Here is a 947,883-nt window from a genome sequence, read left to right on the forward strand (position 1 = left end):
ATAAATATTCATGATTGTTAGGTCCTCTTGTGGATAGATCCTTTAAGTATCATATAGTGTCCCTCTTCATCTCTTACACCAATCTTTGGGATAAACTTTAATTTATCTGATATGAGGATTACTACCCCTGTTTTCTTTTGAGGACCATTTGAATGCTTCTCCACCCCTTGATTTTCAGGCTGTAGGTGTCCTTAGGTCTAAAATGAGTCTCTTGTAGACAACAAATAGATGGGTCTTGCTTTTTTATCTAGTCTGAAACCGCATCTTTTGATGGGATCATTAACCCATTCACATTCAGAGTTACTATTGAAAGATATGAATTTAGTGTCATCATGATACCTATTCAGTCCCTGTTTTTGTGGCTTATTTCTTTGGGCTTCCTCTATCTTTTACAGAGTCCCCCTTAATGTTTCTTGCAGAGCTGGTTTGGTGGTCACATATTCTGTCAGTTTCTGCCTATCTTGGAAGCTCTTTATCTCTCCTTCTATCCTGAATGAGAGCCTTGCTGGATAAAGTATTCTTGGCTGCATGTTCTTCTCATTTAGTAACCTGAGTATACCCTGCCAGCCCTTTCTGGCCTGCCAGGTCTCTGTGGAGAGGTCTGCTGTTAATCTAATATTTCTCCCCATATAAGTTAAGGATCTCTTGCCTTTCACTGCTTTAAGGATTTTCTCTTTATTTTTGGAATTTGCAAATTTCACTATTAAATGTTGAGGTGTTGAATGTTTTTTATTGATTTTGGGGGGGGGAAATCTCTCTATCTTCTGGATCTGAGTTCTGTTTTCCTCCCCTGTTAAGGAAGGTCTCAGCTATGATTTGTTCAAATATGCTTTCTGGCCCTCTGTCCCTTTTGGTGCCCTCAGGAACCCCAATTAAACATAGATTTTTCCTTCTAAGGTTGTCTTTTATTTCCTTTAACCTTTCCTCATGGTCTTTTAATTGTTTTTCTCTTTTTACTCAGCTTCCTTCCTTGCCATCAACTTGTCTGCTATGTCACTCACTCTTTCTTCTACCTCATTAACCCTCGTTGTTAGAACCTCCAGTTTGGATTGCATCTCATTTAATTGATTTTTAATTTTGGCCTGATTGGATCTAAATTCTGTAGTCATGAAGTCTCTTGCATCCTTTATGCTTTTTTCCAGAGCCACCAGTAGCTTTATAATTGTGCTTCTGAATTGTTTTTCTGACATAAAATTGTAACCCAAATTCTGTAACTCTGTGGCAGAGAGTACTGTTTCTGATTTTTTCTTTTGTGGCGAGTTCTTCTTTCTAATATTTTGCTCAGTGCAGAGTAGCTAAAAATGAGTGTACTTGTTAGAAGCAAAAACTTTTCTCTCTGCAGCATTCTGGCTGTTCTCTCTTTAAATCTCAGGTTGAATTCGTAGGTTTTCAGGATGATTTGAAAGTTATCTAGGTAAGTTGGTGGGGACAAGTGACTTGGGGATCCCACGTCTCTGCCATCTTGCCCTGCTTCCCCTTTTGCATTTTCTTTAAATACTTAAAAATAATTATGGAAAAAGTATAGATAGAAAATAGAAATAGTACAAAACAAAAAAGAAATAATAGGGATCCCTGGGTGGTGCAGTGGTTTGGCGCCTGCCTTTGGCCCAGGGCGTGATCCTGGAGACCCGGGATCGAATCCCACATCGGGTTCCCGGTGCATGGAGCCTGCTTCTCCCTCTTCCTGTGTCTCTGCCTCTCTCCCTCTCTCTCTGTGTGACTATCATAAATAAAGAAAAATTTTAAAAATATATTAAAAAAAGAAATAATAATGGAAATCAACACTACAAATATCTTCTATATTCCTGGCATATTACCTAAATAATAACAATAAATTAGATAATAGTAAATGTTAGTTAAATCTCTACTTATTCCTCACAAAAACCAATGCAGTTACATGCCTATTTTATAAATGATGATAAAATTAATTTCATGGAAATTAAGTAATATTCAATGTCACATTATTGAAGGTGATAGAATCTGGATTCGGAATAACTCTGTCTCCAACGCATGATGTTTCCACTATACCATAAGGGAAAGGGAAGAGGAGGTATTGACTGGAAAGAAAGATAAAAGGTAAAATTAAAGTCTAAGCTGCAGTGCTAGTCAATTTTACACACACTATTTTATTATGTGCAACTTAGTTTGGTGTTGAATCTTCCACTGATTCTTAACAAATTCAAAAACAAAATCGGGAATTAATGGCTGTGTCTTGGGTCAAAAAGTTGTTACAGGGTACCAATTCAAAAATTGGAATTTCTACTCTTATGTCTTAGTGTTTTTTTAACCCCCTACCTCAAGACTCACATACTAGTTAAAACTCTACAATGTCTCATGTGGTTTGAAATAAATATGTCCTAAAACATCTCCTACTGTAACCTTTCCCCAACCCCAGTGTGTTTTCCCTAATTTGGGGAGCATACCATTTTTTATTCAATGATATGAACAATTTCCTTCCTTCTTCCTTCTTTCTCTTTCTTTCTTTCTTTCTTTCTTTCTTTCTTTCTTTCTCTCTTTCTTTCTTACTCTTCTTTCTTTTTTTTCTCCTTCCTCCCTTCCTTCTTCTCTCCCTCCCTCCCTTTCCCCTCCTTCTCTCTCTCTCTCTCTTTCTTTCTTTTTTAGGTATTACATTTCTATTTTTTATTTGAGTACAGTTGGCAACAATGTTACATTAGTTTTAGGTGTACAACATAATGATTTGACAAGTATATACATTATGCTGTTCTCACCACAAAAATACCTTATTTTCATAATGTCAAACTGAGAAGATGATATAAAATGTGAATCTAAGTCTCTCTTGCATCTTGTAAAATATGGCTTACTTTTCTATAAATAGTGAAAAAATATCAGTTTGTATAATCACTATACTTTAAAGTAATGACACTAATAATATACTAACATTTAAAAACTGTTGTTTGCCAGATACTATTCTATGTGCTTTAGGAGTTTTATTTCTTTTTTTTAAAATTTTTATTTATTTATGTATGATAGTCACAGAGAGAGAGAGAGGCAGAGACACAGGCAGAGGGAGAAGCAGGCTCCATGCACCGAGAGCCCGATGTGGGATTCGATCCCAGGTCTCCAGGATCACGCCCTGGGCCAAAGGCAGGCGCTAAACCGCTGTGCCACCCAGGGATCCCTAGGAGTTTTATTTCATTTAATTTTCATATTATTACTATTTTGCAGATAAGGAAACTGAAGTAGATTGAATTTAAGTACTGTGCTCAAGGGAAAACTTCCTAGGAGGTGAATGGTCAAGATTAAAACTGAAGCAATTAGGAATGCCTGGGTGTCTTAGTGGTTGAGCATCTGCCTTTGGCTCAGGGTGTAATCCTGGGGTCCTTGGATCGAGTCCCACATTGAGCTACCCACAGGTAGCCTGCTTCTCCTCTGCCTGTGTCTCTGCCTCTCTCTCTCTCTCTCTCTGAATAAATAAATAAAATCTTAAAAAAAAATAAAAAGTACAGCAAATTAGCCTCAAAGCCTTTGTGCTTTGCCTATGCCATACTGATTTAGTGATTTGAAATACATTAGATTAACAAAATGGCCCATTCTGGTTCCAGGAGTATAAGAATGTGGATTTATTTCTTTTGAATTTAGCATACTCAACAGAGGACCAGAGAAAAATTCAATACAACACCAGAGTTAGTATGTGTGTGACTTTAGACAAGCTATTATTTCTGATTATTTACTGTCATCATATACAGTATGAGAGATTTGGTCTGACAGCCTTTATGGTATCTCTATGCACTAAAATTCTACATTAAATAATTATATTGAATCTATTGTTTTCTTAAAATCAGTCCATACAAGTATACATCAGAGATATTGTGAGTTCCGTGCATGTTAGACTACCACGGTAAAGCAAGTATCACAATAAAGTGAACCAAATGAAGTTTTTGGTTTCCCAGGATGTATAAAAGTTATGCTTATACTATTTGGCATTCAAGAGCATTATACCCAAAGAAATAGTGAATGTGCCTTAATTGAAAAACACTTAATGCTGAAAAACTCTAACCATCATCTAAGCTGAGTGAGTTATAATTTTTGCTGATGGAAAGGCTTGGCTCAATGTTGAAGGCTGCTGCCTGACCAGGGTGGTGGTTGCTGAAGGCTGGGTGGCTGTGGCAATTTCTTAAAATGAGACAAGAACAAAGTTTGCCACATAAGTGACTCCTTTTTCCAGGAATGATTCTCTATAGCAGGAGATGCTGTTTGAAAGCATTTTACTTACCCACACTGGAGTCAATCTTCTCAAACCCTAAAACTGCTTTATCAACAAAATTTCTGCAATATTCTAAACCCTTTATTGTCATTTCAACAATCTTCACAGCTTCTTCGCCAGGAGTAGATTCTGTCTCAAGAAACTACTTTCTTTCTCCTCCATGAGTAGCAACTTCTCATCCATTCAAGCTTCACTATGAGATCGCAGCATTTCAAGTCTCATCTTCTTGTACTACTTCGAATTCTAGTTCTCTTCTATCTCCACCAACTCTGTGGTTACTCCCTTCACTGAAGTCTTGAACTCCCCAAGTCATCCATGAGGGCCAGACTCAATTTCTTCCAAACTCCTGTGAATGTGGACATTTTGACCTCTTCCCATGAATCATGAATGTCTCTAAATGGCACATGGAATGGTGAAGGGTTTCTGGGTTTTCAATTTACTTTGCCTAGATCCTTCAGAAGAATCACTATGACAGCTATAGCTTAACAAAGTATATGTCTTAAAAAATTAGACTTGAAAGTCAAAATCACTTCTTGACTCATGGGCTGTACAATACATGTTGTGTTAGCAGGCATGAAAACAACATGAATCTCATTGTACATCCCAAGCACTCTGCTTGGGTGACCAGGTGTGCTGTCAGAGTGCAGTAGTATTTTGAATAGAATCTTTTTTCTTTTTTTCTGAGCAGTATGTCTCAACAATGAGCTTAAAATTAGTAAACCATGTTGTAAACAGATGTGTTGTCACCCAGGCTTTGCTGTTCTATTTATAGGGCACAGGTAGGATAGGTTTAGCACAGTTTTTAAAGGGCTCAGGATTTTCAGAATGGTCAATGAGCATTGGCTTCAACGTCAAGTCACCAGTTGCATTAGCCCCTGACAAGGGAATCAGCCTGTCCTTTGAAGCTTTAAGTTAGGCATTGGCTTCTCTCTACCTATGCAAGTGCTAGATGGCATCTTCTCCCAATAGAAGGCTATTTCATCTATGTTGAAAATCTATTGTTCATTGTAACCACCTTCACTAATTATCTTAATTTGACCTTCTGGATAACTTGCTGCAGCTTCTACACTAGCACTTGCTGCTTCACTTTGTACTTTTATGTGGTGGAGCTGGCTTCTTTCCTTAAACCTCATGGACCAACCTCTGCCAGCTTCAGACTTCTGTTCTGCAGCTTCCTCACATCTCTCAGCCCTCACAGAATTCCAGAGAATTAGGGCCTTGCTCTGGATTAGGCTTTGGTTTAAGGGAATGTTGTGGCTTGTTTGGTCTTCTAACCAGACCACTCAGAATTTCTCCATATCATCAAGCCTATTTCTCTTTCTTATCATTCATGTGTTCATTGGAGTAGCACTTTTAATTTCCTTCAGAAGATTTTCCTTTGGATTAACAATTTGGCTAAATGTTTGGCACAAGAGGCCTAGCTTCTGGCCTCTCTCAGTTCTCAACATGCCTTCCTCACTAAACTGAATAATTTCTAGTTTTTGACTTAAAGTGAGAGATGTGCGACTCTTCCTTTCACTTGAACACTTGGAGGCCATTGTAAAGTTATTAACTGGCCTAATTTCAATATTGTGTCACAGGTTATAGGGAGGCCCAAGAACAGATAAAAATAAAGGAAAAGCTTGTCAGTGGGAGGTCAAAACACACACATTTATTGGTTAATTTAGCATGAGGCTACTTCCTTAGTCCATTCAAGATGCTGTAACAAATACCATGGAGTGAGTAGCTTATAAACAACAGAAATTTATTTCTCACAGTTCTGGAGTCTTGGAAGTCCAAGATCACCATGTCAGCATGGTCTTACAGGAATAGCTTTGCCAGTTATTTTCTTGTCTCTATATTTCCTTTGGAAAGATTGTTCTGAAAGCAGATGGAAACAGTTGTTGTAAGTGTGAAAGCACTCGATGGTCTCCTACCCACTATTTCCTCTTTTCCAATCCTTTCAGCGACAGCTGGTGCTGGGACAAGCTCATAAAAATACAAACATGTTTTTACATGAAGTCATGTACAAATTTTTGGATAAATAATATGAGCCTTTAATAACAACACTTCCTCATCTGGTATAATTTACTAATTGACTTCACAGACATCATCTCAGAGATAAGAAAGGTAGGTGCTATATTCCCCAATTTTTTAAAAAGATTTTATTTATTTATGAGAGAGAGAGAGAGAAAGAGAGAGAGAGAGCAGGAGGAGAAGGAGAGGGAGAGGGCCAAGCAAACTCCACACTGCACGTGGAACCTGACATAGGGCTCGAACCCACAACCTTGAGATCATGATCTGAGCCAAAATCAAGAGTCAGATGCTTAACTGACTGAGCCACCCAGGTGCACTGTCCCCAGCCTTTTTTTAAAAAGGGAAAAAAATTCATTGAGAGACTGTACTGGGCATAGTTGCTATAGAAGAAAATAACAAATCAAATATCAGTCAGAATAGTTACTAGTCTTGAAAGTGCTCAGTTCATGCTGTGCTGGAAGTTTGTATGGGGAAGGGTGCATAGTTCACAAGGGAACACATCATTTCAGCATTGTTGATTGTGTTCCAGGATGTGAGGGAGATCCCTCTTTGTTGAAATTAATGAAGTCACACCCCAGGCTTGCCACACCCAGAGCACCATTAGGTTGTATCAGGGCAGAGGTTCAAATAAACCTAACAACATGGAAGAGAAGGAAGAAATTTTGTTAATTTCTCTACATGTGAATGGGTGCTCAAAACATTCAGGTTGAAAATTAATGATCAAATCTGCAAACATTTATTTGGAGATAGATAAGATTTAGTGAAGGTTTCAAAATAATGTATTTTGTATTAATATTTTTGTGGGTATATGTACTATATATATTACTAGTGGTGATAATTATGAACTATTAATCCCATATGTATTTTCTTATATGCTTATATACATTAAATTATAAGATAAAGGGACAGTTAGCTTTATACATTTGTAAATTTTACTTATATTTTTAGAATGATGTTTTATTGTTTTTGTAATATTATTCCACAGTTCCATTCTGTTCCAAGAGTGGTTTTAGGTTTTCCCTTACTGTGTTTGTTCATGATACATTTGTATATTGTATTTTTGAAACAGATATACAATGACACAATCTCATACTTAATTGTTATGGCCTCTTAGTTGATACACATTACATCATTCATACCTTCATTATCTGGGATTTAAATTTAACAGTTTCTTATTGAAAGTAAGAATCCAATAACTTTTTTTAATAAGGTGTATTCTGTACCCTATAAATTGCATTTAAATGATATTTTCACAAGTTCACCATCTGACATCTTATTTCCTCAACACATTTTAAAAAATAAGGTGATATCTTCTACAGTAAGTTTTCATTTGAATGTAAAGATCCAAAATGTTTAAAGGATTTTCTTTTAGCCTTTTTTCCCTTAGATTTAACTTCTAAGTATATATAGAATACCCCCTTATAATATAGAATCAGAATATAATGTAATTATTCCCAAATGTTTAATAAATAGATCACTGTATTTTCTATGTGTGAGATACTAAGAAATGTGAGTTTCAGAAATTTAAGCATTAGAAAAAAAAACAGAACTAAACAATCTTTTAAGTTCAGAATATTTGTGGCACAAAGTTCTTGTTTGCCTTTTAGGATAATGAGTTAGATTTTTTTGTTGCTCTGAATACTTGTGACTAAAATATCATACCAAATTTGTTCTGGTGAGAAGTCAAGAAGGAATATAACTACTTTAAGGAGTTTGGGAAGAAACAATTCTCATATTTGGTGGAAGCTAAGCTCTTGAGTATCATTGAGAAATTTTGCACTATCAGCTGAGAGATCACTGAGAAGGTTTTCATCAGTGTTCACATTGGTCAAATTGAAACTATGTTAGGGAACCTATTATTTCATTTGATTTTTTAAACCAGCCCTGAAAGGTAAATAGAGTTGCCCATTTGACAGCATGAAGCTGAGGCTTAGATATATTGCACCTCTTGTTTAAGGCCAAGTGTTTATCCAGGTATAGCTGGAACTCCAACTAAAATTCTAACAAATGCAGAACATTTCCTACTATGTCACATGTCATAGCTACCTGCTCATATGAATTGCTAACATATCCCTGGGTATTAGTACTATTAAGTTAGAGTTGCTTAAAGTATTATACTTTACAAAATTAAAGGAGAGGATAGAGCTTTCTTTTATTTGAGTATAAATGCAAATGCTTTTCCAAATCATATACCACTAACGAGAAGCCTGAAGAAATTAATAATTGTGCCAGCTATCAATCTTTTCATGCATAAAATTCAAAATTTGTTACTCTGCCTACAGATGAAATGTCATTTTATAAAAAGCTAATTATATGCATCCACAAGTTTGCCTGTCAACACCAATGAGCCAATAGCAATCTGCAAAAGCTAAAATTGAGTATAATATTAAAATCATTTTAACATAGGCACAAAATTACATAGTTTATTCAAACTGTGTTGAATATCAATAGAATTTAATTTTAGAATGAATCAAAGACTTTTGGAATTACACAATTAAGGATAATTTGAATGACATTAGAGCTCATCCTGACATACCTAACTGCATAGGCAGGGACTCTGAGAACCACAGAGAGAAGTGAATTGCTTTTGCCTGGGTTGAGGTAGAGCTGACAGGCAACCTTATCTTTGTACTTTCATCCCAGGGACATCCCCTGGACATCCCCTCTCTGTGCCTGAAGTTAAACAAAGATTATTTATTTATTTAAATGTATCGTAACTCATTCAGGAAATAACTGAGGCAGTTTACAAATAGAATTTTGAAAGATGGAATAAACTAAAAGTAGGAGTTAAAGAAGAGATAAAAACAAGGATTGATTTACAAACGGACCTAAGAATGAGGTATCAAAAAGCATACTATGAAGACCTACACATGTTGTTTTAAATTAGCTTTCAATTTGGCTGGAAGCTTCATGTTACAAATGCAAGAGCTAAAATGTGACCAGTGTTAATTGTACCCTTGAGTTAAGAAGCATGCTTACTCCTGAAGGTGGTGGGGTTCAGGAGCCCTCTCACAGCAGCTCAACCACTTTGTAGGATTCAGTTGTAATAATCATCTTTTCCCAACTTTGAGGCCAATGAGGTCACACTGGTATCTTGAAATCTGCCCCCATGGAAGAGTTTACACTGTGGGAATTGGCACATGCTACAAATGAGGGCTTTTTGTTCTCTGGAGATCTAGTTGTCAGACATTCACCAGCTTATCATTACTTCAAAGTCTTTTCAGGACATAGATAGACACATCTTATTGTTTCCTTCACACTGGAATGGTAAGTCAAAGATAAAATTAAGTGAAAAAAAAATCTCATGGGGTGCCAATGCATTGTAGTTTGGAGACTCTCATCTTGGTTGATAAGAACTGAAGGATAGATTTTAGATTCTGTGGATTCAGGTGCTTCTTTAAATATTTTCCTCTGAGCTGAGTATCAACCAATATTGGGCATAACAAGTTCACACAACAGTGTGTTTGTGTGTGTGTGTGTGTGTGTGTGTGTGTGTGTGTAACAACTTCCTGGAATCTAACCAAAAACACTAACACTGAGAGTATTGAAGCACCTTACTTAAAATGATAAGGATTCAAGTCTTTCTTTCTGCTCATTCATTGCTGGTTTATCTTTCCTCCTTCGAATTAGGTATTGAAGTCCCTGTATCAATAAATCAAAACTGAGGGGATGGGGTGGGCATCTGGCTGGCTCAGTGGAGTGTGTGACTCTTGATCTCAAGGTTGTGAGTTTGGGCCACATGTGGGGTGAAGAGATTAGTTAAATAAACTTTAAAAAATAAACAAATAAATCAGAACTGGGAGAGGAAGAGTGTAACCTAAACCTAGAAAGCAAACCAATTTGTGAACTTCTAATTCCACTAAACAGCTTTCCTCACTTCATAAAGTTATATTGGTCTTAAGATGTCTAGTAAAAGTATCTCCAGCAGAGATGCACAGGGTGCCTTGTTTTGTTATTAGTCCTTTTGCCTCTGTGGGTCAGGTGTTTTATAATTTAGTCTATGTAAGTATTCTATTCTATGTAATTCTATGTGAGTATATGGTCAACTCATATACATATTTTTACATTCACATATACATAAGTATATATAAATTTATGTATTGAATTCTGGGATTTGACATACTACTCTATACTTTAACTGTGATGTATTATGCTAACTTAAATTTGAAGGTCATTATATCTGAGGTCTGTGATGACTGACTATTAAGTTTTGTGGTCTGTCCTGAATGCCATAAAATTCTTGGTCCTGCCCTCTACATTCTATAAGAGGGATGCAGTCTGTTTCACTCCTTTGGCATCTATCAGTTCCACATGGATTATGCATGGAATGTATCTTTTAAAAGTAGATGGAGAAAAAAAAGTAGATAGCACCATGTTTTTCAGCCAAAAACCAAATTATCCAATTAAAGAATGGGCAGAAGAGGGATGTCTGGGTGGCTCAGTCAGTTAAGTGACTGACTCATGATTTTGGCTCAGGTCATGATCTCAGGGTTGTGGTATTGAATCCTGTGTGGCACTCTACACTCAGCGAGGAATCTGCTTGAGATTGTTTCTTTCCCTCTGCCTTTCCCTCTTCCTCAAATAAAGAAATAAATAAAAATTGGCAGAAGATATGAAAAAAAATTTTCCAGATGGCCAACAGACACATGAAAAGATGCTCAACACCACTCATTATCAGGGAAATACAAATCAAAATTATAATGAGATATCAGCTCATACCTGTTAGAATGACAAAAATAAACAACACAGGAAACAACAGGTGTTGGTGAGGATGTGGAGAAGGGGGAACTCTCTTATAGTATCGGTGGGAATGCAGACCAGTGTAGCCACTGTGGAAAGCAGTATGGAGTTTCCTCAGAAAGTTAAAAATAGAGCTATCCTATGACAAACAATCGCACTACTAGATATTTACCCACAGAATACAAAAATACTAATTCAAAAAGATACATGCTCCTTAAGGTTTATAGCGGAATTATCTACAATAGCAAAATTATGGAAACATCCCAGTATCCATTGACTGATGAATGGATAAAGAAAATGTGGCACACACAATGGAATATTACTCAGCCATAATAAAAAATGAAATCTTGCATTTGCAATGACATGGATGGAGCTGGAGAGTATTATGCTAATTGAAATAAGTCAGAGAAAGCCATGATTTCACTCATATGTATAATTTAAGAAACAAAACAAACCAGCAAAGGACAAATAAAGAAGCATACTCTTAACTAAAAACAAACACCCCCTCCAACCAAAGTAGATGCTATTGTGTTTTTAAAGGCACCATCACAAAAATTAAAAGACAATCCACAGAATGGGAAAAATATTTGCAAATCATGTATCTGATAAGGGAGTTGTACCTAGAATATATATGGTATATCATGTATCTGATGAGGGAATTGTACCTAGAATATATATAAGGTATATATATATATTTTTTTTTTACATTCACATATACATAAGTATATATATAAATTTATGTATTGAATTCTGTATATATTTTTGTATATTGAATTTTGTATATATATTTATATATACTCTCATAACTCAATAATAAAAATATATAAACCCAATTTAAAAATGGGAAAATGATGAGAATAGACATTTCTTCAAAGAAAAGATACAAATAGGTCAATAAGCCTATAAAAAGATATTCAGCAGTAATAGCCATTAGAGAAAAGTAAATCAGAAATATGAGATATCACTTCACATATACTAGAATGGCTATAACAAAAAAGATATTAACAGATGTTGAAGATGAAGTGGAGAAATTAGAACTCTTATATGTTGCTGATGGGAACATAAAATGTTCCAATTCATTGGAAAACAGTCTGGAAATTCCCTAAAAGTTCAAATCTAGACTTAACGTGGGAGCCAACAATACCACTTTTAAATATACACTCAGTTGGAATGAAAAGACATGTTTACACAAAAACTGGTACATAAATGTTCATAGAAGCATTATTTATTAAAACCAAAAAGTTAAAACATCCCAAATGTCCATCAAACTGAACAATTGACCAAAAATATAGTACATCGAGGGGCACCTGGTGGCTCAGTTAAATGGCCAACTCTTGATTTTGGCTTAGGTCATGATCTTAGGGTCCTGGGATGGAGCTCTGTGTCGGCCTCCACGCTTAGTGCAGAATCTGCTTGAGATTCTCCCTTTCCCTCTCTCTGCCCCTCCCCCGCACTCTGGTATACGTGCACTCACTCTCTCTAAAATAAATAAATAAATAAATCTTAAAAAATGTAGTATATCAATACAGTGGGATACTATTTATCAATAAAAAGAAATGAAATCCTGATCCATGCTACAACATAGATGATCTTAGAAAATAATATTGTGCCAGGTGACAGAAATTTGTGACAAATGACTGCATGTTGTTTGATTTCACTTATATGAAATGTCCAGAACTGGCAAATAAAAGACAGGAAGTAGATTAGTAATTGCCTATGGCTGGGGCTAGAGGTTGGGTATAATGGGGAGTCACTACTAATAGATATGAGGTTTTCTTGGAGATGATGAAAATGTTCTAAAATTTATTTTAGTGATGGTAGCACACCTTTGTGAATATATAGTCTATAAAGACTATGGAATAGTACCCTTTAAATGCATGAATTGTGTGGTATGTGAATTATTTCTCATTAAAAGATTATTTTTAAAACATTTATCTATTTTAGAGAGAGAGCATGACAGCTCACATGCATATGATGAGGAGAGGGCAAAGGGAGAGGGAGAAAGAGAATCCCAGGAAGATTCCTCACTGAGCACAGAGCCCAACACAGGGCTTGATCTCTCTCTCCCTTGGTAAATAGGTAAATTAAGCTAGATGTTTTCTAGATCGCTTCTAGAAGTGTACCATAAAGGAGGTGTATGACCAGATTTAAACAACAAATATTTTACAACCTCAATAATAGATCTATATACCAAAAGTGATATGAAACTTATATAGACCCCTCCTTCAGATAACTAAGAGGCAAAGTTATTTTCTTGTTCCTGAGCAAGTGATACGGATATCTTTAAAGATAAAACTTAACTAGGCAATTCATCCATTTATTTTTTTTCCTATTTTTTTTCTGTAGATCTCATCTCTGCCATTTGCTAGTCTTGTGACTACCTATAAAATGGGAGTATAATTGTACTTATCTCGATGAATTATCATGATGACTAATTGAGATAGTCATCTTACCTGGAAAAGAGTAAGTCTTTGATAAACAAATGGTTATTTTTATAACAAAAGAAAAATATTCAGTCACTAGACTGTCCAGGATAAAAAAAAAAATTCCATTCCATATAGGACATTTTACACTGAGTTTTATTTACCGGGAACCAAGCTGAATTCTAGATTTGTGATGAAACCTGAGCTAAACATTAATATCTGTAGAATTCCAAGCACCTCAGCTGAAATCATATTAACTGGCCTCCTTTCCAGCCATATATCCCATTACCTTTGATGTGCTAAAAGAATCCTTCTACATGAGTTGACAGGGGTTGCTTGGATATTCATATTTATTCTTTGATTATTCATCAGTTCCATGTGAATCAAAGCTGTGCCATATTGTGAAAACCTTATATACTTCCTGACAAATTTTTCAATTAGTCACAACTTCAGATATTTAACACTTACATCAATAACTGAGAAAATTTAAAATACATTTTACAATCATATAGTACTGGCACTGTTAAATAATAGTTCACTTATAAGAATATAAGTATGATTATATGTAAAACCTGAGATCCCTATTTCTATTCAGTACTTTTGCAACTTCCATATAAAAGATGCATTTATTAATTCATTTTATTGGGCTTTCTGTTATATTTGTTTAACTGTCTTCCTCAGTGAAGTTGTTGAAAGTGAAGTTTCATGTTTTAATTAAGTTTTTTCAAAATGTTGCATATATTTAATTATATTTAATTATTAAATATATTTATATTTAACATGCATCTCTGTGTCCTGTATAATTTGGTATGTATTTGATTTAATAAATAAATTAAATGGTAAGCATGACTATTTCTTTGCAGTTTCTAATCTATTTCTGTAGGCCACTAATTTGTTAAGTGCTTAATTAATTAGAAAAAATCATTAAAAATCTACCAAAATGAATCATAATGTAATTGATTAGTGGAGCAAAGTGTTCAAGGGTATTTTATATGTAACCGGGAGTAATTTAATTTTTGAAAATAAAAGGTGGTTGGCACAATGATTCTCTTGAAACTTATTTGGTTTTTAAAGTATAGAGCAATATCAATGGAGTTAGAAAACATGAATCTTAGTGTTGACTTCTGTCTCTAAAGTAGATGTGTATCATTGAACTGATAAGCATCTCAGCTTCATAATGTGTAAATGATAGAATTAGACAAGTTCCAAAACTCATTCTGCCTGTAAAATTTTAATTACTCAATATAAACACTTCCCTAAAAAATACCCTTTTTTGGTTTCTTAAAACTAAAACAAAACAAAACACGTTTCAATTAGTTTAGATCCTTCACCAGGAAAAGAAAACCTAGATGGAAATTGCTTATCAAAAATATGAGCAGCGAAAAAAAAAAAAATATGAGCAGCGGCTGCAGCATTCTATGACAACTGACACTTTTCTTCCAGAGATATGAAAAACAGCTCAGGCTTTCATTTTTAAAGAAAGGTGGCATGCCACAGCTGCAAAGCCAAGTTTTGAACTTTTGAAATCCCTTCATTTTGCAAGCCTCCCACCAAGAAACATGGCAATCTTGCCAAGGAGTTATAGCAGCAGGATGTGTCTCACTCACATAAAATGGAAAAAAAACAAATGTCCATGTGACTGTGTACACAGAATGACATGAGTTATGCTGCCCTATGCACTCTGCTGCTGTAAAGAGAATCTATAATCTCAGGTGGTGGAAGGGGAGAGAATACATGTATACTTTTAAAAGACCTTTAAATTCACCCCCCAAATATATTTTGCGTTTATAAGTTGGGCTTTGAACAAAGCTATTAAAATTGCCACATCACTGTATTCTCTGTATTCTGTATGTAAGCATAGCCATATATTGCATATCCAATAATTTTCATGCTGAAAATTCCCAGTTTAAAGCTAAAGCATAGTGAAATGTATATTTTAAATATCTTTCTGTTGCCTGAGTTTGGATTCTTTTCCAGATCATTAATGCCTCCTGCAGAGAGAAAAAAAAAAGAGTAGTCAAAAACAAAAAACAAAACACCTTATTGAAGCTGTTCTCATAATTCAGGTAAAATACAGTTTACAGTACCCCAAAGAAAAATGAAATGACTAGTTCAAAGTTGAAGAAGTAACACAATCCATTAAAAACAACCCTCAGCCCCTTACACTGCAGTTCCTTATTCAGTATTGTGTAGAAATTTCCTGGAAGTCTCTTGAAGCAGCTTCCCGGAATCCTTGTTTAGACTGTGGGCCAGAGATTCAAAAAGAAGTTTTCTGATAAAAGTCCGCTAAATGAGAGTCTTTTGGGATTTACTGTTTAGATAATGTTCCCTAGTTATCTTGTTATCATAATCCTTTTTTTTTTTTTATTCTTCACCTTGATCCTGCCCCCGCTCCTCTTTCCTATATACGTACATACAAAACTTTGTTAAATATAAAAGTGTGGTAATTAGAAAAAGTCTTACAATGGAAATTTTTACTATTTTATTCCCCACTATTCAGGTGTGATATTTGATATAAGCAAACCAGCTTTCTGAGACTCCTTTCCTTCCTTTAAAATGGAAGCATATTTTACATTTCCTCATTGAGGTGTTGTGAGATATGTCTGACAGCACTGAATGGCATTACTGAGAACCCCGAGTCAAAGCACTCATGCCATAGAGGAGAAAAAAGACAGTGACCCATATTCACAGGATACAAGTATAAAGATGATTAAGTTTTTTGAATATATTTTCTTTAAGATCGTCTCTAATAGAGTATCAGTAAAATACTTCTATAGCTTAATAAATAAAATCTACTGGATACTAGTCAATTTTATTTCCATGATTCAAGGTTTGTTGTGCCTAGTAATCAAAACATAATCTTTCTTTTATAAATCTGTAGGTGTAAAACTGTCACAGGAGATTGGATTGAATATGTATGGAATCCAATCAGATGCTAAAAAATATTTCTCTAACACTATATAATGTGTTTTTTTCCCCCTTTGTATTTATCTCTTTCCTCTGAAGATCTTATTTTTTCAAGCCACATGAGAATCAGATTTTCAAACCATGTAAGATTTGGCATATTAACAGACATGTCTTAGGGACTTCAGGGTGGCTTAGTGGTTGGGCACCTGCCTTTGGCTCAGGTCGTGATCCTGGGATCACGGATTGAGTCCCGCATCGGGTTCCCGGTGAGGAGCCTGCTTCTCTCTCTGCCTATGTCTCTGCCTCTGTCTCTCAGTCTGTGTCTCTCATGAATAAATAACTCTTAAAAAAAAAAAAGACATGTCTTGGATATTATTAAATTTTCCTTAATGCTGTCAGAACCAAAATACATACTGCCTTTTTGTATTGGAAAGCAATCACAATGCAAGATTATGTATATTTATTTTTGATATACATATTTATATGCATATTTATTTTTGAATGAAAGAATCATTGGAGATTAGGACTATATGCATTCCAGCTTTCCTCCAAGGTCATTTTCCAAGTACTAAGTTGCTACATAGAGCCAAAGATGAGAGTGGCAATTACACTAGGAAGAGAGAAGGAGTTCCAAAGTGCCCAAGTGGTTGGAATAGGGAGGGAGGGGTGGAAGACAGAAAGAGCCTCAAAGGTGTCAGACAAATTCTCCTTGGATCCTCAGCCAACTCCTAGACTGTGAGTACAGGGAGAGATTTGAGAAGGCCTAGTAAAGAAAAGCTTCTAATAGGTGCAGATCCTAGCATAAAGCACAGAAACTGAATGGTACTTGGGAGATGAAAGACGGCATTGGTCCCAGCTAATAGTTGAAAGAATTTGATGAATACCTTGAACTTTAGCTTGAGACTCAATAGAATCATTTTATAAGATTATGCACCACTTCCCTTGAGTAAGAACAAAGCAGATAGAGTGTCTCTACAAAGCTTAAAACAAAATCTTGAAAGGATCAGGAAAATGTGCTTGGATTCAACAGCTTGCCAGTATAGAGAAAAATGGTCAAGGAAAAGAGACCCAGAGATGATCCAGATGATGGAATTAGGATAGAGAAGACTTCAAACTAACTCTGATAAATATATTTTTAAAAATATGATGAAAAAATATGAAGTCATTCTTTAATTGAGTAATCTGACAGATTAGATATAGCAGAATAATTACTGAATTCATAGACAAGTAAATAAAAATTATATATTGAAGCAGAGAGTAAAAATAATGAAAAAAGAAAGAAAGCAATAAACATATAGAACATGATCAAATAGTTGAATTATTATTGTTTCTCAGAAAGAGAGTATAGACAGCATGAGGTAGAAACAAAATTTAGAGAAATTCTGGCCTAGAATTTTTTAAATCAGATGAAAGCTATCAACTTGTATGTTTATAAAGTTTAGTAAAACCCAATTTGGATAAATAAAAAGATAAGTACATGTAGGCCTATCATAGTCAAATCCTGAATGCCAAAGACAAAAGGAACATTTTTTTAAGTGGTCAGAGAAAAAATCTCAAAGGGAAAACAAGACTGATGGTTAAATTGTATCAACAACCATAGAAGCCAACTCATAATAAAGCAACATCTTTAAAATATTTAAAGTAAACATCAATGACAATCTTGACCATCTAGAAATCAATATGTAGTGAAAAGACCCTTTAAAATGATGGAAACAATTATTTACTGAAATAATTCATTACCAGAAGATCTTCTCAAAATGAACCTTTACAAGGTTGAAGAAGAAGAATCTCAGGCCTACAGAGCAGTTGGAAAAGCATGAAGGATCATCATGAAGAATACACACGCTTGGGCATATGTAATTTAATATTGATAGATCTTTAAAAATGAGGGAAATGCCACTTATATAATATGTTAAACAAAATATAAGACAATAATTGTAAGATGGGAGAGGGTGTTAAATAGTACACTGTTTTTGCATTTTTGTGCACTGGCAAAATACTGATAATACAGTAATAAATCAAAGATCTTTTAAAAAATCTCCATGATTGTCATTAGACAAAAAATATAAAAGTTACAACTAAAAGGCTAGAAAAAAAGTAATGTTCTGGATATTGCTTTTATTTTTCTCCAAGTGGTTATTACAAATATCTTCAGTGTTTTCCTTGACAGTTTTATGGCATTTCTAGAAGATATGCAGCACATTCATAGAGGATCCTAGCATCTCTGTCCTAGCATCTTCCCAAAGTCGGTTTTTATTTGCAATATTTGTAGCTTCTCTTCTCCAAGATCCAGGGTTTCATCCTACCAGCACAAAGTGAACAGTGAAGTTGTCTTATAAGAATCACTGCTACAAAACAGATCATCATGTCTGGGATTTTTCAACTCACTGAAACAGCTCTGTGTTTCCTGGGGAGGTGGGCAACATTCCCCAAATTCCTCTCCCCCTCAGCAGAACTGTGTCTCAATGCCAATAGTGCCAAAATTGAGAAAATCTACAATTACACCAACTCCATACTCTACCCTGAATTACTTATGGCTGAGGAATCTTTTCTTTTTGACTGTTTCTCTGTTTCCTCAGGATTAGTTCTAATCAGAGAGGTTCCTCCTTCAATATGAAGATAAATCCTAATGAACATTCCACACCAGGATCCAACTAGTTAGTTCTGTTAGTAAAGAAATACAAAAATATCAAACAAAAGTGCCTCGGTGGCTCAGTCAGTTGGTCATCTGCCTAAGGCTCAGGTCATGATTTTGGGGTCCTGGTCCAGCCCCTCGTGGGATCCCTGCTCAGCGGGGAGCCTTCTTCTCTCTCTGCTCCTACCTCTTGCTCTGCTCTTTCTCTCTCTCTCAAAATAAATAAATAAATAAAATCTTTTAAAAGATATCCATGCACTTTATTTAGGTTTAGTGGCATTCTAAATGGAAGTTTCCTATAAACTTTAAAATTAATATAACATTGTAATTCTTACTAAATTAGTACATTCTACATTCAACAAGTACTTACTTTTTTTTTAGTATAAGCAACAGTTAATTGAGTAAATTTCAGTAACATTCTGTGGAAAACTATAATTAATTTTCAAACTCATGTTCAACTGTCTAAATCAGGATTTCAATAAAGAAGAGTAGGAACAATGCATAATGGGGAAAAAAATAAATGTAGTGGTGTGGTGTGCAGAATTTGGAGGCAGATAAACTTGGCCTCAAATTTTATCTCTGCCTCTTTTGAACTACAAAACCTTAGAAAACTTCTTCATTTACACTCTAAATCTCAATTTCTTTTTTGTAAATAAGGATAATAATATCTGTCTCTTAGGCCTGAGTCAGGGTGGGGTTGTTTTTAAAAACAATCCTTTAATAATAAGGGGAGGAAAAGGCAACAAGATCCATGGAAAGAATTTGCAGTACCTCTTGTCTTCATTAGGGAGGATGAACAAGAGGCTAATTCTTAATCCACGGCAACTGAACTCTTGAACCATGAGGTCTTATGTGAGACAATTTCTTTTGGGATTAGAGTCTTCTTTCTACATTCTGTGTTTTCTCTTTCATATATATTTCCAAGTAGTTGCCTTTATTTATTCTGCTTCCACCAAATAACTCTTACTTACTGATAGTTTCCAACTTTTACCTTACTTATTGTATATACCATGACATAAAATCCCAGGTTTTTTTTTTTTTTTTTTTCATGACCAAATCTGCTGAACCACTGAACTGATTTCTCTCTTAATAGGTCCTAGTTTAATTTCCAAGACTAAGAAATGTGACTGTCTCAGTTTGTGTTTTGCCAAAATACAGAATAATTGGTGACTTATTAAGATTTGGACTGAATTGAGGCACAAATCCACAATAGAACCAACCAGTAGATGTGAGGGTGTCAGAACTGGGGGAAGATAAACTATCATTGCTTTTTCTGTCTGCCACTTGAGTTGAGGGTTATAGGTAGGGTCAAGTTTACTTAGATTTAGCTTATAAATATCTTGATTCACAGGTGTATTGAGTAAATGTTAAGCGAGATCATTTATTAAGTTTTAAGTCTAGTCATACAAGTTACCCAAAAACTATACTTAATACTACTACAAATACTACTATTACTACTACTACTGCTATTACTACTATTACTATTATTATTATTAAAATTGTTAATTGATGAATTTTTTAGTTAAAAACTAAATACTTGTGTGGAAATACTTGTTAAAAATATGTAGTTTGTTTTAAAGGAAGTGGTGGATATTTTTATACTTACATATGAATTTGAGGATGAATTTTATCTCCTAGTGAATTTTATAATCATTGAAAATTAGGAAAAAGAAAAGTTGTAAACTAACTATTCCCTGCCCTTCTTTACTTACCCATAAGAAATCATAGCTAGGGATCCCTGGGTGGCGCAGCGGTTTGGCGCCTGCCTTTGGCCCAGGGCGCGATCCTGGAGACCCGGGATCGAATCCCACGTCGGGCTCCCGGTGCATGGAGCCTGCTTCTCCCTCTGCCTGTGTCTCTGCCTCTCTCTCTATCTCTCTGTGACTATCGTAAATAAATAAAAATTAAAAAAAAAAAGAAATCATAGCTATAACTTAACATATGGTTTTCAGGTGTTATTAATTTCTGGGGAACTCTGGGAAATAGCATCTTATAATTTAGTTTGGAAATAGACCAGAAAAAAAAGGGGCTTTTACTATTCTTCCAGCAGAAAATCAATTTGTAATTATAGAGTAAATATGCAAAGAGTAACTCACAGGGAGAAGCAGACATAGAATGCTCATGTTGGTGAATGAGTATTTCTGTATATATAAACCAGTTAGATCAGAACTGAATTGCATCCTAGAGACAATGGTAGAAACTCCCTAGAGTTATGTCTATGCTTGGGAAATGTTAATTTTATGACTGTAAAGCCCTGTGTTTGTTATGTTCCTCAGACCACCTGAGAGCCTGCCAACTTTCTGTGGAATGTTTGTATCTGCCTCCCTGTCACACTGTTCCACCCACCAATCAACCCACTAGACACACAACATATAGTACCAGAAAAATCTAGACTCTTTGTTAGTTTATTTGAAGCTTATTGAAGAAAGCTTTGTTCTGAATCCTGGAAGGTATCTCCCTCTCACTTAGGTGTATGACATTGGAAAAGCCATATAACCTATTTAGGCTTCAGATTAAAAAAAAAATCTATAAAATAATATTACCTGTTTTATAGGGTTTTTATAAAAACTAAAGTAATATAACACACAATGTTCCCTGCCTTCAATATTTTTCCTTTCTTTTACTTTCTAAGTATTTGTCAAAGAAAGAAATGAAAAGTTCTATCAGAATCCATGAATATAATATTCAATGCTTCTGGTCACATCTCTCTAATTCTGACAGTTATAGTGTAAAACAGATAAGATTCTAATACCCATCCAAGATATTTCAATATAAATGTTTCTACCATGTTCTACTTGGCTAGAATATCAAAGAAAGAGTGTTGTCAAACTAAAATACATTGTTTTATAAGAAAGGTTTTCTATCAAACAAAGTTCTGGAGCTTTATTACCCACTAAAAATCAGGGTAAATAAGTTTTATCTAGTATCCCAGACTACAGCAAATGTTTATTATCTAACTTCCCTGTGAAAAATAAACTCCATGAAGACAGAGAGGCTCCCTACTTGCTCATTGATGAATCCCCAGGATCTAGAACACATAGGTAACAATTTGTCAAATAAGTGCATGAAAGCTCTGAAAGATATTTTCAGTAATTTAATGAGAGATAACCTAAAAGTAGCAAAGATGTTCAAAAATATTATGAAAGCTTAACAATAAGAATCATTAGAATATGGACCACATAATACATAATTCATATTGATGAACCCGAGTCATCCAAAATGTTGGGTTATATTAAGTATCTTTAATGTTTAAAAATCAGAGAAATAAATATTTTATAAAGAATTCTATAATAAAGAATTCTACAACAGCTAACTTTAAAAAAATTTCAAGTGTAGCTATTTTAGGAAAAAAAGCTGTAGTCAACACATGCCTTATTAATGTTCGTTAGTTAATTATAGCATTTCTGATTATATGTATGTGTGCATGTGTATAAAATATTTCGAAACGCAAAATGAAATGTTGTATACCAGATTTTTTTACCCTAAGATAACAAGCTTTATGATAGTTTTGATGTACTATATACTGATACTAAATACAATTTAGATTAAAATCTGGATATTAATAATTGGAGAATTAGAGATATAGTCACATATATTTCAAATATTACATGTGCAAATATGCAAATTATATTATTTCTTTAAATGGCAAAAAGTAGAAGCAACCTAAAGATGCAACATTATAGAACAGATCAGATCAAAATCTGATACATCCATAGGAAGGAATACTACAACTTAAAATTTATTTTTTTTATTTATTTATTTTTAATAAATTAATTTTTATTGGTGTTCAATTTACCAACATACAGAATAACACCCAGTGCTCATCCCGTCAAGTGTCCCCCTCAGTGCCCGTCACCCATTCACCCCCACCCCCGCCCTCCTCCCCTTCCACCACCCCTCGTTCGTTTCCCAGAGGTAGGAGTCTTTATGTTCTGTCTCCCTTTCTGATAATTCCCACAACTTAAAATTTAAAAGGCATCTTTTAAATTTTTATATTGTTACCATGTTGTACTCTTTATGCCTTTATGCCTTAACGCCCTGGTTATAGTTTTAAATAAAATTGCAAAGTACTAAACAATGTGTATAGTATGCAATAAATTGCATGAAAACTAAATATAGTATATATGAAATATATACCATATGTTGACACGTTTCCTTCTACATGGACTATGTCTGGAAAAAATGATCAAGAAAGTAGTAACTCTGGTTGTCTCTGGATACTGAAGAAAGTTTAATTTCATTCATACCCTTTGATAAGTTTTTCTAGGTTGTAGCATGTATGTGTAGTACTGAACCACATGCTGCTAATGTCCCATATTTCTGAGCCCACATCTGGGTTCACTTGAAACTGCAGGGAACAGTTTTGGAGCAGGCTGACAGCTTCCTGCCCCAGGCACCTGTCATGTTTCTGCTTTGTGCCCAAAAGCTTGCTCCAGATCATGAGAATTTCTTTAGACCATGCCAAGAACACTCAGAATGGCAGCCTAATTCCACTCATGTAATCATTACTTTTTCAAAAAATTGTAAGAAAAATTTACATTTGAAGATATAATTAGAACTTAAAGCATAATAATATTTTTAAAGTATAAAATAAAAATTTCAAAATATAAATTTGAATTTATTAATATATGAAACCATTTCAGGCTTATATATTAAGTTTAAATAAAATGCTATGTAAATACTCAATTTCTTGAAAAGTCAAAATAAAACATAAAGGCAATGCTATTTTATTTTTATTTTTAAAAATATTTTCTTTCTTTCTTTTTCTTTTCTCCTTTCTTTCTTTCTTTCTTTCTTTCTTTCTTTCTTTCTTTCTTTCTTTCTTTCTTCTTTCTTTCTTCTTTCTTTCTTTCTCTCTTTATTATTTGAAAGAAAGAGCATGTGTGCAGGACATGGAGCAGAAGCATGGAGGGGAGGGGCCGAAGGGGAGGGAGAGGAAAAGGAAGAAAGCAAACTCTGAGCTGAGCCCAGAGTTCACCTCAGGGCTGGATCTCATGACCCTGAGATCATGACCTCAGCCAAAACCAAGAGTCAGATGCTTAACCCACTGAGCCACCCAGGTGCCCCAGGAATGCTATTTTAGAATGTACCATAATGTGCCATTCTTAAAGGTCTACAAAACCCTTATGTAATTTATACTTCAAATAAACGGGAGTCACTAAGGAGTTCACAAGTTTTACAAAACATTTGTATTCCATAGAAGACATATCTACATTTAACTTCTAAAAAATGGATTTAAATGAAGCCAGAAATCTGGTTACATTTAAATAAATAGCAATATTCTAGAGTTTATAATGGAATGCTTTCTATGCCAAGTTATTGGCTTTGTTTCCTCAACTGAGACTGAATTACCAAGAAAAAAATGAGTGCAGAAATGAGTGCTAATTATGAGTGGGAAATTTTTAATAATTTTAATCTATGTATCTGAGATAGATAGTAGATATATGTCAATTACATAAAAATAATCTAACATTTACCACTATGTCTACCACTTAGATTAAGCAGACATTAATATTTTATGACATTAACATTAAAATTATTTTTGGAGGGGCACCTGGGTAGCTCAGCAGTTGAGCATCTGCCTTTGGCTCAGGGGGTGATCCCAGGGTTTTGGGATCCAGTCCCACATTGGGTTCCCCGCAGGGAACCTGCTTCTCCCTCTGCCTGTGTCTCTGCCTCTCTGTGTGTTTCTCATGAATAAATAAAAAAAATATTTAAAACAAAATCAAAATAAAATTATTTTTGCATTTTTAAAAATAGCAAAAGTTACAAACTTAGATAAGGCCCTCCCCCTCTTCTTTCTCTCTTCCTTAGAATTGGTGTACTACATTTTCTTGTTTGATTTCATACTTCACTATATGTAAATGATATCTATAATTTTTGTTTTTCACATATACATAAATATCATTTTACCATGTATGCTTTTTCTTTTAATATCATACTGTTGATGCTTATCTAAATTGATTATGTGTAAGTTAAAATTAATGAAATATATCTATATTAGTTTTCCATAATATGAATAAAAGAGTCTAATATATAACTAATGTTAGCCTAAAATTTTGATGTTTCAGTTAAACTTCTTTAGTTTTAGGATCTACTTACTTGGCAAATCTAGTACTATATCTAGTACTATATCCTAGGTATCCTTTCTTCTATGAAGTATATACTGTATTTTCTGTAAATGTTATTTTCAACATATAGGATATAAAATATATTTGCATGACATTGAAAAATATCAGAGATGATTATGTATGTAGCACTCAATATAAACTGTAAATGCATCTATAATTTAATTTTAGTTCTGTTCATTCTTATGGTGCCTCTGTAGATTTTTAGAGGCATTTTCCCAGGATAAATAGAAAAGAAATGATGTCTTCAGAGACCTAAATACAGATCTAATGTTTTTTGTCTTGACTCTTTTTGCCTTGCTTTGGGTTTGCCTTCATTGATTCAGGTTCTTACTGGTATGTTACTATGCTCTGGAGAACATGGATCAACAAATATGAATCTCTGAGCAAAGCATGCTGAACACATTTTTAAAAAAATATTTTCTTTTGTTTTTTATTTGAGAAACAGAATACATGCATGCACAGGAAAATTTTATTGATATTATAAAAATATAGAGAGAGAGGAAGGAGAGAATCTCAAGCAGACTCCACACAGAATGTGGAGCCCTGATAGGGGGGTTTGATCTCATGACCCTGAGATCATGACCTGAGCTGAAACCAAGAGTCAGACACTTAGCCAACTGAGCCCCCTGAACACAGTTGTTTAAAATGTCACTGATTAAAACATCTTCTGCAGAGATCTTCATTAATGAATGTTTGAAGAAAGTTGAATAGGAAAAAGAGCCATGGAAAATCTCTAAGAAACTTTCTAGTGATTCCCATTACTCATTTTTGTGCCCCAGTAATTGTCAGAATTCAAATTCAATTATAAAATGAACTTATAATATCTGCTGCACATATGAGAGGAATGTAGTAAAATGTCTTGGAATTAATGAATAAGAGTGTTCATATTACAATTGTATTTCTGATATTCCTGGACCTGTGAAACCTATTTTCACTCTTATGTTTAATCAAATATAATAAATTGAACCACGTTGAGTTTTCAAGCTTACATTTATTGAATGGAATATTTTGGGCAAGATTTGCATTGCTGTCTTTCAAAAAAATAGATGATAATATTCTTTCTAGCTTGACTAGTGTGATTGCCGCTGCCCCTTTTGAAAAAAGGAATACTTCTTCACTATACATTTCTTCATGTAACTGTGCATCGATTTTTTATGGCATGCAATGGAAGTATGTTGTGTATAGGTGACTAAAAGAAGAATAAGAGACACAGGCCCTAGTTTCACAGTATATTGGGAGAGAAAGCCTATAAATAGATATTTGCATATACATAATCTATTATCATCATTGCTCATCTAAATTGAAGAAACACAGGTTGATGTGAAAATGCATAAATTTTCAAACAATATTAATCTGAGATGTTAGGGAAATACTCCAATGAAGAGTCATTTAAGATGTGACCTGAAGAAAGAGTAGCAGGTTGTCATGGAAAGAGTATTTAAAGCAGAGGGCCAACTTAAATGAAGACCCCCCGGGGGTGGGGGGACTTGTTATTTTTGAGGGATTAAACAGAGGCTTGCACTAGAAAATCTTGATTCTTATTGACATTAGTATGATTCATTTAAAAAGTTAAATAGCTGATGGACACCTGGGTGGCTTAATGGTTGAGCATCTGCCTTTGGCTCAGGGTGTGATCCTGGGATCGAGTCCCACAAGACTTATCGCTTACCACAGTCCCACTTATCACTCTTCCTATGTCTCTCCTCTCTCTGTGTGTCTCTCATGAGTAAATAAATAAAATATTTTTTTAAAAAAAGAAATAGTTGGTTTCTGATCTCATATAGAAGAAGGTTGAAAGTCATCATGCTCACCCTTACAACAAGATGTAAACTGAACACCTTGAAAATCAACAACCCTTCTTTGGCACATTAGAGAACTGAAGGTCATGGGATGTTCTAAAGAAAAGATTCATGGCAGCGGTACTCTCAGTTTCAAAGGGGGAAAATTTTATTGATATTATAAAAATATAATAGAAGCAGAATGAAGAAAAGGGAAATCTGTGCATACATGAGGGAAATAGTAAGCCGTAAAGTAGAACAAGACAGAGTTACATCAAACTAGATACTTACAACATCCAACCTCATCAGCTGGGGAAGCCCAGTGGAGACACAGCCAAGCTGGAGTCCAAACAGAGAGGTCTGAGTAGAGTGTCCTCCCCTCAGGTAAGACTTCCAGCTGACCATCATCATAAGGGCTGTAGTTACAGGACTAATGACAGGATTTAAACATTTGTTCACTTACATGCGGTTTGGCACAAGTCGCATTCTTATACCATCATGTCTTTACATATTTAAGGGGCCTGAGCCATATGTGTTTGTCTCCCCTCCTGGATCCATTCCAGGGAAGCCAGTCCGACCTGGAGCCAGTGGGGATTTAAGGCAAAATTTATAGCTCTTAGCCAGTTCTGACCTGGAGGTCAGTTAATGCCAACTAATCAGGCTCCCAAGGTCACTTAGGCAGTATACATCTCACAAACAACATTCTTTAACCTGCCTGCATCAGTGTGCAGGTTGAGGTGGTCAGTCATGCAGGACAAATCTCAAAAACCCCCATCGGTATAATACATAGGGCAAATTTGGAATACAGATAGACACAGAGATCACAGCTTGCTGGAGTAGAAACCTAGAGCAAAAACTTCGATGGGCACCAGTACTGGTGTAGAAAAACGAAAATTGCAATGGATCATTTTTTTTAAGCTCATTATGGCCAAGCCTGAGTGTAAAACCCCAGGCTGGTGCAGTCTTAAGGGGAACTTCACACTTCCTTGAGTTTTATCTCTACGAGCCCTACCAAGGTCTCACAGTGAAGTCAGAAAAAAATCTCTCGTTCAGATCGACAGATGGGAAATTGGCCATTTCGAAATAGCCTCAAAAGAAACTCTTACCAGAGCCTTTTTTTTTTTTTAAGGCAACAGACTCTTTATTTTTAATGTGGTTTAAAATACATAAAAATCATGTCCCTGGCTGTTGTGAATACCAAAAGGAGACAAAAAAGGCTGTCAGCACAGCTTTAAAACCAATCCAGGTGGCCAGGTTGGGCCCTAACTGTGTGGGGTTTTCCTATAACCTAACCAACCTGAGAAATAAAAATACCAAATCCATCCTGCTCTGACTTTCAGCATGGGAGAAGGAAAACACCCAACATTAGCCCCTTCTGTCCCTTTATATAGGGAATGCCAGGCTTCTCTAGCCTTTGTGTCTAGCCTAAGGTGGTTAAAAGCTATACCTCTTTCTTAGGAAAGAAACAGATCAGATTCAATAAAAGGATGGGATTTCTGGGGTATGTAGGTGGCTCAGTTGGTTGAGTGTCCGACTCTATTTCAGTTCAGGTCAAGATCTCAGGATCTTGGGATTGAGCCCTGCATTGGGCTCTGTACTCAGTGAGGAGTCTGCTTGAAGGTTTTCTCTCTCCTCCTCTCTCTGCCCCTCCCTCTGCTCTCTCTCTCTCTCTCTCAAATACATAAATAAATAAGTAAATAAATAAATAAATAAAATTTTTTAAAAAAGATGTTTTCTTAATAACTGTTTCTTACTGAAAGAAAAAAAAATAAAAATGGTCTTCTCGAGGCACCTGGGTGGCTCAGTCAGTTAAGTATCTGACTGTTGATTTCTGCTCAGATTATGATTTCAGGGTTATGAGAGAAGCCCTGAATTGGGTTCCATGCTGAACAAGGAGTCTGCTTAAGATTCTATCCTTCTACCTCTGTACTCATCCTGCCCATACAAGCACCCTCTGAAATAATAAAATAAAATAATAAAATAAAATAAAATAAAATGTTTTATTAGTCAAAATAGTGAAGGAATGTGTGAGTACTCACAGAAAACTCATGTACAAAGTAAATGGCATTCAATTTTTCCCTCCCAAAGAACAAAGTGAAATGAGTAGAGGGCAGTGTAATACTAACATTTCCCAAAGAAAAGGTTATCTATCAAACTTCTGTAAAAAACAACCCATGCAAGAAAGGTAACAATTTGGTTATCACTGCCCATTGTTATGACTTAAAAATAATGATCTTTAAGATTAAAAATATCTTTAAATTGTAAGTATTTAATGGAATTTCTGAGATTGTCTCAAAGCTCTTCAGTTCAACAATGATGCTTTGTTATTGTATCACATCCAAAATCCAGTCATGGCAACAATGTGTACTAAATGCTTTTGTCTTTTCTTTTTACTGTCCTTCAAAACATTGAAGACTCTGAATATTAGTTACTACCGATCTGATTAGTCCATTTTATGTACCATTTTCTCTAATGTGTCTTGTTTTAAACAAATCTGCTATATTTCAACTCAAAAATACAAAATGTAAATCATAAAGCAAATAGTCATCCTTTTCATAAAGACTTAATCATTGCTTTATTTGACTATTCAGCAATCTAGTGCATCAAAACAAGTGATGAATTTGTAAAAATAAAAAAAAAGATTATTCAATAGTTTTAAAAAATGTCTATGGTATAAAGTGGGGTTTAAGTGTATCTTAAAGGACTAAGATTCGCCCTACATTTCATTAATACAGGAGGGGAGGATGTGGACTGGGCTATATACACAGGTTCTTGAGTCCTATTTAATGGATTTGAAACCAGACTTCTTCCACTTACTAATGGTGTGAAATTGAGCAAGTCACTTTCACCGTTTTGTCCTCAATCACCTATTAAAGTGAGAGGAGCAATAGTATCTACTTCATAATATTGTTATGAGGATTAAATAATGTCATGTAAAGTGCTTAGGATAATGCCTGGTACATAAGAAGTTACTCTTATAATCTCTGTTCTTTTTGCTGCTAGCACCACCAGTGTAGTGAGTATGAAAAGTTTCCCTAGGGAACAGAAACAAAGCATTCTAAGTATGAAAAGTAAAGATATTTTCAAATCCCTTAAATTGTATCTCTTCTGGTGTATGAAAAAAAGCAAAGTTATTTGAAAGTATTGCTGACATCTCAGGTGGTTTTGTAAGTGAATATTAATGTTCTCAAGAAAGTGCTTTTTTTTCTTCTCCAAACACTCTTATCCCAGAGTTTAATTTTTCACTATAGTTCACACATTCTGAGAAAGCATGAATACTAATATTTCACATTACTTTTACTTAATTTTATTTTTTAAAATAAGATTTAAAAAAATCTTTTTAAAAAAGATTTTATTTATTTATTCATGAGAGACACAGAGAGAGAGAGACAGAGACATAGGCAGCGTGAGAAGCAGGCTCCTTGTGGATCTCAATCCTGGGACCCCAGGATCACACCTGAGTAGAAGGCAGATGCTCAACCACTGAGCCACCCAGGTGTTCCTCACATTACTTTTAAATGTAAAATTTTAACTGTATGTTAACTAACTAGAATTTAAATAAAATTTTGAAACAAAAAGAAAGAAAGAAAGTTATAACAGGGTAAAAAAAAATGGTTTTGAAAGAATGTATATTTGATCCCAATGCCATTTGTGATAAATACTTAGGGTTTTATTTATTTCAGTATCCTATCACTCTTGAGCAGAGTTTCTCTCTATGGTATGTTGTCAAACTACTTGTATGGTTCCTGAAAATTTACCTGCATTTCTTTTTTTTTTTTTCACCTGCATTTCTAATGTATGTTTAAACAAGAGGTATGAATTTATATACTGGCTTATGCTTAGGCAAATTTTTGAAAACTCAAGGAAGGGGGTGCCTGGGTGGCTCAGGCAGTTGAGCATCAGACTCTTAGTTTCAACTCAAGTCAGGATCTCAGGATTAGGCTCCGTGAGTGTGGAGCCTGCTTAAGATTTTCTCTTTGGCCCTGTTCTTGCCTTCTCTCTCTCTAAAAAAAGAAAAAGTCAAGGAAGTAATTAAGTCTTAGAGGTGAATCATGGTCACCACCATAGATCTTATATTTTAGGTTTATTATTATTAGTTAGGTTTAAAGGGAGCTTTAAAATTGTTTATGCTCTACAGTTACATGTATTCTATGATGTTTCACTCTTCAGTGCCTATTCTACCTTTTATCTTTCCTTCCATATTGTATGTATACATTTTTATCCCTCACAGATAAACATATTGTCTTTTGCTGACTTCAGGGTGTTCTTTTAGTTGTAAATATGTCATAAATTTTCCTTGCATTTCCTTGTCTTCCCATCTTCCTTTTCCATTTTTTTAAACATCTTCCCATCCCCTCCCACCTTCTCTTCTACTCAGGATGACAGGTGGGATGAGGCAATGTCATCCTCAAAGCCTGGTAGAGTTGAGGCACAGCACAATGATCCCAAACCTGAGGATTATAAGGAGACACTAAGGTCAAAGGTGTTCCATGGATGCTTTCGAGAAAGTTCCCTGTTGCCAGCGAAGCAGTGAGATGCAGAGACCAGGCACAGATGTGGCCTGTGAAGAAGATGGTGAAAAAGAGGGCCAAAATGTTTGTGATTTGGAAGAAATTGAACAGGTACGTAAGTATATTGAGGATTGTGGGAATCAAGGTTCTTAGTGTCTGAGAAGGAATTAGGAGTTATGGAAAGGTAAAGAGCTGAAAAAGATCCTGGCCTAATGAATTGAAATGGGAAGTATTGGAAAGATCGGCATGAACTCATAGATTGCATTTATACATGCACACACACAGAAATAACAATGGCTGCAGATGTGTATTTATGTGTTTGTATATGTATATATGTATATTTGCGTGTTACCATGGTAGCTTTGTTCCATAGAATGGCTGTTAACATGAAATTAGCAAACACTGAGCTGTCGCTCCTAGGAAGACAATATCGGGTTCCTGCAAACCTCTGGTTACATTCATCAACTGGTCAATACATGACTTCGTTTTATGTGTTTTTTTATTTAAAGACACCTATGTAATATATATATAGTTGATTCATGGCCAATGACATTAAAATTCACTAAGCTTATCTAACACACGTATTTACTCTGCAAGGTATATTGCAAGCTTTTTACACTTAGGAACACTAGACAGTAATTCAGTACTACCCTTGGTGGCCATTGTAAGCAGCAAAATTACCAAAAAAGAGCGAAATGCAAAAAAACATAGCACTAAATAAATTGCAAAAAGGATACTTGCTTGTATTATAATACAGTCTCTTCTTGAAATAAGAAGACAGCATTGCCTCGTTCAATCTCAGCCAGAAATGTATGTGTAGGGCAACTGAATGTTTTTATCATTTAATACATTCCATGAATGGAACAAAAGCACCCAGGTATTGACTTGGGGGTTACAAATAAATTTTAAGAAGTCAGGCAAATTTTCAAAAATGGAACCCATGAATAATGAGGATTGACTATGTATCAATGTCTATATATATGTACCCATTTCTTAGTTCTGTCTATTGTAAAGGCTCGGAAGCTCTGGGCACATCAGGTGCCAGGAAATTAGTGTCTAATACCATCTTCTCCTAAAAGAACCAGGGAGCTTTGCAGAAATTTCAGGACTTGCACAAGACAAGTATAAATTGAGCTTGGAATATTGTTGGGCTAAGGTATAAGGAGTAAGGAAGTATTCAAACAGTAATGGAGCTTAAGGAAACACAGGAACCATATTGAAGGGGGTCCCACTGGCTAAATTTGGGACAATATCAGAATCAAAAATAAATGAGTCTCAGACTACAACCCTGAATAAAAGAGAAATCCATTAAGCTAAATATATATGTATAAACATATGTGTGTATCTTTTTTTTAGATTTTATGTATGTGTGTGTGTATGTATGTATGTATGTATGTATGTATTAATGTGAGACACAGAGAGAGAGAGTGCGGCAGAGACACAGGCAGAGGGATAAGCAGACTCCATGCAGGGAGCTTGATGTGAGATCTCGGGTCTCCAGGGTCAGGCCCTGGGCTGAAGGCGGCGCTAAACCGCTGAGCCACCCGGGCTGCCCATGTATGTATATCTGTAAGCTACTGCTTACACAGGAAAACTGACTAATAAATGTAGAAAAAGGATAGAAACTATATAGTTACTAATTGGCAGCCATCATATTGGTAGCTGATAGACATGGTGATCATCAGTGAATTCTAAGGATGGTGGGAAGATGTTTGATGAAAAATGGGACATTTCTACAATATAATAATATTTTTCATAAATTATTAATCAAAAATAAAATCATTTCAGATGCTTTTTAAAATTACTCATTTTCCAGTTAATATAAAAAATTTCTTTAAAATTTAAGCTTATTTGGGGGATAATTCAATGATTATTTTGTTGTATTTCTTTATATCAATATTCTTGTGAAGAGTTATATTTTATTCATGCTTTAATATATTATTGTCTCCCAACTAGATTTTAACTATCTGGAGAATAGTTACATGCCAAATTCTCCCCAGGCATTGTTCTCAACAACAATCATAGCTAGAGCAACTAAATAAGGGTCGCTGGACCACCACCATCCTTAGGATCATCAATGTCTCTATCACAATGAATATCCACTGATTGATTACGTGAGAGACTTTCCTATTGTATTGGGAAAAGCAGCCCCATGTTTTTACACATGATTTGTCAAGCCACTCCAGTCCTATGGTCCCTTGGGCTCTTCCATTTCAACCCATGACCCTATTACATGCACCGCTGTTCATTGCCCAGAGCTGAGCCCTAAGCCCAGCCAGGATACCCATGTAGTTTTAGAGTCTTTTAAAACTGAAATGGAGGGGGGGGTGGGGTACCTGGGTGGCTCCGTTGGTGTTTGCTAATATTAGAATAAATTGTATAAATTCTATTTTTTGATGTTTTTGTTCCAAGTACATTAAATTATCATTTTTAATTTTGTTATAATGCTAAATTTATCTCTGTTCATCCAGAAAACTTTTTTGGTTTCTACACACACCATCAACCTATGATGAATAATTCCAATTTATTTCCTTTCATCTCAATCATTATAAATTTAATTATTCCTTCTGTTATATTGCTCTAGCTAGACTGTCCAGTGAAATGTAAAATGAAGGCAGTTATAAACTTTTCTCATTCCCTAGCTTTAGAAAAATGTTTTCAACAATTCCTTACTTAGTATAATGATTCCTGAAGAATTTTTGTACATAATCCTATTCAGATTAAGGAAGTATTCTTCTATTCCTGGTTTGTTTATATTTTCATTTTCATTTTTCCTATATACCATGAATGATTGTTATTGAATACTGGATTTTATCAAATTCCTTACACAAAATGTAGTAGCATTTAGATTTTAAGTAGCCTGACATTTGTCTTATAACTAGGGTATTTTGCTCATGTTAATTTTTTTAAAGACTTATTTATTTGAGAGCTGGGATGAGGGACATAGGGAGTGTGAGTGAGAGAATTTCCAGCAGACTCTACTAAGCAAAGAACCCAACGTGGGTCTCTATCCCACGACCTTGAAATCATGACCTGAACCAAAATCAGGAGGTCACTTAACCGACTGAGCCACCCAGGTACCCTTGTCCATTTACATTTAAAATAAGTTCTATATTGAGCTTAAATCTATCCTACTATTTGCTTTTTATTTGATACACCTGCTATATATGCCTTTCATCCCTTTGTTTTCCTCTTTTGATTTAATCAATTATATTTAATTATTTGTTTCCTCTATTAGTATCTTGATTGTACATTTCGTTGTTATTTATCCAGAGGTTAAGCTAACTGTTACATCATGCATTCTCAAATAATTTGAGCCTAATAAAAATAACTTAAAAATTTCTCTGATTTTTTTTAGAACCCTAAAGTACTTAATCCATTTACTAGCTTCCCTTCTTTTGTGTCATTATCTTGTAATTTAACAGTATGTAATTATTTCAACCCTATGATGTTTACTATTGTTAATATTACTATTATTGTGCTTTTGAATCGATATTTATTTAAATTGATCTACATATTTATCCTCAAAGGTATTTGAATTGTAATGTTTTTGTCTAAAATTCTTTTCTTTTTCTAAAGAATCACTTTAGCATTTCCTTTAGTAATGGTGTGTTAACAATAAATTCTTTGTGTTTGTTTTTCATTTTCTTCAAGCATTTAAATAATCTCATTGGATTACTTTTGGTCTTCCATTATTTCTCTTTAAAAAAAAATTAGTTTGTCATCCCTGTTATTTTGAAGAAAATGGATTTTTTTTCCCCTGGCTACTGTTTTTGCTTTGGTTTTGCATTTTTATCCTGATAAGCCTCAGAGTGGTTTACTTTATGCATATTCCATCTAGGTTTATAGAGGTTCTGAATCTGTACATTAATGTTTTAATTTAGGTTTGGAGAATTTTTGGTAAATTTCAGTATTTCTTCAGTACCTTCCTTTTCTTTTCACCTTCTAAAATGTAAATTGAACATATGTTAGATCTTTCATTTTTTTTCCCATACAGCTTTTACATTCTGATATGAATTATCTACATAATTTTTTCTCTGGCCTGGATCCTAGATTTTTAAGATGATCTATCTTCCTATTTATTAATCAGTTATTCTATTCTGAACAACCAGTAAGTTCTTCATTTCAATTACATTATTTTTAGTTCTAAAATTTCTATTTTACTCATTTTTATACATTCTAATTCTCTGATGAAATTCTTCCATTAGTCTCTTTTTCTCATTATTTTCTTTATACTTCAATCATATTTATCAGAGTTATCTTAAAATCTTTGTTATTCTCTTCAATATCTGTATCAATATGGGACTATTAATTTGTGTATTCTTTCTTCTGTTTTTAATGATCTTGTCCTGTCTTTTGGTGTGCCTGGTATTGGTAAAATTTCATTGAAATTTGAATATTGTATATGAAAACTATAGTGACTCAATAATATTTTCTTATTTTAGACAGAGTTTATAATTTTATTTGCTAGAATTTGAGCTATTCATCTTAAACCTATTAGAGATTGAACTGCATTGAGGTCAAGTTGCTGTTTTAATGCAGCTCTGTCTACTTCTACTACCTGACTGCCATGAAAGAACCTTCTAGCAGTCAGTTCCAACTGAGCCTAAGCTGTTAACTAGCCCGTTCACACAATGGGTTAAGGATTGTGCCTAAGCTCTACAAGGCTACAAGAATCTCCTTTCTGCTCCCAGGATTTCTATTTAGCTCTTAGATTCTCATCTTGTATGTCAGATAATGACTTACACACAAACACAGCTTTCACACACAAATAAACAAACCCAGAGCCTAAATCCCCCAAACAACTTTTTTTTATTGGGCTCTTACACTCTGGGCCACTGTTGCTCTGCCCCAATCAATCCAAAGTCAGATACCAGACAAATAAGGATAGCCCTCACACCCCAGAGCCTGCTGCTATTATTCAAACTAGTCATTTCTAAACTGGCTTCCCTTTCTTGCCCATTTATTCTCATGAAAGCCACAATAAAGTCATTTGATGACATTTCCCTCTCAATCCCTCCACCCTCTAACCAGTTTTGATGCTTCTTTATGTGTGCCCTTTCCCCCATGACATAGTGTCCCCTATCCTCTAAAGATCTGTGAGTATAGCAAACTATATTTTCAGTGACAGTCATCCCTTGATCTCTTGGCCTCATCACATGTGAATAATAAGATACCTACATTTTCATATATGTATTGAATCATTTCTTTATGCTTCTCTTCACATCAGACCCCTGATGCCTAGAGATTCTAATTTCTCTATCTCCATTTCGATGAGAACAGCAAAGACTCTGATAGTTTCTATACCCTCAGGAGTAGTCCTCTGTCTGAACTCTTTGTTCAAGAGTTCATCCACTTATTATTTTCCTACACTTGGAAAATGTTCCAAGGGAATAGTGGCTAGATAATGTCTGGCTACCCCTACAACCCCTCATCAGCACTGAACTGTTCTGAATTTTAGTAAAATAACATTTTTTTCAAGTATCTGAATACTGGGTCTATTACCATTCCCCTTATATATATCAAATTCTAGCTACTTACCTAACCCAGCATTTCCCCTTCTATTTGGCCCCATCCCCGTCCACCATATATGAAAATGTTCATTGATCCATCTTTCTAGAATTTCCAGTTATCACTAGCATTGGTATTTTTGTTGCCACCTGACTGATGAGTAACACAATTCCAGAATCCCATTCTCAGGATATGCTATCTAGGCTAGTTTTCAGTTTATTTCATTTATATCACTAACTGATGGCATGTTTCTCAATTAAGAAAAATACACTTTCAAAGCATGGTCACACATCCCTAATAGTCACAGGCTTATATCTTAAATGCAACATAGCAATTCTGCACATTTCACTCCTGTCACACACACATGCAACTTTTTTTATTTCTATTGCATCATTTTGTTACTTTTCTAAGTGTAATGGATACTGACACAACTGTGGCACTATCACAGTCGGCTGTACTGAACAATTCATGAGCACTGAAAATTTGGTGCCCTTGAAAATCTTTAGCCAGTCACTTTTAAATTATTACTTAAGCTGTCTCCCTGCTATAGACAGTGGGTATTTTTAATTATATGATATTTTTTCTTGATTGCAACACTTAACTTCAGTGTGACCTGCCTTACCCATTTATACTCCACATTGTGTTGTAAACAATTGCCTGGGACAGGCAGAAGTACATCTTCATTGTCTTCTCCTAGGACTATGTTAACTTTCCTGCTCCTTGTCACAATGTAATCTAAAGGAAACCTTGGTGTTTGATATTTCCCCTGGTAGACCTTGTGACAAGGATTTGAAAGTATTGCTTTCAAAAGGTCACATGCATGCCAGAAGTCGGGTTAGATGACAACACGTCAGGAGGTAAGACATTTTCTTCAATATCAAAGATGAGTTATTGTACCTTGTGTCTCTTACCCTGAAAAATAAGGTACTGCATGTCACTAGCCTCCTTGAGTTCTAGAGAATGCATGTTCTGTAGGGTAATGCTGCAGATAGGGACACTATGTCATGGGGGGAAAGGGCACACATGGAGAAGCATCAAAACTGGTTAGGGGGTGGAGGGAGTGAGGGGGAAGTGTTATCAAATGACTTTATTGTAGCTTTCATGAGAATAAATGCTAACCATTCACTGAATGGTGAACTGAATGTTTACTGAACTGTAAACAGAAGTTACAGTTATGAGTGGGTATCAGAACAAGGGGCTCTTGCAGATTCAAGCTGCAATACAAGCAGCCTTACTCTCGGGCATGTGATTTCTCAGATCCAGAGGCACCCAGAGGTACTTGCAATTCCCAAAAGAAGGGATGTGGCACAGGTCCAAGATGCTTTCACAGTCTCTGTATCATTTTGGAAGCAGCTTATAATATGCTACTGGGGTCTAATGAAAACTGAGCACCTAGCCGTGGGATAGCAACTGACCAGAGTGTGACCAGTGTGTCCAGAGTATCCATCATAAGCTAAATATGGTCAGGCCACTAGATAAAATGATTAGATGGGGATGGGAACAGTATATTATACAATAAAAGCAAATCTTTCATTATCAGGCTCAGCAAAATCTGCAGGGCACAAGTCAAGTACTTTTTCTGATGTTCCAGACATAGAGATGACATATATCTATTATTTACCTCTGTTGCAACAATACCTCTTTCTTAGCACATATGATTTATGGTCTTATGGAGGTGAATTATCTGTAACAACCACAACTAGCTAAAGAAAAAAAAAATAACACGCAGGAAAAACCCCAGGCTTAGACCAATTTGCCAATGAAAGCTAAACACGGACTGTTCTCATAGCTATACTCCGTGGTGACTCTAAAAGATTTGGTGGGAGAAAATCCTTTCTCTAGGCAGAGATACTAGGTAGTTAGCCAGTTATCAAGCTTGTGTGGTGGGAAAAATGGTCTGAGATAAGGATAGATATGGCATGTGGGCAGTTGCAAATAGCACGGCTGATTTGTCAGGAGATTGGAAGAAACAAGTTTTGAAGACTGGAGGCAAGGAAATAAGAAGAGATGTGCAAAAGGAACATGGAAATGGTCACAAATTGTGTGTATCTTTGGTCTAACATGAATTCTTGCAGGATAGTACACTCTACGGAGAAGGATCTCAACAAACAAGAAGAAAGTATGGTTTTCCTAGAGGAATTTAGACAATCTCTGTCCTTGGAACACAATGAGCCAACAAATGGAGTAGCCCTGGCAGCAGGGTTTGAAGGCAAGATAGGTGCTCAAGAGCACAGTCTCCCTCCTCTCAAGACTGACCAAGCTACTGCTCTTATTGAATAAATTGTCAGCATCAGAAGCCCACAATGAGTTCTTGAAAGAATATTATTCCTCAGGACAGTGAACAAATTGATTCAGACAATTCTGCCTCAAAGAGGAAACTAAACAATGATACTGTTTTGTTTCCAGGAATTTTCAAAATATTTTTAAGATTTTGTCAGCACCGATATGCATTCGATATGGAAGTTTGTCTTCCCTGTCCACAGACAGCAGTTTGGCTAGAATTATTATCTAAGGGTTATAAAGTGTTGTATTTACCAATGTGATCTGTATCATAGACCAAGTGACATTCTTTATAGTGAAGGAAGTATGAAAGAGGATCCACTATTTCTATCAAATATTCTTAGACCACACATCACCAAATCCTGATACATTTATGGAAAGGGACTCTTGAAGCCTCAGCTAATGAGCCAACTAGGAAATAACACTCTGTGGTATGGTGACACTATTTCACTAGATGTGTACATATTTGGAACCAAAAGCCATTATAGGAATCTATGTTCCTTATAGCTAGAATTTATTTCTCACCAATATTCCCAATAGCATAGGTCATTACAATTTTCCATAGCTTCCTGTCATTACAATTTTGTTGTTGTTGTTTTGTTTTAAAAATATTTTATTTATTTACTCATGAGAAACACGCCGAGAGAGGGGGTTGGGGGCAGAGACACTGGCAGAGGGAGAAGCAGGCTCCATGCAGGGAGCCTGATGTGGGACTCGATTCTGGGACTCCAGGATCAGGTTCCGGGCAGACCGCAGTGCTAAACCACTGAGCCACCCAGGCTGCCCCTGTCATTACAATTTAATGTTCTTTGGATTAGAGTTACCGGCTCCTGGAGGGAGATGGTACTACAAGAGAACACAGTGAGTGTTCAGCTAAACCTGAAGCTACAACCACTATATCAGAATCTTTTCATGTAGATAGACCATTAGGCAAAGAAAGAAATTTTTCTACCAGAGTGAGTGGCTTACCACAGTTATTATTAGAACATAAAGTTTTCATTCTTTAATGAAGCAACAATGAGTGTTTCTGGAATACAGAGAATTCATTGGGGTGGCCCTAACTGCTTATGTGACCACTGAAAACTATAAGTAGAAAAATATAGCAACTGTAGCCATACAAGTTTGCGGTAACCAGGGGGCATGGACCATTCAGGGAAGAAAATCTGAACTGTCAATCCATAAGCTAAGCCATCTAGATGAACTGAAATGCTGGCCATGGAAGGGAAATGAGGAAGGGGTGAATGATAAGGGGAATAATAGTGATCAGTTACAGCTTTGGGCCCATGGTAGCAGTAGGGACCATCATGCTGAAGCTAAGTCTTATTTTTAAATTGCTATTACTAAAAAAAAAAATAAAAAATAAATAAATTACTATTACTTAGAGAATCAGAGACAGGCAGAATATAGTCAGGATGGCACCCAAGTGGAGCTGAGAAACGCTGAGGATGATCTGTAGTAGATATCCTTGCTGTCTCATTCTCACCCCTTGGTAACTTATTCTCACATGCCTGCCAACAGTTCTGTAATATATGAATCCATGACTCTGAGCTGGAGGGATTTCTATAGACACACGGGAGTATGCTCTACCGGTCAGCAGAGCAGTCCTAAGTGCCAGGAAACTAACACCCAAAGGCACAGCCCTCAATCAGAGGTGAATGCAAATTGGTCAAATGTGGTCTAGCATCATTGCACAGTGCGTCATTCTGTACCGGATTGTCTGCAGCCCCTCCCTTCCCTACATCACCATTCCATTTACCTGTAGAAGATCCTTGGGATCACCTTACAAATAAACTACTTGAACTCAAATCTTAGTCCTTAGCATTTGCTTCTGGAGGAACTCAGCCTAAGGCAACCACTAATTGGAGAGATTGGAGATCAAGAGACAAGTGGCTCATCACAGTCTTCTTTATTTTGTGGTCATAGCTTTTTCTTTTTTTTTTTTACTAACTTTAGGACATTGAACAAAAATGATACAGTTTGCTTCCAGGAATTTTAAAGGTATTTCTAGAATAGGTCAAACTGAATAAAAAAATCAGGTGGATTTTTAAAATACATATTCTACTCTTGTTTTCCCCTTATTAGTAATATTATTTCCATCCTTCTCATCTTCTCATCAGACAGTCCTATTGGCGTTTTTTTTTTTTTTCCAACCTGAAATCAGGCCAGACGGAGAATAAAAGTTAACTAGAAATTTAAATGTATAATCCATTTCCTCTGGCCCAAGAAGAGAAATAAATGAGCTCACTAAATATGTCAGGACAGGGGGAAACTTTTTTGTGTTATTTATTGCATTATTCTATGGAGGTTGATAATGGTTGTATTTCTAGGGTTGATAATAATAGAGACAAACACTCTCAAGTTCAGAGAAAGCTGCTTAAGAACTGCAGAATGATTATTATAATGCTCACTCTCAGGAAACATAACATGCCAGACAGATGGTTTGATTAACTAAGATGTATTTCAAGTCTCTATTAGTTTTACTAAATAATAAACATGAAAATATTCAATAGTAAATACTCATTAAGAATCAGTGTTTTACCAGAGTGTCTGCTAGGTTTGGTGGATATAAAAAAAACTTACGCATGGTTCCATAACTTATGTCACAAATAGTGGCTGCAATTCCTTATGAAATTCATCTTTGCTTTCTTATTTATTGACAGAGACTTTGGTGACAAGCAAGTACTAAAAGACTGCCACACCACATTTACCTGAAACTCATCTTTCTGATACTCTAGCAAAATGTATAATTAACATTTTCAAAATATTTGAGCAATATAATTATGTCTTGTACAAACTGTTATAGCTACTATACCTGGAGCTGACCTAGATGTGAAACTTGATAACTCCAGAGGTAAATAAAAAAATGTATTGCAAATTATTAATGTGTGAAATAAGGTATATGAATGAAATTATTTTGTCTAGGATTTGGTCCTATCAATGCAAAGTCAGGGACAAGGATTTACTGCAGACAGGTTATTTTGAGATGCAATCCAGAGAGCAACAAGAGCAAAAGCATAGAAAGAGTGAATTATTAATTTGCTGGTAAGAATGGAAAGTCCTATAGACACAATAGAAGGCAGTGTAGTTGTTTCTTAATAAGCTAGATATGCAACTAGGATATGACTCAGCAAATACAATCATCAGCATTTATACCAGGGAAATGAAGATTTATGTTCACACTATGCATTAGTGTTTGTAATAACTTTATTTGTTATAGCTGAAATCTGGAGATAATTCAGATACATTTCAATGAACGCATGATTAAACAAGCTGTGGTTCCTGCACACAATAGAATACTGCTAGCAATAGTTAAGGAACAAACCTGATATACAAAGCCACCTGGATAAATCTCCAGAGAATTCTGTGGAGTAAAAAAGGATCAACCTCGATATGAGTCCATATATGTAAGATTCATGCAATAACAAAAGTATAAATATGGAGAGCAGATTAATGGTTTCCAGAGGTTGTGAAGTAGGGAGCAGGGTAGAAGTGGATATGACTGTATAAAAGCTAACATGAGAGCTACTTTTGGTGGTGCAAATGTCCTGTATCATGGCTGTATCAATGTCCATATCCTCTTTTCCAAGATATCACCATTGGAGGAAACTGATAAAACATACATGGGATCTCTCTATACTATTTCTTGTATCTTAAAACTTCATGTGAATATATAATTGTATCAAAATTAAAAGTTTAATTTAAAATAAGATACAAATTCCTATATGCACTGTGTACACTCTAGTGAAGTAATAGAGAGTAGAACAAATAAATCAATTACACATTTGGTATGTTAAAACAAGATAAGCAATAAGAACAACAAAATATGGAGAGAAATAAGTTAAAGTGTACAGAGAATAGGGTGCAATATTAAGTAAATGAAAAATACCAGAGAAGGTGACCAAGTAATGAATTTATTAAAGTAAAGGAGTGAGTTCTGGAGTTATCTGTGTGTAGATCTTTCCAGCAGGAGGAAACAGCACACATAAAGGCCCTAAAGAAGCCCTTGTGACTGAACAAACATGATGAAGGGACAGAGTTGTAAAGGAATGTGGAAGTAGATCAAGTAGGGTTTTGTAGAATACTGTAAAGACTATGCCCATTTTTTTTTATCTGGGAAATGTGACCGTTAAAAGGAAAGAGATGTGAAATTCAGAGTGGGTGCTTAAGATCTAGAATTGAGTTTATCTAACTGCCAGTTCCCAGACTAAGAGCCAGTCTCTGTGACGTGAGGCCCCACTCTCCCAATTAGATTACCTCTGCTAGTTTCCACATGCACCCTTATAAAACCCACCATACAACCTCCTCTGCACTTGTGTTCCAAGCAAACCTCTGTGTCTCTGTGAGCATACGGACAGACTTCAAACAAACAAACAGACAAACTACCACAATAAATACAATATAAGGGACATCTCGATGGATGGGACAGATTTGTATCCCCCCCCCCCCCAACAGCATTCACTAGTCTGGTAGAGAAAAAAACAAAAGTGGAAAAAAGTGATAAAGCAAAATGTGGAGGTGACCTAACAGATATCAACTTTATTCTACTGTAGGGGAAAAAAAATAGGAGAACATGATTAATTCCAACAGAGTAAAATAGGCAATTCTTCACGGGAAGCCATTCAAATAGAATCTCAAAATATATGCAGGATTTCAGCAGGCGTAGATGAGATTAAAGCATATTAAATGCACAAGTTTTGCAGAGATGAAGGGTTGGAAACACAATTACTTTCAAGAGTAAATTTGGCTAATATTAATTTTGTCATACACTTTTTGTCAGCTTTGACATTTTCACCATAAGATTAGTGTGTGGATGTTAAAGGTAAATTAGGTAGAAATAACGACAACTGCAAGAAATATTATTTAGATGAGTTGCTAAGTTTGAGAGAAACCGTAACATCTTTACTTAAGAATAACTGTTAAAAATATTTACCTTGGAGAACAAAATTATAATTCATAAAACTAGCTTATGAGTACAGGAATTTGATGAAACTAGATCCTGAATATTGTAGCAGAAATATTGCTCTGTTTATGAAATAAATATAATATGCCTTGTTATGACAATATAATTAATATAATAGCTTTAGGAAGTAATTCTAAACTGCACCGTACAAAGAACACAGAAGATGCCATTAATCTTTGTGGAATAAACTCCAGAATATACCAAAAATACAGTAAATGAAAGGAATTATAATCCTTAAAAACATGAAATGGTGACTAAATTCATTCTTTTATCATTTTTCCCTGATGCCATAGTAATCTGCTAATGCATTATAAGATATATAGCAGAAACTTTCCCTTTAAATTTATTTAAGTATGACCACTAAATCTGATAATGTAAGGTTAAGTCCAAGAATGGGATATACTCTTGAAAAGTGTCCTGAGGCAGCTTGGGGAAAATTCTCCATCACTTTCTCTGACATTTCTACACATTTTGTGTGCCAGGCAGTTAAGTAGCTTCTTTGCTCCTGATAATCATTTCAAGGATGTTTGTATAGCAAATAATCTTGGAAGAAATGAACAATGCCTCCCTTCAGAGCAAAGGTCAGGCTCTTGTTTACATAGGTTTAGAGATATATATATATATAGTGCCTCCCTCTGGAGCAAAGGACACTGTCCAATATAATAAAGATGCCAAGTTCTTTTGGAGGAAAAGTCATGTTTTTTCTTTCTTTTTTTTTTTCTCCTGTCCATTCAAAAAGATTTGGGGCCAAGATTCCTCTCCCAGAATACCAGTTATATATGCAGGTATTAACTGGCCCTCTTCATGCCACCTGATGGGAACTGGGCTCGGCCAAGTTGTACAAGAAAATTCTAATACTCTGGCTGTTGCTATTGCTGTGAGTAATAAGGTCCTTTTTGTCAGACCCAGGATCTTCTGCCAGTATCCGTAGAACTGGAACAGTCTACTTGTTAATTTACAAGTAGGGTGAAAATCTCATACATTTCACAGCTTTACAAGATAATTTCTATCTTGGTCTCAAAGGTTTTTTTTTTTTTTAAGATTTTATTTATTTATTCACGAGAGACAGAGAGAGAGGCAGAGCCACAGGCAGAGGGAGAAGCAGGCTCCATGCAGGAAGCCCAACGTGGGACTCGATTGGAGACTCCAGGATCACACCCTGGGCTGAAGGCAGACGCACAGCTGCTGAGCCACTCAGGTGTCCCGGTTTTGTTTTGTTTTGTTTTTAATTGAATTATCTTGATTTCTCACAATAGTTTTTCAAGCATTTTAGCGGTTCTCAAATTGCAGAAATAATGCTATTAGATCTTTCTGTCATCCAGGGTTTAGAGTATCCAGAGCTCCATTGCTTCAAACTTGATGGAACAGCACTCCAACTGGTCTTAAGGATTAACTAGCTTCAAGATAACACCTCCTCACTTCCTGACCTAAGACCCTTGATCTGTTTACCTCTTTGAGATTCGCAGACCACTGGCTTTGAGGAGTGAAGGACCAGAATGTTCTCAGGACACAGAAGCCAGCAAATCAGTTTGAAGCCATCTTGGTTTTCTGATTAACCCAGCAATTATTTAGCCACATGTTTTTCTTTTTTTTTTTTTTTATGTCACACAAATGATTTTACTAACCTCCCTTTGTGTATCTGTAGACCTTGCCCTCCTTTGCAGAAAGTACTCCTGCACATCACAGAACAGAAGCCGTCCTTCCTAGCCATCCCTCCTCCCATCAGCACTAATATACCATTGGCAGTTGGCATCATCATCAAGTCTGCACAAAATCAAGAAATGTTGCAGGCCACTATACTCCCAGTGCTGATTAACTATCTCAGACACCTTTCAAAGCCCTTGAACAAGGCAGAAACCTCAGAGTTGGATTTTGGACATGAGATCACCTTCTCCCCAGGTGGCCAGCCTCCTTAAGTCCTTTCCAATCAAAACTTGTCTCTGGAGGCACCTGAATGGTTCAGTTGGATCAGCCTCTACCTTTAGTTCAAGTCATGATCCCGGGATCCTGGCATTGAGCCCCATGTCAGGTTCCCTGCTCAGCGGGCAGTCTGCTTCTCCTTCTCCCCCCTCATGCTTTCTTTTTCATGCTCTCTCTCAAATAAATAAAATTACACACACACACACACACACACACACACACACACAACTTGTCTCTGGAGTATTGGCCTTTCCAGCCACCAGTAACCCAGCTTGGGTTCAGTGACGTTAGGAATATTGAACACTGGTAAAATTCAATATATGTAATATTCTTAGTCTCAGGAAAACCTACTCTTTTCAACTCTTGGCCAGTGTTTTTTTATGATGTTATAGGAATTGAGTGTTTGATGACCTCATGAAGAAACCAATGATCTGATCATCAGAGATTGGCACAATGCTTATTAGGTGCTAAAAGCACTAAAGAAAGAAAAGCAGAGTTTTTGGTAAGAATTTTCTCATAAGTATCATATGTCTAGAATTTGTTAAAATTTTCTTAACCTAGAAAAAATCAGTCTTAATTATAGTACATTAATTTCTCTCTCATCTATATCAACCCCATGAAAACATATTTCACAGACATAACCAGATTAGAAATTTTCCATTCCTATACATTTTTAAATCTTAGTGCACTTAAGATTTTTCCAGATTACAATATTAAACATATGCTTCTATTTAATCTTCTCTGTAAAACTACAATAAAGACAATTTTTAAAAAAGACAAAACTCAAAAGGAGGAGCATAATAGAAAAGCAGATAACAGTAATAAAATTCTAGAAATAGGTATGCAGGCCAAAGTATTAATTCAGTTTATTTAATAGACTGGAGAAAGCCAAATCCTAAACTAGAAGTCCAGAAAAATGAAAACCAATTCAAACTGACCAGAAAATCCTGAAAGTCTTAGGAAATAACAGTTTCAGAATTATCCAAAACTGGAGAATTAAGTCTAAGATAAATCCAAAAGTTGGATCTAAAATAAATGTGAATATTTAAAATTGATTGAAGGAATTAGCTCCTGAGTGCCCTTTCCCATATGCAGTCAGGGAGGCTCCTCTTCCCTTACCTGGGCAGGGATATCCTGTGGAGTAAAGGGCATGACTCTATACTGAATTTAGTGGCTCCTGGTCCTCTGCCTCCAGTGAGCTCCCAAAGAGCCAGCAGCCTCCAGGCATTAATATACACAGAGAAGTGAGAGGAAATATCACATCAATGAAGCCAAAAGAGAATTCTATTTAAAAAAGAAGAAACTTAAGTTTTTGGAAATTCATTGCCAACTCAAATGAACCCAAATAGCAAAAATAAAAAAAATTAAAAGAGATATTAAAAGAAAGTTTTAGGAAATATCTCAGAAAGCAGAGCAAAGTTGGAGATTTTAAAAATTATAAAGAAAATTTACAAAAATATAGAGCTCTTCTATGTGTCTAAGATCTGAACCAGGAAATTTCGGCAAAGACTAAATAGAGGGGAATAAATCGACAATTCTGAGGAAGATAATTAATTCAGTCTGCAAACTATGTTTCAAGAAAGTAATATTGGGAGCTGTCATTACCAGATGCTTCCAGGCTTTGTGCCATTTTTAAGCTAGGAATATTAGTCCTGACAATGTGGTGATAAACATTGTGTCCTTCCATTTCCCAGTGCCTACATCAGCTGAAAATCCTTTAATTCCAGAGAGGTATTCTATTTTGACCTTCTCCTAAGATCAGGTCTTTGCCATGGTAAACTTAGATGTAAAACATGCAGAGTAGCCTAGCCTTCATGAACTCATTGAGGTTGGATGTTCAGCATTTAGTTGGCACTATAGTCTTGGAAATGTTTCTATTGTGATAAGGCATATGTTTCAAAAGACTCTTCAATGACATTGACCATTAACTTTTCCAGAAAGGGCTTCTTTAAATTTTCAGGGAAGCTGAAGTCAGATTATGATGCAAAGACTCTGGCTTATCCTCTCCAGGGTATGGTCATTTGTCTTCTTCTTACAAAGTTAAATTTATGACAACTGCTCAGCTTTTCTTTTCTTTTCTTTTTTTTAAATTTATTCATGAGAGAGACACAGGCAGATGGAGAAGTAGTCTCCCCGCAGGAAGCCCGATGCAGGACTCGATCCCAGGACCCTGGGATCATGACCTAAGCCAAAGGCAAACACTCAACCAGTGAGCCACTCTGGTATCCCTCAGCTTTTCACAAATAAAAAAATGTATTTTGGAAGTATAACTACATTGGACATAAATTTTATAAAGAAAAATGAAAGAATGATTTAACATTTGATTATTAATTGCCTCTGGGAATGGAAGAGGGATGCAATAGGAGAAAGACACAGGTGCTTCTGGGCATTGATTGGTTACATTCCACTTCTTAACCTGTTTAGCAAATACATGTATAAATCAATTATGATTAAACAGTGCTTATGCATTTACATACTTCTCTATATGTATAAATTATTTTAAAGTAAGACTTTTTTTTCTAAAAAAACGATACTCGTGTCTGTTTCCATTAACGTCAATAAATAAATTAGGCTACTAAAATATGTCACTTTCTTTTCAGATTCTATAATTATATTGAATAAAATCTGTAAAAAAAAAAAAAGACAAATATCTATCAGCTATTCCATTTACCAAAGAAAATCTACTGGAAATAAAAGTTAATCTATTTAACCCATATGTTTTCTTCCATTACTTTTTGTCGTGTATGTGAATTAACAGGATTGTGTTTGTTTGTAGGCACTAAATACATTTGGAGAGCAATAGAAAAAAGTGGTGAATTATCTCAGGGAAAAGGAAAGTAGTAAGTACAATTGACTCTTAAACAGTATGGGGGTTAGCAGTGCCAACCCCTATACAATTGAAAACCCATGTATAACTTTTGACTCCCCAAAAATTCAACTACTAATAGCCTACTGTTGACTAGAAGACTTAGTGATAACATAAACAATTAGCACATATTTTGTATGTTATATGTATTACATAATATATTCTTATGAAAAGGGCCTAGGGAAAAAGAAAAATGTTATTAAGACAGTCATAAGGAGGAAAAATACAGTTGTAGTACCATATTGTGTTTACGGAAAAAGTCTTCATATAAGTGGACCCATGGAGTTCAAAATTATGCCATTCAAAGTTCACTTTATAACCAAGACCAACTAGAATTAAATACTTATAATTTTTCTAGATATTCTGCTTATTAAAAAATATTTTGCTTCATGTATTTTAGAACATTTTTTACTCTAAAAGGCTGTAATTTTTTCTAAATAAATCTAAAAAATCTAAGTGTGCATCAAATACTGCTATAGACTAATCCTGTCACAGTTTGGTAAATAGATATAAATTTAATTATTCTGACCTCTGCATAAGCACATAATTATCTAATTAGGAAAAACAACAGTTTGTTAAGCTATGCAAAACCTCATGTCTTTCTGCTTTATTAAAAAACATGTTTTGTTTTATAAAAAAGTTAATTCAAATGTCATCATAACCTGTTTTACAATGGTTAGAGATGCTATTGTGCTTTTTAATTTAAATTAAGAAGAAAATGGATTTATCATTGATAATTTAGGCTAAAATCGAGATATTTGTCAAAAGTGTCTTTTCTAATACAACATATTATCTTGGTGGAGGTGTTTAATTATAGAAAATATGCTTGCTTCTATGGTCTTAATTGTTTTGCCAGGGTTAGGGGAAAAGGAAATATTTAAGTATCAGGCTTTGAGGGGAGGAAAAGAAAATTCTGTTTTATATATTAAGAGTAACCAAACCAGTAAGAATTTAGAATAGTCTTCCAGATGAAATAATTATTTCCTTATGCCATTTGCAAAGAAATTTAAGGTGGAGCAAGATGATATTAAACAGGTAGTGTAAACAGGGAAAGAATGAATTGAATGACCATGGGCAATGTGAAATGGACTGTATCAGTTTGGGTTTGGTGATGAGAAGGAACTACCCTAAATAATAAAAGCAGGAAATTAGAGGCCTACATTATCTGAAAGAAATGGGAGGAGGAGTGCTTGGGTGGCTCAGTCTGTTAAGCAGCTGCCTTTCTCTCAGGTCCTGATCTCAGGGTCCTGGGATCAAGTACTATGTTGGGCTCCCTGCTCAGTGGGGAGTCTGTCCCTCTACCCCTCCTCCCCACCGCTGGTAATTTTCTCTCTCTCTCTCAAATAAATAAATAAATAAATAATCTTGAAAAAATAAGGAAGAAAGAAATGAGGGGGGAATTATCAAGGAAAATCTCTGCTGCCTTTTAAAAATGCAAGAGAGAAGGGAATGGCAGGATCCAAATGCCAGTTATCTCAGCTGCATGTCAAAGGACAAGGCCTGGATGCTACTGGCAAATCCTCACCTCACCACAGCCCATGCATATTCCTAGAGCAGTTTCTCTTAGTGTGCTTTCCAAAATTCATATAACTCACATGATGGAATGTAAATGGGACCCTGTTCGCGAGGGATAGACTGTGAATATTTAAGATACAAATACATAGTGAAAAGCTATGGTTCAACATCAAGGTAAATGAAATAGTTATCTCAGTGAAGATAGAAGTAATCCATCAGTTCTCAAATATAGCAAAGTCCTACCTAAGGTACTGGATGGTACACATAATAAACTACTGTAACTTCTAAACTCAGAATTTTGTTCATTTGAAAACTTGATCAATATTTTCTCTCAGGAAAGTCATATTGGGAAATACAAATATGATTAATTAAAGTATGTCTCCAGATATCCAAGTTTTTGGTTTTTTTTTTTTTTTAGATTTTATTTATTTATTCATGAGACACACACACACACACACACACACACACACACACAGAGAGAGAGAGAGAGAGAGAGAGAGAGAGGCAGAGACACAGGCAGAGGGAGAAGCAGGCTCCATGCAGGGAGCCTGACATGGGACTCGATCCCAGGTCTCCATGATCACACCCTGGGCTGAAGGCATCGCTAAACTGCTGGGCCACCTGGGCTGCCTCCAAGTGCTTTTTTAAACTTAGTTATAGGCACTAATATTTTTAACCAAGACAAAATGTCGTACATAGTATACCTGATTTTCCTTAAAAGAGACATAGGAACAGGATTCTAGTTGATAGATTTACTAATTATTATAGTCAAAGGTCTCATACATTTACTGACAATATTTTAATGACTGAGTGACAGCCAAGTAATACAATGTTATTAAACAGCCTCCTGGAAACTGTTGCTTGTCATTTAGGAGGTAACCTCTTTGTCCAAATGAATTAGGAATACTGTGAATGTTGTTTATTTACCGTTTTACCAAAACTTTGTCTTCTTTTGTTTAACCCAATGGATGACCCTTTAACTGACTTCTTGCCCTAATCCTCCAATTACCTTCACCTTTAAAAAAATCTGTTCTATTATTTCTATGTCTACTCTGAGATCTGTGCTATTTATTTTCAAAGCAAGAACAAACACACGAAACTGCAAAAACAAAAACTAAAAACTAAAAACAAAACAAAACAAACCAACAACGAATCTCCTGGGGATCTACTTCACCCACAAGATAAGAAAAAGATGGCACAAACCCTTACTCTCTTCCCCAGGGAAATGCAAGGATGCTCATATTCTTCCAAGAGCTTACATTCTCACAGTCCTTTCTGCCCACAGATCCCAGATTAGTGTGACTGCTCTTCTGGATTACTTCAAATCTATTGAAAAGACATGCTATTTTCAAAAAACGAAGAGAAAGACTAAAACCAAAGGGAGATGAAGGAATGTAAATTTTTGAAGAATAAAAATAGTCTGTCATCAGTTCAAGGACAAATGAGTAGAAGCAGCCATGGTCAAAGAGATGTTCAGATCTCTGCATTGAAATGAAAGCTCTTTAGGGAAGCTCTGTTCAGAGCCTGGAGTAATATATAATATAATATAATATAATATAATATAATATAATATAATATAATATAATATAAAACAATAATATCATTATCACTTTTACATTATTACTCATCTATTAGTTGTAGTTGCAGTAGCATTTTCTATATTTTGAAGGAAAGCAAAAACTCTATCTTAGCCTTTGTACCTTATCCACCAGTGATAAGAATCCAAGTTCCCTTTTTTTTTTTTTTTTAAAGTAATCTCTACTTGCAACGTGGGGCTCAAACTCTCCACTCCAGGATCAAGAGTCATATGCTCTAAGGACTAAGCCACACAGGCACCTCCTGACTCTTCCTGTTGAATACTAAACTAACTCCCTCCTCTGGAGGAAAAGTTGGTAACGGTGTTGGTTTCTGTCTCCCAAGAACTTGAAGTCCTTCAAAGACACAAACATGAAAATGATGGCCTTTGGAGGTCATGTGATTTGTCTCAATAGTGCAGATTCAGGCCAGGCAATCCTGAACTGAATACACTGCATGGTGGACTTTAGTGAAGATTGATAAATTTTGCCTCCCACAGTTGGCAAATTCCTGTTGGAACTTCAAAAGCAATTTTTCTTAGAATGGATTTTGGCAAGCTTTAGAAAGAATGTGACTGGTAAGCCCTGGTAATGAACGTGATGGTCTCAATAAATGCTCCCAAAGCTCTTAAAGGGAGACAGGGCATAAATGTGTTTACTAAACCTTAAACCACCACCACCCCACCCTCGACAGAGACTGTATACCTAAACTCATCATATGAGATACTTCATTTAGAATAAACTGTTTTACATCAGTCTGTCAAAATTCTGCAAAAGCTGTCCATTTGCCTTACTCCCCTTGAACACAGATTTTTCAAGAGTTTGCCATCGAACATTCTTTTGTATATAATAGTTTTATCCTGTAGGATCTGTAAACAGAACTTTATTCAAATATATGATTATGTAAAATATTGATACCATATTAAGGGAATCTCAAATAAAGATAAGCTAACATTTAGGCTCTTGAGATTTATGCAAGTGCCCATGAAAATGTAACCCAACAGAAAGGAGTTCTGGATCTCAGAATCAACTTTTTTAAAATAATGAATGTTGTGTTCTGAAATGACATTTTTATCCAGTAATAAAACACATGATTCAAAGTTAACTATGTGATCTCTTGTATCAGGCTCTAATTTCTCCTTGCCATGGCACAGGTAGTGAGCATCAGGCAGGAGCCCTAAGGGAATATTTTGTCCTTTGTGCGACATATGCCACTAATCTGTACTGACCATGGTCTGATCTTTTCATCAGGATCTAGAATAGAGATCCTTGCCTAATAAACCCAAAGAAGGTCCAACCAGGAAAAATGCTGTGAGAATAAACACTGCAGAGTAAAATTGCTGAAAAGAAAAACCGGAACAATCTTAAAAGCTTCAGTTGAACCAATACATTAGTATTTATTTCAACACTTCTGGCAATAAAATCTGCTTCTCTTTGTCTGATCATGCTTCTGTTCATAGGGTTTCTTGGGTATGGTGTTGTACACTGGCACTTAATTCCTTTCAACGTTTTGAAGAAACCATTCTGTGTTCACTAGTCTTACATTATGCCTACTTAGAAGTTAGCTCTTTATTGTCATTCCTCTGGGGTTTATAGCACATCTTTACTCTGTTGCTAGATAGCCTGGTTGTTAGAACAATCCCTCCTCTCCTCAAATCATTCTAGTAACTTTGTATAAAGTCCTGAGAACAGCTCAGGACCTTTTTTCACATTTTATCGAACAGGGAAGCAAGCACATTTTTGTTCATAAGGTAAGCAATTTCTGTTTGTTTGAGGTTACTTAAAGATTTTTTGGGGGGGGAGAAAATCCCTCTCCTTCTATATTTGAGTGTAAGATTTTTTTTTTCTATTGTTCCTTCTGAGACTATCACAGATTTTTTTCTTCATAAACCATAAACTGAGAAATACAGCAATGGAAGTATTTTTAGGAGCATAACAAGGTAGAAAAGGTGACTTTTTCTGTTTTATTCCAAATATAGTAGAAACTCCTTCTTGAGGTAAGTTTCCCTCATGTGAAGTGGCAAAAGGGAACCTAGGATGCTGTATCTTGTACTTGGAGTGATTCTCTGCCTTTCTTTTTAGGAGAGATGAGTTTCCACTCTCCTAGACTCTGTAAGGGCACTCAATTTCCACTCATAATGGAGCTAATAATGGTGGTAAACATTGCCTGAAAATTCCTAGTGTCGTTTCAATCTTAGGAAAAGTCAGAGTTGTCTTTAGCAGAGATCCCTGTGTCTAAGACTTGGAAAGGTAAACCTTGAATTCCCCAGGTTATCTCATATAAAAGAAGAATTTCATAAGACATCAGATTCATTTGGGTTCTGTTTCCTGGCTATCATGATAGAAAAAATTACACCTGAATTTTCTGGGAGGGAATAATGATTAAGAATAAGTTTTCTTATTCCATTAAACTCTGTTTTTTTTTGTTTGTTTGTTTGTTTGTTTTTTAACTCTCAGGGATCACTGGCCCTTCTTGTTTGGTGTTCAGTGTCTTATACATCATTGTTTCTTTCATTTTTGTCTGTTTTTCACTTGTTAGATAGAAAGGTAAATCTAGTCTCTGCTACTCTATCTAGGACAGAAATGAAAGTGTGTCATCAAAATTTTATCTCCGTAAATATTCTTAAATAATACTTCATTCTCTCTTCCTCAATTCTTTCTATTTTTTGGTTTGTTATGTTTTACATCTTGTCACTGTGATTTTAGAGATTTTGGGGGGGGGGGCGAAAGAAAAGAAAAAAAGCATGTATTTAATCTGCCACATTGAACTATAAGTCTGTACTATCCCTTAGGGAGCTTACACTGATAAGAAAGATAGCTTTCAGAAAAGAAATGTTGATAATAGTATGTACAAATATGTATGTTCAAGTACAGGCATTCTTGAGGTAATAGAGGCAATATAATATTAATAGATATAATATTAATAGAGGCAATATAATATTAATATAATATTAATATAATAAAGACCAATGGTAACACCTTTTCACTGAAAATGTGGGGTATAAAAGAGATTTAGCATATAAAGTTAAAAAAAACAATTACAATTATGAAGAAATCAGAAATAAAAAATAAGAGAGAAGGTACCAGCTTATGTAACTGGATGTTTAGAAGAGTGATTTTCTGAGGTAAAAAAAAAAAAAAAAAGAAAAAAAACCCACAAATATTGACATGGTTTTTAATTAGTTTGTTGAGAAGGAGAGAGTGAGATTTTAGTTTGGATAAAGTTTAATTTGAATTGCCTCAGGGACAATCAGCAATTGAGTCCAGAAAGAAAGATCTGTTTCAACTGAGAAAAATCTTGGATTTCATTTTAGGCATCACATAGGTAAAAGGTGAAACCAGTGGCATATTTTAGGTTTCCTTGGAGGAGTCTATATTTATAAGTAAAAATTTGTAGAAAAGAGAAAAGATAAAGATAAAGAGAAGGAGAAGAGAAAAAGATATTCCTGGTGGGAGGGAAAGAATGGCATTCAAATCCTGCATGACACTGAAGGAAGAAGAGTTGGTGAGAGACGGGAGACAGGGAGAATAGAATAATTAATCAGGTCTCAAAAGAACCCATAGAAATTAGTTTGAATTGCAATTTGCAAAGTTTAATAAGTGGTACAAAATGCAATACTAATGAGAACTTAAAAGGAGTTATTTAATAAAAGCAGATTGCCATTAACTATGCTATGGGCAGCAGTCTGAAACCTATCTCTGCAGTGGCAATATTAGAATGGTTGGAGGTATGGACAGGGTGGAAAGTGGAAGAAATCCAGTATATAGCACCGGTTTCAAACAGTTTAATTTCTGTGTAAAGATTAGACATTGGCTAATAATTAGGTGGAAACAATGTTCAGTGATTTTTCTTTGTTTTGATTTTTTCTTATTTTTGAAGGGCAAATGTCACACGCACGTATATTATTCTTTTTCAGAGAGAGAGCACATATGTAAGTGGAGGGAGTGGCAGAGGGGAGGGAGAGAGAGAATATTAGCAGGCTCCATGCCCAGCAAGGATTCAATCTCCAGACCTTGAGATTATGACCTCAGCTGAAACCAACAGTCTTATGCTCAACAAACTGAGCCACCCAGTGCCCTCAAACGTTACATATATTTTGTGGGTTTATGAGTGAATGCTGGTTTATGAGAGAGAGTAAAGTGCTTTTAAGTGTGAATGTAATGAGGTGGAAGAAGAGAGAGAAATCCAAGAAAGGACTTTGGATAAAAACAGAGCAGTGTCCAGAGGAGACAGCAGAGAAAAAGATTGCAACACAAATCAAGCAGTCTTGAAGACTTTGCTGGAATTCAGATATGCTCTGGAGTCCTTTGAATATAAAGATTAAATTGTGTCCAGGAGGACAATGAGATGTATTATTTGCTTAAAAGAGGTTGAGGACTCTTTTCAATGATGGCCAATGAGTCTAGTCCTGGTAACTGTCTGCTTGACTCATACATTTGCTGTATGTATCTATTAATTAAGTGATGAAACAAATGTTTTTTTAACCTTCAAAATAGACCAGGAACCTGCCACTTTTTTTTTTTTTTTTTTTGAACTCTCATTGTTCTTCCCCTGGTCCTGGCCATCATTATCTCTCACTTGGGTCACTCACTGTATTATCTCCCTCACTCATTTCCTGGCTTCCTCTCTTGCCTCTTTAAACTTGATGTCATGGTTTGTCACATTTGCTCAAACCTGCAGCAATGCCCACATTCCATTAGAAGAAAGAGCTCTTAAAATGAGCTCCAAGCTCCAGCTCTGTCTGGCCTGTCACCTGCCCACCCCCACTTCATCTCCTGCTGCTGTCCATTCATGTCTCCGCACTCCATTATGCCTGTTCCTCAACACCTATACTCATTTCATTGAAACCCTACACACTACACTGGCTGTTCCCACTGCCTAAAATTCTCTTTCCCCAGATAATTATGTGGCTTTACTTCTTACTTCGTTTAATTCTTGTGGACCATCTCTGCCTTCTGGTCTTTGTTTTAAAGTTAACTTGTCATCGTGCCTGATCTGACCTTTTTACTTGTAATTGAAACTAGTCTCTAGCTGGGCAAAGAGGATCCTCCTCAATTCCTTTACCTCACTCACGATCAATTATTTGTTTTTTTTTTTAATTGCACAGTGTTGATCGGCTTCAGTCTTAACCCTTACTTTACTCATTCGCTGTGTGTATTGTCTGCCTTTACTAAAATGCCAGTTTTAGGAGGACAGAGGAGTATGTCTGCATGGGTTTACTGCTGTTTCCCAAGTGTCCAGACGGGTACCTTGCACAGCAAGTGCTCACTAAATATTGGTTGAAAAAAATGCATATCAGAGTCTCAAACTGCATAGGTGCCCATCCCACTTCAACCCAGGAAAGCAAGGCAGTATCTGTCCTTGCAGTCCAAGCCCAGGCAAGAGTATAGGTCCAGTATGGTCTACAATTTTCTTACCATCCTTACTGTTTGACCCAAGTCTACTGTCCAGTCACATTCATGTCACCTTTTCCATCGATGTCAGGGACAGTCAGTCAACTTGATTTCCTTCTTTGAGCATTGCTTTTCTTTCCATCAGTTTGGAAATATGCAAAATATTTCAGGTAATATTCTTTGGTAAATGTGGTCTCATTGATTCCCAACCTATACTCTGGCCATACAATTACACCTCCATCAGAGAGTAGCTTAATAGCATGCTTAATATAAAATAGTAAAAGAAGGAAAGAGGGTCTGTCTTCTACTATAGTCCCAGCCCTGCCAAGGAATCTGTGTAACCTCAGGCAAATTACAAACCTCTCCAGACATCAGTTTCTTCATCTGTAAAAACAATAGTCACAAAGAAACAAGAATGTTGGATTAGATATATGAGAGAAATCTCCAATGTATTTTTCTGTGTGAGATTCTATTTAAAATGATCTGAAGTATCATCTCAAATTGCCCCAGTGTTTACCTAATGAAAACATTAATCACATTGTTTTTCATTTACACCACATTGAAGTGTTTCTAAAAATTAAGTATTTATATGCGATTACATTTTATGATTTGTTATGAGTTTACTTGATAACTGAATCCTGGGTCAGAGACCTTCGTCTAATTTATGCTTGCGTACACTGAAGTTTATTTATGGCACAGAATAAATGATAGTGTAACAACACATTTGAAAATCTCTGCCTGGGCAGCCCCGGTGGCTCAGCGGTTTAGCCCCTGCCTTCAGCCCAGGGCATGATCCTGGAGACCCGGGTTCGAGTCCCACATCGGGCTCCCTGCATGGAGCCTGCTTCTCCCTCTGCCTGTGTCTCTGCCTCTCTCTGTCTCTCTCATGAATAAATAAATAAAATGTTTAAAAAAAAAAAAAAAGAAAATCTCTGCCTAAGAGACAAGAATTATTGCATGAATTTACATTTTTCTTTCTAAAATTTAGATAAATGTGAATATTTATGGAAGGAACAAATGTTACATGTTGGCTCTAAGATCTGCCTTTGGTGTGTACCAGGGTGTTTATCCTTCATGTTAACTTGGTGCTGAGCTCTTTTAAAAGAGTTGTAGGGTGTGTTTTTGTGGCAGATATAAAAGCAATGTTGACTCAGTAACATTTCCTATCATTTTTCCTGGTAGTTTGTAAAGAAAAAACAAAAACAGCTTAATCAAGCCAAATTCTAAAATTGTGACAGCCTGTAAAGAAAATTAGTGATTAATTGTAATTCAGATTTACAAGAGTATTTGTTTTTGAATGAAACAAATTTCCACTAAAGTGTAAACCAGGAGCAAACCTAAAAAAATTTGATATGCATTTTATAAAGAAAAAATTGTTACAATTTCTAAAACCTTTGGTTGGGGAAAAAAATCTATAAATGGTATTTATAACTAAAAATAAAACCCCAAAGCTTAATTTTTAATGCTGTCTTCCAAAAATCTCAATTATATTCTCTCAATTGCAATACAAATTAAAATATTTCTTTGTGAGGTATGCAGTATTTTGAAAGGAAAATGAGCTTTAGTCTAAGTACACAAGAGCGGATGCAAATCTTGGCTCTGCCAGATATTAGATGAGTGACTGTCGAAAGCACTTGGCCACTTGTGTTCACAGCATCCTCATACATAAAATGTAAATAATATGCTTACTTATTGGGATTGTTGTATGGATTAGTGGTGCCCTGAGGGTAAAGCACCTATGATAGAAACTGGCACCTAAAATGCTTAGTCATGCTGGTTCCTTTCACCTTTTAGTTGTTTTTTTACCCCAAAATTTCAATCTAGCCTATGGGATGTAGACCTCAACATTAGAGATACCTCTGATTTTCATTCCTTCTGCTTTTATTATTTGTTAAATTTATTATTGTAAAAACTAAGGCCATTTAGCAACGGGTCAGCATGCTTAAGTTAAAAAAATATATAATGAATGATTTTGACATGGATGAGTCACAGAATGAGGCGAGTGGTAATAGTAGCTTGTTTAGGGTATTAAGATATTGGTAATTATTGTTCATTGTCATTTTAATACTCTGACTTTCTGGTAAATATATGATTTAGTCCCTACCATCCAAAGAGAAACCCAGGAAAGAAAGTCTGTTCATAAATACAAAATGACTGAGTCATATAGAAGTGAATAATTTAGTGCCAAAGAGATATTGTAGTGTTATTGCATGAATGCAAAAATTAGAGATTATGGAATTAGTTATGGAAGACTTCATAAATGAGATGAGTTTAAGACAAATTTTATAAGAAGGCAAGATAGTTCTGTGGCGTAAAGAGCAGTGACAAATTTATTCAGAAGCCCTCATTGCTAACGTGCTTGGAAAAGTTCTGGCAGAAAATCCCATGTCTCAGAGAACATTTGCTGCTGGCCTTGTGTCTTATAAACTAAATCTCAGTATGGAAAAAAATGTAAGAAAAGGTCACAGCAGGATCATTTTACCAGATTGTTTTTTTTTTTTAAGGTTCTTTTCATTGGTTTCAGCTCACTATTGAGTCACACATAGTCTTTTGTTCATAAAATGCCTCATTTTCTTTCATTTCACTTACTTGTTTCTTATATTTAATGCTACCTTCATATGAATAGCAATTGCTGGTTATGAAATAAATGTGACAGTCTCCTCAGACACAACAGATTTTTCCGTGGCTATGATTAAGACTGAATGATTCACTGATGTTAGATGTAGTACATATTAATTAATATCTTTCCTTGGAGATTAACTCCATGGAGGTAAAAGCAAAGCGGTAGTTACCGTTCAAGTGTTTTTTCCCCAGAAACCAACAGACTAAGCTCTAATTAAAATTGTGATGCAAGAGGATATTTTTCTTGGCAACTGTCAATTCCATTCCTGTACTTTTTTGTTGTGCCTCCAGGACTAAGGGAGGGAGATCTTTTCCAATAGCCTATAAAGCCAACGCCTTTATTTCACCTTCTGTCCTTTACCAAAATGTATTACTTTCTCTCTGTACCCTGGCTTTATGGTTCTACTCCATAAATAGCTAATATTTAAGCAAAGATATCAAAACTGGTGATGAGATTTTATTTATTCTATAGTAGAACATCTCATCAATTCAATAACTATTATATAATTTTTCTATTTTTTTTTTCATTCAGCAAACATTGATTGAGCACTTAGAATGCATTGGGAATAAAACCAATTCAGGAAATACAAAAGTGAATATTGCATATTTCCTGACTTCAATGAGCACACAATGTTGTAGAAGGAAATATCTGTAAACAGATAAACTATATTATAATAAAAGTAGTATTAGGATTATAAATGAAACATTATGGGGAATAGAGGAGTGTATAACTCAATTGGGATCATTTCAATATTCTCAGATGTATGCTGTGGGAACTTAAGTAATTTTGAGAAATCAGAACTGGGCCAATGAGGTGTTGTTCACCCAATGTAGGTGACCAGTCATCAGCTAATTAACCAGTCCAGTGTTATCCTGCCAAAGAGTAGAGTTTTCATGTATATATTTTAAAAATTAGTATATATCAAGTGTTATTGGGGCCATAATTGTGTTGTGTTTTTTTTTTTTTTCTTTTAAGTAGACTTCATGCCCAATGTGGAGCCAACACAGGGCCTGAACTCATGACCCTGAAACTGAGACCCGAACAGAGATCAAGAGTCAGCTGCTTACCCGAAGGAGCCACCCAGGTGTTCCTGGTTTATTTCCTCTTTTTCATTTTCTTTTTCTTTTTTTTTAAGATTTATTTATTTATTTTAGAGAGAGAGAGACATAGAGCATGAGCAAGCAGGAGGGACAGAGGAAGAAGGAAAGAATCTCAAGCAGACTCCATGCTGAGCCTGGCACAGGGTTCAATCTCACAACCTTGAGATCACAACTACCTGAGCTAAAGCTGAGAATCAGGCACCTAGCCCACTGTGTCAGCCAGGAGCCCCCTACCCTGGTTTCTTAATCAAATCCAATCACATAACTAAAAAACGTGTTGTTGTTGGAATTTTTGCATGGTTAACTACAGTTAAAAAATGAAACCTACAAGAGCTAGAGTGGCATGGCTCCTCTGATACATCAGTCATTATCCAGAGCATATGGGGATTTGGGATCATCCTCTGGCTAGAAAGTTATTGATCTATCTCTTCATTAAAAAAAATGGACCAATTCAACAGCAAAAGAAGACTTTGTTGGTAAAATGTGAAGAAAATCCGTAAAATGTTGCCATTCTGTCAGTGGTATTTACACTTTTTGTGGAAATTATGTTGAAAGCAAGGCTTAGTCACTATCTCCATGACTTGCCCCACCTTTCAATGTCATAGAGTCACTGGCTGAAATCCATTCTCCCATATATGGAATTGCAAGTATTGAGTGTTGGGGATTTTCTCTATTTTATCATCAACTGTTCTATTTCATGACTTTTTAATTTATGGGAGTTTTGAAATTCCCTTTGTTTTAACAGTCTAAGTGGCCAGATTCCTTTGGCTAGTCTTTTAAACCCCAAAAAGTCTCAAAACCATCAAAAATCTGAATCTACCACTTACAATTTAAGACATTAAAGATTAAACAAAATAGTCTCTTCAACAAAGGCTATTGGGAAAACTGGACAGTGACGTGCAGAAGAATGAAACTGGGCCACTCTCTTATACACAAAAATAAATTCAAAATGGGAGAAAGACCTAAATGTAATACAGGAAGTCATCAAAATTCTAGAGAAGAAAACCAGTAGCAACCTCTGTGACCTCAGCTGCAGCAACTTCTTGCTAGACATGTCTGGAGGAAAGGGAAGCAAGAGAAAAAATAAACTATTGGGGCCTCATCAAGACAAACAGTTTCTGCACAGTGAAGGAAACAATCAACAACACTAAAAGGCAACTGACGAAATGGAAGAAGATACTGCAAATGAGATACTGGATAAAGAACCAGTATCCAGAATCTATAAAGAACTCATCAAGCTCAACACCAAGATATAAATAATCCAGTTAAGAAGTGGGCAGAAGACATAAACAGACATTTCTCCGAAGAAGTCACACAAATGGCTAACAGACACATGAAAAAAATGCTCAGCATCATTCATCATCAGGGAAATACACATCAAAACTACAATGAGATACCACCTCACACCTGTCACAATGGTTAAAATTAACAACACAAGAAACAACAGATGATGGTGAGGATGCAGAGAAAGGGGAACCCTCTTACACTGTTGGTGGGAATGCAAACTGGTGCAGCTACTTGGAATACAGTATGAAGTTTCCACAAGAAGTTAAAAAGAGAACTACCCTATGACCCAGCAATTGCACTACCAGGTCTTTATCCAAAGGACGCAAAAAGGCTGATTCAAAGGGGCACATGCACCCCAGTGTTTATAGCAGCACTATCAACAAATTATGGAAAGAGCCCAAATGTCCATCGACTGATGAATGGTATAGAAGATGTGGTATATATTTATACAATGGAATATTATCCACCTATCAAAAAGAATGAAATCTTGCCATCTACAATGATGTGAATGGAACTAGAGTATGTTCTAAGCAAAATAAGACAAATACCATAGGATTTCATTTATATATGGAATTTAAGAAACAGAAGAGATGAAAATAGGGGAGGGGTAGGAAAAATAATTTAAGATAAAAATAGAGAGGGAGGCAAACCATAAGAGACTCTTAACTATAAGGAACAAACTGGCGGTTGCTGGAGGGTAAATGGGTGGCGGCATAGATTAAATGGGTGATGAGCATTGAGGAGAGCACTTGTGTTGAGCACTGGGTATTTATATGTAAGTGACAAGTCACTCCTGAAACCAGTACCACAGTATATGTTAACTAACTTGAATTTAAATTTTAAAAAAGAAAATACATATTTTTTCCTAAAAAATAATTAAACAAGACAGAGATAACCAAGATTAATATTCTACATTTGGGAATTGTGTAGCTCTTAAAATAATGAACATAGTTAGCCAGATAGAATTAATTCCCAAAGCATATTTTCTTCTCTGGTTAGCACAGAATCTACCAGATGCTTACAAAGTCCTTTTCTTTTTTCTTCCTGATTCACTTGGCATTAATTTGGCAACCTGCTTGTGGGTCTTTTATTCTGCTCTTCCCAACTCATAATATCTTGACCACATACAATTTTTAGTGTTAGATTTTTCATTCATTTTCCCCCACTTCCTATGTATATTTTATAGTGAGGTATGATAGAGCTATGTAATTCTGAGGTTTTATAAAAGTAGAAAAGTATAAAAATTCTTTAAATATTTGGCTTTAAAATGAATACATTTAAAAAAAAAAATGAATACATTTAAAAACATTATTTTTACAAGTTAAGATACATAATTATTATAAAAATATGAATGTTTGGGGATCATGGGTGGCGCAGCGGTTTGGCGCCTGCCTTTGGCCCAGGGCGCGATCCTGGAGACCCGGGATCGAATCCCACATCAGGCTCCCGGTGCATGGGGCCTGCTTCTTCCTCCGCCTGTGTCTCTGCCTCTCTCTCTCTCTCTGTGACTATCATAAATAAATAAAAATTTTAAAAAAAATATGAATGTTTGTTATAAGGACAATTATTTCTCACTACTTATAATACACATTTTCTAAAGCCTATTATTTAAAAAGTCAAGTTATCTCTGTGGTTTTGTATTTCTGTGGAAAACACACATGGTCAAAATGTATCACACAAACCATACATTTTTACTGATGTCAATTTAGTAGTATTTTTCTTTATTGAAATATAATTTACATATAACATTATATTAGTTTCAGATGTACAACATAATAATCATTTGATATTTGTATATACTATGAAATGATAATAAACCTAAATAAATAAATCTAGTTAAAATTCATCACCACACATAGGTACAATTTTTTTTTCCTATGATGAGAACTTTTAAGATTGACCCTCTTACCAACTAGTATTTATGTTAAACAATTTAAAGTATGGTCACTAAATCTTGGATTTATCTATTTTATGTCATTTAAAGATTCTTTTCGGATTTTTTTAAAACTTTATGTCTGTTTTTTGTGTAGACATTAATCTGTATATTAATTACCATTCTTATACTTTGGACTTATTTGCTAGGCTTTCTCTAATATTTTGAGTTGGACATTTTTTCTAACACAAGCATTTAAGTAAAACTGATTTTTGCTAGTACATACATGAACCAATAGCAATTGTCAAAATATTTAAATCTTTTTGTTCAAATATATTGAAAGCTATTGTCCTGAGCCACTATCCCTCAGTTCATACAAGCCTTGAACCATGGAGTTTCCACCTCCCCCAGACAGGCCTGGCATTGGAGTGAGACACAGCACATACTTACCTAGGCAACAGTATTTAAGAGGACTCTAAAAAACTTAATAATTAAGAAAATAATGTTTCATGCAATATTTTCAAAAATCAAAATTGATGTTATAATCCATGGAGAACAAAATATCAGAATGTGATTTTAAATTAATTATTGCTTGCTTATTTTTTTTTAATTTTTTATTTATTTATGATAGTCACAGAGAGAGAGAGAGAGGCAGAGACACAGGCGGAGGGAGAAGCAGGCTCCATGCACCGGGAGCCTGATGTGGGATTCGATCCCGGGTCTCCAGGATCGCGCCCTGGGCCAAAGGCAGGCGCCAAACCGCTGCGCCACCCAGGGATCCCAATTGCTTGCTTATTTTAAGACTCTGCAATAAGAATATTCATTTCCAACTGGCTTAAAGTTCTCAGTCTGCAGGTCACCAGCTGGATGAGTTTATGATTGTTGATAATAGCATACAAACAGAGTGAGAAACACAGGGCATTATAGTCATATTTTTTTATTATAGAGCTTTATATTCATTATTTTTCATTTGCTTCAAAATATGGGAGGATATTTTGATAAGCCTGTAAAGGGGACACAATTTTCCATTTGCTTCAGCACAGTCCTGCCTTCAGACTTACCTCCTGCAGCCAATCAATTGTCAATGCCCTGGGAACCCCCATATTTTTACTCCCTAGACATTGCCATAGCACTTTACACATATGACCCCAAGAAGCCACAGGTGGGCCACACAGGAACTTCAGGATCTCACTGGTGGTCTTGTACACTGACCATAATCTCCAAAAGTCTCACAGTAAGAGCGGGCCTGGCATTCCTGGCAGCAGAGTTTGCATCCCTAGAGGAAGAAAGCCTACCTGGCTTCCCTTCCTCAGTTTTGTTCTGAGAGAATCTAACAGGACCTGAAAAGCCCATGACTGGTGTTAAAGGTCCACCATTGGCTTTGGCTAAACACTGTGGTGTCCACTGCCATAGTGAACACTCCAGCAACAGGAGTAAGACCACAAATACTGAAGGAGACTTTGGTGTGGTTGGGGCCATGAACATGAAGGATGTGGACTTGTGTTGAATTTCATATCCACCTAATTGCCTTGGATCATGAAAAACTCTCAAACATCAACCTATCATAGACATTAACTCTTTTTTTTTCTTTTTTAAAAATTTTTTTTCTTTTTTTTAAAGATTTTTTATTTATTCATGAGAGACACACAGAGAGATAGAGAGAGAGAGAGAGAGGCAGGACACAGGCAGAGGGAGAAGCAGGCTCCATGCAGGGAGCCTGATGTGGGACTTGATCCCGAGTCTCCAGGATCAGGCCCTGGGCTGAAGGCGGCGCTAAACTGCTGAGCCACCGGGCTGCCCAAGGTCATTTTTTTCTTGAAATTATTTATCAGGTAAACTTTTTCTTGAAACCATCAAGTAATTATTACCAATTTAATTGGGGGTGGTCATTAAAAATGGCAGTGTTGCTCTCTAAAAGAAATCATGACAAGAATGGAGGAAACAGCAAGAAAAAGATTCTTTAAACACAACATCATACTAAAAATATCATTCTAAAAACCCACAAAAGATTTGGAAATTACTAGAATTATGAATGGATGGTTTCAGTATAAACCATATCAGTAGGTAAGTAAATTTGAATAATGTATAGTTTCGTTTAGAGGATGGAAAGGAACATATATTTTAAGATTTAATTTATAATTGGTTTTAAATTAGTTTAAAAATACAAACAAACTAGTTATTAAATAGTTTAACTATCATGCCAAAATTTAAGGCTAAAAATTTCTGTTTATTAAATTATCATATTCTAATATTGACCAGTTTTAAATACTCTTCAAATTAGTGTCATTTGCCTTATTGATTGTCAAAATTAATTCTTATCTAGATTTAAATGTATGTATATGTATATATACACACACACACACACACATATATATATATATATGTATAGTTTGTTTGTTTGTTTCTTGCATTTTACTGCTTCCTGATCCAACTTCCTTTTTCCTAAAGTACATATTTGGTAGCTCTTACATGGAAATCATATAATTTGATTTTTTTAAAAAATTTTATTTATTTATGATAGTCACAGAGAGAGAGAGAGAGAGGCAGAGACAGGCAGAGGGAGAAGCAGGCTCCATGCACCGGGAGCCTGACGTGGGATTCGATCCCAGGTCTCCAGTAATTTGATTTTTTTTTTTAAAGAAACCTCCCTTCATTACTTGAAAACTCTCTGAATTTTACTCTTACTTTTCAGCAATAGTTTAGTTACTTTCCCCCACAACATTGAAAATATTTCATGTTGTTCTATCTCTCCTATTACTATTAAAAAGTCCTTCACTGTTGTTTTTCACATTGCTTTCTTGTTTCAAATTGTTGCTATGTAGGCTGTCTCTCTTTTCTTTCTGGGTGCTTTTAGGGCTTATTTATTTGTCTTTAGTGTTCTAGAGTTTTACTATAATGTGATTAATTATGGCATTTTAAAAATTCTGCTCAACATGCAGTGTTTTTCGATTTTCAGATACATGTCTTTCCCCAGTTCTGAAAAAAATTTTCAAATACTGATTCTCTTCCTATCCATTGTTTTTCTCTGAAACTGAAAAAGATTCTGGAAAAAATAAATACACGATTTTCAGTAATTGTCCAAGCTCACAAAAAAGGAAAGTAAACATGTAGAATCCAGCAATGAAACTGAAACTTTTTCTCTGAAAATGGTGCATTTATTTTTTCCAGAATCTTTTTTTTTTTTTTAACATGGAAAAAGATTCTGGCCAGCCTGGTCTACCATTTTGCCAGAATCAGATTTCTTTTTACGTTATTTTAAAGCAGGTTTTCTTCTATACTTGGGTAGCCGCCATCATCCCTAATCACAGAGTAATTTGCAACGAGGCTTATTTCTGCACATGGGCCTGAAACTCTTTACATAGAAAAACACCATAATATACACATGCAAAAGAGAGTCAGATGGTTAGACGAGAGACAATTTAGCATATTTATAACTTGCTCATACTAATGGGCCCAGAATTATATTGGGGAGACCTATGGTGAATGCCAAGAGAAGCCGATCAGAGAGTGGGGACTGTCACAGGAAAGCCTGAAGGTAAGGGTATTATGCTTCAGAGGTTGGTATGAGGTGAACTATTTATTTATTTGTTTGTTTGTTTGTTTGTTTATTTAAAGATTCTATTTATTTATTCCTGAGAGACACAGAGAGAGAGGCAGAGACATAGGCAGAGGGAGAAACAGGCTCCCTGTGGGGAGTCCAATGTGGGACTTGATCCCAGGACCCCAGGATCATGACCCGAGCCAAAGGCAGACGCTCAACCACTGAGCCATGCAGGTGTCCCAAAGAAACTTCCTTTGAAAAAAGAAGTCTACTGGAATCACTTAGGGAGCTTCATAACAATAACCAATCCAGGGTCTGAAAATCCTTTCATGTGTTCCAGGGCCTAGGAATCTATATTGTGATAAGCACTCCAGGGTAATTCCATGCAATGGTGCATTGAGTGGCTTTGGGAAAGTATTAGGAACAAGCAAAATAAGAAATTAATAACGGGGTAAGGAGGGGCGCCTGGGTGGTACAGGAGGTTGAGGTCTGACTCTTAGTTTTGGCTCAGGTGATAGTCTCAGAGTTGTAAGATTGAGCCTTGTGTCCAGCTCTGTGCTCAGTGAGAAGTCTGCTTGAGATTCTATCTTTCCCCTCCCTTGCCCCTCCCCCTGCTCACACACTCTCTCTCTAAAATAATTTTAAAAATTTAAAAAAATGGTAGGGTAATGAAACTGGTTAATAAAGTATTTTGAAGCCTCCCAAAAGAATCTGTGCATTATCGGGATGAATGACAGAGAGACTGAAAATGTCAAATTAGGCAGTGTGACATGAAAACAGTAGAATGAAAGACACATATATCAACACAAATTCAACAACTATTGAATCTGCTTAGATATCTAAGACAAAATATCGATTACACTCCAAAAACCAATGTTGCACATGGCTTGTTTTTGTAAGACCAGTGAGCTAAGAATGGCTGAAAGTATCTTAAAGGGGGAAAAAAATAAAAGAAAGAATATGTGACAGAAATCACACTTGGCTCCCAAATCTTTAAATGTTTAGTGTCTGGCCCTTTACAGAATGTTTGCTGAGTCCCTGAATTTAGACAGACTCAAGGTTTTCCGTGTCACTGTGGCAAATTAGCAAGCAAATTAGCAAATTTCCACTTAGTTCTAATTATTGAGATCAAGATTTAGCACTTTTCCATTATTCACTCTCTCTGTGCAATCCTTTCCCTTTCTCCCAATATTACTGATACTCAGTGTGTGTAGGTATATAGATCACAATCTGACATATAATCCACATGTCCTTCTTTTACAGGGTTTTATTAGTTCTGGAATTTATAATTGCCTCATTTTTTGGGTTTCTGAATATTCTGTATTTGTAATAAAAATTCTTCCTGTGCAAAATTATAACATATTCTGAAGAACTCCATATATTAGAGAATCCACCAAACCCATTTCTGTTTTCTTGGAGGCATTCCTTCTGGAACTTTTTATCATCTTGTACAAACTTTTGCAAATTGCTCACCAAGTCTCCTGTGTGGCTCATTTCCTGTACTATTTGTCCCTCCCCAGTTTTTGAGGAATTCAACTGCTTCTCTCTTGTCTTGGATTCCCTGTTTTATTAAATGTTTGCAACTACATGGCATGGATATCCAGCCATCTGCTCTGCTATACAGCTTTATTTACCACCTCCAACTGTCTGATGCTATATATTTTATCATGTTTCCTCATGTATCTTTTTCTCTCTTTTCACTTATTTTTGTGATTAATATCACCCAGAAGCTACTGGAGAAATAGGGCATGGAGGCACATTTTTAAGAACTTACATACCCAAAATATTTCTATGCAAGCCTCACAGTATGTTTGGATATAGAATTCTACATCTTTTGCCAAAAAAATTGAAGGTTTTACTACTTTCTAATTTCCTGTATTGTTTTTTAAAAGTTCAATGTCATTCAGATTTCTTTATATAGGAATGAGTAATTCTCTTTGTTCTTCCAGAGTTTTTAAGACCTTCTATTTATCCTGAATATTTTGAAATTTCATACTTACATGGCTTGATCTGTATCTATATCTATGTATATCTATATCTATATCTATATCTATATCTATATATCTATATCTATGTCTATGTCTATATCTATATCTATATATCTATATCTATATCTATGTCTATATCTATATCTATATCTAATTTAATTACCATGGCAGGAACTCAGTAAGATTTTCTGTTTGGAAATCTGTATTATTCATTTTGGAAAAAATATATAAAATGTTTCTTCAGTGCATATGCCCCATTTTAATTTTTTTGTCTTTCTAGAACAACCATTTTTCTGATATTAGACATTTTAGATAAAATCTCTGATTTTCACATCTCTTTTATCTCTTAGTTATTTCAATCCACTTTCTGAGAACCTTGCTTAATATTAGAACTTAAAACCTCCATTTGTATTTTTTAATTTCAGATACAATACTTCACAAATATCTTTTTTCTAGTTGTGAATTTTCCTTAGTGGTTTTCTCATTCTTTATTAATTTTAGTTATATCTTTTTCTTTAGCTTCTTGCATTGCTTTATTTCCTTGGAACCCTTCCCTCTGCTTTGTTGTTGTTTATCTGATTTGTTGTCTATCTTTCATGTTGGAAAAATTTTTCACATATCTTTGATTTCTTGGCTACCCACTCATACTTAAAAGTGAGGCTAAAAAAAGCTATCTAGGGGTGGCACCTGGATGGCTCAGTGAGTTAAGTCTCTGCCTTTGGCTCAGGTCATGATCCCAGGGTCCTGAGATGGAGCCCAGCATCAGGCTCTCTGCTCAGTGGGGAACCCTGCTTCTTTCTCTCCCTCTCCCTCCTCCTTGCTTGTGCTCACTCATGCTTTCTCTCTCTCTCTCTCTCTCAAATGAATAAATAAAATCTTTTAAAAAAAACATGTCATCGAGAATTCCATGCACCCCCCTGTGGACATGTAGTGGCTTTCACTATAGGATACTCAAACAGGAGACTGCTGACTTTGTGTGCCTTCTAACTGCTGGCATTTGTCAGTGTCTATAGAAGGTCTTCTGCCACAGAAAAACTGCCCTATATCTAAGTAGTGATTTGGGGAGGAGTTGTCGTGGTAGAGAAGAATATCTCACCATTTAACCTGTATGCTCCCACGTATTTCTCCAGTATTAAGCTGAACTGCTCACTCTCATCCTCCATTGGATCTGAGTTGCTCTGTTCAAGTACTACAGAAAAGGACCCAGCTGTTTCCTTCTTAGGTACCTGCAATTTAGAATAGGCTTTCAAAAAATATTGGGATATGTGACAATGAGAAATAGTAACCAAGTATGAGGATGAGAATCTAGACAGTTCTGTGAGAACTTTGGAGATGGATTATATGTATAGAGAAAAAAATACAGGAGCAGAAAGGCTATAGACATGGTCACAGATTTGATGAACAGTGTAAACTCTAGTCCATGAGCAAGAGTTAGGCCTGGAAACATGGGAAAAGGTGACTCTGCCAAGAAACAATGGTGTCTCACTGGATGGGTTAATGAAGACTCCCCAGGTTCCTAAATATGTCCCAGGTGGTGATAGGAAGGGGTGGAATGTGAATCAAAGTTAAATCTGATTCTTCCCACAACATGTGATCTTTTTGGGTTGGTTTATTGTCTCAGTCACTCCTCATCTGAGCTGCTGAGTCTCCATCATCTGCTTTGAGCTTATTCTATGATCAGCAAACTTTCAGGTGAAGAAATGAATTAGTATCAATAGGAGTCAAAAGCAGAAAATGGAGAGTAAGACTTGCTTGATATGTTTTTTTTTTTTAATTTTATTTATTTATGATAGTCATCACAGAGAGATAGAGAGAGAGGCAGAGACACAGGCAGAGGGAGAAGCAGGCTCCATGCACCGGGAGCCCGATGTGGGATTCGATCCCGGATCTCCAGGATCGCGCCCTGGGCCAAAGGCAGGCGCCAAACCGCTGCGCCACCCAGGGATCCCAGACTTGCTTGATATGTTAATAGATGAGAATTTACTATTGGAGTAGGTAGGATGTTAATCAATTATCCAACTAAACAATCAGTGTGGTTTATCTGTCTTATTTCTAAACTTTCTAGAACATGGCTCACTCTCTAATCTATTTTGGGGTGATCTGTAATAGCAACTAGAATGGTTACCATCTAAATATGGTATTTCACATGATGAGATGAGCACTGGGTATTATACTATATGTTGACAAATTGAATCTAAATAAAATTTTTAAGAAAATAAAAAAATAAATCTGATACTTGCTCAGAGTAACTTTATTCAATTGAGAAATTTTATGAGCCCCAGGCATTCAAGGCCTTTTTAAGTTCCATTTTTCACTCTTGAGGGATAAAAGAAATTTTTTTCAAAACATACAAGGCCCCAGATTCCTGGACCTTTTCATTACTTTTCATTTCTGATTTCAAAACAGCCACATTTTTACCAAGTTCATTTCCTCTTTCCTGCAATACCTTCCCAAATGCAGCCAACAGTAAGCAATACATGCTATTATGATACTGTTTTCCAAATGTTTCCCCTAAAGCTGTAGACACAGTAGTCATATTATTTGCATTACAAGTTAAGCAGGTGAGAGTTTTATTAAATGTTTTGCAACAACAGAACATGAATATGTACCCATCTGTCCTAGTGTATCTCTTGATTTACCACCTCCAAGTGACTAATACTATCTATTTTATATGTTGGCCCTAACAAATGTTAGGTACTTTACCTGTTTTAACCTACAGTAGTGTCCCAATTCAAGGTAGTAATTACTATGTAGATAATTGATAGCACATAGTCAATGCTTTGGCAACAATACCATTTTGAAATATTAGTGGTTTGTGTCAATAAAGGTTTATATCTGCCTCACATTACAAATGGAAGCAGTTTGAATAAGCCAGGTTCTCCCCAAATGATGACTCAGGATATCTGGGATCCTACCATCATGTGTTGCCAAAATACTGAAATCCTTTATATCCGGCTGCATTGCTTAGAGAGAGAGAAAATACATGGAAAGTTACATAGAGGTCTTTAGAGACCAAGTGTAGATGTAACATACAATAGTTACCCACACATACTATTTGCTGGAACCAGTCAAATAGCCTTCCCTGATTGCAAGGGCCCCTGGATATGTGGTTTAAGTATGTATACAGAAGCAAATGAAAATATTTTGGTAAACACAGAAAAAAAAAATAAAAATGATTTAAGCAAAGGAATACCTGAATAATCTTATATCCATCAAAGAAATTGTAGCAGTAATTGAAAATCTACCTACAAAGAAATCTCCATGTACTAATCAGTCAGAAGAATAATTAGAAATAGGCAAATGCAGAGATTGGAAAAGTTGATAGTATTTCCCAATTTATTTTTTAAGGCTCTTATGACCTTGCTATTAAAACCTGACCACAAAAGTATGAAAAATGAAAGTTGCACATCAATGTTACATATAAGAATAATTAAGATATAATATACTGTTAAAGATAATTAGGCATACATAAAGGTGATAATATATCTTGATCAAGAAGTGGCTTGCTACAGAATTCCAATGTTTACGTTAAAAATGGATTAATATTTTCACTTCATTATCAGATAGGGGGAAATAAAAATGCAGATTTATTTTTGTTGCACATGATGACTTGATTTTAAAATGTTTGTCGAAGTGCAAAGGCCAAGATAATGTTGAAGAGAAAGAAAATAGGAGACTTTGCTCAATCAGGTATATCTCTTTATATTTTATATTTATGGTAGTTAAGACAGTTTGACATTGCCAACAGGATAGGTAAATATTCACTAAAATGAAATACTATGTTCCAAAACAGATCTACTCATATTTCAACAATTGGTATGAGGAAAGCTAACCTACATACACCAAATAAATGATAAGAAAATTGAAGATTCACAAGTCACACCTTATGAAAAATAATTACTGTGGTTTGAGGACTGAAATGCATGAGTCAGAACTTTAAAGATTTTATAAAAATGAGGGACTTCTGGTCATCAACACATACTATAAAAAGAATGAAAAATAAGAGAAATGGACTATACAGTTTACAAAGTAAAATATTCAAATGCTCAAAACCCACAAGAAAACATGTGCAACCATGTTGAATTATTAATAGATATGAAAATTAAAAACACATCTGATGACAAAAATTTAAAAGTCTGACAATTAGCAAAGCTAGCAAGCATAGGAATGAACAATGTAACCCAAATGTACTAATGGTGTGTGTGTAAATTCGCATAAACACTTGGAAAAGCAGATTGTCATTATTTAGAAAAGGTGAAGATGTCGTGTCCTATTAAGCAACAATTTAACTTTTAGTATGTATCTTAGGGAAAGTCTTTTCTGTATTTGCACCTTGATACAATATAAGAATGCTTTTGGCAGCATAGTTTTTAGTACACAAGTACTGACAATAGGAAAAACAAACCACAGATCCATAAATAATAGAATGAATTTATAAGCTATTGCATACTTTTATAATACAAAATTATGTGCAATGAAACAAACAGACCATGATCATGATGCCCTGCAGCATCATGTATTAATATCACAAATTTAATGTTGAATGAAAGGCAAAAGCATAGATACATGCAGTGTTATTCCATTCATATAAGGTCTAAAAACAGACAAATTAAACTATATAGTTTGGGAATCCATACATATTTGTTAAAACTATAAAGAAAAACAAGACACTGATTTTTACAAATTCAGAATAACAAACACATCTAGGAGAAAGAAGTTTGGAGGAAATTTGGGGAACACGATGGATACTAATTATGTTATCCTTCTTGACATGAGTAATGTAATATGTATTTTAGTTTCATAATGATTTGATAAAATTCTACGTCTGTGTTTTAGTTGCATTTTGATACATGTCATATTAGGCAATTAAAAATAAAAAAGAATTCTAAAGATATTTAGAGGATTTTTTTAATGTCATGTTAATTAACAATCTAGTTGCAAATGAAGAAAACAATCTAATTGCAAATGGGCTGGTGGAGAAAGATCAATGTTTTTTCCTTTTATTTTTATTTTTATTTTTTAGTCAACTTTCTGTATTTTTCTTTGTGTTTTGTGTGTAAATGTATATAATGTGTCCCAAAGAACTAACCGTCCTAAAGCAAGTGTCACCTTGTTTCTCTGGGATAATCTTTCTTAAATTTTATTGAATGTATGTATACCTTGGGATCTTGTTACAAATGTAGAATCTGACTCAGTAATTCTGGGGTGGAGCCTAAGATTCTAACAAGAATGTGTTCACATGGCTAGTCCAAGGATTACTCTTTAAGGAACAAGGCTCCCAGGACACACATTATGACTGCTACTGATTAATTAGAATTCAATTGTTAATTTTCAAGTAAGGTGATGCTAGATTTTTTTCACTCAACTGGGACACATTTGGCAGTGAAATGGATCTGTTATTGGTAATGGTGCTTGCCACAAGGCATAAACAGGAACTTCCCCCAGAACCTGGGACATATGTTTGTCTCTATCTTTGAGCTACAATGATCTTTTATGCACTCTATAATTTAGGTTATTGCATTCTAGGCAACTGAGCACCATAAACTCTCCTTTAATATTATACCAACATTGTGCCCAAAGAGAAAGAACTTGAAATGCATCATTATAAGCATTCTGAGTTAGTGAGGAGAAATCTATATTTTGGAAAATGCACAGTAGAGAAAAAGTTATGCCCCAGTTGAAGTGGGTGGAAATTTCCCATCTGCTGCTAGCTAGACAGTCTGGACCTCAGATTCTTTTTGCTTCTGAAATACTTGTAAGACATGATCTTATTCCATTTTAATAATATAATTTCTACTTATAGCATGGGATACTGTCTTATCTCTTTCACATGTTTATATTTTGAACTTAAAGTGATTCTGTTTATTTCTCTCTAATTTTCTTTATATCGTATGATTTTAAGATTACTTATAAATCAGCGTTTAAAGGGAAAAATAATTGTCTGTGAATAAGCGAAATCAACATTAAAATTTTAAGTCCCATAATGAATGCTTGCATTTTTATAAGTAATTCATGGTATATCAGAAATCTTTATTCTCAGTGTGTCAAAAATTAGTGTTAGGGTTTTCAATGACTTGATTAATTTATTCATAAGATGCTTTGTTGAACACTTTATTTTATTTTTAAAAATTTTTATTTATTTATTTATTCATAAGAGACACAGAGAGAGAGGTAGAGACATAGGCAGAGGGAGAAGCAGGCTCCCTGCGGGGGACCTGACGTGACACTAGATCCCAGGACCTCCAGTACTGCTGGATAACGACCTGAGCCAAAGGCAGACCCTCAACCCAGGCGCCCCCCACTTTTAAAAGATTTTATTTATTTATTCGTGATAGACACAGAGAGGCAGAGACATAGGCAGAGGGAGAAGCTGTTGAACATTTTAAATATTTAACAATGACCAAAACTCCAAGGGACAAACCATACAGAGCAACAACAACAACAACAAAAGACATTGCATTTGTATAAAATAAAAAGAAGTAACACGCATGCAGTCTTAAACTATGCCAGTAAAAACCAGTGCATGAATTTCAATATGTAGTAATTTATATGATATTTTATGAAACTGATCTTAGGAAATAAAAAGATTTGAAACACGAAAATCACAATTAAAGTGAAAAAACTAAAAATTCCTTTTGTCTTTGAAACATCAGGCCTTTCCATCTTATCTGCTATGTCATAGTGAAAACTTTACTTCTGCCAGCATGAAAGAGGATGCTGATGAGCCTCCTTTAATACTTCCATCCATATTCATACAAAATGTTTTTAAGTAATGGAGATGAATGATTATGGTTTAAATAATTAAAAAGTTAAAAACAATGAATCATATTCAGTACCAAGAGAGTTTAAACTTGAAGTATGATTCGTTTGATAATGACATATGGTTTTCAAAAAAAATAGCAGAAACTGACATTATAGAAAAACAAAACGAGTGATTCACAACCCAGCAAAATTTAATATCACTTCCAGGATATTAAACACTTAGTGTGCCAAGTTAGTCATAGATTCTGTCCTTACTGCAGGAGGCTCTACTGATATTCCTCGTTTTTCAATTTTATTATCATTATTTTTTAATTTTTGTGAATCCATGAAAATGTATTCACCTATAAAGAATTCCTAGTGAAACAGCCTTTTCATATCTGATTCATTGATTCTTCATGGAATTGACATAGAAATCAATGAAATTGACATAGAAACTTGGTGCAGAGAGCTTCTAGAACTAACTTCCAACTAATACAAAAAGAATTCCTTTCTAAACTATTGACATTATTTACTTCACAATTGTGCGATGATTCCCAGGAACTGGGGACATTCTACTTCCGGTGCCTTTGGTCAGGCTTTTGGATGTCTTTATTTATTAAGCAATCCATTCCACCTTAGGAAAATATCTGCTACAAGGGTCCTCAAGATTCTAATCAAGACTGAAATGGTCATTAAAAATGGAATCTACTTTGCACATATTTCCATTTCTATCATAGTCTGTGTTATATTTAGTTTGTTATTTTGTCTTCACATATACTTCTATTTTGCTTTGCCATGTTCATAGTGTGTAGTATGCCTGGAATACCCCTGCTCTGGCAACCTCTTTTGAAACTTTTTCTTCTTACATATATACCAAAAATATGTCCATCAAATATTATCTGTCTTTAACTCTCCTGATCAACTTTGGATTTAATGATCTTAAGATTGGTCCTCATATGTGTCCTGACCCCTCGGTTCCCTCATACTTAGCTGGTTCCAAAAGTATAAATGGTAAATGGTAATAATTTTATTTAAGATGTATTTGATATGTGACATGATCCTTCTATGTCTCCTCTGAGTACTTTCATTTAATCTTAATGACAAACCTATACAGTGGATCTATTAGCAGGCATAGCTCCGAGATTGCAGGTTAGGTTACAGACCACTGCAATAAAGCAACAGTCACCCTAAAGCGAGTCAAGTAACTTTTATGGTTTCCCAGTGCATATGAAAGTTATGTTTACCATATACTATAGGATATTAAGTGTGCAATAGCATTATCTTGGGAAAAATGTACATACTAATTAAAAATATTTTATGGCTAAAACTACCAACCATCATCTGAGCCTTCAGCGAGTTTTAATCACTGATCAGAGATCACCAAGACAAATGTAATAATAATGAAAAATCTTGCAATATTGCAAGAATTACCAAATTGTGACAGAAACATGAAATGAGCAAATGCTCTTGGAAAAATATTAATAGACTTCTACTTATAAAAATTGCCATATCGTCAAAACACAGTGAAGTGAAGTGCAATAAAAGGAGGTGTGCTTATATTAGGCCATTCACAAAGAAGGAAACTGAGACACTTGCCCAACAACATGCAGTTAGTAGGTGGACTGGGACAATTAAAGATGATCCTTTGACTGCTATTCTTAGGATGTAATTATTCAACCAACTATAATTCACTAGATTATTCCCTGTCAAAGATATTTAAAGACACTTTAAAAAATGCTTTAATTTTTTTATCTTTTTGCTTTTAAAAGTCAATACCTTATTACCTATACCTGAATGGCTAAAATTAAAAAGTCTGGCAAAGCCAAATGCTGACATATTATATATATATATGCATACATATATACATATATACATACATATATAATATAAATCATATATCTCCACTATAACCAGAGAATTTCATGTCTGGGCATTCATCCAAGAAAATTGAAAAAAAAATTTTTTTTTTGAAAAAATTTTTAAGAAAGATTTTTAATGGGAATATCCTTCTCAGTGTGATTTTCTAATAAAAAACTGGAAACCACCCAAGTGTCTATCAGTAGGAAAATGAATGAATGAATAAACTGCAATGTTTCATACAGTGGAATACCACTTAATAATGAGAGAGGGGGGCACCTAGGTGGCTCCATTGGTTAAGCCTCCAATTCTTGATTTCAGCTCAAGTCATGATCTCAGGGTCATGAGACTGAGCTCCAAGTCAGGATCCACACTCAGTGGGGAGTCTGCTTGAGTTTCTCTCTCTTCCTCTGCTCTTCCTCCCTTCTCTCTCTAAATAAATAAATAGATCTTTTTAAAAAAGAATGAAAGGGAATGGGCTTCTGGTACATGGAAAAACAAGGATGAATCTCACAAAAGTTATGCTTAGTACAAGAAGTCTTTCACCAAAGTAAATGTATACCAAAGTAATGGCATTCCCTATTTTATGAAGGAAAAATGAAATTATGCTTCATACCATGGTTTATTCTTCATGAATTCATAATGAATACTAGTATTTGCTTCACTCTTCTCAGAGTACTATGTAAGTACTCTGAAGCAACCTAAATAATAGAAATCAAATTCTCATACATGTCATTTACCTCCTTTTAAAAATGGGATTATTTCCCTGGATTCTAGTCATCTGTCTCATTCTCTGTGGTTTGCAATACCGGGTAAACTGGTTCTGAACATTCTTTCTCTCTGTATACTGCTGATTATTCTGATCTGGATATGTCCTGACGATTGGGAAGTGCTGGAGCTGTGTGCTATCTGTCTCCCTACCCAGCTACGCTGCTGTATAAACATCGTGTGTTCCTCTAACAGTTTCAGTGAGACGGATTCTTCTTGAGAATAGGACAATGACAAAATGGCAGTTAGGTTGTTCTGTTAACATTATGCTATCTGTTCCAAGGAATGGAACTTGCTTTTCCTTGTTTTTCTTACTGTTTTCAACCTAGCAAAAATGTACTTTTTACTATTCCTACCATATTTTGGAAGGCTAGGATTTTTTTTCTTTTATTAGCCTTCTTATTAGGGTTTCATGCAACTCATAGATTTGTATTTAGATCACTTCTCCCCTGGTCTTTTCTTTCTAAGTATACAATCACTAAAGAACTCTCCAGTCCCACAGAGGTTTATTTAGATACTATCACATTTCCTTCTCTTGAGATTTTTTCCTTATGTAGGCTCTAACCATGGAATTCCCCACCATTTCTCTAAGGTTATTTTTTTTCCTAAAATGAAAACAAATAAACAAAAAACTATGGTTGAAAATTTGAATGGATATGTCCAGTTGAAATTAGAGTGAAATACGAAAACAGAGAAAGACTTTCACAAATATACCTTTTACCACTCCTTTCTGTTCAAATCAGTGATGTGATATTTTCTCTCTAAAGTAGAAATTATTTTGTAAGTTTATGATTTCTTCTGTTTCTTCTTTTTTCCTAATAATGATTTAAAAATCTTCCAGTGAGATTTAAGTATAGGCCCCTAATAAGGATGGGTCTATGAATTGTCTTAGCAAACTAAAAGCATAATATTTTAAGCAAAAAATTTTTAAAAGGTATAATTATGCTAATCAATTCCTGTTTTTCTTAGGATTTATTTATTTATTTGAGAGAGAGAGAGAGAGAGAGAGAGAATGGGGAAGGGGAGGGTCAGAGGGAGAGAGCGAGAATCTCCAGCCCTCTTCGCAGTGAGCAGGGAGCCCCAGAAGGCAGATCTCATGGCCTTGAGATCATGAACCAATCCAAAGTCAAGAGTTGGAGGTTTAACTGACTGAGCCACCCAGGCACTCAATTCCTGTTTTTTTTTTTTACCCTAGATTCACAATTTTTCAAAGTACTCTATTTCAGTGTCATGGCATTATTGTCAATGACGGTATGTGTCACATTATTTTCAGGATTTAAGATAATGTTGTAGGGATTATTTAGAATTATATCAAACAAAATGTTAAAAAAAAAAGTAATTATAAGTAGAACAGGGCAAGGAGATATAAGGCTCTTCCTCATTCATGCCAGAGACAGCTGAAGTCACTGGGTAGAATTTGAATTTTCACCTCCTGATGAATTGGTGATGTAGTTTAGAATAGGCAATTTCATTAAATCTTGCAAGAAAAAAGTTTTTCATAGTTACATATTCAGTTAGTTGTCTCTTAAATATGCCATTGGCCCCTCTTTATAGGTAATTTTGATTAATACAGTAGCCTCCTAAATAGTGTCTCAAACATCAATGTCCTTAGTCTATTCCTCCAAGTTGCTGTAAGAATAAATATAATCTAAATTCCCATGTCGGCATTCAGAGTCCTTCATGATCTGGCTCCAGTCTGTCTTTTCACTGTCTTTAAACAATTTCCCATCATCCTGAAACAGTTCTATTCCATACAATCTGCTCTCAAGCCCCCTCTAAATGTCTTTAAACATAGTTATGTATAATTAAGCATATATATAGTTAAACATGCACATAGCTAAACATTGTTCTATCTCCTGACATTAGGAAGGGTAATCATGCAGTAAGAAGAAACAAATCCATATTGTACTTTGGAACAATGGAACATCTATTACAAAAACTGCTGAAATTTTCATTATTTTGAGTAGCACCATTCGTATCATGATTATAAAAGCATTGGTCTCTTTCTGATGTTCTCCTCCCTTCAGAGGTGGACTGAAAATTTGGGAGCAGAAACTGCGAATGCTTTTACTCTGATCACTCATGGGAGCCTGGGTATACTGCAAGAATACACTCCCTATTCCTTTCCTTTCAGGTACGTGTTTACAAAGACGAGTTCTCACATATAGAGATTCAATTTTACCAATGATTTGAGGAAAAAAAAACACTACTTTTTGGGAGTCAATATTAGGATGTCCACAAGCCTCCAAATATAGGAAATGTTCATTATTAGTGCTTCCATAGTAATGAAAATGACCCTGTTTCTCCATGTACCTTATTTATTATATAATAATAAATATATAATATTTATAAATATAAATATATAATATATATAAATATATAAATATATAATATATATGAATATATAAATATATATAAATATAAATATATAATATATAAATATAAAAATATAATATATGAATATATAAATATATATAAATATAAATGTATAAATATATAAATATATAATGTAAATATAATGTAAATATACTTATATTATATTAATATATAATATAAAATTTCAGTGATATTTCTCATTAATTTCCCATAAAAAATAGTATATATTCCCTCTTAAATTTGTCATATGTTGTCATATGTCATACGCGATGTTTGGATTACAGTGCTCTTGCACTGTATTTTTTTCTCCTTTCATGACCATTTAATGCATAGTTTGGATTTGATGCACCAATATGGCAAAGTCTGCAACTCTGAAATGCTATATCTTGATACTTCCTAAGTAAAACACAGATTTTTAGATTTATAATTATATGAAAGTCTGGAATAAGAAAGTGGAGGTTTTCTAATTTTTGTTTTTCTTTGTTTTTTTTCTGGATATTTTGCTTGTTTCTGGATGAAGAAAAGTGGATGCTACTTGTCTCACAGTAATATTTATATTTCTAAAATGTGCACAAGGTCAAGTCTAAATAAAAGGCTGTGTGACTCTCTACATAAAGGTAGCTGCCTTAGCACTAAGAATACCTCAGAACAAACAGATGGGACTGAGATCCATGAAAGATTACATAGGATCACATTCTATTGTAAACATTAGTAAATATGGACAAAATAGATGAGAAAGGAAGTGTTTTCAGACATGGAAAAGCAGGAAGGTGGATGGTGAATGGGTCCAAGAGGTAAAGGGGATTAAGAGCACACTTATTGTGATGAGCACTGAATAATGTATAGAAATTTTGAAACACTATATTGTACACCTGCAATTAATATAACACTATATTAATTATAATGGGATTAAAATTTTAAAAATCCATTGCTTTCTCACTGCTGGATAACAAATTTGCAGACATAGTGAAAAAATAAAAAGAAAGAAAAACAGACTAGTCAGGGCTGCAAGCTCTAAGGGGAGAGAAATAAGAAAGGCAAGCCCTGCAATTTTGGCTTGTAGGTTTCAGCACTGGGAGGCGGACCCCAAACAGAACCCAGTAGTCTTACTGAGTTGAGGAGACAAGGATGACAGCTAAGGGAGACCAAGACAGCCACAGTGTATGTGACAATGTAACTGAGAGGAGGGATCTATGCACAAAAAGATCTCTGGATTCCTGCAGAGATGTCTCGACATTCTTTGGCACATTTGCACATATGTGGGAAAATATCTTTAAAAAGCAATAAACTGATTAATTCTTAGAGTTCAGGGCTTGGAATGGATTAACTTCTGACCAGCCAGATTGGACAAGTTACATAATATAAAGATCACGGGGTAAAATGCTCAGAATAATACAGCCACAATGGATTAATTTAGGATTAAATTAAAGTCTGTTCTGGATAGAGCCATAAAAATTAAACTATTAAGAATCAGCAGTGGAAAGAATCAAGAAAATCTCAAATAACTGCATAACAAAAAAGTCCCAACAGTCTTTATTTTTTAATTTTTAATTTTTAATTTAATTCTCTCCTCTAATTTTTTAGAGGAGAGAGCACGAGTGCAGGGAGGGGCAGAGGGAGAGAAAGAGAATCCTCAAGCATACTCTCCACTGAGCCACTGAGCTCAGAACCTGACATGGGACTTGATCCCAGGATCCTGAGATAATGACCAGAGCCGAAACCAAGAGTTGGGTGTTTTACCGACTGAGCCACCCAGGTATCCTCCATGGTCTTTTTGAAAAGTGCAACAAATTGCAGCACACACACAAACAAACGAAAATTCAGTGGCTTTATCTGATCAGAAATTTCTAGACATGAAGATAAGCAAGGAAATATGTCTTTTAACCAGAAGAAAAATCAATTTATAGAAACAGACCCAGAAATAAAGGATGTGATGGAATTAGCAAACATTTAAAAGAGCCATTACTAAGATGTCTATATGTACAATACTATAAATTTGACAGATTTTGATTATGTGTCAATTTCACTTAATCCAAAATATTACTGAAAAATAGTGATAAAGAGAAAATCCTAAAAAGAGCTCAAGAATAAAGACATTATGAACAAAATAATAAATATAATAACAGAAGATTTTCACAGAAAGAATGCAAGCCAGGTTAAGATAATGGAGAGATATCTTTAAAATATTGTAACACAAAAAAGTCAACATAAAATTCCAGAACAAGAAAAATAAATTTCAAAAATCAAAGCGAAATAGGAACTTTGCAGACAAATAAAATCTGTGAAATTTATTCTCAACAGAACAAATATGATATATTAAAAAGAATATATTTAAAAGAACCTCTTAATGCAGAAGAAAAATGAAACAAGGTGGAAAGTTGGATAAGCACAGAGAGATGTGGTTATAAGAAATGAAGAATATGTAGGCAAATATAAAAGAATTCTTTTTCTTTCATTTAATATCTTTAGAAGATTAAAAGATAATTGACTGTGTAAGCAAAACCCCTAGCATTGTTGTAAATTTCTAACATATGTAGAAGGGAATTGATTAATAATAGAAATACAAGAGTATGGGACAGAAAATGGAAGTTTACTCTTATCGAATTTTTACAGTATAGGTGAAATGCATAGGAAACAGTCACTGAGACAGATAATCTAGGCCTTTGAAAGTCCTCATAAATATAAAAGGAATGAAATCATACACAGTATATTCACTGAACATAACAGAAGATAGCTATATATCATAGCTGGAAGATATATTGAAAATCTAATTTGGAGATATTTCAGTGAGGTTTCTAACTAACCCATAAGTTATGCTGCTAAATAACATAACTCAAAAATATTAAAGGAATTTAGTCACAACTTGGAAGAATGAAAATTAAACAAATATTTGTTTAAAGAGGTGATTGGAGAGACACTTATATTAACTTATGTTAGAAAAATAAAGGGATCTAAATTCACTTAATGAGGGCAATGAATACAAAAAAGTTTCAAATATGATACATATTAAACCAACTTATAAATAATCACTTTAGGTTCCCTGGGTGGCGCAGCGGTTTGGCGCCTGCCTTTGGCCCAGGGCGCGATCCTGGAGATCCGGGATCAAATCCCACATCGGGCTCCCGGTGCATGGAGCCTGCTTCTCCCTCTGCCTATGTCTCTGCCTCTCTCTTTCTCTCTCTGTGTGACTATCATAAATAAATAAAAATTTTAAAAAACAAAAATAAAAAAATAAATAAATAATCACTTTAAATATGAATGGTCTAAGTACACCAATTAAAAGACAGAGATTTAAAGCTGACTAAAAAACAAAGCCCAATTATATGTTCTACAAGAAAATAATTTTAAATATAAAGACACAGAATGAAAGTGAAGGGATGGAGAAAGATATCCAGAGTTTACACTAGTCAAAAGAAATCTGAAACAGTGATATTAATTTCAAAGAATGTATCAGAGCAAAGAAAATTATCAAGACTAAAGAGGAGCATCACATATTGGTAATGAGGTCACTTTTCCAATAAGACAAAACAATCTTTAACATGTTTACACTTACTAACAGAGTGTCAAAACACATAAGGCAAAAAATGATAGAACTTCAAGAAGAAATGGACAAATCCACTCCTACAGTTAGACAGTTAGAGATCCCCTCCATTAGTAACTGACATATCCAGCAGGCAGAAAATAAGGAGGATGTAGTTGAACTGAACAGTACCATCAATTAGCTGGACCTACTTGACATTTATAGAATACTTCATCCAACAATAGAAAATGTACATTCTCAGACTCACATGGAATATTCACCAATATGAACAATATTTTGAGCTATAACACACACCTTGACAGATTAAAAATAAAACAAATTATATAAAGAATGTTTTCAGGCCACAATTGACTTAAGCTAGAAATCAGTAATAGATAGCTGGAAAATTCTCAGAGTACCTGGAGACTAACAGCACACTTCTAAATAACAATCTCAAAGGAAAAGTCTCAAGAGAAATTAAAAAAAAAAAAAGTTTTGAACTAAATGTCAAGTTATCTAAATAGTCAAGTGATCTAGGATAAAGGGGCAAAGACAATGCAATGCAAAAAGAATAGTCTTTTCAACAAAAGGTACTACTGAACATACACGTTAAAAAAAGAGTCTAGATACAGACCTTAAAACTCTTCAGACAAAAATTAACTCAAAAGAGATCATAGACCTAAATATAAAACACATAACTATGAAGATTCTAGAGGATAACAGGTGAGAAAATCTAGAAGACCTTGAAATTGGTGACAGCTTTTGTATCTGCACCACCAAAAGCACGATCTAGAAATCGTGCTTAGAAAAAATAGAAAAAAAATGTTGGGGTGCCTGTGTGGCTCAGCAGTTGAGCATCCAATTTTTGATTTCATCTCAGGTCATGATCTTAGGGTCATGAGATCAAACCCCATGTCTGTCTCCTCACTCAATGGGGAATCTGCTTGATTCTTTCTCCCTCTCTCTCTGCTCCTCCACCCACTCACACATTCTCTCTCTCTCTAAAACAAATTTTTTTAAATGTTAAGTTTAACATCACTAAAATTTAAAATGTCTGCTATATGAAAGATACTTTTAACAGAATAAAGACAGAAACCACGGATTTGCAAAACATGTATCTGGTAAAGTATAGGTAGACAAAATATATAAAGAACTTTTAAAACTCAACAATAGGAGTTCCTAGGTGGCTCAGTCAGTTAAGCAATGGATTCTTTCTTTCCACTCAGGTTGTGATCTTAGTTAGGGTAATGAGATAGCGCCCTGCATCTGGCTTCATGCTCAGTAGGTAGTCTGCTTGAGATTCTCTCTCTCCCTTTCCTTCTGCCCCTCTCCTGAACTCATACACTCACACTCTAAAATAAAGAAAACAAGTAGCTCAATTTTAAGAAGAGAGACAAAAGATCTAAATAGATACCTTATGAAATAACATGTAGTGATGGTGGGTAAGCATATGAAAATATATTCAACATCATATGTCACTGGGGAATTGAAAATTATAACAATGATATACAACTATATACCTATTAGAATGGCTAAAATCCCAAACCCAATGTATTAGTTTGCTAGGGATGCCATAACAAAGTACCACAGACTGGGTTAGTCTAAATGACGGAAATTTTATTTTCTTACAGTCTTAGAGGCTCAAGTCCAAGATCAAATTGTTGATTTCTTCTGAAGCCTCTTTCCTCTGCTTGTAGATAGCCTCCCTCATGTGTCTCCGTATGGTCTTCTTGTGTATGCAACTTTGTCTTGATCATCTCTTGTTATCAGGACACCAATCATGTGGATTAGGACCCACCCCAATGACTCCATTTTGATTTAATCACCCTTTAAAGATGCTGTCTCAAAATATAGTCATATTTTTTCAGTACTAGGTGTTATACTTCAACATATACATTTTTCGGGAAGCATAATTCAGCCCATTACACCCTGACAACACCAAACACTGTTGAGGATGTTGAGCAACAGGAACTTTCATTCATTACTGGAGGGATGCAAAGTAATAAAGCCACTTAGGAATACAGTTTGGCTGTTTCTTAAAAAGCTAAACATAATCATCATAAATTTATTAATCGTGCTCTGATATTTACTCAAAGAAAATGCAAGTTGCAGTCATGCCAAAATCTGCACGTGAATGTTCATAGCACAGCTTGGAAGCAACCAAGATGTGCTTCAGTAGGTGCGTGGATAAAGGAGTTGAGGTACACCAGACAATAGAACAGTATTCAGTACTAGAAAAAGAAAAGCAATGAAGCCATTAAATGACAAGGAAGAAGCTTAAATGCATACTACTCAGTGAAAGAAGCTTTTCTAAAAAGCCCACATACTATATGATTTCAACCATATGACATTTTGAAAATGGCAAAACTATGGAGAGTAAAAGATCAGTGGTTGCCAGCAGTTGGTGGGAGAGAGGGAAAAATAGGTGGGACACAGGGAATTTTGAGGGCAGAATATTACATATTCATCAATAACACATAGAATTGAATTATATACTACAAAGAGTAAATCTTACTGTGAACTGTGAATTTCTAGTTTAATAATAATATATCAAATATTGATATATCAAATGTTGGTTCATCAATTGTAGCAGTTGTACCACACTAATGCAAGATTGTAATGATAGGAGAAACTGAATGTGTGTGTCTGTGGGGTGGGAGAGGGGGGCGGAGGTACACGGGACTCTCCGGGCTTTAACAATATGTGCATTTTTAGGGGTAAATCTAAAACTTCTTTTAAAAATAAAGCCTAGGGCAGCCCTGGTGGTGCAATGGTTTAGCATGGCCTGCAGCCCGGGGTGTGATCCTGGAGACCCGGGATCGAGTCCCACATCGGGCTCCCTGCATGGAGCCTGCTTCTCCCTCTGCCTGTGTCTCTGCCTCTCTGTGTGTGTGTGTGTGTGTGTGTGACTATCAGAAATAAACAAAAATTTTTAAAAAAATTAAAAAAAAAGAATAAAAATAAAGCCTATTTTTTTAAAACTTTAAAGAAGAATAAACAGAAAGCCATTAAAACTTATAAGTGAATTTAGGAAAGCTTCAGGATACAATGGATATTACAAATTTACTGTATTACTATGTATTAGCAATCAGTACTTGGATACTGAGATTTCCACAGCTTTAAAATCACAAAATGGAAATAAATTTAAAGTAAAGGCACAAGATCTATGCCTCAAAAGCTACAAAACATCATTGCAATAGTTGATTTTGTGTTCAGTTGACCGGGCCAGAAGGTGTCTGATCTAATTGTGTCTGAAAGGATATTTCTGGGTGAGACTAGCAGTTTCAGTGGATGGGCTCAATAGATTACTCTCCCCAGTGAATGGGCTTTATCAAATCCTTGCAGGATCTGAATAGAACACAAAGTGGAAAAAGAGAGGATTCACACACTTCCTACCTACCTACTTGAACAGGGACATCCGTCCTCTCCTACCTTGTACTGGGATTTATACCATTGTCTCCTCCTGCTTCTCAAATCTTCTAACTTAAACTGGAACTACCTCTCCAGCTTTTCTGGGTCTACATCTTGGAGACTGCAAATCACATGATTTCTCAGCCTTCATAATTGCCTGAGTAAATTCCTCAAAATGAATCTTTTTTATATATAGACATTTATTTCATAGGTTCTATTTCCCTGGAGAATCCTAAAGCAATCACTGAAAGAAATAAAAACTGAACTTAATATTAACTAAGTTCATGGATAGAAGACTCAGTATTATCAAGATGTCAGTTTTTCCAAAATAATCTGTGACTTTATGAAGTTTAAAGTAAAATCCTAGAGATATTTTTTGAGAAATTAATGATCTTAAAACTCATGTGAAAATGCAAAATGGTCTAAAATCACTTAAAAATATAGAAAAATGGAGGTGCCTGAGTGGCTCAGTTGGTTAAGCATCCAGCTCTTGATTTTAGGTCAGGTCATGATCTCATGGTCATGGAATCAAACCCCACATCAGACTCTGCTCATCAAGGAGTCTACTTGAGATTCTCTCTTGCCCTCTCCATCTACTCCCCCCACCATGCACTTTCTTGTTCTCTCTCTCTCAAACAAATAAATAAATCTCAAATATATATATATATATAGAAAATTTTTAATTCAATTCACATTTCAATTAAATGTGTAAAGCAGCTGAACCCTTTCATTTCCCATACATATTGTCACATTTCACATTTTTCTTGTAGTGCAAATGCAGATGTTTTACTTAAAAAATAATTTCCCATTTGTTAAAGTCAACCAATGTGTGTGATCCGGCCTCTGTTGCATCTCTACTGACCGTCACTTTGTGATGAGACAATTAATCAGCTGTGGCATGGTGTGTCTTTAGTGTGTGTGTATATGTGTGTATCTTTCATGTGTGTTTGGGGATGATTAGGAGGAAATGAGGGGGGGATGAGGAAGCAAGACTGGGACGATGCGAACTAGGAGGAATACATGCAAATATAAATTCATCTCCCACTAGAAGAGAGAGAGCTTTTAAGGAAAAGAAAGTACAGTATATTTTTACCTAGTTTGAAGATGCACCCTTATACAAATATCATTAAGTCCAAATGCAAATCCAATATGAATACACTAGGATTACTTCATTTGCAATAAGTAGCTCAATAACTCAAAAGTTATTGAGGGTGTTATGAGTTATGAGGGTGATAATTGTGGTAATTGTGTTGCTGGAATCATTGGGTAGAAAATAGAGTTTATCCTGAAGAGTGAATATCCCTTCCAACAACCACCCTGTTAAGAGATTGTTCCCAAAGGAAGTAATGATTAAGAAGGAAGTGATAAAGGACTGAGGGAAAGAACCTAGTTTTATCTCCTACTGTACCTTTTAAAAGTAAGGTTCTGAATTCAAAGGTAGAAGCAGGATAGCAGATGTTCCTATTTATGGCAGACACTCTTTTTTCTTTTTCTTTTCTTTCTTTCTTTCTTTCTTTCTTTCTTTCTTTCTTTCTTTTTTTTTTTTTTTTGACACTCTTTTTTCTAATGGGAAAGAAGAGCTAAGCAGTCACCTTGCGAGGTGGACCTGGACTCAGCATCCATATTATCCTTATGTTTTGCTACCCTTGGCTTTCTCCAGAATTTTATCAAATTTCAATTACTAACTCACTTCTCCTAGCTTTCATGTTTCCCTTCTTCCTAGCAAGTCCCCTCTGATCCTTAATGTAATGTGAGTTTGCTTTATTATTTAAGACCACTCAATTCTTTTGTAGAGAATAAGAGAACAACAACAAAAATGCTGCTAAATAAAAGTAAATATAGAAACAAGTGGCTTGTGAGTCATAGTCCAAATTCATGATGATGTGAAATGTTAGGGTTTGGGAGGGAATGGTCAAGAAAGAATTCCTGAGATGTCTTGGGTGCAAAAAGATGGTTTTGTTAAAACACAGGGACAGGACCCGTGGACAGAAAAAGTTGCACTGGGGTTGTTGGTGATGGGTGATTGATTATATACCTGGGACAGGATGGTCTGTTTTGTTTCTTTATCTCTGGTTTCCTTTCACCTCCACATTTTTGGGATTTTTGTGAGCCTGATTCCGTGGCCCCCTAGATCTCTCCCTACCTAGTCCTGCCTGTCTCATACTCAAGTCTTATGGTGCCTTGAATACTAGGATAGATTTCCAATTGATATAGTCAGAGGACACCAATGCATTAAAGTAAGTCTTGATGCAAGAGCCAACATGCTCATTAATATCATAAGCCACAATAGACTCCTTGAAAATAGCAACTGGAGACTTACAATGGTTTCTGATAGATCCGGTGGGTGAAAAGAATGTAAAGAGCTTGCCAGAGACTTCCATCTGTCTGTACCCAGAGCCTGTAACAACTTTGTTCTTGTTGGCACAGCTCATTGAGCATTTTTGTTGGCTGGCATGTTGTCGTCCTAGATGTGTTTGAGTCAACCCAGACAAACAAAGTCCCAAAGCACCATATTGCTTATGGCTTACCTTTAGCACTTGGTCATATCTGTCACTCCTGATTCTTTTTCCTCCCAACATATAGCTGCCTAAATCTGAACGTAGAATAGTTTTGTGAATATTTATTTGTACTTCATTGCCTTGGTCTTGCTTGGCTAATGAAATTGGGCTTCGGTAAGCACAGGTGAAGTGTTACCAGCAAAGGGGAGAGGTGATATAAGACAACAAAGTAACTGCTGAATCCAGCTGAACCTGAATCTTACCCAGCCAGACAGGCTTTTATTTTATCAATTATTTTTGTTTACTTAGGAGTGTTGTGTTGACAAATTGAATTTGAATATTTCAAAGGCTTTTAGTGCCACTAAATGACACAGAACTAATTGGTGACAAATTTCTAAAGCCATCTACTAGATTTTTTTTTAATTCACTAATTTTAATGTTTCTTCTTTTCCTCCTCTTTCCCTGCCTTGCACAATTTCTACATTTTCTCTTTCCTTTCTTTTCTTCTAACCCTTTCTCATTTTCTTCCTTCTTACATCCCTGCCCACTTTCTTTGCTTTTTCAAAATATCAATTTATTTCTTTTCAAATGTCGGTGCTCCCAGTACCTGGTGTCAAGTTTAATCCGACCGGTAGTAAAATGAAATAGAGAGGCCAGGCAAAAGTTGGTCGAAACAGGCTTTTAATGGGACGCGCTCTCGGGGAGGCTCCGCGGCCGGCGGGGGAGGGAGAGAGCGGGAAGTCGCGAGCAGGAGGGCAAGCAGGCTTCTTAAGGGGGGAGGGGGAAGGGGTTGTGTGTCTGTACCGGGTGATAGGTACTAGGCATATTCCTGGTGAAATCCGCATGGGGTGATAACTGCCCACGCCCTTACATGGGGTCTGGGTCAAGTACGGTTCAGGTTTCCTGCATAGGCCCTGTCTCCCGCTGATAGGGTGTCCCTGGGCGGTGTGCTGGGGATGGGAACGTTGGGGGGCGGGGGGCAGCAAGGTGGAGGGTCCACTGCCTGATACCCCTTGATCCCGCCGGCCCAACACTTGGGAGGTCCTCCTTATGTACTCTATGACGTGAAACCCTAAAATGACCAAGAGCTAGGCACTCAGAAAAAAAAAAAAAGCTGCAAACAGTATTCATACAAATTCCAAAGAAGGTTTTAAAAAAATCACTTGAAAAAGACTTGCCTTTGGGGCAGCCCGGGGTTGGGGGGGGGGGGCGCTCAGTGGTTTAGCGCCGCCTGCAGCCCGGGGCGTGATCCTGGGGTCCCCGGATCGAGTCCCACGTCGGGCTCCCTGCATGGAGCCTGCTTCTCCCTCTGCCTGGGTCTCTGCCTCTCTCTTTCTCTCTGTGTCTCTCATGAATAAATAAATAAAATCTTCAAAAAAATAAAATAAAAATAAAAATCACTGGTTCTAATGATGATTATTTCCCCCTGAAAGCAGTCATTAAGAGCTGTGTTTTCACTGGGCAGTTTTCCATGAAGTTTCCTTTAAAGTGATAACAGCTGCTAGTTGTATTTTAAGTCTATGCTTTGGCCCTCTTGTTAATCAGGGTCTACTGTTGGAAAAATTGGAAAAGAGGCCAAGTTTCTTTATAATTTCTTTGGTTCATCTTCCCTTCTCCTGTGATGCTTCAATATCATAACCACCACCCTTGCATACTTCCCTCTCACTTCTGTTTTTAGAAAAGGGTCAGATTCGTATCATTTAATCCTATATGCTGCCTTCTGGCTCATTTACATGTGAAGCATCATCAATACATAATTTGATATTTCTGCACATGTTGCTTGATCAATTACCAAGGAAGAAGAAGACACGGTCTCTTGGGATTTCACAATCATATTAAGTTACCAAGTTATAAGGAATTGTTCCTACCTTCAAGACACTTAAAATCAAGAAGGCATAACACAAATGCAGAAAAAAATTAGGTGGCACCAACAAAGTCATAAAGTAATAGATGAAGAAGTTCCAGTAAGTGGTAAATGTCTCATTTGCCAGAAAAGATGTTTTCTCTGATAAAGGAATTTCAGACATCAGGTACTAGCTAATGTGGAAGTACCACTTTGTTTCCTCTGCAATCTACATTTCCTGTGTAGTTGGTGGATCCAGGAGTGAACAAAGTATTGTTCAGGAAGCATTACATAATGGAAAATAAAGAGCTTTGGGCACAACACATCAGGATTTTATCTTAGTTTGTTAGTTATTAGCTACATAACTTGGGAAAATTAATCTCTATGAATATTAAATTTTTAATCTCACAGGAATTTTTAGAGCAGAGTAAATTCAATAATTAATATAAAATAATATGCATTTAATAAGAAGAAAGCTCCAACAAATGACAATTATCATTATTAATTATTGCTTCTCTAAATGTAAAATATCTTTTTGAGCATGAGGGAAACCTTGATACAAGACACAAACACATTCAAAGTATTTCTATATTAGAAATAAATTGTGTTGACATTTTAAGATTTAAAAAGATTAGGGGCACCTGGGTGGCTCAGTTGGTTAAGTGTCTGACTCTTGATTTCAGCTCAGGTCATGATCTCAGGATCATAAGATTGAGCCCCGCACTAGGCTCTGTGCTGAGTATGGAGCCAGTTTAAGATTGTATCTTTCCCCCTCTCTCTGCCACTCCCCACCTCTAAAATAATAATAATAATAATAATAATAATAATAATAATAATAATAAAATCGTAGGGGCACCTGGGTGGCTCAGTTGGTTAAGCATCTGCCTTTGCTTCTCTCTCTCCCTCTGCCTGCTGCTCTGCCTGCTTGTGTGCTCTCTATCAAATAGATAAATAAATAAAATCTTTTTTAAAATTAAAAAAAATGACACTATATCAAGTATCTAATCAAGTTTCTAACAATGTTTCTACCTGTCGTCTGAATTCCATTTACTCATATCGCTTTAGGGATCTTGCCTTACTATTTTCTGTTTTTTCTGAGTCTTCTTCCCTTTCTTTCTCTTGACCCTTTCAACAACATATTAAAGATATTTTGCCTATTTAAGTCTCCTCCATCTTATTAAAAGATACTTAAAAAGTATCTCATGCTACTCTGCCCTTTAGCCTTTGTTCTTTGTCTCGCTTTTCCCTCTCAGACAAACAAAAGCTATCCATACTCTGCTTATCTCCCTCACCACCAATTCCTTCTCTACCATAGGTCACAACAATAGCTTTTTCTGGGACTGATAATAAAGCTCTCACCACTGCATCTAATGACTGTTTCTTCATTCCCATTGGACTTGGCATCTCAAAAGTCTTTGGCCTTTTGACAATCCATTCTCAATGTCATGGGCTCCTCTATGTACCTCTGAAGATAATCTTCTGTTCTCTTTTTCTCTTAACTCTTTCATTGCTTCCTTTTTTGTGTCATTTGTTGACTCTTTTTATAAAATTGTTCCCTAAATATTAGAGTCTCTCTGGGTTATGTCCTATGCCTTACTCACTTCTCACTCAGCAACTCTATGAGTAAAATTACCTCTTCTCATGACCTCCAAAACATACTACCTAGTGATAGTACCCAAGTATCTATATATTTTCCAAGTTCAAATGAACCTTAGGCTGTACATGCCAGCTGACCTCTAGCACCTCACCAGAAGGCTGAGAGCCCATGGCAACTCAAACAGAACTCATTATCTCTCTCCTCTGATACATCTATTCTCCAAAATGTTCTTTCTCTTTATTCTAGTTAATGGATACACCTGATTATCCTGTTTCCCAATCCAAAAACCATCTCATCTTTAATTTCTCCCTGTTCCTCACCTTGTATTCAAATCATCAATAAGAAAAGTTAATCCAAATTTCAAAATATGTCTTGATTCTTCCAATTCTCTAGCCCTCTCCAGCCCCTAAATCTTCATAAAGAGCAGAGTTGTGTCCAATTTCGTCATAAGTGGATATAAGTATTATTCTTTCCTGGTGAATCTGGGTATCCACCTGCACCTCATACTCTGTTAAATAATACTTGATTTCAACTAAATACCCAGAACTCCTTCTTGATTACATACCTATACTATTATTATTCAGTTTCATATTTAAAGTTTTTCTTGAGACCAGGTACTGAGCCCTAACCCACTACTACCACTCCAGTCCATTTCTTATTAGGACATCTGTAACAGCTCCTAACAGGGCTCCCTGTTTCCACTGTTGACTCTCAAGCAGTCAATGGCCAATACTGTAGAAAATGCAATGTCATTAATCTGCTTTCCAGTCACGCTCACCATTGCTTACTCTATCTTAGCAACCCTTGGACTGCTACGTTCTGTTTCATGAACAGACCAAGTTTGTATATGTCTCAGGCTATTTCCTGTGCCTTGACTGTCTCTCCTATGATCATCTATTCATTCCTTCATTTAATGCAAAATGAACTATCACTTTCTCATAGAAGTCTTCCTGTAGTACCTTATTATAATGCTCCCCTCTCATTCCAGGCTAACCAATGCCCTCAACTCTCTGCCTTCTTACCATGCTGTTTCCTTCATAGCACTTATCAGCACCTGGACTTTGGTCATTTGTTTGGTATGTTTATTGTTTGCCCTTCTCTTTGGGACAAGCTCCCTGAAGCAGTGACGGTGTCCATCTTAATCAATACTCTTATCACTGATGGAGTGCAAAGCAAATGTCTGATGCATGGTAGTTGGTCAATCAATTTTTAAATAAGCAAATGTTGATTGATTTAATCTGAGACTTTGAACAAGTACTTTAACCTCTCTTTGTTTGGAATTCATTTCTTGTAAAATAAGAACACTTCCCAGAGAATCTCTGAGGCTTCCTTCCAGCTCTAAATCTCCATCTTCTGAGCACTGTGGCAATTTGCTCTCCAAATAGGTTCATTGTCATGGTCAAAGGCAGATAGGCCTGTTCCCTTTAAGGTAGGTCATGCAGATCAAGGATGTGGAGTGCCAGAAGCAAGGAGCATATGTAGTTATTTCTCAATCTACCTCAAAGACATAGAAGCAGTTTCTTTTTTTTTTTTTTTTTGTAATAGGGAATGGGTGCCCTTAGGGACTCCTTCTCTCTGCCTAACCCTTACCCAAATCCCCAGCACCACAGCCCTTTCCGACTCTGAAGAACACATTTGAAAATGACTGGCCTCCAGGGATATTAACATTTTGTTGGACATCTCATTATAAATCTGTTTACAACCTTTCAAAGGCAAAATAGAATGATCAGAAGAACCATTCTTGGGTACACATGGAATTGAGCATTAGGGAAAAAGGTTTGGTGTGACTGTTTTGGATTTGCCCACACAAAGAAAGTGGAAACATTAATTCTTACTTGTTAAAAATGGTGAAATATTCACTGTTGTGGATAGCTAATAAGTAATTACTGGAATCTCTCCATTTAGAGTAATAATTTCCATCATTGGTTAAAAGTTTTAGACAGTACAGGTATAACAAGGTGCTGGATCTTCATTTGCTAAAATTCACTAATTATTCTGATTTATATTTTATGTTCCCATTTTGAAATGTATTATATCTCCACCTTTTTTTCTACAATTTATGAAATCAATACCCAAAGTACTGAAATCAAATTCAATATGCATTTTCTTATTATTCAAAACTAAAATGGTATTAAAATAGGGTGAGTCTAGATAAAATAATAATTATAATGCCATAATAATAAAGATAAACTATAGCAATGGCAAATTTTGTCAAAATGTTAAAAAGAAACATATTAAGGCAAAACAGACAGAATATATGTATGTTAGGTTTACAATGATTTTAGAAAGCATTTTCATATCAAGAACTAAATAATAGGGCCATGTCTTTAATTCTATAACTCTGATTTCATTTAAAGCTTATTATTTTGAAATATTAGTGATTCCATGTTTGTCTATATTTAAAATCTCTGGATATTTCCTTTTATTTATGTTTATATTTATAAACTATCTCCTAAGAGATTCAAAGGTTACTGTTTTTTCCAATATGGAAATGTGCAATGTATTTTTAGTGATACTTAATGCATAAACATGAAGAATTCTGCCAATAATATAGATTACACTATAGCAGATTGTACCATTATTTATAGGACAACTGTCGGAGGATCAAAATAAACCCTTAAAAATTTGCCACCACAATAATTTGAGATATGCTGAAGTGCATAATTCTATACATAGATAGATTAGAGAGATAGATAACTGATAGATGAGAGATAAATACTTTTTGAGCCAATCACCTAAATGAAAATGACTACAGAGATCACTGTAGGCATGCATCGACTTCTGTTGAGGATAAAAGGGTCAATGAGTTAAATTGGCTGGTCTTTATTAGACACATACTTTTATTATTAATTGATTATGAGGTGACAAAGTATATTTCATGATATTTGACAATGATTAAAATCTCCTGATTTTCTAGCTTTACATAATGTCCTCTAAATGTGTGTGCACACATGTGCATTATATATGCATACTATGACTTTTTATGCTGTTTATGGCTGAAATTTTAACTTTGTATTTCCTTCTGAAGGATTTTTCTAAGTATATATATTTAAAGGCCACATAGATAAATCAAATTCAATTGCCACGGGTATGTTTATTGTCTGCAGTCTAGGGCCTTCTCAAATAGCAATGGGTGAAATGAAAGCAGAAACATCCAAGGAATGGAGTGGGGTACTGGAGTTCCAGAGGAACTGTGAGCATGGTTTCCTGGCTGCATGACTTCTCCAAGGTTATTGCTGAAGGTACTATCCTGCTTGCTGAGAAACTCATGAGTCTGCCAAAAACTGCAAATGTGCACTCCCACTGTTTCAGGATCCACTCATCTGGTTAATAGGCGATTGAAGGACAAGAGTGACATGACCAACACTAAGAAGGAACATTTTGCTGTATGGATATCTTACAAAAACCAGTGGTGATGTTTCATTTATCATAAACCCCAGATGCCAAGCTCTGGCCCCATTTGATGAATTATTTGAAAAAAATAGCTCCTCCATGTAACAGTGTCACAGGTTGCCACTTGCAAGAGTTTTACTTTTTGGCAAAGAAAAGCAGTCAGTTTTGTGGAATTTATTTAACAATCTGGATACTGTTTTGAAAACTAAAGCAATGGCTGTAACTATCAAACCTTGCATTTGTTAAAAAATTAAAAACAAAATAACCGACAGCTTTTTTTCTTTAACAGGCAGCATTTACTGTTATTAATGAAAGCACCAATATAGATTTATGGATACAAACTATTTCTTCTCATAGCATTTTGTTTATGTTTGTTTTTCTGATTGATAAAATCATATATGCTCAATGTAGAAAATGTAAATATTTGGAAATCAAAAATCATTGAGAAAATAAGATTGTACATCATTCCACCATCCATATATATACTATTTTCATCTGTGTATATACTTTCCTATTTTGTTCAATGGATTTGTGGATGAAATGGATATGTAAAATATCTAGCTATTGATCAATACATACGCTTCTTGAAAATTTTTGTCCATTTTGTTAATATAGTTTTACATTCTCCATTTTCCGTGTGATAATTATGCTTCCTCATGGTATTATATTTCACCTAAAAAAACACACACAAAAACTCATTTTTTACTGTAATAATTTTCCAAGTGAGCTCTATGCAATACTTGATTTAACGAATCTCTCTTGTTAAACTTTTGCATTGTTTCCTTTTTTGCTATTATGCATACTGTTTCAATACATATATTTGTATATACTTTCTGTACAAATGCTGACTTATTTTCCCTGAAGATTATCTTAGTGAGAAGATAATAGGATTAAAGATTGTGAGTTGTTAAGAAATGTATGTGCTTGCTAGATTGATTTTTTGTATATGAGTTTTAAAATTCTTTTCCTTACAGATTGGATTAATCTTTATTTTTATCAGCGGTGAGTAGCAGGCTTGTCTCACTACCTTGAGAATCATCTAATCTTAACCAACTTGATATGTGTGAAATGGTGTCTCTACTACTGTAATTGAATTCCTTTGCTTACTAACTAGGTAGCACATTTTCTACATATTGAAAGACAATGTAGATTATATAAAAATGATTAGCACATCCAATTTTCCATTTTCCTTCTAATCTTTTTACAAAAGATTTTTTATATTTATTTGTTTATTTGAGAGAGAGAGAGAATTAGCAAGAGACAGCATGAGTTGGACGGAAGAGCAGAGGGAGAGAAGCAGGCTCCTGGCTGAGCAGGGAACCCAACCCCAGAACCCTGGGATCATGAACTGAGCCACCAGCACCCTCTTTTTCATCTTTATCAGGTCTTTTAAGTATGTGGAAGTTCACAATGTATTTACATTTATTTGGAGAATTTAATATTTTATTTTATCCACAAAGTTTAGAGATTTACATCTAAAATGGGCAAAACAGAAAATCAGAAGAATGTGTTCACGCATTTGTTTTATTAGGATAATTTGTGAACTGGGACTGCCTTATCAATTTGCTATACAAATGTGACCATACTTCTTTCTTTCTTTCATTTGTCCAATTAATCACTTGAGCTTTCAACAGACCTTTTTTTTTTTTTTCTTTTTTTTAACGCAGATACCTCAGTCTTTCTCAGACCAAATCCCACTTTTGTTTAATTTTCCACAGGTAGTTGCTCACTTACACTTTACATTTACTTGTTCCTGTCATGTTTCCAGTACCCAAGGGAAGCAAGAGAACTGAATGTCTCCAGTCCATTAGCATTTTTTAGACAGTTCTTGCCACAGAAAGTAATTTTTTTAAGCTACAGCTTTTGCAACTTTTTTTAAAAAAAAATTATTTATTTATTCATGAGAGACACAGAGAGAGAGAGGTAGAGACACAGGCAGAGAGAGAGAGGCAGGCTCCATGCAGGGAGCTTGATGTGGAAGGACTCTAGGACTAGGACTGGACTAGGACTCTAGGATCACACCCTGGGCCGAAGGCAGGCACTCATGCATTGAGCCACCCAGGTGTCCCTATAACAGAAAGTAATTTTGAACACTGGCCCTATATTATAGAGTGATACTAGCCCTACACAGGAGGTATACACTGACTATTTCAGATTTAATGCTGAGCTCCAAGATTTTGACTAGTTTACTTCACACTTACAAGTTGAATCATTTCCCAAAGCATTACCATATGCCAGGCAGATGGGTCTGGGGAAGGTTACAAATTTGATTACATGCTGAGTCCAGACAAGCATCCTGATAGTGTTTGCGGTCAATTCAGATTAGAGGAGCCTCTTTTTGGATTGTAGGAGGGGCCAGAGGGGATCACTTATCATTCACCTTAGAAAGGATATCTCAACATGTCCCTGGATATCTACAAATTTCACTGAGGTAGAGGGACTCTGTATTTTTATTGGATTTAGTACCCACCCTCTAATGTGTCAATTTATTACCAATTAGCCTAGAGTGGCTGATACTTCTTGCTCACTAAGTTCAATCAGCAAAATGTCGTCAATGTAATGGGCCAGTGTGATTTCTTCTGGAAAGGAAAGGTAATTGAAATCCCTGAGAACTAAATTATGATATAAGGCTGGAGAGTTGCTATACCCCTGAGGTAGCCTAGTGAAGATGTATTTATGACTGTCAGTTGAAGACAAACTGATTCTGATGGTCTTTATTAAGAGGGATAGAGAAAAAAATTATTTATGCAATCACTAGGTACATACTAGGTACCAGGGAACATGTTAACTTGCTCAAGAAATAAAACCACATGTGACACAGCAGCTGCAATTGGAGTCACAAACAGGTGAAGTTTATGATAATCTACTTCATTCTTCAAGATCCATTTGTTTTTTGTACAAGGCAAATAGGGAAATTGAATGGAGGTGTGGTAACAATCATACCCTATACCTTTCAAGTCTTTGGTGTTGGTACTAATCTCTGAAATCCTTCCAGGAATGTGGTACTGTTTTTGTTTTACTATTTTCCTGGGTAAAGGCAGTTTTGGTGGCTTCCATTTGTCCTTTCTCACCTTAATACCACTCACTGTCACATCCGAGATCCCATGTTGGGATTTCGCAGGTGCCAGGTATGTCATTCCAATTACGAACCCTGAAACTGGAGAAATAACCATAGAATGTGTTTGGGGATCTGATGGACCCACACTGTACAAGGGACCTAAGTTAAAAGTCCATTGATAATCTGACTTTCATGAATCACTGACAGAACACAGTGATATTTTACATCTTTTAGTTTAGAGCCAGTATCTGATAGTCCCCCAAAAGTCTGATTACTTCCTTTTCTCCAGAGCACATTTGGTCAAAAACTATGTATCTCTTGGAGAAAGACTATGAGAGATATAAACAGTATAAATGTTTGACAATGCATTGGGTCCTTCCCCCATGGTATCTGGCCTCCTGGTCATTAAAGTGGTTTTATACCTATAAACCTGCTCAAGTCTGGAAATTGATTGAGGGGCCTTGGGTCTCTGTTTTTATGTTTCAAGTTAATTTTTATTCATTTGACCTAGAACTGTTATGTTTATAAAGATTAAGAAAAAATTTAGTGGTCTATTTCACTTTTAGCCAACACCATAGATCTCTGTGAGTCAGAGTATTCTGATTGCTTCTTTGGCTCTATTGTTAGTAATTGTATGGAACTTACCTTCAGCATTGAATGCTGTCACTTGGACCTTTTTTACCCCAGGATCCAATTACTCCCATTGTATTTATGTTTCTTGATTTGATGGCTGCACTTTCTACTGTAAAGTTTGGCCTACAGAGAAGAATGATTAAAGGGGATGTGAGCTCTCCTTGCAAATTTGTCTCAAAGTTGTGATGAAATGTATGTCTTCCAAACCCTCCCAGGGTGGGTAAGTTTAAAATGACAAATCCATCTTAATATAGCAATCTTCCTAAGCCTTTTTACTCCAGTTTTATTGAGATATAATTTACATATAACATTGTGTAAGTTTAAAATGTACCATGTGTTGATTTATCTATATAATTCAATATGATTACCACCATAGTGTTAGCTAAGACCTTCATTATGTCTCATAACATTTCCTTTTTTGTGGTGAGAGCATTAATGATTTGTTCTCTTAGCAATTTTTAAGCAGTATGGAGATTTCTCAAAAAATTAAAAATAAAACTACTGTATGATTCAGCAATCTCACCTCCAGGTGTACCTCCAAAGGAAATGAAAACAGGCTATCAGAGAGATGTCTGCACTCCCATGTTCACTATATCACTTTAATAATAGCAAGATTTGGAAATAATCCAAGCATCCATTGACAGATGAGTGAATAAAGAGGATGTGATACACATGGTAAGATTTCATTCTTTTTTATGGCTGAGTAATATTCCATTGTATTTATATATACCACATCTTCTTTATCCATTTATCAATTGATGTACATTGGGAACTATAGTGTATTTTGCTAAGTGAAATAAGTCAATCAGAGAGAGACAAATATTATGATTGCACTCATATGTTGAATTTAAGAAACAAAAAAGATGAACATAGGGGAAAGGAAGGAAAAATAAGATAAAGAGAGAGAGGGAGGCAAACCATAAGAACCTCTTAACTATAGGGAACAAACTGAAGGTTGCTGGAGGGTAGATGAATGGGAGAAGGGATAATTGGGTGATGGGCATCAAGGAAGGCACTTGATGTAATGAGCACTGGGTGTTATATGCAACTGATGAATCACTAAATTCTACCCCGAAATTAAAACTATAGTATATGTGAATTAACTTGAATTTACATAAAATTTTTTGGGGAAAAAAAAAAGATGCGATACATGCACATATGCACACAATGGAATAGTTTGCCATGAGAAAGTACAAAATCTTGCCATTTCTGACAACATGGATGGACATTGAAAGCATTACACTAAGTGAGATAAATCAAATATTATATGATATCACTTATATATGATATATAAAATATCCCTAAGCCTTTGAATTCTTTATTCTACATTGAACCAAGACAGGTCCAGCATTTCTATTTGGCTCACTGTGATCCACCTTTTGGTCTAAGTTTCAGCCAATCAACAGAAGCAAATGATAATTCATAAAGCAAACAAGTCTGATAATTTGGTACTCAAAATAAATATTTCTGATCTTCATTAAGAGATTCTATGTCATAATTTTCAGATAATTTTCTTTATATTTTGTTTTTAGAGTTTTAAAAAATTTAATTAACTTAGTAATAATGCTGATGATAATGACAATGAGTGTAACAGGAGGAACAGCCTTACTAGGTGCCTGCTCTTTAGTAACTTTTTTATCAATGCTCATACTAGTGATTTTTAAAGAATTAACTCTTCAGTTTTCACAAAAATCCCTAGAAACAATAACTGTAAATGTTTTCTTTTTTATAGATGTATAGATTAGTACTATATGGCATGAGTTTAAGAAATCTGCTTTGGATCTCACAACTAGCATGACACACCAAATGAGATGAGTACATAAGCTCACATTTAAACCTCAAAACTTTACTTTTTTTTCTCTTTTCCTTTTTTAAATTTATATTAAATTTGCCTACATATAGTATAACACCCAGGTGCTCATCCCATCATGTGTCCTCTTTAGTGCCTGTCACCCAGTCACCCCATCCCCTCACCTTCTTCCCCTTTTGCAACCCTTTGTTAGTTTCCCAGAGTTAGGAGTCTCTCATGGTTTGTCTTCCTCTCTAATTTTTCCCCGGTCAGTTTCCCTCCTTTCCCTTATATTCTCTTTCACTGTTTCTTATATTCCACATATGAGTGAAACTATATGATGATTGTCCTCCTCTGGTTGACTTACTTCACTCAGGATAATACCCTCCAGTTCCACCCACGTCGAAGCAAATGGTGGATATTCGTCCGTTCTAATGGCTGAGTAATATCCCATTGTATACATAGACCACATCTTCTTTATCCATTCATCTGTTGAAAGACATTGAGTCTCCTTCCACAGTTTGGCTATTGTAGACATTACTGCTATAAACATTGGGGTGCAGGTGTCCCAGCGTTTCCCTACATCAATATCTTTTGGGTAAATACCCAGTAGTGCAATTGCTGGGTCATAGGGTAGCTCTATTTTTAACTTCTTGAGGAACCTCCACACAGTTTTCCAGAGTGGCTGCACCAGTTCACATTCCCACCAACAGTGCAAGAGGGTTCCCCTTTCTTCACATCCTTTCCAACATTTGTTGTTTCCTGTCTTGTTAATTTTCACCATTCTCACTGGTGTGAGGTGGTATCTCATTGTGGTTTTGATTTGTATTTCCCTGATGGCAAGTGATGTGAAGCATTTTTTTCATGTGCTTGTTGGGCATGTGTAGGTTTTCTTTGGAGAAATTTCTGTTCATGTCTTCAGCCCATTTCATGACTGGATTGTTTGTTTCTTGGGTGTTGAGTTTGATAAGTTCTTTATAGATCTTGGATACTAGTCCTCTATCTGATGTGTCATATGTGAATAACTTCTCCCATTCTGTAGGTTGTCTTTTAGTTTTGTTGATTGTTTAGCAAAACCTCATAATTTTTCACAAACACTATACAAATAAGACATAACAATCATCACCATTTTGCAGCAAAAAAAAAAAAAAGCATTAGGTTTTACATAGGTAAGGTGACCTTCCCATTTCACTAAGTGGAAGAATTTGACTTGAAATTTTACCCTCTAGCTGAAGGGCCTGTGTTCAATCCCTCCTACGTCCTGTTATATGTCCTTGAGGACACAGAAGTCAGGGCTGAGCCCACATTAAGCTAAGGCACAGTTCAGCAAACTTTCCATGAAAAAGGCCAGAAAGTGGATATTTTAGGCTTTACTCATACAATCTTTATCACAACTGCTCAACTCTACTATTGTAGTGTGAAAACATAGACAATAAACAAACAAATGGCCACAGTTATGCTCAAATAAAACTGTATTTACAAAAACAGGTGCTGGGCCAGATTTGACCTGTAGGAAATAGCTACCTCTGCTTTACAGCACAGAGTTAATAAACCATCACTGCATGCAACAGTATGGAAGAATCTTATAAATATATATAATATTGAGTAAAAGGCCAGATGCAAAGCAGCACATAATGTTTAAAATCATTTATATAAAATTCATGAACAGGCAAAACTGCTCTGTGGCTATAAAAGTTATAGCAGTGACTATCTTTGTGAAGAAATATGACTGAAGTGAGCCAAAAGTGGGACATTTGAGATACTGTTAAATATTCTATTTCTTGAAATAAGTGATGTTCAGTTCATTTGAGCTGAAATCAGTTATGAGTGACTCAGTTCACTTTATGAAAATCAATGTATCAACAGACACAGAATATGGGCATTTTTTGAACATACACCTTAATATAAACTTAAAATGTAATGAATAATAAAAGATGAAGTGTTAAAGGAACTTAATAAAACCACTCAATTATCCAGAATACCAAAGTCAAGAATATGAACTAAAATGAGAATGTAGGGAATGTTAGGGGAAAAAATGTGTATCTAAGAAGTGCAAAATTCTCATAAAATAGTAGCTAATACATTTTAGCATTTCTTAATTCCAGGAATTGTATGAATTGCTTTATAAATATTATCTAAGTGACCTCTGATGATAGTCCAAATAGTAGGGAATATTATTAACAGTGTTAATGGTATTGTGGGTTCTTTTCCCAGTTAAGAAAGTGGAAGGACAAAAAAGTTGAATAGTTTTTTCCCATAGTTACCCAGATTGTTAGTAGTGGATGAGAATGCAAACCTCAGTCAAGAGAAACAATAAAAGGAAAGAGGAAGAGAAGCAGCTCAACAAGATTGGAAGCTTGTGGAATGTGAGGACTATACTTCAGTTAGGGAAATGCCAGTTGTTTTTAGACAGCTAAGATGATAAGAAAACTCCATAGGCAATTGTGAGGAAGAAATCATGTGTTTATAATGGGCAATTCATTTTTTATAGTCAACTCTTTTGGTACAGCAAATAGGAGAAGAAACTCCACAACACTATCACACCATAAGGAAGAAAAAATTATTCAGGAACATATATTGTTGGCAAATCATTCAAGAAGAGAACATCAAACTAATCTTATTTAAGAGTCTGTCACCAGAATGAGTCCCTAAGTGTCTCATATCCCTCTTTTTCTAGTCAACAGCAGGAATACAAGCTTCCTAGGCTAGCCATAATAGTTTTGTAACCATCTTTATACCACCATTAAGAAACAGGCATCTTTGGGGGCTTTTGGGTGGCCCAGTCAGTTAAATGTCTGCCTTCGGCTCAGGTCCTGAGATCGAGCCCCACAATGGACTCCCTGTTCAGTGGGGAGTCTGCTTCTCCCTTTCCCTCTGCTGCTTCCGCCTGCTTGTGCTCTCTTGCTCTTTCTGTCAAATAAATAAATAAAATCTTTAAAAGAGAGAGAGAGAGAAATGGGCATCTTTTGATCTGATCCAATTGCCATGCCTATACATCTATGCAACCGCATACTTAAAAACAACGACCTTGTTTTTAAACTCTTCCTACCTGACTTTCTTCTCCAGATATTTGCCTGTGTTTTCCATTAGCCCAGGAAAAAAAATCCAGCTCACTCTACCTAAAGAGATGCTCCCCTCAGGTTACTTTCCGTCTTGTCACATTGTTTATTTTAATCCATGCCTATGTCACTGTTTCTTTACTACTTATTTTTAATTGCTATTCTTACCGTTTGAGTAAAAAATAAAGGAATATTTTAGAGATTATGAAGTCTTTGGCAATTAGTAAAGACAAGTATTCACAGGTGGTGTTTTTAGTCATTGTTCCCACCAGCAATTAGAACTCTGGAAGAGAAAGAAATATGTGGAAATAAAAACACTGGGTATGAAAAATGGAATTTTAAAAATGTGCATTTCCAAATTATGACTCAAGGTACCAGACTGATACATTTCGTCCCTTGCCAATAAGTTATGTCATTTGTATAGAAAAAGTATTGTTCCAGGGATAAATGACTTGATAATGAGGAATTTAAACTGAATGTGTAGACAGATGGAAAAAATACTCTGGGTACACACATTAGTCTAGTTTCTATGCAAATAGCAAGTTTAACATGGGAAGTAAAATAGAGGAGACAGTAAGAGATTCATTTTAAAAAATATTACCTAATAGTAACAATACAGATAGGCAACCTGACTTCCAAATAGAATTGATCATATACAAACTGGAGAGCCCATCATGGAACTGCTCATATTATTCTCTAGAAATCAACAAATCTAGGGGAGTTTAGACTGGGTGCTAGAAGGTGGCAAGAAGAAAAGACACACTATTGCCAAGAAACAGCCTTGTTCTGAAAGGACAAGAAAGATAATTGAATTCCTAGTTAAAAAGCATACAGGTGTGCAGGAAAATTAATGAACCTAACAGTGAAATCAACCCAGAGAAACTGTGGATGACACTGAAATTAAAAGGGAAATTGAGAGTATCTCACAGCAGATGAAGGAGATAGTGTCTCCTTCCTGCAGTGTCTCCTGCAGAAGAACTGTTGGCAAAATCTGTGGTAAATCTGAAGAGTAGAAGTAGTATTGCATCAATGTTAAGTTCCTGAGTTTGTACTGCAGTTATGTAAGAAAATGTACTTGTTTTGGGGAAATACACACTGACGTCAGCAGAGGTAATGGAGCATCATGTCTACAACTTCCTCTGAATCGTTAAGAAAACAAATCTGTATTTTTTGCAGAGAAACATACATATGGAGATAGTTTTGCTTGTATTATTGCTGCAGCTTCTCTGGCTCAAAATATTTTTCGTTTGTTACGTCAAAATAAAAAAAATTAAAACAGAGCACAAAGTTTAGAGATAGAATTGTTTTCCTATTTTACATCATGACTTACTAGCATGATGATATGAACAAATTAATTTCTTTTTAATTTCTTTTTATTTTTTTATTTTTTATTTTTTTATTTTTTAATAAATGTATTTTTTATTGGTGTTCAATTTACCAACATACAGAATAACACCCAGTGCTCATCCTGTCAAGTGCCCCCCCCCAGTGCCCATCACCCATTCACCCCCACCCCCCGCCCTCCTCCCCTTCCACCACCCCTAGTTCGTTTCCCAGAGTTAGGAGTCTTCCATGTTCTGTCTCCCTTTCTGATATTTCCCACACATTTCTTCTCCCTTCCCTTATATTCCCTTTCACTATTATTTATATTCCCCAAATGAATGAGGACATACACTGTTTGTCCTTCTCCAATTGACTTACTTCACTCAGCATAATACCCTCCAGTTCCATCCACGTTGAAGCAAATGGTGGGTATTTGTCGGTTCTAATGGCTGAGGAATATTCCATTGTATACATAGACCACATCTTCTTTATCCATTCATCTTTCGATGGACACCGAGGCTCCTTCCACAGTTTGGCTATTGTGGCCATTGCTGCTAGAAACATCGGGGTGCAGGTGTCCCGGCGTTTCATTCCATCTGAATCTTTGGGGTAAATCCCCAACAGTGCAATTGCTGGGTTGTAGGCAGGTCTATATTTAACTCTTTGAGGAACCTCCACACAGTTTTCCAGAGTGGCTGCACCAGTTCACATTCCCACCAACAGTGTAAGAGGGTTCCCTTTTCTCCGCATCCTCTCCAACATTTGTGGTTTCCTGCCTTGTTAATTTTCCCCATTCTCACTGGTGTGAGGTGGGATCTCATGGTGGTTTTGATTTGTATTTCCCTGATGGCAAGTGATGCAGAGCATTTTCTCATGTGCCTGTTGGCCAGGTCTATGTCTTCCTCTGTGAGATTTCTCTTCATGTCTTTTGCCATATTAATTTCTTTTTTAAAAAATATTTATTTATTTATTTGAGGGAGAAAGAGTGCATGTGAGAGCAGGTCAAGGGGCAAAGGGAAGGGGAGAGAGAGAGAGAAGCAGACTCTTGAGCTGTGTGTGGAGCCATACTCAGGGATCCATCTCAGAACTCTGAGATCATGACTTGAGCTGAAATCAAGAGACAGACACCTAGGCATCTGAGCTACCCAGGTGCCCCACTTTTACCTCTTTGAAACTCAATTATAAAGTGAATTTCAGGCTGATTTCTAGATTTATTGTGATAATCAAATGAAACTGTGCTGTGCCTTTGTAAATTACAAAGAAAAATGTTAACATTAGTTATTATTATAATGACAGTGTGATGGAAATTACAGTAGACCCAGAGGGAAGATACAGTAGCATTGGGAAATTTTAACTCCCTGGGTATCTGCTAGGAATTTTTTCAGCTAAAAGCAGTTCTGATTTGTGTGGTTTAATCTCCCTAAGAATAGAATAAATGACTAAAGGAAACTAATTCTAAATCAAATGGAAAACAGTTAAAAAAAAAGTTAAAAGAAACAATGATACTTGCTAAGGTGGAAGCAGAAATACCTACCATTTAATACGGGAAAGGTAAAGGATAGGCAACTATATATTAAATATAGAAGTGTTGTCATTGGGGGTTATTCTAAACAAAATGCTAATAGAATACTGTCAGAAAATTATCTTATAAAGCAGAAAATGATAAAGCTAATAGTATAAAGTAAGAATACATACAATACCAGAAATAGAGGAGAGAGTTTATATACATTATTAGCCTTATAGTTTCAGATGGAAAATTTGGCAAGATTTTCTCATACTCCAAATAATGTATGCATTTTTCTCTTTTAAAATCATTCTTCTGCACGAAAAAAAAAATAAATAAAATCATTCTTCTGGAGGGTAATTACTTCTCTAAGCTCTGTAAATGAAATATAAAATCCCCATGTTTCTATAACAATCAAGAAAATTTTATTTGATAAATTCCCATAAACTTTCTGGATATACATATACATACATACATACATACATACAAACATATACACACACACATACACACACACACATATACTTCTTTAAAAATGCACTCTTCCTAATGTTTCTGCTTAAATGAATCACCTCCCTCAGAGACAAGGTGTGGCAACGTCCTCACAGGCGATCAGATGGTGGTTCTGCATTGAGCCTGGACAACTGCAGTAGGTTCTTTACTATCCTTTCCTTCTACCTGGTAATTCTTTCTCAAAACTATTTATTTGTTATTTTACCATTAACACTTCCATTCATGTTTAATGAGGAACTTTGCTGTAATTAGTGCGTAAATCAGATGGGATCACACACCTTGTCCTTGTGTTTTTCTCTGTTTTGGATATAGAAGAAAGAAAATGAGATCAGATTCTTTCATTGTCAAAATCCAATTGAAGTTTCTATAGATTTAATCAAATTACTTTAGTTTGAACAAAAGGAGATTGTTCAGCATACTAATCTTAAAAATTTATGAAAAACAGAGAGATATTTCCAGAGTTAAATAAGCAAGGGAGACTAATCAAGACTATTGTACAACAGAGAGGCGGAACTCAACCCTGCTGAAACAAAAGGCAGGAGAGTTTTTAGGTCTTGGGTTGAGTGTCAAATCCTGGAAATAGAAAGAAAATACTGAAGGGCAGTTGGGATGACCTTGGTCATCATAATTAGGCTAACTTTTGCTTGCTAATTGCGTTGGTGCTCATCAAAGTTAGGCTCCTGCCTACCCACAGAGACTGGGAAGTAGGGGTGCTATTTTCCTGAGAATTACATTTTAAAAGCATGGTTTTCAGGTCCTTGAGAAAGACATTCATGAGGCATAAAACTCTCAAGAGCTGAGAGAGAATATTTACAACTCCAAGGTGCAGAGAATTGTTTGTGACTACAAGCTTTCTAAAGTCAAAAATAATCTGTCTAAAGTTTAGTCCAACCATAGAGGAATGCTCAGGCCAGCTTGCTGTCTTCTTCATTAGTCCTTATGTTATTCTCCCCTATATTTTAGTATCAGAAGAGAAAAGAGGAGGAAATCTGCACAGTGTATTTCTTAGAGTTGTTTTTAATTTTCCTGACGGTATACTATATGATTACAGGAGAGGTTGAGAAAGCGCTGTGAGCCACAGCATGAGAATCACTTGGACCGGTTATTTAAAAACAAAGAAATAAGTAACACGGGCAGTCCCAGTGGCTCAGTGGTTTAGCGCCACCTGCAGCCCAGGGTGTGATCCTGGAGACCCGAAATCGAGTCCCATGTCAGGCTCCCTGTATGGAGCCTGCTTCTCCCTCTGCCTGTGTCTCTGCCTCTGTCTCTGTCTCTGTCTCTCTCTCTCTCTCATGAATAAATAAATAAAATCTTGAAAAAAAGAAATAAAGAACAAATCAGTAATTTTGAGAGAAGTGATCAGTACTTTATATTTTTAAGAAGCTACACTTGCAAACCTGATTTATGACCAAGATGAGAACTACTGCACGGTCAGTTGTGAATGCTTCTCCTTCTAATAAAAGTGAGCGGTAGAGAAATTAGACACCACTACAAACTATTACAGAAGGCAGGTTATAGCAAGTTTGGGAGAGGGTGTGGAACAGTTAGAATTTGTAAAACTATTGGTGAGAATGAAAATTGTACCCTACTTAAAAAATGTCTTTTTATTTCACCAACATCTGATTGCCATTCCACTTCTAGGTATTTATTTACTTAAGAGAAATGAGAGCACGTACCCATAAAAATGCTTTTCCCTGAATGTTTTCAGCAGATTCTCTTTTAATAGCAAAGATCTAGAAACAACCCATTCTTCCATTGACAGCTGAATTTAAAAAGTTGTTGTGTATCTCTACAATGAAATTGTATTTGGTGTTAACAAAGAATGAACTATGGATACATGCAATAACAGACAAATCACACAAAAATGTGTATCTACAGTATGATTCCATTCTTATACAATTCTAGAAAATGTAAACTGATCTAGATGATGAGAAGCAGATCAATGGCTGCCTGCAGATGAGAGCAGAGAGTGCTTGATGGAAGAACCACTCAGGGGCAGGAGGAAAATTTGGAGGCTAATAGGTATGTTCATTTCCTTGACTATGACGATGGTTTTCACTGATTTAGCAATATGTCAGAACTTATCAAACTGTGCATTCTAAATCTGTATAAAGTATGGTTTATAAACTATTTCATGAGGAAATAAAATGCATTTGGAGGAAAACCACACAGTGCTTTAGGAAAATTAAAGGGATTATGATTTGGGAATAATAACTACCTATAGAAAGATTAACCTAAAAAGAAAAAAAAAGAATTTATTCTTCCAATTCCTTCATGTTCATGTAAAGGCTGAGACAAATTGCATTTCTAAGAATTTAAATGCAGGAAAAAATAAAACTCTAGGAGGAATTTTCTAGAATTAATGGGAAAGAATAGAATCTAACCTCACCAAATAGATCTTTATACTATATAAATCTTTTATATGTGTGTATATATACATTATACATATTATATATACCACATGTATTATAATGTATACTATATATATTGTTTTATCTATAGAGCACTAATCTCTCTCTTTTTCATTTGTTTTCCATTTATTGCTTAGCAGTTTCCATCTAACACCTGGCTCTAGTTGGTTCCTAGAGTGCCATAAACAAAAAGAGGAAAAGATTTTTTTTTTTGGAGTAATGCACCTACGGTGCTCCTTGGGGAAACTCGTGTATACATGAATGATTCAAAGAAGTGTATGATACTCGTACGTACTTAGGCATGTATAATCCATTATGTCTGTGCCATCTGTCTGTCTACTCATCTTTGTTTCAGGCCCAGCTATTATTTTATGGAGTGCCTACTATACCCCAGGTCCTGGACTAGCTGTTTCAAATTTTTTATAAATGCATATTTAAATCTCACAATGAACTTGTGAAATTGCAAAGTGGTTACAAAGTAAATGCTATGTTCCCAGATGGAAAGTGGAAAATGACAAGAAATTATAGTATACTAAGTCATACAAATTCAGAATTCTAAGAAATGAAGAAAAACCTTGAAAGTATCTAATTCTCCTCACCTCAGTTTATACAGGTTTTTATCTGTATAAACTGAGTTCTCCTGGAGTTTGATGTTTGCCTGAAGTCACAAAGTCTTTCTGAACCAAAGTTAAAATTCTACCCATAATTCCTCATCAAGATGGCTTTTCATTTTTTAAATATCACCTTCCTCTGTACTGATAGATGACCAACTATAATAAAACTTTTCTAGAAGCTTATGAGAAGACAAGATTATCCTGGCTGATGATAACTAAGAGTCAGGGAAAGCTCAGGCACCTATGTATCACACTGAACCCACCCATTATGCACATTTCATTTGTTCTGTTGTAACACTTAGTGTTACAGTAAGAGATACGAAGGTTTCCTCATTCTTTGAAGACTTCCTGGAACATGCCTACTGGAACTTCACGAACGCTTTCGCTGTTTTGCAAAGAGTTCCCCAAGGCCATTGGAATCCATGGGAAAATCTATTAGTTTTATCCCCCACCCCCCGCCTTTTTTTTTAGGCGAAGAAGGACAGAGGGAGAGGAAGAAAGAGAATCTTAAGGAGGCTCCACACTAAGTGTGGAGCCCAACGTGGGACTCCATATCATGACCCTGAGATGGTGACCTGAGCCAAAATCAAGAGTCCAACGCTTAACTGACTGAGCCACCCAGGCTCCCCAGTTTTACTTTTCATTTTATTATTATAGTTTCCTGTGCTTACCAGTATGCTTATATTACCTGAATTTATGCAGATAAAACAATGCAAAAAATGGTCTTAAAATATAGCTCTTAAATAGAGGGAGAATCCGGGATCCCTGGGTGGCACAGCGGTTTAGCGCCTGCCTTTGGCCCAGGGCGTGATCTTGGAGGCCCGGGATGGAATCCCACATGGGGCTCCCCGTGCATGGAGCCTGCTTCTCCCTCTGCCTATGTCTCTGCCTCTCTCTCTCTCTCTTTCTCTCTCTGTGTGACTATCATAAATAAATAAATAAAATTTTAAAAAAAGTAGAGGGAGAATCCAAATAGTTCTGAAAGCTGTGAAAGACCGCCTTGGCAGTCTGTGAACACCTCCCTTATACACTGGTGGTAGGACCAGAGACACAGGAAGAGGAAACGTATTATACACCTCGGTAATGAAAACCAGACTGCCTTTGGTTTGCACCATACTCTCCGACACTGGCCAGTCATACATAAGAAGGCTTGTGCGTGACTGAAAGGGAGTTACTTTTATGTCTTATTGCTCCTGTGACAAAATCACCACAAACTCAGTGGCTTAAAATAACACAGATTTATTTTCTTATATTTCTGGAGGTCAAGTACAAACTCATTCTCATTGGACTAACAGTCCAGGTGATGGCTGAACTCTGTTCCATCTGGGGGCTCTAGGAGAGAACCCGGTCCTCTCTTGCCTTTTCCAGGTTCTAGAGACTACCCACATTTTCTTGGCTCCTGGCTGCATCACTCAACCTCTGCTTCTCTCATTGTATTTCTTTCTATGATTCTGATCTTCCGGCCTACCTCTTATTAGGACCCTGGTGATTACATTGGGATATCCACTTGGATAATCCAAGATGATCTCCCCATTTTAAAATTCCTAATTTGCTCGGGCAGCGGCTCTGCAGAGAGGGGGCTCTGTGTCCCGGGAGCAGCTTGGAGGGGCTCTGGCAGAGGAAGAGGCTCCGAGCGGAGGGGGCTGCGGCCGGAGCGGGAATTCAACAGCGCAGGCCCCGGAGCACAGGGTGCGGGACACAGCCCAGGATCTGGCCTCCCCCGGGACAGGCAGAGGCCGGGAGGGCCCAGGACAGCGAGGACGCTCCTGCCCGGAGCTGAGCAGAGCAGCGGCCCCGCCCCGAGCCTCCAGGCTCTGCAGACAGAGAGCCCCGGAGTTACTGCGGGGAGCGGACTCCAGGGCTGCAGAGCTGCCGCCCCGCCACTGTGGCTTCCTCCCGGGGCCTCACGGGGTGAACAACCCCCACTGAGCCCTGCACCAGGCAGGAGCAGAGCAGCTCCCCCAAGTGCTAACACCTGAAAATCAGCACAACAGGCCCCTCCCCCAGAAGACCAGCTAGACGGACCAGTTCCAGGGGAAGTCAAGGGACGTAAAGTATACAGAATCAGAAGATACTCCCCCATGTTTTTTTTTGCTTTGTTTTGTTTTGTTTTTTGTTTTTTGTTACTTGTTTTTGTTGTTGTTGTGGGTTTTTTTTTTTTTTTTTTTTTGGCTTTTTGATTTGTTTGCTTCCCCCACCCCTTTTTTTCCTTTCTTTCTTTTTCTTTCTATTTTCTTCTCTTTTTTCCTTTTTTTCTTTCTTTTTTCTTTTTCTCTTTTCTTTACTTCTTCTCTCTCTTTTTCTCCTTTTCCCAATACAACTTGTTTTTGGCCACTCTGCACTGAGCAAAATGACTAGAAGGAAAACCTCACCTCAAAAGAAAGAAACAGTCCTCTCTCCCACAGAGTTACAAAATCTGGATTACAATTCAATGTCAGAAAGCCAATTCAGAAGCACTATTATACAGCTACTGGTGGCTCTAGAAAAGAGCATAAAGGACTCAAGGGACTTCATGACTGCAGAATTTAGATGCAATCAGGCAGAAATTAAAACTCAATTGAATGAGATGCAATCCAAACTAGAAGTCCTAACGACGAGGGTTAACGAGGTGGAAGAACGAGTGAGTGACATAGAAGACAAGTTGATGGCAAAGAGGGAAACTGAAGAAAAAAGAGACAAACAATTAAAAGACCATGAAGATAGATTAAGGGAAATAAACGACAGCCTGAGGAAGAAAAACCTATGTTTAATTGGGGTTCCTGAGGGCCCTGAAAGGGCCAGAGGGCCAGAATATGTATTTGAACAAATCATAGCTGAAAACTTTCCTAATCTGGGAAGGGAAACAGGCATTGAGATCCAGGAAAGAGAGAGATCCCCCCCCGCCTAAAATCAATAAAAACCGTTCAACACCTGGACATTTAATAGTGAAGCTTGCAAATTCCAAAGATAAAGAGAAGATCCTTAAAGCAGCAAAAGACGAGAAATCCCTGACATTTTTTTGGGAGGAATATAAGGGTAACAGCAGACCTCTCCACAGAGACCTGGCAGGCCAGAAAGGGCTGGCAGGATATATTCAGGGTCCTAAATGAAAAGAGCATGCAACCAAGGATACTTTATCCAGCAAGGCTCTCATTCAGAATGGAAGGAGAGATAAAGAGCTTCCAAGACAGGCAGGAACTGAAAGAATATGTGACCTCCAAACCAGCTCTGCAAGAAATTTTAAGGGGGACTCTTAAAATTCCCCTTTAAGAAGAAGTTCAGTGGAACAATCCACAAAAACAAGGACTGAATAGATATCATGATGACACTAAACTCGTAACTTTCAATAGTAACTCTGAAAGTGAACGGGCTTAATGACCCCATCAAAAGGCACAGGGTTTCAGACTGGATAAAAAAGCAAAGCAGGACCCATCTATTTCCTGTCTACCAGACACTCATTTTAGACAGAAGGACACCTACAGCCTGAAAATAAAAGGTTGGAGAACTATTTACCATTCAAATGGTCCTCAAAAGAAAGCAGGGGTAGCCATCCTTATATCAGATAAACTAAAATTTACCCCAAAGACTGTAGTGAGAGATGAAGAGGGACACTATATCATACCCAAAGGATCTATCCAACAAGAGGACTTAACAATCCTCAATATATATGCCCCGAATGTGGGAGCTGCCAAATATTTAAACCAATTAATAACCAAACTGAAGAAATACTTAGATAATAATACACTTATACTTGGTGACTTCAATCTAGCTCTTTCTACACTCGATAGGTCTTCTAAGCACAACATCTCCAAAGAAACGAGAGCTTTAAATGATACACTAGACCAGACGGATTTCACAGGTATCTACAGAACTTTACATCCAAACTCAACTGAATACACATTCTTCTCAAGTGCACATGGAACTTTCTCCAGAATAGACCACATACTGGGTCACAAATCGTGTCTGAACCGATACCAAAAGATTGGGATCATCCCTTGCATATTCTCAGACCATAATGCCTTGAAATTATAACTAAATCACAACAAGAAGTTAGGAAGGACCTCAAACACGTGGAGGTTAAGGACCATCCTGCTAAAAGATGAAAGGGTCAACCAGGAAATTAAGGAAGAATTAAAAAGATTCATGGAAACTAATGAGAATGAAGATACAACCGTTCAAAATCTTTGGGATGCAGCAAAAGCAGTCCTAAGGGGGAAATACATCGCAATACAAGCATCCAATCAAAAACTGGAAAGAACTCAAATACAAAAGCTCACCTTACAGATAAAGGAGCTAGAGAAAAAATAGCAAATAGATCCTACACCCAGCAGAAGAAGAGAGTTAATAAAGATTCGAGCAGAACTCAACGAAATCGAGACCAGAAGAACTGTGGAACAGATCAACAGAACCAGGAGTTGGTTCTTTGAAAGAATTAATAAGATAGATAAACCATTAGCCAACCTTATTAAAAAGAAGAGAAAAAAGACTCAAATTAATAAAATCATGAATGAGAAAGGAGAGATCACTACCAACACCAAGGAAATACAAACGATTTTAAAAACATACTATGAACAGCTACGCCCATAAATTAGGCAATCTAGAAGAAATGGACGCATTCCTGGAAAGCCACAAACTACCAAAACTGGAACAGGAAGAAATAGAAAACCTGAACAGACCAATAACCAGGGAGGAAATTGAAATCAACAACCTCCCAAGACACAAGAGTCCAGGGCCAGATGGCTTCCCAGGGGAATTCTATCAAACGTTTAAAGAAGAAATCATACCTATTCTACCAAAGGTGTTTGGAAAGATAGAAAGAGATGGAGTACTTCCAGATTCGTTCTATGAGGCCAGCATCACCTTAATTCCGAAACCAGACAAAGACCCCACCAAAAAAGAGAATTACAGACCAATATCCCTGATGAACATGGATGCAAAAATTCTCAACAAGATACTAACCAATAGGATCCAACAATACATTAAGAAAATTATTCACCATGACCAAGTAGGATTTATCCCCGGGACACAAGGCTGGTTCAACACTCATAAAACAATCAATGTGATTCATCATATCAGCAAGAGAAAAACCAAAAACCATATGATCCCCTCATTAGATGCAGAGAAAGCATTTGACAAAATACAGCATCCATTCCTGATCAAAACCCTTCAGAGTGTTAGGATAGAGGGAACATTCCTCAGCATCTTAAAAGCCATCTATGAAAAGCCCACAGCAAATATCATTCTCAGTGGGGAAGCACTGGGAGCCTTTCCCCTAAGATCAGGAACAAGACATGGATGTCCACTCTCACCACTGCTATTCAACATAGTACTGGAAGTCCTAGCCTCAGCAATCAGACAACAAAAAGACATGAAAGGCATTCAAATTGGCAAAGAAGAAGTCAAACTCTCCCTCTTCACCAATGACATGATACTCTACGTAGAAAACCCAAAAGTCTCCAGCCCAAGATTGCTAGAACTCATATAGCAATTTGGTAGCGTGGCAGGATACAAAATCAATGCCCAGAAATCAGTGGCATTTCTATACACTAACAATGAGACCGAAGAAAGAGAAATTAAGGAGTCAATCCCATTTACAATTGCACCCAAAAGCATAAGATACCTAGGAATAAACCTAACCAAAGAGGTAAAGGATCTATACCCTAAATACTGCAGAACACTTCTGAAAGAAATTGAGGAAGACACAAAGAGATGGAAAATATTCCATGCTCATGGATTGGCAGAATTAATATTGTGAAAATGTCAATGTTACCCAGGGCAATTTACATGTTTAATGCCATCCCTATCAAAATACTGTGGACTTTCTTCAGAGAGTTAGAACAAATTATTTTAAGATTTGTGTGGAATCAGAAAAGACCCCGAATAGCCAGGGGAATTTTAAAAAAGAAAACCAGAGTTGGGGGCATCACAATGCCAGATTTCAGGTTGTACTACAAAGCTGTGGTCATCAAACAGTGTGGACTGGCACAAAAACAGACACATAGATCAATGGAACAGAATAGAGAACCCAGAAGTGGACCCTGAACTTTATGGTCAGCTAATATTCGACAAAGGAGGAGAGACTATCCATTGGAAGAAAGACAGTCTCTTCAATAAATGGTGCTGGGAAAATTGGACATCCACATGCAGAAGAATGAAACTAGACCACTCTCTTGCACCAGACACAAAGATAAACTCAAAATGGATGAGAGATCTAAATGTGAGACAAGATTCCATCAAAATCCTAGAGGAGAACACAGGCAACACCCTTTTTGAACTCGGCCACAGTAACTTCTTGCAAGATACATCCACAAAGGCAAAAGAAACAAAAGCAAAAATGAACTATTGGGACTTCATCAAGATAAGAAGCTTTTGCACAGCAAAGGATACAGTCAACAAAACTAAAAGACCACCCACAGAATGGGAGAAGATATTTGAAAATGATGCATCAGATAAAGGGCTAGTTTCCAAGATCTATAAAGAACTTATTAAACTCAACACCAAAGAAACAAACAATCCAATCATGAAATGGGCAAAAGACATGAAGAGAAATCTCACAGGGGAAGACATCGACATGGCCAACAAGCACATGAGAAAATGCTCCGCATCACTTGCCATCAGGGAAATACAAATCAAAACCACAATGAGATCCCACCTCACACCAGTGAGAATGGGGAAAATTAACAAGGCAGGAAACCACAAATGTTGGAGAGGATGCGGAGAAAAGGGAACCCTCTTACACTTTTGGTGGGAATGTGAACTGGTGCAGCCACTCTGGAAAACTGTGAGGAGGTTCCTCAAAGAGTTAAAAATAGAGCTACCCTAGGACCCAGCAATTGCACTGTTGGGGATTTACCCCAAAGATACAGATGCAGTGAAACCCCAGGACACCTGCACCCCGATGTTTCTAGCAGCAATGTCCACAATAGCCTCGGTGGAAGGAGCCTCGGTGTCCATCGAAAGATGATGGATAAAGAAGATGTGGTTTATGTATACAATGGAATATTACTCAGCAATTAGAAACGACAAATACCCACCATTTGCTTCAACGTGGATGGAACTGGAGGGTATTATGCTGAGTGAAGTAAGTCAATTGGAGAAGGACAAACAGTGTATGTCCTCATTCATTTGGGGAATATAAATAATAGTGAAAGGGAATATAAGGGAAGGGAGAAGAAATGTGTGGGAAATATCAGAAAGGGAGACAGAACATGGAAGACTCCTAACTCTGGGAAACGAACTAGGGGTGGTGGAAGGGGAGGAGGGCGGGGGGTGGGGGTGAATGGGTGATGGGCACTGGCGGGGGGCACTTGACGGGATGAGCACTGGGTGTTATTCTGTATGTTGGTAAATTGAACACCAATAAAAAATACATTTATTATTTTAAAAAAATAAAATAAAATCTCTAATTTAATCACATATACAAAGTCTCCTTTGTTATGTTTCTAAACTATGATAAAACGATTTCTTCAACCAGTTCTTCACTAAGGAGCCTACGTAACTTGACATCAAGAAGACAGGTGTGGGGCAGCCCGGGTGGCTCAGTGTTTTAGCACCTGCCTTTGGCCCAGGGCATGAACCTGGAGTGCCGGGATCCCACATCGGGGTCCCTGCATGGAGCCTGCTTCTCCCTCTGCCTGTGTCTCTGCCTCTCTCTCCTCTCTCTCTCTCTCTCTGCGTGTGTCTCAAACGAATAAATAAATAAAATCTTAAAAAAAAAAGAAGACAGGTATGTTTTTGTCTTGGAACTAACTACCTTGTTCAAAAAAAAAGGGAACTAATTTTGAGTTTTACTTTCAGGATGATGGAATATCTTGGACAGCTAATTATTAGAAAGGAGGCTGTAGGTGATGGTTGATTGAACAGTGGACCCAAGGTCGGTTGCCAGACCCATCTCCTAGCTCTGTGAGCTCCTCAGCATTGTTCCTGAGAAACATTAATTGTTCAATAAATATGTCTGGCATGACATGAGATGGTAGTATAAAAATCAGCCAGTTTGAGCTCTTAAAAGAATAAGCACAGTGGATAGAAGAGTAGAGAAGACAAGGACACAAAATATTTCACAGCTTTATTAAGATACAGTGTGTTTCCTAAATTGAACTTTTTTTTTTTGCAATTATAGATTTTTGCAAATATTTTAACTATGATGAGACATTCAAATGTGAAATATGAAAATGAATCTGGTTTTGTTATTCAGCACTTAATGAGCCATGCAAGTTGCAGAAATTATTTTTAAGATGGTTATCCATAAATACCAGAAAGTAGAAGATTTGGATCCTAAAGCAAATTAAGCTAATTTGGGAAGAAAATGAAGAAGGCTTAACCAGATAATAATATAGGCATTTTCCAAACCCAAACGTGAAAATAGGTTGCCAGTGTCTTCTTGGATTGGCAACTGGAGAAAGAGATAATTAAGCAAGTAAAGAACCACTAGTCAGGGTAAACTAAATGTGCACCATATACTGTGTGGAATCGAGACAGTGCCAGAGTATTTGTTGACCACAATCTTGTCAAGAATCCTCCTTTTCTGACCTCAGCTTGTCCTATTCTTGTTAACCACCATTTTTAGAGAATGTCATGGCAGCTCCTTTCAGCTGTATTCCCCAGCAACACTCGCAATAGTCATTCCAATTTGTATTTTCTCCAATTACCTATAGGTGCCAGTTAATATGGATAGGTCAGCACTGCTTTTTCAGCATCACCACTTGAGGACAGCTTAAGGTAAGTTTCCTGGTAAGTCTACTGTAGCAGCTCATGTACATCAGCAAAAACCCTTTAGGATTGTTGTACAGAGCATTGACCTGTCTTCTTTAATGTTAAGCAATGCAATTTGTCACATTATTCGGGTCTCTTACTTCTCCATTTTACCATATCATGTCCTTAAGCTCTTTTTTATAGAGTATGTGTGAGTGTATGTGTGTGTTTGAGTGCCTGTGTTCATTCAGTCAGTTGAGAGTGGAGCAGGGAAGGATTCCAGGGGTTTACAATGTGAAGTCTCTCCAAATCTCTAAGTAGTGGTTGGTTTCAGGAATCTTGACAGTCCTCAAACATGCTCAAGTCTACCGGCATCACCAGGCACAGAAGCAAATCTATAAATTAACTTCAAGGAATAGTCCAGGTCTCTTAGTTCTCTGGGACAAATACTCAAACTTTCATCTTTTACATCAAGCAAATATTCATATATTTATTCTAAATATACCTTAAGTGTCAGCTTTGCCCAAAGTCAGTTTTTACAGTCCTTAAAATGAAAAAGTAACCATGGGTTATGCAGAGCTTACTTATTCCATTTAAACTTTGAAATTATGCATTGAATCTAGTTACATGAGAGGTCAGGGCTGGGAGAAGGGACCTGAGGGAGAAGAGACACAAGCCAGAAGGCAGAGCAGCAGAGGCAAATACCTGTCTCCTCTTGCCCTGTGATACTTCCACAACTCAGAAGGTAAAGGAGACTGACTGGGTGTTGTAAACTCTAAGAGGCCAGCCTCTCAGAAAGGCTGAGGAGGACGGACAGGGACAGAGAAAGAAGGAGGACCAAATGGAGAATAAAAAGAAGTTTCTTGTGTTTACTTCTTTCCTACTCCTCCCCCAAAGCAACCATACTTGAAGCTTGTTATCTTATTCATTTGACATTTACCTCCACAGCACTATTAAACTCATTTATAGTACTTGGGCTTAGTTTCTCATTAGGAGACATTTTCTATTGACTGCCCAACTTCATTTCCTTTATTTAATTTCATCCAAACACATATACAAATGCATTTCATAGTTTTATTCTCTCAATATTGCCACATGGCAAATTTGGTTAAATCTATATTTTGTATAGGCATTACTAAGATCACAAAAATGCTACTCACAGCTGACATATATACTGTATAATTACTAATTTCTATTCTTGCACAATTCTGTTTTGTTGTTGTTTGTTCATTTTTATTTTCCTATGTCCGATAATCCCTGTTGTTTGTTTTATTTTTCCATTTGCTCAGTTTACTAAACAATCAGTATTAATTCAAGCCCTGACTTCCCACCAATTTTCTAAATCTGCTTAAAGTCATTCAGATGCATTAAGTATTGCATTGATTTCTTCTTGGACTCACCACCCCCGCCCCACCGGGGCTTCAGATATATTGCAGTTTTGACTGTTTGCTCTCAAAGTTAGATGCATTGCTATTTCCCTGGGATATCCCTTCATAACCATACTCTGTTGTTTTGGATCTCCTCTTTTGTGTATCTTATGTCTTTACCCAAAACTGACTTCCTAATTATTGTGTGACTTGACTTTTAGTGGATTCCTGAGAAGGAATGCATAGAGAGTACAATTTCCGAGACTTTACATATATAAAATTGTTACCACTTACCTTCATAGTCAATTAATAGTAGCTTAGTGTAGTATTCTAGGTTGGGAATATTTTTGCCTCAGACTTTTGAAGCAATATCTCCATGGTCTCAAGGCTGCCAGTGTTGCTGTTAAAAAGTACTCAGTGATTTGGGCACTGAATCCTTTTAGAGTGACCTGCTTTTCCTCACAGATTTTTTTTTTTTTTTTTTGTCTTCAGTCTTCTGAAATTTCATGAATATGTGCCTTGGCTGTTGTAAGAATTTACCCAGCTTGTGTTTTCTGACAGCATCCCACCCAAAAGAAGTACTGGCTCAGTTATGCCAGGAATGAACTGAAAGTAGTTCAGTGACTCTCACATATTATTTGGCTGTAGCTCTTTTGGAGAGAAGGAGGATCACAGTATCACGTTTCCACTAACCATGATCAGTGACTGCGGGATGCCTCTCAGTAAGACCAGCTAAAATTATATTATTGACTTCCTGCTCTTAATAGGATGTCTTTCTCTGCCTCCCCCCACATCCCTCCCATCACTATCACTACACTCTGTTTTGAAAACACATATTCCTCAGGAGCATCCTTCAGTGTTAAGAGGTTGGAGCCTGACAGTCACTGAGACTGATTTGTCAAAGACCACACAACTAGCATATGGTAGATTTGAGACCCCATCCCATGTGCACTGTTAAAATCTTGCGCCCCTCAACCAGTGGGGGTACAAAGGGGGTGGTTACCTACAGTTATTATCTGCAAATTATTTGAATCTTTGGTTCCATAAATTTCTCATGTATTTTATATTACATAGTCTCAGCTTCTAACACCTTCTAATGCACTCCCTACATAGGATCAAATACATAGTAATACATGTGGGCAAATAAAATCAGCACATGCTTTAGTTATTGTTATATGTCCTTTAAGATGAATAAATTCTGATTTTTTTCCTCCTGAGTCAATTGTATTTTGCTATACAACAACCTCTCAAAGAACCACTGAACCACCTATTTCAGGTTTCACCTCCATAATTAACATTATCCTTTTTGGTAACAGAAGTAAATTGAAAAACTTTATGCTATAGATGTTTGGTGGTAGATAGCAGATGATTGTTTACCTGACCTAAGGGTAAAAATTGTCATTATATTATCTGCAGGTGTTTTAGAACATCTATCTACTTAACATGTGCTACTGTATCTTGTTTTCCTAGAAGGGAGTATGGACATAGGATTTGCCTTAAAGATGTCCTCTCCCTGTGGACCCGCAGTTGAGTGATACGAATAAATGTATCTGTTCTAAGCTAGTGGTCACAGATAAAAGCAACAGAGGATTATAAATTGTATCATCTGGTATCACTCATTTCTGATTTTTTAAAAGATTTTATTTATTCATGAGAGACACAGAGAGAGAGGCAGAGACACAGGCAGAGGGAGAAGCAGCCTCCCCATGGGGAGCCCAATGCGGTACTCCCTCCAAGGACCCCGGGATCACAACTTGAGCCAAAGGTAGATAGATGCTCAACCAGTGAGCCAGCCAGGCACCCTTGGTATTACTCTTTTCAAAGTCACAGTTGACCTCAAAAAAAGATAGAAGAGGCATTTTTTGAAAGTAACAATGGAAGCACAGAGAATTTCACCTCATAATTATGATTCTTACTATGCCAGTTTTTGGCAAAGATCTCAAAAGTGAACTGCAGCACAACAGATTTCAAGTAACCTCATATTCTAAAGGAAAGTGGGAGATCGTGTATGCAGGGCATTTAAGAGATTGAGAGACAGGTTGTGTCAGCATTGGCCCACCATCCATTGGTTTGGAGACCCTTTTCCCACGTACTGTGTTTTCTTTTCCACTCCCTCATGAGAAGAGGAAGTGGATGCCTCCTCCTCATTAAGCCAAAATGAGCTATATTCAGAAGAACTGCCTGGTGGGAGTTTAGCACTAGTCCTTAGGACACAGCTTTCTTCCTGGCTTCAGCTTAGTAGATTTTAAGGTGAGAGACTATGGTCATGGCTACCCCCAAACAGCATCAGAAAAGGGAGGGTTTTCCTGGATCTCTAGACCTAGGAATTAACAGTTTGGGTTTTCCCAGGACCTGAAGTATTTACCAGGATATGAGACTTTCAGAGCTAAAATAGGGATGGCCTGGGCAAATCAGGACTATTAATCGCCCTCCTTTAAGACTTGATGGTGCAAGAATGTATGGATATTCTCTTATAACCAGATGTGGCCCTTATCAAGAGAATCAGAATGAGTAGTCTTAAGAGAGCTTTATTGCAGGAGCCCACTTGGAAATTTCAAATAACCCAGAGAATGTAAATACCTAAGAAATAAGGAGTAAACCAGAATAGTTCATGGCAGGTCAGACACAATTTATCAGGACAAAGGAACTATAAATGAGAGGTATCCAGAGACGAGGACCATCTTCCGAGACCCCACAAAAAGTAGAGACAGTTGAGTTTTGGCCATCTACTAGATCCAAAATGTAACACTCTAGATTACCAAGGTACCAGCCAAGTACTTCCCCTTACTACTTCTCCTTCCCTCCACTAGAATCCAGTAGAATACCCAGACAGCAGCTGGCATGTGGAGGCAAAGATGCTGCAAGAATAATGAAGAAGCCAGAAGCAGTTCCTTTTGAACCTATAGATTTGGACGCCTGAAGCAGTTACACACTAGGAGAGAGAAGTCTTACATTTATGTGATCACTAAACTATATTGTGCATTGCGTCACTTAAAATTGACTGGAGGACTACACATCTGTTACCTGGAGATCACCAGAAAAATCTACAGATCCTGTATTTTAACAAGAGGCAGGCAAGAACAAGTGGAGAGAGTGGGCTTGCAGGGGCAGTGTGAGCAAGAATTAAGTCACGTTTAATTCATAAAATTCGTGTGTTTTACTCATTCCAGGCTCTGAGGTACATGAGGTACAAGGTTATAAACAAACAACCTCTTGAAGAGTGGGATGGGAAAGGATATCCAAACTGGGAATCTGGGGTTTTATAAAATAAGGCAAATGGAACGTAGACACAAGAACCTGAGGGTGTAGGGGAGCTTTAGGGTGACAAAACCAAAATTCCAAACAATGCAGAGGAAGGTTAGTCCACATGCAGGTGGGTCACCTGGGAAGCCTGGAAGTATAGTGCTGCCTTTGGTACAACATCCATGTGAGTCCTGCTGGGATCAGTCCAGTTCGAATCCCAGGGGAGCGGGCAAGCCTTTAGGACACAGTCTTCTCTATCTCATTGGAAGTTAGAGGACCCTGGCTCCATCATGTACCCTTTCACTAAATGATGGTTGTGGGAGTGGTAGAGCTGCAGGAGGCATTATGGCATCTCAGAGGAAACAAGGGGACTGTATCTAGCTTCTCAAGTGGTCTCATCAGATGTCCTTATTCAGGTTCACTTTTTCATTTGATTGTATGCACACTAACGCCTAAGGAGAATTTGAGCTCTTTTACTTATTTCATTTCTCTTTGATTCCTACCATCAACAAGGCTAAAGCAAATGTTAGAATAGAAGACCAACGTGAAGGCCTGATGCCACTTCCACTCTCACCTGCATCTGTGTGAACTCTAATGCTTTCTGACAGATTAGCTTGTCACTGGTTCCAAATGGATTCACTGTGTCAATGTGCGGGGTATACTCTGCGAAAGGATACCCAATGGAGAGAGTGAGGTTTTAGTTTCAGCCTGTGATGTGTTTGTCAGGGGATACTGCCCTGGTACTGTAGTTCCAGAAGCAGCGCTTTTGATTATTCACATGAAAGTGCTTGGCCAGCTACTAAAGAAGACTAGAAGTAGAAATTCAAATCTAGTTCTCAACGAGGGCAAGACACCAAGCCTTTAAACTGGGGTCAAACAGAAAATATTCTCCAGATCAAGTTGGTATCCCTGTTGAGTTATGTTCTTTGGGAAGAATATACCTTTTTGAGTTTTAGCTTAAATTTGGGTTACTGTTTCTTAAAATGTCTTCCTACGCACTACAATAAGCTATAACATTGACACGAGGAGTTATTAGGTACGCAAAATCTTGCTTGTGATAGATAATTGAATTAAGGATAGTAGACAACAGGAAGTCTCTTAGAATAGTTACAGAAAATGTCAGAGCCAGGAAAGGTGGGTGTGATTGATTCCTGCACTGAGAACTATCAGTTAGTTAATGTCTCACAAATTATCTATCTAAAATTTCTAGGTGACTTTCACTGGAAACTGTTTATAATACATCCAGAAGTAGTGAATTTAGGGAGAAATGGAACCTAAATGGTACTTAGAAAGGAATGACAGTGGTATTATTTCATATTCCACAACCTCTTCTAGGACACCTCAGCAAGGCTAAAAGTTCTAAGACCATCAGCCTGGGTTAAAAGGAGCAACAGTTAGCCCTGTTGCTAATGCAGCTACCAGCAGAATCTACATCTGGCCAGAGAAGAAAGCTTAAAATTATTATTTAGTTTAGATGTTATATATTTTTTTCTAATTTGACATCTTAATGTAACAGATCTTTCTCACTCATGCTTTATTTGAAATTTAAAATTAGTGATAAATGAGTTCTAGTTTCCTGCAGGTTTCACTGTCACAGATAATATAGAAGGTCTCTGTTGTATCTGCTTTGAATATATTTTAAAGATCATAAGTAGTGCAAAATGGGTTTGGACTCATAACTGCTGCTTTAGGAAGACATAAGGGAAGGAGGCATATGCTTTCTTATTTTTCAGAGAGGAAATATATATAAAACTTCCAAATATAATGTAATAGTCAAAGAATATGAAATCAACTATTGATAAAAAAGAATTACCAACAGTGCAAAGTCACCAAGACGGAATGTAAGAAAAAGAACCTCAGCAGAGAGAAACCCTGGATGAAAAGAAATAACCATGACCTATGACTTCTGGTGATTAAAGTCTAGTATTAATGACATGGAGTAGATGTAATCTCCCTTCCCCTGATTTTTTTTTTCAAATTACACATGCTTTGAGTCCTATATGTGCTAGCAATTTAGAAACTTCCTAAATGTCTCTCTACAGTGTAGATACCTTCAGATTTTCTGCTAATTTTAACAGTTTGGCAGTTTATGTGTTTTGAGAAAATCATTCCACTGAGACTTTAAGCTGTATTATCAAGTAATTATTTACCATCGGTTACAGGTCTTGTTAAATATCCTTACTCCTGTAATTTCTTGGAGTCTAAAAACAGGCTAATTGTACAGACATGTTTAAAATAACTATAATTTTATTCTTTCATATGTAATCTAACTCTCACCAAATATCATTCATCTATAATGAAGCATCCAAAATTGCTACTAAATTTATATTTTATGGGAAAAAAAAGGCATAAAGAAATCCATTAGTATGTCCAGGTAATGGATGGGGCCTCACTCTTCATCACCCCAATACACATCACATGAATTCAGAGAAGTATGCTCCTAAAGTTTTTTTCTGCTCCTAAAATTCTGAAACTACTAGAAGCACAGAAATTTTTTTAAAAAAATTACATTTTCTGATACTCCTCAACTTTACTTTCCAGTCTATACAGGTTTGTTTCCTTCTAATTCTTCATGTGGGAATAACCTTCAATCACCTGTGTCACATGAAGACATTTCAGTTTCGACAGAAACTCTTTAATTGTGCCTGAAATTTATTTTATATACTATAGCATGGGTGGAAAAATCGGTAGAAATTTCTAAGTTACTGTAAAACATACATGAATATTCTCTTTAGTTTCGGGAGGCGTTCTTGCCAGTTCCAACCCCACATACAATCTTGGGCACTTGTGAGATTTTTAAATGGATATATTGGAATAGGTGAGTCTCTGGTGTGTTCACTTATGTTAATATCTTCCTCAAAGTTCCTATCCTTTGACCTTGAAGATAATTAATTGATGCAAACATAAAAAGAGAATGACTTCCTAGGAAAGTCTATGAAGTCATTTCAAGGAAGGCAAATGAAAGCCTACTTTAAAAAATAAATAAATACTTCCATCTAATTAATTAGGGGTGTCTGGCTGGCTCAGTAGGTAGATCATGCAACTCTTGATCTCAGGATCCTGAGTTTAAGCACTACACTGGGTGTAAAGCCTACTTAAAAAAATGTTTCAAGGAAGGCAAATGAAACAGAGCTGAACAATCATCATGGATTAAAATTATGGATGCAGTTCTCAGACTCTTATAGTTCCTTTTACTAAAGTATAAAATGTATAAAACTTCAGACATATACGTAAGAAAAAACACTGTTTGCTCCTTTTCAGATTTTTTTCTTCATTAAAATGTTGTTTTAAACATTAAATAAGTTGTTTCAAGAATGTTCTAAAGTTTTACAGAGGACTAAAGCAACATTTCTGGAAGAGAGGTTCTCTGGACAATCGTTTTTTTTTTTTTCTTAAATATTTATTTATTTATTTATGATAGACATAGAGAGAGAGGCAGAGACACAGGACGAGGGAGAAGCAGGCTTCATGCCGGGAGCCCGACGCGGGACTCGATCCCAGGACTCCAGGATAGCGCCCTGGGCCAAACGCAGGCGCTAAACCGCTGAGCCACCCAGGGATCCCTCTTTGGACAATCTCAGTTCAAACTTGATAGTAATGAGTAACTCATGAAAATATAAAAAGTCATGGTTGGTGTTTGTATCCATAACCCAATGGGTGAGAAGACTTCCTTAAGAAAAAAACTTCAGGGACACCAAAAATATTTTTCCTTCATTATGAGATATTTGTTTCAAGAGTGATCAGAGAGTATTTATTAATTTATCAGAGGTAAATTTTATAATGTTTGTAAATAGTAACAATACCTACTATATATATAATATTTTAAGAATTGTTTTAAATTTTAGCATTTAACACATTATTAATAGCAATTTAGACTTGATGCTGATTTGGGTTTTTTTTACTTCCATTTTTTAAAATAACATTTTCTTTCTGTACTGAGTTATTTCAAGCATCTTTGGTTGGCTTCAGTACTCCTTAATGTAATGCTTTTCCAGAAAAAAATATGTATGTGTAAGAGCTGTAAGATATCTCATAATTTTTAACTGAATTTAAGCATGAATGAGATGCTTACCTACATATCAAGTGCTATCACTAGTCTTTTCCCATTGGAAATTCTGTTTATTAACTTCTTTAAATTTACAAAGAAAAACTCAGATTTTATTGATGTTTGGGTGTCTATATTCTCCCTGGTTGTATATTTTCTAGATTTTTTTTCCTTAAAAGACAAATATTAATCCAGTTATGCTTAGGTGTCTGTACAATTTTTTCTATATAATTGATGATCCATTTCACTTGTAGAGTCTCTCTTCTGGCACAAATTAAAAACAACCAAAATGCTTTCCTAATAATCTTTAACAAAGAAATGAATCAGAAATGATGAGAAATCCAGTTGAGTAGTACCTGGTAAGCATTTTGAACTTGATGTTAATCAGAAGAACCAAATGAGGCTTTATAGGCTGTTAAGAGTGCTAATTAGCCCAGAGGTGCCAACTGTGTCAAAGGGAGGTCAGTTAATAGAGGCATTTACCAAATAAAGGTCAGCTAAGCAGAGCCATCTCTCCAATAGCTATTAGAATGTTCTCAAACGTAACATAATTTTTTCTCATTTCCCTCTTTTGGTCATTCTCATTACTAGTTTGTTAAGAAATGCATGGATTATGTCACTAATAAAAAGCTTAGTAAAATTCCCATAAGCCGTGAAACTCAGACTCCAGCTTAATTGACATAATACAACAACAAATGAGATTGAAATTAAGATTTCTGTATTAAATGATTTTATCAAGTTTTCAATTCTAAGACAGATTTTTCTTTCTTAGGTCAAATAACTAAGTGATAGCTATCTTTGTGACTCTGAAATTAGGCATTTATGTTGGGTAGGTATTGATCTATTTACTTAAGCCTATCAAAAAACATTGATAAATACATTTGAAGTTTCTTGTTGTGTAGTTAACAAATCTAATGCCACACAGTAGTGGCAGATACTAAAGCAAAACGTGTTAACAATTATCTGGAAATAAGCTTAAGGAATACAGGGTGCATTCTCTATTGCCTGTAATATTTCAGAATTTTATTTACCACTCTTTATTATTGCATCAAAATCCAAAGACAGGAACAAGGACAGGAAATTTGTGTCCTTGAGATTTTTATCCGCAGTAACAGTAATGTGATACATATCTCATTTCTCTGACCCTACAAAATTCAACTCAGAAAGTGGTGCTCTTTACTACTTTCAAGGTGTGACTCCATAAGCGTCTGGCCACTAACAGACCATACTAATCTTTGTTCCCACATCTGATGTTGCACTCCTGCTCTTCAGCAGAGGACCGCTTCTACCTGATTAAGTAAGATGCATCTTTAGGTACAACACATTAAATGCAGCCTGGGTTGCACAGTAGTTTTGCCCATTCATATCCTGGTGGAAAAGAAGACAGATTCCTACTAAAGCTATATGCAAAATATAGGGATGATGTAATAACATTTAACATAATACCTAGCCATCATCTCAGGTAGTTCTGATTTTTAAAATGTCAATTGTTGGGGTGCCTGAGTGGCTCCGTGGTTGAGTGGTCTGCCTTTGGCTCAGGGCATGATTCCGGGGTCCTGGGATGGAGTCCCACATGGGGCTCGCCACAGGGAGCCTGCTTCTCCCTCTGCCTGTGTCTCTGCCTCTCTCTTTCTTTCATGAATAAATAAATAAATAAATAAATAAATAAATAAATAAATAAATAAATAAAAATACTAAAACGTCAGTTGTTATAGTTCAAATTTCTTGTCCAATAGTCATAGACTGTCCCAAATAGAAAATTTAATTTAGTTAGGTATTTATTCAAGTTAGCAAAATTCAAATTTAGAGCCTCTTGTTAAAGAAGAGTTGGGAAAGTTGAACCTGTTGCAAAAAGTTCCTCTCTTAGCCTCTGTTACTAGAGTGATCATCTGTAAATTCCTCTGAAGATTTCTTACCTTTAAAAGAGTTACAAGAATTGACCTACTAAGATTACCTACATAATGCTTTCCCTTGAAGTGGATTCTGTAGGAACATGCTTCTATTAGTTTCCTATGCTGCATAACAAATCAGCACAAGTTCAGTGGCTTAAAACAACATATCTTTATTATCTCAGTTTCTGTGGATCAGAAGTCCAGGCACTGCTTGGGCTTAATGAGGCTGGAACTGATGTGCCAACCAGGCTGGGATTTCATCATAGGCTCCAATGGGGAAAGAACTGTTTCCAAACTCTTTCCAGGCCACTTGCTTCTTCAAAACCAACAAGGTATATGTGCGTGTGTGTGCACGCACACACACACACACACACACACAGAGGCTCGAGCAAAATGAGCACTATACTTCGTGTTCATGTACACATAATCACACACAGCCCATCATCTTCACCATACTCTGTTGGTTATAAACAGGTCATAGGTTCCACCTGCACATAAGCAGAGAGGATCACGTAAAAGCATGGATATGGGATATGTGGGTCAGCTTAAGTCTTTGCACTGCAGCACACAAGTGGGAAATTATTCTGAGAATTCTATTTCTTTGCTTTATAAACTTGCAGTCTCTGGTTTGTCATGCTATTCTTCCAATAAAATTACAGAGATCAGTTGGAACACCATAGCATTCAAAGGGTTTTTTTTTCTGGTTTGCATAATTATGATTTACTAATTTGAGGATTAGGGACAGAGCAACAAATACTCTGAACAAAGTGCCACAGAAAATAGTTCATAGTAGGGGCAGCTGGATGGCTCAGTCATGAAGCTTCTGCCTTCAGCTCAGGTCATGATCCCATCCTGGAGTACCAGGATTGAGCCTCCTCCAGGCTCTGCGCTGAGCAGGGAGCTTGCTTCTCCCTCTCCCTCCCCGTTCACGCTTGCTCTCTCTCTCTCTCTCTCTCTTTTACTCTCTCTCAAATAAATAAAAGCTTAAGGAAAAAAATGTACATAGTAAAATTAAGATATCTTTCATAGCCTGTCCTAGATTCTGATTATTTTGTGCATATAAAATATTGAAATAATACAGGTAGAAAAAGTATTGACAATCTCCATGGAGAATTAATTAATAAATTAGTAATATTAATAATTAAATATATTAATACATTGTAAAATTAATCCAATGGAATTATTAACTATCACTGGAAGTAAGCATATAATTTTGCTTTGTTACCAGTATGATTTTTTATTTTATAAATTAATTTAATATAAACTGACTGTTGCTTTTTCATGCCAACATAAAATTAATTTCCAAAATCTCTAATTAATTTGTAAAGACTAAAGATAATGAGTGACATTAATCACATTTAATGGAAGTAATAACATATCTGACCACCAAACTGCTATAGGAAAAAATTGAAGCTAAAATTAACTAGGCTTTCTATGAGAAAATTAACTCAAGTCTCACATAAACTTAATATCATGCTTTCATAACACTTCAGACTGAGATAAAAATCAAGGAGAGATTATGTAGCTGTCTCTTAAATAAAAATGAATAAATTGATCTAGAAGTCCAAGGATTTATCCTAATTTGTTATATTCACTAATTTGGTTCTGTATGTAATTCAGTATGCATTTAGTATAAAAGTCTCAAATATATTTATAAATCTTTACTGAAATGTTCTTACTATTTTTTTTGGAATAGTAATTGCTAGCAGCTAGACTGAGAAATTTTACATTTCTTTTCTTCATATAATAAAGTTAGCAGTTAGCCTTAACCAATTCATATCTTGATTTTCTGAGTTTAGTCTATTACCAGAGGAGAGTTTTTCTTCTGTCTTCTTTTGGATTGGATATTCTTTACTATTTAATTTTATGTCCTTTGTAGGCATGTGGGCTGTACGTTATTGTTTTGTTTTAATGGAGACTGCTTTAGAGTTTCTAGTAGCCACTGATTCCATTTGTAAGAAGCTTGGAGGTTACCCCCTTTGTCCTAACAACAAGTGAAAAAACCCAATAGACTGAAAAATCAACTCTTCTTGGATCCCTAACATAAGGGAGGACACAGGGAAAACCACTTCCGTCTGCACTACCTATTTCATGTTTCCTTTATCTCATTGAGGACCTCACCTTTTCCTATAATTCTTTGTCCTGTAGAGTCATTCAAACTTTCAAGGTCTGACCCCTCAGTGATCCTGCCTTTCATGAATGACAGAGGTCATGAAGGCAACAAAAGCCTCCACCCCAGAGAATATGTGGGCCCTCTATTCTACACTGTTTCACAGCAGCCCAATTTATCTTTGGCAATTTGAATCCAACACCCCATCCAGGAAAGTAACCCTCTTTCTTTGCATATATTGGTTTATCAGCAGGAGGAGAACAAAACAGCCAGGTGGCAGTCTCCACTTCCAATTCAGCAGCACTATTGTTGGTTCCCTTGGCAGAAACATTTCTCCCTTGGCAGTGAGGACCTCCAAACCAGCAGAGCTCAAAGTTGTAAAAACAAAAACCAACAATTCTGTGAATGCATCACTAGATGAATGACTGGAAACTCTTTGTCTTCCCTTTCTTTATTCCCAGGCCTATGTATTCTGGCTATGGGAGAAATAGATTGGTCACTACTTGTAAGGCAAGAACAAATATGCTCTGTGAACTTAAGATCTCATCTATTGGGCACTCTTCTTACCATGGTTGTAGCTATTGAGGTACTTGTATAAAATTAAAGAACTCTTCAGAAAATAATACTTCTCTAGGAGGCTTATTATGAAATGCATTCTACATATCAGAATACCATCTCTTCAGAGTACTTCCTGACTTAGGTCATAATGGTGTTTTCAGATGACCATTCCACTGAACTACCTCAGTCCAGCCTGCAAAAGAGACGTGTAATTTACAGAGTCCCACCCTCAGCATAATAAAGCAGAATATAGAATAGTGGTTTGGAATCTAGAGATAGTAGTTCATTAACCAGCATAACAGTCCTGAAGGAAAGACAGTGTAAAGATACTGTATGCTTATGGATCACAAGTAGAGTTTGGGCATTCTCAGGGTTATGATATTAGAAAGTTTAATAAAGCATTGACAACAATTTCATTTTTGAAATATCACTGTGGCTTCTATGTGAAGAAGAGGTGCTCTCTTTGGATCTGTGTTGGATAGGATGGAGAAAGTTGAAGATATTAAATATGAGACACTTATTAATCCAAGAAAAGATTTTGAGTAGATAGCTGGATAATCTGGCTTATACTCAGTGAAGTGGCCTGCACTATTCATAACTGGGGAAGTCATTAGCATATTGAGACTATATAGATAAGATTAGATCAGAGACTGGTTAAGATTACCTCCAAAAAAATGTAGCTAGAGAAATTAAGTGAATTGTTGATGTCTAACAATTATGAGACAGGTCAGAATGCACACATCGTGGGAATCTGATTTGGTAAAGACTCTGGAGGCGAAATATAATTCCCAAATATAAAATCTGATAATAAGAGATTGACTCTGATTTAAATGGCGGACAAGAGCTCTATCTATGCCCTATTATGTGATCATTTACTCAGTATCTGTTGTGTTTCTGAGGCATTTATGCAGATTTGTAGCCATCTGTGGAAAAAAAGTTTGAAAATCCTTGTTTTAGAAAGTAACTGGAAGTTAAGTTTGACCCCTTGCATAGACTGAATATTAGTCTCAAACAATGTTGGTATTGGGGCTTCAATAATCATTGCAGAGTTGACATTTCTCAAATACCTGTTTATACAAGTGTGAAGCCCGAATTTATTCTTTGAAGGGTTGTCTTTTCTCCCTTTTTCCCATAAATTATTCCAAAAGGGCATATTGCTAGGGCTCAGATAAGAAAGGAAATAATCTCAGGCAATGGAAATATTCTCCAAGTATCAATGAAACAAAACAGTCAAAATTAAAGGGACTTGGGGAGTTTTTCATTATAGCTCATTTCGACAAATTCTATTGATTATCACAATCAAAATACCTCTCTAGGAGCCTCTTGAGGAGATTGATTCAGTATGCCTGGAGTCGTGCCCAGGCTTTGGTGTTTTCAAAAGCTCCACAAAAGATCCTGGATATCAGCAGCATTTGGGAACACTGTGTCTGAATGTCTCTAAGAAGGAACTTAATGAGCACAAATTTATGGCGGTGGCTTACAGTTGAATTTGCTGGTCAATGAAAGGGTAATGGCATATGGTTACAAGAAAGATAATGTCACAATTATTTTAAGAGTGAAATTTTCTACCAGACTGAGGATCAAAGAAAGGACAATTTAATTAGCAATAATGTTGATCCAGCTAATTACCACCATATCCAGAGGAGGGCTTGCAGCATTTAGAAGACGCGTCAATCTTCGCATAGGGTAGCTTGGTTGTCTGTGAGGACATGCGCCTGTGACAAGCCATCCGGCATGAATGTTAGCTTGCCAGAGACATCCGGGACCCAGAAGACCTATCTGACATCTGCAGATCAGAGTGAGAAATTATCAAGAGTTTTCAGTTTCATCATTGTTATACAATCTCTTTCTGTGACCTATACCATTTCTCTTTCATTGCCCAGACAATTCAGCTGCAAGGTTTTGTCATAAATGAACTTAATTCTGGGCCTTTTTATGGAAATTTAGATAACAAGGATATTAGTTAAATGGTGTTTAGATACATTTTCCCCCCAGTTAGCAATTCAGCTAAATGAGTAAATCTGTTCTGTAAACAAAAATCCTTGCATGTCTACGCATTCGTTATTGCTTATTTCAAATGGGTGTTCATTAAACCCTTAATCTCATTTATTTATTTAGTGATTTAGTTAGCATAAGTAAGTTCAAACCTTCTGGAATATGTTATAAAATCCCACCCATTACTTTGGCTGTTGTTGAATATAAAAATGATCACGAGCATGAAGGCCTTTTATGCACTAGCACCTCTTGTATGATTGTTGGTAATGCTTTGAAATACAGAAGAAAAGAATTTGTAATATAGTCTGGAGTCACACATAAGTGGGGATAAGGCTACAATGCATATATATATATATATGCTACAGACCATATATATATATATGCTACAGACCACCTACCCAAAGCAACCCCCCATCATGCAAAATATTATTTGTTATACTCTAAACTGCTGTGGGAAAGAGAAATATTCAGAGAGTATGAAAAACTATGGATCTTATTCATATCGACACAGAATCAAAGAGAACAGACTGAATCTATTTCCTTCTTTTATGTTGAATATGATGCCTCTGGGAAAAGGAACTCAGGAATTTGAGTTAAAAATAACAAGATAATAACAACAAAATAACCTGAGGCAGCAGCAGGAGCAGCATTAACATGTATTATCACAATTAACATTATCATTGAAACTTCTATTTAATAAGAATCTCTGAAATGTGAGGCAGTGTTAACACTCTACTTTCTTTTTAAATTTTAATTATATTTAATCATCCCATTGGCTCCATAAAGTAAATATTATGATCCCTACTTAAGGAATGGAACATTGGAAAGTAAGTAGTTTGCCTAAGGCGGCGTAGCTAGAAAGCGATGCAGTAAGGATTCCAATCTCAGCTTTTATTAAACTGGTTAGACCTGAAGAAGCCTTTGGTTGGCTGGCAAAGTATTGGAATGTGGTTGTTATTTTTTTTTTATTTGAAGATGTTTCTTCTCTCTTTTTGTTCCTTTATTCCTTCTTAACTGTTTTGTTTTGTAGTGTTTTTTTTAAGGTTTTATTTATTTATTAGAGAGAAAACACTTGAGAGAGAACAAGAGAGAGAGAGAGAGAGAGAGAGCAAGAGCAGGGGTAGAGGGAGCCCAGGCAGGGCTCCATCTCAGGACCCTGGGATCATTACCTGAGTCGAAGGCAGAGGCTTAACCAGCTGAGCCACCCAGGGGCCTGTAGTGTTGGTTTTAATTCCTTTTCTCATTTTTTGTTAATTTCTTAACTTATAGAATTTTAAGTTCTTTTGTTAGTGGTTGCTCCAAAGATTACAATATGCATTTTAAGTGATCATAATCTACTCCAGAATAATACTAATTCCAAAATATTAGCAAAATATACAAACTTTGCTCCAGTACAGCTTCATTCCCTTCTCTCTCTCCCTTATGCCATTATTATCATATATATTACATCTATTTATAAGTCTCAAATCTGTAGTAGTACCATAGCTATTATCATATGCAAACTGATATCTTTTTTAAGTAGCTTAAAAAAGAAATAAAAAAATATATCTATTCAGTCTTTATGCCCAAGTTTACAATTTCAGGTGTTCTTCATTTTTCCCTCTGTGTTTTAGGCACCTACTGGAATTGTTTCTTTTTAACCTGAAGACCTTTCTTTAGTGTATCTTGTAAGGCATGTCTCTAACAATAGTTCTCCTCAGAGTCTGTTTCTCTGGGAATACCTTCATTTGTTTTCACTTTTAAAAAAAGCAAAAAAAAAAATAGCTTTATTGAGGCATATTTTATGTATCATATAATCCAATGATTTCAAATACACAATTCAAAGTTTTTAAAATAAATTGATCAAGTTGTGTATCTATTACCAGAAAATAACTTCGGAACATTTTCATTATCCCAATAAGATCTCTTATGTTCATTAATTGCCTCACCCCTCCAACCCCAGGCAAACATTAATCTGCTTTCTATCTTCACAGAATTATTCCTCTGGAGAATTCAGAAAAATAGAATCATACTATAATTGTGCTCCTGTCTCTGACCTCCTTCACCCATTGCAAAGCTTGTGAGGTTCATCTATGTCATATACGTACAACAGCAGTTTGTCCTCCCTCTCTCAATACTAAACATCATTCTACTGCAGAGATACACCACATACTGTCCATTAATCCACTGACCAAAGGACACCCTCCTAGAGCATTCCCAGTTCCTGGCCACCATGAATAAGGCTGCTAAGAATATAAATATACACACTGCTATATGGATATATGTTTTAATTTCTCCAGGGTTAACGTCCACAGAAGTGAAGCTGGGCTGAGTTCTTTCTCTGCGTTCAAGAGGAAAATTTCTGCCTATTTCAGCCTTTGGAGCCTGCCCTTACCTCGTGGTCTTCTCTCCTCATCTTTCAAGCTAGAAGTGGCAGGTTGACTTCTTTTCTATCACGTCATTCTAACTTCCTCTTCTGTCTCTCTCTTCTACTTTTAAGGACTTTGTGATTATAGAAACTCACTGGGTTACATTCAGGATAATCTCCCTATTTTAAGATCAACTGATTAGCAGACTCAAATCCATCTGCAACCTTAGTTCTGGTTTTTAAAATAATGTAACATATAAGGTTTTAAGGAATGGGACATAGACATAAACTAGCGCCGTTTTTCTAGATTCTTTTTTCAGCACTTTATTTTTATTTATTATTATTATTATTATTTAAGATTTTATTTATTTATTCATGAGAGACACAGAGAGAGAGAGAGAGGCAGAGACACAGACAGAGGGAGAAGCAGGCTCCATGCGTGGAGCCCCATGAGGACACCATCCCGGGTCTCCAGGATCACGCCCTGGCTGAAGGCGGGGCTAAACCTCTGGGCCACCCAGGCTGCCCTCAGCACTTTAAATATGCTACTGTCTTTTGGTGTCTACAGTTTTTGATGAGAGGTTAGACATTAATCATATAGATGCTATCCCATATGTCATGAGTCATTTTTTTCTTTTGTTGCTTTCAAGATAATTTCCTGGTTCTTGGATTTCAGTGGTGTGACTGATCTCAGTGCTTATTCAACTTTGGATTTATTGAGTTTCTTGGATATGTAAATTAATGTTTTTATCAACTTTGGAAAGTCTTAACCCATTATTCCCCAAATAACTTTTCACTCTCTCCTTTTTTGGGGGGAGGTCTTCCATTACATACATGTTGGCAAACTTGATATTACCCCACAGGTCTATGAAGTTTTTGGTCATTTTTCTACAGTATCTTTCTTTCAGTTCTTCAGATTGGATGATTTCACTCCTTCTTCCTTCTCCTAAACCACATGTATCATTGAAGTCCTCTAGTAAACTTTTCATTTTGATTCTTGTAATTTTCAAATCTATAATTTCCATTTTGTATCATGTTAATCTCCACTTGAGAATCTACGTTTATTGTGACTTTGTGTTCCTTTAATTTTTTAAACATGATTTCTCTAATTCTTTGAATAAGTATAAAATAACTATCTGAAGTATTTTTGTCTGTGAAATCCCACATCGGAGGACATGAAAATATAACTTCTTTTGATTTTTTCCCCTTAATATTGGTCACACTTTTCTGTTGTTGTTGTTGACCCTTTTGCTTTTTGATGAAAACTGGACATTTTAGATAATGTTGCAATTCTAGTACCTCATCTTTTTTCTCAAAGGTTGTTGGTGGTCTTGCTGGGTTTTACTGTTTTTGTTTTTTGCTTCTTGGTTTATATGTCTCCTTTGATTTGTGTGTTTCTTTGTTTTGTATGCCTGGGCTAAATCTGTAAAATTTGTCTCTGCTGTGCTGTGCAGCCACTATTATTATTACTGCTCAGTTTTTTTTTTAAACATATGGTCTTAGGGGGTGTCTAACTGGCTCAGTTAGTAAAGTGTGTGACTTTTGATCTTGGGGTTGTAAGTTTGAGCCTCCTGTTGGGTGTAGAGATTACTTAAAATAAAATCTCTAGAACCTGTAGTATTTTCAAAATAATTTTAGGCCTTGATTCTTAGTAGTCACTGTTATTAGTATCCATGTGCCTTCGTTGTGATCTAATGTGTGAACAGAGGTTATGCTCAACCAATTCAAGCCAGCAAGACTTCCTTCTTCAGCTGATAGACCTGTATGTTGGTAGAGAAACACGTTAAAAATCTACACCATGTTCAAGTCTTCCCTGGGTCTTATTTTCAGTTTGTGCCGGTCTCCTGTCCACATACAGGCAAAACCTTGCCCTAACCACAATGCAGGATAAACAGGATGTTGGCCTTCCCTGCTCACCTTTACCTGAAATCATCACCTTAATCAATTGTGTTTCTGGTGTTTCATCACTACTACACCAAAATAAATGACCTTCCTTCAGCTATGGCAGTGAAACTCATGTGACTTATGACCTGCCTCATTCTGGCATGTATTCCTTGTAGTCCAAGCTGGGGGAATGAGAGCGGCCTCAGTAGAGAACACCTTAGATTCTCACTGCTCTTTCCTGAATGTCAGCCATTTTTTGAGAATAAATGCTTTTCAGATTGGTATATATTATTGGTCAATCTCCAGGATTCTGAAATGATAATTTATGCCTATTTTTGTGAAAGAGGATTTGGTAATTTTCTCACTTGGCTATAGTTATCAAAAATTTTTAAACATTTTAATTACACAATTATCATAACTGGGCATATTATAAGATTAGCAGAGAATAAAAATATAATCTTGTAAATAGATGCATACAAATCATTTGATAATAACCATCACTCACTTGTGGTTTAAAAAAAATGAGTGAACAAATTAGTAATATGAAAGAAACTTCTTGCCTGATATTTATAGGAAACATACAAAAAAAAATTAAATGTAATCACTGTGACAGTCCTCAATTTAAACTTGTTCTGCAAATCCTGGCTAATGTAAGTGAAATAAGAAGGAATAAAAAGTTTAAATCTTCAGAGGGAAAAAATAAACTGTCCTTATTTCGAGATATTGTGACTCTCCACAAAGAAAATCCAAAAGGCTTGGGAGAAAAATCTTTAGAACTTGTCACAGATTTTAGGATACAGGTTTGCTAGATGTGAGGTTGCCAGACAATAAAGCCTTTCTACAGAAATCAATAGTGTTCTTTTTAAACCAAAAACAATCAATGAGAAAATCAAATTTTTAAAAGGTAACATTTACAATAGTAACAAACTTGTTAGGAATCTAGTAATAAATCTTTACACCAGATTGCTATGGGAACAAGAAAAAAAAAACAACTAAACACAAGTGGGTATTTAGAAAGACACTTTTTTTCCCAAAATATATTTGAATGTTGTATGTGACAGGTGTACAGATCAGTTTGTTAAGATACAAAAATAGATCTCTTGGAATACCTCATTAACAAAAATTCATCCTAATATATAAATCTTTTAGATTTAAAAGCAAATCTTTAATACCTTTAGGAGAAAAAATTGTATGAGACAATTTGCATGACAGTAGGTTAGGGAAGTTTCTCTTAATTCAAACTTGAAAAGTACAGATCATAAAGGAAAAACGTCCACATTACAATGAAAGACAAAGGCACCATGACACTTTTTTCCCCAAAGCTATAAGCTGATGCAGAACTGATGTAAATCAACTTTATCTTTCCTTCTTCATTCAATTATATTTTTAAACGTATTTTTCTCTCCAGTCTCCATAAAAAAAAGTAATCAAAGCAAAAGGCACTATATTGGTCATCCATAAAACTGGTACTCTTTGTGTACTTTCAATTCTAAATGGAATAAAATGAAAGAAAGAAATCAAAAAGAAATAAGGGCAAAAATAGAGATATTTGAAAGTACCAAAATGTATAAAAAGCTAATAATAGTGTTAAGGATTCTCTAAGTCTCACAGCTCTTGGTCACAAAATAATAAGTTGTTTGGGATATTTTACTAATTCTATTTTAAATTTTCCTTTAAAAATTCACACCAATCATCAAGACATTAATCACTACTGTTACTTAAATGTATCTTGAAAAATTCTTATTAAAAATGCAACTTTTCTCTCTCATCCATTTTGAGTTTATCTTTGTGTCTTTGTGGATGGAACTGGAGGGTATTATGCTGAGTGAAATAAGTCAATCGGAGAAGGACAAACAGTGTATGTTCTCATTCATTTGGGGAATATGAATAATAGTGAAAGGGAATATAAAGGAAGGGAAAAGAAATGTTGGGAAATATCAGGAAGGGAGACAGAACATAAAGACTCCTAACTTGGGGAAACGAACTAGGGGTGGTGGAAGGGGAGGAGGGCGGGTGTTGGAGGGGAATGGGTGACGGGCACTGAGGTGGACACTTGACGGGATGAGCACTGGGTGTTTTTCTGTATGTTGGTAAATTGAACACCAATAAAAGTTAATTAAAAAAAATGCAACTTTTGGTATTTTTACAAAATAGATTATATTTGCAAAGTTTCCACATGTTTGAAATTGTTTAAGACTAATTTTTAGTCGTAAAATAATACTAGGTACTATAACTTGCCCAAGAAGAATTCTATTCTGTACTAATATACTAATATATTTTTGACAAATTGATCTATTTCTTAAATATAACAGAAAATGAGGCAGTTGTCTATAATAAGAAAATAAAGCCTTCTAAAATTCAGCATACATGACACAGTAAAACTAAAAATGTACCCCCCAGCTTTTGCTCTGTAACTGAAAAGAGTAATTGAGAGAAAATGCTGCATACAAACCAATTATATCCTTTCCTAAGATACATTTTTTTTAAAAGCATAAGACCCATCTGTCTTAACATCTGCAAAATTCTTATAATTAAAAGGGAAGGAAATAAACAGTAGAAATTATTCAAAGATGTTTTTATCCTTCACTAAATTTTCTATGCCTTGGCTATAAGGAAGAGTCTTATAGGAATTACACTTTGTTAAAATTGAAGCTTTGCAATTTTGTGATCAAAACTGTGAATACCTGATTTTTATCTTGTCTACAATAACTTTTGCCTTTTTCTATTCTTATTGTAAAATTGATTGTATAATTCTTCACTTTTCTGTTGACCTGGTAAGTCAAATATGGCTAAAATCAGACAATACAGGGCACTTGGGTGGCTCAGTGGTTGAGCATCTGCCTGTGCTCAGGTTGTGATTCTGGGGTTCTCAGATCAGGTCCCTCATTGGGCTGTCTGCTTCTCCCTCTGCCTATGTCTCTGCCTCTCTCTGTGTGTCTCTCATGAATAAATAAATAAAATCTTTTAAAAAATCAGACGATATTAGGTCTCTGACTACTGAACTACCAAACGGAACTATTTCAGCTAACTGATTTAATGAATCATTAATTTGTTCTTTCATTCAAAATATATTTTCATCAACAAAAACATATCTTTCATGTACCATTCTAGATGCTAATATAACGGTGAAGAATACAGCAAGATCCTTGCTTGTATAAAGTTTGGTTGATAGTTTTTTTTTTTTTTTTAAGTTTTACCCCAGCATAGGAGACACACAGACTCCAGGATCATGGCAAACCACCAAACAGGGATTGAAGCCTCTTCTTTATGTCTCACAGTGAAGAGAGATATTATTCTCCTCATATGTTTCATTTATTTAAAGCCACTTAATGAGGTGGGATAGTTGGGCAAAGGTGAGGTCACATCTTCACTGTCATTGGTGTTTAAAGAATGAGAAGCAGACCAGAGATTTTTTTGCCTGATTCTGAGGAATGATATGGAGAGCCATGTATGTAGTTATGGATCCTATATAGCATTATTTTATTTAAAGTTTTAGGTAAAAGATGTGTGTGCCTTTTTTATATGTGTCAAGCAATCAATGGTCTAAATACACTGAAAATATTCCCTTATTTAATCTTTCTAAAAATACCTTAAAGTAAACCTGATTATCAGAATTTTACATATGAAAAAACAGGTACAGAGAAGATAAGTACTTGGGCTGAGGTCACACAGCTAGTAAGTGACAGAGCCAGCATTTGAATCTAAACTGTAAAACTTTAGAGTTCACGTTGTCGACCATTATATGCTGCCTTTTACGTATTCAATGACATGTTTCCTTGGCACTCAAGTGGACTTCATGGGAAATAGCAAAAACATTCCTTCTCTTTTGTTACTAGAAAAGAGCCAGTTGTTATAATATAATAATTCAAAATATGCTAAGCTGGAAAAAATATATGCTAAACTGGTAAAAAGGAATAAAACTAATCCTGGAACTGTACTTTCTAACTGAAACAAAGCTCATGTGATTCTTCTCAAAGCCATGGGAATATGTGTTTAATAGTTTACTGAGTTTTAACAGGCCTTTGCCAGCTGTCAAAACCACATTATTTACTTTCAGAAAAGGGAGATTGGGGACCTCTGCATGTAAGCCCTTACAGAAAAGTAACAAAAATGCTGCCAAAAAATTGTCAAAGCCAACTCTATAGAACTCTGAAAATTAGCCAATGACTTGTAACAATCTCAGGGGCATTTTTTCGAGAAAAATTGCTGAACCAAAGAACAGCAGAATTTAGGGCATTCAAATCTGACCTGTTCCTATCTCTTACCTACACATTAGGAGGCATCTTTAATTAGGAGATATCTCTAATGTAGAGATGTATTATCTCTACATTAGGATGGCTATTAGCACAAATCTGGAAAATATAAGAAAAAAATCTGGAAAATAACAAAAATAAGAATTTGTTGAAATTAGAACCAGTATCATCGCTGGGGGTGGAGGGACTATAAAATGGGGCAACCACTATGGAAAAACAGTTTGACAGTTCTTCAAAAAGATAAACAGCATTATTGTATGATATAGCAATTCTACTCCTAGGTATGTACCTAAAGGAATTGAAAACAGGGACTCAAATACGCTTGCGTGCCAATGTTCATTGCAGCATTATTCACAGTAGCCAAAAGATGGAAATACACCAAATTCATAAGGATACAATAAATGTAATATGTTCAGACAATGGAATATTATTTCACCATAAAAAGGAGTTAAATTCTGATATGTGTTATTACATGGAAGGGCCTAGAAGATATCGTGCTAAGTGACATAAGCCAGACAAAAAAGTATGAATAATGAAGATTCTACTTATACATGACACCTAGAATAGGCAGATCGATAGAGACAGAAAAAAAGATTTAGAGGTTACCAAGGATTTAGGGATTTGGGTGGGGAAATATTGCTTAATGAGTACAGAATTTCCACTTGGGGTAATGAAAAGGTTTGGAAATAGAGGTGATTATACAACATTGTGAATGTAATCAATGCCACATACTTATACACTTAAGAATGGTTAAAATAGGGACACCTTGGTGACTCAGTTAAACGTCTGCCCTTGGCTCTGGTCATTATCTTCGGGTCCTGGGATCAAGCCCCAAGTCTGGCTCTCTGCTCAGCAGGGAGTCTGTTTCTCCCTCTACCCTCTGTGCGCTCTCTCTCAAATAAATAAATAAAATCTTTAAAAAATAATTTTTAAAAAATGGTTAAAATGGTAGATTTTATGTTATATATATTTTACTACAATTTAAACAATACAAAAGCCTCTCCCTCAGGTCTTCTGAGCCTTTTCAGCATCATTCACTTAGCAATATTTAAAATCTCTCACTCCTATCTTAAATAACTATGACTGCCCTTTAAAGTTATTTACATTTATTTGATCTTTATAGAAGATAAAATAATAGTGTCCATTTTTTATAACTTTTCTCATACTTACATTGATCTTTCTCTGCCATTCGAAATCAGCACAAAAAATTTTAATCTCCTCTAAAATATCCTGTATTTTCAATCTTTTTCTTATATCAGAAACTTTTCTTTGTCTGTTTGAACTTTTCCTGGTTTCTCTCAGGTTGGAGACAAACTAGAACATGCACTTCAGGAAGAATGTGACAACTGTTAAATATAGTGTAGAAGCTAAATTTTTGCTGTGTGAAAATCTGACATCTTTCTAATTAAAAAAAATAAAGTATGTATGTTTTCCTTTTTTGTCTTTACTTATAACTTCTAAGCCTCATTTTGTTCTTCGTTTCCTATTTGCAGTACACACTTATTCTCATTACTGCACAGAAGTAGTCTCTCTAAAATTCCATTCTGTAGCATCTAGTTACTTCTCCAGAGTGTCTTTTAATTTTTAATTCCATCTGGCTAAGTGGTGGTCACCTCCCTCAGTGTCTGCAAGGGACTTAATGAAAATGCTCACTAATCCATCTCAGGGGTCAGATTTGTCATTTACCTCTCAGGACTCTGGGAGAAATTAATGAGATCATTGTTGCAGTGCTCTTTGAAGACTTGCATTTTAGGAGAGCTATGCTAGAAGTCTCCAAAGATTTGTACTATGGAATTATTCATTTAAAGATGAATTTTGTGACTTTTAGTAAATGTTGAGCACTAGGTATAGAAAGGAATGAACCTAGCTGTTGGAAACTTGAAACATAATAAAGACCGAACATTCTTAATGATATAACTGTACAGATGACATAGAGGCTGGTGGGGGAGTTTAAATAAAAATACTTGAATGATATAAATAATGCCCTCAAAAGTTTATATCATCATTTATCATATCAGGGAAAACAAGATGGGACTGATACAAAAGTATTAATACCCAGATCAATATTAATTCATTGTTTAAATGTTTATTTTTATAATAATATTATGTAATCATTCTTAGAATTTTTTTAAGTTTGTTTCCTTTTTTTTTTGAGAGAGAGATTGAGAATAAGAGTGCAAGTGGAGAGAGGCAGAGGGAGAAGAAGAGGAAGAATCTTAAGCAGGTTCTACAATTCGTGCAGAGACCAACACATGGTCTCAATCTCGTGACCCTGAGCTCTACTTGAGCTGAAATCAAAGTCAGATGCACAACTGACTCAGCCACCCAGGCACCCTGAGTCATTCTTAGAATGTTTTGAAGACACATATGAAGAAGAGGAAATTTTGCATGGCTTGTGACAGAGTTTCATCAACATTTTGTAATCTTTCCTTTGATTCTGTGGCTGTGTATCTATATTTAATGATGCTGAATAAAGACTATATTTTGAATAGTATATGTTAATTGTCATACTACATAAAAATATTGAACTAAAAGATAAACATAAAATGAAATTAACCAGATCTCTACCACTGTTAATATTTTGGCATTGCTCAATAAAAAGTATTTTTTATATATTTCAAAATTTTCTGTGTTATTTTAACATAATTGCCTATTGTAATGACTTTATTACATGAGAATAAATGCTCATTACACAAAATCAGTACATAAAATATGCAAAAAGAAAAAAATTTGAAATCATCACTAATCCCACCATATAGAGGCATTTTTGCTAATATTTTGTATTATAGTTTCTCAATCTCTTTTGAGATATAAATATGTATATATCTGTATGTATGAGTATAAATACAAATATTGGCATATGCTATAGGCCACCTTATGTCCCTTTGCTCAAATTCATATGCTGTTACCCTGTGTGATAGTATTAGAAGGTGGGAACTTTCCATGGTGATTAGGTCATATGAGCAGAGCGTTCACGAATGGGATTAGTGCCTTATAAAAGAAACCTCAGAGAGTTGCTGACCCCCTCCACCACGTGAGAACACAGCAAGAAGACAGGTGTCTATGAACCAGGAGACAGGCCCTCACCAGACACAGCACCTCAATTGCCTTGATGGTAGACTATCAAGGTTCCAGAGCTGTGAGAAATAAACTTTTGTTGTTTATTTTTTTAAAGATTTTATTTATTTATTCTTGAGAGACAGAGAGAGGCAGAGACACAGGCAGAGGGAGAAGCAGGCTCCATGCAGGGAGCCCGATGCAGGACTCGATCCTGAGACTCCAGGATCACGCTCTGGGCAGAAGGCAGGTGCTAAACCGTTGAGCCACTCAGGCATCCCTGTTGTTTATAAGTCAACCACACTGTGGCATGTTTGCTATGGCAGCCCAAATGTACTAATACAACATAGGTTTACATATAGATATAGAGATATATGCAGAGCATTTTATAATCACATTTCTAGATCAATCAATAAATAAAACCTAAAGGCTTAAAGGCTGCATAATATTCAATACAGGGAATATGGATGTGGAAAGACAATGTATAAAACGGAAACAGCAGGGATCCCTGGGTGGCGCAGCGGTTTGGCGCCTGCCTTTGGCCCAGGGCGCGATCCTGGAGACCCGGGATCGAATCCCACATCAGGCTCCCGGTGCATGGGGCCTGCTTCTCCCTCCACCTGTGTCTCTGCCTCTCTCTCTCTCTCTCTGTGACTATCATAAAATAAAATAAAATAAAATAAAATAAAATAAAATAAAATAAAATAAAATGGAAACAGCATAAGTTCTGAAGTCAAAGTACCTGAATTGTCTCCTTACTCTCCACTAACAGTGTGTCCTGGGCTAGTTTTTGTAACACCATATCTGTTAAATGACAGACAAGATAAAATTGTAACAGAATGTATGGTTATATCATGAAAATTAAATGGAATAATGAATATATAAAACTTTGAAAGTGGCCATATAGTAAACACTTAACAGTGTTTGCTCATTTTTATCATTATGATGATTCAATAAGTTAATCTCTATTTGTTAACCATTTTTTCCCAATTTTCCATTACTGCCAATCATCTTGTGATGATTATCTTCATACAGTGTACTTGCATATTTTTTTCCTTATAATAAGACTGGAGAAAAAGTTCCGTAGTTGACAGGAAGCTACTTTTTAGGATCTTCTGATAAATTTCCAACTAGTACTCTAAAAATACTTTGTTAATTTTGTCTCCTACCAAACGTGTGCTTGAATGGCTAGTGTACCCCTCCTACCAAGACTAAGCATTATCTTTTTTTTTTTTTATTTTTTAAATAAATGGGAGGAGGGGCAGAAAGAGAGGGAGAAAGAGAATCTCAAGCAGACTCCATGCTGAGCAGTGAGCCCAATGCGGGGCTCGATCCCAGGACCCCAACCCCAGGATCACCACCTGAGCTGAAAGTAGACACTTAACCATTGAGCCACCAGGACACCTCACATATAATTTCTAACATGTGTTAATTTGAAAAGGAACTTTTAAAAATAAATTAATACTAATTTTTACTATTTTTACAAAAGTCTATCAAGTTTCCTTTTTTTGGAAGTCGCCCTTACATTTTTATTTGAAAATTATTCTCCTATTATGATGATTATCTTTTCCTATTTATCTCATAAGTGCATTTACAAAATCCTGGTTAAAGCCATTTCCTAAAAGTTTTATCTTTACTGTTCACATTGGTTCATTTTTTATCAACTTTGGAATCTTTCTTTTTAATAAAAGAAAAACCATGTCATCTAAAGATCTAAAATTTCTTTCACGTTTTAAAGATTTTCAGAAATACAAATTATTAAAATTTGTATTCTCATAAACTTCATGCACATGTCTTAAGATTATATTTTCTTTTATTTTAACTTGGAATTGGATCTTATTTTTTACTGATTTTTCAATTAAAAAATGTGATTATCATTGGTGTCATTTCTACTTTTACTTCCTGCAATACTAATTTCAATTCTGCTACTGAATTTGTAGTATCCTTACTATCCACACTTTCTAGTTGCCTTCTTGTATCAACTATGCCTCTTGTAGATTTTGATTTTTTATTTCAAAAAGAATGCTAAAATTTTTCTAAATTTTTATTTTTCAGATAATACTTTTAGAAGACATGTTTTCTTCTGAGTCTTGAATTTACTATTTGTTTTCCCTTTCAAAAAATACACATATGATTTTTATGTCCTTGAAGATCAAAGAAGAGATTAAGTATAACAAATATGTGATGATAGTGCTATTTAGCATGTATTAAGTTTATATTGAGTGCAGTCTTGTTACATGTAATATTTTATTTCCTGCAACCCCTCAAGGTAGATATTATTATCATTATTTTATGGATAATGACATTGTATTTTAGGTTAAGTAACATGCTTATTTGTATGCACACATCTATGAAGAAGAAAAATTGTAATTTAAACAAATGTTAAATGTTTCAACTCCATGTGCTATTTAAGTAACTACTTTTTTGGTCTTATATGCTTTAAAGGAGTTAACATTGAAATACAAATTATTTAAAAAAGACATAGAAAGATATCATCTATGGGAAGAGATAATTATAACTGAACAACTGTGATAAAGAATCAAAATATGCTTTCTCAAGAATAAGTTCCACATAATTGAAATGGTGAGGCTATTCTACCTGGGGTAGTGAGAACTTGCGTTCAGATGTATAATATTTAGGGACACAGAAAAAGTTAGTCTTGCTGCTGCAGAGTGTCTATTTGGGGGAAAGTGTCTACCTGGGGTCAATTGTTTCCAAAATGTTGACTGAGATTTCTAGAACCACACCTCTGACTCTAGAGTGACTTTGGATATTTTGAATGCCCAAATACTAAACTTTATTCTGTTGAAAATCTAGGCATCAAAGATTTTTTTCAATAAATAAATAGTATTAAAATAGTATGTAATAATGAATTGCAAATTCTGTCAAAGAATCATCTATTTAAAGATGCTTCCTGTGTGTCTATATTTGGCACAAAGATGCCAGAATGAATAATGCTACACTGCCTATTTTTTGCAGCTCAGCAAATCACAGTCTAGTGAAGAAGACTCAGGCATATATAAATCATTATAATAGAGTCATAAACATTGAGTACATGCTCAAATAGGTTTACACACAGTGGTACATATCCAAATAGTTATAATATATTGAGGAACATCCTATCAGAGTCATAAACACTGAGTCAAAAGTATAGAACACAAAGGAGTAGTTAATCCTATCTGTGTGAAGAACTATGAAAGCTTCATAGGAGTGTTAATTTGTGATAAGAACCTATGAAATTAATAGGATTTTGTCAGTTAGAAAAGGGGAAAGCAAGTGTCCTATTCTTAATGTTTTCATTATTTTTTTACCTTACTTTCTAGAATTCTTCATGTGTTTGATATGGTGAAGTTCTCAATAACTTGAAGTCCCATTTCAAGAACAGATGTTTTGCCTGGAGAGCAGAGAGCACACAGGGTCATGCTGGCCATAGAGGGATATTGGATTCTGTATTATATTTCAGATCACAGAGTAGTTTTTTAAAAAGTTTTATTTCACAGATTGTTTCCCCAAGTCCCAAAGTTTTGATACTCCAAACTTTGATATTCATTTAGATAAGGTCGGGGCTTAGCTCTGATCTGTGTTAGCTATGTGGTAGATTTAGGGTCAGGGGATCAGACTACTCTTAGTGTTTTTAGAGAATGCTTCCAAACAAGAAAAGACAATTTATACTTAAAATAAAGCAATGTTCTTAGAAGCTGCCCTCTGTTTCCTCGCCTTCCCATTTTAAATCATATGGAACAGGAGACTGCCAGATTCAGAGTAAATACACCAAGGTGATTTAGGAATCTCTTAAATACAACCTAATACTTGGTCTTACTCAACAGAAATCTAGAGTTGCTTTGAAGATCAGGGTATGGCTGAGAGGTGCCACAATCAATAATACTAAAGAGTTCTCATGGCAAATTATAAAGTAAGCAAAGAGAATTTTTTATATTATCTGCCTTTCCTTTGAAAAGCATCTATCCTAATGTCCTTCATTAAAAAAAGTATTTGCTCTCAGGCAGGGGTCAATTCATCTAAATTTAGCTGATTATAGTTAAAACAATTCGTTTACAAAAAGGGCACCCTAAAAAGTCAGAAAGACGTTCAAGGTCAAAAAAGGTAGTCACTGATGGTATGATTTCAGGTACCATAGTAGATACTAGAAGTAGATATTTTTGGGTATGAAAAAAGCTATCCCTCCCCAGACAAAATTGCACCTATCTGGTAAAATGACTAAATATTGTGGAGCAGTTAACTTCGATTTACACTAAATAGATAGGCTTGGAATGACATTCACTAGAGTTCAAATTCTGGTTCTTCCACTTATGAGCTGCGTAGATTTTGTCAAATTTTTCAATATTCCCTAGCTTCTTTTATCTGTAAACAGGGATGATGTTACTTAAATCACAAATTGAGTTATTTTATGCTAATATTCATTTTGGTATTTGGCACAAGGTAATAAACAATAAATATTACTCTCTTTATATCTACAATGCTTTTTTGGTTGCTAGAAAATAACACATGTATGTTGAAAAACACTGGTGTTGAGTATGAACTTCAGGTAATAGCAAATTTTCCAAGACAATGTCTGATGTTGATATTTGTGAGTTTGCAAAAAAATGGCCACATATACATAGGGAGCAAATCCCACTGAAAGGTAGAGTTTATGTCTTTACTTTTTATCAACTGACTTTGTGACTTGCTTAAACCAATGTAATGTAGTTCAGATGATGGAATTTATTTATAAAATTTTGATTTAAAAAAATAACAGATATCATCTATTCTAATTCTTTCATTTTATAGGTGAGAAAGTTGAGGCCTAGACAGGTGGTTTTTTTCCTATTTTCCCTTAAAATTTTACCTTTTAAAAAGGTAGAAAACAAAACCATATTAAAAAAATCACAAACTTGTTATATATTTTTTTCCATTAATGAATTACTTTTCTATCTTGTAGACTTAATATGATTAAGCCAATCCTGAGGTTTATAGTAAGGAGAAAGTGGATCATTCTGAATAAAGGAAGTCTATAGATCAGAGAAGAAGGAGGCTATGAGGCAAGTATCTTCCAAAAATTGAGCAGAGAATTAGAAAACCCTTGTGGTATTGTTAGAGGAGAAAACAAAGGGAGGGAAATGGATCATTGTGGGTGTCCTCAAATCCCCTTTGCTCAGTCCTTATTTAGAGGGACAGGAAAGTTAAAGTTAATAGTATACACACTCAGAAAGGTGGGGAGGCAAGTATCCCAACGCAGCTGGCTTGCTATTTACTTAGCAGAGCATACCCTGGAAAATTGCTTACACTTATAATGTTGTATATTCAGTGTGGTCATACTTACGCATGAAGCCCTGGGTAGAAGACTAGCTGTGAGTGAATGAAATGTATACATAATGGTTCTAATACGTACTCCCCTGCATTCTCCACAGTTTACCTATGTTGTGTAGGGAGAAGACTTGCATTCCCCAGTTGGGAATGAGAAAGAACTTTGCGTTTAGAGTAATAAGGGAGAAAGAACTGCTCTATCTGGGGAAGGAAAGCTCAGGCATATCTCTTTTTTTCTATTCTGTCTCCATTTGGGTGGCCTTTGTCCATGGAATCAGAAAAAAATAAGCTGCACTTTATAATTTTATTCTTCTTGAGGGAAGACCAAGAAAACTCTCTCTCTCTCTACCTCCGGACTAAACTGCTTCCATCTAGCTGAGGAGGTTTAGGCCACTTCATCAGCTAGCATTGTTTACAATAGACTTTCCTTGGTTTGGGTAGTGGTACTCAGGACTCAGGTATGTGCTTCCCATTTAGATTCTGGATTGCCTGTACCCATGACAAAGAAATCTATTTTATCTAGCCAAACTCATTAGAGTTCTACATAAGATTTTTTCAGTAAAGTTGAATGTTTATATAAAGCATTGTTTTGCTCACTCTTATTCTTTTGGAATATTTCTTTTTTAAAAAAATATTTATTTATTCATAAGAGACACAGAAATAGAGAGGCAGAGACACAGGCACAGGGAGAAGCAGGCTCCATGCAGGGAGCCCCATGTGGGACTCCATGCAGGACCCCAGGATCACAGACCTGAGCCAAAGGCAGACACTCAACCACTGAGCCACCCAAGTGCCCTTGGAATATTTCTGAGTAACCTCACAAGTAGAAGTATGAAGAGAGGAGGGGAGAAAATTTGGGTCCTTGGCCAAATGTCATCTTAGTATCATATCATTCCTTATTGACAAAACTAACTCTTTAGTGCTACTTAGAATTTTTCAGTGTACTCTGCTTTCGAGAAACTAGGTTACAATACAAAATTCGTATCAATTTAAAGAGAGAGACACATAAACTTCTGGGCATATTCTATTTAAAGATATCCTATCCAATATTGATTTGTTGAAAAAGTATTTATCTCTAGAATAGTCTCCTGAAGAAAGAGGGAATGTAGATGATTATATGTACATAACTCTTACTTAATTTTGTTAAAACATTTCATCTCTTTTTTCCTTTTCAAAATGCTTCTAGGGTTACACGCACTCACCTGCTACCATTCCTCCAGTCTCAATTTCTGATGTCTTCTCTTCCTGACATTTCATTGTGGAAATGTCACAGCACTTCGCCTTCATTACTTTATTCTTCCTTCTCGACACTCACTCCCTAAGTGGTCCCATCTAGAGCCATATCTTTAAATACCCACCTTATGTTAACTCTCAAATGTATATCTCCCGCCTTCCCTCTCTTCTGAATGTCACACTCGGATATCCAACTGCCTATTCAACATCTCCATTTGAATCTAAAAGGCATCTCAAAATTCACATGTTAAAAATAGAACTTTCAATCTCCACTCCCAGCAAATCTGCTTCTCATTTAGTTGTTTCTGGCTCAGTAAATGGCAGTCCTATTCACCTCGTTGCTCAGGGGAAAAAAATAAATAAATAAACCTGCAGTATCATCCTGTCCTCATTCTCACACCTGCTATCCAAAGCATCAGTAAACCTGTTAACTCTAACTTCAACATATTCGATATCCAGAATTTAGTTATTCCTTACTGCTCTAATGGTGGTCCAACCCAACATCATCTCTCTCCCCTGATCTGCTGCAAAGGCCTCCTTGTGGGTGTTCCTGCCTCCTGTCAGCTATTTATCATGCAGTAGGCAGAAAGATGCTCATGCATCAGAATATATCAAATGTATCCCTATTCTACATTCTCCAAATGGTTTCCTTTAAAGGAAGAATATTGGTACTTTATCATAGTGTTGCTATAAAGATTAAATAGCATCATCTATATAAAGCAATTTGTATAGTTTCTGGCATATAGTGAATACTCAAGGATAAGTAAATAACTATTACTAATCTCTTCAGGACAAGATTTTCCTCTCTTCAATCCATCATTCGCAGAAAGACAAAACTGCCTACAGCTTTGCCTACAGCTTCATTGCCTGTCACTCATTTATTGATCAACTATATTACCAGGAAGAGCACTCTGCCCTGACGATATGATGTTCAGTGCTTCCAAGTCCTGAACATTCTGTTTCTGCCACACTGAATGGTGGGAGATGGGCCTTGGGTAAACAGTAGCAAGAGGAAATTAACAATTTCTTGGCCTGTATTTTCAAAAATCTAGTATTGGGGAGAAAATTAACTATTGTGGCAAGGGAGACTATTAGGTATAGAGAAGTTTCTCCATAGCAGACCAAAACATAAAGAGGAGTCAACTCATATTGTAAACCAAGTGTTCTCCATTCAGGTCGCTCAGTATGTTTACTTCTTTGCCATTGCTTTACCTGTCATAGTCTTAGAACTCCTTCAAGTCTGTCCTTAAAGTCACTATTCAGTGAAGCTTTCTGTGACACCCCCAGATACACAGCCAGGTGGTTGCTCTATTCTGGTGCAACCATACAAACTAATTCATGGGAGCTCATCATTTGGAGATATGAATAATTCTGCACAGCTGTGTCTTCTACTGGAATACGGCCTGCTAAAGGAAGGTGCAATATTTTTGGAAAAAAAACTATTACAGCTTTGTGAGGATATAATTGGCATAAATATTATGTAAGTTGAAGGTTTACAACATGTTTATTTAATATACTTATATATTGCAAAATTACTACCATAGTATTAGTAACACCTTCATCCCGCCACATAATTATCATTTCTTAAAGATTTTATTTATTTGACAGAGAGAGAGAGAGAAAGAGAGAGAGAAAAAACATGAGTGGGGGGAGGGGCAGAGGAGAGGGAGAAGCAGACTCCCTTGCTGAGCAGGGATCCCAAGGACAGTGGCGTGGGCTCAATCCAGGACCCCAAGATCATGGTCTGAGCTAAAGGCAAATGCTTAATTGACTGAACCATCCAAGTGCCCCTATCATTTCTTTTTTGTGGTGAGAACATTTCAGATCTACATCCTGAGCAATTATTAAGTACACAAGACAGTATTATTAGCTATAATCACCATGTTGTACATTAGATCCCAGAACTTGTTAATCTTAGAACTGAGATCCCTCAGCTTCTAGTAACTAGAACTCTACTTTCTGTTTTCCTGAGCTTGTCTTTTTAAGATTCTATATATAAAGTGATATCATATAGTGTCTATATTTCTCTGATTTATCTCACTTACCATAATACCCTCAGGGTTAATCCGAGTTTTTGTAAACAGTAGGATTTCCTTCTTCGTCATGGCTCAATAATATGCCATTGTATATATGTGTATATACATACTCCTGTATGTATCTTCTATATGTCTTCTTTATCCATTCATCCATTGATAGACAGAGGTTGTTGGGTTTCTTGGCTATTGAGAATGACAGTCATGCAACTTTGTTTCAGTTTGGATCATCTGAGAGCTTGAGAAGTAATGCCGATACACATGGTTTATTAAGGAAACACCCTCATAAGGAAGGATGTGAAGGAAGTAGGATAGGATAGGAAAAAGAGCTAAGTAAGGAAGTCATCTGTGCTGGAAGTCGTCCTGCAAGCTTAAGCCCCAGTGGGCTCTGGAATATGGATCATACGACAAAATTGGACTCATTTTGAGCCACTGGCATCTGGGTCAGTCAGATATGACCTGTTAGGCTAGGCACTCCTGTTCAACCCAGGGCAATTCTCAAGAGGAGAGAGTAGCTGCTGAGTCCCTGGCAGACATCACTGCAGCAATGGAGGACAGACAAATAATCTGGCCTGATGAAGGAGAGCTGGCCAGAGCAGCAAAAACTTTATTAATTTCTTTGTCCTGACATCTACTTTCTCATTTATCATATAATGGACATTCAAAGATATTTAGTATATCTTTAAATGAATTACTGGATTACACTATACAGTGTAGTGAATGGGATGCAAAGATGAGTTCTTCACCTCATTTGTAGTGAATACCTGGTAAGGGGACAGGGTGAGGTAAAATTACTAACACCAAAATACAAGGCAGGATATCATGTCTACAAGATACATACATAGATTCCATGGAACTATAACTGAGGTGCGAATCTCATCTCAGAGGAATCAAGAAAGACTTCAGGGAAGAAATGGAACTTGTAATCTTAACAAACACACTGATTCTGAGGGGGAAAAAGAGGCAAAACTGGGGAGAATTGTTACAAATATCATAGAGACAGTTTTCTGAATTAGGGAAAGAGAAGAGGTCACTTTGCTGCTGCCCAGAGCACAGTGTGTATATTTCATAGTAGGATAGTAGTAAATATGGCCAGAAAGATTAATTAGGAGTATAATATATAGGAATTTGAGTGCTAAGCAGAGAAGTTTAGATTTAACTCTCTATGCAATACAAAATCATTGGAGATTTTTCAACATGAAAATGAGTATAACAGAAAATGGCCTTAGTTTTAACCTAGCAAGATTAGTTTTGACTGGGGAAGAACTAGAGGTGGAAACTGTTTGTAAGGCAACATTAAATCATGTTTTGAAATTAAATGCCTTAATTTCTCTGCTTCTTCATTTAAAGCTACACTTTAACACATTTTTATTATATATAATTTTATTTTAAAGATTAAATGAAAAAGCAGATTTTCTAAACACCATATTTATAGGCCATATATAAATTCCTTGTGTTGAAGTACATTTTGAGAAAAGGCACAATATGTCAGAATTTCAAAGTATGTGTGACCCTGAATATATAACAATTGAGTTTTGGCAAAACAAACAAGTCTACAAAATGTAGGGATGCCTGAGGTGGCTCAGCAGTTGAGTGGCTGCCTTAGGCTCAGGGCATGATTGCCCCATCAGGGATGAGTCCCACATCTGGCTTCCTGCAGAGCTTGCTTCTCCCTCTTCCTGTGTCTCTGCCTCTCCTTCTCTCTCTGTCTCTCATGAATAAATAAATAAAATCTTTTTTTAAAAAAAAAGTCTACAAAATGTAGACTTTCTACTATTTCTATCTTACTATTAAAATATATTCCATAGTGATTTCTTTTATTTATTTTATTATCTTAATTAGATATATCATAATCCTCCGTTGCAAAAAATACTTACTTGGAGTTTCTTAGAAGCTTATCATAAAGAAAGACAGTAAGGAATCAAAAGGACCTTAATGCCCAATCTTCAAAAAGAAAATAAAATAATATTTTTGGAAACATTCTATGTACTGGGATCTGCTACAGACATGCTTTCACATATAGTATCTCATATATTCTGCATGTTCAGTAAAAGTTTTCATTTCAATTAATATGCTAAATGACCTAAGTCTATATACCTAGTAAAAGTCAGATTCAAACCCAGTTTTAATCAGCAATCTAAAGCTCTTTCTTTATAATTTTAATTAGAATGAATTTATTATCACTAATTCTCACAAAATTCCTCAAGATAAGGTTTTATAATAACCACTTTCAGTTGAAAATTAAGACTGCAAAAGGTTAAGTAACTTGACCAAAGGCACAAATTGCTAATTTTAGAAATAACAAGGTGTCCAGATTTATGTTACAAGGCATCAGCTTTAAAAAGCTTGTTACTTATTTGTAGAACATTACCTGAATTAAAAACTAAGAACAGATAATGAAAAGCTTATGGATGATAAGCTAGAATAGTTACTAGTATTAGTTTCCTATCGCTGCTATAACAAATCACCATAGATGTGGTGGCTTAAAATAGCACATCATATTTTTTATCTTATGTTTCTGAAGTCAGAAGCTCAAAATGGGTCTCACTGGGGTAAAATCAAAGTGTTGGTGGGGCTATGTTCCTCCTGCAGCTTTAGAGGACCATCCATTTCCTTCTCTCCTCCAGCAATCTAGAGGCTTCTCACATCCCTCGATTTATGGTCCCCTTCCATCTTGAAAGATAGCAATGGCTGGCCAAGTCTTCCTCATCATTCTGACATGCCTTCTTATGTCTCATCTTCCCCATGTAAAAGACTCATATGATTACATGGGATCCACTCCAATAACCCCAAATAACCTTATCTGAAGACCCTTGATTGAATCATGTCTGCAAAGTGCCTTTTGCCATGTAAGGTGACATACTCACAGATTCTGGAGACTTTGATACAAACATCCATAGGGTTCATTATCCTGCCTACTACAGTCAGGAAATGCTTTCTGGAAGAAAACAAAACATAGAGCTTGGCTTTGCATGTTATAAAGTTAGGGTCAGGACATTATCACCAGAGACAACAGTAAAAGAGGAGATACAAGAAGAGACTGTTTCTGCAGTGGTTGCTGTGGTGTCAGGACTACAGTATCATTCCCCAGCTACTTCTATGATTTCAGTCAAGTCACTTAACTTCCCCAGTCTCCACTTTTACAACTGTGAAATGAAGTTATTGGACTACATAATCTCCATCATTTCTTTTCCCAACTTTTTGAATACATATTTACATCTTGAATGATATATAAGCAAGTGAATTTTAAAAGGTGGATTTGTTAAGTTCAAACAATATTTATCATGCCTCCAGAGGTGCTTGACTGTTTCCAAACATGAGATAGACATTATGCATCTTGTGTTTAGCTTAACAAAAACCTTAATTTCTCTTTGGGTATGGCCATGAATTTTTATTGTTAGCCTTGTTAATTCTGCAACATAATGAAGAGTTATTTGTATACTTGTTATTCTTTCTTGCTCCATAATCTTTTATTTTATTGATATTTTATTTTGCCTTTTATAACTTTTTTTCATTTAATTAAATTCTTACTAAAATATATTGTTTCCAATATTTAATTTTATCAAAACAAAGAAAAGGGAAACATACAGAGACTCATTATTCATTGTTTATACTTATTAATGTTTTCTAGTGTTATTTGTCATCTTTCTGAGACTTATGCTATTCTCTTTATGTTGTACGATTTTTTCACATAAAACAATTTCCATGCCAGAGTCTACGTCACCAAAGCAAATGGGTCTACTGATTTAAATTCAAAATCTATTCCCAGACTTACCCCAAGACCTGCAGTTGTGCTGTTCATATTACATTTTGGATTAAAAGAATTTTTAAAAGCTCTTATTAAAAGGCAATCGTTGCACTCTGAAAGAAGTATACTGACTTAATACCATCATGAATATATTAGTGAAGAGCAGAGAGTAGGCCTGAGTAAATAGGTTGAAGAACTTCCACATTTTGAATAAAGATGAAGTAGAGGAGGAAAGACCCAGGTTTAGGATACTGCTAAATCTCTGTAATGGGTCTCCCACTGACACCTTTTTTGTTCTCTAGATGGCATCCTAGTTGGTCCTTATTTCAATTTAATACGTAGGCTCTAACATCCAAACTCCTCTATTAATATACCCCCCCCTACTGCTTTGAATATACCATCATTCTGCTCTCAATCTTGTTTGTCTCTCTCATGTGTGAGACAAAGTTCAAAAGCTTGCATGGCATGGCCTGTAGCTATCTTTTTAATGTTATTGTGCTTTTTAAATGAGCCGAAATGTTTACTTATCATTCCCTGAGTGTGTGTGTGTGTGTGTGTGTGTGTGTGTGTGTATATATATATATATATATATATATATATTTCTTCCTCTCAAAATTCAGCCTTAAAGTAAGCTTGGGACTTTTCTTCTTTCTAAATCTTATCTTCCAAGCTCAGCTAGGAGCTTATTTCTTTAGTTTTCATGGATTGAGAGTCTCCTGAAAATCTATGGCACTTTTAGTCTATCTTCTTCATTTGTCACAGAACTAACCATAGGTTTGCTGTTTTAAAGGTAGGTTGCTGTTCTTAATGTAAATATTCTGTCTCCTCAACTATATTCTCAATCCCTCAGGAATGAGGGACTACATCCTTACACTTTTGGCATTCTTGGTCCTTAGCATATAGCCTTACTCATAAATGGCCATCATTAGAAGTCATTCCACACGATACAGATGTGGAAGGAGATACTGACTAATTTAGAAACTTTGAGATTGAGGGGATCACCTAGGTAAAAGTCATAACTTCTAAGAGCAGGTCAAAGCACTGAATGAGCCCCCATCGAATGTCAGCACAGGGATATAATAAATAGTAACTCCGGTTTATCCCAATATTGTTATGTTTGTTAAAGCTTTTTAAAACTCATGAGGTTTTAGGCAACATCTAGATAGCATCCTTAAGATCAGCCAACAATCTTCCACTTTGATGCAAAGATCCAAAAGCTCTGAAATATCATGTTTGCTGTGGTTCTTGTATCACAAAAAGTGATCACACAATTCATTCTAGTTTTCTGTATATACAGAAATTATTCTTATGTCAACTGAGAACAGGTATGAAGGCTTTTCAAAAACTGGCTCAATTTTTCCTTTCTCTAAAAAAAATCTTCTAAACCATTTCAGAATAGGCATTCCTACCAATGTGCTCCCAAGACACAAGCTACCATTCTTGTATTATTAACACGTATTACTATTTTACCTTATAGTTTGTCTACATTTCTATAATTTTTACTAGCCCCCAAGTTTCTTAAGGATATTTTTCATCTTTTATTTGTTTATTTTTTTTCAATGCTGGGAAACTTGCACATTAAAAGTATTTCATAAATGTTTGTTAATGTGTGTTTTAAGAACATATGGAAGTTTAAAACTTTTACCACCTGATTCTGGGGATTTGTTCCTTCAGAGGCATCTGTCAGGCTGTCAGTAAACAGAAACCCAAAAAGCTGACAAAAAAGTGATCAGTAACAACAGTGAGATTCAATCATGCTCCTTAAAGATAGAATTACACTTTATTCAACTTTGTAACACTTGCCATGGCTAAAAGAACCTCTCACACATTTTATGTGCACAGTAAAGATTTACTATGTTAATGTTCAAATGCTACTCTGACCATGATAATTCCAGACATGATGAACTAGCATCAAATACAGGGTACTCTTTGGGACAGCCTGGGTGGCTCAGGGGTTTAGCACCTGCCTTCAGCCCAGGGCGTGATCCTGGGGTCCTGGAATCGAGTCCCTCGTCGGGCTCCCTGCATGGAGCCTGCTTCTCCCTCTGCCTGTGTGTCTGCCTCTCTCTCTCTCTCTCTCTCTCTCTCTTTGTCTCTCATGAATGGATGAATAAAATCTTAAAAAAATATATAGGGTACTCTCTGGGGTGTGACAACATTTAGACAATGAGGAGGATATATTTGTATCATTTATTCCAGCTCTGTTGAATTTCTGATGCTCTTGTCCCTTTCACATTGCTGAAGCTATTAGAAGGTAACATATATAAGTTTTTGAAGACCCACTCAAATCCTACATCTTTTTCTAGTGACAGCACCAACGATTATAAGACAATGATTTCTATCATATTACAATAAAATGACCATTTTACAACATATGTGGAATCCCAATTTCAATGTAATTGTGGATGTTCAGAATATCATTTCACTTATAACATCATTGTGCTGATGAATGTAGGCAGTCATAACTGATACAACATTCTGATAGGAACACTAATGTCTATCTCCATTATGGGAGAACTTTTTCAAATTTATTAACAGTATACTTGTGACATCAGTTTATTCCCCAATAGCAAAAATGGCATTCTATGGAGCAGAACTGTGAATAATTGTAAAAGCTTCTGGTACTTAACTGTACCAGATGGCTTAACTATAGAGAGATTCAAATGAATGGTATTATATTTCTCAGACATCTGGAAAACTTCTAACAGCATATGGAACCCAAGACCAGCACTCCAGCATTTTTTTAATGGCAAAGTTATTAACATTTGCAAAAGTAAAATTCCCGTATGCCAACATTTTACCACATTCATTGTCATTCAGACCTTCTACAGTTGTCCTAATACCACCTTATGCAAAACATTTTTATTTGTGGAGTAATTAACCATCTATAGATAATCTAAATTTCTGTGGCACAAGAAGAGCTGTGAGAACTGAAAAAGAAAGGGAAGCAAAAGAGAATAAAGTATAATTTAATCTTAATATGAAAATAAGCTATATTCTTTAAGGGCTGAGTGCTTTAAAAAAAAAGAGAGAGAGAGAGAATGTGTTCCCCCAAATTCTTAACTGTTTGAAAGTTTCACTTATATTTGACTTCCTATTGTTCTGTTTCCAAATCTAGTACTTAAGAGGATGACTTGGAATATACACAGACTTGATACTGATACTGCTTTCCTCTGGCATTGTCCAGCTCATATTTTTGTTTTGTTTTTGTTTTGTTTTTTTTTTTTTTTTTGAGTCTCACAGTTCACCTTATTGAGGAAGAGTGGAAGGAACATATTTCTAATAGTCTTATGGATTACTAAACAAGTTGTTATAAATAAAATTCATTTAAAATTATGTAAAGCTCTTCCAATTAACATTGTAAGAATTAAGTAGGATTAAAAATAATCCCTAAAGTTAAAGGTGGCAGATTTCAATTAAGATAGTATCTTAGTAATTATCCAATCAATAATACTATATGGCTAATAACGCATAAATCGAACTTTAACATTTTCAACACATGTCAAGTGATGAAGTCTGAAAACAGGAAAAGGAAGGAAGGAAGTTAGGATGGAAGGAAGGAAGGAAGGGCAGACTGAGTACGTGATAAAACTAACTTGAGAAATAAGACTGCAAAAAGAGATAAATTGGTAAAGATGAATCTAATGAATCTGGAAAGGGGAAAACCTGGAAATCTTGTGGTAGGGATTGGCACACTATACAGGAAACACCTTCCAAGGGTAATGAATGTGTTATTTCAACCAAATTGGAAAGTAAATGAAATGTAGAGGAGGTAAATGATCTGATTTGGTCAATGATCTTTGAAGTCAAGTTTGTGGGTTTTTCTTTTTAATTTAAAAATATATATTTTATAAGCACCAATATTTTGAAAAAGATAGCCTTGACAATCCATTATAAATATCAGCTTATGTTTAGAAAAATATGAAATCACTGTTTAAAAGTAGTGAAATCGTATTAACGGTGACAGAATTCCAAGTATAACTCTTGAGCATCATAGATATAAATAGTCTGCCACTCAGCTGATGCCTTTGATTCAGTTTTATCAAAGTCCTACATATTTCAAACACAATGTCTATTTCCGAGATCAAATACAATGCATATTGTTGTTTTTCACCTATCATTCTGGTTTCCATTCTTCACTTACAAATGTTTTATAAATGCAAATTACCCAATGAATGAGTTTTCTTAAAGGAAATATATAAAGGAAATAACTTATCCTTTTATAAAAGAGTAGACATACACTTTACTCAACTAGAATGGCAATTTAAATGTCACCTTCTGGATATAAGTCTAGCTCCAGTGAACCAATAAATAGTTCTTTAAATTGCTGATTTTCAGTTCATCAACTTTAGTCTTTTTTTTTTTTTTTTTTTTTTACTTTCCTCTCTCTGGCAGTGTTCCTTAAATGCTCAATGTGTGGGCCCCTAAGAGCAATATTATCACACACATTGAGCATGAAAAATTTGCATTCTATGTCTTGCATCCTAGTGAAATCATTAAATGGATACTTTGTTACAAGTTACAGATGTGATTAACTAATTATGCTCTGAAGCTGGTTTCACTTGCATGATTATACAGATCTGTATAAGAGAGAGAGAGCATCTATTATGCATTCATGCATTAATCTCTATGGCTGCTAGAAAAAATATACATTATTAAAACTACAACTAGCTTAAATGAAATAACTCAAAATGAGGAAAATATGAAATATTTATATTTTAAAGTTAAATCTGTTATATGCTGGCCCTTTACCTTAAGATTGAGACCTGAGCTGTGATCAAGAGTTGAGTCAGATGCTTAGCTGACTGAGCCACAAGCACCCCCGGCCCTTTTATGTCCTATGCAAATCTCCCATGCCTGGGAATTATCAAACTTTTACTGGCAGAGAAATATTCTAGAATATTTAGAAATTTTCTAGAAATATTCTCGAGAAATATTCTCGAGAAATATTCTAGAATATTTAGAAATATTCTAAAAAGAAGACAAAGCAGCTGAGATTTTGATGGTTATTTGGTCTGAAGTATAGTGGATACTCAAATAAATTCCCTATTTACAAACTAAGACATTTGCGGAGTCTGAAATATCATAGGAGATAGGAAGTGTGGGCCTACAAGATAGTGTAAAATCTCCCAAAGTCTCAAGCCATGACCTTTTTGCAGGATTCTGGCTGTCTGATGCTATAACCGTCCTCTAGATACTTCCAGAGATCCAATACTTTTTCTCTATATGCCATAGGTTCTCCAAAAGCATAAAGTATTACAAATATTGTGGCCAAAAAGAGTAAGTTTTCTGGAGGTGGTCTGAACATGCTACTGAGACAAAGTCACATAGAGAGAATTGCAACAATTCCATGAGCATTCTCTCCCTCAAGATATTTGCCACACTTTGAGTCCACATATATGAGTGGCTTAAAAGCTAACTTCAAATATCCAAAGTTCACATTTGTGGTGGAAGAGGCAGGAACTACTAGTTTCTCTATGAAGCCCATGTTGGCCACACTCAAGCTGGGGTTGTGCAGGAAAAACAGAAGGAAATTTTTCAGACCTACAGTTCTAAGGAGACAAAGTCTTGCTAGCGAAAGATCTGAGGCAAATAAAGACAGATGTTACTTGGGTCTAACTAAACCACCACCATGCCCTGACAGCTCAATTATAGTGACACTGATGTAATCAGAATGCTATATCTGCCTACCAGAGGAAAGTGTGAACTATACCTAGGGAAAAAATAACACTGATTACTGTCCCTATAATTCCTTAAACAATGTATATAACTATATTCTATATATTATATATTCACTTACTTTTTGAGTGTAGTTGACGCACAATGTTACATTAGTTTCAGGTGTACAACTTAGTGATTGGACAAGTCTATACATTATGCTGTGCTCACCACAAATGTAACTACCGCCTGTCCTGGTACACTGCTATTACAGTATCATTGACTGCATTCCTTATGCTGTATCTTTTATTCCTGTGACTTACTCATTCCATAATTGGAAGCCTATGGAATAAGAATTTAAAAATAACTATGATTAATATGTTAAAGTAAACAGAGGAAGAGGTAAAGGAAGAGGTAGATGAAATTAATGGGGGAAAAATGAGAATAAAGAGAAAGTAAAACTTTCCCAAACAGTATACAATTGGCAATCTGAAACTATAAACAGTACCTGGGGAGCGCTTGGGTGGCTCAGTTAGTTGAGCATCTGACTCTGGTTTTGGCTCAGGTCATGATCTCATGGTTCCTGAGATCAAGCCCCACTTTGGGCTCTGCACTCAGTAGGAGTCTGCCTGGATATTCTCTCTCCCTCTGCCCCTTCCCCCACTCTTGTATGCTCTTTCTCAAATAAGTAAATCTTTTTTAAAAAAAAATAAATAAATAGTACTTGAAAAACAGCAGACTGACACAGCAGAAAAAGAAAATAAGTGACACTGGATTCCAGGTAAGAGAAGATAGAAAAACTAAAAAAAAAAAAAAGAAAATAAAAAATATGAGACAGAATATAGCCTGAAATTTGTATGATATAGTTAAAAGGTCTAATACATGTGTAACTGGAACCTCAGAGGAAAAGCAAGGCAGAGTGTGCCAGAGCGATATTGAATACGTAATGGACAACAAATTCCCAAAGCTGATTAGAGACACCAATGAATGGATCCAAAATCTTTGTGATTTGAAAGAACACAACACCGACATTCATCATAGCAGAACACTTAATACCAAAGATAAAGAGAAATCCTACTTAGAGCCACAGAAAAAGGATACTTTATCTTTAAGAAAGCAACAATCTCAAATACACACATTTTTCAGTGTGTGTAAGTCACAGACCAAAACAGACTATGAGTAGGGGAATAAAGCAAGACTCAGTAAGTTTCAAACAATTGAAATTTCTGATGACAATGGAATTAATCTAGAAGTAAAGAACAGAAAAAACAACTAGAAAATCTCTAAACATTTATAAGTTAGATAACATACTTCTAAATAATAGGTGAAAAGAATAATCTCAGAAGATATAAGAAATATTGAAATTTCATGATAACAAAAATATAGCAAAGTAAATATTGGAAAGTGTGTCTAAAGGAGTACTCAAAAATAAATGAATATATTATGAAGAAAAAGTATTGAAAATTAGTGACATAAGCTTCCATTTCAAGAAACACAAGTAAAAGAACAGCAAATGAAATTCAAAAACAAGGCAATAATATAGAGAATAGCAGAATAAATCAATAAAAATAAAAACAAACATACATTAAAGAAAATCAATGTGGAAAAGACATATACTCAATGTGAAAAATTGGCAAAAGACTTGAGCTGAAACTTCACAAAAGAGGATATCTAAATTGCCTATAAATATGAGTAGTTCTCAACTTTAGTCAAGAGTGAAATAATTCAATTAAAACCACAGTTTTATTACAACTACACACTGACCAGAATGACTAAAATTAAAAATCAGATAATAGTACATAACTTTGTGGAGTTGGACAACTGGAATTCTCACTACTGTTTTGTGGAGTGTATACTAGATCAATAGCTCTGGGAAATTAACAGTACCTAATAAGGCTAACCATGTGTATGCCCTATGACCTAGAAAATTCTACTCCAAGATTAGTATTTACATTCCTCTACAAAGACATGCACAACTGTTCATTACAGCACTATTTATCATAGCCAAAAATGAGGAACAGCCCCAAAATTCATCAATGGTAGTATGCATAAATAAATTATGGCATATTCTCACATTGGGATGCTCCAGAGCAATGAGAATGAATGAAGACAGTTACATGGAATAGCCTGCATGAACCTCACAAACATGATATTGAGCAAGAGAAACCCAACATATGAAAGTACTTATTACCTGATTGTATCTATAAGAATTGCAAAATTTAGCAAAACTAAAGATTACATAAGTTCATACCTGGAAACTAAAATTTTAAAGGAAGCTAAGAGAAATTTGCAAAATCCAAAATTCACCAAGGAAAAAGATTCAAAGTGCTCAAGAGTGTTACTCTTATATTAATTATCAACCTTGGTGGTTCTAATAGCATTCTAATTGTTCTTCAAAGTTGTACTTATTCTTCCACAAGTAAGGTATATTTCCCAAATAAATGTTAAGAAAATGAACAATGTCTTATAAAAATAATAACACTTAATACATTTTTAAAGTAAAAATGATATCTTAGTGATAGATGAAAGAAAAATGTAAATACAATTATTTTTTTTTTACAATTATTTTACAATTATTCCTATCTGAATCGGAGGACAGGCATCAATCTGTACTCCAACTCTCTGACATAGTTATAAAAGGCCCTCTTGCTACCAAAGTTATTATTCAGAGGACTGTATTGAAGATTTCACCAGAAGGGTATATTGATTTTCACTATCAAAAAGTACTTACCAGAGCTATCATACCTGGACAATTAGATGGAATTAGCAAGCTTCAGTGTTGAGAACTGTATATAAGGCATTACTATTTTCTGGTGATTATAGAGTTTGAGGCACAGAATGATAACAGATAAAATTCAACAAGTAAAAGAGTGACACATTATGGGGAACAGAACCTTCTCTCAATTCAGAAACTAACACTTTACCCAGCATGTGCTGGGAAATCACTGAATCTTTTAAATGGAGAACATGGGTGGATGTGCATTTTAGGTAAATTAATCTGGTGGCAATGTGGAAGCCTAAATATGAAATGCTAAGTAGCAACAGATTTTCTCATTCTAAAAGAGGCTGCAAAAACTAGAGTGATAATTTCTTCTTATATTTTTTGAATCTCTGTGTAGTTTAACTTTCAAAGACTCACTAGTGCCAACAGAATAACATTCAAAAGAAGATCACTGCCAACATAAAGTCCTTCTCTTTCTTTACCAGGATTATTTGCTGGTGCAGTTTCTCAAACCAGTCTAAGGACCTCAAGACTCTTGCTCTTGTGCAAGAAAAGTCCATTATCATGGCTAGTGAAATTCTACTCATCTGCCTCTCCCTCCATTAGGTATTTCTTTATCCTCATGAATTCATCTCTTCTTTCCCTTCAGTGCCTCAGAACTATGTTTAAGTTTCTATTTTGCACTTACTTTATCCTGTCCTACATTGTACTCGGTTGCTTATATGTTGGGCTGGTCTCTCTCACAAGATTTCAGCATTACTATTTGCAACCCTGCCATCATTCTCTGCTACATACTTTCAATTGTGCAATAATTCTGTAATGAATAAACCTCTATATATTAGCTTTTGAAATGAAGGTTTTCTTCTCTCAAGGGAATGGTTTAAAAACGAATGAAAATGTATTATATTTATAATACATGCACCAAGCACATACAGACATTCTTTCAGATCACACATGGTAATCGAGGACAATATTGCTCCCCACCAGGAGGGAAATTTTGGTCTGGGAATAGGAGACAAAATCCCCCAAAACTTAGGTATTATATTATTTGTAAGCTTCTAAAGAGCCAGAACACACTGTGGTATTAAAATTTCAGAGTGGGGACACCGAGGCTCCTTCCACAGTTTGGCTATTGTGGCCAGAAATATCAGGAAGGGAGACAGAACATAAAGACTCCTAACTCGGGGAAACGAACTAGGGGTGGTGGAAGCGGGGAGGAGGGCGGGTGTTGGAGGGGAATGGGTGACGGGCACTGAGGTGGACACTTGACGGGATGAGCACTGGGTGTTTTTCTGTATGTTGGTAAATTGAACACCAATAAAAATTAATTAAAAATAAAATAAAATAAAATAAAATTTCAGAGTGGGGGTGATAAAGACAAAAATATCTTAAAAGATTGTATATGGGGGCACGTGGGTGGCTATCGGTTAAGCGTCTGCCTTCAGTTTGGGTCATGATCCCGGGGTCCTGGGATAGAAACCTGTGTCGGGCTCCCTGCTCAGTGGGGAGTTTACTTCTCCCTCTCCGCCCCCCACGCCCCCGCGACTCACACTCTCTTAAATAAATAAATAGAATATTTTAAATAAAAGACTGTATATGGAGTGTAATTTTTTAAAAGTTGAGAAACATTTTCCTAAGGACACCATAGGGACCAGAGAGGTACTATATCTACTCCAGTGGAGTTTATAATGTAGAGAGAAAAGACAGATCAACACGTGAGGATGTAAGCAATGTGAGAAATAGTGAAAATGCCCTAATTAAAATCAGAGTGCATAAACAAAACAGGGTTTTGTGATAGATTAACAGAGAGGTTGCTTTAAATTGGAAGGTTATGATTGGCCTCTCTACTGAAACTTTAAAATGACTTGTATCTAAATTTAGAAAGGGCCAATCATTCTGAAGTGTAGGGGTAGAGAATTCAAGGCTGAGAAAACAGCATAAAAGCCCTAAATGAAAGAACGGCTTTTTATATTTGAGGAGCAGAAATTCCGTGCTTCTGAGGCAGCAGCTGGCATAGAAATAAAGTCAAAAGAAGGTTTTGTTGTTGTTGTTTTTAACTTGGAGAGAAAACAGCATCTGTTTACACTAATGGACTAATGCAGCACAACACATTTAATCATAAGAGGAAGACGAATTTCTGGGCTCATATCCTTGGGTGCATTAGGGGACCAGGGCTCAGTACATTGTGTACTGAGGACTGATTTTAAACCGGCCATGAATATTTTTACCTGTAGTACAGTATGCAGGAAGGTATGTGCAAATGCTACTAAGCGGGTGTTCTCTTCTGAGAGCTTACATGTGCTGAGTAAAGGAGAAAGCAAAATCAGGAGCTGAGAGTGAGGACAGGGGAGGAGGTGTTGCAAATGACAATGGAAGGTTGGTTGTTAAATAGTTCTCTAGGAAAAGGAGTCAGTGAAATAAGAAATCTGGAATAAAGAGAGTGGTCTAGTTTCATTCTTCTGCATGTGGATGTCCAATTTTCCCGGCACCATTTATTGAAGAGACTGTTTTTTTCCCAGTGGATAGTATTTCCTGCTTTGTTGAATATTAGTTGACCATAGAGTTGAGGACCCATTTCTGGGTTCTCTATTCTGTTCCATTGATCTATGTGTCTGTCTTTGTACCAGTACCACACTGTCTTGATGACCACAGCTTTGAAGTACAACCTGAAATCTGGCATTGTGATGCCCCTGGTTATGGTTTTCTTTTTTAATATTCCCCCGGCTATTCAGGGTCTTTTCTGATTCCACACAAATCTTAAGATTATTTGTTCCAACTCTCTGAAGAAAGTGCATGGTATTTTGATAGGGATTGCATTAAATGTGTAAATTGCCATGGGTAGCATTGACATTTTCACAATATTAATTCTTCCAATCCATGAGTATGAAATAGTTTTCCATCTCTTTGTGTCTTCCTCAATTTCCTTTAGAAAGGTTCTGTAGAATTTAGGGTATAGATCCTTTACCTCATTGATTAGGTTTATTCCTAGGTATCTTATGCTTTTGGGTGCAATTGTACATGGGATTGACTCCTTAATTTCTCTTTCTTCAGTCTCATTGTTAGTGTATAGAAATGCCACTGACTTCTGGGCATTGATTTTGTATCCTGCCACACTGCCGAATTGCTGTAGGAGTTCCAGCAATCTTGAGATGGAGTCTTTGGGTTTTCTATGTACAGTATCATGTCGTCTGCAAAGAGGGAGAGTTTGACTTCTTCTTTGCCAATTTGAATGCCTTTTATTTCTTTTTGTTGTCTGCTGAGGCTAGGACTTCTAGTACTATGTTGAATAGCAGTGGTGAGAGTGGACATCCCTGTCTTGTTCCTGATCTTAGGGGAAAGGCTCTCAGTATTTCCCCATTGAGAATTTGCTGTGGGCTTTTTGTAGATGGCTTTTAAGATGCTGAGGAATGGTTCCTCTATCCCTACATTCTGAAGCATTTTGATCAGGATGGATGCTGTATTTTGTCAAATGCTTTCTCTGCATCTATTGAGAGGATCTTATGGTTTTTGTTTTTTCTCTTGTAGATATGATCTATCACAGTGATTGCTTTACAAGTGTTGAATCAGCCTTGCATCCTGGGGATAAATCCCACTTGGTCATGGTGAATAGTCTTCTTAATGTACTGTTGGATCGATCCTATTGGCTAGTATCTTGTTGAGAATTTTTGCAACTGTGTTCATCAGGGATTTTGGTCTATAATTCTTTTTGGTGGAGTCTTTGTCTGGTTTTGGAATTAAGGTGATGCTGGCCTATAGAAAGAGTTTGGAAGTATTCCATCTCTTTCTATCTTTTGGAACAGAAGAATGAAACTAGACCATTCTCTTACACCAGACTCAAAGATACACCCAAAATGGATGAAAGATCTAAATGCGAGACAAGAATCCATCAAAATCCTAGAGGAGAACACAGGCAACACCCTTTTTGAACTTGGCCACAGCAACTTCTTGTAAGATACATCTATGAAAGCAAGGGAAACAAAGGCAAAAATGAACTATTGGGACTTATTCAAGATAAAAAGCTTCTTCACAGCAAAAGAAACAGTCAACAAAACTAAAAGACAACCTACAGAATGGGAGAAGATATTTGCAAATGTCCTATCAGATAAAGGGCTAGTATCCAAGATCTATAAAAAAACTTATTAAACTCAACACCAAAGAAACAAACAATCCAATCATGAAATGGGCAAAAGACATGAACAGAAATCTCACAGAGGAAGACATAGACATGGCTAATAAGCATATGAGAAAATGCTCTGCATCACTTGCCATCAGGGAAATACAAGTCAAAACCACAATGAGATACCACCTCACACCAGTGAGAATGGTGAAAATAAACAAGACAGGAAACACCAAATGTTGGAGATGATGTGGAGAAAGGGGAACCCTCTTGCACTGTTGGTGGGAATGTGAACTGGTACAGCCACTCTGGAAAACTGTGTGGAGGTTCCTCAAAGAGTTAAAAATAGATCTGTCCTATGACCCAGCAATTGCACTATTGGGGATTTACCCCAAAGATTCAGATGCAATGAAACACCGGGACACCTGCACCCCGATGTTTCTAGCAGCCATGTCCACAATAGCCAAACTGTGGAAGGAGCCTCGGTGTCCATCAAAAGATGAATGGATGAAGAAGTTGTGGCATATGTATACAATGGAATATTATTCAGCCATTAGAAACGACAAATACCCACCATTTGCTTCAATGTGGATGGAACTAGAGGGTATTATGCTGAGTGAAATAAATCAATCGGAGAAGGACAAACATTATATGGTCTCATTCATTTGGGGAATATAAAAAATAGTGAAAGGGATTTAGGGGAAAGGAGAGAAAATGAGTGGGAAATATCAGGGAGGGTGACAGAACATGAGAGACACCTAACTCTGGGAAATGAACAAGGGGTAGTGGAAGGAGAGGTGGGCAGGGGGATGGGGTGACTGGGTGACAGGTACTGAGGTGGGCACTTGGTGGGATGAGCACTGGGTGATATGCTATATGTTGGCAAACTGAACTCCAATAAAAAATAATTAAATTTAAAAAAATAAATAAATAAGAAGTCTGGAATAAAAAAAAGAAATCTGGAATAATTATCTGGGTCATAAAGAAACCATTGGAGGTCTAGAGTGTGAATTGAAATTAAGAGTGATCATGGTGGTTGTGTGGTTTTCTTCATTCACATGCATGGATACAAATGCACAATAGGCAGACATTTCCTTTTAACTTGGGTTGTGGTTTTGATGAACAAGTCTCATGAAGGAGAGAAGGATAAGAGTATGGTGCATAAGTACAATGGAACTACTCTTATGATTAACTGCAGGACTTACGTTAGAAAGGAAGACAAAGACGGTATCAAAGAAGTGAGACAGAGTGAAAAGGTAATAAAATCAATGAATGGCCCTTTTGGAATTAAAGGACTATAGAACTTGAGAGATGAGGGAGAAGTATGCTAGAAATAAAAAAGGGTGTGGGGGAGGAGCAGATCAGAGAATGGCATGAGTGAAATTGAGATTACGAAGCAGTTGCAGTTACTGGTCAGGACAAGGTGTATGCAAGAATGTGGGTAAGGAGGTGATTGTTGAAGCAGGGTGAAGGAAGTCACAGTATTTGAAAGGGAAGATTTCAAGGAATTGATTTCTAGCATTTTCATCTTTAATGCATCTTTTATATATTGAGGACATTTTATTGAGGTCTTTGAGGTCATTGAGAATTAAGATGAATCATGTTGAAGAGACACGATGAGCCATTTAAAAAGAAAGGAAGGAAGGAAGGAAGGAAGGAAGGAAGGAAGGAAGGAAGGAAAGAAGGAAGGAAGGAAGGAAGGAAGGAAGGAAGGAAGGAAGGAAGGAAAGAAGGAAGGAAGGAAGGAAGGAAGGAAGGAAGGAAGGAAGGAAGGAAGGAAAGAAGGAAGGAAGGAAGGAAGGAAGGAAGGAAGGAAGGAAGGAAGGAAGGAAAGAAGGAAGGAAGGAAGGAAGGAAGGAAGGAAGGAAGGAAGGAAGGAAAGAAGGAAGGAAGGAAGGAAGAAAGATCTCTGTTATATATACTTATTCTGTTAAAGATGAAAGTAGATCACTGGAAAGAGTGTATTTTGACTATTGTTGAGATGTTATAAGTTCAGATGGAGTGGAGAGTGGGAAGATGGGAGCAAAGTCAACTGACAGTACTGATTTAATGACGTAGCCTATACAACTTCCTGATTAGGGTGTGTATATAAATATGGGAGGAAAGGAAAGGAGAGTCTCATGACAGCTAAACAAAGAGAGCATGGGTAAAATTATTAAACATTTAAATTGTTTGTCTTTTTAGAAAATACTTTTAAATATAAGCAGTTAACTTCAGATATTCTGATTGTTCTTCATATTTGATAAACATTATTCAATGAGATAGTTAAAACCTATTTAAAAAATCATATTATGAAATATTTATTTCAACTGGAGTCAGGTCTAATCTTATTTCTTATCAAATGTTTAAGGTTTTCTACCAACTTAAAGATAAAGTCACATTGTAGCTTCTGGATCAATTGGTTTTAGCAGCAATATATCTGTCTGCATAAATAGGTATATTATATTTATATATGCATATATAAATAGAGAGACATACATATATTTTGTTAAACAAACAGGAAAATTTTATCATGATGTTTAATAAACATATTATGGTTATTCCTAATTTTAATGCATAATCCTTTTTTATATTATTCCCAAAATGCAGAACAACATAATTTGATAAACACATATAATGTTCATATGCATACTAAAGTAGTATGCCTTTTATCATGTCATTTGCTTTATCAATAATTAATAATTTTCAGCTATACATTACATGGTGTTATTAAATATTAAATGATGAGAAAGGGCAGATGAATTTACCTTTGCATTACTTACAATATGGGGTGATGGATCATATTAGATGTAAAAAATTTTAATCCCGATTGCTTTTGATAGTCTCTCTAATAAAAGACTTGCCATAATTTAGTTTTGGGGTTTTTAAAAAATATTTATTGAACTTGTTTGAACATGTTTATTTGTGATAATGTAATACCGTATTATAATAATATTTACCCACGAATATGTAAACAAATGGAAAATAAAGCCTCATTTGTTCATTAAAAAGCATATAGTAACAAAACTTTCACTTAATTTATGTTTATTGATGTTTTTAATATATTTTCATGATTTCCACTACTTGTTTACTACTTATATCAATTCAGAAGAAAAATTTTAACATAGACGTGTATGTTTGCAGAGAAATTTAGGAAAGTCATTTTGATATGTATGCATGTCTGTGTTAGGTAGGTATATGACAAATGATCAATAAAAGACTTTCCAGGGGTGCCTGGGTAGCTCAGTAGGTTAAGAGTCTGCTTTTGGCTCAGTTCATGATCAGGATCGTGGAATAGAGCCCCCATTCGGCTCCTTGCTCATCAGAAAGCCTGCTTTGCCTTCTCCCTCTACCTGCTGTGCTCTCTATCGCTCTGTGTCAAGTAAGTAAATAAAATATTTTTAAAAAAATTTTAAAAAGACTTTCCAGCATGAATATTTAATATTGCATTGGATAACATTCTTTTATATAAGTGAAATAGAAGTGAGAGTGCCAAGAGGAAAAAAATTAAATTTCCAATGGCTAAAGAACATGTTCATGTACTTTAAAAATGGATAATGGTTTACTTCAAATCACTGTGCTATTTAGATTTCATTGTATACGTTGAAAAAAGTTATATAAATGAATTATTTTTAAATAATATTCCAATTGAGTAGAAATTATATTTTTGCAAATATTTAATCCTAAAAGTATAATAAAATCTTTTTGATATTAACTTGAAAAATCTGTGGGTAACACATAGTTGATCAAAATTATTTTAGTGGGTACATGAATATTTGAAGGCTACTGGTGTTAGGAAACTCAAATCTGACCTTTGGCCATAAGTCTGGTAATTTTGTTCATTTCATATTCCCTTCTACTGACTAACTTTGATACATTGAAAACTCTGACTTCCTGGTCATTCCTTACAGACTCTACTTGTTCCTCTCTTCAGTTCTGATTCTCAGATTTCAACAATTTCTCTGATAGCTCTTCAACCTTGGAACCACGTAACTTTTTTTTTTTGTCTATGAAGGTGCTTCTTATTTTGTTCTTATAGTTTCAAATAGAAGAGATTCACCTAGAAAAAAAACCTCTATAGGAATAACAGATACTTTCACCTTGGTCTCTGCCTGCTTCATCTTTCAATTTTTTATTTGTATTTTTTCTCACAAGGCAGGAAAAGGAAGAAAACCAATATACTAAATATTCACATTCTGTGACTGACCTTCAAGCTTCTCTGTGTTTTAAAACCCTATCCTGTCTAATCATTGCCTGGTTAGTCACCTAAGACATAACTTGTTTCATACCAACTTAGATTCAGGAAAAACATTTATACAGCTATTGTGAACATGACTACATGGTTACAAATTATATATATATACAAACCTAAAATTTATATTTTGAACTCCTCTTGACTCACAAACTATAATCTGCCTAGAACATACAACATGTTTTATCTCAGTCTGATAAACTCAGCTTTTTAGTATTTTAGTATTTACTAAACTCAGCTAATTTAGTATTTATTTGCTTGAGTAAAATAGGCAGATATTTTGAAGTGTTACCATAGCATAGGTGGCTATTTGTTTTCCAATAGCCATTTTTCCCTCTTTCCATGGCAATAAAAATTTTAGGTGGACTTATTAATATCCAAGTAAGAAATTACAATTCCCAGTAATGACATCAGCAAGAAAGGCAAAGCAAGAAACCTAAAAAATACTTGCCACCATAAAATCAATAAACACATCAGTTAAAACCCATCCAAATTAACTTCTTTAGAACTCTGGAAATTAACTTGAGGCATACAGAAATCCAGAAAGTATTTGTCCAAGAAAAAAAAAAAAAAAGGTGACCCTGGATAAAAACAGTGAGTATTATGGCATTTTATTTTGCCCAATTCCCATTCCCCCTCCCCAGCTCGGTGGTATCCTTAAAAATCAACAGTCTTAAAAAAAAATCAACAGTCTTATAATTACAGTCAAACCAGTAGCCTAGAAGCCACTAGAGGATGGCTGGAGTTAGAGTCCCATTCCTAAATAACTATTTTATCTGTCTGATAGTTCCTGGAAAATCCCACTCACACGCTTGTTTTTTGTTTTGTTTTGGTTCTTACCTGATTTAGAGTTTGCTCAATGTGGCAGCCTCTTCCATGGGGAATTTGTTGAAAAAAATCAGTGACAATTGTTTAACATTGCAGATTCCTGGGACAGCAGTTAACAGTAAGAACAAACAACAAGCTTACTAACATATTTAAAAGGTAAATGAGATATGTCCATAGGACAGTTTGAGAAGCTCTGACATATTTCTAGGAATCTAGGAGGCCACGGACATGTGAAGAGCTGTGCACATGCCCCTGGCTCTCAGGAAGACCTGAGAATCCCCTAAAGGCTCATCTCTCACTGATCTCAAATCTCTACACAAGCAGAAATTAAAGAACAAGACAGATTTTAAACACTCATAAGCTCCTCAGCAGAGATTGGGAGATTTATGGTGATAGCCATTTAAGGAAAGCTCTGTCCAGTCATTTGCTGACCAATAACCAAGTAAACAGATTTCAATAGTCACAAAATGACAAAGAAAATAAACTTTACAGAATTAACCTAGAATAGTCACTAAGGAAACAACAGCCAAGACAGCAATCATAACCACAACAACAAACAGCAACAATAAACCCTGGGAAAAATAGAGACCTGGTTTCCAGCATTGCTACATTTATTATTAAAAATTTATTCATATGCCAAATTTATTATAAAAAGTTTTGTTGAAACAAAACTTATGAGATACTCAAAGGAACAATGAAATATGACCTATGCCCCCCCAAAAGAAAACAGTTGATAGAAATGGTTCCTGATGAAGACCAGACATTAAATTTTGAATAAAGCTTTAAACAAAGACTTTAAATAATTTAAGTGTATTCAATTAATTAAAAAAGAAACCATGTCTAAAGAACCAAAGGCAAGTATTTGGAGGATGTTTCATCAAATAGGAAAAATCAAAAAAGAAAGAAACACATAGAAATTCTAGACCTAAAAGGGGTGACAAGAGAAAAAAAAAATCCACCAGATAGGTTCACCTGCAGATTTAAGTTGACGAAAGAAAGAATAAGTGAACTTGAAGATAGGCTAATTGAGATTATGCAATCTGAGGAATAGACTATTTCTGCAAAGGCTATATATAGCCTTATATGATCTCACTCATATGCAGAATCTTAAAAAAAAATCTCATAAATACAGAGAAGAGATTGGTGGTTATCAGAGGTGGCGGTGGGGGTGTGAAATAGGTAAAGGGGATTATAAAATAAAGAAGTCATGGGGATTAATGTACAGCACTGTGACTAGTTGATACTGTACTGCATATTTGAAAGTTGCTATAAGACTAGGGTTTTTTCTTAGAGAATAGATTTTCAAAGTTCTCATTACAAGAAAAAACATTGTATAACTATGTATGGTAACAGATGCTGACCAGTCTTGTTAGAGTAATCATTTCACAGTAGACACAATATCAAATCATGCTGTACATTTGAAACTAATATAATGTTACATGTCAGTTACATCTCAATTAAAAAAATATTTCTGAACTTCCTCTCCTTGTGATTACTATGTAAATTCAGGGGATCACAGAAAAGGCTTAACATTTGTTCTTTATTTCACAGTGACAACCAAGAAGGAAGAGAAGTCTACTTAAATAGGTTTCAGGTGAGAAATGTGAGTTTGCATGCTGCCTTGTGTTCCTTTTTCCAATGCTTCCTTTCAAGTGTAGCTTATGTTCCTACCCCATCTCAAGTTGCTTCTGAAAGTGTGTAACTCCTGGCTCTCTAGCATATATTGAAAAGTCTACAAGCACTAAGTTGGATACTCTCTCCAGTGCTTCCTGAATCTAGAAATAACACATTCCTCCTGCCCACCCTTAGACAGACATCCACTTCATAACTTCTATGGAAGGACTTAATGGTTTTACTATGTAGCCTTTTGGGGAGCTGATGAGTCAATCCATGTCTTGTGTACCTTTCAGCATCTTCCTTAAGGTCAGAAGAAACCAAAAATCCCAAGTATCAAATAAAAAATGAAAATAATCCATATTCTTTTCCGATTCCCTATTGCTGTATCTTTTCTGCCATATTCCCACGACTTAGAAACTCCATGATATGTTTATCAGTTCTGCCAGTCAGCATGATTGAGATGAGAAGTGAAGCACCACCCACCTTTATTATGGATTATACTGGGAACTCCTCTTCATGGGAAAACTTCCCTCATTTAAATAAATATAAGAAACACAAAGAGAAGAACAATTAAGAAATAAGAAGAAAAGGATTTTCCTAAAAGCTCAAGGGTAAAAAGAGCCATTCTAGATCTACTAACTCAAGTTTCATCGCTCTTAGGAAGATCTCCAACGAACCTTCTCATTGCTAATACTAGTGTCTTTGCCCTGTGTGATCCAGGTAGGAAATGGTCTCAAGGGAGGAAAAGTGGGATCTAGAGATTGATGCTTCACGTTATTGCTCAAAGCAAGCATTTTATATATCACCCAATTTTACTTCCAAAGGATGAAAGAGTGGTAAAAATCAAGTTTATATATCTTTTTAAATGCTCAAAATATTTTCCCAAGTCATTACTGTCATATTTCTATGTTATCTGTATTTATTTTTCCTTGGAACTTCTTGTTTCAGTAGTCTAAGGAAATACATATATGCTTTCTTCCTTCATGCCCTTTGTTTAAATTTATCCTCAGTAAGAATTTGATGTTCTCAGTGTGCAATAATAAACAAAAAAATAAATCTGTACAATATGTGCTAACGAAACTTATTCGTAGATGTTCAAAACTGTGGCAAACAATTTTCTGCAGATTAGCTCTCTGGGGAAACTATACCATCTCTCACATCTCTAAAAGATGAGTATTTAGAGAAGTTCATGCTCAATTTCACATGCCAACCATAAAAGCAAGTAAAAAAATCTTAAAGCCATTGTCAAAGTATGAAGTTAAGAAAAATCCCAAAGCACTCTAGAAAATACAATTCACTTTCTTCAGGCTTCATCTACTTTGAAAGAAAGGAACATTAACAAAGGAAATAAGTCTTAAACTGAGACCTAAAACAAAGGCAAGAATATTCGGGGCAGAGAAGGAGAGGAAGGGAAAGAATATTGCCCTGGAATATGACCCACAGCTAAGGAACAAGCAGAAGGAAAAAATGTACCGTGCTTAACAAAGCACCTCAGGATGCCATACCAGATCATTTACACCACTTAGTTTTTGCACACTCAATTTCATGGATTCAACTCCATTGTATATTCTCATGAGTCCAAAATATATTTTCCCAAGCCAATTCTTTCCAAAAGACTCCAAAGGGATATAACCAAGTGCTTATTGCAGATCTAATTGCAGATCTCATGGTAATCTCAAATTCAGCATGTCAACACTGATAGCCTTTACCTGCTCCCTTCCCAAGTCTCTCTCCCCTCAAAAAATGTTCCATGTTGTCATTTGTTTGGTTTGGATCAGACCATTTTTATTTTTTTAATCCTTTATTTCCTGCATTACAGTGACAGCCACCTAAATGATCTCCTTGACTCCTAATGAATTTCCCTTAATCCAATGGGTCTTGACATTTATTGGAAACAGCTCTTTCTCTAGTGAGAGTAAAGAACACTTTGTCTACAACAGGGATATATAAATGTCTACATAGAACATTTAACATATAATTCTAAGTAATCATGAATCTGTGAATTCCATCCTTCATCCTTCTAGCAGTTGCACTGCTAATTAATAGATAATTAATAGTTCCTACTATAAACTACTCTCAAAACATCTGCCTGAGTAATCACAAAGAAGTAAATCTATAATGACACTATTCAATATGATAAAATTCAAAATTTGGGGCATAGCATGTAAAGTGTGTTGTAAACACTTTCCAACTTCTAGTTTGCTCTTTTCTGTTCTGAACTACATGAGGTTCAGTTGTTCTCACTGCTGGAAATGTTCCCTACTTTTATCACCTGTACACCTTTTTGTGCTAAAGACAGCTTCTAGATGTCACATTCTCCAATTAAATTTCATCAAATTTTCTTCTTTCATTTCTATCACCTGCCTAGACTAGTTGTCATTCTGATAAGCACCTCTGTTCCAGAGTTAACCTGCAGATTTTCTTTTTTTAAGCTTTTATGTATTTATATATTTATTTTAGAGCTAGAGAGATACAGAAATAGAGAGAGAGAGAGAGAGAGAGAGAGACAGAGAACATGAGTGAGAGGGAGGAGCAGACTCCTCACTGAATGCAGAGCCCAATGTGGGGCTCAATCCCTGGCCCCTGAGATCATGACCTGAGCAGAAATCAACAGTCAGATGCTGAACCCACTGAGCTACCCAAGCACCGCCCCTGCAGATTTTCACATAAACCTCTCAGATCTACCAATGACTAACTGGAATATTCCTGTGGTCACTTGGCTTAGGAGGAGGAGGGGAATTGCTATAACGAGGATAAGCATCCCTTCTCTTTTTGGGTCCTTTTGTCTTTCCAAAGGGAGGAAAGTTTCTGACCATTTCTAATCATAAACACTGACTTCCTCATAAAGCCAATGGCTGACTCACTGTGTTCCTTCCCTTCCCCAATTTTCTAGTGAAAAATCTGGAAAAGGTATAACAAGGATTATTCTGCTGGCTCATGTGCAGTCTTTGAAGACATATCTCCTCCAGTTCTCAGCAGCAATCTTTAGCACGGTGACTACCAATTGCCTTTGTGTATTCAGTTATCTTTATCATTTGACCTCAAAAGTCTTTCTGCTTGGTTCCTGTGCCTCATTACATCCCTGCATTATTACATTGATAATGCAGAGGTTTTTCCTTCTGCCTACAACATGTCTCTCCATAGGGCTCACATGTAACTCATGAAGCTGGATGGCGAACACTAAGCCATCTCATTCTATTGCTGCCTTCTTTCCAAAAGATCCAGGCACAGATGTTTGTGACTTCTCTAGGTCCAAATCCAAAAACTCTTATTCATATTAACTTCTGTCAAATTCGTTCTGTTTTTCCAAACATTCATGAACCAGCAATGGAACATGCTAAATCCAAACCCAGATCCTTGCTCTAGAGAGCCATTAGAATACTTGCATACTGCAATGTAATTATCTGTTTCACAGAATATGAGCTGATGAAGACCCATATATTAACAGCTTCATATGTTAATTCAATATCCTAAAGTATCCAGCACATGATTCGCACCTAGGGATTAGAGTAGAGGTTAGAAGAGCATCCTTGGAAAAATTAAATAAAATGATTGTAAACCAGTATCTGGTATATTAAAATAGTATGTGGTAATAAACATTCAGTAAATATTAGCTTGTTATTATGGTTGACAATAATGATTGGGTAGATTGTCAAGGATAAACATAAAAGAAAAGCCTTAAAATATCTTTCATTTCTTATAATTATTATGGAACTTAGACAATATCCAAAAAATTTTTTTTCTGACTAGTTTCCAGATTTGTTATTTTTTTAGGTCTCCAGGTGTCCATGTGTCTTAAACAAAGACATTTCTGGTAGGCATTCTTTTAAAATAGAAGAGTCTCACTGAGAATTACAAAAATGTAATAACCTACACCTTTTTACAGCTGGGTGCAATTTCCTGAGGCTATCCAGTGTGTACCGCCAGAGATGAATAGAAATAAAGCTGACATTCTTAAAATTATATCACTAAAAATATTAACAGCCTCAGGCAAAGGAACAAATGGACATTTATAATGAATCTAAGAAATACAGTGAATTGAAGACTTTAAGAGTAATAATAATAATAAAAGTATGAATGCCATAGACCAACTTAGCAAATATTCATGTACTTGATGCAGGGGAACAACTATGGTACTGCACACCAGGATGTATTTGGGTGGATTGACAAATATTTTGCAATTATGCTTATGATGTTGATATAACCAAAATCATTATTTTTTACTATGATTTTTTCTTTGGCAGCATAATCTTAAAAAATTATGTAAAAATATACATATAGCTCCACTATATGACAGGTGAGTGTGCAAGACTTCTATAGGTTCTTCTTTGCTTATATTCCTACTTCCTAGTTACCCATTCTCCATATATCTCTCAGACTAAATTGGATTGCTTTCTTCTACTCAGAACTGTCCACTAAGCTTGTTATACACATAAGAATAAAAAGACAATTTACTTTGGCCTTTAGAGCCCCATGAGATCTGGTCCCTGCCAACCATCCTAACTTCATCACACCACATCTACCTAGTATCTGCAAGTTATGGGCACCTTCACTGGTCTTCTCTATCATTCCAAGTCCCGAAATTTGTTCAGGATTTTGCATTGGTTCTTTCCTCTACCTGGAACACTCTTCTACCTAATTTGTGCACATCTGGGGTGTTCTTGTAAGTGGATTTTTTCCTAAATGTTACCTCTTCAGAGAAGCCTTTCTTAACCACCAAAATAGTGTAGTCACCAGTCATATTCAACACAGTACCCATGTTAACTCTTCACATGGGACTTACCACCGGAGTCTTTTCATTTTTTATTTGTTTTTATTATATCTTTCTCCACTAGAATGTATATTTTATGAGCATAGGAAACATCTCATTTTTTCACTGATCTGGCAACAGTATCTTCAACAGTGCCTGGTATAGTGAGTACTGATTGAAGGAAGGAAGGAAGGAAGGAAGGAAGGAAGGAAGGAAGGAAGGAAGGAATTAATGATGAGTGGGGCTCTTTATCTTTGCATGCCTAGACCTTCTTGCTTTGATCATCTTACCTCTAAAATCAGTCAGACAGATACTTTCAAGCACTCTGAAGAATTTGATAAATGCATTCCTCTTTCAAATTCCTCCATATTCTCACAAAGAGGCATGCTAGCCCTGTATGTAGAGAAATACTAAGTTTATTTGTTGAGAGGAATTAGCTTCCACATTAAGACACAGCATCCCACAGCCATGTATGCCTATTCCATCTCTTCTATATGAAAACATTTTCTGTTATGTAAACACGAGTTTTCAACCCTATCCATAGACAAAGACTGTGATCACTGTCAGTAGTTTCATCTTCACACATTACGGATAATGAGAAATTGATTTGCTCCCAGCAGATCAGCTTGTTCCTTTAGCTTTAGTGAGATAGCAGGCTGTAGAAGGAAACCAGATGGCTGTGACTAGGGTGAGGGATGGCTCTGGAAAATAAAGAAAAATCAATGTAAATTCTGTGAAAAATACTGAATATTTGCAGGTGATTTTTTATTTTACTCCCAACTAATTACATAAATTTTCAAGACATACATGATGGCTCTGCTATTAGCATATTTTTAAAAACTACCCTAAATATATAATGGAACTTTACTCTGAAAAGAGTACAAGGCGCTTTACTGATTATGATATATTTATGTTTTCCAACATTCCTGTAATGTAGAGGGGAATTAGAATCAGCAAACATAAAATTTTAGTCCCTGTTGGCCTTCTTTTTAGCCTTAGGACCTTAGGTAACTTATTGTCTCTGTATCTCATTTTTTCATCTATAAAATGAAGAGATTAATAACTCTGCTTTGTGGTTGCTGTTAGTTGTAAGTAAATCAAAATAAATATCTAGCTATAACCTGAGACTGGGCTTTTAGCAGATGCTCAGAAAGAACTAAAGAACACCTGCTGTTTCAATAAAGAAGTAAGACATGGAACATTGAAGTCACAACGTAATAACAGATTTTAGATTTCTTGATTTCTAGTTCATGAGCACATCCACCTCAGCTTTTTTACGTGACTGTTATTGGTATCTTTACAACAAATGAGTCCCCATCCAACCTGTTGCTTAAGGAATATAACTCTAAACTATTTTTAGAACAAATTATTCATCTATATGCTGGATCCTGGAAACGGGTTACTTTTGTTCAATTAATCATGATATTTGTCTTTGTGTTCCTTCCATCAAAAGGAATTCTCTCCACAGGCATCCTTGATTCCAAAAACACAAGCACTCTCCAAATGCACTACAGCTACACCTTTTTGTCTTGGTTCTTTAAACTCTCCCTCTGGGTCCCTTCCATCACCATTCAAATATGCTGTAAGATTTTCCTTTCTTAAGTAATTGTCATGGGCCCATCTACCTTTGCATTTATTTCCGTATCTCTCCACCCCTCTTCACAGGTGAGCTTTTTGAGTTGGCTGCACACTTTATTATATGGTCTTCCTTTTCCCACATCTTGCTTGTTCTTCCACCTGCTCTGGTATAAATCCTGATCCCACCACCATTTTATTTCTACACTTCTTGTTAGCTTCGCCAATGATCTTCAGGTTGCCATTCAGTAAACCATCTACAAATCCCTTCTTAACTTCTTAGAAACATTTGACATGCTGGCCAATATTTTCCTGTCTTATCTTGACTTCTTTGGTCAGACTTTCACTACCTTCCTGAATACCTTAGGTCAGCTTCCACTCTTTTCTTTGATCTCTGAATACAAGAGGTTTCATTGCTTTGTTCCAAGTCCTATTGTCTCTTTCTTCACTCTTACCCTATCTGAGCTTACCCACCTCGACTTTACTACTCACACTGACTTCCACATTTTTTAAAAGATTTTATTTATTTATTCATGAGAGACAGAGATGCAGAAAGAGATGCACTCTTTATTCTTTTGCCCTACTATATAGACTCATATGTGATTCTTGCTCTTCCACAAATCTAAGTATTGTGCTGATAGAGTATGACTCCGAAGTGTGATAGCAAAAACTAAACTCTATTCTTTTCTCTCTGGTGCCTGATTAAATCTGACATTTCTTCCATGCCCTTTGGTTGACATCTCAAGTGGAGCCCATACATGATTACTTAGGCCACTTTAGCTTAATTAATCCTCTCTAATCATTTAACCTCATGATTAACTTTGGTAACTATACATCAAGTCTAATGAAATAGTCAAACTAGATATTTTATCAAGATTAAATTCTCCCTTTCTTCTTCTCAGTTCTCATTTTAATTGGAAGTCTAAGTTGGAAAGAGGCATATAGTAAGCTTTTCTCTCTTCGCTTTACATGTAGCTCTTCTCTCTCCCATTCCAGGCTGCCTTTTGGGTCTTCTGGGTTTGGAGGTTGGAATGGTATACTGGTAAAGGGAAGAAGAGATATTTTTTGACTGGTACTCTCATCATATGGCTTTAATTCTTTTGGAATTTTAGGTATATAAAAAGCAGTGTTCTTTACAAAATCCTTAGATTCAATAATTTTTTGTGTGTGAGTATATTATAAGAAATTTTTTAAAAATTTTCAATGTACATAGAAAAGATTTAAATATCACTATACAGAAATAGCCTTGCTATTATCATTCTTATACATGTACATAAAGGACAGAAAGCAAAGTGTATGTTCTCGTTTACTTACTCAACATCCATTACTCTCTTATTCCATTCTAAAAGTAGCCTGTGTTCAGATATCTAATCATTCCTTAGGCAAATAACACTTTTGTAGTATTAGGAGCATCAAATTTTCACAAACTCCAGGATACATTTGGAAAAAAAACCCAGATATTTCAACCATTACTGGACATATTGTCTAGGTTGATACTCGAAGAGCTCAAGTATCAGTATGGCAACTCTGTTATGTGGAGGCATTTGAGGGCCAAATAATAGATGGAGTCCTGGGGCATACAACTCTTGATCTCAGGGCTGTGAGTCTGAGCCCCATGTTGGGTGTAGAGATTACTTAAAAATAAAAAATCTTAAAAAAAAATAAAAAAACAAATGGAGTCTACATGACCTGAGAAGCCACTCACCCAGTTAGAATAACACCTTCATTTGTAGCCTCAGGAAGATCCTGAGTGTAATTTGAAACTAGTCCCTGAACCTGAAGGGCTGAAAGAGACTGAAGAAAGAGGCCAACCAATTTAGTTGGGTAGGTGGAAGTTTGAAAGAGCAAGGCAATTTACCTAAGAGGCTTGGGCAGTTGCAAGATGAAGTGATCTCTGCATCTGCCAGACAACCTCAATACTACATCACTATCTCACAGCTGTGTCCTTGGTGCAGCTTCTGGGGACAAGGAAGTTAAGCAGAAGACACATTCCAAGGACAGGAGAGGTGGTAAGGAACCTCCAGTTTCCCAGGTCCAACTTGCTGGTCAATCAGTGGTCACGTTTTCTCAAAGACCTCCCCAGTAATCATATTTAGGGGAATTTGGTGGAGATTAAGGTCACCCTTAAAGATCCCTTGCATATCTTCATTTAAATTGCCAGCCTGGCCTCTAAAGAAATAAAGTGGGTCCCTGAGAAACATGGTAAGATGAACGTAAATTCAATCAAATAGTAGCTCTGATTAAAGCTGCCAAATTAGATGGTCTCAGGTAGATCAGATGCCTATCCTAATATAGTGATGTGATATAATATTCTAATATGAACAATGTATTACAACAGATTAACTAGAATGTCAGACACATGGCACATAGGCGTAGAATCTCACGAAATATGGCATCTAACCAGGGAACATTGTGAGGAGTGTATGAGAGTGAGTCTTTGATTATATACAACAGCAGCCAGAAGATGCCAGCCTGCTACAATAGGGATGGCTTGCTAAAAGTATAGATGAAGTGATAACTTGAGGAGCATATTTGGAAAAGTTTAGGTGCTCTACTCCATGTTGCAGTATAATCATGAATTAATACCTCTGTAAGACACTATGTCCCCATTAAGATGAATACATGAGTGTAAGAACCAAGGATGGATGTAATAGTGGCTGTTCTTACCATTTCTCCCCATGACCTAACTGAATGACTTTGAGTATTCTATTTTCCAACACTGGATTTTGCAGGGTTAGAGGCCATGCTCCCCAAAAGTGGCATCAAGTGTTGTGCTGAACTATCATGTATGGCTGCTCCCAGGTCATTTTAATCTTCTTGGGCCTGGGAACCAACAGGAAAGAAAAGGAGTCACTGTCTGGTAGAGATATCCCCATCATCCCCAATCATCTCCCAAATTGATGCTGATCAGCAAGACTACTGTTAGAAAACAGAAGGGAGGAATATGTGGAGAGCTTCAGTGGTTCTTTGGTAATCCCTTGCCTCTATGTGACTTTCAATCAACAAATCCAAAAACATTGGCTTGAGAATGGTGCAGTCACCAGTATATCAGCCTCTTGAGAATGAGAGATTGGGTCATACCACTGCATAGGATGACAAAACTTATAAAAGATGTAGTTTTAGATAAGGATCGAGGAGGAGGGAGATATTGAGTCCATTTATGGCCCTCAGACTAACTAAAGCAGCAGGGACTATTGCTAATCTCACAGACTTCTCTTTTTCAAGTATTTCTTCAGGAAGGGAAGCTGAGAAAAACCACAGACAAGCTGTTTCCTTATATAGAGTAGATCTGCCCGGTGCAAGGGATGAACTGTGGCACCCACATAACTGCACAGCTCAGATCTTTATTCAAAAGGGGACCTACCAGAAGGAGTGGAGTTAACTAACCATCTTCAGCTGCAGTACCTTTGAGATCCATCTCAGCATCTGAGCGGAGGCTATGATCTTCCTGGGAAGCTCTCACACAACAACGGAGCAGAGAGGAGGTTCTAGAGTTTAGCTTTTCTGCCTCAGGCAGAAAGAAAGTCTTTTTATCTGGGTTCCCACTAGATTAGTTGAGACTATCTCAGAGAAGCACTGAAGTGTAACTTTCTATCTTATCTTTCTCGCTTCCTTCTTTTCACAGGTGTTCAACTTGCATCGCCACCTCCTGTTTCCACTTCCCATTGTCTGACACAGTCATTAACCCTAATAAATTTCTTCAACTTGCAACTCTCTCCTGGTATCTGATGACTGGAATACCTGAATCGACATAGATTTGTTTCTCTCTTAGAAAGAGACTTGTTGAACAGTGCTAGCTAATTGAAGTATAATGGACACCATGATGTTTATTAGGGGATGGGCACATAATCATCCTTCTGATTTCAGATCCAAGAAAAATATTCACATAAAAATCAGATAAACACCTACGCCAATCTAATCAAAGATGATGGAAAAATTGTACAAACTTCCCATTAATGATGAGAAGAATTATTAGAAACAGAAATGAAGAAGGCCTTTCTCTTCTCTTCCATAAATAGGATAATATATAGTTTTGTTTATTTTTTAGGGGAAGATACACTGACCTAAGCAACAGGAAAAAATATATAAAAACTAAGACTATAAAAAGAAGCCACGGTGCCTTTCGAGGTTCAAGAGATGAGGAAATATATTCTACTGCTTGACAGAAGTAGTAAATACTTTGGGGTCATTTTTTTTTTTTTAATCTAACACTGAAGTTAAAAGTCTACTCATTTGCTTAAAAGACTGGCAATCATTACCATATTTTAGTTTGTCTCCTGGGAGCCAGAAGGTATGAAAGTTGACAGAATGAACCTCCAGTATGATTTTTTTTTTCTCTCAAAATGGTCTCAAAGATTGTGTTTTAAGTTTAGAGAGAAAGTAGTCTTGTCGCAGTCATTTATTTGTCCTGGTAACTGCTAAAACTATCATACTGAAATTTTTCCTGATAGTCATTGTCTTAAAAGGCCCATATGTTGGTAGTGGGTGATTTTTCAGAATGGCATTATATTAGACCACAGTTTTGGAGTCTGGGAAGTTGAAGATCAAGGCACTGGCAGATCCAGTGTCTATTGAAAGCCTGCTTCCTGGACCAGAGATGGTCAACTTCTCACTGTGTCCTCACATTGCAGGAGGGACTAGAGAACTCTCTGAGCTCTTTTATAAGGACACTAATCCCATTCATGAGGGCTCTACTCATGACCTAATCATCTCCCAAAGCTGCACCTTCAAATCTCATCACACTGAGCATTAGGTTTTAACACATGAATTGGGAAGACAACACAGACATTCAGTCTGTAGCAGCCCTACTCCACATTTGGCATCCTGAAAAATGATTCATAAAAAAAAAATACAGCTATTCAGCCACTTCACTGGAAATTGGAATCTGAACCCATCAGGCAGCAAAACTTGTGAACTGTTATAATGAAATGTTCTACTTACGATGAAAGTATACAACTCCATAGGGTTGTTCAATCAAAAGTTCATTGCATGGATGACAAGCCTCTTCATAAAGGCCATATATTATGTCAATATTATTTATAAAGGCCATTATATAATAATATTATTATTTCTTGGGACTGGTGCTACTTTTTTATGACTCGCCAGCTGCTTAGGTATAAATTTCCCACAAATCACTGTTTTGGCTATCAGTATCCTCTGCTGCAACATTAAAACAGAAGGCTTCTAATGTGTTAATAGGGCCATAAGTAAAGAGGCAGGATGTAGTCTCTGGGGAATAAGCAGAGTACCAAAAAAAAAAAAAAAACCCCTCAAAAATATTGACACATTTTCCCATAATGCAAGCTACAACCTGAATAGGGTAGCCACTGTCCATTGTGACAGTGATATATTTACCTGTAGCACATTTAGACTTGGATCTTTGATTTTGGTGTAACTATCCAAACAGTAGCTTCTTGAATCTTCCCAGGTGTATTTGTTTGTGTTTTTGAGACAACAATGAAGCCAAGAGATAAGCTCTCTCATTATTATTGGTAGAAACCATGGTGACTGGTCTTCTGAAGCAGTAGGACTAGTCAGAGACTTTTCTTCCTGCACCTTTAACATATTATGCAATGAATATGGGAAGAGTGACAGCTTGGTAGGACTCGTTAGCTTGTTTTGGATAAATATAGACCTTTCTCAAATTGCTTGTAAGGAGTTCTCGTGTCCAGCCCAAAATCATATGCTAAAGAAAGAGAAAATGGTGCTTAGAAGGAGAAATAGTGACAAAATAAGACTGAGTAAGCATGAAGGAAAGGACAAGAGAAATATTCTATGTAGAGAATGAATACCTACTCTGTTCTATGCATAGCCCAGGTATTCTTCCTACATTATGATTAATCTTCCCAAAAATAATCTTGCAAATTAGGTATTATTGTATTCATTTTACAGATGAGTAAGCTAAATTGTTAGAGCTGACACCAAAATCTGAGCTATTTCTACTACAACTTGCCACCTTCCTAATTAAAATGATTGCATTCTTCCTAGCTTGTCCAATAGCTTCCTTATTCATTTACATTTATCCAGAATTTCCTTTCTCCACTTAATTGTTTATGTCATGATGAGATTTATTTTACTAAAATCCTGCTTTCATCATGTCTGGTGAAGGGGTTCAAAACAAATCTCCCATAAATATGCCATTTTGGCACAAAGATTATTTTAAGCTAATAGTAATCAAAAGCCAGCATGTTCAGAAAAATCTCTTTAACTCCCCCTCAACTGCCTAAATTTACTTCGGAAAGGGGGCCTGTACCAGGAAGACAATTATTACCAGAGATTCCTTTTTACCTAGGAACATATCTACATAACAAGGCAAACTTCTGTTTTCCAAATATCTCCTCTTACCTTCCTACAAATAGCCCTTTGCATCCCCTGATCCCTAGCTCCCTAACCCTTCCCTTAGCTCAGAAGGTTATATAAGCTTCAGTTACCTGGCTGCTCTTTGCACCTTTTCTTTTATGGGGCCACCTGTACATATGTACTTAAATTTGTTTTTCTCCTGTTAATCTCTCTTAGGTCAATTTAATTATTAGACAAAGAATCTAAAAGGGAAGAAGGGAAAGTTTTCCTGCCTCTACACTGGATTGAAACACTAAAATGGTTCTCCAAATCCTAAAAGATAAAATAAAAACTCCCACATGCTGACTTTCTACAGTCTGAACTCAAGTACTATGCTAATCTTTTACTACTTTCTGGAAATGAAAATCATTCCCTCTCTGCCCCCATAATTCATTTCTTTAAGAACTATAGGGGAGCAGAATTTGCCACCCCAAAATATATCTCTCTGGTACATTTTAGACTATTTTTAATTAACTGCAAACACAAGAGAAGCTCTGAAAACCAAGAGAAAGTTCCTTTTTGAAAGAGACACTTACATGTATAAGGAAAATCTCCATTTGTAAAGGTGTCTCCCTAGCTGTGTACCAGAAAGTGGCAGAGGAGTATAAATTCCTATAAACTCTTATCAATGGGGAAGACTACATCAATCTGCAGAACAACCTTACCCTTGTTTACTGTGTTTTATTAACTTCCCATAACTGACTCCGCATCCCCAACATCTTAATTTGTCTTTAACTGTGGATAGTAATTAAGGCGATAGCTTCAGGCATTGGGAAGATACTCAGTTTCCTAGGTCTCTTCCATGTGTACAGTGTAGAGGCTGCTTTTAGGCAGCCAACTTGAGCAATGGACACCTGAGTAAAGCAGGAGGGCCCTGCAGTGACCCGCTGGATAAATACAAGCAGGCCTATGAGGAGACTTACCTCAAAATATCCATAAGCCCTAGCTGACCCAGGCACAGGTACCAAAAAAGGAAAATTCAGCAAGTTGCCCCAGCCTCTCACCCACCCCCCCATTAGCTACAGCAACCCCCGACCCCAATCCCACCCTCCCATTCCCCACCTCCTACCCCCTTCTCCTCCTCACAGTCTCTCCTCTGCTGTCCTGCCTACTGCTCCCTTACATTGTAGTCAATAAATTTCTCTCTCCTTTGTTCTGCCTTGAGAAAATTTCACTGCCCTTATTGTGGGTCCCCATCTGATTGGGTCACCCCACACAACAGGAGGCTTACTTGTTATTAAAATTTTGCTTATTTTTCTCCAGTTAATCTCTTCTATCAAATTAATTATTAAACAAGCCAAATAACCTAGAAGAAAAGAAGAGAAAACTTTTTTGCCCCTACAAAACCTACTTATCCCTCCTTTTGAGGGCTTTCACTCCCCTAACCACTCCTGTTTGGGCTGTGAAAAACATGAACACATCCTCATTTGTGTCCACAATTGGAATCAGAGAAAAGCACTGGACAAATCTTGGGCCTCTGACATTTTATTTCTAAGATATTTGGAACTGGACCTGAGAGACTCTAATTTGTCTCTTACAATTTGGACTATGAAGTGATGGATATCTGAGATTGGGGCCAACCAATGAGTATAAAAGAGAAGATTCACGTTCAGAGACAGGAAGAGAAATCATTGTTCTGAGAAAAGTAGGAATGAAAGGCCATAGAGAGAAGAAGAGATGCCTTTATTATGCTCCTTAGTGTTTTAAATGTCTTCCTCTAGTCTCTCCAAGGCATGCATTCTCAGGGGGCCATATCACTTCCATGGGGGATAACTGGTTACTGGGGCAGGGGGAGGATGGCCAAAAAAAAAAAAAAAAAAACAAAACACCCAAAAACAAACAAAAAAAAAAACTTAAGATTTTTGCAATTTGGAATTTCTCTTCTGAAAAGAAAACCAACATTCTAACCGCAGTTGTTGACCCTTGAACAACATGGGTCTGAGCTGCGTGGGTCCACCTAAACACATTTTTTTGGGGGGGTAAATATAGTACAATACTGTAAATGTATTTCTCTTCCTTATGATTGCCTTCATAACCTTTTTCCCTAGCTTACTTTATTCTAAGAATTAGTATATAATGCATATAACATACAAAATACGTGTTGTTAATCTTAAAAATAAAACTACCAGTTATGTTACAGCAAAAAAAAAAAAAAGGATTTATTTGAGAATAGCAGAGAATTACAATCTGGGACAAACAAACTATGGCAAAACTTTAGTCAGGGCTGCAGAATAAAGGAGAGGAACACTCTTACAAAGAGGAAAGGAGTAATTTGGGAAGGCTGCTATAAAAAAAATTCACTGGAGTAAAGTAGGAGGTTGAAGTACAGTGAATTATCACTGGTTGAGTTGTGACTGTCTCTCATTGGTGGGGCTATTGCTGGAGGAGGAGGAGAGCCTTTCTTCCTCCTGCTGGAATCCACAAAGTAGTAGCTGCGTTCAAGGTCTATCTCTATGTTGGGTGTGCAATTAATGAGTGATAGGGTATGAGAGCATCCCCAGCCAAACTTCCTCATTCCATTTTAGTGAGGTTTCCCATCATTAATTCTCCCAGTGCCATTCAACTGTTTATGTTACTGGTAGGGCTATTAGTAGTTAAGATTTTGAGGAGGCAAAAGTCATATATGCATTTTCACCTGCACCAGGGTCAGTCATCCTACTCTTGTGCTGTTCAAGGGTTGATGGTACATTTTATCTACTGTTCAATGAATAAAAATAGGACCCAGTTCCTGTATGGTATTGAGAATTGTTTCATAAATCTTGCAGAGTTATGCATTTTTCCACGAGATACTACTATGCCTCATATGCTTTTGGACAGTCCTTAAATTTTTTAACAATTACACTTTCCTTTAAATAAGGAACAGAAAAGATTAGCATACTAAAGAAGCAGAGAAATTGGTGATAAAGAAGACAATAAATCCCTTCCTTTCCCTTTCTCTTTTCTTTCTTCTTTGTTAACAAAAATACTAATCCTCAGTGACCCTGCTGGGTATATTATTATTATTATCTCTCTATTTAACAATGAAAAAAATGAAATACGAAGATATTAAGACACCAGGAGGTAAGCAGCTAATGTCCTAATTATTAGAGCCAAGAGTTAAATGTGTGACCAAGTGGTTCTAAACCCCATGTTCCTTTCCTACCAAAACACACTGGCTCCCAGAAATCTATTCCCTTATAACAGATTTTCCTCATTCCACTCAAGCTTTATAACATTAATTCTCCATGAGACTTGAATTTATGAAAATGAATTCCCTCATATGCCTACATTTTCATTCCTTTTTATTTCATTCAGCCCACAGCAAAGCAATTTATGGTAAAGGCAAGAGTAACATTTACCCTTATGTTTACTCTTACCCTTATGTTACCTTTATATTTCTCTCAGGAAATATATAATATAGTACAGATATTGAATACGCTGAATGGATTCTTGTGTTTAAGTACAAATGTAAGGGAAATTTTATTTTATTTTAAGATTTTATTTATTTATTCATGAGAGACACATACACACAGAGAAAGAGGCAGAGACACAGGCAGAGGATGAAGCAGGTTCCCTGCTAGGAGCCCAATGCAGGACTTGATCCTGGATCCCGGGATCCTGCCCAGAGCCGAAGGCAGCTGCTCAAACTTTGAGCCACCCAGGTGTCCCTGTAACAGAAACTTTAAAGGGAAAACAGTGTTTTGACTATGTTAAGCCCCTTTATGGCCCACCTCCCTCCAGAAGGGGAAAGGTATTCCAATTCCACACACAGGAAAGTTCTTCTGTGTTCATCACACGATGATTACTTTCCTCATCTTGCATGCATCTTGTCTCAGAATCATATGATAAAATAGCCAACAGCATAAAATACTGAAAATTCAGACTACTTTCACAAATTTGATTATTAATTCACTCTCTTTAAAAAAATCACATGAGGTTATACATAGGAATACAGACAATCAAAAAAAAAAAAAAAAGGAATACAGACAATCCCTTTCTCTAGAGCACCGTTTTAAAAGAGTAGGTGACCCATGTCACATATCCTTATGGAGTGCTTCTTAAATTAAAAAGGCAGATTCTCTAGTTCTAATTTCATTGAATCCTAGTCTGAAAGATGGGCTTGAGAATTTCTTCCGGAACAAGCTAACCAGGTAATGCTGATACATGTTTTCCGACTTGAGGATCTTCAGTACTTCCTTTTTATACATGTTAGTATTTGCAGAAAGCAATACATAGAGATTACATCAATTGTATAGAAATGGTATCAACTGAATGAAAACTTATTAGATTTATTTTGCAAGCTCTATAGATTTAAGAATTGTCTTCTAAATGTGTATTTCAAAAATATGTACAAAGTGGTCAGTTTGCCATCCATTATGTTACTCATTTCTCTTTTTATGAACTACCTTATAAATTCTCCCCTAGTTTCATTTCTAGGAAAGCAGTTTGTTTCTCTCAAAAAAAAGAAAATTCTTAGTGCGAGGGGTCAACAGGAACTAGTTAACTCATTATATAAATTATATAGGCAACTCTAATATATGAATCTTCAAAATTTGGGCCAGCTATTGAAGATATAAACAATATAAGTACGGAGAGGCCTCCATTAATGGCATGTCACAAGAATATACAAACTGCAAAGGAATTAGAAAGTCTTTTTCTTGCCTTGATTCTCAAAAAAGGTCAAAACTAACTTGCAGCATTCTAGTTTCTGCTCCGACATGTGAAGAGGTTGAAACACTTCACTCCCACCTTTGCAACAAGAAAAAGCTAGATTAACTGGAAGTCACCTATTTTGGGGGGGATCCATCTGAGAACTCAGGTTGCAAGACAAATTGCACCTCCCTCCTAAAAAAAAAAAAAAAAAAAAAAAAGACACACACATCCCAAGAGTCATATATGAGACCTGCTGAATCAGAAGCTGCTGCCAGCACAATCTGATGGAAACACTTAGCTGGTAATTTTAATGACTTGCTGGAAACTACCTGTAGTTTAGCTTGAGAGTAAGAGACTTGTGGAAGACGTAGTCCTAGGGATCCCCTATAATTTTATGGGGTTTATGTCTAGAAATCCAGGTCTTCATGGTAAATAATTGCTGGAGGTCTCTGCCTATCTCGCAGAGGGAGAAGGGAATCATTGTGATATATACTCCTAGAGATTTCTTCATAACAAACATCTACTCCTTAGGGGAAAACACTTTGCCAAAGCCTTCTTGCTGAGGGAAGGGAAATTTTTTTAACTTTTTATTTTTATTTTTTTTATTTTTAGAGAGAGAGCAGGCAGTGTGGGGAGGAGCAAGGCAGAGCAAGAGGGAGAGAGAACCCAAGCAGACTGCACTGAACTCAGAGCCCAAGATGGGGCTGGATCCCACAACCCCAAGATCACGAACTGAGCCAAAACCAAGAGTTGGAAACTCAACTGACTGAGTGACCCAGGTATCCCAGGGAAGGAATTCTTCACACTCCAACTGCCTCTAGCCTTTCTTCAAGTGAATGAGAGTGATGATAAAGTCAACAAAATTCAGGCTTCAAGCAAATAGATTAGGGTCATTAGAGCCAGGGAAGAAAGTAGGGACCCTGAGACAGAAGGCCCACAAAAGACTTTACTTCCCTTTGAGAATTTTTCCTTTGCGTTGACAGCTTAGCTACTTTCCTGGAGCAGGAGGCCTAGCTTTTGGACTATCTCAGCTTTTGACATACCTTCCTCAGTAAGCTTAGTCATGTCTAGCTTTCGAGTTAGAGTGAGAAATAGGTGACTCTTCTTTTCACGTGAACACTTAGAGGACACTATAGGGTTATTCACTGGCCTAATCTCAATATCGTCATGTCTCAGGGAATAGAGAGGCATGAGGAGAGGAAAAGAAATGAGGGAATGACTAGTTGGTGGAGCAGTCAAATCACATTAGATTTATAGATTGAATTCACTGTCTTACATGAGCATGGTTTGAGGCATCCCAAAACAAATATAATGGTAACTTCCAAGATCAACGGTCACAGATCACCTTTAAAAATATAATAATCAAAAAGTTTGAGATATTGTGAATATTACCAAAATGTGACACAGAAACAAGAAGTGAACAATGGGTAATGGGAAAATAGTGTTAATAGATTTGCTTGACACAAGGTTGCTCCAAACCTTCAATTTGTAAAACACACACCTGAGCTGAACAACGGGATTCCTCCTCAGACTCTTACAGTAGCTGTCAGGAATGAGACAGCTTCATTCTCTGGGATTTAAAAGTCATAAAGGCATTGTAGATCGCAGTATGTCAGGGGTTATCTTACCACAGCATGAATATTTCCTGTGAGGGGCCACATTTTAACCCTGATGGACCCTTTATCATGGCAGAATTTTTTTAAAAGGTGCATATAGCTTCTGTCACTTGTAACTGTAGTGAATATAGTTTCTAGGGTGAATAGAATTTCTGTCCTGTGTAACTGAAAAAACTCAGATAGATCATTTGACTTTGCTGTACTTCAGGAGAAGAGTTTCAACAAAAAAGCTAGAATAAAATTCATATATTTGTTAAATAATGAGTAAGAGTAGAGGGAGTGAAAGCACTTACTATATGGCACTCCTTGAAGACTTTGGATATTAAGTGTGAGAAAAGAAGAAAAGCAAGCAAAAAGCAGCTCTGGGAAATTTTGATTTACTTATTTATTTAAAACAATTTTTTTTTAAAGATTTTATTTATTTATCCATGAGAGACAGAGAGAGAGGCAGAGACAGAGGCAAAGGGAGAAGCAGGCTCCCGTGGGGAGCCGGATGTGGGTCTGGATCGCAGGACCCCGGGATCACACCCTGAGCCAAAGGCAGATGCTCAACCACTGAGCCACCCAGGTATCCTTATTTAAAAAAAATTTTTTTAGATTTTATTTATTTGTGTGTGTGTGTGTGTGTGTGTGTGTGTGAGAGAGAGAGAGAGAGAGAGAGAGAGAGAGAGAGAGAGCCAGGATGGGGGGAGAAAGGAGAGAGGGAGAAAGCAGACTCCCTGCCGAGTAGGGAGCCCCATGCGGGAACTCAATCCCAGGACCCTGAGATTATGAACTGAACTGAAGGCAGATGCTTAACCAACTGAGCCACCCAGGGGCCCTCTGGGAATTTTTTAAAAACAATTTTCCTTTCTGAAGAAAAAGAAATTTGAAGAACAAAAGCACTCAGAGAACATTTATAGGCTGGGAACAGGGACTGGAAAAAAATGCGATTGAGGGTGTATACCAAAAAAAAGCAAGATGGGGGCGCCTGGATGGCTGAATGGGTTAAATCTCCAATTCTTGATTTTGGCTCAGGTCACCATCACAGGGTAGTGAAACCGAGCCCTGTGTTGGGCTTGCTGAGTGTGGAGCCTGCCCAAGATCCTCTCTTTCTCTCTGCCCCTCCTACCCCTCCCTAAAAAGGACGGGCAGGGAATCTAGCACTTACATTTGTATTGTCTTGAAATGCTTTTTTTGGCAGCAGAGACTTCTGATAGAACATACTAGAACACTTTTTGGAGTGACAATCATCTTTCTCAATCTGATTGATGGAAACAGTATCACAGGTAAGTGTGAACAGAGGAGAAAGAGGCAAGTGAAGAAGAAGGGAAAGATGAGAGAGATACTTGGTAATGTCAAACTAGGATAACTAGTCCCTCGCTTAAAAAACGGTGTTTATATTTTGAATCTCTAACTAGTAGTAATTTTTAAAACCAGGAATGCTATCTAATAGTTAATGGTTTTCATTACAAAACAATGCTACAAACAGGTGTTTAATGTATAATTTTCATATGATTTTTTAAAGTCTGAATTCTTGGGGATCTGAAAGACTGGAACTGTATTCTTAGTATATATACTCTGCCAAATACAATTATATTAAAAATTGAATAGTTAATAGAATTTGTATATTTGGTGTAATGATGAAAAGATCAAAGCTTCTGAACATAAGCTTCTCTATCAAAATTTTTTGCTCTCTCTACCCTTATTTTTTATAAAACTTTCATTAACTCTTATTCTGAACGTACAGGAAGCCAGGTAGTGAGTTTGCTCAAGTGCTTTTTTTGACAAGAACCTAAAATAAAGAGAGTCCTGCTTGTGTTTGTGTACAGGGAAGGTGGGGGTGGGTGTTTTAATAATACCAGCACAGAGACTGAACACAGCAGGTATTCAAATAGTGCCTATTGTATGAGTGAAAGAATAAAGTGAGAGTATGAGAGATTAAGTTATGCAATCACCTCCCTCATTCCCTTTTTCCTGTTTTCTGAAAATTTTAACTTTTGTTGTTTTGTCTAAACCAGTACGGCTTATTCAGAGTGTATTAATGCAAAACTAGTCCTTTTCCATCAAGTAATACAGAATCTCACTAAGTTAATTGCCTCCACTTAAAAATTCAAACTGGGAGGGGCCGCGAAGGGCACGCAGGTGCACTAATGGGCAGCACAGCTCACCTCCCTCCAAAAATAAAGAAATAAATATAAACAAACAAATAAATAAATAAAAATTCAAATTGGCTTGCTACTGTAATGTCTACATTTATACTATGTGTGCACATATATATGTACAGACATATATATATGTATTTATATATACATATATATATATATTTGTATTTCTTTTATCTGCCATATCCATCCTTTATTGCCAACATCCTGAGTTTATTTCCAGGTTCCCAAACTTCCATTTTGAATGGGAGAAGGTCTAAATATATATTTACTATGTAACTATATGAAATAGAGTACTTAAAATGCTAGCTCCCAACCCACTTGGACAGGGCAGGTGCTAGAATGGAATGCTCACTGGGTTCCATGGTAGCAGCATCCCTGAATCTGCTCTGTCATAAATCCTCTCACTGACTAATTTCCTATCAATCTAGTATTTTTTCTTTTCTGAAAACCTAGAGATTAAGGTTTAGATAAAGTGCAAAGGCATGTTTTTAGATTTTTAAGTCATATTTCAGACAAATTTCAAATATATTTTTATTCTTATAAACACATAATTTCCTAACTGTAAAAAAACAAAAAAAAGGCTTGTTTACTCTGGACTACAGAAAGAGGTATTTGGGTTCTATTGAACAAATAAAGAAGAATTTATTTAACATATCTTTGAAAATTGGGATCTTCATCACATGTAATCTAAACAGTAAAGCAAAATGAATTGAATGTCCAATTCATGTGGCTTTGTCAAAACTTCCTCAATGTTTAAGGTGCATATTAACTTCTTATTTTATGGGTTCAAGAACAACCCCAATAACAAAACTTCGCAAGAACTTTATAAGAAAAGAAATACCTATCCAATTTATTTTATAAACAGGGACCTCAAATATCCTTCCTTCACTCAATGTTAGCAAATTGAATTGAGCAAAGTATAAAACCTCATAACCAAATAGAGGTTTTCTTAGGAAATTAAAGACTGATTCAACACTAGAAAATTAGCATAATTCACCACCTTAATAACATAAAAGAGAAAACTCATATGATTGTCTCAATTGAGGCAGAAAAGACAACACCCACTCAGGGAAAAAAAATCTTTAACTAAGAATAGAAAAAACTTAATCTATTTGTAAATGTGAAGAGAAGGGAATGTTCTCAATCTGATGAAGTGTATTTGCAAAATATTTGTAGCTAATATCAATATCAATGGTGAAATAGAGAATGTTTTTACCCTAAGACTTGGAACAAGGTGAGGATGTTCAGCATCAGCACTTTTTATTTACCATGTTATGGAAGGCCCTAGCAAGTACAATTTAAAAAAAAAAAAAAAAAGGAAAGAATGAAAGAAAAAGAGGAATAAAAATCATAAAGGAAGAAGTAAAGCTATACGTATTTATAAAGAACATGGTTCTTTCTATAAAAATCACAAGAAATATACAAAAATAAATCCTTCAAGATCTAATAAGTAACTTTAGCTAAGGCACAGTATATGGAATCATCCAAAGAACAAATGGATATTTATTTGCTGGCAATAAAAACTGGAAATTAAATTTAAATAATAAAACATAAAATAAAATAAAAGCAAAATAAGAATAAATGTAAAAAAAAGAAAGATCTCTATACTAAAAACTTTAAATATTTTTGAGAGAAATTTAAAAATACCTAAATAAGTGGAGAAAATATACTATGTTCATGGACTGAAAGACTCAATATTAATAAGGTGCCAATCCTCCTCACATTCCTGTTAAGGTTATACAGCCCCAATTAAAATCCCAGGGAGATATTTGTTGAAATTTCCAAGCTAATGTAAAAATTTACATTGATATCCACAACATTTAAAATAGCCAACACAATTTTGAAAAATAAAAGAAAACTGAAGTACTTAGACCATCTGATTTGGAGAGTACTCTAAAGCCACAGTATATATAGGCAATCTGGTGCTGACAAAAAGATAGACACAAAGCATAGAAGCACAAGACAGAGTCCATAAGTAGACCTGTGCATATATAGTCAGTTGGTCTTCAACAAATGTCACTAAGGTAATACAATAGGCAGAGGGTGGTTGTTTTTTCACCTTCATTTGTTTTGCTTTCAGCAAGTGGTGCTAAAACAATCTGACACCTCTATGAAAAAAGCATTAGCCTCGACTTTAGCCTTAAAACACCCACAAAAATTGCTTTGAGACTGATAATGAGCTTAAATATAAAGGATAAAGATATCAGGTTTCTAGGAGGAAATACAAGAGAATATTTTCATGACTTTGAATTAGGCAAAGATTTCTTATACCAGCTAAAAACCCACTAGTCATAAGAAAAAAAATTGGACTGTAATAATCCAATAAGGAAACAGACAGAAGATTTGAACATCCATTTCACTAAAGTGGATATGTAATTGGACAATAAGCACATGAAAAAAAATGTTCAATATCACAAGACATGCTAGAAATGTAAATTAAAACCACCACGAGTGACCACCATACAACCACCAGGATGGCTAATTTTTTTTTAAATGATAATGGCAAATATTCACAAGGGGAAGAAATAATTGGTAGTTCATATATTACTGATATGATTGTAAAATGGTAATACCACTTTGGAAATCTCTTAAGCAGTTCTTTTAAAGTTTAATGTATACCTACCCAGCAACTCTGCCACTAGAAATTTATTCAGGATCTATAAAATATATGTGACCAAAGTGGTTCTTACAAAAATGTTCATTGAAGCCTTATTTGTAATAGTCAAAAAACTGGAAGCAGCCCAATTGTTCATGATTAAAAAAATAATTATATAAATCATGTATATCTAAACAATGGAATACTATTTATCATTATACCAATCACATGAATTAATTATTAGACTGAACAAAAGAAGCTAGACACCAAAGATAATATACCATATAATTCCAATTATATGAATTTCAATAGCAAAGACTAAGCTATAGTGACAGAAATCACATTGATGGTTTTCTCTGGGTGAGATGAATAGACTAGAAAAGAACACAAAAGAAGTTTCTGGAATGATGGAGATATCCTATATCTTCATGAGTTGCTGGTTTCACAAATGTAAATATTTTTCAAAATATGAGGCACCTAGGTGTCTCAGTAGGTTAGGTATCTGCCTTCAGCTCAGGTCATGATGCTGGGGACCTGGGATCCGGCTTCCTGCTCAGTGGGGAGCATGCTTCTCCCTCTCCTGCTCTGCCTGCTTGTGCTCTCTCTCTCTCTTTGTCAAATAAATAATAAACTCTTTTTTAAAAACCTAATTGAATTGTGTACTTTAAATATATGCATTTTATATGCAGATTGCTCATCAATAAATTAAATTAAATTAACGTTATCATGCATATGTTTAAGTGTATTGCGTTGTTACATAATGTGCTGAGAAAGCAGATGTAATATAATGGAATATATTTCAAAAAATACTTTGATATCTTTGTTTCTTTATAGTTGATTCCTTTTATAATCCCACATATTTTATTTTACATGTTTAAGAACATTACTCAGGTAGGTTTCATGTGAGTGCTAGTGTGTTTGGAAAAACTGTGCTAGAGATGGAATTTTACAACTAGTTGTCTAGCTCCAGAATCTGTTGTCCTAGTCACTATAGTGGGGGAAAGAAATTTATAAACTGTATATTCTCTAATTTAATCACAGAACCGATAGGCCACAATTCTCCATTTTCTAAGAAGTATTTAAAAAATGTTTTTAGAAAATAATCACTAGCCATTATGTGTTGTTAGCAGTTAAGAAAAAGGTTAGTGAATAATTACGTTAGCATACACTTAAATCTATTCATATTTTGTATTTTGTCTTCCATGATGACTTCCTGTTAGTTATAGAATAACCAACTCTGTTTACTTTCTTTTCTTATGTTTGTTTGTTTACTTTCTTCTTTAATATGAATTTATCAGAAATACCTTGATTAAATTGCCAAAAGAGAGAGATGACAAATCATGGGAGCCATCTAAGAAACTTAGTTTTATAATTTCTTATAGTGTCTTAAAGAACAAAATAAGAAATGAGACCTACATTGATGATATCATTTACAATATGAGAGAAGGTAATCATGTACATGCTTTATGAACTTTTTATATTTCACTATTTCTAACAGTTTGCTATAATTTAGACATTAACAACTTACATATCAGGTGCCTAAAAACAATCTCTTTAGTGAAAACATCTTAATAAGTGTCAAATTATCACATTGTTATCACTTTGCCCTGGATAAAAGGAATTCACACAGAAAGGGAAGCTGGTCAATCAAAATGCTGAAGAAAGGTGTACTGAAGTTGACTCTTAGAGAAACTTTACTTCACAGATGATGATCAGCTACCAAAGTTATTTCTTTCATTTTTTAATTAAAGCTAAAACTGAGACTGGCAGAATTATTTTTTAATTTTCTCTTAACAAAGTAATGTGTGTCTATATATATTATAAATCTAAAAACATATATATTTCAAGTCCATATGTCGATGTCTCCTCACCATGAAAACCAAAGTATTTCCTGTAACATAGTTTGTAATGAAAATTCCAAGAACTGCTACTTGAAACTTGTCGCTAAAAATATCTGTTGTAGGAAATCATATTTGTCAGAATGTTTGTTGCAGAAAATTGTAGTTTGTTCACTCAAAGTTAAATAGCATGTTTTTCATAGAGGTTGATTTTATCCCTAAACCTTATAATAAGTAACTCATTATGGTCTTGGTCTAAGTAGCCCAACCATGAATAAAAACATGGTAGATTTTTTTAAAATTAAGAATATAGTTAAAAGCATACTCACTGGTAAAATTTACATGTGAAAAAAAGACTGAAAATCATTTTAAAAACTCATTTTACCCACAACAATGATGTCCTGTGACTTTATAATGGCCTAAAGAGGTTACTGTAAGGAGTGTGATATGAATGTGATTGTGACATTTCTTCAATGTTTAACTACCAGTATCTAGTTAATAGCAGGCAAATAGCAAGGAATGAAAAAAATATTTAAAAGGTAAATATCACACTTCTTAATAACACCTTGTTAAAAAGCTGTGAACAAATTGTGAATTGTAGTCTTACTCCTCTGAAAATTGTGAATCATTTTAAAACTCTAAAATGGAGAGAAAGTCAAAATTTTGAGAAAAGAAAATGTGGAATTGCAATGACATCCATATTGAATTTTTTCAGGGCAGATAAACTATTAAGAAATTAAATTTTATGATATGTAGGAAAAATGTAAACTAACAAAAGCAAACAAGAAAGTGTTAGAAGCCAAAGTAACTAATATCTTTGTAGCCAGAGAATTTCAGTAATTTTGGCTCGTGTTCCTAATCTCAGACTGCTAGACCACACTTCCATAGCTCCTAGAATATAAAACCAATTAAGATTCATTCTGCGTCATTTATATTCAGTCTAAACTATACTATTTAGCCAAATGTTTAAATCTGTTTACTTCGCTACAAAAAAAAATTCCTTCGAAAAAATCTTTGAATCTATCACCCATTAGCTGCCAAGCAGCTGGTCAAGAAATGCTCAACAGTCCAAAAAAAATTCAATTTTAGAAGCTATTCTAAGTCAAGAGCCTTGCCTTGGGAATTCAACATATCTGGAAAGTATCCCAACAATGGAACAGAAGAACTATTTCTTTTTTCTCCTGCTTAGCCACAGGCAAAATCTAAAATTATAAAAATGATCATCACCCAATCCCAACATTATGATGTTGGAAACCACAATAAAACAAAACAACAACTGCATTCCTTCCAAATTTTCAGATTCCTTATTCTCTAACATTTGTATACATTCCTCCCAATAAAATTTTAAGCAATGTTCATGAGCCAAATGCATTATATTGGGGCTATATTGTCCTTTACATGAAGAAATATATACTCTCGTCAGCTGGTTGCTGTACTGTAATCTCAAATTTTCCCATTTTACTGTCAGTGGAGCATTTTCTTAATCTTCATCGTTATTGATGTGTTTAGAACATTCACACCCAATGGTTGGTCTTCAATCCACCAACTTATTATTTGTTTTTCATTCATCCCATCTGTTATTTGTTTTTTTCCCTCTTTTCCTGCCTCCTTTAGGACTGATTGATTTTTTATGATTACGTTTAATCTCTACTATTGGTTCATAGCTGTTAATTCTTTATTTTTTGTTTTAGTGGCTTCTGTAGAGTTTGCAACATGCACCTTTTATATATCACAGTCTCCTTTCAAGTAATAATGTACCATCCTCTTATATTGAAGGAGCCTATTTCCACTCTCTATCTATTGCTCCTGGTCCTAACAATGTCACACGCTTTGTTTCTGCACAAGCTGTAAACACCACAACAAATTTGTATTGTTTTACCTTTGAACAATTAGCTTTTAAAGAATATCTCAAAATTAGACAAATTATCATACGTTTATCCAACTAGCCACCATTTCTGGCAATTTTCATTCCTTTGTGTACTAAACTTCATTCTGGTATCTGGTATTACTTTACTCCTGCCATTAGAATGTTCTCTAGTATGTCTTGTAATGCAGGCTGGTGGCCTTGAAATCTCCCAGATTTTGTTTATCTGCAAAAACTTCTCATTTCACCTTTTTGAAAGAATTTTATGAGTACGGTATTCTGATAGGGTTTTTGCTTCCAGTACATTAAAGATGCCACCCTATTATGTTCTAATTTGCAAACACTGTGATGAAAAGTGGTCTGGTTTTCATATCCTTGTTCCCATGTATATAATGTGCCATTTCTCCCCCGACTGCTTTTAAGATTTTTTTCCTTATTTTGGTTTTCAGAGACTTGATTTTACTGTACTTTTTGTGCGTTTCTTTCTTTGTTTCTTCTACTTGGGTTTGTTGAATTTTTTGCATTTCTGGACTGAAGATTTTCATTAAATTTAGAAATTTTTAGTCATTACTTCTTCAAATACATTTTTGTACCCATCACCTTCTGGATATCACCCTCTTTCTTATATTTTCTCTCAGGTCATTGATGTTTTATTCATTTTTTTGTGCTTTCTTTTGGATAGCTCCTGTTGCTAAATTTTCTGCAGTGTCAATCAGTTAACCACAACTACAGTAAGATTTTTACTTTAGATATTGTCATTTTCAGCCACATGCTTTACCTGGAGATAAATAGATGATAGATTGATAGATAGATACATAGATACATAGATATATAGATTAGACAGACAGGTATTCCATTTCTCTTGTCACATTCATGGTTTCCTTTATCTTCTTGAATCTATGGAAAAAAATTTTAACAGGTATTTAACATCATGATCTGCCAATTCCATTATCTCTGCCAATTTGGTCTGTTTTTATTGACTGATTTTTAATTTTTTTTTTTTTTTTTCCTGCTTCTGGAATGCTTGTTAGTTTTTTATTAGATGCTGAATCTTCTGGGTGCTAGATTTTGCTATACTCTTTAAATAGTGCTGGACGATGTTATGGCATATGAGTAAATTACTTGGAATCAATTCAGTCCTTTTGAGGTTTGCTTTTAAGGCTTGTTGATATGGGCAAAGGATATCATTTAATCTAAAGTTAATTCAGAATACTACTAAGGCATAATCCTTTGGAAGATTCTACATGATGGCCTGTGCATTAGACTCTTTTCACTTGATGGGTGGGAACACAAATTATTTTCAGCTCTTTCTGAGCACTGGCACTCATTAGGCCTATGGCTTTTCAATCCATGTACTCTCACTGCTTCTGCGTTTAGCACTGAGGAATCTCCTGTCAAGCCTGCGCAGATGAGAACTCACTGCAAAACTCTCTACAGGTCTTAGGGATTTTGACTCCTTGAATTCTGATCTCTGTCCCCTAAGCTCCACTAGGATCTGCATGAGTCCTTCTCCCTGTATTGTGTTCTAGAAGCAGCAAGCAGGACAATCACAGAACTAATCCTATTTCTCTTCTTCTTGTTATTCCTGCTTTCCAATATCTGAAAATCATTGCTTCATATATTTTATTTAGTTTTCTAGTTATTTAATACACAGGAATAGATATGGTTCCTATTATTCCATTATGATCAAAAGTAGAAGTACTAGTTTACTAATTATGATTTCAATTCATTTTATTTCTATTTTTCCTGCCCTTTAAATTTTCAGTTTAAAAAAAAAATTTTTTTCAGTTTAATTGGTAAATTTTTATTTTCAGAATTCATCATTTTTCTCTTTTCAAAAATTCCCTTTTTCATAGTGCATAACTCTTTTTTAGCGTTAGAGTGATTTTTTATTGTTGTTGCTTACTCTAACTTTTCAAATTCTTGGGAGGCTTTGGCTTGTTCCTTTTGAATTTCACTCCTGGTAGCCTGTTTCCTAATTTTATAATTTTGTGAGGTCAAGTTTTGTAGCCTCTTTCTTTCTATGAGTACCTCACATGCCATGAATTAAGAAGCATGCATCCAAAGACTCTTGGTTTTTATATCATTCAAGAGTCCAAGTGCCCAGGAGGGACTCCTGCACCATGTGAGTATTATATATGTTTTTATCTAAATTTTATTTCTTCTACCATTGAGGTTGATGCCTCTCTTTTAAATCTTTGTTGTATTAGGATTGTTGTTTAGACTGTTTCCAAGTGCTTTATTTTTTTTATTGCAGACTATCTTCAGTGGACTGCAGATTGGGGTAGAATGTGATAGATGGGTTGACCAGTAACAGGTCTTCAAAACAGGAGGTCTCTCCATTTATTGCTTGGTATTCCCAGTCCCCAAGCTAATACCCCCAGTCTCTCCTTAGAATCTATACTCAATTTTTCATAGGAAGAGGGTAGTGCCCTTACTTGTTACCCCTTGCTTAGTACCTCTATCACTAGCTCTATCATTTACCCCAGAGTTCCATGCTGCTTATGCTTATTGCATGCTCCAGCTTTGGGATACTCCTAAACCTTCTCCTTTAACAACAGCACATTTTGAGCTCTAGATCCTGTCACCCATTTGATCCTTTCTTCCCTCCAGAGATTCCTCATATTTCAATTATACTCTGAGGACAAGACTGCTTGTTTTCCCAGATGGTGTTTGTGTGTGTCTAACCACACGCACCCATAAAAAACATTATATCAAAATATACAAACATTACATAAACACATATGTGTGTATCTATGTAGGTAAGTATAGATATAGACATAGATATAGATATAAATATAGATCATGATCCAAGATCTTGACTCAGTTCAAGAGTAATTTTCTATCAAAGGCCATCTAGGGGTGTCTGGGTGGCACAGTCGGTTAAGCATCTGCCTTCAGCTCAGATCATGGTCTCTGGGTCCTTGGATCAAGCCCCATGTTGAACTTCCTGCTCAGCAAAGAGTCTGCTTCCCTCTCTTTCTGCCCCTCCTCACTACTCATTCTCTCTCTCAAATACATAAAAACTTAAAAAAAAAAAAAAAAGCCATCCAAATTATTTAGGTGAGTTTAGAGCAGCCAGAGTTTGTGGAGTGGAAGGTGTGTCCCAGTATTTGTAAATTTTAATTACATATTTGGAGCAGAATAAATTATTGGTTGTTTTTACATTTATTATTTTGCCCCCTAATTTTCTCTTCTTCCCTAAGAAGTTAACTGGGATCCTGTGCTCTCTTGCCTTTCGGTTCCGTGGTACAAACCGAAAACAAAAGCTTCCTGAAAATGATGCATTTTTCTATCTTTTGTGAAAGTGGACCAGTTGTAGGATTGGGCTAACAATTTTAGAGAGGTAAGAGAAAGAGGCTTATCCCTTTCAAATCAGAGACAAGGGAGATAGGAGAGACTAGTCCTTTCTCTAAGTCTGGGGTTAGGAGAGATAATATGTGGGTTCCTTGCTATCCCAAGGAAAATATCCCTTTGGAAAGCATGGTAACATTGCAGCAGAAGGGACAGATTCCCATACTGATAGTTGGTACAGACATTGAACAACTAAGAGCTCAGGGACCTAGCTAACTTATTAACCAACTAAAGAAAAAATAGGAGGAGGAATAGGCTAAGCCCCCATCCTACTCCTTCTGTTTGTACATTTTGGCTTACATGAGCAGCAGGCACAAACTGTGGGTTGTATTTATCATCGTAACCCTTATTAGCTCTATGATTAAGGCAATGCCTTAAAGAAAAACAGAATGTTTACTGTTGACCAGTGTCCAATGAAATTGCTATGCAGTCATAACTCCTGTTTTGTGTTATGCCTTCATCAGTGTTTTCATAGAAAATTAAAAGTCTGCATTAGAGATTACTAGCGTTACACTTTCTTAACCCTATAATCCATTTTGGAAATTTTACCAGATGATTAGTTATGTTATTCCTTTATTAAAGACAATATAAACAAGCCTATTTAGCAAGCAGTGTTCCCAATATTGTACTCATAGAACTTTTTAGAGGTGACTGAGTAATGACACAGAGAGGCTAATGCCATTGAAAGATTTTTATTACATTTTTCAAGAAGAGAGGATATATCACACTATGCAAGCTCACATGGAATAACACCAGATTTGGGGCGGGAGGCAGAAGCAGGAGAAAGCTTAGGGCAGATAGGGATATCTGCAGGAGAATGCAGGAAGAACAGGGTAAACAAGTTAAGAGTTGGTTAATTTGCATAATCCTGGTGGGCTTTGGGCTATAAAAGTGGTCTCAGGTTTTCTGGAACTTGAGTTCATTTCGGGCAGAACAAATGTTGGCTCGATAAGGAGGTGGTTGGGGCTGTAGGCTCCTTAAGGCTCCTTAAGATTAGCTGGTCTGCAGATGAGAGGTATGCTCCTAGCTGAGCCCTTTGCTATCTGTAAGAACTGGCCATCCCTGAAAGGGATGCCTCTCCATTTCATGCATCAACCATTTCAAGATGTCAAAATATTACAAAATACAGAAAACAAAAAACATAAATAATACAAGTAGATATAGAATGTATAATAGCTCTTAACACATAACATGATGATTGAGAAATATTCTAGGAAGATGGACAATAATAGTAAGCTTATATCATCAAAATTAACATCTAAGTTAATACTCTTTCCTCTGACATTAACCTAGTTTATAAATAAAATGCTCCTTATTATGCTTCCTGTAAGAAATGCTTTAATGTATTGTGAGCAATCTTTGAATTTTATGTTATGATAAGATGTATTGGATACAAATGTCTTTAACTTAACATTCATGCTACATAACAGTCATATTAAAATGACTGTATTCATGAGCCTTGTTTGAAGAGACATAGAAGTAAGCAGGAAAAAAACTATATTATGCAAATATCTATTAAAATAGCATATATTTCTTGTAATAGAAATTTGAAGTTCATATTAACAATGAATCAGAATATAAAAAAAGTGCCAGGATATGGTAAATCTCTTAGGAAGTAATGACTGTTTTTTCCGGTAGGAAAAATAAAACTTTATGAGCAAATTTTATTTAATAATCACAAAATAAGTAGGACATAGGTGGAATATTTCATTCTACTCTAAATGTATAAAATATTCCCAGTAACTGTTTAAGACAGATGAAAAATATTCTTTTTTCTCTGTAATAGTAAGAAATTCTTATCAATTACAAGTTTGTGATCTGTTCATTTATCATTGTAAGTCCATTAAACTACTAAGCAAAACAAGCAAGCCCAAAAAAGACCCCCAAAAAACAAAAAGTAAACAAAAATAACATGCAAAAAAACTCCAAAAAACAATTAAAATTTTGTAGAAGTTATTTTAATACCTCAGAAAGAGAAAAGATAGCTATGAATGAAAAAAAAAACAAAGGAAATATTAAAGGAATTACTATAGATTTGGTATAAAATTAAACCAATGTGATCAGAGGTGCCTAAAGGCACTCAGAATTGCAGGCAATGATAATATTGTCACAGCAGGCAGCCAATCCCCTTTGCAAGATTTCTAAAACTCTTACCTGAAACACTAAAATTCTGTAGCAATGAACAGTTTTAAAATAATCTAGATTAGATCATTCTAATATCTAAAGTAGGGGTTTCAAGTCAAACTTTTAAGATCAATTCCTCTTCATGACATAACTGTTAAGCCATAGGTAAGGCTTTCACATAGTTATTTGGGTCTTTAAGATTTCTTTTTTTTGTCTTTAAGATTTCTGTTTTATACATTGTAACTTCAAAACACATATTAAGTATTCATGTGCTTCTTTTGGCTTAGTGGAATTGCAATTACAAATGCTTTCTCTAGGGCAGCCCTGGTGGCTTAGCAGTTTAGCGTTGCCTTCAGCCTGGGATGTGATCCAGGAGACAGGAGACCTGAGATGGAGTCCCATGTCAGGCTCCCTGCATGGAGCCTACTTCTCCCTCTGCCTGTGTCTCCCTCTCTCTCTGTGTCTCTAATGAATAAATAAATAAAATCTTAAAAAAAAAATGCTTTCTCTATATCATGCCATTTACACCAAGGGTCCAAAGCTCAACTGGCTGCAGGGGACAAACAGAACACATGAAAGCGTAATTAGGATAATAGGAGTTGAACCATTTGTATTTGCACCAAGTAGAACACTTATTAGTTCATTACCCTGCGTTACACACCACCACCTTGAAAGCTACAAAAAAGGTTAATACCAAAGAGCAATCCTTCATCTCTGAGAAGTATACAATCCTAGAAGAATGAATAATGAGATTTCTATTGCAGGGTCTTTGATTCAGATAAACACATCACATAAAGTATGGTGAGGGAACGTATGAGGATATTCAAATACTTTTTTATTTGAATGGCTTCTTTATATCATCATATTGGATAAGAATCTTTAATTAGCCTTTTCTAACCTTGACTTTCTCCAGAAGCACTAAATTAAGTGTAGTCCTGTCCTCTGAACAGATAAGCCTCAAGAACAATGCAAGCATCAAAATGTATAATGTACTGCATTAGAGCATTTATGATTGTAGGTAATAAAATTTAAAAATATTACCAACACTTAGGATGCGCTACCAATCTATAACACATTTAAGCTAATATCAATTCACTAAATAAGTATTGAGTAGTGCTCTATGCCAGATACTATTCTATGTGCTGAAAATAAAAACTGAGTAAGAACTCCTTGAAAAGCTCATCAAATGAATTATCAATGCAATTATTTGCACTTAATACTATAAACATTGTATAGGATTAAATTAGATAAGTTTTGTAAAAAAAAAAAATTAATGATTCTGTTTTTTCACCATTCTCTCACAAACCATGTGCATGACCTTAGGTCTGTACATATCTCTTCTTGTTTATTTTCTCATTTTTAAAAAAGATAATGATATCCACCCTGAATCCTTTCTAGGTTTTATTTTAAACATCAAATAAGGCAGTGAATGTAAAAGCAATTCAAAAAGAACAAAATGCTATGAAAATGTAAGGAGACATTATCATTGACTGTTCCTTGCTTTGGTTCTCACAATTTCCATCTACTTATGTTATCCATTAACATTATTTATACTTATTTTTAATACTTTTAATACTCTTTTAATACTCTTTTGACTTTTATAGTAGAAATAGAAGCAATTTGCCCCCCACCCTTAGAGTAGTACAATATTGTTATCTCTATCTTTACCTTTACCAATGAGTTTTATACTTTCTAATGTTCTTGTGATGATACAATTCTTATATAATTAAGATGTCACACCAGTTTTAATACATTCAAAGTGTCTCAGAGACTAACCTATATAATGACAACTAATAATACTCTAAAATAACTTAAAACAGGGGTCTTATGACAGTGTTAATTCTTAAGGTAAATTACAAAAATTAAACATTGTAATAAAATCAAATGTCATATAATTCCATATGGAAAACTAAAAACAGGAAATATTAGTTAGGAACAAATCTATGGGGTTCTTGGGTGGCTCAAGCAGTTGGGCATCCAACTCTTTTTCTCTGCTCAGATCTTGATCTCAGGGTCATGAGTACAAGCCCTATATTGGGCTCCATACTGGGAATGGAGCCTAATTTAAACAAAAACAAAATCTAGGGCAAGAATTTACAAGATAGAATATTATACAACAGTAAAATAAGACGATAAGAAAAGGCAATTTCATTTTCCCTTTAAGAAATAACTACTAAGTTCAAGGATGCCTGGGTGGCTCAATAGTTGAGTGTCTGCCTGTGGCTCAGGGTATGATCCCGGAGTCCCCCAAGTCCCACATCTGGCTCCCTGCATAAAGCCTGCTTCTTCCTCTGCCTCTCTCTGTGTCTCTCATGAATAAATAAGTAAAAATTTCAAAAAAAAGAAATAACTACTAAGTTCATTCAATTTACAAAAATATTAAATGGAAATTTTCAGTATATACGGAAATAAATTTTTGTCTTCTTAGAGACTAAGCAGTTCGTATTATTATAAGGCACATGCTTCAATTTGAAGTACATTTCTACTGTTTTATTTGTAAACTCCTATCAGTTATCATTTTTTCATTTTATTTTTATGAAAATAATTTATTTTAATTGAAATAAACTGGTTTCTTTTCTAAATAATATATTCATCTATCCATGTTTGTCTCCTATTTTTTATTTTTAAATCACTCTATCATTTTTATTTTCTTATGTCATTGTAATTTTATTTCTAAAATGCCTTTGATCATTATTTGACATTATTAAGAATAGGAGTAAGAATAAGGAAGAGAAACTTTTAAGGACTTGTGTAATTTTATACGAAATTTACTTCTTTTGCAATATTATTTCTGCTACATATAGATTAATTATTAAATAAGTGTCCCATAGGCTACTGTGAAAGGACTCAGTAAGACTCTGGCATAGTAACTTTAGACAGAAATGAGAACTCTCTCCACGTCACCACCAAACCTGCCTACCCAATGCAGTGTAGCCTGAAGGGGCACATGTCTTCGATATACAAGTGGCAATTTCTCAGTGACTAATTAGAGGATTTGTTTTGATGTGAGAATGATCTTTTGATAAAGTTCATCTACAATTCCGCATTTAAGGATGTGTTTTTTCTTATGCTAGGAAGTAAAATAGTAGGAATTAAAGAAGAGAACCCGATTACATACCAGAGAAAATAGTTTTACATTATACCTAACAGGAACAATGTAAATATTCCTAAACTTATCTCTTCAGTAAGACAGCTTTGTATCTGTGACGTTTTAAGGAATATCTGATTTCACCAATAGTAGAATTACTAGATCGTTTAGTATCTTCAAAGCATATATCCCTGTGCACTAGAACAGAACAGCAGTCAGGAAACCTGGAAGATCTATTTTGCCCTAAAGTGATTTTATAATTTCTGGACCTTAAATTCTGCACCACGGAGGTATCAGGAAAATATTTCCAAGTAATAATAGAAGTCTGCCCCGCCCCTCCACCCCCACTTTTAAATCTTTACTTCAATATTCTTTCTTCTGCTCAAAGACACTAGTACTCCAGTACTTGACAGAGAGGAAAACAACATCAGGCAATAGAGGGCAAAATAAGATAATTCTAAGCTTGTGAGTTGCAAAACATATAAACTAGATACTTGAAGGCATAATTTCTGAGCCATATACATATTTCCCTCTGCTGCCTTCTTAACCTTCTCTAGCCAAGCTGTTAAACTAATCTGGGATAAAGTAAGGAGGAAAAGAAAATCATAAAGTTAGGACATGGAAGATACTCCTTAAAAAAAATGGACCTACTCCCTGATCCCTAGGAAAACAACCCCTGCAGAATTACAGAACCCCAGAGAAGATACCTAGTTCTTGTTCCAGTGGAAACCAGGAAAGCAACAAAGTCCCACCTACATTCCAGAAAGAAAAAGACATTACAACTAGTCAAAGATGACTCAGCCCTGCTGTTTCCTACATTCACAGAGTAATCTCTTATATCCCTTAGATTGGACTGGTTGACCTGAAGACACCTCGCCACCCTTCAAAATGGATATATCCTCAGAGAAAGGAGATATATCCTCAAAGAATAATGGGATAGCAGGTATCTCATCTCAGATGATGTCAGTGGATATAAATTACAATGGGTATATTGACAGATGATGACAAACAAACAGATATTCTGAAAGCCCATATTTTAGATATAACCCCAATAAGAACTGTAAAGGAACCATATCGGATCTAGAAATCCCAATTTGACTAAGAAAACTTTGATTTGGTGGAGAAAAATCAGGTTAAATTCATGCCAGTAGGTAGAAATTGGCCTGAAACAGAATGAGACAGAGAGAAAGAAAAAAATGAATTATATTTTTAGTTCACCAGAGATTAGGCTATGAGAAGTTAGTATCCATTATAAATATATTGGATTTTATAAATCAGTGCTTCTCGATGCTCCTTTTTTTATTGAAAATATTTTTTAAAAATATTTTATTTATTTATTCATGAGAGACACAGAAAACGAGAGGCAGAGGCACAGGCAGAGGGAGAAGCAGGCTCCATGCAGGAAGCCTGACGCGGAACTCGATCCCGGGACCCCAGGATCACGCCCTGGGCTGAAGGCAGGTGCTAAACCGCTAGCCACTCAATAGGGATCCCTGAGTGGATCCCTATTGAAAATATTTTAATGCTTTCTAATCCTGAATACAGTTTCCTGGATAATACAAACTATCTATACACATAGTCTTTAAAAATCTGTATCATGTCCTATCTGTAATATATAAGAGAAATAATAAAAGTAAATATTAATTTGATATGTACTTTAATATATGTTTCATATAAAGTCTAAATAGCAAAATGGCTAATACCTGCTATGAACATGTAAGGTAATCATGAGTATAACAGCCACAAATATACCTTGATACTACTCTACTGATTGGAAATTCAAATATATGAAAAGGGTAGCAGTTATCACATGATTTTTCAAAAAAAACTTAAGAAGTCTTGAAAAGTACTAGGAAAAAATGAAAAGTGGTTTCATTCAATATGTACTCTTCTGTCTCTGGCTTCCTCTAGAAATGGTACTGTCTATACTGAGCTCTCTGAATTCCTTTTCAACATAATATAAAACAATTCTACAATTATATAAGAAGAATAACAATTATTATATCCGGCACAGGATAAATCTGACTTGGAGGCTGAAGTGGGAAAAAGAGTATCTATAATTAAGTGTAATATTTATAAATAAGTGATCATAGATTCACGACATATCATGTTGAAGAGTATAGGTTCTGAATCCAATCTGCCAGGGTTCCCAGACCAGCTCTGACATTTTACTAGTTTTGTGACCTTGATAAAGATTAGTTTTTCTTGCCTTCCTTATCTGTGAAAAAGGGATAACAGGGATCCCTGGGTGGTGCAATGGTTTGGTGCCTGCCTTTGGCCCAGGGCGCGATCCTGAGGACCCAGGATTGAATCCCACGTCGGGCTCCCGGTGCATGGAGCCTGCTTCCCCCTCTGCCTGTGTCTCTGCCTCTCTCTCTCTCTCTCTCTCTCTGTGTGTGACTATCATAAATAAATAAATAAATAAATAAATAAATAAATAAATAAATAAATTTAAAAGGGATAACAATATTTGCTACCTCAAAGAATTGTTTCATACTAGCTAAGGATCTAGCTTAGATCCTTAAACTCTTATAGTGAATAAAACCCTGTTTTATATCAGACATCTGAGTTCAATCTCATTTCAACCACTTATTTAAACTTAGGATAAGCCATTTAATTTTTGTGTGCTACTTTCTTCTTCTAAAAACGGAACAGTAATAGTACTAACTTCATAGCTATTGAATGAATAAATACATATGTATGAAAAACCACAATCTTGTGTTTGGAAAAGATCTGTCAGAAGCTATTTTAATTTTTCTAACAAGTAATGTTCTCATTAAACAAATTATTCACACAATATTTAGAGAGAAAATTTAATTATACAAGATTGGTAAATTCCTGGGTTTTTTAATAATTTAAAAAGTTTTCTTATAAGGAAGTATTTTATAAATTCTGTAGTTAAAATATTGCAAGTCTTGTGATTATGTTTCACATTTATAAAGCTTAGAGTCAAACAATGAACCTTCCTAAGAAAAGCCCTTTTTTTCTCATTTAATTTCAGGAAATATTTGGAAAGGGTATGGAATCATAATAATCTAGTACAAGGGTGCTTGGATGGCTCATTTGGATAAGCATTCAACTCTTGGTTTTGGTCATGATCTCAGGGTGGTAAGATCAGCACCCTGTATGGTACTCAAATATCAGGTGATTTTAGTCATAATCATAAATATAGTCGAGTTAGGGTGAAAAAGTTAAGAAGACAATTTTTTTTTGCTTCCAAATCTAACATTTTCTATTTTATTTAAAGCTGGTTACAGATAAGTGAAGGTAAGAAGGATTTTTATGACTACCTAAGCAAATCTTTTTAGTTTTTATACAAATTTAATTTCCCTCCATTTCCTTTCTAACAATGAGAAATTTATGTGCTTTTGCAAACAGAATATTTGTATGTTCATTTATATTTAATGGTTTCAAATATGGTCACAGTGTGCATTCTGTAATCATTTCTGCCTCTAAATGATACTAATTGGAATCCTTCCAAAACACATTAGACCATTCATGCTGTATGTTGCCTTAAAATGTTGCATTTGCCAATTACCTCCTAAAATCCAGAGTTTGCTTTTGTTTACATTAAATGTACTTCAACACTTTAATGTTTCAATAAATAAGGTTATTTTTCTGACATATTTGCCAAATTTTGCTAAATGCCTTAGCAAAATCTAAAAGAACAAAAAACATTAAGTATGAATGAATGTATTTATCATTTCTTTTATTTATATTAAGTACAAATGAATCTATCATTTCTTTTCTGGTATCAAGAAAAATAAAACTCGGAAGCCTCTAGAAATTACTGTGACTCTGAGGACACAGATACAGGGGTAGGAGAGTTAGAGTATGGTGGGAAAGAATTCTAAACATTTAGGAATCGGTAATTTTGAACACAATGTTTTCCGCTTGTCCTTTTGATATATTAATATGTTTTCTGAAGAAGCAACGGAATGTAAGTACTGAAGTCACACTGTCTGATGTTGAATCATGTCTTCAATACTTTTTATAAGTACAATAAAAACTCTGAACAAAATATTTTTTCTGGGCAGCCTGAGTGGCTCAGCGGTTTAGTGCCGCCTTCAGCCCAGGGCCTGATCCTAGAGACCTGGGATCAAATCCCACATCGGGCTTCCTGCATATGGAGCCTGCTTCTCCCTCAGCCTGTGTCTCTGCCTCCCTCCCTCCCTCCTTCTCTCTGTCTCTCTCTGTGTCTCTCATTAATAAATAAATAAAATCTTTAAAAATATATTTTTTTTTCTCTTCAGGTACTTACTCTAATCTCTTCATTATTTTGGCTATTTGACACCAGGTAGACACAATCAGTAGTTTTCTTCTTTTTGCTATTCTCAAAAATTTTAGTCATACCAACGAATCCCATAGATTGACAGCTATAAATGCTGTACCTGTCAATCCCCAGATCATTTGCCTCAATCTCTTTCTATATAGCAAGGCCCGCATTTTTAGAAGTGAAGAATGAGCATGATAACTGACAAAATAAATTAATAATAAGTTTGAGAATTTGCCTTGATGTCTAGGTAAATTTCATTTGAAAATAAAATTATAACACATTGAAATAAAACTCCCACTAAGAATTCTTATCGAAAAAAAAAAAAATCAGGTGCCATGCATCATACTGAAGCCTTTCTTTCCTAAGTCAGAGCCTGCATTCTCTCCCCGGGGAGCTGTCGCCACAAAACAGCGCTCTGATACGAAATTACGGAAATTGGTCTTTAACATTCCTCCTGCAGCTGTTTCCCTATTCCTCTTAGACATCTCTCCTTAGAAATCTTAACATAATAGCCTAAAGATAATCTAGATTTCCTCAGTATTTTAGTACCTACTTGTTTCCTATCTTATAATTCATTGCAATTCTTCTTAAAAAGGGAATTACAGACACTGGAGAGGGATGTTTATTTTGCGAACACACGTGTCTAGGTTTGTAGTGGACTTTAGAGGGCATACAGTCTGTCTTCACTATACAAGAACTTGTTAGGCCACGGAGGGTTGGCATCTGCCCTCTTACTCATTCTAGCATCCGCAGCACTGAACTTTACTAGAAAGGATTCAAAGTTTGTTATTAAATTGAATAGATGTGCTCACGATCGGCGCCCTAGCTCCCTGGTGTAATACTATTAGACCACACAACAAACTAGTGAAATCCTGTTCACGGATTGCTCTTTCTCTTAAAGATTTTATTTAGTCATGAGGGTCGTGCACAGCGAGAGAGGCGGAGACGCAGAGGGGGAAGCAGGCTCCATGCACCGGGAGCCCGACGCGGGACTCGGTCCCGGGACTCCAGGATCGCGCCCTGGGCCGAAGGCAGGCGCCCAAACCGCTGCGCCACCCGGGCCTCCCTGGAGTGCCCTTTCCATGTATATTCCAAGCTCTTCTAGCACAGGGGTCTTACCTTTCTCACCAACTTTATTCCTCTGTCGTCTGTTGAAATTTGACATCAGTATTGCCTAGCGTTAAGGAAAAAAAAATTGAAATGCAAGATACAACAGGATTGCATTGCTGGAAAGACAGAAGAATGCTAATACTAAAGAGAGGCGAAGATTCCAGCTTCTTGAACTCAACACCCCAGGCTTCCGGCGAACAGGTTGCCTTAGCAACTGCGTGGCAGGCCGGCCCCCGGCCCCGCCCGCGCCCCGCCCCGCCCCGCCCGTGCCCCGCCCGCCTACTCTGTGCTCTCACTTCCGCCCCAAGCTGCCCGCTGGGACCTAGCGTCCCGCCGTGTCTTCCCACATTTGTATTGCCTGACTGGAAATACGGCAGGAAATAACCGCAGTCAGAAAAATATTCCTCCATACGATCCATGCTTTAGTCTCAGAACTTCCAATGCTAAATAAGCAGCTCTTTGCAACACGGAGGCTCCGCCCAGCACAAGCAACCGAAGCCGATTTTCAGGCAGTGCCTTAGACAACACAAGCTTTGGAGGCCCCCAGGTTGCGGAGGGAGACGTGGACCTGCGGGGGGGCGGCGCGGCCCGGGCACAGCAGGAGTGGGAGGCCAGGCGGCGTCGGCGGGGGTCTCCGTCCGCAGGGCTCCGCTATGTGAGTGTGTGCCGCCCCGGCCTCAACCCCTGGCCCTGCTGCACGGCTTTAACTCACTCTGGCTTTCCTCCTCAGGTCGAAGGTTTCCTTTAAGATCACGCTGACGTCGGACCCGCGGCTGCCTTACAAAGTGTGAGTAGGCGGCGGCCGTGGGCCTTGCGGGCTGCGGGAGGAGACGGGGTGACCAGGCCGGCCTTCGGGCGCTCTCCCACCCCAGCAGGCTGCATCCCGTCCCTTCCCTTCTCCCTCGCCCTTCCTGGAGCGCCCCCCCCCCCCCCCAGCAGTGGACACGGAGACGGAGACGCGAGGGAGCAGGGACGTGACGGGAACGCTGCGGGGTCGCTGACGCGTCCGCGGGACTCCCTGGCGGGGGGACGTGGGGCAGGGCTCCAGGGATTTGCCGGGTCCTTGAACAGTCCCTGTCTGCTTCCGATTGGAAAGGCGTTTTGCTGCTTTGACCATCTGTTAACAGGAAGTAAGGGAAGACAGCCCCGTCTTCCCCCGTGCAGGCTCTGAGACTGCTGGAACGTGGAGGACAGTCAGGCTTCTGGTTCCTGCGTAAGCCACTCAGCAGCCGGGCGCCACAAAGCACGGGCCCTCAAGTCGTACATTTTCTCTGTTGGGGTTTAATAAAGAGTGGTTACTGGGAGTAGGGAGTGCAGAAATAGGGCGCGCGAGGCCCTGTTTTTCTCCATCAGCAGTTGAGTGACGGGCTGGCACAGGTTTAACAACATCCTCACCCGGAATCTTCTGTGATTTTAGACAAACGATTATTGAGGTTATTGCTGCCGGAAGTCGCATAAGATGCGGTAAAGGGCAAGACTTCAGTAGGATTTTATTCATAGTTAATATGACTGGTGTCAAGGCCCACCTAATGAGACTCTTAACAGTTGTCATCAGCCTCCCTGACTTAACTACCTGACCCATGCAACTCCTAGCCTTAAGCTTTCTCGATCACTCGTCTCCAGGTAAATCTTTCATCTTATCTCACATAGTTGTAGTTGCAGCCTAGAACCGTAAGGTCTTCAGTAACTGCTCCAGCTAAGGTGTCATTTTCAAGTATTCCCTTGTGGATGACCTTATTTTCTTTTTAAATTTGAGTTACCCTAATATTTTTTCTGTAAAAAAAAAAAAAAGTTTTTTTCTTTCTTTTTTTTTTTTTTTTTTTTTTAAGATTTTATTTATTTATTCATGAGAGACACCGAGAGAGAAAGAGAGAGGCACAGACACAGGCAGAGGGAGAAGCAGGCTCCATGCAGGGAGCCCGACGTGGGACTTGATCCCGGGTCTCAGGAATCACACCCTGGGCTGAAGGCGGCGCTAAACCGCTGAGCCACCTGGGCTGCCCAAAATGTTTCTTTTAATTCATTGATCAGACCTCTTTTTAAATCTATTGTTACCCTCTCCCCACTGCTTTACCCCATTCCTTTTCTTCTTACTCTCCTAGAGTCCATGGTCCAGTTACTCTCTGGTGGGTCCACTCACCTCAACTCTGGTGTTCTCTCCCTGGTATGTTTTGCTTCGTGAAACACCACCTCTGAACTCAGCCACTATGTTCCCTACATAACTAAAGGTCTTTACTGAAAATTATACAGTTAGACTGATGGATTTTTTAAAAAGATTTTATTTATTTATTCATGAGAGAGAAAGAGGCAGAGACACAGGCAGAGGGAGAAGCAGACTCCCCACGGTGAGCCCGATGTGGGACTCGATCCCAGGACCCTGGGATCATGCCCTGAGTCAAAGGTAGGCGCTCAGCCACTGAGCCACTCAGGCGTAGGATCCTAGGTTGATGGATTTTGTATAAAATTCGTAACTGCGCTCAGTAGTACCTAACACTATGTTACAATTCCCAAGTTTTCTTATCTCTTTATTCTCTAAAAGGATTTTTAAAAAATCTATTCATACTTTCTACAATGCTTTTTTTTCTCTTTTGCTGAAGCCATCAGAGGAAAATGCATCTTTCCATCACCACATCTGTAAAGCTACTGTTATGTTTATAAACCCATAATTTCTTTTCATCATCCTTTTACAAAGGAACACATGATTTTATTCCTATGAAAAGCCAAGCTGTGCCACTTGGGCTTTGGATCTCATCTGTTTCAGTCTTCTCAAGCTTAGAGTAGATGGAGTCCAGAGATCCCTCTCTCCTCACCACCTTTGATTTCTCCCTTTATATGGGATTATTCTCATCAGTGTGTAGATATTCTCTAGAACAGGAGGGAAAAAGGACAGAGTAGGACAGCAGTAGTATCTGTAAGAGTGCCCGGAACTTTTTACTAGTTCAATTAATTTTCATGACTGAATGAATTTAATAGACATACCTACTGTTTGGTGTGTATGTATAATCTGTATATGGATATGTGTGTATATAAAATATGTATGACGTGCATGTATGTAAAATTATGCTATACTTCGTATTCGAAGTAAGTGGTAACTAGTACTTGGGTACTGTTAAATGCCATTCGTAAAATTTGCGGGAGAATTTGCTTTGGCTTTTTAATGTCACTTTTCACTTGCAAAGCCAGTAAATAAATGCTTTGATAGATAATTGTGCTTTGAGTTTCTAACATTACTAATAGTTGAGTTCTAAAAAGGATTTTTTTTTAAGATTTTTTTTTTTTTAAGATTTTATTTATTTATTCACAAAGACACACACACACACAGAGAGGCAGAGGCAGAGGGAGAAGCAGGCACCACACAGGGAGCCCGACGAGGGACTCGATCCCGGGTCTCCAGGATCACACCCTGGGCTGCAGGCGGCACTAAACCGCCATGCCACCGGGGCTGCCCTAAAGAGGATGTTTCAATTCCAGATTTATTTTGGGGAATATCAGAGGTTTTGTTGTTGTTTTGTTTTTTGGTAGATTAACTCTTGGTATTGCCATTAAATTGTGGAAATGTTGAATCAGATATGCTCATGTATATAGGATGAATTAAATATACCTTTAACTCTTTCAGTCTGAATCCTATCTTTCCAATCTTACTTCCCACCTCTTTTCGCCCCTTCCCTTACAACCATAGTTAATCAAAGCTTCAGTCACTGTTCCCAGATTGACAAGCAAGCCCTTTAATCCTCCCTGCTTTTACACATGTTCTTTTTTATGTTTGGAATGCAGTCTTATGACCACCACTTCTGGACAAACAACACCCTTTAATAATCAGAATGTCACCTCAGTAAAGATTTCTGTAATTGTCCAGGGAGTTACATTTCACCGTTCTTCAGTTTCCTATAGAAACTTTATTCTTAGTTCTTCGTAACAGCACTTGTCAAGTTCTGTCATATTTCTGCTTATATGTAATATTTATTAAATAGACAAATTTAACCAGTAATTTACTTTTAAAATTTATCTTAACATACAGAATAATTCTCATTTTTTTCAAAATACCAATGTAGTGTTTCAATGCCGGATTTGCAAAATGATGCAATTGGCCAACAAAACAAATTCAAATCTAGATAAAATCTGTGGGGTTGCAACTCCCAATTCCTTTGTAATTCTCTGTCACTTAGAACATGCATTAAAATGTGTTTTCATTTTATGTTTTATTGGATTATTCTTTGGACAGTCACGAATTTAAGATACAAGTAAAAATCTATTTTAATGAATATCAGTATGACATTTAGGTATGTATTACAGGGACATACCCTGTCTTTAGTTCACAAGTGAATTGAAACCTTAAGGTTTTAGAAGTTCCTTTGAAGCAGAGGTTCAGGAAAACGAATCTCAGTTTCTAAACTGTAAATGTACTACAGAAATATTTGCCAAATACAATTCCCCACTTTGTAAACTGTCACATTCTCATTTTACTAGATGTTTTTAAGACAAATGGCTATCCTTTAGAACTTTGTTTTAATTGACTCCAAAAAAACAAGGAAAGAAAAGGGATAAAGAATGATTTCCGTTTACACCTTTTAGTGGTATTTTGGAAAAATAGAATGGAGGCAGCCAAGAATCTATTCACACTTCTCCTATTATGATGTGTTGTGGCAGCTAGTGATTTTTATATTCAGAGATCTGTAAACTAAGAAGTGGGACACATCTCTAAGATGTTACATAATGGTAATTTATTAAAACATTAAAGAAAAAAAAATAAAACATTAAAGAATAATACAGTGGTGACAAACAAGTTACAAAGAGAAATGTTAGCTTGCCAGTCACTTCCCTCTGAAAGATACTCTGTTTTTCAGTCTTCAATGATTATTTATTTCACATTAGGAGTTTTTTATATATATTTTTAACCTCTTTCTGTGTTTTTAAGTGTTTTCTTAGGGTATAACGTCAATTCTGTTTTTAGTTTTTAAATTGGAAAATTCATACAAATTAATAGTCACTAATGATTAATTCATACTGATTAATCATTAATCAGTAGTTTTTTGTATACTTAACACTGTACAAGTTAGTGACAAAATCACACGTTACCCTCCAAAATATTGTTTCAGATTATATTAAGCCCTTTTTCTGATGATGATTTAAAGGTAGAAGATCACTTCACATTTTATCATAGTAAACATACTCATTTTCATCAACGTAGTCTACTATTTTAGACATGATTATTAAACGCGCACCGAAAGGTTCATCAAAAGGTGAGGAGGTGTTGATACTTCCCAGGTAGCCTTTTATGATGAAAATGACCTTCCTGCATCAAGAGGTGTTTGGGCTGGAGATGGAAAAGGGGACTAAAGACCTAGAAGAGATGCAACTTTTTGAAATCCATTTGTGAATAAAAGCATCAGGCTATATGCTAGACCTGTTTGAATCAAAATATTAAAAATATATAAAGTTTCCTTTATAGGTTAATTTTCAGGTGGAGCTGTGCGCATCATTTCAGCTATAAAACTAATTGCTTTTTTTTTCTCATTTTAAAGTTAATGAACAGGGATCCCTGGGTGGCGCAGCGGTTTGGCGCCTGCCTTTGGCCCAGGGCGCGATCCTGGAGATCCAGGATCGAATCCCACGTCGGGCTCCCGGTGCATGGAGCCTGCTTCTCCCTCTGCCTGTGTCTCTGCCTCTCTCTCTCACTATGTTCCTATCATAAATAAATAAAAGTTAAAAAAAAAATAAATAAAGTTAATGAACATAGTATGCAAAATAGACAACTTTCAGCCTCAAAAGACCCCCTTGTCCAGCTCTACTACATTAGCCAAAATAAGGAATGAGGGGCTTTAAGAATAATCACCTTTTTAAAAAATTCTTTTTAATTCTTCTTGCAGACTTAGTGTTCCTGAAAGTACACCTTTCACAGCAGTCTTAAAGTTTGCAGCAGAAGAAGTAAGTATAGAATTTGGAACAACCTGTATGAAATGCAGTTTAGCAGTATCTTTGTCAAAAGTCTTTAAATTGGGGGGCTCCTGGCTGGTGTAGTTGGTTAAGCATCTGACTCTTGGTTTCAGCTCACATATGGTTTTAAGATTGTGAGATCGAGTTCTGAGTCTGCTTGAGTTTCTCTCATCCTTGCCCTCTGCCCCTCCCCACTGCTCGTGCATGCATGTGCACATGCCCGCTCTAAAAAATAAATAAATTGGAGTGGTTTTTTTTTAAGTCTTTAAATTTTACATGTACTTTGACCCACCGCTTCCATGCAGATTTATTACTAGGTTTATGCTGTCCAAAAGTTAAACCCTACTTCACTTAAGATGTAAGTGAAATGGGAGTTAAAACTTAGAGAAGTAGGAAGATTGAGTTAAACAAATCGATCCCTCTATTTAATGCAACCATTGAGAATTATAAGGTGGGGTGCCTGGGTGGCTTAGTGGGTTAAGGTAATCTGCCTTCAGCTCAGGTCATGATCCCAGGATCATGGGATTGAGCCCCACATCGGGCTGCCTGCTCAGCAGGCTGCCTGCTTCTCCCTCTCCTTCTGCTGTCCCTCACTTTTGTTCTCCGGCGTGTGCGTGTGTTCTCTCTCTCTCTCTCTCTCTCTCTCTCTCTCTCTCTCTCTCTCAAATATTTTCTAAAAGAAAATTATAAGATAAAGTTTTACTGAAATTGAAAAGGTTTGAGGATATGGGAGTTTTTTAAAACAGCACCATTATTTAACAGTGTAATTGTAAACATTTTTACTCATTTTGATTCTAGAATTAGAATTTTTTTCTTTATCATTTTTTTCAAGTTTTTTGTATGAACATGTTGACTGATTGCTTTTAAAAGTGTACAGTCTTGGGGGGCCTGCCTGAGTGGCTCAGTCAGTTAAGGTGTCATGATCCCAGGGTCCTGGGATGAAGCCCTACACTGGGCTCCCAGCTCAGTAGGAAGCCTGCTTCTTCCTCTCCTTCTGCCTCATCCCCTGCTTGTATGCATACTCTTTCACGTGCTCTCTCTGTCAAATAAATAAAATATTTATAATGATAAAAGTTGTGTATGTAGTCTTTTAAGGCATTTTGGGGCTTTTTGTTTTTAAAAAAAGTTTTTTTTCATCCAGAGTTACCAGATGCATCTATAAAGCAACTCAATGGACATAATACTACAAGAGTAGCTTAGTCTGGTGGAAACAGCATAAAAATGTGACTTGGGAGACTTTTAATTGTCATTATCTGTGTAACATGGGAAAGCCTCTCAATTTCCTTTTTCTTCAAATTTCATATCCTGTAAAATGGGAGTAATTATTATCTATCCTTCCTGTCTGATTAAATGATTTTGAGTAAAAATAGAATTTCATTTACTGATATTTGTGAAGTTAAAAGTACTGTACAAATCTAGAGTGACTCAGATCCAAATGTTCTGATTCAAAATCTTCAAAAAAGTTTCTAATAATTTTAGTAAGTAAATTAACTGGCTTACCCCACAATCCTACTCTGAATTTAAGTTATAAATGGAAAATCAGCCAACTCATCAGTGCTTACATGTATTTGTCAGATTATTGACATCATTTATACTCATTCAGAATTGAACTGAAAAGTGTAGTACTTGTTTTATGGTCAATTTTAATCTTCTTCACCCATAGAGAATAAGTAGAAAGAAGTAGAAAGCAAATCTGAATACAGCATCAGCATTTCTTTCTTTCTTTTTTTTTTTTTTTTCAGCATTACTTTCTGCTGCACAGATCACATGCAAGAACTATTTCTGGTTCTAGGGCATAGCAAGTTCCACAAATTGAAGTTTAAGAAGTAGGGATCCCTGGGTGGCACAGTGGTTTGGCGCCTGCCTTTGGCCCAGGGCGTGATCCTGGAGACCCGGGATCGAGTCCCACATCGGGCTCCCGGTGCATGGAGCCTGCTTCTCCCTCTGCCTGTGTCTCTGCTTCTCTCTCTCTATGTCTCTATGTCTATCATGAATAAATAAATAAAATCTTAAAAAAAAAAAAAAAGATTTGAAGTTTAAGAAGTAGGCCAATTTGAACTATAATTAATATTATTATATTTTAGTTACATGTGTTCCTTGTAAGGCGAAGGACTTGTTGTGATCCTTTTCTTCTGATAAAAGTATGAAAAAATCTTAACAGGTATACAATAGGAAGTAAACTTAACAAATTTCACATACTGAATATATTTATTGAGGTTTTAAAGTAGCTTATAATCGTTATGAATTGCATGTGTTACACATTTAGAAAGGTTATGACTTTCAGGCAGCAATGAGAAGGCCTTTCACAAGATCTTTCCGTGAGCAAGAGTTGACTTGACAAACTGAGAGCCTGTAGATTTAAATCCCTAGTAAAATGTCTTAAAGAAGAAAATTCCCCAGTAGGACTAAGAATTTAAGTAGTGAGTTGTCAAAACCTGAGAATAGCCTAACATCCTAAATTAGAAGATTTAGGAGGTCTGAGAAAGAAAACAAAATTTAAGAACAATAAATACTTTGCATCCAGAAGAAAACTCATCAGTAGTATAGGCTGAAGAAAATAGTTGCTGAATTTTACATTACTAGAGATGCTTCTTCTCCAGATGTCAGCTTAACTGTTGGTTCTACATTCTGGAAAAGGGAAAGATTATGTTAGCAGTTGCTTACATTTTTTTATTCATAAATATGCTGCCACTATATGGATGTGACTAAAAATGAATAGCTTATCTTAAGATAGACAAAATCTAAGAATAAGACACTCAGTAGGGGTAACAAGAAATTTTGTAATACTCAAGTTTTAGAAATCTAAGATGTCCTATAATTTGGGTATTTGCTCAGAGTTTCTTTAGATATTACAATCCCTTTAAATAATTTTTTAGGAATTTTAATATTTATGTATTAAAGCACATTTCAGAGTTACTTTAAGTTTATTTAATTTTTTTTAAATATTTTATTTAATTTTATTTATTCATGAGAGAGACACAGAGAGAGAGAGGCAGAGACATAGGCAGAGAGAAGTAGGCTCCATGCAGGGAACCTGATGTGGGACTCGATCTTGGGACTCCAGGATCATGCCCTGGGCTGAAGACAGGTGCTCAACCGCTGAACCACCCAGGCTTCCCAGGTTTATTTAAGTTTTTTAGATCCTTAAGAGGACATTTACAAATAAAAATGTACCATAGAGATAATAAAATTAGGTTTATTAAGGAACATAATCCAGTAACAGGTTATTGTTCTAATGCATAGTTAAATTTTTATTTTAAAACTTGATTTTTTAATTAACATTAAATTTTAGTTTTTTCTTAACTATGCATGTGACCATTATAAATACCCAGAGCAGCATTTCCCAGAGTATTTTTCCAAGACCCTAGAACCACAAAACAAAAACCATGAAAAATTAGAATCAGTGGCCAAAGAGTATAAGAAATACTTCATTCACCATTACCTTCTTGACATTAAGTAAACTGTTTTAGCTGCATGTTAAAGGATTTTGAAAAGAATACTACTTTACCTTAGTATTTTCCAAACTCATTTGATCACAGAATTCAACTGTAAAATATCTGTAAAACTAGTCTATTGCATAGAAGTACTTAGTAAATATTCATTAGATAAATGAATGAACTTATGAGGACGTGAACACATTTTGACAATTGCTGGTCTCTAGAGAATTAAAAGAAGACCTCTCCCTTTAGCTACTAAGAAGTTCCATACCATATTTTATTGATTCAAAAAAATGCATCTTTTTGCACCTCTGGAAGTAGATCAGTGGGTCTTACTCTTCTCTGTTAGCCAAGTGGCTATCACATAATTGTCTAGTTGACATCACCTGCACCTACATGAACTAGTTATTTCCTGGTGGCATAGTTAGATGGTACATTCAAAAGAATTTGAGGAAGGAGTTTGAGCTTTGGTTGGTCTTCCATTAAATGCAGGAGAGCATTTGTTTAACATTACAATTTCTACAGACAAATTTTAGAAATGTTCTAAGCAATTGTTTTTATTTTTCATTATGCAAGTGTTAAATACGATAAAAGTAGTATGTCTCAGTCTGAAAGAGTAAACGTTGATCATAGATTTATTGACAGCGTTTTTCTATTGCATAAAATAAGGTGCATTTTGCAATCTATGGTGTCCTAGAGGCAGTGAAATCCAGTATTTAAAAAATATTGTTCATTAAAATAAGCAAATTATAGTATTTTCTTTGGTGACATTATTTATCCTAACAGGAAAATCATATTTTAGGATTATAGAATTGATTATATGTATGCCATCCTTGCTAACCACTTTTATACTTTATACATATTTTTTATATGTTTATATATATTTTATTTATATAGACTTGTATAAAGATAAAAAGTGTATTTTTTCCTTTTTCTCCCTTTCAGTTTAAAGTTCCTGCAGCAACAAGTGCAATTATTACCAATGGTAAGAATTCATTTTAAAACTATTACCACAGAGCTATAGAAATTGTTTTAAAAAGTCAGATTAATTAAAATCGACTTAAATAAAAAAGACCAAAATTTATATCAACATAAATGATACATGTAATTGTAAACACTAAGTCAAGATTATTGTCCGTAATGAGCTCTTTCAGGGTTTTTATGCTTTTGGTATAGTGTTGCACTTAACAGTATCTTGTGTCCTTACCGTTTCATGCCAGATTACTAAAAATAACTTTTCTGTGTATTTATTAACAAGGTGTGTTGTTTTTTAATAATTTGTAGATGCTTCTAGAATATAGGAAGTTGAGTGGGAATATACCTTTGCTATGGCTTTTTTGTCGTTAGTTTGTTTGTTTTTGCTATGGCTTTTTATTGCTTTCCTGACAGTAAACTATTTGTTACAAGCTTGAAATAATTAGAATTTCGTTCAATTAGGTCTATAGTTTAAATTCTGAATATTTTAGAATACTAGTAATTGTGATGGAACTAGCCCTGTGAGAAGGTACCGAAATAAGTTGAGGAGTAAATATTGCAGGAAGGCCTTAATGATCTTACAGAAATACAAGGTAGTATTTGTGGGTGGTGGCCAGTGGTTCATCTGCAGTCAGGGCAGCCCAGATATGACAGGTTTAATGCACAGTAGCATGCTTTAGTTTATATGTGACAGAATTTCTCATTCTGAAATATTCTATATGTTGTCCCATTGAAGTGTTCCTCTACCTGAAATGAAAGCTAGCCTACTTTCGGGAAAGTTTTAGATTTACAAATGATTTGCTGTTAGGAAAATGCCTTGTAAACTATCATCAGGTTTCCCTGCACCTTGGATTAAATGAGTTTGTGGGCTTTCCTGGCCTTAAGATTTTATGCCCAGGAGCAATACATAAATGATTAAGAACAGACCTAAGGCTTCTTTTGACTTTTACTTTTCACTGGGTGTGGTGTAATAGAATAAAAACTGTCTTCTGTGGAACTTAATCAGGATCATCGCATTGGCAGATATTCTCATCTAATCCAGCAGTGTGTGTAAATGCATAATAAGAACAGGATTTCAACAGGTAACCTACCTGAAAGATTTGTCATTCACGTTTCTGGATTTAAATTGTTTGGCTTGTGCCTATATACTCTGTAGTGACAGATCTCTTCTTGTTACTGTATTAAACCATTTTAACTTGAGAAATAAAAGAATTTAGGTAATTTTACAATTTATTTTCTAGATGGAATAGGAATAAATCCTGCACAGACTGCTGGTGAGTATCTGTCTAAAACTTCTGGAAATGTGGATGGGGCTACACATGTCAATTGAAACTGATCATTTAATTCATTCTAATTAGAATCAAGAGGATTTTTACCAGGATGATAGCTGTTTTTTAAGGATTATATAGTAGTCTTTATCTATGTGTCTGAGTAATAATTTGTTTTGTGACAGGCATCAGTTATATATGCTTTTGGCTACAAGAAAGCCAAAACCTCACTAGTAAGTATTAAAGGTGCTTAAGCTTGTGTTATCCATAGTAACATTCAGTACGTGCTAGCTGTTACTATTATTTTAAAGAAGTACGGTCATTAAAATTTCAAGAGACTTAGTCCACACTTAGAACTACAGTGCGGTATATTAATGTCCTAACAAGCAGGCAAAGTAAAAGTAGTCTTAAACTTTTTAATAGGTAATTTTATATTTTTAGATGTACTTTTTGTTGGGTTATCATCTAATTACAGTATTTTAAAATTAAGCATGTTTTAATCTAGTATGATCTCAATTTGAGTAGTAGTTAACGTTTAAATTACTATATTCTGAAGTACATCTGTGCTGTACAAAATTACAATGTCTTCATAAGGCCTTGGAATTGAAATTTAGCCATGTAGAAAATGAAGAAGGATGTAAAATTGTAACTTTTTTGCTTTAATCAGTGGTTTTAAGTATATAATGTTATTAAGATTATTGAAAATTATGAGGCATTTTATTGTGGAGGTATCTTGGGTTTAAAGTTTTTATTTTTTCTTATTGTAGAAATGGTCAGTAGTTCATATTGTTTGAGTTCCTGCTTATTGTAACACGTTGCGTGTTGTATTATTACCCTTAAAAGTTGAATTGTGTATATCATGGGGCGTGAAGAAAATTTCAGCAAGCAATTGAGCAAAAATAGATTAGATCAGGTTTCTAAACTTCGGTCATTTGTGGTAATCTATATTTACTGTTTTTTTCTATTCTTAGGTATTTTAATGTGTACTAAATTAGCAAATATTGATGGTTAAATTAAGTTACATTGTTGTTTGCTGAGTGTATGTATTAGCACTTTTGTGGCTAGCGCTCTTATTTAAAATTTTCAGATATGGTTGGGTTGTGAGAATGTGAGAGGGATGGGAACAGGCCTTAAAAAGCATGGAGTTAGATTCTAAAGTTACTTGAGCTTCTGTACCTACTTACTTTACACTTCTTTGTATCTTGTATTACGATAGTTGTTAGAATGCTAAGATAACTTGTCATTTTTAAAATACCTGACTTTATGTTTTATTTGTTTGTGTAGGAAATGTTTTCCTAAAGCATGGTTCAGAACTTCGAATTATTCCTAGAGATCGTGTTGGAAGTTGTTAATATCTGCTGCTTGGAACATAGGATGACCTTTCCAAATAAATATTGGTATTGTTGTAAAACCGAAATCAGGCATTTAAAACTATGAAAAGACCAGTAGCTGATGAAATAATGAAGGGTGGCTCTGTCCCTTCTTGTTATTCACACTCTTCCTGTGTCAAGGGAATGTTTATGCACAAAGGGTACCATCTCCACAGAAGATCATAGTCTGTCATTGCTACCTCACAACACGTAACAGGTAGTTCATTTGGGCTTAGTGGATTATCCAGCTGTATTTTGTAAGTGGTGGATGCTTCTGATAATTCTTACTGAGAACATTTGGAAAATTAAAGTTTACCAAATTTTCTGTGTGTCTGAGTTAAAATTTTATAAAAGGACCATGGGACATACATGCTTGCTCCAGATGCTTGATAGCATCTGACTTGGAGACTTAAAAAAAGTTGAATTCTTAATTTTATATTGTTTATGATAAAGGACATAGACATAGCAATGAATAGTTAACTATCTCAGCTTTTTATCATTTAGGTTTTGTTTACGTTTCAGACTATATTAGAGACCCCAAAATGGAATTTTTTGATCTAGCCCTTATGTATAAAATTGATATCCCACACCAAAGAGTTTTAACTATGATCTTACAGAATACTATACTTGGTAGGAACTAAGAATAAAGTAGAAGCCTTCTTTGCTGAGTTATGTATCCTTTATCAGTCTCTATTAAGAGACTTTTAAAACAGGAATCCTCAAGAAATCCTTGTCTTATTGAGGGTAATATTTCTAAATAGCATTCAGGAAGAGAGTATTGGAAAGATGTCAATTCACAACAGAGCTCTAGGAAATGCTAATTGGAAATCCTGATTATTATGCTTACTAAAGACCCAACATTTAAGGAGGTGTTAAGTTTAGTCACTGATATGATTAAGAAATCAGGAAAAGGATCCTAGGAAAGCCCCAATGACCAGTTTTTTAGTAAGGAGGAAGGAGACAAAAGACAGTGAAGGGGAACAGAAAGAGTGTCACAGAAAAAGCCAACAGGATTGGCAAAAGCACAGAGAGTGTGTTGTGGAGAACCAAGAGGGAAAGAAAATATGACATTGTCAGAAGGAGCAGAAGGGCAATCAGAGAAAGCAAAGTAGGCTTAGTCAACACACAGACTTCAGAGTTCCCCTTATGATAATCTAAAAAATGATACGCATAAGGGAAGATTTTATTTGGCCTTACAGAGGAAATTAATATCTATATAAATCTTGGAAGATGAAAGGAAGGTTCATAGTAATTTTGAACCAGTGCTGGGCCTGCTATAGTCTAGTTGGTGAGCTCCCTGGAGGCAGGCTTTGTATCTATCTTGCTCTTCCTAGACCTGGAAATGTAGCAGGCTTTCAATAAGTACTTGCTGAATTATTCATGAATAAAGTATCTCTAAGACCAGTTTTTATCTAAGCGTGTTTCAGTTACCTTCCCTGTCAAAGGCCATAGGTTCATTGAGAAAAAAATATGAAAGGACTGCAACAGGGTCAGCATCTCAAGGGTGACACTAATAATTAAGTTTAAGAAATTAACCAGATGCTGTCATATATTTGACAGACGAACAGTAAAATTCTGAATTGTAAAGGTAGAAAGGTATGCTGCTAATATTTGGGAAGTTTTTATTTTTCTAAACAAAAAATGCTCAAATGTATGAATACCCATTCCCTGAAAAAAAATTTTTTTTTAAAGATTTTATTTATTTATTCATGAGAGACACAGAGGGGGGGCGGGCAGAGACACAGGCAGAGAGGGAGAAAGCAGGCTCCATGCAGGGAGCCCGACGTGGGACTTGATCCCAGGTCTCCAGGATCAGGCCCCAGGCTGAAGGCGGTGCTAAACCTCTGAGCCACCCAGGCTGCCCCATTCCCTGAATTTTTTTCATTTAAATGAGATTTCCCTCCATCCTGTGTCTACAACAAAATCTGCCTGCTTTGTTACGTAAGTTATGATATCCTCTGCCATAAAGTAATTTCTTTGGTTTTAAAAATTTTGTTGTAGCTAAGTCCCTTAAATTACAAACATTTTCCCAAAGAACTGGACATAGTGTTATTAAGTAATTGTGATCTGTAAGTTCTTTATGCAGAATGTTTTGAAATGTCGTATTTAAATACATGATTAGTATATAATATCTATGAAAATACATTTGTCATTCTGTAAGCTGTATTGTCTACTCTTACTTCATTATTAAAGCTCTTAATCAGGGGATCCCTGGGTGGCGCAGCGGTTTGGCGCCTGCCTTTGGCCCAGGGTGCGATCCTGGAGACCCGGGATCGAATCCCACATCGGGCTCCCGGTGCATGGAGCCTGCTTCTCCCTCTGCCTGTGTCTCTGCCTCTCTCTCTCTCTCTCTCTATGACTATCATAAAAAAAAAAAAAAAAAAAAAAAAAGCTCTTAATCAGCACATCCATTGAGCCAGTATATAGCATATGTTGAAAAAAAAGGTGAGCAGGGGCAAAGATGTAGGTCATAGAAATGAATATGTACTTCCAAATTCCAGTCCCTCTTCAGAAACAACAACAAAAAAGAGATTAAAGTAACTGGGTAGACTAGTAGGTTCTAAACCTAAGTGACTATCAGAGCCACCTAGAGAATTAAAAATATGGATCTCTAGAAACCACCTCAAAAGTTTTGAATCCTATAATCTTGCATGTTACATAAGAATCTGTTTACAAAAAGCAGTCCTGGTGATTTCTGTTGTGCAGCTGGGTTTGAAAATGATAAGGCCAACCTTTCACTTTGTAGATGAACAAAATTAAGTCCAAGGGTATGTTCTAGAATCTTGGAAAGTATACATTCCATTTCATGGTTCTCTAGTAGTTGACTAAGTGCAGAGAGTGCAGGCTAATGACTCTGGTCATAAAGCCTCCCTTTACATTGTTTTTAAGTACAATAGTTTTTATGGATATTTTATTTCCTAAAATTACTTATTTGAAAGAAAAGTTAATGGGAAGAAAATGCAGTCCCCTTTAAGCCCCCTTTTCCCAAATTAAAATATTAAAAATCTATCATAATCTTTTACCCAAGTCATTGAAATATTTTTGAATTTGAAAGTATTAATACACTTTAGTGGAGCAATTCTAAGTTGACTGCTCCCAAGTCTGTTTACAAAACAGTCAATTACATAGGTAAATCATATATGCATATATATATATGTCTATATACATATGCATATTTATATATTATGTCGGTTGTGGTTATATATGTACACATGTATATATAATTTACATAAGTAATTCACCCAAAAGAAATGTATTGAATATCCACTGTGTGTCAAATATTTGGATATACTTCCACTTACCTCATTTTCAGCAATTCCAAATTATCCCCATTTTACAGAAGAAAGAGACTGAAGTAGGTTAAGATTTGAATTTGACCCCTTTTATGACTTTGAAACTCTTCTCATCATAGTAGAATTTTCTAGTATCTTTTTTATCGTCTACGGTATACCAAATCTGTATGTGTATTGAATTATAAATTTAAAAATATAAAAGAAAATGTGTAGGGCTTAAATTCTTATTTCAGAGTACTTAATATGTATGTAATAATCATGAATGGTATTTTCAATACATGATATAAATTTGGTGGTAAATATGGTAAAAATCATAGGATATTACAGTAAAAGTCAAATCAAATAAAGATAATTATGATTCTGGTGCCACTCCATAGACTGGCATAATGGGAGCAGGACTATGGCACCATATTCATAAGCTCCATCAGACAATTTATGTTTCTGTAATTTTATGTATCTTGCAGATGCAACTACAAGATTGGTAATCTTCTAACCACACTATTGCCCATAAGCCCTCCAAGACAGAAATTCTGGAACCACCCTATGATAATACTGGAGATAGATAAATCATTATTTAAATCAGGCTATGTAATTAAACCATTCTTCCAAATTGCCTAAGCCAGGTATTTGGAACTCACTAGATTTTATTCCTTTCTTTTGCCATAGCAAACCCATCACAAGATTCTTTTTTGATTGCATTTATGAAATCTGTCTCAAGATCTACTATAATTAAAGCTCTCATCCTCTCATAAATGATGTTGGAAAAGCTTCTAGTCCCTCTGTTCCCTCTTTCACACTGCTGTAATGGGGTTTTTGGCATGGAAATATGATTGTGTAGTTCCACTAGTCGAAATCCTACTGAATAAAAATCTATATGTGACCTGTTTGACCCTTCATGAACTGTTCAGTCAGCTGTTACCACGACTTTCTCACAGTTTCCTTCTCTGATTTGCACTGCAGCTATACTGAACTACAAATATTTATTATCTCTCTTGTGCCATGGTCTCACACCTTTATGCCTTTATGTTCTCCAGTGGTCTTTCCTGAGAAACCTAGGATTGATTCCTCGAGTTTAAAAGCCATGGAGCCTTTCCTCACTCCTCCCAAGCAGAGCTAGATGTTTAACTCTCTAAGAAACCATTGCAATTCGTACATTACCCCATTGTAGCAATTGTTAAATGCAGAGTCTCATATTTGTCTCTGATTTAAAGTATAAATTTTATAAAAGCATAAAATTGTGACTAAAACAGGATTTCCAAATTGCCTTGCATGTAATAGGTAACAAGTACTTTGATCAAAAGACTACATAAGAGGATAAAAACTTTGAAAATTGCAACAATTTGTAGCTCATGCCTAATAACTTCTGCTAGAATATGTGGTTAATGAATATATTCCTCACCATTTCTTGTAGTTGAGAATTTAGTCTGACTTAAATGAATTAATCACTTTTAAAATTGAAAAGCAGTCTCCTATTTTTAACATATATTAATTATTAGCTATATCATGGGAATTGCTAAATGCTGGAGATGAAATAAAATTAAGACTCATTTCTTTGGGTCCCCAAAATTTACCCATTTCAGAAACCACAAAATCCACATAGCTATATGGGAAATGAAGATGTTTACCAAGACCTTTTTTAATGTGCTGGGCACAGTGCTAGGCACTTCACAAGTATGATCTCTAATCCTTAATCTCTGTGCAAAATGCTGGTATTAATTTTTTCTTTAATGTTAAGCAGCCAAGATTTAGGTTAATGTGTCCAAAGTTAGAATGAGATCGGCTCCTAGGGCTATATGATTATAAACTCTACCCTGCAAATCATTACATGTTTACTATCATTTTCCTAGAATTATATTGAAATATTTTTCCAAACTGAAAAAGGGTACTTCAAACCTTGCTTTTTGAACATTTCTGTGATCTCACTTGGCTTGAAAAATTTAACATTCATTAACGCACTTAGGCTCTTTTTCAGTATATATACAACAAAAAGAATTGTGAGCATTCGAAAAGAGGCTCTATTATCTGCTTTGCTTTATAGAGGGTGTTGTGGTAATTGTCTGGATGCGAAACAGCGGCCAAGATTGGCAGACAAACTGGCATAAATCTCTGATTTTCTGGCAAAACTCGTTAGCAATGTAAAAACTGTTATTGAGAGCATATTGTGATGATGCATCATGTCAATATTTGTTTGGTTGTGTAACACTGGATATAATAAATTCTTAAATGTACAATTTACAGCTGATGAGCTGTTTTAGAAATAAACTGGTATGTGTTGTCAGTGCCACAAACATTTTGATGTCTCAAGTACTTGCCTCTGATTTTCTAGATAAACGTATAGATGGATGAAGATTTATTGAATTATCCTTCAGTGTGAAAGTTAGGCAGGAATGAATAAGTAAATGAGTGAATCACAGAGATATCTTAATCCTTTATGAGTTCCCCCATAAACCCATTATCTGCTAGACTGTTTTACTCAACATTCTCAGTTTGGGCATAGGATTAGAAAATGCCTAAAACAAATTGTTTGCTTATTTTCTTGGTATGGGAGAGAGATCTACCTGGCGCTTTGAGCCTAAAACCTAAATTATAAATGGAGAATCACTATTCATTTCTTCCTAAAAGAGAGTACGTATGAACAACTAATATTTCTTGAGTTTTTAGTATTAGGCACTGGATTTTAGCTTTTACATTCTTATTTAATCCTCATTGTAGTCTATGAGGTCAATAATATCTTTTTCACCATACTTTGGATTATTAAGAAGCTAGATTTTTCAACAAGATTTGGTATTTTTCCCCTAGTTCTACAACTAATAAGCAGCTAAGGTGTAACTCCTACCTTACCTGTGCTACCCCAGGACATACACTCCTGGCCACTGCACTGCATGGCCTCTGGCCTCTGTGCCGGGGACCCTGGGGCATTAGCCTCGTTCAAAAGCTAGAAAGCTGGTGCCTCTCTCTGGCCACCTGCCTCTCTACCAAGCTGCTGCTTCCTCATCCTCCTGACCTCAACCTTTCCATGTAGCTTGAAGCCCGTGAGAAAGGAGGGTGATGTGAATATAATTGCATCCATATTTCTTCATGTTGCTTCATAGCTATCTACTTGAAATTCTTGCATTCCTTTGTTTAGGCATTTATTTACCAAGGATGCAAGGATGATCTAGACCATCTCACTGCTCTTCAGAGTTAAAGTCCATGCTCCCAAGGCATGGAGAGCAGGCTGTGTTGGCAGCAGTTTCTAGCAACCTCAGCCATCTTCCGTAGGTCTCATTGGATGTTTTTGTCCCTCATTTGAGGCCTGACAAACCCCCATTACAGCTTCCGACTCATAAAACTTTAGCCTCCACCAGGTAAGTTAAATGGGTCTAGTAAAGAGTACAGGATCCCCAAGGCCAACATCAGTGAACCTGGGGATAAGGTTAGAAAGCAAAAGAGGCAAGGCGAGAAATCAAGGTAGTAACCAAAGATGGACAAAAATAGGTAACACTTGGAATTCAGGAGTGAAGATGGAACTAGAAATTCCATCTTCACTAGACTGGAAGACTCGTCAAGGATCAGAAATCTCATGGGTAATGGTCAAGGCATAGTAGGTATTTTGGGGTATGAAGTGGCAAGAGCAGTGGGTAAATTCATATGGGTGTGTCTCAGAGAGTGTTCTGAAATTGGAAATTCAATCTGACACAAACTACTATACCAGCCAAGAAGCAGAAGGAAATCTGAAGTCTAGCACCTGATCTGTTCAGTCGTTCCTGGTGAGAACCAAAGAACCATATTAGGAAAATGCTTAACTAGGTTACTATAATATAGTGTGTTATTAGAACAGATACAGAGGATGCACATAATTATGATTTTTAGAAACTTCACTGAAAATAAGCTGTAAGAATAACTTCGAATTAATTTTTCAACTGATCTTGCTCTTGTACTAAATATCTAGAGTGACCAAGTTAATATCAATGAAACAATATGGTGTCCAAAGTAAGAAATAACAATTTTAAAGTGTAAGCCTATGTACTAGTTTGCTGTAAAAGAAAGTACCAGAAACTAAGTGGCTTATGCAACAGAAATCTGTTCCACAAACAATTATGGAGGCTACAAGTCTGAAATCAAGGTGCCAGAAGGGCCGGTTCCTTCTGATGGCTCTGAAGGATAGATCCATTCCAGGACTCCCTGTCAGTCCACATCTTCCCTCTTTCTTTGACTCCTTGTTTTAATTTTCCCTTTTTATAAGAGAATTGGGACCAATACCAATGACCTCATCTTAACTAATATCTGCAGTGACCCAATTTCCAAATAAAATCACCATCTGGGGTACTAGAGGTTAGAATTCCAACATATCTATTTTGTTTTGTTTCTAGGTGGTTGGGGAAAAGGAACACAGTTCAACCAATAACAATCCATCGCATACTGCTGGTGAGCTGCAGCTTCGCAGATAAGCCTATAGGTGATTTTCATAAACTTACAAGATGTGCCCCCCATCCTTGCATGTGTGAATACGATTCACAAGTCTAATCAGAAATTTATGACTAAAGCTCCATAATTTAAAAAGTCAACTGAATCCATTGGAATAAGTAGAAGGGGAAATAGAAGGAAGAGTGAAATGCATTTTAACCCCCAAATTTCACCTTCCAACAACCCATTCATTGCCTAGTGCTGATGCAGGGCCACAGCAGCCATGACACTGAGTTCTCTTCTCTTTCGGCCCTGCCCGGGACACGCAGAGGGCAGAGCTCTGAAGGCCGCAGCTGAAGGAAGAGAAGTTCTGGCACAGAGCTCAGACACCTTGATGAGTAGTAGCCAGTCATCAGCTCGAGTCGTTGGCGGCGGCTGAGAGGTCTGTAGCTGTTAGGTCTTTTAGCTTGGGGGTTCAACTCTGCAACTATATCGTTGCAGCAAGTGAAGTCGGGTTTTTTGTTTTGTTTTGTTTTTCTTTTTGATAGCCATGCAGCATTTTTCATCGCCTACACTAACTTGCAAAGATGCAAAAAGCTGTATCCATCATTCAGATACCCATTTGGTACCAAAGCAAGAAACAAAAAAAAAAAAGTGTGGGTATCCTAAGTATCTTCTAAGCCCAAGCAGGGAGGGGCTGTTAACCTGCAGACTTCAAATTAAGCGGGAGATGGAAGCAGCAGGGCCAGTTACAGGTATCTTTCTGCTTGTTGAAGAGACTTCAAAGTAGGTTCTTTAAAAAAATCTGCCTCTAAAGACTTCATTTTCAATAGAGTCAGAAAAAAAAATACGTGGAACAGAGCGACCACCCCACCCCGCCTGCCGAAGGGAGGGGCGGCTGGAGGCCTCCCCGGGCCACTCCACTCCGGGCCGCCGGCGAGCCTCCGAGCGGTCGTTTGTCTCAGCTGAGCACGAGGCCTTCTGTCCCCGTCTCTAAACTTGGTGATCACGTGTGTTTCCTTAGAGTCGAAAATAAGTGGAGCGCGACGCTCCCGGGTGCAAGCCAGTGGCCGGCGGGGCCGGGAGACGGCCCGCGGGGCCCGCCGGTGTCTGTGGGGCGGCGGCGAGGGCCTCGGCGCGAGCCACGTGGTGCAGGGGGCTCCCGGCCCCGCTTCCGGCCTCCGGGGCCTGCGCCCCTCCCCTCGCGCCCAGCAGCTCAAGCGCGGGGAGGGAACACGCAAACGAGCCGGTCTCGCTTCCTCACTCGTCATCCAGGTCCTCCGTCTGGCCCTGGTGTCTCTGAGAATCCCCGCGGCGACGGCTCCCCCCCGCCGTGGGCTTGGCGGCGGCGCCCTCGGGCCGTGGGAACTCGGGGAGACGTGAGCCTGCGCCTTGGGGTGAGTCATCAGGTTATCCTCCCTTTGCGCTCCTCGAGGGCCCGCGCGCGTCCTGGGTCGCTCTCACCGCAGTCGCGGCACGAGCGCCCGCGGAGCCACACAGCGCGGATCGGCCCGCCACTGCCGCCAGGGTTTCACGCGCCCTCCTAAGAGCACTAAGGAATATTATCTTTTTCCTCGTTTCATAGACACAAACTGAGGAACAGAGAGATCGAGTAACCTGCAGCCGCACCTGGTTAACAGGTGTCGGGGGCTGTGATTCAAACCCAGAGATTTTGGCTCCAAGGGCTGATTCTCTTAAACCACTAAGTTCTATGGACTTGTTTGAAAAACACGATGTCTTTTTCTCATTTTGAAAGAGACACTTCCATGTTGTCGATTTACCTAAAACAAATTTTATTGTCATAGCCTTTCCATCAGCAGACTAGCCAAGCTGCGCCCTTGGTGCACTCCACGGAAGTCAGAGGGGCGGGGACCGGCAGCTGGTGGCTGAGCCTGGCTGCTGCTCGCGCGGTCAGCGTGGCAGGAGGCCGGGACCAGGAGCTCAGGGAGCCAGGGGCCGCATTTGCATGAACTGTGCCACTGGAACAGAAATTTTAAAGAGGAGGCATAAGGGAAATGATGGCTCTACTAGGCCCTTCTGGCCCTCCGTTTTCACCTTCACCTACCAAGCACCCTTTACTGTAAACAGGACAAAGAGAGAGACCTATAAAAAAATAAACAGGTGTGAAGGGAGCCGGTGGGTGGGTGTGTTCTGCGTGACTGGCACGTCTGTCTGTGCTGTTTGTGTAATGCGTGCGTGTGCCTACATTCCAGGCAAAATGAGGACTGGAAGGGAATTCAGCAACAGCACAAGCTCCCCTTACATCCCCAGGGAAGTCACACGGCCTTAGGGTCGGTGTCTCGAACCTTAGCATGTTTTTCATGGTTAGTTCCCCATGTGCATTGTGTGACTGCAGCACAGTATCTGTGTGTTCTCACTCTGTGCCCTGTGTGGTCCTTGGCACACAGAAAGAGATCAAAATTTGTTGAGTTCCTTGTGATCAAATCAACCCCAATTTTGATACTTGATTTGGAGCAATTTCTGCTTCTTGTTTTTGTATGCTGCTCTAGGAATTTCTCTCAAGTAGTGAAAACAAAGTTGTTTTTTTATATCTATGGTGAGACAGTGTTAATCCTAATATGTAAGGGTCGTTGCAACTCAGTAAAGAAAAGAACACTCACTGATAAAAATTCGCTGAAAAAGGAATTCAAATGGCTTATAAGTATATTTAAACATTTTCAAACTCCTGAGACATCAGAGCTGCAAAATAATACAATTATATGCTATTTCATCCATCAAAATGCCAAAGATTAAAATTCAGATAGGATACACAGTATTGGTAAAGATGCAAAAAATAAATGCTTATACAGGACTGATGTAAACGGGAAGTGATTCCATCTTTCCACGGGTAACATTCTCAAAAGTCTTATGTACCACCTTTTACCTGTATTTCCATTTCCAGGAACTTATTAAATGGAAGCAATCAGAGACATAAAGGAAGGTTTCTGTGCAGATACTCATCACAGCATTATATATCAAAACAACAAAAAGGAAATAATCTGAATGTTAAACAATAGATTCAGGTATTAAAGTATATTATGCACAAAATATAACAATGACATTGGAAAGTATTCATGATAAAATATTAAATAGAATATAAGACTATATAATATACCAAAAATTATATACCTGCTCAAATTTTAGCAGTGGTTAGGTGATTTTAATTTTTTTTTGATTTTTAAAAAAATTGTATTATTCATGAGAGACACAGAGAGAAAGCCAGAGATATAGGCAGAGGGAGAAGCAGGCTCCACGCAGGGAGCCCAATGCAGGACTCTACCCCAGGACTCCAGGAACATGCCCTGGGCCGAAGGCAGGTGCCCAACTGCTGAGCTACCCAGGTGTCCCTTTTTTAAAATTTTTATATCATCCAAATTTTCTATTAAAGGCACATGTTCCTTTTTTTTTAAAGATTTATTTATTTATTTTAGATAGATAGAGAGCATGAGTGGGGAGGGGCAGAGGGAGAGAATCTCAAGCCGACTCCCCCCTGAGTGAGGAGCCTAACATATTCTAAATTTTGCTCTAGGCACTGAGGAGGCATTGGCATTAAGTATATTACTGACCTTCAAAGACTTGAGTAGTAGAGTAACAAAAAAATAATAATAATAACCAAAAAAGTACATAAAATAATATTAGGAAATGATAAGTACTAGGAACAAACAATACAGCAGGATAGGAGAATAATAAGTGATGAGAAAGATGGTATTAGTTAACAGGGTCAGAGATGGCTCCCTTAAAGAGGTATTATATGCATAGAGACATGACTGAGATGAAGGAAAGATAAGCCTCCCAGGCAGAGGGAAAAATGGATCCAAAGTCCATGAGGCAGAAGCAAACTTGGCATTCTCCAAGAACAGTAAAAGGGCCAGTGCCACTAGAGTAGTGGCCATGGGGACAAGAGCAGGAAAAAATGAGGTCAGAGGAACATCCAGATCATAGAGGCTTTGCTAATTCTTTGAATTTCATTCTAGTGCTATGCGAAGTCATTGGAGCATTTAGCAGGAGAGTGATATAATACAATTTGCATTTTTCAAGAATATGTTGGTTTCTGCGTGTAGACTAAACTATGAGAGAGAAGGAATATAAGGAAGGAAGAATACCAGTCTGGAACTCTTGCATCTGTGCAGGCAAAGTAAAAAGATGACTTAGATTAGAAAGGAAGGTGATGAGAAATAATCTAATTTTAAACATATTTTAAATGTGGACCCAACAATCTATTAAGGAAAAGAGATCAATCAGTGATGACTTCTATGCTAATCTGAAATGTATGGAAAGGATTTTGGGGATTCTACACTGATAGTCTGGAAAGAACACTTACTTGGTCTTGATCTGACATCTATTATATTATTAGTAAAATCGGTACTGGTTGAGATTCATCATTTGTGGTGAATCTGATTGGACTAACTCTTCACGTTAGCACACTGGTGTGTTTATCCATTGTTTACAGATGAGGAAATTAAGGAACAGAGAGTTAAGCAACCTGCTATAGGTCTCACCACAAGTTAGTCATGAGTCACGGTTTGCACCAGTGAACTCTGACACCAGAGCTTGTGTTCTGTGCTAGTGTGCTACACTGCCCCTCTCTTGTCTCTGTTAACTCTTGCTTTAAAATCCTGCTACAGAAATAACAGTTTCCTACCATCCTGACTTACTACTCATCTGGCAAGACCAGTTAGGACAAGGACCACTATGAACTCATTCCTTCACCTGAGATGGGATGGGAACCCATTTTGCCTGGAGTGGGAACCATTCTAATAATGTTTTTAAAGGCTACCAGAAATGTGGCTATTACACTGGTGACTTCACAGATCATCTGGTATCTCTAGTTATGCCCTTACTGCTGTGACCCTTCTATGTGCTTTCTAAGGACAATATTTCTTCTGTTAGTTGTTCACAAAATTACAACAGCAGTAAAAATTTTTACTTTGGTCTGGGCCAAAGTTAAAGAAAATTGGTTCAGAATGTATGGTGTTGAAAGGTTCTGTCCCAAGAGAACATTTTTCTTAGTGCTAAATGAAGAATCAACTTTCCATCTTTGACCTTTAAAATGGGCTCATACTGCCAAGAATGAAGAATTAGTTCTTCAGATGGGAGACAAGTTTGAGAACCATTAAGTCCATGGCTATGAAATGTTAACAGATATGCATACATGTGTTTTCATACATATACACATTAGGAATATATTTCTGCCTATAAAAATACTGGTAGTCTGAATAGTTTTAGCTATAAGTAGATAGCTTTGTATACTGCATTCCCAAATCAATTCACCACCAGGAACATGAGTTGGCTGATCTATGCAGTGATTTATAATAAAAGGAGAGAACATCTGATTTGTCTCAGCTTTTGAAGTAAGGCACATTTTTATTAAGTTGCGCTTGACAGAAGCAGTTAAAATTTGGCAATACAATGAATCTTTTCTTTCTCACAGATTTTATTGACATGTTGGGATGGGTTTATCTTTTTACTAAAGGGGGATTGTCAGAACATTTATGGGCTGTGATTATTTGTGAATTTCTTTACCTTTATGGATTTTTTTCCATTATTTGCACATGTACTTTTGTATATAAATAAAAATCAAATTTACTTTGTAAAGATTAGTCTTCATTCCACACATTGATTTCTCCTTCATTTCATTGAGTACAGTTGATCCAAGGTATCTGTACTTTGCTTATATCCTTGATTTGAGGCCAAACATGACACAGCTATTTCCACAACTTGGAGAACAATCTCTGCTACCAGGTCAGTCTTACTTCTCAGGCTGGAGGTGTCACCCTGGACCCATATATGGAGAAGGAATAATTAAAAGATTTCGATTAAAATCCTGGATTATTTTTGTTTCTTTCCCAGTAAAATAAATTTAGAAAATAATCACACCAGACATGAACATGTGGAAGTACCTGAAAATATTCTCAGTAAATTTTAGTTTAATTTTTTGTCTTATCATTATCTCTCTTTGCCCCCACCTCCTTCCCAACAAAACAAACAAGGATTATATTTTTGTTATCTTGTAAAAGCCGTTAAAAGCTAGACATTTATATTATCATTTCAAAACATGTGAACATCTTCCATTCTCTTACTATCTGTATTCCCATTAAACCTCTGAATTAAACATTAAAAATTTTCTGGGATGCTATATTTTAAAGATTTCCCTGGCTATGTAAATGTTTATTTTATCCCTTCTTATTCCTCCTATTTGATTATTTTAAAAGATATATTCCCCTATTTTTAGGATCTAAGACAATACACATTTCCAATTATGGTGGAAAGACTATTATAAAATAGTCATTCTGTAGTAAAGGAAGCTTGATTGGAGTGAGGTATCCTCGAACTCCATGTGCTTTCTTTTTCTTTTTCTTTTTCTTTTTCTTTTTCTTTTATCCTTTCTTTTTTTTTTTTTTTTTTTCATGTGCTTTCTTTTAAAGACTCCTGGTGAACTGTCAGAGATGCCGTTTCCACTGGGCAGGCATTTCTCATTATTCAGCATTGTGAGTCACTCTCACTTCCAAACTGAAGCATAGAAAAAGCCCTCTTTGATTCTCTATTTCTCTAGAGGAGGCCCATGTTAGATGGAGAAATCACAAGTTGTAGGCAACGTAGATTTCTGGGTCATTCCATGAAGGATGGCTGTCCTTGAGTCCTTGGATGAGCAGAAAGCTCTGCATGAGGAAGAACTCGATTCATGTCGGTTTCACTCTTAAGAGTTTGGGACCATATCACAGACAATAAGCCAATCTGTCTTTACAAAAGCTCTAAGTGGAAAAATTCATTTTATTTGTGAAGATGATTAATTCACTCAGAAAACTTTGTTTACACTGGGCCATGAATTGTGCTTGATGCTATGAAGAATAAAAGAAAAACTGAACAAAACCTAGAACCTGGCTCGTAGGGGCTGATAGTCTAATAGCGCCACCATCCTAAGTTTCATTAGTTTATCTATAGTCTTTCAAAGTATCTTTACACACTTAATTTCACTTGATTTTCACAACAACCTTATAGCTCTTTCCAGCTCATAAATGAGTTAACTATGACCCAAATCTATAGAGAAATTAGTGAGAAAAACATAGCTTACATAAGGTCTTTTGGGGATGCCTGGGTGGCTCAGTGGTTGAGCGTCTGACTTCAGCTCAGGCCGTGATCCTGGCTGGAGTCCTGGGATCAAGTCCTGTTGGGCTCCCTGCAGGGAGCCTGCTTCTCCTTCTGCCTGTGTCTCTGCTTCTCTCTCCCTCTCTCTGTTTCTCATGAATAAATAAATAAAATATTTTTAAAGAAAAAAAAAAAGGTCTTTTGATTTCTGCCTGTTCAGATGTGCCAACTGAGCTCAGAATTCTGTGAGTACGTCCTTGCAAGCAGTCAAGAACCCAAAGGATGGCATGTTGGAGGAAAGAGAAGAGGGTGTTGGGCTCGAAGATTTTGCCACTTGGGAGCTGTAGCTTTGAGGGTGAATACCATACCATAAGAAAGGTTTCTTAACAACAATGAAGTTTTCTTTTTATTTCATTAACAGGGATATGGAGGAGCAAAGACATCTAAGAATGAGGGCTTCAATGTCATTTCTCATTATATATAGAACTCTTAGATGGGACATTTGCCAAATAAATTTTTTTAGACTTATCATTATATTATTTTAGAGAGAGAGAGCGAGTGAGAGAGAACTCATGAGTGGGGGGAGCGGCAGGAGGAGAGGAGAGAGAATCCTCAAGCAGACTCTCCACTGAGTGTGGAGCCCAACTTGGGGCTCGATCCCTGGACCCTGCATGACCTGAGCTAAAATCAAGACTGGGCCGCTTAACTGACTAAGCCACCAAGGTGCCCCCAAGTAAATGTTTAAATAAAGTTGTCTAATACTGTATGATAATTTGCCTTTAAGTGAATATTTTATATCTTAAAGTAATTAATGAAGAATTATTCTAAACTATTATATATTTCTTATTCCACTAACTTCTCTAGTAATCCCTATTAATATGCAACACTTTTCTGTTTGATAAGTCATTTCATGACACACACACACACACACACACATATAGTATTTTTTGAATTAATTAAGATATTTTTTAATATCTTCTAAGATACAAAGCCTACAAAATTATCAACTTGTGAATACAGGAAATGTGCATTGTTATCACATATATTCTGAATGCCTACCTTGTGCTCATTAAATATTTAATAAATCAGTGAATGATAAATGAATGCAAAAAACAGGGCCAGCAGGACTATCCCTATGAAATATTTAGAGAAAAATTAGAGCTGAACATTGTGGATTGCATTTTAAGGAAAACAAACATCAGACAGAAGGGGAAAAGGTATGAGTGGGAGAAATTGAGAATATCCCGAGGGGTTAACTTAAATGTGAGTCTTTAAATCTCCATCCAAAAAGTTCAACTCAAATTTTGACATAAATTCTATTATAGTCAGTACTGTTTTGTTTCTGTGTTTATTTTACCCCTTTTCATCTTTATGCAGTATAAAATGTAATATAAATGAGTTACACATAGATTGCATTTTCCACCATCCTGATAAAGAGAAGATCATTACACAACATCTGTAAAAGAACCACAGGTACAATCTTTCAGAAGAAAAAAATAAAACCAACATTAATTCAAGCTGACTAATAATTGCTCCTATCCTGGACAACTTAGTTAATTAACTATTATTTCCCAGTAATGATCAAACTAGAGAATAACCATATCTAATTACCCTTTCTTCCCTATGTGAAAAATTCTTTTTCATCATTACATGAGCAAAGGCAACGAACAGCAATTACTGGTGAATGAGGAAGCAGCTTACTTTGTATACTTCATTAGGAGAAATGTAGAAGCATCCCCAGGAATGAAACTTTAGCATAGCTCTGATCAGATCTGTATGTGAGAGTGCTGTTATATCACAGAATTTTAGGATTTTGTGTACCATTGGGTTAAAGGCAATATAACTGAATGCAGTGATGCAAAACACAGGATATGAATGCTGAGTATTTTATACAGTTGATGAGTGGCACAAATTTTGTGCAATCAAATCAAAGTTGATTTCTCTGATGAATAATATAAGTGCCTGTGTGCTATTTTATTGATTACTAAGAGCTTCCTATGTTTCATAAGCCTCTTTACAGGCCACAAAATTCTGATTCATGAAAACTGGAATCCAATCATGGAAGCATTGCTTTGGTGGAGATTAAGGTCACAGGAGTGCCTCTGATTAAATCCAGGATTTCCCTCCTAGCTGACCTTTGATTCTTCTCAAGAACTTGGAGCAATGTGTAACTGAAACCCCAGAGTTCTGTTATCATACCATAAAACATTCTTGCCTTGACATAAAATAGTATCAGCAGGCTTCTTAAAGATTATCTGAATTCATCTGTGATATCTCTGGATAAGCTGTCTGAAAAATGATGCTCACCAAATGTTCAAAACTTATCCTTACATAATGATTGATGAAAACTGACCATTGAAATGCTGGTAAATGTTAATTATATGCAAAGATTGTGATTATAACTTATTTTGTGTTAAACCATTCTAACGATGATTGACCAAGGATCTTCTTGCATATATCTCTACTTAGGAAAAAAAAAATCAAAATATAAAAAATCCATCAGTGCTTTTGATTTCTACTATTATCAAATTGCTACTATGAAATTCATGAGAACCCATATTTGTATATTGCTTAGAAATGCTTTTGGGGGGGCGAGATGGCGGAGGAGTAGGGTCCCCAAGTCACCTGTCCCCATCGACTTACCTAGATAACTTTCAAATCATCCTGAAAACGTACAAATTCGACCTGAGATTTAAAGAGAGACCAGCTGGAATGCTACAAAATGCTACAATGGGAAGGGTTTTCGCTTCTGATAAGGTAGGAAGGCGCGGGGGGGCGGAGAATCCAGTGGGGGAGGGGCCCCACGAGGAGCCGGGCTAAAGCCAGGTGGCAAAAGCCTCTGGGACAGGAGAGCCCAGCCCTGGAGAAGCAGGAGCTTTAAAAATCTGCACCAGATTCTTCCTGGACGGAAAGGCGCTTGCAGGGAACTCGGGCAGAACCGCAGGAGAGGCAGTGGGGACCCCAGGTTCCCGGGGTCACTAACCAGGAAGTGCGCCCAGGGGAGAGCGACCGACCCGCGGGCCGAGCTCGGTCAAGGGCTGGAGTGGCCCGGGGGGGCCCGGGAGCAGCCCAGGCAGCTGCTCTGCATACAGGGGGCTGCGCCCTGCTGCCTTGGAGAGCCAGGCGGGAGCATGATGCCAGCAGCACAGGCCCCAGATCCCAGGGCATTGAGCGGACACAGCCAGTGATCCTGTGGTCCCCCGGGGACGGGTGGAGGTGGGGAGGGCACAGAACAGCCAGCACTCTTCTGCCTCCGGGCGACCCGGACTGTGCAGATGAGCACCGCCCCCCCGACCCCCCCACCCCCCGCACCCCCGGATGCATCCAGGCCAGTGCAGATTGGGAGCTGGGGTGGTTACTGCGGGAGCTGACTCCAGGGCTGGAGAGCTGGCGGCCGCCAGTGGTGGTGTTCCTCCTGGTGTCACCGTGTCCCTGTAGGAGGTGGGGCCGCCAGAGAACAGGGGCCTCACAGGATAAACAGCTCCCACTGAGTCATGCACCTGGCAGGGGGCAGGGCAGCTCCCCCAGGGGCACATACCTCAGACTCAGCACAGCAGGACCCTCCCCCAGAAGACCAGCTGGAAGGACAGGGGAAGAGCAAGTTCTTGACGCTGGAAAGCTCCAGCGGAAGTCAAGGGATTTACAGTGTATAGAACCAGAAGATACCCCTCCTTGTATTTTTCTTCCTTTTTCCAGTACAACTCATTTTTATATCAGACTGTAAATTTCCATTTTTTTTCTCTTTCCCACCTTAACTACAATATTTTACCACCTCTACATTTTTAGAATTCTTCCTTTTTGACTTTCATATTTCTACAATTACAAGTCCTAGATATATTTCTCACTTCTAGATTCCCTTCAACATACTCAACAATTTTGGGAGATATACAATATATGTTTTTTTGTTTTGTTTTGTGTTTTTTTTTTTCTTTTCTCTGCTGCATTTTGTTCTACAATGGCAGAAGTTAATACCTTCTAAAACATGACTATTATGCACCCAGAACCAAGTAGTATACCGTGCTGGTTCATTCTGTGAGATTCCTCATTCCCATTCTGCCCCCCTCTTTTATCTCATTTAGGTTTTGGTGGTCAATGTTGGGGCCTTCTACAAGTATTTCTGGTTTATATAAATTTGGGCCTGAGCATCTTCTAACATACAGAACTTAATATACTCAGAAACCAGAGGATCACCCTCTAGAACCCCTCAGGTAGACTACATTCTCCCTCCACTACAACTTCATCACCACCACCATATCCCAGTCCACCACTCTTTTTGTTCTTCTCCTTTCTTTTCTTTTTTCTTTTTCTTTTTCTTTCTTCTTCCTTAGGATTCCTTGCCTTTTATTTTTTACTCCTTTGATTTAAAATTTGTTTTTCACTTTAGTGGTCCTCTTGTTTTCTTTCTTTCTGATCTTTGTTTTTAATTTCTGGTCTCTGACCTCAGCAGAATCACCTAGGGTGAAATTTACTTAGGTCGTGGTTAATATTCTTGATGCAGCCCACTCATACAGCCATTCTGCACTTAGCAAAATGACTAGAAAGAAGAACTCACCACAAAAGAAAGAATCAGAAACAGTACTCTCTCCCACAGAGTTATAGAATTTGGATTACAATTCGATGTCAGAAAAACAATTCATAAGCACAATTATAAAGCTACTGGTGGCTCTGGGAAAAAGCATAAAGGATTCAAGAGACTTCATGACTGCATAATTTACATCTAATCATGCCAAAATTAAAAATCAATGAAATGAGATGCAATCCAAACTGGAGGTACTAACCATGAGAGTTAATGAGGTAGAAGAAAGAGTGAGTGACATAGAAGACAAGTTGATGGCAAGGAGGGAAGCTGAGGAAAAAAGAGAAAAACAATTAAAGACCATGAGGAAATGTTGAGGAGAGATAAATGACAGCCTCAGAAGGAAAAATCTACCTATAATTGGGATTCCAGATGGCGCCGAGAGGGACAGAGGGCCAGAAAGCATATTTGAACAAATCATAGCTGAAAACGTCTCTAATTTGGGAAGGGAAACAGGCATTAAGATCCAGGAGATAGAGAGGTCCCCCCCCAAAAAAATTCAATAAAAACCATTCCACACCTCGACATTTAATAGTGAACTTGCAAATTCCAAAGATAAAGAGAAGACCCTTAAAGCAGCAAGAGACAAGAGATCCCTAACTTATATGGGGAGAAATATTAGATTAACAGAAGACCTTTCCACAGAGACCTGGCAGGCCAGAAAGGGCTGGCAGGATATATACAGGGTCCTAAATGAATAGAACATGCAGCCAAGAATACTCTATCCAGCAAGGCTTTCATTCAGAATAGAAGGAGAGATAAAGAGCTTCCAAGGTAGGCAGAAACTGAAGGAAAACCAGCTCCGCAAAAAATATTAAGGGGGACTCTGTAAAAGAAAGATAAAGCCCAAAGAAACAATCCACAAAAATAGGGACTGAATAGGTATTACGATGACACTAAATTCATATCTTTTGATAGTAACTCAGAATGTGAATGGGCTAAATGATCCCATCAAAAGACACAGGGTTTCGGACTGGATAAAAGAGCAAGACCATCTATTTGCTGTCTATAAGAGACTCATTTTAGACCTAAGGACACCTACAGCCTGAAAATGAAAGGTTGGAGAACCATTTACCATTCAAATGGTCTTCAAAAGAAAGCTGGGGTAGCCGTCCTCATATCAGATAAAGTTTATACCAAAGACTGTAGTAAGAGATGAAGAGTATAAATATATCATACTTAAAGGATCTATCCAACAGGAGACCTAACAATCATGAATATTTATACTCCTAATGTGGTAGCTGCCAACTATATCAATCAATTAATAACCAAAGTAAAGACATACTTAGATAATAATACACTTATACTGGGAGACTTCAAAATGGCTCTTTCTGCAAATGACAGGTATTCTACACACAACATCTCCAAAGAAACAAGAGCTTTAAATGATACACCGGACCAAATGGATTTCACAGATATTTACAGAACCTTCCTCCATCTGAACACAACTGAATACACATTCTTCTCAAGTGCACATGGAACTTTCTCCAGAATAGACCACATACTGGGTCACAAATCAGGTCTCAACTGATACCAAAGGACTGGGTTGTCCCCTGCATATTTGCAGAAACTTGAACTCAACCACAAGAAGAAATTGGGAAGAAATTCAAACACGTGGAGGTTAAAGACCATCCTGCTAAAAGATGAATGGGTCAACCAGGAAATTAGAAAAGAATAAAAAAGATTCATGGAAACTAATGAAAATGAAGATACAACCGTTCAAAATCTGTGGGATACAGCAAATGCAGACCTGAGAGGGAAATACATTGCAATACAAGCATCCCTCAAAAAATTGGAAAAAATTCAAATACAGAAGCTAACTTTGCACCTAAAGGAACTGGAGAAAGAACAGCAAATAAAACCTACACCAAGCAGAAGAAGAGAGACAATAAAGATTCAAGCAGAACTCAATGAAATAGAGACCAGAAAAACTGTAGAACAGATCAACAAAACCAGGAGCTGGTTCCTTGAAAGAATTAATAAAATAGATAAACCATTAGCCAGCCTTATTAAAAACAAAAGAGAAAAGACTCTAATTAATAAAGTCATGAATGAAAGAGGAGAGATCACAACCAATACCAAGAAAATACAAATGATTTTAAAAATATATTATGAGCAGCTATATGGCAATAAATTAGGCAATCTAGAAGAAATGGATACATTTCTGGAAAACCACAAACTACCAAAACTGGAACAGGAAGAAATAGAAAACCTGAACAGGCCAATAACCAGGGAGGAAATTGAAGCAGTCATCAAAAACCTCCCAAGAAACAAAAGTCCAGGGCCAGATGGCTTCTCAGGGGAATTCTATCAAATGTTTAAAGAAACAATACCTATTCTACTAAAGCTGTTCCGAAAGACAGAAAGGGATGGAATACTTTCAAACTCATTTTATGAGGCCAGCGTCACGTTAATCCAAAACCAGACAAAGATACCACCAAAAAGGAAACCTATATACCAATATTCCTGATGAACACAGATGCAAAAATTCTCAACAAGATACTAGCCAATAGGATCCAACAGTACATTAGGATTATTCACCATGACCAAGTGGGATTTATCTCCAGGATGCAAGGCTGGTTCAACACTCCTAAAACAATTAACGTGAGAGATCACATCAACAAGAGAAAAAACAAGAACCATAGGATCTTCTCAGTAGATGGATAGAGAACATTTGACAAAATACAACATCCATTCCTGATCAAAATTCTTCAGGGTGTAGGGAAAGAGGGAACATTCCTCAGCATCTTAAAAGCCATCTATGAAAAGCCCACAGCCAATATCATTCTCAATCGGGAAACACTGAGAGCCTTTCCCCTATGATCAGGAACATGACAGGAATGTCCACTCTCACCACTGCTATTCAACATAGTACTAGAAGTCGTAGCCGCAGCAATCAGGCAACAAAAATAAATAAAAGGCATTCAAATTGGCAAAGAAGAAGTCAAATTCTCCCTCTTCACAGATGACGTGATACTCTACATAGAAAACTCAAAAGACTCCACACCAAGATTGCTAGAACTCATACAGCAATTCAGCAATGTGGCAGGATACAAAATCAATGCCCAGAACTCAATGGCATTTCTATACACTAACAAAGAGACTGAAGAAAGAGAAATTAAGGAGTCAATCCCATTTACAATTGCACTCAAAAGCGTAAGATACCTAGGAATAAACCTAACCAAAGAGGTAAAGGATCTATACCCTAAAAACTAACACTTCTGAAAGAAATTGAGGAAGACACAAAGAGATGGAAAAATATTCCATGCTCATGGATTGGAAGAATTAATATTGTGAAAATGTCAATGTTACCCATGGCAATTTACACATTTAATGCAAACCTTATCAAAATACCATGGACTTTCTTCAGAGAGTTGGAACAAATAATCTTAAGATTTGTGTGGAATCAGAAAAGACCCCAAATAGCCAGGGGAATACTGAAAACGAAAACCAGGGATCCCTGGGTGGCGTAGCGGTTTGGCGCCTGCCTTTGGCCCAGGGCGCGATCCTGGAGACCCGGGATCGAATCCCATGTTGGGCTCCCAGTGCATGGAGCCTACTTCTCCCTCTGCCTATGTTTCTGCCTCTCTCTCTCTCTCTGTGTGACTATCATAAATAAATAAAAATTTTAAAAAAGAAAAAAAAAAGAAAGAAAACGAAAACCAGAGCAGGGGCATCACAATGCCAGACTTCAGGTTGTACTACAAAGCTGTGATCATCAAGACAGTGTGATACTGGCACAAAAACAGACACATAGATCAATGGAACAGAATAGAGAACCCAGAAATGGGCCCTCAACTCTATGGTCAACTAATATTCGACAAAGCAGAAAAGACTATCCACTGGAAAAAGGACAGTCTCTTCAATAAATGGTGCAGGGAAAATTGGACAGCTACGTGCAGAAGAATGAAACTAGGCCATTCTCATTCTCTTACACCAGACACAAAGATAAACTCAAAATGGATGAAAGATCTAAATGTGAGACAAGAATCCATCAAAATCCTAGAGGAGAACACAGCCAACACCCTTTTTGAACTTGGCCACAGCAACTTCTTGCAAGATACATCTATGAAGGCAAGAGAAACAACAGCAAAAATGAACTATTGGGACTTCATCAAGATAAGAAGCTTTTGCACAGCAAAGGATACAGTCAACAAAACTAAAAGACAACCTACAGAATGGGAGAAGATATTTGCAAATGACGTATCAGATAAAGGGCTAGTATCCAAGATCTATAAAGAACTTATTCAACTCAACAGCAAAGAAACAAACAATCCAATCATGAAATGGGCAAAAGACATGAACGGACATTTCACAGAGGAAGACATAGACATGGCCAACAAGCACATGAGAAAATGCTCCACATCACTTGCTATCAGGGAAATACAAATCAAAACCACAATGAGATCCCACCTCACACCCGTGAGAATGGTGTAAATTAACAAGACAGGAAACAACAAATGTTGGAGAGGATGTGGAGAAAGGGGAACCCTCTTGCACTGTTGGTGGGAATGTGAACTGGGGCAGCCACTCTGGAAAACTGTGTGGAGGTTCCTCAAAGTTAAAAATAGACCTGCCCTATGACCCAGCAATTCACTGCTGTGGATTTACCCCAAAGATACAGATGCAATGAAACGCTGGGACACCTGCACCCCGATGTTTCTAGCAGCAATGTCCACAATAGCCAAACTGTGGAAGGAGCCTTGGTGTCCATTGAAAGATGAATGGATAAAGAAGATGTGGTTTATGTATACAATGGGATGTTACTCAGCCATTAGAAATGACAAATACCCACCATTTGCTTCAAGGTGGATGGAATTGGAGGGTATTATGCTGAGTGAAGTAAGTCAATGGGAGAAGGATCTCATTCATTTGGGGAATATAAAAAGAAAGTGAAAGGGAATAAAGGGGAAAGGAGAGAAAATGAGTGGGAAATATCAGGGAGGGTGACAAAACATGAGAGACTCCTAACTCTGAGAAACGAACAAGGAGTAGTGGAAGGAGAGGTGGCGGGGGGTTGGGGTGACTGGGTGATGGGGGCACTTGACGGGATGAGCACTGGGTGTTATGCTATGTGTTGGCAAATAGAACTCCAATAAAAAATATATTAAAAAAAAGATGTGCTTTTACATGTATTATCTGGATAAATTCTAATAACCACTCTGTGAATAAGATTATTAACATTTTGCAAGTAAGACTGTTGAGGTCTCAAATGATTAAATATTATGCCTAGTTTATTAGTTGAGTTAGGATCAACTGAAAAAGAAACAAAAAACACTTTGGCTTACACAACATTAAATTTATTTTTTTTTCCTTAAGCCTTTATGTTTATATTTGCCTCTCAAGTCCAGGGCTATTATATTGTTTCTCTGTCAGAGATCAAAGATCCTTTTATCTTACTGCTTTACAGTGCAAGACATTAGGTCCCAATGTGACCTCATTGTCCAAAAGGGCTGCTGAAGCTCCAGCATTTGTGATTATATTCTAGTCAGAAGGAAAAACAAAAAAAAAAAATAAAAAATAAAAAAAAAAAAGAAGGAAAAACAAGAAAAGGAAGAGTCATTTTAGAAGTAATAACATTCCTTCTGGGCACAAGAACACACATCGACCCACCTGGCTAAAAAGGGCCTGGGAAATTGTTTTGTTCAGGGCTCCATGTGCCTAGCTAAAAATAGGGGATTCCATTACTTTGAAAACAAGAGATCTCTATAGAGGATCAACTTCTAGGCTCTGTTACATTTAGCATCTTATATCTAGTAAGTGATGAAATTGGGACCACAACTCAGGCTTTCTTGCTTCTTATCTCATGGTGTAACTGCAGTATGTTGTCATATACTGAGAAGAGACATTGGCACATAGTCTTGTTTTCCACCATTTATAGCTGTGATGGTATCCATCATGATTCCTGCTTGCTATCATTTTCCTACAATTGGTTAGATATAAACTTGGAAGAAACACTTGTATCAGTTCCACCATTATGAAAGATTAGTTTGTACAAAGAGTCTGTCTATGGAGTTAACATCCAAAATTATTTCCCTGATTGCCTTGAAAATTCCAGTGTTCTTAATTGTTTTCTTGTTAAGAAAAAACAGAGTATGTCAGTAATCGGTTGTGAAATGCATATATCCTCTACCCCATCCAAGATTTTAGTTGAGGATTATTTTTTTTAAGTTATTTATTTATTTATTCATGAGAGACACAGAGAGAGAGAGGCAGAGACACAGGCAGAGGGAGAAGCAGGCTCCATGCAGGGAGCCTGACATGGGACGCGAGACCCAATCCCGGATCTCCAGGTTTACGCCCTGAACCGAAGGCATGCACTAAACCACTGAGCCACCGGGGCGGTCCCTTAGTTGAGGATTAATTTCTTTTCAATGATTGAGTAAATAAACATCATTTAGGGACACTACCAAAGATAAATAGTCTACCAATTTCAGAGCAATACAAGAATTTACATATTTTACTGGGTTGTCCCCTTTGGGACCAACCTTAGAAATTAGGAATAATTTAGCCAAGATTGGGGCATATAATTCAGCCTGGGGACTCTCAGTTTTCTTCTGAGGGAGAGACAATTTCTTGAGCATTTTGGCACTAAGATAGATAAAATATTGATGTCAAGGCTGGTGTGAAAGTCATCTCAGTGATTGGCTGAAAATGGACCTGTGCTTAACAGAATTTCAGTGCTTTCATATAGAAATGGCTTATGTAGGGACCCCTGGGTGTCTCAGTGGTTGAGTATCTGCCTTTGGCTCAGGGCATGATCCTCGAGTTGTGGGATCGAGTCCCCCATCAGACTCCCTGCATGGAGCCTGCTTCTCCCTCTGCCTATGTCTCTGCCTCTCTCTCTGTGTGTGTCTCTCACGAATAAATAAATGAATAAAATCTTTTTTTGTTTTTATTTTTATTTATTTTTTTAATTTTAATTTATTTATTTATGATAGTCACAGAGAGAGAGAGAGGCAGAGACACAGGCAGAGGGAGAAGCAGGCTCCATGCACCGGGAGCCCGACGTGGGATTCGATCCCGGGTCTCCAGGATCACGCCCTGGGCCAAAGGCAGGCGCCAAACCGCTGCGCCACCCAGGGATCCCCTTTTTTTGTTTTTAAAGAGTAATGGCTTTGTTTGGAATTCTGCTTTCAGGCCTAGATTCCTCAAAAGTTGAGAAGAGGTGAGAAAACAAAACAAAAATTTCAAAGATATTAAAATGCATAATGAATGGAAAGTGGGTGGGAATCCTTCATTACATTAATGGTAGCAGAACATAGAGATTTCAAATAGCCTGAAGAAGTCAAAAGCCTTAAAGTCTATGTCTGGAGATGTAAAAGAGAAAATAAGGAAATAAGTTATTTCTCTTGGCTTGAAGAGTTACAGGTGCAGTTAATCTGAAGATGAGAAGCAGATCTGGAAGTTTAGAGTCTTTTATTACAATAATCATCATATTTTAGGGACTGTCACAATCACCTGCAAGGCTTGTAAGAGCACAGATGACTGGTCCCCAGCGCCAGAGTTTCTGATTCAGTCGATCTGGGGTGCGGCTTGAAATTTTAATTTCTTACAAGTTCCCAGGTGATATCAATGCTACCAATCAGAGGACTGAACTTCAAGACACTACAATACAGAATAATTGCTCAAGGGAAGCAACTGAAATTGCATTTGGGAATAGGTAGAATTATATCCTAGGTAATGTTCTCAGTTCTACAGAAGATGAACTGAGCTTTATTTGCAAAGTTAGTAGATATTTTCATTATTGATAAACACAATATTCTGAGCTATGACCATTGAAGCAAGCTTCATGATAGCTCTGTGACCAGACAGTGCATATCCTAGCTCATCAGAAAGGGAAATGAGAGAAAGATGTGTTGTGACTGTTCACCATCTGGGAGAAAGATCCTTATGGCACTCCTACATCCCTGGCATGACACCACATTGTGTGTGTGGAAAGACAAACTGCACAATTCATCCAGATGTTTAGCTTGTAACTCTACATCAGGCCAAACATCCAAAGATTTCAAATAAATCAAAATTTCAAGTAAATCAAGCATCTGAATATTTAATTGGTTTCTACATTCTAATGTAGTCTAATATTTCAGGGTCTTATAGACTCAATCTTGCCTTTCATGCAACTGTCAGATTAAGGAGTCACCTCCCACCCCATGTGTCTGTCTACTTCTCTTTTGGCCCAACAAGTAAAAGCTATGCTACCTTGATCCCTGATGTACTTCTATGTCTTTGAAGTTGGTCATCTATTATCTCATTTGTCATCTCTCTACTCTTCAGTGCTTAAAAGTTCACAGCAAGAAAGAATGACTTAAGAAGTTACACCTCTAATGATTCCATCATGGTTGCAATTCTTTGAAAGAGAGGACTCTGTGAGTATGGACAATACTAGGTGATCACACTCTATTTGGATAGAACCATGGAACATGCAGTAGATCTACTTTACCATGATTTATCTGAACAGTCACATTTGAGACAGCATTCTCACTACTCAAGCAATGTTAGAAAAGCTTAATAAAAGTAATAAAAGTAAGATAGAAGAAATGTTTTAAATATGTGTATGTACGTGATGGAACAAGCACTGGATGTTATCCGCAACTGATAAATTATTGAAATTATTGAACACTACATCTGAAACTATGATGTACTACTAGATGTTGGCTAATTGAATTTAAATTAAAAAATAAGTATGTATGCATATATATCTAAATTTTACATAGAGATATAGTCAGATTAATATAAAACACATATTTGGATATATATATATATATACATATATATATATATGTATATATATATATATATATTTCCATTTAGTGTCTGTCTAATCTTTTACCTGAGAGAAAATACAAAAATTCTAGTCTGGGTGAATGATACATATTTTTCAAGTGGTATTAGAAGCAACAGAATTTAAGTGCAAGAAATGGATTTATTCAGGCCACTGTGGTTTGTTTGAGATTTGAAATGCAACTTACTTACAGTCAAAATCAAATGAAACACACACACACACACACACACACACACACACACAGAGTATTTCCATTAATTTATTTTCAAATTGTTATACAAGAGCATTTTTTTTTTGCATTATACATCTTGGATTAAATAATGCCATTTTAAAGCCTCTAATTATTTCTCATTTCGGAGTCTGATATTGTGGTGCTTCAATGACAAATAGTTTTTTAGGCAGTGCCACAAATGGGTAGGAACTATTGGCTTTAAAAGCATCTTTGAGATAAAAGCACTGTGCTGTATTATGCATGATGCTTCTGAACATAAAAACTTCAAAGGCAATAGAGTTAAGAACTGACCCTAAAATCTGATTTAGTTCATGTAAAAGAACAATCAGAGATAAGGAAAAGAATAGGCAAGATTTCCTGTGCCAGATACCAAGCCATAAATAACAATGCAGTGAAATAACCCTAATTGATGAGGCTCTGTGATTGACAATATGAGCTGCAGGATGAGAGGATCCTGCTAAAGCATGCCGTGCTCTGCAAAGATGTGAGTTAAATATCCAAGGAGTCATCCAAACATAAATATAGCCATGGTTACATTAACTATTAACAATAACTTTCCAAATCTCAATGCACAAAACCCACGTCTATGATGAGTAGGAAGCCCTAGCCTTTCCAGAAATGCCCAGGAAAACTAAATGCATGTGAAATACATGTAGTGAGTACAAATCTTAGTTCAAAACTCAGCCAGGGCTTATAAACTGGGTTTGTGGGGGAGGGTTGAGTAAAACCCAGCTTGACAGTATGTCTCACACAGAACAGGTGACAGGGTGACAGGGTCATCCCAGGTGAGAAAAAGAAGTGAGGGAATAGGGGACAGCTCATATTGTTTGGATATCTCAATATTTTTTGAATAATCAGTATTTGTCTGAACTCTACATTCCAACAGAATTCATATTCTTCCTCATGAGGCCCCCACGTCCAACAAAAATCAGAAACTATGGCACAATATTTGTTTTAAGGTTTTCTGAGCATTCTGTGATAATTAGAAGTGGCTACAAGGGATCCATTATAATTAGGAAACTGGTCCACCAAGAATCTCTTAAAAGACCCCTAACTCTACAGGACAGAGTATTAGGGTGCCCACCCTACTTCTCTGGGGATCAATGCAGTCTATACATTTTTAAAAGTATCTTACATTTTTAGAATTGCTTTATATTTATGGAAAAATCGAGAAGATAGTTCTTAGAGCTGCCATATATCCCATACCCAGTTTTCCTTATTATTAACATCTTACATTAATATGGTACATATGCCACAATTGATAAATCAGTATCAACACATTACCATTAACTAGAGTACATAGTTTATTTAGATTTTTTTAGTTTTTATCTAATGGTCTTTTTCAGTTCCAGAATCCCTCATTCCATTTAGTTGCCATGTCTCCTTAGACTCCTGTTGGCTATGACAGTTGCTCAGACTTTTCTTGCTTTTGGTGGCCTTGACACTTTTGAGGAGTATTAATTGAGTGTTGTAGAATATCTCTTAATTAACTTTTTCATGATATTTGCACTAGGGTTATGTGCTTTGTGGGGGAGACCAGATGGTAATGTACCATTTTCATCACATTATTTACAGGGTACAGAGTGTCAGCATGACTTACCACTGTTAACATTAACTTTGATTACCTGGCTGAAATGTTTGTCAAGTTTTTCCATTACAAAGTCACTCTTTTATTTACCTCACCATACTATGTTCTTTAGGAAGAAATCCCTTATATATAGCCCACAAATAAGGAGTAGGGCATCTCATAAATGTTGGTAGGAATAATTACCATTTTCATCACTTATGAAATAGAAAAGTAGAATTTGTATTTTCTCTGTCTTCAAATAATTATTTAAAATGTGACATAAGGATCAGCACCTCCTAATATTTATTAACTAATATTCAAATCAAATTAGCTTCAATCTCCATTCCCCAAGCACAGTGGGAAACTTATTATTTCTCTCAGTGTCTGTGGATTTTTCTAGTGGTGCTTATGGTTCTTCTTGTTATTTCCTGATCTGATTTCCTGCTTTCCTGGAATGCATAATCTGTTTCACATTATGCCTCTTTGAGGCTAGTCCTTTTTCTCCAACTATCCATCCAAATGTGGAAAATAGCATTGATACCTTGCTTTCTCCAAAGAACTGGGTAGTTATGTGTAATAGATTTGTTTGAAATGTGCATGGTGAGAATGGTGGAAGGATCCTGTATTATATCTGGGGAAATAATGTTATATCACTGCACAGTCAAGAAGGATTTCACATTGACTATTAGGTATTTTTAATATTTGGCACACAGAACTATTCTGGCTTTTGACTATGTTTCACTTTTGTCCATCTGCCATTCTCATCATGAGGAACTTCTCACTTGAGTGCTTTTCATTCATGGCTCCTGGATTTCCATCATTTCCCCAGAATTTTCCTGTCCCAGTAACTCTTCTTTGGATTCTTGTCTTGGCTTCTTCCCAACGTCCAACTCTGGATAGTGTGGCAAAATAGCAGAGTACCTTCATTTATTGCTATGTTCAAGAATTTAAGCATAATGGTCTCATTCTTAGCTGACCTTGCTGTGTGCTTGAGTCTATCATTCCATAGTCAGATGATTTGTCAAGATGTTTTGCTGCACAAAGAAAATTTGGTCTTCTGAAGAATACGGCTATGGGCTCTTTAACACATTTCTTTCCCTTTGACAATTCCTCCCTCCCTCCCCATCGGCCTCCCATCCTCTCTTGTAGTAAGAAATGGTAAGCATCAATCTGCATTCATTCAGGGAGACAGAATTCACTTCAGATATTTTACAAATGAATTATGGGAGCTGGCAACAAAGGTGATTGGAGATAAGATTAGAGAAAACAGTATTTGTCCCCCAAAAAGGGATGACAAGAGTCCTACCAGTCACAATATCCTTATCTAATACTTCCTTTTTAGCTTAGCCTGGCCTACCTTAAATATGCCCAAAACACTGACATCAGCATACAATTGGGCAAACTCATCAAACACAAAGCTTATTTTATAATAAAGTGTTGAATATCTCATGCTATTTATTGAACACCGTACTGAAAGTGAAAAACAGAATGGTCTTATGAGACAGAATGGTTGCCAGTGTTAGGGTTGTTCACCCTCATGGTCATCTGGCTGACTGGGAACTGCAGCTTTCTGTACTGCCAAGCTTCACAAGAGAGGATGGTACTCCTATTGCTAGCTGGGGAAAAGATCAATATTCAAAATGTGGTTTCTATTGAACACATATTGCTTTCACACCATCATATAGTCAAAAAATCCTAAGTCAAACCATTATAAATCTGGGACCATCTGTACAAGATACTCCTAACATAGTCCTCACTTCTTCCATCCTATAATAGCAAACCCATTTCCTATTGACATTTGAGATCAATCACTGCATCCTATAGAGATGTAGTTCTCTTTTTTTTCTTTTTCTTTTTTGTCTGTGAGGTCACTGGCATGAGGACCCCAAAATATCCAGATGTCTGTATCAACTTCCAGTTCTTTGAAATCATTTTGTCCTCAGATGGAAACATCCCACCCTTGAGAACTAAAACCTCTTTACAAGGCAAGCCTAAAGTTGAGGGGACAAACATCAAATGTTATATTAAAATTGAGTCTTGAGAATTAATGATAAGAGGAATCAATTTCTATACCTTGATTCCTGGGCTCACATGTTCTGGATATGGAAGAAACAGTACCATATATTGGTTGCTGGTTTAGAGCCTATAGACAACTGTTGAGGATATGATCTCAGCCCTGGAACATGTTGTCAGCTAGCAAACTAGAGTTTGCAATTGGCCATTTCACCATTCTAACAGAATAGATATTTTTAGCTGATGGGACATATAGAAAGTCCAATCAATACCTTGGGAATGAAGCCTATTTCCTTCTTTTGCTATAAAATGAGTTCTTGGGTCAAAAGCAATGTGATGTTAGATAAGGTGAATAAGACATCAAGTTAGGATAAATAATGCCAGAAGTATGATTTTGGATAGAAACTGCATGTCTACTGTAGGGAGACAGTAGACAGGGAGATAGGGAGGATCAATTATGTCCCACTCTAAGATGGTAGGAATTCACTGCGTTCAAACTGATGGCAGCTAATTTGCTAGCCACTGGCCCTCCCCACGAACAGGTAGTGGTGTCATGTGATGTCTGGCTAGGCTTTCAGCATTGGCAATAGCAAAACTCAGCCTTTGGTGAGGGAAAGAGATTTCAAGAACTTTTGGATCTACTAGGTCATGAGGCTCAAGTAGCAGAACAGCTTGCATTGAATCCTGGACTTGGGGTAGAGGTTTCTCTTGCTTTGGCAACTGCTCAAAAGTGGCTGCCTTATAACTGGTAAATGGGTCAGAGAAGCACATTCAATTTGGTGACATTTTGAATCCTAAGTTATTAGTGTCATTTTAGAGCCAGTGTTTAGTCATTCCCACAAGTTTGTATATTTCTCTTTTCCCAGTCTCCTACCTTGGTAGGTGGCTGCAGGAAGAAGGTTCAATTGCACACTTACAGGATTATCCCAATGTTCTTCCTCAAGAGCATTCATCCTGTCCTCCCATTAATTCACAGGGTTCTTGTCTGTGAATTGAGTCAGTTTTGGAAACCTAGATTGCTTTAAGATTGCTCCAAAACAAATGTCTTGACATGATAGAGAGTTTGGTTTTATACATATCAAACAAGACTTTAGTAGGCTACTTCTCTATTTGAAGCCTATATGATACAAACATCAAATTTTTTGTGGGTCATATAATTCTAATACTATTCTAGAGCTGCTGCCCATTTACATAAACATGTCTATTTTTTCTTTGGTGGTTAATCCCTGCTCTCTAGCCTCTGCTATTCTGGGATCCAATCATCCTCACTTAAATCAGAGAACCCATTTCTATGAAGACACCTCTCACTGGCTTCCCCATCACGCAGAGCACAACTACTAGAGCTTTCCAGCTATAAATAAAAAGTATTTATTGCTAATACTTTTTACCTTGTTGTGTATCTCAATGCTTCAGTGAAGGAAGTCTCCATTGGGCCTTTGCAATTAGGAAATTGATAAGTGGTTCATTCCAAAATTTGTATACCCTTAGGCCGTAAGATTCATTTCTCTACTGGCATCTCAATTCATTGAATAGAATTCTCAGTTCAGGCCAGGTTTCGGTCATTCACTCAAACTATTGGTGCCACTCCTGGTTTCTGGAACTAGCATGTTGAATTTGAAACTTCCAGTTAGGTCATCTATATCAACAAAGTTGGTCACATTCAACATTATATTCTTTTTTCCTTGGCCTAGAATTCTTATAATCTATTTCCCACACAGGGACGCCTGAGTGGCTTGGTTGGTTGGTTAAGGATCTGACTCTTGGTTTCTGTTCAGGTGGTGATCTCAGGGTCATGAGATTGAGCCTCTGCACTCAGCAGGAAGTTTGCTTGAGATTCTCTCTTTGCCCCTCCCCCTGCCCACACTCCCTTTCTTTCTCTCTAAAATAAATAATATTAAAAAAATCTATTTTTCCCATAAAATGTTCAAGTATCTGCAAATCTTTCAGCAAATCATGCTTCCTGATAAGTTGCCAGAGGTGCTGCCTCTGAGAAAGACTTACCCTGTCTACAGTAGCTGGAAACTATGACATTCCTGGGTGTTAGTCACCTATAGCCACTAACTTCTTATTTAATTTGTAATATTTAGAAGAATATGACTTCTGTAGTTTCTGCTTCCTTGAATTTAATGCAATTTTCCTTTTAGTATAACATAAAAATAGCTTTTGGAAATGTTTTAAGGATGTTTGAAAAAAATTAGTTCTTAAAAAAATTAATTCTTCATAAGATACAAGCATAAAATACTAGGTTTCATGAAGTATGCCATAGAATGGCTCCTTTGCCCCAATTTAATTTTTGCTTTGCTTCATATGATTTTTGCTACATCTGCTTTATTTTGCTTATAGTTTATAATAATTCTTCTGATTATTTTATCTCATCTTATAACTATTTACAGTTATTGCATAAAAAATATAGAGTTGAATTTTTTTAAAACAATATGACTGTATTGGCTTCTTAAGAAGAAAGTCTTGCTATTTCCATTTACTATAACAACTAATATATGGGCAGCCCTGGTGGCTCAGTGGCTTAGAGCCACCTTTGGCCCAGGGCCTGATCTTGGAGACCCAGGATCAAGTCCCATCTCAGGCTCCCTGCACAGAACCTGCTTCTCTCTCTGCGTCTCAGCCTCTCTGTCTCTTATGAATAAATAAATAAAATTTAAAAAAATAACTAGTATATTTGAGTAGCTACTTTTATTTTGCTTAATTTAAAGGAGTAAATCACATAGTAATATGTTAAAATTGACTCAAAAGAAAAATGAAATTAAATTTCATTATACTAGGAATATTACATTATAATGAAAAATCTCAATATTATATTCAATATTATATTCAATTTTATATTCAGTTATGCCTGAATAAAATTGTCAAAAAATAGAAAAATAATTAAGAGAAATTAAAATTATCAATAATTCTACCACCAAGCAATAAACACTTTGGTGTACTTTTTCCTCTGTGCATATTATTTTGCATCTCTAAGATCAAGTTATGTAAACCACCTTACTTTTTTCTAATCATTGTTATATCATAAGCATTTCTCCACACCATTAAATATCCTTTGTAAATAATATTTTTAGATTATTAAAATTACATTTTGTTGTCATATGTCATAACAGTCTTTACTAATTACAACTCTTATAATGAAAATGTGAATTTTTTCTTATCATTTACTATTACTAATACATCTTTGAATGCATTTTAATTAATTTCTTAGACTCTTGCTCTGTCAAAAATATGTTTTTAAAAATGGGTCTGTGAAGCATGACTCCTTTCCAAAACTGTGTATCAATTTATGTTTCCACCATACTGAGTTCAAAGTTAAAATTAAATTTAGTTCCATACTGAATGAAAATGTTAACATTTTGTTCATTTTATTTCTAGTGCTTACATAGTGCTTGGCACATATAGTAGGCATTCAGAAAATATTTTTGAATGAATAATTGAATTATTCCTATGTAGGCAGTGTGCTAGAGTGAAAATGTTATAATCCTTTAGAATACAAAAGGTTGTGTTTATTTGAAAAATAGATTAAGTGATTTCCCAAATGTTATACAGCTATTTTTTTTTAATCTGAAGTAGAGCACAGTTAATTGACTTTAACCTTTGTGCTCTCTCTTAAACACTAAAGATTTTATTTGGAATTTTTTCTAGTTGATAGTGTTTCTATATATCAATGATCTAAAATGCCATACAGTGTTTAAGAGATTTACATTAGTTGCTATAAGATGAAAATCCAACTTACCATATTCACAAAATGCAGCATGAACACCAACACATACATACAAATCAGACTGGTCAATAATCAATGACAAAATAAAAAGAACTGAGAAGTAGAACCATTTATCTTTGTATATATGAGTGATTTCTATTTTATGTGGGTTTTCCTCTAAGAGGATTCTACAAACCTGATGTGTGAGGAAGCTAGAACTTAAGCAGGAATGAAGTCAGATGATGGAATCTGGAACTGTCAGAACATTTAGAAGTGAAAAAGAAAAATCCCAGTGAGAAGAAACCCACAAGAAGAGCTACTTTCAAATATGCGCTTAAGGAGGAAATAAAGATAGTGAGTCAGAAAAACACACAAGGAATCATTGGCCAAGAGAAAAAAATTCTGTATTTATTTAAAATAATAACCCATAGATCCAGGAAGTCTATCAAAGACCAAGCAAGACAGACAAAAAAGCCAAAAAGCCAAACCCATAGCTGGATACATCATTGTCAATTACAGAAAACAAGTGATAAAGTAAAAGATCTATTAAGGAGCAGAGAAGGAAACACAACACATACAGGAAAATTCTAATAAAGATGAGATCTATCTCATCATAAAAGTTGTAGATCACCAGACAATAGACAACTTCATTAAAGTGGAAGAAGAAGAAGGAGGAGGAGGAGGAGGAGGAGGAGGAGGAGGAGGTTGTCAACCTAGAAGTCCATACCCCCCCCCCGAAAATAATTAAGAATTAAGGCAAAATAAAGACATTTCAGATGATTAAGTGTTGATGCAAAGTTCTGCCTTCATCATGGGAAGACATCCATGACACTATCTCTCCCATGATTAATAGATGGCTTCTGGAAAGAAGTCAAAATTTGGAAAGGCAACCCAGATGGGGTGTGTGTGTGTGTGTGTGTGTTTTCTTTTTCTTTCTCTTTCTTTCTTTCTTTTTCTTTTTCTTTCTTTCTTTCTTTCTTTCTTTCTTTCTTTCTTTCTTTCTTTCTTTCTTTCTTTCTTTCTTTCTTTTCTTTCTTTTTTGCAACTGCATAGTAGAATAGTGGCACCAGAAGCCAAAGTTCTATAGAAATCCTATATATCTGACCATAGGAATCTAGAAAAGGAGTAGATTGTGTCAGGATGCAGGAGGTGAGGAAGAAATTCCAGAGAGGAGAGAGCTGAAGAGGAGGAGTCCATAACTCTTTCTATGAACCTGTACAAGTGTTTAGGCTCACTCTTTAGCTGTGCATGAATAAGACAGATCCCAAACTATATAACAATTGAACATATTTAAAAACTGGCCCAACCCTCAGACTGACCCCTGACTGTTGCATGTTTTTGATCTTTGGGATGTAGGAAAAGCTGCTCTAACAGGGAAGTTTATAACAATACAGTCTTACATCAGGAAACAAGAAAAATATCAAACAACTGACTCTCACAGCCAAAGGAGCTAGAAAAAAACAGACAAAATTCAAAACCAGCAGAAGGAAAGGAAAAATAAAGATTAGAGCAGAAATAAATGAAATTGAAACTAAAATAACAACTATCAAACATACAATAGAACAGATGAATGAAACCAAGAGCTGGTTCTTTGAAAATATCAAAATTGATAAACCTTTAACCAGACTCAACCAAAAACAAAACAAATCAAACAAATAAAAAAACAGGAGAGAGGACTCAAACAAAATCAGGAATAAAAGGAGAAATAACAACAGACACCACAGAAATACAAGTGATTATAAGAGAATATTATGAAAAACTTTATGGCAACAAATTGGACAATCTGGAAGAAATGAATAAGTACCAAGAAGCATATAACCTCCCAAAAATGAACCAGGAAGAAATAAAAAATTTGAACAGACTGATTATCAGCAATAAAATTGAGTCTGTAATCAAAAACTTCCCAACAAAGTCCACAACCAGATGGACTTACAGTTGAATTCTATCAAATATTTAAAGAAGAGCTAATACCTATTCTTCTCAAACTAATCTCAAAAAAGAAAAAGAAGAAGAAGGAAATCTTCCAAATTTATTCCAGAAGGTGAGCATTACCATGTCACTAAAACCAGATACACTACAGAAAAGAGAACTACAGGTCAATATCTCTGATGAACATAGATGCAAAAATCCTCAGCAAAATATTATCAAACTGAATCCACAATACATTAAAAAAACATTTAACACAATCAAGTAGAATTTATTTCATTGATCCAAGGGGGTTAAATATTTGCAAATCAATCAAGGTGATATATCACATCAACAAAAGAAAGGATAAATACCATATGATAATTTCAGTAGGTGCAGAAAAAACATTAGGTAAAGAACAACATTCATTCATGATAAAAACTCTCAACAAAATAGGTTTAGAAGGAAAATATCTCAACATAATAAAGGCCACCTATAAAAACCCCACAGCTAACATCAAGTCAATGGGGACAATCTAAGAGTTTTTCTACCAAGCTCAGAAACAAGATGAGGATGTTCACTCTCACCATTTTTATTCAGCATAGTACTGGGAGTCCAAACCACAGCAATCAGACAAGAAAATGAAATAAAGGCATCCATATAGGTAAGGAAGAAGTACAACTTTTACTATTTGCAGATGACATGATACTATAAATAGAAAACCCAAAAGACTCTACCGGAAAGCTATTCAAACTGATACGTGAAATCTGTAAGGTCACAGGATACAAACTCAATGTGTAGAATTCTGTTGCATTTCTATATACGCATAATGAAGTAGCAGAAAGAGAAATTAAGAAAATCTCATTTACAATTGCACCAAAAATAAGAAAATACCTAGGAATAAACTTAACAAAAGAGGTGAAAACCTATACTCTGAAAACTATAAAACAGGAACAAAAGAAACTGAAGGTGAGGGGATCCCTGGGTGGCTCCGCAGTGTAGTGCCTGCCTTCCGCCCAGGGCGTGATTCTGGAGTCCCCAGATCGAGTTCTGCATCAGGCTCCCTGCGTGGGGAAGGAGCGTTTGCCTGCGTTTGCCTCTCTCTTTCTCTCTCTCTCTCTCTCTCTCTCTCTCTGTGTCTCTCGTGAATAAATAAATAAAAATCTTTAAAAAAAGAAACTGAAGGTGATACAAAGAAATGGAAAGATATTCCATGCTCATGAATTGAACAAATATTGTTAAAATATCTATACTACCGAAAGTAATTTACAGATGTAATGCAATCCCTATCAAAATATACATTTTTACAGAACTAGAATAAATAATCCTAAAATGTGTATGGAACCACAAAAAACCTGAATAGGCAAATTAATCTAGAAAAAGAACAAAACTGGAGGTATCACAATTCCAGATTTCAAGATATACTACGAATCTGTAGTAATCAAATAATATGGTACTGGCATAAATATAGACACATAGATCAATGGAACAGAATAGAGAGCCCAGAAATAAACCCATGATTATTTGGTCAATTCATCTTCATTAAAGGAGGAAAGAATATACAATATGAAACAGACAGTCTCTTCAACAAATGGTGTTGGGAAAAGTGGACAGCTACGTGCAAAAGAATGCAACTAAACCACATTCTCGCACTCTACACAAAAATAGACTCAAAATGGATTAAAGACCTAAAAATGAGACCTGAAACCATAAAAATCCTAGAAAAGAACACAAGCAGTACTTTCTCTGACATCAGCCATAGCAACATTTTTCTAGATATGTCTCCTTAGGCAAGGGAAACAAAAATGAAAATGAACCATTGGGACTATATCCAAATAAAAAGCTTCTCCACAGCAGGGGAAACAATTTAAAAACCTAAAAGTTGGGATGCCTGGGTGGTTCAGTGGTTGAGCATCTGCCTTTGGCTCAGGGCATGATCCCAAAGTTTTGGAATTGAGTCCCACATTGGGCTCCCTGCATAAAGCCTGCTTCTGTCTGTCCTATGTCTGCTTCTGTGTCTCTTATGAATAAATAAATAAAATTTTTTTTTAAAAAAACTAAAAGTTAACCTACTAGATGGGAGAAGATATTTGCAAATGAATCTAATAAAAAATTAGTATCCAAAATATATAAAGAGCTGATACAACAGAACACCCAAGAAACAAATAATCTAATTATAAATGGATAGAAGATATGGTCTCGATTTCATTGAGTTCTGCTCGAATTTTAATTAACTGTCTTCTTCTGCTGGGCGTGGGATCCATTTGTTGTTTTTTTCTCTAGCTCCTTTATGTGTAAGGTGAGCTTTTGTATTTGAGTTCTTTCCAGTTTTTGAATGGATGCTTGTATTGCGATGTATTTCCGCCTCAGGACTGCTTTTGCTGCATCCCAAAGATTTTGAATTCTCATTAGTTTCCATGAATCTTTTTAATTCTTCCTTAATTTCCTGATTGACCCTTTCACCTTTTAGCAGGATGGTCCTTAACCTCCACGTGTTTGAGGTCCTTCCAAACTTCTTGTTGTGATTGAGTTCTAATTTCAAGGCATTGTGGTCTGAGAATATACAGGGGACTACCCTGATCTTTTGGTATCGGTTCAGACCTGATTTGTGACCCAGTATGTGGTCTATTCTGGAGAAGGTTCCATGTGCACTTGAGAAGAATGTGTATTCAGTTGAGTTTGGATGTAAAGTTCTGTAGATATCTGTGAAATCCATCTGGTCCAGTGTATCATTTAAAGCTCTCGTTTCTTTGGATATGTTGTGCTTAGAAGACCTATCGAGGGTAGAAAGAGCTAGATTGAAGTCACCAAGTATAAGTGTATTATCATCAAAGTATTTCTTCAGTTTGGTTATTAATTGGTTTAAATATTTGGCAGCTCCCACATTCGGGGCATATATATTGAGGATTGTTAAGTCCTCTTGTTGGATAGATCCTTTAAGTATGAGATAGTGTCCCTCTTCATCTCTCACTACAGTCTTCGGGGTAAATTTTAGTTTATCTGATATGAGGATGGCTACCCCTGCTTTCTTTTGAGGACCTTTTGAATGGTAAATGGTTCTCCAACCTTTTATTTTCAGGTTGTAGGTGTCCTTCTGTCTAAAATGAGTCTCTTGTAGACAGCAAATAGATGGGTCCTGCTTTTTTATCCAGTCTGAAACCCTTTGCCTTTTGATGGGGTCATTAAGCCTGTTCACGTTCAGAGTTACTATTGAGAGATATGAGTTTAGTGTCATCATATCTATTCAGTCCTTGTTTTTGTGGATTGTTCCACTGAACTTCTTCTTAAAGGGGAATTTTAAGAGTCCCCCTTAAAATTTCTTGCAGAGCTGGTTTGGAGGTTACATATTCTTTCAGTTCCTGGCTGTCTTGGAAGCTCTTTATCTCTCCTTCCATTTTGAATGAAAGCCTTGCTGGATAGAGTATTCTTGGTTGCATGTTCTTCTCATTTAGGACCCTGAATATATCCTGCCAGCCCTTTCTGGCCTGCCAGGTCTCTGTGGAGAGGTCTGCTGTTACCCTAATATTCCTCCCCATAAAAGTCAGGGACTTTTTGTCTCTTGCTGCTTTAAGGATCTTTTCTTTATCTTTAGAATTTGCAAGCTTCACTATTAAATGTGGAGGTGTTGAAGGGTTTTTATTGATTTTAGGGGAGATCTCTCTCTTTCCTGGATCTCAATGCCTGTTTCCCTTCCCAGATTAGGAAAGTTTTCAGCTATGATTTGTTCAAATACATATTCTGAACCTCTGGCCCTTTCAGCGCCCTCGGGAACCCCAATTAAACGTAGGTTTTTCTTCCTCAGGCTGTCGTTTATTTCCCTTAACCTATCTTCATGGTCTTTTAATTGTCTGTCTCTTTTTTCCTCAGTTTCCCTCTTTGCCATCAACTTGTCTTCTATGTCATTCACTCGTTCTTCCACCTGGTTAACCCTCATCGTTAGGACTTCTAGTTTGGATTGCATCTCATTCGATTGATTTTTAATTTCTGCCTGATTGGATCTAAATTCTGCAGTCATGAAGTCTCTTGAGTCCTTTATGGTTCTTTCTAGAGCCACCAGTAGCTATAATAGTGCTTCTGAATTGGCTTTCTGACATTGAATTGTAATCCAGATTTTGTAACTCTGTGGGAGAGAGGACTGTTTCTGATTCTTTCTTTTGAGGTGAGGTTTTCCTTCTAGTCATTTTGCTCAGTGCAGAGTGGCCAAAAACAAGTTGTATTGGGAAAAGGAGAAAAAGAGAGAGAAGGAAAGAAAAGAGAAAAAGAAGAAAAAAAGGAAAAAAGAGAAGAAAAAGAAAGAAAAAGAAAGGTGAAAAAAAGGGGGTTGGGGAAGCAATCAGAAATCAAAAAGAAAGAAAAAAAAACACAAAACAAAACAAAAAAACAAAAAACCACGGGGGAGTATCTTCCGATTCTGTATACTTTAAGTCCCTTGACTTCCCCTGGAACTGGTCCGTGTCGCTGGTCTTCTGGGGGAGGGGCCTGCTGTGCTGATTCTCAGGTGTTAGCACTTGGGGGAACTGCTCTGCCCCTGCCTGGTGCAGGGCTCAGTGGGGGTTGTTCACCCCGTGAGGCCCCAGGAGGAACAACCGCAGTGGTGGGGCCAGCTCTGCAGCCCTGGAGTCAGCTCCCGCAGTAGCTCCGGGGCTCTCCGTCTGCAGGGCCTGGAGGCTCCGGGCGGGGCCGCTGATCTGCTCAGCTCCGGGCAGGAGCGTCCTCGCTGTCCTGGGCCCTCCCGGCCTCTGCCTGTCCCGGGAGAGGCCGGATCCTGGGCTGTGTCCCGGCGCCCTGTGCTCCGGAGCCTGCGCTGTTGGATTCGCGCTCCCGCCCCGCAGCCCCCTCCGCGGAGCCGGCCCGAGCCCCTCCAAGCTGCTCCCGGAGCCGCGCCGCCCCCTCCGCGGAACTTCTTCCTCCGCCCGAGCCGCCGTTCGAGCTGCTGCCGAAGCCCCGCAGCTCCCTCCGCGGAGCCGCCGCCCGAGCCCCTCCGAGCTGCTCCGGGTCCCGCCGTGCGCGCTGCAGCCCTTAGGGAGCTCGGTGCACTCTCCCGGGGCGCAGGTGTCTGTTAGTGTCCCCGGGGGCCCGAGGGCATCCCCGCCCTCCTGGGTCCTGCTCTAACTCCCTGCGGGCCCCTTTCCGCGGGGAAGGTTGGTGCAGCTCCTGCTCCTCCGGGACGGGGCTCTCCTGTCCTGGGGACACTCGCCCCGGCCTCAGCCCGGCTCCTCCCGGGGCCCCTCCCCCTTGGAGGCCTTTTGTGTCTTTATTTCTTTTTCCCCGTCTTCCTACCTTGATGGAAGCTCGAACTCTTCTTACTGTAGCGTTTCAGCTGGTCTCTTTTTAAATCTCAGGCCGAATTCGTAGATTTTCAGGATAAGTTGAAGGTTCTCTAGGTAATTTGGTGGGGACAGGTGATTTGGGGACCCTCTGCCATCTTGCCCCGCCTCAATGGATAGAAGATATGAATTGATGTTTCTCCAAAAAAGAATACAGGTGGTCAACAGACACATGAAAAAATGCTTAATATCGCTAGTCATCAGGAAAATGCAAATCAAAACCACAGGAAATACCACCTCACATCTGTCAGAATGTCTAAAATTGAAAACACAAGAAACAAAAAGTGTTAGCAAGGATGTGGAGAAATAGAACCCTCATGCAAAGTTGATGGGAATGCAAGTTGGTGCAGCCACTGTGAAGAACAGTATGGAGGTTCCTCAAAAGGTTAGATAGAATTACTATATGATCCAGTAATTCCACTACTGAGTATTTACCTAAAGAATATGAAAACACCAAAATGAAAAGATACATGCACCCCTAAACTTATTGTGGCATTATTTACAAATGGCCAAGTTATGGAAGCAACCTAAATGTCCGTTGATGTATGGGTAGAGAAGAGGTAATACACACACACACACTGGAATATTAGCCACAAAAAAGAATGAAATCTTGCAACAACATGAATGGATCTACAGGGTATGTACTAAATGAAATAAGTCATTCAGAGAAAGACAAATACTATTTAATTTAGCTGGTTTGTGTAATTTAAGAAACAAAACAAATGAACAAAGAAAAAAGGAGACAAACCGAAACACAGACTCCTAACTATAGAGAATAAACTGATGGTTGCTGGAAAGGTGGTGAGTGGGGGGATAAGGGAAATAGAAAAGGGATTGAAGAGTACATTTATCATGATGAGCACTAAATAATGTAGAGAATTGTTGAGTCACTATATTGTACACCTGAAACTAATATAACTGTGTATGGTAAGTATGCTGAAATTAAAACAATAACACAGGTAGAAAAAGAAAAAAAAAGGTTTAGCTTCCCTCCTAGATGTAAAATTAATCTACTCAGACTACCAGTTTTGCCTGCTTGAGGCTGCACTTCACAAAAGGGTTTGAATCTATCCTGAAGTATTCACTTTGTGATATAACTTAGTAAAAGAATTCTGTATATCTTTCATCTAAAATTATGTTGTATGAAATATCACAGAGATTATTATATGGAAATTTTCCATTTACTTTTTTCATTATTCAATGGCAAACAGATACTCTGATACACATATTTCAAAAGACATAATTTATTCAAATATAGAATTTCCAATAAAGATACTAAAACAATATGGCTATCAAGGAGAAAGGGGATTTTCATTTAGTTTTTTTCTCTAAGATTTTCTGATCATTCTGTTCAGGAGCAGTGTTAACCCTAGAAAAAGAGTGTTTAACCTGTTTTACTAAAGAAAATGAAGAAAGGATTTAGCAGTTTTCTTGGGTCTGGTGTAATCTCCCTGATTCTAGTAAATTTATTTAAATTGAGAATGACCTTCCCTATCCATTCTTTTCATAAAGACAGAGAAAGTTCTTCAGTTTATCCCAAGTGAAATGAGAATTTTAGATTATGATAAAACTGCCAATTGGCCTGTGCTCATTGAGTTAATTCTATATTATGAAATAAACATATTCCAACAATTCACTAACTGATGAATTGAGAGGTTTTGATTTCCCAGATTAGTCGTCAAAACACTCAGGAATGAAATTCTACCTTTGCCAATGAGGCTGACATTTCGTGATTTCTGTGTTTTAATGTCTTAATGTCTGAATTCTGGACATAATGGAGTCTGTGATCACTGACTCAGAAATAGTGTCCTCTTCCCCATCTGCAACAAACTATTCAATTCTTAGCTTCTGAATTTAATTCAGTCCCTCTAATTTTATTCTGTTCCATCTTTTATTAATCTTTTCAGCAAATTGATTTCTGGGTTATATGTATGTGCCTTCTCATGCAAATGACTTTAATGGATTTGTTTTCTATCATTATTAATCATAAATTCAGGGAAAATTGTCCAATGACTATCACTGGTTTACTGTGAGAATTAAATAAGGTAATGACACAAGTGCTTAGCACCTCAACTGGCACATGTTAAATGTGCAATGAATATCGACTGTTACGTGTGTTCTGGGGGTAATAAATGCTTTGTGTTCATAACTTTATGTATTGTAATTAGTACAGATTCATACCATCACTCCCTAAATTAATTTTGTTCAATAATTTCATAATAATGATTTAAATGGTGAACATATATGATGATTTTTACTTGGTACCTCCTTTCCTGAAGTTGTTTTTTTTTTTTCCCTCACCTAAGAAGGCTCTTAGCAAATACTTTTTAAAGCCTTTTTCCTTGATGGTGGGAGGGGCAACAAATGAGCAAATGCATCAAGTAGGGAAAATGACCAAGCTTCTTGGCAAACTCAGCAATGAGTCAGCTGGATATATAGAAATGCCTTTAACTCTATAAACTGGCTTTCTTCATAATCGTTAAGTTGCCTTCCTACCTTCAATAACTACTCAGTGAACAATAAATAGGTGAAGTAAGATTTTTAATTGGTTTGAGACTGTATATTAAAACAACACTGACAATTTTTGCTTATTTTTGTTTAGATGTTCTCCACCTAGTCTCAACCCGGTCAGCATGTAGACCGGGAACACATAGAGCTATAAAGTAAGTAAAACTGACAGAACAAATATTTTGATCTAAGAGTGCATGAACTACTCCATTGCTCTTTTCGTCACACAGGCCCTGGGTTGGATACAAAATATTTGAGAAAAGTCATGTCTTCTTTCCATCATGATCCTTATTGCAGAAGCTTATTATCTTAATAAGAGTCTTAAAAATTGTTTAGGTCATGAATTCTTTCTTGCTCACTGGTAATGTTTCCTAGTAGTACACTGGGGTATATTTCCTAAATCATTCTTTTTTCTTTTTTTTTTTCAATTGAGAAATTCTTTTTCTCTAACTTCAAAGTGGCAAATTTACTCCTTTGATGGTGACTAAGAGATTCACTTCAACATATTCTATTTCCCCCATACAAATGATTTCCTGTATGAAGCAGCATCAATCACTCTGGTTATGAGAAGTTCTTAGATTAAACAAACAAACAAACAAACAACCTTAGAGAACCTGGTTAGTTTTTTTTTTTTAAAGCTGAGTGTGGAGCCCAGCATCAGGCTTGAACTCACAACCCTAAAATCAAGACCTGAGTTCAGGATGCCTGGGTGGCTCAGTGGTTGAGCATCTGCCTTTGGCTCAGGGCCTCATCCCAGATTCTCCGGATCAAGTCCCACACTGGGCTCTCTCTGCATGGAGCCTGCTTCTCCCCACTCTGTGCATGTCTCTGCATCTCTCTTTCTGGGTCTCTCATGAATAAATAAATAAAATCTAAAAAAAAAAAAAAAAAGACCTGAACTGGGATCAAGAGGTGGACACTTAACCTGCTGAGCCACCCAGGCTCCCCTAGAGATTCTTTTAAGCCACTGTGTAGTTAACAGATCCCTAGCTGATATTTCTGTCTCTCTCTCTTTTTTTTTCTTTTGCTGGTTTGTTTTGTTTTTTAAATTCTACACGAGTGAGATCATCTATTTCTTTGACGGACTTATTTCACTTAGTATTATTCTCTCTAGCTCCATCCATGTTGTTGGAAATAGCAAGATTTCATTCTTTTTTTTTTTAATATTTATGTATTCATGAGAGACACACAGAAAGAGAGGCAGAGACATAGGCAGAGGGAGAAGCAGGCTCCCTGCGGGGAGCCTGATGTGGGACTTGACCTCAGGACCCTGGAATCACATCCTGAGCCAAAGGCAGACGCTCAACCACTGAGCCACCCAGGTGTCCCAAGATTTCATTATTTCTATATCCAATGAGTATGAATATATATATTTCCCTCATCTTCTTTATCTATTCCTCCACTGATGGACACTTAGGCTGCCTTCCATATCTTGACTATTGTGAATAATACTACTATAAACATAGGAGTGCATGTATGCTTTTAACTTAGTGTTTTTGTATTTGGGGGGTAAATACCCAGTAGTATGATTACTGGATAGTAAGGCAGTTCTCTTTTTAACTTTTTGAAGGCCCTCCATGCTGTTTCCTACAGTGGCTACATTAGCATTCCCACCAAGAATATATGAGGGTTTCTGTGTCTCCACATCCTTGCCAACACTTGTTTCTTCTTTTATTTTAGGCATTCTGATCCCTGTGAAGTGATATCTCATTGTGGTTTTGAATTGCATTTCCCTGATAATTATGATGTTGAGCATTTCTTCACGAGTCTGTTGGCAATCTATATTCTTTGCAGAAATGTCTGTTCATGTCTTCTGCCCATGTTTAATCAGATTATTTGTTTTGGGGGTGTTGAGTTGTATCAGTTCTTTGTATATTTGGGATACTAACCCTTTATTAGATATGTCACTTTGTTTTGTTTTTAAAGATTTTATTTATTTATTCATGAGAAACAGAGAGGCAGAGACACAGGCAGAGGGAGAAGCAGGCTTCCTGCAGGGAGCCCAATGAGGGACTTGATCCCAGGACCCTGGGATCACACCCTGAGCCAAAGGCAGACGCTCAACCATTGAGTCACCCAGGCATCCCAGGATATGTCACTCTGAAGCTGATATTTTAAATGCCTCCAAGTATAAATATGAGAATTTCTCAGAGGTAATAAGGGCTACATTCTAGGCAGCAAGATCAAGTAAGTATTGTTAACTAGTTTGCTATGGCTTCCATGACTTATATAAGGCAAGCAAATTTTTTAAAAACCTATTATTGAGAATCCCAATAACTTAAATCTTATTATTGTTTGAGTATTTCTGGAGTATACTTCGGCCAGTACACTCCATAAGGATATCTGTTTATTTCTTAAGACTCTGAAGTCATTCTATTCTTTCTATGCCACTAGTGGATAGTTGCAAACCTGCAATGAAAAACAATGTAGTAATATCTGTGCATTTCTGCTTCAAGCTAAAATTAGGGGTGCACCAGGTTTGTATATTTTGAAAATATTGTTGTATTATTAATTCTTTGAATATTTGCAGGTCAGAAAGAAAGACCTCAAACATTCATTGGTAGAAATTACCAGGAAGGTCACCTAATCTTCCTCAACCTTCTTTTTTTTTTCACATACAAAATGTGGATGAAAATACAAAACTATTGTAAAGAGTATATAAAAGAATGCATATAAGCTTCTTTGCATAGTGCCAACCAATAAAAGTTATCTATCATAGTAATTACTGTGCTCATGAACACAATGCATTTCCATCACACCCTGAGCAGTCCACCTTATAAAAAAGTGATGTTAAGTAAAGCTATATGAAGAAGAAGAAGAATCAGTATTTCACAATAAGACAAGTAATTCATATTCCTGTCAAGATACAGACAATTTCCATCATCCCAGGTTTCTTTGTGTCTCTCTGTAGGCAATCTCCTTCTACCAACCCTGGCCACTGGAAACCTCTGATCCACTTTCTACCACTATAAGTTTGGCTTTTATAAATTTTAATATAAATGAGTTCACACAATGTTTTGTGTCTGACTTCTCTCACTAGATACAATACTTTAGAAATTCATCCTTGTTAATTTCTTTTTATTTCTGAATGGCAGTATTTTGATTCCACATTAGCTTTTTTTGCTCTGAAAAGTAGATACTATTAGTGTTGTATATACAGTTTATATGTGCTTAGATTTTCCTTATTTTTTTTAAAAAAAGTTATTACTGTTCATTCCTTTTTGCTTCTTAAATCTTCCATCTGAAATAATTTTCTTTTTTACTAAAGAACATTTTACAGAAGTCCCTCTAGTGTGGCTTGGGGGTAAACTCAGTTTTCATTGGCCTTTAAAAATCTCTATTTAACCCTGATTTTTTAAAAAAAGATTTTATTTCTTTCTTTGCGAAAGAGAGAGAGAGAGAGAGAACACAAGTGGGGGGAAGAGAAGAGGGAGAAGGACAAGCAGACTCTGTGCTGAGTGTGGAGCCCAACTCGGGGCTCAATTCCATGACCCTGAGATCATGACCTAAGCTGAAATCAAGAGAAGGATGCTTAACCAACTGAGCCACCCAGTGCCCCTCCTCTGATTTTTTAATGCTAATTTAGCTAGGTATAAGGATAGAGGTTGACAGTTGAGGCGCAGAGAGCTCTCCATAAGACATTCCTGAATCACCTCAACATTGTAGAATGATTGCAGGAAAGTAGATGCCCAACTTGGGGGGTTAGTGTATTGGTGTCCTTTGCACGCAGGTGGCCCCATATGTTTAGTTCTTTCCAATGTATTATGAGAAGCAAAGCTTTTCACATCAAGTCCAAAATATTTAAGAAGAGTTTCGTTTCTGAACACATTTTTTCCCATCTCCTGGATGAAAGTCTGAGGTCCAAGAAGATAATGAAGGCCAAGATGAAAGTAGCCTTAGTGCATCACTGTAGAGTTAACCATTCATTGGTCAAATACCAATTTGAACATCACATGAACAAGAAATAATTTCTATTGTAGTAACTTACTGTTATTTCTGATTTTAGCTACCATAGCAGTTACATTACTTTAATTAATACAAGTAGTATTTTTTCTCTGCATTGGAAAATTATTGTTCAGGTGTATACTGACTGGCTTCTAAAATTGCTGTTGAAAATCTGATGCCATTGTTTCCTGATAGCTTGGTTTCCTGATAGCTTGTTTGTCTTCTCTCTGACCAGTTTTATAATCTGTTGGTATTCCATAATTTTGCTATACACTGCATCTCATGGGTGACATATTATTTATCCTGTTTTGCACTTACTGTTCTTACTAAATGTGAGTATTTAATTCTTTTTTCATTTTTGTATACCTCACAGGACCTCTTCAAATGTTAACTTCTGCTTTTTTCTTTTTATTCTCTTTATCTGTAATTGTATGTATTTAAAAATTTTATATTCTCTTCCCCATGTCTGTACATTTATTTTTAGTATTTTCAATCTCTGGTAATTTGTTTAGCTCTATCTTATGTTTAATCTCTCATTTATGTTTAATATGATGTTTAACTGATCTATTAAAATTTAATTTTATTGATAATACATTTTTTTCATTTCTAATAGCAGTGTTTGGTTTTTTAATCAAATCTGTCTACTCTCTTTGAATTATACCTTGTTCTTTGTATTTTGTATTCTAACATCTCATATATTTACTTACATAATCTATGTGATAAATTCATCACCTAAGATCTTAGAGTTTTATTTATGTTTATTGTTCCTGCTGACTTAAATGTGGGGCTTATTCCCCATGTGTTTGTAATTGTGGACTGTGAGCTCATGCTGACAAATGTTTAATCAGTATATTCCTATGAAATTCCAGAATGGAATTAATTTGCTTCTGTAGGGTGCCCTGGGACACTAATAATCCAGGACGAATTTAAAATAAATTTTTCAGTTTGAGTTTTGTTTGCTTCATTAATAATATAAATCCATATCTCAAACCAGTATGAAGGGATAGTTAATTTTGCTTCAACACTTTTTTCTCCTGTTAAGCTCCTATAAAATTAAACTGATTTATTAATAAATTTAAAATGAAACTGATTTATTAATAAATTTATTTATTTACTTATATATTTTAAAATTATGAATATAATAACTTTATTTATTTTTTAATAAATTTATTCATTTATTCATGAGAGACACAGAGAGAGAGAGGCAGAGACATAGGCAGAGGGAGAAGCAGGCCCCACGCAGGGAGCCCGATGCGGGACTTGATCCTGGGACCCTGGAATCATGCCCCAAGTCAAAGGCAGATGTCCAACCGCTGAGCTACCCAGGCACCCCAATTTATTGATAAATTTAAAACACTGTGTATAGTATGTCTATCATTTATCTCTCTTTGTCTTTTGTGTGAAAAGATGTCTAGAATCATATCCACTAATTGTTCATACTGGTTATATCTAGATGATGCAATTTTGATTGGTGAATTTTGTTTTTCTCTGTGTGTTCTTCCCATTTTTTAAACAGTTTATAATGAATATGAATTTTTGGTATTATCAAAGAAAAACAAACATGTTTTAGGAATGGATGTTATAGTATCACTTATATAAAAATAGAAAGTAATATATTACAAGAGTGGACATAAGAAGGAGGTTTTTTTCACAGAATTTCTGAGATCTATGAATATCACAGGAGAAAGGTTCTTTTTTTTTTTTACTTTAAGAATGTGGCTACCGAGGGGGGAGGGGCAAGATGGCGGCAGAGTAGGGTCTCCAAGTCACTTGTCCTCAACAAATTACCTAGAAAACATTCAAATCACCCTGAAAATCTACGAATTCAGCCTGAGATTCAAAGAGAGACCAGCTGGAACGCTACAGTGAGAGGAGTTCGCGCTTCTATCAAGGTAGGAAGACGGGGAAAAAGAAATAAAGACACAAAAGGCCTCCAAGGGGGAGGGGCCCGCGAGGAGCCGGGCTGAGGCCGGGGCGAGTGTCCCCAGGACAGGAGAGCCCCGTCCCGGAGGAGCAGGAGCTGCACCGACCTTCCCGGGGGAAAGGCCTCCCGGGGAATTGGAGCAGGACCCCAGGAGGGCGGGGATGCCCTCGGGCTCCCTGGGACAGTAACAGAGGAACTGCGCCCGGGAGATGCGCCAAGCTCCCTAAGGGCTGCAGCGCTCGGGCGGGACCCGGAGCAGCTCGGAGGGGCTCGGGCGGCGGCTCCGCGGAGGGGGCTGCGGGGCTCCGGGAACAGCTCAGCGGCGGCGGCTCGGGCGGAGGAAGAAGCTCCGCGGAGGGGGCGGCGCGGCTCCGGGAACAGCACGGCAGCGGCGGCTCGGGCGGAGGAAGAAGCTCAGCCCGGAGGGGGCGGCGCGACTCCGGGAACAGCTCGGAGGGGCTCGGGCGGCGGCTCCGCGGAGAAGGCTGCACCGCCGGGAGCGCGAATCCAACAGCGCAGGCCCCGGAGCACAGGGCGCCGGGACACAGCCCAGGATCCGGCCTCCCCCCGGGACAGGCAGAGGCCGGGAGGGCCCAGGACAGCGAGGACGCTCCTGCCTGGAACTGAGCAGATCAGCGGCCCCGCCCCGGAGCCTCCAGGCCCTGCAGACGGAGAGCCCCGGAGCTACTGCGGGGGCTGACTTCAGGGTCCCAGAGCTGCCCCCGCCACTGTGGCTTCCTCCTGGGGCCTCACGGGGTGAACAACCCCCACTGAGCCCTGCACCAGGCAGGGGCAGAGCAGCTCCCCCAAGTGCTAACACCTGAGAATCAGCACAGCAGGCCCCTCCCCCAGAAGACCAGCTAGAGGGACAAGTTCCAAGGGAAGTCAAGGGACTTAAAGAACACAGAATCGGAAGATACTCCCCCGTGTTTTTTTTGTTTTGTTTTGTTTTGTTTTGTTTTGTGCTTTTTTTTCTTTTCTCTCTTTCTTCTTGATTTCTGATTGCGTCCCCCACCCCCCCTTTTTTTTCTTTTTTCTCCTTTCTTTCTTTTTCTTCTCTTTTTCCCCCTTTTTTTTCTGCTTTCTCTTTTTTCTTTTTCTCTTTTCTTTCCTTCTCTCTCTTTTTCTCCTTTTCCCAATACAACTTGTTTTTGGCCACTCTGCACTGAGCAAAATGACTAGAAGGAAAACCTCACCTCAAAAAAAAGAATCAGAAACAGCCCACTCTCCCACAGAGTTACAAAATATGGATTACAATTCAATGTCAGAAAGCCAATTCAGAAGCACTATTTTACAGCTACTGGTGGCTCTAGAAAAAACCATAAAGGACTCAAGAGACTTCATGACTGCAGAATTTAGATCCAATCAGGCAGAAATTAAAAATCAATTAAATGAGATGCAATCCAAGCTAGAAGTCCTAACGACGAGGGTTAACGAGGTGGAAGAATGAGTGAGTGACATAGAAGACAAGTTGATGGCAAAGAGGGAAACTGAGGAAAAAAGACACAGACAATTAAGAGACCATGAAGACAGATTAAGGGAAATAAATGGCAGACTGAGGAAGAAAAACCTGCGTTTAATTGGGGTTCCCAAGGGCGCCGAAAGGGACAGAGGGCCAGAATATGTATTTGAACAAATCCTAGCTGAAAACTTTCCGAATCTGGGAAGGGAAACAGGCATTTAGATCCAAGAAATAGAGAGATCCCCCCCTAAAATCAACAAAAACCGTTCAACACCTCGACATTTAATAGTGAAGCTTGCAAATTCCAAAGATAAGGAGAAGATCCTTAAAGCAGCAAGAGAAAAAAAGTCCCTGACTTTTATGGGGAGGAATATTAGGGTAACAGCAGACCTCTCCACAGAGACCTGGCAGGCCAGAAAGGGCTGGCAGGATATATTCAGGGTCCTAAATGAAAAGAACATGCAACCAAGAATACTTTATCCAGCAAGGCTTTCATTCAAAATGGAAGGAGAGATAAAGAGCTTCCAAGACAGGCAGGAACTGAAAGAATATGTAACCTCCAAACCAGCTCTGCAAGAAATTTTAAGGGGGACTCTTAAAATTCCCCTTTAAGAAGAAGTTCAGTGGAACAATCCACAAAAACAAGGACTGAATAGATATGATGACACTAAGCTCATATCTATCAATAGTAACTCTGAATGTGAACGGGCTTAATGACCCCATCAAAAGGCGCAGGGTTTCAGACTGGATAAAAAAGCAGGACCCATCTATTTGCTGTCTACAAGAGACTCATTTTAGACAGAAGGACACCTACAACCTGAAAATAAAAGGTTGGAGAACCATTTACCATTCAAATGGTCCTCAAAAGAAAGCAGGGGTAGCCATCCTTATATCAGATAAATTAAAATTTACCCTGAAGACTATAGTGAGAGATGAAGAGGGACACTATCTCATACTCAAAGGATCTATCCAACAAGAAGACTTAACAATTCTCAATATATATGCCCCAAATGTGGGAGCTGCCAAATATTTAAACCAATTAATAACTAAACTGAAGAAATACTTTGATAATAATACACTTATACTTGGTGATTTCAATCTAGCTCTTTCTATACTAGATAGATCTTCTAAGCACAACATATCCAAAGAAACGAGAGCTTTAAATGATACACTGGACCAGATGGATTTCACAGATATCTACAGAACTTTACATCCAAACTCAACTGAATACACATTCTTCTCAAGTGCACATGGAACTTTCTCCAGAATAGACCACATACTGGGTCACAAATCGGGTCTGAACCGATACCAAAAGATCGGGATAGTCCCCTGTATATTCTCAGACCATAATGCCTTGAAATTAGAACTTAATCACAACAAGAAGTTTGGAAGGACCACAAACACATGGAGGTTAAGGACCATCCTGCTAAAAGATGAAAAGGTCAACCAGGAAATTAAGGAAGAATTGAGAAGATTCATGGAAACTAATGAGAATGAAGATACAACCGTTCAAAATCTTTGGGACGCAGCAAAAGCAGTCCTGAGGGGGAAATACATCGCAATACAAGCATCCATTCAAAAACTGGAAAGAACTCAAATTCAAAAGCTCACCTTACACATAAAGGAACTAGAGAAAAAGCAACAAATGGACCCCACCCCCAGCAGAAGAAGACAGTTAATTAAAATTCGAGCAGAACTAAATGATATCGAGACCAAAAGAACTGTGGAACAGATCAACAGAACCAGGAGTTGGTTCTTTGAAAGAATTAATAAGATAGATAAACCATTAGCGAACCTTATTAAAAAGAAGAGAGAGAAGACTCAAATTAATAAAATCATGAATGAGAAAGGAGAGATCACTACCAACACCAAGGAAATACAAACGATTCTAAAAACATATTATGAACAGCTGTATGCCAATAAATTAGGAAATCTAGAAGAAATGGATGCATTCCTGGAAAGCCACAAACTACCAAAACTGGAGCAGGAAGAAATAGAAAACCTGAACAGGCCAATAACCAGGGAGGAAATTGAAGCAGTCATCAAAAACCTCCCAAGACACAAGACTCCAGGGCCAGATGGCTTCCCAGGGGAATTCTATCAAACGTTTAAAGAAGAAATCATACCTATTCTACTAAAGCTGTTTGGAAAGATAGAAAGAGATGGAGTACTGCCAAATTCGTTCTATGAGGCCAGCATCACCTTAATTCCGAAACCAGACAAAGACCCCACCAAAAAGGAGAATTACAGACCAATATCCCTGATGAACATGGATGCAAAAATTCTCAACAAGATACTAGCCAATAGGATCCAACAACACATTAAGAAAATTATTCACCATGACCAAGTAGGATTTATCCCTGGGACACAAGGCTGGTTCAACACTCGTAAAACCATCAATGTGATTCATCATATCAGCAAGAGAAAAACCAAGAACCATATGATCCTCTCATTGGATGCAGAGAAAGCATTTGACAAAATACAGCATCCATTCCTGATCAAAACACTTCAGAGTGTTGGGATAGAGGGAACTTTCCTCGACATCTTAAAAGCCATTTACGAAAAGCCCACAGCAAATATCATTCTCAATGGGGAAGCACTGGGAGCCTTTCCCCTAAGATCAGGAACAAGACAGGGATGTCCACTCTCACCACTGCTGTTCAACATAGTTCTGGAAGTCCTCGCCTCAGCAATCAGACAACAAAAAGACATTAAAGGCATTCAAATTGGCAAAGAAGAAGTCAAACTCTCCCTCTTCGCCGATGACATGATACTCTACATAGAAAACCCAAAAGCCTCCACCCCAAGATTGCTAGAACTCATACAGCAATTTGGTAGCGTGGCAGGATACAAAATCAATGCCCAGAAATCAATGGCATTTCTATACACTAACAATGAGACTGAAGAAAGAGAAATTAAGGAGTCAATCCCATTTACAATTGCACCCAAAAGCATAAGATACCTAGGAATAAACCTTACCAAAGAGGTGAAGGATCTATACCCTAAAAACTATAGAACACTTCTGAAAGAAATTGAGGAAGACACAAAGAGATGGAAAAATATTCCATGCTCATGGATTGGCAGAATTAATATTGTGAAAATGTCAATGTTACCCAGGGCAATTTACACGTTTAATGCAATCCCTATCAAAATACCATGGACTTTCTTCAGAGAGTTAGAACAAATTATTTTAAGATTTGTGTGGAATCAGAAAAGACCCCGAATAGCCAGGGGAATTTTAAAAAAGAAAACCATAGCTGGGGGCATCACAATGCCAGATTTCAGGTTGTACTACAAAGCTGTGGTCATCAAGACAGTGTGGTACTGGCACAAAAACAGACACATAGATCAATGGAACAGAATAGAGAACCCAGAAGTGGACCCTGAAATGTATGGTCATCTAATATTCGATAAAGGAGGAAAGACTATCCATTGGAAGAAAGACAGTCTCTTCAATAAATGGTGTTGGGAAAATTGGACATCCACATGCAGAAGAATGAAACTGGACCACTCTCTTTCACCATACACAAAGATAAACTCAAAATGGATGAGAGATCTAAATGTGAGACAAGAGTCCATCAAAATCCTAGAGGAGAACACAGGCAACACCCTTTTTGAACTCGGCCACAGTAACTTCTTGCAAGATACATCCACAAAGGCAAAAGAAACAAAAGCAAAAATGAACTATTGGGACTTCATCAAGATAAGAAGCTTTTGCACAGCAAAGGATACAGTCAAAAAAACTAAAAGACAACCTACAGAATGGGAGAGGATATTTGCAAACGACATATCAGATAAAGGGCTAGTTTCCAAAATCTATAAAGAACTTATTAAACTCAACACCAAAGAAACAAACAATCCAATCATGAAATGGGCAAAAGACATGAAGAGAAATCTCACAGAGGAAGACATGGACATGGCCAACATGCACATGAGAAAATGCTCTGCATCACTTGCCATCAGGGAAATACAAATCAAAACCACAATGAGATACCACCTCACACCAGTGAGAATGGGGAAAATTAACAAGGCAGGAAACAACAAATGTTGGAGAGGATGCGGAGAAAAGGGAACCCTCTTACACTGTTGGTGGGAATGTGAACTGGTGCAGCCACTCTGGAAAACTGTGTGGAGGTTCCTCCAAGAGTTAAAAATAGACCTGCCCTATGACCCAGCAATTGCACTGTTGGGGATTTACCCCAAAGATTCAGATGCAATGAAACGTCGGGACACCTGCACCCCGATGTTTCTATCAGCAATGGCCACAATAGCCAAACTGTGGAAGGAGCCTCGGTGTCCATCGAAAGATGAATGGATAAAGAAGATGTGGTTTATGTATACAATGGAATATTACTCAGCGATTAGAAACGACAAATACCCACCATTTGCTTCGACGTGGATGGAACTGGAGGGTATTATGCTGAGTGAAATAAGTCAATCGGAGAAGGACAAGCAGTGTATGTTCTCATTCATTTGGGGAATATAAATAATAGTGAAAGGGAATATAAAGGAAGGGAGAAGAAATGTTGGGAAATATCAGGAAGGGAGACAGAACATAAAGACTCCTAACTCGGGGAAACGAACTAGGGGTGGTGGAAGGGGGGAGGAGGGCAGGTGTTGGAGGGGAATGGGTGACGGGCACTGAGGTGGACACTTGACGGGATGAGCACTGGGTGTTTTTCTGTATGTTGGTAAATTGAACACCAATAAAAATTAATTTAAAAAAATAAAATAAAATAAGTAAATAAATATATTTTTTAAAAAGTTTAAAAAAAAAAAAAAAAAGAATGTGGCTACCCAATTATATGTTCAAAGCTGGTAATTTGAATGATTCCTGTTGCAGAACTGTTGTATGGCAATTAGGAAACACTTTTCTGCAATGGCCTAGATATATTGGGATGAAGAATTAATTTAGGATAGACAATTTTCAATTCTAAATAAACGTGTACTACTATACTTTATCAAAAATATTGAAGTTTCTACTATATAATAGTAGTGTACAGTTTTATATATTATTTAAAATAAACACACATTCTGATATTTCTATTTAATGACATAAGAAACATATGTTGTTTATTTTTTTTGATACTTTGCTAAGAGAGTGGAAATGCAGCTTCAAATACCTAAATGAGGGGATCCCTGGGTGGCTCAGCGGTTTAGTGCCTGCCTTTGGCCCAGGGTGTGATCCTGGAGTCTTGGGATTGAGTCCCGCATCGGGCTCCCGGCATGGAGCCTGCTTCTCCCTCTGCCTGTGTCTCTGCCTCTCTCTCTCTCTCTGTGTCTATTATGAATAAATAAATAAATCTTTAAAAAAAAGGAAAGAAATACCTAAATGAAAATGACTTTGTTACCCAAACACTGATGCCATATTTATATAAGAACCCTGAACTGGCTTGAAGAAAATATCTTCATCCATCTTGTTTGCCTTTTGCTTAAGTAAAAGTCCTCTCAATATGTCAATCATTAGACAAATCTGAAAAAATCTAACAAAATACTTTTAAGTCAAGAACTTTTTGTATAGCCCTGGCCTTAGGGAAAATTGCCACATTGAGAATTCATGATGACTGTGTATGGAGTTTTTAAAATAGAGCCTCATGTTATAGAAGATGCAGTAACTCAATATAAAGCCTGTGTTTGTCCCAAGATAGAAATAATTGCTGGGGCACCTGGGTAGCTCAGCCAGTTAAGCATCCAACTCTTGATTAGATCCCAGGGTCCTGTGATCTAGCCCCAAGCCTAGCTCCCCACTCAGCAGGGAGGCTCCTTGTCTCCCTCTCTTTCTGCCCCTCCTGCTGCTCTCACTTGTGCTCTCTCTACTTTTCTCTCTCTCTTATAAATAAATAAATATTTAAAAAAATATATTGTACTTCTCTAAGACTTCATATTGTTGAAAACACAATTAAAATAATGCAATTAGTGAATTGCATTCACTTAACAAACCTTTTTTTGCAACCAGTTTTTTTTTTTTTAATTGAAGTGTAGTTGACACTTAACAAACTTCTTTGTTGACTGACAGCCACTTGAAAGCTTCTGTTCAAGACTGCAGTAAAGGTACAAATATGAATGTAATCTAATCCTTCTCCCTCAATTTTACCCATGGCAAATCAAAACACCACTCATCCTTAACATTCATTTATACACAGCCTTACTATCCCCTTAGTACAGTTATTTGGAAATTATTATTTTCCTCTTATGCTCATACACTAGAGGTAATATCTGCATTAAATAAGTTCTTATATGTAGTTCCAGCCAGTAGAATCAGAAATTTGGTGCTACCCTAAATAGTGCTTTTTCTCCCACTCTCTTTTTAGAAGTTTTTCTTTATGACACTATCTCAAAATGATATATTTATATTACAGCTTTTAAAAAAATTCTCATTTACATTCCAATCCCATTTTCTGAAAATGTGACTTATTTCCAAAATAGATACATGGTAAGTATTTTAGTCTCACCATCTAAATATGTGCAAATCAACATTTAGCTTAGGTGGTATGCTGATGGTGAATAAATTCTTGCAACCCATGTGAATAGCATGAGAGTTTAGAACAGATTTCTTGAATCCCAACCTCATTACTTACTAGCCTTGTAGCCCCAGGTAAGTTAATTTCTCCGAGAGTTTCTTCACTTGTAAAATGGAGAGAGGAAAAAAAAAAATTTCTTCATTTGTCAAATGGGGACAGAAAAAAATTATATGAGTAATATAAGCATCTGTTTGATTCCCTTTGAACCCAGTATCTATCCCCCAGGCTGATCAATCACAAAGCACAATTATAAGAGAATAAGAAATTGCTGAATAACCACCCTGAGGGGTACCTACTTTACCTATAAATGTTTTCAATTATAGAGTCTTTCTTTTCCTGCTTCTGCTAAATGGTGTTTTGTCTCATTTCTTCTCTCTTTCTGCCTTTGAATGACCCAGGCATTACCCTGCTGAGTGAAACATCCTTATCCTGAGCAAAAAGTTATTGTTTCCTCCTCTTGTTAATAGAAATGGTTAGTTATTTTCTTCCTTGTTCAGTATTCCAGGGGAATATATCTGGAAATATTAGATATATCTAGAAAACTGTTTATTGTAGGACTCTTTTCTTTTCCACTTTAAACATTTTCAGTTGTGGAGTAGAAAGGAATACATCCTCCATCCAAAAGGCTGCACCTAAAATATATTCTTTGGAAGAAAAGTCTTTTTTCCTAATTCCGGCTCTTTGCTGGATTTACACTGACATAGTTATTTAACTCAAAGTAAAATTAGTCCTAAAATAGATGGTGGCGGTAATTCAAACAGAAGTTTCCATATCTATGGTTGAAAAATAAGAGATATAGTTTCTAGAATTGTTGCACTTTTTTAAATCCTGAGGTTCTCAGGTCTTGATGTTGAAGGTGTGCAGGATAGAAATAAGTAATGTAATAATCATTAATCAGAGAATCAAAGCAAATTCCCTTAGTATTTATATGAACTCACATTTTATGGAAATTAAGGCCCTAACCTTAATATTCTATTTTATTTTAGTTTTTGAAGACTTAACTTATTTGTTAGGTAGAGAGAGAGCAGAGAGCCTGATGTGGAACTCGAACCCAGGACCCTGGGACCATGACCTGAGCCGAAGGCAGACAATCAAACGACTGGGACCCCAATCTTAATATTTTAAATATGTCCATACTGGGGATCCCTGGGTGGCTCAGCGGTTTAGCGCCTGCCTTTGACCCAGGGTGTGATCCTGGTCCCAGGATCGAGTCCCACATCGGGCTCCCTATGGAGCCTGCTTCTCTCTCTCCATGTGTCTCTGCCTCTCTCTCTCTCTCTCTCTCTCTCTCTCTCTCTCTCTGTCTCTCATGAATAAATAAATAAAATCTTTTAAAAATAAATAAATAAATATGTCCATACCATATAAAATTCTCATGACTGATTTCACACACTGATGAATTCAAATAGCTCACATTTAGATTCCTCAGTGCTCTCAGTCCCTACACTTTCAAGCTTCTCTTGGTTCTTCTACATAACATGAGCTGAAGCCAGCAGCTCCCCAATTCCTGCCTCATGAAATCCATTGCTCTTGACATTCTCCATCACCACTGTTCTGCTGCCCTTGGACCTTAGTGCTGCCTGAGCTGCTTTCCAACTCTAATGCCTCTGGCCATGGACACAGGCATGGACCCACCTGCTACCATCAAGCTACTGCCTTCTGCTGCTCATCTCCTTCTTTGGGTAGGAGAGTTCCTTTCACTTTCCATGACCAGCTCGTTTTGGTTGATTCTTACAGAGAACTGTTGACTCACTTTCTTTTCTTCCTTTACATCCTAGGCCTCTATTTCTCAGGCCACAGAGGTGCTTTGGGAGGGGTTAAAGAGATGGCCAAGGTGTACCTGTAGGTGTTATTACTACCAATACTGATGCATATTTCAGTCCAACCTATGCTGCAAAACTTCTTGACTCAGGATGCTTTTGTTCCAGGATCTCTGTTTCCTTCTCTATATCTTAGTCCTATATAAAAAAAAAAATCTGTATCCTAATTATAGGCTAAAAACAAGTTTGTCTTTCTCATGAGATCCTTGAGTCCTATGTCTAGTAAGTGACACCCTTCCCCCAGACCTTATGCCCCAATCTCCCAAACATTCCGTGGCCACATAGAGACAAGTGTTTCCTAGAATAAAAGGCAGATTTTCCAAAGTGTGATGTTCACTAGCCTCCATTCTAACTCTACCAGGCTGAAACAGTTCTAATGCATAGCTATCCATCCATCCATCCAATCCTAAGACTCTATGTGTGTGTAACATGTTATAATACAATTATTTTTTAATGTGGTAAAATATGCATAATATAAAATTTACCATTTTAACCACTTTCAGTGACATTAAGTACATTCACAGTTGTACAACCATCACCAACATCACCATCACACTGTTGTTCCACCACCATCATCCAGAACTTTGTCATCTTCCCATGAAACTCAGTACCCATTATACAATAACTCCCCAGTCCTCCCTCTCTCCAGCCCCTGGTACCCACCATTCTCCATTGTGTCTCCACTAATGTGACCATTCCAGGTATATGTGAAATTATATAGTATTTGCCCCTGTGTCTTGCTTATTTCACTATGTAATATTTTTAAGGTTTATCCATGCTGCAACATATATTGGAATTTTATCTCCTTAAAGACTGAATCACATTCCATTGTACATATATACCACATTTCATTTATCCATTCATCTGTCAGTGGAGATTTGGGTTGTTTCTACCTCTGGCTATTGTGAATAATGCTGCCATGAGCAGCACATGGAAGTACAAATATCTATTCCTTGCCTAGCTTCATCTGAAAAATAAAAGCAAATATATAGTAGATACGCTTAGATCAATTAAAATTAAGCAGATGTGGGGCATTTGTGTCAATTAAGTGCCAGACTCTTGATTTCAGTTCAAGTAATGATCTCAGGGTCAAGATCAAGCTCTATATTTGGCTCCATACTCAGCATGGAGTCTTCTTGTGTTTCTCTCCTTCTGCTCCCACCCGTGTACTTATGCTCTTTCTCTCTCTAGAATAAATAAATAAATATTTAAAGTAAAATAAAATAAGGCAGATGTTATTCAGTATTTTATGTAAAAATCTATTCTAGCTGGGTTTTAGATTAATGAGTTAAATTATTAATATGGATTCATTCACTTAGATTCATTAGTTATTTATTCAAATCATTGGGAATGCAGCAACAGAAATATGAATAATATTCTTGCACTTAAGATTCTTCTTTTTAAAGATTTTATTTATTTATTTGATAGAGAGATTTGAAGAGTGGAGGGGAGAGGCAGAGAGAGAGAGGGAGAAAGGGAGAAGCAGGCTCTCCTACTCAACAGGGAATCTTATGTGGGACTAGATCCCAGGACCCCAAAATCATGACCTAAGTCAAAGGCAGACACTTAGTTGATGAGCTGCCCAGGTGCCCCTTGCACTTAAGATTCTTTAAGTCCTGTTGGGAAGGCAGGCAAGGAAGTGAGTATTCAGAACAATCTGATAATTATTAAAAGTAGTAATCTACACGGTGTGCTGTGAGAACCCAGAGAAGGTCACTTAAGAGATTCAGGAAGGCTTCCTAGGAAAGAAGATACTGGAACTGCATTTGGTACACAAGTAGGATGGTGTCTCTGAGCCTGGGAGAATGGGGGAGGAAGTTCTGCTGGCTAAGATGAAAAATGCTAAAAAACAAGAAGCCTGGAAAAGTTGAACCAGGGAATGATTCCTTAAAAATGGCAACAGCACCATGTGAAAATTGAGAAGCAAACAGTGGGGGCTGAGATTAGGAGTAGACAAACAAGATCATAAAAGGCTTTATTCCTATGTGTGCTAAGGAGTTTGAGTTTTTAATCCTAAAAGCAAGTCTGATGCTGCAGCTAGTTCTCCTAAACTTTAAAATACATTTTGATAAAGAAAATGCTTCTTGCATTAGTTTGGATCTAGTCTTATTTCCTGACACATTGGGCATAGCACTGCCACCTACTCAGAAACACATTGTACCAATACTTAATAACAGTCCACCCACATGGACTTTGAAAATCAGTATAATTATGAGAGATTATAGGTCTTTCATGTTAGCAATTAATTTGTTCACTGTTTTTATCATTGATAAATGAAGAATGACTACCAGATTACCTAGAAGCACTCTACATTCTAAACCGAATTTTAAATTAACCCGGCTTGAAAATCCTGTTCTGTTCTGAGTCAAACTAGGGTGATTTTGTAAAAGATGGATTAAGTGTTGCACACCTGCAGTCTTACTCTCAGCTCTACCTTCCTAATTAAGGCATGTTTCTTTACATTCAGCGTAACCATATGGGGAAATGTTGATGGCCTGACAAAATTAATGGATTTTGTGGTAAAGGTGTTCAATGGTCTGGCTACTTTGTTGGTCCCACTCTGTATAAATTCTAGACCACTACAGTCCGGTGAGACTCCAATGACCCAAATATCCAACCCAAGTTGGAAATGACATAAAAATTTCTCCAGAAAGTAATCGATTATAAGGAGACAGGGGAGAAGATTTTTGAGTTACTAATTACATTTTTCTCTACTAAGTTATCTGGGTTAATGAGCGCCCTTCTGAAACCATAGATATCATTATTGTTACACATTTCTTAACAAAATATTTATCCTTAAACAAAACTATATAAAGAAATATAGCAATGTCACCATGCTACTGAGAAGCCGCTATGGGAAAAAAGACTGCCTGTCTAACACGGAACATTCAGGAGGAGATATTCATCTAATCCTGCTCTTTCTCTAAAGCAATAATCCTCGTTCATACTTCCAAGTAGTCTCTCGTACAGTCTGAGGGACCCACAATGAAAATGGTAATATCTGAGAACAGTAAACATTTTTTTAAAAAATCAATCCATATCTAAAAGGCTGCCGGTATTAGGGTGACTGAATCACAAATATTTTGATGCTTTAGATGAAAAAAATCTTAGAGAATGTAGAAGAAAATCTTTTCCTGAACAGTAAAGGCAATGATTCAGTTCTGTAGATAAAAATTAGCACATTGCCATATACAGAGCACATATAGACACTTTCTTTAATATACATTTGGCTTAGAACTTCTCTTTATAACTGTCTATGCTATAGGATAATTTCTTTCCAATGTACATTTCTTCGTTAAGAAAAGCTAGGCAGAAAACTACACAGAGAAAATCAGATGCAACAAGTTTCCTAAAGAAATAACTTGTTACTTTAATGGATTTTTCTTCACACTTTGAGGATATGGATTTTTCTCCACACTTTAAAATATGACTGTCATATGGGACTAGATCCCAGGACCCCAAGATCATCATAATAAAGACCACAAGAACTTAAGAATCAGACTTTTGTCCTATTTACTACAAATACTCATGGCCTAGAATTAAGCTTGACACAGTAAATGCTCAAAAAATTTCACTGAATGTATAAATAACACACAAAATTTGAACAAATGGGTTTTATGGTCTATTTGAAGTTCTTTTCTAAAATGTCAATGTTCCCTGGCCAAAGACCACAAGATACACACATGTAGTTGAATGAGTTGGATTGACTGCTAATTGTAATGCTTAGAGAATACATCATGGCAAAACGTGGGATATCTTGGTAGGAGGGTATTAAGAAAGACTTCTTTACTGTAAGATCTGGGCTTTGGTTAGGTGGCTTTATGAGAGATTTAGGGAAGCAGAGCTTTCCTCTGGATCAGGCATTGCCAGGAAGCAGAGATAATTCTATAATTAGGTATCACAATAAACATCCTATGGAAGGAGGGTGGACCAAAATGAAGCTGAGGTTCTATCTAGTAAAGAAGCAGTGGTCACTCATATTAGCCAAAGTGGGGACTTTTTTGTGGCTTGGGAAATTTTTTTATGTGTTCAGACATAATTATGGAAGGATCTTATGTTTGTCCTGCCACACCATGATCAGTGGGGCCTTCTCCGATGTTGGTGTTCTGAAAATTGTTTATGTTTAACAAAACACCAGAGGTCAGGGGCTGCCAGGCCAGCTCTTCATGACACCAGGGCATGTGAAGACTATAAGAAATGCCTGGCAAATTCCTAGTTGCCATAGGCCACTTTGGTTTTCTCAAAATTAGTCCCAGATTTGGTCTTTCAATTTTGACTTTCATCCTTAGAGTGTTTTCAATAGCTAACTAAATGTAATAATTTGAAATTACATACCAACCTCAAGCACACTTTGAAGATGATCAACTAAAATTTTGAAACAGGAAGTCTGAAAGGATGAGCACCAAAATTTTGAAAGTGGTTATTTACATGATTTAAAGAAACAGGGGGATTATAAAATTTTATCTTCTTGTTTTCTGGGGGTTTTCTCTGTGCTCTAATGAAAAGAAGATATATTTTTAAAACATGTGAAATGCTTTGAATAAGGTATTGAGTGTTCAAAGGGCTCAGAATTATTTTTATTATGAATATTGCCGTGACAGTGATTAGTAAACAGAGTGAAATGTTCAGTATATGAGTGATTTTTAGATGAAAACAGCCAAAACTATCACAAGACCAATTTTCATGGTTCTACTACCTGCAAGACAAGATGTTTCAATGTAACTATAAGAGGGAGGAGCCGCTGATGATCCTAAGTAGTAATGACCGCAAAGAGTTTAGCTGGGAGCCCAGCAGGTTGGTGGGGAAAGGCAAAAGAAAATATCCAGGTTTAGAACCCCAGATTAGAACCCCTCAGGCTTTCTGTAGGATTTCACAGACTTTTGTTTCAGACTACATTTTCAGGGCTTGAGTTTCAAGATCCATTTATTCTTAGAGCCTTTAAAATGGCAACTGGAGTGACTTCAAAGAGCTGAACTTTGTCCTCAAAGGTACGAATGAGAAAAGCAAGACTGCAGGGAAATGAACTTCTAACGGGAATTCCTAACAATCTAGCTCAATATCTGATTAGCAACACAAAGCTTCCAAATTAACTGCTCTGTCCTGCCAGTGCAAGCACTGTCAACTCCAAACTAGGAGGCCATTAAAAAAAAAGAAAAAAAATTATGTAGAGAAAAAAATCAACTTGGAATGAACAGTTAAAGGTAAATGTGGAACAGTCTGTCGTTCATTTATTGATGCAACAGCTATCTACCAAGTGCCCACTATGCACCAGGTGCTGTGCTAAATGCTTGCAATAGAAAGCTGGGGGGAATGTTCTGGTCAGAAAGAACAATGGGTTCGGGGTGGGGTGAAGGGAGGAAAAGACATCCGTCTATAAACAGACAATTTCATAGGCTATCTGTATTATTTCCTATCGTTACTATTAGCAAATGACCCTAAATTTAGTGACCTAAAACAGGCTAATTTATTTTCTAACACTTCTGGAGAACTCTGAAATGGGTTTCCCTGAACTAAACTCAAGCTGTCAGCAGGCTGCATTTCTTCTGGAGGGCCTAGGAGGGAAGTGCCTTTCATTGTCTTTTCCAGTCTCTATGACAGTCCGCATTCCTGGCATGTTACGCTCCCTTGAATCTTTTTCACATCTGAAAAGTCAGACAAATTCTTCCACTTCCCCCTTTCATCTCTTAAAGACTTTTGTGACTACATTGGGCCCACCTGGATAATCCAGATTACTTTCTCCATTTTGAGGTCAGCTAATTAGCACCCTTAATTCCACCTACAACTTGATTGATTGGCTGTCACCAAATAACAGAGGGTATTCACAGGTTCCAGGGATTAGGATGGGGGGACATCTTCAGTGAGCCATTACTCTGGCTACCACCCTCTCCAGAGGCAAAGTACGAACAATGCGCTACAGAACAAATCTTCCTCAAATTATTGGGTGTGTTCATTCAGGCCTCCCTATTTTTTTGTTCAAGATGTTGGTAGTACTTCTGAAAATCTGTGGCAGAGGTAGCCAAATTTAGGTAATCTTTTAAGAAATATTAATATCCTAAAGCTTCTCCTTACACTTTTTAAGATTCTTTTCCAAAATCCTTCTTTCATTTATGAAGTATTTTTCTAGGTTCAGGAGGAAAACACTCCATATGCTTTCATATTTTGCTCCCATGATCACTTTATTTCGAAAATTATTCATTTCAGACAATTTTTTGGCCACCCTCCTTCCCTACTGCAAACTATAATCTTTAATATATATATGAAATTCCAAACAAAAAATGAATTTTACCCATAGAGTGGGAGACTTATTTTGCATATTGAATCCATTCCATTAAATGTTTCCCATAGTTTAATTTTGAGCTTCTTTCTCAAGGGCAGGATTGAGTTCTGTGATTATTTTTTTCATTCTTTACCCACAGCACAATGCCAGGCATATGCTATATGCTCAGCAATGCTGACTATATAACCCAATTTCCTGGACCATCGAGTACCTAGAGATGTGATTTCAGAATGTAGGATTTTAAGGTTCTTAATTAAAAATGCAGTAGCCTGAGGAATAGTTAAGAAGCAGAAAAGTAATAAACCTGTTATTCTATACCTAGTGTCCCTGCAGGTTGCTTGGAATGCCAATCTTTGTCACAGCATTTTCCTGTGCTTTCTGGAGAGAATGGTGGGGGGGTTGTGGGGGAGTGGAGTGGTTAGGCATCACTCCTAAAGTGTGTCATCGACTCCTCTTGTTCTTTGTGATCCACACGCATTCTTGTTTTCCCACACTGGTGAATCAGTGGCTACATGTTCCCATGGAAACCCAGTGTCAAGTGTCTCTGCCATTTCTTGGCTGTCACCTGCCCCATTTCCCCGTCTTCCTCTGTTCCAGGCTCCTTAGGTCCAGAAGTGGCGATTTGCATTTCCAGCACACTTTAGCGTGCCACCTGTGCTTGCTGTCTCTTAGCTTGCTTCCTGCTGCCCAGTTCTGAAATTGGCCTGCAGGAATGAATCCCAGACCCTCTTTGCTGCCTGGCAGTGGCTTTTCCTATTCTTTTCATCTCTCTTTATATTCAGAATCCACATTAAGTCAGACTCTGAATATATCGCGATGCGGGATATCTGACCCCATGTCTCTGTAACCTGTCCACTCCTCATCACCTCTCTATTTTTTTTTTAACATTTTATTTATTTATTCATGAGAGACACACACAGAAAGAGGCAGAGACACAGGCAGAGGGAGAAGCAGGCCCCATGCAGGGAGCCCGACGTGGGACTTGATCCGGGCCTCCAGGATCACACCCTGGGCTGAAGGCGGCGCTAAACCGCTGAGCCACCCGGGCTGCCCACCTGTCTATTATTACCTTGGTCAAAGCCACAGAATTTCTCACTTAGATATATTCCTCTTGTTCTACCCCTGCTTCTCTACAATGTGTTTGCAATTGAGCAGCCAGAGGCATCCTCTCTGTTTAAAACTGTGCAGTGTTGGGGTGCCTGGCTGGCTCCATCAGTAGAGCATGTAACTCTTGATCACCTGGTCATAAGTTCACCAGATGTTGGGTGTAGAGTTTACTTAAAAGAATAAATAAATAAACTCTTTAAAAACGACAACAACAAAAAACCCTGTATGGCTTCTCATTTTCCCTCAGACTAAGTCCCTGCAGGAATCTACAAGGACCCATCTGACTTGGCCCTGTTACTGTGGTGACCTCTCTTTGAGATGGACTAAGAGTTCTTAGACATTATGACTACACCTTCCTCCTCTTTATACTGCCCGCATTTTGCTCAACGTCTGGTACCCACTGCACAACAGTATTTCCTTACATGCTGAATTTTTACACAGATTCCCAGGGAAGAGCTAAAGCCAATGGTCTTCTTCCATCATCCCTTCTCTCAGAGTTGTACACCAGACATTCTGAGCTGAAGACATTCAGGCTTACGGACTATCTTCCAGTGGTGTGCAATAGCCATTGGGGCCCAGCAGGAATCAAGCCCTGAGTCTGGTGACGACCATGCAGACAGGTAACTGCGTCATTTGACTTCACAATGTACTTATTCCTATTTCAGCTGAAATTATCTTTCAAATGTGGATTCCTTTCAGTTAAGAATCAAATGCTTCTCTTTGACAATACAATATCAATGACTAGTTAACACATTTCAGTCTAAAAAAATTAATATACTTTCACTTGGTAGTCAGTTAAGAACATTAATGTAATATGTCACATTTCTTATTGTTCCTCAAACTTCGGAAAACAATAGTTTCTCAGAGCCATTGGCTATACTTGAATTATGTAAAGTCCATAAACACAATGGAATGAAAATTCACATTTTACTAGAAATTATAACAGGGACACTTTTCAGAGATTATTTTCTGAAGCATTTCCTTGAGATTGTATACCGTGGAAGATTTATATGGTAGCAATTCTCTACAGAGCTTAAAATGTTTATACATATTGATTCAACTATCCTGCATTTTAAGGAGTGTATAAATATTTAAAAATTAAGTTATTTCAGCATCTCAAAAATAAATCCTAAAACTCATTAGCAGTTATTCCCCATTTGCCTTCAGTGACCCCAGCCATAAGCAGCCATTAATCTGCTATCCCTCTTGACAGATTTGCCTGTTCTGGATATTTATAAGTAGCACCATGCAATATGTAGTCTTCTGTGACCACCTTCTTTTGCTTACATAATATTTTCAAGATTTATCAATGTTCTTCCATGTATCACTACCTCGTTTTTATTGTTAAATAATATCCCATTGTATGGTATGCCACATCTTGTTGGCACCAGTTGATGGATACTTGGGTTGTTTCTCTATTTTGGTTATTATGGAAAATGTGACTATGAATATTCCTATAAAACTTTTTTTATGGTATGTTTCCATTAGCTGGGCTGTGTGATCACTCTATGTTTAACCTCTTAAGGGGCTACCACACTGTTTTTCAAAGTGGCTACGCTACTCTGCATTCCCATCAGCAGTGTGCCCGAGTTCCAATTTATCCACAATTTCATCAACACTTATAATTGGCTAGCTCTGTGTATAATTACTCTCGTTGGCGTGAAGTGGCATCTCCTTGTGATTTTCATTTTCCTTTCCTTAATGATTAATAATGTCGAGAATTTTTTCATGTGTTTATTGGTCAGTTGCATATCTTCTTTGGAGAAATGTCTATTCAGATCCTTCACCCCTTGTTTAGCTGAGTGATTTCTTCTATCATGAAGTTGTAGGAGTTCTGTATATAATTTAGTATAGGACTAGCTACAAATCAGTTAAATAATCTGCACACACATTTTTCCATTCTGTATGCTGTCTTTTTCCTTTTTTGATGACGTGTTGTTTGAAGCACAAAAGATTTTAATTTTGACAAAGTCCAACTTATTTATTATTATTTTGTTGTTTGTGCTTTTGGTGTCATAGCTAGGAAGGCTGTGCTTACCCCAAGGTCACAAATATTTACTCCTACATATCCATGAATAACGTGTATAGTTTTAGGTTTTACTTTTAGGTCTAGAACCCACTTTAAGTTAATTTTTTGTGTAGGATAGGAGAGGGGAGATGAACTTCATTCTTTTGCATGTGAAAACCCAATTGTCTCAGCAGACAAATGAAGAGAATTGTCTCTTCCTTTGATGAAGAATAGCTTTCCTCATTAAATTGCTGTGGCACCCATGCAAAAAAGATGAATTACATAAACGTAAGGGACTATTTCTGGGCTCTTCATTCCATCCCACTAATATACATCTATGCTTATGTCACACTGTGCCGCACTGTCTTGATTACGGTAGCTTTGTATTGAGATCGGGTTGTGTGAGTCCTCCAATATTGTTCTATTTTAATTAAGATTGTCTTGGCTATTCTAGAACCCTTTCATTTCCATATATTTTTCTCCAAACTATTTAAATTCATTTAATACACAACAGATACTATTTTTGAATACCTATCATTCAGTAAAGTGTTCTTAGTAGTTCTTAAGTTTTAGTTAAGTACCGGTTCAACGTCTGTCTTCAGTGGAAAATATAGTGAGTCAGCCCTGTGGGGTTTCCTACTAGAGTTTCCAAGGAGCCAAGATTGATTTTTAGATAACCGATCTATTTCCTATTACTTAAATAAAATGTCTTTTATACTTTATTGTTCCCCACCCACTAAGCTCTTACTTTATCAAGTATAGAACATGCTTGCCAGACATGCTCTGCTTTTTAAAAGCCCAGGTTCTCTTCAAAGATACTCCAGATGAATTCATTATGTCATTTTATTATTTTCCTGTAGTTTGTATTTAGCTAGTCAGCAATTTGCTCAACTTAGTTTCATATCCTATAAAGATTGAGCACTACATGATTCTCTTGTATATTTCTCAGATACACTAAGTCTGAAAAAATTAAAATAGTATCTTTTGGTTCTAAAATTATTTCTAGGGGGATCCCTGGGTGGCTCAGCAGTTTAGCACCACCTTCGGCCCAGAGCATGATCCTGGAGACCAGGGATAGAGTCCCACATCGGGCTCCCTGCATGGCGTCTGCTTCTCCTCTGCCTGTGTCTCTGCCTCTCTCTCTCTGTGTGTCTCTTGTGAATAAATAAATAAAATCTTAAAAACATAAAATAAAATAAAATAATTTCTAGAGGAAATGGAAATATAGTTTATAACTGGGGAAATCTAGGACATCCTTGTTCATATAATGAAAATAACTTTACTTCCTTTGATTAGCATGATAATTGTTTATGATCTCTAAATAGTTATAAAGATTGCTGACATTGCTTAAAATAATAACGACTCTTACTATGCAAATAGATCATTGAAATTCATGATTCTGGATATTTCAAAAGAATGGAAAATAGAACATACTGTGTATTGATTTTATGTTGGTTCAATTAATTGGAAGCAAAATACTCTCTGGAAAAGACTTATCTAAAAATAAATAAATAAAGCAATTATTTAAAAATAGCCTGTTACTTTTTAAAACATTAATGTGAAAGATGGAAGAGCTGTTTACAGGGAAGAGAATATGTTAACTTATTGAAATACATAATCAGACAAGAGCTTTGATTCTGTCCATTTTCTTTCTTTTTCTTAACACTCTCTGCTGACTCTAAATTTTCCTTGGTTTGTATGAACCTCTAAAGGGGGGTGCTTTTTTCGGGCTCTCTCTCAAAATAAAAAAAGTCCTCCCTTACTTTCAAATAAACAAATATGAACTAACTCCTTAGAGCTGGGCTTCACAAGTTTTAACATTCATATCAGGAACCACATAGTTTTAAGATGGAGATTATACTAATGTGTGTGGGGCAAAGCCTGAGATTCTGAATTTCTAACAAGTTTACAGTGCTCACTTCGGCAGCACATATATTCTAACAAGCTTACAGGTGGTACCAACATAATAGGTAGCAAGGACTTATAAGATAAAGGACTTCAAAAGCTTGCTTTCCATGATGAAACCTGCATATCTTGGGAAGACACAAGTTCTAGAATACGTCACCTCTATTAAACAGTTCCTATGTATTCTTCCAGAGATAAATTATGCCTGCAAAATAATATTTATAAAATTTAAACACAAAAAGTAGCTTCCAATAGTATTCTACATCTTTTTTTATTTTAATATATATTGGAGAATATATGATATCATTTTTTCTTTAAATCTACTTTCTAAATCATTGGTGCTTGTATAAGAAAACTATTAAGTTCATGTATGAATAATGTACTCAGGTAGCCTGCTGTATTTTGTTACTTTTCGTAATTTTTTCCAGTTCATTTTCTAGACTTTTTCAGTTGTGTTATATCAACTTTGGATAAAGATAATTTTCAATATTTATACTATATAAATTTGAAACTTAAGGGAGAAGTTTGAATTGCAGACATAGTTTTCAGTGCCATTAATATAGAGATACTATTTAAAACTATGGGACTAGATGAATATATCTTTAAGGCACTATCTGATTTATTATATCTATTGTTAATTTTTTTCTCTTAGAAATAACATCAATGAAGAAGGAACATGCTGGTTTTGTTCACCCTTGTGTTTCAGGAGTTTAGAACAGTGCCTAGTGTCAAAAAATATTTGTGAATCTTATTGATCAAGAAAAGGTTATATTGTGAGAGTGGAGAGGAGGGCGAAAGAAATGTTCAAGATATGAGGAGAGATGACTTATGAAGTAATGTTCTGACTAGTTGGGCAATTGACTGAAGAAGTGTCAAATTGCTAGAGAAGGCTAAGAATCTAATATTTGTGATCACAATTATCGTGAGTCCTTTCAGTGTGGTTATTATCTTTTCTCTCGCCACATTCAGATACAGCACTAGTGGAGCAGAGTCAGCAAAGAGCTTGGCTCAACTAAGGTAGGAGTTTCCAAGTGGTAAAAAAAAAGGTTGGAGATGGGTCCTAAGGGATATCCCAAATGGACATTCCAGAATATAGATGTGATTATATAGTCTTAAACTAATTCTTAAAACAATGATTACTGACAATATTTTTTAAAAAGTTGAAGAGAGGACAGTGAGATTAGTAATGATACATGAAATCTAAACTACCTAGAGAACAGTGAAACCTTCTGCCTGAGGGGTTGAGAGACCATGAAAAAATAGTAGGATAAGATGGCAAATTGTTTAAGTGTGGGGTTGGGTGGAGTGGTTGGTATATTTCATGAGTTGGAAAGCCAGAAATTATTGTCTTTCAGTGGAATGGTAGGAAGAGATGTTGGAAAGCAAAGTCGGTGAACTGGAACATTTACCTAGAGCTCAAACTCCAAATAATATATAATTGTTATTAATGAAAATGCTGTGGTGCCCCATGATATTCAACAAAATGGTATAAATCTTATTCCATACAGCTGATCAAACGTGCACTTTGACATTTGGCCAGCTTGCACCCAAAGTACATTGTAATTATAAAGCAGAATGTCAGTGAGTTCCATGTTTGCTGAGTCCCAAGACAAGATTTCCTTTTAGACTCCAGAAGGAAGAAAATTAAACTCATTGTTCTATAGTAGTTAGAGTTTATGTCTAATTAAATTAAGGAACAGATTGAATAGTGTAACATATCTCAAGTTCATATGGCATTGAAAATCCTTGGTTGGCAACTGTGTAAATCAACAGGAAATCAGGGCAAGGCAAAGATGAGATGAATATTTAGTAGTGGAAATTAGAGGCAGTACTATTCCTAAAATACTCTTTGCTGTTTACACGGTAATGTCAATAATTGAGATATGATGTTACTGCTATTGCTATACTAACAAAATGTAATAGTAATTAGGGAAGCCCAGGTGGCTCAGCGGTTTAGTGCAGCCTTCAGCCCAGGGCCTGATCCTGGAGACCTGGGATCAAGTCCCACGGCAGGCTCCCTGCCTGGAGCCAGCTTCCCCCTCTGCCTTGTGTCTCTGCCTCTCTCTCTCTCTCCCTCTCTCTGGGTTCTCTCATGAATAAATAAACAAAATCATAAAATATATATATATATATATAATAGTAATTAAAACATCTTGAGTTTAGTATGTACCTGATACAACTTTTATTCATCATCTTTTCCATTTTAAGGAGCTAAACACATAACAAAGACAAACATGTATCTTGAGCTCATTCTTAAATTCCAAAAAATGTAAATAATTACTGTTATGATCATCATACCCAAAAAACATTCAAATACAGTTTGAGGTAAGTAGCACAAAAATGACTTTGACATTAAGCATCATAACTTATACACAGATGCATAGTTACATAATTCCCAGGCATTTAAAGTGAGCTAAACCTTCCATATTTTTCCATTTACCATTTTTTGGTTGAAAATTTTCATACATGTTCAGATACAGAAAGAATTGTATAATGAATTCCCATGCATTCATAATCCAATTTTATAATTGTCAAGATGTACTACATTTTTATTTTTTTATTCCTTGCTTTTTTTTTTTTTTTTACTGAAGTCTTTTGAAAAAATGCCAAATATCTTATAATTTTACCCTTACATATTTCACAATTATATAGCTTGGGACTTTAGTATTTTTAAATTTACTTAGCAATTTTTTCAAAACTTTGCCATGTTTTGTCTATAAAAAAAAAAAGCTTATTTATGTGTCTTACTTCACATCCAGCAAGAGTAGAGTTAAAAATTTTTGAAAACCTAAAACAAAAATAAATGGGAAAATTGTAAGACATAGATCAATTCAATAGAGCAGGTGATATGTCATTTATCTCATTAAACTTAAAAAATTACAGCTGTAAGAACATACTACAGAATAGTTCTACGTATCCTTGCCCAGTATTTCCCAATATAATATCTTGAAAAACCTTAAAATGATATCACAACCAAGGTATTGACATTTGTACAGCCAAGACACAGAACATTTCTATCACTATAAAGATCCTTCATGTTGCCCTTTAGGGCTACCCTCCACTTCCTTTCTGTTCTCATCCCCTCCTTAACTTATGGTACCCACTAATTTGTTTTCCATATCTATAATTTCGTGCTTTCTATAATGATATATCAGTGGAATCATACAGTATGTAATCTTTTGTAATTGGCTTTCCCTTTTTTTTTTAAAGATTTTATTTATGTATAAGAGACACAGAGAGGCAGAGACACAGGCAGACGGAGAAGCGGACTCCCTAAAGGGAGCCCGATGCAGAACTCGATCCCAGGACCTGGGATCACGACCTGACCCAAAGGCAGACGCTCAACCACTGAGCCACCCAGGAGCCCCGTAATTGGCTTTTTCTAATCCAACATAATTCTCTGAAGATTTATCCATATTATTAGGTTGATCAGTAGCCTATTCCTTTTTATTGCTAACTAGAACTCCATGGTACGGATCTACTACAGTTTGTTATTGTTCAGTTATTCACACACTGAAGGACATGTGGTTTGTTTATAGTTCTGCTTTTGATGTCACGTCTAAAAAATCTTTGCCTAGACCCAGATCCCTAGCCCTATGTTGAATCAGAGTGGTGAGAGTGGATATCCTTGCCTGTCCCCAATCTTAGAAGAGGCACTGTTTTTCCCATTCAACATCTTTGCCTTATGGAGTTTAATTATTGTTTTCAAAACATACAAATGTATGTTTTCTCTTTTTGTCCTTGTCAATCCTGATAGTTGCTTGTCTATTGTATTGATCTTCACAACAAACCAGCTCTTTGCTTTATTAATTGTTTCTTTTGTTTACTGTTGGGGATTTTATTGGTTTCTGCTCCATGTATTATTTTCTTCTTTTTACTTGCTTTGGGTTTATTTCTTATTTTTTTAATATTATTGAGGCCAGAGGTTAGTTTATTGATTTGAGGCTCTTCCTCTTTTCTCCTGTATTTAGTCCTATAAATTAACCTTTTGACATCTTAGTTGTTACTTACATTTTTTATATATATAGTATTTTCATTTTTATTCAGCTCAATGTATGTTTTATATCTTTGGGATTTCCTTTTGGTCCATAGATTATATAAAAGTATGTTGTTTAGTTTCCAAGTGTTTGTTTTTTTTTTTTTTTTTTCGTCTTTCTGTTCCTGATTTGTTTGATTCCATTGTGGTAAAAAAGGCATCCTGTGATTTCAAATACTTTAAGTGTGTTGAGATTTTTTAATCTATATCCCAGGATATAGTCTATCTTTTTGAATGTCTCAAGGGCATGTGAAAAATTTTCTATTCCAATGTTGAATATTCTCTAAGATGTCAGTTAAGCCCTGGTGGGTTGATGTTCTTGTTGAGTTCTTCTATATCCTTACTGATTTTCTGTCCAGTTGTTCTAATCATTTACTAAGATATGGGTGTTTCAGTATGCACCTCTAATTGTGGATCTATTTCTCCCTTAATTCTGTTTTCAATTCTACTATTTTTTGCAAGTTATTGCTTTGTAGGGGATCCCTGGGTGGCTCAGCGGTTTAGCGCCTGCCTTTGGCCCAGGGCGCAATCCTGGAGTCCCGGGATCGAGTCCCACGTCGAGCTCCTGGCATGGAGCCTGCTTCTCCCTCTGCCTGTGTCTCTGCCTCTCTCTCTCTCTCTCTATGTCTATCATAAATAAATAAATAAATTTAATGAAAAAAGTTATTGCTTTGTACATACATGTTTAGGATTGCTACCTCTTTTTGGTCAACTGACTTTCTTATTATATCGTTATCTTTAGCTCTGGTAATTTTATTTGAAGTCTAATTTATCTGATATTAATATAGCTATTCTTTTTTTTTATTAAAGTTTGCATGATATATCTTTAACTCTCCTTTTGCTTTCAATCTCCCTCTATTGTTCTAGTTAAAGTGGCTTTCTTATAGATGACATGTATATGGGTAATTCTGAAAAATCTGTCTTTTACTGTTGTATAGAGACCATTTACAATGTATTGTAATTACTGATGTGTCAGGGCTTAGGTCTGCCATTTTGTTTTTTGTTTCCTATTTGTTTTCTCTTTTTTTCATTGCTTTGTTCTCTTACTTCTTGTGGGTTACTTGAATATTTTCTAAAATTCCATTTTGATTTATCTAGTGTTTTTGAATGTGTCCTTTTTGTGATTGCTTTAGGTGTCATAGATATATTAAATTATCACAGCCTACAGTTGTGTTTTTACCAGTTTGAGTGAAGTATAGAAACTTTGCCTTCATGTATGTCACTTTGCCTTCTCTTGTTTATTCCCTTTACAACATATAGAATCACATAGACAGTATTATAAGTTTTGCTTCAACTATCAAACAATGTAGAATGCAAAAGAAGGAAAGTCTTTTGTATTTACTCATATTTTTGCTTACCATGTCTTTTTTTTCTTCCTGAGAGTAAGGTTTCTTTTATTGTTTCCATTTTGTTTAAAGAACTTCCTTTAGTAATTCTTTTAGAAAAATTTTGCTGCAACAAATTTTCCTAGGTTTCTTTATCTCAGAATACTTTGATTTCCCTTTTACTTCTGGAGGATATTTATTACTAAGTGTATGATTTTGGGCTCACCATCCTTTTCCAGCACTTGAAAAATATTATGTCACTTCCTCTTGACCTCCAAATTCTACTACTAAGAAATTTACTGTCATTTGAATTGTTTTTCCCCTACACATAAAATGCCATTTTTCTCTAGCTGCTTTCAAGATTTTTATCTGGTTGCTTTTAGTTTTATGGGCTTTATGATATGTTTTTAGCATGGATTTCTTTGAGTTTATCTTGTTTGGGTTTACTCAGCCTCTTGAATCTGTGGGTTTATATCTCTTATCAAATTTCATAATTCTTTTCTTCAAGAATTTTTCTGCCCTGCCCTCTTTCCCCCGTCTTTCTAGAACTCTACTGACATTAAAGTCAGAACTTTTTGTTGTTGTTGTTGTTGTTGCCCACTGGTCCCCAGGCTCTGTTCCTTTTTAGTTTATTTTCTCTGTGTTGTTTAGATTGAGCTGTTTCCTTGTTCTACGTTCCAGTTGACTGATTTTTTTTTTCTTCTGTACTCCCAATCTGTGTCAAGATCATCCAGTGAGGATTTCTTTTTAAATTTCATTTATTATGTTTTTCATATAAATGTTTCATGTGATTCCTCTTTAGATCTTCTTTCTTTGCTGAGACTTTATTTCTTTCTAGAGGTTTTCTAACTTTCAATTTGTTTCAATCATGTTAAGGATTGCTCATGGAAACATCTGTATCATTCTTTCTTTATTCTTTGTCAGATAACTCTAACATCTCATCTCAGTCTTCGTATTTAATGTCATTACCCAGATTCAGTTATAAAGATAGCCAAAAGCATAGAAATGATAACTTTATAATCAGCTATTTATCATAGGTGAAGCAAAAATCATGAGCTGTATGAAAAGGAATTTAAATAGGGTTTTCTTTGAATTTATCAATAAAATATACCCACCCACAACCCTTTAGTTAGCATCTTCATCTTTATTGATTTACAAAATGAAACAATTCTATTTTTAAGTTTTTGTTTATCCTACTATGTATTCCTGAAATATGGCCAAAAGATTACACTTTTAAATCTATCTTCTTTCCACTTAATTTTTAGACAATTCCTAAGAATATTAAAGGTAGAGAAGTAAAACAGTTACCATACAATAATATGGTCTTCCCTCTTTCTTAAATCTGGGGTTCTTGGGAACTAAAGTATCTGCTTGCTCTCCAACAGATGGTACTTTTGGATACTCTTTACCCCTTTCCACTGTCTTCAATTCTCTATCTCTTGGCTTGATATCTAAACTAGTTTTATCATAGTAGACACCGAAGCTTGGTTTTTCTACTTTTTACAGTCATTAGCAAGTTGACAAGTTATTTCCAAATAACTGAATAACCAGAAGGCCACATCAACAGTTATTGTGTCCATTAGTACACATTCTGCAGTTCTCAGGAAGAGTTACAAAATGTGAGTTATATTAGTCAGGGTTCTCCAGAGAAACAAACCCCAAAGCAGATATATAGATATTTGATTAAGAGAAGATTTATTATGAGAATTGGCTTATGTGATTATAGAAGCTGAGCTATGTGGCATCTGCTGTCTGCAAGCTGGAGAATCAGAAAAGCCAGTGGTGTAATTCAGTCTGAGTCTGAAGGCCTGAACCGAGAGGGCCACTAGTAAATGTCCCAAAGTTCAAAGGTCCTCCAAAGTCAGGAAGAGATGGATGTCCCAGCTCAAGCAAAGAGAGAGGAAATTAGCCATTTTTTGTCTTTTTGCTCCCCTTGTCCTCGGTGGATTGGATGATGCATGCTCATATTTGTGAGGGCCATCTCTTTACTCAGGCTACTGATTCAAATGCTAATCTCTACCAAAAACAGCCTCACAAACACACTCAGAAATACTGTTTTACCAGCAATCCAGCTGTTAATTAATGAAATTAAATTAATCGGTAACATTAGGAAATTCAGTCAGATTGCAAATGTTCTTTTTTTTTTTTTTTTTTTTTTTTATTATAGTCACAGAGAGAGAGAGAGAGGCAGAGACATAGGCAGAGGGAGAAGCAGGCTCCATGCACCGGGAGCCCGACGTGGGATTTGATCCCGGGTCTCCAGGATCGCACCCTGGGCCAAAGGCAGGCGCCAAACCACTGCGCCACCCAGGGATCCCCTGCAAATGTTCTTTTAAAGATATTTTAAACCATAACTATATCTTAAACAAAAATGTTGTGACACCCAACAGATTCTAATAAAATACCCAAAGGAAATATTATAAAATCTATTGTCTTATAATATCTAAAAAGAGGGAACATTCATCTCTAGCTTGAGTTTAGATGAAAACCTGCCAAAAAAGAAGTCAATAAATGAGACAATATCTGAGAAGTGCTTTGAGGAGTCTTATACTTTAGTTAATTAAAGAACCAGCAAAGAGATGGATTTCTGATTTTTTAGCCCAAGTTTGGCAGCCTTAGACATGCCAACACAAGCGAACAAGAGAAATAGTCTTTCCACTACTGGTTATTTCTCAGTGAGTTTTAAACTCCTTATATTGCCAATCCAATTTTGGATCATTTATATAATTCATAAAGAGGCCAGTGTATTTGCACTTTTCCAAGTAGATTTACTTTTTCCCCCTTTAGTTTTTGACATTTTAGTGAATGTTGACTCCAAAGTGAGTCAATATTAGCAGTACTTTGCTCCAAACCAGATGCTAAAGCTTGCAATGCAAGTAATACTCCTGAACTGTAGTTTTCTTTAGTCTCTTCTCCCCAAGTTAAAAAAAATATAGAAGAGTGTTTTTCCGAAGTGGGGTTCTTTAGTTTAAAAGAATAGCCTTAGGACTTCTGGGTGGCTCACTCAGTTAAGCATCAGATCATGATCTGGGCTCCTGGGATCAAGCCCCACATCAGGCTCCCTGCTCCTTGGGGTTCCTGCTTGCCCTCTCCCTCTGACCCTTCAAAGCCCCCCAGTCATGCTCTCTCTCTCTCTCTCTCTCTCTCATATGAATAATTAAATATTTAAAAACAAAGGAAAAGAAAAGAATAGCCTTGAGAGTAGCCATCAAGAAGAAATCTTTGACTTGGCTAATGTGCTCTTGCCTGGGACTTGACTGATCTCATGGCTTTTGGAATAGCAGCAGTTCTGCCACTACTTAGCCTCCTCCTGTGGGCACGTTGTCTGCAGGATCATTTCTCAATACCGCTTTGATGCTTCTGTTTATTTTCTCATCAGGCTCATCCTTCCCACCACCAATTACATCCACACAATGAATCACAAGCTTATAATTTTCTTTTGTTGGGTCCTTAAGGCCACCTTAGGAATTCTTCCCACTCTACACCTGTACTCTTCATAGACTATAAATGGACTTTAGAATCTATAAATAATCCAATCAACACTGAACACTGCCTTCAGATGCTGACAAGCCCTTTTATAACTTAAAAGTATACTTTCAGTATACTTTCTTTGTGCTGTTTACTTTGGAGCTTCGAAAAAGAAAAGAAAAATAAAAGAGTCCACCCACTAATCCTTTCAACAAAGCACTAGATAATAACATTTTACTTAGTTGGAGAGATTGAGCTAGCTCTGTAGTCATAATGGGAATATTGTTTTTAATCAAGTCATTTGAGTAGGAATATTGTTTATATATGCTCTATGTATGCTTTTGTAAAATTTCTATGACCCATAACAAAGTACTATTGTATGAAACACTGGAACTCTGCTTAATTTAACTTAATTGGAAAATCACACAAGATATAGAATTGTTGAACAGAAAACCATTATTGAGACTCAAAAGTCTTCTTCATTTTAAACCTCTTTATGGAGAGCTCCTAAATATTCCTGATTGAAAAACTTCTAATTGCTAGCAGAAACAGACCAAAATATCTAAAGAAAAAATGAAATGGGAAAACATAGGTATCATTCATTGAAGTTTTCCTCCAACTACTTTCATCTGCAACAAATATTTGGTAGCTGTTTTATGGATAAAGCCAAATTAGAGCAAATTGTTAGTGATTTATAATTTATAAATTTATAACGCCTTTTAGAAAAAGCAGTGGATTGTAGTGAAATAAGAGAAGTTGGTGTAGAAGCTGTCATGCCTCCTAATTTGAAGAAGAGCCAAAAAAGGAGGGTACATTTTGAGATAGAATAAATACAACCTTTGTTCAGTAGAAATATAACTCTTGAACATGTTTGTAAAGAGAGTAACCCAAAAGACCTAATAACAAGGTTCAGAATTTGAGATTGAAATATGCCATAATTATTTGTCAATCCAGATCATCATCCTGGGAAAATTTAAGCTGCCTAAAATTTATATTGATGTAAAGGAGACTTTAGCATAACTGTAGAAGAATGTATCAGAATTTTAATTTTTCATTTGTATTTTATTCTTTTTTTAACAGATATACTGATCTTTATTTAATAAATTGATTTTTCTGAGACACCTGATTGGTTCACTTGTTTTAGCGTCTGTTTTGATTTTGGCTCAGGTCATGATCTGAGGGTCGTAGGTTGGAGCCCGCATCTGGCTCCACACTCAGTGCTGAGTCTGCTTGAGATTCTCTCCCCACCCTCCTTCCACTCCAGTACTCGCACTCTCTCTCTCTTTCTCTCTCTCATAAATAAATAAATCTTTAAAAATAAAATAAAAAATAATCTGATTTTTTGGTTACATTCATACAAATGTAAACCAAAAATAAAAATAAATGTAAAAATTGTATGTAAATGGCTAAAAGAGGATTAGCAAAAGTTCAGTGTTATGGTGAATATATTTTCTTTTTAGTCACAAATAATATTTAATACAGTGAAAATTTACTCTGAGTACTTTGGAAACTGCATCCACAAGGGAAACAATTACTGAAATATCTTCTAGCACAGGGAATATGTTCTAAGATCTAGCAGCTGTGTGAGTCAGTTGGTTTGTAACAGAAATTGCCCCTGTACTCAGTGGGCAGGAAGAGTCCGAAGAAGAGGCAGGCCACTCCAGGCTATCAGGTGGCAGTTTTAATAAACAAAGAGAACTTACCCATGAGACTTGTGTTAAGTGGCAGCAAGATGAATGGATCCCTGAACCCTCCTCCCAGATTTTAACAGTTTACAAAAAATCTTAACTAGATTCAGTCACATCTACTATGCCGGTGTTTTTTACCACGGCATCTCAGCACTGTGTCCCTGGAGCAGCCTCTGGGAATGGGAAAGGCCAGTGGAACCCACATTCCAAGGACAGGGCAAGGGATGAGGAACCTCTAAATGCCTGCATCAGTTGGCAGTCATGCCTTTTTCATGACTTCTCCAATGGAATCAGAGTACCCAGACAGGGACAGTAATGCTTCCTCTTTTTATAAGAAGAATGGATGACTTTATCAAAGAGCAATGATTTCTAAGGAAAAATAAGCAAATAGCATAATCTTTGTCTAAATGTAAGGAATGCACACCTGGAAAATATGTATGTTAAGAACTGGACAGGGCACCTGGGTGGCTCAGTCAGTTCAGCATCTGATTCTTGGTTTCCGCTCAAGTCATGATGAGATCAAGCCCTGCATTGCGCTCTGTGCTCAGTGGGGATTCTGCTTGAGACTCTTTCCCTCTCCCTCTACCCTTTCCTCTGCTCTTTCTCCCTCTCAAATAAAATATATAAATAAAATCTTTTTAAAAAAGAACTGGACAGGGATCCCTGGGTGGCACAGCGGTTTGGCGCCTGCCTTTGGCCCAGGGCACGATCCTGGAGATCTGGGATCGAATCCCACATCGGGCTCCCGGTGCATGGAGCCTGCTTCTCCCTCTGCCTGTGTCTCTGCCTCTCTCTCTCTCACTGTGTGCCTATCATAAATAAAAAAAAAATAATAAAAAATAAAAATAAAAAAGAACTGGACAAATATTTTAAAATATTTTACTGAGCCAGGGAAAATATGAAACTTATTCCCCAAATTAGGCATAATACATATTTTTATCTTATTTTACAGAAGTGTCTGTAATAAAAGATGTGTAGTATTGAGTAGGTATTAGAGTTAGAGTGCTGTTCTTCCTTTTTTTTTTTTTTTTTTGAGTGAGTGCTGTTCTTCCAATGAATGAGTACTGTCCCTCAAAGGAATTACCTAAATGCTTTCTGCTTTAAAGTTTTTCCACTCTAGAAAATGTTGTTTCTAGGTATACTGCAATAAGAAACATGTGATAGGCATAATGCTAGTGTTGCAATTATAATTGCTGTATAACATATCACCCCAAAACTTAGTAGCATAGAATAAAACCATTTTGTTGTATCTAACAAGTTCTGTGAAACAGGAGTTTGGACAGGATTGGGCGGGGATTTTTCTGATCCTTGCTGTATTGACTGAGATCACTTATTGGTGCTCCACTGGTGGATAGGTTGGTTTGGAGAGTCTAAGACAACTCCACTCATATTTCTGGGAATCAATGAAATCTTGAGTTTAGTGGGGACTGTCAGCATGCTGTCTCCATCATGCCATTCTCAGGGTAGCTGGATTTCTTACATGACAGCTGAATTTCCCAGAGCGACCATCCTAAGACAACCACGCAGAGCTGTATCACTTCCATCCCATTTTCTTGAATACAAGTGAGTCATTAGGCCAACCTAGGTTTCAAGGGCAGGAGAATTAGTCTCCATATCTTCATGGGTAGCAGCAAGATCATATTAGGAGAGGACTTATAGAATGGGAGATAATGTTATAGCCATTGTAGAACTTACATTCTGGAAAATACAATTTGGAAATTCATTTATTGTCCAAGGTCACTTGAGTACCAAGTAGCAGAACTGGTACATTAATGTAAGCCGAGTGTGACTCCAAGGACTTTTCCATAAGAACTTTGTAATGAATCTGAGAGAAAGAGAGGAGAGGCAGAGGCAGAGATAAAGACAGAAATGGATAAAGAAGCTGTGGTCTATGTATACAATGGAATATTACTCAGCCATTAGAAATGACAAATACCCACCATTTGCTTCGACGTGGAACTGGAGGGTATTATGCTGGGTGAAATAAGTCAATCGAAGAAGGACAAACATTATATGGTCTCATTCATTTGGGGAATATAAAAAATAGTGAAAGGGAATAAAGGGGAAAGGAGAAAAAATGAGTGGGAAATATCAGAAAGGGAGACAGAACATGAGAGACTCCTAACTCTGGGAAACTAACTAGGGGTGGTGGAAGGGGAGGTGGGTGGGGGGTGGGAGTGACTGGGTGACGGGCACTGAGGTGGGCACTTGACGGGATGAGCACTTGGTGTTATTCTGTATGTTGGCAAATTGAACACCAATAAAAAATAAATTTATTTAAAAAAAGACAGAATAGGAGAGTTTTTGAAGGCTCATTTTAGGATACAAATTAGATTTTGAAAATACCAAAGAGTTTAACATTTATGTCTTATTTAAGGATATTTCTCCTATGAATATATATTCATATATATTCATTTGAATCAAAGATCCATTAGGATGGGAAACTTATTCTTCACTTTTACCACTTGTCCTTTTTTATAGCATAGTGCCTGACCTAAAGTAGATGGTCAACAAAGATTAGCTGCGGTGAATGAATGAATGAATGAATGAATGAGTGCTGTGCACAAATGCTGGGAAAAGAAAGATAACTTGTATTTGGAAAAATAAAGCAACAGTCTTAAGTATTTCTAAAAACTGTAAGCATTTTATAGTTCTGAAGCCTATTACCTATGAAATTATTTTTCCTATGTACTAGTTTTAAAGGGCTCAAAGAGATACATTCCCTTCTCCCTCTTCAACACAAACTTTATACTAAAAATTATTTGGATAGAAAGATTAAACAAATAGTTTGTATGTAACAGTATGCTGGTTATTTCACATATAACATTCAATTAAATAAAATGCCTATAGTACATAACATTGCAATTAAAAGTATGAATAATGTACTATATATTTAAAGCCTGAATAATTTCATGGTTTTCTATTTTGACTTGTTCTTTAGGAAGCTACAACATTTTAAGGTGAATATAATTTAAATGTATATAAATATGTCATATGTAGAAATGTGTTTATCCAACAGCTATACATTTTCTAAAAATACAGTTCATTTTATTACATTCTCTGATAAATTTCCTCTCTCTTAAAACACTGGAACAAATGAATAGTATTTGTTTTTAAATTCTATCAGAATTTCTCAAGGCAGTAGAGAGGATTTTTCCATTGCTTAGGAATGAAGCATTTGGTATAATTTGTTTGCTCAGAGGAAATGTTTCTATATGAGAAAACACAATGTTGCCATGGTGATACATCAAAAAAATTCATTTTAAAAAAATGTGGAATGACATAAAACTTCTTCTATTCTGTTTTTGAAAATAGTTCAGGTCTTTAAAATATTCACAGAAATTTTATTTTTGAAAAGTATAAGGAAACAGCTTAATAAGTAAAAATCAATATTTGATTTTATTATATTTCAAACTTACAAAAACATTCATTGGATCTTGTCAGTCTCTTTATTTCCTTTTATTTCATTTGTTAACATTGGAAAATATCTAGCAGAATGTGGGGAGTGTGAGGGCATCACCTTTTATTGGTCAGTGGAGAAACATCATAGGATACAGAAATATACTCTAAAATCCATTCAATCCAGGTATTGGTGGATTTCTCTCTAGGGTTTCCTTTATCTAAAACTGGCATTATTTAGGGGACTATACTATTTTCCTAATCTCTTAGCTGACGAGGTAAAAGGTAGCGAGCTATTCAATGGGTGAATAAGTGGGTAGAAAATGGCATGTTACCTATCAGAACTCAAACCTGATGGCTATAACATTTTTTAACATAGCACTTACCTAGCCAGAAAAAGAGGAAAAGGAAAGAACAATACATTCAACAGTGAAAATTGCCCTCCACTTCGATTTCTCTGTTAGGACTCGGCTATTCTGTAATAAAATCACTTTGTTAGCCTCTTGGACTTGAACGCCCCACTCGATTCTTCTGTATCAGTCTGGACATAGAGGCCTCCATGTCTCACATCAGCTGTCATACACTCAACTGGCTTGTCTGACTTTCAGTGATACTGGTTTCCTACTGCATATCAGTTATTAGGTTAAGGCTTGTAGCCATAGAAGTTGGATCCCCAAGATCTCACCGAAGTTAGCATTCTGCTAAGTGACAAAACTCATCAGATCTCATTTTCTTTGTCTCTGCTGGTGCAAAGTGATTACCTACACAATCACCAGACTTTACATATCTATCTCCTAGGATCCAAAAGCAAATACACATTATGTTCTTGTTTCCAAAAGATCTAAAAGTCACCCGAATATTGGCACAAAGACATATTTTACTTTAACATTGAATCTCTCAAAAAAATAAATCTACTAAAGAATAAATATTGTCCCTCAACCTATATAAATCGTTCTTTACTGAGTGGAATTATTACATATTTACTGTAACTCTGGAGGAATAGAATAATATCTCATTGAAATAAAGAAATAATTATGAATATTTCCTTTCATACTGAAAATAGTTTCTCCTAAAAATTAGTTAAAAATCATATCTCTTTTAAAATAAGTGAGTACTCAGTTGAATCACTGTATCATACACCTGAAACTAATATTACACTGTGTGTTGACTGGAATTTAAATAAGAACTTTAAAAAATGATAGGCAAAATAAAAATAAATAAATAAATAAAATACACGAATACTTATTTTAATGCTTTATTCTTTATGACAAAAGAAAGTTGCTGCTGTTGCTGCTGCTGCCAATTCCCTATAAAATGGTATTTGGCTTTTTTTAAATGAGAATTACCACTTTATTGGTATAAAATGGTATTTGAAAGAGCAGCATAATAAGATGAACACTTCTCTGCCAGAAAGAAGAAATTAAGGAAACTATGTTCAACAATACTTGACACAGATTTTTATTTGAATCTCCCATATTATATTAGTAACTCTGTGTTTCTAAGCACAATTCCTCTGTTTAAAAGCTTGGATTCTATCTTATTTATCTACATGTTACCAGTGTTAGCAGAAGGATTTTCACATAGAAGCTGCTCAATAAATATTTGCTTGGTAAATAATGTTGCTAAGTCATCAGAGTAAGTATTGATAGATGGACCTCAATATCATGATCCCAATTATGAGCACAGGCAGAAAATATCTCAGGATGAATTTATAGCTGTTAAGTGAGAGCTTTCCCAAGGACCACAGGCCAGAAAGAATGTTCAATAATTTTTTTCTAATTCAATTAACAACACAGAAAGGACACTCCGGGTACAGGCAGATTTCCTTAGGATATAATATGAGTGAACACAGCTGACATCATTGATACCTGACTGCAACCCTCAGCACTCACTACTCCCTTACTTTCCAGGGCTTCCTATGCAGGCACCTGCCGTCAGTTTGAGGGTTTTCTCTGGCCATGAGAGCCGGCACCACCTAGTGAACCATGCACAGCACTGTCTGGAAGTGCCAGGAAGCCCATGCCTCAGGGAGCAGGCAATATGGATGGGTGTTTGTGGTAGATTAATACCCCAGCATCTTTGTCTTTCTGGTATAATCACACTATCCCCAAATTACCTAGCAGAATTGAACCCCAGTTGTCCAAACTACTCATGATTTCCTTCCCTTCTTTGTCTCACCTTCCTACTTCCCTACCACTACTTGAAGGATCACAAGTCAAAGAAATTAATTGCACTTATATGTTAGCCTCAGGGTTGGATTATGTTTGCTTGTTTCATCCTTCCAAACTGCTGCTTTTTTCTTTGCTCATTTGAATTCTGAATCATTGTCCTTTTTATTCAATAAGCTTTTTTTGTGTCACTTGCCAAGTACAATGAATTCTTATGGCCACTAAGATACTCTCTTAAGCCATTTTCAAACAAATTTTCTATCTTTAATAAGGATTCCTGAAATAATTGTTTACAGCCAGTTTCAATTGATTAAATAATTCTTACTTGTTTTTAGCTAGAAGGACAATGAGGCTTTGAGCTCAAAGGAACTTTTATACCATAAACTTCAGTACTTTACAACATGGACACATGAAGTCACCTAATACCTATGTGACTCATAATACCAAGGATTCATAAGCTGCACTTTCTTAGTTCTGTCATATGAAGGAAAACTAGATATGCTGGGAGATTTGGGTACTTTAGACACCAGAGAATTTTAAATCCCTGTGACAGAATTGAGGCCATATGATTGACTTTTACAGGAACTGTAGTGAACACAACATAGCTCACAGCAAAACTCTCACAGGACAACTCCTGGCTCATGCACCTTTAATTTCCCAGCATCCCCAAGCACCAAATAAAGTCATAAGTTTTTTACCAACAATTTAAATCACTACCTTCCCACTTTCCATCAAGATACGTATTTTGTTATTTTCCCTAGAAAGAGAAATCTTAGAATTATTTCTTCCTCTAGCTCAAGTGATGCTGTCATAATTATGCCCATACTGTTAATATTTTTATGGGGCATCTATTCACAGAGCTTTCTTTTTTAAAAAGGTTTTTATTTATTTATTCATGAGAGACACAGAGAGAGAAACAGAGAAACAGGCAGAGGGAGAAGCAGACTCCCTGCAGGGAGCCCAATGCGGGACTCCATCCCAGGATCCCAGGATCACGCCCTGAGCCGAAGGCAGACGCTCAACCACTGAGCCACTCAGTTGTCGTGAGAGCTTTCAAATCTATTATTTCATGTAAATCAGCTAGACAGGTCCAGAGATATCATTGTTATTTTATTTTGAAGTTAAGAAAACCAGTACTCGTAAAAGTTAAGTGCCCTGACTGACGGAATGTGGAATCAGGAAGAGCCCCAAATGTCCTTCCTCACATCCTTGGCTAGTTCCATTCGACCTTGGGTGGACTGGATAACAACTCTGACTATGAGGAAAATGCTTGTCCACTGTCAATTCTGTATTATCAGAGAATCCTTGCATTGCCTGCAAAGAATACACATTTTTAGGGAAAGTGAATATCCCTAGGACCACATTCAGATCTCCGATGAAAAGACAGTGTTTATTTCATTTCTTTGTGTTGAATCCAATTAAACTCTTGGATGAAAGTATCTATCAAAATAGTCATTATGCAGGAAACTTTTTTTATATAGGAAATTTTAAAAGCATAAATCCTGTGCAAATGATTGAATCTTAATGGAACAAGTGAAGTCACTGGATATTCTTTGCTAAAGTTAACATCTGGTAGATTTATAGCTCATTGTGCTGAAGTTTAATGGCAATAACAAAAACACTGTCATCACATCAGTAGTCAACCACTATAAGGAGTAAGTGTTATTATCCAGAAAATAATCCCCTAAAAAATGTATTTCTAACTGATTAGCAAAGCTGGGTATGAAGACCCTACATAATAAAGCAACTTTGTTTCTTAGCAACAGGAGAATAAAACAGATTAAAATATGATGGGTTTGACAATGACAGTGAATGGGAAATCAGTGTAACTTGAAAAAAATCAGCAGGGGAGAAGTTGATAGGTAGAGAGGAAAGCTGCAGACTACTTTTAGATTTAAGATTTTAACCATAAATCCAGCACACAGAGGAGCATGAGATTGGTAGCAAAACAAAAATCTGAAGGAAGCCAACTTGTTCTACAGGAGAAAATGTTTCACTGCCTTTCATTATATTAGGAACTATTACAATCTAACAACCAATATGGCAAGGGAAGAGTGAATGAATAAATCCCACTTACATGCTTTTAAAATGTTATACAGTGAACTAATCATAAAAGGAAACACATTTTACAGATTAACTAGAATTTTAATATCTTAGGCGGAAATTTTCACTAAAGATCATGATCTATCAAGTACTTTTTATGTATTTTCTCAAAATTCATTTGAACTTTCAGTGGGATAGGAAAATTTCAATACATAATATATTTTATTCAATTTTATGAACCCTGTTGATTAATAACAATTTACTGAGTGCTAACTGTGAACCAAGCTCTTTCTAATTAATTTACATACTTTAGTGTATTTGATCCTTACAACATCACTAAAAGTGCCATTTATTTTCCTCATTTTACTGAGGAAGCAGACCCTTAGTGAAATTTGCCTGTGGTAGGCAGAATTCTATTAAGACCCCTAAGAATCCCACCCTGTTAGGTGCAAAATTCCCTTCACCTTACATATAGGTAAGAATCTGAAGAAATACAGTCACTTCTGTGATTGGGTCACCAATTAGTAGATTTTGAGTTAGTCAAAAGAAAGAGTATCTGGGTGGGCTCCATCTCATTAGATGAGTCCTTAGAAGGATCTGAAAGGAGGGATAGCTAGGGAAGTATAAGAAAACCTATAGAGAGGGCCATGTGACAAGGACTTGAATGCCACTTTTAGGAAATAAGAGCAGACCTTGGTTAGCAATTGAGACAGGGACCCTAGTTGGAGGACAACAGGGACCTCGGTCATACAACTGCCAGGGAAGTGAATTCTACCCAAACTAGCCAACTTGGAAGAGGACCTGGAGCGTCAGCTGGAAATCACAGCCCTGGAAGACACCTTGCTTCCACCCTGGTGAGACCTTAAGAAGAGGACTCAGCTGACCAGTACCCAAAAAAATGACACTCAGAAATTGTGATATAATAAATGGGTATTGTTTTAAGCTGTTAAATTTGTGATAATATGGTAATACAGCTGTAGAAGAACAATACAGTGCATAAAGCCCTGTTGCCCGTGACTGACCTCAAACCATAGGGCAGTCTGATCCTGATGGTCTTGCTTCCAAACATCTCCATATCAATTTCCATATAAATTAAGGCCTTTTGAGGTGCCTGGGTGGCTCAGGGATTGAGCATCTGCCTTTGGCTCAGGCATGATCCCGGAGACTCAGGATAGAGTACTGCATCGAGTACCCACATGGAGCCTGCTTCTCCTCCCTCTTCCTATGTCTCTGCCTCTCTGTGTCTCTCATGAATAAATAAATAAATAAATAAATAAATAAATAAATAAATAAATATTAAAAATTAAGGCCTTCTATTTGCAATCTATAGAAACGGACTTCTGGCTAACTGAAATGGAAGTTAAAGGAAAACAATGTCATTTCATATGAAATACAAAAAATCTCACAGAATTAAAAAAGAAGGAAAGAAAAGTTAAAAAGCCAAGTTCAAGAAGAATAAGATAGAAAGCAGTTTCCCGAATCCCAGCTGGAATATCCAGTCTCTCTATAGGCAGCTGCTATCAGAAAATGGTTCTTTCTTCTAAAGATTCAGAATCCCTGGGAGGAAAGCCTGATTGCACATCTAGGTCACAGGCCCATACCTGTGGTCAAGGGGCTGAAGGGGTGATGACAGAGGCTCTAGAATCAATAACAAGTAAGACTGAAGAAAGTAATAATGCAAGATTGATTCATTTCTATTTTGTGAGAGGTGGGCAGTGTTTTAGGGTTCTCCAGAGAAACAGAACCAATAGGATGGATATACAAAGAGATAGAGATGTCTTTATGGCAACTGGCTCACTTGACTGTGGGGCCCGGCAAATCCAAAATCTGTAGAGGAGGTGGCAGGCTGGAATCTCTGGCGGGAAACCACAAATGTTGGAGAGGATGCAGAGAAAAGGGAACCCTCTTACACTGTTGGTGGGAATGTGAACTGGTGCAGCCACTCTGGAAAACTGTGTGGAGGTTCCTCAAAGAGTTAAAAATAGACCTGCCCTACGACCCAGCAATTGCACTGTTGGGGATTGATCCCAAAGATACAGATGCAATGAAACGCTGGGACACCTGCACCCCGATGTTTCTAGCAGCAATGTCCACAGTAGCCAAACTGTGGAAGGAGCCTCGGTGTCCATCGAAAGATGAATGGATAAAGAAGATGTGGTTTATGTATACAATGGAATATTACTCAGCAATTAGAAACGACGAATACCCACCATTTGCTTCAACGTGGATGGAACTGGAGGGTATTATGCTGAGTGAAATGAGTCAATTGGAGAAGGACAAACATTATATGTTCTTATTCATCTGGGGAATATAAATAATAGTGAAAGGGAATAGAAGGGAAGGGAGAAGAAATGGGTAGGAAATATCAGGAAGGGAGACAGAACATAAAGACTCCTAACTCTGGGAAATGAACTAGGTGTGGTGGAAGGGGAGGAGGGCGAGGGGGTGGTGGTGACTGGGTGGCGGGCACTGAGGGGAGCACTTGATGGGATGAGCGGTGGGTGTTTATTCTGTATGTTGGCAAATTGAACACCAATAAAAAATAAATTTATTATTAAAAAGAAAAAGAAAAAGAAACTCTGGCGAGAGGCGATGCAGTCTTGAGTCCAAGGCAGGGCGGAAGGCAGAATTCCTTCCTGTCCCGGAACACTCAGCTTTTTTTCTTAAAGACTTCAGTCATTGGATGAGGCCGTCCACATTATGGAGAGTCAGCATCTACTGATTTAAATGTTAATCACATCTAAAAAAAATATCTTCAAAGCAACACATAGGTTGGTATTTGATCAAACAAGGAACTGGTAGCCAAGCCAAATTGACGTATAAAATTAACCATCACAGGGCGTCTTATAAAAGTTGGTAGAGGTTTCCACTCAGGCTTTTCTATATGACAGGACTTTACTCTGGGCCAGGGAACCAATGAAAGGATTCTGAAAGTTACTGAGGACATTTTTCTATAATGACTGTCACAATATTATCAAAGTTTGCATTGAAAATTATTTAAATACAATAAACATTTAGCTCCAGTTTTAGCAAACTTATACTGATAGGAAAAATGGATAACGGAATTGAATTTTCAGGCTAGATGTGGAAAAATGTCATAATCTCGATGAGACATTTACTTGAAACTGTCTTCTACCATATACCTATTATACCAATAATATTAATTGATTAAGCATCATGAATGAAGAAGCATTATAAATTAACTATATTTGACCAAACATCCTTGGGACCCTGACTTTGATATAATTTCCAAATTATAGTGAAGAATTGAAACATGCTATCTTTGGGGAAAATATACTTATGGACTTTAAATTCATTCATTCATTGCTTTATGTAGCAAAAGCTTTTGAATCATTTTCTTTAGAAAGAAAATGAGGTGCCCTTAAATCTCTCTGAGATGATTTTCCTTTCTTTCCAGAAGCAGGTGTGAGACAAACCATGACTCTCTAACTTGACTAAAGGATTTTAGAATCTCCTACATCTGCTTGGACTTAGGCTGTGTATTTTTTTAATGAAGGGAATCAAATCCTGACTGACGATTTTCTGCCAAAAGTCATTTTTGAGAATTACTCTTGCATGGTTATTTGCATTGGCATTCCTAAAATAGATCCAGGAATAGATCCAGGAACATTTGTCCCTTAATGTTCCAAATAAGGGTAATTAAGGTTGTGTTTCAATGTTTTTGTGGGCTCTGAATTCCACCTTAATCAGAACAATGAGTGTTTGAGACAGTTCTCCCCTCTGGCACAGTTATGAGCAGATATCACTAAGGCTTGGTGGCGGAGGGCTACCCTATTTTGTTGGTGCCCTCAGTTCCAGAGTGAGGACAGTTCTTTCAAATTCAGGCACCGAAGGCAATCTGGTTGGCCAGAGACTCCCCCCATTATCCAGTGTGAATAACATCAGGCAATATCCTGAAGGCAAATAGAAAATAAAACTTCTGTTATCCCTAATTTTACTGTAATTTGTGGATACAGCAAAATGTAATATGAGCTCAGAAGTCTGTGTGCTTGGGTTGAGCTTCTGGCTCTACTGCTTAATATCCATGTGACTCTGGTTGGCTTTCTTAACTTCTCTGTGTCTGACTTCCTGTTCAAAATGTCGATAACGATAGCAGGTTTGCAGAGGGGATTACATGAAATAATATATGCAAAATGTTTAGAACTAGAGGATGCTAGCAACGTTTAGTAGCTGATATTTGGGGGGAAATCCCCCAATAATAGAATTTTTCAGGTTCCATGGTATAAATTCTCCCACTTTGGCCAGTTTCAAGCTGCCAGTGTGTTATCACCAAACCTGGCAGTAGAGACATGTGCCATTTGGCTCTTGGGAGACAGTCTGGGTCAGCTCCATCATGATACTGATTTGAACAACACCCAAACATAGTAAACATTTAAGGGAAGTAAGTTATTAGTATTCGTATTTGTTGAAATTTCACAAAAAAGGATGGTCTCATGCTGAGCAGTAAGAAGTAGCCATGCTGAGCAGTAAAAGAAAGGTCATGGCACCCCAAGGTCATGACACTTGGACAGTAAAAGAAAGATAATCTGTTCTGTAAAGAGTCAGTATTATTTTTTTTAAGATTTTGTTTTTAAGTAATTTTTAAACCCAAAGTGGGGCCTGAACTCACAACCCCAAGATCAAGAGTTACATGCTCTACCAACTAAGCCAGCCAGGCACCCCCAGTTAGTATTGTTTTACTTGAGTTGCTATTATAAAGGCCAGAGCAATAAATAGCAAAATCGCAAACCCTTCAGCATCTCACGGTACTAACCCATGATTCTGACAATTCTCTAGCTATTCTGCTTGCATAGAAGCAACCATGTTGGGCAGAGGTCTTGTTTGTTTTTGTTTTTCAACTTACAGCTTAAGACTTAAGCAAATATCTTCAGAAGCTACTCTGTTTAGTTGACCAAGTTCCTGATTTCTATTGACTGGGCAACATCCAGGCAGCTGCATGGAGAATGAACCTTCCTCTTCCTCATACAAAAAAAAAAAAAAAAAAAAAAAAAAATTGAATCTGCCTCCCAACTGGAGGAAATCCCTAATCTTAATCAATGTTACAAATACATATTTATTTATTTGATTCTGGTTGCATTATTTTGTTTGATATTTAAAAAAATCTTTTTACTGAAAAAGGAAGTAAAATACTTTGCTTTTAAGTTATCCCAAAAGTGCAAAGTAAAGCCACACAACATGGGCAGTGTGATTCACAGAGGACTCCTCCCCACACTCACCATCTTTCTAACTCTGGGGACAATTTGCACAATTCTTGAGCACCTGAATGTTGTGGTTGAAAGAGAACAGCCTTTTGAGTCAGAGAGGTCATTGTTCAAATCCTGACCCTACTGTATACTGCTAATTGACTTTGGACAAATTACTTGGCCAGTAAAATTTATTTATTCAACAAATATTTTCAAATTCTTTCCCCTAACCAAGCACAGTTACAGCATGTTCCAGAAAAAAATTTGGATATAAAGGATACAAAGTCCCCATCCTCATGGAGCTTACATTCTGGTGCATAAATATAAAAATTAGTGTATAATAGTGAGTAGCAATAAGAACTAAGAAGAGAATTAAAGCAGAGGATGAGGGATAAGAAAGTTGTTAATGAGTTATTTTAGAAAAATTAGTCAAGGAAGATTTTTCTAAGAAGGTGAGGCAGATGAAGAAGAAAGTGCAAAGTCCCTGAGGTAGAATTATGGCATGTTCAAGCATCATTAAGAAAGCCAGTGTGGTTGAAACAAACTCAGTGATGGAGACTGGTAATATGGACAAGATCATGGCAACATGTGTAGGCCAAGTCTGTTAGTGTTCTGTTGCTATAAAATATCACCATTGATTTAAGGGCTTAAAATAACACAAACTTATTATGTTACCGTTTACATAGGAGTCCAGGCACAACTTAACTATGTTATCTGCTCTGGGTCTCTCGAGGGTGCAATAAAGTATTGGTCAGGGTGCATTCTCATCTGGGGGTTCAACTGGCTGAGAATCCACTTCCAGGTTCATTCAGATTGTTGGTAAATTTCATTATTTTGCAAGTGCATGGTTATTCCCCATTTTCTTACTAGTTCTCAACTCTTAGAGGCTACTCTCAGATCCCTTCATTTGGTCCCCCCAATAAGCAATTCGCAAAATGGATGTTTGTTTAACTAAAGCCAAAGCAAGAATCTACCTTCAAGATGGGCCCAGTTCCTGTCTAATGGACTTTACCTGGTTACATCAGTCAATTCAAGATAATTCCCCTTTTGATTGACTATAAAAATCAGCTGATCTGGGATCTTGCTTATACTTGCAAAATCCCTTCATTTTTGCCACGTCAAAAGTATGGTGACCTCATCAAGAGTGATGGCTCATCAGGCCATGCTCACAAGTCCTACACACTCTTAAGGGGAGGAAATTACATAAGATACCTAGCACCAAGATATAGACCTTAGATTTTTTATAATTGGAGGGATAGGAAGTTATTAAAATATTTTGAGCAGGAGAACAATGTAATTAACTTTAATTTTTTAAAGACTTACTTTTACTGTTCTGTGGAGGATTTATTATAAGGCTAGAAGAAGGGAGGCAGTGAAAACATTAGGAATTTTATACAATACTATAAGAGATAGATGAAGACAGCTTGGAGTAGTGTGATAGTGATGAGGAGTCACTTATTTTGAAAAATGAAGATGGTAGCATCTGATGATGAGTAAGATGTGCAATAATAAAAATCATGTTAGAGGGTTGTTATGAAAATTAGCTAAGATAATGTATGCATACAACATTTAGTAGATGCTAAACAAATGTTAGTTACCTTTTATTAATACTATCTAGAATTATAATTATTACTTAGAGATATATTTTTTCTTAAAGAATCTCATAACAAAGAGGCTTAGTATCCTCATAGAATTTAGATATTTAAAGAATTTTTTAAAGATTTATTTATGTATTTGAGAGAGAGAAAGCATGAGTAGGGGCGGGGACAGAGGGAGAGAGAGAATCCACAAGTAGACTCCCTGCTGAGTAACCCAACACGGGACTTGATCCCAGGACTCTGAGATCATGAGCTGAGCTAAAATCAAGAGGCAGGTGCCCAACACTGACTGAGCCACCCAGGCACCCTTAGATACTTACAGAATTTTTAAAAATAAAAATTGAGGTAATTGAAGACTAATAAGAGTAGTGAAAATTAGGATATAAAAAAGTTCATTTATTTCCTTCTCATCCTGAAAATTCTGGGAACATTATTATTCCTTTTGCTTTATATGCAACCAAGAAAAGAGTGACATTTAGATGTAAGATTCAGCTGCATTTAATTGCGCTTTTTGATTCAATCTGGATTGTATCCAGAAGCAATGTGTCATACCAGAGAAAAATAGCTCCTTTCACCTGTAAGAGACCTGAGAGGGAGAAAAAAATAATTATGGCTTCAAATCTCAGCCTCTGGAGCACCACTAAAGTAAAACAGTCTTTCAAAACAGCCATATCTATGAGTCTCCATACTCCACTCCAGAAAAATATTTCAGAATCTCCATTATGTTTGTATATAAGAAATCAGAAGAAATGAGCCAGTTGTCTCCTAGAGGATGGCTTAAGTTTAATGAATCTGTGGTTGTAAGAGCTTTTAGCTCCTGTGTATACAGGTTTTTAGAAGACATTGTCATATTATGAATGTAACATATACAGGATCTGCTTTAACCTTTTAGAAACAAATATAATTACAAAATTTATAAGATAAGAATTATAAAGATACTTTCTCTTGCTGGCTCTTCACCAAAGAGAGCCTAACATTCAGAAATCAGAAATATTAATTGATGACTTTGAATGTCAACTGTGTACATGGAGACTGTGTTACCAAAACTTTGCAACTGAAGAAAGGGAATAGGTAGAAAATGCTTGAGTGATTAGCTCCATTGTTAGTGTCCATGAAAATGACACCTCTGCTGGATTCCTGAATAGTTTCTCAACACTGTGTGCATATTAGAATTTTCTGGGTAGTTTGAAAAATCACAAAGGTCTGGATCTCATTCCAGCAGGTGATGATCTAATTAATATGAGCATAAGTATATTTTTAAAAATAAATGTGGTTGCCAAAATATTGCCTCCAAATGTGCTATGTCTCCAGAATCTGTCAATACATTATGGGATTTGGCAGTTGAGCTTAATGCTGTAAACCCTGAGATGAAGAGATTATCTTGGATCATCTGGCTATAAAAGATTATCTGATTAGAAAAGGCCTTAAAATCAAAGAACACTTCCCAACTAAAGTCAGAGATGGGAAAGAAAAATAAAAGAGAGATTTGAAGTATAAGAGTAATGCAAATCATAGTTACTGGCTTGGAAGATGGAAGAAGGGGATCATGAGCCAAGAAATGTAGGAAGCCTCTAGATACTTGTCCTCAGCTGACATTCAGAGGGAAGCAGGAACCTCAGTCCTACATCCAAAAAGAATTAAATTCTGCCAACAACCCAACTGAGCAAGGAAATAAATGCTCTCCTAGAATCTATAGAAAGGAATACAGTCCTGCTGATGCCTGGATTTTAACCCAGTGAGACCTGTGTCACACTTCCAAACTACAGAACTGAACATTATTAAATTCCTATTGTTTAAATTCCCAACTTTCTAGTAATTTGTTTACAGCAGTAATAGAAATAATCATAGAGTAATTCTATATATATTGTACATAAAATAATAGTGGAAAAATATACAAAAATAATAATAGAATTAATTTCGTATATAGAATAGTTTTAGATTTATGGAAAAGTTGCAAAAATAGTACAGTTACCCTATACCCCATACCAGTTACCTCTCCTAAGATATTAGTGTGGTTTATTAGTCAAAAATAATGAACCAATATTGATACACTATTATTAACTAAAGTTCATACTTTACCCAAATTTGGTTAGTTTTAACCTAATGTTATTTTTCTGTTCCAGGATCCCATCCAAAATATCTCATAATATTTCGTCATGTCCCCTTTTTCCTCAAGACTGTGACATTTAATCAGACTTTTCTTGTCCTTGATAATACAACAGTTTTCAGGAGAACTGATGAGATATGTTGTAGAATGTTCTTCAATTTGGACTTGCCTGATGTTTCTCTGGGGTTATGTGGTTTTGAGAGAAAGACCACAAAGCTAAAATGCCATTCTCATAACCTGATATGAAAGGTATTTTCTATCAACATGATTTGTCAATAGTGATATTAACCTTGATTATCTGGCATTTGACAGGTTTCTCCACTATGAAGTTACTCAAGATTCTTTTGTCAAAGGCTGCATTCCTTTCTGGAATTCCTGACTTCTTAATTTTTTAAAATTTGTATACATTACTGCTCACTCATTGTGTTGTGAAGTTCTTTGTTATTTTTAGGGATCCTTAACCCTATATTTACTTTTTGTTCATTTTTATCATGTAGAGACAGTTAACATGAGATCTGCCCTCTTAACAAATGTTTAGGTGTACAACACAGTATTGACTATAAGTACAATATTGTACAGCATATCCCTACAACATATTTATCTTGCTTAACTAACACCTTACATCCTCTGATTGATAACTTCTCCTTCCCCCTGCCCAAGCCCCTGGCAACCATCAACTCCACTCTTTGAGTCTATGAATTTGCCTTTATGAACTGCCTATGCAGTATTTGCTTTTCTGTGGCTGGCTTATTTCATTTACAATAATGTCCTCGAGGTTCATCCATGTTATTGCATATTGCAGGGTATGCTACAAATATTATCATTTTCTTTGTGTACCATGATATGAAAAAGTTTGGAAAACACCTTAAAAAACAAAATTAGGAAGCATTCCTTGAAAAAAAAAAAAAAAAAGGAAGCATTCCTTGAATGCCTGTTCTCTGCCAGAGCATGGCTGGTTTCCCAGGTGTTAAATGTAATGGGAAATAGTGAAGGTTTTCTCATTTCTGCCACCGATTCACTGTAATTTTGAGCGGGTGACTTAAATATTGTGAATGTCTATAAATGATGGCAAGAATGGATGCTCTCTGAGATCCTAAAGTTCTTTGAGTTTGTCAACAGTTTACGACAAATGCAAGAACACATATAAAATTGAGACATGAGACTAGATGTCAACGAACCTGAGTCTATGGAATATTTTGTGCAAAGTGGCTTCCTTTGGATTTATGAATCTCACCCAAATGATGTTTTTTTATGGCATAGCTTTTAGCATTTATTTGTCTAATTAAAGCAAATGTCGGGAGACTTATTTCAGACCACATCTCACCATACAATGTGTTCATCAGTAGCCAAATCTCTCTGAAAGTCAATTTGAAAGAGAAGCCAAATTGGATATTTTAAATGAGAGTTGCTGAAGTAGATATGAGTAATTAAAGGCAACGTAAGAATGAGTTAAGTAGATTTATTCTGAAAAGAAAGCAAGCTGGAATGTTCTGCCAACGCTTTTAATCAATTTCTATTGAATGGCTCTGTCCATTTAAAGAAAAAGAGAACATTTCATCTCATGAAGATGATTAGAATGTTTTATTACCAGTCCTCAGACTGTAGCCAGCTCAATCATCTTCAGACATGAATTCAACCAAAAAACCCTTGAGAATATGTTCAGCATTTATCATCCACTTCAGAAGCTCGAGGAGAAAATGGGAAAAGTTGCAGTGAGATAGTTTAGGAGAGATTCATAGTACTTCTCAAGCAGCAGTCTTGCCAAGAGCTCCTAAATGTTCTGAATGTCTTCTATCTACAGAATAATTTTGTTCTCAATGGGATAGACCCCGAATATGAAGATTATTTCTTGCAAGGGAGCCAACAACAGAGAAGCAATGACTATTTGAGCAAAATGATGTTAATCCCAAATTTATTTTTCTCACTAGAGAATTTTCTGATATGTGGGGTGCACATCACTTTTCCTATTATCTATTCATTCAAATCCATATCATTTTTCTTATCTAGTGTTATATCATATGTACTTCTGTGCTTTGTGGGTTGTTTTAAATGTTATTCATAGGCTAAAACATTGTTAATATCCCTTCTTAACAGAAAGATTTCAGTGTTTCCCCAGTTAATAGAATTAAGCTAAAATTTAATAACAACTTTACTTCGACTGTATTAAGAAGTTACCATCTTTTTATGGCAAGCAAGGATAGGTGATCTGATGCTTCCTCTTCAAATATATTTAATTTTAAAACTTGAACTAATTTAAAGAGAAAAAAAAACACTAGGGAATTTTCAATCAAGATAGCCCTACCATCACTGAAAGAATCATTAAAGAATATACTCCACATACATTATGAATGAATGAAAAAAGGAACCAAGAAGTATTTCTTGCTAAAAGCAAGAAATATATATAATACTTATCTTTGTAAATCTAGTGAACTATGGACTATAGATATTACTACTACCACTAATTTTGTTTTTTTAGTTCTGACTAAATTTCTGTAAGACAAATATGTGGAATTTGACAAGTAAGAACATAAATGGGGTAGTTAAAAGATAGTGAGTTACTTATTTTCTGGAGAGGGGAATATAAACACTGAAATTTTATGTTTAAAGTTTTTAAATTAATATTTAATAGCAAAACAAGCTGTATATGAAGTTTTTGATAAAGTGGCTTTTAAAAATGATACTTAATATAGCAAAACAAGCTGTAACTTCAGACCACAAACCAGCCAAGGCATGGGGAAGGCAAATGGAACAAAGAGGCTTTATCAATCCAACAGAATACAAGAAGGAAGAAAAAAATAAAGAGAAAAAAAAGGCTTGGTATATAGAAGCTACCAGATATACACAGGCTACTTAACTGTGTTTTTCTAAATGATTGTTGTCATTCTGAAATATTGCTCCAAATTCTTTGACATTCCCATATTGAGAGTGTTCTCTATATTCCTTCCTTGAACCTGGGCAGGATTAGGACTACTTTGGCCAGTGAAGTATGGCAGAAATATCACTACATGTGGCCTTAACTTGAGTCTCTTCAATTGCTTACTCCCCAGACACACCCTCTTGACAACCGAGCCTTCATACTGAGAATGCCAATCAATGAAGAAAAATCATATGTAGTTCCTCTGATCAACAGTCTCAGCTAAATCCAGTCTTCCAGTCCTCTGCCTGGATGGAGACATGGGGGAAAGAACATTCTGGATAAATCCAGCTCCCAGTCATTTGTGACACTTCATTCATGCAGGTCTTCCCAGCCAAGGTTCCATATTTAATTTAGGAACAGAGAGAAGCATATTCCTAATCTCACAGAATCAATAAGCACAATAAAATAATTTTTATGTTATGCTAAAAGTTTTGGCAACACAGTAAATGACACAACAAAACAGTTTACTGTTTTTTTTTATCTTTTCTTAAGTGGATATAATCTATGTACTTTTTTGTACTTGGCTTTTTCTCCCAATACGGCATATTTAAGATTCAGCCATTTTGTAATGAGTAGCTATAGTTCATTTATTTTCACTGCTGTACATTATTCTAAGAATATGCCAAAATTTATTTATGAATTCTGCTTTTGACGGTTTGTTTCCAGCTTAGGGGCTGCTTAGAACAATACTACTTTTTAAATATAAACATTCTTATACATTATTCCTGGTGCACATATGCATAATTTAATAGAACAATACTACTTCTTAAATATGAACATTCTTATACATTATTCCTGGTGCACATATGCATAATTTGAAGACTGGAATGCATAATTTCAAGTTGTTTGCCAAAGTTGTTTTGGTACTTCACATTTTTAAAAAAGCATTTAAAAATCTTGTTTTTTCACAAACTTTAGGATTACCAGACTTTAAATTTTTCTCCACTTGATGAGAATAATGGTGTCACTGTATTAATTTGCATTTCCTTGAGCAACTGTGTATATGTACAATGGCCATCTGAATTTCCTCTTTTGTAATCTCTTGTACTACTTTGCCTTTTTATATTAATTTTGAAGTGGCATTGCATGGACTTTCCAGATATTGATCCTCATCAGTTTTATATGTTTCAAAAATCTTTTCTCAGTCTTTGGCTTGTTATCTCACTTTCTTCATTGTGCTTTCTGAATAACAGAAATCCTTAATTTTAGTGTAGGAAAATTATCAATTTTTCCTTTAGTTAAGACAATTTCAGAGGTAAATATTGTCAAGCTTTGAAGGGACAATTTCTACTCTTCACAAACTGCTTTCAAGTGTTAAAAAATAAGGAATCAATTTAATTCATTTTATAAAACATGAAGCATATATGCTTACTTTATGAAGCATTATGAAGTATTAACCTGATAAGAAAATTTAATAAGGACAATGTAAGAAGAGAAAACCATAGTCAAATCTAACTTATAAACAAAAACACAAATATATTAGCTAAATTCTAGAAAGTAAAATACAATAGTGTATTAGAAACATACATCCTAACCAATTAGATTTATCCCGGGAATATAAGGATAGCTCACTATAAAAATAAAAGAGATCAATGTAATTCACTTATAAGAACAAGCGAAAAGAGTGTTATGGACTGAATTTTTGTGTTCCTCTAAAATTCATATGTTGAAAAAAAATAAAATAAAAATTCATATGTTGAATTCTTCACAATGTGATGGTGTTAGGAAGTGGAGCCTTGAGAGATAATTAGGTCATGAGGATAGAAGGGTCATAAAAGAAACTAGTGTCTATAGCGACACTAGAGTTTGCTCTGCTCTGCTCTTCTCCATGGGAGGGTACAAAGAGATGACCCATCTGAGAACCAGGAAGTGGACGTTCACCAGATACCAAATCTGCTTGCCCTTTAACCATGGACTTCCCAGTCTCCAGAAATGTGAGAAATAAGTAGTTGTTGTTTAAGCCATCCAGTCAATGATATATTTGTTAGAGTTGCCTGAAGTAAGACAGAGAAAACTATGTGAATACATTAAAAGGTGGTACAAATTGTATTTGAAAAAAATTCTACATTTGCCCACAATAGAAAACTCCTATTAAATTACGACTAGAAAACCTTCTCAATCTAGTAAATGATATTATAAAATATTTGCAACAAATTGCACCAAAAAACCCTGTGATTTGCTACAAACTGCTCACTGAAAATTATAACATTTGAGTCAAGATCAAGAGGGAGGGCAGCCCCAGTGGCGCAGCGGTTTAGCGCCGCCTGCAACCCAGGGTGTGATCCTGGAGACCCGGAATCGAGACCCACGTCAGGCTCTCTGTAGGGTGCCTGCTTCTGCCTCTCTCTCTCTGAATAAATAAATAAATTATTTAAAAAAAAATAACAAGAGGGATTTAGGTAAAGCAAAGACAAAAATACAACAACTACAAAAAGCAAAAACCAAAAAATTATTACTACCATTATAAAATAAAAAGTCAAATAAAGGAAGTACTTAAGCCACTAAATCATTATTATCATTATTACTTATAGGTATGAAAGTCTACCTGAAAAAGTCATGAAAAGTTTTATAATCTAGTAGAACAAATAAGAGATTGAGGTAGTCTTGCAGATTACAAGGTTAACATTTTCTTCAAAATTTAAGGGCATTTCCTTAAAATAGGAATAACAAAATAAAAAATATATAGTAAACCATTATCTTGATTATAAGCACATTACCTAATGTAAGTTGTGGAGAATACTTTGGAATTTTAAAAAATCATTATTTAAGGGCATCGAATGAGGCCATCTTGTCTAGATGGTTACACTAATTTTATAGTTGATTTCTTTTTTCTGCAATGTATTCTTATCCCCAGCAGCAAGAGAGATCTTTTTATAACATGAGGTAGATCCACTCAAAACTCACTGATGTCTTCTTTCTCATTTAGAAGAAACCCAGAGCACATAATACAGTTCCACAAGGTCCCAGTGCTGACTCACACTGTCCTTGGTCCCACACTACCCTTCATTCACTCTGGTCCAGTCCTTTTGTTCTTTCTTGAACTTACAGGATGAATTTACATGTTAGAGTCTTGACACTCATGATCCACTCTATTTGAAATGCCTTTGCCCAAAACACTTCTGACTTCTTGGGTTTCTGTTCAAATGTCCCATTATCAAATACCTCTTACGTAAAAGAGTGCTCTCTTATGCCCTGGCATACTTTATCCCTCTTACTCCACTCTGTATTTCTCCATAACAGTTTGCCACCTCATGTTATAGATATTTACTTGTTTACATGGTTGCTAACATCCCTTTAGATTACAAATTTCTGTGGGACAGTGACTTTGTTTTTTGTTTCTTTTTTTTTTTTTTTCTTTACTACTGAATTCCATCCCAATACGTAGATGAATTCGTGGACAGGAAGATACAGTAATGTTTTTTAAATGTTGCTCCTCACCAAAATAATCTATATACTTAACGAAACTCTATAATCAACATTTTTGGGATATATCATCAAAGCAGGGAAACTAGTTCTAAAGAATAAAGAAAAATAAAGGTTTATTTGAAAAAAAAAAAGCATAGACTTGCCCACAGATGTGTTAGTATATAGTTATAATAGCTAATACAGTATTTTATCAGTGTGATTTTAATTAAAAATTGAAAAGATTAAGGAACCCAGAAACAGCTGCCAGCGTATGAGGGACTTGATATAAAATAGAACACTTGAATCATTACAGAGGGTGAGCCAGCTATGATGACTGGTTTCCTTTAAAAATATAAGCAGAAATTTATTTCACACCAAAAAATTTAAAACATCTGACTGGATGAAAGACCTAAGTGTGAAAGTAAACTTTAAATTGTTGGAATAAAATAAGAAATATACTTATGATCTTGGATGAGAGAGAGATTCCTTCAACAAGAACCCAAAAATACAAGTCACAAAGAAAAAACAGGTAATTTTGATGCTATCAAAATATATACACTTCTTTTTCTTTAAGATTTATTTATTTATTTATGATAGACATAGAGAGAGAGAGAGGCAGAGACACAGGAGGAGGGAGAAGCAGCTCCATGCTGGGAGCCGGACGCGGGACTCCATCCCGGGACTCCAGGATCACGCCCTGGGCTGAAGGCAGGCACTAAATATATACACTAAATATATACACCCCCAAAATATATACACTTCCTTTGCCAAAAATATAAAGGCACACAAACCAAGCAAAAAGACAAGTCACATTCTGGGAAAAGGTATCTGCAATTTGTAGTATAGATAAGAATCGATTAAGAATCAAGAAAAAAGAAGATCTACTAGAAAAATAGTCAAAAGGATTTGAAAAAGCAATTCAGAAAAGGAAACCCAAGAGCTAATACATTTATGAAAAGATATATGCATCACTAGTTATTCAAGAAATTAAAATCTAAAAAAAAAAAACAGTAAAATACCAATGTATAATAATTAGATAGGCATGCAAAAAAATAAATAGTTTTAAAACTTCAGTAACTGTACATTTTTGTGAAATTATGAAGAAAGGCAATCTAAGACATTGCATGTGGGAGGTAATCAGGTACAACCACTATGGAACAATGTGTGGATGTTTAATATTTTTGAAAATGACTGCCCATGTGTAACAGAAGACATTTATGGAACTGTTTATCACAGCAGTTCTTGAAATAAGAAAACAAATGAGAACAAGTTGGGCAGACACCAAGGGAATGGACACAATGAAAAACCTGTGTCAATATGTATCAATATGAATGGTTCCAAGGGAAGTACATCCACATAGGGGTTGCTTTTGAATAATGGGAAGGAGCTGGGACTGGGAGGATGATGTCAACATCCACTCCACCGATATAGTTTCTCATCTCTTTCATGGGAAAACAAGCAGAAAAATTATAAAATACAAATGTCAGTAATTCTTAAGAGTGGTATGTCTACACAGACATATGTTTCAAGAAGAGCAGAATGCAGACGTGCTACCCAGAAGTGGCATTCTATTCCTCATATGTCTCTGATGGCTTGAATGCATTAACATATCTGCAAAATGAGGAGGGTTCCTCCCTGGATTAATTTATATCTGATTTGATATAGCTACATATATGAACTTGATCTTTAAGTTAACCCTCTTTTCTATTACTGAAGCACATTACTGCCTCTGTAAAATGAGAGAATATATTGTGTTCACTGTTTCACAACTGAGCTACAAATTACCTTGAAAGAATGAAGGACCATATACAAATCTCCTGTCATTATTACAGCTGAACATCTGTATTCCCACACAGACGAAAACATGCATGTGATAGCATTTGCATCACATACAGACTTGTACTGGGTTTGGTTATTTTGTTAACCATTTTGTAAATAAAATTGCCAACTGTCCATACTCATTTTAGTATACTATGTAAATCTAGAGCTACAATTCCCAAATCTTTTTTTTTTTTTTTGTCACAGTGACGATCAGACCAATGCATGATGAATTTTCCCTCCAACTAGGACATATATTAGCATTTTTTAAATTACTGTTATCTTGGTGATTCCTTGATGAGAGGACTCAGTTCATTAAAACACACTTAATAAGCACTACATATGGCATGCCCTGTACAGGGTTCTGGGAATAAAATGATAAACAGAATTCAGAACCTGCCCTGAAGGAGTTAATAACAGCCAGGTTATGGTTACCACAATGTGTGTTCAACTACTTTCTGAGAAGAAAACAATACAGTTAGTCTAACACATTAAAAATATTTTCTTTCTGAAACTGTGCCCCAGGCATAGTTCAAGAGAACTTGAGCAAATATTAACTAAGTTAACTTGAGCAAATATTAACAAAGTTATTAGAAAGATGATGGGATGAAATAAATATACATGAAATCTTCTGAAATTGTATATTAAATTAGGCTACATAGAATAAATTTTCAAAAGGAATAAAGGTAAGCATAAGATAAGCAGATAATGTCCCTATGCAGAAATAGACCAAGACTTCTAGAGGCACTTAAGGATTGAAGTTACCTTACAGAATGTCAGGTGGGTTGTTATCCTTAGTGGCTGGCAGACAGTTCTGAGAAGTCTCCTGAAAATGTGAGTTTCTCTTATTCTGAAAGAAAAACTTAATCCTGATTATGCAGAGCCCAATGAAGACATCATCTCTATAGACAGTTCTAGCCATTCTCTGCCCAAATTAAAAAAAAAATGGCCTCATTTTGTACATTTTGTACATTTACAAAGTGTACATTTTGTACATTTTGTACATTTACAAAGTGTAGCCCAGAACTGAGGAAGAGAGAGAGAGAGAGAGAGAGAGAGAGAAAAGGAATTCAACGTCAAAGTCAGGAATATCGCTTAAAACCTGACACTGTAATGCTTGTTAAAAGGGTTGACCTAGCTTGCGTATCTTGCTTAAATTCAAACAAATTTGATTTGAAAGAATCATTTTGATTTCTGTTCTTTCTGTTACGATTTTCTTTTAATCAGATTTGAATAAATTCAGCCTGAGATAGACATGGTTTCTGTTCTTTCCACCATGGTACTTTTTCCATGAGTATGTTCAAATGTATTTTATTATTTATTAACAAAATATGCATTTTAATATTTCATTGACAAATGCAAGTGCACTTTGAAGACATAAAATAATGCAAGGCAATAAAAGATATCTAATAAAACCATAGATTACTATTAAGTTTAAATTTTCAAAAATGTATTTTTTTATTTCAAAGCTGTCTTAATCCAGTCAGGTAAAGGCACATCTTTTGGCAGTCTCTATGAATTGGCTGCACTGATGAAGACAAATATATCACCTAAATATAAGCTTCCTAAAAGCAAACATTGCTTCTCTTCTCTGCATACTAGTGAATTAACAGGCCAGATAGCTAGAAATAAAACGATAATTTGCTCCTTAAGTTATGTAGGGTTGACAGTGTCCACATCATGCTCCTTTGCATCATAGTTTCAGATGTAACTTTAAGCAGTTCAAAAAGGAAGACAAAATGTGAGTTATGAGTTTAGTTTAGTTTATTCAATGAGTTTGAATTAAGCAAAGGGCAACTAAAAGAGTCAGCAATGAGAAAAGCAGGTCATTGTTAATAGATTATAGCATTTCCGTGAACAGTCCATTTTAACAACTGTTAAATTGTTGACCATTTTTACAAATAAGCTGCATCATGATAACATCTACTGTCCTTTGGGGACAGTCAAAACAATTTAAAAGACTGAGCACATAGAGGCAAATGGATTAATTATTCTAATCTACCACCTTTAGACGAATATGGTCGATGTGTGCAGGCTGAAAATATGTGTTTTATACTTAGTATCACAATTTCTCAGTTATGTAGGGGAAATTTGCTCAATATTAGACCATCCTTTTCTTTAGATTTTTCTTTATCTTGCTTTGGATTTTTAGATTTAGAATGTTCCAACTGCTCATCAAGTTATCAACTGGAAGTTAGTGAAATCAGAGTGGTTGATGGAATATTAAGTACATATGAGGGCCTTGAATTCTCTGCTGTAAATAGTGAATATGTTGGGCATATATGATTACAATTGTTGAATAAGATGAGATTTCAATTTTTCTTGTGAATTGAAATACTAAAATTAACTTGATGTTTTTACTACAGAGAACTGAGGTATTTTATGATACATTTTATATGCTAGTATTTTATTGAGGCTTTTTAGAAGTATTTCATGAGATATGCTGATTTGTAGTTTTCTTTTCTTGTATTGTCTTTAACCTGATTTTGGTATTAGGATAATGTTGGTCTCATTGAATGAGTTAGGAAATATTCCCTCTTCTATTTTCTGGAAGATATTATAGAGAATTCCCTCATTTCTTCTTTAAATTATTGGGAGAATTCACCAGTGAAACCATCTGAGGTTGGTGGTTTCTTTTTTGTAAGATTATTTTAATCAATGGATCTCATAAATACAAGCCTCCTCAGGTGATCTATTTCTCCTGTGCATGAATTTTTGTAGTGTGTATTTTCAAGGAACTGGTCCATTTTATATAAATTATCAATCGTACTGTCATAGCATTGTTCGTAATACTCCTTTATTATTAACACTTTAATGTCTAAGGAGTCATTATTAATGAGTCTTCTTTCATTTCAAAATTAGTAATTTATATTTTCTCTCATTTTTCTTGATTAGCCTGACTAGAAGTTTATCATCTTTACTAATATTCACCTATTTACTATTTATTTTTTTTTACTGATTGTCTGCTCTTAATATCCTTGATTTCTACTCCAATTTTTTTCCTTTTTGCTTTTGAATGAAATTGCTCTTCTTTCTCTGATGTGTAGATGGAAGCTTAGATTATTGAATTTAGATCTTTCTTCTTGTCTAGTATATACATTTAATGCTATATGTTTCCCTCTAACCTTGGCTTTTGCTCCAACCCACAAAATTGATTATCATATATTCAATTTCACTTCATTCAAAATATTTTTTAAATTTCTCTTGAGACTTTTGCATTTATCAAAGTGTTATTTAGAAGTGAGCTATTTAATCTCCAAATATTTGGTAGATTTCCCAGCTATTCTTCTGTTATTATTTTCTAGTTTGGTTTCATTGTAGTCTAAAATCCCAGTTTGCATGATTTTTATTCCCTTCATTAAGGTGTGTTTTATGGTTGGGAATGTGTTCTATTAGGGCAAATATTCTAGTCATCTTGAAAGAATATGTTTTCTACTATTTTTGGATAAAATATTCTATGTCAATCAGATCCAGTTAGTTAATGGTACTGTTTATTTCAACAATATTCTTACTAATTTCTGCTTGTTGGATCTTTCAGTTACTCAAAGAGGCATGTTGAAATCCCCAACTATAATAATGAGTTTGTCTATTTCTCCTTCCAGTTCTATCTGGTTTTACCACCTGTATTTTGATGCCATGTTGTTCATATACCTGTTTAAAAATTTTATGTCTTCTTAGAGAATTAACCATTTTATCATTATGTAACATCCTTCTTTTTCCCTGATAATTATCCTTGCTCAAATTTTCGGTCTGAAATTAATATAGCTACTCAAGCTTTCTTTAGATTATTGCTAACATGGTATAGCTCTATCTATCCTTTTACTTTTAACCTATCTGTGTCTTTATATTTAAAGTGCATTTCTTGTGGACAACATTGTTGGGTCTTGTTTTTACCTACTCTCAAAAATTCTGCCTTTGAATTGGTTTATTTAAACTATTCACATTTAAGATAATTATTGATATGATTATCGATGAGTTGGATTCATATCTAACATATTTCTAGTGATTGTCTATTTTTGTCTATTCTTTTTTGTCATCTCCTATTTTACCACCATCTCTGGTTTAATTAAGCAACTGTATGTGATACATTCTCTCTCTTTCTTAGCATATCAGTTATATTTCCTTTTTTTTTTTTAAGGATATATTTCCTTTTTGAGAAACTTAATGGTTTCCTAGAATTTGTAATATGTAAATACAAATAATCTACATCCACTTTCAGATAACACTATACACTTCACAGGGAGTGTAGGCAATTTATAAAAGAGTATTTCTAATTCTCTCCTTGGACCCCTTAAAACATTACTATCATTCATTTCATTTACTCATAAGCTATAATCGCTGAATGTATTTTTGCTATTATAGTCTGAACAGTTGTCTATTAGATTAAAAATAAAAAATAAAGAGAATTAATTTCTCCTCACGGACATCTTTTTGACACTCTTCCTCTCCTTATGTGAGTTTTTGACCTCTTATTCCTCCTGAAAAGCTTCTTTTACATTAGGGCAGTTCTGTGACAAATTCCTTCAGTTTTTGTCAGAGAATCTTTTCAAGGATAATTTCAATGCATATAAAATTCTAGATTGTTGGGGTTTTTTCTTTCTTTCACTACTTTAAATATTCCACTCTACTCTTTTTTTGTTGTTGTTGGCATGGTTTCTGATAAGAAGTCTACTGTAATTCTTATTTTTTTTTCCTTTGTAAGTAGGTGGGGGTTTTTTTTTTCTCTTCTTTCTTTCAAGATTTTCTTTTTGTCTTTAGTATTCTGTAATCTGAATGTGATTTGCTTCTATGAAATTTTTTTATATTCATCCTGCTTTGTGTTATCTGTGCCTCCCAGATTAATGGTTTGATGTCTATGATTAATTTTGGAAGATTCTCAACTATTGTTACCTCAAACATTTCTTCTGCTCCTTTCTTTCTTCTTCTATTATTCATACTGTGTCTATGTTGCACCTTGTAAATTTGTCCCATAATTCTTGAAGGCCTTGTTTTGATTTTTTAATTCTTTCTGGTTTAAGTATTTTATTTTGGAAAGTTTCTACTTATATATTTTCAAGCTTACATAGTCTTTTCTCAGTTCTACCTGGTCTTTGAGAGCATCAAAAGCATCCTTGATTTTTTTTTCTCTTCAAAAGCATTCTTCATTTCTGTTATAGTGTCTTGATTATTAGCAGTTCATTTGACTCCTTCGTAGAATATGTCTACTTACTTTAGCCATGTATGCTTGTATGTTGCTTACTCTTCATTAGAGCCCCTAACCAACTAATCATATGAGTTTACATTTCCTACCTACTAATTTACTAATTCCAAAACCTGCATCATATTTGAAACTATCATTGAGTCTTCTTATGTTCTCTTCAGGCTTTTTTTTTTTTTCTTATCTTTTGACACGCTTTGTATTTTTTTTTTGAAAACTGGAAATGATGTATTAAGTAATAGGAAATGAGATAAATGGGCCTGTAGCTTTCATTTGGTCAGGAGATGAGTTATATTTAATGATCATTCTAGCTGTAAGTACTGGAAACCTCAGTATTGCCTGACATCTTTATTTTTGGTTACCCCATAATCTTTGGGCTTTCCTAAGAACTCATTATTAAGTAGAGTCTGCATCTTGTACCTCTTTACAGTGTTATTATACTGGATCCCTATTGATTTGGTTGTCAGACATGGGGAAGGGAAGCCTTATAGAATGAAATAGTGAAATCTCCACCTCTTAATGGTTCTGTGTCCCTGGGCTGTGACCTTCTCAGGTGTTTATTAACTTTTTCTTTCTCTTCTTAAGTGAGACAGAAAGACTAGAGGGCAGTGGAGTTGAGGAATTGCCCTTCTTTCGGGCTGAATAAGGATCTGGTAAAGTCTTTTCCCTTAGAGAACAGACCTTTGTTATGGAAAATACTCTATGTGCATTTTGAAATAGTTACTTTTCTCTTCCCCCTGCCAGAAACATGAGGGTATTATTCTTGGACCTTCACCAAAAGAATCTGGGGATGGAGGTTCCTTGAGATCCCCACAAAGACTGTCAACAGTTCTCACTTTTAACTTTGTTCACAGTCTTCAGCAATTCATCAAAATTGCTATTTAAGTGTTCCTACCAGTTTATAACTTCAGCAACATCCACTCTGTGTAAGTCAATTTCAACTGTGATTCTCTATCTTCTTTGACTCTGTGTTTATCTTCCTTCCCAAGTTTTGGAGTGACAGCTTTTCCTGGGAACTCAAGTCTCTGATGGGCCCAAGAAAAGTCATTAATTTTCCGTTTGTTCGTTTTTTTTCTGGTTATAATGATAAATAGATACTTCTCAAGCTCTTTATGTGTCAGAGCCGAAATAAGCTAGTTATTTCTTTTGAATTTAATAGAAAACATGGTACCCTGATATCACTGTAAAACAGACAATAGTGAAGGTAATGCCATGTAATATAACAAACAGCTTTTGCACAATTTGAAAAGTATAATAAAAGAGAAAAATAAGATTTCTTCATTAAATAATCTACACTGATCACGGAAACTTTACTGATGAATGAGACAGTTCTTCAGGCTTCAAGTAAAATATTGGCCATCATGGAAGGTTGGCATATAGATAAGCAGTTAGTGCTCAGTTCCTCAACAGATCGGAACAGGAGCACATGAAAATTACCATTTGTTTTTGCCTAATATTTTACATAAATGTATGTTACATGCAAAGCTTTATTTTGTGCTGGCCAGGGAGTTGAATCCAGTAGTGTAAAACAGGGAAAGAGAGAAAGGAAGAAAGAAGGAAAAGAAAAAAGAAGTAAACAAGAAAAGTGATTCATTTTTGCATAGTATGATTTTTTTTTTTTTTTACTTTTTGAAACTATTAAATTCATGTATTAATTCCGATGTGTTATCAGAAAAAAGATAGGATGTTAGGGATACTCAAAAGCAGATGTCTTGGAGAAGATGATGCCTAAATAGGGTCACAGAAGGTGAGCAGGAATGAAAAGACAAAAGGAACTGAGGAAACGAATTCCTGAAAAAAAATGTAAAAAAGGAGTAAGGACAGGAATTACTGGAAAAGTAAACAGCATAAAATGAAATTGCAAATCACAGTAGAACTGAGTTGAATTTTTGAAATACAACAAAATGGTAAGAATCAATAGGTAATACATGGGATAGTGTTCAGCAGATTTTAAATGATTGTTGCTGAATGGCTTTGAGACATTAGTAAAAGCTATAGACTTCTCCCCAGAAGTCATGTCCATGTACGCAAAATCATGTGTTACAATTTTATGGCATATATTTAGTCACTGAAGCCAATCGAGATCATATTGGGCGATAGATGGGCACCATGAATGGGTTCAAAAAGAAAACCTGGGGAAAGGCCAAATTTAAGGAGAAGGCAGTAAAGGAAGAGCTCATAAAAAGACTGAGAAGAAATGATCAGAGCAAAAGAAGGAAAACCAGAAGACATTTTGTCATTTAAAACAGTGTTGCAATAAATTCTGTCAGCCAACTGTCTCAAATATGACAGAGAGGTTCATAGAGACAGTGACTGAGTTTTTTTTGGATCTGAAATTATTGAAGTCATTATGTGACCTTTACCCATGCAGTCACACTGGGATAGTGACTATATATAGTAGATTTACGTGGATTATATAGTGGTTGGGAAATGAGTAAGTGGAGATTGTGAGCAAGAGAATTTGGGCTTAGCTGAAGAGAGAATGATAGAATGTGTAAAACAGTATATGATCAAAGAAGGAATAGCTATTTTCAAATGGAGAATCTTGACCTTGTTCATAGGTTGGAAGGAGGCAAATGGAAAGAAAAATGCCGAGGAAATGGGTAGAAAAGTATATAAGTGGCCAAATGAAGTCCCAAAGAGAGCTGGAAGGAGTGGCTTGAGGCTGCAGATGCACACTAGGTAAACAGGAAGAGAAGAGTGACAACTTAAAGGCTAATCAGACAGCTCTAGGGGCAATAAAATATAAAAAAATAAAATAAAATAAAATCATCTGGATAAAGTGGCTTAATATGGGCCCATCTGTACATGCTTTTGTCTTTTTTTTAAAAAAAATATTTATTTATTCATGAGAGACACAGAGAGAGAGAGAGAGAGAGGCAAAGACATAGGCAGAGGGAAGCAGGCTCCCTGTAAAGAGCACGATGTGGGACCCTGGGATCACAACCTGAGCCAAAGGAAAACGCTCAACCACTGAGCCACCCAGGTGCCTCTGCTCTTGTCTTATTCAGAGATAGATTCCCTGAAATCTATTGTGAAATTCCATATTAAGCCATAAAACTTCTGACTTACTTGGAGCTTGGGTTAAGAAAACATTCCAGGGCAACTCTTTCCCACTGTATGTCTTCTTTTTGTTCTTGCTCTAAAATAGACATTGCTATGGGTGAATAGCTCTGAAAAACTATCATAAAGAATGTACTGCAGTCAAATATCATCATCCTTTACTAGCCTGATTTTAGAGGACAGCTACCTACAGAATTTTTTTTTTTTTAATCACCACTCACCTCATGACCCATGTTCTCTCCAGTATTGCAAGAATCAGATCCTGGGAAAACCACTTACATTACTTTTAGCAAGAATCTGCATGAGATAAGCAGAAACCATCTTCTCTCAGCAGTGACAGAGCAATGCTTGCCCAGTGACCTGACGTTTTTTAGCAGCTGGGCCACACACCCGGTGATCTTTGTGATGCAGACAGTGAGACCTTCCAACTTTTCCTTAAGATCATGCCCTAGGGTGACTTCTTGAGTTCTTGAGAGCTACTCACCAAAGGAAGATCGACAGTTGGCTTTGCCTGAGTGTTGCAGCGCTAGCTCTTCCAAAGGCTTTCAGACCACTTGAAATAAACTCTTATTGCTTGAAACACCCAGAGTGGATTCTCTTTCTCAGACCAAATGCTGACGAAATCGCCCTGTGGCTGGAGGTAAGAGGCTGAGCTGTAAACGCTGTGGTTTACCGGTCTCAGGCTCTCTCCTGCCACACTTAGCTCCTTCAGGTCATGCTGCATATCCATTATATCCTGCACACACTCATTTTCTGAATATAGTATCATTGCAAATATGTTGAATAGATTCTGGTAAGCTTTAGTACAGATGGCCTGTCATGAACCTAAGCGAATTGTTATCCAGATGTCTTATTTTTGAAAACCCATTGAGGCTCCATTTTGGGAGACACTCTGTGGAGGCCAAGAAAATTAAGGCCATTACACTTTAAGTTCAGCGTTAGCACAAGTACAGCCATCCCAGGCCCCTGTGAAGAAGAGCTGAACTTTACCTTAGTTCAGTTACAGAAAAAAAACAGCTTACAGCTTAACGCCCTAGAACGCTCCATATTAGAATGAGAACAGAGCCCAAGCCAGTGGCAGGAAGCCCCATATCAGAATGAGAACAGAGCTCAATGCCCATATCAGAATGTAAACAGAACTTGAGGAATTGCTCCAGCCCTTCTGGAGGTCCCCAGACTAGTCCTTAAAACTAAACTGAAACCCACCTCGGGGTCCAAGTCCCTGCTCCGCTTGGACCCAAGCTCGAGCTTGTAATAAACCCTCGTGTGTTTGCATCGGTGTCCGCTCCTCAGTGGTTTCTCGGATTCGCAATCTGGGGCACAACAACTGGGTGTGATTCCTGCCCGTAATGTGGGTCCCTTGGCTGACTGAGAATGGGAGCCCAAAGGGGCTGCTTCAGCCTGTGAGGCTCTGCAGGATGCCAACGCCACCGCACCCGGCCCGCCTGCTCCGCTCCCGACTGCTCCCGAGGCCCACGCGGTCTGCCTCGAAGGGGGTTCAGGGGGTTCCTGTGAGCGGGCGGGGCAGCCTCTACCGGGGCCAGCGCTGTGGCGGTGGGATGCGCGGCCTCGGGGCGCCTGGTATGACTGTGCGGGACTGGCACAGACTGGGAAGAGGAGAGTGAGAAGGGGACTGCTGGACAGAAACACTGGACCCCTGATTCTCTGCGTCCCCAACCCTCCGCCACTCCATTTCTGGGCCACCCTCAGAGAGTCTAGGCCATTTCTACATGAGTATGATAAAGAGTATGAGTTTAAAAGGAGATAGAGAAAAAAAAAAAAACATTTTGGATGCTTTCCTATCACTAATTTAGTGTTCCAATCTAAGTCATTCATTCGGAGTTTATATTAGGCTGCATTCGCTGAGCAAAATTATAAGCATTTTTGGTAAAGCTGTCCCTTCCAAATGATGCCTCCTGGGGTGGTTTATTAAGAAGAGAGTGGTGATTTCAAAGTAATAACAGAGTTTTGAAAATTAAAGAGACAATTAATAAATATATGTATGTGCCATATCTTCCCCCCTGCCAATTCATCCTATATACTGCTGTCAGAAGATTTCTTTATAAAAGTGTTTCTGATTATGGCATCACTGTGCTAAAATGAACATAGAATAAATTACAGACTCCTCACCACAGCATGTAAGTTTTTCTATGATCTATGCCTTCTTTTGCCTTTCCACACATTTATTTTCTTTTAACACACCTAACCATCTAAAAAGACTAGACCACTGGCCATAAGCAGCAAGACCATGACAAATCTAAGTTGTCAGCTCAAGCTTTTCCCTTTCATCTATCCTTATCAGGATCCCCCTCAGCCACTCAATAGGTCCCAGCCCAAACATCATTTCGCCGTAAATATATTTTGACTACCTCAGCTCCCTTATTTAAATTCTCAAAGGACTTTTTCTTTATTACTGTTACAGGTTTGAGGCAATGACAGAGTGAGAAAAGGCAGTTAAAACCACAGACTAGAATCTAATCTAGGATGACAAGACTGACGATACAGATTTTGGAATTTACTTCATAGAAGCAATGAATGGAAGTACTAGAAGTGATTGTGGCTTGGTAAATAAGCATTTTAGTGGAATTTCAATGTATGCTCTCTTAGTCTGTATTTGGGACTGCAGAATGTAAGATACTAGGCTTGAAATATATAACTTTAAAAAAATGAACCTAATCACTCAACAAAAATAGTTCAGTCCATTAAACTGTGATCTCCTGAGATGCCTCTGTGGCTCAGTGGTTCAGCATCTGCCGTAGCCTCAGGGAGTCATCCTGGGGTCCAGGATTGAGTCCCACATCGGGCTCCCTGCATGGAGCCTGCTTCTCCCTCTGCCTGTGTCTCTGCTTCTCTCTGTGTGTCTCTCATTAATACATAAATAAAATCTTTAAAAAAAACCAATAAACTGATCTCTTTATCTTTTGTGATAATTGCCCATTAAAGAAGCTGTCTCTTTCATGTTGGTAAATCACCCCCCCTTTTTAAGTTGGGCTTACTTCTTTTACTTTTTTTCGAGATAATTTAAGCATGTTGATAAAGACTATCTTTAGATTTTCAAAGCATCTTCTTACTGAAATATGGTTCTGATTATTTATTCATCCATGCATTTATTCCCTCTGTTCTTGAGAATATTTAACATACAAAGCTCATTGGCAGGAATTGGAAGTAGGAAAGACTGGTTAGTTTGAACAAAAACAATGGCTCTGGCTGACTGGACCAGGGATTTCCAAGAGAAATATTGGGAGAAAGGATGTCTAAGGCCACATGAAGTCAGATCATAAAGGCCTTAGATAATTAGCCAAAAGGTTCTGAATCATTCAGGGGGCAAAGGGAATTTAATACAACTTTTGATCAGGGAAATAAGATGATCAGGGATAAGATTTAGAAAAAAGTGTGACTAATAAAGGTAAATTGTTGGAATGTAGGGAAATCCTTTGGCATCTATCACAACCATCTGTGTGACAGAGTGACAATATAATAGAAAGGAAAAGAAAGGGAAAGAGAGATTTTTGGAGGTAGGTACTCGTAGTCTACACTAATTTGGAAACTGATTAGATTCATGGGACACAAACAAGGTTGGCCACAAAATTTGCAGGACCCAGTGAGAATGAATGAGGTCCAAACTGTGGAGCCTCTTGTTCAAAAGGCAGGAAAAAAGTACTACTAAGTTACTAAAATATAAATCCTTTCCATTTAAGATAGTTCATTATTCATAAATGTAAGAAGGGTAATGGAGATACAGAAGTAAAAAAGTAAACTTCAAAATCAAAAAAGATATTTTGACCTCATAATTTTATGTAATATAATAAAAATATTAATGTGCTGCATTACTCTTGGCAAATTCAAGATCTCAGCTAGTTTTTTGATAATTTTTAATTTTGAGAATCATCTTTATGCTGATGCAACTATTATGGGACTATTAAGAACAATTTACTGGCTGTGAAAACATCGGGATAACTTTTTTAAAGTGAAGTATAATTGACATATGTTGTATTAGTTTCTGGTGTACAACACAGTGAATTAACAATTCTATACATTACAATACTCATTACCATTAAGTGTAGTTACCACTTGTCACATTGGGATAAGTTTCTGATAAATTATTACAAAACACACGTTTTGTTTTGTTTTTTTTTTTAAAGATGTATTTATTTATTTGAGGAGGAAGGGGCATAAAGAGAGAGAAACCTAGGCAGATACCACATTCAGCACAGATCTCGAGTCTGGACTTGATCTCACAAACCTGAGATCATGACCTGAACCAAAACCAACAATTGGAAGTTTAACCAACAGCTCCTCCCTGGTACCCCCAAAACATACACTTTACTATAGCTAGAATTGAGGGGTGTGGGGGAATAATTGTTCTAAAAAATTTAACTCTTCATACTAATTTATTTTGTGTAATTCTGAATTTATTTTTACAAGAGCATTTTAACATTTCCTCTGATATCTCTTGTGACTTGAGGCCATTCAAGAAACTGAAAATGTATATAATTTTATACAATTGAAAATACCTATTTGTGCATTTTATTGCTATATTTTCAATTATAAAGAAATATTAATTTTGAAGTTGTGCTTTGGGGGCACTTGGGTGGCTCAGTTGGTTAAGCATCTGCCTTCAGCTGAGGTCATGATCCCAGGGTACTGGGATCGAGCCCATCAGGCCCCCTGCTTAATGGGGAGCCTCCTTTTTCCTCTCCCTCTGTGGCTCCCTCTGATTACTCTCTCTCTCTCTCTGTCAAATAAATAAATAAAATCTTTTTAAAAACTGTCTTTTGTTAATAATTTGTTCTTTGAAACTTTATTGAAAATGTTCTTTTCTATTGAATGTGATGATCTTCAAATTTAACTTCTATTTCTAAGCTTGTGGACATTTGCTTTGCAGTGTTATAGCACTTTTCAAAACCAGCCATTCTAGAATTTTTTAAGAATTTTGATAACTCCCTGATATGATTTATTGCAATGTTCATATGTATGCAATCTATGTTGTAATATTTATTGAAAGTTTACTTCCTGGGTACTGCAGTTCCCGTCCCAGACTCCAACTGGAGTGTTAACATTTGCAGACAGGCAAATGGGGACATATGTCCCAAGGGACAGGGTCTGGGGACAGACAGGCAAGCCTGCCTCCCATGTGGGGCTTGGTGCTGCCCCCAAGTGGAGCCTCTTCTTTCTCCCACAGAAGGTCACCTGCAGGTACCATCTGTGTGACCACCACCAACCTGGAGTAGGCGCCACCATGTGACCCCCTCAGGGCCTCATGACTTCCCTGAGGCGTATGTGTGCCCTCCAGGATGACTGCCATGTTCACTGTGCCCACAAATGTTGCTGGGCCATAAGAGTGCGCTGCTGCCTGCCATAGCTCCTCTGCTCCTGCACCTGCTTTGTCCCAGCAGACTTCACTTACAAAACATAAGATCCAAATAAAATTAAGACTATCCAGATGGTGGGAGTAGAACATCAAACCAAATGTGGGGTGCTTCTTGGCATAGAGTCTTGTATGACTGCATGGGTCAGACACACCCTCCAAGTTGGCCCTGAGCGCAGGAAAGAAGGGAGAATCAGAGATGGTTATGAACATGGGCACGTGAGTAAGTGGTGTGACTGGTAATAGAATCCAACCTTTGAAGAATTGGTTTTGAAGGGGTAAGATGGAAAGAGGCAGAAGGTAATGAGTTCAACTTTAATAATTAGCTGAGGTAAAGTACAAAACTAACCAAAGTTTAAGCAATAAGCTCTTTAAAGTCATTTGCCAGAAATGAGCAACTATGCAAGATGCTCCCTCCTCTTCCCCACTTCCTCTACCCTGTCTTCCTTGGGCTCTCTTTCAGTTTGAGTCTCTCCTCTACCTTCCTGTTATGTCTCAGGGATAGAGTAATTCTGTTTCAAGTCAGTTTTAAGCATGTCTTCAAATTCTTGGACAGTCCTCTGAAAGGAGTCAAGACTGCAACCAATAAAGTGCTTGCACACAGAAGCCATGTATTTCCTGCCTGCTTCTCTCGGAACACATTCTCCACGTGTTTCACGGAACATGACTTCTCAGAACACAACACCAGGCTACCAGAAGCTCAAGACACATGGAGAGTGGAGGGGCAGGTGCTCCAGGCTATGCCCCTGGCTAAGCCAAGCCTTGCAGTCATGGCAGCCCAGGTGTAAGTCCTCTGAATGAAAGAGCCTCCAGAGATTTCAGCCTCTAGCCTTAGTTAAGTCACCTTAGGTTTCAAGTCTGACCAACTTATGCCCCAGACATCCTAGAACAGAACACCTATCCTGTCCTGCTGCATTTGAATTCTCAGCCCATGAAATCCAGAAGCAAATTAAGATGGTTGTCTTACATCACTAAGTGCTAAATTAACACAGTGATGGAAGCTGCAAAAACCTCTGTCTTCTACACAGGCTGGGGCAAAATCAGAATTTCTCTTTTTGATGGTGGGTAGGGGTGTGGGAAAAGCCAAATGTACTCACTTCTCTTCCAGCATTACCAAGATATAACTGACATATAACATTGTATTAGTTTAAAGTGTACAACACAATGATTTGATATATGTATATCCTGTAAAATGATCACCACAATTAGTTTAGTTATTGTCCATCATTACACAATTATGGAATTTTTTTCTCTTGTGATGAGAACTTTTAACATCTACTCTCTTAGCAACTTTCAAATATACAATCCAATATTATTAACTATAGTCACCATGCTGTACATTATAACCTCGGAATTTATTTTTCTTAGAATTGGAAATTTGTACTTTTTGACCTCCTTCACTTGTTTTGCCCACTTCCACCCCACCTTCACCTTTGGCAACCACCAATCTATGTGAGTGATGGATGTTAACACTGTATCTATTATTTTTTTTGGTTCTTTTTTTTAAAGATTCCACATATAAGTAAGATCATATAGTATTTTTCCCTATCTGACTGATTTCATTTAGCAGAACACCTTCAAGATCCATTTGTGTTTTCCAAACAGCAGGATTCCCTTCTTTTGTACAATTGAATAATATTTCAATCTATTTAGCACATTTTCTTTATTCATTTTCTTCTCTGTTTCCTTTCAGCTCACTGAGATAAGCTGAGATATTTTAAAGACATTTACCAAAAAAAGCTAAGAACAACAAAAAAATAATATAGGGGATACAGAAAGTGCATTAAAAAAATCTTTAAGTGGGATGCCAGGGTGGCCAGCAGTTGGGCATCTGCCTTCCACTCAGGGCGTGATCCCGGGATCCGGGGTCGAGTCCCACATCTGGGATGGAGTCCCACATCTGGCTCCTTGTGGGGAGCCTGCTTATGTCTGTGCCTCTCATAAATAAATAAAATCCTTAAAAAAATTCTTTAAGCCTACCAGAGTTAGATTTCTGATACTGGTATATCTAATTTGTTTACAGGCATAGAATTCATGTCATTGTCTGAGAACCTATAGAAATCTATTTTTAAATTCTTAAATTGTTTTCTACCACTGTTTATATTGTATCTCTTCTTCCCTAAGAAGATGCTATGCATAGGAGTATAGTCAATAATACTGTAATAACTTTGTATGGTGATAGATGGTAACTAGACTTATTTTGGGATCATTTTGTCATGTGTTAAAAATAGCCAATCACTATGATGGACACCTGAAACCAACAGGATGTTGTATGTTGATTATACTTCTATTTAAAAATTAGATATTTAAAAAAATTAAAGGCAAGATGATCAGTTCAAGTAATGGACCTTCAAGAGGATACAAGAGGAAAATACATTCCCAGATGAACACTGAATGCCAACATTCTTCTGTTGTACAGCTATCAATCCAGATTCAGAAAGTCTAGTTTCCATTCTTCTTTCCCCGCTAATCCTTTTTGGGGCAGGTCAGCTAAAACTTTACCAAGAAAGTAACAATCTGGCCAGATCTTAAAGGACATCTTGTTCCTAATATAACATTGCGTTTTAACTAAACGGAATTTAAAAAAAAATTTAAATGATTTTAAAAAGGACACTCTGTTCCTGGGGAATAATTAACAGTCAAACAAATAATTTGAAGAAATACATGGGGCAAAGACCCAGAATGATAAAAGAAGAAGCCACAGCTGAGGACGTAGTGCCACGTCATGTGTCCAGTGCAAGATGCTGGGTGGGGTCTACCAACATGCTTCTAAAGGCGTTGGCAATGTTCTCTGAGTGCAATGGGCTCAAAAAAGAGGGACTTCTATAATTCCTCAGCCAAAATGTGATAATCTTCTGCCAAACACATGAAGTATGATATTTATTTGGACCCAAAATGTACTTTCACAAACTTTATGTCATGGAAACATGCTTTTCGTCAAATAGCTGCTTGACATTTTCCATTTCAATATTTAATTATATAAGCCATTTTTAAACATAAATCATTTCAATCAAGTATGCAGAGTTCCTATAAAAAAGGCTTTTGAAACTTTCAATTTCATCCAATTCCCTTTCATTCATTGTGTTCTCTATATGATTTGAAAAATCAAGGCCATTTTTCAAACTTGAAAGACCATTTTACCTAATGAGCGTTAATAGAGCTTAACATCAGCAGCAATAAAAAGCCACTCAAAAACCCAAAAGGGAAACAGTGATTAAAGAAGTTTGATTTTGGAAAGATTAACCATATTATTTTAAACAGGAGGACCTATATGCTCCCTATGGCTGCCATGTGTCTCTGCGTTTCTGTCTGTGCATATAGGAGGGGCAGGGATGGGGAGGAACTGGGGATTTGCAGCGACATTTGCAGTTGTAATTTCCAAAATTAGGCACAGGGGGTGCTTGGGTGGCTCAGTGTCTGACTTGATTTCAGCTCAGGTAGCAATCCCAGGATCCTGGGATGGAGCTCCGCATAGGGCTCGGCACTCAGTGGGGAGTCTGAGATTTTCTCTGTATCCCTCTCCTTCTGCAGCTCCCCCCACTCTCATTCTCCGTCTTGCCCTCTAAAATACATAAATAAAACTTTTTTAAAAAGTACATGCAGAATATTTTGATTTTGAAAACTATTTTTATCCAATCCAAAAATGTGGATTCCCTCTTGCCCCACATATCTGAACATTGATTCATTCTGTATTGTCCTTGAAAATATTTATTGATATATCAGTCTTCTAAATGTCAGAGGACAATGACTCATTAGTCAAAAAAGAAACTCAAACTTGTCTCTGTAACTCACACTTCTGTGCAGCTTTTCACAAGAAGTTAACCGCAAATATTGCAATGCCAGAACACAAATGCTTTATGCTTGAATTTCATTTGAAATTCATGAGAAATTTATCCATAAAATAAGCTTAAACATGCTTTTGGACTCTATGAATCTATTCTAAGATGACCACTGCCAAAAATATTTTACCAAGTCTAATTATCTTTCTATTGAATGGAGAAAACATCACCATCACCATTACCAAAATTTCTCTTCCTCTTTCCCTCCCCTCCTGTTTTTAACACTTGGGTACTATTCTACACTTATGTTTTCAGATTAAATATATAGGGATGCCTGGGTGGCTCAGTGGTTGAGCATCTGTCTTCAGCTCAGAGCAGATCCAGGGTCTCAGGATCAAGTCCCACATAGGGCTTCCCACAGGGAGCCTGCTCTTCCCTCTGCCTGTGTCTCTGCCTCTCTCTCTCTCTCTCTGTCTCTCATGAATAAATAATTTTTAAAAAATCTTTTAAAAAAGAGGAGAATAAAATACATATATATAGTGTTTGCTCATACTTGAAAGTTTAGCATCATTATGGCTTTGAAATATTTTATAATTTATATTTGAAACAAAATGGCATAATAGCACATTTCCAAGGTAAATAATAGACTTATTCCCTTTGGAAGAATATTATTTTAAATATACTGTTCAGTGATTTATAACTTTGCTCTAGTGATTTTAGATCTTGTCATAAAATCAAAAGAGAGACAAGAGCATCTCCACTGAGAGAGACAAAAAGAAATTCTTTTTATTTATTTGCTCATTTAACAAATTCTTCTTTTAACATTTGCCATATCAAACACCATCTTAGACAACTGTGATGTCTAAGGACAAGGATATAAAGAAGACATTTGCTTTCGAGTAGCTTACATTTTTATGTATATTGAAGGAAAATAGGAATTCAGAAATAAATGTGACTAACCACAATTTTTCTAAGGCAAATCATTTAAAAACTTGCCAAATTTAAAGATAACTAACTTCTTGGGGTGCTAAACCTTACTTTCATTCTTTTAAGTGCAAAGAAATAGAAATCTTAAAACTTCAAATGCTAGAGATCTCAGTAGGCTTTGTTACTTTTTGCTGTTGCTGGTTTTTGTTTTTATTTTAATTCCTTCATTTCCTGTCAAAGACAATGATAAATGTCATTTAGATATTACCTTCCCTAGGGCTCCTGGGTGGCTCAGTGCTTGAGTGTCTGCCTTAAAGATTTTATTTTAATAAATAAATAAAATCTTTTTTTAATTTAATAAATAAAATCTTTATTTTAATAAGTAAAATCTTTTTTAAAAAAGACATTATTGGGATCCCTGGGTGGCTCAGCGGTTTAGCACCTGCCTTTGGCCCAGGGCACAATCCTGGAGTCCCGGGATCAAGTCCCACGTCAGGCTCCTGGCATGGAGCCTGCTCCTCCCTCCTCCTGTGTCTCTGCCTCTCTCTCTGTCTATCATAAATAAATAAATAAGTAAATCTTTAAAAAAAAAAAAAAAAGACATTATCTTCCCTGAAGTCAGCCCTGTGCTGGGTATGGAGCTGTTTCAAACAATCTAGTCATCCTGCACACTTGAGCTGGCAAAGATTTCTGAAACAAAGGAGTGACCCCAGTACTCTATGAGGGCCCTGGCTAGTCCTGCAGACACGATCATTTGACTATCTCAAAAGATGGAGGTACTCCAATTCCTTTAACTTCCACCTCTGGAAGTGGTGAAAAGGAGAGAGGGAGAAAAAAAGGGGGAGAAAAAAAGACAAGTCTGTTGAGGATAAGCTATAACATCTTAATTATGTCAGGTGGGTAGATTTAATAATTACATATGCGGTGGACTGCTAATTATTCCCCTTGGATTTATGTCCCTTTGCAAAATAACTTGAAAACTGCCTTCATCAAAAGGTAGAATGTAATTCTTCTCTCACTGAATCTGAATCAGGGATCCCATTGTGACCTGCTTTGGCTAACGGAACCGGAAGGAGGTAATGTGTTCAAGTTCAAAAGCTAGGACTCAGAGGGTTTTGTGTGCTGCCACAGTCTCTTGAAACTCTGCAGTGACATGTGAACAAGTTTAGACTAGCCAGCTGGAGGGTGGGAGAGGCTCCACTTTTGATCCCCTCATAGACTTATAGTCTTAGGGAACCCACCAGCCAACTGCAGAACATGAGAAACCAGGACAGTTTTAGAGCAGGCAAGCCCAGGCTGGAACAACTGCCCAGCTGAGTTCAACTCCGCAAAATCTGATCTAAATACATTGTTGTTATTTTAAGTCATTAATGTTTTGGGATGGTTTCCATACAGCAAAAGCTAACTAATATAAAATATTACCATAGTTTTATTACCTCATTTAAGACATCTTCTCTATTCTCTCATATAAATATTACTAAGAGAGACCTCTCTTGGGATTTTGTAAATGTAACTTTGTCTTTCCTTGTTGTTGTATATGTAATATATCTTTTTTATTTTATTTTTGTTTTAAGATTTTTATTTATTCAATCATGAGAGACAGAGAAAGCGAGAGAGGCAGAGACACAGGCAGAGGGAGAGCAGGCTCCTCGCAGGTCTCCAGGATCATGCCCTGGGCTGAAGGCTGCGCTAAACCATTGAGCCACCCGGGCTGCCCTATATCTTTTTTTTTAAAGATTTTTTTATTTATTCTTGAGAGACACACAGAGAGAGGCAGACACAGGCAGAGGGAGAAGCAGGCTTCTTGAAGGAAGCACGATGTGGGACTCGATAGCCGGACCCGGGTATCACGACCAGAGCCAAAGGCAGATGCTCAGCCTCTGAGCCACCCAAAAGAAAATATCTTTTGGTAAAAGTAAAAAAGATGGAGATTTGGTGCTATATTTAATAGGCAATTTGATATTAATACTGACTCAACTATTTGCTTATATAATTTCCCTAACGTTTAAAATTCAGACAAATGAACAGTAGCACCATTTATGATTTATTCTAGGTAATACCGAACCTTGCCTAAGAACAAACTTAACTAAATATTTTAGACACATTTGACAGAATTAAGTCATATCAACAAACACAATTGAAATTCATTAAAATCCTCCAAGTTCCCAAAAATCTTACTGAAATTTCACAATCATCAATTACAAAGACTCAATTTAAAATAACCTAAATGCTTTCAGGTCTACATTTAAAAATGCTTAAGCAGGAGGGAGGGGCAAGATGGCAGAGGAGCAGGGGTCCTCAGCTCCCCTGGCCCCACCAACTTACCTAGGTAACTTTCAAATCATCCTGAACACCTACAAATTCGGCCTGAGATTTAAAGAGAGAACAGCTGGAATGCTACAGAGAGAAAAGTTTCCGCTTCTAACAAGGTAGGAAGGGGAAAGAAAAATAAAAAAGAATCACGTGGGGGAGGGGCACCGGGACTAGCAGGACTAAAGGGGGGAGCAGCGAGAGCCTCCAGGGCAGGAAAGCCCAGCCCCGGAGAAGCAAGAACTTTAAAAATCTGCACCTGAGTTTTCCCTGACTGGAAAAGTGCTCAGCAGGGAAATTGGGCAGAACTGCAGGAAGGGCAGGGAAGCCTCCAGATTCCTGGAGTCACGCTAAGAGGAGGAGCGCCAGGGACAGTGCCCAGCACACCGCCATCCGGTGTGGGTAAAGGGCTGGGGTGCACGGCCTCGGGGCATCTGGGAGAAGCCAGGCAGGCAGGCAGGCCGGCTCCTGACGGAGGTGGCTGAGCCCCATTCCCTTCAGAAGAGGCGGCCCCCAGGAGCACAGGTCCAGCAGCACAGGGTTCCGGATCCTGGGGTGCCCAAGTGCACAAAGCCAGCAATCCTGCGCTCACCCTGGGACAGGCAGAAGCGGGGAGGGCACAGGACAGCGAGGACTCCTGCCTCTTGGCGCTCCCAAATTGCAGAGATCAGCACAGCTGATTATTTTCCCTCAATCCTGGAGCTTTCCCATGTTGCTTGTTCAGTAAACTTGCTCTTCCTCTGTTCTCCCAGCTGGTCTTCTCGGGGAGAGCCCTGCTGTGCTGATTCTCAGGTGTGTGTACCTGGGGGAGACGCCCCGCCCCCCACCAGTCAGAGCTCAGGGGAAGCTCTTTATCCGGTGAGGCCTCTGTTCCCTGGAGCCCCCTCCCGCTGCCCATGCACAAGGAGAAACACAGAGGGAAAAAAAATGGTAGCAGCCAGCTCTCCAGCTCTGGAGTCAGCTCCGCACTATAACTAATGCAGTCTCCCAGTCCGCACTGGCCCAGATGTTCCAGGGCAGCTCGGGTGCACTGATCTACACCTTAACTACAATATTTTACCAGCTTTTCATTTTGACGATTTTTATACCTTTTTGATTTTCATGTTTCCACAATTACATGTCTTAGACATATTTTTCATTTCTGGATTCCCTTCAACATATTCTATTAAATTTTGGTACATAAATGAGATATGGGTTTTTGTTTCTTGTTTTTTCTAACTTGTTTTGTTCTACAATGGTGGAAGCTAATACCTTCTAAATGCGACCAACAAACACCCAGAACCAAGTGGAATACTGTACTGGTTCATTCTGTGAGATTATATTCTCTCTTCCTTTCCATTCTGCCCCCCTCTTTTATCTTGTTTATGTTTTTGTGGTCATTGTTGGGGCTTGATATAAGTATTTCTGGTTTACATAAATTTGGGATTAAGCATCTTCTAACATACAGGACAAAATGCACTCAGAACCAAGAGGATCACCCTCTGGGACCCCTCAATGTAGAATGTAGACTACATTCTCTCTCCACTACCACCTCCTCACCACCACCATCCACCCCCTTTTTGTTTCTTTTTGCCTTTTCCTCTTTACTTTTTGTTTTCTTTTTATTCTTTGTTCTTGATTTTTGACTTTCTTATTTTTACTACTTTGTTTTCCACTTTATTGGTCCTTCTGTTTTATTTTGTTCTGTTCTTTTTCTTTTATTTTCTGGTCTCTGACCTCTTCAGAATCATCTAGGGTGTATTTTACTTAAGTCATGGTTGATATTTTTGACTCAGCCTGTTCATACAGCCACTCTGCACTGAACAAAATGACTAAAAGGAAGAATTCACCACAAAAGAAAGAACCTAAAACAGTACTCTCTGCCACATAGTTACAGAATTTGGATTTCAATAAGATATCAGATATTCAATTCAGAAGTACAATTATAAAGCTACTGGTAGCTCTGGAAAAAAGCATAAAGGACTCTAGAGACTTTGTTACTACAGATTTGAGATATAATCAGGCTGAAATTAAAAATAGATTAAATGAGATGCAATCCTAACTGGATGCTCTAACTGGTTAATGAGGTAGAAGAGACAGTGAGTGACATAGAAGACAACTTGATGGTAAGGAAGCTGAGGAAAAAAGAGAAAAACAATTAAGAGCCCATGAAGAAAGGCTTAGGAAAATAAATGATAGCTTGACTAGGAAGAATATAGGTCTAATTGGGATTCCAGAAAAGACTCAGAGAGGACTACAAAGCATATTTGAACAAATCATAGCTGAGAACTTCCCTAATCTGGGGAAGGAAACAGGCATTCAGATCCATGAGATAGAGAGGACCCCCCCAAAAAAAAATCAATAAAAATCGTTCAACACCTCAACGTTTAATAGTGAAACTTGCAAATTTCAAAGATAAAGAGAAAATTCTTAAAGCAGCTTGAGAGAAGAGATTCTTAACTGATATGAAGAGAAATGTCAGATTAACAGCAGACCTCTCCACAGAGACCTAGCAGGCCAGAAAGGGCTGGCAGGATATATTCAGGGCACTAAATGAGAAGAACATGCAGCCAAGAATACTTTATTCAGCAAGACTCTCATTCAGAATAGAAGGAGAGATAAAGAACTTCCAAGATGGGCAGGAACCGAAAGAATATGTGACCACCAAACTAGCTCAGCAAGAAATATTAAAGGGGACCCTGTAAAAGAAAGAGGAAGTCCAAAGAAATAAGCCACAAAAACAGGGACTGAATAGGTATTATGATGACACTAAATTCATATCTTTCAATAGTAACTCTGGACATGAATGGGCTTAATGATGCCATCAAAAGACAAAGGGTTTCAGACTGGATAAAAAAGCAAGACCCATCTATTTGCAGTCTATAAGAGACTCATTTGAGACCTAAGGACACCTCCAGCTGAAATTGAAGGGGTGGAGAACCATTTATTCAAATGGTCGTCAAAGGAAAGCTGGGGTAGCAATCCTCATATCGGATAAATTAAAGCTTATCCCAAAGACTGTGGTAAGAGATGAAGAGGGACACTGTATCATACTTAAAGGATCTATCCAACAGGAAGACCTAACAATCATGAATATTTATGCCCCTAATGTGGGAGCTGCCAGGTATATCAATCAATTAATAGCCAAAGTAAAGACATACTTAGATAATAATACACTAATGGGAGGAGACTTCAACATGGCACTTTCTGCAAATGACAGATATTCTAAGCACAACATCACCAAAGAAACAAGGGTCTTAAATGATACCCTGGACCAGATGGATTTTACAGATATATACAGAACTTCCCATCTGAACGCAACTGAATATACATTCTTCTGAGGTGCACATGGAACTTTTTCCAAAATAGACCACATACTGGTCACAAATAAGGTCTCAACTGATACCAAAAGATTGAGATTGTCTCCCGCACATTTTCAAACCATAATGCTTTGAAACTAGAACTGAACCACAAGAATAAATGTGGAAGAAACTCAAACACATGAAGGTTAAAGAGCATCCTACTAAAAGATGAATGGGTCAACCAGGAAATTAGAAAAGAATAAAAAGATTCATGGAAACTAATAAAAATGAAGATACAACCATTCAAAATCTTTGGGATACAGCAAAAGCAGTCCTAAGAGGAAATTACATCTCAATACAATCTCAAAAAATTGGGAAAAACTCAAATACACAAGCTAACCTCGTGTAAAGGGATTGGAGAAAGAATAGCAAGTAAAGTCTACACCAAGCAGAAGAGACACAATAAAGATTCAAGCAGAACTCAATGAAATAGAGACCAGAAAAACTGTAGAACAGATCAGCAAAATCACAGCTGGTTCTTTGAAAGAATTAATACGATAGATAAACCCCTAGCCAACCATTTAAAAAGAAAAGAGAGAAGACTCAAATTAATAAAATCATGAAAGAAAGAGGGAGAGATCACAACCAATACCAAGGAAATACAAATGATTTTAAAAACGTATTATGAGCAGCTATATGCCAACACATTAGGCAATCTAGAAGAAATGGATGCATTTCTGGAAAACCACAAATTGCCAAAACTGGAACAGGAAGAAATAGAAAACCTGAAGAGGCCAATAATCAGAGAGGAAATTGAAGCTGTCATCACAAACCTCCCTAGACACGAAACTTCAGGGCCAGATGGCTTCCCAGGGGAATTCTATCAAATGGTTAAAGAAGAAATAATACCTATTCTACTAAAGCTGTTTTCAAGGACAGAAAGGGACAGAATACTTCCCAACTCATTCTATGAGGCCAGCATCACCTTGATTCCAAAACCAGGCAAAGACCCCACCAAAAAGGAGAATTACAGACCAATATCCCTGATGAACACGGATGCAAAAATTCTCAACAAGATACTACCCATTAGGATCCAAGTGTACATTAAAAAGATTATTCACCATGACCAAGTGGGATTTATCCCCGGGATGCATGGCTGGTTCAAAACTCGTAAAACAACCAATGTGATAGATCACATCAACAAGAGAAGAAACAAGAACCATAGGATCTTCTCAATAGATGCAGAGAAAGCATTTGACAAAATACAGCATCCATTCCTGATCAAAACTCTTCAGAGTGTAGGGATGGAGGGAACATTCCTCAGCATCTTAAAAGCCATCTACGAAAAGCCCACAGCCAATATCATTCTCAATGGGGAGACAATGAGAGCCTTTCTCCTAAGATCAGGAACACGACAGGGATGTCCACCATCACTGCTATTCAACATAGTACTAGAAGTCCTAGTCTCAGCAATCAGGCAACAAAAAGAAATAAAATGAATTCAAATTGGCAAAGGAGAGGTCAAATTCTCCATCTTCACAGATGACATTATACTGTATATAGAAAACCCAAAAGGCTCCATGCCAAGATTGCTAGAACTCATACAGCAATTCAGCAATGTGGCAGGATACAAAATCAATCCCCAGAAATCAGTGGCATTTCTACACACTAACAATGTGACTGAAGAAAGGGAAATTAGGGAGTCAATCCCATTCACAGTTGCACTCAAAAGCATAAGATACTTAGGAATAAACCTAACCAAAGAGGTAAAGGACTAAAACTACAGAACACTTCTGATAGAAATTGAAGAAGACATGAACAGATGAAAAAACATTCCAAAAAAAAAAAAAAAAAACGAAAGAAAAAGAAAAAGAAAAAGAAAAAACATTCCATGCTCATGGATTGGAAGAATAAATATTGTGAAAATGTCTATGCTACCCAGGGCAATGTACACATTCAATGCAATACCTATCAAAATACCATGGACTTTCTTCAGAGAGTTGGAAAAAATAATCTTAAGATTTGAATGGAATCAGAAAAGACCCCGAATAGCCAGGGGAATATTGAAAAAGAAAACCAGAACCGGGGGCATCACAATGCCAGATTTCAGGTCATACTACAAAGCTGTAATCATCAAGACAGTGTGATACTGGCACAAAAACAGACACATAGATCAATGGAACAGAAGAGAGAACCCAGGAATGGGCCCTCAACTCTATGGACAACTAATATTTGACAAAGCAGGAAAGACTATCCACTGGAAAAAAGACCGTCTCCTCAATAAATGGTGCTGGGAAAATTGGACAGCCATGTGCAGAAGAATGAAACTAGACCATTCTCTTACACCAGACACAAAGATACACCCAAAATGGATGAAAGATCTAAATGTGAGACAAGATTCCATCAAAATCCTAGAGGAGAACACAGGCAACACCCTTTTTGAACTTGGCCACAGCAACTTCTTGCAAGATACATCTATGAAGGCAAGGGAAACAAAAAGCAAAAATGAATCATTGGGACTTAATCAAGATTAACAGCTTCTGCAGAGCAAAAGAAACAGTCAAGAAAACTAAAAGACAACCTACAGAATGGGAGAAGATATTTGCAAATGACATATCAGATAAAGGGCTAGTTTCCAAGATCTATAAAGAACTTATTAAACTCAACAGCCAAGAAACAAACAATCCAATCATGAAATGGGCAGAAGACATGAACAGAAATTTCATCAAATAAGACATACTTGGGCAGCCCAGGTGGCTCAGCGGTATAGCACCGCCTCAGGCCAGGGTGTAATCCTGGAGACCCGGAATCAAGTCCCACATCAGGCTCCCGGCATGGGGCCTGCTTCTCCCTCTGCCTGTGTCTCTGCCTCTCTCTCTCTCTCTCTCTCTCTCTGTGTCTCTCATGAATAAATAAATAAAATCTTTAAAAAAAAAATTCTCATGGCCAACAATCATGTGAGAAAAACCTCCACATCACTAGCCATCAAGGAAATACAAATCAAAACCACAGTGAGATACCACCTCACACCAGTGAGAATGGGGAAAATTAACAAGACAGAAATCAACAAATGTTGGAGAGGATGTGGAGAAAAGGGAACCCTCTTGCACTGTTGGTGGAAATGTGAACTGATACAGCCACTCTGGAAAACAGTGTTGAGGTTCCTCAGGAAGTTAAAAATAGAGCTACCCTACGACTCAGCAATTGCACTGTTGGGGATTTACCCCAAAGATACTGATGCAGTGAGACACTGGAACACCTGCACCCCCATGTTTCTAGCAGCAATGTCCACAATAGCCAAACTGTGGAAGGAGCTTTGGTGTCCATCAACAGATGAATGGATAAAGATGATGTGGTCTATATATACAATGGAGTATTACTCAGCCATTAGAAACGACAAAAATCCACCTTTTGCTTTGACGTGAATGGAACTAGAGGGTATTATACTGAGCGAAGTAAATCAATTGGAGGACAATCGTCATATGGTCTCACTCATACGAGGAATATAAGAAATAGTGAAAGGGATTATAAGGGAAAGAGGGGAACTGAGTGGAAAAAAATAGAGAGGGAGACAAACCATGAGAGATCCTAACTTGGGAAACAAACAAAGGATTGCGGAAGGGAAAGTGGGAAGGGATTTGGGGTGACTGGGTGAGGGTGACACTCACTGAAGAGGGCACTTGATGAGATGAGCACTGGGTGTTGTACTATATGTTGGCAAGTTGAACTTCAATAAGAACGAATAAAAAACAAAAAACTACTACCTCCTAACTCCAGAGTACTTTAAGGATAAAGGTGTCCCAAAAGTTAAAATGAGAGTTGAATATTGCTACTCAGGCCTTATTATTAATGTAAACATTATAACTGTTTTCACAGAAAAAAATAGTGCTTAAGCATAAATGTAAGTACATTTCTTTACCTTACCTTGAATATTATTTAATAATTATCACTTGGATATGTGCAAACATAAAAATGATTCATATAAAAATGATTTTATAATTTCACCTATGACTCTGACCAAATCCCCTTAAAATATTTTTGCCATATTTTCATTTTCTTAATCCATCCCTGTTTCTTTTGTCTAGTGATTTATTAAAATCTCTATAAATGTCCAATTTATAATCTGTATCTCAGAAATTCCTTCTTGAATAGATATTTCCCCTTCTCTTCATTTTGGTCCGAGGTACCACTATCTGCCCAAGATTGCAGGGCCAACTTCCTCTTTGGTCAGCTTACCCATGTGAGCACAGTGCCCCGGACCTACAGAAACATCTTAATTTCAATTTAAAATCAGAAGAAAGAATGCATATAATGATTATGACCGTGTAATCATGAATCCAGCCTGGATTATATTTATCTTTATACCAATTCATTCATAAAATATATATATGTATGTATTATTATATTTATATTATTTATGTATATTATATTTATTTATATTTATACAGAGGAAAGGACTCAGGAAGGCAGAAGTGCCTGGGAAGGAGGGAAGAGCATTTCCCTCAAATATCATCTCCAGGCTGGCGGTGTGAAGTGTGTGGAGTTCCCTGAAGGCCAGAGCCTCTTCTTCCTTTGCAGGCAAGCCTGTTAAACCATTCTGTGCTTTCAGCTCCCAGATGCTGGCTACTTGGGGGAGCTTCTGATGTTCTGTGCAGGAGTGTCCTTCTAGGATACTTTCTGCCCTGGCACATCCTCCCAGGAACCCACACTGCCTTTCACCACTGTGAAATCTCATAGTATCCTGGGGCACCACTCCCCTCAGCCACTCTCTCTGTGCTCCCTGATTTTCCTGGTCCCAGAAGCACACTTAGGGTTGAGAGAGCCATCAGTAGTTAACCCTTTGGGAACCCTAATCACCTCCCACCTCTTCTAGTTCACCTTTTATGGCCTCCTCTTCACAAAAATCATCCAAACTAGTGTGGCATTGTTTGACTCTTCTTATGGGTTATAAGGGCTTGACCCCACACATACTTAATTGATAAGAATAAATGAACAAAGCATTTGTTTTGGTTCCCCTTGGTCACAATCCTTGCCCGAGGTGGTCATCCTAGGACATTGTGAAAGTGCCTTACCCACTGCTCTCCATCTCAATTTTATACATACAACACAAATGATGATATATGTAAAGTACAAAAATAAACATGTAAGTAAACAACAAAAAATGAATCTGGGGGGGAAGAGATCATATAATCACTTGGATAAATTATTTGGGTTTTTAATTAAAATTTTATGCTGATAGGATGTTTTTCCAGGGCACTAGGAAACAGAGAACATTTTTCTTTTTTACTGTAGGCACACAAAATGTCTTTTTTGTTATTGTTACCATACGCTGAATCTTATTGGAAACCAAACTCAATAATTTTATATGAAATAGGAACAGCTTGCTGACAGAATTAACCCCAAATGGATACCTGATGAAATAGCTTTGAATTATTAAGGTAGCAAAATATGGCTTGTTTTTAAAAGAAATATATCTCCTTGGAAGCAGCTAGATATAAAAAGCTAATACACAAAATTATAGAAGCTTTCTAGAACTTCTGTACATATAAAATATAAAAGTAAAATGAATCCACATTTATTTTAAAATGTACTTATTTATATAAGAATATAAAAACTCATAACAGAAAGCAAGCTGAAAAGCTAGAATTGAAGCCAAATCTATCTCACTCCAAATTCCATGATCTTTGCGCTATATCAGTGATGGCAATTATATACAACTCATCTCCCCACCCTCTCCCGTGATGGACATTGCTAATCAATTGTCACTATTTCTGGCCACACCTGGACGTGGTCTCCAAAAAGTTCTCAACCTAGAAGTTCAGAAAGCCAATGATAATCAAGCATGCAACCTAAAACCTCTTTGCAATGTCTCCCCTATATCTGCAGCCTGTGTTTACTTCACTTCGTTTTGTGGGGCTTTTTAAACAGGGATAATAGTTTTTAAAGAATCTTCAATGTAGTCTCCCTCTTGATAGGGACCCTTTGTCTTTTCTTTCTCTCCATGTTGTGTCTGCCAACAAGGGGAAATGGGAACTCCAGAGCAAGATAAAATCAGTTCTTGGAAAAATAAAGAAGCTACATTGATTGAGCCCTCTCAAGGAAATAGCATTCTATCTCTGTTTTCCATTTATCCAGGGCAGTAATTTTCACAACAAAGTCTGACAGGCCACAAAGCATCCTGCTCTCTATTATTGGAAACGTAAGACACTCATTGTCTATATATCTAGTCTTTGGCCACCAAAGGATGAACTTAGCAGAGACTAGGAAACATGGGTATTTATCTGCCAGTGTTATTAGTCTCATTTTGCACCAGGAGAATCAAATCTCATGTTCTAAGTTATGTAATCAGGGTCCCACAGCTAGAAGGTAGAAAACTCAAAATTTGAACAACAGTCTGTCTGATTTTGAAATCCTATTCTTTCTACCAAAACTACTCCACTTCCAAATACCTATTAGCATTGCCATCTTGATACCTCATCGAGAGCTCAAACTCAGCAGATCTGAAACTGTCTGGGTATGTCATCTTACCCAACAAACCTATACTTTTCTTCCCCATATTGTTTATCTGAGGAAATGTCTAAACTAGGGTTGTCCAAGATTTTCCAATCTTATTCACTCTTTCTAGTTGTCCAGCCAACTGTCTCTTCTAATTCCTAAATATTCCCCACTCAAGTCTCCTTTGTGCTCATACATAGGAGAAGTGAATGAAGGACAAGAAATATCTACATAGATATGTAAATATCTACATACACACAAGTAGCTGATAAATCTCACTGTCACTTGAAACACCAATATGGCATCTATAGTAATGCAGAGTCCATGAGCAACAAGGAGCCCAAATACCTCCCTGGAAATTAGGTTTAATTTCTGAGAAAAGAGAAACAATATTCAAAGGGAGTTTGAAAAGTACTTATTAAGAAATCAGATTCAGTACAACTCAAAATATGATGTATATAAGGAAACACCTTGAACCTGCTTCTGGGTGAGCCAATCAGAATGCTTACATGGCAAAGGAAGAAGGAAACCCAGAAGAAAAGCCACACTCTTGCTCCTCATAGCAACCACTATGTATTACACCAGGAGATGTAGTCACTGACCAGAGAAAGAGGAAAACCTTCAGGAACTTCCTAAGGAAGTTATCCCTTAAGAAGGATTCATTCCCAAGGAATTCATAGACAATGAGAAATGAAATTATCTATTGTTTTGCTCTTTCTCTTCTTTCCTTCCTTCCTTCCTTCCTTCCTTCCTTCCTTTCTACCTTTCTTCCCTTATTTTTTCCATATTTGTGTATTTGTTGGTTTTTAGAACACACTGTTGGAGATTATTAGTTAATAGATTCTATATAAACTATTGATGACTGCACTTCACATTTAAAATACATTTTGTAAAATTGTATATGATTTTGTGGAATTTCAATATAAACTTTTATATTTCCTCACCAAAGGACAGGCAATCAGAAATCACTTTGTCGGTTTATGTTTCTTCTCCCTTTCATTTTTAGTATTTTAGTGTTTCCTTGCATTTTACGTTTTGTGTATCTCTTAGTCTTGCCCCCTTTATCTCTGCCAACTGTTGTTTCTTATTTCAATCTTTCCTCTCAGACTCTACTCATGAACTTGCTCAAGTTTCACCATAAGACTCAGCTGTGGAGATTTGCATCCACAAACTCCACACAGTGTTAGCGACCTGCTTACATCACCATGGACTATGGCTTTGCTCACTGGCTGCTTGCAGCTGGGTCTCTTCTGGTCATCCTGAGTATTGGAGCTGTTCCCCTTTGATTTGTGTAATTCATTAAAATTCTATGTCCTAGAGTAATGGAAGGAAGGAACTATAAATGACTTTTGTTGAGAAAAGTAACTTCGGAATGAAAAATATATCACCATTGTGTGTTACTGAATAGTGACAGAATTTGACTTTGATTGATGTAAGTCGAAAAAAAAAATTATGTGTTTCATGGAATCAACAGGAAGTCTGGAGAACCAGGCTTCGTGTTACACAGCTGGAAACAATAGCCCAAATCAAACACAAAACTGATCTGATGAGGAAGGAAACTTGTTTTGCCACTGAGTTGTAAGAATTACAGTTTGCACTGAGGACCCTGGTGCTCTGAGAATGACGACTACAACACAGGCTCATGACTTCCTGAATTTGGGGGCCCGGGGGGCTTCAATCTCCAGAATAGCTGCCTGTTGACTAGCAGAGCTTCTATGCCCAGATGCAAAGAAAGCTGGGGCAGTGAACTTCTGACATTTTTAGTTTCGATAGGATAAAGTTGATTCTGCTCCCTCCAGGAATCATGAGATCTCATAATAGGCAGCCAAAAACAATGACAAATGTCTGCTACAGAGTCTGAGTTGAAAATATGGTCACATTGGGCAGAAAAATAAATGCCAAGGTGCTGCCAGGCTACCAAGTCCCCTAGTAGTCTCAGCAAGTATTTAGCAAGGTTTCTGAGCAATTTCCCATAGGACACAGACAGACAAACATACACACACACACACACACACACACACACATGCACACAGAAAACGAAATTGCAAAGACACTCGCCGTCTGTAACTAAAGAGTTCATTTTTTCTAAATGCTAGATAATTCCATAAAAATAAAGGGTAAGTAGAGGTTAATCATTTGAGGTATTTGGACTATGCTTTTTGTCCATCTTGCCTTTTTTGCTTGCTCATGACACTTTGGTATGTTTTCCATGTTAATTTTGCCCAATAAATACTGGTTTGAATGCATTGAATATACTCTTCAATCATATCTCTGGAAGGTTTTTGTTGTTAAAATCAAAAGAAATATGTTGAGTTTATAAAGTTATAGCCTATGAAAACTGTGAGGGCACATACTTATTTTTAATATGGAAGCTTAAAATGTTGAGTATAATTGAACAGAAGTATACAGTTTTAGTATGTATAAAATAATAAGAGCTTTTGTTTTTTAGTTTGTAGGGTAGAATGTTGTAAAGCAAATCCATATCAAAAAAACTCACAATTTTTATTTTTCTTTTTTATATATTTATTTTGCATATGCCCATACATTACATAGAATTAAATTGCTGAACTTTGTTTTGTTTTTATTAAGAATACACTCTCACTTCTCTCTTCCAATTATTTCAAGCAAATCAAATCCTCAAAATAGGTGTGATCCATTGACTACACCTCTAAATTGCTACTGTTACATAGTGAGCTAGCACACTCTATTGGACACTTAGAAAAATGAATGTGGTCTCCAAAAGAATGTTCTGAGGTATTAAATTTGGCTGTTTATCTTAAGGTTGAGGGAATCTTTTTTTGTATTCACCTTATAGAATAAGCTGAAGTTACATGATATTCATAGAGAAATGCAGAATTTTGGTGAAGATGAGAACAATGTCAGAATCAAAGCCATTTATGCATGTATACTGGTAGACTTAACTATCTTCTGGGCAGTGAGATGAGGAAATGAGAAATACTTTCAGATCATTGCTCTTCATGCTAAGTAGATAGACTAGGACTAAGATAGACCAGGACTTACTGTTCAACTGACACTTTTTGAGTACCTACTATCTGTAGGACAGACTAACAATGTAGATCCAAAGACAGCTAAGAAAGGCCCATCCTAGTATTGTGAAGAACTGTTAGGGTTGAAATGTTTATGGAATACTTCTGATAATAAGTAAGGAAAATATGGATAAAGCTTAATTTTAAAATGTCTGCTGTCACAAATTCTTATTATTACGAGGAATAATATTTTATTCTCTGAGGAGTTAATTAGTAAGATCAAGAAATCTGGGTACTTACTGTATATACCCACATCTGCTCATGATTTACTTTGATATTTCAAGTAAAATCTTTTTAGGCTCATTTGCCTACCTATGAATTATAAGTGTAACTTGTAATGAAAATAATGCAGACTTTTTTGGTGTTTACTGTGCGTCTAGTTTTTTCTGAGGGCCTATATAATGTAATTTAATTCTCACAATAATCTTAATAGATGTTACTGTTTTTCCCACTTTACCCATGAAAAGACTGAGGCACAAAGGACTTACACAATTATCCAAAGATCATACACCTTGTTATAAGTGACAGAGTCAGGGTTCAAACCCAGGATATATAACACAAGAGCTCTTGCTTATTTTATTTAATTTTATTTTATTTTTTTATTTTATTTTATTTTATTTTATTTTATTTTATTTTATTTTATTTTATTTTGTTTTGTTTTTAAGAGGGGATTACAGAGGCAGAGGAAGAGAGAGAATCTTAATTAAGCAGGCTCCATGCCTAGCCTGGAGCCTAAAGTGGGGTTTCATTTCAGGATCCTGAGATCATGACCTGAGCCAAAATCAAAAGTGGGTGATTTAACCTACTGAGCAACCCAGGCAACCCAAGAGTTCTTGTTTTTATTCATCACAGGATATTTCTGTGATTAACCTGTTTCATTAGATGTGGGGAGGATAGAGAATGCTTATCAGCAGCTTTCAGCTATTTAGAAAACCTGTCATCTAGACAGAAACAGGGCATCTGGTTGTCTAGAGCTGAGGACTAGTTATAGTAACCCAACTGATAGGTTTGTAACTTGTAACCATTCAAGTGACTCTTTAAATAATATATCAAATCAACTTTGCTGTGATGAACAATGGATATGCTATAGTCGTAATAATCACAATGTATCTTCCTTGGATGCTGCTCAAGTACATGCACAATACATTTTATACATGTTTCTTACCTCCAGGAATATATATATTTATACTATATTAATATATATTAATTATATATTTTATATAATATACAATTATATATTAAGTATATAATAATATATAATATATGATATTAATCATATATCTATTATATATTTATATAATATATAATTATTTATTATATTCAATATATAATTAATATAATATAATATATTCATCATATATATGATGTATATATGATCTATATACATAAGGGTGTATGTGTGTGTATATATCTATGATGAGTATATGATATATATACATATATGTGTATAATGTACAAAATAGTTGAGGGTAACTGGGTGGCCAAGCGACTGTCTGCCTTCAGCTCAGTGGTGATCCCGGGGTCCTGAGATAGAGTCCCACATTGGACTCCCTGCTCCACAGGGAGTATACTTATCCCTCTGCCTCTACCTCTCTCTCTCTCTGTCTCTCATGAATAAATAAGTAAAATCTTTGAAAAACAAACAAAATAGTTGATATCTTGTATATAAAAAAAGAGAGAGAACATTTTACTAATTAACTTAAGTTAAAGTGGAATAGAATACTAATATAAAATTAGATGCTCTGGCTCATCAATATTCTTGTTAATAAATTCTATTTAGTATTGATTCACCTGAACATTTATTTAGGTCTTGCATTCCTCTAATTTGCTTACTTCTCTTAAGCCTTCCATGAGCTCTCAAGCACATCGAGGATTTGGATTATAGTTCATGAGTCAGTCACTTACATAATCGTACCAAATGTTAAATGTGAAAAATTAAACACCCCATAGTAAAAATAGTGATAATTAATAACATTACAAAATAAATTGCCAAACACATGCTTAATTTAAGGGCAAATATGCCAGTTTCAATAAAAGCAAGCTCTTTTCTAAACAATTGTTGCTCCTGTTTCACTAAAATCAAAACAATCATGACCTGACACAAATTAGGGATTCATACACCTGCATATTTATAGGATTGTGCACATAAAAAACATTTAGTAGTATTTTTATTTTAAAAAACCTTTTTTTAATTAGGCAAACTAATAAGGTACACATAAGGACAAATGTCAGAAAAAGCAATGACAGAACACATATGTCATTATTATGGAGGATTAAGGCTGACCACACAGCAATAATTGTGTTTTGCAATATCTTTTGGCATTTTGGGATAAATCATTATACCAAACCAGCATTCCCACAATGATGGATAAAGCAATATTTCTGGATTTAATTATAAATGAATGTGCCTCCATTAGCACACAGTGAGATGCTAAGGTACTTCTTATACAGAGAGATGCAGTTATGTACTGAAATGAACTAGAAAAATATGAGATGATTTGTGCTTCACCAAATTTGCAATCAGGTTGAAGAGAAAAGACCAGTAAGTACTGTTCAACCACGGGATGACTTTTCAAGGCTAACAGGAGTCTAGAGGTGGGGAAATCATAAAAGCTAAGTTAGCATAAGCAAAGATAACTTTTTTCAGGAGGTGAGACTAGCTTTGGGTGTCAAAAAAGACAGTGTTTGTACAGAATAGGGGAAAAAACAGATGGTTTTCTAGATGTGCGAAGTCAGGGAAAGCAAAGGGAAGCTGGTGTTTATGGGAACTGCTGAAACAGAGCCCAGATTGCGTGTTAGGAAGTCGTGGGAAATAATGGGAGATCAGTAGGTCGTGCCAGATTCTAATGAGGCTTTTAAAGTTACTAACTGCTAACCAAAGTTTGAGATTTTTATGGTAACTGAAGCAAGTGATTGATTGCTGAAGCGGGGGGAGGGAAACATTGTGCTGATTAAATGTTGACCATTATAATTTTCAGTGCAACAGCTGCTCCTAAAATTGCAGTAATTCAAAATGAAAAATAGACACTGTTGTTCTAAAATAGCTGGAACTATTTGGAACCCCATAGCATGAGTTTATGCTGTGTAGTTTCACTGAGAACATGACGGGGTGCGGGCTCCTTTTTTCATGTAGTCATAATGACTGTTCCACGGATTGAGAATTCAAACTGAGCCACCATTTCACAGCCAGAGCCAGAGTGTGGGTTGCATAAAGTTTAGAAGTGCTTTTCTAAAGATATGAAAACTTCTCCCTACTACCGAACTAGAATGTCTAACTCAGGTGAAATTTGAAAAATATAAATTGCTTGCATTTATTTTCTGACCATTAAAAACTACTTACCATCAACTCATCATTTACACATATTTGCACTTGCTCAGAGTTATTTTACTGAGAAATGTGGTCATGAAATTTGAAGTCTATTTTTACCCTCAGATAAGGATTTACAAAACTAACCATGTGGCATAAATGCTTGAGGTAGGAATTATCTGTGAATCCAATTTACAGTTAAACGTATGGTTACTTATTGTGTTCTACATTAAATAAACATTTATTGCCAGATCATCGTTTGAGCTTTTCGGATTCGACATCTACAATGTCCTATAAATCATGGTATACTTCAGCACGGGTATGCTCTGCACCTCTAATTTACTTTAGGCCACCTGGCCATGTAGCATCCTCACAGTAGATATTTGAAAACAGAGAGAAACTGGAGAAATTCCAAAATTTCTTTTTGGAAAGCGAATGCTGGTAGCAGCAGGAAGGCAAAGGAAGAGGTTGCAGTGTAAACGCTGAGGGCAAGAACGGATGGTAAGGCGAACAGAAGAAGCAAATTGAAACATTTTAGTGGTTGAATGGGACTTGTTTGGGAGCAAATAGAATAAACGGGTACATCTGAGATGACCTCTCAGTGGTGCAGCCCCAGATGTGCTTGATTTAGGGGAAAAATGGGACTCCCTGGGTTACTATGAGGAAAGAACTGCAGAGGTTACTCAGAGAAGCAGGTTGCTATAGCGACAGTAGCATGTCGAGTGCAAATGCAGCCGGTTGTCTCAGCCAGTGACCAATACAGGTTTTCGGAAGGTTGAAAGTCTATTAACATTCTGATCCAACTGTTTTTTTGTTACAGAAAAGTGATCATCAAGTGGATATCATAAATGCGATTAAGACTCGAAGGGAAGCCGTATCCCACCTCATCAAACATTTATGGTACCGAAACAAGATAGGTTTTATGTAAAGGGCGCTTTTAACCTTCCTATTCTAGGAAAGCATAGTGACTTAACATTCCCATGCTTCATATTCCTCATTTGTAAGAGACAATACTAATTATAACCTATCTCATAAGCTTGTAATATATGGTGCTTAGAAAATGCATGCCGCATATTAAGTAAAACATAAATGACAGTCACTATGATCATGGTTATTATTGGCATCCTCACATAAGAGGAAGCATGGTGTAGTATTTAAGAGCATGAACTCTGGAAATAGGAAACCTGGCTCTTTTTTTACATATGGCAATATTTAGCTGTGTAAACTTGGGCAAGTTATTTAAGCTTTCTGTGCCTCAGTTTCTCCCCCTACCTTCCATAGAATGGGAAATAATAGGGCCCCTGGGTGGCTTAGTTGGTTAAGGTCAGACTTGATTTTGGTTCAGGTCATGATCTCTGGGTTGTGAAATTGAGCCTATGTGGGACTCTGGGCCCAAAGGGGAGTCTGCTTGAAATTCTTTCTTCCTCCCTTTGCCCCTCCCCCTGCTCACACACTCTCTCAAATAAATAAGAAAATCTTTAAAATAAGTGATTAAAGAGGGAAATAATTGTACTGACCCATAGAGCTGTCATGTGGATTAAATAAACTAATATTTGTAAAGGGCTTAGATGAGTGTCTGGCAAATAGCAAATATTGAACCAGCATTTATTAAATAAACAAGCAAATTGGAAACTTTCTGATGGGTTTCTCTAATAGTTCTAACATTTTTATAAGAGATGCCCTGGCTTACAAATGTAAAAAAAGCAAAAAGGAAGGCAGAAAACACTGAACTAAAATTTATTGCATTTCTCTTTTGTTCCTGGAACTCTTGGAGGTATTATACCATTTAATCCTCACAAAGCCACATGAGATAAGTTTATGTTGTTGTTGTTTTACTGCAGGCTACCAACCAGAAAAGAGACCCAGAAAATTAGAATAACTCACTCTCCCACAGGTGATAAGAGTCGTGGCCTGAATTTAAATCCACATATTACTTATTGCATTAATATTCCTTAAATTATACACAGAGTTTCTTAAGTTAAATTAAATAATAATTATTAACAAATAATTATGATAATTACTGATTATGATCATGTGGCACTTTAATTCTTATTGTATTCTTTTATTCTTGTCAAATCTTACATTTCTAGTAGTTAACATTTTTTCTATGCTATATAGAATATATCAAATTGTCAACCTGCAACAGTACTCCAGAGTGAGGTATAGTGTTCTGCATAAGAGGAAGCTTAATGGTTAATTAATTAATTGATCAATGATGGGTTCATGGAGCATATATCTTAACCCATGACCTTAAGAACCTCTACAATATTTAAATATACCCAGTTTTCTATCATGACCATATCATTTGTTTTTTTAGACTATAGTACACTGATTCTTTATCTTATAAAAATTATTTGTAGGACTTTACATTTAATAGTTGTATTGGCATTTAAGGTGACAGTGAGATTCCTTTATGTCTTTTTAAGCATAAAACACATTAAAGTTTTTTTAAAGAATCAATGTGCGTCTCAAACTTATGAGTTCATTATATATAAAGCAGAAAAACAGGCTTCCTCTTGAACTTAAAATTAAGTATTTGAGATGCACAAAACCCACCATTTCATTTTCCATTCTCACCAAACTTAGACTTAATAGAAATGAACTCATCTGCCATTTTCTAGTTAATTTTCAGTTCAGAATTTTGCAAGTGTATTCCTAGCTAAAGTCCCCATCTGCACAGAAGCAGTGATTTTTACATCAAAGTTTAAAGGAAGACAGAAACACATTCTCAGATAGCATGGAAAGAAAATAATTACTGCTCTTAGTCACCCCTCAAGGGCGAAAGAGAAAATGGAAATAATTTTAGATGTGGATGAAAAGGTGAAATGTGGTTCTTCTTTGCCTCTGTTATGTGTTAGTTACAAAGCAATCTAATGAATCAGAACAGCATCAGAGAGAAGATAGAAGGATGCCATAGTACCTTTTCTCTTTTTGAATTCAAGAAATCCATAATTTCTATTACCTGGCTTTTAGAAAATCTGATGGAGATATTTTTCACCTGCAAATTCATTAGTGGGTAGTTATTATTTTCTGTTCATGTTATCTTAACATATCCTTAACACGAAGTAATGTGTCTACGAATTGTTTTCAACAATACAGAACAACAACCAACCCTCAAATGTAATCTCTTAAACTCTTCTAAACAAATGCATGATTCAATGTGCATTCAATTCATATTTATATCCTTCATTCTGAAAGAACAGAGCATTTCTCAGTCTCCATAGAAATAACCCAGACCTCATTCTAATATATGTGTGAGCCAATGAATACAGCCTTTTGAAAAAATAATAGAAAACTAATCCCTAGCAAATTCATGGTTAGCTATCATTTTATGCCATGAAATATCAAGTTCATGACACTGAAAATCTTTCTTGAAAATCACTGCTTCAGGAAGTGCTTTTGGAGAAAGTGAAGCAAGTCCAGCAGTACCAAGGCTTTAACATTTGTAAACCAAGATGTGGAGAAAATATTGATATGTAGTTTAAAAATTTAGCATGAAAAACAGAAGTTATATATTTCCAACCACAATTTAGTATATTCTTCTTAAAGATGAACAAAGGGAGACATGCATTGGGGGGACTTAAATTTGTTGTATGGAGAAATATTTTTAACAATATGAATGTTTAGTATGCAAGAGATTTTCCATTTTCTCCTCATAAACACACTCTATTCTCTCTCCTGCTCTGTACCCTGGGAGGATGAACTACATGGATTGCACAGACTCCCTCTGACTTCCAGTTGGCTTTGGCCCATGGAAAGGATGGCAGGAGTGATGCATAGGGAAGAAGCATGAGATTTGATTATTTAGCCCCTGGCTAACCTTTGCCAAGCAGTTTGGCAGTGGTTGTGTCACTCTACCAAAGGCCAGGGCACCTGTTTGCCATCCCTCTCCTGTAACCACAGCTAAATCTAAAGCAATAACGACATTTTCTTCTGGGTTCCAGTATCCTCCCCTCTCAAGTCTAGGATGCTAAGCACTTCCTGCTATTGCTAGTCCTGAGATGTCATCCCTTGATGTTTTTTTTTAAATCCCAGTTCACACCTTTCTATGTAATTATTTTATTAAACTATAGTTAATTACTTCCATTGAGCATGCCCTCTTTCCTGCTGACAAATATAGGGAGCAATTGCCAGTATTAACTTCCCAATCTCAGTCCTTTAGCTATTAAGAAATGTAAATGTCCATAAAGCAATTTAAATGGTTTTACAGAGTCTGAGATAATAGAAAATTTCATTAGATTAGGTATAGCTGGTAATCAATGGTAATTTAATGTTTAGTTTAAAGTTTAAGGTTTAAGGTTTTTCTTATGGGAGTAAAGTGTTCTACAATTTGGTAACTATATCAAGAGAAGCAAATTCAGGCAATATTAATGGAATTTCAATTGAGAATTTAAGAAATTCTCTTGTGGTGTGCTTTTGATTGGGTATTATACCCTAATTTTCAATATTTCAAATAATCTTACCTCCCATTCTTCTAAATTTTAAACATATTATTTATCTATCACACCATCTTTTAAACAAAGGAAACATTATGTGGTGATGCTACCGTATTTGAGTTTTTTATCAATATGTTAATGTCCACATGGGCATCAAGGAATGAGTTTTGGTTTTAAGAACCATAACAGCAAAGCCCCAAACATAATCAATAGGCAAGCTCCAGGGATGATAGGAATGTTCATCTTCAGTCAATTCTTTTAAATTAAAATAGTTAACATTTCACACCTGTCCTGGAAACTCAATATCCCCCCCCCCCCCCCCGCCACTCCAAAACATAATCACTGAATCAACAAAGTTCAAAACAGGTGATCTAGGAGTGGTGGCCATGAATGCCTTGGCTCCCTCATCACAGTCTGGTTGCATCATGAAAATACTGATTTAAAAAATCATCATGCCCAGCTTTGAGTCTGAAACCTTACGAGCCAGAAATCCTTTAGGAATGAGGATAGTAGGCTTCCATATGCCTTTTTCAGAATCCTCATTTCTAGCTCTTTTTATTCAATATGTACAACCACATGAACATATTTTACTTGCTTATCTCTACCATGGTGTTTTTATTTATTTGATCGAAAGGCAAAGATAATAATTTTCTATCAAATTTAATATGATAATGAAAAAAGGAACCCACCAAGTTTAATACCTCCTCAATCATTCAGTTTGTATGTTTATAAAAATGTTTACATAGCTCATATCTGAACAGATTTTACATTATAAATGTACATATCACAAGATAGGTATCAATAGAGAAATTGCACAGGTGATGAAATGAAGACTCAAATTTAAATACCCAGTAAGCTGTAGAACTTGACCTTGGACTCAGGTTTCCCGATTCTGGTTAACTACTATATCCATGAAGCCTTGAGAACATATTTTGATCAAGTATAGTAGAAAAGCCATTAAAACACTAAGTATTCAAATGAGGACAAAGGGAGAAAAGGGGATAATGAGGTCACTAACAGGAAATATCACAGGGTTCAGAATTTTTCCTAAGAACAGCTTTATCTGGGGGAATACAGGCGACAGAGGTACACTCAATGAAGTCTTTGCCATTGTTATTAATCCCAAAAGCCGAGTTCCAGAAGATGTCAAGAAAAAGAAGGAAGCCAAAATTATCCTCCCAACATTCGGTTCTAGCTTATCTATCTTAATCTCTCCTGAGATGGAAACTAAGAAGTGGGTGAAAGAAAGAAATGGTCAATGTCATGTGACTTCTGAGACAGTGTGCAGGCTCTAGGGACCCACACCATAAGCAGAGATCCTCATACACACAAATTACTCCTATCCTATTACTGCAATTCGTGCATGAGAAACATTGCCCAAGTTGTCTAGAAAGACTTATAACACTGGTTAAATTAATGCAAATCATTACATGATTGATACTAAATAACTGTTTTATTTGACACCTGATTATTTTGTTAGTAATGGAACACTCACTTTCCCATATGCATGCAAACTCCAGATGACACTAGATGCTCCAAAATTTGACTCACACAATGTTTTTAGATTCTCAGAAGGAATTACTTGCTAACAAAACAGTAAAAGAAAGGTTCTTTTCCCAACCAACCTGCAAGATTCCCCTAGCAAGGGAAAAAAGGAAATATTTTCATAATACTGGGAATTAAACCAAGTAGAATCTTAACTAGATTGAATTACCTTGAATGTGATGTTTGAACATGTGTGGGTGCTTATTTCCATTCCTCAGTCATTGCTTCATTCAGCTGACATTTCTGAGCACCACCCATTTGACAAGCACATACCAGGGATTTCAGAAACAAAGGTGAACCTTTGATGGTCTCAATTATAAGCTAATAGACTGGTGGTAAAGACTGATGTACAAGTTCGTTAGAATTCTTGTTTGAGAAAAAAAAAATCTTGTTTGAACATCCTGTGATATAATTGCGGTCATGTTTACACAAATACTACAAATCCTGCTGCTTGGAGTCCCACCACATGATAGTAGGAACTCAGACCCTCTCATAGGGAGTCCTAGGGCAGGATATCCAGAAGTGTCCGTTCATCCTTCACTCTGCCACTTGGATCTGTGATATATGGTTCCACTTCCTACTGTTTTCAGTAAGTTTCTCTTAAAGTTCTCATGAACTGTATTGCCACCACGGTTGTCTTGAGGAGTCAAGGCAAAGATGATGCTCCCTTTTCTCACTGCAAGATAGTTACAGGGCCAGCTTCATGGATATATGACCAGCACAATCTTCACATGGTTCTGCTTTCAAAAGTGCCTTGCACTTGGAGCTTAATGCTCTGTAATCGCCATCTGAAATTCTTAATAATCCTATCTTTGAATTTGTATTTTTAAAATGAAGTCCAGTGAGATAGCGGGGCACGCCCTGGGATTTAGAGCCTGAGCTCACACCTGGTCCCCCTCCTACCACCTCTCTGACTCCATGAAAAGAGTTCTGGGCAGCTCACTTGCCACTTTCTGTAACTCTGGGTCCTGTTCTGCCTTACCTCCCGGTCCTCACTCTCTGACCTCTGCCACCTTCCACCCAGGGCAGCAACAGTGCCATGTGGGTGGATAGAGGTCTACATTCCTCTTGTTGCCCTTCATTCCCTTTCGAGGCCTGGGCAGGAGTCATGGGGAGAGTCAGAGTCACTAGTGTTTGCCCTGCAGTATGGAGAGAAGGTGCAACTGTCCTGGAACTGGCAGCTGTGGGACCCAGGATATTTAACAAAAATCCCCTACCCCTGGACAAGTAGAGCCGGACTAACTCCATTTTGTGCTGCCCCCGCCACCTCCTGTATGACCCCCACAGGACCTGCTTATTGCTTAAGGCGCTCCCCACCCTCGTCGAGCCGCCGGGCGCCCCCTTATCGGAAATTGGCTTATAAAAAAAATAAAAAAAAAGAAAAAAAAAAAGAAAAAAAAAAAAAAAAGAAATTGGCTTATAACAATGTGTCCCGGCCTTGTGCCCACCAAACCTGCGCGCCAATTCCGACCAGAGTGATAGGCCAGCTCAAGTGGATACTATAGGGTAAAATATAATTCAATTGGCCACCTGCGTGTGGACCGACATGACTGTGCAACTTTCTGCGTATGTTACAATCCCACTGGCCCCTATAAAGCTGCTACACCTCGGGGCCCAAGTCCCTGCTCCGCTGTGTCGGGTGCACCTGGACCCAAGCTCGAGCTTGTAATAAACCCTCGTGTGTTTGCATCCATGTCAGCTCCTTGATGGTTTCTCAGATTCGCAATCTTGGGCACAACGGCAGTGTCACAGAATATTTGATGGGGGCAAGCTTCTCTTGCATACCTGATCCAGGTACCAAGTGTATACTAGCTTGGAATTGCAATCTCGGCGAGTCATCCAGTCAACCATGGGAATGAGAGTGGCCAATGGGAAGGGGAGATTGACTTTTCTTCCCCCACTGGGTCCCTGCATTTTTATTTTGCACCAGACCCCTCAAATTATGTAACTGACGTGAATGGGTACTATACCCAATACATCTAGTGTCATATTGAATAGAAGGAGAATAATTTATAATCTTGTTCCCTTTAATATGACAGAGTACCATGGGAGAAGAAGACTTTAATCATGTTAGAATGACATAACCAGAGAAACCACAGCTTGGGAAGTGATTTGTCTTGGCCTGAAGAAATCTCTATGCATGGAGAAGTTAAGGCAGAGAAGTTGATTCATATTGTTTAAAAAAATGGACTTATATGGATTTTTCTATTGACATAGAAAAACTAAGTGAATATAGTGAGAATTGTAGGAGCCAAATTTCTCACTGCTAGAGAAAATATAAATATAGAAATGGAGAAGGTAAGAATCAATCCTGAAGTGTTGGATTGAAATTGTAAACTCACGGCTTTTAATAGATGATGATGATAGATAGATAGGAGATAGATATAGAAAGAAATATAGATCTAAGTGGGTATATACATATATGTATGTGTATATATAAATATATTCCTAGGTCTGCCCACTGAGAAGCTCTAGAAGCCCAGTAGCAATGAGCACACCTAACATACTGATCTTGGTTTCTAACTATTCTCCACTAAACAAAATCAGAACTTCTTGGAAAAATGAATGGTTCCAGAGCAAGAAAGATATAAGGTGGAACTGGAAGAGGGTGTAGTACCAGAAAGAAAAGAAATGGTTAAAGAATATTTGGACATGTTAAAGAGCAGAGGAATCACTTTAAAAGAGCTCTTATGGTACAAACCTGGGAAAATTTGAGCAGTAAAATAATGATACTATTTAATTATAAACCCTTGAGTAAAATAGGAATCCATGGGTCCATGCTAACATAAATACATAAATGATGAGTGAATAAGTGAATAAACAAAATAGACAAGGATTGTTCTACAATCCTTTGTTTACAGTAAAGTGCCAACTGATAAATGTAGAAAGAATGATGAGTTTAGAATATCACTGTTTGGCAACCACCACAAAATTAATTCAGGAAAGCATAATCTCTAGGTGTTTAAAAAAAAATGAGTGGAAGTTTGATGAGAAAGAATATTTACCTCGTCTCAAAGTAGCTCCATACTTAACATGATATATTTAAAAATTAAAATAAAAGCACATATTGACATAAATAACTAAATTTTTATTAGATGTTTTTTTAAATGAGAGTAGTGGCATTGCTTAATTATTTTTGTAAATCTTACTAATTTTCAGATTAATACAAGAGGTAGATGATCATATCTGTTTTTGCATTACCTCTAATGTGACATGTTGTTGAAATACATACAGAAAATCTAGTCTCACATAGATATATAGTTGAAAAATGAAAGCATATTTTAACAACATTTTCAAGTAACAGTAGATATTCTTTGGCACTATAGCAAAATTCAACAAGTAGTTCCTTAAAGTTTGCCTTAAAAGCTACCTCAATTGAATTTTCATATTAAGTGCCATTTGTTTATCCTGTATTTTTTAAATTGATAGACTCTACTCTTAACAGTTTTAGATTTACAAAACAATTGAACAGATTGCTGAGTACTCCTTATACTCCTTCTCCACACAATTTGTCCTACTATTAATATCTTGCATGATTGTCATATATCTGTTACAATTAATGAGTCTTTTCTTTTTTAGTTAAAGTATAATTAACATACAGTGTTATATTAGTTCCAGGGATCATTGAGTAACTTTTGATACATTGTAATAAATAAAATCCATTGTTTCCATTAAGATTTGCTTTGTGTTGTGTAAGTTCTATAGGTTTTGACAAATGTATGTCTTGTATCTACCGTTATTGTGTCATACAGAATAGTGTCACTTACAGGACAGTTTCACTGACCTAAAAATCCCCTGTGCTTCAAATATTCATCTCTCCCGGGATCCCTGGGTGGTGCAGCGGTTTAGCGCCTGCCTTTGGCCCAGGGCGCGATCCTGGAGACCTGGGATCGAATCCCACGTTGGGCTCCCGGTGCATGGAGCCTGCTTCTCCCTCTGCCTGTGTCTCTGCCTCTCTCTCTCTCTCTCTCTCTCTCTGTGACTATCATAAATAAATAAATAAATAAATAAATAAATAAATAAATAAATAAATAAATAATACCTTAAAAAAAAAAAGTCAGGAGATGTTAGTCTTCTAACATTCTTCTTAAAGAAAAAAAAAATATTCATCTCTCCCAACCATCTCTATTCCCCAGCATCCTTGGCAACTGTGGAACTTCATGTTGTCTGTTCTTTTCTCTTTTCCAGAATGGCATAGTTGGAATCATACTATGATTCCCGTAATTAGGCTTTCCCTTGCCAGTGTGCTTATAAGATTCTCCTATTTGTTTCATGGCTTGCTAACTCATTTCTTTTTGTCACTGAATACTATTCCACATTACCACAATTCATATAATGAAGGACATCTCAGTTGCTGCTGGTTATTGGCACTTAGGAATAAAGCTGCTATAAACATACGTGTGCAGGTTTTTGCTGGGCATATGTTTTCAACCCAGTTGGATAAATATCTAAGAAGATGATTGCTAAATAGTATAGTAGGATTGTTTAGCTTTGTAAGAAACTGCCAAACTGTTTTCCCAGGGACCATTTGCATCCCCACCAGTAATAAATGAGAGTTGCTATTGCTCCATATTCTCTACAGCATTTGGTATTGTCACTTTTTTTTGGATTTTAGCTGTTTTAATTAGCATATAGAGGTACCTCGTTGTTACAATTTGCAGTTCCATAATGACAATGATACTGAGCATCTTTTCATATGCTATTTACCATCTGCATATCTTGATGAACTATCCATTCAGATCTTTATTTTTTAACTGTGTTTTTTTTGTTGTTGAGTCTTAAGAGTTCTTTTCATATTTTGGGCACAAAGCTTCATGAGATGTATGTTTTACAAATATTTTCTCTCAGCCTCTGGCTTATCTTTTTGTTCTCTGACCAGTGTCCTTCACAGAGCAGAAATATTTAATTCAATAAACTCCAAGTCATTTTTCTTCTTTCAAGAATTAATTTTCTTTCAAGAATTATCCTTTTGTTGTTATATAAAAAAATTCATCATGAAACCAATGTTATCTAGATTCTATGCTATTTTATCTTCTAGAGATCTTATATTTTACCATTAGATTTATAAACCATTTTGAGTTAATTTTTGTGTAAGATGCAAGATCTGTATCCAGACTATTTATTTATTTATTGCATATAGATTTCCAGCTGATCCAGAAGCACTTATTGAATTCTCTATCCATTCTCCATTGAATTGTGTCTGTTCCTTTGTCAAAGATCAGTTGACTTATATTCCTGTCGGTCCATTTCTGGGACCTATGTCCTGTTGTATCAATCTACTTTCTATTCTCTAGTCAATACTATGCCCCCTTAATTACTGACACTTTATATGAAATATTGAAATGAGATAATATTAGTCCTTCAGTTTTGTTCTTCTGCAGTATTGCATTACCTAGTCTGAATCTTTTTTTTTTTTTTTTCCATATAAACCTTGAAATTGTTTTGTCAGTATCCATGAAAAAGTTGCTGGAATCAAACTGGGAAAAATTGACATCTGGAAATATCAAAACCTCCTCCTCTTGAATATGGAACATGTCTCCATTTATTTATATCTTGGTTGATCACTATCATCAGAGTTATAAAGTGTTCTTCATTACTCCTTATACATATGTTGTTAGAATTACACATAAGGAATTAATTATTTCAGGGCTAATGTATTTTGATTTTGATTTCAAATATTCATTGCTGATAATCAGCAAAGCTATTGACTTTTGCGTATTAAATTTGCATCGGGTGGCCTGGGGGTGGCTCAGCAGTTTAGCACTGCCTTCAGCCCAGGGCATGATCCTGGGTCTCCAGGATCCTGACGAGTCCTAAGTCAGTCTCCCTGCATGGAGCCTGCTTCTCCTTCTGGCTGTGTCTCTGCCTCTCTCTCTCTCTCTCTCCTCTCTGTGTATTCTCATGAATAAATAAATAAAATCTTAAATAAATAAATTTGCATCATAAACCTTACTTTGTTTATTTCTTCCAGGAGTTTTTGTTATTATTGATCATTTGAGATTTTTCACATAGACAATTATGTTATCTGCAAAGACAATTCTATTTTGTCCTTTCCAGTTTATGTATTTTTTCATTTCCTTTTCTTTCTTATTGCATAGCTAGAACTTCCTGTATGATGTTGAATATGTTAAATGCTTTTTCTACACCAGTTGATATCATTTTTCTTCTGTTAATTTGTTAATAGCCTGTTAATGTGACCAGTTACATTAAATGATTTCAAATATTGAACCAGCTCTAAATATCTTACAATAAATCCCATTTTGTTGTGGTGTATAAGTCTTTTTGTAGAATGTTGGAATCTCTATGCTAACATTTTTTGAGGTTTTTTACATCCATGATCATGAAAGATCTTGCCCTAAATGAACAGGCTCCCCAGGAACATTTCCTTTTCAGTCTATTCCTCACTCACCTGCAGCACATCAAAATTACCTTTTAAGTTTTCCTATCAGTTATTGGTTCTCACAGCTTATGTCCCTATGACCTGGTCTTGGCAGTGATTGTCTTTATTCACCAATGTCTCCAGATTTCATGGTGATTGTAGCGTCGTGACTTCAATTTTTTTATGGATGTAAGAAAGTTTGTTGATTCTTGGTTTGTTCTACTTTTTTTAATAGGTACAAAACACTGACAAATTAACTTATAATGAGCAATCCTAGTAAAGACACTCTTAACTTAATTATAGAATTCAATATCTCCAGTTATGAAAAAAATTGACATCATGTGCCTGCTGATAATATGTGCCGAGAAGAACACAGCATCCTGTTTGTAATATTCTGTCAAGAATGCAGAACTCCAATCTAACTATGAGAAAACAAAAGATAAATCCAAGTTGAGATCATTCTGCAGAGTAACTAACCTATATTCTTCAAAACCATCATGGCCATGAAAGGCAGGTCAAAATAAAAAAGTTCTTTCAGTTTGAAAGAGAATGAAGAGACATGGCAACTAAGTGCCATGTGTGAAACTGCATTGAATCCCAGACCAGAAAGAAATGAGTGGTATAAAGACACTGAGCTGCAATTGAAGACATTTGAATGAGATCTATGGATTGTATTATAACATTGAATTAACAATTTATTTCCTAATTTTGACGGACATGTGTGGGGTAGTGTTCTTATTTTTAGGGATACGCCCTTATGTATATAGGAATATTAAGGCATAATGTCAGAGACTTACTTTCATGTGGCTCAAAAATATAATCATAATAATATTTACATAGAGATAATGATAACGCAAATAAACCGTAACTGGGAAATCTGCATAAGGAGTATACAAAAAGATCTGATATATAATGAACACTTGGGAAAAGTTAACTATGCTCAGAATGTATCCAATATAAATATTTGTTATATCATGGAAAATAATACATAATTTCAAAGCTTCTGGCAGTTCTGTATCTCACTGAGGGCATAGATCTGGGATAGAAGGCACTTTTATTTAACAATAAACAAAGAATGTACTACCTAATGGGTTTTCTTGGCAAGTCTGTGTTCTGCATATAATACAAAAAGTCATTTCTGTTATGGATAGGGAAATTTTTAGAGAGTTTATTGCCTTTAGACATGTTTATTTTATATGAATTTTCTAAAATGTCTCTGCACTCTGTGTGTAAAATGTATAGAAGTCCTGTTTACCCTCATGTATAGTTCAGGAGTTCTCTTCAGTAGACCAGAAGACTGCCAGGAGAGTAGCACAGTGGAGAAACCTCAAATAAGACTAGATTTGGAATACCAACCCTCACATAGCACTATGCTATTGGACTTGAAGTGTCAAGCACACCACAGGGTGTTCTGCTAGACTTTGGAAACGCCCACCTGCCATTCTCTTACACTGTCTTCCCCATCCAATGATGTCTCTGTGAGGGCATTAGTGATTAAATAAATAGCAAATAAATACTGATTCGCTTCTTAGAGAGCTTGAAAGGTTAATTGAGCCAAGCTAAAAAATAGCATTCAGATTCCAATATAAATGAACATATCCAATGCAGTTTGAGAATAGAAACTGGAAGTATCACTGATCTATTATTGCACATGAAAGAATTTAAGGACCCCAAAAAGTGGTCCAACATGCTGGGAAGTAGAATAATATCTCTACTCAAATATATATTCAGTATAAATTGCAAGGAATTGTATTGCCTTTGTTGCCTCCTAAATGCTCAGCATCTAGGCTTTTAAGTGTTTTCTCAGTATATCTTGATTCAGAATCTTACTGTTTCACTGCATTTTATATTCAAATAGATCTTTTATTCCTTTCAGCTCATTTTTGCATAATATAGTATTTCATAATATTTTTCTGTTTTTATCTCTGTCTCAGTCTAATCTTACTTTTAGATGAAGCATTTTGGGGGGACACACTGTTGTGTTCTTTACTCTTTCCAGTTTTATTGAATGTTTGCATATTCTCATAGCTGTTCTATTTCGCCTGGAGAATATAATGTACAATACAACTGGAACTGGAACGTTTTGCATTCAATGAGATGTGGCAAACACCTTGTTTCCTCTGCTCTGCCACATAGTATCTCTCAAACAGCTCCCTGTCAAGATTGAGAGCATTTTGTTGCAGAAAGCTGTGAATTCTTACTGAAAGAACTGGAAAAACATATCTTACACCTGAATCTTATAGTAAGCCAACGTGCAAAATATCTTCTGGCTGAAATATGTTTACTTGAGTGAAATGTGTGAATTTCATTCATTTTTGGCTGCCTTTAGAAAAAAAGAAAAGAGAAGGGGGTGGTTGGTGGTGTTGCCAGAAGATGCCATCCCAAATTTCAATAAAACTGTATAAAATAAAAATATCTCCTAAAAGGTGTTAGAAACGTCCCTAGAAATCTATAGAGAGATGGAGTTTTTTTTTTTTTACAATTAAAGGACTAAACTAGGATTCAAAACCTTATAAATACACTTAAAGTATGATGAAGTGTTTCTCAATGAAAAATCCAGTTACAATGCTATAAAACTTTATAAGGTTTACCAAAGTTCAACTGCTGGTGGATTCTATTGACTGGGATTAATGATATTTCATAATGTAAAATTTCAAATATGTATAAGAGATTAATATGTGGAAATGCTCACTCTCGTCTGATCTTAGAAGTTAGGTTGGTTAGGCTACATCAGCACCTAGAAATATGAAGTCCAAAAAATACACATTTTTGAGAGAGACTGGGAGAACAAGGGGAAATTTTTTCCCCCATTCTTAAAAGAGAAGAAACAACGGCATGTTTGTCTGATGTCATGATGAAAAGGCAGCCTGGGTCTACTTGAGGTGGGTTTTCCGCCCCTTGCGTGGCACGATAACCTCAGGGTATGCTCACTCAGGCAGCACAGGGCAAGAAATTTGCTGATTTATTTGTTTTGTTTTGCTTTTTATTTTATTTTATTGTTATTTAAGAAGTATTTAGATATAGGGGAGCAGGGAATGAACATGGGACTTGGCTCTGACACACTGACACACATAAGGTCATAAAAATCCACCAGCTCAGAAGATGACTATTTATGAAGCATCATGGTGGGAAGGGCACCAGGATAATTGAAGCTCTTCTAGGCCAGGGATGAGATAGGAAATGCCATTACAGATCGGGGCCTCCTGATAGCACCAGGATGCTAGGATCCCACAAAAACAGAAACCTCATGAAGCATATCCACTCTCGCCTTCCCAATCTCTCTGTGCCTTTTTTTTCCCTTCACCCACCATTTCCTGCATTTCTGCTTTACTTAATGTAAGCCCTCTTCTTCAAGCTTTTGAGAGCCCATCTAGCAGATTAGTATCTCCCCAGGACCTTTACAAATATCATATCCTGTATTACAGGAGAATACTCTTATACCAATAAACTCTCTCTGACCACTGTATATTCTGTCCCCTTGTGCAGACATGGGATCTAGTCCTGATTGTGCTGTTCTGTTCAGGTTCCTGGATTTTGTGATTGTTTACACATGTGGTTCCGTTTCTCCTTTAGAAGGCCAGTAGATTTTGTAGTTACATGATCCTGCTCAATGGTCTAGGTATTAAGAAGGGAGGCAGTAGATCTTAAGGAAAGCATATGATGTCTTGCAAGGCAGAATGTTCTGTATCATCTTCAAGTTGGGCTTGTGGTACGGGCAGCCAGAGAGGTCTTCCAAAGGCCCAGAGAGGTCAGAGTGATCTAGACTATAAGACTTTCAAGTGAGTGGACACCAATGTCGTATCCCAAGTCTGACATTCCACTGCTCTGCATCTCAGCTCTACTCTTGGCAGAGCGTATACTTGGCTTAGGTTGAGAATTCAAATTTCTCCTCAGTTCAACTGTCCTTTTTATTAAGCACTGAGCCTGATGCCAAGGTTTTACTCCAGGAGCTATGAATTTCTTTATATGCTGCCAACGGGTCTTTGACTTTCACACTTTGCCTTAAATTGATGATGGTCATCCTCAAACTGCACAGTAAGAACCATCTCATTCCATTTTTTTTATTATTTATTTATGATAGTCACAGAGAGAGAGAGAGAGAGGCAGAGACATAGGCAGAGGGAGAAGCAGGCTCCATGCACCGGGAGCCCGACGTGGGATTCGATCCCAGGTCTCCAGGATCGCGCCCTGGGCCAAAGGCAGGCGCCAAACCGCTGCGCCACCCAGGGATCCCTCCATTTTTCTTATACTTACTAATTTCCCTCAACTTTTCCAACACCTGAAAAACTATATCAGACAGTACATTCTTCTATCAGTAACTTGGGAACTTTTCAGTTTCAAGGCTATTGACCATTTGGGCAGGATAACTCTCTGTGGTGTGGGGTCATGGTAGGGGGAGGGTGTCCAGTGCATTGTAGGATATATAGCAGCACCCACCAGATGGCAAAAGCACCATTCCCTTACCCTTGCCCCTATCCCCCCAGTCACAGCTATCGAAATGGTTTCCAGATTTTGCCAGATATCCTAGGGAGAGGATGGAGTGGTATCACACCACTGAGAACCAGTGCAGCAGCTCATCCTAGCTTACCTCTGGAAAGTTTTAGCTATCACATTGCAGAAGCATACTGGGTGCTATCCACACTCCACCACAAGTGATGATATTAGGTTGTCACATAGGTAGTTATTCGATTCCAAATTCCCTTTTTTTAATTTTTAAATATTTTTTTAAATTTTTATTTATTTATTCATAAGAGACAGAGAGAGAGAGAGAGAGAGAAAGGCAGAGACACAGGCAGAGGAAGAAGCAGGCTCCATGCACCGGGAGCCCGATGTGGGACTCGATCCCAGGACTCCAGGATCATGCCCTGGGCAGAAGGCAGGCGCTAAACCGCTGAGTCATCCAGGCATCCCCAAATTCCCATTTTAAACTGTTCTTTCATGGCTATTTCTGGCACCAACTGCTGTAGGTCAGGTTCCCAGGGGGGCTGGACCCTGAGATGAATATTTGCATACAAAAGCTTTCAGGGGAATTCTCAGGGGAACAGCACCAGTGAAGGAGTAAAGAAAGCAGGAGTGGGCAGAGGGAAAAGTTAAACTAGTATGCAGTTGAAACAAAGTCTTTAGTCATTCCTGGTATTAGGATCGCCCTTCAAAGATGCCCCACACTGAGGCAACTTTGTAAATATTTCTAAATCAACCACCATTGGATTCAGGCTGCTGCCCCAGCTTCTTTTAACTGAGCATGATTCCTGGGACATTCTTAGCTATAAGCATATCAGCAGCCAGCCCTCCTGGCACCTGGGGAAATGAGTGCTTCATTAAGACTATGCATCAAAGCATTCACTACAGACATTAAAAGAGACAATCTTGCAAATAATTTCTCCTAAAAGTAGTTGGTAAAGAATTTATTTTTTCGCCTTTAAAAAACCTGGTAATACCATGGGATCTTGTAACCACATAGTTATTTTAACGAGTTATTTATTGAGTACAAAGCACTATTCTGGATGCCAGGTGGTGTACTTATACTTGATAAATAACTTAATAAAAAATTAACTCTATGAGAAATAAAAATAAGATGCCATATTGTGAAATTTAATTTATAACATTGCTTATTTCTTAAACATGTTATCAATGAAAAGATGCAAGCTAGCATAGTGCAAACCAATGCTCCTCAAAGGTTTAATGAGGCTATTCCAACAGTCCTTGGGCTTGCTATTTACAGCCCATGTGGTGAACATGACAATATCCTCAGCAGATCTGGTCGATTACTTTGCTTATGGAAAAAAATCAAGCTTTGGTGTTAATTCTCCTAAAAAACTAAACCAGTCTTTTCAATAAGTCTGGATTGTTTTTGTAGAACTTACTTGGTGTCATCCTTCTTGGTCAGTGAAGGATGTGATAGAATAAAGTGTCTTCAGGGAAGTAGTGTTGGTGGTTTTTCTTAAAATATTTCCCACTGATGAGTTTTGATGATAACCTTAAATTCTTTTATCTCAAAGAAATGGAATCATCCTTTAGGAAAGGAATCGAGAAATCTTTAGGAAATGTCTGTATGGAGTATACAATATAATGTTACATAAGTATTTTTAAAATATAGAGCAGTGGCTGCCAACTAGGTGTGATTTTCCCAATATCTAGAAACATTTTTGATTGTACCACCTCACCAGAGAAGACTGGCTTTTCATACCTGCCTCTTCCAGAGCTGAAACCAATTCCCCAGCTCCAATCTGGCTATTAACATAATAGCTCTTAACAGATTCACCAGAGACAAATTCCTGCCAGATTACTAAATAGTAGTTACCATGTGAATTCAGATGTTCTACTCTACCTTTCTATAGACACTTATACCTCCTGTAATATTTGAATGCTGTATCGCAATTGTTTCCTTACTGGTATCATTTTCCAATCAGACTGGGAGCCATGCAGGAGAATCACTGATTTTTTTCTAGCTTTGTTGAGATACAACTGACATATAATATTGTGTAAGTTTAAATTATACAACATGATTTGATGCACACATATAATTTTAAATGATTACCACGATAAGGTTGTTTATTTATTTTTAAGTGAAGAAGAATTTTTTATTTTATTTTTTATTTCTTCTTTTTTTACATTTGTTTTTATTTAAATTCAATTTGCTGGGCAGCCTGGGTGGCTCAGCGGTTTGGCACCGCCTTCAGCCCAGGGCCTGATCCTGGAGACCCGGGATCGAGTCCCACGTCAGGCTCCTTGCATGGAGCCTGCTTCTCTCTCTGCCTGTGTCTCTGCCTCTCTCTCTCTCTCTTTCTCTCTCTCTCTCTCTCTCTGTCTCCCATTAAAAAATAAATAAAATCTTAAAAAAAAAAATAAATTCAATTTGCCAACACCCAATGCTCATCCCATCAAGTGCCCTCCTTGGTGCCCATCACCCAGTTATCCCATCCCCTCCACTTCCCCTTCCACAACCGTTTGATTCCCAGAATTAGGAAACAATAAAGTTGTTGAACACATCTATCACTTCACATAATTACCTTTGTGTGTGTGGTGATAAATATTTAAGATCTACTCTCTTAGCACCTTTCAAGTATATAATAGAGTATTGTTAAGTATAGTCACCATGCTGTATATTAGATTCCCAGAACTTATTCACTTTATAACTGGAAGTTTGGACTCTTTAGCCAATATCTCCCCATCTCCCCTACTTCTAGCCCCTGGAAAGCACCATTCTACTCCATACAAATTTAGCTTTTTTTAAGATCCCATGTAAAAGTGAGATCATACAGGGACATCTGGGTAGTTCAGTGGTTGAGCATCTGCCTTCGGCTCATGACGTAGTCCTGTGGTCCCTGGATTGAGTCCCGCAGGGAGCCTGCTTCTCCTTCTGCCTATGTCTCTGCTATTCTCTCTGTGGCTCTCGTGAATAAATAAATAAAATCTTTTTTTTTAAGTGAGATCATACAGTTTTTGTCTTTCTCTGACTTATTTCAGTTGGCATAATGCCTTCAAGGGCCATTCATGTCATTGCAAATGACAGGAATTCCTTCGCTTTGATGACTGAATAATATTCCACTGAATATATATACTGCAACGTCTTTGCACATTCATCTCTCTGTTTCCATGTCTAGTTATTGTGAATAATGCTGCAATGAACATGGAGGTGCAGATATCTCTTTTGAGATTCTATTTTCTTTTGATATAACTCATAAGCGAGTTTGCTGGATCATATGGCAGTTCTATTTTTAATTTTTGGAGAACATTCATATTGTTTTCTAATGTGGTTATACCAATTTACATTCTCATCACACTGTACAAGAATTCTCTTTCCTTCAGATGCTCTCTAAAATGTTTCCCTTGTCTTTTTGATAATAGCCATTCAACAGCTGTGAGGTGATAGCTCATTGTAGTTTTGATTTGCATTTCCCCAATGATCACTGATGTCAAGAATCTTTTCACGTACTTGTTGGCCATTTATATGTTGTCTTTGGTTTAATAAAATAGAGCTTCTCTGTAAGTAAGTGACTTGTAATCAGAGTTGCCAAAGCTGTCACTGTGGCAGTTGATTCAGACAGAATCAAAGCTCATACTTTAAATAAGAGACAAAGAAACAATTTCCAGGAGAAAAGTGAAGGGTGGATTATATAACTTTCAGGGAGCATTTATATTGATATGATAAGGCAGCAGGGAGCACCACTGTTAGAAATGATAATGACAAGGAAATGCAGAATTATGTGTACTAAGCCTGTAGTTTGAACAGAAATGAGCAAGAAAGACTGGAGCCATTTCTCAAAAATTATACACTGAATAAATGGGAAGAGATCTGTAGCAGAGTTTCAAAATGACATAATACTATTCGGTTTGTATCTAATACTATAAATTTATGTGTTATAAGGATTAAAATACTTCACAGATATTATTTTAGTAAGAATTTCATCCAATTATTCAGAGGAACATATAAAAATAAATCTATCTAAAACATACCTATGTCTCTTTTATTGCCACAGGAGCTTCTAAGGCTTATGAGAACTTAGTTATATCAATTTTTTATTTTTTTAAAAGATTTTATTTATTCAGAGAGAGAGAGAGAGAGAGGCAGAGGGAGAAGCAGGAAGCAGGCTCCATGCAGGGAGCCCGATGTGGGACTCGATCCCAGGTCTCCAGGATCACACCCCAGGCTGCAGGCAGTGCCAAACTGCTGCGCCACCGGGGCTGCCCAATTTTTTAAAGTATTTAAAAGTTGAGTGGAATATTCTGAGGTTACCATATATATCAACCAATTTTTTAAGTGAAGAACATGATACAGAAATGATATTATCTTGCAATTAGGGTTTCCAATAAACAGTGATACCATTCTTCAAGGGCCCAGGGATTTTTAAATATGTCATGTTACATAGTTAAAGAATGGAGGTACAGAGAAATTGTTAGACAATGGAACCAGTGTTTAAGGATTCATAGCTAAGTGTATTGTGCTTGAATGATGGGCCCTGTGTGAAATATTTTTATATGTAAATATTTTATTTTTACTAATCTATGAATTGCTTAGTTTCAAAATTGTTAGCTACATTAAGTTGACATAGTTCAAAATAAGATAAAATTTAAAATAAATAGGATAATTTCCAAGTAAGATCCCAAGAGCCTGATTTCTTTCTACAGATGAGGGTGATCATTCTCTTGTCTACCACTAAATCTCAATGCCTGGGATAGTGCCTAGAACAAAGTGGGTACTCAATATACTCAATATTTATTTGCTAAATGAACTGATGTGACTTGAAGGCTCATTTTAACTTCCTCCTCTTTTAGATCTCTATGGACATAGCAATCACAACAATGGGAGAAAAAAAAAGAGATCTTTTTTTTTGTCAGTGTTGAATCTAGAAAAATGGTGACATTTACCAAAAAAAAGAAATGATTGCTATATGTTCAAATTGGATCAGAGCAAAATATTAATAATTAATAAGCTGACCTGTCCACGTGGAAAGGAGTAACCTACTGAGGAAGCATGACCAGACCATCATTCTCCAACTCAGAATGGTTTAGGCTGGAAGTGGCAGCAGATTGGTTAATAATCAGAGGCATGTCTGAATCCCATTATCTTCCCCTGGAAAAATTGCCAGGTACCAGAGGCTACATTTATGGGAAATAAATGAGGTTATTTTTAATAGGCTTAGAGCTTGACACAGGTGGCCCTACCAGGTACAGGATAGCTGCTATATCAAACAGTGAATAGAAACTTCAGTTTTTCCATTTCCCAGGTGGTATGTCATTGACTGGGCAGAGGAAAACTAAAAAACTACAATTTTTATCTTCCATTATTTGGGCCAGAACGATTAAAACAAAGACTCACACAATTTCAGAAAACAACCACCTCATTTTTAATGCTAAGCCAGCATTGAACTTCTTGGTAAGTGTAAGCAAACAGTAAGAGATGATCATAGTGATGATGATGATGGTGGTGGTGATAATGATGATGACAGACCCTCAGAAAGATACTAAGTTTCCTCCTTCTGGATCAAGGATTTATCAGGTTTTGATTTCTGTCTTAATAAGGCTGAATTCCTAGTATGTATCAGTTCTTTCTTGAAGTCGAATTAAAATTTTTATTCTTTCTTGAAGTCGAATTAAAATGATAAAGGAAATTAAAAGAAGCTTCCAAACTTAGAATACAAGATCCATACTTCTTAAAAGGAGCTCTTGCTACCTTCAGATCTTGGCTATTTGTAAGGGAACAAAGAGAAAATTTACTCTAATCATCAACACTGAGGAATTCAGAACCTCCATTATAATTATTACCACAAAAATGCTAACCAACACTGAACAGAGGCATCAGATTGGGATACTGAAGAAAATTTGGGGAAAAAATTAACTCAGTAAAAGTTTATGTTGATTGGTCATGCTCAAGTAGATGGGGAATAAAATATCTAAAGCAATGAAAAGCAAAAAGGAACTGCAACTCAAAAAAAAATCTTTATTGGATGAGACAAGGTGTAAGATAAAATGAAAGAGAGTCAGAATAATTAATATTCATCCAGTAGAAGTTCCATGAGCAGACAATCAAAATGATTATGTTGTAGAATGTTTTCTTTCATCTATTCAGTACAAGGGAAAACATTATAAACTAGGACAGAACAATTCATCTCTAATACAGTAAAGAATAGTATCTTAAACCAACATTCTACTGAATATCAGAAAAATGGAATTTACCTTTAAAGCCGAGAACACAAGGAGTACACTATTACTATTATCAAATATTATCTAGACATGCTAATCGGTGCAAAAGTATGACAAAAACAATCCAGACAAATAACTATTGGAAATAAATGGTAAAATTATCATAATTTTCAGATAATGTTATTGTCTACTAAGAAAATGCAAGAGAATCAATTAAAACATAATCAAAACTCATAAATAAACCCAGAAAAAATATCTAATTATCACATTAAGGCAAACTTTGATAGTACCTTATGTACCAGCAACAGTCCATTTGAAAAATCTAAGCGAAAATACTTTATTCTTAATAACAACAAAAAATATAAATGCCCTATAATGTGCAGAATCTAAATAGAGTAAACTACAAAAAGTCGTTGGAGTACAAAAAAGACTAGCAAATGAAGGTATTTTATCTCTGATGGAGAAAACTTAATAGTCTAAGTATAATAGTTCTCCCTAATATGGCTCAAAATGTAATCTGATTATAATAAAAACAATTATAATTACAATAAAATAAAATATAATTACAAAAATAACTATAAAATCATAATTAAAAATTTTAAATGTTTTTTGATTACAAAATATTATTGAAGTTCATACAATTGAAAAACTGGGCTAAAATAGTATAAAGAAATTTGTGGGAGAGTTACATTGTCCATTGTTAAGATGCATTAAAGTGTTTCAATAATTAAACAGCCCAAACTGATTGGAAGAAGTTCTGAAACTGGCAATAAGAGAAAATCCAAAAGAACAGAGTTGTAAATAGCATAGACACCTATTTATTATATTTTACATAAAAGAAATCCAGAGGTAAACAGTTTAGAGCTGTCAAGGCAGCGCCATGTTGTCATCAGAAACAGAGGCTTTCCACCAGATTCTTTCACTGTGGCTTCCATTCCAAGTATAGTTTCTATAAGTGTGGCCACTGTGTGGTTTCTATCTTCCAGAGTATGCCACCTATTATTTACACACTGCAGGCAGAAGGAAAGAAAAGGCAATAAAGCAAAACGCTGGTTTCTCTTTAATAAGTGAATCCCCTCTAATCAGCCTTTGCAATTGGCACACGTAACAATCTTGCTTACCCTCATCTGCCAAATGTAGTCATATGATCACACCCTGCTGCAAGGAAGAATGCAGAGTATACAGTTTAATTTATGTGGTAATTTGCCTAGCAGAAAATTAGAACTCTTTTTCCATGGAGGCAGCAGAGAGTGGATGTTGGGCTAGACAACTCCCAGCTTCTGACAAATGAGTTAGAATATAATAAAGTTGGCATTTTATATTAATAGGGAAATTATGAATTTTCTCCAAAATGATGTGAGAAATCAGTTACGTGTTTAGAAAAATATTAAGTTCAGGGGCGCCTGGGTGGCTCAGTCAGTTAAGTGTCCATCAGACTCTTGATTTTGGCTCAGGTAGTGATCTCCAGGTCCCCAGATCCAGCTGCACCTTCGGGCCCCACGCTCAGCAGAGTCTGCTTGAGATCCTCTCTTCCTCTCCCTCTTCCTTTCCCCCCATCCCCCACTCTCTCTTTCTTTCTCTCTCTCAAATAAATAAATCTTTAAAAAAAGAAAAATATTAAGTTCAGTCTTTCCTTAGAGTATACACATGATAAATTTCTATCATGTTTATTTCCAAATCATGTAGGAATATTTATTTATTTATCTTTTTTTACGAATGAGGCAATTTATTAACTCAGCATTTGTTCTAATGCTTCTTGTTGACAGCTGCCACCTGTCCAGTGATTCTGTCCAGATCCCGCTGTCCCTGAGGTGTCAGTTTGCAGCCCCCATCTTGGTCCTTTTCCACCATTTTCAGCCCCTCTAGGGCTTGGGGGACCCTGCGGACCAGGCTCTTGGAGCCTCTGCTGAAGTGGCTGGGCATGACCCCATTTCTCTGACATCCCCCGTAGATCTTAGTCATGGAGCCCACCCCAGCGCCACCCCTGAGGTACAGGTGTCACACTATGGAAGCAGCTCATGTGTAGAACCAATTCTCATCATAGGGAGCCAGCTCTTTATGTTTGGCCAGCTTGACAAGGTCCACCCATTCAGGGACTTCCAGCTTCCTAGACTTTTTGGGGAAGGCTGCCAGAGCTCTGATGAACTCCTGCTTGTTCATGTCTTTTACAGTAACTCTTAGGCATCATGTGGCCTCCATGCAGCCAGCCAGGAGAAGGGGGACATGTAGGAATATTTTAAAGTTCTGTAATTGTAACTTTTTTATGATTTAAAATAAAATGTCATTAAAAGACTATTTTAAAAAAATACAAAAAAGTATGTCAAGATCACTATACTGTCATTACCAGAGATAGGTGTTTTACATTTTGCTCTCTGTATAAATATATGTATGTATTTAAATATATATATAAGTATGTAGTACCAAGTATATAATATACATAGATATATCTAATAAGTATACACAGTTTATATGTGTGTGTGAGTGTACCCACATTCATATTGTATGGTTCAGGATACTGTGGCTGAAACTTAATCTAACACATAAAGAAGCTCATCAAACATTTGAGAAACCAACAGAGGGAAGAAAAACATAAAAGATACGTTACGGGCGAGAAGTGTGAGGACTACAAACCATCAAGTCCTAGTTGTGTTTTACAGAAGAAATAGAAATATATATCTCTGTGCTTTTCAGAGATGTAATCATCTCTATTATCCACAGAATCCATCAGTTATAATCAAACTCTTCCCTATGATAAGACTAGAAAGAAATTTAAATCTCAGGTCCTTATAACAAGCCATGTAATAAAATGCATAGCAATTTCAACATTGAAACAACAAATACAAGTCTGTTTCTTATCTCTCGATGTAAGCCAATATAATTTTGGCAATGCGAAATTCAATTAAAGCTGTTCAACAGGAAGCCAAAGCAATTTTGCCCAGCTCTGCAGCAGTCTGCTATTCAGGGCAATCCAACATGAGGTTTTAGAATCGGTATAGCAATGGTTCTCAAAAGGTATCCCAGTGGAAGCTCTCAGGTTCCAGATACGCAACAACTCACTTTTAATTCTTAGAGTCCTGCATAAGAGTTCATTTGAAAACAAATTTATACCATTTAAACGTGATAGTAACTTTTTGAAAAGCTTATTGTGGAGGAATCGATGGTCTAGTTGTTCTTTAGTCTTCCACAAATATTCATTCTCTTACCTGCACTTCTGGTATCATGAGAATATATTAAACATTGAATGACATGAAAATTGCCTCAAATAAAACTATTCTCAATTGCTGAGTAAGCATATACCAATAGGTTTGAACCGTGAGACAAACTGGGTATAGCACTTAGGAATGTCAGATAAAGGCTGAGCAGCTGAAGTGGGAACACTGGTGAATTTTCGTGCAGCCCCAGCCAAGAGACACTCAAACCAAAACCCAACTTTTTGTCTATTCACAGCTCAAAGCCTAAACTATAGCCTCATATTTTACCCGTGTGACTTACAAAAGCACGCTCAAGAGCACCAGAAAGACAAATGGAACAAATGAATGAGTGTATGTATTCAGTCCATATAGGTGTTTTTACAATTCTGCTTCTGAAATTTGGCTCCCAGGAGATGCATCTCAGTCCACCTATATTTGAAATCTAGGTGAGTGTTCTCTTTTCTTCTGGTGAAATAAAGCAGGCAGGAGAAGAAATGGGTTGAGGTTGGGTGAGGAGGAATATTTCTAGGACTTTCTCTCCTAGAAACCAACATTCCTCTGTGTGTTCTGTGTATATATGGTCACTAGGAATATGGCTCCTCTGCTCAAAGGAGATCAATGAATTATGATATCAAAGAAATGCCACTGACAACTTTTTCTCTATTTAAGTTACACGTATTTCAGGGACGAATAAGATACAGTCATCATCTCCAAGTCTTTGGAATACCTATTAATTATTTTCACTGAATGATTATCCAAAGGATCAAGTCACTGTAATAAACTGAGAAGTCACCCCCATTCTAATTCTTGTGTTCTAGTATGTTCTTTTATACAACTCGGCTAAGTTCACCAAACTGGTTGTACAGTGATCATTAATTCAGACCTGAAGTTGTAAAACTACTAGAAGAAAATATAGGGGAAAAGCTCCCTGATATTGGTCTTGGAAATAATTTTTTGGATGACACCAAAAGCACAAGCAACAAAAGCAAAAATAAATGTAAGCCTGCATCAAACAGCAAAAGAAGCAATGAGGAAATGAAAAGGTAACCCATCCATGCAAAGAGAGAAAATATTTACAACTCATCTGAGAAGGGGTTACTATCTAAATATATAAGAAACTCCTATAACTCAATAGCAAAAATACCCAAAAATCCTATTTAAAATGGGCAAATGACCTGAATAGACATTTTCCCAAAGAACAGATTTACATGGACAACAGGTAAATGAAAAACTGCTCAGCATCACTAATCATTGGTGAAATGCAAATCAAAATTACAATCATGAGATTGTAAAAATCAAAATCATGAAATATCACCTCATACCTGTTAGAAAGATTATTATAAAAATATGAGATAACTGGAGACTGTGTAAAGTAAAAGGAATCCTTGTACACCACTGGTGGGGATGTAAATTGGTATGACTACATGAAAAACAGTATAGAGCTTCCTCAAAAACAAAAATTAAAAATAAAACTGCCATATGATCAAGAAATCCCACTTCTGGGTATAATCGGAAGGAAGTGATATCGGAATCTGAAACAGATACCTCCACTCCCCTGTGCATTGTAGCATGATGCATATCAGTCATCATATGGAAACAACCTAATGGTCCATCCACAAATGGATGGATATATATAGATAGATAGATCTATCTATCTATTTGTATATCTGTAATTTGGCAATAAAAAAGAAGGAAATCCTGTCATTTGCAACAACATGGAAGGATCTTGAGGACACTATGCTACATGCAAGAAGTCAGATGAAGAAAGACAAACACCATGGAACATTACTTGCATGTGGAATCTTTAAAAAGCTGAATTCATAGAGAGAGTAGATTGATGGTTGCCAGGGGCAGCGAGTAAGTGATGAAAAGGAGAGATTTGGTGAAAAGGTACGGACTGCCAGAGAAAAGACGAATAAGTTCTGTAGATGCAGTATGCAGCATGATGCATATAGTTAACGACATTGTGATATATACCCAAAGGTTCCTAAGAGAGTAGATTCTAAATGTCATCAGTACAAAATAAAGAGTGACAGAGTAGAGGCATTAGCTACTCTTTCTATGGTAATCATGTGCGCTAGATATGTGTAGCAAATCATCACATTGCACGTCTTACACAGTATGTCAATTATATCTCAATAAAGGGAAAAAACTAAAGCTATGTGCAAGTAAATCCATACATAACATACTTTTTTGGGTGAAGCCTTGCTATTAAACAAGGTGATCATCAGGAATAATAATCAGGAAATAATAAATGTGTGATTTAGACAATAAATACTATTGAGAAAAGACAGATAAGGAAGGTTAGCTACCATGACCATTGTCCTCTGACTATAAAAGAAATTCCAATTTTTAATTTTTTTTAACTTCTTTGAATTAAAATTCAGGCAGACAAAATTTGATACTAGTTTGTGGATCATGTTGTGACAGTCTTGGTGGTCCAGTTCTCCTCATTATTAAGTTTAAGTGAACCTCCCTTACCTTTACATTGAAGGTATGAATTGAGTTTAAAAATGCAAAGAAGATGAAAAGTTTCTTAGCTATCAAACCTCTGATCTATAGAGTATTCATAACAGGCTAATCTAAAAGTCTTATTAATCTGAAAGAAAGAACAATAGTGTATTTATCTCCAGACAGCAAGAAAATTTAATAGAAATATGTTAAAAGTCATTATTCTCATGAACCAAGCATGCATGGAGAGAAGCTGACAGATCTACAAACCATAGACTTGCCTTCTAAGAAATCTTTGATCTGAGAGTAACAGCAAGGTGAAATATAGCATAAAGTTTTCAAGAAGCATTGGTTTTATACTTGAAATAGAGGATTCTAGGTCAGATTTTTTTTTAATTTATTCATGACAGATGCAGAGAGAGAAGCAGGCTCCCTGCAGGGAGCCTGATGTGGGACCAGATCCCTGGACCCCGGTACCTGAGCCGAAGGCAGACACTCACCACTGAGCCACCCAGGGATGGCTCAGACATTTTTGAAACCTCTGAGATTTTCCCATTGCTGATTGTGCTCTATGTTATTTTAGTAAAAACTGGGAGCCATAACAACTACTCTGAAAACACTTTCTCAAGTAAATCAAAGATTTGTTAAGTATGTTTGTAGGTCAAGGAAAAATCATGAGGATTTCTGTATTTCTTCTGTATGTCTGTATGCACTTGGAACCAAATAGTGCAAACCTACACCTCACATGTCTCTCTCATGAAGTAAGAGCAGTGATGACAAATTTCTCTTCTGTGAATATAGAACTTCCATGAATGTTCCAATAGTTGGGCTGCCCCTATGGTGGACATCACAGAAGTCATTTTTATCAAACCTGACTTCAACTTTCTGGAAATTTAGCTAGTATATTATATTGTGTAAAAGGTATAGCATGTGTTTATATATATACATATATTCCATATCAGCCCCTGATTTATTTGTCATCTTTTTATCACTTTAGTTTTGCAATGTAGGTATGTTGGTAATACTCCACTTCTACTTTTATCTTCGTGTAAATCAAGTTTCTTTGGTGTTTTGTGAACCAGTGTTTATACCGCCTTTGTGTTTGGCTGTTAGAAATGTTTCATAAAATAGAATATAACTCAGCTGCTTTTTCATCTTAGAGAAGTAGTATTGAGGGTTATTAGTTCAGCACATGCCATTACTGTTTGTGTATCTTGGAACTGGAACCCATTTATTAAGTACAAAGACTCACATCGGGTAGAGAAGAACAAAGGAAACCAATCTAAACTAGCTATGGCTTTAACTATTGGAGGCATGGTGCCATCTGGTGGGAGAAGAAAATATTAGAGGAGAAATACAAAGCCCATTGCTCCCACTGATCACAGAAGTTGCTGGGGGAAAGACACAGGTAAGCAGGGAAAGCAGAGATATAAAGTGTCATTTCTATCCCTCAAATGTCAGTTTGTTAGTGAGGAAGAGGTTGTAAGGTTGTACAGATCTGCCGCTGATCGGCTACAAACTGTGTAATGAAGGGGAGAAATTGCTCCATCCACGCCTTGTTTCATTCATTTGCATTTCATCCATCCCTCCGCCCATTCTTTTTTAAAGAATATTTTATTTAAATTCAATTTGCCAACATATAGTATAACACCCAGGGCTCATCCCGTCAAGTGCACCCCTCAGTGCCCCAGTTATCCCATCCCCCCCGCCCACCTCCCCTTCTGCAACCCTTTATTTGTTTCCCAGAGTCGAGTCTCTCATTGTTTGTCTCCCTCTTTGACTTTTCCCCACTCAGTTCCCCTCCTTTCCCTTATAATCCCTTCCACTATTTCTTATATTGCCTGTATGAGTCAAATCACATGATAATGATCCTTCTCCAATTGACTTATTTCACTCAGCATAATACTCTCCAGCTCCATCCTCGTCAAAGCAAATGGAAATTTTTATCCTTTCTGCCCTCCATCCATTCTTTTAACAACTGACCGCAAGCCACGGTTCTCAGCCAGGCGATGTCCTCAACACCATGAAACTTAAATTCTGATAGAAGGACATGGGCTACAAACAGTTCTTTAAAGCAATATGTTAAATGCTTCAGGGGCACCTGGGTGGCTCAGTGGTTGAGCGTCTGCCTTTGGCTCAGGTAGCGATCCTGGGGTCCTGGGATGGAGTCCTACACTGGGCTCCCCGCAGGGAGCCAGCTTCTCCCTAGGCCTGTGTCTGTCTCTGCCTCTCTCTCTGCCTCTCATGTATAAATAAAAACAAAACAAAACAAATGCTTCAGAGAAGAAACTGAGCAGAGCAGGGATCCTGGCAGTGTGGGGTGGAGGAAGGGTAGGGGGGAGGTGGTGCTCCAATATCAAGAAGAGCGTCCAAATATCCCTAAGTTCTGCCAATGCTCAATAATTCATGATTACACTACGGTTAGTGTATCTTTTATGAGATCTTATTCCTGCAGTTCTTTAAAACAGAAGCAGACTGGATCTTAAGTGACGTGTAATCACCAATGATTGATACAACCACCTAAACCAGCTCTATTGAACAATGGTGACCTAATAGTGATATCTAATTTATAAGCTTCCAAACATGATATACTATTCTTCTGCTTTCTTTATCTTGTTATTTTCCCTAACACTAAAGTAGTTTAGATGTCTTTCCTGCTGCCTTATTCAGATGTTTACAAAATCCCCAATGAGGAATATAGTGCTAGTAAATTGCCCATCTTTACATATTATCATTTTTATGTCTGATATCTATACTAAAAATTTACTATTTGATCTTTCACCTTACAGATCTTCTAAATAGGAATGTAACTGAATTTTAAAAGAGAAAGCATTAAGGATGAAGATCCAAGGAGCAAAACAAAGGACAGATTTCAGCACGTTGTCGCATTTATAAATGGTGTCATTATCTAAGCTATTAAGTTATACCAGAATCTATTTATTAGTATTTTTTTAAGTTTTTATTTAAATTCCAGTTAGTTAACATACAGTGTAATATTAGTTTCACATGTACAATGTAAGTGATTCAGCACTTCCGTTCATCACCCAGTGCTCATCACAAGTGCACTCTTTAATCTCCATCATATTTAAACCATCCACCATCCCCCCAACCATCTTTCATCTAGTAACCATAAGTTTGGTCTCTAGTTAAGAAACCAAGAAACAAGTTGAATGCCTTTTATTTCTTTTTGTTGCCTGATAGCTGAGGCTAGGACTTCCAGTACTATGTTGAATAGAAGTGGTGAGAGTGGACATCCCTGTCGTGTTCCTGATCTTAGGGGAAAGTCTCCCAGTGTTGCCCCATTGAGAATATATTTGCTGTGGGCTTTTCGTAGATGGCTTTTAAGATGCTGAGGAATGTTCCCTCTATCCCTACACTCTGAAGAATTTTGATCAGGAATGGATGCTATATTTTGTCAAACGTTTTCTCTGCATCTATTGAGAGGATCCTATGGTTTTTGTTTTTTCTCTTGTTGATATGATCTATCACACGATTGCTTTATGAGTGTTGAATCACCCTTGCATCCTGGAGATAAATCTCACTTGGTCATGGTGAATAATATTCTTAATGTATTGTTGGATCCTATTGGCTAGTATCTCAGTGAGAATTTTTGCATCTGTGTTCGTCAGGGACATTGATCTATAATTCTACTTTTTGTGGGGGGTCTTTGTCTGGTTTTGGAATTTAGGTGATTCTGGCCTCATAGAATGAGTTTGGAATTATTCCATCTCTTTCTATCTTTCCGAACAGCTTTAGTAGAATAGGTATTGTTTCTTCTTTAAACGTTTGATAGAATTCCCCTGGGAAGCCATCTGGCCCTGGACTTTTGTGTCTTGGGAGGTTTTTGATGACTGCTTCAATTTCCTCCGTGGTTATTGGCCTGTTCAGGCTTTCTATTTCTTCCTGTTCCAGTTTTGGTAGTTTGTGGTTTTCCAGAAATGTGTCCATTTCTTCTAGATTGCCTAATTTATTGATGTATAGCTGCTCATAATATGTTTTTTAAATCATTTGTATTTCCTTGGTATTGGTGGTGATCTCTCCCTTTTCATTCGTGATTTTATTAATTTGAATCTTTTCTCTTTTGTTTTTAATAAAGCTGGCTAATTATTTATCTATCTTATTAATTCTTTCAAAGAACCAGCTCCTGGTTTTGTTGATCTGTTCTACAGTTCTTCTGGTCTCTATTTCATTGAGTTCTGCTCAAATCTTTATTAACTCTCTTCTTCTGCTTGGTGTAGGTTTTATTTGCTATTCTTTCTTCAGTTCCTTTAGGTGCAAGGTTAGCTTTTGTATTTGAGTTCTTTCCAGTTTTTTGAGGGATGCTTGTATTGCAATGTATTTCCCTCTCAGGACTGCTTTTGCTGTATCCCAAAGATTTTGAACTGTCTCTCTTTGCAGATGACATGATACTGTACGTAGAAAACCCAAAAGACTCCACCCCAAGATTGCTAGAACTCATACAGGAATTCGGCAGTGTGGCAGGATACAAAATCAATGCCCAGAAATCAGTGGCATTTCCATACACTACCAATGAGACTGAAGAAAGAGAAATTAAGGAGTCAATCCCATTTACAATTGCACCCACAAGCATTAGATACCTAGGAATAAACCTAACCAAAGAGGTAAAGGATCTAAAAACTACAGAACACTTCTGAAAGAAATTGAGGCAGACACAAAGAGATGGAAAACTATTCCATGCTTATGGATTGGAAGAATTAATATTGTGAAAATGTTAATGCTACGCAGGGCAATTTACACATTTAATGCAATCCCTATCAAAATATCATGGACTTTCTTCAGAGAGTTGGAACAAGTCATCTTAAGATTTGAATGGAATCAGAAAAGACCCTGAATAGTCAGGGGAATATTGAAAAAGAAAACCAGAACCGGGGGCATCACAATGCCAGATTTCAGGTCATACTACAAAGCTGTAATCATCAAGACAGTGTGGTACTGGCACAAAAACAGACACATAGATCAATGGAACAGAATAGAGAATCCATAAATGGCCCCTCAACTGTATGGTCAACTAATATTTGACAAAGCAAGAAAGACTATCCACTGGAAAAAGGACAGTCTCTTTCAAAATGGTACTGGGAAAATTGGACAGCCACATGCAGAAGAATGAAACTAGACCACTCTCTTACACCAGACACAAAGATACACCCAAAATGGATGAAATATCTAAATGTGAGACAAGAATCCATCAAAGTCCTAGAGAAGAACACAGGCAACACCCTTTTTGAATTTGGCCACAGCAACTTCTTGCAAGATACATCTATGAAGGCAAGGGAAACAAAAAGCAAAAATGAACTATTGGGACTTAATCAAGATTACTTCTGCACAGCAAAAGAAACAGTCAAGAAAACTAAAAGACAACCTACAGAATGGGAGAAGATATTTGCAAATGACATATCAGATAAAGGGCTAGTATCCAAGATCTATTAATGGGCAAAAGACATGAACAGAAATCTCACAGAGGAAGACATAGACATGGCCAACAAGCACATGAGAAAATGCTCCACATCACTTGCCATCAGGGAAATACAAATCAAAACCACAAGGAGATACCACCTCACACCAGTGAGAATGGGGAAAATTAACAAGACAGGAAACAACAAATGTTGGAGAGGATGTGGAGAAAGGTGAACCCTCCTGCACTGTTGGTGGGAATGTGAACTGGTGCAGCCACTCTGGAAAACTGTGTGGAGGTTCCTCAAAGAGTTAAAAATAGACCTGCCCTACGACCCAGCAATTGCACTGCTGGGGATTTACCCCAAAGATATGGATGCAATGAAACTCCGGGACACCTGCACCCCAATGTTTATAACAGCAACGTCCACAATAGCCAAACTGTGGAAGGAGCCTCAGTGTCCCTTGAAAGATGAATGGATAAGGAAGCTGTGGTCTATATATACAATGGAATATTACTCAGCCATTAGAAAGGACAAATAAATACCCACCATTTGCTTCAATGTGGATGGAACTGGAGGGTATTATGCTGAGTGAAATAAGTCAATCGGAGAAGGACGAACATTATATGATCTCATTCATTTGAGGAATATAAAAAAAGTGAAAGGGAATAAAGGGGAAAGGAGAGAAAATGAGTGAAAACATCAGTGAGGGTGACAGAACATGAGAGACTAGAGAACATGAGAGTTAGACTCTGGGAAACGAGCAAGGGATGGTGGAAAAGGAGGTGGGCGGGGGGTTGGGGTGACTGTGTGACGGGCACTGAGGGGAGCACTTGAGTGGATGAGCACTAGATGATATGCTATATGTTGGCAAATTGAACTCCAATAAAAAAATTTAAAAAAAGAAACCAAGAAACAGACTCATATGCTTATACCTTTTATTTAGTCTTTAGTTTTTACTTAAATTCCAGTTTGTTAACATATGGTGTAATATTACCTAAATATAGGTTTACAACATAGTGACTCAATACTCCCCCATTTCTCCAAAGAAGACATACAGATGGCCAACAGACACATGAAAAGATGTTCAGTATCACTGATCATCATTGCACTGGAAATGCAAATCAAAACTATAGTAAGACCTGTCAAAATGGCTAATGTTGAAAACACAAGAAACAACAGGTGTTGGTAAGAATGTGGAGAAAGGGGAACCCTCTTACCACCGGTGGGAATGCAAACTGGTGCAGCCACTGTGGAAAACAGTATGAAAGATTCCTCAAAAAAGTTAAAAATAGACCTGCTCTAGGATCCAGCAATCACACTATTAGGTATTTACCTAAAGAACACAAAACCACTAATTCAAAGGGATACATTCACCCTGATGTTTATAGCAGCATTATGTATAATAGCCACATTATGGCAACAACCCAAATGTCCATCAACAGATGAAATGAAAAAGAAGATGTGATATATATGTGTGTGTGTGTGTGTGTGTGTGTGTGTGTGTGTATACACAATGGAATCTTGCTCAGCCATAAAAAAGAATGAAATCTTGCCATTTGCAACAACATGGATGGACCTAGAGGGTAGTATTATGTTTATTAGTGTTTATTTACAGCTAGGTCTATCACTTAAAATAATTCAGAACACAATAAATGTGCATTGGATATTTTGGGTATCAGTTTAATCGTGGGTTTGTTTGTTCCTTGTATTGTTCATGAATTTTATATATCATGAAATTAAAAGTCAGGCAACCTGGAAGTGAGTTCCAGTCTTGCCCATTGGTTACAAGTTTCTCTTGACCAAGAAGTCTCTCCTAGACACCTCTCCACTCTGAGAAGAACTTTGCTGACCACCATAAATGACCAGATATTTAGGAATTAATAAGTTAGAAAAGGATTGGTCAATCTTATATTTACATTCATCTTCCATTTCTTAGTCACAATTAAATTTATTACAGTAACATTTTAAACTATTTTTTAAACTACATCTTTACTCTCAAAACCACATGTACTCTGAATTTTTCTCTCTCTACTCAGGATATTGTCCTCTTTGCACTGCCTACCACTACATGTTTATTCAACTCATGACCTTATGTATATATTCTTAACTTTTTGCTTCAAATTTCACCTCCTTCAGGATGCCTTCCTTGTTTCTCTTAGGTGAAATTAAGAATTTTCTCTTTCGTCTTTCTTTAAATCTATGTATATAACCTCAAATGTGTTTCTTTACATTTGATCTGTTCTTGCATGCCTTATTCCCTTATCATAATATAAACTTGGGGATCAGAGACTATTTTCTAGTCATTTTTGTATTTTATATGCTCATCACAGTTTGTAGAACATGGTAGACACTTATTAAATCTTTCTTTGCAAAACATAAATCAAAATGAGAAGGAGATTCTAAGATGTTAACTAACAAGGCCCTTTTCCATTTATGATATGGAAATAATTCCTACAAGAAAGTGGTCTAAAATTCAGGAAAAAAATTATTACATCCATATTTTTAAATTGTTATTTATTTTGAAATAGGGGAATAACTTACTTCATCAACACTATTGAAGTTGAATTTTTCTTATATGCATTTTAATATTCAAGAAAGCCTAATATTCAAAAAAGCCTAACTAGGGGCACCTGGGTAGCTTAGTCAGTAAAGCATCTGACTCTTGATTTCGGCTCAAGTCATGATCTCAGGGTCATGAGATGGAGCCTCACAACAGGCTCTGTGCTCAGTGCAGAATCTGCTAGCCCTTCTCCCTCTGCTCTTCCTGGTACTCCTCTCTCTCTCTCTCTCTCTCTCTCTCTCTAAAATAAAGGAATGAAATCTTTAAAAGCTAAAAAAGTCTAACTAGAGAAATACAAATGACATCAAATACCTAATTCTTTTTCTTTCTATGAGGCTTATACATATATAACTACAATTTTTTCTACATATAAAAGAATTAGAAAAAAGTATGAAAGGGTAAGTAATTCAGTGACACTCTGTAGAAGAGAATGTGAAGTAGAGTTTCCCTGAAATACTTGATGTGCGAAGGCTTGCTGTCAATGACTAGCACTTACTCCCAGCTTCAGAGTTAGCCTCCTTTCCCTTTTGTGAGAAGGCAGCAATGTGAAGCAATCCCAGCTTTATGCTTTCTAGCCATTATTCAGTGTTTTCAAACATGGTCATCCTATCTGGAGACTGCACTCTTCAAAGGAACCAGAAGCACAGTAAGGCTTAAAATATCACTCAAAGGAAAGATAATGATGTTTTGGCAAGGTTGTGTGATTTGATTGTTAGTTCTTTCATAAGTGCCACTAAGTACTTCTTTGGCCAAGCATCAGGTTTAGCAAACAATGTGTAATTCAAATCTCCAACGAGACTGGGCAGGAATGTGCACTGACTCATCAAGGCAGTGGCAGAATGAGACAGCGGAGCACTTTGGCTGGGTGTTCAGCTCCACCTGCTTATCGGTAAGGTGGCTCTTTGGGGGCTGATTTGGGCCACCTCTGCTATATGTACAGTATCCAAAAATAGGAAATAACCTGACTTAGGTTGCTACACCTGATGCCATAATTATCAGTGGTCTTTTCTAACCGAAAATTAATCAAGTTTAACACAAATCAGAACAATAGTTTTAAAATAGGGTGTACCAACTTCTTAGTGAAAAATGAATAGCCTTTCAATGACTCTCAAACAGTAGACCCTTCACCTATGGTCATTTGCTTTCCCCTTTCTCATAACTATTCACTTCGTGTTCTTGTGCCTTCTTCAAGACTAAAGGAACTGGGGCTCAGAGAAGCTGTATAATTCTTTCAAGACCTTATGTTAGGGAACTATCCCAGCTAATATTTGAACTCAAGGATTTAAACGACAACAACGGCATCTCTGTTTTCTTCCTGGACTCACTACTTCTAGGTCCTATCCATCCCCCTTTTCCTATCCTCACCAGTCTTTCTGTATTCTTCTTCTCATGTCTTTTCCCCTGACACTTTCCAAAACCTTAGGAGAAAGAACCAACTCCATTGCATGCTTCTGAAGATTTCGTTCACAACCCTCAAGAGCTCAACCCAGCATAGGTGAATTCTGGGTTCTCATTGTCTGATGTAGTGTACACTTTCTTGTTCCAGGAACTCAGTTTCCAACCCTGTTATCAACCTTGTTTCAGAGCAAAGTCAGAAACAGGTGAAGAGAGAGTACCAGCCTCTGTGCAGCTGCTTTAAGCTCTCACCATTAGCGATAGGTGCAGTGGTGTCCTTGTTATCCTTTGCTTACATTCACGAGTCACGTGCTAAAACTTCATTTTGTACCCAAAGCTAGTTGACTCTGACTTTTTGCAGAAAAATATGCATTTCGCTTGACTTTGAGGTTTTTTTTTTTTCCCTGATTCTAATTTTTCAGACCAATGAGCAACAGCCAGTGGAGAACAAATTTATGGCAAGGTCTTGAATTCCTACAAATGTTTGCCAATTAGATACTAGTTATATATTATTTCTTTTTAGATATGTACCAAGATTTGAATTTTTAGGTTCTTGGATTTTAGATTACAGATAAACTACCAGTGTTTGCAATTTGCCTACCAATTCCTATCAGCTGATTTGTCTCAATACCACCATCGCCGCCTCGTACCCACAGCCCTTTCACCAAAGACTTCAGGACCTGTTCTGTTGTCTGTCTGTCCTGTCTACCCAAGTCCCACCATCATTCTGGCCAATGGCATCATCATTGACAGTACATATGATCCCCCAGAAAACCAGCCCCTTGATGTCTAAGGATCTTTACTTCTGTCTTCCATTCTACTATAGGAACCCTGAGCATGGTTCCAAACTAGCTAATGTCACCTCCCAGAATGGCTCTTCTACATATTCTCCAATTCAGAGTAATTACAACCTACCTACTATAATTGTGATTATCTCATTCTATTGTTCATATCACACCATCCTTCTACCTCATCAACATCTCTGGTTCTACTGTCTCCCAATCTAAAGTCCATACCTGTATTTACTTATTTCAATTAAGTTTGGATCCCAAAGCAATTAATTTTTTCACTGGCCTGCCACTTCCCTCAACTGTCCTGCCCTGCTCTCATTCACAGATGCTTGTGAAACCCCCTCTGCCTGTCCCATGGCTGCTGGGAACAGCTGGAAAACACTCACATGACTTCCTCTGAGATGAGAGTGTCTACTGACTCATGGGGACCTTTCTCTAACTTCCCTCACCATCCTCTCCTGTCCCAGGAAGATCCCTCCTTCTCCACAATAGTGCTTCCAGCACTGTTTAACTTTCCTAGAGCTTATTACTCAACCATCTTCTTCTGCCCAACATTTATTTTTTTTACTTATTTATTGAATTATGAGATAGTTATTGGACACCTACTACTTGCCAGACCCTAACCTCAGCAAATGGCCTCCACTCCCACTTTGCAAAGAAAATGCCATCCAGTAGAGGAGTAATTCTTTAGTTTCTTGTCATGCCACCTATGCACTGCCTGGCATCCCTACTCATCTTTTCCTGTTTCCCTTTATAGGAAAGGGTTTCCACTCTCATTCTACTTCAGTATCACAGATGTTTCCACTCAAAGATGTTTCTATCCTCCTACCGTGCTTGGTTTTGTACTCCCTTAGCACTGGCTCTCCTTTTCCCCAATGTCTTCCTTTTTATGCCTCCATGCTGTCAGAAAAAAAACAAAACAAAACAAAACAAAAAAAAAAAAAACCCCTTCAATCTCTTTAAATTAAAAAACAAACCAAGAAAAACAAACAGGCATCTCCTGAATGCACCTTGCATTCCAGCTGCTGCCTTTCTTCCTTCACATCAACTTCCTCACTTCTAAATTTATTCCTCAGCCTCCTGAAAACCACCTTCTCTTTGTGTCCCTCTATCATGATATCACTCACCATGGTGATCAGTATTTCATGGATAGAGCCAATAGACAATTGATAACTGTTTATCCTACTTTACCTTTCTGAAATGTTTGACACTCTTGACATCTATTTCTCCTTTGACTTCAGAGACACCTTGTGCTCCTGGTTTTCTTTCCATCCTCTCAGATTCTTGGTGGGTCTCTCATTCTCTCTGTCTTGTGCCTTGAGATTAAAGTCCAAATCCACTAACATGCAAACCTTTGTCTTCTCCCCAGGGACTCCTGGCCTCCTGCCCATTGGAACACAGACCATCTCACTTTTCCTCTTCCCCAACACCATCCTTTTCTCTTTGGTCTGGCAATGTCCACCCACTTGCTGGCATGGCCTCCTCTAGACTCTTCCCCAGTCTGCCATAGCACTAATCACTTTGCTGAAATTGCCTATCTCCCCACTGGACTATAAGCTTCTTGCAAACTGAAGTTATGGGGAATATATTGTTTTTTCCTTAGCACAGAACCAGGCAAATAGGGATTCGGTGATTTTAAATTTATTTTATTTATTAATTCTGGGCATGTATCTTTTCCCGTTACCTCACTAAAACTTTCCGTAATACTATACTCTGCCGTAAGATTTCTCAAAGACATAAGCTCCCTATTTGATTCTCAAGCATTAAGCCATTGTTCTCTTAGATGTGTAGTACTTTGTAGGTACACATTATTAGCATTTATTAACATTCAAAACAATGTAATTGGTCACAATATTATAAAAGAGTAGTAATAAGTCAATCTACTATAGGTTTAGTATGCATAATAAATTCTAGTTTAATCGAAATGCTCTTTCAGTGTCAAGGAAGTCACACATTCCAACATACCACAAAGTGTAACATTAAAATAGTAGCATGTTAAACATGAAGAGACTGACATCAATAGAACCAGACAAAAATTCCATTGCCAAAGTACACAATGGACAGTATAATAGTTTTCTATTGCTGCTATAATAAGATACCACAAACTTAGTGACTTAAACCAACACAAATGTATCATCTTAACAACTCTGTAGGCCAGAAGTCCAACCCAGGTCTCACTGGACTAAATCAAAGTGTAGGCAGGGCTGAAGCCCTTTCTCAAGGCTTTATGGTAGAGTTCATATCCTTGTCCTTTATAGCTTCTGGAGGCTGTCTGTATTCCCTGCTCATGGACCTCTTCTTTCATCTTTAAAGCCAGCAACATGGCATCTGAATCTCATTCTGTCAACAAACCTCTTTCTCTGATAAAAAAGCCAAGAGAGATTTTCCTCTCTTAAGAATTCACGTGATTAGATTGTCCTCACCTGAATAATTTACAATAATCCGCCCATCTCAATGTCTTTAACTTTAATCATGCCTGCAAACTTCCTTTACCATATAAAGTAACATATTCACAGGGTTTTGGGATTAAGACATGGAGATCTTTGGAAGACTATTACTCCTTTTACCATAGACACTAAGTATATATAAACGTGACACCTCAGATTATTAGAAAAGGATGGATTTCTTAATAAATAATGTTGGGTCAGTCATATAGACATTTGGAAAAAGATAAACTCTATCTATATCTCGCACTATTCACTAGAATAAAGTCCTTAGAATAGAGCTTGAAATGTAAATAGATAAATAAATAAATCAACCATACTTATAGCCCCAAATGAGAAAACATGAAAGACTGATAAATTTGACTTAGTTAGAGATCAGATAGGAAGAGGCTTGAACTGCTGCATGGACTGTGCACATTTCCAAGAAAAGATTGGCCAGGCCAATTGAGAGTCCTTAAGCAAAAGTCAGCTATTGAAGGAGTCCTGCATCTTGCCAGAGTGAGCCTATCTTCCTAGCCTTGCCATGCCCAGTGCTTTGATGGAAGCTGCCATGAGAAGCGTGGCCTCTACATGAATTTAGTAATGGATCCAGATGAGGAGCAACTGGTGCTGTCATCCAGGTATGTTTTCCACAGCAGGAGATCAGAGTGCATTTCCATGGCTACTACACTATCTTCACCTGGCTCCTCCAACCCCACACCCTTGGCCGTGGGCAAAAGGAAACTTTGGATTCTTTGGGCAAATGACCAAGGATCAATTCCAAGTCTGAGCAGGAAAGGCAGAAAGTAAAGCTAGGATATTTTGTATCCAAAATTAAGGAAATACTCAAAGACTAAGGTAGTCATGCATGAAAGGGCTCAGGAGCTATCCTGAAGGAGTTACCACTGGCCAAATTTGCACCAAAAAAAATATTGAAAACAACTGACCAGTGACCAAAGAAGAGGTGGGAGGTGGGGATGGGCTAAATAGGTGATGGGGATGAAGGAGTGCACTTGTGATGAGCACTGGGTGTTGAATGTAAGTATTGAATCACTAAATTTTACACCTAGAACTATTATTACATGCTGCATTAACTAACTGGAATTTAAATAAGAACTATTTTTTTAATTAAAAAGAATATTAAGCATAATTTATTTAACAAATGAATAAATTAAAATCCAAGGATTTATAGGATAATGATAATTTATGAAATGAAAGAAAAAGAAAATGGAAAGCTGTTTTGTTTTGTTTTGTTTTGTTTTGTTTTGTTTTGAAGTAGGCTCCATGTCCAGTGTGGAATCCAACATGGGGCTTGAACTCACTCCTCTGATGTCAAGATCTGAGCTGACATCATGAGTCAAACACTTAACCAACTGAGCTATCCAGGTGCCCCAAGAAATCTCTTTTTCACAGAAGGAAAGTCTAGTATATATAGAAGTAGAAATAGAATATTTTTAAAAATCACCATTTTGTAACCGCCAATGTAATTGATACAAGTATAGAGCATCAGTGGATGCAAAAACCAATAGGTGAAAGATAGTTTGGCAACCAGTAAAAAGATCAACTACAACTGCTTACTAAGTGCCTATAGAAAAATGCACTTTTACAATGAAGAGCTATGATAGTCACCACCTTAAGTGATCAAAATAAGCATCACTTATAGTGGACAGCTCAACAGTGGGAGCCTTCCTCTGTGACACCGAAAAAGTGAAGTGCCCAATATCACCTGTGAAATACTTTTTCCTTCCAAATTTAACCTGAATCTAACCAAGCTTCTAGACCTAATGGGATTCAGGGAGGATTTAAATGATTAGTGGGGAAATAATCAGACAAATCCAAAATGTAAGATATTCTGAGAAAACTGGCTTAGATCCTTCCAAAAGATAAATCAGACAGGAAGAGAGAGAGAGAGAAAATAGCTACTATTTACTAGACTAAAAGAGTCATAAACACCAAAGGCAATTTCTGAACTTCAGTTGGATCTTAGATCAAATAAAATACCTACAAAAGATATTCTTGCAACAATGAGAGAAATTTGAATGAAGACTGGATCTTCAACAATATGGTCAATTACTGTTTCATTTCCTATCAATGATACTGTGATTGTATAGGAGAATGTCCTTATTCTTAGCAGAGTCATGGTCAAGAATTTCAGAGTGAAGTGTTACGATGTTTTACAATTACTTTTATATGGTGTAACATACATAGTGTAGCTAGGTCAGTAGATGGATAGATGATGGTGATGGTGATGATAGATGATAGATAGATAGATGATAGATGATAGAACAAAGATTTTAAAAATTCAATGCATAGAGGTAAAAAGAGTATGTGTTTATTATAATCCCTCAAGCTTTTTCATATTTGGAATTTTCTAATAAAACTGAGTAGTAAAAAGACAGACAAAGACAGCATAAGAAATGAAGTCAAGACACTTTTCAGCTACTGCAAGAAGATATTAAAGAAAGACTTTAGCAATTTTGATTTGACATTTCTGTACAATTACCATGTTGATCAGGGTTAGATTGCATCTGTAAATCCAAATGATTCTGGGCATATTTCCTATTATATTGCTTCTTTCCTACCTTTTACTTCTTCTTCAACTGTCATATTCTTTGCTGGAGAGAATACACATAAACTCTAAGTCAAAAAATAAATTCTATATTCTAGAAAAATAGATATAATTTTTGAAGACCAAAGTAGAGCATGTTGATTTATATGATATTTTCAATCTTCACATGAAAACCTTCACTTTCTCAAGCATTGTGATTCTGAGATGAATAACAAACTAAAATCAGGAACCTGCAGTTCTAAATCTGAGCACAGTTGTAGGATTTCAGTGTAGGCCTTATGTTTAACCTGCATGACCCAGACACCTCCCGTTAAAGTAGAGAAGGTCCTGTCTTGGGAGATAATTACCAAGATTACCCTAAAGCATCATTCCACATTATTACTGTGCTTTTGCTGCACCGATGTGACTGATGTCTACTAATTTACAGGCTACTATAGCAATCTGAATTGCGAAAGTCACTAAAAATTTTCAAATTACTTGAGAAATGTAAAGTTCCTAAAGTAAGAAACTAAACTTAATTGTAAATTAACACCACCTCATATACTCTGAAATTTAGAAGTTTAACCCCTAAATGAATGAGTCCTTTTGTTTTCAGAATTTGAGGATAGTAGTTACCAGTCTGAACTTCACGATAGTGATGAAATGCCTATTGGATTTGAGAGCTAGGTTCCCTGTCATCATATTTCTGGATGATTTCTTTCCCTAGGCCAATTTTTAGGGGTTAAAGGAGGTATGGGCTTTATCAAAGTCACCTTGTTTAGCAGAATCCAGGCATACTAGCTTCTCAGCAGGTGTCAAGATGGGGTCAGCTCCAGAGATAATAACATAGCATGGAATTTAAACAAAATTCATTTGTTTTGCTCTGACCTTCTTTCTAAAGTCTCCTAGATGTTGAGTATAGTTTGAAGGAATAAATGCTTTCAAAAATATAGTTGTTTAAAAAACTCTACAAATAACCTCAGAGATTTTAGTAGGGCATTGAGGGCATCAACTGTTACTATGAACTAACAGTATTTAGCAGACTGTGTCTAATATCATACACATTTCATTACACACTAACAAAAAAAGTACAAGACTTCTCACTAAATAGGTTAGTTGGGTCAGTGTGTGAACCACACCAAATAAATCATCATGATTATTAAAGCACTGCTAAGTTTAAGGAACATATGGAGGAATCAAAGACATGACACATCTCTCCAAAACCACGAACTCAATCTCTCAACTATTTTCATAAGAAACACTACAGTACAAATAGCTGCAAAACAGATTTAGACTCTGACCCCCAGATATTTACAGTTTTATAAAAGACATGAGAACTATTCCTACATAGCTAGAAAGTTGAGACAGCTGCAATAAATCATGGAGAAAGATCTTAGAAGTAGTTTCTCTTGGTGATCCCTGGGTGGCGCCGCGGTTTGGCGCCTGCCTTTGGCCAGGGGCGCGATCCTGGAGTCCCGGAATCGAGTCCCATGTCAGGCTCCCTGTGTGGAGCCTGCTTCTCCCTCTGCCTGTGTCTCTGCCTGTCTGTGTGTGTGTGTGTGTGTGAGACTATCATGAATAAATAAATAATTTTTTTTTAAAAAAGTAGTTTCTCTCTTCTTTCTATTGCACATTGTCACTCTCCAAGTTTAGCTATTTGTTAACTATTTCATTGTAATGGATCGCTGACTCCCAGATGGCATCTCTCCTCTGTCCTAGCCAACATCTGCATTGCTACCAAAACACAGACCTCATGTTTCATAGCCTGAACTCAGAAATCATGCCCCAAGAAGACATCCAGATAGATAGCCAACAGATTCAGGAAAAGATGCTCAATAGCACTCATTGTCAGGGAAATGATCATCAAAACTACAATAAGGTATCAACTCACACCAGTCAGAATAGCTATTTTTAAAAAGACAAGAAATAAGGGCACCCGGGTGGCTCAGTGGTTGAATGTCTGCCTTTGGCTCAGGGCGTGATCTCTGGGTCCTGGGATCAAGTCCCACATCAGGCTCCCCGGAGGGAGCTGGCTTCTCCCTCAGCCTGTGTCTCTGCCCCTCTCTCTCTCTCTGTCTCGAATGAATGAATGAATGAATGAATGAATGAATGAATTTTAAAAACACAGGAAATAATGAGTGTTGGTGAGGTTTTGGAGAAAACAGAATCTCATGCACTGTTGGTGGGAGTGTAAATTAGTGCAGCCACTCTGGAAAACAGTATGAAGGTCCTCAAAAAATGCAAAATAGAACTACAATAGGATCCAGCAATGCCAATGCTATTTTCAGGTATTTACCTAAAGGGGACATATACAAAAAGATATATGCTGGGATCCCTGGGTGGTGCAGCGGTTTGGCACCTGCCTTTGGCCCAGGGCGCGATCCTGGAGACCCGGGATCGAATCCCACGTCGGGCTCCCGGTGCATGGAGCCTGCTTCTCCCTCTGCCTGCGTCTCTGCCTCTCTCTCTCTCTCTGTATGACTATCATAAAAAAAAAAAAAAAAATTAAAAAAAATAAAATAAAATCTTTAAAAAAAAAAAAAGATATATGCTCCTCGTGTTCATTGCAGTATTATTTACAATAGCCAAGACATGGAAGCAATCTAAATATATACATATTTATTTCACATTTTCTTTAACCATTTATCCATTAATGAGATATCATTTAGCCATAAAATGAAAGAAATCCTGTCATTGGCAACAACATGAATGGAGTTTTAGGGCATTATGCTAAGTGAAATAAGTTAAGCAAAGTAAGACAAATACTGTATGATCTCCCTTATATGTAGAACTTAATAATAGAAAAAAAACCCAGGCTCATAAATACAGAGAAAAGATTGGTGGTTGCCAGAGGTGGGGGAAAAGGGGTGGGCAAAATGGGTGAAAGTGACAAGATACAAATTTCCATTTATAAAATAAATAAGTCATGAGGATGTAATTAATACACAGCATGGTGATCACAGTTAACAATACTGTATTGTATATTTAAAAGTTGCTAAGAGAGTAGATGTTAAAAGTTCTCATTAAAAGATATAAAAAAATGTAACTGTGTGGTGATGCATATTAACTAGACTTATATTGTGGTGATCATTTCACAATATATATAAATATCAAATCATTATGTTGTATACCTGAAACTAACGTAATGTGATAGGTCAATTACATTAAATTTTTTTAAAGAGATTTTATTTATTTATTCATGAGATACACAGAGAGAGAGAGACAGAGGCACAGGCAGAGGGATAAGCAGGCTCCATGTAGGGAGCCCGACGCAAGACTCGATCCTGGGACCCCAAGATCACGACCTGAGCCAAAGGTGGACACTCAACCGCTGAGCCACCCAAGTGTCTTGTCAATTATATTAAAAAGAAAAATAATAAATAGACCCTTGTTTGTTACAAGATGATGTATGATTCTTTAGTATGGACATCGTGGGTCTTGTTATATACAATATATACTCTACTCCTAGCTTCATTTTCTGTGTCTGTCTCCTGCACACCAAAGATTCTAGTCACACAACTGTTCACTTTTCTAGACTATGCCCTGTGCTTTCATAACCTTGTGTCTTTGATTATAGTGTTCATTCTGCCTGGATTATCTTTCCTCTACCTCAACCTCTTTCAAAGGATGCATTTAATTCTTCAAGGTCAACTTCTCCTAAGCCTTTCCCATTGTCTCTTATCATCATTATTCATTTCTTCTTTTGAATATTAATAGCTTTTTGATTATGCCTTTTGATTAGGCATTTTTACTGTATATTTTATTTACATAATGATACTATGCAACTTACAAAGCACTTTCACAAATGTCTAAAACGCACAGCCATGATTTGAGTGTATATCAGGTGAGGAAATAGGTTCAGAGAATTGAATGTTGTGCCCGTTTCACAGTCCAATAGCCTCTCAACTGTCTTTCTTAAATGTAGAACTTGTATCTCAGAGTATTCTATAGTTCTGCTTCCCCTTGTAGACCCTGGCTCCCTCAGCACAGGAGCCCATATCCTGCTCACTGCCTGGATCATAGTAAGCCTCAGTGCCAACTTGCTCCTGCTAGAATTCCTTCCCCTCCCTGGGTGGCGCAGCGGTTTGGCGCCTGCCTTTGGCCCAGAGCGCGATCCTGGAGACCCGGGATCGAATTCCACATCGGGCTCCTGGTGCATGGAGCCTGCTTCTCCTTCTGCCTGTGTCTCTGCCTCTCTCTCTCTGTGACTATCATAAATAAATAAAAATAAATTTAAAAAAAAATTAGAATTCCTTCCCCACGGTGCCTCTCTTTAGCTGAGATCATGTCATCCCTTTGAATGAATTTAAGAAGATAAAAGGTCGATAACTAGAATTGAATCAAACCCACCTACTTTATATGTTGTATTCCAGGTAAAGGAAAAAAATTGTGTGCCTTTATTTTGTTTCAAAGACAAAGTCTCAAAGTAATGATCAATCTCAGTAACCAATCTTTGCCTTTTTTCTCTGGTCCTAAATTCTGTCTTCAAAACCTACCCAACAAAAGCAATAAACAGGCACATCCCAAAAGAGAAAATTTAAGTAATAAAATAACCCATAGAAAGGTATCAAATCTTAGTTGACAACATTTCCTGGTTATCCATCAGTGAGGCTGTTGTCATTTGCCAGTCACTGCCCTAAATGCCATGTGTGCATTGCTTTGTTCAATTCTCATAAAACCCCCGTGATAGGTCAGCACTTTCACTTCTCAGATAAGAAACTGAGGTTGAAAAAGTTTTTAAGGCACCTGGGTGGTTCAGTGGTTTAGCGTCTGCCTTCAGCTCAGGGTGTGATCCTGGAGTCTCGGAATCAAGTCCCACATTGGGCTCCCTGCATGGAGCCTGCTTCTCCCTCTGCCTGTGTCTCTGCCTCTCTCTCTGCGTCTCTCATGAGTAAATAAATGAAATCTTAAAAAAAAAAAAAGTTTAAATGACTATCCCACCCCTAATAAAGAGATACAGGTAGAGTTTGCTCAGAAGTATATCTGAAGCATGGGACTCAGTAAAATATATACACACATCTATGTTTGCATGTATAGACATTTACATGTGTTTGTAGATACAATGCTAGAAAATGTATGCTGAAGTTGATACTCTTATATTTTCTTTTGGCAATTTTAATTTTTCCAAGCCTTTTTAAGAAAACAATATAAACTTATTTATCATAACCTGTATCTTTTGATGAATACTTTTGAAATAACTGTTACACTATGGTTAAGAATGTTTGATTTGGGGGGCACGTGGGTGGCTCAGTCAGTTAAGCATCTGACTCTTGATCTCAGCTCAGGTCTTGATCTTAGGGTTGTGAGTTCAAGCCTCATGTTGGGCATGAAGCCTACTTTAAAAAATTAAAAAAGTTTATTTGGAATTAAACAGACTCTATTTTCTTTCCTTCTTCTTTCCGTATATACATATAGGTAATGTAATATCGCACACACAGACACACATCCAATATCACACATGTTTTAAGTGGGTAACAGAGACATAGAAAGGTCAGTAAATCTGCTTATCCCTGAATGCCAGCCCTAGCCCATGCCCTGCCACTCATTCCCAGGCCTTCCTAGATCCCAGCAGGTGATAACCTTCCTGCAGTAAGGAACAGCTGAATAAGGATGGATTTGTAATTTAGTTATCCACATAGAAAAGGAACTCACAACTGAAATAAAAACTATATAGAAATTAAATGTTGACCATATTTCAACAAATAGAAGCTATTGCTTACAGACCAATAACATTAAGCGTTCTGCTGGGCTATTTACATACATTATCTAACTTGGTCTTCTCAGTTATTTAAGGGAGTAGTTGTATTATAATGTTTCCAGAAACTAAAGAAAGCCCAGAACAGTTAAGTAATTGGCCCATAACTGGTAAATGACAAGACAAGGTTAAGTATATATAATTATAAAGCCCATTCTCTTTCCTCTCTGCTACATTCTATTGAGTTGAGAAATTCTTGAGTTAAAGGATTGGTTTATCTTTTCAATGAAAGATGATTTCATGCTTTATTGCTTACAGGTGGTCCTTGACTTAACAATGTTTTGACTTAATGTTTTGTTGTTGTTGTTGTTGTTCTACTTTACAATCAAGTGATTGAAGCCTACTTCAGTAGAAACTGCAGTTCAAATTTTTAATCTGTACAATCTTTTCTCATGATGCTGGGCAACAAGCCCCATCTCCCAGTCAACCACGTGATCACAAGGATAATTAATTGATACGTTGACAACCATTTTGTACTCATACCACCATGCTGTTTTTCACTTTCAATACAGTATTCAAGAAATTATGAGATATTTAGTACTTTATTATGAAATAGGCTTTGTGTCAGATGATTTTGCCTAAGTGTAGGCTAATGTTGGGGTCCTGAGCATATTTAAGGTAGGCTAAGTAAGCCAGGATTGGGGTAGGTTAGGTATATTAAAAGTGTTTTTGACTTACAGTATCTTCAACTTACAAAAGGTTTTTTGGGGGAGGTAACCTCATGGTAAATTGAGGAAGATCTGTATGTGCAACGTTTTGATTATTTAAACATCTTTGATTTGCCTCTGTCTTCTGATTTTGCAAAAAGCATATTACATTACCCCAAGAGTTACTACAATAGGTACCATAAGACCTGGGTTTTACTTTAATCTTCCATGTGACCTTGAACAAATCTTGAAATTCTTCTGCCACTTTTTATTTATTATGTAATTGGGAGCTTGAATGACGTGATTTAGGGTTTTACCTAGCTCTGATATTTCTCTATTAAATCTAAATTGATTCATCTTTTTAGTTAATTCTCCAATGGAGGGAAAACATGTGGTCCTCTCAAGAATTTTTTTCACTGCAGTAAAATACCATTAACTCAAATAATGTGATTTTTTAAAAATAATTTATTTAACTTGGAAGTTACAGTGTGAAGGACTCAAAATGTTACCTGCTTACGCAAAATACCATACATGGAATTTGTCAATGTTTCTACTAGAAAAGAATTTGTAATAATTAATAATTTCATTATTAATCACAATTTTGACACTGTGATTCCTAAATATTTACCTACATACCACTAAAAAAATGGAAGGAAAGAGAAATGCTCACAATCCAAGTATGACAAGTATTACTGCAGGCTACATTATTATTATTATTATTATTATTATAGCCTGCAGTAATAGATCTCTTTAGGGTATAGTGACTTTGTCCCAATCATTACAAGTGTTATTTTACTATCTTCACATTGAATAAAGCAGCATCTCAGAACATATTGGAGGAAGGCATTAACATTAGAATTTTCACTGCCAGTATCAGAAATGTCCTCCTCTTCCCTTCTGCAGCATGTTGCTAAAAGACCAGCTTGGGAGCATGAATCCTCACACTCCCACGTGAATCCTTCCAATGAAATTAATGAAATGACAGGCAACTCATCAAAACATTTGGCATTTTAGTATCCGTGCCTCCCATTTCAGTGTCTTCTCTGGTGTTGTAAGGAAAGCAGGTGGTTCTACATTAGAAAGCGAGATTGGGAGCTATGAGCTTCTGCTTCACTCTATCTCAGTGTGATCACCTTACCTGAATTTTAGGTTCTGTCTGAACTAGAAAGAATCTACCGTTACAAAATAATGTCTGCAATGAATGATTAAAGGAGGTAACCACATTGTGCCTGTAGTGGATGTAATCTAAATCTTAAATCTCTACCATAAAAACATTCTGTAAAAGGGATGCCTGGGTGGCTCAGTGGTTGAACATCTACCTTTAACCCAGGGTGTGATCCTGGAGTCCCGGGATCAAGTCCCACATTGGGCTCCCTGCATGTAGCCTGCTTCTCCCTCTGCCTGGGTCTCTGCCTCTGTGTGTGTGTCTCTCACGAATAAATAAATAAAATCTTTTTTAAAAAATTCTGTAATGATTTAGGAGTTTGAAGTAAGAAAAGGAAATTTTTACTCTACTTAAAAGCATTTAGAATTCATCTGAACTATTATATTCAGTTTTCAGCATTGTACTTTAAGAAGAAAATGGCCAAATAGAAATATAACCAGGAGAAAATCACCAGTTAGATGAAGGAACATGAAACCAACTGTTGAAGTAATTGGGGGAGAGGAGGTTATCTTGGGGAGGGAATGAATATTCAGGAGGAAGATGATGATTATGTGCAAATATCACTTGAACAGGATTATATTTGTCTAATACAATACAGAGATTCAAAATAAACCCAATGAGTAAAAGTTCTAGATAGAGAAACACTTAGTAGTTAAGCAAGGAAAAAATAATAATTTTTAGATATTTCTGAAAAAGGAAATACTCCCTTGGAAGATATTGTAGAACTATAATTCCTATTGCTACAGAAATGGTTAACAATAATGGTTAACAGAAATGGTTAACAAAAATGGTTAACAGAAATGGTGGCTAATGTAAAATGGATTCTGACACAATGACTGAGTGGGCCATATGACCACTTGTGTCATTTGCAACAAGAGATTCTTCTTCTTTTTAAAGAAGATTTATTTATTGGAGAGAGAGAGAGTGCAGAGTGGAGAGTGGCAGATGGAGAGGGATAGAGACACTCAAGTAGACCGCACACTGAGCTCAGGCTTGATCTTAGAACTGTGATCACAACCTGAGCTGAAACCAAGAGTTCACTGCTTAGCCAACTGCACCACCCAGGTACCTTATCAATGAGAGATTTGTATTCTAAGTCTATGATAACAGAGTTCTTAGAAAAGTGAAAAAAGAGCTTCTAAATAATGCATTTTAAGCACAGAAATAAATAAAAGTTATTACTCCAATTACCAAATGTTTCTTTTTCATTCCCCTTAAAAGATAATTAATTCCAATAGGCTTTTCTTTCATCTTCGAGTTTACAAAGATCATGTGAAGTAGACAAATTGTTAGAAATAAAATATTTATTTCCAGTTTTGTCAATTCTTTATGCAACTCAACTCAACTAAAAAAAATTAAAAAGTACCCAGAGTTGAAGATTTCATTCACTGAAATTTTATAGAGCAAGTGAAAAAGCAAGTGGCAGAACAGAATACTATTTGGTTAAAATAAGGAAAAAGAAAAGAAAACAAGTCTGAACATATGCCAAACTACTAAGTAAAGAGTGGTATTGGAGAAGGAGAAATTTTAACTTTGTTATTTGTTTGTAACTTTTGAAATTTGTTCCAAAAATCCGTCTTCCTTTAAAAAGTTATATTTAAGTTATTTTTAAAATAAAGCTAACAGAGGGCCAACTCTTCTCCAGTACTCAATAAATATAAATGAGCTTTGTTATAGAAGTTCTCAAAATATGTTGTCTTATATATGATTTAATTTCAGATTATACTCTGAATAAAAGGCATACCAAAGGAATAACATAAGGAAAGTGAGACACCATTCCTTTCTTCATGAAGCCAATAATCAAAGGGAAAGGGCATACATCTGTGAACTAACCGAGGGGCATGATTACCAAGCAACATATGAACAGAATGGCCTTCACTAGAGAGTAGTACAAACTATGTACTCCAAATGTTAAGGATTCCTAAATAAAATCAGAGCTAAAATTAGGTGGGGGTTACACAAAAGTATTTTCTGGATGAGGTAGGGATGTTAATGAAAGTTTTAAAGAAGATAAGAGACTAGGAACAAAGTTAATTGATTGTAACCATGAGACTCTTCCTGTATCCGCTCTTTTAATTATTAAAGAATTTCATGTATTTTTAAAAAGAAACAACCACTCCTTCCCTCTTTCCAGATCATTTGGCTTTTAGTGGCTAATTACCAGTTTAGTTTGGGTTTGAGAAAGTTCTAAGTTCTTTAGGCTTAGGTACCCAGAGGACAGATGTTCTTCTAGGCACACTGTTTTAGAACTTACTGTCAAAATAAGCTTTGTTCCAACTTGTATTTAAAACAATAAGAGGTCACAAAAAGAGGGCTTGTGTTCTGCCTACTGCAGTGAGTGCCCCGGCAGCTCCATGATCCACTTGTTCAGCTCTCACATCCATCAGGTAGAGATGCCGAGGACATAATAGGTAACTTCATGCATTAATAAGTGCTCTTAAGCTTTCATTACTTTTTTTTTTTGCTTTTATTGCTTTTTAATGAAAGGTTATCTTGTCATTTTATTACTGACTTAACTATTTCAAGCTAAAGTGCCATTTGTGTGGCATCCAAGACCTATGTATTCTCTACATTGTAACCACTATAGATTTTATTAACACTGTCATCAAAGGAAGAAAAAAAAGGAAAGAGGAAGGTTAAATGTGTCCATATTACCACTTTTAGCATCTGTGACAATGAATTAGATGGCTTAATGCTTAAAAATTTTATTTTTTTTAAGATTTTATTTATTTTTTCATGAGAGACATAGAGAGAGAGAGAGAGGCAGAGACAAAGGCAGAGGGAGAAGCAGGCTCCATGCAGGGAGCCCAATGGGACTGGATCATGACCTGAGCCAAAGGCAGACGCTCAACCGCTGAGCCACCCAGGTGCCCCAGAATGTGCATTTTTGATCGAATGCTGTCAACTAAGCCATTTTACATCTCTTTAGGGGGAGAAATTAACTATTGCCCATTGCAATGTAAATGAAAATTGACTGGTAGAGTTTCAGTTGATTTTTACCCCATAAAAAAGACAACTTTACACATTTTATCGCTCTATAGAAGGGGTGCCTGGCTGGCTCACCTGATAGAGCATGTGACTTGATTTCTGAGTTGAGTTCAAGCTCCACGTTGGGTATAGAGCTTACTAAAAAAAAAAATTGTTATTGCTCTAAAGAATATTTACTAGTTTTGCATCCATGAGCAACTTCATTTCAGCATTCCTGACTGTATATATGTATGTACACATGCACAATATACAGACATATACATATACACACTTGTTATGTATTGAGAGTCTCCTTTGAACTTATCAGAACATCTCATTGGTTCGCTCATTAACTAATGAGTTAAATAAAAACTTTTTAGTTGCATCAGAGCCATGACTTTACCTTTGTAAAAAATATATTTTAGAAAAGGCCAGAGAGGGCAGCCCTGGTGGCTCAGCGGTTTAGAACCGTCTTCAGCCCAGGGCATGATCCTGAAGACCTGGGATCGAGTCCCACGTCAGGCTCCCTGCGTGGAGTCTGCTTCTCCCTCTGCCTCTCTCTCTCTCTCTCTCTCTTTCTCTCTCTCTAATAAATCAATAAAATCTTAAAAAAAAAAAAAAAAGAAAAAAGAAAAAAAAGGCCAGAGAAGATCTCACAGGTAAAGTAATATTTGGGCAAAACCTCAAGGAGGATGGAAAACAAGCAATTTAGTAATCTGGGGTAAGAATATTCCAAGCATAGAGAAAAACAAACTCAAACGTCCTAAGAGAAAAGATGTGAATAGTGAGGGAAAAAGAATTATTCGCTTCCATCTCTCGCAGCCTACATACCATGTGGGGTTTTGAGAGCAGACAAAAAAACAATAAACAAACATTACATGGACACACACCATAGACATCTGGAGTGTATGTAATTCAAAAGCAAGACATACAAATTTCTGAAGGGACACAGCAAAGGAAATAACTTATATTGCTTGGTCAAAGTGACAAAGACTTCCGCAATGAGATAACAAGGAGCATTTGTTACAATTGGCAGACAATCAGCAATTTAATTGTGCTACTATAAGGCTTTCCCTCGTCTGAATAAGAGATACAGTCAGGAAAATTTTCTTGTTTTTTAAAATAATTTTATAAGGCTTTCCCTTGTCTGAATAATAGGTATAGTCAGGAAATTCTTCTTGTTTTTAAATAATTTTATCCTAAAATCATGAAAACATGTCATTTTAAAAATTTAATACAAATCACCTATTTGAATAGCTGTGTCTACTAGCCAATGGAGATTCTAGTTTTCTTCCTAATAGAGTTTTGGCTTTATTTCATACTAAACTAATCTTTAAATGTACTTATAGAAAAAATTCAGAATAACGCATTAATCTGGTCTCTAAATCACAGATACCTCAATAGTCAATTGCATCAATTCACATTATTACATTTTAGAGTATATAGAGATAATTGCAATAAAACGATAGATAACTGAAAAAAAAGAGATAAGTCATATTCTATTCAACAAAAGTTTAGTATCTATAATAATTGAGCATTTAGTGTCTTGCTTTACATTTTGCCACAGAAATAAATAAGGCTCTGATGTAATAAAGTTGATTTATGCATGCAAAGTAGCTAATTTTTTATTTCCTATTCCTGGGGCAATATTTTCAGAGCCCCCTTAGGAATGTCAAACCACACATGAAAAGAGAATAAAAATTTCATCAGCAAATAAGTCACTTTTCTTTTTTTTGAAAGCTGATGAGGCAGCTTGTCTGACTGGTTTTTTTTTTTCTGTTCACATTCTTTTATGTGATAGATACACTTCTGACATTTTAAAACATTAGGCCAGAGGATGAAGACTCAAATGCTTTTGAAACGTCTGTCTGCATCTTCCAGCTTTTCCTTGAAATGTGTATTTGGTTTGAGCAGTGCAAACTCATGAATAGTTACATGAAAAAGCATTTATGTCCATGGTCACAAGCACAATCAGAATCCCTTCTATCTTTTTTTCTTTGTAGCTCTTTTTGTCAGCCTACAACAAAAGTAGACCCTTGTCCTCCTCCCAGGAAACAGCACAGCAAAGTATACAAGACAGCAAGGTACAAAGAATGCTTTGATGTAGGTTTAAAATATCCTAATGAGGGGATCCCTGGGTGGCGCAGCGGTTTGGCGCCTGCCTTTGGCCCAGGGCGCGATTCTGGAGACCCGGGATTGAGTCCCACGTCGGGCTCCTGGTGCATGGAGCCTGCTTCTCCCTCTGCCTGTGTCTCTGCCTCTCTCTCTCTCTCTCTCTCTCCCTCTCTCTGACTATCATGAATAAATAATTTAAAAAAATTTTTAAAAAGTATCCTAATGAAAAATAATAAATAAAGTATCCTATCAAATACAATGCAAATCTGCATCCTGACCCCCTATAAGTGACACAGACATGGGTGCTGGTCTCTAGCAAGTATCAGGTCTAGGAAACAAGAGAGGTGAAGAAAATGATCAGAACAGCATTGATTTCATTCATGACTGACCAACGGCTAGAGTCATGAGTGAATCTTCCTTAGCACTAGTGGCAGCTGAAAGACGGCCTAGAGGAAGAGGCTGCCAAACGATGCTTTCAGGAAGCAAGAGAAATGTAAAGAGGAAAGAGGTGGGAAAAAAATCAGCAGCAAGAAAAAGGAGCTCTGATTCCTTTATATCTCTCAAAACCTGAGAAGAATCTACACACAGTTTGGGAGTTTGGGATGCGGACAAGAAAGCAGTAAGGAAGCGTTGTGTGGACATGGGCTGTAGATATCTGGCTGGGGGAATGGAATTGATTTCAGGAAGCCTCAGATAAGTTTTAAAACAGTTGGAATGCATGAGTCTCCTTTACCTTTTGGGATCCACAAAATAAAATGTGTCTTTGGGCAAAAGGTCAGAAATGAAGACAAAAGCTATTGAATTAGCATTGTTTCCTGATTTATGGCAATTAAACATGTTATATGCATTTGAGTCCAGTTTATATGTTGGAGGACAAACCACCACCCAGTTCATTGTCATGGAAGCAAAATATCCGTAACATTCTTAATCCAGGTAATTTGGGGGCATCAATAAAAGGCTCTGTGTGTGTGTGTGTGTGTGTGTGTGTGTGTAGCTGAATTATACATAGACATTAGTAGAACATTATTTTTGACAATGTCTTATTTTGCACATTTTGATTTCATCAAAAGAAATGGTCAATTTGGAGGAAGCAATAACCATCTTCAAAATTGTACTTTTAAATTGCAGTGTTCTTTTGTTATGTATCATTCATTAACTTATTCAGCGTGGTTTTTTTTTAAGATTTTATTTATTTATTTGAGAGAAAGAGAGAGAACATGAGCATGAGTAGGGAGAGAGGAGAAAGGAGAGAGGCAGAGAGAGAGGGAGAAGCAGGCTCCCTGCTGAGCAAGGAACCCAAAACAGGGCTCGATCCCCGGACCTGGGATCACAGCCTTAGCAAAAGCAGACATTTAACTGACAGAACCACCAAGGACCCCCGTTATTCAACATGTTATTTATCAAATACCTACTCCGTCCCAAGCAGTGTTTGGGTATAGGGGCTCGAGTAAGAAAATAAAACAGAAAAGTACTCTTGCAATCTATAAGGGGAGAAAAAAAATAAAATATATAAAATGGAAGGTAAGGATAGTGCCTTAAGGAAAAAGAAATGATAGGAGAGTGAAAGCAGGATTGGGGATTGCTTGAGAGTCGTATGTTATCAACAGAATATGATCAGGGGAGATTCCTCTGATAAAGTGACATGGTAACAAGACTTTGAAGGAAGTAAGGGAAAGGATCCTAAGGATATCTAGGTGTAGTGGCTTTTTTTGATATGGCAGCTTGGCTCAGCTACCATCTCAAGTTATTCAAACACTTACCTAGGTCCTCCTGTGCAGTCGTTTTGCACATGTAATTAAAGTCTGTAGTCAGTTGACTTTAAAGATTACCTAGGTGATCTGAAGGGGCCTAACTTGCTCAGTTGGAAGGCCTTAAAAGCAGGGCTGACACTTTCCAGAGAGAGAGAGAAGAAATGCGGCTTGAGAGGAGACATCGTCAGTGCATGCCTTCGGAGCTCCATTCTGCTTATAATCTTCCTTTCCTGACTGCCTGGCTTATGAAATTGAGACATGCTTAGCCAGCCCCACAACTGCCAATTCGTTTTAACAAAGATCTTTCTATCCAACTGGTTCTGCTTCTTGTTGAGCAGTGACTGACACACTGGAGAACATTCCAGGCAGAGGAAACAGCAGGCCCTGAAGGGAGAAGATGTGTGGCAGGTTGAGGACACATCAAGTAGCCAACGTGGCTTCAGCAGAGGGAGCTGCTGAAGCTCCCTCTTTTTTTTTTTTTTTTTTTTTTTGTGGGAAAGGAGCCAATTTATGAAATTAAATAAAGTCCATGGAGGGAGTGAAGAACACAGGCCGGGCACCTCTACCCCGGCTAGGCCCAGCACAGCTGGAGCTCAGCACACCGTACATCCCCTGCTTTTTCTCCCCTCCCGGGAGGGGGCTTAAATAGGCCAGGCCCCAGCCTGGCCAAGGTCCTGGAGCCTACGGAGGGCAGAAGTCAGAGAAGTAGGGGTGCTGCAGGGCCTCTTCTGCCGAGATGCGCTGGACGGGGTTACACTTCAGGAGGTTCTGCAGCAGGTCCCGTCCCGTGGCATTGAGCAGGGAAAGGCAGAAGAAATATTTTAGCTCTGGACACATGATGTTTAGGTAGCAAAATAGAGATATCTAATAGATATTTGGATATATCAGTCTAGAGTTTGGGGGTAATGTCTGGATTAAAAGGTATACTTTTGAGGGACATCCGGGTAAGTGTAATTTTCATCGATGAGATTGTATGAGCCTCAGGGCATCCAACACACAGAGTTCAGTGGAAGGCTAAGAAGGAGTCTGAAGAGGGCACAGGAATAAACAAGGCAAGGTGGTGGCCTCAAGACCAAGAAAATAGAGAAACCATGTTGGGAGGTGGACTGACCTCCCTGGCCAACTCCTGATGAGCAATAGAGAAACCACTGTTGGCCTCAGTAGGAACAATTTTGGGGAGTGTTGGGATAAAAAGTTGATGAACTGGATTCAAGGGAGTGGAAGAAGGAAAATGGAGACCTCAAGGACAGACAACTATTTTCTTTTTCCAGGCAGTGAACATCACATGGAGAAGTAATCCAGGTAATGGCAGACAAGCAGAAATGCAAGATTCTGAGAGTGGAATCTGGATTACATTTAATCATCCTATCCTAAATTTTGGACAAATCGACATCCATTATTGGGCAGCCTGTCAGAGATTTTTTTTAATTTTTAAAATCATTTCAATTAGGTTGTAATTGACATACAACACTGTATTAGTTTCAGGTGTGTAACATAATGACTTGATATGTGCATATATTGCAAAATAATTACTAGTTAACGTCCATCACCACACAATTACACAATTTTTTTCTTGTAATGAAAACTCTTGAGATCTACTGTCTTAGAAACTTTCAAATACACAGCACAGTATTGTTTACTCTAGCCACCATGCTGTACAGGACATCCCCCAGACTTACCAATGTCATACCTTGAAGTTTGTATCTTTTGACCTCCTTCACCCATTTCCCCCTCACTTCTACCCTCCCCAGTGGCAACTACCAAACTGTTCTCTGTATCTATGAGTTCAGGTTTTTTTATTGGATTCCACAGAGAAGTGAGATCATACAGCAATTGTCTCTCTGACTTATTTCACTGAGCAGAATACCCTTGTGTTTATCCATGTTGTCACAAACGGCAAGATTTTGTTTTATTTTTATGACTGAATAATACCCCATTACACACACACACACACACACACACAGCCCATATCTTCTTATCCATTAATCCATCCATGGACACTGAGGTTATTTCCAAGTCTTGGCTATTATAACTAATGCTATAAAGAATACAGGGGTACAGATATATTTTCAAGATAGCGATTGCACATTTTTTGAGAAAATGTCCAGAAGTGAGATTAGATTGTTGGTTCATGTGGTATTTCTGTTTTTAATTTTCTGATGAATTTCCACACTGTAGCTGTACCAATTTACATTTCCATCAACAATGCACAAGGGCTCTCTTTTCCCCACATCCTCACCAACACTTGTTATTTCTTGTTATACTTGAAAACATCTAATCTAACAGGTATGAGGTGATAGCTCATTGTGGTTTTGTTTGCATTTCCCTTGTCATTAGTGATACTGCATATCTTTTTCATGTACCTGCTGGCAATCTGTATGTCTTCTTTGGAAAAATGTTTATTAAGATCCTCTGCCCATTTTTAAATTGGACTGTTTGTTCTTTTCTATTGAATTGTGAGAGTTCGCTATTTTTTGGATATTGACCTTGTATAAGATATATGATTTGCAAATATTTTCTCTCATTTGTTAGGCTGCCTTTTCATTCTGTTGATAGGTCCCTTTGCTCTACAGAGCTTTTTGTTTTGATATAGTCCCACTTGTTAAATTTGCTTTTGTTGCCTTTCAAGGTAAAATAAGGTATTCAACAACCAATTTATTCAATGCCACAACCTCAAATCATTTCTGGAACGAGGAAGAACATAAAATGTCATTAAAATAAACATTAGACTCTCTCTGTGTCTCTCATGAACAAATAAAATCTTTTAAAAAATAAAATAAAATAAACATTAGATATGTGACATTTTGCTATAAACATGAGTTATAGGACAAGTGTAAAGCATAGATTATAGGTGTTCAATATTCTAAAAATATGTTTCATGTAAGCTTATGCTCAGAAGATACGGGAATTAGATGGAGAATAAAATATTTCTTGTAGTTTCATAATTGACTAAAAGTTTCTTTATCTACTTTTTATGTTTTGTAAAAATTTGCTTGAAATTAAAAAAAACAATATAATTAACTCCTTTATTAAAATGTTTAAAAGCAGATAATTCTTCAGGAAATATAACATGGTCCACCGCCAGTTAGAATGAATTAATGCTTCATTTTTCCCTAGGAAGTATCTCACACCTGTTTCTAATATTTGTTCCTCTGGAATAATTCCATACACTTGGTTCACTGATTTCTCTTTTTTAGGTCTGCCTAATGTAAAAGAGTTGAGCATAGCTATTAAACCCCGGTGGTCTAGAATCTTCACCATTGTTAAATAGGGGCTGACCCTAGTGTGTGGTAGTGAATGTGATGTGAAACAAAACATATCACTTTCTTTAAAGAAATCATAAAGATCACACAGTTCAATTTTTTCCCTTCAGATTTAAATAAATGGCAGATAAATGAATTTGGCAACTTTAAAAGAAAAAGATACAGCAACTTCCAACATAAACATAAATTGTTACTCTCCAAGGAGAGCAGGTGACGATAAATCTCTTTGTGGTTTTGAAATCCAAGTAAAGACAACCTGGATAAAAGGGCTGGACATTTGAATGGATTTATCCCTCTAATGTACCGGGGCTTTATTTCCATTTCTGTAGTGAATTTTTGCCATTTCATTGAAAGCCATGGATGCACAAATATATGATCTTGGATTCATTTGAGCCTGCATGCACGAAATATTTATTCAGTGTTTATTCTGAAAGATAGAATCCCTGCCCGTCTAAAGTGGCAGGCCACGGAAACTACCCCACCAAGGAATTTATGCAGATTGTAGAAAGCACATGAGAAGATGCTCCAGATCACACCACTACATACCTATTAGGAAGATCAAGATTCAGAACACTGCCAACACTAAATGCTGACAAGCACACGGAACAACGGAAATTCACTCATTATTGCTGGGAATGCAAAATGATACAGCTACTCTGGAAGGCAGTGTGCAGTTGTTGTGCCCAAGATCGCGAATCCAGAAACCTCCGAGGAGCCGACACCGATGCAAACACACGAGGGTTTATTACAAGCTCCAGCTTGGGTCCAAGTGCGCCCGACACCGCAGCAGGGACTTGGACCCCGAGGCTAAGAGGGGTAGCAGCTCTATAGGGCCCGTGGCCCATGGGGTTGCACCATAGGCAGAAAGTTGCCCAGTCCTGTGGGCCCGCACGCAGGGGGCCGCCCGAATCCCACCTTACCCCGTAGCATCCACTGGAGCCGGCCTATCGCTCCGGTCAGATGCCGCAGGTTTGGCGGCACGAGGCGGGGATACATTGTTACGAGCTGGTTTCCGGTAAGGGGCGCCCGGCGGCTCGACCGGGGTGGGGAGCGCCTTCAGCAATAAGCAGGTCCTGTGGGGTCGTGCGGGAGGTGGCCGGGCGGCACCGAATGGAGTCGGTCCTGCGCTGCTTGTCAGGGGTAGGGGACTTTGGTTAAGCTTCCTGGGTCCCACAGCAGTGTCTTACAAAACTAAACCTACTCTTACCATATGATCCAGCGATTGCACTTCTTGGTATTTACCCAAAGGCGTTGAACACTTAGGTCCACACAAAAGCCTGCACGAGGATATTTACAGCAGTCTTTTTTTTTTTTTTTTAGCAGCAGTCTTATGCATAATTGTGAAAACTTGAAAATGGTGAATGGATAAATAAATTCTGGTACATCCAGACAAGGGATTATTATTTAGTGCTAAAAAGAAATGAGCTATCAGGCCATGAAAAGACATGGAAACTTAAATGTGTATGACCAAGTGAAAGAAGCAATCTAAAGGGCAATATACTGTAGGATTGCAACTATTAACATTCTGAAAAAGGTAAATCTATGAATATAGTGTAAAAGATCCATAGTTTCCAGAGCTTAGAGGGGAGGGAGTGTTCAATAGTCAGAACAGAGATGATTTTAGAGCAACGAAATTATTCTGTGTAATTCTGTAATAGTAGATACGTACGTGTCATTATACATTTGCCTGAGCCCATACAATGTAACCACCAAGAGTGAACCGGTGAGGTAAACTATGGATTCTTGTAACAAAAGTTGCTAATGGGAGAAGCCTCAGATACACCAGGGCAGGGAGTACCTAGGAGATCCTTCCTTGTACCTTCTGTTCATTTTGCTGTGAACCTAAAATTGTTCTAAGAAATAAAGTTTTTTTTTTAAAGTAAACTATTACTCCTATGATGTTTTGTTCCAAATAGTCATATGAGGCCAGATGGCAGAAAGAGGAAACATCGAGGGAGCCAACTGCTACATGCACAGTTCATCTTCATGATGAGCACTACAGATCATGCACCGAGAGAACGTAAAGAATACCATGCTGTCTGTCGCAAAAATACTTCCAGATATTTCCAGATCATCCCGAACAATGGAGAAACATTTGATTCATCTCAGAAGACACTAAGGCAAACTCATGCTCAGTAACCTTTAAAAATAGAAAGTTGCAGGGCCGCCTGGGTGGCTCAGTGGTTGAGTGTCTGCCTTCCACTCAGGGTGTGATCCCCGGGTCCTGAGATCGAGTCCCGCATTGGGCTCCCTGCATGGAGCCTGCTTCTCCCTCTGCCTGTGTCTCTATTCTCTCTGTGTCTCTCATGAATAAATAAATAAAAATCTTTAAAAATAATATAGAAAATATCTTTTTAAAAAATTATGAAAGCAACAAGAGAACATGGAAATTGGTGGCATGATACACGTTGCACATAGATGGCCCCCATAAATCCCCTTCCCTCATATGGAGATAACATCAGTCAGCTAAACATTCCAAAAATGTGCTCGAGGCTTGAGTCTCATAAAAGCCTAGGATTTCTTGCCCTCCTAAGTAAAAGAAATTTCAAAGATCATGGTGTCCCCATATTTCATCCCCCTTTTCTGCTTTGTAGAAGAGGAAACTGAGCATGACATAAAGCTAAAACCAGAAATTCAAATTGTTTGTCACCCAGCCCAAAACTCTTGCTGCCTAATTTAATGACTACCTTCAGCAAAATTTTTAATTTTTTTCTAATTTATCATTCCTGCAAGTCTCTTCTCAAATATTTGTCTAAATGAAGTATTAACAAAAAGTAATCAGACTTCACAGAAACATTAACCAAAAAATAATCTACAGGCTACAGCCTTGTTATTTAGCACTATGGAAGCTTTCCAGTGTTTAACTGGATCTTATAAATATATACCTGTAGAACTGAGCTTGTAATATGTATCATATAGAAAAAAGATAATCATCACCCATCAGCTATGTCCAGATAATGCTGAGAAAAAAAAATTGGGCAGATTTGGCAAATCTCACTAAGCACAATTTGACTAAAAATCATGTGATGATCCAAATTCTGGAAAAAAACAATACCTGTGCTACTAGAAAGAGGTGTGTAGAAGAAAAATATTGAAACCAGAGTTTTCTGAGCTAATCAATTCTTAAATCCCTGAGTGTGTTTGTATGTGTGTGCATTTTTTCATAGCCCTTACAGAATATTAAGCAACTGAAATATTTAATAAACAGAAAAAGATATATAGCCTTTTTCTCCAAAAACCATTTAGAATTAATTGTAGTTAATATTCACATGCCACCCTCAGGTTTACAACTTTTTACAGATGGTTCTTCGCAGGTCTTGTAACAATTCTTGTAACTAGGTGGTATTTTGATTAAAATATTTATGTCCTTATCTTCCAGATGGGGAAACTGAAGTTCAGAGGGCTGACTTCTCCGAGATTACATGGCTAGAAAGTGGGGTGGGAGAGTTGCAACAGGAGTTGCGACAGCTCTATTTGCCATACATCCTGTATTCTTCCCACGATGATTATAGATTTTGTGTCCTTCCAGAGGCAAGAAGATCTTAATGATTCTAAAGGAGTGATCCTCAAAAAAAAAGTACTGATCCTCAAATTTGTATGATTCTGTTCATTTAGTTCCAGAGGGTTTCTAATGTAAGATGCTCCAGTTAGACCAACCCTCAAGACCACAAAATGCAGATCAACTGTTACAAAGTTTAAAACAAAGGGAGGAGTCTTTGATCCCACTGCCAGTGGTAAAAGTAAAAGCAACTTTTAAATATCTCTGTGGTTATGTTTCAGAAACATGCCAGGATGCTACCACTTTTTATTATTCAGTTCCCTACATTCTTTGGAACACAAGGGTAAGATTAAAACTCTTTTATTCCCCCAAGACTTTCAGCTACAAAACTGGTTTTAGTGCCTTGAATTCAATCCTGTACCACTCATCCTTACTCTTAACCTCAGGGTTAAAGAAATGGTCCTGCACCGCCTTCAGCCCAGGGCGTGATCCTGGAGACCCAGGATCGAGTCCCACGTCGGGCTCCCTGCATGGAGCCTGCTTCTCCCTCTGCCCGTGTCTCTGCCTCTCTCTCTCTCTCTCTCTCTCTCTCTCTCTCTCTGTATCTCCCATTAATAAATAAATAAAATATTTAAAAAAATAAAATATATTCTACTAAAGTTCTCCAATACACTTATATCAAAATTTTAACTTAAATTATTTCAAGTAATTTGATTGCAAACAGTACTTTGCTTTCCAATGTATAACACCTAAAAATGATCATCGGGTCACTCAGGGGGGATTATTTATTGTATATAATACTATTCTTCATGGATTTCCTTCAAATACTTGACCTATGAATGACTGTAAATTCCTCTCTACGCCTACAGGTCTAATTCTAGTTGAATAATTTTGTGTTAATTAAGAGATTTGTTTTGTACTATTTGATGTCTATGTATGCTTAAAGTAGCCTCGAATCTTTATGCTCTTTTGATAAGCATTGATGCCTGTAAGTGTGCTAGTTAATGTACATGATAATCACTGTCATTTTATTTTGCTGCCTATTTAGGAATGGCTCCAGAGGCATTCCTGACAGACACCCAAAGGGTTGGCTGCAAAACAGGTATATGCAATCTTTCCCTGATCTGGGCCAGTGGTGTATGGATTGAGGGGGATGCATGCCTCAGGAATGCAGAACTCTTGTCACACTTTACCTAAACTCCCTTTCTCTTCTGCTGAGGGCATGCTTGGAACTTTGCCATTCTCTCTCTCTCTCTCTCTCTCTCTCTCTCTCACTGTCAGGCTCTGGCTCTCTCTCTCTTTCCCTATTTGTATTTTGACAAATTTCTGGACCTCTTCGACTGTATTTGAGCCTTCAGTCTGGGGTGAAATCAACAAGTTTGGGAGTAGTCATTGAACCATTTTGTTTTTTAAGTCACAACACACTTAGTGTTTTATAAGATTCACAAAGAGTGACCTTTCACTGCATTTCTATAGTATTCACTTACTAAATCGGCTGAAAGAATTAACCACAACCCAGTACTGTCACCATATAAGGTTACAGCTTCTATTTCACGTAAATAACTTTACTGCTTCTTAATTTTATGGTTTTCCTTATTGAACAGGACTGTGAAAAGAAACTATATTTTCTAAACTGCTATGGACCGTCTCTCTAATCCACTCACACCTGATACATAACATACGAAACAGCCTGCTCCCAGACGTGCTTAGATATTTGATACTTAAACGTCTTTCACGGCATCTGTCAACTCTCTGACCAGCTGCAGCTTATACTCACCGTCAAATAAGAGAGAAAAATATTTACTGTGTCTTAACATGTGCCTTTTGGGGAAGACCATTCAGTGTTCATTCATTTGTTAATAATTTCAATGGACATTCATCAAATATCTACATAAGGCATTGTCATAAGTGCTAGTGACAGAAATGCAGAAAACAGAAATAGCATTTTGATCTACTTCATCCAAACACTTAAAGCTCATTCCATTTTATGTTCACATATACTAATTAAATAAGCATGGATTAAGAACATTTTGTACATTATGCTAATAGCTACCATATGCTTTGCTAATCCCTCCAAACATTCTCGTGACTTATTTGAATAATAATTAATTAGTCTACATTTTAGAAATATGAGACTGGGATTCCTGACTACACGTGGGCATCCAGAAAGAGTTTTTAATAAACTGTGGTTTGCTGGCAGTGAAGGGGGAGAAGAGAATAAGAGATCCAACCTTCATCCCAGAGTCACACAAGTGAAACAATTTTCCAATCTGACTCTGGGCAGAAATCAACACACAATCTCATGAAATGCAGGGCAGCCTGCATCTGTAAGAGTGACAAGCGAATCTGCTCATCATGTCAACTGGAAATACTAAAGAATGCGGGTGAATCATGAATTCCAATCCTGGGGCATGAGGCTGGCAAGAGCAAGACAAGAAATGCAGGCCCCAGCCTGTTACATAGGCAATCAGATGGTTTCCTTGGGTACCAGCAGAGGTTTTAAGAAGTGTCTGCTGACTAGATTTTGCCTCCCAATAATCCCCATCGTGATATCTTCCATCATGTCAAATAAAAAGAACAACCTATGTTCACAAAAACATTTACGACTTTGTCATAATATCCAAAAAAAACCAAAAAACAAAAAGGGCCTTGGTATCTATCAATAAGAGAATAGAGAAACAAAGCATGGTAGGTCTATACAATCAGATACTACTCTGCAATCACAAGCCCTGAACTACTAATACAGATGACAACATTGATGAATCACCAAACCGTTGAGGTGTAAATGAAGCCAAACTCAAAATGTGCATGTCGTATGATTCTATTTATGTGAGGTCCCAGAATGGGCAAAACTCATCTCTGGTAGGGAAAAAAAAATCAGAATAGTAGTTGCTTCTGGAGGATCTGGTGGCAGGATTAATTGGAAAGGGGCATGAGGAAACTTTCTAAAGCACTGGTAACATTCTATACCTTGACTAGAGCTTTGGTTGTAGTACCTCGAGGTAGACACAAATGTCTTCTATAACTTTGCAGCCTGTTTCTGAAATTTTTCATAACATATGTTGGGCAAAGTGGCCTTTCAAAAAAATTAAGTGGTTGTGTTAATAGCCGATTTTAATTTTCATATTTATTATTACAGTTTGAAATTTTAATTATATAAAATTGTATTAGCTATCCTTCCAAAAAGATCTCTAAGGGTGTGAAACTCATAAAAATAAAAGGCTCTGTGCCTGTCTTTATCTAAAGTCAGAATCCTAGAGTAGGTTCCTCCATAAAAAGTCATAGGGACTATTTCCCCCTCTAGCGCTCTAAGGCGGAGAGTCTGCTTGTCCAACAATGCCGTACACGGGCTGCTCACGGGATGTCCAGAGTTTGTTGCTTCTGGCACTCAGAGAAATTTAAATCGCTGTACTTTAAGACCTGGACAGCACTAATGACAGAAAGACGAGTGACGCATAGAAGCTGGGATATAGCAACTTTTATCAATCTCTTTTTAAAATAGAAAGTACATCCTGAAAAGATGACTTTGTTGCATCAAGAATTCCAACTCTCATTTCAAACTAATTAACCTTAACTGATACCACTAATTACCAACACCTCTCATTCCTTAAAGAGGATTCCAGTGAATAGCTTCCAACAATTTATTTCATGGGTATTGTCGATTAGTATTTCATAAGTTGGTCTGATTGTCAAGTGTTTTATAGAAATGAGAAACATTTTAGAAGAGAATCCAGAGTAACTCAGTTTTTTTGTAGTAGCACCCAAATAACCAAGTGAAAATTCTGAAGTCCAGAAACAGTGGCTTTCTTCACATATTGAAATTCAACCATAATTTTTTTGTTTTGCCCTGTTTTTGCCTAGTTAATTACAATAGTCAAAAGCAAATAATGTATTTTCTCATCACTGATCAAATTATTTTTCCTGTACAAAAGAATCATTTTGTTGGCAGGCTGATCTAAACATTTAGTGAGGTAATAAAGTGCTAATGCATTTAAGTATGTACAAATGTAAAATAATACAATAATTATTTTACAGTCTCTAAGATGGATTGTATAATAAGCTATACTTATTTTATATTTTATTTCAATCTACTAGGCATACCTTAACATAATCTATCATTTTTTTACCCAGCATACTTCCATGAAGTAACTAACCACGCCAAGCGTTTTCTTGAGCTCTGCACTTAGAAATTTAACTTCCTACCTTCAGAAAGCACATAGTCCTTTGCCACATAGTACTAGTGCTATATTATAAATAAGTGGATGATACCTTGCAGCACATAAAAGTAAGTGGTTCTTACCTAGGCCTGGGAGAGTCAGGAAAGACCTCACAAACAGAGTGATGCTGATAAAGAGCCTTGAGGGATGAATCAGTTTATCAAATGGAGAAAGCTCAGAGAAAAGACCATTTTTAACACTACTAAGGGACATGCGAGGACAAAGCTGTGAAAACATTTACATTCAAGGAAAAATAATTCGCTGCTCTTGAGCCATGGGAAGCACACAGTTAGGCTGGAGAGAAGATGAACCTAGAGATATAAATTAGAAAGAGATTAAGCAGGCCATGTATAGCAAGCTAAGGGATTTTCGGTCTGCACCATGAGGATAATAGGGAGACAAGGAAGCCTGAAGGTGCTGTAAGCAGAACTGTTTTATGGACCCTGACTGAATAAAGTCTAATAGCTATGTCTTTAGCTCATTTTCCTGGCCATGCAATGCTGATTTTAGAGTTCTATCTGCAATTCTTAAGTATGGGCTCTGGCTACCACCCACACCTTGTTATATGCCAGACATCCTGACTAGTTCAGCTGCTCCCTACCAGATGCACCTTGTTTCTCCCGCTGCCTTGAGGTATGCAACATATACCTTGTTTTGTAGAAACTGAGATGGTAGAGGAAACACTGAGTATGGTGCATGTAATGTTCCCAGGATGCGAGGCAGGATGACATAGCTATTCACAGAGCCGCAGTGTTCCAAACCTGGTTGAGGGAGGCAGGCAAGTTAACCAATAATCCCTCATCGATAAAAGAAATTATATTGCTTAGTTTAAGGCCTAAGCACTAAAGCAGAACCCCTAAGGAATGATGGGTTTAAAAAGTTACAAGTTTATTTGTCTTATGAAGTAGTCCAGAGTTCACTGACTGGCTAGAGGCTGCGTCCTCCATAACACATAGTTTTTCCTCTCTGGGTTCTAGGTGGTCACTCCAGTTCTCCCCAGCGCCAAGGAAGCGCACATGTATTTCTTTTTGAAGGGCATGACCCAGATGTCACACACATCACTTCTGTTCATATTGCATTAGCCCAATGGGGCTATAAGGGAGGCTTAGAAGTGCCTTCTGACCAGTCACGTGTCCAGCTGAAACACAGAACTGCAGTCATTTAAGAGGAAAGAATATATCAGCAGAGAGCAGCAGAGTCTGCTGCAATGAGGATCATAAAAAACTGCCTCGCAGATCTATTGTATTTCATAAGGTACTGTGGAATGCTCATCACAGTGGTGGGCACGTAGTAAACAATCAACATTGTAGTTTGCATTTATAATAATTATTATTATCACCAGTTTATATGTGCCTGTATCCAAAGAAAGATTTGTGTTAGGCAAACAGGCTCTAGGCTCAGAAGAAACTCTTGTCAGCTGAAACCCAGTTCTAGCATTAATAAGGATCGCTCCTTTGAAAAAAAAATCTATTAAAATCCCTTTCAATAATGAAATGTTATTAAATTTATCTTGGGTGGCCTGACATATCTTTTTTTCTGTTTCAGTTCAAGATTCCAAGAGTAGTTATATCACATTCAGAGATGTTAGCAGGATGAAGTTTTGTTTTCATGACTAGTTCTAATGGTTTATTTGAATGAAACAAGTGGATTAGGTATACTTTGCAACATATTTGCTAATTGGTGACAGGAATTATTTTTGATATTTATTTCCTAAAATCATTCTCTTAAAGTCACTGAGGTATTGTTTCATTAGATTCAAGATTCAATGCCAATGAATTAGAAGAAACCATATACCAAAAAATGAAAAGAAGAGGATATAAAAAAATTTTGAGAAAAAATTAAAAATAGAATTTCCATATGATCCAGCAATTCCACTCCTGGGTATATACTCAAGGAATTAAAAACAAGAACTTGGGGTGCCCAGGTGGCTCAGCTAAGCTTCTGCCTTTGGTTTGGGTCATGATCTCAGGGTCCTGGGATCAAGTCCCACCACTGAGCTCTCTGCTCAGCAGGCAGTCTGCTTCTTCCCCTCCCTCTCCTTCTGTGCTCTCACTCCCTCTCCCTCAAATAAATAAATAAGATCTTAAAAAACAAAGAATTCAAGAGACATTTGCATACATGTGTTCATAGCAGCATTATTCACAGTAGCCATAAGATGGAAACAACACAAGTGTCTATTAACTGATGAATGGATAAACAAAATGTGGACTATACATGCAATATTATTTCACCTTTAAAAGGGAGGAAATTCTGAGACATGCTGCAAAATGGGTAAAACTTGAGGACGTTGTGCTAAGTGAAACAAGCCCATCACATAAGGACAAATACTGTCTGATTCCACTTCTATGAGGTACCTAGAGCAGTCAAGTCATAGACAGAGAAAATAGAAAGATGAGTACTAGAAACTGGGGGTCAGAGGAAGAAGAGTCAGTGTTTAATAGGTTCAGAGTTCTAGTTTGGGAAGAGGCAAACGGTTCTGAAGATGATGGTGATGGTTGGACAGTGGTGTAAATGAATTTTACATTGAATTGAATTATACATTTAAAATGGTATCTTTTATGATGTGAATATTTTACACACAATTTCTTAAAATAAATGATTATGACAGGAATATGTTTTAACTACACTGAGTTGCTTCTCCTGTATAATCTGTCACCCTGCTGATCCTGTCACTGGACATTAAGGATCTGGAGTGGGCCAGAAGTAACTATATTCAGGCATTTGTGTACATAGGAAGCTTTAACTAGTATCTCTAAGTTAATTACAGGAGCCTTATGGTATGCTCATGAGTGATTTCCTTAGAGAAAACAATAATAATACTGCTTTCCTTATGAATGAACAGTACTTTTTTATTAACATGGGGATTCATTCATTTATTTGTTCATTTTTTTCATTCATCTACTGATACCTGTCGCCATAGGTGTAGTCATTACACCTTTCCTTTTCCAGACCCTTTTTGTGTGTAACTTGAGACTTATTGAATCTTATGGCTGGGAAGAGAGAGATTAAGGCAAAAGAAATGAGCCTCAGTGTTCTCGCCTGTGGGTGGGAGCTTCAGAAGTATCTAGAAATGTCAGCTGTCAAGTAGCATACACACATCTTTGGGAATTTCCGGTTTTCAAATGTTTAGAAATATAACATCATTCCTTTTATTTGCGAAGAAACTCAACTCAAACTGGCTTAACGACTAAAGGCCCTTTGTTGCCCATAGTGGAGCCCTGGCTTCAGAGATGATTGGACTCAGGGAAAGTAGAACTCTTTCTAGGTCCTTGTATTTTTGTGTGAGCGCGTCTGCTGGCTTCATGTCTCCTGCTGTCAGCTACTCTACTCCTCATGTACCCTGTTGCATCTGCACATCTGAAACTGCACTCCCAGCTTCAGAACACTGTAAGCATGCTCCTGCCTCAGGGCTGTACATTTCCTGCCCTTCCTCCTTGAACTCTCTTCCCTCAGGCATCCACATGGCTTACTCCCTCATTTCACTCAGGCCGAATGCCACCTTATCAGAGAAATCTTCCCTAGTTAAGTTATTTGAAATAACACACAAACACAAACACACACACACACACACGCACACATCCTCTGGCTTACACACACCTTTATCAATCCCACTCCTCCTTATTCTCTTTTTTATTTTAATAGCACTCATAACCATCTTTGCTTATTGTGAGCTACAATGTAAGTTTCATGAGAGAAGAGACATTTTTTTCTCCTTCGGTTATATACCAAGGACTGGCAAACTAGGGCCAACTGCCAAATTTGCACCACCTGTTTTTTATATGGCTTAAGGGGTAAGAAAAGTTCCTACATTTTCAGATGGTTGAAAAAGATCAAAAGAAGAAGAGTGACACATGACACATGACAACATACAATTCAAATCTCCATGTCCATAATAAATAGTATAGGATACAATCACATCCACTTATTTATGTGTTGTCCATGGCTGCTTCACCCTGCCATGACAGAGTCGGGAAATTAGGACTTTGTATGTGCTCTGTAAAGCCTAAGCTCTACAGGAACAGCTTATGAATACTTGGTCTAGAACCATACCCAACATGTAAAGATTGATGAAATAAATAATGATGAACAAGTGTGTTTCTGTGTTTCTGCTCTCTGGGTAATAAACCTCTTTCAAAGACCTGAAAACCATACACAGCTTTTGTGTGATCATTAGTTCCTCTGATAAAAGGATTTAATTTCCTCTAATGATAAGGGAATTGGTACAGGATCTAAAAAAATTAAACCACAAGAAAAAAAAAGAATAAGAACAAATAGCAATAATATTACAACATATCATACAAAAATTATGACCAACCATATCTCCAGGAACTTAATAAACTTGATGAAATATTCATCTCCACACATTACATTGTCCCTAAGTCCCTAAATTCATGCATTTTCTCTTTTTTTTTCCTACTATAATAGAACCAAGTCATTTTCTGATACACACTTTCCTTCAGATATACCTACTGTCTAGCTAAACTAAATGTGACTTTCAGTTCCCAGACATAGCCAATCCCCCTATCTCCAGTACACCGCGCCTTCTCCTCCCTATGCCTAAGATATTTTCTCTTTTGCCCATCTGGTGAATGCTTGTTTGCCATTCAAAACATGAGAGCTCACATACCTCCACAGCTTACTGCTCCAGTGTGAAAACATCCTGATGTTTCCTGATGGCAAACCTCTGCATTTGTTCACTCATTCATCCATTCATCCATTTATGCATTCCATCATTCATTTCATATGTTCATGAATTCATTTGTTTATTCATTCAACAAATATTTGTTGGAAAACCACTACATGACAGGCATTCCTCCAGGTACTACAGCTACAGCAGTTATAAAAAGAGATCTTATTTTACTCTCAAGGAAGTAAAATTTTATTGAGAGGAAAAGAAAACAAGACGTTCATATAAATACTATGTCAAATAGTGACATAAGCAATAAAAAACAAAAATAAATTTGAATGTGATGATAACGATGAGAATGCTTTGCAATTCTGTGCTGTATGCCTGTGCCCAGTTAGAAATTGCATTATGTGGGACTGTGCTTATGTTAGGCCTCCAGCAACGACTGTCTCAGATTTGGTTTTATCCTTAGCACACAACATTGCATGGTACATAATCAGTGTTGGGTGGACAGAAGGAGAGTGGTTGAATGAGTGCGTAATACACATTGTTAGTATGATCTCTCTATGCAGAAAGTGGCACACAAAGGTGATAACTATGAGAGTATTCTGAAATATTAGAAAAACTGCACTGATTTCACAATTGTGACATTTGTGAGAGAAAAAAGATTATAAATTGATATTTAAAGGCTCATTTTAAATTTTTGTAAATTTAAAATTACATGAGTAGGATAGGTTTCTGTTGTTGGAACTGACTCAGATCTTTTTTTTTTTTTTAGTCAGTTGGTTCATTGCTTTGCAACTCATCTACATAGCTAGAATCTGGAAGTACTAGGTTCACACAATATTAAAGCAGCCTTTATTTTTAAATTGGACTATGTTTTTAGGATTTCATTTTTTATCCATTGATTCTTTGCTATGAGAATAAGGATAAAAAAGCATTTTCTTAAGTTAATTATTTCCATGTCTAACAAAAAATTTAAAAAGCATAAGTGTCCAAGAGTGATAGTATTTAAAATGTTTTAAATTTTAAATTAAAAAAAGGTAAATGCCATACTAATTTTCCATGATTGCATATTCAATATATTCAAATGTATTCAGTAGCTCTGAATGATGGGAATGAAATAAGCCATTATAATTTTTTAAGAATTTACATTTTCAAAAGGGTCAGAAAAGGTCAAGGATTTTTGTTGAAGCCATAGTTTCTCAAAACTTTTCCAACATATCTAGAGAAAGGCAGGGAAGACAGCTCTTTGAAACAATGGCGTTAAGAAATATTCCTTCACACCAAAAGAATTATGTGTAGGTGCATGAGGGCACAAGTGGAGTGTGTCACAGAGTCCATGTATGTGTGTACCTGTGTGTATTTTCATGCTGAGAGCACAAGGATAACATAAACATTTGAGAATGTTCTTGAAAAAGCCTTACTCCCATGTGATAGAAACAGAGATTACACAGTAATTGCTCTTGACATATCAATCCTAATTATAGGAGCTCAGTGTCTCAGGGTGATTCTTTCTTTAGACATTTGAAGACACTCCTATTGAAAGAAAGACAGTTGCTCAAGTGTGTCATATATTAATGTATGAGGGAAGAAAAGAATTGGGTGGGAAGGCCTAGGCTCTAAAATTCATCTCCTCTCTACTACAAAAGAATCCCTATTTGTTGACCTTTTGGCAATGTGCAAAAAGAACACCTTTTGTCTCAATTTCTGAGAACTAGAAGAAAAATGCAATTCAGTGGCTGGGAATAACATGTTCTTCTATTCATCTGTCTAATAAGTACTTTCCTCTATCTCATTTTTGTGTATACAAAGGGTAATCTTCTTGTAAGATGTCTCTGATTCTTAGAGTGTTCTGTGTCTTCAAAGATTAAGTACATAACTGCAAAATAGAGTTGATCACTATAGCTCTATGACTATCTGCTCCTTATTGAAAGCAAGAAATATCTGATGATTACTTGTTTCAATTAAACTGACTTTTAATTCAAAAAAAATATTTAGAGGATACTTTTGAAATAATCAGTAATGTGGTCTTGATTCCAATTGGTTTGACTGACTACATCAGAACAGAATTTTTTCGGTTAATCAAGGAGTAGTTCAATCTTATTTAAAAATGTGGCTGGAAAAAAAAATGTGGTTGGAGTATCATCCATCTTGACATTGCAGTCATATGAAAGTTTATTTATCAAATATCAGTAACAATCTTCATGATCTAACCAGAATGGGTCACTCCCGGAACCACTCAAGGGTCAGTCATTATTATACCTAAAGTGAACAAAATAAAATCAATGAACAGAGAGCAAATCAAGATACAGCTCAAATAACCTGGTTATTAACATAAGCTAAAGATTTATGCTGTGAATAATAGAAACACCCAAAAGATTAAAAGAATCTTTTATTTATTTTTTATTTTTTTAAAGATTTTTTTTTAAAGATTGTATTCATCCATTCGTGAGAGACAGAGAGAGAAACAGAGACGGAGACAGAGAAACAGGCAGAGGGAGAAGCAGGCCCCACGCAGGGAGCCGATGCGGGACTCGATCCCGGAACTCCAGGACAACGCCCAGGGCCAAAGGCAGGCGCCAAACCGCTGAGCCACCCAGGGATACCCTAAAAGAATCTTTTAAGACACCACCCTACACAACTGAAAAATGTCCTATAGTACAATGAAAATTCACTTAATGTGAAAAATAATTCGTTTCTTGCAAAATATTGATAATGTGCTTGGCTCTGTTCAGTGCTCAGAGAGGACACAGCTTCTGGGTGGCAAATAGTGTCCTCTTTCCATCCATGGCAGCTATTACTCCTGCTTGGCTTCCTTCTCTCAAGAACCCGTTTCCTTACCCCCCACGCCAGTACATACCTATCTCATGATGACACACTAAAAAGGAAAAAAATACGCAACCCCCGTGATGCTTGATTTGGTTCTTTGGGGGCTAAAGCCCAAAGACTCTAGATATTAAACTACTACTTATAAAAGGAGAGCTTCCAATGTATGGATATAGTAATATTCAAATCTGTAATTCTGGGGCAACCCGGGTGGCTCAGAGGTTTAGCGCCATCTTCAGGCCCAGGCATGATCCTGGAGACTTGGGATCAAGTCCCATGTCGGGCTCCCTGCATGGAGCCTGGTTTTCCCTCTGCCTGTGTCTCTGCCCCCCCCCTCCTCTCTGTGTTTCTCATGAATAAATAAAATCTTTTTTAAAAATCTGTAATTCTCATTTATTTTACCTATTTTTCAACAGAGACATATTGACCTTGTAAATGTGCTAGGACCTGCAGATTTAAAACCAAATGGCAAGTTCAAAATGTTACAAGTAGTTTCATATAGATGGCTAGAGAGAGGGATTAGCTTGGAACCACAGAGATGAGCATTACTAATTCATAAAGAGCCATGCATGTTAAGCCAAGGGATCGTGAAATTTATCCTGCTATCTGTAAAGAGGCATTGATGTCATATTAAGTGGTTATTATAGGCATAATCATACTGATGTTACAGAAAGATCATCATTGTAGTAGCATGGAGGGGGCCCTCATTAGGGACAAGCGGAAAAGACAGGAAAAGAAGGCAGCAATCCAGGGAATAAAGGTTGACGGCTTGAATTCAACCAATGGTAATAAAAGTGAAGTAAAAAGGAAAGATTTAGAGATATTAAGGAGGTTGAATGTAAAAGACTTGGAAATTGAATAAATGTCGTCTAAGTCACGTGAAAGATGAGTCAGGAAAGAATTGAAGATGCCTTTCAAATTTCTAACTTGGGCAACTTACTTTGTGATAGCAACTGGGGAAGGAACCGAGCTTTTAAAAAAAACAGCTTAAGGGGTACCTGGGAGGCTCCGTAGGTTAAATGTCTGCTTTCATTTGTCTCAGGTCATGATCTCAGGATCCTGGAATCGAGCCCCAGGTCGAGCTCCATGCTCAGCAGGGAATCTGTTCTTCCCCCTCCTTTCTCCCCTGCTCATGCTCTCTTTCTCTCTTTCAGATAAATTTAAAAAAGAAAACAGCTTGAGACATAATGCACATACCATACAATTCACCCATTCCATATATATAATTCAGGAGCATTCACTATAACCATAACCACAGAGTTGTGCAACCATAACCACAGTCAAATCTAGAACATTCTCATTTCTCCAAAAAGAAACACCACATCCTTCAGTTGTCACTCTCAATACCCCTCTTCTTCTTCCCCAAGCCTAAACCACCAATAATCTACTTGAGGTCTCTAAAGATTGGATGTCTATTTAGGACACTTGATATAAATGGAATTATATAAACGGAGACTTGGTGACCAGCTTCATTCACTTAGCATAATGTTTCAGGGTTCATCCGTGTTGTAGTATGTGTTGGTACATTATTTCTTTTTATTACTGAAAAATATTTCATTATATTTCATTTCATTATATACCACCCTTTATTTATCCTCATTTTTCTTTTTTTTAATTTTTTCTTTTTATTTATTTATGATAGTCACACACAGAGAGAGAGAGAGGCAGAGACACAGGCAGAGGGAGAAGCAGGCTCCATGCACCGGGAGCCCGACGTGGGATTCGATCCCGGGTCTCCAGGATCGCGCCCTGGGCCAAAGGCAGGCGCCAAACCACTGCACCACCCAGGGATCCCCTTATCCTCATTTTTCAATTGATGTTTCCAGTTTTTGGAAATTAATTGTTTAATTTGTTGAGTTGTTTCCAGTTTTTGGCTATTAGGAAGAAAGCTGCTATGAACACCTAACATGTAAGTTTTTGTGTTGACATGTATTCTCAAGTCTCTTGAGTATATACCTAGGAGGAGTATTACTGCACCACATTGTAACTTTATGTTTAACCTTTTGTAGAACTGCCGAACCCTTTTCTAAAATGGTTGCATCATATTATACTGCAACCAGCAGTGGATGAAACTCCAATATCTCTACATTGTCACCAATACTGGATTAATACTGATTATTCCCTTTCCTTTTTGTTACTATAGCCATCCTAGTGGATATGAAATAATATCTCATCGTGATTTTAATTTGCATTTTTCTGGTGGCTAATAATATTGAGCATCTTTTAATATGCTTATTGCCCATTTGTATACTTCTTTGGAGAAATGTCTATATATTTTGCCCATTGTTTAATTGGGCCATTTCTCCAGTTATTACCTAGTTGTGAGTTCTTTATATATTCTAGATACAAGTCCATTACCAGATATTGATTTGCAAAATTTTTCTCCCATTCTGTGGGTTGTCTTTTCACTTTCTTGATGGTACCCTTTGAAGCACAAAAGACTTTAATATTGATGAAGTTGTTTCAGCTTCCACTTTAGGTGTCATTATCTAAGAAATCATTGCCTCTTCCAAGGTTATAAAGACTTATAGCTATGTTTTCTTCTAATAATTTTATAGTTTGAGCCTTACTTTTATGTCTTTAGTCCATTTATAGTTAATCTTTGTATACAGTGTGAGGTAAGGGTCCATTGTCATTATTTTGTGGCTATCCAGCACCTTTTGTTGAAGAAACTATTTTTTCTCATTGAATTGTTTAAACACCCTTTCATGGTCCTAACTGACTAGGGTAGGGTTGGGCATCTGATTTAACGATAAGTAATCCAGAGGCTTACCAATGGTAATGAAGTAACTTAAGTTCAAAAAACTCAGCCCAAGTAAGAAAGAACTAGGTCAATGGGATTGTTCCTTCTTGGAGATTTGAATAGAGTCATACAGAAGAATTTAGTAACTGGCAAACAAACTAAAAGATGATGAAGAAAAAAAGTTGTAAGTCACAGAGTAATTATGAATGAGCTGAACTGTTAATAAATAGAAGCTATAAAAAATTTTAAAAAATACATAGAAGCTATAGATATAGAAATATAGATAGTGTAGAAAATGATTTCTTTGATCTGACAACTGAGAGAGAAGTGACAAGATGACTCAGGAAATGTAGAGCCTAAGTGCCGAGTCATTGTCAAAGGAAGAGTAGAGAGATGACATAGAAATTGTTGCTAAGGGTCTTTTAAGGGTTTTTTTCCCCCTTGAATTCCTAAGAACTATAAACCCTTCCTTGTGTTAACCAGATTCACTGATCCTTGCAACCCAAATGACACCCATATGTCTTCCAAGAGGTGAAATCTATAGGCTCCACAGAATACTACTAAATGAAATGAAAAGTCTTATGTTAGCGAGCCTAATACATACTTGGCTCCTAAAAGAAGTAGCACAAATCCCACTTTTTCTTACTTACTCCCAGACTCTCCTTATAGGTTTCATGGGCACTATCTGAGTTCTGCAAGTATGTGAGAAGCTCCAAGTCTTCCTGTTGTAACATGGACACGTGGCAATCTAAATCATAACTGAAATTCCTTTTGACTTCAGGAGTAAATACTGTAATGAATGATATACCAAACTAAACAGAACAGATGGAGTCTATCCAACTGACGTCTCTCTTTATATTTCTTCTTCATTCACCACAGATATTTTTTAACTTGGAGTTATTTTACTCATAGAAAATATTTTGGATCAGATTTAATATTTTTTCACTTAATAGGAGAAATCACATTGGAAATTAATACACACAGATGCCCAGATGCCATGAAAACATGAGCGATCTCACAGGCTATACCAGTAGTAGTCTTTCTTTCAAACTCATTGTGATCACGTTTTTGTCTTTGGTTTCAGGTAATGTGTAGTTTTGTGTTTTGTTTTGTTTTGTTTTTTAATCTCATTTGCCAAAGGATTACACTAGAGACGATAAGCCTCTAGTAATACAGCTTTGCAAGAGGCAGGAATATTTAGACAGGGATGATAAGGATGGTACTCAGATTTTAGGCAAAGTTCCCAGGTAGGCTACAATAGAAACATTCTCGAAGACTTAGAACTTCATTTGGATTTTTCCGAATGTTGATTTTGCTGCTAAGATTTAATGCAGTATAATTCCTGTGTTTTCACATGAGAATAATAGGGAAAAAATGAGGTAGTTCTTGTCTATTCAGTATAACATATGTTAGTCAAGCAAATGCTGTGTACAGACACTATGCTGCTAAGTGATAAGGAAAAAAAAATGAAAAAGAATCCATGTCTATGCTCAAGGACCTGTGATCTATATCGGGGTGGGGGAGATATCATAGCCAATTCTTTGATCTGGAAAAGAAAAGCCCAGATCTGCTTTTTGAACTGTCTGGAACCAGTAAGATTTCTGGAATTCAAATTCCTTCTCCGTGAACCTAACCAAATTACTTCAGTTCTCGAATCATCCATCGACTGAGTGGAAATAATTCACAGTTCCTGCCACATGGTGCTTTGGAGATGATGTTCTAAAAAGAAAATCAAATGAAACATGTACTTGTCATAGTTCCAGGCAATTGCAAGACTCCATAAATGCTATTATCTTCATCTTTTTAATTAATTCTTTTGGAACTTCAGGCATCTTATTATTTTGACTAATAACTCAGATTTTACTTTTGTTTTACAGATGTATAGACACCACTGGCTATCAGTTTGACACAGTTCTGTTCCAAAATCCACTTCTTTAATGTATATCATCACAAATGTACCATCAAAGGGCTAAGAGACTTTAAGATAAAACTATTCCTTGTATGTTGAAACAATACTTAATTTTATATGAATATTCTGAATATAGTCCCAACCTCCTAAATCTTCCTGGATCTAAGTGACACAAACTTTATTCATGTTCTAGGAAGCTATTCTCATGAGAAAATTTTGTGATATAGATTTCAATAAGCATTTGCTTTTTAAATATCCCCAGTACTTGAGTCTGATCAATGTAAAAGAATATATATTGTCAGCGACAGTTCACCTTCAATGAACTAGTGACCCTCCATTTTTCCATCTCATCTGCCTCCCTTGTAGCTACAGTTCTTGATTTTTTTTACACTTCAGATTTGAACTTCATTTTCCCTTACTCTTCACATAGACCAGTCAGTCTGCCTTTCTTTCCTCTCTACCCTTCCACTGAAACGCTCATGAAAGAACTAAAAATCCCATTGTTGACACATCTTCAGTTACTCATCCCCCCTCATCATGTTCAACTCTTAGAAGCATTGATTCTTTTAATATCTGAAAAGTTCTGAAATACATTTTTTGGAGGGGGAACATAATACTCAGTACTATGCTGCCAAATATTTAGCAATTGGCTTTCTGGAGATGGGGGAGGGGACAAAGAGTCCAATTTGCAGTGTTAGCTGGTTTTCATAGTTTAGATACTTCTACCATAACTTATTTCAAGCTGCCAACATAGCACTGCTGAACACAGTAGAGATGCACACCAATGCTCCAGCACAACGCTTGTTCTATGAGTTGACATCTGCATGCACTGAACACTAGAATAGTGAAGCATTTTATTTTTGTAAAATTTTAATAAGATGTAATTGCATCTTCAAAAGAGTGAATTTTAAAAGCTTAGTTATATTTAATGATTGTGATTTAAACACAATACTAATTAATTATAATTTGTATCTTTTTTAAATTTTTTTTTTTAATTTTTATTTATGATAGTCACAGAGAGATAGAGAGAGAGGCAGAGACACAGGCAGAGGGAGAAGCAGGCTCCATGCACCGGGAGCCCGACGTGGGATTCGATCCCGGGTCTCCAGGATCGCGCCCTGGGCCAAAGGCAGGCGCCAAACCGCTGCGCCACCCAGGGATCCCTATAATTTGTATCTTAACTTTGAATTTTAAAAGGCAAGTTTGGCTTTTTTAAAAGAAAAAAAATCTGAAAACCTACACAAAACTTACATTTTTATGAAAAAATTCTAGAGATACATATCCTTTGGTTAGAAATAGTTTTTATTTATTTTTACTCTTTAGATCATTACTGACAATAGAACACAATTTACATGAAAATCTTGATTAAAATATGACTAGCGATTTTGCTAAAATGGCATCAAAATAAATTTTATAGAATAATAATTATAAATCTTTATAGGTCTTTATTTTATTGTTCATCTAAACCTCATTGGCCCATCAGCAGAACTTCTAGATATGTAATAACAAATAAACTGCTTTGTCTGATATTTTGCCAATTCTGGTCATATGAAAAAAATACATCTTTACACATATTTTTGAATACTGGCATTATGAGGATGTATTTTTCAAGGCAGAAGGGTAGACCAAATTTTTATTTAACAGTTTGTTAGTGTCATTTATAACTTTTACATATTTAGACATGTCAGATGTGGGTCTCCATTTGTCCTCTGGCCCAATCCCTACAGATTTTATTTATTAATTTTATTTTTGAGAAGGGTGTGCAGAGGGAGAGACACAGAATCTCAAGTAGACTCCCCACTGAGCACAGAGCCAGACTGACCTGGGGCTCAAGCTCACAACCCTGAGATCATAGACCTGAGTTGAAACCAAGAATCAGATACATAACCGACTGAGCCAGCCAGGTGCTGCTGGCCCAATTCCTACAAATGTTGGGGGACAGCCTTCACCAAATACAATACCAAGTCCACACATACTCTATGGTCATCATGATAAAGTAATAAGGTGAGATTCTTACCAAGTTTGTTTGAACCCAGGTCCACCTGATTCCACAGCAATTGTTACTAAGAACTACAGTTTGTTGCCGTTTAACTGTTAGAGTATCTTAAAAATTAATAAAGTTAATGTTGTTTCTAGAATACTATATCTAGTTCAAGAGTTCAAATCAGAAATTTGTGTATTTTCCAAATGCCACTAAACTGTAAAAAAAAAAAGAAACACGTTAAAATTTCCCAAGTTAGATTAATTTATTCTGCTCAAGACATTGATCATTACATACTATGCTACATATATTATCAAGCACATTATTGCTGAGGAACAAAACATTTATTACTTAAGTAAATCAAGATAAAGGGATATGCCATCAAAGCCATGGAGATGCTTGAAAATAGACTATAGAAAATAGAAGATAGAAATTTAGGCTAGAAGTAAGCTAGAGAGTGGAAATGTGGTGACATTGGGTGGCTTTTGAGTGAAAAACAAGATCAGATTTGGGATGAGAATTTATCTGTGGGGCACATTGCATCTATTTTTCTTGCATACCTAGAATCATCTTAACTGCTTTCTAATGTGCACCCCAAAATGCCACATCTTTGGCACTCAGCTCAAGCCACCCCGGTGGTGTGCCTTTGTCCCTGGAACCTCAGATATCTAATGATTGTCTTGCTGTGAATTATTTCATACAGGGGAAATAGCCAGATGTTAAAACAGGAAATGCTTTATTTTCCTGCCATGTTTTATTTTCACACCTAAACTATAAAGACTACGTTGATGGAGTGTAATGCAAAGATAGTTCTGGCAAAAACAAAGGCACGTAGCCTGCAATGGTTATAAATACCACAAGTAACACTGTTCTTAACCTAAGCATCATCAGCATGATGGAGAGCTGTTTTCCTAGTTCATCATGCTATCTCAACTCTGCGGTGAGGTTAATAACACCACAGGTGGCATTAGGTATTTTGGTAACAAAAATCAAGTGATTACTAATCCTCCTTTTATTATTACTTAAACGGAAGTCACCATTTTGAATCACTTTAAGGATTAAGAATTTTCCGTTCACACAATTTTGAAGACGGTCTGAATCAGAAACAATATTTTCATATTTCTAGAAGGGTATGTTCCATGAGTACATCAGAGGCAGGTGTCCTGTTATGCTCCCTTCTCAGGACAGATGATGTCTTTCCATCCTTTTGATCAAAACTGAAACATCGGGATGCCTGGGTGGCTCAGCGGTTGAGCACCTGCCCCTGGCTCAGGGCGTGATCGGCGGTCTCAGGATCGAGTCCCACATCAGGCTCCCTGCCTGGAGCCTGCTTCTCCCTCTGCCTACGTCTCTGCCTTTCTGTCTGTATCTTCCATGAATAAATAAATAAATAAATAAATAAATAAATAAATAAATAAATTTTTAGATTTTATTTATTTATTCAGAGAGAGAGAGAAAGAGAGGCAGAGACACAGGCAGAGGGAGAAGCAGGCTCCAGACAAGGAGCTTGATGTGGGACTCGATCCTGGGACTCCGGGGTCACGCCCTGGACTGAAGGAGGAGCTAAACCACTGAGCCACCTGGGCTGCCCAAATAAAATCTTAAAAAAAAAAAATACTGAAACATCATTTCTATAGAAGGATCTTGCCTGATTTCCCAATGTAAATTTGGTCACAAAGTTCTGCATTCCCAAAATGTGGTGCACACGCTCCCATTTCCTTTATAGGGATTGTTACAACTACCATTTACTTATGCCATTTTGTGTCTAACGTCTATTCTACTAAGTGAAGTTCCACAACTCCAGAGACTATGGTCAGTTCACTACATGTTCCTGACACCTTGCACTATTTCTTGCAAACATTACTTGCTCAATAATGTTATGAGGATAAATATACTCCTCACGCTTATAGACACCATTGACACATTCTGAAGCTCATGATATAGAAATATTTAAAAGTGCAAAGGGAGGGACATAATGAGGTGCTGAAGACTTAAAATTAAGGTCCTCAGATGATCTCACCCAAGGAAAAGGCTTAAAGAAATAGAAAACAGTTTTACTTTTGTACGAAGAAGGGTAGGAGGGTCAATTAGGTGGGCCTGCTTTGGGTCCCAACTTTTGAAGGATGCTGAGGAATAGGGTGGGAGTATTATGACTTCTTGAGTTCCCCTTACTTAAGAAAGGGCACAAGCAAACTCAGAAGAGGCACAGTTTTGTTCATGCTGTTACTAAAAATGGGCAGCATTTGCATCAACTCCTGTAAAGGGGCATTGACTTCAGTTTCGGTCAATCATTTACTAGTATGGTGGGAAATGAAATTACTAGTACCCCAGGGGGAAATAAGATTTTCAGACTCTGGTTTAAGATATTTTACCCACGTTGCAACCTCATAGATAAAATTATTTTTAAAGTGTTTTAAAAGTTCCAGTTTTCCGGGCACCTGGGTGGCTCAGTAAGTTAAATCTCACTCTTGATTTTGGCTCGGGTCATGATCTTAGGGGTTGTGACATTGAGCCCTGCATCTGGTTCCACACTGGACATGGGGCCTGCTTGAGATTCTCTTTCTCCCTGCCCTCCCCCACTCTCTCTATCTCTCTAAAAATATTTTTAAAAACTAAAAAATTTTTTAAGTTCCAGTTTTCTTTTTTTAAAGATTTTATTTATTTATTCATGATAGACACACACAGAGAGAGGCAGAGACATAGGAAGAGGGAGAAGCAGGCTCCCTGCAAGGCCTGAAGGGGAGCTTGATCCCAGACCTCAGGCTCATGCCCTAAGCCAAAGGCAAACACTCAACCGCTGAACCACCCAGACATCCCTAAAGTTCCAGTTTTCTATTTCTTGTCCTTTCTGTCAGGCTCTGTACTTACTGGGAATATATAATGGACTTTACTTTGGCCCAACATACATAAAAATAAGACAATATCTATAACCCACTTCCTTTCCCAAACTGAAAATAAACTTCATGTCGTATCCATCTTCATGCCCATAGGGCCCAGGACAGTGCCTGACACATAGTAGATGCTCAACAAGTATTTGTTGAATAAACAGTCACGCAAAAGTGTTTCATCTATAGGTAATCCCATCCCAACCCTCAGTCTCAGACTGAAGAATCCAAATATGTAAGGTCTGCTTGGAGTCAAAGAGATAGCATCATAAAATAAGGATTTAACAGAAACTTTTCTAAGAACTTGGAAAAGTTCCCTCCAGATAGGAAATCAGCCTCAGGCCAAGTTACAACCAGGATTAGGAAGATTTATCCATTTTCAGTGTAGGACTTTTGGATATGTGATGTGAATAGCAGTAAGACAGGATAATTCCAAGACTCTCATGTGAAATGGTAGAAGCAAATCAACCAGGGGAAAAAAAATGAAGTTTTACCCTCTCCCAGCACAGTCTGTCCTCAGAGACACAGGATGGCTGGGTTTACCAAGCAAAGTATCAAGAAAGTCCTGCTTTCCCTGGAGGACAGTGATTCCTAACCATTTGTTATCCTACACCCCTTACAGAATCTGAAAGTTTTGGAACCTATGAACATTTTTATAAGTTTTCTGTAGTGGATGGGAAAAGGTTCTGTCTTATAGGATCATGGGAGAGCTTCAAACCTTTACTCTCCAACATAGAAACATGAGAATATTTTGAAACCCCTACTAAATGTGAGGCAAAACTTTTAGAAATACTAAGTGGATGACTCTTTACTGGTTCACTAGAAAGAAAGAAAGATGTAAAACAATAAGCATGCAGTAGATGTAATTATAAATAATCATGGTGGGGCACCCACAATACTAAGGAAAAATACTTTCTACCCACTCCTTACTTTCCATGAAAATTCTTAGGGAATTTACTGGGGACTACTGGGCTTTCTATACCCCATTACTCAACTCAGTCAGCTCCAAGTGAAGTAATTTGTCAGATTGATACCTTTAGTAAAAATAAATCAAGCATGCCCTGCCTATTCCTCTTGAGGGCAAGCCTAGGGGAAGTTGTCCCCCAGTGATGAAGGCAACCTTACTCTTCTCTGATGCCTACATCTTAATTTGTGCAGAACCTTGATGGAGAAGGAGCCCTGTTGGTTCTCCTTAGAGACCTCCACCACATGGTACAAAGCGGTGCTCAATGCATGTGGTATTTTATTTCATTGATTCTCTGATGTGTACACATTCTGACATTAGCAAGTCTCTTGGACATCTCAGCATTATTCTCAGAGAATCATAAGGAGGAGGTTGAACATGTTCTGTAGAGAACCTTCTAAAGTTATGTAAATTATGTCAATGTCATTTTTAATTTAAACACACTCTTGTATGAAAATCAATGAGGGGGCACCTGGGTGGCTCAGTTGGTTAAGCAGTGGGCTCTTTATTTCAGTTCAGGTCATGATCTTAGGGTCATGGGATCAACCCCCAAGTCAGGTCCCCTGCTCAGCGTGGAGCTTGCCTAAGTAAGGTTCTCTCTCCCTCTCCATCTGCCCTTCCCCCTGCTCATGCTCTCTGTCTCTAAAAAGAAAAAAAATCAATAATTAGAAAAAATAATCAATGTTTAGGTAACCTTGGTGAAAGCCACTTTAAAATTTGTTCAGAGCAAGATATAATTTAGGATGAACCAGTAGCCAAGATTTTCAAGTTAATTTGTGTTTGTTCTGGGGCAAAGTGCTCTATGTGACCATCATTGTCATTGCTGTTTTCTTAGGATCTGTTAGGATTTTTCTGACTAATTTCCAAGGCCATTAAATAGTGATATATCAGGGAAATAAATAGTAGTCAAGCAAAAGTGTGGGTTTTTTGTTTTTGTTTTTTGTGGTTTTTTGTTTGTTGTTTTGTTTTTGATAATTGCTGAAATAAAGCTCTGGAAAGCATATAAAATCCAAATGTACAGGTTGTATACAGGGTGTATAGGGATATATAAGTCGACTACCTTCTTGGTAAACTTTGAAATTTGTGATAAATCTAAGCTTCACAGACAAAAACACAGACTTTACTAGAAGGATTTATTGTTCAGAAGAGTGCCACGTAAAGCACAGTAGCTAGTGAGTAGAAAGAAGAACATGCCAATGTGCATCCGGCACTTTGGGAGACTGGCAAAGCTTAGCTGAACGTCTGTTCTGAATGGTATGTCATTAAGAACAAGTTGAACAGGTTGGTCCACTCTCCATCAATGCACCTTATCAACAAAGGCCGATTAAACTTTAACCGCACATTGTGAAATGTTTGTGGCTGAGAAGATTGCGGGTATGTATAATACAGGAAATGCACTCTCAGAAAGGTTACTACGAGGTAATTGGTAAATAATGTTTGTGTCTATTCTAGCAAGGTTGAATGATAAGACATTTTATATAAACACTGATTATTTTGAAAACTTTTAAGTGCAATTTCAAATAAAGCAAAACAGACACAATAAAAATAATGCTTATTTTTAGCAAATGTCACTCTTCTGAATATACTGGGCTCAAAGAATGGTTTGAGTATGTTAGAGGGTGGCTACATCTTTAATCCCTGCACTGTTTATTAAATTGTCATCACAACTACAGATGGGTATTTTATATTTGATATTAATTTCTTAATCTCTAAAAAAATGCGTCTTATACTGTAAACAGCTAATCAAATTTAAATTATTTATTTAAAACACTTAGGCATTAATAAATCTGTTTCATTTCTATTTAAGCCATAAAAAAGAGTTAATGGAAATAATTTATTCAGCAACTCTGATCTCTAAAATGCTTAAATTGACTATTTAAATAAATTTAAGTTTCGGTTAGACATCTAGTGGTAGGTAAACACAATTTGGGTAACAGAATCACAGTTCACTGCAACTGAGCATAAACACAGTATAGAGTATACCACAAGAGGAGGGAGGTGGCCTCTGAGGCCACAGTCTTTCTCCCAGGCTATTGCAACTAATAAGGCTTTTTTGTCTTTTTTGTTTTTTTTAATGACAGCAAGCTAAAGTATCTAGAAGATGGATTATACAGGTTTGACCTCATTAGATACATTTTAGCTTTATGTCAATTAGGACTCTATGCAGGCATTCTAAAAGGAATAACATATTCCAAACAACACTGGAGCAAGGAACGTGTAAGAGATGAACCAGATGGAAGAAAATCGTAGATAGGGAGCCAAGAAAATGATGACAGAGGCCCAGACTCCACGTGGTTAAAGCCCAGACAGGAGTCTTTGATGAGCTAATATACAGGGTTAAATAAGTGATTATGAAAAGTGTAGGAGAGAGACATGGTAGATTGAACAAATGTGTTTTCCTCTACTCTCTCCTGAAACTGCACTCAGATGATGATAAAGGGATTTTTTAAAGCATATATCCCTCACAGACAAATAGAAGACAAGATATGGCAACAGCCAGATTTTAGAAGCTGGAAAACAAGTGAACACCTAGCAACTAACTTCACAAACTTGACAAAGCGAGGACCCGAGTGGAAGCCGAGAAGGTCAGCAACAAAGCCATCTGAGCAGCAGAAACCCAACAAAGCATATGCCTCCAAAAGGACCATATGCCTCTAAAAGTAAGAATGCAGTTAAGAATAAACCTAAGTCGGGCTAAATATCCATGTTAGTAGCAATTTGCTCCTCAGATTCTTTCCCTTATCCCACCCAGCAGAGCAACTGCCCCTTGCCCACCAAGGCAGAAAGCCAAGGTGCCTTCCAGAAAGGCTGAGTTGGGGGATTATGAGCCAGATACCAGGCTCTGCTGGCAAGGCAGTTAGCCACTGAAGCTGCAAACTGAGGATTCAGTGAAAAACCTACATAAGAAAAGAAAATATCCCACCAGTTTTTCCAGTCAATTCTGAGAAAACATTAGATACTCATCCTTCCAGACAGAATAGAGAATCCCTTTCAGGGAAAGGGAATCCATCCAGGGGAAACCATCCAGACCAAGAGAGAATCCATGGAGAGCCAACTGTTGAGAGCTTCTCCAATAAAATAACCCAGCCAAATCATCCTACAGCACACACACACACACACACACACACACACACACACACACACACACAAGTTCTAGTTAGTTTCTATATGAAATACAAAAGCCAAAGTAGTCAAAGAAGTAACTCAGAAGAGAACAGAGAAAACGCAAGTAGAAGAAAAAAAATTTCCTCAAACTCAAATTAGTATCTTCAAAGGTACAAGAATATATAGTATTCTTTTTTTTAATTTTTATTTATTTATGATAGTCACACACAGAGAGAGAGAGAGGCAGAAACATAGGCAGAGGGAGAAGCAGGCTCCATGCACTGGAAGCCCGACGTGGGATTCGATCCTGGGTCTCCAGGATCACGCCCTGGGCCAAAGGCAGGCACCAAACCGCTGCGCCACCCAGGGATCCCAATATAGAGTATTCTTAAGCTAAAAATAGAGTGTTATTCTAATATGGAGCAATCTGATAAATGAACTCAAGGAATTTGAAAATAAGATAGCAGAAATGGAAATTTTTAAAAAATGAGTTGGAAAAAGAAAGTTGAAGAAATTGTTCAGAAAGTAGAAGGAAAAAACTTTTTTAAAAATCGAAATTTCATAAGAAAATTAGGAATCACCATTAAAATAGGGGCTTCCAGACAGAGAACAAAAAATGCTAAAGAGGAAACATGATTTCCCAGCACTGGGCTTGAGTTTCCTGATGGAAAAGGCCTGCTGAGTTTCCAAGACAATAGATCTGCATAAAAAAACAGCATCAGAAAAATCCCAAGACTCAGTGAGTCAAGAGATAATTATAAAAATTACTGAGATGGAAAAAATGATCAAAATCAAAGTATCAAGAATCAAAGTGCCATCAGCTTCTGAACAACTTAGAAACTAGAAGACAATCAAGCGATGCTTTAGAAACTCAGAGAATTATTTCTAAACACCAAATTACCACTCAAGTGGGAAAGTATAATTAACATCTTTTTTTCAGATACGTGAGTTTTCCCAAACTCTCTCATTGATACCTGACACTGAAAAGTCAGAAATACCAATTGAAACGTATTTATAAATAGGGAGGGAGATACCAAAGAAACAGCCATGTGAGTTGTGAACTACTGCTGCTGAGCAGTGAAAATCAGAATGAAGACAAGGGATACTAATTTTTTTAGCTTTGACCTAGTAGAGCTAATTTTCTTATAAAACCATTTACCTTTACAATATTGGTTAAAATAAAAGTTGAATAATATACATTAAAGTACAAACTACACAAGGATTAAAAAACTTAGAGTACAGAATAATACATCCAGTATGCTCTCATTGAATACAAAAAATGGAGGTGTAATACCTGTGTATGCATGGAATATCTCTGGAGGATAGGAAGAAGCTGATAGCAATCATCTCTTTTAAAAAAAGAACATTTGAACTGTAATGGAAGGAAGGTTTACTTTTCATCGTATGTTTATTGAATCATTTTCACTTTTAATTATGTTACTTCTACTTTAATTTTGTAATGCTTAAAGTTTTTTCAAAGGCTGGAGACAGCACAAGATACTAAGATATTAACAGTATAGCACTCCAGCCCAGCAATGACTATCAATCTCTGAGATATATGGGAATTTGTCTGAATCCCAGGCAGGATTGATTTGAAAATATATAAAAGGATTTGACCAGAAAAGAGAAAAAGGAACAAGGGATCCTGCTGTATATGAGCTATTGACATTGTTGATCACCATGTGTAACAAAAGTAAAATCTCAAGGTCCAGAGAACTCCAGAATATAAGAAAACATAAATTGTGGAAGATTGAAGGGTAGACCTTAATGAGCAGCTTGGGAAGTTGGTATATAGAGAATCAAGATTCAAAAACCTTTCTAAGGGGAAAAGCAAAGATACAGATGCAATGAAATGCCAGGACACCTACACCCCGATGTTTCTAGCAGCAATGTCCACAATAGCCAAACTGTGGAAGGAGCCTCGGTGTCCATCGAAAAATGAATGGATAAAGAAGATGTGGTCTATGTATACAATGGAATATTCCTCAGCCATTAGAAATGACAAATACCCACCATTTGCTTCAACATGGATGGAACTGGAGGGTATTATGCTCAGTGAAATAAGTCCATCGGAGAAGGACAAACATTATATGTTCTCATTCATTTAGGGAATATAAATAATAGTGAAAGGGAATAGAGGGGAAGGGAGAAGAAATGGGTAGGAAATATCAGAAAGGGAGACAGAACATGGAAGACTCCTAACTCTGGGAAACGAACTAGGGGTGGTGGAAGGGGAGGAGGGCGGGGTGTGGGGGTGACTGGGTGACGGGCACTGAGGGGGACACTTGACGGGATGAGCACTGGGTGTTATCCTGTATGTTGGCAAATTGAACACCAAAAAAATAATTTATTATTAAAAAAAAAAAAACAACAACCTTTCTATTGGGGCCTCTGGGTGGCTCAGTGGTTGAGTGTCTGCCTTCGCCTCAGGTCATGATTCTGGGGCCTGGGATGGAGTCCCCGCATCAAGTTCCCTGCAGGGAGCCTGCTTCTCCTTCTCTCTGTGACTCTCATGAATAAATAAATAAAATCTTAAAAACCCCAAAACCTTTCTATTTAGCAATTTTTGAATAATAGAGAATAGTCTGCAGAGTTGCCAAATGTAAAGGATAAGGAAAGCTAATAACAATAGTACCTAGTTGAGTGCTTACTATGTACTGGATACTGTTGTGAGCACTTCCCGTGTGTTAAGTCACCTAATAGCCCTAAGAACCCCATGCGGTATGTTCTACTCCCATCCTCATTTTACTGATAATGAATCAGAGAAGTTATTTGTGTAAAGCTGTTATTCTGAACAACTTGGAAATTAGAAGACAGTGGAACAATGCTTTAAAGGCTCAGAAAATGGGATCCCTGGGTGGCACAGTGGTTTGGTGCCTGCCTTTGGCCCAGGGCGCGATCCTGGAGACCCAGGATCGAATCCCACATCAGGCTCCCGGTGCATGGAGCCTGCTTCTCCCTCTGCCTGTGTCTCTGCCTCTCCCTCTTTCTCTCTCTGTGACTATCATAAATAAATAAAAATTTTAAAAAAAAGAAAAAAAAAAGAAAAAAAGGCTCAGAAAATAATTTCTAGCCATTAAAGTTTTTATTCCCTGTGCTGTGATGCTCACCGAATCTATGTTCACATTTTTCCACCAATCCGTATATACCACACTCATGATCAACCAAACTGTTCAAAATTACCTTCATTCAAAAGGCACTGGTAAGGACTGAAAATACTAAATGTATAGTTTATGATAAAGAATAATTGGGATCCCTGGGTGGCGCAGTGGTTTGGCGCCTGCCTTTTTGGCCCAGGGCCCGATCCTGGAGACCGGGGATCGAATCCCACGTCGGGCTCCGGGTGCATGGAGCCTGTTTCTCCTCCCTCTGCCTGTGTCTCTGCCTCTCTCTCTCTCTGTGTGTGACTATCATAAATAAATAAAAAAAAATTAAAAAAAAAGAATAATTGAACATCTTTGTCTTGATATCAGGTGACATTTCCACGATTCGCTTTTCCAAGTGAACTGTGTCACATGTAACAATGCTATTTCCCATGTGCGAAAGTCAGGTTATCAATTCTGTGGGCCACTTTTTCCAAGAAGTGAGAATCAGTTCCCTGAATCCTTTCCACACTCACTTCTGTTATGACCCAAGCAATAGTACATTCGTAGAACAGGGTTCTTGGTTTTTGTTTTGCTCTTCTTTTGGGCTGACCGGGTAATGTAGGCACCAAAACAATGTCTTGACCACCTGATCCTCATTGTTTGCTAAGAGTTTTAGCAAGAAACTATGTAACTATTTTTTGAGTCCTTGGTGTGTTCATATCTTATAGCTTTTATGGAATGAAAAAAGAGATGAAATACTCAAAGCCATGAAAGTAGAAAACAGGTTTATTATTTTTTTTTTTGAGGACCTATCATTTTCGTGCATCACCTCGAACGATCACAGCTTGCAAGTGACAGGTAGACTTGTTTCAAGTACAGTACCCCAAAAAAGGGTTCTTTGAAGCTAACATGCCACTGCCTCATCCAATGGTAACTTTTTATTTCTGAAGATCTTTGATGACTTTAAAAGCAAACTGCATATTTGGAATATGTAAAAGCCCTCAGTTTTTAAGCGGAAACACTTTAATAACTCCTACAATTGGTCCAATCATCCTTTGTTCTGGTAAGTGAAAAGAGATCCCATTTTATGCTTTTATTGCAATTTTCACTTTTTCTGAATCCTTCATTCTTGATCGCAGAAGGGAAGAGGGTACTATTTGAGGAAATTATCTGTTTGTGCAAATAGAGTTAATTGCCTGTTTTTTGCTATTACCACCCTCTAGTGGATCCACAGACTAATTTTTACAGAAAGTGCCATAGGCACTTTCCTTAATAATAGGCTCTCTAGAGCTACTTTGTCCAAGATGGTAGCCACTAACCACAGGTGGCAATTGAAATTTAAATCAGTAAAGATTAAAGTGAAGTATTCCATTCCTCAGTCACTCTAGCAGCACATCAAATGCTCAGTAGTCTTGTGTGATGACAAAAGACAATTCTGGGCATAGAACATTTCCCTCATCACAGAAAGTTGTATTGGACAATGTTGATCTAGAATAATATGTGTATTATAGAACATGAGGACATGACCCTATTCAATTTGAAGGGAATGTATGTTCTTGACTATAGGTGATTCCAAACCATCCCAAAGCCCTAGATTCTATCCTCAGCATCCAAAAGCCACAGAATCAAGCAGCTAACTGTGGCTTGAACTTCTCGTAAGAGTTAAAATTTACTTTTTTATATGAGTTTATTTATTTAAATCTAACAGATTTCATTACTTCAACAGATTCCAGGCTATGTCGTGCAAATATACTGAATTATCTTTGACATACAACACACATTACTGCTTCCTGATCCAATAAAATGTAACCATATAATTCTCTCTCTTCTTCCTTAAGTGAGCAAAATCAGAATAAAAACTCACTCATTTTCCAATGAAGTTAATTAAAAGCAGAATTGATAAGAGAAATTATTTTAAAGGATGTAGAACTATAATAGATGTAGACTCTCATTCATGACAACTGCATTAGAGGAAAACTCAAAGCATTCAATATAAAGGTAACATTTGTGATGTTGATTTGTGAGGGGAAGCGCTTCTTGGCAACTGTAAATTTTTGCTACTGAGGAAATTACATATATAAATATTATGTTTTATTTCATTACGTGAATATCAAGATACTTGACTGAAAATATTGCTATCCCTGCCTCAATATGTCAAATTAACCATGTAATGGGCTCAAATTAACTCAATCATTATTAGAAAGATAGTTTCGATAACTAGAGTGAAAGCTGTTAAGTAGGATTATTTTCTTTTATACCAAAGCAAAATCTTATTCTGTAAATGCCTAGGATGTCAGCATTTAACAATATTCAAAACATAGTTAACATCTGTAAGTGGTGGAGAACCAATGGGCTAACAAAGTATAGCTCTGTCCTTATAAAATTTTCAGACCAGTACTATAGCTGATAGTCATATAGACATTACACCCATTTGTCTCATGGTAATATGTCAAACAAGATTATGAAACAAGTGAACCTTAAGAATCTCAGATATAACCCCCCATATATCTATTTATGAATTCAATAATGATTTATTGATTTGCACTGTGTGTCAGCACAGCGCTGGGCCCTGAAGATACAACAATATATTGGACAAGGTCTTGTAATCCAAAAAGCAATCAGGATTAGTTTATATAATTCCATTCAAGTTTTACCTTTTGTTTTTTTTAAGCTTTTATAGATTGAGAGGGAATTCACCTTGCCACAAATTTCACCTCCTGATAATTTCATTTGCAGATTGTTGGATGGATTGAATCCTTTCTTCAAATCTTAACAAATAAGTTTTGAGTTTAACAAATGGGTTTTAGATACTTACTATCTGATAATAATAAATAATAATTAAATAAAGATAAAATGACAAAGCTTTAATAGAGAAATTCATCCAAGGGGCATGTGGTGGCTCAGTTGGTTAAGTGTCTGCCTTTGGCTCAAGTCATGATCCCAGGGTCCTGGGATGGAGCCCTTGGATGGGTTCCCTGCTCAGTGGGGAGTCTGCTTCTCCTTCTCTGTCTGCCCCTCCTCTGCTCATGTTTTCACTCTCTCTCCCTCTTTCAAATAAATAAATAAAACCTTTTTAAAAAACATGGGGCACTTGTGTGGCTCAGTGGTTGAGCATCTGCCTTTGGCTCAGGTCATGATCCCAGATCTAGAATTGAGTCTGGCATCAGGCTCCCTGAGTAAGCCTGCTTCTCCCTCTGCCTATGTCTCTGCCTTTCTCTCTGTTTCTGTCATGAATAACTAAATAAAATCTTTAAAAAATATATTTTTAAAAAATAAAAAAATATATATCAAAAGTACTGCTGGATATTAGATAAAAATGCAGATAAGTATTCCAGGGAGGACTAGTACTAATTTATAAAAAGGGAAGACATTTGAGCTTGGTCTTGAAGGTGGGAGTTTCCTAAGCAGAGAAGGGTATGTCAAACATAGAAAAAAATGGGAACCTGCTGAATTCAGTCTGGTGATTTAGAGCACAGAGTTGAGGGAAGAAAATGGCAAGGAAATAAGATGACATTTTAGAGGGTATATTTTTACCAAGAGAAATAAATGCGTTTGACTAAATTATCAAATTATCAATCAAGATAAATTATCAATTATTATCAATGTTTTATAATGAGACCTTAGAACCAAACATCCACTTTCCCCTTTAATATCAACCTTTATCACAACAAAGTTATCATTTTGAGGCAATACTTATTTTGGTCAATACTGATTGATGGAAAGAGTGCAAAAATCATCCCTAGTATGTTTCAGTTAAAAATTATTCATTTCTTCAAGAAGTATTTTAAAGCATCTGCTATGCCCTGAGTGCATTACCTGCAGTAATACAAGAAGTAAACAAGATATAGTCTATCTTTGAACATCTGCTTTTAATTGAAAACATAAAAGTGATCCAATGTAATTACATAAAAATATGATAAGCATTCCGTGAGAAAGATGAGGGGACTTGGGAAGAGCAAAATGTGGTCACCTCAGGGAAGATCTAGAATGTCTAACAGAAAAAGTAATATTTTCTGTGTCTTTAGGAATGATTAAGAGTTTGACAGAAGGAAAAGTGAGAAGAAAGTATTTTAGGCAGAGGGATAAAGATAAATGTCTTCTAGCTATAAATGTTCCTGGCAAACATTTCTCTGCCCTAGTTTTGTAGGTTAACAAAAATATTTTCAAATTTAAGAAAATCATATTTTAAACATACTTTCTCATTATAAATGTCTATTTTACTAGATTTTATACACATCCAACTAGGAATCATACTTTTAGAAATTATTGTTTATGAAACAAACATATATCTTAAATCAAAACCAGGGGACCCACTTTTCATTTCTCCATCATATCCTGGATATATTTCCTCTACTCAGAGAGTTCCTCTCATTATTGCTGTTAACAAGAGCAAAGCAACATTGACAGTAAAAAATAGCCGGGAGACTAAGAAGCCATATCACTTTAAATGAAAAATTCCTTTCCAGTGTTTCTCTAAATTTGTCCATGGCAAAGTTGGGAACAGCTCAATGATACCCATTTAGATAAGAATTCCATCCTTTTCAGTTTAATTCTTCCAGTATCCCACTCGTTCATATTTAAGAATTTTTAACTAAGGTGTAATTTATGTGCCTTGAAACGCAAAAATCCAAATGTAATGTTTGATGAGTTTTGTCAAATGTGAGTATCCATATAAATCACACTTTAAACAAATCAAGTATTTCTGACACTTCAGAAAGTTCCCTCTTTCCCCAGATATAAAAATTTGTATTAATCATTATTGATGTCTTTATAACTTACAATACCAAGTATACAGAAAATCTAGGTTCTAATAGAAGAGAATGGTTTTTAAATATATACATAGGCAATGAATCATTTAAATTCTAATAAGCTAATAATTTAAACTGTAGTACGTTTCCTTGTAAATACAGTAATAATTTTAGCAAGGGATAGATACCCAAACATCATCATCACCAAAAACATTTGTCAGAGAAATAATACACGTAACTCTATTTATATAAATGAAGCACAAAACCAAATTGAAAATAATGCCAAACATAAAACCCAAATAATAAACCAATGCTGTGCACAGGCTTTATAGCAAATACTTCATAAAAGAAATGAGATTTCAGCAGAATTAAATAAGGAAAATACAGGAAATATCAGAAAGATGTGGAAAATATAGAGGAAGAAGCATGTATAGATGGTATGTGCATGTCTTTGTGTGTGAGAGAGACAGCAAGAGTGATGGAGAGAAATTAAAGATGGAACTAAGTGTAATTTATGAAATATGTGGTATTCGTAATTGCTTAATAAAAATGGTGTTTACATGAATTGAAATAGATCATAGAATCCATTGAGCAACTGCTGAATACAAATGTCTTGAATTTCTAAGCAAATCCCTGAAACACACATTATCTAGTGAACTATGGTACAAACCATGTTGGTGTAGATTTCTGTCCTGATTAGCTGACATTGATCATGGAAAGAGTGCAAAAATCATCCCTAGTATGTTTCAGTTAAAAATGATCCATTTCTTCAAGAAGTATTTTAAAGCATCTGCTACATCCTGAGTGCATTACCTGCAGTAATACAAGAAGTAAGATATAGTCTACTAGGTGACTATTAGACTATAGTCTAAATGACTATTTTGACTTTCTGCACTTGGATAATTCTCACAACTAATAGATACAATAATGCTTCTTATATACCCTCCAAGGTTGTTAACATGGCATGCTTTATAGATGAAAACAAAAATCCTCTGTGTATCAATTACTATTACAGTATTCAATCCTTACCATATTGAAAACATAAGCTCATACTGACACAGGAAATCTGTACTTGGATTTGCTTGTATGCCACTAAATTCATTATCTTTCAAACGAATATGATCTGTCTCACTAGTTAGACTGTAAAACCCCAAATGTCTGGAGCCTACTTCTATACATTGTAAATATTCAATAAAAGTTGAGGGCTGACTGATTTTAAGTGGCCATTTCTAACATAAGCTCAAGATGCTTCCTAGAAATATACAGTGGTTACAAGTCTTTCTTAATTATGAGTAAGGGACAGATGAGGCTAGGTAGAGTGACTAGGCTGAGGCAGGGAGTCATGGAACCAGGCTCACAGAAATCCCAGCCACGGAGAAATAGACTTGGTATTTACAAGAACAGGTTGTTTGTTCTCACAATAAAAACAAGTCCACCGTTTGTTCTAAATATAGACATGATATTTACAAATCCACATGATGTTGACAAGAAATTTACCAAGTCCCCCCCCCCCCCCCTTTTTACCATAATAGCCCTCAGTGGCAACCTAGGCAAGGCATTTGGGACCCCTGTCAAACTAGAGAGCTTTTTTTCTTTCTTTTCTATTCTCAGTTTACTTAACAAACTTTCACTTTACCCTTTTGTGTCCACTCCCTGAAACAAGGAACCCTGTAACCCTACAACAGTTACTCTTCAAATATATTCATAACCTTTATAAAAACATGAGAAATTTCATTTATTAAGGTTAGGTATATCTTTACATCCACTTTGTTTTTCTTAAGTTATAAATCTTAAGAAGGAAGTTACTCTATATTTAGTTCTACTGGAAAGTGCCTAATGGAACATAAAGCTTCAGTATACTTAATGACCTATCCCAAGTTAATAATCATGCTGCCCAGCTGGGATGAAGTATTATGAGCAGAATGAGCTGGCTCTCAACAACTGTTATTATATGGAAAAGATAAGCCTTTCTGAAGAAAAAAAAAACAACTCATTTTGAATCAACACAATATAGAACTATAGAAAGTCAAAAGGACTAAAAGGCAATAAATAAAGGGGAAGGTCATTAAAAGTAAACTGATACGTTTCTAGTTTATAATAGTCTTTGAATGTGTCCCCTTAGCTAGGCTACAATCCCCAATTATTCAATCAAACATGAATCTAGTTGTTGCTTTTAGGGTATTTTGTAGATGTGATTCAAGTACGTAATCAGATGACTTTGAGTAAAGGAGATAATCCCAAATAATCTGGGTGTGCCCAATTCATCAGCTGAAAGATTTAGGAGTAGAGCTGATGCTTCCATAAGGAAGAAATTTCACCTGTGGACAACAGTTTCAGCTCCAGAGGTTTAGCCTGCCCAGCCTTACTGTCTGGCCTATGGATGTGGGACCTGCCTAACTAGCCCCCACAACTACAGAAGCCAAATTCTTACAACAAATATTTTAATGTATACCTCCTACTGGTTCTGCTTCTCTGACTGAACCATTTCTGATGACAGGCATGCATACCAAACAATAATGTTACTGTTTTTATATGAAAACTTTCATCTCGGCCCCTCATTTTTAGTGACAAAGAACTTGCTACAATTTCATCCCAGAGAAGAAATGTCCGGAGACCAAGGAAATTAAAAAAAAAAAAAAAGTAATAATAAATGTACTTAAAATCATTTCAGAAAGCTTTGTATTACCAAAGAAATAAAACTGTGTATTCAAATATTTTAAACAAAAAATCTTAATATTTTGTAACCAGAAAGTCATAACCAAGAAAATGTCCTTTAATTCATTTGATGTGACATATACAAAATAACCAAATGAGAAGATTGTAATAGAGCCTTTGAGGTCATGACCTTCATAGGTTTTAAGGCATGTACCTAAAGAAATAGTTCAGCATTCCTAGCTTATTTGTTTATGCAATGAGGACCATTAATCACTCCATTTGAGCTTAAGTGTCTGCATTTGAACCTTGAACTAAATCTCCAGTGTATTTCAGGAATGTCCATGTGGGATTTCTTTTCTTACTTCAACAAACAATCCAGTTCAGTTCAAACATTTATTGAATACTCATTAGTTACTAGGAATATACATTCTTTATGACTAAGTTTTGATTATTTGTTTATTAAACTCTCAAAGACAAGATGAACGTCAGCATTAAAATATTTATACTATTGAGAAATGTTAGAAAATTTGAAAGTCAACTTTATTCAAATTGTGCATGAAATGTTCTTCCACCAACACTCAAATGATGCAATTTCTAATGATTTTCTCAACCTTAAATTATGCTTCTTTTTCTTAATTAGAGGAAAACATTTTAAATTGCCTTTGTAATGCAATTCTGTATATAAGACAATTAGCACTAAATACTTCCTTAATGGACAGATCAGAAGAAAAGAAAGAAGAAATTTGGCCTGCATTTAGGGGATATAAATAGATGGCAGAATTAGGAGGAGCATAAAAAAATGTATATGAAGACAGGGTAGAGAAGTGAACAAAGAAAAATAAATATACAAAAAAAGGAATAAAAAATAGATGAGAGATGTGAATTAAATTTAGGGAAATGAAAGATAAAAGTGAGGAATAAAGTTTAAGCAAAAGGGATTTTAAAAGCCATACTTTGGTGGAATAATCAATCAACAATGAAATATTTTTAGGATACTTAGAGAAAAGGTTATATAATAAATCTCATATATTTTGGTCTCCTACTTTCAACAACCAGACAGTGGGAAAGCTAACAAAACTATTGTTAAATCTAAGGTAAGAAAGCAGACCTTCCAGAGTACAAATTTAATAATATCATTGGAGATGATGTTGGAATATACTCTTATTTTTCTGCTCAGAAATGTAGGAGAGATCTTAGGCCTTAGAAAATGTTCACTTGAGAGAATGATGAATTGGGGCACACAACTCTTTTTAGAATGTATCTGGGATCAGGACACCTAGATGACTCAGTTCACCATCTGACTCTTGGTTAAGCATCTGACTCTTGGTTTTGGTTCAGGTCATGATCTCATGGGTTGTGGGATCGAGCCCCTCATTGGACTCTGCAGAGGTCTACTTGGAGATTCTCTACCTCTGCCTCACCACCCCCTGCCCCCGTCTCTCCAAAATGAACAAATAAATCTTAAAAAAAAAAAAAGTATCTGAGCTAATTTTGCTAATATATTAATAGCATAAATTATATATGTCTGTCTACATCTACATTTAGCTGACAATGTCTATGCACCTCACTTGCTTTACTAGAGACTCCTTTTGTCTTTATGGAATTGAATAGGTATGAATGCAACATATTTATAGAATGAACTGCCACAGATCTTACCATGAATCTCTGAAGTCAGACCTGTTCTCCTCGTACTGCACAAAATCTCATTCTTCATTCTTGTAAAGGAGCAGTTTTCTCTACATGAACGGTTAGTTGTGGGTGAGTTCTATGAACCAAGACAAATTGAATGATGGATATCAAAAGGTCAATTTTATAAAGATCCTTCATCTGATTATTTTCTCTCCTGATACAACTCGTCTGGGGTAAAGTAAGGCAAAGTGTTCTTTTCTTACAATCAAGACGTTAGATTGTGCCAACACCAGGACACTGAGAGAGGCGGCACAAAAGGGGTAAAAAGGACACTGAGAGAAAAGACAGCCAAATGGCAAACACGTAGCCAGTTTAATGTCAATTCTAAGATGAATTAGACCTTCATTACAACAAAAATCCCTATTTGCTACATTAATCTTTCCATCCTTGCCACTTTTGAGGAATTATTCTCCTCTGGTATTACAAACTTTGGATTGTTTCCCAAAACTCCCTAACCCAAGAACAATGTCTCAAGGTCCTAGCCTATTTACAAAGATTTATAAAGATTTAAGTATTAAGCATGGTCTCTCCACTTTTAAGTTGGTGTGGATGTTGCTTCTCTTGGCATAGTTTACATGGTGGTGTTTTATTGGAATGTTGGAAATTCCCAGATTTGTTTATCTGAAGTGTTAGTTACTGACATCCTAAAAACTTCCTGCAGTGTATTCACAAGCCCAGTTAGAGTAGATGGGAGAAGAAATGCTTCAGCAGAAAGAAAAGGGGTGGAGGGAGTCGTATTTTTGTCAAGTGACCACCTAATATTAGCTACTAGGCAGCTCAGGTGGTTCAGCGGTTTAGCGCCGCCTTCAGCCCAGGGCGTGATCCTGGAGTCCCAGGATCAATTCCCACGCCAGGCTCTCTGCATGGAGCCTGCTTCTCCCTCTGCCTGTGTCTCTGCCTCTTTCTGTCTCTCTCTCTTTCTCTCATGAATAAATAAATAAAATATTTTTAAAAATAAAATAAAATAAAATATTAGCTACTGAAAGCCGTAGGAGGAACGAAAGGATATAGGATAGGAATAAGCAGAGTATTGGATAGTATTTAACGAATGGTTACTATGATGCTGTCATACCCCTGATGGCTTTACGGCTCTTAACTCATTAGATCCATATTCATTCAATCTGTATAACCATTCCTGTAGGCAAAGCAGTAAGTTACATAAGTACTTTTATTCCCATTTTGCAGATGAACTGAGACATGAAGAAAGAAAATACTGTGCCCAGTGATTCTACCACTGGACTATGGTGAGGGAGGGTTCAAACTCAAGCCTTCTGACTCCAATCTCCATAGTATCACACAATGCTACCCTGGCTCACCTAAATTATTTTCCTGAATTACACACTAAGATCTCTATTATCTGAATATGTCTGAGCGAGATGGCAGGAACTCCCAACACAAAGCCCCGAATTACATTCGAACCAATGTTCTAGTCCTTTACACACACTCGACAATGATCCTTCCTGATTTTTGCTGCTAAAAAAAAAACAAAAAACAAAAAAAAACAAAACAAAAACCCTCTTTCCTGATTATTCCTGCATAATAATGTAGAAAAACAATTCTATGCTTTTTAGCTTTTCATGCTCTTGATAATGTTCTTAGTATTTGTTGAGGACCTCAAAAAATTTTTGCCTATGTAGATGATATCTTTTCTATATTTGCTATATTAGAAACTTGAGAAATTTCTAAAGGATGTATTTATTACTTTATTAATTTACTAATCCAACTGCAATAATCCCATGAAGAGTTACCATAAGCAAATATATTTTTATGAGAAATAACTTCATTCTCTAAAACAAAAAAAAGTAGTGAGAAATTGGCATTATTTTATATTTCTGGCAAATCGAATGTCTAGCATAGGAGAAGACAGCTGAATCTTATGCCTGCTTCTGCCTCAGTAACATTCTCAGCTGTGCATGTACTGGGGGTAAAGAAAACAACGACTACTAGTACAGATTGATGCACTGTGCTGCCATGTGCTCAGGTCCCAAGAGTTTTGCCTACCACTGTGTTTGCCCATGCAATGTAGAGGCCAAGAGAGCTCCTATTTAGGTCCCAAACATTTTCTCTTCTAAAGAGAAAAGAAACTAACGGGACACTGACCAGATGAAGCTTCTGTTTCTACCCTGACACCAAGAAAACAGTTATGGAATAAATCTTTATTTCTTCTGCAATGGTTTCATCGTCTTTTAACCCAATGAGAAAATCTTGGTGAAAAGAATGGAAGTCTTGATCTGATGCCAACAGCAAAAAGCACCGCGCTTCTCTTTTTCAGGTGGCAGCTGTTTCTTGTAACCAAGACCCGCGTTTTGTTTACTAAAATAATTGTGAAGACCAAGTAATAGCTACACATGGCTTTTGTAAAATTAGAATAGCTGTATTTTTATTTAGTTTGTGGCTCTTTACCAAAAGAAGAGATCAAACACTATTTAAAGGAATCCTTTGAAGTACACTGAAGAAAAGGTCAGAGCAAGAATTTTATGATGCTTACGTCTTTTCTTTGATACATCTTGGATACAATTCAGGCAGACATTTATGTCTAGCTAATGAGAATGGTGATGGTTATGTGGCCCAAGGAATATGAGTTGGTAATGAAGAATAGATTATGGGGGAATTTATCAACCTCTCTTCTGACAGTAATTAGCACTTTGGTTATGTACAAATCAGCCAGCAAAACTTGTCTTTGTTACAGCTTTATTGTTAAAAGACACTTTTTCCTTTGGTGTACGTACCAAAGACAGGAAAATCTTGCACTAACCAGGTTCATAAAACTGAGTTCTCTATGTCTTATTCCTAGAGGGCAGCTTTAAGCACAGAACTAATGAAGAAAAAAATAAGTTGATTCAGAGTGGTTCAACCAACACTACCCAGTTGGGAAGCATAAACAGAAGTCCTGCACAGATGTTTGGACAACTTCCTTAAGCCATAGGGATACTTGTCACTTGCTATTCTTGGTTTTGCCAATCTCAAAATGGAAATAACAACAGAAGTTAAATTTAATGTCCTGTATCATATCCATTTTCTAGGCATCCATAATTTTAGCTAAGGACTTTTCACCAGCTTTATTTAAGACAACAGCTTTCCTGTAATACTCTTAAATAAATGTCACCCCACCAGTGTGACTTATCTGAGAAATGGTTTCTCCACTTAGTAGATGGTATTTTTGCATTTACTTGAATGTTTGCAAATCTGTCTACCTCTGGGAGAGTGTTGTTAAGGCTAAGAAACATTCTATGTTCTCAGTGCCTAGTACAAGAGGTACATATGGTGTATTCCACAAGGGCAGGGACTTTTTACTGATGCATTCCCAGAACCTAGAACGGCACCTGGCATGCAGTAGGCACCCAATAGATTTTGTTGATTGAAGGGCACCATTATTAGTAACCCACATATTCCTCCCACACAAAAAGTAGAAGGAACTGTATTCCTTTTCTGTTAATTTTAAATTGTATTTTCCATATTATGACATAAATTTCAGTGGCTATCATTTATCATAGTGTGACCTCAGTAGGCCCTTGGATTATAAGCTCTTCAAAAACTAAAGGCATTTGTTTTACCCATATCTGAGCTCCTTACAATTTCTCTTCACAATAGTAAATTCTAATGATGTTACTTATAGTAAAATCCCATATCCTATTCTTACCTCTTTTATTTTATGTCAAGAAAATGTTAGGGTGCCTGGTAGCTCAGCCAATTAAGTGTCTGATTCTTTTTTTTTTTAAGATTTTATTTATTCATGATAGACACAAAGAGACAGAGAGACAGAGACACAGGCAGAGGGAAAATCAAGCTCCATTCCAGGAGCCCAATGCGGGACTCGATCCCAGGCCTCCAGGATCACGTCCTGGGCCAAAGGCAGGCGCTAAACCACTGAGCCACCCAGGGATCCCCAAGTGTCTGATTCTTGATCTCAGCTCAGGTCTTGACCACAGGGTTTTGAGTTCAAGCCCTCTGTTGGGCTCCACATTGGGCATCAAGCCTACTTTCAAAGAAAAAGAAAATGTTAAATCTATCTCCTTCATTCCTCATTTCAACATCCATCAATAAAGCTAAAAAAATTAAATAAGCCTGCATTAGAAAATGCAACTAATATAAGTACTTAGTAGATTGCCCTTTTATCTCCCATCCAGTCCTGCCAGTTCTGGTCCAAGCTGGTTCTAAGACATCTCCCTGACAGTAGGGATCAGAGTCTGGCTCAGAAGGCAGAGAGGAGAGTGTTCTAATTCATAAGCCTCACAATGGGTATTTATGCATAAAAAAGCAAAAGTCTATATAGAGTCCTATTTCTGTGTGATGTCTACTACAAGAAAATGACTCTTAACACTACACTATGTTTAATACTAAAGTCATTTTGAGTCTAAATGAAAAGTTTAGTTTAATACTAAAGTTACAGACATAATCATACCAAGTTAGGGAAAAAATTATAGAGGAAAATTTTCTTTAGCATAATAAAAATATTTCAGTGATTGAAATCAAGATTCAATGTACAGTTGGATATAGCAGTGTGAACATGATCTAGTTTATTTTCCTATTATCTTCATATTGTCCAGATTGTGACAAGCTTTATTTGCAATTCCCACATGGTGCTGATGTAATTCTTGAAACAATTTTCAGTAACTCAAATAATAAAAACATATATAAGATAGAAATAAATGTAATAACCATGGAACCCAAATTATGAGAATGTCTCACAAAGAAATAATATGAATTGGAATCAGTAAGTTCATGTATTGAGTCATGATGGTTGCTGTGGATGGCATTTGACTAAGGTTCCACTGTTGGGGCTAAACAAAAACTGAGAACAGGAAGCAGCTCTTTCTAGGCCACAGCTGCATGTACCAGCTTCTGTAGATTTATCCTGACTCCTGGTCCAAGGGCCCAGGCAGTCTCGCACTGTACAAACTGCCTCCACAGCCTTCCTGCACCTGGATGTGAATGCTTCAGGCCTGGCAGCTGAGGTAGGTGTGGGAATTCACAAGAACACGGTCAACACCAATATGGTCAACATGGTCAACATGGCTCTCATTCTTAACTGTAAACTGGAACTTCTTAAAGACAGTTTCATCTATTTTTATTCCGGAGTGCTCAAAGGGAAATGATTGCGAGTGCCATAGAGAAGCCCAAACACGCACAGGACTCTTAAGAGATCACTGCTTAGCCTTTTTTAGGGGCCAAAGTTATAGAGCATAGCTGAAATTTTGCTTCCATTAATTAGGCAGATTTACAGGCTGGTCCTGTCCTGTCTTTCATAGAAAGCTACAGCCACCTTCACCCATGGCCTCACTTTTTCTAAACAGTCTGGCTTCATCCCCATCCCACTACTGAGCTGGCTTCCTCCCAAATTATGAATCATCTTCTAAGTTTAAGACCAATAACTGGTTCTCACTTCATGTTATAGGGGAAATCCCACTGAACCACTCCATTTCCCCTTCAACTTCTGATCCCTCCTTCTCCATTTGTCCCTCCCTTTTAAAAATGGGTCTTTGATCTTCTTTTCTCACCCAACATTCCTTCCTCAGAGATCCCATTCATTCTCCTGGCCTCAATAAGTTTCTACCTATAAGGTGAACTTCCAAACACATATATTCATCCTTGACTTTACCCTTAGTTCCAGTTCTGCATCTCCAACTGCCAGTAGACATTTCCCCCTTGCCACTTTGAATCCAATAAATTTAAAATTGGGCTTTTCTACCTAGCCTCACCACTTCATCTAAAAAGCATGCTACTGGGGAGTGTGGTAGTGTGGGAAGCATGCCATTTGGTTTTCCTTCCCTAAGTGTCTTTTTAAAAAAGATTTTATTTATTTATTTGAGAAAGAGAGTATGAGTGAGGTGTAGGGCAGAGCATGAGGGAGAAGCAGACTCTGCTGATCAGGGAGCCTGAGGCAGGGCTCCATCTCGGACCCCGGGATCATGACCTGAGCTGAAGACAGACACTTAACAAGTGAGTCACTTGGGCATCCCTCTTAGCTTAGATTTCTTATTTCTGTTCGTTGTAGCATTTTTCTTCAAGTCACTTTCACATATTTTGTTCAAATGTTGAATTTCACCAGCTCTTTACTTTATCAAACCATAGGAAATTTCTATTTATGTAGGTCCCAAATGGTCAACTATCAATAATTTCCTATGATTCACTTTACGATTGCCATTGTAGAAGTTCATGTCCTCCTAATCTCCATTACCCCAGTGGCCTCCTGCTCTCTGCCTGTGCATTTCTCTATCTACAGCTCATTCTGAAGGTGGTCAACTTATTAATCCTTCTGAAAGACCCATCTTTGAGAACTTCCTATTATCTAAAGTAAAAAGTACTAAAATCCTTCACTTCGCACTTTTGCTCCCAAATCGACCTTTTCAGGCTCCTGGCTCTATTCATCTTCAGATTTCCACGGTTCCGATGAAACTGGTGTAAATACCATCTTTCTCCCCTCTTTACTCAGGGAACTAGCTCTTCTTACTTCAGAGATCCCTGTGCCTATAGGCTTACTCAGACATTAGCTTCACAAATTCAGGGAAATTGCTGGATCATTTTCTTTATGTTTAATTAATTTTATTCATGAGTTGTCCTTCTATACTCTGTTTAAACACCTTGAAAGTAAAGTGGTGTCTTTGATGTCTGTTTATTTCTTCATTAAGTCAAACATAGACCTTCATAGAAGTTATATGATCAAAAAATAGTTGCTGCTGCTTTCAGTGATTTTTTTTTAAATGGTCCAAGTCCTGGCCCAGATACCATCATTTAATTTGTTGTTCTGAAAATAACTCTCACCCAGAGATGGGATGTCTTTTAAAGTAGCTTTGGGTCTCAACTCTATTTCCTGTCAATGCTACTGCAGTTTATGCTATCATGCACTGTGGACTGAACTATCTGCTGGACAGACTCCTAGATTTCATCAGAATGAAAACTGATGAAAGATAGAGCTTTTCTAGAGATTTTTAAAATCTTGGACAGGACTAGAATTTATCTTTCTAGCAATCCAGTCTTGGCGAGGTGCATCTCAGAATCTACTAAATCCTAACAGCCCACTGCCTTCAGTTAAATTGAGAAGTTTTGATACATGGATCGTGTTTTCGTGGGAATTTGTAATCTGTTATCTGAATATCCAGGCAAGAAATTGCCTTTTTTGTCATCAAGTCATAATTTCTGATTCCTCCACTGCCTGCTTGATTTATTTTCAAATACCCTTGATATTTGTCTTCTTGTGGGTATAAATAAAATAATTCTTCTAAGCCTTATTGGCCTCTGAATGTCCTCTATGCATATTTCATCTATGCTGCCAGACAATTGCTGAGATTTAATCCAAGATGATTTAAAAATAAGCTAGTTTATTTTTTTAAATAACTCCTCAAAAAGGCAACTCTCAAACCCAAAGTTGTATTTCTTGAGAGATTTCTACTGCACTGTGTATTTTGCTATATTGCACAAAGGAAAAAAAGCAAAGAAGGAGTTGTTTTGACTTTATAATAATCCTGCTATTCCTCAATAAAGATGAAGATAAGAAATAATTTCTGTAAAAGAGCATACTCCCTTCTGGTCCTTGAGGCCCTTTTCAAAGGCCACTTGTCAAAAGAAGAGTCAACAGAATTAAACAAAAGTTTATACCAGCAAGCCTCAATGATGAAAAGATTCAGGTCAGAGGATCAAAACACATATGATTTGGGAATAAAATAAATCTGTAATGTAGGGGCACCTGGGTGGCTCAGTGGTTGAGTGTCTGCCTTTGGCTCAGGTCATGATCAAAGGGTTCTGGGATCAAGTTTGGCATTGGGCTCCCCGTGAGGAGCCTGCTTCTCCCTCTGTCTATGTCTCTGCCTCTCTGTGTCTCTCACATAATAAACAAATAAAATCTTTAAAAAAATAAATTAAATCTGTAACTTAATCTTCAAATAGATTATACCTAGTTACATTTTCTAAGTATGATAGCATCCAAAGTCATTTGGTTTAAATTTATGATTAAAGAAATAAAGATAACACACTTATTTAAATATACTGTATTCATTAATTATTGAGCCATATAATCGAGTTGCTATTTTAAGTCTAGTTAAAGATTAATTCTGGTTGTTCTTACACTTTCCTTAAATCCTTTTACTTTGTAATTTAGTAGAAAGATTGTGCTTACAATTAATTTCTATGTCATATTAGAAAGGAAAGAAAATTGATTGCACGAAAGCAGAAGAATTTCCCTTAACTCAGACATATTGATATAAAAATGAGTGCCAAATAAAAGATCCTGGTTTTCTTTATTTGATCTTTGTTCATCCCTCTTTTATCTTAGGATAGATTACAAAGCTTTCTTATTAAAAACTACTTTTCTTAATTTATATTCAATGTAATATTACTTTAAAAAAATTTACCCCATCAATACAAATTCATATTTCCATTAGTTCTTTCCTAAATACTATTATGTGAGCTAAATGTGATTGATATAATTTTAAATTAAATGTGATTCATTTTTCCAAAAGAAAAAATTACATTTCACTCACCACATTTCAATTCACACCCAAATTATTTGTTGATTGCCTGCTATGTAATAATTCCAATGTTATTCCAAAAATATGTGAATATTTTGATTTTGTTTGTTAAGCGTAGTGGGCAGCCTCTGAGATGCCTCCCAATGATCCCTGACTTCCGGTGCTTGCACTATAGTGTAGCCCCTTCTCAAATTGTATTAGAGATGGTCTGTAGAGAAATAGAATATGGCAGAAGCATGATATTGTATAATAAAGAATTTTCCTGGCCTTCATCCTGGTTCCTGGGACAAAAAGTTAGGGTTAGTGTCTGTTATTCATAGTGCACCCCATGGTTCACCATGGTTTATGTTGATCAGCTGATTCTAGATAGTTCCACAATGAGGGCAAGCCACACCAGAAAAAACAACCATGTGACTACTGGGGTACGACTTAGAGCCACATGATGCCACTCAGGTCTCCTGGGAGGAAACAGAAGGCTGCCAGCTGAATTTAGTACCGTGGTCAAAGATTCAGTCAATCAAGCTTACAGAACAAAACCTTAATGAAAACTCTGTACGTCACAGAAGCCGAGTGAGCTCCCTGGGTGGTAATAATGCACGACAATACTGCCAGGATGATGTATCCTGGAGACAAAGAAGCTTTGTGCTTGAGACCCTTCTAGACCTTGCCATTTAGACTCTTCATTTGGCTGGTTGTGATCTGTATCCTTAGTAATAATTGTAAACATAGTGCCTTCCTGAGTTCTGAGTCATCCCAAAAAATTACTGAGCCTGAGGGGATAGTGAGAACCCACAAATTTGTAGCCAGTTGTTCAAAAGTGCAGGTGGTCTGGGAACCCTGAGATTGAAGCTAGTGTTTGAACTTGAGGGCAGCCTTGTAGGAGATTGTGCTCTTCATCTGTGAAATATAACCAAAGTTAGAGTCCGAATTGTATGGTGTATGGCAGGTCACTTCCAAGACTAAGGATAAAAGACAGAGGCTTCTGCCTTTCTCTCTGGGATCCCTCACTCTGGGGGAAATTTACTGCATGCTGTGAAGAGTCCTAACGAGTTCCATGGGAGAGAAACAGACCTCTAGCTGGCAGCCATACAAATGAGCTGCTTTTGCAACTGGATCCTCCAGCCTCAGTGCAGCTTTTAGATGACTAGAGCCCCAACTGACATTTGATTGTAATCTCACTTGAGATCCTGAACTACAATTACCAGCTGAGCCACTCCCAGATTCCTGAACCCCAGGAACTGGAAATAGCAAATGTTTAGTGTTTTTATGGCTACGTTTGGTATAATTCGTAATACAGCAATAAATAATTCACTCAACAACATGAAGTTATCTGAGCTTGGTTTTAAGCTTCAGATCCCTTGCTTTCCAGTTTACCCAAAAGAAAAATGTGTTAACTGCCTCTTCCCTGCCGTTGATTGATTTTTTCTTTAGGATGTATCTCAGTAAATTTCAAATGTCCCCGTAACAAGCGAGTTTATCCCTCTTGATTCTGGGATAGGCTAAACCAGCCCCCAAATCTCAGGGGCTTCTCACAGGAAAATCCATTTCTTAATCACACAGCGATTAGATGTGGTCTGAAAAGTTGTACCCCAAGCAATGGATCAGCAATGCAGGCTTCTTTTATCTTTTCATCTCCCCACATGGGAGAAAGTCAGGAAGATCTCACATTGGGTCTTATCACCAGGGGTGGAAATTACGTACCTCATCTCTGCCCACTTCTCATGGCCAAACTCAGTCACACAGCACCAAATTAACTTCAAAGGAAGCTACACAATGTGCTTTTTATACTTGGCCAAGAAGAGAAAATGGAATCTGTGACAATCAAAAGTCTCTGCCATAAAGCAGATACTTGCTTTCTTTGCAATATACTGGATCTGGTAAGCAGCATCAAAAGGTACAAATAGCAACATCCCCTACCTAAATTAAAGGCAGGAGCCTTCATGATTCATGGGTCATGAGCTGGTGTAGTAACAATAAACACATAGGAGATGGCATTCATGCTGTATCATGATTTTTTTGTTTCTATTTTAATGAAAACGTTGTGCTGTGTCCACTGTCACAAAACAAATAGAACCAAATGTTGATCTATTTCATGGGCTATCATGTTTTTTATTCTATCACACTTGAGATGGTAACAGTACCTATACATCCAAGTGTGGCTCGACTACGTGGAGTGGGTTGAAAGATATCAAAGCCCATGATGAATGGAAGAAGGGCATTTTCGCACATATCCTGAGACACACAAAACCAGCTCGTATGTTCTTGTCTGGGTTGCTTCCAAGATGGACTAGTTACTGACTAAATTCTCCAGCTTCTCTCATAAGTGGGCATTAACTTTTTTGAACTTTCGATCTTGCTCAGATAGTGAGCCAGTCCTCATCTTGGCAATCTGCATTCCAGTGGGCTTAGACAGCCAACATGCAGCAGCAGCAGCAGCAGCAGCAGAGTATAATTAATCTTGCTGCCGTAAGCATACGCTGATCCTTTACCTGACCCCCTCTTCTACAGTCTACCCCCGTCCCCTTCCTCTAACCCTCACCATACACATATGCCTTCCATGTGTACCCAGACACACAGTTGGGCTTATGCTTCATTGTCTGCCCATTTCCCACTCTAGAACTGAAGACACCGAAGCCGTGGGCTGAAAGCCCTAATACCCAATCTGGGTCTAGTTAAATTTGAATCTGAAATCTCCGTACCCCTTTAGGACCTTTACTTTGGACTAAAGTACTGGAAGGAGACCTACAACATACACACTTCTGCCCTGAGACTCACCCATTACTGAATTCCTTCCTCTGTGCCGGCAGCTCCAGTGGGACCTGAAACTTGTATGGGGCCGAGGCTCCGTGGAGATGACATCACACTGTGACTGGTTTGATCAAAAGGCTTTGGAATTGCTGGGTGAGCTAGAGACAAAAGAGAAGCTTAGAAGAACTGAATATTTCTCTTTAAAAATTGAGTATTTTATGTAATTTTTGGGATTTGCGAGACATTAAGAAATCACCATAATTTTGCACCTTCACATAAATGAATGATACTGCTACAATAAATGAAGAATACAGAAACAGATATGAATATGTAAAAACAGATAATATTGGAAACAAGACAATATAACAGAATACAAAACATCTTAAACCATTTTCTTTATATACTTATTCTTTGGTTCCTAGAAACTCAGAAGGAAAAAAAGATATATTTTTTCCCCAAACTATTTGGTGATCACACAGAACCTAAAATTTAAACTGAAACTTGAGAGAAAAAGTTGATTTTTTTTTTTTTTGGCTCTGAGGTAAACACCCAGAGAAGAAAGGGATGATCCAAAGATCCAGACTCCCTTGTTCCCAAAAATCTGTCTGTAGTTACCTTGAACTTTAAAGATGATAATGAGATCAATCATGTTGTATTACCTTTGTGAGAAACAGGTGAGGATAGGGTAGAGAATGGGGAAAAAATGTGCTCTAACAAGTATATTAGTTGTCCTCTTTTGTTTAAATCTTGATCCATCTAGACTCTGCAAATTTGGAATCTCTTGCTATCTTATCCTAAGCTCTGCTCTTTATCGATGGATAGATTAGAGAACAAAATTTAAAAAGCACAATAGCCTCGTGTGTTTTGGCCTCCTTGGTAAACCCTCTGAAATAGGCTTTAAATAAACAGGCTTGCAGTAGTTTTCTTTCTGTTCTCTCTAGAAGAAGAGAATGGGGGCTGAAGTTTCCACTGTCCTTTTTTCTAAAAACTCTATATTTTATCTGCTAACCATGCTTCGCGAAGAAAGGGGGCTGATTACAAAATCAGCTCCAAATCCTCTTCTTACTATGAGTTTATAGTAGTCATGGATATGAAGACCTGAGCTCGACTCCAGCTGTTTACAGGCAGCAACTCTTACAAGTTGAGATTACAACAAAAACTAACGCAGGAAAAATTTAGATTGGGAACAAATTTAACCATTTCCTCTCTGGAAGCAAGAAGTGAACCAATTGTGTCTTCATGTTAAAACTGGGAGGGGGAGCACCTGGGTGGTTCAGTTGGTTAAGCATCTGCCTGTGGCTCAAGCCATCCCTGGGTCCTGGGATCGACCCCCACATCAGGCTCCCTGCTCAGCTTGGAGTCTATTTCCCCCTCTCCCTCTGCCCTGCTCAGGTTCATGCTCTCTCTCTCTCACTTTCTCTCTTAAATAAATAATTAAAATCTTAAAAAAAAATTGGATGGGAAGTTCTCCCAAAGACAACATATGGAAAACACTTTTTTTTTCACTATAAGCATTAATTCCAGGTTTAAATTCTAACATTCATTCTAATATTGCCTTTTTGGAAGGCTTTCAGGCACACGATGGTGCTTTTCATCATCTGCTTCTATGGGAAACATGAAAGGTGATGCACCTAACCCCCATGCCTATCCTCGCTCAAAGAGGAGGGGACCATAAGGTAAAATGTATTTTGTTCTAAAAAAATTCTTAGCACTGGGCACCTGGGTGGCTCAGTGGTTAGCATCTGCCTTTGGCTCAGGGCGTGATCCCGGAGTCCTGGGATCAAGTCCCACATCGGGCTCCCTGCATGGAGCCTGCTTCTCCCTCTGCCTGTGTCTCTGACTTTCTCTCTGTGTCTCTCATGAATAAATAAATAAAATCGTTTAAAAAAAATTCTGAGCACTGTGTATCTGACACATCTGAGGTTTAGGAACAGAAAGGTGGACAAGAAGACATTAGTGTCATTTTTCTCAATTCAAAAGCTTAGTTCTGATGATACCAGCTCCAGGAGAGACTGTCTCTACTCTGAACATTTCTTCCTTCCTTCTTCACAAGTAATTCAAAATACAGGTTTTCTCACAGAGCACAGAGACAATGTTAATGTCCTTTGGGGTGTTCTCGCCCCCCGTGTGTGTAGAGGGTAGAGATAGGAGTCAGGAGGAGGTGGCAGGGCTTCTGTTTACCTTTCGAAAAGATGAGAGACACTTGCAATCTCCCAAATTAAATAAATTTCTGAGAAGCTATTGCCCTTCTTCCCAGGTGTGGTCTTGGTCCAAAGATAGGATGGAAGATCTCTTCCTCTCATGCTACCCCACACCCTTGGGCAGTGGTGGTCTTTCTTATGTATAGTCTCACCTCCTGACGTGCAACACATGCATTTATTTGCTTCTGCTCATCTCTTAATCTCTCTCTGAGAGAAATGCTGAAATTCCCTACAATCTGTGTAACACTTGGGAGATATAAATAGGAATTGACTCTATTATTCAGCACTATTCTGTTAGGGATGCTCTTAGCTTCTCCCAAATATTAAGAGTTAGCTGCTCCGGGTGGTGATGGGATTATATGAGTATTTCTCACTAACTATTCCAATGAGATTTGGTTTTGCTTGCTTTTTTCTTTGTATTAATTCAGGACATTATAAAGTCAATTAAAGGATTTGTTAATAAAGCAACATAACTCTTGATTAACAGGCATTTACTGAGCATTTATTATGTGCGAGGCACTTTCCTGGCACAAACGGACCAAAACCAGACAAAAAGAAATCCTTTTTCAGGGAGTTTAAAGCTATGAAATGTAAGCACATGCATGCACACGTGCACACACCCACACACACATCTACACACAATGGCAGTGTGAGTCTTATGTTAACTACTGAATACACTGGTGAAGTTTTTTGCAAGGAAGAAAGTCGGGAGAGCCACGGTTACCCACGCTATCCTCTATCTCAGTGGTGATACTCTTTACCTTAATTATCACAATCACCTAAGAGATCAATATTATGAGAAAATTGGGAATTTAAGAGATTACAGAGTTATGCGGCAGAAAATCAAAGTGCTTTTATACCCACAACTCCCTAATACCTTCTAAGAAAGAACAAGGTTTAAAAAAAAAAAACTAAGTTTGAAGTGAACAAACGAGCCTTTGACATGTTAAATTTCGAATCATGAAAATTCACTAAGTGATGCTGGATGAAGAGGAGCTCCTTCCCATTCTTGCCACCCTTGCTTTATGCTCTGGCTTTCCTGCAAATTAAAGTACTGCTGTCGTGTCCCAGAAACCAAAAGTGAGAAACAGTAGTGCTAACTTTCTTGTTCTTTATTTCTTTTTTTAAGATTTTATTTATTTGGGATCCCTGGGTGGTGCAGCGGTTTAACGCCTGCCTTTGGCCCAGGGCGCGATCGTGGAGACCCGGGATCGAATCCCACGTCGGGCTCCCGGTGCATGGAGCCTGCTTCTCCCTCTGCCTGTGTCTCTGCCTCTCTCTCTGTGTGTGACTATCATAAATAAATAAAAATTTTTAAAAAAGATTTTATTTATTTGTTCATGAGAGACACAAAGAGAGAGGCAGAGACACAGGCGAGGGAGAAGCAGGCTCCTTGCGGTGACTCCGATGCGGAACTTGATCCCAGGACCCTGGGATCAAGCCCTGAGCTGAAGGCAGAGGCTCAACCGCTGAGCCATCCAGGCATCTCTAACTTTCTTGTTCTTTAAAGTGCCCAATAATTAACTGCCCCATTTCTCTCAGACCCCTTCACATAAATACCTTTTCTTGAAATCTTTCTACCTTTGTACCTTTCGTTTACTTGACTCACTTGCAATGTCTCTCCTGAAATAATAGTATCTTCTCACCACATCCAGCTGTCTGGCTCCCGTGTTCCTCTGTGACCACTAGTACTGGGCAGTGGCTATTGGCAGAACCTCACACCTCCTGCAGTGTTAGGTCCCAAAGCAGCAGCTAAAACCTCCTTATCCTTAGTCATTACATAAAGAAAGCAAAACTAAAAAAAAAAAAAAAAAAAAAAAAAAAAGCTTTTTTGTTCTCCGTTTGGATTATGGAATCTGCCATTAAATCTCTGGATGCCATTGCATTTTCATACCACAAATGAGAGAACTTTTAGTAAAGCCATGAACATTATGCTGTGGGGAGGGCACCTTGGACTGCTTCCACACTGCTGAGAAAATTTGCAATTTTCTTTTCTATCACTAGTCTTGGGACGATTGGACGGTCTCCTTGGCAGAGACCATTTGCATTGCTTTGTTTAGTTTGGTTTGATATTCTAATTCAGCAACAGGAGCTCAAAGCCTGAGCGAATGAATAACGTAAACTCAAGACAGCGGGGCCTGGAACCAAAGACTGGACTCGGGACCTAGCTCACTGCCTGCAAACTCACTCTACTACATCCCATGCAACGTATGGTACCTCTGCATGTGGTCTGCCTCTAGAAACCTGTATCTGCTTCTCAGACTGGCACCATTGCTTTTCTTCACGCTTACTAGGGCAGAAAGAGACACGCAGGGGTGGAGAGAAAGAGCACTGTTTGTGCTCTACAGGTTCTAACTTGATGATGTGTCGTTTCTCTGTTTGCATAATAAAATCTGCCTAAGAGCAAATTATGTCAAATATGTAGGGATTTTGCCTGCAGTCATACCAGAATTTTTACAGCCTTCAAACCCTTGAGAATCAAAGACAGACACATGGTGCCAGCCACCAGGTGATGTAAATGGAAGTTTTTCCCATTTTGCGGGAGACTACAGCTCTAAGGTTGTCATTTGCCCACGGTCATGAAGTAAGTCAGTGAAAACACCAAGGTTAACATAAGTTGGGCAAGAAAAGCAACATACTCCCCATGGAGGAAGCTTACACTGTTTCCACACAGTATTTTCTATTTTTCATTTCCATCTGAGCATCTGCATCCGTAGCTGAAGCCACACTGAAGCTGAGAGACAGGGCTTCATCCCGAGCACACTTATGAGGAATCCAAGGCTATTTAGTAGGGATATTCGTCCTGGCATTGGTCCACCTTAGCTTAATAGTTTTAAAATTCAAAACATTCGGGAGTACCTGGGTGGCTCAGAGGTTGAATGTCTGCCTTTGGCTCAGGGTGTGTTCCTGGAGTCCCAGGATCGAGTCCCACGTCGGGTTCCCTGCATGGAGCCTGCTTCTCCCTCTGCCTGGGTCTCTGCCTCTCTCTGTGGGTTTCTCATGAATAAATAAATAAAATCTTTAAAAAAATAAAATTCAAAACGTTCAGAAACTAGGACAATATAGGATGACTTTTATGATTCAGCAGAGGGATTCAATCTGAAGATTCTCTTACTGCCCCTCACTATTACAGCTCTGCGTTTCCAGGTTCCATTCCCCTTCAATTCCTATGTCGAAACATCAGTCTAGCCTTCTGTGTGCTTTGCTTTTAGTTTCTAGAAAGCAGGTGTTCTAAATCTAAGATCCATGAACTCCTGGACTCTGTGGATGAGCTTGGCAGGGGGTGGGGGATGGAGGGGTGGGGGGGTGTGTTCATGGGGATATGAACTCCCTGAAAACTCAAGGAATCTTCTGGGGGAATGTGCAGGTGTGCATTTTATAGGGAAGCGGTCAATCACCTTGATAAAATTGCCACAGGTGTAAATACTTCACAAAAATTAGTCCATTGCTGCCATAAAAAATAAATAACAAGGTCCACACGACAAGTCCCATTTGAAAACCAAAATTGTTTTGTTCAGAAGTACAAGGAAAAGGTTGGCTGGGAAAAGAAAAAAAAAAGATTGGTGAGAAGCAGAGAACTGTAAATCATGCTACTGCCATGCCAGCCTATGGGGTAAAGTAGAATTACAGTAATGATAACTTCTCCCCCACAAAGGGTCACCCAAGGATGCTGTACTCCGGGCCCTGTTGTTCTCTCCCCGCTCAGTGATGACTGAATGCATGCTGATGTCTCTCTTTCTTTAATATCTCCAGCTCTTTGGTTTCACTTAATTCAGAGCTTTACTTCCAATATTTTCTGGAGTTTCTCTCTGTCATGGTCATATATATATATATATATATATATATATATATAGTCCCTGAGGACAGAAATCACCCTTGGTTGAGAATGACTAACCAAGCACAAAAAGCCAAAGGTGAGGGTCAATTAAGTAACTTTCTTTTTGCGCAGAGCAGTATGTGACAAAGAGTCATTTATCAGATGTTTTTAAATGAGATTCCAAACAGTGAGGGAAAGACAAGGGACTCTAAAAGAAAGAATTCACAGGTGACTCTCCAGTAATAATTATCTCAACAATTTGCTCTTCGCAAGTGCAGAAATATGCACTCATTAATTGTTTTCAGCCTGTCGATAAATGCCTTGAGGTCAATGTGACACACTTGCCCCTAAATATTATTGTGTTTTCTCAAGTCATAAGGCAGCTGTCACCGTGGGGTTTTCTGACAGCACCAGTTACCATGCTTTCTTGTTCTTAAAACCAGGAAAGTTAAAAAGATATCCAGTATCAAAGTTAGGGCTCAGAGTGGGTGATCGGGCGACAGGATGTGAGAAAAGCTAAGTAAAAACTTAGATTTGGGCAAACAAAGCTTAAAGCAAAACGTCAGTTAAAAGGAAAGAGGGACAGAGGGCACCGGTTGTATCCAAGTGGAAACTGAGAACATGATCAAAGGTATTTCTGCAATTAGTGGCTCAGCAGGGCAAGTGTCAAGTTGAGCTTCAGCCACAAGTAACTGAATCGGCCATGGGGGCATCGAGGTCAGTGATGAGATGCCCTCTAGTTTGTCGACTTGATGGACGGGTACGAATCCCTTGCTCAGGCCTCCGCTGAGTTTCCGCTTCACTGTGAAAACCTCCTGCCTGTTTTCCCACAGGCAGAGATGCAGTTCCCCCCTACCCATCCATTGCTTCCAGGGCATAGCTCCGTTAGAGTGTTTACTCAAGTGTTTTGTCACTATCAGATGGTCTGTCTTTTAGCCCCATTAAATGGTGAGCTCCTTAGGACAGGATTTTATTTTTGTTTTAGCTTCATGACTTAAGCGTCTAGAGCATTTATGCAATTTTTAAAAGATTTTATTATTAATATTTTATTCTATTGATTATAGAGAGGGACAGAGACACAGGCAGAGGGAGAAGCAGGCTCCATGTGGGGAACCCCATGCGGGACTCGATCTGAGGACCCCCAGAGCCAAAGGCTCAACCACTAAACCACCCAGGCATCCCTACACAATATTCATTCAACAAACCTTCCCTGAGTATGAACCAGATATTGTCTGCTTCGACTCTCGTGTTTTGTCCTACCATCCTTTAATAAGGGGAGAATATGCTGCCTCACCCAAATCCCCCAAAAGGAAGTATTACTTACCAGAGAAGTAATGGGATATCTTAGTTTATCTATGCTTCTGTGATGGGCCGTGGCTGCCATTCCCCATCCCAGGAAGAGCTGCACCATGATGGGTTCAGGGTCTCATGAAATCAGTATGCCCTGGGCACTCCTTGTAATTTAAATTGGCTTATGGAAAGACAAGCACAGAGCTCAGAATCCTTGTCTCAGCTTTAGCATTATACATTAATGAACATATGACTGACACTGTTAATGATGAACACCATCAGCAAAGTGGGATGTTGTATTTTATATACCCCCCTCCAACTGCCTGACTTCTGTTGCTAGTTTTTAAGAACTTCTATAAATCAGACCCAATGCTTCTCATACAATCGTTGAGATTTTTCTAATATTATTAAAATCTAATATGTCATTGCAATGGTATCAGGAAAGGAATTGATTGTGTTCTTTTGGAGGAGTCAGATGGATTCTGATATTCCAAGAGTTGTCTTCCTTTATTCACATCACCAGGATGGGGGCAGGCAACATATTCCAAGAAAGACAGCGTGTTTAGAATCTACTTGCATTTGGAGGCATCAATTAGTTCTTTTAATAGACTGGTTTTCCCCTATCTAATATTATCTGGAACACTTGCGAAATATGTTGATATTTATAGTTATATGACACCATTACTTTCAGTGACATCGACTCCCACATGATATCATAGAATACTCTCTCAAAATGAGGAATGTTTTATAAATTTTTAGTATTTTGATTACACACAATATATTTTATATTACATATACATGTATATGTATTTCCATTATTCTTTTAATAGTTCTCCTACAGGCAAGGGCCAGCAGAGCAGACTCAGCATCCAAGATAGTATTTTTAAGCACTCACAGTAGCCTAACTGGAAACACAATTATATGTGAGAACTATGGGCCACATGCTCTGGGAAACAGAGAGCGAGCAGTTAAAGTCAGATATTCCATCATGGCTTATGGTTAAAAAAAAAAAAGGATAATCTTGTGCCATATCATATACCTACATCAGCATACCTATAAAGGCAACATGTTTCTAGATAAAACACAGAACCCAAACATATATATATATTTTTTTTCTGAGTTAAGACTCATCTAACTTAACTGCATATTTTTACAAAAACCATCCACCCACACTGGAAAGCTGTAGTCAAATACATAGCCAGACAGATATCAACATGCAGGAATCTTGAGGCATTAGGAAGAATAAGCATGAGTGTGCCATAAAGTATTTGTCTGGAAAAAGGAAAGAAAGGACAAAAGAAAGAAAGAAAAGGAAAGAAAGAAAGAGAAAGAGAAGTTTTATACACAGTGTAGTTTCATAGAGCTAAGTATAAAAAAATATTAATTTGGCTACATAATGAAAAGAAGGTAACTTCTAGAATTTAAGTTGCAAGGTACACAGTTGAAATACTGTAATTATATTATTTCAAAATCTAAATAATAGTGCAAAGAGCTAGAAGAAAAATGCCCGCTGGAATTTGAAACATTACAACCACTCTCCATAAGCAGAGCCCATTATGAATATCTTTAAACATAACAGTTTTACACCAGAAGTAGATCAAAGAAACATAATATCCTTGTGTATATAATTGTAGTCTCCCTTCCTTTGATGATAGATATAGTAGGATGGTAGATGCAGGTATGTACACACAGATGTTAACGCACGCTCTTTTGGAAAAACTTGAGACAAAATCTCTTATTTAGATTGTGTTGAGTTTCAGTTCTTTGGGCCCCTCCCTTAAAGTCTTCCCACATGCTAGAGCCATAACATGTCCTCTTCCTGGTGAAATCCGTTTTTCACTCTTCCCATCAGAAACCAGACAGCCGTCTTTAATTCTTTTCTCTTCCTAACTCCCTATGTTTCTGTCTGTTCTAAGCATAGTTAGTCCCTTGCACACAGTAAACATCCAATGATTATTTCTTCCAGTTACCTGCATGGTCATATTTTTACTTCTAAACAGACTAGTCTTTTCTTTTTCTCCTTATTTCTGCAGTGACACCAGTTATCCCATTGTGATGATGTCCTAGGCACTACATTCTTTTTCACCTTGCAGAGAGCTGGTGCCAGATTCGTCTTCCTAAAATATTGCTATAATCAATCCATCACTTTCAAAATCTCCAATAGCTCCTTCTATCTTCATTTTTAAATCTTAATATGTGGTTGTTGTTGTTTTAGTGAACCTCTAACCTGAGAAACTGCAGCCTACTCATCAATACTTTTCCTTATACCAACAAACAGCCTGTTTTCACCATAACTATCACTACTCAGGTGCAGGTCTAACCAAACCTCCGAGCTTTCTCTTGCGGCACTCCTCTTTTTAAGTTATCCAAACTCATCCTTCCCTTTCCAAATGAAGCCCACATCCTTCATGAAAACCTTCCTCTTATTTCATGTACCTAGAGTACCTTTTACTCCCTGCTCCCCTGAACACTGTCTTTAATCCACCTTGCAATATTCATTATTCAATTGTATATTATTCTTACTTCCCTTCCAATGTCCCTTATTTCCTTCTAATTCCGGGCTGGTCTGTTCAATTTGATGTCCTACCCTTAAAGTTCAGGACAAGGTTTTAATCACCATCTCTAAGCTCAAAATCATGAATAATAGGCATATAAGAAATAGTTACTGATCTTATTAATGCTATATACTGATTTTGATGCATTGAGTCAGAAAACTCAAAGAAACTAATTGAAAGGGAAGTAAAAAAAAACTACTGTTTCCTTCCAAGAAGTCAATGCCAATGATAAGAATTGTATGTAAGTTATGGGAATGCAGCAGGTGCATTAAGTTCAAAGCAGTAGGAATTTGAAAACTTTAAGGAGATCCAGAAATTACTTCAGTAGAGTTCACTTTTCTTGTTCTTCTAGTCACCTATTATTCTAGTAAGCTTTCTTAAGTTGTAAAACAAGGAAAGTGAGAAATCTGAATATTCTTACAAGTAGTAGGAAATATGATTACATTTTACAAACAAAATTATTTTCTCAAATTACTTATGGTGAACACATTCTCACTTCCAAATGTTCTAGTCTTTTTTTTTTCTCCTTATTCCTGTAGCCACCCTAATCATCTGGCCCTAGCAACCCAAAGTATGGTGAATAATAATAACAGCACTTGTTAAACATATTCATCTAAATGGATTTCCTGGTGTTATCTTGTTTGCATGGAACATGGAGTTAATGCGGTCAAGGTGATAGGAATGGACAGTCATAGCCTAGAACTCAATATCATTAGCTCATTTATAAAAAGGCATAATTTGCCTACCATAGTGTGTAAAGTGACTTCTCAGTTAATTCTAAGTCCTACATTCTGCCTTACATCCATTTTGTAACTTCTTGTGCACACAGGTGGATGTCTGTGGTAAATGTATCTTGACAAAGCTAAATTGAATAAGAGTTCAAAATTTTCAATAACAAATCTACAATTTTAATTATATATAAATATATAAAAATCAAATACTGCATGTTACATTTACACATTTAAGTAAGTTAAGTGACTGGATAACTCAACCTGAATATAGATTCTTCAGGGAAAATCTGAAATTTTTACTCAAAATCTTGGATATTGGTATTATTCTTTAAAACCCATTTTCAAAGGTAACATAAATATGTTGATCCTTACCATAAGGCTAAAATGATCTATCTTGTTCAGTGAAAAACTTTTTCTTTTTCTTTTTTTAAGATTTATTTATTTATGATAAGCATAGGGAGAGAGAGAGAGGCAGAGACACAGGAGGAGGGAGAAGCAGGCTCCACGCAGGAGCCCGGCCCGGGACTCGATCCTAGGTCTTCAGGATCTCTCTCCGGGTTGCAGGCAGCGCTAAACCGCTGTGCCACTAAGGCTGCCCAACTTTTTCTTATATAATCAAAGAATATAGAGAACAGAAATTAAGCAACATTTGTAAGGTCACACATATAAGAAGTAAGCGTAAAGCTAGGAAAAGAAAAGAGATGTTCTTGTACTGAGCTTTAGAAATCACTAAATAATCGAATCAACAGTTTACACATTATTTCTAACATTGTGTGAAAGTTAGTAAGGCACATAAATGATATTCTCAGATTCTTTTTTTAAGAGAGAGCACGTGTGCATCCCCCAACAGTAGTTTAGGGAAGGGCAAAGGGAGAAGGAAAGCAGGAATCTGAAGCAGGCTCCATGCTCAGCATTGAGCCTGATGAAGAGCTTGATCTCATGACCCTGAGATCATGACTTGAGCTGAAATCAAGAGTCGGACACTTAACTGACTGAGTCACCCAGATGCCCTGATATTCTCAGATTTCTAAGCTCAATAAATAACATTCCGGGATGCCTGGGTGGCTCAGTGGTTGAATGTCTGCCTTTGGCTCAGGTCATGATCTCGGGGTCCTGGGATCAAGTCCTGTGTCAGGCACCCCACAGGAAGCCTACTTCTGTCTCTGCCTCTCTTTGTCTCTCTCATGAATAAATAAATAAAATCTTTTAAAATTTTTTAAAAATAAATAAATAACATTACTTTGAATACATTTTGTATTAAAAATCTTTTATTCACATCTACATATATTTATTGGGTAAAGCATATATTCATTAACGGTCATGAAGAAGTACCTTCCACTTTTCACTTTCTGCCCTCAATTACAAGTGATTCACTATCCTAAAGTGCAAAGGCCTATAAATGCAGTAGAAGTAGCTCACGTGATATTTTGTAATAGCAAGAACAGGTATACATTTCTGGCAACCATATTTATAATCTGGCCCATTAATAAAGCATATGGTATATCCTGTTTTTATTATGACAATTGTTATTAAGGTGCAAGCCAATGTCTTAAGAGAAGTGAGAGGAAGGATTACAATTTGTAGCAAGACCAATATTTATATTAAGCATTCGGGCCTAAATATGTTGAATTATTGTATAAATTTAATTCAAGAGTGGGACTTTGGTTCACTTTTCAAAAGATTTTGGTGTAGCTTTTAAAACAAATCTGGAGGGCGGGGGGGTGGGGGTGAATGGGTGACGGGCACTGAAGGGGGCACTTGACGGGATGAGCACTGGGTGTTATTCTGTATGTTGGCAAATTGAACACCAATAAAAAATAAATTTATTGTTAAAAAAACATCTGAATAATTTTTAATTTTTAAAATAAATTCAACAAATATGGTAACTAAAAAAAAAAAAAAAAAAAAAAAGAGTGCCATCCACAAATCTACCAATAGCAGAGCAATGATTTCTGTCTTGCATATTACCACAGTTCTTGTCCGTATATTACTTTCATATACTGGGATCATAGCATACATATTTAATATTATACATCCTCCATGTTGCTCCCTCACATAATTATCATTTTAAAAATATACATGCCAATGAAATGAATCAACAAACTAGATTTTCCTTAATCTTTCCATTTTAGACACTTAGACAATTTTGTTTTAGACACTTAGTTTTCTTTGTGGCTTTGAATTTTTAAAAATTTTTAAAAGATTTTATTTATTTATTCCTGAGAGACACACACAGAGAGAGAGGCAGAGACACAGTCAGAGGGAGAAGCAGGCTCTATTTAGGGAGCCTGATGTGGGACTCGATCCCGGACCCCAGGGTCATGCCCCAAGCTGAAGGCAGATGCTCAACTGTTGAGCCACCCAGACGTCCCTCTTTGTGACTTTTTAAAATCAGTAAGAGTACCATAAACATCTTTATTTATATAGAGCTTAATTCAACCTTGGATTAGTTCCTAAGATAAATTCTTGAAATTGCAACGACGACTTCAAAGGAATAAAAATATCATCCAATCACTGGGAAGTAACTAATATATCAACAATAAACAAATGTGGTAACAGCGTACACACCCTTCATACCTTAGCATTCCTGTTCTTCTCTTTTCCTTTTTAATTTATGCTGTGGTTTATTTATTTGTTTATTTATTTATCATTTATTATTTTTTGAGAATTTAAAAGGTAAGAATGGAGCTGGGGATCTTTCCAGTTAATTTCCTTCTACTGTGTCAAAAGCTAAACGTTTAGGGGGATGATGTAGCTTGTTCTACTTTAAAATATCCCTAAACCATAAATGATTGAGGCACAATGTTGACAGATAGAATTGTCTAGGACAGAAGAACCCCATCACTGGATCTATACTACCTGGGTTCAAATCCCAGCCCCGTCACTTATCAGCTAGGCAATCCCAAGAAAGCTATTGAGCCTTGGTGCCACCTTTTAAAAGAGACACTGAGATTCAGTGAACAAAATGGCGAGGGGCCTTGGGGAACGTGTCATAAGAAATAGTTGAGCAAAGCATCAATATTTAGTCTGGATTAAGATAACATGGTGGGGGTCAGATTGTTGACCTCAAATACCTGAGAGCTGTCAGGTGGAAGCAGGAGTAGATAGAATCCATTTCATGCCACAGAAGAGAACAGATGGAAGTCACCAGAAGGCAGTTTCCAACTTTATAGAAGGATGGGCTTTCTAACAATTACAGCTTTTCAGTGATGAACCGGACTTCCACCCGAGTAGCAAATCTTCTGTCATTGGAGGATTTCTTGCTGCAGCCAAATGACCCTCTAATCTAGATGGTGAAAGGTAAATACTAGACAGGAAGGTAGAGGATGGGGAACTGGAATTTGGCGGACCTGCCAAAAAGATAACAGGACTGGCCTTCCAGGGAGCGAATCTGGGGAGCCCTGCTGGACAGCCCAGGGTTGGTGCTGGCAGGAGCAAGGCTGGTGTCTTTCCAGTCAAGGCTAGAAAACTGTGGGGAAATGGCATTGTGGAGACTGATGCATACACAAACAATAAAAGAGAATATTTCTGGAAATTTTTAAGTGATCTGTTAATGAAATCATTTTCAAGAACTGATTCATCTCAAGTAATTATTCCTGAAAACAAGTCTGTGATAGTTTCTGTAGGTTATGACTTTGTACTTCTGTATTAGAACAACTCAAATAAAGGAGCTTTTTCCCCTCTAGAAGTGTGGGCACCACTCACCCCAGATTCAAATTAAATAGATCTTTTTTTTAATTTTAGAAATTATTTTAATTCCAGTAGAGTTTACATACAGTGTTATATCAGTTTCAAATGTACAATTATCTGCATTTCTAAATAATGTAAACAATTTATAGAATGATATTGGGACATACATGAGGGAAATATGTTATTCTGGTTATAGAAGAGGGGCACTGAAATCCTACGGAGGTGGGTTGGAGTTCTAGCTCCGCAACTTACTTGCCACTTGACCTTGGATGGTCTAAGGACATCCAAGACCTTTTTTAAAAAAAAAAAATTTAAATGTATCCCTTGCATTACACCCTCTCACAGAACTTAGAACTTAAAACACCAGAGAGATGACAGGAGAGAGCACTGTTTAAGGGGGCCTTTGGTTCAATCTCCTCTTGTCTGTGCCAAGGACACAGTGAGCATTTCCACAGAGGCCTGTTAATGAAAGTCAAATAATAGGATTGCTGTAAGAAATCTACGGAAGTCATGCCATAAAAAAAAAAAAAAAATTTACATTTAAATCCCAATAAGAGAAGAGCTTTTCTCCTTATTTGTTCTTTGTTTCAATTCTTGTTGGTTCAGCTGAGCAGCAGTCTCTTGTTCAAACTGTGTTTAAATTCCACTTCATTCTGAGTTTTGTTTGAAAACTTACAAGTGGAAAATCCTCAGATATGAATGCCCGGGATCACTGGCTTAAAAGAGCTCAACAAGCCACAAGCCAAATCTTTGGGAAAACTATTTTAAAGGGTGCCAGGTCAGGGCCTTGTGCTGACCTCCAGGCCACACTGAACTCCTCCTGCTGGCTCAGCACAGGCCTCCGCAGCCTTGGTGAGCTGACCTCTCTCCTCCATGTATGACTTGCCGCCACAAGAGAGATCTTCACGACTGTGGGGTTTGAGGAGGTTCCCAAGTACAGACATCCAGCGATCCCCACAACCAAAGGCTGTCAGAAGATAAGGCTGCTGTGAGCCACTTCCCCTACTCTATAGTGCTCAATAACCCTTCTTGGAGGAAGAAAAAAAGTAGGAAGGTTCTTAAAAGTGAAGAATGGCATGTTTCAGAATGTAAAAGGAAAAGCAGCTTCCAGTAAACTACTTGAATTCAAACTCATGTATTTCATCTAATTTAGTTACTTCTGGTTTTGTCGATAATTGTGTGAACCTGAAAAAAAAAAGGAATCACTGAACCTGCCATGTCTCTGTTTTCTCAAACATTAAATGATAATGTTGCTACTTAACCTGTTAAAATCTGATCCTGCCTAGACCTTTGATTTTATAGTGACAGAGAGGGAAACATCGCTGGTCATTGGCTGCAGTGACACCTGAGTCCAAGAGCAGCAGAGGCAGTGGCATCAGGGCTGCCGACTTACACTTGGTATTGGCCACAGTGGGAGTGTCACCTGGAGGCTCCAGTGTCTAGTGGTAGCTCAGTGCTATCCCCGCAGACCATTATCAAGCAGAAGCTCTGGGTTTTGGTTCACATTCAAAGAATTTCTGAGACTTATGTTGCTGCCTTTCCAGAAATTATGGGAGCGTCTCCCTATCTTTTCACTTCCTTTTTTGCTTATTTCAGCCAGTCCGTTTCTGTTGCTCACTAGTAAGAAAACTGAACAACAGACCTGGTTACCTTGCAAAACTGTTGTCAAATCTGGCTGAGTTATTCAAGTGAAATTGCTTGGGAAATGAGAAATTGTGATCTAATTTCATGTAATGAATATTTAGTAAAATCCTGATGAAGGTAAAGGATAAGCAAATGCAGGCTGTAGGCTCCAGATGCTTTCAAAAGGCACAAGAACACAGACCACTGTAACCCAACATATAGTAAGAGTGATCTCGTAAGAGAGACACAAGCAAAGGCATACGGTGCAAAGGGGAGAAGGTGGTATTAGAGAGTCAGAACATGTAGAGCTTGTACTAAATTGAGTACACGAACAAAGTTTCCATGGGGGAGTAGGTATTTGACATCATCCTTAAAGGCTAAATTGGAGCTTAAGGTAAGATATGGACACGGACCTTGCAGTCATGTTGGTCATCTCTCTGCCTTTCCAGCTTCACTCCTGGGTCTTACCCTCCTTGCTCCTGTTTCCTCAACTATGAAATGAGGAGGTTGCAGCAAGTGGTCTGCAAAGTTAGCATCGTTCTTAAATTTCCGATGGATTCCCACAGGCATTTAGGGAGAATACTGCAGATGGACGGAGCACAGTAAACTAAAAAGTACCATGAGGAAACAAAATGGCAGGTCATCCGTAATTTTGGTCTCATGGCACCAAACACCAAAACCAAAGGGGAGCCAGAAGGAATTTGTCCAAGAAGACTGAGTCCATTGGTTTACAGTAATGGAGACTGTAGTTGCAAAAAAGAGAGAATTGCTGCAGGTCACATAGTTAATTGGTGGATGTCAGAGCCAAGATTGGGACCCAGGTCTTGGTCAGTCAGCCCAGGGCTATTTATGCCTTCAGTGTTGCTCTGCAAAATCAGTCAAGTTTGATGTTTATAGGCAAGCCATGGTTTTGAAGCTCTCAAAGACTAAAATTCTATTGAGAACTATTAAAATGCTTGGCATAAAGCTTCAATCATTCATCTGAAAGTACTCTATTGGTATCCTTGAGGCCATTATCTCTATGGGGGCGGGGGAGGGACGTGTGGCGTGTCCTGCAGGCCAGGAGAGGAAAATAAGAAAAGAGAAACTTTGGAAAGACAATGTAACATTCACAATTTAACCAGATGTATGTTCACCCAGAGTCCCAGACGGGCCTTCAGTATACACCTGAGTATCTCACCTGCATCTTACATTCATCACATAACCTTCTTTATTTTAGGAAATAAGTTCTCTGGTGCTTAACTCTAGGTCAGAGATCATTTAACTTTTAACAATGACTAGTTTCAGTTGTAGTCACTTTGAGGAGAGATTTTAGTGTGTTTTTCATATGCTTAGAGACTTTAAAAATTTACTTTAAAGGGTATTTTGCCCAGAGGATGCACAGTAGGTGTTATAAGGCTAATGAAAGGAGAACTGAATAAGCTCAGATTTAAAAAATTACAAGTTTGCCAACTTATTTAATCCCTTATGATATTAAGACTATTGGCCACAAAATATTTCCTCACCAATTAAGAACAATAGAAATCTTTTAACACTGAGGTATCTATCCTATATTGTCATCATCACTAAAACTTGCTTTCAGATGAGAATTTAATATGTCACTATTTTATCAATAACCATGAATGCAAAATATATTTAAGGAAATAACAGTATGTGTTACACTATGTGATTAAAGAAAAAAAAAAAAAACTCAAACAACAAATAACAAAGGCATTTGCCCCACCTCCAAAAAAAAAAAAAAAAAAAATCCTAAGAATCATTCCATCACTTCAAGGCAGGCTAAATCAAAAAGTCAAAAAAAGATACAGTTTATTGATTTCCTTAGGCTACTTAAAAATAACTGGCCCTCTATTCTTCTTACCATGAAACAAAATATTGAACTCTGCCCTTCAGGCATACTACCATACTTCAAATGCTGATCTTATCATAGCTTGAAAGTCAAACAGAGCTGGACTTTAAAAGGAAGAAAGGAAAACCCTGGAGCCACTGAGAAGCATCAAGGGTCAGGCTCTTGGTCTGGTTCTGGTCAGAGTATGCCCAGGGTCACAATGCCTGAACAAGAATCACTCTGCTTCCAGTTGACATTTTTCAATCAAAGTATATAACCAGGATTTGAAATATAATATATAAAGAACCATATTCTGAAACTGAGATTCTGTTTCATTTGGCATCTTTCCATTTGTTTTATTTGTGAAGAGGAAAGAGTAAAATTTCCCCTCGTCACTTCCATTTGAATTGTTTGCAATAATGAGTAAGTATAAGAAGCTATAAAATAATAACACCAAAGTGAATTGGAAATTGGTGGCCTTGGACTAGGGGTGGGGTGTGGGGGGGTGTTTCTCCTATTTTTCAAATTTCAGTCACATCCCTTTTAGGTTCCTGGATGCTCATTGTACTAAATTGCAAAATACATTCATCAATCTGAGTGGGAGTTCAAAGCTCCCCAAAAGTGCAAAGCTTGAAGCATTAGTTCAAGTCATATTCAACTAACTAAATGTCATTTGCTTGTATGAGTGGCTCCTTGAAAATAATCTCTCTCTCCCTCTCCCTGGCTCTTTTTGAAAGATTTCAGAATATTCCATTTCTAACTCCCAGGGACAGATACGCCCCAGTGGCCTTCCTGGAGTGGAATCTGAGGCTTCCCAGCAATCCTCTGTGTAGAGGCTGACCTGTGGCCTGGAAAGTAGCTGTGAGTGTGCCAGGCAGGGATCAAAACTCTGGGCTGGAGCAGCGGAGGCTAACTCCCCGAAAGGGTTAAGGAGATACATACTTTTTCCTGAAATGCATCCACACATGAGTTTTATATCTTCAGTTGCAATTGAAATTTAAAATGTCATAGCAGTTTCTCACCTACACTCTTTCGTTTCCCAAATCTATCTTTAAACGGGGAAAGTGCAGGATGACCATTATTCCAATTCGATATTCCAACCAATAACCCGATTTGTGATACTGAACAAAAAAGAACATTACCCAAAACACTTCGATCAGGCAGGATAAGGAAACCGGACTGCTCAAGAAACTAATCTGGAAATGGCTGGGTTTTAACAGTGAGGGCTCCTCTGTTTTCCTCCTCGTTTCTTCCAAGACGTGGGCGCAGGGAGACCTTGCAGAAGGGGAATCCACACACTTCTGAGACCAGAGGAACACAAGGGGGCAGGAGGAGCTCAAGCTCGGCCTCCAGAACCGGCCGACAGGGAAGGGGGCTAACCTACTTTCGTTCGCCCTCCGGAGATTTATCAGTTCTCCCGGCTTGCGGAGGAATGTGATGCTGACAAGTAGGTTTAGTTTGCACTTGGTCTAAGTGCTGCGAAGGGAACGGGAACGTTTCTAGCCACAGCTACTCGGGGCGGCCTTTCCCAGCACTTACTTTTCGGTGCCTGTCTCGCGATTCCGATCGGGCTGCATCTCTCCTGCGTCCCAAATGTCCCCCCCTTATACTCCGAACGAACTTTGGTTGCCGAGGAGGGGCTTGTTCACAAGTCACCAACCCAAGCACTGTGCCCCTTGTGATTTACGAGAGGCGGCGAGCAGGGCGGGGGGGGGGGGGGGTGGCCTCGCTGAGCAACCTGCTCTGGCCTCGGCTTCTCATGCCAGCTGCGCTTTTGCAAATGTGCCCCGAGTTTCTTCCCAAATTGCTCTGGGTTTCGATTCAAATACAAGCGACGCTGCGAATCACTTTCCTCTCGGGCTTGCAAATTTCAGGGAGCAGTAATGACACACGCACACCCACACCCACACCCACCCGCGCGAGGCTGTTTCGAAATGGAGGGGGTGGGAGCTAACATGGGTGGTCCTGGGGCCCAGGCAGCTGAAGGACGGACTCAAGCCAGCGGCGTGTCCCGACTCCTCCGCGGGAGCCTCAACCGCGGCGCCGCAGAGGGGCGCGAGCCCAGGGGCAGCCGGAGGCCGCCGGTCCCTCCGCCTCCTGCACCGCTTGCAGCGCCTCGCGTCTCCCCCCCCCGCGGGTTCCCCGCCTCGGCCCTGGGAGCTGATTGACGGACATCACTACCCAACCCTCGACTCCGGGCCTCCCCCCGGGACCGACGATTGGCCTCCGGGGAGGACGGGGGGTGGGGGTACTCGGGGGGGGGGGCCGGGGTCCCGGGACCGGGGAAGCCGGGGCGGAGGGACTGGGCCCTCGCAGCCAGTGAGCGGCCGGGGCGGGGCGGCCGGGGCGGGCCGGGGGGGGGTCCCCCTCGCTGCAGCGCCAGCCCGGCCCGCGCAGCGCAACTCCCACCCCGGCGCGGTGGCGGCTGCGGAGTGCGGAGCTGCCGGCGCTCTCCGGCGGGGTCTCTCGCCCGCTGCCGGGGACTGACTGCGCCCCCCGCGGACCTGCCTCGGCCCCAACACCCCGACCATGCGCGCGGCCGGGGTCCCCGGGATCGCGTCCCGCGCCGCCCCCGGGGCTCAGCCGGTGCCCCGGCTGCCGCCTCCCCTGCTGTTGCTGCTGCCGCTTCTCCTGTCCCCGGTAAGCCGCGCCCGGGCACAGCCCGCTGGCCCGGGCCGGGAGTTGCTGTCTCCGGACCCCGCGGGGGCTGCGGGGGTCCTCGCCGAGGAGGCCGTGGTGCTGGCGAACCGCGGGCTCCGGGTGCCCTTCGGCCGCGAGGTGTGGCTGGATCCGCGGCGCGACCTGGTGCTGCAGGTGCAGCCGGGGGACCGCTGCGCGGTGACCGTGCTGGACAGTGACGCGCTGGCCCAGAGGCCGGGCCGCCTGAGCCCCAGGCGCTTCCCGTGCGACTTCGGCCCCGGGGAGGTGCGCTACTCGCACCTGGGCGCTCGCAGCCCGTCGCGGGACCGCGTGCGGCTGCAGCTGCGCTACGACGCGCCGGGAGGGGCGGCGGTGCTCCCCCTGGCGCTGGAGGTGGAGGTGGTCTTCACCCAGCTGGAGGTCGTGACCCGGAACCTGCCCCTGGTCGTGGAGGAGCTGCTGGGGACCAGCAACGCCCTGGACGCGCGGAGCCTGGAGTTCGCCTACCAGCCCGAGAGCGAGGAGTGTCGCGTGGGCATCCTGTCGGGCCTGAGCGCGCTGCCCCGCTACGGGGAACTGCTTCGCTACCCGCGGGCTCCAGGCGGCGCCGGCGACGGGGGCGCCCAGGAGCCTCTCCTGATGGACTGCGCGGCCTTCCTGGAGCTGGGCGTGCGCTACCGCCACACGGCCCCCGGCCCGTCACCCAACAGGGACTGGGTGCCCATGGTGGTGGAGCTGCGCGCTCGAGGCTCGCCAGTGGGCAGGCCTGCTTTGAAACGGGAGCACTTCCAGGTGCTGGTGAGAATCCGCGGAGGGGCGGAGAACACCGCGCCCAAGCCCAGTTTTGTGGCCATGATGATGGTGGAGGTGGATCAGTTTGTCCTGACCGCCCTGACCCCCGACATGCTGGCGGCGGAGGATGCAGAGTCGCCCCCTGACCTGTTGGTCTTCAACCTCACCGCTCCCTTGCAGCTGGGCCAGGGCTACCTGGTAAGTACCGATGACCGCAGCCTGCCCCTCTCCTCCTTCACGCAGAGGGATCTGCGGCTCTTGAAGATTGCCTACCAGCCGCCGGCCGAGGACTCCGACCGAGAGCGTCTCTTTGAACTGGAGTTGGAGGTAGTGGATCCGGAGGGAGCAGCCTCAGACCCTTTTGCTTTTATGGTTGTGGTGAAGCCCATGAACACGCTGGCTCCAGTGGTCACCCGGAACACAGGCCTCCTTCTCTATGAGGGCCAGTCCCGGCCACTTACAGGCCCTGCGGGCAGTGGACCGCAAAACCTGGTCATCAGCGATGAGGATGACCTGGAGGCAGTGCAGCTGGAGGTGGTGGCTGGGCTCCGGCATGGTCACCTTGTCCTCCTGGGTGCCACCCATGGCAGCTCGGCCCCTAAGACCTTTTCGGTGGCTGAGCTAGCAGCCGGCCGGGTGGTCTACCATCATGATGACAAAGATGGCTCACTGAGTGACAACCTTGTACTTCGAATGGTGGACGGAGGACGCAGGCACCAGGTGCAGTTCCTGTTTCCCATCACCTTAGTGCCTGTGGATGACCAGCCACCAGTCCTCAATGCTAACACGGGGCTGACACTGGCGGAAGGTGAAACGGTGCCCATCCTGCCCCTCGCTCTAAGTGCAGCTGACATTGACTCAGATGACTCTACGCTACTTTTTGTGCTGGAATCGCCCTTCTCAGCTATAGGGCATCTGCTTCTCCGCCAAACTCATCCTCCGCACGAGGAGGAGGAGGAGGAGTTTACTGGGAGCCCTTGGAGGAAACAGGGAGAGTTCTATGAGAAAGCAGTGACAGAATGGCGGCAGCAGGACATAAGAGAGGGGAGGCTGTTCTACAGGCACTCTGGGCCCCATAGTCCTGGGCCAGTGATTGACCAGTTCACGTTTCGCGTCCAAGATAACCATGACCCCCCTAATCAGTCAGGACCACACAGGTTTGTGGTGCGCATTCATCCGGTGGATCGCCTCCCTCCAGAGCTGGGCAGTGGCTGTCCCCTGCGGATGGTGGTGCAGGAGTCCCAGCTCACCCCGCTGAGAAAGAAGTGGCTGCGCTACACCGACCTGGACACAGATGACCGGGAACTCCATTACACAGTGACCCAGCCCCCCATGGACACAGATGAAAACCACTCGCCAGCCCCCCTGGGCTCCTTGGTCCTAACAGACCAGCCCTCGGTCGTGGTGGCCCATTTCACCCAAGCCCAGATCAACCACCATAAAATTGCTTACAAACCTCCAGATCAAGAACTAGGAGTGGCTGCCCGAGTGGCCCAGTTCCAGTTCCAGGTGGAAGACCAAGCTGGGAATGTGGCCCCAGGCACCTTCACCCTTTACCTGCAGCCAGTGGACAACCAACCACCTGAGATCCTCAACACTGGTTTCACTGTTCAGGAGAAGGGCCACCATGTCCTGAGCGAGACCGAGTTGTGTGTGAATGACGTAGACACAGACGTGGCACACATCTCTTTCACTCTCACTCAGGCACCCAAACACGGCCACATGAGAGTGTCTGGACAGATTCTGCACGTAGGGGAGGTCTTCCACTTGGAAGATATAAAACGGGGTCAGATTTCCTATGCGCATAATGGAGATGAGTCCCTCACTGACAGCTGCTCCTTGGAGGTCAGCGACACGCACCACGTGGTGCCAATCACTCTCAGAGTGAACATCCAGCCAGTGGATGATGAGGTGCCCATGCTGAGCCTTTCTGCTGGCACTCTGGGGTCATATCTAGATGTTTTAGAAAATGGAGCTACCGAAATCACTGCCAGTGTTATCAAGGGGACTGATGAGGACACTGATGATTTGATGTTGACTTTCCTCTTGGAAGATCCACCCTTATATGGTGAAATCCTGGTCAACGGAGTTCCAGCGGAGCAGTTTACCCAAAGAGACATTTTAGAGGGCTCTGTCGTCTATGCCCACACTAGTGGTGAGATAGGCCTGTTGCCCAAAGGGGACTCTTTTAACCTGAGCCTGTCGGATATGTCTCAAGAATGGGTAATGGGTGGCAATACTATCCAAGGAGTCACCGTGTGGGTGACCGTCCTCCCTGTCGATAGCCAGGCTCCAGAAATTTCTATAGGTGAACAGTTTATAGTTGTGGAAGGTGATAAGAGTGTTGTAACATCAGCACATGTAAGTGCTGAAGATATCGATTCACTAAATGATGACATCTTATGCACTATAGTTATTCAGCCTACCTCCGGTTATGTTGAAAACATTTCTCCAGCCCCAGGCTCTGAGAAATCAAGAGCAGGAGTTGCCATAAGTGCCTTTACCGTGAAAGACCTCAGGCAGGGTCATATTAACTATGTCCAGAGCGTCCATAAAGGGGTAGAACCTGTGGAAGATCGATTTATATTTCGTTGCTCTGATGGCATTAACTTTTCGGAGAGACATTTATTCCCCATTGTCATCATTCCCACCAACGATGAACAGCCAGAAATATTTATGAGAGAATTTATGGTGATGGAAGGCATGAGTCTGGTGATCGACACGCCCATCCTCAATGCTGCTGATGCGGACATTCCCCCCGATGACTTAACTTTTACTGTTACCCAATTTCCTACTCGGGGTCACATTGTGAACCAGCTGATAAATGGCACAGTTTTGGTTGAAAGCTTTACCTTGGACCAGATCATAGAGAGTTCTAGCATTATTTATGAGCATGATGACTCTGAGACCCAGGAAGACCGTTTTGTGATTAGACTAACAGACGGTAGGCATTCAGTGGAAAGGACGGTCCCAATTATTGTTATCCCAGTTGATGATGAGACCCCCAGAATGACCATCAATAATGGACTAGAAATAGAAATTGGGGAAACCAAAATTATCAACAACAAAATGTTAATGGCAACTGATTTAGATTCGGAAGACAAATCTTTGGTTTATATTATTCGTTATGGGCCAGGACATGGCTTATTGCAGAGGCAAAAACCTACAGGTGCCTTTGAAAATATCACACTCGGCATGAATTTTACCCAGGATGAAGTGGACAGAAACTTAATTCGGTATGTCCATGTTGGACTAGAGGGCATTCGGGACCTAATTAAATTTGATGTGACTGACGGAATAAACGCCCTGATAGATCGCTACTTTTACATTTCCGTCGGGAGTATTGACACTGTCTTCCCAGATGTGATAAGCAAGGGGGTATCCTTGAAAGAAGGAGGCAAAGTCACCCTCACAACAGACCTCCTAAGCACAAGTGACCTGAACAGTCCTGATGAAAACTTAGTTTTCACCATCACCAGGGCTCCCACGAGAGGTCACTTAGAGTGCACAGATCAACGTGGAGCTTCCATCATGTCTTTCACTCAGCTCCAACTGGCTGGCAACAAAATCTACTACATCCACACAGCTGATGATGAGGTCAAGATGGACAGTTTTGAGTTTCAAGTCACGGATGGACGTAACCCTGTCTTCCGGACATTCCGTATCTCCATTAGTGATGTGGATAACAAAAAGCCAGTAGTCACCATCCATGACCTGGTTGTCAGCGAGGGTGAAAACAAGCTGATCACTCCCTTTGAACTCACTGCCGAAGACCCAGATACTCCTGACAAACTCCTGAAGTTCATTGTCACCCAGGTGCCTGTTCATGGTCAACTCTTATTCAACAATACCAGACCTGCCATGGTTTTTACCAAGCAAGACTTGAATGAAAACTTAATCAGCTACAGACATGATGGCACGGAGTCAAGCGAAGACAGCTTCTCCTTCACGGTGACTGACAGTTCTCATACAGAGTTCTATGTCTTCCCTGATACGCTATTTGAAACGAGGAGACCCCAAGTGATGAAAATCCAGGTCTTAGCTGTTGACGACAGCATCCCCCAGATTGCAGTGAACAAAGGGGTTTCCACGCTTCGCCCTCTGGCTACCGGTCACTTGGGGTTCATGATCACAAGCAAAATATTGAAAGCAGAGGACAGAGACAGCTTACGTTTTTCTCTCAGGTTTATTGTGACAGGAGCTCCTCAACATGGGTATCTCCTCAATCTGGACAGAGGCAACCACAGTGTCACTCAGTTTACACAAGGTATGGCATACTTTTCTTTCTTTATGCCCAACAGAAAACATGAGTCTTCTTTTCTGAGGGTACGGCTATCCCCAAAAACTCCAAGTAGGGGATCAAATTTGAGTCCAAGGGAAGGAAAGGAAAGGGAAATAGATCATAAGGGGGTGGGGTGAGGAATAAAGGGACTCCCTTTTCTGGGAGAAGAGCTCCCTTCCTGTCCTATGTCCCATGTGGCAATCTGCCTTAGAAGGAATATCAGGCACGCTGCCAAGGCAGGAGCCGGACCTGGGTGAGTTGACCCTGAGGCAGGCTCTTCAGTTCTGACCTGTTTGCCACCCCTGTCCTCTGAGTGGCCTATTGGAGACGCTGCGGGGGACTCGGGAGCATTTTGGCACCTTAGAGAAAGATGTGCTTTCTAAATTCTGTGTATTCGTTTAACTGTAATTCGTTTAACGAACTTAATTCGTTTTCTCCTACCATTCACACCGAGCCTTCAGATTTATGTCACTTTGATTAACTGTGGAAGCGCTGTTCTAATCCTGCTACAGTTCTAAGAAACTTGGTACCTGGGAAAAAATGTAGATTTATAACTCCTCTGTAATATCTTATGACTTAGGCAAACACCAGAGACCTGAGAGGTAAGCACATGTCTAGAGTTATAACAATTACATGTACAAGGTATGCCGTCATGACATACACACACACAGCACGTCATGACATACACACACACAGCACGTCATGACATACACACGCACAGAGCACGCATACTGATGTATACGACAATATGCCCATCACCAGAATACACATTCACTTTGTCAAGAACCTGAAGATACATTACTAAGATGAACAGCAGAAGAGAAAGAGGAAATTATTTCCTCGTTTCGCATGTCCTCTGTGTCCTCTTTCAAACACAGTGGCAGACACCCGTTGCTTCAAGCATCTGCATTCTTAAGGCTAGAGCGTTTTGCTAATCTAAGTTTTCTTTGTGTGTGGACACAGTCTGAGACAGGAAGGGCAGGTGACCTCTGCAGAGTTTACTCAGTGACTGAAGGGAGAAGCCCATTCAGTATGCTGGCTTGGGAGTTAGGGCTGTTCTCGCCGACGTGCGACCTTCACAACAGAGGGCTTTGGGTGGCTTTCACGAAAACCTCACCACATCAGGATGGAAACTCCATCTGGCCCTATGTGGGCTCTGTGAGTAGAGATAAAGTTTACCCTCAGGGCATCCCAGTGGGGGTATTCTTTTCCTGCAACAGTGTTGTGCTCTAACAAATGCTTTAATAAACGGATGTTGCAAAGTATAGTGTTAAAGTGAACTGCTTCTCTGTTTTAGATGCTGGCAAGTAGCCCTGCACTCCCAACCTCCTGATTCTTGGCTGAAAGCCTGACTATATTCTAGGGCCTGCAGGGACAGGAAAACCTGAGTGCCAAGTGTTATGCCAGACCAGCAGGAAACTTCTGTGTGAAGGCTTTCTGAGGACAGAGATGCCATGCAATCTTAGACTGCTTTCTTTTCATGGAAAGTGAAGAGGATAAAAAATATATATTACAGGATAGAAAATATTACTTCAAATTGCTCCTCTGATCTGAAATAATAATCTGATGTTAAAGATTTTTTTTAAGGAATTTTTAGATGAAGACAGGCAGACAATTTAATTCAAATTCTATGGACCAAGTCCAACAGCTTAAAATATTAGAATATTATTTCATAAATATTGAACCCCAAGTTATGCTATTTCATTGCAGACTGTTGTGCTCTCTCTCTCTCACTGACACTGACCATGATTATCCTTTATGGTCATTTGGAAATCTAGATTAGCCAGTTTATTATAAAAAGTGAAGATACATTCTTAAGAGAAATGATCACATTCCAATAAGAACCCAAATACTGTCTAGGAAAACTGTTGGTAGTTCACCACAGAACACTCATTCGAACAAGTTGAGACTGCAGTTTGGTTTAGGCTGGTTACTTCTGGAGAACAGGTGGGTGAGTAAAAACGGAGAGGCTCCATCATAGAACTACTGTGGCTTCTCTCTTTGCAGAGAAACGAAAGTAGCGTCTCTAGTGAGGACAGTGCTGTGTTGGAATTGTTTTTGTTTTTCCGTAACCTTAAGCTGAGCTACATTTTGATGGATTTTCAGTGCTCCGGGTTAAGTCAAGTTAGCATATGCGGTCAAAGAAGGTTAGGACCTTTTCATTTTGATAAAGACCTTACTGTCTTTTTACCAACTTACTACTTGAAATGATAATATAGCCTGCGTTTGGTGTCTCAAGGCTGTGATCTATTTTCCAAGTGATTCAGTTTTAAAAAATAAATAAGGTTTAGTTTTTTCCTCCACAAAAAAAAAAAAGGTTATTCCCAAACCGATTCACTAAGTGGTCCCTAGTAGAAGAAACTCCATTCATTTCTAAACAGCATTCAAATTTATTATTAGGAAGACTTAACAAGGTAGAATTAGACAAATTAAAGAAATAAATTATTTCAATGTTGCCTCTTCACCAAGATGCCCCTGTTGTCTCCATCCTGGGCTTAAATCACTTGTCTCAAGGACCTGGACTTTTTTCTCTATAGTAAGTACACAACGATATCTTGTGGGAGATATAGATCACTTGCAGTAATTTCTCCAAAGAGTCTGAACCAGGATGTGGTTACCAGGCATGTCAGTGAACTTAGAATTAAAACGAAAACACAAAATCATGGAATGCTTGTACACATGAACTGAAATAAATCCAATGCATGATCAGTGATTAGAAGAAAATCCAGGTAATTGTTAGATGTTTACTGAAAGGAAATAGCATTTTTTTTTTTTTTGGCTCCTAGGTTTTGATCTTCCTAATACTACTGTGCCTTCAGAAGTGAGTGTTTATATATAAATTATGATGTTTTTGATAGTTTTAGAGGTTCCTATAGAATACCAGAACTATGGTCAAAGGCTTTACTTACTTGAGATTTTTTTAGAAGTCCCCTTTTTGAACCATGAGTTATTAATTGAGTTATACAGAAAAAAAGAGTTTTGGTTTGTTCCAGCTAATCAATATTGCATGCCCCAACTTGGAGGGAAAATTTGACACCTGCGTGTCACAATTGCATTCATGTTCACTTTAGAAAAAAGTTTTTAAGAAAAAAGTTTTAAGTTTTTAAAAGTTTTAAAAGTTTTTAAAAAGTTTTTAAGTTTTAAGTTTTTAAAGTTTTTAAAACTTTAAAAAAGTTTTTAAGTTTTAAGAAATCAGTTTTGAAGTGGCGATTTATTTCAGTGAAACTGTCTCTTATACTAGAGTTTTATGCAAGAAAACATCAGTACACAGCTTGGGCATGCTAATAAATTTTTCCTTTTCTCATAGTAGAACCTTTAGATTTTTTTACACAGTTAAAGAAGGAATAGGGAAGTTTGGAAAAAGGTCTTCCGCTATGTGACCAGAGGGCTTTGTCCTTAGGCTAAAGATGGGTCCTCAGAAGACAGTTGCCTTCATTCCTTCTAGAGGAATTAAAGGTTGTAAGGGGTCAGAGTTGTAAGAGTAGACAGATAAAGAGCCTGCAGAGGCTTGACGCTACCTCTGTAGAAGCATCACACACGTGTAGGTAGAGGCCCAAGTGCGGTCCACCAGACCTCTGAGCTCTTTCGTTTGAGCCATTACTGAATATTAGACTCTAAGCAAAGGACTGTGGGAAGTTGAGACGAAAACAAACAATCCCAGAAGTTTTCAGTCTTCTGAGAAAGATAGACACGCAGAAAGATACAAATGACACTAGGCAGAAATTGGGGAAATTAGAGCAGAGTTAAAAATAAAACGCTAAGGGAAAATGAAACATCTTGAATTGGCTTCATCTCTGAGTACCCCTTTTACAAAAAGGTACCATTAATTATTAAGTCAGATTTTCCCTCCTCAGATGTCTGATTGTAAGCAAGTCACCTCTCAGAACTCTATGAGCCAAGGGACAGTGTACATTTCACATCTGTCAAGTGGAGTCCTAGAAATTCATAGGGTCATTTGTTGATCCCAGTAGCTTGCATCACTTGAACTTATGCTTTCATAAAGTTGTTTTCTTATATATAACAATATTTTCTTATTCACACCATGAACTAACTCTTAGAAAATAGAAAACTATAGAGCACACCCTAACCAAATAAACATTACATGTTATTGTGGAAGCTACTTGTAGCTGTGATCTTGATTGTAGGTAGCCTTAGAAATAACTACTTACTGCCTGGCCCATATCAAATAATGCCGTGTCATGAGCATCACCGAACAGGCTGATACTTGGTTTATTATGTTGTCTATGTGGCCTCATTAAGGAGAGGAACTGGTAAAATGGGTAAATACATTTTTAAATTATATCTTAGTCAATATGGAAAACAAGCTGTGCCGGCAAGTTCGAGAGCTAAGACAGGAAGCAACAGAAAGCGCATTCCTGAGGCAGAATAACTGTTCACTATGAATAAAGTTTTCAGTTTTTTATTAGATGTTTTCTGTTCTAATTACTCTCTGGAGTCATGACAGTTATTTCAATCTTTGGGATTTAAAATGTCCTTGATTTTTTTTTTTCTTTCAAACTCTGGAAAGCTTAAAAACAGCCCACTGTATATTGCAAGAGGTAAGAAACGTTAGCCAGAGGAGGGCAGGGAAGTTCTTTCCTCAGAGGGCCAGTGCTACAGGGAGGGAAAGAGTGTGATTTCAGTAGTGCCAAGAAATCTGCTATGCCTCAAAATATCTCCCTTTCCACCTGTCATGAAATCTGACATTCCGTATTTAAGACAGTCACTTCTTTGGTGTATGAACATGCAGATACCATTGGGAGGGGCAACACCTTGCTATTATTATAACCTAACTCTTGCACTCTATCTGGATAAGGGATCAGATTTCCATGGGACAGCTGAAATCATGGGGCTTAGAGATAGGAGAAATAAGATAGCACTGCTTCACTTAGAATTGGGGAAGCTAACCACAGTTACGGAAGAGGAAGAGCCAGTCAGATCTACCATAAGTAATGGGTCACCAATCTCGCCCTAGTAATGAATCATTTTGTTCTTGGGTTATTTTCTAGCTGACATTGATGACATGAAAATATGCTACGTTTTAAAAGAGGGGGCCAATGCCACAAGTGATGTGTTCCATTTTACAGTTGAAGATGGTGGTAAGTATTCACTCTTATGTTAGTATAACAGGGAGAGTGGCTTTTATTGGTTGTTCTTTGATGACTTCACTACAAAGAATCTGTATCAAGTATCCTTTTATGCTCACCTGAATTTATCCTGAATGAATTTGTCATTTGCCAATAGATAATCTTACATTCTCCATCTGACACAGTACTACTTGGCCATGAGGATAGATAAATGTTCCAGTTATATTATTTTCATCTTAGGATTTGTAAAGCACCAAAAAGAAAGATCTATGTAAATAGGATCCCCATGTCCAGTTGTTCAGAATATGTTCTGCATGATGGTGTCCTTTTGAGGTGACAAGAGGATATTGGAATCCAGCCCGCTCCACACTTAGGCTATGTGCCTACCAGGTTGTGTCTGCCCAATATGGGTGCCTTTTGCTCATTTGTACATGGGTGCTGTGTGGACTAATGCTGGTGGATAATTGTATTCACCAGGAAATCAGTGCTAAGTGAGTGTGTTTTATCTTACCAATCTCAGTATGGCTAATGATTTTCTTAGCTTGGGGGATTTTGTGACTGAGTCTAGCTAAAATTTTCCTCAGTGAAATCTGATGAGTACTGCAGAGGATAGGCCGTGGCTTGTGATCTGAATCTCCTGAGCAATTTTATTGTCATTGCTCACCCAGTGAGCCCTGGCTGTTGGTCACTCTCGTTTCAGCTCTCTTCCTAATCCTGTAGGGCAGGAGAAAGACTGGCCACTTCTAGATTCATCACAAAGATGCCTCTATTCTCTCAGGCTCTCAGGAGAAGTGAAAGAACCTCAGGGAGCACATGTGTTGTGTGAACAGGACACAGGAAGTGGGGGAATATATGGGTAAGAGAGGAAAGAGGGAGAAAAGAAATGATTCCGACCCAGTTCTCTCTTTTCTTATGATGCTTTTTTTTTAAGAAAAAGCACGCTATTATGTCATCTCTCAAAAAGATGACATGCTTACCTTCCATATTTTTTGAAGCATTAAAAAGCATGTGTTTAAAATATCACTGGACATACGTGACCACAGCTCTGAAAAATGACATCTGTCGGGGTGTGTGCTGGGGACGTAAAGGAAGTATGTTAATTTGGATTCAACTATTTGATTTTCCCTAGAGGCTGGATGTTTAATAAATTTGATGCCTTTATTTTTATGGTAGCCAAATCATAGTTTAATATTCTGCATATTGGTATAATGAATCTTAAGATGAAACCAATTCTAAGAAGCCAATATATAAAAAAAATAGTGTGTTTATTGAATATTGATGCTCAAATGGGAAAGTCTGCTGTTACTAAACAGAACTTTAGAGTAGAACTCTGAAATAATTCAAATCTTCATAGTAGATCAGGATGTATAGACTAAATTACTGGTTTGAGGCACCAGGTTTGTCACTTAGGGGGACTGAATATACCTCAATAGCAAAAGCATGATTTTCTTTAAGATTACCAAAAAATGTTTGAAATCAAATGGTTCTAATTCTAAGATATCATATTTAATATTTTGCTTTTTCCTTTCACTTTTTACATTCTCCATTTGACACAGCGCTACTCTGCTATTCTGCACATTTCTTCCTTAGCTGGATGGAATGGTAGCATTTTCTTTAAAACTTTGATCTGTATTTAAACTTTTTTATTTTTTTAAAAGATTTTATTTACTCGCGAGAGAGAGAGAGGCAGAGACACAGGCAGAGGGAGAAGCAGGCTCCACACACGGAGCTCGATGTGGGACTCGATCCAGGGTCTCCAGGATCACGCCCCGGGCTGCAGGCGGTGCTAAACCGCTGTGCCACTGGGGCTGCCCTGTATTTAAACTTTAGAAAACATTATACTGCATCGTATTTCAAAATATTACATGAGGAATGTCTAGTTGAAGAAACTGGGTTTGTTTTTGAATTTGCTGAAAATATAGCTGAGTGTCTAAGGGTTGTGTTTATAGAAATAGGAAATAAATCATTTCAGGACCTTTTTTAGAGCTGGAGAGGGAAACATTCCAGCGATATTGTTCTAGAACTTTCTTCTCGCTGCTGATATGGCATCACTTACGGGGCTCAGGCAGATTCTGACAACTATCGATGGAACAGAATCTATCTTAATTCACCTGTTATAAGAAAATTTACCTCTGGCAGAATAAACACAGAAACAAACCTGCAAGATGAAAAAATAAAAATTCATGTATGTATTTCAAAATTGTTTTAATCTGATACTTATTTTTTCTTAGGATTTTTGCACTGTCTTGTAAAATACTCTAACATTTGAATGAGAAATGCAATACTATTTAAAAAGTATCTTTAACCAAATCACTTCTCTAGGGAGTATGAGGAATTTTGCCAAACAGAAATAAAAAAAAAAAAAATACTGGCAATATTTGTGGTAACAGAAAAAATAAAGATATCCTTCCTTTCTATAAAAATAATATTAAACTAAGAATTTTGAGGTTTTTAAAAAATATTTTATTTATTTATTCATGAGCGACAGAGAGAGGGAGACAGAGACACAGGTAGACGGAGAAGCAGGCTCCATGCAGGGAGCCCGACATGGGACTCAATCCCAGGTCTCCAGGATCACGCCCTGGGCTGAAGGCAGCACTAAACCGCTGAGCCACCCGGGTTGCCCGGAATTTTGAGTTTTTGATCCAATTAGATATGTCTTGGTAATACAGTGAATAATTTTTTTAAAAACACACTCTAGAAAGAAATCAATTTTTATAGAATGTAATATGAACCTTTATTTTCAAAATCTTCATGATTAATAATGTAAATTTTATGTAATAGAATATATGTTTATGAAGACACATGTATGTTTTGACACTTCTCAAAGATCCACATGTCTTAGGAATTATTGGAGGTACTTGAATCCTATGAATAAGCATTATTCATGTTTTTTAGTTGGAGGGATCCAGGTCTCAGAAAAGTCGCCTAACTTCTCCTAATGTGTCTATCTGTCCACAAAGTAACAGACCTCTATCAAGGGTGACTCACTCTTCCCACATAGGTGATGACAGACTCTTTGGATCAGTGGGTTTGGCTACCGAATTCAGCCATTGTGATTTATTATCATCTCTTTTATGCAAAGATGGTAAGCATATCCTTATACCATCTCCACAAAGTACATGAAGTGCTTCTGGTCTTTCACATCTGGGTACCATGGCCTAAAATTAAGAACTGTCTACTCCAATTCTCTTTCCAAACCATTGAATTCACCTTCTCCAAGTCCTCAAGAGTGCTTTTAGGACAGTGACTAAGGAAATTACTGGAGCAAGCATAATCCTTGAGTAACCTAGAAAATCAAATAAGACTTTTACTTTCAGAAGTCAAGAACAGATTTAGGAAAGCAGAGAACTAAAAGCTTTTGTTTCAGATTTAATTAAGTCAGCATAAGAAACTGCCCAGCCACAGAAATCTTGTTACCATGTAGTGATGGATTAGGACCACCCATCACTAATGGGATGGTGCTTAGAACAGAGTTACCACTTTTTAGTTTGGGGCTGTTACCAAATGGCAGCAAGAAAAAGTACTTCATTTGAAGAATAGATAATGTCAGGATTTTACCATATAGTAACGTGTATGCACACACACACAGATTTTTATATTTTAGGAATCTTTCAGTTGAATCTTAATCTTATGTATGGTTTCTGTTTATGCAGTTTTGCCTTCATAGCATTCATGTAAGCTTAGTAAAAACAAACAAAAACATTACTGCTCCTTTTTGGCATATGAGGAAACTGAGCCACAGAAATAGATAATTGACCTTCCTAGATGCACTACTTGATATAAAAAATAAGGTTCACAAGGAGTCAATATGTAGTTTAAGAGATAATCCGTGTATGTCTTACATAAATGGTACATCTGTGGTTTTTAATCTGTGCTAGACCTCAAAACTGTGATCTCCTATTATATATGCCGCCTTAAACTCCACTTCTGCAGGGGTTCTTCTGTGATTAAATAGTTTATAATTATAAGCAAATTCAGAGCAACTGAGTACTTATCTAAAAAGTTTACCTTTGGCTGGAGGTGAGCTGCACAGAAACTTTACAACGAAATGTCTCTGGACAAGGAGAGTGAAAGAAGAGAAACAAAAGGACACTAATTCATCTGTAATTTACTGTTGATCAGCCTAGCAGTAAAGAGACATTGGTTAATCTGACCCTGATGAGTTTATAAATTGAGATCATTGTCATTTATGCTTATAGACGTTCACTGGAAAAGTTACATATGCATAAACCTTTTCTTCCTGGATTTGGCAGATATGTATAATTATATTAAAATGGTTCTAGCACACAAAAAAATAGGTACTTGACTTTCCTCAAATTTCATAACCAGGCAACTAAAGGCTAATTTGAATCCCAGGATTCTTTATATAAGCAGTAACTTCCATATTTATTCAGGATAGGCAAAGAGGGGAGTTAACTCAATGTTTTCTGTGTTCTTCTGACCAAGATTTTAAGAATGTTTACTGGTGAGAATGAAATCGGAGTAGGATCTATCGATAGGCAAAAAGTTTCATCTCTTATATAGTGTGAATTTTTATTTTAGAATTCTTTAGAGGTCACCATGTACTCAAATTTGTAGTATTCTTTTCTGATATCTTAGTGTAAGTCTTTTTAAAAAATAAATGTGGAAAAAAAGTTAGTCTTTCTAAAGTACCGATAAACACAAATCAGATCAACCTTACAGTACCATTTTTTGTTTTATCAATTAAATTATAAAGAAACTTAAAAAAAAACACACTGAATATGTGAGTTAGGATGAACAGGTACACTTCCATAATGTATGTGAAGTTATAGAGTGAGAAAAAGCTTCGGAAAAACTTGTGAATATGTAGTTGGAGTTATGCAAGATGTAATAATCCTCTTAAGACATGACTCTTAAGAAGCAAAAACTTGCAGTCATATTCATGTCACCAGGGACTCAAACAACAATCTGGAAATTATTCTATATGCCCAATAAACATGGAAGCAGCTTTTTAGTAATGGCAGTCCTGAAAATGTTATGCAGTCCTTAAAATCTTAAATTACATAGTCTATCATAGTGTAATTCTTAAAATGATCATTTAGTAATGAAATACAGTTTTTGGAATGTTAGTAAAGAACATGAAAATAGTATATGAAAAGGCCATCAACCTAGGTACTCTGAGGCCAGTGAACTACTATACAGTTAAAATTTATAACAATTTATATACAAATCAAACTCTGAATTTGGGGAAAATGCTCTTGTTATCCATGGCTTCCGCTAAGGAGCAGCATAGCAATCACCTGTGGATTTAGTGAACCATCTTCCATTTCTTTTTGTTTCACCCTTTTTATCTTCCTGAGATGAACTCAATATAATAAATCCTACAGGGACACCTGGGTGGCTCAGCCATTGAGTGTCTGCCTTTGCCTCAGGGCGTGACCCCGGAGTCCCAGATCGAGTCCCACATCGGGCTCCCTGCAAGGAGCCTGCTTCTCCCTCTGCCCTGTGCCTCTTGCCTCTTTCTCTGTGTCTCTCAGGAATAAGTAAATAAAATCTTAAAAAAAAAAAATACTACAGATCTGGAAAAAACATCCTCCTTTGATAATTGCCTCTTTGAAGTCCAGTTCCAGATCTAGTGCTCAGCATTTTAGCAGAAGACAAAAGCTTGTAGTCTTTTAGCCTGCTCTTAATCGAACATCTTCTCTGATTTCGTTTCAGCCTTTAAATGCCCTGTGATTTTCCTGTAAAGTATTCAAACATGAAAGTGATTTGTCTCTTTTGAGTCTTTTTTTCTGAGGAACTTTTCTAGCTCTTCCTTGTGATGTGAAAGCTGACCTCACACCACTGTTCCTGGTGTGTCCCACCCTCAACCCTGATGAAGTTTATCCCTCTTCCGCACACCTGACTCTAGTGACATTTCCTCTCCAGAGTTGCTCCCAACATTGTGATGACAAAGGTAGCCACACCCTTCTTTGTGCTTGTATCCCTACCTTTATCTACAGGAATGTTGTATTCTGATTATTTGCTGATGAGAAGACCTCCCCCCATAGAGAAGGAACTCCTTCAAATAAAAAAAAAAAAGGTGTCATTTATCTTTGTACCACAGTGCCTCCCTGGGGTTGAAAACAGGGTAAATATTTTAACAGATATTAAAATGAACAAATAGATAAATGGGCAAACGGCACTCCCTTTTTATATAAAGATCAATTACATCATATTCTAAGAAAAGCTTCTCTAAACAATTGCCAGTGGACCTTGGCATTCCTTTAGAACACTGTCTTATCCTAGCATTAATTTAAATCCCTGTGGCACCAAGAAAGATTTTTAGTAGAGCTTTCACATTTTTAAACACATGAAACCAACTGCTGTGAAAATTTCTTTGAAACTTTCAGTGGAATACACAGAAGACCGAAGAGATTCTCAGATTCCCAGTAACCAACAGTCGGGAGCTCATGTTATTCTTAAAGAGTTCTCCGGAAAAAAATAAAGTTGTCATATATTATATAAACAATTGTACATCTTTAAAATTCAAAGGAAAATAGGTATTTTTCTATAAATCAGTATAGTTTATTTATTTAAATTTTTTTTTCTAAAGACTTTATTTTTTTATGAGACACAGAAAGAGGCAGAGACACAGGCAGAGGGAGAAGCAGGCTCCATGCAGGGAGCCCCATGTGGGACTAGATCCCAGGATCCCGGGATCCAACCTGAGCCAAAGGCAGATGCTTACCCACTGAGCCCCCCAGGCGTCCCGAATCTGTGTAATTTTAAAGTCAGCGCTACTACCTTAAGTATTTTTAGTTACCCCAGTTTTGTGCCTCTTGTGATAAGAGACATGGTGCCAGGTAGAGAAGTAGAAAGCTCTTATTAGCATAAAGTATCCTCGGTCCCCATTAAAATGTCATTACGTGCATTTTTTTTTAATTTTTTTTTTTTTTTAATTTATGGTAGTCACACACAGAGAGAGAGAGAGAGGCAGAGACATAGGCAGAGGGAGAAGCAGGCTCCATGCACCGGGAGCCCGACGTGGGATTCGATCCCAGGTCTCCAGGATCGCGCCCTGGGCCAAAGGAAGGCGCCAAACCGCTGCGCCACCCAGGGATCCCCATTACATGCATTTTTATTAGTTTCTTGTTCATGTGTTTAAGTCTCAAGCCCTCAGCATCAGATCCAAGATGTTTTTTTGATGGGCAGAAGAAAGAATTGGGTGTGATCATCCATCTGGCTTGATATACTGAGGAGGAGGAGCCCTACGTTTCTCCCCATTGTGAAAATTGGTTTGCTGCTTCCTCATTTGAACTCTCATGTGACTAGGGTGCGGCTGGAGAGAGTTCCGTCTCCTGCTTTGGCACTAAGACTGGGGCGTCAGATACGGTATCTGTGTTGGCCATTGCAATGCATCTGGTCCATAGCCAGACATTTGTTGCCTCTGTCTTTATGTCTTTTGGTGCCCAGTTTTTCATTTGCCAAAATCCTTAATTCATATGCTATCGACAGATATAAATAGTATCTTGACATAATAGAAGAAGCTGTGGAGTCATTTCTTTATATGACATGTCAGTTAAGGACAAGGCATTCAGATTGTATTCCATATTTGATGACAGACTACTGAGATACAAGGAGACTAGAAGCTCTTCGTTCTAGTTAGAAGGAGCACAGATTTTTGCTCAAAAGTGACCAGGTACTCAGGGTTTAAGGCAGTCATTATTGCCTTAAAATCCACTAGCTGGATTTTATTTATTTATTTTTATTTATTTTTTATTAATTAGCTGCATTTTAAGGAAAGGCAGGAAAAATAGAAATAAGTGCAGTAAGTTGGAAAATGAGATTTGAGTACAGGCATTAAAAGATTATACAGACATACTCAGCTTAGAGAAAAAAGCAAGCATTCTTGGCAATAAAATTAATTGCCAGTGACATGAGAGCCAGAGGAAAGCTACCAGTGCCTTATGGAGTTATAATAAGATGGTGAAGTAACGTCAGGCACTGCGACAAGTATTTCTAATCTGCGAGAGAGCATAAGATTCTACTAGAATACATGTCCTGGGAAGGGCTGTTGGCTAATATGGCTAAACATTTGTAAGCCTTTCTCTTTTCAACAGTTTACAATTGCTCAAATCATCCAGGTCTTTCTATAGCATAGCCCTGCCTTTAGCAGCATGACTGTAAGGTACCTGTACTGTGTCCATGAAAGTTACACCTCTTAAATAGAAAAGTATAAAGTAAATGTAATTAGTCACTATTCTTTGATTTCATTCCAAAATTATATATCATATAGACATACTGTCTTACTGGCTTACAGGAAAATTTTCTTAAATGGCTAAATCTTCTGGTGAATATGAAACCTTACTAGTCACGTTTCTAGAGGCTTAGTGTAATTCTATATTTACTCTCAAAACCAATGATAGTCAACTTTTAAGACTAAGCAGATCTTTCATAGGTGATTAAAATACCATAATCTCGGGGCGTCTAGGTGGCTCCATGGATTAAGTGGCTGCCTTTGGCTCAGGTCGTGATCCCGGGGTCCTTGGATCGAGCCCCACATTGGGCTCCCCTGCTTCTTCCTCTCTCTTTGCCCCTCCTCTTGCTTGTGCTCGCTGTCTCTCTCTTTCTCAAATAAATAAATAAAATCTTTAAAAAAATAAAATAAATACCATAATCTCAAGTCAAATATTTTATGTGTAGTAAATATTACATAATTCAATAACATTCCCATCCTTTCCTTTAAGTTTGCACTGGGTGGCTGGGCAAAATAGAAGGTAGTATTTAGTGATGTAGTACACAGTTGTAATTGGTATGATTCTATATTTGCTAGAACCCAGGCCAATCCAAAGAGAGGCAGAATGTAATGTTAGAGAAGGGTCAGAGTTTCTGTGGCAAAACTTATTTGCTGTAAAGAGGTTCGCTGTTCATTTATTTATGGAAATGATGCAACAAGCATTTTTGGAGCACCCACTATATTTGAGGCATTTACTGGATTCTGGGAAAACAGTGATGAACATAACAGTTGTGATTTTTTGACTTGAGGTTCCAGTGGGCTCAGATGATAAAATAGTAGACAAATAAAACATTTATTTATGAAGTGTTTAAAGTATTAGGGAGGTTATCATTAAATCCGAGATAGCAGCTGTCAGGAATGGCTTCTGAAGGGTAATATTTGATCTTAGATTTAGCATGAGATGAAGCTGCCACAGGAAGACGGGACGGAGAGTGTTCCGAGCAGACGGGAAAGCACGTGCAAAGGCACTGAGCTCTGTGTGTTCAAATGACCAGAAGGGCATCAACGTGCCAGGAGCTCAGTTAACAAAGCAAAGTGCCACGCACGGTGAGGCTAGAGTTAGACTGGAGCCCGATGGTGCAGAACCTCATAAACCCAGCACAGTGATTTAGATTTTGTTCTAAGGCAAAGGAGTGGCAGGGTCCAGTTTACTTTTTTTGAGAAGATGACTCCTGCAGCTGTAGAGGATTCAGGGGAAGCAACCAGGGGAAAACAGGGAGATCAATATGAGGCTGGTGCAGTAAGATAGATGTGATATAATTTTGGATCTCAACCTCTAGGAGTTATTGACAGATTAGATTATGGGGCGTGGGGGCGAGGAGAATATAAGCATGATTCTGGGCTGCTTGGCCAGAGGAGAGTGGAGGCACTATTCATTCAGATGGAAAAGACTTGGGTGGGGGGCGGCGTAGAAAAGCTTTCAGAGAGGAAACTAAGAGGTCATTTTGAGCATATTAATTATGAGATGCTTTACTTTGAAATGTGTATACAGGAAGGCCAGCCTATTGACCCTGCTTATCTTGCCTTCCATCAGAGGAGTTAGGAGCACAGCCTCTGGAGTTAGAACCAGAATGACTATTGGCTCTGCCCTTTGCAGTAACTGGTGATGTGACCCTGAACTAAGTGACTGAGTCTTTCTTAGCCTTGGTTTCATTTGCCTAGTGGGATGATATAGTATTCTAACTAATAAGGTTCTTTTTGAAGGTTAAGTAAGGTAATTCATGGAAATGGGATCATTCTTGCAGCACACTTCCTGCCTCTGAGTAATGACTGCAGGAGCTACCATGCTTGAGGTTACCTCTTGAAGGGTTTCCAGGGCTTTTTTTTTTTTTTTTTCCCAATTTTTCTTTCATTTCTTGCTTATTTCCCACCTCCTTCTTCTCTCCAGTCTTTCTCACGGCAGCTGTTCAGAAAGTTTATCTATTTGTTTTTGGTGGAGATGGAATAAGACAGGGATGCAAATGGAGAAATGGTGAACACTTCTGTAATGCTGAGTTTAAAGGCTAAGAATGCTTCCAAAGTCATTTTGCCATTAGTAAGTAGCTTAACAGAAATTTTCATGAAGCAAACAATTGAGACCCTCTGGTCAAAGAACGGAAATACAAAATACAATCTCTCTTGAGCTCAGTTTATATGTTTTATTTCTTTTTTAATAACTGGGAGTGTAGATTTTATAAACTTGAAGATTAAATATAGGAACCTGCTTTTATAAAAAACAGTAACACTCCGGGACGCCTGGGTGGCTCAGTGGTTGAGTGTCAGCCTTTGGCTCAGGTCGCGATCCCGGGGTCCTAGGATCCGGTTCTGCATCAGGCTCCCTGCGGGCAGGCTGCTCCTACTTCTGCCTGTGTTCCTGCCTCTCTGTGTCTCTCATGAATACATAAATAAAATCTTTAAAAGATACAAAATTTAAAAAAAAATAGCATTCTGAAACGTTTGGGTTTAGAAAATGTGAGACTCAAATGTAAGTTTCGATTGCAAATCTAACACACCGAGCCGAGCCCTAACCAGCTCGAGACACTGATGGAGTAAGTATTAAAGCCAGGTGTCTTTCTGTAGTTACCCAGTGAAGTCAAAGGGACAAATGTAATACCTAATCCTGATTGCAAATAAGGAAAAAATAAAATTTAGTGAGGCTTAACTTCATGAAAAAGTGGTGAATGAGCCACACACACAAATAAATACAGGTGTCTTTGTTCTTGCTTCACAAATGTAGATCTATTTCGTAACATACATTTCCTGAGACCAAGAAAAATTTGTGTAAATGAGACAAAAATAATTTTCTTTAATATTCTGTTTTCTTTAATATTCAGTGTAAACTTACGGAAATTACTCATTTATAAATCTGGTTCTGCCCCTAAGAATTGCCAAGTAGTTGTATTTAAGTCATTTTTCATGAGAGGAATAAATGCCATGTTAAGGAAACAATGTAGCTTCAGATGTTTACATTGTTAGGTAGAAATTACCAGAATGAATTATTCAGTCATGGCGAGGAACCATATAACCTAAGATTTACTTTTTTTGCAAAGGGTGTCAGTATCAACTATATCAAGACATAAAAAGAAAAAGCTGAAGGGAAGATAATCAGCGATGTTTGGTCTTCAGTTTAGAACTATTTTTAATTCTTCACATTAATTTTGAACCAAGCTGAGAAAATAGCACCCTCAGTAGTATTTTGGTGAAGGAGGCCAAGGCACAATTCTCTTTGTTTCAAGAGAGATCTGACCACATTCTTCCAGGCTGAGACCACAGAAGTACCTGCTCTCCAATTTTAATTTTTTATTTTTTTAACTTTTTTGCTGATTCAGAAAGGTTTGACTATTTCGTCTTGGTAATGCCCCCACCTGCTACGTTTGACTCCACTTATATGGCTGTTAGAGGCATGAGTTGAGAACACAGAAAACAGTGTTCTCAAGCTTAGCTCAGGAGAGCCACTTCAGAAATTGAAAATAAAGTGGCAAAACTAGTTCAGAAATCCAAGAGACAGGAAAGAGCCATTCTGGGTTCCCATAATTCTTTTCTTACTTTTATTTTATGTAGAAATAGCCCCAAGTAAAGGGCACTGAATCTTTGTAAAATTAAGGAAAGTAGGGTACACAGAACCATTTCAGAAATTGTTATTAACCAGTAAGAAAAAATTAACCTTGCAACCTACAGCTCAGGAGTCTTTTTGTTTTACCATGTGTGACTATCCGGTTACTAAATCCAGTTAATTTTACCGGCATCCTGAATTCCTATTGAATCAGATACCTTCATTAACTCCATTCCTGTTGACCTCGTTAGAACCATGTTGAGGTTTATCTTAAATGACTTAATAGATGTAAACTGCTTAAAAATAATGATCAGTGCTGAGTCAGTGCCATAGAAATGTTAGCCATTTCCACCACTGTAATACAATACTGTATCTGTGAGAGCCGGCATTCTTATCTTTGCTTTTCATTGATGTATCCTCAATGCCTGGCACACACAGATACTCAATAACTACTTATCAAGCAAAGAAATAAATTTTTCATAATGCAAGTTTCCTAATGGATTTGTCTCTTGCTGCTGTCCCCTCTGATCCAGATGTACCATTTCCATAATTACCTAAAAGTACAAATGTGATTTTTAAACTATCTTTAAAAAAACAAACAAACAAAACTTTTATCTTCCCCTCTGCTGCCACAGTTTTGATTTTCTAACATGCAAATCTGAAGCCACCTTTATTTTCCAACTCGCTAATGGTGTCTTCTTAAACCCCGGAAAAAATTCAGGCCCTTTTTGATGTATACATTGGCCATGTCCAGTCTACCCAGCCATACAGCCTACTGAGGTTTCCCCCACGCACCATGCTAGTTCATGTGCACTGACTTTTCTTTCTCATTCTTCCTGAATGTCCTTCTTCTTGCCTCTGCAAGAGACTCCGTTTCAGATAGCAGCTTCTCCTTGACTTCAACTCATGTCTTTAGGGTCAGACATCCCTTGCTCTGTGTTTCCATGACTACTCATATTTGTATTCAGGGATGATATTCAAAATGTTTATGTAGAGACCCATATATAGATTTATATAGTGATTTAAATCATGCCAATTAATATATATCATCTCTCTCTCTCTCATATATATATATATATATGAGAGAGAGAGAGAGAGTATGTATACATAAAATTCCTTACCAGGTAATAGAAGTGGCAGCACAAATAATATACTGTATAAGATTGTTAATATACTATACAATATAAAATATTATATATATAAAAGTTCTTACAAGCATATTGCTATGGTACAGATTACTTATCAAATCACTAATAATTTAAGTATGTTTTATTTTGATACCATCTTTTATTTAAAGCAGCTTTCACAAGCTAAGATACCCTTCCAGGGCCATGATTTGACATGGGATCAGACTTTTCCAATGACTTAGCCCTTAGTGGAACTTTTTTTTAAGGATTTTTAAAATTTATTTATTCATGAAGAGAGAGAGAGAGAAAGAGAGAGAGAGAGAGGCCGAGACACAAGCAGCCTCCATGGAAGGGAGCCTGACATGGGACTCGATCCGGGTCTCCAGGATCACACCCTGGGCTGAAGGCAGCGCTAAACTGCTAAGCCACTGGGGCTGCCCTGACTTAGTCCTTAAAACTGGTTGTTGCCTAGTGACTGGTAACTCCCAATTGGTAGAAAATTGCTCTTAACGTCAATCATATTGTTCATGGTATTAAATGTACTCCTAGATTTTTTTGAATTAATCAATGAGATCCAAATTATTTTTAAGACTTACAAAATATAAGAGAGTCTTATATATTTAATATCTCTATTCATAGACAAAGTTATAAAAATTATTTGCTAGAGTGCAGGGTTTGTGGAACTTAGTATTTTAGGATCAGGGAGAGGTAGTGTAATATGTTGATTAACAATATGAGCTCTTCAAGGCTTTGGGGGCTGGAATCTTGATCCTAAAAAGTTTTGAATCTTCTATCTGTTAATCAGTACGGATGGCATTCTCCATCTTAGCAATTGGTATACCAGCTCAGAGCATACCACTTTGTATTGCACTCCTTACATACATCTGTGTTTATAAAGCTTCTCCACTGCAGGAGCTGCCTCATTTATATCTGTGTGTCCTTGTCCAATGCTTAGTCTCCACATGGTACTGAGTAGAATGCCAATAAATATTTTCAGAGTGAAGTGTGAATAAATGCTGAATGTAAGTAACTGGTTTCTACTTTCTCTTAAAGTTATGTAGAATTATTTCAGAAGTTGAGGAGAGGAATCTAAAGGAAAACAGAATAGTCTTACCAGTTTAAAAAATATAAAGTAATGAAAGTTAGTGTTCACTTTTAAATATCAAATCACAGGGATCCCTGGGTGGCTCAGCGGTTTGGCGCCTGCCTTTGGCCCAGGGCGTGATCCTGGGGTCCTGGGATCGAGTCCCACATTGGGCTCCCGGCATGGAGCCTGCTTCTTCCTCTGCCTGTGTCTCTGCCTCTCTCTGTCCTTCTGTCTATCATGAATAAATAAATAAAATCTTTTAAAAAAATCACACATAGGTATATATAAACATATGCTTTTCCAATATTCTTTGTGTAGACTTTAATGGTGATATCACTCTATCTTGCTTATTATAAAGTGGAGTTTCTTTTTCTATGCGTATGGATATGTTTCTAGTTCAGAGATCTAGCTTTTAGGCATTTTAGCATTTGCAGATGCTGAAATTTCTTTGACTTACTTCTTCTAATAAGTACACTAAATCTTATTGATTTATGTTAAGACACTGCTGAGAATGAAATGAATTTATGCCCTATCTTATTTTTTTTAAGATTTTATTTATTTATTCATGAGAGAGAGAGAGAGAGAGAGAGAGAGAGGCAGAGGGAGACGCAGGCTCCATGGAGGGAGCCTGACGTAGGACTCCATCCTGGGTCTCCAGGATCACACCCTGGGCTGAAGGCGGCACTAAACCACTGAGCCACCCGGGCTGCCCTATACCCTATCTTAACAGACTCATTCTTTCCCCTTCTGCAACATGACTTTGACAAAACTGAGACAACCACCAGCCATTTCCCTGCACATCCTCATGTCTAAGCCCACCTCAAGTCTGTATATGGTAAAAGTCAACATTCATAAAAAAGGCACCAAGTCAATTAAAGCATTGATATCTATTGCATTTAATTTGGGAGAAAAGTAACACTGTAAGGGATAAAATGGATTATTAAAGCATTTTATATTGGAGATTTTCCTAAATAAATGATGTTGCTAAATGATGTGATAAAGTAAAAATGTCAGAAATAAGTCATTTTTTTTCAAGATAGTCCATCTTTAAATCGATTTTCACCTGCTTGACTAAAATATTCACTGTACAAATGTATGTAGTGAATGTGGTGAAGACCATCCGTTATAGTCTTCAGAATGATAGATACCATATAGCATTTGATTTTGAGATTTCAGAGAAAGCTTTGTCTTTTAAAAGAAAATTCCTAGGGTGCCTAGGTGACTCAGTCCATAATGCATCCAACTCTTGATTTTGGTTCAGGCCGTGATCTTAGGGGTGTGAGATGGAGCCCTGCTTTGGGCTCTGCGCTGCACATGGAGCCTGCCTAAGATTCTCTCTGTTTAGAAAAAGAAAGAAAGAAACAAAAGAGGAAAAAAAGAAAGAAGGGAAGACAGAAAGAAAGAACAATGGAAAGAAGGAAGGAAAGAAAGAAGGAAAGAAAGAAATTCGCAGTTTCAATGTGTTGATCAAATAAATCGCCAGTTCATGATATTCATGTGCAGATTGTTTTAAAAAGTCTTACCACTTACTAAAAAATTAAAAATCATCATTTTAGAGTTTTTAAAGCAGTTTTTTCTATAAAAAAACTGAAGTGAACTGAATCCATGTAATTTCAAACCAGGGATTAAAAAGAGTATTTAACACTTTACTATTACCGTTCACAAAAAAATTGACAGTAACCACAAACAGTTTTAAATACAGTGGCTTGGGACACCTGGGTGGCTCAGCAGTTGAGCATCTGCCTTCGGCTCAGAGCGTGATCCTGGAGCCCCAGGATTGAGTCCCACATCGGGCTCCACACAGGGAGCCTGCTTCTCCCTCTGCTTGTGTCTCTGCCTCTCTCTCTGTGTCTCTCATCAATAAATAAATAAAACCTTAAAAGCAATAAAAATAAAAAAATACAGTGGCTTACCTTGTGAATTTCTGAAACTGACTTAAGGAATCAGTTCATCATCTGGAGTGGGATCCTAGTAGATTCCTATTTGGGAACCAGTTTTATTTTTTATTTTTTATTTTTTTTAGTTTTTTAAAAATTTTTAAAAATTTTTTTGGTTTTTTTTGGGGGGGGGACCAGTTTTATACTTTAATAAGTTAGTAACACTTTCCTGCGATGAACTCCAAAATTGACCTTTTAAACAATAATTAAAAAAAAGATTGGAAATATTTCTTTAAATTCTGAATTACTTCTGGATGGCAACTTAATTTGGCACGTAATTCTTACTATAGTCAGGGTACTTTATCAGACACTGTTCTTCTGTTGTCCTCATTTCTCTTAATGGTAGGTCTGTCCTCTCAGTCATCTGCACATCTTTTAGCTTTCCTCCCCCATCCTCCACCTAACCAGTCCTCACAACCGGCTGTTTTCCATTTGCATATTCTCACTGGACCCTTTCGGTGGGCATCTTTTGAGTACTGGGAATTGCTGAATTTTTCCAGTCGTTTCTAACTGATGTTCCCTCTCTCATCTCCCCAACTGCAAGTTCCTCCTGAACAAAATACTTCACAGAGGAAGTCTTTGCATTTGTAATTTAATGGGATTTGGAGTTCACCCTGGATTTGGACTCAGAAAACTCAGTTCTCAGCTTTGCCACCTGTTACCAGAGTGATAGCACGCAAGTCAGTTAAGCTTTGTTAAGCTTCAAGTCTCTTAATCCTCTGTTTTCCCACCTGTAAAAATGAGAACATAATTTTGATGTAGCAGTCTCTCAGCAGTGTTTACAGACTACGTGACACAAGGAAGGTGGGCATAGAAGGTAATGAATCTGTGATATATACTATTATTATTGATTTATCTTTCCTTGGCATCATTTTTTTTTTATCACTGACCTGCTCAAACCTTCTATTTTCTTCCTTTATCTACTGACTAGATTGTGCTGTAGGTAATGCAATTACAGCAGCTACTGTATGGCCTCAACCAACCCCTCCTTTTGTATCTCTTCCTACTTACCTATACTCCCCCTCAAATGAATTTCTTACCATTATACCTACTTACAATCTCCCCAATCAACACATTTATTCATGTTATCCCTCTTTTAAGGTATGATTTCATGTTTTTCTACTTCTCTTTAAAGATTGACTGATTTTAGTGGGGCGAGGGAGAGGGAGAGGGAGAAAGAGAATCTTCAAGCGAACTCCCTGCTAGGCATGGAGCCCCATGCAGGACTCCATCTCACAAGCCTGAGATAATAACCTGGCCGAAACCAAGACTAGGACATTTAACCAACTAAGCCAGTCAGGTGCCCTGCTCTACTTATCTTTAAAGGACCACTCATGTCTTAATTTCTGTGCAACTTGTCAGATCACTCTACCTCAAAGCAAGCTCTTCTTCCCCTTTTTAGACCAATGATTCTCAACTATGGGCGATTTTGTCCCTGAGAGGATATTTGGCAGCATTTGGAGACATTTTTTGACTTACTACATTGGAGTGGAGGAAATACTACTGGCATCTAGTGGGCAGAGAAGCTAGAGATGCTGCTAAACATCCTACAATGCACAGAACAGCCTCCTACAGCGAAGAGCTGTCTAGTCTAAAATGTCAATAGTCCCACTGGTGAAAAACTCTGGTGTCTACTATCATAGAATTTAATATAATCCTCTAGACAACAAGATTTAGCAGAAGAGTCTATAAAAGTCTAATAGCCCTAATTAGTTTCTAGATCCTAACCTAATTTTTAAAATCTACTAACAATTACTTCTAATGGACCAAGTTGGGTTTTTTTTAATAGAAGGCATTTGTTTTCCACAAAATTGTTCTATTTAAATGTCCATAATGCCCCTGCTAATGGCTTAGAGACATTTACATTTCAAGATCCATGGTATTGTAGAGAGAATGCAGGATCTAGAGTCTAGAGAACGAGTTTAAATCCTATCTTGGTCATGTATTTTCCATAACTTTGGTCAAACCTCTTATTTTTCCAACTCTGCAGCTTCCCATGTATGGATAAAAATACCTTTTGCATTATGGTAAATTAATATAACCTTAGTCTAAGCTTAACTTAAGTAATATCACAAAGTTTGTTGTAAAATAGGAAGTGCTACATGAATATAAATTTTAACTGAAAATAATTTATGCTTAGAATTTTTGAGTTCCAAAGTTACATACTAAATTAAGAATTGGTTTAAGTCAGAGTATGAAGAAAAGGGGGGAATGATTTCTTTTAAAATAGTTTAAGGGGACATTGGAGAGATGAGACCTTTGTCTTCTTTTCTTATCCTGATGAACTGGAGTGAAAAAGGTTTCTAAGAAATCCAGAAACAAGCTCTTTCTACATGATTGGATATTTGGAAGCCTCCTTTTCTTGCTCATGTCAGAAAGCCATTATGAATCTTCCTGTGATCCCTTCTATTAGCAGTATGTATAACATGCTTTGCTATTTTCAAACAAAAATGATACATAAGTGAAATAACTCAGACTGAGAAAGACAGCTATCATATGATTTCACTCATGTGGAATCTAAAAAACAAAACAAACGAATAAACAAAAAGCAGAATCAGACATATAAATACAGAGAACAAACTGATGGTTGCCAGAGGGAGTGGGATACAGGGAGGGGGAAGAGCAAAACAGGTCAAAGGGAGTGGGAGATAGAGGCTTCCAGTTGCAGAATGAGTAAGCCATGAGAATAAAAGGCACAGCAGAGAGTATGTAGCCAATGATGTTGTAAACATGTTGTGGTGAGCACAGCATGAGATATAGACTTGTCGAATCACTATGTTGTAAACCTGAAACTAATGTAAGATTGTGTACCAACCATATTCACATTTTTTAAAAATTTACTTAGAAAAGTATATGTATAAGCAAAATTCTTACCAGCCTGCCTCCAGCTGCTTCTATACTGCAAAACCATTAGGAAACATCTTCAGGGTTCCAAATCATCAACAGCATATTTTCATTATAGGCTTTCTTTTGTACCTTACTTCTCCTTCTCCTTTCATCACACCTATTCCCACTTCATTGGCCCAGGAATTATATCTGCTCTTTCTTATCTTCCCTACAAATGCCTGCATGCATGTGCGTGTGCACACGTACACACACGTATGCACATACATATGCGCACAAGTTTTAATTAGATTCTCTATTTGTTCCCAATGTGTGCATCCAGGTAAAGAGAAATTTTGTTGTAATGACTCTAAATACCTTAAGTTTGGGACCACAACCAAAGTGTGGAAGTAGGAGAAAGATATGAATAGATAGGTTAGCTATGATGTGCTGCCTGCAGTTAACCTAAACTGTCATGTCATGATAATCTTCCTGTATCTTCTTGTCGGTAGAAGTATTCAAGTCAACTAAATGGCCATTGTCAAGGGTGTTAAAACTAATTATTAGATAGGGTGAGGCTGGATTAGATATTCTAAATTTCTGGGATTCAATCTTCACTTGAGAAAATGATCTTTCAGGTAAAGATTGCTAAATCCTTATCTTGATAAATATATAGAAAGTTAAGAGCTTTTCCTTAAAAACATTTTCATTTTACTACCTAAAAGACTGGTACTGTGAGTTTTCATCAATAGGATTTACTTAAGATGTTCTTTTTGCACAGGTATGCATATTCATTATAGGAAAATTCATGAATGTAGAACTAAAAATAACAGAAATCATCATAATCTCACTAACCAGGGAAAATCATGATGAGCATTTAGCTGTGTATCTTTCCGTATCATGTGCTTTACCAAAAAAAAAAAAAAAAAAAAAAAAAAAAAAAAAAAAAAAAAAAAGGCATCATTCAACATTCCTAGTCTGATTCTTGGCTTTCACATTTCATGCCATGTTTTGGACATCTTTCTAAAACAATAGAGATCTACAATGTTTTTTTAATGATGGCTTTATATCCCAGTGTATAATTATATTCCATAATTTATTTGAATAATTGCAGACATTTTAAAAGGTCTATGTTTTTAAGAGATGAGTTATTAAATGACTTCAATGCAATTAACATGACTAATTATGGCACCCTTGTTCTAGAGTGAAAAGATATTTTTGGATCCATCTACGTTCTCCCTTCCACTGCTAACAGGTGGAATCAAGCAGCATTCTTATTGCTTTGAAGAGTTGATGAGACCAATACCCCCTTTGGCATTCCTTTTCCCTCTTAGTGTTAATGGAAAGAAAGTATGGGTGTAATGATCTTTTGAACTTTGAATTCCTGGCATGCTTATACAGAGCATCTACTAGCTCAGAAGTAATTTTACATCCTTCAGTGATAAGCTGTACATAAACAGAGTTTCCTTTTAATATTTGCTAATGGCTCTTGTTCTACCAGTTTCTCTCCCTTTCCTTTTAGTATTAAAAAATCACACTAATACATTTAAGAGATAATTTTATAAAAACTATTAGACAATTATCTGTTAATTATATGCCCTCAGTGTAGCCATCACTGCAAGATTTATGGTGGCAGTTTGGTAGTGGGCCAGCGGAATGAAAGAAGAGGTAAGGAATAGTATGTACTGAATACTTTCTATGTGACAAGAAATTTACCCAAGTCAACTCATTGATTTGTTATAAGAACAATCAGTGATTTCTATTACCTCCATGTACTTAGGAAGAAAGTGAAACTCAAAGAATTGAAGTAAATTTCTCTAAGTTACTATATTAATTTCCTGTTGCTGCTAGTGACTTAAAACAACTCAAATTTATTATCTTAGAGTTTGGAGGTCAGGATTCTAAAATGGGTCTGACTGAGCTAAAATCAAAGTGTAGACATGGTTATGTTCCTCTGGAAGCTCTAGAGGAGAATGTGTATTCTTGCCATGCTGACCTTCTGCCTCACTCTTCCACCTCAAAGGATCTTTGTGGTGATATTGGCCTCAGTCAGATATTCCAGGACAATCTCCCCATGTCACCGTTAGCTCATGTCACCCTTAATTTAATATGCAATCTTAACTTCCCTTATCACATAAACTAGCATATTCATAGATTGTGGGGATTAGGTTGTAGATTCTTTGGCGAGCCATTATTCTGCCTGTTTGTAGGAAATCATCCTATTTGTAGGATTTGTAGGATTTGCCAAGTGATGAGTCAGGTCCAGGTTTGTCCACATGTTGGCAGAATTCAAGGGACACAGCTACGTCCTCCCATGCAAAAATATCTACCCTATTGCCTGCCATATTGTCTGAAATTGCATCATTAGAATTAGTTTCTTTGAAGTTCATATGCAAAAGTCATCAAGAATTTCTAGGAGGTGCTCAAAACAAGATTTATCAGCAGCTTCCTGAGTACACAGGAAGTAAGGGAAAAGGATAATAAAGAAGGTCATTAAAAGGGAAAGCGTAATGATGCTAATTTTCTTTCTAGCCTATTACATCATTTGGCCCACAGCTAGTCTTAGTGGTAGGATTTCCCCGTTACTTAGGGATACATGGCATGTACAAACAGCATTGTAATTTTCTTTGATGTATTTTCTGTATCATTAATCTGTATTTACTATAATCTTGTTGATACTTGACGGTTTAAAGAAAATCATCTGGCCCACCATCACTTATAATTGAGACGGAAGTTTATCTGCAGAGATTGACATTGAATGATGCCAATTCAATTGAACAAAATTTTGCTAAATTCTTAGCATGTGCAAGCTACATTGCTTAAAGCTATAGGGTTTATGTATGTTCCAGTAGATTCTAGCTGTGTCTCTAATCTGACATGCAAAATCCTAAGTTTATAAAATCAGACCAGAGTGGTCTAGACAAATTAAAGAAAAAAGTTGCCTGAGCCATGCCCTGATACACGTAGGTACCTGAGGATGCCTGAGTGGCTCAGTGGTTGAGCCACCTGCCTTTGGCTCAGGGTGTGATCCCAGGATCCCACATCGTGCTCAATGCGGAGAGCCTGCTCCTCCCTCTGCCTATGTTTCTCCTGAATAAATAAATAATATCTTTAAAAAATTAGGTACCTGGACCCAGACAGGATTTCTGAGCCTGAGCTCAGAATAGGGTAACAGTAGATTTCCAGCCCAGAGCCTGAGGGGCAAAAATTTGAAATCCTCAGTTTGAACTGAATTGCCAGTTGAAGATGCTAAGAAGTGTTTTGCAAATAATTAGGCAAAATGACAGATGCTAAAGAAACCAGGAAGAGGCAACCATTCAAAAGGGAGGAAGAAAGGCTATATCTGTACGTGGGACCTCTTGACCCGCCTGCGATGAGGAGGGAGATAGATGTTAGGGTATCCAGAATTTGGGGGTCCAGAAAAAGGAGTCCTATTTCTAAGACGTATTCTTCGTCTCCACAGTATGGATGGTGTACTATTCAGGGTGTCCTTAAAAGTGGAAGTAGTTGGAGGGGGATCCCTGGGTGGCTCAGTGGTTTAGCGCCTGCCTTTGGCCCAGGGTGTGATCCTGGAGTTCCGGATCGAGTCCCACATTGGGCTCCGTGCATGGAGCCTGCTTCTCCCTCTGCCTGTGTCTCTGCCTCTGTGTGTGTGTGTGTGTGTGTGTGTGTGTCTATGAATAAATAAATAAAATCTTAAAAAAAAGTGGAAGTAATTGGAGATATTTTTGATCATGGCTTGCGATGAAAACAGGTGCTAGTCATCACGTGTTTGATAGGTCCAGAAGAAAAAACAAATTCTTACTGGCCGACGGTACATATGAATGAAGTCCAGAATATCCCCAGATCCTGAGGAAAGTGAGATAAACTTGACAAAACATCAGAAGAAAGAGAGTAATGGAGAACATAGGCAGGGACAGGAAGAGTGAGAAAGAGCAACCCCAAAGGACCGCCGTGGATGGAGATGGCACACTAGAAGGGGAGCAGGGATGGCCCGGGGAGCCCCCTGGGGTGGGAAGAAGGAACGCCAGCCAAAGAGCTTCATAGTGAGTGGGTGCATTTGTCGTGTGACAGCGGCAAGCTGATCCATAGGGCAGAACAGTCCCATGACCCATAACCAAGCCGAAAGCAGGTGTATCGAAGATGACATCTGCTGATATTTATCCAAAAGGCAGTTTAATAACACTCTTATGAAAAAGGAGTGGTTGGCTAGGCGACACATATTCAAGCCATAAAATATCCACAGATTGTGAAGCTGCAGGGGAAAAAGTGTTAGCCGTTGCATGACTCTTATTTCCAAGGCTAGCCTAGCTCTTTATATTTAGCACCAATGAACCCTATTATTTTGATGAAAGTTCCCAAACTTTATTCTAAGTAACATAAATTAAGTAATATTTTACACTTGCATTTTAGTGGAATAAATACAAGTCTATTATCTCTTATGGTTCCAAAAGCTACTAGTGCCAGAAAATGAAGTCCTGAAAATACAGTTTGAAGATGATGGATAGTTTCCTTCCTGTAGATTACATATAGCTTTAGAGAGAATAAATTATCAACTCTGGTCAGATTTTTTTAAAGATTTTATTTATTTATTCATGACAGACACAGAGAGAAAGGCAGAGATCTAGGCAGAGGGAGAAGCAGGCTCCCTGCAGGGAGACCAATGTGGGACCCTGGGATCACAACCTGAGCCAAAGGCAGATGCTCAACTGCTGAGCCACCCAAGGTGTCCCTGACTCTGGTCAGATTTTAAAAATGGGTAGGGGGTGGGGGTTTAAAAATCCAGTCCAGGAATCTGAATCTCTGGAGCTGGGATATATATATATATTCCTCAAGCAGCCAAGATTACAAAACACTGATTTAGAAAAAGTAGGTTCAAAATCCTGCCTGAAATTCTGACCTCTTTTTTTTTTTTTTTTTTTTTTTGCTTACTTAACTAAGCTAAGTCTATATTGTTTGAGCAGTGGCTCCCACATTTTAGCATGCATCAAAATAACCTGGAGGGCTTGTTAAAACACAGATTAATGGACCCAACCCCAGGAGTTTGTGATTCAGTAGGTCTAGGGTAGGGCTCAGGCAGTGTCATTTTGAGAACCTTTGCTTTAAAAAGATGATCTAAAGAAAATTAAACAGAGTTTATAACTGGTAATATTTTTCCCTCCTAACGCCTGTTGAATTGACCTCAGAGATTCAGTCTATGACCCAGAGTTAATATCAAACATAAGATTTCAAGTGCTTTATATTTGTCATTTCTGACAATCTGTTGAAGAGGTTTGCAAAAAATGTTAGCTGAATGTTGACATTTTAAGCTTTGAAGTATTTAAAACATAGCTGGAGATACCCTGGGGTGCGGGGGGGAGGCACCACAGTCAATTTGTTTATTCATCCTAAATGAGTTATCATCTCTCTCTGGCACATAGTAAATGCGCACTGTGGAGAGCTTGTGAACACATGCATACATTTTTTTCAAACATAGAAGAAATATTTGAGAATACTAAATTAAATTATGATTACCTGAAATCCCTTCCCTGCTCCTACTTACATGAAGACAGTTTCCATTGTTAGCTTTTGGTGAATTGGGGTAAGGAATGGGAAGGAAAAACTTTTGATTAAGAAATGTGTGGAAAGGGATCCCTGGGTGGCGCAGCGGTTTGGAGCCTGCCTTTGGCCCAGGGCGCGATCCTGGAGACCCGGGATCGAATCCCACATCAGGCTCCCTGCATGGAGCCTGCTTCTCCCTCTGCCTGTGTCTCTGCCTCTCTGTCTCTCTCTGTGTGACTACCATGAATAAATAAATAAAATCTTAAAAAAAAAAAAATGTGTGGAAAGGATTCTTCGACTCCTTGTGTGTGAGCTGTGATGTAATTGTACCTTCACTATCTTCTAAATAGAACTAAGTTCTAATAGAACTTTAGTAACAACTACTATTTATTGGGCTCTTTCTAAATCTATGTATTGAGCTCTTCTCAACTGAGGTTCCATGAGGGGATTAATCCCTAATGCCTAAAAGCATCCATTATATGAAATGAATTGACTTCCTTAGCATGTATGTGCAACAGTTCTAGCTATGTACCACTCTGAGAGAATTGAGAAAAATAATCATTCACATCTTTTCTTGTAGGACTGGAACCCAGGCATTCACTCCAAGCACTTTGTAGTGAATAGCTTACTTAATTCTCACAACTATCCTATAAGTAGAGTCTATTACTTACCTCCATGTGTACAAGTGAGAAGACTGAGATACAATTAAGTAACTTGTTCAAGGTCATATAGTAAGTAGTAGAGGCAATATGCAAGCCAAGGGTAGCAGAACCCATGTTCTTATTTGCTCTACCAACACTGTGTTTGTTATAATTCTAATGTTTCTGGAGTTAGGCTTGTATTTCTTTGAGATTTATTTACTGGTGAGTCAGATGATGCAGTGTGGCTAGGCTCAAAGATTGTCCTTTTGCTTGCCAGTCCTTCTGTCCTATGTGTTATATAGTATCTAGAACTAGTTTGTGTTGGGTAGTGGAAGGTATAGTAAGAAGGAATGGCCAACAGATGGAAAGTCAGCCCTGCTTAGAGTAGGGAACCAAACTCGACTGAATGTTTACTATGAGCCTTATGCATTATCTCACTTCATTTTCATGAGAACATTCTAGGATAAAATATTTTATAGTTTAAAGATGTAGAGATTCAGAAAGATAAAGTAATTTAACCAAGACCCCATGGCAAACATGTGACAATTAGAATTTACACTAGAGGTAGAGTACTGGAATCCACCATCCAATAGCTATGAAGCAGTTTAGTTTAGTTTAGTTTAGTTTAGTTTTTATTTAAACAGAAGGAAATTATTTTCTCACAATTTTGGTGGGAACTCTGAGGTCAGGGTGCCAATCACTTTGGTTCCTGGTGAGAGTTCTCTGCTTGGACCGCAGATAGCCTGATTCTCACTATGTCCTCACATGGCCTCAGGACATGAGCATAAAGACCGAAAGAGATCTCTCTTCCTGCCCTGATAAAGCCACTAATTCTGTCAAGAGGGCCCCACTCTCATGACCTCATCTAACCCCAACCTTCTCTTAAACGCCCCATCTCCAAATATCATCACACTAGGGGTTAGGGCTTCAACATATGAATGAGAAGAGGGAACAAATCTTCAGTCCACAATAGAGAGTTCCTATGAAATAACTCTCCCAGGAATCTGTAGCATGGCAGGTTGCTTATGGAGAACTCTGGGACTTTGGTTCCAGTCATCATTATTTTTTTCTTGAAGATGCAGCAAATACTATGCATCCTTTTGGATATTCCTGTATGCATGGGAGAGACCCAGGAAAAGTGAGTAACTCCCAATATAGTTTTTTATGTAACATACACATTATCCTTATGATAGTATTACTCACTTGTGTCCTCCAGTCACTTGTGTCCTCCAGGGCCTTTCTTTTGAAAGTGATAAAAGAAAATTGAAATTCCCTTAAGCCAAAAATAAATGTATTTGGTCAGCCTGGAGAGGCCAGCTTCATGGGTGATTAGATATGATGTCACAATGACCAAGAGTCTTGCTGCTTCTCAGTTTGGCTCAGCTCACCTTTGTTGTTTGACTGGGAGGGAGCAGTCTCTCCCCCACCAGCAGCAAGGCCTCAGATGCCAGAGCATCAAAAATATAGTCACTACCGTTCTGGAGGTATAAATTTGTAAATGACATCTATCATGTGTGTCACTACGCACATGATACGCAGGGGGACTGGTGGAGGGTTGTTAAATGGTTGAGATGCCCTCAGTAAATGCTGGAAAAGGCAACCAACCAAAAGAGAGGTTGGAAAATATTTTTTTCTTTTTCTTTTTTCTTTTCCCTTCACTAGTCAAGATTATGGTCATGGGGAGCTCAAAGAAATTGCAGCTGCTTCCCCATACCCTATCCTATTGCCCAAACCGTTCTTGTGTGATGTTTCAGTATAGGCATATGATTGTGGGTGGAGGAAATAAAAATATTTACCCATTACGCATGTAACAAACTTACAGCTGTTGCTGCACCTTAATTTGGAATCTGATAGATGTTTCTAAAAGAGTTAAGTGGTAGTTGAGTTAATCGGTAAAACGTCTGCCAAGTTGCTGGGTATTTTAATTAAAATAGTTGAAATGAAAGGTGGTAATTGTCAGGCCTGACAAAGTAAGATTCTTGACTGACTTTAATTAAGGTGCAAAGACGGTATTGTTTCAGTTCCCCAAAGCTTATTAGAGGTGGTTTTTATGCCTTAGATATAATTTCAACTGTTCTCACCTGGAAATTTTCATCTGTTGCACCAAAGCAACTCTAAATCGTAGGTATTTAGATTTTAGATTTGAGTCTAAGATATAGAAATATTTATTATATCATTAATGTAAGTAATTGTAAAAGAACCTCTCTTGGTAATGTATTGTTCTATTTATTTATTTTAAATGCTTTAAAAAATGGAGAGCAACACTGCACTTTTCAAATGCATTTGAAAACTTTTATAGCTAAAGTATTTCAGGCTGAGGACAGGGACCGTGTTTGCTTACCATTTTACCTGGCACCTTGCGTAGCTCTTGACACAGAGTAAGCCATCAATAAAGTGTAGTGCATAAATGTATAAATGGACACCAAACAAACTGCAATGGCAGCAATTATCTGTGTATGTAATAAATATTGCCATGTTCTCCTCCTTTCTGCACTGCAAAGCATCTCAATCATCTTTCTTCAGACCTGTTTTGCTTCTGCCAATAGTATTTCATAATTTTAGTGGGTAATTTTATGATGGAAAAAACAATTCAAACTCGTAGTAGCTGATCTGACTAAATTGTGTACAGAGAGGAGCTTGCTTTAATCTGTGGGATTGTGGACTGGTATGACTTGGAGAAGGTAAGCAGGTGTGGTGTGTGTGCTAGGGTAGACATCAGTGGACTTCTAACATATCTTGTGAAGTGTGGTGGCTAGGGTAGATTAGCTGTGTGCCTCTGGGTTTGGAACCCACCTCTCCAATCTTCTGTATTGCTTACTTGGCATTAAAATCTGTTAATGCTGTACTAAGATAAATGTGAAGTCTGGGTAAGATTGCTCTTAGGAAAAAAGTGTATGTATAATATAAAATTTAGGCTGTAGAACCTGGCATTTCCCTTGGTTTAGAAATTTCAGGAAAAGTATATCTCAGGGATCCCTGGGTGGCGCAGCGGTTTGGTGCCTGCCTTTGGCCCAGGGCACGATCTTGGAGACCCGGGATCGAATCCCACGTCGGGCTCCTGGTGCATGGAGCCTGCTTCTCCTTCTGCCTGTGTCTCTGCCTCTCTCTCTCTCTGTGTGACTATCATAAATAAATAAAAATTTAAAAAAAAAAAAAGAAAAGTATATCTCAAAATACCAGGATCTCCTCTCAAGGCTGCAGACAATCAGGCTGTCAGTCAATCGCCACCTTCAGTGGTTTAGAGAACTACCATTTAGCTCCAGGAGAGGGAAGAGAAGGTCCATGTTTCTTCAAGAAGCTGTTGGTCCTCTACTTACATTTTTGGTTTTAGTTTTGTGATTTTGATGGCTAAGTTCAAAGTCCCCTGTGGCTCCAAAAGAAATAGCAGCATGAAAGGCAAAAATTATCAGTGAAAAGCAGCTGTTTCAGATTCCCACGCACCATGGCCTGTGCCCATTAGCTCATTCTAGGCACACGCCCCTAGACCTAAGCTCTCCTGGCATTTCCAGAACCAGTTGGATATTAAGGATTTTTAACAAGATCTTTATATTTAAGTCTTTTTTGTAGAGCTGTGAAACTTTACCTAATTCTTGGTTTTGCGTCCTCAATAACTTTTTATTGCAATTGCCACCTATTAATTGGGTTTTCTTTTGACTGGCTGTTCACCTTCCGCCAGCGGGCAGCCCTTGTCCATGAGAACGTGGGTGTTGCTGCAGGGCCTGGGGGGGCAGCAGGAGCCACAGGAGCTCACGGCTGACATTGCCATGTCCCAATCTCCACAGGGGAAGGGTGAATGTTTCTCAGTAACTACTCAGCAAAATAGGGATTTTCATATGTGTAATCCGCCATTCATGGGGAAACACGTTTCATGAAACACTTGTAAGACACTTGTTTTCCAATTCTGAGGCATTCATGTTTTTACTTTGGAACGAACTCAAAGGGAAATGTTTATTTGACTCTTTTTTTTTTAATTATTATTTTGTTGACCTTCAACTTTCAGTTGAAAGTTACTATTAAAGCAGCAGTGATGGGTGCTATTCCCCGTTCTGCAGTGGTTTACTTTGTCTACTAAGTGGTTTACTTTCAAACCTCATTACACATAACGTTACTAAAAGAGTTATCATCACACACTAAAAGATATTTTACTCTTTTCCATTAACACTGTTGTATGAACAATGTTTTATGAAATGTTGTCTTTTGTCCTGTAGATTGCAGTAGCTGTTATATAATTGTTTTGTTGGCAAGTCTTCAGATGTTTTTTTTTTCTCTAGAAAACCCTCAGACCATGTGTCATTCTTCCACATTCTGAATATTATAATGCTGTGGCTGTTCCTATAGAAAGATTACTTGCAGGTGTGTGTCTTGAAAATAACCTCTCGTGTTTGTGTGTTTATGTGGGTTCTAAGAGACAAGATAAGCTCTGGAAGCTTCATTGTGTACCTACACGTGACTGTGTATCTGGGTTCCATGGGCAGGTGGTATGGAATCCTGCTCTTAGATGGGGTGGCTGAAAGCTAAAGATTCCTGAACCCCACTTGCTGTTTATGTACCACATCTGCACTTCAGAGAGGTGGCATCTTCTAACACTGCATTTCTTGTGGTTGTGCTGTTACTGGTATAAAGTCAAGTGCCTTCAATGCTAAAGGCTCAGAAATTTTTCTTAAACTGATTTCATGTCCCATGCAAGTGTTTTCTACAACCTGCATAACCAGTACTTTGTAAAACTTGTTTACGCTTCAATGTACATAGTGTTTTTTAAAGAAATATATAGTATTTTTATTTAGGTACCTCGAAACTTGAATTCGTCTGTGTGAAGCATTGTAAAACGATAGATTTCTCTTTTGAGTATCATTACGGTGGTACAAAGGTTTCCACTGGTTCTATTTTTCTACTGTTACTGATAAGCATGTAGCATTGACTTTATCCTACACATAGTTGGCATTTCAAATAAATGGCTTGTATAGAAAAGAAAAAAAAAAGCTATTAACTCAAAACAAGTTAATTCAAACTCGTTGTATGAACATGGCTTAGGAAAAGGTAGTTATACACCAGTAACGTTGCCAAAACTTCAGGTAAGTCATACTTAACCTTACAAACATATTTTGGACATGATGTTGGCCCATTTCTTAGATGAAGAAAGTGAGTTTTAGGATATACTTAAATTCACATAAATAGTTCATGGTATGTTCAGACCCAGAATCCTCAGATAAGCTTTGCTCTGGTGGGCACATGATACATTTTTTTTCTACCTAGTGGCATTCTGAGTCTCTGATGATGACCAGGTTTCGTTTTTGGCAGGACTACCATTTTCACCAAGCAGGGTTAGTACTACAGGCATGAATGAATATACAATGAGCATGAGCTCTCATGTTCTCTATTTGGGTTATTCAGAAGGCCATGTAACAGGGAACAAAAGCTTTGTGATTTAGAAAGAACATCCGCAAAGACTCCCCACCCTTTCATGTCTACAAATGTATTCTCCAGAACGCTCAGCTCATGAGATGCTCCACGGTCTCATAGTCAGATATATTTAAAAAGTGATGCTTACTTTATCTTCATCCCAAAGAGTCACACAAGTTTAAGAGTTCTGAAGAAAGTAAAGCTTTAACTCAGAATTTCCTGTACTCATTTGATCACAGACATTTTCTTTTTCAGGGAATACCAATTAGCATACTAATCAGAATATGTCCTTCCATAGAACTCATGAATGCACACTATGCACACTATGGGATCGACTGATGAATTTTTTTGTGCATATGGTACCTTTCTTCTGCTGATTATTTATCACATGGTACCAAGAATTTGTATGTCATCCTTGAAATGTACTGCCACATCATTGTCCAAAAGAATGTGAATTTGTTACAGTTTCAGAAGTATAATAGCATATAATTTTCATTATACCAACACCACCAGGATTGTGATTTTTTAAAATTTTTTATGCTTGCCCTCTTTTATTTTTTTATATTTATGTTTATATTAGTTTCAGGTGTACAGTATAGTAATTCAGTAGTTCCATACATCCACCCGGTGCTCATCATGACAAGTGCATGCCTTAATTGCCATCATCTGTTCACCCATCCCCCACCTACCTCCCCTCTGGTAAACCATCAGTGTGTTCTCTGTAGTTAACAGTGTTTCCTACTTTGTCTCTCTCCTTCTCTCTTTTTCCTTTTGCTTGTTTACTTTGTTTCTTAAATTCCACAGGAGTGAAATCATGGTATTTGATTTCCTCTGAAGTATCTTGCTTAGCATTATACTCTCTAGCTCCACCCATATTATTGCAAACGACAAGATTCCATTCTTTTCCATGGCTGAATAATATTCTCATATACATATATATATAGGAATATATATATATATATATCATCACATCTTCTTTATCTATTCATCTACCACTGGACACTTGGGCTGCTTCTATGAGATTATAATTTTTAGATTATTTTAATGATCACTAAATTCTTGATCAAACTAGGATTTGGGCTACTTTTATTTTCAGCATCTTCAGTCTTACAAAAGGACTTAGATTAAGTCTTAGTCAATTCTATATACCAAAGAATTCTTCAAAAGCCCTGCACTCACTTGTGAGTGATATATTACTACAAAATACTGTATGTGTGATACATGGACTGAGGCTTGCTTTAGACCTCTGCATAAGTGTTACTGTGGACTCGTTCATCACTAGCAGTTTAACATTTATGGTCAAACAGTGGTTAATATTTTTTTCAAAGGTGCCTAGTTACAGAGTATTTAAAATTGTGTTTCATATAATGAATTAGCACTATCAGGAGGAATGATAGTCTAGATGCAGTCTGGCAGTAAACATCAAGTATCTTATGTTGGCTAACTATGGTTTTATACAGATTTGTTAAGTGATAAAACAGAGGAAACAGAACAAAGTTACAAGTCTATGAAGTAGATAAATAAAGAGGAGCAACTCTACCCCCTGCTCAAATTATTAGGATAGTTATTTAGGAGTGATAGAGGCAAGTAAAGTCATGATGGACAAGAGTTTAGAAAGAGTATAAGGACACTGCCATTGTTCATTAAGCTGGGATTCCATTGCTGTGCACATCTCAGAGCAGACCTGGGCCCAGGTGCAATGTAAAAAGGTTTTTGCTAGAACTGGCATTTTTCAGTTTTCTCTTGTACTGTCTCAGTATGCTTATGATGCATTTGTCTTCTTAAAAAAGGAGGGGATGGATTTGTATACATTTAATGGATAAAGGGTATTTATAAAGGGTATTCTTTTTTGCTTATAAAGTGATTCTCTCTGCTAACTGTTATTCAGTGGTGAAAATGCAAATGGAACATAAGAACTTACTATATGGACTATGTACAGGGCAGGTGATTAATAAAGGCACTTTTGTGATGGAGGGATTTTTGTGCACTTTTGCTTTTCTATCAGTGTGAATCATATCTTATTCTGGGAGAAAGGAATGCTGGATTGCTGGAGATTCTCATTAAGACTTGGCACTTTCTTGGAAAGAGTTGCAAGAAGAAAGTGAAAGAATTATATTTGGCCTATTCCTCAGGCAGCTCACCCTCCTACCCCACCCTCCCCCAAACCCATTATTTGGACCTATGTGTTTTGCGATGTATTCAGAGCTTCCCTTACAAGGCTAGAACACTTTTATGGAACTGTGCTTTGTCATCTAGATAAGGCTTCTCACTTTCATTTTATAGGTGCTGCAGGTAAGATGAGAGAAATAGTCAGAAATATTATTGTTTGTTTATTTTATAAATTTCAAAGACAAGATTTTTCAAGTTTTAAAGTCTAGGGGGGTATCTGGCCAGTTCAGTCAGTAGAGCACAAGACTCTTGATCTTGGGGTTGTATGTTCAAGCCTCACGTTAGGTATAGAGAGTACTTAAAGTCTCTAAAAAAATTTAATTAGGGTCTAAAATCTCCCTCAAGTACATCGGAATGTCTATGAAAGTCTTATGAAACTCAATTTTTCTGAAGTTTTTCTTCTCCACAGTTCTTGTCTTTGCTGGAGAAATGCTAATGCTTCTATGAATACCATCTAAATTAAAAGAATCCATACTTTTCTTCCTGAATTTAAATTCAAACGCAAAACTCAAAGCTTAGCATTCAATTTCAATTTTTTTTAACAGCGCTCCATTCAAAATCTTATATTAAAGTACTCTCCATATGGGTGACAAGAAACAAAAAAGTTTCAGGAAGGCTTTGAGAAGTCTATATTAACTTCTAGAAATTGTAGCCACTGAGTAAATAAAGAATTTCTGCTTAACTGATTTTATTTTACTCAGTAACTAGGTATGAAACAAGAAAATTACAATGACTAAAACAAAGTGAATAATTAAAAACTATTCTTAGATAAATTGGCTTTAAAGACAGTATATAGGTGTTAATGGAGGGGGTATGGGGTGTCCTGGAAATTATACGATGACAATGAAAAGTAGCCAAGCAGCAAGCCCTCTGTTGGATGCCTTAGCTTGACAGGGACTTTTTTTTTTTCCCCAAAAAATCTTTTTAAAATTTTATTTAAATTCGACTAATTAACATACAATGTATTATTGGCTTCAGAGGCAGAGGTTGGTGATTCACCAGTCTTATGTAATACCCAGTGCTCATTACATCAATATCACATGCCCTCCTTATTGTGGATCACCCAGTTACCCCACGCCCCCACCCCCCTCCCCTCCAGTGACCTTCAGTTTGTTTCCTATGATCTAGTTCCCTTGTCATTATCTGCAGAGGTCATGTGGACTATGTAATCCATTATCTAGCCAGGATAGTTTTGAGGAGAAAGAGAGCACCAACCACACTGAAAACCAAGACAACTGATATAAACCAGAATAGTCCTAGACAAGTAAAAAAGAATGGTCAACAGAATATGCATTCTGACAAGAGGAGAAGAAAACTCATCAACAATCACATGTCATCATTATTTTGTTGTTGTTGTTCAAGGCCTGGGAAGCAACTCTGAAAAAACAGACAGGCTAGCTCTCCTGAAGCTTACCCATATTAACAACTGCAAAATAAAATATCTTGCCAGAACAGAGTGATTTATAAATAGTTGACGCCAGTCAAGCAGCTATTACTGTTCAGGTCCATAAGCTGTATATATAATATATATATATATATATATATATATATATATATATATATATATAAATACATTTATATGAACAGAAATTGCTATGAATGAGGAAACATCAGTACTGTGTATTCATTATAATATGTGATTTATTTTCACCTCATAAACTAATTTAGCTATCAAAGCCATATTTTCAAAGTATACTGTCAATTCAAGTGTCTGTTGAATTCCTGATGTGTGTAAGGCTTTATGCTAGACTACTAGGTTCTATGCCGTGATTCAGAGATCACCATGACCAGGCCCCTGCTTAGAAGATGTGGGGGGAAAAACTGACCCTGGAGCCAGACAGACCAGGTTCAAATTCCACAATGTATGTGCAGTGCCTCTAGCTCTGCAGACCTTCTAAAATATCACTGAAGCAAGCCAGTAGAACTGATGAAGTTGGAAGTTCAGAAAGGAAGAAATCATTGAAGCAAGAGTAATAAGGGTAGTTAACAGGGGAATATGAAGGAGGCTTCATCGTAGTACTTGAGTTACTTACACAAAGGCTGGCAGCAGATGACAGAGAGGAAAACTGTTCACCAGCTGCCATAGTCATCCAGCATAGAGCAAGGTGTCTCAAGGTCTAGACTACAATGTGGGAGTCAAAGAGGAAAAAGGTTTTTAAGAGATGGCAGTAGACCTACCATCTTCTGTGGGGCCCTAAGGAGTAGGGAATGGATCAGCCCCTCCTTTTCATATTGTGGAGAGTAGATATTAGGTACAGAACAGCCTCTGTTGGAGAGGACACTAAGGACAGCGGTTTTTTTCTGAGGATGGGTAGATTCAACAGACAAGATAACGGGAGACCACAGAAAAGCTCACAGAAACATGTGCCTGTACTAGAACAGGAATAAAAAAAAGGACAACACATTTTATGAAATCCTACTCCTCCTTAGCATCTCCAGTAAACACACATTTTTTAAAAATTCTGTTCCTTCAGTTAAAATGTTGAGTCCCACTCACTGATATGATTTCATTAAACACTGATGGAATGTATTATGAAAACAGCAGAGGATTTTTCTTGTAATAAAACAAAGGAGTTTTTAAGAATCTATAATCCACATGTACCTGCAGCTAGGGATTGAAACAGAGGCATAATATCATTCTTTAGTTGAAATTCCTTTCTTTTGCTTTATTGTTTTAAAATTTTTTGGACAAAATACCACTGATACACATCTTCTGGAATCACAAGCTTCCATTTGACAGATTGTATGATATAGAATTACCTTTAATGTTGAATTACTAATAAAAATGAATCTTCTAGTCTCAAAGAAGTAATAACCCACTTAAATAAATATTTAGGAAGCCAAATGAATACATTAACAGATATAAGTTAGTGCAAGGAAAGCAATCACATAATAAAATAGATCACCTTATGATTAGCCACTTATGGTTTTATTTTTAAAAGCCAGTTTCAAGTAAACAAACCAAGTAAAATTAATCTGTCCTAAAGAGATTTTGATTTATAAAAATAGAGTGTGTATTTTTTTTTTCAATAATCACAGTTACTGAGCTTTCGGTATCCAGCATGCATTTTTTAGTCTGGCAAGAGGAATAGGCTAATATAAGAAAGGAGAGGTTTGATGAAAATTGTAGGAAGAAATGTATTTGTTTTGCAACTATGAAGCCTTTTACGTATATAACCAGTTAAAAGATTTTTCTTCAGTTGAAGTCTTGTGTGATTAAATTATTGTTTGTGCATATTGTATAACAGCAGTTCTCAGGTTTTTTGGATCTGGAACCTCTATCACTCTGAAAAACTTGTTAAGGACCTCAAAAAGCTTTTGTTAGGGATATATCTATTGATATGTACCATAGTTTAAGCTGAGAAGACTTTTATGTATTCATGTATTAATTCATTTAACTGTATACTCATTTAACTATAACAATAATGAACCTATAACACTACAATTTTATCAAAAATAACTATGTGTTCTTAGTGAGAAGAGTAGCATTGCTATATACATTTTTAGCTGTCTATTTAATGTCTTCATAGAAGACAGCTGGATTCTCATATCTGATTCTCCATTTGATCTGCGGTGATGTCATTTTGGTTGAAGTATACTAAGAAAACCTACTACTCACTACTTTCCTTTTTATGAAGAAGTCTATTCTCTTCACCCTATATAGTTGTTAGAAACTGAGACCACCCTTATGTGTAAAATGTTAATCCCTTTAATCCAAATGTGCCCTTTAGTTTAGAAATTACATGGTCCAATTTAGATAAGTGGGGACTTAGGACAGCAGCATCCACCCGCAGCAATGGCTGTGTTTGCAAGTAAAGTTCATTAAAAGAGGGTGTTAGGGCAGGCCCCGTGGCGCAGCGGTTTAGCGCCGCCTGCAGCCCGGGGCGTGACCCTGGAGACCTGGGATCGAGTCCCACATCGGGCTCCCTGCATGGGGCCTGCTTCTCCCTCTGCCTGGGTCTCTGCCTCTCTAAATAAATAAATAAATCTTTAAAAAAAAAATAATAAGGGAGGGAGTTAACGTGCTCTTTTTGGTGGTTTTCTCAGATTATACCTGTGGGGGGAAAAAAAAAACCATTCCTTTGCCATTTCCTTTTCAGTTTTTATTCTTAGTACACCAAAAAGTCCATTTATCGGAATAGTCATTGTCATCACAGCAAGAAATTGTAGAAAAAACTTTGAAAAACTGCTTACCCACGAACTACTCAGGACGCTGCAGGTGTTGCCAAACAGCTTAACGCGATGTGAAGAGTCCAGAGCTGTTTCTGTTAGTCAGAGGCGGGGGGGCTCCTAGAGTACCCCTGGAAGCTGAGCCTGCAGTATCAGAAACGCTCAGGTGAGGTGAGCCCGGTGAGGGGCTGGGGGCAGGGGAGCTGTGCACCTGCGCCCGCCGCCACGCCCACCGCTTCTCGCGGCCTCCGCGTCTGCACCGCCGGCTCCGCCGCTGTTTCTAGGCGATGAGGATGGGGAAGTAGGGTTCTGTTCGCCAGACCCCCCAGTCACACAGGTGCTGCGACTTCGTGTGAAAACTGGCAGAACAGGGCGCCAGGAGCGTGGCTCCCAGTGGCTGCCTGAAGCCACGTGCACGCCCCCCGCCCGCCTCAGCCGCCTGCGCTGGGAAGGGGAGCGCCCGACCCTGTGGCCAAGCTTTCCTTTGCCCCAGAGCTTCACTTAATGATACAAGAGACCTCAAACCTTGAAAAGATAATTTTTTTTTGAATTTTTGTTTACTTATGATAGTCACAGAGAGCGAGAAAGGAGGGAGAAGCAGGCTCCATGCACCGGGAGCCCGACGTGGGATTCGATCCCGGGTCTCCAGGATCGCGCCCTGGGCCAAAGGCAGGCGCCAAACCGCTGCGCCACCCAGGGATCCCAGAAAAGATAATTTTTAACTGGAAAGTAACCTATTTGTAAAGGATGATTTTTAGCAAGTGGCCTTAATTGGCTTATGCTCTCTGGCCTTCGGGCGCTTGGAAATTGTTTCAAAAGGAGACAAATGGGCCCCACAACAGATGACTGCAAACAGGTGGAGAGACCGATGGGTGAAGGGAGGCTTTTTGGAAGTATCGTGATTGTAGTCACTGGTACATCTTCGAAACTGCTGTCTGTAACCAGAGAGTTAGAAAGAAAAAAAGGTACTTATAATTCATTAGAATATTTTCTGTTATTTCAACACATAAAATCTGATGCTTTACAATGAAATATTTCCATGTTTTACATCCTTTGCCCAAATGTTTAAGACAGTATGTTCTCTAATGTTAGGTAGGCAACATGATATTATACAGGAAGCCTGTTCTGAACATGTGGCTTAGGGAACATAGAGACCCATAGATTCTTGGTTACACCTCAACCATTAGGAAGACAAAGCTTAGAATAACTGATCATTCTTAGTTTAAATAATGAAAAACCACCACAGAGAGAAAGTTATATTGATGTTAAAAACCAACATATTTCCTTTTGATGGAAATCCCATTAACCAATGGATAGTGTTAATTTTCAGCAGAAGATATACAGATGGGTAGCTTACATATGAGCTGTTTAGTTTTGTTCCTGCTTCCTTATTTCCTTTTTATTTGTTTTCTCTCTAACCGCTTACTTTTAGTAGCCTCCGTATTTGGGAGTCTCTCTGGCTGAAATGTCCATACTCTCTTCTTTATTTAAACTAAGTCCTCTTTGTTTTTGAAGATTTGGCTTTAGCATGTCTTCTTTAGTGACTCATGTGAAACAACTTATTTTTGTTCCCTCTGCCACAAGAGTCCTGAATGAGTGTGTGGGTGTGTGTGTGTTGGGGGGGGGGGGTGTACCAAAGGTGGGTATTTTAGTTGTTGGTGTTCCTGGCCATCTCCCCTTGGGGATTATGTCTCCTTCATCTGTTCATCTTTTACCCCTAATGCAGCTCTTGCATATCAAGGATTTTCAAGGTTTGTTGAATAAATGAATAAAAGAACGAACAGATTTAGATTTTGAACCATTAGGACTCAAAAAGGTCTCTAAACAGCTGTTATTTTAATACTAGATGGATGGAATGTACATGATTTTATTATTTAGATTTTTAGCAGTTAAAAACAGGATCAAACAAATCTAAAGGAAAAAATAAAATGTTATATTTTTCTCAAATGTTTATGGCAAAGTGCAAGTTGCTAGAGATTATCTAGCATTCATGAGACTACAGGAAAACTTTGTTTTGATATGTGGACTACATACCAGTTCTGACCTATAATTTGAAAACTGGAATTAATAGTAAATTAAAGCAACTCCCAAGAAATTTCTAAGAAAGCAGAATATAGCAGCGAAGGAAACAGCATAGATCAGTGTTCGGTGTATAATTGATATTCACTAAATATTAATTAGAGTGGAATGCATCATGTTTCTGGGCCAGCACTTTGTGTTTTAGGGAACAGTTGGCATGGAGGCACCAGGCAAATGAGTCTGGACTTAGGATGACAAACTATGAAGGTTCTTGCATGTCATTCTAAGGTTTTAGACTTTATCCTCAAGGTAATAGGGAGTTAGTGAGGGATTTTCTAATGGAAATGGTATAATATAGACTAGCACTTTAGGAAGATTATCAGGAAATTAAGTGAAGGGTGGATGGCAGATAGAAGAGTGTGAAATGGGGGACAGATAACGTCGGGTAGAAAGCTATTGCAGAAAGATTATGTGGGGCTGAAATGAGAAAGTTGCCGTGGCAAAGAAAAAGAAGGATGGATTCCAAAGATGTTTAGGGCTTGGCTGATTAGATATGGAAGTAAATGAGTGGCAGAAGCTAGCACAGCTCATATTCTGCTTTGGTAGCTGAGAGGATGAGAGCACTCTTTCCTACAATAAGAACACAACAGGAGAAACATCTTTGTGGGAAAAAATTATGAGTTCAGCTTTGGACGTTTGTGAGTTCCAAGTGCCTATAGGACATCACGGCAGACGTGCAGCGGAAGGTGCATGATCTCCCTCTGGAACTGATGAACGTGAGTTGGATGAATCAACAGATTTCAAAGTAATTAGAGTCAAATAGGAGCTGGAGCCATGAGAATGGATCAAGATAAGTCAGACACAGAATGTAAGACCAGCAGACTGCTAAGCATAGAACCATGGAGAGGAGAGTAGCTAAGGAATCTCTGGAGAAGGAGAAGCTCATGAAGAGCTTGAGACAAATGAGACATCCAGAGAGCTTGGAAACAAACAAACCCTAGAGTCACATCAGTTTTGAGCTTTGGTCCCAGAAATACTAGCTGTATCATACTAGGCAAGGTAACCAACCTCTCCAAGCCCTAGTTTCTTGATTTGAAAATGGGCTTGAGGGCAGCCCTGGTGGCGCAGCGGTTTAGTGCCGCCTGCGGCCTGGGGTGTGATACTGGAGACCCGGGATCGAGTCCCACGTTGGGCATCCTGCGTGGGGCCTGCTTCTCCCTCCACCTGTGTCTCTGCCTCTCTCTTTGCTCTCTCTGAATGAATGAATAAATAAATCTTTAAAAAAAAATGGGCTTGATAAAAGTATCGATCTCATAGTATTTACCTGAGAATGAGATATTATCATATATGTAGAGAACTCGTTGATATCTAGCCCATAGTAAGTACACAATAATTGCTATTGGTGAAGAAAGTATGAGTAGGAATAGAAATTATGAAGTAGTGATAATTGTAAAATAATAATTACCACCATCACTATGAGAATTTCAAAAATAATTCAATATGACTTTTTTTAATGGCAAATACTGAGAACAGACAAAGGAATACAAGTGCTAAAACCTGCCCAATGGATTTGACAACTTAGATTTAATTGATGATCTTGCACAACCCAATTTTAGTGGGACCAGAAGACCTGCTGTGATGTGGATAATGTTAACAGAGGGTTCATTATGTAGAGTCCTCTTTTTTTATTTTTATGGGAAGGAAAAAAAAAAATAAGGCAGCAGTTAGCTGCTCTGCCTGGCGTTCTGGGCCTGCTTCAACCTGATGCTTCATGAAACAAAATTGTTCTACCTGTAGTAACCTTCTTCTGCTGGTACGAGAAGGGCTCTTTCTAGAAGCCTGAGGCCGGCCTGCTCTGATCATCTCTCTGTCTGAGGCTCAGCCAAAGTCTCAACTTCTCCATGAAGTCTCCTCTCATCTTCCTTCTTTCACTGGCTCTCCTGTATTCACTCTTTTAGTACATATCCCTCCAAAACCCCCAACACCCCCAACCTTTACAAAGCTAATATGGTTTGCCTTCATGCTATTCGTCTGGTTCCCAAAGAGGTCCTACCTGGTACCCCTAAGAGCAGGATTCCAGGTCTTACTAGGTGATGTAGTACATTGCTAGAATTTGTTTTATTGATGATAAAATAGACTATATACTATGATGTAATTTAAAGTTGCTTTTTAAAGTATGTGATTATTTTATTAAATGTGATACTGGTGTCAAAACCTCAAATTTATATACACAATTAAGGTCTGAGTGCATTCAGAGGACCTTGCCTGCTGAGGCCGATACAATCTTATCCTTCAGTTTAGAGTGGCTTATATTTATATCTGTTTAAATAACAGAATGGATCATAGTTCCTCAACCGTTCTTTCCACTCTTAAAATTTAACTGTGTCTTTGTGGCAGTTGAAAGCCCAAAAAATCTGTATCTTTACAGAGAATTTTCATTGTGTTTTATGAACTTCAAGGAAATTTTAAGTTGTTTGTGATAGTAATCCATTTTAGTATATCTTCAATATATTGTTATATAAATAATTAGTTAAAATGTAAGTAATAAAGTTCCTCAAATAATTTATGGAGAAAAAAATGATTTAAAAAATTTACTTATTTATTTATTCATGAGAGACACACACAGAAAGAGGCAGAGACACAGGCAGAGGGAGAAGCAGGCTCCATGCAGGGAACCTAACATGGGACTCCATCCTGGAACTCCAGGATTATGCCCTGGGCTGAAGGCAGGTGCTAAAATGCTGAGTCACCCAGGGGTCCCCGAGAAAAAATGATTTTAAAATACTTCCATTGCATACTCAGTTTCACATTATAGAATATATAATTTTGGGACGCCTGGGTGGCCCAGCTGGTTGGGCATCTGCCTTCAGCTCAGGTCATGATCCTTGGGCCCTGGGATTGAACCCCGAGCTGGGCCTCCCTGCTCATCAGGGAGCTTACTTCTCCCTCTCCCTCTGCCCCTCCCCCCTGCTCATATGCATGTGCTCTCGTGCTCTCTCTCAAATAAACAAAATATTTAAAATATGTATATATGTATAATTTTGTTTTATATACATTAAAAATGACAACAAAGTGAACTAAATGGGATTTTAAATGTGAACAGTGTGAGATAGAGTTTTACCAATGTGTGCACTATTAGAAGCCATGGCTTCTCAACTGAACTTGAAAATATATGAATTGATATTATTTGGAGTCAGTAGGTGCACTTAATGATCGTGTTACTCTCTGTGCTATAGTCTTTGCTGCAAGAGCAAAAGAGACTGAAGATTATTTGCAAGCATTATTCCTCATTAGGAAACAAATGGATCATTCTGTACTGGGTCTGATTACTTTACAGCACTTGTCATGATGAAAAATTTAGTAGAGTGTTACTGGCCCTGTAGGCACCAATACATATAATAATTAAAATTTTAATTGCAAATAGAAACACAGTTGTATGTGATCATTTAAGAAGATTGAGTTCTTGCATATTAAGATTTCAGGAAACTTTTATGTGTTACATTAATTTGGAAGCTTGCCCCATTAATAGTGGTTAGTTTAAAGGAAGATAGGAATGAGGACTGGACTTGCAAGGCTTGACTCTTTGCCTTCTCTAATAGGGACAAGGAAGACAATTCTTCTGGAAAGTTTCACTGCTCAGCAGTGCAACTCTCTTGTGTACATACAGGTCACACACCACACACACACACACACACACACACACACATTCACACACGCAAAACTTCTGTAATAATATTAAAGAATATACATTTTGGCTTTATACTCATTTACTCACAATTCCTTACTGGTAAGTTATGTACTCCATGTCTCAAGGTAGGAAACTGAGTCACAGAGTTTAATAAGGTATCTCAAGTGGTGCATAGTAATTGGGAGAACTGGGATTCACATTCCTACATAGCTAACTCCAAAGCTCACGTTTCTTCCACAAAACCACCCTGCCCTAGAAGAGGGCAGTATGGCCACAAAAGAAACAAGTGAGGCTTATGCCTGATTCAGCACTTGGAAGGGGCAGAAGTGCTAGATATTCAGAAATGAAAAATGAGTAAGTGCCAGCAGTATCCTGTGCTCTTTTAACACATTATAAAACATGGAAGAAATATTGATTCCAAGTTACAAATAAGCAGAATTTCTCCCTAACGAAGACGGTTTGTGCCCTGAAGCGGGTCATGGAATTACCACAAACTTGGAGCGTAGTAAATTTTTCTGAAAAATCAATATACAGGGACAGTTGAAGTCAGCTTGAGTCTGTCAAAGGTAGTTATGTGGCAAACAGCTGAAAGTGTGGGGCTCTGTTTTTCCAGGGAAATCATTGTCAGAAGTGAATTAAAGTACTGGGCCTACTTGCTCTTCGTTTTTCCTAGGGAACATCACAAATCTGAGAAAGCTGTTACCTGAATAGCACTTCACTTAATGAGCTCCCTGACCCCTAACCTTTTGAAAGGATTCTTTTCATTTTCTCACTGATAGGAAGCAGCTGTGTTCCATCAGTCATGGAAAGTCATTATCCACATGGAAGGTTATGTAGCCACCGCTCTAGGCATGCATTTTTTTGTGAGGAAGTAAAAGTGGGAATCATTTAATCAAAACACCATTGAAAATTCTTCCAAAGCCAAAGTGTGTAAATCCAGGGCTGAGTCTGATCCATTGTCTGGAGAGAAAGAAGGCACTGGGGTTTTTCTGAATATTTTTTTCTACTGTTCATCTTTGAGTTATCGAACTGACATAAGGCAAAGTAGTACTTTGATTAAATAACAAGTAGATAGTAGTTTTCTTGTCTTGAAAATTTCTTCCTTACAGGATACCCAACTGTTCAGGTTTTCAATGTCTCTACCTGTGATTGAGCCTATGTTTAGAGCCCCTACTCACCCTGAGTGGTTTACGGACCCACTTAAAACAGATGAATAGAAATGAATACAACTATTAGAGATCTGTAAAAATAGGCACTGTAAGTCTAATGACTATTTCTGCTGTGTTCTGCGAAGCAGAATTCCCTAATTTATATGGGACAGGGATCATTAAAATGAAAAATAGGATCAGATTCCTCATATAGAGCAATTATGTGGAGTAGTAAGGGAACCAGAAAGTGAATTTGGCACAGGAGACAAAACCCGCTAGCTGTGTGCAGCTCTGTGGTACCATCAGTGTAGATGCCTTTTTAGTGTCCTTAGATACAAATTAGGTCTTTGGGTTTTCCCAGCCCCGATTTCATTTTTAACATTCTCTACTCTTCCAAATCTGTTACTCTTGTTTTCCACATTTTAAATGTGATTGTGTTGCATTCTTTCCTATTCTCTTGTTCTTGGGGGATCATCCCATTCTTTTTGTTTTAGGATTATAATTTTCAAGGGGCTTCCAAAGAAGGTAGAAGATTCCACAATGTCAGTTGTGTGTAATTTTCTAATCATGAACCTCAACCTTTTATTTTTTTACTAGCTACAATAGTTCTTCCAATGAGTTTTGAGTTTAGGATTTAAATTAGGATTTAACTTGGTCCCCTCTCTCTACATTGGCAAGGACCAACACTTACAACTTATTGCAACTGTTAAATAATCATCAGAGCAAAGGCATTCATATTGTTGGTAGAAATGGCCCAAAAGCAAGGTCTGAACTAGGTTTTCTAGGATAATGTAGACATTGGACTAGGACTGAAAATACTGTAATATTTCACATGCATAAAGCTCAGCATACTTGACAAACTTATGTATATAGAACACTGGTAAGAAGGAGCAAGTAAGGGGCAACTGGGTGGCTTAGTGATTGAGCATCTGCCTTAGGCTCAGGTCGTGATCGCAGGGTCCTGTGATCAAGTCCACATCAGACTTCTCCCTCTGCCTATGTCTCTGCCTCTCTCTGAGTCTCTCACGAATAAATAAATAAAATCTTAAAAAAAAAAAATAAGGAGTAAGTAAGCAAAATGAACCTTTCATGAACAAAACTTATGCTCTAAGTCCATGCACCTTGCTCATAGATAGGCCCCTATGTGGGGAAGGGGAGTCTCCTCATGTCCAAATCCACAGTTGACATACAATCAATATATGGCACGCTTGAGTAAATTTTCCACACAAGTTTTTATCCCTCTGGATGATACGTATTTTACCACTGTCCTTTTCCCCAAAAGACTGATTGTGGCAAAGTGTCTCTCATTTGGTTCATTTAGAGCCTGCATTCATTTGTCTCATTATTTCAGGCTCCCAGAAGACTTCATGGGTAACCCTAGTATGGGGGTAGAGAGTCTATAAAAGAGGCAGAAATCGATAACATAAGTGACAGCAGACTATTTAGAATAGTGGAAGGAAGAGAAATCTTTTTTAAAACAAACCCAGAAACTCAAATGGCACAATGGGGGCTATTTGGTGTCAGTACAGAAAGCCTTAAACTCTCAGTAAGCCATGAGGCATCACTTTATTACAGAGCAGCATAGTAACAGCTGTTCATCATTGTTCCGGCACCTTCAAGCCTGTCTGTGTCCCTCCTCTTAACACCCGTAGTACCCTTTGTTCTCCGATATTTCTATCCTTACCAAACAGGGCAGTAGAGATGCCTTTGTCTTTCCCCCCACTACATCATGAGCTTGCCTTTTGTATCCATGTCCCCAGCACCTAGCACAGTGCCCCATACATGGTAGCTGCTCATAACTACCTATACAGTAAATGGGCTAATAAAACAGGTAGCAGTGTATGGGTGTACATGTATTTTTTGATAGAAACAATCACAGGTAAATATATCGCTGAAGGTCAGTGAAATACTTTGGAAACAAAACATATAAAGACAAATTCCCCTAAATCTTACAAATAAAGAAGGAGAGAGGTGGAAAAAAGATAAAGTGAACAGAGTCAACACACAGATGTTTTTGAATTTAAAGAGTGTCAGCTAGGGCAGCCCGAGTGGCTCAGCGGTTTAGTGCTGCCTTCAGCCCAGGGCGTGATCCTGGAGACTTGGGATCGAGTCCCACATTGGGCTTCCTGCATGGAGCCTGCTTCTCCCTCTGCCTGTGTCTCTGCCTCTCTCTCTCTCTCTCTCTCTCTCTCCCCCCCCCCGTGTCTCTCATGAATAAATAAATAAAAAAATTTTTAAAAAGTGTCCGGTAAGAGTATAAACTATTAACATCCATGTTTTTCAGAACAAAAGCATCTAAAATATTCAATTACTACAGCTCTAGCTTATAGATTATGGGCAAACCTTAGTTTTTCTCTGAATGACTCCAACTTGTTACCAAATTTAAAATAATTACAAATAATTCTATAGAAAAGAAGTCACCCCTTTAAAAGGGAATGCCACCTTCCTCATCTAGGTGTTAGGCAGATTTTCAACAGTACTTTTACTCAGAGGATCTAATGTAACAAATCACAACCATTATTTATTTAGTTTTTATATAAACCAAGATGACATAGAAGTTCACTGAATTACCTGTTTCTCACCAGAAGTCAAAATATACATTTAGACTACATCTTGTTTTTCTCTAAAGCTAATTTACTTTTTTAGAATTAATTTAGTCATGGCCATTAAAACATGAATTCGGAAGAGTGGCCCAATAATCCTCATATATTAAGCTGATGCCTGCAAAGAAAGTGGAACTAAAAGGAACACAAATGGTATAATCTGAAAGATTAGAGGTAACTATTCATAAATTAACCAGGTTTTAATCTCATTCAGTTATTTTAAATTCTGTTTAAAGTGTATTTTTATTTTAAAAAGAAAAGCGTTGTGATGAGCACTGGCTGTTACTTTTAAGTGATAAATCACTAAAGTCTACTCATGAAACCTTTATTGTGCTATATACTAACTAGAATTTAAATAAATACTTGAAACAAAAAAAGGAAAAAGTATTGTTGAACACACTATTCATATTTTGTGATACATATTCATAGAAAGTTCAATCTCAGCTGCAAAGCCGATCCCGAAACACACCTCATTTAAATAAATTACTTGGACTGCCATGCCATATTTCAAAGCTTTGGGTACATTCCCTAACATCTCATAAGATCATTCTTTATTTTTTATTCTGGTACAACTACTTCTAAAGATCAGGGTTGGTGCTTAATCAGCTCCCTGAAAACACGAGGGGTCACTTCCACCTTTCCTCTGTGGTTTTCTCAGAATATTTTTAAGAAGGGAAAAAAAATAAAATTTAAAACACTTCTCATAATTTGCCCCCTTCTCTAGTGACCTAAGAAGTCTAGGTTGGCACATTGATCTAATCACTGTTCTCTCTCATCACCTTGGATATAAATCCTGCCGTAGAAAAGCTGGGTTTTTCTTTTTTTAATCCAATATATCCTGAGCACAGATTGGAACCAGGAGGCCAACAAGGTCAGCGTGGGGCTGTTATCTGTATTCTTAGAACAGAGCTGGGGGCAAAAGTGAGAACTCCTGCCTGCCCATGCTTGCCTACCTCATGTTTCCTCCTTCTTCTTTCTCTGGCTTTTCATGACTAGCCTCTGTTTTTGGCCTCTGTGCCAAGTTCACACTCTGGTGATGCACACATTCAAGGCCTCACAATCCCTCTGTCTGAAGAATCCAGTCCCATTTCTCACTCTTGTGATCTGTGTACATAGACGTAAGGGAATCTTGCCTCACTAAGGGCAGCACAAACAGTCATTACAAGATGTACAGGGATACATTGTTTTCTAGAACTCTTACAGTTGCTTTCATGTCCAGTCATCTGTCCTCACTTGGCCTTTAAACCATTCGTGCAAGCCAGGAACTCTAGACTGAGGCTGAATAACTTGGGACTCTTTTCTTCCTGACATCCCAGGACTATTTGATTTTTTGATGAGGCCTATAAACAAGTTCATAAGTAGGAAAGAAACCTGAGTACTGCTGGAGCTCCATGTGTCTTTAGACTCTTCCCAGTGAAAGAGTTGTAATGCTGTCTAGCTGTCTTGGCCATAAAGAGCAATGAGGCTCTGATCCGGATTTTGCCATAACATATCGAAGTGCTCACATTTATACTCACAGTACTCAGATCATTTTTCTAGCCAAAACCTTGTCTCTAGTAATGGCATGGGTGAAGGGTGGGGGCAGTGGGTGGTGGTAGGAAGATGAAGCAAACCAGTGATAGGATTTTTTTTATTAGTTTCAGAGGTAGAATGTAGTGATTCATCAGCTGCATTTAACACCCATTGCTCATTCCATCCAGTGCCCTCCTTAATGCCCACCACCCCATTCCCAACCGACCTCCTCTCCAACCACTCTCTGTTTGTTTCTTAGAGTTCAGTGTCTCTTATGGTTTGCCTCCCTCTCATTATTTCATCTTATTTTATTTTTCCTTCCCTTCCCCTCTATTCATCTGTTTTGTTTCTTAAATTCATATGAGTGAGATCACATGATGTTTGTCTTTCCCTGACTAACTTCTTTCACTTAGCATAATAACCTCTAGTTCCATCCACATTGTGGCAAAGGGCAAGATTTAACTCTTTTTGATGGCGGAGTAATATATTTTTATATGATATTATACATATCATCTTTTTTATCCATTCATCTGTCAATCGCATGGTTTTTATGAATTTTTCTCCTTTCTAGATTAGCCAAGAATAACAGTATAGAGTAGGCAACAATGTTAGTGGAACTTAAAAATGTCTCTTCTAGGAAAGGGATAGGTAAGGTCAAGAGGCTCCTCATTAATAAGAAGCCTTGCAAAAATAAAATTATGCATATTTTAGGGTGAAAAATGTAATTAACCTAAGTTGTCCCATAGCTGACAATGTTCAGGGACAAGAATTTGTAATTAGGTTAGAAGTAAAGAATGAAAATGCAGAGCTGGAGGGACAGCTTGCAAGGAGCGAGGACTTTAAATGCCCAGAAAGGGATTTGACCACCCCAGAGAACAAGTCAAGGTGTGGAAGAAAAGCTTGCCAAGACAGGAGGTACACAAAGCTTGCCTGCTTGGCATCTGTGCCTGGGTCTTTGGTGGAAACCAGGGCAGAATTGAAATGCTGGCCAGGTGCAGCCTTCTAGCATAGATACCACAGTGCGAGCCAGGGCAATTGTGGTTCCCTTGTGCAAATTCATTGTATCCAGCTTCTCTAATGTCTCTCAGGGATTTCTTGTTTAAGTCCCATCCCCCTCCTATCCTGGCCCTTCCCCACTGAGAGAAGACAGTAAAAAAGGGAAGAAATACGGTGTTCCCCACATCTCATTCCCTTTATCATTAGCAAGGTACTCACAGATTTATGAGATGTTCCTCTCTTAAAGCATTCTGGGAAGCTTCTATACTCCTCAAAGATAGTTTTCCTATTATTTTTTTAAAGCACTCATGATTTGGTTTTCTCTTTGTGTGAATTTTATCTTCTAGAGATTTTCCGTTTTTGTTTCCTAATGGCCCAGAGTGTGTGTGTGTGTGTGTGTGTGTGTGTGTATTCATGCATTGCCCTAAATCTCCAGAGCACCTGGTGGATGTACAGTTCCATACATATATAACCCAGTAGTGGAATTCATTTGCTTCTTCAGTGAAGAAAAGGTATTTCCTGGTAGAACTGGTCAATATCATTACAGCAGCCCGTTGAGATATGCACTGATGACTCAAAGATGTCTTTCTGCTTCCTTCTAAAATTGATGAATGCAGAACTATTGCATTTATTGTCACTCTCATGGGAAGTGGTTACTGATCAGGGTGAGGAAGAAGTACAGACTAGGGAACAATGTGCTTTCACATTGTTTTTATCTGTTTATCAGCCTTGAAGTTTTTGTTGCAGCCTTATCCTCTTTCTAAAACCCAGCTTAGTCTGTTCTTCCCGTGCCGGTTGTTTTAATAGCTTCAGAAGCATTCTTTTTAGTAAGCCTTTAAATCCCTTATCAGAGTTGAGCAGATCATAGGGTTCAAATATCCACAGGGAGTAAGATCCAACTCAAAATGGGAGGCTGACATGCCTCATTGTACATTGTTAGTGATTTCAGCTGTGTTTTTTTGGAACTGGCCAAAATCCTAATCTTTGTCTCTGGTGACATCTGATCCTGCATTTGACTAATTAAAAAACATGGCTGGGACACTATACTGTTAAGCTATTAAAAAAAAAAAAAAAAAAAAGCAAAACTTGTGTCTCTGACCATACCTGTGGTCTCTCGGGAACAAGGAGACCAGTAATCAGTTGTGTGTATGTGAAATTAGTTTACTTTTGTTGGCACTCATGCCATGTTTACTTTGCCATCTAGTTTAGGAAACAGAACTGTCTTGAACCATAGTTTATAGAGCAAATAGACAGGGAAAGCTCCTTAGTTGTGATGTGAGATTCCAACCTTTGCTGTCAAATGTGGACAATTGGAAATTATCTTACTTGGATATGGTCAATACTGTGCAAGAGTCTGCTCATATCTGGATTTTAAATGGTTTATACCCAGAGCCAATTTGTCACGAAGTACGAACACGGGTTCCTTCAAAATGATACCTTCAAAAATGGGTTCCATTTGGTGAAATGATACTGGGAAATACTGCATGCTCTATCCCTTCCATGTGTCTTAGTATACATTCCCTATTAAAGACCCTAAGACATGTGGCAGTAAAGAATTCCGTATGCATCGCTTAATCCCAGGATATTTCCTTCCTCATTGGCTCAGAGTGATTTTTTTTAAACATAATACCTATGAACAGGAAAAACAGGTTTTAAAAAACATATTTTGGGAAATGCTTTCCTGAATCTCTCATTGGAAAACAGTATAAAGGGCTCTGCATTCTATATTTTTGGAGAATGTTTTAGACTGTATTTTTATTCTTTGTAAAAGCAAAGTAAGGCTTTGTGTACATGTGCACATGCACATGTATATGTGTGTAGATGCCAGGACACACAGGAATTTGAATATTCAACGTTTCTTCTTTCAGCTCTGGAAAGTCATGGAAAGTTGGCAGGCCTGTGTTCAGTGTCTAGGTCTGCTTTCTTACTGTAATTGCCTCAGAAAAGCCCTTCTGCTTGATACTCTCAGCTCAGAGGCATCCTAGTGAAATGTCATCTGCTCAACAGCTCTAGAATGGAAATCATTACCCACATATTTTATTTCTTACTAAAATCTAAATCATGCATACACTATCACTTTGACACGGTTTGGTACATTTCTTTTTATTTAAAGATTTTTATTTATTTGTGCATTATTTGTTTGTTTGTTTGTTTGTTTGAGATAGAGACACAGAGCATGGGTGGCAGGAGGGGCAGAGGGAGAGGGAGAAGCAGGCTCTCTGCTGAGTGGAAGCCCTATGTGGGGCTCAACATGGGGCTCCATCCCAGGACTCTGAGATCATGACCTGAGCTGAACACAGACACTTTACCGACTGAGCCACCCAGCTGTCCCCAGTCTGGTGCATTTCTAAAGATCCTCAGTCCTTACCTCCCAGAGGACTGGCCATAAATTTGACTGTGTAGAAAAACTACTGGTTCACTGCTGCAACAAGAGCATAAAATTTGTTGTAGTAACTTTTCCACATCCATAATGGTTTTAAAAAGCTCTGCATATTTATGTAAGAGGAGGCAGTTCCATCATTTGACCACATGTATTATCAATCAAGAATAAAACATGAAATTTAAAGAGTAAAGTCAGGTAACATGTTTATGTTAGGTTGTGTATGTGTATATTACATATTTATATATGTATATATACATATATATACACATATATAAAATTTATATATATAAAATTTATATATGGGGCAGCCCAGGTGGCTCAGCGGTTTAGCGCCACCTGCAGCCCGAGGTGTGATCCTGGAGACCTGGGATCGAGTCCCACGTCAGGCTCCCTGCATGAAGCCTGCTTCTTCCTCTGCCTGTCTCTGCCTCTCTCTCTCTCTCTCTCTCTGAATAAATAAATAAATCTTAAAAAAAATAAAATTTATATATATCATGTGTGTAAATATATGTATATAATTACACACACACACACACACACACACACACACACACACACATATGTATAAAGTAAGTTTAGACCAGAGTTTCTCCATAGCATGGTTGGGCCAGATAATTCTAATTCATTTTTGAGGTTAGAGATCTATCTAGTGCATTGTTTGGTCTTCACCCCCCAGGCTTCCACCCACTAGGTGCCAGTAGCTTCCCCGCCTTCTCCCTTGTTATGACAACCAAAAACATCTCCCAACATTGCCCAGTGTCCCCACGGGGCAAAATCATTTATTCTCTCCCATCACCCCTCCCCCCACACACTGAGAACTACTTGTTTAGGCTTATATTATGACTTGTATGGTTTATCTTGGCCTAAAAGAATTTGTCACACTAATCATGTTTTTTTTAAGTTGGTTGATACAGAGAGAGAGAAACTTTCACCTGTGGTATGCATTTGGATTTTTACCAAATAAACACTTAGGCCCAAAACTCCTCCAAGAAATGTAGTCATTGTTTCTTTCTATTGCTCAAAATAAATGAGCTCTTAAAGTACTTTCCTTTATACCATTTTCTTTAGAACCAAAAAAATGTATTATGACTTCAGATTTTATGCTTATTTATTTTAAAGATTTTATTTATTTATTCATGAGAGACACAGAGAGAGAGAGGCAGAAACACAGGCAGAGGGGGAAGCAGGCTCCCTGTGGGGAGCCCAATGTGGGACTCCATCCCAGGGATCAGGATCTAAGCCAAAGGCAGACCTCAACGGGGGAGCCACCCAGGTATCCCTTATGCATATTTAAATAAGGCCTAAAATTTCAAGCCCTGAGGACATAGCATGCCTAAATTGTGAGACCTTTAAATAAAGGTTTTAGTTTCTCATCCTGGTTTGTTACAAAAGTTACTCATAAAGCTTGCTGACAATGTTTACTTAAAAGTTTTTAACCCAGATGGCTATTGAAGGATCACTAGAATACCTTATCATTGTTACTAATAATGGCTTCTGATTTATAATAACATTTTTCCCTCAGTATGAGTAGTTTTCTTTAAACAGACAGGAATAATGAATTAAACACTAAAATTTTTTTAAACTTTCTGGTTAGAAAGCAAGAGCATCCAAGTTATAAATTATTGACTAAACGCAATGGACAGTTTTGCAAAGTTTTAAAAAGACATGAATGTCTTTCTAAAACATACTTATTACAAAGTATAGACTGTAGAACTTTGGTAAAATTCAGTGGAAGATAGTCTTTCTTGACTTCCATCCATACAAAGTTAGTTGCCAAAAAAGTTTTAATAAGGAGTTCTTTGATGTGGTAGTTTGGCAAGACTTTATGTCAGGTCTGTAGTTCGAGTATTCATGGTATTGGCTGCTTACTGTGGGCATCTTTGGTTAGCCATTTGGTTTGTTCATGGGTGAATTTTAATATTTTAGGAATTGCTCTTTTAATGCATACAAAATTTTTATTTTTCTTACAGCAATATTTATAGACTCATTTATATCATAATGCAGATTTTCTCTTCCGCTGTCAAAAAAATCCCATTGTGCAGGGGAGGTATTTGTGGGGTATGTGTGAATGGTATCTTTGATTCCTAGTCTGTCTCTATTCATATGACTCCTTAAATAATTCTACCAAGTTAATATTTCTTAGGCAGAATTCAGATTATGTCTTCATCTACCCCATGTCCCTTAGTAGTTCCTCACTTTGCAGGTTATTTCTTCCTTCCCCGCTTTATTTCTGCAAACCCCACAAAGCTGGACTTTGGTGCACATGCTTTCCTTCTCTGGAAACTGTTTCCTTGTGATTCCTTTCCCTTCCCTCCTCTGGGTGGTTCAGAGGTACTGCATGCTCACCGGTTTACCTTTACATTTTGTATTATAACTTATGTAGGGTATTTGGTTTGCCCTCCTTACTAGAGTCTAAGTCTTAGAGAGGACTGCATGTGAACTATCCTTGTACTTCACAACATGTGCTGTGAGCTCTGTTCAGAAACCAGTATTGTGGGGCAGCTGGGTGGCTCAGGGGTTGAGCATCTCCCTTTGGCTCAGGTCGTGATCCCTGGGGTCCTGGCATTGAGTCCTGCATCAGGGTCCCTGCAGGGAGCCTGCTTCTCCCTCTGCCTGTGTCTCTGCCTCTCTTTGTGTGTCTCTCATGAATAAATAAAGTCTTTAAAAAACAAAACAGAACCCTCTTGTAATGCTGTATTTGGCTAAATCTTTTTCCTACAAGGGCTGGTGCTCTGAGACCATACTGACTTGTCTTTATACTTATTATGTCTTTTTTTTTCCTTTAGTAGCTAACTATGCAAACGAGTGGCTTTTATATCAATCAGAGACAGCAAAAAAAGAGGGCTGTGTTTGTGGCACTGGAATAATTTTAAAGGGATCAGAGCAGTCACCAAAGGGTTTGACTAATTAAATAATACACAAGTTAAGTACAAAAGCTAGCTTTGTAAAATTAATCTGAAATAAATGAAAAGAGAATGTGGAAAACAAACATGACATTGATGATAGTCTACTTCATTCCCCACCCCTCTCCCCTTCCTTCCTTGACAGACCTCAAAGACAAGGCTTTTGTAGTTTGTCACAGGAGCAATAGCCAGAAAACCAGATGTGATGCCACAATCTTTCTTTTAAATTTTAAGTCTAAAAATAATAATAATAATAAAATTAAATAAATAAATAAATAAATTTTAAGTCTAGAAATCAAGACTTCAAACCTTGATGTTTGCTGCTGAGCACAAACAGACCTATGAACATGTGTCCTGACTCAAGACTTGAAAACAGCCATAGTAACAGACTAATTCTAAAGTGTCTCCATTGTGTTCTCAGTTAGCTCTAATATTCCAGGATTCTGGCTGAAAATTCACTCACCGTATTTTAATTCATAGAATGGCTCTTATGCTGTCATTCCATCTTCATCCCTCCTTCCTGGCCATCAAATTTATTTATTTTTATTTTTATTTATTTATGATAGTCACACAGAGAGAGAGAGAGGCAGAGACACAGGAGGAGGGAGAAGCAGGCTCCATGCAGGGAGCCCGACGTGGGATTCGATCCCGGGTCTCCAGGATCGTGCCCTGGGCCAAAGGCAGGCGCTAAACCGCTGCGCCACCCAGGGATCCCCCTGCCATCAAATTTAAATTTCAGTAATAATAGAAACAATTTAGGTTAATTTTTTTTTTAATTTTTATTTATGATAGTCACAGAGAGAGAGAGAGAGGCAGAGACACAGTCAGAGGGAGAAGCAGGCTCCATGCACCGGGAGCCTGATGTGGGATTTGATCCCGGGTCTCCAGGATCGCGCCCTGGGCCAAAGGCAGGCGCCAAACCACTGCGCCACCCAGGGATCCCCTAGAAACAATTTAGGTTAAAGAAGGTTCCTTCTTCTTCTTCTTCTTTTCTTCTTCTTCTTTTCTTCTTTTCTTCTTCTTCTTCTTCTTTTCTTCTTTTCTTCTTCTTCTTCTTCTTCTTCTTCTTCCTTCTTCTTCTTCTTCCTTCTTCTTCTTCTTCTTTCTTCTTCTTCTTTCTTCTTCTTCTTCTTTTCTTCTTTTCTTCTTCTTCTTCCTTTTTTTAACAGATTAAGGCACCTCTGGGGTTTTATTCTCTTATATTTTTCTCTCAGTGTGGATACAGCACACTTTCAAAAGATAATCCAAAATGTAGCTCAAACTGTAATCCTTGTTAATTGCAATGGCTATGTGTTATGTGCATGGTGCTGTTATACAAATAGGAATTAGAAAACAACCTCACTTCACAGGGAATTAACCAAATGGTGCTAAACCGGTTACTGGGAGAGGTGCTCCAAGCACTGCTTTCATTTCCCCATAGAGTTTCCCTGGGGTGGGGGGAGATGTCTGGCGCCACAAAAGGAATTAGGCTCTGGTTTGAACAGAGACCTTCAGGCTAGTAAATTTATTTTAAGAATGTGTTGCCAGAGATCTAATAAATTTATATAATGTGTTGCCCTCAGGCAGTGCATGCAAGAAGTCTTGCTGCACCAGGTGTTTTGTTTTGTATTTTTTTTTCCTTTCCCCAGAGGCAGGAGAAGGTGTGGATCTTCTTGACAAAACTTAACTCAGCTTTTGATAAAGCAGTTATTGTTTCTATGAAAGTATAGGGTTTGGGGGATTCTTAAAATTCTATTTGTTGGGGCCCCTGGGTGGCTTAGTTGGTTAAGAGACCAATTCTTGATTTCAGCTTAGGTCAGGGTCTCAGTGTTGAGACTAAGCCTCATGGTGGGTTCAGCGTTCAGCGTTCAGCAAGGAGTCTGCTGGGGAATCTCTGCACTCCACCCCCTACACCCCCAGTCGTGTGTGGACTTTCTCTCTCGAAAAAAAAAAAAGAATCAATAAATCTTTTTTTAAAGATTATTTATTTATTTGAGAGAGAGAGAGAGAGATCGAGAACAAGCAGGAGAAAAGGGCAGAGGGAGAAGCAGACACTCAGCTGAGCAGGGAGCCAGACTCTTGTCTGTTCAATATTGAACAATATTTGAAATCACAGTTTAAATAAAAAGTCCACAAGACTAGACCTGAAAACCCCTAGGTTTTACTTCTCTTCTGCCAATGGCTGCTTGCTAATCTTATTTAAATCGCAGCTTTCTGGATCTTGATAAAATGCAGCTGGGAGAAAATAAGCAAATAAGAAATCCAGCCTTCCTTCTTGCTCCAAAATGCTTGAAGTTTATATTTGTATTGTTCACCTGCATAATTATTTCTTGAATTAGTTTATGTCCTTATGTCCTTGTTTAAAACACAGAATCACACTTTCTTTTTCAGAACAAAGTTTCCTTGGCCGCTCAGAGCACAGCATTGAGAGGACTAAGTTAGCTTTTAATTTTGATTGCAGATAATCATCTAGTAACCTGCATGCTGTAAATGAGAGCTCACCTTGCAATTATATGTTTGCTTTGTCCTTTGTCTTCTGTGGATGTACACCTGAATTCCTTGTCTGGGCCGTGCATACCAACAGGGGAGGCCTTCATTCCACTGGATTTAAACTTCTAAATAAGAAAGCAAAGTTTTGCACCGTTAAATTAAGTTTAGATTAAGGAAATATTTTTTTTTAAGCCCAAGGTTGGGAGATGTAAGCTCATTGTTCTCCTCATTTCTTTTTTGTTACAGGGGGTGAAAATAAATACTTTCCATTCCTTGTGGGGGGTGGGGAGGATGGGGTTGGGGAGGCGGACAAGCTGAATGAAACAGGGAAGATTTCTGCAGGCTCAGGCTTGCCACTCTGACCTAGCTGTGCCCTGACGGAGCACTTCATTCAGCCTGGAAGCGTTTTCCTTCCAGCTTCCTGGCTTTTCGCTATGGCCCCATATTCATTCATAAAACAAGCAGGTCTTACTAGTAGCTCCTGTTAACTTTTCTATGATTCAGCCTCAAATATTTGGAACTGTCCTTAACACCCCTTTGTTTTCCCACCAGATTCTTGCCTTTTGTCGGCCTCACTTCTCATTAGCATGAGAAGGTTTGCTGCTGGTAGAGGGAAACACACAGATCATCAGGTTTGCTTCTATTCTGAAGCACTCATTTGTAAAGTGAATTAGAGCAAATTAAAATGAAGTTGGAGTCATCTGTAAATAGAATACAGACCTAAATGAAGTTAATCTGGTTACTCAGAGGAAGCATAGAAAGAATACTAGCAGGCTGCAAGTGAATCCTTGATCTATCACATACTTGGTTAAGGCTAATAATTTAGCCCGGCAGTATTTTCCTTTTTCATAGAATGTCGGAATGCCTCATTGGCAGGGTTATTATTGTGACATGCATTGAGATGATGTGGGTATTACCAAAATGACCCTATAACTCCGTTGTGTCCAGCCCTCCCCTCCGAGTGTTTTCAAGGTCCCCAGTGCAGACCTAATATTCAGCCCGTTTACACCTGTACTAGATTGAATTCCAGTTGTTTTTGGCCAGGATCACTTTTGATTGGTCAGTTCTTGTGTTGTGCCAATTCTGGTTGGTCAAGCCCATGCTTCTGCTCAAGGGTGTTTCCCATAAAAAGTGCAGCCCTATGGTATCACCACAGCTCTGCCTGGAATCCCAGTATCTGTGTCCCGCTGCCCTGCTGCAGGGACCTGCATACAGCCCCAGGAGCCACCAGGCCTGGGCGCCAGTGGTGAACTTTTCTGTTGTTGTGTATCCAATGAAGAGGATGTTCAAACATCCTGCACTGAACCTGGTGCGAAAGAGATTAAGTATCTCTTTAAATTTCCACTTATGAGGGGCACCTGGGTGGCTCAGTCAGTTATGCCTGTGCCTTCAGCTCAGGTCATGATCCCGGAGTGCTGGGATTGAGGACCACGTCGAACTCCCTGCTCAGGGGGAGTCTACTTCTCACCTTCCCTCTCTGCCTTTTCCCCTGCTCCTCCTCTGTCTCTCGCTTACACGAAGTCTCTCAAATGAATAAAATCTTTAAAAAATAATAAATTTCCACTTACGGTTTTCTCTTTTCGTGGGAACCAAAAGTTCATTCAGAAGCCTGGGCATGAATTAGAGATGATTAACACCCTCACACTTAATTCTGAATCTCTACTTTGCCACAATGTTAAAGACTTTGTACAGAGTCTACATTATTGTGGCCGACACATCCATGTCTATTACTTTTTTTTTAAAGATTTTATATATTTATTCATGAGAGACACACAGAGAGAGGCAGAGACATAGAGGGAGAAGCAGACTCCTCGCAGGGAACCGGATGAGGGAGGGACTCAATCCCCCGACTTGGAATCATGCCCTGAGCTGAAGGCAGATGCTCAACTGCTGAGCCACCCAGGTATCCCCATCCATGTCTCTTACAATGAGCTCTCTCTCCAGAAGCTCCTTTATAGCCCAAAAACGTCAGCTTCCATGGAGTCTGTCACTCCAGTTCTGCAGACAAACGTGGATAGGCATGAATCCTGGATGGGAGCTATGCTTAAACCGAGATCCCAGAACAAATTATTGTGAGATTCTCTAGAGGGATTAGGAGGTATTTTGCACCAGAATTCATCCTGTGTATATTGTTTTCCTATAGGTTAAAAATTATCAAGGTGCCTTGCTGGCTCAGTCAGTAGAGCATGTGACTCTTGATCTTAAGGTTGTGAGTTACAGCCCCACATTGGGCATGGAGCCTACTTAAAGTCATCCTGTAAATTCTCTCTGTATGTTCTCAGAATATGGAGGGGAGCCATATGTGTATTTATGCCATCTCCCATCATTGAATGTCAACTCTCAGGGGTAAGGGGAGGGATGTTTCAAAGCCAAGTTGACTTCAGCTTTGCATCCGGGATTTTCAGTAAACTTTGAAATCCATCTAAGGACTAAAGGACAGGGCTCTAGGAGCTCTTAAAGTTTCTTGTGTGGAAGATTCTAAGGCAAAGCAAAGTTTAAAAGATCATCCTAGGGACATCTGGGTGACGCAGATGGTTAAGCGTCCAATTCTTGGTTTCAGCTCAGTTGGCGATCTCAGGGTCATGAGATCGAGCCCTGCGTTGAACTCCACACTCCTTGGGATTCTCTCTTCCTCTTCCTCTGCCTCTGCTCACATGCTCTCTCTCTCTCAAATAAATAAATAAATCTTAAAAAAAAAAAAAAAGACCATTCTAGTACAGAAATGGCAATGAAATAAATCCCTTATTTTAGCTTTAGTTTTTGATTTTCACTATAAATAGTAACACAGATGTTGATGGTACCTGCATGGTTGTTAACCACTGTCCTTGCCTTCTAAGGCAAAGGAACAAAACTGCTTCAAACTGTAGTCACCTAATTTTCCCAGTAAATCAGGTAATACCATTGCCTTAATCTTTTCTAATATAAATATCTATTTCTATCGCTCACTTAAAAGACATGTCCAGCTTTTTAAAATGGCTATACAGTTGATTCCCAGTTTCAGCTTTCAGTTTGAACTTTATTCTGAGCAAACAAAAAGTTAGCAAGCTAGAAAAAGCTAACCAATAGAATTATGCTCTATCAGTAACTAACTTTTCTCCAAGAAAAATATTTGTGAAAACATTTTTAAAAAATTGTCAAAGCTAAATGGATACCCAGAAATTACCCTGACCAAAACAAGTCAGAGGTATGGCATTAGTTTTATATTGAAGATGTGTAATTTGTCTTTAGAGAAAGCAGGCAGCTCTGTGTTCTTAGGGGGGGTTAATTGAAGGTTGTGATTCTTTGTTATTCTAAAACAAAAACAAAAACAAACAAAACACAAAAGAAAAAAAACTTCTTATGTTCCCACTGAAAAAGAAAATGAAGAATCCTAAAGACCAGCTGGAAAAGTTCAAAAGAGGTCTTTTCATCAAACTCTTAATGGCTTTAGTGTCAGGGTTTGGGGACAAAGCCTATGGGAGTGTGGTTATCAGCTGTCAGGCACCTGTTGTTATGGATTTATGACACAGCTAGGGACTTTAGCTTGTTTCCAGTGAGACGTTGAGACTCATTCATTGTGCATCACAGATGACAGAGTCTGTTCTAGAAACTAAACTAAGTGATAAAATAAGCCCCCAAAATAAAATTAAATAATAAAGTCAGTAATAAGTAAAATTGCAGTAAAAATTTGTCAATAGCTTACGTTAATTTCACCTACAATTTCACATTCAGTAAGCTGCAGTGATTGCTAGTCAAAGTATTAACATTTATTATTCCCACATATCAAGGTTCTAGAGGAGTTTGCATGGCATGTGATAAATGAGTAAATAATGTGTCTTTTCATTCTTTAGATAAAATACAAAGTTCAACTGTGCAAGGTCAGTTTTAATAACAAGAATTGCAATAAACTGCAGCTTATCCCTTAGATCCCTGTACTACTCCTGCATGAGAAATAGTACCTGAGATTTTACAAATTCCAAAAAGCAGTAGGATTCACATGAATATAAATCAGAGGTGATGTAGCACTTCATTTTTTCAGCATTAAGCTTTATACACTTAACTTCATATTTTCTAGCAAAATATGTACTTATAAAGCCCAGGTTTAGAGTGAATGCTAAGCATTTAAAACAATTCTCCTAGCACATGTCACTGTACCAAGAGCGAAGTTTCTTGGTACTATTTCTGAATTTTATTTCAAATAAAATCTCGGGATGCCTGGTTGGCTCAGCGGTTGAGCATCTGTCTTTAGCTCAGGGTGTGATCCTGGAGTCCCAGGATCGAGTCCTGGATCGGGCTCCCTGCATGGAGCCTACTTCTCCCTCTGCCTGTGTCTCTGGCTCTCTCCATGTATCTCTCTCATCAATCAATAAATAAAATCTTAAAAAAAATAAAATAAAATCTCAAAGCAGCAGACATATGAAATCCTGGCAAACTTGTTTAACTGTGTGTCTCTTGAAACCCTTGATTAACCAGTAACCTGGCACCTTCATTCATCTGGAACGTAAGTATCAACCCGAGAAAATTTTATACGTTTGTAAGTAGAGATGAAGTTAGCTATTCCTAAGACCATGCATGCAAGCTACTTCATAACGGAAGGAAAGGGTTAAAGAGGCCCTGAATCATCAGTAATCCCTGGGGATGTCTAGATAAACACAAATCCCAGTGATTTACATTCATAGGTAATCATTTAAAACCTTCACATAGGGTTTAAGAATAGAAGTATGCAGGACGTTTTAGAAAGCCTTTATTAAAAATGATTACTTCTTTTTTTCAAACAAAAGACTCAGTACCAAAAGAGTTCTGTTACATTTATGTAGGATATTAAAATTGCCTGAGAAATGAAGCGCTACTGAATTTCTTTCAACAGAGACTGTAGAGTGTGTCTCACTCATTTAGTAAGCACTTCTCTAATAGTTAGGCAGAAGGAAATCTCTGCCCTCCTGGCTCATGTGTTACGAAAGGGCGAGACAAAATGAATAGACAAAAGAGTAAACATATATAGGATACGAGGTTATGGGAAGCACTGTGGAGAAAAAATTAATCAGAATTTGGGCCTAGAGCATGCTGCGGTTTGCACTGGGGCTGTTTTATATAGGATGTCAAGGCCTCACTGGTTCAATATTCCTAAGATATGGAATATTTAGAAGTGTGATATTTTCTGGAATATTTAAGGAAAGGATTAGAATCAGATCTTACAGTTAGCTAAAGAGCGTCAGAATTTAGAGAAATAGAGAAACTGGGTGCTTCGTGATCTCTTCTTGGATATAAGGAAAGAGCAATAAAGTATTCAGAACTATCAACTAAAATTCATTTGTTGAGCACAAGCGTTAACTGAAGAGGTCAGGTGTTATTGCCCACAAGTCAAAACTGAAGAGTGAGCTTGGTTTGTGTTGGCTGAAAAGCATTATGAAAAAAAGGAATAAAACAAGCAGGAGTCACAAAGTAGACACTCTACTCCTAAAAATCATACTTACTACCTAGGTTTCCTCAGTCCTTATTGTGTCGCAGACCCTACTTTGGACTCGGAAGCTAGGATGAATTTGGCCAGTCCCGTCCCGAGGAACTCAGGCAGTTAGGAGAAGCAAATACCGGCGTGTGGACAAGAGCTGTAATGACTGGGTGGCGAGGTAGAAGCACACAGCATCGTGACCCCGCGCCAGAAAAGCCGCAGGTACCCAGGCAGGAGACAGAGCCTGTGCAAGCACCGCCAGCGTGTTCAGAGAGGTTGGGCGTGACTGGATGTTTCTGTAGAGAAGCACCGTGACGTGAGGCCGGAGGTGTTAGCATGGACGAGGAATGACTTGGCGCAGCGTGACAAGAAGTTGGGGGAAAAATCTGGGGCTCGATGGAGTCACAGTCTAAATGATGGCGAAGTGAGAGAGAAAACAGAGGTGCTTTCATATAATAATTAGTGAGAGATCAGAAATGTCTTCTTTGTTAATTTAATTGATCAAATGTTATTCTCGTCTTCCTTATCTATTACTTTTTAGAAGCAATGTTCCAAATAGTAGGACACGAACACAGTAATTTTAAAAATGTTTTCCCTAAATAATTTCTGCTGCACTGAGTGTTCTTCTTCGTCAACTGATAACTCAAAGTCACTCTGACTTTTATGTTAAAAATTTCTAGCCAAGATGAACATGGTTTCATGTGCACATTCTCTCGGTGTTTCCCCTTGTGCAGATTTTTTTGCCCTCAGTCCATTAAAGTCCTGAGGTTTTCCTGACTCATTTTTCTCTAGAGTAGCTCTCTCTGTGTGAACTCAGAGGAGAAGAAACTAGAGTTAAAATGGTGCCTCTGGCTGTGTTTGTTATTTGGGCTTCTCCCCACTCTTTTCCAGAAAGACTTAAAAGACGTCACCAATGCCTTTGTTGATAAACCTCACTTCACTCTGAAATACTTGGTGTAGATCAAAGGAAGTGGAGGGATACTGCAGAGTGATGAGCTGATAACCATTTCTCCTTTCATTTCCCCAGCCTAGCAGCTTGCACCTTAGAGAGATCAGACACAGCTCGGCCTCTCCTGACGGGCAGGCTGGCTCCATCCTGCTGGGAGGTGGGGCCCGGAGCCTTATCTGGAGAGTAGACTGGAGTCACTGAAAAGAGCTGTTTGCTCTTAGGAGTGGAGTGGGGTAGAGTGGGGAAGGGAGGCGGAGAAGCGGTATTTGTTTTTTCTTAAGTGGTTATAATTAAAGCTTTCCACCCAATTGCTCGGTGAACCAGAAAAAGGTATTTGTGAATTTGTGTGTGTTTTTAACCTCACAAATGAGCCTTGCGACCCGCTTCAGAAAGAAAACCTGCTCTCCGGCGACACCTTGTGGAATGTGGGTTGTCCTGCAACTCGATGGAATTGCTTCTGCACGCCGCGCGCTCCTTCCTTCCTTCCTTCCCGGTAGCTCCTTACCCTGTGTGCTCCTTACCCATGTTGCCTTCTAAAGATCAGGGAATTTTGTGAAGGATTATGTCGACTGTTGTATTTTTGTAGGACAGTCGCCGAACAGAAGCTGTATCCCCAGGTGTGTATTCTGGAGTTGCGTGTCAAACCAAGTAACTATAGTGATTCTTAACGTTGCATCATTAAAGTCATCCGTGGAATTTTTAAGGTCATTCATTCAAGAAAGCACTGATTTGGGGCTTTACATTTTTGTTTTCTAGGAGGAAACAAATTAACCAAGCAACATTTTCGTCTGAATTGGGCGTGGATCTCCTTTGAAAAGGAATATTACCTGATCAATGAGGACTCCAAATTTCTAGATGTCGTTCTTAAACGTAGAGGGTTTTTGGGAGAGACTTCATTTATAAGTAAGTTTAATTTGCGCTTCTGTCTCAAAATCCCCCTTTTTCTAGTGAAAGTTCATAATTTTACCATGATTAAAATATGTTTAGTTTACTGCTCTAGATTTAAAGCTTAGGGGAATGTTGACATTTAAAGGTCTTTAACTGCTAAAGAATCTGTCAAGAATTTTGTGTCAAGGCTAAATCACAGAGACAAAAGGCTGCAAATATAGGAAATGTGTAACCAATTGCATATACCTCTCCAAACCTTCTACCTACATATGATCTTTCTCTGATATAAGGTTATTTAACCTTACAAAAATGACGGTAGCCACTCATAAGTTAAAAAATTGTAAATGTCACTAGACCTTAGAAGAGGCTTAGGCGAATCTGTAATTTAACCATAAGATACAAATCTGCAGGAATGTCAATGTAGAAATATATGAGGGCCACTTTAATAATAAGCAAATGAAAAACCATTCAGTAACCTATTACACATTGAAGTGTAATTTACTATTTGTTGCACTAGAATGCTCTGCCACAGGTCACAAAAAGTTACATAAAAGTACACAAAGTACATAAAAGATGTACATTATGGCTTTTCTTCAGAACCAACAGTAAAATATTAAATACTGTTTTGCTGCTTTTCCCTTTTAAATCAAACTGAGAATCAAAAGCAGAGAAGAAAGGCTTTTTTCAAGCCAATCCAAGCTCACATTCAATTTCACGGAGGCATAAAATAGAGAAAAGTAGGTATATTGGTAACTTTAAACACTAACATAGCACAAAATATTTGGCATATTGATGAAAAGTGAAAGCACCCCAAGCAATCATATTATTTTTGGTATTGTATGTTTTATAGACATCTAGGCTGATAGAATTTTCATGCGGTAAAAGAGCTTTCATTGTCAGCTAAGATAGGAATCTAGGAAAATGTTGGCAATAAAAAAGAATAAAAACTGAGCAATCCTGTGTTTGTCTGCAAAACAATTATTTGAAAATTTTCTGGTCCGTGAAATGCAAAAGCCTTAATGAGTAGATCCCTATGCACTCGCACGTGCCCACTCTCTCTCTCTCTCTCTCTCTCTCTCTCTCTCACACACACACACACACACACACAGCACAAACCATGCCTTAGCCACAGCCACAGTCCCCACCCACCCACCTTGTTCCCTCTGATGTTTGGATGCTGGATATTAATTACTCCCTTTTTTCTTAAAGAGTGTTTTTGTTTTTTAACTGTAGAAGAGGGATTTTCACACTACGGTCTGCCCATCTCTTAGGATTACTTAGCTCAAGGGGAACTGGTCCACCTGCAGGCCCTCGGCAGCCAGGGCAGCTCTGCTTCCATCTTTATTCGCACGCACCTCTTCTCAGCTGTCATTTACACTCTCTGTGCCAACCTTTGAAAGCACAGGGAACACTCCTGTTGCTCTCTGGTTAGGAGCATGTTTTCTTTGCACACACACACACACACACATGTGCTCTGCAGACCAGGAATCTCATCCTGTTTTACTTATTGCGAGTGATGAGCCTTAACTGTGCTTTGTGCTTGAGAATAGGGGGAAAATAACTAAAACACAGAGAACCTTAGCAATTCTTAAGGATGCCTTCACCCATTTGCATTTTGCCTGAATTCCTGGTGGGTATACTCAATTTACTCACATACACAAAATCCACTGCAATTCATGGAAAAGTTAATAGTTGAAAGATATTTTAAAATGGGAAATCTTTCCACATTTTTCTCTTCGTTTTCTTTTTAAAGCTGAATCCTAAAATGTCAAACAAGAGCTCTTTTTCTCTCCCAATGTTGTTTTTTCTGTGAACTCTTATTTCCTATGGGTGGAGATGAGCTCCAGCTATTCTACAAAGGTTCTTTAGCTCTCCTTGGTCAACCTCACGTTACTTAGTAACTTGGGGAGATAGGAAGTTGGAAAGACTTCTGTGTGTGGCCCACACCCATCAATCACTGAAGATGGCAGTAGGATTCAAGCTGGGATAGAGAATAGAAGGCAGATTAAAGAGGAAGGCAGCCTCCAGGAAGCTCTACAATGAATGTGTTTCATGTTCCTGTTTCCTAAAACCTCCACTTTGACTTATGAACTTTTAGAATTAGATAGCTTATGACATCTCTAAAGGCAGACAATCACTTACCTTCAGGAGCACAGCTAGTAAACCATGAATTACATGAAGTGTATATATATATATTTTCTCAGAGGTGACTTTTCACTTTATAACCAATATAACCCATTAATAAATTAAATATGTCTTTGCATTTCATAAAGGTGTTTGAATTTCAAAGATTTTATTACTGCCAGTTATTGAGCATTTACTAAATACAAGATACTTCATTAAGCACATTAGGTACTTTTACTTTTGTCTTTTACTCCTTACGACTTACTTTGTTTGCTAACTCAACCTAATATTTTCTTGAGTGCTTACTCAGTGCCAGGCATTGTGTTACATAATGGACTATGAAGTGGCCATCATAGCTGACATTTATTGAGTTCTTATTATGTGCCAGCCCTAGTGCCCAATACCTTACATAGTCAACCCCATAAGAGGAGTGTCATGATAAACCCCATTATGCAGGTAAAGAAACAGAGAGGTTGTCAGATGTCCAAAGCTACCAAGGGGCAGAGCTGAAATTTGGCCCCGGAGCTAACTTTCTGAACTACCCCACGATGGTGCTTCTTAAATTCTCCACAACTGAGGAGGTTCATAACCTGCCTGAGATCCCAGTGCTGCTCTGTGGCAGAGGTAGGGTATGAAATCTATTCTCTCCTTCCGAAAGTACCTTGCTTGACCTCTGTGCCATTTTTTCATGCCAGAGGAAAAGATGCAATTGTGGTTTCACTCAGTAAATCAAAGTAATATGTTTTGTTTAATAATTAATTCTTTTTGAAAAAAATAAAAACGTAAGTTTAAGCCCAATTTGTAAGCTTTTTGATTTCCAGAATTCTTTTTGCCCCATCTAATAATGTTACTTATAACATATATGGTTTACCAGCTGAATATTTGTATCTCCAAGTAAGAGCATTTTTTGAGCATTGTGTGCACTTGAACTGTCTCATCCACCACATTATATGAAAATGTGGACTAATCTGTGGCCTCCCCAGTCTATATGCCATTTCTTCATCCTTTATTAAAATGGGCACGTAAGTAAAGGTCCTTGTGGAGTTATGAAGTATTTAGTATGTGTCTACCTACTCTCAGATTTTAATGCACATGAGTTTTACCTGGATCTTGTTATAATGTTGATTCTGATTCAGTGGGTCTGGGATTTCTAAAATTCTGCATTTCTAATAATAAGCTCTCAGATGTTGCTTATGCTGCTGGTCCATGGATCACACTATAAGTAACAAGATAGATAAGCACTATACTCAGAGTAGGTATGTGTGTTAACTATAAAAAGAAAATCTTTATTTTTGATCCAAAACAAGTTTAGTATTTCATCTGTCTTATTTTAATCCTCTAAAAATATAACCTGTCCTTTTTAGTTTTATCTCATGTTTGAGAAGCATATCAACAATTTAAGACAACAGTCTTTTTTTTTTTCACAAGATGAAGGGGCACCTGGGTGGCTCCGTTCAGTTAAACATCTGTCTTTGGCTCAGGTCATGATCCCAGGGTCCTGGGATCAAGCCCCTCATTGGGGTCCCTCCTTAATGAGGATTTTGCTTGTCCCTCTCCCTCTGCCCCTCCCCCCTGCTTTTAGCTATCCCTCTCTCTCTCTCTCTCTTTCCCTCTATCTCTCTTTCCCTCTCCCTCCCTCTCCCTCTCCCCCCCCTCAAATAAATAAATAAAATCTTAAAAAAATTGAAGTCCATTCCTCTTTGCTTGGCGAATCAACAGTTTTGCCTATTTATAACTTACATATAATTGGGCATATTTTATAAAATCCACCCAAAAAATTATACATGTTTTTAGCAGCAACAGTGAGATTTGGTGTTATAACATACAATTTTTTTTAGGTGGATAACTTGATTATCACTTAGTAAGAATGACTAGTTGGAACTAGTGGACGTTCCTTGTATTATACTCATTCCTTTTTGTCTTTAACTGCCTTTTGAATCCCAAGGAAAATTGCATGATTGCTAAAACAAAACAAAACAGAGAAGTGGGCAGTGGTTATCAGACACCAAATAAAAGATTCTTTGCCTGGCTCATGCCACTGGGGATAGATGGATCAATGAGCAGCATGTACACTGGAACCTCAGAGAGAATGATTCCTATCATCATCACCTTGGCAGTGAATTATGGTGGACCCAAGAGGTGTTGACAACCTGTCTGTGTGCATTAGGAACCAGAGAGCTAACAGGAAGTCTGTAACATTGAACAAAATATGTAGTGCTAAAATTCCTGATTCTGTGCACTTTTTCCTACTGACATTAAATAGATCATGCTTTATCTACTAATAAAAAGGAAATGCGGGACCCCTGGGTGGCTCAGGGTTGAGCACCAGCCTTCAGCCCAGGGTGTGATCCTGGAGTCCCAGGATCGAGTCCCACATCAGGGTCCCTGCATGGAGCCTACTTCTCCCTCTGCCTGTGTCTCTGCCTCTCTCTCTGTCTCTCTGTCTCTCTCTCTCTCTCTGTCTCTCTCATGAATAAATAAATAAAATCTTAAAAAAAAAAAAAGAAAATGCAACATTTGTATCTCAGTTGTTTTTCTGAGCTCTGTAAGACAAAAATATTTTAATGAAATATTTATTTTCACTTTCATTTTAAGATGAGACTAGCAGTAACGTTATGCAGGTGAAGCAATAAATACACTAATCTTACATAAGGACTGTTATCTAAACAGAAGACAGAACAACTGTCTGAAACAAATGAGAAATGTTAGAAAGACTTTATTTTCAGACTTTTAAATCTAGTTACAAGATTTTATTTTTCCCTTTTAAAGCCTGTTTTTCCTACCAACTTCTCTAAAAATGCCAATGTTTAAAGAAATATGCTTGAAAAGTATTAACTTGACTTGCTAAGAGGTTCTGATTCAGTACTTAGGGTACACTAACACAAGTGCTACTGCAATTTTATAATTTTTCTATGACATTGAATTTGTTTACTGCTGACTATAGACAATCTACGATTTGAATACATGGTACAGTAATGTTAAGGATCCTCTTGTAATGTAGTGAAAAACTCAGAGATCCTTCAGCCTCCCCAGCTCACTGCAGTTGACCTTGAGTGAACCATCAGAGTAAGCCAAACATACTACTTATAATAACTATAAATATTTAGCTCTCCCATTCTGTTCACATGGTTTCATGGAATTCTGAAGACTTCCACAAGAAAAAACCTGGATGTGGTCATGCTGAGAATCACTGAATTAGATTCTTCTAAGGGTCCTAGTTCCAGTAAATGTGTAGACAATATTGTAATTCTTTTTTATGCTTGGTCATTTACGACTTTGATTATCAAAGAATTCTTGACTAACAGAGTTTCTTACTGGTTTATATTTTCTAGTTAGAGAATTTTTCTTGTTATTTATCAAATGACACATGCAGCATAAACACATGGAAAAGTAAATATGAAGGGTTTTTAGACTGAACCAATTTGCAGGAGTGAGAATATTCACAACACGAATAATCAATTTACGGGGTCTTACTTTATAAGAGGTTCCATCTAACACAAACATAGCTCAAAGAATATACAGGAAAACCATCATGAGGTAAGAATAAAACAATCATGAGCTGACCAACACACCTACAGGAGAACACTTTCACTGTGGGACCTACACCCAATTGTCCATTTCATGGGATCAAAGCTGGATCTAGTGAAATGTAGGTTAAAGTAACACAAAAAGTTAACAACAGGGAAAACCTAAATAATCTAATTGAAACTAAGAAAATGATAACCATGTTTTTGTGAAGGTATTGGCACAAGAGATGGGACTGCAGAAAAAGACAAAGACTTCAAGGGCAAAGCACAGAAACAAGTACAGTTCAACCCAGGCCAGACCAGGGCAACCTGGAGAGTGCGGATCATGAGCGATGGGGAGCATGAGCAGTCGGAGACCTTCCAGGTGGTTCTCTCAGAGCCGGTGCTGGCTGCTTTGGAGTTTCCCACAGTGACCACAGTGGAGATCATTGACCCAGGAGATGGTAAGAGCTATCATCAACTTGTTTGTGTTGTTGCCGTTGGGTTTTTAATGACAAAATACCTTATAAAGGAAGTTTTAAATTCAATGTTTCTGTGGGGAGAATGTTCTAGTCTAATGGGACCATATTCTCAGATATGCTGATGTGAAGGGGAAGCCAAAAACTAATAAATTAATAAGGGAAGAAATATTGTTCCAAGTAAATGAACCACAAATGCACATAGGATTATGAACATATTCGTTCTCTTCTAATTTTATCCTTTATTTTTTAAAATATTTTTTAAGATATTTATTTATTTATTCATGAGAGAGAGAGAGAGAGAGAAAGAGAGAGAGAGAGAGAGAGAAAGAAAGAGAGAGAGAGGCAGAGACACAGGCAGAGGGAGAAGCAGGCTCCATGCAGGGAGCCCGACGTGGGACTCGATCCCAGGTCTCCAGGATCAGGCCCTGGGCTGAAGGTGGTGCTAAACCAGAGCCACCTGGGCTGCCCTAATTTTATCCTTTAGAAATGAATATTGCTCATCTCATTTTTTTGAATTGGTTCTTCACTTCTTAAGGTCTTTTAAAATTTCCTTTAAACAAATAGTTTAAGAATTAGACCATTTAGGGAGTAATTTGCTTCCCATAATATTTGATTGTTCAAGTTTCCTACATATATTTATGAGCCAGAAATTTTCATTTGGCCCATATGCTTCCACATTTGTTACATAAAACATATCCGACCTCTCCCCGCTCTTCGGTGACTTGTGTCTTGTATTTTTGCTCTTAATTTATATCAGGTGATGCTTCTTTGTTAGGGCACACCTTTGGCTGATGTTGGTAAAAGTGAATCTCACTGCTTTTGTGTGTAACTTGACCTCTTCCCTCCCCCTGCCATACTTCTACAGTGCTGGCTTGTCTCAGTGCAGTCAGGGGGAAAAAAAAGAAAGAAAAGAAAAAGGTTGAATGGCTTTTTGAGAGTTGGCATTCATACAAAGGGTGGAGAGACTCTTCTAAAGCTGAAATCCTGTCAGAAGCCAGACGTGACTTTCTTTTCAACTGCCAGCCTACTTTATTTTGTCAGGCTGAAAACTCTTAAATTTTCTGTGAAGATACAATCTACTGAGTACATGAAATGGAGACATGTGGAAACCTCTGGGTTAAAAGACTGAACATAATTAGAGAGTGTAAGAGAAATGGGGCTCTGGGTCTGTTTGTTTAACATCTCTCCTTTAGTTTAATTTGAAGTTCAATTATGTTTAGACTTCCTTTAAAGAACAGTTGGCATTTAATTACATATAGTTTTATCTGCACTATCTAGGTATAAATAATTAAATTTTCTTCTAGTTCTGAGTTTTGGATGAGTGCTAGCATAATAAACAAGCCCGTGGCAACTGTAATACGTATAAACTTGCCCATCAGTTAGAGCCTGTGTGAAGCCATTTCTTTTTTTGTTTCTTTCTTTTCTTTTCTTTTTTTTTTTTTAAAGTAAGCTCTAGGCCCAGTGTGGGGCTTGAGCTCATGACCCTGAAATCAAGAGTCACATGTTCCACCGACCAAGCTAGCCAGGTATCCCTGATGCCATTTCTTGATATATTATTTGCCAGTTGGTATAATTGCCATAGTTTACTGTAAGGAATAAGACACTTAAACTCATGGAGCACCTGGGTGGCTCAGTTGGTTGAGTGTTGGACTCTTAGTTTTGGCTCAGGTCGTTATCTCATGGATCTTGAGATCAAGCCCCGAGTCAGGCTCTATGCTTAGTGGGGAGTCAGCTTGAAGATTTTCTCCCTCTGCCTTTCCTACCCCAGCTGTCTCTCTCAAATCTCTAAAAGAAAAAAAAAAATACTTAAACTCATTTGTGCCTTCCTATGCATATGCTCAGAGTAACAGTCTATACCCAGAATAGGTCTGATGAGTGGAATTTTAAAAATACATGGGACACCTGGGTGGCTCAGCAGTTGAGTGTCGGCCTTTGGCTCAGGGCATGACCCCGGGGTCCTGGGATCCATTCCTGCATTGGGCTCCCTGCAGGGAGCCTGATTCCCCCTCTGCCTGTGTCTCTGCCTCTCTCTCTGTTTCTCTCATGAATAAATAAATAAAATCTTAAAAAAAAAAAAATACAGGCAGACAACACACACACACAGACACACACAAATTTGCCATAATTTCATTTTATGTAGTGGCCTCCTAAATTGTTTTAGAATTTTCTAAATGAAGTTCAGCCCTTTTCACTCAAGGCTGTGATCGCCCTTAGGATAACTGACAAGTATCCCAAAATGCTTGGTATATTCCACATCTTGTTGGAGACCATTGGTCTTGAAGTTACAAGATCTGATTTTGATTCCCAGTTCTACCATTTCTAGTTTTATGACCTTAAATCAAACAGCTTTTATTAAGATTTAGTTTCCTAATGTACAAAATAAGAAAAATTAATGATTCTCATAATGCATCATTCTTATAAAAGGATTCTATGAAACATAAAGCACAATATGATTATTGTTATTTCTAATACCACAAGTAACACTGTTAGATTTCATTTTGAGAGATTCAAGAATCCTTTTTTTTCCCCCATAAAGGACCACTTTTCCTATCGTTTCAAAATTTTGATTGTTTCCTTCTACACTCTCTTGTAACTCTTCACATATAAATTTGCTAGCCCTAGGAACCATTATGCATGTAAACTCCCCCTCTGCATATTACTTCCAGGACATGACATGAGATTTTATTTTGCATGCATTCAAAATGTATCCAGTTCATACTTGTGCTGGGTCCAGCAATAATGTTAGGGATGCAAAGATAATAGGATGTAGTTCTTTATATCAAAGTTCATATGGTCTAATGGGAAAGAGAGCCCTATAATAAATAAATGCTTGCAATAGAATGTGATGTGGTACAACAAAGTATGAACAGTGTTACGGGAATAATAAGAAGAAATAACCAACTCTGCTTCTTTTTAGTCTGGAAGCTGTTTTTACCTATTAGCCAGTTTATATAAACACATGCAAATACATACTTTTCCCGGTTCTTTACTTACTCATAGCTACTGATAATGATAATAATTGAAATTCATCACTTACTATTGGCAGACAGTGTACTTAACACATACATTTTTCCACTCACTGTCTTTTACCTTGCTACCTTGTAGACCTATGTACCATTGGGGCATTTTATTTGTTTATAGAATGCTCTCAATTTCACATGTGACAGATTTTAGAATGTTTGTTCCCATATTTTATGACAAACAATGTATTAACATAAATTCTCTACACACGCGCGCGCGCGCGCAAAAGCATATATATATATATATATATATATATACATACATCCTGAATTCTCATGTGTTCATAGTTATACTCTTATAATACTCTGTTTATTTATATTTTTTAAGTTACATAGTTGTGATTTAGGTAAAGACTTTAAATAACTATGCATTTTATTCAATTCATGAGTATCTATGTCTCCTGCAAAGATAATACATATATTTAGGTGCTTCTTTATTTGCGTGACATACTGCTCATGCCCATATGAATGTTCTACAATATCTCTCATGCCTCCAGATGTTGTGACCATCTGGCTGTGAATACAGTTGACTCTTCTCTAAAGAGTGGGGAGTCCAGTCACTATGTCTTCCTGCATCTTCTGTGCAAGACAGCAGCCTGCCTCAAAAGGCAGACACCAGTGAGAACGAGTGCACCCCAGTCCTCATCCTTGGATGTCCTGGTGTGGCCATGAATAGGAGGGAGCTAGTCTCCTAATGGCCACATGCAGATCTTGCTGCCATGCTCGTACCTTCCCTGCCAACTAGAGCAGGGCCACTCGGGCACAGCTCAACTGTCAGAGGGGACTTCAGAAGCCCACATTTTTGTTGAGAACAGACATATTTTGATGCATGAAAATGGAGGACTGAAAGGGAGATTTTCCTTCTACTCAACAGAGTGCTTTGGGAGCATGGAAGAGGGATATGCCATTGTGCCATGACTATGGATATCAACAGCTTCCTAGACAAACGGGTTTAGTCATTTACTGAGTACATCAACAAATTCAGTTTCCTCATACACTGAAGTCTGCAGTACAAAGAGGAAAACTGGAATAGAAAGAAAATAGAGCGCCAAGCAGAGATTTTAACCTCTCTCTGTCACCCCTCTTGCTTGCCCCAGGTGCTTGTGGCCTTGGAGGCACTCCCATGGAAAATCTTCTCTTGGTGCCATGATTTCTCCCTCACTACTTTGTCCTCTATGCTTTTATCCTCCCCTGTTTCAGTTTGATTCCACAATCTCCATCCTTTACAGATGCACACAGAAAGTTCCAGTGGGGAGGGAAAAGTATGTGAAGTGTTTAGATCGTGTTCTGGATGAGGAACTAACTTGAAACATCTGCCGGGGAAGCTTTTCTCCCTCTCTCCTTTTCCAGTTTCTCCCATAAACCACGCATTTCTGTCCAAAGTTAGGTGTGCAGAAGACCTAAACATGGTGCTGGACCTGTTCACCCTCTGTCAGACCAAGTACAGGAGTGGGCTCCAGAGCTAAGAGCAAACTCCAGACACCTAGCTTCCATTTTTATTCATAAGTCAAACCTGGTGGTACTAACAGCAAGTCCTTAAGGTGTAGGAAAAACCAAAACTCAAGGACTCAAGGTCTGAAGTTACAATGCCCTATGTGGGACTTATATGCATAACTTATCTTAAAGAGTTGGCCAGTATAGACTAGATGTATAGGATAAGTATTATATATGATCAACTCTGCCTTAGCTGAGGCTGCTATAGCAAAATCTAACACACTGGGTGGTATAAGCAACAGACATTTATTTCTCACAATTCTGGAGGCTGGAAGTCCTGGATCAAGGTGCCAGCAGATTCAGGCTTGTGGTCTGCTGCCTTCTTGCTGTGTGATCACAAGGTGGTTCTTTGGTGCATGTGAGTGGAAAGACTGAGAAAGAGAGAGATCTCTTCCTCTTGTTTTAAGGATACTAATCCCCAAATGAGGGCCTCACCCTTAAGACCTCATCTAAGCCTAATTACTTCCTGACCATTCCCACCTCCAGTAGCATAACTTTGAGAGTTAGGGTTTCCATGTATAAATTTCAAGGGATACATTCAGTCCACAGCAAACTTTAATAAAGAAAGAAAACTTTTTGTGAAATTTATACTAATGCTGTTGGAGTAAATGACCTAAGTGATACCAGACTGCATTTCCGTTAGTTAATGAAGAAACTCATTGGAACTCATTGAACACCTGACTTGAATGTTCCGTGGCGCTCTGTGTATTTTTTCTGATGAAGTGCTTTGATCATTTCTATGTTGAAATTTTATGTTTGGTAAAATCCTACTTCATAATAGTAGGAGTAATTTTACCCTTACAAAACCTCATCTTAAAAATAAACAAGATATTTCCAGATGTCACTCTGTTGCCATTAACAGCCTACTGTCTTCCGGCTTCTCTCCCATTCCTTCAGGCTTTTGTCCCCCTGCTCCACTGAGCCAGTTCTTGTAAAGATAACTGATGACTTCACTTTGCCAAACCTAATGATCGATTCTCAACTTTCTGGACTTGTCAGCAGCATTTGAAACCTTTGATCGGTCCCTGTATCTTAAAAACATGTTTTGCACTTGGCCTCCCTTATCCACACTCCCTTGGTTATTCTCTTCACTGGGACCCCTCTCAGCCTCCTTTGCTCAGTCTTCCTTATCTCTCTGACCTCTAAATGCCCTGAGGCTGGTTCCTGGATCCATTGTCGTCTTTATTTACAGTCCCTCCCTAAATAATTTTATTCTGACTCGGACTTTATATACAACATGCCAGTAACTCCCACTTTTATCCTTCCAATCTAGGCCTATCCACTGAAATCCAGGATTGTATACCCAACTGGCGAATTTGATATCTCACCTTGGATATTTAAAAGACACCTCAAATAAACAAACAAACAAATAAATAAATAAATAATAAATCTTTATTTTAATATGTCCAAAATGGAACTCCTGATCCACCCATAAATCTGATTCTCATGCAGTCTCCTCCACTTCTATAAACAGCACTTTCATCTTTCTAGTTGGTCAAGAAACTTGGAGTTACCCTTGACTCTTCTGTTTTCTCACATACCACAGCTGATCCATTAGAAAATTCTTCTGGGGGGCATCTGGGTAGCTCAGTGGTTGATTGTCTGCCTTTGGCTCAGGTTGTGATCCCAGGGTTGTGGGATTGAGTCCCACATCGGGTTCCCCGCGGGGAGCCTGCTTTCTCCCTCTGCCTGTGACTCTGCCTCTGTGTCTCTCATGAATAAATAAAAAAATAAAATCTTAAAAAAAAAAAAAAAAGAAAAGAAAACTCTTCTGGCTCTTCCTTTGTATGTCCTGGACACAACCATATTATATCAGCTTTGCTGCTACTGCCTGATCCAGTCTTCTTTGATCTTTGTCCTGGATGGTTGCAAAGCCTCCCAACTAAGCTCCTCGCCAGCTCTTGGCCTTCAATGTCTATCTCACAAGAGCCAAAAATAATGTTCTTAAAATATGTGAAGTTACATTATCCCCATATTCAAAGACTTCTCATGCTTTTATATTGAAAGATGGATAAATATACACACAGACAGTGGACAGACCACATATTAAAATACAACTCTGACCCACAGTCTACAACAACTGGGGAGCAAAACCACAGCCTCTGAAGCAATCAGCCTCAAATGGTCAAAATTTGATCAATAACTGAGAGCTTCCCTCCCTCCTCATTTTTGTCCTCGTTTTCAACTAAAGACCAACCAGAGAAACCAGATGTGCACCTGTAACTAGTCACATAGGATGCCCCACTTCTAGTTAGCCTGCCCACAGCTTCCCTGTACCGACAGCCTCTTGTCAAGGCACACTTGCAGCCTCTCCTTTATTCCAGTATAAAGCTTTACAACTCCTCCACCTGCCTTTGAGTGTCTGCCAAAGACAAGTGATGATGGCTGACTCCTTTGCTATGGCAGACTTTGAACAACCATTATGTGTTTTCATCCCATTGGGTAATCTTTGATTATTTGCATAATATTTTACTCTGACTTAAACCCAAAGTCCTCCCAGTGATCCTGAAAGCACCAAGCCATCTTTCTACCACCCACCTAATCACCATTTCACTGGTCTCATGTCTTGTCCTTTCTTACTTATTCAGTTTACTCAAGCCACATTGGCCTCCTGGCCATTCTTTATACACGCCTGGCACAACTTGGCCTGAGGCCCTTTTCACTTGTTCATTCCTTTGCCTGGAATTCTCTTCTGTAAGCCATTCATGGAGGGCATCTGGTTACCACCTTGCAATCTCAGCTCAAATGTGACTCTGTCAGAGATACTTACCTATATAACACAGGCCCACCATGGCACATATCCTGCCCTGGCCTTTGTCCCCTGCAGCACACTCTGTTCTCTTCATATGACTTGTTACTTCTTGACATACTATACATTCTTGTATATTTGTTTATTTTGTTCCTCTTCCCCACCCCCAACTAGAATGAAAACCCCCTAAGACCAGATATTTTGCTTACTTCCATATCTCCTCTGCCTAGTAGGAGTGTGTGGCAAGTACAAGTCACCCAATCAATGTTTGATAAATGAATAATTAGTCATAAAATCTTGTATCCACCCATTTTGGCTTTTTAATAGTACTATTTTTAAAATTGGTCTATCAGAATCTCAGAAGAAAACAAATGACACATTCAATTCTTTAATGATTTAAATTTAAACTAATTCAAGTAATTTAAAAAGAATGTAATAATATGACTATTTACAAAGTCAAAGGCAAAGATTGGGAAACCACCAAGCATACTAAAGTCTAGTAAGAAACGGCACCATTACCACCTCTAGGCCTGAGGGCAAGAGAAGAAGTTAGCTGAGCCCCAAGAGTGAGCAAGGGAGTCCAGTGGGCCCTTTACTTGGGGAGGAAAGGGTGTGGCCAGCCCTGAACCCTGAAGGAGCCAGGGGAATGAAGGCCACAGACCTCATTCTACTTTTGACCTCCAAGTCCTGCCCATGCTCCCCTTTGGCTGACCCAACTGGAAGCCAGAGCACAAGGGAAATCTTTGATGTGGCTCATATTAGTCAGCAACTGGGGCACAGGGCAGGGTGGAGAGGATGGATCATGGACCCTCTTGAGCACTCATGTCTTATTCTAATGGTCTTTTGTAATCATCAAAAGCAGTATGGTTTGCTGTTTTAAAAATAACTGTGAAGCATTTTCTAAGTGTCTGTGCGACTTTCAGTGAAACAGACTCACAGTCACCAAAGTGTCTGTTTGTGGGTTATCATGTCAATTTATCAAGCTAAATGTTCTACCAAACTCAACATACTTTTACATTGAGCTGTATTTTTCACCAATTTAGTTATGCCATTTTTATTATCTAGTGTGTCTTTCAACTACCTTAAAAATGAATCATTGAGATTTATTATATAAATACAATGTTGTATACTATGTGTTATTGTTCTTTTTCTAGGGGAGGAAGGACATAGCAAAGGTATGTTCCTTAGAGCTGATTAATAGACTTATGAATTCTAAAGAAATTGCTACTTATTTATTTTTAAGATTTTATTTATTTATTTGAGATTGAGTGAGAGCATGGAGGGGGTGGGGCAGAGGGAGAGGGAGAAGCAGGCTCCACACTGAGCAGGGAGCCTGATGTGGGACTCAGTCCCCAGGGCCTGAGCCAAAGGCAGACACCTAATCAACTGAGCCACCCAGGTGCCCAAGGAACTGCTATTTAAAAATCAAGCCAAACAAAAAATAATCAAGTGTTGAACAATGCATTATTATATTTTTAATCATTAATCATTCAAAAGGAACACATTTGATGTAAAGAGTACTAGAGTCCACGTTATGAGATCTAAATTTTAATTTCAACTCATCTAGTAAGAAGCGTAGGCAAACAAGTTCAACTCTCTGCACCCAGGCTTCTTTATGTGTAAAGTACAAGGTGGGACATGCTGACCCTGACATCTCTTCTGCCTCTTAAATTTGACTATATCATTGGAAGGTGGTGATCTATGTCAAAGAACAAAGTTGCTTTTAAAGGAAGTATGTCAAGAGCCCTTATTCATTGAGAAAAAAAAGCAATTTGTAGAGATAAAAGCCACTTTGGATTTTATTTCAAGATTAAGAATTCACTTGCCCAGAGCCTACATGCTTTATATATACTTTTGCTCCCCTTTTCTCCTCCTCACTCGGTTTTATTCTAAAAGAATATGCAAGGAGGAAAAGTTAGAGCAATTTGAATTTGCATAGGATTGCTCTTGAAGCTCTGACAAAAACAATAGTGGCTGTGATTATGTTTTCTCCTTAGAGTCAACTGTATTTATTCCCCAGTCTGAATACTCTGTTGAAGAAGACATCGGTGAGCTGTTCATTCCCATTAGGAGGAGTGGAGACGTGAGCCAGGAGCTGATGGTGATCTGTTACACACAACAAGGTACGTCGGTTTACCAAAGAACTGAACTGCGCCCGCCACCCTGAGATGTATATATAAGCCTCTTTGACATCTGGAAACCATAACATTATGCCTTGAAGGGTGTGCTTTACTATTACAGTTTTCATAAGGTGAAGAAAAAAAAAAGCATTTATCCAGAAGTCTTCCTTCACTATTACACTACTGAGGACCTCTTTCAAGAAGGCCTGGGAGCACTGCTGTTACTTATCAAAACATATCTGATTTGTGTGGTTACTTATTGTGATAATAAAAGCTGTTCGGAGTGCAAGAAATTCAAGTTTTCTTCCTCCACCCAAACTCAATCAAGTAGCAGAGGATTCTTTTTTAAAAAGAGAGAGAGAGAAGCAGAGAAATATAGACCCAAGGAAAAGAAACTAATTTCAAACTAGTTTGAAGCTCTGAATTTCCATATATTTGTTTTGTTCATTGAGGAAACCTCCTCTGAATTTCAAATATTTCTTGTGTTCACTGGGTAAGCCGCCTCTGAATTTGAAAATATTTATTTTGCTCATTGGGTAAGCCTCCTCTGAAAGGTGACTTTATGCAATACAAAATTAAAATTAATACATAATATTCATTAATATAATATCTTTCTAAGAAACAGGTAGATTTTCGAAGAATGTAAAAGAAAAGGTCATATATGTGGTTGATATCGGAGAGACGATCGTGATAAGTCCCCTTAGTGTAGTTACATGAGTTCAAAGCCAGGAAGGAAGTGCGGTCGGGAACACAGACTTCAGGGTCACCTTGGGCTCTGGGTCCCAGAGCAAGTGGTGTAACCTCTGTAAACCTCCAATGTGTAGCCTGTACTAGAGTGTTGAGAGGATTAAGAAGGTAATGCATATAAAAGTGCTTATTAGCACTTTGCCTGCACACGGGAAGCATTGGAATTGTAGGTGCTATTATTTTGTAATATTGTCTTCTACTGAATGTCCAGTGGCAGGAAGTAGAGAGGAAAACACTTGAAATGTGATTTTCTTTGTATGTTTGAGACCACTGTGCAGATGACTCAAGATGCTGAAACAGTACATAGGCACTATTGCAATTTCTGAGGAGGTTCATACATATGAACTGAACATGAAGATGTTGCATATGAAAATAACTGTTAGGGGGCCGGCGAGATGGCGGAGGAGTAGGGTCCCCAAGTCACCTGTCCCCACCAACTTACCTAGATAACTTTCAAATCATCCTGAAAACCTACAAATTCGGCCTGATATTTAAAGAGAGAATAGCTAGAATGCTACAGAGAGAAGAGTTCGCGCTTCTAATAAGGTAGGAAGATGGAAAAAATAAATTAAAAAAATCCAGTGGGGGAGGGGCCCGAGAGGAGCCGGGCTAAAGCCAGGTGGCAAGAGCCTCTGGGACAGGATTGCCCCGCCCTGGAGAAGCAGGAGCTTTAAAAAATCCCCACCAGATTCTTCCTGGACGGAAAGGCGCTTAGCAGGGAACTCAGGCAGAACCGCAGGAGGGGCAGTGGGGCCCCCAGGTTCTGGGGTCACTAACAGAGGAAGTGCACGGGGGGCGGGGAGCGACCAACCCCGCGGCCGAGTGCAGTCAAGGGCTGGAGCGCCCAGTGGGCCGGGAGCAGCCCAGGTGGGGCCCCCAGTGGGCCGGGAGCAGCCCGGGGGGCTCCGCGGGAGGGGCTGCGCAGCCGGAGCCCAGGGGCCAGGGGACACAGCCCAGCATCCTGCGCTCCCTGAGGACAGGCGGAGGCGGGAGGGCACAGGACAGTGAGGACGCTCCTGCAGTGGGGCGCCCGGAGCTGTGCAGATCAGCGCCCCCTGACCCCGGAGCATCCAGGCCAGTGCGGACTGGGAGTTATGTAGTTACTGCGGGAGCTGATTCCAGGGCTGGAGAGCTGGCCGTGGCCAGTGTGGTTGTCCCTCATGGTATCACCCTGTGCCTGGATGGAGAGGGGCCGCCAGGGAACAGAGGCCTCACAGGATAGACAGCTCCCACTGAGCCGTGCACCTGGTGGGGGAGCAGGGCAGCTCCCCCAGGTGCACACACCTGAGACTCAGCACACCAGTCTCCGCCCCTAGAAGACCAGCTGGAAGGACAGGGGAAGACCAAGTTCTTGACCAAGCAGCACTGGAAAGCTCCAGGGGAAGTCAAGGGATTTACAGTGTATAGAACCACAGGATAACCCTCCTTCTTTTTTTGTGCGTGTTTGTTTTTGTTTTCTTGGTTTCCTTTTTTGGTTTCTTTTTTTTTCTTTTTCTCTCTTTTTTTCTTCCTTTTTCCAGTACAACTCGTTTTTAGCCCCTCTGCACTGAGCAAAATGACTAGAAGAACTCACCACAAAAGAATCAGAAACCATACTCTCTCCCACAGAGTTACAGAATTTGGATTACAATTCGATGTCAGAAAGCCAATTCAGATGCACAATCATAAAGCTACTGGTGACTCTGGATAAAAGCATAAAGGATTCAGGAGACCTCATGACTGCAGAATTTAGATCTAATCAGGCAGAAATTAAAAATCAATTAAATGAGATGCAATCCAAACTGGAGGTACTAACGATGAGGGTTAATGAGGTAGAAAAAGAGTGAAGTGAGTGACATAGAAGACAAGTTGATGGCAAGGAAGGAAGCTGAGGAAAAAGAGAAAAACAATTAAAAGACCATGAGGAAAGGTTAAGGGAAATAAATGACAGCCTCAGAAGGAAAAAATCGACATTTAATTGGGGTTCTAGAAGGCGCTGAAAGGGAGAGAGGACCAGAAAGTGTATTTGAACAAATCATAGCTGAGAACCTCCCTAATTTGGGGAGGGAAACAGGCATTCAGATCCAGTAGATAGAGAGGCTCCCCCCACTAAAATCAATAAAAACTGTTCAACACCTTGACATTTAATACTAAAACTTGCAAATTCCAAAGATAAAGAGAAAATCCTTAAAGCAGCAAGAGACAAGAGACCTCTAACTTATATGGGGAGAAATATTAGATGAACAGCAGACCTCTCCACAGACTGGCAGGATATATTCAGGGTCCTAAATGAGAACATGGAGCCAAGAATACTCTATCCAGCAAGGCTCTCATTCAGGATAGAAGGAGAGATAAAGAGCTTCCAAGATAGGCAGAAACTGAAAGAATATGTGACCACCAAACCAGCTGTGCAAGAAATATTAAGGGGGACCCTGTAAAAGAAAGAGGAAGCCCAAAGAAATAATCCACAAAAACAACGACTGAATAGGTATTATGATGGCACTAAATTCATATCTTTCAATAGTAACTCTGAACGTGAATGGGCTTAATGACCCCATCAAAAGATGCAGGGTTTCAGACTGGATAAAAAAGCAGGACCCATCTATTTGCAGTCTACAAGAGACTCATTTTAGACCTAAGGAAACCTACAGTCTGAAAATAAAAGGTTGGAGAACAATTTACCATTCAAATGGTCCTCAAAAGAAAGCAGGGGTAGCAATCCTCATATCAGATAAATTAAAGTTTACCCCAAAGACAGTAGTAAGAAATGAAGAGGGACACCATATCATACTTAAAGGATCCATCCAACAAGAGGACCTAACAATCATGAATATTTATGCCCCTAATGTGGGAGCTGCCAAGTATATCAATCAATTGATAACTAAAGTTAAGGTATACTTAGATAATAATACACTTATACTGGGAGACTTCAACACAGCGCTTTCTACAAACGATAGATATTCTAAGCACAACATCTCCAAAGAAACAAGAGCTTTAAATGAAACACCAGACCAGATGGCTTTCACAGATATTTACAGAACTTTACATGCAAATGCAACTGAATACACATTCTTCTCAAGTGCACATGGAACTTTCTCCAGAATAGACCACATACTGGGCCACAAACCAGGTCTTAACTGATACCAAAAGATTGGGATTGTCCCCTGCATATTTTCAGACCATAATGCTTTGAAACTAGAACTAAATCACAGGAAGAAATTTGGAAGAAATTCAAACATGTGGAGGTTAAGGACCATCCTGAAAAGATGAAAGTGTCAACCAGGACATTACAGAAGAATTAAAAAGATTCATGGAAACTAAAGAGAATGAAGATACAACCGTTCAAAAGCTTTGAGATACAGCAAAAGCAGTCCTAAGAGGAAAATACATCGTAATACAAGCATCCCTCAAAAATTTGGAAAAATCTCAATACACAAGCTAACCTTGCACCTAAAAGAACTGGAGAAAGAACAGCAAGTAAAGTCTATACCAAGCAGAAGAAGAGAGACAATAAAGATTCGAGCAGAACTCAGTGAAATAGAGACCAGAAGAACTGTGGAACAGATCAACAAAACCAGGAGTTGGTTCTTTGAAAGAATTAATAAGATAGATAAACCATTAGCCAGCCTTATTAAAAACAAAAGAGAAAAGACTCTAATAAAATCACAAATGAGAAAGGAGAGATCACCACCAATACCAAGGGAATACAAACGATTTTAAAAACTTATTATGAGCAGCTATACACCAATAAATTAGGCAATCTAGAAGAAATGGATGCATTTCTGGAAAACCACAAACTACCAAAACTGGAACAGGAAGAAATAGAAAACCTGAACAGGCCGATAACCAGGGAGGAAATTGAAGCAGTCATCAAAAACCTCCCAAGACACAAGAGTCCAGGGCCAGATGGCTTCCAAGGGAATTCTATCAAACGTTTAAAGAAGAAACTATACCTATTCTACTAAAGCTGTTCTGAAAAATAAAAAGGGATGGAGTACTTCCAAACTCGTTCTATAAGGCCAGCATCACCTTAATTCCAAATCCAGACAAAGACCCCACCAAAAAGGAGAATTATAGACCAATATCCCTCATGAACACAGATGCAGAAATTCTCAACAAGATCCTAGCCAACAGGATCCAACAGTTCATTAAGAAGATTATTCACCATGACCAAGTGGGATTTATCCCCGGGATGCAAGGCTGGTTCAACACTCGTAAAGCAATCAATGTGATTGATCATATCAACAAGAGAAAAAAACAAGAACCATATGATCCTCTCAATAGATGCAGAGAAAGCATTTAACAAAATACAGCATCCATTCCCGATCAAAACTCTTCAGAGTGTAGGGATAGAGGGAACATTCCTCACCATCTTAAAAGCCATCTATGAAAAGCCCACAGCAAATATAATTCTCAATGGGGAAATACTGGGAGTCTTTCCCCTAAGATCAGGAACACAACAGGGATGTCCACTCTCACCACTGCTATTCAACATAGTACTAGAAGTCCTAGACTCAGCAATCAGACAACAAAAAGACAGAAAAGGCATTCAAATTGGCAAAGAAGAAGTCAAACTCTCCCTCTTTGCAGATGACATGATACTGTACATAGAAAACCCAAAAGACTCCATGCCAAGATTGCTAGAACTCATACAGGAATTCGGCAGTGTGGCAGATACAAAACCAATACCCAGAATCAATGGCATTTCCATACACTAACAATGAGACTGAAGAAAGAGAAATTAAGGAGTCAATCCCGTTTACAATTGCACCCAAAAGCATAAGATCCCTAGGAATAAACCTAACCAAAGAGGTAAAGAATCTATACCCTAAAAACTACAGAACACTTCTGAAAGAAATTGAGGAAGACACAAAGGGATGGAAAAATATTCCGTGCTCATGGATTGGAAGAATTAATATTGTGAAAATGTCAATGTTACCCAGGGCAATTTACACATTTAACGCAAACCCTATCAAAATACCATGGACTTTCTTCAGAAAGTTGGAATAAATCATTTTGAGATTTTTGTGGAATCAGAAAAGACCCCCAGTAGCCAGGGGAATATTGAAAAAGAAAACCAGAGCCAGGGGCCTCACAATGCCAGATTTCAGGTTGTACTACAAAGCTGTGGTCATCAAGACAGTGTGGTACTGGCACAAAAACAGACACATAGATCAGTGGAACAGAATAGAGAACCCAGAAATGGGCCCTCAACTCTATGGTCAACTAATATTCGACAAAGCAGAAAAGACTATCCACTGGAAAAAGGACAGTCTCTTCAATAAATGGTGTTGGGAAAATTGGACATCCACATGCAGAAGAATGAAACTAGACCATTCTCTTACACCAGACACAAAGATACACTTAAAATGGATGAAAGATCTTAATGTGAGACAAGATTCCATCAAAATCCTAGAGGAGGGATCCCTGGGTGGCACAGCGGTTTAGTGCCTGCCTTTGGCCCAGGATGCGATCCTGGAGTCCCGGGATCGAATCCCACGTCAGGCTCCCGGTGCATGGAGCCTGCTTCTCCCTCTGCCTATGTCTCTGCCTCTCTCTCTCACTGTGTGTGACTATCATAAATAAAAAAAATAAAAATAAATCAAAAATAAATCAAAATCCTAGAGGAGACCACAGGCAACACCCTTTTTGAACTTGACCACAGCAACTTCTTGCAAGATACATCTATAAAGGCAAAGGAATCAAAAGCAAAAATGAAATATTGGGACTTAATCAGGATAAAAAGCTTCTGCACAGCAAAAGAAACAGTCAACAAAACTGAAAGACAACCTACAGAATGGGAGAAGATATTTGCAAATGACCAATCAGATAAAGGGCTAGTACCCAAGATCTATCAAGAACTTATTAAACTCAACAGCAAAGAAACAAACAATCCAATCATGAAATGGGCAAAAGACATGAAGAGAAATCTCACAGAGGAAGACATAGACATGGCCAACAAGCACATGAGAAAATGCTCCGCATCACTTGCCATCAGGGAAATACAAATCAAAACCACAATGAGATACCACCTCACACCAGTGAGAATGGGGAAAATTAACCAGGCAGGAAACCACAAATGTTGGAGAGGATGTGGAGAAAGGGGAACCCTCTTGCACTGTTGGTGGGAATGTGAACTGGTGCAGCCACTCTGGAAAACTGTGTGGAGGTTCCTCAAAGAGTTAAAAATAGACCTGCCCTATGACCCAGCAATTGCACTGCTGGGGATTTACCCCAAAGATACAGATGCAATGAAACGCCGGGACACCTGCACCCCGATGTTTCTAGCAGCAATGTCCACAATAGCCAAACTGTGGAAGGAGCCTCGGTGTCCATCGAAAGATGAATGGATAAAGAAGATGTGGTTTATGTATACAATGGAATATTACTCAGCCATTAGAAACGACAAATACCCACCATTTGTTTCGACGTGGATGGAACTGGAGGGTATTATGCTGAGTGAAGTAAATCAGTCAGAGGAGGACAAACATTATATGGTCTCATTTATTTGGGGAATATTAAAAATAGTGAAAGGGAATAAAGGGGAAAGGAGAGAAAATGATTGGGTAATATCAGAGAGGGTGACAGCACATGAGAGACACCTAACTCTGGGAATTGAACAAGGGGTAGTGGAAGGAGAGTTGGGTGGGAGATTGGGGTGACTGGATGATGGGCACTGAGGGGGGCACTTAACGGGATGAGCATTGGGTGTTATGCTATATGTTGGCAAATTGAACTCCAATAAAAAATAATAATTAAAAAAAGAAAATAATTGTTTCTGGAAACACCCATGTAACGTGTGGTGCATAAACACCTTTCACATTCTCTGCCCCCAGGAACAGCAGGCGGAACTGTACCAACATCAGTGCTGTCCTATTCAGATTACATATCCAGGCCGGAGGACCACACCAGTGTCATCCGCTTTGACAAAGATGAGCACGAGAAAATGTGTCGCATCGTTGTTATTGATGACTCCCTGTATGAAGAGGAGGAAACATTCCATGTCCTTCTGAGCATGCCCATGGGAGGGAGGATTGGATCAGAGTTCCCAGGGACTCAGGTTACGATCATCCCTGACAAAGATGATGGTAAGTACTAAAAAGTACTTGAAAATTATTCCTCCTACCAGGCAGACCAACATGAGGCACAACCTCTGACAAATGGGAGTGTAAAGGTATCATAACATGCATGTTTATTTTATGTGATTAAATTTCAAAGTTGGCTGCATCAATCTATTAGTCTTTTTTTGATTTAATGTTTTAAAAAGGCAAAAGTCACACTTACATGTGTTTTCTTTCTTTGTAGTTTTATTTTACAATGCCATTTACTGGTAGGTGGTTAAACTTTTCCGATTTCATGAGGAAGAATCAAAACAATTGTAATCAACTTAATTTATGTCCTTTTTGTTTTGTCTCACTTTTAAAAGCTTATATTTTGCAATGTTATTCTCAGTATTCTAATTTGTTTAACAAAGAAACCCATCGAACAAGGCTGTTACACGAATAACTAGAAAAGTAATAAATGTATGGAAAATGAAAGCCAACGGATAGTTCCCTGCCCCAAAAAGGAGAGGGGTTTATCCTAGACCACTTTTCCTGAGGGAAACTCAATTACCATAAAATAATTCCACTTTTGAAATGGAAAAAGGAGCAGAAGGGCTTAATCTTCCCAGGTCAAGAAATAGTTTGTGCCTGATGGGGTGCCTGGCTGGCTCAGTGGGAACAGCATGTGACTCTTGATCTTGGGGTTGTCAGAGCCCCATGTTGGGTGTAGAGATTACTTAAAAAAATAAGACATGAAAAAAAGGAAAAAAAGAAATAGCTTGTGCCTTGAGTTTTCTCTTTTGAGAAGAATTCATGCAAAAGTACAAAAGACAGACAACAGAAAACACTCTCTTTGTTTCATCTGGCTAATCTTTATCCTTACCATTTGCCTAACTTTCAAAGCCAGAAAGAATTTTTGAGTAAGAGAGTTAGTGTCCTTCAGCCAAGTAATATCTCCCACATCCACTATGTACTCCCCAATATACTATAGCTGACCTTAATTATCATCACTTAACAAGATGCCTCTCTGTTTCGCTGTTGAAAGTCATCTTAGGGCAGCCCCGAGGGGGCTCAGTGGTTTAGCGCTGCCTTCAGCCCAGGACGGGATCCTAGAGACCCGGGATCGAGTCCCACATCAGGCTTCTCCCTCTGCCTGTGTCTCTGCCCCTCTCTCTCTCTCTCTCTCTCTGTGTGTGTTGTGTGTGTGTGTGTGTGTGTGTCTCATGGATAAATAAATAAAAATCTTCAAAAAAAAGAAAAAGAAAGTCATCTTAATACATCTACCATATAACCTCTCCACACAAATATGAAGAGAAATGTGGAAACAAAAATGTGTTTACCCTTCTTCCATGAGTCAAAATGTTTCTAGGGTACATATTTGCTACTGTACACCATTAATCTTCCTGTATCAGGGCAAAATGCTTTGGTTTGGAATCTCTTGTTTTTTATTGAATCATTCAACTTTCACTCATGTCCTGCATTGTGGGGAGCACCACAAAGTTTCTAAAGATAACAGAAAGAAAAACAAATAAAGACTCCTTGCCCTTAGAAAGCTTTCACTGTAATGAAGAAACTAGGCAAATACACATTGAATGCATTCACAAAAAAGAAATATTCACCAAAACATGCATCATTACCTATTCACAAATAAAATGGTGTCCTGTATTTTAAAGAGGTTCAAAATTTGTTAACCTAACTTTTTTAAAATTAAGGATGTAAACATTTTTAGCTTAATAATGTACAGCACAAATTTAGCTTTGGGAGAAGAAAATTTCCATTTTAAAGAGTCTTTGCAGTAACTCAGGAGATGGAATCTCTGGATAATATAATATTGCTGTTTAATGAATATGTATTCATTTGTTCAACAATACCTTGCGAGACTCCAATATCCACTCCTGCGTACATCTGTTCGTTCAAAAACATGTGAACTGAGTACATCTGTTCAAGCATCCGTTAGGTGCAACAGCAAACAAGAGAACCACAGCTTCCAAACCCGTGGGCTTTTCCCACTTTGGGGATACACAAATAGGTGAAGAGGCATGCATAAAATAAATGTGATAAGTGCTCTGCTGGGTGGCTCAGTGGTTAAATGTCTGCCTTTGGCTCAGGTTGTGATCTCTGGGTTCAGGATCGAGTCCCACATCAGGCTTCCTGCAGGGAGCCTGCTTCTCCCTCTGCCTGTGTCTCTGCCTCTCTCTCTCAGGAATAAATAAATAAAATATTAAAACAAAACAGAACAAAAATTTTTTTTAAATTTTTTATTTATTTATTTATTTATGATAGTCACAGAGAGACAGAGAGAGAGAGGCAGAGACACAGGCGGAGGGAGAAGCAGGCTCCATGCACCGGGAGCCTGATGTGGGATTCGATCCCGGGTCTTCAGGATCGCGCCCTGGGCCAAAGGCAGGCGCCAAACCGCTGCGCCACCCAGGGATCCCCAGAACAAAAATTAAAAAAAAAAACCAAACATGATGTGTTAGCTAAAATTTGAAGATAGTATCAGAGTGCCCCAGGGAAGAGAGAAGGAAAGTAGCTTTCTAGGGGAGCAACTCCCAAGTGCAGGGGCTAAGGGCATGCGATGCATCCAAGAGACTGGAAGTGCGGATGGAGCAAAAATCTTTTGACAGAGCCCAAAGGAGTTTGGAGAAATGGGGAAGGGGTCAGTCTCAGAGGACCAGTGTAGAGTAGTTGTATATTATTAGTGAAACAGAAATAGGGAACAACTAACAGGTTTTAAGTAGAATGACAAAATCAGATTTGCATTTTATAAAGATCACTCTGCCTTGCCTAAAATGTAGAGGATAGATTGAACTGCTCAGGAGACTATTGGAGAAATGCAGGTGACAGGTGACAGTGGCCTGAACAGGGTGGTTGTATGAGGATGAAGGGCCCAGGATACATCCGAGAGATGCTGCTGAGAAAGAGTGGGCATGACTTGGCCATTGACTGGACTGGAGAGTCTGAAGAATGTTTGGGTTTCGAGCTAGGGAAGTCGAATTAAAGTGGTCCAGTTCACCAAGCTAGGGAAAACAGGGGAACAATGGGTTTAGGGATGAAACAATGGATTCTTTTAGAACGAGTTAATTTGAAGAGCCTGCACAGCTTCAAAACACTGGACATGAAGTAGGAGAATGGAGATATGGGTCTGAAGATTAGGACAGACGTAGTCATGCACTGGAGACATTGTTGCGCGTTGTCTCTGTTGATGATAATATAATCATGGGAGAAGATTGCTTAAGAGGACATGCAAAAGTAGTGCTTGTATTATTTATAATATGGGCATATTTTTCTCATTTCTCTTATTTTAAAAAACAAGAGTGCACTCCACAAATGCTAAGGAGACAATGGAAACAATGAAGAGGAAGGTAGTCTCTATAAGGGTATGAAATCCCAGTAAAGAAAATGCCAGAAAGAATCTAAGAATTAAACACATTTCAGTGTCTAAGTGCTATAAAGCATTATAAATCAGTAATATCTAGCATGCAATAAGCTACGTCATTATCTTAACCTTTCTTGCTCATTGAAAATTTTTAACAGGTCTATTTGAGGGATTTTTTTTCAACATGCAAATATTTCACTCATTTTTAAAAATAATATGAAAAATAAATCCAAAGTTTATTTAAGAGGAGTTTGCTTTGTGGTCATCTTTGTTGGAATACTTCATATCTTACTAGCTGTCTGGTCAAGTTTTATTCATGTTTATAATACTCCATCAATAAAATGGGGATACTAATTTTACCTATATTTTTTTCATTTTAGAAGTTGACGTCTTATAAGTGTGTTTTGCCTGTCCCATACGTAGTTTATAAATGAAAACAATACTGCTAGCCAGAAAGTACTTTCATCATGGAGAAAAGAAAGAATGCTGGTTTAATGGGGAGAAAGTCTGATTTCATGCATCTGCAATATCAATACAAAGGAGCAGTTATCACTTCTGAACACTTGATGTGTACCAAGAACTTTACATGATCTATCCCGTTAAATCTCAAAGCCCAATCTCCTCCTGTTGGCAGATGGAAAAACTAGACTCAGGCTAAGAAAATTGCTTAGGATCACACAGATGTATAGTGTTGGATATATGTCCTAAAATTAGGTCTATTTCACTCAGATTTAATGTGCTTCATCACTAGGCTATAATGAATCCTGAAACTCATCAAGAGGATTAAAATATAAGTAATACCTAATGACAATTGAAGGGAGGCAAATTGTCATAGAACCTAGAAAAGAATAAATATAGGTCCACACTGGTAGGGAGGGGAAGTGTATTGTTCTGAGGGTAGGCAATCTTGCAGTCACCATAAGTTGTAACTAGAGTAGGGAATATGTTCAGGCCTGTTACATAACCTGGATGAAACATTCCTCTTGACTTTCTAACAACACTCTTTGCTCTGGTTGCTGTGTCTGTTCCTGTGATAATGGGTACACCAGGTGACAAATGGTCTAACCATTCCCTAAAAAGAAATAGTCTTTGGAACTTTGTAACATAGAACGATCAGAATTTTAAAAAGTGAATTGATTCTCCAAAGCTAGATTATTCCTCACTAAAGCTGTGAACTGATGTTTTTGTACAGAGGGAAGATTAAGACCTGGACCACTTGTGGATACAGGTCCCAGTATCAGAAGATCCCACCCAGGGCCAAGGGTTTGAGTGTATAACAGAGGCTCAAAGTGCAAAAATTCACCTGGCCAAATTTGTGTTGAATCTTTAAGAAACAGCTAAAGGCTTCATTGTGTTCAGAAGGGACTTGCACATGAGCTACACACTGACATAAGAATAACGCTGCCACTTTGTGCGGCTCTAAGCATCCTCCATGAATGTCTTCTGTTCTCAGTACTTCAGTAGTGGTTACGGCACCTGTTCGTTGGGAAGGGTATTAAGTCCAGGCTAACAGTATTGCAGTCATCTTTGCTGTCAGTCTTTGGAAGTTAATTAAGGAACATTTGAGCAAAATCCATTTTCTGCTTTTATGTGACAACCTTCAGGGGTTTTAGCTAAAGTGGCTGCCTTCCTTGACCACCTGGGACAAATTACCATTCTATATATGAGTCAGGGACATGGCAGAGGCAGCGTGGTGAGCACTATGGTAAATGTAACTCAATTTAGTGCCATTCAAAAGCTTACTGACCTCAGAAAAGCTTTCTCAACAGCAGGACTACTTTAGAGAAAAAAAAAAAACATTCTAATACTAGAAAAATACATTGTGGTATGTAGCGTGTGGGTGAAATATGTTTTATTCATTTGTGCCAAGCTTCAAGACCCATTCACCATCCTTTTTCTTCTTTAACGGTATTATTTGCATTAAGGTAAGCTCCAATTCAGCAAAGCCAGACCAGTCATTTTAAGGATCGGGCCAAATTCTGTTGAAGTAACAGCTTGACAAAACAAGGTTACGTTCTGATTTAGTATGCTTGAGTTAGAACAATATTAAAAATCAAGGCATGGGAAAATGAGTCTCTAACTGCTCAAGATCATTAATTCATTGCAGCTATTAGCAGACTATTTAAAACAGTTGGTGATGCTAAGGATTTAATGAATGCCAGTGGAGGTTCAGTGAGTGAAAGGTATTGCCACAGTGCACTGAATAATAAAGATTATACCGGGTTTTCCACATGGCAAGGATTCTAGATACAATGATGTAGGTATTCTACACTTCAAAAACAACAACATAAAACAATAAATGAAATATCCCACTATCTAAAAAATTTGAGTCCCACGTATCATATACACACACAGCTAATATTTGTTGTGCGTTCACAAAGTGCAATAGGTAGGGAGCTACAGAGACATTTAAGACATAGGCCAGAATCTCACAATGCTTACAGTCTATTTGGTAGAAAAAGAAAAGAAAAAAAAAAAAACTAAGTGCTGCATAAAAGGTTACATGAGAATCATTTGTTATAATAATAATTTGAAACAGTAAAAGGGAGACTAAGAAGGCAGAGTGGGATTCAAAGCAATCGCGTGATCGCTCTGTGAGTCAGAGGGGGTACAGAGAAGGGCTTTCACAGGCAGAAAGGACTCAGGTAAATGGAGAACAAAGTATTCCAAAATTACATAAGTGAAACCTTGAGGGAGGGAAGGGCTCTAGGACCAGTGAACCACTCAGTTTGACCAGGGTGCCTTTCTGAGGAAGGTTGAGTGCTCAACTCCATGGGTCAACTCTCAGACCCAGGCTATAGATACACTTTGCTATATTCTTTAGTCAAGGAATCTTGACTAATCCACTTGTCTTCTCAGGTCTGTTTTCCTCAAATGAAACATGAGGATATTATCACCTGAATTTCTTACTTTCAGAATTTTTGTGCAGCCCAAACATGATCTGTATGAAAGCACTTTAAAACCTCACTAAAGAAAAGAGAGGTGCGCATCATTATGAGCATAGAGTCTGAGAAAGAGGTTTGAAGCCTCCCATGGTGCCATTGAATGTGATAAGGAGTTCTGAATTTATTGGATAGGAAGCACCTGGAAGTGTTTGAAAAAAGAGCGCAACAATCAGAGCTGTGTTGGGAGGTTATAAATTCGATAGCATGGAAGTGAACAGGATTAGAACCAAAAGCATAGAGTGAGACAGTGAGGCTGGCAAGGAAACAAATTGCTACTAAAAATACCTGCAGAGAGGAGGGAGGAGGGAAACTTAAAAAATAAGTTTCTAAAAAAACTATGTACTCGACAGGTTCAAAGAAGGAGGTCCCATGGGAGGTTAGGTGAGGGAACCCACCAAGGGAAAGGTGATTTCAAGTAGATGAGAAATGCTATTAAAATGTATCAATTCTATTTAAATACACCAAGTTCAAGTTCATTATGGGTTCTCACCAGTGAACCTGGGCAGTAGGACTCCATAAATACAGAACCAACAAAGCTGGAGCTAGGGATTTGTGTTACATGCACAGTTGCCCACCTGATGGTGATAATTGGAAGCAGAAGGATACATGAGACCCATGAGAAAGAGAGGAGAGGGTAAAAGTGTAAATCACTAAGCAGTACAATTTCACGTGTTTCTAATAAGTTTAGGTGTGCAAGTAGAATCATTAAAGGTTATTAGAATATATGTCTACTAAATGTTAATATACAGATTTGAGGGCCGTTAGTTGCAGATGAGTCATTAAGTATCACTTGTTATATAACAAGAAAATTGTGGGAATGTGCAAAATGAAGCACATTATTGGAGTTGCCAAACAGTAAGTTCCCTTTTAGGTCCTTTTTTAAACTGGTTTTAGATATTGCCTCTTTTTAAAATAACTAACATTGGGGTCCCTGGGTAGCTCAGTTGGTTAAGCATCTGACTTTTGGCTTCGGCTCAGGTCATGATTGCAGCATCGAGCCCCATATCTGGCTCTGAGCTCACAGGGAGTCTACTTGAAGATTCTCTCCCTCTGCCCTTTCCCACCCCCTAAATAAATCAATAAATCTTTAAAAAGAATAACTTTAAAATGGTGCGGTTTAGTTCCCTCATTTTATATAACTTTTCAGTTAAATTTAAGCCCTTTTATATAAAAAGTTACTTCATATCATTTTTTAAAATTATAACGGTTTTGGCGGGTTTGCGAAATTACAGGCTTAATTCATTATTAACAGACGCATGAGTGGGAGAAAGTAAGAAAAAGAGCATTTGTGGATGTGAATGAGTGAGTCATTCACTAAATCTGAGTTAGGAGGGTCCCAAGAAGTGAGACTTACTGTGAGGGGACCCTCTGGGTCCCTATTCCTGGTCCTCTCTACCTAATTCTGAACCCAGCTGGCCTCAGAGCCCAGAGGCCAGCTGTAAGCACAGAACAGCTTCACAGTAGACTGAGGTGCAGGGGCATGTTTTAAAATAAGGCACATGAGCTAGAGTCCAAAGGGAGTTCATTAGCAATGGGAGTACATTTGACTCAACCGGTTTTGGTCAGTAGTTCTAAACGACCTTGCTGCTATACTACTGTGAACTCCCTTAGTCTTTTAAAAACTGTTGATCGCAGAAGGAAAGGCATGAGAGCTTGGTTCCACTGCGCGCGCACACACACACACACTTGGCAAGCAGCCACTTGAATCTCTCCTGCTAGGCACCTGAAAACATTCACCGCTGTTACCAGAAGATGCAGAGGCTCCAGAGCTCTTTATGAGACCAGCTAATCATTTTGTATAACTTACATTGAAGAATGACTTCGTGGCTCACAGGAAAGTGAGCACAGGAAATCAGGCCAGGACACAGGGCCAGTCTGCCCAGAAATAAGCTCTTAAATTGCATGAGGTGTAAATCTGCAGGCGTGTGGTTGGGTAAGGTGGTTCTAAGACATTAAGATTTTGATCTTGAGTAGGACCATACTGGTCACAATACTAAATTAACTCGTGTCTTTATTTCTTAGGGCTTCATAGATAGCATAGATGTCATAAAATAATAATAACTGACATGAGCATCTTCTTAGATGTGCTAAGCTTTTTGCTTGAATTATTTTGTTTTACACACAGACGCACAAACTACAAGTGAGGTTTTATTATGCGTCCATTTGATCATTTGTGAGTGGTTAGGTGACTTACTCAGGGTCACATAGCTGGAAAGCATCTAGCTGGGCAGACTGGAGGGACCATGGCACTGACCATTCAGCTGCCCACCTCATGGACTATACACAACTGCCTTCTGATTCTACATGTACTACTCAAAGATAGTAAGAGGTATCTTAATAGAGAACATGACAAGGTGAAACAAGCTATGTACTCTTATATGTATGTATACAGCACCTGAGAATCCTAGAATAATTGAAATGCTGACAGTACAGGCTTTAGGTGTGAACTCTGTATATAAACTATTCAGGTTCACATTTTACCAATTTTAATTCCAAGGATCATTAGGCAACCATAGTAGTGCCTTCTGGTACTTCAACTGGATGAGGAACAGCATTGCTCTTTATATATATATATATATATATATATATATATATATATATATATATATTTTTTTTTTTTTTTTTTTTTTATTTGTGAGAGACACACAGAGAGAGGCAGAGACACAGGCAGAGGCAGAGGCTGGCTCCCTGTAGGGACCCCGATGTGGGACTCGATCCCAGGACCCTGGGATCACGACCTGAGCCAAAGGCAGATGCTCAATCCCTGAGCCACCCTGATGCCCCAGCACTGCTTTTTCTCCATCATTTAGCAATCTGCCCACTTCTGAAGGATCGGATTTGGGCTCTCTCAGTCAAGTCCTTATGAATGAATGAATGCTGTCTTTTGTTTGTTTTGTATTTTTCACAGTAACATTAAATGCCTCTCATCACTTCCACACAGGAGAGTGGGTGCTGGCCATGTAATACCATCTTGTAGACATCAAAGGATAAATATTGCTGATTTATTATCACTGAAACCCTGGAAGTAGATCACTAAACGTTTGTAGAAACCTCAAGATCTCAGTCACATTTTTATGTGCTAAAAATCACATAAATCTGAAAAGTGGCTTTTCACATACTAGACTTCAGATTTTTGTGAGGTTAAAATTACTAAAAGAGATATTACAATAAAAACAATAACATGAGAGGTTGAAATTACAAAAGATCCCTTAATAAATGCTATTATTAGCATCAGAAATTGCCAATTATTTGACAGATACAGAGGTCTAGTGCCTCCTCTTACTGAAATCATAACGCACAAAGAAAATGCCAAAAGCCCAAAGCTACAACTTGGCCAAAGGCAGAACTTCAAAGACTTGACCTTCACATCCTGTGATGTAAGGCAAGGCCAGATTCTATGAAATACTACAGTGAACTCACAGAGGCATGATGATTTATTCACTAAGTCCAGACAAGGCGTATGTACCTGTGGTCTGTTGTGGAAAACACACTTCAGAAATTCCATTTTTAAATGGACAACAGTATCTACTTTTATGGTATTAGAAGGAAAAAGTAGGAAAAACTTTTTAGAATATATGTACTATTTTCCGACACCGTTGTTCTACTAGTTCATTGGTCACTGTAGAAATGTAAATCTTGTTCATTTGTTTCCTTATAAAACCTGCCACCAACCAGAAGCACTTCTCCTGGAATTAGGGCTCTTTGCCGAGTCACCACATTCTCTGTGTACCTCCTTTCTCTTTATGGATATGTGTGATCTTTCACAGGGTACAGATAGGTTTTGTTTTTATTTTTTAAGGTTTTATTTATTCATCACACACACACACACACACACACACACACACACACACATACAGGCAGAGACACAGGCAGAGGAAGAAGCAGGCTCCATGCAGGGAGCCCGATGCAGGACTCGATCCCAGGACCCCGGGGTCACACCCTGAGCCAAAGGCAGACACTCAACCACTGAGCACCCAGGTGCCCCAGTACAGATAGGTTTGATGAACTCCCTAAGAAGCAGGTGTTCGTTCTAACTGGAGCAGACATTTGGATCTTTTTTCTCCCTTTATTCCTAGTTTATAAATCTTATACATACCTTTCTTGTAATTAGCCTTAAATCTTCCCTTAAATGATGCAAAGAATCTTACTGCTGACCTAGACAAGATTGCCTGGTAAGGAACATGGTAATATTATCTGTTAAAGCTAGTGAACTCTATCACTATTATATCAAGTAATCACAATAATGATCTATCTTGGGAATATAAAAGATAGCAAAACCAAAACTACCTCTTTTCTTTAGTAGGCCATTTGAAGCACTTAAAATTACAACTAAAAATTTCCCTTCACACGTCAAGGGAAATAAATACCTTCTTCATCCTTTCTCTAACAAAATGGTCGTCATCCTGTCATAGTGAAACACACATTTGCATCCTATATGTTCATACATGTATTTATTTTAAATATTTGCTGAGCATCTCTAACATGCCAGATGCTGTCCTAGGGTAAAAGCAACAGAAGATCTGTCCTGTCCTCACTTTTACATATTTATCACACCTTACTAACTGCTGGGTGCTCCCCAAAGCACTGAAGACACACGGTGGTAAACAAGACAGGCCCAATGTATGGGGGCAAACAGATCCAACATGGCAAATGATAAGACTGGGCTCCCCAGGTAATGGGAGCTCTCAAAGGAGCATCCAGTGTGGCCTCGGTTCCAGAAAGGCCAGGTCTCCTCCCCACAAAGACCTGAGAAGACAGACAGTCAGGCGAGTTGGCAGCCGGCAAATTGATGTGCTTTATCACATGTCCCCTTAGGCTGTGACAATCTCTCCATTGTGAAGACAACCACACATTTGGGAATGAGCCAAGTCACAGGACAAGATCAGCAGTCTCCGAATTTAAACACAGTCCTATGAAAATAAATTAAATGGTCGGTAGAGCATTATTAGCTCGTTTTAAAAAGTCTGAATAGTCAGAATATAGGCATTGTGAGAGAAAAAGAGCTCTCTTTTTACACCTCCTCAGGCTGCAATATATCTGTTTCAATTTCCCTGAGGGTGTTTCACAAACAGCCTGTGTCACACTCCCAGGAAGTACATCACAAAGCTAAAGCTTTGGGCTGAAAATACCAACAAGAAGCTCATTCTTGCCGCCTCCTCCTCCTCCTTCTCTTTCTCTTCCTCCTCCTCCTTCTCCTCCGCCTCCACCTCCTCCTCTTCAAGAATCACATTTATTCACATTTATTCATAATTCACATTTATACTTTTCAAGACCACACTCATTGCCAGAGAAAGCTTGGAAAAGCCAAGGCCAGAGAGAACTTCACATTCTCCCTGCTGCAAGGGGATATCCTAGAACAATGAGATACAGTGGTAAATGGTATAGGTGTTGGCTAAATTACACCTTGCAGGTTGAGGGTGCAAGGTGTGTATATAGCTCAGTGAACTGATGCTATCTACACTATGCATCGGGGTTGAAAGAGACACAGAATTTATACCCTCTTCCCAGAGGATCGCCGTCTTCCCACTGAATCTGACTAGCGTGTTTTAACTGACGCTGATCCAGAATGCATATTTTGAAGTTCTTTAAAATGTCGGTATGTCTAAAAACCAGTTACTGGATCCAGTTCAATGTACTCAGGGGACAAATAAACTATTAGCAGGAGAAGATGTGTGATTAATTCTCTGAGGAGACCTTCGTTACTTTGTTCAAAACATTGCATCCCTTGACATTTCAGTGAAGAGGGAAACTGACAAACCCTTGTGTTGTAATTATGGAAAACCCAATAATTTACTTCTGCATGGAATCATCTTCTTTTCCTTTGAAACAGTAAGGGAAAAGTATTAGAGGCACACTAGTTACCCTGGGTCTGGTGACTCAACCTCCAAAAGAAACCAAAGCAAATCAGGAAAACACAAACGAGTAGGGCAGGTAGTTCTTACCTCCTGGTAAGAAAAACCTCCTGGTTTTTCTCCTATGCTCCTAATCTTGATAAGCATTTCTACCAGTGCTAGACTCCTTCCTCTCACCCCCACCCCAAATCCCTAACTCTGCCTCCTTTATCTTTGACCACCGTATCCTTACTGTCTTCCTCAGCTGAGCAGCCAGCCACTTTGTTCAGCCAGCTTCATACTTTGCCCAGATTCCTGCAGTTGCTATGAACTTGTCTCCCTGCTTCCAATTTGCCCACCCCTAGCCTATCCATCCTCCAGACCCCTAAATGCTCATTTTATCACGCCCTCCCCTTCTTAAAACGGAGCACACCTTAGGCACCTGGGTGGCTCAGCGGGTGAAATGTCTGACTCTTGGTTTCGGCTCAGGTCATGATCCTCAGGGTGGTAAAGTGGAGCCTGATAGGACTCTGCACTGAGTGTGGAGCCTGCTTAAAATTCTCTATCTCCCTCTCGTTCTGCCCCCCCCCCAACTGGCACACTGGCACACTGGCACACTGACTCTCTCTCTTTCTCTATTAAAAGAAAACAAACTGACCCCACCTCTCCATGACAACTTCTAGGCTAAGGTTCTAACGTCTTAGCTTAGCACACAAGGTCCTGTATGACCTGGCCATTACTTTCTGTTTCTCTCCTTACCACCCCGCCCCCACCTCCTCACCCTGGGCAGTGTACCATTCATTCTAAATGCTCTGCCCAAACAGGTGAAGCTCTGTGGGCTGCTTCTGCTTGGGACATCCCCCACCCCCTCATGCTTTACCTGGCTAACTCCCATCAATGCCTCAAAATCCAGCTACTAATAAGAATAATGACTGACTAGCACTAACTTGTACTTACTGTGTAGGTAATGTGTTGAACACCTAATGGCCATTTTCTTATTTTAGTCCTTTAAAAGAAAAACACCCACAATTAAGGAACAGGGGAAAGATGAGAGAATAACCAGAGGAGAGTGGTATTATAGAAGGAAAAGGATAAAGAGATTCAGGATGACAAGTATGGTCCATGGCTTTAAATTCTACAGAGAGAAGAAGGAACACAGATGCCCAATAGGCAGAGGATTTAGCAAGGACTAGGGCACCGGTCAACTTGGAGAGAAGATTACCAGATGCTTTGGGGGATGAAGCCATGTACCAACAATTTCAGTGTTAATGGGAGCTGAAAAGTTAAAGATAATGGATATTCTCTTAAGTTAGGAAGAAAGGAAAAACTCTCAGATCAAATAGTGGTGCTTCTGGCTGTGAACTATGGTGTGGCAGTATTGAGGGAAAGATTATTTATGGTAATTTTAAGATGGGAAGAATGAGCAAGGAGATGGATATAATTTGTAACATCAGTAAGTAGCAAAACCAGGTAGCATAACTAGAATTGCTTCATGCATGGAGGCTGTATGCTTGAGAAACCATGCTGCCTGGTGTCTAATCCTGGCTCTGTCTTAGGAGATAGATCACCTGTCAGTACTCAGTTTCCTCAGGGTAACACCTATCTCACAGGGCTGTAATGAAGAATCAGTAAGTTAGTATATGTAAAGTACTTAGAACACCAGTTTGTTTAGCTAGCCTTATTCTTATTGTCCACACAACAGTGCAATTGACGTTCTGTTTCAATTATGGGACCAGAAACTCTTCAAAGACAAGGGCTGTGTCTCCGTCAGTATGGCCAGCATGGAGCATGACGTTTAGTCCATAATAGGTGTTCAGTAAATATGTAATAGATGAATGGATGAATGCCTAGAGAGAGCAGACTGACCAGGGCTACCTTTAATATTCTTACCATTATTTACTACTTTTTATAATATGAAAAAAAGCCAAAAGAGAATACAGCTCTATTTATTAAAAAAAATACATTTCCTGTGTTTACAAAATGCTAAAATAACAAAATGTGTACATTTTAAGAAAAAATTATACCTTTCAGCTCACTTGAATTCTCTGAAGTCCATCTCTGACAACCAATGGTTAGTCTCCCACCTAAAGGTTGCAAAGAAGCATTGCCATTGCTCTGGACAACTCTATCTGCTCAGTTTCTATTTAGCTATTAGATTATAGATGCTCAACAGCTTCTAAGTGACACTATATTTATCTGAACCCTAATAGCCTTGAATTGGCTTTTAAGTTTCTCCATAAAAGCCATTTATTTAGCTGCCCGATTCCATTACTGACCTCTCTGAGCTGCCCTTTAACCACTAAGGTCACATATCTCAGCCATGACTGTTCCTCCATCCCAACTCAGGATGTGTGGAGAGATACACTAGGAGGGGATATGGCTTTCTTTCTTTCTTTATTTAGAAAGAGCGCGAGCAAGCATGAATGCAGGAGGGGCAGATGGAGAGGGAGAGAGAGAATCCTAAGCAGACTACCCACTGAGCACGGAGCCCGACACAGGCTTCATCTCATGACCCTGAGATCATGACGTGAGCTGAAATCAAGAGTTGGACGCTCAACAGACTGAGCCACCCAGTTGCCCCTATGGCTTTATTTTTTAATTTTACTTTTTTAAAAAATTACTTTTTTGATTCTTTATAAATTAAAACAAAAACACAAGTCTGAATGATAAAACAAGGTGGTTTCTTAGGAGTCCTATATGTTACTGAGTACATTTTACCTGAATGTAATCAGTCATAGGAGAAATCATGTCTGCATTTTTACCATCTTGGTTTAGGGTTTATCTTTTAGTTTGCAAATCATTTCTGAGACAGGAATGGTCTTCTAACCATTCCTTTCCTTGAGAGGAAGCAACTACCTTCTTTTCAATAAAGGATGCAGGAAGTAAGCACAAACAGGTTCTGTGAATGCTAAATGAGAGAAATTGCTGCCAAGGAAAACACCAGTCTCCAAGAAGGGCAAGAAGAATGTGCATGGGCCTGAAAGCTTGGTGCTGTGACTTCACACAGACCCAACTGGATTATCTTCATATTGGAGACCAGAAATCCAAGAACCAAAGAGGTTGACTTCCCCAATGTCATATGTTTCAGAAGTGCCTAAAAAGAGACCCATGGCCTGTGGAACAGTTGGGTGTGTTTTTTTCCCCCACTAAAACACAAAAGGATGGAAGACTCTGGAGACTCCTCTTCACGTACTATGCTAGAAGCTATGGGGCAAAGGCAAAGCTGCTACTGTGTAGCACTCACAAGGAGGAATAAGGAAGAAGGATTCTTATTAAAAAAAAAAAAAAAGCACATTCCTCTCAGCTTGAAATGGAGTAGTTTCAGCTATTTTTTCTGGAGTCTCCTCCTCTGCCGCCTGCAGGCATGTTTCAAGTGTCAGTTGTTGAGCAGTCTATGGTCAAGATTATTTATTATTCAAGTGTTAACTACATGCTTTTATTCCTGAGAACTCACACAGATTGTGTTTGACACTGGTGGTCATAATCTTTCTTCGTTCAGCTGTTGGGATTCCCACATAAATCACCCTGATGTCAGAGTCTCCATTGATTCTGAAATCTTACTTAGAAAGATTAGTCAGTAGGAATGAAAATGTACAAGTATGCCTTTTGATCAGTGGTTTTTGGAGCAGTAACAATTTTAAGGGTATGGGGGGGGTTAAGCATAGAGTGATACCTCATTTCCTTTCCCTTCTATGATAATTTTTTTGATGAAGGAATTTATCTCACAGCTGAGTTCTAATATTCTAGTTTTCTCTTACATAGACTGTTGTGTTCCTGTCTTGTCACTCAAGGAGACTCTCGTTACACATCTTTAAAGAAAATTTTCTGAAAATGTTCACCTTTCCAGATACTTGTTTTCAGAGAAAGAGGGAAAATAATTCTAGACATTCTAATGTGGCTTGCAGAGGCACACACTCTGTCAATGTGGCAATTATATTGTAATATTACTATGACATTAACCATAATATTAATTGGCGTATTCTCACTCACAAGATGAGCTCTGGAGCCACAATAATTACTTTTGATTAGAAACTCTGGAAGCAATTATCAATCTTCACTTGTGTCTCCACACATTTCTTGATGACCCCCTCCTTTGCCAGTCTACATGCTTCTCGTTAGAGTTTACAGATGAACAATACATGATTTCTGCCTTTGGGAAGATCTAATGAGGAACACAAATGAGTGGATGAGTCATTTGAATATAGCGTGTCAAGTGCAGTGGGAGAAGTGTCAGAGGCAGGACTGTCTTGACAGCTGTCCACTGGGAGTGGGTTACATAGAAGAAAGGAAAGACAAATTTTTCAGGGCCTTGGGATACAGAGATAATGGTTTCTTTGAAGGCGAAATAACTCTCTCAGTTCCCGAGAGAGTGTACACATCCACAGCACTGTGAAATATCACAGCAAGTCAGTAAAAATGCCAGAACCTGTTAGGGGTAAAAAAAAAATCTTAAAGATATATAGATAAAGATACATAGATACAGATATAGATCTATAGATACAGATATATGCCAGAGAGAGAGAAAGAGAACATAAGCAGAGGGAGGGGCAGAGGGAAAAGGAGAAGCAGACTCCCTGCTGAGCAGGGACCCGAACTCAGGGCTCGATCCCACGACCTCAGGATCATGACCTGAGCTGAAGGCAGATGCTCAACTGTCTGAGCCACCCAGGTGCCCCTGTCTTAAAAATTTTAACAGGAGAGGGCAGACTTTTTGCTCTCTAATATTTTTTTCTTTAATCATATTTTGCAGCTGTATTTAAAGGAGGTATGTTATGCAGATTAATCCTCATTTAGTATTAGTATTTTTATCACAAAACTATTACATGAGTACTAAAAAGAGGTACATCAACTAGATGGTGGGAGTCTGATTATCTTCTACACCAAACCCATACCTCTTCCTTGAGGTCACTTGAGTGTGATGACTGGATTTTTTTATATACACACTCAAATGCACATATTTATTTTCACTTTGATTAGAGGTAATTATTGCTGTGTGAAGTGTCAACTAGCACATATTCTAGAGGCAGATGGTCTGGTTTCCTTTCCATGTATTGGCTATTGATCTTAAATGTCTAGACTTCATCAGTAGTTATCATCAATAAAGTAGAGATGGTAATAGTACCTACTTCAAAGGGTAGTTAGGAGGATTGAATGAGATATATGTATTAGAGCCGTTCAGAGGCCTGGAAAATACTACATATTTGTTATTACTACATGATCATATTATACATATGAGCTCATGCTGTATTTATTTCCCAGGGCAATATATCATGAAAATCTTTTTTTAAAAAAGATTTTAAGTGTTCATGAGAGACACAGACAGGGAGAAGCAGGCTTCTCGTAGGAAGCCTGATGTGGGACTCGATCCCTGGATCTGGAATCACAACCCGAGCTGAAGGCAGATGCTCAACCGCTGAGCCACCCACGTGTCCCTCATGAAAAGCTTTTTATGCCATCACTTTTAAACTCTATGGATTCTCTTTGGTGGCTATATAGTATTCCACAGTGTGGCTATAACATCTTTTCCTATCACACACTTGCTGTAAGTAAATATCCTTTCTCACATACATACCATTTAGTTGTCTAGCACTTATCGTTATATTAGGTTTTAGATCTAACAATAAACATATGAATAGAAAGTATCTGTATTATATAATGAAAATAATGATTACTGTTTATCGAGAGCCTGTGGTTGGTGACAAGCCAACCACTTGTAACGTTAGGTTTAATTAAATATATTATCTCTGTGAAAGTCTAGAGGATACTCTCATCTGGCTTTTTTAAAAAATATTTTATTTATTTATTCATGAGACACAGAGACGTAGAGGAAAAAGCAGACTTCCTGCTGGGAGTCTGTGGTGGGACTTGATCCCAGGACCCCAGGATCATGACCTGAGCAGACAATCAATCACTGAGCCACCCAGGTGCCCCATCTCATCTGACTTTTTTTTTTCAAGATTTTATTTATTTATTCATGAGAGACACAGAGACATCATCCAAGAGTTTTAAGAAAGATAACAAATGAAAATAGAGAGGATGATTATGGAACAGAACAACCGGTGGGCAAAAGCACCATGAATGACAACATGAATACCCTTCGCAATTAAAAAACCGCCCCGTTGACCAAGCTGGACATCCCTTGGCATCCACTTCATTTCACCTGCCACATTTAATTGATCACAAAGCACCACCCCTCTATTTTGGAAACTCCAAGCCTAATTCTCAATTTTCCCACTTTGAGATTCTATCTTAAGATCTCCCTAACTCCTCCTTCCACTGTAGTTCCCTAACCCTTCTCCAGCTTCTAGTCTTGCCCTGCTTCCCTCAATCCACCCTGGTTCCCATTTTGCAAATCAAGTTCCTGTCGTGTCACTTCTGCTTAAAAATGATCAATGATGGCCCATTTTCGATAGTTCTTGGCATCCAATGCAAGAATGCACACAGCTGCCACTGGCTGTCACCTCAACTTGGGTCCTCACCTTCTCCACTCTGGGGAACTCCAGATACTGGAGCCTCACCTCTTTTTAACCCACCACGCATGCTCAGGCCTTGGCTGCTCGTAATCCTTCTGAGACATTTGTCCTTTTCACTGCTATTAAAACCTGCTCAGCCTGCAAGCTCACATTTTCTTTTCTGAGATGCTGTCCTGCTGCCTCCGGCACACTGCAACACGTGAAGAGCCTCTGCACCACGGCACCTGTTGCCTGGCACAGTCTCTGTACTGCGCCCCCACACACACACATACACACACACACATTGCGATTCTCAGACTTCTACTGGACAGGCTGTTGACCTGAAACAGTTTAAATTTTTTTGAGGTTTTTTATTTTGTTGATTTGAGGTGAGACCCCAGGAATTTACATTTTAAAAACCCCTCGGGGACAGTACAGATTTGTGACCACCTTTAGGAAACATTGACATGCATAAAGAGGAATGTTTAGGAAATTTTAAGTTGCATCCCATTGGGTTGATGAATCATTTAGTGGCTCATGACCAGTTTTTCCTTCCCCTCCGTTTATGCAATATACCATTTTGGATAGAAACAAAAATAAAATATTCTCAAAAGAACCCTACAACACCAGTTCTAGAAAACACGATGCTCAACAACATTTGTTGAATAAAGAACATTCAGAAATACTTTCAAATGCTACTAGATGGTGGAAAACTCTGATGACCGCAACATTTAAATTTTATTTTAAACTTATAGAGACCCTGGGTAAGACAAAATCAGAGTTTTGGAGTGAAACTATATTGGCAGTAAAATCTCTGATAACATTATCCTTTTGGAGAAAGTCTCACCGTGTATTCTCAGCTGAAATCTTGGGAAGATTCATTCCCTAAATTATCAGCATTCTAGACATGTACTGACTTTTCTTTATTCTCTCTGAGAAAATTATAGTTGGCAAGAAAAAGAAATGTCAAAACATGCCTTTAAACTGATACATACTTCTAAGCTTTCCCCTTAAATACACATTTGAACTTTATTTTTCAACAAGAATTTTGAAAATGCTCTTTAAAGACTATGAGGTCATTCTTAAGAATGTATGTTTACGTATTTAAAGTATATCTTGAAAGAAAAGTAGGCAAACGCCCAGTCAAAATTATTTAAAACTAATTTTTTGAAGATGTTATTTATAGGAGAAAGTTCATCAGATTTTTCCTCCTTGTTTTTATTTACAATGTAAGATGCTACATGAAAAAAAAATTAGGTTTAAATAATTACAATGCAAATTAATATATGTAAGAAATATGTAGCAAAGGAGGTCAATTTCCTCATAATCCCACCCCTGGGAAATAACCAGTTAGCAGCTTGTCATATATTCTGTCTTATTTTTCTATGCATTAACAGCGTACACATACATTTTAATAAAATGAATCATCGTATGCATACCATTCTATAACGACCATGTAAAAATTTTTTATTACAAAAATGTAAAAAAAATACAGGATCAGGTGCACACCATCTAAAACTAGCAGTTACCATTTTTCATTTGCTTCAGATCTTTTAAAAGAATTAAACGCTTTCATAAAGTCGAAGTCCCTTGTGATATCATTCAACTACCATAGTCCCCCAAAGCAGCAATGATGGTGAATTGGATATGTATCTATTGCAACTTGCTTTTTCTTAAAAAAATTGGTATGGTAAAAAAAAAAAAAAAAAAAAAAAAAAAAATTGGTATGGTGTTTTCAAGATCTGTTATTTTGATGCATTTATATGAGGTGTGGGGTTTTTTTGTCTTGTTTTGTTTTGTTAAGATTGACACACAATGTTACATTAGTTTCAGGTGTACAACTTAGTCATTCCATTAAGATGAGTTTTAATTATCCGTTCCCTTATTCGCAGACTTTTGTGTTTTCCCCTTGTTTAGTAAGTATAAATAATGTTGCATTAAACATACTTGTAACTGTTTCTTAGTATACATGAGCAGAATTTCTGTAGGAAGCTACCAAAAAGTAGAATTGATGGGTCATGCTGAATATACAATTTTAATTTTATCAGATATTGCCAAATCTCTCTACAGTGATTGAATCTATTTGCACTCCCACCAGTAGCATCTGACAATGTCTATTTTCTCATCCTGTTGCACCATTTAGGTTTTTCCAATCTTACGAATATTAAATAATGTCTCATTTTAAGGTTATTTACATATGATGGTGAAAGTTTCCTCTTCTGAGACTTGAATGTTTATATAACTCCAGTATTTCCATTTGCTGTTAGAATTTTTGCTAGGGGTGCCTAGATGGCACAGTCAGTTAAGTGTTCAACTCTATTTCAACTCAGGTCATGATCTCAGTCATGCGATTGAGCCCATGTCAGGCTCTGTGCTTATGATTCTCTCTCTCCTTCTTCTCCTCCTCACTTGCGTGCATTCTCTCTCTCTCTCTCTCTCTCTCTCTCTCTCTCAGTCTGTAACTCAGCAACAACAACAAAAAAAACCTTAAAGAAAAAGGAATTTTTGATATAGATTTATATGAGTTTTAATTTATTTTGGATACTAATCTTTTGTTTTGAGGAGCAGAGATTCATACATACATTAGGCAAGGATTATGTTGCCTTTTCTTATATTTCTACAGATTGTTCAAACTCATCTATCATTTTTCTGAGAGTTGTGCAATAAAAAAACCCACTATAATTATAGGTTAATCAGTACTTTCCTGTAATCTTGTCAATTTTTGGTTTACCTATTTGAAGTTCAAGATTATTACCTCGTGAAACTTTAGATTAAACCTCGTGAACTTTTTATTTAGAGAGTTATTCATTATTAACAATTTTGCTTTAAGTCATATTTGGACTTTAGTTAATATTGCTATTTAAATATATCAACTATGATTGTTATTTATGCCTATAGTTTTGCCAGAATATTTTATTTATTGGTTCTCTTCTTGCAGGTACAGTTCTTCCTTTTGAATTTATTTTTTCTGTGCTTCTAGCAGTTTCTCAGTGTGCATCTGTAGATGAGTAAAACCTCTTCATCTTTGCTGCCAGAAAATATCTGTATTTTTGCCCTCACTGTGGAATTATGTTTTCATTTGGTCTCTATGACTCAAATGTTGATTTACAGCCTGTCTCCAGACTTCAGAGATGAGTAGAACCATTCACTTTGGCTCCACTTGCCACTATGATGTTCTTACCTTTTTAGTTCACAGAGATGTTTATCTTGTTTTGAGCATAGGTCTACCTTTCCTTATCAAGTATGTTAACATTAAAGGAGAAAATTATCAAAGCTACCAAAAAGAAATGGCATATTACCTTCAATTTTTAATTATTGCTGCTAGATTAGAGAATGTAAGATATAAAATCACAAAGCTGCCTTTAAGCAGTTGTCAATATTATATTAGTTTTAGGTGTAGTGATTCAACACTTCTATACAACACCTGGTATTTGAAAACCTTTTGTCTTATGATTCCTCTCTTGCCTTCGTTTTTTTTTTTTTAAGATTTTATTTATTTATTCATGAGAGACACACAGAGAGAGGCAGAGACATAGGCAGAGGGAGAAGCAGGCTCCCTGTGGGGAATCTGATGTGGGATTTGATCCCAGGACCCCGGAACCATATCCTGAGCTGAAGGCAGACGCTCAACCACTGAGCTACCCAGGTAGCCCCCTCTCTTGCATTTTAACGTTAGCTCAGTTAAGCACTCGGGCTTTGTCCGGGTGTCCACCATTTCCCTTATGTGTGAGTTTGGACAAGTCTCTTAACCTCCTTAATCCTTAGTTTCCTTCTATGTGAAAACAAGATAACACAGTACATACCTCATAAGGTTATCGTGAGAATGAAGATCCTGAATCAAAACAATCAGTGTGATATCCAGCAAGTAGTCGTGATTTGGTAAAGACATGCACATGAGCTAAAACATGCATGCAGATTGCTGACACCTGTACAGGTGTTTTAAAACACTGGTGCAGTGTGGGAGGGGATTGAGGGGTCTATGGGAAATCTCTTTTCCTTTTGCTCAATTTTGCTGTGAACAGAAAACTACTCTAAAAAACATTTTTCATTAAAAAAACAAAAAACAAAATAGGGGCAGCCGCTGGAAATTCTGATTCCATAAATGGGAGGAGAGGCCTAGCATCAATTCAGTTTTTAAATCTTTGGTGATTCTGATGCACATCCAACTCAGAACAGAGGATTGAAAAAGAAAAAGAACCCATTTTCTTTGAGTTCACTGTGATTCAGTTCCCTTTCCCCTTGGACTTCCTCCAGATATAAAAGGCAGCCCTCTGAAGTCATTTTACTCCAAGGACAACCACTTGCTCCTCCTTCAGAAGCTTCTTCCACTACCTGATGCTAAGACTGGAGTCTTCTTTAAAAATGTATTGATTTATTTGAGAGGGAGAGACCAACAGAGAGGGGGGAGAGGCAGAGGAAGAGGGAGAGAGGATGAGAGAGACAGAATCTCAAGCAGATTCCTCACTGAGTGAGGAGCCAGAGGTTGGCTTGATTCTATGACCCTGAGATGATGACTTGAGCCAAAATTAAGAGTCGGACACTTAACAGACTGAGCCTCAGGTGCCCCAAAAGTATACTCTTCTAACTCATCCACCACAAAGATGTATTTATTCATTTGTCCTGAAAACAAATAATCCTATTGTATTGATGTTCATTCATTCTGCAATATCAATTGAGCACCTACTGCCATGTATTCATTACATTAAGCATTGGAGAAACAGCAGTGAATAAAGGAGGCTTAATTCCTCTCCTTAGAAAACTCGGAGAACCCACCTGTGGAGAGAGTGGGGGCTTTGATGGGGAAGACAGGGTGCTTCCCAGCACAAGTAGCTTCTAGACAGAAGTCTGGAAGGAGCAAGGGTTATCCCCATGAGGAGGAGGAGGAAAGGAGTGTGGAAAACTACAGGGGTGGTATAGCAAAGATTAGAAGTGACACAGTTAAGACATTCAAGACACTAGACTACTGAGTAAAAGGGGGCCTAAAATGAGACTTAGTGAGACCAGAGGCTCTGATGTATTGCATGTCATGTTAAGGAATTTGTGAACAATCTAAGAACAGTGAGGAACACTGGCAGGTTTTCTGTAGCTGGATCACCATGATGAAGTTTGCTTTGAGGAATGACCTTTTTAGTTAAGAGCGTGGTTGAGTGGCTGTTGGGGGAATTAAAATGGCAAGTGTACTGGCTGAATCTAGGGAAGTGGCACTTGTGAGCCCAAGAGAAACCAGGAGTGGGCAGTGGAGGGGACTCTACTGACACCATTTGGAAGAAGTTTGTGTGGAAGCCTCACCGGGTTGAGTAGGCTGCTTAGTTATCTAGGTCCAGAACTCAGAAGAGAGACCTGAGTTGGAAATAATTTAGGGAGGTTTCTTTGTATTCTTTTCAGCACTAAGCCAAAAGACAGCATGAAATCTTGTATTTCATTCTGTTCTTAGCCAACATGTTAGAACCACAAAGCTTGCTTGACTGATGGTCTGTGGACATGTGAGTAAATAAGATTTGGCTCCAGATAGCAATTACTACTGGCACCTACTTCTTTCATCTCATGAGACACAATGTAATTATAAACATCAATCTAGACACCACAGACTTAGGGAAAAAAAGTTTACTTTCTCCCTGTGGGGAAACTCAAGTTATTTTCCCTTTGTCTTTGTTGCTGGTGTGTGTCTTATGTGGCAGGCCAAGCCTTCTCATCAATCACATTTATAACGAACAGACACAATCCCATCCTGGCTGTTGGTGGTGAAAGTATCCCCAACTCTGAAAAGTGTGTTAATTTTTTTAAGGTAAATTTTTTAAGGTAAATTTTTAAGGTACAAGCATGTTATTGTTTAATGAGCTAACATAGACTTGTCTGTAGTCAATACCTTCATCTGTGCCCTTTACCCCAAAGTGTAACACCGCCAAGAATAGGAGAATACTTGAACTTCCCTTATAGCTCTCCTGCTATTTCACTAGGCTAAATTAAAACCTCCCCTACACTGCTCTCGTGCACACTATTTGGATATGACGTATCTTTCTTCCGCAGAGGGAATAAACGTATATTCTGGAGTATCATTAATGGGCCCTGGAATGGCAAGGAATAACTGTTTTGTATTTGTGGAGAAGGCCATGGGATTCGTGGCTTTATTAGAGTCTTCTCTCATTCCAGGTAGTATCAGCCACTGTCAGTTTTCTCCACTAAGACGATGGGCTTACACAGCACAGTGCCTATTTGAGATCAGGTTACAGAATAAATAGGCTTTTTCTAAAGTACTTGAAGTTGTACTGTGAGTCTTTACAAAACTAATAGACAATGGTCCGCAGTTAACTTTTAAGAGAAACCAAGCTCCTAGACAAAACAAACATGTTCTAGAAGAGAAGGGAGATAAAATCTTCTCATAAATTATAGCAATTTCCCACAACAAGCAGTTCTTTTGGATTCTGCGTAGGTATTCTTCAGCTGTTGGCAGTCTTGGTTTATTTATCCTTTGCTTCTTTTTACTTGCTTATTACCTACGGTAAAATGTTCCAGGAGCATCTTGCCATTTATCTTGAGTGATTATAACTCAGTTCATTGCTTGAAGGATTTTTAACTCATTTATATTACATGAGATTCTGTCCAAATGGTAACAATTAGACACAATATTTAAGTTGTGGAGATTTTTGACAAGGTATTGAGAAACTGAAGTAATAATGATTATTCTTTTCAGTCCTCATTCAACCATACTGAAAAGATAAAGAGATATTAATGTCTAGCCACTCATTTTTATTCATATCCTAAGAAACTACAAGATTGTTCTCTTAGGGTAGCCTGGGTGGCTCAGCGGTTTAGCGCCTGCCTTCCGCCCAGGGTATGATCCTGGAGACCCAGGATCAAGTCCCACATTGGGCTCCCTGCATGGGGCCTGCTTCTCCCTCTGCCTGTGTCTCTGCCTCTCTCTCTCTCTCTCTCTCTCTCTCTCTGTGTGTGTGTGTATGTGTGTGTGTGTCTCTCATGAATAAATAAATAAAATTTAAAAAAAAAGAATTGTTCTCAAAAAAAACTATTGAATTTTAAGCTTACATTAATCACTCTGTATTTTAACTGAAATGATTACAGTTGATTAATAGATCGATTTCCAGTTGTCATCAGTGAAGCCCAGAGAGGGAGAGGAATCCCGTAAGTAAATCCACTGATTTTCAAAAAATTAATTTTAAGGAAATAAATATCTTTTCTAATGCCTTCTATTAGCTGCTATAGTAAAATTGAGACATTTAGGATTAAACCCTTTCTTCCATTTCCCCTTTCTTTCTGCTGGAGGTAACAACATACCATATAATAAGCAATTATGGAAGTACTATATGTATCATTCACATAATCATAGTGTTTATTGTATTGTTACATGTGCCAGACCCTCACATTTCTTTCTCTCCTCCTCTCTTTCTCACCCCACTCTGCCACACACACCATACTGCCTCCCCAACACACACTCCACACATACCACACATACATATAAAGCATATATGTCAGATACATAGTTCATCTTCTAATATGGGACCTATTATCATTACTCTTTATACTGATTGACAAGTCGGATAATTTTACGAGTACTACATAGGACTCTTAATTTTTCCTTATATGAAGTACACATTAAACTATAACATAAAAATATTTGATGTATTATTTACAGAATGTATCTGAATACACACATGTTTTGTATCAGTTTGCCTCTGATATGTAGCCCATTTGGTGCTTAACAGCCATATTCCCTTATGTGTCTTAACCTATCCCATTATTACTACATATCTGTGAGGAGGAGGGAGACCGGAAGATGGGAGGTGCTGTTATTATAGAGGTGCGCCCCTCACCTCATTTCATGGCTCTGTCCCGTAATTCAGAAACCTAATATGTATGATGCTATGGTTTGCCAGCAATGTGAAGAGATAGAGATCACCTTGGGTATCAATGAGCAAGCCTGCATAATAATGTTAAAAGCCTTTGAAAAAACATAAAGATGTGCTTGGTTTGGGCATCTGGTCAGAATAAGCATTTCTCAAGTTCTTTCTTCACCTCTGCCACCTATTTATTTGTGAGAAATGTAAGGAATTTATTGGCTTGTATTTGAGGTCTACCTAACTAAGGTTAATAAGCTAACACCTCCATCTGTACACACACACTCACTTGCCCTCACACCGTCCAAGTTGAAAGGATAAGAAAGGGGTGAGATATGCCCTGCCAGATTCATCACCCCGTGAACCAAAATATGCAGACAAAAATTTCAAGATTGGCTTTGTATGATTCAAGAGTTCAGAGGAACTACATGCTTTTTATTATGCTCCCCTGCCCATGAAAAAACAAAGAAAATGTAACTATCTAGTTTTAATAAAGGTAATTTGTTTGGACAGAAAAATAAAGAATTTATTTATGCTCAATTTAAACAGTGCACAGAATGAACTTGCCTTTGGTTATAAGCCATGATTGTAGGGTTTTGCTTGATTTTTGTGTGTTTAGTAATTCAGTTGGATACTCTGAAACATGATGGTCATCTCTTTAAGGGTGTTGTGTTTTAAGAGCAGTGCTGAACTATATGACCTTTGAGACTCAGTCCTTTTGAGTCTTGTGAAACCAGACACAGATGACTAAAACCTCTCAATTCAAAGAGCTATTATTCTGTGTCTACACTCAAATTAACTTATCTTTGTCAAAGTTTGGTTATAAAATAAGCTCACAGTGAGTAAAAATATACACTCAAATTAACTTATCTTTGTCAAAATTTGCTTATAAAATAAGCTCACAGTGGGTAAAAATATACCCTTAGTATTATTTCTACACTTTCTTATGGGCTGTAAGTATTTCAAAGTGAGTTTTTTAAATAAGTAAGTTCATAAATTATCACTGAGTGTCCACCGTTATTCAACTAACTGCTACCCCTCAGACTTTTACAAGGTAAACTGTCAGTCACGGGTAGAATCAGAGTGATAATAATTAGGTCAATTCATCACCAATACAGGAGAAAAATACAGAGTCTCCAAAGCATGTGTCCTACCTTAATGACCTAAGTCACATTGTTTTCTTACATGTTTAAGACAAATCCCTTGGTATGAGCATATTTCTCTAGGGGAACCTCAGTTGGTATAGGGCACCCTAGAACTCTACAGGTAACCTGCAATCATGTCCAGGTCTCTTTAAAGTCTTCAAGACTGGTAATCATACATGTTTAGTCTAGTTATGCCAATAGGTGCTAATTGTGCGGTGATTATCATAGATCCAGATACACTGGATTAAGGCCAAATGTAACGGATGAGAAGATGTCATAATGTAGGATGAGGGCAGAGTAAAAGACAATACAATGAGCAGTCTTACCAAACTTAAAACATTTCAGCCTGTGTATTTTGCTTCATTTGGGGGTCATTTAACCAGCTAAACTTAACAGGAAGTACACTTAGAGTTCCTTGTAATCCCGTACATGGAGAACAGAGTAACTGAATCCTCAGTATGAGAATGTCCCAGTAGGCACTTAGCCATAAGTATTTTTGGTTTTCAGCAGAGGCCTTCTGACCTGAAAATTGTATAAATCTACAGATTAAAGAGATGTTATCTTCTGAAAGGAGAAAATACGATATAAGGGAGTCAGTAAAATGAAACTAACTCTTCTCTGGAATTTCGTCCATTGGGCTTGATGTGGAAAAAAAAAAATTAACCTCAGGCACACTGTTTCATTTCTAACAGAACCTGTCTTCTACTTTGGTGATGTCGAGTACCTGGTGGACGAGAGCGCCGGCTATGTGGAATTGCGGGTGTGGAGAACAGGCACCGACCTGTCCAGGTCTTCCAGTGTCACCGTGAGGTCTCGGAAAACAGATCCTCCCTCTGCTGATGGTGAGCAGTTTCCTACAGCAGCTCTTTTGATTGTTCTCTAGGGTTCAACTCAGAGAACACAAAATACTTCAAAACTAAAATACTTCACTCCTATTAAAGCATTCTGGATGAATAGAAATTTTTCTGAAATTGTTATCATATCGTTGGTAAGTCTAGACTGTATTTATTACTGTGAGAAAACACAGTTAAAAGCCACAAATCAGGGCAGCTTGGGTGGCTTAACACCTGCCTTTGGCCCAGGGCCCGATCCTGGAGACCCAGGATCGAATCCCACGTCGGGCTCCCTGCATGGAGCCTGCTTCTCCCTCTGCCTGTGTCTCTGCCTCTCTCTTTCTCTCTCTCTCTGTGTTTCTCATGAGTAAATAAATAAAATATTTAAAAATAAATAAATAAAAGCCACAAATCAGAGGCTGCATTGCAGACATGATGACACTAAATTCTGTTGCCCTTATTTGCATGAATTGGTTCTGTACACTTGGTAAAACTACCATAGAATATTATGGCATTGGTGTGCACAAGAATGATCATGCTGGCCACCACCCACAGAAACCAAATGACGTGTAAGTATCATGTACATGCATCTCCAATTTGGTTTCCTCCTCATTTTAACCAAATGTCCCCATAAATGCTTTAGATCCAAAGACTTTTCCACACTTCATTATGTAAGTAATGAATATGTGCTTATATAGGTGATATATAGGTGATATGTGCTTACCTTTTATTCTGGAATTTACATCTCCAAAGAGTTGATCATAAAGTATAGGGTAAGCATAGGATTAGAAATTTCCTTTTTTATTCCTTCCAAATTGCCAACAACACACACTCTTTCTCACATGCACATGCATGTGCATCATACGCACATCACACACTCACCACACAAAGCCAGTAGGGGCCAAACCATTTTAAAAGCCAAGCTTAAGTTTTAACCTTTTTAATGTAGTTGAACCAGCAAAATGCTTTGAATGTAGTAAATGTCCAAGAAGTATTTGATTCACTGAATTAGTTATTTTTTAAGAAAAAATTCAAATCAGAAGAAGAGAGAGGTGAGAATAAAGATGAAGAAACAGAGGACAAGAAAAATACAAGAAAAACTACAAGGAGATTCAGATAAAAATTTTAAAAGAGGAGTTAAGGGCAGATACACTCTTAGTCGTGTATTCAGAAGTTAAGAGAATATATATAAAGTGAGCATTAGAAGAACATAAGTTATAAAAACAAAGAAGCAATAATATCAAACCCTCATCGCCCATTCCCAGTCTTTATGAATGTTGTGCCTAAAGATTGATGGACACTTTTGTTTGTAACTAATTTAGACATAAATAGAGGTGTCAACACTAGGTCTGTGCCCCAAGTTCTGAAAAAGTCAGCCAAAAATCAAATAGGTCTTTGAGAATAAAGGATTTCTCTGCCTCAGGTGAGTGTGAGTGGAGTATGTGGGACAAAAGCTTATATCTGACATGTGTTGCTTTAACCAACAACAGGCAAACATACATTGAAGTAGGATATTCTCTTGTAGACTTGGAAAATAAATACAGATGTTTAACTGATGTTAACAAAATTTTTTTTAATTTATTTATTTATGATAGTCACAGAGAGAGAGAGAGAGAGAGAGAGAGAGAGAGAGAGAGAGAGGCAGAGACACAGGCAGAGGGAGAAGCAGGCTCCATGCACCGGGAGCCCGACGTGGGATTCGATCCCGGGTCTCCAGGATCGCGCCCTGGGCCAAAGGCAGACGCCAAACCGCTGCGCCACCCAGGGATCCCAACAAAATTTAAATGTATATATTTCCTAGGTAATTTGTGATAATCATGTATATGATTGTCACGCTGATTATTTCAGACCTGATTTTTTATTAGCCCCACTCAAGAATTCCAAAATAAAAATAGAGGGGTTATGTAACGAAAGCTAAAATAATTCGCTAGGCCTAAATAAAATGAAGTTCAGAACCTGACCTTTGTTCTACCGTCTCAAAAACCGATATGATACTAGTCCTTTGCATTTCATTAATGTATTCTTCTGTAATGTTATGCTGGTTTACAGATATTTTTTAAAGAATCATAAATAGATCTACATAATTTGTGTCTCATAATTTTAATTTCGTCCGTCCCCAATGGAATAATTCTTCTGTTACGCGTGTAGCTGGAACAGATTATGTGGGAATCAGTCGGAATTTAGATTTTGCACCTGGAGTCAACATGCAGACTGTTCGTGTTATCATCCTGGATGATCTTGGGCAACCAGTGCTGGAGGGAATTGAGAAATTTGAACTGGTGCTTCGTATGCCTATGAACGCTGCCCTCGGCGAGCCCAGCAAAGCCACGGTTTCCATAAATGATTCTGTCTCCGACTGTGAGTGCTTATTAATTTACAATGATGAGTAAAATGATAGGCTGGAGTTTATATACACCTTAAGAAAAATGATGAACTTGGATTTATATACCTGTATACGTTTGTCAGGGCTGCCATAACAAAGTACTATAGACTCAGAAATTTCTCATCTGGCGGTTCTGGAGGCTAGAAGTCCAAAATCAGGGTGTCGGCAGATTGGTTCCTTCTGAGGACTGTGTGGGAAGGATCCGCTCCATGCCTCTCATTTGGCTTGTACATACCCATCTTGTCCCTAATGTGTCTTTACATCTCCTACGTGTGCCACTGTGTCTAAATTTCCCCTATTTATAAAGACAGCAGTTATATTAAATTAGAGCCCATTCTAATGACCTCATTTTTACTTCATTACCTCTACAAAGACCAGAGCCTCAAACAAGGTCACATTTTCAGCTTGTAAGGGTTAGGACTTTAACCTGTGAATTTAGAGGTAATGCAATTCAGTTCATAGCAATATCCTGTCTGTGTCTTTGCTGTTTCTTCTGACCATCTTGATAAAATCAGGCAGTCTCAGAAGAAAACTTTTATTCTTCCTCTTACATTAAAAAAAAAAAGTGAGATTGTCATCAATATCTTGATTGTGTTGCCTTGCCATAGATGGGTAGAGCCATGTGTAATGGTCTTTTTCTACTTCTCAACACAAGTCTATCATCTTCTTACATCCAGACACTCTTGAAATTTCCCTGAGAAGGTGCCAAAAACATAGTTTAAAGACAAGCAGCTGCTGGCCATGTGGTAGAGCTCTCTGACACATCCTCACAAAGGAATTCTGAATAATTTTAACTATGATGATCTTGACATTGCTTGGAAGAGTGTGACCTATTGTTAATGAGACCTATATTTAATTCATCCATCATCAGTATCACCTAAAATATATACATAATGTTCATTATCATTAGATAATGAAACATTTTATATATGCATTAATATTATGTATATAATACTACATCCATTGTCATCTTTATATAATATATGTATAATATATCCATTATCAACTTTTCTAACATGGTCTATGGTTGTAGTGTGTGCACAATATTAAGCGTTACTTGGAAATAATTCAGAAATTATTCAGAAATTTCAGAAATTCTGAAAAGCTCATGATTAAGCAACATATGATAGATATGGATATCTTAAAGTCTCTGGTTTTATCTACTTTTTAGGATTTCACTGCATCTGCCTACTCCATGAAATAGAGCAGAATTTCACAGATAAGAAAATCAAAACAATTTATTGAAGTGATTTCCTTAAGGCCAAAGTATTGTCAAGAGACTGGGTAGAAACTGGAATCCAGTGCTCACTTATGTTTCGTTATTCTTTCTGCTAAACCATGCTTTCTGAAAGCCATTTTCCTTAAGAAAATTTCTGTTCATCTTGATCCACACGTTCATTTGTTTTTGCAGTGCCTAAGATGCAGTTCAAAGAACGAGTATATACTGGCAATGAAAACGATGGGCAGATAGTTGCAATGATCCACAGGAGTGGAGACATTCACTATAGGTCTTCAGTGAGATGCTACACACGACAGGGGTCCGCACAGGTGATGACGGACTTTGAGGAACGTCCAAACATTGATAGCTCTGTCATCCTGTTCCTCCCTGGTAAGGTGGAGCTTGACATTTTTATTTGGAATTTGAGGAAGCCATGTTTTTGATTAGAAATATGTATCAGGAAAATGTATGTTCTTGACTTCAACATGCTTATGACATGGCTTTCTCTGTACTGTAAGATAATAAGGGGAAGTGGATTGTAACAGATTGAATCAGTGTCTTTTTGGTTTATCATTTTACAAATTAGTTTCCAGCAATGTGCTGTATTGTTTATTCAAAAGGTATTCGGTGGTACAGCAAATGTGTACATTTTGCAATGCTGGGAAATAGTGTTCAAATGAGAGAAATGAAAGGAAATAGGCATGCCAATTTTAATGTCAATTTAGAGCCTTAAAATGTTTGATCACTTTGATCCAGTAATTGTACTAGAAACTAATCCCTGTGTGAAATTAACTCTGATCATCCTGTACAAGGCTGCTAAGTTTTGGTCCCTGATCATAATGCTAGAAATTCATACATAAAATTGGTATTTAATCTTTATTACTTGTTTTCTAAGATGAGTGGCAAAGCTTAAAAACAGACATTAAAGAAATTTCCCATACAAATAGGGGCTCTCAATGCATATGTTCAAACGTTTAGCCATTATTCAGTAAATACTTATTGAAGCTTATTACTTGCCAGATACTATCTTTTGCCCTATCAGTAGAACAGGAAAAAAGGCAACATTCTTGTCCTTGTGGTGTTTATATTCTGGTAGCTCATATATCCTTCTGGGCCGGGGATGTGATTGGAATGTGATGGTGGGATGGATATAACAGACATGCTGTCATCATTGCTCCAGGTGAGACTGAAAAGCCTTGTGTCCTTGAGCTGATGGATGACAAACTCTATGAAGAGGTAGAAGAACTCCGCCTGGTTCTTGGAACCCCACGTAGCAACTCTCCCTTTGGGGCTGCAGTTGGGGAACAAAATGAAACTCTGATAAGGATCCAAGATGATGCTGATAGTAAGGAGTTATTTCTTGTCCTCACTTGTAAATTGGGAATTGAAATCCATCTATGTTAATGTTTTAAGTGGCTCAGAAAATAACTCTCTTTTTCAGACTAGGGTTTTCAAGCAATTGAGAAATAGGAAAAATAGACAAAGACCAACAGGAAACCAAATAAACGATTAAAATAGAAAGTTTATGTTGGAGAATATGCTTTATATCTACTGGTAAATCCCAAATGTTCATACCTTCTGTAGAGTAGAGGTAGCCCTGGGCCAGCAGTTTTTCCCTCCTCTCCCACTCCCAGGGGCCCGCTCCCATAAGACTCATGGCACATAGAGGCTGCCCAGAGTACATGCTCCCTGAGGCTGGTTAAATCCCAAGGAAGGAACACTTGGGTTTCTCCTAACCCACTCACCAATAATGATGAGTGAGGGGACAGAGAGAAGCCAGGAGTGTAATACTAATTAAGCTCTCTTCATATAGAACGAAACATTAGAAATGAAGAAAAAACATTTCCTTTACATTTTAATTTGTCCATATTTCCCACAATTTTAGAGACTGTTATTAAATTTGGAGAAACCAGATTTAGCGTGAGTGAACCCAAGGAACCAGGACAGTCAGTATTTGTGAAAATTCCAGTGATTCGCCAAGGAGATACTTCAAAGGTTTCAATTGTGAGAGTCCACACCAAGGATGGCTCAGCCACTTCTGGAGAAGACTATCACCCTGTGTCAGAAGGTATGAGGGTTCCCAGGGTCTGCTCCCAGGTGGGTGGTGCTCCCACTATGTATTGGCACTGGCAGCCTTGAGAAAAAGAAGGGAAATATCCAGTGAAATAAAAATAGTCATACTCCTTTACATTAATTTCAAGTTCCTTCAGAAAAACAAAGGCAATAGACTTTAGTTCCAGAATTTCCCTTTTTGATTTACAGGGCTTATGTGTGAGCACTTAGGAAAATTTTGAATAGACTAGATAACTTTATATTCTGAATGTATTCTTACTTTTAATAGGTTTTACCTTCATTATGGTAATTAAATACTAAAATCTATTCTAGAATATTCTGGTACACTGAAAATATTCAGGATAGCTGAGATATTTTTTCAGTTTATAGAACACCAATGATCTAAAACTTTAAGCTACAAAATTTTGTGTTAATGGAGGGCAATAAAAGGTTGGTGGAATGCCAACCAAAGAGATCATGAATTTTCCAGGCCTTAGGATTTCGTTTTGGGTGTTTTCATCTATCCTCCTCTTCTTTCAAAGTTTTGAACCATTTCAGTATTTATTTTTTATGAATAATAAATACAAATCAAAAAAAAAAAAACAAATCAGTTCTCTCTCTATGAATTATTTGTTGACAGAATAGATGTAAATTGATGTGCAAAATTAAGTTTATAAATTATGTAGAGTTCTACTTATCCACTTTGTTTCTAGTTTCCCACCTTTAACTACCTGTTGGTAGTTCTTGATCCTAGAACTTCAGGCATTCATCTTGATCTGCTAACTTGTGAAAAAAAAGTTTAGAAAGTGACGAATAGGTTTTACTAAGTCAGGAATAAAGTTGATGAGACAATAGAAAAAAAGAACATCTTCTACAAAGGAGCTTATTTTCTTTGCATATATGGTAACAGTTGGACAACAGTAGAGCTTCAGAGCTATCCTCAGATTATTCTCACTGCAGAGAAGGATAACATTCGAAATAAATCACCTACAACCTGAAAGGAGAGGGAAAAAAACCCGATTAGCCACTAAATTAGAAAAACCTAGTCTTCCTATAATGAGCAGGAACAGGTTTTACATTAAGGAAACATCTTCTAAAGATGGACAATATGACCTTTAACAGAAGATGTTTTTCTTAGAAACAAAATAATTCTTTTGCTGAAGCATAAATAAAAGTTATACTTCTGTAGCAAATTGTCCAATGATGTCAGAACAAGGTTAAATGACAGTAAATCAGCTTGTGTCTCTTAACCCATAAATGTAAGCATGCTGTTTATAGTGCTTATGATAAAAAAATTTAATCTCTTCTGACCCATATTCTAATTCCTCCCTTATGGTCAAAACAGGTCAGTTCCTTACAAATAAATAGAAATAATGAAGATAAAAAAGAAACTTGAAATATTTTTTGTGCTAAAAATATCTAAAATGACAAATAAAGGACTAAAGTAATTGAAGAAACTTAACTATCAACTAGCATGTGTACTGTAAGAAAGCAATAATTTAAACATATCAGGGGTTCCTGGGTGGCTCTGTCCATTGAGCATCAGACTCAATGAGTGAAATATGAGGGGGAACTGACATGATGGGAATATTACTGAATCAGAAAGCCCATTTCCTGCTGAGAAAAGCCTGTACTGTCATGACCAGCAGACTAGCCAGGCAGGAACGTGCAAAAGAACTTTAAAAAATCTGTATTTTCCTCTGAAACCCTCAGATATTTTTCATTTTAAAAATTAATCTTCTTTGTTTTTATTTGTTTTTAATTTTTTTTTAAGAGAGAGTGTGCTCAAATGGAAAGGAGACAGAGAGAGAGAGAGAGAGGCAGAGAGAGAATGTTAAGCAGACTCTATGCCCCGTGCAGAACACGGGGCTCGATCTCAAAACCCTGAGGTCATGACCTGAGCCAAAATCAAGAGTTGGATACTTCACTGATCAAGCCACCCAGGTGCCCCTAGAAACTAATTTTTTAATGAAATGTAATACAAGTCAGACTGAACACATTGGTGAGCCAGCAATAATCACTTATCTTCATCCTCTGACACAAGAACCCTAAATTCTTTCTCAGAGTATGAGAAATCTAAGACTAATACTAAGACTAAGACCAACAGCATGCTAAGGCTAATGTAGAAAATGGCTATATCTAGAAACAGAACTTACTTTAAAGAGGAATCTGGATGACTAACTCAAAAAAAAATCTTTTTCATAATTGACAATAAAAAAAATAGAGGTAGCAGAAGAAAAACACATTGAAGACACATTGTCTTCTGCCACATTTTAAAAAATTTATAATTTAGAATTATAATGATTGAACTTCAGTTGCATCAGAAACAGCATCTGCTATATTCTCTAATTGGAACAATTATGCATTATATTTTTTTATTTTTCTTCTGAGCCAGTTTCTCAAAAGGTATAGTAAAACCAACAAAATAGTTTATCCAAGTCTTATAGTATTGGGTAGCTGCTGACTCTTGAGTTCAATAAAATCATCAAATTTTTAATATTTTAAGACTTTTTAAATGAATAATTTATTTGATATTTTTTCAAAGATTTTATTTATTTATCCATGAGAGGCACAGAGAGAGAGGCAGAGACATAGGCAGAGGGAGAAGCAAGCTCCCTGCAGGGAGCCCGATGTGGGAATGTGGGACTCGATCCCAGGACCTGAGAATCACAGCCTGAGCTGAAGGCAGATGCTCAACCACTGAGCCACCTAGGTGTCCCTGAAATGAATCATTTTAAAAAAGGATTCTTATAATTGAGTTTAATTTTCATGACAATGTAGCAAATATTTTAGTGAGGAGGGACAGGATTAAGGGAAGCATACCTGTTGACATTTACCAAAAAAAGTTTCTGCATTTCCAAGATGAACATCAACAACAGAAAGTCTTTTGAAAACATAATTTGATCTAATATTAAAAAGCTCAGCAGTCTTATATCCACCTTCTATTATCCATATATACACTTGCATGTGCCATTCACATTCACACTTAATATCTGCCACTGTAGTCACTTGACTTGTGTCCTGTCATTTCAGAAATTCTGAAAACAAGAGGCCAGTTTATCTGGTTATGCCTCGTATTAGCATGATTAATCTTCTGTTCCACAACTCAGTGTTTTTTCAGGCTGTGAGTCAACAAATCAATTTAGTAGTTTCTGATTAGAATCTTCTTTGGATGAGATGCAATAGAATGGAAAATATTTGGGTGCAAAACATACAGCAGAAAAAAAGTGATATTTCTCAAACTCATGATTCCATTTTATTCACACACACACACACACACACACACACACACACGCATGCACAAATATACTGAGCCACAGCATACAATGTTTTCCTCATTGTGAGTCACTGTTAAGAAAACTTGAGACAAACTTCACATATTCACATGTAAAAGTCTCAAATCTGTGACTTTGCATTTGTAGAAATTGAATTTAAGGAGGGAGAAACCCAGCATATTGTTAACATTGAAGTAATCTTCGATGGGATCAGAGAGATGAGAGAGGCCTTCACTGTCCACCTAAAACCCGATGAGAACATGGTGGCAGAGACGCAGGTACGTAACAGAACATGGATATGAATTCAGAGCCAGCATTTTAATCGGGGAAAATGGGTCTGAGCATCACATCGTGTACAATAGACTAATGGGATTTTGTGCAAGCCTTTGATAAAGGAGATGTGCATAATCCCTTTATCACCTCATAAATAGTGTTCCTATTACTTTTTCTCTGAAAAATCACGTGTCTAGAAACTCAGAGACCAGAGCCAGTGAGCCCTACGTCAGCCCACTTGGCCTTCCCATTTCAGTCGGCAACTGCTGAGTATGAGACTCACTTCCAGAGAGAGCATCATCTCAGCACAAAGATGAGGCTGAATTCAGGCTTGCTGCTCATTAAAACATACATTTTCATCCACAACACAGTTTGCTAACCCTCACAATTCCCACTGCTAGTCCTAGTTTTATCAACTTGCTGCCCAGAGCCTCAGTGACCAGAATGTTATGATCCTAATACTGATGTTCTGTGCTTATTAAATTCATAGTTTCATCAACCAGATTTTCTTCAAGGTAAACATTTTTCCACAGAATTTTGAACTTTAAACCTCAAATAGTTCTTAAAACTAAATAATTGTAGACACAGACCGATGTTGATAAACCCATACTTAAACTTATTTCTTTTATTATTTGTTTTACTATTAATAGGAGATCAAATTGGGAAGATTGTTTCCTCCAAAGTATTTCTTATCATTTTGTAATTTTTACTACGTGATGGTATTTCTGCTACAGTACCTTACTTTTTTTTTAAGTCATATTTAAAAATGAAGAAGTATGGACAGAAAATTTTTTTCCACATATATTTTTTGTAAGTCTTGACCCCATTAAAAGTTATTCCACATATATTTTTTGTAAGTCTTGATCCCATTGAAAGTTATTCTTTTAGTGTTACTTTTATGGAGCACTCTATTAAGCTCTTTGGGATGCAAGGAACAGAGATTCATTCAAGTCTCTTCAGGTGATAGCTTCTTTTACAAATGCTGGTAGATAGAGATTTGCAACCTATGATATGTAAGATATTGGAAGGTTTTTCAGGAGCTAAGACAAATATATCAGCAAGGTGTCCTGGCAGCTTACCAGTACATGTTTCCAGATTCCTCTCTTGCCTGTGACTGTGTCTCACTCTGCCCGGATTTCAGGCTACACTTCTGGTCTCTGCTCATTTATTTTTAAAAATTTTTATCTAAATTCAGTGTAGTTAATATATAATGTATTGTTGATCTCAGGAATAGAAGCTAGTGATTCATCAGTTGCATATAACAGCCAGTGCTCTTCACATCCAGTGCCCTCCTTAATGGTCTTAGCTCATTTAAAGCCTCGATATTCGCCAGCATCCATGTCAGCATGACTATGTTATCACATGACCCCTAGGATCTGCTTTTCCTCAGCCTGCTTTTCAGCTTTCTTCCCCCTGCCAACTAACTGGTTTTTTCATGGATCTTTCATGTTATAACCCAAGATAGATTTAGCTACAATCATCCCAATTTGCAGAAAAAATTAGAACCCAAATACTTCATGGGCTACTGGTCAACCCAGGCTGCTCTGGGCTCATGTGCCTTCCCCCCAGTGCCATAAGACATGGCCAAAGTGTTAGGGTCACCTAGAACAAACCACAAAGGGCCTGTTACCCCGCTGGGGCTCTGCGAGTGATAGTTTTCATCATAATGAAGCCAGGGACTTGTCAAGCATCCTAGGTATCATACTGTACAAATGATACTCCTTGAGCCAAGTATTTTGATAATCACGCATAATTATCTTTTCCTTGTAGGTCACCAAAGCCATTGTGTATATAGAAGAAATGAACAGCATGGCAGAAGTCACTTTCCCATCTGTCCCTCAAATTGTGTCATTACTGATGTATGATGACACTTCCAGAGCTAAAGATAGTGCAGGACCTGTGTCTGGCTATCCTGTTATCTGTATTACAGTGAGTAGGAAATTGACAAATTTGAGAAAAATTGTTAAATAGCTATTTAAAATAATTATAGATGTTAACCAATATAGTATTGGCTTTGCCATGAAGAAAAAAAAAGTGGGACTACTTTGAGGTATAAGCTTTGAACGATAGGAAAATATAACATTAATCAAATAAAGCTCCCATTTTTCTTCCTTATCCAACAAACAAATAAACAAAGGTTTATTAACTGATGCATACACAGTGTGTTATCTTGTGTTATCTCAGGGTCTGCTATTGATAGAAAAATAAATAAGGGTTGAACTCTGTACTCAAGGAACTTTAAAACTAAGGAAGAGAAAAATATGCAGGAGTCAGTCACTCTACCAGAGGGCAAGAGTGATCATTACCATGAGAATGTCACAAACCAGCTAGAGCTGCAGCTCCACATGTGAGGAGAGGCTTGGGGTGTTTATGTGGTTTTAAAAGTTTATGATAAGAGACAAGCGGAGGCTGTTCCAGGAAGAAGGGATTACAACACAAACTACATCTAGAGGATTATCATTAAAAAATGGCATATTAGGGGCACCTGTATGGTTCAGTGGCTTGGCGCCTGCCTTTGGCCCAGGGTGTGATCCTGGGGTCCTGGGATTGAGTCCCGCATCAGGCTCCCTGCAGGGAGCCTGCTTCTCCCTCTGCCTGTGTCTCTGCCTCTTTCTCTGTGTGTCTCTCATGAATAAATGACACAGGCAGAGGGAGAAGCAGGTTCCCTGCAGGGAGCCTGATGCGGGACTCAATCCCAGGACCCCAGGATCACACCCTGGGCCAAAGGCAGGCGCCAAGCCACTGAACCATACAGGTGTCCCAATAAAATATTTTTTTAACAATCGTTAAAATGGCATATTATTATTACTTTTTTTTACTTGCCTTTTCCTGACTAAATTATAAGCTCCTTGTGAGCAAAACTGGGATGTATAACAACAGACCTGGTAAAATGACCCTACGTATAATAGTCACACAATAAATGTTTATTGAATTACCAAGGCACAAATAATGATTTGGTGCCAAGTTATAGAGGTCTTTAAATGTTATGTTAGGGGATCCCTGGGTGGCTCAGTGGTTTGGCGCCTGCCTTTGGCCCAGGGCGTGATCCTGGAGCCCCGGGATTGAGTCCTGCGTTGGACTCCCAGCATGGAGCCTGCTTCTTTCTCTACCTGTGTTTCTGCCTCTCTCTCTCTATCATGAATACATAAATAAATATTGAAAAAAATAAACAAATGTTGTGTTAAGGGCTGTGGATTTCATTGGTTGGTGGTGGGGGGATCTTGTACAGAAGAATGGCATGAGAAGAGGGTATTTTGGAGTGTCACCTTGCAACAGTGTGTCACTTGACTAGAAAGATCCTGAATTAGATAAGAAGTGGTGATGGGAATGGGAAGGAAGGCACCAATTTGAACATTGCAAAAGAAGAGTCAGCAAGGACACTGACCCACTGGAAGTGGGGGCCGGGGGGGATGGGGTGAGAGTGAGGAGGGAGGGAGGGAGAACAAGAATGATTTGGGACTTGGAGATTCATGAGATGATGCAGAGCATAACAAGTTTATGTGCATCAAGTTAGAGTGGAAATGTCCAGTACTCTGTTTGAAATCAGAGTCCATGAACACTGTTAGGGCTAGAATAGAAATGTGAAGGTTGCATGAATAACGTGTAGAGATGGAAAAAGGCATCAAGGAAAACACTAGGCTAGAGAGCTTGAGAAGTGCAACTTCCACATTGTTCTGTACTATGGCCCTAACAGGTTATTTGTTTCCCATAGGCTTGCAACCCTAAATACTCAGACTATGACAAAACAGGTTCTATTTGTGCAAGTGAAAATATCAATGACACCTTGACCCGGTACCGATGGCTAATTAGTGCACCCGCTGGGCCTGATGGTGTGACTAGCCCCATGAGAGAAGTGGACTTTGACACCTTTTTTACATCGTCCAAGATGATCACCTTAGATTCCATATACTTCCAGCCCGGCTCCAGAGTGCAGTGTGCGGCCCGTGCCGTGAATGCCAATGGCAATGAGGGCCTGGAGCTGATGAGCCCTATTGTAACCATCGGCAGAGAAGAAGGTAATGTGCTACCATTCTCATATTAAGACCACTGAAGTACCATGGAATATTATGAATATCTGATTTCTGGTGATTAGTTCTCCCAAATGCCTGCATGCATTCCTTAATATTTGCCATCAAGTACTTAAAAAATGATGTCCATGTTTACAGAAATACTCATTAGAAAATACATGTGTATTTATTCCACATTTTTTTGATCACCTGTTATATGCCAGACTTTATGCTTTCTGCTGGCAATAAGAAAAAGGAAGCAAGACTCTTGTTCTTGAGGAGAACAGGCGGAAGACACAGATAAACCTTATTAGTCCGGAAAAGGCACACAGTAGAAGTGACTAGTTCTACCCTGAGTGGGTCAGGAGACTGCAATTTTGAAAATAGCAGAGAGAAAAAAACATGAGCAATGACTCATAGAAGCAGGAAAGAACACCAGATATTCTGGAAACTACAAGCAGAGAAATGGGGGAGCATGTGAGAGGAAGCAGGATGGTATGCAAAGGTCAGATCTGGACAACGTGGCTCCGACATGATGAGCTGCTTATTGCACAAGTAGGAATTTGCTGGGGACAGGGACAGAGGAATGAATGACAGTGCTAGCAGAGATATGTACAGGTGCCGACACCTTGTGTGATTACAAGGGAGGTTGTGTCCGGGGCTGGAGCCCAGACACATCGGGGGTGAAGAATAGAATGTAGCTGAAGCAGCCGTGAAAAGACAAGAAATCCACTTTATGTATTAATCCTTCATTCTGCAGAAGAACTTTAAAGTTAGACTTTTAAAATAAGTCTGTTTATAAGATTCTATTTTTAAAACTTTATTTACACACACTGATTCATAAAGAACCATTGTTGCATAAAGAAAGGTTACACATCCCGCCTTTATATACTCAGGACGAATATTTATCGATAACATACATAGTAAACACATATATAGTAAACATGCTCTTTTGTTAGAATTAAAACACATGGTTGTTAAATATCTCTTAAAGCCAAACTATTGCGTTGGTACCAAAAGGAAAAACAAGCAATGCCTTAAAATGAATCCCTGTATTAATAAAACAGGCAGCTCAGGTTCTGGAGCCTGCCTCTGATTTTATTGCTATTCTAATAAATACTTGTCTATTTCCTTTGTTATGTATAAATTGAAAAGAGATTATATATTGTGTTCTTGATTATAATCCAGCATCTTGATCCCTTCCATAACATTAAAATGAAAACATCACAATTCTTTAGAAGGACACATTGGAGGAAGATTTTCGTGTCAAAAGAGACTCACTGAGAGATAGTTAGATGGTTAATAGAACATAATCTTACACTATCATGTGTTTCAGTATGTGCATGTGCATATCAGTATCAGTATGTTTTGTATCAATGTTTATATTATAAATTATAACTTCTAATTCACATGCCATAAGAAGTTATATAGAGGGAAAACTCTGCTGTATACATTTTGTTCTCTGATTCTAAGGAGACTTTAGTTTTTGCTTTAAAAATAAGTACACCTTTAGTTTATTTGATTATAAACAATGCTACTTTATGACTAGTCATAGGTATATTATTCTAGGGTAAACATCCAATTCACTCAATTAAACTATAGTTACTTTCTCCTGTTGGTTTTCTTTTTTTTTTAATAAATTTATTTTTTTATTGGTGTTCAATTTACCAACATACAGAATAACATCCAGTGCTCATCCCGTCAGGTTCCCCGCTCAGTGCCCGTCACCCATTCACCCCCACCCCCCGCCCTCCTCCCCTCCCACCACCCCTAGTTCGTTTCCCAGAGTTAGGAGTCTTTATGTTCTGTCTCCCTTTCTGATATTTCCCACACATTTCTTTTCCCTTCCCTTATATTCCCTTTCACTATTATCTATATTCCCCAAATGAATGAGAACATATAATGTTTGTCCTTCTCCGATTGACTTACTCCACTCAGCATAATACCCTCCAGTTCCATCCACATCGAAGCAAAGGGGTATCTGTCGTTTCTAATGGCTGAGGAATATTCCATTGTATACACAAACCACATCTTCTTTATCCATTCATCTTTCGATGGACACCGAGGCTCCTTCCACAGTTTTGGCTATTGTTCCTGTTGGTTTTCAATCCTTTTTTACTGTGTTCACATTTTATACTAAAATGATTTTGTAAATATAACCTAGAATGTCCAGTGTGTATTAAAGTACATTGGACAGTTACTATTTTTTCCTCAAACCTTATAAAATAAGAAGTAGCTACTAAACTGTCTGCTATACTTACTTCTCACACCAGGGCCTTTGACTTTTTTATAGCTGCTTTTAGCCATGCCTCAGTCCACAGGGAACTTTTAATTTTATTATTTAAAAAATTATCGTGTGTAGCTTAAAAATATTCTTTAGGTGTTGTCTATGACGTTCTTTTAGCATAAATATGTTCATTTTTCCCTGAGGTCTTTGTCAGCCTAGGGTGCCAGGGACAGTGGGAGCAGAGCCATTCTCAGCTAAGCTGCGCTACACAGGCCCCGAGGACCCAGAGTACACGAACTTTATCAAGCTCACCGTCACGATGCCACACATAGATGGTAGGTGGCTTGCGTAAGCACATCCATGGGAGTGGTTTGGGCTCCTCAGCACCTGGTTGATTCCACTGAATACTTGAAATCACCAAGCAGATGATAAATGTTCATTTTGCAATATGATCTTCAAGCTTTTCTGTTTCTTTCAAGTCACTCTACTTTCTTTCTATCTTGTTTTTTAAAAAGTCTGATGATTTAAGCATTCTGTATAATTAAATTTAATACGTTGTCCAAGCACGATGGAACAGACTTTGATCAATGAGCCAGGTGACCAGGGGACCCAGGTGTCCCCTTATAATGGTTCCTAATAGAAAGACTCGTCCCAGGGCACCTGGGTGGCTCAGTGGTTTAGCATCTGCCTCCGCCTCAGGGCATGACTGCATGACCGTGGGGTCCTGGGATCAAGTCCCGCATTGGGCTCCCTGCAGGGAGCCTGCTTCTCTCTCTACCTATGTCTCTGCCTCTCTCTCTGTGTCTCTCATGAATAAATAAATAAAATCTTAAAAAAAAAAAAAAAAAGACTGGTCCCTCATGCTACTCCTTTGCATTGTCTGATGTGGTCAATAACCACAGCTCTGCCAGAACATGATAGAAGCTGACCAGTTCTTTTGTTAGGCCAGAGTTCTGCTCTGAGAGCAAGAGATGGAAAGGTTTTCCTGGGAAAACACCTTTCTCATGGTTCTTTTTGCTGCATTGCTCATGCCAGGGCTCAAAAAACTATGGCCCCTGTGCCAAATCTGGCTTGCTGCCTGCTTTCATATGGTCTTGCAAACTAAAAAATGGATTTTTTACATTTTTAAATGTTTGGGGGAAAAAACAATATTTCATGGAACATGAAAATTATATGAAATTATAATTCATTGTCCATAACAAAGTCTTACTGTACAGTTATATTAATTCTTTTACAAATCATCTGTGGCAACTTTCGGCTGACCATGGCAACCTCGAGCAGTTGACACATAGACCTTATGGCCCACAAATCCTAAAATATTTTAGCTTATACTGTATAGTGATAGCTTTCAAACATTTTGGTCTCAGGACATCCTCAAAAATAGGATCTCAAAGGCCTATTGTTTTTATGAGTTATATCTATAAATATTGACTGGATTTAAAATGAAAACTAAGGAATCATTAAATACTTATTTTTTCGTTCATTTAAAAATAACAAATCCATTACATATTAATGTGAAAACCATGCTTTTCAGAAAAATAGCTATAACTTACGAATTAAAAAAATTGCTGTTTTTTTTTTTTACATTTTTGAAAATACCCTTAATGTCTGGCTTCATAAAACACAGCTGAATTATTTTATCTACCTCTGCATTCAATCTATGGCAATATATGAGGACTTGTAGCCTCTAAAAAACTCCACTGTGTGCTACTGAGGGAATAATGCTGGAAAAGTCAAATAATGTCTTTAGAATCATGAAAATAGCTTTAATGTTACAGATCTCCTGAAAAATGCCACGGGATCCCTGGGATACCATGTTGGTAGTAATTGCTATACAGTATTTTATAACACTTGTCTTCTCTAGGATAAAGAAATAAGTGTTCTAAGTCCTTTGCTGGTGACAATGGCAACATGGTTACTATTCCTTGCAGGTATGCTCCCTGTGATCTCCACTAAAGAGCTTTCCAACTTTGAGCTCACCCTCAGTCCTGATGGCTCAAGAGTTGGAAACCACCAGTGCTCCAATCTTCTAGATTACACTGAAGTGAAGACTCACCATGGCTTCTTAACTGATGCTACGAAAAATCCAGAAGTAATTGGAGAGACTCATCCTTACCAGTACAGCTCATCTATCAGAGGTTCCAGTACCTTACGCTTCTATCGAAACTTGAACCTGGAAGCCTGTTTATGGGAGTTTGTTAGCTACTATGACATGTCAGAACTTCTCACCAACTGTGGAGGAACCATCGGGACAGACGGACAGGTAGGAATTTTGAACATCTGAGCTTCGTCACTGGAAAAACCAGTTGGTTTTGTTCAGGTATACAGATGAGGACTAAATCCCAACTCCAGTCTTTCATCTTGGTGGTGTAGATCATTAAGTAGGAGCGGGAACTCGCATGGGTGGTGTGAAAATTCATGTCTATTTCTGAACCAAGCTGTCTAAATTTTTGACACATTTTTTTAACAAATGGGCTTATAACATTATCTTTGTATCAAAAGGTCACTGTATAACATAAACTCCAAGTCTACTCTGATATAAAAATCCAAATACTGATTTTGTTTCAAAGTATACATTATCATTTCATATATATATATATATATATATATATATGTATACACACACACACACACACACAGATGTCTATGATGTGTCCTAAACCATCTAAAGTGAGGATTTACAATCCTTAGGGCCAATCCAATTTTTCTCCCTCCTTTTCTTCTTCTTCTGCCATCTTTCTCTCCTTTTATCCTCTTCATTCTTCCCTAGTTTCCTTCCCTTTCCCTCCCAGTCTGCTTCATTTCTCCATCACTACCATAGTCAAAAGTATTTTTATTGAAAGCTAATTGTTATTTCTCCACTACAGTTACTGACTCCTCTTCATACTACACAAACATTTCCACATAACATACACAACACACACACACATGCACACACAATCCCCACCCCCATCATCATCAACAGAGTTGTCAACATGATAAGGAAGCAAGGTCTCCATTAGCAGTTATGATAGAGAATCTGAAATATGCTGGGTGTGGCTCAAAAGTATGATGAGTGTTCAAACCAAAAGCCATGACTCTGTCCTAAACATGACTCTGGACTAAACAAAAGAGCTTATGTGAGTCGACTTACACATTAAATTTTTGAATGGTACCCAGGATGTATTAAGTCTTTCTTTTTTAAAAAAAAAAGATTTTATTTATTTATTCATGAGAGACACAGCAAGAAAGAGAGAAAGGCAGAGACACAGGTGGAGGGAGAAGCAGGCTCCGTGCAGGGAGCCCAACGTGGGACTCGATCCTGGGTCTCCAGGATCACACCCTGGGCTGCAGGTGGTGCTAAACCGCTGCGCCACTGGAGCTGCCCTGTACTAAGTCTTTCAAGATTTAACCCCAGTGAGGCCAATTTTGTCCGTGCTATATCCTTGTGTTGTTAAAGCTTAAAACAAGTAGTAGTGTGAGAAATGGAGATAATAACGGAGTATCAGTTTAGCCCCATGGCAGAGCTATGAAACGTGACACGTTCAGCTAGTGTTGATTTGGAATGGGCAGCCAGTCATTATGTCTGGAGACTATTGGACTCCAAGACATTATCTCCATCTCCTCTGAAAGCAGTAAAATATTTAGAGATTTGCATGGATTAGTGAAAATCCCCAAACACCAATAGGAGCACAGGGTAGAATAGTGGAAAGGGTTTGGGTATTAGAACCCAGCAAATGCAGACCAAAATTTGGCTTTGCTCTGATGTTTTTTTTAGTTTTGCGTCCTCGGGCAAATTACATAAGCTCTTGTTTGTGTTACCTCTTCGGTCCCTCTTCCCCAGTGGATCTTTGCCACCAGAAAGACATGCAAAAAAAAGCCCTGCCCCCAGAATAAAAATAGACTCATAATAATGAATCTACCTCAGCCTTTTTCTTTGTAGGTCAAATATCTCTGATTCCTTTAACTTGAAACAAACAGAGCTTGTTTTCAATCCATTTGTATTTGTATTTTGTATTTTTTTTAGAGAAAGAGAAAGCGTGAGCAGTGGGAGCAGGGTGAGGTGGGGGGGCAGGAGGAGAGGGAGAGAGAGAATCTGAAGCAGACTCCATAGCCAGCACTGAGCAGACATGGGGCTCGATCTCATGACCCTGAGATCATGACCTGAGCCAAAATCACGAATTGAAACACTAACTGACTGAGCCACCCAGGTGCCCCTTCAATCCATTTTTAAATCATCCCTGTTTTCTTTCTGGTTGCTCTTCTCTCAGGATCTTGTGTAAGTCACAGGATCTACCACATAAACAAAATTGGATTTGGTGGTAGGATTACATTTTAGTTCTAGCTCGTTGTTAACAATCACTTTCTACCATGGGGCTCTTCTGTGGGTCTTATCTCCTCTATAGTCTGTTTTCACCCTCAAGAATGTTTTCCATCATCTCGCAAAATGCCAGCACATTTTGATTTTTCCTATCTGCAACCCAGATAGCCCTCTCTAATGAGAACCCTGCACTTGCCCGCTCAAGTCCTGTCCTGTTACATCTGCCAACATCCCCAGGATCTGAAGGGCATTTTGTTTTTTTTTTTTTTTGAAGGGCATTTTGAATACAAACCCATTCCCTCTGATGCGTTTATCTTTCTGACTAAATCTTACCATAAAATGCTCAGCTAAATGCTCAGCTCTGATGCGTTTATCTTTCTGACTAAATCTTACCATAAAATGCTCAGCTAAATGCTCAGCTCTGATGCGTTTATCTTTCTGACTAAATCTTACCATAAAATGCTCAGCTAAACTGACTGAACTTTGCCACTTGTGTATTTGCTAAATATTGTTCCTCTCTTTAATTGTTTAACTCGTATTTTTCCTTCCCATTACCACTGCCAGCTGGGAAAGTCTCTGCCCTGCTTCGATAGTTGAGCTGCCAGTGATTCTGCTCCATTAGGTGAAAACTAGCAACTGCAGGTTTTTCGGTTAAGTTTACCTACTTGAAAGGCTTGTGTTACCTAACACTAGGAATAGAAGAATTATCCCATCCACTTCTTAACTAGTTTGTGTTACCTTCTTAAGCTGGCCTGATGGTTACAGGAGTTTCTTCTGAAAGGATTTTTTTTTTTTGCTTTTGCATTGTTGAAAATAAATTTAATAGCATCACCATGATGATCAACATAAATAGATGACGAGGTTCAATGTAAATCATTGAAATTTCAGGATTGATTGATTGATTGATTGATTGATTCATGAGAGACAGAGAGAGAAAGGCAGAGACACAGACAGAGGGACAAGCTGCCTCCCCAAAGGGAGTCCGATGCGGGATTCAATCCAGGATCCCAGGATCATCTGAATCAAAGACAGACACTCAACCGTTGAGCCACCCAGGCATCCCAAAATTTCAGAATCTTGTTATAAAACGTTAAAAGCCTCAGTATAAACTAAACAATATAATCTAGTAAGACATGTTGCTCGCTCTAGAGTAGAGCTCAGAGATGGTCATCTCCTTTCCCCCCACTTTGTTCCTTGGGCTTAAACTTCTACTTCTCTCCTAGCTGTTGATATGCTCCTAAATCACCACCTCTCCCCAACACACACATTGCTTAAATATAGGTGAGGAGGAAGAAAATCATTAAAATTGGAAAAAATATAGTTCTTTCAGATATTTCCCTGATGTTCCCCATTAGTTTGGGGTTCTATAGGAGAAGAGAAAATACCTAATCATTGTACTAACAATAACAACAATGATTATAATAGTAATAGCTAACAGTCATTTAATGTGTACCATGTGCCCACATTCTTCTAAATACTTCGCATATTCCCACAAATTCTGTGCTCGCAACATTATGAAATAACTATGAATTTTCCCCCTTTTTAGAGATGAGGAGGCTGAAGCAAAGAGAATTCAAATAAAGTGCCCAAACTCAATTTGCTTGTAAGCCTGTGCTTTTAACCAAGTTACATCATGATTCTTGTCTGGACATTTAATTAAGTGAATTAAATGTCATTTTATTGGGTGTGTGTGAGGAATGGATGCGGTCACAGATACAATTGCAAGAAAGGCAAATGAACTTCTCTGTCTATCCTTGGGACCATAATGCTACCCTACAGGGGTCATGAAAACACATGCCAGATTACATCTACACCCTTGCTGATAAAATTATACAAGTCGGTGCCTTACCAACAGTGGTTTCCAGCATCACCTGAGTACCAGCAGATCAGATAGAAATGAAAACACATTTTATGAGGCTACATCTGAAGGAAAACAAACTAAACACTTGGTGAAAAGATTCTGCTTTAGGGTTTCATAAGAGTTTTGCAAACTTCTATGTTTCCAAATTTAGGATGGGAAAATGGGGGAAAAGTAAAGATAAACCATCAATATGAGCTAAATGTGCTTCATAGCAGCTTCATGGGTGTGTTGGTCACTCTGCTGGACAACAGATCCTGAAGGAAGCCAGTGCTGCCCCAGGTCTGTCTGTCCTCTGCCAAGTGCAGACAGCCCCAGCCAAGTATTTTAATAGATGTGGCTTTGTCTCTTCTAGCCCTTTTCTAGACTTAGCACCTTAGATCAACACAGTCACTATACAAACAAATTTTACTAACTGGCAATTGCTTCCCCCAGGAACAATATGACATCTGACTTTTTTTCTTTGTGCATTCTTAGTGGCTAAAGCTACCGCTACAAACACTGGCAAGCCCCTGCATTTCTTTTTGTGATTGAAAAGCGGTTTCTAACACTCTCTAAAAGATTCTCTACCTTCCCTAACCTCTCACATTCAGATTATTTAACTTCTAAGAAAGAATTGCCAAGCTGAAGGAATCTCTTGATATATCCAAGATCGTGACCTCTAAATAACAAATGAAGTTTTATTAAGTTTTATGCAGTTTGACTAGAGCTAGCTTTAGCTGATATTAAAACTGTTTCTGCTTTTCCCACCTTAATCATTATGCATTCATTCATTAAAGAAAAAGGAACTGAACACCTACTCTATGCCAGGGACCATACTACGTAGAATTTTAAGAGTCAAACCCCATTCTTATAAAAGTTAAGAATTTTACTTGCCAAGAAAAAGAAACGCAGACTTTTCTAATGATCTTCAATGCTAAAATCATTTTTAATGATTTTGCAGATAGCAAAAAAACTAGAGATAAATAAATAAATAAATAAATAGTACTGCTCCACTGTATGTTGTGTGTGACAAGACAGTGTTTTGTAAATAAAAACTTAAATTGTTTTGGTGTACAATAAAAAGCACTTGTGATGCAAAATAGTTATTAAAGTTAAACCAAGTTTTTAAAACCATTGGATATTTTTGGTGGTGATATTTCTCTTGAAAACAACTTCTTGGGCAGCCCCGGTGGCTCAGCGGTTTAGTGCCGCCTTCAGCCCAGGGCGTGATCCTGGAGACCCGGGATCGAGTCCCACGTCGGTCTCCCTGCATGGATCCTGCTTCTCCCTCTGCCTGTCTCTGTGTGTGTGTGTGTGTGTGTGTGTGTGTGTCTGTGTCTCATAAATAAAATCTTTAAAAAAAAAAAGAAAAGAGAACAACTTCTTTTACAAGTGAAAACCCTCAGTTCATTTCACTTTTCAGGATCCTGGCTATTGGTGTTGTGAGGTCAGAATCTTACATAAACACTGATAACATCATTCAAGGAACATTAATAAGCTACAGAAATGCAACCCCAAGGAAGTGCACTTGAAACATCAAATTGTAATTTACTTAGGAGAAGGAATAATTTTGGAAAAGTAAATGTGTTTTTTCCTAGTTATTTGGTTTGAGGAATCATTTTTCTTCCTTGTTACTGTGTGTTTGACTTAGAAACATGGTACTTTGGGGCAAGGATATGCTTTAGAAGTCATCTTTTTCCATCCCATTATTTTATGCTTAGTCCTTGAATTTAGTGTTTTTCACATGTACGTCACTCTAAATCACTTTACAAGAAATAGCAAGAAGAATCCAGAATGTGTGACTTTCCTAGAGCATGTTGCTTCTCAGTTTGTCAACTTTGTAAATTATTTTTTTAATAATGTAGTTTCTTTGTTTTTTAAGTGAGAGTAGTGACAGCATCACGGAAAGCTGGGGAACTAAAAACAAAAGTAAAAACAAACCTTATTATTCCATTATCACTGTGCACAGACAGATTTTCTAATGCTTTCCAACGTACATACACATTTTTAATAGCAGTGTAATGTTATTTGTACCATCTTGTATACTGCTTTTTAACTTAACATTGTGAGCATTTTCTTATGACAAGGAAAATTCTTTAGATACATGACTTTTGATGGCTACATAATATTTTACCTTGTGGGTCATTGTAACTTATTTAGCCATTCTTCTGTTGTTGGTCATTTAGATAATTTCTTTCTTCCAAGTGTTCCTTGATGTGTAGACTCCTAGTACTGCTAATCCCTTGGCTAAGGACATGCTTTACTGCAAGCTATTGAGATTTATGAGCATCTTTACACATTCACAAACACCACCATCTTGATGACACAGATACATTTCTGGAAACAGAAGGAACAACAGAAAGAAATTTCAACCAGTGGGAAATCCACACCACTGGTAGCCCTCAGATAATATTCTAACAGCTCTAGTTCAATTTGCAATCTTTGAAGTGAGCACAAACCACATATCCCACATAAAGGTGGGTAGATATTGGATTATAAAGTATTTTAAAATAATCATTGTTTTCAACCTGCATGGTTAGAAGACAAACCTTGGTTAGAAGGTTTGTCCTTGGTTAGAAATAATAAAAGATCTTGGTTAGAAGAGTCTAATCAGTGCTGCCCAATATGGTAATCACTAGCCATGTGTGGCTACAGAGCATTCAAAATTGAGCTGTGTTGTTCATGTAAAATACATACTGGATTTCAAAGAGTAGCAAAAAAAAATCTCAAAAATTATTTTATATTGATTGCATATTAAAATGTAATATGTTTAACATATTGGATTAAGTAAACTATTCTTAAAATCAGTTTTCACATGTTTCTCTTTACTTTTTGAAGTCTGGCTACCAGAAAATTTTAAATTACATGTGTGGTTCACATTGTATTTTTGTTGAGTAGTGCTGGTCTAGATAATTGGTGTTAACACTGATTGTACTGAATAATCTTGGGCAAGCCAATTGACTTCTTCACAGGCTGAAGTTCAACACATGTAGAATACAACCTTGCTCAAATGAAAGTTACAGAGAAGCAAAGTAAATATAGATAATTTTTACTAGTACATGTATATACTGCCAATTTCTGTAAGAAACTGTGTGTATATATACTGCCTACTTCAATAAAGCTGAAGTATGTAATTTGGGTAGCTTAAACTGGATGCCCGAATGAGTGAAGAATTCAATCTAGTGTGATTTAACTCAACACGAGTGCCCACCTTAGGTGACATTCTGTGTATAATTTCTAATTTAGCATATTTATTTTCCTTCCTTTCTTCTTATGTCCTCCCCACCTGACACAGCCCAGCAGAATTTCTTTGGTCTCTTCAGCTGGCAATACTCTCCAGATATATACTGGCTGCCCATTATTAGCCACTTAGTAGCAGCAGCTGCAGTACTAGAAATTTATATCAGTGACCTTTTCCAGAAAATTTGTATCTTATACTTTTCCTTTAATTATTTTTTTAAATATTTTATTTACTTATTCATGAGATATATGGAGAGAGAGGCAGAGACAGAGACAGAGGCAGAGGGTGAAGCAGGCTCCCTGCGTGAAGCGTGATATGAGACTCAATCCCCGGACCTGGGATCACACCCTGAGCTGAAAGCAAACACTCAACCGCTGAGCCAGCCAGGCATCACTACTTTTCCTTTAAATATGGAATTTTTTTTAAATTTTTTTTATTTATGATAGTCACACAGAGAGAGAGAGAGAGAGAGAGAGAGGCAGAGACATAGGCAGAGGGAGAAGCAGGCTCCATGCACCGGGAGCCTGACGTGGGACTCGATCCTGGGTCTCCAGGGTCGCGCCCTGGGCCAAAGGCAGGCGCCAAACCGCTGCGCCACCCAGGGATCCCCTAAATATGGAATTTGAAGTATCATTTGGTTTTGTTGAAGAAACTTCAAGCATCTGTAAGGACATGTAAACTCCTTTGTCATGTCACAGTTGCTTTGAGAGCAGTATACCAGATTTGACATCTATTTCTTTTAGTATAGACAAATACTTTAAAAATCCCTGTGATGCAGGCTGAAAGAAAATTAAGTCCTCATTAAGATGATGTCCAGAAGTTAGATTGACGGCATTGCGTTCTTCAATTTTACAAGAATGAACAGGTAGGGGATCTAGATAATTGACATTGTTCCATTGGCACCAATTACTCTAGACTGAAATTCCAAGCAGACAAAGAAGGCCTGGCCATGGTGAAGAAGAAAATGCAACAAGATGCTGATTCCATGTCCACATATGGTCAAACTCCAGGTTATCACAAGAATCAAATGAAAGAAAATAAAAATTGGTCAGGGAGCTTTGCGCCATGTAAATTATTCATAGGAAGTGAGTATTTATAGTTTTCTCCAAAAGAGCACACTCAGTAACATTTGATAAAGTATAATGTTGGCAAAAATTATACTAGAAAGTTTAATTGGAAACTCATTCCTAAAGCCCAATTTTTTAAAGACGATGGTTTATTAAAATCATAGGATGAAACATTAATTTCCAGTGGGATATACATTGACTTAATCACTCTTCTTTACACTGAGTGTTAAAATTGCACTACAAGATCAAGTTCTCACTGAATGCAGTAATATTGACTGTTAACTAATAAATATCTCAAAGTACTTTGGTTGCTAAGCCCCTCTTCTACTGGCTGGATTAGAGGATGATGGGGAGTGCTGGCTACTACACAGCTAAGAGTCAAATAATTCGCTTGGATGAAGGTTTTTCTCTTTTTTTCTCTCTTTTTTTTTTTTTTAAATTTTTATTTATTTATCATAGTCACACAGAGAGAGGGAGAGGCAGAGAGAGACACAGGCAGAGGGAGAAGCAGGCTCCATGCACCAGGAGCCCGACGTGGGATTCGATCCCAGATCTCCAGGATCGCGCCCTGGGCCAAAGGCAGGCGCTAAACCGCTGCGCCACCCAGGGATCCCTTTTTTCTCTCTTTTAAAAAGATTTTACTATTTATTCATGAGAGACACAGTGAGAGAGGCAGAGACACAGGCAGAGGGAGAAGCAGACGCTCAATCACTGAGCCACCCAGGTGTCCCAGATGATGTTTTCTTTCTATATATTTTTGTTGGCAATTCAGGTCATCATTTTTTTGTAATTTAACGAGTTTATTTTTTACTCTCTGACAAAGCGATAAATTGTTATCATGGTTTATATTATTCACTAACACATGTATGTGATCTCTTTCACCAGCTCAGTGTGGAAATAGAATTAGAATGGTATCAGAGGGGATCCCTGGGTGGCGCAGCGGTTTGGCGCCTGCCTTTGGCCCAGGGCGCGATCCTGGAGACCCGGGATCGAATCCCACGTCAGGCTCCTGGTGCATGGAGCCTGCTTCTCCCTCCTCTCTCTCTCTCTCTCTCTCTCTCTCTCTGTGACTATCATAAAAAAAAAAAAAAAGAATGGTATCAGAAAGCCCAGCTGGAACGTCTAAAGGGTATGATCTGACTGAGGTCCATCACCTCTTGTGTAGAAGATAGCTATATTTGCCCAGCTATTTTGAGAATTAAGTATGATAAGGTTGGTTAGGTGATCCTAGGACTGCCCTCAGCTTTGTTTGGAATGTGATGAGGTGTGACAGAATAGAAAAACACAAGCCAGAGGCTGGGTTCTAATACTGGCAGGGCCATTCAGGAGACTTAAAGAATTCTATGGGAAATTTGTTTTGCTTCTTTGAACCCTAATTTTCCTCTCTCTGCTTTTCTGTGCATCATTTATTCCATCTGTCCATCCACCCATCCATCCATCCCCCAGCCATCCATCCCCCAGCCATCCAACCTTCCAGGCATCCACACATACATATAAATATAATTATGGGGGAGAATAAAAATATCAAAATTAAAAATATTAAATAGCCTTTATTGTGAACTTAGAGGCTCAATAAATAAATATTAGTTTATCCTCCACTACTCCTAACTCACCTGCTAAATACCTGAAAAGGGAAAGTATAAAATTCAGAACAAGACACTTCATTTCAAGTAATTATTTTAGGGACATATGAAGTATTACATGTCATTACTAAACATGTCTGCTTCTAAATCTCTCCTGTCTTGCTTTATATAATAATTTAAAAGTGCCTTATAGCAGTGTTATTTCATAACAGCTCAAAACAGGAAATAATCCAACTGTCCATCAACGAATGAACAGATAAATATGTGCAGCACATGCATGCAAAGGAATGCTATTCAGAAATAAAAGTATTGAAATGTGCAGCAGCACGGATGCACCCTGAAAACATAAGTTAAAAAAACAGCCCGTCACAAGAGACTACAAATTGTAGGACTCATGTAAATGGAATGTCCAGAACCGGCAAATGCAAAGAGACAGAAAAGAGGCTAGTGGCTGCCAGGGTCCAGGAGGAGGAGGAGGGAATGAAGAAGTGACTCCTAATAGGTTTGGGATTCCCTTTGGAGGTGACGAAAGTGTCCTCTAAGACTGATTGTGGGTGGAATTTGCACCCCCCCCCCAAGCCGAATACATTAAATACTGTTGTCCTGTGTACTTTAATCGGTGCATTATACGGTGTGTGAATCATATCTTAATAAAGCTGTTAGGAAACCAAAAGGACTGCGTAGGTATCAGATACCCCCAAAAATGCAGTTTACTTTCAAGATTTCTCCCGCATATCCTGTGTTGCGGAGGAAGGCCGGGCGGTCACAGCTAGTTCGTGGCTCCAGGACTGGCGGGGCCAGCTGCAGATGCTGCCCCTTCCCTGCCTCGGCGGCCACGCAAAACCTCTCCTTGAGTGAAGGGAGAGAAAGGCTTCTGCGAAGCTGGGCACCCCGGATCGTGCTGACAGATACCGTTTCATCGCTTTAGGTGCTGAATCTGGTGCAGTCGTACGTGACTCTTCGGGTGCCCCTGTATGTCTCGTACGTGTTCCATTCCCCCGCGGGGGCAGGGGGCTGGCAGCACTTCGACCTGCACGCGGAGCTCCGCCTGACTTTCGTGTACGACACTGCCCTGCTGTGGGGGGACGGCATCGGCAGCCCGCCGGGGGCCGCGCTCCAAGGTGGGTGCGCGGGCGACGGCCCGGCTCCCTGTCCTAGCTGCATCACTTAGGGTTCCTTGGTTTGTTTGTTTGTTTGTTTTCACCGTAGCTAAGAATAATAGAAGCGACTTTTGATATATTTTATTTTTATATTCAATAGGTAAGATTGTTTTTCATTTTGCCACGGAAAAGCAAAATCATATCAGTGCCTCGAATTCCGCGTAGTATGTGACTGCAGTACCGTATACACTTCATGGATACTTAGCCCTTATAGTCCATTGTAAGGTGATCGATCATTTATGCATTACACAACACAGTCTATGGGTTTCCTAGATTCTAGAAAATGTGTAGAGGAAGTCCCAACTGAAAATAAGAAATGAACCCAAGAGAAATGTTGGTGCTATTTTGTTTCTGAAAATGAGATACATCCTGGATTCTAGCTCTGGCTTGCACAGCTAACTAGCTCTGTGATCTTAAACGTACTGCTTAACCTTTGTGGCACTCACATTCTTCTCAAAGGTAGGCCAGGCTTCTAATTGTTTTTTATTTTAAAATTCTATTATTCTGTGATATTTTAGCTGAATATCTTGGAAGAGTGGTGTAAGTACAACTGACTGCTGAGCCCATCATCATCTGCCAAAATTCGTTTCAATCTCTGTGTCAGAATTATAATTCAAAGTCCAGAGACATGAAGCTAATTATCTATCTGTAGAATGAGTGCAGTTTCTTTTCAGGCACCTGCTACTGTTCTGGTTCCATGCCTATCTGAGCATCATGTCTGCATTATTTTCTAGGAGCCAGAGAGACAATACTAGTGACACTGCATCAAAATTTGCTGTCTTAGGGGCACCTAAACGCCTCAGCTGGTTAAGCATCTGCCTTCAGCTCAGATCATGACTCGTAGTCCTGGGATTGAGCCTTGCATTGGGCTCCCTGCTCAGCGGTTGTCTCCTTTTCCCTCTCCTTCTGCCTTTCCCTTGCTCAGGCTCTCTCATGCTTGCTCTCTCCTCTCTCTCTCCAACTAAATAACTAAAATCTCAAAAAAAATCGCTATAAACAGATTAAAATTGCCCTGAAACTATGTGAAAGGCAATATGATCACCCTGGGCGATTATTCCAGATTATTTTATATTTCAATGTTTTAATTCCCTATCTTGCCTTAGAAAATGTATATTTAAGGGAACTTTAACATGGATCCATGCTGTGGTTCTCCTGTTCTACATAAGGAGCTCATGTTTCTTTCTTATATCTGGAACTGACTTTGGTCAAACTGCTGATGTCTTGGGAAAGCTCCAGGGTTTTTATTAAGCCTATAGAATTTGGAATACTTCTGGAGAACAGAGACACACTTCCATGTCCCCAAATCTTCAAAATTTGATAGTTTTACTGTGTCTCAATTTCTGGCTTCATTTATGTAGACTAAAGCTTTTAGGGGGAAAAAAAATCTTGGACTCCTGTAATCAATCTGTATATTTCATATTGATGTCACTCATGTTACCTGATTCTATTTTGCCTCCCTTCTTGACACCTTTTCTTGTTAGAAAGCAGAACAAAACAAAGAAACAGAACACGTCTGCTTCACTTATCACTCAGAATTCTTCGGATAACACCCTTTGGCTAGAACGCTTAAAGATGAGACATATCTGAAGTCAAACTTGGAAGAAATCCTGCACATAAGGAGTCCCTGGTTACCAGTATTTCCATTCTTATGCACTATCCCCATGTAGGTTCTCTCTACCCGACTAGCATGCGCATTGGTGAAGAGGGGCGCTTGGTTGTGAACTTCAAGACAGAGGCTCAGTTCCATGGATTGTTTGTGCTGTCTCATCCCGGTAAGCCCTGCTATCCACCAGGAGCCACTCCCTATACAACAGGTCACAGATTTTTCCGTATCCACATGTGTGCGTGTTTCAACATGCTTCCCGGTGAGCTTTGAAACCCTTCATTTCGGGGTACTTGGGTGGCTCAGTGGTTGAGCATCTGCCTTTGGCTCAGGGTGTGATCCCGGGGTCCTCGGATCAAGTCCCGCATCGGGCTCCCTGCATGGAGCCTGCTTCTCCCTCTGCCTGTGTCTCTCTGCCTCTCTCTCTCTCTCTCTCTCTCTCTCTGTGTCTCTATGAATAAATAAAATCTTAAGACAAAAAAAGAAACCTTTAATTTCAAATGAACTGTCAATGTGACTTCTCTACAGGAGGGCTTGATGATTGCTCAGCTACATTTCCGAAGCTACAAAACCATTGTCATCGATGTAGACTTTGAGAGAAAATACAAAATGATGAAAGTAAATTTAAAAGAAAACTCTACTGCATTTGTTTCAAGTGGAGTTTTCCTTGGATAAAGAGCATTAGCAACCATAATCTCCTCCTCTATTTCAATTTTGTTGTATAAAAAGTTGAAGTTAGGTTGTTTGTTCAGCAAGGACTTCTCTGTTCATAACTCTTTTCTAGACACTGTAAGAAACCTTTATAATAGAGCTGGAAGTGGCACTTCACTGCAACACTTAAATTTCAGACATGTGAACTAATTATCTTCAATAAAGATTGGCTATGTCATTTCACTAACTGTGGCACACTGAGCTTTGAATACCAGTAAGGAGGCAGTCACTAAAGTCCAATGTCCAGGCTTTTTTTGGACTATAAAGGACATTTCATTAGAAATATTTTATTTGACTCTCCATATCACTAACTTAGTTTTGCGTATTTTGCCCGTTTGCCAACTATTGTCAGATGGACGGGGAAAAATAGTTCACTCACTGTCTTCTGCGGCCTTCGTTTTTCTGATTCTGAGCTCCAAACAAAGGAGGGAATAGGGCTGAAAAATCAGAAGAGAAAGAGGTTTTGTTGTATTTTTCTGAAACTGAATGACAAGAAATACAGACTCAAGAATCATTTTGCTTTATTCTAATTGACAGCCTTGGAAAAGGATTTCTTGGTCTTTACAGGTCCCTCCCTCATGCCTACCTTTCTGGCAAACTGAATCTTTGTTTAGACACCGTTGCAGGCAATCTAATTAAAGTTAGATTCCGCTTAGAAATTGGGTTTGCCCAGCTGTGTGGAGGCTGAGAGACTAAAGCTCAACTCATAGCTCTGGCACACAATAAATACATTCACATCAGCTTTTATGGCTCTGCTGTGCCTCTCTGGAAAGTAGCCCTGAACTCTTTGAGCATTTCTACACAATTCCCTTTTGACAGAATCATAGAGTGAATAAAGCCCTGAATTAGGAATCAGAAGGCACATATCCTATCCTAGCTGTGTGATCTTGGGAGAGTCACTATAATCAGCCTCAGTCCATATTCTCTGGGAACAAAATGGGGATAATTATACCAACACTGTGTTTCTGAAGGCTTAGTATTAAGAATAGATGCAAACAGGATGCCTGGGTAGCTCAGTGGTTGAGTGCCTGCCTTCGGCCCAGGGAGTGATCCTGGAGACCTGGGATCGAGTCCCATGTCGGGCTCCCTGCATGGAGCCTGCTTCTCCCTCTGCCTGTGTCTCTGCCTCTCTCTCTGTGTGTGTCTCTCATGATTAAATAAATAAAATCTTTAAAAAAAATAAATGCAAACGATATATGATAAGGTACTTGGAAAACTCTAAACTCTTATGCGCTCTTACAACCATTCTACCAAATTTATTTATTTTATACACCTTATTATTGTTGGCATTTTCTAGGTTCCTTTACAAGCTCAATGATCATGTCAGCTGATCACCCGGGCCTGACCTTCTCCTTGCGCCTCATCAGGAGTGAACCAACCTATAACCAGCCAGTGCAGCAGTGGAGCTTTGTGTCTGACTTTGCAGTAAGTAACTCAGGCTCTTACTTAATTTTCCTTTTCTGTTGCCTTTGACCATACCTCAGATCCTTACGTGAAAAATGAATGTTCTTCCTTCTCCTTGAAGGTACGTGACTATTCGGGGACCTACACCGTAAAACTGCTACCTTGCACTGCTCCATCGCATCAGGAGTACCGCCTGCCAGTCACCTGCAGCCCCAGAGAGCCCATCACCTTTGACCTCAACATACGATTCCAGCAGGTGCGTCTCTTGGAGTTACCTTCCCGTGACTTCTCAAATCTTGCTTTAAGAGGTCGTGGCTTACTTTTATCAGTAAAAAAATAAATAAAATTCATACAGTGACTTGACTTCTTGCATGCTGAGAAAAAAGGAAAGCAGATAGGAAGGAAGCAAGAGAAGAAGGAAGCAGGAAAGAACTGCCCTTTGTTGTTGGTCCAGGATATAAAATCCGTAGTTGAAGAGGACACAAGGGTTATTTTTTTTTCTCTCATGATCTTGTCTCCTTCTGGAGTTTGCCACCTTGGAGATTTGAGGACTCTCCCCAGAGTTCTTCTGTACCTTCTTTGTCTTGTTCTTGGTCTTCAAGGAAATAAATGTCCTGTCATTCGTGCCATCTCAAGGTGCCTAATTGCCATGATGGATTAAAAGAAATGTGATGACACTTTGTGTCCAAGGACTTATCTTAGGTGTTGGCTTTTGCCTGACCAGGACATGTACAAGTCCCTTACAAACCCCGTTAAACCAATGGAAAAGAACTGGAGTAATGCTGTTTAGTCGGAGTAAAAAACTTTCAACTCACCAGTTTTACTTTCTCAAGAATTTCAAAGCCCATGTTACAATTCCTTACATTAGTTTTGTTTTTTTTTTAATGTGACAATTGCAGTGCAGTCTTCAGTGTTCTACATGTCATCGAATGTGTGTGTCTGTGAATAATGTCTGTGTGCACCCCCAGAACAATCGACAACATCTCAAAGGACTTTCACACTCGGTTTTAGGTCAGTGATCCAGTGGCGGCTGAGTTTAGCTTGAACACCCAAATGTACCTCCTGTCCAAGAAGAGTCTCTGGTTGTCTGATGGATCCATGGGATTTGGGCAAGAGAGTGATGTTGCCTTCACAGAAGGTATCCATTTCATAAACGCGACACCTGCTGTTTGCCACTGCATCTGTTGTTCTTTGCTTTATTGGGATCATGTTTGAGAGGGGAAATTATAACGTGGTGGGATGGTTTTGTGAAGATAACTGGGCCACTTTGGCCAGGATGGCATAAGGCCACTGAAATTGGATATATGTGACTGGATGGTTTTTCTTCTGGGGAAGTTAATCTCTATTTCCCTTACTTAAGTGACTTTTAGAACAAATATATGTTTTGTTCTTGACCCTTCTTTCAGGGTGCATAGATGCAAATACTACAGATATTTGACACTGTAAATGCCTCATGGGCAAGGGTTAGATCTGTCTGGTTCAGTGGCTCATTCCTGGCACCTGGCAAAACACCTAACACACACAGTGGGAGTTCAGTAATAGCTGTGAAATACATGATTGACTACTAGGGAATTTCCATAAGCTCTCTTTCAAAATCAAATAAAGCCAACTCAGCTTTTTATCGATCTTTTCTTTTTTATAGACTTTATTAGTCTGCATTCTGCATAAATTATTTATTTATATGAGCTGACTTTAACCACAGTACAATCATGAATACTAAATTATAGGCCAAGCCTTGAGATTATTTCCACTACTGACTGAGCATTCAAGGGTCAATAAATCTTCAGTCACTTGTGGCCGGTCCCCAAAGTGGTCTCAGAATCTGAGGCCTGAGAGTGAGTGAGATCCTAAAGGTCTTTCAACACTGGATGCCAGAGGAGGAAAAGAAGGAAGTGCTCACTAGTGGCATTATTGTCACAAATTGTTTGCAGTGCCACGTGGACAGAAGTGACATTTTCACATCTCTGTTTCAGGTGATATAATCTATGGTCGTGTCATGGTAGATCCTGTCCAGAATCTGGGTGACTCCTTTTACTGCAGCATTGAGAAGGTGTTCTTGTGCACTGGAGCTGATGGCTATGTTCCCAAATATAATCCCACAAATGCAGAATATGGCTGCTTAGCCGATTCTCCTTCACTCTTATATAGATTTAAAATTGTGGTAAGTGCTTTGACCCAAACAATGAACAAGATAGATGCTCGAAGTTAAATGTGTCTGATACTCAAAAACAATAGCGTCTTTTCAAATGAAAGTAAATGGTGACATTTTAAGGTAATCTGTACTCGCACAAAACTAAAGAAAACATTCTGTACTTGCAAAAGTTGGTATGATCTACAGCACTCCTCATTTTCCTTATTCCTTAAAGGACAAAGCTCAACCAGAGACACAAGCCACCAGTTTTGGAAATGTCCTGTTTAATGCCAAACTAGCAATGGATGATCCTGAAGCTATTCTCTTAGTGAATCAGCCTGGATCTGATGGATTTAAAGTCGACTCCATGCCACTCTTTCAGGTGGGCCAGTAGTAAGCCACTTAAAACAGCTCTGTGAACACACGCAAATTACTTAATGTTGAGATGATCCAAGTGTCTCATACTAAATGGCAGTGATAGTAATATTGCATAAGTAACAGTAACATCGAATAAGATAATGTAGGTAAACCACACCCCATACCAGAGTAGGCGTGGGGTGAGCATTCTCTAAACTCTAGCTGTTATTATTTTCATCAGTGCATTATTTTAAGTCTATGTGTAGTGAAAACCCTTATTCAGCCCAGAATGTAAATCTAAGTCTGATGTTTGAAAACTCTGCTTTTCTTATTCCCAAAAGTTCCTTCCTGTTGACTTGTCATGATCATCTTAGAGTGATCTTGTATCAACTGCTGGATTCAGAAAAACCAGTGTGCACAACTCGTAAATCCCCACCCTCAGAGGTTTTATAAACTAAGAATATCGTAACCCAGCAATAGACAGTAGAAAGAGACACAGGTGACCATAAGACTGAGCGGGCAAATGAGACAAATTCCGAGATGTGTTCCCATTGTGAATGGGGAAGCAAGTACACCTTTTCAGAAATTTACTGAAAATTGTCCAGGCAGGCGGATGGCTGCCAAACATGTTATCTTTATTCAAACTACAGAAAGAATCTTAAGGAAGTGTATTTGTTATTTTGAATAACTTTTGAAAATTGTTTTCACTGTTAACTCTGAATGCATTAGACCCCTTCTAAATCCTGACGGCTTCAGAGAGCCATCAGACAATCCCTTCTTTTCACAGGCCCTGAAAAAGCAGAAAAACTGACCTCCTCTATGGTCTTATGTGTAAATATGCAGCCAGATGTACTGGGAGAGAGTCCATGGGTCAGGAGTTTTGAGTTCTAGTCCTTCCTCTGCCACTAACTTAGTTCACTTGATCTTAACCAAAAGGCCGAGAAGCGATACCGCTAACTTAGTTGAGTGATATTGGCAAGTTAGTTAATTGCTAGACATTCTTATTTACCCATTTTTTAGATTAATAAGTTAAGCCCTGTGATGTTTGTTTATTTATTTATTTGTTTATTTGTTTATTTATTTATTTATGATTTTGTTCATTTATTTATGAGAGACACAGAGAGAGAGGCAGAGACATAGAGGGAGAAGCAGGCTACCTGTGGGGAGCCTGTTGTGGGACTTGATCCCAGGACCCTAGGATCACAACCTGAGCTGAAGGCAGACAACCACTGAGCTACCCAGGCACCCCAAACCAAGTGATATTTAAAGTTCTTTACAGTGCTGACATTCAATGGCTACAAGTCACAGATTTCAGGTATTTACCAGCACACACTTCCTCAAGAGCCACATAAAATATTTCAGAGTGCTTTACACAAAGCCTTGCACATACTACACATGCAAAAACATTAAGTATATCAATTCTGTAGACTGAATAAATTATGTTATGGTCTCTGCCATTCATTTCTCTTGCAGTAGTCATGAATGAGGTTGGCATGATACTTAATTTTCTAACAAATAGAGTTGTGTTTTCTAGGTCGCTCTGGGCCGAGAATGGTACATACACACGGTCTACACAGTAAGATCAAAAGACAACGCCAATCGAGGCATTGGCAAAAGAAGCACTGAGCACCAGCACCACTCCTTAGTGAGACCAGGGAAGCCCCGGGCAACTAGCAAGGGCCGGAAGAAGAGGGAGATCAGGAGCCCACCCCCACTGGCCTGGCAAATAGGTGCTGAGAACAACCGGGGAACAAACATCCAGCACATTGCCCTGGACCGCAGCAGCCGGAAGCTGATCCCCCAAGGCCGAGTTCCTCCTGATGGCGTCCTCCCCCGGGAGCTCAACCGTTCCAGCTCTGAGGTCAGCCTGGTCACAGTCGTTGGCGGCATCGCGGTGGGATTGCTAACCCTCTGCCTTGCTGCCATCACAGTGATGATGTGCAAGAGCAAGAAGGGCGCCAGGAGAAAGGATGCTCTAAAGGGCTCAGGCAGCAGCAAGCCCATGATGCCTCCGCAGAGCCACCACTGTGACAGCTCAGAGGTTTGATGACCACAGGTGGTACTCAGCCTCTTCCCCAAGTGCCTCAGAAAAACAGTAGAAACCCAAATGCTTCTGGAAACAGCAGAGAACTGGGGACTTCTGTTTTGAAGCTACTCAGAAGACCTGACTGTACTGATGAATAACCTTGGATTTGAATTGTGTCTACTCTTTCATGCATCAAAGAAACAAATGCAGACCACAGACCACAGCTTTCCTCTGGCCCAGAAGGTGGCAACAATGTATTCACAGGGACACAGAGCCATAGATGGACTGCCAGGAATGGACTTCTCATTTTAGACATTTTCTCTACACAGTGGAGACAGATCTACTCAAAGGTGCTGCAGACTCTCTCAGAAGTTTAAGATAAGTCTATTGTTGCTATATGAGTACGAATCTTAAAGGTGCAATTACCACATTGTTTATTCATTGTATAATAGTTTCTTCCTAGAAAGGTATTAATGAGTAGTCTGCAAGAATAATAAACACACCGTTTATTAGGACAAGTTTTCTCATGGGCGAAAACAGCATAGAATTATTACCAGGGGTGGCTCAACCCATAATTCAGCTTTTATACTACATGGAAGGGAATGGAAGGAAAGATAGAGGGGAAGTAACTCACTAGCTTGGATTTGAATTGTTTTTCAACCTCGTCAGAGCCTCCTTGTTTTATTTGCTTATTTAACTTTAAACCAAAGAATATGTTAAGGCTGGAAGAGATTGTCAAAGAAAGACTCTCCTGTAGTCAAGCTCTTGCATGATATAGTATACCTTATTGGTGCTCAACATTTGTGGGAAGTGAGAGGGTTGGTGGAGTTTTGATGATGAAGAAATGCTATAGAGTTAGATTCACATTTATAAGACAATGTTCTCTAAGAACTGAGCCTAGATATTTGCAGTATTGAACCCATAAATGATAATGAGAAATCTCATTACGGGTGGTGGAGGGAGAAAGTGGTATTTATTAATATAGTATGTTTGACCAAATGCCTCTTCTACATACTTTATTGAATAAAAGAACATTCTGACAGATGATACATGAAGCTGACCCTCAGAGTGGTATAATCACACAACCATGTCCAGAACTTATATTGGCCACATTTTATTAACTTTCTAATCAACATCTGGTCTAAAAATGGGAATCTTTGCAACTGTCATTCCAGAGATGGCCTTGGAGATGCCATCTTCTTTGATCCGGGAGGAGAGCAGCATTCTCTGACATCTCCAGTTCAGTGAGCTGGTGCAGCAAGGTCCCTCTTGGTATCTGGAAATATAATGTGTAACACTGCTTACAGTGTTAAAAAACCAAGAAACTTAGTGAGCTTGCTTGGCAAGGCTCCCATTGCCTTTCTGAAAAAAAAAAAAAAAAGATGTACTCTCACCAAATGGCAAAATTTCAGTTGGAAAGGGAAGGAAAATGTCAGTTGTCCAATGACCAATCTTCCAAAAGCTAGTAAATGTATTTCAAGCAAAAATAAAGTCAGGAGAAAAAGAAATGTACCTAGGGGCTAACTAATCCTCCAGTGTTGCCTAGAATCTCTTCACTTGCTTCCATAGCCTGGCCTCACTGGACATCCTCGTGGGATGGATCTTATCTGGTGTCCGTGAGCTCCATCCATCTCTTTACTGAAAAAAGGAATCTACACTGGTGCTGAGAGACAGATGAGAGGTATCTAATACCTCTCTTCTTTTGGGCAGCTCTGCACTTCACATTCAAAGTCTTTCAAAGAATATGGTAAACTAGAGTCTCCTTCCATTGGGGATTTATAGATACCACCTATAACTCAAAAGTCCCCCAAAGGGACTGTATAGCCCAGGAGTTCATTTGTCGAATAAACATGAATGCTTCCATAATTATCCCCTTTTCTTTTGCTTTGCCTTCTGGTAGATGCTTAGCTACTTTAGTCACCTCATAACTTGTATAGGAATGAGCATGAGTTAAACAGCTTCAAATAGGGCTCAAAAGCTTCGAAAAGCCTTTTCACAGCTTAGCACTGGGTTCAATTTCACTAAGACTGGTAGAGCAAGTCCTCTCAGTTGACTTTGTGTTCCTTTAGTAGCTGGGAAGCAGTAGGCTGCTTCAGAGCCTGACTCTCGTGCAATCGTGAGCCGCTCTGTCACTGAATATACTAATCACTGAAGCAACATCACCACAAGTCTGTTTTGAGCCTTTGGGCCACACTGGTTTGATATCAGATTTCACAATACAATTAGTTTTTCTAATGAGACTGCCATATATGAATTGGAGGGCTTACAAAATACAGGACCTGTCTATCTTTACTTAACAAAGAAAAGTTTCTTCCTCTCTGCCTATTCCTTCCCTTTCTCTCCTTTCTCTCTTTCCTTCCTCCCCTTGAAAACAGAGAAGAGTCTGTGGTCTGTGGGAAATAGGCAGATACAGCTTTCTTGAGTATAAAATGCTTGGATTTTTATGATTAATGTATATAAAATCACACATTAAGTAAATAGAAAGAAAATGATTTTTCTATCTATTTACTTAATGTGTGATTTTATATACATTAATCATAAAAATACCATTTCTAGTGGAAAAGAGAATCAGGCAAAAATGCTTTATTGTTCAATAAAACAGACCCTTTATCCAGTATTTTGTTTTTAGAGAATTATTCTGGTATTATCAAAACAATTACATAAAATAACTTCCTATAGACAACAGGATGTAAGCTATAATCACTCCTTAGATACTCAGTAGCTTCTGACCTTAATTTAAACTATATAATTGAAATTGTACTGCATAGGAAACCCCAAGCACAAAAATATATATGAAGCCTTAGGAGCTCTCCTAGCATGTGAACTATAAGCATTACAATACATCGTTACGTTGTAATGATGGTTTTATTTATTACAATTCATTCTCTCTGTTAACACTTACTAAATGCTCACCTAGGATTAGCCACTTGGAGAGATTAAACAGAAGCCAAGATATCCTCCCTGGTCTTCTGGCAGGTTATAATCAAATGTAGTTCTTCCTTTAGACTACAGGAATCAAGATTTGCATTGCGTTTTCCCCTGGACCAAGAACAAGTCAGGCATGTTTGTGAACCACAACTTAAAAATCTCTCCAGAGCACCGACAGTGGAGTCTGTTGTTTTTCATCTAAAAGAACCCCACATGCTATGGATCATTCTGATCATAGTTGTAATGCAAAATTTCAGATCAGTAACTTAATGGAATTGCCCTTCACAAATCTACACAGAGAGAATCCATTACAGGGATGTGGGTAGCCCTGCATATTCTTTTCCTCTTAATGGAGGACAGGCCCACTTTATTCCAAGAATAGGATATGGCACATCAATTCTTGTTCCCGTCCATTAACATCCCCAACGCCTCCCGAAGTGCATTCTCCCGCGAGCATCCACACTGTCAACTAGAATTCCTCTACCATGCTACTGCATAGCATTTGTTATATGAAGGACCAACTCTAGGCTCAATATGAAGGGATTTAGTTCTGTAAGCCTCAAACAACTTCTTTATTAAGTCATCATACCTCTAAGTCTTTTCCAGGGTACCAACCCCAGGGTCGACTTTAAAAATGGAAATAGACTTGTATGAAAATCACAGAGACATTCCTCATACAAATCAGTGCTAAGGGTTAAAATAGTCCTAGATTGAGAAACAGTAAAGTAACAATAATAGCAGAATTAATGAGCAAAAATCTAATGACATTTAGATTTTTAAAGTTGGAAATGGGATCTCTGCTCCGATTTTGAAAATATCTATTTATTTTTGACTTAGAGACCAAGTTAGTCCTTTAAAAGGAAAAAAGAAAAAAATCTTTAAAGATCCAAGTGTTTTGCAAAATTGAAATTTACATAATGGTATTCATTTGAAAAACAAGGGAACTATGATTCTTTGAGACTCATTTCTTCTATGCATGAAAGTAATAACAAAAGGAAAAAAACAGGTGTTTTTACTAACTGTAGGGCAAATGATGAATAGGGCTTAAATGTTCAATCAGACCAACTGCCATGGCTTAGAAATGAGTACTTTGGCAGAGAACTATAAATACTACTATTATCTGGTGCGCACGCGCACACACACGCACAGGCACATGTGTGTATAAAAACAACCAAAGATCTCATTTCTAGAAAAAGATGACCCTACATACAGTTTTAACTGAAAGGGTTCATATGGAGATTTTGAAGAAGGTCAACAGAGTGGTCATTTGTGTAAACACACTATCATGGGATTTTTCTTTGACATTAGTTCAAAGATTACTACGTTTCTTTAATGAGTTTTCCTAGAATTGATTCCAGTGTTGCCCAGTAATGACATAAAAATTTTCAGAAAATATTATCCATAGGTTCAAAGTTTCCCTCACTATTTCTTCTTGTTGCCATATCCTTTGATGTTGAGAATGAAAGACTAAACTTTGATAGTTATTTTGATTTTAATAAGATTTTAAAATAGAAGTGCATGATATTTTTCTACAGTTTTCACTGGAAAGATCATACAGAAACCTTTTAAATAAAAACTGGTTCTCTGTTGAACTAAAGTTGATGAAACAAACTATACTAATGTGAGCCTCCCTCCAATTTTAATTTTGTTGGAAAAACAGACCAGAATATTGAACTCACAGACTTTTAAACAATTTTGCTTTCTCTCGTATCTTTCAAGTACATGTATTACCTTTTCCATTATATCTGTTTGTGTATGCTTCTTTTTTCAGTATTGTTTTATTAAAAAACAACATCCAGAAGAAAAAAACAAAACCAAAACCAAACCTTGCTGTAGCTGACATCTCTACTTTCCTTCCTTCCTTTCTTCCTTCCTTGGTTCCTTTCTTTCATTGACTAGGTTTTTTTCTTCCTCTGAGATTTACATTCTTCCAGTAACGCTTCCCTTTTAGTTTTGAAACCATTGCCATTTCCACTACGTAATTAGCATTCTTATTCATCTGAAAGCTAGTAAGTAAAACGTAGGATTTGTGCAGTGTCCCTTCTTTATAAAATGTTAAGGCTTTTGGATGATAGAAAGAAGAGCTCCCTTCAAAAGATCAAAAGCATCACATTGAATAATGTAATGACGATCTGTGCTTTGATTTTCTCTCAGTAGGTTCAACACTGACATTTAAGACACACACACACACACACACACACACACAATCCCTTTAAGGGTTTAATTGAGTAAAAATAAAAGGCCAGAGATCACGTATATGAAGTTGTTTGTATGATTGAATACTTTGTGATGAAATAAATGGCAAAACGAAAAAACTATTAAAATGTTAACAGCATTGAAGTGTTTTCAATTGTAATTATTAAATGCACAGTGTTCCTTTCACTATTAGCCAAATGTTGCCTACACTGATCACATGATTCCTTGAAAACTCTAAGTGAATTTCTACTACAGATAATTTATTTTCCCAATGTTTGGATCGTCCCTTCACATAAAAATCATCAGTACTGTGACTTTGAAAAGAAGAAAGAAAAGAGAGAAATGTGGGTTTTTAAAAGCTAACATTAGTAATAAAGAGCGTTACAATACAAATCACTGAAAAATCTAGAAAAGCAATTACTGGTAAGAATAAAAAATCATTTCTGTAAGGCCCAAAATGGAGCACATTACAAAAACACATTACAAGGACAAAGCTGGGTCTCTTTCTGTGGTTTTAGGAATTCAAGTTTTTGGCAAGGTATTATTTAAGCCCATTTGTCTCTAAAAGAAAACTTCAGCCTGTACAAGGAGTTGTGTGTTTTATAATTGCATTAAGTGCCTGCTTCCTCCAAAAGCCCTCCAAAACACTCAGTAAATTTATATTTATCTAGCCACTGAGTGACATATCTGTGTGTGATGGAATTATTTTCAGAGCTTAATAGCCTTTGTGATTTTCCCATGGGAATTCTGCAAAAACTAACAGGGTCTAGGTTTTTTTGTTGTTGTTTATTTGCTAGGGTACTTCATTTTGCTGGCTATTGAAGCTTATGCCTGGAAGCCAATTATGCAAATAATTTGGAGGCATTCAGTCTTCCCTCCGTGTCTAAAATAATTCTTGCTGCCACTTGTGTTTCCTAACTACAACTGTTTTCTCAAAATATATCACATGTTTAAATAAATAAAGCCCATGTAAATATAAATGTGTTAACATGGTCAAGGGATTGTGGTTCGTTCTGTAACTTTTATTTACACTAAAATCCAAGAATTCACGTAGTCCGCCATGCATGCCCTCCTTCAGGCTTCCAGGATGGGACCTGTGCTCCCAGTGCCTCTCTGATGCTGGTGGCCAAATATTGCCGCCCCTCATCAGCATCTGCCTGCAGCATCTCAGTGCTTACTCACCAGTGGTAACAGGTGTAGACACAGCTGGAGGCCTGTCAGAGGCAAGGTATACTTAGAAGAAACTACATATTTGGGTGAGTAACTTTGTCCTGGGGAGCAGAGTGTCTAGGCCTTACTACAGGTATGAAACCCTGCCAGGCTGCACAAATGAGGAAGAATCAACTAATTGGATCCATTGCTGGGGGACTTACACAAATCAGTTATCATTTGACTTATTATATTGTCAGATTTTTAATAGGTGGCCACAACTATTTAATACCAGAAGGAAATGCAAGGACAGCCTCTTTTAGAGCTATTGAAGGATAATCTCAAGAAAAGGAGTGGAGCACTGGGGGAAGAAGTGGCCAGTTGTAGCAGAAACGCTGTGATCAGCCACAGAAATGAGAAGATCAGTCCATTTTCACTATAGAAGAAAAGGAAAAAGCGTGTGTGCTGGGAAATTTCCCAGCTACTAAGGAGAGAGCCTCGCCTTCAGGAAGTTAGGGCAGGGGACCAAGGAAGGGTAGATTCATGATCCAGCCACACCTGGATATTGACTGGGAGATAAGATCTCCATGCCATAAATTCACAATCACCCCAGAGGCACCCCCTTTAAGGGAAAATTCTCCAAACCAGAATGAGTGAAGGTAGACCTAACTAGGAGGAGCAGAGTTGGGCTAATCTGAGCCCACACAATACTGATTCCCCCCTACCCAACAGCTATGCCAGTAAGCTGCTACAGAGGAAGATTGGTAGCAAGTTTTGAAAATCCTACTCCCAGCAGACTGAAAGGCATTTCAAGATGCTAAGATCTCATCCTCGAAATTTAAGTATGACTGATTGCAAAGTGGTTAAAGGTGTAGAGAAGGTTATTGGGCACAGTTAGATTATCTTCAAAGGAAGTTGAGGCAGGTCAGAGATGATGCAGGGTACCCACCAGGGGGAGAACATCTGGAGAAGGGTATATGCAGAAAGAGGTAAAAATATTCCCCGGGATTTCCTCAGAGGTGAAACCATTCTGAAGATAATGAGCCTGAAACACATACGCGGCATTACAACACATGCCTGTGTCTCTGCCTCTCTCTGTGTCTCTCATAAATAAATAAATAAAATACAGTGGCTGTGGCCTGACACAGTTCCACCCCTTCCGATGAGGACAGAAGCCCCACCGCCCCCTGCACACGAACACCACCACTTGGCTTGAATTCTAAAGACACCACTAAGTTAAGAGGCATTGGTGATTCCCAAGTGTCTTCAGAGAAGGCCTCCAAAGCAGGGGCCTGAATCAAAGAAGTTTTGTTTGTAGTTTACAGACATACGATTTTCTGTGGGTATGACCTACGTAGAGTATATTATTTTCAGAGTCACTTTCTGCATGCTAAAACAGGCGTCTGCTCTGAGGTGCCTGGGTGGCTCAGTCGGTTGAGGATCTGACTCTTGATTTTGACTCAGGCCGTGATCTCAGGATCATGAGACCAAGATCCGCATTAGGCTTCTCCCTCAGCATGGAATCTGCTGGAGATTCTCTCTCTCTCCCTTTACCTCTATCCCTCCCCTCATTCTCTTTCTCCCTCTCTCTCTCTCTCTCTCCATCTTTCTTAAACAAACAAATAAATCTTTAAGAAAACAACAACAGGTGTCTGCTCTGTGTAGATAAATTAGAGAAAAGTACTTTCTCTGTGGGGATGAGAACCCCAGGCTCATGATTCGGTGTTTTTAAAGTTAAGTTTTATTATTATTCAGATATGACAAAGCCAACAGATCAAGAAACAATCGCCATTGAAAAGAACGTTTGTTATACCCACAGATCCCAAAGGGAGCTGGCACATTACACCAAGGGGCCACACACAGGGAAGCACACAGGGTCAGTCCTGAGGTAGAGGGAACAAGAGAAAATGTGGCCAAAAGCAGTAGTTCCCATGGGCAGAAACAGCCACGGCAGGATAAACAGATTGGGGATTAACCAATTTGAGTAATTTCAGTGGGGTCTGGGGCATAGGGCTGTCCCTAGTTGTCTGGTACCTGGTCCTTGGGGGATTGGGCAGATAGGTAGTGGCCCAGAGTATGAGACAGATAAAGAAGACAGTTGGGGACGCCTGGGTGGCTCAGCAGTTGAGTGTCTGCCTTTGGCTCAGGGTGTGATTCCAGGGTCCTGGGATTGAGTCCTGCATCAGGTTCCCCACAGGGAGCCTGCTTCTCCCTCTGCCTGTGTCTCTGCCTCTCTCTGTGTCTCTCATGAATAAATAAATAAAATCTTAAAAGAAAAAAATCTTCTTGGGGATTACTATGATCCAGGTCTGCATCTGAAAAGATTGGATGCTTCCCTCTCTTTGAGAGGTTGTCTGCTATTTCCTCCACCCCCACTCCCCCAGTCATCCCCCTCCAACTACCCCTCCCCCTAGCCGGCCCTGGTCCTGCCCTCCCTTCCAGCTCTCCTCCCTTCCAAGAGAGCCCTGACCTTCCCTGATTCTTTTCTGCCATTTGCCCCCCAAAATACTTTCTTTCAAAGGAGACTTCTTCAGTCAGCCCCTTAGTAAGCAATATAATAAATGACCTATCACAATGCTAAAGAATTAATGAGGCTTAATGCGGGAGGAGTGGAGTAATTTGAATCCCCCAGAGAGTTTCCAAACCACATCTGCCCAGAGATTCTGATACAGCTCTCTCTCACACGCCCTATTCTGGCACTAGGAGGATGCCTGTGGGCTGTGCATTTCAAAAAAGAGTATCTAATGAGTGAGAGAACTCTGACCTTCAGGGAGAACCACCAGTTTAGAGTTTGCTATACATTGACATGAAGTTTTGCATTTTTAGTGCAATCGTGGAAAACAAAAGAAGTACGGGTTTCTGGAAGCAGAGTAGGAAGGGCACTCAAAAATTGTCCTTGTACAGGTAGGGCCTCCCCCCTCAGGTGACCCCAATCCCACAGGTGTCCAAGCCTGTGGTCAGTCCCTGCACCACTATTCATTAGATGTACAGTCACTGGCTATGTGTCTATGCGCTTCACAGACTCGGATTCTGGCTGCTGGGGATGAGCTATGGTAGGTCTCTATCCCCAGTTCTTGTTAAAATGCAAGTGTCTGTAAAAAAAATAAATAAATAAAAAATAAAAAAATAAAATAAAATAAAATAAAATGCAAGTGTTTAGCTTCTAAGGAAAAAAAAAATATATGAACCTCAGTGAGTTAAAGTTGAGTGCTAGAGTTATAGAGTCAGTAGAATCTACTAAAAATGTATTAACCATGAATTGTCTAGAATTTATATCAAGTATGATATGGTTCCATGAAAAAAGCAGTTACAAAACCAAAGGTAGAATGCAATCCCTATTTTACATTTACATGTAGCAAATATCTGTACGTTGACAGGATGTGTGTGAGGGGAACACATAGGGGAGGGGAGGGGAGCAGAGATGAGGGCGTTGGTGGGGAGAATGTAAGGCTGGGGTTATCTAGAGAGTATGCAGGCGGTGTGAAAAGGAGCGTGAGATAGGTGGGGGGGGGGAGGTGTGCACATGTGCATGCATGGCTTCACGCTCCTGAAGACAGTGCAAAACCGTAGTGGACACCTACGCTTCCAGAACCTGAAATACAAAAGGGAATGGGCAGAGCCCCATCCCTACCCGCCTCCCACCTCCTCCCCCAAGGAAACCTAGATGATGTTTAAGAGCAAGGACTTTGGAGTCAGACCTAGTTTTTTTTTTTTTTTTTTTTTTTTTTCAGACCTAGTTTTAAATCCTAACCCAAAACTAGCTGCAGTATCTTGGGCAAGTTATTCAACCTCTTGACATCACTTTCTCATCTGCAAAATAAAGATACCCCTCGGCATCCATAAAGGACTGAGCCCAGTGTTAACACATAGCAGACATGCAATAAATGGTAACAAAAAATCTTAGCCTGTCTCTCAAAATGGAACTCAAAAGAAAATTGTACCGTGGTAGGAAAAAAAAAAAAACTCTGATAAAGCAATTTTTAAAATGCATCACATCTGTATTCTATTCTATGGCTTCTTTATTTTCAACAGTTTGGAGGGTTTTGCGAGGGGGAGAATAGAGTTTGCAAACAATTCTTGACAACTGGTGGCTCTTAGGACTGGTAATGGGTGAAAACATGAAGTCCACAGGATGATGTTCTCCAGTGATTCCAACCAACAGCACCCATTATAAACATTCTCACTTGTAAGTACTGTGCCCTCTCCCTCCAGCTGACAAAGGTGTCCAGAGGCTGAGCACAGGCCACCGCTCCAGGCAGGGTGCCAGGCAGCAAGAGAGCTGGGTGCAGTCTGCCCTGGGTTAGCTATGAGTCTGCAGCTGGAAACCTCAATGCCGCTTGGGTCTTTCACTCCAAAATCAATCAGACTTTCAAACATTGTGGGGGGGTGTTGTAATTATTGGAGATCTAGCAAGTAGTCACTTGGGCATTATAAAAAGCAAGTATCTAATAGAAATAGGAGGCCTTTGTTACTTTATACATTATCTTGAGGGCTTCTTAAAACCAATCAAAAATAATGCTGAAATCTTAGTCACGGTCACCCAAAGATTTTTTTCCCCCTACTGCAAGCAAGTGCCTGCTCGAATCAGGAATGCCTGCTATCTAATGACTAATAAGGATAATGCAAAGTCGTTTAATGCTCTTGAATAATAAAAGTAGTACACAGCCCTCATTTTTTTTTAATAGCCTCTATGGCGTTTCCCTGCTAATGCTATTCCAGCAGCGAGTCCCTCTGCTTCTGTGATGTTGCGATTCTCAGCACTTCTAGCTGCTGGCTTCTCCTGAGAATTAGAAGGGACTCCCAAAGCAATGGCTGGCGACAGCGGGAGGACCTCAGGCTCTTTTGGGAACCTTCTCACGGTTATCGTAGCTGATGCCACCAATGCCCTCCAGAATATTCATGGGCAGAGGGAACACGATGGTGGAATTCTTCTCGGTGGCCACGGTGGTCAAAGTCTGCAGGTAACGCAACTGCAGGGCTATGGGGGACTCGGCCAGCACCACGGAGGCTGCCTTCAGAGATTTGGAGGCATTCATTTCTCCTTCCGCTGCAAGGACCTAAAAGGGGCAGAAATAAAAGAGCTCAGACATAGGGGCCCCAGGGTGGCTCAGCGGCTGAGCATCTGCCTTGGGCTCAGGGTGTGATCCTGGAGACCCAGGATCGAGTCTCAGGTCAGGCTCCCTGCAGGGAGCCTGCTTCTCCCTCTGCCTGTGTCTCTGCCTCTCTCTGTGTCTCTCATGAACAAATAAATAAAATCTTTAAAAATATAAAAATTTTTAAAAAGAGCTCAGACATAAAAGTTGACAACTACAACAAGGGCTTTCCCTTTCTGGCAGTGGCATCCTGATGCCTCTCTGCCAGACCCCACTTTGCCACGTGGGTTTCATCCAGTTACTTCTTTGGCAAGGGGGACAGTTTCACATTCTAATGGTGTAGGAGAATCTGAGGAGGTTGCAGGAAGCGGGGAGATATTTGACAAATTATGAGTCCCTAGATTTCCTTTGCAAACCAAATACAAGCACCGCCTTTAACCCAGCCCGGTAAACTGGGAGGTCACCTTAATTCTGTTCGGAGATCTCTCTGGAGCCCCCAACCCCGCATTAGCCTTCAGGGAAGTCTGAAATCCAAGGCCTCCACCTGGCTTCTCTCTCTTGTTTTTACTCGCCCTAGGAGATGTTTTTCTTGCATTCTGCTGCCAGTTGAGCCTCACTCTTAAAATGTAAGAACTGTTTCAAGTCTCTCTGCTCTTGATTAACCAGGAGCAGTAAGTGCCAGTCTGACAACACCCACTGGAAGGCTCTCTTAAGTGCTGGCTTCCCTTCTAGTTCTCTCCTGCCCAAGGCTGATTCGGTTGCCTCAGGAGTGGGTACTCACTACCTCTGTGCCAAACCACCCACCAAGTCCACTGGTGAGAAGCTCCTGGAGCTTCCCAGATAAACCAGAGATGGGGGAGGGATGAGGGTAGAGAAAAACTCATTAGTTCTTGAGGAAGTATACAAAAGGCCTCTCATCTGGTTTCTGATACTCCAGAAAATCCATCTGACATGAAGGCTGCAGGTCCAACAGACACAAGAACATTCGAGGCCAGGGTATGTATGCTCACGTCTTGTAATTCTAGCCTGGATTGTGTTTCATCATCACCATCACCACTCCCTTTCAGTTCAGCACAACTTACCACGCTTAACAGCAATGTTCAAAAGACAGGCACCAGGTTGGCTATAGCAGATGGTGACTACACCCATTGGGGTGAGCACTGAGTAATATATAGGATTGTCAGATCAGTATGTTGTACACCTGAACTCAATCTAGCATTGTACCTCAATAATAATAAAAAAGTCATAATTACTAGCTTTATAAAAATGTAGAATCCTAAGCCACAAGAGACTGCTTTACTGAGTCTGAGGTGAGGCCTGACAATTACTGTTTGCTGTCGTCAGTTCTGTCTAGGGGACTGAAATGCAGCCAAACCTGGGACCCACCTTGCTAAGTCACTAAGCATTTACTGAGCACCCCTTGACCCAAGACCTGTTGCCAAATCTCCTCAAGATAGGGGCGCCTGGGTGGCTCAGTCAGTTTAAGCATTCGACTCGATTTCAGCTCAGGTCATGATCTTGGGTCATGAGATTGATCCCCACATCAGGCTCTGCACTCAGCACAGTCTGCTCGTTCCTCTCCCAAAGCCCCTCTGCCTCCCACTCCAGCTCACACTTACTCTTTCTCCCTCTCTAAAATAAATAAATATAATATTTTTAAAAAAATCCTCAAGATGTATTAAGCTGCCTATTACCTTTTAATTCAGGAGGAAATTCTCAGTAAAAAGTATGAAAAAGAACCCCTTTTCTTATCAAAATAATTGAGAAGGCCTGATCTGTCATTCAACGTCCATCTTTATCTGCTCCAAAGCTGGGCATTTTGCCTTCCAGTGTAGACGGAGTGGCCCTTACCCTGGCCCTGGCTTCCCGGGTGGCCTCAGCCTCAGCCGCCATGGACCTCTGTAACTGCACGGGAATCCGAACATCTTTAATTTCCACTCGGGCCACCCGGATGCCCCACAGCTCTGTGGCATCATCGAGTAAGGTCTGTTTCCAAAGCAAAAGAAAGGACATCGATCAGAACGCAGATGATGTAAATTTCTGACATGCTTTATATTCGCAAGATAAATTCCTCTGCTTTGTCTCCTTTAGTATTTGCAGCATTTGGAGTGAGACAATTTGGGAAAGGAAAAGGTGTTCTTATTGATGACTCCCAGGAATTGAAGTGACTCCCAAGAAGAATTCAGAAGCTTAAACTGACAGATCTTTCAGGACATACCAGGACCCCCCACCCCAACTATTCCTAATGAAATATGTGCCATCCATCTAGAGTTGAGCAAATACCCCACGTTTTCTTGTCAATGACACATGGGCTTCTCAGACACTCCTGGATATTGTCCTGGCCCTGCCATTTGCAGCTGTGAGTCACTGGGCCACTTAACCTCTCTGATGCTTAGTGTTCTCATCTATAAAAGGTTTCCTTTCAGGATTTTTATGAAATTTGGAGATAATACATGTAAGAGATCTACCAATGACTCACAATTGCTCAGTAAATGTTATTGGGTATTTTTTGAGATATTATGTGCCTTGCTCTGTTTAACCTCCGCTGTGGGCTAGTTTTACTCCCCAGGTAGCCAGGTATATATATATATATTTAGCACAAGCAGCCTAAAATCAAACATACTTGTCCTTTGTAAAAACTTAAGACCACTGATGATGTCACGTTGGTTATCCTGCAGAGGGAGGGATGAAAATGCACGCCTTGAGAAATAGTGAGACCAGATGGGTAGTTCCCTCAGAGGGCAGCAGCAGAGATCTCTGCCACCAAGTGGCAAGCCATCTCTTGCCTTTTCATGATTTCTGCAGAATTGTGGGACATGGTGAGACCTCCCAAGAACCCAGTGACTGGACTGTAGCTGGGGAAACATCTGAGTTGTCAAACTCATGGGGCTCTTACAATTGATTTGCAGAGCTATACAGACTGACAATATTTCATAAAACTTTGGGGTCTGTGTGCCACCATAGGTCCTGGAAGAGATGCCAAGGACCAAAGCTGAATTTCCCTCCTAACTTACAGAAGGGAGGTTCAGAATCAAAGTATAATTGATTTCGGACCACACAGAAATGTAATTGTCTATAAACTAGGGCGTGCAAGGGGTGAGATGGATTCCTGCAACATTCTCATCAATATTAGAATAATGATTACTATCAACATAATTACTGATATAGGTATTGCCATGTCAGATTTTCCAGGGATCACAGGCCTCTGCTGTCTCAATTGAATCCTGCTCTAATATTCCACTAAAGTGCAGAAAGACATGGGGTGTTTGAGAAGTGGTGGCCCTTCTGGAGCAACTTCAACTAAAAAGGATGCTAACCTCTTCAGGAAAGCCTAATGTGTGCAATGCTAACTTGTATTTTCCAAGTTTCCAAAGAAAATGGATAAGGTGTACAATTCCTACAGCTCTCCTCCTCCCGCTCAGATATTTAAATCTACACCTTGTGATTGTAAAGGAATAAAACCACAAACTGAAGGTCAGTGTTTACAGCAGCTGTGTGTGTGTGTGTGTGTGTGTGTGTGTGTGTGTGTTGCATGTGTGAATGCACATGCATGCACATGACAGGGGTTCTTTGAATTACTATTTGATATTTGATAGTCTGATAATTAAAATAAAGGAACCAAAGATACAGGCTATTCATTCTCAGCATCTTTACCTGGATGCTATGGGCAATCTCTTCTCGGCCAGCTAAAATTTGGGACAAGGTCTGTGTCCCTAAGACATTTCTCAGAGTAGTCTGAGCCAGCAGAAATGTGGCTTGGTGGACATCGTTGACATTAGCCACTGCTGAGACAGCACTGTAGATTCTGTAATAGACGACTCCATCCACCTGAGTAGTCACAGAGTCTCTGGTGAGGATCTAGAGGGCAAGGATAGGGAAAATCACATGTTCATTATGACTTTCACAGCAAATGACAAAGTGCCAGGCAGCCTAAGAGCCCTCTCTGCAGGAGGAGAGCATGATGCTAACATTACCAAAAATCTGCCCTGGCTAGAGTATAATATCATCTTTGTTGGTGATGATTTGCCATGGTGAGAATAAGCACATGGTGAGAATAAGCACAAATCTATTTGCTTTTTAAACATTTTTTATTTTGAATTTTATTTATTTATATGACAGGGAGGGAGAGAGAGAGAGAGAGAGAGAGAGAGAGAGGAGAGGGAGAAGCAGACTCCCTACCGAGTAGGGATCCCAATGTAGGACTTGATGTGGGGCTCGATCTCAGGACCCCGAGATTATGACCTGAGCTGAAGGCAGATGCTTAACCAACTGAGCCACCCAGGAGCCCCTCTATTTGCTTTTATAGAGGCTCTGTGTTAATATTCTGAATAATGTGACAAGGTGCTTTGCAGCCATTGAGAGTCCTCTGGCAGACCCAAAGTAGCAGAACCTAGAACTCTCTTCTCCCATATAGGATTATGGACTATGGAGCCAGAAAAGAACCATGATTGGTCACTAAAACTGCTGAGTCTTGACTGGGTTTCCTGGACCAGAGAAAAGAAAATTAACATTGACTCATAATCCTCTATCATTTCTGCCCTCCTGCACTATAGGCCCTACTCACATTTTCTTTCCTTTTCCTGGATCGTTTTGGTTCTTAGTAATTCTGTTTCTCTTCCCTATTGCCTTGCTACTGGCCTTGGATATTTATAGCACTTTAAGAACTGAATAGAATTATTTGAAATCCAAATGAAGATGGGCTCTGTGCTCTTTCCCCACACCCACTGTGCTGTGCTGCATCCAATCACTCACAAATAAAGTGAATGCTAAAGATTTTACTAAAAAACCTTCTGGATAGGTGAGAGTGAGGATAATATCCTAACCAGATCCTACCCTCCACCAAATTAAATTCAGTTCCTTTATATGACTTATCTGACTCTTCCAAGCCTCTCATCTACTGCTCTCCATCCCAGTTTCTCTGCCAACTGCATCTTTTCTCTCTCTTACCTGGGATTTGCCCCTCCAAGTCATTGCAAATCTTATAGCAGTCCAGCCCTTGCCATCGGCTTTATTGTCAATTGGAAAAGCAAAGCCCACCTTTGGTTCCTCAAGCAGGTCCCTTACAGTTTGAAAACATGGTGTAAAACTTCAACTGTCCATGTAATGGGGAAGATACAGGTTTTGTTTTGTTTTGATTTAAATTTGTTTTAGATTTTATTTATTTATTCATGAGAGACACACACAGAGAGGCAGAGACACAGGCAGAGGGAGAAGGAGGCTCCCTGCGGGGAGCCCGATGTGGGACTGGATCCCAGGACCCTGGGATCACATCCTGAGCCAAAGGCAGATGCTCAGCCACTGAGCGACCCAGGTGCCTGATACAGGTTTTATTCCTACCCAGCATTACCTCTTGTGGAGGAATGTTGCAAGTAACAGTTCGGAGATCAACTTTGACAAACACATCTATGCAGGGCAGGACCAGGATCAAACCTATAAAAAACAAAAGATAGCTTAAAGTTTATCCTATCGAAACTAACTAGAACAAATTATCTCCTAACTATATGACACATTATTTTCATGAGACTATAAATGCTTCTCAGACAATCTTCAATATGTACTCCTCTAACTTTAGGGAAAATTAGCTCCTCCTTCCAGTCAGTGACTAAAAAAAGTGATTCCCTAGAAATTAAAATCTTGTGGTAAAAAGCTAAAGATCCTTGACATTTAATTTTTAGATTTTACTTTTAAAACACTCAACCTTCTTCTACCCAAGAGTTGAATTTGACATTAATTAATTTTTTAAAATATTTTTTATTTACTTATTCATGAGAGACACAGAGAGAGAAGCAGAGACACAGGCAGAGAGAGAAGCAGGCTCCATGCAGGGAGCCTGATGTGGGACTCGATCCCAGGACCCCAGGATCACGCCCTGAGCCAAAGGCAGATGCTCAACTGCTGAGCCACCCAGGCATCCCTTGAGATTAATTTAAAAGGATATTTTGGAAATTGGTGTCCTTATTAAAAATATCTGTACAAAAAAAGATTTAAGTAATAGATATTTTATCTTAAATATCATTGACTGTCAGCTTTCTCATTCATCTTCAATAATACTGAAGAAATAGAATTAAAATCTCCTTAAGATTTCAAAGTCCTGGGACCCCTGGGTGGCTCAGCGGTTGAGCCTCTGCCTTCAGCTCAGGCATGATCCTGGAGTTTGGGAATCCAGTCCCGCATCGGGCTTCCTGAGGAGAGCCTGTTTTCCCTCTGCCTATGTCTCTGTCTCTCTCTCAGTGTCTCTCATGAATAAATAAATAAAATCTTAAAAAAATACATTTCCAAGTCCCTAAAACCAATGTTTTTCAGAATTTGCTATTTCTCCGGAGCTATGTTCTAGTTCAAAGATAATGGCATCCCCCAATTATAAACACTTTCACTTCTCTTTGAGTTGTGAAGTATTTGGCTTTGGGGCTGAGTAGGGGAAGGGTGGGGATACAGAAATTCAACTGAGGATCCCATGAATCCTTAACATGAGCCTGGTGAATGTTCTCTACAGCAAGAGTTACAAAGATTAGAACCACAAGGGATGTCAGCAAGATGGAGATACCAATCCATTTTTGTTCACCAGAAAGATTTCGTGCTGTTGTTTTTGTTTTCGAGGGAGAAACAAGTTTGTAGGTTGTGTACCATGCAAATGGCTGGTAGCATCAACAGAAAACACTGCTAAGGAGCTTTCTTTCCATTGGTCTCTGAACTCTCCTGAGACTTGCAGTGAGGCTTGTGGCCTAATTTACCTCCTTTTTTGGTGCCAGGTCACTGGTTGGGGTCATGACTCCTAAAACTACAGTTAAGTCTTAGCCCTCGCACTTACTAGCTTGTGACCTGGGAACACATACAACTTTCCTGAGCTTCAGTTACTGAATCTCTAGAAGATGGTAGTGAGGATTAAGCATGATTCAACACGATAATGAAATAAAGTACTAAACACAGTGCCGGGTATATATTAAGTGCTCAAGAAGTGGTGACACTTATTATTATTAATACTTTCCATTATTAAGGAATAATTTACAATTTACAAAAGTGGAGAGGTTTAATGGAAAACAATTGGCAATTTGGCTTGTTTCCCTCTAGCTTTTATGGCTTTCTGAGGGAACTCAGTTGCCCCAGAGACGTGTATGACGAGAGTAATTATCCTGGGACATTTAGTGGTGAAATCTTCTGGGAAAATTCATTTAAAAGAGATACACTTTTCTCTAGAGACTTCCAAGTTATAGCTAGTCTACTTCTTTCAAATGAAGTTTTACTTTACTTATAAGCTTGGCCCCACCAGATGCAACGTGACCTGGATGGGGTAAACCTTGGCCTGTTATACCTCAGTTGAATGAATTATATTTGGACAAACTCATAAGAACAACCATAAAAAGTCCTTCTTGCCCTCTCTCCCGTACATTGTTCATGAAATTAGACAAGTAGGATTATACTACTTGAAATGACTAAGCCTCTTAACAAGCCTCTGCTTTTGAAATTTCTCTTTTTTTTTATTGCAACAGATATCTGAGTGCCTACCATAGTGTATGGCCAAGCACAGAGCACATACAGTATAGCAGTGAATAGATAGTTCTTGCCCACCCACCCCCGAGAGCTTATAGTCATAATAGGAGGCAGAAAACAAATGTTACTAGAGAAGTACTGCAAATAACAGTACTTTTTATTTTTTTTTATTTTTTTATTTTTTATTTATTTATTTTTTTAACAGTACTTTTTAAATGTACTTTATGGCCCCTCCTTTCAAAACATTAGAATTTATCATGTGAAATTGTCATGCTTGAGAATCAAAAACAAATATTAGCAATTTGATATAGTTCCACTACATACATACCAAGAGAAGTTATGAGAATTAAATCAACACCTAACTTCTAGAGTTTTAGTACCTAACACTTTCCCATGTCCACCCCCTCACTTCCACCAAATCCCATCTTCTTATAACATGAAGAATTTGGAACAGTTTTCATTCTAAGGTAGAGCAAGGATGGAAAGAAACACAACATTTGATCAAAGGAATTGTACAAGGGCTTCCAGCTTTCTATTACTCTGCTTGCCAGGAGAAGAAATTCCTTTTTACTTTTTCCATTAGCTCTTTTCAAAGAGTGAGAATCAAAAACCAGATCCTGGAATAGTCTCCTTGAGTAACTTAATCATCTACTGGACCATTTACTCCCTCCCTTCATTCTTCTATCTTCCTTTTAGGGCTCTTGATAACAAGTGAAGTCCGGCCAATGTAACAGAGCAAGTCTTTGCTCCTGTTCACTGAATCTCTCAGAGGGAATGTTAGGAGACAAGGTCAGATTTCCAACCTCTCAAACTAGTGGTCTAGTGGTCACTCCTGTTAACTCACATAGCAGAACAACATCTTCCCATTTTACAAACAGACAAGGGCTCCAGCAGCTTCCTGTGATTTTTCTTTGCTTATCAAGAGATGCTGCTGGGGAAAATTTTGGTGGTAACAGTTATAGGTATTAGGTGCCCATGATCCTTTTCAGGGGTGTCCTACCTGGCCCTCTGGCTTTGTCAGCCTGGATGCGTCCCAGTCGGAATACAACAGCACGTTCATACTCCTTAATGATCTAAGAGATTAAGGCAGAGAATTTAGTCCTAATGGTTCATCAGCTCATAGAAAGAGCCCAGTTTATTTCCCAGGGTGTTACCTTTAAGCACATCCATATGGAGAAGGGGAAAGTAATGATCATCAGCAACAAAGAAAGGGAAAACAGGATCCAGCCACACACGCCAAGCCGTTTACTGCTGATGCCTAAGAAATGAAGAGAAAGCAAGCCTGTGATCCCTTTGGCCATCCTCTCCTTACATGGTTCTTAGAAAAGCCATTCAGTCGCATGAGTAGGCTACTACACAAGAGGGCTGGCCATGCCTGGAAGCGCTGACAAGGAGCTTGAAATTCATGCACACCTGTAAATGCAATAAACACACACACACACACACACACACACACACACTATTCATCCAGAGTTTTAGGTTGAAATTGACCTGTCCTTTCCAAGAAAATCTCATAGCAATCAATAATAACAATTACTATTATATTTAGTAGGACTGACAGGGTTTATTATCCTCAAAACACATAAAACACTGTTACCCAGTATATAATTCATAGACTTCCTCCATCAGAATCACTAGGGTACCATTTTAAAAGACATATTCCTGGGTGCCCAGAATTCTCCATGTTGAAATTCAAGACAATCTCTGAAGCACAGAGGTAGGTACAATTATCCCCAAAGGGAGGCAGGATAACAGGAAAAACATTCTGAAGAGCCCGTAGGTATGAGTTTCTATGAGAGCTCTCTTATCTACAAGTGCCGGGCCTTAGATAAGCCACTCAATGTTTCTGAGCTTTGGAAGGTGGTCTTTTAAAAATACAAATTTTGGGTATGCAGGCAACTCCTTATTCCTATTGAGTATATCTTTATGTGTATTTAGAGCCTATTAAAGGACATTTGCACAAGAAGTTTTTAATACTTAATATATGTCTAAAACTTAGATCCTTTTCACCTATCAGAATGTAATAACTGAGAAAGTACCTGATGCGTACTGGTGCCAGGCATGGGGAAGTAGGCCCAGTGTCACACTATGCAATTGGTGAGAGTGTGGACTCGTACAAAATCATTGAAGGGCACTTACCATCTAACAAAATTGTAAAAACTAATCTCTTGGACCAAACACTTGCACTGCCAGCCATTTATCCCACATGATTGTATAAAAACACATATTAGGGGATCCCTGGGTGGCTCAGCGGTTTGGCGCCTGCCAAACCTGGAGTCCTAGGATAGAGTCCCGCGTCGGGCTCCCAGCATGGAGCCTGCTTCTCCCTCCTATGTCTCTGCCTCTGTCTCTCTCTCTCTCTCTCTCTCTGTCTATCATGAATAAATAAATAAATAAAATCTTTTTTAAAAAAACACACACACATATTAAAAAGCATTTGTCACAGCATTGTTTTAAGACCAAAATCCTAGAGCCTTCCTGAATGTTCACAAACTTATGGCGTGGCACTGATGAGTCAGTAGCATTAGTGAATAAGTGAGGATGGATTTGAGGTGGAATCAGTTAGATCTATTGACTTCTGCAGTTGGATAGGGAAGAGGCAGCGATAGCCCTGCATTTCTAATGTGGACAATAACATGGATGATTTAGGCATTTATGGAGCTAGAGATAGGGTAAGGTGTTGGTGGAATTATCTGAGTGAAGATATCCAGTAAATATAGTTAATTCAGATGCTTGTGTGGAGAATATGAATCAGTTGGGGGAAGTGTGAGGTGAGGATGGGGTGGTTGCTAAGAAGAGGAAAACAATGGGATGGCTGGATGCCTCAGTGGTTGAGCATCTGCCTTCGGCTCAGGTCGTGATCCCAGGGTCCTGGGATCAAGTCTCGCATCGGGTTCCCTATGAGGAGCCTGCTTCTCCCACTGCCTATGTCTCTGCCTCTCTCTCTGTGTCTCTCATGAATAAAAAAATAAAATCTTAAAAAAAAATAAGAGGAGAAATAGAAGCCTGATGATTCCATTCATCAGAGAAGGTGGGCCTCCCAGTTTTTGTGGGATGGGGGAGCCTGACTTGAGTGGACACCTTGCTCCAAGTCATACATATGCATTCTACCTGTCAGAAAGATATGAGAAGAGTATTAGTAAACACAGAGGGCCTCTGACCACCACCTAAGGCCCTCCAGTATTTCTCCAGGAGCTCACTCCTGGCTTTAAACATACTCTACCCCTTTGTTTCAGGACTTATTGGTTCAGATTGAGTTCTGGCCTCCCTCCTCTATTGCAATAGTCTTGACTAAAGTCTTCAACTTCAGTGCAATTTTTATTTTGACCACTTACATAGTATTTTATTTATTTATTTATTTATTTACCAGATATTCTAAATATCTATTGTGGATACTCTGGTCCTTCCAAATGATGACTCCTCTGTATGGGCAAGAACTACATTTTCAAGGGGGAATAAAGCCCTACCCTTCAATGTGCCTAGTTCCTTAAAGCAATGTAGCCCCTCACTGTAAGTGCTTTCAGGTAACTTCTAGAACCTTAAAGACAGAGAAAGAGAGAGACAGACCAAATCTTTAGTGTAAAACTACTAAATCAAAACTAGATGATGATCTTACCATTGCTATTCCTATGACTACAGAATTTCATAATCATGAGTTCTCTCAAATATCATAATTACATCTCAACAACAGAAGGATGACCTGTGCTTGAGAGTTACATGAACTTTATGACACATGTATACAGAGTTCCTTTTTACCATTTGATCTTTTAAATAAATATTGAAGATATATTTTGAAATAGAATGTTAAAATGTTCAAAAAAGGAGATGCTATTTATTAATACCTTATGCCCCCCTTCAGCTTAAGAATTTAAACCCACCCACCCAACTAAAGTTCCACTTCACAACCTCCCTGCAGATGCACCTTGCCCTGCAGCTTCCTCAAGAGGAATTGCAGTAAGTCTTCATCCCATCAGTCAAATGCAGCAGCAACTCCCTAGTGTGCCTTAGGAGACAAGGCTCAACACACAGGCTCTTAGCAGGTGTGTAATTCAGTTTTTCAGGAGGCAGAGCTTTGGTCTCTCACTTCTGGGTCTAGCTGCCTCAGCCACATGTGCTCACAGCACATAAACACCCCCTACAGTAAAAAAGTACCCTGTTCTCACACATCTTTGTGCCTTTGCATGAGCCTTTGTATCCCCTGGTCCCGCGCTCATATCCCACATTCTCCTCTCCTCTCCCTCACCTAGCCACACTGCTCAGTTCACACGTCACCTTTTTTTCCAGGGAGATTCTTCTCTCTCATCCCTACCTTTGGGTACTCCTCTTCTGAGTTTCTAATACACTCTCTATCATGGTTTTCCGTAGTACGCTGGAAGTTTCAGCTAACTTAAATGTCTTCCCTGTACGTCTGTAGTGCTTGGAGAGCAAGCATTTTATTTTTTTGTCTCCATCTCCTGTTACACAGTAGATTCTAAACTCATTCATTGAATTAATGACATGAATGGCACATAAAATGCACTGAACTGTCAAGAATGATCCTCAGCAATGTCACACAGTTATTTATCTGTTGGAAGTTTCTTGTCTGGAAATAATGATCTAGCAGGAGAGATTCTGTTTGCTCTCATGAGAGTCAATTAAACTGAGAACCATATGTCCTCACATTTTCTCCTTCATGCTACTGCTTTGCTGTACCCCTGTACCATTAGGAGAAGAAAATAAGAGAGAATGTTTTCCTTGTGAAGGAGTCCAGAACCAGCCTCCCCAAAATGTCCCACTCTGGCATGAGAATTATTCTGAACTGAAGATATACAAGGCCCAAAAGACTTGAGAAGGGCTTTTTACTTCCCTCTTAACTGCCTCTAAGAATTTAGATACAGGGCCTGGTCGAGGAAGAGAGCTATCACCAGAGATAACCACAAAGAGTATGGCAAGCTAGAGGAAGATTGGCAGGAACTGTTTGTTTAAATTTCTGTGCGTCCCACTGTTTCTGCCTGGTATGACAAACATTTGTTTACCAAACATTTGCTCTTTTCATCTTCCTCCCTCTTGAAGTCCCAGACCACTATCCCCTTCTTCTTAGCTCAGGATAGCACATGATCCTCAATTGCTTGACTGTCTTAGAGCCTCTCATGTCTGTCGAGGTTCACGTACATATAAAATTAAATTTATTTTTCTCATGTTAATTTTCCTCATGGCCATTTAACAGACCAGCCAAAGAATCTAAAAGGGTAAAGATTTTTCTTCCCCTATGCCTGAATCATTCTTGTCCTTCTTCAACTCCCTTTTCTGTATGAAATAGCAGCATTACCAATGGCAACAACAAATACTTGTCCTTAATTAAGATTTACGTCCAGTCTCATGATAGTGTTACTTGTGACAGTGGTAAATAAAAAACACTCTGAAAGTACAATAGAGAGATAATTAAGCAAATCATGACATATCTACACAATATCACATCACAAATACATATTTTACTAAATGAAAACCCAGAAATTATCATGGTATGATATTAAAAGAAAAAAACAGGAGGATGAAAAATTCTATGGACAATACAGTCCCAATTAGCACAAAATACATGCATAGAAAAAAAATACTGGAAGAAATTGACCAAAATATTAACAATGGTTAATTCTGAGTGGTAGAAGTATGATTGATTTATCCTGAAAGGGTCAGAACAAGTGTCCTCAAAGTGTAGTCACATTGGCAAGTGACTCTGCAGCTGAGATCAAGAACCAGTAAGCTCAAGTGAAATTTTTGCTCCTCCCTTATCTACTTAGAAGAACTTAAATCGGAGGTTGTTCTCAGAATAAGAGTTCTTACCAAGATGAATTTTATCTAAGTGACCCATCTGTATGGCAGAGCAAACTTCTAAGTACCAAACACCTGATCTTATTGATCTGTGAATTGCCCTTTTGCCCTTTGAACCTTAGGCCCCTAGCTCATTCTTCAGCTCAGGATGGCATATATACCTCATTTTACCTTTCTGTCTTTGAGTCTCTTATGTATGTGGAGTTCCCCTTTGAGCAAAAATAAATTTATCGCCTGTTGATCAATTTCATGTCAATTTATTCTGAGGCCAGCCAGAAGAATCTTTGAAGGGTAACAGGAAATTTTTCCTCCCTAACAATTCTGTTCTAGGTTTTCTTAATTTTGGTACCTTTATAATATTAAACAGGAATTTTAACAGAAAAAATTAATCACGCCTAGTAAAAAAAGAAAAAAGTCCTTTGTGTTTCCAGAGCAGGGAAGACTGCAGACTTCCCAGGGGAAAAATAAAAAGTGTGTGGAATGAGAACAATCAGCTTCCCTGGGCCTGGGGATGTAGTGTTAAAAGTTCTTTCCTCTTTCTATTGACTTCCAATCCTGTGGGGGTACAGTCAGTAAAGTACAGTCTCAGCAACTTCCTGGTTCTTTCTCCACAGGATCAAGGATTTTAGCGTCAAACATAAAATCTAAGTGAAACCCTCCTGGCAAATACTGTCTTTTCCTCACTTGAAATTCATCTTCCCTCCTGCCTGTTTCTCTGAAATGTGCACACAGCTTGCATCAAGGGACATTTTTCAAGGAAAATACAGGATCACCAAAAAAAAAAAAAAAAAAAACCATTGTGCTGCCTAAAGTGTCTTCTCAGCCTGGCCATGACATCAGCTTGCAACTTACTTGGATGCAAAATCTTGAGTTCATCCCAGAACTAGAGTACCAGGCCTCCCAGGGATGAGAACAAAAATCTGTGTTTTAAAAACTCCCTGGGAAGATTTTTTTTTTTTTTTTTTTTTGCATATTAACATTGAGAGGAAATCCTTAGATTTGGATGATTAAGATTCCAATTAACTTCACTTTAACTCTTAAAGAAAAAAGAGAGGAAAAAAGGAGTGCAAGAGAAGTCAAAGGCTAATGAGTGGTGGTGTCCTACTCACTTACATGAGTAAATAATTCATGTGTTTAACAACTGTGGGGTGGGGAGGGGGGTAGCCCTAATTTATAGCACTCTATAGATCTGACCTTGTGATGTCGCTGAATTTGGGGTTGAGAAGAGAGGCACACTAGTGGTTTCTGAAAGCTTATACAAAAGGCTAGTGGCACAGTATAGTAGAAGGCTCCTGCTGGAGTTGATAATAAGGACTCAGTTATTCAAAGATTTTATTTATTTAGTTGGAGAGAGAATGAGTGAGAGAGAGAGAGCAGAGCACAAGCCGGGGGAGGGGCAAAGAGAGAGGGAGAAGCAGGCTCTGTACTGAGCCAGGAACCTGAGATGAGATGTGGGACTTGCTCACAGATCCCCAGGATCATGACCCAAACTGAAGGCAGATGCTTAACTCACAGAGCCACCTAGGTGCCCAAAGACTCAGGTATTCATCTAATTCTCTCAGCATTTGTAAGTGGAAATTTCTGCACAGCTTGAAGCACTAAATAATGTTGTCCTGTTAATGTATCCAAGATGGAGGAGGGCAAGGGCAAACTCATCCCACAGATCTGTAGAAGATGACTGATCCTTATCTCTCATAAATTGCCAAAACCACATGAAATCAGAAGTTTTAACATATAAGTTCCATTTCTGATTGTACTGTGGTAGTGCAGGTTTTTTCATTATATTAAAAACTCAAAACCAAATAACCCCATGGATGGTTATCTCACTGATAAAGCTCCAGTCAGGCCATTTACCCAGCTGATATCTTCATTTGTTAAATGGAAGCTAAAATGTCTCATGAAACTTCTTGTTTAAAAAGATAATGGAAGATACTTTGAGAGACCTCACACTTAGACTTCTAAGGGATAATTTGCTGCTTCCCACATATCAATGTAGGTAAATATCTATAAATGTGTACTTTTTCTTTTACATACTGATAGCCAAGTGTGTTCTCTATGTCTATGACTTTTTTTTAAGGTTTTTTTGTTGTTGTTGTTTATTCATGAGATAGAGAGACAGAGGCAGAGACATAGGAAGAGGGAGAAGCAGGATCCCCGCAGGAAGGCTAACGTAGGACTCAGTCTCAGGACCCTGGGATCACACCCTGAGGCAAAGACAGACACTCAACTGCTGAACCACCCACCTATGTCTATAAAGTATAGAGAGTATGGGTTAAAACATCCTTCCCCACCCATACACATATACATATATCTTTCATCATCATCATCATCGTCATCATCATAAATCATCATCATTATCACTTTCTGGAACTTCAGCAAGTTTTTAAACTCTCGAAGAGTCAGTTTTCTCCTTCATAATATGAGTTTGTATGAGAATTGACCTCAGAATTATTATAGGATTTAAAAATACAATACAAGCAAAAATGCTTCAATAATACAGACATGACATTAAAGGTAGAAGTTAGTACTTATTTTCCTCAACTTTTCTCCATGAATCAAACATGATGCAGCTCAAATCAATTTTCCTTTTTAATCATAGCATCATCAGATGATATTTGAAAATGGGTACATTTCAGCCTATTCCACATGTATTTGCTATGTAATGCAAAAAAAAAAAAAAAAGGAATGTAAAAATAAATACAAATTCTATCTAACACTGAAGAAAAGAGCAAGCTATAGACTGCTGTTCAAGAAGAAATAAAGCCACAAAAAGCAATGAATCTAAATCCTGGGCTCTAAGTGAATTGAAGCCAATCCCAGTATGTATTAGGTCCCCACCGCCCTGTGGCTACTTTGTAACTCTCACAAATGCCACAATGCTCACTTCCCTTCATGTACGTAAAACAAACTTAGGGCAGAAATGAGGAACTTACCCACTAAATTCTCTTTATCCTGCTTCTCAGGGGAAGATGCCCCAGGATCCATCTCATTCTTGAGAACTTTTTACACTTGGCCAATGTTCGTGGGTTTGGAGCCAGGCCTGGGCTCCAGGTGCTTAGAAGAGGGGTAGAGGAGAGAGCTGGAATGAGCAAGTGAGGGAAGTCCCTCACCTTTCGTGAGCACCCTAAGGAGCAGTTGCCCTGGTGAAGGAAGCCTGTTAACATAAACAAAACGATTTCTTTCATGAGTTCAGACTGCCTTGTTCCCAGAGTAAATTCAAAAGAACATGACCTTCTGCTGACATTGCTTCCTATAAAATATCTCTAGGTAACTCTCTATCTACATCATTTATATTTTATAACACACTTTTATGCATCTGGTGTGATTTGTTCACCACAATGAACTCTTGATGTACAGGGCAAGTATATCTATCCTTACTTTTCAGATGACAAGATTTTGTTCAATTCAATCTTCACACTGAGGTGCGTGATCTTCTAAAACTCGAACTCGAATCTGATCACATCGCCATCCAGCTTAAAATAATCCAACGGCTGCCAATCATTAGTACGGCAAAGACTAAAATCCTAAGTGTCCCATAAGACCCTGCTAGTCTGTCCCTCTCTCCCTTTCCAGTCTCACTCACATGGTAATCCCTTCACTCACGTAACAATAGGGCTATTGGTTTCTATGAGTATAAATATGCTAAGTCCTCTGTGTCTCAAGGCCTTTGCACATGTTACCATATGCTTAATTGTTTGGTTAATGTTTGTTTCTTCCTCAAGATCAGGGCTTGGTTAACTACAGCCTGCTAGCCAAATTTGGTCTGTCACCTATCTTTGTAAATAAAGTGTCACTGGAACACAGCCACATCCATTTATTTCTGTGTTCTCTGTGGACCCTTTTGTACCACCTTTGCAGAGTTGAACATTTGCTATAGAGACCATCCAGCCTGTCAAGCCTAAAATATTTTCTGTCTATCCCCTTACAGAAAACATCTGCTGACCCCCCTGACCTACATGACAACTTCCATAAGGGATGTGACCATTCTGTTATTTTTTTTGCCACGGCACCTACAGCATTAGAATGACGCTGGCACATAGCTGATGCCCCACAGATACTTGTTGAATGAGTGAATAAGTAACTTGTCAAAGATAACAGCTCATAAATGGCAAAACTCTCTCGAATCCAGATCCCCAGGCTCCTGTCCCAGGAGTCCTTCATTCATCATACCACTTAGAGTCAAGGATAATTTAGCTCTTACTCCACTACGGAAAGAACCAATATTCTCCTTGAATGATGCTCATCATTCTCCTATCACTATTCCAAATCATATTTTGTTTTCCTCTGTGTGAAAGCAATGCAATACAAAGTAAACTCTGGATTTTTCCCAGATCGTCCTGTCTTTCCCGGTCTTTCTTCCCCCAATCATCTGGTTACTTTCTTCTCAGCAACATCATCTCGAAAAAAACTCCCAGATTGTGCGTTACTCTTGCCAACTACCTGATACTCTTAATTGCTTTCTCTCCAAACTCAAGTTACAGTAATAACCAAGGCTGTCATCCACAGTTTGTAATGATAAGAATTAATATGGAATATTAGAACTTTGGGAAAGGAGACTGGGGACCAGAAACAGATTAAAACAGATGCATGTGCATGCAGAGTCAGAGACTGTCTGCTTCCAAATACATTCCTCGGCATTGTCCTCATCCATTCTAGGTTATGGCTTGTTGTAGAAACGATGCCAGAGGCAGAGCGGGTAAGAAAGCAGGCCCCTGGGTGTTAAGAAGTCCTGGTTCTACTGCCAACGGACTGTGTGACATGGTGTAACTTGTGTAACCCCTCTTCATGTTCTGTTTTTTCCATCTGTACAATGGGAACACTAATGGTCTCTACCACAGTTGTCTGTGTGAGAAGTATATGAAATAGTATATGTAAAATACTCAGGGTCATGACTAGCTTTAATAAATGGTTATTATTACTGTGAATGAGAGCTGAGCTGTGTTTCTCAGGGCTCAGCGATCTTCTTTCAAAAATGAGAATGTTGGGTTAATTTTCACAGTATTTCTCTTTTCATCCCTGTTTCAAGCAAATGTGAGATGGATTCGTGATTGGTTAGGTAAGTCGAAACATTCCTCACCTCCCGTAACACTTCTCCAGTTTGCTGCAAATTTGAAAACTTGAGATCCGTTCCTGGTTCTACTGCACTTAGTCCATAGATTCCATTGTTTCCTCCTGGCCTCTACTTCATCACCGTGTCATCACAATTTTGGGATTAGCCTCACGTGGAAAAGAGCAACAGGAAAACCTCCTATTTCCATTATTTCTTGTGTCTAGGTCGTAGACAATCCTTGCCTGGAGCAGGAAGCTTTCCTGCCGAATCCAACGACCCTCCACAGTTATGTAGCAAAATATTTTGGAAGTACTGGTTTAGCTAGTTTCTAAATACAATCCCCCTTAACATTAGCCAAATATCACTTAGGCTAGCACTGCCAGTCATGGAGGTGCAAGGTTCAAAACAACAGGAACAGTAATTGTTCCCCGGTGGTGGCTGGCAAGAGCCTCTAGGGCACTTGCAGCAAATACATCCCTGTGGAAGATGACTAAGCAACTGTTTTTCTTCTTCCTGCAAAACCTCTCAAGTATCTCAGCCTAGAAAGCAAGAATGATTTCAACAAGTAAGGGACACCTGGGACAGCTGGGGACTTCAGAAGATGAAAGAAACACGAGATCATTCTCAACGTTTCCTCCTCCTTTGTCTAAATGTAGGTCTTGGGCCACATTAATGAATTTTCTCACCTCCATCACAGGGAAGTGAGGATGGGGAAATAAAGCAGATCACCCATTGCTGGAATGTGCTCCCAATGAATATTTTTCTGTCTTTCTACTTTCTGTCATTATATAAATTACTGGACTTGGGCAAAGTTCTGAAATAAGACAGCTGTTTTGTTTTTGTTTGTTTTAGGATAGCTACGTTTTTAGAAGCCCTAATTCCTTTTCCACCCTTAACATACAAGATGTCGCTAAATATGCATATTTGACTTTCCCTGAATGTTCATCTTAGAGCGCAAATGCCATCTTGAAACAGTTCATTCTAGCTTCAGACTTTTCTCCTTCCCTAAGCTTCTGGTTTCAGGAACACTCTCCCATCACCTGTCATCCACCATCATTTCTTGCTAAGATGCACTCATATGTTCCAGGACATTTGCTACTCCCTTAAGGAAAATGTTTCCTTTTCTGGTGAAGTTCTCTGATTTCATTAGTTTTCACCAAGATATATCATCCATTCTATTTTATTCATTCTCATTTATCCAATTTTTGAATTTCCACATCCTTAAATAACAAATTAAGTCCATAGGTCTGCATGGATATTTATGGTGATAACTCCCCAAACTGTCAATCTGGCCCAGCCTTCTTTCTCTCCCAAATAATAAATATTTTCAATTTTCAGCTGATAAAATATCTCTACCTAAATGTACCCTCCACCAATGAAATAATCTATCGATTAAAAACATTCTATTAAATAGACATTTTTATTACAGAAATTTTGATGATGCATGTGAAATAATACATACAATGCATATATATGTATATAATGTTGTGTGTTTATTGAATAAAATGAACAATGAATATACTACCCAACCTGAGAACTAGAATATAACCAACACCATTAAAGCTATTTGGGTAGTCTTCATAAGCATTATCCTCACCTCCCCATTACCAATCCATAATTATGCTGATTGTTCTCTTGCATTTAAAACATGTTTTTTTTTTTAATCAGGTATGTATGTATCTTTTAAAAATTATTTTGTTTTTAAAGATTTTATCTATTTATTTGAGAAGAAGAGAGATACAGAGACATTGCATGAAGGGGGTGGTGGTGGGAGGAGGCAGAGGGAGATGGAGAAGCAGACTCCATGCTGAGCAGGGAGCCCCATGTGGGACTCGATCCCAGGACCCTGGGATCATGACCTGAGCTGAAGGCAGGCACTTAACCGACTGAACCACCCAGGTGACCCTATATCTTTTTTATTTTTTAAAGATGTATTTGAGAGAGAGAGAGACAGAGAAAGAATGAGAGAGACCGCACTAGGGGGGTGGGGAAGGACAGAGCGAGAGAGTCCTCAAGCGGACTCCTCACTGAGCACAGAGCCTGATTTGGGGCTGGATCCCAGGACCCTGAGACCTGAGGACCTGAGGACCCATGACCTGAGCTAAAATCAAGAGCCAGTTCTCAACTGGAGGAGCCACCCAGGCACCCCTATCGTGTATGCATATGTCTTGAAACAGTGTATTACTTAGCTTTATTTGCTTTTGACCTATGTAAAAATACACATGTAGCCTCCTATGATTGCTTGTATGATTCTACAATGTTTTAAAGGTTTATCTGCATTGTTGCTTAATGCTATTTGCTCATTTTCGGTGTTCCTAACACATGACAAACAAGCCCTCGTTCACTCAGAATATTTTAAAGTTTTTGTTATTACCAATAACACTACCATGAATATTTTTGTACATGTCTCCTGGTGCATATATGAGTTCTTCCAGTACCTAAAATCGAAGTGTGCAATTCCAGAAATGGAATTGCTAGAATTTATGCTCAACTTTACAAGATTGTTGTAAACAAGATTTTGATTGTTTTCAAGTGGTCTGTTATCAGCTGAATCATCTACTAGCAGTGTACTGCCATTAAGTATTACCTTTGTTCCACATCATCGAGGACACTGGATATTGTTGGAGCTTTTAATATTTGACAATTTAGTGGGTGTAAAATAATATTTCATTATAATCTGAATTTAGATTTTCCTGAATTTTAATAAAGCTGAACTATTTTCACTGGGCTATTTACAATTCATGTTTTCTTCTCCCTGTATTGCACTTACGTCTTTTGCTCTTTTATTTTTTTTTCCATTTTCTTACTGATTTATATGTAATCTTTATATGTACTTGCATATATTTTAATATGCATATGTATTTTCTATATACTTTTATATTTTGATGCTTGACACTTACTTGAGGGGCAGATATAATTCTCCCCATTGTGGCTTATCTTTTCACCTTTTTAATGATACCTTTTATGTCAAATATAGGAAGCTTCAATATACTTAGTGTCTGGTGTGACTTAAAATCCTTCCTTTTCTATGAAACACAGGATATCCTTAAGACAGGATTTCTCCTGTTTTCTTTGAAAGCTTTTAGTTATTTGCTCTTTTGACTACCATGTCTTTACCTAGAGTTGATTTTGGTGCATGTAGTAATGTAGGGATCCATTTTAATTTTTTTATATAAATAACCAATTCTCACAGCACCTTATAAACAAATCGTCCAATATCTTAACTGATCTGCCATGCCAGCTCTCTTATAAATTGGTCCAGAAAGAGTGAGCATTCATGGTTTCCTTATTATACTCCACTACTGATTTGGTTATCTCCAATTAATACATCATTGCCTTAGTTTCTACGGCTTTATTAGTCTTGGTAATTGGTAGAGCAGGTTCTTCATTGTTTTTAGAAGAATATCTATTTTTTGTAACCATGATAGCTGTGTATTCTCCACTTAAATAGGGTTTCTTTAATGATCGTCATAAAGTTGATAATTCTTCATAATGTCGTTACTCATCTTTTGATGGTTTATTCCTAAGTCATAGGTCACTCTTGTCTTTTTAAAGACTTGATTTTTTATAGCAGTGGTATGTTCACAGCAAAACTGAGAGGAAGGTACAGACTTCCCATAGACATCTTGCCCCACACATACATAGGCTCCCCCATTATCAAAATCCTCCACCAGTCTTACATTTGTTGCAACTGATGACTCAACAAGGACACGTCATTATCACCCAGGGTCCATAGCTTGCATTAGATTCACTCTTAGTGTCACACATTCTATGGGTTTGCACCAGTGTATAATGCCATGATGATGTCGTCCATCACTAGCATCCTAGTTTCCCTGGTCTGCAAATCCTCTTGTGCCTGCCTGCTCATCCTTGCCCCACCCCGCAGCCCCAGGCAACCACTGATCGCCCTGTGTCCATTGGTTTTACCTTTCCCAGAATGTCATTGAGTTGTAATCATGTGGATGCTTTTCACTTAGTAATATACACTTGGGGTACCACCACATCTTTTCAGTACTTGGTAGCTCCTTTTTTTAGTGCCAGTGTTCCACTGCCTGGTGTTGCCTGTTGTTGAATGGTTTTTTGCTGCTGTTGCTCCCATTTGAAAATGCAACTGGCTTTTGAATATAACACATTTGTGAATCTCATGGTTTTATATCTTCCTTTTCAATTGTACCTTTTACTTTTTGGTGCCTTGCCATATTAGTAAGAGTACAGTAGACTTCAAAAAGTCCCTGCCTGTAATCTTTGGAATCTAATTTCTTTAAGCAATTGATTTTAGAGCCTTAGAAGTTAAATTGTAGAAAGTTCATTGTTATTTGGTCAAGTGATTTAAAAATATATTATTCCTTGTTTCTAACACTGAAAAGTTTTGTTCCATCCACGTTTAACTGATGAGCCTACAAGAAATGTTACAGGTCTCATTCTTGCCCTTGCAATAATGGAAGCATAATCTGTGTCTCAATGTAGCCACATTAACCATTTGTAGACACCACAAACAATCGTGCCCGCTTTCATCGAGAATGAGGCTTGGCGTAAATAGTCTTTTCTAAAATTCTGTGACATGAACTATATTTTATAAATGCACAAACTAAATTCACCTGGCAAATCAAGTGGTAAGACTTAAAATTAAGGTAATCAATTAGATGAATTCAGTGTTTGCAAATCCTTATGACGATAGTTTTATGGAAAGAGAATGGAGAGGTATATTTCTAATCTTTTTCCATAATGCAGATTCTCATCATCTTCATTTTTGGATTTCTGCAAAAACGATCCAGCGTATCACCTCTAATCCAACCTCCAGTTGTAGCCTAAGTGATTTTTGCAAAGTAATTTCTATTTTAAACTGTTGACCTGAAACAGATGCCCAAGTCCTCAGTATGGCTTACAAAGGTCTTTTGCAGGGATCCCTGGGTGGCGCGGCGGTTTGGCGCCTGTCTTTGGCCCAGGGCACGATCCTGGAGACCCGGGATCAAATCCCACGTCGGGCTCCCTGCATGGAGCCTGCTTCTCCCTCTGCCTGTGTCTCTGCCTCTCTCTCTCTCCGTGACTATCATGAATAAATAAAAAATAAAATATTAAAAAAAAAAAAACCCACAAAGGTCTTTTGCAATCAGGTCCCTTGCTTTTGAGTCCTCCAAACTACAGACTTTTTCCAAACTACCCAGTTATGACATTATATTTCTGTGCTAGTCTGCCACACTTTGTACCTCTATAAAGGATGTTATTTCTTACTCATCCTAAGACTTTACTGTCACCACGAAGGCTTTCTGGACTCCCTCAGGCAGAAAGGTACTCATGTTCACCCTTCCTTATTTTCAAAGCACTTGGTAGTACAAGTAGTCTGGTGTTGGTACCAAATGCTTGGTTCAAATTTACCACTTACTCATTGTGGGACTTACACCTCGATTTATTTATCTGGTTAATTAAGTTGCTAGTACCTATCTTATAGGATTATGAGATACATAAAACCAGGACCCAGTAATTATTGCGAGTGTTCCAAAAATGTTTTCATTTTTATATAAACCTTTAAGTGTCTGATGTGCACAAGATGCCAGGAATATATCTAAAAGATGAACAGGACACAGTTCCTTTGCTATGACGACAGGGAGTCATAGGACAATAAAACTAAACAGTGTAGTAGTACCACTATAGAAAGATTACTCAGTGAGTAAATTTACTTGAGTGAATTGTCAATACACACATATATATAATATAATCTTTAAAAAGTTTTATAAGTGTAGACTTAATAAGAACAAATGACAACTTCCAGCAACTGGCACTGGATTAACTATGCGGTTACATTCTGTGTTTGTAGATAACGAAAGGCATAGTCTGTTTCAACTGTTGGTTGTAACTTTCACATAAGATACTATATAAAAGAATGAGCAATCAGTAGTATATACTGAGTTTTAACTGAACTTGGACAAAAATGTTCTATGTATTAGCATATATGAAAAATTAAAAAGCCTGTCGAAGCACTGAATCAAACACAAAACATTTGTCATAAAGTTTATTTTAAAAAATTGTTAAAAACTAACCATACAGGAATATTTATTAATATACTTAAAAAGTTTGTTCCCCGTGTTGAAGGAAAATACATTAGCAACATCTTCCAGACACCATCTTTATAAAAGTAAAACTTCTAGATGCTGAAATGTACTACAGTAGATTCTATAGTTTACACTTTTAATCACAGGATTGAAAATCATTCTCCCTACTCCCCATCCCCCCGAATGTGGCAGTTCTTATACTTAATTAATGACATTCAATCATGTTATATACTACCACAGATCTTTAAATAGAGTACACACTGCATGTTTACTAACGTAGCCAGTCTTCTCTATTTGTTGTCACATCATCCTTTCAGGTAAGCATTGGACTTTAAGTACAAATAGGAATACTACATCCCATGATTGTAAACATTCACCAAGAGCTTCCAGAGTACAAGTGAGTAATAGAGGTGGCCCAAGGGTCAGTCAAATGTTTCTCACTCATTTGGATACTGCTGAAGATTAATAAATAAGTTTTGAAGGCAAATTACCACAAGCCTTACTTGCATTTCCATAAGAAAGTAGTTCTGAATATATTTTTAGTCGAAAACACCTGAAAGTCATTCTAAAGACTATATTAAGCACCATTTTCACTTACCTGAAATATATTAAGTTAAATTCAGCAGTATTTGTATGAGCATAAATGTCAGAAATTAGAAACAACTGTAGATCTCAAATTCCCTTCTGTGGATACATACAGAGCACTGAGTTCCAAGGATGCTAACAAGAACCACTTGTGCATTCCATGGGCAGTCATGCCCCCAGGGCCAAATGCAACCCGGAAGCCTGAGGCACAACTATTACTTCTGTCAGTGGATGCTATGCAAGCAGATTTAAGGCTGTATTCGGCTATAAAGAGTTCAATCTCGTCTTTAGTATTCTTCCTCCACAGATCACATATACGACTCAAAATTTCATAGGTGGGAGGTGAAAAGTCCCCAAACACCTTTTTAATACTATTCTCTGTACAATTCATTGTCAGCATATTTACAGAGGGGACTGTTCATACTTAAAACCATTTAAAAAATGCAATCGCCATGTGTTTTAAACTCTTATCCCAATTCCCCCAGGATTATTCTCATTCTCATATTCTGACTTTTAGCCAACTTCATATTAGTCAAGATTGTTCACTGCAGTCCTTAGGCATCTCTGATGTCGCTCCAAAGGAGAATACAAATTAAAATCTATTTACTGCCACCCACTTTGGGACAAGCCTGGTTGCAAAGAAAACGGTGTTCCTGGTGTGGAAGGGTAACTAGGAAACCCATCTGGCTGAGCTGAATAGCTTTCCAGAGCTGAAGCTGAGTGGACCTGGTAGAAAGAAGAACGTGCAGGTTAGCAGAGTGCCAAATCCAATCAAGTTGGTACTTCCTTCTGCCTATGCCACATTATAGATATTTTGAATAGGAAAGGAAAGAAAAGAAAATGTTGGGGCAAGATAAGCCTGCTCAGTCTCCTGAAATTTTCAAGAAACACTTGAAATTCTTCAGATGGCAGAGCTCAAGAAAAATGTCATTAAAATAGTTAATATTCTTGGGGCACCTGGGTGGCTCAGTGGGTGAGCGTCTGCCTTCAACTCAGTGATCCCGGGGTCTCAGGATCAAGTCCCGCATCAGGCTCCTTGCAGGGAGCCTGCTTCTCCCTCTGCCTGTGTCTCTGCCTCTCTCTCTCTGTGTCTCTCATGAATAAATAAATAAAATCTTAAAAAAAAAAAGTTAATATTATTTCAAAAAGGTCAATAGGTTTTCCATAGAAAACATGAGTTAGTGGTCTGTTATTTTAGCTTAAATTGTAAAAAAATAAAGCTCAAGTATAACTGTCATGTATAAAGATTCCATTTGTAAAATCTCCAAACTAAGATTTGAAAGTTCTATAAGCAGAAAAAACCATTTATATAGACAAATATATTCCACCACCCTTGTTATCCTTCTGAAAGAACACAATAATTTGCAGATTTGGGGAGATTAGTCACAAAATTCCCAGACATTCTGCTAAGAGCCACCTTTGCGTCTGTTGGGATATCATTATTGGTACTCCAAGGTTATCACAACAGAAGCTATGCACATATGTTACCATTTAATTTCTGCCCCACTTGCCTGCTTACCTGCTGTAACAACGCCGACTGTGCAGCTGCATTATGCTGTAATTCTTGTAAGGAGGACTGTGAAGGGTTCTGGGAGAACCCTGGAATACCTGGGAGGGACAGAAGGCCTGGAAAAACAGAACTGCCTGCAGCTTGAAGGCCAGATGATAAGCTAAAACGACAGAACAGGTCAAAACGCAGATAAGACGAAACTTACTGCTTCTATATTCGTCAAAAACTACTCTGACATGTAAACAAACTTTAAACTTCTCTGCTGGAAGGACATAAAAGTCAGCCACTTTACTAACATAAAATTTGCTTTCTATTATAAAGTATGATACTCTGAATTTAATAAGTCTATGTTTTACACAGAATACTTTGTTTTATAACAAAGATAAATTACCAAATACTAAAACAATCTTAACATGGCTGAAGAGCTCTGTGTTTTTTGAGTACTGAAATTTCAGCCCAGAAAAAAATAATTTAGCATCACCCAACAATCAGATTAGACTCATGTGAATAACTTAAAAGTAAGATTATAAACTGCCTACAAGGTGGGTCAAGAACGATCATATCCTATCTCCAAACTATCCACATACCCGGCTTGTGCAACGAGAGCAGAGTTGAAATTGGAGCTAAACGCTGAAGCAAATCCTGGGAGGACAGGAGCCGGTGATGGGGTCGTGGCTGCGACAGGCAGTGGGGTGACCGCCGCCACCGTGGACGGTGCCTGCAGGCCGGGGAATGAGGGCAGGGCGGGGGCGACACTGGGGGTGTTAGCAACGGAAAAGCCAGGGTAGGAGGGGTTTGAAGATGGCAGAGGTCCCTGCGTGACGGAGAAGAGGGAGGGGACAGCGGTGGACAGATTGAGGGGGAAAGGTGCCGCTGCCGACACTGGGGCGGAGGCAGAGAGCCCTGAGAGAACAGCCGCGGTGGAACTTGGAGGAGGGACAGGTGCTGACGTGACAGCTGCAGACGAGGTGGCTATTAATGACCCTGGAAGAGACACTGATGGGTTAAGAGGTGGGTTACCAGTTAGAGGGAAATTACTGGTCAAAGAAGTAAAAGGAGGAAGCGCAGTGAACACCGGAGTGATGGGAGCTGAGGAAGCATGTGGTGGCAGGGAGATGGAGGAGAGGGGGTTGGACACATTCAGGGGAGGAGTCAAATTGGAGAGACCTGATAATGCAGGATTAAGGCAAGTAGATAAACTGATGGGCACTGATGTGGACGTGTAGGCACGGCCCAACGTCCCTGGCAGCCCTAAAGTGCCATGGGAGGGATTGACGGAATGAGATGGGCCTTTGAAGGCTGAGGGGGTGGGGCTCGTGGGCTCGGTCTTGATCATGACAGGGATGGTTGTGACAGTAGGGGTAGGCGCACTAAGCAGCTCTGAGTTACTTGGGTGAGAGCCCTGCAAGAGGGGAGCTGAGGAGCCACAGGTGACTGGCACCGAAGTGGAAGCTGACGAAGGAGTCACCAGGGGAGAAGGTGTGGGCAAAGTAGATGGAGTGGAAGCTGAGTTAGCCACAGTAGATGGCAGGCTGGGGAACATGGCCAGTCCGGGGGTGGAAGATCTCTGTGGGGCGGGAGTGGCCGAAGGGGCATAGCATTTGCTAGGGCCTGAAGCAGGCGAGTCAGAATTCTGATTAGTAAGAGAAGACAGTGAAGCCAGCCCGCCTGTAACAGTAGAGGACAGAGCGGATGAGTTGATTAAGTTAGTATCATTTGATGTCAGAAAGCCTTTTAAAGCAGACAGAAGCGGGTTATTTACACCAAGGGGACAAGCCACGCTGGGCGCAGAGCCACTGGCAATTACAGGGGGAGCCGGGTTGGACACACCTTGGGATGTCGGTGTTAAGGGCAAGGGCAGACCTGCGAACACTGACGACAGCGATGCAGAATTTGCACTGTTGGCAGAAGCAGCAGTTGAAGTGGCAGGAAAGGGGAGGCCAATGAAAGGGGCAGAAGTGGAAGCAAATGTTTCACTGGAAGCAGGAGTGGATGCAGCCTGCATCCGAGGTGTGGATGCAGCCTGAGGGGCTGGCACAGGAGCAGAAGGACCTGGCAGCGGAACCAGGCCAGAAAAAACCGACGGGACTGGTGCTGACGTTGTACTGTGGGCAGAAGTGACAGGTGCTGCCGGCAAGGAAGGGGTTCTGATAACCGTTGGATTTGGCGTAGATGGCTGAGGTGTATGAATGGCCGAGGAGACCTGCCCTGGGAACACCGGAAGGACAGTATTCGCCATGTTCAGGCCGGAAGCAGTAGCAGTTACTGATGCTGATGGATGGTTTCCTGCCTTGACTGGAGATGCAGTAGGGACAGGAGTCGCAGCAGGTGTTGAAGGATTGGAACCATGAGGAGAAAAGAGTTGACTTGATGGGGTAGAAAATGCTATGGAGGGGAGGGGAAAAAGAGGCAAGATTATCACCATGCTGAAATGTCAAATTTTAACTCAAAAGAAATGAGTAAACATTTTTGTAACATTTAACAAACATGAATAAAATCAGGGACAGGTGTAATAGGCTACTGCATTGTACACTGGTAGGTTCCATGACCCTGATTTTCACTACAGAGTCTCAGGTAGAGCCAGCTGTCTTCTAGACTCTGCTCAAAAGAGCCCTCCAATGCACAATGAGGAAGCCTTGGGAAGTTAGCAAGTTAACTTTCCTTTCATATTTTCCCAATTTTTAAAAATTAAAAATTTTAATTGTGATTAGTGTTGATGTACTGACTTTAGCTTTCATTCTTTCAAACCACTTCTCTATAGTAATAAAACAAGTTGTTTCCCCCTCTTAAGAGCTTTCAGGGTATCACTCTCCTTTTAGGTCACTGCAGGCCTCCCAGGATTCATACCTATTTCATGTCTTTAGCAGTAATTTAGTTTCAAGAAAATAATGAGATATTTTAAATTTAGAAAATATATCAAAATGGATTTGTATCTTTGTTTTATAAGAAATAGAAGTACAAGAACCATAAACCTAGTCTTGTGTTTGTAAATAATGTATTAAAAATTTATTTAGGTCAGTATTGTTTGGGAAATATTTGAGAATTCACTATCCTATGTAATTATATGCTAAGGACCATGTAGTGAATGACAGATCACAAGTAAGACCAAACTGTCCCACAGCTTTCTTTATAGCAGCCTCCGCTGGAGATCTTTCTATATAATAAAGCAAAAGTCATGCATTGTTAACCATACATAGTACCCTGTAGTTAAAATGCAACAAAACAACAATAAATTGGAAAAAAAAAAAAACAACCCAAAACATCCCATGATAAATACTACTTTCTTGTCATGCAATTTGGTTGTGAACCATAAAACATTATCTGTCAGATGCTGTGCTAAGTACTTTATGCCTATCATTTCATTTGTTCCCACGTAATCCTCTGAGATAGATACTAACAACCTGTTTTACAGACTGGCAATGGGTGGCTGGGTGTAGTTAAAGCAACTCGTTAGAAGATCATGCAGCTCTTCAGTGGTGGTGAAGGGGAATAACGTTTTAGTTATGCAAGGTAAATAAGTTCCAAAGATCTGCTGTATGACATTGTACCTATAATTAACAATTCTTTATTGTATACTTAAAAATTTAAGAGATTAGATCTCATTGAGATCTTATCACAATAATAATTTTTAAAAAGGTCATGCAGTTATTAAGCAGTAGGACCAAAATTTGAACCCTGGTCTGATGGACTCATATCCTTAACCACTATACTAGTTTATCTTTTTATTTCTTGATATGGTTTAAAAGGAAAATAAAATCTTAATCATGCTAACATAAATAACACAGCATAGGAACACAAAGTATGCTAGCTATGCCTAATGGTGGTTTTTTTTTTTTTTTTGAGAATATTCCTTTTGCAGTGCTCCCTTCAAAACCAAATTAATGAAGCTGAGCATAAAGGGTCAAGCTTCCTCAACCCTTTTCTTTTCTTTTTTTTAAAGATTTTATTTATTTATTCATGAGACACACACACACACACACACACACACACACACACACACACACACACACGGAGGCAGAGACAAAGGCAGAGGGAGAAGTAGGCTCCATGCAGGGAGCCTGTGATCCCGGGTCTCCAGGATCACACCCTGGGCTGACGGTGGCGCTAAACCGCTGAGCCACCCGGGCTGCCCTCAACCTCTTTTTCATAGAAGTTAAATGATATGGTCACAAAGCTAGGCAGTGCCAGAACCAGGGTAAGAAAATGATGTCCTAACGTCTCAGTGTTTTTGTTCCATCCCATTATACTACCTCCTTTAGGAACCACCAGCAGAAAAGTCCTGTTAAGGCACCCTGCTCAGGGAACAGAATTCCTACTGAGACTCCTAACTATGCACTATAATGATTAGATTCATGTGCTACTTTGCTATACAAGAACTGAGCTCAGGTTTTATTTCCTATCAGAAAGCATGCATCTCCTTCCAGACCAAAAAGATCCTCAACTAGAAGAAAAATAAAATGTTGCAGTACTGCTGCCATCTGCAGGCATTTTGTATGCAACCTTTCATCTTCCTTTTCTTTTTTTTTTCTTTTTAAGTTCTTTTTAAGTGTCCGGCATGGAGCCCAATGCAGGGCTTGAACTCATGACCCTGAGATCAAGTCCTGGGCAGAAATCACAAGTTGGACATTTAACAAACTGAGCTACCCAGGCGCACATCATCCTTCTTTTTCAATTCCACTTTCTGCTTTGGCACCCTTTGTTTTTTTTTTTTTTATATTAAGCTATGCTACCCCCCAATACTTGTGAAAATAATTAAATCTAAAACTAGTATTTGAAATAGCATTTAGGATAAAGGATTGTATCATCTTGTTTGTTTATACCAAAACAAAAATGAGGCTTCTAATATAAATGTAAAGTCAACGTGGATATAATGCCATATAGCACTCAAATATTGGAAGTTTTTATATTGCAAGTTTTTCACATAAGACACAAAGGCATATTGTTAATTTTAAATCCAGTTCTGTACATTTCATGTTGTGTGTATATAATGTACCACTATCCAGCCCTTTTAGTAAGTACTGATTAAATTCCTTAAATAGGAACTTTCCTCAAAGCATAGATTCTAAATATGTTCAATTCAAATTGTTCTCAGTGAATAACAGAGCAGACAACCAGGACAGACTTCAACTATATCTGGAGCAAATTTGATACTCACTTTGATTCTGCATAGGTTTTGACTGATTGGAAAGGTCTTCATTTTCTGTATGAAAATAAATAGAAGTTTGATTTCAAGTTTTATTCAAATTAATCACCAACATAATAATCAGAGATCGGCATCAAGAAAAGAAAACCTTAGGGTATGTATGCATGCTAAAGTAGAAAAAACAATATATGCTTACGAAAAGAGAAAGGAAATAAACATAATAGAAGGAACTATATGAAGACTGACAGCATTATGAGTAACTGATCCCCCCACTCTCCCTCCTCTCCTTAACTTACTGGGCTTTATTTTTTTTAAGATTTTAAATTTATTTATTTTAGAGAAAGAGCATGTGAGGGAGGAGGCAGAGAGGGAGAAGGAGAAGGAGGAAGCAGATTCTAGCCCAATGTGGGCCTTGATTCCACGAGCCAATACATAATGACCTGAGCCAAAACCAAGAGTCAGATGCTCAACCAACTAAGCCACCCAGGCACCCCAACTTATCAGGTTTTAAATAAGCATTGTTATTTTACAGATATATTTAGGAACACTTTCTGGAAAGGATGGCCTGAGTGTGCTGCCTAGGACAAAGCGTAGCCTACAGGTGGAACGTAGAGAAGGAGCACTGTTACTGACTAAACTGACAGTTCACGGAGTTCAATAGCGCGGAGACTTGAAGATGGGAGGCAGACGTTAAGCACAGAATCCACCACCACCTGAGGGCCCAATCTCAGAGGCCATGTGATGACCCAAGCAAACAGAAAGAAAGGGGCCCTGCCTTCCTGTTGCACTCTTTTCTCGAAAAAGCCCTACACTCGGAGCTGCTGAAAATCAACCCTGTGGAGGCTGACTTAAAGCCTGTGACACTGACAGCAAAAGCACATACCTCCATACCCTCCATGGAAGGGACCTCTCTAACTAGACCATTAGTCAAAAATACAATAGGAAAACATTATCTCTAATGGTTTGACAATGACTGCCCAAGAAACCAACAATGGGACAGGTCTAAGGTGAAGAACCTACAAGCCCTGACATGGTGAGCAAAAAAAAGATCATAATAGCCTATCTAAGGAACTTGGTGCAAATAAATAACCAGAACATATGGTGTCTATCAACGATTCAATGAAAGCAAAAGAAGTTTAAAAACCTGTAAAGCAAATTAAAAGCAAATAAACACATAATATGCAAAAAAATAAAACAGAGAAGATGAAGACTTAGATAGAAAAACCTGACTCCAAATTAAAATGCAAAGAATGGTGAAGATTAGAGAGAACACTATGAGAGCTAAATTACTTAGCTGGAAATAAGAAACAAGAACAACAAAATCACATTTAAAATGGCAAAAGTACAAATAATAAATGAATAGATAAGAGATTCAGAAGGCAAACAATACAAAATGAAGTACCAGAAGTAGGAAAAAAGACCAGATAAAAAGCAATAACACAGTAATAATAAAAAAAATTTTTTCCTAAGTTTTAAAGGCTTAAATTTTCATATCCAAAGGGCTTACAGAATTCTGTGAAAGACTGATGCTAACATCCACACCTGACATCCTGGTGAAATAGCCGAACTCTAGGATTAAAGAGATTTCTGAACTCCAAAGATAAGGAAGGAATATTTTCTTAGTAAGCTTATAGAAAGAGACCAAGGTTCTAATAAAGAAAAGATAATTAACTGGAATTGGGTTTCTCATTTATAATTCTGTATATGTGCCCTTTAAAAAAAAAAAAAACTACTTAGAGAAATTTTCTACTAAAAGAAAGGCAGAATGAGCATCTCAGGACAGGATATCAAAAAACAGAGGAAACAGTAAGAAGCCACAAGTTCAGAGGCACAGAAGAATTATGTATACTATTCCAACAAAACACACAAATTGAAGAAAAAGAAGAGTGAGAATGGATGTCAGTGGAGTATGGAGCAGCTTTTTTTTAGTTTTTGTCTATCAACAACCATTTAGAAAAAAGAATATGAAGGCAACCCTTAGCAATAGTAAAGACAGTGCTTCTAAATTGGGGTGGGACAAGGAGAGAAGAGTTGTTAAAAATAAAACAGCAATTTGGGGCTCCTGGGTGGCTTAGTGGTTGAACATCTGCCTTTAGCTCAGGGTGTGACCCCAGGGTCCTGGGATCGAGTCCCACAATGGGCTCCCTGTGGGGAGCCTGCTTCTCCCTCTGCCTATGTCTCTCATGAATAAATAAATAAAATCTTAAAAAAAAAATAAAACAGCAATTTGACTAATACAAGTAAACAAAGGTAAGGAAAATGAAAAATTGGGATAAGAGAATAATAATGAGTACAAAAATAAAATGGAAGGACTAAGAACAAATATGCAATTTTTATGATGACTAAAAATTCCTATTAAGTCTCTCTCTCCCTGGTTTTAAACTCAGAATCCAGCTATATCTAATTTATAAACCAACTAACCTACCAAATAAATCCTAAAATAAAAATTGAAAGTAAAGATAAGAGCAAAATACTCACATAAAATGAAAACAAAAAGGTTATATTAATATCCAATAAAGCCAGGCAAAAAAGAAATATCTTAAAGTGTAACTCAGCTGACTTTTTTTTTGTATCTAGAAAACTCAAGAGACTTTCAAGGAAAAAAAGTAGAATAAATAACTAGTAATAAGCACCTAGAAATGAAATATTCCATATATAATTTTGACGGAAAATACTTCTAAAATCCCTAGAAACAAACCTAAGGCAAAGAGCCTACATAAAGAAAACCATAAAATCTTCTTGAAAGACATAAAATAAGCCCTGGAAAAACACTACCACCTGACATCATATACAGACGAATGAATAGTAAGACTTAATATCATAAAAATGTCATATCTCCCCAAATTAGTATCTATAACTACATATAATTATTATAATTATATAACATAATTAATATGTGATTATAAAATATATAATTACACATATATACACACCTGTACATATAAACTCAATTGTTTTTTTTTTTTTTAAGGATTTTATTTATTTATTCCTGAAAGACACAGAGAGAGAGGTAGAGACACATGCAGAAGGAGAAGCAGGCTCCCTCCAGGGAGCCCGCTGTGGGAGTGGGACTCAATCCCGGGACTCCAGGATCACACCCTGAGGCAAAGGCTCAACCACTGAGCCACCCAGGGGTCCCAATTCAATTATTTTTGATTACACAGAACAATCTTACAGTTCAGATGGAGAAAGAAAATTTCCAAAGATAGCAAGAAAAAAAAATTATAGTAAGAGAAAGTTAGCTCTACCAGATATCAAAACACACTATAAATCTGCTAATCGGGGGACACCTGGGTAGCTCAGTGGTTGAGCGTCTGCCTTTGGCTCAGGGCGTGATCCCAGAGTTCCGGGACTGAGTCCCACATCAGGCTCCACGCAGGGAACCTGCTTCTCCCTGCCTATGTCTCTGCCTCTCTCTCTCGGTGTCTCTCATGAATAAATAAATAAAATCTTTTTTTAAAAAAAATCTGCTAATCAAATCAATGTATCATCATAACATAAAATAACCAGAAAGGAACAGAATAAAGAACCCATGTGTGTATAAGAAAACATAAGACAAATGTGGCTTTTCAAATCACTGGGGAAAACAGATTAGTTAATAAATGGTCCTGGCAAGACAGGCTACCATTTGGAAAAAAATTCATATGAATCTCTATTTCACCTCTATATGAAAATAAATTCCAGATGCAGTAAGGGTCTTATAAAACCTGGGTCACCTGGACTCCCTAGGGTAAAAGGTTAAGAACTGAGACAAGATAGAACAGTTCCAGCTTTTCTTTCATAGCTTCTCTTTGTCTATGCAAAAATGTAAAACTCCAAGGGCTAACAATATCATAAACACGGGTTAAGAAATAAAACGATAATTTGGGGGAAAAGTAACAACTCTCATTAGAGTACCCAGCTGCAAACATAACCATTTTAGCTAGTAAAAAAGGATTTGTTAATAAATGCTATCATGTGACTCTGAGCCTCTGGGAAGGGCAGAAAAAAATTAAGTTCTTTCCCCACTCTATATATATCTAGAAATAAATGGTGAGTGGATTAAAAGCTACATATTAAGAAAGAATCCCTATACAAGTAACTATAGGATAGAGATGACATTTTCATACTGCTGGGATGGGGAAGTTTCCTAAGCAAGGTATAAAGCTCAGAAGAGTCAAATAAATGGTACTTAACTGATATAAAAATTAAGTTTTTATAAAAGACTCACAAAAGAAATGTAAGCTAAATCCTATGTTTCCGATAGACCCAAAGGAAAATGCTGAACTGAAAAGTGCAGGGGGAAAACTTGGGCCCCTCTGAGCACCTTCTTATAAGCCTTTCCACCCCACAGGAGGAGTAACATGCCCTAATGGCAATTAATTCATCAAGTCAACTGTAATTTTCCATAGCCTGTCAAAGTTTCTTGCTTGTGAGAAATGGTTCCTCTGTCTACAACCTGCTCATGTTCATAGAGGTAGGCCAAGGTCGGTCTAGTAGAACCTATATATCATACTCAGATCCATCATCAGGCTTGTGAGCTCATTCTCCTGTTAGGACACACCACATCCAACAACTGCCCCCTCCAAGTATACATTTGTGTGTGAATTAGTTATTACTTTTAGCATCCTATAATAATATGATTTTACCTGTTCCTACTGGATTAGGAGTATATGGAGGTGGAGGGGGTACACCTGGAGCTATGACGTTGGCTAATGGTACCAGACCCGCATTGTTATAAGCACCTAAAATACAATTATAGGAAAAAAGAATTTAGTATCATTCTGTGGCCAAGAGTTCAAACCATGTTAACACAGCTATCTGATTTTTAAAACTGCTAATATAACATTGCATTTTACATGGAGTTTTAGGTCTAGTGTAAGGACAAAGTCAAGATCAAATGAGACAGCTGCAGATTGATTTCCCACTGCATGCTCATTCCAAACATAAGCTCAGTGACTGGCAAGGCAGGGAGATCCTGCCATACTTAAATGATCTGCCTTTTCTGTCAAGCACATACAGGTGACCTTTTTAAGTTACGACGTCTTGAGGATACCTTCGAACACCAACTACTGAAAAGGGATTCATGATGATTTACCAAAGTGAAAACCCATAATAACGATGAAAAAGAATCTATATGAATTTATTAAAAGGCTAATACCCTAAACTAAACTCTGTGTGCTGCACTGCTATAGACCAAGACACTGTGTAGGCTACTGTGGGCAGAATTAAACTCAGCAGAGCATATTTCGTAAGTGCTCTGATTTTCCCAATGTGTATATATACACATACACACACACACACACACACGAACATATCCTTTCAACTTAGTAAATAAAGAGCAAGAAAAAAAATTTAAAAATGAATGAACTGCTTACTTGGTGCAATAGTTGCGTGTGGCCGGCACGGAGGTATTGGATAAGGAACAGGCTTATGGGGATTGTACGTTGAAGGAGGCTAGATGAGGGGGAAGTAGAGTAGTTAGAAGAAAACTAAGTCAGCACTTTCCTTGCAAAAAAACAAAATACAACTTATCTTTTGAAATATTTAGTCCTAAGAGGCTAAAAATGATCCAGTGTATCAAGTGCTACTGGACATATAGCACTAACAAGGGAAATTTCTTTGCTTTAAAAAATGTGGTTCCTATAAATTCCAAAGGTGATCCCGCAAAAGACTGCAGCAGAGGTATTTTTTATTTCAGTATTAAATCATCTCCATTGAAGGGTCAGACCTCATCCTAAACAGCAAACTCCTCTCTGACTCAGCTGAAGTTTTATTTAAAAATTTTTATCTCCTCCTCTGTAACACAAGAAATCCGCTAGGTTTTGGAACCTTGGCTACTCAAGAACTTGCCAACATCCTCCAAAACTCATCAAAGATTCATCCTACCATTCTTACCCTCTTTTCTCCTTGGAAGAACAAAGTCCTATATTTTTTACCATTCGATACTCTGACAACTTGAATGGAATGTAGATTGGGATTACGAATACAGTATTTTAAGTCTTTTTGCCTTTGAAATCCACCAATCTTTTATTTTGTACTTGATAGAACTATGTAAGTAACAAAAGCATCCCAAGAATCAGTCTGTAGAGAATTAGAGGTATCTAAAGCCAAGCCAAATGCTGTACTTCTAACTACAGCGAGTGACTGTGAGAGAGAGATCCCTCTCCAGGGAGCCTGCACTCCTACCCTGAGGCAGAGGGGATCCACTGGCAGTGAAGGACCTAGATTCTTTCTAGCTCTCATAGACGGCAGCCTTGTAAGATGCACTAGTCTTGTGCAAGGACTATGATCTGTGACTGTTCTGCTATGAACAACTGTCATGTAATTCTGCCCGGTAAAGAAGCAGGGACTGCAGGATGGCTGTGTAAAGGCCTCTACTGTTTCAATTTGAATAATCTTTCAACCTACAGGGCTATCTTTGGGTTTGGTTTATATCCTAATCAATCATTATAATCACCCCTTAAAAATAATACCAACTTCCTGGCTCCACTCTTGATTAACTAGTATTAATACTAACTTGGCTAAACCACAACCTTAAAGTGAACTCTCCATGCTCCATACCCTCCAAGGGAACAGCTGAATAGGGATAGGGAAAAACAAAACAAGACAATTTGGTCTCTCTTTAAAACAAAACACAAACCTTCAAGAGGGCCTTTAATATCGTTAACTAATTATGCTATAGTTCCCTAGACTACTCATTTTCCTAATTTCTAGTATACTCTGAATTTCACAACACAAAAACAGAACTTACGCTGTGTGCTGTGAACAGACAGAAAACCACATGTAAGAGTTAAGACCTGTTTCATCATTTATTCTCTAAACATACCGGCTTGGATGGTCCAAGAATCCGTGCAGCGATTCCTTTGCCTTCATTAGTACATTCTTCACCATCTTTTTTCAAGGGGGTTCCCTATTTAAATAAATAAAAGAAAGATAATCAAGACTTAAACAAAACCCCCACTGTATTACACTGAAGAAAAGGGCTTGGCTTGGTAGGAGTTAAGCACTTGGATTCCAGACCCAGTCCTGTCTTGGCTGTAAGCCCCTGCTCAGGTCCTCAACCTTCCTCAGCCAGAGAACCCTCCCAAGATGAGAGGCACTCAGAAACAAGTACACAACACACATTGGGATGACAGAAGAGCAGGATAACGGATGTTTCAATTTTTTCCCCTGCTCAACAGGAGCTATACCAGGAACAGACTTCCAATGTTCCGGTATGTATAATGGTCAAAGAGTCAAAAAGAGGACCTGTATTACAGTCAAAAATAGATGACAAAAATTATTCTCATAAGCATTAAGTGTAGAGTTTATATAAGAATAAATGAGACCTCATTCAAGAGCACCATTTTTCACAGATCATAATAGGCTGACAGACTATTACAATGTGTCCCCCTAAGAGTGTGTGCCTCAATAGTACACACTGGTACAACTTTCAAGATGGCCCCCAGACATCCTCACCTCTTACATTCCCTTGTGAAGTCCCCTTCCAGAATGAACAGGGCTGACCTGCACAATAAATAGGGTATTCCAGAGATGATGGCATTTGACTTCTAAGACTAAGTCACAAGATACCACACAGCTCCACATGCCTTCTCCTGGATAATTTGCTCTGGTAGAAGTCAGCTGCCATGTCATGTGGTATTCAAGCAGCACTACAGGCAGGTCCTTATTCCTCATGGTGAGGAACAGAGACCACCGCCAACTACCAACACTAACTTGCCTGGCATGTGCCTGAGTACCCCTGGGAACATAGTCTCAAGCTCTACTCAAGCCCTCAAATGACTGTAGTCTCATGAGAAACCATGAACCAAAACCAACCTATGCCACTCCCAGATTTTGGATTCATAAAAACCATATAAGATAATGTTTATTGTTTTAATCCACTCAGCTTTAGGGTTATTTGTTAAACTGCAATAAAAATATTCTACTCTTAGAAAAGACTATTTTACAAAGACGGTTGGGGAACACTGGAGTGTATATAAACAGGTAGGTTTCTTTCCTACAGGACTTCTCAGAGCCTTTATCATGCAATATGATGTCCAAGAAGGAAACACTGCACACAATTTCTCAAGCATACTCATCTGTGAAACTGAGAAACACTGAGAATTTGAGAAATGCTCCTTAACTAAGTAGAAAGCAGTGCTTCTAAGATATTTGAAAAACAAAACAAAATCATCCTCTTTTCTGTTTGTCTTGTTCTTCTGTACATTTTACACAAATACTTTAATGTAGTTTATACATGAACTTTTTTGATCAATGATGAATCCATGAATTAAGCTGCTGACATAACAGAATTCCTTTCCTTGGTAGAAGCATCATCAACTGGCATTTTCTTTAAATATCATAACTATGCTAAATTTCATAGTTAGCCACAAACATATGCTTACTGGGAAAATTCCATTTATGCGACTAGGTTTTCCTTTGGGATATGGATTTCCTGGGATTGTTCCACAAGAAGATATCATAGCATGAGGAGCCTTGCAGCCCCCCTTGAAAGCCTGTAACATAAAAAAGAAGAGGGTGGTAAAAAATCAATCAAATAAACTCATATTCCAGATATTACGAAGCTCTGTTAAAAAATATGAATTAAGAATAGCATCACATTAATCTGTTCATATATTCATCAGCACTACAGTAGAGAACATGCCCAAAATTTGTTAAGTAAAACCTCTTTATTTAAATGGAATTATTAAAGTGATAACATTTTAATAAATTTTCTATTAGCCACAACTACTAGAATCTTATACAAAGAAATCTCTACAGATTTTGCAAATTGTGTGCAAACAAGTTAATTTGGTATTTAGCATGTCACATTTCTCCAATGACCAAGAAATAATAGGGTCCAACTGTACAAACACCAAGCCTCTGTTATAGGCAAGGCCAGGAAAGCAACAGGTGAGAGACATGGACTCTGCTCTGAAGAAGTTTATAACTTAATGGGGAAAACCTGGATAACATGAGACACAGGGTATCCAAAGAGCTGTACTGTCGAAAAAGCAAGAGTAATTTAGGTATATTGTATTCAACATAGTGTTAATAATTATGAGACACCTTGAGGGATGTTCTAGCTTATTTATTATTACATCCTGAGCTCCCATACTGGTATACTAACAAATGCTGAGTTCATACTCAATAAATATTAAATGAATAAAAAAGATTCCACTAGGTAACATACATTTCAACAGACCTATATTATGCTATAAGAATATGAAGCTATATATAGCTTTATTTTACAAGTACATATGATGTCACATATTTTGTGGTAGAGATATACTGGTTTTATATATTCATTCACAACACATAAATCAGCTATATAACCCAGCCTCTGTACTAAACACCCAACCCTAAAAATTATCTCAATTTTGGGTTATTATAAATAGTACCAGAGTAAATACCCTTACATACAAATTAGCATATTTCTATTTATTTATGAACATTTTAAGGCTCTTTAAGTCTATCATCCAAAAAAGTTGTTCCAAGTTACATTGACCACAGAGCCTGTTCCACAGAATACTGAGGCCCACATTATTCCTGAGAAGGACAAGTGACATGATCATAATGTTTTATAAAAAAGAAAACAACAGCATGGTGCCTTAAAGAATTTAGTCAAGAAAACCAAAGAAGAATTTTTTAAAGTAAAGAAATGTGGGCTCAGATTTTGCTTCTCCTACAATAATTTATGAGGAAGGACAAGTTCTCTGCTGCCCCTGAGCTTAGCAGAGGGTGCAAGGATTAAATGCGCTTGGGCTACAAGACCCTAGGAGAGCAGTACACATCTTCCTCAAGCAGGTTTCTAATCATTAATTCCAATTTCAGCTATCATAATACTAAGAAATAACTAACTTAAAATGACAATTCAAGTAGGTTTAGGTAAGTACTCCTCCCATTCTTAGAGATTTTAAATTAATAAACTGAAATTTTGCTTTATTATCCATCTCTTATAAATCTGATTAATGCAAGACTGATGACAAAATGAATTTAAAACATTATGTTCCTAAATACACAGGGACCAAGGGACCAAGAATAAATACCTGCTGAGGTTGAAGCTGAGGAGCCAACTGGCATCATACTTTCTCACTCTCAAGCCACTTCCTTATTCCCCAGAACCCCCTTTGCCCAGCTCCCATCTTTCATGGACCGCAGGGATCCCATCTTCATGGGATGCACATGAGCCATTAGGTTATTCATCAGTTAACACAGGAATCAAGGCTGGCACTTTTTTTCTTCAACATTCAGAAATCCTGAGAAAATTACCTGTTCAAGTACTCTCTTGCACCGTTTCTTCTCAGACATATTTATTCTGAATAAATCTTCAATGGGACGAGAATTCTGTGCATCAACAATGTTTCTACCAAGGAAATGTAATTTAGCTTTTCATTTAAGAACCTGGACATACATACAAAGGCCAACAACGTTTACCAAGCAACCATACCTATACCTGAGTAAGTATTTCCCCAATGACAAAGGGAGAAAAGTGAATTAGCTTTAGTTGGTGAATATAAATCATATTTATATTAAAAAGATCAATGTAACTGAACTAAGATTCATCTGGTTACCTACAACCAACAAAATAATTCTATAAATAAAAATCACTATTTTGAGATTCTTGAAAATACACCCTCTCAAGGAGTGGTAAGAGATCTATGGCAATAGAAAAAAAAAAAAAACCACCCATGTGCCAAATGCATAAAAATAACGATTGATCTAAAAATGAAGTTCTACCTTATGCTTTCATTTTGTATTTTTGTGGACATCTATAAACATACAAGGGACTTAAAAATACATGTACTCTAAATAAACAGCAATCTATAGACTCTTCCATCATTAGGAAGAGCAGGCTCTTTTACTTTTTTGAGCTGAGATTATGATAATTTATTAAATGCTGTGGGAAGTGCTTTCACAGATCTTCTAGTATTTAAAGTTCACATATGCTAATAAATAGGTAAGATCCTTATCTTTACGATGGAGGAAAATAAGGTACAGAAAGAGGAAGTACATATTAAGCCCTCCAAAAATGTTAATCAAACTGTGGCAGAAACTAACTGTAAAACCTATGGCTTTTTCAATGAGACTTTCAAACTATTCAGAGTAGGCGGGCACCTGGCTGACTCAGTGTTGAGTGTCTGCTGTTGGCTCAGGGCATGATCCTGGGGTCCTGGAATTGAGTCCCACATCAGGCTTCCTGCATGGAGCCTGCTTCTCCCTCTGCCTGAATCTCTGCTCCTCTCTCTCTTAAGTCTCTCATGAATAAATAAATAAAATCTTAAAAAACAAAACAAAACTATTCAGACTAGGAAGGCTGGAAGCCACTGAAATGCAGACAAACCAAATAAGTAATTAATATCAGACCCATTATTTGTAAGTTATAACCATGTGCAATAAGTACCCTTGATATTTACTTATTTATTTATTATTCCCTTAGAAAGAGCACAGGTGAATTGAGGAGGCAGTTCACCCATGGGCAGAGGGAAGATGGAGAGAGAAAATCTTTAAGCGGGCTCTAAAACCACAGTGGAGCCCCTGGTGGAGCTTGATCTTATGACTTGGAGATCATGACCTGAGCCGAAATCCAAGAGCTGAATGCCCAACCGACTGAGCCACCCAGGCGTCCCAAGGCATTTAGATATAAAAATTTAGTTTATGCTTTCATAGATTTTACTAGAGTTCCATTTACTAATATAATTCTGAGACATTCACACTAATGATTTAAGAGATTTAAAAAGTCTTCCAAATTTTCTCCAATAAAGTAAAAAAAAAAAAAGAAAGAAAGAAAGAAATACTTACGAAGCTAACAGTTCAAGAGCAACTAGCTTATCTTTACTGAAGGTGAAACAATTGAGTATATTGACCACTTCTGCTGGGTGAACGGCCACCATTTTCTATTAATATAAAAAATAATTTTATTTTCAACATGAGAAATTTTCATGCCAGAGATTGCCTTTTTTGGGGGAAAGCACAGTTAAATGTTCTTAATATCGAAATAGTTGAAGTGAAACTCCTTATTCGAACATAAGCCCTGATAACCACGTGAATGAAACAAACTTTTTCAATATAACTATTTCAGTTGAAGATCTAAGTTTCCCTATGTTTTTTTTTATCCACATCTCTCAGTGTATTTATAGAAGAAAATATTTACATGTACTACTTTCCTCAGAAATGTTATAAAAAGGGTGGAATTTATAAATATGGAAGATATACTGCTTGAGAAGTTAGAAAAAAATTACATTCCTCAGAGAGCCAGGGTTTCCTAAAGTGAGGTCCATAGTGCTGAAGAGTGCTACTTAAAAAGGGTACTACAGTCACCTCAGGTAGGGAAAAGATGAGTTCAACAGGATTTTTTACTGCAGAACTTGCTTAAGAGTCATATATTAACATGCACTATGATACTCCTAGATTATGTACAATGTTACAAAATTTGACTAAGATATTTCTGTTGCTTAAGATTCTGTCAATTTACACTCATGTTAACAGGGGAGGAAATTCAAAAGCGAAGTCAGTGCAAGATCATTTAGAATTAATTAATGCTCAATAGATTCTTAAAATATAGAGCAATACCCGATAGATTTTTTTTCGCTTTTTTTTAGATTCTTAAAATATAGAGCAATTCTCAATTTATTCAGATAGCACCAAAAGAAATGGTAAAACTATGTACCCCTTTACAAGTTTTTAAATTGACACCTAAAAACTATACCACAAGTTTAAACATTTACAAAAACTTGATTTATATTCAGTTTAATATAGATTTGTAAAAACTCTGGAATTACTCATCTCATCAACGAAAACGTCAACAGTATAACCTTATTGACGTTAGTCTTCAATGTGAAAACAACCAAATCAGGCTTAGTTTGTCAGCAAAAGCTGACTTGTAAGTTGTGCCCGTGCTAGCCTTCTCACCTCTGAATTTTAATTCTAAAGTAGGTGGACAAACAAGCAGGCCTCAGAGCTTTGTCATGAGTTTATTGTCTTGACAAAATAAGGAGCAGTCCCCATCAGTATTTCTTACAGAAGCCTTTTGCTTTGCTCTTCTGTTCAGATTACATGGTCTCTTTTTGGTCTCTGGGAAAAGATTTTCACCCTCAGATGATGAGTGGATGGTTATGATAACCTTTCTTTTGTAAAGTTGAAAAAAAGTTAACTGCTAAACAGGAGAAGCACTAAGATCCAGACACTTTCTTCAGCAAATTAGGGGGCTAAGGATCTTCAGATTCTCTTAAAACTATCCATGCCTGATAACCCAAGGAAAATCTTCCTATATAGCCATATACTGTTTGACTTAAATGCTTCTATTAATTTAGGCTCTGGAGCTGTGCTGTCTATATGTAGTAGCCACTAAGCACATGCGCTTGTTTAAATTAAAATTAAATAAAATTAAAAATACAGTTCCACAGGCAGACTAGACACTTTTAAGTGCTCAAAAGCTACGTGTAGCTAGTGGTTACCTTACTGGATAGCAGAGATATAAAACATTTCCATCATCACTAAAAGCTCATTTGGATGGTGTTCATCTAAAGAATGTAAATATAAAGTCACCTGGCTATTGTTCTAAAACTAAACACAAAAGGATAAAGGTATATAAAAAAAATAGAAGGAAGTATATAAAAACACTTAAGAATTCAAATTCTATCCTTTGCTTACCTATAAATATTTTCTTTTCCAATTTGCCAATTTTGGACTCTATGGTGCACATTTTAATAGTACAGTACATAAAATTTAAATTCAGTTTGGGAACTTTTAATTTTTCAGTTTTACTTTTAATCTTAACTTTTAATTTTTTAATTATTTGATTAATCAAACTATAATAAAATTTAGGATCAGTTTTTCTAATGCAAACAAATTACAACTTGAGATCAATTACAGAAAACTAGGGGAGAATTCAAAATACTTAAATTCTACATTCTGAAGAAAAAATAAGTTACTTACATGCTGTAATGCTTTCATTGCCTTTAACTGAGGCTCAGCCCAGGAGAAGTATCTCAGTAAATCAACCACCTGAAAACAAAGAATTACTTTAGGTCTAATGAAATGTGTTTGCAAACATTTCTACAAGATTTGTTTCAGAACTTTAAAATACTATTCAGTTCTTTACTGGCACAACCACAGTTTAAATGCTCAATAGCTTTATGAAGTAGGTAGCCACCACAATGGATAGTGCAGAAACAGAACAATTCCATCATCACAGAGTCTCTGGGGCAGCACTGCTATAGAAATAAATCGAAAGTATAAAGTACAGGAAAAACAAAGTACCTAAAAAAAAGGAAGACTGAAAAAGCATTAGATGGAGATGAAATGTCATTTTAGAAATATATAGCTTTATTACAAAAGGAAACTTTAAAAATTTAGCAGAGTGACACTTTTAATCCATCAAAAAAGGGTGTTCAGTGGTGTGGTTTAGTGTAGATCCACTATCTCCTGCTTTTCTCCTCGAATCTGAAGGGCACAGTACTCGTATTTATACCACGTATCTCCTCCCTAAAAATGAAATCACCATGAATTACTCTGGGAGCTTCTAAACAGTAGGTCATTTTGAGAGCACAGTTAGCAAGGCTCTCCCACCACTACCAGCAAACTTCAAATGAATGAGGGTGATACTGTGAGATCACTAGTAGGAGGTGAGGAGGGCATCAAGGTCACAGCAGTGAAGTCCCTGCCTAGTCACCACCACCCTGTTCACTGCCTCCAAGGGAACTCCAAAAGCAAAAAAAAAAAAAAAAAAAAAGACTCAGAAGAGAGGATAATAAAATCTGGGTTAATGAATTATTTTACTGTAACTACCTGAAAATGTGTTAAGGTTTAAATTATTCTACAAAGCAAAATTAATGCTAGAGACTGAAGTGGTACATGAAGCAAAAATACTTTTTACTCCTTGTAAAGTGATGCATAAGTTACCAATGGTATTATGTGTACTTTTCTCACTTTCATGGGAATAATGGTTTTACTTATAATAAATGCTACCTGCCACTTTACCAACCAAAAAAAGTTAACAACTATCATATGTCTGATATAGGAAGAAAAATCTTCCATATAATAAGCTTAGCAGGTCATACTTAGAAAGTAGCTTTTAGTTTTTTAAAGTTTTCAATGACTTTAGCAAAGTAGAATAACCACCGAGGGAAGTTTTCTACAAAATGTCACACATACACACACACACTCAAAAGAGGGAAAGGAAAGTTATTATCTATAAAAAATTGTAAATCTTTTCAAAACATTTAAATTAAGCCTAAGGTGAGTTTGAAAAATAATGGGGCAGCTGAAAGACACTCATTAAATAGGTAGCAAGACATGCAAATCGTAAAGTAGCTTTTAAGTATTTAGCAGTCAGAACTCCTATAGGTTTAAGGTTATTCAAAGTTCAAGTTTTAAAATTCTTGAAAAACAGATGAAAGGTTGGAGCATTTACTAACTCCACTGTATAGATTCATCCACTGTCTACCCTCTCCACATTCTCACCCTTTGGCAGAACTACATCTACAGATGCACATTTCTCTCTCTGCCCTATTTATCAAGTATTTTCTAAGGACTCTTCAGAAATCTGTTCTGTGTATGCATACATATTTTTTTTAATTAGCAAACTCCCCCTGAAGCTGGGTGAGTTTTCACTAAAGTACCATGATTAAAACATTACTCTTCTGGCAGTGACAGAAACTACTTATTAAACACTGTATTTTTTCTTATTCCTAAAATCTTTACTTAATGGCTTCATATAAGAACCATAATTCACCATTTGTTTGAGCTTTCTTTTTAATGCGTAGTGAATTTTGTAATTACTGACTTATAAATTCTATTCAAATTTAGGTATGTTTACCATTAAAAATCTATAAATTTATGACATTGTGCTAGAAAGATAAATACTTTGAAATGCTTTTCTTGGACACTGCATTTCTGAAATCATGTTCACATATGATATTGCAGTGAAAGTAGCTACGTTTATAAAATACTCAAACTATAAATTTTGTAAAGTTTTCTATCAATATTGAAAGTTTCTAACATCCCTGAATAAATACAGGAACTAATAAGTAAAAGCAATTCTGAACTTGACCGGTAGGTAAATAGACATCAACCAGAATATCAGAGTTCAAAAAAAAAAAATTTTTTTTTTGCTTAAACAAATAGAAATACCTGTTCACTAGAGAAATATCCATGCACATATTCAATTGCTTTTAATTTGTACTCTGTTAGAACAGCCTAAAAAAAACACAGAAAAACAGCATTAATATATATAAGCAAAACAGTTATATACATATTATTAAAACTACCTAAGCATCTCAAACATGGCAGACCTTCAGGCCCAGAACACAGAGGCAGCTAAGGTCACTATGGTGACATGTCATTCTACCTTTACAGGTTCCATGCTGCAAGGGATACACTGAGACAGCAGGAAAACCACCTGGGCCTCCCTACTCTCTCCGACAAGGAAAAGGTACAGAACTGTAATAGACAAGATCTGATGTCAAGAGAAATCACAAATAGAATTCCTGTAAATGTAACTAGAGTTTCGGAATATCCCAAATTCAACCAAACTGTCATTTTCTAAAAAATTAAATCACACACATGAAGTTAGAGTTGTTATTTTTAAGGCTAATTACGTAAGGCATTACTCATCCATCAATTACTGGGCAGCTATTATGTCCTAAGTAATAGAAAAACATGAAAGATGGGTCTGAGGTCTGGTCCAGGTTCTCAGTATTTCCACTGGAATGTAAGAGCCCAAGGAGTCAAAGAGGGACCTCAATTCAACCTGTGTGCCTGCTACTAACTGGTAGAATGACCTCTGAAAGGCACCTCTTTCCCCATAAAGGGGGAACACCATTCACTACCCTCCTTGGAGTTACTGTGGAGATTAAAATTGTCAATAGAAGATCTAACACATAGCAGTATTAAGTAAATTATGGTTCCTTTCCTCACATGCCTCCCATCAATGGGAAATTCAGAGAGAAGTATGGTGGCCTTGACCCAGCACTATCTAGAGCCAGCTAAAATCATGTATGCTCTCCTTGCAAACTGCTTGGTGAGCTTAGAGGTGGAAACAATCATTATTTGGTAACTACTAATCATTAAAAATCTACTAATCTCTTTGCTTTTACTACACAACAGTATTTGTACTTGGCATGTATATTAATTTGCTGGGAGAAAATACCACGACCAGTTAACTGAAACATCTCGGTTGCCCAGTAGTTTAATTTTCACTGAAAAGGGAGGTGAAGGGGAGAGAATGGCATTCTGGATTATGTACTCTAGAAACAACTGTTGAGATGTAATCTCAGGAAGTGATAACCTGGTTTATTTTTTATTTTATTTATTTTCAATTAATTAATTATTTATTTACTCACTTTTTTGATAACCTGCTTTAAACCAACCTACATTTACAAAGTCTGAGAGCAATAAAAAGAAAATTCTCATTTAAATATGCCTACATTTTTATCCAATCTTAACAGACTAAGACAATGTTGATGTACCTAATTATTTGGCATAGACAGCAAAAGACACATTTTGACTGCAGGCCAGAAATAAGGACTTAAATAAGAACGTAAGTTGCTATCTCATGTATGATTTTCAACTCTGGAAAATATCCTACTTCCCTCACTAGTATCACTATATGATCTTTTCACAACACAGAAGAGAGAATATATACAAAATGCATCTTCTAATTTCCAAAGGCAGAAATCTACTGGTTTATTTGAACACAAATTATTTTCTCAGACAGTAGTTAGGTATCAGCTCATGAACAAATTGTTACAAATTTTAAACATATACTTGGCAAGCTGAGATTTTATTGCAAATCTTAATTGCACAAGCTGGATTTGCAAAAGCAGAAATTTTATTCAAAAAGAGCATTCGATTATCATCTAATATGTAAACTTTACCTAGCATACGATTCTGAAAAAAAGTTTTATGAAGGATGAAGAAAAACAACACTTTGCTTTATAGAGAATGTAGAAAAACGGCATGTCCAGGCAATTTTATTAACAATTTCATAAGCTGAAATAAATAAATCACCAGAGCATAAAGTAACAGATCCTTCCCAGTCAGCCAAGGGTCTTAAGGGTTTGGAAAAGGAAGATAATCACCCAGACGTTCTAGGCAAAGCGCCCGTATTAGCATGAGAATGGCACAGAAAGTCCTTCCGGTTCTAAGGAGGTGAACTAGAGTTTAGGTAGTGTAGGTATTTGTCGGGCTCAAGGCTACATTCCAAACTTTTTTGCTGTCTGGTTCATTCTGGAAGGTGGGTTACACACGATGGCCTCAATACGAAGCAAAAACTTTTGAAATTCGAGTTATGGAAGCCCCCACTTCTAAAAATAAGACTTTAAACCTAATGCCATTTGAACATTAATTTTGTCTGTCCAAGTAATACATACCCTGCCTATCCTTAGGTTTGAAAAACCTGCTTATAATAACTACCACTGTTTAAAAGACATTTCATACGAATTAGCTTCAGTGTTCGGTCTCTGGTTACTGAAAGATGAGGTGATCAGTTCAGAAATATCAAACCACTTTTCCACAAGTAGAGAGCTTTTAAGGTCTGTGGAGCCAGCTTGGGAACGAGAGCTCTTTGAGTATAACTTCCACAATACTGCACCGTCAAGTTTAACATTAATACAACTTAATTTCCATTTGCGTAATGAAAAGTATCAAGACACAGACTCTCACACTGCAGGTTAATTCCAATCAATTTGGCAATACCAAAACCCGTATTTTGCACAATCTACACGCAGTGCCTCAACGCGAATTAACTAGGAGAATTCCAAGCTCATAGCCTGGTTTAAGGAATTAAGTGAAATTACCTTTCTAATTTCATCCAAAACCGTTTCAAAAGACTTTTTGTCCATCTTGACTACTGTCTCGACGTGGCCTGAACAATTACACTTTCAATTACAAAACGATCATCCCTGGTCTGCTCCAGTAGTAAAAATGTTCACGGCTGAGAAGGGAAGATCCCGGGAGCAAGAAAAAGGATGCGAAGAGGTAGAGGGTGCTTCAAAGTCTGCAAAAATTTCTAAAAACCCACACTTATGAAAACTTTTTAATTAAAAGCAAAAACCGTCAGGCTTCCGCAGCTTCTTCACACAAAGCTTCGGGGGGAGCCCGCCGCTCTCCGAGTCCTGCAGAGAGATCCAGGGTCTGGCAGCCGGGGCCGAGCTCCGGTCTCCTGCAGCTGCAGACCAGGCGCCGCCGGGAACAGGTCGCGAAGCCGCTCCCCGCGTGGGGGAACCGGCGGGGCCCCGAGCGCCGCGGGCGGCGAGGAGGGGGCACCGGCCTCCCGCCCGCAGCAGCGCTCTGGCCGCCGCCCGCCGGCCCTCACCGCCGCGAGCCTGGACTCATGGCCCGCCTCGCGCTCACCCCGGCAGCTGCGCCGGCACCTGGGTCCCGCAGCCCGGGCGGCGGCGGCCTGGCAGGCTCTTTGTTACCAGCTGCCGCGGCTTCCGGGAGCGGGCCGGCGGCCGGTGGGCACAGGAGCCCGGCGGGGGGCACGCTCCCCGGTAGGGGGACTCCCGAACGCCGCGGCGGCCGCGGCGTCGAGAGCCCTTCCCGGTCACCCCTGCAGCTCCCACCGGCTCCGGGGGCCTTTAACGAAACCTGTCGCGGCCCAGTAAACTCAACGCGGCGCCGACCCCGTGGGCCTCTCTTTCCCGACAGCCCACGGATGGGTCCTGCTGTGGGAACGTAGATGTTCACAGCGAATGCCTGGGCGCCTAGGAAACGGATGCCGCTGGATCTTCCTCGGAGCTTGCAGGGCGCTCTGCAAGGACAATATCTCCAGGTCTTGGTGTGAGTGTTCTCTATTTTGATTTTCCAATCTGAAGTTTTAAAAAAAATGGACCTCGAGTGGTTCAGGCATATCTACGGACGCCCGCATCTTTGGCGGACCGGCGAAGTCCGCCGCGTGGAGCGCCCCTAGGGAAGGAAAGGGGCGGGGCGGCCGGTGGGTCAGCCCGAGCCACGTGACCCGGGGGCGTGGGCCGGGGGCGCGCCCGCCGCCGCCGCCGCCGCCGCCGCCGCCGCCCGAGTTCCGGTTTTCTTTTGCCGGGGTTTCGTCCTGGGCCCCGCGCGTCCGGGAGCGGGAACTGGAGGCAGGAGCTTCGGCTCCGAGGTGGGGCCGACGCCCTGTACGCGAAGAAGGCGTGAACCCAAGGCTGTCCGGTGGCCCCAGTCGCCGGCGGACCGGACGGGGTCCTCATGGCGAGATTCTGGGTCTGCGCGGCCGGCGCTGGCTTCTTTCTTGCATCGCTGGTTTTGCACTCGCGTTTTGGGGGCGCCCCGGTGAGTTGAGCGGCGAGGAAGTGCCCGTCAGGTACGCGGACGGCACCGCGGAGAGGCTGCCGGGGTGGAGGTGGCGCGCCCGGCCGCCGCCCCGGCCTGTCTGCGTAACCTGCAGAGGAGCGGAGCGGCCCGCGCCTTGCTTTGTCTCTTAGTGTCAAAAAGTTTGCCTGGAGTACATCGGCGTCTTCCTGTTTGCTTTCTTTCCCGCAGCTCCCAGCGTACCTTTAAATTTGCAGATTTGTATTGTGATCGCTTTGGTCTTGGGACGTAGGAGTCCATTTCTTCCGAATCCTTTCCGCCCGGCAGTCTCAGCAGCTGTGTCCGTCGTCAAGGCATGCTTGACAATCAACTTGTTGTTTTTCTCTTTTCTTAACCTACAGAGTAAACTGAATCTTCACCTTCTGGTTTTTTTTTCTTCTTTTTTTTGAAGGTTTTAAGGAAATTTTCTTTTCAAATTTCCTGGAGAACCAAGGAAATTCTTTACCGGCTGGATGTGGGTTGGCCTAAGCGTTCAGAATACTTTACTGGAACAACATTTTGTGTTGCAATTGACTCCCTCAGCGGACTGGTTTACGTAGCCCAGGTTAGTAAGATTGGGATTTACAAAAACAAAAAAACACCAAGGAAACGATCTCTTCTTGTTTTGCTGTACCAAGTTACCGTATATGTTTATGTTACGCTAATTGTGAAGTTTCTCCTTTGGAATTGGTTGTAAGTAAATGCTTTGGTTTTGAATGTGGTGGATACTAATATTGTTAGGTTTTGAAACTCGTTTTTTAAACATTAAATTTTGCAATTAACCTTTGATTTTTGTTTCTCTCCACCAAAATAAAGACTACTTTCTAAGAACTGATCCTATCTATCTAAGCAGTTATTTTTATATACCTTCAGAGAGGGGATAACATCCCAAAGGTATTAGTGTTCACAGAGGATGGATATTTCCTACGATCCTGGAATTATACAGTTGACACACCTCATGGTATATTTGCAGCCAGTACACTACATGAACAGTCTGTCTGGATCACGGATGTAGGAAGTGGTATGTGTAGTACTATCTATTAAATTATCTTGTTAGAAATCATATCTTTGCCCATGTTCTTGCTTGTACGCTTTAAAATCAAGAGTTGCTAAATCTAATTTTGACTTCTTTAATGATTTATGAGATCGTTTCTGAAAACCTCTATATTGTACTTCTGTAGAGTCAAAACATTTGAGAAGGAGGCTGTAATTATTATGATTTTTCCTTTAACTTGTCAAGGAACTTTTCCTCTTTAAAACATCAGTTGCAAGACCATCCTTGCAGGGATCATTACTATAGTTGTTAAAGCCTCAGTTGCTCTTCCCGGGTTAAACTTCTAAGCATCTTCAGTAAAGCCCCGAAAATAGCAATCTCTAAAAGTTAATGAATGGAGTCTTTGTCTTGTTTTCCTTTACCAGTTCTCTTTCAAAAGAAATTGTGCTAGAAAACTAGGACTGCTTTGCTGCCCAAAATGTAGGATTTGCAGAAACTGCTGGTGTTACTGTTTCTGAAATCCTACCTACTGCACCATGTCTGAAATCTTTTCATCAAATACTTCTAGTAGAATGTGTTGCAAATCAAAGTAAGCATAGTTGGATTTATAGCTCTGGATGTTTTCAGAGATAGCTTTTGCATGTTCTTGTGGCTCAAGATAAGACAATACCAGAGATAACCTGGCATTATGATCTCGAACTCAGGAATGAATGGGATCTTGAAGGCAGTATTTACAGTATTCTTTAGCCCAGTTATATATATGGTTCAAAGGGCATCCTGTTTCTTCATTTATGGCTATTTCAGATACCATTTTGGAATTAATGAACTCTCAGTTTTTGTTAGAGGTGCCATTACCTTCTGTTCTCAGAACCCAAAAGATTTCTAAGCCTCAGCCAATGATCCATTTATTTCAAGATATATTTTGGGTGATATGATTCCTGTTAAACAAAAAATCTTGATTACCTTTGAGTTCCGTGTAATAATTGTAATGAAATGTGACTATTTTCACTTCTTTTTTTCCCCAGTATTCACTGTTAAGGGCCTTTACTTTTTAATTTATTCCATTCATGTGATCTTTTTTTATAAAATACTTCATTGGTTCCCAGAAATAAAAAGACATGATCTCTTCATTCTTTCCACTAATGGGCTTTTTTAATGCACAGATCTGAAGGCATTTTTTATATTCCTTCCCCTTTTTTTGAAGAAACAATACCCCTGTAAATACAAATGTAGCTATAAATGAGCCTTAGCAAAACAAAACAAAACAAAACAAATGTTATATACTGGTGTTTTATGTCTTTTGCCAACTCTTTAGAAAGTTCAAAGGTTGCTTCCTTTAATAATATTTCGTTCTCTTATTGTTGCTACAAATTCTCTCAAGCATTCAAATCAGGTAGAACAATAAATACTTTTTTTTTTTTGCTGGACAGCAAAGCAAGGTTTATTAAGTAATATAAAGTGATAGTACAAAGCTCCCATAATTGTAATGCAAATTGCATCATTTTATTTCCAGTGAGTTCATTGTATCCAGTTTATCTTTTGCATGCCTACCAGTTAGTTTGGCCTTGGTATGCCTTCATGCTGGTTTCTGTTAACTGTATTATGTTTTTTCCTAATTATTAGTACCGTACTTTATATTTTTGTTTGTAAGATAATTTTAACTCAAGTCTTGATATAAATGAGAAGATACTAATGATTTGGAAAGATTTATTCTTAGGAAAAAAAGCTAATGGGTTGAATATTGAACTTGTTTCTGTAAGGAGAAAGTGTAGTTTTTAAAAAAATCTATATTATAATGAACTTTTTTGTTGATCTACTAAAATTTGAGATCTGCACATGATTAGCTGAAATAACGATTTTCAAACGTAAGTTCCTTTTCCAGTTCCTCCTTGATTTCTTTTTACAAGGAATGTTTATTCAAGGTTTTACTTAAAATTACAAAAGAAAATGATGTATCTATAATTCAACATGATGAGCCAGTTGTTTTGGTTTTATTTATTTGAATTTAGAATCTACTTATTTTGAGGTATCTGAATTTTAATTCATGATATTTGGTTGTCACTAATGAAGAAGCTCTATTGCTTGTGAAATACAGCATTTAATTATCTGAGCCTATTAACTTTTTATTACTCTTCAATTCTATTAAATTCTTACTTTCTGCTTACTTGAAAAACATGAATGTTTAAACAGGGGTTATATTTGTGAAGTGTGCATATTTATCTTTATAGGATCCTACGGTCATACTATTAAAAAATACAATTCCTTTGGTGATCTTGTTCAAGTCTTGGGTACCCCAGGCAAAAAAGGCACTGGTTTGAATCCCCTGCAATTTGATAATCCTGCAGAATTATATGTAGAGGACACAGGAGATATTTACATTGTGGATGGAGATGGAGGATTGAATAACAGATTGATCAAATTGTCGCAAGGTACATGGCTTGCATGGTATCCTAAAAATGCTATTTAATAAGTTGGATGTATTAAATTTATTTGATACTTGGTATGATATTATAACTATAGACTGTGTGTATATATATTTTTAATTTTATTTATTGAATTAAAATTATTTATTTTAATTAAATATTATTTAATTTTATTTATTAATTATTTGTTATTATTTATTTATAATTTTAATTTTATTGAGAGAAAGGGAGAGATCCAGAGAGAAGGAAGAGGGAGAGGGAGAGAGAGAATCTTCAGCAGGCTCCACACCCACCAGGGAGCCTGACACAGGGCTCACTATCATGACCTTTGAGATCAATGATCTAAGCCACAATTTAGAGTTGGACACTTAACTGACTGAGCTACACAGGCCCTCTATAACTATTGTATATTGTATTATATATGAAGCTGTGTTTAAAAGGCTCAAGTGGGATGTTTTGGATGACCAATAATAAATGATTCTGATAATATGCTTGCTTATTCTTCAAAACTTAGATGTTTCCTTTGAATTAAACTGGAGGCAGTTTGGGAATTTATAGTGGGCTCAAGAAATAAGTGGTTATCCTATCCAGTTAAGAAAGAGAAGTTTCTGAACTCGACATCCCAGAGCTGAGATATCCTTCAGTTTGATTAGCTAAAGTTTCATTGTATTTAGTACTTTGTGTTCTCAGTAGTATTCTAGGTGCAGGTCTATTTCAGATGAAGCAGTTAAATGCTACTCTATGGTATTGACTGTTATAGTAAAATTAGGAGAAGGAGAAATTACTGTTGACTGGAGAAATAGGGCAAGCGTCCATAAAGGAAGTAGATCTTGAACTAAATGGGTTTTGGTGGGAGAAGAGGAATGGGAGGAACATTTACAAGGCTCTATCACTCAAGGTCTACAGGTAATTAGTAAATCTTGTAGGAAGAGATTAGGATGTAATTTTGGAATAGTAAAAAAAAGATCTGGTATGTTCTTAAAGGATTATCTAAGAATTCACTGGCATGAACCACATTGCCATAATTTTGCCTTTAAAATGTCTGAGGGTTTGTAGCAGGAAAGTGGTGTTACAGAGTTTTTATAAGACACAGTACTGTATTGGGATGTATTTGCAGTAAACTCTGTCATTTGGATAAAGCATAAACTCATACATGGAGGATATGTAGTCAGCTTATTACTCAGTAACTGAGTTTGGTTGGTGATAGGTAAAGGGAGGTAAGTAAAGTGCAGATAAAGCAAGAATCAAAAAAATTCTATGAAGGAAACAACCAAACTCAGGAGACAGATTGGATATAGATAGGTATGTTGGTTTCTTGTGGCTGCTTTAAGAAGCTTAATAGTGTAAAGAGAAATTTTATCCTCTCCTAGTTTTGAAATCCAGAAGTCTAAAATCTATAGGGCAGGCCCTCCCTGCTCCTTTTTTTTTTTTTTTTTTTTTTTTTTTTTTATGGTAGTCACAGAGAGAGAGAGAGAGAGAGAGAGAGAGAGAGAGGCAGAGACACAGGCAGAGGGAGAAGCAGGCTCCATGCACCGGGAGCCCGACTTGGGACTCGATCCCGGGTCTCCAGGATCGCGCCCCGGGCCAAAGGCAGGTGCCAAACCGCTGCGCCACCCAGGGATCCCCCTCCCTCCTCCTTCTAATGGCACTAGAGGACATTCCCTCTTTGCCTCTTCCAGCTTCCCATGGTTCCGCACTTTCCTTGGCTTGTGGCAACATACCTCCAGTCTCTGCCTCTGTCTCCAAATGGCCTTTTTTTCTGTGTCTCTGTGCCTCAGATTTCATTCTCCTTTCTCTTATGAGAACACTAGTCATTGGATTTAGGGTCCACCCTGAATCCAGGATCATCTCATCACAAGATCCCTAACTTCATATGTCTGCAAAAGTCTATGACCAATAAAGTCACAGTCACACGTACAGGAGTACTCCTGTACCTGTACTTGGATATACCTTTTGGGGTAGAGATACAATTCGGCCTACAATAGGAGTAAGAAGGGAGACAGACTATAAAAACGTTGTGAATTTTTAAGCTCACAGGAATTGTAATACCAAATAACACAATAGGTGGGAAGGGAGACACTGACATGAACCACAAAGAGTTTTGCGTGATGAGAAATCCAAGTGGAGATAGTGAAGAAGTCAATTAATTGCTTGAAACAGAGGGTTTTGTTTTGTTTTGTTTTTTTTTTTGGTAAAGCATAAGAATTAGGCAAACTGGTATATAAACAGAAAGCCAGGAAAGCATAATCAATTGAGAGTATAATTGAATAGTTTGTTTGCAACTTAAGACAAAAAACATGCAAATATGTAAGGTATTCTATATGTTGCTCTGACCAACTATTTTTGCCATTGTCAGACTTCATGGTGCTTTGGCTACATGGAGAACGTGGGACGGGACCTGCTAAGTTCAACATACCTCACAGTGTTACAGTTGATTCAACTGACCGGGTAAAAATACACTGTCATGGTATCTGGGACTGTATGTCTGAATGTATGGATATATATATGGATCGTGGTGCACATGTGTGTCTGGACATCTGTCTGGGTGTGTCTGGGCAATTCCTCTGGGGCTGGGTATCCCACATACTCGTAAATGTTTAGGTCCTATAATATGAGAGTTTCCCGAATATTTACAAGTGAACAAAATAGATTTCCTGTGTCACTTTAAGGTAGAAGGAACAAATAATGGGATAGAATATAAGTTACCTGTAAAAGAAAAGAGTTGTTTTCCTGTTAAGAAAACTACTAGGAGTGTTTGAATATATTTTTAATTTAATTTAATTTTTTAAAAAAGATTTTATTTATTTATTTATTCATGAGAGAGAAGCAGAGACATAGGCAGAGGGGGAAGCAGGCTCCCTGCACGGAGCCTGATGTGGGACTCAATTCCAGGACCCCGGAATCAGAACCTGAGCCAAAGGCAGATGCTCAACCACTTGAGCCACCCAGGCATCCTATTTTTAATTTTAGAATTAAATTAAGTCTGGAATATGTTGATCAAAAGAGAAATGGGAGAGATTAATCTTGGAAGCTTGAAAACCGGAGCCAGCCAGGCAACTTTGTTCTCACTAGCTCCACTCTGGTGAACAGAAAACTTTAACTGACCATTTCAACCCATTCTTTTTTTCCACCCTACCGACTACTACTTCCTTGCTTTTATATGCCTTTAAGCATACATATCACTTCTTTGGGGTTACTTTCCTATGATCCCCACCCAAAATGTTTTATATTCGTTTCTCCTTCTGTTTTCCTAGAGTAGCCTGTATTTCCCTGTTATAGTAACTATCACGCTATAATACAATCAATTAATTGTCTCCCTTAGCAGAGCATAGGCTATATGAGGGCATGTACTGAATTTCTTTTGCTTTATATCTTGGTGTCTGGTACATAGTTACCTTATATGTAACCGTTAAGTGCCTAAATGTCTTGTTGCACAATACATCAGACTGTCTTGGCTTCACATTGTTAGAAGTTTAATCCATTTCTACTTCTGATTCTGTGTTCAGCAAGCAACCTTTTGATTGTCATTTGTCTTCCTATGTAGACAAAATGAGAATGTTTCGATCATAAAATCTTCAAGTATTTCCCATGTAGATAGGAAGATAACATGGGAATTTTGTCTAGAAATGGGGAGCTAGAAAGTTCGAATTCTGATTTTGAACACAGGACCCTCCTGAGCCTGGTTAACTATTTCCTTCGTGGAATAAGAGTAAGATCAAGTTTCTGAGCAGGCAAGACCTGGATCCAGGTAAATTCTCCATGGTGATAAGTGCCCTTTTGAGAAGCCTTGGAGAACATTTGATGGGGATACTCTGGCATTACTGAATGTTGAAAAAGGAGGGTGTTCATTTCCACACTCGGGTGTTTTAACGACAGTCAATGGCATTCAGCGTATTTTACCTAATTAACTCATTTAGTCATCACCCCAGCCCTATATGAAAAGTTAATTAGTTTCAGAGTTGAACTTGTTATTTTTTTTAAAGATTTACTTATTTATTTGAGAGCGCATAAGCATGTGCAAGTTGGGAAAGGGATAGAGGGAGAGGGAGAAAGAGACTCCAGCAGACTTTTTGCTGAGCGTGGTGCCCGACCCGGGGTTTTCAATTCACAACCCTGAAATCATGACCTGAGCCAAAGTCTCAAGTTGGTTAACCTGATGGGCCACTCAGGCACCCCTGCTATTGTTTCTTAAACAAGATTTCTCATAATCAAGATATGTTCAGTAGAAAAGATAATACTAAGTCTAAAATATTATTCAATCGTAGCGTCTAAACAATATTTCTTCCTTGATCACTCATCTAAGACAGTAACCCCAAAATCTTTGAGGAAATCCATCCTTACTAAAGAATCATGCCAGAGGAAGGTCTTGAGTAATTACCTTACTTAGGGAACAACTTTTCTGAAGTGATACAGTGAGTCTTTATTTGTTTCTTATTATAGATGAATTTAGTGGCTACTTAAACTCACAGGCATTGACAAATACATAGTCAGGATTGCTTTGAAAAAATAGTCCCTGAATCCACAAACCCAAGAAGTCTAAAGATCCTGAAAGGAGGAGGTAAAGGTCTGGAGGGCTGGCCCACATGTCCAGTCCATTTGTACATACCCCTCTACAATCCTAGCCTCACATCCTAAACTCATTTCACTGTATATATGCCATAGGTTGCATTCATCAAATGTGGTACATGGAATGTCACTTAGAGTGAGTCTGCTTTCCTTAATAACTCATTTCAGCCTATAGCAAAACTAAATTAAACCTGTTGTTAGCCTATATTCTTTAGATGCTACTAAAATCTTCTAAGCATCCTCTTTCAGTAACTTGGCACCTGGTAAATAGCAGGGAGATGTTTAGTGATACCTGCAATAGGAATGAACACCTGGCTTCCACCTAGCCTGAGCTCCTAAGGAGCAAGGTTGCATTTCTTTGTTTTTGTCTTCTAACGTAACCCAAGAACTGACAGGTTGGCAGTACTCAGTGGGACAGAGAATGCTTGCTGGAGGAATGAATGGATTCTGTTGCTTCTCAGTGCTGTGCTAGTCTTCTGAATCATAACGGAAGACTCTCATTTTTTAGTTATTCAGATGTTTATTAGAGTAGACCAAGTGTATGGGCTTTGAGTTAAGACAAGTGGCCATAAGTGGCTGTCCTACATATTGTAAGCTTGCTTCAAACTTTAATTTCCTGTCTGAAGATAGGGCTTTTAATACCTTCTTCTTTGGGGTCCTCTAAGTACTGAGTGAGATGATGTGTCTGAAACTAATGAAAATAAACATTCATCCCTCCTCTCTCCCCCTTCTGTTTTCTTTCTTATTATGATGTGGATCTTTTCCAAGAAAAATTTTTATGGTTTCTCAGGTGTGGGTTGCTGACCGAGGAAATAAAAGAATTCAAGTATTTGATAAAGACACCGGGGAGTGGTTAGGAGCATGGGATAATTGTTTCACAGAAGAGGGACCTTCTTCAGTCAGGTAATTTTTTTCTTCTTCTTTTAAAATGATTGTTTTATTAGGTGGCGGCGGGGAGGGGGGCGGGGCGCGCTGGGCTAGTTTGTAATGGTCATTAAGGAAAGCACTTGTTGTAATGAGCACTGGGTGTTATATGCCAGTGATAGATCACTAAATTCTCCCCAGAAACTAATACTACACTACATGTTAACTAACTGTAATTTCAATAAAATCTTAAAAAAATTTACTTATTTGTCACAGAGAGAGAAAGGACATAAGCAGGGGGAGCAGCAGGCAGAGGGAGAGGGAAAGGCAGGTTTTCCGCTGAGTAGTGAGCCTGATGTGGGGCTCGATTCCAGGACCCTGGGATCATGACTTGAGTTGAAGGCAGACGCTCAACCGAGTCACCCAGGTACCCCTAAATAAAATCTTGAAAGAAAAAAAAATGCTTGTTTTATTTGCTTTATGCTAGTTTCTCTGAAGAGCTAGCTGAAAGTTTAAAATATTACTAATTTTCAGCAAGTGAAAAGGGGGCAGAACCAAGTATGCAGAGAACTCATAATAGTATTTTAAATCCCAAGCAGAGCAAAAGCAATGAAACTCCCAGCGCGCTATGGGACCAGGTTGCAGAGATAACATATGCTGCACCTCCTACAGCGTTCACCCTCGAGATACATGTGATGAATTTTTAAACACGGAATGAAAATAGAAATCTTGAGTCTACAGTGTCAGCCTAGCACTGACTCTCTGTTAGTTTCATTTTGTGTGGTACTCGCATACTGTTATTTTTGTTTAAGATGGTATTTGGCTACATCTATCCTCACAAATCTATTCCCTCATCAGCAGATTTAGACAGATTTTAAATTCTCCTTGAAAGCAACCTTCAGCAAGTAGAGGTGCCTATTGTTTAGCGCCATAAGGGACATAAATGTTGAGAAAGTCAACGTTTTTACTGGTTTTGCATACATTTATTCTGTAAAACGTTTTCCTCTTTAGATTTACTCCTGATGGAAAGTATGTGATTATAGGCCAGCTGAACCTTAGCAGGCTCTTACTGGTGGCAGCACCCCCAGTGGGAAGCATTGGCAACTGTTCTGTGATAAGCACAATCCAACTAGCAGATCAAGTATTACCTCATCTCTTGGATGTCAGTGGGAAGACTGGAGCAATCTATGTAGCAGAAATTGGAGCAAAGCAAGTACAAAAATATGTCCCTATGAATAGCTATTTTCTTTCATTCGGTTCATAATGTTTCTTTCCATGGAGATCTTTTAAGTGGAAGTTCAGATTTTCAAAATCATTGTTAAGTCCTGACAAATAATGTCCAAGCATAAGAACATGTTTATTTTTCTGTGACTTGGTGATGAAGAAATTTGTATATCATGAAAAGCTATATGTTTTGTTGCTATTCTTGTGGCTTAGTTTTACTTGTAAGTACATAAGGATATTTTAATGAAGGAAATACAATTCTAAAATAATGGGGTCAGAAAAAGGGCCTAAGGTTGTAACCTGGGTAATTTGCCTCTGGTAGAACTCATTCTCTCTGGGAGGAAGAGGGAAAGGGATAAAACCGGGTTGTGCAGGATGTATTGAATTCCACGTGAAGAGCTACAAACTTCCAGTTTGTTCACCTTCTATAAAATGTACATTTTGAGGGATCAAGTCAGATGGACTCTTGATGAAAGTGTACCACAGGATGCTAGCTCCTAAAGATTCAAAGATGAAGAAGCAGGATTTATCTTTGTGTGCCTTTTCAGTAGCTTCTAGTCTAGTGGGGAGATAAGTGTGCACACTGATGGAACACATTAACAGCAAGGCTTATGTGTAGCAGGACTTTTGGAAGTAGCAACATTACTTCTGATGGAGAGGATCCTGGAGATTTTGCCAGTAAAGTTAATTTGAGCCCCAGCTTGAGAAACAAAAGAGGGAAAAACAAGGGGGTCCAAGTGGACAAGTTGTAAAAAGTTATAAGCTTGCTAGGAACTTTGGTAGGCTTTCTTTTAAGAGCCCAGCTTGGCTTGAGTCCTTTAGCTGTAAGATCCTTAATCTCAACCTCTAAATGTAGAGATAAAACAATAGGCATTCAAGTAGTTTACTGAAAAGGATCTTTATAAGTGTAGACTGCAATAGTTTTTATTAAAAATAGGGCCTCTCTTCAGTGCCTCTTTCCTTTCCTTTCTTTTTCTTTTTTTCTTTTTGTTAAACATGAACTCAGTTCATTCCTAACATCTTTCTACCTCAAAGGAGCTTTAGAATTATTTATATGGGGATGTGTACTGAATACCTTGCACTATTAAGATGAATAATTTCTTAACATTCTAGGTCTCTCTACCCCTTTGGTTTTAATATTTGCTTCCCAGAAAAGACCATCTTTCCAGTTTGTTTTGGGGTTTTAGTTGAACCTGACTGTAGGATGATCATTCCTCCCTTTTCTTATATCCATCTCCCTCCCTATCCTAGTCTTGTACTGCAAATCATGTAGCATGTGAGAAGTCTTGAGCTGACTTTCCTCAACACCCATTATGGCTGCAGTCTGTTTTGCAGATACCTCAGGGAATTCAAACTGTTTTGATCCTTGTATCGTATCTTGATGCAGTTTGGAAGGTAAATCAACCAGCAGGAAACTTTACCCTGTTCCAAGGCCTTTGATAAGTGTGTTTGTGCCGCTGGTCAAGCTGTCTGATCCTAAGTGAGTCATCTTAGTTTTTCTTTTTAGTGAAATGAGAACATCATTGTCTTTCCTCCTCCAGGAATGCTGTTATGATCAGATGTATGACAGATACCAATGTGCTGTTGGAAATAATAGTTTCGAGTATTTTAAAGGCAGAAATTCTTAACAAAGATCCTTCTAAATGTGCGATTTACCTGATAACAACTATCAAGTTTGCCTTAATTTTGCCCTTATTGCTTTTTTCAAAACTTATCCTCATAACTTTATGCAGCTTAGCCAACATAGTAAATTTATTTGGATAAAGGAAAGTGATTTGAGGGTTTTTGTTTTGTTTTTAAGCCAGGACAGGAAGTACAAATGTCTCAAGAATGCAGGTTAGTAAACTGATCTCATTGTTTCAAAAGTGTTACATTTAACTTCGTTTTATACAGATTCTTATAAAATTTGCTGAAAATTTTGTGACTATATACTTTGCTTGAAGTGTTTATTAGTATTCCTGTGTTCATAATATTTCATTTTTCCCCCTTTGGATTAATTGGTTAAATGAGAAAATATATTTTCATTTTGAAGATACAAATTAAATTTTTGGAAAGAAAAAGGCAGTATTATCTGGCTTTCTGTTTAATTTTGATTTTATTGTTTATAAAAGCAGGGTTTTTTTTTAAGGTTTTATTTATTCATGAGAGACACACACACACAGAGAGAGGCAGAGACACAGGGAGAGGGAAAAGCAGGCTCCATGCAGGGAGCCTGACGTGGGACCCGATCCCAGGACTCCAGGATCACGCCCCGGGCCGAAGGCAGTGCTAAACCGCTGAGCTACCCAGGCTGCCCATAAAAGCAGCTTTTAACTTCTTACTCCACTGAATAATTTCAGCAATCCTGAAATCACAGGTTGGCGCTGAGAGAATATCCTCCTTCGTTGGCACATAAAGTGTAGGCTGAAGCACATTTTGTTAGAGGTTTCTTAGAAGACCAAAAACAGCCTGGGTGTTGAGATGGGGGGTAGGTATAAATGCTAGTGATACTAACTAACTCCATATGTTTTTGCATTGGAAATAGAACCTCTTTATGTGTCTGCTTTCTAGATCTATTGGGGTGTTTGTGTGTGGTGGTGGAGGTGGGTGTTGGGGAGGGGATGGCTTCTAAATTAGAAGACTGAAGCCTGGAGGTATCTTCCTGACTTCCAGTGTGACATGGGGTTTCTACAATGGAATGTTTGTCCTCAGAGAAAACCTGTGTGCAATCTGAAGGTAAACTAAGAAGACCTATATAATTTGTGCTTAGGTCACTTAAAAGACTGCTTCAAGCAATGTGACTGTCACACTAAATAAAGGCACTCAAGTCCCAATTTTTGTTTTGCCTTTGTTGGTTGTATTTTTAATTATTTTTAAAAGATTTTATTTATTTATTTGCGAGAAAGAGAAGAGAGCACAAGCAGGGGGAGAAGGTGGGGCAGAGGGAAAAGCAGACTCCCCACTGAGCAGGAGCAAGATGTATGGGGCTCCATCCCAGAACCCTGGGATCATGACCTGAGCCACTGAGCTGCCCCACCCTTGTTCATTTTATTTATTTATTTATTTATTTATTTATTTATTTATTTATTTAGCTAGCAGGATCGCAGTTGTTCATTATGCATTTCTGACACTGAGGCACGTGACTGCACCGCTCACACAATGCAGGTCCTGCCGGCGTGGGGCTGACTAGGAGCCTCGGTGTCCTATTGTCGCTGCCCATAGTGTTCTCCCAGTCCATCTTGCCCTGCCTTAAGCAGTGCTGCATCTTCCGGAGCCCTTGTTTATTTTAAACACTGGATTTGAAAGCAGCATATTTTGGATAGCCTACACAACAACTGGAAACTGTCTAGGTTTTTGCTCTTTTGGCTCACCAAATCCATTAGAATCATTGAAAAAAAAAAGTATCCTGAATGTATGACTTCATTTTATTCTTGACTCTAAAGTTTCAGCAATAATCAAAAAAACGTTTAGAAAAATCAGAATAAGTCAGATTGATTTATTCAACAAAGACATACAAAACAAATTCGTGAAGGGATTTAGGCAGGTATTCCCTGCCTAGTAGTTGACCATCTATCTGGGAAAACAAGCCCCAAAGTGTATTTCCTTTCAGTTCATCCTAGAAAGTGCCCTATTTGGCACTTGCATTGTGTTTCATTCTTACTACAAAAGAGGGCAGTAGAGTCCTGCTTATAAGCATTTCTTGAAACCATCTGTGGGCCTTCTTTATACTTTGAATTTTTTAAAAATTGAGGTTAACCATACTTTTAAGTTTTCTTCTTTTTCTTTAGCTTGTATGTCTTGCGGAAATTAGCTTATAGGTAACATATTTTCTAAGGGTTACTGGGAATTTTTACTGTTTAATTGGCCATTTTCATGTTTAAAAGAACAAAACCAAAAAGAGCCTTTCAATAAAAGCCAGTCTTTTTTTTTTTTTTTTTTTTTAAGATTTTGTTTATTTATTCATGAGAGACAGACAGAGTGAGGCAGAGACATGGGCAGAGAGAGAAGCAGGCTCCATGCAGGGAGCCCAATGTGGGACTCGATCCCGGGACTCCAGGATCGCGCCCTGAGCCAAAGACCACTGAACCACCCAGGCGTCCCAATAAAAGCCAGTCTAATAGCCAGAAGTGAATAATACATTTTAAACTACAACCTGAATATGAATATAGTACAATAGAAAATGCATTCATATTAACAGAGAATTATTCCTTTTTTCCTTACTAGATTTTTTTTTTAATATTTTATTCATTTATTCATGAGAGACCAGTGAGAGAGAGAGAAGCAGGGTCCATGCAGGGAACCCAGTGTGGGACTTGATCCCAGGTCTCCAAGATCACACCCTGGGCTGAAGCGGGGCTAAACCGCTGAGCCACCTGGGCTGCGCCCTTCTTGTTTCTTTTAAACAATTTTGTCTTGTGGTTGCTGACTCTTTTATAAATAAGAAAAATTTAGAGAGGCTAAATAATTTCTCCACCAGACACTTAGGCATAGAATTCATGAGTTTATAAATTAATCCTTAGACATTTGATGACCTGTAGATATTCCTTTTGTATATAAGAGCTGAGAATTTGAGCAATGAAAAATAGCACTTTTTGAAACTTTTGTTTCTTCCATTGTAAACAGTGAAATTATATTGATATGATTTAATTCTGCTTGCATGTAATATATGGTAAAGTGGCTCATCTTGGGGCAACCTGTTTTTAGCTCCTGTAATAGAGCCTCTGACCCTGGTAAACAGATTTGTGGTGTTGAGTTTCCTTTTGGATGCTACATTTAAAAGAGAATCCTACAGATAGACTTTAATCCAAAAGCAGTTGACCAAAATAACATGGTGTTTGGAAATAATTCTGAGACCTTCAAAGAGTGATCATATAGGATTATGAAGAGACTTATTGAGCTTTCCTCCAGAATGAAGATAATGAGTAGAAATAATAGTGTGGCCAGATGGTCCAGCTTAGTATAAGAATATTCTACCAAAAAAGCTGTTTAGCAATGGAACAGACTGTGTTCATATTGGAAGTGGTAAAGTTCAGTGATTCAAAACTTGAAATCTGGAGGTAGGTTAACCGGGGTTCTAATCTAGGCCCTGCCACTTACTTGCTGTGTTGTTTTGAGACTGCATCATTTTTCTTTTGTGAAATGAAAATGATAGTATTTTCCTCATGGGACCGTTGTGAATAGAAATGAGATTGTGCATATAGAACATTACACCCGGTCCCTGACACACCGTAAGCACTCATCACACCTTTTTTTGTAGTATGTAAGCCAAAGATGGGAAACCATGCCACCTTTGGGCAGAAATTCTTACACTGGGAAGATGGTGAGACTAGATGACTTTCCCTATTGTATGATTCTGTGTTTAGTCCCATTGTTGAAAACTAAAGATAATAGTTGTGATACACTAAGTCATCTATCATTTAGAATGGCCACTTTAAAAAAAAACATGTTTTCATTTGGCACTAAGGCTATTTAGTCATCCAACAGACGCCTGCATGTTAGGTACCAGGAATATGGTGGTGAGTAAGGTAAAGACTCCTTTTCTGGAGTATACATTCTACTTTGGAAAACAGAACTGTTTGAATGAAAAAGTGAGCTTCTGACTAGAATTTGTGAAATATTAACACTTGGTTGGCTAAGTACCCATCCTCAACCTTCTTCCTTACCTTACACAACCTTGAAGACTGGAAGAGGTAGGTGCTTGCTTTCTCAGCTTAATTAGCATCTAAGCATAATGACATGATATGGTTCTGGCCAGTACAACAGAAATGGAAATCTCCTGGGAGATTTCTGAAGAATCATTTGCTTTTCTGATTAAAAAAAAAAAAAAAAAGGTATACTTAGCACCACCGCCTTATCCCTTCTTCCCCAACCTGAACTTGAGTAAACACTCAAGTGTTGCCTGGAATTGCAGCAGCCACCTGGGACTATAAAGTGAAAAACCAACATTCTTAAGGAAGGCAGAAAGAACGAGGCTGGGTTTTTACGATTGGGGAACCACTGTCCTGGCCTGGTAATTCCTTTCTCCAGATTTTTTTATGAGAGATAGTTAAACATTTTAGTTACTTAAGCCGCTGTAGTAGTTGGGTATCTTTTTACAGATAAAAAGCATTCCTAAGAAATTCAGTATTAAATTAACCTGCATTAGTTTGGAAAGGATATTTTTTATGGTTTTCAGATTCTGCATCCAGGAAAATAAGTTACTTTGCTTTTATGTCTTATTTTATGTCCTATAATAAGATTTTACTTTTTTTTCAATTTAGATTCTATGCATTTCTTTTGAGACATATTTGATACAGGTAATCAAATTTATTCTATGCATTTATTAGTTGTAGCTGTTATTTTTTTTTTTTTTTAAGATTTTTATTTATTTATTCATGATAGAGAGAGAGAGAGAGAGGCAGAGACACAGGCAGAGGGAGAAGCAGGCTCCATGCACCGGGAGCCTGATGTGGGATTCGATCCCGGGTCTCCAGGATCGCGCCCTGGGCCAAAGGCAGGCGCCAAACCGCTGCGCCACCCAGGGATCCCAATTGTAGCTGTTAGAGTAGGATTCCCCTCCCCCTTTTTTTGAGAGAGAGCACAGAGTGGGGGGTGTGGAACAGAGGGAGAGAGAGAGAGAATCTTGAGCAGGCTCCACACACAGGTGCAGAACCCAATCTGGGGCTCAGCCTCATGTCTCTAAGATCATGGCCTGAGCCAAAATTAAGAGTCCGTGCTTAACCAACTGATCCACCCAGGAGCTCCTTTTTCCACATTTCAAATTAGTTTTTGGTGGCATAGAGAAAAGGTATCAATTCTTTTATGTATGTCATTTCTATTCACCTTAATAAGCTCTTACTAATTTTAATTAGCTATTATAGATACTCAGATTTTCTAGGTATGCCACTCTGAAAATAAAGGTAACTATATGTCTTTCAATTATTTATTGCTTGTTTGATTTTAGAAATTTATTGCATTAGCTACCTTGTTCAAGACATGTTAAATGATAGTAATGATTTTTTCTGATTTTAATGGAAATATTGGTACTTTCCCAATAAATATGTTTGCTATTGAGTTTTGGTAATTTTTATATTTAGCCAGGGTTTTTTTTAAATCTCGGGATTTTATTACGAATTACTACTTAGTTTTGTAATGACTTTTGGCATTGATGTGTACAATATTGTTGATTAATGAAAGGTACAGGGTTATTGTTGGAAAAACTTTACTTGGTAATTTCTTGCTTAGAATTTTTATTCTTGAAAGAAAGAGGGCAGTAGAGTGCCATTGTGTAGAATTTATCAATTGTGTTCCACCCATCTCCAAAAGGAATTTGAGCCTCTTTACAATAAAAATTTTTAAATACATTAAAAGAGACTAATGTCAAGAATTGCATAGAGGGGAGGAAAATACATTTATTCAAAACCTGAATAGGGGGATCCCTGGGTGGCTCAGCAGTTTAGCACCTGCCATTGGCTCGGGGCATGATCCTGGAGTCCTGGGATTGAGTCCCGCATCAGGCTCCCTGTATGGAGCCTGTTTCTCCCTCTGCCTGTGTCTCTGCCTGCCTCTCTCTCTCTCTCTCTCTCTCTCTTTCTCTCTCTCTGTCTCTCATGAATAAATATATAAATAAAATCTTAAAAAAAAAAACCTGGATAATAGTTATGGCAATTAAGCATTAAGTTAATTCTGAGTTTTATTGTAGCCTTAGCAAAGAAGGAAATGTGCATATTCCATTTTCATCTGCTGAAATGAAATAGATCCATTCTTCAGGAAACAACTTTTTTCCCCATATGTCATTTGTATGGTTATTTATAGGTGAAATAAAACAACATGCCTTCAACAAAAACTTATTACAACATAAAGAAACCTTTTTTAATGTAATCAAAGAAGATGTGAAGAAGGGATAGGGTCTTTGAGCCAGTAGCTCCATAAATATTATTCTTTTTGGTGTACACATCACTGAGTGGATGGACAGTCTTTGTCAGGGTTCGACTGAAATAATGGTGGTAGTGTTCTGAATTTCTGCTGTTCAACATGGTAGCCCCTAGCTCATGGACTATTGAGCACTTGAAATGCTGTTTGTGTGTGTAAGGAACTGAATTTTTTTCAGCTTTATTTTTAATTAAGTTTAAGTTACTACATGTGACTATTGGCTACTGTATTGGACAGCCTGGCAGGTGACTAGGTTTTCATGATAGTGACCAATAATTTGTTTTTACTCAATTTTCTTACTCATTTGTATAATTTGCTTTCTCTATAGTATGGCCTTTTGGCAGTGTTTCTAATAATTCCACCTCAAAGATTAAAAGTTATGCACACATTAAATTGTTGAATCTTGGGATCCCTGGGTGGCACAGCAGTTTGGCGCCTGCCTTTGGCCCAGGGCGTGATCCTGGAGACCCGGGATCAAATCCCACATCAGGCTCCCGGTGCATGGAGCCTGCTTCTCCCTCCGCCTGTGTCTCTGCCTCTCTCTCTCTCTCTGTGACTATCATAAATAAATAAAAAAATTAAAAAAAAAATAAATTGTTGAATCTTTTAAAAATATTTTCCAAATGAAAACGAAGTCAGTCTGTGAAAAATGAAGGAAAATGGTTCTAAAAAGCTTTTAAGTGTTTATGTGTATACTTATTTATCAGTTCACCTCTGGGAACAGTTTAGAAAAAGAGCTCTGTTTTCCTATCTTTTTTTTTTTTTTTTCCTAAAAAGAAACCATTTTACAGACAACAGCTCAGGTTAAAATGCAAATTTGTCTCTTGTAGATTTTTTTATGCATCCCATAGATGTATTCGCAGTAGTTGTTTCAGACATCCTAAAAATCAGGTTGGAAGGCAATAAAATGCAATCACAGGCTCATTACTGGTGATGTCAAATTATTACATCTTTAGTAATGATTGCATTAGTTTCCTTCTTTATTTGGATTTTAAAGCTTAGATAATAAAATCCTAAATAATCCTACTTCCATTTTTTGAACTTTATATCATGAAATATTTCATCAATTGTCAACTTGTAGACATGTCATCTTATTGATATCTTTGCATACTTACCGTGTGCCTATGCTGTTTGATTATTTTGTATTGTCTCCAACATCATATTATTTCATCTTTAACTAACTTAGCATGTTTTCTATAACGTAATAACAATTTTTTTGAACATGATGTTACCACCTTTAAAATTAGTAGTCCCTTGGGGCACCTAAGTGGCTCAATTGGTTAAGCATTTGCCTTCGGTACAGGTCAGTATCCTAGAGTCCCAGGATCAAGCCTCATGGCAGGCTCCCTGCTCAGTTGGGAGTCTGCTTCTCCCTCTGCCTCTCCCCCAATCCTACACCTGCTCATGTTCTCTCTCTTGCTCCCTCACTGTCTCATAAATAAATAAATAAAATCTTAAAATTAGTAGTCCCTTAATACTGTTAAATATTGTCCTTGTTCTGATTTTACCTCAGTATCTCATGTATTTTTTGCCAGGGTTGAAATAAATTCCATTTTTAAATTTGTTTCTTATATTTAATCTGTAGTTTCTTCATCTTCCTCTTTCTTTTCGTGCTCTCTGTGGCTCCAGCCTTGTGTCTTGCTTTCTCTTCTCTTGTAATATATTTGTTGAAGAAAGCAGTTATCTGTTCTAGTTTCCCATGAATCTGGACTTTGTTGATTTCAACCTTCTGGATTCGTTTAACATGTTATTTGTCTTCTCTAGTCCCTGTAAATTGGTGGTCAGTGCGAGAGACTGTGACAGATTAAGATTTGATTATTTTTGTGGCAAGACTTCTCTAGGTGCTGGTGTGTAACTTCGTCATGTAACTTTGAACCTCTGGTTCAAACTACTTTTCTTTGCTAGGGACTTGCATAGCCAATTGCTTCCTTGACATTTCTACTTGGACATGTAACAGTTATTTCAGACTTAACAGATTTAAGATACGTACTCATTCCCTTTCTCCCACTCTCAGATGGGATAGTACCACCATTTATTTATTGAGCAACTCTCCCCATCTACCTGGAATACACTTACTCCAGATCTTTATTTGGCTCAATTTGTATACTCTTTCAGGTTCTGCTCAAATACAACCTCTTTAAAGAGGTGCGTCCTGAATGTTGTTCTAAATAAGCATCTACTTCTGTCATTTTCTATTCTCTCACCTTGTTTATTTTCTTTATAGCTTTTGTAATTCTCTGATACTGCTCATTTGATTCTTTACTTGCATATCACTTGTTTCCCTCTGTGGAATATAAGCTTTTATGCAAGGCTGGGATGACTTTGCTTTTGTTCATTGCCTAAGTGCCTGGAACATAGTAGGTGGTCAAATACTTGTCAAGTGTTGATTAAATGAATGACTCTCATTACCTTGTATTAATGGTTTAGTATATCATTAACTAGCTTAAGCTTCTCAGATCAAATGATCTTATAGTTTATCTACTTGGATGTCATATCAGGCCTGTGTGTAGGATTCTTCTATCAGCCTGCACTTGCCCTCATCTATTTCTTAAGACGTATTTCCTCTCCTTTTTGCTTGGTTTTATTCATTTGTCAACTGTTTTACCATTCTCCACCCCCACCCCTCTGCCAATTCTGGATCTGTTTCTTTTTTCAGAATTCAGAGCCTCGTTGGAATATCCAGCCTCATATGGTGACTTTAAGCATTACTGTCTTTATTGCTTATTTTTCTCTGTAAAGATATGACTCTTATGCTGTCCCTCACTTCTTCCTCATCCAATTATTTTTTAAAAAAAGATTTTATTTATTTAGTTACGAGAGACAGAGGCAGAGACACAGGCAGAGGGAGAAGCAGGCTGCCTGCAGGGAGCCCGATGTGAGACTCGATCCCAGGACACAGGGATCACGACCCTAGCCAAAGGCAGACACTCAACCACTGAGCCACCCAGGCACTCCCCTCATCCAGTTATATACAAGAATCTTTTGTCTTTCATAGGTGTTGAAATACTGTATTTAAATACTGTTTGAATTTTCAAAGAAACTTAAAAGATATTCTGTATTCTGTACTACATTTTATACAGATCTCTCCAACCTGCTCCCCTCTTGTTTCTCCCATAAATCTACTTTTGAAAGCTTTTCACAACTGATGAATTTTGTATGTCCAGCTGACGTTCAGTGACACTGGGATGACATTTCACATGAAAAAATAAGTAGATAGTTTTAATAATGCCTCCCCCCCCCCCCATCAACATCCCCAATATCTCCAGGTTCTTATCTCTAGAACTTGTGAGTATTACCACAGAAAACAAAGACTTTGGAGATGTGACTACATTTAGGAATTTAAGATGTGGTTATCCTAGATTATCTCAGTGGGCCCTAATGTAATCATATGTTTCATTTTAATAGGGAGGTAGAAGGAGATTTGATATATAGAAGAGAAGTCAGTGTGACCGTGAAGGCAGAGCTTGGAGTGATAAGTGATACAGCCACAAGCCAAGGAATGCCAACAGCCACCAGAAGCTGGATGAGGCAAGAAGTGGATTCCTCTCTAGCACTTCCAGAGGGGACATAGCCTGCCTGGGTCTTGATTTTGGCCTAGTGATACTGATTTTGGCCTTCAGTATTATGAAAGAATGTGAATTTCTGTTGTTTTCAGCCGCTAAGTTGCTGATAATTTGCTACGGCAGCTGCAGTAAACTAATACAGATTTGATACCTAGAAAAGGAGTCCTGCTGAGAAGCATACTTAAAAATATAAAACTATAATAGGTAGAGGCTGGAAAAATTTTGAAGAGTAAGATAATAAAAAGCTTAAATTGTTTTAGACTTGGTAGAAGTATGACATTAAAGTCAACTGGGGGGCAGCCTCGGTGGCTCAGCGGTTTAGTGCCGCCTTCGGCCCAGTATGTGATCCTGGAGACCCGGGATCAAGTCCCGCATCGGGCTCCCTGCATGGAGCCTGCTTCTCCCTCTGCCTCTCTCTCTTTCTCTCTGTGTGTCTCTTATGAATAAATAAATAAAATCTTTAAAAAATATAAATAAATAAAGTCAACTGGTTAGGGCTCAAAAGGAACTAAGCACAATGCTGAAAGCCTATATCATCTTAGAGAATGCATATATTGTAAACAGATTGTTAGTTAAAAATTCGGATTTTAAAGGTATTGTTGGTAAAGGTTCAGAAGGAAATGAGGCACGTGTTTTTAGAAACTGGAGGAAAGAGGGTATTTATTATATAGTGGGAAAAGACATAAGAATGGTTATAAATCATAAAACAATGGAATATCTTTACATTGCTGGAAAAAAATAAGGTCATTCTAGAATTCTGGATCCAATAAATGTTTCTGTGAAAATTGAAGAAATATTTCAAGCAAACAAAAGCTGGAATATTCATTGTCATCAAATCTATACTGCAAGAAATATTAAATGATGATTTTTAGTCTGAAAGAAAATGATACCATTTGAAAACTTAGATCTACACAAAGGAATAAAAAGGGCCTGAATTGGAAAATTTGTGGCTAAATATAAAGGTCATTGTTTTTCTTTTAGAAAAAAATTTTTTGAAGATGACTGCTTAAGGCAAAACTAATAACAATGCATTGATGAATTTATATAATTTATAGAAGTACATAGATGATATAAAGGATGAGACGACGAAATGAAAATATACTATTATAAGAATATGAGAAGTGGTACAATATCATTTGAAAGTAGATTCTGACAATGTAAAGAGAAGTATTGTAAATTCTAGTGTAACCAAAAATGAAACAAATGTATATATAATAGCCAAAAGAAAAAGGTAAAATGCTATACAAATAGCCAATTCCAAAAGAATCCTGAAAAAGAGGGAAATGGGACTAATAGAAAGCAGCATGATGGTAGATTTAAACCCTGTCATATTAAGTACTAAATTAAGTGTAAATGGCTTAAATACTCTAGTTAATATTCAGCAATTGTCAACTGAATAAAAAATGCACGAGTGATAAGCTTTATATATAAATATAGGATAATTAAAAGCGAAAGGATGAAAAAAATATTCCATTATAAACAGTAATTTTAAGAAAGCTGAAGTTGCTATATTACTGTCCAAGTAGTCATCAGAATAAATATGACCAGAGATAAAGAGAGAAAGCTTATAAGGATAAAAACATATTTTTATGTCCAGGATGAGCCAAAAGTTAAAATGTATATATGATTAATAGCAATATTTTGGAAGTAGATTAAAGGGAAAATTGACAATAAAACAGAAATATAGATTAATCTGCCATCAAGGTTGAAACTTTTAAAATCCATCTCTCAGCAACTGATAAAACAACTAGACACACACAAGAATAGAGATGACCTGAATAACACTATCAAGTTTGACCAAATTTGTAGAACACTATGGACAACAATTGCAAGGATACACATTCCTTTTAAGTGCACAGGAAACAGACATTAAGACCACATGCTAGGTCACAAAACAACTCTTAATAAATTTAATCAGTTTGGAGTCACGACAACATATTTTCTGACCATGCTAGAATTAAAATAGAAATAAAAAATAATATATCTGAAAAATCATCAAATATTTGAAAATTGAATATTACACTTGTAAATAACTTATGTCACAGAAAAAATCACAGAAGGAGCAAGAAAATACTTAGTAAAAATGCAGGTCAAAATATGTAAAATATATTAAAGCGGTGCTTAGAAATATAAGTTTAAGTCTTTGTGTGTGGAAAGAAGAAAATCTAAAATTAGTATTCTGTTTTCACCTTAAAAAGAAATAGCAGATTAAGGCAAAGATTAGTGAAGAAAATAAATAAATTGAAATCAAGTAGACAACAGACATTAATGAAATAAAAAGTCAGATATTAGAAATGGTCAATGAAATTTACAAATCTCTAGCTATACTGATCAAGAAAAAAAAACCCAAATTACCAATATCAGGAATGGAAGTAGTTTTATTAATACAGATCCTATAGACATTAAGAGAATAGTAAAGAAATACAAAAGATTTTATACCATAATGTTTGGCCACTTGGATCAGGAGTTGGCAGAGTTTTCCTGTGAAGAGCCAGACAATAAATATTTTAAGCATTATTGGCCATGCGGTCTTTTCAAATAATCAACTCTGACACTAGCATGAAAATAGCCATGGACATGTGTAAATGACTGAGTTTAAACAAAACTTTATAAAAATTATGCAACCATGGACGTGGATGAATGTGAAAAAGATGCTGAACACAAAAAGCAAGAAATAAAAAAATATATACGGTTGGTTTCATTTATCTGAAATACTAGAAAAGGCAAAAGAATTCTGTAGTGATAAAACAGATCAGTGTTTGAAGCCATGATGGGTGTTGGTGATGAATTATGAATGGTGTGAGGCAACTTTTTTCATATAATAGAAAAACTATATTTGCATTTTGGTGGTAGTTTCATGGGCATTATGTATCTGTCAAAGTTCCTCAAACTGTACACTTAAAATGAGTGTGTTGTATTGAATATAAAGTAAGCCTCAATAGACTTGATTAAAAAACAAAACAGAAGATTGGAGAATCCAAACAGAAACAAAACAGAAAATGGGAAGGTGGAGAATGAAAACAACAAAAAAGAGACTTTTAAGTGGAGGAATGGTAAGTGAGAGAATACCTGTTCGATAACCTTGACCCCCCAACCCCAGTACATTTGATGAGTGAGAGAAAGTGATTAGGTGTAAGAGGAAGTTGAAAAGAATGTGAACAGCTGTTGTATAGTATAGCAGATGCCAGGAAACACAAAATGAGGGAATTCATTGCAAACTGAAACCAGAGAGCAAGAATATTGAATGTCAGGTATTCCCATTTCCTTTAGTTTCTTTAGGCATGATTTGAAGCCTAGAGAAAGCAAGCAGCAAGTAGTCATTACTAAGGCTTAGGGATGGCAGAGCACATATGGCTAGTTAAATACACACTGTACTTGTTAAGTAACACTTAACACAGTTAAGTGTTAGGAAAAGCAATGTAGGTAGGGCTATGTAGTTGAAGAGGTAGGAGTGGTGAACCTTGGTTAGTAAAGAAGAGGTTGAACATGTATGAAAGATAGGAAAGGTGAAAGGTGAGAATGATTTGGACTAAGAAAAGTTACTTTCTATGATTAGTTCATACATTATGCAACATGAGCATTCCAAAGTAGTGTTGAATGGCAGGCAGCTAAGGCTGAAAATATAAAACACTTCTACCAGGCACAGACTCAGAAAAAGCCCCTCTCCTTTCTGTAAGGAATAATCTCAGTGGGTATCAAATTTACCAACTTGTAGCTTTGACAGTAAACTATTTCACATCCTCATTAATTAATGTATGGCTCTCAATGACATATTTTTTTCAAGAGTTACTTGATGCCCCGAGCCTCAGTGTGTCGTGGGCATGCAGGGCATGTTCTACATTATAACTCCTAAAGGCAGAAGACAGGTTCACTATAGACAAAAAAGGACTAAAATTTCTTTAGCCTCCTAGGATCTTGATAGGGCTGACATGATGGATGATTTCTACTGAAGAAAAAGAGGACAGAGATTTCGACTCATCAATAAAGTATCTGACTCCTCAAGAAATGACTGGAGATTAAAGTGAATCTTAAATTAATTTGAAAAATGCACGCAAAGATTATTACCTGCACCAATTAGTTCTGTCAGACCTGTAAGTACCTATGTAGAAACAACAGCTTATAATTAATAGGGGGGAAAAAAAAACCACTACTTTTCCTGGTTAGGAGCATAGGAAAGGCAAGTTTGAAACAAAAGTCTTGTTGGGACATTTGACAGGACATCAGCTGTCAAAATCGTGACTATAATTTTTTAATAGCTTTTGAAATTGGTTTTGAAGACTTCTCTCTTACCCTGACCTCTTCCTTTTCAATTCTTAAAATACTAATGTTTATCAGTTTCTGAGTTGCTTCTATATGTCTTGACCTCCATCAAGCTTGCAAAATAATAGAGAATGGAATTTTTATGTCTTTCATAATGCCTTGCTCCATGCTATGCACATGATATATGCTCAATTAATACAATCACACCTGGATTCCAAGATCCTTCAATGGTGGAGAGGACGAGAGCTGTAGGGCAGAATTTCCAGTATCAGAGCTGAGTTAAGAACAGCAATGGCATATCAAGGGGGAGTCTTTCACAGTGGCTGATGCAAGCACAGGAAGAAGGAAGGGCTCTTTCTCTTCTTCCAAACCTAAGTAACCACTTGTTAGGCCCAGAGGAGCCCTCTGTTGCCAAAACAAAACCAAAAACAAACAAAGCCTTAAACAGGTTAATATTTTTTCCCTTATGTGAATATACAAGGTTAAAAAACTTTAACCTTTCTCATCAGGAGAGAATTGACAAGGTTTGACAGTAGCACAAGCTGCTCAGATGTATTCTGTCCTTCATCTGTGGACCTCCAGAACCTGGGACACCGCCATCTAGTACAATGACTACTCCTGGGATGCAGTGGTGAAGTGAGGAAATGGAAATTCTTCCCAGATGTGGTGTCCTACTGGATGTGTCATCTGCCTCCCTCTGAGTTACTCCTCTATACATTTGGATCTCATAATTTCAATGCATGTTAAATAAATTTCCAGTCTACACACAGGTATATATGAGCAGGAAATGCCCCAAAGGGGGAGCCTGAGCAGCTCAGTTGGTTAAGCGTTCGACTCTTGGTTTCAGCTCAGGTCATGATCTCAGTGTTGTAGGATCAAACCCTGAGTTGGGCTCCACTCTCAGCAGGAAGTCTGCTGAAGATTCTCTCCTTCTTCTCCCTCTGTCCCTCCCCCCCACTCGAGCATACTCTTTCTCAAATAAATAAATCTTAAAAAAGAAAAAAAAGAAGTGCCTCAAAGGCACTTCTAAATAAGAAAAATCCTTTGCTAATGGGTACCTCCATATTTGGGGTATATTTTCATTTTAACTATGTACACCCACAGAATAGATTACCTCTGTGTAGAAAACAGCAACATAGTCTCAGAGGGTCCTACACCTTAAAAGAAAATAATTTGGAAAAGCAGTGAATGGTGACCCTCTTTCCACCTCTACTTGCATTGTGATCTCAGGCAAATTATTCAAGTTCTCTAGACCCATCTCTAAAATGTGATCATGACAATGGTGCCTGCCTCATTAGACTGTCATGAGGATTCATTGAAATATTGCACTTGAAGAGCATATAGAGACAGTCCACTAAGTACTAGCTATTATTATTGTTAGTGAAAAAAATTCAACAGACACAGCTATCGGGATAGTAGGAACTTTGTAGGTTTCACAAACTTCGTAACTTTCTCATATTCAAGTCAGTTGTAGGACCTTGAAAGAACCACAGGCCTCTTATTTGGAAGAACGCAACACACATCACCTTGAACAAAATAAATTATAGCCATATTCTCAAGTAAATGGAATTGTTATAACATTTTTGAAAATATGTATAATTTTACTGCTACATCTTTTATCATTTTGAACACTTTGTTTAGGTCTGAAACATTTTTCAAATAATTGCCTGTATGGTTTTTTTTTTTTTTTTAAGATTATTTATTCATGAGAGACACAGGCAGAGAGAGAAGTAAGCTCCATGCAGGGAGCCCAATGTGGGACTCGATCCCAGGACCCCGGGATCACAACCTGAGCTGAAGGCAGATGCCCAACGGCTGTGCCACCCAGACGTCCCTATGGATTGAGTTCTTAATGCCCAGCAGATATTATCCTAAGAGTATTACATGCCTTAACTTATTTAATCTTCATGATAACCACAAGGTAGCTACCTTCATTGCCCCATTTTACAGGTGAGAAAAACCAAGGCATAGAGAGAGCCTAAGCAACTTCCCAAGATGGCATAGCTAGTAAGGAACAGGGCTCATGTAACATCCCAACATGACATGACTTAAAATGAGTAGAGCTTGAGTAATTACCCAAGATGGCACAACTAGTAAGGACAGAACTAAAGTTCCTTGACAAAGATGTCAAATTTAGGAAGGGGTAGAGCTAAAGGAATTTGTCCAATATGGCACAACTGATAACTAGCAGACCTCAGGTAACTTCCCAAGATGGCATAGCTAGTAAGTGGTAGGACTCAAATAAGTTGCCCTAATTGGCATAGCTAGTAAGGGCCAGTGATTAAGTACCTTCCCCAGGTCACATAGCCTCTGAGGGTTGGAGAATGCCGGTGATCTAGCACCATGCTTTCACCGTTTCTGCTGTAGCACTTGCCAGGCTCAATTGGTTCTAGGGTCTATGCAGTGACTCCTGACAGATAAAATAGCCTTCTTCACTTTACATTTGTTTTCTCCCGCATTTCTTCAAAGTGGGACCTAAAACAGTCTTTTTTTTTTTTCTTCTTCTTGCATTTGAGAGGCAAGGAAAGGAGCATCGAAAAACCTGCCTCCACTGCACCACCAGTCTAGAATTAAGGAGCCCTGAGGCTAGAATGTTGGCTTCTAAGAGAAGTGGAAAGGCTCCTAAGACCTGAAGCTGAAGAGAGGGAAGAACTGGGTGTAGAATTAGCAGAATGTGAGTGAGCCACGTGGCTTGGATATAAAATTTAAAGTTCACCAAAATAATAATCAAGAGCGAATCATATTTTAATAAAATATTTTTGAAAATTAAAAAAGGCAAAAAAAAAAGCCCATGAGGAAGAAAATACCAAACTTTTAAATAAAGATGGAATCCAACAAAGCCGATATTAGGTGAAGCAATTGAGGCCAAGTCTTACAGGATATTAGTTAGAAATACACATTAAAATATTCTTTACCTTGATTACTGTGCTTTGGGGAACCCCTGAAATTTTATGCCTGAGCTGAGTACCTCACCCACCTCCTCCTAATTCTGATTTGGGGAAAAAGAGGGGCTGAGAAGCCAATTGGAGCCTAAGGAATGATCCAGGGGCCTCACACACACAAAAAGAGGTCAGGAAGCCTAAGAACATCCCATACCAGGTTCCTTTTCACATGTTATTTACTCCTGAGAGCTACCCTCCTGGCAGCTGTTAGCATTATCATTTATATAATCAAGCTGAATGTGAAGAATAGAAAGTGACCCAGCCTTTTCAAGATCTACCTGCCTCTAGAGCCTGGCTATTCCCACTACTGGCCAGTGTGTGCCTCATAACAAAATTCTTGATATTTTTTTTTTTCATCTTTTGGGTCATAAGCTCTATCACATGAAGACAGAAATCATAATGAGAAATTTCACTGACTTGACTCCTCTTGTAGCTGCCGGAAGTTTTAAATCATAACTCCTCTCCTGGTACTATTGAAAAAAATTATAGTTCCTCCTGAGTTACTCATATATTACATCTAGTAAGAAGCTTCAGACACTAGAGTGTTGATGGAATGCACCCGTTTCATATTGGTGCACCATTTTCTGGGCCACAGCGTATTTGGAACAGAAAGGATCAGTTAAGTGAATTCAGTGACAACTTAGACTTGTGTTATAAATCTAGTCCATTATTTATGGTAATCCAATTTGGGGTGCAGCAGAAAGAGAGTGGGCTTGGAGTCTGAAATGAAATAGACTGCTGATATGTTACTTTGAATCATTTATTGAAATCTCTCTGGGATTTCAGTTTCCTTTTGTATAAAGTAATAGGGTTTTCCCCCACCACGAAAATAAGGTTATATGACATCCTGCCTTCCTTAAAGTCGACATGACCCAATGATGAAGAACTGACATTGTGATTTCTACCTGCACATCAGGAATCCAGGCTCAGTCAATACTTTTAACCATTGCCAAATGTAATTAAGGCATAGGGCTCCCTGATCTAAAAAAAAATAATAATAATTAAACCTATTAGTAAACAACTACACATAGATCTGGCTCCACTGGTTACTTCATTAGTGTCTGCTGTAGCCACTTTTGGCATCTAGCTTGGGCTCCAGTCCATAAATAGCTATTACAAATGCATTAGTGTCATCTTGTTTGTACAAGTTCTGTTGTGAACAACAACCATTTATTATCTAAAAAATCACCTTTTGGCTTCCATAAATGGCCATTCTATTAATTCATTGAATAAGCATAGTCTTTCAGGCAGAAGTTAATCAAGTGTGTTTTGTGTCCCATTAGATTTTGGGCGTAACTCCACCATATTTAATCTTTGTATATTCAATGGCAGGTGCAATGCCTGGATTGTAATAGGTTCCTCAGGAGACGATGGTTGATCCTTGGTGGAAATCATAAACAAATTTTGTTTGTTTCATCCTTGTATAAATAAATACTTTCAACACTAGGCTCTCCAGACCCTGCTCTACCCCTTAGCAAATGACCCAGGAATCATAGCATCAGATCAAAAAGTAAAGATTAGAGACTAAGAAGACCCTAATGATTGATATGGTCAGGCTTTTCACTTACTGAAATTTATTTAGATTAAAGGCTAATTCCTGCCATTTAGCTTCATTTTCTAATATTTAGGTATGATACTTTAGAAACACCTTCTTTGAAGGAATTCATTTATTCAACAAATATATTTAGGTATTGTTTTGGGTGCCGATGACTCAAAGATGTCTAAGATACTGTCTCTGTCTTTAAGGATATCACAGACCAGTGGATAGCATAGGCATGTAAGCAGATAGTTAAATGCAGTGTAAATACAATAATAGAAACATGTCCAAGGAAGAATATAGGCATAGTGATTTGCTCTGATTTTGAGTCTAGGAACAATTAACAGTAAAACTTGAAAACTGTCTAAGGGGAAGTAGGAGTTCTCCTGGTGGAAGAGGAGGAGAAAGACATTCCAGAACCAGAGAAAAGCATCTGCAGATATATAGAGGTCTAAAATAGCATGAAAACCTCCGGAAGTTATAAATAGCTTGGTGGTGTTGGAACAAAGGATTCTTGGAAAGGGTGGATGATTGCACAGAGAATTAAGTCAGGGACCAGGTTATAGGGAACACTTTGTACCTGCTGAGTTTTGACTTGATTTTATCTCAACAGTCCTGAGATACAGGGTACTACTTGGCTCATATTTTCTCATTAGCATGAGGTAAAATGAGTGGCTCATCCAGAATGATTAATCACCTTTTTCTTATGTGATTTTGGGTTGGCTTCTGCCTCTGAAAATTTCAAACTTGGCTGTGAATTACAGTACTCTGGTGGTAGCTTATTAAAAAACAACAACAACAACCCAATTTCTTGGGATGCCTGACTGGGTGGCTCAGTCAGTTCAGCTCATGATCTTAGGGTCCTGAGGTCCAGCCCTGCATTGGGCTCCTTGCTCAGCATGGAGTCTGCTTTAGATTCTCTCTCTCCCTCTGACTCTCCTCCTGCTCATATTCTCTCTGTCTCTCTCTGTCTCTCTCCAAGAAACAAAATCTTTTTTTAAAAAAGCATATTTCTCCTTCTCCTCCATGCTATTCCTCAAATTAATATAATGAGTACAGCCCAACAGTGATTCCTGAACCCATGTTTAGGGACTGTTGAAGTAGGAAGACATTGACAGGTATTCAACAGAAGTATAACATCAAGGTAAAATTTACTGTTTTGGGAAAGTCACAGGGGTTACCTTAGGGAGGATATTTGGGAAGAAAGGTAAAAGGCACAGGTGACCAATGACAGGGATTCTCCAAGTCATTGAAGTAATAGAGGTTAGATATGAAGAGGATCTAAGGCAATTGGTGTTGGTTCACAACCTTGACAGTCCCAGGTATAATCTGAAGCTGGTCCCTGTACATGGAGGGCAGGGAAAGACCAAAGAACCATCCAGATTGGTCCGTAGCTATTTTAATAAGCAAGGGAACTTATATATGAAGCTTGTCTTGGATGGCCACGGAATGAGTAGATCTCCATAACTGCTCTTCAGAATCTTAAAAAATTTATATAGAGGTCTTCAAGGGGTTCAGTCCTGTATACAGCCCAGGTGGTCTCAATAACACATTACTCTCTCAAAGCTGGATCCCTGTGACAGCTCCCTATATGAGAATGGTGGGCAGAATGTACATTCCAAGGATGGGAGTGGAAGTGAGCATCTTCCAGTTGCCTAGGTTCACCTTAAGGGTCCAGCAGGTGGGCACATCCTCTCAAGATTTCCTCCAGCAGTCTGGTATAAAGGAGGATATAGAAATGAGTCATCTGAGGACCTTAGAATCTACGGCACTGGGACTCCCTGGAACTGGATGAGGAGAGTGAGGGACACTAAGGAGTTAAGAATGACTCCAGATTTCTGGCTTGGGGTTTTTGGAAAAGGAAACTAAAGAATCTCAACAGATTCTGAGGAAAAAGCAAAAATAATTTGGGGCATGGTTTAAAGTTGAGATGCTTGTGGTATATTTAACATTAGATTTCTTACAGGCAGTTGGATACCCCAGGGTAGAACTCTGAAGAAAGATCTGGCCTGAGATGGGTATTTGGGAGACATCTTTGTTTAGGCAGAAGTGGAAACTAAGCCAATAGGTGAGATCACTCAGAATAGAAAGTGTAACTGAAGACTGAGAATTAAGCCTTAAGCCAACAAGTTTTAAGAGGCGAGTTAAGGAAAAGAGTTAGCGAAGGACACAGAGCAACCAGAAAAATGGGAGGAAATCCAGAGGAGAATAACATGACAGAAGTTATAGCCACAGAAAAAATAATTTTAAGAAGAGGGTGTGGTCAGCACTTAAACATGTTAGAGACAAGTCAATGACATGACCACTGAGTTGAGCCAAGAGGAAGTTCTCAGTAACTTTGGTAACAGCAATTTCAGTTAAGCAAATAGGAAAAATTGGAACCAGTTTGCTGTGGGTTGAGAAATCAACTGGAGGTGAGGAAGGACAGATGAAGAGTGTTAATTTTTCAAGAAGCTTGCCTGAGAAGAAAAGGGGAAGGATAGAGTGGTAGCTAACTAGGAGGAATCCACGGTTTAATACATTTATGTGTCTGGTTTTAAGATTGGAGAGAATTGTACATACTTGCTGAGAAGAGACTAGAATTTAAAAAATTGGAAAGGATAGTTGACACAGGGTTGGAAGGCCACAGAATGGGCAGTGGGGTTTGCTCTAGTTTTTCTTTTTTTTTTTTTTTTAATTTATTTTTTTATTTTATTTATGATAGTCACAGAGAGAGAGAGAGAGAGGCAGAGACACAGGCAGAGGGAGAAGCAGGCTCCATGCACCGGGAGCCCGACGTGGGATTCGATCCCGGGTCTCCAGGATTGCGCCCTGGGCCAAAGGCAGGCACCAAACCGCTGCGCCACCCAGGGATCCCCTGCTCTAGTTTTTCTTATGCTTTGAGCTCCTTCCACCAAGTTGGGAAAGTAAGAGAGAGCATACCATAAAGGAAAGGAAAGGGGAAACATTGATTTCTCCCTTGCCACCCTACCCATAATTCCCACCTTATTCTCTACAATGAGCCCATCCTCCTTGCAACATTTTGAAGATATGTACATTTATAGGCACAGAGATTTTTGTGGCAGGAAAATGTTATAAATGAAAAGTACAGGGGTGTCTGGGTGGCTCAGTCGGTTAAGCTTCTGCTTTGGGCTCAGGTCATGATCTCAGGGTCCTGGGATTGAGCCCTGGCTCAGGCTCCCTACTCGTTGAGGAGTCTGCTTCTCCCTCTCCCTCTGCTCTTCCCACTACTCATTCTCTCTCTCTCTCAAATAAATAAACAAATAATCTTTAAAAAAGTATAGGGGTGATTAGTATAAATCTCTCATTCAAACCACACAGAGATGCATGGACTCGATCTTGAACATAGGGTAGAATTGAAGCTGTTGTTAACCCTGTGGTATTTCTGTGGTATTACAGAATTGGTGATTTTCAGTTCCCAAGACACTGTAGCTCTTATTGTGATCCTTGTGAGTATTAAATCAGGTACTTCAGAAGGGGGGCAGAGTCTATCCTCATACTGTCAGTTTATTAGTCAAGTAGGGCTGGAAGGATTAATATTTGGTTCACTTCTTCATCTTTCATTTTTCAAGTAAGAAACAGGTTACTATGGAAAAAAATGTGCTCTCTCTGCATGGAAGTTTTATTTTATGTGCCTGCAGAGCCTGATGAGGGCACCATGCATTTAGGGTTTTATAAATAATGAAATAACACCCTTCCTTAGTGTAAAATTATTCAGAAACACCTCCATTGGTATCACTTTGGAGGTTGTAAGGACAGTCACACAAAGCACAAAAAACATAAATAGTGCATAAAAATAGAAACAGTGCATCACAGGAAGTCAAAATGTAACCTCAAAGGTAGTTACAGGAAAAGAGGCAGTATTTGGACCCAACAGACCTAGATTGAGTTTATAACTGTGATATCGGCTGAGTCTCTTAGCTCTGTAAACCTTCCCTATTAAATGATGTGAACCCCTTCAGTTGGACAGGAATTTCAACAGAAACTATATTATGTTGGTTTTATGGCCAGCTCCTGGGCTCTCATCAGAAACACAGAGTGAAAGAAAAATCTATTTTTCTCAGAGCTCCAAAACTGCTAGAATTAAGTTGTCTGTCACCTTATACCCTAGAGATTAGTACAGACTTCAAAAAAAAAAAAAAAAAAGTAACTTCTTACCGGCTATGAGAGTATGAGCCAGTGGGGCACCGAGGACTGAGCGTGAGTGGGGAAACAGTCTGACTGCACAAGGAGCACCATGTTGGGTGAGAGTTTTCTCGCCTTCCAGCAGCTGTCTTTTTCTACAACCCTACTGACTGAAGAGGTGTACAGATTCCACAGACACAAGCCTGTATAGACCAGAAGATGAGCTTATACCTGAGAAATGGAATATTCAACTTTGAAGACCAACATATTGCATCAAGTAAACCAAAAAAGGAGTGGCCAGTGAGGAAAAGCTGAAACCCGGAGGGACCAGAGTAGGAGCTTCCTAATGCCATGCATTTTTTTTCTTTAATATCTGCTATACTCCACTCATTTTATTCATTCCTAATCTTGCTTATCTGCAATTTCCTTCTTTAAAAAAAATTCATATTGCTGGACTTATCTATTTTTCTTTTCAAAGAACCAGGGTTTGCCTCTGTTGTTTTTTTCTAATACTGTGATTTTGTCTTTTGCTCCTTATCCTTTCTTTTTATTCTTTTTTGGGTTTATTCTGTTCTTTTTCTAACTTCTTAAGTGTATGGTTGGCTCATCATTTTAAATCCTTCTTCTATTGTGTAATGCTATGGTTTTCCCTCTAAGTGCCACTTTTGTTGGGCTGTTTAAGTTCTCATATATAGGATCTTCATTATAATTCCATTCCACTAGAGGGTATTATGCTAAGTGAAATAAGTCAATTAGAGAAAGACAATTACATATGATCTCACACTAATGTGGAATTTAAAAAACAAAACAGAGGACCATAAAGGGAAGGGAGGAAAAAAATAAAACAAGAGGAAATCAGAGAGCGAGACAAACCATTAGAGACATAGAAAACAGTTTTTGGAGGGGATGGCAGGGAGGCAGTGGTTGGTGTGGGGGTAAGTGGGTGATGGACACGTGATATAATGAGCACCGGGTATAAGACTGATGAATCACTGACTTCTACCTCTGAAACCAATAATACATTGTATGTTAATTAATTGAATTTAAATAAGATATAATTCCACTCCAAGTACTTTCTTAATTCCATAAATGATTCTTCTTTGAAGTCTGTTTTTAAGTTTACAGTTATGAGGAATTTTATTCATCATTGTGTTACTGATTTTGAACTTAACTGCATAACTGACAGAGAAAGCAGTATTGTGATACAGATAATCTGGAATATTGAGACTTGAATTGTAGCTAAGTATACAGTCGATCTTGTAAAAGCTCCATTTATTCTTGAAAAGAATGAGTATTCTCTACTGCAGTTAGATAAAGTTTGCTATTTGTATTATCTGTAGTAAATATTTTTTGATCTCCTTGAGCTCTTAATTGAGAAAAATGAATTTGTTAATTTTCCCAGAAGTTTCATCAGTTTTTGCTTGATATTTTCTTATATTCTGTTTAGAATACCACAACAAAATCTCAGGAGCACTGAAGAACGTAAAACCTGGGAGTAATTGATTTACATTCATTGGAGCTATCATTAAGTGGATTTGATTAACTTGAGTATCTTCACCCTCTCACTTTTCCAGCCTCTTAAGTCTGAGATTTGCTTAATGCCTTGTTACTTTTATGGTTCCATTAAAGTTACAGTGCCTAGGGCAAAGTTTTATTAAAAGAGGAAGGAGCTGCTTCCAGGAAATTTCAAGCCACTTGGAATGTTGATGGTGCCTGCTTGTCTGACGGCTTCCTTTCGAGGTTTACATTTCCATTAGAAGTGGCTTGTCACTTAACCTGTGACTTCTGTCCACACACCTCACACAGTCTATAATAGTCAAAAAGAAGAGAAAGAGTCCACCAGCCTATGATGAGTTGAATTTAATAAATTCTTCTAGTCATGATGTAATGATCCTTTTGTTTTTCCTGTTTCACCTTTTTTCTTGATCCCCTTTATAACCCCAAAGAGGTCACTGGGTCACTGGTACCTGTTTTAGCACTTAATTTTTTGGAAATAATTTTAGCTTTAAAGAATTGCAAAAGCAGTATAGCATTCCCATACACCTGTCACCCTTATATTAACATCTTCCATAACCACAGGATATTGATCAAAACAAAGACATTAACCTTGTTAAAACACTATTTACTAAAGTTAGTAAAATAAAGTAGAAAATTTCTCACCTTTTACCAGGTTTCCAATTAGTGTCTTTCATCTGTTCTAGGACCTAATGCAGGATCTCACATTACATGTCCTTGTCTTACGTTTATCTGACTCCCTAGTCTCCTCGATCTGTGACAGTACCCCATACCATGACCTTGATACTTTGCAAAAGTAGTGCTCAGTTATTTTGTAGGATGTCCCTCACTTTGGGTTTGTTTGATGTTTTCTCATGCTTATTCTGAAATCATGCATCAGTGGGAAGGATACCACAGAAGTATGGCTTTCCAAATGCAGCACACAATGTCAATATAGAGCTATTACTTACGATGGTAACCATGATCACTTGGCTAAGATGATGACTGCCAAGAAGCTCCACTGTAAATTTACTATTTTCCCTTTTTAATTATTACATATTTGGGGATAGACATTCTAAAACCATGCAAATATCCTATTTGGACTTGAACTTTTGCATCAGACTACCTAAGACCTACCTAGTCTTCAGTCGGTGTGGAGCTCTAGCCCTTAGGTCACTGAAACTTCCACCTTCCTCAGAACAGAGGTCATCCAGAGTCTGTTTATAGATTTTTAATTTCCTTTTCACTTTGGCCCCACAGAATTGTTCTTTTTTTTTTTTTTAATCAGAATTGTTCTTACTGTCTTACAGGCTCAGTTAATACACTTAAAAGAATGCTTGTTACATTTTACCAGGCATTTCATTGTGCTTTGTAATGAAAGACTTTTTGCTGCTTAACTATGGTAACATGTTGCTGAAAATGATTGTTGCTTCCACCTGCCTGCATACCGTGACATCCGCATACCTCTCTATTCTGAAGGCCATCATTATGATGCCTATGTTTTCTGAGTCCAAAGTAGACTCCTATTCTGAGGAAATAAAAAAGAGTTTTCTTGATTTGTGATTTTTGTGTGTGTGTGAAAAGATCTACAATTGTGGAAAAATCAAATTATGTTTTGTTTAGTCAAACTTTCAATCATATATTTTTGGAAAAAATATAACTACGTAAAATTGAGACAAGCACAGAAAAATACCAGACATATGTTTTCTGCACCTATGACTCAATCATGTTGCTCAACTTCTCCCTTTCTGTTCAGGTCACATGATCTCTCACAACACTGTTGCATCTGGATAACACTGAGCTCCGTTTTTCTGTATTTGATAATGATAATAATGATGCTATAAGGAAATAACTATTTCTAAACTATGGACAGGTATACAGGTATACATAACAAAATAGTTCTTCTTAGCCTTTTTTTGAAAACTAAGTTCTGTCATCTCGTATTGCTATTTTATTACATTGCCCACATCTGACTTCTATGCTGATACATTTTCACCAGCATGCTCCTTTCTATAGTTTTTTCCTTTTTTTCCCAACTGCTACCATCTGTCATTATAATTCATCTTCTACACTGAGTGGTTTTGCATGTGATGATTACCGGTTTCCTAGTCACTTGGACTTCTCAGTTCTCCCTGAAAGAGGAGGATCTCATGACTTAGATACCTGACTCATCTAAATTTCCTACTGAGATTAAAACCTGACATGGGAAGTCAATTAAGTGTTTTCTGTTGAGGCTGGGGTAGAAGCTGGAGCTAATGCGTGCATGTGTGTGTGTGTGTGTGTGTGTGTGTGTGTGTGTACATGCATGTGTGCTCATTTGGAGAGGACAGGCTAAGTCCCATTGTTCAATAAAGCAAGGAACAGATGGCACTGTCAGTTCTAGGCACAGCACAATCACACACCATATGAGCATTCCCAAACTGTGCTGCATATGCAAACCCAAGCTGCCAGCAATCCCTCTGATATTTAAATCCCCAGAGCTCCAAGAGAGCATATTGCACCGCATTCCTTTGAACAATAAAAATTGCTTAGCTTTCTGCCTTCCCTCCACACTCCTTCTCACTCGCTGCTCCCTGGGGCAAGTTGGAGATGAGCTTCAAACTTAAGGTTTATGAAATGAAGCCTTTAGTCCTTTGTTCTGTAGGGCAAGGAGATAGTGACACATGGTGGTGCCGGAAATAAAGGAATGAGACTCAGCCCAATAAATGTGAAAATTATGTATTCACTGAATGAGCATATGAAAATCTCCTCCCTTCATGGGCAAAAGCCTATGTGGAATAGATAATGATACTAAAAAAAAAGAAGAAAAGAAAAAAGGTACAATCTCTGCCCTCAAACCAGCTCAAGCTGGTAATAAATCAGAGGAGATAAGATATACAATGTATCTGAAATACAAGTTGAAACTTAACATAAAGTGAAAGAGTTTAAATGAATGATGTCACTGCTAATTGAGAGGATAGACTTGATGGAGTTAGTAGTAGCTTTTGAGTTGGACTTGGAGAAGGTGAGTTTTAAGTTGGAAGATAGGATTGGGTTGTAATTCACTAGTGATACAATGAAAATTATATATATATATATATATATATATATATAGTACTCCAGCAATTTCTATTTCCATCGCTAATCTTTTAGCCCATTAAAAATTGAGATGAGAAAAAATATTTCATCTTGGGATTTGGCCATTTTCTTCTTGTTGAAGAATTCCCTTTGCAACGATTTTTCCTCTTGAAAAATTTTACCCCAACTGGAACTCGCACACCTCTTCATGATGTAAAGTGGTACTACCCCTTTGGAAAAGTAAAGCCAAATGTAGGCATATCTTATAATTCAATAATGCAGTCTCATATCACCAAAAAGCACTTTTTAGAATATTTATAGCACCACTATTACATCCCAAACTGGGAAGCTAACCAAATGCTCATTGACCTTAATATTGATAATTATATGATGGAATATTCACTCCGTGGAATGCTATACAGCGATACATGCATGATGTATATCTACACATACGTGAATGAATCTCTCAGACATGGAGTTGAGTAAAAAGTCAGAATTAAAGAGTAGGTACTGGATGATTTTATTTATATAAAGTATATAAACTGGTTAAAGTACTCTGTGTCGTTACAAGATGAGACAATTGTCACCACAGCAGGTAATGACTTGATAAATACAAAAAGAGGGGCTTTTAAGGTGCCGTTAATATACTGTTTATTTTCTGCTTAAAAGAATGTGTTCATTTTATGAAAAGTGATTGAATTTTACTTTTATGACGTGTACTTTTCTGAAAACATTTTGATTAAAAGTTTTTAAATACTTTTTCACAATAAGATAGTCTAGATTTTTCAAAAACAAAACATAGAAGAATTAATTTAATTGAACTTACATTTTGATCTTTGAAACTGAGTTCTTTATGTTATTATTATTATAAAAATATGACTTGATCTCTAAGGCTTTCATGACTCTTCAGTACAGATAATATGTATCTTTCTCCAACAGGAAAGTTAGGTCCAGATTGATCTTCTTTGGGTTTGTCATCTTCTTAAATACTGCTCATGTAAAGTTGTGTCCTTTCACTGCTCTTTGCATTCTGTCCCATCTTTACATGCTCTTCTGTTCATTGCAAAGCTTTAGTTTCCACCACTAAAGAGTGATACCCAAATTTCTAGCACTTTCCTTTCTTTAGCTCCAGAGACTCTAATGCTGTCTCCATTTGGATGTATCACAGGCCCTTTAAATGGAACATGTGATAAATAGAGCTTGATACCTCCGCACCAAAAAATTCCTTTCCCACCTGTTCTCCGCATAATGGTGAAAGGCCCCCCTGTCCACTTCCCGATCCCATTTGCCAGTTGGTCATATGAGACTTTCCTTCTTCTTCACTTGGTCCACAGGTTCTGTCATTTCCACCTACTTAAGAGCTCTTAAACCTTCATCTTTTTAGTTCCAAGCCTACCCCCCAAAAACGTGTGAAATAAATGAATCTACATAGTCACCATACTCCTATTTCTCAGCAAGCCACTTCTCACCCATATGTTCCGTCTTTATTTATATAAATAATAAGTCTATTTTACCAGTTCTCAGCACAAAAATCTTTGAGTCATCTTTGACTCTTCTCTCACATATCCAGTTGGATAGTTCTATCTTCAGCATGTATTCAGAATAAAATCCAGGCTATTTTTTTACCACCTCTTTCCCACCCTTACCACGTGGATTCAACACAAGCCATTCTCCAACTAGCATAAGCCATTCTCACACCTGTATTTCACACCTGTGCTCCACCCACACTGTTGTGTTTACTGCCCCAGCGCATCATGCCATTGTGTGTGCACACACTCTTCTCACTGCCAGGGGTGCTCACTCCCCTGTTGCCAACCTGGATAATTCTTTCTCATCTAAGTTGAGCATATACCATCATTTTCTCTAGGATATTTTTCAGGCTGAGCCAGTACTCTATGTTTTTATGTATCTTTATATTCTGAGTGCCAAGCACATTATCTGGCATGTTGTAGTTGGTTCTCAATAAATTCAGAGGCACTGATGATGAACTAACCTATTGCACTGTAATAAAACCCTGCCGTAATGCATTTTGCAAACATTTATTACAATTACCACATCCCATTGTAATTTCTGATTTCCATTTGAGATTCCTTACCAGGTTAAAAGCTACCCAAGGTCAGGAAATGTGTGTCTTAATCATATTTGTATCCTTTATATGCCCACAGTAGTGTGCAAGTATAATTGCTAAATGAACAAGAGCACAAAATGTGTTTGGAGGGCATTTATAAGTCTCTTTCTAACTGCTATGTATTAAATTATATTCCCCAAAAATTCATATGGCGAAGCCCTAACATTCATTGTGATGGTATTTAGAGATAAGGCTGTTAGGAATTAATTTGGTTTAGATGAGGGTGGGTCTCTTATCATAGGATTAGTGCCCTTATGAGAAGAGACATCAGAAAAAAAAAAAAAAGACATGAAAGTGAGCCCTTTAATATCTCCTTCTCCATGTGTCCCATTCCCTTCTATGTGAGGACACAGCTAGAATGCAACTGTCTGCATACCAAGAAGAGAGCTCTCACCAAAATCTAGCCATCCTAGCACCCTGAACTCAGACTTCCAGCCTTCTGAACTATGAGAAAATAAATTTCTGTTGTTTAAGCCATCCAGTCTGTGGTATTCTGTTATGGCAGCCTTAGCAGATTAGTATACTGTCCCATCTGAATTAGCTACTTGTGGCTATTGTCAAGAGCCATGATTGGGAACCTTCCTGAAAATACACATTACACTTTTTCTACAAGTTATTGCTTCATCTTGGCTGTGCATTTAAACTGGTTCCAGATGGCGCCAATAAGGCCAAGATCAATAAGCTTGTTGTAATACAAAGTCACAAATTACATCCTTAGCCACAACCAGTCATCTCAGGAAGGTGAAACTGAATAACCCCATTGCTGGGAAATCAATCCAAAGTCCATTTCCTCCTAAGCAGTGGCCTGTAAGTGCCATGCTTATAAATTAAGAGCAAAATATTGTTATGATATACTTTCCATTACTTTCCTGTAATTGACTCTTGGTAACTAATTTTTTCCCTCTTTATTTGACTCACAGGAAAATGAATTCCTCTTCAATTATGTCCTCATGGATATTTAATTTTTATGAATTAGGTTTTTAACACTCCAAGCCTGTTTACTTTGTGTGTTTTAAGAAGAATGGGGGATTCTTTTTTTTTTTAAGATTTTATTTATTTATCCATTTATCCATACAGAGGCAGAGACACAGGCAGAGGGAAAAGCAGCTCCATGCAGGGAGCCTGACGCGGGACTCTATCCCGGGTCTCCAGGATCACACCCTGGGCTGAAGGCGGCGCCAAACTGCTGAGCCATCAGGGCTGCCCGAATGGGGGATTCTTATAAGAATATTTACTTCCTCCACTTTTAAATTTCTCTCCAAAGAGAATTAACCTAGGTCAGTTGATTCTGATGATGGAGCAGCAGATGACATACATATTTGTAATCAGAGCTTTTGGTTTAAGATCTTCAAGTCCAGCCTCTATCTGTGTCAGATTGCACTGGGCAGCTGCAGTAGGATTTAAGTTTGAAACCAGATAGGCCCAAGTCATATTGTAACTTCCTGATTGTCTGATTTTTTTAAATTTGGAGAGTCAATTTAATATTCAAAAAGGAGGAGAAGATGCTCCAAGGACCGATCTAAAACGGACCAGGTGGAAGTAATTGTCTAACACTCCCCATCATATTGCTTATAAGGAATCCCACTCTGATTCCATGTGTCTTATCTTCTCAGTTTCTGCACTGGCATATTCCCAAATGAAAACTAAGAAAGAGACTGACATGTTAGTGATGGTGTCTCATGCTATCAAAACATAGTTATGGTGTGATTATAGAATGGTGAATATTCTTCTTAAAAAGAAAAAGAAAAGCAAACAACAATAATAACAAAGCCCAAGAAGGAAAAGGCTGATTCCACTGATTTCAGAGTCATATACTCCAACACTATTATAATGAAATGGATCAAAATTCACACCACGGTCAAGGTGTCTGACTCTTGATCTCAGTTCAGGTCTAGATCTCAGGGTTGTGAGTTCAAGCCCTGGGTTAGGCTCCATGCTGTGTGTGGAGCCTCATTAAGAAAATATACTCAGGGGCATCTGGGTAGCTGAGTTGGTTGAGCATCTGTCCTCAGCTTGGGTCATGATCCCAGGGTCCTGGGATCGAGCCCCACATCTGGCTCACTGCTCAGTGGGGAGTCTGCTTCTGGTGCTCATGCTCTCTCTCTCTTTCTCAAATAAATAAAATATATATAATATATAAAATTATAATAATATTAAATATATGTATATATTTTTCACACCAGGGTACAGGCTCACAAGACAGTGCTCTACCCTCAAGCTCTCACTGTTTCATTCCTCCTCTGTATGCCTCTTTTACTGCTTTCCTGGGATTCTCCGCTCTTGCTTTTGGAAACTGTGATTTGAAAGAGGAAGCCATTTTTCCATGGATAGTTGGTTAGGTACCAAGCTGTTGCATTGCCAGAGTGATAAAATATTTACTTCATTGAACTGACAATAGCACAGATTTTCTCTAAGCAGAGTCCCTTCAGGGTCCTCAGCAAGAAAGAAAACTATGAAGTCCAATGTGCTGTCCTAGTGGCAGCACATCATGAATCCGACCCTTCAAAATGGTAACTGGGGCATTTCTCCCAGCTCTTCTGGAAGGGAAACTGCCTTGGTTTTGGAAAATCTGAAGGAAATGTATGGTCTGACTATGCTTGGCAACTGCTTGCTAGGATGTCAAGGATACTGGCAAGGGAGAGCCAATAGAATCCAAATTTCTTCGGGTTAAATTTGCAGCTCAGTCCAGGCGGATGATGGTTCACTTACACTTTCTGCCACATCCCACCGCTGCTGCTTCTTTCAGGCAAGGCATTTCACCATTGAGGGAACAGTCAAGCAGGGAGACCAAGCAGGCTGCCTGCAGGGAGGCTTTTGTGCCCTGCAGATCAGCTGGGGAACCTGCAACTCTGACTCAAATCTTAGCATACTTAGGGCTTTTGAACCTTATTTTTTCCCCTTTCCATTGTCCTTGATCCTTAATATTTTAAAAAGATTTTTATCTATTTATTCATGAGAGACACAGAGAGAAAGAGGTAGAGACACAGGCAGAAGGAGAAGCAGGCTCCACGCAGGGAGCCCGTTGCAGGGCTCCATCCCTGGTCTCTAGGATCACACTCTGGGCCGAAGGCGGAGCTAAAGTGCTGGGCCGCCAGGGCTGCCCAGTCCTTGATCCTTAAAACATTAACTTAAAACCTCATGAGTGGAGGAGACTATACCCAGTCATCAACATCCTCATTTAAGACAACTGTCTCTCCTTTGACCTGAAGTTAGCATCTGTCCATAGTTAGGATTTGTTTTTGGACTTTGTAATATGAAGTGTGTTTTCTAGCTAAAATCTACTGATGATCAAAATATTTTGCTCAATTAAAAAAAGAGGAATGTGCATAAGTTCAAAATTTAACAAAACTCTGAAAATGAGAAAATGGCTGTAATTTTTTTAAAAAAAGGGGTGGTCAGTAGTCAATATATTTCTGGGCATTGGCTGATGATTATGTTAGTCATCAGCAAGAGTTCCATAACAAGCAAATCCTGGCACCCCTTTCATTTCCATCTCCTCTCAGAATTTCTCCATCTTTTTTTTTTTAATAAATACCAAAAAAAAAAAAAGAGTTTTAAGTGGATTAAAACTCATAGACCCAAGTAAAATGTAATAGAGGCTGAGCACTCATACCTCTACTTGTGCTCTGGGTCATCTTCTCCAAGTAAGGATGCCATTGAGGAGACAGTTGATCAGTTATCAGGAGACACACCGAGAACCCCAAGGAAAGTCAGTTTCAAGTTATCCTGATGTAATTACTGATGCATTTAATTAAATCATGTACAAAGGCATTAAATATTTCAGTAAAGTCTGTTTTAAGTTGTTTTACCTCTTGAAAGACACTAATATGAAATGATTTTCTCAGGTAAATGAAATTTGGCTGTGTTGGTGAGCAGAGCAGATACAGCAGCTGCAGTTTTAATTAAACGTTTGCCTAACCATATAAAAAGACAGTGATATATCTTCATAGCATCTGGCAGCTTCACCATCCTCCAGTCGTTCTTTAATTAGCATGCTGGTGAATTTAATAGAAAATGGCTTTAACTCAGGAGCAGATGGCTCTTCTGAGTGACGAGGGGAATGACAATTTCTGTCATGTTTACTTCGTCTGTAGCTTTCTAGTCTGGAAGATCCCTTAGGAGCACAGGCCTGGTCCGATCAGAGGGTCGGGTTTAATATCTTCTGAAAGCAACCAATTCTGAATCTTGTTCAATTAGAAACGTCTGACTCACAAGCTTCCAGAGATGGTTGTCCTACGTCTCTTCACGTTCACCTCTCATATTCCATGGTGAAATTAGCCTTTCAGCTATTAAAAGCAAGGTTTTATAAACATTTGTATAGTTTCTCTGAGGCAGATAAAACTATGTCTGTCAGATCTGATATAATCTCAAATGACAATCTACATCAGACTTTTAAAATTTAGGAAACATGAACCCCTGCTCCCTCATAGCTGGCGACTGGCTTGAAAGAAGAAAAGAGGAAAAGATCTTTGAAACAAAAGAAAAAGTTAAGAAAATCCTAAAGAAGAAAAATAGGAGTGTTCAAAAGTGATGGTGTAAGTGGTGGTTCTTATGGGCCTGTTTTGAGAACTTTTTTTCATGTGTAAATGATCTTCCTGTGGGCCACTGGTCACTATGCCAGCTTCCCTGGGATGGCCATGTTGCACCTGGGAAATTTTATTTTCATCTTTTTATAAGGTTTTATTTATTTGTTTGAGAGGGAGAAAACACAAGTGGAGGGGAAGAGGGAGGGGGAGAAGCAGACACCTCGCTGAGCAAGGAGCCCTAAGTGAGGCTTGATCTCAGGACCCTGAGATCATGACCTGAGCCAAAAGCAGAAGCTTAACTGACTGAGCTACCCAGGTGCCATGCACCTGAAAAATTTTAAATAATGCCTTTAGTTCACTTTACATAAGTACGATTGACTGAATCAAAAATGGAAAATTTATCTCTTTCGATCAAGAGTATTATTTCTCCATTTATTTTCAGGTTTTCAAATATAATTGTGAAGAAACTAGTCCAAATCAATCATGTACAGTGTGCATGTGTTCATGCTGCCAGTTGCAATATTGGGCACTTTATTTAAATTATCTTATTTTTCACAATAAGCCCATAAGCCTGTAATGCTTTTGATAAATGAAGAGATGACCTCAAGAAGTTACCTGAGACAAGTTACCTGGGCCAGTTTTGGGTGTTGGTCTGTCAGAGAGCAGTATTGTTCTGTCTTCATGGTGTGACATTGTTTTTAGACCCGGAGACATTTGATTACTTATTCACAGGAAAAAACATGTATCATATCTAACCATGTGCCAGACAAGTGCTGAGGATCCAAAGATACATAGATCCTTGACCTTGAGGAAATCTCAGTCTCTAGGGGTACAGAGATGTATAATCATAGGCACAATAAATGTGATGAGAATTACAGTAAAGAAACAGGCAACTGCTTTGTAACCCAGAGGCAGGAACAGAAAATTTTTCTAGGTATCAGGCATAAATTGACATTGAATTTGGTTTCTCTTCTGCCCACCCCCAGCCCCAGCTTTACTGAGGTATAATTGACAAATTGTAGTGGCATTCGTGGCGTACAATGTGATGTTTTGATGTACATATACATTGTGAAATGACTGCCATAATCAAGCCATTAACACTGCCATCGTCTTGCGTAGTTACCATTTGTGTGGGTGTGTATGGTGAGAACACTTAAGATCTAGTCTCTTAGCAAATTACAAGAGTACATACATTATTATTTACTCCAGTTACCATGCTGTATAAGATCTACAGAACTTGTCCTGCATAACTAAAACTTTGTACCCTTTGACCAATATTTCCCCATTTCTCCCCATTTTCCTCATCCCCAGTCCCTGGCAACCACTATTCTACTCTGCTTTTGTGGATTTGAATTTTTTTGGATTCCACATATAAGTGATATCACATAGTGTCGTCTGTGTCTGGCTTATCGCACTTAACATAATGTCCCCCATGTTCATCCATGTCATCAAAAATGGTAGGATTTCCTTCTTTTTTAAAGCTGAATAATATTCTATTGTATATATTTATACCACATTTTCTTTATCCATTCATCCATCAACAGACACTTAGGTTGTTTCTGTATCTTGGCTATTGTGAATAATGCTAAAATGAACATAGGAGTGCAGATATCTCTTTGAGATACTTGTTTTATTCCCTTTGAATATACACCAAGAAGTAAGATGGCTAGATCATACTGTAGTTTTATTTTTTAATTTTTTGAGGAACCTCCATACTGCTTTCCATGATGTCTCTACTAATTTACATTTCCACCAACAGTGTTCAAAGTTTCCCTTTTCTCTACATTCTTACCAAGGCTTGTTATCTTTTATCTTTTTGATGATAGTCATTTCAACAAGCATGAAGTGATATATCACTGTGCATTCCCCTGATGTGTAGTGATGTTAAATACCATTTAATTACCTGTAAGCCATCTATATATTTTCTTTTGAGACTTTGTCTATATGCTTTGCTCATTTTCAAATCAGATTGTTTTTTGTCACTGAATTATTTGAGTTCCTTATGTTTTTTTTGGACATTAGCTTCTTACCAGATGTGTGATTTTCAAATATTTTCTCCCATTCCATAGGTTGTCTATTCACTAGGTTGATTGTTTCCTTTGCTGCACAGAAGTTTGGTTTTATACAGTCCTCCGTGTCTATTTTTGCTTTCCTTGCCTGTTTTTTGGAGATCGTATCCAAAAAAATCATTACCAAGACAAATGTTAGGAAGCTTTTCCCTAATGTTTTCTTCTAGTAGTTTTATAGTTTCAAGACATGTGCTTAGATCTGTAATCTATTTTGAGTTGTTTTTTTATATGTGGTGAGAGAGAAGGATCCAAGGATCCAACTTCATTTTTCTTCATGTTGGATATCCAGTTTTCCCACCATTTATTGGAGAGACTATACTTTCCCCATTACATATTCTCAGCACCCTCACCGTAGATGAGTTGAATGTAAATGCATTGAATGTACTTGTGAGCTCTATTCTTTTCCATTGGTCTCTCTATATATTTTAATGCCAGACCATACTGTTTCAATTACTATAACTTCATAATATAGTTTGAAATCAGGCAGTGTGATGTCTCTAGCTTCTTCTTGCTCAAGATTGCTTTGGCTATCTATTCAGGATCAGCTTCCATATGAATTATAACTAGTGAGGAATATTGGTTCAGCATTGCCAGATCTATCTCTCTCTCTTTTTAAAAGAGTCAGACATTCAGAGTTTGTAAAAAAAATCTTGAAGTTCCTTTCTAGGAACTTAACATGGAACTACACCTCCGCCATGTGAAGGCACCATTTGCCTTTAATACATGCATTTATCACAACACGGTTGAAAAGAAATATTGGAGACAAATGCGGACCTATTCAAAGAGAAATTGTTCAATAAATGTTCTGAGCTTCTAAATAAATGGAACCGATTCAAACTTAAAGGAAATAGAACATCTGCAAGGCATATTCATCTCATAAGTTGCCAGCTTGCAACCATCGGTTCTTGGAAAACTGCTAGCTTTCTACTTTCTGTTCCCTTCTATTTCCATTCTTATCAAACTCATTTCCTGCTGGCAGTTTGGGGACAATGGATTATCATTAATGGATAAGCAATCCACTGATGTGAAAGTTTAGTTTTCTTTGGAGTTAGCACCTTGGAAGCAGATTTAACCTGAAATGCATTCACTTGGCACCTTTAAGCAGCTATTTATACTTGCTAGTGTTAAAAGAAGGCATTTGGTTCTAGAAGGGACAAGGCACGGACTTGTATTTATTCAATCAACACAAAGAAAACCTCAGAAAACTTGGAGGATAGGGAGTAAGTAAAAAGAGGGGAGAGAAGGAAGAGAACCCTACTGTAGCTTAATAGAGGGATGCCAGATCAGGAATCCAGGTGCCTGACAAAGCATCTCTTCTACCGGAGAGTTTTCTGAAGTCTGTTGTAAAATCTAGAATCTCATCAGGACACATTTTATCAATCAAAAAGAATTTCTCTGTATATATCATCTTGCTAATCAAATGTAGATTAGTAAAAATGAAATATAAGTATAATGAAATAAAGGATATATGCACTCTGAATTCCACAAAGGAATGGGTATTTTCTTAAGATTTTATTTATTTGAGAGAGAGAGAGAGAGAGAGGGACGCCTGGGTGGCTCAGCGGTTAAATGTCTGCCTTTGGCTCAGGGTATGATCCTGGAGTCCCAGGATCAAGTCCCACATCGGGCTCCCTACATGGAGCCTGTTTCTCCCTCCACCTATGTCTCTGCTTCTTTGTGTGTGTGTGTCTCTCATGAATAAATAAAATCTTAAAAAGAGAGAGAGAGAGAGAAAGAGAAAGAGTAGGGGGGAGGGACAGAGAGAGAGAGAGAGAGAGAGAATCTCAAGCAGACTCCCTGCTGAGCAGGGAGCCTGAAGTGGGGCTCAATCCCAGGACCCTGAGATCATGACCTGAGCTGAAGGCAGACCCTTCAGCCAACTGAACCACCCAGGTACCCCCAGGAATGGATATTCTTATTTAAAAAATGATTACATTCATCTTGGAGACCTAGTCTCTTTCTAATAGCAGTTTAGCTTAATCCATAGCAAGAGATGTTCACGTCTTAAAAATCTTCTCAGGGTATTTCACCAGAGAAAATATACAAATGGTTTTTTCATGTAAGAAGATACTCTATTTTTCTCCTAATAGGAGAAACACAAATTAAAACTAAACGAAGATACCATTTCTTACCTATCAGTTTGGGAAACATTCAAATGTTTGTCAATACCCTGATCATGGGGCTGTGGGAAAACAAGCACTCATCCTATGTTACTGACAGCAATGCAAAATGGTATAACCATTATATTAGCCTGGGTTTCCCGGAGATAGAGAACCAATAGGATGTATGTATGTGTTTGTGTATGTTTGTAGATGTGTATGTAGCTATTTTGATGGATTGGCTCACAGAATTATGGAGTCTGGCATGTCCAAAATCTGCAGGGTGGGCCATCGGGCTGGAGACCCTGGAAAAGCTGACGCTTCAGTTCAAGTCCAAAGCCTCTTTGCTGGTAGGCAAGACTGCCTTCTTGCTCAGGGAAAATCAGTCTTTTGCTCTATATAGGTCTTCAACTTATTGGATATGGCCTACCCACATTCTGGAAGATGATCTGCTCTACTCAAAGCCCACCAATTTATTTATTTATTTTTTTAAAGCTTTATTATTTTTTTAAAGATTTTATTTATTTATTCATGAGAGAGAGAGAGAGGCAGAGACACAGGCAGAGGGAGAAGCAGGCTCCATGCCGGGAGCCCGATGTGGGACTCGATCCTGGGACTCCAGGATCACATCCTGCCCCGAAGGCAGGTGCTAAACCGCTGAGCCACCCAGGGATCCCCAAAGCCCACCAATTTAAATGTTAATCTCATCCAGGAACACCCTTACAGAAGCACCCAAAACAATGTTTGACCATATATCTGGGCACCAATGAAGTTGGGACATAAAACTAACTATCACAGCTGTGATATAAGAGAATTTAGCAGTATCTAGTAATACTACATATGCATTTACCTTATGATCCAACAATCCCCCTTCTGGGAATGTATTGTGAAGGTACACATCCACAAGATGAATCAACATGAAATGACATTCGCACAAGATTACTAATTACAGCATTGTTTAAAATAAAATACCGGAGAAAGACTAGGGCTCATTTGAAAACTGGCTAAATAAACTATAGTAATAAGATAGCCATGGAATAGATTATTAGTTAGTAGTGACAAATACTAAGGCAGATGTCTATGGACTGGTATAGCATTATTTCCATAATATACTCACAAGTGGAAAAAAAAAAAGCAGAATGCAAGTGAACATATAGTGTGCTATATTGTATAAGAAATAAGGGTAAATTATATATATGTAACATGTATATAAATGTAAGTATATACACACATATGTTTTTGCATAAACACACACATACACGTGCTTAGTTTTTCAAAAAGAAACTTGGGAGGAAAGTCTGGGTGGCTCAGTCAGGTAATCATTGGGCTCTTGATTTTGACTCAGGTCATGATCTCAGAGTCATGAGCTCAAACCCTGAGTCATGCTACAGGCTGGGTGTGGAACCTGCTTATGATTCTCTCACTCTCCTCCCACCTCCCTGCTTGCACTTTCTCTCTTTCTCTGAAAACAAACAAACAAAACAAAACAAAACCTGGGGAGGATAAACCAGAAACACAAAATGATGAGCTGTATAGGGTGGGTTAAAAACCTTTCTGGGATCCAAATCCAAATACTGTTCTTTTCCTTGATCCTATCCAGGGCCAACTACTTTACAGTCGTGGATCTATGCATACTCTGGAAACCCCTAAAATTTCAATACAAGTACTTGTTTACTTTTCCTTAGGAAAATCAAAAGTATTTAGGGACTTCCATGTGCCAGGGACTCATAAAACTCTATCACTTTTCACAAATGCTTAATCAAGATCTCAAATCCCTTGATATGCCTTGTCATTTTACCCTCATCCAAAATGTGGATGACCTTTTGTATTCCTAAACTCTGCTGATAAAGAAGACTTCAAAATAGATTCTATTTACCTTTTGGCTTTTTTTTTCCTTTGGTTCCAAATGGACATTGGACATCAAAGGAAAATGCAAAATTATTAGCTACAGTTTCATTATTTGGTGTCTGATTTATCTGAGGGCATCAGTCTCTTACCTCTGATTGATTACAAGCCAGCTAAAACTTCCATATGTCAGTTACCAAAAGAAAACACAGAAGAAGCTCTAGTCTCACTGGCATTTTTAGGGGTATAGAAAGGGAAGAGATTCAAGATCAGGAGGCCATTAGAAACCCAAGGCAAAAATATAGTAAAGGTTTCTAAAAGCTTGAACTAAGACCACAGCAGCAGAGAAAAAGTGAGAAAGTGGGATAGATTTTGGAGATGGGTAGCTGTCTAGCCCAAATGGCTAGGTGGATGGTTAAATCATCCTTTGTATACACCTTTACAGAGGGTGACCATCTTGATTTATGTACAAAATACTAATGCCAGAAAGAATGATGCAACAATAAAGATGACTTTTCAAAGGGAGGGGGGAAATGATGCACACTTTGATTAACTGGTTCTTTAGAAGGTAATTCACAGGTAAAAGAAAGTTCAGAATTTTCCTTCCATGCTAGGTGAAATATAAAACTTGGCTTTTGTGACAAAGGGGGCAATGGGGATTGGATAAATTCTGAGTTCAGCAGTGTCATTTTTGATGTCCAGGTATTTGGGAACTCACTGTTCTAGAACAACAAAGGAAAATAAGGTCCCCCCTAAACGTCATGGCTCTGCTACACAACCATTGTGCTTTATTTGGAAATTTAGTAATATATTGAATTTATTTTCCATTGAAAACACTGACGTTTGGAAAGCAGAGCAATGTTGATAGTATTGGGGAGAAAATTACAAGCTTTATATCATTGTTTGTCTGTCCTAGAAGACTGATGGGCACATCCTACTAGAGGAGACGTATGATTACCTGTAGATCCACATGAACACACAAACACACCCTATGCTTCAAAGATTCAAGATACAGTGTACTCCAGTCAATCAGAAAAAGATGTGGCACAGGTTGGAGTCAACCCATTCCCTCATCATGTGTACTCAAAATGTTCAAGTACTCAAATGTATTCATGTGTACTCTACCACTGTGGTGGTAGATTTTTATCATTTTTCAAAGAATTTGCTGATTCTGTCTGGGGTAGAGGCCTTCTTATAGGGCCCCTCCCTTTTACATTGCTCCATGCAAATGAGTTGTGTATTCTTGCCCTACTCAGTTACAGCTGTGTAATTTATTTTGGCCAGTAAATATGAGTTAAATCATGTGTGTTCTTTCTGAGCAGAGATTTCAAGAGCTGGTACATACAGTCCCCATCTCTTTATCTTCCACTAGGAGACTGGTAGGTCCAGACAGAGGCTCTTCTGTCAGAGTCCCCGAGGGAAAATAGGAACAGAGCCTCAGATACCAATGACGGTATCTAATGTAAGCAAGAAATGTAGAGGTCTTTTATTACTACAACATAATTTAGTCTAAGCTTAAAATATTGCATTTCCAGAATTATGCAAATAGTTAAAAACCACAAAATCTCATTTGGTACAAAACAAGCATTTATTTCTCACTCTTGTCTGTGGGTTGGCTGGGGTGCAACTGATCTAGGCTGGGCTTAGCTGGGCTTGGCTTCAGGCTTAGCTTGAGGTCAGATCTGCTCCGTGTGTTAGTCATTTTTCAAGGGCCAATAGGCTAGGCTGGACATATTGTTTTCATGACAAAAGGAAAGAGCACAAAAGGCAAAGCACAGCCCATAGGCATATTTTAAAGTATTCTCATCACATCCAGAACATTCCATCGGCCAGTGGAATGTTAGTTGAATCTAATATCAGTGAGGCAAGAAAATAAATTCTGTCTCTTGTGGGATGAACTGTAAAATCCCATGACTAAGGTGGTGAAGAAAGGCAGGGGTGAAGAGTGGAGAATAATAAATAATGCAGTCCACCACTGGCTTTGAGATGGCAGATAATTATCCAGCAGCAAGTCTGAGTGGGCATCACAGGAGCTCTATACGCTCCTAGCACAATACACACCACCACCTCCCTCACCACTTAATGTGTACAAAGAGGAAGATCCAAATTTTGTGGGACCTGAAATTTATACCTTATGAAGTGTCCATTTCAAGTAAAAAAAACCACCAAGTACCTTGAGAACTCATTGGGAGCTCTTCATGGGGTCCTCAAAAGAGCATGTGCACATAAGAACCTTTGAAACTTAGGCTTCCTTACCTTGAATTTTTTTTTTTTTTTTTTTGGAGGGGGCAGAGGAGAGGAACAGAAGGGAAGGGAGAGGGACAAGCAGACTCTGTGCTGAGTCTGGAGCATAATTTGGGGCTTGATCTCACCACCCTGAGCATGACCTGAGACAAAATCAGGAGTCAGATGGTTAGCCCACTGAGCCACCCAGGTGTCCCCTTATTCCACATTAAATCAGCCTCTGCTCACAGGCTCACCACCATTATCTTTCTTGAGACCACTAGCTTTAATCTCATTTTTATATTTGCTGATTTATGTCAGTCAGTCTTCAAGAAGCTGAGAGTTTCTTCATAATCGCACAATATCTATACTCCCATCTGATGATATGAATGTTACTTTCTTAGGAAGGCCTTCTTTAACAGGCCTGTTAAAAATTGGCCCTGCCCTGCTCCTTTCCTGCTTCTCTTTTGTCCATGGAACTCATCACTGACTCACATACTGTATATTTTATATACTTATTCGTTTATGTCTACCCACTAAAACAGAAACTCCATGAAGTAGGAATTTTTAAAATTAATTTTGAACATCACTATATTCTTAGTGCTTAGGACACTTGGTAGGTTCTTAATAAATATTTATCAAATGCATGAATAAAAGAAAGAGGCATTCTGGTATTTTTATTCTAAATGCATATTGGGAGAGAAAACAACTTGAAATGCAATGCGTATTAATCATATTTACTAAAGTGGAGCTGGAATGTACCTTGGGGATCATGTTCCCCAAAGTAAGACCAAAGTTCTTACTTTATAAATTGGGAAACCAGGGCCCAGGGATTTAAGGGATTTGCTTGAGGCCACCTGTGGAATCAAAATTCAAATATATCAGGATGTTTTCAATTGTAGCACTAAGCCCAACTTATGTGCTAATTACTTTAAATAATAGTGTGGTTCTTGCTTTGTTCTAAGGAATTGCCCAGTATTAACTCACTTAGTGTTCGTGGCAACTCTGTGATGAAAGCATTAGTTGCCTAATCCTACACATGAGGACACTGAGGCACAGCACCTGTGGGTAGCTGCCAAGATGACAGTGAGTTTCGAAACTGGGCTTTAGATTCAGGCAGCCTGGTTCTAAAGCCCATGGTTTTATCTCACTCTGGCTGACTAATGGAAATTTATTGGCTTAAGTAAGTGATACATCTGATGGGGATTGATCCAGTGGTTTAGCCCTGTCACCAGATTTCCTTTGCCTTCTGCACTCTGTATCCCAGTATTGGCTTCATCCTAAGACTGGCTTCCATTGAGTTCCCACAAGCCAGCAGCAACCCAGATTACACATGTCCATCTTTATATCCAGTAGGGAGAACACATGCTGGCAGTATTCCTGAAGTTATCTTGTTTCTAGCCTCAAGTCACATGTCTTATCCCAAAATCCAGTTCTGGCTATTTTATTTAGCTCAGGTCATGGACTTCTGTCCTGGACCCACATAACTCAGAGGTCTGTTGGGAAGGAAAAAAAGGATAGGAAAGGCAGTTTTTGTGAACTTAACATAAATCAGTTTGTGTGCCAAATATTGTGCTCTTTGGTAAATACTGGAAACCTCCAGTGTTTAAAAGTGGGAGTATTGACCCAGTCCTCTAATGTTGCTTCCAGGTAGAATGCTACACTGACAGTGAGTCTCCAACAAAATCTCATCCAACATAGAGTTAGCAAGCAAGCACAAAAAAAAAAAAAAAAAAAAAAAAACCTGTCACACTGCCAGGTTGTAGCTCAGGGAAGTCCCAATATTTGTCATATGCCAATGGTCTCTATCTTGGCTGCACATTAGAATCATCTGGGAAACAGAGACGGTTTGCTGCCCATCTAATGCCTGACCATTTACATCAGAATCTCTGGAGACAGGCTCAACCATCAGTGTTTTTATTTTTAATTTTGTTATTTGAGTGTAGTTTACACACAATGTACATTAGTTTCAGGCAAAAAACATAGCGATTCAACAAATTTATGTATAATGCTATGCTTACTACAACTGAAGCTACCATCTGTCACCATACAATGTTATTACAATATCATTGACTATGTTCCTTATGCTGTGCCTTTTATTCCCATGATTTGTTCATTCCGTCAACCATTGGTATGTTTTAAAGGTCACAAGGTAATTCTACAGTGTTAGCAGGAGTTACAAACTACTGCTCTGGGCAGTACACGTATGAAAATCCCAACACATTCTGAAGGTAGGACTTGTCGGCCTGCCAGAGCTGGCATGGGGTCTTCCATGATGTGGTGCCCCCAAGCCCCCAAACAGCAGTCTTCAGTCTTTAACTGAAATTGATCAGTTAAAAAAATTAAACTTACATATTTGAAAAATGATATATACAATTTTTTCATCATAATTTTTAGTCATTGCTAGGACTTAATTTCTGGGATATTAAAAATATTGGCATTTAAAAATAAATGATTACATTATTTTTCAAAATGTAGTCTATGGAATCTAAATACCATGAATTTATAACATCAGCAGCCATTAAAAAAATTACAGGAACAACTTCTTTAATAGTACAAAATTTGGGGATCCCTGTGTGGCACAGCGGTTTGGCGCCTGCCTTTGGCCCAGGGCACGATCCTGGAAACCCGGGATCGAATCCCACGTCGGGCTCCCGGTGCACGGAGCCTGCTTCTCCCTCTGCCTGTGTCTCTGCCTCTCTCTCTCTCTCTGTGACTATCATGAATAAATAAATAAATAAATAAACAAATAAATAAATAATAGTACTAAATTTTATATTATTCATCTTTCTCTTTGAATTTGTGTTTTTATTTCACTTCCCTTAGAGGGAAGAGACTTTAATTTTAATTTATCATACTTTATACTTGAAAGGGTTTTAGTGATCAACGTATTATGATAAAAATAGGTAGATACAATTAAATTTTAATTCACAAAATTTTCTATGACCTCAAAGTTCAAGAAGTTTTTTTGTGAGCTAAGTTATTGTAATTATTACATTAAAATTAATAAAAATGTCATAAACACATTACACATATTTTGTCAGGAGATTATCAAACAGAAAATAAAATTTTATTACAATTATATCCTTTAATAAGATAGTTGGAGATTTAAAACACATTTTTATATATATCCACATATGTTCATGTATATTTATCACCTGAAATGTGACAAGATTCAGCACTGATTTTATTCCTATTATCATTTTTATAGACAAAATTTTAAAACACACCTATTCATATAAATGAGTAGATGGGAGTCAAAGGTTTGTTGCAGGAATGCCATTCAATTCTTTGAACTCCTTCTCAGTTATGTGTCAAAAGTCATGTAGTGATCTATCATCAAAATAAAGTTTTTCAAAGATTTTATTTATTTGTGATAGAGAGAGAGCACAAGTGGGGGGAGGTGCAGAGGGAGAGAGAGAAGCAGGCTCTCCACTGAACAGGGAGCCCACCTCAGGGATCACTTCCATGGCCCTGGGATCAGGACCTGAGCCAATGGCAGATACTTAATCAACTGGGCCACCCAGGATCCCCTCATCAAAATTAATTTTGATCACCTTTCATCTGATAACTTGATTGCATCCCCTTTTCTGTTTTGTTGAGAACAATAAGTAAAAAACAACCTGACCTGTGAAAGCTCTTCATTTACTCGTTCCATACCAATTCCAATATGTGGAATTCTTTCGCTGCCTGTTGCCCAGTGCCTTCAAACTGTCATCTCCCACCAAAGAATGTGCCATAATAAGGTGTGATAAGGCTGAGAGCAGGCAGCCATCATGGGTGCTAGCACAGGACCCCCAGCTCAGAAGGGTTCCACGCTAGGTTTAATGCTCCACTGTCAGTATCTTGATAACCTTAATAATTTGTAACAAGTGGCCCCACATTTTCATTTGCACTGAGCCCCACATATTATGTCCCTGGTTTTGGATGAGAAGCCTGCTTTTCTTTTGAATAGAAGAGCCTTGCAAGAATGGTGATGGAAAGGAGTGGTGGCCTGCGGCAGGCACGTTCCCAAGAAAACTAGTTTTAGAAAAGAGGTACACCAGAAATGTAAGGATCTGGAGGTAGATTTCCTTAACACGTTTTCAAAAATTTTCTTTATACCTCCAAGGGCACATGTGGCACAATCTCAAAACCACTGTTCCTGTCTTCCAGAAAGCATGTGGCATGCCCCGGGGGCCTGCTGGATTTTTATACTTTGCTACTGAAAGAGACTGCAATAGCCCCAATCCACATTACCCAATTTGAGCATTAGTAACTTCACCATTAACAACTTATCAGTAATGTCCTATATGCTAGTGGATAGACCCCCTAGTGTATGTGTTGCTAAGGATATTTTTAAGTGAATAACCCCTCTCAAAGTGGGGTGTGGAGTCTTGCTTGATTGAAGAACTTCAAAGTGCTAAGTAACTATGCTGTAGATTATGGTAAATTTGTGCCCAATCATCTCACTGTTTTTCTACTATTTTAAATTGCCATATACACAATATTAGAGCAGCCGACAGATGCCTACTATATCAAGCTCAGGCTCTCTGACTCCAAATCTAATGCTATTTTTTATATACTGTGCTTGTGATCCAGAGAGAATACGGCTCCCCATGGGAGCATAAAGGAAGAGCGACTGTGTCCGAATCCCAGACTGGACTATAGTACAGACGTGGCCGGGGCGGGGGTGGGGGACGGGGAAAGGGGGTCTGCCCAGTTCTGAGAACCTTCTTGAATCACAACACCCTGGTCTTCATTCCAGGATTTGTATATTGTTTTTATCATATCAAAAATAAGTTATTTTGTTGATTAATTCTGCTCTAGATAAAAACATCATGTACTAAAGTATTTTGTTTTTCTTTCAATTGTCTGAATGAATACCTAAAAGCATCTTAGGACAAGTGTTGAGGACATGAAAGACAAAAATGAAGCCATGGAACTCAGGGCAATAGAAGAGAAAAAGAAGTAATGTCCCTGGTAGTGGTGAGAAAAAGTGGAACAACTGGGTTACAGTGGCTCTCAGTGACAGGAAGATAATCAAAGTGAAAGCTATGGACATTTAAGCAGGAAGTGAAATGAACACCACCTGTTCTCTCAGGCACCTAACGCTTACTGAAGATGACTGCACTTGAAATAAGATTAATTGGGTTTTAAACTTAGATCTATGAGTTTCTAAATCATTGAACCTCTCTGAGACATAATTTTTGCTTCTATCAAATAGTTCTAAATACTACCTTCTTGGTGGCGACTTACAGGAATGTTGTAAATTCACAGGAGAAAACAATCATTCCACTATTTTACTAATAAACATGCAAATCATGTGAGTTTCTCAGGATCCTAACACAAAAATATCATTTGTATATGGAAACATATAAAATTAAATAACTTCATAAAATAATTATATAGTTATTCATAAAAAATATATAAATATTATTTCAAGTCCACATTGTGTATAGAGAAATTTAATCTAGTTAATTGTAAGCAAATGCCATCCCTTTAAGGATTAAGTTCCATCCCCCTTCATCTTTCCAGAATAACATGAAATATCCAAGAGGCTTTCATTTCATTTAAGAACTTTATTTTGAGGGGCATCTGGGTGGCTCAGCAGTTAAGGGTCTGCCTTTGGCTCAGGTCATGATCTGGAGTCCTGGGGTGGAGTCCCACCTCAGGCTCCCTGCAGAGAGCCTGCTTCTCCCTCTGCCTATGTCTCTGCCTCTCTTTCTGTCTCTCATGTATAAATAAATAAAATCTTTTAAAAAAGAATTTCATTTTGATTATCCATACTGTCTTTTTTCTTAAAGGTTTTATTTGTTTGAGAGAAAGAGAGAGAGGGAGAGCATGTGCGGGGAGGGGGGAGGGACAGAGTGAAAGAGAATCTTAAGCAGACTCTACGATGAGTGAGTGTAGAGCCCAACATGGGGCTCCATCCCCTGAGATCATGACCTGAACTGAAATCAAGAGTTGGCCACTTAATTGACTAAGCCACCCAGGTGCCACTGGCCATTATTTCTCTGAGTACTTTTCAGCCCCATCTTCTTTCTCCTCTCCTCCAGGAAGCCTGATGACATATGTCCTTGAAGATCTGTTGTCCTTATTCTTTTAAAATCTTATTTTCCCTTTTGTTCACGTTAGGTAATTTCTATTTTTTAATTTTTCTGTCTTACCCATTCTTTCCCTAACAGTTGAACTCATCCACATTTTTTTTTTAATTTTGCTTGTTTTACTTTTCAGTCCTAAAATTTCCACTTGGTTCTTCCTTATATCTTCTATCACTTTGCTGAGACTTTCTCGTCTGGAAGTGGTAGAAGTGTCTCTTTAATCCTCCACCAACACCACCATGTGGGGGTGGGGTAGGGAGGTGGCTTCACTACCACTAGGTATTGGTAAAAGTCTTGACTGTTTACTAATACCACTTCAGTGGACAGGGGTAGGGCATCTCCCCATGGCTGTCCTAGCCCACTACTTGGCTTCTTCTGATGCCATTTGGATGATTGTGTGATGGGTGCTGGAGCCCTCAATGCAGCCTGGTGAGAGGAGGAAGCTCTGGACTTCCCATTCAGCTTTTGCCGCCATGGGTCATGGGTCCGGGTAGGATCATTGTTTTCTTTGGCTGGAGTAAAATCGATTATTGTCTAAAAATGTTGTCTTACTAGTGTACCCCTTACCTGGTTCTTTGGCTAAACAGCAAGATTTTGTTGTTGTTGTTTTAACTAAACCCATTGGCATTTTTAAAAAAGATTCTACTTATTTATTCATGAGAGACACAGAGAGAAGAGAGGCAGAGACACAGACAGAGGGAGAAGGAGGCTCCCTGCAGGGAGCCCCCTGCAGAATTCAATCCTAGGACCCCGAGATCACGCCCTGAGCCGAAGGCAGACACTCAACTGCTGAGGCACCCAGGCGTCCCCACTGGCATTTTTGAGTTGCTGGTTTCTCTAAGCACTCAATCTGGGATATATATGAGGCAGAATAAAAACCCTAGAATTCACTATCAATGTCATCCCTTAGGTCTGAAAGTCTCCAGCCAGTCTGCCCTTTTCTCTCTACCTTTCAGGTTCTGCTTATATTTGCTTTCTATGTAATACCCAGGAATTGTAGCTGTACATAGAAGGAGGAATAAAAAAAGTATGTCTATCTCATTTTCTTGGATTGTTTATTTTTTAGGAGCTTTTCTTAATATGCACCATAAAATGCTTGCTGTCTCTGACTTCCTCAGTTAGGGACTACTTTATCCTGTTTCATGGTTTTGTGATTTTCTAACCCATCTTTTGTATTATCTGTAATTTATCTCAAATAATTCATTTAAAGCATATGATTTATACTCTATACATAGGGGAAATTGTTTTACAGTTGGTGTGCTCTAATCCAGAGTGTAGATCCTATGAAAGATTCATAAACATTTGGAAGATTCTTAATCAAAGGTCTACATTAGAGAGGCCATCATAAGAACCTCAACTATCTTCAATGGACATGAAGACTTTATGTGTAGTTAATATTAGCATAACGCATGTTAGAAATAATTTTTCATTGGCAAAATGAGTGGTACCTAAGATATGTGGATTGCCCATAAATGTCCTTTAAGGTATCATGAGAATCCAGCAAGCTTGGTAGACCAAACCTTTCAGAAAGGCAAGTTGGCTTAGGATTCTAACCTGTCTCCTGCGTGGCTGCTGAGACAGGATTTCATCTTTTGGGGTTTTGCCCTGAGTGAATCTTTCAAATATGGTATTTATTGGAGTGCCTAAAAAGATAGAGAGCTACTACTCCACTGAGCTTACAGAATAGGCTGTGATTGGTTTTGTGCCTGCTTGCCAAGGATTGACTCCACCTGGGTTGGAGACTCGTTCTCAGTATAATATACCACTCATTAGCAAGGCTGTGGGTAAGAGGATCTATTCACCTTCCCTACCTCTGACTAGTGAAGACTAATTGATATCTCCAAGTAGAACCTAGTAATTTGTTAACTACTAAATAGCCTTGAGTCATTTGCAAGGCACTTAGTATTGTGTATATCTTCCTTTCATGCTGCATTGAAGAAATTTGGGGTTACTTACGCCCTTAGTACACTGAGGGCCATGTTGAGATTCCTTTGACTACAAAATTATTCTCTGATTGGTCTCTGAAGTGAAAACTGGAAGCTCTGGAGCTGCTCGTGATGTTTCTTGCACAACCCCAAGAAACAGATCCTTGACAGGAGTAGTTTAGGGACTTCAACTCATTCATACCCATTATCCTACAGCCCACCTTTATTCTATCATCTAGAAATATCTGATCTTCTATAGTGCACATTGCAAGACAAGGTAAGTGGTGGAAGAGGCATCTATGAAAGCAAATGGCTTTTTAAGTGTTACCCCCAACAATTTTAATATATATGCATTAAAGAATGCTTAGAAAATAAAGTGGAGGGATCCCTGGGTGGCGCAGTGGTTTGGCGCTTGCCTTTGGCCCAGGGCACGATCCTGGAGACCCGGGATCGAATCCCACATCAGGCTCCTGGTGCATGGAGCCTGCTTCTCCCTCTGCCTGTGTCTCTGCCTCTCTCTCTCTCTCTCCCTGTGACTATCATAAATAAATAAAAATTAAAAAAAAAAAAGAAAATAAAGTGGAAAAGATCTTTTCCATAATTTTCAAGAAAATTGTGACATAGACAGGAATCCTTTTTTTTTTTTTTTCCTTAGCCAGACATTACCCTTCAAACCAATCAGGGACCCTATTCAGAGATCTAACCTGGTAAACTGAGCAAGGAATACTCTTATTCTAAACAGCAGGCTGGAAATATTTCTAACAGTTGGAAAGACTTTTTTTTTTCTTTTCCAAGTAAAATGTGACCAATGATTCTAATGTAAAAAGTGGATGTACATTATGAGCAGGTTTTTCAGTCATTGTAAACATTCATTATTGTTTCCAGAACCTCAAAACTCCTAGAAGAAGCCACCATTTGAACACAGCAGCAGCCCCTTTCCTGACACAGGTTAAAACTGATTTTCAAGGCTTTTTGAATTCAAACTGCTGCTGCTAGGAGCTTGTGTTAAGTTTTTCTCCATGTTGTCAGAGCAGCACTGTCCATGAACCAGTGTGGGCCAGGCCAGCTGGAGGCATGGCAGGCCATCAGATACCCCGAATTGTACTATACCCATTCATACCATATTAACGGTTCAAGTTGGAAAGCTTGGTGTAAACTGGATAGGCATTTTATCAATTTTGGCAATGGCAGACAAAATAGCTATATTCTGTTTCATAAAACTATTTCCTCAGACAGGGCCTAATAACTACCATCTAGTCTATGGATAAAGCCTTCTTGCTCCCAAAACTGGCAGTGATAAAGTGGAACTACCTCACTGGGGTCTCAGCCAGGGGTTGGCCTAACGCGTGAACAGCTTCTCTTCCTGTGTGATTGGAGTAGGACCAGGAAGTCTCATTTGCTCCCAAATAGTCACCCAATCAGGTGCCTGAAATTCTACCATCAGAGATTAGTTTATCGAGGATTAGGGATGAAATCAGTAGTGCAGGGCTGAGTTATCTAACAGGCATTCCCAGCATCACCGCAGCTGTTCTTACTATTAGAAGCATGATCGTCTCTGGTGGTGGATCTTAATCCACAGTGTTTGGAGATGTAGGGGTCACTCTGGGGTTGTCACAGTGCAGTAGGATGGATACAGGAATAGCAGACATGAGGCAAAAAACATTATTGAGTATTTTGCAAAGGGAGGGACTGTCTTATATAAGGAAGAATTATTTTGCTCCAAACATAGGAAGAAAAAAATCAGATTTATCCCTATGTCCTTCGTGTGCATTTATCTGATTTGCTTTATTTCTAACCTAAGAAACTTACAGACCATGCAAAATCTGTGTGCCCATGGGGATGGAGAAGCACTGAAACTCTAGCTGGATTAATTTATAACCACAAATAGGTTAGGGGCAGGTGCGGACTAGGTTAGAATTGAATTAAATCAGTGAGGCTTTGGAAAGGCAACCTGTTCTTTTCTGCACTCCCAGCTCCTCACACATTTCTGTGCAGGTATAACCTCAGGATCCTGGAAAAGAAGCAGAATCGTAGAAGCTGAGTGATCCTTAAAACGGGGCAGTGTAAGCAAGGGGATTTTAGGTTGACTCTGACTTGGACGTGGGAAAGGGAAAGTGGCAGGTGGACCAGTGGATGCCATGGTCATTTCAGTGGTACAGGAGCCAGCCGGAGTTTATCCTGCTCAGCTGAAGTCCGAAGTCACTGAAGTCATTCCAGCAGCTACAATAGTGTGCATTGAGCCCATCTCAGACAATGGCATTGATCTCGTTCCATCCACTTAGTGGGCTGTAATGAGCCCACATGCCTCACGGACAAAGCTTTACTTCCCATGTGTAGCATTTTCTGAGGAGTGCAGAGAATGCTCCCTTTGTTCTTCTCCGGGTTTTTTATTAGCACCTGCCTGGGTCTGTGTGTCTCCCTGCACCTGCTGAGTTAGCAATCCTGTGGTGTAAGTCATGTCTGCGGAGGACAGGGCTGCAGTGAACCACAGCCTTCCCCTGGAGCTCGGGCAAGAACAGGTCTTGAGAGCAGACCTTCCCCCACTCTTTTCTCAAAGACCGCCTTGTGACCTTTTAAACAGACATGAGTGGATTTTTTTTTAATATATGGAAAAAATAAAATCCTAAAAAGGGTTGGTGTGTTTGGGAAAGAAGTTTAGCAGCCTTTTATAAAGAATGTGCTAAAATCAGCTCTAAGCAAATGCAAATGTGTGTTACCAGGAATCTGAGGATACTTAAAATAGGTCTTGGAGTCTAAGGCATTCAAGATCATGGGGATTCAGTAAGTGCTCTTAAAACTGGTACAAGTAAAGTTTCATTTCAATGTGACATTTTCTGAGCTTAGATCCAGAATGAGCTGTCTGTACAATAATGTCATAACTGCCTAATCATTTCTGATTTTAATTGCTAGATTGTGAGCTGAGCTCTGTACTGATAACACTAGGATGAACAGGAGTTACAGCTTCACCTGAAAGATAAAAGAATCTAAGTACGGGCACTAGGAGTAAGACTTGCCCTGTCACTTCCACCACTTCTTTCTCACTTCCTCATTTACACCTATGGAACATCACCCCGATAACAAGGGAAAGGCAGGGCACTGACTTTGCCAGTGACTATTCAAGATCAAGACCCTGGGGGAAGGAAGAAAAGCTACAGCAGGATACAGATTTTACCTGGATGGGGGTTGTGCTCCTGACCAGCAGGTCTCCTAGGGATGAGGTCTCTCCAGCAGAGAAGTCTGAAGCCCTCCACAATAACGAGCCCAGTCCAGCCACAGGTCTAGCCCTGTGGCCCCCACTACAGACCACAGGAAGGGCAGGGTCCTTGTTTGGGAACATAGACGTAATCCTTATTACAGTCAGGTAATAAGATGCACGCCTCACTCCTTCTTACCCCTCTTTCTTTCTTTTATGGAGCATTTAGCATGAGATTATAGAAATGCAAGACTGAGAAAGACACTATCCTAGCAAAGAGGACGTTTTGGTCAGAAATCGTGAACATGGATAGAAATAATTGTATTGTGATGAGACTTGGACTGAGAGAGCCAGGAGGTCATTTGTACCCACAATTATTTGTACCCACAATTGTTGCCATCAGGAAAAGGTCACCTGAAGAGAATTTAAAAGGTGCCTAACATTTCAGGGTAAGTAGAGGAACAAAGGTTGGCTGAGGACTTTATCTACAACAATGGAAAATTTAAAAGTATTTCTTTTCTCTTCTTTTTTGAGGGGGAAGAAGGAGAGGGCAAGAGAGAGAGTCTGGAGCAGGCTCCATGCCTAGCACACACGCTTCACTTCCGTCTCCTGGCTCACCACACATCTGAATGTCTTGGGTGCCAAAGGTCCCATGAGGGTAGATCACAGACCGTTCCAGTCTTCTACAGGTGCTTGAGCCCTCCTCTCTAGGTCCTGCCACTCTTCCTTTGCCTTCTTTCTTCCCAAAACTTGTTGTTTCTCACTGACTGATGACTCTGATTATTTTGATTTACACTTACATTTACATTTCTGTCTTTAACCCTCCTTAACTGGAGTCTTGTGAAGGATGAGGGAACATGACACAGGCCAATCTGCCATGCTGAGTCAGGAGCCTGTGCCAGTGTTGGTGTCGGCAAGACCACACTCTTTAGCAGTAGGAAATGGCCACCCAGAAGGCAGAGCCAAGGCAGGAGGGGCAGATGGGAGGTGGGCCCTTCTCTTATTCACAGTGAGCTTCTAGAAAGCAGTCTGCATTTATTGCCTCTGCTTTTTTCTTCGTGGTCATTCTTTAATCTATTTCAGTCTGGCTTCCATCACCATCACTCCAGTTAAACCTCCTTTTGCCAAGTTTTCCAGTAACCTCCTGGTAATCTAGTAGATACGCATTAGCCTTTATCTTAATTGGTTAACTGAAGCCTTTACTTTAAATTCTCTCCTCTTTTGGTTTCTGTGACTTGTCTTTTAGCCCTGGGCTGAAGGCGGCGCTAAACAGCTGAGCCACCAGGGCTGCCCCATTTTAGAAAGTTTTCAAAGTCTATTTCCCTTTGGAGAACCTCCCTGTAAAAGAGATCTGGCTTCCAATCATCTAAACAACTATAAAAGAAGTCAGCCGTGTAAGCCAGAATGAGATATATCAAAGCACCTTTGATCATTTTATTAGCTGTTTCTCTCTTTCAAAAGCTGGGACAAGAGGTTACAGTAGATTGTGTTACTTTCAATGTGTCTTCCTCTTACCATGTTCCATCTCAGCTGCCGACAGGCAGATGGCAGCCAGGAGGAGCAAGTCTGTCTTCTCCCTCTGAGCATTTTGAGTGCATGTTGGTCTTAGGCAAACAGGGTGTTTATATCCAAGGAAGTCTCTGTCTCGCCTCCTCGGTTGGTGCCTCATCGAAGACAGTGGCACTCCAGTACATATTCCAGGGAGCTATGTGTGCTTGTAAAAACATACTGCAATTCACAAAGCGATTGGCTCTTAGTCATGAAGCAAAAACACCTGTCAAAAGAGTTTTATTTTAACTTGTTAATGATACCACAAATAGAGGACAGTGCCATCATTTCAGGGGACAGTTTTACACAGCAGGCCTCTTCCATGGCATGCAGAACACTGCAGACTGGCTCTGATCACTAATTAGAGAAGGCCCTCCATAATTTATGGTGACACCGTAAATCTATTGTCATCAGAGAACTGTCGTCCTGTGTGTGCAGGGAGGCTCTGCATCTGTCAGCACCGAAGCCAAACCCCATGGCAATTACTGCTGCCCAAGAGTTCCTGGACATGGCTCATTACTCAGCAGATAACTTATATTTTCTTATAGCTCTGAGATGATCGAGTGGCTTATTAGGCACTGTTTTGCCTGTTGCATTCATAGACACAACCTCTGGTGCTCATGGCTCTGGGAGAAGTTTGGCGAACAACTCACAAAAGAACATGATCCTTTACTGCACTGAATTCTTGCATTCCTTTCGAGAAGTACAGAGCTAGATTTGGAGGTTTCATCTAGATTCCATCTCATTTAGCAGGCCTTGGCCAGCCTGACCACCCAATACATGGTGCCCCCTAGGCCTGTCCTTCTGGGTGGAGATGTTCAGCCCTCTTCAAAGCTTCCTCTTTTTGAGAGCGGTTCTCCAGATGGAATGTCAGTAAGGGACACGATGTGAAGCACAGTTATGGCCTAAACTGTGTCCCTTGCAAAATTCATATGTTGAAGTCCTTAAACCCTCGTATCTCAGAACATAGCCGTGTTTAGAGACAGTCTTTAAGGAAGTGATTACGTTCAAATGAGATCATTAGGATGGATCCTAATTCAATATGATTTGTATCCTTATAAGAAGAGGAAATTAGGGGGCACCTGCGTGGCTCAGTAGGTTAAACATCCGACTCTTGATTTTGGCTCAGGTCATGATCTCAGGGTTGTGAGATGGAGCCCTGAATTGGGTTGCTTGTTCAGTGCAGAATTTGCTGGAGACTTTCTCTGCCCCTCCCACTGCCCCTCCCAACCCCCCTCCACACTCCCTGCTCACTCACATGCTCCTTCTCTTTCTCAAATAAATAAATAAAATTTAAAAAATAATAGAGCTATCCTACAACCCAGCATTTGCACTACTGGGTATTTATCCCAAAGATATAGATGCAGTGAAACCCCGGGACCCCTGCACCCCAATGTTTATAGCAGCAATGTCCACAATAGGCCAACTGTGGAAGGAGCCTCGGTGCCCATCGACAGATGAATGCATAAAGAAGCTGTGGTACATGTATACAATGGAATATTCCTCAGCCATTAGAAACAACAAATACTCACCATTTGCTTCAATGTGGATGGAACTGGAGGGTATTATGCTGAGTGAAGTAAGTCAATTGGAGAAGGACAACCATTATATGGCTTCATTCATACAGGGAATATAAGAAATAGTGAAAGAGATTAAAGGGGAAGGAGGGGAACTGAGTGGGAAAAATTAGAGAGGGAGACAGACCATGAGACCTGACTCTGGGAAACAAAGGATTCCAGGAGGAGAGAGGGTGGGGGACAGGGTGACTGGGTGACAGGAACTGAGGAGGGCACTTGATGGGATGAGCACTGAGTGTTATACTATATGTTGGCAAATTGAATTTAAATTAAAAAATGTAAAAAGAAAAAAAAAAGGAAATCAGGACACAGGCCTAATTAGGATACAGAGGGAAAAGCACGTGAAGACACGGGTAGAAGACCACCATCTACAAGGCAAGGAGCGAGGTCTCAGGAGAAACCAACCTTGCCAGCCCCTTGAACTTGGATTCCAGCCTCCAAAACTGTCAGAAAGTAAGTTTCTGTTGTTTAAGGCACCAGTCTGTGGTTCTTTGTTATGGCAGCCCAGCAAATTAACACAAGAATTTTCTAAAATCTCTTACAAAAACATGTTATTTAAACAGATTGTGACCAAGCCATGAGCAGCATCTTTCTCTGGAGGATTTGAAAGGGACAAGAACAGAGTTTTAGGCCACACATAAGGTTCAGCAATTTTAATTGAACTGGCTGCCCAGAAAGTTAGTAACAGTTCAGTGCAATAGAGGAGTAGATTTACTTAAGTTTACATAAAGTTGTAAAAGTAACTTTTTTTTTTAAAAGATTTTATTTCTTTATTTGAGACAGAGAGAGAGAGAGAGAGAGAGAGAGAGAGAGAGAGGCAGAGACACAGGCAGAGGGCGAAGCAAGCTCCATGCAGGGAGCCTGATGTGGGACTTGATCCCGGGACTCGATCCCAGGACTCCAGGACCACACCCTGGGCCAAAGGCAGGCGCCAAACTGCTGAACCACCCAGGGATCCCCAGTAAAAGTAACTTTTAAAAAAGACAGAAATACTATCTTAAGAATTTAGGAAAAAGTATTTTCTAACATTTTTTTCTAAAGTTAAATGGTCAAAACTATTTCTTTGGGGTACTATAGGCAGGACTTTTGAAATAAAGAGTAGGTTATGTCCTCATTAGAGTTCTAGTAGTTTTTTCTTAGTTCTTTCATTCTTGCCCTAGATATTTGCCTTTATTTACCCTTTGCTCAGCACTGAACATGGAGGATGAATGAGACTCTTCCTGCCCTCTGAGAGCTCACAGACTTAGTGGGAAGGAATGTAACCCACCCCTTGCAGCAGCAGGATCACTGTACAAAGCATTCGGGGACATAGAGAAAGGAGAGATCAAGAAATTCACCTAAGAAAGTCAGGGAATACTTCACTGAAATAGAAAAGAAAAGGGAATCACTGGGAAGAACATGGTGTGACTCAGTGAGAATTATTAAACTTTCAGCTTCTGGTGCCTCTCCGGTAAAATTGGGGATAAAAATGCATTCTGTATCAAGACTTTAGGAAGAGTTGGGTAGTATCTAGCACATAATTACACTCAGCACATTCTCTTCCCTCTCTATGGTTTTGCTTCTCTTCTTTCTCCTTCTCCCTTCCCCACAGCCCTTCCTCCTTCTTTGCCTGATCTGGTAGTCTTCCTCCTGTTTTATCCTGTATCAAGCAATATTCCATCAAAAAGCAACCCAAGTGCCTGCCAATGCAGGCTCTGTAAATCAGAGCCATTTAGGTACTTGCCCAAACTAGAGTCATGCCTTCTGTTGACGACCTAAATTGACTTTTACCTATATATAAAAAAGAAAAAAGTAAAAAAAAAAAAAAAAGTAAATGAAGCAGGAGATTCTGAGCACCAACAGACCAGCCACCAGTCAGAGGACTACTGTTCACATCATTTCGTTTTCACTGCAAACAGTATTACATGACCTTGGGCCCAGCAAGTTCATGGTATCACATTGATTTCAGTCCTTACCTGGTGGGATTTCCCCTTTTGTTTCAAACGCCCAAGGAACATACCTCCGAACATTTAGGTTGCATATACAAGTGATCTGACTTGTGACAAAACATTTGTTTCTGGATGGAGAAGATATTTAGACCCATTCTAGAACTTTTCTTGGAGTAGAAATGACTGGACAGGTGAAGTCGGACGAACACTTCATTATCTCCTTTAAGGCCAAAACAGCCCCACAGAGTCCTCTCTGGACTTTAAAAAAAAAAATTATTAAACAGCAAGCCAGTCTGATTTTTTGCAGTGATTTCTCACAGAAATTTTGCAAGCGTGGTCTAATCCATTTGTTGCAATAATAAGAACTTTATATTTTGTAGGAATTTATTGTGTGATTTATTTCAGTACAGTAGGCACCAGGCTCCATTTGCTAACTTCTCTTATTTCCTTCAAGAACAGAAAGTGTATTGCCAGTCTGGTAAATGTTAAAGGGTCTTAGGTCTGTAAAGGGAAATTTGGCTAAGGATTTCCCAGAAGATATGTATATCAAAAATGAAACAATTTATACTTTAAAAACTTGCTACCTGATATTTCAAAATAACATCAAAATGATCATGATGGCAAAAAAATATATAGAATTTTGTTGGACCTTGCTATACGAGTTTTATGTTGTAATACTCTTTTCATTTTGAATTACATATTTTGGGGGAATTAAAGGTGTTGTGGGGAGGGGGTGTCCCACAATCTTACCAGAGCTTGGTAAAGGTCTTAATCTGACCATGACTTAAGTCATTATCAAATAGGTAACCCCAAAGCTGCTTAAAATAATAGTTTGCTTATAGAAGAAAATAATATGCTTAAAATACACAGGAAATATGGGAAGAGTAAATTGGTACATTCAGACTGGCTGTCTGGGGGCAAAAGTTGGGTGTGAGAGAGAAAAACAGACACAAAGCAGTGAATATATTGGAACAGAGACTTCAGAGCAAAAGATGAGCTTGGTTTTATTTAGCATGTGTTACAGTGGAAGACGGCCCCATGACTCCAGCAAAAACAACAAAAACATTAATGATCATTTTGGTTACTGTTAAGAACAGATCATAGTAGAATCGAATTAGAAAATGAATTTTTCAAAGAAAAAGATAGAATCATGAATGTAAAAGATCAACAGAGGAGCACCATTATTTCCAAACGGAGACCATGCATGGAAAGCCCTATCACCGGGCTCCACTTCTGGAGCCCCACTCCCTGAAATTTCTCTCACCAGCACACAGCTGTTGACTGCTTTAAAACTGAGAACTGGGGTTCCTCTGTTAATATCACCATGAGGGTTTGAAACATAAAGAATAGTGCTAATATTTTATACTTCATATGATGGATAGGCATCCTTACAAATACTTTATATTAATTCATTTAATGTTACCTGTATGAGGCAGACACAACTGGTATTATCCTATTATACAAAAGTGGATATACTGAGGTACCAGGAACAAAAGTAAAGTCTTCCAAGACACACGGCCAGTAAGAAACAGAATGTGTAATGAGACTCAAGCTGTCTGAATTCAGAGTCCAGTTGCTTAATTCCTTAGCTACCTCACCACTCAGTAGGTGAAGGACATGTGTGGTCTTTGGTGATCATCTATACCCTAGATTTTCTGGGCCATCTTGTTTTCAAGCATTCTGCTCATTGCACCTAAATAAATTCCAGTACTCCAGACATTTTCTGTCACAGACAATAAATGTTTGTACATGTGTATATGAATATGGAAGTTCCAATTATCAAATGTTTCCATTTCAGTCTCAGTAAAAGCTATTCTATAGTTTAGATTATCTACCTTTACACAAATAGGATACTTGTAATTCATTGGCATGAAAACACCCAACCTCTGTGGACCTCAGTCTCCTCATCTTTAAAATGAGAGTGTTAGACCAGATGAGTTCCCATTGGTCAAGATTTCATATTTTTACATCTGTCACTTGCATCCAGGTTCAGTCCCATTTCTGCTGAAGTAGCATGTTGTAATCAGCCTTCCAGGAAAGGATTGTGAAAATTCATTCATGTGCTCTAACATCCAGCAGAGCACATTCCAGAGGTAATTGAGTCTGCTCAAATCAATGGGTCATTAACCATCTGTAACTCTCCACAGATTAATTACCAATACCATTGTTAAGACTGTAACCTGTTTTGTTTGTGCCTAGAAAAATGTTTTCATGCTATCACTCTTAATTCAGCAGTGGTTGATATTAGTTCAGACCATACATTATACTCATTGGTCTTTCATGACTGCCATTTCCCACAGGCAACCTGATTACCCTACCCACAAAACAGCAGAGAGCACCTAGCTTGTAAGATAGCAGATGAACGACACTCAGTGAATGAGCTTTCTGTACAAAATGGGGCGTAAGGTTCATTGCGCTCCCTATCACAGTCAAGAGAACTTGCAACGGAGAAAAAATAAGTCATTTAAATAAACTGGAAGAGATAAAAGAAGAGCTCCAAGTCACTCAGCCAGTTAAAATCAATTTCATACCTTCATAGAATTTAGCACCTTTCTGCTTATAGTCCTTTGGTGGATTAAATATCCAGAGGACTGGCAGAGAGAAAGGAACCAAAATTTCTGGGCATTTGATATGTGCCAGTCACCATGTAGTTTCTCTAGGGTAGTAACAACAGCAACAAACATTTGCTTCACGAGCACAGTTCCAACTACTGCTCTATGCATATCTGCCCATCTCATCCTCACAATAACTCCCAAAAGTAAGCACTTTTACCCCTATGTTACTGCTTTCAAACTTATAACCAATTTAAGAGAGACTCCATATTGCCCCTATTGCCCAAACTCCTAATAGATGACTTAGGTCAGAATTCACATTCCTGTCTGTTTCACCCCAAAGTTGTGTTTTTTCCTGCCTCACCGTGAATCCTAATACTTCTGAAAAGCTCTGCATTCTATCTTGTATCTGATCATCTCCAAGTTGGAAGAGACCTTAATGATTTCAAGTTCATTGCTTTTATTTTCTAGAAAACCATTGCTGCCTTCAAATGGTTAGCTGGTCTGAAACCCGAGCTTCTGACTTCTTGGCCTGAATCATCTTTACATCTGTGATTGTTGGTCAGTAGGACTCACACAGTTCTAACACAATGACTCTTAAGTTGGGCTGTGTATCCGAGAGCTCACCTGTGGAGTTTTGAAATACAGATTGGCCAGCACCACCATGGACCTAGTGAATCCAGGTTATCTACTCAGCAAATGTGTGACACTGATGTCACTCTACCTTCATGCTATGTTAGTATAATTATTTACTCTAAACTCCTAGAAACTAAACCTTGAGTCACCTTATAGCTGTCAGAATTCCAATGGGGTGGACTTCAAGATATACCAGGACTTTAGCAGAATAGGCAAGTAGGGACCAAGATTAAAGACCATGGGTTCTGACTTAGCAGTAGACTCAGCTGTAGATCTGGACCTTGAAAAAAGTGACCAGAAGTTTACAGGTGCATGGGTAAACTAAGAAGGCCATCTTTAGCTGACCCAGAGGTCTTTAGACAGTAGAGATGCTTGAAGTCAGGCAGCAGGTAACATTGCCATTCTGTAGAATCTGAGTTAGAACAGGTCCCTAACCAGAACAATTATCCAAGGAAGAGTCTATGCTCTGGGAAAGTGGAACTGGCAAGGTAGAGGATAGTTGGCAAGGCTTTAGTCACATAACATAGGCTTTGGAGAAGACTCTTGGCCTCACAAAGAATTTTTAGTACTAACAAGGAACCAAACTGCATGCTCATTGTTGATCATTGCAAGCATCCATTTCTTCATTTAAGTACTGATCACCTCTTAGGCCTACTCTACTAGATAGAGTAGGTGGCTTGTGTATTCTATCATTGTAGTGCAGATTGTTTGTTCTTTCTCGGCCATTCAGCACCACTGAACACTCTTTCCATATTAAAAACAACAACAACAACAACAACAACAACCCAATTTTATGGTTCTGAGGACACATAGAAGCTAGATACTCTATTTTCTAGCTTCCCTAGCATCCAGGTTACAGGTTGTAACCTATAGCCTGTCAACCAAAGACCAACCAGGGCTCCAGGCCCTCTGCTATGCACTAGAGATTCAAAGAGCAAGAAGACCTTGTATATTAGGCTTAGTCCATACCCACCTCAGTGGTATGGTGCCTGCTGATATACAGACCACCTTGGTCAGAACTGGCTGAGAGGCTATGTAAGGTTAAGTCTGTGCATGTTTAGTGCTAACGTGTATAGCTTCCCAGAGAAGGGAGGCCTTGAGGATAGTGAAGAAGATTACACATGTGCTCTCTCATGTATCCAACCCTAGTGTATCTGTTGCCATCAGTAAAATACACCCAATGAGTGGAAGATGACAAACGGGAAAGTGAAAGGATGCACCTTTTAATACACAGACTACAAACCCCACATATCACCTTTAGGCACATCCCACTGAGCAGAACATAGGCACACCTCACTGTGAGGGAGCCCTCAAGTTATAGGCTTTAGCTGAGCAGCAATCCATGTGCTCTTTGTTACATTATGTGACTTATTGGAAAATAAAATTCCAAAATTGATAAGCAAGCTGGGTGTTAAATCTTGTTTTCTTTTTTTTTTTTTGTTTTGTTTTGTTTTCTAAAAACAATCTAGTTTAACAGAATTTATGGCCTGCTTTTTTTTTATAAATTTATTTTTTATTGGTGTTCAATTTGCCAACATATAGAATAACACCCAGTGCTCATCCCATCAAGGGCCCTCCTCAGTGCCCGTCACCCAGTCACCCCCACCCCCGGCCCACCTCCCTTTCCACCACCCCTAGTTCATTTCCCAGAATTAGGAGTCTTTCATGTTCTGTCTCCCTTTCTGATATTTCCCACTCATTTTTCTTCCTTTCCCCTTTATTCCCTTTCACTATTTTTTATATTCCCCAAATGAATGAGACCATATAATGTTTGTTCTTCTCTGATTGACTTATTTCGCTCAGCATAATACCCTCCAGTTACATCCACGTTGAAGCAAATAGTGGGTATTTGTCATTTCTCATGGCTGAGTAACATCCCATTGTATACATAAACCACATCTTCTTTATCCATTCATCTTTCGATGGACACCGAGGCTCCTTCCACAGTTTGGCTATTGTGGACATTGCTGCTAGAAACATCGGGATGCAGGTGTCCCAGCATTTCACTGCATCCATATCTTTGAGGTAAATACCCAGTACTGCAATTGCTGGGTCGTAGGGTAGCTTTATTTTTAACTCTTTGAGGAACCTTTACACTGTCTTCCAGAGTGGCTGCACCACCTTGCATTTATGGCGTGCTTCTAACAAACATCTGTAGATTCTTATGTTATAAATCTTGTATATTAATTATACTAGACATTGACCATTCTTATTGATGATCAGCATCTGAACTTCATTATAGTTTAGGAATCCCTTATCTCTTTTGTGATTGGATCTAAGCAAGCAAGAGCCCGCAATTTTTCTAGACACTTTGATAAGACATTTGTATGTCCAAGAGTGGGAAATAAATCTGAACAAGAATTCAGGGACTGTCACTCCGATGAAATTTCTAGGGGCCCAGGGATGTTAGAGCATGCCCAGATATCCCTTATAAGATAAAGGATAATTTGTTGAGTCTTGCTCTTAAAAGATATCAGACCCTAATACCTGGAATCTGTGAATTTTACCTTATATGATCATGTTTTGGCAGAAGTAACAAAATTGAGAATCTCCAGGTAAGGTGATTATCCTGAATCATCTGGGTGGGCCTTATCTGTCATTGCATGTTATTGGAGGAAGGTAGAGGGAGATTTGACAACACCCACAGAGAAGGCAGTGGGAAGATAGAGGCAGAGAGGTTCGAGTTGTGTAGCCACAAGGCAAAGAATGCCAGCAGCCACGAGATGCTGGAATGGCAAAGATGGGACCTAACCCCAAGAAAGGAGAGAGCAGAGCCCTGCTGACACCTTGATTTTGGACTTTGGCCTCCATCACGGTGAGACAATAAAATCCTGTTGTTTTGCGTCACCAGGTGTATGGTTATTACAACAACCACAGAAAAGGAATACAGATTTTTCTACTAGTAATTGGAAAGAGCAGATGCCGGCAGCTTACTTCTCCAGTCTCCCTTGTCTGGAGAGCATGAGGATGTGCTGGGTGGATGCATCCTGGAACTTGAGTCAGGAATTTCTGATACAAAATGCTGGGATTGTAGAAAACTCTCTCCAGCAGCAATGGAGTTACAGGAAGGTGGATTTCTGGAGCAGGAGTACTGTGCTAGCACAGTGGGGGAGATCTTGGCATCACTTCTGGTGCATGGCCTCTGTCCAGCCCAGCTCACCTCACTGTCCAGTAATTCTGTAGGCTGTTGATGTTCTTTCAATATGTCATCTTCCTGTTTATACTGAATTGAGTTGGTTCCTACAAACTAAAACACTGACTAACACATGGCTTTGCCATTCGTGGGAGACATTCCTAAAACTATCTCTTTTTTTCTCCCTTGGTGGAGCGATTTGGTATAGATATAACTATACATATACATATACAGTTGAGTCTCTCACCTTTGAAGAGGAGATATGAAAGGCGTAACAAGTATGTCCTATTGTGAGTAAATACATTAAGGACAGTGTTTTGTGCACACAGAGATATTGTTTATAAGACCCTTTTGATGTTTATCAAGGAACAGTTGAGGCAAAAACAGCCACTGCTTCTCAGAAGGAGGTTGAGCATCAGGGGGATACAGCCAATGAGGAAGAGGTGTCTAATATAAGAGCCAACCTTGGGGTTCAGATGCACTGGCAGGTAGCTGATTGTGCCCTGATGGCCAGACCCAGGGAAGGATGGAGTGCGGTATACAAGCTGAGCCCCAGTCTCAAGGAGAAGGTGTCAGAGGATGTGTCCATCCTGAATGTAAAATGGAGAACCCGAGTCCCAATTTATCCTGTGGCTTTCCCTTGGCTGGTACCTTCTCTGGGACACAGCACAGAGAAATCACAGGACAGGAGAGGCCACAAAACAGAACCTAGAGAACATTTGTGTTAAATGTTTGCCATAGGCCAGACTCTTCATTTACAACTAGCTTAATTCTTAAAACAGCCTAACGATGTAGGTATTGTCATTAAAATTCTGAAGATGGCATAAGAACCTTATTCTGGCGGCATAAGAACCTTTCCAGAGGTCACAGGAAAAAGGTAGGGGGGTCCCCAACACCCGGGCCTGCCCATTTCCAAACCCACATTCTCCCCTCTATGCCAAACTCATTTGCTGCCTCGTGACTAAGGGACAGGATGGGACTCAGGTAACCTTACACAGTTCCTAATCTAGAAAGAACCTTAGGATAAAGATTTTTTTAAAAAATATTTAAAAATATGACCAAAAATTCTCTTTATTTTTACAAGATAACATCCACCCCCATAAATAGGAAAAAAACACCTCAAAAATTCATACACAATTTCTTTGTTAAAATATCAATTAGTAAGTAAGAATACCCAGAACATATCTACAGTTTAAGAAATTAATTTAAGTATCAATTGATCTATCTGTTCTAACATACTTGGCAAAAATAACCTCCAAATATCCATAAGCAGATAATTCTATCTCTAGCCTAGATTCTTCTTGGTGATTGACAGAATTATAAAGGCAGACCTCAGGATCTCTGTCTGTTATTTAATCAAACAAATAAGGTAGTGAGTGCTGCTGTGAAGGGATTTTGCATATGTAATTAAAATGCCAGGTCAGTTGATCTTAAGATATGTGATTATCCAGTGACCTTCACTCAATCAAGTGAACCCTTAAAATGCCCAGGGCTTCCTTCAGCCAGGAAGAGAGAGAAAGTTAGAGAGATTGAAAGCATAAGGAAGGACTTCACCTGCCCTTGCTGGTTTGAAGGAATGCTTCTAGGAGCTGAGAGTAGTCCTGGTTAAGCTGACAGACAGCCAGGAGATGGTGACACAGGGAACTAGATTCTGCTAACAACCCAAATGATTTTAGAAACAAATTCTTCCCCAGAGCTTCTAGATTAGAGCCCAGACTGGCCAGCACCTCAATTCCAGCATTGTGAGGCCCCTCACAGAGAACCCTGAAGAACCCACCTGGCCTTTGCGCCTATAGGACTGTGGGCTAATAATTGGGTGTTGCTTTAAGCTACTAGGTTTATGGTAGAAAGCTAACACATCTTTTGTCTTCTTAGTGTCATCTTTTGTCTTCCTCTACCACCATGTCCAATCAACCAACCAGTCCTATTTATTCTATTTACCGGATATCTTTCAGATATGCTACCTTATTTCTAAACACAGGTCCTCTGTTAGTTCAAACGACCAGCACCTCTCCCTTGGATTCCTGCAACACCCTCTTAACTGCCCCCTTCCACTGGTGACTTCACTCCTGTTCCCTGGTTTGTTCACACTGCAGCCAGGGTATTTTCCTTTTAGCACAGATCTAGCCACAGTATTCCACAAATCCCCCTAACTTCAACTCTAACCTCACCTTCACTCCATGAGTTACAGTACACAAATCACACAATGACCTTAAAGTTCCTTCTCTCCTCATGTTTCCAGTATCTGTCACAGCCCTTCCTGTTGTAGCTACTGTTCCCTCCAGCCACACCGAACCACCCAAACACCATCTCCTCTCTCTCTTCTAGTGCTTTTCCCTCCAGTTGAGACAGATCTCCACCCTCACCTCCAACTTTTTTTACCTTCCTCCTTGTCTTTATTTCAACTTCTGGGAAGACGCAATGCTCTTCCACGGGCTGCCTTGTATCGCATACCTGGCCTCTTTTAGCACTTACCTGTTCAATAGATAGTTGATTGTATTAAGCAACACTCTGAATAGTAAAATTGATTAACTCAAAAATTGCTGACAGTTGCTTTAAATCATGAGCTAAAGTGATTCAATTTACCTCAAAACCACCTCATTTTTTAGTGTATTTGTTGTATCCATGAAATTGATCATAAAAGGCTTTCTGCAAAAATCCTTTCTTTCCATGCTATATTCTGCATGCCTGTTCATTATAAGACTTGGATTGAAATAAAGCTGTACTGAAGTGCTTTAAAAATATCAGTGCATGAATAATATGTCTGAGAGAATTTCTGAGTCTGTTTGCAAAGCTGCTATCAATCTGTCACCTTAAAATATTTTCACTAGCTGTTCCCACATTTACCAATGTTATTGCCATAGAACTTACACAGCAATTTTGTTGAATGAATGAATGTTGATAAGCATATGAGTATGCTTATCAGAAACCTGAACATCTACTGGGGAGAAGGGAGAATCGAAGGCATCAATGTGAAGATGAGTGGGTCCCATTAAGGCTTCCAAATTGGGACCCACAATACAGGCAGGGATGTGGTGGAGTAAGGAGATGACAAGAGGCTGGGGAAGGGAAAACATCGAGAAATAAAGAAGGAGACAAAAGTTCTGCACAAAATGGGTAGATAGAAAGAATGAGAATGGCAATTTTTACTGGACATTTTTCTAGTTATTTTACTCCTTCACTGAGGTTGTTATACTCGAGCTTTTCCAGGCAATAGAGCAAGGGAAAGCCAAGCATGGCTTGTAATGCAACAGTCTTCTAATGACCATGTTGGCCAGAGTTCCTTGTTACAAGCAAATGATACCTATTCTGACTGATTCACACATAAGTGAAATTTATTAAAAAGACACTGAGTAGTTCACAGAATAGCAACAGGGCTAGAGAATGTGGCTTGGAGGTTACTCAGCCACATACCACATACACACAGTCCCCAAAGCATGCATCTGAGCTTGTTGCTAGCTTATGCCTCTTGTAATTCAATGTTGGTGGCCCTGAAACTTGGACAGTGGCCAAAGGACACCATTATGAGTACTTCTCCCTTGCTACCCTGCACTCCTCATTTATACTAATTTTACCACTGTGTGAGACAGAACCCTTTGCCTCTCTGAATCGCCCGTTCCCAAGTTAAAAGTCAAGGGCAGGTGCGTTAGATGCTGAATAGCCAAAAACAATGACAAGTAACTGCCAAAACCAAACACATGAGTTGATGGACTATATTGGAAAAATTCAACATTAAAATTAAGGCTAGTATTCATCAGAAGACATCATCAAGAGATTTCAAAACAAGTCATAAACTAAAAGAAGATATTTACTTCATGCATATTCATCAGAGGGCTATTATTTGGTATATATAATGAATTCCTATGAATCAGTAAGAAAAAAACAGAGAAGTGAGCAAACGTATGAGCAAGAATTTCACAGAAACATTAAAAGCTTATAAATATAATATCTTTAATGTTATATGTATTCAGTAAAGTGGAAGCTTAAAAAATTAGACACAATTTGGTGTTCACCAAATTAGCAAAAATTAGAGTCTGACAAGAACAGTTGCTGTAAGAATGTAAAAACAAAGATTTCTCACACATGTGTGTTAAGTCTCAGTGAAAATAAATCTTTTGGAGAACAGTTCAGCCTTGGCTAGTAAAATTCAATGAATACGTGTATTCTGAGCTAGACATTTTATTCCTGGGGCTATAACACAAAACAACTCTTTATAGGGACAAGACCTAGTAAGTCCATAGTGACATTGTGATATAAGTTGGAAATATTTAAATGTTTTTTTTTTTAATTTTTTATTTATTTATGATAGTCACAGAGAGAGAGAGAGAGAGGCAGAGACACAGGCGGAGGGAGAAGCAGGCTCCATGCACCGGGAGCCCGACGTGGGACTCGATCCCGGGTCTCCAGGATCGCGCCCTGGGCCAAAGGCAGGCGCCAAACCGCTGCGCCACCCAGGGATCCTAAATGTTTCTTAATAGTAGGAGAGATAAATATGTTTGTTTGTATTTATTTATTGGGATACTCTACATTAGTGAAAAAAATCAATGAACTATAGTTACTCAGATCATCATTCATGACCCTCAAAAGCAAGACATTGGATGAAAGTAGTAATTTCAGAAGAAAACCTAAAATATACTTCATTTATTTAAAGTAAAAAAACTCAGCAATATATTGGGGTTTTTTTTTGTCTTTCAACTTATTTTTTTTAATTAATTTTTATTGGTGTTCAATTTACCAACATACAGAAAAACACCCAGTGCTCATCCCGTCAAGTGTCCACCTCAGTGCCCGTCACCCATTCCCCTCCAACACCCGCCCTCCTCCCCTTCCACCACCCCTAGTTCGTTTCCCAGAGTTAGGAGTCTTTATGTTCCGTCTCCCTTCCTGATATTTCCCAACATTTCTTTTCCCTTCCTTTATATTCCCTTTCACTATTATTTATATTCCCCAAATGAATGAGAACATACACTGTTTGTCCTTCTCCGATTGACTTACTTCACTCAGCATAATACCCTCCAGTTCCATCCACGTTGAAGCAAATGGTGGGTATTTGTCGGTTCTAATGGCTGAGGAATATTCCACTGTATACATAGACCACAGCTTCTTTATCCATTCATCTTTCGATGGACACCGAGGCTCCTTCCACAGTTTGGCTATTGTGGCCATTGCTGATAGAAACATCGGGGTGCAGGTGTCCCGGCGTTTCATTCAGCAATATATTGTTAAAGGATAATTAGAGTGATTAAACTACAAAGAACAAGAGCACAATGATTAATTAAACATCAGAACAATGATTGAATGGGGGTGGTGAGGGAAGGAACTCATAAGAGCCATAACAATAGCATCCAAAGTACCGGTTATCTTTTGGTTTTTTTAAGTTGGCTAGAGATTATTACATGGATATTCATATTACTATTACTCTTTAACATATATGGAGATGTTTGTTCACTCTTTGAAATGTTATCCTAAATTTCACAATTAAAAAAAATTAAGTTTTACTTAGACAATGGGAGTGGGGTGGTGGTACTGAAAAGGAGGTCTGTAGTTTCGGATTTCCTTTTTTTAAAGATTTTTATTTATTTATTCATGAGAGACACAGAGAGAGGCAGAGACACAGGCCGAGGGAGAAGCAGGCTCTCAAGAGGAGCCGGATGTGGGACTTGATCCCAGGACTCCGGGATCACGCCCTGAACCAAAGGCAGAGGCTCAACCACTGAGCCACCCAGGAGCCCCAGGGCTGCAGTTTTGAGCCTTATGGTAACCCCTCCTTTTCTGAGCCCCGCAGGGAGTATCTGTGGATGCCCTTGTGGAGCTGTAGTGTTGGGACCAGCTTAGCTTCCCACATGCCTTTCCCTAGGAGAATACCTATGACCTTCATGAAGGTGCAGCAGCTCTTTATTGAAAGGCTTACGGGAGGGGTAAATGAGTGGTAGGTCTACGGAGAGAGAATATGGGTTTTGTGCCCCTGGTCTGGTTACCGGTTATCTTGTGGCACAGCTACAGGTTTACTGTCTAGGCTTTTTGCCAAGAGTCCCATGCAAATGCTCCCAGGTCTCCTGCCCGCTCTTCTGCCGTGGACATCTCTCATTTCCTACTCCCTGGTCCCTTACTCTCTTGTTCCTTACTTTCTGACTCCTTACCCTCTCGTGGCTTTCTTTTCCATCTTGTAAAGCACTCTCCCTTTAAACGTTGTTTCTCTCCTGGTCCCCATCTCTGATCATCTCTGGATCCCCATCCTCTAGGGTCAGGGTCTCTCTGACTCAACTCCCCTGTATTTAACACAGTTTGCCACCTGTGGTGTTGGATTGTAATTACGCTTCTCCTCCATCTCATGACTGCTTCTCCAGAAAGAGATGTGGGTAGTTGCTGGCTAGATGTGCCTTCTTGACCCTGGGAAAAATCAGAAAATGACTTAGTTTTCTGGGCGGGTAGGGGGCCGATGGGCTGCAAGAAGAAGCAGCTTCTGGTGGCAGCTTCTCCTTTCTCACAGTATCCAAGTCAGATGCATCTCACCACAGTGCAGATCGATTTCCTTCTAAAAACGTCATCTGGTGTACAGAGAAATGCATAGTCTGCCTGTAACATGACTTTGGACCCTCCTCCTTTTTTCCCCCTTTCTTTTCTCTTTTCTTTTCTTTACTTTTCTTTTCTTTCTTTTCTTTTCTTTTTTTCTTTTTTTCTTTTCTTCTTTCTTTCTTTCTTTCTTTCTTTCTTTCTTTCTTTCTTTCTTTCTTTTCTAGCCTATACTGAATACTCAGGACTCTATACACTAAGAGATGTTTGCCCTGCTTTTGCAATGAGTCACATTACAAAACTCTCTTCATTAACTGACACTGGAGGGTAAGAAGCAGGATATCTAACAGGCTATTGTCCTTTCAGAATTAGGTTGTCTGTGTTGGAAGGTGAGCTTCACCCTTTCCCAGCTGGCAAAACTTGGGCAAGTGACCTAACCACCTTGGATCAACTTTCTCAATCATATGGAAAGAGCAACAGTTCTACCCCTATCAGTTAAATAAAATAGTCTTATGTAAAGTATGTGGCATGCAGCCAAGATTCAGTATTAGTTATTATTATGTCATGCACAAACCACATCTGTCTAATTATAGGGTCATCCTCTTGAATGATTAGGTGGGTGGTTGAGCGTAGGGCACAGCAAGCCCAGGGAGAGAAAAGTCCTTCCATTAACATTGAGTATTTTTATCCCAAGAGTACTATGTACTTTAGAAACAGCACTCATTTCTCTAGTGGGACAGGTTGGCAGGTATAAAAACAGCACAAGATGATGACCAGTAAAAAAGTAAGACTATTTCTTGGATTTAAACACAAATCTTTTTTTTTAGAGATGATAGAGGGAGATATATATATATAGAGAGAGAGAGAGAGAGCAGAGGGGGGTGGTGTGGGGTGGGAGAGAGAGAATCTTACACAGCTCCACACCCAGCGTGGAGTCCAAGGCAGGGCTCTATCTCATGACCCTGAGATCACGGCCTGGACCAAAATCAAGTCGGATGCCCAGCTGAGCTCCCCAGGTGCCCTCCTAAACAGAACACTTTTAACAAACAATCAAATCTTTTACTTACTTTCTAAAAATTTATGCCAGAAAAGCCATCTGAACATGTCTGCTTTTAGGAACAGGCATATAAATCTGTCTTCATTCTAAATTTTCCTCTGAGGAGGAGAAACATGGCAAATGAATATAAATAGTTAAGGGTTTCTTATCCCCGCCTCCCCGGCAGATGACAAGGCTGACATTTGTTAAATTTCCAGTTGGATTTGGAACGCAGACTTTGAAAGAAATGTACCTCGGATTCTGTCAGCTTTCAAGTTTCAGAGAACACTGGGAGGCCAAGGTGAGGTAGGTTAAGGGGCACGCTGTGCTGGCCAGGCTGACCAAGGCTGTGGATTTGATTTTCCTCTGCCCTGACAAGATTTGGAGAAAAGGAGCTGGCTGCTCTTTGAAGCAGAAATAAACTCTAGAAGCTGACAGGAAGCTAGAGGAAGGCCAAACCTGCATGTCTAATGGGGGAGCGGTGGGATATAATGCTCTATCCTAGAATTAGCAGGCTAGACCTCCCAGCTTCTTCCAGAACTTCAAATCTTAAAAGGATATTTTATTATGTTGTTTGGAAAATAATTGTCAAGCCAGTGTTTGTATTTTACATCTCTGCAGTGATTTTACCTATGGATAGTGGTTTGAGAATTGTAGGGTGATTTTAAGCCTATGTTAGTAAGGGGGAATAAGCAGGTAATAATAGTGCAGGGCACACATGGGCAGACACAGCGCCCAAAAGAGAACATCAAATGCCATCAAGCATAGGAAACGATGCGCACCTTCTTGAGTTGGCAGGGGAATGCCAACTAAAACCAGAATCAAGGATGTCTGCACAAGTGTCGGAAGGGCAGCAATTTAAAAGTCTGACAATTCCAAGTGTGCACAGGGATGTGAAGCAATGGGAATTTGCCAGCTAGAATGTCAAAAGCACGAGCACTGTGGAAAACTGACAATTTCTGCTAAAACCGACAAGGCCTATCTCATGATCCAGCAATTCACACCAAGCGAATGGAACACATTTGTCCACAAAAATACATGCATGACAATATTCAGAGCAGTTTATACATAGTGACCTCAAACAACTAGACACACACAAAAAAAATCCTATTTGATACCAATGATAGTAAAATTCAGAAGAGCAGTTCTCTGTGACGTGGAAGATGGTTGCAGAGTGGGGAGGGACTCGAGGGACACTTATGGGTGCCAGAAATGATCTGTATCTTGACCTGCCTAGTGATTACAGGAATGTACGCATGCATAAAAAATCATCAAATTGCATACTTGTTATTAGTTCACTATGTTTATCCCTAACTAAAAAATAAATAAATGTGAATAAAACAAACCAAAGAGATAGGAAATGGGAAGAACAGGTTGGGTATGGAAATGAAGATAACTTCCTGGAAATACTGAGCTAAACAGAGCCACCGTAGAATCTGCAAGCAACACAGCAAGCTCATTTATTTCTCTCCAGCATTTCATTCGGAGTGAGGGATGAAGTTTAGAGTTGTAGTAAGGCAAGTTCCCTGGGAAACAGGTTCTGAGGTAGAGATTTGTGTGCAGGTGTTTTATTAGGGAGTGTGCTGACAGAAACGTCACCAGTAAGAAAGTGAGGGAGGTGGGACTGGGCAAACCGAGAAGTTCAAGGCGATGCTATTTTACCAGACTGAGCCCGTTCCACAGGAAGCTATTGCACTTCCCGAGGGTCCTTCCAAATTGTCACAAATTATGACAAAGAAGCCAAGGTTTTGCAGCCTTCAGCAATCATTCATTCGTGTGGCTGCTCTGGGGAGGGGTGTGAACTCGGGTAAGGAACTCCCTTTGGTGGATAAGAACCCTCAGAGGGGTATCCAACTATGAAGCATTAGCAGTTAACACTCCTGGCACCTGGAAGAATGATCGTGTTGGTCTGAAGGGTGCAACCTGGACCAAATGCCACTGTATCCCCTCTTTACGCCATTGGCCACTTATAGTAAGTGTGCCCCCACTTGGAACCAGCTTCCCTAGGATTCCGAATAGTCTCATTTCCTAGGTAGAGCCACAAGAGGAAGGGTAGTGGGATGAGCTACAGACCATCATTCTAACTGGCTTTGAGGTCACCACTGATTCTCATCATCTCTTCTTCTACTACCCATTCTATATTCTTTTCACCCTTGGCTAACAGCTCTGTTGGTCTCAGTGGCTTTCTGTATGGTGTGATATTTACCTTCATCCCTGAGGACTTTGGACTCCTATTCATTGTGCCTTTCTCACATTGTGACTGCTGAATCTGTCCCATTTACTGTTAAAATTGAGAGGAACGTTTCAAGACATGCCCCTGAGAACAAAGCTATCCTTCCCTGACTGTCTGGCTCACTCGAAGTACCCAGTCCCAAAGTAGGCAGGTTGGTGAGCAAGGCCACTACTACTTCAATCCCCTTGGATCTTGGACCCATATAGTATACCTATTAAAGTCACAGCACCATGTAATGGTCTTTTAACTTTGTGTATAGTCATCTTCCTGAGAGCCAACACCCTATTCTTGCAAGGTTTCGGCTTCAAATTGGTGCTTTGACTTTATCTATAAAAGGGCATTCCATCATTCTTATGCACTTGGTAGATTCTGGATGGTGTGGTATATAATAGGATCAGCGGATCCCAATTGCCTGCAGCTGTACCTCTTTTGGTAGAAGTTAGGTGTCTTGGTAGGAAGTGCTGCTGTGCATTAACCCATGTCAGCAGATCAAACATTCTGTAAGTTTTCAGTTCATCATTGTGACTGGGATACTGGGACCAGGAAAGGCAAACTCATGTCTCAAGTGTGTTAATTTTCCAGTCAAAATTAACAGTCAAAACCATTGCCCCTCCTGGATGGAAGAGGCCCATGTCGTCAATTTGCCAAATGGCTGATCTGTTCCTTCTAAGGATAGTTCCTTCTAGGAATAAGATATCAGGCACTCAGTGTTGATCCAAGTCACTGGCAGTTTGGTCATTCGGAAAGGCAGAAACGAATCAACCTTATGTGAGAGCTCATACCATTGGAACCATATACGGCCTTCTTCTCTGATGTCATGGCTGACTTGGGCCGAAACTGGGATTGCTGATGACAGGCACTGGTTGACATCAACCAATTGAGGCATTCCGTCTACTTGGTTGTCTGGTTCCTCTTCTATGGTAGATCCTCTCATCTGGGTGTTAATTTGCCAGGCACAGTGTTGGTTCACAACCCTCTTGGGAGCTCCCTGGGTGTAATATGAAGTTCACCCCTTCACCCCCCATATGTGGAAGGTAGGGAGAGACAGAAGAAAGAGGAGGCCCTCCTGATTGGTAGGTGGCAGGTTTAATAAGCAAAGGGAACCTACATAGGAGACTGTCTTGGGCAACAAGACAAATGAAACCCCACACCCACCCTCCAACTTTTAAAAGTTTAAAAAGAAGCCCTAACTGGACTCAGCCACATATCCCACATAGGTGTTCTCAACACCATATCATCATCTGAAGGCTATATCTTTGGAGCAGCCTCTGAGAGTGGGAAAGGTAAGTGGAACCTGCATTCCAACAGTGGGAGAGGGGATGAGGAGCCTCTGAGTGCCTGGGGTCTAGCTTATGAGTCAACTGGCAGTCATGTCTTTTGGATGACCTTCCCCAACACACTGGTCTTCACACCTTGTGCCTGCTTCCATAGGTACATCCAAATGCTTCTTCCCAGACTTCTTTCTATCTGGCTGTCTCCTTCCAGACTCCTGACCAAAATCCAAACCGTTCACTATCATATATATTTTTCTGTTTATATTTATGGCAGACTACTTCTCTTTCTCCATAAAGTGTGCTCAGGGATACTTCCTTGGTAATTGGAAGGATTTTCCTTCACCTGTGTCTTTCAACACCACCCAGGCATGGAGTTATACGAGAACAAAAGTTTATTTTTGGCCTGTACTTACATACCAAGACAACTCATTCTTAAACCAAGCTTGGCCTTTTCCTTCTCTGTCAGCTGGGGACCCACATATGCCGCAACAGATGTGAGTTGAAAGAGAAGCAGTGACATAATAGTAGCCAGTGCCACAGGGGTTGGGGCCTCCTTACTTCTTCTTCTGGCTATGGCTCAGGTCCAGAACCTGGGCAAGGGATCATAATGTTTTATGGAGACAGCTGCTTCTGCCTCCTAATATTTTTCCTTGGTTTCTTTTGGTTTTATAGCTTGGGTGGTACAGCTGTTGGCTGTCCATCTATCTTGTCCTTAGGGATCCCGTAATTCTATTAACCATCCCCATAGCTCTCCATGAGTCAATCCCCACCTAGTTACCACTTGACCTTGGCACTTATTATGACAATTCTATGCACTGACTTTGGTTGTTAAGCACTATCAACTGGCCTCCATTATTTCAATATCTTATCACCTTCATTGCTGTCAGAAACACAGTTCTTTAACAGCGTCTCCTATCATTAGCTCGGCCTTTGAAAGACAGACACCACGGAGCTTCTCAGTGAGGCCAGTTGCCTCCAGGCCCTCCCACTGTACAGTTTGTGGGGTTTGCTTTTTATATTGTGTGTTCTCTCTAACATGCCTGCTTCTCTGAGCCTTTTGAGCTTACCACCATTTGCCAAAACCATTCTGGCATCCTACATCCTTTAGTGTAGGCCATCATGTTTTCTTGGCTTTTAAGAGCCATACTACTTGCATATTCACACACATTGCCAGGGTCTTATATTCTGTGTCTCAGTAGAGTACTTGTACATTGATAAGCTCTTTGTTTTTAAAAGACATTTTTTTTAAAATTTTTATTTATGATAGTCACAGAGAGAGAGAGAGAGGCAGAGACACAGGCAGAGGGAGAAGCAGGCTCCATGCACCGGGAGCCCGATATGGGATTCAATCCCGGGTCTCCAGGGTCGTGCCCTGGGCGAAAGGCAGGCGCCAAACCCCTGCGCCACCCAGGGATCCCTGATAAGCTCTTTTTTGTATGATTTCATTATTCAGCCTTCCTTGATTCATCACAGTCTGGATTCGATCCCACAATACTCTTTTAGCTCCTGTGGTCTGTATTTACTTGGTCTTACAGCTTCTTCAGGGCATAGTCTGTTTCCTCCCTTGATAGAGTCATTACTTATCTAGCTGAGTCAGTGCTGTAAACAGATGACTCTGCATTGTCCTCAAAGGATGGGAAGGAGTGCTATCCTTTAAAAGAAGAGAGTGGGCCACTTTTGCAGACCCAGAGAGTTCAGGATGACCTGAGGTTTCAAGCTTCTTGAATACATTGACCCAGATATCCCCGTTCCAAATTTCAGCTTCTTCATCTTTCCTAATCAAGGCCCTGCCTGACCATGGCATGTCAGGCTTGCTGAAGTTGAGGATTTAATAATCTCTGGAGTCCTGAAACTAATCCTCAGTTTTTTCTGTACTTTATTGGTAGAGGAGATGAGTATCTTTTATATACAATAAATGAGGCTTCAGTCTTTTACAATTCACCTTATATTACTTATAATATTTTGGCCTTTATGTAGGCCAAAATATTGGCCTACAATATTATGATGTTTATAATATAAGGCCAATTATGATGGCCTTATATTACTTATATTACTGACTAATCACTCTGGTGGTTTTAAACATATCAGCAAATTTTGACAGCCTACTAGACAGTCTATGTAACTCATATCTAACAAATAGAATGTAGTTGAATTGACACTGCATGACCCCTGAGGCCAAGCCATAAAAAGCGATATGGCTTCAGGGTAACTGGGTGGCTCAGTCAGTTAAGTGTCAGACTCTTGGTTTTGGATCAGGTTGTGATCTCAGGGTTGTAGGATAGAGCCCCATGTCAGCTCTGTGCTCAGCTCGGAGTCTTTCTCTTTGTCTCTGTCTCTCTCTCTCAAATAAATAAATAAATCTTAAAAAGAAAAAAAAAGCAATATGGCTTCCACCTGCCTCTCTATCCCCTCTTGGCACTTTTGCCCTGAGAACCAGCTACCATGCTATGAAAAAGACAAGCAACTGGAAGGGTCACATGTAAGTGTGGTAGGTAGTATCAACCACAAGACATATGATTGAATAAACCCCTGGGTGACTCCAACCTCTAGTGTTTTAACCACTCCATCTGATGCTAAGGGGAGATAAGATGAGATGTCTTCCCTGGACCCTACCCAATTACAGATTTATGAATGAGATAAATGTTTTCATTGTTGCCACCAAGTTTTAGATTGGTTTGTTATAGAGCAGTAGATACAAGGACAATCACTCTCAACCTTCCATTATCTTTATGCAGTACACAGTAGCACTTAGTAGCTAGATCCAGTTTCATAGCCTTTATAATTACTTCTTCCCTTATACCTTTCAAATGCTTGAGATATTATGCCAGCTAGCATCTTTACTTCTACTGGTATTTCTTTTCACTTCTCCATCAGTGAAAGCCTTAACAAACTACACAGCTATAACATGTAGCAAGTCAAGGGCTGAGAGGACTCCTTTATCCACAAAAGGGTCCTTGTTGTCATCTGGCCAAGGGGTGAAGCAGCTCCAAAACCTCACTTTAAATTCTGCTTTCTAGGACCACTTCACCACTTTGTGTTATAAGTTCCTGGAAATGGATTCTATCTGAGAAGAAAATTTGTGTATAGGAAGTTTGCTGGAGATTGCACTCAGAAATAACACATATAAAAATGATGGAATCAAAAACTGGGTGAAGGGAGAAGCTGAACTATAACACACATTCAAATTAAATCCAGGCAAAGAACATGGGTGCTCTGAGCTGAGATGGCCATGCTTAACTGTCCAAATTCAGAATTGGGAACTAGGCCTTTGAGTTCTGCATCAACACAGGCAGAGGGTGCAACTTTGACTGAAGTATCAGAGGCATGCAGAAGCCAACACTCTTGGAAGCTGGGGTAATGAATCCAGAATGATTATATTCCTATAGAGATAGGGAGCATCTGGGTGGTGCACCACAAAGTCTGGATAGCTCTGGCCAGTGAGGTCATGCATTCTTTACATGATCAGGTCATCACAGATCATGGAAACTCATGGAGTAAATCAAACAGAGTTCAGGCAAATGTGCTTTATTTTCTGCCAGCCAGCGAATGCTCACACACATGTATATGCAGTCATTGCTTTAAATTATTCAGTCGCATGCCCCGGTAGCACAGAGTTGCTCTCTGAGCATGCTCAATAGCTTATCACATCACTTTTAGAATTAACTTCACGAGGATATTTCCTTTAATATCTTTACTGACTTTCCCTTAGTTCATCAACAGTTCATTAATTCCTTTTTATCCTATCACAAATGTCCCAAATATTTCCATATTGCCTTAAAATATTTTTCTTGGACCTGTTTCCAATCTTGCTTGACTCATCTCATCTTGCTTCAAGGAGAACTTTCCTTTGATGTTAAACTGCTTTCTGGAAAGGCTACATGTGGTTACTTAAGAGGCTAAGAAAGAAACTTGGTGGGATCACTCAGCCAGGCTGTCGTCTTTCATTCTTTTAAATTTACCTCCAGTGAATTCTTTCAGATCCTCTAACCCATCCAGATATATTTTCCGTTTGGGGGGTTGGTAGTTTTCAGTTTTTCTGCCTCTTTAAAAAAATTGTTCTCATTGTAGAATGGCACCATGGCCTCAAATATCTGCATTAAAAATATTTATCCAAGAGAATCTTTTTCTGCATTGCTTCTAATTCAGTGAAAAAGCAAGTGGTAGGTTCTGACTTTTGGCTATGTTTGAAGTGTCTTTTCTTCATCTTTTAAAATTTTTTATCAAATTCGCACTCCTGCTTCACTAAGCTTCTGCAAATATCACCTTCTCTTGTAAAGCCTCTCTTTATTTCTCCAGGCAGAGTTAGTCACACTTTCTTCTGGATACCTACACTAGCTCATCCGTTCATTCTGCAGTTGCTTCTTGAAGTCTACTATATGTCAGGTACTGTAGATATAAGAACATGTCCTGCTTTCTTAGAACAGCAGAAAAGAGAAAGAAATAAGCAGTGATTATTATACAGTGCCTTAACTTCTATACTACAAAAGAAGCAGAGTGCTATGGAAAGAGAGTGGGGTATTCAATTTGAACCAAGTCTTAAAGGACAAATGATGGTTTCCCAGTTTGGGAATTGGGTGAACATTTTTTTGGCAGAGAGGACTCAGTCTGAATGGAAGCAGATCACTTTAAGAAAATTATACATAGTTAGGAGAGGCCAAATCCCCACACATAGAGAGGGCAGGGCTATGGAGAGGACTGCAAAGGAAGATACCACCATATGAGTCACTTGGGAAGCTACTGAAGGTTTATTCCTGAGGGAAAGACATGATCACTTTTGTATATTATTTCCCTATGAAAGAATTAATTATAAAATTAATAACAAAGTACCTAATGGAAAAAGTAAAAATATTGGATAAGCAAATAAAAGCTAAGACTAATATTTGCAACAAATAAAATACATGGGTTAATATTATTAATATGTAAAGTAATGCCTTCAACCAGTTAAGAAAAGCACTAGCATTCCAATAGCGGACAGAGGACACAAATTAACAATTCACAAAAGAAAACCTTAACCGTGTTTTCTCTATATGGTGTAATTAATGGTTTATTTTTAATTTCTTTGTATCTATATCAGTTCTGACTGAATTAACTAAAATGATTTAAAATATTTTAATGGTAGAGAAAATTTAAGAGATCATTTGGTTAAAAAAAAATGTGGATAAATTTGGGAAGAGTCAGATGAAGGAATGCCTGACAATTCAGGCTGCTGTAACAGAGACTGGGTGGTTTAACCAACAGAAATTTGTTTCTCACAGCTCTGGTGCCTGGAAGTCTGAGGTGAGAATGCCAGCATGGTTGAGTTCTAGGTCAAGGCATCCTTCCCAGTTTGCAGATGGCCACCTTCTTGCTGCATCCTCATTTGGTGGAAAGAGAGATTATCTCTGTAGTGTCTTCTCTTCTAAGGGCGCTAACCCCATTCACAAAGAGGTCTCCATTCTCAGGACCTAATGGCCTCCCAAAGCCATTAGAAAATGGGAATTTCTAATAGCGATGAATTTCTAATTCATCTAGAATTTTCTAATAGCGATGGGGATTAAGGCTTTAATTCCTGAATTCTGGGGGACATAAGCCTTCAGTTCACAGCACAGAATAGGTCAAATTGTGAAGTAATGAGAGTCTAAAACAAGACGGTGGCTGTAGGGTAAAGGAGGACCAAACTCAAGAAATATTTAGGAAGGAAACAAATAGCACATGGTGATAGATAATATTTTGAAATTGGGGATATGGATTTGGAGTTTGAAAGAAAAGTTAGGGATTTATCAGGACTGTTGTTTCCTAAACTAATTTATACTGATCTATCTATATAGCAGACACATTGAAATTTCAGAATATCATTTCTAGAACTCTGATTGAGAGTTAATTGATTAGGGAAACTCACAACAGGTATGATTAGTGTTTCCTGTGAGATATTCATTGATACTATAAGACAAAAGATTTCCCTGGGCAGGAAGTTTGGGTAACACTAGGTTAACAAACTCATATAGATGTACTTCTGGCATAGAGTTTGTCAGAGCCTTCACTATGTTACTAATGATCACTATGATTACTAATCCTAGCACAGGATTTCCCAAACCCTTTGACAGTGGGACCACTTTTTTAGAACATCTCTGGGATGAATGATCTGTCATACTAACTGGAAGCCACAGATTAAACATTTGCAAAAGTATTTTAAATATGAAATGTCCATTGGGACTAAAAAGTAAAGAAAAAATATGGAAAGGAAAAGACTCAAGGAACATCTACCTTGCGTAAGTGGCAGTAACAAATGTAAAGACAGTTTATAACAACAGAAGCAAAGTGATCAGCAATTAAGTATACAAACTTGAATAAAAGAAGAATGGTTAATAATTCTATTAGTAAAAAAGAACAGAGTTCTTGCTCCCATGGACTTGCCCTATCCAATCTCTAGAAGGAATTTCCCTGCTGTGGAAAGGGATGCATCATTAGGCTATCCCATTAATTAAACTTTTGAAGTCAACCTGCAGCAGTATTTCTCTTTATAAATTAATATATTAGCATTCTGCTTATACTGCACCATGAAGTATCCTACATGATTAAGTCAACTTGAGCCTGATGAACTCTGGGGAATTGAAAATTGAATTTCTGGATTTATGCAACTAAGGGTCAAACCATAAAGCGCAGTCAATACCCCAAGGTAATTCAGTTCACTTTCCCATGCCAGCACCCTTTACTTCTCCACAGACTTTCTTTAAACTTCAGCACTTCTGGGGGTGAAGCTCTTTCATTTTGATATTACCACTTTATAGAAAAGTGACAGACAAATAATTGGTGCCAGAAGAATATAGCACTTCATTTTTCATGGGACAATTCTTGTAACAAGAACAATTGTAGTTTGTTTGTGTGTGTGTGTGTGTATGTGTGTGTGTGTGTGATAAAGAGCCCAGTGATAGAGAAACTAAACTGTGAAGTTGATGAGCCAACAACTCCTTTCAGTCGTGGTGTTTCTTGGCTAGCTCCATGAAGGCATTCCTTGAGCATACCTGAGTCATGGCATGGGTTCTAAAGAAATGACAAGGCTATTCTTTGATGTTGAATTTGTCTTTGCTTCCACCTTCTAATATTTTGCTCTTTGTCCACAGACATATGTAGCCAACTGCAGGGAGAAGGAAATTGCTTTTGTGATGCTTTAGTTCTGAGATTAGCCATTGTCTCAAGAAGAGACAATGAATGCATCTTTTTCTGCTCATGTTGTGATCCCCGTCATAAGAGCTGATTCATATTTTCTAGTTTGCATTCTCCTTGTATTCTCTGTCATGAGGAGGAAGGGTGGTTTGTTCTTTTCAAAATAGAATGAATGTATCTATACACTTTTAATAGGCTTATAAACAGGTGTATTCCACTTGGCAAATGTCTCCTTTGAGTGACGACTGCCCATTCTACCTCATCCTCATTCAAGTAGCATGAGGAAAGGAGGGAGCTAGGTGTAATAAGGTATGGGCAATGCATCAAATATTAAAAAGCTGAGGTCAAAGCATTACAGTTTATTACCATCATGTTTCACAGAATATATGAGCCATTAAAATTCCAATACTGCACCATATTATTGTGATAAAGGTTGTAATGGGGATGGGGAATGACATCACATGAATCTGTGCTAATAGCACTGGTGATAACACAAGCAAGGAAAAGACACAAACAAAACCCATTCCTGTTCTAACATTAAAATAAGAATCTGGTACTTCTGCTCTAAAACCCAAGACTCAAGCCATATGTCAACATGAGTAAAAATAACATCAGGATGATTAATAATGTTGTATTACAGTGGTCAACTTAGGGGGAGGGGTGATTAATCATTCCTAACCCTACAACATAACTATACTGAACCTGTTTTTGCTCAGTTTTAAATGTGCCTCTTCCATTGCTTGTCTTAATGATCAACAGTAGTAAGAATTATGATGATTATACTATAGCTGTTAAGTCATAAGCCCAATTCTACACTTATTCGTAGCTTTGTATCCCTTACCTTTTCTGCATCTCACTTTCCCAATATGTAAAATAAGAGAAAGACAATACCTACCCCAAAGCATTACTTTGAGATTAAATATAGGGCATGGGGCATAGCACTTAAAAAAAATCAGCAGTTACCATTAGTAATAGCAGTCACAATGTGATATAGAAAATGTTTTTACCACTTTCCCTGCTCAGTAGGCAATTTCAAGACAATTTATATGGTTACATCCCACTCAAAGGCAAAGTTTGTCCTTCTTGTCAACATAATCCAATAAGGTGTCATATTCTCCTATCTTCATTTAAGAAGATGGAGTTAGTAAGTATCTTGAAATGTCTGCCACAGATTGTCCACATGGGATGGGTGACAGAGGGTACTGGACAAGTTTTTGGACCTTAGTTAAGGGTAATTCCAAAAAAGGTGGTGGATAGGCAATATGCTAATCTTTGGAGCTCGATAGTGTTAGGTGGGCAATAAGGCTACCAGACTGCCCCACTTGCCCTGAAATGCTGCTGGTGAGGGGGCTTTCAGGCCTGGCTTGCCCTCCTGAACACATGGTGTCTCCTTCCTTTACACTTCTTTCTTCAAGCCCCTGTGAAAGTCATTTTACTTCTTGATATGAGAAAACGTCATTATTCAAGTAAACAACCATATATTTCTTTTGTTTAGGTCAGAAAGTTGTTTATTTTTTCCCCTATGTTTTAGTTATTCTCTACTGACTTGAACAAATTAGGAGGAGGATGGAAAAGTTTTAGTGGTTTCTGAGATGTGGAAACAATATCCATATTCATACTTCAAATACGATCCCATCGTAGCAGGGGATAAAGATTTATACCTTCAGTTCAAATAAAAAACAAATGGCAATATCTTTTTTAGCAGATATTTGGTATTTCAAAAATTACAACTCCTTATAACAAAATTTTAGAAGAACTTTCCACCTTAATTATAAGAGTAATACATGTCCATTGTTTTCTCAGTTTGAATACTTCCAAAAGCTGACCCTGATGCAAGATTGGGATACAGTCATTAATTTGGGAAGTGGGAATAATCCTGTGGGAAGTAAGCCAAGGAAGGGAAGCCAAAAAAAGGATATGCTAATCAAGCTGAAATCTCACTAAATGTTTTATATAAAAAGGGTTCTAAACATAGAATATGGATGCTTACAAAATTAATAGAAGGAAGCAAAGAAAGGCTCTCGGCGGGGCATCTAGGAACAATTCCCAGAAAATCATCACTGTACTGGTCCACAGGTGGAGCTGAAAATTCTACCCCATTTGAGAAGATGGGAAATTTGGAAGGTACCACTAGATCTTCAGAAATCTACCTTGCTAGCAGCAATCCAGGGATCATCTGTTAGTAGAGGTGCAAAATGGCACAATCCATATAGGGGAATCTGGCATTTATCAACAACTAAGTATGCATTTTACTCACCTGGCAATTCTGTTTCTAGGAATTTATTCCACAAATGCACAGATATGAAAAGATGTATGTACCAGGTTTTGAACCATAATGTTGTTTGAAAATAACTGTGTGTCCAGCAAGAGGACTGGTTTAGTAAACAATCCATAGAATAAAAGATAATGCACCAGTTTTTTAAAAATGAAGACAGTTTCAGTACGCTGATTTGGGAAATCTCCAGGATATATTTTAAAATATAGAAGAATGGCATTTAAGCAAAGTACAAGATATGTACATTTAGCTATGTCTAAAAGAAAGACAGTACTCAAAGACCAATGGAAATAGATGAAATGAATACAGAATCAGGCCAACATTAAAACATCAAGGTTTTGAGCATCAAAAAGGTTATTGACGATAATGATAAGGATAAGAAATCCATTAAGATGAGAATGATACTAAATTAAAATGTGTGTACACAAGAGGAAGCCCTTATTGAGAATTTCAGTTAATAAATATGGAAAGAATGATAGAATTTGAACACTATCATATTGCAATCCCAATGCAACATCTGATTTGGACATGGACTATCAATGGATAGTAAGAATTATTGAGTGAAAAGTTGTGGGAAATGGAATATTCACAAAGCCCCATGAGAAAAAGTTTTTTTTCATAGTGGAGAGCTTTGGTGAACAAACTTCAACCAAGTAACATTGTCAATAAAAGAAAAAGCTGAAATTTAGTGCCTCCTGATGTGAGGCAATGGTAAGGACATAACATCACCCACGTAGTAGTCTTACTAGAAGAGTTTGTCCTAAATACACAGAAACACGTGCAGACAAATCCAGAATGGGAGATAGTCTATAAAACAACTGTATGACTTAAAAAATGTTAATATCATGAAAGATTCAAAAAAAGTTGTGGAAAACTTTTCTAAATAAAAAGACATCAATGAACGATGAAAATTAAATGCAATTTGTAATTTCTTAAGTCAGAAAAAAAGTCAACAGTTATAGAGGACGTTATTGGCACAAGTACAGAAACCTGAACATGGATTGCATATTAGATGTTATTGAGTCAATATTACTTTGGCAAGGTGTAAAGATGGTTTTTTGGTTAGTTGGAAGTTACACACTGAAGAATATAGAGGTGATGTGTCATGATATATCAACTTACATTTAAATAGTTCAGCAAAACAACAACAAACACGTCAATAGAGAAGAAAAAGTAAAGTAGAAAAATGTTAAAATGGGAAAATCTAGGTGAAGCATATATTAGTGTTCATTGTGATATTCCTTTTGATTTTTTCCATTGGTTTGAAATTCTTCAAAATAATGGCTAAACAATGTATATTTAAAATCATGACTTCTTTTCCCCATAGAACATTGGATCTGGGATGTTACCTTCATGGCAAATATGAAGAGAAACGAAAACACTCATTTGTATAAAGAAACCTTAAAAAGGTAAATTTTAAAATCTAATAAAGTGTTTTCAGTAGGAAGGAGAGAAGATACTGGAAACAAGCTTCTCAGTATATAAACTTTTTATAGTGTTTTACTTCTTCACGAAAATGTAGTATCTATTTAAAAAGCATAACATCAAATAAAATGTAACAAAAGAGAAGAAATAGCATGGACTCCTGAGTCTGATTTCTTGGGCTCAATCCCAAGAAGAATCCCTTCTTGAGCTCCATCTATTACTTACTTGCTTACTATTACTTTAGGTGGATTTCGGAACTCCCAATGCCTGTTTTCTTACCTGTAGAGTGAAGACAATAATGATACCTGCCTCCTGGAGCATCAAAGTTCTCAGATCATGCCTCACATCCATCATGTAAGTTTCCCAAAGGAAGCAGACCCTCAAACCAGTATAAAAAATAGAAATTGTCTCCATTTGGTTTACATTTTTCATTTTTAAGAAAAACTAAATTTGTTCACCTAAAAGAAAAAAATCTAGTATTTTCAGAGGCCCACATGGCAGGAGCTGCTTTATGGTATGAATTTCCTATGATCATGGTGTGGCGGAGCTGGAACAGTCTTCAGACAGCACAAAGTCAACCTGCTTATTTAACAAGATTCTATAGCTGGTGGCAGAGAGTACAGGACATGTGGCCCTCTTTTGAGTATAATGTGTTATTTATCATAGCAGTCACTCAGGCTGAGATGAAATTCATTCACTTGATAAATATTTTTTGAATAGTTACACAGTGGGTAACCACTGTAATGAACAGAGAAGTCTACCCTATAGAAGGGACAGAGAATAAATAAAGACATAAGTGTAATAATCTAAGTACACGATAAAATTTTGGGTAATGGTAAGTGTTTTGGTGGAAAGCAAAGCTCAGAAAGGGAACCAATGCTGACAGGGCTGGGAGAGGATTGCTATTTTAGGTAGGATGAAGGACTCTCTGAAGAGGTGACTTTGAAGCAAAAATCTGAATAAGAGAGGGAAGACACCATGGGAAGGAAGTCTATGCTACATAGGCTCGGGGACAAAGTGATTACTGAATTCCCTTTCAAAGCTGAATTATGAACCCTTTAAGATACAGAGCCTTATAAAAACATGACAATATGATTTACTCTCAGTGATACTAACATTCAATAGAATGTGCAAACTTTCAATTGTGATCATAGCTTGGGCCTCATCTTCTCTCTAAAATGAACAAAACCCTGGAAACTTGTTCATCTTCAAATATAAGGAACACTCTGGGAATGGAACACACAATTGAAAGAACTTTCAGAGAACTTCTTGTGATCTCTAAGGCAATAAAAGTGACTTCTTCGGATAAAGTAAATAAGCAAAGCAGAAAAATTCTCTACGAGAACTGTAAATAGTCTGTATGGTGTTCTCCATAAGTTTAATAATTGGTCTAAACACAAACATATAATCCATTAAGAACAAATAATAAATTGGGTTTCATCAAAATTAGAAGCTGCTCTTCTAAGGCTCTATTAAGAGAATGAAAAGACAAGCCACAGGCTGGGAGAAACTCTGCAAATCATGCATCTGATACAGGAGTTACTCCACGAGAGGTTAAGAAACCTCAAAACTGGGATCCCTGGGTGGCGCAGCGGTTTAGCGCCTGCCTTTGGCCCAGGGTGCAATCCTGGAGACCCAGGATCGAATCCCACATCGGGCTCCCGGTGCATGGAGCCTGCTTCTTCCTCCACCTGTGTCTCTGCCTCTCTCTCTCTCTCTCTGTGACTATAATAAAAAAAAAAAAAAAAAGAAAAGAAACCTCAAAACTCAGTAATGAGAAAACAACCCAATAAAAATGGACAAAATATTTGAACAAATACTTCATCAAGAAGGTATATTGATGGCAAATAGGCACACGAAGGAAACCTCACTGTGGTTAGTCATTAGGGGAATGCAAATCAAAGCCACAATCAGACACCACTACCTTCAAAATAATCATGCCTAGTGTAAGAAGCCAGACAAAGAAGAACACATAGAGTATGGTCCTACTTATTTAAAATTCTAGTAAATGCAAACTAAAATTCATGTAATGCAACAGAACAAAGATTTGAAAGTATGGTAAGAGCTGGGAGAGTGGGAAGAGGGGCAGGAGGAAACGATCACGAGAGGCATGAGGAAAGGTTAGGGGTCGATGGGTATGTTCATTACTTTGGGGTGTGGTCTTACAGGTGCATACATCTGTCAAAACTCATCAAATTTTATACTTCAAAAATATTCAGTTTATTTTATATCAATTGTACCTCCATAAAGCTATTTAAAAATAAAAATAAATTTTAAAAATGACAGAGCAAACTAACAAAAAATGCTGCCGTCCAAAATTTGGAGTCAATAAGGATTTTTTAAATGCCCAAATTTGTTTAGTCTGTAAATGATAAGATGCAAGGCAAATTCCTCACTACTGTAGGAGAACTAGTGTAAATGGACTAGTGGATAAACAAAATCATAATCATATGTCACTTATATCCAGGAATATATAGTCCCCTCTTGAGGTTTGTCTCCTTTTCTTATCTTCCCAGTCTTAGGATCATTGATTACAGGGGTTGGCAAGCTTTTCTTGGCAAAGAGCCAAGTAGTGAATTTTTAGACTTTGCCAGCCAAAAGACAAAATCAAAGACATTATGAAGGTACTTGGGTAACCACTTTAAATGAAAGCATTTAAAAATGTAAAAGCCATTCTGAGACTGTAGGCCAGAAAGAGAGAAGGAAAGAAAACAAGAAAACAAGAAAGTTCAAAAGAAAACAAGAAAAGAAAACAGGATTGGCAGCGCACTGAAATTGGCCCAGGGGCAAGAGTTGGCCAATTTGTGTTTTAGCTTCAGTAATTTAACACTCATGGAATCTAGTTTTAGAGTTCTTTTTCCAAATTAATTAGAACGTGATGACCTTTGGTTATACCCTGGTGAATTATTTTAGGACACAAAAGGGTTAAACCTCACCCAGATCTTACTGAACTTATTCCAATGAAATTACCGGGAATTTGGACTCCATCCACTGTTGCTCTTTGAAATGTTTACTACTTCAATATTTTTGGGCTTCTTCCATAACCTATTTAACAAAAAACACATTTTCATCAGTGTCTTTCGTCTTTTCCATACTGGCATCCTTTGGATCTTAAAAAGAACTCTGTTGGGCTAGTTAATTACTTTGCAAGCAGTCAGAAATCAGTATCGCTTGTTTGTCATCACTACTGGTGGGTGTTGGCCCAAATTATTAGAATTCTCTTAACATAATATTTTTAATATGAGCAAATATTTCCTTTGAAAAATGCCTTTTGGGGATCCAAACTTTTCTGGGGGAGATAAACTTCAAAAGGCAACATATGCGTTTTATCCCTCAGTATTTAAACTGAGGGAGATTTCACTTGAGATAGTTTTGCATCCACTCTTTTTCCATATTTGGGTCTCAACTCTGGTAGACATGACAATAGCCTGCAGAAGCCTGGGTCTGCATAGGATATGCTCCAACAAATATGTCACATTGCTTCCATCTTTTGAATATTCAGCCTCAGCTCCCAATCCTCATGCTCAGTAGATGACGTCCCCTCATTTGGAAGAATTGAGAACAAATATGATCCCCTGAACATTTCCACATCTCAAAATGTTTTGGCATCTTCGCTTGTCTTTTCTTGCTTTGTTCTTCCTTCTAAGGAAAACAGATATTTTCCCCTTTATATATCTACAGTCTTAGCTGCTTCTTGATCTCCTACACTGCTACCCTTTCAGGATACTATACTATTCGTGATCGATTTATTGCATTTTCCTTTTCTTCCTTTCTACCACACCTCATTAGCCTTAAGTATACTCATCTGTATCACATTATTAAAAATAATAACTCTTCCAGTCTAAACGCTGCCTCAAGCCACCACACTTTCTTGCCTTCCTTTTACTACCGAGTTTCTATTTTAAACCAAGTAATCCTTCCTAACTCCCTCCACTTCCTTATTATCCACTCATTCCTTGCAATTTATCATCTTCTTCTTCCTATTCTGATGAAACTACCCTCTTAAAGACCACATGTAATTTACCAACTTAAAATTCCAGTGTTTTTCCCCTCCGCATACATATATATACTTTTTAAAAAAATTCTGCCAACTAAAGACATCTTTCTAATATCTATTTGAAACTAAACATTTTGAATGCGTCCCTATTAACTACTGAATCTAAATTCATCTTAACCCCAGATGCTTAGTACTTAAGGGCTTCCACTTAATAGCAAAAGGCTTTCTCCAATTCTACATGCACTTTATATTCTAAACCATTTGGTCCTTCCACTGTTGTCTCTTGAACACTTCCAAAGTCTTCCTACCTTAGCATCTCTTAAGCATTCCAGCTGATGGTTCTGTGGAGAAGGGCCACACCCACCAATCATTAAGCCTTCTATGATCTCAATGGAATGCCACTTTAATGTAATTTTTTTGGAGGAGTCCTAAAAAATACAGGAAAATACTCAGTTAAGGAGAACAATTCCAAGTACCCATTGCTGAGAATTAACCAACTTTTCGTTTTTTAAAAAAGATTTTTATTTATTTATTCATGAGAGACACCGAAAGAGACACATGCAGAGGGAGAAGCAGGCTCCCTGCCGGGAGCCCGATGTGGGACTGGATCCCAGGACCCTGGGACCACATCCTGAGCCAAAGGCAGACGCTCAACCACTGAGCCACCCAGGCACCCCAGTTTTCATTGTTTCAATCCAAGTTTTAAGTGAAAAGAATTAAAACATTACTATAGGGTTAAAGTTTATTCTCTTACCCAGCTCTGCCCCTCCGGAAGCAGCCAGATCACAAGTTTGGTACATATTTTCCCTGTCTATGCATTTAAATCTGTAAAGCACATTTATATATCCAAAGAACTATAGTATCATTTCTTGCTTTTAATTTGATATCTGGTAAAAAATAGAGTTCATTATTCTAAAACTTGTTTTATTCCTCTCATTTCAAGATCTTGTTGCTTTGAGACAAATAAAATGATTTATGTGCTGTACAGATAGATCCTAAATCAACATAAACATATTCATATTATGTCTAAATCAAAAATTATATGTATTCATATACATGTATCATAATTTATTATTCATTTCCATATTGATGAATATCTGGTTGAATTCCGTTCCTTGTTATTGCAAGTGATTTCATGGCAAATATCCTTGTCTGTCTCCCTGAGTGTAAGAATTTCCCTTTGGCTACACTTAGAAATGAAAATTGCTAAAACACAAGGTCTACATATTTTCAAATTTTCCAGGTAATGCCAAATTAATTTCCAAAGCAGTTTTAACAACTCTTTTTCCATATTCTCATCAACACTTGGAATAATTAGAATTTAAAAGTTGTCATTGTCACTTTATTTTGCACTTTTATCTTGCATAATAAAAGTGAGTATTTTTCATCTCTTCAGTGGTTATAAGCTTTCCTATTCTGAAACTGTCCATTTTTCTTATGGAACTGTGGGCATTTTTATACACCCTTCATATTAATTCTTATATAACTGACAAATGTGTTCTTTTTGGTGTGCTGGTTCTCTTTTAATTTTGCTCATCGTTTATCTTGTCATTTAGTAGTTTTAAAAATTTTGGCTCAGACAAATATTTCAGTTATTTCTTTGATTAATTTTTTTTTAATTTTTATTTATTTATGATAGTCACAGAGAGATAGAGAGAGAGGCAGAGACACAGGCAGAGGGAGAAGCAGGCTCCATGCACCGGGAGCCCGATGTGGGATTCGATCCCAAATCTCCAGGATCGCGCCCTGGGCCAAAGGCAGGTGCCAAACCGCTGTGCCACCCAGGGATCCCTGATTAATTTTTTTTGTTATTTTTTTCCTTTTTTATTATTTTGTTTTCTTTTGCAGTCCGACTTGTTTAAGAAATCCTTCACTACTCAAGGATCTTAAACTTACTCTTCAAGGATAAGTTTTAATTTTCTTTTTGTGAGATTTTAATCTTCAGTACATCTGGAGTTTACTTTTCCTGTATAATATGAGGTAGGTCTTAATTGTATTTTATTTCCCCACATAGAACTAGAATCATACCAGCACCATTTCTTGAACAGGTCACTATTTCCTTTTTTATTTGCTTTACCCCCTCTCTTAGATACCAACGACCTAGATATGCTTGGGTCTATATCTGGGCTCACCATTCTGTTCTGTTGTTTGTCTAGTGCTACATAATGATACATTGTCTTAATGACTAGACACACCTATGTTTATAATATATAACATAGAATATATGTTTATATATATGTTAATAAATCTTTGAGAGCTGGTAATTGCTGGTAAGAGGAGTCTCTTTTTTTTTTTTTTTTAAAGAGCTGTCTTGGCTATCACTGGACTTTTTTTCTGTATAACTCCAAGAATATTTGTTCAAGTCCATGGAAAAGCTATTTGGAGCTTTTATTAGAATGACATTTATTTTGTTGGATAAATTGAATTATCTGCATAATATTTAATCTTTTTCATGAACTCTGAATTTTTCTACTTCCTTAGACCTACTTTTTTCTTTTGTTTAAAGATTTTATTTTTAAGTAATCTCTGCACTCAACATGGGGCTTGAACTCACAACCCTGAGATCAAGAGTCACATACTCTACCTACTGAGCCAGCCAGGTGCCCCTCTTTAGGCTTCCTTTTATGTCTTTCAATAATATCCTTTAATTTGGTCCATAGACAGCTTGTACATCGACTGTTAGATTTATTCTTAGATATATTTTTGTAACTGTCTCTTATTACATTTTCTTATTGTTTATTGTTAGCATATAGGGCTGTTAAATTTTATGTTGTTCATCTATCAACTGACTTTAATGAAATATTTCATTAGTTTTAATAGGTTGTAAATTCCCTCAAGTTTTCCATGTGAGCATATTGTCAGAAAAAAACATCAGTTTTGTCTTCTCCTTGCAAACATTACAGTTTCTGTTTTTCCTGGCATTAACACACTACATAGACTGTCCTATATCGTGATGTTTTTTCATTTTTAATTTATATATATATGTAAAATATTGATTTATTGGTTGATTGAAGTATAGCTGACACCCTCCCACATAATGCTGAGTGGCAAGGATGACAGTGGACATCCTCCTCTAGTCCATATGTTAGTTGGAATCCTCCTATTGTTTCATCACAAAGAATACTGTTTACTGTATGCTTTGGGAAATACACATATCAAGCAAATGAAATTTCCTACAATTCCAGGTTGCTGGAAATTTTTAATCATAAAATTATTTTGAATATCTTCAAACGGATTTTTTTGCATCTAATAAGATGACCACATTTTCCCCTGTTAATTTGTTATTATAGTGAGTTGAAGTAAGTTTTCTGATTTAACAATGGTTGTATCCTGGGATAAGCCATAAGTGGTCCTGTTTGTCGTTTGGTTGGTTGGATTAGTAGACAACAGGAATTGCTTTGCTGGCTGAACAGGTTATTAACCTGGAAGTACTGGCTGAGACTCTAAAACCACAGCCCTCAGACACAATAGTGAACTCGAAATAGAATTTGGATAAGAGGTGACCAAAAGTTCTTCTTTTTTTTTATTTTTTATTTGTTATTGAAGTTTGATTTGCCAACATATAGTATAACACCCAGTGCTCGTCCCATCAAGTGCCCTCCTCAGTGCCCTTCACCCAGTTACCCATCCCCCCACTCACCTCCCCTTCCGCAATCCTTTGTTTCCCAGAGTTAGGAGTCTCTCATGGTTTGTCTCCTTTTCTAATTTTTCCCCACTCGTTTTCCCTTATTAAGCCTTTACCTACATCAAAAGTATAAGAAGTTCTGGAGCCAGAGTTTCAAAAGGGGATTTAGAAGAGTATATATATATATATATATATATATATATATATATATATATATATATTTCTTCTTCTTCTTCTTCTTCTTCTTCTTCTTCTTCTTCTTCTTCTTCTTCTTCTTCTTTTGGTTGACAATTATGGTATGAGGCATCCATCCCTGCTCCCCACCACCATAACCCCAATGGGTGGTGCTGGGACAGGATCTCTGCATAAATTGGTGCATGCTGTTCAGTGCATAATGACACAAGGGAGGGGGAACAAATGGGGCCCCAAATCCCCTGTGTACTATTCACCATGTTAGTGGGAGAAAGGATCACCTTCTTCTAATTCAAACCAAGGAACTGTTCGGGGGCAAGTTGGCTCCCCTCCTTAAATCTAGTGGAATGGGATTCAACAGGATTCTCTGTGAGCTTTCTTTGAGTCAGGCTGGGGTAGAACAATGTCAGAGTCTCAAGTAAAATTCTAAGGGGCTGAAGATGGACTGGATTGCTGCAGGCAGCTGAGCGTTTTGGGTACAGCCCCCTCCCTGTGTTTGTCAGGGCAAGGTATGTTAAATGCAGGAGAGAGTTGATTGGTCCTGCACAAGAGGACCACCAGGAGGGACACATGGATATCAGCAGAATAAAAGCTGGGTATCGCAAGATTCCTAAGGGCTATTAAAGAGAAAGTGAGAAGCAGGAGTGGAGATGTGTCTGTCCCTTTGCATGAGACTTGCAGACAAGAGGTCTCTAGCAATGACTAGAGGGAGTGTTGGGGGGGGGGGACAACATGAGAAAAATCACAAAACATGTGAGTTTAAACGTTTGTTAAGGGGTAGTGGAAAGGGAGGTGGGAGGAGGGTGGGGGTGACTGGGTGACGGGCACTAAGGGGGGCACTTGATGGGATGAGTACTGGGTATTATGCTATATGTTGGCAAATTGAACTCCAATAAAAAAAAAAAATTTTAAAAACAGAAAAAAAAAATAAATAAACGTGTGTTAAACTGGCCTTAAACATGCGTTAGGCCCAGAGGGCACAGGATGGGTTTTGGTGAGACACTCGGCGAGAATTTTTGAGCTCTCCTTACCTCTCCCAGCTCTACAGGGGCTGTTGGCAGCATTTCAGTATGGATGGCAGTTAGCTTGAAAAAGGCTGCCAGTTCCTCTCTCCTTCTACAACCACTGGGTTTTCCCAAATCCAGCCAGAGCTGGGGAGGAGAGATCTATCTTTCAAATTTTAAAGTTTTTTTTTTAATTTTTATTTATTTATGATAGTCACACACACAGAGAGAGAGAGAGAGAGAGAGAGAGAGAGAGAGGCAGAGACACAGGCAGAGGGAGAAGCAGGCTCCATGCAGGGAGCCCGACGTGGGATTCGATCCCGGGTCTCCGGGATCGCCCTGGGCCAAAGGCAGGCGCTAAACCACTGCACCACCCAGGGATCCCAAATTTTAAAGTTTTGATATAAGATGTAACATTTGAATTTCTGAATTGCGATTGTCTTTGACTTGGGATTTCTAATTGCCTAGGAATCATCAGAAAACTCCCGAGTGTGCCTGCGTATCCCTTTCATGCAGGAGAGGGGAAAGAATTCCACCTCTTCACACATAGTTTAAAGGCACAGTGGGAAGCAAAATGAAGATGTTTTATGAGTGCATCCTATGATTCTTGTTTGTTCTCTGTACTAACTATGCAAGTACTGTATTTAGGACTGCTAGATTTCTGTTTGTTGATGATAATGATCTTCAGTTTTTCTTTCTGATACTACCTTTATCCAGTTTCTTACCAAAATTATAATAACATCATAAGAGGAGTTGGGTGCTTTTAATCTTTTTAAAAATATTCTTTTTTAAAAGATTATTTGTTTATTTATTCATGAAAGACACATAGAGAGAGAGGCAGAGACACAGGCAGAGGGAGAAGCAGGCTCCATGCAGGGAGCCTGATGTAGGACTTGATCCTGGACCCAGGATCATGCCCCGGACCAAAGGCAGGTGCCAAACCGCTGAGCCACCCAGGCATCTCTTAAGAAAGATTCTTAATTATAAAAGTGAAGCATCATGTGGTTCTTGATTTATTAACATTTGTCAGTATAACCTTTGGGCATGATCTTTGTGCAGAGGAGATTCTTGATGACTGATTCAGTGTTTCTGAATTCAGTGTTTTTGGTTTTATTTGGGTCTTTTATTTCTTCCTGAGTCAGTTTTGGTAATCTATGTATTTCTCAAAAATTTTCAATTTTATATTAATGTTTAAAGGTATTGCCACAATGTTATTCATAATATGGATATATGTAAGATAAATATATATATATATATATATATATATATATATAATTATATATAATTCTGGGCTGCGTTTCTTGTATTCTTCTTCTAAGGAAACACTCAGGGATTACATTTTCCCACTCCCTGATGTCAGGCCCAGCCATCTCACTTCATTTTGACTGGGTTTGTCCAGTGCAATGTCACAGGAAGTGATGGGTGTCACCTCCAAGTACCAGGGTGTAGTTACTAGCCAGTGTGGGGTGATCATGAAAGTAAATATCAGAAGATCAAAGCACCCTAGATGCTGAGCCACCTCCTGAAGAACCTTGGAGAGTCACCCCTGGATATACTAAGGACGTTTTATGAGCATAAATTGGCTTTTATTTTGTTAAGCCACTGAAATCTTTGTCTTGTTTTTACTGTAACACAAACTAGTCTGGCCTAATAATAAAATATTGCATATTTTTATATTGAATTTATTTATGTTTCTAATAGTGTTTCTTCCTCTTTTTTGATACATTTTTACAGATTTACTAACTTTTTAATTAGTCTTTTCAAAGAATCAACTTTTACATTGTTAGCTATGTCTAAATTTCTTTTTTCATTATTTTCTAGCCCAATCTCTATTATTTCCTTTCTTCTCCTTTGTATTTACTCTGTTGTCTGCTCTAGTTTCTAGAGTTGAATATTTAGCTTATTTACATTTTATCTTCCTTGTCTTTCTAAATATGTCTTTAAAGTTATGAATTTTCTCTAAGCACTGTTTAAACTATATCCTACCAGTTTTTAAAACTTTTGTTTAGAAATTATTTTTGAGAAGTCCATAATTTCCAATGTGATTGACACTTTCTCATCTTTTATTTCTGATATTGATCTATTTGCATTGTGGTCAACAACACGGCTTATAGGTTATCACCTCTTTGGACCTTTGTAGCCTAAAAAGTGGACAGTTTTCCTAACTGTTCCATGGGTCGTTGAGAAAGATATTCGTTCTCCATGTTCAGGATCTTAAAGGCAGCTATTAGATCATGTTTGGGACTCATATTGTTCATATTTCCCATGTCTTTAGGAAATTTCTTTTTTTGTCTCAATTTCTAAGCGATATGTGTGTGTTTTTTTTTAAGATTTTATTTATTTATTCACGAGAGACACAGAAAGAGAGGCAGAGACATAGGCAGAGGGAGAAGCAGGCTCCATGCAGGGAGCCTGGTATGGGACTCGATCCCAGGACCCTGGGATCATGTCCTGAGCTAAAGGCAGACGCTCAACTGCTGAGCCACCATGGTGCCCTAAGAGATATGTGTTTAAATCTCCACATATGACTATAGATTTTCAATATTCCATCTGTCTGACTTTGCTTTATGTATCTATGTTCATGATAACCATATATTTTGTGGGATTGTTGCTTTTATTATTGGTAATGTCTTTAACTCTAGAAATAATTTTGCCTTTAATGTATCTTTTTCTGATAGTAGTATTCATAGCTCCTTTTGGGTATTTTCCTTATCTTTTCACATAGCTTTATTATGTTCTCTTATCTCTTGTTTTTCTTTAAGTTTGACTCTTACAATGAAGCACAGAGCTGGATATTAAAAATATTGTCTGATAAGAACACTCCCTTTCCTATATGATCGCTAAGATGAAATTTTTCAAACAAAAGTAAGCATATCAGTCCGCCCCAGTGAATGCTTGAAACTACGGATACTACCAAACCCTATATGTGCTGTGTTTTCCCCTATACATACATATCTATCATAGTTTCATTTATAAATTAGGCACACCAAGAGAATAAATACAGTAACCAATAATAAAATACAATAATAATAACATAGTGTAATAAAAGTGATGTGAGTGTGGTCTCTCTGTCTCTCTCAATATACAGTATTGTACTGCACTCACCCTTCTTGTGATGATGTGAGAGAATCAAACTCCCATGTGATGGGATGACATGGTGAATGATGTATGCATCATGACACAGTGTTAGGCACCTTCTGAGGATACGTCTGCAGGAACATCTTCTGCTTCTGGACCAAGGTTGACTGTGAATAACTGAAATGACAGAAAGTAAAGCCAAACCAGGAATAAAGGAGCCCAGTTTATAATAAATCCCATAAACTCATCACTTAGACTCAACAAGTATAGTTATTCTTTCCATGTCGTTTTATCTGCCCATTCCACATGCTGTGTCTTTCCTGGCTTTTTTCCTCTTCCTCCTCCTCCTTTTTTATAAGTATTTTATTTTATTTTTTTTACTTTCTTTTTTTTATTATTTTATTTATTCATGAGAGACACACACAGAGAGAGAGAGAGAGGCAGAGACACAGGCAGAGGGAGAAGCAGGCTCCATGCAGGGAGCCCGACCTGGGACTCGATCCCAGGTCTCCAGGACCAGGCCCTCGGCTGAAGGTGGCGCCAAACCACTGAGCCACCGGGGCTGCCCTTTATAAGTATTTTAAAGTAAATCCCACAACTAACTAATGAAGATTTTTCTTCTTTTTTAAGATTTTATTTATTTATTCATGAGAGACACAGAGAGAGAGAGAGAGAAATAGAGAGAAGCAGGCTCAATGCAAGGTGCCCGATGCAGGACTCCATCCTGGGTCTCCAGGATCACGCCCAGGGCTGAAGGCAGTGCTAAACCACTGAGCCACCCAGGGATCCCCTAATGAAGACTATTCCTCTTCCAATATAACCATCATAAAATCTGAAAAAAAAAACACCAGTAATTTCCTAACAATATTTAATAACCAATCTATATTAAAATTTCCACAATTGTCATGAAAGCCCATTAGCTTATTCAAATCAAAATGCAAAGAAGGTTCATTTGTTGTACTTTGTTGTTGCCTTTTAGGTCTCTTTTATCAAATGGCTGTTTCCCTTGTTCTTTTTTCATGTTATGTCATGGTTTGTTGGAAAAAACAAATTATTTTTCCTGTAGAATATCCCACCTTCTGGATCTGGTAGTTTGCTTCTTCAAGGTGGCTTTTAACTTGTTTTTCTAATCTCTGTAGTTACTAGATTTAGAGATTTGGTTAGATTCAGGTGCGATTTTTTGGCAAGAATCATTCACAGGTGGTGCTGTATCTCCTATTGTGCCATATTATTTGGCACAGAGTGTCTATGTTTCCACTTGTAATGATGTCCAACTTGTTTCCTCCAGTATAAAGTTCTCCATTAATGTTTCATCCAGTGATTTAAGCATCTTTTGATGATTTTGTCCTAGATCTGTTATTTTAATATGAGCCCTGAATGGATGTTTTTCTAATTCTATAATTTGTCCTTCATTTACTAGCTGAAATTTCACAAAGAACAACTTTCATATTAACTATTTAGTTACCCAGAAATTCAGTTTGTTCTAGAAAGACAGGATAAAAGCTCTAATCTTTCATTTATCAGTTTTCAGAATAATGATTTTGTTTCCTAGAACCCTCAAGTGGAGGTAAGTGAGGTTTCTTTTTTTTTTAGTATCATTATGCTCTCATGAATATTATATATTTGATATGACAATCTCTTAGAAACTAAATGGCTTTTATTTAAAATGCTATGGTTTTCTTATGTTTCTGACATATTTCTGCCACATCTGTCATTTTTTAAATTTATCATGTTGTTTTTGCTCGGCCTCATTCTTCCTCTTATTTTTTAGTTTCATTGATTATTCTTTTTTTTCTCTACTGATTTATGCTTAGCTTTAATACTTTAACACAAATATACAATTTGGTAAAGTATAAAGCTTCTAATTATGTACATTATTCTTGCAAGGAATATAAGGATCTTGAAACTTTTTAACTGTGATCTTTGGTTTCTGTCTTCCATGATATTTTTGTTTATTGTTTTAATTTTACTTTTTAAAAATCCATCAAATATTCTCATTTTTACTGTCATAAGTTTATAGCCAATACTTTATCTTTGCCAATGCATTTTAAATGTTCTTAGCTTGCTATTCTTTACTGCATTCCAATTCTTTCTAGATTGAATTGCCTTCTTGAAACGTGTGCTTTAGTAGACATGCTGATGAAAGTCTGTGAATACTAATTTTCCTGGGTGTAGGTTTGTGTACATATATCTTTGTTTACTCTCATTCTTAAATGATATTAATATTGGTTATCTAAATCTAGATTGACAATTATTTTCCTTCAGTGAAATTAAGTATTACCTCATCTTTTGAGTATCTATTATTACTGATAAGATTTCTGTAGGCTGAATTGTCATTCTTTATGGGTAACCATCTTTAGGAAATAAAAAGGTAGAAGGATTAGGAGATAAGAAAACTTAAGAATGATATAATTACCCAGCATAAAAGCAATAGATAATTATTTGAACTAATATTTAGGAATGTTCATTAAAGTTAATAACAGGTTACTTTATGAAAATCAATAGTATTTATATAAATAGCAAGCAGTAGGTATGAAGGAACAAAACCAAGAGAAAATGAAATTCATCATGGCTGGAATGCAGAATTGGATAAAAAGGGGTAGTTGATTGAGTTGGAGGGAAAGAAAGGTGCCGGATTATAGAGCACCTAAGCCATATCAAGGAGTGCAAGTTTAGTACTGAAAACAACCAAATCCATTGAAGGGTATGAAGGAGGAAGCAGATAATAATATTTATCATTTTGGGAAAATCCACTAGGCTATGAGTCTAGAGGGCGTAAAATTAAAGATATAGAGGGTTACAAGAAGGCAGGTGAGAAATGATGGATTGTGGGAGTGAGGCAATGAGGAGGGGGCACATGGGTAAGTTGTGTAGGAGGAAGAACTGATTGGAAACAGAGTGAAATAAGCGAAGAATCACAGCAATGATCCAGTTTTGACACCAGGAATGGAGAAGGTGGTGCTGAGAGAATAATTATATGCAGATGGTAATTGATGTCATTGAAATGAATGAGATCACAGTGGCTAGAAAAGGGACCTAGGATCAACCAAGAAATGGTTTTAAGAAATGGACATTTGTAAGATGGGCCTTGAAAGAGTTATAGTAAACAATGTATATATGTAAATGTGAAGTCAGAAGGATAGGAGCAAATCAAGAAAGTTCATGTAGTTAAAGCCAACAGAATCAAATGCTTCAAGACTCTGTTTTCAATATAGGTGATGACATGAAAAAGGCAAAAAAAAAAAAAAAAAGTTTCTACTGTCCCCACCCTCCCACCAAAGAACACCAATTTCAACAATAATCCATGAACAAGAGCTTGTTTGTGGAAGTTGGGGAATCCAGTGAAGTTCCAGCACATTGTTAGAACCAAAACAAGAAAAAGAAAAAAAAAAAAAAAAAAAAAAAAGGAAAGAAAGAAATCCAAGATTGGATGCATATAAGAGGAAAAGGGGAAGAGTTTCACTTGAAACTTTGGCAGCAGCTCAGTGCCAAGAGAAAACTTTTCTGCCCATGACTTCTTCCATGGGGGAAAGTGAGAGGGTGTGAGTCAACCCTCAGCTTCTCCCAACTCTGTGGGATGCTGCCAAAGAAACCCACTTCTTTCCTACCCCATCCAGATTAACAAGATGTGCCACATAATTGAGGGGTGGGCAGTGACTGGAGGAGCAGCATTCTAGGGCTGCTGGAGGGTTTCAAAGTGTTATAGTTCCTACTAACTGCTTTGCAGACTCCATCAGGAAGCCGCCGCCCTTCCTGGTGATGCCTCATCTGTGGATCTGTCCCACTGGTCCATGGAACCCCCCCAGAACTCTGTGCCTTACTCACACACCCTACCGACCTGTGGCCGGCTCCTGGTGTGGACTCCCAAGGGCAGTAAGAACAAGCCTTTGCAGATGACTAGGGGGCATATATGGAAAGCCAGCCGTATGCTCCAGGATGGGGAGAAAGCACACACATCTGAGGAGTCAGTATTGCACTAAGGAAAGCAAACAAATGGGAAGGCTTTGCAGGATGGAGGGAAGGCATAAAATCTTAAGAATTCTTCCTCAAGAAGGAATAAGAAGTATAGGGCAGGAGTATCCATAGGAGAGATCTGAGAAAGCCTCAGAATTCCTAACAGAGCTGACAGAGGTACTTCTTTCCTGAAGTCAGCCAGTAAAGACTGAAGGAGGTGATTGAGCTACAAATGCAAAGATAACACTGTAAAGCTTCAGGGAGCATGGAAAACCAAGATAACATGACACCACCCAAGGAATAGAGTAACTCTCTGATAACTGATCCCAAAGAAGTGGAGACCTGCAGTTTGCCAATAAAGAATCCAAAACAATTGTTTTAAGGGAGTTCTGTGAGCTATAAGAACACAGAGAGGCAATTGAACAAAATCAGGGAAAAAATGAACCAAATGAGAAAAATGAGAAGTTTAATGAAAAGAAATCATAAAGAGGAACCAAAGAGGAATTCTGGGGCTGAAGAATACAATGCAGGAGATGAATAATACAGTAGAAAGTATCAACAGCGGACTTGATCAAGCAGAAGAAAGATTTTAAAATGGAAGAAGGATCACTTACAATTATTTGATCAGAGGAGAACAAAGAGAAAAAGAAAGAGTGAAGACAGCCTAGGTGAACCTATAGGATTAGAGAAACAACCTCTGCAGTATCGCAGTCCCCGAGGGAGAAGACAGGGAGAAAGGGGCAAAAATCTTATTTAAAGAAATAATAATTGGGATCCCTGGGTGGCTTAGCGGTTCAGTGCTTGCCTTTGGCCCAGGGCATGATCCTGGAGTCCCAGGATGGAGTCTCCAGGCATGGAGCCTGCTTCTCCCTCTTCCTGTGTCTCTGCCTCTCTCTCTCTCTCTCTCTCATGAATAAATAAATAAAATCTTAAAAAAAAAAAAAAAGAAATAATGACTGAGCACTTTCCAAATTTGGGGAGAGATTGGGGCACTCAAGGTCATGAAGCTCAAAGCTCTTTGAAATTTTCAACTAAAAAGGATATTCTCCAAGACACTTTATAATTTAAAAAACTAAAAACAAAGAATTTTAAAAGCAGGAGAAGGGGAAAAAATATTCCTTATATTCAAAAAAGCCAAACTCCTAGAAACAGACAGTAGAATGGTGGTTGCTAGGGGCTGTGGAGGGATGGGAGAAATAGGGAGATGTTGGTCAAAGGGTACAGGCTTCCCGTTACAAGTTCTGGGGATCTAAGATTCAGCTTGGTGATTATAGTTAAGAATACTGTAGTATATACTGGAAAGTTGCTAAAAGCATAAATCTGAAGTGTGCTCACCACACAAACACACAAAAGGTGGGGTTTTTTTGTTTTTTGTTTTTTAAACATGAAGTTGCATTTATTCATGTCCATGCCACCTCAACCTACTGGGCACAGTAATCAGGACTGGAGAAGGGACAAATTGCAGCCTAAATAACAAAAACACTGGGACATCCGTTCCCACGACTTGCAAGTTTTAGTCCATGCCAGCGTGCAGGCTGGCAAGCCAGTGTCCCCCCTGAGAAGCACACGTCATGCCTCCTTCTCTCCCTCTGGCATCTTCTGTCCCTCTCAGCTAAAGCCTGGCCAGGGCTGGGATGGGGCCCCAGTGTCTTCCCCTGTGTTACCCCATGTGTCACATGAGGTGATGGAGATGTTAACTAATCTCATTCTGGTAATCACTTAGCAATACATGTGTATATAAAATCATCACATTTATACACCTTAAACTTGACACAGTGTTCTATGTGAGTTGCATCCCAATAAAACTGGCGGGAAAAGACTTTGTTTTCTTCAACACTGTAACCCAGCACATAAAACCATGCTTGTCATTTAATAGGTGATCAATAACTGTTGAATGATTGAATGAAGAAAGGACTCATTAATATTATCAGAGGCTTCCTCGAGTTTAAGTAAGATAAGGACAGAGAATTCTCTAACAAGAACATGGCTGTTGACTTTGGCACGAATTGTTCCTGGGGGAGAATGGGTGTTGACCTCACCCTGCAGGTGAGGTGAATAGCACAGTAGTAAAGATGAGGAGTATAGAGCACTCTTTCAGTAGGAGAAAGGAAAGAAAGAGCAGTACCTGGAAGATAGTGTGTGATCATAGACTTGGTCATAGACTTTTCTGTTTATTTTTGAAGAGCTGAACCCCTTGCCTATGTTTAGGTGCTGATGGAAGAAAGCCAGAATGCCAGAATGCTGGAGGATGGACTGAATGATCCTGCAATAGAGTGGTCCTAAGATGGTTGGGGAATGGGTCCGGGGCACAGACAGGACAGTCTTAGACAATGGAGGCACGCCTCATCCCCTCCAGGTAGAAGCAAGCCACTTTGCACATACCGTATAGGGAAGCTAAGGAAGTTCTTGTCTGATGATTCTTAATTTTTCTGTAAAGTAGAGAGCAGAAACATTTGCTGGGAATTAGGGAAAATAATTAATTTCCTAGGCTGCCTGGAAGTTCTTAATTTATATTTCTATGGAACATATGTCATACCCTCAGGACCTCCCCAGGAACTGTTAGTAATTAAGGCTTTTTAATAGGCCAACTCCAAGTGCTGATTTTCATAATTTATTTCCTAATTTATGCTGCTCTCCAGTAAAAAAAATTGTCATCTTATTTGGCAAAGCTAGACAGCTGTCCCTCTCCTTGTGACATTGATTATAAGGTTCCTAAATTCTTTACCATCAGGGAATCCTTTTATAATATTTTTCCACTAGCCCTTATATATTTGAAAGAGACTGCCTAGCCATCAAACTAGATTGATAAAGTAATAAGTAGATTTCTATTTTTGATTAATTTGATATAACATTTGCTCATAACCAAAAAAAGTAACTGATCAGCATGAGTAATCATGTTTGATTAATCTAATTCAAATCAAAATCAAAGGAATAGGACATTTGAGTTATCCATCCAGTTAGTTTTGTCCTAACTCAAATAGGACATTTGAGTTATCCAGTTATCCTTAAATCCAGGACATTTAAGATATCCAGCAATCTTACTAAATATAAATGTATGATGCCTCTTGGGTTTTTTAAAATATAGAGAACAACTTTTGGACCCCCTAGAATAGAATCATGGAGGAAAGACACCTGGCATACTGTAAACACCTGAACCTTGATTTTCATTGTGGTTTAACTTTGAATCTTAAAGGTGTCCAATATTACAATGTTTTCTTTCCCAAACCGAGGATGTGTAGTCCAGTCACCCTTCATGTATATCACTTTGTAGTGAGAATTTTAAGAAGCAGCAATGCTGAAAGTAACTGGCTGTTTTGGCCTCTTTAGCAAACCGACCATCATTTACTAAATTACTTTGCTCCTGAAAGAAATGTTTCAACAACCCCAATACCTTAAAGTAATTGAGTTTTTATTTTCTCTTTGAGAATAACAGTGAATGGTAACTTTATAATAAAGCTCCAAAGGATGATTCTATTTCAAGTCTGATGTACATTATTAGGATTATGCAGAAAAAAATCTATTCATTCAATGAATATATCTTGAGCTCCTTCTCATGAGCCACATAATACGCTGAGATACAGATATGGATATTAAAATAGACACAAGCCCTGACTTTGTGTATCTTAAATGAAGCAAATAATAATGCAAATAACTGCAGTATTATAAATTGCTATAGGATATAAGAAATTGTAACAGATTGAAACACTAAGGGAAAAGATAATGTGCAATGAGGGATTATAACAAGAGAGCCTAATTTATTTGCTTTTGATTTTTTAAATTTAAATTCAATTTAGTTAACATATACTATATTACTGGTTTCAGGACTAGAATGTAGTGATTCATCAGTTGCATGTAACACCCAGGGCTCATTCCGTCAAGTGCCCCCGCTCAATGCCCATCACCCAGTTACCGCTTCCCCAACCCACCTCCCCTCCAGCAACCCTGTTTGTTTCCTAGAGTTAAGGGTCCCTTATGGTTTGTCTCCCTCTCTGTTTTCATCCTATTTTATTTTTCCTTCCTTTCCCCTATGTTCATCTGTTTTGTTTCTTAAATTCCACATATAAGTGAATGGGATTTCCCTTTTTCTGACTGACTTATTTCACTTAGCATAATACCCTCTAGTTTCCATCCATATCATGGCAAATGGTAAGGTTTCATTCTTTTTGATATATATATTATTTATATAAGATGTTCACATCCTCTTTATCCACTTATCTGTCAATAGATATCTGGGCTCTTTCCATATTTTTGCTATTGTGGACATTGCTGCTATAAACATTGGGTTGCAGGTGCCCCTTGAATCACTATGCTTGTATCCTTTGGATAAATACTGTTAGTGCAATTGCTGGGTTGTAGGGTAGCTCTACTTTTAACTTTTTGAGGAACCTCCATATTGTTTCCCAGAATGGCTGCACCAGTTTGTATTCCCACCACAGGGGGAAGAGGGTTCCTGTTTCTCCACATTATCGCCAAGATCTGTTGTTTCCTGACTTGTTAATTTTAGCCATTCTAACCAGTGTGAGGTGGTCAAGAGAGCCTAATTTAAACGAGAGATTGGAAAGCTTCTCCAGGGAAGTACCATTTAAGCAGAAATTTTGGTGTGAGTAGGTTTTAGTTGGAGAAAGACAGAGGTGGGAGGGATTTCCAGACAAAAGAAATAGAACCCTTGAACACTGTGTGATGGAAATGAGCTATGTATCCCTTAGTGCCCTCACTCAGGACACGAGAGCCAGATGGGCACTTATGGGGGCCCAAGGGATATGAAACAATTCCAGTGAGTATATTTCTGTTGGGGTTGTATTTCTGGACTGTGAGTACTTTTGCCAAAATGATTTCAGCAAAGGGTGACTCATTTACAGTAAACATTTTCCTTTTGACAGTATCTTAAATTCTGAAGAAGAAAGTGACAAAGAAATCTAAGTGATTTGCCTCAGTCACAAAGAATGCTTCTGATCTTTAGTGTATACCATGGTACAATAATGTAATCCGTTAGCTTCAGGAAAAGTGGAATTGATAAGAAAATTAAAATATAAATGTTTGCACTCCTTATATATTACTGGTAATTCAGGCAGGTGATCACTTTCAAGTCCTCACAATCAGAAAGTACTAATGAATCATTAGTACATTAAGGAATAAGGAAATGAAATGACAGCTTTTGGTTGTCAACCTCACATAGTTTCCCTAGCATCATTTAATACAGAGGAAGGACATGGCCCTAATTATAAATGTTGCCTGTCTTCAACTTAAAGGTTAACTTATAAAGATCAATGCTATTATTTGTGAAAGAAAAGCAGTGCAAATTTAACACATGTAATATTTTCAGCGTATGGTATTTGAAAGACACTTCTCTCTTCCTAGAAATCCTTATTGCCCTATATTTGAGCCAGTCACAGTGCACTGTTCACTTTCTAAAGGAGGAGTAATTGTTATAAGCCACAGAGATATCCCCTAGTTAATGAATGGTTTGCTAAAGAGAACTTTCTAAAAGGTATAATTGTTCTCTAATGGGATTCAGACTTAGCCAGTTCTCACCCCTTCATTTTAGACCGTGACTCCCCCTCTTTTTAGACAAGTAAGTTGCCAGACATATTTAAGGCTGGAAACCTGAGACTTAATGAGGCACACAAAAACCCATTGGGTTAGTTCTTCATAACCATTGCTATACAACCTTTGGGAGTTCATAAGGTAATTGCAAAGGATCTACAAATATAATATGTACAAAGTATATATTTCACATACAGTTATGTGCTCTTATTTTTCAAATATGTATAGGCCGCTGTGATAAAATACATTGCAATTTTATTTTATTTTTTTTTAAGATTTATTTATTTATTCATTCAGAGAAAGGCAGGCAGAGAAACAGGCAGAGGGAGAAGCAGGCTCCGTGCCGGGAGCCCGATGTGGGACTCGATCCTTAGTCTCCAGGATCACACCCTGGGCTGCAGGCGGCGCCAAACCACTGCGCCACCAGGGCTGCCCTACATTGCAATTTTAAGGCACTACTGAATTCTTAGTAACTTTTTATTGTTCATTATATTTTTTTCAATCAATGGGTAGATGAAAAATCACCAGAATACCATTTTTTAAAATTAAATTATGATAAAAAATTTAGAAACTACGATTACCTGTTGCACTGATTGATTAAAGCAGTGGTTTTTCAGTTTTTTTTTTTTAAATTTTATTTATTTATGATAGTCACACACACAGAGAGAGAGAGAGAGAGAGGCAGAGACACAGGCAGAGGGAGAAGCAGGCTCCATGCACGGGGAGCCCGACGTGGGATTCGATCCCGGGTCTCCAGGATCGCGCCCTGGGCCAAAGGCAGGCGCCAAACCGCTGCACCACCCAGGGATCCCCGGTTTTTCAGTTTTTAATCACACATCGGTTTATAAAATTAAGCTCACATCGTAATCAATGCAGATTTAATTATAACCAATGTATAGATAGTGCTATGCTAATATATTCTTGTACTGTATAAAAGTTTATGAAAGAAAATTCAGAACAACTAAAAATAAATATAAATGTTAACATTTCTTCCAAGACTCCTAAAATCTGGTAGCTCCATTTTAGATCATTGGATAGAAAGAGAGATATTAAGTGTTGCCTAAAGAAATAAGAGGAATGAAATTACTATATTCTGGGAGAAACTGTGCAGTTCAGTTAGACCTTGTGGAGAGTTTCTGGGTACTGCTGACTTATTACATTTTCTACTGACCCTGGTCGTTAGTACAGCAATAAATCACGGAGTCACATATCCACATTGTCTTGTCTGTTTTACACTTTAGCACTGCTGTTTGGAAAGAAGTATATGCTGGGAAATAAAAAACTCTCTCTTGGTGCCTCATATGAATGGACCTGTGTTTGGGACAATCCTGACAGCCTGCCGTGTCCTTTGCTTTCTGTCCACTTGACCGTAGCCCTGAGGGCTGGACCTGCTACCAGCATAGCAGAATAAACAGGGTGTTTGAACTGGTTTCTGTGGGGACTCACTGGAGCCTGGCATGATGTCAGAGAATGAAATTTCTGACAAAGATGTTAAATCCAGGTCAGTTTACGTTTGATTTATATATTTCCAAGTTTGTAAGTGGAGGAACTATTTCACATCCTTCAAAACACTTGGTTGTGGTGGGGAGGGGAGATGTTCCTATTTGTAAAACACAAGGAGCTATCACTTGATAAGGAAAAGGCTGGGGCGCCTGGCTTATGGGGTTGAGCGTCTGCCTTCGGTTCAGTGCGTGATCCCAGCAGAGGCCGGGCAGCAGGATGGCAGGGCTTCAAGCCTCCCAGTTTGGCAGTGAGTATTGCCTTGCAAGGTATGTTTCCACAGTAATACAGAGTTTGAGGGGAAAAAAGTGTGCCTGAACATCAACAGGTTGATTGCCAGCTCCAGAGTAAGAGACCACAGTGGTTAAAAAAAACCAAGAACCATCCCCTTAGCCATTTTTCTATGCCCCCTTTCCCCTGTTCTGGGTCTACCAGAGGGGGAAAGAGCTTACCAAGATGAGAGAGAAGCAGGACAGAGACTCAGGGTGTGTGGGATTGATCAAGGCAAAAATGTGTGGTTCCAGGAGAGAAGCTGCTAGCAGCATCACCTGAAGACTGCATTTGGATAGAGCAACAGCCTTATCATCAGGGCAAGTGATCAAATGAGAGGGAAAATGATTAAGAGTAACGAAATAAAAGCTCTACTGCCCACTACAGTTTTTCTAGGAAATTGAATGACTTCAGCCAGAGGCGGTACTTTTCATCTTAGCTATTACTTTTAAAATTGTTAGAATGTACAGAAGCTCCTAGAAAAGGGCACATCCGACAGGCATCAGTATTGGTGTCCACTGGCAGTCACAGCAATGATCCATCTTCATTGTGAGCATCAGGGCCACCGGCCATCAAAAATATCAGGAGAAAAAAAAATCAGGAGAAGGTTGGTATCACCACAGGGATCCAGAAACCTGGTTGGATGTACACGGCACTGGGACACCAGTCCCCTAGCTAGCTGTCATAACAGGAAGAAACTGGCAAGTGCTGAGGTTTTATTCTATCACACCATCAAACTCTGGGAATGTTCAGGGACACCAATTTAACCTGATAAGAACATTTTAGGAGCTCATCTCTCACCCTCCTGAGTGGCCCACTCCCAAACTTTTGGAGGTTAATTAGTGCAGGTGTAGGACCAAAAAGCATGATGGCTCAGGTGCTCACTTTTCCTCTAAAGGTATTGTCAACCTTGCAGAGTATTCCACTCCCCAAATTTTCACTGCTCAAATAGCAATCCAGAGGCTGAAGTCAGGATTAAATTTATGGATTGTATGTTATTGTCAGATGGCTGTACTCTGGATAGGTAGTAGCAATAAATAAATAAATAATCAGTAAATAAATTAATTAAAATAATAAAAAAGGCCAACCAGTTTCTGCAATCCTGACAAGCAACAGAAATAAACAAAAAGAAAAGAAAGAAAGAAAGAAAGTTTTACAAACAACATTTTTGTAACTGAAAGAAAAAAATTGTTCAAATGCAGTGTCACAAGGCAATAAGGAGAGTTACAGAAGCATGGGGGAATTAGGTATTTGGTGTCACAGTCTCTGTGACTTTATTATTGTAAATGCATCCACCTATTTGCACACTACTTTGAACAAGAAATAGACATAGCCCCCTGAAAAACACCCACAAATGAAAGGGGTGCATAAACAGAACCAGGTGAAGCATGAAGCCTCCTAAGAAGGCAACAGGGGTTCGCCTACCTGGCTGGGCACCTTGCTGCTCCCTAACGTCCTCCCGGGATGAACGGGGTGGAGCCGATGTGACTCCTTCCCACGGGCTTGCCCAACATGCCAACGAGGACTCATGGCTCCCTGGCTCCTTCTGACCTTCCTGCTCATTTCTTTATATTTCCATGCACTTCCTTTGAGTGCCCAGGATGTCTCAGTATAGGTTTACTTTAGGCTTGTGGTGGCCAGGCCACTGCTGACAGTGACCCACCTGGACAGGTAACACAAGCCACTGGTGGTCAGCTCGTGCTACAGCAGGTGGGGAGGGGTTGTGCAGAAGCAAGATAGGGATGCTGCTTTGAGAGGAGAAGCTGCTAAGTTTGCGTCTGCCACTAATTAGCTGAGCATCGCTGAGCAACGCGGCATCCTGAAATCTCTCAGAGCTTCACTTTCCTTCTGTATAAAATGAAAAGGAGTATCTCTTAGGAGGCTCTTTAATGCTAACATCCTATGGCAGAAGTCTGCTTTGGAAGAAAATCTGAGAGGTCAGAATGTGAGATGAAGACTAAAGATGACTACACAAGCACTTCTAAAAGCCTATCGGAGGGAATGACAGGCTGAGGGGCTTCTCTTTAGTCCTAGGAACTGGCAAAGTTAAGGACCAGCAAACATAGCCCAACCACGCGCAGGCTCCAACTATTTGAGGTGTAAATGGTCCAGGCCTTGGCTCGTTCCGCCTCCCTCCCCCCAGCTTCATCACTGTGCGTCCCATTCTCTAATGATTCACTGATCCACTTTTCTAACACCATCTTAAAAAGTGTTCAGCAAAAGGAGCCCCCACTACCTGCCACTTTCTGCAGCCTGAGGATGCTTATTTCTATCTCCTCAAACAGTTCACTATGGGCTCCTATTCCCAACCAGCCCTCCTTCCCCAGCAGAGCAGAGTGGGCCCCTGTGGTGTGCTGAAAGCCTGGGCCTGATGGTCTTACTGTCCTGGGGTTCTGCTTTTACCCTGTAAAGTACACAGGCAAATGCTTTACAGAAACCGTAAATCATTCTGATAGAGAAGAATTGAACCTGCTTCCCTAGGACAAGCCAGAATGATGCCTCTGCATTACATGAATCCCTAGCTGCCTGCAGCCCACTTCTGAGGAAAAAGCACCCTGCTGGCATTGCTATGAAATTTCATCCCCGCCCCTGTCCTTTCTCCCTTCTTGAAATCTCCTTACTTGCCAATCAGCCTAAAACAATCATCTGAGGAATGTGTCTTTTCAAAGAACTTCCCCCCCCCCTTCTTTCTCCTTCTTCTGATTAGCCTGTAGACTGGAAGCATTCATCAATACTTAATAAAGTAATTTATATTGAGCCTTATAGCCGAGGTTCTCAAAGGACTTTGCAAGCACTAGCTCATAAATCTCTACCCAAGAACATTATTATGGTATTGAAGATGGAAAAACAGAGGCACAAACTTGTTACACGTGTCTCAAGGTCCCCTGGGGGAAGGGGCACCAAAATACTTAAGGGCACTCTGAATTCTTAAGCCATTAAGGCAAAGAGAATGGGCTCAGTGCCCAAGTTTGTGGTGCTGGGCATTGTCCCCTCAAATGTGGCCTGGTGCTGGCCTGTCCCTGCCTGCTCACTGCTTGCCATCTCTGAGAAGACATGGTCTAACCAGGAAGCTACTCCCCCTGCCCCCAGTTCTCCATCGACAGATAATGGCATCTCTAGTCATAGCAGGGCTTCCTCAACCTCTCTCTTCATTCTGTCACCAACTCCTATTAATTCTACCTCAGAAGTCTCTCAAAATCCATTCCCTTTATCCTGTCAGCTGTTGCTGCCTCTAGACAATCCCTTCTTATCTTTCACATGGACTTTCGCAAGTTTTCTAAGTGACTTTGTACTATTTCTCCCCTCTCTGAAGCATCTTTTACTCAACCTTTTCTGGAGAGCCACTTCTGATACGTAAATCTGAACAGGTCGCTCTCCTTCTTATAAATGACATAATCTTCCTGCAACCAGAGCAATTTGATTGAACACTGAAGCTGCATCAAAAATATACACCCACCTAAATCTTGTAAGTTTAAAAAGGCCCCTTTTCTCTTCTCATTTTTCAGAAAGCTCATGGGTCTTACATTATATGCGTGTGTCATGTGATCATTTCTTGTGCTACTTCCTCCAACACCAGACTTCTTCATAATCAACCCTACCTCTGTTGCCTCAGCTTTACCCAAGCCCAGGCCACTGCCGGAGCACCGCTCCATCCTTCCACTTGGGCCAGCAGCCATGCTGCTAATCTCATCTGGACACATCACAGACACACCCAGAAATAATATATAACCTGGGCACCTTATGGCTACATAGCATTAATTACCTCAGAGAGAATCCATTTCTCTGCTTTTTCCAGTTTTTAGAGGCTGCTTGCTTTCCTTGGCTTGTGATTCTCCCTCCTTATTCAAAGTCGGCCAGGCCAATTGAGTCTATCTCACATTGAATCACCCTGAGTGCTTCTTCATCACATCTCCTTTTCCTGACTCTGACCCCTTCTCTGCCTCTCTCTTCTTTGTGATCACATTAGACCCACCCTGATAACCCAGTGTAGTCTCTTCAACTCAAGGTCTTCAACTCAACTTAATTTCTGTCTGCAATTTTGATCCCCTTGTGCCACATAACATATTATATTCACAGATTCTGGAGACTTGGACATGTCCATCTTTGGGCCTCCATTATTCTGCGTACCACAGCAGGGCATGAACATGGGCCTATAGATGGCAGAGTCATGAGGAATGGGTAGTGGGGTAAGCATAGAGGGGAACACCTCCCCTGAGCATGTGGCCTCTGCATTCTGCAGAACTGGTTTCAGATCTCAGCCTCACCACCTGCAGCCACATGACATCTAGCAGGTCACTTCCCATCCAGGATCTCAGTTCCATCATCTGTTAAGTGAGTGTCAGAGCACCTTAACAAAAGTACCTGAGCACAGAGCCCGAAAACAGTAGAATAACACTTATAGTACCTACTATTTATGAACTCTCCCTAAGTGCTCAATAAAATTGTAGCAATTATTCTGAAGATGGTGATGATGATGATGGTGCTGAGAGCCTGATTTGAAGTTTAGTGAGCCAACAGTCTAATAATAGCAGGGACTGAAATCAAAGGAATAATATAGCAAAGCTCTGGAGCCTGTGGTGGTCTTAGTAATAATCATTCCAAACTGGCCTGAGGGCATTCGCTCTATTTAAAGCCTAGAAATAAGTGTTCTCTCTGTTAAATTGCATCACACTCTACTTTTACTGCCCCTTAGGGCTTCAAAGACCATCTTACCTGACTCTTCAAGTTCACTGTCTCTGGCAGCATCTCTAGATGCATAAAGAAGTTCAAAAGCACATCCAGATCATCAGGGCTTAGGACCTGTCTCCAGCTGTCTCCTTGTCACCTACATGGTTGAATAGAGGTGGTAGCCTTGAAGTGATTAAAAAGAATATCCCCATGTAAAACACGCCCTCTTCATCTTAGAAAGAACACTCTGTGAAGTAGTACAGCTAATGGCATATTAACTGACAGAAATGATCTAGCAACTGTCATATAACAAAATAATGACATCTTGGGTTTCAGGGAGAGACTGACTTACTAAAAGAGAATATCTCAAAATGATATAGACAGAGTAGCAACTATATATTTAGATGGAGTAAGAACACTTGCATAGATTTCTTATTCTGTTTTTGAAAACATTAAATGGGCTTCTTATTTTAAAATTTGCTCTGTGAGCTAAATTATTTGTTGCATTCCACACTACTATCCCTGTTTCCTGACTCATTTAAAATATTATAGCACAATTTTAAAGTCTAAGTATCTAGAGCAGAGATGATCGCTGGCTGGCACTCATGCTGTCCGTCCGTTCCTCATACTTTCCCAACCCCATTACAAGCATAAGTGATCAATGAGCTGTAGAATCTTGGTCAGTTCTGCTCTAAAGGCAGACACTACAAATCTTGTAGGATGGCCCACAAGGTGAAACTGAGCCGACTTCCTTGAGCTATAGCATTTCAGTCATATGGGTAAAAGGTTGCTGAATCTTGCAGCTATCACCACCAAAGAGCAAAGAGCCACTCGCATCTCATGGAAGCAAAACCAGCAGCAAAAGTCATACAATAAACTACAATATTCTTTTTTTTTTTTTACAATATTCTTTTTAAAAGTCAATTTTTCATTGCTTAAATACATAGCCAGTTAAAATATTTCACATAAGTTTAGAAATCTCTTTTGTCACGCCTGTAATCTCAGTAGCTTATTTTCCAGATCTTTTATGTATCTAACTACATGTATCTAAATACAATCATTTATACGCGAAGAAATGTACATTATTGTTAAACATTAGTTGGAATTCTATAAACCAAATTATGACCCTGAAAAGTAAATGAAGGAAGCATACAAACATAAGTCACAAAATAGAATATACAAATGCCTGATAAATATTTGAAAAATATCCAGCCTTTTAAAAATTGAAGAAATGTAAAATAAAATAAATCATTGTTTCTGGCATCAAATTGTCACAAGTCTATTATACCAATACTGGCAAGGATATAGTGAGGTGGGTCTTCTTATAACACAGACAAGATAACAAATTGCTATCACTTTTCTAAAAGGCATTCTACAAAAGTCTTCAAGGAACTAAACACTACTACAGTCGAATCTTAAAACAAAAACAATAGCAAGTAGTGAGCTATTATAGTCTTTCACTCATTCACTACTGCATATAAAATGCCAGTGGTGTTACTCCCTGGCCCCCTTAAGAGGTCTGACACTGAATATCACCCCTAGGATGATGTTCATCATCCTCTTATGCTTCCTCACTGGGATCAAAGTCCACCAGTTCTACATGGTTCATTTCCTCAGTTTCTTTTACTTCCTTCCTCTCAGGTAGGAGTCTTTCTAGCAAAGAAAGTTTATCAGGAGAAAGAAAACCATTCTCGGGGAAGTTTACCTTAAATTCTGTTTATCTCTCTATCTAGAAAGAAATTTATAGAAACCAGGAAGAAAAAGTCAAAGAACAAAATCTTCACGCGAGTAAAAGACTGGAAAAGGCACCCCACACAAAAGGATATCTGAATAATCAGTAAATATATTCAACAATGCTCACAATCTTAAGCTCCAGAAACATTAAAAAAAAAAAAAAAACAGCAGGAGGACAGTGATACAGTATACCCACTAGTATCATTAAACTAAAAAAAAAGATGAAAAATGATAGAAATGTATCTGAAGTAATTGGAACCCTTACACACCATTGGTGGGATTGTAAATTGGTACAGTGGCATAGTGATAAGAAAGGACCATGGGAGATTTCTTGCTGTTGCTGACATTGTTTCATGAGCTAAGAAATGATACTTGGGAAAGTTCATGGAGCTCCCTTTTATTGTTCTTACATCATAGCTTCAGACCTGGAAAGAGGATTAGTCTTGTTGCTCACATCAGCTATTCTCAGCCGGCTTGGTCTTTAACTCTCATTGTGATAGATTACTTGATTTGACTTTACCTTTCTTTGTTTCTAAGATACATGCAGATATTTTCTGTCTGAATCTAAAGCCCTTTGGATTCAATAGGATTCTACGATGCAAATATGTGCTTTGTATGTGGATAATTCTGAACATGATGAAATTTTACATTTTCCCTTCATTTTTAGACACGTATATTTCTTCAGCCTTTAAAATATTAAACAACTGAATTTGGATAGCTCTAACATTATACCTAACTCTGGTCACAACATATATCATTCTACTGAAAGAAACTATATCTGTGCCATAAATAATTTTATTTAAAGTGAGTCTGATTAGCCAAAAAAAAGTAGTAGTGCAAAATACCGTCAAATTAAAGTTTATTTTTTATTTTTATTTTTTAAAAGATTTTATTTATTCATGAGAGATACACACAGAGAGAAAAGCAGAGACACAGGCAGAGGGAAAAGCAGGCTCCACGCAGGGAGCCAGACATGGGACTTGATTCTGGGTCTCCAGGATCACACCCTAGGCTGAAGGTGGCGCTAAACTGCTGAGCCACCAGGGCTGCCCAATTTTATTTTTTAGAATAATATACAGTAGTCGCATGCCTGGGTGACTCGGTTGGTTAAGCATTCAACTCTTGGCTTCTGCTCATGGTGTGATCTCAGGACCCTGAGATCAAGCCCCATGTCAGGTTCTATGCTGAGAATGGAGCCTGCTTAAGATTCTCTCTCTCCCTCGCCCTCTGCCCCTCCCTTCTGTGTGCACTGTCTCTCTTTCTTTCTAAAATAAATAAATTTTTAAACGATTTTATTTATATATTTATGAAAGACACAGAGAGAGAGGTGGAGACATAGAGAGGGAGAAGCAGGCTCCATGCTGGGAGTCTGATATGGGACTTGATCCCAGACACCGGGATCACAAGCTAAGCCAAAGGCAAATGCTCAACCAATGGACCACACAGTCGTCCCTAAAATAAATAATTTTTACAAAAGGAATAACATACATTAGTTGTGGCTGAAACTTAAATACAGACATAGATTCAGATCCAAGTTCTATTTTTCAAGAGTTTCATAGCTTAGGTTTTTTGTTTTCCTTAGCGTTCAGCAGGATTCATGTGTTAAACTAGGGTAATAATATCCTTTTATTTTATTTTATTTTATTTTAATTTTTTTTTTTTTTTTTTTAATGATAGTCACAGAGAGAGAGAGAGAGGCAGAGACACAGGCGGAGGGAGAAGCAGGCTCCATGCACCAGGAGCCCGACGTGGGATTCGATCCCGGGTCTCCAGGATCGCGCCCTGGGCCAAAGGCAGGCGCCAAACCGCTGCGCCACCCAGGGATCCCCTCCTTTTATTTTATATGGTTATTTTGAGAATTAAATGAATAGCATAATTTTAGCCCACCTTGAAATCTTGAAATCTTATATATTATAGCTATTCTTTTTATTTATTTATTTTTTTTACATTGTAGCTATTCTTATGATGATATTCTCATTATAGAGAACTTGGAAGATGGAGAAAACAAAGAAAATGCTAACATATAGTCCCACAACCATAGATCAGTGAAGATACAGCCTTGTGAGCCTTTATCCAAGATGGTAATGACTGTTTTTAGGATCCATCCATGTGTACGGCTCTCCTGTGTTCTCTGGCTTATCATGCTCCTCCTCCATCTCATGGCTGTGGCTTCCATTGTGCTGTTGAGAGGTAAGCACAGGGTGGAAAGGTCTGATCAGGAAGCCCAATTTACCTCAGTCAAGAACAGGTTTACAGTTGGCTAAGTCATTCATACATTTGGAACGCCTTCCAGCTCTGATATCCTATTGTTCTGTCTCCTCATCCATCAACAACTCTGTGGCAAAAATATCGTCTTATTCTCTGACACATTGGTTCCCTGGCATCTGCAGACTAAACATGCATTTGATGAATGGGATCTCTCTGCATCATACCAGACACCTGGCTACAACCATTTTATGTTTATTTGCCCTGGCTTCATGTCTGCACTGCCCACATGAGTCATTTTGTAAACCTTTTGTCAAAGCATTATAAAGGGACATATATTAAAGACTAAAAATGCAAGGCTCAATATTTAAGGCCCTCTCTCATATTTTCAACCAGATGTTTAGTACTTTGGCCTATTTTTCCAGGGACTGTGACTCTTAGCTATTGAACATAATAATAAATAAGTGTACCTTAAATCATGTTCTGTGAGTAAATTTTCCTTTTCATTCCTTTATTTGGTTATCCTCCTATTACACACTCTCTTGGTCACCTGACTATCTGCTTCTTATCACTTCATTAATTTAAATAATTTATCATGTACATTTTTGAATTTTGGTCTTGTCACTAAGGGGTGCTTCTGGGAGAATGGTTAACTATGTCAGTTTTTTCATTTTGTTATCCTCAGAGCATACTGAAGTACCTGGCACGTAGAATAGAGCCAATACATATTATCACTTTTAATAATATCTATAATGCCCTGCACTGGGGATATAATCACATTTATTAGACAAAGCACTCGTTAGCAAAGCAGACACACAACATTCATACAAATGTTCTGCAAGATTGGACAATTCTGAGAGTGTCATTCAGAGAGATAGGACAACCATCAGGATTCTCTGCCTTTTTGCCTGCACAGTGCTATCAAAACCCATCTTAAACCAATGGCCAATTAGGGGACTATAAAATGGTAAGTCTAAGGCACAATGCTTGAGTGTGGGTTAGAAACTTAGCTGTGTTCTTATAGGCACTTTAGGCTACGGTAGAGAGTAGCTCTAAACTCGTGTAGTGAATCCACTTACCGTCAAAACTTAATTTCATCAATAAGAGTTCTAATAGTCATCATGGTAATAGGTCACCACTTTTTCCTGACAGTGTGCTAGGGTATGTTTCTTATAATGGAAATACAATTACCAGATGGCTTGTAGTAGCTTCCCCAAGAGACAGAGCTGAGGGCCACTCCCTGTTAAAGCATAAACTGGCTGGCACATATGTAATATCACACTGATAAACTGAAGCATTTTAAAGTGAGCTGGTGACACTGTGACACTCTATTCAATGCTACAGTTAAAAAAAAAAAAGAGGAGGACCTTCCAAGGCTGGGTGAAGGAAGCGCCTTCTAAGAAGAGGGGACAGTTTGCAGCACCTCGGACCTTCCAAATCTATTTCTACCTCAGATCCTTTGCACTTACTTTCCCTTCACCTGGAAGGTTCTTCCCCTAGGTGTTCTCATGGGTCCCTTCATTGCATCACTCATGCTTCTGCTCAAAAGAAAAAGCTTCCACAGAGCATTTAAACTTTCTTTCTTCTTTCTTTCTTTCTTTCTTTTCTTTCTTTCTTTCTTTCTTTCTTTTCTTTCTTTCTTTCTTCTTTCTTCTTTATTTCTTTCATTCTTTTTCTTCTTTTTATTTCTTTTTATATGTCTTTGTTTAAATCCTTGCAAAAGATGATTATTTTCACATGCAAAAAAAATCACTAATTAAAAAAAATCATCTCTACTGATATGTGTAATGTGGGAGAATGATATTAGCACTGGGCAGAAAATCAGCAGATGTAGGTTCACTTCCCAACTGGCCACTTACTTCAAGCTGTTTCTTCATTTTTAAGTGGATATGACAACACTAATTCAATGGAGCTAGTCCAAGATATAGCACATGCAAAGGGGTACTCTACCATTGTATATGCACTAAGTAGTTTAGTAAACATCAGGTTTAGTGAGATATTCACCTTCAGTAAAATTCACCCTTTTTAAAGTCAATGAGTTTAGCCTTCACCACGATCAAGATATAGAATATTTTTATCACTCCTAAAAGTTCCTTTATGCCCCTTATCAACTAATCATGTCTCTCAATATCCAGCCCTGGCAACCACTGATTTAGGATTATGTCCCTAATTTTCAAAATGCCATGTAAATTTAGTATGTAGTCTTTTTTCTTTTTAATTTTTTATTTATTTATGATAGTCACAGAGAGAGAGAGGCAGAGACATAGGCAGAGGGAGAAGCAGGCTCCATGCACCAGGAGCCCGACGTGGGATTCGATCCCGGGTCTCCAGGATCGTGCCCTGGGCCAAAGGCAGGCACCAAACCACTGTGCCACCCAGAGATCCCAGTATGTAGTCTTTTGAAAGAGTCTGGCCTCTTTCCCTAAACGTGGTGCTTTTAAGATGCATACACGTTGTTGGGTAAAAACAGTAGTTTGTTCTTTTTCATTGCTGAGAAGTGTTCCATTATATTTATTAATTGTAATTTGTTTATCTATCAACTATCTGATTGGTTGTTTCTGGGTTTGAATTATTACAAATAAAGCTTCTGTGTGAACCTGCTTGTGTAAGTCTTTGTGTGGACATTTGTTTTCATTTCTCTGGGTAAATGCCTAGGAAGGAGATTGTTAGGATATACTTTTTTTATTTTTATTTTTTAGGATATACTTTTTTTAATCTGAAAAAGTTTTATTTTGAAAGTTTTGAGCTGCTTGAATTTCTTTTTCTTTTTTTAAAAAAGACTATGTATTTGAGAGAGAGAGAGCACACACGAGGGGTGGAGGGGCAGAGGGAGAGGGAGCAGCAGGCTACCCACTGAGCAAGGAGCCTGCCGACTTGAGGCTCCATCCCAGGATCCCAACGTCATGACATGAGCCAAAGGCAGATGCTTAACTCACCGAGTCACCCAGGCTTCCCTGAGCTGCTTGTCTTATTTCTTAAGTGGTGAATTTGCCTTTAAGAAAAACTCTCCATTTTTTCCGAGGGACAAAAAAAGGAAAATTAAGCACCTACTTATCAATCTAGAGAAACATCTAAATGCAAGAAGGTGAACAATGGTGACTCTCCAGGCTGAGAATTAGGAGCTATTTTTAGTGATATAAACTAGATAGATGTTTTAACAGAACTAAGTAATTTCCTTAAGTGAGGGATAAGAATTCCTTAGATAGAGTTCTGTGTGTTCTCCAGTGAACATTTGTTTGTAAGAGTATGGAGACACAATAAAGGGAAGAGAATAAAGACATGCACACATTTTTTCCCCTTAAATACCACGCTAGAGAAAAAGACTGAAGTGATCATAAGAGGATATTTTGGGATTTTCTTTTTTTTATTTTTATTTTTTATTTTTTTTGGGGGGGGGATTTTCTTTTTTTTAAGATTTTATTTATTTATTCATGAGAGACACAGAGGAGAGGAGAGACACAGGCAGAGGGAGAAGCAGGCTCCATGCAGGGAACCTGATGTGGGACTTGTTCCTGGAACCGGGATCACACCCTGAGCCAAAGGCAGATGCTCAACTGCTGAGCCACCCAGGTGTCCCTGGTTTTGTTTTTGTTTTTGTTTTTCTTTAAATATAGGCTCTGGAAAAGTACATATGTAGGACTTTATGATATTCAAAGAACTAAACCACATATTGGAGCGGAGTTTATTCTGAAATAATAATCTTAAAAATCAAAGTATATCTGAAAATAAATACATCTAAAACACAAATAAACGATATTCCTACTGCCTACATTGTAAAAAGTTAATTATGAAAAGCAGGCTTTACATAAGTGTGAGGAAAAACCATGGCCTCTTCTATCCAGAGCCAGAAAGGGGAGATTTCCTGTCGACTCTGAGACATAGGAATGTATATACATACAATGAGATATTACTCAGCCGTCAGAAAGGAAAAATACCGACCATGTGCTTCGAGGTGGATGGAACTGGAGGGTATTATGCTGAGTGAAGTAAGTTAATCGGAGAAGGACAAACATTATATGGTTTCACTGATACAGGGAATATAAAAAATAGTGAAAGGGATTATAGGGGAAAGGAAAGAAAATGAGTAGGAAAAATTGGAGGGGGTGACAGACATGAGAGACTCCTAACTCTGGGAAACGAACAAGGGGAAGGGGAGGTGGGCAGGGGGATGGATGACTAGGTGATGGGCACTGAGGGGGCACTTGGTGGGATGAGCACTGGGTGTTATGCTATATGTTGGCAAATCGAACTCCAATAATATATATATATATATATATATATATATATATATATATATATATATAGTGCTTCAATCATTAATGACATGGGCAGAGCTAAGAGTGAGGAGCAGGTGGAGATTAAGCCCTGCCCCTTGAAGCCAGGCTGCAGGAGATTCTGTGGGCTCTGAAAGACACTTTTAGTAGCAATTGAAAATTGCCTTTTTTTTTTTTTCTTTGATAGCTTTTCTTCCTTTATCTGAGCATTGACTAAGTAAAATCTAACCAAAAGATACAACTATTCCTTAGCTGTGCTATGGGACTTAAGAAGAGGTTTGCCTCATGTTTTGGACACTAGGCAAAAGAGAGGTCACTTTTCCAGAAGGCCAAGGTTTAACAATATTCTTACTGGCTGTGAAAACAGAAGAAATATGACATCTTGAGTGTCATGGGAATCAAAGCAAGAGTGAGGGACTTGATCCTGATCATCCCCAAAACAGCTACCTGGGAATGCTCAGAAATGCGGAAGGGAGTGGCACCTGGGTGGCTCAGCGGTTGAGAGTCTCCCTTTGGCTCAGGTGGTGATTGGGGGTCTGGGGATCAAGTCCCACATCGGGCTCCCCACAGGGAGCCTGCTTCTCTCTGCCTGTGTCTCTGTCTTTCTCTGTGCATCTCTAATGAATAAATAAATAAAATCTTTAAAAAAAATGCTGAGGGGGAGTGTAGGGATAGAGGGAACATTCCTCAGCACCTTAAAAGCGATCTACGAAAAGCCCACAGCAAATATCATTTTCAATGGGGAAACACTGGGAGCCTTTCCCCTAAGATCAGGAACACAACAGGGATGTCCACTGTCACCACTGCTATTCAACATAGTACTAGAAGTCTTAGCCTCAGCAATCAGACAACAAAAAGACAGAAAAGGCATTCAAATTGGCAAAGAAGAAGTCAAACTCTCCCTCTTTGCAGATGACATGATACTGTACATAGAAAACCCAAAAGACTCCCGCCCCCCCCCCCCCCCAAGATTGCTAGAACTCATACAGCAATTCGGCAGTGTGGCAGGATACAAAATCAATGCCCAGAAGTCAGTGGCATTTCTATACACTAACAATGAGACTGAAGAAAGAGAAATTAAGGAGTCAATCCCATTTACAATTGCACCCAAAAGCATAAGATACTTAGGAATAGGGATCCCTGGGTGGCGCAGCGGTTTGGCGCCTGCCCTTGGCCCAGGGCGCGATCCTGGAGACCCGGGATCGAATCCCACGTCGGGCTCCCGGTGCATGGAGCCTGCTTCTCCCTCTGCCTGTGTCTCTCTGCCTCTCTCTCTCTGTGACTATCATAAATAAAAAAAATTAAAAAAACAAAAAACAACAACAACAAAAAGATACTTAGGAATAAACCTAACCAATGAGGTCAAGGATCTATATCCTAAAAACTACAGAACACTTCTGAAAGAAATTGAGGAAGACACAAGGAGATGGAAAACTATTCCATGCTCATGGATTGGAAGAATTAATATTGTGAAAATGTCAATGTTACCCAGGGCAATTTACACATTTAACGCAAACCCTATCAAAATACCATGGACTTTCTTCAGAGAGTTGGAACAAATCATCTTAAGATTTGTGTGGAATCAGAAAAGACTCCAAATAGCCAGGGGAATATTAAAAAAGAAAACCATATCTGGGGGTATCACAATGCCAGATTTCAGGTTGTACTACAAGCTGTGGTCATCAAGACAGTGTGGTACTGGCACAAAAACAGACACATAGATCAATGGAACAGAATAGAGAATCCAGAAGTGGACCCTCAGCTTTATGGTCAACTAATATTCGATAAAGGAGGAAAGACTATCCACTGGAAAAAAGACAGTATCTTCAACAAATGGTGCTGGGAAAATTGGACATCCACATGCAGAAGAATGAAACTAGACCACTCTCTTGCACCAGACACAAAGATAAACTCAAAATGGATGAAAGATCTAAACGTGAGACATGATTCCATCAAAATGCTAGAGAACACGGGCAACACCCTTTTTGAACTTGGCCACAGCAACTTCTTGCAAGATACATCTATGAAGGCAAGAGAAACAAAAGCAAAAATGAACTATCAGGACTTAAGATAAAAAGGCTTCTGCACAGCAAAAGAAGCAGTCAACAAAACTAAAAGACAACCTACAGAATGGAAGAAGATATTTGCAAATGACGTATCAGATAAAGGACTAGTATCCAAGATCTATAAAGAACTTGTTAAACTCAACAGCAAAGAAACAAACAATCCATGAAATGGGCAAAAGACATGAACAAAAATTTCACAGAGGAAGACATGGACATGGCCAACACGCACATGAGAAAATGCTCCACATCACTTGCCATCAGGGAAATACAAATCAAAACCACAATGAGATCCCACCTCACACCAGTGAAAATGGTGAAAATTAACAAGGCAGGAAACCACAAATGGAGAGGATGTGGAGAAAGGGGGACCCTCTTGCACTGTTGGTGGGAATGTGAACTGGTACAGCCACTCTGGAAAACTGTGTGGAGGTTCCTCAAAGAGTCAAAAATAGACCTGCCCTACGACCCAGCAATTGCACTGTTGGGGATTTACCCCAAAGATTCAGATGCAGTGAAACGCCAGGACACCTGCACCCCGATATTTCTAGCAGCAATGTCCACAATAACCAAACTGTGGAAGGAGCCTCGGTGTCCATCGAAAGATGAATGGATAAAGAAGCTGTGGTTTATGTATACAATGGAATATTGCTCAGCCATTAGAAACGACAAATACCCACCATTTGCTTCAACGTGGATGGAACTGGAGGGTATTATGCTGAGTGAAATAAGTCAATTGGAAAAGGACAAACATTATATGTTCTCATTCATTTGGGGAATATAAAAAATAGTGAAAGGGAATAAAGGGGAAAGGAGAGAAAATGAGTGAAAATATCAGTGAGGGTGACAGAACATGAGAGACTCCTAACTCTGGGAAACACAAAAGGGGTAGTGGAAGGGGAGGTGGGCGGGGGGATGGGGTGACTTGGTGACGGGCACTGAGGGGGCACTTGATGGGATGACCACTGGGTGTTATGCTATATGCTGGCAAATTGAACTCCAATAAAAAAAATAATTTAAAAAAATGACACAATGCAAAACAGCATTTTCTCCTGAGATTGGCCTAGTGAAGGTCTTTAATATTTAGATGCTCTAATAAATAGTCATCTATTAACTTACATTTAATAAATCAAGATTATCTATGGATCATGTGTAACCTTTATATTAGGAAATAATTTTATTATATCCAGTAATCTTCTTTTGGATAAAGGGAAAATAAAAAAATTAAAAAAAAAAATTTAAAAAGGGTGTGGAAAATTAAAAAAAAATTTAAAAAAAGAAAAAAATGCTGAGGGGACATTTTGAAGGAAAATAATTTCTGGCTATGATAACCTGGGTGTTGAAAAGAACTGTGACCTTGTAATGTCCTTACATGGTACTGAGGCCCAGAATATTTATGGGGTGCGTATCTGAAAGCCTGCATATTGTATATAGTTAAGTCACAAAATGTCTGAAAAACAGGAATTCAAATCTTGATTTTACTTATGCAATATTTACTTATTTTACTTATTTTACTTTACAATAAAGCTTGACTCTTAAGGAATTTAAAAACACTCCTCCCTTACCTCTACTTCCAAATCGAAGAGATTATGTCAAATGAGATCTTGCCCTGGATGTAAAAGAGTGTTAAGACAAAGTTAGGGGTTTACATGGGAGAAGCCATGTGACTTCTGAAATCAGTTCAAACTTTAAACAGAATATACTATTTAATGAGTTCTTGCTGCGTGCCATAGTAACTCCTCCACCATAACGCCATACATGGAGTCTGGAAGTTCAGCCACCAAAAACACACAGATGCATCATTAAGGGGTTAGGAAAACGATACCCCCATGCCCCAGGGGCCCACATGCAGGTTTGAAATACACTGGCTAAAGCTTTGTGCTTTAGGTGGTGGTTTTCAATACAGATGAGAATTTTCTACGTTCTGAAATGTCTAGGAATCCCAGAACACCAGCCATGATTCCAGAAACGTCTTTTAGCTGGCATTCATTTCATAAGCCCTGTCTGAGGATAACTGGACATGGAGAGTGCTGGGAATGCAGGGACCTGCCCTTTCCCCCTACTTTTTAAGATGAGGTGGCTGCTCTTTCTCCTTCCCATCTTCCACTGTCCTCCCGCCTTGAGCCCTCTCTGGTCTTCTCACAGGAGAGCTGGATGGAGGGGAGAGCTGGACTCATGTCAACCAAGCTCAATTTTATTGCTTAGCCCATTATTTTATTCAATATATTTAAATAAAATATAGTACATTGTTGAATGGAGTATATTTTAAAATGTCTAGTTAGTCTTCTTGTGGTTTTAAATTGCTATAAAATATGTTTCTTTTCTGCAAGTGATGTTTAAAGGCCAGGAAGTCACTTACATTTTTATGATTTTAATGATATTTTTTGTTAAACCATATGGCTCTGCTTTGTCATTAATTAGACATTAACCAAAGAACCCATCACATTCAAGCAAGAGCTATACTCAGCAAAAATCAATATTTTTAAATCCTAGCCTCCAGCTCTTCATGAAGATAGGTCTTAGAATAGAAGCTTGCCACACTGGAAGGAAAATTTTTAAAAAAGAAAAAGGCAAAACAGACCAGCTATAAAACTTTTGTTTTACTTGTCAAAATCTAACTTGAAAATAATTCTCTAAGCTGTGTCTATACTGTTGATTGTGGAGGCCAAGAAAAATCAAGGCCATTCCACCTCAAGTTTAGCATTAGCACAAGTACAGCCATCGTAGGCCCCTGGGAATAAGAGCTGAACTTTACAGGAAAAACTGCAGAATGGCCTCGGCAGGGAATCCCATATCGGAAAGACAGTAAAGCTCAGAATGACCTCGGCAGAGAATCCCGTATCAGTTCTTAAGAAACTCCCCCACCCTTTCCTCCATATCAGAATGGAAAAAATTCCTCCACCCCTTCTGAAAATCCCCTAGACCAGCCCATAAAAAACCCAGCTGGAACCCACCTCGGGGTCCAAGTCCCTGCTCCGTGGTGTCGGGCACACTTGGACCCAAGCCTGAGCTTGTAAATAAACCCTCGTGTGTTTGCATCGGTGTCGGCTCCTCGGTGGTTTCTCGGATTCACAATCTTGGGCACAACATTGATCTATAGAAAACTTTTAATATCTAGCATAGACCCAAGGGGGCCCATTTTAGAAACTCATTAATTTTGTATTGAATCAATGTAAAAAAAGAAAAATAATTAACTAAAGCATATAGTCCAGGCTACAGATTTTATAGATCACAGAGACAAGGTTCAGAGATGTCAAGTGCCTAGCCAAAGTCACATAGCCAGAGTCACTAAAATGGTACTAGACTGTGTGTTATTTGGTTATCAAACCAAAATTATTTCCTCTACTCTACAAACACCTTGGACTTAAAACTAATTTTTTTTCCTAAAGACATTTTCCCCAGTTACGGTGAATTTTATGTGTCAAATTGGCTAGACTAGGGTACCTGGTTGTTTGGTCAAACAGCAGTCTAGATGTTGCTGTGAAGGTATTTTTTAGATGTGATTAAAATTTAAATCAGATTTTCGATAAAGAAGATATCTCTCCATAATGTGAATGGGGCTCATCCTATCAGTTGAAAGTTTTAAGAGAAGAGACTTATGTAGAAGGAAGAAATTCTCTCTCCAGACTGCCTGCGGATTCAGGAGTACAGTATCAAAAGCGAAGTAAGTCAGAAAAAGAAAGACAAATGCTATCTGATATCACTTATATGTGGAGCCTAAAAGAGCCAAACTTGGAAAAACAGAGAATAGAGTGGTGGTTACCGGGAATTGGTGTGGGAGAAATGAGGAGATATTGGTCAAAGGGTACAACTTCCAGTTATATGATTAACGAGTTTGGGGATTTAATTTACATCATGGTGATTATAGCTAATAATTCTGCTTCATTTACTTGAATAATGTTAAGAAGAGATCTTTAAAAAAAAAAAAGCTTTATTTATTCCTGAGAGATACACAGAGACAGGCAGAGACACAGGCAGAGGGAGAAGCAGGCTCCCTGCAGGCAATCTGATGCAGGACTCGATCCCAAGACCCCAGTATCACGACCCAAGCCAAAGGCAGATGCTCAACCACTGAACCACCCAGGCGCCCTTAAGAAGAGATCTTAAATGTTCTCTCACAAAAAAGAAATGGTAACCATGTGATGTGATAGACAGACATGTTAGCTAATGGTGGCCATAACTATTTTGCAATATATGCATGTATCAACACACTGTACACTTTAAACTTACCCAATATAATGTATCACTTATATCTTATAAAACCAACTTATAAAGCTGGGGGTAAATTACTGTTGTGCCCAAGATTGCGAATCCGAGAAACCACCAAGGAGCCGACACCCATGCAAGTACACGAGGGTTTATTTGCAAGCTCAAGCTTGGGTCCAAGTGTGCCCGACACCGCGGAGCAGGGACTTGGACCCCGAAGTGGGTTACAGCTGGGTTTTTTATAGGCTGGTCTAGGGGATTTTCAGAAGGGGTGGAGGAATTCCTCAAGTTTTGTGTACATTCTGATATGGGGCTTTCAAGGGCATTGAGCTCTGTTCTAATTCTAATATGGGACTTTCTACCATGGGCGTGCGCTCTGCTGTCTTTCTGATATGGGATTCCCTGCCGAGGACATTCTGAAGTTTTTCCTGAAAAGTTCAACTCTTATTCCCAGGGGCCTAAGATGGCTGTACTTGTGCTAATGTTAAACTTGAGGTGGGATGGCCTTAATTTTTCTCAGCCTCCACATTACCAGCCTGCAGTCTGCCCTGCAAATTTGAAATTTGCCAGCCCCCACAAGTACATGAACCAATTCCTTAAAACAAATGAGCCGATTCCTTAAAATACAAGCCTATTTCTATCTATCTATCTATCTATCTATCTATCTATCTATCTATCTATCTATCTACCTATCTATCTATCGGCTCTGTTTCTCTGGAGATTTCTAATATAGTCTCCAATAAAATTTACAGATGAACAGAATTTTTTAAAATGTGTGTTGTTTGATAGGTCAAGTAATATTCTGGGCTCTGAGCAATAAGAGGACTTTAGGGATCATCTTAAAGCATTCTGGGTGGAAAAGGGACCATGAAGTTGCCTCATCCTGGGGTAGATTGCTATGAAATTGTATACACTCAATTAGGCATGGTCCTGAAGAGTGAGATAATCCATCCAGTTGCCTGGTTCTTGTTGGGGGTCCAGCTCTCAGACCTGTTCTTGCTGGGGGTCCTATAATCCTCATCTTTCAATGGACTTTCTTCAGCCATCTTATTGAGATTGGGCTCCTTTCTTGATAGAAAACTTTCTATACTTTTCTCTAGGAAACATCTCAGCTCGAAATTATACTTAAACATTTCCACTGAAATCTTTCTCTATCATCATATTAGGCAATCTATGCAGGAAAAACTCAAGCTATATTTATCCACTTTGATTAATACAAATAAATTCCTATTAATGATTTTCATGAGCAAGAATCTATATATACAGCACTATATATAAGTTTTCACAGCACTCTAATGTAGGGGTAAAATTACTATGTAATGCAAGCACTGTAAAAGAGGGGCCTCTGAAGAGTGAGGGGTCCTTCTAATTCCTCATTATTATTATAGCGACATCTCAACTCAAGGAAAAACCTACCCATTGTCATAAACTAAGCTTACCCCTATTCAATTAGTTGTTGGGTTAGAACTCTGTGAGTTCTGTCAACCCCCTTGCAAAACTTTCCCAAGCCTCAGACTTACAGACTGTTACTCATCTCAAAGACTTATCTATTATAAATTCTTGAAGGAAATCCATTGTATTCTCCATGCCATGAACTTCCACCAGCATCCCCATCTCAGGAGCCCACCTATGAAAGTGTCCTCCCTAGCCTGGCAAGCTTGGCCTAGGGCTACAGGAGGAAAACAGTAGAAAAATCATTTCCCGGAGAGAGACAGCTTCCTCTCCTCATGACTCTGAGGATGCCAGAGTGATTGATAGCTGCTAAATCCTAATCAGCAAGTTAATTTATGTCAAATCTAGAAGCAGCCAGCAGCTTGGATTAGAGGGTTTCCTCCCAGGGAGCAATCTTTTCCCTTGATCAAACTTCTGCTATGATCTACCGACCTGCCACAACTCACGAAGATCCGAGGTGGGAGAGGTCACAGAAATTCACCAGAGGGGGAGAAAAAGGCTGTGCTCCTGTCTGGAGGGAGGATGAGAAGGTACCAAGAACTCACCATTTCCTGCTGGCCTGCAACTCCGGGTCTGTTTGTCCTCTGCTCACTCAGCCTGCGTTCACTCAGAGCATGCACTGAGCTGCAAGGTTAGGCACATACATTTTTACACATGTGGAAGTGCCAACTTCTAACACTGATGGCAGATGACTTTACCTCGAGATCACTTTGCTTCTCTTGAAATTTGTTTTAAAAAAATCTGCCTGGACTTTATTCTGAAACAAGACAGTAATTATTTATAATTATTTGTTAGGTATACCATGCATGCTGCTCAGCAAGAGAAATATAATGGACTGCGGATCTCAGTGGTTATGCTGCAGAGAAGCCAGACAGATTATGTGCTTATAGACACTCAAACAATGTTAGGGTCATTTGTTACACAGAGTTGAAGATTGAGTTTTATTATTCTGGTTCATAAAGCAGGGTTACTCTTACTGAAAAATAGTTAATGGGCTGTCACCAAATAACCACGTAACCTCTGGTACCAGCCAGGGTTCAACTAAAGAAGCAGTGCCATTAGGTGATATATATTAAATAATTCATTGCAAGAATTGACTCCTGCAGTTGTCAGGGGGTAGGAGGAGGCAAGTCTGCAATCTGGGGAGGCTATAGGCCAGGCAGGGCTGGAAATCTCATCCACACAGACACGATTAAATCTGTTAGCATAATTTCTTCTTTAGGGCAGCTTCCACTCTGCTCCTAAATCCGTTCAACTGATTGAACCAGGCCCACCCAGATTATCTAGAATAACCTCCTTATTTTAAGGTCACCTGATAAGCAACCTTAATTCCATCTGCAACTTTAATTCTCCCTTGCCATATAAAATAATGTATTGACAGATGGTGGACATCTTTGGGGGCTATTTTTCTGCCTATACATCTCTCTAGCAACATTTTTGTTGTTGTTGTTGTTGTTGTTGAGGAAGAGAGAAAATCTCCTCACACAGGTCAAGAAATACTACCTTCTGCCCTAGCACCGTTTCTCAAATCATCCCCTAAAAGGTATCTGAACTGGTTTTCTTTTTAACGTCCCTACTGTGGGTGTCACAGAGAACTAATTTTCCTTGGCTGATGGCACTTGGATATGAAGGAATTTGTGAGAATTTTCTCCACCAATACTTATTGTGTACAAGTGATTGCTTCCAAACCCCCAAGAAAGTATTTTAAATTGTCACTCGATTTTGAAAGAAGGTAAGATTTAAGGAAAATGAATTGGATGTTGCTACAGGCCAGAGAAATCTATTGGGGTAGGATGATGTCGGTGACATTCATTTATTTGGACAGTATGGGTTGTATTTTTCCACTCAAGTCTTAAAATAATAATTTGACAAAGATAATGATTGAAGATTAAATTATATCACATGCATAAAAACACTTTTAAAAGGTGAAAGCACTATCACTACACCATTAAGAGTCAAATTCTAGAGCCTAAAACGACCAGAAATCATCTAATTTCATCAAAGATACGATGCACTTGTTTTTTTCTCTTCAATACTTTCTTTGATGCCTTTTCTGAAAGTTCAGCAGAAAGTTTTCTCCAGAGGCTTGGACTTCCTCTCGTGTTTCATATCTCAAGTTACTAACCTCATTTTCAGGGCAGAACAACTTATATATAATTCATCTTTACATTTCTAAACTCATGAGAATGACTTTCAGTTTCCAAAGAGTTAGTAACACAAAGTAAGCATTGCACATATTTTTAGCATTCGTGTCCTCTAATGTTCCTACAAATGTTATCTTTTGGTTAAGGATAGAGTTGGGGCATTAATGTGGCTTTTTTTTTTTTTAACATTTATTTATTTATTTTAGAGAGAGAGCATGAGTGAACATGAGCAGAAGGGGTAGAGAGAGAGGGAGAGAGAATCTCAAGCAGTTTCAGCTGAGGGTGGAGTCCAACACAGGGTTCAATCTCACGACCCATCATGACCTGGGCTGAAATCACCAGTCAGACATTTAACCAACTGAGCCACCCAGGTGCCTCATCCATTGTCTCCTTTTGTGTTTGTTACTGCAACCTTCACCTCAACCATACCTTGTGCTACAGTCCCAGAGTCCCACCACCAACCATCTCTGTCCTGTTTCTGGGCCTTTGCACAACAGATTTCAATGCCTATAGTACCTTCTCTACTGCTGATCACCTTGGATAGTTGCCACTTGCCTTTCAAATGTCAGCTTACATGTCTCCTCATTCAGGAAAGCTTCCCTGACCACTCGCAAACTGGGTCAGCTTCTTCTCCAATGTGATCCTCTGCCCTGTGCTCACCCCTTATCCTACCTTTAGCACAGTGTATGGATCTTTCTTGTTTAGTTCTCTGTCTTCTCCTGAAGGACTGTCCATCTTTCTATCCTCAATGCCCAGCACAGTCAAGGCTCTGAGTACATATTGTGGAATAAATGAGTGAATGAGGAACTGAAAGAAGGAACCATGTGGCCTCTCATTCCCCCAGGCCTGGGCACAGTGTCCACTAAATTGTCATGCCTCCATCCACTTCTCTTCTCCCTCTGAGGAATGCATGGGTATCCTGTGGTCACTGCAGATGCTTAGTGTCCAAGAACAGTGCTTCCAGAGGCCTGTGGATGATTTCATGTACCTGCTCTTTGCGGGTGACCTTGCCTTAGAACTTTTGATGTTAACTGTGACTCATAAGAGATGCTGAGCACATGACATGCTGAATTAGCTCCATGACACGGGAGAAGCCTGATCGAAGTCTGGGCAGCTGGTAAGGCATGAGCTGTGACTGTCACCATCTAAGTCCTGTGAGAAATTGATTCACATAATGCTTTTAATAAGCTTATATTGGGAGAGGACAAAATCAGAATTTGGATCTTTATTTGTAGAAACATTCAATAGGATCTTTGAAATATCTTCTTTTAAGTGAATTTCTGGCAAGAATTGACATTATTTGACAGAGAATTGCAGCTCTGAGTAGCATTGCCCTGAAAGTAGTCTTTCTATTCTCTTTTGAAACACTGCTGGTCCTTGGTAGTTTCCCCATCAATCATGCTCAGCCTGCCTGCTGGTGTGTCTAGTGAGACTCATGGGAAAGACATTCTTCCTTCCCTTTCTTTTCATTCTCCCCTTGTGGTGTAGAAGAGAGGGAAATGGAGGAAAAGAAAATAGATTTGTTTAGTGATTAATGTGAGAGAAAAAAATCAATCTCGCCCTGGCCTAATTTGACAGCTGACTTTTCCATCAGGACTGATTCCTGTTGTAAATACATGCAATAGTTTACAGCTTTTGTTCTTGATTTTAGCATGCAGGTGACAGGAGAGTCCAAATAACAATCCCAGCAAGGGAATTGGCTTCTTAAAGATTACAAACATCTAGTTGTTAACCATTTGACCACTTTAAGTTAGGAAATTTAATCCTCATGTTTTATTTCTTCATTATTCATAATATCTGCTCATGGAGGGGACTTTAGTTCCTTTATATATTTTTAAAAAGTATATATTGAGTGCCTGTTATATGTCAGACTCTGCTGAGTGCTAGTGAGGCACCAGCTTTGTTACTGTGTGTATGCTTAGTGCTGGAAAGATACATTAATCATGTCATAACCCTAATAAATGTAAAATTATAATTGTAAAGATGGCAGAAGAGAAATACACAGCTCTATCAGTTAGTTATTTCTGATAGCAAGAACCAAAAGGTACCTCAGCACCAATGAAAAATCACAACTTCTTTAGTCTTGTAGTTCAGTGAGGATCAGTGATCTAAGATGGGCTTCACTGGGGTGGCTCTGCTGACTTACCTTTCATGCTCCTCTCGGACCCAGCAGGCAGCCCAGGAGGGTTCTTCTCATGGCAAGGGCAGAGACATGAGAAGACAAAATGAATTATGCATGACCTTTTCAAAATTCTTCCCTGTTATCCACTTTCATGTCATTAGCCAGTGGAAACCAATACCAAGCCCAACATCAATGGATGGGGAAAAATATTCTTCTCTTGGAAATGGGGAGAATAATAATAATCCAACTTATGGCACTGGCTCTTGGAGAGTACTTTGTGGATGATTTAAGTAGGAGTGAACTAAGTGAGGCAGAAGATGAACAATTTGACTGTAAGCTATATGGTGAGAAGGGACATGGTGGGTTTGAGTTATTGAAAGAAGGTCAATGAGGTTGGGGATCAGAGGATGAGCAGCAACATGAAGTAAACTAAATCTAGAGGGATAAAGAAGGGCCAGAGCACAGAGTGATTGGTAGGCTATGTTAAAGATGTTGAATTTTTATTTCAAAGATTCAATATTCAGTCTTAGAAAGGTATTTATACATCATGCTATTTATTCTCTTTCCCTCCTTCCTTTTCTTCTTTGTAAATTTGGGACAAAAATGAAAGCATATAATTATTATACAAAAGTATAAAACTAAATAATACGGATATAGTTTTCAATATATACTTTTAAAAAGTAACAGCAAGCCAGGAATTTCTTTAGTTTTTTATTTTTTTCCATTTTGAGTGGTTTATTCTACTTTATGCTTCTTCACAAACTTAAGATAATACCATGGTTAAATTTAAGCAGAAAATTGATGCTACAAAGTGATCTTTTTAAGATGGTCTGACTAAATAAATAAAATATTCTGGCAATAGCATCTGAAATTGCATTGCATCTTATATTAATGTGGAATATTTGTGCATTTTGCTCAAAAAGTAATAAAAATAGCACACTGAGTAAATCTAGATACTTTTCTTTTGCTTATCCATATTTCAACTATGCATATTTGGTAAGTGGACTCAAGTCAGAGGCCTAGTGTAAGCCTTCTCTTGCCTCATTTCCTCCTTACAGAATATTCTAATTTCCACTCAAAGATACATTTTTAAAATTTCTTGGCAAAAAGTATTTTAATAATGTGAAATATATCTAGGATGAAAATACATTTTTGATCCAGTCCAGGATAATTCTGAGAGTAAAATCAAGACCCATTATGAATAACATATAGACCAAGACTATCCTGGGCAAACTGGATATCTGCTCATTCTAAATATATCCAGGTAGAATTAAGCTCCTTAAGACAAAATGTGGTTCTTCTCCCCTGTACAGCTAGGAAGATGTACAGGATCTTGTGCATGATACTGGAGGTGTGATTTAACTTGGGAATTACAAAAGCTGACAAAAGATTGGTTGCAAATGACTGGAAGGATAAAGCATGTCTTCTGTGGAGAACTGTGTGTGCAGTGAAGGGTACAGGCTCTAGTGTCTGATAGACCTGTGTTTGCCACTCACAGTGCATTGGGGACACATTGTGTTACCATCCCATGCCTCGGTTTCCTCTTCAGCAACGCAAAGACTTGTGAGAATCTGATGAGATAATACGTAACATATAGTAAACATTTAACAGAGGTTACTATATGTAGTAAACTAAAAAGATTACATAGTGGATTATGGGACCAATGTCCAGTTCCTCATTGGTGATAACCTTTAAGTAAGGTGACCAAGAGACAATTTCCAGTAGAGCCCCCTGTGTACCCCAATTTCCTTGTCCCCTGAGCTGTTTTAGGACACCTGCTGCTTTCTCCAAAGGCCTTATTATTCATTTCAGAAAGTGCCTGGTTTTTGTATTGCAGATGCTACAAGCAGACACTGTTGACTGAATCCTCATGAACCACCATCTCGAGATCTTTTTCCCTCCTGCACTCTCTATGGCATGCCAGCCCTCCATGCCACCTGTGGATGGACACAGCTGCTCTCTGCTGAGATCAGAATTGGACACAAGGTGGAAGTGTAAAATTTTCAAACGTTTTTTGGAAGTAAGAGATTTTAAGCTTAAAGCAACAGCTGAGAGTGGGTCTCTTGCACAGCTTCTCAACACTTCCTAATATGCTCTAGTGAAAACAGTTCAGGGATAGTGTTGCTTAATTATTTCCTGCTTTTGTCTTTAGGGCTAAATTTCATCAACACCTCTGTGTAGTTATCTAGTCAGTGTCAAGGTGCTACCCCATCCCCAGATGCCTACCAGGATTTTAGCCATATTTTTGTTGCTCTCTCTGGATAGCAATATTCCAAATGTATTTAAGAGAGCACTTGCACACCAAACCCACTTTCAAGGTCAGATGGGGCTGGGAAATGCTGTGCACCATGGCTTCCTCTTAGAGATTCATAACTCATTAGCATATTAAAGACGGGTATGTCCTTCAGTAAAGACATTGGGTCAACTTTGACTCAGCATAACACAAATTTATTTGACCATGGCTCCCTTTGGTCATTAACAACTATTAATAATCATGGCACTAGTAAGGGACTTCCACAGATAATGCTGCTCCATAAAATACCATTCTTTTCCTAGTTATCTCAATTGTTCCTTTAAAAAACATCTGCTTTTGGGCAGCCCTGGTGGTGCAGTGGTTTAGCGCTGCCTGCAGCCCAGGGCATGATCCTGGAGACCTAGGATCAAGTCCCACGTCAGGCCTCTGCATGGAGCCAGCTTCTCCCTCTGCCTGTGTCTCTGCCTCTCTCTCTCTCTCTCTGTGTGTCTCTCATGAATAAATAAATAAAATAAAATAAAATAAATTAAATAAAATAAAATAAATAAAAACATCTGCTTTTGCAGACACCATACAGAGGTGATCTGTTTTAGTGCTCTTGGAAAGCATATATGATCAATAAATTCAGCTTGTAAGTGGTTTACATGATTACATGATAAATCTGTAGCACATGTAAATCATCCCAGAGTCTGTGCAGTATTAGACCTTTGGAAAGGAAATCAAGCTGCAGGTGCCCAATTAAGTACTTTAATAAAATATGAAAATAGAATGGATAACACAACTCATCTATTATTCCATCATTTATATGCAACTGATAAGCATGGAATAAATCTAGGGCTAAAAATAATAAATCCACTACACTGAATTCTGATTTAAGAGACTAAAACTCTGAGGGGCTTGGGCTAGCCAAGTAAGTGGGGTTAAGGCAGCCAAATTCTCATCTTTGCCTGTTCAGAAACTTAACTTCATGAATTTCTCTAGGTGTGATTCAATTCTGGGGGACTGATCCAAATACAGAACTCCTAGAGTCATAAATCTGAATATAAACTTATTTATTCATAATCGGGTGCAGGCCTGTAGGCATTACTCCATTAAAATCCCTGTGCCCACTCACATTCTGACTCCCTGGACCTCAGTGAGGACAGCTGCCTCTGGCTTTCCCCTGAGAGTGAATTTCTTTTCCATAAAAGTTTGATGCCTGAGAGGTTCTGTGGTAGCCCCTGTGCCATCCTTATTTGGGAATCTTAGCCATGTGGGCAGTCCATCAATGAATCCAATCACTGCCTCTCCCATGAGACTCATCCATCCTCATGTAAATGGAGCCCCTCTCAACAGTCTGGCTGGCTGACACAGACCCACCTATACATGTCTGATTTCGCAACATATAGGCAGTTTAAGTTCTTGCACATGGACACCGCATAAAATATTACAGAGATTTATATCCATGAATACTCAGCTGGTAATGACCATCAGTTATGGCACTGATAACATTTGGAAAAGCACTTGGAAGTTCCAGGGCAATAGCTATCATATACTGTTTCTTCCCCCAGGAGCAGTTAATTGTACAGATATTCAAATGGGGGATGGTCAATTTTCTATATACATGCATAATAACATGTGTTACATAGCTTTGAAAGTAAGTTTTGTGTTCATGTAGTGTGCTGCAGGATAAAGATGAAGTGAGCCACTTATACCTGTCTTTGCTAATGGCTTTCATCTTCTGAGTTTTTTCATCTATTCTTATCTCTTCCTTCCACTCCATACATTTTGAATATGAAATTATGTGGTTCCAAAGAAGTTCCTAACATAACTGTGTTACTAATGTGATGGTAAAAAAGCAACTGTTAGTATATTTCTTAATGCCAGACATTACCAAAAGCACGCAAATACAACACATGAAGGTAAAGGGGCAAGTCCTTTAGTGTAAATTTGGAGCTCACACATGTGGATCTATGTGTGAAAGCTGAATATTGCTATTCTTATCTTTCCAGAAAACATATTAGGCATCCCCATGCAGATGTCTTTGTTTAAAGCAGCAAAGAACAGGACAGCAGAGTGCTAAAATGAGCCTCCAGGTCAGCCCTATACCAAGCCAGCCTCTCTGCTTCCCGTTTGCATTTTGAAATGGAGCAGATCTTGAATATCCCCTTTGCCCTGAGCAAGCACTATTACCTGTGCCACTAGGGCTGATCAGCCACTTGAGGTCAATGATCAAAGTGTTATTTACTCTGTAAATTTGCTAACAGTTCAGGTATAATTTGGAAAGGTAATCAGACTTTGCAGAGGGGAGCACTTGATGGGACGAGCATTGGGTATTATACTATATGTTGGCAAATTGAATTTAAACTAAAAAATGTAATAAAAAAAAAAAAGAAAGGTAATCAGAATCGGCAGCCAGATATAATGCCTAGGACACTAGTCAGGAAATAGGGAAATCAAGTGTTTTTACATTTCCAGTTAGTCAAAATTACTGAGTACCTCTTCCCTAATGGAGGGGGTTAAGCATATCCAAAAAAAGAAAACACAGATCCTACCTATGTAGTTTTTTTAATAAAGTGCATTGGTTGGTTGGTTGGAAAGACTTCAGGATTCTTTCAGCCACTTCTCAGTATTAAGAATGCTGTTCTCAAAGTATCCAGTTACTGTAATTGCAACAGAGGCATTTTATAAAGTGGAAACGTGCATTTCTGTCATTCTTTTCTTGGGGGAGCAGGGTTGTTGTTGACTTTTTGTATTCGAAGTAAAAACTTTTTTCTGTTGCATTCTATACACTTTGCACACCTTTACTCTTTGTTTTGCAAAGGTGTGAGGATAGGATATTGCAACTAATTTGATAGATGAGTCAGTTAGACCCAGAGATAGTAGGTGACGAATAAAACAGTAATTTGATGGGAAATCTCATAGGTAGTTTCACAACACCAATTGCTAGCAAGGTCATGGAGCAGTAGGAACTTGCATTTACTGTTGGTAGAATGTGGCAGTATAGCCACTTTGGAAGACTATTTGGCAGTCTATGATAAAGCTAAACACAGTCTTACCATATAATCCAGTGATCATGTTCCTGGTTTTCATTCAACTGATTTGAAAATTTATGTCCACACAAAAATGTGCATGCGAGTGTTTATAGCAGCCGCATTTATAATTGCCAAAACCTGAAAGTACCAAGAATATCCTTAAATAGGTAAATGGATAAATTGTGGTATATTTATACAGTTGATATTATTCAGTGATAAAAGTATAAGCTATTAAGCCAAAAAACACATGGATGAATCTTAAATGAATATTGCCAAATGTAAGAATCTCATACAAAAAGACCATAGACTATGTGATTCCAAACATGTGAATTCTGGAAAAGGCAAAATTAGAGATAGTATAAAAATTGTCAGGGATGTGCAGGAGGGAAAAGGGATTGAATGGGTGATGTAAAGAAGATTTTTAGGGTGGCAGAATGATACTGTATGATACTGTAGTGATGGATACATGGCATTACGCATTTGTCAAAGCCTACAGAACTTCACAGCAAAAGAACAAATGAATTAATGCATAAAATTTTTAAAAATCATTTAGGAGAGCAGAGATCCCAGGATGAAATACAGAAAGTGCCAAAATTATCTAAATGCATTTCAAATGTTTGAAACAACCTCACTTAAGGAGGTGGGGTAAAAGGCTCTGACCCAGGTAATTTTGAAAAAGAGTAAGTTTGTAAGAACAAAGGTAAAAGAACTATACATAAGTACTAGACTCCAGTTGATAAGGTTGTTTCCCAGGGTTATGGTTTAACAATCATGATACATGATGCATGTGCATTTGAAATAAGTAAATGGGTGGCAGACTGTGGGAATCAGTTTTCTACCTGCTGAAGTAGGGGGTCAGAGAAAGGCCAGGGGAAATGCCTAGAATGATCTGTGTATTAATGGATTAGAGGGAAGACATTAACATGAATTCACGGTTAGCTTAATGTAGATAGATTGCTATGTATAGAAATGCTCGGGATCCCTGGGTGGCGCAGCGGTTTGGCGCCTGCCTTTGGCCCAGGGTGTGATCCTGGAGACCCGGGATCGAGTCCCACGTCGGGCTCCCGGTGCATGGAGACTGCTTCTCCCTCTGCCTGTGTCTCTGCCTCTCTCTCTCTCTGTGACTATCATAAATAAATTAAAAAAAAAAATTTAAGAAATGCTCATGGATATGAGCACACACACACACACACACATTAGTATCCATGGGGCCTAGAAGCAGTGACATTCCAGCAGAAATGAACACCAACCACACAGAGCTTGGTGTCTAATGCCATTCTCCTATAAAAGGAAGCAGGGTTCTTTGGAAGAATGATTCTAGGATTTGGCAGGGAATATATAAGATGAGCCTGGAATATCTTATAATGGTGGAACAGATTAAAATAATAACAACAACAAAAACAATGGGAATATGTCAAAGGGGCATAGCCAACTGAAAAAGATCCCAAAGACCAAAGATGGAATAATTTAAGTAACAAAATAAATAAAATAGCATTGGATGAGAATAAGTATCTATGAGTCCACATTGATATAAATAAATGATTGAATGAATAAATGACCCAAAAGAATAATTAATAATAAAAGAAGAGCTAAATCTCCCAGGGAGAATAATTTCATATAATTTATGTAGATATTCTGCCCTCAAGGAGGTGGAGCACAATTCCCCACTGCTGAAGTAAGTGGTTTTCTTCCAAAGAGTACAGTATGGAAAGGAGAATAAAAAATCACCTTTACATTTCAGTAACCTGAGAAACACTACCTCAGTCTGGGAATTAAGGTTCACATTGACAGCGGTAAGTCATGTTGGTAGTGGTACCCTTGATATGATGTGGTATGAACGGCACTTTACTTCTGTGGCCTTCCTCTCCAAAACCCATAGCCCCAGACTAACCATGAGGAAAGCATCCAAAAAAATCCCAGTCCAGAGACATTCTACAATATACCTTACCAGTACTCCTGCAACCTGTCAAGATCGTCAAAAACAAGGAGAGCGTAATAAACCATCATGGCCAAGAGGAGCCTAAGGAAATATGGCAACTAATGTATCGCGGCATCCTAGATGGGATCCTAGAGAGGAAAAAGGAAATGGTATAAAAACTAAAGACATTTGAGTAAAGTATGGACTTTAGTTACTAATATGTCAACACAGGCTCAATGGGCAAATATACCATATTAAGGTAAGATACTAATAGGGAACCTAGATGTGGGGTATATGGGAACTTTGTATTATCTTAATTTTTTTCTGTAAATCTAAAACTGTTATAAAATAAAAAGCTTGTATTTAAAATACATATGGATATGTTCTGGTGTTATATGCTGCATCAGAAAAAAAAATCACCAGGTCTTCGGATTTTCCTTAAGTAAAAATTTGAAGTGGGTGGTGTTTCTTTCAAAAAACATGAATAGAAATTATGGAAATGTTCGCATGGCCAGAGGAATGATACATATTGAGTGAAACGCACACGTGCAGACTTGGAAACCAAATTCAAACATTGTATGAAATGAAGCAACACAGCAGAGGGAAGTGAAGCAGTCCACTGCATGATCCCAAAGCCCCATGTCTACAGTTGCCCCATTGCCAGGTATGCCAGAGATGACAAACCATCTCAATGACCCAGGAACACTTGGGCAATACCCAAAGGGCCGGGCAGCCCGGGTGACTCAGCGGTTTAGCGCCGCCTTTAGCCCAGGGCGTGATCCTGGAGACTTGGGATCGAGTCCCACGTCGGGCTCCCTGCACTGAGCCTGCTTCTCCCTCTGCCTTGTGTCTCTGCCTCTCTCTCTGTGTCTTTCATGAATAAATAAATAAAATCTAAAAAAAAAAAAAAAAAACAACCCAAAGGGCCCAACAAATTACCACTATTTTTTTAAAAGTTAAGTTTATCCACTCAAATTCTTGTCATTAATCTCAGAGAAAAACTTGGATGACATTAATGCACTCATAAAAATTAGAATATCTGATTTTGATTAGCAGAGACTTGATAAATCTCTCTCCCCACTATCTGTAATTTTAAGAGAAAAAAAACCAAACCAACAACAATGCCACAGATTGCTGTAAAAACTACAACCCTACTTAGAGCAGAATAGTGTGTTACCATGTGAATGTGTTTTATTATTAATGCCCACCTCTTTTCAGTGCCTAATCCAGGTCACAAATCACATCATCATCTTGTCCTGCTCCCCTGAGGCGCACCCTCAGGCACACTGCTTCTCAAAATTGGAATCCCAATCAGAGCATTCCTGCTACATTTAAGTGAGTTTGAAAGAATGCTACTTAACCTCACAAGCTCACTAATGAATATGCAATAATGAAGACTAATCCATCCCGGAGTTCAATTCAGGTCAGCCAACAGAAACCTTCAAGGTATTTCTTGAGATGCTTTGGTAAGCCACTGAATACTACTTCAACCCAACCTGCACTGGCAATGTTTCATGCCAACCTCATCTGTCAGAAGCTGGAAAGACAGTAACAATTCTGGAGATGGGGTAGCAGAAATCCTGGGGTCTGGCCCTGGTTCTGCCACTAACTTATCCTATTTGGATTTCCGAATCTTCAAATGTGAAATAGGGGGATTGGTCTAGAGGGGCACTTTACCAACTTCGCTACCTAAAAGGAACTTGAACATTAATCCCCAGGATTCTAGAACTTCCAGAGACCCCTCAGAAAGTGGATAAAGCCTTTGAATTCTTGGGTTTTATGTGAAAAGTTCATGTGCCATATATACTCTTCAAAGTATGTGTATTCATAGTTTTTGTAAAAGAATGCTTTTAATTACTGTCATTGTTATTTGCTGTTTTCCTTCTACTGAACAGGATAAAATTCCTGCTCATGCAAGATCCATGCTACATTTATGCTGTGGCTCCTCAGACTCTCATGGTATTCCTACCAATTTATGAATCAGCAGGACCAAGGTCTCCTGTACTTCCAAATTTCTGGCCTCTAAAAGTTTGGATGCTTTATTACATTCTGAAACCATAGTGTATTCAGACTTGCAAATGACGCTGAACCAAAAGACGGAGGAAGATGTCTCATACTTCACTATCAGAGGACGCGTTTGGTCTGAGTCTCATCAGCCTCGCAGGCTCTCCCCCCCCCCCCCCCCCCCCGCCCCCCACCTTTGAATGCAAATCAATGGAACTTTTAACTAGCCCTGTGGCCAAAAGCATTACCAGTTTGATGGTTTAAATGGAGTTGACTAATTTGTTTGAATCAGGTACAAGTTTGAATATTTAATGGTTATTGAAGGGTTGGAAAGGTAGAGATTTATTTGGTCAATATATCTCATACAATCTTATTTAGACACAACACTAAAATTGCAGGATTTATTTTTCCAATTTAAACAATAGAAAAAGGATGTCAATAAATAAGTGTTCAGAAGTTGTGTGGGTGCTTCCCACACAGAGACTAGACTATTGTGCTGACATCCCTTGGTCCTTTGAGAGGTAGTAATGATAAAACAATAATAATAGCTATTTGTAAAAACTGTAATTTGTTTAGCAGTTTCGTCTCCTGTAAACCTCACAGCAGCCAACAGTCATAACATTGGCTGGGTTGTCTTTCTTATTGATTTGTAGGAGGTCTTTATATATTTAGGATAAGAGTCCTTTGAGGGATATATGTGTTCCAATATAACTTGGTTATTAGCTTACCTATCCACTATCCACTGTCTTAATGATTCATTCTCTTAATGCTCTTTTGATAAACAAAGATCTTAATGTTAATGTAGTCTAATTGGCCTTTTCTTTCTTTTAGGATTATTGCCTTTTTCTGCTCTTTTAAAGAAATCTGTGTGTAACCCAAATTCATAAATCTGTTGTATTTCTAAGTTCATCTTCCAAGAGCTTGACTCTTAACTTTTACATTTACGTCTCTGCCCATGCTGAACTTTTGTGAATGTTGTGAGATGCTGTCAATGTTCATTTCTTTCCATATGGATATCCAATTGATCCAGACCCTTTACTAAAGATGTTATCTTTTTCTCCGCTAAATTTCAATGAAACTTTAGTAATAAACCAGGTGACTGTATATGTGTGTATATGTGTTTGGACTCCTCCTTCTGTTCTGCTATTTTTCTATCCTTATGCCAATACCACAAGTCTTATAATAGATAATATCATATATAATTTGTAGTACATAGATTTATAGTGATTCTTCATATCTGAAGTTTTCTTTTCCTTTCTTCAATATTATGTTTCTGATTCTAGGTCCCTTGTTTTTCTAAAAACACTTGATAATCAGCTTGTCAGTTCTATTAAAGAGCCTACTAGGTTTGTTACCAAGATTGCATTAAACCTATGGATCAATTTGGGAAGAACTTATACCTTAGCAGTATTCTGACTTTCAGCCATTTGATCGTGGTGTATTCTCTACATTTATTTATATTTTCTTATATTTCTCTCAGTAATGTTTTATAGTTTCCCACACAGAGGTCTTGTACATCTTTAGTTAGATTTATTCTAGGCATCTGATAGTTTTTGACCCTGGGTACATAGATTTTTAGTTTCTCTTCCATAATTTATTTTATCTTCCTCATTATTTTAAAGCATTCAACCTGTTCCAAAATTTTCATTTTGTGGTTAATGCAGTGATGAGTATTTTATAACTGTGGGGTTGGAGAGAAGACATTTTTATGTTTATGCATAGTTGGAATATTCTATACAAATAGTAATAAAATGGGATTTCAGCTAAAAGCAAGCCTTGGAAGAATTATGAATGTCTGAATACTGGGAGAATTCCAGAGATATTTTCCTTTCTGAGGAATGTCTATGCATTTCAAGGGAGGCTGAGACCTGGGGCAGTGGAAACACCCCTGGATACTGGCTTATCTTCTCCTGGAGAAATTTATTTTCGCTCCACAAAAGCAGAATAAGAACCCAGAATCCTTCCCATTTTGTGTTAAAGAAGATTTTCTCCAACAGGAAGGAGAAACAGCTATCCCTCCTAACCAAGAGCCAGACTATTTTGCTCAGAGTTCTTCCCCTACAACCTTCCCATGTACAGGTTGCATCTGGTTCTCATCCCATCATTCCAGAGGTTAAGACTGGAGGTGCAGGTGAATTCTGTTGTTATTTGCTGAGGGTAAATAATAATCTGCCCTTCTCTCAAAACTTATTTGTGCATTCAGAATGATATTTATACCTATGAATATTAAAAAGTTAATAAAAGTTTCTTTTCCCATGAGAACAAAATGTCTGGTTTTGATTGCCACGGTGTATTCCTTGGCACCTAGCACTGTCCTTAGCATGATATATATTGGTTATATGATGTATTACTTATCTACTGCTGAGCAAAGTGCCTCCAAATTCAGGATATTAAAACAACAAACACTTATTATCTCATAGTTTCTGTGGTCAGGCATCCAGGAGCAGCTTAGCTGGATGGTTCAGGCTCAGATTCACTCATGAAGAGAAAACGTCTCTCAGGCTGCACTTTGAGAGCTGACTGGCCTGGAGGATCTGTTTCCAAATTCACTTGCGTGGCCATTGAACAGATGCTTCAGTTCCTTGCCATGTTGGCCTCTCCATAGGGTTATTCATGACATGGCAGCTGGATTTTCCAAGAAAAAGTAATGAGAAAGAGAAAGAGGCAGAGAGAGAAAGAGAGAGAGAGAGAGAGAGAGAGGCTATACTGCCTTTTATGATTTAGTTTCAGAGTGATATTTCATCACTTCTGCTTTATTCTATTTTTTAGAAGCATGTGACTAAGTCCTGCTCACATTCAACAGAAGGAGATTACATAATCACAAAGGCTTCCACAGTATATGCATAGAGAGAGAGAGAGAGACAGAGAGAAAGAGAGAGAGAGAGAGAGAGAGAGAGAGTGTGTGTGTGTGTGTGTGTGTTGGTATGTGTTGGCACGATTATGAAAGCATGACTATAAGGTGACCTCTGCTTTTCATAGATATCATGTGCACAGTTCATGTGTTCAGTATTTCTTGTGAGTCACTCTTAATATTTTAAGCACTAAGGCATAGCCATCAACAGCTTTCATCTCCTATCACTGAATCACAGCTCTGGCGGTTCCATTCTTCAATGGTGAACATTTGCAAAGGCTGTAAGGAATCCAAGCATTTTTCAAAAGGAAAAAAAAATTTAAAAAAGCTTAGCGGCACTCTACCCATATAGAGTACTCTAAAGTCCAGGGCTGGATCCCAATATTTACTAAATGCCTACCATGCATTGAGCATTGTGCTAGATGTGTGGGGAAAAATAGTGTGTAAAACAGACAGATGTCTTCCCTCAAGGAAAGTAAAGCCTATCAGGGGAAGGTAGCCATTAATGAAAAAATCCTACATGTAGACATGGAAGGTCAAATAATTATAAATGGTACACAGACAAAGTGTTCTCATTGGAATGCAAAACTCTGAATGTTACTACAGTCTCTCAAAACACATAGAAATGATGTATGTACACATAGGCATATGTGAGCATGCATGCCCATTTAAAGTAGCATTGGGGCCGAGAGAGACATATGTAACCCGTGGATTCACTAATGGGTCTGAAGTCTGGTTTGTCTTTCTGTTACTTCTTTAGTTGCTTCTTAGCAGTGTGAATAGAAATGTTGGAACCAGAAGCTAAATCAGATTTTTTTTTTGATGGGCCTGGCACAAACTTGGCATGATAGTGAATTTAGGACTGGAGGACATAGAAATAGGGCACCTGGTTGAGTGTCTGCTTTCAGCTCAGGTCATGATCCGGGGGTCCTGGGACTGAGTCCGTCACCGGGCTCCCTCTGGAGGGAGCCTGTTTCTCCCTCTGTCTATGTCTCTGCCTCCTGTCTGTGTCTCTCATGAATAAATAAATAAAATATTTTAAAAACAAGAAGACATAGAAATATTTTATACTCCATTAACATAGACTTTCCAGTATGTAGGCAATCATAAAGTCATTATGAAGGAAGTTCATAATAAAATTACTTCTCAAAACAGGTACATTTATAAATCATGGAAATGTTATGTATAGCATGGTGTCTATAGATAATAATACTACATTGCATATTTGGGTTTTTTTCCCAATATTTTATTCATTTATTTGACAGAGAGAGAGAGAGAGAACACAAACAGGGGAAGTAGCAGAGGGAGAAGGAGAAGCAGGCTCTCTACGGAGCAGGGAGACCAACATGGGGCTTAATCTCAGGATCATGATCTGAGCTGAAGGCAGATGCTTAACTCACTGAGTTAAGTGCCCCTACATTGCATATTTGAAAGTTGCTGAGAGTGGATCTTAAGAGTTCTCATCACGAGAAAAAAACATTTCTTTGTAACTATATATAGTGACAGATGCTAACTAGAAATTGTGGGGATCATTTCAGTGTGTGTGTGTGTGTGTGTGTGTGTGTAACTAATATAATCTTACGTCAGTTATACCTTAATTTGAAAAAAGACAAAGCAAATAAAAAGGTACATTTGCCAAAAGTTGTGCCACTGACCCAGTTTTGTTGAATTTAATAAGTTGTATTGAGTCCTGCTCTTCATGCAAGACACGGTTCTAAACACCATGAGTAAATGCAGAGTTTTATATTATACTTCCTTTCCTAAAGGAGCAATGATTTGAAACAGAATGGCATCAGAGCAAATTACTGTAAAGAACAATTCACCCCTGCCAGTTTGTCTTAATAAATGTATTTATCAAGTTTTTAATGGACTCAGATAGAAAGGGATTGCCTCAGGTAACCTTTTTACATAATGGAAGGTACAATTTCATAATGAGTTAATAATACATGTGTACCAGCTAAGCAAAGCCCAGTTAATTTTTAAGACTCGTTGAATGGAGGATTTGACTGTGCCTTTGAATTCAGAGGGTGCACACAATCTTTTTGAATGAAATGGAGATGAAAGTGTATGATTTCATTGTTTGATCTACTCTTCTTGGGAACAGCACATAGAGTTGTAATGCTTGTGTCACTTTATTGCTTTACTCTTTGGAGGGTGATGAAATTATTAATGTTTAATATATTTTTAATTCAACAGGAACTTGGATTTAGGATACAGTGATACCTAGCAATGCTCTGGGGACTAGTTTATGTGTGGGCCTCTATGGCTATCTCTGGAGCAGACCAACTGGGGTTGTCACCATGGTCTCTATGCTCAGGATATAGGATCCTCAAAGAATTGCAATTTATGATTTAAATTTTACTAAGTACATATTTTACAAATTTTAATTAGCAAATTAAATTGTGCACATTTTTACCCAAACACATACATACAGGTTTAGTTGTTCCAACACCACACCTATATAGGGATAGAACTGTGCATGTGTATCTCTGCAAATTTGAAACAAGTGAGGATTGCAGGGATATAGGCTAATGCAGAGGGCTGCTCTGGCAAGGTGGGCTCTCTGGGAAGTAGAGAGTTAAGGGAGCAGAACTGTTTATTAGGAAGTTCCCTTGGGGCGCTTGGGTGACTCAATCAGCCTTGGGCTCAGGTCATGACCTCTTGGTCAATAGTGAGATGAAGCCCTGGGTTGAGCTCCCTGCTCAGTGGGGAGTCTGCTTCTTCCTCTCCCTCTGCCCCTCCCTACCACTTGAGCTCATTCTCTCTTTCTCAAATAAATAAATAAAATCTAAAAAAAAAAAAAAAAAAAAGGAGTACCCTTGGTATCCTCACCCACAGAAGTAGAGGAAGGGAACAGGGTGAGCAGGGGGAGACGGCAAACTGGAGTACAGTCCTAATGGGCCTCAGACAACCCCACAGGGAACCCTGCCATAAAACCATTCATCAGAGTTATTTTGAGTTAGGCTGAAATGACCAAGACTTTACACACAATCGTGATTAGTCATTGAGTATGGGCCACCTGAAAAGAAGGTTTACTGTGTGTTTGACCTTACTGAACCAAAGTGGGCCCACTCCTCGGTGAGTTATAGATAGAGAGTACACCAGGTGAGCTTGCTTCACAAGGTCATCTATATTTTAAGTAACAAGGAGATCAGTGGGAATAATTTCCAGAGCTATATCTCTCTGAATTCGAGAAAGCATGCTCCTTTTATTAGTGCTTGGGATGAATATTCAGAACGGAATTTTAACATTATAATGAGGCCTAGGTCACCGCGGGTCACTTCTGGCACTTTCTGATCCATCTGTGCAGGCTTCTTCCTTCAATGTTTCTTTTTCTGTTCCAGCAGTTCATTAGTTTGCTTCTCAGAGTTAGACTTATGGTTAAACAGAAGCTTCTGCTAGAAATTTTCTGAGTTCAGGGAGTCAAGCTGGTGACACCCCTGTGAGGGATCTATCTGTAGCCGGCCAAGAGAATCCCTGAAGAGCCCACAGGACAAGACTGTTGGCAGGCAACGCAGCCAACAGGTGAAAGAACAGGCCCTCTTTTGGCCAGGTCCTTCCTGACCATGGCATCTATCCACCAGTGACCCAAGACCAATACCCGTCAGAGCACATAATCCCATCAGGACCGACTCCCAAAGTCAGCAGGCTGGATTGCTGTACTTCCAGCAGGTAATGCAAACTCCAGAAACAGGGTGTCACATCACGTTCAAGGCCTTTTCTCCTCTTGAGGAACAAAATGCAACTTGATGAGACTCCAAATATGTGCAACAAACAAAATTCAGTGGAGTGCCATGTAATTAGCAAATCTGAGGCAAATATGGTGTAACCACTATGTTGTACAAGCAATGACTCACACGTTGAAATCAAAACAAATTTATTTTTGTCTCCCCCAACTCTTTAAATGGTACTAAATAATCTTCCTGTGCTCCAACCTGAAAACTTTGGCAGGCTTATCACTTTTCCTCGGTCTCAAGTAAAACAGTCATTTGCTGTTGCAAGCATCACTTCACAATAGTAATTGAAATATCCAGCTCAAGAATGCCGTAGCTTGATGTCTTCTCCCTGCTTCTTCATTCTAGAAGCCTGACTGGTGGGCAGAGTCATATGCTGGCTCTGTGCTTCCTGGTCATGCTACATGATTAAAGATCATCTCTCATCTTGTGGGGATCTTTCAAAGGCTTCTAATAGTCCCTGGCAGGCTCCTTTCATTTGAAGTTTCCTTGATCCGTCAGTTTCTGGCTGGTTTTGTTTTGTCAAGTTCTCCTCAGAGCTCCAGGAACAAGGTGTAAATGCAGTCCGAGTGGTCTCTTCCCTGTATGGCTCGCAAACCGGGATGGCAGCCTGGTCCCAAAGGAGCCACGCCCCCATCCAAGTCTACCACCTAAGCAGCAAGTACTCTCTCATTCTTTAGGGGCCCAGGTGACAGAGACTAAGGCTTGGTCTATAGTGGGCTTCTGAACCTTTGAGGTCATTACCAAGAACAATACATTTCAAAGCTCACCGTGGGGTTTTCTAATCCTTTCTTTACTAGGCTTGGGGCTGGCTGGCTACAATGCCTGGTGGCCAGCATGACAAGGCCTCAGTTTCCTTCAAAGAATTGTCTTACCAGTCTCCTCACAAGATCCTCTCACAGACCCTTGTGACATCTCTGGTCTGGCTAAGAGTTAAGAACTGTGGGAAGGGTTCTTGAAACAATTTCCTCTGTGTATCTAAATTTAGGAGAGATCCAGTTTAGGTTGACTTTGGTAATCTGATTATCTACCCTACAATGCCTCAGTGTCCCATGAAGTAGGCAGAGTCCCCAGTAACATCTTTTTCTACACTATAGTGGGGACAGCTGCCAACAAAGTCTGGTGGTGAGGGGCTGAGAGCCTGCAGGTGCATCTGGCCACATATAGCATTCTTCTTCTATGGTCTTCTTTCTGAGCATATATAGATCGAGACTTCCAAGTAAGCTAAAACTACTGTAGAGAATAATCCAACTAAATTATCATAAATTGTCAGAGAAATTCATTAACTATTTGTATTTATTAATTTGTTTTCAAAGATTTTATTTATTTATTCATGAGAGACACACACACAGAGAGAGAGAGAGGCAGAGACACAGGCAGAGGGAGAAGCAGGCTCCCTGTAGGGAACCTGATACGAGACACTATCCCAGACCCTGGGATCACAGCTTGAGCCAAAGGCAGATGCTCAACCACTGAGCCACCCAAACATCCCTCATTAATTTTTTTTAAGTGTAGAATTATTTTGTAGAAGATTTATACAGCTCAAAGACAGCTTATTGACCATCGAATTACACATCTTTATTATATAAATAAGGATACTGGTCTCCCAAGAGGCTTCATATAGTCATTTGTTTATTCAACAATATTACTGTTGTCTCTTTTTTGCCAGATATTAGCCCAATGCTTATGCTATAATAGCTAATAAGGCAATCCTTGTCCTTCAAGGAATTTATTTTCTAGTGAAGGTGACAGTCACATAAATAGGCTATTATAACACATTGCTATCAGAAAGTTCTTGTTTGAACCTAGCCTAAGAGCCTGGATTTTTTTACTAATCCAGGGTCAGCTTGCTGGGATGACTAAGAATGCATTTTAGAATTACTCTTCACTGAGTGAGGAGGCCTGTGAAACTCAGGCTTCACTATCATGAAGAGTTCCAGGTATTAATCCCAACTACAATCTGTTAGTCGATTGGCTTTTAAATGTGAGTTACATGGAAAAATTATAATCTTCACAGGACGATTTACAGCTACTGAGAACCAGCATAATTTAACTTTTAAACTAAAATCAGAGCATCTTTTGATAAATGTGGGGGCTTTTTTTGTTTTTTGGGTTTTTTTTTTAATCCAACAGGGTATATCAGCTTGAAAAATCCTTGGTTCCTTTTGACATTTAGAAATGTCTACAGCAGGATGCTGAATTCACAGACTACTATCCACCTTCCCCTTCGCAAATACAAAGAGCTAGATAAATATTAGCAGGGAATCATTTCTGAACATTGGACACTTGGCAAAATCTTTACATGCAGATAGAGGTTATCTCTTGGAAATTTCAAAGAGAGGTCCCCAAATGGAGGCTAATTAATTATATCCTAGTTAGCAATTTTGATAACTTTTAGCATTAAGCTAGCAAATCTTTCTATATGTCTTCAATTTCCAATTGAGAGAAATTCACCTTCATTCTAGGACCTAAAAGTCATCTCAGCTGAATGCCATATTCCAGCCAGCAACAGACTCTATAACCCTATAATATTAAAACAACAACAAAGTACTAGTACAGATGAAGTGGTTACCTGCGATTGTGAAAATACTTTCTATTTTCTATTTAAGATACATTTTGAAAAAAAAAAAAGATACATTTTGAACTTTTTTGCAAAAAAAACAATCACCAAATATCTACTACCAAATACCAAATATTTATTATGGCATCTGGGAAGGATTTTGTTATAAGGGCTTCTGTATTTCTCAGTGTTGTTAATATTAATTGCAACACAGTTCAGTAAAGTGCCAGTCATGATCATGTGTGGGATGAATATGTATAAATAACATTTTATAAATAAACTGGAAAAACCTGACATTTTTCAGAGACAGTAATGTCTTACTAAGTCTATTTTTGTTTTTATTGGATATTGGGGTAAAAACAGTTTCAAAGGCTTTGAAAGATAAATTTTTATCTTCAGCAGATTCATGAGAGATGGTAATCCTTAATCTTTCCTCAGGATGGGGAGGTGAGAATAAAATGAGGCAAAGGACTAAGGGGAGACAATTTTGGCTAAGGGTCTCTTCTCTTTGAGGAAATTGTTCGTGACACAGCTGTTTTCTCTATCACTGCTGCCAAATTGTAAACCCTTTGTGCCTTGTTTCCAATGGAACTACACCCCCCTTTAATAAAAATTTAAAGGAATAAAAGGATGTTGCACCCAGATTAGTTGTGGTGTGAAACCAAGGGTCACACTTAAATGGCCGAAGATGGACATAAAAATTCAAAGAAGCCCATTGTTGTGTAGATAGAGTAATTAAAATGTAGTGGGTGGTGTTAACAGAGCCCCTGCACTCCAGGGGGGAGGGGGCGCCGGTGCTGAGCCAAGCCCACCAGCTGAGGGCTGAGGGCTGCCCCAAGAGGCTCCCACACTTCACACAGCAGCCAAGTCTGCGGAGTCAGCGGTTCTGAGACACAAAAACCTCAACTTGCCTCTGCTGATCTTAGCAGTAAAAATCCTTACTTATTTATAAGTACACTTTGCACTTCTATTTTCATCGGAGGATTTCAAATAGCTTTCTGGGGAAAGAGGGCTGATTAATTCTACTTTAACATGATTGGGTCAAGGTCTTACCAAAAGGCATCGTCTTTTCCTGCACGTTTCCAAGTTAAATTTTTCTGTAAGACAGATCGACGTGGGAGAGAATTTTTCTTTAATGAGAACGCTGAGGAGGAGCACCCAGAATTTGTCCCTTGTTTTTTTCCTTGTACACGTTATATTCATTCAATAAGACAAATATAACTACTTTACAGCTATGTTAGCTGAGCTCCATCTGAAAATGCGCTTTTCCATTTATTTCCTGACTTGGATGTTTAATAAAATAGAGGATTCTGGGCTGGTTCTACACAGCATATACTGAATTCATGAAGTTAGTTGGTGCTTCCTCTTACTTTTTCAAGACGTTTAATTTCAGCTAACCAGCAAGGAGAATGCTACAGCTGCACGTATATAAGCAAAGTAATCCATATTTGCTCTTTTAAACACATTGTTCCAATGGTGCTGACAGTCTGAAACATATCCATATACTTGGAGACCTGGTCCAGAATGTGTGACTTACCTTCTATGCTTTGATTGATAGGAGCTCCTGATCTAAAGGGAATGGTCTAGGTCTGCAGGAGTCCAGTGACAGGCACTGGGGGAAGGGGAGGCAGGGGGGAGTGGGGGAGGCTCAATAGGAGTTTCTTGACAATGACAAGAAAGTGACATTAAAAACTGGATTTGGAGCCACTAAAATGTCTGACCTCTTCTATTAATTAAAATGATTTAAAAAAAATGATTATCACAGATAATAATATTTAGCAATGTTTTGGTTTAGAAATCTATTTAAAACCTATTTAATTATTCATAAAATAGCTGAGAAATGTGATTAAGTACATGGAAATCGTATCGTTGTTATATATTTTATTGTTAATAATTTATGAAAATGAGTGAATATGTCATCTCAAAAAAAGATATGTCAGCTGCAGACAGAGGTTTCATGATTCACCCTTGGGTGATTCAAGGTTAAAAAAATAGAAGGCTATAGAAACAAAGAGAAAAGAAGACTTTTATCACCCTCTAAATTTTGGGCTTTGGACGATAAGGGCTCTTTGTGTCACAACACAAGGCAATTTTACCTCCAAGGCGCTAAAGTTAAGTCACCATTTATTTGAAGTCTTTGGGATGCTGTGTTTCTTTTTTATTGTTTTATTTGATCCTGGGAGTAGGCTCGGTTCTACAGGGGAAAATATGAAAGCTGCCTCCATATCATGATATGAAAACTCTGAAAGCCCTGCCGAGAAAAAGTGATCCTAACCACCAAATTTACAGAGCAGACATCTATACCATTGCATCAGCTATGGTGAACCAAGAAAATTCCACTTTGAAATGTGTACATATCATCTGAACAAGGACTTTGTGCCTTCCTTCTGTAACACCTTGGGAGAAATTATTTTCTGGAGTTAAGAAACTGGTTTCTCGATGATCCATTGGGAACAGGAAGAAAGATGGAGACTTGGAGTCAAGCCCCCTACCTAATGGAGAAAAACCACTTAGGTGAACCAGATTTCACTTGATATTTGCCAGAATCAGGCCTACAGAGAAAAAAAAAGTGGGTTTTGAAAGTTTCTCTTCTGATCCAGATCCATCCTCAGATGCTCCAGTCAAAAGATGAAGGCCAGAAAAAAGAAGAAAAATAGGAAGTGGGAAGATATATTAGACAAACGTTGAATCTTCAAGATGTGCAAACTGGAAATTGTGTGAGAACCTTCTGGAAGCTGCCATATTCTCTCTGATTTTGGAAGGGAAGAGGAGAAGAGTTTAGGAGTAATCAGAGTATTTTCTCCTTTAAGAATGTTGTAGCAGTTGCCAACTCTCAGATACTTCTGAGAAAATAATGCTACTCATTATGTCTTATAATCAGCAAAGCAAGGTTGAATATTCCAACACTAAGATCCCACATTGCTTTAGGTATATTACAGTTCTTACATTCTTTTAAATTTTATTTCACACGGTTTAAGCACAGATGCAACTGATTTGGTTATTTAGATCTCCTGGTTTTTTCGACTGCTGATCAAATAGCAGGCTTAATGAATTTTTACAAAGCAACTGCATTATATAGCAGAAAGATCTCTGACCTTGTAACCACAGAGCTAGTCTTGGGTGATTTTTGCTAATTTACTTTGTAACTTTTCATAATCCATAAAAACTGAGTCATCCATAATATGGGGGAAAGCAGACTATATATGCAGGTATTTTATTAACTGTAAAGGATTAGATAATTTTTTTTATCAACATCCAGTTGTTGTTTTTTGTTTTTTTTTTTAATCAGCATTAAATTGGACCTGGCATGCATTGGGCTGAACATTTAATAAGTTAAATATGTTATAAAATTTGGGCTCTCCCCTTCCAACAGGAAAGGGGAAGTCAGTCACTGATTCTATCTTTAATCTACACTCCTTCCTGGAGTTGGGACAGCACTGGGAACATTGCTAATTCAAGCCAGTTGTCCAAGAATAATAGCAACCCACACTTTCAAAAAACTAACTTTTTAGAATGGAAAATTATAAACAGAATCATTTGTTGATGTTTTTAGGGGGTGTTCATCCCCCCACACCCTATTCTGAAGAAATGGAGCATAAAAGGTAAGGCAAATGGGAATTCAAAATATCACCTTTACAACTAAATTGAAGTTTGGAGAACATAGTTTAGTTGGAGAGCCTGGTATGATTGCTCGCTGAATCTGGAATTAGAAACATTTACCCGCCAGGTCAAAAGAGTAGTGGCTGGGTTGGGTAGCCCTCCTCTACAGGACCAACTTAATTCAAACTTTACCAATTGAACAAACCACTTCACCACTGCCACCTGGGGCTGAAATGTGTAAAAGGCAGCGAGGCTAGCAGTTACACTTAACTGTGCTCCCTTCACAGAAGGGAAACATCAAGAGTAGTGAAAAAACATTCCTAATCAATCACATTTCACATTTTGATGTCTTAACTCTTTGGCCTTAACATTCAAGCTCCCATGGGGAGGGGACCAGTGAACTTACAGGACATTTCTGTTCTCATCTTTAGGTCATTTTCCCAATAACAACCACTGCTACTCCAAAAATAAAATTTCTAGGCATACCTTAGCAACAAGTCCAATAACACTGATATACTAGTTGGCTAGGTTTGCCAAAAAACAAAGTACCACAGATTTTTTTTTATTTTTTTATTTTTTTTTTTAGTACCACAGACTTTGAACAGAAATTTGCTTTCCCACAGTCATGGAGACTGGCAGTCTGAGATCAAGTATTAAATGGGTTGGTCTCTCTCTCTCTCTGGCAGATGGCTTTCCTTCTGTACTTGTGTTCTAATCTCTTCTTTTTATAAGGACACCAGTCAGATTGGATTAGAGCCTACCCTAATGACCTCATCAAAGTAATAGCTTTTTAGAGGTTCTATCTCCAAATACAGTCACATTTGGAGATACTGAGAGTTAGGGCTTCATCATGTGAATTTGGGGAGGGACACAATTTGACCCATAAGGACTGAAATACTCTGAATTTTAACATAACCCTTCTCTTAATTTCAAATTTCTGAAGAGAATTAGATGCTAAATACCACTGCAAATTATAGTCCAAAATTAAATGATTTTGCCCTGTGGACTTAGAAATTTAAAGTCTCGAGTTCTTGTTAAAATAAAACCAAGGACTGTGCTCTTTCACGTCTTATCCTGCTCTGTCCCAGCATTTGGAATTCTTGATGCCTCAGGAGAGTTGGAACTTATTCAGCAGGTACAGCCTGAACTTTCTCCAAATAGAATGTGTGCACTTTCTTCTGGGCTTTGGAAATTATAATATCAAGATTCTCAAAGACTTCATTTTTAAAAATAGAACCCAAGAGGTAATAAGTTGTATGATTTTACCAGGTCCTACACCTGCCAAATTTAGAAAACAAGACAAACCACAGCCCCTAAAGCAGGAAACAGTTCTATTTCCAGGCTTAAAACTAAGTATTGTCCAAGGCCATAGCAGACATTCAACAGTGCCCAATAGAGAAAAAACAAATGCATCCTTGGTTTCAGCTTTGTTCAGATGCCAGTCAGTGCCAGTTTTGTGGAATCTGCAAACTGCAAACCAAACAAATTGGGGAAAAATCCCCCAGCAAGAGGCTGAATGTGGCATCATGAGCACAGCCTCCATGATGTCTATAGCTCAGTCCAAATGCGGACTCATATATATGTGCCTTTGCTGAGGCTCAGACCCTTTTTTTAAGACCCAGTAAGGACCTGAATAAAAACTGCTACTTGGCCATAGACAAAGTCACTACAAACTGTAGTTAACAGTCAAATGGCAAAATAGGTCTAAACTCAAGCCTCTTCTGAGTGAAGGAGCTAAGTGCCAGCCCAATATAGACCACTACCTGCCACCAGCCTCTGAACTCTGAATACTGTGGTCCATAAACCCAAAGTCACCTATTCTAGCACTACCAAAACCTCACCATGTATAGACTTTTCCTCACAAATTCCCTTAAAAAGTAAACTCCCTCAACATTTATCTATCCATACCATTACCCAATAATTTGGTAACTTTTTATTTAAAACTTACAGAAAAGTTACAAGAGTAATACAAGGAATTCTCATTGAGTGTGTGTGTCTATTAAATATGAGACACATACTATTGGTAAATACATATCTATTTGTATTGTATCATTGATATCTATGCGTGCATATAATACACACATGCACATACCAGAGTCACCAGCTGTGTTTATTTTGCCCCATTTATTTCATAATTCTCTGTGTATGTATCTGTGAGTGTGTATGTATTTATTCTTATCTGAACTAATTTAGAATAAGTGGAAATGTCCTATCTTTTTACCCTAAAAACAGTTGTTAATTCAAGAAATCTAACATTGATAAAATAATATAATATCTACTCCAAGTCTATATTCAACTTTTATCAATTGCCCCTTTATAGTTTTTATTACCCTGGCTCAGAATTAAATTCCAGGTCATTAATGTCTCTTTAACATCTCTTAGTCTGAAAGAGTTCCTTGGCTTTTCGTTTTCTTTTTGCCTTTAGTATTTTTGAAGACTGCTGCCCAGTTATTTTGCAGAATGTCTCTCAATTGGGATTTGTCTGATGTTTCCTATGGTTAGATCCAGATTTTTTACAGGAACATCCTTAAAATGATGTTATGTCCTTGTCAGGGTATTTTATTAGAAGGGACATGATCATGATATTGGAAGTTAGTTCCTCCTACTATTGATGATATTAAGTTTAATAACTTGCTTAAGATAGAAGTCAACAGGCTTATCTTGTAGAATTACTATTTTCCCCTTTGTAATCAATAAGTAAGTTGCAAGATACTTCGTGACTATGTATCATGTTAATTGGGAAACTTTCACTCAGTAGTTTTCTTTTTTTTTTAAGATTTATTTATTTATTTATTAATTCAGAGAGAGCAAGAGAGAGACAGAGACACAGGCAGAGGGAGAAGCAGGCTCCATGCAGGAAGCCCCATGTGGGACTCGATCCCTGGTCTCCAGGATCACACCCCGGGCTGCAGGCGGCGCTAAACCGCTGCACCACCAGGGCTGCCCTCACTCAGTAGTTTTCATACCTATTGAAATTGTTCTATTTTTCTTTCCACTTTCTATTTTTATTAGTTGGCATTTGATTGCAGGAAAAGTTTTTTCCTTCTCTACATTTATTCATCTATGTTAATATGAATTCATAATATTTATTTATTCAATGGATTATAATTTATTCCCATCATCATTTATGTTGATGATCAAACTGTCTCATATTGGGCCAGTGTAAACCTCTTCAAACTGGCTTCTATGTCCTTTGAGATGAATCTGAACACTCCCTGACTTTTGGTGACATAAGATGTTCCATCTTCATTTTATACTGACTATGCCTCAGCTCTGGATCAGTCATTTCTCCAAGAAGATCGGGTCCCTTTTAATGGAAAATGGTATGTAAGAACCAAGATCTGGACACTAGAAATGCTCATTCCTATTGATATTTCATTGTTTCTGGCACTTTAATCTGATAGACCTAGGTAATATATGTTATGTGAAACAGATTTTATTTTTATATATGATCACACGTACCTATCTATACACACCTATCTATCTATCATATCTATCTACCTATCTTAAAAATCATTAGTTCACACTGATCTCTCTAATTCTCATCCAACAACACAGGATGTTTCCGTATGTGTATCTCTCCAGAGTGAGAAACCTGGCTCCTGTTACCCTCAGGATGTTTATTCATTGCTTAAACTCAGAATACACAGAAGGCAGTTTCAGAATTACAAATACATATGATTGTGAAAAGCAAAACTACTAACTAGAGGTTATATGTGTTTACAGTAATTTCAGATAAAATCCACACACTAGAATGCACAAATCAATCTTTTTTTTTTTTTAAAGATTATTATTTATTCATGAGACACAGAGAGAGAGAGGCACAGACACAGGCAGAGGGAGAAGCAGGCTCCATGCAGGGAGCCTGACATGGGACTTGATCCCAGGACTCTAGGATAACACCCTGGGCTGAAGGCAGCGCTAAACCGCTGAGCCATTGGGGCTAATCCCACTGCTCTACCCTACATCTTAACTTGGGGAGAGCAAAGGGGCAGAGAAACTGGAAATTATATTATGTGAACTTTCTTCACAGAAACATTGAACACTAAGGAAAAAAGTGCTCCTTCCCTTAACATTTTAGCATTGTATTTATTTTGGAATTTTATGTATTTGAACTTAAAAAAAAATTACAGTGGGAATCCATGCTATCTGCAATAGTGGTACAATATAATACAACACTTTATAAGGGCAAAGGTAATCATTGCCACTTTCTTACACATTACAATCTTCTCTCAGATGACCGAACTCATTAATCTTCCAACATGTATATTGTTCCAATCATTCTATTTTTCCTTTTCCTAAAATATCTTCCTTATTTTTGTTCCTAATGCTTCTCCCATCCCTAGACAACAAATGTAGACAATTTGATTTTCTTGCAAGGAACAAAAACATTTATTATCTCAGTTTCTGTAGGTCAGGAATCCAGGTGCAGTTTACCTGGGTCCCCAGAATCAGGAATTTTCACAAACTGCAATCAGTGTGTTGGTCTGTGCAGCTGCCACCTCAAGGCCCAAGTGTAGAAGGATCCACTTGCAAGCTCACTCAAGCAGTTGATAGTAAGAGTCAGATCTTTGAGGGTTCCTCCTCGCTTGTTGTCTAGAGGCCTCCCCTCCTTCCTCACTGCATGTGGGCCTCTCCACATAGGGGCTTCCTGCCTATGGTAGCTTGCTTTGTCAGAGGAGGGAAGCAAGGCAAGCCAGGGAGAGTAAGACAGTGCTAGCAAGATAGAAATCACCATCCTTTGCAACATCATCTTGGCAGTGACAGCCCATTATTTTTGCTACATTCTTTTCATTCAGGTCAAGTCTATAGGGCCAGCCAGCCTACACTCAAGAGGAGATTGCACAAGGCATACATTCCAGAAGCAGGGATCTTCGGGGGCTCCCTCAGCAGTCTACTACTCATCTCTAAAACGTTGCTGTACAGTGGTAATAATACCAGACATCCTTGACTGGCTCTTGACTTTAGTGCTTGGCCATTCAGAAAAATATATGTTGTCTTTCGTAAATAGTGTTTATCAATCCCCATATAACATAGAGTTTTTAAATCAAGGATACCTACTCTGCTTCATTAAATAAACTTTCCACATCTATTCAACTGATTGTAGTTCTCTCATTTTAATTAATTGAATTAGATTGACCAATTTTTTGACAATAAAAATAAGTCTTGTATTCTTAGAATGTACCCTACTTGGTCAGAGTGTCTTGGTATTTTGGTATGCTGTTGCATTTTATTTGCCAGTATTTTATTTATATTTGTTCAGCTATATTTAGTACAGATGATTGTTCACAGCTTTCTTTTATGTAATATCATTATGAAGTTATGATATGAAACCTGAGCTGAATTTATGAAAGAAACTACTGAGTTTCTGTCTTTTTCTGGGGTCAAAAATAGTTTAACAAATGATAGAATCATCTGTTTTTTTAACGGTTAGATAAAACTCAGCTGTGACCCCTTGTGGTGCCAGCAACTTTTTAATGGAAATTCTTTCATCACCTTTTCAATCTCTTTTATGATAATTGCTTTAATCACTTTTTTATTTCTTAATTTAATTTGGGTATTTTATATTTTGTCATGAAATCTTCTGTTTCTTCTACATTTTTCAAATTTGTTGCCTTGGAGTTGTGGGTACTGTTTTATAATTCTTATCCCTCCAAATTATCATAATCCTATTTGTCTTTCCATATATTCTATATTTTTTCCCTTCTAATGCAATCATATTAAGTAGGCATCTAGCCTGAGTCATTTGGGGAGTAGAGTAGGGGAAAAATATATGCACACATACATAGGTGTCTCAATGCATTAATGGATCGACTGCAACGCCCTGGTCCATAGCATCCAATTCTGGACACTTGGAGGGCCCTGGCAATTACTGAATAAATGAATCACCTCATCCCTGATGCATTAACCAGCCCAGGCTGCCATGTAGACAATAGGAATTCATTTCTCACAGTTCTGGAGGCTGGGAAGTTCAAGATCAAAGTGCTGGCTATTTCAGTTACCTGGTGAGAGTTAGCTGTCTTGCAGTTAGCTATCTTCTTGCTGTGACCTCACATGGCAGAGAGAGGGCAAGCTCTCTGGTGTCTCTTCTTATAAGAGGGTTATCCTCCTCGTGAAGGCTCCACCCTCATGACTTCATCAAAACCTTATTTCTGCTCAAAGGCCCCATTCCCAAATACAGGGGGTTAGGGCTTCAACATAGGAGTTTTAGGGAGATACAGTTCAGTCTACAGCACCTGTTATGGTAATACAGACTACTCACATTGTGGGTTTAATTGTGTCCCCCAAATAGATGTGCTCAAGTCCTGACCCCTGGTACCTGTGAGTGTGGCTTTATTTGGAAATAGAATCTTTGCAGTTACAATTAAGGTAAAATGAGATCATAGGAAATCAAGGTGGGCTCCAATCTGATGCTTGGTGACTTTATAAAGAAAAGGAAATTATAGACACAGACATGGGGAGAGAATACCATGTGATTGCAGATGCAGAGACTGGCATCCACAAGCCAAGTAATGCCAAAGATTGCCAGTAACTGGCAGGGCTGGGAGAGAAGCACAGAATAGATGTTCCTTCGGAGCCTCCATAAGGAAATGACTCTGCCAACACCTAGATTTTGGACTTGTAGCCTCCAGAACTATGAGACAATAAATTTGTATTGTTACAAATGACACAGTTTGTGGTACTTTGTTATGACAGTCTTAGGAAGTTAATACACCTGTTGTCCTCGATTCTGTTTGTTGTATTATTATTAACCATTCAGCTTAATTCTGACTGAAAAAACCCTCCTTAAATAACACTTGCATTATGTCACTTCTTTGTTCAAAAAACTGATCAATGAAGGGGCGTTTGGGAAGCTTAGCTGGTTGAGTACCTGACTCCTGGTTTCAGCTCAGGTCACGATCTCATGAGTCATGGGACCAAGCCCCACACTGGGTTCCACACTCAGCAGGGAATGTCCAAGATGGAGATGCTCTCTCTCTGCTCCTCCCCCCATTTGTTCTCTCTCACTTTCTCTCTAAAATAACTAAATAAACCGTTAAAAAATCAAATCTGATCAATGATACACTATTTCCTCCAGTTATTACTAAGCTTTATTTTTCTTCAAGTTCTGAAGCAATTACATATGTTGTTCATATTTTTCTTTTTTTCAACCAGTTGAACTCTTTATTGTCCAGAAACACTCCATGTTCTCTCTTCTGCTTTCATGATTTGTTCCCATCAAATGTCTCCACCATTCTTCAGTGTCAATCTCACACTTTCTTTAAGGTCAAAATAAAAATGCAAATCAAGCTTTTCATTCATTATGCCAACACTTCTTATCTCTCTCTCTGAGTTTATAGAAAAGTTGGAATCTAGATCATAAAATTCTGCTCCTTATTATATATCAATTGCTTTATCTTGCTTATCATGATGACTACCCTTGGAGGGGATCACGATTTCATACTCCCTCAGGCCCAAAGTGGTGATAAGATATGCAAGAAATACTTTCTAATTAATTTGCATCTACTACATGCATACAAATTGTGCCCACTACATGCATAATAAACCCTGTATTTAAACATACATACATACATAAATCGTGGCCAAAAATTATACTGTTCTGACCTACTCCATTAATAGTGCTTCTGACCTAAAGTTTTTCTCATTTTCAGAAAACTAAGAGGAAAGGGGGTTTCATTCATTTATTCAAAATGCAAAATAGGATCTAAGGCATGAGGATGATCCAATAGGTCATTTTGCAAATGCTCTGGTTGAGGAAACATAGTGCTTTTTTTTTTCATAATTCAACACAATAATCCATTATAGTCTGAGAGCATGATAAGGAAACAGAATTTCTCTTCTGTCATCCACAGGAGTCATTTATTGGTCACTTTTGTCCTGAAAGCCACCTCATGGGAGATTTGAACTATCTGCCTGTCCCAGTTGCAGTCTTTGACAATAGTTACTCATTATCTAGAAGAATGATTCAATGTCTAGACTTTCCCTTGCCTTTCCCACTGACAGTCCAATTACTTGCAGCCTCAAGTGATCCCTGAGTGCCTGCCTATCTTAGTCTGTTCTGATTGTTATAACAGAAATACAGAAAACATAAACGTGTAGCTTCAAACAGAAATTTCTTTCCCACAGTTCTAGAGGCTGGAAGTCCAAGATCAAGTGTGGGCAGCTTTGATTCTTGGTGAGGGCCCTCTTTCTGGTTCACAGGTGGAGACCTTCTCCCGTATCCTCACGTAACAGAGAGAGAGATTACCTGTCTCATGTCTCTTAAGGGCACCAATTCCATCATGAGGGCTCCACTCTCATGACGTATTTACCTCCTGGAGGCCCCCCTCCTAAAAACATCCCCCTGGGATGAGGGCTTCACTATCGAATTTGGCAGAGGGGCGAGGGATGTGAACATTCAGTCCATAGCACCACTCTCAGGTTAACTGCGTATGCTACCACCACCTTCCTACTGGTTTCTCTCCTAGTGTTCTCTCCTTTGTTTACATTGCTTTAGCACACAGCCAGCTTACTGTTCCCCAAACAAGCCCAGGAACACAATGTCCTCTCTCCAGATAGCTTCATGTTTCCTTACTTCATCCAACAAGTTTCTCTTCAGATGTCACTCCCTCTGTTTAGAATAGAGTACATAAGTAGAAAGTTTGAGGTAGAGTAAAGCCAACAGACCAAGAAGCAACCTCCTTTCAAAGGATATTCTCACAGTCACCAAGAGAAGGCAGAGTGCCAAATCACATGCGGCCAAAAGGGGGACACCAGGGTGGGTCAAGGAGGCAGGGCAAGGAGGGGGGTTGGCAGTGGGCAGGAGCATTTCCACCAGAAGGAACTGAAGAGACAGTTTCCACCAGAAGGAACTGAAGAGACAAGATAGCAGGCTTAGGATTGGCTAGTTTAAATAACTTCAGTAGACTGTGCAGCAAGGGTCTGTCCCTAGCTGTCTGCTATCTGGCCCTAGCATGATTGGAATAGGTGGCTAGTGACCCAGAGGATGAGAGCCAACAAAAGAAGTGGTTGAGAGGTGGGCTCTGGATTGGTTGGTTTAAATTTGAAAAACATGTTCATAGGAGAGCTGTTTATTATCCATAAAAATCGGATAATTCTGGAAGAGGCAGTCACTACAGGGTGGGGAAGACCCCAGATGTCAAAGAATACAGAAAAACGGTTAATACAGTCCTCAAGATCCTTCCCTGACACCCTAAGAAAGCACCTCACCATCTATCTCATTCCCTTATCCTCTGTGAGTCTTCATAGCACTTCATAGAATGTTCTTGAGAGATATTTTTTTATTGTAGTCTTCCCCATACTAGAATATAAGCTCCCTCAGAACTTATATGCTGTAAGGTACTACTGTAACCCCAGCACATGAGATGTGCTTAGATCTGTTCTCTCCCCACAGTAACTGCTCAACAAATACTCGTTGAATAAATGCACAAATATTATATAAATGGTTATATGTAGCTTTGGATATAATTTTCAGTGATCACATCATACATGGATTCTACATCACAAATAATTACATGGACATAGGGACCCCTGGGTGGCTCAGCAGTTGAGCGTCTACCTTTGGCTCAGGTCATGATCCTGGAGTCCTGGGATTAGGTCCCACGTCGGGCTTCTTGCTTCTCCCTTTGCCTATGTCTCTGCCTCTCTCTCTCTCTCTCATGAATAAATAAATACATCTTTAAAAAAATATGGACATAAAGAAAAAATGCATTTGATGATGCTCAATAATGGCACTATATGTGAAAAAGTATATGTAAAGCATTTAAATACATTTTTTCAGGAAATGTGAGAATGAAAAAGCAGTATTTCTAAATTAAACAAAATTATGATATATATTATACAATTATCTGTTTATAATATGTAGAAAGCATTATTTTATATGTAACTGATATGCATTTACCTAAATTAACACATTAAAATTTACCAACTGAAATTTAACAATTTCATCTACAGCTCTAAAAATGTGTATATTCAACTTGGTCAAAAAAATGATCCTTGGGAGAATTACCTTATATTAGGGATTGCTTTATTTTAAAGTATATACAGTACTCTATATGAGTCCTCTTAATTCAGGATTCTGTTCATGTCAAAGCATTGTTTAAAAAAAATTGCTAGAAAGACATTAAAAAGCTAAGAAGAGAGTAAATTAACGTCCATCATGTAAACACAACAGGTATATAACCAAGTCTTATCTTCTCCTGGACAAGGAAAAGTTCCGTTCCCTTCATGCAAGGAAGACACAGCAGAGGGCAACAGAAACAGAAATCACTACAGGAATGAACTGGAGATGCTAAGAAGAGAATTAACTTCTCTTCCCCAACAACTATGCTTTGTCCTGAAAGCTCTAGAAGAAAAAATAAGAAGCCAGAATTTTGAGGCTCGGTGAAGCCTGAAAGAGTGATGGCTTCATTGGCGAAACTGAGAAAAGGAGAAAGGTTCAGGGGTGGGGTGTCTGAGATCTAGTTTTTCGATTTTGAGTAGGAAGTCATTGCAAAACATCCAAGAGGTCCTGAGAAACCAGAGGAAATTAGAATCACCCACAGAACTTCTAGGGCTAGCACTCTGTTTCTCTTCTCTGGGAATTCTGATTCAGTTGGTCCAGGGTGAGGTTGAGGCATTTTTTTTTTTTTTAAGTGTCCCAGCTTAGAGTTGTAAATCTCCTGGATGGAGAGAGAGGTCATTTTCAGGCTATTTATGTGGAGTAATCTTTCCTAGTTTAAGGCACTGTGGTTAATTGAAAAGAACAATGAGAAAGGCTCATGCCTGGGTCTACATCTCTGCTCTACCAATTCCTGGGAACTGGAACCTTCAGCAAGGTATTCAACCTTACTGAGACTCTTACCTTTTATGTAGAGTATAGAAAACATCGTCTATCTGTAAGACTCATATGAGAAGATGGAAGTCTGTTGACTTACTGTATCTACTCAAATGGTTCTCTTCTCCCCTCTCTTTTTATATGTGGAAGTCTTGAAAATGATATTTTTAAAGCCATTTCAATAGTTTCTGACTTGTAATATGTACTTTGCTTTAAAAACAGCTATTGAAAAAAAAATAAAAAAAAAACAGTTATTGACTAAGTATGTTCTGTGCTGACCAAGTTGCATATTCTATTTACTGAGTGCTGCAGAAGTACTAATAGTGCTGGTTAATAGAGCTTCTGATAGATGGCATACATTTATGTATACACTTATGTATACATGGCCCACCCATGTACCTTCTAACAAGGAAGCTCTGAACACACAAGAACAATCCCCCAGAGAAGGTTGAAGTCTGGATGAGCAGCAGCACCCCTGCAGTCTACAAATAGGACCCCCAGGACATCAACCACATACGCTACACCCAAATTCATTAAATGCCTCCATTAAGGAGAGTAGTGTTCTATGGAGGGTAGATGTCAAACCAAAGCTGTACCGTGAAAGGAAGCAATTCTGGATTAGTGTCATGGCCTGAGACAAGACCAAGTTAAGGGAAAAGTCTTATTGGCTCCAAATTCGCCAGTAGCCCGCACAAAGACAGTTGTGTTGGCCAAAGGGCAAAACTAGAGAAATTTGAGGATTTGTTTTCCTGCCTGTATTTATTACTTACTTCTTTGCCCCTTTAAAACGTAGTGTCTGCAAACCACCAAGGGGGAAATGTGGTCTTTTCAGACACTTGGAAAATGGCCAAGAAATAACTTAAAATTTTTTTTTACTACATCGAATACTAACAGATTGCTAGGGTGAACTGGAGTGTCATTTCTGCAGTGCTATTTTGTTGTGTTAGAAGTTTCAAAATAAAAAAACTAAAAGGACACTTAATAAAAGATAGAAAGAAAGAAATAGCCATTCAGAGAAACAGGTATTTTTTTTTATATAGCTTCAGAGCTATTCTGGGCTACTACTCTCCTAAATTAATAAATCATCCCCCCAAAATAAAAATAGCATCACCAGATCATAGCTGCCACACATGTCCAGTACTATATACCTTTGTCCAAATAACTTTTGTCAAGCAGAAGTCTGCTCCTCAATCACACTGGTACCTTGTAATTCAACTTCACAATTCCATGGGGAAAAAATGACAATGTCCATTGCAAATGGCTCTGCTGCAGGTGCCTTCACAGTTGAACAGCTTGATAACACTGAGAGCGGCTCTGTACTTTGGATCTGCTTTAATGCAGCTTTATAATCTTTGTCCACCCTAGTCCAGCAAAATGCAATCTATTAAAGATGAATTACTGTGTAGAAATGACAAGTGTGAACATTCAGAGCAACATCCAAGAAACTCTCTCTTCTTAGCTTGTAAATCCTAAATTAGATTTGATGGACGTAACTGAAGAAAAGTCTAGCAAGACATCCTCAGTGAATTGCTCACACTTAATAAGAACAACCTGAGTTGCAGATTGCTAGGGAACATTCTGAGCAACAATGAAGCCAATGTTCTTATTTATTGACTTAACCAAGTCCTTGCAAAGCTGGCTTTGGCATTTTGTATTATCTTTACTCTTCTTTTTCCTTCGTCATTTCTTGGGGGAAGTGAAGAAAGATGGCAATAGCTTGAGTGAAGGAAGGTACGTTTTTAGAAATATCAAATGTATTGACAGGGCTGGTATGCAGCGGTGAGCGTGTTACAACTTGAACACCCAGAATTGGAGTGTGTGATACAAAAGAGCCTGGCAGATGCCATGTTCTTTGAATGGATCGAAAATATTTGCCTGCTCTCCTATTTGGATATATTTTATTTGGGTGTTTTGTTGGCTCTATGGTGTCTTAAGAAGTTATTCAAGATGTTTGTCCTAAAAACTTGCTCATGATATATTACCATAGATCTTCTTCACTCAGTTGTGCTCTTTCCTGGACTCTGAGAATGATCTGGGTCTGCAGTCCTTGCTCTTTAGTTTTTTTTCAATATCAGAATCAGTAAACCGATAGATCTGAATCAATAATTTCATATGAATGATGTCCAAATATGCTGCACACTCTATGACCAAGATAGTGTAATAATTGACCTCAGGAATAAAATCAGGATTTTGCAATATAATTATTATGGAAAAACAAGTCATGGAATAATATATACATTCTTCAGCAAGTATTTCACCTTTTCTCTGCTTTGAAATATTACATATAAAATGGAAAAGCACATATATTTTCAGTTTTACAAATATGCATAGGTTAAAAATTCATGAAAACTCACTGAGGTCAGAAAGTTGGCACTATCCGCAGAAAACCAAGCCTCTGGCTCTTTCCAATTGGTTATTCCCTGCCATCCGTTATGTGTAATCATCCTTCTGAAGTTTGTGATAATAATGTCCTTACCATTTTTTATAATTTTACCTAATTTCAAATTGTTATAGGATTCATAAAACAATACTTTTACATGTTTCCAAATCTCCATTAGCAAAATTACACTGCATATGTGCTTTTGTGTCTTGTTTTCTTAGCTTAGCATCACGTTTGCAGAATTCATCCACATTCATGTTAGGGATAGTTCACTCCTTTATATTATTACAATTGTTTTTTTGGCTACACGATGGCTTATATATGCATATGTCCATGGACAGGTGGTTGATTTTCAGGTTGGTAACAATGTCACAGGTATTCTAAGGCATATTTAGATGAGACTCTTCAGGTATACACCTTAGAATGGATTTGCTAGATCTTGCCATGAATCATCTCATTTGTTGGTTAACGCCAATGTTTTCCAACACAGTTGTATGAATTGATCTTCCCAGCACTAAATAAGAATTGTTCCTGTTCTGCAACCTCACCAATATGGAACTATGTCAATCTTTTTAAGCTAATTGAAAAAAGCATATATATACAAAAATGTACAAATCTATGTCACTAGCACACACATAAAGAAATAGGACATTACCAGCACCCCAGAAACTTCTTCCCTACCCCACTTCACAAATACTAACCCTTCCTTCCCTTATTCTCAAAGATAATTATTACCTGGACTTCAGACGCTACAGATTTGCCTGATTTTGACCTTCATATAAATGGGTTAGTATGTATGTGCTGTCTTCGGTGTTATTCACTCAACAGTATGTATATGAGATTCTTGGCTGTTGCTATATGTAACATTCATTTGGTCTATGTATTCTATAGTCTTCTGTTATTTGAATAAACCATAATTTGTCCAATCTGCTTTTTTTTGGCTTTACTTCCTTTTTTACCTATTTATTTTATTAACAGTTCTTTTTTTATTTCAGTGTAATTGACACACAATGTTACATTAGTTTCAGGTGTACAACAGAGTGACTCAATTTCTCTCTTATGCCAGTGGATAAGGAAGACATGATATGGAATATGAAATAGTGGATTACAGAATATTACTCAGCCACAGAAAAGGATGAGATTGTGCCATTTGCGACAACATGGATGGACCTAGAGCGTATTATGCAAAGTGAAATAAGTCAGACTAAAAAAGAAAAATACCACACAATCTTACTCATATGTGGTATCCAATCTGTTTTGGGTTGATATTTGCATTATTTCCCACTTTCATCTATTACCAAACATGTTGCTATGAACATTTCTGTACATGTCTTTGGGGATATATTTCCATCTGTTTCTATTGGGCGTGTTCATACTTAGTAGAAATGGTGGGCCATAGATAGGATATGCATATGATTAAAGTCAATGGTTAATTCCATAGAGATTTTCAAAGTAGTTATACCAACTTGCATTTTCAGCTGCAGAGTGTGGGGATTTCTGTTCCCCAACAGCCCTTGTCTTATAGTCAGTCTTTTAATTACAGTCAGTCTGATAGACACGATGACTTTAATTTTCATTTCCCTGATTCTACTTAGGTTTTATATCTTTTCATACATTTATTAGCCATGCAAATATTTCTTTTGTGAAAGATCTATTCAATTTTCTTGCCCATTTTTCTATCTGGCTGCCTGCCTCCCACAGACCTCTAAATGTTTTTATGTATTCAGAATATGATACTCTTCAATATATGGATAACTTCATTTTGCTAATATTTTATTTAGAATTGTTGTATTTATGTTAATGAAGTTAGCCTGTAATTTTTCTTTCTTTTATAGTTTTTTTTCCAAGTTTTAGTATCAGAGTTATGCTGGATTCATAAAATAAATTGGGGTATATTTTTTCTTTTTTCTTCACTCTGGAAAACTTTGTATAAAATTAGTGATATTTATTTTTCACATTGTTTGAAAATATTCACCCATGAAGATAAATGTGCCTAGAGTGTTTTTGTGGGAAGTTCTAAATTTTGCATCCAACTTCTTTAATAGGTATAGGACTATGAAGATTTTCTGTTAAGTATTGTGTTCACTTTAATAAGCTGTATTCTTTTTTAAAGATTTTATTTATTCATAATAGACATAGAGAGAGAGAGAGGCAGAGACACAGGCAGAGGGAGAGACAGGCTCCATGCAGGAAGCCTGACATGGGACTTGATCCCGGGACTCCAGGATCGTGCCCTGGGCCAAAGGCAGGCGCCAAACCGCTGAGCCACCCAGGGATCCCTAATAAGCTGTATTTTCTAAGAACTTTACATTTTATCTAAATGTCAAAATTTGAGATATGTTTATAATAAGCTATCTCAAAATTTTGATGTTTTTCAAAACATAAAAAGATAGTCTTTAAAAAAAACTCCTGATATTAGTTACTTGTGCCTTTCTTCATTATCATTAGAATTGTTATATCTTCCTGGTGAATTGATCATCATAAACTATACTTCTTTTTATACAGGAATGATTTCCCCATAAAGACTACTTTGACATTAATACCTTTGCATTTTTTCAGTTAATGTTTGCATAGGATATCTTTCTTTTCATCCTTGTATCACCAAACTCCCTATATCCTCATATTATAAAGGTCAAATTGTAAGCAGGAAATAATTGGATTTTGTGCTTTATTTCATGTGACAAACCTTGTCTTTTACTAGAAGGCTTTATCAATGTAAAATTAATGTAATTACTGATATTTGGGGGCTTAAAGATAGCTCCTTACTACCGCTGAGTTCACTATCCTCATTCTCCTCTCTACATTTACAGTTCATAGTGCTCTTCAAAACTTAATTTTATTTTATCTGTGAGCTGTAGGACAATAATCATTAGAAAGAAAGAGTAGAAGTTGAAGCCTCAGAAGAGCAAAAAAAATGGTATGGTCTGGGCAAATTATGTCTCAGAACACTGAAATTACTTTTAAAAAGATACATGAGACATTGCCAATGGTTTTTGAAAACCTATGAAGAAAAGATCTAACAGTTCGTGACTACACATTGTTTCGATTCTTCAAAAGAAGAAAGTAGATTATTTTACTCATGACAGCCATCTTAAGGAAAATTCTAAAATTAATGTCTTAGAAAGAATGGTTTGTGAGGTAATCTTTAGAAGAAAGAATCATGGTTTCCAACCTACAATGTGTTGATTTAAAATTCATGTACGATTATCTACATTTTCTTTTTCTGAAAGGATTACTAGACTGTCAGAGCAGAAGGTGATAGATATAATGGTTCTGGAATTCAACAAGTTATTTGACATAAAACACAGTGGACATGCTGGGGAAATTTGGGTTGGATAAGATTACAACTGAGCACCTTTGAAACTGATGAATAAATAGTTGTTTAAAAGCCCTGATTAAGGTTTTCTTGATCCCATCTGGTTCATGATTTTAAGCAATAGGATGTTTATAAAATTTGTGAGTTACATGAAGCTGTGAGGGGGGAAATATGCATTAAGTGAAAGAATATGGTTCAGAAGGATCTTTTAGGCTACCCTTCCACATTTGGGGTAGGTAAATATAAAGTCAAAAACTTGAATCCAAATATAATATTGTTGAGACTGGGCTTAACAGTGAGTGGTAAGTGTGAAAAGAGTTTTAACAACCCTTTAGATCAAAGTTGAGAGTAAGTTCAATACAAGGCAACAGTGCAATGGAGCTTCCAGAAAGTCTATCTGTCTACTATCATAAAAGTATTATATATCAAAAGGAGAATGCTCCTGGGCAGATATACTTGGAATATCAAGTTTATCTCTCCCCAAACCCCAGAATTTTATAACACCTACTGAAATGTGGTATCTCATCAGAAATTCTAGAAACCAGATTCTTCACAAAGCAATGGATAACAACAGAAATTCAACAGAAAGACAACAGAAATTCCAAAGTGAAGGAATGTAAGTTGGCAGTTTCCTTGATGAATGATGATGGCTTGGGTATCTGGAATACTATCATCAAAGAGCAGTTGTTGGTTTGCTAGGGCAAGATCGAATTTTACAAAGGCCTTCCTACTCCCCTCAGTTAAATCCATAGAAAGTTGCTGACCCAATTGTAAGCAGTGGAAAATTGCACAGAAAAGGAAGGGACCAGGTAGGTGCTTCATGCACAGTGCACTTGAACTCTGTGTGATTTCCTTTTCCATTAGGCACTATTGATACATAGGCAAAAGGCTCAAGAGCACAGTTACATGTTTAGTCCTTGGCAAAGTTTTTCTTTGTTTTGTTTTGTTTTCATCTCTGTCAGGGAAGTTTTTCTCAAAAGGAGATTCACAGACCATTTGTTCCTCAAGAACCAGGACAGTAGTGATTATGGTCAAATAAGTGGGCACGCTTAGTTAACAGTATTTAAAAAATTTTTTTAATTGGAGTTTTATTTGTTATCAAGTAACAAAAGAACACAATGTTTAAAAATCAGATGCTTCCACAAACTTAAATAAAAATACTGGTGCCTCCTCCCATTCTTCTCATCCCCAATCCTCTTTAGATGAGACCCGACTTGTATTATTTTTTTAACCTCTCTGGAAGCTTTTAGGACATTCTTTTTGTTCCCTGAATTTTAAACTTCATGTTCTGCCACAATGTGTTTTCTCGCCCAACTAATGCACATTCTGCTTTGTAACTTTCAGAATTTGGATGGTGTCTCTTGTCTGTTCTTTACTTCTTTTCTATTTGGTTTTTTTAAATCCCTTTAACTGACATTTAAACAGCAATTAATGAGGGAGCACATATAAGTGTTTGTGTGTTGGATCCACTAGGTTTTCTAAACATTTTCTTCACTGTTGGACTTCCCAAAACCTAAAACATGTGAAATTCTTTATGAATATCTTAGAAGAGGACACACTGTGCAGTATTTTTATATTGGTTAGCTTTGTTGCAGTACCAAGCAACCCCTCAGCTTCAGTAGCTTTCAACGCGGCGAAGATCTCTTTTTATATACATGTGAATAGATGCAGGTTATCGTAGCTCTGATCCACATGTCTGCTCATTCCAGGACTTGGGCTGAAAGAATATACACGGCCTAGAATATGCTATTCTTGTAGCAGATATGAGAGCAAGGAGGCTAGCAGAAACTTCCAAGGCATCTTGGAGTTCTGCTTGGATGCTCACATTCCATTAGCCAAAGAATGTCTATCCATCTCCCAGAAAACACTGTGCATCACACAGCAGTTGGTAGCGTGCATGATTCTCTTAAAAGGAAAAAGAGAGTGGATAATTGAGAATGAGAGTATCTACCAATGCACTACAAACTTGTTTGACCATGGAACTCTGCCCCATCCCAAACCTTTTTTATAATTGCTAACATTTTATAGGATTCATGTCTCAGGGAACATGACTTGGGAAAATATTTTTGATGAGAATTAAGTATTATTGATCAGGAAATAGAGTGATGTCAAGGGAAAAACCTCCAAGTTTGAAAGCTAAACTTCATTTTAAGTAATAGTTCTATCACTTGCTTACATACGTGGCTTTGGGAAAGTTAATCTCTCTGAGGTATTTCCACATTTATAAAATAGACATAATAAAATGAACTCCTCAGCTTGAATGAGAAGATTAGTTATAATATATGTAAAGGGTCAGTGTGTCATAGTATGCCAGTGATAAATATTTATTGAATAAATAAATGAATGGATGATTAAATGAGTGAATGAATAAAAGCTTTTAAGTGAAGTGGTATAATGGCTCAGTTTAGTTAAATTTGGGCTCAGTCTGTCATTTTAAGCTTCTGATGTCTTGAAGAGTTTTTTGAGTAACCCGTAGCTGAATCACAGTAATCACACCATTTTAATGGTGTAAACGGTTTTTAATACAATCTCTTCCCAAGAAACTTTTGCATTGTTCTTGCAAAATTGGTATTTTAAGCTTGAGTCTGCAGCACAGTGTTAGTATAAACTGTTCCCTACATGATCAGAAGGACCTGAGAGGAAGGAATGTCCTGTGTTCCCATGTTACACTGTTGGCATATGTTCTTAGCTATATGCTATGGACATTTAGAAGCTGTTTATTCCATTTTGAGCCATTTTGTGAAATACTTTTGCTAGTATGGGTCCATTTTATTGGATAATTTTAAATAATAAATTTCATCCACCATGAGATAGCTTTTGGAGAAATTCACCATGGACTCCAGATACAAAGATATATCCCATAATATATCACCTAAAAAGTCCTTTTACCTCCATAAAAAAAAGTTGAATGAGAAAGATAATCATGTAAGTAATTAAATGAAATACAAGTCGGAATGAAATAAGAACTAGAACAAAGCCAAAACCAAACAAACAGGTCATCAGAATGTCAGTATGGAAACAAATCATTTGGCTGCATAATGTAATTAGAATTGCCTTTACAAAATTGTCAGTTCTTTTTATCAGATGTTTGTTTGACTCTGAATCATTAACAATCATATTGTTGAGAAATATACCTTTAACTATTCCAGAAGTCTTGCCAATTGCCTAGTTTTAGATGATGGACCAATGGTGGGACATTGTGTTGTGGGAAACATTTGCACTTTGTGAATTGTCACCAGCACATTGCATCTGACTGAAAACCCTCTATTGAATTTTCTTCCAGACAGAATAATGGCCATTGCTCTACATGGCTTTCAGGAGGCTGACTGAATAACCCCATGTTCATCTAGATACCCTGTATAGTCATTTACAGTACATGGTCTTTTGGGATTTTCTGGAAAGCATATTAATAATAAATTACTAATGCTAGTAGGTTTTTTTAAATCTTATTATGAGTTAAGATTTCCTTGAGTGGGGGGAGGGGAGGAAAAGTCAAAGAGACTATAAAGTCTTAAGAAAAAATTATCTTTGCTGTGGCATAATTATTCTAGCATAATGCCACAGATCATTGAGGAGTACCGCCCAGGAACACAAAAGAATTGAAAAACGCTAATGTTAAATCACACGTTTCTCTGTGTACATGCATAATAGGTCCTTCTACCCTAAATTATTTGAAATGAGAAAAAAATCTGAGTCAGGTTTGTGCTTATAAAATAATTTTGAAGTGCTCTTTATCATTTTATAGGAAAAAATTAGCAGTGAAATGAAAATATCCACAGAATCCAATGCTAAAAGAATCTGTTCTCCCATGGGTTACTTCTGAAAACTTCTATAAGGAAGAAAATGATGCAGAGTGATCCATTACATTAATAGGTGAAAGAAAGGACTTTCCGGAAAAGAATGAGTAAGGAAGTCTTCACAGACTGTAAGAACAGAGGAAGGTATTTTTCAGGGCAAGCTATCTGATATTCTAAAATAGATATTCTACTGTTAAATCAGGAAGAGATGGACCAATTTTCCAAGCTTTAGGGGTTTGGTCAATTGATTTCATTAGAATAGTCCTTGGTGTCCATTTGAAAGACTCCATCTTTCTGTCATTGGCTGCCTGGCTCACCCATAGCACCTTTCATCAAATGGAGAACATAATCTGGGTTTTCATTAAAGCAAAGATGCTGGAAGGACTAAGTAGGAAATAATGGTTGGTAGCTTATCTTTCATCAGAAGACTCAAATGCTTTCCAAACATGATTTTTTACATCTTTTCCCAAGTTAAGATGGGTTAAGATGATAAGTACTTAATAGTTACAGAACTCATGGTCTATGCTTGACCTGTGTGACCCCAAGAGCTGATGACTAAGCAACAGTTAACATACGGTGGAACAAATGTAGAAGTATAATGTTCTATGTAAGAGTAGAAACAGCCTTTGTTTTATGATAACCCTGTTTCCATTGCCATACTTGATCTCCCTCTACTTCCGTGAAAGTGATTTTTGTAAGACCTAAAAATTGCAAGTATATATGTTCAGTGTCCATCTCGGAGGATCCTCAATGCCCATTCATGTTCAGGGTCTTTAAGAGAGATTTTCATGTGCTTCTTCAGATGCCCATCTAAATGTCTCAAAGAAAATCATATGGAAACTGTAAGCTTCAAGTATCTCTTTTATAAAGGAGGTCTTTGAAGCAGAGCTGATTCTCTATCAGAATTTAGGTTCATGTGCGACTTGTTTATAATATAAAGCCTCATATCTTTCCTTAGACCCATGTCCAAAACCTTAACAAAGGAAATTTCTTTGGAAGTGTGCTTTGGACTTGTGCTTACTGCAGAGTGCAGAACCAAAAGCCTATTTTCAAAAGCTCAGAGGTACACTTGAAAAACACTATAAAAATGGACAATGGCCAGTCCGTATGTAAAAACAGAGCTCTGACCCACAACCTGCAGCTACCCGCCTAGGGAGCCAACTCCTGTAACTACAATGAATAGCCCAGGAGTCCAGCCTGCCATGCCTAATGCTTACAGGAAGCCAGATTGCCTCCTCTAGTGACAATCCAGGAAGTTGAACAACTTCTGTAATATTGAACCTCAAAAGACCAGGACCAATTTAATAATTAACAGTTTCTCTCATTTTTGTCCCCTCTTCCAGTTTAGGACCAGAGAAGGGAGGACACAAGTGGGGGGGCGGGGGGCGGGAGGTGGAGAGGCAGAGGGAGAGGGAGAAACAGACTCCTCACTGGCAGGAAGCCCTTTGCAGAGCTCTATCTAGGGATTCTGAGATCATGACCTGAGCCCAAGGCATATGTTTAACTGACTGAGCCACCCAGGCACCCCGTATTACTACCTTTTAATCAAAGTGGCCCTAACCCAGTATTTGTGGGGGGTGGGCATATGCTGCTTTGATTTCTGATCCCTGCTTTGTTATAACCGATGGCACTGAGGACATGTGTGGGAGCTGAAGCATTCATATGCAGGTTTGGTACCAGGTAAATGAAGCATCTCTGGGAAGTCCTCTGCACTCATCTGCTATTGCTGTTGTCATAAATTCCCACAGCTTCAGGCAACACTTACTTATTATTTCACAGTTCCTGTAGCAGGAATCCCGGAATAGTAGGGTTCAGCTGGCTTTCTGTATAGGTCTCACTGTGCTGACACTAAGGTGTCAGCAGGGCGGCATCGGAGTGTTCCCAGCATGTAGGCTGCCTGCATTCCAGGCTCAGGTCCCCTTCCTCCACCGTCATAGCCTGCTTCTGCATCTTTTCTGTTTCCTCTTCCTGCATCTCTGACTGCCATTTCTGCCCCGACTCTTCCACTTTTAAGGGCCCATGTGATTACACTGGGCTCACTTGGTAATCTAGGATAAACTATTTTAAGATTTGTAATCTTCATCTCATGTGCAAAGTCCCTTTTACCATGTAGGGTAGTGTATCTGAAATTTCTACTGGTTGGGGCATGGACATTTCTGGAGGTCCATTTTTCTGCCTACCACAACCCTCTCTAAAACCACTCTAATATAGATGTTCTGTACCTATTTTGAGTGGCAGCACGTCACTGCCACTGGACCCTTTCTTTTAGATGAACCAAGATAAAGCATGTTCTTGGAACTCTGGTTATCATCCCTACAAATGCGGGCTATTTTTCTAGTTCACTGTGAAGGTCCCTTTATATGTTTTGGTCAGAAAAAAAAAATGAAATCCAGAGTGCTTAGCTCCTATTTATATTCTTGAGTATCTTTGCAAAACATAATCCTATCTGTATTCTGAGCCTGTATCTCTTTCTAGCAGCCCCAGTGGATTGATTGCCATAATATGGAAGGTTACATTTGTGCAGGGTCTTAAAAAATTAGAAAATCTTGGGAGAAAATACCATTATTGAAGCCCTTTATGCATTGAAAACTGTGCCAGGTGCTTCACATGAGTGATTTCACTTAATCTTCACAACAATCTGTAGGGTAGGTACTGTGAGACCATTTTACAGGTAAGAAAAATGAGGCTGCAAGATGCCACATGACAACTACTGAGTGTGTCTCCAAGACATAAACTCCAGCTCTAAAGCTGGTGACCTGCCCGCTTCAAGTTGGAAGAAGATGGGGGGACAGAGGAGAAAAAATTATTCCAGGAAGATAGCAGTTTTGTACAACAATGTGTAATTGATTGGGCTCGTTTTACTTTTAGCTGAGGAAGGAACAAGAAACAATAGACCCCAGAGAGCTAAGCCTGACAAGGACAGAAGGAATAGAAAGAGGAAAAAGAGCAGTAGACCTAAGTCTAGGTCCAAGACTTTCAAATAAATACAAGACTCAGAAAGTCCAAGGATAAGATTTCTTATAAAACTTGTAAAGCTCCCAGAACTGCAGCCAGGCCAGAAATTCCACAGGCCCAGATCACTGCCTGTTTTTCTCTGGTTATTTCTACTTTCTTTCTCCAGCAAAAGTGGGAATGTCCAGAGTTTGGGAGGGGATCTCATTCTCTTATTGTACTCGTTTCCCTCAAGCCAACAAAAGTAAATCTAACATCTCAGAATTTGTTCCAGAAGTAGTAAAATAATGAAGAAAATTCTTCCTGTTTCCTGTCACAATTTGGTAGAAAGAAATATGTTAGTTAGGATTCTCCAGAAAGACAGTGTGTGTCTAAAGAGAGAGGAAGGAAAGAGAGAGTATTAAAAACTAGCTCATGACTGTGAAGACCAGTAAGTTTAAAATATGCAAGGTGGGACCCCTGGGTGGCTCAGTGATTGAGCGTCTGCCTTTGGCTCAGGGCATGATCCTGGGGACCCAGGATAGAATTCCACATCGAGCTCCCTGCATGGAGCCTGCTTCTTCCTCTGCCCATGTCTCTGCCTCTCTCTCCCTGTGTCTCTCATGAATAAATAAAATCTTTAAAAAATATATGCAGAGCGGACCAACAGGCTACAGTCCCAGGGAAAAGTCATTGTTGCAGTTAATATCTGAAGTCTTGCTCAGGGTGGGAATGAGAAGTGAAGATTAGTCTTTGTTCTATTCACGCCCTCAACTGATTTGTGAAGCTTTCCCACATTATGGAGGGAAATCTGTTTTACTCAAGTCTATCAATTTTTTAAAAAATATTTTATTTATTTATTCATGAGAGACACAGAGAGAGAAAGAGAGGCAGAGACACAGGCAGAGGGAGAAGCAGGCTCCATGCAGGGAGCCCGATGTGGGACTCGATCCCGGGTCTTCAGGATCAGCCCTGGACTGAAGATGGCGCTAAACCGCTGAGCCACCCGGGCTGCCCCTCAAGTCTATCAATTTAAAATGAAATCTCATCAAAAACATTCTCAGAGAAAGATACAGAATAACATTTGACCAAATGGCCAACTCAAGTTGACATATAACATTCACCATCACAGGAGCTCCTGGGTGGCTCGATGGTTGAGCATCTGCCTTCAGGTCAGGTAGTGATCCTGGAGTCCTGGGATTGAGTCCTGCATCAGGTTCCTCATAGGGAGCCTGCTTCTTTCTCTACCTGCGTCTCTGCCTCTCTTTTTATGTCTTTCATGAATAAATAAAAAAAAATCTTAAAAAAAAATTCACCATCATATGCAAGTTAGCAACCATTTATCAACTTCAAGGGCCCACCATATTTGTGTTTTTAGATCTCTTTGTTTGGTGAAGTTGGTGGAGCTCACAATATCCAATTAAACTTCTTGAAATGCCTTGTAGAAGAGAAATATTATGGCCTCTTTCCAATTGGCTGATTCAATATGTCAGAGAATTCTATAACCCTGGGGTGCAATTAGGAAAAGCTCTGGAGCCTGTACAATTCAATTTTTATTTAGCCATGTCAATAAACCTACTCCAGAGAATAAAGAATGAGATATATGAGACAAAAAGCAGAGGCAGCTCATATGTTTTGTGAGGCCAGAGAGGAATGTAGAAGAAAAAAATATTAAATCACTTGGACACATTTAAACATTTTCCTATACACATTTCACAAAATCACCTGAAAAATTTCAAGTATTTCCTTAAATATACACATTTATTTATGTGTATATACATATATGTATATATATGTGTGTATAGATGTACATATATATGTATACACACCTCACCTGAAGCATTTCTTTATTTAAATAAATATTTAAATCTATATATTGAAATATCTTCTGATCATATATTTCAAGCAAAACCCAGCCTCATACTTTTTTTTTTTTTTTTCAGCCTCATACTTAATGCTAAAAAATACTAGAAGCATTCTCATTGAGGTTGGAAACAAGATAAGGAGGGATCCCTGGGTGGCGCAGTGGTTTGGCGCCTGCCTTTGGCCCAGGGCGCGATCCTGGAGACCCGGGATCGAGTCCCACGTCAGGCTCTCGGTGCATGGAGCCTGCTTCTCCCTCTGCCTGTGTCTCTGCCTCTCTTTCTCTCTCTCTCTCTCTGTGTCTATCATAAATAAATTAAAAAAAAAAAGATAAGGATATCTATCTTCCATTAACATAGTTATTTAGCTCTTTTGTCATGGGGGTAACAGACAAGGCAAGAAGAAAATAATTAAGAGACAAAACATTTTAATAAGAGAGTACAAATTATCTATTAGAGGATATGATTGTAGGTCTAGAAAGAACCCAAGCCAATCAACTGAAAAATTATTCGTATACAATAAGAGATTTCTGTAAAGTAAATAGATTCAAAACAAGTATACAAAAATCAATAGCCTTAGTATACATAGGCAACTATCAACTAGAAAAATTAAAATGGAAGAAATGATATTATTTCCAAGAGCCATCACAAAGAAACACTAGAAGTAAACCTAACAGGTGATGAGTTAGATCTGTGAGAAAAAAATTTTAATAGTCCAAAGAGGACCTGAGTATAAAGCAAGGTATACTCTGTTCTCAGGCAAGAAGATAATAATATAAACATACCAATTCCTTCTAAGTCAATCTATAAATTATAGTTTATCCCACTATAAACTACAAATAGAAAACTTTTAAACTTGACTACTTCTAAAGTTCATGTGCAAAAGTATATTCATGTGCAAGCATATTTAGAACAATTCTAGAAACGAAAAGATAAGAAAACTGGAGTGTTAAAATATTTTAAAGAAAAAAATAAATAATGTGCACATAGAAAAACACCATTTTGAGGAAAAGAATGCAGACACAAGAGAATACAAAAACCAAGTACATAAAGTTATAACATGATAAAGGAGGTGTTGCTGGAGGTGGGAAAAAGATAAATTCTTTAATAAGTGAAGTTTTGTCAACTTGATAACATTCTGTGAAAAAAGAAGTCCATTTTTTATTACAAAATTTCTAGGTGAATCTAACATTAAATTAGAAAAAGAATAAATTATAAAAGTACTAGAAGAAAATGTGATTGTAACACTCTTACATACATATATACACTGTAACACTATTATATACTTTTTTCTAAACCCAAAAAGATTGACAAAATTGACTATATTAAGAAAGAAAAGACAAAAGTTGAAAAAAAACCCTTTTAATATGTATGTCTCACAAAGCCCTCATTTTCCTAATATCCAGAGAACTACAAATCAAGAACAAAAGGTCAATAATCACATACAAAATAGGATGAAAATCTTAAGTAGTCCTCAGCAAACAAAACTACAATTAAAAACTCTAAGGAAAGAATTCTAATTTATCAGATTAACAGAAGTCAAAGTTTGATGAGGCATTGTGTGTATAGGGAATGGGAGCTGGAAAGGGTGCACTGCTGCTCTGAACGTATATCATTGCATGTTATGGAGGTCAATTTGAAGACATCTAATAAAATGCAAAATGCAGATTGCTTTGACTCACAGTTCTATTTCTTGGAAATCATCCTACACATGGTCTCTCACATGTGAGCAAAGACATATGTTGGAGGATATTTATTCCGACATTGCCTGCAAGGGCAAAATGTTTAAAAACAACATAAATGTACATCAATAAATATTTGTAAGTCAACTACAGTCTACCCACACAATAAAATACTAGCAGATATTTTTATTTCTTTATTTAGAGAGAGAAAAAGAGTGAAGGGGGGGTGGGGAGAGGTAGAAGGGGAGGGAGAGCGATAGAGGGAATCTCAAGGAGACTCCAAGTTCAGCACAGAGCCCAAAGCAGGGCTCAGTCTCACAACCCAAAGATCACAATCTGAGCCAAAACCAAGAGTTGGACACTCAACTGACTGAACCACCCAGACGCCCTAGCAGATATTTTTAAAAGTAATTTCTATATGCACTAAAATGGAAATATTTCCAAAATATAATAAGTGAAAAAAGCAAGACATAGAGAACTATGTGCAATATGCTACTGCATATGTAAACTAAAGGGAGTGTTAGTCTGTATGATTGGCTTAGGACAATGTGTCTACCCAAGGATGCTTTAAAAACTGGGTATAATGATGAGAAACCAAGGACTGTGGAACAGGATGGGAAGAAATTACTTTTTACTACTGTATATTATTTTGTACCTCTTAAAGTTATACACCAAGCGTATACATTATGTCTTCTAAATGAATAAATAAATTCAAAGTTATTGGAAATTTTATGGATGGCAAATTCACAAGATCAAATTGTAAAATAAATGTTATTATAGCACTAGGAGCTCCTGATGATCACACTACATAATCTGTTCAGAGCATTTTTGGATTGCCAAAGCCTGGGTATAGGAAGTCTTCATATGTATATATGTGTGTGTGTGTGTGTATATATATATATATATATATATATATATTTGATACTAAAAAGCTTGAGGAAAAAGAGTCAAGCAAGACATGACAATTCTTAGGCTACAGAGTGTGGGAATGACATTATTCCTTTATTTAAAAAAGAATTGAACACAATTATATGTCAGGCGGTAGAAATGATAACAAAAGAGGAAAAGAAAACTCTATTTCTTGCACTCAAGTCACTTCAAACTTACTAGACAAAAGGGTCCAGAATACAAGAAAGACAAAATAATTAAAATTAATAAGCAACATAAATTAAAATGATTCCAGGTGGTTCCACTAACAATAAAGGAATAGAGACTAAGAGAAGTTTTGTAGAAGTTAAAATCGTGACCTTGATTTTCAAGACCTTATGAACTCCCTTTAAAAAGAATAAACTCTTCCAGCTCCAGGACCAGTTCTCAGCTACTACCAATAGTCCTCCCCAACCCCCAAGTACCCACATAGTTTCGGCTAGCAGAGAATATTCTGTTCTGACCTTGTACATAACAGAGATATACAGCTGTCAAACAGCCAGTAAGTCAGCCACAGAGGTCAGGAGGTCTTGTCAGGCTGTAGCAGGGAGGAGTTCCCACAAATAGGGCAGAAAAGCTTCATGAAACACTTTGGAATCATTACCAGGAATATCTCTTTAGGACTTGGAAGGATTCAAGTAACAATTGACTAGAGATATTCTGATAGATAATGCAAGTGTGTAGAAAGTTCCAAACCATCCTGGTTTATCTTTATGTTATAATCCATCCTTTTCAGGGGATTTCTCGAAAGCAATATTTCCAAAGGTACAGTTTTTTTTTGCTTCCTCCTACACTGATTTACATAGCCCATTGACTTACATATAATCTGTTTAAACTTGACAATTCATAAAACCTAGACTTTGGTTTTAAATTTGGCTTGAATGGAAGTGCCATCAACAGTTCATTTAGAATTTGAAGTTCTTTTCCAAAAATTCAAAAAGATTCAAATATAATCACCTCATATGTGTAGATCAGGAGTCCATAGCCTATGGCCTGTGAACCACATCTGGCCCACCAGCTGATTTTGTGAATAAAAATTTGTGGAGCACAGCCATATCTTTTGCTTACATGCAGCCTATGGTGGCTTTCACAGGGTAACAGCAAATGGAGCACTTGCCATGGGGACCATAGGACCTACAGCCTAAAATATGTTCTGTCTCATCCTTTTAAAACAAATTTGCCAACCCCTAATAGAAATTCATGCAGTCAGAGCCTGAAACATCCAGAAGAACTTCATTCTTAATGATGTGATCACATTAGCAGTAACTAAGATTCTTCCTTTGATAATAGCCAAGGGTTTAAAGCTGTACAGACTTGGATTTCACTCTTGTCTATAATGTTTTTGCATATTTTAATCAAGTTACTTATTCTCGTGGTGCCTGTTTTCTCACCTGTAAGACAAGGATAATAATATACATGGTGCAAGGTTATTATGAGGATTATAAAAAGATGCCATTTACAATAGTCAGGAGGTAAGGCAAAGAGGCCAATGGATAAGAATCCAGTAACTATCTCAAAGAACGTACTTTTTTGTGTGATTGGGCTTAGGACAACAATGATTTTATTAGATCACAGTTCTGTGGTTTAGGAAATCAGGCAGCACTCATGGGAGTGATTCCATTGTTCTAGATGGTATTTTCTAGATGGGCTGGTCTGGAGGTTTCAGATAGCTTCACTCCCATGTGACTTCTTAAGCTGGGCTCTGCTTGGTTGGTCAACTCGATCACCCACAAGTGGCCTCTCAGGCCTGGCTGTTCCAGGGGGAGTGGACTTACCAGAGGACAGCTCAGGACTCCAGGAAGCATTCCAGAGACAAAGACAAAAGCCGGAAGACTTCTTGTGACCTAGCCTGAGAATCACACAAATGTCACTTCCACCACACGCAAGTGAGCCTCTGAGGCCAATCTTTACCTCTTAATGGTAGGACTCAGAGAGTATCTGTGGCCATCAGTAATCTATCATGCCCTGTTTTATGTACATAAAATAATTTCACTAAAACCAACCACCAAAGCAACAAGAATTGGACTCAGCCAAAGAATTGGAGAATTTAGGCTTGCATGACGCTTATTTACATTACTTTCCAACTTGTCCTCAACTTGTTTTGACAGCAGCTAAGCACAACTTGTCCCTTCTAACAACCAAAGGGGCTGGAATTTTCATTTCCCAGAATTTACTAGATTAGCTGAGTCATTATTCTTATTCTTACTACACCTATAAAATGAATGAAAGAAAGGCATTGTCCTTTTCCAAGAGAAATAAGTACAGTGTACCTGAAAATATAAAGGATTTTAGCGATATTTGAGAAGTATTTTGTTGGAAAGTAGTAGCCACCTGCCATCTTTGTTCTTTCCTCAAATGTGGAAATGTAATTTTTCAAATCCATTTTTATTCCAAATGTGTTGGAGGGGAAAAATCCCCGTGATGGTGAGGAATTCAGTCATATGTCATTGAGCTGATCCAAGTGGTTCTACCAAGAAATGCAGTAAAACTAAATGGAAAAGTGAAGTGAGATCAGCCCTCATGTACTGAACAGATGTTAGATCTGAAATAGACACAAGGGCTCCAGAGCTTAGCTGAGGCTGAAGTTCTATGGAACAGGCTAGTGGAGTCACTTTCTGTGTCTTCTTGCAAGTAGTAAAGACTTTAGAACTCCGTTGGGGGCAAGATCTGATCGTTTATATCTGAGAAAGAATATCATTCTCCAGATGACAAACACATAATCCAAATCCCTTTTGGAAACTCCTTTCGTACAAAGTTATAGGAAAGAATCTTTGTAAAATTTACAGTTTTACTCACTCTCTGATATATAAAATCAACAACTTTTTTGATAATGTTTAATGTACTATGTCACTTGCATGGACATAGCAGGGTGGCTGGATGGGAGGATGGCCAATAGAATCCTCGGAGTTTGCTAGGCTTGGAAACACAGTTTTTTTAACCACTAGTATTTTACTTGATGAGAATGGATACTTTAAGATTAGCAGCATTGTTTTCGTTTCCAAACAATGCTTCCAAAAAGAACAGCCATTAATCAGCAAGTAATATTTTTTAGTTTAAATAACACAAGTCCTTCCTTTTTTTTTCCTCTAGGAATGTGACCTACTTAAAACTCACACACACTAATATCACTAAAAATGTTAACAATTATTTAATATTGTTATTTTAAAATTTAAATTGTAAAAATTTGTTGAGTCTATCATTTAAGATGTAATAAAAGAAACTGGAAACCAGATTTTGCTCTTACAATTTGCATTTTAAAAATTAGCTTTTTAAAATGCTTTGGTTCTGAGGTTGGTTCTGAGTAGGAAGATCTCAATTTGGCACACAACTTATATCCTCACACTGAAGAATGCCATTCCTGAAAGCCTGAGTATGCAGGCATGGGGCTGTGGCTTCTTAGAAAGGAGGCATTGAGAATACCCCTTGTTGAGAATAACGCATATTTATAGTACATTGCAGCTTACAAAATGCTTTCACGTAAATTGCCTTACTGGTTCTTCATACATGTGAATAATTTTCCTTGGCCCATTATGTAGTTAAAGAAACTGAGGATCTGAAAAGATAGAAGGTTTTTCCCTTTCCTCCCAAATCCCGACTATTCTGAGCTGAGGCAGGACCCTGACTGACCTAAGGTGGCTTTTCACCTTCCACATGGCTCATCAGCATTACCTATTCTGAGCAAGCATGTCATTTCCCTTCTGCCTCCCACACAGCATGTTCTCTCTCACCTATGTGTGCTGGGTGGTTTTGTGTTGTTTGTCTAAATGCTTCTCATGTCCAAAAATGTTTAACTCAGGAAGATTTCCCTAAACGTGTCTGCTCACATCTCTCTCACATTTTTATAACACCCTACACCACATCTATGTGTGATGCGTCATGGCATTTGCGTGTGTGATTTCCCTGTTCCTTCTCTAATATTTGCATGTCTTAGGCATCCAAATGGCAAATCAATACCTTGAGTGCTGGGGTTGTGCCCTTCATCCACTCTCCTTCACCTGAATGCCAAGCACATTTCCATGTATGGAGTAGGAGAATACTTATTATTCAAAAGAACAATCTGACAATCTCTGTTGCTCAGTGGGGTGCCCGGGTTTCATTCCTCTATTTCAAATGCCCTCTATGCTCCCACCTTTCCAACTATCCTGAACACCCAGCTCCTGAACATCAAGGGAGACTTTAGTCACTGTCTGCCAGCATTTGTCATTTGTCATTTACATGCCCATCTTTCCCAACAAACTACCCAGAACATACACACAAGATCAATAACCACCACAGTTTCAAATACCTCCCATGTTTTAATTGCTAATAGAAGGAATTCGTAAGCCCTAGGAGACTATAAATTCTTTTAGAGTAGACAATATGTCTTGGGAGATATTTGTGGGGTGAACACAGTCTTTGGAAAAAGATCAGCACTAAAACAGTGAAGTCATCTCTGACAAAAAGCACTCATCCCCGAAAACGAATAAACTAACTCTGCGAAATCTTTCTGAAAATCACTCCAACATTTTTCAGAGGAAGTTGGTATGCATATCTGACATTTTTTAAAAAGATTTTATTTATTTATTCATGAGACACACACACACACACACACACACACACACACACACACACAGGCAGAGACGCAAGGCAGAGGGAGAAACAGGCTCCATGCAGGGAGCCCGACGTGGGACTCCATCCCGGGTCTCCAGTATCACACCCTGGGCTGAAGGCAGTGCTAAACCGCTGAGCCACTCTGGCTGCCCTGAAATTTTTTGTTGTAAACAAATCATCATATTCGCAACACACTTGGCAAAATCCTATTGGAAGAATATTGATGGTGAGCAAGGAAAGTTGTCATGTGAATCATTTTTTTACAATGAAAATGTCTGATGCAAATATTTCTCATAAGTCCAGGATGAGCATATTTATGAGCTCCATAAAGATTTCATCTAATTCTAAAATATATGGATTTGGATTTCCATAGCATATTTTATACTCAGGATAATGAAAAGTAATGAGCTGAATATAGACTATTATATCAAAATGAATAGGATGGTCATTATTCATTCCTAATATTAGAATCTATTTTCATTACATCTTAGGGAATTTAGCCTACCTATAATAATAATATATAGTAATATCTTAGTAAATTTTGTAGTACAAAAATGCATTTAGACTTCTTGATCTGCAATGGCAACACCACATATACAAGACCAGCTTTATATGGGAATAAATATAGGAGCCAGAGCTCAAATTGCAGTATAAGGATCACTGGGGAAATTTGTTAAATATCTAAATAGTCTGGCCTCAGTGTAGAGATCTGAATCAACCTCTATACTTTTAATAATAGCAATAGTGATTCATTCCAAAACTGGGAAGCCAATGGACTAGGGGGATCAAAGTGGTGCCACACAGGCTTGCAAGAGCAGATCATGCCCATCCCTCTTCCCAACCCTGCATTCACTGATGACCTGGTGCTAACTCAGTCAACCATGGCAGCAGTATGTAGACCATGCAACATGATGATGACTATGTTGCTAAACTTTTATCAGCTGTCCACCAGATAAGAAATCAGAGCCTTGGTCTCTCTCCATAAGAGAATTTTTTGGACAAACTTTGGTCCTTTGAAAACTTTCTGACAAACATTCTACTGTAGGTATAGTAAGAGGCTCAAAGTTACCAACGTGTGAAATTCAGTATTTTCCTTTAATGAAGTGAAAATAACAAGGCTCAAGGAAGTGAGCTAATAGTCATCACGAAGCAAGGGAAACTAAAATTTCTTGTGAGTGGTATTGTTAAGGATTTATGGCCAAGGCTGTACCCTGGATAAGGTGATTCAGGGGAAGATGTGAGAGAAGAGGGGCCTATAGATCTTCTTTGCCAACTTTCTCATATCTAATCAGGTCCAACTGTCCTGTGTCTTTCAACTGCAAGCTAACTTTGCTCAAATATGGTGACTTAATGAGGGGACATTCAATAGCACACCTCTCCTATTCCTCCTGGACACGTAGTCACTTAATGCTCACCTAAGAACAAATCAGAACTAGATAGAGATGATGCTCACTTAATATTTTATTAAATACCACAGGAAACTTAGAGATCGGGCTTTAAGATTTGGATTCTTTCTTCCCTACAGCATTACATGTGAGTTTTGGAATGACTGGGTCAGCAACAAGTCCCATGACTCTGAGACATATTCATGCTCTAACGGCCTGTGTGCAGTATCTTCGGGTGGGAAAACTATAGTTTTGAAGGAAAAAGAAACTATCTTGCAATTTCAATCACTGAAAGAAATTGAGTGATGAAAGCCTTCTTTAAAATAACTGGCAGAACCGCAAAGGATACAGTCAACAAAACTAAAAGACAACCTACAGAATGGGAGAAGATATTTGCAAATGACGTATCAGATAAAGGGCTAGTTTCCAAGATCTGTAAAGAACTTATTAAACTCAACACCAAAGAAACAAACAATCCAATCATGAAATGGGCAAAAGACATGAACAGAAATCTCACAGAGGAAGACATAGACATGGCCAACAAGCACATGAGAAAATGCTCCACATCACTGGCCATCAGGGAAATACAAATCAAAACCACAATGAGATACCACCTCACACCAGTGAGAATGGGGAAAATTAACAAGGCAGGAAACCACAAATGTTGGAGAGGATGTGGAGAAAAGGGAACCCTCTGACACTGTTGGTGGGAATGTGAACTGGTGCAGCCACTCTGGAAAACTGTGTGGAGGTTCCTCAAAGAGTTAAAAATAGACCTGCCCTACGACCCAGCAATTGCACTGTTGGGGATTTACCCCACAGATTCAGATGCAATGAAACGCTGGGACACCTGCACCCCGATGTTTCTAGCAGCAATGTCCACAATAGCCAAACTGTGGAAGGAGCCTCGGTGTGCATCGAAAGATGAATGGATAAAGAAGATGTGGTCTATGTATACGATGGAATATTCCTCAGCCATTAGAAATGACAAATACCCACCATTTGCTTCAACATGGATGGAACTGGAGGGTATTATGCTGAGTGAAATGAGTCAATCGGAGAAGGACAAACATTATATGTTCTCATTCATTTGGGGAATATGAATAATAGTGAAAGGGAATAGAAGGGAAGGGAGAAGAAATGGGTAGGAAATATCAGAAAAAGAGACAGAACATAAAGACTCCTAACTCTGGGAAACAAACCAGGGGTGGTGGAAGGGGAGGAGGGCAAGGGATGGGGGTGAATGGGTGACAGGCACTGAGGGGGGCACTTGACGGGATGAGCACTGGGTGTTATTCTGTATGTTGGCAAATTGAACACCAATAAAAAATAAATTTATTATTAAAAAAAATAACTGGCAGAGTGCACTAGGTCTTGATTTGCAAGGAATCATGAAAGATCAGTCCTTTAAAAGAGTACTAAATATACAAAAAAATTCTTAGGGATAGTCTGCAATCTAAGCACCACGTGGGGTCCCATATATATTGATAATCTACACCAACTTGCCTGGTACAGTTATGATTTTATAAAATTCCATTTTCTCCAATAAAAGATTTCCATTACTGGACTAATCAAATGAGATTTATGCATAGCTTATAAAAAATTAGCTTCACAAATTAAAAAAAAAAAGAAACAAAAACTTTAGTCAGATGATGTGTCCCAATTTGAGATTTGGAGAGTATATTCACCATGTTTGTAGAACTCATGATAGGTGCCTGATAGTTAGATCTGTGTCTAAAGGCAGGCTCTGTGTTTTAAACATGAGAGCATAGCACAAGGACACTCCCGGTGTCTTGAGGCACATGCAAGGCTTATTTCCGGGCCCCTGTCTTCCCCTGATTCACACCTTCTACTTCTCTAAAGCTGAAAGTCTGTTGAATTAGGCAAAGGCAATTAGCCCCAAATGTCACAAGAAAGGTTAATCGATGTGTCTGGGGCTATGGGCTGCCCTATGAAACTAAGTAAAAAAAGAGACAAAAAGAGAGTAAGGAGTACACAATAAAAGCTTGTGGGAGAACTAGAGTATTTTCCTAAATGATTAACTTTCTGCTGTTTCCCCATCCCCACCACCAAATTCCAGCCTCTCCTTGATAAAAGTCATTAAGTGTAGGAGGAGGTCTGTTGGGGAGGAAGCCTGAGAACTTAGGGAGTACATGTGGAAACAAACTCATTATACGGCGTGGAAATTGAGTTCTGGGTGGTCCTGGCCTGATCCAGGCTGTCCTGAGGTGCTGGAACAACACAGATGCCAAGGGAGAGCCCACGCAGAGATTGCTCTCCCACCTCTTATTTTCCAGGAGAAACTTTCCATGACCTTTTCCAGTTTTCCTCCTCACATGGCAACTTGTGGCGATATCAAGGCCCAACATTCATGAATGCACCTTGCCCACCCCCAGGGAATATTTTGAATTATCATGTTTTCAAAGAAAAAATATTCCTAACTTAAATATTTCTTTCAAAAAAAGATTTTGTTTTTCAGGAGAGACACACAGAAAGAGGCAGAGACACAGGCAGAAGGAGAAGCAGGCTCCCTATAGGGAGCCTGATGTGGGACTTGATCCTGGGACCCCAGGATCATGCCCTGAGTCAAAGGCAGACGCTCAACCACTGAGCCACCCAGGAGCCTCCTTAACTTAAAGATTTAAAAGATTTTATTTGGACAGGGGAGAGGAAGATGAAGGAATAAGTAGTGGTCTATATTAGTAGTTTCTAAAGCATATTCTATTTTGGGAAAGCATGTTTTACACCCTCTCACTTCAAATAACATTGCACTTGAGCATAATCAACACTCTGAGATATCCTACAGTTAAAATAATCACCCTTAGATTTTAAAAAAAAATTTGTTGTGTTAGCACATATGTATTATAAAATTTACCATCTGAGCCATTTTTATGTGTGCAGTTCAGGGGTATTAAATACCCTCACATTGTTTCGTAGCTGTCACCACTGTCATCCACAAAACTCCTTCCATCTTGTAAACTGGAAACTCTGTCCCCGTTGAATAGGAACTCCACGTTCTCCCAGCTCCCTGGAACCACTGTTTTACCTTCTGTCTCTATGATTCGACTAAGTACCTCACGTAAAGTGAAATCATACAGCATTTGTTCTTTTGTGACTGGATTGTTTCCCTAAGCATAATGACCTCAAAATTCATCCATGGTGTCACCTGTTCAAGAACTCCCTCCCTTTTTACTGCTAATATTGCATTGCGTGTGGACACCACATTTTGCTTAGCGAGTCATTGGTTGTTGGACACATATTTTAGCTACTGTGAACATGGGGGTGCAAATATCTCTTTGAGACATTGGTTTAAATTCTTTTGGGTGAATACCCAGAAATGGATAGATTTGGTTTCATTCAACATTTCCAAAACTTGTTAATTGCAGAACCCTTCCGTTTATACACAAATTAAATTGAACCCCATTGATATTAACCGCACAAGAAATTCATGTTCTGCAGCCCACTAGTTAGAATGTCACTAATATATGTCACTTTTTTTCAGAAACCAAACAAATAAATAAAAAACCTCTGAAAGAGGCTCCTTCCTTTATATACAGCTTTATACACAAGAATACTTCACCAGATCAACCCACTTCTAAAGTAATTGGGTCCTGAGCAAGAGCCATGCCGCAGGCCCGGAATTGGACTCCTGAGGTCCTCAGAGCAGAGCACCGTTGCTCAGAAGGGAGGCCCGCCAAGCCTCCATTCCTGGAATTGAATGGTTTTCGTTCCAGAGATGGCACTTCTGCTCAGATTCCAAATGTCACTCCTTGACAATTTATAATTGAAGGCATCAATTTCCTTTTCTGAGGGGTTTTAACTATCTGCCACATGTGCTCTATCTTTTTGTGCATTTACTATCGAATTATATTTCGTAACTTTCTCTTGCCAAATTATTCCTCACCATAAATTCTCAGTAAGTTAACACTTTACCCCAAGTCCTTTGCAGCAATCCACAGTACACGTGGGTGCCGAGACTCTCAGTAATGAAAGGAAAGCTGCTAATGTCGACATAACCATATATCTTTAAGATAGCTCCTTTAAGGAGCAGATGGACTGAGACCTCAATTCTTCAGGAAATGGGGATGTTCTGATCTTCGTGATTTACTCACTAAGCTTTCTTGAGTCAAAGCTTACTTACTACCAACAAACACATCTCTTTCATCCCTTTGAGTCCTGAGGTTCTCCCTGGGTTTAAGCTCCTGGCATTTGAGATGAGCTTCTCTCGTGTTTCTTCAGCGTCCACTCCACAAACACCAAGCAAAGGAAACATTAGCAAGGGGGAGGAATAGAGAGGTCTGTGTTGCAGCTTGGAGGCAGCTCTGGGAAAGAGGAGCACAGACATTGTAACACCAAGAACTGAGCGCTTAAGAGAATTTGTATTCGTTGGGGCTGGTCCAATGGGTTGTCAGGGCCTTGGTGAGTGGAGTAGGCTTTGACTGCACTAAAGACGTGTCATATCTGTATCTGTGCTGGCTGGAGACATGGAATATGGAGGCACTACCTTTTCTGCCTCATGGTTCATCTCCTGCAACATGATTACCACCAGACAGCCAGGGCTCCTACCCCAAGTCCTGCCTGTTGGAGGGCCCTGTTCTGGCCAGCCATCCTTCAGCCATGCATCCCTGTGGCAGACAATTCTGAGCACCAAGCCCGTGGCACCCTCTGTTTCCACACCCTATCCTGCATACCCAGGATCATGAAATTCCCCATCTCAGGGCTCAAGCCGGCAAGGAGCTTTTCCATGGATATATGGGTCTCTGGAGGACCCACTTATAGACCTGAGAGGTGGCCAAAGAATGGTTATTTGCAGGGCAGGAGGGAAGTGGGTTTGGACAGAGCTTAGACATGCAGATAGGAGCATGACACACATTCATGGGTGAGGTATCTTGCAGTGAGAGACAGAGCTGAAATTGGGAAGAAAGTAGAAGTGGGCATACATGTGTACTCTTGCCCTCAAGCCCTGTAAATGATGGAGGTGAAACCGCTGAATCTGTCCTAGTAAGACACTGGGCAGGGGACATCTCCATACATTAAAAAAAGGCTTCCTTGCTTTGCTGGCTACCAGCCCTTCATGTGTATTAGACTCTGTGTTAAGAAGTTTACATTCATTGCCTCCTCGAATTAACCAAAATATAGAAGAACTAATATCAGTCTCATTTACAGATGAAGAAATAGAGGCCAATAGAGATTAAGTAATTCACCCACATTAACACAGCTTGTAAGTGATGGGCTGGAGTTCAAATCCCAAAAGGAGATCTCTATCCTGTGTGAGTGAAGGGAAGCAGAGAAGGCTGAACAGATACAGGTAGGGGTTGGTTCTCGAGAGGGAGGATAACCTTGGAAGGGGTCAGGAGGGATGCAGAGACACTCACAGAAAATGAACCGGCAAAGAAGGAACAGAAGCAAAGTCAGAGGCCCAGGACAAAGTGCTGCCTAGAGCCGGGGATCTTGGGGAGGCTGGCTAAAAATTCCAGCTTTGCTTCTGAGTAGAGCACAACTCTACCTACCAGTGATCTTAAAGCAAATTATTCAGTTACTTACATAGGACACCTTATACCTATTGGACCAAAAAAATCCTTCTTGAAGGAAGATTTACATTTATTTATTTATTTATTTATTTATTTATTTATTTATTTATTTTTAACGATTTTATTTATTTATTCATGATAGAGAGAGAGAATGAGAGAGAGAGAGAGAGGAAGAGACACCGTGCTGGGAGACCAATGCGGACTCGATCCCAGGACCCCAGAATCATGACCTGAGCCAAAGACAGATGCTCAAAACTGCTGAGCCACCTAGGTGCCTTGAAGATTTACATTTTAGATATAAGTAAATAATTGGCTCTAAATGTTTGTAGTTTGAAGGAGGAATTGCCCACACCCCTTTTTAGTTAACTTAAAACATGACTAGAAAAGATATGAGAGACCCTTGTCATGAACTCCTTTGCACAGTTCCAACAGCTGAAGTTTGGTTTTGTCTGTTGTCTCAGAGCCATGGAGGATGTGCAGGGCTGAATTTCTGAAAGAGGGCTTACAGCCATCAGATCAAGGCAAGTAGGGATAAATATCCTGAATGTAAACTATTTAATAAAACACTGTTGTTTTATTAAGGTCCAATTAAAGTCAGCTTGGCGAATTTGGGGAGAAATTAAAAGTAATGAAGAAAAATGACCAAATTAATTTCAATGTATCTTCTACTTCTTTCTTAAATGTGGAAGAGGTTTATAAAGCATCTGTGTGGAAATGAATAAAGAATACTCCATTATTTTCCAAATACATAAGTTTTACAGTGAATGAGCAGAGAAAAAGTAAGTAGTATCAGTGCTCCATGTAATAAAAATGAAGTACAAAGAGCATCACAATCTCTCATTACTTTGCAATTTTGCCCTTGATGCCATTATATCCCCGTTTGTTCTCCATTAATGAGCTCTTACCAAAAAAAGCCCATCTTCCTTCTCTGACTAGCTAGTCTGAAATTTTCCTTCTTGGCGATTGCCAAAAACAAAAATAACAATCCATATCCACAAGAGAAAAATTAGTTGTTTCTTGTTTTGTTTTGTTTTGTTTTGTTTTTTTCAGAATGAGAGATGAATACAGCAGGAAAGAAGGGGCACTCTTTTAGCATTCCAATGGGTCTGCTGGCACCTGCCCACTGACAAGAAGATTCTAGATCTGTCTGTCTTTTGGAGCACTGTTCCTTACTGGAGGCACTTTATATAGGTTATATTTTGTAATCCTCACAACACTTTACTTGTTGTGAGTAAAGGAACAGTTAAGGAACTGAAGGCTCATTAGTCAATATATTTTTATTTCATGTAAGCTTTATCTTAATTGTCTTAAACTTGCATTTTTATTTTAATACTAATAATTTTTCAAACATCTCAATACCCCAAAAGTGGCTTGTTAAGGTACAAAAATAGGGATGAAATAGGAACATTAATACTCCAACTCAGAATAGCTTCATCATAAAGAACAGTGAAGAGGTCCCCAAACTAAATTTAGAATTCAACTCTGCATGTGTTGGGATAGTGAATCTGTAAATGAAGGTTTTTCACAAGCATCCAAGGAATGACAAATATTTGAACACTGAATTTTATTGAATTGTCTTTTGTTTAACATGAGTCCTTAGAGTGTTTTCTTTTAGGAAAACTTGTTATATTATGACATTAACCACAGATGCTTTTGCATCATTTTTCAAATAAAGAAAAATTGCTTTTATGATAAATCAAAAGAGTTTCTCCAAAACTTTCCATTGCAAAGCTGATGTTCTTATTGCTGTAAGTAGCACAGTCTAATGGGGCACAGGCTTTGAAAGTAGATGACCCATTGTAAATTCAAGCCTTGCCTCTCACTACTTTGATGACTTTGGGTACATTATTTTGGACACAATGTCTCTTTACCACCCCCTCCCTTATATGTAATATTATAGATTTGTTATGAGGGTGAAATGTATGTACAGAGCTGAGCACTATGCCTGGGAAAGAGCAAACACTCATTAAGCACTAGCAATCATCAAAGACAAAGTCCAAACCTGCAGAGGGTTCTTGGCATCACATTCTTCATGAATACACAGATACAAATGATAGTAATCTTGAGCTCAGAGAAATAATTTAATAACAGATTACCAAAAGCATTTATCAAATGGAGCCAGGGATACTTCACACCATGATGAATACACATGCTGCTAGGATAAACTTTGCATCTGCATGAAGATGCACGTTATTGAATAAGGAATTTATCTGGTCGTTGTCCCAGGTTTCTGAGATAGAGCTTCTAAACTTTTGAAATATCCTGAGTGACAATAGTGGATGCCTAGATAGTTCCAGGATGGGGGTTGGCCATGCCAGAAAGACCTAATACGTAATCAGAGGGTTGAGGCTTTGAGCCATGTGATACTAGATATACCTCCAAGGAGGAAGGAAGGCCATGGATTGAGTTCGGTCACATGCCAGTGATTCAATCATTCACATCTATGTGATGAAACCCCAGCAAAAACTTTTAACCATTGAAGCTTACTTGAGATTTTTGGCATGAACACATTTATGTGCAAGGAGGGTGATATTCTGATTTCACAGGAAGAGGACATGGAAACTCTGCATTCAAGATT

The 947,883-nt window shown here is 38.0% G+C and overlaps 5 protein-coding genes, 2 long non-coding RNA genes, 1 other non-coding gene and 1 pseudogene across 26 annotated transcripts; 3 read left to right on the forward strand and 6 right to left on the reverse strand.

The window, feature by feature from the left end:
* Positions 1-141,844: 141,844 nt before the first annotated feature.
* LOC112918695 (uncharacterized) lies at positions 141,845-221,119 on the reverse strand. 2 transcript variants are annotated; one of them, XR_003234740.2, is made up of 6 exons: positions 220,937-221,119; positions 188,611-188,766; positions 184,659-185,069; positions 159,565-159,635; positions 156,710-156,883; positions 141,845-142,306 (listed from the first exon to the last, which is right to left on the reverse strand). It is a non-coding gene; the product is annotated as an uncharacterized lncRNA (long non-coding RNA). The 2 variants fall into 2 exon arrangements; XR_011994269.1 differs by lacking the exon at positions 188,611-188,766.
* A 363-nt stretch (positions 221,120-221,482) lies between these two features.
* UFM1 (ubiquitin fold modifier 1) lies at positions 221,483-243,469 on the forward strand. Of its 3 annotated transcripts, XR_011994270.1 has the most exons (7): positions 221,483-221,582; positions 221,658-221,714; positions 226,795-226,852; positions 231,244-231,283; positions 232,515-232,547; positions 241,557-241,642; positions 243,396-243,469. XR_011994270.1 is itself a non-coding variant. In XM_025996840.2 (6 exons), coding segments are annotated over exons 1-6 (225 nt in total). In that variant the 5' UTR covers positions 221,483-221,580; the 3' UTR covers positions 241,592-241,771. The 3 variants fall into 3 exon arrangements, 2 of the variants coding, with proteins under 2 accessions (XP_025852625.1, XP_025852623.1); XM_025996840.2 differs by lacking the exon at positions 243,396-243,469 and having other exon boundaries at positions 241,557-241,771; XM_025996838.2 differs by lacking the exons at positions 241,557-241,642; positions 243,396-243,469 and adding an exon at positions 233,826-239,497.
* A 157,553-nt stretch (positions 243,470-401,022) lies between these two features.
* Positions 401,023-511,640, reverse strand: LOC112918697 (uncharacterized). 9 transcript variants are annotated; one of them, XR_011994276.1, is made up of 8 exons: positions 511,082-511,252; positions 499,150-499,296; positions 497,407-497,546; positions 496,868-497,027; positions 491,835-491,965; positions 461,499-461,679; positions 455,828-455,976; positions 452,229-454,265 (listed from the first exon to the last, which is right to left on the reverse strand). It is a non-coding gene; the product is annotated as an uncharacterized lncRNA (long non-coding RNA). The 9 variants fall into 9 exon arrangements; XR_011994272.1 differs by lacking the exon at positions 461,499-461,679 and adding an exon at positions 480,562-480,670 and having other exon boundaries at positions 496,868-497,005; positions 511,082-511,249; XR_011994271.1 differs by lacking the exon at positions 461,499-461,679 and adding an exon at positions 480,562-480,670 and having other exon boundaries at positions 511,082-511,249.
* LOC112918544 (small ribosomal subunit protein eS19 pseudogene) lies at positions 402,824-440,653 on the reverse strand (annotated as a pseudogene).
* A 293-nt stretch (positions 511,641-511,933) lies between the features above and the next one.
* FREM2 (FRAS1 related extracellular matrix 2) lies at positions 511,934-680,682 on the forward strand. The gene is made up of 24 exons (XM_025996841.2): positions 511,934-517,241; positions 522,266-522,355; positions 585,867-586,013; positions 591,862-592,092; positions 601,371-601,496; positions 609,056-609,307; positions 637,560-637,709; positions 639,849-640,058; positions 641,495-641,692; positions 642,483-642,647; positions 643,188-643,370; positions 646,777-646,907; positions 648,673-648,831; positions 650,615-650,918; positions 653,340-653,471; positions 655,068-655,399; positions 666,096-666,288; positions 667,995-668,099; positions 669,939-670,066; positions 670,167-670,301; positions 671,057-671,183; positions 672,019-672,206; positions 672,412-672,558; positions 674,068-680,682. The coding sequence occupies exons 1-24, from the start codon at positions 512,072-512,074 to the stop codon at positions 674,578-674,580; spliced, it is 9,516 nt and encodes a 3,171-aa protein (XP_025852626.1). The 5' UTR covers positions 511,934-512,071; the 3' UTR covers positions 674,581-680,682.
* Positions 680,683-684,836: 4,154 nt separating this feature from the next.
* STOML3 (stomatin like 3) lies at positions 684,837-702,346 on the reverse strand. Its single transcript, XM_025996604.2, has 7 exons — positions 702,155-702,346; positions 694,568-694,671; positions 694,414-694,486; positions 691,273-691,355; positions 689,580-689,783; positions 687,777-687,911; positions 684,837-685,889 (listed from the first exon to the last, which is right to left on the reverse strand). Exons 1-7 carry the CDS (start codon positions 702,204-702,206, stop codon positions 685,665-685,667), a joined length of 876 nt encoding a protein of 291 aa, XP_025852389.1. The 5' UTR covers positions 702,207-702,346; the 3' UTR covers positions 684,837-685,664.
* A 6,329-nt stretch (positions 702,347-708,675) lies between these two features.
* LOC112918723 (small nucleolar RNA SNORA1) lies at positions 708,676-708,799 on the reverse strand. The gene has a single exon (XR_003234755.1). It is a non-coding gene; the product is annotated as a small nucleolar RNA SNORA1 (small nucleolar RNA).
* Positions 708,800-710,268: 1,469 nt separating this feature from the next.
* On the reverse strand, positions 710,269-736,825 carry PROSER1 (proline and serine rich 1). The gene is made up of 13 exons (XM_025996842.2): positions 736,324-736,825; positions 733,658-733,723; positions 731,462-731,530; positions 729,326-729,420; positions 727,796-727,889; positions 725,929-726,039; positions 724,368-724,451; positions 722,917-722,995; positions 722,188-722,283; positions 717,572-717,616; positions 713,004-714,801; positions 712,426-712,576; positions 710,269-711,632 (listed from the first exon to the last, which is right to left on the reverse strand). Exons 1-13 carry the CDS (start codon positions 736,366-736,368, stop codon positions 711,510-711,512), a joined length of 2,856 nt encoding a protein of 951 aa, XP_025852627.2. The 5' UTR covers positions 736,369-736,825; the 3' UTR covers positions 710,269-711,509.
* Positions 736,826-737,474: 649 nt separating this feature from the next.
* NHLRC3 (NHL repeat containing 3) lies at positions 737,475-886,079 on the forward strand. Of its 8 annotated transcripts, XR_011994280.1 has the most exons (11): positions 737,489-737,800; positions 738,231-738,383; positions 738,692-738,839; positions 741,041-741,241; positions 743,592-743,683; positions 746,592-746,704; positions 747,677-747,874; positions 836,024-836,105; positions 836,366-836,475; positions 858,757-859,016; positions 867,365-868,371. XR_011994280.1 is itself a non-coding variant. In XM_072720080.1 (8 exons), exons 1-8 carry the CDS (start codon positions 737,717-737,719, stop codon positions 759,348-759,350), a joined length of 1,155 nt encoding a protein of 384 aa, XP_072576181.1. In that variant the 5' UTR covers positions 737,491-737,716; the 3' UTR covers positions 759,351-761,859. The 8 variants fall into 8 exon arrangements, 5 of the variants coding, with proteins under 5 accessions (XP_025852628.1, XP_072576181.1, XP_072576182.1 ...); XR_003234745.2 differs by lacking the exons at positions 747,677-747,874; positions 858,757-859,016; positions 867,365-868,371 and adding an exon at positions 885,991-886,079 and having other exon boundaries at positions 737,491-737,800; positions 836,407-836,475; XR_011994281.1 differs by lacking the exons at positions 747,677-747,874; positions 858,757-859,016 and having other exon boundaries at positions 737,491-737,800; positions 836,407-836,475; positions 867,671-868,371.
* The last annotated feature ends 61,804 nt before the right edge of the window (positions 886,080-947,883 follow it).

Source organism: Vulpes vulpes, chromosome 9, assembly GCF_048418805.1.
Source record: "Vulpes vulpes isolate BD-2025 chromosome 9, VulVul3, whole genome shotgun sequence".
Taxonomy (NCBI): domain Eukaryota; kingdom Metazoa; phylum Chordata; class Mammalia; order Carnivora; family Canidae; genus Vulpes; species Vulpes vulpes.

What these genes read in the sequence shown, in the direction of transcription:
- PROSER1 (XM_025996842.2), bottom strand. Translation starts at nt 736,368, where the DNA reads ATGGACAAAAAGTCTTTTGAAACGGTTTTGGATGAAATTAGAAAG. An exon ending in GCTCTTGAACTGTTAGCTTC is followed by an intron (nt 727,890 to 729,325) that starts GTAAGTATTTCT and finishes TTTCCTTGGTAG; the next exon opens with AAACATTGTTGATGCACAGA. An exon ending in AGTCGGCGTTGTTACAGCAG is followed by an intron (nt 711,633 to 712,425) that starts GTAAGCAGGCAA and finishes TCTTTCTACCAG; the next exon opens with GTCCACTCAGCTTCAGCTCT.
- STOML3 (XM_025996604.2), bottom strand. Translation starts at nt 702,206, where the DNA reads ATGGATCCTGGGGCATCTTCCCCTGAGAAGCAGGATAAAGAGAATTTA. An exon ending in GGATAAAGAGAATTTAGTGG is followed by an intron (nt 694,672 to 702,154) that starts GTAAGTTCCTCA and finishes TTCATTTCTTAG; the next exon opens with GCATCAGCAGTAAACGGCTT. An exon ending in CCCGGGAAGCCAGGGCCAGG is followed by an intron (nt 685,890 to 687,776) that starts GTAAGGGCCACT and finishes TGCCCCTTTTAG; the next exon opens with GTCCTTGCAGCGGAAGGAGA.
- UFM1 (XM_025996838.2), top strand. An exon ending in AAGTGCAATTATTACCAATG is followed by an intron (nt 231,284 to 232,514) that starts GTAAGAATTCAT and finishes TTTATTTTCTAG; the next exon opens with ATGGAATAGGAATAAATCCT. An exon ending in AAATCCTGCACAGACTGCTG is followed by an intron (nt 232,548 to 233,825) that starts GTGAGTATCTGT and finishes TTGTTTGTGTAG; the next exon opens with GAAATGTTTTCCTAAAGCAT.
- FREM2 (XM_025996841.2), top strand. Translation starts at nt 512,072, where the DNA reads ATGCGCGCGGCCGGGGTCCCCGGGATCGCGTCCCGCGCCGCCCCCGGG. An exon ending in GATCATTGACCCAGGAGATG is followed by an intron (nt 592,093 to 601,370) that starts GTAAGAGCTATC and finishes TTTTCTCCTTAG; the next exon opens with AGTCAACTGTATTTATTCCC. An exon ending in ATCCTGTTATCTGTATTACA is followed by an intron (nt 648,832 to 650,614) that starts GTGAGTAGGAAA and finishes TGTTTCCCATAG; the next exon opens with GCTTGCAACCCTAAATACTC.
- NHLRC3 (XM_072720080.1), top strand. Translation starts at nt 737,717, where the DNA reads ATGGCGAGATTCTGGGTCTGCGCGGCCGGCGCTGGCTTCTTTCTTGCA. An exon ending in CAGTTGATTCAACTGACCGG is followed by an intron (nt 743,684 to 746,591) that starts GTAAAAATACAC and finishes ATGGTTTCTCAG; the next exon opens with GTGTGGGTTGCTGACCGAGG. An exon ending in GAGGGACCTTCTTCAGTCAG is followed by an intron (nt 746,705 to 747,676) that starts GTAATTTTTTTC and finishes TTTCCTCTTTAG; the next exon opens with ATTTACTCCTGATGGAAAGT.